Source organism: Thermothielavioides terrestris, chromosome 1 (assembly GCF_000226115.1).
Source record: "Thermothielavioides terrestris NRRL 8126 chromosome 1, complete sequence".
Classification (NCBI taxonomy): Eukaryota; Fungi; Ascomycota; class Sordariomycetes; order Sordariales; family Chaetomiaceae; genus Thermothielavioides; species Thermothielavioides terrestris.
This window is the reverse complement of record NC_016457.1, coordinates 4,905,816-5,944,074: the sequence shown is the minus strand read 5'-3', so window position 1 is coordinate 5,944,074 and position 1,038,259 is coordinate 4,905,816. Positions and strand designations below refer to the sequence as shown.

Genomic DNA, 1,038,259 nt, shown 5'->3' with positions numbered 1-1,038,259 from the left:
CGTCGAGGAGGAGGACGTCGTCGTCGTCGACGTCGGGCGCGGCGTCTTGACTACGTACGCGCTCTTCGAGTTGTCCCACAGAGCCCATGTCTGCGGGTTGGACGGTTGAACGGTGAAACGGCCGACGCCGGAGTCGCAGCAGTCGTCGACGCCGCTGCAGCAGTACCACAGGTCGTTGTTGGTGACATTCTGGCACGAGACCAGGTCGTGGCCGTTGTTGTCCCAATCCGAACCTGGCGGCAACCTTGAGTGAGCACACGCGCCACCAGTCTTTATCCGTGAGACTTTGGGGGGGGAGGAGGGGCGACGTACGCTCGCAGTAATGCGGGCAGTCAGGTGAGTTCCAGGACTGGTCCGTACAGGTGCCCCGGATGATCTTCCCGTCGGCGCCCTTGCAGAGGTTGTTGGTGAGGCAGGCGTAGCCGTTGATGCCGACGGCGCCGCAGCAGGCGCTGACCTCGGCTTCAGGGTCGCAGGGGACGTCGTATTTGGCCACGCCCCCGTTTGGGTAGTAACATGTCGCTGTCGCCGGAGCGGTCTGCAGGACGACGAGATGGGCGAGCAGCGCGACGAGCGACTTCATGATGCTAGCTGGACGGTCGGGTTTGGCCAACTCTGGACCCGGATCGGGGCGTTGAGGTACGGGTCCGTTGGAGGAGGAGGATTGAACCCCTGGAGCGCATAGCGCAGAGCTTGAGGCGTGACTTTGCGGAGGGATTGGGGCAGGGAAGAGAGAACGTGGACAGTTTCGGTGGGTTCGTTCTTTATTCAGATAATGAGGGAAGTTTTGGCCCCCAGCGGAACACCAACATTTCTGGCAAAGATTCACTTAACTGTGCACTGCGGTACATAGTACTGCGGTAAGCATCAGGCCACCACTCACCAGTCACCGCTGGGCAGACTGACCCAGACCCACAGCCGTGGGCTCCTGTGCCGCCCGCGCGCTGCGGTGCCGCCGTCTTGGCTGGCAAGGGGCCAATGATTTGAGATTCTGGCCGAGACGCTAGTTACCCGAGCAAATGCCAAGTCCATTCCTGCTCCAGCTTCCTTCTGTGTTTGGGGGCGTGGGAACCCGAGACAGAAGCATGGACGGTGGATGGGAGAGGACGAGAGCGGCGCGAGCGAAGCACGGTTCTTTTCTTTGCTTTTTTTCTATCTTAGGAGTGTCTGGACCACGTTTTGATTTCGTGATTTCCTGTCGTTTTTGGGGCCGGGTCTTCAGTCGAACTCTTGTGCAGCTTATGGAGTAATTCCCTAGTGTAATTCGTTAACTACATCCGATGGTTTTCGGACCATCTGTGTTGAGTCTAGGCCACGGTCTGGGGGGTGTTCGTCGAAGGAAGGATTCGTGGATCCACGGTCGGCTGCGAGACGTGTCACAGTTATCCGTACATAGAAACCTGAGATACATATACGTGTATAGACCAATACGGAACACGGATTATTGTAGAGCAGTTACCCAGTATAACACAGGGGAGATACGTCGTGGTTGACTCTGCATTTGGGCTTGGCCATGTCCTGCTTTCAACTTGCTCCATCCACCCGCTGACTCCAGTGGGAGCTTGAGACCAACAAGCCTGCACATCCCAAGGCGAGTTGGCTGCGGAAAAAAAAATGAGGACAAAGCTCCCGGGCCGCGGCGAATTCCCGAGCGGCATGAGAAACAGCCCGAAAATATAAAAGCGCCCCCACCCCTGATTCGTGATCATGATACGCCTGGGATAGGCGGAAGGAAGCAGTGGCCGGCTTGGCGTAAGCTGGGTCGATTTGGGTTGTTTGGGGAGGAGAATCAAGAAGGCCTGGGCACAATATCCAGGACAAGAGGTCTCAGATGGAGAGGAAGTTGATAATATGGGAGCGAGGAGTCGCGGCATCGCGCCGCAGAAAGCGAGACAATGCAATATTTTAGCCTTGAACGCGGAAGTGGAAGCTTCTCAGACGAGCTCGATTTCCACGAGGAGCTGTGCAGTAACCCTCGCCAACGCCAGCACGCGTGAGGCCACTCCGCTCCCTCCCTCCCTCCCTCCCTCCCTCCTCCTATTTCAGACCATATTTTGACGCCTCCGCGGTTGCTCCTCCTTCTCCCACCATGCTATCTCCGACTTGAGATGCCACTTGAGCATATAGGGGATTAGCCAGAGGGATTGCCGTTGAAGGCCACCACGTTGACGGTGCCGCTGGGTATGCCGCTAAGCTTGCCCGAGGTGCCGGTCGACCGGATGTACGCGCACAGGTCCTCGGGCGACTTGGGACCGAGCAGCGCCAGGAGGTAGGCGCCGAGGCCGGTGATGTGCGGCGTGGCCATCGAGGTGCCCGAGATAGTGTTCTGCGGTCACGTTTGTGGATCAGCATGGGGCGCGTCTATGAAAACTGCCGGGCTGGGTAGGGGTGAGGGTTAGTTGTCTCTGGTGGACTTACCGTTGCCGACGAGCTGCCGATCCAGGTGCTCAGGATGTTGGTGCCGGGCGCAAAGATGTCCACCACAGAGCCGTAGTTGGAGTAGCTGGCTCTGGCGTCGCTGCTCGTCGTCGCGCCGACTGTGCACACGGACGGCTCCGAGGAGGGCGACGAGTTACCAGCGTCCTCGTTGTCGTTGCCGGCGGCGACGGCCAAAAACACGCCCGCGTCCACGAGAGCGGCGGCGGCGCGGTTGAGTGAGGCTGAATAGCCGCCGCCGAGCGACATGTTGGCCACAGTGCCGTTGGGGCAGTTTCGGCTGGGCGCATCGCTCGCGACGTAGTTGATGCCGGCAATCACGCCAGAACTGGGACCATGTGTCAGTAAGTCTGGAAAGCACCCAAGATCAAGGGGTGTCGCCGACATACGTGGTGCCGGAGCCGCTGGAGTCGAGGACCTTGACAGCGTAGAGCTTGGTCTTCTTGGCAACACCGTATGTGTTGGAGCCAATCGTGCCCGCGACATGCGTGCCGTGGCCGTTGCCGTCGGTGTTGGAGTTGTCGACGAAGTTGGCGGCAAAGGTGGCGCGGCCGCCAAATTGCTGGTACGGGAGTCAGCAACATGCCCCAAACAAACGTGACACGGATTCAGGTGCTCAGCCAGCGGCTCAGCGTACCGAGTGGCCAGTGTAGATGCCCGTGTCGATCACGTACGCGCAGGTACCGGCGCCGGCGCTGTCGTCGTAGACGTACGTGGTGGATCCTGCGTTCCTGTGCGAGATGCGGCCCAGGCCCCAGGGGGCGCCGGTTTGCGAGACGTACGTGTTGATGGTGAAGATGGCTTCCTCCTCAACATATTCGACCTGGAGAGATGTTAGCAGCCATAGCGATATGGTGACTTCGTCAGTAGTAGGCATGGATGCTCACGTCGGGCAGACTACGGATCTCATCGAGAAGGGCGTCCTCGAGCTTGCCTGCGAAGCCCTTGAACTTGCCGCTGCGGTAAACATGGTCGGGGCTCTCGAGCTTGGCGACGGCCTCGAGAAGGCTATCCTCGCTCACGCCGTCCTTCATCACGACGACGTACTTGCCCGGAACTTTACGGCCGGCCCTGGCTGCGATGAGCGGTGCCCGCTTTTCAAGGGGCTCAGCGGTAGGGGCCGCAAAGGCGGCGGGCAGCAGGGCCAGGAGGACGGTGGTGAGATGCATGTTGATAAGACCAAAGAGGAAACAGGAGGCCCAGATGAGGAGTCGACGTGTTGACCTTGGTGCTGAGACCGTGCTGCCATGATCGGCAGGGAATCGTGGTATTTATCCTCATCGCTCTGGCATCTGGCACAGAGTAGGTGACCGCGGCGTTGAGCATCAACCCCATATTGCTTGTGACCTGCCACTTTCGACATATCCGACAGTCTTCTCGGTCAAGCCAACGCTCCCGACGGGCCACTGGGGCGTGATAACAGAGTAGCATTTCAGACGAGGTCTCAACGTCCCTACTGACAATGACGAACAAAATGGCAAGCCAGAGGAGAGCCATGAGACACACCTTCCCCCTTCAGCTCTTCAGCCCGAGCCGGCAGGCGAGCGGGTGCTCCCGTGACGACTAAGAAGCTGTTGTGTAACCGAGATCCTGGTTATCAATGGCTCGTACCTGAGTTGAAGAATTGCAAAAATACGAATGGCATGTCGACAGCCACTATGGAGCTGTGTTGATACCGGGGCTCAATACGTTACGGTTCTGTTCATTTCAGACCACGAGACATGAACCAGCCATCGCCCCAAAACTCGGACTTCAGTACTGCGTGGCTGAAAGGCGGTCGTGTCCCCACACCTCCTCTGATGATCGTCTTCTAGCAGAGGTGAGCGTGACCGGATGCCTTTTTTTTTTTCTTTTTCTTTTTTTTTTCTTTTCTTTTTTTTTTTCTCCGTGACATTGGCACGTGAACTGGCCGAACGCTTGATTCGGCCAGGGAATAATGTCTGTATACCCCTCGCAGCTGAGCCCACTGCCTAGTTGGTGCAACGTAGAATCAAGGATGTAATTCTGGGGTAAGACAGCATGGCGGTCGTGCACCCCATATCTCGACGGGATCTCGTCAGGGACGACGCGGGATGGCGCCATCACATTGGTCCCCCACCGGGCAAACAAAGACAGAGCCTCGGCAATACCGTGCATAATGGGACCAGAGTGGGTGGGGGACAACATGAGATCATGAGCAAGCGCCGAGCGTCCGCAAGTTAGGACTCTGCTGGTTGGTACGAGAGGTGGTCGCTGAAAACGCCAAGGCGCTGCGGTTACAGGTTGGGCAGGTGGCATTGACGAAAAGACCGAGGGCGGGGTCGGGCCTGTAGAGAAGGCCGATAAGTTGGAACTGGAGACTTGCTGACTGCCTAGGTAGGTAGTCATGCCTAGACAAATAGCACCCTGGCAGTTACAGCTTTCCGCTCTTGTGCTTAACACCAGGTTGCTGAGTCGAACCTGATGTGATGAGTGTGGCTCATCAACTGATCAAAGTCACCGTGTCTACCTACCAAAGAGCATCCGTTCCTCCGTTCCTGCATGAGAAAGTTCCAAGGTACACCCGGGCTCTCTTTACACCACCAGTAAGGATTATCAAGAACGCCACCACAGCACTGTTCCATTGGCATGGGTCATTCGCCAGACCTTGTCTCCTCTGCCTTCCAGATACGGTAAGAATCAAGTGACATGCAGTCTCTTGGCAGCACACCCTCTGCTTTTCGCCCCGCTCTACGAGGATACTGATCAAATGTCCGAAACCAAGAGAGGGCGCAGTCATCCGGGCCTGCGAGAACCTAGGTTCTACATCCTAGGTTCTACAGTACCGTTGTGAACAGGCCGGACCATCCATCCCCTGGCCAGCTTCTTCATGAGCTGGTCACCCCAACGAACTCCCCAAGCCAGCGCGACTGGCCGCTCTCCCAACCGTCTGAGCCTCCCGCAATCATTTTGAAGGACGTAAATTTACCAGGTATCACCCGGACCAGGTCTGTAGGTTCTCAGCAGGCCAGACCACCTACAGCCGCCTTCGTTTCCTGAATCTATCAAGTATGGGAAGGATACTCCATGCAAGACAGAGCTGTATCATGAGATGGGTAGCTAGATGACACGGACTGTGGCAGATGATTACCTATTCTTAAGTAAATCTGGCATCAGCGCTGGAGGGGCGAACGATAGTCCGTTGGGCGCAATTCTCGGGTTTGTCGTAATGTCGCTATCGTGATATGGCCAGTACATCTGTGTGCCTTTGGAACTAGCCGACGCCGAGCTTAACGCGAGTTTGACAAACGTGGTATTCAATGGTGAATTGCTGCAGCTCTCTCCCGGAGCGGCGCAGCGGGGTGTCATAGGCACCACGTCCTGGACAGTCAACTGCAAATTTGCCGCATTAGATGGACTCATTTGTCTCATTATTGTACAGAAGAAACGGAAAGCAGGAATACACGACACAGGAACTGAGGATTGACTGGACACGGAATCTGCTAACTGCTGTCAGTGCGGATGTCATGACAAAATCGGGTCCTCCATGAACGCCCAGCTTGTCCTCTGGACCAAAGGGTAAACGCCACTTTTGCCTGCGCCTGGGATGTTCGGGTCATCACCGTGTCCTACGAAACCCTCAGCGGCTCGACATGTGGCATTGACGAACTCGGCGACTGTCTCGGCGCCGAGCGCGGTGAGGCACCAAAGGCGACGCTAGGCAGCAGGGTCACCGCCTGCTCCTTGGGGTCTTTGGGCGGAACCGGAGGAGCGACGGCGGAAGTGGGTGTCCCGACGAAAGCCCTGATCGACGCCGAGTCTGGAGAAGTTGCGTCCTGCGCAGCTGCTGCGTCCGGTACAGATGCGGGTTCCTTTACAGGCCGCGGTGCCGCGACCAGGACACTCGCTTTGGCCCAGACTGTAGCGTCGTCGTTGGGTGATTTCCTGTTTGCGGTGCTTGTGCACACACCAAAGGAGGGCTGGACGACCATGATGACCGGGCGACCGTCATAGGAACTTGGGGGCGCATCCCTTTCGTCAGAGGCACGCGGGGATAGCTGTGCGTACAGTGGCGCCTGAGCCTGACACAGCTCGATGTCGTGGCGGGAGGCGTCGAAGGTTGTGATTCCGAGCTCGCGCAGGCCCTTGACCCAGGGGGGATCGCGCCGGCACCACAGCTGGCACGAGAAGCGCAGGGCGGCGTCCATTTCCTGGACCAGCCGGCGCTCCAGCTTCTCGATGCCGGCGGCATCTTGGTCCTGGAGCAGGAACCGGGCGGGGCCTCTGAGGAAGCTATCCTTGAGTCTCCCTGCAAATCTGAGCCTGGCCTCGGCAAGAAGACGAGCATCCTCGGTAAGAAAAGTGTTGTCGAGGTCTGCGCTCATGCCGCCTTCGCAGAATGTCTTCATTATGGAACTGCGCCACGAATTTGCGTGATCGTTGCCGCTGCGGACTGGAGAGGGAATTGGATTGTCAGCCACTGGCTCACCAGCGTGGGAGAGGTTGTGCACGGATAGAGACGGAGAGAGAAGGCAGAAGGCCTACCATTCAGCATGACTTGGTATAAGCGTTCCATGGCTTGCCTGGAAGGCAGGTTTTGGTCCAACAGACCGGCCGGCGGACCAGGAGAGAGATTCAGTGGCTGTACCGACGTGACCAGCCTCGGAAGCTTGCGCGTCTCCTGAAGTTCGGCCAGGCGGCCATTCGCCACGGCCATCAAGAGGAAGAGGGGACCGGACATCACGCGGCAGAGAAACGCTGGAATTCCACATGGCCAGGTCCATGCGGAACCCGACAGGTGACAGGGAGTTGAGGCGCGGCATGCTGGGACTCTCCAGGTCCAGAGCGTCCGGGGAGACGACGTCAAATACCCAAAACGGAGAGGCCAGGGTTTCCGACATGATGAAGTTGGCCAGCATCCCATGCAGCAGGAGCTTTGCGGCACGAAGGCCATCACTGCCGGCAGGTGTCAGCAGGTCTTCCGGGAGCTCCCCGCTATCAGTGAGGCGAACGAAGTGCTTGACGCCGTCGCAAAGCTCGCGTAGCTGAAGAGGATGGAGGCCGGAGTGGATGCGGTTCGGGTCGCGGTGGGCGAAGTCATCCACCCACTGGCGCCAGGACGATGCTCTGGATGCAAGCCAGGCGGCAATGGCGGCGTCGCTCAAGGCGGTTTCCTGGGACCGATCGAGGGCGACTCGCAAGAGCTCTTCCTCCTGCCGGGCCAGCCGGGACTCGAGATCCTTGATGCGGGCTTCGAAGACCTTCTCCCTGTTCAGCAGCGCCTCCTTCCATTTCTGCCGCTGGGCGTCGTGGCGCTTCTGAGCGGCGGACAGCCTGCGGGCGAGGTCCTGGTTGTCGTTGAGCAGGTCCCGTTCGGTCCGCTGCAGCGCGGCGATGCGTTGGTGCAAGCTGCGGTTCTCCTTCACAAGCTCCTCCGCATCATTGGATGGGCTCATGGAGTTGAGAAATCTCTGGACTTTGTCGTTCAAAGCTTGAGTTGCCGGGCTCGGTTCTCTGCGTTGGGGCTCTTTTCGCTGGAGCGACCTTGACCTGTCTTCCGAAGGAGATCTCCTCGGTGTCGGGGTGCTGCTGCGAGAAGCACCCCTGACCCTCCCGTGCCCTTGGCTCGAGGCTCCCGACCGGGACCGCGATCGGGAGTACGCCTTGACGACGCCCTCAGCTATCACCGCGGCGGACGGGACTTTATCCCGAGTGCCGTCACCATACTCGGCAACAATGGAGCTCGGTGTGTCTGGCGGCGGCGCGGGGAGGCTGGAAGTTGCTCGTCTACCGGGACCAGGATCAGCGATGGACTCTGGTGGCGATGGGTAGCTCCTGAGAGGCAGGTCTGACGAATGCTTGGATGCCGTTGTGGACGCCGTCAAGGCCGCCATGGGAACGTTGATCGCGGCAGGGGGCGGGGACCGAGCCATGGAGGCTAGCGGTCAGCCTGGCACGACCGATCTCCGTTGGTCAAGTCGAGAAGATCGTGGGAGCAACCTTGGGCCAACGCGAGGAGGAGGTCCGGAAAATGAGCGAGGGACTCTGCGACCGCACCCGGCACCGGTGGGCAGTCACCATATATCACACCCTGGCGATGCCGCGATGGGCTTCTCCCCCTCTTCCTGGGGCAGCGGGTACAGCACCGCAGTCCTGAGACACCGCCCTGCTCTGCGTGGGGCTCAGGTCAACGCTGTCTGGCAAAAGACGGAAGCATGCTGTCGAGTAAACACTACTGGAAACGGGAAGTCCCATGTGCGCGAGGGGGGATGTTAAGTGCAAGGGCAAGCGCCAGGAAGACTTCTCGGCGTCTCTGACCCCGCCATGGTCGGCTCCACGACATCACGTCCCCGGTCGTGAGGGCGCCAGGCCGCTAAGTATCAGCCTCATGAAGTGCGCTTCAGAATCCGGCAGCGAGCGAGTCTGGAGCATGCGCGACGGCACTGTGCATGCATCGTCAACTGCTTCCTGGCGGCTAACTCGGGCGCTTATTTGGGGGCCGGCAGGGGGCTGGTCCAATGAGAGCGTCGACAGCCCTGTCAATTGTGCAAATGGTGCAGATGGAAGATACCTTGTTGCATCGACTTCTTTGAAATGACAACCCAATTCTTTAGAAGGACAAGACATCTGACTGTGCTACGAACCAGAAAGTGGTGAAGCGAAGCTTGATAGGCCGAGGCCGAAGCCATCGCCACCCGCAGCCTACTGTAGCCGACGACCGACCCCTCCCCCCCCCCCCCCCCCCCCAAAAAAAAAGAAAAGAAAAGAAAAAAAGAAAAAGGAAAAAAGAAACTGTTCTAACCGTTAACCCAACCCTAGGTAAGTACTAACTTGAATTGTTGATCTTTACAAAGAAAACTCCAGGATCTGCCTGGTCAATGAACTGCTTCTTCCTTCCTCGCTTCCTTGTATGGACCATTGGAAGGAAGGAACATACCTGGTATTGGTGGGGTACAGTACCTGGTATTTACGGTACCAGGTACGGATACCTAGTGTACATACCTGTTTCTCCTGGCTCGGCCACCGCACCTTAGAAAAAACAACCTACCCCAACCCACCATTTTCAGCGCCTGGGTGCCTTGTGGCGTCTGCTTGTGTGGCGACATATCAACTGGGTGTCTTGGTGATGCTCACTGCAGAAACTTGGTGGTGCGTGTACGGCCCGGACAGGGAGGTTTGTCATTCTAAAGAATCCGGTTTGTCCTTTTAAAGTCGAGATTTGCTTGGTGCATGCGCGTCATCCTCGGCCTCCATCCTCAATGCCCCGCACCCCGCTCTTCCTCTCACCCAAGTTCATTTCCTCCTCGAGCAACACCCTGCGTTGCTTGTTGAGACGGCCACTGCCTGTCAATCGCTGCCCAGCCCACCGCCCGACCCCCGCCAGCCAGCCGCCGCCGACAGCAGTTGCACGGTCCCGCTCGTACCTGACCGACGCCATCCGCGCCCACCAAGCCCGCAAAATGGCACCGCAACTCGACAGCTACTTCCAGCAGGTCGACGCCCTGTCGGACGCCTTCATTGAGCGCCTGCGCCAGGCCGTGGCCATCCCCTCCGTCTCGTCCGAAGCCGCCCGCCGCCCCGATGTCGTCCGCATGGGCCAGTTCCTCGCCGACGAGCTGACCAAGCTCGGCGCCCACGTCGAGCTGCGCCCGCTCGGCAAGCAGCCCGGCACCGACCTCGACCTGCCGCCCGTCGTGCTCGCCCGGTACGGGAACGACAAGAACAAGCGCACCATCCTCGTCTACGGCCACTACGACGTCCAGCCCGCCCAGAAGACCGACGGCTGGGACACGGAGCCGTTCGAGCTGACCATCATGCCCGATGGCCGCATGTGCGGCCGCGGTTCGACCGACGACAAGGGACCCGTGCTGGGCTGGCTGAACGCTATCGAGGCGCACAAGTCCGCCGGCATCGAGTTCCCCGTCAACCTGCTCATGTGCTTCGAGGGCATGGAGGAGTACGGGTCAGAAGGGCTCGACGACCTCATCAACGCCGAGGCCAAGAAGTTCTTTGCCGATGCGGACGCCGTCTGCATCAGCGACAACTACTGGCTCGGCACCGAGCGTCCTTGCCTGACATACGGTTTGCGCGGCTGCAACTACTACAGCGTCGAGGTTTGGGGCCCGGGTGCCGACCTGCACAGCGGCGTATTCGGCGGCACTGCGCAGGAGCCCATGACGGACCTGGTGCGCATCATGAGCTCGCTCGTCGATACCAACGGCAACATCTTGATTCCCGGCATCGCGGAGCAAGTAGCCCCCGTCACTGCCGAAGAGGAGGGCCTCTATGACGACATCTCCTTCACCATGGAGACGCTGCACGAGTCTCTCGGCAGCAAGACGACCATCTTTGACGACAAGAAGCGCACCCTCATGGCCCGGTGGCGGCAACCGTCCCTCTCGCTTCACGGCATCGAGGGCGCCTTCTCTGCGCCTGGCGCCAAGACGGTCATCCCCGCCAAGGTGATCGGCAAGTTCTCGATCCGGACGGTGCCCAACATGGACATCGACAAGACCAACGAGGCCGTGTACCGATACGTGGAGGACGTCTTCAAGAAGCTTGGCTCCAAGAACAGCATGAAGGTGTACGCCCAGCACACCGGCAAGTGGTGGGTCGCCAGCCCCAAGCACTGGAACTTCAGCGCCGCGGCCAAGGCCACGGAGCGCGTCTGGGGCGTCAAGCCCGACTTCACCCGTGAGGGCGGCAGCATCCCGGTCACGCTCACCTTCGAGCAGGCGACCGGCAAGAACGTGCTGCTCCTGCCCATGGGCAGCTCGACCGACGGCGCCCACTCCATCAACGAGAAGCTCGACAAGCGGAACTACATCGAGGGTATCAAGCTCCTGGGCGCCTATCTGCACTACGTGGCCGAGGAGCCCATGAACTAGGCAGAGGAAGGAAGGATCCTGGCTAGAGATTCCATGGGATAGTTGTGGCCACCAGCGCGAAGCAGGGGTGCATAACGACCGCCCCTGCCTGTACACTATGCCTATAGCCCACTGCCTGCAACAGAGCGGCAAGGAAGCGCACAGATCTGGTCAACCAGAGGGAACATGGGCGAGATTTGCTCGTCACTAAAATTCCCGCCCGTTGTTGAAAGAAAGGAGTATGTGCGAATCCCATGCATTAGCCTGCCATGATTGCCTGTTTCCATGGTCCCCTGCCCGTATCCCCGGGGTATCGATATTCCCTATGCCGCGCTGTCTGTGCAGTCTGATGCCCTGTTCCATATCTCAGTACGCCGTCCCGGAGCCGTAAGACACGGTCCCCACGAATGTCCCCTAACCAGACGACCTCGGCTCCCCGCTGCCATCGCACAGGGAAAACTGAAGCCTTGCCACCAAGCGACGGCGGCAACTTGCCGTAAACAAAACCTCCGAAACCGACCAGCAAATGAGTTCCCCAGCCAACCAAGAAAAAAAGCCATCAAGCAGAATCCTCGTGTTCCAAGCTCATGCTGTACACCCTGCTCTGCCTCCGCCGCGCGACCTCCTTGGCATCCCACACCCCGGCAAACATGTCCTCGCACTCCTCCTCGTCCTCCGAGTCGAAGACGACCACGTCCTCCTCTCCGTCCAGCTCATCTCCAGCCGCCCCGCCACCGAAGAAGAGCTGCTCACTACCGTACACTTCCTCCTCCTCCTCCTCCACTCCGCCCGGCACAACCGCCTCGCCATCCCCATCCTCCACTCCCCCTCCGCGCACGCGCACGCGCTCGCGCTCGCGCACCGGCACGTCCTCCCACTGGTGGTACCCGACCACCCGCCGCGCCTCGAGCACGAACTTGCCGACCTTGTACTCCTGCGCCGCGTCCGCCGCCGCCAGGTACTTCCACCCGACCGCCGCGCCGCACCCGGCGCACCGGATGTCCGCCACCACGTGCTCGCCCGTCGTCAGCCGGCGGGTCTCCGGGCGGCCGACTCGCACGTTGACTAGGTCCGGCGTTGTTGGCGCTGTCGCTGTCGTCGCGCGGTTGGTGGTGTTGTTGTTGCGCGGCCAGCGCGGGCAGGACGGCGTCGCCTGCGCCGGCGGCGGCGAGACCAGGTAGGCCGGGCCGTGGCGGCCGGTGAAGGCCTTGGAGACGATCTGCGCGAGGAAGGCGAGGTCGGCGGAGCAGCCGCGGCAGCGGAGCGTGGCGGAGGCGGCGCCGCCGGCGGCGCTGGGGATGCTGGAGAGGCGGCGCCGGCGCCGGTGACCGCCGCCGAGCGGGTCCTCCCGTGGTCCCGCGGGGGGTGAGGTCGGGGAGGTGGGGGAGCTGGAGAGGGAGGGCACGGCGCTGGCGCTTGGTGGTGGTGAGGAGGAGGAGGGAGGCTCAGGCACGCGCCACCCGGGCAAGGGGATGCGGAACGAGGGGAGCAGGAATGTGGGGAAGGAGGGCCGGCGGTGGCCGTCTGAGGAGGCGGACGTGCTTGTCTGCCGTCGAGATATGAGCTTTCCGATCATGATGGTTCCCTTGGGATGATGCTGGGGCGGGAAGAATGTTTCAGGCGGGGGGCGATGCAACGAGAATTTGGCAGGTCCGAGAGTTCGGGGAGTGGAAGAACACAATGATGTCCGAAACACCGAGTCGCGCTGCCCGCCAGCGCGGGAGCTCAGCTGATGATTGTGTTGTGTGGGTTCGGAATGTTCGGGAGTTCACACAGACACACGTCGTGGGTGTTAGTGAGCACCCCGCGGCTTCATGTGTGATGCGAAGGGCGGGCGCATGTCTACCGCTCCCGGATTTGGTTGGGAGACGGGCCAGACGGCCAGACAAGTCGAGAAATCATTGGACCGGAGGTTTTGCGAAGCTCATCCGGAGTCCTGACGCAATGACAAGACCTCAACTTGCAACTTGCAAGTGAAGAGCTGGGCCACCTGACACTCCCCGCATTGTTCCCACTTATCGATTGTCGAGACCTTCCGGAGCATGGTTAAATCGCACACGGTGCGGGACATCCCTGCTCCAACTGCCGGGCCATGTCCAATCAACGGCGCTCAAATGCAGCTCAAATGCCGAGCAGCGTCTCATTCAGAATCTCATTCGAATTCGGCCTGTTTCGCGGCCGCGGGTTGCTCTGTGTGGCCTTGCACGCCGAAGAGGTAAACCCGATGATGATCGACGGACCGGCTGGCAGGAGGAGGTTAGGCCACATCGGCCCGAGACGTCGCCCGGGGCCCGAGAACAATGATACATGGAGGGATCCAGAGCACCACCTCATGGTTGCGAACCTGCTGTGGCAGCGGCCGAGTCAGTACCTTACTGTGCTAGCTTCATGTGGCTAGGGGTAATATTTACCGCAAATCTGCTGCCAGAAGGCGAGGTAGAGAAAGGACTACGTGGGCCATGGAACGTTTGGGCTTTTCGATTTTGTGCTGTGTAAAGTTTGTGAATTAACCTACGGTACCTCACTGAGGATTACAATGGAAGCCTAGGTTGTCAAGTGTTTTGCTTGTACCATACCACTTGTGCTCGCAGTAATCACTTTCCAGGCACGTTGAGCTGCATTCCATGGAATGCACCAGTGTCCCGGGTGGTACACTACTGCCTGCGGAATATGAGGGCGAGTACGGAGCAGCGTCCATCCTGTCGAGCAGTTGAAATTCCTTGCCTGTCGAACGGCAACGTGGTGCCGTTTGTCTGACCACTCAAGAGCTCGAGACGCGCCATGGCCTTGGCTGCTGGGAAACTGCCCCGCTTTGTGACCACGTGATGCTCCGCCAGCGAAGGGACCCGCTTTTGTGGGGATTCTTGATTTGCCCACTTGATTTTTGCTTCCTTGACTTCCATGCTCCGTCGAATCTTCCAGTTCTCCAACCCAACCTGCCGCTGCGCTGCACCTAACGGTACAAGTCAAAGTCCAGAGCATCCCACTTGCTGCTCGCATCAAACCAGTCGAGTAAACAATTCTCAACAAGTCTGCAGGCGAACAAATCACACGAATTGAAATAGCGTCGATCGCTTTGCTCATCGCCCGCCTTGTTGACCTGCGCCGAACGATCCGATCGTGAAATCACTCCACCTAGTTTCCCAACGAACAACCTGGCATCCTGCAGCAATGGCGCCCATCAAATCACCGAAATCCAATTCCAGTAGTAGTAGTCATGGCGAGGGCGTTGCCCGCCGGGCCGATATCCTCGCCAGCTGCTATCTTGTCGAGTCGGCCACGGCCTCGCTGAAGGGCCTGCACTACTGCACTACCGGGCTCGCAGGAGCCGAGTGGTATTCCTGAGGTCCCTTCGACGGGACTTCCATCGCCGCCATCAAGCCCCCCCCTCGCGGCCCTCACGACGACCAACCAGCTGGCGCTGACCCCCAAGGCGAGGTCATCATCATCTAGCGCCAGCAACAACGTCGGTCGCGCCGCCGCCGGCACTACGGCTCACGCCGACAGTGCCTGGCACCGCCGTCGAGGGGGGGCAGCACTGCGCATCAGGGAAGAATGTGAGAGGTTCTTCTGTGAGACGCTGCGCGCCATGTTTCTGGGTGAGAGGAACGCGGCGCTGCACGGCTCCGGCCTGGCCAGTGTGTATAACAACAACAATAACCACAACAACAACAGCAGCAACGGCCGCATCGGCCTCACGTCTGCCGTCCGGCGCAACGAGCAGCTGACGCCGCCCGACGACTACCCCATCACGGGTGACACCGTGATGGCTTATCGTAGCGAGATGGGCCGCGGCACCGTCCTCGGCTGGCTGGAAATATGGGACTACGCCGGCGGATCCAGCTTCCGCGGCTTTGTCGCCGACGACTCGAGCCGAGGCACCAAGTCCATGTTCGTCTTCTTTGACGCGCACTCCATCACTCGCGACTTGAGGCAGGCGTACGTTCTCCCTCCCTCCCGCCTTGTGCTATCCCTAAAAATTTACGCTAACCAAACATCGCACATCAGGGTCGTCGCTCTGATCGAGCTCGCCGAGAGCGCTCTCGGGTGCACGCACATGGTCATCTGCATCGAGCGCTCGATGCCCGAGGAGGAAAGCAAAGCCTTGATCAAGGGTCTTCAATGGGCTAACTTCTCCTTGACCACGCTGGACTTCTGGTCGTCTGGGTTTGACCTCGTCAGCAGTCGGTGGTTATTCATGGGCATGGAGGTGTAGGCGTGACAGGCCCATTGCTGGTCTTGCCTTTTTGGTTTTTCCTTCTTTTGCGACATGTGATAGCGGTTACTATGGTTGGTCTCTCTGGTTTTGGCACGTACCTCACTCAAGTTTGCAAGCGGTTCTCATCTTTTCATTCCAGCACGGCCATGGCAAGAGTTGCTGCATCCTTCTCATTTTATGTGAAGGTCTCCGGTCCGTCATGGGTACCTGGGTTAGCATGGAAATCGGTTTGGTATCTACAGCAAAGTCTATATATCAAGAATGTTCCCGCCTGTACGTGCAACTGTGCCTCATAGATCGCCCTCGAACTTCCTGACCGCCAATCCATTGTCGGCCAGGTGGTCTTTCACTTGCTGCACCATGTACTCACCCCTGTGGAACATGCCAGCCCCCAGGGCCGCATCTGTCGTTGTCTCCTGGAAGACCTCGAGGAAGTGCCCGGGGTTCCCGGCACCGCTGCTGGCAATCACCGGTATCCTGATGGCTTCCTTGACCTGCCGGATCAGTTCCAGGTCGAAACCGCTGTTTGTGCCGTCCTTGTCGATGCAGTTGAGGAGAATCTCCCCGGCGCCCATCGCCTCGACTGCCTGCGTGAGCTCCACGACGTCCAAGTCTCTCGTCTCGCGCCCGCCCTTGATGGTACACGCGTACCAGCAGTACCCCTCCCCCTTCGGCCCGGGGAACTCCGTCTTGATAGTGGCATGGCGCGTGGCGTCCTGCTTCGGGACGTACACCCTCTTCGGATCCACGCTCACAACCACGGCCTGGTTGCCATATGCCTTGCTGATCTGTTCGATGGCTGTGTTCCCGTACAGCACCTTGCCGCCCCGGTAATACTCCTCCGCAGCGAGCACCGCGTCGCTGCCGATCGAGACCTTGTCGGCTCCGCTCTTGAAGTACATGGTTGCGATTTCCAAGGCAGACACCTTGGTCCCGTCGACGTCCAACGTGTCGCGGATGCCGCCGCCGATCGTCAGGGGCACAAACACCGTCTCTGACGTCCTGCGCAGAATCTCCAACATGGGAAGATCGGCCACCGGGCAGTCGCGGAACGACGTGATGTTCAAGAAGGTGACCTCATCCGCGCCTTGCTCGTAGTACTTCTTCGCCATCTCCACCGGCTTGCCCAGATTTCGCACGGACCGGTCGGCAGACTTCTCTCGCACGTCGTACTGATCGCCCTTCGTCACCACCAGGTCGCCCTGGTCGTTCGTGCGGACGTCTAGACACGCGATCACCCGTCTGGTCAGCCCTTCCCGCGCGATCATCTCGTCCGCTGTGCCGTTTAACACCTGAGGCGCGCTCTCGGCGAGGGCCTTGGCTCCCGACCCGTCCAGAAACGCGCGGATGACCCTCAACCCGGCAACACCGCTCTTCTCGGGGTGGAACTGCGTCGCGAAGACGTTCCCCTTGGCCACTGCGCCGACGAAGGTCTCTGTTCCATACGTGCCGGTTGCGACGGCCCAGCCAAGTTGCTCTAGCTCGCCCTTCTTGTACGGGTACTTGTACGAGTGCACATAGTAGTACTTCGAGTCTGGGCGCAGGCCGTAGAGCGTGGGGTTCGTCGGACACAACGCGTTGTTCCAGCCGATGTGCGGGACGGACTTAGAGGCGTCGTCGAATCGGTCCAGGGCCCCGGGGATCAGGCCAAGGCCTGGGCAGTCGGGATCCTCGGCGGACGTGGTGAAGAGGGCCTGCAGACCGACGCATATGCCCATGAACGGCTTGCCGGCGTCGATGTGGGCGCGGAGGGCGGGGAGGTAGCCGGCGGACGAGAGCTGGGACAGGCAGTGGCCGAAGTGGCCGACGCCCGGGAGGACAAGTTTCTGAGGTTGCGAGCCCAATCAGCTCGCCGCGCTTGGCATCAACGGCAGCTATCCTTCAGCGAAGTCGATGGTGCGTACCTCCGCATTTGCGACCTCCTCTGGCGACCGGATCCACTCAACCTCGTAGCCAATCTTCTCGATGGCATTGACGAGGCTGCGCACGTTGCCGGCGACGTAGTCGAGGAGGTGAACCTTGGGCATGCTGGCGGTGCTTGCCTGCCGTCGAGATACGCAAGATCACGCAAGATCACCCAAGAAATGTTTGGTGAGAGCGAGACGGCTCCAGGGAAGGACAAGATGAGTCAATCGCTGCTCTACAAGTTAGCCGTCCGAAAATCTTCCGCGGTGGGCTGTTTATCGAATGGCGGGGCAGGCAGGGGCGCTCTATCGACTAGGTAACCTACCCCGCCATCCAGGAGTGACATGGGACCCCGCTGCTAATTACCGGAGGTAGCGAACGCTACTGGAAGATTTGCAGCTCATCATCTGGCCTAGCGCGTCAGCTTCCCGTCTTGCCATTTCAAACTCCTGACCACGAGCACATGCTTTAAAAGCCTGCATGCGCTTTCACTTCTCGACGAAGCAATTGGTCTTTTGATCCCAGACCGGACGGTTCAAGGTCAAAAAGCACATCGAGAGACAAGGTCGCATTGCATTCGATTGTCACTCGCCATGGAGCATGCCTCCCCGCGACACGCGCCAGTTGACGATGACGATGACGAGTGGGAATACGAGTATTCCACGACGGAAACCGAGGTATGGCGATGCACTCATTTGCTTTCCAGGTATATTGTTTTCCCGCCGCTGACCCATTGCGAAGACGTACTACCTCACGCTAGACTTATCAGTCCGCGACTTCCTCGAGAGACGGACCGACGATGTCGTGCACAGCACGCGAACAGGCTACCGAGTCTGGTACAACCCTCTCTTCAATGCGCCCGAGCCCAAGACCTCGAATCCGGACCTTCTCGACGACAAAGAGGCCGACGACGGAGAGCCTCCCGAGCGCGAGGAGGTAGACCTCGATACGCTAGGCCTGCCGCAACCGCCGGCGCTCGACCCGCCAATTGACCCACTGCTGCAGCAAGGCAATGAGAAGGATGGGCAGCTGGACGGGCAGGCCAGCGACAAGCCGGCCGATCAGATCCAGATTTTGGAGCTTCATTCCAAGGAGCCGATCATATCGTACCGCAACCATGTGTTCCGCGGCACATGGGCGGAGAACATCGGCACGGAAATGATATTTACACCGCACGACGACGACGCGCCGCTGCCGGCTCTTCGGCACCTTCCCCAGAACATGGACCTCATTGCGGCGAGCGCGACGAGAATCAATTTCCAAGAGGCGACGTTGTTGCCAAAGGACCAAGACGGCTTGTCCGACAGGATATTCTTGGGATACGGATATTCCGAGGAGGACATTCCCGAGCGATACAGGAAAAACGGAGGCATCTACGTCCACATCGGCGGCGATAAAACGGGCCAGCGGCAGCCTCAGGCACACTTCCTCGAGGACCTGATAGCGCTGAAGCGCAAGCGCGGCGAGACGGACGAGGTCACGATCCAGCCGCTCGAGACGAGACAGAACAAACTGATGGTGGAGGACGAGGAGGAGGAGCGTCGCCGGAGAAAGCTCAAGATCGACTATGCGCGGAATGTCAGGTGGCGCGACAAGAGGCGGGAGGAAAGAGAACTGGGGCTGGCATCGCCCGAGCGGAACTACGTGCCGCGGACAGGCGGGCGAAGAGGGTGGCCGCGACGAGCGAGACGGGCCGCCCTTATCCGGCGCGATTCGGGCGCCATATCGCGGTTTGCGACGCGAGCGAGCCGGGCTGCTGGCAGCTCTGTCCCGACCCCCGCCCGTTGGGGCGAAAATCTCGATGCGGATGCTCAAAATGGTTGAGTGTGTGCCGCCACTGTCCGCCGTCACCGGCCATCCCGAGGTGCTGCACTGCAGGCCGTCATCGGCAGTTCGGAACCCACGGAAAGGCCCAGGTGGGCTCTGCTGGGCCTGTCATTCGCCGGAATCTGCACGGTTGGCGGGGCGCACATCCGCCTGCATGATCCCACCGCATCAGTAGTGGGAACCTCGCGCTCGGTCAGTTGAGGCGGGGTTGGCGGGGTACCGGTACTTGCTTCGCTGACACATGCACGATGCCCCGTGCTCCGTGCCTGACACCTGCATTCCAGGTTGTCTTGAGAGCGGCAAGACCGGAGATCCCAGTTCCTGCCCGCTCCCGACATCGAACTTTATCATTTTCCTCCTCTACGCCCCATCTCCTGAGGGTCTAGATTCGGCTTCGTTTCATTCCACCTGTTCTCCGTACAGGCGACCCTGCACCCTCTCTTTTCCGCCACCAGGCAACTGCGCCAACTCACAACTCTCTCCCTTTGTCCTACGACTCCGCCGTCCACCGTCCACGGCTCCTCGCCGCCCGCTCGAATGCCCGACTCCAGGGACCGCTGAACCGCCGCCAAACAACCAGCGAGAACCACGGCAGGATAAATATCTCAGAAACAGCGTCCGCAGACTTGCGTGATCGCCACTCCGGCGCTCCGAAGGCCGTTGAAACCGGCGCCACGACTCTGTCGGTTCGCGACATGTCGGTTATCGCCTACAGCCTGCGCCGGGCGACCCTCGCCACCTGCTTCGTCGCCGTCCTCGTCTTCCTCATCTGGCTTCTGCCACGCCTTCTCAATCCGACTCCGCCCGATGCCGCCGAGAGCGAGCGAGACAAGCACTGGGTGGATACGTCGCCAAACTGGTTCGATCGCCAGGCATGTCGCTGGCTCAGCCTGTGCGGCGTGCTGCACATTCGATGGGATGCGCCGGCGCTCCCGGACAACGGAGGGCCGTCGGCCATGGCGGAACTGAAGTCGCTGGCTTTGGGGTTGACCGCGTATTGGACCTTCGTCGAGAAGTCCGGCGTCAGCGACTGGGAGATGGCCCCGGAAAAGAAGAACTCGAATCGCGGCTTCCGAGCAACTAGCAACAGCGGTGCTCGGATTCTGGAAAAAGTGCCAGACTACGTGCTCGACCATGCGCCGCTCGTCCATCTCTATTCCGATGAGCACTTCTGGCCCGCCGACATTGCCGAGTACATCCGCCACCTTGCTCCCTACGAAGGCGGCTTCCCGGTCAATGCAAGTGAGCCTCTGGATCTCGGGAACTTGGGGTCTCTCAACGGCAAGAACGGCACTGTCTTCTTGACCAGCTACGACGACGTGGAACAGAGACCCGACTGGCTCCATAGTCGCACCGGGATTCCCACTCCCTTTGATGACGAGGAGCCAGACGGCGGAGACGGCGGGGACGATGGGGAGCGCGACCCACCTCAACAGCCCGGAGACGACACCACCTGGTGGGATGCCGACAGAGACCACCCTCCACACCGCATAGTCCCGCCGAGAGAGTCATCCGACAGGCACCGCGGCCTTCGGCGGAGGCAGTTTCCACAGGACGTGCAGCACCCCATCGTCGGCAGCGCTTCCGAGTCTAACAAGCCCGACGTCAGCGGCTACTCCAAAGCGCCGGCCGTTCTCATCCTGGTCGACAAAGGAGCCGACATCCTGGATGCGTTTTGGTTTTTCTTTTATAGCTACAATCTCGGCCAGACGGTGCTCAAGATCCGGTTTGGAAATCACGTGGGCGACTGGGAGCATTGCATGGTGCGCTTCCAGCGCGGCGTGCCTCGTGCCCTGTTCATGAGTGAGCACGCCGGCGGCAAAGCCTATCTCTGGAAGGCGCTCGAGAAGCGAGCGCAGAAGAACGGAAAGCCGGCACGGCCCGTCATCTACTCGGCCGTTGGCAGCCACGCCATGTACGCATCGCCCGGGATGCACCCCTACGTGCTGCCGTTCAAGCTGCTTAAGGACATCACCGACAAGGGCCCGCTGTGGGATCCTGCGCTGAACAACTACGCGTACTGGTATGACTACGAGGTCGACCGAGACGAGGCCCAGAACAGCACGGTTCAGGAACGGACCAGCCTCGTGCCTGCGGCGTCGAACCCCGACCTGCCCACCTCGTGGTTCCACTACGAAGGGTACTGGGGCGACGACGTCTACCCGCTGAGCGACCAGCGCCAGTGGAGGCTCTTTGGGGAGTATCACTACGTCATGGGCCCTCTGGGCCCCAAGGCGAAGTGGCTGGATAGGAGGAAGGTGTGCCAGACCGAGAAGTGCACGATCGTGGACAGTATCGAGGCGGGTAAGAAGTTGGCTTGGTACTAGACGGTTCCCTACACTTTTTGACGATGGTAACGGGGTTTATGCATGGGTAGATGGGGGCGACGGCGTTTCCTGTGATACCCCTTTTCTCATGTCATGTCCTTTGCATGCATTGCTTCATGTCACACACTGCGGTAGCACCGCTAGAGGCAGATTAGAGAGGCAGTCTTGGGTTTAGGCACGGGATTTCATGTTTTCCTGCGAGTTGCAGAGCTGGCTTGGTAGTCGTGGCCGTGGTGGTCAAATAACGTACTGAGACTCTCCTTTCCCTCCTTGCCTGGTCATCTATCATCAAGGCCTGAAATTGCGCTTCCTGTTTTATGAACCCAGCCAATGCTGCTTCCTTCCATTCTTGATATGGCGAGGTGGCGCCCATCTCCTCGCCGCCGCCGCTGCCGTCGTCGCTGACGGCGATGATGGAGGAGCTGGAGTTGTAGGAGCCCTCGGTGGCGGAGCCTTATACAGCGACAACTAGGAACCCTCGTTCGGCGTTTTGGGAACTACGTGGCGTCCTTAACCTCAAGTCTATGTCAATGACGGGGACGTAACCGTGTAGTTCTCCATCACGACAACTATTATCTACCCCATTTTCTGTCTCGGTCATGCGTGCTTCGCTTCCGTAATCAAGCAAATCAGATACAGTCTTGTCAACTGGTGATGCCGCTTGACGGAGAACCGGAACGGGGAGGTGCTTCTTGTAACAATTGCAAACGGCGGGCAATGTTGTTGGTTGGTTGCTGGCGGTTTGGCCTGGTCAAGAACCGGAGCCGACAACCAGCTTCTTGGATCCCGTAGCGGGCGCCCACATATCGCAGCAGATGTTTTCATTCCACAGTCCACACTCAGCAATCAACTATGCTGTCAACTGCTCGAGGGCTTCGACCGTTCAACATAAGCAACCATCTCTCGTCTCTCTGCCGTGCTTGTTTGCGCTTAGCTCTGGAAATCCGGGTCTTCGTCAGTGCAGCATGGGCACTTGCGATGAGCCAGCGGATCGCGACATCGGGAGCTGCATGATATGCGAAAAGCACATGTGTTCTTCACACGCCCGCTACGACCTTCACGTTTGTCCACACGCATAAGCCAGCATCTCTCCATGACATAGACTCTTATCTTGACCGAAGCGCAGGACAATGGTCTCCAAAACTACCACGGGTCCTATGGCGTAGCCAAGAAACGACATCTCGCTGCTCTGTTAGCTAGCTCGCTGTCCAATCCACAACTGAGCAGTGAACACAAGACGGAGACCAGCCCCGGCCATGACCCCGGGCCCCGACCCAACGGCTCGGAGCGGGGTCGGCAGTTCGCTCAGATTGGAGAACCCACATGTTGCTTGGAATTTGGCACGGAATAGCGGTCTGCGCCGACGGGAGTTAACCATGGCTCGACGGAGCGCGGTGCGAGGCCCAATTGCCGTCGGGGCTAAAACAAGGACCGCGACCCCCCCTTCTCGTTAACAAGGTCGCGTCTTACACACCTGATCCCACCTCCGTCCGTCTGCAATCGTCCAACGACGCTCAACACCGCACGGCACACGGACCGGACAGAATGTCAGGCGACGACTTCCCGCGGCTCCCGCCGTCTGGCATCAAGGTGCTGGTCGTCGGGGCGGGCTTCGCGGGCCTCGCGGCGGCCATCGAGTGCGACCGCAAGGGCCACTCGGTGACGCTGTTCGAGAAGGCCGACGACGTGGACGAGCTGATGCGCATCGGCGACATCATCAGCTTCGACCCGAACGGGTCCCGCGCGTTCGAGCGCTGGCCGGGCGTGGTGGACGCCATGGAGGCCATCGCGCGCCAGACCTCGTGGCTCGACCTGCACCACCACCAGGGCCGCTTCGTGACCCGCCAGTCGTTCGCCCACGAGAGGGCCTGGGGCCGGCGCATCAACGGCCACCGCGGCCAGCTGCACAACATCATCTACCGCCACGCCGTGGCGCGCGGCATCGACATCCGCCTGGGCTGCCGCGTCGAGGACTACTTCGAGACCGACGACCCCCCCCAGGCCGGCGTGGTGGTCAAGGGCGAGCGCATCGCCGGCGACGTGGTCATCGCCGCCGAGGGCGTGCGGTCGCGGGGGCGCAAGATCGTGCTCGGCTTCGACGAGAACCCCAAGTCGTCCGGCTACGCCGTGTACCGCGCCTGGTTCCCGGCCGACCGGATCCGCGACAACCCGGTGCTGCGCCACCTGGTCGTCAACGGCGATACGCACCAGGGGTTCATCGGGCCCGACATCCACTTCCTCGCGTCGAGCATCAAGAACGGGTCCGAGGTCAACTGGGTGTTCACGCACATCGACGACGGCAACATCGAGGAGAGCTGGCAGTTCCCCGGCAAGCCCGAGGAGGCGCTCCGCTATCTCGACGGCTGGTGCCCCGTCGTGCGGGAGCTGGTCAAGGCGACCCCCGACGGCCGGCTGATCGACCACAAGCTCGTGTACCGCGACCCGCTGCCGACCTTCATCTCGCCGCGGGGGCGCATCGCCCTGATCGGCGACGCCGCCCACCCGTTCCTGCCCACGTCCATCCAGGGGGCCAGCCAGTCGATCGAGGACGGCGTGGTGCTGGCGACCTGCCTGGAGCTGAGCGGGCGGCGCGACATCCCCAGGGCGCTGCGCGCGTACGAGAGGCTGCGGTACGAGCGCGTGCACCGCGCCCAGGCCATGGGCCCCAAGACGAGGGAGCGCTGGCACAAGGCCGACTGGACCAAGGTGTGGAAGAACCCGGAGATGCTCCACCTGATCCGGGAGCCGTGGCTGCTGAACTTTGACGCCGAGAAGGACGCCTACGACAGGTACGGGCAGGTGGTGGCGGAGCTGGACACAGTCAAGGCGCGGCTGTAGGGACGGGTCTGGGGGCAGTAGTAAAGATGCAGACAGACGCAGACCAGACGGGTTGGCTCAAGCCGCGCTGAATTCCAACTGGCGTTTGGGCCGGGAAAGTTGCGCGAACCTGGCAGCTTGAGATCGTAATCAGAGGCGTCAGGCAGCTACGGAGCAGCTAGCTGCCTGTGAATGCCGACTGTTTCCGCCTGACTGCACTGACACTCCAATCGTTGTGTTATGGCCGGCAGATAGTCCACAACCTTCTGCTTGAATACGCCCTCCCTGACCGGCTCCTCGGCCGATTCGATCACCCATTTTTCTTTGCATTTCGATTCGTTGCATTCATTTCTAAGAGCTTGGCTCTCTGATCAGATGTAAATGAATAAGTGGCCTGCGGCCGATCTTCTCTCTCTTCAAGCATGTCTTCAAGCATCAAGACACAGCCATCACACACGAAGACAGACGCACCACAACGGTGGTTTTCCTTCTTCTGGAGGGCTGTTGAGTCCCTCCTCTTGTTATACTACGTCTGCCCAGACGACGGGGCTGCGAGCTCTTGAGCTCTTGTTGTGAGATGTCGTGGCGCCACGCCACCACTAGACACATCTGAACCGTATGTCTGCCTGTTGAGGAGACATCGTTCCCATCACTCGACGTACACCTCCTTCGTCTACCCAGACGGAGACGACCTTCCTTGCGGGCACATCTCACGCACTTGCTTCTGAGTGTGGTGGGGTAGGTTGGTGTGGAGGCTTTGCACCACTTCAGTAATCTGCGGTGTCCCGTGAATCATGTGCCAGTCTGCGGCTCGCCATCCCTGCCGCCTAACAGCAATATCTGATGCTCCCCGGTCGGCGAGGGGTGTTGGGGAAGCTCACGAACATCCGCCGTCGCGTCGCCCTTGCTGCCTGGCAGCACGGTGACCAAAGGCTGCTCTGTTCCCATCTCGCTGACTTCGGAAGCGTCCGTTGTGCTGGCAGACTCTCGGGTATCACTGCTGGCACGGCCGCTAAGGCTTGGTGTTGACGGGGGCGCATCGGCCTTCTCCTCATGGGGTTGTTGCACCTCGTCATCTTGCGGCATCAGCTTCTGCGGCCCCTCGGCAGCCGGCAAGGCAGTCGGCAAAACTGCGCCCGCTGCTTCCCCGGGCTCCTCCGCCCTCGCCGCCGCCTTGATCGGCGGAACTGGAACTGGACCCGGACCCAGACCAGAGACTGCAGGCACCGCCCCGTCCGCATCGGCTTTCGCCGGCTGGTCGCTCCCAAGCATCTCGCGCGCGGTGACCTCCTCGTACCGCGTCAGCTCAGAGATGCGTTCCTCAAAGTTTTTCCGATAGTTCGTCTTCCGCAGCAGCCACTTGGCTAGCACCATGATCAGCCGCTGCTTGTTGACCGGCTTGGCGATGTAATCGTTCATGCCGTGCTCGATGCACCGCTCCCTGTCGCCCTTCAGCGCGTAGGCCGTCATGGCCACGATGGGCACGAGGATGCCACCCGCACGGATGTGCCTGGTCGCCTCGTGGCCGTCCATAATGGGCATGTTGACGTCCATGAGTACTACATCATATGCTGCGGGCCTGCCGCGCACCATACGGACCGCCTCGATGCCGTTGGACGCCAGCGAGATGTTCCTGAAGCCGATGGACCGCAGCATGCCAAGCATGACCTTCTGGTTGATCAGGTTGTCCTCGACCACCAGCAGGCTCTTGGTCGACGACACCATCCGGAGCTCCTCCACGAGGCTCTCGACGTGGGCATCTGGCAGCGGCCAGCCCACTCGATCGTCCTCCTTCGTGCTCTTAACCTGCTCCATGTTCTTGATCTTGTTGAACCGCGCGGTGAACCAGAAGACGCTGCCCTGGCGGTCCGGATTGGGCCGGTACCCAATCCTGCCGCCCATCAGCTCGGCGAGCGACTTCGCGATCGACAAACCCAAGCCGGTACCCTTGTACTGCTTGGTGGTGGTCGCGTCGAACTGGGTGAAGGGCATGAAGAGGTTGGACGTCGCGTGCTCGGGCACGCCGATGCCCGTGTCGGTCACCTCGGTGAGGATCGTGGAGCTGGTCTCGTCCTCCTCCTTCACCGAGGCGCAGACCCGGATGGTGCCCTTGTCGGTGAACTTGACAGCGTTGCTCACAATGTTCTGCAGGATCTGGCGGTAGCGCAAGGGGTCGCCCTGGACGGACCGGGGCAGGTCCGGCGACAGGAAGAGCTCGAAGTGCACAGACGGCGGCAGGCCAGCCTGCGCGCTGCGGACGACCGACGTGACGATGCTCGTGATGCCGACGATGTCGGAGTGCATCGTGAAGCTGCCGGACGTGAGCTTGGAGTAGTCGAGAATGTCGTTGATGACCTGCAGCAGCACCTGGCCGGACTCGTCCATGATGGTGACGATGTCGCGCTGGCTCGGCGACAGCGGGGTGTCGAGCAGCAGGGTGCAGGCCGACAGCATGCCGTGCATGGGCGTGCGGATCTCGTGGCTCATGTTGGCCAGGAAGTCCGACTTGAGCCTCTCGCTCTCCTCGTAGGCGGCAATGAGGCGCGACTCGGCCGACTTGCGCTCCGTGAGATCGCGTGTGACCTTGCCGAAGCCGACGTGCACGCCGTTCTGGTAGACGGCCGTGATGGTCACGTTGGCCCAGAAGCGGCTGCCGTCCTTCCTGTATCGCCAGCCCTCGTCCTCGACGCGGCCCTGGCGCAGGCACATCTCGAGCTCCATCTCGGGCTTCTTGATGTCGAGATCCTCCTGGCCGTAGAAGACGGAGAAGTGCTTGCCGACGATGTCGTCCCGCGTGTAGCCCTTGAGCAGCTCGGCGCCGGTATTCCAGGTCACGACGATGCCCTTGGTGTCGAGGAGGAAGATGGCATAGTCCTTCACGGCTTGCACGAATATTTGGAAGGCCTCGTGGGCCGAGAGGCCCGGCTGCACCAGCTCGTCCTCCAGATGCACGGGCGGGCCCTGGTGCCACTCCAGGGCGACGGACAGCAGCTCGTCGCCGTTGAAGACGGGGACGACGCGGGCCTTCCAGGAGACGGCGTGCCTGGCATTGATGGGCCTGCTGGTGCGCTCGGCTCGGGCGGCAATGGCGTCGTCGATGGCGGAGGTCAAGTGGGCGAGGTGGTCGGGTCGGGGGGGCTGCAGCTGCTTCTCGACGAAGGAGAGGAGCTGTTGGCCCACGCAGCTATGGGCGGCCACGCGCCACTCGGCCAGGAGGTGGGACGAGGCCCTCGTGATGCGCCGGCCGGGCGTGAGGATGAGCAAGGCGACGGGCGCGAGGTCGAAAATGAGGCCAATGTCGGGACTGGCCAGACTGGCGGGACCACCGGCGGTAGAAGGAGGCTCGGCGCGGCTTGAATGGCTCGAATCTCCTTGCATGGTCGGGTTGGTCGGGGACTCTTGTGGCGATCCCCCCTTGTGTATGTATGTGTATGTCGAGTTGGGGTTCGCCCGCTGCAGAGTCTCGCCGCGGGTCTTTCGAACCCGGAATCGATCGGCGGTTCCAGGCAGTCAAGCCAGCTCGGCGACTCGATGGGAGGAACGGGAAGGTAGTTGTAGGGCGACCGGGCGAATTGCAGCGTGGGTTGCGCGTTTGGCGAGATTCTGTCGGCGGCGAACAGTGTACTGGGGCGGCCGCCGAATCGCGCCTAGCTTGATTGATGCGCGCGGTGTTCCCCGGAGCAGGGCTGTGCGCCTGCTCATTTCCATCTTCGCAGAGTGCCGGGCGCAGCGTGGGTGGCGACATGTTCCCAGAGAAGACTACCGCCATCCTGATTCTGCTTTTCTCGACAGTGCCGGCCGCTCGATCTGTGCGGGCTCAGGTTGCGCTCTGGGATCGGTGATGTCACTCGCCCACTGTAAGATGCCTGACAAATGTCCGTCATTGGCTGGCTTGGTCGGTTGGCTGCGGGCTGCACAACGGAAGTTAGCGTTTCCTAGCGGCACAAATCATGGCCAGCCCCGGAGGGCCAGGCCGGGGCCCAGAAACAGTGGAGCGTGGCGATTCAGTGGTCGGACATGAATTGCCGGAAGAACCTTCCATGAGTCAGGCACCTATCGTCTGCTGCTGCCTGCTAGCGGACAGTCACCTTCGAGAATTTTCCACCTGGCAGCAGCTGCTGCTGCCAACTCGAGTTCGAGGCAGCCCACCTCACTGCTGAGCGGGTCGGGCACCATGGGAGATTATGCGATCATCACCTGTCACCTGTTTCTCTTCCCCGGCGCTCCTTCCGTCAACCGCTTGACAATTGTCATCAGACTCCCAATTCAACAATTTGGAGTCGCTGTCGTGGCCTGATGTCGAGCAGCTTCGCTGGCGCACAGAGAAGATTCTGGTACGGCCGTGACATCATTCGCTGATTCCAGCACCAACCAGATGATGCGAGGGTGATGCAAACAACGTGACCACTCCCACCCAGAAAGACCCAGAAACGTCTCGCGATGTACGAAGGCCGGTTCCAAGCGATGAATGCGGCTGGGCGGGGACAAACAAAGATATAAACCGCAGGACCTTCCCGTCTGCTCCCCGACTGTGTTTCCTTCAGCAACGCAATGCAAGCATCGCGCAGTCTGAGACTAGCATCGAGAACGCTTCCAGCCCTTCGACTAAGGCAACCGTCACTCCTCTCGCGTAGCGCATCCACACCAACCCGACGCAACATGTCTCTGTGGCACCCGCGCTTCTCGCACACGCACTCGGGCGCCCCCGGCTTCTCGTCCCTGTTCCGCATGCTGGACGACTTTGACCGGTACGCCGCCCAGCAGCTGGGCAAATTCGAGGGCAGCACGAGCGTGGCCACCTTCTCGCCCCGGTTCGACTTGGCCGAGCACAACAACAAGTACGTGCTGCAGGGCGAGCTGCCCGGCGTGGCACCCCAGAACGTCGAGATCGAGTTCACCGATGACCAGACCCTCGTGGTGCGCGGCCGCACTGAGCACTCGCGCACCGAGGGCGACCCGGCCCTGCTCGAGGGCACCTCCGAGACCAAGCGTGTCGAAGGCGGCGAGCAGAAGCCCCGGTACTGGCTGAGCGAGCGGTCCTATGGCGAGTTCTCGCGCGTCTTTACCTTCCCGGCCGCCGTCGACCAGGACAAAGTCCAGGCCAAGTTCAAGGACGGCGTCCTCGACATCACCGTGCCGAAGGCGGAGAAGAGGGGCGGCAAGAGGATCACCATTCAGTAATGGCAAGATCGAGGAACCGCTTGGAGTTGGACGCTGAGTGGATGGAATCGGTGTGTACGAGATTGGCAGGCAGTGATGCGTTTCTTCTTTCGGGGTAGTCAGTTTAGGGAGCAATCAAGTCCGTCATTCCTTATCCTTTTTTTTTTTTTTTTTTTTTTTTTTTTTTTTTTTTTTTTTTTTTTTTTTTTTTTTTTTGAGAGTTTGTAAGGGAAAGACATTGCGTGTGTTGAGGGCCAACATAATACCATGCGTGTGTGTGTGTGTGTGCTGTCTGCAAAAATCCACAGCCGCCATGATTGTGGTGAAAATTCTCGAGCAGGTCTCGCAACCACACTGTGACAGGGTCGCATTTACGGTCGCAGAGTTAGTGGCTGAGCTGGGAGCCTATCATGAGCCCTGCCGATGCGAGCGAGCGAATGTGAAATGGGGGCTGTTGGCCTGTCGTCCGCGCCAACGTCCTCCCTGCGCACCCAGGACAGTGGACAAGTTGCGGATACTCTCTTCTCCAGGTAGGAAAGGGTAAAGGGCTTGCATATGCGCCTGGGTGAAGCAATGGGCGCCAGGGTTTGACGCCCCGCCGGGCTATGTCGGGCTGGGATTCTTCAATCCGAACGTTTGCCCGGGCACACTTTTAATCCTCCACTTCGCCGCCTCTCTGGGCATCCCAGCTCGAGTTCTTAAATTGTCTGGACGTGCAGGCCGGACTCTCGCCCCGCGCCCGAGGCCACCGGAAGAAGGCGGCAGGGGGCGACATGGCGCGTTACGGGCTTGAATTCCCCGAAAACATCCGCGACCCGCGCCGCCCGCGCCCGCTGGCCCACATCCGCAGCCCCCACGGGCTTCACCGCTCCCGCCAGGACCGTGACCACCGCCCGGACGACCGCATCCCCGACAGCTCCGGCGAGGTGCGCATCGCCAGCGACATCATCGAACGCCACCCAAGCCGGCCCATCAACATCAATTTCAACTACGGCCCCGTGCACTTCCACCAGGCCCCCCTCCCCACCGCGGCGCCGGAACCGATCCCCGCCGACAGACGGAGAAGAACCACCCTCCCCTACCCACCGCCACCATACGCCCCTCCACCCGGCACAACAACCACCACCGCCCGGCACCCTCTGGAACCCCCTACTCCTTTCCCACCACCACCACCACCCCACCACCACCCAACAACAAGACCGCCAGCACCGACCCCTCTCACCAGCGCCGCCGGTCCACCCGGTCCCGCCGGGCCCCACCCTCGCCTGCCCCTCCGCCCGGCCCTGCGCACAACAACAACAACAACAACAACCCGGCGCCGCTCCTCCCCCTCCCCCTCCCCGTCCCGGTCCCCGTCGCGCCGCCGCCGCCGCCGCCACTACCACCCCCGGTCCCCGCGCGCCGTGGTGGTCGTCCGCTCGCCGGACTCTCTTTCTCTCTCCGACTCGTCCTCGTCCTTGTCCTCGACGCCAGGGTCTCGGTCTGAGCTAGCGTCCGACTCGGACGGGTGGTCGTCGTCCAGAGATCTGGATGGCCGGCGCCGGCGGCGTCGTCGGAGTCGTAGTCGCAGTCGCAGTCGGAGTCGGAGTCGAAGTCGGAGTCGGGGAGGGCGTGGTACGCCGACGCCGAGGACGGTTACGGTTGGGGTTTGTGAGAGGTGTTTGGTGCTGAGGCGGCTGGTGTGGCCCGGGTGTTGTGCGGATTGCGAGGTTTTTATGGTTGGCGGTGGCGGTGGTGGTGGTTACGGGGATCGGGACGGGTATGGCGATCGGGATGGGCATGGGTTGGGCGGTGCTGAGTGGGTGAGGGTGAGGGTGCGCGAGAGGGAGAGGGAGAGGGATAGGAGTAGGGAGCGGGAGCGGGAGCGGGAGCGGGAGAGACAAAGAGATAGGCTGGGTGGTATGAGCAGCGGTGTGCCTGGGGTGCGGTATGTGGCGGTGAGTAGAGAGGACGCGGGGGTGCGGAGGGAGGCGAGGGAGCGGGCGAGGGACAGAGAAATCCGGAGGGAGGTAAGACAACGGGATCGGGAGTTGCTAAGGGATGGGCTAGGGCGGGGTGGATACTATCACAGCGACTCAGAGAGTGATAGCGGGTGGTGGTAGACAAGGAAGCTGATAATGTGAATTCCCGTCGCGAGCAAGGAAGTCAACCCGGAGGGAGACTCCCAATCGGTTGCCAAAAAGCAACGAAAAAAGGGAAAAAAGAAAGAAAGGAAGGAAGGAAGAAAGAAAGAAAGAAAGAAATACTCAGAATTTAATTTTGAAATAATAATTGAGATATGTACTCGCTGATTATGCGGGCAAGCCGCGCCCCGAGGCACACCTAAAACACCAGGGCGCCGCACGCGACGCCGAACACAACAGCCACCACCAGGCAGCCCCAGCCCACCTCCAGACTGGCCACCAACCCCCGCCCAGCCACCAGGGCCCACCACGGTCCCCCGAGCCAACCCGCCGCCCCGTCCGGCTCCTCCAGCAGCCGGACGGCCTCCTCCCGTCCCTCGACCCTCCCACCCATCTCGGACACGACGGTGACGGTACCCTTATAGGGAAACCCGCTATTAGCGTCGGGAGGCAGCACCAGGCGTTGGGGGCAGGCGGAGGGATGGGGATTGAGCTAGGTTGTGCTTCTGCGTGACTTACTTGCTCCGGGTCGGGGAACGGGTCGGAGGCCGACCGGCGGCCGATGGTCCGGCACGAGGGCTGACGGGGGCCGGAGGACGCGGTGGACTCCCCGGTGGGGGCGGGAGATGGTGGCGTCTGAAGGGGCCGAGGCCCCCTGGGTGGCTGTTGAATTCGAATTCTTCCACTGTCCGCATTGAAGTGTTAGCAAAGCGGCCAAAGGAACATTCAAGGAGGTTAACAAAAAAAAAGATATCAGATGCTGTGGCACGACTTACACAAGCATGTCTAGACAGTTCGAAAATGGCTCTCTTCTCGCGCGGATTGTACGACAAAGATTTGTTTTCGAATATTTTTTCATCTTATGTTTGTGATGTTGGAATGGGATGAAAGAAATCCGGCCGTCCGAGACCAGAATATCCAGGTTGTTATAGGCCGCCCATGCCCGTTTGTTCTTTCCGCACATTCTTTGGATTAGGGTCCTGGCATCAGACAGATTGGAACGCGGCGTGGAAAGTGCCAGGGCTAGGCGCGATGCTTCGGAAGGTGTGACGAACTTTGGAAGGCAAGAAGGCTTGCAGAGGTACGGGAGGTGCCTTCCAAGGTTGGTAGGGACAGTCCATAGACGCTACCTTCCTTGTTTATTTTGAGCGTCCTAGCCAGAGCTAAGCGTGACTGACTTCGAGGAATCCAACAACGTGTCAACATGCTGACTGCAGGCCGGGGGGGTTACTTGAGGCGCTCGGTACGAGTTGAGAGCTGGCCGGGACTGCAAGACTCGGTTCTATTCACCGGGTGAGGAACCGGCGTCAATACAAGCTCTAAAAGAACGCCCCCCTTTAATTACAAGATAACGCAACCCCAGCTTTTAACAGTCTCGTCATGGTCAACAGGGAGTGGGGGGCCTGGAAATGCTAACTCGTCCGCATCACGGGCATGTTGCGGGACTTCGGCCACGCAGGCGCCCTCGTCCTTGGGCCATGGCCACCAGCCCTGCAGGGGCATGCCATCGTAAATGCAGTTGCAGTTCCGGCCCGGCGAGCGGCAGTCGTAGTTGTAAACCACATCGCCTGACGGGACCCATGCGACTGCCTCGCAGATGTTTTGCGGTGACAGGTCCTGCAGTCGAAAGCGCGGAAGGAGCTCGAAGGACCGGGCGAACAGTTCCAAACTGGCGAACCACTGGGGAGCGTCACCGTGGGACCTGTCCATAAGAATCCAGACGCGACAATGGCGAAAACCGGAATCTGCCCATTCGGCTGGCAGCCGCTTCGCGATACGTCCTTGTTCCGGCAAGACGTCGGCGGCCGACCAAAAGAACCCCTCGCGCATCAAGCGGGCGATGTCTGCGCACCCGACGAGCAGGTCGACCATCCACGCCGCTTCTCTGCAATCATCGACAAGGCGACCGTTCAGGTTGGGCACCATTCTGATACTCAGGCTTCCCAATTCCTTGTCAGACCTTATGTTGCCCTTTCCGTCAAAGATGTGCTGGATAACTTTGTTTTCTGGCCACCGCGGTCCACATCCGAGGTCTCGGTTGTGGGCTTCACGGCTTCCTTCGGAATCTTCGATGGGCAGGCTGTTTTCGGCAGGAACCTTGCCGGATTCCGCCTCGTCGTTGGTGTCTCGGCGGTTCTTGCCCTCGCTGGGGTCAGGATAGCGCTTGAGAGTCATGGTTCTTAGCCCGGATGGCTGTTTTTAGACCGGGAAAAAAAAAAAAAAAAAAAAAAAAAAAAAAAAATAGGATGCCGTAATACACCTGCCAGTAGTAGGGTGTGGCAGAAGAAGCGTGGGGTAATAGGAGCTTCCAAGAGCTTCTGGACAAGACGACGCAGTGGTGATGACTGCTGAGGATAGTTCTCATTGATGTCGGAGAGTGATTCTGGGATCAGCTAGTCGGCGGACAGTCGCCCTACCTCATATTGCTAGGCGCTCCGTCGCCACAGCTGCAAGCACATGCGTCTCTACCTGGTAATCTTGCATGTGTTCCCAACCCACATGTGTGGTAATGTCCTCTACCCGTGTCCCTTCCAGGTGACATCACTAGCCTGTCATGTACCGTTCTCGTGCGTGGCTTTTGTGGGTGCCATTACACCGTGGGCATAGGTTATCAAAGAAAAAGGAGGAAAGGGAGTTCGTGCTGGTATCGCTACCCGAAGGCTGAAGTGAAAGTGGGGATTTTTCGCAGCCCTCTCTTCTTCCAGGTTTCTCCCTTTCCTCGGAAAGTCCACTCCCCTAGCACCGCCTAGCTTCGCCAGCGCCGATAATAGGTACCGTCATCATGCTAGGTATTAACTTCTTCAGTCAAGCTGCGTACTGTTTATCGGCGTTCCCAGGTGTCTCACATACTTGCCAGGAGAGAGACGCAACGGCATGTCTGGACGTTGGTCAAAATCAAAATCAGGGGAGGGGGCAGAGGCGCGGTCTTGTTTTCCCCAAATAAGCCTCAGCGAGGATCGCTGCACTCAGCTCACCGCCTGCTTAGCATAGTGGCTAATGCGTTGCACTTGTATCACCACGACGACATGCAAAGATCACAGGTTCGATTCCTGTAGTAGGCATCACTTTTTCCTCTTATGTGCCGAGCCCCGACGCTCTCCACCCCTCTCCCTCCCCTTCTCCGCCTTTTTCATCGAAATGAGCTAGGTAGTTACACAGCGGCCTGGCCGCTCCAGCTAGCTGCGCCTCGGCCGGAGCCTCAAGCGGCGACGCTGTTGGTAGACGGCATCGTCGATTTCTCTGCGGCGGCGGTACTCGGGCGGAGTCGTCGCCGGCGAGCGGATCCTGAACTCGGGGCTGGCCTCCCGCGGCGGCACCACTGTGGCGCGGCCCGCGATGGCCTCGGCCTCCTGTGCCCGCTCGTCTCGGAGCTCGAGACCGTACGACTCGTCGAACTCGACCTGCTCCAGCTCCGCTTCGGGCACGCCAGCGCCGATGACATGGGCCTGGCATATTGCCACGCTCCCGGGCCCGTACTGGAAGAAGGCCTTGCGGATATGCCACGACAGCTGCTCGTCCACCTTGTCCCAGTCCCAGCGGTGGTGCCGCGGCCGGCGCACCAGGGCGCGGAGGGGCATGCACGTCGGCAGCGGTTGCGTCCACCGCACCGACTCTTCGGCGCTGCTGCCCACGTACCCGTCCAGGTACGCGTCCGCCATGGCGATCATGGTGCCGTAGACGAAGTCGTTGGACGGGAAGCGCGCCCAGTCGGCCCGGTCCGTCCGCCGCAGCAGCTCGTCCCAGTCGTTGGACTCGACCAGCTCCACCAGCGGCCGCAGCCGCTTGTAGCACGCCAGCAGCCCCGGCGAGTACGACTTGGACATGCAGACGTCCACGTCGGACTCGGGCGCGGGCTTCTTGGGCCGCCGCGACGAGCCCGTCCGCGCGCCCGTCCTGACCGCGTCCATGATCTTGTGCCGCGCCGGCGCCGGCATCCCCGCCACCGCCAGCCGCAGCAGGTTGGACCCCAGGTCGCTCTTGTCGCGCAGCGTCTCGGGCTCGGGCATGTCCGGGCTCGTGCGCGCCTGCAGCAGGTTGTTGCGGTCGTTGCGCGCCTGCATCGCGATGCCGAAGTCGCCGAGGATGATCTGCGGCCGCGCGTCGCCGAACCGCCGCAGCTCCGGGTTGGCCGCCTTCTCCTCCTCCGTCGGGTAGTGCAGCCAGATGTTGTCCGCGTGCGCGTCCATGTGGCAGAGCGCGTCCCACGCGAGCGCCGGCCTCCACCGGTTCACCGCCTTGCCCGGCTGCCCGATCTCCGCCTTGTGCGCCACGTTGTACTCGCGCGAGGGGATGTCGCCCGTGTGCAGCCACGCGAGCGCCCGGCCGTGCTCGGCGACGTAGTGCCAGATGAACCCCTCCGGCACCATCCGGTTCGCCAGGCGGTACTTCTCCATCAGATCGTACAGCGTGCCGCCGTTGTAGTACTTGTAGAAGAGCGTCGCGTCGAAGTCGCCGTACGCCTTCCCCCGCGTTCCCCGGTGGTGCACTTGGACCGCGTCCAGCTGCGGGAACGGCGTCTGGCCCATTTTCGGGTGGTAGAGCGGCAGCTGGCGCCGCACGAGCGGGTCCGCCACGGTGCTCAGCTCGATCTCGGCCGCCATCGGGTTGCTCACGTCGGCCGCGTGGTCGTGCCGCAGCAGCCGCTTCAGCTTCTTGATGATGACCAGCTCCTGCGGCCGGTCGACGCTCGCGAAGAGCCCCACCGACACGTCCGGGTGCTCGACGGGGTCGTTCTTGAGCCACCGGACGAGGAGGAAGCCGCCGCTGCGCGCCCGCAAGTACCGGGCCGAAGCGTTGTCCTTGCCGAGCAGAGCAGGCGCTCTCTCGGGGATCTCGGGGTTCCTGAGCGGATGCACCACAATTGCGTGGTGCGAGTACTTGAGTACCGGGTCGGACGCCATTGTCGGCGGAGTCACAACATGCCACGAACAGCTCGAGATCAGATGAATCGATTCCTCTGGACCGTGTTGGCTGGAGGCCTGGGATCGGTGGGTTTGGTAGTTGAATATAGCCGGGAAGGGGCACGTTGGTCGATGTTCTGGGTTTGTGCTTGCTCTTTGTGCTCGTCGCTCGCTTCTAGAAGCGGTGTTTGTCTGTAAGCCACCTCAACCTATTCAAAGACGCCTTGCCGCAAGCGTCACCCCTTTCACCGACGTGCAGCTTGGCGGACGACAAAGAGGTCACCATATCACCAAAAAGAAGTTGACTGCATACCCAGCAACCAATGATTGTGCCTGCTAAAAGCAGGATGGGTCCAGTGAGTATTGCGCCTGTTTCCTCCGTCTCCGGTGTACGGTTTGGAGAGCAACCTTGGAAGGCTCTTGTAAGTTGTGGTCGCCTAGAGACCTGCGGGCTAAGGGGCTTCAGCCACGCCACGAGGACTGATCGTTGGGCTGGATATTCGCAACAAATCAGCAAGGATCCCCAGAGGCCTCAGGTTCAACTCCATGACTGCGCTTAAGTGTTTGGCACGATCAGCTTGTTACGGAGGCTAGGGCGGCTACGAACAACACTCACTTCTTCCCGAATGCGCCCTATTACCGTGGCGGTTAATCCCCCTTACTCTCCAGCTCTGTTCTCCAAAGGCTGACTGCTCGGTGGTTCTTTTGCTGCGAGGTCAACCAGGGTGAGCCCAAATGAGACTTCAGATACCCAGATGGCCGCTGGAGAGAATGAGCCATTTCAAAGTGCCTGCCCTCATCAAACAAACCCAACGCGACTCCGGCTAACACTACGGCTATACCACTTCCGCAACTTATTAATACGTAGGAGAGTCCATGTTATCCCCCCACCCTTGAGATCCTGGTTGTTACTTCACGAGACGAAGCACGCCACCCAGCAATTCACTCTTGTCCGTACGGACCTTTTGCCCATTCGCGCGCCTCGTTGGCTTTTGGCAGCTGCGGAGTCCCATGTGATGGGTGCTCAGATTCGGAGCCAAGAAGCTTCGTTCATTTGGAACTAACATCTCTGTTATTGGTGCGCGTCTTCGGGTCAATGTATACTATACTAGCCCAGACGGCGCCCCTGTCCCGGCACCAGGGAAGCCGGCTGTCGGTAGCGACCGGGCAATTCCCCGCAGAATGTAAACTCCCGGCCCTGTCCGCATCGGATCCATCATACATCGCCGTGATCGACGTGGCCCTGCAGGACCGCTTCAGGCTAAATACGGCTGCCGCTTTGAATTTGATGTGCGGCGTCCACACAACAGCTCTTGTGATGACATCTAGTTGGAGCTGTCTCTCCACCAGAGATCCCATAGCATGCAACCTCGACGTCCCCCTGAGTGTGCCAAGTCATTTGCGGTTGTATATAAGGAGGATGTGGCCGGGAAAATAACCGTCATCACTGTCTCTTGGCTTCTTGGTGGCTGGGACTGCTGGGTCAGTGACGGTAGATAAGAGGCGCCTGCCTCGATCTCTACAATATCCTGCTCCCAGCTGCTCTGGCTAGGTGGAAACACCCAGCAGGAACTAAGAAAAGCATCCGACATGGTCCACTTCTCGATTCTTGCCCTGGCGACAAGCCTCCTGGTGCCAGGTGTGCTTACCGCACCTGCTGCCGAGCCTGCAGTCGCTATCCAGCGACGCTTCGACGGAACCGCCTTCAACAATTGGTCGGAAGGCGGCAGCAACATCCGATGTGTCAACGGCCCCGGCGGGTCTTTCACCGCAAACTGGAACAGCAAGGGCGGTTTCGTCTGTGGTAAAGGGTGGAACGGGCAAGGCGCGAGGTAAGGAAGGAGGCGAAGCACAGATGGGCAGGAATTGATCAAGTGTACATACGCGACGAGTATGGCCGCTGATCGCTGCGGGTTCCCCAAACTGCAACAGGAGCATCACGTTCACCGGCACCTACAACGCCACGGGCCCGGGCTACCTGTCCATCTACGGCTGGACGACGAACCCGCTGATCGAGTACTACATCGTCGAGAACCACGCGGACCTCGCGCCGAACGAGCCGTGGACGCTCAAGGGCAACGTCACGTCGGACGGCGGCACGTACGACATCTACACGGCCACGCGCATCAACCAGCCGTCCATCGTGGGCACCGCCACATTCCAGCAGTTCTGGTCCGTCCGGCGGGAGAAGCGCACCGGCGGCACCGTGACCACGCCCACCCACTTCGCCGCCTGGAAGGCCCTGGGCATGAATCTGGGCACCTACAACTCCGTCATCGTCGCCGTCGAGGGCTACACCGCCAAGGGCGGCTCGGGCAGCAGCGGCTCTGCCAGCATCACGGTGCAATAATCATCAGGCGCTTGGCAGCTGTTGCTCTCTCCTCTCTACGAAGGAGTGGTGATGCTCCTAGTTATTCTTGTCTCGGGCTCGTCGTGTAGCTAGGCAGTTGTTCGACAACGAGCGCATCTAGACCTGAGGTCGTTGCGAGAAACACGTTCGTTCCAATTAGCTGTAGGAACATATTCCGCCGAAATTTGTCTGTTTATTTTTCTGAGAGATAGACTCCAAACAACGTGCTTTAAACCTTCCCTCCTGAAGGCCACGGAAGGGAATTGAGGCATGACACATGAAAGCGGCGGCTCAGAATCTATTATTAATAGGTAGGTCAATTTTACCACATAAAAGAGCCAGGAGGTACATGTCTGTAATCTAGTATCGTTCTCACCTGGCGAAGAACATAAGCGATACTACGAAAAGCGAATGTATGGAGCAGGGTGAGAGGAGGAATGGGAAGGTAAGAAGATGGAGCATCAATCCGAGCAGGGAGACGGTGACGCTCCAATGCAGCCAAGCGGTCCCCACCGTCTGGAGGATGACACCAGCGATTACGAGAACGCTAAACATCTCCACGTGCAGGCTTTGTTTCGTGAGCGATGGTTTGAATGAAAGAAGCCATGGATGGAGCGGAGTGGCGGCTGCCGGCAGCAGCAAGAGGGAGGAGGGGGACAGCGCTTACAAACGGTCTTTCTTGTGCCGAAGTGGGCATGGAGACACGAATGTCGGGGTTTTCCAAGGGGTTCAGGACGAGGCAGGAGGGAAATGCGAGTCTCACACGGTGCAGGCTCTTTGCAGCCACATGACGGCGACGCTCCGCCGGTCCTTGTCCTGGAACTGGAAGCTGGCCTCGGTTGTTGCCGACCTGACCACGTAACCGCACCCGGCAGAGCCAAGGGACAGCAGGACCGAACCGATCGAGTAATAAGAGAAGCCTTCCAATGAGCCTGCTGCTCCGTCGTCAGGGCCGGAGTCGGACCAGAAGGACACCCTGGCTGCAATTCCGAGAGCGGCGATTGCCAGGAAAAGGCCGAGGCATGCGTCGCGGTAGATGGTCAGGGTGGAATGCTTGACATAAAGGAGGGTGTGTTATCGCGCCAACATTCAGTGAGCAAAGAGCATCTGCAAACCATGCAGAAAGCACAGATGACTTCGCGTTAGAGTCTACGCTGGCTGAAACCTGCAGCAAGGCTTCATTCAGTGAGGTGATTGAGCAATCCTATGATTGATGGGGTAAGGGTTGCTCATCTCATTCCGGTCTTACCTCTTTTGCCTTTTTCCCCCTTCTGTTTTCTTTCCTTTTATGGCTGTATCACCCATTTGAAAGGGTTGCCGCACTCTCTGCAGCCATTGGGGTTATGGCCGCATGGAACATACTCGATGGTGGTCGTGGTCGGAAATAGTCGCCAACAGGAGACTCGGCATCTGAAGGAATGAGGAATGAGGCGCAACATCCACCGGGCGGGTTCCCGCCGCTCCTTTCGCACCTGATTTCTGCAACGAACAGCCGAGAGATCAATGATATGTATCTCGTTGTTCGGGAGCGTCAGGCGGCATTTGATTCTGCATTTACAGCACAGCCATTCGAACCCCTGCACATGAACCTTCATGTTGCCCGTTATGGTAGTTGGATGGTGCTCGTCGTGGATACGGGGAAGGTTCGTGACAATAAGCCAGACGGCTGAGCGATGCCAAGGGCGACAGAGGATACGAGTCTCGTCAGATGCCTTTTTTTATATAGAGGCTTCTTCTCGCCCTGCAACCCTGCAATTGGATTGACGTGTCGGGGCGTCCGGGGACGAGTGCGGGCAGGAATAAAGCGCACAGTTAAAGATCATTTCTCGGGCAAAACACGCCAGCCAGAAAGGCAACGAGCCAAAAGAACAATTCTCTCCAGGGCACAGATACGCGCGCTCTTTATTCGGCGGCTTGGTTGCTTTGAACTTCGAGACTAGCTATGTGCGGAACAGCGATTGTTTTCTCGCTGAGCTGAGGCTGTGCTTGGGAACCGTGGTTCCGAACAGCTCAACTTAATCCCACTCACTTCAATCCGATTCAACGCAGTTCAGCGCATTTCGGCTGTTGGCAATCAAATCTGGCCCTGGATTTTTTCAAAAAAAAAGAAAAGAAAAAGAAAAAAAGAAAAAAACCCTGGCCACTCTCGTATAATTCAATTCGTGAACCATGACCATGTTGGGAACAGAGGGGTAGGTGTAAAGTTACGTGGCATGTACCCGTCTTTCCGTAAATACGACGACAACCCTATTTTGCTCCTTTCAGCTGCAGTGCTGTTGTTGCACCTGCCAGCTGCCGTATGCCAGCTGGTAGCGTAGCGTAACGGTTCAGAGCTCCACTTCGGCCTGCTTCCGGTCCAAACCTCCCGAGTTTCCAGGCGACGGATCCAAACATGGGCGACCCGCACAACGACAACGACAGCGACAACGACGCACGACACACACACACCTAATCGCCGCCTCGATTGCCGCCCAACAATGGCGCTAGAATCAGCCGAGACTCCGCGGCGTAAGAAGCCATGGGCGCTGCCAAACAATCCCCCCAATCCCCCGCCCCTTGCCCCGAGCAGAGTGTCGCTGACCCCAGGCGGCGAGAGCGAGCAGGCGCGACCCGCGAGGAGATGCGCGATGCGAAGGTGCCCTTGGCCTACCGCGACAGCTGCGCCCACCTGCTGATCCCCCTCAATCGGTGCCGCTTCGAGACGTACTATCTGCCCTGGAAGTGCGAGGTACGCTGTTTTTCTGTCTGGACAGTGTGATGCATGATTTGCATCTGACCGCAAAATGATGCAGGACGAGCGGCACAGCTACGAAAAGTGCCAGTACGTCGAGTTCAAGAAGCGCGTCGCCAAGATGAACGAGCTGAGGGAAGCGAAGGGCGGCGCCCGGAGCAACTGAGGAGACAGATATCTGGTTGGACCGTGAGTGGCGGCAGGCCGGGCGAGAGGAGGAGGACACACAAGACATGCGGAATACGCCCAGGAGGGTGCCTGTGTATATTCACATGCGGCTACGTGCCATCCTGCCGACCGGCATAGACAGTAATTGGCGCCGAGCCGGTTGTTGGTGCTGGACACATCTTGGGGAGATGGCTGACATGCCCGCCTCCCAGTCGAAACCTTCCAGTTGAGTGCCTTGTCACCGCTATCCTCCCGCTGTCCCCTCACAGAGTTGCCCATGCCCCCGCCAGGGGCCGGGACAAGCTCGCATGCTGACCCCATGACTCTCCGCTGTCGGGGCGGCGTGGTGCTTGACATCCTCTTTAAGGCCCAGGTCCATAGACGACGTCACCGTTTCTTCCTTAGAGCCCGACCGTGTGTGTCGTCAGGTCCCGCAGATTCCAACTGGATTGCCTTGGCGAGCGCTGAGGGGGCGGCAGCAAGGCGGCGGGTTAACGGAGGGTTGCGCACACACCTTCGTCTCATTATATTAGGTACCAAAAACGCGCCCAGCGAGTAACGTGACAGAAACGCCAACCGCTGCTCCGTTTATCCACGACGCCTGCACCGTGGAGCGCAACAAGCAAAAGCTCAAGCCCCACCCCTCTTCTCCCAGTTCTCTCCCACGGACTGCCGCGCGACAGCAGCCGGCCGCCGATCTCTGTCACCACGCCCTTTTCGGCGGCCGTCTCTTCCTCTCCTCCCTGCTCTTCGGGGTCGGCACGCACGCGGGAGGGGCGTCACCCCCGCCCCGGCCCTTGTCCCGCTTGTGGGCCGGCAGCCGGTCCCTCGGCCGCCAACCGTGCGGCGGACGACGCGAAGCATATTGGGAGTATTCGGCAACGTGCGGGAGGCTGGGACGTCGACATGGAGGGAGCACGATGGCAAGCTGTTTGTGTTCGTCAGTTCCCTTCGGCTCTTCCCTTTCCGGCATGTTCTCGGAGAGGGGGTAAAGGACCATACGGTCTGGCAGCCCAGGCTCTCCGCACAGGGCACCTCCCCTGAACGGGTAAGCGGGGGAAGGGCCGTCCTTGTGAGATGTAGGAACAGGCGAGACATTTGGCAGCGGGTTGGTGACTTGCTGACACGATTTGGCACAATGGGCAGGTTATTGATTGGGTAGGGGGGTCGGTGAAAGGACGAGCACTCGCTTTGGAGATCAGTGACAAGCTTGCGGGCAGCTCCTGGGTTTCTGCTGGGTTTTTCTATCGTTCAGGTTTGGTGCTCTGCTCGGCTCAGCCTTACCATCGTGCTGTCCAGTGTGTGTGTTATCTCACGCTGGCCCAACGTAAAGAGGCCAGGAAACGGGACGTATTCCATCCATGGTCAAACACGCTGGAAACGCCAGGCGCAGACGCCTTTGCTGTTCTCTGCTTGGCAGTCCACCGTGTGATCAGCCACCATTCCGTTGCCGTTGTTTCCATCTCCTGCCCACAGCCCCTTTCCATCAACTGCCGCTTGGAGTAATGCGGACTGGAGTTGCCTACGCTAACAAAACCTCCTCGGACAGTCTTTCGTTGCTAACTCAAAAGTATGCTTTGTTTGAGCGTGGATCAACAGCATCCACTCGACTTGGGAGCAACATCTGGGAGGCTGGTGCGTGCCGAGGCGATGGACTCATGCCGTGACACTCCGCAAGGAAACAATGCAGGCCAGGAATGACCGGGACGAGTTCATTGGCGGCTCCAAGATGTGTGTGTGTTTTGGGCATGGTCTCTTCCATCTCCATCCTACAGCTCTTCTTGATTTAGCAGTTGAGAGTTGAGCCTCGTCTCGTCAACATCCCAATCAGGGATCCACCGGTGGCGTGCATGCAGCGCCTTGCTTGTGCTACCTGCATGATGAACTGGTGTTTGAGGTGACCGATGCGGCCTCTCCCGGAGACCCACCGATTGGACCGGGCCGAGTCGTGGTCCCCTAACCCCCCTTCCACCACCGCGCATCACGCCGGACTGTTGTTTTGATTTCCCATCCGGGTGGGTTGGCTACCAGCGAGCCGCATGGTTCGCGCACCGAGAAGGCTGGGTCCGGAACTTGATGTTAATGCCTGTCCGGACATAACAGTTGCTTGGTCTCGATGAAAAGGGGAGGAATGTATCACTGCTACTCCCAAGCAACCACTAGGAAGACTGCTGGCGTTTGGTAACTTGTTGTCTGTATTTTGCAAGGAACTACCCTCACCTTCCGTTACCCTAGCTTCACTTCACGTCCGTCCCCTCCATACTCGTGTTCAGCACCCCCTGCTCAGTTGTTTGACAAAGATAATACTGTGGCCATCCAGAGGAGGAATGGCCATTGCGAACACAGCAAGCTAGGCGGCGTAGTGTTGGATAACCTGTCACACGGGGTTCCCTCCTCCCTTGACCTTGGCCCCCGGACTCATCAAGATATCTCCCTCCTACGGCCTACTAGGCACGCCCCTCCGCCACCTGATCAACACCCTCCTCAACTCCTCTTCAAGATCCTGACCCACCCCCTTCCCCTGTTTCTTTCCCTCCTCCTCCTCCTCCTTCCCCCCCGCGCCGCCGCCCAAGCCCTCCGCAAAATCCATCAGCCGCAGCAGCACCTCCTCCCAGCAGACCAGGCTCGCCTCCAGGCCCTTGAGCGTCTTAAGCCGCCGGAGCGTGTCGTCGAACCGCCGCCCGCGCCCGAACCAGTCCGCCGGCTCCATGTCCACCAGCACCCGCGACAGGAACGACGCCGCCGCGTACCGCCCGCAGATGGCGTCGCCGAACGCCTGCATCTCGCCCCGCGCGTCCAGCTGCTCGCCGCCGCCCTGCTCCCCCTCCCCCCGCACGCCGTCGCCGCTAGGCTGCCGGGCCCGGGCCCGGGGGGGCGGGCGCGGGCGGAGCAGGCCCGCCAGCAGGAGCGCCCGCGCCGCGAGCACCCACCCTTCGTGCGCCGTCGCCAGGCGGGCTCGGGCCGCCTGCGTCCGCTTGATGGCGATCGAGAGCGGCGTGAGCTCGTCGTTGGTGAGCGGGCGGGTTAGAGCTTCCTCGGTTGTGGTTGAGGTTGTGGTTGTGGTTGGGGCGGGAGAGGCGGGGGGCGTGGTCCCTGGCGGCTGGGCCTCCTCGTACTCCTCCTGCTCGAGGGCTTGGTAGGCGGCCGCTTGGGCGGCGGCGTCCGGGGGTGGGCGGATGGTGAAGTTGGAGGGCATGGTGAAATGGGATGTATGTTTCGGAGACATTGGGATGTTTTGGTTGGGTCAGATTAGGGGCTGATAGAGATGGATAGTTTGACGTGTCGTGGATCGGTTGTGGCCGAGAGTTTGTCTGAAATGTCTCAGTTTCGCTGCCGGGACAGGGGCAGCCGGTCTGTAATACAAGTGGACGATGGCGAGCTGCAGGCGAACAGCTTCGTAGGTTGTCCAATGCCACAGACGTGACAAAAAGAACAATGAAACTGTTCATAGGCTCTCTATCGTCCTCGGCCAGTGCGCACTTGGGGACTGTTGCACCATCCTAGGAGCACGACGCCAGACAAAGCACGTGTGCAACGAATAAAGGATAATTATCGCTAAGTTGTCAGCGAAGACGGTAAGACAGAACCTCGCGGGAGTTTTCAAACCGGCCACAATGCTGAGAGATTATCGGGCTCAAGAAGCTGGCCTTTTGCGCTGCGGAGCTGTATGCACCGCAGGCCTTGACCAAGAGGAGGCGCTGGTCTCACTCAGCTCAAGAATAACCAGCTCCATATCTCCCCTACCGGTGCTTCTCCAGCAGCCGGCTGACCTCGCACATGCTCTCGGGCCACCAGTCGCGGTCTCGATTCCACAGACAGGCGCGCCAGCGCGGGTCCCGCCGCAGCGCGACGAGGCGGCCCAGCTCCCAGGCCCCGATGCCGCCGATCCACCACACGTTGTCCAGCAGCAGCACCAGCACCAGCCAGTGCGCGAAGATGTCGATGGCGAGCTGGTGCGCGATGCTGGGGTCTTCGGCCCGCTCTTCTTCCCCTTCCCCTTCCCTGCTGTCGCTTGCGCCATGTGCAGCCCCCAGGTCGATTTGGTCGAGTTGGAGGTCAATGTGATCGAGTCGGATGTCGATCTGGTCGGGTTGGGAGTGGGGGTGCGGCTTTGCAAGGTCGACGAGCATCTCCTCGAGGAGCGCCAGATAGCGGCCTGGCACCTTGTGCACGAACGACATAATGATCCGTCGCGGGAGCCGCGAGGGGACCACGGACGAGATGCTGGCCACGTATCTGCGCAGCCAGGGCGATATCTCTGATATCTCTGCGAGCTGATCCGCCAGGGGCGCAGGGTTGTCGATGGCGTCCCCCTCGTCCCAGTGGTGGCCCTCGCCACCGCTGCCGCTGCCAAAGGTCTGGGCCACGATGTTGCCGAGGATGGCCAGCGCGGTGAAACACGTCTGCAGCTCCGGGCTGCGGTAGCCGGCCGCCTCCTCCTGCGCGACAGCAATCTCGCCCGCTTTTTCGTGCAGCCGTGCTAGGGCTGAGTGCACCGTGGCGGCCAAGATGGGTCCCAGAGGGTGGTTCGCGACGGCGGCATGGGTGGTATGCGCCGCTCTACCCGGAGACGGATGCCCGTATTCGGGCGGCACATCCGGACTGGGCGGTCCGTGAGCGTTGGTGAGCAGTCCCGCATAGGCCAGGCGGACGGCGCGGAAGAGGCGGATCCACTGGGCATACTCGGGCGTCAGATAGTCGCACAGCTGTCGGTCATTCAGGGCTGGCCGTGTCTTGGCCAGCCAGATGCGCATGCAGTGGCTGCCCGACCCGTACATGCCCATAATGCCGGCGTTGGCAAGCACGTGGTCGTAGTTCCTCTTGGGCTCGTGCAGGGTCGCCTGGATCTCGCGGAGCGACGCGAGATGGTAGCCGTCAGCGACCGACAGCAGCTCCTGCACACGCCCGCGGTCCTCGAGGGACACCACCGGCTGGCTGATGATGTCGCTGCACTTGCACACGGCCGCGAAAGCCAGCACAGAGAGCATCAGCGGCTTGCTCTGGCAGGCCAGCGTCGGGATCCCGACGCGCAGCGTGTACTGGTCCTCAGGCTCCCCAGTCGGATCGCTGCTCGTGTGCTCCAGATAGTGCTCCAGGAGCTCGAACTCGGCCGGCTCCAGCATCCGCGCCGCCTGTGCTCGCACGGCCGACCAGTCGAGCCAGCTTCTATCCGGCGATGTGCATGACTGCGGGCTTCCGCCGTCCTCGCTGGGCCCGCTGTGCCCGCTGTCCCCCGTGTCACTCCGCCACCGGTCGGCTCTTCTGAGGTAGAGGCACGTCAGGTCCATCTTCCTGCATCGCGAGCACCGCGGCGTGAGCTCGTCGCACTAATATCGCCCGGCCGCGCTTTGTCAGTGTTCTGCCCAAATAGTCATAGACTCGACGGCGGAGAGACACCTCGCATGTTTGCCTACGGGTTGCAACACGCATTGCATACCTTTATCCTGCGCGCTTTGCATCTTGTGCAGCCGAACCGCGACTTCTTGTGTGGTCTGCGCGACTTGGGGTTGGCCTTCGCCTTGTTGCTCTCCACCCCTGATGCTTCGTCTGCGAGGGCCATATTGTGCGATGGCGTCGAGTCAAACATCGAAGCCACGGAAAAAGCCAACTATCGCCTCGGCGCTCTGAACATGAGGGTCGTGAGTAGTCAGACTGTAATTAGTTTGTTGAAGTGTAGTTAAAACGCGTTTCTCTGTGAGTTTTTATGTCATCCCGAATGACTTTGTCTTATCCCCGATCAGCATCGCGGCATTACTCAGTGAACCAACCACTGCGGAACAATCAGCAACTTGGTCTTGAAGCACAGCCCTCCCCAGTGAAGGTATTTGGAATTGAGCTCGTCCAATGTTCTAGAGCCATTTCGGGTGGACGTTAAAGAGGTCCCGCCAAGACTAATTTCGGCCAATTGTCGGCAATGTTTTTACAACGTTTTTACGCAACCCCGATCGCCAAGGCGTTTGCACTATCGCCAAGGCGTTTAAGCGGTTAGTTCGCCGGGGGTACGGGGGGCGGCGCCAGCCCCCCACTAGTTAGGATTCGGGTTAAGGTTAGGATACGAGTTAAGGTTAGGGTGCGGGTTATCCTCCTTTTCTTTTTTTTCGATTTGGTTGAGGTTTCGTGAAGCTATATAAAGTTGTTGCGACGAGTCTTTGCAATTGTTCGTTGTTGATGTTGCTCGAAGTCGTTGTAGCCCCGCTTACCCCGTGGCGATTGTAAATACTTGTAAGCGGCAGTCTCCGAAATTAGTCTTGGCGGGACCTCTTTAACGTCGACCCCATTTCGGGCTAACTAAGTCAGGGACGCTGCGCCTCTCTTGAAGCCGGGTGGTGCTTGGCATCAGCAATATGCTACTGTGTACAGGTAACTAACGTACGGCATGTAAGATGGTAGCCCGTACTCCGTAGACCGCCACTGAAGTCGGATTCCTATCAAGGGGAGCCGTCAACGTTATGTGCTCTTCTTGTATTCTCTCGGGCACTGGAGATGCTTAACGTTGATTAGATTCAATTAGATTCAACTTCCCTCCACCCGCCTCGGTCTCAAGGCCAGCTTTTTAAACCGCGTACCTCTTGCTTACTGTCCAAGCTGAACCTGTTGTCTGTGTTGCTTTTGGTGGCGCTAAGGTAACTAGCAACTCCGCTAAGTGATGGCTTCCCGGCAGTGGGTGGAGCGATTATGCAGGTGCGTATGGGTGCGTATTCGCCAATACACCAATGGGACAAGCGCGAGGATTATGATGACTACGGCGCTCCAAATCCTTCACTGTCCATTAACCTAAACCCGTTTGCAACTGACCGCTAGCCGAACAATCGCCATAGCAACCAGCTTACCCCGCTACAACCCGATTTTAAGAATCGCCCCTCGCTCTATGCAATTAAAGATATTTGAGCTACCTTACACCTTGCAATACCTCTAGGAGCTATAGGCAGGGCGTATATAAGCCACAGATAGGGTGCACAACTGTGGCTGCTGCAGGTAGGGTGCACAACTATGGCTGCCACAGGTAGGGTGTACAACTATAGCTACCGTAGGCAGGGTGTATAACTGTGGCTGCCGCAGGCAGGGTGCACAACTGTGGCTGCCGCAGGCAGGTGTACACTGTGGCTGCCGTAGGCAGGGTGCGCAACTGTGGGTGCCGCAGGGTACGTAACTGTGGGTACCGCAGGGTACGTAACTATAGGTGCCGCAAGGTATACAACTGTAGGTGCTGTAGGGTACGCAACTACCTTAGCGCGCTAGGGGGGGGTGGCAAAATAATCTCTATTATAGTTTCCTAGAACTAAAATGGTTTTCTAGTTTACAATATACTTTATATTATAAAAACGATTACTACTATAATTATAGAGCTAAAATTATTATATAGTATAAGAATTACTTAGATTAATTATATATTTAATAGTAAAATCATCACTATACTACTTTTTTATTATATATATCTTAGATTTATAGGAAGATTTTAAAGTTAAGCCTTTTTTCTAACTTAAAGATCATTTTCTTTAAAAATGATTTTCTACTTAGAAGATTGCTCTTACTTCTTTTCTCTATTCTTTAACCTACAGCCCTTAGCTTAAGCCCCTTAGATAAGTGTGAAATTCAAACTAAGGTAAAACTGTGAAATCGTAGTCTCGTAGTGAATTGGGGTAATAGACTACCTAGATATAGGGACCTAGTTTTTCTGTTCGTTTTAGTACGTTGCATTCGTTGTTAGGGGGTCTAGCCCTCTAATCATATATATTTAAGTAGGCTAAGCCTATCTTCTTCGTTATTAAGCAAGACATCAAGCAGTTGTTAATATACGTTCGTTGACACTACGTTAGTGGTTCTCCTTCTTTTAAAAGGGCTGTTAAGCCTCTCTTTTCGTTGTTCTATCTCTGTCTAGACGATAGGTATTCGAGCTATTAAGCTCTAACTATATTCTTATTGTCTCTTGTCTTTCTACTATATTCTACTAGATATACCTAAGCTATATATCTTCCTTTTAGAAGATATCCTTTCTACTATTTGATATACACTATCTTTATTTGTCTAAAGGGATATTATATTCCTTTAGGAGCTATCTCGTACGTTTAGTCCTAGGTATAGTAGGGTAGGTTAGTATAGAGGTTTTACACTATTTTAAATAGGGGCTTAATTAAAGAGGAGCTTAGCTCTATATCTAAATAGGATAGTATAGACTACGAAGTCTTCTAAGATTATAAAACTATATAATGCTATATTGATAGCTATACAACGACGACTTAGCCAACCTATTGAGGCTTCGGTATATTAATACTAGTATCTTTAGAAGGCGTAGAAACCTATTAAGGCGTATACATTTTAGGGGTCTATTAAGACCTTGTCCTAGGAGACCTTCCTTTGCCTAGATAGTATAGGGTATTAAAAAGATATTTCGTTATCCCTAATACTTTAAAGACCTATTGAGGCTTCGTTATTATCGATATAGCAATTGTAAAACACTAGTCTAATCAAAAGACGATAGTTCTATCCTTTTAAGTAGAGATAAGGGTAGAATTTTTATTGATTATTATTTTCTTCTTTGGTCTAGCTAAACTAGTTATAAAAGTGGTTAAGTATAGTAGCTATTTATAAGCTTCTAAACTTAGAGCTATACCTTTACGATACTTAGCTCCTTTTAATAGTATATCTAGTACTATTTTATATTAGATATAAGGTCTTAGTATAGACGTTTACTTTTCTTTTTAAGAGCTATACTTTTATCGCTATTATATTAGTTAGGTTTAGTATATTAGTTACTAGGGGTATCTAGGTAATTTGCAAAGAATCTATAGTTATCCTTTGAGGCCTCTAAACTATATATTCTAAAGGAACTTAGCTTCTTAAGAGGTTTTTTTCCTTTAGATAGACGTTAAAGGAGTCGATATTCCTATAGAAGTATATATATTAGTCTTTTTATAGTTTATCGATATAGTCGTTGCCTTTCTTAAAGACAATAGCTAAGCGTCTAATGACTAGACTCTAGCAATATATATATATATTGTCTATAGAAGCTTTAGAAATTCTATCGACCTTTATAATACTATTAATCTTGATATTAATCTCTAAGAGAGAGTCTAAAGATATATCTATCTTATAGCCTTTCTAAGGTATACTAAGCGAAGAAGACTTAGCTAAAGCGATATAGATACCCCTTCTATCTTCGTTAGATACCTCTACTTCGTCTATCTATACGGAGGTACTTACGGTAATATCTTTTAGTCTCTCTAAAGCTAAAGCTTTGAAGAAGATAATCGAGTATATTCTCGCTATTACGTTTAGCGCGACCTTTCCAACCCTAGCAAAGGCTAGCCTTTAGAGCTACTTCTCTAGTTAGAATGCTATACGTTAGATTAAGATCTTTAAGGAAATATATAAGGCTTATTAGATTACTAATAACAAGACTTATATATACTTATTTAAGCTTTAGTACAACACTATAATCTAGCCTATTATCCGTTATTAGGAGAAAAAGGACCGAGAGACCTAAATAGCTTTTAAAGCTAAGTTTTTAAAACGTTGGAAGGACAACGATCTAGAGCAATATAGTAACAGAGGTTACTTTTATAATCTAATCGAAGGGAGATGCTAGCTAGTCGATAAGGTTATTTATAACTACTTCGAATTGATCGACTATATATATATTATCACCTCTATTAAAGTTTATAAGGAGCTATAGTATATAATCGTTTCGACTATATAGTATATATTTGATTAGTAGATCTAGGTAGCTTTTAAAGATCGTTGGTATACCTTAAAGAAGGACAATAAAGGCTTTATCTATATTACGAAGTAGATAGACTTCCTTAAGTTTATTTAGAATGTTCTTTAGAAGGGTCTTAATATAGGAGACCTCTTTCTTAAGACCTACGAGCGTAAGATCGATCTATAGAAATACTACTCGCCTCTAGCTATACTTGTTATTAAGACAACTCTTGAGCTATAGGAGTAGGAAGAGGAGGAGCTAAAGAAAGCTCTTATATCTACGTTCAACGATATTAACGATCTAGCTAATTAGCTCTAGCGTTTATATATCTAGAAGTAGAAGATCGTTAAGCAGTTCAAATAGAAGATCAAGGCCCTTCGTTTATATAGAATTAATCCTACTCTTGATAAGATTAAGGTTCTTTAGATATATTTCTAGTAGTAGAGCCGCTTATAAGAGAGACGTATTAGCTTTGTCATTAGTATATATATTGATAGTCGTTCTCCTAGCTATAGTAGACCTATAAGGTTTAGCTATTACTACTATTATAGTAACTTTGACTATAGTCCTTAAGTATATAGAAGCTATAAAAGCTATAGCTATAGGTCTAATATATTATAAGAGTATAGACTATTGCCTTAACGATAGGAGTAAAAAGGGCTATGCACTAGTCGAGACGATTACCTTTATAAAGGTAGATATTAATAGTATACAAGAGGTTAATAAGATTGGCTAGCTCGTCCTTATATACGTAGCCTATTGCCTACAATATAACAGTTATCTTATATACTAAGTGTACTATTATAAGTATAAGCGTTTAAATAGCTGTCTATTCAAGCTAGATATATCCCTAGTACTAAATAAGTACTACCTTTAGTAGCCTAAGCTATATTAGGAGCCTACGACTATCTAGACAACGATCAATCGTCTTATATATAAAGGGGAGCTTAAGCTTACTTCCGCCTTCTATTATATAGCGTTTAATTAGTTATCGTTTTATATAGTTTTATTAGAAGGAGGTTATATCTTAACTTAGAAGATTGTCCTATAGTCTATACTAAAGGCTAATAAATTTCGTCGACTACTTTTTCCTCTCTTTAACTAGACTAAGAGGGAAGCTAAAGAGGAAGTGGATAAAGAAGTAGAGACTATACTTTAAAGTACATTGTCTACTAAGCGTCGGTTCGCTAAAGATAAAAGAGAAAATAACTTTTAGATAGGTAGTACTCTTATATCTCTAGCAAAGCCTCTTTATATAACTATCCTTAAGAACCTAGCTATAGTGAATTATATAAAGAAAGAGGAACTATAGTCTAAGCCGCCTATATCGAAGGTTGCTACATTGCCTTTATATATAAAGGATATAATCTATATTGTAATAAAGGCGAAGACTAGTCTAACTTTTAACGACTTAGTCTATATCTCGCCTAAGTATAAGGACACTTTGATTATATATCTATAGAGTATTTCCGCTAATATCGAGGTTATCAACTACAAAGGGTCTAGTGTTCCTAAGCTTAATAGACTAGCTACTATACTAAAAGATATAAGGGTCTATATATAAGCTCTATATACCAATATAAATATATTTAATAGTCCTTGCTCTAATTAGACTAAGATAGTTTTAGCGATCTTCGAAGTTACTAAGGATAGTATATAGGGTATTTATATAGGAAGCCTCTAGAAGCGTTAGATTTATAAGGGTCTACCTAGAGACGTTGACGATTATATTTGTACTTTACTCTAAAAGTCTATCTTAATGCTTTTAGTCTTATAGTATATAGAACTTAGTATAATAATAAGAGTATAGTCGCTTTCTACTCTATATATCTAGTTCGAGAAAGGTTATTATAATAAGTATCTCGCTTTAATCGACTTTGGTTTAGAGTATAACTATATTTTAATAAGCGTTATTAAGAAGTATATATTACTATACTAGCCTACTAAGGTCGTTTTAAAAGGTCTTTATAGTTTAGTACTATTCCTTAAAGAGACCTAGGTCACTCTTTATCTAGGTAGAGTTGGTATTAACCTTTACTTCTTTATAACTAAGGATATCGCTAGTAGGTACAAAGCAATTCTTAGTATACTATTCGTCAAGGATATCGCTTTAACCTTTGACTACTATAATAGCAACCTAATCATTGTTAATTTACTTATAGAGGGAAAGATAGTCTAGATATATATTGTCTCTAAGAAGATTGTCTAATAGAATCGCCTACTATCTCTAATGTAACTAGCTATTTAGAAGCAATTCTAAAGATTAACAAAGAGTCTCGAAAGAATCTTTAACTAGATAGAGATAAAGGAAGGTGAGATTGCCTTTAGTTTCCTCGACGATAATATAGATAAAGTGGTTTTTCATTTTGTTTTATAGAAGTCTTATATACTACTCTTTAACACTTTTTTTTACATTGTATATTTTTATTTTTTATCTTCTTTGTTTAAATAGACGAAGATCGAATTATTATCCTATTTAAAAGGGAAAAGAGGGACCTTAGTTGGAAACTTCTTTTCTAACTAGAGACTAAGATAGGAATTCGAGTATAAGGTTAGATATACCTTAAAGACGTTTATACTCTAAAAGAATATTATAAACAAGGTTTAACTAGTTGATTTAGCTCTATTAGATAGCTCTACATTGAAGGGAGACTCATTGTAATAAGAAAAGCGGCTTACAAAGGCTAAGGCGAAGATATAGTTTAAAAAGAAATAGGACGATTTTATAGTCCTCTATTTCTTAGATCTTAAGCTAGGCTCAAAGCTTACTAAGGAGCGTCTTTAAACGATATTTATTACTATAGATAGATTTCTCAATAAGCTAGAAAAGGAGATATTCGCTAAGATTTTATAAAACTAGGAGGCTACGTTTATATAAGATTTTACTAAGTATAGATATATCTATAAGGATATTGTCCTACCTTAGTATATTAAGACTATTCTATATAAAGCTTAGTAGAGTAAGTCTATTCTAATTTTAAAGCTATTGATATAGAAGGTCATTGATCTATTTAGAGAGAGGTAGATATATAGAATTATTAAGTATAGCTATATAAACTATTGTAATAACTAGTTCTTTGTTTTTAAGAAGGATAGTAGATTATAGTTTATTAATAATATTTAAAAGGCCAATGCTATAACAATTTATAATACTTTTATCTCGCTTACTATAGAAGAATTTAGTAAGGACTTTAGTGGCTATAAGCCAATGTCTCTCCTAGATCTCTTCTCTAGTTACTGTGATAGCACAGCACACTGACCACCGTTATATAACTCGCGCACAGACCTGTCACGTGACTACACACTCACGTGACCTCCCGAGTTGGTGGATTTACAGGATTCGAGTCGACTTCCGGATTGGGAAAGAGGGGTTAACTTACCGATAAGGAAAAACGCACTAATAAGGCGAACCGCGTCTTACCCTACAATATATAGACTTTGCAGCCCTACTGCAAATTGCAGCCCTACTACAAATTGTCTATATATACCATCTAAGGTATTTAAGTACAGTTTTCTACCTATATATTAATAGTTTTCCTCTCTCTCCTTAGACTTAAAGTCTTCGTCAATCGAGGATCAATTTAGCTACAAGTTATCTAGCACTTGTTTTACCTTACTATGACATTACTTCAAGTCTCACTACTATAGGCCTACGAAGGCGATATAATATCCAATATAGTCTTTCCCAATAGGACTAGTTTAGTTGGTTAGGGAACCCGAATCTCCGATAGAACCTTCGACTTACCGACAGTACAGTACAACAGATTAGCTAGGAACCAATTGGTACTAAGGATAAACCGTTAAGTATATAATAGGTTGCCGATAGCGAAGTAACCTCTGATCGACTAGCGGCAAGTAGTACAATTACCTCGTCGAGGCGATTCAACTATATCGATCGACAAAAGAAGTCTTAAAAGAGGTATAATACCGACAATGGCTTATAAGACAGAGAACGTAGGTTATACTCCTAGGCCTACCAAATAGGGCTAGAACACCTAGAAGATTAATCCGATAGATCTCTATAAGTTCAACGTAGGAGGTAATCGAGGTACCTAAATTCGATCGAAGATTAGCGATTTAACTCCGTTTAGCTTTTAAACTTAAATAACTATCAATTTGATCAAGGAATATAAACTTACGAATCCTATTCCTAAGTTTTTCGATCGAATCAATTAGATCGAGTATTTAGCTAAGGAATAGGAGATAGATTTAATTAAACGCTATCTAAGGCTTAAGAACAAGTATATTACTATTGCCCGTTTCCCTTAGGATAACGAACCGATTGTTTCTAAGGAGATCTAGCTATTGAGTATCGAATAGGTCGATCAGTTGTAAGGCGACGATCTTATTAAGATGATTCGATCGATCATTGCGTAGTACAATATAGCAATTAGATAGGCTATAGCCTTATAAGTCACCTACAATACACTAGCTAATTCGATAGCAGTACTACTTACAAGGGTTTAGTAGTTTAAATAAGAACAAAGTAATATCCCCGACCCTAAAGAACTTTCTACTTTATATATCTAAGTCGAGGTACTCTTATATAATAAGATAGCATTGGAAGACGAGAGGACGGAACTCCTTAAGAAGATTGCTAATATAGTCGATCTATAGGGCTAAGCCGTACCCTCGACCTAAACTAAACCAATATAAACTAAGATATATACAAAGTTATATAACTTCGATCGTCTAATCTCGACGACTGAAAAGACTCCTAAACCTACGACCTATATAAAAACTATAAAGATTGTCAACTCTAAGAAGTTCACCGATAGTAAAGACCTAAAGTATTTGGTTTAGAAGGTAGCTATACTTTGGAAGATCAAAGGGAACTACAAATTGTTTCTAATAGAGGATTTGAAATTCAGATATACAATGTCCTTTATCGATAGCGAAGTAATAGAGGCTCTTATACCCTACCTCGAAAAGGATATAATAGAGTTGATTACTAATTTTAACGAGTTATTCGACTTCCTAGATGGATTTTATATTGATCCTATTAAACTCCGTTATATAAAGAACAATTTTATAGTCTTAAAGATAGGATCTATATCCTATTATAAGTTCCTTACTAAGTTTATCTACTTTACTACTAAGTCTAAGAAACCTAAAGATAAATAGAAAGAAGAATTCTATACTCGACTCTCTTAGAGCCTATGTTTCTAGATAGTAAGAGACCTAGTCGATCTAAATATTAACTTTGACGACTTTACTCGCTTTGGACACTAGTTCTCCTTACTCTAGGAGATAGCTAAGAAGGATTGGAAAGATAGAAAATCTAGTTCATTGGGATCTAGACAACTGAACAGAGGAATAGCTCCTATAAAGAAGAAAGAAAAGACCCTTTAGCTAGATAGTTCCAGTAGAGGCAAGACTAAATTAGGATCTCCTAGACTCTCTTAGAAGGAGCGTAATACCCTAAAAGAGGAGGGCAAATGCTTCTATTGCTAGGAGACTAGTTATATAAAGGTATAGTGCCTAAAACGTATTATAGCTACGATTAAGAAGATAGAGGTAAACGTATTATAGCTACGATTAAGAAGATAGAGGTAGACCTAGAGAAAATGACGAACTTAGTTAAAGAAAACAAGACTAAGACTATTGAATTAGAAAACTAAGAGCCCTAAGGAAAGTAGACTCTAGCTTAGGGCTAGATGTTAGATTAGCGGTTACCTAGGTAGACCTTTAGTAGCTTATAGGCAGTTGGAGTCTCTCCTTCCTTTGTACGTTAGCTGTTAATAGAACTAGTATTACTATTATTATATTCGTTGACTCTAGAGTAAACGGATATACCTTCTTTAATCGAACCTATATAAAGTGAATCGCTAAGAAACTCGACGTTGAGGGGACACTACTTAAGACTCTGATCTTTGTAAAAGACTTCTAAGGCCAATCTATAGACTCTATTAACTTGATCTTAAGACTTGACCTCCAAATTGATAGGAGAATATAGAAGGATACTCCATTTTTAGCCCTTGATATAGGGAAGGAGTATTAGCTATTACTAGGCTAATAGTAGCTCGCTTATTACAATATTCTACTAAATACTCGCTAGTATCGACTAATCTAGCTTAAAGATAAACTATATAATCTAGAATAGAATTATATCTTCGAGATTCCTTATAACCCCCTTATTTCTAAGGTACTAAACCCTAAACACTAAAAGGATATTGAATAGAGAGACTAAGCGATAGAGCGTTAAGATTAGCGTTAGAAGGCTCAATAGTAGCTACGAATACTAAAGTATAGAGAAATACTCTCTAAACCCTTACTCGACAAATCCTACTAATTGATATAACCTACTAAAGATTTAGGAATATATCGATCAATATAACCTAAGACAAGCCTAGGATTATACTAATCGGTATAACTCGAAGTCTCTGAAACGTATACTATTAGGAGTAATCTTATTGAACCCCCTGAGAAACCCCCTTAGAAGGTATTGTTTAGAGGCGTATAGGACAATAGCCTCTAGAAAATGGACTAGGCACTGAAGGGAGAGGAATTTATCTCCCTAAGAACCTTACTCGACTTATAATACCTAAGGAAGAAGAGAAATAGGCCGCCTCTTAGATAGAAGAGGGCGAACGACCGTAAATTCTAGAAGACCTAATCAAAGCTATAGTCATCTCTACTATAGCCTTTGATAAAATGTTCTTTAAAGGAAATCGACAAAGGAATTCTATACTAGGGTTTATTACGATCGCCTAGATCGATCGAGCTATCGAGGCTAAGAAGATTAGTAAACTCCCTAATAACGAAGACAAAGAGGTCTAAGCCTAAGTCGAGAAAGCGATTACAAAGTACCTTTACTTTATTGAATTTGCTGATATATTTTCGAAAAAGGAATTCGACGAGATACTACTAAGGCGTAAATACGACTATAAGATTAAACTCACTAGACTACTACCTTAGCGAGTAAGCCCCTTGTACTCCTATACTCTCGACTAGCTAAAGACTATAAAAAAGTACCTAGTTGAGAACCTATAGAAGGGTTTTATTAAGCTAAGTACCGCTTTATATAGCTCCCCTATACTCTTTGCTATTAAAGGAGATAGGACCTAGAGATTTTATATCGACTACCAAGCCCTAAATGAGGTTACTATTAAGGACTACTACCTACTACCCTATATTGACGAAACTTTGTAATAACTAGGAAACATTAAAATCTTTATTAAGATCGATATCTAGTAAGCCTTCTATCGAATCCGACTTGCCCCTAGAAGCAAAGACCTAACAACTTTCTAAACCTAATATAGTCAATTCCACTATAAAGTTCTATCGTTCGGCCTATATAATAGACCTATTACCTTCTAGCGATTCGTCAATTCCTAGTTCTTCGAGTACCTCGATATATTTATAACCGCTTATATCGATAACCTAATTATCTACTCTTAGAATAAGGAAGAGCACTATAAATATATACGACTTGTCTTTTAGAAGCTATACGAAGTAGGTCTCTAGGTAGATATTAAGAAATATAAATTCTATACTACTAAAACTAAGTTCCTTAGGTTTATCGTTAGCACTAAAGGCGTCTAAGTAGACCTAAAGAAGATCGAAACAGTAGTTTCTTAGGATCAACCTACTACTATATAGGGAGTATAAGCCTTCCTTAGATTCTATAACTTTTATCGCTAATTTGTCTATAAATATAGAAGGATTATATATCCCCTATAGCGCTTAACCGTTAAGGGAAAACCGTTTAAATGGACTAAAGAGTATAAAGAAGCCTTCTAAGAATTTAAAAGGCGAATGACCAATACTCTACTCCTTAAACACTACAATCCTACTAGAGAGAGTCGAATCGAAGTCGACATATTCGGTAAAGTCGTAGCTAGAGTCTTCTAGTAGAAATACAACGATAGTTAGTACCTTATTACGTTCTTCTTAAGAACAATGTCTAGACTAGAAAGTAATTACCCTATCTACGATAAAGAGCTCCTTGCCATTATATATACTATTGAAAAATAGTACCTAATGCTATTTAGCCTCTAGTAGTAGTTCAATATCTTATTCGACTACTATACATTGTAATACTTTATATAAAAGAGGCTACTCAATATACAATAAGCCGAATAGGCTAAGCTCCTTTCTACCCTAGATTTTTAAATCGTCTACCGACCTAGTAAGTAGAACGCTATTGCTAATGCCTTGTCCTATAAAGCTAAGGAGCTCGCTACCTAGAAGGAAGTCTAAGAAGCTTACTATACCTAGACGGTCCTCCCTAAGAGCAAGCTAGACCTATAGATCCTAGAGAAGCTGGAGTTACCGCCTAAGGAGCCTATTGAGTACAACTTATAGTATATAATCTATCAAATCGAAGCCAATGAATCCGAGCTATCTCGCCTACAACGATTCGAAGGATATAAACTAGTAGATACTATCTTTAAAGCGAACTAGGAGAGCGAAGCCCTAGAGAGTTTTTAGGAGCTTGCCTACTAGAATGATATCGATTGGACTCTAAGCGATAGTGGCCTCCTACTAAAGGGAGAGAAGTTGATAGTTCTACTAGATAGTTACCTATAAACCTACCTATTAGCTAAGATCTATAACTAGATTTCTATAGCCTACCTAGGTAGGAATAAGATACGAGAGTTGGTTCGGAGACAATACTTCTAGCTAGGGCAAATAGGAGATATCAATAGGTTCGTTAGGAATTGCTAGACCTACCAACGTTCCTATATACTTTACAATAAGCTACTAGGCTTCCTTAAGCCCTTAGAAGTCCCTATAAGACCTTGGCAATATGTTACTATAGACTTCTATACAATGCCTTAAGACAAGTTGGGCTACAACTAAATCTTTATTGTAGTAGACCGCCTAGGGAAGCGTAGCTACTTACTCCCCTACTATAAGACTACTACTACTAAAGAGATAGTGCAACTCTACTATCGGTATATTTAGTATACCTATAGAGCCCTAGAATCGATTACTTTGGACTAAAGCCTTTAGTTTATCTTAGTATTTTAGGACGAGTTCTATAAGATCCTTAGAATTAACTTATACTTCTCTTCTTTAGAGTACCCTTAAACGGATAGGTAGACTAAAATTATAAATCAATACCTCGACTAGCGTCTACGCCCCTTTGTTAACTATTTCTAAGACAATTAGTCAAAATTACTATCTATAATAGATTTTGCCTAAGCCATTTTACCCTACTCGTCTACTAGCTTTGCCCTATTCGAGGTCGAGACTAGTACGCTCCCCTAGATAACCTACAATTAGTAGGAGTATACTTGAGAATTTAGTAGCGCTAAAGACAAGTTTAATCGCATTGAAGTGTAGAAGATACTCTCTAGAATCAATTCTACTATCCAATTTGCTAGGGAAAGTATATAGAAAGCCTAGGAAGCCTAAAAGCGGTAAACGGATAAGTATTAGTAGCTAAAAGAATTTAAAGTTAGTTAGGAGGTCTATATTATAAAGGGCTACTAGTAGACAAACCGACTAAATGATAAGCTCGACTACCTAGTTGCTAAGCCTTTTCCGATTATCGCTAAGAAGGGTTATTCCTATAAGCTAAAGCTACCTAAGACCTAGAAGATATATCTAGTATTTACCCTAGATCGACTCTAGAGGGTACCGAATAACCTATTATTAGGTTAAGAGCCCTAGCCTAAGCCACTAATTGAGGTAGACAACGAATTAGAATAGTAAATCGAAAAGATTCTTACCTCCTAGATATTTAAAGGGAAACTCTAGTATCGTACTTAATAGATCGGTTAGGGCGAGGACCCTAAATAGTACAACGCCGTCAATTTTAAGAATGTACTATATTGCCTCTAGGAGTTCTATAAGGAATTCCCCTACGTAGCTAGACCACCTTAGCGATTACTATAATAGCTAAAAGTTTATAAGGAGGATTACTTCGATAATAAACACCTAGATGATAACTTGCTAGTACCTAAAGGACAATGCGATCTAACTCGATCTAAGAGACGTTGTATATATATATAAACCTACTATAAGGTCGTAGGATAACATTTCATCCTAGCTCCCTCGTATACCTACCGGCCTAGATATAGTATCTTATATAGCCTAGCAGGCTATAGGGCAGATTTCCGAGTCCTACAGAACTCAATTGTATAAACTTCGTAAAAAATAGGCTTGCGAGCCAACTCTTCTGATTACCAATAGCTAGTAGAGGACTGCAACGTATCCGTCGTATAGGCACAACGCTTTTTCGAGGGGGGGGTGATATAACGGTATAGTACATTGACCACTGTTATATAACTCGTATACAGACCTGTGATATAACTATACACTTATATAACCTCCTAAGTTGGTGGATTTATAGGATTCGAGTCGACTTCTGGATTAGGAAGGAGGGGTTAACTTACCGATAAGGAAAAACGCACTGATAAGGCGAACCGCGTCTTACCCTGCAATATATAGACTTTGTAGCCCTACTGTAAATTGTAGCCCTACTACAAATTGTCTATATATACTACCTAAGGTATTTGAGCACAGTTTTCTACCTATATATTGATAGTTTTCCTCTCTCTCCTCAGACTTAAAGTCTTCGTCAATCGAGGATTAATTCAGCTACGAGTCATCCAGCACTTGTTTTGCCTTGCCGTGACAGTTACAACTAGGTTAATCTTAATAAGTAGAATTGCAATTTAACGACCTTTTCAACGTCGATCGGTCTCTTCTATATATATATACTATCGATAGGAGATATAAATTCCATTGCCTAGTTCTAGTAGGCTATAACAACGATCTTTAGTAACTTTATCCTAAATATTAAATTAGGGTGATAGACTGCCTAGATATAGGGACCTAGTTTTTCTATTCGTTTTAGTATATTATATTCGTTGCTAGGGGGTCTAGCCCTCTAATTATATATATTTAAGTAGGCTAAGCCTATCTTCTTTGTCATTAAGCAAGATATCAAGTAGTTGTCAATATACGTTCGTTGACACTACGTTAGTAGTTCTCCTTCTTCTAAGAAGGCTATTAAGCCTCTCCTTTTATTGTCCTACCTCTATCTAGACAATAGGCATTTAAACTATTAAGCTTCAACTGTATTCTCGTTGTCTTCTATCTTTTCTACTATATCCTACTAGATATATCTAAGCTATATATCTTCCTCTTAGGAGATATCCTTCCTACTATTTGATATATACTATCTTTATTTGTCTAGAGGGATACTACATTTCTCTAGGAGCTATCTTGTACGCCTAGTCCTAGGTATAGTAGGGTAGGTTGGTATAGAGGTTTTATACTATTTCAAATAGGGGCTTAATTAGGGAGGAGCTTAGCTCTATATCTAAACGAGATAGTATAGACTATAAAGTCTTCTAAGATTATAAAACTATACGATACTATATTAATAGCTATACAACGACGATATAGCTAACCTGTTAAGGCTCTAGTATACCAATACCAGTATTTCTAAGAGGTATAGAAACCTATTGAGGCGTATACGTTCTAGGGGTCTATTGAGACCTTGTCCTAGGAGACCTTCCTTTGCCTAGATGGCGTAGGGCATTAAAAAGATATCTTATTATCCCTAATACTTCGAAGATCTATTAAGGCTTTGTTATTATCAATGTAGCGATTGTAAAACGCTAATCTAATCGAAAGACGGTAATTCTATCCTCCTAAGTAGAGACAAAGGCAGAATTTTCATTGATTATCATTTTCTTCTCCGGTCTAGCCAAACTAATTATAAAAGTAGTTAAGTATAATAGCTATTTACGAGCTTCTAAGCTTAGGGCTACACTTTTACGATACTTAGCTCCTTCTAATAGTATATCTAGCACTGTTTTATATTGGATATAAGGTCTTAGTATAGACTTTTGCTTTTCTTCTTAAGAGCTATACTCTTACCGCTATTATACTAGTTGAGTTTAGTATATTAGTTACTAAAGGTATCTAGGTAATCTATAAGGAACCTATAGTTATCCTTTAGGGCCTTTAGACTATATATTCCAAAGGAACCTAGCTTCTTAAGAGGTTTTCTTCCTCTAGATAGACGTCGAAGGAATCAATGTTCCTATAGAAGTGTATATATTAGTCTTTTTATAGTCTATTAATATAGTCGTTGCCTTTCTCAAAGACAATAGCCAAATGCCTAATAACTAGGCTCTAGCAATATATATATACACTGTCTATAGAAGCTCTAAGAATCCTATTAACCTTTGTAACACTATTAATCCTAATACTAACCTCTAAAGGAGAGTCTAAGGATATATCTATCTTATAGCCTTTCTAAGGTATACTAAGCAAAGAAGACCTAGCTAAAGCGGTATAGACACCCCTTCCGTCTTCGCTAGATACCTCTACTCCGTCTATCTATATAGAGGTACCTACGGTAATACCTTCTAGTCTTTCTAAAGCCGAAGCTCTAAAGAAGATGACTAAGTATATCCTTGCTACTACGCTTAGTACGACCTTTCCGACCTTAGCGAAGGCTAGCCTTTAGGGCTACTTCTTTGGTTAGAATGCTATACAATAGATCAAGACCTTCGAGAAGATGTATAAAGCTTATTAGGTTACTAATAATAAGACCTATATATATCTATTTAAGCTTTAATATAATACTACGATCTAGCTTATTATTCGTCATTAGGAGAAAAAGGACTAAGAGACCTAGGTAGCTTTTAAGGCTAAGTTCCTAAAACGTTGGAAAGGCGATAATCTTAAATAGTATAGTAATAGAAGTTACCTTTATAATCTAATCGAAGAGAGATACTAGCTAGTTAATACGGTTATTTACAACTACTTTGAGTTGATCGACTATATATACGTTGTCGCCTCTACTAAAGTTTATAAAGAGCTATAGTATATAATTGTTCTAACTATATAGCGTACACTTAATTAGCAGATCTAAGTAGCTCTTAAGGACCGTTAGTATACTCTGAAGAAGGATAACAAGGACTCTATTCGTACTATAAAGTAGATAGACTTCCTTAAGTTCGTTTAGGATACTCTTTAAAAGGGTCTCAACGTAGGAGACCTCTTTCTTAAGACCTATAAATGTAAGATTAATCTATAGAAGTATTATTTGCCTCTAGCTATACCTACTATTAAGACGACTCTTAAGCTATAGAAGTAGGAAGAGGAGGAGCTAAAGAAAGCTCTTATACCTACGTTCAACGATATCGACGATCTAGCTAATTAGCTCTAGCGTCTATATATCTAGAAGTAGAAGATCGTTAAGCAGTTCGAGTAGAAGATTAAGGCCCTTCGTTTATATGAAATTGATCCTACTCCTAACGAGATTAAGGTTCTCTAGACGTATTTCTAGTAGCGGAGCCGCTTATAGGAGAGATATATTAGCTTTGTCATTGGCTTATATATTGATAGTCGTCCTCCTAGCTATAGTAGACCTATAAGCTTTAGCTATTGCTACTATTATAGTGACTTTGACTATATAGTCCTTAAGTATATAGAAGCTATAAAAGCTATAGCTATAGGTCTAATATATTATAAGGGTATAGACTACTGCTTTAGCGATAGGAGTAAGAAGGGCTATACGCTAGCTAAGATAATTACCTTTACAAAGGCAGATGTTAATAGTATATAAGAGGTTAGTAAGATCAGCTAGCTCGTCCTTATATATATAGCCTATTGCCTATAGTATAACAGTTATCCTATATACTAGGCGTACTATTGTAAGTATAAGCGCCTAAATAGTTGTCCGTTTAAGCTAGATATATCCCTAGTACTAAACAAGTATTACCTCTAGTAGCCTAAGCTATATTAGGAGTCTACGACTATCTAGACAACGATTAATCGTCTTATATATAAAAGGGAGCCTAAGCTTACCTCTACCTTCTATTATATAGCGTCTAATTAGTTGTCGTTTTATATAGTCCTATTAGAGGGAGGTCGTATCTTAACTTAGAAGGTTGTCCTATAGCCTATACTAAAGGCTAACAAATTCCGTTAGCTACCTCTTCCTCTCTCTAACTAGACTAAGGGGGAAGCTAAAGAGGAAGCGAACAAGGAGGTGGAGACTATACTTTAAGGTATACTGCCTACTAAACGTCGGTTCACTAAGGACGAAAGGGAAGATAACTTCCTAATAGGCGGTACTTCTATATCTCTAGCGGAGCCTTCTTATATAACTATCCTTAAGAACCTAGCTATAGTGAATTGTACAAAGAAAGAGGAGCTATAGTCTAAGCCGTCTATACTAAAGGTTACTATATTGCCTTTGTATATAAAGGATATAATCTATACTATAATGAAAGCGAAGACTAATCTAACCTTTGACGACTTAGTCTATATCTTACCTAAGTATAAGAACGCTCTAATTATATATCTATAAGGCATTTCTACTAATATCGAGGTTATCAACTATAAAGGGTCTAGTGTTCCTAAGCTTAATGGACTAGCTATTATACTAAAAGATATAAGAGTTTATATATAGGCTCTATATACTAATATAAATATACTTAATAGTCTTTGCTCTAGCTAGACTAAGACGGTTCTAGCGATCTTTAGAGTTACTAAGGACGGTGTATAGGGCATCTATATAGGAAGCCTCTAAGAACATTAGATTTATAAGGGTCTACCTAGAGACGTTGACAATTATATCTATACCCTACTCTAGAAGTCTATCTTAATGCTTTTAGTTTTATAGTATATAGAACTCGGTATAATAATAAAAATATAGTCGCTTCCTACTCTATATATCTAGTTTAAGAAGGGTTATTATAATAAGTATCTTGCCTTAATTGACTTTAGTTTAGAGTGCAACTATATTTCGATAAACGTTGTTAAGAAGTATACACTACTATATTAGCCTACTAAGGTCATTTCAAAAGGCCTTTATAGCTTAGTACTATTTATTAGAGAGACCTAGGTTACTCTTTACCTAGGTAGAGTTAGTATTAACCTTCACTTCTTTATAACTAAGGACACTGCTAGTAGATACAAAGTAATCCTTAGTATACTATTTGTTAAAGATATTGCTCTAACCTTCAATTACTATAATAACAACCTAATTACTGTTAATCTATTTATAAAAGGAAAGATAGTCTAAATATATATCGTCTCTAAGAAGATTACTTAGCGGAATCGCCTACTATCTCTAACGTAATTAGCTATCTAGAAGCAATTCTAGGGATTAACGAAGAGTCCTAAAAGAATCTTTGACTAGGTAAAGATAGAGGAAGGTGAGACTACTCTTAGTTTCCTCGACGATAATATAGGTAAAATGGTTTTTTATTTTATTTTATAGAAGTTCTATATACTGCTCTTTAATACTCTTTTTTATATTATATATTCTTATTCTTTATCTTCTCTATCTAAATAGACAAAGATCGAATTGTTGTCCTATTTAAAAGGGAAGAGGGGGACCTTAGTTGGAAACCCCTTTTCTAGCTAGAGGCTAAAGTAGGGATTCAAGTATAAGGTTAAATATACTTTAAAGACGTTTATACTTTAAAAGAATATTATAAATAAAGTTCGACTAGTCGATTTAGTACTATTAAATAGCTCTATACTAGAGGGAGATTCGTTATAGTAAGAAAAGTGGTTTATTAAGGCTAAAGTAAAGATATAGTTTAAAAAGGAATAGGACGATTTTATAGTCCTTTGTTTCTTAGATCTTAAGCTAGGCTTAAAGCTTACTAAGGAGCACTTTTAAACGATACTCACTACTATAGATAGATTCCTTAATAAGCTAGAAAAGGAGATGTTCGCTAAAATTTTATAAAACTAGGAAGCTACGTTTATATAGGATTTCACTAAGTATAGACGTATTTATAAAGATATTGTCCTGCCCTAGTATATTAAGACTATCCTATATAAGGCCTAGTAGAGTAAGTCTATTCTAATTCCAAAGCTATTAATATAAAAGGTTATTGATCTACTTAGAGAGAGGCAAATATATAGGATTATCAAATATAGCTATATAAGCTATTGTAATAACTAGTTCTTTGTTTTTAAGACGGATAGTAGATTGTAGCTTATTAATAATGCTTAAAAGGCTAATACTATAACGATCTACGACGCTTTTGTCCCACCTACTATAGAAGAATTTAGTAAAGACTTTGGTAGCTATAAGCTAATGTCTCTCCTAGATCTCTTCTCTAGTTATAACTAGGTTAATCTCGATAAACGGAGCTATAATTTAACGACCTTTTCAACGCTAATTAGTCTCTTCTATATATATACGCTATCGATAAGAGGTATAAATTCTATTGCCTAGTTTTAATAGGCTATAACGATAATCTTTAGTAATTTTATCCTAGATATCTATTAAATCTACCTAGACAATATTATAGTAAAAGGTCCTCGATCTAATTATAATAGCCATTTAGATAGAGGGAGACGTCGTAAATTTATTATTAAGTATCTTAAGAATATCGATATAGTATTACTAAACGTAGAGCTAGTAGATACGACTATCGCTATAGTAAAGTCGAAGTAGATGTAGCTAAAAGCGGTCCTACTTAGTTATCTTTATATACCTAATAGGTACCTTCCTAAGAAAGTAAAGGTAGTTAAGATAAAGGAGTAGAAGACCTATTCTAACGTTAAGGAGGTATATACCTTCGTTAGAATAGTTAGATACTACTAGATCTAGATTAAGGGCTTTACGATTATCGCGATTCCTCTTTATACTCTAATAAAGAAGGATATTAAGTGGACTTAGGGGCCTACTAAGTAGAAAGCGATAGACCAGCTAAAGGAGAAAATTACTACTACTCTAGTTTTTACGACGCTCGTCTATAGCGATCTATAGTATAGTATAATCTTTCTAGTTTACAACGCTAGTATCCTCGGCTAGGGAGGTGTACTCGAGTAGGTTAGTCCTAATAGTAAGAGATACCTATATAAGTTTAAGAGCGGTATCTAGTCAAAGGTAGAGAAGCGGTATAATACTACGAAGAGGGAGCTAAGGGGGCTACTCTTCTTCCTAAAGCGTTTTCGCTACTACCTCTTTAGTATATATTTTACTATAGAGACTAATACTCTGGTTCTAGTCTATTAGCTCAATGGTACTATAAGCGATGTTTTAGGTACTCTTATAATACGCTAGATTGCCTAGATCTATCTATTCGACTTCGAAGTTAAGTATATCCTAGGTCTTAAAAACGTTGTAGCCAACGCGTTGTCCTACAAGCCGCCTAGGCCCTCTAACTATATAGAGAAGGAGTTGGAGGAGGATATCGACGACTAGGTCGATGCCTAAATCTTTGTTAACTATATAGGCGAAGAGACTTTATATCCGAAGGAGAAGCTAGAACCTGTCCGCCTTCTAGACGGACTAATACAATTCAAGATGCCCTAGCTCCGACCGTATTAGGGAGACAGTGAGAAGGTTGTATAACGGCGTATATTATACTTGTGGTTAGGAGCTTATAGAAATGCTCTTAGCACCTTTAAGGATTGCCTACTCCGCACTAAAGGAATCCCTTTGCTATAGTGGAATAAAGGCAAGACGTATAAGCTTCCTCTAGACCTGCTATCTCCGACCTAAGAACCTATATAGCCTATATTCTCGGAGTACGACGAAGACGAGGTGATTGAAGCCCTCTAAGGCAACAATGTATTTATACCTAATGAGCTAGATATTCCTAGGCTCGACGACCTACCTATATATATCTATAACCACTTTAGCAATATAGAACTTAGGACCTTAGCTATATACTTAGTAGCATTTAAGTAAGCCTAGATCCCTAACTAGAGTAAGAAGGGACTAATCACTACTATATAGCTAATCCTTATACTCTAATTAAAGTAAGAGGTAGTATACTAGGTATACTACTATAGGATTATAGAGCTTCTATTAGACGGATAGCTAAGTAGTGGGCTATCTTTATAAGACCTTGTAGCTAACCTTGGACGATAGTTGTAGACTACGTTTTTAGTACCTAGAGCTATTCCGCTGCTCTAACTAGAGGACTAGAATGCTACTTTAGGACTATTAGCTACACTAGCGGAGGATCTTAACAATATATCGACCTAGGTAAACGTTGAGGCTAAGATTATAGAGATCGTTGCGATATAGGCGACTATGACTCAAAGACTTGTCGACGCCCCTATAGATAAATTCGACTAGGAGTACCTCCTTGGTAGTACGTAGGTTAAAAAGCTTAGGGCCTTGGCATAGGCGGTACTCCGGATAATAGTACTCGATCCTTACCTCTAGGAGGAGAAAACGCTTATCTATACGTTTATAAGGAGGCTGAACTACCTTAAGATGCTTTACTCGCTAGTATAGAAATATTTATAGGCTTGGGGTTCGCCTACGTTATTTGGCTATATATTACCCTTAGTATAGTACTATAGTAAACGCCTTTATAAAGAGCTTACTAAGCCTAAGTAGCTACTTCGCCTACTACTGTACGACCTATACGACTATACCTTCGTCTATAAGTATAAGTATCTAGCGTAGTAGCAAAGATAGGATATATATATTAAGGAAGTAGAGGAGTATAAAAGACGGTATAATCAACTACTATAGCTAGCTAGACCTTTACGAGCTAAGAGAGCTATATATAGAGAGTAGCTAAAGGAGTAGCGACGATAAAAGGTATACGCTAGGGAGCTTTTAAGGTATAAGCTTGCCTATAGAAGCGTATAGTAAGCTTAAAAGGGAAGTGTAAATTAGGGTAATAGACTACTTAGATATAGAGACCTAGTTTTTCTATTTATTTTAGTACATTATATTCGTTGCTAGGGGGTCTAGCCCTCTAATTATATATATTTAAGTAGGCTAAGCCTATTTTCTTTGTTATTAAGTAAGATATTAAGCAGTTGTCAATATATATTTATTAACACTACGTTGGTAGTTCTCCTTCTTCTAGGAAGGCTATTAAGCCTCTCCTTTTATTGTCTTACCTCTATCTAGACGATAGGCATTCGAGCTATTGAGCTCTAACCGTATTCTCGTTGTCTTCTATCTTTTCTATTATATTCTACTAGATGTATCTAAGCTATATATCTTCCTTTTAGAAGACATCCTTCCTACTACTCGATATACACTATCTTCATCTATCTAGAGGGATACTATATTCTTCTAGGAGCTATCTCGTGCGCTTAGTCCTAGGTGTAGTAGGGTAGGTTGGTATAGAGGTTTTGCACTATTTCAATATTTATTGAGTTTACCTAGACGATATTATAGTGAAAGGTCCTTAATCTAATTATAATAGCCGTTTAGACAAAGGGGGATGTTACAAATTTATTGTTAAGTATCTTAAGAACATTGATATAGTGTTGCTAAACGTAGAGCTAGTAGATATAACTATCGCTATAGTGAAGTCAAAGTAGATATAGCCAAAAGTGGTTCTACTTAGTTATTTTTATATACTTAATAGGCGCCTTTCTAAAGAAGTGAAGGTGATTAAGATAAGAGAGTAGAAGACCTATTCTAATATAAAGGAGGTATATATTTTCGTTGGAATAGTTGGATACTACTAGATCTAGATTAAAGGCTTTACAATTATTATAATTCCTTTTTATACTCTAATAAAGAAGGATATTAAATAAACTTAGGGGCCTATTAAATAAAAGGTGATAGACGAGCTAAAGGAGAAAATCACTATTGCTTTAGTCTTTACGACGCTCGTCTATAGCGATCTACGATATAATATAATCTTCTTAGTTTACAACGCTAGTATCCTTAGCTAGAGAGGTGTACTTAAGTAGGTTAGTCCCAATAGTAAGAGATACCTATATAGGTTTAAGAGCGGTATCTAGTCAAAGGCAGAGAAGTGGTATAATACTATAAAGAGGGAGCTAAAGGGGCTACTCTTCCTTCTAAAGCGTTTTCGCTATTACTTTTTTAATATATATTTCATTATAGAGACCGATACTCTAGTTCTAGTCTATTAGCTTAATAGTGCTATAAGCAATGTTCTAGGTACTCTTATAATATATTAGATTACCTAGATTCGTTTATTCAACTTCGAAGTTAAATATATCCTAGGTTCTAAAAACGTTGTAGCTAATATATTGTCTTATAAGCTGCCTAGGCCCTCTAATTATATAGAGAAGGAGTTAGAGAAGGATATCGACGATTAGGTTAACGTCTAAATCTTTATTAACTATATAAGTAAAGAGACTTTGTATCTAGAGGGGAAGCTAGAACTTGTCCGCCTTTAGGATAGTTACTCCTAGTGTTCCTAGGATATCGTCTACTTTCTATTGACAATAGAAGCTCTATCTAGCTATAGTCTATACTAGAAGCGACGTTAGCTTAAAAGGGAAGCGTTAAAGTACTTTATCGAAGATCATTACCTTTTTCTCTAAAGTACAAATTATATATAGTGTTATAAATACATTGTTGATACCCTTAAGGAGAGGCGTTTAATCTTCGACTAGTGTTATAATAAGGTTGGCTATTGTAGAAGGGAGTCGATATATCGACGAGTAACGAACTACTATTATTAGCGTAGTATATACAAAGATATAGCAAACTAGATTTAGGCTTACGCCCTATATTAAATGTATAATACTTAGAGGTTCAAGGAAGTAGTAGGTTAGATAACGTCTCCACCTTTTCCTTTTGCTAAATAGCACTTTGATATCCAATATATATTGTTTAGCTATAGAGAGAAGAAGTGTTTCTTTATCGAGGTTTACAATAATCTTATAGAATATATCGAAGCTAAGATCCTATTAAATAAGTTCTTTAAGTCTATTAAGTCCTTTATCTTATAGTATATCCTTTGTCGCTAGGGTTACCCTATAGTTATAGTTGTTAACGAAGGCTTTAAGTTCAAAGGCGAAGTTAAAGAGATCCTATATAAGCTAGGTATTAAAAGAGTTATTATTTTACTATACAATTTATATATAAATGGTATAAATAAAGCTAGCTATATCCTAATTATTACCTTATTTACAAAGATGATTAATAGTATAAGAAAAAGGTAGAGGGAGCTCCTTTTATATATCTTATATATAGATTATACGACTATTAGAGGTTTTTATAGAATGTCTCCTTTCTTTCTTACCTACAATTATAAGCCTATTAGTCTAGTCGAGTTTAATGTTCCTATATAGCGAATTCTTACTTAGGACTTTATCTATACCTAGTTAGAGGAAAAAGATTTTATAAAGGTTTATACAAAGTTTATTGCCCTCTATACCTATATCCTCTAGAAAGTAGAGTATAATTATAAGATTACTACTAAACAGGTTGCTATAGCTTATAAAAAGATAGTTAAACACTATAATAAGGCCTATAAATGTAAATTTCGCTTTAAAAATATAGTTATATCTATCGATAATCTTGTCCTCGTCTACAACAATATATACTAGCTAAATATAAACTTAGTTTAGAAGTTGAAGTATCGTTGGTTCAGCCTATTCTATATTTAGATAATTAAAGATTAGGACATTTACTTTTTAGAGACTTTGGACGATATACCTATCTAGACGTTATATCCTCTAAACTATATAAAGAAATTCTTTAAGCTAGATAACGTCTAGCTAGAAGTGGATAGACCGACCCTGTTCTATTGTAGAGAGGAGCGCTATAATAGTAGGCACTACGACAAGGTTGGTAGCAAGGGCTATAGTGATAGAGAGCGAGATTCTATAAATATATATTACTCGACGTTCGCCGACGATAGCGAAGGGGAATACAGTGTTATCGACAGTACTAGCTTCAACTAGGCAAAGGGGGACTACGCCTATATCTTTACTAGCCTAGGTAGCTATACCAATTACCTAAATAGGTTTCTCTATAATAATATTATAGTTCTAGATTACAATAAGGTCTATAGTATAAGTGATTACGACGATAGAGTACTAAGAAAGGACGGTATAGAGGACGCTACGATTATAGTTAAGGAGAAGGTCTTTAAGGAAGAAACCCTTAGTTATATTATAGCGCTTTAGGCTAGCTAGACTTACTCGATTGCGAAGGGGGTAAAGAAGGAGCGACCTCGTTAGAAGCTTATTGTTGAAATCCCTTATAGAAAGCTATTTAGCTTTTAACATTAGCCCTCTAGACGTATAGAGATATACGTTCTAGAAGGGGAGGAGGGTATAGAAGCTACTACCTCCAATAGTTTCACTAGCGTTTAGCTATATTTCCTTCTTAAAACCTATTGTTATATTAGCCTCCTATTCACTAATAATATCTCTATTAGCTATATCTTATTTAGTCTTCGTCTATCTATTGTCCTTTGTTCATTTTTAGTCTTTAAGACCTTATTCTTTTTCGCTAGTATCTAAGTTTTCCTCTTAGGGGGTGATCTTACTTTTAGGAGCTTTATAGTCATTTATACCTTTTTCTTTTCACTTCTGCCCTCTAGATAGATAGTTTCTATTATATAGGACTAAGTTTCTTAGAGCTAAAGTCAAGGCTAAGAAAAATCTATAATTAGGGTATATAGTCTTTTAATTTACTGTTTATAGGCTAAGCTCCTAGACTATATCTTACTCTTTGCCTATCTTTGTCTATTGTCTTTGTCCTTTAGTAGCGTAAACTCTTATAGTTAACCTAATACTATACTATCTGTTCTTTAATAATATCCTTTAGCGAGATAAACTACTTTTAGTCTACTTCTTTTAGGTATAGCTTCAACCTAGGATTATTCTTTAGATCGTATAGGAGATAGCTCTATAAGATTAAGTCCTAAGCTAGGTGCTTCTAATTATTCTTATAGATATAAGTCTAGATATATTCTTTTTTCGATTAGATATAGTTAGTATACTTATTAGTAAAGAGAGAAGTGAGAGAAGCGTAGCTATTGAAGAGCTAGGTTATATAGATATCTCTGTCTTCGCTAAAAAGAGTTGTTGAACGTTGGTATAATAGTTTATAGCTTTAATAAAGAACTTTGTTACTATAGAAGTATTAGTCTTCCTTTGTCTAGAGAGCAAGTATAAAAGGGAAGTATAGTATTTACTTATAACCCTATACCTAGATTAAGAGAGCCGAAGCTTAGTTTAGGCGTATAGCGAGATAGTATATCTAACGTTTAAGTGGTCTACTATTGTAGTGCTCTATATACGTTGGACAAAGAACTAAGGTGTCATAGTACTGTTCAATCACATCGACTAGCTTATCGTCGATATAAACTAATCGCTATATTCTATATTGATCTTGCTAGTTACTTAGCAAGACCTACTAGATATATAGTAGCCTAACGTTTAGTCGGAAGATCTTAATTATATTGTAGATAGCCTTATATTCAACTAAGATCGTAGTATACTCGTTAGTATAGTACTTATCTTTTGGTATTGGTAGATCCTTTATCTTGCTCTAGATTACCTAGATATACTTCTAGGTTATAAAAATATTTATTTTCGGTATTAGTAAAAGATCGATCTAGTAGTTTATAATTTTATATAACAATAGCCTTTAGTTGTCTACTTTATTAGTGATTTCCTATAAGACGTTGTAGGTACGTTAGTTGTTCGATATCTTAGGTTTTAGGTTATAAATTTATATATAGGAGCTATATACGAATTCGAAAGAGAAGTAGAAGACCCGACTACTAAGAACCTAATTTGCCTAGAGAGATAAAGGCACTAGAATAAGATAGTAAAAAGGTTAGAGGAAGGAAATAGTTCTAGGATAGTAAAGAGGAGAGGAAGGCCTTAAGAATTTAGGAGGCGGATACTCTTTTCTAGCCTATCTCTAGCTAATTAGTAGGTGCTATAGGCTTTATCCGTTTTTCTTTCGCCTAGATTAGGAAAGAGCTAAATAGCTCTTCTACCTTTAAAGGCTTGTCTACCCCTTTTTTTAATCCTCTCGCTAGCTTTCTTACGATTAACCATTTCTTTCGCCTTGTCTACTACACTTTAGATTTTTTTATAATCACTTTAATTAGTCTAGATCTTTCTACTTAGAGAGCGACTTTTCTATTAAACTAAATTTTTATACGCTATTGCAAATATTACTATAGGTCATTATAGGATTCTCGATTTCGTAAGGCTTATATAATCTTAGGCTAATATAACTATTGCCCTAGAATAGAAGTAGCTGCTTAGAGAGTTTAAGTTTTATATATCATTAGGTTTATAAAGGCCTATAGGAGATAGCGATTAAGCGAGGTATTATACTTTCTTTATAGGGCAAGAGCTAGATTTAAAGATGCTAAGTTACCTTAGAGAGACTAGTTCTAAGCTTTTTCTATTTCTATAGACCCTAAAGAAGTACTTATAAAATATAATCAACTAGTAGCCTAATTGAATTTAGAGCCTTCGACTTAATACGAATCTTAAGATTATAAGCTACCTATTTTTAAGCTAGCTAGAGGGAAAGTATATAATAGATCAGTTTTTCGAGATTAGTTTTATAGATATAGGTGTTTTACTCTTTGATATAGAAGGTATACTATTTACTAAGGAATAGCTAGAGAGCTAGATAATCCTAGACGTTATATAGTTTTTCTTTCGTCTTTATAAGGATTGTCTCTAGTTCTACCTATAGCCTATCTCGGATATTAGTCCTATACTAAAGGAGTTCTACCGATCTAACTAGAAGGTCATTGCTAACCATTATCGTTTCTAGGTCTTTCTTTACTTTGTCAATGGAAGGCATTGGGCTATTACAATCTTCAACTAAGTTATAGGTTAGCTTTACTACTTCGACTCTATACTTAAGAGTATAGAGATATACGCTAATATCTTATTAGAGGTTCGGATCGCCTTCTAGTCTATCTATAGGTTCCTTTAGTTGTAGCTATATAAGGAGGTGATTGTCTATTGTCCTTAGTAAGGTATAAGTTAGAAGTATAGATAGTTCGTCTTAGAGTTTATATAGGCTTTTCTTTAAAAGCTCTAGCCCTACCTTTTAGATAGACTAATATAATTTAAGATACTCTAGCTCCAACTATATTAGAGAGATAGTAAGAAGGTTATACGATAGTATATATTATACTTATAGTTAGGAGCTTATAGGAATGCTTTTAGTACCTTTAAAGATTGCCTACTTTACGTTAAAGGAATCCCTTTATTATAGTAGAATAAAGGTAAGATATATAAGCTCTCTCTAGATCTATTGTCTTCGATCTAAGAACCTATATAGCCTATACTCTTAGAGTACAACGAAGACGAGGTGATTAAAGTCCTTTAAGGAGATAATATATTTACGTTTAATAAGCTAGATATTTCTAAGCTCAACGACCTATCTATATATATCTATAACCACTTTAGCGATATAGAACTTAGAATCTTAGTTATATACTTAGTAGTATTTAAGTAAGCCTAGATCCTTGACCGAAGTAAGAAGGGACTAATTACTATTGTATAGCTAGTCCTTATACTTTAATTAAAGTAAGAGGTAGCGTACTAGGCGTATTATTATAGGATCGCAAAGCTTCTATTAGATAGATAGCTAAGTAGTAGGCTATCTTTATAAGACTTTGTAGACGACTTTAGACAATAGTTATAGACTACGTTTTTAGCATCTAAAGCTATTCTATTATTTCGACTAGAGGACTAGAATACTACTTTAGAACTATTGGCTACATTGATAGAGGATCTTAACAATATATCGACTTAGACGAACGTTAAAGCTAAGATTATAGAGATCGCTACAATATAGGCGGCTACGATTTAAAGGCTCGTTGACGCCCCTATAGACAAGTTCGACTAGGAGTACCTCCTTAGTAGTATATAGGTCAAAAAGCTTAGGGCTCTAGTATAGGCGGTATTTAGGATAATAGTACTTGATCCCTATCTTTAGAAAGAGAAGACGCTTGTCTATATACTTATAAGGAGGCTAAACTATCTTAAGATACTTTATTCGCTAGTATAGAAGTATTTATAAGTATAAGGATCGCCTATATTATTTGGCTATATGTTACCCTTAGTGTAGTACTGTAGTAAACGCCTTTGTAAAGAGCTTACTAAGCCTAAATAGCTACTTTGCTCGCTACTATACAACCTATACGATCATGCCTTTGCCTATAAGTATAAGTATCTAGTATAGTAGTAAGGATAGAACGTATATATCAAGGAAGTAGAGGAGTATAAAAGATGGTGTAATTAGCTACTATAGCTAGCTAGGCCTTTATAAGCTAAAAGAGCTATATATAGAGAGCAACTTAAAGAGTAGCAACGATAAGAGGTGTATACTAGGGAGCTTTTAAAGTATAAGCTTGCCTATAGAAGTGTATAGTAAGTTTGAAAAGGAAGTGTAAATTAGGGTAATAGACTACTTAGATATAGGGACCTAGTTTTTCTATTCGTTTTAGTATATTATATTCGTTATTAGGGGGTCTAGCCCTCTAATTATATATATTTAAATAGGCTAAGCTTATCTTCTTTATTATTAAGTAAGATATTAAGTAGTTGTCAATATATGTTCGTTGACACTACGTTGGTAGTTCTCTTTCTTTTAGAAGGGCTATTAAGCCTCTCCTTTCGTTGTTCTACTTTTGTTTAGACAATAGGTATTTGAGCTATTGAGCTTTGACCGTATTCTTATTGTCTTTTGTCTTTCTATTATATCCTACTAGATGTACTTGAGCTATATATCTTCCTTTTAGAAGATATCCTTCCTACTACTCGATATATACTATCTTTATTCGTCTAGAGGGACACTATATTCCTTTGGGAGCTATCTCGTATACTTGGTCCTAGGTGTGGTAGGGTAGGTTAGTGTAGAGGTTTTGCACTATTTCAGTAGTCTCGTAGTGTAATAGTAAATCTGTAAGCTTGTATTGTATAGGCTTTGAGTTCGATTCCTCGTAGAGTCTAGTTTTTTCAATTAAAAAAAAGGAAGAAAGAAAAAGAGAAGAGAATAAAAGAAAAAAGGAAAAAAAGAAGGAGAGAAAAGATAAGAAAGAAAGAGGTAGAAGGCTTAGAATAGATAGAAAGGTTTACTTTTATATATAGGTATATAGATAATAAAATTTTAGAAGATAATCTTTTATCTAAAAGCTAATTTTAAATTAGTTAAAACTATTTTAAATTCTAAGATTTTTTTTCTTATTAATAATTATCTTTAGTTACTAATATTAATATCTATTTAAAATAATCTTATTAGTAAAAGATTACTTTTATTATAAGATATTTTTACTTTTTAAATTCCTATTTTATTTGAATTAATCCTCTTAGTTGAAAATCATTTTTTAGAAAAGATATCTTAAATTCGGGACCGGTAGGCGCCTGTTTTCTAGGCGAAATATCTTGACGCTCCAAAATGGTCCCAGAGATCATTTTGGCACCCCCCCCTGGCGCGCTAAGGTATAGGTGCCGCAGAGTACGCAACTGTGGGTACCGTAGAGTATATAATTGTGGGTGCCGTAGGGTACGCAACTGTAGGTGCCACAGGGTACGCAACTGTGGGTACCGCAGGGTACGTACGGTACTATAGCGCGCTACCGGGGGTTGTCGACATAGTCTCCACTACTATCTTAGAGTACAAATTGGATCACTTGGTCGTAGGAGGATGTTCGATTTTCTAAGATCATTACTATAAAAGTCGCCTAGACGAAATTCTCTAACCTCTTAGAGCACATTGTAGTTAAGAGAACATCCCTCAGTATAAGAGAACATCTTTAAGAGAAGGGATCATTTTTAAAAGCAAATATTTCAGGTTGAAGGTTACTTGCGGAAGGAGGGATCAACGTACGTTCTTCTCCTAAGGGAAATATTTCGGTCTGTCGGACTGTCCCTCGCCAAGGAGACGGGCCCTAGGACCATTTCGGCAACACCCCGTGGCGCGCTATGGTACCTAACTGTGGGTGCCGCAGGGTACGTAACTGTGGGTGCCGTAGGGTACGCAACTGTGGGTGCCGCAGTGGTGCGTAACTGTGGGTGCCGCAGGGTACGCAACTGCCCTGTGGGTGCCGTAGGGTACGCAACTGTGGGTGCCGCAGTGGTGCGTAACTGTGGGTGCTGCAGGGTGCGCATAAGCTATAGGTAGGTAAGCGGGAGCGATAGGCAGGGTAGGCAATGTTTTATTGCATATAGCGAAGAGCGATTTTGAAAGTGGGCCAGGTTTGTTTGTTTGGTTGGAGTTAGTTGCAAACGAGTGTCACGTTTATGGACAGTGAAGGATTTGGAGCGCCGTAGATGACAAACCCCTGAACCCCTGGCACCAGCCATCGCCGAAGCCCAAGAACCATCGCGGCGGTGCCGCAGCTACCGGATGCCCGGATAGATGCGGTCGTGAGTTCGGTCCCTGATTTGACGACGTCACAGCCCTGGGATCCTCATCTCGCTACCCCAGTAAACATGTCCAACTACAATACTACACATACACAGAATACGCCTCGCCGAGGGCTTCTTCGCAGCCGAATACGCTCACAAGATGTTCTTCCTGCCACGAGTCCACGGACGGGCAGTTTGAAATGGGGGCATCTTCAGATTATAAATACATGCCTCGTCCGAGTGTTCAATGCCCGAAGACTCGGCAATCTTCTCGACGTTTTCTCCCGCCTCAGAGCTACGGACCTCGAAGATATTATCAACCTGCGAAATTATGAAGTTGAGTTTGCTTGCCAACGCAGGCCTCCTCGGCCTTGCCGCTGCCTTGCTAGGCCGTGAACCGCCAGGCCACGAGTACCTGCGCCTGCCGTGGTACAGTCAGTTTCCTCCGCGAAGCTTCACCCCATCCTTTGCTGCAGAGCCAGCCACTGACTCAAGAGTATCTCTCAGGCCGGTCTCCCTGCCCTGGCCTCAATGTCATGGCAAACCACGGCTGGCTTCCTCGCTCGGGCCGGGATATCGACCTGGCCTCGCTGCAGCATGCCGTGGTGGGCGCCTTCAACTACGCGCCCCACGCGTTCGACGGCGCCTTCCAGGCCGCCATCGACTTCAACCTCTCGACGACGGGCAACCCGTCGACCATCCACCTGGCCGACCTGGCCAAGCACGACGCCATCGAGTTCGACGGCTCGCTGTCGCGCAACGACTACGCCCTGGGCGACAACCTGCACTTCGACCCGGCCATCTGGCACACCGTGGCCCAGTACCTCGGCCTCTACCGGACGGGGCCGTCCAAGGCCGACAAGTACGTCACCGTCGAGACGGCCGCCCGCGCCCGCGCGCAACGCGTGCGCGATGCCATGCGCGCCAACCCGCACTTCAACGCCTCTACCAACGAGATGTTCGGCAGCCCCGGCACCACCGCCCTGTATCTGACCACTCTGTGGGACGACAAGGCGGATGCCGCGCCAAAGGCCTGGATTCGCGCTTTCTTTGGTATGTGTGTGTGTTTTGCCTCTTTGTGTCCGTCCTCCTGGCGGTGGTTCCAGAAGAAATTCTTCCTCTCAACCCCCCACACCCACATGAGCAACGCACCGGCGGATGCTGACGCAAAGATCGTCCCGCAGAGGAGGAGCGCATCCCGTATCGCGAGGGTTACAAAGCACCTCAAACGCAGAGAGGCAATGACACCATCAACGCCATGTTTGCCAGGGTCACGGCCGTGCCGGTGTCAGTGAAATCCCGGGCGGTTCGACTTCCACTCCACTGAGTGGACATCGCAACCCAGTCGATGCAAGCGGGTGGGAGATTGGCTGGGGGAACAACCGGTTGAAAGTGATAGTTGATGTGAGAAATGAGAGACTACCCTGGTCACCTGTTCGTTCTCTCCGTTAGAGGGGCAACCCACGTGGTGAGGTTCTTTGTCTGCCGGGCGCGCCGGGGCGCTTGCCGAGCCGGCCAGCTGAGACATGGCTGTTTTCCAAGGACGCAGCAGCATCAATAAATATCCCTCCACGGCGGCCCCTCCCGTCGCTCGTCTTTGTGCCTGTCGCCAAATGACACCGGCTTGTGGCCGCTATGCGAGCGCCGTCTCAGGACGCACAACGTGGCGTTCAGGGGTAAGCTTATTGGGAACCAGTGGCCCGGGTCCCGGCTGCTATGCTCAGGCGCCCGGTATCTCGACTTGTGGGCCGGATCTAGCCGTTGTTCTGCAAGCCCCAACTCTGAGATTCTCACATCTTGTCGTCGTTGGTCCGTCGGCGTGGCCGAAACGAATAACGACTATTGTTGAAACGCAATGTCCCCACGGTCCCATTGCTGGCGGCGGCGAACTCCGTCAGTCCGTGAGCATTGACAGGATGCAAAGACTTAAATCAACTCATCCTTCCAGAGGCGGGAGTCATCTTGTTTGATTTCCATCTCCAACTTCCTGCAGATATTTGGACCATCTCCAAGCCCTGCTTCAGGTCACACCAAGACCACCACTTGCCCAGCCAACAAACAAAATCATCTGCGAGATTCCTCCTGCTTCAAATCGTCACTCTTCATCCAACCAAACCGCCCTTAAGATGCGCCCGGCCGCCTCCGTCTCTCTCCCCTTCCCCGGGGCCCACCAAAAGCGCGGTGCCTACGAGAAGCCCAGCCTACCCAAGCCGTCGCCCACTCCTTCCTCCGGCCAGGCGTCCAACTAACTAGCATGGTAAGATGACACTGACTGGCTTCTCGGTAATTCAGCTTATGGGGTTTTGCTGACGCAGCATCATCGCAGGACGAAGCCATCGGTTCAGCTCCCGGCTGCCCGAGTCGGGCATTCCCTGCTCGAGAACGAAGCAGAGGCGGCGAGATCTGGGAGCTTTGCCTTGGGATTGGAGACTCTTTGAGGGGCAGAAGCGAGGGTTGTTGTGTTTGAGATACAGGTGTTGGACTCGGGAATCTATAATGCTGTTTTCCTTTGTGTCACTTGACTCACAACAGGGCATCTGCGTGTGGATGGGACATAGACATAGACATAGATCTCCTTTGCTCTCTTCAGCTGGCTTGCAATTTATCAATTAACTGTCGCTTCCTTCGTCATCGGAAATACCACGCAAGGAGAGTGTGTTTTCGCTGGGCGTCAGGGCCAAGCAACTGCGCAAAGGACCACCATGCTCGGCTTGTTGCCCAGATCCCGAGGGCGTTGGGACAGAACAGTCCAAGACCTTCATCGCTCATATTGGTTGCCCATCACCTGTCCTTCAGTGACCTCCGGCGTGATAAAGCTCAGACAACCCGGGAGCTGCCATCGACAGGCAAACGGATGTCGACGAGCTTCCCTACGAGAGTTGCACGCTTGCTGCCCATCCCACAAGGACTGACGTTCAGTGTCTTTTGCCCTCCACGACGGCAAGTCAATGGCAGCCTACTGGGCCCCCGCGCCAAACAGGGCCTCGCGCGTGTCGTACGTGTACTTGAGCTCCTTGTGCCAGTAGACGGGCGCGTCAGCCTTGTTGATGGCCCAGGCCTCGTCCAGCGCGCGGACGACCTCGTCCGGCAGCGGGCCCTTCTCGAGGTCGGTCAGGTTGGCCTCGAGCTGCTCGAGGCTCGACACGCCGATGATGACGCCGTCGTTGCCGTCGGTGACCCGGAGCGCCGAGTGGTGCACCACCCACCGCAGCGCCGTCTCGATCATGGTCAGCCCGGCCTTCTCGACGGCCTGCTCGACCACCTGCAGCGCCCGGAAGGTGGAGTCACGGTAGTAGCGGTCGCGGTACATGCGGCCCGAGGCCGCCTTGTCGCTGAACCGGCCCTCGGCGGGGACCATGTCCTTGGACTTGATCTTGCCCGAGAACAGGCCGCCGGCGATCGGGTTGTAGACGACGATGTCGAGGCCGTAGCGGCGGCAGGCGACGACCAGCTCGGGCTCGATGGCGCGCGTGATGGCGTTGTACATGGCCTGGTAGACCGTCGGGCGCACCCAGCCGTTGTACTTGCACGTCATGACGATCTCGGCCACCTCGAAGGCCGTGAAGTTGGACAGGCCGAACCGGACGAACTTGCCGGCCTGGTGCAGCTCGTTAATGGCGCGGAGCGTCTCGGCGAAGGGCGTTGCGCGGTCCTGGTCCGGCTCCTCGTCAGTATTTGCTTGATAAATTAAAAGAAAAAGAAGCCAGAAGGCAAAGAAAAAATGAAAGAAAGAAAGAAAAGAAAAGAAAAGAAAAGAAAAGAAAAGAAAAGAAAAGAAAAGAAAAGAAAAGAAAAGAAAAGAAAAGAAAAGAAAAGAAAAGAAAAGAAAAGAAAAAACCCACCGCAGCATGCAAATACAAAATATCCACCTTCCCCCCCTCCACCCCGTCCAACCCCAACTCCCTTAAACTAGCCGCGACCGACTCCCGCACGCCCTCGGCCGTGTTCTCCCCGCCGGCAGCGGGATAGCGGACCTTGGTGGCGAGGCGCAGCCCGCGCTCGCGCCAGCCCGCCGCGCGCGTGCAGCCTTCCTGCCGCCCGCCGACGTACGTGCGCGCCGTGTCGACCTCGCCGTAGCCGCGCGCCTGGAAGCGGTCCAGCACCTGCGTGAACGCCGCCGGGTCCGTCACGCGCGCGCCGGCCGCCTCGTCCGGGCCGAAGGTCATCAGGCCGAGGATGACGCGCGGGCGGGACATGGTGATGGGGTGGGCGGGTGCGGGGGTGATTCCGGGTTGTGGTTGTTGTGGTGGTCGTGGTCGTCGTCGAGTTGGTGAGGGGTGATGGGAGCGATTTGGTGGTGGAGAGTGGATGACAGGCAGGGTGCGTGCTGCAAGTCGGTTAGGGATATGCTAGACAGCGCCGGGATCGTACGTACGCTGCAGACGGATGGGGGCGAACAGACCGAAAGGGGGGTTTGGGGCTCCGGGAGGGGAGAGGTTAAAAACACCGAACTGGCTCGGGTTTACCGGCGATTTGCAATCCGAACCCCTCCTCGTCACCGGGAAAACAGAAATGACGACAGCCTTCGGCGCTAGTCCTAGTACTACTGTGTAACTTGGCCATCGCCGGCGTCGGCAGAGACGCCGCGTGGCGTGCGGAGAAGGTCCACCCTCCCTGCCGGAGCTCAGCGCCGGCCCCGTACACTGAGTCTCCCGGCTCACCTCCCCTGCACCTAACGACACCGCGCTTTTCGGCAATGACTCATCGGCGACTAAGCCCGAAGGCCGATGTTCCCCTATGATGTCAAGACTTGAGAGCCATCTCTTCCACGAAGTCGGTTGCTCATCGGGCAGCCAACCTACCCGCTGCAACAGCAGCATTGCTGGCTGTGATCCCCAGGGTAAGCAGCGCGCTAGTGACTTGCGAGCGAGATCAGGCATAAACCCCTCACAATACCAAAAGCTGCTGCGTAAAGCAGTTGCGATTGAGGGATATCTCGCACGAAGGAATTGACGGATGCTTCACGCTTGGACACCATGACACAGCCCGCAGCGACACAGAGCTACCAGGACCAGGCAATGATGCACATAGAATGGGAGACTAACCAGGGTAGCTAGCTCTAGCTATCTGAACGTCTTTCGACACCTCGGCATGCCCCTCTCCTACCAAGCCGAATGGTAATCCGTGTTGGAAGGCACCGCAAAGTGCCCTGTCCCATCGGTTTGTCGCCTATTGCGTACCTGGATCCTTCCCAGCACCTCATCATCGCAAAGGGATCGCAACGCGAACACCTGAAATCACTGCCAGGCCGACGACGAGCACTAAAAGACCGGTCTTGATGTGCCCCTGTCTTCTGTTCCCCAGAAACACTCTGGATCCCGGCGACCCATTCATCCCCCGCTCATACGGCCGATATCCCTTATCCCATGCTCCAAAACCCGCCGAACAACAAGCTCTGGGCTGCCTGTTCCCAAGCCAGCAGAAGGGGGAAATAAAAACATCGCAGTCAGACGCGATAGGTCAGATTGTCATGAGTGCCGGTAAAAGGACCGTAAGAATCGAAGGGCCCGGTCGGCCGAAGTTGAACCTTCACACAAAGAAGCCTGTCGGAAGGAATGAGTCGGCAAGGACTCCATGTCGTCGAGAATCGAAGCCGGAGACTTAAGCCACTTGTCCCAAGAAATGCAACCCCAAAACCAAACCAGTTATACCACGCAAGGTAGAACAAAAAAAAGGCAGAAGAAGAGAAGCAGGAATCCCAAACGTAAACCGGATGTCGTACGTCAGGTCCCGGTCGTATCGAGAAGGTCAGAAGAAACTTTCGGAATGCCGCGCCGGAGGTCCATTCCCAGCCTCGGAGGAAGCACTGCAACCCAGCGCTGGGGAAAAGCACCTCCATCGCGACGTCGAAGCAAGAAACATGGGCATAATCGTGAATTAGCGTAAGAGAAACGTCACCCGCGCCCACCGCCCCAGATTCTCATCGATGCCTAGACAGCCAGCTTGCGCTTCTCGGCGCTAGTGAGAACGAGCCTGGGCGCCTTCCGCTGAACTTCGCCCTCATTCTTGGCGCCCGAGTTGCTGTTCTTGAGCAGGCTGGCGAAACTGCCCGGCTCCCGTGCGCTCTCAGAATCCGAGGGTGCGCTGTCAACGCTGTTACGATCGGCCTTCTGACGGGAGCCCGGGCGGTCAGATCCGATGGCGCCCCAGCTGCCCGTGCTGGTCCTCGAGCTAGGCAGGCTGCACTCGGCATCATCGCGGTCAATCAGGCTGCCAGAGCCGCTCCGGCCAGAATCGCTATCATTATCCGTCATAGGCGTCTCGACCAGTTCCTCGGTGCTCTCGGAATTGGGGCTGATGCTTCCAGAGCTCCGCGCCTCCTTGCGTCTCTCGAGGCCCGCCCGGACCAGGTTGTTGATGGCCGAGCGCCGGGTGCGAGCAACGAAGTTCTTGCTGCCCTCGTGCTTGGCTGTCGGCTTGGACAGGAGCTCGTCCAGCGACGGAGGATTGCGAGGCTGGCGAACGGGGTGCTCGCCAGCTCGGCCTTGACCAGGTCCATAGCCGGCAGTCACAGGCGTGAGCGGAAACGAAGCAGTTTTGGGTCCCGCAGACCTGGGCGGCTCCTCATTCGTCGCAATCGAGAGCTGGGCCTTGTTGCCGCTGGACAGCGACGGAGTCTTCTTGTGGCTCCTGCGGAATGCGTTGGCGGACGGCGGCGGCAGAGGGCTGGTGCTCTCTCCGGGAGAGTCGACCTGACGCGGCGGCGATGGGATCCGGAATCCTGTCTTGTGAGCATCCGAAGGCGGAGGGGAAACCTGCAGACTGGGAGTGCCGACGGTGGCTTGATGCGCGTTCGCATACGCGTTGGCCAGCTGGGCCTGGTTGACGAGCTGGGCATTGAGCTGCGCGTGAAGCTGGGCGCTGAGCTGGGCGCTGAGCTGGGCCTGCGCCTGTGCCTGAGCTTGTGCCTGAGCTTGCGCCTGAGCCTGAGCCTGGGCATGACTCTGGTCCATGTACAGGGTGGGCTGGCCCGTGACCGGATCGTAGACCGTGTAGATGCTCGGCTGGGGCGTGGCCGGGGTCATCATGGCCTGGACATTCTGCAGCTGCTGCTGGTACACGGCCGGATAAGCCTGGGCCATCATCTGGGGTTGGCCGCGGAGGGTCAGTCCCTGGAACTGCTTCGCAGCAGCCTGGAGCGCTCTCAGCTGCTGTTGCAGCCGCTGCTGCTGCTCCGACAGGTAGGCATTGGTGTACACAAGCCGGGCGTGCAGGTTAGGGTCCATGCCCTCCGGAGCCTCGTCCAACTCGAGCTGCGGGGGCGCCAGAATCTGTTCGGCCGTGTACTGCTGGTTGAACGGCGCCATCGGATTGTAGGCCTGCTGCTGCGGCTGTTGCTGGGCAGCGAAGCGCGGCATCGACGTCTTAGGTCCGTTGTACACGCTGGCGTTTTCGTACATGCCGGGCGCCATCGAGTTGCGGTTCCGAGCCTGCGGCGCGACCGTCGTCGGGGATGGGAGGTTTGGGAAGCTCGTCGCAGTCGCGGACTTGGGAGCCGTGCGCAACCCGGCCAGTAAATGAGACCGGCTGGTGCGAGGAGTCGGGAGCCCATTGTCCCGCTCGGTCGGGGACTTAAGCGCTTCGAACGAAAGCGGCTTGATGTTCTGGCCGCCCCGGCGCGAGGCTAGGCCAGAGCCCATAGTCAGGCCGTGGGCTTGGTTGAACGGAGGAGTATGAGACATCCGGGCGAGACTGGCAGCGTCCATGGCGATGGGATCGGCGCTCAACGGTCCTCAAACGAAATGCGGCAGGCCCTGCAAGGGAAAACAGGCGAAATTGGCTATGCCTGAAAATTAGAAAGTACTGATGCAAACTGTCGCGGCGAAAGCGTCCTCAAACGCCTGGCTTCCGACGACGACGGACTCTATAACGTCTCTCTCAGAGACCGAAAGCGATGATGCGATAATGTTGTTTTCCAATGACGAAAGCTGAAATAACCGGCGACGCGAAAGAACAATCGGTTGCGCAAAATGCTCGAAGATATTGACGATGCGTCGTAGAGACAGTGGGGCCCGAGGGAGCGACGAAGCGATCGAAACCAACGAGGCGGAGTGGAAGGAAAGACTCGGTGAATTCAGTTGTCCTTCGAAGCCGGTGAAAGGAAGGCGTTGACTCGCTCGATGGGGTGAAATGACGCAGCTTCCTGCCTGCAACGGCACGCTGGGGTGGCGATGGGCGATGCGAAAACGGCTCGAGGGTTCCTCGGGGTCCCACTTCCGGGACGGTCGCGGCACCCTTTGTGCTGTTCGAAGCGCGTCACAGAAGGGATGAAGAAATTGACAACCGCGCCAGCTCCAGGCAGACTCGCGCTGTTGAGCAGTGGCTCCCCAAATTGGCGAAGAAACAAGGTCGGTGATGCGGGCCTCGGGGGTCTCGGTCGCGCAGACCAACCAAAGCTGAGGGACTCGGAGAATTAAGCGCTCGTGTCCGTATCGAAGCTGGAATTCGAGCGGTCAAGCCCAGGCTTGCAGATGAAGGCGAAACGAAATCAAAAATGGTGCCGAATAGAATACAAGGATTAAAAAGGATGTTCTGCCGAGGGCTTTCCGAATGCCTCTTATTGCTCTTTTTTCTTTCCTCCTTTTTTTTGTGATTGAGATTGGTGGAGTCGGTCGAGAGAACGCGTGGCCTGAATTCTGGCTGTCGAACCAAAAATTATGACAGGTAGCTGGACAACGACGGCAACGACACAGGGACGCACCACGAAGGGAGGAAGAGGGAAGGCGAAAAGGAAGGTTTGCTGTGCTGGTGATGCAGAGGGAAGGGGGGAAGTGGAGGGAGGAACGAGGGCTTCGAAAGAAGCGAGAGATGAAAGGCTGGCCCAATGGAGACTTGGAGCACGGGCGGGGCGGAGGAGGAAAGCGAATGGAGTGGGCCAGGAAGCGGCAAGGAGCGACATGACTGGCTGGGTGGCAGGGGGAGTGCGGCAGGGGAACCTGTCGCGAGCAAGGGCCCAGCGGATAGGAGGCCACTGTGATTGCACAGAGGAGCCCTGCGGGGACAACAGAATGACAAAATGGGTGTGTGTGCCCGCCCTGGCAGGTGGCTGCCACGCTGGATCAATGAGAGCCCGTGAGTTGCCCGAGCGAAGCAGATCGGCCAATGAGCACGCGCGAGATGCGCGTTAATTGAAGGATGACATAAGCGGCGCGGGCGCTTGGTACGCAGCGGCTAAACAGGCAAATTCCCACAGCTAACAGTCTAGAAGAGGAAAACGGCACGCAATCTGTTAGCTGACAGCCTGATCCTGCTCTCGGGCATTGTGGCTCGGGACGCTCAAGAGCTGCCAGCTCAACAGTGTCCAAGCCGAATTGGGCTAGAAGCTGTGCCTGCCTGGTCAGGAGCAGGCCAATGAGCGTCAACAACAGGAGGAGATCAGATGGTCAGGCTCGACAGCTCGAGGGGCCCCGGTCACCTGGGCGAATCTGCTTGCAGCTTGCAAGTTGTTTTTGGCACACGAACAGAAATTGCATCGGCAAGAGCAGCTCGCTCTCCGTGCCGAACCACAACAACCAATATTGACCACTCCCGTTGTGCCGGAATCTCCAGCCGATTTTTGGATTTTTAAGTGTCCGAGTGACTAATCAGGCGCCATTATTCTCGGGCGGCGCTGCCTTGTCCCAACACTGGAAAGAGTTAACTCGCGGTAAATTGACGGAATACACAGTAAGGTATTCTAGTTACCTTAGTTATTTGTGTTTCGCGTCGAAACCGGCCTGCCTTTGTTGGCCCATGACATGAAGCGAGCTTCTGCCAGACCACGCCTCCAGCTCCCGTTCCAACAAGAGTTTCCAGGGAAACCGTACCTCGACGACCGCACTCCATTTCCTCCCTTCGCCCTTTTCCGGTTCTTATCATCAAACGGCCCTTCGCCTCATTGCATTGACGACAGAGGTTGTTCCAAATTGCGATCCATGCGGCTGGAGAGGGTTTTCCCGGAACCAACACCGCCCCGACTCCACCAAGATTTGCAAACTCCCTGGCCTCCTCCTGGCAGCACTAAGGACATGGGTCCCCGCAAGGAAGGGTGAGGTGCCCGCCCGGGCCCCGTCGTTGGAGACCAGATCGAAGCATTGCGTTTCGGAATCCTGGAGGGAACACGAGAACACCCTGCGCAATCTTGATGTGCAGGTCTTGTTGCTCCAGGCAGCTTCTGTGGAGTGACCACCAGCCTCCCTCAGGTTGCGCGGGGTCCGTGCGGCAGGCTCTCTCTCAACAGCCCCTGAAATAAGGGGCACGGCGGCGGCAGGCAATTCGCTTGAAACAGCCTGGTCCAAGCCACTTGCAAAAGGGGGGATCATCCTTCCGGGCTGTCCATAGGTAATAACGTTACTGGCTGAGCATTTATACCATACTCCGTCCGGAGCACTGAATCCGGACTGCTGTGTGCGGCGAGTACTGCACTTCCATACGCGACCCCCTTAAATCCACTAAGCAGATTCCTTATTTCCACTATTCACCAGGGACGGTCCGTGCGCACCCACCAAAACTTGGCAACAACCTTGGAAGTGTCATCTCGCTCCCTAGCTGACATGCCACAACAGGAATCGCGATAGGAACTGTTGAGAGATTCAAACGGTCAACGGCTACGTTGCTTACCAAAGGAGAGAGCATTTACAAAGACGGAGAAAGAGCTATGTTAGGTATTAACCAAATAAATCTCTTATCGATAAGAGGTCTTATCGATAAGACTATTGTCACGTGACCTAGCTACTTAGAGGCTTAGCTAACTAAATAAGTCTCTTATCGATAAGAGGTCTTATCGATAAGATTATTGTCATGTGACTTAGCTGCTTAGAGGCTTAGCTAAGTAGGCAGTTAGGCGGTCAAGGCGGGCAATATTTCCCCTACGAGCTAGTGTTTCCAACACGAGGTGGTTAGCCTAGGGAGCAGTTCGTTGGTGATTGGTGGGTGCGCATAGACCATCGTTGGTGAGTAGTGGAAATAAGGAATCTACGTAGTAGATTTAAGGGGGTCGTTCTATATAGGTAGGGAAGTTCATATTTGTTAAGTGGTTATGCTCCCTAGCAATGACCGCCAAGCCTGGTCTTCAACATTGCCCCTGCTATCTGATAGTAATGGTTCATACCCAGACATCCCACTATAAAACGGCAACCAACCACGAACCTTGCAGCCCTTACATAGATGCCTTCTCGTCAAACGGTCGTCGTTAAAGAGGTCCCGCCAAAACTAATTTCGGAGACTACCGCTTACAAATATTTACAATCGCCATAGAGTAAGCAGGGCTACGACGACTTAGAGCAACATCAACAACGAAGAATTATAAAGACTTATAGCAACAACTTCGTAAAACTTCAACTAAATCGAAAAAAAAGAAAACAAGGTTAACCTACACTCTAACCTTAACCCGAATCCTAACTATTAACCTAAACCCTAACTAGCGGGGGGCTAGCGCCGCCTCCCGTACCCCTGGCGAACTAACCCTTGGCGATAGCGTAAACCCCTTAGCGGTCTTGGCGGGGTACTGACGCTATAAAAACATTGCCGACAATTGGCCGAAATTAGTCTTGGCGGGACCTCTTTAACATCTACTTGAAACTGCTACGCCGTTCCGCCAAGCCCGTGTTTTTCTCGTCTTTCCAGCCCAGCTGCAAGCGGGCTGGAACCGCAGGACCAGCTTGCGGGAACGTGGCCGGCCCAGGTCTTGGCCGTCAGATCCTCCGTCTTTATTTAGATACGCCGCCACGCCTTGCATGCGTGTCTATCTTGTTTGCATCTGGACTGTGAGCTGGTACATGCATCGTCTACACCACATGGACTACCTACATATCCTGCTGGTATGCCAGGGGCTCCGTACTGGCCCACGTGCATACAGTAGCGATGCGTGGATTGTGGTGATCCTGTTCCACCTGTTGGCGCATTCTCCCTGCATGAGCCAGATGTGGCCCCGCCCCGGTTGATTGCAGAGTGTTCGTCCCGTGTCATGAGGTCCATGACTCTACTTCCAATAGCCCAGCGGAGTAGGGCCTGCAGAGGCTACTATCCTGCGAAGAGATAAACATTGAAACACTTGTCTATTTACCAAGCCACCATGACCAGTTGGGCAGCAGGATCGTAGCCGCCTCCTTTTCTCCATGAAAACACTCCGCCAAACAGGAATACCTTGTGGCGTCCTGATCAGCGGACGTACTTCATCCTAAGTGCTTGCGAGTCAGTCTCGTTCCACAGCCCCGACCCTGACTCGCAACACCAGATTACCCGAACATCGAGTAGAATACAGTCTAAATCGGGTAGCGGGCAGCGATTGCCCCTGAACCGTGTTGAATTAAGGCTCAAGTGGACCGTCACGCTGCTCTTCGTTAGGACAACATGCCATGGCACCCTGGGACAAGCTGCTGAACCTGTGGTATTGGTAACTAGAGTTAAAGCTCCCAGTGTCCAAGACGAAAGCAATAATGACAACTTTCCAGAAGACATTGATCTGCGCCTCCCGATGAGCGATCGTAAACTCAGGGCACTATATCGCCGTGACGCGCTTGTACACATCAAGTTATTGAATTGTCAACGGCAACAGCCATTTGACATAACCGTCAGAGCAACGGGAAAGAGACTCTCCACGACTAGAAGGTGGCCGCATGCAAACCGGACAATGTCACTCATAACAAGTTGTTCTCCCTCCGGGCTGGCACACAAGCCGTCGCCAGCGCCTCAGCCTTTGATTCCGACCCAACCATGCCGTCTGGCTCGTCCTTGAGCGGCGCGATTAGCCCAAGCACTGGAGCAATGGCCGCCCTTTTACCCTGGATTTTCGTACAGACGCGGCGAATACTGCACTACAACTGACAAACGTTGTAAGATGCCTCGGCAGGCCACTTAGTCAAGTGGAGCTGTTGTGCAAGTTATCGAATGACGACCGCTCACATCAAGCCACCCACAATGGTCGCGATGGTGTGTGTAGGAGGAATATCGTCGGCTTTGATGAGTTGGCGATGACAAGGAGACTGGCAAGCCCTCATTGTCACAACTCAGCTGCGGATCCCCATACCTTGAGGGAGGGTGCGCTTTCAAAAGGAACTTCTTCGTCCTTGCTCTCTCCCTCTGCAAGGAAACCATACCAGCTCTGACCTCGAAACCCCGTGCCCATACCGTCAGCCAGGCCGAGGCAGGAGGCAGCGGGCACGCGACTTCGGGCCAGCGTCGACGATGCCCGGTAGAGCACAAACTGCACGATGCTCCTCAAGATCACATCGGGGGGTGAATAGCCGGACATACACGGGCTCGACTCCAGACTGGGATCGGCAGCGGCAACAAAAGCCCGGCTGGCCCCGACTAGCCAGGCCTTTCGCTCTCTTTGACACAAGAGCAGCCTGTTCAAGGGGTATCACACCCGGGCCTCTTGCCTTGTCGCAGCGCCCTGCAACAACGCGCACAGCAAACTCGTAAGCTAGCAGCCGGGCAAATACCTGGCGCAACACCACAGACCACCGGGCCAGCGTGGTGATATAAGTCGGACCTACACCGTCAGCCAGAACCTGGGTACCACGGTACCCGGTTCTCGCGACGCTGCAGGACGACCAAGTCCAGCAAATACTAGGCGCCGGCTGTAGGAGATAGTCTGGCCCGACTGGCTCCTGCGTCTACGGCTTGACCTCGCCTCCTCCGTCTGGTGATGGTGGGTGACCTTGACGCGGATGGATCGCCGCGTGCATCATCCATGATCACGGCCGAGATGGTCATGTCCCTTTAAATAGCCGGGGTGTACGTAGGCCAGAGCCTGTGGAGATGTTACTTGGATGTGATGATTACGCTAAAGCTGCTGCGGGTTGTCAAGTCGTGGTTTGATGGATGGGGTGTGGCACCGAAGGCGCATCGGGTGAGTGGCTGGGTCACCTACGCGTCCAGGTCCCTTACAGTCACATTGAGGTACATTTATAGCTGGAGTAGTGGCAAGATGATGTTGCTTGCACCAAGGAATTCTACAATTCGACTGATCTATAGGCAGCCGCCGATGTCTGCCTAATGCATCCCTGCGGAGGTCTTGTGCGCACAAGACGGGCGGATAGACAACCCAAATCAGGAGACAGTTTTAGACTGGGTCAGGAATACAGACGATTTCAGCCCACAAGACCGCACAACGTTGGATGCAGGGCCGGAGAGGTGACAGTACTTTACCTGTGCCCTACCCGTACCCAAGTGTTTGATGGACACCACAACAAGCCCAATAGCAAAGACGTGCTCCTTCTAGCGCTACACAATGGACGCCCAAAGCATGCAAAGCAGTATACTGAGTTTGGCACGAAGCGGCTAAAACCCATGCTTTCTCGCTTAATGCCTGATAGGCACCGTCTGTATATGGCAGGTCGTAGACAAACAGGCCCGGCCCCATACCGGACCGTCATCGCGAACCAACACGACACCGCCTACGTGAGCTGCATTGACCGCCTCCGTCCCCCCACCCAGGTACATACATACCCTTTTAGGAAGACCTGCATGCGACCTATGCGAGACGCAGCATCGTCCGCCCCCAATGCGGGTATCCAGGATTCCTTAACGCTGACTGTTGCAGCGCATATTGATGCCCCACAACTCAAATTTGACCTCCCCGTGGAGCAAGCTGGCGGCGATGGCTTTCTGCTGTCGTCCGTAGTGTGTTGCTGGGAGAGAGAGCCCACCACTTCCTGTTGTCCCAGAAAAAAACACCAGACCAACAAGCCGGCAGCCGCAGATACACGCAGATATCCAACCGACTCCAACTTCCCCCTCCCCTCCGGTCAATCTCCCGAACCCCACCCCTCCCCTTCTCTACGGGGGCATCCCGCGATTGCAACGCCGCCTACCAGAAACCGACCAGCTACCGCCGGTCCTCCAGCGGCACTTTATCCCCGTAGAAGCCGCCCTGCCCGCCGTCCCGCGCGGCGGCCGCCGCGCAGGCCAGACACACGCCGCCGCCATAGACGCGCGTGTGGCGTGTCCACCCGTGCCCGGCGTCGTCCACGACCGAGATGATCTCGCCCTGCAGATCGATCTCGTGCTGCGAGAGGAACACGCCCGGCCCCCCGGGCCCGCCGACGAACTCGTACTCGGGCGGTGCGGAAGGCGGCGTCTTGTAGTAGTCGTACTGGCCCGGCGGCGGGGGCGGGAGCAGCGGGGATGTGGGCGGGTAGCTCGACGGCGAGAAGGCGTGGCTGCTGTTCCCCGGGGTCGTCATGGTTCCAGACGACGAGGGGGCGGACGCGTTCGTGGTTGGGACGGGGATGCCGATGGGTACGCTTCTGGTGTAGGACCTGCGGCGCGGAAGGGCTGCGGCGCTCAGGGGGCTGGAGCTAGGCAGGCCGCTGGACGTGGAGGCGGCAGCGCCGTACTCTGGGTTGGGCTGGTGGATGAAGCTCGTATCCCGAGCCGGAGATATCGAGGCGGCACGGCTCGGACGGCGGTCCTCGAAGGGAAAACCGGCGCTGCTGAGCGTCGGGGGCGTCAAGGGCGGCGGAGGAGGAGGGCGCGAGAAGCGTCTGGGAACGGAAAGGTCCAGGCCAAGGAACGAATTGTCTTGAAAGGGCCCCGGACGAAACTCGCCGCTGTCGTCGAACTGCGAAGCGGAAGGCCTCGCTTCTCCCGCCCGCTCCAAGCTCGGCCCGAGCCCCGATGTCGACCTCTTCCCTTTGTCAATGGATGCACCGCTGTCGAACCCATCTGAGCTCCCGCTATGGCGTTTCGCAGAAGACGCTCGAGAAGAGCCGGCAGGCGAGCGGCTGCGTCTTGTTCTCCCTTTTACCGCCACGGAGATCAAACGTGCGGGGGTGGTATCGTGACGCGGTTTCGGGTTGCTGATGCTGATACCACGTGATGACGCCGGGACTGCTGGCCATGGCTGGAAATCCTGACCGAGCTCACTGTCAGTGCCATCCATCGTTGGCTGCCTTCCCGAAGGCCTGAGCTCGCTCGGTACGATACTCAGGGCCCTGTGTGCCTGCGCACAGTCTGCTTGAGCCGGCAGGCAGCCAGGGTGAGGCTCGAGCTTGGCCGTTAACCCTTGCAGGTCCTTTTCTGGTGCAGACGGGGATGAGAGTGAGAGCTGACTTGACTTGTGCTGGTTGTGGGCCGTGGGGGACCCTGGACCAGAACTCCGCGAAACTCGACCGCGCCGAATGAGGGCGCGGGACGCAACTACGATGAGAAGGAGAGCGATTGCAAGATATATACGCGTGCTCACGACCGTAGGGTAGTAGTCGCGGCTCCAAACGGGTAACTCCCAGGCCGCGTTATCGGGGGGTTGCTGGAAGGCTGGCATCTGGACCACCGGCCAACACGTTCAGGGAAAGTGAGATACTGTGTAATTTACCGCTGGCCTTGGGGGTGGCCAGGGGATCCTCTGCACTGAAGATCTGGTCTGGGGGTTTGGTGGGTGGCTGGCCCTGGAAACAAGGGGGTTCAGGGAGGTGGCCCTGAAAGTCGGAGCCCGAGGGTGGCACGGAAATTGGCTGACTTTCGGTGTCAGGATCCGGGTTCCACTTGGGCTGAGCTAACTTGCGACCGTTGCCGCTTGAGCGCCCCTGGTAACCCAGTTGACCGACGCCTCTCCCTGTTGAGTTCCGAGAGGACGAGGTGGCTTGAGGGGAAACGGAGCGAGAGTGCCGACTTGGCCGAGTGTCCAATGGCCGAGTTGAGGTTCACCGGCCGACTACTGTCTCGTCAACACCCAAGGCGCGATGAGGTGGCATGGCAGCGCCTTGCGTCCGACCCTCCAATGAGGACGTGCGCGCTCGAAAAGGAAGGACACTTACATGAGCCAGATGAGGTAGCACAACCGGAGAGGCGCGGTTTCCGTTGATGACCCAAGAGCGGCACCGGAAAGCTCAAGGAGATCATCGATGCGAGGGTTGAGTGGCCGCGCTGGGGGTCTGTAACGGAGGACAGATGCGTCCCGGTCCGCTGACAAGAGAATGGCATTTAGTTCGTTCCCCAGTCCTGGCCGCGCTCGGGCTGGGAAACTCGGCCGTTTTAAACATCGCGCCCAGCTTGCCCCCTTGAGGAGTTCGGCAATGCCGCATCTGACCCAGACCGCCATCGTACTCGATTTGGGTAGACGAGTGGAACGCTAGGAGCACAGGGCGGAAATCGGATCGAGGAGAGAGCTGGTCCGGTTGACGCTGACACTCGTTAGCTTCCCCAAGCACCAACTAGTGTCGCTCGCTCAGAACCCATCGAGGTTGGAGGTCAGCTTTGTTCAAGACGCCGCCGGAGTGGGCTGGCCAATCCTGGGAAGCCGGCTGTGCAACCCTGATGGGCCTTGGGATAGGATCACGCCCGATTGCCTGTCGTGCACACCCTGCCGCGCTGCCGTGGAGAACTCGACCGCTGGTGGGTTAATACATATCGTAAAATAATTGCCATCTGCGCCCTGGGTTGTTAGCACGCGAAATAATGACGCTTTCGAACTGCGTGATCGCGGCGGGCAGCCAGGGTGTTTTGCGAGCTTCGCGTCTGTTAATCAGGTTGTTCTTGCCTTCCTTGTGGATGTTGCAGGTTGGCGAGATGCAGCCTAGCGCACGCTGACGCTAGTGTACCCTCACCCTGCTGAGGAGAGGGAGGCCAAGGGGGGTCAGGGTCTGTGGGCGGGGCGAAGAAACAGCCAGACAATCCCTGTCGCCAGCCCTGCAACAGCCGGACTCTGGTGTACACTAACTAACTGACAAGTTCGGTTTGGCAGCCGAGGCGGGGATGCTGGGGGCCAGCCGGGACTTCTCGAGGAGGGAGATCTGGGTGGCGGCGTTCAGCTCAGCTGGGACGGCGCCGGTGTGCATCAGCGGTCCCGCATTTTGGCGACCAAAGAGTCGTTAGGCAAAACCCGGTGGTTGTCGGATCAAGAGACCGGCTGTTCGGCGGTGCTTGACTGGCGAGGGGTGGAGACCCTGAGGGGCATGGGGGCGTACACTAGACCAAGGACAACCACTCCGTGCACAGAAGTTACGCAGGACCAAATGCCTCGAACATGTCCAACACAACGCCATGTCGCTGGCAGTCTGAGCCATGTATTTGGGTCCCCGGTCGCAAGCACGGAATCCGGCCTAGCGACCGGGCCTTCAGCTCGGTCGAGAGCTTGGAGATGGGAAAGGCGCGTCACGGGTGGCACGGGCGGATTCGCATGGGCGACGACGCTCGATTCGATCTTTCCTACGGATTACTCCCTGCCAATCCGTCGACTTGGGTCAGCCAGCCCCATTGCGACGACGATGGATGGAAAAGGCGAGTGCGCAGCGCCATTCCTGGCCGGCCCCCTCCAGTTTCCCAGCCTGTTCACCATCAGTGCTGCCCGTGGCCACTCACTGCCTTACATCCGGATTGCAGCTGAGACAACTCCCCCAGCCTATGAGAGGCGGCTGCTGCCTGCATTGGCGCTAGTTAACAGACAGTCTGACTGTGGGGGATGTGATGTGCGCATGCATGCATCGTACATCTGCAGCAGCCCTGGGAACGATAGCGGGGGGTGTCTGTCTGATGTCAGAGCCCGCTGAGCACTCGGGGAATTGCCCTGAGCCGAAAACGCATTCCCGCATCTCGCATCCCGGTAACACCGTGGACGCTTCCAGGGTTCAGGCGATAACCAGACACGAACCATGCAGTATGCGGACGCATTGCCGGTCCGCTGCAGGAACCAGTGAAATCACAATGTTGGTGTTGCCTCGGTGCGACGGTGGTATTGTAGAAGACGGCAAGACGGCGATGAAAACGAGCACGAATTGGGGGCTGGAAACCCGAGTGTCTGAGCATGAGAATCCGGACCAATCTGGAAGTTTGACGGGAGCAGGCAGCAGCCAACGTGAGGAAGACCGAAGTTGTTCGGGAAGAGATGGGCAGGAGCAACACGGCAAGGGGCGGCGTGCTTGGGACATGGGAACGCTGGGGTGGGACCAAACATCACGCCCCTCACCAACTCCGCCCACCGTATCCGCATCTTGAGCCGCAAACGGCAAGTGCCCTGCGATTCAGCTCAGGTCTACCGTTAAACACCACAGTGATTGGCAATTACCGGGCGGCTTCCTTGCACAATTTGCGACCATGAGACAGCTGAATCTTCGTTTCTCACCGTCGCTAGCTAACGAACGACCTACCTAGGTTTGCAATAGTTAACTTCTGTTGCCATTTGCAGGCTCAGTTGCCTCAATCAGAAAACGACTGGAAACCTCGGAATCGCGGAAGCTATCGTACATACCCAAGAGTGTCATGGGCGTCCGGCGACATTGGAACTTTTGACGCTCACTGGGCCGAATTACGCAATTCGGTAACGCAGGTAGTCTGGAACTGTCTGTTGCAGGCAGGGCAGGCACCGCCCCAAAATGGCGTGCAACGGTTGCCAGCCTCCCACCTCCACCACTACAACTGCCTCCTGTCCCATTGAAACAACACCCCGGCGCTCCACCTCAATCGTTGCTTCCGTGGTCAAAGGGCATGCCCTGCTTTCGCTGTTTTCCACACATGCGAGGATCTCGTTGCTCCCGCGCGGCAAGCCGAGCATCGTGCGGGCAGCTCGGCCATTGTCATCTGGCCCTGGCGCTTGCTCCTGGCCTCCCTCCGTCCCATCGCATTCAATGGAACCGGTCATCATCAACCCGCCGACGGAGCATTGCAGCCAACACTTGATAGGCATGGATCGCCGCTGCCCCGCAGTCATCCTCAGCCCTACAGCCCCCCCTGTCCGGGCCCTGGTCCCTGCCTCTGTTTCCAAGCTTCCCTTTCTGGCAGGCGAAACCGCGGCGGCTCTCTCCAAGCCTCTCGAGCAAGATCACCCTTGTTCATGGTCCGGGTTCTATGTTCACTTTGATACCTTGCAGGCCGGTCCGGTCCCGAGCTCTGAGTGTCGGGGTGCCTTCAGCCCTTGGCCGGGACAAGACGTAGTGCGTTGCAACGGGACTGGATCTTCAAGTGAGGGAGTCCGCAGTCCGCACACCGAGGACGTCATCTACCACCGTCCTCCTAGTCTCTGATGATAGTGTCCATACCATACCTGAGCTACCTGCCTAGTACGTGCATTGCCGACGACAGGAGGCACTTGCGCTCCTAGCAGCCTCAGATCTCGATCCCGGATTTTCGTGTTCCCGTTCTTATCTCAGACCTCAGACCAGTATTGGGCTATATTGGCTCGCTGCTCGGGCCTTAAACCGGCTTAGCCTACAACACTGCTCTACTACATTGCCTACAGCCAATCAGAGCGCCCATTGCAATTTGAGCCTATACTGGTCTGAGTGCAAAGTTCGAGATTAGGCCTGATCAACGTACGCAAAGTGCAGGGCGCATTGCACCGACAGCCACCACACTATCAAATGTAGGTGTTTGAACAAGCCGTAAGTTGATCCGCAATAGCTAGATAATACGCTTTTTAACGGTGCCTAGGAAGATGCCCACGTTGGCTAGAATACCCACAAACCTAGGAAGATGCTCGCGTTCGCTAGGATGCCCGCAAACCTAGGATGCCTACGTTGGCTAGGATGCCCATGAACCTAGGATACCCGCGTTGGCTAAGATACCTACGTTGGCTAGGATGCCTACGTTGGCTAGGATACCTACGAACCTAGGAAGATACCCGCGTTAGCTAGGAGGATGCCTATAAGCCTAGGAAGATGCTGTTATACGTAGATGGTGCTCGGTGACCATCTAGCGGTAAATGTATAAGGATAAGAAAGATCAATGCCTCTTAGCCTCGTTAGCCGATGAGGCGGCATTCTTGAACACTAGTATATGTTATAAAAGTATATTGATGTAGTCTACTGTTCTACAAAGGGGTTGCGGACGAGGTTCCCTTTTTAAGGGGAATACTCGTTACCCTTGACCGTAGTGCAGTTATAGGTGCCCTTGCTATAGTTATATATAACAAGTGCCTAGGAATAAGAAGAAAAGATGGTATTCTCACTATTATTATAGAACTTAGTATAGGATAAGGGAGTGTATAGAAAGGAAAGAAAACTAATCTATATTATACTCTATATATAACTTTTATACCTATTATCTTATCCTATAGTAATGTCCTTCATTATAATATACTTGTTCATTTGTTCTATTTATCGAGATCGACTATACTATTACTAGTATAAGGGTCGTCTTTTTCTACCTTAGATACTTTCGTAGCTACTTTACGTTCGATAGATATAGGTACCTTCTTAGGTTTCTTAGGAGGACGCGTTGGCGTCTCCTATACTTTGTTGTCAATAGTTATTTTACATTAGCATTTACTGTTAGTGACCTTGATAGCTTTAGCTCTTAACGTCGATTAGGTCTCGTTGTTATACTGACTCTATAGTGTTTTAACTAGCGTTGCTAATACGACTGATAGTACGGCCTTAGCTATAGGTGTCTTACTTAGTGTCTTCTATATAGGCGGCTATATAGCTTTAACGGTATATACTATAGTCGTAGTTATAGTATAAGCGATCTTAGGTATTGCTCTATAGTAGCTAGTGGTCTAAATAGATGTTCTAGTTTATTTTATAATAGCTACCTTCGTAGTAGATAAGTCTATTGTAGTAGCTTAGGTCTTGATAGCCGCTAGGCGGTACTCAACGTCCTATATACGCTATACTAGTCTTATATAGATGCTATTATATAGGTTTACTATTGTTCGGGTAGCGAGGTCGATCTTCTCTAGAAGAGCGTTGTTCTTATAACGGAGATCCATTATAGTCTTGTTGTACATTAGTTATAGGTCGCTAATCTTTTCTATCTAATAATAGTATATTTTATTAAAGTCGTCTTAGAAGGTAAGATTACTAGGATATAAGTTATTAGCTTTACTATTTACTTCTAATATACTAATAAGCTTTATTGACTTTACTATAGTTTTTTCAACCTCTTTGATATAGACTCGGTACTTCTAGGCAAATTGGAGTAGATCCTTGGTTAGCGCTTATACTACTTTTATATCTATTTGTAGAGACTTGATAGCGTTATCGTTCGTAGTAACTATATAGCTAGTACTGTTCGCTATATCTATGGCTTAGGCGTTGTTGTAGTAGGTAAGCTCGAGCTCTACTAATATTGCATTTATAGAAGGGTTGCCTTCGCCTTTAGGCGAGATGTAATGTAATATAAAGATTTCAATTATTGTTGGTATATAGCTTACTATAACTATGTTCGTCTCTTAGAACTCTTTAAAGGCTTTCTTAATTGTACCCTTAATCCTCTAGATATATAGGTTGTATATAAAACTAGCAGGCTTATTATCAAGATCCTTCTTTAGGACTATATAGTGAAACTTAGTGAATTACATTGTTAGCTTAGCTATATACTCGTTATTATAACCGAAATCTATATATATATAAGCAAGTACTTTGTTTATAGTAGCGATATATTTGTTTATAGCTTTGGTAGAGCAATAAGAATATCTATAGGATATATAAGTTTCTTAGAGTTCTAGAATATAGTATAGTTCAGTGGCTATATCTTCTTCGTCGTTAGTATACTCTGCTCTATTGTTATTAGAGGCGTCTTAATCGTTATTGGTTATAGTGGCCTCGTCTTTGGATATAATATATAGAGCTTGCTATACTTCTTTACGCTATATATAGGTAGAGGTGACGTTATTGGTATTAGGATAGTAGATCCTAGGTATATATTGGAGGAGCTACTCTCCTTTTATATACTTATAAGTAAGGAGAGATCTTAAGTGTTCTCGTACTATATTATTGTCTAGCGCTTTATTATCGTCCTTAGCAACTTTGTATTTATTATCGGAGATTATAATAGGGCTTGAGGTAATAGCCTACTATTGTTCCTTATATATAGTCTCCAAGTTGTCTTAAATTGCTTTAGCTATATTGGTTTCCTTAATGGCCATTATTTCATTGTTATAGGCAGCTCTAGTAGCGACGTACTTAGTTGTAGCTTTATAAGATATATATACTTCTACAGTATATAAAGGTATATTGGGTATACTAGTAGCCTTTTTCGTACCTTCCACTTACTTTGTAGCGAGGTAAGTGCTCTCCCTCTTTTAGGTACCAGTGGTATAGCCTTTGGTAGACGTCTTTCGTCTATAAAGAGGTATTCTATATATAACGAAAGCTAGATATATATCTCCTTCTATAATATCGATATAATCGTCTTCGAGCGCTTTACTACTTAATAATGTCAATAAGTTAAGGGAACTGGTTATATAGTTGCTCTTATTAGCGATATAGGTCTTATAGAGACATATAGTAGAATACTTCGAGTTACAAATATAGTACAAGCATATACTAATAGGCAATAACTTGTATAAATGTATATAGCTCGGTAGTAAGAATGTCTAATAATTGATTATATAGCGAATGTAAACGACTATAATATAAAATTGTTGTAGGAAATAGATATATTGAGGTTAATATATAAAGAGAAAGGAAATTGTAGTAACTTACATTAAGCTATTCTAAAAGTAAATAAAAACAATGGTGTAGTAACTATAGTCGACGAACAATGTTGTTATCTAGTAGTAGCTAGTAAATAGAAATTCCTACTCTTAAAGCTTAGAGCTCTATACCTTTATAGCAATAGGTTAGCTCCCCTTAACTATTTATAGGTCAAGGCTAGTAGCGAATCTATATATAGAAAAACTAGAATGTATAAAGCGTTTAACGAACTAAATGACTATAGTTTTATAACTGAAAACGGTAGTACTATCCTAAGCAAGGGGTAAAGAAAAGAGAAAAAGGAGATCTATAAGATAGAGGATAGCGCTTATACGTCTAGTAGCGGTATAACGGTAATAGATATATTGAAGTGAACGTATCTTATTAAGGAAAGTGAGAATAAATAAAAATAAGAAAGGGAAATAGGAAAGAAGGAAAGAGAAAGTTAATAATAGTATAGCTGTTATTGGTCGCTACCCTTCCTTTATAGTAGCTCTACGACAATTTGGTTCTAGGATCGAGGAATCTTCGTCACTTTTTCCTATTCCTTAATAGCGATGCCTTTATTATAGTGTTCTTTCTCCTAGTCAATAGGATATACTTTCTTATATTCTTTAACTAGCTCTCTAGTATCGTTAATAAGCTAAATATATATAATCTACTAGTTGTCCTTAGCGATATACCCCTTCCACTATACTAGATACTAAAATGGTGTAAAACCTCTACACCAACCTACCCTACTACACCCAGGATTAGGTATACGAGATAGCTCCTAAAGGAATGCAGTGTACCTCTGGACGGATAAAGATAATGTATATCGAGTAGTAGAAAGGATGTCTCCTAAGAGGAAGACACGTAGCTCAGGTACGTCTAGTAGGATACAACAGAAAGACAAAAGACAATAAGAATGTGGTCAGAGCTCAATAGCTCGAATACCCACCGTCTAGACAGAGGTAGAACAACGAAAGGAGAGGCTCAATAGCCTTCCTAGAAGAAGGAGGACCACCAACATAGTGTCAACGAACGTATATTAACAACTATTTGATGTCTTGCTTAATGATAAAGAAGATAGGCTTAGCCTACTTAAATATATATAATTAGAGGGCTAGACCCCTTAACAACGAATGCAACGCTCTAAGACAAATAGAAAAGTAGAAAAACTAGGTCCCCCTATGTCTAGGTAGTCTATCACCCTAATTTAATACTCGACCTTAGGTCTCCTATTCCTCTAGATAATACGCCGTTATACAATTTTCTCGACTTCCTAATGCTTATTTCTATCAACGATTATAGGGCTAGAGGGTTCTATATTATAGCTAAAGGGGTCTTTCTCTTAATCTAGTTTCTATAATTGAGAAATGGAAACTATAGGATAGACTCTTTATCTAGCTAGGAAGTTAAGCTTATAGGCGTTCCTATTGATTTTACAAATAATCTTAAATAGTCTTGCCTACTATAGTGACCACTTTCGTTTAGGCTTGCCTAGGAGATAGTATCTGTTGTATAGTCGTAGGTAAACGATATCTTCTACTTTGAACTTAGTAGGCATATACTTGTCGTTGTAACGTATTTTCGCGATAGCGCCTATATAGTCGATCTATTCCATTGCTTCCTCCTAGTACTACTGTCTAAGGACACTGATAGCTTTAGTAAAGGTAATAGTGCCTTTCTTATAGTGAAGTATATCTAGGATAGAGCGTAGTTTAAAGCTATATACCAACTCGTTTAGCGACCTTCTAATAGTGATTACAAGCGTATTGTTAAAGTTGTACTACAATATAGAGAGAAGTAGAGGCTATAACGTTTTTAGTTTTTCTATAGCTTCTATATAGATAGCGATTTCTATTATTTAGTTCGTCCTTTCTAATTGACTGTCTATCTAGGGATAATGGGCTATCGAGAAAAGAAGGTTGACGCCTAGGATATAAAAGATTTCCCTCTATAGGTCAAAGGTGAACTTAGTGTCTTAATTGCTAATGATTTACATTGAGAGTCCCTAATCTATATACGTTAGCGCTTTAAGGATTATAATCGCCTATTCCTTTACTAATATCTTATCGTTTCTAACTATAAGAAGCTTTTTCTTACTAAACTTATAGGTTATAGTATATATAGCGTTGAGGATTAGGTACTTCTTCGTTGACTATAGTGTCCCTTTAGAGGGTATAGTGGGTAAACCGATAATGAAATCTATAGTGATAGTATAGAAAGGCTATAGCAATGTCCAAATTGGCTAAAGGTCTCTAGGCTTTAGCTCTTTCAAAGTCTAGTTCTCTTTATATATAGGGTAGTGCTAAATATATTTATATATTATCTAGCGCTTTTAGTTAAAAGCGAATATTAAGAAGTTCGCTATTATATTGTCTATACCGAAGTAGTAAATATTGTTATATATAACGGTAAAAATGTCTTTAATATAGTTGCTAGAGATATAAAGCTTCTTTATTCCTTTATAGTCGACGTAGTAAAGGAGATTGTCCTTTAGTTTATAGGGCCTAATCTATAGTTTTTAATACTGCCTTTTATATAGCTCTCCTTCTCGCTCTTTGTATTCTTTCTACTTAGCGATCTTCTTAGCTTGTTCCTCTACGTTATAGAAACTCCTAATGATCTTGTTATATTAGCAGTCGTTAGAATAAGCTATAGTTAGCTTAGCCTTAAACTCGTTATTGATAACTAGCTCGAAGGTACTAATGTCTATAGTATAGTATTTTTTAGTATTGATCTAGATAGTAGACTAAATGTCCTCTAGTTCGTTAATGTCGTTTTAGGCTTTGTTAGGGGCATCTTCTTCGAAGGTCGATAGGCGTAATAAGGCGTTTAGTATAACGTTGAGCTTTCCTAGTATATAGAAAATGTTAAAGTCGAACTAGGATAGCTAGTTTATAGCGTTGGCGAGCTTTAGATTAGCTTTCGTAAGGTCTATAGTAGCGAGAGATATATACTTTACAATGCCTTTAGTCGCTATATAGTCTGTTAAGATGTTTATAGGATATTAGTTTGACTATACTATTTTTTAGAGCTTTCTGACTGCCTAAACGATAGTAGCGACTTTTACTTCTATACTTCTATACTTCCTTTCTACGTTGAAGGTTAGATAGGAGAGGAATATAATAGGTTAGATCTCGTTGTTTAGAATGTCTTAGCTAGGGATATTAGTGCTATTCTACTTGCTATAGAGTTAAAAGACGATTGCTCTATATTCTTTGTCGTTTATATCGAGTTTAATAAACAATAGCTTGTTAGGGCAATGATAATATAGGAAGTACTACTTATATAGGTGTTCCTATAGCAACTTAAAAGACTTTAGTTCCGCTAGTATAGGCTTAAATTTAACGTTCGAGGTGAATATCTTCCTAGCGTTCTTTGACTTAGCGATAGGAAGGTCTTTATTTACTCTCCCTTAGGTAAGGAACTTGGTTTTACAGTCCTATAGAGGCTACGCTTTCGCTATATACTATAGGATGCCTTTATATAGCTATTTAGCTATATCTAGGTATTGCTCTAAGGTTTCTAGGGTATTAGGAAACTTAAGTTTCTTAAATATAGCGATTCTATTGTTTATCTTAGCTACTCTTTTACCGTTGACCATATAGCTAAGAAGTCTGACTGACGGGTAGGCTATAAAAGATTTTTCTACTAAAATATAAATATATACCTTGTTAAGGATGTTGAGAACTGTTTCAATGTATTTGAGGTACTCCTTTATATTCTTGTTAGCGATAATAATGTCGTCGATATAGGTATATATAAAATGCTTGTATTTATAGAACAAGTGGTCTATAAAGCGCTATACGAAGGCTAGCGAGTTTTTGAATCCTATTAGTACAACGTTTAAGTGTTCTAAACCTTTAGGACTAATAACTACTATATAGTTATAGTGCTCTTCTATAATAGGAAGCTGGAAGAAGAATCTAGAGGCGTTGAACGCTATAAAGATTATATTGAAATGGTATAAAACCTCTACACCAACCTACCCTACCACACCTAGGATCAGGCGTACGAGATAGCTCCTAAAGGAATGTAGTATACCTCTAGACGGATGAAGATAGTACGTATCGAATGGTAGGAAGGATATCTCCCAAGAGGAAGACATATAGCTTAGGTGCGTCTAGTGGGATACAGTAGAAAGACAAAAGACAATAAGAATACGGTTAAAGCTCAATAGCTCGAATGCCTACCGTCTAGATAGAGGTAGAACAACGTAAAGAGAGGCTTAATAGCCTTCCTAGAAGAAGGAGGACTACCAACGTAGTATCAACAAACGTATATTGACAACTGCTTAATGTCTTACTTAATAATAAAGAAGATAGGCTTAGCCCACTTAAATATATATAATTAGAGGGCTAGACCCCCTAACAACGAATATAATGCTCTAAGATAAATAGAAAAGTAGAAAACTAAGTCCCCTTATATCTAGGTAGTCTATTACTCTAATCTACACTTCTCTTTCGAGCTTACTATACGCTTCTATAGGTAAGCTCGTACTTTAAAAGCTCTCTTAATAGGCACTTCTTATCGTCGCTACTCCTTAAACTACTCCCTCTATATAGCTCGCTTAGCTTACGAAGGTCTAGTTGGCTATAGTAGCTAATCCTACTGTCTTTTATACTCCTCTACCTCTTTGATATATATGTCCTAGCCCTACTACTATATCGGATACTTATACTTATAAACGAAGGTATAGTCGTATAGGTCGTATAGTAGTAGGCGAAGTAGACGTCTAGGCTTCGTAGGCTCTTTATAAGAGCATTTACTATAGTACTACACTGAAGGTGACGTCTAGCTAAATAACGTAGGTAATCTATATACTTGAAGATACTTCTATATTAGTATATAAGGCATCTTCAGATAGTCTAGCCTCTTTATAAGTATATAGATAAGCGTCTCCTTTTCTTAGAGGTAGGGATTGAGTACTATCTTCTTAAAGGCTACTTATACTAGTGCCCTAAGGTTCTTAACTAGGTCGCTACTAAGGAGGCGCTTCCGGTCTATCTTATCTATAGGAGTATTAACAAACCTTTGTATTATAGTCGTTTATAGTATAGTAATCTCTATAATCTTAGCTTTAATATCCCGCTAGGTTGATATATTGTTAAGATCTTCTATAAATGCCGTTAGCGGATCTAAAGTAGCTTACTAGTCCTCTAGTTAGAAGGGTGGAACGGTACTAGGTACTAGAAATATACTCTATAGCTATCGTCTAAGGTCGCCTATAGGGTCTTATAAAGGCGGTACGCCGCTTAGCTGTCTGTCTAGTAGGAGTCTTATAACTCTACGATAGTATACTTAGTAGGCTATATCCTTCTTTGACTAGGGTATAAGGATGATTTAGGTAGTAGCGATTATTCCTTTCTCACTCTAGTTAAAGAGCTAGGCTTCTCTAAATACCATTGAGTATATAGCTAGGATCTTGAGTTCTATATCGCTAAAGTAGTTATAGAGATATATAGGTAGGTTATCGAGTCTAGGACATTGGGTGTAAATACATTGTTGGCTTAGAGGACTTTGATTACCTTATCTTCGTTATACTTTAAGACTATAGGCTATATAGGCTCTTTAGTCGAAGATAGTAGGTCTAAAAGGAGCTTATACGTCTTACTATTGTCCTATAGTAGTAAAGGGACTACCTTAGTACAAAGTAAGTAATCCTTAAAGGTACTAAGAGCTAGCCTATAAGTTTCTAACTATAAATATAATATACATTGCTATATAATTATCTCGCTATCTCCCTAGTATAGCCGAAGCTAGAGTAGTCTAAACTACGTCTATCCATCTAGAAGGCGGGGCTAGAGTTCTTAAAGAAAAGCCTATATAAACTCGAGGGTAAACTATCTATACTCCTATTCTAAACTTTGCTAAAGGCAATGGACAATGACCTCTTTATATAGCTATATCTAAGGGAACCTATAGATAGACTAAAAGGCGATCTAGACCTCTAATAAGATATTAGCGTATATCTCTAAGCTCTTGAATAGGGAATCAAAGTAGTAGAGCTGACCTTCGATTTAATCGAAGATCGCAATTGCCTAATGCCTTCTATCAACGAAGCAAAGGAAAACCTAGAAATAGCAATTGTTGGCAATAACCCTTTGGTCAGACTAGTAGAACTCCTTTAGCGTAGGACTATAGTCCAAGACTAGCTATAGGTAGATCTAGAGACAATCTTTGTAAAGGCGAAAGAAAAACTATATAACGTCTAAGATTATCCTATAATCTAGCTATTCCTTACTAAGCAATATACCTTCTATATTGAAGAGCGAAATATCTATATCTATAAAATAGATATCGAAAAACTGATCTATCGAGGACCTTCCCTCTAGCTAGTCTAGGAACAAGTACTTTACAATCTTAGGGTTTACGCTAAGCCGAGGGCTTAGGATCCAATTAGGTCGTCGATTGATTATATCTTATAGGTACTTCTTTAGAGTCTATAAAAATAGGAAAAGCTTAGGGCTAATTTTACTTAGGTAGCCTAGTATCTTTAAGCCTAGCTCTTGCTATATAAGGGAGGTATAATGCTATACCTGATCGCTATCGCTAGCAGGCCTCTATAAACCTTATAGTATATGAAACTTAAGCTCTCTAAGCGGCTACTTCTATCCTAGGTTAGCAGTTACATTGGCCTAGAGCTATATAGGCTCTATAAAATCGGGAATCCTATAATGGCCTATAGCGATGCTTGCGATAGCGTATAAAAAATTGGCTTATAAGAAAAGTCGCTCTCTAGGTAGAAAGATCTTATTATACGCAGATGGTGCTCAGTGACCATCTAGCGGTAAACGTATAAGGGTGAGAAAGATCAATGCCTCTTAGCCTCGTCAGCTAATAAGGCGGCACTCTTGAACACTAGTATATATTATAAAAGTATATTGATATAGTCTACTGTTCTACAAAGGGGTTATAGGCGAGGTTCCCTTTTTTAAGGGAACGCTCGTTACCCCTAACCGCGGTACGGTCATAGGTGCCCTTACTATAGTTGCGTATAACAAGTGCCTAGGGACAAGAAGAAAAAGATAGTGTCCTCGCTATCATTATAGAACTTAATATAGGATAAAGGAGTATATAGAAAGAAAGAAAACTAATCTATATTATACTTTATATAAGATTTCTATATTCGTTATTCTAGTCTATAGCAAGGTCCTCCGTTGTAATTTGCCTATTCATTTGTTCTACTTGTCTAGGTCGATAGTACTATCGCTAGCGTATAGGTCGTCCCTAGCTACCTTCGACGTCTTTGTAGCTACTCTACGTTCAATGGATATAAGTGTCTTCCTAACTTTCTTAGGAGGATACGTTAGCGTCTTCTACGCCTTATCGTCGATTGTTACTTTTCTCTAGCGTTTACTACCTATAACCTCGACAGTTTTAACTCCTAACGTCGATTGGATATCGTTATTATACTAACTCTATAGCGTCTTAGCTAACGTTGTTAGTACAACCGATAGTATAGCTTTAGCTATAAGTGTCTTGCTTAGCGTCTTCTATATAAGCAACTATATAGCTTTAATAGCGTATACTATAGTCGTAGTTGTAGCGTAAACGATCTTAGGTACCGCTTTATAGTAGCTAGCGGTCTAAACGGATATTCTAGTTTATTTTATAACAGCTACCTTTATAGTAGGTAAATCTATTGTAATAGCTTAGGTCTCAATAGCTACTAAACGGCGCTTAACGTCCTATATATACTATGCTAGTCCTATATAAATGCTATTATATAGGTTCATTGTCGTTTAGGTAGCGAGGTCGATCTTCTCTAGAAGGGCGTTGTTTTTATAACGGAGATCCGTTATAGTCTTGTTATATACTAGCTATAAGTCACTAATCTTTACTATCTAGTAATAGTATATATCATTAAGGTTGCCCTAGAAGGCAAGACTACTAGGATCTAGGTTACTAGCTTTGCTATTTACTTCCAATGTACTAATAAACTTTACTAATTCTACTACGGTTTTTTCGACTTCCTTAATATAGACTTGGTACTTCTAGACGAATTAGAGTAGATCCTTGGTCAACGTTTATACCGCTTTTATATCCATTTATAGAGATTTGATAGCGTTATTGTTTATAGTAACTATATAGCTAGTACCGCTCGCTATATCTATAGCTTAGGCGTTGTTGTAATAGGCTAGTCCAAGCTCTACCAACATTACGTTTATAGAAGGGTTGCCCTCGCCCTTAGGCGAAATGTAATATAACGTAAGGATTTCTATCGTAGTCGATATATAGCTTACTATAACTATACCTATCTCTTAGAACTCTTTAAGGGCTCTTTTGATTGTACCTTTGATCCTTCGAATATATAAGTTGTATATAAAGCTAGTAGGCTTATTACCGAAATCCTTCTTTAGGACTATATAGTGGAACCTAGTGAATTATATCGCTAGCTTAGCTATATATTCGTCATTATAACTAAAATCTATATATATATAAGCAAGTACTTCGTTTATAGTAGCGATATACTTGTTTATAGCTCTAGTTGAGTGCTAAGAGTACCTACGTAATATATAGGTTTCCTAAAGCTCTAGGATATAGTATAGCTTAGTCGCTATATCCTCCTTATCACTAGCGTAATTAGCACTATCGTCGTCGAAGACATCTAAGTCGTCGTTAGTTATAGTAGCCTCGTCTTCTAATACGATATACGGAGCTTACTAGACTTCCTAGCACTATATACTAGTAGAGGAGACGTTACTAGTTTCTAAATACTTAATCTTTAGTACGTATTATAGGGGCTACTCCCCTTCTACGTACTTATAAGTTAAGAGAGTTTCTAAACACTTTTATATAGCGTCGCTATCTAGCGCTTTGTTGTAGTCCTTATAGACTTCCTATTTATTATTGGACACTACGATAGCGTCTATAGTAACATTCTACTATTGCTCTTTACAAACGGTCTCTAAGCTATTTTAGATTGCTTTAGCTATATTAGCTTCTTTAGCGGCTATCATTTCATTGTTGTAAATGGTTCTAGTAGCGATATCTTTAATAATAGTCTAGTAGGACGTAGAAGCTCTTAAAGTATATAAGGGAATGCTAGACATATTGTCGATTTTCTTTGCTCCTCCTATTTACTTAGCTACAAGTTGGACGCTCTCCCTCTTCTAGGTATTAGTAGTATAGCCTTTAACAAGCGTCTTTCTTATATAGGGAGGTATCTTGTAAACGACGAAGGCTAGTTGGGTATCTCCCTCTATAATATCGATATAATCGTACTTAAGCGCTTCGCTATTCGATAACGTCAACGAGCTAAGAGAATCGACTATATAGTCGCCTCTGTCGTTGACGTAAGTATTGTAAGAATATATAGCGGATTGTCTTAATTCGCGAATATAGTATAAGTATATACCGACTGACGGTAGCTTATATAAATATATATAGCTCAGTAATAAGAAGGTTTGACGATCGATTATATAGTGAATATAAATGACTATAATAAGGAATTGTTAAGAAGATAGATACGTTAAAGTTGATATATAAAGAGAAAGGAAATTGTAGTAGCCTACGTTAGGCTATTCTAGAAGTAAATAAAAACAATAGTATAATGCCTATAGCCAATAAACAGTGTTGCTATCTAGTGGCAGCTAAAGAATAGAACATTGTGCCCTCGAGGCTCAAAGCCCTATACCTTTATAGCAATAGGATAGCTTTCCCTAACTATTTGTAGGTCAAGGTTAGTAGCAAATCTATATATAGGAAAACTAGGATAAGTAAAGTACTTAACGAACTAAATGACTATACTTTTATAACTAAAAGCGTTGGTAATATCTAAGTAAAGGGTAAAGAGAGGAAAAACCAAGAGATCTATAAAATAGAGGACGACGTTTATACGTTTAATGGCGATATAGTAGTGACAGATATACTAAAGCGAATATATTCTAACAAAGAAAATATAAACGAATAAAAGGAAAAGAAGGAAATAAAGAAATAGGAAAGAAGGAAAGGGAAAGTCAATAACAATATAGCTATTAGTAGTCGCTACCCTTCCTCTATAGTAGCTCGACGACAACTTAGTTCTAAGATCGAGGAATCTCCTTCACTTCCTTCTATTCCTTAGTAACGATACCCTTATTACAATGTTCCTTCTCCTAGTCGATAGGGTACACCTTTTTATACTCTTGGACAAGTTCCCTAGCACTGTCAACAAGCTAGATATATAGGATCTACTAGTCGTCCTTAGCGATAAATCCTTTCTATTATACTAGATACTCGACTTTAGGTCTTCGGTTTCTCTAAATAATATATTGTTGTACAATTCTCTTAATTTCCTAATGCTTGTCTCCGTCAACGATTATAGAGCTAGGGGGCTCTGTATTATAGCTAAAGGGGTCTTTCCCCTAATCTAGTTTCTATAACTAGGAAACTGAAACTATAGAATAGACTTTCTAACTAGCTAGGAAGTCAAACTTGTAGACGTTCTTATCGATTTTACAGACAATCTTAAACGGTCTTACCCACTATAGCGACCACTTTCGTTTAGGCTTTCCTAGGAGATAGTATCTATTATATAGTTGTAGATAAATAGTATCTCCTACTTTAAACTTAGTAGACATATATTTATCGTTGTAACGTATCTTTATAATAGCGTCTATATAATCGATCTATTCTACTACTTCCTCCTAATACTATTGTCTAAGGACATTGATAGCTTCGGTAAAGGCAATGATACCCTTCTTATAGTAAAGTATATCTAGGATAGAGCGTAGTTTAAAGCTATATACTAACTCGTTTAACAATCTTCCAATAGTGACTATAAGCATATTGTTAAGATTATACTACAATATAAGAAGAAGTAGAGGCTATAGCGTTCTTAGTTTTTCTATAGCTTCTATATAGATAGTAATTTCTATTGTCTAGTTTATCCTCTTTAACTAACTGTCTATCTAGAGATAATAGGCTATTGAGAAAAGGAGGCTAATGCCTAGGATACAAAAGATTTCTTTCTATAGGTCAAAGGTAAACTTAGTGTCTTAGTCACTAATAATTTACACTAGGAGTCCCTAATCCGTATATATCAACGCTCTAAGGATTATAATAGCCTATTCCTCTACTAATATTTTGTCGTTTCTAGCTATAAAAAGCTTTTTTTTACTAAACTTATAGGTAATAGTATATATAGCGTTGAGGATTAGGTACTTTTTCATTGACTATAGTGTCCTTTTAGAGGGTATAGTAGGCAAACCGACAATGAAATCTATAGTAATAATATAGAAAGGCTATAGCGATATCCAAATTAGCTAAAGATCTTTAGGCTTCAGTTCTCTCAAGGTCTAGTTCTCTCTATATATAAGGCAGTGCTAAACGTATTTATATACTATCTAGCGCTTTCGATTAAATATAAATACTAAGAGGTTCACTATTATATTGTCTATACCAAAGTAGTAAATATTGTTGTATACAACGGTAAGAATGTCCTTAATATAGCTACTAGAGATATAAAGCTTCTTTGCTCCTTTGTAGTCAATATAGTAGAGGAGACTATCCTTTAGTTCGTAGGGTCTAAGCTATAGCTTTCGATACTACTTTCTTCGCGGCTCTCCTTCTCACTCTTCGCGTTCTCTCTACTTAGCGATCTTCTTAGCTCGTTCTTCTATATCGTAGAGACTCCTAATAATCTTATTATACCGATAGTCGTTAGGGTAAGCTATAGTCAACTTAGCTTTAAACTCGTCATTGATAACTAGTTCGAAGGTACTAGTATCTATAGCGTAGTATTCCTCGGTATTAATCTAGGTAGTAGACCAAATGTCCTTTAGTTCGTTGATAGTGTCTTAGGTTTCATTAGGGGCGTCCTCCTCGAAGGTTAGTAAATATAACAAAGCGTCTAGTACAACGTTGAGCTTTCCTAGTATATAGAAAATGTTAAAGTCGAACTAGGATAGCTAGTTTATAGCGTTGGCGAGCTTTAGGTTGGCCTTTACAAGGTCTATAGTAGCGAGAGATATATACTTTATAATACCTCTAGTTGCTATATAGTCTATTAGGATATTTATAGAATATTGGTTTGACTATATCATTTTTCAAAGCTTCCTAACTACCTATACGATAATAGTGACTTCTACTTCTATATTCCTATACTTCCTTTCTATATTAGAAGTTAGACGGGATAAGAATATAATAGGCTAGATCTCGCTACTTAGGATATCTTAGCTAGGGATACTAATGCCGTCCTATTCGCTATAGAGTTGAAAGACAATTGCTCTATATCCTTTGCTACTTATATCGAGCTTAATGAATAGCGGCTTATTAGAACAATAATAATATAGGAAGTACTACTTATATAGGTATTCCTATAGCAACCTAAAGGACTCTAGTTCCACTAGTATAGGCTTGAATTTAACGTTCGAAGTGAATACTTTCCTAGCGTTCTTCGACTTAGCGATAGGAAGGTCTCTGCTTACTCTCCCTTAGGCAAGGAGCTTAGTTTTATAGTCCTATAAAGGCTATACTTTCGCTATATACTACAGGATACCTTTATATAGCTATCCGACTATACTAAGGTACTACTCTAAGGTCTCAAAGGTATTAGGAAACTTAAGTTTCTTAAATATAGCGATCCTATCGTCTGTCTTAGCTACTCCTTTGCCATTGACTATATAGCTAAGCAGTCTCATTGACGGGTAGGCTATAAAGGATTTTTCTACCGAAATGTAAATATATACCTTGTCAAAGATATCGAGAACTGTCTTAACGTACTTAAGGTACTCCTCTATATTCTTACTAGCGATAATGATATTGTCGATATAAGTATATACAAAGTATTTATACTTATAGAACAAACGGTCTATAAAGCGCTATACGAAAGCTAATAAGTTTTTAAATCCTATTAGTACAATGTTTAAGCGTTCTAAACCTCTAGGACTAATAACTACTATATAGTTACAATATTCTTCTACAACTAGAAGCTAGAAGAAGAATCTAGAAGCGTCGAATACTATAAAGATCGTATTACCTATCATTATATTTATAATATCGTCTTAGTTGAGCAATGGGTATATATCTAGTACTACCAACGTATTTAAGGGCTAGAGATCTACTATAGCTCTACCTTTCGTTTTTCTAGCAACTATACAATAGACTACGAAGACTAGGTAAACGACAGGGGTTAGCTAGTCTATAAAGTTCATCTTTCCTTATATATATAGTTTATTGTATTCTTCGTCGACGATCGCTTAGTCTTTAGTACTTAGTAGATAAACCCGAATAGGCTTGAGCTAATTCTACTATCCGTCGACAAATAGAATTCTCATCTTCTAATCCTCTAGTATAAGGACAATACTATAGTTATAGAAGACGTTATACTTGTCTAGCAGTGCCTTTATCTCTTCTATATACTATTTGTCCCTACTATAGACGCTCACCCCTACTACTAACTTGATATATAGGATGTCGTCTAGTTTCTTAATACTATAGGATAGTATATAGAACTCCTACTTAGTAGGTAGCTTATACTTATCCTCTATTAGTGTCTTTGTTATCGGTTCCTTATCGCTAGGCTCTTATTGTATAGTCGTCGTTATCTATATATATTTATCGTCTACAACGTTATCCTAGGTCTACTATATAAAGTTCTATACTATCGTCTAGATATCCTCCTCTAGGCTATACTAAAGAAGGTGTCTAATACACTATCCTTCGACAATAGTGATTAGGCAAGCGATGTTGTTCCTTACAACGGCCTAGTATACACTTTTCGTATCTACAACGGCGTCCAGTATACCTTTGATATATAAAGCGAAGTAGAGCTTGCGTTTCTAGCTGCCTAGATTATCGTCATTAGTATCTATATACTCGAACATAGTCTCGATTAGGTATTCCGTTATAGGTACGACTATTACGATGTTCGTAGCTTTTACCTTTTAGATTATTCTTTTCTATTCTATATATACTCTTACCTTTATATTGTAGACGGACTAGAAATAATAAGTAGATATATTAAGGTCAATCTTTACTCTGTTATAGAGTATAAAGTCAATTCTAATCAATAGTTTCGCTTCTAAACCTTCAATAACATCGGCTATTATAGTGAAGTGACTATCCACTTTAGTACTATAGACGATTCCTTAAATATAAAAGTCAAACTCAACTTATTTCTTAACTTCGATATAGGCTCCAACGCCTTTAACAAAGTATAGCTTTACATTAATCTAATATAGGTTCTTAGCCTATTTAGAGATAAACTCTTTATCGATAAGGTTAATATTGCTACCTATATCGAAGTAAACCTCGGTGCCTAGCTCGCCTAGGTTCGCGCTAATATTGATTATAAAGTATATAGCTTACTTATCTAATACTTTCAATAGCAATATATATAGCTATACTTCTATAATCTATCCTTTAGTCAGTGTAAAGTTTATATCCTTACTATCAAGCTTATCTTTATTGTTACTAAGGTCGTACTAGTAGTCTATTCAAAGTTATATAGGTTTATATTTATCTTTGTCGCCATCGTTGGCTATATACTCGAAAAGCTTACGACGTATCGCGAAGACTCTACTATAGACAGTATATTGCTAAATCTATAGAAGTTATTATAGTAGTTTGTTCTAGTTTAGTCTAGGCTAGCGAAAGGTATAATACAAATAGTAAGAACTATTAGCTTCCTCGTCTTCTAATTCCTTATCCTCGGCTTTAGTATTATATTCGTCGACAAGAACGTACCTAGTCTTCTCTAGCATTTTACAATAAAGGTTAGCGTCTTCGTCGTCTCCTATCACTATAATCTCACTATAGTATAAGAAGGTGCCGTCTTCGAACTACTTCTTATATATATATATCCAAATCTATTGAAGTTGTCGAAGTCAAGGTGGTCTTCCCTAATTGCCGTTATCGCCTCTTCTCTAGCCATTGAATAGTCTAAGTCCTCCTCTATAATCGTTGAACGGTCGATATCCTCTTCTATATCTAGTTGTACTATAGAAGTTTCAGTTACTAAATGATCGTACTTAGTTACTATCTCTATACCAATTATTTCTAAGTCGCTAAGGTTTATCCCTATCTCTTTTCTAAAGATCGCGATATCCTCTTCTACCTCTTTCTATCTAAAAGACTCTACTATCCTTCTAATCGTCTCCTTATCCTTCGTCGTCGTACTCTATATCTATGTTGTTGGCAATAGGACTATAGCCGATAATATAGCCCTTGGCGATATCTTAGCGAAGCTTGTCTCTAACAATATATACTTTAGTGTCAAGAATACTAAGGAATACGCCTATCTCTATAGTTGCGTCTAGTTCAGGGTATAGCTAGCGAAGTTCTAGATAGAGGCAATTATATAAGCGTATTAGACGTTGCTCCTTAGTAGTATCTCCCTAAATATATATATATTTGAAACATTCTATAGCGAATTTCTAAATTAGCTTATTTTTATAGTTGTCCCTTGTAGTATACTGGTTTTCGTTCAGCTATTTCTTTGCTTTATATCTCTTAATACTAAACTCCTTTTCTAAACGTTCGGTCTACGCTTTTATAGATATAGTTAGTACTACCTTTTCTATAGTAGAGAGCTGCTACTTGTACTATTATAGCGCTAATCCTTGAAGTAGAGTCTATATCTCTATATACAAAGTCTCTTCTTTTACTAGGTAGTATCTAATAACCTAATCTACCTATTTAATCTAAAGGTTGACGTCCTTATAATATAGCTATTGTTTATTGTACTATAGGTCCTAGGGTTCCTTAGCCTCGTTCTCTATATCTAGCTAAAAGAGACTAGTGTCCTAAATCTTCTATTTCAACGTAGGTATAGACGATTATAAAGATATAGTACTTCCGTCCTCGGTTTTAGGCTAACAGTCTTCTATACCTATAGCCTTGTTCGCCCTTTCGATTATAACGTTTAAGTTCTCTATTATTCTAGCCATCTAGGTAAGAAAGTCCTATATAGCGAAAGCGGCTTAGATATCTATAGCTCTAGCTACTTATCTAGAGGGTCTAGCTCCCTATCTAGAGGGTCTAGCTATTTATCTATATAGTAGGCTTAGCATCTCTTAGAATAGTAAGGAGACACTAAAATCGACCGAACTATCTATATATTCCGTTCTAAGGTTCTAAATAAATAGCTATACCTAGTCTAAGAAGCCTAGATAGGTACTAGGATAGTTGGCTAGGCGTCTATAGCGGTAGCTAGGGAACCTAGTCGAAAGCGCTAATTAGCTAAGCTATCGAAGATGATAGGTCTTCCTCTTTAGGTTGTCGATTCTAAGGTAGTAGATCCTATAATCCTCTTTATAGTCCTTAGTAGCGTCTACTAAGATTACAACTATTAACGATATAGGTTTCGTATCCCTATTAAAGAATAGTTAGTATATCCTAAGTTTCTAGTTACTCTTAGAAGGTTAAGCTTAGTAGAGTTACTAGCTAGTTCTTAGTTGGATTATATCTAGTTTTTACTAATATTTCTAGCGATATAGCTAGTCTTAGTTGCTGATTATCGGTCCCCTAAGGCTTTAGGGTCTCTAGCGATCTCCAACTCTTTAGTACTAAAGTCTCTAACGTTTCTTAGGTTAAGTCCTTAGTCTCTAAGATAGCGTCTTCGATCCTAGGGTCTAGGATAAGGTTCTTGCTAATAGCTACTCGGACTTTATACCTAATAGTTGTAAAGTAGATATAAAGAATATAATTGTCGAATATCTAAGAGGGAGGATACTCTACAATGTACAGTGTTTTAGTATACTATTGAATATAGATATCTCCTTCTAATACCTCTTTAAATAATACTATAGCTTCTAGATATTAGAGTTCTCAAGGATTAATAGCGGTTATCTACTAGACGTTGTAGGTAACCTCGAAGTCCTTAATAAACTTAAGTGTCTACTATATATCCCTATAGACGTTGGCGTTTATAAGGCTTAAATCTATCTAGCTTCTAACTCCTCGTAAGTACTTAGTACTAGAATAACAGTAGCTAGATTGTAAACTAGTTCGTTATAGATTATATACTCCGAAGCTTACTCCTTTACAAAGGAGTATTATCTACCTTAGGTATTGCTCTATACAACTTACTAGGCGTAACTCGTAATATCTCCCAATCTAAACTTAGCTCCCTTCGACGGGAAGCGAATAGGTTCGAATCGTTAGTAGGCACCACTTGTTATACGCAGATAGTGCTCAATAACCATCTAGCGGTAAATATATAAGGGTAAAAAAGATCAATGCCTCTTAGCCTCGTCAGCTAATAAGACGGTACTCCTAAACACTAGTATATATTACAAAAGTATATTGATATAGTCTACTGTTCTACAAAGGGGTTGCAGGCGAGGTTCCCTTTTTTAAGGGAACGCTCGTCACCCCTAACCACAGTACAGTTATAGGTGCCTTTGCCACAGTTGCGTATAACAGATCTAGACTAATTGAAACGATTACGAGAAAAAATTAGGGTACAATAGACAAGGTAGAAGAAATGGTTGATTATAAGCGAATTGGTAGGAGGATTAAGAAAAAGGGGTAGGCAAGCCTTCGAAAGTAGAAGGGCTACTTAGCTCTTTCTTGAACTAGGCAAAAGAAAATGGATAAGGCTTATAGTGCCTACTGATTAGCTAGAAATGAGTATTCGCCCTCTAAATTCTTAAGGCCTTCTTCTCCTCCTTGCTATCCTAGAACTATTTTCTTCCTCTAACCTTCTTACTACTTTATTCTAGTACCTTCCTCTCTTTAGTTAGATCAGGTTCTTAGCTAGGTCTTCTACTTCCTTTTCAAATTCGTATATAGCTCCTATATATAAATTCGTAACCTAGAAACTATAATGCTAAGCAACTAGCATATCTACGATATATTGTAGGAAATTACTAATAAAGCGAGCGACTAGAGGCTATTGCTATATAGGATTATAAACCGCTAGATCGATCTCTCGCTAGTGCTAAAAACAACGATCTTTGTAGCCTAGAAGTATATCTAGGTAGTCCAAAGTAAGATAAAGGATCTACCAATGTCGAAAGATAAGCGTTATACTGACGAATATACTACGATCTTAGTCGAATATAAGGCTATCTATAGTATAATCAAGATCTATCGACTAAACATTAGATTACTGTATATCTAGTGGGTCTTGCTAAGCAATTAGCAAGATCAATGTAGGATATAGCGATTAGTTTATATTGACGATAGGCTAGTTGACGTAGTTGAGTGGCACTATAACACCTAGGTCTTTCGTCTAGTGTTTATAGAGCATTACAATGATAGACCACTTAGACGTTAGATATATTATCTTACTATACGCTTAAACTGAGCGTTAGCGCTTTTGATCTAGGTATAAGGTCGTAAATAAGCGTTGCGCTTCCCTTTTATATTCGCCCTCTAAGTAGAGGAAGACTGATACTCCTATAGTAATAAGGTGCTTTGTCGTAACTATAAACTGTTGTACTAGTATTCGACAACTCTTTTTAATAAGGACGGAGACGTCTATATAACTTAGCCCTTCAATAGCTATACTTCTTTCACTTCTCTCTTTAGCAATAAATATACCAACTGTATCTAGTTAAAGAAAGAGTATATTTGGACTTATATCTATAGGAATAATCAGAAGTACCTAGCTTAGGACTTGATTTTATAGGACTATCTTCTATACGATCTAAAGAACGATCCTAGGCTAAAGCTACACTTAGAAGAGGTAGGCTAAGAGTAGTTTATCCTATTAGAGGTTGCTATTAGGGAACAAATAGTATAGTACTAGGCCAACTATAAGAGCTTACGTTACTAAGGGATAGAGAAAACAGATAGGGATAGGTAGGAAGTAGGATATAGTCTAGGAGCTTAGCCTATAGATAGTAGATCGAGAGACTATATATCCTAATTATAGATTTTTCTTAGCCTTGACTTTAGCTCTAAGAAACTTAGTCCTATATAATAGAAACTATCTATCTAAAGGGTAGAAGTGAAAAAGAAAAGGTAAGAACGACTATAAAGCCTCTAAGAGTAGGGCCGCCCCTTAGAAAGAAAACTTAGGTACTAGCGAAAAAGAATAAGGGCCTAAAGGATAAAAATAAGTAAACGATAGTAGATAGACGAAGATTAAGTAAGATATAGCTAATAGAGATATTATTAGCGAATAGGAGGCTAATATAACAATGGGTATTAAGAAGAAAACGTAGTAAAACGTTGGCGAAACTATCGGAGGTAGTAGCTTCTAGGACCTCCCCCCTTCTTAAACTGTATATCCTTATACGTCTAGAGGGCCAGTGTTAAAAACTAGGTGGTTTTCTATATAGGATTTCTATAATAAGCTTTTAACGAGGTCGCTCCTTCCTTGCCCTCTTCGTAGTAGTATAAGTTTAACCTACTTAAGGCGCTATAGTACAACTAGGGGTTTCCTCTTTAAGGACCTCCTCCTCTACTATAGTCGCGATGTCCTTAGCGACTATTTATATAATTTTCTCCCTTAGTAGGCTATCGCTATAAACGTAATAAGGATCACTAAAGCGATACCGTTAACTAGTTAAAGCGCTATATAGTTCGCCACTATAAGGAAGCCTAACTAGTTGACTACTGTTGGAAGTCTTAGCTAGTTGATAGGGTTGACAACCTATAGTCTAATCGCCAATATTCTAGTTGTCTTTAGCAGTACTAGACCCCTTTTCGCTATCTTTGTAGAGCCTTAAACGACTGTCGAGGCGGTAACGTTCTCCTTAGAAGTGTCTAGTATATATCTCCTCGTCGTAGAGCGCTAAGGTAGCTAAGTCTCGGCTAGCGCTAGGGCTAGGATTAGCTCCCCTATCGTTCTATACTTCGTTATAGCGATTGTCGAGGCGATAGCCTCTATCGAAGTAGCTATCGTTGTAGCGACTATCGTAGTAGCGCTTGTTGTCGCTACGCCCCTCTAAGTAGAGGAATAGGTTTATATTATCTACTTTTAGCTAGACGTTATCTAGTTTAAAGAACTTCTTTATACGATTTAGAGGATATAGTGTCTAGATAGGTATATCGTCTAAAGTCTCTAGGAAGTAAGTGTCTTAGTCTTTAATTATCTAAATATAGAATAGGCTAAACTAATAGTACTCTAGTTTCTAGACTAAGCTTATATCTAGCTACTAAACGTTATTGTAGACAAGGACAAGGTCGTCGATAGATATTACTACGTTTTCTAGGCGAAATTTACGTTTATAGGCCTTATTATAGCGTTTAGCTAGCTTTTCGCAAGCTATAGCAACCTATTCGACGGTAATCTCGTAGTTATACTTAGCTTCTTAGAGGATATAAGTATAGAGGGCAATGAGCTTTGTATAGAGTCTTATAGGATCCTTTCCCTTTGTCTAGGTATAGATAGAGTCCTAGGTAAGAATTTACTAGATAGGAACATTAAACTTGATTAGACTAATAGGCTTATAGTTGTAGGTAAGAAAGAAGGGAAATATTCTATAAAAGCCTTTAACGGTTGTACAATCTATATATAAGATATATAGAAAAAGCTCTCTCTACCTCTTTCCTATACTATTAGTTATCTTTATAAACAAGGTGGCAATTAGGATATAGCTAGCCTTATTCACTTCGTTTATATACGAATTATATAGTAAGATGATAACTCTCTTGATCTATAGCTTATAAAGGATCTCCTTGACTTTGCCTTTGAACTTAGAGCTTCTATCGACGACTATAACAATAGGGTAGCCCTAGTAACAAAGGATATACCGTATAATGAAGGACTTGATAGCCTCGGAGGACTTGTTCGACAAGATCTTAGTTTCGACGTATCCTATAAGATCGTTATATACTTCGATAAGGAAATACTTCTTCTCCCTATAGCTAGATAGTATATATTAGATATCGAGGTACTATTTAGTAAAAGGGAAAGGCGGAGGCGTAGTCTAGTTTACTACTTCCTCGAACCTCTAGGTATTATACGCCTAATACGGCGTATAAGCCTAGATCTACTCTACTATATCTTCGTATATACTATACTAATAGTAGTGGTTCGTTACTTATCGATACGTCGCCTCTCTCCTACAATAGCCAACTTCGCTATAGCACCGGTTGAAGATTAAACGTCTCTCTTTAGGGGTATCAACAACGTACCTATAACACTACAAATAGTTTATACTCTAGAGGAAAAGGTGATAATCCTTAACGAAGTACTTTACTACTTCCCTTTTAAGCTAATATTGTTTTTAGTATAGCCTATAGCCTAGCGGGGTCTCTATCGTCGATAGGAAGTAAACAATATCCTAAAAACGCTAAGAGTAATTGTCTTAAAGGCGGATAGGCTCTAGCTTCCCTTCTAGATACGATGCCTCTTCGCCTATATAGTTGACAAAGATCTAGGCGTCGACCTAATCGTCGATATCCTCCTCTACTTCCTTCTCTATATAGTTAGAGGGCCTAGGAGGTTTATAGGACAATACGTTGGCTACAACGTTCTTAGGACCTAGGATATACTTGACTTCGAAGTTAAATAGGTAGATCTAGGTGATCTAGCGTATTATCAGAGTACCTAGGACATCGTTTATAGCACTATTAAGCTAATAGACTAGAACTAGAGCATTGGTCTCTACAATAAAATATATACTAAAGAGGTAGTAACGAAAACGCTTTAGGAGGAAGAGTAGCCCCTTTAACTCCCTCTTTATAGTATTATATCGCTTCTCTACCTCTAACTAAATACTACTCTTAAACTAGTATAGATGTCTTTTACTATTAGGGCCAACCTACTTAAGTACCCTACTTTATCCGAGGATACTAGCGTTATAGACTAAAAAGATTATACTAAACTAAGGATCACTATAGACAAGTGTCACTAAAACTAGAGTAGTAATGATTTTCTCCTTTAGCTTGTCTATTACCTTCTATTTAAAGGGCCCCTAGTTCTATTTAGTATCTTTCTTTATTAGAGTATATAGAGGAATCGCAATGATTGTAAAACCTTTAATCTAAATCTAGTAGTATCCGACTATTCTAACGAAGGTATATACCTCCTTAACATTAGAATAGGTCTTCTACTCCCTTATCTTAATCACCTTCGCTTCTTTAGGAAGGCGCCCCTCTAGTATATAGAGATAACTAAGTAGGACTACTTTTAGTTGCATCTACTTCGATTTCTTAGTGGCGATAGTCGTATCTACTAGCTCTACGTTTAGCAACACTATATCAATGTTCTTAAGATACTTAACAACAAATTCTCGACGTCCTCCTCTATCTAAATAACTAGTATAATTAGATTAGGGACCTTTTATAGCAATATTGTCTAGGTAGGCGTAATAGACATTAGGGATAAGGTCACTAAAGATCGTTGTTATAGCTCGCTAGAACTAGGCAATGGAATTTATATCTCCTATTAGCAATGTATATATATAAAAGAGCTTAATTAGTATTATAAAAGTCGTTAAATCCTAGCTATACTTATAGAGGTTGATCTAGTTATATTTAGAGAAGAGATCTAGAAGGGACATTAGTCTATAGCCCTCAAAGTCTTTACTAAATTCCTCTATAATAGGTAGAACGAAAGTATTATAGATCGTTATAGCATTAGCCTTTTAAGTATCATTAATAAGCTATAAACCACTGTCCTTTTTTAAAACTAAGAACTAGTTATTATAGTAGCTTATATAGCTATACTCAATGATTCCTTATATCTATCTTTCTCTAAGCAGATCAACGACCTTCTACATTAGTAGTTTCGAGATTAGGATCAACTTGCTCTGCTAGGCCTTATATAGGATAGTCCTAATATACTAGGGTAAAACGACATCTTTATAGATACGCCTATACTTAGTAAAATCCTATATAAGCGTAGCCTCCTAGTTTTGTAAGATCTTAACGAATATCTCTCTCTCTAACTTAGTAAAAAAACCGTTTATAATAGTAAGCATTTCTCGAAGATACTCCTTAATAAGTCTCGAGCCTAGCTTAAGATCTAAGAAACGAGGGACTATAAGGTCTTCCTAGTCCTTCTTAAACTATATCTTAGCTTTGGCCTTTGTAAGCCGCTTTTCTCATTACAATAGGTCTCTCTCTAGTATAGAGCTATCCGACGGTACTAAGTCGATAGGCTAAACCTTGTTTATAACATTCTTCTAGAGCATAAACGTCCTTAGGGCCTTTCTAAACTCGTAGTAGAACGCTCGCCTTAGCCTTCTATTGGAAAAGGGGTTTCCAATCGAGGTCCCCCTCTTCCCTTTTGAATAGGGCAACAATTTGATCTTACCCTTCTTCTTCCGTCTAGACGAAGAAGACAACGAATAAGAATATATAATATGAAAAAGAGTGTTAAAGAGTAGTATATAAGACTTCTATAAAACGAAATGAAAAACCACTTTACTTATACGATCGTCGAGGAAACTAAGGGCAGTCTCACTCTCCTCTATCTCTACTTAGTCAAAAATTCTTTCGAGACTCTTCGTCAATCCCTAAAATTGCTTTTAAACGGATAGTTATATTAGAGATAGTAGGCGATTCTATTAGATAATCTTCTTAAAGACGATATACGTCTAGACTATCTTCCCCTTTATAATTAGATTAACGATAATTAGGTTACTATTATAGTAATTAAAGGTTAAAGCAATATCCTTGATAAACGATATACCAAGGATTATTTTATAGCTACTAATAGTGTCCTTAGTTATAAAGAAATGAAGGTTGATGCCAACTCCTCTTAGATATAGAGTGACCTAAGTCTCTCTAATGAACGGTGCTAAGCTATAAAGACCCTTTAAGATAATCTTAGTAGGCTAGTATAGTATTATATACTTCTCGACAATATTTATCGAGATATAGTTGTACTTTGAACTAGAGTCGATTAAAGCAAAGTGCTTATTATAATAGCCCTTCTTAAACTAGATATATAAAGTAGGAAGAGACTATACTCTTATTATTATACTAAGTTCTATATACTATAAGACTAAAAGCGTTGAGATAGACTTCTAGAGTAGGATATAGATATAATCGTCAATGTCTCTAGGTAGACCCTTACGAATCTAACGCTCTTAGAGGCTTCTTATATAGATACTCTATATATTGTCCTTGGTAATTCTAAAGATTGCTAGAACCGTTTTAGTCTAACTAGAGGAAGAGTCGTTAAATATATTTATATTAGTATATAGAGCCTATATATAGACCCTTATATCTTTTGGTATAGTAGTTGGTCCATTAAGCTTAGGAATATTGGACCTTTTATAGTCAATGACCTCGACGTTAGTAGAAATGCCCTATAGGTATATAATTAGAGTGTCCTTATATTTAGATAAGATATAGACTAAGTTATTAAGGGTTAGACTAGTCTTCGCCTTTATTATAGTATAGATCGTATCCTTTATATATAGAGGCAATGTAGTAACCTTTAGCGTAGGCGGCTTAGACTATAGCTCCTTTTTCTTTGTATAATTCGCTATAGCTAGGTTCTTAAGGATAGTTATATAAGGAGGCTCTACTAGAGGTATAGGAGTGCCGCCTATCTAGAAGTCATCTTCTATTTCGTCTTTAGTAAACTAATGCTTAGTAGGTAGTATACCTTGAAGTATAGTCTCTACTTCCTTGTCCGCTTCCTCCTTAGCTTCTCCCTTAGTTTGGTCAGAGAGAGGAAGAGGTAGTTGGTGGAATTCGTTAGCCTTTAGCGTAGGCTATAGAACAACCTTCTAAGTCAAGATACAACCTCCTTCTAATAGAACTATATAAAACGACAACTGATTAGACGCTATATAATAGAAGGTGGAGGTGAGCTTAGGCTCCCCTTTGTATATAAGACGATTGATCGTCGTCTAGACAGTCGTAGGCTCTTAATATAGTTTAAGCTACTAGAGGTAGTGCTTATTTAGTACTAGGGATATATCTAGCTTAAATAAGCGACTATTTAGGCGTTTATACTTACGATAGTACACTTAGTATATAGGATAGCTATTATACTATAGGCAATAGGCTATATATATAAGGATAAGCTAGCTAATTTTACTAACCTCTTATATATTATCAACATTTGCCTTTATAAAGGTAATCGTCTTAGCTAGTGTATAGCCCTTCTTACTCCTATCGCTAAGGCAGTAGTCTATACCTTTATAATATATTAGACCTATAGCTATAGCTTTTATAGCTTCTATATATTTGAGGACTATATAGTTAGAGTCACTACAATAGTAGCAATAGCTAGAGCTTATAGGTCTACTATAGCTAGGAGGACGACTATCAATATATAGGCTAGTGATAAAGCTAATACGTCTCTCCTATAAGCGGCTCCGCTATTAGAAATATATCTAGAGAACCTCGATCTCGTTAGAAGTAGGATCGATTCTATATAAACGGAGGGCTTTAATCTTCCGTTTAAATTGCTTAGCGATCTTCTACTTCTAGATATATAGACGCTAGAGCTAATTAGCTAAATCATCGATATCGTTAGGCATAGATATAAGAACTTTCTTTGGCTCCTCCTCTTCCTACTTCTATAGCTTAGGGGTCGTCTTGATAGTAGGCGTAGCTAGAGGCGAGTAGTACTTCTATAGATCGATCTTACGCTTATAGGTCTTAAGAAAGAAGTCTCCTACGTTAAGACCCTTCTAAAGAATATTCTAAACGAACTCGAGGAAGTCTATCTACTTCGTAGTATAGATAGAGTCTTTATTATCCTTCTTTAGGGTATACTAACGGTCTTTAAGAGCTACCTAGATCCATTGATCAAGTGTACGCTATATAGTTAGAACGATTATATACTATAGCTCCTTATAAACTTTAGTAGAGGCAATAGCGTATATATAGTCGATCAACTTAAAGTAGTTATAGATAACTTTGCTAACTAGCTAGTATCTCCCTTCGATCAGATTATAAAGGTAACCTCTATCTCTATACTACTTAGAATCGTCGCCCTTCTAATGCTTTAGGAACTTAGTCTTGAAAGCTACCTAGGTCTTTCAGTCCTTTTTCTCCTAGTGACGAATAATAGGTTAGATTATAGTGTTGTACTAAAGCTCGAATAGGTATATATAGGTTTTGTTATTAGTGACCTAATAAGCTTTATATATCTCTTCGAAGGTCTCGATCTAATATATAGTATTCTGACTAGAGAAGTGGCCCTAAAGGCTAGCCTTCGCTAGGGTTACAAAGGTCGTACTAAACGTAGTAGTAAGAATATACTTAGTTATCTTCCTTAGAGCTTCGACTTCAAAGAGACTAGAAGGTATTATCGTAGATACCTCTATATAGATAGGCGGAATAGAGGTATTTAGCAAAGACAAAAGGGGTATCTACGCTACTTTAGCTAGATCTTCTTTACTTAGTATACCTTAGAAAGGCTATAAGACAGATATATCCTTAGACTCTCCTTCGGAGGTTAGCGTTAAGATTAATAGTGTTATAGAGGTCAATAGAATTCTTAGAGCTTCTATAGATAGTGTATATATATATCGTTAGAGTCTAGTCATTAAACGTTTAGCTATTGTCTTTAAGAAAGGCAACAACTATATTGATAGACTATAAAAGGACTAATATATACACTTCTATAGGAATGTTAACTCCTTTAACGTCTATCTAGAGGAAGAAAACCTTTTAAGAAGCTAGGTTCCTTTGGAATATATAGTCTAAATACCCTAAAGGATGACTATAGGTTCCTTATAGATCACCTAGATACCTTTGGCAACTAATATACTAGACCTAACTAATATAATAGCGGTAAGAGTATAGCTTTTAAGAAGAAAAGTAAAAGTCTATACTAAGACCTTATATCCGATATAAAATAGTGCTAGATATACTATTAGAAGGAGCTAAGTATTATAAAGGTATAGTCCTAAGCTCGGAAGCTTATAAGTAGCTACTACGTTTAACTACTTTTATAACTAGTTTAGCTAGATTAAGGAAGAAAATAATAATCAATGAAAATTCTACCTCTATCTCTATTTAGAAAGATAGAACTATTGTCTTTCGATTAGATTAGCGTTTTACAACCACTACGTTAATAATAACGAAGCCTTAATAGGTCTTCGAAGTATTAGGGATAACAAGATATCTTTTCGATATCCTACGCCGTCTAAGCAAAGGAAGGTCTCCTAGGACAAGGTCTCAATAGACCCCTCGAACATATATACCTCAATAGGTTTCTATACCTCCTAGAGATGCTAGTATCGGTATACTAGAGCCTTAATAGGTCGGCTATATCGTTGTCGTATAGCTATTAATATAGTATCGTATAGTTCTACGATCTTAGAAGACTTTGTAGTCTATACTATCCCATTTAGATATAGAGCTAAGCTCCTCCCTAATTAAGCCCCTATTTGAAATAGTGTAAAACCTCTATACCAACCTACCCTACTACACCTAGGATCAGGTGTACAAGATAGCTCCTAAAGGAATATAGTATACCTTTAGACAGATAAAGATAGTGTATATCGAGTAGTAGGAAGGATGTCTCCTAAGAGGAAGACATATAGCTTAGATACGTCTAATAGGATATAGTAGAAAGACAAAAGACAATAAGAATATAGTTAGAGCTCAATAGCTCGAATACCTACTGTCTAGACAGAGGTAGAACAACGCAAGGAGAGGCTCAATAGCCTTCCTAGAAGAAGGAGGACTACCAACGTAGTGTCAACGAACGTATATTGACAACTACTTAATGTCTTACTTGATAATAAAGAAGATAGGCTTAGCCCACTTAAATATATATAATTAGAGGGCTAGACCCCCTGACAACGAATGCAACGCTCTGAGACAAACAGAAAAGTAGAAAACTAGGTCCCCCTATATCCAGGTAGTCTATCACCCCAATCTAATATTGCCTGTTATTATATTTATAATGTCGTCCTAGTTGGGCAATGGGTAGACGTCTAGTACCACTAACGTATTTAGGGGCTAAAGGTCTATTATAGCTCTGCCTTTCGTTTTCTTAGTGACTGTGTAGTAGACTACGAAGACTAGGTAAACGATAGGAGTTGGCTAGTCTATAAAGTCTATCTTTCCTTACACTTATAGCTTGTTATACTCTTTGTTGATAATCGCTTAGTCCTTAGTGCTTAATAGATAGATCTAAATAGGCTTAAGCTGATTCTACTATCTATCGATAAGTAGGATCCTTATCTTCTAATCCTCTAGTATAAGGACAATACTACGGTTATAGAAGACATTATATTTGTCTAGTAGTGCCTTTACTTCTTCTATATACTATTTGTCTCTACTATAGACGTTTACCCCTGCTATTAACTTAATATATAGGATATCGTCTAGTTTCTCAATGCTATAGGATAGTATATAGAACTTCTACTTATTAGGCGGCTTATATTTATCCTTTGTCAGTGTTTTCGTTATTAGTTCTTTACCGCTAGGCTCTTATTATATAGTTGTCGTTATCTATATATATTTGCTATTTGCAACATTATCCTAGGTTTACTATATAAGGTTCTATACCATTGTTTAGATGTCCTTCTCTAGGCTATGCTAAAGAAGGTGTTCGATATATTGACCTTCAATAAAGGTGATTAGGTAGGCGGTGTTATTCCTTACGACGGCCTAGTATACGCTTTTTACGTCTACGATAGTGTCTAGGATGCCTTCGATGTATAAAGCGAAGTAGAGCTTACGTTTCTAGCTACTTAGATTATTGTTATTGGTATTTATAGGCTTGAATATAGTCTCGATTAAATATTCCGTTATAGGTGCGACTATTACAATATTTATAGCTTTTACCTTCTAGATCGTTCTCTTCTATTCTATATATACTTTTACCTTTATATTGTAAATAGACTAAAAGTAATAGATAGATATATTGAGGTCAATCTTTACTCTATTATAAAGTATAAAGTTAATTCTAATCAATAGCTTTGCTCTTAAACCTTCGATAACGTCGGCTATTATTGTAAAGTAACCTTCTATATTGGTGCTATAGACGATTCCTTGGATATAGAAGTCAAACTCGACTTGCTTTTTGACCTCTATATAGGCTCCGATACCTTTAATAAAGTACGGCTTTATATTAATCTAACGTAGGTTTTTAGCCTACTTAGAGATAAACTCCTTGTCGACGAGGTTGGTATTACTATCTATATCGAAGTAAACTTTGGTACTTAGCTCGCCTAGGTTTACATTGATATTGATTATAAGGTATATAGCTTGCTTATCTAACGCCTTTAGTAGCAGTATATAGGGCTACGCTTCTACGATCTATCCTTTGGTTAGTATAAAGTTTATGTCTTTACTATTAAGTTCGTCCTTATTATTATTGAGGTTGTGCTAATAGTCTATCTAAGGTTGTATAGGTCTATACTTATCCTCGTTGCCGTCGTTGGCTATATATTCAAAAAGCTTACAACGTATCGCGAAGACTTTGCTATAAGCGGTGCATTGTTGAATTTAGAGAAGCTATTATAGCTATTTGCTTCGACCTAGGCTAGGCTAATAAAAGGTGTAATATAAGTAGTAAGAACTATCGACTTCCTCGTCTTCTAATTCCTTGTCTTCGGCTTTAATATTATATTCGTCGACGAGAATGTACTTAGTCTTCTCTAGCATTTTACAATAAAGGTTAGTGTCTTCGTCGTCCTCTATTACTTTAATCTCGTTATAGTATACGAAGATACTATCTTTATACTATCTTTTGTATATATATATCTGAACCTATTAAAGCTATCGAGGTCGTCTTCTATAGTTACTATTGTTACTTCTTCTTTAGCTGTTGAACGGTTTGACTCCTCCTCTATAGTTGTTAAACGGTTAGTATTCTCTTCTACGTCTAGTTAAGCTATAGAAGTTTTGATCATTGAATAGTTGTACTTAATTACTATCTCTATGCTAGTTGTTTCTAAGTCGCTAGGGTCTATCTCTGTCTCTTTTCTAATAGTTGCGATATCCTCTTTTACCTCTATTTATCTAAAAGGCTCTGCTATTCTCCTAGTCGTCTCCTCGTCTTTCGTCGTTGTACTCTATATCTATATTGTTGGTGATAGGGCTATAGCTAATGATATAGCCCTTAGCGGTGTCCTAGCGAAGCTTGTCCTTAACGATATATACTTTAGTGTCGAGGATACTAAGGAATATACTTGTCTCTATAGTTATATCTAGTTTAAAGTATAACTAACGAAGTTCTAGATAGAGGTAGTTATAGAAGTATATTAGACGTTGCTCCTTAGTAGTATTTCCTTAGATATATATATATTTGAAGTACTTTATAGCGAATTTTCTAATTAGCTTGTCTTTATAGTTGTCCTTTGCGATATACTAGTTTTCGTTTAGCTATTTTTCCACTTTGTACCTCTTGATACTAAACTCTTTTTTCAAGTGTTTAGTCTATACTTTTATAAATATAGTAAGTGCTACTTTTTCTATAGCTAATAGTTGTTACTTATACTATTATAGCGTTGATCCTCGAAGTAGGGTCTATATCTCTATATATAGGGTCTCTTCTCTTATTGGATAGTATCTGATAACCTGATCTATCTATTTAACCTAAAGGTTGACGTCCCTATAGTATAGCTACTATTTATTGTACTATAGGTTCTAGGGTTCCTTAGCTTCGTTCTCTATATTTAGCTAAAAGAGACTAGTGTCCTAGATCTTCTATTTTGCTATAGATGTAGGTACCTATAAAGATATAATGCTTTTGTCTTTAGTTTCAGTTTAATAGTCTTCTTTGCCTATAGCCCTATTCGCTCTTTCGATTATAATATTTAGGTTCTCTATTATCTTAGCTATCTAGGTAAGGAAGTTCTATATAGTGAATATACCTTAGTTGTCTATAGCTCTAGCTATTTATTTAGAAAGTCTAGATACTTAGCTAAAGGGCCCCTTTTAAGGTAGCTACTGTCTATATAGTAGGCTTAGTATCTCTTAGAATAGTAAAGAGACATTAGAATCAACTGAACTGTCTATATATTCCGTTCTAGGGTCCTAGATAACTATATTTAGTTCAGGACGTCTAGATAAGTGCTAGGATAGCTAGTTTAGCGTCTATAGTAGTAGCTAGGGAACCTAGTCGAAAATACTAATTAGCTAAGCTATTAGAGATAATAGGTCTTCCTCTTTAGGTTGTCGGTTCTATAGTAGTAGATCCTATAATCCTTCTAGCTATCTTTAATAGTAGCTACTAAGATTATAGTTGCTAACGGTATAGGCTTTATATCTCTATTAAAGAATAGTTAATATATCTTAGGGCTTTAGTTGCTCCTAGAAGGTTAGGCTTAGTAGAGTTGCTAACTAGTCCTTAGTCGGATTATATCTAGTTTTTACTAATATTTCTAGTAGTATAGCTAGTCCTAGTTACTAAGCGTTGGTCCCTTAAGGTTTCAGGGTCTCTAGCGGTCCCCGACTTTCTAGTCCTAAGGTCTTTAACGTTTCTTAGGTCGAGTCCTTAGTCTCTAAGGCGGCATCTTTGATCCTAGGGTCTAGGATAAGGTTCTTATTGATAGCTACTTGGACTTTATACCTAATGGTTATAAGGTAGATATAAGGAATATAATTGTCGAGTATCTAAGAAGGAGGATACTCTAAGATATATAGTATTTTAATATACTATTGGACGTAGACGTCTCCTTTTAGTACCTCTTCGAGTAATATTATAGCTTCTAAGTATTAGAGTTTTTAGGGATTAATAACAGTTATCTATTGGACGTTGTAGATAATCTCAAAGTCCTTAATGAACTTGAATATCTACTATATATCCCTATAGACGTTGGCGTTTATAAGGCTTAAATCCGTCTAGCTTCTAACCTTTCGCAAATACTTAGTATTAGAGTAATAGTATCTAGGTTATAAACTGGTTCATTATAAATTATATACTCCGAGGCTTACTTCCTTATAAAGGAGTATTATCTACTTTAGGCGTTGCTCTATACAACTTACTAGGCGTAACTCGTAATATTGTCCGAGTTGAACTAGGCTCCCCTCGATAGGAAGCGAATAGGTTTAAATCGTTAGTAGGTACCACTTGTTATATATAGATGGTGCTCGGTAACTATCTAGCGGTAAACGTATAAGGATAAGAAAGATCAATGTCTCTTAGCCTCGTTAGCCGATAAGGCGGTACTCTTGAACACTAGTATATGTCATAAAAGTATATTGATATAGTCTACTGTTCTATAAAGGGGTTGTAGGCGAGGTTCCCTTTTTAAGGGGAACACTCGTTACCCTTGACCGCGGTGCGGTTATAGGTGCCCTTGCCACAGTTGCGTATAATAGATGCCTACGTTGGCTAGGAGGATACCCACAAGCCTAGGATACCCGCGATCAAGCTCGTTATACTATTTTCTATACCCTCTAAGCTACTATTTAGCAATATAGTTGGATCAAAGGGAGGAAAAATAAGCTCTAAGGATCGCTTAGATAAGTATATCGTTAATGCCAAATTTGATCAAGTTTGATACATTGTTATAGAAGTTAAAGGGGGGTTATCGACTAGATTAAAAGCTATACCTCGAAGTGAAATTTACATTGGAAGCAACCGTTTAGGAAAAAACTATCGCTATATATACAAAAGTAGGCTCACTAGAATCGCTTATCAATGGCGATCTTCAGACTATAATCGCCTTGGCGATACGATATATAGTAGTAGAGATATTAGCGAGTGATTAAGCACTTTTTTTCAGCTCTTATACAAAACTATACCTCGACTTAAGGAATCTCGAATTTTACTCTCAGACCTCTTTCAAAGGCGTTCTCTACAAAAAGTAGGCTAGGTTCTCAAAGGGTCTAGCGGACAGCGTTATATATAAGCTAGTATAGGATTACGTCTTAGCAGGCCTAGGCACGGACCTCTCCTAGCGGTTATTCTTAAAGAGGTCCCGCCAAGACTAATTTCGGAACCTACCGCTTACAAGTATTTACAAATTGCTACAAGGGAGTAGGTCGCTCCGACTTCGAGCAACATCAACAACGAAGAATTGCAAAGACTTGTAGCAACAACTTCGTAAAACCTCAACCAAATTGAAAAAAGGAAAACGAAGTTAACCTATACCCTAACCTTGACCCTCACCCTAACTATAACCCTTACCCTAACCAGCGGGGGGCTAGCACCACGGTCGTCGTTAAAGAGGTCCCGCCAAGACTAATTTCGGAGACTGCTGTGTACAAGTATTTACAAATCGCCAAAGGTGAGCAGGGCCGCTACGACTTCGAACATCAACAATGCAAATCGCAAAGACTCACAACAACAACAACTTTACGATACCTCAACCAAATCGAAAAAAAAGAAAACGAGGATAACCCATATCTTAACTATAACCTATATCCTTACTTTAACCTAAATCCTAACTAACAGGGGGCTAGCGCCGCTAGTCGTACCCCTAGCGAATTAACCCTTAGCGATAGTGCAAACCCCGTAGCGATCTTGGTGACGTACTGACGGTGTAAAACCATTGCCGACAATTGGCCGAAATTAGTCTTGGCGGGACCTCTTTAACGTCTACCGGCGCCGCCCCCCGCACCCCTGGCGAACTAACCCTTGGCGATAGTGCAAACCCCGTGGCGGTCTTGGCGGGGTACTGACGTTGTAAAAACATTGCCGACAATTGGCCGAAATTAGTCTTGGCGGGACCTCTTTAGCCATCAGCCTTTAAGATCCAGCCTCCCGGCCGCAGGCCGGGAAAACAGAGAACGCAATGAAAGGGGTCTGAGGGCTGAGATAATCCCGTTCCACTCCCTGATTTTCTCAGCCAACAACCGAGACCGCCATTGAGGCGGATCCGCATTTCTGGCCATTGGTTGGCCCGACGCGCAATCTCTCAGCTGCAGTGGCCCGCGCGCCACGGCGCCACAATCCCGGTAACCTGCCACTTGACCTCGAGTTCCCGCATCAGATCTCGTGTTTCTCCCATCGACGCCATCTTTTCCTTTGGCCAGTCCCAGTTGCCCGGCGCCGCTCCCCAGAAAAAGACCAGGCTGGAGGGCAGCAGAACAAGGATGTCTTTCCTTTGGGTAATATATCCATTTCACTGCTTTGCACTGCTTTCTGCCCTTGGCCTTCCCAGAAGGCGGGTACTTTCGCCGACGGCCTCGATCCGCCGTCCCAACAGCGACACCATGGGGCGCCATTTCTCCCCGCCGCGTGACAATGTTCCTTCCGTTTCAGCAAGCTCGTGACTGGCCAATATACCGATCCTACGACTGCCGAGGCTGCCGATTCCGGGTTGTGCTGACCGGCTTGTCGCGGGTGGTCGCCCGTCCAGCCCTAAGGGGGCGTGCGAGGGTCAGCAGGAGTTTTCTCCCGTGGAAAGCACTCCCCTTCTGATGTTCAGATAAACGAGGCTGAGCAAAGTCATTAACAGGTTGCGTAACCAGTTCCCTGCCTCTGCCTTCCGGGACCAGCGACCAGCGCGGCCAATGGATACCTGCACAGCGACGCCGAGAATCTGAGTGAGGCTCCCGGGGGGTGAATCCATAATCACGCGTCTGGGGTCGATTTGACTCGGTTCCGCCACCTGCGTTGCGTCTCCATCACGCGGGCCTGGTTCGCAAGCCTCTGGGAGGAAAGGACCAAAGCGGCAGGCACAAACAGCGCAACCAGCCACTTGGACCAGAACTAACATGCTTAATCCCCTCCGCGACAGCCGCAAGAGTCGTCTCATCCCTGTCGATTATTGGCGGGGATGGGGCTCTGACCAGTCCAGTCAGGGAGCTTTAACGCGTGGCCTGGGTCACGCAGGGGCACCCTCTGAGCTGGGACTGGTACATGTACGAGGGCCATGATCTCGCAGGTGCGAGGCCCATCGAAGGGGCCGACAGAAACGCCGCCCATGTGGATATTCCCGTTTTGACTTGGATCCCCGAACTCAAAGAGGGCCTTTGTTTTCAGGCGCATCACGGAGGGGTTGAACGGCGATGACGGACACAGCCAGGAAGGACACGGCCAGGAAATCCCTGATTGCGGCGAGTGACAAACCCGCTGACGGCTCACGGCTTGTCGTTCGTTCTGGCCTACAGGTGATGACCCAGATTTTACGAGGCGCCTCCACTCGCGGTGTCACCACGGTTCCTTCTTGGATCACTCTGCCGCGACAGGCGGCCAATGGCTGCGGTTCAAGAACGGATCTGAATTGATGATTATTCATCAAAGCGTTTTTGTGGAAAGCACGCCACCGCGGATATCACAGGGGGCGGTCTGTTCAGCCGGCACTGATCGCTCAGGGCCACGGACGGGACCTGCGGATGCAGGTAAGAGGCCATCGACAGCCCTCGGAGAGAGAGAAAGCAACAAGCAGTCGTGCCACCACCCGCTCCTCACCGCTGTTCCGCGAACGCGAGCCAAAGAAAAAACTGAGATACAACGCCGTCGAACGGGTGTAGCACCCGTGGAAATCCTTGCCTTCTCGGGGCATCCCATCCCGACCTCCATCCAGATCCATCAGCCGCGGCCCCGCGGCTGTGTGATGAGACAGGTCGTCGAGTGGTGGGGTTCTCCCGAGGCCCAGCTGCACGAAGGCATTTCCGCTATTTGCCACTCGCCCTGGATAGGCATAAATAAAAAAAAAAAAAAAAAAAAATAAAAAAATAAAATAAAAAAAAAAAAAATAAGCGGGCATTCTTGTGCACGGTTTACGGCGGCGGCAGACGCCGTGTTGGGGGCCAGACCTGCCGATTTTCCGACATCTGACAGACGGAACGGACGGCCCCTGAAACTGATCAGTTCACAAAACAGTGGGGACCCTTCGAAACGACGTTCATGTGCATTCATTGTCTTCGATGCTTTATATACCATTGCCCTGGACCAAACCACACCTCGAGAACGAGGAGCAGAAGGAGGTGTAGAGTGAACACCCGGCGCGGTCTCTTCCTCCCTTCCCAAACCATGCGACACCGGAGTCCGGTTCGCTGATATCGTGAACGCCACCCAGTCCGCGAACACCATTCCTCGCGTCAGATATAGGGGTTACTCGCTCAAGAGGGCGCGAAAATAGAGCGGACAGGAGAGAAAGAGAGAAGAAAAGTCAACGCCAGAGGATGGCAAGGCCTACGCTGCGTAGGCCGTCACCGCGCCGCGCCCTGTTCGTGCCGCGCCAGAAGCCCAGATAACCCGAGCCCCCAAGCCCCTTGGGATTCGTAGAAAAGCGCCTCCTCCTGTCGCGAGACCTTGGGCAGAATACATCCCCTTTGCTCCAACCACTCAAGGGGGTGCCGCACAACCCTGTGACGTGCTGAACTCGAACGCCTCCGCCATCAAAATGAAATATCGCTCAATGCCTTCCACCCAATCCTGTCCAGCAAGACCAACGCTGCTGTGATAATCAAGGAGGGCCGACCCCTTTGTGCTCCGCAGATACCCAGGGAAGAAAAAGGCATTCCAAGCCAAAACCGTGAGATCCTGCGTGCATCTCCCCATCTGGCTAACCAACCAAAAAGCCAGTCGGTTGCCAAGTACCATATCCTCTTCTGCATCTCTCCAAGTCGATCAATTGCTGGCCCGAAACAACCAAGCTTGCTCCCCCGCGCTGGAGCGACGACACAACCCCATCCATCCCTCAGAGCATTCCGTTGACCATCAAGTCCCGGGGACACACCGTCTCCGGCAGCGGCAGCATCTCCGGCAACAGCTGCTGCTCCGGCCGCGGCAGCAACTGCGGCAGGCGCGGTACAGCGCCCTCGACATCCGGCAGCCCAGCGCCCTCAACTTCCGGTAACACAGCGCCCTCAACATCCGGCAGCTCAGCGGCTTCGACCTCCGGCAACACAGCGCCTCCGATCCCTGGCAGCGCAACGCCGTCGTCCTTTGACCACAACTCGCCTTCGGCAGTCGGCCATATGGTGCCTCCGATATCCGGCAATCCAGCGTCTCCGATGTCCTACATCGACGCAGACGTGAAAGCAGACGCAGCCGCAGATGCAGGTGCAAACCAAAATGTAGACCCAGACGTGAACCCAGGCGCAGGCGCAGGCGCCGACGCTGAAGCGGGCGTAAACCCGGATGTAAACCCAGACGCAAACCCAGACGAAAACCCAGGCGCAGGCGTTGACGCTGAAGCGGGCATGAACCCAGACGTAAACGCAGACGCAGGCGTAAACGCTGAAACAGACCAAGGCGCAGGCGTGGACGCCGAAGCAGACCCAAACACAGGCGTGAACGCTGACGCAGACCAAGGCGCAGGCGTAGTAGACATAGGCCTAGCCGCAGGCGCAGAAGCAGACGCAAACGCAGACGCAGACGTGGGCGCAGACAAAGCCAACGGCGCGCTCCCTCCCAGCAAGCTCGGGCCTCCGACACGCGGCAACACAACGCTCCCGACAACCGGCCACACAGCGCCTCCGATGTCCTACATCGTCGCAGAGGCAGAAGAGGCAGAGGCAGTCGCAGGCAAGGGCGGCCTGTCCATCGGCAGATCTGAGCGGCCGGGCACCGGCCCGTCCAAGCTCGCCGACCTCTCATCGCCGCCATCCACATCCATCACCGACCCTGGCGCGTGGCCACGCGCATGGTGGTGAGAAGAGCCGGGCGCCGGCATCGGGACCGGCAGCGGCAGCGACGCCGGCATGGGCAGGGGCAACCCGTCGCGCTCTTCGTGGTCCGCCGCTGCGGCAGCGGCAGCCGCGCCATCGAGAGCCGTATCGGCATCCGCCTCGTCCTCCATCATCTTGATCACCTCGTCCAGGTTCTGGTCCAGCATGCTGTGCTCCTCGGGCGGCAGGCACGATTTCAGCAGGCGCATGTACCGCTCGATGCGATCACCGGTGCCGACGGCGCCGAGCGCGTCGACGTAGGCCTGCTCGGCGCGGCGCTGGTCCAGCAAGAGCGCGCGCAGCTCCGTGGCGAGTTGTAGCCGCGCCTGCGGGCTGTCGTCGTCTTCTTCGAGGTCAGAGGACCGGAGGGATGTGTTGCCGGCGGGTGCGGGAGAGGGGTTGGTTGAGGCGGCGGCGGCGTTCTGCGTTTCGGAGGAGGTCTCGCCGTTGGGCTGGTCCTGGTGCTTGTCGGTGGCGGCGCCCTTGTTGCTGTCACCGTTGATGTTGCCGGCGAGCTCGTTTTTGACGGCTTCCTGTATGAGGATGCGGTTCTGGTGGGTGTAATACGCGAGCACCTTCTTGGCGATATCGGCGGCTTCGGCGGTCGTCTTCGCAGCGGTTTCGTCGGCCTCGGCGCGCGACTCGAGCTCGGCGATGGCGGTGCGCAGGTTGGCCAATTCGGCTTGGCTGTTCAGGAGAATCCGGCGCGCTTCTTTCTCAGCTTCTTCCTTCTCATTGAGCTCGTTCTCGTAACTCTGCGCGAGGTCCTGGAGCCTCTGCAGCACAAGCGGGGTGATGCGCGAATGGACTGTATTCGCGGCCTCGCTGCGGAAGCTCACCGGGAGCCTGCTATCAGATTCGGCTACGGCGTCACGGAAGGCCGTGTGCCGTTGCGAGTCGGGCGCGAAGGGGCTGGATGAGCGCTGTGGCGGGCCGCGGGCAGTCTTGCTCTTTGAGGCATTGAGCTCCCTGATCAAGTCCTCTGCTCTCACGCCCTGGTTGTTGGGGATGTCGGTGGACGCGCCGCGACCGAGCAGCGCGCGGATGCACTTGCGAGCGTCCCGCATGGCGGCTAAGTGCATGGCGGTGTTGCCGTCGCGGTCTTGGGCATCGAGCAGCTGCTGAAACTCGTCCCCGGAGCGGGTTTCCTGCAGCTTGTTCAAGATGTTGTCGAGATAGTAGCGCGAACATGAGTGACTGGTGACGCGCCCGCTCTTCATGATGGCGGCATGATGGAGGACGGTGCAGCCCGAGTCGTCCCGCTCATCCACGGTACTGAAGAGTTCCTTCATGACGGTCGGGAACGTCTGCTTCTCGTAGCAATTGGTGAAGTTGACGGACCGCATGAACGGAGTCTCGCCTCGCACGTTCCGCGAGGCCAGGTTCGCGCCAAACCGCTTTAGCTGCCTAATGACCTCTACGTCGCCCATAGCGGAGGCCCAGTGCAAGGCGGTATGCCGCTCCGTGTCGATGGGCCAGTCTGGCTGGAAGTTGGTCGGCGGGTCGGGGCGGATGGCGGGCTGCTCGTTTCGGGAGAGTAAAAAGTAGTCCAGTAATTCGTCTCCGTACATGGCGTGCTGCTGCTCGGTCAAGTCCTGCAGCATCTCCTCCCGCTTCCGTTTCCTGTGGCCGGTCGAATAGTGCGACATGTCGTAGCGGTCGTCCTCGGCCATGTACGAGGCCGAGGCCACGGTCAGATTGTCGGGCGTGTCGTCCTCGTTCATCTGGCTGTCGGCGTTGTCGTACTCTTCTTGGACGGCGGCGCCTTGGTGATGACCGTGTGAGAAGGGTGTTGCATGTGGCAGGTGGTTCTGGCTGCCTTGCGACTTACTTCCCCACTTTGGAACAGCAGGCCGGGCCCTGGGGGCCTTCGGCCTGCTGGCATGCCTGGGAGCGGGCGGAGGGCTCTCATTGCCCGGCTCGAACTCGAAGATGGGCCGCAGCCGTTCGTAGACGTTGTTCCGCCGGGCAAGCACCTCGCCTTGCTCGAGGGAGATCCAAGTGCCTGGCAGGCGAGAAAATACGTTAGCGCTAGGCGGCCCAGAGAGAGAGCAGCATTGCACACCTTGGTATTTCCCGTAGCCACCCTGGATTTTCCTGTGCGCCTCTTTCTGGACCTCGCGCTCGAGGATCCTCGTCCGGGCGGGCTTGTCAAAGCCGGCGGCTTTCAGGATGTGGGTGGCATTGATCCAGTTATCCTCCCGACGGCGCATGACATGTTCTTTCAGGTCGGGCCCGAACTGGTACTCGTAGACGGGGATCTGGAAGGATCACAATTGTCAGCAGCGAGGAGGACAGCAGCTGGGACAGAGGATGAGTGAATACGCACACCGCTGTATGTCGCGCTGTATATCCCCGCCAAGGGGTGGTCGGCGGCCATGGCTACGACCAGGTTCCGAAGCACACGGAGCAAGTCAGGATGAGTTGGGGAGCAGTCGAACCAGAGAGTTTCAAGGGACCAGGAAGTGTACGACCGCGTGACTGCACGAAAAGGATCTCAGCGAGGTCGAAATCGTGCTGGGACAGTTGTGATTGTGGGAAAAGAGATGAAGGGTGGGAAGCAGAATAGAAGAATGGCATGCGACAATGGAGTGAAGACCGATTGCAGCTGCGAGCAGCAATCAAGATGGAAGATGGAGGTCTGGCTGGGCTGGCATCCAATGAGCGTCCGATGAAGTTGTGGTTTTGGCTGGCAGGCCTGTGAGAGGCAGCTGCCAGAGCATGGGAAGGCGCGCGAAAAGACGCGGTGCTGGCCTGACGCTGTGGGGAAAGTCCGTGACGCGCCCTGACGCGAAGCTTTAAGTGCCATGCCAATGTTCTCTGGATCACGTGATGGTGATGGGAACAGGAGGGGCGGAAGAAGACTTGCACGGACCACAACTGGGGTTAGGGTTCACTGCAGAACGGTGTGGGAAACCCGGAAAAGGGGAAAGGGGGAGAGAGGCAAGAAGGCCATCATTCAGACATCTGGTGTCTGTGGTGGGCAGAAGAACCTCTGGTTGCGTACTGAGATGGCAGTGATCTCGCGTGTGCCTAGACTGCCATCTTTCTTTCGGGGGGACCAGTGCATAATGGCAGACAAGGAAAGCAACACCATATCCTCTCATGTGCGTCTTTCTCCAACGGCATAGTGCTGTTGGCCTCTCGGGGATTCAAGAGCTGACTCGGTATAGACCATATTTCCGTTGCGTGGGTTCGAACGGCTGAATCCTTGGTGAGGAATGCATGTTTTTAGCCATCAACGGACAGTGAGGCCTGGCCCGCGCTGCGTGACGCCGTGATGGACGAGGACCTTGCCCGTTCTTCCCTGCACAGACAATGGGGCAGTATTGCGTGAGGATCATCCCTCAGTAAAGACTCGGTTTAGGAGAATGATTGTGCGTGAAAGCTGCCTGCGGTGCATCACGGTCGGGTAGAGTGACTGTCGTGGTGCAAGCCACTGGGTATCATAGCTGATGAAAAGGCTTGCCATTTCTGGGGGTGGTGATACACATATCTCCATGTCCAGCTCCGTGTAACGAGCTGTTTGGTTTGTGAAACAAGCCTCCGGCAGATGCTGATATCCAGCCTGCTCCTCGAGCTGTTGCTGTCCCAAAGAAGGCGAGGTCTGATCTCACCGCTGCCATCAGTGGGAAAGTTCCCAACCTGCAGCTGAGCGAGATTCTCCCCGGCAATACCGAGGTCAGCAACCTGGCCATCCTCGGTCTGCCTTGCCCTCTCCTTCCCCTTCTCTCCTCCCATCTTCGGGGCAAAGGACCGAAAGCTGATCGGTGGTCCGAACTGTCAATGTCTCAGCGCGGAATGTTGTTCTTCCAAAACCAGGACTTTAACCAGCCTGGGCTGGCATATGCCGAGTCAGTGAGACCTGAAGCCCTTGAGAGGAGTGTAGCGTTGGCAAGACTGAGCTGATTGTCGGGATTCAGCATCACCTTTGAGAATATCCCGTGCGACCAGGCAATCTTGGAGATCGTCCATCTGCCGAAAGACGTGGGCGCCGACACGCTGTGGGCGTTGGGCTACGAGGCATACGGCAGCCTCAGCCCGATCGTCCAGAAACTCGCCGAGAGCCTGGCGGCAACGCACTACCAGCCCAACTTCGCCAGAGTGATAAGAGGAACTGGGCGAGGCGCTAACGGACGAATACCGTGGCGCTCCCAAGAACACCGGATTGCAATTCAAGGTGAGCAGTGCGTGACTCGCCCCGGCACGGACTGAAAGAGTCTGCTCGGAGCAACATGTCCAGGACGCTGCAGGCTGGATCAACGGCGTAACCGAGTGCGAGAGCGAGATCCTCAAGGCGTCTGGTCGCGAGACAAGCTGATCGACGCTCCGGTCGATCCGTGTTCCGCACTGTCACGAAGTGACTGGGCGGACCTCTGAGCCCAACCAGCTGACGGCGTAGTGGCTACGGAGTAATCCGTACACTGGCAAGCAGCAGGGCAACTCGTGTATTGTAGCGTCGCGTCGGGGAGAAGTCGTCCTTCAAGTTCGACGCCAAGTCCCAGGAGATTGCTTGGGTCGGAAAGGCTCGACGAAGGATTCGGGATTGGTGAAGTGTGTTTGCTTTGTGCACGGAATACGAAGTTTCCTTCAGCAGATGAGCTGCCCAATGATGGGTGGGCTTGGCCATGTCAGGCAACAGCTCGCATGCGACACGGAGGCCGACAGGGGAGCCAACAATTGCAACGGGATGTCAGCTGCTCTTCTCCTGTACGGAATGGCGGTTTTGCTTGAAAGCTTCCAGAAAGCCCTAGAGAACAGAACCGAGGAGTTTTTTTTTTTTTTTTTTTTTTTTTTTTTTTTTTTTTTTCCGCAGTTTTACCAGGTCGTTGCAGTTCGGAGGGATGCCAACTTGCTGATAACCTGGAAGCCTGATGGTGCTCGGTCATGTGTGCTTGGCGGATGGAACTGTCGGTTTCCCCGTGGATCCAACGCCTCCAACAGCGATGCTCTCCACTGCAAACCCCACAGGTCCACAGCCAGGCACGACCTCCACAGTATGAAGCACCGGATAGGATAACGCGAGGATGAACGAACCCGCTAACAGGTGTCTGGCAGCTCCTGATTGGCGGATTCCCCACAGATCGGGAAAGGTTATATACTAGCTAAAGAGGTCCCGCCAAGACTACCTAATTTCGGAGACTACCGCTTACAAGTATTTACAATCGCCACGGGGTAAGCGGGGCCGCGACGGGGCCTCGACGACTTCGAGCAACATCAACAACGAACAATCGCAAAGACTCGTTGCAACAACTTTACGAAACCTCAACTAAATCGAAAAAAAAGAAAACGAAGTTAACCCTCACCCTAACCTTGACCTTCACCCTAACTATAACCCTCACCCTAACTAGCGGGGGGCTGGCGCCGCCCCCTGTACCCCCGGCGAACTAACCCGTGGCTAACCCGTGGCGATAGTGCAAACCCCTTGGCGGTCTTGGCGGGGTACTGACGCTGTAAAAACATTGCCGACAATTGGCCGAAATTAGTCTTGGCGGGACCTCTTTAGCCATCAGCTCGGGAAACCTGCAGCTGATGCCGAGGGATCAAGTTCCCTTGCTCGCTTCTTGGGTTGTTCCGCACGTGTCCCCGGCCCAAAACTGGACAATTCGGAGCCCTGAGCAGCCGAAGCCGAGCGAACGGAAAATCCATCAGCGCCGACGACACACCAACGTCCACGGGCCGGCGTGCTCAAGATTGCGCTGCCCGCGATTGCATCAGAGCAGGCAGCGTTGGCAGACTGTCCGGTCGTTTCGCAGAAACTTCATGGCGGCGGACGACACGCTGCGCTCGGACGGCACAGGTACCCGCGACTTGGTGGACTGAGGACCCGGTGGTGGCAGCCAGGCTGGCAGGCAGGCTCTGTGGGCCAGACCGGGCTTGAGCTGGTTCCGGAACGCCGGATCGCAACCCACCCAACCGTCTCGCTACCACCAACGCCCCGGACACTTCGGACGGGCCGCAGCACGAGCCACTTGCGCACGACGGGCCCTCCGCGCGCCGGCTCATCTGGGCCAACCTACCATGCTGGACCCGAGCGACGCGAGCGCCCACGACCCTCTCCTCGCTGACGAGCCCGACCGCGACACCCGCCACTCATACCAGACCTCCTGCGCCAGCCCGCCGCTGCTGCAAGACGACACCGCACCTTCCCCTCCAAGACGCAGCGACGCAGCACCGAAGCCTTCCCCTTCCCCACCCGCCCCAACCGACGACGCCCACGACGCCCACGACGCCGATAAATCCGACGATCCCGACCCATTCGCCAACAATCACGATCCCGTCGGCGACGTCGACAACGACGACGACGACGACGACGACGACGACCGCTCCATGGCACCCCGCCGGAGCAGCACATCCAGCGGCGGCGGCGGCGGTGGCGGCGGTATCATGAGCCTCCTCCGCTCGCGCAGCCCCTCCTCCCGCGACAGCGGCGCCGCTTCCTTCTTCAGCGCCGCGCACCGCCACCTCACGACGCCGACGACGGCCGCGACGCGGCTCGACGCCCGCCGGCGGTACAGCTACGCGTCCTTCTTCCTGCTGACCTCGCTCGTCTCCTTCACCGTCCAGACGGAGCTCGCGTCCTACATCCAGCACGACCTCGCCTGGGACAAGGCCTACTGCATGCTGTGGCTGACCCACTCGTCCTGGGTGCTGCTGTGGCCGCTGCAGCTGTGCGTGCTGCGCCTGCGCCGCCGCGAGCAGCCGTGGCGCCGCTTCTGGGAGGGCCACGTGCGCCTGCTGGACGCCGTCGCGCGCATGGTGGAGACGAGGGACGTGAGGGCCGGCTCGGCTGCTGTTCACCGTGGGCGGAGTGCGAGTGCTGGCGGGGGCGGGTTGGCGCTGGGGAATGGGCACGGGCACGGGCTCAGGCGCAGCGGGCATGGTGGGCTGCTGGGGTTGGCGGGGCACGGGCCGGCCGCGCGCTCGCCGTGGCCGTACATGGCGAGGACGACCGTGTTTGTCACGATGGCGCTGACCGTCGCCGGGCTGAGCTGGTACGTGGCCGTCAGCATGACCACGCCGAGCGACCTCACGGCCATCTACAACTGCAGCGCCTTCTTTGCGTACGCCTTCTCGGTGCCGCTGCTGAAGGAGCCGCTGCGGCTGGACAAGACGATTGCTGTCGCGGTGGCGATCACCGGCGTGCTGGTCGTCGCCTACGGCGACGGCGGGTACACGCAGGGGGTCAAGACCGGCAGCGCGGGGGACTCGGTCGAGCCGGGCGCGCGGCTGGCGGGCAACCTGATCATCGGCGTCGGGTCGGTGCTGTACGGCCTGTACGAGGTGTTGTATAAGCGGTTCGCGTGCCCGCCTGACGGCGCCGACGCCACCAAGGGCGTCATCTTCGCCAACACGTTCGGCAGCCTGATCGGCGCTTTCACGCTGTGCGTGCTGTGGATCCCGCTGCCCATCCTGCACGTGCTGGGCTGGGAGACCTTCGAGGTGCCGACGGGCCGAACCGCCTGGCTGCTGTTCCTCAGCGTCCTCATGAACATGGTCTTCTCGGGCTCCTTCCTCGTGCTCATCTCGCTCACGAGCCCCGTGCTCAGCTCCGTCGCCGCCCTGCTGACCATCTTCATCGTCGCCGTCGCCGACTGGTACCTGAGCAGCAACCCGCTCACGCCGGCCGGCATCATCGGCGGCCTGCTGATCGTCGCCGCCTTCGCCATGCTCAGCTGGAGCACCTGGCGCGAGATGAACGAGGCCGACCACAGGAAGCCCGTCGACTTGAGCGACGACGACGACGAGGATGACTAGCGCCCCGCCGCCGCTGCTTGCAATGGTTCAGCGAAGCTTGAAACTACCGCAGGCCAACCCACCCCGGGAGGTCCCGGCTGTCCCGCGGCGACGCGCAACGACCGTGCCGTCAGCGGCCTGCCGACCGACCCACTACTGCGCCTCCAAACACGCTCAGCGGGCTTCCCCTCTCTCTCCGACTACGCATCGTCGACGGCCAAACAAACGGAGGCTGAGGCCATCCCGGCACTGCAGCCGTGCCGAAACGATAGCAGCAAGCACGTTATCCTCTGCTCTTCCTCTGTACTACAGACAAGTCGAGCGGGGGGCACCCGATGCAGCGCTAAGGTCGGCTTCACTCTGCCTGCCCGAACTCCAGGGAGCGGCAGAGCGCAGAGAGCAGTGTGCCTGGGTTGCTGTCGTGTTTGCCAGTGCATAGCACAGCCGCTTCATCGGCTTCCTTGCGGCAAGACGTACATGCCTGATGCGTATGCGGCTCCAGCAACTAGACAAACTTTGGTGGACGCAAGATGTTGGCTGCGGCCCAGTGACGCCCTCCTGGTTCGGCGGTGGGTGCAGAGAGGGACTTGACTTGGATGGCATGTACCCGGCGCGGTCTGCTAGTGATCATGGGAAGCTCGCACAGGCCAGTGGCAAGGGATGGATCTGTAAGATGGTGGGCGGAATCTTGTTTACTTGTTTGTGTTGGGAGTGTTTTCTAGAGATACCCCGGCCTAAACCAGGAGCTTCTAGTCACCTTACTCTCGGGTATGTATGACCTCGCATGTATAGGCGGCATATGTAACAGCATACTACGAAGGGGCAAGGTAATAATGGATGGTTAGGATAGACACCACGTACCCCAATGACTGCGTAGCACGTTGCCCCAGTTATGGCTCATCACTACTCCAAAGCCCGCGCATAAAGGATGGCCAGGAGCGTCCAGCTCCGGCCACATGGCTGATGGCAGGCAGGGATCAGCCAACCAACTCCCCGTGCGGCCACCGAGACGTCGTCTGATGCCACTCCGCCACAAATGACCGGTCACGTCCTCACGAAGACGCCCTCGCGCTCGACGCGCCAGTCCCTGCGGCCGGCGAGCATCTGCTGCACCATCCACTGCCACCAATCGGCGTCGTCGTGCGCGTCGCCCGTCTCCAGCCTGCGCAGCAGGCTCCAGTTGCGCGCCTCGCGGAGGATGTTGAAGTCGTCGCTGTCGTCCCCGCCGTCGTCGAGGGCGCCGCTGGGTGGCTGTAGCGGTAGCTGCCCCCCATGAGGCGGCGCGGCGGGCGGGGCGTGGGCGAGGCGGAACAGGATGGACTCGTAGCACTCCTGGCGCTCGAGCCACAGGTCGGCGGGCTGGACGTGGTCCATCTCGGCCGGGTCGCGCAGGATGTCGTTGCGCGGGGCCAGCTGGACGAACAGGCGGTCGAGGCGCGGCAGGTGGCGCGTGAGCTTGCGGAAGTGCAGCGCCAGCGGGAAGATGGCGACGTAGGCGAGCGAGCGCACGGTGGGCGGCAGCAGGCACGGGCTGTTGCTGGTCGTGAGGCCGCCGTCGCCGCTGCTGATCAGCAGCGGGTCGAGGATGGAAGGCGGGTTCTTGGCGAAGTACTCGTAGTTCCTGTATGCGCGGATCGACGAGTTCTCGTTCAGGAGGAGGTGAGACCAGGGCCGGAGGGTGAACAGGGCGACCGGGATGTGCTGCCGCTCGGCGGGGCGCCGAGCGCCCCCGCAGCCGCTGTTAGGGGCGGCGGCGGGAACGTTGGGAGGCTGGGTGGGTGGCGGCGGGGCTGGTGTCGATCGGGACTCGCGCGAGAGGGAGAGGATGTGGAACTGCTCCTCGCTGGCGAAGAGATCGGCGTCCCCGATGAACAGGGCGGATGCAAACAGCCGAGCCAACGTTTGCGGAGAGGCGATGATGGTGAAGCGGAGAGGATCCACCAGCTTGAACAGCGCGTTCCATAGCCAGTTGTAGTCTTCATTGTATATGGCGAAGGACGGATCAAGGATGCCTGGAGGTGTCCAGGCGGCTCCCGAGACGGCGAAACGGCGAGCAGAGGAGGACGCCGACGATGAGCCCGGGGTTTCGGAGCGCTGTTTGCTGGGCAGGGTCGTGTGCGAGACAATGATGGCGAACGACTGGACGTGGCGGCCGAGCCCGCTAGTTCGCAAGAAAGCGAGCAACGGCAGCTCGTCGACCAGGTCCGGATCCTGCAACTCAAGCCAGTCGAGAGACCAGACGACATGGCGAAAGAGCGTGGGCAGGACGACGGCGCGCCATCGCTTGCTGACGCGGGAGACGTTCTTGAGCAGGCACCGGGAGGCTCTCAGCATGTCGCGCCGCGGCTGTTCGTGCAGCCGGTCGTCCGAGGGCGGCGGCCCGTCGAGGAAGCTAAAAATCAGGCAGAGCAGCTCGGTCGGGAGCGTGCCAGCCGCGGCAACGGCGGCTTGACCGGAAGCCATGGTGGTGGAATTCGCAGCCGCTGCCCTCTACCCTCTGCCTCTGGCTGATGGACTGATCAGGATCTCCGACAGCGCTGTATCGAGTATGTACTTCCAGTTGCCCCGCGATGCCCCGCGCGAAGCGCACGAAGTTGTCGGTTCGGGAAGCAGGGAGCTCGATCGTCAATTCGCAGAAAGGGCGGCCGCATTGTTGCTATAGTGCGCGAACTTAACGGGGGAGGCGTCGGGACGGAAACACCGGGGAGAAGACAGCTGAGAAGAGCATGGTGCCCTGGGGGAGTGATGGAGGGATCTAGGAAGGAGGTGGTGATGTGCGGACTCCGGATTGATGAGCTTGGGCAGGTGGGGCCGCGTTCCCAAACATATTGTGGAAGCTAACGCTGCTGAGTTAACTACCTGCAGGAGTTAAGGTAGCGTTAGTACGGCGCTCCAAGTCCTTCACTGTCCATTAACCTAAACCCGTTTGCAACTGACCGCTAGCCGAACAATCGCCACAGCAACCAGCTTACCCCGCTGCAACCCGATTTTAAGAATCGCCCCTCGCTCTATGCAATCGCCCCTCGCTCTATGCAATTAAAGATATTTTAGCTACCTTACACCTTGCAATACCTCTAGGAGCCATAGGCAGGGTGCACAACTGTGGCTGCCGCAGGCAGGGTACGTAACTGTGGGTGCCGCAGGGTACGTAGGTAACTGTGGGTGCCGCAGGGTGCGTAACTGTGGGTGCCGCAGGGTACGTAACTGTGGGTGCTACAAGGTGCGTAACTGGAGGTGCCGCAAGGTACGTAACTGTAGGTGCCGCAGGGTGCGTAACTGTGGAGGTGCCGTAGGGTGCGCACAAGATAGGTAAGGTACTAGGTAAGCGAGAGCGATAGGCAGGGTACCTAGGCAATGTTTTATTGCATATAGCGAAGAGCGATTTTGAAAGTGGGCCAGGTTTGTTTGTTTGGTTGGAGTTAGTTGCAAACGAGTGTCACGTTTATGGACAGTGAAGGACTTGGAGCGCCGTACGTTAGGGACTTGGCGCGTCAACTCGCGTCAACTTAACCCAACGAACTCCCTTGCCTTGCACACCGAGCGTATGAGCTTCCCAGCATCCATATGTGCTGAGGCTCGTCAGCGTCAATGGACGGGAAGCTCCTTGCCGCCCTATCACGCGTCGTTGCGCTCCATGTCCGTCTCTCCCCATCGTTCTCACCCAATCACTCCCTCCTCTTCACCTCGACCCCTCTACAGCTGAGCCCGAGAACTTGGCTCCTGGCTCCGTTTCTTTTTCATTTTTCTTCTTTTTTGTCTCTTTTTTTCTTTCTGTTCTTGCTCGGTCATCCGCGCCTCGGCCCCCGATAGCTGCAGGACTTCGCAAGACAATAATAATATGCCCGATATTTGCGCGACAACTGTCGAATGAACAGCAAGGAACACATCACGTTTGCGCTACCTTAGTTACCAATCATGATCATGGCCCCGAAGGTTCCACTTGGCATCACCCAAATCGAGCTCAAAAGAGATTGAAGCATCCCGTGGCTACGCAACGACCTGCACCACGACTCACACCTGCACCTGCCTACACCCGGTCCGTTGCCTCGACCGTCGCGCCCATCTTCTCGTCGTCGATGTGCAGCACCGCGTCGGTGACCGCCTTCTCGGTGTGCCGGGAGTAGTCCTCGGGCTCGAAGACTGAAAAGGAGGGTGTCAGCAACAACCTGGCATTCTCCTCTTTGGAACGGGGACAACTTAGGGGAGGTGAGGGACGGGAACGCACGGAAGGCGAGCTCCTCGAGCGAGCGGCCGGATGTCTCGGGCCACAGGAACCAGATCAGGAGGGCCTCGACGAATATCCAGCAGCAGTAGACCAGCAGGTACTTCCAGCCGATGGCTTGGGTGCCTGCCAAGGACGGGCGGAGAGAGGAGTGGTAAGGTTAGCACACACCGAAGACTCCCCGGGGGGTGAACCGGACTACGGGGGGATTCTGCAGCGTACCAATCGGGTTGACGTAGATGCCGAAGAACTGCGCCGCCTTGCCCCAGAACTGAAAGATGGAGATGCCGCGGGCACGCTGGGCATACGGGAAGACCTCGATGAGGTAGGCTGACAGCGCGCGTTAGTGAAGCGGAGGTGTGACGTCCGCCAGTTGACCAGGAAAAGAAAAATGGAAGGAAAAACAAAGGGAAAAAGACTCACTGTAGGTCAACGCGTTGAAGCAGAGGTTGTACGTGGGGCTGTAGGCGTAGATCCAGAACAGCGACAGCTTGGCCGCGACCTGGTTCTGGTCGTCGATGAAGAGAGCCGTACAGGTGGTCCAGCCGATGTAGACGGCCAGGATGGACAGGATGCCGGTCAGGTACATGGTGCGGCGGCGGAAGCGCATGACGACGAGGGCGGCGCTGACGCCGCACACGAGCGACCAGCACTGGTTGCCCAGGTTGTACTTGGTCTGGAAGGCCGGGTCCGTGTAGCCGATCAGCTTGAGCACGTCGCCGAGGAAGTACGAGATGACCACGTTGCCGGACAGCTGGGTGAACAGGCCGAGCAGCGAGCCGATCAGCAGGCGGCGGCGCATGCCGGACGTGCGCACGAGGTCCAGCCACGACCGCTTCGAGTGCTCCATCTCGATCTGCAGCGTCGTCTTGATCTCCACCATCTCGGCCTTGACGAACGCCGAGTCGGCGTTGCCCTCGGCGTGGTACTTGACCAGCACCCGCTCGGCCTCCTCGAGCCGGTCCTTGCTGACGAGGAAGCGCGGCGACTCGGGCAGGAACATGACGAAGAAGACCTGCAGCAGCGACGGCGCCATCTGCAGCAGCGACGGGATCCGCCACGACCAGTCGCTCTGGATCTGCTGCGTGCCGAACGCCGTGCCCGCCGCGATGATGGCCCCGATGAAGTAGCACGCGTTGAACAGCGACGTCAGGATCGGCCGCTCCTTGGGGTACCCCAGCTCGCCGATCAGGCACGACCCGGCCACGATGGCGTACGGCAGCCCGAACCCGATGATGCCCCGCGCCACGATGTACATGGGGCCGTTGGTGGAGAAGCCCTGGATGAAGGTGCCGACGATCATGACGACGGAGCCGAACATGATGCACCACCGCCGCCCGAACGTGTCGTTGATGAGCGGGATCAGCGGGAGCCCGATGACGGAGCCGAGCGGGAGCGCAGCCGCGAGGATGCCGCTGTAGGCGCCGCTCGGATGTCCAAAGTCTGGACGATAATGCCGGTCAGAACCAGAGACAGCATGGGTAGTGGAGTGACACCGAGGGGGCTGTATTGCCACTAACACTCTTTCCAGGCGGGCAGCAGCTGCGCCGAGTTGATGATCTGCGAGTCAAAGCCCGAGGTCATCTCGATGCCGATGACGCAGGGGAAGAGCAGCAGATACATGGACCGCAGATTCGGCTTCTTGTACCACGGCACCGGATCCTCGATGGCGAGGCGATGGATCAGATTCGACGTCCCGTCGCCGTCGCCGCTGCCGCCGCCCGTCATCTTTGCTAGGGCTTGGGCGGAACGCTGGGATGCACAAGTGGAAGTGGACGGACTGGACGCGCCGAGCTCAGAGGGTAACCCGCAACCCCGGGACGGTGGGACGCTGAGTTGCACGGACTGTGAACGACCCCGTGAGAAAGAGAGGCGTCGCAAGGGGGACAGGGGAGCCGCGGGGGCTGGGGAAGCGTATATGATATATATCTCAATCTCTACTAGCCGCCTGAGAGTCCGGGGCAAGTAGAGACGCAACCTGTTTGCGTGTCCGGTTGCTTGGAGCCAGTGCCAGCGGATGGGATCGAGCATGGCCCGGCCGCATGAGTTGCTGCTGGATTTCTCCTTTGCCCCATCCAGATTGTTCCCCATATTGCCCCGAGGCCAATCCCACGAAGCTGGTCAATATGCGGCATATTGCCCGCCACGGGGACATTGCAGGTCGGTCCGACAGGGACCAAGTTGTCGGCGGCCATCCATATGGCTTTCGGTTCCTTGACCACTTACAACGCTGGCCTTCGGCAGGGCCGGCACCGCCCTTTAGTACAGACTAGCAGTTACAGGTTCTTGGCGTCTTGCTCGTCCAGGGTAGAGGGAATGACCCGGGTGGGTTGGGGGGATTTTTAGCCGGCATCAAATAAGGCAGGGCCAAGGGGCAAGGTGCTTGGTGGCGTCGTGGCAGGAGATCTGCCGCCGCGCCGCGCCCAGGGCGCCCAGGCGGGAGCTACCGCGCATCTGCCAGGCACGCAACACGCAACAAGAGCACTCACAGTTCCCTCCAGCTCCCTCTCGCGCCCGTAAACGCGAAGTGACTGTCTGCTATCATATCAAAGAGAGACCGAGAGTTCCCGGCCGAGAGCGAGCTCCCCCTTTGCCGGGACACTTCCTCGATGGGACAGCAAGCGAGCGTGACTAGTTAATAAGGTTTCTGAACACGCCTCCGGCGGGTTAAACCATCGACAAAGGTGGCGTTACACCCAACTACATGCCGTGGTGGGGCAGGCGGGTATAAAAGCGTCCGTCGAATCAGCCCTGCTGCCGTAATTGCATCCCTCGGCTTAATTCCAGCTCGTCGGCGGCGGCATCTCGTTCTTGCCCACCTTCCGTCAGCCGCTCGAGGAAGTGCGAGTTAAGCTTTGCCCAGGCCGACCGGAGCCGCGCCGTGGGTCTTGACAAGCTGACTTAGTGGTGAAATAGGTCGAGCTAGAAAGAGAGCAATGCAGAGCCATCCGGCGGCTTTACACAGTTGCAGGAAGACATCGACACACTACAGCTCGATAAAATCAATGCGAGTCCAGCAGCACATGGGACGCAAGTAGCGCTCCTCACGGCACTTACTCAGACGCATCATGCATGGAGTACTCAGACACGGCCAAGTCGGTAGTTACCCCTGTCGACCTGCCCACCACTTCGGTCAAGCCAGCCAACGAATCGTATGTTTGACAGACGACCAACAGGCAACTCAGGTTCCGACTCGCTTTCTCGTTCACTAATTATGTAGAAGGGACTCGAGAACCATTCGGCAGTGGATGTGGCATCAGGCTCGTCACACACAGAGTTCACCCATCATTCAAAGGGACGGTCCGATAATGAGTTGAGACTGATATAGCGAAAAACTCGAGGTCTCGATGGAACAAAGCATGATGAATCTCCAGTATGCTGGTCAAGTGGACAACAAGAATGCGATTCAAATCATACGCCCGGTTGCCAGCCTTGATTCCGCCCAAACTATCAATTCTCAAGAGAAAATCGTCATCCCCCTGGCAACGCAGTAATTTTTCTTGATTCTGTATTGAGGGAGAAATGCCCGTGATATCCATGCTCCTTAGTTTCCTCGTATTTTCTTCCTTCTTCTTCCTTTGCGAACAACACCCCCTCACCCATCAGACCGCCACAGCCTCCAACAGCGCCGTCCACTTCGCATTCTCCAGCAAGCCCATCTGTGACGACAAGCTCCTAATCTCCGCCATCAAGACGGCCATCGCGTCGCGGGTGTACTCAAGGCTGCCCCGGTCCTTCAGGTGCTGCAGCAACACTTTCTTCTGCTCCAGCGTCATCTCGCCGACGGCGCGCCGTTGCGACAGCATGCTGCGGAGGAGCGTCGCGTCGTGAGCACCACAAATCTCAGGGGCACGGTCGTCCTGGCAACGCCCCAGCGCATGGATCAGTGGCAGCGAGTATATTCTCTCATCGAGGTCTTCGCTGAAACCCTTCTGTTTGGCATATTGAGTTGGGTTCGCCTCGGTTAGGCCACGAAGCGCGCCTGCCAGTGGGCTCCGAGTTACGTACCTCTGTCGAGGTAAGATTCATGTAATCTTCTCGGATCTGGATGAGCCGGTCGAAAAGTCTCATGAGGCGCGTGAGAAGTGTCAAGTCGGGTCTCTCGGGCGAGACCGATTTGGCGTCCAGCAGCTTAGCAGACATCTGGAAGAGTCCACCAGTTTCTGGCAGTGACGGTTAGATGGATTGTAAATGGGTAGAAGGGCAGCCGCCAGAGCAACGAGGGGTTTGTTCGACTTACTGCCGTCGACCATGGCCAAGTATTCGTCTTCCGTGGGGCAGCGGAGATTCGCTGTCCACGTCAAGTCGTGGCTCTGCGCGATGTACAACTCTCGGACGCCCTCTGGGCGTCTCGTCCTCAGCACACGCGTTCCTGGAGTCAAGGGGCGGGAAAGGGAGCAGGCTTCGCCGCTACCCACCACAAAAATAATCCATGCATAGCTCGCTTTTTAGATTCATCACCTCGCGCAGTGCGTCGAGAAAGCAGTGCGCGGCAGAGTTGATGGTCAGCCCCTGGCCAAAGACGAGGTGCGTGGCGGGCCTCCCGCGGCGGAAGGCAGAACCGTCTTGGATGTCGTCGAGCATCAGGGAGGCGCCGTGCAGAAGGTTCACAAGCTTCTTGATCGTGGCTACCTCCTCAGGCGGCACTCTGAACGAGAGGTTCAAGGCGTCGATAAGCCTGTCCCGGAAGCCCTTGGAGGGCATCGTGTCGACGTAGCGCGAGGGTGCCTCGAGAACCTGTGTGCAGGGGTCAGCTGCCGGCACGGACTCCCTGCCGTGTCATTGACGGATATCATGTCAAACCTCGGTGCTCAGAGCCGGGACGTCTCGCACTACTGCGACTGCGACTGGGACGGCGCGATGGCTGACGCCATTGACGGAAAGTCCGTGTGCCCTACCGTTCGCATTCTTGATGTCCCCGTTCACGGCCAGTGGGTTCGCACGACTCCATGAATGCGCCTCTTCCGCTCCAACGGCTTTGGCTATCTCAAGTTGCGCCGTGCTCAGCCACCGGGCGGGGTTATACCGGGGAGACTGGAGACACCAGACGACGTTCCCGCTCATCGCGAGCTGCAACGTGTGGAGCAGGGATTTGGCGTCCGCACAGAGATCGTCCCTGGCATCCACCGTCTCGAGAACCTGCAGGTATTCTGCAGCGTACCGGTTAGCACGCTCGCGGCACACGGCCTGTGCTTCCTCACAGGTCATGGCGTGTTGCTTCATCAGGACCCAGACGGCATTGTTCACAACCATGTCGTCGTGAGCACTTGCCGCCATGAACTCTCGCTCCCACGAAACATAGTCCTTGGCAAGCGAGAGCTGGCGCCATAAGGGCTCAGAAAGCTCGAGACATGCCTGCTGTTGTTCTTCGGGGATGTTCAGGCCCATGCTCAACACGGCCATGCCCAAGAAAGCGCTACGGGGAACTTGGTCAGGGCCAGGAGAGCAGAGACGCAGCTATGTGACTGGTTGATAGGAGACGCAGACACATACTCGGAACTGACGTCGACACGCCTGTGTTCGAGATAGTGCTCCAAGTCGCGGAACTCACGGTGTTTCGGGAGGGTCATAAAGGTAGCCGTCCACTTTGCCACCCAGCGCAACGCATCTCTGCCCGCCCTCGGATCGATTGTGACGATGGCTCTGCAAACCTGCGCAAGGAGCCCACCCGCCGGGGAGTGATGGGGCTCAACCTCGCCGGGATGCTCCGTGGAGAACTGGCTTGCTTGAAGGAGGTCCGCCACGAACGGCGCAGCAGCGGCCATAGGGTCCTCGGCGCCCTCGATGGCGTCGTAGGCTAGCAGCGCGATTTCGCAGGCGTAGGTGACGAGCTCGATACGGTCCGGGAGGGCCTCGGGCAGGCAAGTGGCGATGAGGTTGTGCTCTGGGCCCATGGTGCCGGCGAAGCCCCGGGGAAGGGAGCCAAAGAGGCTCTTCCAGTCGCTTTGGGCGCGGAGGGCGCCCCGGTCGGCGAGTTCCGGGTTGCGGCTCACGCGGACGGGGAGCTTGGGACACAAGCCGGCCAGGTCGGCCGGGTACGTGGACGGGTCGGCGAGGACAGAGTTGTTGGACTCCATCACTGCGGGATCCCGAGGACGCAGGGAGGTCACAAGCAGTTGCAGGCAACGCCACCCGCCACGGCAGTATTACCTTAAGGAGGGGAAGTTCGCTGAGGTGCGATGGCCGGGTCAAAGAGTGATTATTTGATCTGTGGCGTAGGCCTAATAATAATAGTTGGATAAGAGGCTGCGTAGAACTCGGGGCCAGGCTACAGATTGGCGGCCGAAGGATGCAATCATTACCGAGGAGGGAGGGCCGGATGGGTGGGCGGAAGTGAGTGTTGAAGCGAGAGGAAGAAATTCCTCGCTGCAAGACCAGAATCGGGGGGTTTGGCCATGCAGACAGAGAGGAAGATGCACCTTACCTGCAGGTACCTCCTGAGTTTGTGCTCCATACCTCAGCCTCAGTTCGTCAGATGGAACACGAGAGCGACAGACCAGCCACCACCCCGGTTCACCACCCACTCCTCTCTTTCCAGTCAGAGTTGAGCAGCACAGCGCGAGTCACTCCTGCCCGGGTGCACCAATGTCCGTCCAGACTCGCGCAGTGGCGCCATGCAGCTCCACCCAGGCAAGTGGTCGAAAGAAAAGAATGGCTGTCGAGGTCTTGCCCTTGCAGGTTGCATTGCGCGTGGCGCACCGACAACACAGCGGTCTGCATTAGCGAGTTGGGCGTGGTGCTCAGCTTGTGGCACACTCAGTCCACGATCGTTCTCACAGCCGGTAATCGCGGAGCGTACTCACGAGCTGAACTTGCAGAGAACCAGAGAATGCTGTCCTCAAAATAGTATATCCTGTCCTACCCTGGGTTTGGGGGGGGGGGGGGGGGGCACAAACTTCCTTCGAAACTTCATTGTCTCCAGTACCCCGCCATCGTCAGCAATCGTGGTCGGTCACTACCAGCAAACACTGCGCGGCCGACTGCTTCCCGCGATGGTTGCCAGCCGTCCGACAGGTCCGACCCGGACAGTGCATGACGGAGCAACGCAAAGATGTAACGACCCGCTTTGTTGTTTTCTCGACTGTTAATTCTGACGGTCCGACATTCAGCTGCCTGGCAATGGAGCAGATGGTATGGTTCTTGCAAATCTTGTGCGGAAAAGATGTCGGAGGATGGCAGAACGGTCCAGTCGGCAGCCAGCGGGAAGTTAGAGATACTGCGCTAGAGAACTTCCTTGGGTGGCCTGTTCCAATGACCTGTTGCAAGCTGTGTTTGCAGCCGCCAGCGAGGGGACAAAAGGGCCTCACCGAATACGTGTGTCCTGAATGTCCGCTTTCTCAATTAAGGCGCTGTTTGATCGAAGAACCAGGATGGAGCCATCATCCATCAACTAGCTCACCCAAGAACCATGATCAGAGAGCAGCCCGGAGTGCTTTGGGAATACAACGAAGAAAGTCAATTCCTCTTTACTTTCTGTTCGCCTCCCGCTTTCCGCCTCCTTCCCTCTGATTCTTTCCATCTACTTAGAGTCCTGTCACCTCGGCCAAACTTGCAAGCAGCTTTCTGATGAGCACTGCCCGTGGTTCGGCCTGGCCGTCATCACTCAGCCCATGCTGTCGCACGGCTACGCGCAGACACAATTTCTGGCGGCAGGGACTGCTTTCGAGGTGCTGGCGCCTCGTCGCAACGCTGTTGACCAGGAACATCCACGTGGCCACGATTTCTCAGGTCTAGGGCATGGTGTTCGAGAGGGGTATGAGTGGTTATGGGTCGCAAAAATGGAGAGGCTGAGCAGCCTTATGTTGAGTTCTCGAACCAATATGTGTAAGTGAGTTGCATCTGGAATTGGCAAGGCAGAAAAACATAGTCCTACTCAGCGAGACCACTTGGACCAACGCCTGATTACAAATTACCGGCAATCCCAGGCCAAGGCGCTGCCACCTTTCCCATGCCCGTATGAGGGGAACGGCCGGCTAATGAAAGCTGCAACGAAGAACCATTGTCGGACCTCGTCGTCACAGCATTGGGAGCCAGTTTTTTAGCAAGTCGCGTAAGACTAGAATCACTGAAGCCCACAATATCCCTCTGAAGCCGAGTGACAATGGTCCACTGATTCAGACATCCAATCTCTCCTTGGTTCCGAGGAATCAAAGGTTTTCTACACCATTAGCCATACCCTCCTGGCCCAGGAGGCCCCCTGTTTTCGTACTCCAACCCGACATGTTCTCTAAGGACGCCAAACGCATCTTTGACACCACCATTTCAGATGAACTGCCGTAGGCCCTTCCAACAACTTCGGGATGCCCGATCAGGTAAAAGCCAGAATGACAACGAGCGTGACGGTGGTGCGTGTGGGGAAGTTGAGGCGCTGATCTCTGAGCTTTCGTCATAAGACTCCACCTCGCTCCGACGTCCAGGGGTCGTGGACCCCTCTGACGGCGTCTGGTCGGCTCGGCGCTGCCGGCCCAGGCAACTTTCTCCGGTCCGTTGGGAACGGTAGTTACGGTGTGCTTATGTAGTACCGGGAGCAAAATTCTGCGGGGTGATCGGCGCTCAGCTTTCTCCATACGTTCTCCATCCCGGACCCTGATTTTCCTCCTTCCCCCTCCTCCGTCCGAGCCAGTCAGCAAATCCGGAATCCATCCAATGGCTCGTTCACCACGAGACAGCCCCACAAAGCATCCGAGACCGCGGTCCGACTGCATCCACAGCATGTAGTGTAGCACGACACTGCGGAATACAGCGGTAATCCCCGGCCGCGAGCCTGAGTGTGACCAAGGCGGGGGAGGAACCGGCTGACTGGCCGGCTGCAAGAAGGACCCGGATATAAACCCGCGTTGACTCCGGGTCTCAATGCTGCATGTCCACTCTTTTTGCATGTCCCTCCAGAGCCCGTTCGCTCCTTGGTTCCCCCATTCCGGGTTCCTGAAGGACAATCATGAAGAAGTACCTCGGACTGCGGGGCCAGGCCCTCAACCTCGCCGTGGGCACCATCGCAGGATGTGATTTTCTCCTGTTCGGCTATGGTAAGACGCACTGACTAGAATCATCTTTACGCTCTGTGTCGCTAACGTGAATTTTCCTTACAGACCAGGGTGTCATGGGCGGCATCCTTACTCTCAGCATCTTCCTCGATGCCTTCCCCATGATCAACCCCAATGCCCAGGGTCTCACGCCAGACGAGTCGTCCACCCGGTCAACCTACCAAGGCATTGCGGTCGCTTCGTACAACCTGGGATGCTTCCTCGGCGCCCTGATCACCATTTTCATCGGGAATCCCCTCGGCCGCAAGCGAGTGATCATGCTGGGCACGTCCATCATGGTGATCGGCGCCATTCTGCAGTCGAGCTCGACCACTCTGGAACAGTTCATCATAGGGAGGATCATCACCGGCCTCGGCAACGGCGGCAACACGTCAACGGTATGTGCCCTAGCAGTTGCCAGCGGTTCCAGACGCTTATGGAGCGGCTGACCCGGACAGGTCCCCACATGGCAGTCCGAGACGTCCAAGGCGCACAAGCGCGGCAAGATGGTCATGATCGAAGGCGCCCTCATAACCTGCGGCATCATGATCAGCTACTGGATCGATCTGGGTCTCTCGTTCGCACCCGGCTCCGTCGCCTGGCGCTTCCCGCTCGCCTTCCAGATCTTCTTCTGCATCATCATCCTCGTCTTCATCCCCTTCCTCCCCGAGTCCCCGCGCTGGCTGATCCTCAAGGGCCGCGAGGACGAGGCCAGGGAGGTCATCGCCGCGCTCGCCGACACCGACGTGGCGGACCGCGCGGTCGAGAACGAGTTCCTGGCCATCAAGGAGACCGTCGAGGAGATGGCCAAGGGCACCTTCGCGGACCTCTTCACCATGGACGAGAACCGCAACCTGCACCGGACGCTGCTGGCCTACTTCAACCAGGTGTTCCAGCAGATCTCGGGCATCAATCTCATCACGTACTACGCCGCCGTCATCTACCACGGGCTCGGCATGTCCGACTTCCTCTCGCGCCTGCTCGCCGCGCTCAACGGGACCGAGTACTTCCTGGCCTCGTGGCCGGCCGTGTTCCTGGTCGAGCGGGTCGGGCGGCGCAAGCTGATGCTGTTCGGTGCGGTCGGGCAGGCGGCGACGATGGCGATCCTGGCGGGCGTCAACTCGCGCACCGACGCCACGGGCTTCCAGATCGCCGGCATCGTCTTCCTCTTCGTCTTCAACACCTTCTTCGCCGTCGGCTGGCTCGGCATGACCTGGCTGTACCCGGCCGAGATCGTGCCGCTGCGCATCCGCGCGCCGGCCAACGCGCTCTCGACCAGCGCCAACTGGATCTTCAACTTCCTCGTCGTCATGATCACGCCCGTCGCGTTCAACAACATCGGCTACCGCACCTACATCATCTTCGCCGCCATCAACGCCTCCATGGTGCCCTGCGTCTACTTCTTCTACCCGGAAACGGCCTACCGCTCGCTCGAGGAGATGGACACCATCTTCCACAAGGTCTCGGCCGGCTGGCGCGGCGTCTTCGCCGTCGTGCACCAGGCCCGCGTCGAGCCGCGCTGGTTCGGCAAGCACGGCGAGGTGCTGGTCGACTACGAGAAGACGGAGGAGCACCGCCGGCACGTGGCCCACCGGCAGGGGGTTGTCGTGCCGGACAAGGACGCGTCCGGCGAGGGGTCCGGCAGCGGCGAGGCAGGGTTGGATGAGTCCAGGGCAGCGTAGAGAAAAGCAGACGCATGGATCATAGATGGTGTCCTAGACCCGGTCGTCCGTTAGATGTAGAAGCCCAAGTGGCTGATTTGCCAATTTCTGATGTTGCCGTTGCTCCCCAAGTGCCAATGCGCTGCCTGGCGAACTGGTGGGAATGACAGCAGTGAGCTCGGCGGATAGGCGCTAGTGCATGTACACATCGTTGAAGCAAAATGTCTGTAGAGCGTCTTACGATGAATTCCTGTTGCGTTTGACTGCTGGCTGGGGTTGGGAACGCTGAATGAAAGAAGTAGGGTCTCAACGGGACGGGTCGTCCTGATGCGGTGGCACGTAAAATGCAGTATGCAGGAAGATTGATGGTAAGTGTGATGATGGATTCAAAGTAGGGAGGCTCCCTCCACTGCCAAGACATCTTGGCAGTGTGTGGGGCGCATGGGCTATGCAGGGCTAACCCTGTATGGAGCAACCCTAACCCAGAGCCTAACCTAGAAGGGGTTATCATCTATTTATATATATAGTAGTATCCGGTATCAAGTGCCGGGCCGTAAGAAAAAATAGGCAGTGCCCTCACTACGTTGATCATCGAACTGATCCTCCTTCCCGATTCGGTAATTCACTCCTCTTGAATATCCTCCTTACGAGCGTGTATACTACGCTATATATTCGGAACCGGACTAGCCACTACAATGGTCGAAAGTGCTGGCGAAGGCGGCTCCGCAATATGTTCAACTGGCACCTATATTTCAGGCGTTGCTGGCTATGGCGCGGCTAGCTACGGCGCTGTTATATACTTAACCGGGGCCTTCGACGTAGGTTCCTCCTTAGGCGTGCCGGGTCGCGGTACTATGGTCTATAGCGCTAAAGGCTGCTTAGTCTAGGCCGCTAGAGTAGGCACTTCTTGTAAAGAGGTCTTCGTCGATGGGCTAGCTGCTGCTAGGTCCTTCCGAAGGGCTAGTGCTAGATGCTTGGCGGGTGCTACGGCGCCTACGGTCTTCTCTATAGCCTTATTGGCGGCCTTGTCTACGGTCTTGTCTATGGCCTCTATGTTCCTTCGAGGCCAACCTCGAGGGCGCTTGGCGGGCGCTATAGTATTTTCCTTCTTCTATATGGCGCCTACGGGTAGATCGATACTTAGGCGCTTCCAGTATTCTTCTACAATCTTAGGAGTATACTATATATTGTATAGCGATTTCTAAGCGTTATAGTAGACGCCTAGATTCTTCTATTGGATCAAATACTTGATCTTCGTGTCTATAACCAAGTGCTTAAGAATATACTCTACTTCGTAGTTATCGCTAAACTTATAATCTTCTGACTAATCGGAGGCTTAGGAATCTTTAACCAAGCCTACCTCTAGCTCGATACGCCTATATAGATCTTCTCCTAGTGGTATAGGCGAGAGGTGCTCTATAGATATAACTAGGTGGATTCCTATATAGTTCGGAAGATCGAGTTTATATATAAGCCGGCTAATATAGCGCTTAATAGGAAACGGCCTAGCGCGCTATTATAACAATTTCCAAAGCAGGTTGCTAGGTAGGTGGTAGCTGTAATATAGGTGTAGATAAACTTTGTCTCCGACTTCGAATTCGACTTGACGGTGGCGACTATCGTAACGACGCTTAGCTTATATAATTGCGAAGTCTATAGCTAGTTGTACCTCGCGACATAGATCTTCCTACAATATAGGCAGGTCTACCAGTGTTGCCACGCCTAGATCGGCTATAAGCACTTCGAATAGGCTTTATAGCTTGAAGCTATACAACTGCTCGTAAGGTATTGAGTGAATAGGAGCCGAATAGGCGCTATTTAGGTTCTATTATAGTAGAGGAATAATGTCGACCTAGTTACCGGTTAGGAATTCGAAGGTATAGAATCGTAGAGCGATTTCTATAGTCTAATTCTTATGCTCTACTAGACTATCTGCCTATAGATAGTATACAGTTGTTATTAGCAGCTTTGTACCTTGGTATTCCTATATACTAGTCTAGAGGTCTAATATGAACTTACAGTCGCGATCTGAAATAATGGCTAACGGTATACCCTAGTTAGACAAGAGTAACTAGCGTATAAGGATATAGCTTTAATCCTTTATAGAGTATTTGCCGTTGCTTAGTGTAACGTGCTAGCCTTATAGCGTCTGCAGATAAGTGTACAATGTTCTATTCAACTACCTTAAGGAGAGAAAAGGAGAAGTACAGGCTACGGTTCTCGTACATAGAGTTTTCAGGGGCTCGCGTATAGGGGGCTCAGGCCAATGTTATTCCAAACGTAAGGCAGGTCTACCTCGGGCCTGTAGCGGGCCTATTATAGGACCGCTATAGATCTTAGGCATAGCCCTATATACCTAGCCTAGATATAGCCTAGTCCGTAATATACCCCTCCCTTCCCGGATAGGGAGCTAGTTTAGGGTATACGTAGCGTAGCGCTAAACACGGATCTAGTGTAGCGTAGGGTCGATTATAGCGAACGCCGATGTCTAACCTAGTGTTTAGGTAGCTTAGCGCTACTACCTATAATCCTACTGCCTAGCTGTAGATTGTTTGTTTACCTCGCTTTTGTAGAACGCTAATTAGCCTTTTCCTCGCTCTATACTCTCCTCTATAGTAGCTATATCGTGTAAAGCGTACCTGCTAATCGAGTATAATAGACCCTTTACCCGTTGCTAATAAAACCTCTCCCTTTATATAAATTCGCTTTCTACGTTCTTTTCTCGTTTCTAATATATACCCTCTCCCTACTTCTACGACTTTGTCTTCCTCCTATTTATATATCGATATTTCTCTCTTTATCCTACTTTATATATATTCCTCGTTTATTGTACTTCTATCCTATATATATCTTCTACTCTTTATGTTTTTTCTTACTTTCTACTTACTTCGTTGAACGTTCACTTTGTATATTATTGGCCTTTTCTTATATAAACTATATAGTCGTCTAGTGTCTATACTCCTATTATATTAGCCTCGTCGTTATTATTATATATTTAACCACTTTACTAATTATATCTGCTATATTTCTATTTTACGTCCGACTTGTCCTATAATCCTTTTTCTTTGTACTTGCTTAGTCTCTTAGCTACCTCCTCTATATATATAGCTTATATATATTCTATCTATTTACTTCGCCTTCTATAGTAGCTTTCTATTTCCTTTATAATTCTAATATATTCCTAAGACTTACCTACTATAATGTCGGTAGTAGTCGCTTCTTTTAGAGATAGCGACGAGGGACGTTGTCCTAGAGGGGACGATAACTAAGATCGTAATATATATTATTCTATATTAGGTCTACTCTAGCCCTAGACTAGAAGCTAATAACATCCTAGATAGAACTATAATAATCGTAGCAACTTCTTTTATTACGCTATTAGTAGCTATATTATAGAAGGAGATTCTAACAATAAAGATAACGCTCTTTTAGAGGAGGAGGGAGACGTCTACCTCAATTATATTGAGTAGCTTCTTTATAGTAATTTAGTAGATTACATTTAGAGCTAGGGAGAAAGCTACTTAGAATATACTAAAGCCTATACTAAATGCTATTAGGATCTAGTACTCTAGGCGATAAACGCCTTTCTATATACCGGTCTAAAACGTTTAGTTAAGTTTTACGTCGATAACTAAGCTATTGCTAAGCCTATCTAGAAGAAGACTAAGACTAAGCTAGCCCATTGTACTATCTTAATACTATAATTTAATACTTTTATATATAGCTTTTATAATACAATTGGTATAGCCCTATAGTATTAGTCTCTAGTATACTTTGCCTTTATACCCAATATACTTCTGGCCCTCCCTTTATCTCCTTTGACCCTAGGCTAGCGAGGAGCCCTAGTTCTATACTAGGCTCCTTAGGACAACTTTGCTATATAGCATTATAGCTATCTAGTTAAATATATAGTGCAACATCTTGATTCCTCCTAGTAAGAGAATTAGCGTATCGTAGAGGCTATTTATACTATAGTATAGTCTTAAACAACTATCCTAGAAACGAATTCACGCTTTATAGACTATATTATCGCATTTACTACCCCCTCGCCTATCTATACCCCTTAGGGGTCCTACCCCTACTACTCTCCCTATATACGTTCCCCCGCCTATAACCTATACTATAGTCGATGCCTTTCCTCCCTAGTAGAGGATATACTATACGCCTATTAAGCGTATATATAGCCCCTACCTCGGACCCTTTATATCGCTGTTCTACCCCCTTATACGCCTACTCTGCCTATATACCTATTCGAAGATAAAGAAGAGATTATCAATATAGGTCTCGTTATAGACCCTAAATAAGTAATACCATTAGTATATCCTATTGTTTTTTTATATATAGTTCCATTCTATCTAGGTTTAGGAGGATAACTAGACTTAAGTGTATTATAGTTTTCCTATACCTATATAGTTATATTTGTCTAAGTAGCTAGTCTTTATAGGGTAGTTTATATATAAATACAACGTTTCCTCTTCTTTCTCTAGTTCGATACTAGCCTATTATTATATTATATATCTCTCTACTTCTATTTGAACTCGTCGAGTATAGTAGTCTCTAGAAAGTTCTTTAAAGGCTCTTATATTAGTTTATTATAACCTACCTACTTAATATATATATCGTGGTTGTTCCCTCTCCCTCTTACGTTCTAAGCTTTAAGGATCGCCTTTACTCTATATTCCTATTAGGGAATACCCTCCTCTAATATAACCTATATAGGGTCTAGTCTTTTATTTATAACTTTCTATAAAGGGAGTAGGTCGAAAGCCGTTTATTTAACTAAGTCAATATAGAAGGTTAGGTATAGACTATTTAGTATATTAAGTATTATCGTTAGTAGGGTTAGCACTACGACTACCTTATACTTAGTATTTAGCTAGTCGAGCTTCTTACTAGGGCGGTTCGTCTTTATATTATATAGAGAAAGCTATACCTTGTCCTTTATCTAGAACCTCTTAGCTAGGTAGTGAGAGTAGTTCGTATTCGTCTACTACTATTGCTATATATATATAATAGCTACTTAGGTCTGCTCTATCCCCTCCTTTAGATAATAGAGGAACCTAGCGGTACAACTTTCTAAGGATGTTATAGGCGTCGTCGAGATTGTAATAAGCTATATAGGGCTTATATCGAACCTATAAAGGAGGTAGTTCAAGCTTACTCCGATTATAGACGAGTCTCTATTATTGAGTATAAACTAGTAGGCTAGGAGATATTTAGGTTAGTCGTACTATATAAAGAAGATAAAGATCTAGAGGATTACCTATACCTCTTAGTTGACCTACTCTATCCCTCTATTTGTCTAAGGATAGTAAAAAGTCGATAGAAGTTGCTCTACCCCTATCGCTTTATACAATATAGTCTAGAACCTATTTAGCTAGTCCGATCTATAGTCGGTTATAATTTAGATTAGGAATCTATAGAAACGCTACTATATATTATAGAATCGAAGGGTATACTCTTCTACTTCTATCGAGTATATTGCCTCGAGCTATATATATTTAGAGAGACGGTCGGTAATTACTATAAGGTAGCTAGGCGCTCCTTCGTCTCTTATAGAGAGGTCGGTTATAAAGTTAATAGAGATCTATTTCTAGAAGCGATTAGAGATAGGCAAAGGCTATAAAAGCCCTTGACATAGCTATCAAAAGATCTTACTCTAGTAGCACTGATTGTAGTTCCTAATAAACCGCTTTACATTAGACGATATAAGGTCCTAGTAATAATCTCTCTAAAGCATTTTAAATAGCTTATTACGCTCTAGGTATCCTAATATAGCTAAGTTATAAATCTATTAGATAATTATAATAGTTAGAAGCTTCTATATAAGGAGCTAAAGACGGCTATAAAACTAGAGTGCGCCTTATATATTAAGGGAGTAGTCTATAATCTAGGTCTACGCTATATTCGCCTCCTTAAGAAACTTCTAAGCTTCGTTGTAGATAGCTTAGAGCTAGTGAATATAGTGCTCGTCTCTAGCAATACCCTTGTTCTATAGGGTAGCGAGCTACTTGTCTTCGAAGAGCGTTTCTCCTATAGGTAGCCTAGCCTCCTCCTATACGTTAGTCTAGTATACTTTGATCAAGGGAAGTAGCTAGGCGATACGCTAGTTGTCTTTAGGCTCGTCCTACTTGCACTAGGAGAGTATATTAGGGCGCGAGGCCTAGGATCCTAGCTAGTACTTTAGCTTAAAGTTGAATAAAGAGAGTGTCTCCGCCTATCTAGCCTATCGTTCACTAATTGGATATAGCTAAGTGAAGTACTTAAGATTCTTATAGTCGATTAGGATAGTGAAAGGGGCTACTACACTTCGAAGCTCCGCTAACTAGACCTTAAGGTATAAGATGATAGCTAATAGCTCTTTATTATAGATAGTATAGTTACGTTTAGTAGGGCTTAGTTTTATAGAGTAGTAGACTATAGGGTAAAAGACCCTGTCTTCCCTCTACTAAGACAAGTATCTACTAAGTACTATATTAGAATAGTTCGCTTCTACGATCGTCTTCTTTTTAGGATCCTACTAGGCGAGGATCGGCTCTAATATAAATGTAGCCTTAAGTATATCGAAGGCCTTCTATTCCTCTTTGCCCTAACGGAATAGGATATTTTTATAGGTAAGATATATTAATAGGGCCACTTTCTTAAAGAAATTAGGAATAAAGTTGTAATAGAAGTTAGTAAACCTAAGGAAGCTCTATACTCCTTAGACTCTATAGGGTACCTCCTATTTATAGATAGCCTTGATCTTCTTAAGGTTAGGGTAGATATAGACTTCTACCTCTACGATATACCCTAGATACTTAACTTCCTTTACTACGAATATATACTTCTTAAAGTCTAGGTTAAGGCCTATATCCCTTAGCCTCTAGAGGACCTTATATACCTTTCTTATATAGTTCTTCCAGCTTTTACTCAAATATACTAAGATATTGTCAAGGTATATCGTTATATAGTCCTCTAGCATTGGGCTAAGGGCGTTGTTAATATATCTCTAGAATATTATAGGAGTATCTATAAGCCTAAAGGGGTAGACTAGCTATTCAAATAGCCTAAACCTTATATAAAACGCTATAAGATACTCGTCCCCCTCGGCTATCTAGATACGATAGAAGGTAGCTCTAATATCTAGCTTTATAAGCTATTTGGCCCTAGCTAAGGACCAGAGAGTCTCTTTAATCAAAGGGAGCGGATACTAGTCCTACTTAGTAATCTTGTTTAGAGCCTAGTAATCTATATAGAACCTCTATCCTCCTCCTAGCTTCTTTACAAGAAGGACTAGGGCGGCTACCGATAAGGAGCTTACCTAGATCTATCCCTTATCTATTAGGTCTACGACCTACTTCTAAATCTCTAGGAGGTAGTCCTTTAGTATATTGTACAAGGGTCCCTATAGGAGCTTAGGAGATTTCCTATCTAGGCCTATCTTAAGACGGATATAATAGTCGGCTTCCCTTCGATAGAAGGGTAGACCATTCGCCTTTTCTTTGTCGAAGAGGTCGACGAAGTTTTGTAGCTCCTCTAGCAAAGCGATCTTTAGGTCTAGGTCGGTATTGGGCTAGGAGACGGCCACCCCTAGTATAGTAGTTATCTTATAGATACTAGTGATAAAGAACGTATCTTAGGCTCCTTTAGACTTCTTCTTTTATACTCTATAGGCTAAGCCTACGAACATTGTACCTATAATTAGGGTAGTATTAGTTTCTTTCTACTATAAAGAGCACTTATATACCTATAGGCTACTTTATAAATTAATAGTAAAGACCCTATTAGCTAGGTCTAGTACAATCCTATAGTAGTTTATCTAGGGAAGCCCTAGAATAACGTTGTAGGCTAGTCCTAAGACTATATAGAATATAGCAATACTGATCTACCTATCGATATCTATTATAACCTAGGCAATATATATAATTTTCTTTGTGATTTACACCCCTTTGACTATAACACCTAGGGTATAGGGAGTCGATAGGCTTATTTACTTGATCTCTAACCACTAATATACTCTTTCGCTAATAGCTCTATAGCTCTAGTACCTACTATCTACTTATATATTTATAAAATTAGAGGAGTTTAAGAAAATAGAGATTAGAAAGGGTAGCTTATCTATTCTCTCTCTAATTTCTATAAACTTGTTCTATAAGTAGCTAGGTCCTTTTAGCCCCTATATAAGACTTTATATAAGGGCTACTCTTTTCCCTCCTCCTCCTTAGAGGAGAAGTCCTTCTCTACCTATTCCTTAGCCTCTAGCTTATTGATATCGACCTAAGGAGCTAGCCTCTTAGCTAGGGCAAAGGGATAGATGGCTATAAAATAACCCTAGCGCCTATAACGGATATAGGCTCTAGCCTATTGATATACTATATACACTTTGTTGTTCACCTACTTCGCCTATAGTACATTTACACCTCGCTTTCCTCTATTCTATTGCTACTTTCCTCTATAGCCTCTATTAGCTCTCCCCTAGGCAGGGGCAGTGTAGGCTACGTTAATCCTAGTTATTAGTATATCTTTATCTATATCCTTCTCTATATCTATATTAGGCCTAGGTCGCTTACCCTAGGACCACTAATGTCGTTCCTTTAGACGGAGGGCCTTTAGGTCGATAGCGATTTTATAGTACTTTACAATAGCTATAGCGTAGTCGTTCTATAGAACCCTCTATCCTACTATAATATATTTTAACTTCGGGGAGAAGTATCGTTATAGTCTAATAAATTGTACTTTGTTACTCTAATTAAGTCCTTTAGCCTTTAATAGCTTTGCTTTAAAGCGAATAAAAAAGAAGGAGAATAGCTTATTATCTCCTTAGTAGAGTATATCTAGCTCTATTAAGGCTATAACCTACTTATAGAGGTCTATATAAATAATTATAAAGTATTTGAAAAACGCTCTTAGGTTATAATTATAGTAGGGCCCTCCTAACTTATAAAAGGCTATAACCTTAGTCTAAACTCCTTAGCTAAGGTTCCTCTAAATAAATACCTATTGGTCGTAGAGGCCTCCGATAAAGTCCTAGTCCGCTACTAGGATATATATTATTATAGCCCTTTAGGTAACAAAGAGTTTCTTCTTACTGTCGAAGGGTTATCCTACGAAGAGGCGCTTCCACTATATCCTAGGAGCTACTAGAGCTACGACGTTAATCGTCGAAGCTAGGGCATAGACTATCGTAGGGGCGTTTATAGTCTAAGCTATAGCGATCTAGGCTATATAGAGTTCCTCGATAGTTACGTTCTACTATACGATCGTTTCTTATAAGACTTAGAAGTGTTCGCGGACCTAGTCTAGGTCTAGAACCTATAGGACGCCTAGGTTGTTTATAGTAGCGTCTAGTCCGCTTAGTACCGACGTTGAAACGCCCAGTGTACTACTCTCGTCCACGCCTAGAAGTAACAACTGCTCTATCTGCCTAAAGGTAGTTGAACTGTAACGTACTAGCCTTATAGCGTCTATAGATAAACGTACGATATTCTATTCAACTACCTTAAGGAGAGAAAAGGAGAAGTATAGGCTACAGTTCTCGTATATAGAGTTTTTAGGGGCTTGTATATAGGGGGCTCGGGCCAATGTTATTCCAGGCACGAGGCGGGTCCGCCTCGGGCCTATAGCGGGCCCGTTATAGGACCGCTGTGGATCCTAGGCGTAGCCCCACATACCTAGCCCAGGTATAGCCCGGTCTATAACACTTAGCAATAAAAGAGTTCGCTTACTACTCTTATATAATATAGTCATTATTATATCGAAGGTGTTATAGCCTTCTAGTTACTAAGGAGAGCCCTTCGATAATACGCTTAGAAAGTTTATAATAAAGTCGATAGCAATAACTTATATTAAGAGTATATCGCTTAGTCAAATTGGCTAATATTCGCTAATCGGTTTCTAACGATCTATAGCATTAAGATGGTATAATAGGCAGTGCGCAACATACTTCTTGACTTTATAGGTTTTATTGACTATAGAGATGCTACGTAGGTTGTAGAGTATATGTTCTACACTAAAGTAGTGCTTAGCATCGTATACTAGGCTAAGTACCTCCTTGATTATATCGAATAGTATATAAAGAAGGCGTATATTATATAGCTAGATATTGTAGATTAGGCTATCGATCATCGTAAAAGGTAGCCTAGGACACGAGAAAACGCCGCTACCCTTAGCGGCTACGGCGTTGCCACTAGTAAGATCGTCGATAATAGCCTTGTATTTAGAGTTCTCCTTATAAGCTACAATGAATTTCTAGTGAAACAACTCCTCTATACGAGCCTCTACAAAGGCGAATAGCACGTTGTTGAGTACTACGAAGCCTTCTAGGCACTCAACGAGATCCTCTATCGCCTTTAAGTAGCTTAAGGCATCTAGTACAAAATTAAGGTAGCTAGGTAGATAGTATAGCTGAAGATTATACTCTAAGAGGTAGACTAAGGCTATAATAAGCCGTCGATTAGCTCGATCAGTCGACGAGGTATCGAGCTAAATTTATACAACGATGCTATATATAGCGGTATAATCTGTAAGTACGTTGACTAGAAGCCTAGCTAAATAAATTATAGTACAAAGCTTCTTAACGGTCTATACCAAGTATACTACTTCCTACTCAGAGGGCCTATATTGTATCTTGGCTTTAGTTAGGCATTGGCTAAGAAACATTACTAGGAGCACCTAATTTAAAGGAATCGGTATACTAGGTTCCTACTTGTAGCTATCGCATAGGTGGAATACTATTATATCGAATCCGCACTCTAGGTAGCCGTCGATTTATATAAAGAGCTGCTTATTAGGATCGAAGTAATATAAAATAGTTAGATCTTCCTTATATATCGCTGCCTAGATCGCTTCGAAAGATAGGCGCTCTATAGGCGTAGGCTCGAAGGTCGTTTTTATATAGTAAGCAGTCCTCTTAGAGGTGTTACCAGTCTTAATACGGCCTTCCTTATAGCCTTTCTTTAGTAGAGCGGTCTTATAAGCTTGTAGAGGCTCCACTAGCTACGTGTAGTATAGGATTAAGTGCTATAGAAAACCTATAGCGCCAATGTATTGCTTAAAAGCCTTAAGAGTACGTAGAAAGGCGAGTTGCTTAAAGGCTTTGATATACTATATAGTCGTAGTAAGACCTAGGCTATCGACGTAGAAGCTAAGCAGTTCTACATTTAGATATCCAACGTATAACTTAGCGGGCGATAAGGCGATGTTCTTGTCTACGAAAAGGCGGAATATAGTATCTAAGTACTATATATAATCCTTAGCATTGTCTAAGTAGATTACAATGTCGTCGATAAAGGCGCGTATATACGAGGAATGAGGCCTTAGGAGCTAGTCTATAATACGCTATATATATATAGGCGAATTATAGTAGCCCATTAGGTATACTATAGGCTACTTAAAGCTACGTAGGCTAATTAGAGTAAATTGATTGTAATACAGAGGATGAACGTTGAACTAGTAGAAAAATGATATAGCATCGATCGCTATAATAAAGTGCTTACTACGTAATTCGGCAATGATTTCTAACTAAAGAGGTAGAGGGTAGTTATTAGGCACTGTTATATAGTTTAAACTCTATAGATCGATTACAACTCTGCCTTTAAGCTCTCTGTTATAGCTAGGTCGCTATACTACGAATATAAGGTATACAAAAGGAGTAACTTAGGTAGCCTAGGTTATACGGCCTTGCTTATATAGGCTGTCAAATGTCTTGTCGAGTACTTTGTAATCCTTCTTGCTCAGTAGATAAGATTGGGCGTTGACTTTCTAGTGTTGCTAACCCTCTACTAGTAGTATACGTATTAGCTCGTTAGGGCTCTGTCGAACGAGGCCTTTATCCTTCTAAAGGCTAGGATATCGCTCAATGACCTCGATAAACTAGTTGGCGATGTCGAAATCCTTTGTATACATATATACACTGTCCTTAGTGACTATTTTATCTAGACTTAGATCTATCTATAGGCCTAGTGTCGACTACTTTTCTAGTATAAATAGCTTGCTAGCTAGTTTAGGGTCGTTGGCCTACACCAGTTGGAAGACGTAGTCGCTTATCGGTATAGTAGAATCGGTATCGTTGAATTTGCTAGCTAAGGTAGCCTCTACAAGGTTAATAGTCGAAATAGCTAGCTTGTATTAGATTAGGGTGATAGACTACCTAAATATAGAGGGACCTAGTTTTTCTACTTTTCTATTTGTCTTAGAGCATTACATTCGTTGCTAGGGGGTCTGGCCCTCTGATTATATATATTTAAGTAGGCTAAGCCCATCTTCTTTATCATTAAGCAAGACATTAAGTAGCTGTTAATATATATTCGTTGACACTACGTTGGTGGTCCTCCTTCTTCTAGGAAGGCTATTGAGCCTCTCTTTCTATTGTTCTACCTCTATCTAGACGATAGGCATTTGAGCTATTGAGCTTTAACCGTATTCTTATTGTTGTTCCTTATATTTCTGCTATCTCCTACTAGATATATCTGAGCTATATATCTTCCTCTTAGAAGATAGCCTTCCTACTATTCGATATATACTATCTTTATCCGTCTAGAGGGACACTACATTCCTTTAGGAGCTATCTTATATACCTAGTCCTAGGTATAGTAAGGTAGGTTAGTATAGAGGTTTTATACTACTTCAAATAGGGGCTTAATCGGGGAGGAGCTTAGCTCTATATCTAAATGGGATAGTATAGACTATAAAGACTTCTAAGGTTATAGAACTATACAATGCTATATTGATAGCTCTTCGAAGACGATATAGCTAATCTATCGAAGCTCTAATATACTGATACCAATATCTCTAGGAGATACGAAAACCTATTGAGGAATATACGTTCTAGAGGTCTATTGAGACCTTATCCTAGGAGACCTTCCTTTACCTAGACGGCGTAGGGCATTAAAAAGATATCCTATTATCCTTAACACTTTAGAGACCTATTGAGGCTTCGACGACGACGTAGTAGTTGGAAAATGCTAACCTAATCGAAGGACGATAGTTCTACCTAACTAAGTAGAAAGAGAGGTAGAATTTTTATCGATTATCATTATTATCTCTAGTCCGACTAAACTAGTTATAAAAATAGTTAAACGTAGTATAAGTTCCTAAGCTATCAAGCTCTAGACTATACCTTTATAACATTTAGCTTCTTCTAGCTATATATTAAATACTATTTTATATTAGATATAAGGTCTTGGTATAGATTGCTATTGTTTCTCTTAAGAGCTATACTCTTACTACTATTATACTAGTTAAGTTTAGTATATTAGTTGTTAGAGGTATCTAGGTAATCTATAAAGAACCTATAACTATCCTTTAGGGTATTCAAACTATATATTTTAAAGGAACCTAGCTTCTTAAGAGGTTTTCTTCCTCTAGATAGATGTTAAAGAAGTCGATATTCCTATAGGAGTATATATATCAGTCTCTTTATAGCCTATCGATATAGTCGTTGCCTTTCTTAAAGACAATACTCAACTACCTTATAACTAGGCTCCAATAGTATATACGCTCTTTATCTATAGACACTCTAGGAATTCCGTTACTCTCGACAACGCTATTAATCTAGATACTACGACTAGCCTCTAAGGGAGGGTCCAAAGACATATTTGTCTTATAGCCTCTCTAAGGTATACTAAGCAAGGAAGACCTGCCTAAGTTAATGTAAGTACCCTATTAATCTTCGCCTAAACCTTCTACTCCGTCTATCTATATAGAGATACCCTTAGTAATATCTTCTAGTCAATCTAAAGCCAAAGCTCTAAAGAAGATAATTAAATATATTTTTACTACTGTACTTAGTATGACCTTTCCGACTCTAGTAAAAGCTAGCCTCTAAGGACACTTCTTTAGTTAGAATACTATACATTGGATTAAAACCTTCGAAGAGATATATAAGGCTTATTAGGTTACTAATAACAAGATCTATATACACCTATTTAAGCTCTAGTATAATACTATAATCTAGCCTATTATTTGTTACTAAGAGAAAAAGGACTAAGAGACCTAGGCTACTTTTAAAGCTAAGTTCCTAAAGCGTTGGAAAGGCGATGATCCTAAGTAGTATAGTAATAGAGGTTACCTTTATAACTTAATTAAAGGGAGATACTAGCTAATTAGTAAAGTCATCTACAACTACCTTAAGCTAATCGACTATATATACACTGTCGCCCTTACTAAGGTTTACGATAAGCTATAGTATATAGTCGTTCCAACTATATAGTGTACGCTTAATTAGTAGATCTAGGTAGCTCTTAAGGACTACTAGCGTTCTTAGAAGAAGGATAATTAGGATTCTATCTATACTACGAAATAGCTAGGGTTCCTTAAGTTCGTTTAGGACACGCTTTAGAAGGGTCTTAACGTAGGAGACCTCTTCCTTAAGACCTATAAATATAAGATCGATCTATAGAAGTACTACTCACCTCTAGCTACGTCTATTGTTAAGACGACCCCTAAGCTATAAGAGTAGGAAGAGGAGGAGCCAAAGAAGGCTCTTATACCTACGCCTAATAACATCGACAATTTAGCTAATTAGCTCTAGCGTCTATATATTCAAAAGTAAACGATCGTTAAATAGTTTAAATAGAAGATCAAGGCCCTTCGTTTATATAGAATCGATCCTACTTCTAATAAGATCGAGGTACTCTAGATATATTTCTAATAGTAGCGGAGTCGCTTATAAAAGAGATATATTAGCTTTGTTACTAGCCTATATATTGATAATCGTCCTTCTAGCTATAGCTAGTCTATAAGTTCTAGCTATTGCTACTACTACGATAACTCTAACTATATAGTTCTTAAGTATATAGAGGCTATAAAAGCTATAGCTATAGGTCTAATATATTACAAAGGTATAGACTATTGTCTTAGCGATAAGAGTAAAAAGGGCTATATACTAGCTAAGATAATCACCTTTATAAAGGTAGATGTCGATAGTATATAAAAGGTCAATAAGATTAGTTAGCTTATCCTTATATATATAGCCTATTACCTATAGTATAATAGCTACCCTATTTACTAAGCTTATTACTATAAGTATAAACGCTTAAATAGTCGCCTATTTAAGTTAAATATAGCTCTAGTATTAAATAAGTACTACCTCTAGTAGCCTAAGCTATATCAAGAGCCTATAACCGTCTAGACAACAATCAATCATCTTATATACAAAGGGGAGCCTAAGCTTATCTCCACCTTCTATTATATAACGTCTAATCAGTTGTCGTTTTATATAGTTCTAATAGAGGAAGGCTATATCTTAACTTAGAAGGTTGTTCTACGTCTAATGCTAAACACTAACGAATTCTACTAATTGCTTCTTCCTCTTTCTAACTAGACTAAGGAAAACGTTAAGGAGGAAGTAGACAAAAAAGCGGAGATTATACTTTAAGGTACACCGCCTACTAAGCGTTGGTTCACTAAGGACGAAAGGGAAGACGACTTTTAGATAGATAGTACTTCTATTCCTCTAATAGAGCTACCTTATATAACTATCTTTAAGAACCTAGCTATAGCGAGTCGACTAAAGAAAGAGGAGTTATAGCCTAAGGCACTATCGTCAAAAATCACTACGTTGCTACTATATATAAAGGATACAATCTATACTACAATAAAGACGAAGACTAGTCTAACCTTTAATGACTTAGTCTATATCTCGCCTAAGTATAAGGACGCTCTAATTGTATATTTATAAGGCATTTCCACCAATGTCAAGGTCATTGACTATAAAGGGTCTAGTGTTTCTAAGCCTAATAGACCAACTATTGTACTAAAAGATATAGGGGTCTATATATAGGCTCTATATATTAATATAAATATATTTAACGACTCTTCCTCTAGTTAGACTAAGATAGTTCTAACGATCTTTAGTATCACTAAAGACAATGTATAGGGCGTTTATATAGGAAGTCTCTAGGAGCATTGAATCTATAAAAGACTATAGAGTAAAGTCGATAACTATATTTATACCCTTCTATAAAAGTCTATTTCAACGCTTTCGGTCTTATAGTATATAGAACTTAGTATAATAACAAGAGTATAGTCTCTTCCCACTCTATATATCTAGTTTAAGAAGGGCTATTATAATAAGTACCTTGCCCTAATCGACTCTAGTTCAGAGTATAACTATATTTTAATAAATGTTGTTAAGAAGTATATAATACTATATTAGCCTACTAAGGTTATTTTAAAGGGTCTTTATAGCTTAGTACTATTTATTAGAAAGACTTAGGTCACTCTATACCTAGGAGAAGTTGGTATCAACCTTTACTTCTTTATAACTAAGGACACTATTAGTAGCTATAAAGTAATCCTTAGTATACTGTTCGTCAAAGATATCGCCTTGACCTTCGATTACTATAATAGCAACCTAATCACTACTAATCTAATTATAGAAAGGAAGATAGTCTAAGCGTATATCGTCTTTAAGAAGATTGTCTAGTAGAATCGTCTACTATCTCTAATATAATTATCCGCTTAGGAGCAATTTTAGAGATTGACAAAGAGTCTTAAAAAAATCTTTGACTAGATAGAGATAGAGGAAGGTGAGACTGCCCTTAGTTTTCTTAACGATTGTATAAGTAAAGCAGTTTTTTATTTCGTTTTATAGAAGTCTTATATACCACTCTTTAACACTCTTTTTTATATTATATATTCTTATTCGTTGTCTTCTCTATCTAGATAGAAGAAGAAGGGTAAGATCAAATTGTTGCCTTATTTAAAAGGGAAGAGGGGGACTCTAATTGGAAACCCCTTTTCTAATAGAAGGCTAAGTAAGACGAGCGTTCTACCGCGAGTTCAGAGAGGCCCTAAGGACATTTATACTCTAGAAGAATATTATAAACAAGGTTTAGCCTATTGACTTAGTACTATCGAATAGCTCTATACTAGAGGGAGACCTATTGTAGTGAGAAAAGCGGCTTATAAAGGCTAAAGCTAAGATATAGTTCGAGAAAGACTAGGAAGACCTTATAGTCCCTTGTTTCTTAGATCTTGAGCTAGGCTTAAGACTTACTAAGGAGCGCCTTTAAAAAATGCTCGCTACTATAGACGATTTTCTTATTAAGCTAAAAAGAGAGATGTTTATTAAGATCTTATAGAACTAGGAAGCTGCGTTTATATAGGATTTTACTAAGTATAGGCGTATATATAAAGACGTTGTTCTACCCTAGTATATTAGGACTATCTTATATAAGGCCTAGCAAAGTAAGTCGATCCTAATCCTAAAACCGCTAATACAAAAGGTCGTTGATCTACTTAGAGAGAGGTAGATATAAGGAATTATTGAATATAGCTATATAAACTACTATAATAACTAGTTCCTAGTTCTAAAAAAGGATAGTGGTTTATAGCTTATTAATAATACTCAAAAGGCTAATACTATAACGATTTATAATACTTTCGTTCCGCCTACTATAGAGGAATTTAGTGAAGACTTTAGGGGCTATAAACTAATGTCCCTCCTAGATCTCTTCTCTAAATATAACTAGGTCAACCTCTATAAATATAGCTAAGATTTAACGACTTTTATAATACTAATTGGGCTCTTCTATATATATATATTATTAATAGGAGGTATAAATTCCATTGCCTAGTTCTAGCGAGCTATAATAATAATCTTCGGTAACTTTATCTCTAATATCTATTATATCTACCTGGACGATATCGCTATAAAAGGTCCTTAATCTGATTATATTAGCTATCTAGATAGAGGGGGACGTTAAGAATTTATTATTAAATATCTTAAGAACATTAATATAGTATTACTAAATATAGAGCTAGTAGATACAACTATCATTACTAAGAAATTAAAGTAGGCGTAACTAAAAGTAGTCCTACTTAGTTATCTCTATATACTAAAGGAGCGCCTTCCTAAGGAAGTGAAAGTGATTAAGATAAAGGAGTAGAAGACCTATTCTAATATTAAAGAGGTATATACCTTCGTTAGAATAGTTAAATACTACTAGATCTAGATTAAAGGTTTTATAATTATTGCGATTCCTCTATATATCCTAATAAAGAAAGATACTAAATGGACCTAAAGGCCCTCTAAACAAAAGGCGATAGACAAGCTAAAGGAGAACATCATTACTACTCTAGTTTTAGCGACACTTATCTATAGTAATCCTCGGTTTAATATAATCTTTTTAGTCTACGACATTAGTATCTTCGAATAAAGTAGGGTACTCAAATAGGTTGGCTTTAATAGCAAAAGACACCTATACTAGTTCGAGAGTAGTATCTAGTTAGAGGTAGAGAAGCGGTATAATACTATAAAGAGGGAGTTAAGGGGGCTACTTTTCCTCCTAAAGCGTTTTTATTACTACCTCTTTAGTATATATTTTATTATAGAGACTAATACTCTAGTTCTAGTCTATTAGCTTAATAGTACTATAAGCGATATCCTAGATGCTTTGATAATACGCTAGATCGCTTAGATCTATCTATTTGACTTCGAAGTCAAGTATATCCTAGGTTCTAAAAACGTTGTAGCCAACGTATTGTCCTATAAACCTCCTAGGCCCTTTGACTATATAGAGAAGGAAGTAGAGGAGGACATTGACGATTAGATCGACGTCTAGATCTTTGTCAACTATATAGGCGAAGAGGCATTATATCTAGAAGGGAAGCTAGAGCCTATCTACCTTTAAGACGGTTACTCCTAGCGTTCCTAGGACATTACTTACTTCCTATCGACGATAGAGACCCTACTAGGCTATAGGCTATACTAGAAGCGACGTTAGCTTAAAAGGAAAGTAGTAAAGTACTTCGTTAAGGATTATTACCTTTTCCTCCAAAGTATAAACTATTTGTAGTGTTATAAACGCATTGTTGACACCCTTAAAGAGAGACGTTTAATCTTCAACTAGTGCTATAGCGAAGTTGGCTATTATAGGAGAGAGGCGACATACTAACGAGTGACAAACCACTACTACTAGCGTAGTATATATAAAGATATAGTAGAGTAGATTTAGGCTTATATACTATATTAGATATACAATGCTTAGAGGTTCGAAGAAGCGATAAACTAGACTATATCTCTATTTTTCCCTTTTACTAAATAGCACCTCGATATCTAATATATACCGTCTAGCTATAGGGAGAAGAAGTATTTCCTTATCGAGGTATATAACGATCTTATAGGATATATCGAAGCTAAGATCCTATTGAATAAGTCCTCTAAAGCTATTAAGTCCTTTATTATATAGTATATCCTTTGTCGCTAGGGCTACCCTATTGTTATAGTTATCGATAGAGGCTCTAAGTTCAAGGGCGAAGTCAAAGAGATCCTCTATAAACTATAGATTAAGAGAGTCATTATTTTACTATACAATTTATATATAAATAGAGTGAATAAGGCTAGCTATATCCCAATTACTACCTTACTTATAAAGATAACTAATAGTATAGGAAAGAGGTAGAGAAAGCTCCTTCTATATATCTTATATATAGATCGTATAATTGTCAAAGGCTCTTATAGAATATCTCCCTTCTTTCTTACCTATAATTATAAGCCTATTAGTCTAGTTAAGTTTAATGTTCCTACCTAGTGAATTCTTACCTAAGACTCTATCTATATCTAGATAGAAGGAGAGGATTCTATAAGACTCTATATAAAGCTTATTACCCTCTGTGCTTATATCCTCTAGGAACCTAAGTATAACTATAAGATTACTGTTAAATAGGTTGCTATAGCTTATAAAAAGCTAGCTAAACACTATAATAAGGCCTATAAACGTAAATTTCACCTAGAAAACGTAGTAATATCTGTCGACGACCTCGTCCTCGTCTATAATAACGTTTAGCAACTAGATATAAGCTTAGTCTAAAAGCTAGAATACCGCTAGTTTAGCCTATTCTACGTTTAGATAATCAAAGACCGAGATACTTATTTCCTAGAGACTTTAGACAATATACCTATCTAGATACTATATCCTTTAAATTATATAAAGAAGTTCTTTAAACTAGATAATGTCTAGCTAGAAGTAGATAGTATAAACTTATTCCTCTACTTAAAGGGGTATAGCGACGACGAACGCTACTACGACGATCGCTATAACGATAGCTACTTCGACGGAGGCTATCGCCTCGACAATCGCTATAACGAAGTATAGAACGATAGAGGAGCTGATCCTAGCCTTAACGCTAGCTAAGACTTAGCTACCTTAGCGCTCTATAACAAAGAGATATATATTAGACACTTCTAAGGAGAACACTATTACCTTAACAATCGTTTAAAGCTTTATAAAGATAGCGAAAAGAGGTCTAGTACTACTAAAGACAACTAGAATACTAGCGACTAGACTATAGGTTATTACCCCTATCAACTAGCTAAGACTTCTAATAATAGTTAATTAGTCGAGCTTTCTTACAACGATGAACTATACAACGTCTTAACTAGTCGATAGTACTACCTTAGTAATCTTTATTACGCTTATAGCGATAGCCTACTAAGGGAGGAAATCGTATAAATAGTCGCTAAGGACGCTACAACTATAGTAGAGGAGGAGGTCCTTAAGGAGGAAACCCCTAGTTGTACTATAGCGCCTTAGGCAAGCTAAACTCGTACTACTATAAAGGGGGTAAAGAAAGAGCGACCTCGTCAAGAGCTTATTATAGCAATCCTATATAGAAAACTACCTAGTTTTTAATACTAGCCCTCTAGATATATAAGGATATATAGTTTAAGAAGGGAGAAGGTCCTAGAAGCTACTACCTCCAATAGTTTCACTAGCGTTTTACTATATTTCCTTCCTAATATCTATTGTTATATTAGCCTTCTATTTGCCAATAATATCTCTATTAGCTATATCTTACTTAGTCTTTGTCTATCTATTGTCGTTCATTTATTTTTATCCCTTAGGCCCTTATTCTTTTTTACTAGTATCTAAGTTTTCTTTCTAAGGGGTAGCTCTACTCTTAGGGGCTTTATAGTTGTTCTTACTTTTTCTTTTTTACTTCTACCCTCTAGATAGATAGTTTCTATTATATAGGACTAAGTTTCTTAGAGCTAAAGTTAAGGCTAAGAAAAATCTATAATTAGGATATATAGTCTCTTGATTTACTATCTATAGGCTAAGCTCCTAGACTATATCCTATCCTTTACCTATCTTTATCCGTTTTCTCTATCCTTTAATAATATAAGCTTTTACAGTTAGCCTAGTACTACGCTATTTATTCCCTAATAGCAATCTCTAGTAGGACAAACCACTTTTAGCCTATCTCTTCTAGGTATAGCTTTAGCCTAAGATCGTTCTTCGGATTATATAGAAGATAGTCCTATAAGATCAAGTCCTAAGCTAGGTACTTCTGATTATTCCTATAGATACAAGTCTAAATATACTCCTTCTCTAATTAAATATAATTAATATATTTATTACTAAAGAGAGAGGTAAAAGAAGTATAGCTATTAAAGGGCTAAGTTATATAGATATCCCTATCTTTATTAAAAGGAGTTGTTAAACGTTAGTATAATAGTTTATAGCTACAACAAAGTACCTTGTTGCTATAGGAGTATTAGTCTTCCTCTGCTTAGAGGGCAAATATAAAAGGAAAGTATAGCGTTTACTTACAACCCTATACCTAGATTAAAAGCGCTAACACTCGGTTTAGGTATATAGTAAGATAATATATTCAACGCCTAAGTAGTCTACTATTATAATACTCTACGAACACTAGACAAAGGACCTAGGTATTATAGTGCTACTCGACTATGTCAACTAGCCTATCGTCGATATAAACTAATCGCTATATCCTACACTAATCTTACTAATTGCTTAGTAGGACCTACTAGATATATAGCAATCTAATGTTTAGTCGATAGATTTTGATTATACTATAGATAGCTTTATATTTAACTAAGATTATAGTATATTCATTAGTATAGTGCTTATCTTTTAGTATTAGCGGATCCTTTATCTTACTTTGGACCACCTAGATATACTTCTAGGCTACGAAGATCATTGTTTTTGGCATTAGCAAGAGATTGATCTAGCGGTTTATAATCCTATATAGCAATAGCCTCTAGTCGCTTACTTCATTAGTAATTTCCTACGATATATTGCAAGTATACTAATTGCTTAGTATTATAGTTTCTAGATTGTAAATTTATATATAGGAGCTATATATAAATTTGAAAAGGAAGTAGAAGACCTAACTAAGAACCTAATCTAATTAGAGAAAGGAGGGTATTAGAATAAAGTAGTAAAAAGGTTGGAGGAAGAAAATAGTTTTAGGATAGTAAAGAGGAGAGGAAGGCCTTAAGAATTTAGAAGGCGAATACTCATTTCTAGTTAATTAGTAGGCGCTATAAGCCTTATCTATTTTCTTTTACCTAATTTAAGAAAGAGCTAAGTAGCCCTCCTACCTTCGAAGGCTTACCTACCCCTTTTTTTTAATCCTTCTACTAGTTTACTTATAATCAACCATTTCTTCTACCTTGTCTATTATACTTTGATTTTTCTTATAATCGTTTCAATCGGTTTAGATCTTTCTATCTAAAGAGCGACTTTTCTTATAAGCCAATTTTTTATATACTATTGTAAACATCGCTATAAGCTATTGTAGGATTCCTAATTTTATAGGGCCTATATAGCCCTAGGCTAATATAACTATTAACCTAGGATAGAAGTAGCTACTTAGAGAGCTTAAGTTTTATATACTATAAGATTTATAGAAGCCTACTAGCAATAGCGATTAGACATAGTATTATACCTCCTTCGTATAGTAAAAGCTAGGCTTAAAGATACTAGGCTACCTAGGTAAGACTAGCTTTAAGCTTTTCCTATTTTTATAGACTCTAAAGAAGTACCTATAAGATATAATTAACCAACGATTTAACTAGATCCTAAGCCCTTAGCTTAGTATAAACTCTAAGATTATAAAGTACTTATTCCTAAACTAACTAGAAGGAAGGTCCTCGATAGATCGGTTTTTTAATATCTATTTTATAGATATAGGTATTTTGCTCTTCGACGTAGAAAGTATATTGCTTAATAAGGAATAGCTAGATTATAGGACGATCTTAGACGTTATATAGTTTTTCTTTCGCTTTTATAAAGATTGTCTCTAGATCTACCTATAGTTAGTCTCAGACTATAGTCCTACGCTAAAGGAGTTTTACCGATCTAACTAGAGGGTCATTGTTAACAATTGCTATTTCTAGGTTTTCCTTTGCTTCGTTGGTAGAAGGTATTAGGCAATTACAATCTTCGATTAAGTCGAAGGTCGGCTCTACTACTTCGACTCTTTGTTTAAGAGCTTAGAGACGTATACTAATATCTTATTAGAGGTCTAGATCGCCTTTTAATCTATCTATAGGTTCCTTTAGATATAGCTATATAAGGAGGTTATTGTCAACTACCTTTAGCAAAGTTTAAAATAGAAGTATAGATAGTTCGCCCTCGAGTTTATATAGGCCTTTCTTTAAAAACTCTAGCCCCGCCTTCTAGATAGATAGATATAGTTTAGGCTACCTTAGCTTCGGCTATACTAGGGAGATAGCGAGATAGTTGTATAGTAACGTATATTGCACTTATAGTTAAGAACTTATAGGCTAGCTCTCGATACCTTTAAAGATTGTTTATTTTATACTAAAGTAGTCCCTTTACTACTATAAGACAATAGTAAGATATATAAGCTCCCTCTAGACCTACTATCTTTGACTAAAGAGCCTACGTAGCCTATAGTCTTAGAGTATAACGAAGATAGGATAATCAAAGTCCTTTAGGCTAACGATATATTTATATTCAATGTTCCTAGACTTGATAACCTACCTATATATCTCTATAACTACTTTAGCGATATAGAACTTAGGATCTTAACTATATACTCAATAGTATTTAAGGAAGCCTAGCTCTCTAATTAGAGCGAGAAAGGAGTGATCGCTACTACCTAAATTATCTTTACGCCCTAGTCAAAGAAGGATATAGCCTACTAAGTATACTATTATAAGGTCGTAGGACTTTTACTAGATAGATAGTTAAGTAGTATACTACCTTTATAAGACCCTATAGGCGACCTTGGACAATAGCTATAGAGTACGTTTCTAGCACCTAGTACTGTTCTACCCCTTCGACTAAAGGACTAGCAAGCTACTTCAAGTCTACTAGTAGTACTTATAGAAGATCTTAATAATATATCAACCTAGTAGGATGTTGAAGCTAAGATTATAAAGATTACTATACTATGAGCGACTATAATATAAAGGCTTATTAATGCCCCTATAGACAAGATAGACTAGGAGCGCCTCCTCGATAGCAACCTAGTCAAGGACCTTAGAGCACTAATATAGGTAGCCTTTAAGAAGATAGTACTTGATCTCTATCTCTAAGAAGAGGAGACGCTCGTCTATATACTTATAAAAAGGCTAGACTACCTTAAAATACTTTATACACTAGTATAGAAATATCTTTAAGTATATAAATTACCTATATTATTTAGCTAGATATCACCTTTAGTATAGTACTATAGTAAACGCCTTTATAAAGAGTCTACAAAGCTTAGACGTCTATTTCGCCTACTACTATATAACCTATATAACTACGCCTTCGCTTATAAATATAAGTATCTAGTATAGTAGTAGGGCTAGGATATATATATCAAGGAGGTAGAGGAGTATAAAAGATAGCGAAATTAGCTACTATAGCCAACTAGACCTTTACAAACTAAGCGAGCTATATATAGAGAGTAGCTCAAAGAGTAGCGACAATAAGAAGTGCCTACTAAAAGAGCTTTTAAAGTATAAGCTTACCTATAGGAACGTATAGTAAGCTTAAAAGGGAAGTATAGATTAGGGTAATAGACTATCTAGATATAGGGGGACCTAGTTTTTCTACTTTTCTATTTATCTTAAAGCGTTATATTTATTACTAAGGGGTCTAGCTCTCTAATTATATATATTTAAATAGGCTAAGCCTATCTTCTTTATTATTAAGCAAGACATCAAATAGCTATCAATATACGTTCGTTGACACTACGTTGGTAGTCCTCCTTCTTCTAAGAAGGCTATTAAGCCTCTCCTTCTATTGTTCTACCTCTATCTAGACGATAGGTATTCGAGCTATTGAGCTTTAACCGTATTCTTATTGTTGTTCCTTGTATTTCCGCTATATCCTACTAGATATACCTGAGCTATATGTCTTTCTCTCGGAAGACAGCCTTCCTACCACTCGATATACACTATCTTCATCCGTCTAGAGGGACACTACATTCCTTTGGGAGCTATCTCGTACGCCTAGTCCTAGGTGTGGTAGAGTAGGTTGGTATAGAGGTTTTGCACCACTTCAGTATACGCTATAGCCGTATTGCGTAATGGCTACAATATAGTCGTCAAATGCGAACTCGCTATTGACTAGTATAACTGCGGTGGCCTACGCTACTAAAGAAGGTAGTTCGATATCCGTTGCTATTGCTAAGGTGACTATCGTAGTTATCGCTATATTGGCTATCAAAGTGGTTAGGGCCAAGGTCTAGGAGCATACTAGGAAACCGCTATCTTTACATTCGTAAATCTTACCTACTAGGTACTACTTTAGGATCTTGATAATGCTATATAAGATATTCTTGACTATAGCTACTTTCGTAGTTTTAGCTATAACTATAGTATAATATATAGCTAGATAGTCGGAGTGGAATATAAAGGATCAGCCTTTTAGCAAAGGCTTATATTTGATTGGGATCTCTGCCTTCTAATTAGGCAAAAGTATAATCGTATAGATAGTCTTGACCTTATACACATATAGCATAGAGTATACGTTGATAGCGAATAGGATAGTGAACTTGAGCGCCTAAAGGTCGACCTTCTTCGTATTGTAATTAATTAAGGCGTAGTAGCTATCTAGGAAGTCGTTGCCAAGTAGAAGATTAGGTCCTAAGGAATCTACTACCTAGGCGGAGTAGGTAAACTTATATAAGATAGGCTTACTATCCTCTATATTAGCTAAGAAGATAGTAAAAGTAGCCTATTATAAGAGGGCTAGCTTCTTATTGTCAACGCCTATTACCTTGCCTTTATAGCGCTCAATAGAGTAATCAAGTAGGTTTAACAGGTTATAGCCAATGATCAAATAGCTAGCTCCTAGGTCGAGGTATACTTCCAATTCATCGCTATCTTCCTATATACGAACGACAATACGGAGATATATATAGTTGCCTAGAGGGCTGTTAATACCGTTATTCGCCTCTAGGGCAGGGGCTTCTTTAACTTTATAGGCGACATTGATATACTTAGGCTCGTAGTTAGAGGTCGATTCGGTTATAGCTTCTATTGCCTCGACAATGGACTCCTCTCTAAGCTCTGCTAGGCAGTGGAAAATGCCGCTCTTTATATCCTCGCAATACTTTAAATAATAGAACAAAGCGTTACACGAACCTAGAGTAGTAGCGCAATAGCTATAAGTATAGCGTTTAGGCGTAGCTTAGTTAGCTATATAGTTCTTCTAAAAGCGCCTTAGGCCTATACCCTTGCAAACCTTGATATACTAGCGGATCTCTAACTTAGCTTAAAAGGTCTTATAGCACTTATAGTATATAAGCTCTAAATCGATAACTATACAAGCGATCTCCGATTTGAAAAACGATATAGAGATGCTAAAAGTGGTAGAGTGGTCTAATATAGTATCCGAGGTATCGGCTTTATTCCCAGATTTGGGATCGCTAGCAAAATATATACGATCGTAGTGTTGGTCGCGCTTATAGTCGCTATAGCAGTCCTTCCAATCGTTGTATCGGTACTTCTGATCGTTATGCCGATCGTTATAGCAGTGGCTATCCTTCTTATAGTCGTAGTCATGGTCACGGCGCTCGTAGTCTCGGGCTTAGCGTTCGTTTTGATTATAGTTGGCTAGGCGGTAGTAGTCGCCGCTATAGCGGTAGTAGTCCTTGTAATTACTTCGAGACTTGTTAGCCTAATATCAAGGTACTTGCTTAACCTTTTCTTCCTTCTCATTGCTATTTAGCTTCTTCTATATATTAGGATACTTCTTTATAGCTATTGACTTCAATATAGCTCGCGATTGCTCCTATTCGTATAGGCACTGATTAAGGGAAGTGAAAAACTAGGGATAACGGATATATCGCTAGATACTTAGATCTATATACTCCTAGATCTAGTGTGTAGTGCCTTGCCAATTGATACTTCTATCGCCGTTGTTGCTTATAATGTAAGCCCAACGCAATTTATATTCTACGAATTCTATAAAGGCTTCTTCGTTAGTAGCAATGTCTTTGAGGTATAAAAAAGTAGTATTAAACTTCTTAGTAGCTACTAGCGAGTCGGGTTTAAAACGCTGTCTCAGAGTATCTAGTATAGCCTTAAGGCCTTGCTCCTTAAGAAAGCGACGATAGCTATCGGAGATACTATTGGACTACCAGTGTTCAGCTCTACCTTCTAGGAGTGTTAGGAACATTTTAACGATCTATCGCTTAATAGATCTATCGTTATCCTTAATAAAGGTCTCAATATAGGCTTAGAAGCGATAAGCATTAGTATAGGTGATTGTCTTACCTTCTCGAATCACGCCTAGGCCCTTAGGGTCTAAGTAGTATAGGTCGAAGACTCCGATATCCTTGTGTTTGACCTTGAAATTGGTTTAGCCTACTGTATAGCTAGAGCCGTAAGTACTATCGTAGTATTGGCGGCTGTTGGGCGTCGAGCTATTACTCTGAGGGTTCGGCCAATAATATAGTAGCTCTATACAATGTGGGCTATTGTAAGCGAGGTTATATTGTAAGCTGATAGCTACACCTTGTTTGGGAATCGGGTATACAGTCTAGATAGGAGCCGGCTATATAGGTTGGTAAGGCTGTGCTGGCTAGTGAGGCTAGTTGACTAGATACGTAGGTGCCTACTAATATAGGTCTAGGCTAATATACGATATAACTAGTATAGTCGTAGTCGGCTATACCGGAGGCGTTTATAGGAGACGGTTAACCAGTGAGACCTAGGTTGGCTAGGCCTGCCTATAGTAGTCCTCTATTACTATACGCTGCCTCGATATACGCTATAAGCTATTCAACGTTAAATTATCGAGGCTTAGAATAGCGGGCTAAGGTTGACTAGGTGCTATTCTAGCGTATAGGCGATCTATAGCCTCCTAATAGGCCTATCGGGATACCTAAGAGTAGGTTCTTGTAGAGCAAGCTACAGATTGTCCCTCTAGCTATATAATATAGGTATCTATCTTATATATAGTTTAGTTTAGCTCTTTTATATTCGTCTAGATTACTTCGGCTACTCGAGCTATTAGTGTATCCGTCAGATTGATTTGATTATACTCTAGGCAGTTGAGGCGCTAGTCGATATATACAATTGTCTACTTATTATAGCCGAAATTGGCTAGCTTCGATAGCAGTTCTTTAGTACTATAAAGGTCCTCTTCTACTTCATTATCGCCTAGCTACGAATCGTGCCTAGTGACGAACGAAGCGTCTATATCTAGCAGATTATAATCGAGAGTCATAGAATCCTAGGTATTATAGCTCTAGGCGGCTAGGATAGCTAGATACTTAGCTTAGGTACGCTTAGTGTTATATATCTCGGCTAGTTGGTATTCTCAGCCTAGATTACGCTCCTTGACTTGCTCTATCGGAGGTATAGTCGGAGCTATAGAGGATTAGACGGTCGTAGGTAGGTTCAGTTCTAGGAATTCGCCTAGTATACCTAAATCCTTTGGGTTCTACGGTCTAGAGGGCTTTTCTAGGCCCTTAGCCACTTTAGGAGATATATTTCACGTTAGCCAACGTAACTAATAGACCAACTAAGCGACTATACAGTGGAAGCAGATATAGATTGGAAAGGGTAGCCTTCAACTATAGAATATAGCGAAGGCTCTAGATACTAGTGTATAGCTAGGGGTCTCTGTAGCGTCGAGGGTATCGTTGAGCACTCGTAGGTTATAAGGTCTAGCGAGCCTTAGATCAGGAGGGTATAGTATTGCTAAGATATAGCCTGCTTGACCGTAGGAACATAGGGGCTATAGCGCTTAGCGAGAGGGGAGGTATAGTAGCCGTCAAAGTTCTTATCGAACTCGACTAGTTAGTGGAGTTGATAGTTGCAATAGACTTTCGTAGTATATAGAGGCCTCCTGTAGGTAAGCCGTCGTGAAGATCGTAGATGCTCGAATAGCTCGATCGAATACGATTGATCAAGTAGATTGAATAAGATGGCGGTTAGCGCGATCGTAAGTCGTAGCTACCATTTGATGCGGTGGCACACAAAATGCAGTATATAGGAAGATTGATGGTAAGTGTGATGATGGATTCAAAGTAGGGAGGCTCCCTCCACTGCCAAGACATCTTGGCAGTGTGTAGGGCGCATGGGCCATGCAGGGCTAACCCTGTATGGAGCAACCCTAACCCAGAGCCTAACCCAGAAGGGGTCATCATCTATTTACATACACAGTAGCATCCGGTATCACGTCCGATGGTATGTGCAATACAACGAGAACAGCCACACTCGCCGAGATGCCTACCAACAACGCGCCGGCGACGAATTGGGTCCTCTACCGCAGTACGGTAACAGTATTCCGTACTGAGTGTTTCCGTACTGAGTGAGCCGAGGCGCCATCCTTGCATGATGACGTCTTCAAACTGGCTACTGTGGAGTGGGATGCTACAAACCACCACTGTCCAGAGTGCTCACGGCAGAAGACAACTTATCGACAGCCTCAGAGGCGACAAAGTAAAGAAACCGGATTCAGCAAATGCCACCCCGCAAACGGGCAAAGAAGGAAGCGCAAGTTGCTTCCCGACCTACGACTTCTCCGCCTCCGGCTCCCCTAGCAAAGGATCCCGGCGTTGCTGCCGTTGAGAAAGACAATGAGCAAAGAAACAAGAGCATCACGGACGCGGACGTCCGACCAGTCCATGACCGCCCCGGCCACATCGGCACGCCTGAGAGTATGGACGCGGTTGTTGACCAAGACAATGCCCCTCTCGGCGAAGCCGAAGTAGACGACGACCTCGAGGACGCTGCCGCCGAGCCGCCAACATCAGCGAGCCGACCGGGCTATGTTGCCGCGGGAGGATACAACGCGCTCAAAACGTTCAACGGCCGAGTCTACTCGGGGATGGCCATCGGCGGCTCACACATGTGGAACTACGACCAGGGTCAGTGGAAGGAGACCAAGGTCGAGCCAGACCTGTGGAAAGTCGAGTTCGCGACGAAGAAGCACCGGGCGAGAAACGCGCCCAAGGGCAGCGGTGCTCCTGTCGGGACCGAGTACCACTGGCTGCTGGTCGCCCACCAAGTAAGTTCGCTTGAAAAAAAAAAAAAAAATATATATATAAAAAAAAAAAAACATTCCGCGAACCTGTCTTCTTGCCAGACCGTGCTGACGACCAAACCTTCTCTGCTCCTCGCTCGCGGCGGACAAAGCACGTCAAGAAGATCGACGCAAACACGTACGAGACGCGCCTGGTGGGATCCAAGTACAAGCTGGCCCACAAGCTGGCCTCGTCCAACGCCTGGTCGGTGCCGACCGTCAAGGCCCAGCGGGAGCGCGAAGTCGAGCTCCTCGAGGATGCCAAGCTGCGAGTGCAAGGGTTGCCGCCCGTGGCGGCCGGCGAGAAGGTGAGGACGACCAAGGACGAGAAAGGCCAGCTGAAGCTGGACGCTCTGTTTGCCAAGGCGAAGAAGGGAGGAGCGGAGACCTCGGGCCCCTCGGGGAGTGGTGAGACGAAGAGGAAGAGAGAGTTCTCCGGGAGCGGTGATTCGGAGTAGGGCGCTTATGGGTACCTACCTATTTACGAACAGATTGGTGCGGGTGGGAGGTCTGGGGAGATGTGATTGCCCGGTGACATCGTCACCACGTCCCTAGGTTGGGCGAGACTGAGACAAGCTGAAGAGCGGCTACCCTGCCGTCTCACAGGCTACGCCGTAAATGAAGCAAGATCGATCTGGCGGAATTCGTCTGCGCGTGTAAAACTGCCAACAGTTGGGAGCTGGAGGCACACATATCGTCTCAGCCTCGGCACTGGGCTTATCAGGTTTATGTGTCACTGCGACTCATTCTTTTAGTCCTTTGCGTACTTGCTTAGTCGGCACTCTGGATTATAGAAAGTGGTGGCAACCTGTTTTCCAGCGAAGTGACTCAATCCATTGACTCAAGAACTGTTGTCTTTCCCAATCCTCCTCGATGCGACTGGAACGCGGGGGGAAATACTTATCGAGGCACTTGTGGCACTCAGAGACGTCTCGGCATTGCGGGCGGGCTTTGCAGAGGCGAGCAACCAACTTGAGCTACCTGTACCTAAGCTGCACTCCTACCTGGTACTGACTGTAACGACTGACGCTATCCTAAACCAGACCACACCCCGCCGAACCACGAGTCCGGGATCCTCTCTGTGCTAACAGATAACCGTGATGACGAGTGCTTGGTTCAAACCATCTCCCGCATCCCTTTCCCCTCCCCAAAAAAATCACTCCTCCTTCTCAACCTCCTCCTCCTCCTCCTCCTCCTTGTCCTCTTTCTCCGCAGCCCGCTGCTTCTTCCCGCCGCCCCAGCCAGGCCAGCCGCCAAAGCCGCCTCCGAAGCCGCCGCCGGTGAGCTGGGCGACGGGGCCGTTGGGGTTCATGACGCCGCCCTTGTCGGTCCAGAAGGCGGCCGGGTTGACCGTCTTGCTGGCCTGCTGGTCGATGCCGAAGCGGATCCACGCGAACATGCCCTGCGACAGCTCGTTGCCCACCAGCGCGTACCGCACGATCGGGTCGTCCCCGTTGGCCCCCTGCATGAACAGGTAGTCGGCCGTGTTGGGCGTCACGCGCATCGTGTTGGTGTTGTACGGCGCCAGGGAGTTGACCGCTGTCAGCAGCGACTGGTCGAAGTACAGCTGCCCCACGTGCGCGGCGTGGCCGCCGGTAATTGTGTTGTTGGGCTGTTTGGTCGCGCCGATGTAGACGATTGCTGCAGCATTGCCGGGGTGGTTAGGGGCAGGCTTCGGATGGAGAGAGACAAGCTAGACGAAGGAGGGAGGGGAGGGGATGAAAAAGGGCGAGGGTATTTACCGTGGATGTGTGTCGCCCGTCCTGTGTAGTGGCCCGGCATGAGCGAGTCGAAGGAGGCGATGCCGTGGTCGTCGGTCGGCTGCACGCCGCGCAGCGTCGTGCCCATCAGGATCGACGAGTCCTTCGGGTCGCCCATGCCCGGGTAGCCTTGCACGCCGACATAGATGCCCTGTTCCCCAAGCCCAAACGGCGGTTAGCTGTATACCGTGGCGTCCCGGCAGTGAGCGGGTGGGTGGCTGGGAGGCACGGAGCACGCACGGTCGAGTTGGAGCTCCATATGTCCACATAAGCGTTCGGCACCGTCTTGCACGTCTTGTAATCGACCACTTGGATGGCCAGCGTCAACTTGATGCCGGCCTCGCCGCCGGTAATGTTCTTCCGGATCTCCTCGCCTTTCACGTCTGCAAGCAGGTCGTCAGCGAGTTATTTTACACCTTCGCAGCACCTGCTAAGGAATTCCCAGACTTACACAGCGGGCCTTGGTCGACAGACGGCGTCAACATGCAGGCGCCCGAGTCCGTGAAGAGCGTGCTCAGATCCATGCCCTTGGTGACCGTCTTGTTGCTCTTGTGGTCGATCTTGGACACCGAGATGTAGTCGCGCGGATGCAGCTTGGGCCTGATGGAGTCGACGGTCAGCTCCCGATGAATGCCTGCGATGGACGGGGATGAGTGGTGTGTTCCCCGGCTTACTTCTCCAAGTTGTCTTCCACGATGCCCAGCGATCGCCGCAGCCGGGCCAGTTCGCGTCCGTGGATCTCGACCGTCTTCCTGACGAACTCGGGGTGCGAGAACTCCTTCTCGCAGTGGGCGAGCGACTTGCGCTCGAGCGGTTGCGCCGCGTGGGCGTACACCTCCTCCTTGCCCGGGTGGGCGAACGCCAGAGGCGCCGCCAGCAGCAGACCGGCCAGCAAGTTCTTGAGAGTCATGGCTTCACAGCGCTGACCAGGATCTTTAATTCCTGCAGGAGGAAAAAAGCGATGAAATTATCTGGGCGGATGCGACCACGATGGAAAACGATCGGTGTGAAGCCGGGTGTGGGTTCACTATTTACATGTTCGATTGGTCCCAAACCTCTTGCCCTCGCCACTCGAACAACTTCAGGCATACCGCGCAAGATGGAAGGCGCGTCCAATATCCGGATTGCGCCACCGAGGCATTCACCCGAAGGCAAGAGCAGTGCTGCCGGCGCCAAGGCCCAAGGGAAGGAAGACCGCAAGTGCCGCATATAGCTCCGTAAAAACGTCGTCCATATGGCGCAAAGAGCGCAAACAACGACTTTAGAAACGAGCCCCCCCTGATTGGACCTCGCGCACCCCGTCTTACCATGCGGTTGCACGCCAAGGCTGTTCCCCGGATTTTTAATCTCCGCTGCTGAAGGCGAGCCCGCCCGGCGGAGCGAATCGGCTCGTCCAGCGAGCGAAGTTGGCGCTCCTGGAGGCCGGCTAAACAACCGCTTGGGCGGCCTGCACGTTGGCCCGTGACGAGTCCATCCCACAGCATCATCCACATCCCGGGAGGTGCAGCGGGCGCTGTGTATATTTCTCTTTGGGGTCCAGGCCTCGGCAGTTGGGGGCTGCTCTCCGACTTTTTGGCCCCAACGGCTGTTCAACGCCAGGCTTCTTGGCTTCGTGACCGTGCATGTTTCTCGCTGCCGAGTCCGGTTGCCGTCTGTTGGGTGCCCCCTTCGGAGGGCTTGCCGAAATCAGCAATCTATCTGGATGACCCCGCGGGGCTTTGCTGTTGCTGTGTGCTGAGGGCTGTTGGGAGCATCGCGGGTAAACGCTGGATCTTGGCTCTCTGGCTTGGCAGCTTAATCAAGCCTCACGCCGAGTCCTTCTCGTCCGGGTCAGTTCAGCTTGGCGGTGTGTGCTGACAATATGATGCAATGTACTCTCGCTGATGCTATTTTCGAAAGACGGTCGTCCTGGTTCTTGTGATCACCTCTGTCCTGCAGCAGGGCGAACAATTTGCGGTGCATGTTTACTTGGTACAGTACATATCATCATAAATCTTGAGAGGGTGAAACTGTCGCACTACCTTGTGTGTAGAAACGCAGCTGAGGGGCCATCCTCGGGGCACCGGCTGCGGCTTGTACGCGCTAAAATGCTCCTAGAGGGTGCTTGTTCGGGTCCTGGAAGACGTTGCGTTGTTAGTTATCCTTGATGTATGCACTATAGACGCAGTAGTGACAGCTTTCAAGACCACTAGGCAAACTCTTGGGAGAAGAGGGCGAATGATGATCCAGCTTCTGGATGTTGATGCCTGGCTCGAACCATGGCCATCATCGACCGGATACCCCTATCTTGAATGTCAGCGACATTCGAACAGGATCGCATAGTCCGCAGCGGAGGAATATTTCCAGGTAACCTTCTTTCCTCAACATGCACGCGCTATCTCCGGATGGAGAGACGAGGCAATACCTAAGCAGCCTCATGATTCGTTCCTGGATGGTCATCAGTGTCAAAACCAAAATGATATCTAACTATGGAACTTGCACCCAGGTTAGAGCGTGCCAAGCTGTAACTAATCACCTGAAGGCCTGCACAAACGCGGACACCTCCTTTGGTGGGCATCACCAATATCAGAGAGAACAACTTCCGCACCTTGGGCTCCATCCCCTGTGATCTTGGTATCCTACCATCTATTTTATATCTACATCTTGGCCTCATGCAGTCCCAACAACCTCACATGGCTTCATTGTCCGTGAGACGGTTCATCAATATCCACAATAAGGAATCAATCCGCCGTGGTGAAGTTCGTTAGAACCTTCCTGACCTGACTGCCGGGTGCGTTGGTTCGCCTATTCCCGGTGATACTTGCCGCTTACAGCAGGTATCGTACGGTTTGTTTCATGATCGACTGACGACTTCCAGGTTGAGTGGATACAGCAACATCCGTCAACTGACTGCATTGCGCTTGGCGTGTTTCTGATCTCCGTACGGGGTGGCCGTTGCATCATCTTCTCCGAGAACCCCCTTAGATGTCTCCTACCTTGTATATGCTCAGCCCCTGCTGCTCGCCGGCTGATCCGCCCGCTCATGATAAACATAAGGGCGATCCCACAGCATGGCTCCTATTCCCGCTCACCAGCCCTGGAATCTGGCGCCTCCAGGAGCGCGTTTCCGAGTGGCGTGGATCCTTCCCTTAAGGGGAACCAACTTGCATCAGTCTCAGGGGGCGCTTCCCGGCGACCGCGCAAGCGGCATGAAGAGAAGGTAAGGACTCCTCAACTCCGTCGCTCTGCGTGCCTGTCCAAGTAGCGTCCCTTTCGTCTCGCTCAGAAGGAAAAGACGAAACAAAACTCCACCACGATGCGACGAGCGCTGTTGGAGGTTGGAAGTAATGGAAGTCACAGCGAAGTAACGCTGCGTCATCACCCATCGCTAGTCAGGTGTATTTATCTCAACGTATTCAACCAAGCCGTGTTTTCTTTCCGTTGCTTAGCTTCCACACAGCTGCTGGACCCAGCCTGACTTTGGTTGCTTCACTTCTCTCATTCTCTGGGCCGGGCCCCGTCATCACTGTTCTCCCACGCAACTCATTGAAAATAATACTTCCGCAACGAGAGAACCTCCAAGCGCACTACCTACAGCACAACAATGTTGAGCTACGACGTGTTCCTGGTCTTGTCGGCAATACTGGCCTTGGCCAGCGGCCATGCCCAGCTTATCAACATCCAAGGCGAGCCAGGATCTCCAGCCAGTGTTGGATTCAAAGGTACTATAACTACGAAATACGAAAACTTAAGTGTCCACTGAACCCTGTTTCTAATGCCTGCTACTTAGTGGACTTGGCCCTTGCCCGCAACTGCACCTCCATCAGTCCTTGCCAGCAGGATGCCACTATCATCCGAGACGCCGAGATCGAAGCAAACATTGTCAATGAGTGCGGCAGGACCGAGTTGTCTGGCAACATCGACATCGGCGAGAACACGGAGAATGCGCTGGCTGCGGGCCAGGTCACGCAAGTGAAGTCGGGCACCAAGTTGAAGGTCACTGTCCACCAGGTCAACGCCGACGGCGCCGGCCCGTTCTTCTGCGACCTCGAGGAGACGGGCAACACGGGCAAGTTCACAACGAACCTGACAGTGGAGAACAACGTCCCTGGGGTCAACGGCTTCTCCCAGGACAAGACGAAGGACTTCGTCATGACGGTCGTAATGCCGCAGAGCTTCAAGTGCATCGGTGGTAAGTGCTCCTGCATTCCGGAGCACCAGCGCCACAGCAGCATCATTCCCAAGTCTCGACTGACACACACAACAGCGTCTACGGGCAATGTCTGTACCGTTCGGTGCCGTAACAATGCCTTGGCGGGTCCTTTCGTAAGCCGAGCTCCCTTTTTCCCCTCCCGACGATTTCAACCATCCCAGACGCCAACTTCCTAACTAACGGACATCAAACAGGGAGGCTGCTTCGCCGTCCAGCAGGTGGACACGGAACCGCACGTCAACACGCCGCAGAACATCGACACGCAGCAGTCGCTCGACGCGGTGCTGAAGCAGGTGCAGCAGAACAACAAGGACCTGCCGGCGGCCATCGCGGCCAACCAGGCCGACGGCCTCGCCGAGAACCAGCGGGCGGCCGCGATCGTCAGCGCCCTCCTGGCCGAGAGCGTCGTGTCCAAGCCGGCTCCGACCCAGACGCCCGCCGTCGACCTGTCAGGCGGTCAGGCTGGTGGTGCTGGGGCCGCCTCTTCCACGGCCACGGCGGCTGCTACGACAGCTACGACAATTACGATCGGCTCCGCCGCAACACAGACGGCAAAGACTGGCAAGGGCGCGAGCAGGGGCGGAAAGGGCGGGAATAACGGCAGGGCTACCGCCGATGTCGACTCCATTGTCAGTCGCAACGGTGGTCAGGTGAACAGTGTCAATGGGGCGCAAGGGCTGAGGGTTTTGCGGTGGGCGAAGCGCAGCTCAGGAGGTGCTGAATAGATAGGGGTTGCGCGTTGACCGCGGGCTTGTATGTCATCAACTCAATGAAAAGCAGAGCACTCAACTAAGGAAGTGGTGGCAGGTTGCCGGCGGGGTTTGATGAGCGTTTGCCCTTATCCCCCAGTCTACACTTTAGTGTAACTGCAAAACGGTTCGAGGAACATGGACGATGAAATGCATTCATTTTGTAGCCACCTTCTAGAAGCCAGCTAGATATCCCCACTTAGCTAGCATCCCTCTGCTACTCTGGGACTCGTTCAAGACCCGTGGATAACCTCAGGCCCGCGAAAATGCTCACGATGTTTGAACCATGGTAATGTGGTATTGCTATCCTACAATCACAAGAGTGGTATCTGTTTGAACGCCAAGCGATGCGACTATGATACAAAAGATAAAAACATGCTGCGACGAGAGTGGCGAGCGACCGTCCGTAGGTGTCTTCCCATACACTGAGTAGTTCGCTGTCGGCCCTGATTACTTCCGCTCCTTATACGCAGGACTCGACAGTTCCGGATAGATGGGCAGTTTCCACTGCCCCTTATCGTCCGACCCGAACCTGGCCAGGAGCTTGTCGATCCGAAGCACGCCGATCAACAGCCAGAACATCCACTGGTAGAAGGTGATGACCCAGCCGCTCTTTGGGATGGCGTACCGGACGATCGTCCTGACCGGCATGTCCTGCACGTGCGTGACGAGGGGCCTCAGCGTCGTCTCGTACGCGGCCAGCGCGTCGGGGATGGCGTCCCACGGGTTGGCGGCGCCGCCGCCGCCCGCCGAGTGCGCCCGGCTGCAGGCCCGCGCGATCTCCCCGGCGAGCACGTAGGCGCCCGCGAGCGCCAGCGAGGTGCCGAAGCCGGTCAGGGGGCACGGGCAGAAGGCCGAATCGCCGAGCAGCACCACCCTGCCCTCGGACCAGCTGTCCAGCCGGACCTGCACCAGTTCCTGCGTGTAAAAGTCCTGCTCGGCCTCGGCGGAGTGCAGCATGCCGTCGAGGTAGCGCTCCATGTTCCACGACTGGTGCATGTCGTGGCGGAACAGGTTGGCCCAGGCCTCCTTCTGCTCGGCGACGGTGCCGTGCCGGATCGCCTCGAACAGCCGCTCGTCGTCGCCGGCGTAGCCGAGGGCCACGCGCAGGCAGTCGGGCCGGTCGCGCCGCGTCATGACGGTCCGGCGCCCGGGGAGGTGGTAGTACGTCGCGTCGGCGGTGTCGCCGTCGCGCGGGGGGACGCTGAATAGCGCGAACCACGCGCCGACGTGCAGGAGGTTCTCCTTGCGGCCGTCGGTGAACATGCGCCGGCGCGTGCGCGACCCGACGCCGTCGCACCCGACGAGCAAGTCATACTCGCCCTCGCTCCCGTCGTCGAAGCGCACCCTCACGGGGCCCTTCCGCTTCTGCTCCGCCTCCAGCGGCTGCGCGATCTCCTCCACCGTCTTCCCAAACACGTATCTCACGCCGTCCAGCCCGACGGTCGCCTCGTACAGCACCCTGCACAGATCGCCGCGCATAATCTCCCACTCGGCCGAGAAGGTCTGCGCGCCTTTACCCGTCTTGTTGCTCGCCATGTAGGCGACGGTGCGGCCGCGGCGGTCCATGTAGCGCAGGCCGGGCTCGTTGACGACGATGGCGCGCACCTGGGGCTCCAGGCCGGTCACGCGCATCGCGTCGATGCCTTGCCCGCGCAGGTCGATCTGCTGGCCCGTCGTGCGCAGCGTCGGGTGGCGCTCGACGATTGTGATGTCGCATTTGAGCGGGGGAGGGAGGCGGGTGAGGTGCTGTGGTTTTTGCGAGCATGGTGGTGCGGTTGGGTTAGCTTGGGTTTGTTGCAATAAGGTTTTTTTGGTGTAGTGTAAGTTGTTCCCGGGGTTGGAAGCTCGGGAATTGGGGATCATTTCGGAGATTGGGGAAATGGGCGGGCCAAGCCGGACTCGGACTCGGACTCGGACTCGGACTCGGACCCGGACCCGGACATGTGGGGTAACTCTGCTTGGACTTACCAAAGCGAGGGCAGGGCCGGCAATGCCCGCGCCGGAGATAAGAACGCGGAGGGGGGGCGGGGCAGGAGTGCTAGCGTTGGAAGCCATGGCACATGCTTGTGGAACCAAAGAAAGCGGCTTGGCACGGTTGGGTGTATGTTCGGTACCTTAGGTAGTGTAGGAGGTACAGGAAGGTATTCCGTACGTCTGCTGGTGTGGGTGAGTGTTCACGATGGCGGCGAGGAGGGTCGACAGGAACGTCGAGACAGGATGAAGGCTTAAGTATTCCGTACAACAACGAGGACCGGAGAACTCGGTGGCTGCCAGCCCCGATCACCGATCACCGAGTCCTGGATCTGCAACGGCTGGGCAGCGCCGCACACGCACGAAATGCGTAAGTTAACTGCTTGGCGCGCCAACTGCTCATTTCGCAACAACAGACCGTCGTTTGTTCCAATGGACGAAGTGGCGAGCCTTGGCATCGCGGCCGAAGGATCTGATTACGGAACTAATTTAGATTGGAATAAGGTGCGGAACACGGAGTATTCTCGTTACACTTGTGTAACCTGAGCTGACCAGCATCTCGGACTGGACAGAGACACGCTGCCCTTCGTCACTCAGTGGGGCGTGCTGCTCAGTGGGGGTGTGCCCAGGGGAAACGGGAAGTTTGACCCTGCACACCGTGCCCTGTCTGACTCATTTTTTTCAACACGCAGGATGCAGCGTCATCCGCAAATTCCCGTCCCCGGCCATCGACAGCAATCCACGAAAACACTGGCCCTTGAATCATGCCACCTCAGACCGCCGCCGCAATCACTTTCACAACAATTCTGCTTGCAGTTACGCAGCCTCTCGGCCCGGGCGGGGGCCTTCCGGCCCGAAGGCGCCCGAAATTGAGATAGGTGCTAGACGGAAAACCGACTCGGCGGATCGACGAGACTAGTGTAGTCACTGTTGTCGCCGATCATGTATGAGGTGTACACGACAGTGATGCAATTCTTGAGTTAGAGGAGTTGCCTGCCCTAGCCCTCTGAAAGCAATGCCTTCACCACGAAGTCCAGTGGAAGAAAACATTGGATGTTTCTTGAAGCCGCAACCTCGTCCAAACAGAGCCCCGGGCCCCTCGACAACGGCACTGACCTTCACCTGGCAGGGGCAAAAAGCCATGTGGCCCAGTTACCTAAGGTACTTCTCAAGGCAGGCAGTCACTGCCATTCTCCCAGCAGTGCGCACACATCAGCCGCACCACCTTCCACTTCCAGGCAGGGGGGCCCGGGGGTTCAATCCTTACTGGATCAGGTTGATCATCCATCAGCAGCCCTCGCCTTGGCATTTATGTTCCGACACTTGGTTGTCCACGCAATCAACCAGGGCCGACGTCACCAGACCTTCTGCTTGTTGAATGCAACCTGTATTCGTCACTACCTATGCTTTCCGCGACACAACAATAGGCGACCAGCCCTGGACAGCAGTAAAGCTTCAATTGCTGGTATGCATTCCGTACAATACATACAGGTAAGGTAGCATGCTAATAATAGCGCACATTCTGTTCCGTTCGTCGCTGAGACGCTTGGCCACTGGCGGCGTCATAGCCGCTGGCCACTTGGGTCGGGCCTTCCGACTGTTTTCGGAATCCTTTTGGCCAGCCAAACATTCCATGCTGGAGCAAGGCGGGGGCGCCCGCGCCTTTCCTGACATGATCAACTTTCAGGTTCCACCGACATCAAAGCTTCCCCGCTTCTTCATCGCATGTGGGGCCAACACCTCCTTCTCCGTTTGTTCACCTTTTGCTTGAGCCATCCTGCGAATCTCAACGCCTGCGCCTCAGAGTACCTTTGTTACGGGCTTCTGTTGACGGGTACTACGGATTACATTGCACGCCATGCCGCCCCCAGGATTAGAGATTCTACCAACGGAACTGTTCATCTGTGTAATCGAGAAGGTCAGTTTATCTATCCGATACTTCGGGCCCCTTGTCCCTTGTAGTGGGAGGTAATTGACAACATACATATTCAATAGTTGAGCAAAGCGGATCTAAAAGCGCTCTCTCTGGTCTGCAAACGCTGCCATACGCTTGTTGTCCAGGCGCTTTGGGAGTCTGTCTCCATTGAACCCCCCGAGTACAGCCTCCACCAAATCAAAGCCGAAGCCATACCGCAGGCCCGTCTCCAACTTGCCCGGCAGCTCCACTTTCGCGCCGACTTCTTGCGTTTCACGGACAGACGATGCCCTCATGAGGCTACAGATTCGTCGGGGGGCGAGTTTGAGAACGAATCGAGCTCTGGCGATTCTGAGGCTGAGGAGGAAGATCGCGAACAGTGGGTTGGGTTGCCCCGCTTCCATCAGCTGGCCCGGAAGACCGAGTCGGTGGTCAAGCGGCTCCGGCCCGGCCAGCTACACAGCTTCAGGTATGTACATGTGCCCCGTTCCGCTGCCCAGCTGCTGAGTCATGGGCTCCGCTGACTGGAAGGACCTGATTACCTCCCGCACCTCCCTATAGCTGGGATTTGGGCACCTGCGTCCCGTCCGAGGTTTTAGGACCCCCTGGAGCGGTGCCGCTCAACCATCCCATGCTGCAATCTTTGGCCCTGACAACCAACCCATACTGCAGGGATAATCGCCATCCAGAGTGTGAAATCGACTTGTCGGCGCTGCGCCGGCTTCATAGCCTCCGTTGGAAAGCCCCCGGAGCCCACCACCTTAACACCTTGTCCAGTGCGATTGAAAACAACTCAGGGCGGTTGCAAGATCTTGAGTTAGATTTTGTCAATCACCTGGATTTTGTGACTGACATGGCACCTTGGCTACATCGCAGCGAAGCCGAGGGTGATTTTGGGGTAGCAGAGACTTGGTGTGCCAACAAACTCTTTGGTCTTTCGAGGCAATCTCCGCAGCCCCTCTTCCCAGCGATCCGTACATTGTCTCTCTCACAAGTGCCCGTTGTGGGGGCCATGGCACCAGCGATCAACTTCATGACTCTCAGGACCCTCATCCTGCGGGAATGTCCAGGTTGGCCTGAGTTTCTCGCGCATGTCACGGATCTCGGCCTTCCTGTCAGGCTCAAAAAGCTCGAGATTCAAGACCACCGCTGGCAAAAAGACCTCGTCGGTCTCTCGGCGATGGAAGGGTTCCTCGGCGCCTTCCAGGGCTTGGAGGAGCTCTTCGTCACACAGAAGCGCTTGCTGGATCCTCAACGCCTTTTGAACAGTGCCCTCCATCACCGTGCAACTCTCAAGAGATTCATCCACCCTGTTCCGGATGCACTCGACGACATTCCAGACGATTGCTGGTTTTATTTCTTTGGAAGCTGCGATCTCGAGTTCATTGGCCGGCATTGCCACCCGGAGCTGCTGGTACGTATTAACTGACACTTGAGAGTGTTCCAGACCCCAGCGTGGGATCATGCTGATTACCACGACCGATGTTAAGAGACCTATATTGCGGCCTTTCATGTCGAAGGATTCGTTGAAAGTGCTCCACATCCGCCAACCCCCTTTCAGTCTTTACGACGGATACGTCTCCTGGGCCTTCAAGGACACCGCAAGACTCAGCTTTCGCGATCCAGATAGTGATGATGGGGCAGATCAGGACGTCAACAGGGACGTCAACGGGGATGACGACGAGGATGACGGCCGCCTTCGTTCCTGGCTCCGGCCCCAATTCATCGAGTTCGCTGAGTGGGCATTTGGGCCGCAAGGGATCGGCTCGCTCCAGTTCCTGGCGTTTGGGAAGTTCGCCCATGGCGGCCGCCTGCCGTTCGGGTGGCGGTTGAGATCGGCCTCGTTTATCCTTGCCAGAGGCAGAGGCGATGGGGCGGGCAGTGCTTTCCGAGTTTTGAGTGAACGTGGCCCAGAAGCTCGAGCTATGCTCGAAAAGTATCGAGACGCCCTGGAGGCCTGCCCGATGGATGAACTGTTGCACCCTTCAATGCGGGACTCTGATATATGAACATCTAGCTCAGGTACGTCCAAACTAGGTGGCTTCGACGTTACTTGTCTCTCCCTTGCCTCGTCGTAACTCGTTTCCCCTACTCGCCACAGTTCTAAAGTGTACATCCTCCACGCAGACATACGCCCCTCCCCCTATTGCCCCGCCCAAGTTTTCTTTCCTTACCCCCGCCGTCTGCGCTTCTTCGACGTGCCATTCGCGTCCACGCCCTGAGGACGCTTGTCGCCCCCGCTTTCACCCCCCTCGACCGCCACCGGCACGGGCGGCTGCGGAAACCCGCGCTTCGAGTCCGGCACGGCCAGCCCCGGCCCGTCGGCGGCGGGCTCCTCGTCGGCGTACCGGCCCGTCGCCAGCAGCAGGCGGCTTTTGTCGACCTTGGACGCGGGCGGGCGCTCCCAGCGGAGCACGGGGCGCCCCGCCGCGATCCGGTCCGCCCGGAGACCGTGGGCCGTGATCAGGTTACGCTCGGTGACGGCGCCAGAGCTGTCGTCGACGTGAGTGACCACGTCCCGCGGCGGGACGGGCGGCGGCGGCAGGTGGAGGTGCTTGGGCGCCTGGGTGTAGTGCGTCAGCGGCGGCGCGGCCCGGCGGCGCGCGGCCCAGGCGGTCACCTCGGCGTGGAAGACGGCGGGCGGGTGGTCGAGCACGGCGTGGTTGGCGGCGGCCGCGCTCGTCCACTTGTCGACGTCGAGGACGTCCGCCTCGTCGACTTGGTCCAGGTAGTATTGGGAGTAGCGAGGGTCGCGGGTGACGAGGTAGTAGGCGAGGATCACGACGCCCTTGACGTCGTCTCGACCCGGCATCTCCCCCCTGTACCCCCGTCCGTGATCGCCATGGCCGATACCGTTCGCGTAGCCGAAATCGATCAGCACGAGGGAGCCGGTGTCGGGGTCGATGAGGAGATTCCGGTCGGCGATGTCCTGGTGCATGATCCCGTACTCGAGGTTCAGCTCGTCGACGATGGCCATCAGCTCGCGTAGCCACCGCAGCTTGAACTGCCGCGACGGGTCCCACCGATCCAGGGACGGACTGGCGACGTAGCGCATGGTGAAGCCGACGACGCCAAGGCCGCTGATCTCTTCGAGGACGAGAGCTTCCAGGGTCAGGAAGTGGGGATGCCCGGCCGGGAGCTGCGACAAGATCTGGATCTCGCCCCAGACGCCGCCGTAGAGGCATGCTTCGCCGCGGTACTTGAACACCATCGTCCTGTCGTCCAGCAAACAGACAACCTTGTCTGCGCTGCCCCCTCTGAAGCGCTCGGTGACGGCCAGCTGCGAGCGCAGAAGCGTGGCGACGGGCCGTCGCAGCTGGTACTCGGCAACGGAGGGGTAGTACGTGGACCAGGCCGGGGAGAGGGCAGGGTCCGTTGAGGTCCGCACGACCTTTCCTGACGCGTCCAGGTCGATGGCTACCACGTCGGCCGGCAGCTCGTCCATGAGCGGGCGCACGAGCCGGCAAAGGGCGGCGAAGGAAGCATCTTCCCAATCCGGATCGTCCTGTTCCATCTTGGAAATAATGGCTTGCACGTCTTCTGGTCCCAGACCGCCATCCTTATACTGCGACCAGACGTCCGGAACCAGGTGCGTGACCGTCAGGGCGCGAAAGGAGTCAAGGTCAAACAGACCGCGCATGGGAAAGCTCTCGCCATGTCCATCTTTGGTGCCATCGTCGCGGACGAGGAGAGAGTCTCCCATGGAGACGAAGCCATGCCTGTCTAGGCGCGCATTTCTGGTGGGATTCATGTCGCCGGTGGGGTGATGGTTCCGTGGGACGGGGGAAATATGAAACTATGCGGTGCCAACGATGCGCTGGCGAGTCGTTTTGAGTTGGTAAAGTTGTGCAGCGATGACTGGTGAGGTGGGTTCGGCTCGGACAGCATGGAAGAGTTCCCGGAAAAGCTCTGGGGGATGTTTGGACTTTTTAGATTTAGTGGTATCAAAGTGCCTAGACGGGTTCTTTCGCATGCTCGGCTATTCTTTGCACCGCCACTCAGCAATAGGTGACAAGGGTTTTGAGAGGGAAACAGAGAAGTGACAAAGAACTTGCGGGCCTGGGCAGTCTGGCACATGCCTCTTTGTTGACAGTTGAGACAAAGTTGCCCGCCGGAAACGGCCTGAGCCCCTGAGCCTGCGGTGGAACGACTCCAAGCAGGTCCCGTCGCTTTCAGCTCCGTTTGCAGATTTCCGTCTGCAATTGAATGAGTCACACAACGCCACAGCTCCTGATTATCACACTTGTCTAAAGATACAGCTCACTTGTGATGAAGAACTATGAGAGCCCACAGCAAGGGATTCTGACAATTGCAGCGATGGTCGTCCGTCCGGGTCTGGCTTTTGGCGCACGTCCAGGACCTCCTTCTCCGCCGCCAGGTTGTTTCCACCTCGCTTCCGTCAGTCAGATCAACATATGCCTGGGTGCACGGGCAACGGGCAACTGGACAAATCGGCTGCATTGAGTGCACCGGAGTTCGCCGAGACACATTCGCTCCCAAGGGCTTTGCCGGTGGTGGCTTCGGCGCCACCAGTTTTCGGTAAGCCCCAGGTGTTTCACCGGCAACATAGAACGACGCAGCGGTGCGATGGAGTGAAAGGCTCACGGCCCCTGAAGCAGGATCAACTCGTTACATCTTGACGAACCGCTGGGATCCGCACAACACCTCGCTGAGACGCGCTTGGATCCGGTTCTTGGGCCAGGAGCCTTGCAATGAGGACAAGCTAGCAGCTTGCCTCTGTCGAAAAGGTTAAGTACCAGCTTAACCGCCCGATGACTGCTTTCCCAATCGAGAGTTCCCTTTCTCTATCTTGATAGCAACAATCGCACCCTTCAAATTAACACACGAGCCCTTTACGCCAGACTCAACGGAGAAGCCAACAGTTATCCCGTCCGCCTCGGCATCATGCCTACCGTTATCAACCTTCGCGACCTCATGTCTGAACAAGGCCGTTGGCTTCGAGTCAATGGCCCGGATGGCTGCACCTGCGGCCGCTACGTCTTTTACCTCGAGTGCGGCCACCTGGCTCGCGCGCCCCTGCTCTTCGTCTGCAGTGGCACCATCAGCGAAACAACCGGGCAGGTGCGGCTGTGCTATTATCCGGCCCGCTTGATCCACGTTTACGACATTGTCATCCAAGGTCGCTGCAGCCATTGCCGATCCTGTGAGCCCTTTGCTTCTCGTGTTACAATTCTCTTTCCCGGACACGCTGTTACTGACATGTGAGTGCCTTTATCACAGATGCTTCCTAGTCGGATGTCGACTAGATGCCGAGCACTGCATTGCTTGCACGCGCTGCCGCGGGACGGTGGTGGCGTGCATGATGTGTTACGGTACTGAGGCGTCGGAGGGCGTTGGGCGATGGGGGACGGGAAGGAACGTGAGGCCGATGGATGTTCAGCGGATGTGTGTCTGTGGACGCAGAGCATAGCGCGAAGCGATCGGAGTTGGGTTGGGTTTTGGAATGTGTTGAGACTGCTGGTGGCCAAGACAGGGTTTGCCACCAAGTTAGATGCGGAATCCAGCAGGTCCTGGATACGTTACGACTGGCGTGCTTTCATCGTGACTTGACGCAGACGGCGAACTTGAGCTGGGGGGTTGATCCGCATGGCGTAGCCAAGCGAGGCAGGGCAGGACCAGTTGAACACGACGAATACACTAGTCTGATGGATAGTACAGCCCATGAGCTGAGCCAGTGACTTTCGTATGCAGGTTTGCTTTTATTCCTGCTCGCCGCGACCTGGCCCATCCATGGGTAGCGTTGCTCCTCCTCGAGAGACCTCGGAAGTCCGGAATGCTAATGGACGCAACCCAACTGCCAGGTCCGCGGATGACACGACGGCACGGCCCCCACGGCAGTTCCAGGATCAAGTTACCTTAACTACCGTACCGAGCCGAGGACGTGCGGGGCTGCTCTCTAGAGAGCTCGGCTGTTTGGGGTAGAGAGACGGTGCATGACCGACCCCACATTCGCCACGAGTAACGGTTGGGTGCCAACACAAGGCACTGGCACGGGGATAACTCCAGGGATTATCATGTGACGGATGTCGTAGCAGAAGAAGCAGTGCAGCTATATATTGCACTGTTTAATCGGTTGCGGGGAAGCTCCAGGGCAGCCCCGAGCCATTGAGGTCCGTTTTAACTACAGGAAACTCCAAAGGACGAGGCACATGTTACAAGCCTCGCCGAATACATCATTTAATATCTCAACTTCTTACTGACTCCCTACATCTCCAGTTCCCATCATGACCTCCGCACAGCCCCCTCAAGACGGCAACGGCGAGGGCGTGGTCAACCTCTTCGCCGGCACCGAAGGAATCTACAACCTGCCGCACCACGCCAAAGAGATCGAGCGACTACGGAACCAGCACGCCTTCCTCCTCTCGGCAACTGGCGGTGCCATGCTGCTGGCACCTATCAAGCAGCGAAGCGTCAAGGTGCTCGACTGTGGTGCGGCTGACGGTAAGGCGAAACCTGAATTGGATGGAGTTCTTTCGCGCGTCCCTTCTTTAGGTAGATATCTATATCTCTGACCGCGAGCCCACCCACAGGAACATGGCTGCTGGACCTGGCGCGGCGCCACCCGCAGCACGACTGGTCGCTGCACGGCGTGGACATCGGCGGCGCGCTCTTCCCGCCCAAGACGGGCCCGCACGCGGCGCTCGACCTGCGCGAGTTCGACATCCGGTCCGCCGCGCCGCCCGACCCGTCGTGGACGGGCAGCTTCGACCTCGTGCACCAGCGGCTCCTGATCTGGGGCCTGCAGGCCCCCGACTGGCCGGTCGTGGTGCGCAACCACGCGGCCCTGCTCAAGCCCGGCGGCTGGATCCAGCTCGCCGAGGTCCAGTGGTTCGACCGCGACCGGCCCCTCGACGACGCCAGGTTCCCCTACATCACCAAGATGTACAAGATGGCGCTGTGGACCAGGACGCACTCCGACATGGACATCTTCGTGGCCGACCGGCTGGAGGACCTGGTGCGGGAGGCCGGATTCGAGAACGTGCAGAGGGCCGAGTTCGATGTCGGGTACGGTCCCCTGGCCAGGGAGGCCGCCTGGCGGGAGAAGTCGGTCGACCTGCAGGTCGACGCCTTCCGGGGCTTCGCGACCAAGCTGCCCAAGGATGGCAGCGGCTTCCCCGGCGTCGCCCGGGACGCGGCCGAATATGCCCGCTTTCTGGACGGCTTGCGCGCCGAGATGCTGGAGCACGGCTTCAAGCCAAAGCTCTTCGTGGTGATAGGGCAGAAGCCGGAGTGAGGACAAGACATGTGTGAAGCGGTGCAGTGTCTGTGAATGCGTGGCCCTTTGTATTCGAGGAACACATCCTCCCAGATTTTCCTGGTTGACCAGCAAGATTCTGATCTCCGGTATCCCGGTAAACTTAAGCATTCGAGGAGGATGTCAAAAAGTGATCAAGGCGAAACTCGTCGATGTAAAGCACTAGGCAAAACTCAGGTCTCTTGTTGCAAGCGACACACTTTCCCAGGGCTCCGAACGAGCGAGCGAATGCAGCCCACCACCGTATGGGCTTCATTGAAACAAGGGCCCTACAAAACCGGCCGTCGGAAGGAAGATGCTACCTAGCTAGGTAGTTAGAGAGTTGCTAGCTCCGTTCGGCCAGAAACATGACTGCCTACTGCAATTGTTCCCGCTGTTGTTTGCCGTCCTGTGTTGTTTTCCCTTGCTTTGCTTTGCCACAGGCACCCGAGTCGCAGAAAATGAATGGTATTTGCCAGAATTCAGTCAGCAATCTTCCAAGCCGACGTTGAATCGTTTCCAGGTTTCCAGAGGCCGTTGTCGCAAGCGGATGTTGCTGTCCGTCGCAAAAATCGCTCTGGTTGGGCTGCTGGTTTGTTCAGCCGACTAGTGGGTGGTGATGATTCGATGGGTGTAGTGTCCGGAGGATACTCACGTTTCGGCAATCACAAACCAAGACAGAATTGGCGTGTTGGATTTCCCCGGGAGTTCCTGCTGCATTCGATTGCGTGCAACCCCATTCCGGAAATTGTGGATGATTCAACTTCTGTTCTGTACTTATAAACTGGGGCGGCTGGTCGACCTTGGCTCCTGGCCCCTGGGTTGACCTTGGCTAGCTGGGTCAGCCTTAACCTGCTAAATAGATAGTTCATCATCTGAATCATCTGAATAACCATTCACAGAGTAAGGCACCTTATTGAACTTTGAACAATAGAGCTGTTATAGTGCTTTCTTTGTCTGTGTTGTGGGTCCCTGTTTTTGTTTTTTTTTTTTTTTTTATGGCCCTCTCCCAGTTCCAACCTCACCTATGGCTGCAACCTGCGCAGGATTCCGGCCCATACCTCACCACCACTTCACACCAATTCACAGCGGTCAATCGACTCCATCAACACAACCTTTTAACCATCGACCTAAATTCTAGCACCATGGCGAAGGTGGATGGCAGCTAACTGGGCAAACTTTATGCTACATATACGCTGACAATGTGTAGTTCACTCGGCTCGTCCTCGACAGCGACGGAGACCTTCTCCTCCGAGTCGGTTTCGAGCGCGCTGGCGAAGAAGCGCTCGAGGTCCAAGTATGCTCCGCCACAATGCGACGCGCCTCCCCGGTCTGGAAAGCCATGCTGTTCGGACCGTGGAAAGAGTCCAAGCCGGCTGAGGGCGACTGGGTTGCGGACCTTCCGGAGGATGACCCATGGCCGATTCTGGTCATTCTCCGAATCATCCACGGCGCCTTCGACGAAGTGCCAGAGGATCTGTCGCTCTCGGAGCTAAGTCGGATACTCGTGTACACCGACAAGTACGACATGGTGCACGTCCTCCGACCGATGGCCCGGAGATGGGTGTATGCCGTCAACCACCCGGAGTCCAGTGAGCGCGGAAGGATCTGGTTCCCTTACCAGCTCGTCTCTCGGGCCGAGCATCTCACCGGACAAGAGCACGTGTTGAGACTGCATGCGGCCTGGGAGCTGGGCTGCGAAGCCGTGGTTGCCGCCGAAGTCACCGACCTCGTGTTCAACCTCTCGGTAGTCGGCGAAGATGTGACTTTCGGCCCCGAGTCGCAGAAGCTCTCGTTTGGCAGTCACTTGGGGCTGTCAGATCTGATCGGTGAGACATTTACGCACGCTTAGTTCTGTATGTACGTGGGCCGCTGACGCGAGACATCAGACCATGTCATGGAACTCCGCGGATCTCTGATCCAAACACTCCTGGATTTCTACCATGAAGAGGTCCAGAGTCGCATGGATCGCAGCACCGGTTGCCGCAACCCTAAGCTCGACGACCCAGAGCGAGACGCAGCTCTCTGCACCGCCGCCATCCTGGGGGGCATATGGCAATATCTTACGGATGCGAACACCCCTTTCCTCCCCGAGAAGGCAGAGCAGTACAGCAGGAGTGCCAACGACCTGATGTGCACGCTGGCCAACATGTTCTGCGGGCTACCTCTCCTCGATGGCCACGACATATGCAGCCCAGGGGTGAGGTACCCGGCCTTCCAGGAGGAGACAAAGAAGGACGAGCGGTGGATGAGGCCACTGCTGCCGCATCACCTGGTACGGTTGGCAGATCGCCGGAAAAAAACGGGGCTTTGACTTGGGTCGCGAGAGGGACTCAGTGGCGGGTGCTATACAGTTGGGGTCAGGTGCCTAGTTCACTGGCGCACCAGCACCAATCACAGTTGCGCGGAGACATTCATCTTAGGCTCTATGTAATGACTAGCTGAAACCGGGAATGAGTGGATATGCTTTTCGGAGTTCCAATTTCCCCGCCGTGATACAACCCAAAGTAGCCTACCACACAGTTTTCTCAAGACTCTCGGACCAACCCTGCCTGGACTTTCGGGCAAGCGCGAGGTGTCAACAATTGGAAAATGGCGAACACTGAGGCAGCGAGCAAGGTGAGCAGTGAGGGCCCTGTGGCGCCGTGGTATGCCGCATACCCCGCTCCCCGGTCGCCGGTGGCCACCATCTCGCGCGACGAAGTCCTCGGCATGCTCAAAGCCACGCCGCTGGGCAAGAGAGACTTTATCTTGATCGATCTGAGGCGGAATGATTTTGAGGTGAGTTGAACTGAGCGTTTCCGGGCGGGCCAGGGGTCGCTCTGTTCGCGAATACTGTGGACTCCAACAAACTCGACTCCAACAAAGAGAACAAACACTTCGTTTTTTTTTCGGCTCACTACCACAGTAGTCTGACATGGACGCAGGGCGGCACAATCCGCGGCTCCATCAACCTACCGGCGCAGAGCCTCTACCCCACGTTGTCGACCGTTTACGCCACGCTGAAGGCGGCAGGCATGCGCAAGGTCATCTTTTACTGCGGTATGTCTCCTTGTCAAGCAAGACACAGTACAGTAACGATTCCGTAGCAAGCCGCTGACTCGCCCCAGGATCGTCGACTGGCCGCGGCAGCAGGGCAACGGGCTGGCTGGCCGACCATCTCGCCAGCGTGGGCGACACGGACATGCAGAGTCTGGCCCTCGCCGGGGGCATCAAAGAGTGGGCGGCCGCGGGAGGCGAGTATGTTGAGTGGATGGACGGCTATGACGCGACGGTGTGGGAGAAGAGCGCTCCTGGATGTTGAGGGTCGCCTGCGGTTTTCGCGATTTTCGTGATTTCTGACTTCAGCGTCCCGTGAAGTGGCCGAGTTTGACATTGATTCAAACAAAGGGCGACACTGTCATGCGTCAATCCGTCAATCAAATGAGCAATCCAAAGACCCGCAGCATATTCCGCTGTGCTGTTATTTGTCCCTAGCTCGAAGTTTTGTCGCCCCATTCTCCGTCGTCTGCTTCGCCTGGAAGTCTCCTGATGCGTGGGGGCTCTGGAATGGAACCTGGAATCCAACCTGGAACCCTGGCAGCGTTCGGCTAGATGACGGCCCGTGCCCGGGTGTCTGCAGGGGTCCTGGGCCCTGCAAGCCCGCTGCAAACTGCAACCTGGAACCTGACCCAACAGTTCAACCGCGCCGCGAGTGAGCGCGCCGCAACTGGGCAACGCGACCGGAACCTTGATGGCTCTCTGCCCGACATTTGACACCGCCGACAGCAACCCCCTCCCGCCACCATGTCGCGCCGGCCCCCGCGAGGCGAATACATCGAGACGGACACGGGCAACAAGGTGGCGCGCAAGGCCACGCTCGTGGGCACGCAGAACATCATGCTGGGCGGGAAGACGGTGATCCAGCCGGACGTCATGATCCGCGGCGACCTGACCCGCACCGTCCACGCCGCCGCCCCGCAGCCCGCATCCCAGTCGGCGACCGGCGCGCCGCCTAACAACACGGCCGTCTCCATCGGGCGCTACTGCTTTCTGAGCCGCGGGTGCTGTCTGCGCCCGCCGGGCCGGCTCTACAAAGGGTGTGTGTGTCGTTCATCCTTCTCTCCCCATCTCCCCATTTCCCCAAACTGCGGTTGCTGATTCCGTCTGCTCGTCTCCCCCCCAGCGTCTTCACCTACATGCCCCTGCGCATGGGCGACCACGTCTTCGTCGGGCCCGGCTCCGTCGTGCAGGCCGCGTCCATCGGCAGCCACGTGCACATCGGCGCCCAGGCCGTGGTCGGCGAGTTCGCCATCATCAAGGACTACGTGCGCATCCTCGACGGCGCCGTCGTGCCGCCCAACATGGTCATCCCCAGCTTCAGCATCGTCGCGGGGCAGCCTGCCCGCCTCATCGGCGAGGTGCCCGAGGGCGGCCTCGAGGCCTTCGAGCTGCGCGACTTGTACAAGACCGTCGGGAACAACCCGCAGCCGGTGCCGCCTTGAGGGAGTTGTGGGATGCGACAGGTTACATCTCCTACTACCTGGGGAAGACATCTTTATCGGAATGCTCTCGGTCCCAGCCTATCGCACCTCTCACCGCCTGCACTCGATGCCTCGTTGTCTAGTGCCTCGGCGCGTTGGCCAGCCGCGCCCAGTCAGGTTCCTCGGAAGCGCTGGAACAATACTCCAGGGCCAAATGGCGGCGGACAGCAAGTTAGACACTTGTCAGAAACATGGCTCAGCCTAGCAGCTAGTTCCCACGTGGGACGTTACGAAAATGCCGACAAACAGAAATATCAATGATACCCCATCTTCTTCCTGACCTGGCGTATCCGACTTGGCAATCCCACCGTGTCTTTCAGATGTCACATCAACCTAGCCGACTCGTCAAGCTTCAGCTTGCTGTCGAAATTCTTCCCGCGAGTCCCTCCGTCCCTGCTAGCCCGGAAGTACGTGAGTCTTTGCCACAGAAGCCCGTTTGACTTGTCTTGTTAGATTGCCACTCCCCTTTCCCCCGCCTCTGATGAGTGCCAATTAACTGACGACTTTGACTCTGATCAGTTTTCCTGCATCGTAATGCTCCGCAGGTTACTCAGAGCATCGGACCCAAGCTGCGTTCGAATCACAGCCAGCTAGGCGCCTTCATCCTCCTTCACACATTGCTATTGCCTAACTCAGCATCCACTGTTCAGTCTTCAATTTCATCGACCGCCTTGTCCTGATTTCCTACCGACGGGTCTGTTACCTCCGAACAGCCGTCCCTAGAAACTACTACAAACCTGTCCCAGAGACCAGCTCCTTTATCTCCGTCAACACACAGGGTCTGTCTCTGCATTCCAATATTGTATCCAGAACTCTGGTTCGAGACTCAAGTCCCTCTCTCTCGATTTATAAACCAATCTCTCGACCTCAAAATGAATTGGTCACAGCAACGCCCTCAACCCCCCACACCACCCACCCACCCATATCCATCCATCCAGCCCATTTTCACCGCCCACCACTTAAGCACCTCTCCACCCGACAAAAAAAACCATGTGCATCTACCGCATCCCGCAACACCCCTGGTGTTCCTGCCGGGACCCCAGCGAGACCGACGCCAACGGCAACATCACCTGCCCGCACCACGTCTGGGTCCTCCCGGAGAGCCCGCACATCGCCCGCCTCCCGCCGGCGGCGCAGGACCACCTGAACTTCTGCGTGGCCGCGATCCCCCGCCCGGCCCCCGGCTGGGCTCACTGCGCGACCTACCGCGCGCGGCACACCAGCCGCACGTCCGGCGCCGTCATCGCCGGCCACGAGCTCGCCTGTCCCGAGACGATGGCGCGCGCGGAGGCGGCGGCGGCGGCGGCGCCGGGGGCGGGGGCGGGGTGGTGCGGCTACAAGGAGGTGTACCAGTGGGACGGGCTGTGCGGGCACTGCGACCGGCCGGGGCGGGGCGTGCCGCTGGCTGTGGTGCCGCTGCGGCACCGGTTCGAGGTCGACGCGGAGTCGCACATCTACCACCGCGTGGCCGCCAGGAGGGCCGCGGCGGCTGCGGCGGAGGGGCCCTTCGACGGCGCGGGCGAGCGCGAGCAGGAGGAAATGGAGGAGGAGGAGGAGGAGCCGTGGCAGGACCTGGTGGCCTGCGGGCTGGAGATGCCGGACGGCAGCGCGATCCCCGAGGTGCTGGAGAAGCGCATCATCCTGGACCGCAAGGCGGTCGGGCGCGGGGAGGGCTTATATGTCGACGTCGTCGAGGGCATGCAGATGGGCAAGTGGGAGGTCGATCTGGACCGCTCGGCCATCTATCTGCTGCCTGGGCTGGGGTACGATCCCGAGAAGGTGCCGGGTGAGCCGAGGAAGGAGGACAACGGCGAGGCGTCAACGCTGAGCTGTGTTGTCGAGGCCGTGAAGGGTATGGTGGGAAAGATGTTCTAAGCCTCGGGGTGGACTCCGGGTTGTTTGTAGGAACATCTCTCCGGTACGGGACACTGGCAGATAGACTCACACTGATCGGGGTCATTCTGGTTATGACCTATTAGACATTGAGACAATAGACTTACTTCAGAAAGCAAAAAATAATTATGGGTTCTTTGATATCCCCGGGCCAAATACAGTGATGGCTTACTAATGAATGCGTTTTGTTCGCTGTGCATGTTGCTGTAGCTATTACCTGGCGGGGAACAGGGGGTATCTCGAAGTGTTTGTAGATGTATGTCTATTCTTGTTCCTCGGCCCACCACCATACGTAGACATCAGTGAATAATAGTGCGCACACTTTGCTCCACGGAGACCGAGACAGAGCCTCGAGTCTTCTTACCTAAAAGTCAAGAAACGTCGAGATCCCCAACATGAAAACCGGTTTCGGCTGCGGAGACACCCAGGAGAGGTGGATCATCTATTTGAGGCCGACAACATGATAGCGCGCATCAGCCTTGTATGCCCCTGCACTGTTGGCGGACTTGACCGTCCCTCGTGCCACACCCGACATTGCAAGCGGGAGAACCACCACTCCAAGGTGCCCCGCCACGGCACGCGGAAGCGGCCGGATCCACGACGGCCTCCAAATGTCATGCGGTAAACGTTGGGACAGCCCAGTTCCGTGATCCTGAAATGCAAACACAGGCATCTCGCACCGGCGACCTTGACGGGCTGCTCGAGCCTATCTAACCGGACCTGCCCGAGACTCGCCTGGCGGCCGTCGGCATAGCGCAGGAGAAGCCCGGTGATGGCTGGGCCGAATTCGGCGACGTCGCTGCGACAAGGCGTCACCTCCACCACGCCATCGAGCGCAGCAGATGTGTACGTGAATATTTCGTATGGGCCCAGCTCTGGGCAAGGTGACACGGGCGGCGCGGGTGACGGGAGCACGACTGCACCGCTCGGGAGCGGTGTGTCCACGGCAAGGGAGTGAATGCCGTACAACGAGAGGTCAAAATAGATGCGGCTAGGACCATGTTCTGCTGGCCGGCAGACAAGTGCATATTGGTAGTTACCGCCTCCGGAGGCCGGGTGCGAGCCCAAAACCAAGCAACGGCCCTTGTTTGTCCGGAACTGTGGTGGGGAGCGGCGCGTGTCAGGTACTGTGGCCTCAACAAAGCAATGGATGGACTTACAATCACAGCGATAGTTTCAGTCACCATGCCGCAAACGTAGCTGCGCACCCAGACCTCCGTTACCCGCTCGTCTACGCCAACCGGGATGTACAGCCATCCGGCCTTGCGCATTTCGGGTGTCTTCGGGCTCCAGCTGTCGTAGAACGAGAGATCCCGTTCCCCTGCGGTGTGACTGCGGATGTAGTACGGGTTCTCGTCGCAAAAGACCGAGTAGCCAATGGTCGCTGGGTCGTTGCACACGAATGAGGTCATCCTCAAAGAAGTAAGTCCACGATGGATCCTATGCCATCTGAGTTGCTTTCCCGGGGGTAGAGGCAGTTCGAACATCTCCGAGTCTGGGGGGCTCTCTAAAGCAAGCGGATAGACAGATCGGATTTTGGTTCCCTCAATGCGGTCAGGCGGACGGCGCAGGTGTTGGGGCAACTGCAACTTACATCGGTTAGCACTTGAAACTCTGAAGAGCCGCCGATCTCGATCGTCTTCCACCAAAGACCCGGACAATAGTCAACCTCGGGCGCAGCCGGAGACGAGCCAGAAATGAGCACCTCGCGAAGACCCAGATGGTCTTCGGCTAGATACAGGGTCTGAGCCGCCTCGTTCTTGCCCGGCTCGGGCTCGTAGACCAGCGTGCCAAGGCCGTCGCCAGGATCGTTTGTCAAGCAAGCGATATACCGCAATCCCTCAAACTCAACATGGCGAGCCCACACCCTGCCCGAGAGGTGGAATCGGTGAGCCGGCACGTTTGGAGCCTCTTCCCAAAACGTGCGGGCGGCCGCCGCGGCAGCAGGCTGGAGGGAGCAGTGTCCGGCAATAATTTCGCAGATCTCCATGGGCACAGAAAACGGCCGGAGCATGCTGTGGAGGGTGGCGGCCCACGCGGACCGGAGCCATCGCTCGCGCCGGGCGATCTCGACTGGAAGCGGGTACCAGTTATACGCGGTGGGCTAGGAACCGCTCGCGACTCGGGATGCGGCGGCCAGGCTCGAGACGGATGCATTCAAAATGGCACCCCACTGCATCGTCCTGGATATCCCAGGTTTCCCAGTAGAAGGGAGAGTACGTGAGCCCTGTTAGCACGCCATAGAAGAGATTCTCGGGGTCGAATCGGTATTTCCTCGACGACTGGCCGTCTGGATGTACTGTCGACAGAGAAAGTACCTAGCCAGCGAGCGAAGGAAAACGGCGGCGGCGTGAACTTCAGAGCCCTCCTCCGTACCTGCTACCACCTCGTCGCCCTTTGACGAGTTCCAAGCTGCAGATGCCGCACCGGGGAATCAGGCCGAACCACTCCTCTTCCATGGTGCGTCAAGAGAATCGAAGGCGTTGGGAAGCAGGTCGCGGGCAACGGAGGAGAGAAGGCAGGTTGCGAGAATAGCTTCATGCGGGAGGAAGATGATGGAGGATGCAACTGGCGACGGAATTGCGTGGTGTTGAGTGAGTGGAAGGAAAGCCACTCGCACAGTGGAGGGTGATGTCAGACCACTGAGCTGAAAACTCTGGGCCCCAATGTTTGTTCCTGGGACTCTTGTGACTCAGGGCCTGACACGCTACAGCGAGCTGCGAGGTGTGGATACAACGGTGGGATCGTAGTAGAGCATCGGAATGCAAAGAGAGTGCGTTGTTCCAGTACAAAAGAGAGCTAAAGACTGAACAGAGCGTAGTATATATACATCCAGGAGTGGGGAAACTATAGCCAGTGCGCTATGCCAAGCTCTAAGCCCTTTACCCCTGACGTGACATACCCCCCAGTTGTTCAATAGAGTACCTAAATATATATAAGTTAAACAACTGAACTACGAAAAAACTAGAATATAGGAAATCCTTGTAAATAGTAGGTTGTATAGGAGTAGGTTATATAAGGCTATAAGAAATTCTAAAGTATAATTCTAGCTAATTAGAGCGCTTAGATCTAGGGAAAGGTATAAATTCCTATCTATAGGAGCTTAAACTTCCTTTTTCCTATATATATCCTTTTGTTTATATATATAGTAGCTACTACTACTATTACTATTCCTAGCTCCCTAGAGTATATAAGACTATTATACCTCTATATTTTAATATCTTCTTAGACGAATTGCCTATATCTTCGCCTACTCCTTTAGAGGAGGATAATAGTACTAAAGAGCTTATAGTAGAGCCTACTACCCTATATACCGCTTCTAAAGAGCCTACTATACCTTCTTCCAACTAGTACTATAGTCCCTTAGTCAAGTAAGTTATATACTCTTCCTTTTAGCTCACTGCTATATCACCTTGATATATCCCCTAGTTATATACTACAAATGACTATAGAACGTAAGATTTTATACCTAGGTTATATATACACTGCTTTCGCAAGCTCCTACAATGGAACCTACTATAACTATAATAGCTATAGTATATACTACTAGCACTATAAACGCTTTAACTATAGCTATAAGCCGATCCTACCTACTACTATAGAGAAGGTATAAGCTCTGACTATAGCTATTAACGACCTCGACTAGAAGGTAAGTCTCTACTATCTACTACTCTACACCCCCTATCTAATATTGGATAGGCTATAAAGAAGATTCGCCCTACACTTCGCGCACTTTTGAACAATCCCTAAGAGGTTTAGGAGAGAGAGTAGGAGGATATAGATATAGTAGAGCTAGTAGAGTAGTAGCCTTAGTAGCAAGTATAGGAGCAGGCGTAGGAGGTCCCTATAGTCGCCTAGGGTAGAGCCTTGGATAACCCCCTCGGTTTCACGCCTATAGCATTGACAGAGAGTAAAGTATAGGAGATACTCTCTAAGTAGGTAGAGAGCGACAAATTGGTTAATAACTAGGAACTAGAGTAGGTCGTTGTATAGATAATAGAGCTAGTAAAGCAGTTAGAGATATAGACGAAGATCCTTTGGCTTTAGGGAAAGGCGACGATAACAGAGCTTATTAATCGCTAGAATATATAGGGCAAGAGTATAAAATAGTAGTAGTAGATAGTCCTTATAAAGAAGATAGTTAACTCCTCTACTCTTTTCTTACCTAACGTATATCTTAAAGGTTTAATAGAGCGTAGAAGTGCTTAAACTTCTGCCTTAAGAGCTATTTCGTTAAACCGTCTATAGGTATCTATATAGTAGAGAGGTAGAGTATATTGAACTACTTATTCTAATACTCCTAGCAAAGCTATATATTGTAGATATCTATATAGCGTAGACAAGTATTAATCTTTGTATACTCTCCTACTATAAGCTAAATCGTTTGTTAATTATTATAGAAGATCCTCTAGGGCTCTCTAATCTCGAACGCAAGGTCCCTAAACAAGCGCTTTAGGGCGATTGTCTTAGCTATAGTGAGCGATAGAGCTTTTAACTCTGCTTTAGTAGAAGATATAGTAACAGTATCTTACTATATAGCCTTCTAGGAGATCAACCCTCTAAAGAGTATTATAATATAGCTTTATAAAGAGCATTGTATATCTAGATTATTGCTATATAATACGTTAGATACAATCTAGAGTACCTAGTAAACGCTTTTACCCTTGTACTATATACTAAGGAAGTGTATAGTATATAGATACTAAATAACTTGTTTTACTACTTTGATATACTCTAGTCCTAGATTCGTTAGGAACTAGGAGAGCTTTGTAGCTATAAACGTAATATCTAGTTAGATTATAACTATAGAGTAGAGGATCGAATCTACAAGCTCTTAGTATAGTTTGACCTACTTTGGGGACGCCTCTCCTTCGAACTTATAAAGCTCCTTTATAAGAAGAGGGATAGCTAGAGCGCTTATAATGTTAAAGAGACTATATTTCTTTATAATCTTCTTAATATATTGGTTGTATATAAGCTAGATCTTATACGCTCTACAGTTATAGATAACCCTAATCCTAAGGAAGTGCTTAACATCGCCTTGCTTATATACCTTATACTTCGCTTTAATGCCCTTTATAATACGCTCTATAACTATAGCGTTATCTCGATAGTAAACTACTAAGAAGTCGTTGATATAGAAGATAAGGATTATCTTCTTTTCAAGGTTAAAGAATAGGTAAGGTTCTTCTATAGAGGGTTATAAGCTAAGCTCTTTGAAAGTACTATAGAACTTATTATACTATAGGAGTAGCAAGTCCTTTAGCCTATAGAGAGCCTTTAAAAGCTCTATATAGATCCCTAGTTCCTTAAATCTGTCTAGAAGCTTATAAGTCACCTACTCTATATCTAGCCTCCTCGCATTTAGGAACGCCTATTTAATATTGAACTACTTTACTTCAAGGTCGAAGTACACTATAAGCGCTATAACAGTGCAAAAAGAGTATATAGCGAGGGTAGCTATATATATATTTACAATGTTAGTAGTATCTTATAGATCGCCTTATATATAGATACGTGCTTTACACTTTTTAAAGTTACTATCTTTATCGAGCTTATAGTTAAACACCTATTTTAGGGGTAGAGGCTATATTTTTATATACTCTCGCTTAATCTCTTGCTATATTCCCTTGCTCGTTAGATTATAAATCTCCTTATATATAGCCGCCTTAAACTCCTTCCTATACTTATAGTTCTCTAAGTCTCTTTAGCTCTTTAGGAGAGGGGGGAGCTCAGTGTTATAACGTATCATTGGTATTTAGCTAATAGCGGTAGTAAATACTGTATATAGGGTTTAAAACGACTTTAGGAAGAGCGTCTCAATACCCTCCTACGATATAGGGAAGAGTATCTCATTGCTATTATAGGCTTCCTAGGGAGCAGGATCTAGATGATCAGTCTAGAACCTTAACCCTAGGTTTTCCTATATTTCTAACGACCTAATAAAGAAAATATATATATACTCTAAAGCTATATTTAGAGCTATATTCTTATATACTTTCGTAGAAGGCTTCTGAATTTATATACTCCTTCTTGTAAGTATAAGGGGCTCCTTAGGTTTATATTATAGTTTTAGTGTACTTAGTACTAGTCTATTAGTCGAAGGTTGTATTTATAGAGCTTTATACCCTATAGGCTAAGCTTCCTACTCTGCTATATATTCTACTATATTATAGAATATATTCTCTTTTTTACTTTATAGAGCTAGGGGCTTTATAGGCGAAGATACCTTATAGTCGCTTTATAGAGCTAGGTGCTCTATAGGCGGAGAAGCCTTATATTCGCTCCTAGGGGTAGCGCTTTATAGGACGGCTATTGCTAGCCTAAGGTCCCTAAATACTCTACTAGTCTTTAGAAGAGCACTAGAATCATCGACTAGACCCCTATTTCTGTTATTACTTCCATTTATAAGCTCTTTCTATAGCTAAGCCTATAGTTCTAGTAACATCTTAGGGGTTAAGAGTCTACTCTACGCCTATACTTCCTCTACCCCTAAGTCTTGACTTAGTAGTGTACTCTTGCGCTTAGGGACTATAGTAATAGACTCTAGTATTAGTCCTCTATATTTAAGTTCGTAGAGCGTTCGAAGAATCGACCTAGCGTCTTAGGTCTCTTTAACCCCCTTGTCTAGGTACTTTGCTATATCCTTGACAATAGCAACTTTATAAGCTAGAAGCTCTTCTTTACCTAGATAGTAAAAGGTCCTTTCGTTGAATATTACGTTCCTTATTATAATAACCTTGTTAAGCTTAAGCACCTAGATATAATAAATGTTAGATGCTCTATATTTAACTAGGTATCTAATTCGCCTATATAGCTATACTTTAAATTCTCTCTTCCAATGCCTAGCTTTATACTCCTTATCTAAGGGGTATACTCTATAGCTATATATAAAGATCCTAGACTAGTTAGAGCGTAGATCCGCTATTAGCGTTTAATAGAAGGTTAGTTCCTACTAGCGAAAGTAGTTCTTAAACTAGGAGTAGAGTACCTCGTTAAGGCTCTAAAGACTATAAGCATAGCTAGGCGAGATGGTATATAAGAAGGCCACCGCCTTTATACCCTTTGGCTAAAGCTTCGTAGATAAGTTTATATTAATAAGCATCTTTATACTCTTTAGCTATAAGACTTGTCCTATACGCTTTGAAGCTCTATCTAGCTATAGTATATACATTGGTATAAGCTCTAAGTCGATACCTTCATTATATACTTAGAGCTAGTAAGCTATTAGTCAGCAATCTTCTAGTGCAATAACTCCTATATCGTTGTCTTAGCGGATCTTATAGACGTTGAGTCCCTACTACTATTTAACCTAGCGTTTAAAAGCTCTAATAGTGTTAAAGAGCTTAGTTTAACCCTTATTAGAGAGTATAAAAGCCTAGATCTATCTACTGAATTTATCTTTAATTATAAAGAGGTATTAAGATCTATTAAACTTAGAAAAGAATAAGAAGAGGTCCTAGGAGATACGCTAGAACGGCTATAAAGTACAATACTCTGTCTTATAAAGTGTATTATGCTCCTTAGCGTATAATAGAGTATATACCTTATATTTGATCGTTGACGTTCCTCGGATCTTAACGTTCTTTGCACTTTATATGTTACACACGGATAGCCCTTAGTGACCATCCAGCGGTAAACGTGAGAGGGTAAGAAAGATCAATGCCTCTCAGTCTCGTCAACTAATGAGGCGGCACTCCTAAACACTAGTATATATTACAAAAGTATATTGATGCAGTCTCGTCTCTACAAAAGAGTTGTAGGCGAGGTTCCTTTTTTAAGGGGAACGCTCGTCACCCCTAACTGTAGTACGGTCATAGGTGCCCTTGCCACAGTTATATATAACAAGTGCCTAGGGACAAGAAGAAAAAGATAGCGTCCTCGCTATTATTATAGAACTTAATATAGGATAAGGGAGTATATAGAAAGGAAAGAAAACTAATCTATATTATACCCTATATAGGATTCCTACTTTTATTATCTTAGTTTATAGCGAAGTTCTCTATTGCAATATATCTATTTACTTATTCTATTTATTAAAGTCGACTATACTATCGCTCGTATAAAGGTTATCCTTATCCGTCTTAGATGCCTTCGATATTAGTTTACACTTATTAGATATAGACGCTTTCTTAGTTCTCTTTAGCAGACGCGTCGACGTCTCCTACATTTTATCGTCTATAGTCACCTTACGCTAGCGCTTAGTGGCAATAGCTTTGGCGGTTTTAGCTCCTAACGTCGAACAGGTACTCTTATTGTACTAGCTTTACAGCGTCTTAGCTAGCGTCGTCGATACAATTAGTAGCGTAGCTTTAGCAATAGGTACCTTAACGAGTATCTTCTACGTAGGTAGTTATATAGCCTTAGTAGAGTATATCGTCGTTATAGTTGCAGTGTGGCTAACCTTGGGTACTGCTTCTTAGTGTCTAACAGTTTAGATAGTTGTAGTAGCCTATTTCGCAATTCCTATTTTAATGGCGGTTATATCGGTTACAACGGTATAGGATTCGATAGCTAACAGATGGCGCTTAGCGTCCTATATACACTACATTAGTCCTATATAGACGACGTCGTATACGTTTATAATGACTTAGATAGCGGTATCGATCTCCTTTCTAAATATATCATCCTTACAACGGAGTTCTATTATAGTTTTATTATAGGCTAGCTATATATTACTAACCTTCTTAATCTAGTAATAGTATATATTATCTAGGTTACTTTAGAAGGCAAGGCTATCTAGCTCTATACAACTAGCTCTCCTATTTGTATCTACAGTACCGATATATCTTGCAGATTCTATAGCGGTCTTCTTAACCTCTTTAACACAAGCTTAGTAGTTTTATATAAATTGCAATAGGTCTTTAGTAAACGCTTAGACACTCTTTATATTCGCTTAAAGAGACTTAATAGTAGTATCGTTCACAATAACTATGTAACTAGCATCGCTTACTACATCTATAGCCTTAACGTTATTGTAATATATAAGACCAAGTTCTACTAACATTGTATTAATAGATAAGTTGCCTTCTCCCTTAGGCGACACGTATTGCAAAGCGAGAATTTCAATTATAGTCGGCATCTAGCTTACTATCACTATACTAGTCTCCTAGAACTCCTTAAAGGCTTTCTTAATCGTCCCTTTGATTCTATAGACATATAGGTTGTAAGCGAAGCTAACGGGCTTGCCATTGAAATCTTTCTTTGGAACTATACAATAGAATCTAGTAAACTACATTATAAGTTTTACTATATACTCTTCGTTATAGCTAAAATCTATACGTATATAAGTAAGAGCTTTGCTTATAGTAGCGATATACTTGTTTGTAGCTTTTATAGGGCGACAAGAGTATCTATAGGATACACAAGTTTCTTATAGCTCTAGGATACAATATAGCTCGGTAGCTATATCCTCCTTATCGCTTATATATTTAGCGCTATCGTCGTCTAAGGCATCTTAATTGTTATCGCTTACAATAACTTCGTCGTCGGATACTATATATATAGCCTGTCAAGGTCTTTTATACTACGTATAGGCAGCTATAGCGCTATTGGCATTAGGGTACTAGATTCTAAGCGTACGCTATAGAGGCTACTCTCCCTCTATATATTTATAAGTCAAGAAAGTATCTAGGCAGTCCTACGCTATATCGCTATCGAGTTCTCCCTCGTCGTCCTTAGCAGCTTCGTACTCGCTATTGGTAATTATAATACGATTTAAAACTTTCTACAATATCTTCTTATATATAGTTTCTAAACTATTTTAGATTGCTCTAGCTATATCGGCTTTCTCGGCGGCTATTATTTTATTATCATAGATAGTTTTAGCAACGACGTACTTAGTTGCAGCTTACTAGGCTATATACTTATCTACGATATATAGGGAAACGTCAAGTATAATAGCAACCTTCTTTATACCTCCCACTTGTTTTATAGTAAGGTAAACACTTTCTCTCTTCTTAGCACCAATAGTATAGTTTCTAGCAGTCGCTCTTCTTCTATAGGGAGGCATCTTATATATAACAAAAGCTAGTCGTATATCTCCTTCTATAATATTAATATAGTTAGCTTTAAGCGCTTCGCTACTTAATAACGTAAACAAGTTAGACGAATCAACTATTCGGTTAGTCTCACTATTATAGTAGGTTTTACAAGAGCGTATAGCGAATTGTCTTAGGTTACAACTACAGTATAAGCGTATACCAATAGACAGCTGCTTATACAAGTATACGTAGTTCAGTATAGAAGACGCTTAAAGATTAATTATATAACGGATATAACGGATTACAATATAGAAGTACTATAGGAGATAGGTATAAAGGGTGCAATATATAAAAGAAAGGAAAATCGCAATAGCTTACGTTAAACCGTTCAAAAAGTAAATAAAAACAATTGTATAGCGACTATAGCCAACGAACAGTGCTATCATCTAGTAGTAGCCAGTGAATAGAAATTTTTGCCTTCGAGGTATAAAGCCCTATACCTTTATAGCAATAGGATAGCTCTTCCTAACCATTGCAAATCGAGGCTAGTAACAAATCTATATATAGGAAAACTAGGCTAAGCAGAGTACTTAACAAACTAAATAACTGCGGTTTTATAACTAGAAGCGGTAATGTTATCTAAGTATAAAGCAAGAAAAGGGAAAAGGAGAAAAGGAGATCTATAAGATAAAGACAGTGCTTATACGTCTAGTGGTAGTATAACAGTGACAAATATACTAAAGCGAATATATCTTATTAAAGAAAGTGTAAGCGAATAAAGAAAGAGAGGGAAAGAAGAAATAAAAAAGAGAATATCAATAATAGTATAGCTATTACTGGTCACTACCCTTCCTTTATAGTAGCTCAACGACAATTTGGTCCTAAGGTCGAGGGATCTCCGTCATTACTTCCCATTCTTTAATAGCGATGCCCTTATTACAATGTTCCTTCTCCTAGTCGATAGGGTACACTCTTTTATATTCTTCGACAAGCTCTCTAGCGTCGTTAACGAGCTAGATATATAGGATCTATAGGTCGTCCTTAGCGGTAAAACCTTTCTATTATACTAGATACTCGACCTTAGGTCTCCTATTCCTCTAGACGATACGCCGTTGTATAATCCTATCGACTTCCTAATACTTATCTCCGTCAACGATTATAGAGCTAGGGGGTTCTACGTTATAGCTAAATAGGTCTTTCCCCTAATCTAGTTTCTACAACTAGGAAACTGAAACTATAGAGTGAACTTTCTAACTAGCTAGGAAGTTAAGCTTATAGGCATTCCTGTCGATTTTATAGACAATCTTAAATAGTCCTACCTATTATAGCAACTACTTTCGTTTAGGCTTACCTAGGAGATAGTATTTGTTGTATAGTTGTAAGTAAATAGTGTCTCCTACTTCGAACTTAGTAGGCGTATACTTATTATTATAATATATCTTTATAATAGCGCCTATATAGTTAATCTGTTCTACTGCTTCCTCCTAATATTGTTTCTAGAGAATATTGATAGCTTCTATAGAAGTAGCGATACCCTTCTTATAGTAAAGGATATCTAGGATAGAGCGTAGTTTAAAGCTATATACCAACTCGTTTAACGACCTTCTAACGATAATTACAAGTATATTATTAAGGTTATACTATAGTATAAGGAGAAGCAGAGGCTATAGTGTCCCTAGTCTCTCTGTAGCTTCTATATAAATAGCGATTTCTACCGTCTAGTTCGTCCTTTCTAACTAACCGTCTATCTAAGGGTAATACGCTATCGAGAAAAGGAGGCTAATGTCTAGGATACAAAAGATTTCCTTCTATAGGTCTAAGGTAAACTTAGGGTCTCTATCACTAATGATTTACGCTAGAAGTCCCTAATCTATATATATTAATGCTCTAAAGATTATAACTGCCTATTCCTCTACTAACATTTTATCGTTTCTAGCTATAAGAAGCTTTTTCTTACTGAACTTATAGGTAATAGTGTATATAGCGTTGAGGATTAGGTACTTCTTTATTGACTATAGGGTCCCTTCAGAGGGTATAGCTAGCAAACCGACAATAAAATCTATAGTAATAGTATAGAAAGGCTATAGCAGTATCTAAATTAGCTAAAGGTCTCTAGGCTTCGGTTCTCTCAAGGTCTAGTTTTCTCTATATATAGGGCAGTGCTAGACGTACTTATATACTATCCAACGCTTTTAGCTAAAGGCGAAAGCTAAGAGGCTCGCTATTATATTGTCTATACCGAAGTAGTAAATGTTGTTATATACAACGACAAGAATATCCTTGATATAGCTACTAGGGATATAGAGCTTCTTTGCTCTTTTATAGCCAACGTAGTAGAGGAGTCTATCTTTTAGCTTATATAGCCCAATCTATAGCTTTCAATACTATCTTCTTTGTAGCTCCCCTTCTCGCTCTTTACGTTCTTTCTACTTAGCGATTTTCTTAGCTCGTTCTTCTATATTATAGAGGTTCCTAATAATCTTATTGTACCTACAGTCGTTAGGGTAAGCGACGGCCAACTTAGCTTTAAACTCGTCACTAATAACTAGCTCGAAGGTACTAGTATCTATAGTGTAGTATTCCTCAGTATTGATCTAAGTGGTAGACTAAATGTCCTCTAGTTCATTAGTAGCATCTTAGGTTTTGTTAAAGGCGTCCTCCTCGAAAGTTAGCAAATATAACAAGGCGTCTAGTACAACGTTGAGTTTTCCTAGTATATAGAAGATATTAAAGTCGAACTAGGATAGCTAGTTTATAGCATTGGCGAGCTTTAGGTTGGCTTTTATAAGGTCTATAGTAGCGAGAGATATATATTTCACAATACCTCTAGTTGCTATATAGTTTATTAGGATATTCACTAGGTGTTGGTTTAACTATACTATTTTCCAAAGCTTCTTAACTACCTATACAACAGTGGCGACTTCTATTTCTATACTCCTATACTTCCTTTCTACATTGGAGGTCAGTCGAGACAGGAATATAATAGGCTAAATCTCGCTACTTAGAATATCCTAGCTAGGGATACTAATACCGTCCTATTCGCTATAAAGTTGAAAGACAATTGCTCTATATCCCTTGCCGCTTATATCAAGCTTAATAAATAGCAGCTTATTAGGACAATAATAGTATAGGAAGTACTGTTTATATAGGTGTTCCTACAATAGCCTAAAAGACTCTAGTTCTATTAGCGTAGGCTCGAATTTAGCGTTTAAGGTAAATGCCTTCCTAGCGTTCTTCGACTTGGCGATAGGAAGGTCCCTACTCACTCTCCCTTAGGCGAGGAGCTTGATTTTATAGTCCTGCAAGGGCTATACCTTCGCTATATACTATAGGATGCCTTTATATAGCTATCCGGCTATACCTAGGTACTGCTCTAAGGCTTCTAAGGTGTTAGGGAACTTAAGCTTCTTAAATACAGTGATTCTATCATCTATCTTAGCTATTCCTTCGCTATTGACTATATAACCAAGGAGTCTCACTGATAGGTAGGCCACAAAGGATTTTTCTATAGAAATGTAAATATATACCTTATCTAAGATGTTAAGAACTATCTTAATGTACTTGAGGTACTCCTCTATATCTTTGCTAGCAATGATAATATCGTCGATATAGGTGTATACAAAGTGCTTGTGCTTATAGAATAAGCGGTCTATAAAGCGCTATATAAACGCTAGTAAGTTTTTAAACCCTATTAGTACAACGTTTAAACGTTCTAAACCTCTAGGACTAATAACCACTATATAGTTACAGTGTTCTTCTACGACTAGAAGCTAGAAGAAAAATCTAGAAGCGTCGAATACTGTAAAGACTATATTGCCTATTATTATATTTATAATATCGTCTTAGTCAAATAATGGGTATATATCTGGTACTACTAATGCATTTAGGGGCTAGAGGTCTACAATAGCTCTGCCTTTCGTCTTTCTAGCAACTGTATAGTAGACTACAAAAACTAGGCAAGCGATAAGAGTTAGCTAGTCTATAAAGTCTATCTTCTCTTATATATATAGTTTATTATATTCTTCGTCGACAATGGCTTAGTCCTTAGTGCTTAGTAGGTAGATCTAAATAGGTTTAAGCTAGTTCTACTATCTGTCGACAAGTAGGATTCTTATCTTCTACTCCTCTAGTATAGGGACAATACTATAGTTACAGAAAACGTTATATTTGTCTAGCAGTACCTTCATTTCTTCTATATACTATTTGTCCCTACTATAAATGCTCACCCCTACTACTAACTTAATATATAAGATATTGTCTAGCTTCTCAATACTATAGGATAGTATATAGAATTCCTATTTGGTAGGCGGCTTATACTTATCCTCTATTAGCGTCTCTGTTACTAGCTCCTTACCACTTAGCTCCTATTGCTTAGTCGTCGTCATCTATATACATTTGTCTTCTACAACGTTGTCCTAGGTCTACTATATAAGGTTCTATACCATTGCCTAGATGTCCTCCTCTGGGCTATACTAAAGGAGGTGTCTAATACACTGTCCTTTAACAATAGTGATTGGACGAGTAGTGTTATTCTATACAATAGCCTAGTATACGCTCTTCGTATCTATAATAGTATCTAGTACGCCTTTGACGTATAAAGCGAAGTAGAGCTTATATTTCTAGTTATCTATATTATAGTCATTAGCGTCTATAGGCTTAAACGTAGTCTCGATCAAGTGTTCTGTTATAGGTACAACTATTATAGTGTTTATAGCTTTCACCTTTCGTATTGTCCTTCTTCGCTCTATATATACTTTTACCTTTATATTATAGACTGACTAGAAGTAATAGGTTGATATATTAAGGTCAATCTTTACTCTATTATAAAGTATAAAGTTAGTTCTAATCAATAGTTTTGCTCCTAAACCTTTAATAACGTTGGCTATTATAGTAAAGTGACCTTCTATATTGGTACTATAGGCGATTCCTTAGATATAGAAGTCGAACTCGACCTATTTCTTAACTTTAGTATAGGCTCCAACGCCCTTAACGAAGTACGGCTTTATATCAATCTAACGTAGGTATTTAGCCTATTTAGAGATAAACTCCTTGTTAACGAGGTTGGTATTGCTACCTATATCGAAGCAAACCTTAGTGCCTAGTTCGCCTAGATTCGCACTAATGTTGATTATAAGGTATATAGCTTACTTATCTAACGCCTTTAGTAGCGGTATATATAGCTATACTTCTATAATCTGTCCTTTAGTTAGCGTGAAGTTTATTGCCTTACCTTTAAAATCGTCTTTGTTGTCACTAAGGTTGCGCTAGTGGTCTGTCTAAGGCTATATAGGTTTACACTTGTCTTCGTCGCTATTATCTACTATATACTTAAAAAGCTTGCAACGTATTATAAAGACTCTACTATAGGCAGTGCATTGCTAAATCTACAAGAGCTATTATAGTGGTTTGTTCTAGATTAGTCTAGGCTAGTAGGATATATAATATACGTAGTAAAAACTGTTAGCCTCCTCGTCTTCTAATTCTTTATCCTTAGCTTCGGTGTTATATTCGTTGACAAGAATATACCTAACCTTTTCTAGCATTTTATAGTAAAGATTAATATCCTTGTTATCTCCTATTACTTATAATCTCGCTATAGTATATAAATATACTGTCTTCGAACTGCTTCTTATATATATATATATAAATCCGTTGGAGCTATTGAAGTCGTTTGCTCTAGTTGCTATTATCGCCTTTTCTTAAGCCGTTGAATAGTCTAAGTCCTCCTCTATAATCGTTGAACAATTGGTATCCTCTTCCTTGTCTAGTTACACTATAGAAATTTCAATCACTAAATAGTTGTACTTAGTCGCTATCTCTACGCCAGTTACTTCCAGTCCACTAGGGTCTGTCCCTATCTCTCCTCTAATAGTCGCGATATCCTCTTCTACCTTTTCCTATCTAGAAGGCTCCACTGTCCTCCTAACCATCTCTTTATCCATCTTTGTTATACTCTATATCTATATTGTTGGCAATGTAGCTATAGCTAATGATATAGCCCTTAGCAACGTCCTATCGGAGCTTGTCTCTAATAATATATACTTTAGTATCAACGATGTTGAGGAATATACCTATCTCCGTCGTCGTATCTAATTCGGGGCAAAGCTAGCGAAGTTTAGAATAAAGGCTATTATATAGACGTATTAAACGTTACTCCTCAATAGTGTCTCCCTAGATATATATATATTTAAAGTATTCTATAGCGAATTTCTTAACTAGTTTATCTTTATAGTTGTCCTTTATAGTATACTAGTTTTTGTTCAACTATTTCTCTGCTTTATATTTCTTAATACTAAACTCTTTCTTTAAGTATTTAGTCTATACTTTCGTAGATATAGTCAATGCTACTTTCTCTATAGTAGAGAGCTGCTATTTATACTATTATAGTGCTAAACCTTGGAGTAGAGTCTATATCTCTATATATAGGGTCTCTTCTCTTGCTAAGTAGTACCTAATGACCTAGTCTACTTGCTAAACCTAAAGGTTGACGTCCCTATAGTATAGCTGCTGCTTGTCGTACTACAGGTCCTAAGGTTCCTTAGAGTCGTTCTCTATATCTAGCTAAAAGAGACTAGTATCCTAAATCTTCTATTTTAACGTAGATATAGGTACCTACAAAGATATAACGCTTCTATCGTCGGTTTTAGCCTAACGGTCTCCTCTAGCTATAGCCCTATTCGCCCTTTTAATTATAATGTTTAGGTTCTCCATTATTCTAGCTATCTAAGTGAGGAGGTCCTATATAGCAAACGTAGCTTAGGTGTCTATAGCGGTTGTCGCTTGTCTAGTAGATCTAGCTATCTGTCTAGAGGGTCCCTCTTAAAGCGGCTGCTATCCGCATAGTAGGCTTAGTATCTCTTAGAATAGCGAGGAGACATTAGAATCGACTGAACTATCTATATATTCTATTCTAAGGTTATAGATAACTATATCTAGTCTAGGAAGCTCGGATAAGTGCTAGGATAGCTAGCTTAGCGTCTATAGTAGCGGCTAAGGAACCTAGTCGAAGGCGCTAATTAGCTAAGCTATTAGAGATAATAAGTCTTCCTCTTTAGGCTATCGGTTCTAAGGCGGCGGATCCTATAATCCTTTTAATAGCTTTTAGTAGCGTCTACTAAGATTGTAGCTACTAGTGATATAGGTTTTATATCCTTATTAAGGAATAGTTAGCGTATCCTAAAGCTCTAGTTACTTCTAGAAGGCTAAGCTTAATAGAGTTGATAGCTAGTTCTTAATCGGATTATATCTAGTCTTTACTAATGTTTCTAACGGTATAGCTAGTCCTAATTGCTAATCGTTGGTCCTCTAAGGTTTCGGAGTCTCCTATAGTCCCTAACTCTTTAGTACTAAGGTCTCTAACGTCTCTTAGGTTAAGTCCTTAGTCTCTGAGGTAGCGTCTTTGATCCTAGGGTCTAGGATAAGGTATTTACTAACTACTACCTAAACTTTGTACTTAATAGATATAAGATAAGTATATGGAATATAGTTGTCAAGTATCTAAGAAAGAGGATATTCTAAGATATATAGTTCTTAGGCGTAGCGTTATATATAGTCGTCTCCTTCTAGTGCTATCTCGAAGGATATTGTAGCTTCTAGGTATTTAAGGTCTTATAAGCTAATGTCGGTAATCTACTAGACGTCGTAGGTAACTCCAAAGTCCTTAATAAACTTAAGTATCTGCTAGGCGTCCCTACAAACGTTTGCGTTTATAAGGCTTAACTTCGTCTAGTTCCTAACGCCTTTAGGGTATCTAGGGCTAGGTTGACGGTATTAGCGAAGTGAACTAGTTCGTTATATAATATGTCTCCTAAAGCTTATTCCCTTATAAAGGAGCGTTATCTACCTTAGGCGCCGCTCTATACAACTTATTAAACGTAACTTGTAATGTTTTCTAAGTCGAACTTAGCTCCCCTCGACAGGAAGCAAACAGGTCCAAATCGTTAGTAGGCACTACTTGTTATATATAGATAGCCCTTGGTGACCATCTAGCGGTAAACGTAAGAGGGTAAGAAAGATCAATGCCTCTCAGTCTTGTCAACTAATGAGGCGGCACTCCTAAACACTAGTATATATCACAAAAGTATATTAATGTAGTCTCGTCTCTACAAAAGAGTTGTGGGCGAGGTTCCTTTTTTAAGGGGAACGCTCGTCACCTCTGACTACGGTGCGGTCATGGGTGCCCTTGCCACAGTTGCGTGTGACATTATATCAATGCCTAAAGAGCTCTCTAACCTAGATATCTAGATCTCTTATACTAGAGCTCCTTAGTATCTTCTCTCTCTTAAGGCGTATATAATATATATAACCTCGCATTATCCTTATAAACAACTATATTTACTATTACTAAGCCTATAAAGCTCTATAAAGGTTAGAGAGTATAAAAGTAAGAGGAAAGGTTCTTTAATTTAAAGAAAACTATATTAAACTTATAAATTAACTACTTAACCTTTATACTCTTCTTAAACGTTCTATATTATAGAGAGTAGTCTAGACCTAAATACTAGATACTAGCTATATATAGAGTAGTCTGTTACAGACCGGGCTATACCTGGGCTAGGTATATAGGGCTACGCCTAGGATCTATAGCGGTCCCGTGCTAGGCTCGTTGCAGGCCTATGGCGGGCCCGCCTTGCGCCTAGAATAATATTAGCCCGAGCCCTATATATACGAGCCCCTGAAAACTCTATACGCAAGGGCTATAACCTATACTTCTCCTTTTCTCTCCTTAAGGTAGTTGAATAGAACATTGTACGCTTATCTACAGACGCTATAAGGCTAGTACATTATATTTCAACTACCTTCGCGCTAATAGAGCGACTCCTACTTCTAGGTATAGACAAGAACAGTATATCGGGGGTATCGACGCTAGCAACGAGCGGACTAGACACCAATATAAACAACCCTAGCGCTTTGTAAGTCCTAAACCTAGATTAGGTCCGTAAGCACCTCTAGCTCCTATAGAAGACGATAGCCCGTTAAAACGCGACTATCGAAGAGCTCTATATAGCCTAGACTACTATAGCTTATACTACGAACGTCCCTATAGTAGCTAACACCTTAGCTCCGATAGCCGACGCTACAGTTCTAGCAGCCCCTAGGACATAGCGGAAGCGCCTCCTAGTAGGATAGCCCTTCGATAGTAAAAAGGAGCTCTTCGCTACCTAGAGAGCTATAATAGTGTATATCTTAGAGGTAGACTAGGACTTTATTAGAGGCCCTTGTAAATAGTAGGTATTTGTTTAAAGGAACCTTAGCTAGGGGGTCTAGTCCAAAGTTGTAGCCTACTATAAGTCTAGGGGCCCTTTTAACAATTATAACCTATATATATTCCTTAGGTACCTTAGGACGATCTATATAGACCTCTATAAGTAGGTTATAGCCTTAACGAAGTTGGACTTACTCTGTTAAAGAGACAATAAGCTATTCTCCTTCTTCTTTATTTGCTTTAAAGCGAAGCTATCGAAGGCTAAGGGGCTTAAGTAGACTAACGAGCTATAGTTTACTAAGCTACAACAATACCTTTCTCTAAAGTTGAGGTATATCGCGGTTAGGTAGGGGGTTCTATAGGACGACTATACTACGATAGTCGAAAGGTACTATAAGATCGCTACTAATTTAAAGGCCCTTTTTCTAAAGGAATAATAGTAGTGGCCTAGGGGCAAATAGCCTAGGCCTAATATAGACGTAGAGAAGGATATAGAAGGAGATATACTAATAACTAGGATTAATACAATTTACATTGCCCCTACTTGGGGGAGAGCCAACTAGGGTTATAGAGAGAAGTAGTAGTAGAAAGGAGGGAAACGTAGTATAGACGCGCTATAGGCAAAGTAGGTAAACGACAAAGTATATATAGTACATTAGTAGGCTAGAGTCTATATTCATTATAGGCACTAAGGTTACTTTATAGCCATCTATCCCTTTGCCCTAGCTAAGAGGCTAGCTCCTTAGGTCGATATTAATAAGCTAGAGGCTAAGGACTAGGTAGAGGAGGACTTATCCTCTAAAGAGGAGGAGGGAAAAGAGTAGCCCCTATACAAAGTCTTATATAGGGGCTAAAAGGACCTAACCACTTATAAAACGAGTTCGTAGAGATTAGAGAGAGAATAGACGAGCTGCCCTTTTTTATCCTAGTTTTCCTAAACTCCTCTAGTTTTATAAATATATAAGTAGATAGTAGATACTAGAGTTATAGAGCTATTAGCAAAAGAGTATATTAGAGGTTAGGGATTAAGTAGGTAAGCTTATTAACTCTCTATATCCTAGGCGTTACTATTAAAGAGGTACAAATTATAAAGAAGATTATATATATCGCCTATATTATAATAGATATCGATAGGTAGATAAGCGCTACTACGTTCTATATAGTCCTAGGGCTAGCCTATAACGTTATACTAGGGCTCCTTTAGATAAACTATTGTAGGATTACACTAGACTTTGCTAATAGGGTCCTTATTGTTAATTTATAAAGGGGGCTATAGATATATAAGTGCTCCTTATATCGAAAGGAAACTAATACTACCCTAATTATAGGCGTGGTATTTATAGGCCTAGCCTATAGAGTATAGAGGAAGAAGTTTAAAAGGGCCTAGGATATGTTCCTTGTTACTAGTATTTATAAGATAACTACTATTCTAGGAGCGACTATCTCCTAGTTTAGGGACGAACTAGACCCGAAAGTCGCTTTGCTAAAGGAGCTATATAACTTCGCTAACCTCTTCGACAAGGAAAAGGCGAACGGCCTACCTCCCTATTAGGGGGAAGCCGACTATTATATCCACCTTAAGACGAGCCTAGACAAAAAGCCTCCTAAGCTCCTTTAGGGCCCCTTATACAATATACTAAGGGACTATCTCCTAGAGATTTAGAAGTAGGTTGTAGACCTAATAGATAAAGGGTAGATTCAAGTAAGTTCTTTATTAGTAGCTACCCTAGTCCTCCTTATAAAGAAGCTAGGAGGAGGATAGAGGTTTTATATAGACTATCGAGCTTTGAATAAGATTACTAAATAGGACTAGTACCCGCTCCCTTTAATTAAAGAGACTCTTTAGTCCCTAGCTAGGGCTAAATAGCTTACGAAGCTAGACGTTAGAACTATATTCTACTATATCTAAATAGCTAAGGGGGATAAGTACCTTATAGCGTTTTATATAAGGTTTAGACTATTCGAGTAGCTAGTTTACTTCTTTAGGCTTGTAGGTACCTCTATAATATTCTAGAGATATATTAACAACGCTTTTAGTCCAACGCTAGGAGACTATATAACGGTATACCTCAACAATGTTTTAGTGTACTTTAGCGAGAGCTAGAAGGACTATATAAAGAAGGTATATAAGGTTCTCTAAAGACTAAGGGATATAGGTCTTAACCTAGACCTTAAGAAATATATATTCGTAGTAAAAGAAGTTAAGTACCTAAGGTATATTGTAGAGGTAGGAGTCTATATCCGTCCTAACCTTAAGAAGATTAAGGCTATCCGCGAATAGGAGGTACCCTATAAAGTCTAAGGAGTATAGAGCTTCCTTAGGTTTGTAAATTTCTACTACGACTTTATCCCCAACTTCTCTAAGAAGATAGCCCTATTGATATACCTTACTTATAAGAACATCCTATTCTACTAGGGTAAGGAGGAATAGGAGGCCTTCGACACGCTTAAAGCTACGTTTATATCAGAGCTAATCTTTGTCTAATAGGATTCTAAGAGGGAGACGATTATAGAAGTAGACTATTCTAATATAACGCTTAGCGAATACTTGTCCTAATAGGGAGAGGACAGGGTTCTCTATCCTATAGCTTACTACTCTATAAAACTAAGCTCTACTAAACGCAACTATACTATCTACGATAAGGAGCTATTAGCTATTATCTCCTACTTTAAGGTATAGTCGACGGAGCTTCGGAGTATAGTAGCTCCCTTTACTATCCTAACTGATTATAAAAACCTTAAGTACTTCTTCTAGCTACGTCTAATTAGTGAACAATAGGCCTAATATACAAAGATACTTTCCCTATTCAACTTTAAGCTAAAATATCGACTAGGGTCCTAGGCTTTACGCCCTAATATACTCTCTTAGTGTAAATAGGACGAGCCTAAGGATAGTTAGTATATCGCCTAGCTACTCCCCCCGATTAAGGTATACTAGACTAGTGTATAGGAGGAGGCTAGGCTACCTATAGGGGAGACGCTCTTCAAGGACAAGTAGCTAGCTGCCCTATAGGACAAGGGTATTATCGGGGACAAGTACTACGTTTACCAGCTCTAGGCCGTTCGTAATAGGGCCTAGAAGTTCTTAAAGAAGGCGAATATAGCGTAGACCTAGATTGTAGACTACTCCTTTAATATATAAAGCGCGCTCTTGTTCTATAGCTAGCTCTAGCTCCCTATATAGAAGCCCCTAACTACTACGATTATCTAATAGATCTATAACTCGACTATATTGGGGTATCTAGGCTATAATAAGCTATTTAAAATGCTTTAGAGGGATTACTATTAGGACTTTATATCGTCTAACGCAAAGCAGTTTATTAGGAACTGTAATTAGTACTACTAGAGTAAGATCTCTAAACAGTTGCGACAAAGGCTCTTATAGCCCTTGCCTATTCTTAACCAATTTTGGAAATAGATCTCTATTAACTTTATAATCGACCTCCCTATAAGGAATAAAGAGGCGCTTCGCTACCTTATAGTAATTACCGACTACCTTTCTAAATATATATAGCTCGAGGCTATATATTCGATAAGAGTAGAGGAGTATATTCTATAGTTCTACGACGTTTAGTAGCGCTTTTATAGGTTTCCAACCTAGATTATAACTAACTATAGATTAGATTAGCTAAGTAGGTTCTAGACTACGCTTTATAAGGCAATAGGGGTAGAACAGCTCCTATCGACCTCTTACTATCCCTAGACGGACAAGGGTATAGAGTAGGTTAACTAAGAAGTATAGATAATCCTCTAGATCTTCGTCTCCTTTATATAGTATAACTGGCCTAAGTACCTCCTAGCCTACTAGTTTACGCTTAATAATAGGGACTTGTCTATAACTAGGGTAAGCCTAAACTACCTTTTTTATAGGTTTGATATAAGTCCTATATAGCTTATTACGATCTTAACAATGCTTATAGCGTCCCTAGAGGGTCACGCCGCCTAGTTCCTATACTACCTAAAGGAGGGGATAGAGTAGATATAGGCCACTATCGCGTATATATAGCAATGGTAGTAGGTAAATACAAACTGCTCTTACCGCCTAGCTAAGCGGTTTAAGGTAGGGGACAAGGTATAGCTCTCTTTATATAATATAAAGACGAACCGCCCTAGTAAGAAGCTTAACTAGCTAAACGCTAAATACAAAGTGGTTGCGGTACCTACTCCCTTGACAGTGATACTCGATATACTATATAGCTTATACCCGACCTTCTATATTGACCTAGTTAAGCGAATGGCCTCCGACCTACTCCCTTTGTAGAAGGTTATAGATAAGCGGCTAGACTCTATATAGGTTATATTAGAGGAGAGTGTCCCCTAGTAAGAGTATAGGGTAGAGGCGATTCTTAAGGCTTGGAACGTATAGAGGAAGGGGAAGAACTGTGATATATATATTAAGTAGGTAGGTTATAACAAACTAACGTAGGAGCTCCTAGAGAACTTCCTTAATACGGTTACGCTTAATAAATTTGAATAGGAGTAGAGGGATATACAATACAACGATAGGCCTATATTGAACAAGAGGAAGGCGGGAAAACGCAATGTTTATATATAGACTACCCTATAAGAACTATCTATTTAGACAAATGTAAGCACTTAGATATAAGGGAACTACGATATACCTAAGTCCAACTACTCTTCTAAATCTAGATAGAATATAGCTATATATAAAAGGACAATAAGATATATAAGCGGTACTAGCTACTCTAGCTCTATAACAGACCCTATATCTAGTAGCTCCTCCTCTTTATCTTTAAACGAATATATAGGTAGAGCAGGTATATATAGGGCTAGAATAGGCGTATAGGGGGTACGGGGCAGGGGCGATATATACATTTGATAGGCGTATAAAACGTCCTCTATAGGAGAGGATAGGCGTCGTCTATAATATAAGTCGAAGAAGGGTACGTATATATAAGGCGAGAAGTGGGGGCGAGACCTCTGAGGAGTATATATAGGCGAGAGGGTAGTAAACGCAATTATATAATCCGCTAGGTGTAAGTTCGTCTTAAGGATAGTAGCCTAAGACTACGCTATTATATAGATAGCGTCTATAATATAATGGTTCTCCCTATAGGAGGATTTAAAGTACTATACAATATACTTAACTAAGTGGCTATTTTACTATAAGGCGAGGCTGTCCTGAGGAGCCTAGTATAGAACTAGGGCTCTATAGCGACCTAGAGTCGAAGGTGTCGAAGGGGTAGCTAGAGATATATCGGAGGCGAAGGCTAAACACGTTGGAGATCAGTGCTATAGGGCTATACTAATTACATTATAAAAGTTGTATATAAATGTAATAAACGGTACCTTTAAAACGGTATAGTGAGCTAGCTTAGTTTTAGTCTTCTTCTAAGTAGGCTCTATAACAACTTGATTGTCAATATAGAGTTTGACTAAGCATTTTAAGCCTAAACATAGAGAGGCGTTGGTAGCCTAGAGTGCTAGATCTTAACGGCATTTAGCGTACAACTTTATATACTCTATATAGCTTTCTCTATAGCTTTAGACGTAATTAACGAAGTTACTATATAGAAGCTACTTAATATAGTTTAGGTAGACGTCGCTCTCCTCTTTAGGAAGGGCGTTGTCCTCGTTATTAGAATCGCCTTCGACAATATAACTGCTAATAGTATAGCGAAAGGAATTGTTACAATTGTTATAGTTCTATCTAAGACACTATTAGCTTTTAGTTTAGGGCCAAAGTAGGCTTGACGTAGTGTAATATATGTTATAGTCCTCGTTGTCGTCTCCTCTAGGACAGCGTCTACTACTACTGCCACTGAGCAAAGCGGTTATAGCCAATATTCTAGCGAGTACAAATGTAAATAAAGTAGGCAATTTTCGAGAATAAACTGAGTATATAGTAGGTTCCTACTAGGTCTACGACAGGGTTAAAACGGTGTTGCTATAGATATAGAAAGGTTATACGAAAGACGAGAACGTTGCTAATAAGACGTAGTACAAATGTATAACGGAGACAGTGAGGGCAATGTAGACGTCGCTATACGTAGGAGGGTTGAGAGTTGTATATAGAATAAGAGCGTAGCGGACGAAGAATATATATAAAACGAGATCAAGGTAGGAAGAACCTATATATAGAGAGGATAGAGGAGGAAGTACGAAGGAGGGATAGGAGTATACGGGGGAGGCGAGGAGAAAATATAGAGCGCGAGGTCTATAGGAGAGGAGGGGTTTTAATAGGCGGGAGGGGCCTAGGTCGTATACAATTAGTAGGTAGGTCTTATACAGTGCGATTGCTATAGGAAAAAGCGCGGATAGGGAAAGGGCTAATTAGCATCCTACTAAAGCGATATAAACAAAATAGTCTACGGCTAGGTAATAAGATGACCGTAAGTGGCAAGCACTTAGTAGGTAGCTACGCTAGATTGCCTCGATTCGGCTCCTTATCTAGAAGGGGGGGGGGTATATTATAGACCAGGCTATACCTGGGCTAGGTATATAGGGCTACGCCTAGGATCTATAGCGGTCCTATACTAGGCCTGTTGCAGGCCTGTGGCGGGCTCGCCTTGCGCCTAGAATAACATTGGCCTAAGCCCTATATATACGAGCCCCTAAAAACTCTATACGCGAGGGCCGCAACCTGTACTTCTCCTTTTCTCTCCTTAAGGTAGTTGAATAGAACATTGTACGCTTATCTGCAGACGCTATAAGGCTAGCACGTTACATAGTCTCTAATACAATATTAGTATAAAAGCTCTCTACTATAGCAATATTCTTTAAATAGAGGTCTATAGTTCCTTTTCCCTACTCTCTATCTAGTACTCCCTTTATAATGTACTCTCCTCTTCCTAAAATAGGAAAAGTAGTAGTATCTACTTCTATATAGTTACTGTCTCCTAATAGTACAAAGGTATTAGGAACTAGGAGCTTCTTATCGTTAACGATATATAAAGCGGTATAGTTGTCGAAGAGAGTGCTCTAAGAGAGCTAGTAGGTAACAGTAGTCGAAAATATAAGTAGGTAGTAAGCTCCCTTGCCTAGGAGGCTTAGGTCAATAATAGTATAGACGATCTTATTAGAAGAAGCTAACCTAGAGTTCCTCTACTCTATAGAGCTAGAGCTATACCGCTTTTAAAGGCTCTTCTAAAGGGAATTCCACTTTAGTTCGTTAAAGCGCTCCCTAATCTTAGTAATCTATACTTCTAAGAGCTTATAATAGCCCTTCTCTACCCTAGTGATTACTATCTAAAGAAACTAGTACTCTACTAGCTTCTACCTATATTTGCTATTAGCCTTATAGGGGTATAAGTAGAGCCTTAAGCTATAAGAGCCTATACTATCTATAGAACTATTACTTTAAGCTACTCCTAAAGAGGTAAATGCGCTATAGCCAAGCCCCTTAGTAGCAATGTTGTTAATCCAAATACTAAGGCGAGCGCCTAGCTCTTTAAGAGTAGGGATTAGGCGCCTCTAGGCCTCGAGTACCTCGATCTTAGAGAGCTAGTGACAAGCCTAGTCTAGGGCGATCTAGTAACCAACTACTTTAATAAGGTATTTAAATACTCTAGATCCAATTACTTTAGGGATATCGAAGCTCTTTATATATAAGTACGCCTTGTTCTAAAAGTAGTACCACTTATATAGGTTAATACCTACTCTATATACCTTTTATAATACTATTATATATTGTTAAATAGCTAAATCTTCAACGAGAGTATCGATAGGTATAAACTATTTATAGAGCTTATAAATAAGGGCTTAGAGACTACTAAGTCTAGTATTTAAAATAACAATGTATATAGTATTAAGTAGAGGTTAGTAAATAGAGTATATAATCTACTAAAGGATAAACGAATATAACTTTATCCTACTCTCCTAAATAGCTATAAGTATAAGGTATTCCTTATATATAGCTTTGAGCTTAGTAGCAACCTCTTGTTTAGTAGAAGCTAGGGCTTAGCCTATAGGAATACCTAATTCCTTAGTACACTTCTTATAAAGCTCTTCGACTACCTTATCTTCTAAAAGAACTTTTAGTCGTTTATCCTAAAGCTTATTAGGAGTATCTAGATCGTATTTATCCTAGATACTATTACTTATAGCTATAAGCTTAAGCTCTATAAACTACTTAGTCTAATCTATATAGGACTAGAGCGTAATAGTTAAACTACTCTCAGTAGTCGTTATAGTGAGATATAGAGTGTAAGAAAAGAAGAGAGAGAGAGAGCTTGCTATAGGTTACTAGCTATATATAATTATAGAGCGCCTAGGCTTATAACTAACACGCTATAGCGAGCTACGAGGTGTAGATACAACGGTAGGATCGTAGTAGAGCATCGGAATGCAAAGAGAGTGCGTTGTTCTAGTACAAAAGAGAGCTAAAGACTGAACAGAGCGTGGTATATATATATCTAGGAGTGGGGAAACCATGGCCAGTGCGCTGTGCCAAGCTCTGAGCCCCTTACCCCTGACGTGACAGGGCCTTTTCAGCAGTGAGAGCACTGAGAGGGGTGGGTGGTTGACCCCACCAAACTAAGAAAGTTAGGTTAGCGGGGTGCTTGTCGTCGCGCGACTCCTGAGCCTCACACCGAAACTCCAGGTGCCAGGCTGTGGATGCGCAAACAGTTTCTTTTTACCTGAGTTGGGTAGTGGAGGTTTACTGCTGAGTTAGTTAACGCAAAACCCCCAAAGCAGGCAACTATGCCACTGGAAGACGCACACCGGATGTTGGAAAGCCCAACAGTCCATCGCCGCGTTACTTAACGGATGCGAGCACTTGCAAAGACAGACACAAAGCACTGCGATGGCTAGATGCCTATGGTGTGGACATGTTGAGCTAGATCGTCTTCTGTAGGATACAGAGTGAACACCCTTGCCATGCATACCTTTAATTACAGCGACTCTGAGCCCTTGGCCCTCGAGCGCCTTCAGCGGTGTTCCCCCAGTCGCCTTGTTAACCACGTCCCCGGCACACTCTGCGTCTCGGAAACTACCAGATAGATTATATAGCAAGCATGTTTAAGCTCCTTGCTGAGTCCCTCCACCCGACTGGCTTGGCGCCAACCAGAACCTCTAGGTGCAGCACTCGCTTTACATTCAGGGATAGATAGCCCAAGCTTAACTCGGAAGTCTTAGTTGAGGCGGGAAGTCCTAATTGAGGAAAAGAGACTACCTAGGTATTTGCGTTGGGACTAATTCAGCTGACAGTGTCGAAGTACACTAGGATAAGCATTATCTTTAGTTGTACTCCCTACCTACATACGTAGGGCACCCGGTTGATGTCACACAGCTGTGGTCTATTTTACCTATTTACTCTCTGCCAATTCCTTTTCTTCTCTTTCCGCCGCCTCCCGCTCAGCCCGGATCCGGGCATCGCACACGCCCGGGTACGCGCACGCGCAGCCGACCTCGGCGCCGCGCCGCACCTTGCGCATGGTGACCGAGTAGCGGTCGCGGCGCGGCACGACGGTCGTGCCGTCGGCGGCCACGTCGGTCTTGCGCGGCCGGATCGCGTGCGTGTACCCGTACCGCGACGCGCCCGTCATCAGCAGCAGCGAGCGCGGCGGCAGCAGCAGGTCCCATGCTGCCTGCTGTTCCTCGCCCTTGTCGTCGTCGTCGCTGTCCCTTTTTTGCGCCGGGGCGGTGGTTGCGGTTGTGATGGTGGTGATGGTAGTGGTGGCGGTGGTTGTTGTTGTTGTTATCGCTGTTCTCTCCCGACTGTTGTGAGCCTTTTCCTCCTCCTCCTCCTCCTCCTGCGCTTGGGCGGTCTGGAGTGACCGCTTCGGCAGGCGCATCTTGCGCGCGTCGTTCGGCCCCACCGGGCGGAACTGCATCGGCACGGCGCTGCCGAACGACAGGCTGTACAGCGGCTCGGCAAAGAGCGAGTGCGTGTCGACGTGCGGCGGGATGCCGCTGCCGGGGGGGTAGTACTGGACGGTGAACTGGTCCGGCAGGCAGTCGTGCACGGGCAGGCGCGGCAGGATGGCCTCGATGTAAGAGGGCACCGGGGTAAAGTGCGTCTCGGAGGCGCCAAAGGTCGTGTAGTCGAAGTGGTAACCGTAGTGCTGGCTGATGCGCCGCCGGCCATTGCGTTGGTCGCTAGTGTTTGTGAGCGGGTCGCGGGCGTAGAAGGCCTCGATCATGGCCGCTTCTTCGGCTTCGCTGATGAAGTCGAGAATCAGCGTGAGCCCGATGTCGGGCCAGCGCAAGATCTTAGGGTTAAGGGGGTCGACTGTGGGAGCCGGCGCTTCCCGAGTGGCTGTCATGGTCGCTGGCGGTTTCACCCTACTCAAAATTCAAAGCTTGAGCTCACATGGATAACACGCTAACGTGAGGATGCAGCGCAAATCTATTCCGTTAACACTGCTCAATCTAATCTCTCCAGGGTTAGGGGACAGTTAGTTAGATGTTGAGCACACGGAACCCTAACCCGCCTAGCTGCGGACAAAGCCTTGACAGGTCTGAGGCGCTGTGGCAACTGACTAGGCCGTAGTCATGTCCACTATTACGGTGGAGGTGTTTGAACTCCGCTCGGACAATGCTACCTTCCGAAGGGCTTACCGAGATAAGTACCTTGTCATGCGGAGATTAGGTGGGATCGACACATTCTCCCTGATCGCCGAACGATCCGATGATGCACAAGTGTTGACATAGACCATGGAGATAACAGAAAGAGGGAATAGACAGCTAGTAGCTACTGTGTGCTCTGTAAGTCAGGTGTGTGTATCCGCAAGGCTCCGGTATTTGCCGGTAGGAAAAGGAAGGTAGTATGCCTGCCCGCGGGGTTATACCGCACAGTAGGTTACATCGCGGCAGATGGTCCTGATGATGTGCACCGGGTAGGTAGTTGAGGGCCCTCATGCTGCCGCCGTGTGAAAGACCTTCTTCGACTTGCCGGTTGCGGAAACGATCCGCGGCAGCACGCAATCGGCCCATCTAGTGCGATAGCCCCTTAACCTTGAACCCCGCGGACTCTATCCCGAAACCCGCCGTGTTCTGTACTGCTCAGCAGCGTAGCGCTAGCAGCGTCACTACGAGCAGTGTTGGCCAGCGAGACGGTTGAAACAATGCATCTTCCTTCTTCTTTCGGAATGACCGAGGCAACCTCACAGCTCCTCGACCTTCCATATAAGCCGTCGTGCCCGAGCTTAGACTATGCTCCTCGGGCGTCGTGCCTCGATGAGGTGCTGTGACTGAGGTCTAGTCCGTCTGAGCCTCCACGCGAGGGAGGAGGGGGTTACCGTAATGATCCCGAGGCATCCATGGGGCCCCCATGATAACATCGCGCCTGCAATGTCGGGAATAGCGCTTGGCACCAACAACAACTCCAGGGCACATGGCGACATTTGATTTGCCCTCTCCACCCGCTGCTCTCAGAGCCAAGAGCTCGACGTATACGATCATGCGCATGCGGTCGACTGGAGCCCCCTGCGGCCCAGCGTCTATAAGAAGAGCACAAGAATCTCCTTGTTGATCATTCCTCTCCTCCCCAGGCTCTCACGCTCAAGAGCTCGCTACTCAGAGACTCCTTTCTCTGTCAGTCCTCAGACCCCGCACGTCGCTTGCTTCATCATCATGAAGAACGCGATCCTCATCGCCGCCGCTGTCGGCCTCGCCGCTGCCCTCCCGCAGCCCGGTGCGCCCCTGACCCGCCGCGGCGGGACTCGGCCTCCCCACCACTCGGCCCCCCGGAGGAACACGACGTATCCGGAGTATTCGTCCAACTGGGCGGGCGCGGTGCAGATCGGCACCGGCTTCACCTTCGTCACGGGCACCATCACGGTGCCGTCGGTGTACAATGGCAACCCGTACTCGGCGGCATCCGCCTGGGTCGGCATCGACGGCGACACGTGCCAGACGGCGATCCTGCAGACGGGCGTGTCCTTCTACGGCGACGGCTCGTACGACGCCTGGTACGAGTGGATCCCGGACTACTCGTACTCCTTCTCCGGCTTCGGCCTCCGCGCCGGCGACGAGATCCGCATGACGGTCGACGCCACCTCCAAGACGACCGGCGTCGCCACGCTCGAGAACCTCTCGACCGGCGCCAAGGTCTCGCACACCTTCCGCAACACGCCCTCCACCCTGTGCGAGACCAACGCCGAGTGGATCGTCGAGGACTTCGAGAGCGGCGGCAGCCTCGTGCCCTTCGCCGACTTCGGCACCGTCACCTTCACCGACGCCTACGCCACCGGCTCCGGCGGCCAGGTCACGCCCCAGGGCGCCACCATCATCGACATCCGCCAGAGCGGCAGGGTCCTGACCAACTGTGGCACCAGCGGCGCCGACCTCACCTGCACCTACACCGGTTAAGATGTCCCGTGGGCTCATAGCTGGACGGACGACGGGAGGTGGTTGGGTGGGTTTGGGGTTTGACGGGCGGCAGTTCCTAAATGGTCAACCTAGACTGTTCATAGCTTCATGAATAGTGTACATACTGTGCTCCCGGGGTTGCCAGAGAGATCGTGGATGAAGCGGACACTCTGTCGCTAGCTTATCAGCCAAGCAATGAAAAGCATGACTGGGTTTCCTGTCACTTCTTGCACCCTTTCAAGTGCAGCACTCGTCCCGAACATACGGGCTTTTTGGGTTCTCGGACGTCTGTTAGAGATGTTGTTTCTTTTCAATCAGAGATGAAAGTTGTTAACCATCACTCCCCGCGATAAACCTCGGTCTGTTCCACATTCGTCGTTATCAAGAAGCTGCCTCCGTGGTCCGAGGTTCAGCGTAAACGAAGGGAATGATGACGGAAATATCCAGAGACGCAGTTCGAATAGCTCCTATGCTTTGGGCTAGGGTCCTGAGGGTCAGATAGTCAGGAAGCAGGCTTGGGGGCCATTAGAAGCTTGGCAAGCTATACTTGTTTCCCTTATCTAGGTAGTGTTCGAGTACTCGGCTGATGTAGAGATGCCCGTTCAGATAGTACAGTCGACGAAGCAGCTTGGCAAGCCATGACTGAATAGCTCGCTGTAACATATGATATCCGTTTAACTATCCTAGCAGAGTTTCAGGTGCGGCGAAGGTAACTCTACAAATAGAACACTCTTCACTGCTATGTTGGATTGCAAACATCACTAGACCCTTTCCCGTGCGACTAGAACATTGTAACCATAATCATTCGCATCGGGGCCCATTTCCCTGCAACTCTATCTGTCCTGCTCCTCCCTTTAGCACCACGATCTGGTGCCTTCTTGTCCCTAGCTTGGATGGAGAATATCTACCAGTGCCACTGCCGCCGCTGGCAAGTCACGCGTCGACCCATACCACGCGCTCGCCTGCCCATCCCAGCCTCCTTCCCTGCTACCCTGACAGCAGTTTGGACCTCGGCCACAACAACGCCAGGAGCGATCTCTCAGTATTTAGCCCCATAAGTCCGCTACAGTGTCTTACTCTAGCATAATTAAAGCCGTTGGTTCACACTTGCAGGTGCTGGACAACTTTTCGGTTTTAGAAACTGGCCCAGGGGGCATGCCTTGGGATAACAGAGGACGAAGGAACAAGAAAGAAACCGTGGACTGAGAGTGAGCAACTATGCCATGTTGACAGTTCTGTTGACAATTCGACGGCTTCAACGGCTTAGGTGAAGCAATGTCCCTCTTTACTCTTGGTGTTGCAGCAGACAAAAAACAATCAGCACGTTTGTATACACAAATTTGAATTCCACTTAGTTGCTGGTGGTTCGGCCTGTTGGAACCGCTGCGCAGGCTCAGGAAAATGAAGCTATCACGATGCAAGCGATACACACAACTGGGATCAATCGTGGTATTGAAGATGTTGTATTGTAGGAGAGAGGCTCCTCAGGAGCCCAGTCTTAGGCGGCATTTGGGCATCGAGCTAGTGGATCCTAATCTCAGTAGGCCGGCCCAGGGCCCCGGGCCAGGCCGGTTCTGATATACCCCCCCAGGTCGAGCCTCCAGTTCTGGCCTACCAAATCCAGTAATCTATAAAGCTATTCCCAACGCTATGTCCTTCCTAATCCGGCAATTCTATAGTATTGAGGTCTTTCTACTATCGCCCTGATCTACCAAGCCTTATTCGCCTACCTATCTCAATCCTATATATTATACTGTAAATCGAACCCTCTATTCGGCTAGAGCCTTCTTCTAGCCCTATATTTCTTCCTTCCATACTGTCTAGTAGACGTATATCTCGATATAGGCCTAGATATCGGCTAGATTAAGCATTTCTATAAACTTCCTATAGGGCTCTAGTTCTAACGCCTTCATTAGGCTATCGGCTAGCATCTAGTTCGATAGCACGTATTCTATACGAACTCTCTTGTTCTACGTTTCCTAGCGTAGCTAGTAGTTATAAATATCAATGTATTTTAGTTTCGTCTACAATATAGGCAACTCGGCGTTGATCAGCTAGATCGTTTAAATATTATCGCACTGGATCAATAGGATCTTGTTATCTAGACGGATTTCCAGTGCCTCTAATAGACGCTAAAGGAATATACCTTCTTTTACTACCTATACGTCAATCTCTGTTTTGCGGAGTTTGAATGATCACGCGCAATGTGGAAAATTGGGGTTCGGTGAGGCAAAGTGGCTTCTCACACTAATGACAGTACCTAGCAACTACTCGAATTTGTCATAAACCATGACAACGAGTATGCAAAGAGAAGGCAGCATTGGTTGCTTGAGCACGCCAAGGCTCCCGATGCAGAAAAGAATTCACCCCTTCCTACCTAGCCCAGCTCCACGAGAAGAAGCACTGCGCCCAGAATTAGGAAGCGGGGAAGACGGGTCTCCCGAGGGCACGACACCCGCTACAGCACGCCCATTTCCAACCTCAAAGGGCCCCGTCTTGCGGTTCTTGGACGATCTTTGACAAAGCAGGCCCTCTGATCAGCACACTGACATTTTCAAAGATTGAGAACCTCGGATCGACCCACAGGACACGTTTTTCTGAGTAGACAGCTAGCTCCCTTAGTTGAGGTAGCTGGAGATCTGGCGCAGCTGGTCGTCCGTAAGGCCTGTGTACTGCATGCATGCGGAGCCGCAAGGAACTGGGCGAGGACCAGTGCCGGTGCAGGAACCCGACAAGGCCACGGCAAGGTTCATACAGGCCGGCGGCACGTTGTCAAACCTCCCCACTAAGAGCGTAGGTCCTTCGTCAGCGAATCTGCAATCTGTGAGGGAGGCGCCCCCCATATTAGGGGGATCACTTACCGCCCGGGGAGGGAATCGAGGTTTGGACCTTGATCCCTCTGTTGGCCTGGTCGTGGAGCTGGGTGTTGCAGATGTCGAAGTTGTACTTGGGCACGTTGCAAGGGCCCACGTCGGCGCGAGCATTATTCATGACGGGCGAAGCCGCGAGGTCCTGGAGGAGATCGCGCTTGTTGACACAGCCAGGTCCGGGATGGTCCCTGCAATAAGTTGAGATGGTGCCGGCGAAGATGCCGGCTACGACAATGAGCTCAACGACGTGGGCGATTTCGACGATAGGCATCTCGAAGGAGTTGGCGAGTATGCACGAGTGTGCGATGAGTTGGTTGCGAACGAGGTAGTGAGGCGAGGTAAGAAGGAAGCTCGGGAGAGGAGATGGTGGTGTTGCGATGTCTTCGCCAGTCGACTTCATGAGCGGACGGCATGCCCCTTTTATGCTCGAAGCTCCTGCTCTCCGGGTATCCCATCCAAGGACACGACACGAGTACCTGGAGATCCAACACCTGATCCTGACCACCAACACCAGCTTTGCTCGGCCGAATTGGGCCAGCCAGGCAACCATCCTACCCAAAGAGATCCTTTCGTCGGCCCACCTCTCATCACGGAGATTCTGGTTACCTCAAGGGTGCCTGCGGGCTCGTCTGTGTTAATCAGGCAGGTGCTAGTCGTGGTGGAGCTGTATCAACGCCAACCGCCCTGGCATCACCCTTTACGTTCTGAGCTTCATGCCCGCTTACTTTCGCATATGCAGTTCATGGCAGCTCGTATGACCGCAGGACGGGTAAGGTCCTGCATGCTGTTGGTTGACTAACTCTCTATTGTCACCGATGCTCCTTAGTTTCGAGTGTCACACCTAGTGTTGTCCCCGAATGAGTGAGTGGGTAGGTGAGCAGAACGCAACAGCTCTCCAAGATGGATCGAAGAAATCCTCCAAACGGCTGATGAGTTTCCTGTTCTCACGGCATTGCAGGGGCGACGCATGACAGGATGTACATCATAACAGGAACTATGCTGCTTGGCCAGGGTTCGCGGGAGAGTTGCCGTCCAGAGAGCAAGCCTCATGCCATGTCTGGAACAACAGGGATAAAAAACATCGCCATAGGATTTGTCCAGCAGGGATACGACGCAGTTGAGAGTAAATACGACGTGGGTGTCAGCAAGCACCTGCTTGATTGAGTTGGAAGACTCACCCAGTTGGGGGACATGAGCTGTCGGCGTCTCCGGGGCCGCGCGTATGGGGGCGGCTTCCGCCCCGTGTTCCAGCAAGCCCCATGCAAGCGTGTCAGCCGGGTCAACGGCTCGACCACCACCGCAATGACGGCTCATAACGCCCAACACTTCTCGAGCCGAGAATGACTCTCTAGACGGATAGGCGAGGTGCAGGGGGGGATCGTATGAGGTCTCGGTTGTGCGCCAAGCCTTGCCAGAATGCCCACACATGCCAAGAGACTACAAGGCGCATTGGATTTAACCGTTTCTATTGTGATTATAGTTACTTCATAGGATCGTTGTGTTGCAATTGAGGGGAGATGTTGTGGAGTGGAAGGATTCCTACTACCACTCGCTGATGAGACATGTTGTTTCTTTCCTGCTCTTTTCATTCTTCCTCTGACACAACCAACAACTTTTTCGAAGTGAACTGAGACCCTGTGCTCCACAAACCTCCTGGACCAGCGGCTCGCTGAAGGATCTCGGTGATCCACAGACGGCAAGGCAGGCATCAACGCCGCGACTTGAGATTAACTCGGATGATGGTACCATGGGGCCGTTAACTAATGAATCAGCAGCATCATGTTGCATTTGGAGGCACCGGTGGGCAACGACCCCGCCTCGGCCAACTACCAGGGGTATCCGTTGCTGCTGCAAATGATCCGGTATGGGCGGTGGCAGACCTGTTGGGATTCCATAGGCGTGGAGCGTCACCTACAGTTTTTGTAAGTTGAGCACGTCTGAATGTGGTAATCTGGCAAATCGGTGGTGTAGGTTCTGAGGCTGATATGGGCGGAGAGCTGTCCGGTCCGAATTCGTATAAGAACGTCCATCAGATGGTGAATTGGAACTGAGCGAACAAAGCACACGCAGTTCACTCCTACGGCTTTGACACACCGGTAAATCGAGATGCTGTCCGTCTTCGGCCTCCGCCTGCCGTTCTGGTTGATATTGGGAGCCTATGCTTCCTCCCCTTTAATTGTTTTCTTCTTCGCTACTCTTTTCTTCTACCTAGCTGTTCAGCGGCAGCTCGATGCCACTCGGTTCATCTTGTCAGCTCTGCACTTTGCCGGCGTCGCCATTGCCCTTGGGTTGAGAAGCGTTCCCCTGGTTCCATTTAAGCACCTCCTGGCTCCATCGGCGCTTATTATCACGCTTCACACAGCATCGGTCCTTGTCTTGGAAAGAAAGTCGGTCGCGCTCCCACGCTCTGCTTCCTTCGCCCAACGACTGCGTGCCGTCTTCCGTATCTGGGCCAATCCCCGCGGGCTGCACCTCGTGGATACCGACCGCCCGAGCCCCAGCGCCGCCGTCCGTGTCAGATTCGCTCTTCTCCGATGTGGACGTGCCATACTCCTCTTGGCCATCCGCCATCTTATGGACGCATTTACCACCAACACACTCTACGGGCTCCACCTGAGCATCGGAGATTTCGGCCCAGACAAGCGGGGCTTCCTGCCTCCTCTCTCAAAGCGAGATCTGACCCTAAGGGCCTTGATTTCTTCTAAGTGGATCTGGGACACCTATCTGCTGCTGTCTGCCGCGCACGACCTTCTGGCGGTCTTGTTCGTGTCAGTTCTGCAGTGGGACCGGTCAGACGAGTGGCCCGCGCTCTTTGGCAACATCACCGAAGCCTACTCCCTCCGGCGATTCTGGGGCGTGTTCTGGCATCGGCTGCATGTGCGCGTATTTGACGCCTACATGCCTAGCATAGCTCTTCAAGCTAAGGTGAGGATCCCACCGCCCCCATCTCCCCCCTCCCCCAGCCATATCATATCCAGGCTAATGGCAGGCTGTGCGCCAACTGCTTCATGCTTAGCCCCCACGTAGCGATGGCAATGCACCGCAGCCAAAACTGGAAAACAACCGGCAGATGGTGAGGCGGGCCATCGTCTCACGGGCGCTTCGGGCGCTTTGGATGTTCACTTTATCCGCCATCTGCCACGCAGTTTCGAACTGGGTCCTGACGAAAAGGTCCAACGCGACGCATGAGCTTCGCTTCTTTCTCTCCAATTACGTCGTATGCTTGGCAGAGACCGTCCTGGAAAGCATGTTGGCAGGACGGACCACTGCCCTCTTGGGTCCTCGTGGGCGGATTTTGACGCGGGCGATTGGTTTCGTCTGGGTGGCGAGCATGATTTTTTGCCTGGCTCCAGCTTGGCAGTATTCCTTCGTGTATGCAGCCGCAGGCTATTGAGGTACGGAGTAGACGCTAGGAAACGGGTGCCAGGGGTTGGGGTGGGGTGTGAGTGCGGCGTGAGAGGAATAAGTACTCCGTACTCCGCTGAGCTAAAAACTCTATTCCAACCCTCAGCTTCCATTGGAAGCTGTTTTTAGTTGGGAGAGCTGCTTGAACTCTGCAAATGCTTTTTCGCCCAGAGGCACAGACGCCTATCTCCAAAGGTTGTGCTTTGATCACGATTCCAACAAGGGACTTCTTGCGTATGTAGTGTAGAGCTTTCACTATACCCAAGCAACTATCAAGTAGGTAGGGGTAGACGTTAAAGAGGTCCCGCCAAGACTAATTTCGGCCAATTGTTGGCAATGTTTTTACAAAGTTTTTATATAACCCCGATCGCCAAGGCGTTTACTCTATCGCCAAGGGGTTAGTTTGCCGGGGGTACGGGGGGCAGCGCTAGCCCTCCGCTGGTTAGGGTTTAGGTTAATGGTTAGGATTTAGGTTAAGGTTAGGGTATAGGTTAACCTCGTTTTCTTTTTTTTCGATTTGGTTAAGGTTTCGCGAAGTTGTTACAACGAGTCTTTGCAATTCTTCGTTGTTGATGTTGCTCTAAATCGTCGCGGCCCCGCTTACCTTGTGGCGATTGTAAATACTTGTAAGCGGCAGTCTCCGAAATTAGTCTTGGCGGGACCTCTTTAACGACGACCTAGGTAGGTTCTCGAGGCAAATGTGACTCTTATTTGTTAGACTATTGAGCTAAAACTTCTAGGACCCCTGTTTTTGCCACCGGGGCTCTTCAAGCTCAGGGTCAAGCTTCTAGCAGGATCGGCTAGTGTAAAACAAGACCCTGAACTGTGCCACGCCCCAGTAGGTAGTTTAAGTGGTGAAGCGAAGCTTGGCGGCGCCGAGACCGATGCCGTCACCACCCAATAGACGTTAAAGAGGTCCCGCTAAGCCTAATTTCCATAGTCCCTACAGATACCTATAGGTCCTACGCTTAGAAGTCACTCCTTTTGCCGCCGCTTAACAATTTCTACGCGGTGGTCCTTACGCCTACGTCGTATTAGTAGCTGCCTAGCCGCTAGTTTGCATCCTACCTACGTTTCTCTAACTAATCTACGTCTATACCTACCCTCTATTGTACTCCGACCTATATTATAACATTGTATCGCTATAGAACTATGTATTTAGCTTATATCCAATGGATCCTATTAGTAAGTTGGTCAACTAGTTTGCTATTAGCGTATATTAGTAGTTGCTAAGTATTGATCTAGCTATAGACCAATATCCCGTTATAGACTAGCTCGCTTTACGTAGCTAGTAACTAGAAGATATACTAAGTAAGTTCTATTATTTTACTATCTACTGATTAGTAGTTGCTCAACATTAATCTAGCTATAGACTAGCTTGATTTATATAGTTAGTAATAAAACGATATACTATATAGCTAGTAGTAAAACGATATACTATATAGCTAATAGTAAAACGATATACTAGGTAAGTTCTATTGTTTTTACTACTTGCTGATTAGCAATTACTCAATATTGATCTAGCTATAGACTAGTATCCTACTATAGACTAGCTCGCTTTATATAGCTAGCAACTAGAAAATATATTAGATAAGTTCTATTGTTTTGCTATCTACCGATTAGTAGTTACTTAACATTGATCTAGCTATAGACTAGCTCGATTTGTATAGTTGACAATAAAACGATGTACTATATAGTTGGCAATAAAACGATACGCTATATAGCTAGCAACAAAACGACGTACTATATAGCTAGCAATAAAACAATGTACTATATAGCTAGTAATAAAACGACGTAGTATCTATAGCCTATTAACGCCTTTAGTCCCCTTCAATATATAAGTACCGTTTAGTCAAATAGCGAATTTGATCACTAGCGTTAAATTGCTAATGCTATACCTACAACGAGCTCCTTAGTCCTAGAATATATACCTACTGAACCCGACCTTGATCTAGCTACTTAGTAGGTATTGCCCTAGCTCCTCCCTATCCCTAAGCCTCTAATTGTATAATCGTTATAATCGAGTAGTATTCCTAGTCCTACTCTAGCCTCTGCCTAGCTACTAGACAGCTTTGTACTATCTAATGAACTATCCGATAAGGGAGACAGTTCCTCTATAGAGGAACTAGCTTCTAGACATAGGTATAGGTATATATCCCTAATTCGCCTATCTAGATTAGAGCCTAGGGCGCTAAATAGTAGCCTTACAATTCCTAACAACATTCAAAAGATCTAGGAACGCTAGTTCAAAGAGGGTGAGTTTACCCTCCTATATATAGCCTAGCAAGCCGAATAGCGCTAGGTATCGTATTTCTATAGTAGGAGAGACGCTCTAAGGCAATGGTAAATGAAGACTGTATTTCGCTACCGCCTCTAGAAAATGCTATAAAAGACTAAAAGGCAAGGCAAATATAACAAGGCGCTATAGAATATAGAGCTATACCGCTATACTCTCTACGAGGTTTAGTATAACAATAGCACTGTTGATATTGTAATTCGCTATAGGTATAATTACTCAATAGAAGATATCGAGATAGTTAAACGCCTATATACTATTGTAGAGTATATTGCCTACCTCTTTACTACTAGATATAGCGATAGCGTCGTAGAACACTAGCTATATAGCTACGTTAAAACTCCTAAGGCTAGGGCACGTCTTTACTATATAGGTAGCTAGTATATTACGACCTAGGAGATTCGTAACCTTTATAGATCTCTTAAGCTCTATAAACGTAATGATTATAAAGTATAGTCCTATAAGGTTTTTAGGGAGGTAGAATTCGTAGAAGCTATTACCTAGCTACTAGCTTGTAATAATCGGTATAAGTATAAGGTATTAACTATACTTAGCGAGAACTCCTCTATATTAGTCTTCGTATATAGAGACCTATTGGATACACTGAAAAAGTATAGCCAACTAGCGATTATAGATACTACTTACAAGACTGCCTATAGCGGTTAGTACCTATTTACGATTATAGTTTAGGACTTTAATAGCTACTAGCTCTCTTCTACTTACTTCTTTATAGAGAGGTAGACTACTAATAGTATCGTAGTATACCTAGATGTACTACTAGAGTAGTATAGGGGAGTAGCTAATAGGGGCTAGCTCCTAAAATATATAATTATCGACGACTCTATAGCCAAATAACTTATTGTCTAGGAGGCATTTAGCTACGATGAGTATAGCCTCCTATATATATAATATCTCTTCTATATAAAGTATTGCTAAAAGACTTTAAAGCACTAGATTAGTACTAACAAAGAGTGCCTTAGCTATATAGCGGCTACTCTTCTAAGCCATTATTTAGAAAAAGGCTATATAGAGTCTATTGAGGCTACTATTGCTTATACTAGTACCAATAGGCTTAAACAGTATTTGAAGAACAACTAGCTAAGTAATACTCGACTATAGGCGTATTAGGTACAAGATACGACCCTTCTACTCTATTAGATTACTATAACAAATATAGTCGAAGGATAGTACTCGAAGGTTAAGAACGCTAAGCCTATACTAAAGTAGTAGATAGCTAGTACCTTCCCTCTTACTAGTTTGATCATTTACCTTAATCACTATATATAAGACTACTAAAACAAAGTAATCTGGGCTAAGTTTAGGAGTCTCAATTATATACTCTTAGCTATATATATAGAGCAGTTTAATGGCTAGGGCTTTAATAGGCTACCTAAGCGGGCTCAAGCACTAATTGTATATAAGCTATCAATAATATATAAGCGGTTTAATGCCAATAAGCCTCTTGACTTCAATAGCGTTTTTATACTAGACTAGTTCCCTAGTCTATAGTACAACGATAGGCAATGGCGAAGCGGTACAATAGCTGTCTAGCTACTATAGCTAACTGCCTAAGGTACTACCGACATTGCTACCAAGGTCTCTACACTTAGGTAAGCTACTCTAGACGAACGTCGTGACCTAGACTACTACAATGTAGTTAACTAGGCGGATCAAGTTGCTTAGCTCTTATAGGATACCCTAATTCTAGAGCTAGTTGATATCCCTCGCTATAGGTATATATAGTTTAGGAGCTAGTTACTCCTCTGCTCGTATATCTAGTATTATCATTTATTAACGAACTTGTTACGACTAAAGTACTTCCAATAGCTAGTTAGTATCTTAGAAGCGAAGAGGTTTAGGATATACTATAGCGTCGTTCTATAGCTAGTAGATCTTACTAGCTTAGACGAGGTCTCTATCAATTGGTAGCTATTCCTATAAGTCTAGGAGCTAATATAGTTGCTATAAACTACGATATATAGGATCTAGGATAATATATAGGCAATATATAGCTTATAAGAGGATCTCGACTATATTTTAGGGAAACTATTGGGCAAGGTTTAGGAGGATCTACAATAGGTTTAGGGGTTAGATATTCCTTTGTTTATATCTTAGTAATAAGTAGCAATATATAGTTCTCTAGTTGAGTGCTAGCTAGTCGCTAGATCGTACTACCTTACGTCCTTATTTCTACCTCCAACTTTAAGGAACTTCGTAATAACTAATAGCTAGAAGTTAAAGAATTAGTAGCTAGCTAGCTACTAGACTATAAGCGAGTTGCTTAGTTCCTAGCCGATTAGCGCACTTAGAAAGGAGTTTCTACAATGCTAAGATATAGCAAATGTTGCTAATAGTCTAAGTCTTAGCCCTAGGACGAACTTTATAGAGTTAATCGAAGTTTCTAAAAGTAGGCTCAACACTATATAAAATCGTAGACAAATAGAAATTTTATTTTAACCCCTAAGCTTAGCTTTATAGAGAAACTAGGGAAGGAATATAAATATAGAGGAGGTACTAGCTAGCTACTATTCTACTATTGGTCTAGATACTTTGTAGTTAGATAGATTTTAAAAAATAAACAATGTTTACTCTATATAGTTGATATTAAAACCTTCGATTCTTTGAAAACTATATAGGTATATAGGCTATAGCTTTTTCTATTGCTTTAAAGCCTTTTGCCTACTTCTTCTTCCTTTCCTTTTTCCAACCTTATAACTATAGCCGTTGCCGCCTACTTGCCTACTTACACTACTGTTGTATAAGTTGATTTAAAGCTATTTCCATCGTTGCTATCGCTAAAAAGCTAATTAGCTATATTATAGCTTTAATCTATACTTTTTATATACTCTATAAATCGGTTAAATCGAAAAATTAGTTAAAATCATAGTAGTATTACGATTAGCAATAGCTAATTAAGTTATATAGTAACTTCAAATATAACGATATAGAGCTATATAAAGAGAACAACCCCCTTATTATCGCCAACAACGACGCTTCTACTATTGGCGAGTAGCTAGCTCTTGCCGCCCCCCTAGCCTTCGCCGCCGACCCTCTCGCTGCCCTTAACTAGTAGTAGTAGCGTCTCCGGCCCTACTCTATACGCCCTATACGCCTTGTACCTATCACTACTACCACTACTACTACTACTACTACTACTAACGAAGGCGCTACTAGCGAGTAGCTAGCTCTCGTCGCCCCCCCCGCCTTGGCCACCGCCCCTCCTACTACCCTTAGCCAACAGTAGCAACGCTCCTACGCCTACCCTATATATTCTACGCCTACTACTACTACTAACACTAGTACTAGTAGTAAGAACCCTATTAGTAAGTAGCTAGCCCCCCTTGCCCCCCTAGCCCCTATCGCCCCTAGCTAGTAGTAGTAGCGCTCCTATATATACTCTACGCCTATTACTACTATTAATACTAGCACTAGTAGTAAGAACGCTATTAGCAAGTAGCTAGCCCCCCTCGCCCCCCCTGCCCCTATCGCCTTTACTACCCTTACTACCCTTGCTAACAAAGGCAAGTCTAAGCTAGTTACATCTAACAACCCTTAGAAGCGCCTAGCTAGGTCCTTGGGTACAAAGTCTTTAGTAAAGAATGCTATTTAGGTGCTAGTTAGTAGCTAGCTAACGTTAGGTAGACTAAAAAGAAGAAAGAGGAGCTCAACTATAGTAAGGTATAGGCGATACTATACGTAGTCTATATTATATATATCTATAATAGGGATATATAAACCTACTATTTCTAAGAGAGTAAGTATAGTATTATATTTTTTAATTTATTAGGTTTATATTCGTTAACTAGTATATAGATCTAGGTAATATATACTAGGAATATACTAAATAGGGCTATACTAAGTCCTATATTTTTATAAATAATATTAACTAATGAACGACTATTAGTCCAATGTTAATAAACTACTAATAGCCGCCTTCTATAATTTAGCTAAAGATTATTAAGTAGTATAAGCAAGTCCTTAAAGTCGATAAAGATAAGCTTCTACTTATTGACCTTAAGGCATAAAGTAGACGTTTAGTTATAACTATTTATAAGCTATATAGCTCTATAGCTACCTTATATTTATATCTAACTAACTAGTACTAAAAGGTATAATATATAAGGAGACCACTACTACCTTGCCCCTAGCCAACGCCGATATACCTACGTCTAGCGCTTTCGCTACCTCTATAGCTCACCTCTTACTTACTAGGGCTAAGCCCTAGTAGAGTATTAAGGAGAGAGTCGCTCTAGCGGCGGAGCGCTAGGCTATAGCTACCGAGTAGCTAGCTATCGTTGCTAAGGAGTTAGCCTAGCTAGCTCGAGATACTCTAGAGGAGGTTAAGCGATATACTAAAGCCCTAACCTAGATATATAAATACCTTATAAATATTAAATAGAATATTATAAATGTACTATACCTCTACTTTATAGCTAGCTAGTAGCTAATTAGTATAATATAAGGAAATTTAAAGTAGAAAGAATAATAAAGATAAAGATAAAGATAAGGGTAAAGCGGATACTTAAGTTCAATTCTTTTATTTTAATACGTTTCTATCGTTGCCTAGTAGCTAGCTAAGCTCTATCTAGGTCAAATATAATCTTATACTTCCCTAGCCTAGCTATAGCCTCTATATATAACCTATTCTTATATAGTAAGATAGTAGTAGCTCTAAAGTAGGTTATATCATCTACTATATAGACTTAACTAATATAGCGTAGATATAGCGATAGCCCGTAGCTAGCTCGTAGTATAAGCGTGCTGTTACCTACCTTTAAGCGCGCTATACCCTAGAATATACGCGAAGACCCCCTGCCGGTACTGCTATAGTACTTCGAGTTGTGGTAGGGGGGTGGCGTTGACAGGGGCCGGAAATTAGTCTTAGCGGGACCTCTTTAACGACGACCCACCACCCGCAGCCCCCCGAAGATCCCCAGAGCCGGCGATCGCCGGAGCTAGTGTAGCCAGCCGCCTTCGGACCGGCGGAACCTGCTCGCGGTGGTCGAACCTGCTTGTGTACATTACCTCGTCGACTTGGCTCGCGGGAGCTAAGCTACAACCCCACAAATACTATGACGTCAACACACTGCCCTCGGTAGCGCCGACTACACTAGTGTAGTGTATACCGCGTTTTCGAAACGTGTCAAGCGGCCGAGGATGATCCTATACCTGCCGCAAAGCCGTCGACAAAGTCAGTACCTCGTGTAGAGATCACCATTCCACATCGATTTAGGACTAACACCGTACTGTGTAAGGAGACACAGCCCAATCGGGGAAAGATGGAGGACAGATGGACGCTAGTAGGGGGACATCTCCACCGCCAAGACACGGCACGGCTACACGACACACAAGCATCCAGTCGTTGCAAAGAAAGCTCGGGAGGATTTGCCTAGCAATTGAACCGACGCTTCCTTCCTCGCTTCCTCTGTGGATACAGTACACCTCCAAAGGCTCGTCACTGAAGCTTCGCTTCAATATACCCCGGGTCCAGGCAGCAAAGCGCAACTTTCCCGGCTGCTGAATAGGGCAAGTCAATTTCGCTGTTGTTAACGTTACATTCATTCACGGAACAAGCTGTTAGTTTCTCCCTGCAGCGGCAGTAATCGAGTACACATATCAGCTGATCCCGTGTTGGTCATGGGGTTTGGGCACCATGCCTGCGAGCGCAGCCGCTCGGGGCCCCTCCCACTGAATGATGGGGGCCGCACAAATCCCCCCTCAACCCCTTTCCACGTTGCTTCCGGCAGGTTTCGGCGACATCACAGCCGGTACAAGCTTGGGATTGCGCAACATGAGCACCGCGGACGGAGCATCGCTAGACGACGAGGACCGTCGGGCACCGAACAGGCTGCCGCCGGCGTTCGCCGGATATCGCCCGTTCCCTCCAGTCCTCAACCTCTACGGCAATCCCTCCGGCGTCATTGACGCACTGACTACGCTCAAGCTCTGCGGCGCGGCCAAGAGCGATCTCCTATATATCGTCGAGGTACACCACGGCTTCACCCCCCGAGGACCGCTCCATTTCAGGCCGGGCCTGTACCTGCGGAATGGACCGAGCACCGACGCCCCCATCCTGGCGGCGGCCGGCGACGAGGCTCGAGAGCCCCTTCTGATGTCCACCTTCAGCGTCAAGAGCTTCATCATGCTGCCGCCGCTGGACCTCGAGGCGAACCCGCGCGACATGGTCACCGAGATCATGTACGCCACCAAGACCAGCGACGGGGCCGTCTCGTTCCGCTTCGCCATCGAGGTCGGCCCCAAGATGAAGTGCCGAGAGCACTTTGAGTGGAAGAAGGCTGGGACGGACAACGGGCACAGTCGGTACATCCTCGTTCGGCTGGACCCGAGGGCCGCGTCTCCTTCGCCCGCTCCTTCGGCGCAAGACGAAAGCGAAGTACTCGCCGAGCTTCTGTTTCGCAACGTCATGTCCTGGAACCACTTGTTCACGTTGGAGCTGAAGGGGGCCGGTGGTTCGGGAGCGATGGGTGACCGTTGGACGCTTATGGTGGTTGTCAGCGCGCTCAGACTTTATTGGCTTCGCGTCTATGGCAAGACGAACAAGTCTGTTGTTGGGATTGGGCAGAAATTTCGGGGCAAATAGTCCTGTCTGTCCTTGGTCTGTTGTGTAGATAGGAGGACCTGACAGCGGCTTAAGAATGTTAATCGGAGATGGCAAACCAACTATCTGCTCAACAGATAGTCCTAGGAATAAGCAATGCTAAAATGCTGAAGTTCCATGCCACCGAACGGCCCACCACCATTATTACCCCCTCCCTCTAGAATCAGTTTTGCCCCCCAACTTCTATGCTCTAAATAGAATGTATGATGTTCACCCCCTAACCCTCGCCACAACAACCGAGTTAACGACCTGCCCATACGGATGCACCACCACGCACGGCTCCAGCCGCGGCAGCAGCCTCTCGGTGGCCAGGTCGACCTCGGGGTACAGACAGGTGCGCAAGCCCCAGCTGCTGCGCACGACCAGCAGCGCGCCGGGGCGCATGCGCGCGGCCACGCGCAGCACGATGTCCTCCTTGGCGGCCTGCGAGGCGCCGACCAGCGCGGCCACGTAGACGACGTCGAACTCGGCCAGGTCGCGTTCGCGCGCCTCGGCGGCCGGCGACTGCGGCGCTGCCGTTGTTGCCGTTGTTCCTGCTGCTGCTGCTGCCGCCTCGGCGCAGACGAATTCCATCCCGCGCCCCGCCTCGCCCAGCGCCAGGCTCAGCCGCAGCGACGCCTCGATGGCCGCCGCGTCGTGGTCCACGTTGAGCACGACCGGCGGCGCCGCCGGCTCGACTGGGGCTGTCGACTCGTCCTTCTCCTCGCCCTCCTTGCCCTCCTCCTCCTGGGGTCCGGAAAGGGCGGGAATGCTGCTGACGAGCGCGCCGCGCTTCAGGGCTTGCAGCAGGCAGAGCGAGGTCAGCGGCAGCGGGCCCGAGCCCATGAAGGCCACCCGCCGTGGCGGGGTCTTGGTGGCGGAGAGGATGGCGCAGAGCTCGAGGCGCGTGAGTTCCTCGTAGTTGTCGTAGTATGGGAAGGTCTTGAGACGGGCGAGCACTGCGTCCGGGCTGGACTCATGGGCGTCGGCTTGGCTGCCGAGGATGTGCTCGGCCCAGTGCAGCTCGAGGCAGGACTCGGCGTCGGCGCAGAGCTGGCGGAGGGAGGGGAGGATGGATTGGACGTCGGGGTGAGCGAGGACCTGTCTTCGTTAGCACCGGTACGGCGGCCGCCAATCCGAGACAAGTGCCGTGGGCATGGTAGCAGGGTAGGAGTAATTACCTTCTCAACGACATCCCGGTCGTGGATTTCTGAGCAGACCGAGACGAGATTGCCTAGCAGGTGGTTGATGGCCTTTCCCGGCCGCAGATCGGGCAGCGTGAGCAGCTCGGCATGGGTATCGGCGATAGCCCGAACGAGCCGCTGGACCTCTTCCGACCTTGATTCGAGGGATTGGTCAGGCAGGAGGTCGGCCTTCTCGACGATGGCGATGGAGTCGTGAGACTGGCAGGGACAAGGGTCCACCGTGCTGCGGGAGCTGCCCAACCGCAGCCGCCGTAGCCAAGAGGCAAGCAGAGACATCCTGGTGAGCTTTGGCTTCGGCTTCACAGGAACTGGGAACTGGTAGTAGGTGTGGAGGAACAAGGTTGAGCCCTGATGGGTGGGTGGTCAGCCCGAGGCGTTGAATGGCCGACTGTGCAATTTGACTAGCCCCCAAGGTCGGGGCTGTGATTTTGAGGACGGCCAAAAGAAACACAGAGCCAAGGCTTGGAACGAATGGATTGGGAGAGGGAGGCCGGGGAGATGTCACAAGACAGCGCCATGCGGTGGATGGATATAATGTGCCCTGCTTTCGTGACCCTGGCCGTGTGCATCTGCGCCTGCCGCATTTTGGGTGTGGAAGAGCCAGACAGGCAGTGTGTGCCCACAGCATCCAATTCTGCGGCTTTTTGCTGTGTCTGCCCGCCAGGCGATTTGTCTGTTTCGAGACGAAGCGGTGCGCGGCATGCTTGTTGGCTGAGCACCGGCATCCGGCCATCAAGGTGCCGGGCCATCAGGGTGCCCTCGGTTCCGTCATCCACAGAATTGTTTGTTCGTTTTTTTTTTTTTTTACGCTGGGGGCAGGAGCTGCCCTGCAAGCCTAGGTAACACTCCGAGCCCAGGCAATGCCAGGGCAGCCAAGGGTAGCAGAACCTGTCCACGGCCCCATCCTGATTTGGCAATGCGGGTCTCGAGAAACTGACCCCGTTCGCCCACAGTTATCAGATCAAGGCCATCAGGGTTCTCAATCCCAACACTGACCGCGCCCATGCGTGCCGTGTCGTGTAAGGCGTGCCGGCTGCCCCTTCCCGTCAGCCGTCATCTTCCCGTCTCACCAGCTCGCTCCCCCTGTCCACCCGGTCCCTGCCGTCTCAAACGATCAAATTCCGGAATCGAGATTGCGTGTGCGATGGCGGAGCACCTGCCATTAAGTCGGCCTGTTGGTTCCACATTGTTCCCGTCTTGAGCGGTGAGCCTCGGGGCCGAGTTTCGTAAAGAAATAAACGAGTCCTGCGGCCGGCGGCTCTAGTTTTTGTTTGCTGCCTGTGCTGCTCACTTCCTTTCATTATTTAATAAGTTGTCATCAGCTCCTGCTTAGCCCTGTGTTCCTCGCCTCTGCAGTCCGAAGTCCTCGCAAACGTGCAGCATCCCTCTTCTCGTAGAGCCAGGAGTGGTGACCTCCCAGGTGAATGCCTTCATTGGTTGACGCACCTCATTCCATCCATTGCCTCCTCTTGCCCCGATTTCAAGTCTCCGTTCCTCTTGTTCGTCATTGCTTCCCAGCCCGCACCTTCATTTCGCCGCCATGGCAGTCGGCGTGCTCCCCGGCCAAGTGAACGGCCGGCTGCATAAAATGGCCCTCGACACAGCTACGGAAGCCGTCTCGTCTCCAATTGAGACCCCGCCGTCCCCAGTGGCCAGTAAGTCAGAATACGCCGGGACGGACTGGCTTCGCGCGGTATGACCAGGCGTGGGCTAACGAGTGAAAGGACAAGACAGCTTCTGTCGACCATTCTTCTGGGAGGTCGTTAGCCTCTGCGATCTGTACTCAGTCGTCCATGTTATCCTACTCCCCAGCCCGCTACGAGGCTCGGACAGCGCGCTGTCCCCGCGTAACGGCGTGCGCAGCACCAACGGAGTGAATGGCCACCGTCCGACCTCGCACGCCCACGCCCCGAGTCGCTTGGCTGCCGCACTCGCGAACCTCGGCCTTGGGCCTGCCCACTGGACCGCCACTGGTGTGTCCGTGTTCACGGCCGTTCTTCCATCCACTGGTGGCTATGCTAGCCGTTCCGATTTCCTGCAGCTGCGCCTTCAAGATTTTCCATTCCCCATCTCCAAAATTCACGGATGCGTCGATGCGTTGAAGAAGTACACCCCCGGCTGCTTGTCTTCCAGCATTGTCAACTCAGAAGACGGCCTGGCTAGCTTGATCGAGCAGGCGGCAGGCGTCATCCAGTGGGCAGACCTCGACACTTCGGTGTCCATCCTCGAACTGCAGCGCTATTTGCTGGCTGTGACACACGAGTTGCGCGACCGACTCGACAATGCGCCCTGGTTCACCTCTCAGCCCATTGCGCGTAAACGGATCGCCCTCATCAGGGGTCGACCCAACCTGACCGCGGGCGGCCCCGTGTACCGCGCGGCAAGAGCGTTGGGGCTTGACCTGGTGGTAGTCGACGACGAAGGCCACTGGCTGCAGCCCGATACCGAAGACAACAGGATGCACCGCGAAGCTTTCCTCGCCACCGACATGACCGAGGACGCTGGGGTTGTCAGTCGCATCATCGCCTCTATCAGGAGCTACCCCCTCCCAATCCACGGCGTCTTCACCCTCTCGGACAACTTCTTCGTCGCGACTGCCCGCGTCGCCGAAGCCCTCGGCCTGCCGACAAGCCCAGTCTCCGCCTTCGAAACATCAGTGGACAAATACCGCTCGCGCCTCCTGCAAGACGCCCCCGGCCACACCGCGCGCGTCACCTCAGTCGCCGAGCTCGACACCCTCCTATCCCCAGCCACCAACGACCCCATCTTCACCCCGAAATACCCCCTGATCGTCAAGCCTACCAAGGGCTGGTCGTCCGAGTGCGTCTCCAAAGTCACCCACCCGTCCGACCTGCCCCTGGCCGTCGCCAAGGCCACCGCCCGCCACGGCAGCGCGGCCGTCATCGAGCCGTTCTTCGACGGCCCGGAGATCGACGCCAACTTTGTGCTGCTCGACGGCGAGCTGCTGTTCTGCGAGATTGCCGACGAGCCGCCCTGCCAGGCCGACGCCGCCGCCGCGACGGTGCACGCCACCTTCAGCCCGGAGGCGCTCACCATGCCGAGCGCGCTGCCCGCTGAAGAGCAGGCCACAGCGAGGGAGACGCTGCGCGAGATACTGGTGGGCATGGGGTTCAGGACCGGCGTGTTCCACGTCGAGGCGCGGGTGGTCAACTCAGCGGTTGAGTATCGGGATGACGGCGAAGGCGTGGTGGACTTGGTGCAAAAAGAGACGCCCCCGCCGGAGAAGGCGGCGTGCAAGCTGGTCGAGATCAATGCGCGCCCGCCGGGATACCGCGTGAGCGTGCCGTCGCGCCACACGTACGGCGTGGACTACTTTGCCGCGCACATGCTAGCGGCGGTGGGCGACGCCGAGCGGCTGCGGATGCTCGCGCGGCCGTTTGACCATGCGCCCGAGGGCAGGACGCGCGGGGCGCAGTACTGGTCGCGGCTTGTCTATGTCCCCGCGCCCAGGGAGGGCGTCGTCCGGTGGCCGTCCGGGCTGCCGCCCTGCGAGGAGCTCAAGCGGCGGCGGCCGGACCTGAAGGACAAGATTGTGGTGGCGGTCGACTACTGCGTACCTGGGGACAGGGTCGGGCTGTACACGGACGGCGCCAGGACGTACGTGGCGCATTTGCTGGTTTGCAGCAGGGTGAGCCGGAGGGAGGCAATCATGGTCGGCGAGGAGGTGCTGAGGGCGTTTGAGATTGAGGTGGAGGATATCTAACTTTCAGCTTGGTGGCATGGAGGCTGGTGTTCTCTGAGTTCTGTCTGGCGTCGCGATAAGGATTTGACTTTGGCGCTTTGCTTGATATTGTAGTTACCTAGGTACTTAGATGGTGCTGTTTCGACTAGACTGCTCTTAGAGAAAATAAATGTCACAATCTCGCAACCATCGTCTATCTCGCCGTCCCAACCCTAATCACTTGACAGCTTCGAAGGCTTCAGAAACATTTAGCGAGCCGCCAAGCTCTTTCTGCTGCACCCTGGTGTTGTACCAGGGCACGACCCTGCCGAGCCGGATTGCCGCGCGGGGCCAGGTTTTTTTTTTTTTTTTTTTTTTTTTTTTGCGCTTGATAATTAAGAGGAGGCTGGTTCAAAATGAGTTGGATGAGGTGGCAAACAAGTGATCACCTACTCTCTGAATACCGCCACGTTTTGCTTTCCTGCCGCTGGTGAGTAGATGACTCTGCAGGGTGTGGTGTCGGCCCGAAACCGTGCGTGCTTTCATTTGGTTTGGAATGGGATCAGCAGCCCAGCAGCTAGCAAACGCATATATCCCGTCCGCGCCAGCATCCTGTCCCCCTTGGCATGATGTATGTCACCCGCCGCAGTTCAGGTCACACGTCCCAACTCGCCGCCCTGGCGGGTATTTGGTCGGGCCATTAGGTTTGGAGCCCCCACGCGCAGCACTCATTGCGTTGGCGACAGGTAACTTTTAGGCAAGGCTTCCGACTGCAAAGAAGTATACCATCGCCGGGGAAGGCGGGGAGTCAAAGATCGCCAACTCCGACCGATGCGACCATGACAGAAGGCGTAGTGGGTTTCATGCGGCCGTTTTCTACGGCCACCGAGCTGACTGGTCGGGGCAGACCCTTCACTACGTACCTCCGCTAGCTCCGCCTGCACGAACATTGGCTTCTTGACGGTTGAGCTAACGTCAGATGGATCGGGTCGGCCCCTGTTGAAGAGGGTCCGTTGATTAGCACAGACCGGATCTACCGCAGTAAGGATGCTAATGATATTTGTTGAATTACATTTGACATTCTTGTTTGTCTTTGCGTTTCTGTACGTTTGGTCACTCATGGCAATATTCTTGTTGAGCTCGGTCTTCTTGGCTGTTTCGTCGGCGAGTTTCCTCTCCTCCAAATATTGCTCAAATTGCTTTCTTTTCGTTTCTTGCATCGCGAGAAAGGCCTCCAACGTCATGCCCGGGGGGGACGGAATCGCAATCGCACCAGGCGGAAGACGCGAAGCCTGGTCTTGGTTGGCTTGGTCGCTGGTGGCGGTGTTCTTGTTGAGCTCCGTGCTTTCGGCGGCTTGGTCGCCGAGCTTCTTGTCCTCTTGAACTTGCCTGTCGCGCGCTTGTCCGGCGGCTTCCGTTATCCCAGGGGGGATCGGAATATCTGTCCTCTCACTCGCGGGATGGGAAGCCCCGACGTCGTTAGCTTCGCCGCTAGCAGTGGCGTCCATGGCGAAAGAAAAAAAAAAATTATGTTTTGTGCAACGAAAGTAATCCGTTGAGCTGTAAGGCAGGCAGCAGGAGTTGACTAGTGTAAGTGACAGAGTCCAGGAGCCAATTTTGTGGAGACCATGGTGACAGTGCGCAAGGGAGGAGATGGAAGAGACGGTTGAGAATCAGACTTCAGAGTCAGAGAATCACTTGATCTTTAGGATAGAGTCAGACCGCTTAGGCCATCCGTCTTATCGTTATCGTATTCGACCACCTGCGCTTGTCTGGCGCTGAACAGCAATTGCCGACTCAGCCTGAACGAAGTTTGCTGGACGATCCCGTTGGCGTTCCTCGACTTCAAACGGCGCTGGCGACGGAAGCTGGAAGGCATCGCCCACTGTGGGAGGATGATGGAAGATAGAGGTGATGGTGGTGATGAATTGCGCGTGTGGAACAGGGGGAAGCGGTGGTCGGAAAACCACTGTGGTATGGAAAAGGCGGGTAGATGACCCGACACTACACAGTCAGGTACAAAGGAGCTTCTCCACAAAGGAACCCACGCATTCCTGTTGGCGCGGTCGTTCCGAGCTGCCGTCGAGGATGCGAACCAACCGCGTCCGACCATCGGGGCTCGGGGCTGGCTTGCTCATCGCTTTGCCAGCCTCTCTTTTCCTCTCAACGAACCAACCTCAGAATCCGCTCCCTCTCCTTTCCACCATTCTTCTACTCCTAATGCCCTCCTTGCGCTCTGACTCACCATGACGGTGCACCAAACGGGTGCGCTTCTCCGAGGTGGACCATCTCGACTGCGTCGAGCTAGATACCAAGTATAGGAGACCGCCAAGCGACACGGTAGGTACCGGCGCAGCCGGGTGTGTTCCACGAACGAGCTACTACTCTTCGATCTCACGGACTCGAGTTTCAATGCAACAGCCCCTAAGACCTTCCAACATCGGCGTCCTCCGTAAGAATCAGCTCAATAACCGCAAAAGGGGTCCAACGCCACTAACTGGGCCGTCTATCCCAGCGTAACGCCGCGTCTATCCCGTTCAACATCCAGCAACGAGCCTCCTTGGCGTGAGTTGACCTTACACCCACTCACAACTTCTCCCGCAGCATAATAAACAGCGCCTCGCCCGTCGCCAACACCTCCCCCTCTCGCCCCCTCACGTCCGCTTCGACCCAGTACTTCCGCCCCTCGTTCCTCACCAACCGCGCGGTAACCAGCACCACCCCTTCCCCTTCCCCGTGCCCATCATCCCCTTCCCCATTTTTTGCTCTCCCCGTCCCCGTCCCCGTCAGCGGCCCAGTCCCTGGCCCCGTCCGGACGGGCCTCTCGAACCGCGTGTTGAGGTACGCCGTCATGACGGGCGGCGGCGCGAGCAGCCCGTGCGCGCGGTTCAGCGCGAAGATCTGGCCCATGACCTCGTCCAGCAGCGTGGCGACCACGCCGCCGTGGCAGATGCCCGGCCAGCCGTTGAGCTGTGGGCCCAGGGCGATGAGGGATTGCACTTGGGTGATGAGGCCTGGCGGCGGTTGGTTCTGAGGCTGGGGCTGGGTGGGATTTTGGTTTGGGCTTGAGCTCGGGCTTGGGCTTGGGCTTTGGCCCTGGGGCTGGGCCAAGGCTGGGTCCTCCTCCACCGGTGGCCGGGCCTGCTCGGTGTTCGAAGCCGCAGCACCACCAGCAGCGGGAGAAGAAGCAGACGCGCGCGGCCGCTCGTAGAAGACGACGTACGCGCCGACCGTCTCGGGCGTGTTGAGCGTGCGCGAGACGAGCGTGTCGCCGGGGCCCTGGCCGAGGCGCCGCGAGAGCGCCTGCTCGATGACCAGGTTGGGCCGGGCGGCCAGGTGTGCGGCGCACCACGGGATGGCGCGGAAGAAGGCTATCTGGGCGGCGGCGGCGGCGGCGTTGGCCTGCTCTAGGCTGGTGGTGGTGGTGGTGGCGGCGGCGGTGGCGGTTGTGGTTGTTGTGCGCGCCATCTTGGGGAGGTGCCGGGCGAGGTGTTTGAGGGTGGCCATATGTTGGAGAGGGGGGGAAGGAAAGGGTTTCTCATCGGTGTATGAGCTCACTTGATGAGAAGATAAAAGACGGAAACATAGGCTGGTTTGCTGGTTCTCCACTTACTGTGTTTAGTATATGCCGAGCGCGAGGGTGGAGCTTAAAAAGCTCCCAAGCCGCCGCCGTTCCACCGGCGGCAGAGCCGATGCCGAGGCAGGGTGGACCCCCCGGCAAATCGACTTGCTGCTGCCCCTGCCAAGCCGGCCGATCCAGGAACACGGCAGGGAACTTGGGAAACACAATCCGTACTTTGCATGTCTATATGTATTTGCAGATGCGAAAACCAGGCCGATGGCTTGTCTCTACCCACTCTACCCGTGTCTATCTATAAGTCGAACATCACTGCCGCCTCAACGGGCAGGCAACTCCCCCGGCGCCCCTCAGCCCAGCGGGAACTTCCCAATCGCGCCGTCCGCGCCACCGTCAAACAGCGAGTTCGTGGCGTCCAGGGCAGCAAAGTGCTCGGCATACTCCAGCCCCTTCCGCCGCTCGGCCTCGACCCGCTTCCAGTCCCACTCGCCCTCCTCATCCAGCTCGCCCAGATCCTCGGGCGTGCCGGTCCCGGTTTCGCCGCCGCACCACCCCTCGCCAGGCCGCTCCGGCAGCAGCCCGGCCGCCTCGATCACCAGCGCCGGGTGCACCGTGAACCGGCCGAGCTTGAAGACGTACTTGCTGATCGCCGTGGCGGCCACGTACTTGCTGAAGTCCTCCTCCTCCACCTTGTCGCCGCCAGCGCCGGCGCCGTCCGCCCGCTGCACGCGGCCGCGGGTCGGGCCCATGCGCCGGCCGTCCCAGCGGGCGGGGCGCACCTTGCCCTTGGGGACGAAGTGCGTGACAATGTACAGCCACTTGCGGTCCCAGGCCAGGATGCGGCTCCACATCTCGTAGCCCTGCAGCGGGCCGAGCTCGCGGCGGAAGCTGCAGAAGACGGCGCCGAGCCCGATGCCGAAGCTGCCGGTCACGAGGCGGCCCTCCTTGTCGCGCACGCGCTGGTACCGCGCGTTCCGCGCGATGATGGGCATCCCCGGCCCGAGCAGGTGCGACACCAGGTGCGAGCGGCTGACGTCCAGGTCGGCGAAATAGGTCGAGTTGCTCTTGTGGATGTTGTAGTCCGTCTCGAGCAGCGAGGTGCGCGACGCCGTGATGCTGTAGTGAAAGAGGGCGCGCTGCGGCAGCGTCTTAGGCCGGCGCAGGAGGTGGTAGATGAACGAGTGGAAGATGCGGACCTGCGAGCGGGCGCGCGGTCAGCGGAGCAGATCATGATTATTGGGAGGATTATTAGGGCAACTTACTGTCCATCCCAGGGGCAGGCTCTTCCAGTTCAGCGCCAGGAACAGGGCCAGCAGGATGCGGCTTGTGCGCCCAGGCCCCGTGAAGAAGTGCGTCAGCGCGGTCCGCCAGTCGACTTGCAGCGCGCGGTGGCCCGCGAAGGCCACGGCCGCTGCGCTCATGGGCAGGAACACCGGGTAGAAGAGCGAGAGCGTGCCGACGGCCATCTTGAAAGGTTGAATAGCTTGAGCGATCGGATATACTCAGCTGTTCTTGACGCCCTCCCGAGCGCGCCGCACGCGCACGACGGCGAAAAGACGGTTCCGCAAGGCGCCGAGCAAGAAAAGAACAATGACGACGGCCCAGAGAAGGACGCTGCGGCCGATGCAAAAGAGCGTGCTGCCGCACTTGGCGAGAAGGAAAGACGAGGGACCGGCGTCAGCAGCCGGAATGGGCATCGCGCTGGGCGGCCGCTTCAGTTATATCGACGGTTTTTTGTTGGGTCCGATCTGCTGGGACGGGGGTGTTGGTGGGGGCCCAGGCACCCGTCAGGGGCTGACGACGATTCGACGATTCGCTGTCGGAGTTATCGCCGAGTCAAGGATCAGAGCCAGGGTGTGCCTGCCAGATTTCAGCAGCAGAATGCGAGCCGAGGTTCGGGATTGACAATCGCCGCACCCCGATTGTCGTTTTGTCGGGAGAGTCAACAGGGTTGGGGTTACCTTAGTTAGCAATTGTCCCTTGCAACCAAAGTAAACACAACCCCTGAACTTCCACAACACTTGCCTACCCTTGACTACACTTCTTCTGAAAAGCATAAATAAAAAAATTTTGACGGTCTGAGTTACACAGTCGGTATTTGTAACCTTTAAAAAATCCCTCTGGTAGTTTTGCGGCGCGGCAATGCTAACATAACGTCATTAAAAAGAGCTGGTTCAAGAAACGAAGTGTGCCATGCCTGCCCCCTAGCTCGCAAGCATCTGTTAAAACAGCGTGCTACCAATCTCAAAAAGCAGCAGCTCGATGGCGTAATCCAAATTGTCTCGGCCCACCGACCCTACTACCAATTAGCCGGCGCCAGCGCCCTATCGGATCCCCAGGGGTTGTACGTCGCGGCCTGCGACATCGCGACCCGCTCGCGCGAGGCCTGCAGCACCCGCGCGCGCCACGCGGCGCCCATGCGGCGGTCGTAGAGCGCCCACAGGCGCGGCAGGACCAGCACGTCCTGCGCGCAGTACCGGCGGATGGCCGGGGGCAGCGGGCGCGCGTTGAACACGGCGTAGCTGCCGCCGCGCTCGGGCGCGAACAGCCGCAGGCCGGCCTCCTTGACGGCCGCCCACGCGCGCCGCTCGGCCGCCGACAGCGGCGCGTCCCGCTCGATGCACCGCGCCAGCCCGTTGACCACGCGCCGGCTGAAGGAGGAGCGCGCCGCCAGCTCCATCAGCTGCAGGTCCTGCACGCCGGCCAGCGCGATGCCGAAGTGGCTGTGCAACGCGTCCGAGTCGTTGCGCACGTCGAAGAAGACCTTCGGCGTCGCGGCGCACTCCAGGATGTCCTTGAGCGTGCGGCCGCTCTTGCTCGGCGTGGAGAAGGCCTTGTTCTGGAGCGTGTAGATGTCGATGAGGTAGGTGCGGTTGCGCGGCAAGACGTGCAGCTGGAAGATGGAGATGCTGCCGTACCGAGAGAGGTTGACGCCCTCCAGGTCGCAGTAGAGCGAGGGCGGGTTGGTGGGCAGGCCCTCCAGGCCGTCCAGCATCGTCGAGACCGCCGACTCCGTGTCCACCATGTCGATCCCGTCGTCAGCGGGAGCGTGGTCGGTGAGGTTGGTCATCCCTATAGACACTGTAAGGCCAAGAAGATGGTGGGTATGCCGTACTACCTCGGCGCGCGGATCTCCCCGAGTTTGGGCGCCCCAGAATGCATCAGCGGGCCGACAGTAGACTTACGGCTCATTGGAGATGACATAGCTAGGGGTGGAAATTCAATGGTGTTGTTTCAAGTTGTACAAGCTTCAGACGATGTGTGAGTAGGATGGAAGTCAACCGGAGGGCAGATCCATACTTGAGACCGAGTGGACACCATCCTCTTTTCATGTCCTTCGAGTACCCTAGCCACCAGTTCCACCGAGGGCACGTAAGGGTAATGCCGGGAGGCGTACGTCAAACGCTGCACAACCTGCTGTGGAAGAGTAACGACACGAAAGCTACGAGGGATGTATGTGCGTACCGTGATACCCGGGTCGTGCAGCCGTGCAAACGGAGTTGGAGCGACTAAAAGCTTACGAACACCAGGAGGGCCCCCGTTGCCATGCCCACTGCCGTCGGAAATCCGCACAGCAGTTACACCGGTGAGTCTTCGGTTATGTCCAGCTTTACGCTCACATTTGCAAAATCGAGCCTGGAATTGTAGAACCCCAACGGGCAGGCAGGGTTTGCCGACGAATCTTCCTCTCGGGCAGGTGACAGCCGCACGAGTGCCGACGATCCGGCCGCTGGTCCTCCCGTGGTCTCAGCAGCTGGTGTCTGACGGCAGCGACGGCTATGGAGATGGCGGCGGTCTTGCCGAAACCATTCCGTCGGCGAGCTGCGCCGTGGCTAATGCCGCGCTCGATCTTGCTGGTCAGATCCAGAACACCGCCCACAGCTGTGCCGACTCCCCATAGTGATTGTTTTGTATTTTTGGCTTCCTAAGGAGCTACTTGAGCTCTCGAGAAACTTTAGGCCAGCCATCAAACCCAGATCCCACGCCCGAGAAACCCTGCGGCTACCCGCTCTCGCAGCCACGAAGACCACCACTCTGCGTGCATCCAGATCCAATACCTAGCGTCCACGACTTGGAAACTTGCCACCTGTCAACCCCCTCACGTCTTGTTTCATTTTCTTCGCTCTCCGATTGGGTACCAAGTACGGATCCGTAATGCCTGTGTTGTCCGCTAACCGCGGCTGGCTGCGGCGGTCTGGCCTGATTCACTGGCGGGCTGCAGGACGAGCGCGGCGACGGAGTGGCTGAGACAGAGCTGCTAGAATTCCCTACGCTTCCCCGCACTGGCCATGGAGGCGGGGTGCTACACAGAGGTAATGACTGGCGGTCGCCTGGCTCAAATAGAGTGAACCCGTTCGTTCCCCCTCCTGCCCTCTCGCCAGCCTGGGCTGCCGGTCATGGGCACCACATCCGCATCCTCCCCGAGTCCTGTAGTCTCACCTGCCCTCTCTCATCGCGACATTGCAGCTGGCGCTTGAGGCCGTACGAGCACCTTGCTCATCCATCGTCGAGTCTGCCGTTAGAAAGAAGAAGAAAGATGGCATCCGTTGGAGGCGAGTCCCACCCTCCGCCGAACTTCTATCGAGTTCAGCACCAAGGGTCCTTCACATTGTACCACGATGGCGGATTCGAGTCCCAGGGCCACTATTACATGGATTATGGCCACTGGATCAATTTGGAGAAGATCCTGCAACACCTCGACTGGTGGAACAGGTCGACAGAATACAGCCCCTTCATTTCTGTTTTCGACAACGAAGGTGAGAGCGCCACTTAGCCAGCATTGGTTTCTTAAAAAAAAAAAAAAAAAAAAATGAGTACCCGCTCTGATTTGTTCCTCCATTGATTACAGCCGATGCTCGAACACGCGCGGAATTTCACCTCAGCAAAGGCCACAGGGGGGTCTTTATTGCACAGATCAGTGCGCGGTCACTGCGGCCAACAACCCTGGAGATTGAGCTCAGCAACGAGACTGTGCATCTCCCTGCTTGGAGAGATCCTGCTGGAGGTTGTATCTTTCTCTCAACGAAAGATGTGCGACGGTGGCTTCATGTCCCGGTGCAACAAAGCCAGGCGTCGGAATGGTTTGCCCTGGATTTCATTCCGAGGGAAATGATCACACGCATCACGCACTGGAACTATTGAGGCGGGTCTGGCGCTGCTGATGATCAGGTTCTGCAGCTAAGGTCGTTACCTTGGAAATATGGCAGCGGCGGACGCGTGTCGGACGGGGCGACGGAGGTGGAGGCGTGGGTTTCTGTCTCTCGACACCTTGGAATACTCTGATCAGAACTGTCTGTCACTGTCTGGAGTTCTTGGCTTTAAGATTATCCTGAAGGTACGGGAGAACTTGGAGACTGGAATACAATATTTCATGGCTTGGGCCTTGTTAGGCGACCCATGACCGATGACCCAGTCAGAGACACCAAGTTGCGAGTGCGAGACCTGGGCCAAGGTAACATGGCGCCTATGCCTGACATGAAGCTTGTAAAATGGCTATTCGGCGTGAATATGTGAGCACCTGGAAACGGCTGGCTTTCGGATAGGAGATAGGCACCTAATGACGCCTTCCGCGATGAAAGTCCGAGGAGAAAGTATGTGTTGGAGGCGCGATCATGATTTCTCCCTATCATCTCGGTAAGCGTGATTGCGCCTATCTTCTAAAAGCCACACCATGGTCAGATATCCTGATCCGCTGCCCTAGCGCGTCAAGGAAACGGTGATGGATTTCGATCCGGGCGCCGCTCCAACACCTGTCGCTTCCCGCCTTCGTGACTCACCAACACCAACTGCATAGACCGTTTACCTCCCAACAGACCAAAGGGTAGACACTCGGTCTTGTCGATAGCCTCCTGCAAACCGAGTGATTGGCGGCAGGGATTTGGGTATTCCTGCCGTGCCAATTTGGGGGTTCCGTCAAATGACCACTGCTAACGTAGACAGCACCAGCACGCAAGCACATTTTCACTTGCTATGTGACTGTGGGAAGACCCGGAACAGAAATCAAACACAGCCTAATGAGAGCTCTGGTCATTGGCAAACGGGTATGGCCGCCTCGATCCCAACACACAGGCAACGGACAGAACCAGAGACACACACACCCTCGTTGCCCCGCCGGGTCCCTCACCCAACCTCCAGACTCCTTCCTTACCCAGGCAGCTGGGACTCCTCCCGGGATATCACCATCCGCTGACCCAGCAGAATCTGCCCTGTACCCGGGCCGTTTGCTGCCTACGATACAATGGTGCATGCACGATAGCACCGCCAACCCCGCCTCTCCAGTCAGCCTTGACGCCGACAAACGAAGGCTCCGCCGCCGCTGTTGCCTGTTGTCTGCCCTCCCTCATCACATTATCCGGGTCCATTGCTCCCCCTTGCCTGATTACCTACACTAGAGTACGGCCCAATACGAACAGCACGGTTAGGGAGGTCCCGGTCTCAGCTCGCGAGGGCTTAACTCGACAGGGCAGCAAAGGCACAGCCTTTGCGCGGCCAGTTCTACCGACCCGCTGGGCTCACTCAGCAAATCTTATTCCATCCAACATCAATTCCGCGAACACCGACGGCCTTGCCGGGCCAGGAATCATGGAAGCGTTTTTTTCTACACTAAAGTCCAGCCCTCCCGCAGTAGGCAGGCAATGCGGTCGAGCGGACACGCCGGCATTTGCACGTTTTCTCGGCATTGCCGAATGGAGTGTTGGCGGGTGTTGGCGGCGTGTGGCGCGCCAGGCGCTCTCGGGCTCGTGGCTACCCGGCGGGTTGTCTCGGGAAGGCCGCTTCCCGTTTGTGTTTGGCCGTTCGTGTTTGCTCGCGTGCTACTGGGTGGCGCCGGGGGTGGCTTGCGCAGCGATCGGCGAGCTCCGCCTGTCCCGGATCGCTGGGTGTGAATGTCGATTGAATCTGCCATGTGGCATGCGCCGCTGAGGTCGTGGGGTTTGCATGAAATACCTTCCTTGGTCGGATATGGAAGGTTTTTTTTTCCTGAGAACTTTGTATTGTTCCATGCTTACCTGCGGGTCTGGTCTGCTACGCCTGACGGCCCTGTTTGCTAATCAGCATATTGCCACTCCGAAGGATGAAGTGTGGCTGTTCATCGGAGGACGACTGTGTGTGGGTACGGCCGGCGTGGGGACCAAATGCGGAGGACGCGAAGATGCCCCGTACCGGGTTTGCTTTCTCCAGTGTCTCAAACAGTCTTGCGGCGGCTTGCTCTGGTAGGATGCATCATCTTGAATGCCTGGCTTTTCATCGCTGGCGTGCTACGGGCTGAAGATTCTCCAGCGATCCTGGCGCTTGGAACGAGGCTGGGGGGTTGCCACTGGCCAACCAGTACGCCCCAACCTGTTGGTTTTCAAACCGCCGAGCTGGCCGCTGTGCATGTAGGTTCTTTAAGTCGGGAGCACTCGGCTCCGCGTTGTACATCCCACGTCAGAGGCCAGGGGCTCTCGGTGTTGCCTCGCTCAGCTTGCACCCCCCGGTGAAAAGACGGACGCTGAAGCATAGCATAAGCTTGGACAAGTAATGAATATGTTTTGGTCAATACGGCAGCTTGCATTTCTTCATGTTCACGCCCGCAGGCAGCCGGAGCGCGCAAACACTCACCCACTCAAAACAGGGCATGACCCTACCGACTCGCGTAGAATGCGAGCCATCAGGCTCCAGTTGTTGTCTCTGTTGGTTCTAGAGACTGCCAACTGCCTAGGATGCATACGAGACCGCACTTTTGCCACATCGAGCGCCAGCTCTGACGCGAATGGTTTCTTGACAACACTTTCCTACGCCCAACTTCGCACCAGTCGCTTGACAACCCACTGGGTCTTCCTGTTAGTAGACCAAGAGGGTTTCCCTGCACGGTCGGGCGACCGGCACGAGGAGCAAGAGGTGGAGGTTCTGCAAGGACCATGCGTCAAACGCCTTATTCGACCATCATCGCCGCCACCGCTGCCCGCCGGCGTAGCCGTGCTGTTGACTCATGATCTCTCACGCGGCAACCAGGATGCATGTGCATTGCTGCCCGCATCGACATTGCATGTGCATACCTCGAGCCTGCGCGAGCCAGCAAAGCAGAGAGAAGTGCTGACTATCGCCGATAGGCCCGAGGGCCTAATTTCTCCACCTACAGTCCTGCACGGTGAACCAACAGCATAAACGCTCGGCTCAGTAAGCGCGAGATCCGCCCTGGTGGGACTCTGCCCTTAGCTAGCTAGTGTATGGGCTGAGCTCGCTGCTGCGCCCTCGTTAGCACTGTGTTGTCAGCACGCACACGTATTTTCTCTCAGGCGACGTGGCTGCCGGCTCTCTGGGGCTTGTTCTGGAAGGATCACTGTTAGTCCATCACCGCGTTGGTAGTCTCGGATGCTGCAGAAGCAACTTGTCATGTGAGAAAGCTGGTGTGGCACTGCAGCTCGGGAATCGCGCAGTCCGAGAGGCAGAGAAGCAGGCCGACGTTGAGCCGGCGCAGGTTGCAAGCATGGAACTTTCAAAGCGATATTCCAAGGAAGAAGCGGCGTTTGGCGGGGCGGGAACGTCGGCTATTAGCTTCCCGACAGTCAATAGTCGCGCCAATGAACCAATGCCCGTCGGACTTCTGCCGCAGGAACGCAGTTGGTTCAGAATCCTTCGGCTCGACGGCGTCCGCGGAGAAGCCTGCCGCGGTATACTCCGCAAGGCCTCGTCTTTGTTGGCATATTGCACTTCACTATTCTGCAGATGAGGTGGACGTTAAAGAGGTCCCGCCAAGACTAATTTCGGCCAATTGTCGGCAATGTTTTTACACCGTCAGTACGTCGCTAAGATCGCCACGGGGTTTGCACTATCGCCAAAGGTTAGTTCGCCGGGGGTACGGGGGGCGACGCTAGCCCCCCGCTAGTTAGGATTTAGGTTAAGGTTAGGATACGGGTTATAGTTAGGGTATATGTTATCCTCGTTTTCTTCTTTTTCGATTTGGTTGAGGTATCGTAAAGTTATTGTTGTTGCGAGTCTTTACGATTTTGCATTGTTGATGTTCGAAGTCGTAGCGGCCCCGTTTACCCTTGGCGATTTGTAATTACTTGTACGCGGCAGTCTCCGAAATTAGTCTTGGCGGGACCTCTTTAACGACGACCGCAGATGAGGGGGTCAGAAGCGGGCTGCAGCCCACGCGCTTCTAAGCGCCGGAAGCACCGCTCGCCCGCTTCCCATTGGCCCGGCTTGCGCCACCACATGACACTGGAGCGGGCGCGCGGTAACTAGCGGGCCTCCGCCCAGCCATTGGGGCGCGGTGCGGAGATTGCAATATTGATTGCGCACGCAAGCCTTCCTTTGATGGCGGGCGCTCCGTCCGGCCGCCGACGGACGCCAAGGTGGGTGCCAGGGTGTTGGCCCATCGAAACTGTTGCGCAGTACGGAGTATTCCGTCATCCGTACTCTGTTGTTTTGGCGGTAACTAGCGGAAAGCCAAGCCCCGGGCTGTTGTGCAAGGAGGGACCATGCTTGCACAATACCGGGTTGTCTTCTGCCTAGTGTACTCCGCATATACATGGACAGTTGGCAGTCTTGCTTTTCTCTTGGAGTCTTGTGTATTGGAAGATTCACAGCTGACGGACCGTAGTTAGGTACTCCACACATTCCGTACTGCGCCTGGAAGCTCCGCCGACTGGCCCCAGGGTCATTTCGACCTCGCAATCGTTTCCGATTACTGCGAGTTCGCGGCACAGCTTAACTATACTACTCGCTTACCCAGATGAGAGGGGAGGCCTGAGTCTCCGCACCGCGGCCTTCGCTTCCAAATGCAATGGGGCTGGGGTCGATGTTAGTGTATCCGTGCTCCTTAGGTGGGAGTTGTTTCTTTGTCCATCGAAGTGAACGCAGGATTTCGATCCCAGCAAAATCTGGATTCAGCCGGACGCACGTGGTGGTTGCCGTCGTCTCAAGTCGCCCAGGAGGTCTGTGCGCTGCCGGCCAGGGGCTCGCTTCAGACAGGGACGATGGCACGCAAACGTTCGCTCACGGACTTGAAACGAAACGAACCCGTTGAGTGATTTGAGGAAAATGTTTCAGTTCGGGGAAACGTGCTTGCGATGCTCGACATGGACGCCTCCCTGCAAAGCCCAGCTCCCCGGATATTGTGATGTTTCGGTTGGTATCGCGTCGCCGCATAGGGTCGAGCAGGGTTGCGGCGCAAACTCGCTGCTTGGTAGCACTGTCTGAAGAAGGCTAGTGTACACGATGTAGTGTAAGTGAGTGTCCTCTCAGGCGCAGTTGAGGGGCGCACCAGGCGATCTGGGCCACGTGCAGAGCCTCGCCGATCACGATGGCCGGGGAATTGGGGTTGCTTCTGGAAACCGGGCTCTGGATGCTGGAAGATGCCCACACATCTTTGCTTCCCATTTTAGTATTGTGGGCGATGATCACTGATGATCCGCGACCCGGAAGGCTGCCGTCCCAGCCCAGCGGTAACGGTTCAGTCGCCAACAAACCCACTGTCCACAGCAGTGGAGTCCGTGCCAAAGTCGGAACCGCCGTCCTTTCATTTTGGACGGTTTAGCCAGAAGGATCGCAGCGATGCTTAGTGAGTGCCAGAGGAAGCCCGCCCCGAGTTCGCTGCTCCGGGCGTTCGTCTCGTACGTGTACTGTAGTGTAATCCGTAATGTATGTATTACCGGCACCCCGCAGATGAGCGGGGTGAGGCGTCGCGGGGCAAGAATAATATCTGTGAGACGTCCACGAGACCGCCATCCATCCCGCGAAGTGTTTCAAGGGCCGTGATGTTGGGGCATGGTGACGTGAATTACCTATTGAAGGAGTTGCAAGAAGGAATATTCCGTAGTCGAGTTGGCGCTCCTTCCTGCAAAGCTCAGGCTCAACAACCTGCATGTAAAGCTCCTGACAGCAGCACGGGCCATCTGAGCGCCAGGCGGTCCTTCCCAATCTGGCAGCACCTCGTGGGTTCCCAGCAGTAACTCTCGGCTGTGCTCAGAAGTCCGCAGTGCACTAGTTCCCAGGCAGCAACACCTGGAATTCCTCCGTGTTTCGCGGCCATCCAACTTTCTTCCTTTGCCTCGCAACGCAATTTCGCCAGCGTCAGTTGGCGCGGCAGCTGCCGCGAAAAGAAACGAGCATCTGGTCACGCCAAGCCAGATGAAGTGAAGAAGCAAGGCCTCCCTCGGCTGGCCGGCCACTGAGAGGCAGTCGAGAGACGCGATGCCAAGCGACGAGTTAGCCGCGCAGCAGCTTTCTCCACTAAAACCGAGCGGAGCGACGTGGACCGCGCCATCACCTGGAGCGCAGGTTGTCGTGTACCCGCAATGTACAATAAGCAGTAGTGGACGGACACGCTGCGGGTCGGAGGGCCCATCTCATGCTGCTGCATATTGGTGGTTGCTTGGGCTCCGATGCCGCACCACCCACGGCGGCGCAGCTCAGGATCCCGTATCCGTACTGTGGAGGAAGCGACTCGGCGAAAGCTTGACGAGAGAGATCGAGATTGCCCCGCCCTCTCGGTTCCGCCCCAAGATCCTCCCAGGGTCTCCCATGGCAAATCCGTATTAACACGCTTTGTTAAGCAATCGTCGGCGCTGACAGCATCCGGAGCCGGAAGCACGGCAAGTGAACACGACAAAGCAAAGCGGACGCAATATCGATCCCGCCCGGGCGAGGCAACAGGGGGCGCAAGCGAGTTTCTGCGCCCACATCGCAGCGGAGGGCCTAAAGCTGCACATTCTTGCCCACGAAACTGGCGCATTCATTAAGGTAGCCAGCCTGCGAGCGCACGGCTAGTATCGATGCAGGCAGACGCAATAGATGCATGCGGACGCCATACACGAGTTAGCCCAGGTACTCAAGGAGATGCCGACCGACTCTGTGTGTGTGTGGACGGGCAGGGGTAGGGGCAGGGGTCCTGGATCTCAGGTTGCAGTCCACGAGCGGATTGAAGCCCCTGCCCTCCCAGCCATCCCACCCCATCTGCACGACCCCTGCGCGACCCCTGCGATTCCGACACAACAACCATGGAGGATCTCGTGCGTCGATAGTTTAAACGGCCTGCCGCCGCAGGAGCCAGGGTCCCCTGCTCCGCCCAACCTCTCACACCCTGGAGATCTCACCCCCAGCCTTCGCTCCGTCCGGCTGCTGGGATCGCTTCCGCCCACGGTTTTACCGTGGAAACGTTTCTTTCGCTATGTTCGGCTCCGCTTTGTTTGTTCGAAGCAAGTCCCGTGCACGGGTGTAAGCACAGATGGCCGCTCCATTGTCGACCGGGGCTGTGTTCCTCCTTCGGCGTGCACTCTCCTTTCCTCGGGATCGATGCCCTCTTTTTCGCGCTGCACGTGGATGCATGTACATGTATTCCGTACCATAGTCCCGAAACATGGAACCTTGCCCTTTCTCTTTGACGTCCCTTCCGGCCCTGCGCCTTGCTCCTGCTGGCCCACCCTGGTCGGCTCCCCGCCTCCTCGACTGCATCCGGGGCGCCGTCTACTAACTGCAAGCCACCGACGGGCTTGACCTCTTTGGAACCGGGCCCTCAACTCTGCATCGCCCACGAGTCTGCCCGGAAATGACATAAAGGGCTGGTTCGTCCTCTGGCTTCCATCCCGAACATCCACACACTCGACCCGGACTTGTATTCCATCCCATATTTATTCTTTCTTCCTGGTCTTTGCTTTGACATCTCGTCGGGTTTTGCTCTCTTGACTTCATAATACCAGCGTTCTCTTCAAGCACACGGTGTATTGGACTTTCTTTCCTCTCCCGTACAGACGCACTCCCACATCGAGCCATCCTCAGACACCATGGTCTCCGCCACATCAGTTCTCTTCGCCGCGCTGGCCGCAGTGGTGTCCGCTGCTCCGACTTGCAAGAAGGTCGTTACGCCTACTCTCCCTCAGACAGGAGGACGTAAGTGTACCTCCTGCCCCACGGCTAGCCCGACACTGTGTTTGACTGACAGAGGTCTAGCAACCCAACTTAGTCCGCCGGCGGCCAGCCTGGTGCTGAAAAAGATCGCTGTCGGCCACGGCATCCAGAACTACACCTGCTCGTCCACAGCCGCCAACGCCTCTGCAACCGGCGCCCTCGCCGTGCTGTACGACGTCACAAGCTTCTACCCGGGGACGGAGAAGACGGGCATCAGCCAGCCGGTCTGGGACCATCTGCCGTCGGATCTGCTCTGGCGCACGCCGCTGCCTCTCAACAAGCTGAGCGGGTCCCAGTTCGGCGCCGACCTGACCAACCCGTTCCCCGCCCCGGCAGACCTCCGGCTCCCGGGCCTGTCCACTCTCAAGTTCCTGGGCCACCACTTCTTCGACTCCGCCGGCGTCCCCACGTTCGACCTCAGCGCCGCCGGGCTCAAGGCCGTCGTCAAGAAGACCGAGCAGGTCGACGCCCCGAGCAATGCCGACAAGGGCCTCACCGGCTCCGGCGCCGTCCAGTGGCTCCAGCTGATCGACAACGGCGCGGGGAAGTCCGTGGGCGTGAGTGTGGTTTACCGCGTCCTGACGGCCGGCGGCAACCCCGAGGCTTGCTCGGTAGCCGGCGCGGGGTCCCAGAGCGTGCCTTACGCGGCCTACTACTGGTTCTTCGGGTGAAACGCGGTGGGCAAAGGGTAGGGGGGGATCTTGCTCTGTTGCCCGAGCGGCGCGGCGAGCGGGTGTGCGAAAGGGCACGTCGGTGCGGCACGGGGTGGGCCCCCTTACGCACCAGAATCCGGTCTGGAGTTGGCCCGACGGGATGGATGCGGGAGGCCCAGGCCGCCTCCGCCGCCGCCGCCGCCGCCTCTGCCGCATGCACACACACGGCACGAGGCCTACCACACTTCTACTCTTTTTCTTCTTCCCTTCTCTTCGCATGTCGCATATGGTTTCATGCATTTGCATCATGACAGCTTCCTGCTTGGGCACGGCTCTGCTGGGGTGTTGGGTTTGGCTGGGTTGTTTCCGCATTTCATGTCCGCCACAGGGGCGGCAGTATATTGATGGGAGAGACGCAAACGGTTTGGGGCGGGCGGCTTTCTCTGAGAAAATGTTGCTCTAAGGTATTAATTCTCCTTTTTGCATAGAGACGGGAGTGGGTTGTTGAGAATTGACTATGCTCACGCTTGACCACGTTGGCGCTCGACTTTACCTATGTATCTGCGTAACGTGCTATGCCTGGTGACTGAGTTGCCGCTGTGGTAAGTAGGGGGCTGGAGGCTGGGCCGAGTGTCACCCTGCAGCTGGGTCCCAATCACTCAACGGTCTCACGGGAACTGGGTTTCCAAGAATGATCTCATATGAAGCAAGCATCAATACAAGATCTCAGAGCAAGCGCCAACACAAGATCTCACAGCAGGCATCAATCCAAAGACGCTGATGCACGCAATCGAAGCTGACTACTGACAGTAGCGCACACCTCTATCTGCCGCTATGCTGATCTTCGCGAAACTTGAATGTCTAATACTCAATATCTATCTCACGCCGCGTTGAGCAATCTTCCCGGATGTACGTAGCCATGGTAGTAATCGCACAAAACGCCGCCATGCCCCGACACCGACCCTAAACTGCAAAACAGAACAGATGAACACGCCAGATCAGTGACAACACCCTGTTATACAAACAAATGATGACGATGGCCGCATCCCACTCCAGTAAGCAGCTCATCTCCCGCATCCGTTAATCCATTACTGACGCTGGCACTGCCGCTGGTTCTGCTGCTGGCTGGCAGTACCAGTGGGAGGAAACTGCCGCAGCTGCGGTACCATGGGAGCATCCGATCCCTACCTGTAACCTGTCACGGAATCTCTTTCTCCCCATTCCTCACGGGCCACAGGAACTCGAACTCACCAGGGCCAAGCTCATCCGGACCGACCCAACACCGCCTAACCGACACCCACCAACCTCACCGTCACCGCCACCACTCAAGTGCTCGCTTGCACGGCGACTCAACACTCAGCACAGATCAGTATCCGCCCTGACCGTACACATACCCCTGGCCCATCCCCTGGCCATACACCTGCGCCTGCGCCTGCGCCGCATTCTTCCGCGACGACCTGCCGGAGCCGATATCGATCTGCCGCAGCTCCTCCTCAAGCGACAAGCTCGCTCCACCACCCCCACTCCCACCGCCGCCATACACATCCCTCTCATACCCCTGCTGCTGCTGCTGCTGCTGAGCCGGATGAGCCTGGTGAGGATGATGAGCGTGGTGGTCATAATACCCGTCATCGATGCCCGTGCCGGCGCGCCGCGCGACACTGCTGCTGTGCAGCTGCAGCGCGCCGCTCGCAGCGGAGGAGGAACTCGGAGGACCGGGCGGCGACGGCGGCGGCAGCGCGAGGGGGACTTTGGCGGGGATGGGCGGCGGACCCTGGGCATGGTGGGAGTGCGGGTGTGTCTGAGGGCTGCTGCCGCCGTGGTGGTGGCTGCTGTACATGCCACCGCCGCCGGGGGAGGTAGAATATGGGTGGGATTGGTGCTGCGGGGCGTAGTTCTCGCTGCCCGGGCCGGCGGCGTAGTCGAAGGTCGCGGCGCGGGGCGGGTGTCGCGGCGGGGTGAAGTTGTCCTGGTGAGGGGGGATGGGGGCGAGCGGGGTGGGTTCGATGCCGTTGGCGCTGCTCCGTCGGAAGCCGTCGCGGTCGGCTCCCGGACCGGGCCCGTTGGCGCCGGACATGAGGGGCACGATGGCCGAGGTGGATTGGCGATAGGCGGCTTTCTTCTGCAGGCGATTACGGCCCGTCGAGACCGGCGGAGAGGGCGTCGCGGGTTCAACGTGGTCAGAACCGGAGAAGGATATGCCGGACGAGCTGGGGAGCATCGACTGCGGCCTGCCGGCGACACGCAGCTGCCGACGACCCGAGGACGGAGCGGGTTGCGGGCCGGACGGAGAAGGGCGAGCTGACGGCGAAGTGGATAGGGACTGCTTAGGCTCGGGCTCCGGTGCCCAGCTCTCCATCGGCAGGTGGTCGGAGGGATCCACCGCGCGCCCATCGTGAGTGATAATCTTGCCGCTCTCTTCGTGGTAGTCCGGACGGGAGGCCGCCGAGTCGTTGATTGCGGCAGACGAGGCGGTCGGGTTCAGCGCATCGTACGAGTCGGGGCTGAATGGGACGCCAGATAGCCGGCGGTCGTTATCCACGGGCGGCCTCGGGCTGACCGACTTGCGCCGAATGGTGTGTTGTTGGTGCGGATTCGGGCTCGGATCGCGCGGCGGGTTTGGGGAGTAGGCGCGCGACTTGATCACCACGTTGACGCTGGACGTCGACGGCCCGTTTGTGTACACGACGGGGCTCCTGCTGTGGGCGGGCGCCGGCCGGGTGTTGTATGCTGCCGGGGAGCCATCATGGTCGTGTCGTTGGACCATAGGTCTCCCCCTGGGAGGGGTCTCTACCGTGGCCTGCTGCGTATGCCGCCGCTGGTTCGACTGCCGTCTGTCCTGGCCGATCCGCTCCGAGATCTCTTGGGCCAAGCTCGGGTCGATGCCCGGGACGAGTGATGCAGGCACTGGAGGCGCCGGATAGCGGTGCGAAGTGTCATCGATCTCGCCGCGGTACGGGGCTCTCTGGTCTCCCTGAGAGCCGGCAGCGGGTAGGGACAGCTCAGAATCCCGGCCGTAATTGGGCGAATATTCGGGAGATTTCCTCTGCGGGACATCAGACGGAGGCATCCGGTACCCATTGGTCCCATGGTGCCTCGGGTCCGGGACGACTGGGCCGTGAGAGTACCGCGCTAGCTCATCGCTGGCCCTTCCCGACAAACTGAGCGGCGCGGGGCTCGCCGACATGTCGTAGTCTGGTTCAAACTGCGGCTGGGGCTGAGGCTGCGGCCACCGACCCGAGGTCCTTCTGAACTGGTTGCTCATCGACTCTGGCGACTCGGGCACGTCCTCGACCGTGGCCTGCATGGCTCGGTGCGGGGTGTCGTAGGCCGAATCATACGAATAATGACGCGCCGGCGGGGCCTGGTCGGCATCCGGATACAAGGAGCCTGTAGGAGCGGCTGGGGCCGAATCGTAGGGCTTGTAGGTGGGCCGCCCGGGGTAGCTTGCCGAAGCAGAATGCCGGTGCGCTTCGCTCCTCAGCACATCGTGTCGCATCGTAGGCGGCGTCGCCTGGAACGCCCCATTCATGGCCGGGTTGCTACCGGTCCGGCTGCGATGGGCTGGCGGCGGCGGCGGCCTGTCGTCATCAGGGCCAGCTGCGCCATTCGGCGATGGAAAATCGTACGACTTGCGACGGTCGTATGCCGGCTGCTGCTGGTAAGCGGGACTGGAACCCGGGTTCTGGTGCTGGGCCAAGTACTGTTCCGCTCTGTCGGGAGTCCGAAACTGGTGGGGAGGCGCATCCGTCCGGCGAGAAGGCGTCCCAAGCTCGCCGTTGGGATCCCCGCGCGGGTGATCTGGCTGATGGTAGTGCTGCTGGTAGTGGTGCTGTGCCGGTGCTGCAGGGGCAGTGTCGTACTCGCCGGGCGGGACAGGCCCGGGATTTGGCTGAGGTCGCGGGGGCGTCTCGACCTGCTCTGGCGCCGGCGAAGCAGAAGCAGGGGCTTTTCCGGTGACCGGGTCGGAGGGCAACGGACGGCGCTTAGGTGCCGACCTCGGCCCGGCGGTAGCAGCGGCGCTCCCTTCCGGCTCGGCAGACACCGGGGGCTTTGCCTTGACGGCGGGCTTCTCCGGCTTGGGACGGCTGTCGTAGTACGTGATCTCGATGCGGACCTCTCCAGCGTACTTGCCCTTGTAGGCGAGCTGGTGCCACTGATCGCTCTGGCCGCCGCCCGGCACGACGATGGCACGCAGATCGATCCACGTCTCGCCGATCAGTTCCGTCTTCTTGTCGTCGTTAAATACCGAGACCTTAAGCTGGTAGTAGTCGGGCGAGTCGTGCACGGTGAATCGGAGTTCCTGGTCCCTGCGGGGTGGCATCCATGGTTAGCGGTCGGCCGTGGTTAGCGTCCGCAGGACTCGGGGACGGGGACTTGCCACTTGGGAGTCTGGCCGCCGCGGATGTCGGTGGTGGTCTTTTTGGCCTCCTTGCCCAGACGGGCGGCGCAGTAGGGGTCCTGCTTGCCGATGGTCTTGCGGTTCGGCAGGTTCTTGGCCCGGTCGACGACCACGACCAGCGTGCCAATCTCGGGCCCGTCAATGCTCATGTCCGAGAAGATGCCGGCCGTGTGCATGCCATTGAGCGGGTGTGCTTTCGCCTTGGTGGTCATCTTGCCGTCTGTGTTGCTGCCGCACGGGGCTGTCTCATGGCCCGGCGTTTTGTGGTTTTGGGGGGAGTCGCGAGTCGCCGGAGATGGAAACCGTCGATTGTTTACTTTGGACTCGGCGCCTTTTGTTGCAAGCCAGGACGAGTACTTCGCACCCCACCCTGGGACGATGAGCCACCCAACAATTAGACAAGGGCGAGTGAAAGCACAAAGTCACAGTAAAGAATCCAGGAACAAAGCGAACGGCTCCATCAACACGAAAATGAAATCAGCAGAACCCGATGGCAGGAAAGGCGGGCAAGAATCAGCTGGAATGCTGGTCGCGGCGAGCGAAGGGCGCCCGCATTGGCATGTGGGCAGCCGTGGGGCGGGATTGGCTGCCAATGGAAGTGTGGATGGATGGGTGGATTGTGCCGCTGCACCTCAGCGATCGCGTCCAAAAGTGGCTGGGTCAATGCCGTTGCGCGTTTCCCACGTTGGCCAAGGCACAGCCGAGCGATCTGGAAGGCCAGGGGGACTCGACGCTTTGCAGGTTTTGGTTCGGGTGGCTGGCGAGGCGCTAAAACACGCAAATCAGCGAGGCTGGGCTGGGCTGGTGGGGCTGGCTGCGTGCCTGGCTTTCCGTCCGTTCCCGCACCCCACCAGCCCCTAACGGGTTTAGCGTACAGTACATATGTACAGCGCAGGCCCCACTTGCCATCAGCAGCCGGCCCCAATGGTACCCTCCCGTCCAAGGAGATCCAATGCGACTTGGAAACGGGGATTGCGTTCCAAGTCGAATCCACATCATGACCGCACCACACGGCATTGATATCATCAAGCTACCTAGCCAGGCGAATAACCTGAGAAGCTTTCAACGTTCACTAGGGAAATACACTAATTATTTACAGCAAGATCGTTTTTGCCGACCGTCATGATGCACAGGTCATGTACAAGGCAACAAGGGGAGCGATTGAGAAAAAAAGGTGAAAAATGGAAGCTTTCAAATCGCTAGCGAAGGGGTATCCAACCCGCCCAGACAGACCCAGCCGATTGATCCCCAACGCCCGACACCTCCAATCCACCCTGTGAGCCGCCCGGCCCTTCGATCCCGCCGACCTAGGCCAACTCATGCGGCGAACGGTAAGTCTGCGAGGCGGGGAGTTCCTGGTACGCGGCCACGGACGCGAGCTCGTGGGTGGCGTAAACTTCCGCCGGTTTCGCGGTCGGCGACGGCGGCGGTGGCGGTAAGCCACCGCCGGCCGGCGGGTGTGAAACTCCTCCTGCCGCTCCCGCTCCCGGTCCCGCTGCCGCCTCCGCCTTTTGCCTCCTTGACCGTATCAGATACAGCGCCGCGAGCAGGGCGGCGAGGCCGAGGACGCCTATGCTGACGCCTACGCCGAGGCCGACGGCTCCGCCGGTCGTCAGGCCTGGTGAGCTACCGCTTGGAGCGGTGCCTCCGTTGTTCGCGAGCCCGGCTGTGGCGCCGCTGGAGGTTGCCGTTGTGACGAACGGAGAGGTTGTGGTTGCGGTTGATGTGAATGTGGATGTGGACGTGGATGAAGACGTGGTGGATGTGATGGACGTGAATGATGTCTTGGAGGTCTGCAGCGCTATGTTCCATCCCACCACCGCGATGGCGCCTACCGTGGAGCTCCCAGTCAGCGTTGTCGTGGCGATGGACCAGGCATTCGACGCCCCCGGCGGGGTCGATGCAAAGGTCAGAACCGCGCCCTTGGTGACGCTAGACAGGCAGTCTCCGACCACGGAACCGGGGACGCCGTGCGCGAGGAAGTAATCCCTAGGCGGAGCGGAGCGAGGCATCAGTTTACATGGCCAGTCGTCTGGGAGAACGGCGCGCACTCACGGCGGGCAGCACATGACCTGCGTGCTCGAGGCCCGGACCCACGACGCCACGGTCGTCCACGCGCTGGGGCAGGTCAGCGGCCCCAGACTGACGGCGGTGTGTCCGGCATCGTCGCCGCCGCCCAGCCGGCCCTGCTCCCACCACGTGGTCACGGCCGGCGGCGCGCACTTGACTCTCGAGTCAATGTCCAGGCCGTAGCCTGGGTCGTAGGCGACGAGGCTCGGCCCGTCAAGGCGGAACTTGCTCTCGCATCCGAGGGACGGCGTGAAGATGGTTGTAAGCGGCACCCACGACGTCACGACGCCGTCGGTGGTCTCGGGGGGGTATACAGTCGCCATGTCGCGGAACGGGTGCGCCCGTGGACGGTCTCTTCGTCCTCGCAACCAAACGCAGCGCGCAAAAGGGAGACGGGAAGTGAAACGCGGAACATGACGGCGAGAACAGCTGAGCGAAAGCTGGGAGTATCCGCAGGTAGGTGCCCTTTTGGGGAAATGCGTTTCTTTGCGGCGCAGTGCATTGTTGTGACAAGCCAAAAGTTAGTCCAGAGTCGCACAATGGAACCGACGTGCAATCAATCCAATGCCCATGCCGGGACGGGAACCAACAAAGCTGACACTGCAACCGCCAGAACTTGGAACCTCCCCAAAAACAACTGGGGGCAAAAAATTACCAAGGCCTGCCGCCTTCCAACTAAGCCAGCCATCTTTCCTCAACAACGATCGCGGCTGAGGATGGCGCCCCGGAAAGCGAAGACGCAGCGGAAGCAGGCGCAGGCACGTCAACACACGGCGTCGCGGATCTCCTCGGTTGTGCGGTACGGCCTGGCGACCGTCGCCGCCGCTGTGGCCCTTGGATGGGGCGCGAGGCGCTGGTACATCGACAACCCCATCGGCCTCTCGCACTATGCAGCGTCGACGGTCGATTGGGAAGCCCGCCGGGAAGCAGTGAAGGAGGCGTTTGCCACGAGCTGGCAGGCTTATACGCAGTTTGCCTGGGGTGAGTTCCGCCGGTTTTCGCCTCTCTCTATCGAAATCATATGTTTTGCTCACTTGTCTCTGACTTGCGGCCCGCGCTGCTTGCCATGTTTCCCCTGCCAGGTCAGGACCGGTACCACCCTGTCACGGCCAAGGGCTCGCAGATGAGCCCGCGCGGGCTCGGCTGGATCATCGTCGACAGCCTCGACACCATGATGGTCATGAACCTGACGGGGCCGCTAGCCGAGTCGCGCAAGTGGCTGCACCGGAGCCTGTCGTACGACCAGGACCAGGACGTCAACACGTTCGAGACCACCATCCGCATGCTCGGCGGCCTGCTGGGCGCGCACTACCTGGCGGGGCGCCTCCCCGACGTGGCCTCGCGCCGCGACGGCGTCTACCTGGCCAAGGCGGTCGAACTGGCCGACCGGCTGCTCGCCGCGTACGAGTCGCGCTCCGGCATCCCGTACGCGAGCGTGCACCTCTGTCGGAGGAAGGGCCTGCCTTCGCACGCCGACGGCGGCGCGTCGTCCACGGCTGAGGCGGCCACGGTGCAGCTCGAGATGAAGTACCTGTCGCACGTCACGGGCGACGAGCGCTACTGGCGCAAGGCGGAAAAAGTGATGCAAGTGCTGGACGCCAACGCTGCGGAGGCCGGCTTGCTGCCCATCTTTGTCCACCCGGAGACCGGCCGGTTCACAACGTCGGAGATCCGCCTGGGCAGCCGGGGCGACTCGTACTACGGTGAGTCTGATCTCTCCCTCCGCAGAGACGCACTGCATCACCACCATGGCTAATGCGCAACGTAACCATAGAGTACCTCATCAAGCAATACCTGCAGACATCAGGCCAGGAGCCGGTCTACCTCGACATGTGGGAGGAGGCGCTGGCGGGGATCCAGACGCACCTGGTGACGACGACGCGCAAGGCGGGGCTCAAGATCGTGGCCGAGCTGCCGCGGGGCATCGGCGGCGCGCTGTCGCCCAAGATGGACCACCTGGTGTGCTTCCTGCCGGGGGCGATCGCGCTCGGCGCCACGGGCGGGCACACGGTGGCCGAGGCGCGCGCCCGGCCGGACGGCTTCTGGACCGCGCGGAAGGAGCAGCAGATGCAGCTCGCGCGGGAGCTCACCAAGACGTGCTGGGGCATGTACGCGGTGACGCAGACGGGGCTCGCACCCGAGATCGCCTGGTTCGACGCGGCCGAGGAGGACCTCCGGCCGCGGCCGGGCGACCGGCAGCAGCGGCGCACGCGCGACTCGCTGGCCGCGTGGAGGGACGACTTCGTGGTCAAGCCGCTCGACGCGCACAACCTGCAGCGGCCCGAGACGGTCGAGAGCCTGTTCGTCATGTGGCGCGTCACCGAGGACCCGCTGTACCGTGAGTGGGGGTGGAAGATCTTCCGGGCGTTCCAGCGCTGGACCAACGCCGGGCTGGACAAGGGCTACACGTCGGTCAACGACGTGAACAAGATCCCGCCGCCGTTCCGGGACAACATGGAGAGCTTCTGGCTGGTGAGGACTGCCGCCGCCTTGGCGCGGATGAAGAGCTGCTTGATCTGTTGACTAACCGCGTGCGCTAGGCCGAAACGCTCAAGTACCTGTACCTGCTCTTCTCGCCGACCGACTTCCTACCTCTGCACGAGGTTGTGTTCAACACCGAGGCGCACATCTTTCCGCGCTTCAAGAGCAAATGGAAGACGGGGTGGACGCGGAGCCGGTAAAGAGGAGGTTTCGCGCATGATGATTGTGTTACCGCTGTACTGTACCAATCAACGACGTCCTTCGCGTGGCCGGTCGTCTCTCCTGTTTGCATTCCAGGCGAATATTCCAGCGGCCGCCCGCGACTTGTATTTGAAGCTGAACCAGTGATGATCCGCTTTGGCGAACCACCATGTTGCGCTCCAGCTCCAAGTATTTCCGCCACTGATGTTTGCAGCCAGTCTCAGCCATCATGTCATCATGCACGCACCCGAACCGATCCGAAGTGCGTGTTGCATCCGCCGAGCCTCGGGCCGGATAGCTGGCCCTACAGATGGTTTAGAATAGCGTGGAGGCCTTCAAGGCCTTCAATCAGTGAGGCAGGTGGAAAGGTGGGTGAAGAGATGCAGTGAAAGCCCTTGACTCGTTGACTGCCGCAAAGGGAAAAGCGGATTAAGTCGGGGGTATTTGTCTTCCGTCCACAGTAGTGAAGTTGGGTGCTGATGTAATACACTCCGTACTGGGTATGAGCCCGGCTCTGCTTATTTGGCTTATCGATAACTCAGGTTAACATCAACTTGGCCGCTGCGATCCATCGCTGCACCAACCACATGGCTGAACCAGCGACACCCGGTTCCTACACTAGGTACCTATCTCACATCCCATCCACAACCTGCCTGCTGTGTACTGGATAGACAGCCGTCTTAGCAAGTTGCATCCAGAGCCTTGAGGTAGACTCGTCCTTTCCAGCTTGTTTACCACACCCCGGTCGTGCTCGATCAGTTCGGTTCAAGGGCGTGTTTGTTTTACCCCCCACAGATCGCACCCGCTCTCACACCATCCACCACTTCAAACAATTGCCTGTACCGAGCCCCGAATATCCCACACCACCGAACCACGCACCAGAGGGTTTCCCCCCTCTCTAATTGCCTCACACCATTTATCTACCTACTTGCCCGAGTTTCTTCCTCTTCGTTTCCACCCCAGACTTTTTTTTTTTTCTTTTTTTTTTTTTTGTTTTAAAAAAAATGCCCCAACAGACCCCCCCATCCACCCCGCCACCACAACCACCAACGCTCAACATCATCCTCTCCTTCCTCCTGGTCGGTCTCGCCTGGGGCTTCACCACCCCCTTCATCCGCCGCGCCGCGCGCGACCACCAGAGGCGCCACCACCGCAGCCCTTCGTCGTCACACGCAGAGCACAGACTCGACTCGGCCCGGCAGAGCAAGAGCAGGCTTGCGCGCGCCGTGCGCCGCGCCGCGGCCGCCGTGCTCGACCTGCTTATCAATCCGCGCTATGCCGTGCCGCTGGTGCTGAACTTGACGGGGAGCGTGTGGTTTTTTCTGTTGCTGGGGACGGCTGGTACGTTTTTCCTTTTTTTTTTTCTTCTGCCGTCTTTGGTTGCTCTTGTTTAGATGAGGCTGATGGATGGTGAGTTGGTTGGGTGTTGTTGCTGACGATCCGCTGCCAGAACTGAGCCTGACGGTGCCCGTGGTAAACACGCTGGCGTTTCTGTTTACCGTGCTGGGCGAGTGGTGGGTTGAGGGCAAGGTGATCAGCCGAGGTGGGTGCCCGTGCCGTCCTCTTCTGGCCTGGTTTCCGTCTGTGTATGAGGGGCGATGCTGACTGCGGCCAAGACACGATGCTTGGGATGGCCCTCTCGGTGGTGGGCATCGCGCTGTGTGTCCATAGCAAAAACACCGCGTCAACGCCGTAGGCTCGCGACGGGCTGCAGGATGCCCGTCGCGGATTCTTGGAGCCTTATGTAGACGGTTGCTAAAGCAAGCCATCTGTCATTTGCCGCCTGCTCTTCGCGGCCTCATCCCCCCTTGCCGTGGTGTCAGACGTTGACTGAGAGGCCACATCATCACCAGCCACGAACCGTTCGGTGAGGTAACTTCTCGAATTCGCAGCGCCTGCCGCTCTGCCTCCCCTGCACCAGGCAGGCTCGGTTATTCTGTGTTCCCACAGACTGGCTTCCGCTGAGCCCCGTCTGCCAGGCATCAGTATGTACAAATGGGGACGTGCCCGCCGCCCCGGTCCCATAATCATGTATAAGAAGAAAGAAAGGCCCCCCAGTACAAACCAACCAGTTCCACCTTTTTTTTTCTTTCCTGTGTTTCCGTGGTATCCCTGTAAAACCAAGAAATAAAACCGGTTCTAGCCCAAATCATCCCTTTTGCCAATGCCGTGTCCCGTGCACTCCTAACGAATGATACCCTGAGGAAAGAGGGAAAGCCCGGAAGAGGAAGGCCGAAGATTGATGGTGATGATCCCCGCATCGTCGACAGAAAGGAAGGTGCTTCGAGAAAGGGGTATACGAAGGATGGATGAGTGTCACTATTAGAGGCGATCGTGGCTGGGGCCGCCGTCACCGCGCGAGAAGAGGTGCTGGAAGAATAGTGCGTCGTGCGTGTTGCCCCTGGATCCGCGCCGACGGATGTTCTCGTAACGGTCGTGATGGTTCGTCGGGGCGCGTCTTCGCACTGGTGGTATCGTTGGCATCATCGTGTGCTTTTAGCGTCTCCTGGACCGCAGCCAGCGCTGCACCGCACGCAGGCTCGGGTCCTCGGCCGTCCAGCGGCCCATGCTCATGTCGGAGGCTTGCAGGTCCGCGTAGACGAACTCGTCGGTGATGGCGGCGAGTTCCTGCTCAAGGCGGGTGTCATCAGCCGGAGTGGATCTTCTCTGACGACAGCACATGCTGACTGCCGTTGACTGCCGGAAAAGACGGGGGATGGCAGGTTAGCAAAGGGGAAGAGGGAGAATGAGGAACTTACATCCCGCAGCTGCTGGTCGACCGCCCGCAGCTGTGCCTGGTTCCCCGGGTGCGGCCTGCCGCCCGCGAGGATCTGGTCCCGCCATTCGATCCAGCGCTGCGCCGCCGCCTGGCGGAGGTAGATCTTTTGTCCCTCGTGCCTGCGCGCGTACGCGTCGAGATGGACTCTGAGAAAGAGGGAAGGGACCCGCGGGTTAGCTGGAACCAGGGATGGATGGAACAGGAGGAAGAAGACAACAACAACAACAGAGGAAGAGGTGGTGGTGGGAACGCACTGCTTCAGCTCCGCCTTGGCCTGCTCGTCCGGCCCGCCCGCGGCGCTCGGCACCGTCACGTCGGCCGCGCAGTTGAGGATGTGCTGCCCGTCGAGCGCGCACTGCCGGAGTGCCGCCCAACCCTCGGTGTAGTAGTCGTCCATGTTGGGCGGGTTGCAGGGCGCCGCCGCGATGTGGTATTGGAGCGTGCGGAAGTCGGCCAGCAGCTCGGCCACGCGCGCCGTGCGGTATTCGTTGACTGTGTGGCAGGGGTCAGGGTTAGTCCGGACTGAGCCCTACACAAAGAGAAAGGAGGGGGTGAGAGAGGGGTGGTGGCGTTAAGAGGCATCGCCTTGTAGGGCCAGCCTGTCCCGGAATTGGCGAAGCCAGGGGCTCATGGGGGGTAGGGTGGGCGTGTGTGCAGTGGGAGCTGGGAAGCCGTAGGCATGGCGGAATTGGAATATCACCTACGCCCGTCAGACATTGTGTTTTTGCTTCGTCGAGCTCGTAAATAGAATTAGATGGACTTGAGCTGTGGTGAGGAACTTGGTCTCGCGGAGAGTGATGGCTGATAGTAGGTAGGGAGTGACGCCTGCCAGAGGTGAGAAACGAAGGAGGGAGATATGAGTTTGCAGTCTATGCAGATACAAGAAGCGCAGCGCGGAAAGTACAAGAGATTGGTGTCCACGGTCGGCCTTGGGGAGTGGTGATGTGCTTGGATGTTCGTGATGGCGAACTTGAAGACGCCTCCTAACGGCATTTGTAGAATCTGCCATCACCGGCGCCAGAACCGTTGAAAGGGGGAAAAGGAGTTGAGAGGACTCCAAAGAACCGAGTTCTCCGCTGTACGTATCCCGAATGGCATCGTGTGGTGGGGGAGGACGAGGACGATGGGGTGTCCTGTTCGGCCTCAACGGCAGTGACTCCGCTTACACTTGTCCACTCATTACAACATGCTATCCAGGCTTGAAGCCACTCCCGTCCCCGCGGGCAAATGCCATGTTGCATCATGGGCGTTCAAGTCTTGGTTCCTACGTCGGTTGCTAGCTGCCGGACGCCACCAGGCCCACGAGACAGCCTTACCAGGCCCCTACAAAGCTGGACGCACATGCAGTGAACCCACAAGAGTCGCCTCTCAGCCAAGCAGCGGTTGCAAGCATGCACAGAGCGCGACGGGAATCCATAGCCGGAACCCACGGCTGCAACGGCATGTTTAGAGATGGGACCCTAGTCAGGCTGGGAAGGCCTGCAGCCGCATGCATGCAGAATGCAGAAGAGAGCCGGCCTGGCGGGTTTGCCTACTCCCAGTGGCTGCTGCTGTTTCCGAGTGAGCGATCGTTAACTAGCGTGGTGTAGTGTGCACTACACAAACTTTGATGGAGGTTCGAAGCCAAGTGGGTGGGGAATCCGCGTGCGTCCAAGAGCCGCTCGGCGTGGCTTGGGGGTTGTTCCAGCGCACCGAGTGGATGCGTTTCGGCGGCGGGCGTGCCAAAACGGAAAAGTTGGCGAGTTTCAGCGGCGCCATTGACCAGACCACGGCCCAATCCAGCAGGTCCCCGGTCTTTGGCGCGGTTCTTCTCGGGGAGGCAGCTCGTTGCTTCAGGTCGGTCGGGATCCAATGGCGTTGCGAGCCTTGCAGCTCGACGGCTCTCAGCCTTTGTTCGGTTGAGCTGAAGAGCGACCATAAGCTCAGTGAGCGTTCGATCCTTTTCCTGAAGCGGACAACAACCTCCACAGAACAGACCGCGGATCCAGTCAGTGGTGCGGTTGCCATGTCGCGGTGAGCGCGTGGGCTCGAAAAACGTCGCCAAGACTGCTCCGGCAAGCCCGTAAGTCAGCTTCGCAGGGTTGTAACCTCGACACGACGGGCATCCACATCTGTGATCACCACGTGTGTTTCGTCCGAAGTCTCCAAAGCTCTCACCCAAATGTGCCTAACCCGACCATTCAGTGCTGGGTAGTGGCTGAGGCAGTTTGGGGCTTGCCTTCTCTGTCCTTGTACCGGTCTCGGACTTCGGGTGATTGGGTAGGCTGAGATGCATATTTCAGACATCGTTTCTCAACGTCGTCGTATCTGTCTTGATGCAGCAGGGTGTTTGATGACCTTTCACCCGGCTGTTCCACAGCATTCAGCAGTGCCCGAGGGCTTCAAGTGGCAAGCAGTTCTATTTCGGGGCGCCCACTCCCGCATGCCGCATGCGGAGGGCATGGCTGCAGGAGGAGGTAAGAACGTGGTATTCAGGGGAATATCGACCTCACCATATGCTGCATTCACTGCCTATCCCGCGAAAACCCCATGATTGGCTTCGACAGTGGGAGGAAACGGGCCTTCCCTTCAGCAGGCTAGCCACACAACCCTCCTCAGCCGCCGCTTCGACCGTATTCCGCCTTGCGGCCTCAGTCCTTTTCTGCGATCGCCTGTAACCTCTCCTCGATCTCATCCTCGGTCAGCGTCCTGAATCCCGGATAAGTCCCTTCCTTGCCGTCGGGACGTGGGCCCCCCACAATGCCAATTTCGATTTCGTTCTTCTTGAAGTCCATGCTGAGGACGGAGCTGAGGGTGGTGATGGCCAGCTCCACAACTTCCTTCCAGTCGCCCGGCGCGCAGTCCTTGTTCTTGAGCTTCTTTTCCAGCTGGTTGAGCGCCTCTTGCTGCTTCGGCCCCGCCGCGGTTCCCTTGTACCCGATGTAGTAACCGGCGGGATCGCATTTGAACAGCTGGGGTCCAAATTCCGAGTCGAGGGATATCAGCGTCGTGGCAACACCGTACGGCCGCATGTAGGCCTGGGACTAGTCAGCGCCGCCGCCCCACTGTTGCAAGGCCGTCTTCCCACATACCCGCTGAGTGTAGACTTGGCTGATGTTGGCAAGCCGCTTGGCCAGCGCGTCGCATGGCATCTCATAGCCAAACTTGTACTTGAACTCGGCCGCTTCGGACTGAGCGCGCTGCGAGAAGGCCCGCGCATCGGCGATGGAGCCCGTCATGACGCAGCCGACGGACGGCGAGATCTGGAAGATGTGCGAAACGGACGACGGGTCGATGAGTTTATCCTGATGGTGCCGTCAGCATGGCGAGTGTCTCTCCAGCGGGCTACCGGGCGACACATACAGGGACCTTTTTCTGCGATAGAACCACGGCGCAGTCCTTGCCCCGGACACCAATCGACATGATGTTGGCCGCTGTGATCGCCTTGAAGGCATATTCTGCAAAAAGCCTCGACATCAGCATCACCGACACGATTTCCAGGTCGACAGGGCCCGCTCTGAGTTCCAGCCGTAGGCGTGCAGTCGAACTCGCAGCACCGCCCCGTCCCAAGCAGCTACCCCACCACTTTCACTAGTACGTACCAACTTGGAACAGCCTTCCCTGCTCCGAAAAGATGGTGATGTGTCTGTCATAGCCAGCGTTGCCTGTCCCTTGTTGTGAGCGAGCGATGGCCGGGAGGAGCTTGGGAGATTTCGCAGCAGCTGGCAGGAGCAGACTTACCCGCCATCTTGACAGGCGGGAAGTAGATGGAGATGTGTTGGTATCACGGTAGGCCGAAGTTCGTCAACGCCGCTCGAGTTCACACAATTCTTGCTGTCGTGGTTAGGTTGGAGAAGGAATGGTGTTGAACAAGCTGCGGAGCTTCGTCGTTGTCGGACGTTGTTGGACGGGGAGCTCCCAAGTTCCCCAGCGATTGACGCGTTGCTACGGTTTGCCTAGCGCACGGCAGGCTGACCAGGCTGACGGAGGCTGGAGCTGCCTGCAGCAGCGCAGCAACAAGGGCGGCCCGGTTGGCAGCTGGCGGGGGGATCGGAGCTAGCACTGACCTGTGTTCACGCCTGAGGCACCAAGTCCCCTGCCTCCACAAACTGAGGGAGTGGTACCTTACGGAATATCCCGCACAAGACACACTCAACGTCACCACACCACCCCACTTCTCAATCTGAATAAGGTTGTCTTATCATTATGATCGCACCCCTGTTTTGGGTACCGATAAGGTCCATCTGGGCAGAAATTTGCTGTGATGGCTTGGGCAGCCCCTCAAAGCAGCAATTGCAACACCCAATAGAAACTCAGATGAATGCTGCTCAGGGCTCCAAATTCCGCAGTCTCGTTGACGACTCGGGTCTAGAAGCGACACAGTAACAGCTTGGCCCTGTCCAAGTTTTTCTCTTCCCCCACTATTGCTGTGGCATAGTTACCGCAGCCCGCAGCCGCATTCCCGCTCGCCCGCCCATTCCCGAACGCCCAATTCCAGGTCCCGTTCCCAACCGTCCAGTCTTGGTTGCTTTGGGTGGCCGCCATGTCCACACCGCGTGTCCCCGCCTGGAAGCGATTGGGCCTCAAGCTCAAGGGACCTGCATCTGGCGAAGCTATCCCTAGCTTGGCCGGCCCTAACGGTGGCACAAAGACCTCGGCGCCGATCCCCAATGCCCACCAAGCCCGTGTAAACGGAAGTCCGGCGAGCGCCCTCAAAAGGAAGCAACCTGGCTCTGCTTCCACACCGAGCGCTGCCTCTGCGCACACGCCGAACAAAAAGCCGAGGAAGGAAGAGCACACAGCTGCGGATCGCGGGACCCCGTCATCGGCGAAGAAATCAGTGTCGTTTGCCCACGGCACGAAAGATAACGCCAAGGACAAGACTCCTCAACCGCCGAAAAAGAAGGCTAAAAAGAAAAAGTCCAAGAAGAAGACCAAGAAGGCGACCGACGGCCCCAAAGCCGACTTCAGCCTTGAGCCGTCACTCGACTACCTCCGCCGGTGGCACACGGCGAGAGACTCGTGGAAGTTCAACAAGAACCACCAGACTCTCCTGATCAAGTACCTCTTCGACGGAGACCGGATCCCCTCGGCCGACGTTCCAATCTTCTACGAATATATCCGGAATCTGAAGGGCTTCGTGCGGACACGTCTACGAGACACGGCGGCAGAGATCAGAAAGAAAGACATGGAGGACGGGGCAGCCGCGTTCCCGGCCTCGGTCCAGGACAAGGAGACAAGGCAAAAGGAATACGAAGACGCAATATCCCGTTTCTTACAAGACGTCCAACAGCGCCAAAAACGGCACAACGGCACCAGCACCAACGCAAATGGCAAGCGCGCCATCGACGAGGTCGAATACGTCCTCCGGGTCGCCACGCCGGAGGTCAAGCAGCGCCTGCTCAAGCGCATACGCGCCGAGCTGGTCCTCGACGAGCTATCAGACAGCGGCGAGAGCAGCACATCGACAGCGACAACAACAACGACGGAAAGCACATCATCGTCTTCGGCCGAGGGCACGACCCCTGCCGCCGCCGCCGCCGAAGGGAAGCGGCGAAGCGACGGTTCGCAGCAGCCGGCCAAGCGACGCCGATTACGGAAAGTGCGCACAGACATTGCCGACGACGACAGCAGTTCGTCCGAGTCGGAGTCGTCGGAGAGCGAGTCCGAGGAGAGTAGCTCGAGCGAGGAGTCGGAGGACGAGGAGATGGAGGACATGGCACCGGACGGAAATGAAGACTCGAGTTCCAGCAGCAGCAGCAGCAGCTCTTCGTCGTCCGAGGCTGAGTCCGATTCGGAGGACGAGTCGGAAGGCGAGAGCGAGTCCGGGAGTAGTAGTAGCGAGGAGGATTGACGATGACAGTGAGCGGAGGGGAGGCCGGGAGAGTGGTGTATCCGTAGAATACCCAAAGGTTTGGACCTGTGCACGACATCTCTGGTTACATAGCAGGAGAGGTCTGTATAGCAAACGCCATCTCTATGTCCAAAAAACAAGTCCGCCCGATGCTGCGAGATGCGGCTACTTTCAGGCATCCCATTGTCCAAAAAGCCGCCCAGTCTTTAAAGTTGTAAAAGACGACGACCACCTCCCCAATGAAGCGCACTGCCGACATTCGGCAGATGAAATCCCCTTGAACGCCCTGGAAACGCCAGTCATGTACTATGCCAAAATGCAACAACGAATCGCCTCCCAGTCCAATCCCGTCCGCTCTACTTGCATGATTAATATTAATCCCAACCCGCTCCTGAAGAAAATCCCCGTCACGTCGACCCCGACGCCTCTTCAAGCAGTCTCCCGACCTCCACCAGCCCGACGCACTCGCCGCGCTCCATGACCGCGACGACGGCGTCGTCGCCGTACGCCCCGCCGTCCCCCGTCGCCGCCCGCAGGCCGCGGATCCACTCGGCCGCGCGCTGCACGCTCGTGTCGGCCGCCACGGGCACGAAATCGCTCCGCGGCACGGCCAGCCAGCGCAGCTCCTCCAGCGGGCGGGCCATGTCCGCCGCCGCGAGGCGTCTGATCCGGCGGGGCGAGACCACCGCGCCGTTGCCGCCGCTGGCATGGTCTCGGTGTTGGTCGGGGCTGGAGGGGTGCAGGCGGGGCCGGGCGTCGAGGCGCACCCACCCGGACGGGCTGGCGTAGCCGGCGCGCAGGATATCCAGCCCCGTGGGCGAGGCTGCCGCTGATGATGCTGCCGATGCTGATGCTGGAGCTGGAGATGGAGCTGGAGCTGGAGATGGAGCTGGAGCGGACCCCCCGTCCGTTTCCTTGCCCTTTCCCTTCTGCTTCCCCTCTTCTTCCCCGGCGCGGGGCTGCGGCGGCAGGAGACCGCCGAGCTGGTCCAGCGGGACCATGAGCGCGCGCACGTCCTCGCGTGGACGGCCGCGGCGGCCGCCGCGCAGGGAGGCGCCGATCGCGCCGCCGGGGTGGTTGCGCGCGAAGACGGACGCCACGCAGGCGTGCAGCTCGCGCGCGGCGACGAGGGCCAGCGCGTCGCCGACGGCCAGCGCGACCGTGGTGGACGTGGTCGGCGCCGCCACGCCGAAGGAGGCCGTTTCCGGCTCGTGGACCGGGGCGGGGAGCAGGATCGTGTCTGGCCGTTGGCGCACCAGTTCGCACGTCTCCGGGCGGGTGTGGGCGGTGAGGAGGATGAGCGGGAGGGATCTGTCCAGGTGAGGGAGGAGGGTGAGCAGCTCGGGAGTCTTGCCGGAGAAGGTGATCAGTAGGAGAGTGTCGCGCCGCGAGATCTGGCCGAGGTCGCCGTGCAGGGCCTCAGTTGGGTGCAGGAAGACGGCCACGATGGCGAGGCTGTTGAAGGTCGCGACAAGTTTCTTGGCAATGTGCCCTGACTTGCCGACGCCGATGACGACTAGCTTGCCGCCGTCGCTGCCCTGCCGGCGGACGATGGCGTCGACGGCGCGGCTAAAGCCATCTCGGGCGAGGCGGTCGGAGGAATAGAGCTGGGTGAGATCCTGGAGCGCGGCGGTCTCGGTCGCAAGGACGTGGACGGCGCGCGAGAGGCGCTCTTCGAAGGCAAGCTTCTTGTCGCACACGGCGATGTTGGGCTGCGTCAAGCTGAGGGCCTCGATGGGTGCGAGCGCGCAATCGTCTTCGGGAGGAGTCCTTGGCGAGGGAGGGGACGGCGGCGGAACGCTCGGGAAGGACGGCACCCGGCGCAGCACATACACCTCGCTGTTCTGTACGGGCCGCTGTTGCGAGCATTGCTGCACCATCTTGACGACGAGCTCTCGCTTTCCCCGTCCCAGCGGGCACGAAAACGACGACAGTCTTTTGACTGTCTTCAGTTGGCCTCGAATGGTAATCTTCGGGTACAGGTGGGCCGCAACTGCCGAGTCGTCTTCGGCTCGGTTTTCAACGGTGACCGTTCGAGTTCTGAGTGCAAGACTCGTGTGTTGCTGGCAAGGATAACCCGGCTTCTGGGAATGTCCTGAACAACCCGTTCGTCTTGCCACACCTAACCAAAACGCAGGGGCCGTACGCAGTACTTTGGTGCCGTTCAGGATGCAGTCCTGAATCCCGCTCCGGTCGGTCTAATCACCCATGACCCTTGGACGCAGAAGGCAGACTTCTTCACAGGGGCCGATGCAACACCAGAGATACGCTATGTTAAAGGAAAGGAGAGAGAGCGGGGGCCACCGAGCCGGACATGGGGAGTAATGCCGCACCCCACCTTAGTTCACCATCCGAGTCTGTCGCAAGAAGACGGGTTCTTGATCCTTGCTGGACTCTACATAAGGTGCGGTTGCGCTTTTCAAAGTTCCTCGAGCCCTATCTGTCTGATCCGAGAGTCCGGCGGAGTTATCGGCACTGATCGACCAGCGCTAGTGTACAAAAAGCGAGATCGAGGCATTGCTGATGAATCAAGAAACCTCACGGCGGGGTTGCAATGTCTGTGTGGCGGGGCGCCCCGCAGCCGCGTCTCGCGTCCCTGGCCAGGATGGCAAGCCCCTGTTCTTGCGCAAACTTGCGTGATTTCATACGTGTGATAATCGTCGTGAAGTCATTGGGAAAAGGCTGCTTTCATTGGAGTTGGTGTAGCTGCGTGGGTCAGATTTCACCAGGAAGCTAAAACTGGGTTGCAGTGACACTTGATCGACTTGTGACTCCGAGGGCAATGCTCTTGTGAAGTTCAATCCACTAGCAATCTCGATCCAAGCAATCTTATCAATCTGCGGCTACAAGGGTTGTTCTGACAATCGGGACCAGTCGATCCCAACGATCCCAACGTCTGTGTCCTGGGTCAAAATTGAACCTGTCCCAATCAGAATTCACGACTGACCCCACGCGAAATGCAAGGCACTTCCGCAAAACCCGGGCGACTTCCTCTCTTCTTCTCCATGGCCTGACAGATCGCCAAGCACACAGTGAAAAAGACATTTGAAGACAGCAAAAATTACGACCGGAACGGCCCCGAAGGACAATTCAAGGCGACGGGCTCCACGATGTGCAATGCAGGCCTATCGCCCTGGTGCCCCTGCTTCTTGATCCAGGTGCACCCAATCAAGGTAAGTATGAAGAAGAAAAGAAGAGAACAGGAGCAAGATTTTGGGAGCGGGCCGCAGAATTTATAGACCCTGAGAGGTGGCCTGTGCACGCCTGCAAATTTGCAAATGTGCAGATGCTTGCACGTGACTGCAGCTTATGACCCTAACCCTTATCGACTTTATCTGCTTTCTGGCCTGGCCATGCGCTGTGGCTTGTTATCGCTCTGCCCCTCCCCAAGTTCGCTCTGGCTTCTTCTGCGCTGAGCGCCACTGTTCTGGTGCTACTTTGAATAGGCGTTTGGCGTCTGTTGAGTCTGTTGTGTAGACTGTTGGGTCGGTTCTTGCTTTGTCACTGCATGCCCTTCTGACCTCGAAAGCTCCCCTTCTCGCCCCCGCCCCCCCGCGCCATGTCCGATCCCATCTCGGTGCTCTTCGTCTGTCTGGGCAACATCTGCCGGTCGACCATGGCCGAGGGTGTGTTCCAGTCTCTAGCGAGGAAGCCGCCCTACGAAGGCCTCATTGCAAAGATTGACTCGTGCGGAACGGGTGAGCTCAGAGTCCCGGTTCCTGTTCACTGAATTCTTCTTAGCCCCGGGCTGAAGTTGACCCACGATCAGGCGCATACCACCTTGGCGAAGAACCGGACGATCGAACAATGTCGACACTCCAGAGCCACGGAATTACGGACTACCTACACTATGCTCGGAAGGTGCGATTGGAGTGGCCCGCCATAGAGAGGTTGGTTCTGACGGCGCTTGTTGCAGGTCGACCCATCCGACTTCGACAAGTTCGACTACATCTTCGCCATGGACCGGAGCAACCTCGAAGATCTCAAGCGTATCCAGCGGCGCAAACCGAACAGTAAGGCGAAGGTCATGCTCTTCGGCGAGTACTCGGGCACGAGCAAAGCGGAAGTCATCAGCGATCCGTACTACGGCGGCAGACAAGGCTTCGAGAAGGCGTATGAGCAGGCGACCCGGTTCTCGATAAACTTCCTAAAGGACGTGTTCCCGGATGTGAAGCCCCCTGCGCTCTGACTTAAGCAGCGCAGGTGTTTTGGCTTCAAGGAGGTGCCGGAAACCCGGAAGCCAACGGCGCCTTGCTGGAAGTGTCCATGAGGTTGCCCCTCCAACACTGCTCCTCGGGCCCGTCCCATACTCTACCCATATGTTCGGCTTCCGACGGTCGCAAGAGTTGATATCGCAGCTACTAAGGGAAAATATGCGCCCCAAGAGCTGCATACGATGTGAGACGCTGTACCGCTGCGACAGTCCCCGGAGAATGCTTGGTTCTTGAGCGAGTGCAGCGCGCACAGATCCAAGAGACCTCTCATGCTCGGATGTATTTGTCATGTTCTCCTCGCTGCTGACCCCGGATTTCAATGGGTGGCTTTCACTTCACTCAAGGGGGATAGGCTGAGGGACTCCGATGGACACGCTGGCGTCGACTGTTGCGACCAGAAGCTCATGTGGAATCAGCACGCAAGGGCTTGAAAGGTTCCAGCGGATGATCTGGGCATGTAGATAAGACCGACGTCGCTATGTACAGAGCAACCCTGAGGAGCCTAGGCACGATACCTGGGTAACTGCCCGGGTAGCTTGGAGAGGTTATATAACCTGCACCTGCGGTGCCAAGAGCCTCCCAAAGATGCCCGAGTCACGAATCTACTCTACCTTAGCTTACGCCCTGGGTGGTAATTTCAAGGTCGAATCACAGTAGATCTAATGGGCGAGCAAACAATGATTCGGCATCGTACGGCTTACGGTGGCTGAGCCGAGGGAGCTAGCTGAATTGAGATCGAATAAACGCAACGGAAAGGAGGTCAAAGAACACCATTGGGTCCCGGCTAGTGTCAACCCTAAGTCCGCATTTCGGAATACACAGTACTTGAGCATTGGGGACTCGGAGAATGGCCTCTGATAGGCAAGGAAGGAAGTGAGCTACCTACATGGAACCAAGCAACCATCTGACGTGGTACTCTGTATCACCTATGTGACCTCGTAGGTGGGCTGGTTCCAGCCAAGCGGGGTCGGGAAGGAAGCTCCAGCAGAGCTGATGGCTTCCATGTCAAGTTCGGAGCGAAGTTGCCATCGCTCAGATGTCCCGGTCGTCGCAGCCGCCAGGAGGACTTCATGCGATCCTTTGGGCTCGATGGCAACTGTCCAAGAACATCCGCCAGCGATTCACCTGCACCGTGCAATTTTCTTCGTGCTGACTATGAATGAAGTTTGTCGCGCGCCTAAAAGAAAGCCCAAATCTGGAATGCCCAGCTCAAAATCACCAATCACATGCGGGTCGCAAACATCAGTTAGCGCCAACATCACCGAAATGGGAACAGGGCAGTGACGATCGGGGCACTGTGGGGATGGCTCAGCCCTCGGAATGGATGCCTGGCCTCGCCCGCTCATGCTTGTGGGCTAACCCCTGTCTTTGTCACGCCAACAAGCCCCCAAGGAGTAGACGTTAAAGAGGTCCCGCCAAGACTAATTTCGGCCAATTGTCGGCAATGTTTTTACAGCGTCAGTACCCCGCCAAGACCGCCAAGCGGTTTGCACTATCGCCAAGGGTTAGTTCGCCGGGGGTGCGGGGGGCGGCGCCAGCCCCCCGCTGGTTAGGGTGAGGGTTATAGTTAGGGTGAGGGTCAAGGTTAGGGTACGGGTTAACTTCGTTTTCTTTTTTTTCGATTTGGTTGAGGTTTCGCGAAGCTGTTGCTACGAGTCTTTGCAATTCTCGTTGTTGATGTTGCTCGAAGTCGTCGCGGCCCCGCTCACCCCGTGGCGATTGTAAATACTTGTAAGCGGCAGTCTCCGAAATTAGTCTTGGCGGGACCTCTTTAACGACGACCCCCCAAGGTTGCAAGGAACACCACTTGGACCCCTCCATCGTTGTGCAGGCAGCTTGTGCTCCGTGTCTGTTAAATACCTACCCCTTCCAGCCTTGCTACGCTGCTGCGTGTTTGCAAGTCGTGCAAAGCCGACACACGCCTTGGTCTGGCCAGAAGTATGCTTGGGTCGGCTGATTGCAGCAGATCTTTTTCTTACGTGTGCTGCTGTCTCTCAAGCATCTGATTGCGCAGCTGTCCTTGTAACTCCGGAATTCCCGTTCATCGATATATCTGCCCCTCCTCATCCGTCCTTTCTGCCCCCACCGCAGCATCGGAACCAACGCGCAAGCCCTGTCGCAGGGAAAAGCCACGAAACAAACGAAGAAACCGCTCTACACCATGGCCGACTTACAGGGCCGCAAGATTTTCAAGGTCTTCAACCAGGATTTCATTGTCGATGAGCGGTACACGGTGACCAAGGAGCTGGGCCAGGGAGCCTATGGCATTGTCTGGTGCATACCCCGCGCACTTCCATCCCCGCGCACTTCCATCCCCGCGCACTTCCATCATCCCCGCGCCGCTGGGCTCAGGCAGGGCCGAACTGACAAGCAAACTTCTGAAGCGCGGCCGTGAACAACCAAACCAACGAGGGCGTCGCCATCAAGAAGGTCACCAATGTCTTCAGCAAGAAGATCCTGGCCAAGCGCGCCCTGCGCGAGATCAAGCTGCTGCAGCACTTTCGGGGCCACCGCAACGTAAGGCGCCCTGCAGTCCCAGTATCATCCGGATGTCGCTCGGTGCTGACCCGGCTATTGTGCATGGTAGATCACTTGCCTGTATGACATGGACATTCCCAGGCCCGACAACTTCAACGAGACGTATCTCTACGAAGGTACTGTTGCGGTACTGTGCATTACCGCGCCCGGCCTTGTACCCGTGTCCCTCCCTCCATAGGAGTACTCTGCTGACCGACTACCGTACACAGAGCTGATGGAATGCGACCTTGCGGCGATCATCCGGTCCGGACAGCCGCTCACCGACGCCCACTTCCAGTCGTTCATCTACCAGATCCTCTGCGGTCTGAAGTACATCCACTCGGCCAACGTGCTGCACCGCGATCTCAAGCCGGGCAACCTCCTCGTCAACGCCGACTGCGAGCTGAAGATCTGCGATTTCGGCCTCGCGCGCGGCTTCTCGATTGATCCCGAGGAAAACGCCGGGTATATGACCGAGTACGTCGCAACGAGATGGTACCGCGCGCCCGAGATCATGCTCAGCTTCCAGAACTACACCAAAGCTAGTAAGACAGCCCATCCTCCCCGGTCTCGAGTCACAGCGCCCGTCCCGTTTTTTCATGCGTTCATTGCTAACTCCTGTGCTTCGTACTTCTTTCCAGTCGACGTGTGGTCGGTCGGATGCATCCTTGCTGAGCTGCTCGGCGGCCGGCCCTTCTTCAAGGGCCGCGACTACGTCGACCAGCTCAACCAGATCCTGCACATCCTGGGCACGCCCAACGAGGAGACGCTCTCACGGATCGGGTCGCCGCGCGCCCAGGAGTACGTGCGCAACCTGCCGTACATGGCCAAGAAGTCGTTCCCCTCGCTGTTCCCCAACGCCAACCCGGACGCGCTCGACCTGCTTGACCGCATGCTCGCCTTCGACCCCTCGCGCCGCATCTCGGTCGAGGCCGCCCTCGAGCACCCCTACCTCGCCATCTGGCACGACGCCAGCGACGAGCCCGACTGCCCGAGCACCTTCAACTTCGACTTCGAGGTCATCGAGGACGTCAACGAGATGCGCAAGATGATCCTCGACGAGGTCTTCCGCTTCCGCCAGCTCGTCCGCACCGCCCCCGGCGCCACCGTCCACGGCGCTCCCGGCCAGCCCCAGGCCCCCGCCCAGGTCCCCATGCCCGCCGGCGGCCCGAGCCAGCAGTGGACCGCCGAGGACCCGCGCCCCCAGGAGTATGGCACCATGCAGGGGCTCGAGGCCGAGCTGGCGGGCAGATGAGGGGTCTGTCCTTCCGCGGCCGCAGTTGCGCCCACAACACCTCGGGGTGACGACGCTGGATGTGGGAGTGGTGGTGATTAGGAGACCAATGCCGGGGACGGGGGCGGGGACGGACACGGTGACGGTGGCAGTGGCGGTGATAGTTTGGGTTTGAAAAAGCTGGCCCTCGACGACGTGTGCTGCACCAGCACGCGGGCGCTGAAGATGTCGCGGAAACGGATGCGGTGGCTGCGCAGGGAGCGGGCGTGGGAGGAGGCGCGGTGGCGTTACTACACGTGGTTATGGCGGTGCTCGGCGCGCTGGAAGAAGCTGGCTGGTAGTTGTGCTAGTGCGACTGCTGACGATGATGGCAAGCGACGGCGGTGTCTGAAAGACGTGGGCGGGGCTTATAGGGCTTATTGTCAGCGTTTTGAGAACGTCAGGTACTGCGGTAGTCAGTAAGCGTCTTTCTGTTTTCCGTTCGGAGTGCTGCCTGCTCGTGACGTCCGTTCAGGCTTTGGATGTTTGCGAGATCCGGTGTCTTCCGAGGAGCCGTGGTGTCTACTTGCTTGGGTTTTGGAGATCTGCTGGTGCGCGATGATCATGGGTGGGAGTACTCCGTAGCGTCGTTGAGAGAATGGGTGTCAACATGTCGGCTCTAGGTCTCATTCAGATCGGTCAGTTTGTTGCTTCCGGCTGAAACTAACGGCCAGACAGCTATCATCAGATCCCGGAAGTGTCAAGATGAGGCAGCCAGCTTTGACTAACCCCAATCTCATACCATTATTGAGGTATCAATCAATCCATCTACCGAAGGTATCTATGATGAACCACAAAGGATGGCGCCAAATCCGCACAGTCCCAGATAACTTTTTGTCTTCCCGAACCGCCCGCCCTAACCAGAAACGCCAGCGCAATGCAAGTAGCACTAATCCCCTTGACCAAGACAAGTTACTTCCCTTTTCTTCCCGCTCCCAAACCCAGCATAGCTTCGGGTCGCCTACTGCATCCCCCCAAACACCAAGCTCTCCACCATGGCGTTCGTCTGAATGGCCATCTGCGCCTTCTCGACCTCCTTGGACACCTTGCCCAGCAGGGCCTGGAAGCGGGCGCCCAGCTCGGCGCTGCCGCCGACGTGCTCGCCGTAGAGGTCGAGCAGGTGGAAGGCGACGTCGACGCAGACGCCGAGGTAGCGCGGGTCGGCGATGTACTTGCTCACCCACTTAAGGAGAGGCAGCACGGACAGCTCGTCGCGGCCCTCGAGCGCCTCGCGCAGCGCCGAGCGGTGGCGCAGCGCCACGAGCACCGTCAGCGCCGTCACCGGCTGGTACTCGGGCCCGGCCATGTCGATGACCTCGTCGAGCGCGGCCGCGTACCGCCCCTCGCGGAAGTGGCGCTGCCAGGGCTTGAGATGGGCCCGCCGCACGCGCCGGCCGTGCGCGTCGGTCGCGTCGGTGGGGATGATCACGTCGACGGACTGGCCGAGGAGGTCCATGGCCTTGTTGGTCACGGCCGCGCGCTTCCGCTTGGCCTTTCGGGCGTCGAGTTTCTCCAGGGCGGCGGTGCCCATGTCGCGGGCTGCCTCGACCGCGGCGCGCTCCCTGGCCTTCTCGGCGGCTGCGCCGGAGAGCCGGGTCCGGAGAGACATGACGCCGGATTGCATGCCGACGGCGAGATGGCGGTCTTCTTGGGCGGCGCCGGCGGGGATGACAGAGAGAGACAGAATCGGACTCGGATACTTGGAGCCGGCCACGACGTTCCAGTCGCTCGTCTCGAAGACCTTGACATGGCCGTCCAGACCGCCGCTGACCACGCGCCGCCCGTTCGAGGCGAGGCAGAGGGACGTGACGGTCTTTTGGTGGTTTGTGATGAGACGGAGTGGCTTCGCTGCGACAAGGTCGAGAACGGAGATGGCGCTGCCGGCGGCAGCCAGGAGGGTCGTGCCAGATGGAAGCGGGAGGACATCTTCGACGGGATCGGCGTGCTTGAAGGTCATGACGGCACCGCCGGGCGCTCTCGCGTCCCAGACGCGGACCGTCTCATCGTAGGAGCCCGAGACGAGCATGTTGCTGTTTCCGCCGGGCATGAAGGCGCCGCAACGCACGTAATCCGAGTGCCCGGTAAACATGCGGCTCGGCTCGTTCGAGGGCAGGTCCCACAGACGGACCGTCTTGTCGTCACTGGCGCTCATCAGGGTGGTAAGCTCGGTCGGCGACCACTTCGTCACCCACACGGGCTGCTTGTGGACATGCCACGTCTTGAGTATAACGGCGCGCGTGCCACCGCCCACGTCAAACACCTGCATCCTGCCCGAGTCCTCGCCGGCGACGAGCACCCTGCCATCGGATCGGATCTCGCCGCAGTGGGCCTCGCTGTCGAAGCGGCCGATGGTTTTGAGCAGCTCACGCTTGCGGATGGAGAAAATGTCGACACGGGGGCCCGAGGTCACGGCGAACAGGTCGTTGAGCTTGGAGGCAGCGACGAGCGAGTGGGAGAGCGGCGCGCTGGCGGCGGCGGCGGGGAAGCTGATGTGCGAGATGGGCCACGCGGCCGTCGACGTGTGCGATTTCTGGTTCTTGAACGACCTCCAGTACCGCTGCTCGGCCGTGACGGGGCTGGGCCCCGAGGGCAGCTTCACCTGCGCCAGCGGGAGCACTTCTGCCGCCATTTTGGGCTGTCGTGATCTGGCGTTGGCGGTGTTCGGGCGTGTCGCGCCTGTCGGTCGTCGGATTGGTTCATTGGCGATAAACTTTTTTTCGGCTGCGTCTGCTGCTGATCCAGCAGGCCAAGCCCCGAACCCCCAGCCTGGTGGTTAGCGGCTTTCCTCCCAATTGGCTGCGCAGTTAAGCGACCCCGCTTGTCAACTCGGTGGGGTAAGCGGCTGGACCCTGACCGCTGCAGTGTCCCATATTACCTGAAGCCCAAGTATTGAGAGTGTAATCCGTATTTACTGTACGACATACTGTGATATATCTCCCATGTTTCAACTTCATCTCACATGGGCTCTCCTACACTCTCGTCTCCCTGCCTGTCCAATTGGCAGTTCGTGATTCGAGGGTTCGAGCTATACTGGCCTTTCTCGACATCAGTATTCCAGCCTGGCACATGGGTTACTGAATATGGGCTGGAGGGGTTGTGCTTTATCTGCGGTTTCCTACTGTACGGAGTAGTCACATTGTAAGATCTGAGCAGTCAGGTTTCCGGTTGCTGGAAGGTGACAGAATCACTGGCTCGCGCCCCGTGCTTCTGCGGCACAGTCTCGTGGCTGCCAGGGTCGAACGGGGAAACAAGGAGAGGTGAAGTCCCATCCAGGCAGCTCGCCGAGTCGTGCGGATGACATTTCGCAGCTCCAAATCCTGCCTGTTTGTAATACAGGCCTGTACGCAGTACAAGTGATTGTCTTCTAGTAGGGTGGTGTACAGACGAAGGCATCTCCCGTCGTGTACGGACTGGAAACGCTCATTGATATTCCGTGCAGCGGAATCCCTTGTGGCCTGCGACCGTCTACCGGGGTATGGCGTAAAGAACCCTGCGCTGATGAGCGGGAAGCGGGGTTCTTTAGCTCCACTGCCCGCGTGCTGGAGACAGGTTGTCACAGAACCTGGAATCCTTTTGACGCCTGACGCAGGCTGGCTGGCTTCAAGAGAACCTCTCTCATGCGCTCACGGCAAGCGGCATGCGAGCAAGGGAAAGCTTCAGACTCCAACGTTGCACATAGGCCAAATCATGTTCTCCCCTTTTTGTGGCTCCCTATTCTTGTTCCGTAGTGTACGGAGTACACAGTATCGTTGGTGAAAGTCAGGTACGTGACCTAGGTGTGGGGCCCTGAGAGATGTGGGTTCATACTTCCGTATCAATACTCCGTAACAACTGTGTACGAACCGCGTCAGTTGCGAGGCGTTCTTTCCGTCTTTGGCGGCAGCAGTTGGCGGTGACTGCCCTCCTCTCAGCTCGCATAATCGCGCTTGCCGGATTCAACTTCTTGCCCGACCAACACCGTTTTCATCTGGCGTCTGCCTCGACTGATCTTCGGAGGGCGGGGGAGCTTTGCGCTGCTTGCCTGATTCTCCTTGACCGACCGCTTTCGCACGCCATCCCAAACAACCCCCGTTCAGTAATCAATGGTTCGTATGCTCATCAGGCCTTGCCACGCGCGTGCGCTCTTCTTCGCGCTCCCTCTATTCTTGCCGTTTGGCGGTCTGTTTGTTGACCACTGGGAGTTGACATCTTCTCTGCAGTCCCCTTAACGCTGCATGTCGCCTTGCGACCCGTAACCGAGACCGGAGTCGGGTGCCATGCCGCCTTCTCAACCTACGCAGCCTACCGTGGGCGGCGCCAACTCGCGTATCTCCACCACTGTCGACCAGCAAATTGCGTCCTCCAATGCCACCGCGAATGCCTTCCTCGGTGGCCGACAGCCATCATGGATGACATCTGGCGCTGTGGCACTCAAGAAACCCAATCCCCGTCCAGGCTTCGCTCGACCGCCCGCCGTGAAGGCTGTTCCGCAACCACAACAGCAACACCCCCAACAACAGCATCCGCCGCAACAACAGGCACAGAAACAGTAGGAACCCCTGGCGCTCTTGTTCTTGAGGCACTTCCATATACGGAGCTGCTCCCTCACCCCACTACACATTGTGAACTCACATCAGACGCGACTAACTCGATCTCCCCTCTATCGAAGGCCAGTTGTGCTCCCATCTCCTGCCCCTAGCGACGAGCCGAGTCCTGCCTTGTCGAGCACGCTTGATAGCCCCAGCACTCTTCCAGCCAGCTTACCGGACGCCCACAACCCCATAGCAACTACCTCCATGTCAACTCCGGCTACGCTTCCAGTCACTGATGCCCCATTCGTCCATGACGGCTACTCCAATAGTCCGGATGTCCAGGAGGTGTCAGCTCCAGGGGCTGCTGTCGTTCCGAATGCCCTCACTAGCAACCACCCGCTTCCACCTATTGGCAACACACCTCAAGAGGGACAGCTCGTTCACCGTCGCAGCCTGAGCCTTGGAGGTCCCCCGTCAGAGCACGGAACACTCCCGTCTCCGAAGAGGCGGCGCACAGAGTACGTCGTGGTCCCGGGTGCGTGGTACTGCGTTGCTAATTCTCTGCTTAGCCAGCCAACATTCACCCCAGTCGATTTCACCTCCCTACTTGCGACCCTTAACAGCTACATTCAATCATGCGGAGGAGACCAAGCGCTGGAGCCCACCGTCGAGAAACCGCGGATGATGCTTCTTTGCCGGGCTTGTAGGCTCGAAGATGAATTCTTCCTCGTCTTGCACCAGCTGTTTTCCATGTGGTCGCAGGATCCGCAGCAGGCCCACCGATGCCTTCCCCAGGGCCGGCAGACCATTGATGGCGCCTTCGCCATCCTCGAGACGGTTCTCAAGAAGAACCAGCTCATGTCGACGGCCCTCCAGCAATGGTTTGCTAGGTTTCCGGTCCTCCCTGAGCAGTTCAGTCGTGGGCCAGTCGGCGGCGCCGGTGTCTTGATGGAGATCGCCACGTTTCTCGGCAACCTTGCCAAGGAATACGAGTCGCTAACAGCCGCAACATTGCACCGTGGTTATCCGTTCCTCGTCGACGAGCTGTTGAGCAGGCTAGGCTGCGCGTCCACGGTCTTGCAGTTCATACTCTTCACTGCCTGTCGTAGAAGATTAGGCGTGCAGGATGATCAGCTTGGCAACGAGATGGACACGGCATTTCGAAAGGACCAGGACAGCCATCGCTGCTCCACATCTGGGCGCATGGGTCTGGCGCCTATCACCCAACCAGGGCAAATCGAGCAGCGGAATGCTGGACTTATTGCTTACTTCAGAGAGATAGTCACCGCCGCCACGGCTGCTCGCAGCTCGGCTCAATACAGCCTTCGGTTTCCCTCCGTCCCCGGTGCGCCAGCGCCTCAGCAACAAGCAGTCCTCCAGGACGCTGTACTCTCCGCCCAGAATACACAGCATCAACAGGCTGTGCTCACGCCTTCCCCTATTCCGAACGCCTTCCCTTCTATATACCCAAGCTCAGCGGTACCGGTGCCACCCCAACCATCGACGATACCGGTGAACCCGTATGCGGGCCAACACGTTGTGAACCGACCAGGATCAGTACAGAGCGGGGCTCAGAGCAACCCGCAAACTCCTCAGCTACAGCTACGGACACAACCGCTCCCCAGCTCGGCCCAACATCACCCAACAGCCGGCAGTTATGTCACGAATCAAGCATCCCAGACGCCACTGCCGCCGTATATTCCGCAGCAGCCGCAACCGATGGTTCCGCAACCGACGGTTCCGCAACAGCAACAGGCAGCGACCACCTTGCAACAATTCAATCAGCAGCAGTATCAACGAACCGCGCAGATCACCGGGAACTACCCCGTGCAAGTTGGTTTTCAGACCGTGCCATACCCGGCTTCTATGTTTCTCAGAACCCAGCCTCCATCGGATTTGCAACAGCGGCATCTGCAGCAACGGCATCAGCTACAGCAACAGCTACAGCTACAGCAGCAGCAACAGCAACAGCAACAGCAGATGCACCAGACGCAGCCAACGCAGCAAATGCAACAACAGCAGCCAGTGCAGCAACTGCACAATATGCAATGGACCCAGCAGGCCCAGCTTGTTGCACAGTCAGGTCGCCTCCCTGCTAATGGAACCCAGCCCGTGGTCTCTTCGGGGCCTCGAATGCCAGTTCAGCCGACCCAGCAACACATTCTCTCGAGACGCGATCCACAAGTGAGGGATCCGCTGCTGCCCCCACCAGGCACCGTCATTCCGCGGCCAGAGTGGCCGTACGGCCCCTCCGACAGGAAGTCGATCATGATGTCGCTTCACCAGGCACATGTTCGCAGTCCGAAGCGAGTCACCAGAGAGGGCGAGAAGGAGCGCCTGTACCAGGCTGTGAAAACACTCCCGGTGGGACCGACCTCTTTGGTCCCGAAGAATACCATGTACCAGTTCCGCTTTGAAATATCCGAGGAGCAGTTCGCCCTAGCAGCGACCAAGTCTCAAGCTTGCGGGAACCTGCTGCCCGTGGTCGAGCACTACAACGGCGCGCTGCGATGGCGAATCAGGTGCTGCGTGGCTCCAGCCTCGCACGAGATGCCCACGGAGCAGCAGTGGGCGACATTGGACGTCAGCTGGCCGCCCAACATCTTCATGACGCTCAACCATCAGGTTCTTGATGTCCGCAGGCAACCCCACAACGGCAAAGATCTTGCCACGGAAATCACGGATCTTGTCGTCTGCGGCACTAACGTGCTCAACATTAGCTGTCCAGATTTGCGGCGCGAAAGCGCCCAGAACCGGTTCTTAGCAGTCGAGATGCTGGAGACGCTGAGCCACTCCAACGTCGTCAAACTCATCTGGTCGCAGGGCACAATTCCCGAGGAAGAGACGCTCGCAACCATCAAAAAGCGGCTGGCCTCGCCCACCGACGATGAAGTCTCGTTTGGGGAACCGGACCTCTCCATCGACCTCGCCGACCCCTTCAGCGCCACCATCTTCAAGTTGCCCGCTCGCGGCGTCGATTGTACGCACATGGAGTGTTTCGACCTGGAGACTTGGCTCAACACCCGGCCGAGCAAGCCGCCCATCAAGTGCCCACATAGACAGGCCAGGTGTACCTGCCCGAACACGCCCGAGCCGTCGAATCCGGACAAGTGGCGATGTCCGATCTGCTCGAAGGACGCGAGGCCGTACAGCCTGCGTATCGATGGCTTCTTGCTCAAGGTGCGGGCGCAGCTGGAGGCGGAGGGCAAGCTGCAGACCAAGAGCATGCGGGTCAGGGCGGATGGGAGCTGGTCTGTTGTTCTCGAGACGGATGATGACGGGGGAAGCGACGGCGAGGGGTCGCGTGCGCGTTCGGCCTCGGCAGCAGCAGCATCTTCAGCTCAAACGTCTTTGGGGAGAAAGGGAACGACGCAGCCGACGTCGTCAACAGGGCCACGACGAGAGGTGGAGGTTATTGAGATTGACTAGGGCCATTTCGATGCCCTCTGGGACGAGCTCCTCGACAGTCGACCGTCCTTCGGCTCACGTCAACATCCGCTATGACCACGAGAGCAGCGCTTCATTGATAGGCACCGATCAAGCACAACCCCACCACCAAAGCTGCCTCCCCCGATCTATTTCATTGCGTCTCTTTCCTTTCCCTTCTTCTCCTCCGGATTATCCTCAGCCTTTCCTCGTTCTCCCCACGGCCTTTATGAGCTTGATTACTCGGCAGCGGCCCAGGATCTTTATGAACCCGGTTGGGTGGGCGATCTACCATGGCAACTGGCAGAGGGACTGCTCGACGACCTGTAATTGTTTGGATTATGTCACGACCCGTTATGGCGCACGACTTTGTTTTCTTTCTCGGGCCGGTTGCTCTGGTGTTTCGACGGACGGCTTGGCGTTTGGCGGGATGGCGCTCCTGGTGCCACTTAGGCGGCCTAATTTCACAGGTCCGACAGCGGGCAGGAGTCCTGCGGCGGTTTCTGATCTGCTTTCGCGATTTGGGCGTTGTTCTAGCGCAGCATGGAGCAGCACGGAGCAGCAAGGAGTACGGCCTGAATTTCCGTTTTTCTTTTCTTTTTACGGGATTCATTACCTCGGCATATGTTGCTTGGCTTTGCACATGGATGGTGCAGTCGGCATTCTTGACGTTGGGTTGGGTGCAACACAGGAGGCAAGCAAGGATGAATCGGCGTTGCCTACAACTACCCAGCGAGGCGGGCGCTTGAGGGGTTCTCGGGTTGGGCGTCAGCATGGACATGGGGGTCTGTTGTAGGGCATCTTTTGTGTGTTTATGATAGGATGGTAGGTAAGGTAGCTAGGTCTGTCTGTACTGTACATACAAGCTACTGCTAGCTGATGCCTTCGTCAGCCATCCGTGAAGGCATTTTCGATCATGGCTCCGCTAGCCTAATCGGAATGTCAGGTTGGTGTGCTCTGTGTTTGCCCAGCCTAGGTCAGGGCTGCCGGGTGGGTGAGGATTATAGATTGATGGTGCCTCTGCCGAGCTGCCAGGCTGGGTCTACAGTGAGAGTGGTCACCGGGTGCTTGTTCTATCCTCGCGGCGACCCGGAGTGGTGGGTAGGCGGGTAGGTAAGGTAGGTAGGTTCATTGACTCCTTGAGCATAAATGATGGTCTGTCTGTTGTCTCTCGACTGAGACATGCTCTTGTCTTGTCCAGATGGGAGAGGCTCAGAGTGCTGTTTCGAGATGGAGAAATAGAGGGACGACAAGAACAGAGAAAAGCGCGGGTTTGTTCGGGTGCAGCAGTTCAATCTAAGCGGGGGTTGTAGGTATATACCAGGTAGGTAGGTAGGTTTACAGCAATATCGCCGGCCATGGTTATCAGGTCCCTCTGTTCCTGTGCTAGCAGTACAAGTATATATAAAAGAAAAAAAAAAGAAAAAAAAATAAAAAGAGAAAAAGAGAAAAGAGAAAAAAGAAAAAGAAAAAAAGAAAAAAAGAAAAAAAGAAAGAAAAACAGAAAAAATCTATATATAATGTACAATCAGCTACAATAAGTCATTAGCCGTTTTTGGAATTCCAAGCTTCTCCTCCCTACCCCGCTTCTTGAACCCACCTTTTTTCTACATTCTATCTACCACAACCACCACAATAGCTTATAAACCAAAGACTAGCCGTTGGGAGCATTCTTCAGAGACGATTGCAGTTATCTAGGCCCTCTGGGTACTTGGATATTCAGCCTCGAAGATCAAGGCCGAATGTAGGGTCCCGAAGTCAACTATTACCTATATTATCCGACGGCTACGGAAGTCGAACGACCCGGAATGGAAGCCCGTAAAAAGAATTAGCAGGCCTCCGAAGCTCGATTCGCGAGCCGAACGTCGTTTTGTTCGATATATATACAACTATCCGTTCGAAACCCTTGTGTGCCTTAGTACCCCCTCGAAATCAGGGTTCCGGCTTCATCCCAATACTATACGTAAGTACTTGGCTAAGAACGAGTACTACGCCTTTCGCCCTCGCTGAAAGCCGTATCTCACTAAGGCCTATAAAAAGAATAGGCTCAAACAGTGTCGAATTTGGCAATATCTTTAGCTAAAAGACATTGCTTATATCTGTTTTTCCGACGAGGCTACGTTCGAGCTTAGAATCGATACAACGCCGCCCTAGGTTCGCTAGAAGAAAGGCACTATATACGAGAGCTAGAACCTAAAGCTAAGCTTCAAATCTAAGAGGTCTTCGGTCAGGGTTTAGGGTACGATTTCCCTCTACAATAAGTCAGACTTAGTAGTCTTACCTAATAGCACTTAGATAAACTCAAAGAGCTATATTACCCTAGTTTTAAAGGACTACGCCTTTCCTTTCTATTAGAGGGTCTTCGAGGTATAAGGCTAGGCTATTTAGTAGGAAGATAGAGCTAGTTATTATAGTTCAAAGGCCACTCAAACCTACGAAGCTAGGCTCAAAATAGTAGTTCTGGATTAGCCGGTGTAGAGCTTAGATTTGAACCCGATCGAGAACATCTAGAGGATTATAAAGTTGAGGATCAGCCAGAGGCGCTATCGAATCTATAGTATCCAGGAGATGGAGGATATATTGCGAGAGGAATAGAACAGGCTGACCCTAGCTAATTGGGAGAGGGTAGTCCTCTCATTTGTAGCCCGATACAAGGAATACGTTTACAACAAAGGTGGTGCAACCCACTACTGATTTTCTATGTAACTAGTCATCATCTCTGTTCTTTTGGCTATCTGATGATCTAACTACTGTTCAAATATCTTCAATTTTGACGTTGTGGTATGCTTTGGAAGAGGGGGGGGTTGGTGGGGTTAAGTTGGCTAATCCAGATCCGGCTAATGACTTATTGTAGGTGATTGTACAACTTAAGCCACCTAGCTTAGATAGATAAACTAAACCGATGCGCCTATCTACCACCTGTGATGCAGATGCAATTATTACTATAGTACACTAGAAAGAATAGTGACGCTAAGCTAGAGGAAGCTAAGACAGTAATCTAGTCCCATCCTACCTCATGTTCCTTCTTTTAGGCGATTCTTCCCCCATCTAGGGTGTTTCATTATTTTCTTGCTTACTCTCATTGTTTAAGCCCTTAACGCCCCCTTCCTCTCCTATATACACACCCAACGCCCTTCCCCCTCTACCCTTGAACCCCTTATCACGGGAGTGATAGTGATACAACCTTATAGTGGTGTATTGACTTATATAGTTGTGTAAGGAAAGGAAGTAGGAGATGGCTATAGAGCGTAGAGGATATCTCCATCAGCCTACAACCCCGCACTAGTCTAGATATAGACTAGTGTGTACGTACTATCTTATCTACTTATAACCAACTACGTTATAGGGCATCCTATAACACTACCCCCCCTTCCAAAACAGGCCCCCTCCTCCAAGGCACCAGATTCCCATAAGGAACTCCTAAACAATGTTCAGAAGCCATCGATCTGTTCCTAGTGAACTTCCAGGGTATCTCCGTCTTGTATTTCTAGTATATCTGGGGTATTGGTAGGCCTATCGACCTATTCCTAGTGAACTTCTAGGGTATCTCCGTCTTACATTTCTAGCGTACCCGGGGTATCGGTAAGCTATATATGCTAGCCCTTAAGGAAGGGCCTATGCGATGTAAATGTCTAGTCCTACCGCTTGTAGGGAGCCGTTATAAGTTTCTTTAGCTTTACGCTTCGCTTGATCTTAAAGAAGACCTTGGCTCGCGGCTATAGCCGGCTACTTATAGCTGTGGCCGGAGCCACCTTTAGGTACTCGCTCGCGGCTATGGCCAATCGCTCGTAGCTATGGCCGGAGCCACCTTCAAATGCTCGTTTACGGCTATGGCTAGTCGCTCGTAGCTATGGCCGGAGCTACCTTCAAATGCTCGCTTATAGCTACGGCTAGTCGCTCGTAGCTATAGCTAAAGTCATCTTCAAATGCTCGCTCGTAGCCGTGGCTAGTTGCTTATAGCTGTGGCTAGAGCTCCCTTAGGTGCTCGTTCGTAGCTATAGCCATTCGCTTGTAGCCGCGGCTAGAGCTGCCTCTAGGCTGGCGCTATGCTAGGCTATCGTTCCTAGCGTAGTCGCTAGTAGCCGAAGTACCCTTGTTTATAAGAAATCGTTAAAGAGCGACGGTGGGTAATAAGGTCGCCTTAATCTAGTCGTTGCCCTACCAACTAGGCGCTCCGCCTCAGTTATTGTATTGTATAGCTTACTTCGTAATGAGCTTGACGTTGAACCTCCTCTCCTCTATATACTTGTCTTTGTCGTCGAGAGACCTAGGCTAGGGGGCCTAGCAGCTCTGGATATATATTATAGAAATCCTAGATAGTATCGTTGTAGTTATATAAATCTGAAATAGGTTGCTAAGTTAGGTTGTAGCCTTCCTAGTCAACTAGGTAATACTACTAGCTATTGTTGAACTTGTCGTAGTCGAAGATAGATTTAAACTTCTATTTGACAACCTCCTAGCTATCGTCTATATATATAATGACCCTACTACAATTTGCTTATATATCCTATTCTACTTCCTTTTACCTAGGTATTCTATCGCCTCCTTTATATAGCTATATATATAAGACGTAGAAAGTATTAAAGATCTGTATATTGGCTAGGAGCTATAGCGTCACTGTATATAAAGATACTTTGCTTACTACAAATAGGCCCTTCTATCGGGGCTCTAGCTTTGTACTTAGTTAGCCTATACTATAGTTCTCTATACTAAATATAACCTTGTCTCCTTTATAGTAGACCAATACGTTGGATCGCTAGTAGTTCGTACCCTCCTTATACTGATCTTACACTTACTTCGAAAGTACTATAATATACTCGAGGACTATCTAGAAATAGTTAGCTATCTTAGACGTTTAGAAGAACTTGTATCGCTATACTTTAGTTAGGTTCGATAGGTATAGCGTTGTAGGCTCGACACCTATCCTAGGATAGAAACTATAATTAGCGAAGAACAGTGATACGCTTATAGTCTTGGACACTACGTTGTTCCTAGCGAACTCTACAAATAGCAGCTAGTCCACCTAGTTATCCTATACCTAGTCGACGAACAACTATAAATACTGTTCTAGCTTAGTATTAATATGCTTAGTCTAACTATTAGTTTAAGAATAGAAAGTTAACAAGGGCTTTAACGTAATGCTTAGCTACGTTGATAGTATATATTAAAATATAGAGATGAACTAGGTACTATAGTTAGAGACGATTATATTGGGTATACTATACAACGAGTATATACGTTTAATAAATCGGTTGGCCAATTCGTCAATGTCTAGGGTCTCTATTGTAAGGAAGTGCTATATTTTAGTAAGCCGATTGACAACTATAGCAATATAGCGGTAGATACAACTCTGCTATATATATAGTAGTAGCAAGGTAACGTAGTCTATAGAGATATCTTTCTATAACGACAACGGCAGAGGCAAGGGCTTTAAGAAGCTAGCTAATAGAGACCTTAGAGTTTTCGTTTTATCGTAGAGGAGGTACGCCTTATAGTAAATCCTAGCGGCCTAACTTATCCCTAGCTACTAATACCTCCTATTTAGAAGGTCGATTGTCTTCGTCTTACCCAAATGCCTACTAGGACCTAAGGCGTATATATAGTAGATGATCTAGAGCTATAAGTTATAATCGTTGGGATCGATCAATAGGTAGTCCCTAAAGTAGACTTTGCCTACTACCTTATAGCATTCTATAAATAAGATATAGAGTCGTTGTTTAATAGTTGTAGACTACGCTTATATACCTAGGTTATATAATACTGCTAGTATATCGGCTAAGAAGGGCGAGAACCGGTAAGACGTATCGATCAGTGAGTCGAGTAGCTATAAAAGGTCGAGCTAGAAGAGTCGTAAGTCAATACTATCTTCGCTGCCCTCCCTAAAGGCAAAGAAAACTAGGTCGAAGCGCTCTAGCTCAATCAATAGCCTCTACCTATTACGAAGCTAGTTATCCTAGCTATCGAGAATATACTTAGGCTTACGGCTAAGTATATTAGGCTATATATTCACTAATCTAGGGCGGTATATAATATAGAAATTGAACTGTAATAAGAATTTCAACTACCGTATATATCGTAGGGAAAGCTACTTCGTAGTAGCAAATGTCTATAGGTTCTTATAGTCAATAATAATATCGAACCTCTTAGATATACCCTCTAACTTAAGACACTATTCCTCTAATACTTTAATAATCGTTAGGAGTTCCTTATCGTAGATATTATAGTTATATTCCTAGACGCTATACTTCGAAGAGAAATAGGCTATAAAACAAAGTTCGCCGTTATCCCCTAGCTAAAGGAGTATACCTCCTACTAACTAGTTAGAGGCGTCTACCTCGACCACTATAAGCTTAGACCAATCGTAGATATATAGCGCTAGTATAGTAATGAACGTACATTTAAGCCTCTTAAAAGCCGTCTAATATATATCTGACTAGTACTAGCTGCCTACCTTCTTTGTCAGATTATAGAGAGGTTTTACAATACTAGAGAAATTATAGATAAACCGTCTATAGAAGTTAGCGAAGCCTAGGAAGCGCTAAAGCTACCTCTTCGTTATTGGCTACTTCTAAGCTATAACTACTACGACCTTCTCTAAGTCTATTTCAACGCCCTCCAAAGTGATGATTATACTAAGGTATTTCGTTCTCTTAGTATAGAACTTATACTTATTAAGATCGGCCTATAGGCCAACGTCAATAAGATGCTTCAGAACCTCTCAGACCTAGGCTATATACTCCTCCTTACTACTAAAATATATAAGGATATCGTCGAAGTATATAGTAATGTACTTATCTAATATATTGTACAAGATGTCGTTGATATAATACTAGAACGTCGTAGGTATACTTTACAACCTAAATAGGGTAACTAAACTCTTATAAAGGCCGAACCTAGTAATAAAGGCTATAAGCCATTTATAGCCCTCTACAATCTATATACAGTTGAATATAACGATTATATCGAGTTTAGCCAAAATAGTAGCTTTATAGATCGCGTCTAAGGTCTCTTAGACTAATGGAATAGAGTATTGGTTCTTAAACGATATATTATTGACACTATAGTAGTCTACACAAATACAGATACCGCCGTTAGGTTTCTAGGCTAAGAGGATTAGCGACACAACACTAGACTTAGATATATAGATAAAACCTTTGTCCAACTAGTTGTTGAACCAACGCTTGATTACCTACAGTTCTATAGGCGAGAATAGGCAGTTCCTCGAGTATAGGAGCTTACTGCCTAAGATTACCTTGATCTTATAATTGTATAAGCGATATAGTAGAAGGGTATTAGCCTCTTTTAAAAGGAAAGCTTCAAAAAGATCGTGATACTATAACAGTAGCTATACTTTAATATCCTCTACTATTAGCTTAGGTATATCCACCTTATTGAAAAACTTTTTAACATCGTCCTCTATAATCCAACGGTTATACTTACTATTTTACCAATAGTCGTTAATAAAGTTGTAAAGGTTCTTAGGGAGCTAGGCCTTATAAAACTCTATATCCCCCTAGCGATATAAGAGGTCTTTAAAGAAGGTGTTAAGTAGGTATAGTAGGTAGACGCCTTCGCCTAGATCATTCTTAATAGCTTCCTAAAGCTCCTTTAGGGTAATCGTTATCACTATAACGCTATCTGCTTTATATAATAGTATAAAATTCTAGGCGTTTAGCAACCTAATATTATTTAGATTGATACGCCTATATCGTAGGTATAGTCGTGAAAGCGCTTATAGCTATAGACGATAGATAAAGAGCGTTCGATATACGCTTACCCTTATCTCTATAGCCGCCAACGTTGTCCTTATTATCGGTGGTGCCTCCTTAACTACTCTGGCCTACGCGCCTAGTAGTACTAGCGTCTACCTCGGGCTATTTACAAATATACGTTTACAGTACCTTAGGAGTTGCACTTTCTATCGATAACGGCGCTACTTCTCTAATTGCTAGAGAGAGCGTTGACGAGTCGCTACTAAAGAAGGGAGTCGCGGCCTATCCCGGCAAGTCGCTACCAAAGAAGGGAGTAGTAGCTCGCCCTTGTTGGGAACCTCTTCAACAGTGGCCTAGAAGGCCCAACTAAGGCTAGTAATACGCCTATTAGCGTAGTTCTTAAAGCAAAGTTAGTATACCAATTGGTATAAGATTAGCTAACTTAGTTGTTGACGGTCGCTTCCTCCTATAGGCGCCTATTAGCTAAAGAGGTATAGTAGTAGACAATTGCCTTAGCAACACTCAATAAAACGTAGGCGTAGTAAGTCCTAAGCTACTTCTAGGTTATACCGCTATAGCTATAGTAGGCTAAAGATAACAAGGTTTTCTAGGGAAAGCGTTGTAACGAAAAAGAAGAGGAGTTCCTAGTGGTCGCTAACACTAAATGGAAGCTCGATATACTATTCGATCTAGAAGGAAAGCCTGCTATTGGCTAAGAAAAGTGGCTGTTTCCAAGGCAACTATCGCAATAGAACGTAATATCGTATAGCGAACTAAAAGTCTATAAAGGCTAGCGCTATATAGCTAGAATCAATAAGCGAGATATATAGAACGATATATAAATCGACGATAATATATAAGACAAAGAGGATAGATTTAGTTGGACTACCTATAGCGCTAATAGTTAGATAGCCTAAATAAGCGAAACGATCCTTAGTTCCCTATTGCTATAATCCTATTCTATACCTTTAAACGCAACTTTGCTCAAGGGTTATACGTTTCCCTAGTTTATATCCTAGCTAGCGCTACCCTTAGTACTAGCTTAGTCATTGGTAACCTCTCTAAGGACAAACCCAATATTGTAATTGTCGATATACTCGGATATATCTATAAAGCGTAAATGCTAAGTCGTACTACAGCTACTACCGCCACCACAGCCAAAGCCACCGTAGCCGCTATAGCTAGAGCCGCTGAACCCGCCTCCAAAAGTGCCGAATCTAGTAGTGCTCTACTACTAGGCGCCGCTAGTAGGGGCGCCTCGGCTAGATAAACCTAAGGTGTTGATATTGGTACTAAGTCTACTAAACCTAGTAAATGATCCGCTAGATATAACGTTGTTGCTAAAGGTGGTACTAGAGCCGCTAAAACCACTGTTACTATTAAATCCGCTAAAGCTATTGAACCTACTGTAACCGCCGCTACCGCTATAGCCACTACGGCCTCGGCCCTAGCCTACGCTAGTATCTGTCTTCTACTTATAGCTTTAAGTAGCGTGATCGGAACTATTGTAGTTGAAGTATAGACCATTAGTATAACAGTAGTTTAAGACGTCATTAAAAAAATACGCTATAGCGAGCTTTATCTTATTAAGGTCTATCGGCTTACCCGCCTTACTAGCATCTTTCTTACTATTGTAGCCAGTATCACTATTGCTAATAGTCTTCTTAAGGCCCTTACCTATCTTATTAAGAGCTACTATAGTAGTCTAACAGTTTGTAATATACTAGTATTTCTCTACCTAACTTTCAAAGTCGTTATCATTAGGTATATCGTCCTAACTCTCAATCGCTTTCTTAAGCTTATTATATAAATGCAATTTAAACTATATAACCTTCTGTTTATTATTCTACTTAAGAGTAGTTGCTAAGGTTATAAAATACAATATAAAACGGTCGAAATTAGTATAATCGCTATCCTAGCGTAGCTAGGTTATCTTCTAGAGTATATCCGTCTTTTTATCGAATATATTATACTACTTCAATAGCTCTACGATTATATCCTCTATAGAACACTATACCTATTGCTCTAGCTCCTCTAGGTAGGCTATAACTACCTCTAGACGCTTCGAAATACTATAAAGGGTAGAGCCTCCTAGTACTAAAAGGAAGTAGGTCAACTTCTAGCGCTCCGTCGAGAACTTATATAAATAGTCTATCTAGATAGTACAAACACGCTATTACCAGTGCTTAAACTCCTCTATACACTTTACTAAGTTGGTAGTGTCTTTAGTAAATACCTTAGGGTACTTAATCAAGATTATCATTATATCGCTACCCTCGATCTTACTAATTACTGATATTAGCGCTTTCGTAACCGCCTTATAGTTCTTAGCTACCTTATTAGACTTATAAAGTAGCTACTATAGATATACTATCTTATTGTTTAGGCCCTTAAAGTAATTATTATACTTATAAATTATAGTATCAAGAATTTTAAATAGGTTATCGACCTTAGGGTTGATCCTAGCCTCTAGGTAGAACTAGATAGGTCTTGGGCTATATATAATCGGCTCGTTATATATAGTAAAGAAACCGATAAGGTATAGGTACTGTACTAAGGCAATAGCGAACTCGCTATATCGATCATAGGTATCCTCGTTAGTAGAAAGGCCCACTATACGAGCAGTGATATCGTCTACTAGGTCGCTCATTATAGAAACTAAGCCTAAATAGCCGTATAGAAAAGCTCGAAAAATCGCAAAGAAGTCGGAGAATACTGAAAAACATATATTAGGGAACCTACTAGCTCAATTGGTTCCCAGCCTCTCGAGGCTAAATGTCGGAACGTAACACCTTACGCTATACGCAACACCAATCGGTCGGTCGGTCAGTCGATAAGTCGGTCGGTCGATAAGTCGGTCGGTCAGTCGGTCGGCCGGTCGGTCGGAACGCGCCAATCAAGCCGGAAAAGCACGTAAAACGTGGTATATATAGGAGAAAACGAAAATAACGAAGGAGACGTGCAACGTAAAGAAGTAGGCGCAACCAACTATCATAGGAGTGATGGTGATGCAACCTTATAGTAGTGTATTGACTTGTGTAGTTGCGCGAGGAAAGGAAGTGGGAGATGGCTGTAGAGCGTAGAGGATATCCTCATCAGCCCACAACCCCGCACTAGTCCGGATGCGGACTAGTGCGTACGCACTATCTTATCTACCTGCAACCAACCACGTCACGGGGCATCCCGTGACACCCCTGATGAATCCCAAGATACCCCAACCTGAATTAGAACAAAACCACCCCCCAAACAGCCCAGGCTAGCTCTTCTCCGACCGCCCGGCGAGGCTGCTCGGCCCGTTCTCGTCCGTCACGCCGCTGTAGGCCGGGCGGGCGGAGGCGGGCGGCATGACCAGCGGGCCGGTCATCTCCTCGGCCATGGCCTCCTCGTACGTGGGCGGGGCGTCGTCGTAGGGCGGGCGGTCCTGGCCTGGGCGGAGCTGGGGCGGGTAGAGCAGGGCGGCGTCGGGGTCGTCGGCCGGTGGTTGTTGCTGCGCGCCGGGTTGGGACGACGCGGGGCGGCGCGGCGGGAGGGTGGGCGCTGGCGCGGAGGGCGGGCGGCCGGTCTGGGGCGGTTGGGATGGTTGGTGTTGGGGTCGGAGGTGTGAGGTCCGGCCGCGGCCCTGGCGCATGGCTTCGACTAGGGCGGGTGGCGGGGCCATGCCGGAGTAGACCTCGATTCTGCTGAAGGTCAGGGGGAGGTGGAGTTCTTGTGGGAGATCAGCGAGGTCTCTTCTGCTGCGGTTCCCGAGCAGAGACGTGCTCGCGGGCGGCGGCTTGCCCCAGGCTAGGCCGAGCTTGACTTCGAGCCGGTAGTCGCGGCTGGGAGCAATGATGAGCAAGACGCAGAGACAAGAGAGACAGATAGGCGCGTTGACAACCAATGCTCAGAGAACACGAACCTGAGATTACATGTGACAAAGCTGGGCATGACGGTGTTGGGCAGCGGTAAGCTGCTCCACAGGCTGTCTGGCACGACGCACTCGCACCCGACGGGATCATCGGGCTTGGATACCAGCACGGAGAGGCCTTGGCGCGCCATAATCACCCAGCGGCTGAGCTCGGTGTTCACGAGGCTATGACAGCGGACGGTGGTCCTGCCGACGAGATCGATTTGCATGGCTATTAGGTACACCTCAGCCTGCGAGGGCACCAGCTTCTTTGCGATGAGGCGCAGCGGTATCGGCTTGTTGCAGGTGAGGATGGCCGGGTGGGGCAGCCGAGCGGACATCTCGACGGAGGGCGGCTGGGCTGCTGCGCCGGGCGACGAGCCGTCGGCGGGCGGGGCGAGCTTGGGGTTCCCGTTCGTGGGTGTTGAGGGCCCGCCGGCAGGCTGCCACCCAAAGAAGGACGATCGCTTCTTGTACGGCGCCGGGCTGCAACTCCGGGCATGGAAGGCGAAGGGGCGGCGGGCGTAGGCCTCCTGGTTCGTCGGGGGCGGTCTGGGGGGCTCGATGGGGAGGAACTTCAGGCCCAGCTGGTACCGCCAGTTCTCCTTGAACAGGCCCGGCCTCTGGACGGTCACCTTGACGTAGTAGCGGATCTCGGCCTCGCCCGGGAAGCCGGTGAAGCTGGGCGGCAGGGTCTTGGTGACGTGCGAGTACATCAGCTGCTTGGTGCCGTCCATGACGCGGAAGCCGGGGCCGAAGATGCCGCCGGAGCCGACGACGCCACCGATGCGGGCCATGGCCTCGGAGTTGCTGCAGCTGTTGTTGAACGGGAACTTGAACTCGAACGGGAAGCGGTGCTGGCCCGGGTTGAGGACGTAGGGGGGCGGGCCGACGGGGGCGTTCGGGTTGGGGAAGACCTGGGTGAGGCGGTACAAGATCTTGTGGTTCTCGTGGAGCGTGTCGCCGGCGGAGGGCCGGTCGCGGGGGTCTGAGGCGATGCCCAGGCCCGGGTTGTCGGGCGGCACGCCGAGGGCGGTCCGCGACTCGCCCTCGAGCTTGACGACGACGGCGCCGACATGTTCGTGGCGGCTCAGCGAGAGCACGACCTGGCCGCGGATGATGTCGAGGTTGGTGTAGAACTCGGGCGGGCTGTCCAGGACGATGCGTATCGACATGGCGGGGACTGGGGACGGCGCAGCGTGTGTGTAGCACAATCAAGTTCGTACTACCTTGGACTTACTACCCGGAATCGTCGACAGGGCGGCGGGCCAAAGATGACGACAATGAACGGTTGATAAATAACTGCATAGTCGTGAGCGTTCTTCGGCCGAGTCTTCTTGAATGCACGGCCCTGCCAGCAGCAGAAAACCAGCCCCGCTGGTGATTCGACGGATTGGCCAACGAAATGAGAGGAGGAGCCAAGGGACCGTCGGACGGTGTGAGGCGCTGCGAGGCGCTGAGAGATGCGATGCTGTGAGAATCGGCGAATCTGCCTTCCCAAACCAGCTCCGCCGCAAAGCTCGCGCGGCCGGGCAGTTTTACCTACCCGAGTTACGTCAGTCGAGACCAGGGGGGATGCCGTGCAAGAGCACGCTCTCAGTACGGATTACATGTACATGTACTGTACGCGTACGCTACATGTAACAGCGGAAGACTGACATACACGATGACACAACGTGACGCTAACGCTGCGGTGTAGGTATCGTACTGATTCAAGGAAGCCTCAGAAATACGATTGATGCCCGTCACTAGAGTTAGTTCTCATGCAGTTTGTTGAATATCTTGCGCCCGGTCGGCCAAGATTCGACACACGCTGCTTGCTGAATGCGGGTACTCCGACTGTACTCCGTACTCCGTACGCGTATTTCGTCGCGTTCCTGGTCGACTGGATCCCCGAGTTCTCTTGGCGGCCTCACTTGCCCATCTGGGCAAGCGGTCTGAATTAGAGATCCATATCTTATCAATTTTGGCGGGGTCATCTTTTTTACTGCCGGCTCTGGGGCACCAAAAAAGTGAAAATATACGTCGTGCTGGGCGATGATAGCGATAACGTCCTGTGGTATGCGGTGAGCAACGGCGTTCTGGTGTCTCGGCGTCGACTCACAAAAATTCTATACGGACCTTCCCTTCCTCGCAATCCACAATGCCGAAAGCGCCCAAGCAGAAGCGTGCGGGCGCCGGCAGCGGGCCCTACGACCGCAAAGCGTCCAAAGGGTCCAAGGGGGCGGTGGGCAGCACCAACATCTTCCGCTTCGACAAGGACATTGGCCAGCACATCCTCAAGAACCCGGGAATCAGCGATGCCATCGTCGAGAAGGCCTTCCTCAAGCCCACCGATGTCGTCGTCGAGGTCGGTCCGGGCACCGGAAACAGTTAGCATTTTACCCCCTCCTCCTCTCTCCCCCCCCCCCCATCCCGGCTGCCGCATTCGCAAGCCACGGTGCTGACGGGACGGGGCAAATGTCGACAGTCACGGTCCGCGCGCTCGAGAAGGTAAAGAAGGTCATAGCAATCGAACTCGATCCCCGAATGGGTGCCGAAGTCACCAAGCGCGTGCAGGGCACGCCCCTCGCCAAGAAGCTCGAAGTCATCCTCGGCGACGTCATCAAGTTGCCCGAGCTGCCCCCCTGCGACGCCCTCATCTCCAACACGCCCTACCAGATCAGCAGCCCGCTCGTCTTCAAGATGCTGTCCATGCCGAACCCGCCCAGGGTCGCCGTGCTCATGGTGCGTCCTCGGCCGGGGAACTTTACCCCCTCGGCCCAGCTGACCTTCCGTAGTTTCAACGAGAATTCGCCAAGAGACTGGTTGCACGGCCCGGAGATGCTCTGTATTCGCGGTTGAGCGTGAACGTGAACTTTTGGGCCACCTGTAAACACATCATGGTATGGACGGGCCCCTGGACCCCGACCCCGGACTCCCCGCCCACAGCCGGCTGATACCCACTGCAGAAAGTAGGGAAACAAAACTTCAAGCCGCCACCTAAGGTAGAAAGTGATGGTAAGTGGGCTAGTACTTGCTCGTGCAGGCCATTGACTGACTGCCCCGGAAGTCGTCAGGATAGAACCTCTGGTACGGATGCCCTAGCCGGTCCACAGGCATGAATGCTGATGACCTGCGACTTCCAGCTCGGTTCGGCAAGGCCCAATGTTGCTTTCGAGGTGTGCATCTCAACGAGTTGATAAACCGCACTTCACTCGCTGACTTTGATTAGGAGTTTGACGGCCTGCTCCGTATCGCATTGTGCGTGACCCAGCGCCCCGGCCGTGACCGAGAGAGACGACTAACCCCGACACGCATAGCAACCGCAAAAACAAGACATTACGCGCCGCCTTCGCAATAAAAGAGGTCCTGGCAATGTGCGAGAAGGTTAGTTTCCCGCGCCTTCTCCGTGGGCCCCCACACCAACTGATGCCCTGTGACAGAATTACAAAGTCTACTGCGCCCTCCACAACATCCCCATCGACGAGTCCATCGCCGACAGTTCCACCGCCACCGCAGATAACGCCGCCGTGAGCGGCATGGACGTTGATATGGCCGATGATGACGACAACGACGACGGCAACGACGATCAAGCCATGGACCAAGACGAGGACAACCAGGACAACCAGGACGAGGACGACGAGGACGAGGACATGCCCGCCTTCTTCAAAGAGCTCAAGGAAGCCGAGGCCGCCAAGGAGGCAAGCAAGACGCCCAGCCGGAACCCCAAGTCCAAGGTCGCCATGGTCGTCCGGGCCAAGGTCGCCAAGGTGCTGGCCGCCACGGGGCTGGCCGACAAGCGGGCCCGCCAGTGCGACCAGAACGATTTCTTGAAGCTGCTTTTGGGTGAGTTTCAAGAAGTTCCTTCCTCCCCGTCGAGACACGTGGTTGTCTAGCAGGGACTTGCGGCTAACGTGCGGTGGTAGCGTTCCATGAGGAGGGCATCCATTTCTCGTGATGGGGTAACTAGATAGGCGTAAATGCAAGGTTGGGCGTTGTCGGCGTTCTGGCGCTGGAAAATACCTGCTGGGATGTTCATATTCATCTTGTTCTTTCCAATTTCGCCTCGCATAGGGGATGGTTGAGAGAGATCGAGGTCTCTTAGCGGGGGGATATGACGGCATGCTGGGAACTCAAAATTGGGAGCGTCTCAAAACCGCCGCTGCTTGCTCACCCATTTCACCGGGACTCTTTCAGATGTGAGAGAAATTGGCGCATAGCAGAGCAGAGCAGAGCAGAGAAAGATCTGGACCGCCGCTGCAAGCCATGCCCCAGTTCGAACTGAGCAGTGAAAGAGACACCCAGGACTCACTCAGGACACGATGCCAGCGGCTCTAGTAGTGAATGCGGAAGATATCGCAGACAGCAGACAGCAGATAGTTCCAAAAAAGTGAGATGCGAATTCTATCAAATGCTAAAAGAGCCGCGAGCATTCCATACCAGACCACCTTACCAGACCCCACCTCCCAGACTGCCTGCCATACAGCCCAGACAACATCAACGTAAACACCTAATGAGTAAGGTAAGCAGCGGGAGGTTGTCCATATACAGCAAGGTATCTCCAAAAGCCATCCCAACCACCGACACACCCAAACGCCTACCACCCTACCCCCCTCTTTCAACGTCAAAACATGAACATTGTCGTCAACAGCCACGCGACCGCTACGCCCTGCCCGTCGCCAGTAGTTACATGTACCTGACAAGGCCAGCTGAATACACAGCAAACGATGATAAGTGTGTACTCATAACCAACCGCCCAACATCTCTACATACCCCGGTTACCTAGTTATCCAAAACCACCAACCAGATAAACGTAAATCCAATATCCAAAATCCAGTCGAGACCCCAAAAACCCCACCGTCATCGTAGTATAGTTAGTTACCCCAAAAAGAGGAGATGGCTTAGGTATGCATGCATATGTTTTAAAGATCAGCCCCACTGCGTATCCAATAGCTCCTCATCCTCGTCGTCGTCGTCGTCCTCCTCCTCCCCAGCGCCCGGCCGGCCGGCCGTCGCGGTCCCGTCCTCGTGGATGCGGAACCCCATCCCCGTCATCGACCCGCTCTGGCTGGTCAGACGGCCTGTTTTGAGACCGGCTCCACCACTGTTCCCTCCGGCGGCGGTCGTTGCCAGAGCAGGACCCGCAGGGCCAGCAGTTGTCGCGATAGGAGTGTGGGTGGTGGTGGTGGCAGTTGTAGGATGGGGAGGAGGAGGGCCGCTCGGGGCGGGAGCGGCGGTGGGCGTGGCGGCGGCGGGGGGAATAATCTGCCAGGCACCCGGCTTGCTGGAGTACTCGCTCGGCGCCTGGCTGCTGCTGCTGCTGGTGGTGCTTCCTGCGTCGTTGTCGCTGTCGTCGTCGGCGGCGTTGGCGGCGTCAGCAACAGCAGCAGCATGGTTATGACCACCCTGCTCGCCGCGTGAGCGGGGGTTGCTGGGATGGGCAGCAGTGATGATTACGTCGCTGTCGCCATCCACGTCGCCGTCGTCGTCGTCGTCCTGGTGGATGTGGATTTCCTGCGACGCCTGCGACGACTGCGACGACGCGGTGGCGGTAGTGGTGGGGTCGACGTTCTCGCTGTCCGACATGTTGCTATCGCCGTCGGCGTCCTCGATGCCGGCCCAGGGGATGTCCTCCGGCCGGAGCGGCTGCTGCTGCTGCTGCTGCTGGTGGTGGAGCAGGTGGTGGTGACTGTAGTGCTGGTGATGGTGAGGCGACGAAGTCAGTTGCCGGCCGAAGCCGTGCCACTCGTTCTCGTTGTTGTTCCCGCCGTCGGTGTCGACGCCGTCGAGCTCGTCTTCGTCCTCGTCCTCGTACACGTCAATGTCCAGATCGGCGTCGTCGCCGTCGCCGTCCGTGTTCGCGAATCCAAAGGATCCGTTCTGCCTCGCCCCGCGCTGCCCCGAATTGCTGTGATGATGAGATTGCTGGTGATGATTCTCGTCGTCCGGGTTGGTCATCTCGCTGTCGTATGGATCCGTCTCCGATCCGCGGTCGGTGTCGGTGTAATCCATGTCCTCGTCCTCGTCATCGTCGGGATCGTATCCGTTCGTCCTCAACGTCGCAGTGGGAGGCGGGCCGCGGCTGCCGGCACGGTGGTAGCCGTACGGCTCGTGGACGGCTTCGCTGTGCGGCGTCGCGTAGTAGAACGGGGTGGTCCGGCGCTCCCTGTTGTCCCGCTCTTCGTGGAAGCCGTACGGGCCGCCGGGCGCTAGAGACGGCGAGCGGCTCATGCTGGTGCGGCTCCAGCGTGGCGTGTTGCGTGGCACAAGGCTCGGCGAGCGAGTGAAGCGGCGCTTAGGGACAGCTGCGGCGGCGACCGAGGTGGACGGGATGCTGACGTGATGGTTGGCGCCAAGCCGAGGGCTCGGGCGCGGGCTAGGGCGCGAGACGAACGGGGAGGAGCGTCGCTCATATGGAGTCGCGCTGGCTGCATGCGAGACGCGCCGGCGGGATTGGGCTGGAGACATGAGGGCGGGGCCGACGGGTGGGAGGGAGCCGGCGCGGATGTGTGGCGGCCATGAACCCTTGCGCTCCCGCTGGATGAAGGGCGATTGCGTCCGGGAGCGAGCCGGGCCGTTGGAGAGGATGGGCGATTGCACCCCCGTGTAAAATTGCGTTGACGGTTCGGTCGACGACCGCCTGGACGCCCGTTGATGGATCGAATGGCGGAGACTGAGCGCGGAGGCGCTCGCGCTTGGCGGCTCGTCGAGGCGGTCATTCCAATTCCAGCACTCTTCCAGAGCGTCGGCCTCGGGGACGTCGCCGGCGCTGCTCTGGGAGTCGGGGTAGACCCTGCTCAGCTGACGCAGCTTTTGCCATGTCCAGCCTGCTTCCAGGGCGTGGTAGCCCAGGGGGTGGTCCTGCAGATACGCCTCAGGCTGGGTGATATAGAGCCGCTGGATACCCGTCGCTTTCATGACAACACTCGACACCAGAAATGTGAAGTCCCACAGAGCCGGCGTCGCCATCTCGGCCGGCGTGAGGAAGCGTAGGCGCGAGTCCTTGTGAAGCTTGCGCAGCGGGACCCAGGCTTGCCGCAGGCCGAGGAATTCGGCCAGCGGATACTCGGGCGCGAACCCAGACCGGGCATCCGAGTGGGACGACGAAATGCGCAAGACATCCCCAAACGCGTTGTGGACGGCAAGCTGGACGCTCCGAGCATCCGGTCCTCGGACGAGGACCGTCTTGATCAGGCCGCGGCTCCTTAACCGCTGGTCGATGACACGCCCAGAGGCGAAAGCCTTCGGCAGCAGCCAATTCGATTCGGGCCCCTGCCCTGGCCACTCCTGAAACTTAGGCGACTGCGGGTCTGGCGTTGCTCTGCTTAGGGTGTTGGGCATTTGTGTCCAGCCCTCGCCATTCGAGCCAGTCGACCGGCGCTGATTCGAGAACTCTTTCGACTCGATCCAGATGCCCTTGAGCGGGAACGGCAGGAAGACGACCTCGAGCTCCCAAGGTTTGGTGTATGACGGCAACGCGGCTGCCTGGAGCTGGCTGACTTGCGCCTGCAGCTGCTGCAGCTGGCTGTAGACCTCGGCGCGGTTCGGCGGTCGCGCTGTCGCATCGGTCGAAACGGAAACAACGCTGGCCGTGGCATCATCGGCGCCTCCGTTCTGCCTGACAATGCGTCTGCTGCTAGCAACACTACCGTTGTCGTTGAGGATCTTTTCCACCTCATCCACTCGGGACTCGAGGTCAGTAACGCGCAGGTCGATGTGCTCGTACTTGTCGTGACAGTCGTCATGTCCGGCAATGGAAAACGAATTGCTCTCGAGTCTGTCGAGCCGTTGCTCGTGCGTATCGACCCTGTCCGCCAGTCTCTGGTACGCAGCATCCGAGCCAGACGACGAACGAGCCTGCGAGGGCGACGCCTTAGGCGTGGATCCAGCATCTGCTGCAACGTGCCCGGAATTTTGTGCCATCTCAACACCGTCATGCTCGGGGGCTGACTCCGAACGGCGCTGATCGGATCGCAAGGCCGAGGCGCTACTTAGCGTCTGCAACCCCTTCCCCGCGAACGGCCTAAGATATCTCGCCTGGCTGGAGGCGGCAGTTGATGGTGGGGGTGGCGGCGACAGCAGGCACTGGGGTGGAAACGGTGGGAGTTCATGGGTACGCGCAGCTTGAGACCGGGGCATGTCGCCCCAGCTGTTGAACGTGTCCGGCATTGGGCTGTCCTGTCCGGGGCGGGCATCCTCACACTGGGAGGGATTTGTGGCCTCCATCCGTGGGGCAGGCAACGAAGTGTGAAAATTCAGCAAGTTGAAGTCCAGCGACGAGCCCAAGCTGGGAGGCATGCGCAGCGCAGCAAAATCCTGGACTGGACTCAGCGGTTCCCGGTTGGTCCTGGGCCTTTGATTCTCCTGTTCCCCAGCAGCAGCAGCAGCAGCGGTACCAGCCGCAGCCGCCGTGGCCACGGCTTGCGTCTGTCCGGGTGGGAGGTCCTCGTGGAAGCAGGCATGATGCGAGCACATGCAAACCTCGGCTTGGTTGGAGACCACATTGTCCTGGAAGATGCCTCCGCTCAGCGACGCGCGGCTCCAAAACCGGCGGCAACCACAGCGTGGCAGGTTCTGGTCAGTGTAGTTGCAGGGGCCGGCGGGGAGCGCCGGCGTGGTCGGTTGCGGCGCGGGGGCATCATTGAAGATATCGAATACGTAGGAACTGCCGGGCGCGGGTATATCAAAAGGTGTCGTAGCCATTGAGGCCCTGGAGGACCATGTCCCGGAGCGATTGGACTCCAGGGGGCTGGGGTATGAACGAATGAGTTTGGCAAGGACGGGCTCGGACCGGCGCCGGAATGCGGTGCCTCGGCGGCAGCGCGGACGGCGACGACGACGACGGATGGGCGAGATCGCGGGATCGCGAGAGGCAGGCCAGTTCCCTGCGCGACCCAACACCAGGCTGGCTGGGTCGCGATCAGAGCGCAGCGGCTCTAGTACATCATCCTGCTTGCGGTCAGCCCCAAAATACCGTGAATCTGTCGCAACTCCCCTCCCGTGCCCAACGGAATGCGGGCGGAGCCAGGCCGCGCGACACGCTGCGAAAGGCCGCGCGACGGGGGGAGGAGGGCGGAGAGCTCGGCAGCAAGGGCGCGGGAACCGACTCTTTATATATCCGTGTTCGGGTCGGCGTCTGATCTCGCGGAGCGGCCAAGGGGCGCACAGTCGCAAATAGGTCGATTCCGCTTCGTGAGGCGCAAAAAGCAAAGTGAGGCGCAGGCAGCTGCCGGTGTTGCAGGTCTCAAGGTGCAGGTCGGGTGAACCAGGGCCAGGTGTGTGAAAGTGCAAGGCGGGGTGCGGGCACTCGGCCATTTGTCGCGGAGCAGCTCCTGCCAGGCCGTGCAGAGCGAGCGAACCAGGGCCGGGAATTGTGGAGCTGACATCCCGGTTGCCTGTCCTGTCGAGCTTGTGGGGCCCTGCATCGGCTGCGTCAGGCGGACGAGAGAGTGACTCGAACTGGACAGGGATGCCCACTCAGAAACGGGAAAACGGGAACGGGGATTCAAGCGGGGCTGCGAAGGTCACTGACTCCTTCTCTTCGGGCTCGCATGCAGCAACCGCAGCTGCCGTTTCTGGCTGATTTTGTTGTGCCTTGTGCTGCCTTGTTGTGCCTCAGAGCCGCTCAATCGCGAGGCTATTGGTTGCCCGTTTCGAGAAACGCGTCGAGGCCTGTGGGCCCGCAGCGGGCCGCCTCGGAATTGGCTGCCAGGCCCCTGTTTGTTACTGTCTGCTGGCAGGGCGGAACTGTCTGATTGGTGCAAAACCACTTTACACGTAGATCCCGGCCACCGTGTCGCGTCAACGACATGTTCAGTAGGGGGGGGGTGAAGGAAAGAGGCTCAGATAACGACTCCGTGGAGTTCATGTCCCTGAAGGGAACGGCAGGTGAACAGATTCACCGCCCTGGACAGAGGGCGGCAGATGCACGGACTGGCAAGGGCTGGGCATTGCGCGCAGGATCCGTTCCTGCGTGGTCTCCAGGTTGTGGCGGCTTTACAGAGATCCGGTATTCCGTATAAGAATATTCGAGGCGGACTGGCGTCTGGCCGAGAAGCCTGCGTTCCCCGACAAGCTGATAGCCGAAGCAAGGCTGACGAAATGACTGTGGACCCTCGGCGTTTTTTCTAGGATGGGCGGACGGACTGGCTTGCCAACCAGTGAAAACGCAAGGCTGACGGTCTGGGGCGATAAGTCCTGTCATCGTCTGTAGGTATTCTGGATACCAGGTATGCAGTAGTGAGATTGCCGTCTGTGAATCTACCAACGTGAAATGCAACAATTGAATGCGATGATATCCGAACGCCCCGCTCCCCGTTTGCAACCCAAGCCATGACGCATCTGGAGTCAGAGACGTAATATAATACAGACCTTCACGCTGAAACATGCTGCCACGATGACTCGACTGGCTCGGCGTGTGCACGGGCACCTCATTCACACCTCGCCCCAGCTCCCCATCGGCCCGGTACTCGTAATGACGCTGCCGGTTCCAATCGACCCGCCAATATCCCAGTAATGGCGGGACGACGGCCTCGAGGAGACGCTGCTCCTCCTCGCAGACCGCCGAGTGCTCTGGCTGGCGCAACTGCCAGGCGGGTGTCGGAGCCCAACGGGACTGGGCGGGACCGTCGCCTTGAACGTGCGCCGCTCGACCGGGCGGGCGCGGTGGTACCCGTGTGCGTGTGCGTGAGACACGAGCGGATGGTGCTGACGCACCCTTGCCGCTTTTGCGGCGATATCCTGCGTGCTCGAGGCGGCGAGATGGGACGCACCCGACGAGAATGGCGGTGACGATGGCCGAGCCGAAGTGAAGCGGGAGCGGAGGTAGCGGAAGACCAGCCGGATGTCAAGGTCCTGTTCCCACTCTTGCTGCGTGAACGTGTGGGGATCGCTCCGAGTCATGTCGGGTGCCGATGGGGCCGAGAGCGTGGGAGGCTCGCACGACCGCGCGCCGTGAACATCAGCCGCCTGGCCAACTGTAGGCTTGAACTGCGGCATGTATGGGATGCTGTCATCCATCCTCTCCCCGCCGTCGCTCCCATCAGTGGTCGCTTCCGGTATGACAGGCAGGCCAGCATACGGCAGAGGCATGTGCTGCACCCGTGAGTAAGTGGAGAAGGCGCCGGGATGTGGACATGTTTGGTACACTAGGCCGCCAAGCTCCCTCGCTATCCTGTTCAGAAGCCGTAGTTGCCATTCAGAGTCAAGCGATGACTCGTCGACTCGGCCTGATTTGTGCGGCACTGCTTCCGCTGCCGGGCTCTTGGGCGGCGACTGGAGCATCTCATCATCTGGAAGCGCTTCCCCGAACAGAACCGCAAGCAATTTGTCATCAATGCCCATCAGGTCACAGATGACCTTGCGAGCGATTCGGGTCCAAAAGCCGGGGCTTGGGTCGCTCGATGCTGGCGAATCCTGGTCGTGCCAGTCGGTTCCGCCAAGGGTGATATCTGCCGCTTCTTCGTCTGCGACGCTCCTTTCCGGCGCCTCACGCGCCAAGCTAGTCTCCTGCTGGCTCTTTCGGAGTGATACCTCCGACTTGCGCCTTCTCCTTGTCTCTTTTCGAATGTCTTCGAGCAAGAGCTGGCTCTGCTCCAACCGCCATGCCTCTATCCTGCGGGTCCGTTCCAGCTCTTGCGCCTCCTCGCTCTCAGGCTCCAGCTGGCCAAGGCTGAAACTCTCAGCTCGGTTGCCCACCCGATTGGGGTTGAATCTCTCGAACGCATAGAGTCGTTCTTGAGCGTCGGCGCTCAGGCCCGGGACCTCGAACTTGAACGAGCCAAGCCCATCGTGCCCTGGCAGCACCGGCGCGGTGTGGGGAACTTGGGATTGGTTGAAGGAACTCGCGACACCTCGAAATTCGGGAAGGTGGCTGTCGAGGCTGTCGAGCTCGGCGTCCTCCTCGGCGACGCTCCCCGCAAGGGCTTCTGACGGCACCTGCAGGTTGAACTCGGACGGTGTGGCGGTGTCAAGGCTGCCCAGATCGCTGATTCTCGATCTTCCCGGGGTTATTTGGTCGTCTTGGGCCGAACTGAGGTACGAGGCTGTTGTTCCTGCGTCTGTGCCCGGCGTGAAGAGAACCCATGTCTGAGACTCGGTCGGCGCCCCGCGGTCCTGGGGAGAAAGGACCGCCGATTCTGCGTCCGCTGGTTCGTTGCGGTGAACCCGCGGCGGGAGCTGTCGCGTGGGTTGTTGGAAAGCCATGACGCATGCCCCAACCCCAGCAATGACACAGATCAAGAATGTCGATTTGCGGTCTCAGCAGTAGAAAGGTTTCTGAGTATGATGGTCATAAAATCGTGTGGTATTCATAGAGATTCGACAGTGTCCGTCCTGGGTGTTTCTGTCGCGTGTTTGGGTCCGTGGGGTCGGTGAGCCGATGTCCAGCCACCAACCGTGGTGTGTTGGAGGGCCTCAGCTGACTGCAGGACGCTGAGTGAGGCGCACTTGTGACAGCAGTAATCGCTTCGGATTGCAAACCAGAAGCGGGAAACTTAACGTTGGACGAGATGACTACAAGCAGCACAAGAGGCACGGACAGGCACGCATACAACAAGGGAAATACGTCAACGGAGCGGGTAGAACGGTGATTACCGGGTTGGGGAGAGGGGCCTCTGGTTAAGCTCACAGCAGCACGGGATCAGCGCGTCGGGTGATCGAGGGGGCCATGCGGGATGCTAACGATACAGTAGCGCCATGCTTGGGTCCCAGCTCCACCAGCGCCCAACAGTTGAACACCCCGCTCTCTCGGTCCTGGGCGAATGACCGATGGCGCTTGACAGATGGTTCAGTTGCTTCCTTCTCTCAAGGTTCCTATTTCTCCATTCTTTCTCCAACAAAACTACAAGGCGAAAATCCCAGGTCGCAAGCGATCTGGGCTCTTTTGTGAGAGCTTCGAGCGGCCGACGAGTTCGGATCGTTCGAGCTCGTGCAACGACACTCCACAACGCCACAGCACCTTGAAAGCTCTTCCCTGACGTTATCAGGGCGACGTGTCCAGGTAACCCACCCAGCGCACCCACGTCAACAGTTCCAAGATCTGGCCAGCCCTGCATATACGATCAACGCCGGGAGCCGGTGTTTCCCTGGAAGGTGGTGTGATATGTAGGAATCAGACTACTACACAACGGAGCACAGTAGCTGTGTAGTTAGTGGAACGTTGAAGCTGTCTGGTCGAGCAGGATCACTTGCGTACTTTGCGGTCGGCCGGCGCGAGTGACAGCACCCTCATCAGCACGCTCCCTACACAATACTGTGGTGCGAAACGATAGTGTAGCGTGCCGATGCCCATAGCATCTCACCGTATGGTACTGCGAAAATAGCGTCTCCTGGGTTCAGCGTCCCTTGTTTTGGGACTCGTGCGTACCGTCCAATTCCGACTGCACTGTCTGTGGTCCGTCAAGCTTCTGTGGGAAATGATGTCAGATTCGCGACTTTGCTTGTGATTATCTCAACAGTCCGAAGGTGGAGCTCCGACTGGCCCCGAATACAGCTTGAATGGTCGACACGCTGGCGTCTAACAGGACCGGACAACGAGCGATTGTACATGTAGATGGGCCTCGGAAGCTCGAATGGTTCGAAATACTTTGGGCCCCGTTCTTTCACAGCCTCCTCGCCCCTTCCCTGCCACGCTGCGGTGTCGATGGAGTCCAACGTAATACGCCTCCTACGCCCGGCCCGGGCGCAATAGGGCCATCGCGTCAGAAATGCAGTGCTTTCTTGCTGTCCGTCAAGAACCAAGTTGGTAGAATGGATCCATTGGCTGTGCCAGATCAAGACCATGATCCTAGTTGACATGCTCTCGTCTCAGCCCTAAAATGACCGTTGACGCCACCCTGAAGCCAAATAACCATTCCCTTTCTAGCAACAAACCACCTTAGGCGCTGAAGGCCTCCGGGAAGCGCTTCATGTTGGTCTCCAGGTTGCCGTGGTTGGTAAGGAACTGGACGTAAGCACCATCGACCTTGACGCGGCCAGCAGCCTTCTTCTCCAGGTACTCCTCGCGGCGGAGGGGAGTGAAGCCCCAGTTCTTGGAGATGATGATCTTTTGCCGGCCAGGGAACTTGTACTGGGAGCGACGCAGAGCCTCGAGCGCGACGGCACGGTCTACAAATACGTGTCAGACTTGCGGAGCAGGAAACCAAGCCACCCGGGAAATACTCACTGGCGTCACGAGTGCGGACACTCATGATGATCTGACCAATGTTGACACGCGCGACAGTGCCGTTAGGCTTGCCCCACGCACCACGCATACCCGTCTGCAGTCTATCGGCACCGGCGCAAGACAACATCTTGTTGATGCGGACGACGTGGTACGGGTGGGCGCGGACGCGGAGGTGGAAGCCTTCCTTGCCGGCCATCTTGACGAGGTACTTGTTGGCGCAGATACGGGCGGCCTCGAGGGCCTCGGAGCTCAGCTGCTCATACTCGTTGGAGACCAGGTGAACGCAGAGAGGGAACTCGTCGACGGTAGCACGCTTGCGGCCGAGGTCGAAGATGCGAATCTTAGGGTCCGGCACACCACGGTTGAAGCGCGACTTAGGGTACGGCTTGGAACCAACGCAGTTAGCATCCTGACCAGCGCCAAATCCGCGAAAATGAAACGCAATATGCTGTCCAGCCGCAAAATCCTCCTCTTGTCGTTGTGTCGGTCGCCTTGCACATGTTCCAGTTCGGTGTGTTGGCCCTTCCCCTCCTCCGAAACATGCCGAGCAACATCGTGCGTGGATCCATCCGTCGGCAAGTTGAGAAAGTTGCTCACCTTGTTCTTGCAGTACCGGTAGCATCTGGCAGGACGGCGCGCCATTGTGACTGATTTGCTGTGATGTCACAGGTGGTGTCTTGTCGGCTTGGTGTTGGGGGGTCGAGAGGGATTGATTGAGAAGCCCTCTGCGTTTTGACCAAGGTGAAATTCGCCCCGATTACCAATCCGGATTCATAATCCTGCCGGGTGAGTTCGATCGGAAAAGAGTGGAGCCATTAGGGTTTGAAGAAGCGCACGGGCGCCAACGAACTAGGCAGCCAATCAGAATTTAGCTCAGCCGATGGTGGGAATTCAGAGCGGCAGGAATATTGCATCTCGATTCCTGCTTTCTTGGAGCGACCATCGAGGCAAACGACACGGACACCATCGACAGGAGACATCATCAACTCTTCTCCTTTCCGCTAAGCACATCGCCGTCACAATGGCCCCCAAGAAGTCCAAGTCCGACGCCCAGTCCATCGGCGCCAAGGTCAGTTCTAGTCCTTGGCCTGCGCTGCGACGCAAGTCCTGACAGCAATTACAGCTTGCCCTCGTCATCAAGTCGGGCAAGGTCGTTCTGGGTTACCGGAGCACCCTGAAGGCCCTCCGCAGCGGCAAGGCGAAGCTTATCTTGATTGCCGTAAGTTGCGCAGCATGTTCCGCTGAGGGAGGCTCATCCAGGCTGACGCTCATCCAGGCCAATACTCCTCCCCTTCGCAAGTCCGAGCTCGAGTAGTACGTTGACACCATCACCGTCGGGTGCAAAGGCGAATGGATGGGCGCATGCGGCAGCACTCTTGGATGGCAGCATCTCGTTGGGTGCTCCAGCCACGGCGCTCCGAACATGCTCCTTGCCGACCAGCGATCGAATACGGCCCGAGGCTAATTTTGTGTGTGCAGCTACTCGATGATGTCCAAGACGTCAGTCCACCACTACAGTGGCACCAACGTGAGTTCGCCCTCATCATTTTCTGGCCTCTGCCGCAGCCTCATCGAAGGCTCTTTGCTCGTTGATTCCGGCCGGAAGGCTGCGCGTCTTCGGGTCTACCCAGAGAAGAAGTCTGGTTGCAGACTTTGGAGGGTACCTGTCCAAATGCTTACTTTATTATCCCTTGACAGATTGAGCTCGGCACCGCTTGCGGAAAGCTCTTCCGCTGCTCCACCATGGCCATCCTGGATGCCGGTGACAGTGATATTCTCAACGACCAGCAGGCCTAAGTTCAGGCATCAGGCTGGGGGACACGAGTTGGCATCAACACGGCGTTTGGGTGTGGGATCGGGAAAATAAAGATGACGTAACGACCTGTCGATATCCGGCCGCCAAAGAGGTTTTTATGACGGCCACCTTCGACCTTCGGAGTTGCAGCAGAAAGTTTGCTCTCCGTAGTCTAGTCGTAGTTATATGACAACTCGGTTTCTAGCCTGCCTGATGTTTTCAGCTTCTTTCGACAAAATTCAGCTCGGGCAAGCGAAGCGCGGGGATGCCACTGACAACGGGTACTCAATGTTCGCTTGTCCCGGGCCGTCCCAGAACTCTTTGTGCAACCCGACGTAGAAGGATGCTGAGACCATGTATGAGCAGTCCCTGTCATCCCGCTGCTGATCCAGTCTTGTGGGATCACCTCGTCGCTGGTCCTGGGAGAGGCAGGCAAAGGCGGAGCTACCTGAGCGTTATTGAGAGCCAACTGGGATGTCTCCTCATATCCATTTCCGCACCTCATGGCCCCCCTTTTCAATTGTTCCTCGGCGAGTGGCCGCGAGTCCTCCTTCATCACTCTCATAAGCACTGCAGTGCACGCAGCGGAGCCGGTGTGTTTGACGTTCTCATCGATACGAAGCAAGATTCCAGAGAGGTCGTTGCCGGTTCCGCTTATGCTCATATTCTCGATTCGCTGTACTCGGAGCCCACCTCGAGCATTCCCACAGGTCGAGCAACGCAGCCTTGATTTCCCGCTGGGCAGGGCGCTCGCTGGATTGCCAAGCTGATGACTCCCTTGTTGGTTCTCCCCTGTCAGCTAGAAGCTGGCCGACGGACACTCCTGTGTCTTGGACCCCGGGGAAGCGTTGCCGCGTCGTCGCGTGGCCCCGCGGGCCGCACCATCGGTGCGGCGGTAGGCTGCGCGGGGCTTCTGGACCGAGAAACGCAGGATGCGGATGCTTATGGCGAACAGCATGCACATCTACCGGCTGTTCGTTCTCCTCGCTTGCACCTCAGGCACTGTACAAAGCTGCCCCAGGGACTCTGGGGTCTGCTGGACTCCGTGCAGCACGCTGTCGACGGATGGGCTGGCGGCGTGCGAGTCCCGGAGATCTTCCACTTGATATACACACCAGCTACATACAATCTCGGACCTCGATCCCCCTGCGCCGAGCTGCCGGACTACAGCACCAACCGCCGTCGAATCTGCAAATGAGTTGGGGCATTGCGTCTGCGGCCGCCAATTCCTATTCAATCCCATGGTCACCGACTGAATCTCGCCATCACGAGCAACTCGTGCGCGGCTGCAATTTCAGACTTTCCATGTTCCATGCGACTGGCCCATATAGTAGGTCGAGGCCGCCAGCAGGCCAGTGCCTACCAGGCAGGTGACGGCGGCGAAGAGCTGCAGCCCCGAGTAATCAGTGTCGCCTTGGCGGTTCAGAATGGCACCCATGATTGGGAGGCCAGTCAAGGAGCTGCTCAGCGTCTCAGCGGCCTCTGACTCGATGGCGGGTGGATCTTGACAATAGGAAGAAGCCCCGGCAGAAGGGAAGGGAAAGGGGCAGGGAGAGAGAGCCACGAACCTCACTGCGATGACCGTCTGGAAGGTGCCGAACCGCTGGCCCAGCGTGTCCAGGCTGCCTGACTTGGCAACACAGGGCATGAGCAAGCAGACGAAGGCGCCGCTGACGAAGCCGTAGACGAGGGCGAAGACGATGATGCCGGCGTGCGACGCGTGGTAGTTGAAGGGCAGCCACAGGGCCAGAATGGACGCGCCCGTCAGCAGGGCGCACACGGTCAGCACGTTGAAGTGGCCGATGCGGTCTCCCAGGTGGGGAGGCAGGATGCGGCCCGGGATCGATGTCGCGCTGTCAAGGAGGGTTGTTGTTGACTGGTTAGCCCATTTCGTCCGCCCCCACCACCTCCTCCCTCACCTCCTCGTCGTCGACGGACTCAAGGACAGCAAAGCTTACTTGATAATGGAGATGAGGTACAGCGCCAGCGCGGGTGAAAAGTCGCGGCTGAGGGCCATGCTCGAGATGAAGTCGAAGGGCGCCCACAAACCCCACCTGTATGTGCATAGCACAGCAGTAGCGCCGGCCACTCGTCAGCGGGCCGCCAAACGACCAGAGATCCTGCAGCGCGGAGAGGGCTGAAGGCTTGCTTGGCAACTGGGGGGGGCCTACATGACAAGGAAGGAACCAAACGTGTAGAAGGCGAACTGCTTCTCCTTGAACAGGGCGACGTCAAACCACTTGGCATCGCGGTTCCACTTCTTGCGCGGCATGCGCGAGCGCACGACGAAGCACGACGCGGCGAGCAGGACGCCGATCAGCAGGGCGGTGTAGCGGACGGCGCCGTCGAAGCCGGCGCGCTGCATGGTGCGGTCGAGGAAGACGGGGAAGACGACGCCGCCGAGGCTGCTGCCGGTGCTGGCGATGCCGGTGGCGAGGCCGCGGCGGCGGACGAACCACTGGCCGACGCAGACCATGGCGGCGGTGAAGACGCCGCCGGACCCGATGCCGAAGCCGAGGCCCTGCGCCAGGAAGATCTGGTAGTAGCGGTCGGCCAGGCTCGTCATGCACAGCGAGAAGACGCACATGAAGGCGCACGGGTACAGCACCGGCGCGGGGCCGTATGTGTCGACGAGGCGGCCGAAGAGCGGGCCCGGCGCCCACATGAGGGCGAGCTGGGCCGCGAAGATCCACGCGATGTCGGACGGCGTGTAGTCATGGAGCGATGTCTGCTGATATGTCGTTTGGAAGACGCCGATTCTGCATGGTGGTGGTGCTCGCGTGAGCTGCGTTGGACTCACTCCCGTCGAGTCGGGGGCGCACCTACGCATTCAAAAACCCAAAGGTGCAGAAGAGGCAGACGGTGGCGCCGGCAACGCAGAGCCAGCCTTGGAGGCCCTCTTCAGGGGGCAGCTCCGGTCCGCTCGGGGCCGTCGCCGCCGCCGCAGCCGGGGTCGGCTCCGGGAGCTTGTCCGACTCGGTCTCGGTCCAGTCGCTCATTGCAGCTTCGGCGGGAATTCTGGGGGCAAGATGATGCTGGTGGGAGCATGCGGAAGAGCAAATCTTGATTGGAAGTGTCTACTCCGGGCAGGGCCGTGAAAACTGAGGATGGACGTGAGGTCGAGCGACGGGCGGCACCCAGCACCTCCGGAGACTTGTTTCTCCCGGGAATCTGAAGGCCATCTTGAATTTATTGAGATACGGCCCGTCGCCAGCCCGTTCTGCAGACATTAGAACCTGTTGCGATCTCAGTCGAAGCAATGTTTGTCAGCCAAAGGAGATGCTTGCAACTTCATCAGTCTGGTGGGGCGGAAAGAGCTTAGCGGCGGCCGACAGAGGGAGCGCCAAAGCGACAAGCCGCAACTCTGTTACGACCACCACCGGCCCTCTCGGATGTAGTGACAGAACTGCAATACCTAACTCCCCGACAGAGGAGTTTACCTACCCTCAAGACACCTAACCAACTGTGAACTCAGGTTCCGAAAGGCTTGGAATGAACTTCGTTGCATTGCCAAACTGACGTCCAACTTGGGATGATCTGTGGATGTGTCTCTAGGTAATCATTGTGGAGACTGGTGGCTGCCATGTATTAGTGAGCGACGTGGATGACCCGACAGAGCGGCCGACAGGGCGGCCGCCTTGCCGACACCCTTCCTCCCACCCTGCCTTCTCGCCTTATCGTCGGGACCTACGAGAAGTTTTTCTTTGCCATTGAGGCACGTTGGAGTGCCTTCCACACTCCGTCATCCGCCATCCGCATCCGCCGTGTGCTGGCCGCGCGGCGTTCGCCGCCGCCCGTCCGGAGATGGCGGCCGCCCGTGCCGCCCTCGTGTGCCTCACTTGCAAAACACGGAAGAAGAAATGCGACAAGACCCTGCCCTCCTGCGGCTACTGCACTGCGTAAGCTGCCCCTGCGTCGACCGGAACGGCATCGTGCTCTGAAGTGACAGCGTCCCAGAAAACGGGTGCGATGTGTCTACCCGTCCCCGCTGACCCCAGCGGCGGAAACTGGGGCCACGAGCCCAAGCACGACCGCAGACACAGACGCAGGAACGGGCACAGGCGGAAGCCCCGCCGCTCGCCATGTGTCTGTCCTCCGCTGTGCGGCCCCGGCGGCCGACGTGCGCTTCGCGTTGAACACGGTCCCAACCGAGCCGTCGGCGGCCGCGGCGAGCCTCTATCTCGAGGCGAACCGCCTCATCCGCGCAACCGGCCGGCTTCTCGACGAGGTCTGCACACGATACCGCCTCGGTATCCATCGCCACCTGCCCGTCATTTGTTCAGAGACCTTCGACGACAGTCTCTTCACCCTGGCAACCGCTCCGCCGCCCGACTTCTCCGTCCTGCTTGTGAGCATCTGCTTGATAACCTACTTCCCCGAGCAAGCCCCGCAACCCGCAGGGGCTGCCGCCACTCGAGCGACCCTTGACCGGACCACTCTTCACCTCGCCGCCCGGTCCCTTTTTGCCCAGGTCCGAGTATCGTTTCCGCCCTCGGTCCATCTGATCCAGGCGGGCCTGCTTCTCGCTGTCTACGAATATGCCCGGGGCCAGCCTGACGACGCCTTTGCCTCCCTCGCTGAGTGCGCTCGCATGGCCTATGCCGCCCGCCTCTGCCGTAGTGTTTCCCCGCCCCGCCCGCCGTATGCCACTCTCGAGAACGCGCCAAGCGGCTCGGCTTCCTCGTACCTGCAGGCTGAAGAGGCAGCCAACACGTGGTGGGGACTCATCATCTGCGAGCGGTAATGTCGTCGCCTCTTCAGTGCTTCCTCCTGTTAATGGATGTGACTCGGCTTCTTACCGGCTGCGATAGCACTATTTTCTGCGAAGTGACGGTTCCGGAACAGCCGTTGCTCACCGTCGTTCCTGGCGCAAATGCCAGGCTCCCCAGCGAGCCCGAGGCGTTGGCCCAGGTTAACGGCCCAGACCTCGGTTTGAGGCCGAATTTCACCGTCTCTTCTCCAACGTCGGAAGAAGTCGGCGGGTTTGGTCGAGCCGCCCAAGCCGCTCTTCTCCTGGACCAGGTCCTTAGGAGTTTCCAAACCTCAAGCCTCGATGACCGGCTGGTCCAACTCGAGGGGCTGGATACTGCTCTCCAGACCTTCTTAGCCGTGGTAATGCAGCAGGGCCACGACAAGCCAAGCTCCTTTTGCGGCGCAATAGCACTTGCTATCAGGTCAATCCCACATCCAAGCTTTCGATGACTAGCGTGTGATGGCTGCATGCTAACCGCCTCAGTTCGGAGAACCAGAGCCCTGTTTACGCTTCACTCACACGTCCTCGACCAGCCTCCGCAGCCTGTGAGCGCCAAGTTAAAGTCGCTGGATGAATGGCGCAGGGGCTCGCAAGCGGCCCTCGATACGATCACGAAGATGGTTGTCGACATCGCCGACTCCCACGACAACGTGCCGCCGGACCAGGTGGACGCGCTCCCGCCCAGCTTTTCCTATGCCGTTCGCTCAGCCCTGCAGCACATTCATGCCAAGCCGCATGCGGATACCTGGCTGCGGGAGGCTGAGGAGAGGCTCCGGAAATCGCTGGATCGATTTGATCGCCGCTGGGGGGTGAGGAGATGAAGACTCGTCATCATGGCAGCCATCTTGGGACTGTCGAGAATAAGGCTCAGGCATTGCAGGCAGTCAGCTTGGAGGACTGGGTGTTTTGCCGAGAGCACAGAGCCCAGTGCGTGCGCTGTGAGGCCCGGAATAACCCAGACAACGAGAAATCTAGGCCGACAACACGTCATTAAACAAAGTTGCTCGGGGGGAAACTTACTGGAGCCAAGGGGCCAGTTTCAAGTGGCCAGTCAGGCCGAACTATCGCCGCGGCACTGTATATTTGAAGACCGCTATCGACGATCCATCGCATAAATCCGGAAGAACCTACCCCGTGGAGTACGGGTTACATTATATATACCAGGTATTTAGGTAGCTCGCAGCCTCCTCGCACGTAAACGCGACCCGCGAAGACACGCTCCTTCTCTCCACGCTTTTCAATCCGGAACCAAATCAGCTGCGGCATAGTTCGCTCGAAAAGTGCTCAGAGAGTACGGCAAAGCGCGTAACGTGCATAGAGGAACTCCGAAGTATCCAAGGCCAGCGGCCAGAGGCAAACTGGGTGGTTTGCTCATCCATTGGACATCTGGAAGACAAAGGTGTTGAGGCCACTTTTCGTGGCACAAAGCAGACACAGCCTCGAGGCAAGATCCCTGCCAGCAGCTGGGCTGGAGAAAGGGGCACGGCAGTCGCCTGACCTGATTGGACAGGCGTAAGTTATTCCTGGCTTTGGTGGAGGTGTCCTCGAGCGCCACGGCAGTGCTTGGCTCGACGGATACAGACAACTAAAATAATTCACTGGCACCGAGCACACACACGCAAAGCCACACAGCGCAATCATCCACCTCTGCACTCTCGACGCAGCCGTTGAAGACCGCCGTAACTAGGTAACTCGCTGCTCCGGACACGTCGCCTCCTCAAACACAGTGCGGAACAGCAGTTTGGAAGCCGACTGTCGCATTTTTACGCCTCAATACCGCTGACGCCCGCTACCCGATCGCGTGTCTCTCGCTGAGCACTGGTGACCGTTTCAGGTTTCAGGTGCGAGCACGATGGCGAGCGCGGTCAAGAAGCCTCCGGCAACAGGCCGCGAGACCCCGACGGGAACGCCGCAGCGCCCAACCCCCCGAGCGTCGACACCGTCGTCAACCAGCAGCCCGAGCGGCGCTGGCGCTGCTGGCGTGGCCCGCACCCGCTCGACCCGCACCGGAACGCCCGTCTCGGCGCGCGCCGCCGCACACCAAAGACGCGAGTCCATGCTGAGCAACGGACCCTCGGTCAACGGGAAGGGCAGCAGCTCGCCCGACATGGAACGCGAAGAGGCCGTCCGCGCCGAGATGATGGCGATAATAGACGACTTGAAGGAGAGGCTCAGCCAGGCCGAGTCCTCGTCTGAGATGTACAAGCGACAGGCCGAGGTGCTGCAGAGCAAGCTGGACGACGCGCTGAAGGAGCAAGCCAAGTTAGAGGAGAAGGTGCACGAGAGCGACGAGCAGATCGAGTCTCTGACCAACGAGAAGCGCGAGGCCGCCCGCCAGATCCGCGAGATGGAAACCATCTACGAGGCTGAGCGGAGCGCCATGATGAAGGAGAAGGAAGAGATGGCGAACCGGGAAGAAGAGATGCAAACCGTCATTCAGAGGCTTAAGGACAGCCTAGCGCAGAGAAACCTGGACGAGGACAGACCAACGAGGCAATGTAGGTGTTGTACCCGCGCAAGTGACTGCTCAAGAAGCCGCAACTGACTTGGTCTTCCCCTCCCCCCGAACAGCGGCGAACAGCTCCCCAAGTATCGAGAACGGCAGTTTCGCCCCACCCTCTTCCATTCACCGCAGTGACTCGCGCAACAACTCCAAGCTTTTGTTGCAAAAGGACAGGCTGATAGAGTCGCTGAGACTCGAGCTCGCCGAGGCGCAGATCAAGCTCGTCGAGTCTCAGAACCAGGGCGGCGGCCGGCTTCAGGAAGTCGAGCGCCAGCTGATGGAGGCGCGTGTGGCGAACGCCAGGCTCATGGAAGACAACGAGAGCTACCAGCTGCTCCTGCAAGAGCGGACTCTCAAGGGAGACTTCGCCACCAACGACCTCGGCTACTCCGGCGGCGCGTCTGCCAACCAAGACGCGCTGGCTGCGCTCGAGGGCCGCACCAGAGGCACCAGCCTCGCTGACGAGCTCTCCGGCGCCCACGACAATGATCACTCGCACGAGCACGATACCGAGACGCAGCGGCGCCTGGAAGCAGAGCTGAAGTCGGTTAAGGACCAGAACAAAGCGCTGACGCTCTATATCAACAAGATCATCGAGCGGCTGCTGCAGCACCAGGGGTTCGAGCACATTCTCGACCAGTCAAGCGATTTCAAGGGCGCGCCGCCGCCAAACACCAACAAGGACCTGCCTCCGCCGCCTGCCCCCAAACCCGCCCCGGCGCCGTCCCTCCTCCAGCGCGCGAAGTCCATCGCCATCGGCAGCTCCGCTCCGAAACCCAAGCCCCGCCCGATGACCTACATGCCGTCCGCCAACCAGCCGACCACGACCAGCTCCTCCGCCATCAGCAACCCGGACACCGCGCCCAGCATCCCCATCGGCCTGACCCGCTCCGCCAGCACCCGCCGCGGCCGGCCCATGAGCGAGCAGTACACGGGCATGGCCGGCGCCGCCAGCATCGTCAACGCCATGTACAAGGGCCCCTCGGCGGCCGACGGGCCGCTGTCCCCCTCCCTCCGCTCCAGCCAGGCCTTCTTCCTCCCGCAGGGCGCCGGCAACCGCACCAGCGCCGGCAACTTCCCCGGCATGAAGTCCGAGACGAGCAGCACCTCAGGCGACTCGGTCTCTGCCGGCGGAGGAAGTGGTGGTGGAGGAGCAGGAGGCGAGACGGCGTCGACGTCGTCGCCCGGCCAGAGCCCGCCGCGCCCCCACCACAGCGAGAAGAGCACGACCCTCGCGGGCAACAAGCCCCGCCCGCTGCGGCTGGTGCAGGAGAACGCCGAGGCCGCGGCGCCCGCCCCGGCCGCCAGCAAGCGGCAGAGCTGGGTCGGCTGGGTCGGGAGCGCGTTCGCGGGCGCCAAGAAGGAGGATGCCGGCGCCGCGGCGGAGGTCATTAGGGAGTGAGCTGCGCTGCGCTGTCTTTGTGGGAGGTTGTTTGGGGAACGAGGACGGGAGGGGGAGTGGGGTTGATGTTGGGATGGGATGTAATGCGATTGAGGGAAGGAGAGGGAAGTGGAGAGTGAAGGGTGATGAGTGACGCGACTGGTTTCCTTTCTGATGCCCACACTTTGGTTATATACGTCTGACGATGCTTTGATGGGGGAAAGTACGATACGACCGCTTGCTTGGGCGGATGAGGACGTGGGTGGCTGACTGACTGGCTTCTTTGCTTGGATTATTTGCTCGCTCTCCAGACTGGTTCGGTGATGGCGCTTGACGGGAGGAAAGTGGGCATTCTTACGGATTGTCGGGGCTCTCTCCTCTCGCAGCTCGTTGTTTGGACTTGCGTTGTCAGGATACTCGATGTTGAGATCGTCTTCCATGGACGTGGCCATGTGCTGATACGGTTACGGGTTCTTGCCCATCGCATCAAGGGCAGACGCAGCAGGCATTGATGATTGATATGTGTCTGGCACTGGCACTTTAGGATGTGCGATGAGGTCAGGGATAGGATAGACTGGTGCTCTATTTTTTCTACATATACATTTGCTGGCTTGTCTGGCTTGCGCCTGGTGCATATCGTCTCTTGGATGATGGTTGATGGTGAACGTGCTTGGACTGTCTCAGCCACAACGGCTCGCTGGAAAGGGGTGCCTTCACACGCTGAACCACAGCGCACCCTTCGTCCTTCCCTCGTCCTCCTCGATGTGGAATTCCACAGCAAACCCGCGCGATTCCGTTGCTTTTCCCCATACTAGTACTCTCCGCTCTCTCCACCAAAATGCTCCCCCAACGTCTTAACCCGATCCTGCTCCTGCTCCTGCTCCGTAGCACACACCGCCACGAGCTCCGTCTTCCCAGTGGAGTTCGGCTCCAGAGACCCCTGCACAGTTACCACCTTCCCCGCGACCGTGGCCTTCCCGTCCTCGTCGCGTCCTCTCACGAACCTGACTGACTGCCAGTGGCGTAGACGTGTGATGGCTGTAGAAGTTGATGTTGCCGAAGACTTGCTCGGTAAGCTCAAATTGGTCATTGACCAGGGGCATCCAGCAAGGGAGTAAGGTCGAGTCCCAGTGCAGTCGCCACCGAAGAACGGTTGGCGGTGCCCGGCAGGGAGTTCAAAGTAGGACGTGGTTGTCCATCTACTCCTGTATAGTTTAAGTTATGCCGGGACCGCGAAGCAGTCAAACTCACTACAACTCTCAGCTGCTACGGCGTAAAGTTGTGTTGCCACGGGAGAAGGCCGTCTTGGCCGAGAAGACTCCACGTCACCCGGGCGACAGGTTCATTCGAACCGGTTGACGCTCAAGGGAAAGCTCGAGGTTACAATGCTTTTTTGAGACGTTTGGCAGAAGAAACAGCTTCAGTTGGACATGGAGCTGGATGCTTCTGGCTGTAGCAGTGCCGAGGGACCAGCCCATGTGCCTAACACACGTTGCACAACTCCGAGTTCATCCAGCGGGCATGGTCTCATGAAAATGGGGGTGTTTGGAGCCCCGACAAGTCCCCCGGAAAATCAAGAAGGCGGTCCGGCAACGCTCGAGACAACCATCTCAGCGGCAAGCGGAGAAGGACAGCCGAGCAACGACTCATATCAAGTCCTCCACCTGTCCGGGGAGGGGGCAAAAAAAGAGAACACCTCATGAGCGCATTTTCCTAATCGGGACTTTTTCAGGGGCAATCAGGCCTGAACGGGGCCGTGGGGGCTCTGGGGCTGTTTGTGTCTGCTGAGCGCTCTCCTGTCAAGCCGGCTCACAGCATCTTTCCAGCCCATCACAAGTGGCAGCGAGCGCACGTTTCCTCTTGCGGCGGGGCGGGCCAACACAGTACCTTATAAACTATTTGTCCAAGTACGGATACGTGTAAGCTCAGGGTAGGGCTGAGAGCGATGCGAGTCCTGTGGTGCGTGCCCGTCCGTCCGTCCTTGCAACATGCAAGCGACCCTGCAGCATCTTAGCGGCGCCGAGCCAGTGACAACCGCGGGTTCCTGCGCAGTTGATCGAAAGTGCGCGGTGGTTCGGGTGGGTGGGCATGTTCGGGCATGCGCCCCGTTTCGGGGTCACCCTCCAGAATGCCGGAAAAAGTTAGCTGCCCGGTTGAGACAGGTTGGCGGGATGGGAAGGCAGCGGGTGCTCCCATATCCAACGCGATGACACACAACGTTAATGGAGTTTATCGGTCAGCCCCAAATGGTTCTTGATTGCGTGTCGAGAAGCGTGGGCAAGCGAGCATAGTGCCTGCAACCAATGCGCTGCTCCCCCATCTGGTGATTGGCGGATCACGAGGTCTCTGAGAGCAGAAGAAAAAAAAAAAAAGAAGGTTGAGTGGTTCCCACCCGAACCACGTGTCACACGGCCGTTGGTAGTATAAACGGAGGCACGGAGAAACTTACACCCCCAAGAAGTGTCAGAGTGCGGGAGTCTTTTGCGCGGTTTTGGAGCCAGGGCGAGTGAGCGGTGAAGGGCCTGGCGCGGGATTCCCAGCGTTTTGGCCCGCGCCGTTTTCTCCGACAAACCTGGGAGGAAAGGAAAAAAAAACATTGCTTGAAGTTCTCCAAGCGATCGATCGCCCCTGTCAGACGGTGCTGACGAGGCCCTTGCATTCCCGGCTGGTGGATGCTGCGGCACGGTGGGGCTTTCGGCCCCTGCCGGAACGCCCGGCCGAACCTGATCCTTCGACTGGAGAGCGAAGACGGGGATGGCGGACCCAGGGAAGTGGTGGTCCAACAGGGCTGGCTGGCCGCTGCGCCGTGGTTCGGATTAACTATTCCGTTACACAGTCCACTACACGACAAAGTGTACAAAGGAGGGACTGTTGTTGCCAGGAACAAGGGCGATCACCGCTGACTCTCAGCTACTTGGTTGTGGCGTGTTCACAAGGTGTGCCTCTGTCCACTTGGCTGGCTCTGAGAGGCCGTTAGATCGGAATATACACCCTTCCGCGCAATCCGACGGAATCGGTACCAGAGGTATCTCGGTAGGTAGGTAGCTCCATGTGCAAACTGTTTGCCGTCTCGGGCGAACCTGCACGATAGGAGACTGGAGCCCCCAGTGTGGGAAGATCTGGTGTTTTCGCACATGCCAAGATGGAATTATCATCAGCTGCCGCGAGCTACTTCCGCTCTGTCTGTAATGTCATGGGCCAAAAGCGGCATCACCGGGAAGCAGCTGAAGCCGGCAGATTTAATCGCCGTGCGTGCGATGGCTTCGATGGGCACGAAGCTCCAGTGAAGCGTCTCGACCATCAAGTTCGTTCACGTTGCACGACCATCTCGACCAATGAGCTTCCAAAGTGTCCGCAGCATCGGGATTCGAACGAGGGATGCGAACAACATAACGAAAAACCGCGATGTTGTGACTATCGGATGTCGTCATTGCTGCAGTTTGACACGCTTCTGCATCCCGTTTACGCGACCTTGCCCAGGTGGCAAGTTGTTCGCACCACCTTTGTGGGCGACACCATTACCAGGTCGATTCGTCGAGCTCGGTTAGAGGTGGATTGGAGAAAAAAAGTTTCTTCCCTCCCTGAGGCAGGACGGGACTGCCGGGAAAAGATTCTGGAATCGAAAGCGAAGTGGGGACATGCCAAGAGCCCGAGAATGCCTCGTCTATCGTGTTGCCACTAGTAAGGAGGTAGTTACACTACTTCTCAGTACTTCATGCCCAGCTGAGTCTCTCGAATTCAAGGTGCATGAGACCCGCCTCCAATGGACGGTACATGTACACATGTGTACTTCGCTTACCGACTGGGATGTACTGTCGGGTGGTGGTGGAGAGTGCCACGTCTCAGGGACCAGCGTTAACTCCCAGATTGCGGGATTCTTCAGCCCTGACACATCAGGGCTCGGAGTGGACGGAACATAGTGTGTACCGTTTCGCTCTCGGGTGCCGAAGACGCACACCGGAGTAACACTTCCGTTAACTAGTGTATTGCTGCTACCGCCCTCAGCATCGTCCACGCAAGAGGCCAGGGGTAAACGTTAGCAGCAGGAATCTGCAGAGCCGATGGCTGCTAGAGTAGGGAATAAATAAACTTACTATTTTTTTTATTTTTTATTTTTTTATTTTTTATTTTTTTATTTTTTTATTTTTTACTTTTTTATTTTTTTATTTTTTTTTTATTTTTTTATTTTTTTATTTTTTTTATTTTTCCCCTGTTGCGGGATGGAAGCCAGTTCTGGAACTGGGTGTTATTCGCCTCTTGTTTGCGCCGTATCTGGCCGTAAACTGCCGCCCCAAACCCTTTCGGGCACCGTCTCACTGTCAGGGGCTCAGAGCCCAGGCCCAAAACGGAGAAAGAGCGGGCCAACGCACCGCTGATCCCCACCGCTGCTCGTGCCTGCAACACATCGCACAGGGAAATGAAAGCTTGGTCGACCTTGGCCGTTGGATCGACCAACGACATCATCCACCATTTCTGTACAGAATCCACGCCATACAGCCAGACCTCCTCCGTAGCCCTCTACACTCAACGAAGAATTACAGTACACACCGAACACAACCAACCCCCCGCTTTCCCCCTCGCTCGACCCTGCAAGAGCCCCTCGTCAACGAAGCAGCTGCCTGCACTGTCGACAAATGAGAGCGTCCTGACGTCGCCGACCGTCTGCGGGTTAACTGCCATCAGTCAATTCGCTGACGCAGCGCGGCGTCCGTGGGCAGCACCCAATTCACAGTTGGGACCCACATAGAGACGGCGTCCGTCGCACAAAACAACAGAGGACGCGCTTTTCTCGATTCGTTGCTTGCTGGCCCGGTTGCCACGCTTCCCTGGATTGGTCGAATCGGCTAGCGGAGAAGGTTAACGCTGAGCTGTTGCCTCTGCGACCACCGCGGGGCGTGAGGCGTGGCATGCGTGCCCCGGATCGAACCTCGCTTCCTCTCCCTTCAGCCAGTCCAGTCAGCACCCGCGCGCGCATGCAGAGATGGACAAGTCACCAAACATATCGACCGGGTCGTCGGAAGATGCACATCCCGCCTTATCCCGCGAATCCTCGGCCAGCACGGCGACAATAACGCCAATGACCGAATCGGGTCCATCCAAGTTGACGTCGCAGACATCAGCGCCTTCCTCCTCCTCGTCCGCCGCGCCGTCACCCCTCGCATCGCGCGAGCCCTCTCCCACCAGGCCCTTGCGGCGGCCGACTGCCTCGCGCACTTCGTCGGCGAACTCGGGAATCCGCTCCCGGAAAAACAGCCAGCAAGACCCGAGTCCTTCGCGATCTGCAAGGCAAAGCCAGCCGACCCCGGCGCCCGCGTCCAAGAACCTGTCCTCTGCGAACACCCCCACTCTCCTCCCGTCCACGTCAGACCTGGGCGCGAACCTGGGCGCGCCCGTCAAATCGCCCACGGCAATGGAACACCTCCGAGAATCGCCCAGATGGCCCGTCTCTCCCAGGTTACGATCGCCACCGCCCATCCTTCACAAGCCGAATCTCGGACCACCGAGGAGGGCAGAACCGGAAACGCCCTTGATCCATGTGCAGAGCGCAACTCCGCCGCTACCTCAGTCCGCAGACGTGCAGTCGGACACGGATGCCGAAGATCTCCACATGCCGTCCGGTCTGAGGACACCCGCCCGCGGAGGAGGCGGAAGCTCGTCAACCCTGGAGACCGTGCAGGAAGCCAGCCCGATAGGTTCGCCCCGGGACGCGGACGAGTCGATAGAGGAAAAACTCGACGACAGCATCGTGTCAGAAACGTCGCAGGCCGATTCCGTCGAACTCGGGCCATCTAAGAATGGAGCGAGCGCGGCGCCGAGCGCTAATGACAGCGGCAGCGAGACTGACAACCTCAAAGGCAGGCGGCGGAGCGGAGCGGCAAGCGCGCCGCCGCTCACAAAGAGGCAGTCGAGCACGGGTATCAAGCAGGGCGTGACCAAGACCAAGACGGGAGAGGCGTTGCAGAGCATGACGGTCGAGACGGAGACGGTCACGTCGATTCCACAAGCCCCGCTTGTCTCGGGGACGGGAGCGCAAGGGTCGAGTGTGAGCCTGCGCACAAAGGCGAGCACAGAAACGATCCGGCCCAAGAAGGAAAAGAAGAAGCCAACGCGGAAGCAACCCACTGTGTCGGCCGGCAACGGTGAGCCACCAAGTTCAGCTGTTTTGTTCCCCCGCTTGCGCCATTACCAGTCCATGGGATCAGTCGTCTCGCCGACTGAGAAGTCTATTTCGCCTACCAAGGGTCACTTCGACGAAGCCGCAGACAGTCGCTCTCGTCGGCCCGGCAGTCGAAGGCAGAGCATGGTCATATACCAGATGAGCAGCTTGCTGACCAGAAATCGCTTAGCGTCGTCCAAGGCCGACATCTTCGAGGCGAAGGTGGCGAGCGCGGTCGAGGAAGCGAACTCGTCCGACTCCGAAGAGACGTTCGTCTACGACTCTAACCCGCCAGATGCCCGTGACCGACCTCTGAGGTTCCACTCGCGGACGCCTAGCGCCACTTCGATGGCCAGCCAGGCCGACCGCAGCGGCATGCGCTCCATCCATGCCGTCATGGAAAGCGCAGGCCCGCCCGCGGTTGTCAAGAAGAACATGAAATTTGTCAACTCGTCCAACACTAACGGAAACAGCGAGGGCGGCCTGGTCGAAGACGACGGCAGGGGCACCGGGAGGAGCAATGCCGGTTCTGCCCGTGGAACAGCCCGCCACCACCACCATTTCGGTCGCTGGGGCCGCAGCGGCGGCGGCGGCGGCGTTAACGGACATCCATCCCTGTTTGCCGAGCATTCTCCGTTCAGCGCGGCGCTCACTGCAGGCTCGCGACAGTCGTCTGGGCCTCCCAGTCCCCGGTTCGGTAACCGCAGCAGCGCGGGCGCGAACGGCAAGCGGGCCGCGTACTTGTCAGCGGGCTATGACCTGGACGACACGACAACTGGCGCCGACGACGAGACGACACCTCTGATTGCGGCCGGCACGCTGCGGTCATCACGGCCCGGCCGCGCCCGGAGGGGCATTCACTCGCTGCGGTCGATCGAGGCGCAGACGTATCACCGCCCGCCGCCCTCGGTCCTCAACCGGTTCGCCAGCTGCCTGGTGCTCACGGTGATGCTGCTGCTCGTCGTGTCGGGCGCCATCGGATTCATGTTTGCGACTTCGCAGCCGCTCACGGACATCCAGCTGGTGTCGATGGACCACGTCGTCGCGAGCCAGCAGGAACTGATGCTCGACCTGACGGTCCGGGCGCACAACCCCAACGTCGTCGTCGTGGTCGTCGACTCGGCCGACATCGAGGTGTTCGCCAAGTCGCCCCACGCCATGACCGACTCCGAATGGTGGCGGCATACGCACCCGGGGGAGATCGGCCCCCCGCCGCCGAAGCCGATCGGCGGAGACGGCGGCGCGCTAAGCGCCTTGGACGCCGACCCGAACCCGAATCCGGACCCGGACCCGGACCCGTCGCCGCCGGACGACGCGGCGCCCAACATGCGGCTGGGCAGCATCACGGGCTTCGACAGCGCGCTGTCGTTCGAGGGCTCCTTCTTCCACAAGGGCATCTCGTACTCGACCGGCGAGGTGCGCCTCAAGAACCCGGGCAACGGCACGTACGGCGGGCCCGAGCGCTGGGAGCGCATCCTCGAGGACGAGTTCCAGCTCATCCTCAAGGGCGTGCTCAAGTACACCCTGCCGCTCAGCCAGCGCGTCCGCACCGCCACCATCTCCGGCAAGGCCACCGTCAAGCCCAACGCCGCCAACGACCCGCCCGGCGCCCGGCCGAACTCCACCGACGGCACCGCGCCGCCGCCGCCGTCTCCCACCGTTCCGGATGGGAATGGGGACGCGGAGGAGGTGCGCATTTCTATCTCCCTTCCTCTCTCCGCCTGATTCTGGCTCTGGTATCTTCGCTGCCTAGGCCTAGGTGAGAGAGGAGAGGGAGTGTCTGCTGCAGGGTCAAGGGCCCTGCGTCCAGCTGACGCCGTGCCTTTCCTTTGTGAAACTAATGATATGTTCTTATAGTTTGCGACTCCTTCGTTTTGCTTTAGGTTTGGGGTTTCGGGCGGTTTGGTTTGCGGTTTCGTTGCTGGAGCGGGTTCTGTCTACTTGCATGGATGAGCGTGCATAGCATCGGGGTTTAGCTACGAAGGCAAAATTCCATTCCTTTTTCTCTTTCTTTTTCTCCTTTTTCTTTTTTTCCTTTACACGATTGATTTTCTTGGAGCGCCGGAGTGTGGGTAAATTGTGCTTGGGCGTTTGATCAGGGAAGGGTGGCGGGCTGGGATTGACAACGGATGGATGGATGGATATGAAAAGACACGCGCATATACAAAAGCTCACACATAAGGGAGTCGGACTCTGCTTGAGGGAGAGAAGCCGTTCCTCAACGGCGGTCTTCTGCCTCCCTATTTCTCATTCCTTCCGTTTATTTTTCTTTTCTTTTTTCTCTCTCTTTTTTTTTTTTTTTTTTTTTTTTTTTTTTTTTTTTTTTTTTTTTTTTTTTTTTTTTTTTCTTCTTGACATGGTTGTTCGCCCCTTTGAGGGGACAGAAGACCTGATGGGAGCGAGCAGCGGTGGAATAGGGTGGTTGCGTGAGGGAGGGAAACGGCAGGCAGGGCGGAATTGTCGATGGTTTTTTGACTCGTTTAGCTAACCAGCCCAGCCAGCGGCCCCTGTTTTTAACGGCGGTTATGTCTTTATGCTCTGCTTTTTTATTCATCTTATGTTTATTATGCCTCTAAATCACTACTGCCTCAGGGCCCGCGGACGACAGACACAGTTTATGAATTAAGAGAGGCTGGGAATTGGCCGATTTCGTTTTTCTGTGCCCCCTTTTTTTCGCGTTTTCTGGCCGCCACTGCTTCTTCCTCTTCTTGTTTCTAGAAGGCTAACTACCGTTCTTGTACTTCTCTTGGCGATGGCTGAGGCAGGTCATCTTCTGCTCCCTCACTGCAAACAGGCATGGCAGGGGCGTAATAGGGGTTCGTTCGTTCAATGGGGAGGACGGCAAGGTGAAGCTGGCGAGCTAACTCGCTGCTCAGGCACCGCCAGCCTCCTCTTTTGCTCTGCTCTTCTTGTGATTTAGTGTTGTTAAGCTTAGCCCCGATACCCTCTTGTTCTACGTTCGGAAAAAGCGAAGTACCCTTTTTGTTTCGCTTAGCTGGTTGAAAAAGCTCCGAGGAGAATTCAAGGCTTTGGCGGTTCACAACCACGGTTCCGCGTTCTTGGAAGCGTTTGACCGTACGGGAGATGCAGGCCAAACTGCAGTCGAAGTTGGAAGCCAAGGTCTTGCGCGATACCCCGGCTTGTCGAGCCGCAATAATTGCAGCCTTCTCCGTATCCAGGAGATACCTTCGTTTCCCCCGGATAGACCGGATATTGGGCGACAATTCGAGCCCAAAAGCTCGCATTTTGGCCTGCAATTGACGAAGTTGTGGTGGTTGGAAGAAAAAGGGTAGTATGGGGTCGAACGCGTTCGCGACGTGTAAGTGGGGTGCCAAGGATGGAGTGTGACTCTATTTTTTGACCATCTCTTTAGTTTCACTTCTTGACCGGGGATATGTCGACTTTCCCCATACAACGCAGTCCTTCCCCTTTACATACGACCTCCAGGTATATTCTATCAAATAGAGAGCATTGTGGATAACAAGCGCAAGTGGATCGTAATCATAGCAAAGGATGACTTGTGACATGGGAACGAGGAGGCGGAGGCAAAAACTTGGAGTTGCTGCTTGTCCAGGAAAACACTGCATAATACGCGGTGCTACCCACTACTGCTTGGAAGTACAAAACTCGTTTTAACCTTGTTGTCTCTGGGGAGGTGACAGACAGTATCTCCGTGTACCGTGACACATTCCTGTGCCTGTGTTCTTGTGAGGTGCGTGACTGGTCATGCTACCTGGTACTTAAGGCGAGGGAGGTGTTGCAAGGTGACGGAAGCAGAGCTGGTCTTGCGGGTTGCTGGGTACTGGGACTTGCTAAGTGTGAAAAAGACTCGTTGGGATATCAGCTGGTGTCACTCTATGCCAGATTGCTTACTTGTGTCTATCTGGGTACTTGGGAAAAGATCCTCATTTACGATGTTTTTCTGGCCGTGATATCTCTCAGAGGCGGACAAAGCCCCGTCTGCAAGCCAGCGATCCCGAACATACCAACCCGCCCGGAGACCGATGCATATTCCCCCGGTCAGAGCGGCCGATGAGAGCGAATTCTGGAGAAAAACGGCAGACTGGGGCGTCCAAAACGGTACCAGCAGAACCAACGTCCCATAGAGACGGGAGAGAGAGGGACCGTTGGGAAAGCTTGTGGCTTGGTTACAGCTGGACAGCGTGGGACGGTCACTGGCAATTGAATCTTGCCTCACACAAAGACACATCTTGTACCCCTCAATGTGGTCATTCCAGGCAATGTGACGCGCTCAGCTGCACATTAGACCCATCGTACACTTGTATCTGAATCAAGTCTATATCTCGCTCAACATTAAAGGGCGTATCATATGGCATTCCAACTTTGGCCCGGGCAAAACCAACCCACAAGTCTTGATCATGCTTCCACCTCTTCCTGCTTCCAATCCGCCACCTTCGCCACGGCGGTACCACCGCCCACCACCCTACCGCCCTGCTTCCTCTTCACGCGACACCGGATGCCGACCTCGTCATCAAAGATGAACCGCCACAGCACGTAGGTCCAGCTCCGGTGGTGCGGCAGATCGGCGTAGAATTCCTTGGCCATCTCGTGCAGCGCGGGCAGCCGCGTCCAGGGGACGGCGGGGAAGTCGTGGTGCTCGTTGTGCAGGCCGACGTTGTACGTGACCAGGTTCAGCGGGCCGTAGTAGCTGAACGTCTCCGGGATGGGGATGTTGTTCCGCGGGTCGCGGGCCTCCGGCAGCACCTTCTCGTAGACGTAGTGCTCGGCGATGAAGTGGCCCGCGGTCGGGTGCAGCGAGCCGGCGAGGAAGGAGGACAGCAGCAGGTACAGCAGCGACTGGGCGCTGAAGTAGGCCGGCAGGCGGAACACGAGCACGTAGTCGAAGGCGAGCTGGACCGCTAGGTTGACCCAGTGCACCCAGGTGAACGGCACGCGGTAGATGGTCATGGGCCGGATGGCGTAGAAGAAGATCTGGAAGGTGCAGAAGAAGGCCTTGCCGAGGATGGAGTCGAGGAAGAAGGCCTCGAGAGCGGTCGGCAGGTCCGTGTCGAGGCCGTCGACGCCGAGGGACTTGTGGTGGGTGAGGTGGTACGGCTGGGGGAGGGCTGTTAGTGTGGTAGTTCAGAGAGCGAGCGGTGCAGAGAGAGGGCCACGCACCCTGAACGAGGCGCTGTACGGCAGCCCGATGGGCAGGTTGGCAAAGATGGCAAGGAGGCGGTTGGCTGTGGGCGAGCGGAAGGCGAGGTTGTGCGAGATCTCGTGGATGGCGAGGAAGAGGTTCTGGTTCGAGGTGGCGCCGAAGACGTAGGCGACGGCCCAAAACTTCCACGACCAGAAAGGCGTGTCGCGCAGGAGGTGTGCGAGCAGCAGCTGGAGAGCGACGACACCAGCTACGACGTACTTGGTCAAAGGTTCCGGCCCGCAGAGCTTGGTGACCTAAGGCGGAGGAACAGATGTGTTAAACCAAACCGAGAGAAACGTGGTGAGTACCACCGTAGACCAGGCTCACCTCTGGATGTGCCTTGATGATGGCAAGACGTCTTGTGCGGTGTGGCTCCTCGGTGTAGGTCCAGAAGAAGTCGCGGTACTTGGGATCCGTGGGGTCGACGTCGAGCTGCGCTTCGCCGGCCGACGCACCGTTTGCATCGGCGCTGCGGTTCCCGTTGGCATTGCCGTTGGTCTTGCCATTGGCAGCGCGCCCGTTCCTCTTGGAAGAGGAATTCGTCGATGCCGCCCCCGAGCGAGCCATGGCGATGGTACTGGCCGACTTGGAGGAGGGTGAGGCAAGCGGCGGCAGTTCCGGGGAGTTGAAGCTCACGGCATGTTACCGCCTCCTGCCAAGTTTGAGGTTCGGATGGTACGGGGTCCGGAGTTGTTAGCGGGCCATTGACAGGGGCGGGGGCGGAAGAGCGGGGCAGCTTACCCCCGTTTGGGCCAATCGGGCCTGCCAGGCACCGTTCGAGAAACACTGCGAGGTGGGCTGTCACTCCGCCAAAATCGGCCGATTTTACTTTTCCACTGACTGCATCAACGGCCACCGTTCATTTTCCGCCAGCTGATAAAACCATCGAGGTGGATGCACTTCAATTACACTTTATTTTTGTGTTTTGTTTTCTGAACGTTAATTCCAGCCCGACTAGTATCTCATGGTGACCTCAGGCGGCTTGTTGTTGAGGATGCTGTCGATCTCGTCCATGATCTCGGGCGTCAGCTTCTTGTACGCCCGCACGGCCTCGATGTTCTCGTAGACCTGCGCCGGGCTGCTCGCGCCAGTGATGGCCGAGCTCACGTTGGGGTTCGCCAGCACCCACGCCAGCGCCAGCACGCTCTGCTTGATGCCGAGCCGCTCCGCGATGGGCTCCAGCTTGCTGACCTGGTCCGCCATGGCCTGGAACTCCTCCTTGCCCGTCCGCTTCCAGAAACCGGCGATGAACTCGACCTGCGTCTGCGCGAACCGCGACCCGTCCGGGATGCCGTTCTTGTACTTGCCCGACAGGATGCCCTGCCGCATGGGCGAGAAGACCGTCAGGCCGAGGCCGACCTCGCGGTACAGGTGGGCGTACTCGCGCTCGACCTGGATGCGCTCCAGCATGTTGTACCGCGGTTGCTCTGCGAGGTTCGTGTTAGCTCTTGGGACCTCTTCCATGTTTAATTCTCTCGTCACGCAAGAGAGATGATGTCGGGGCAAGATGTACACACCCATCACAGGCCCGATCAGGCCCAACTTGTCGGCGTACCGCCACGCTTGCGCGATCTCGTCGGCGTTCCATTCAGACGTGCCCCAGTACAGCGCCTTGCCCGTGTTGATCAGGTGGTTGAACGCGCGCACGGTCTCCTCCATGGGCGTGTGGCGGTCCGGCCGGTGGGCAAAGATCAGGTCGACATAGTCCAGCTGCAGCCTCTCGAGGGACATGTTCATGCCCTCGATGATGTGCTTCCGGGACAGGCCACGGTTGTTTACCTTGCTGTCGCTGAAGGCATCGCCCCAGTAGAGCTAGGACCCGTCAGCCTCAGCACTCGCAGAAATAGGGGTTCAACAAAAATATGGTTTAATCTGTACCTTGGTCGAGATGACGAGGTCGTTCCTCTTCCACCCGAACTTCTTGATGGCCTCGCCCATGACCTTCTCCGATTCGCCCCCGGCGTACCCTTCGGCGCAGTCGAAGAAGTTGATGCCGCAGTCGTAGGCAGCCTTCATGCAGGCGAACGTCCCCTCGCGGTCGACGTGCCCGCCATAGGTGAGCCAGCCGCCCAGCGATATGGCCGAGACCTGCAGCCCGGAGCGGCCCAGGAAGCGGTACTCCATCTCGGGAAGGTTATCGGGCTTCGCCATGGTGCTTGCGGTTGGTGATGTCGCTTTGGAATGCTGAGCAGGATTATGGCCCGAGAACCACACAGGACGTCCAAGTCTCCTTTTAAACCCTCAGGAAAGGAGAGGATCATGCAGTTAGCTCTCTTTTCCGGGCCGACGGTGCGTCCACGGGATCACTTGCACCCTGCATGCGAGATTGCGGGGTGCTCCATGCCTAGTTCGTGGAGCGCTTGAATGCCCCGCGCCCCAGTTAAGATTACCCCTCTGCTGGTTTCTGTGGTTTGTTAGTGAGCATCACGGCGCACCACCCGGGACCGAGAAGCCGGAAGCCACTCCAGGCTGGATCTGCATCTCAAACTATCGAGCGGAAATCGGAGGGCTGGATTACAAAGCATGGCTTTTCTGCAGAAATTCCATTCCGGTGAGAAGAAACAGGCAAGCAGGTGGGACCAACGGCGAGCTTGATGAAGCTAGCTCGACGAGAACTCATTTACCCGGCCGATGATGGAGACGGGCGGTGTGTGTGTTAGCAGCAACCTTTTTTGCCTTTGAAGACTGGAGGCTCGGTGCGCAATTCCCCGAAACACCGCAAAGGTGGCATTCAGAGTGCACTCATACCTGCCTAGGTACCTTCCTAGGTAGAAAGGATAGCGACTGACGAAATCGCTTTGGACATCGCATTCAAGCTTTCGGCTGTCCGCCATTTCATCAAGCATGATGTTGCAAGTCACTATTCGTCGAAGAGCTCATGGAAGCAGTTAGGGAACAGATGCCATGAGGGCTTATTGCTGAGCTCTTTGGTGGCTGTGCTGAGTGGTGAGCCTACCTTGTTTGCCTTGGAGGTACTGAAGCGCATGTTTGGAATTCTGCGAATCCGTTGTGAACTTTGTCATTGCGATATCCCTTGGGTCAGGTAACGATTTATGTGAAAGGGGCCTTGTCTTGAAGCTTGGGGCCACGCGCAGTATGGTCCGTGCACGAGCGTAAACTGCCCAGTAACGGCCCCTGAATGATTGTTTACATTGCCCCTTTTCCCCCTTATAGCTCCTGCTGATGTCGAAACGCCAGCCGGTTATCACCAATTCTTAGCTCACCATAGAATGCTTAAGCAATGCAGTGCGTGATGTGCTATGTCGATTTCTCCTTCCTTTCTTGACACAACAGCTTGGGCCATGCAATCATTTTGGTATTTGGCACCGGTTGCCCCTTCCCCTCGAGCCTGGAGCCCAGCACAGATCGCCTTGAGGCAGCGCCCCGGTTCAGACCCGCGTCCATCTTCTACGGTGACTCTGCAATCTTCCTTGGCAAGCGGGGCTACGACATAGCAGCCCTAGTAGTCCAGGCGATCTGGGTTGTGCCTGACGCAGGCAGAAATTTGCCGCCCTTCCTCTGCGATTTCTTCTGCTCCCAGGTTCCTGCTCCTCCCACCTCTCTCTTTCCCACAGATCTCTCTAAGGTACCCACCTTCCGACTTTCTTCCAGTCGGCCATCACCTGTGGTTTGTCGACCTCTCTGTCGTCAAGAAAGGATAAAGCTTCGACGGTACGTTGCTCTCGCTCTTCTTCCCCCTCAGCTTCGGCGACCGCGGTTTGCTCCTCTTCCATCGCTTGCCTAGAGCATACCTCATTCCACACGCAATAGCAAGTGGTTATTACCTCCAGACTGACCATCTGCTACAGCGCACTTTGACTGACTGATCATCTCCAACTGGGTAAGCCAACTCTTTTCCTTTTGCCCTCTTTCAGTGTCTCGTGTTCTATTCCTCAGTCGCGTGATGCAAGGCGCGTAACGAGAAACGCGAGCAACCAACCTGCCTTTTCTGCGACAGACCGACCCGGCTGGTCGTTTCTTTCCTCTCTGTCTCTTTCCAAGCATATTGACCTTCCTTCGATCGAGGCTTCCGAGCCACCTCGATTGATTACTCGTCTTCTTCCTACTCCGCAGTCTATCTGATACGTAAACCTCCAGTGACCTTGCGAACCACTGCGACGCGCCCATCATGTCTGATTGGGGCAACAACAACTCCGGCTGGGACGGCCCAGCTGCTCCTGCTGGCCCTGCCTGGGCCCATGGTCCCGCCGCCAACGGCGGTGAGTGGAATGATGGTTTTGGCACTGCCAACGGTAATGACGACAATTGGAACGATGGCTTCGCCGTTGCCCCCGGCGGCGATACCTTCGGCATGGAAAACATGGACCTCGGCGCCAACGGCGGCAATGAGGACGCTGCCAACGGTGGCGGCGATCGCGCTTGCTTCAACTGCGGCGAGACTGGGTAAGCCTCATCGCCACTGCCTCTTCTATCCGTTGATGATCACCGAGATATCTCTGACGCGTCTCTACAGTCACAACAAGGCTGATTGCCCCAAGCCGCGTGTCCTCAGCGGCGCCTGCCGTCGCTGCAACGAGGAGGGCCATTGGAGCAAGGACTGCCCCAACGCTCCGGCCATGAAGTGCAAGGAGTGCGAGTCTACTGATCACCTCGTCAAGGATTGCCCCAACCGCATTTGCAAGAACTGCGGCGAAAGCGGTAAGACAGCTGTTGCATCGACGGCATCCGATACTAGTGCTGATGATTATTCTCGAACCACAGGCCACACAGTCAGCCAGTGCAAGGGCGCTCGCAAGATCGACCGTAGCCACCTCCCGGACATGAGCACCGAAGAGGCTTGGGCGCTCATCAAGCGCGCTGTCAAGGAGCGTGAGATTGACGATATCAAGGAGGCGATCCAGATCTACGTCAAGTCTGCTCCGGAGACGACCTACCCCGAGCTGGAGCGTGGCTTCCGCGCCCAGGGACTTGGGCTGTGGCTCATCGCCGTCGAGAAGGTTCTGGCCGACACCTTTACCAACATGGATCTCCAGGGCAATCTCGGTAAGAAGTACACGGTCACTTATCGCTTCCAGTGGAACCCTCCTCGCCCGCGCGACCGCGAGCGCTGGCCTAAGGACGTCGACGAGAACCTTGAGCGTCTCAAGGACGCCGGTGAGGTCGTTTATGGCGGCCTTCCCAAATGCAGCAACTGCGATGAGGTCGGCCACATTTCCAAGAGCTGCCCGCAGGAGAAGGTCGAGAAAAATGTCGTCGAGATCATGTGCTACAACTGCGGCGAGAAAGGCCACCGAGTTCGCGACTGTAACCAAGCCCGCCCCTGGAAGCTGAATGGCATTCTCGGCTAACCGGAACCACAGGCCCTATCCCCCGTGTCGACAAGTTTGCCTGCAAGGACTGCGGGTGCGTGAGATCTTTAACTGCCTAGGATTACACGAGACTGACTGTTACAATAGCAAATCCGGCCACAAAATCGCCGAGTGCCCTGAGCCGCGCTCGGCTGATGACGTTGAGTGCCGCAAGTGCGGTGAAAGTAAGTTTCTATGTTTTCGCGGCCAGTTCAATGGAAGGGCGACTTGCTAACAGGCCTCCAGTGGGACACTTCTCTCGCGATTGTCCGCAGGGCGGCGGCAGCCGGGCTTGCCGCAACTGTGGTCAGGAGGGCCACATGGCCAAGGAGTGCACCGAACCGCTCAACCTCGCGAGCGTCCAGTGCCGCAACTGCGATGAGTACGGCCACATGAGCAAGGACTGCCCCAAGCCGCGCGACCGCAAGTCTCCACTGTTTTGCTATTATCTAGGCTCGTCTATCTTGCTGACTACTGTGCAGTGGCGCGTATCAAGTGCAGCAACTGCCAGCAGATGGGCCATTTGAAGGCCAAGTGCCCCAACCCCCTGGTTCCCGAGGACGCGGCCGAGGGTGGCTACGGAAATGGAGCTGCCGACAGCGGCGGCTTCGACGATGCTGGCTTCGACAATGGCGGCTTCGACAGCGGTGCTCCCGGCGGCGTCGGCGATGACTGGAACACTGCCCCGGTGGCCGCGGCTGCTTGGTAAATCGTGTATATGGCTATCTGCCGGGTGGGAGTCGGATCTTTTCGCATTGGCGAGACCTTGGTCGTCTACATTGGCTGATGATCTTTGGGAGGCCATTTTCCACGAATTTTGCCTTCATGGCAGGGGAGATGGACGGATATGGCGTGCGCCTAGATTAGCCAGAGACGGCCAGGTAGTGGAAGTGGTTTAGGTCGCAGAAATTCAAATCGGTGATTCAGAACTGTTTGCCTTCCTCCTGGCAAGTGCCAAGAGCGAGACAACGAGCAGAGGGGCCAAGTGATGACCGGAAAGCAGGGTGCACGAGAATGCAGTCGAGCCGGTGACGCTCTATTTAGTGAGAACGCCGATGACATGAGGCAGGGTGTGGTACCACTGATCATCCTCGGGCGGCGCCAGGTCAACCTCGCTCCACGGGCCGGCCTCCCTGAGCCACTTAGCTGTGTCGCGGCCCATCTCACACCCGCCGATGAAGTGGGGCCAGAGCAGATTCAAAAATGCTGCGCGAGAGAGGGAGGTAAGCAAGCCATCAGCTAATTCCATCGTCTCCTCACAGAATTCCTGCTAACACAGAAGGATCCTCGGGGAAAGGAGAGGGGAGCAAAGTCAACAAAGGGTTGGAAAGCTCACCCTGATACAACCGCATCGCCCAGCCCTGCGATCGCGAACACCGCACGTGCTCGTACACGTACCAGCGCCCGCCGGGCTTCAGGTAGCCGTACAGCTGCGCGATGTTGTGCCGCGGCGCGGGGATGCTGCACAGGCACATGACGGTGACGACGGCGTCGGCGCTGCCCGGCGCCACCGCGCCCGACGCCGCCAGGTCCTCGATGCCCACCGGCACGATCTCGTAGACCGAACCCAGCCCCGCCGCCGCGATCTGCGCCCGCAGCAGCCCGTGCACCGACGGGTTCGGCTCGATCCCGTAGATCTTGTCGATCCGGCTCGTCGGCAGGTGCGCCGGCGTGTACAGCGACGTCCACATCCCCGACCCCGGGCCGACCTCGATGATGGTCCCGCCTACGGGGGGGTGGGGGCCGGTTGAGGTGGAAGAGGCCGAGGAGTCAGCAGGAGGAGGAGGGAGGATGCAGCCGTGCGAGACGCGGCCCTGCAGCAGGGGCACGACGCGCGCCTCGGCGTTGGCGCGCACGTCCGGCCCGACGCGCGCCCAGAAGCGCCCGAACCAGGCGGCGCGCAGGCGCGGCCAGGAGAGCAGCGTGCGCAGGTCCCGCGCGAGCAGCAGGTCTAGGAGCGTCCGGGGCAGGTAGGAGAGCGAGATGCCCATGAAGATCCACGGGTGGAGGAGGGAGTCGAGGGCCGGGTGCGGCATGGTGAGGAGGGAGGAGGAGGAGGAGGAGGAGGAGGAGAAGGACTGTCGCCGGGAAGGTTGGTTGGTTGGTGGAGTGGAGGTGTATGGCTTCACTGAGTAAGTAAAGGGTATGGTTGAATTGAGTATGGTGGTCCTCTATTGCGGCGGAGCGAGGAGGGAGGAGTGAAGAGCGAGAAAGAGAATGAAAATGAGAAGGGGGAAAAAACAATCCTAAGCGGAGACGAAGACTCGGCCACGCCAAAGAAGGGCCATGGCCGGATACATTGATACTGCGTATAGCCCTCCACTCCTTCGTCCGGCTACCCTACTTATTGCGCACTGGTATGCCGTCTACCTTGGTAAGTACGGCGGTAGTTACCTAATTATGCAGCTATCGAATCGGGGGTGAGGTCATGGGGTGAGGTCTGTGAGGGGAGTTGGGGGTTGGGGTTGGGGTCTGGGGTCGGAGAGTCTCTTGAGCATGGTTAGGGCTGGCTGCAGGACAGGAAGCTCTGCACCCTTGTTCCTGATAAGGATACCTCCATACTCGCCAAAGACCAGAGCTACGATCAGCCAACCGCAAGCTACCGATAGCATATCCCTGTCGCTCCGAGGCCACTCTGACCACGCTGGCTGCAATGTCTCGGTGGGCCTGTTCTGCTGCCAGATTGCGCAGTTATGCGCCGTGTAAGTGTGCTCTTGACAGCTTCCCAGTTCCAGCTCCAGGCACCACGCCGCCCTCGCCTGCACCCCTCGCCGCGCCGGCCACCGTTCCGCTTCTTGTCGTTCACTATCCGCATCTTTGGCCATTCGACAGACCCACACGCTTTCGCAGACGACGTCCTCGTCGCAAGCAATTGGCCTGCGAACGCCGCAAGTGGACAGATAGAGACACAGGAGAACGAGAAACACAGACGGACACACCGAACAAACCGGACAACGGATAGAGCCAGCCTGGCCACAGCGGCCACGGGCCACCATGAGGTTCTACAAGACCATCTTGCTGCCGCTCCTGGCCTTGGCGCAGTTTGCCCTCGGCGCAGAAGACTACTACAAGGTGCGGCTGCTGCTGTGTTGTGCTGTTGTTGTGTTTGTCCCGTCCGTCCGTCTGCCACCGCTGACACGCCGGCCAATGCAGGTGCTCGGCCTCGACCGGCAAGCCTCAGACAGACAGATCAAGTCGGCCTACAGGCAATTAAGCAAGAAGTACCACCCGGATAAGAACCCGTGAGTCTGTCCCTCTGGTCTCCTCTTTTCACCCATTCATTGCCTTCTGACTTGACCGGTCCTCCAGTAACGACCCGACAGCGCACGAAAAGTTCGTTCAAGTCTCGGAGGCGTACGAGGCGCTCTCGGACCCCGAGTCGCGCAGGATCTACGACCAGTACGGCCACGAGGGGCTCAAGCAGCGCAAGCAGGGCGGCGGCTTCCAGACGCACGACCCGTTCGACCTGTTCAGCCGCTTCTTCGGCGGCGGCGGCCACTTCGGCAACCAGCCGGGCCAGCGGCGCGGGCACAACGTCGAGGTTAAAGTCGGCATCGCGCTGCGCGACTTCTACACGGGCCGCACGACCGAGTTCCACTGGGACAAGCAGCAGATCTGCGAGGAGTGCGAGGGCACCGGCGCGGCCGACCGCGTCGTGCACACCTGCCAGGTCTGCGGCGGCCGCGGCGTCCGCATGGTGCGCCAGCAGCTGGCCCCGGGCATGGTCACGCAGATGCAGATGCAGTGCGACGCCTGCGGGGGGCGCGGCAAGACCATCGCCCACCGCTGCCCCGTCTGCCACGGCGAGCGCGTCGTGCGCAAGCCCACCGCCGTGTCCGTCACCATCGAGCGCGGCATGGCCGACGGCGCGCGCATCGTGTTCGAGAACGAAGCCGACGAGAGCCCGGACTGGGTGGCCGGCGACCTGGTGGTCTCGCTGTTCGAGAAGGAGCCGGCGGTCGACGACGACGCGACCAACCCGGACCGCGTCGACGGCGCCTTCTTCCGCCGCAAGGGCGACGACCTCTACTGGCGCGAGGTGCTCTCGCTGCGCGAGGCCCTGCTGGGCGACTGGACGCGCAACCTGACCCACCTGGACGGCCACATCGTGCGGCTGTCGCGCCCGCGCGGCAGCGTCGTCCAGCCGCACCACGTCGAGACCGTGCCGGGCGAGGGCATGCCCAAGTGGCACGAGGACGGCGACAGCGTCTACCACAAGACCGAGTTCGGCAACCTGTACGTCGAGTACGTCGTCGTCCTGCCCGACCAGATGGACAGCGCCATGGAGAAGGAGCTCTGGGCCCTCTTCCAGAAGTGGCGCGCCAAGAAGGGCGTCGATCTGCACAAGGACAGCGGCCGGCCCGACAAGCCCGTCATGCGCGACGAGCAGGAGCATGGGCATGAGGAGTTATAGCATGAGGAGTTATAGAATTGGGAGGGCCCCCGGTGCCGACTGCTAGATGAATGAAATTGGTATTTTTACGTACCTTGTTGCACGGCAAATCCAAGAAGAGGGGCTTTTGGTATAGAACATGCATCCAGTGTCAATTCCGTGCGTGATGAGCGCGCGAGCGCGATATGCAGAGACAGACCGAAGCTTGCAAGTCGTGAAGTTCTTGTATCGCCGAGATTAGAGCAGTGCTAGTCCAAGCCATCCATCCGATCCGCAAACGACCAAAACACACCCGACATATCATCAACATCGTGTCTAGCGTAGAAAACATAAACAGAAGATAGGAAAATAAGCCACGCCGGAAAAAAAAAAACGAGACAGTCATAAGGTCATTAGCCGTAACCGTAGCAGATCAGATCCATCTCACCCCCAAGTCTGCGCCCTCGACACTCCTCTCTCCCGCGGTTCCTCCTTCCTCCGTCTTCTCCGTTTCCTGTCATCATAATCGTCGTCATCATAAGAGTCATCACCCCTTTCTCGCCCGCGCGGCCTGTCACGATCCGATATCCTCCCCAGCCCCTCGCCTCCGCCGCCAATGTCCGCACCCTGCAACAAGCTGCCGTTCAGAAAGCCCCCGAGCAAGCCCATCCAGCTGCCCCTGCCCTCCAGCACGCCTGTGACGTTTTGCACGATGCGCTCCACCGCCTCGGCATCCGTTCCCGCGACCCCCCACGACCCCCGCATGTTCAGCCCGCCGGCGCCGCGCGGACTCCGGTACTCAAAGTCGCCGCGTCGACTGTGAAGTCGCGGGCCCCGGGACGAAGCAGCCGCAGAGCCGTCGAGCGGCCGGCCATGGGAGTCAAAGCGGTCGGGCAGCATCTCGATTACGTCCTCCTCGCTGTCGTCGGTCTCTGGCGCAGAATCCCGCGCTCGGCGAGTGGAGAGCAGAGGCCGGTCGGAGGATGGGTCCGAGTTGCGGCGCCGGCGCGGAGTGTCGGGGCCGGCGCGGTGGTCCTCGCTGTCGCTTCCGTCGGCTTCGGCCTCAGACTTGGTTGCTTGTTCCTCGCGATGGCGGCGTAGCGTGGCGGACGACTTTGGGGACAGAGGTATGAAAGTCACCGATTTCGATGTGCGAGGCGTCTCGGGGTCGGCCTCCGAGAAGACGGGCGCCGGGGGAACGTGGGCGAGCGTGGGAGTTACACAAGCTGGTGAGAGCGAGTTAGTCCGCGCTCCTGGGTGCAAGTTCCGCTGAAGGGAGCGGCCTCTCAAGGGGCACCACCGAGAGAAGACGCACACTTCTTGTCCCCGCCAACGGAGCGAGCGGCAGGTTCTGGCTCCGGAGTGGAACGACCAACATGAGAAGCTTCACTCACATGTTCAGGGTCCTTGGGGTTAAATGGTGGAGGTGCGCCGTCAGGGACTCCAGCCGAGTTCGGAGGTGGAGCCGGCATGGCTGTAAAGTCCACGTTGCCCGGGCCCGGGTATGGCGTGTACTGCTGGTGGAGGTTGGTGGTGGCCACGTTGGGATGTTGCGTGAAGCCATTCATTCCAGCCGGTGGTGCCGGAGGCGCCGGCGGGGGAGGGTTGTAGAAACCACCGGACGCATTGGGTGGTGAGGCTCCTCGACGCCCGTAGCCGTCATACTCGTCTGCCGAGGCTTCGGCGTCGTAGCCTTAAACATGCATGGTCAGTAAGCCATTCGGCATTGGGCTTGGCAACGAGTCACTCACGCCGCCGGTCCCTTTCCTTTCCCTTATCTCTTTCCCGCTCCCTGTTCCGCTCCCTGTCTTTCTCGCGCTCCGCCTCCGCCTTCTCCTCCCTCTCCTTCTCCTTCGCTCTCCGTTCATTGAACTTCTTGATGCCAATGGCTGCCGCGCCAGCAGCCGCGGCGCCGGCAGCGAGGTCGCGCAGCCTGCTCCCGCTGCGCTTCTTCGCCGCCTTCTTGTCGTAGTCCGTTTCCGCCTCGCTGTCCGCAGAGTAGTCGTCCTCGCCCCTCGCCCTTCTCCGGCCATGGCTCCTCCGACGCCTGCGGCTCCTCTCCTCCACCGCAGAGTCATACTCCGCCGCGGAGTCATACCCCGCTGCCGCTCGCCCCATATGGTCTCCGTCCGCCGGGTACGCGGGGTTCGCGTACAGGGGGTGGGCCCCGTATTCAACCATGCCTAGTTCAGGATCAGCTGCGGAAGGGTCACCGTCGGGGTACGTGGGTCCGGACCGGCTCAAGCTCCTGCTCCTGCTGCGGCGGTTGTAGTCGCGCGCGTCGTCTTCGTAGTATTCGTCATCACTGTACCCGCGGTCGCGGTCGCGCTCTGCTTCCTTCTTCTCCTTGTGGCGGTCATACAGCTTCTTGGCGCCCGCGCCGGCCAGGCCGGCGGCTAGCATCTCAGCGCCCGTGCGGAGGCGTGACCGAGACCGGCTCTTGCCATCCCGCGACTTGCTCTTGTGGCGGTAGTGCTGGACCAGCCCGGTCAGGGCTGCCGCGCCCAGACCGGCCTTGGCGAGCGATGAAGCCCTGCTCCTGGAGCGCTTCCGGCTGGGAGACCGCTCGCTGTCGCTGTCGCGGTGGAGCGCGCGACCGCGATTCATTTCCTCTTTCTCGATCTTGCTGCTCTGGTAGTACTTGGCCGCGCCGGCAGCCGCGAGAGCAACAGCAGCGATACCTAGGCCGGTCTTGAGCCGGGAATGAGGCGCCCGTGAGCGAGACCGAGAGCGCTCTCTCCGGTCGTCATCCCCAAACCGCTCTTGGTACGCACTGTGTGCGCGCCTTACGACTTCGGTGCCGAGGGCGCCGAGGGCAGCGCCCGCAAGAACCTTACGGCCGCGATGTTGTCGGAACTCGCCGTTGGAGTCACGCCGAGAAGCGAGAATTGCCGAGATGCCGGCGCCAGCAAGAGCGCCTTCGGCGAGATGGCGCTTCCGGTGCGGGCTGCTCGACTCGCTGCGCTCCCGGCGGACGACGGTGCGCTTGACGTAGTATCCATCGTCAGACTCGGCGTCGCTGTAGGCATCATGGTGATGGCGATGATGGCGATGGTGATGGCGGTGGTGGTGGTGGTGGCGGTGCCGGTCATCGTCCTCATAGCGCGCGACCGCAACCTCCTCCTCGCGGCGCTCTCCGCGGTAAGGTCCAACCTCACGAGACTCTCGGTGATAGTAATATTCGCCATCGCGCGAAGCGCGACGCGCAACGGCAACCTCCCTAGTGTCTGGTGTCTGCTCACGGATGACGACAGTGGTCGGCGGGGCCTCCTGGAGGATGATCTTCTGCTCGGCGGGACGCGGCCGAATGACGATCGGACCCTGGGCCGGCTCATAGTACTCGGTTTCCTTGCGCCAGCGCTCGCCCTCGGGGCCTTCTTCACGCCGTTCTTCGACCCGGCGTTCTACGCGGATTTCGTGGCCATGAGAATCCCGGCGCTCGACTCTCCTCTCAACGCGCACCTCCGTCTCCTCCTCGTCATCCCAGTACGAGCGGCGTTCCAAATCCCTCGGCGAATAGACGTGGTCAACTCGGTCAACCTCCTTGGTGGCCTCGTAAATGACCCTGCCGCGATCCCTCTCACGGTGGTACTCGGCATCGCGGTCGCGCTCCACAATATCTCTCTCAACTACCGTGCGCGTCCGCTCGGGGAGGTGCACGTCGCGGTCATCGCGCTCGACGACCCGTTCCCGCTCCACCACAGTACCCCGGGGCCCGTCCCCGCGATACTCGACCCGGTCCACCCGGGTGTAGTGCTCGTCTCTGGGCTCGCGCTCGCGCTCGCGCTCAATGACCTGGCGCTCGACATAGGTTGCGCTGTGGGGGGAGGGGTCGAAGGCGGACCGCGGTCGCTCCGGGATGTACAGACGATCCATGCGGCGGTCCACCTCGACGATATCGACGTCGCGCTCCACGCGCTCCACGCGGTCTGGCTTCACCTTGTACCGGCGCACCGTCGTCCTCTTGTACTCCTCGTCGCTAGAGGGAGACGAGTCCCGCTCCCGCTCCCGCACATAGCGAGACTCCCGGTACACTTCGGGCATGGTGGGTTGTACGTGTGGTCACACCCCGCCGCGTAATCTCAAAAAATCGCGAAGCAGTATGTAGGCTGCGGGCAATCAAGGACTTGAAGATGGGATTGCTTTCGCGGCTGGGGTATGATGAAGAATCGTAGGAATCGCAGGGCGAAGGACAGAAGGTGCAGAGATCACCCGGGCGGCTTGGGTGGTGTGAGTAAGATGGAAGCCACAGGCCGTTTAAGAGACGGAGGGGCTGTGGGACCAAAGTGGAAGCGACGGGAGGAGGGAACGTGGGAAGGTGGGAAGGGAATGAATGGCTGGGGGCGGGAACCTGAGAAGCGCCTGCCTTCTGCCTTGCGCACGCCCCAGATGCTGACGGGCTCAGGACCTTGGCTCTGCATGCACAAGGGGGCGCAACCTGGAACCTTGCGTTATTAGTCGCAGAATGAGGGGCGCATTCTGCTCCCGGAACCAACAGCGGCGCAGCCGGCCGCCTCGACACAGCATTGGAGTCTCATGGTATTGCCCAGGCAAATGCGCGTGTTGGCCCGAGGCAGCGACCGCCTCAACGACCAGATTCTCTCCTCACAGTGCTAATTTGGGGCTGCTCTGGGAGAGAAACGAAACATGTTGCCGCTGAGACGGAGCCGCGCGCCAGGAGGGCCTCACAAGGCGGCCTTGTTTGTATGTATTGGAGTCCGTAAAGGGAAGGGAGATGCGGCGTGACGACGTCCAACAAAATTGAAGGTGAACCGGCCTTCAGCCTCGAATTTTGGGCCCGCGCCACTCTCAGATGTGCCAGAACCCGGTGGTCTTCCAGCCAAGGGCTGGGCCAATTCTACAGCAAAAGCTCAGCTTCCCTTCTGTCGGCGATAACGAGGTTGAAGCGGCGGCAGACAGTCATTCTCTCAGAAACGGCTGGGTCTTGTGTGTCTATCAGCAGGGTCGTCGGATGGCCGATGTCGCGAGCCCACAGATTGGCTCATGGATCATCTGAAGTCAAGGACTCTCGTCCCAAGATTCGAGAACACCGTGGCCGGAGGAGGCGGGAAGCACGAGGCCAGGAACTGCCGAGTCCACGGGGTCCGCGACAGCCGATTGCCCCACATTCTGTGGCGCCCGACAGGTGTGCATGGCAGCAGTGCGCAACACCAGCGTCCGGGATGGTAGTACGAGGCGCAGTCCTGTGACCTGCTTGGTCACCAGCCGACTTCGATGGCGCTCCAGAGTACCGTATGTTGACAGCCTTCCAGAAGCATCCTTGTCCTGCGAGCGACGTTGAGGCAGGCGACATCGCGAGCGCTCTGTTGCTGCCCAAACACATAACGGTACCTAGGTCGTGATTGTCTTCGAAGCCGCGTGGAGCCCCGACGCCACGGCCGGGAAGCTGTCCGCTACATCCAAAGCAGTTTTGACGCCGCACCAATGACAAAAAAAAAAAAAAAAAATGAAGAAATCGAACTGGTCATTCGGAACGGCCCTTGGTTGGCGCGCAGGTGATCCGTCTCTTCCCCTTCCCGCAGTACCTCCGTTCTTTGAAGTAATCGCAGCGACGTCGGCGAGTTCTGACGTGTCGCTACTTGGCTGAGGCACATTTGTGTAGAGTCATCTACATTCATTGAAGACTCTAGTACAGTCCTGCTGGAGGAGTGACTCGCGGTATCTTGCAGAGATTATCCCCAGCTTGCTTCACGGAGTACTCTGGACCCCGCCAGAGTAAAAGTCATTTCGTCATTGCAGCCCCGCCAAGGAAGCAAGCGAGAGGGAAGCGCGGCATCCTTAGCGTGCCAAGAATCCAGGGTTAATGTTAACTAACGTGCGGATTAGTTAATAATCTACAATCGCAGTTCCAAAAACCCCACAATTTGCGTTTAGCCGAGCTATCTTTCCACTAGATAATCCTCCAAATGTTCCTCTGAGTGTAGTTTTCTTGCGTGGACAGACTCGGTATGCGGTAGGCACGCTTGGTTCTGAGCGCAGCGAGGTTCCGGCACACAAGCGACCGAAAGCAGCATCTCTTCACCAGCGGTACCTTCATCTCGGACCTATGCAGCCAGACACCATGAGCGGTTCACACACACACACCACAGTCTCTTCAGTCGGCTATGCTGGGATGGCATAATCCTCCATTGCGTTTGCCGCGTATCCCATGGGGAAGAGCTCCTAACCAGCCTGCCATTGGCCGGTACTCCAGGACCAAACCTGGAGAGCGCCGTTGTCACCGACTCTTCGGGCTCGGACAGCTGTCGCCAACCAGCCCGAACCGCAGTTGCTCAGAAGCGCATCTTCAAATTCCCTGTAAAGCTACGCCGATGAACCAGGATCCCCGACACCCAAGCCTCCATCCCTGTGGTCGTGTGTGCGAAATGCCGCCGCAAATCCATGCAAGTTTTGGAAGAACAAAGGGAATCTGAGGAGTCAAAACCACGCCAAGCCCGAGTCGACGCCAGCTTAGTCGAAGAGACCGAAACCCATGTCCTCGTCCGACTCCTCCTTCTCTGCAGATATGTGTCAGCAAGCCGAGCATTGCAGCGACATTCAAACCAAGGTAAGCGAGAGGCAAGCTCACCCTCTTCCTTCGCCTCCTCCTTGACCTCCTCGGCGGCAGCGCCGCCAGCAGCAGCAGCAGCGCCGGCCGCGGGGGCGGCAGCGGCACCACCGCCGGAGCCGACGGCGGAAAGAAGGTCCTTCACGTCCTTGCCCTCAAGAGCCTGCAGTGCAACAATCGTCCCGGTCAGTCACCTCGTCCGTTCCCATTCCTGCGCTCGATCGCAGACTCGCGTGTTCTCGATTTTTCGTACCTTGGCGAATAATGAGGCCCAGATAGGCTCAACATCGGCAACGTTGGCGGCCTTGATGAGGGTCTGGATCTTGTCGGCCTAGAATGTGAATGTTAGCCGTCTGCAGCTTCTCCAAGTTGAAGACCCCGCGCAAATTCGCCCCAGGCCTCGGGCAATGCTCCTTACAGTGATCTCAACACCGTCATCGGCGAGGATCAGCGCCGCGTACGAAGTGGCCTGCTCAGCGGTAGACATTTTGGCTGCGATTGTCGAGGCGCAAGTTGCTGAACTCCGAGGGGTGGCTTTCTTGACGTGGGTTGATGAGGCCAAGCTTAAAATTCACGAGAGGGCAAATATTAGTTGTGGGCTTTCGAAAACAGCATAGCGTGGCCCTACAGCTGGCAGCTGCCGACCAGGCTTGGTGCGCAGCTGACGGGCGTCTGGCAAACGGAGGAAGAGATGGGGGGTTCTTGGCGTCGATAATTGGATCAAGGAAGAGCAACCTAAGCACCCCTGCATGCCTACGTCGGTCGCTGGAATGCCGGGAACCCTGCATGGTCACCCCACCTGCCAGCTTCCCCCACCATTGACGTCGCGGACGGAACCCCGAGAGAAGTAGAACCTGGGACATTGCATTGCATCCCCGTGAGCCCACGAACGAACCAACAAACAGAGAGCTTTGCTGCGCTCCCAGCAGGTCGATCACTTCGGTGGTGAAATCCCGTGAGAGGAAATCCGAGCTCAAGATTCAGGCCGCTGGACAAACTACGGGTCAGACAAGCTTCAAAGCTTCGACAGAGTCTTGCCAACAACAAAAAGAAAAAAAAAAAAAAAAAAAAAAAAAAAGAAGAAAGAAAGAAAGAAAGAAAGAAAGAAAGAAAGAAGAGATTCTGCAGTCTAAGTTACAGGGCTTTCGGTGGACAACTCATCTACGACTTTGGGGTGCGCAAGGGCGTGGTCGAACGCAGATCGACCTCCACGCTCGGCCAGGGAGGACGGCAAGCTAACCTTGACTGAAGGGTGGGGTTAACTAAGGCAAACATCTCGTCGCCATCTCGCAGGTTGGTTTACTTTGCTTCTGCAACGCCGCCTTCCCCTTCCGGCACAGCACCATCCCAACATCAAGATGGACACCCCCGCTGTTCCCATGCCGAAGGATGAGCGAGAGCGGCAGATTCTCGACAGGCTCACAGTCATCCGAGACAACCTGCTGCTTCTGAAGAGGGACCGAACAAAGTACATCAGATCCCAGGATGTCATGACCCTGTACGACCAGCTCGTGGAGCAGGTTAAGCAGCTGAACGAGATTCGAAAGGGAGAGCACCAGGGAGAAAACCGATGTAGGTGGAGGATGACTCAGCCAAGCCCAAGGAAACCCTCAGATGCTAACGGACCACGACAGTGGACAAGGTCCTCGAGAGTTGTTTCCAGCTCATCTCGCTGTTCTTCATGACGATCGGACGTACAACCGAAGCGCCGGCGGCCTACGCCCTCACGTCTACCATCAAACGCCTGCTGGACCATCTGGCCGAAGCGAGGCTCTTCTCGTCCAAGGACCTCGACAGCATATCAAACACTCTCGGAAAGCTCGACGACATCCTGAAGAATGCCGAGTCAAAGCACTCGCCGTATCTCGTGGAGCTCCTCGCTAAGAGGGAGGCGTTATGCAAGTCCATGCTGGACAACCTGCGTAAGCAGCTGGACCAGCTCGACGAGCCGCTGCAAGCGGTCTACGAGAAGCTGATCTCTATCATACGGTCGATGTCGCTTGCGAATACCAAGGCAAAGGTATTAAACCCCGAAGGCTTGGTGTTTTTTGTGGTTAGGGGAACCAGCATGCTGAAGCGCCGGCAGTTCTCCACATCGGAGGTCCAGAAGCTCAAGGCAAAACTGAAGGAAATCGACGACAGCATGGTGGACGGCAAGTTTGTAGATGGAGAGGGAAAGGAGTTACGTGGAAGCGGCCTCGTGTCAGACCTGCTAAAGCGCTGCCTGAAGTGGTCGGACATCGTGCTCGAGCGGTATGTCTCTCTCCTCTCCCCCCTCCATCTTCCCCCCAAAACCCAATCTGATTTGGTGATTCATTCTCCCGCGCTCACACGGAACGCTACTCTGCAGGCAGGGAGAAATCCCCGAGGCGTTCCGGGACAAGTACAACGTCCTGATCAACATCCGCAACGAGCTCGAGAAGATCTCGATAACGCAGGCCTGGTCGCTGCGCGAGACGGACCTGTACGACTTCCAGCGCGAGCTGGATAAGATCGACGAGTCGCGCGTGGACGGCAACTTCCTGGACCAGGACGGCAAGCCGGCCGAGCTGTATGTCCAGCGCACGCTGCTGTACCTCATCCGCCGCAGCTACGGCTACATCTACTACCTCATGATCTCGTCCGAGCCCGTCTCGGAGGCCCTGCTGCCCATCTACAACCAGCTGCAGACGCTGAAGCGCTGTTTGATCGAGGTCAAGAACTCCGGGGGCGTCAGCTCCGTGCGCGAGCTCTACCCGTATAGCATGAAGGTACGTCGGACACCATACATACCCCGACCGATCGGTTGAGATTGTGCGCGAAGCGTATTGACGATGGCTTGTTACGTAGCTGAACTCGATCGACAACATGAGAGTGGACGGCAAGTTCATGGTCGGCAACGACATCCCCGAGGGCCAGGGCAGCGTCAGCGAGCTGCTGGCCGAGTGTTTCGACCTGAACTACGAGCTCAGGGTTGCCGCGGAGGAGCGGGAGGAGAGCGCGAAGACGCCTGATGATCAACAGGAGAGTGAGCAGGGAAGTGCTTAGTGAGGCGGTGGGCTTTTCATCGGTCACGGTCGGGGGTTTTGTATGACTATGGCAGGGCTATGTTTATTATTACGGCTTGTGCTGGAGGCATGGCGTTACTAAGTAGGTCTATGGCGGCGGTGTTTTCAAGGCGGCAACGCCGGTTAGTTAGCGGAGCATTGGCGAGGTTTATGTGGCTTTGATTCATCGCAGTACTCGGCGTCTAACCCTGCATCGCTGTCTCCCCCTTCCTTGAAATAGTGATCATGGCCAGTCCCTGTTACACCGTTGCCAGGTACTAGAGCCATGCAAGCCGTGCCTCTCCTCTCCGGCCGGTCCTTACTCCTTCAGAGTGCGGAAGGCGCACAGAAGTGGCCACATCTGAGCCTGTAAAGAAGCAACCAAGTAAGCATTGATCACTTGGCCATCCCTTCCCCGACGCAGCTTGCAGACGGGTCTGGATACCGGGGGGAAGCAGAAAGAGGAAGCACAACAGAAAAGCATAAGGCAAACTCACATTCTCCACGTCCCACACGCCGCTCTTGCCGTACACGTCCTGTCTCAGCACCTCCTTGATCTCCTCGCGGCTGGAGGCCAGCATGACTATCGTGCTGCCGGCGAAGGAGAAGGTGGACGGGTCGGCGGATGTGGGCACCTCGTTGAGGATGGCGCCTGGTTTTGTGCGCCCCTCTTGTCAGAATCTTGCTGATCCGCGACACAAAAACAGCAACGGAGCACTGCATGTGTTTGTACATACCGCCCATCTGGTACACCCCCGACTCCCTGAACGGGCGGAGGTTGGCGAAGTGCTCCCTTTACAATCCCCAAACAACGGCCCGCAGGGGCCAAATACAATCAGCAAGCAAGCACCACCCGCAAACCGGCTGAACACCGATCCGGAAACGACGATAGCGATGAGGGGGGCCCGGCCCCCGGGGTAGCGTTCGGAGGGGGGCCCATGGCATGTGCATGCACACTTACGGACGAACATCCAGCCTCTTCTGCTGCGCACCGGGGAAGTCGGGGATGACGACAAGCCACTCGAACTTCTTCTTCTCGCCAGCGGCGGGGGCAGCGTTGGTCGCCATGGTGTTGCGCTGTGTGAGTCTGAGCCTGAGGGTGAGGGGAGGAAAGGTGGTGCGGAGGAGGTGAGCTGGGTTTCGGAGCGGGGCGGTGGTGGACGGGCTGCTGTTGGTGCTGGTGGTGGTGTTGAGGATGGAGCTCGTCCTGGACGGGAGAGAAGAGAAAGTGCGGTTGAAGATGAGAGACTGAGAGATTGCTCTTCTGGTGGGTAGGCTGCGCAGGGGGGAGGCCATGTGCTTGCGGAGAGCGGCTGGGTGCGGATATCGGCTGTCTTTAAGGTGTTCTGAGCCGGTCAATTCGAAATGGCCGATGGGTAAATGAATACGGGATATGGGGTACTAAGCGTAGTGAGCGGATACCGGCGGGCCAGGGACGGCGAAGATGCGATGCCGCTGAGGATACGCTTACTACGAACCCTTGTGGGTAAACTGTTAACGGTTGGGGAATGCGGGGTCTCCATCGTTATCAAGGAAATTCAAGCACTCTCTGGCGGGGAAACCAGAGCTCCAAATCCGAGCTTGCTTCCGGGCATGGCACAGTGCAGATGTAGAAACAAGGGCGCTTTTCTGTGCGCCCTTTCCGAGACCAGAATGGATCGAAAGACGCACCCATCTAACAGTAGTGTAAACCGTGATACCTGACGCCCAAGTCGGGTGGCGTAGCTTTCCCAGCCCCTCATCTTCCCAGAAGCAAGGCCGAACTCCATATCCCGTCCTAGAACGCCGTGTCACTGATATTTGATCATTCGTATGATGATCGTAGAAGAGGGGGACGAGCTGAAGGCAATGGCTAGCGCCGGCCGACAACCGTATCCGTCCGCAGCCTCGCAGAGCTCCCCTCTCATTTGACAAGCAGCACCGCACTAGGCGTCAGACCGGCCTCGGCGAGGGTCTGCCCGAAGTCAATGCCGGCCTCGAATGTCTTCTTCGGGAAGGTCATCGAAAAGCTGGTGACAGGCGCACCGATCTCCCCTTCGATCTGCTGGGCGACCTCGAACAGCGTAGTCTCGCTCGGGAAGGACTTGACGATGTTCCCCTTGCTAGTCTGGAGCCGTAGTCGAGCAACGGCCGCCGCCGGGCCGGGTGCCGAGGCTGCGGGAGCGGGAGCCGCCGGCGGGGCCGTCTGGCCCGGCAGAGGCTTGCCCTCTCTCATGGCCTTGGCTTCCTCCTCCCGGCGCTTGCGCTCCGCCCGGTCAGCCTCGATGCGGGCCTTGATCCGCTTTTTGGCCTCAAGGTCCTCGCGCTTCTCCTGCCGCTTCTTGGCCGCCTCCTTGATCTGCTCCTTGCGCTGGAGCTCTTCCTTAAGGTCCTGGGTCTCCTTGGTGGATTTCAAGCGGATTTGCTACATCTAGCGTGAGTCTGTGCTGGTGTCCGTAAGCGTATGTGCTCGGCGGTCGACGCACCTCATTCCGCTTCGCTTCTTCCCTGTCCGCGACGGCTTGCTTTGCCCTCTTCTCCGCCAGCTTCTTTCGGAGCTCCTCCAGTTTGGCCTTCTTCTCTTCCTCTGTTAGCGGCGCGATCTCATCCGTTGACTCGGAGAAGTCGGTGTGGTCTCTGCGGACGAAGTCAGCGTGAACTGCGCCTGCCGGCGACCATGTGAGGAATGTGCGGGACCGTACGTCTTAGAGGCGTGGAACGAGGCTTGATCATGGTTGCGGAACTTCTTGCCGCACTCGTTGCAGACGAGAGAGCGGGCCGTCTCCCCCGGAGAAGCTGATGAGTTGCCCTCCTGGTCGCCCCCGCCAGCAGTTGTGGCGGCCGACTGGCTTGCTTGTAGCTCTTCCAGGGGCTTGTCCTGATTTTCCTCCAGCCAGTTCAGGGCTTGTTGCACTAGCAGGCGGTGTCAGTAATGCGACAGTGAAGCAGGAAGAGGACGCCGCCAGGTTACTGACGGCCGCCGGTTTTCTTGACTGCGAGCTCGGCACGAGCCTGCTCGAAGCCCATCTCGAGCAGGAGGTCGAGGTCGGATTTAGTCATTGTATTTGTGGATATGAGAAGTGGCGGTGTTAAATTCGATGGCAGATGGTGAGTACCGCGCTGGTGATGCTTTGCGGGCGCGGTGCCGATGAGGTGTTCGAGGCCTGTTCTTGGGGGATAAGGTACTCCGTGCAAGCAGTGGGAAGGCCCCGCTGCTGATGGCGGGGCACTGCAGCTACTGTGTACCTCTAGGCGGCTTTCTCGCTCTTCACATTGGAAATACACTCCGCAGCGCTCCGTTAGCTCGACCGGAGCCGCAATCCGCAGGGACAGGGTCGTCCAACCTCCCCACACTGCATTTGCTCAACCAAACTACGTGTACCTGGTACCTTACGGAGTACGGAGGGTCAAAATGCCGTCATCTGCACTACGGTCCACCATTCTGGCCGTATGCCTGACTATTGGCATCCCCACCGTCGTCTACGTGAGCCTTCTTGGGGCCATGGTTGCCGTGCCATCGCTTCAAGCGCACGCAATCTACCTGCACAAAGTCACCCTCACCTGGTTTAAGGATCTCAATGTGCCCGAACAATTCGGCTTCGCCCACCACCAGGTCACGCCCTTTCACATCCAAACAAGCGACGGGGAAAGGCTTCATGCATGGCACATCCTGCCTCTTGGCGTATACCTCGCCAACGAAGCAGCCTTACTCGCCCAAAGGCCCGGGGCTGGCGTGGTGGACCAATTCGAGAAAACGCTGAACTTTCGGCTGTTACGGGAGAACCCCAATGCGCGTCTAGTTCTGTACTGTCACGGCACCAGCGGCACCATGGCGAGCGGGTGGAGACCTGACAGCTACCGCGCGCTCTATGCGGCCGACCCCGTCAACACGCATGTCCTGACTTTCGACTACCGTGGCTATGGCCTCTCGAGTGGCCACCCGTCCGAGCCAGGACTCATCACCGACGCGCTGGCCGTGGCGGACTGGGCCATGCACACGGCCGGCATCCCTCCCGAGCGCATTGTCATCTTCGGACAGAGTCTCGGCTCCGCGGTCGCCATCGGGCTGGTTCACGAGCTTACCCATGCACGGCACAAGCCACACGAGAAGGTACACTTTGCGGGCCTCGTCATCACGGCGAGCTTCTCGGACGTGGCCCGGCTCACGGCCACGTACCGAATAGGCGGTTTCATCCCCGTCCTGTCGCCTGTTGCTAAGATTGATTTTCTGTTCAACTTCTTCACCAGCCGGCTCCACAGCACCTGGAACAACATACAACGATTGGGCGAGTTCATGCGGCATGCTGAGCGGCACCACGTTACGCTTCTGCATGCCGAGGATGACACGGACATTCCCGCGGCGCACTCGATGCGGCTATTCCGGGAAGCTATTCGTGTCGTCAATGAACAGGAGGGCTTTAACAATACTATTTCTCTTGATAATCGGATCCAAGCGAGGACCGAAACGCGAGGGCAAGGAGGCACTGTCACGGTGTGGCCTACGCGGAAAGGTGACATCAGGTTCGAGCTTCTCAAGTTTGGGGTCCACGATAAGATCATGTCCTTTCCGGCCACGGGTGCTGCCGTGGAGAGGGCCTTTCGGTCGGTCACTCTGATCTGATGGACCGGTGACGGAAGTCAGTGCTGCAAGGGTAAGTTAGCCAGCACGATTTGGAGGTTAGCGGTAGCAGACGCAGCAGGACGACGCCAATCGTATAGGTAGACATAGAAAAGCGTAGAGAAGACAACATAAACGAAACCGTGGATTTAAAAACCTGGTAGAGTCGTCGCTTTCTGATCACGAGCACAGTGAGTAGGGCGCACTCACACAGTCCTCCAGTGATGTTGGCTGTCAGGGAAACGTCATTCCATTCCCCACTTTGAACTGGGGTCCATCGTTTGCTCCAAGATTGCTATGGGTTAGGGTTGCCTATGTGTGATTGACCACGCTGGGCCTGATGACGGTAGCACGGGCCCACCAACGTGGTCCCTTGACTTGCTTAGGTCAGGGAAGGGTCGACCTGGCCCGGGCCAGCTTTGCCGTGGACATGCTCAGAGTGCCGTGATGCCTCATATTCCGTACACTCTTACCAACCGTCCTCCGACGCTTTCCATGCTGTTTGCGTCCCTCCGCAGACAAACAACGTAAACATACACAGCACGGAATACATACAACAGCACGCGCTTCCAAGGCCCACCGCGACAGTTGTCCTCGTCAGCGCATCCATCCCGTCGATCGAGACTTGGGACCCTTTTCTGGTCTCCACAACCACTGCGCTTTCGCCGGGTCTGCCCATTGCCCCCTTCGACGCCCCGACATCCAGCCGCCTATCTGCTTGCAAGGCCGGACTGCCATCATGTCTGTCGAAATCGACCCGCTAGAGCTGGGCTTCCGCAGTATGGTTCCTCCTGAATTCTGTCGGGTTCGCTGAACATGTCTGACCAGACCTACTTAGGGCCCTTCTCTGCCGAGGTTGCCCAGGTGCTCAAGATCAAGAACCCCAACACGGCCCCTGTGGCATTTAAGGTAACCGGCAACGCAATCCCCTCTCTTTCGTGTTCTGTGTCCTTTTCTGACGGTCCCAGGTCAAAACCACAGCGCCCAAGCAGTATGCCCTCGCCGAGCCGCACCCCTACGTGTCCATCGCAGTCAGGATGTGACTAATTCTCCACAGGTATTGTGTCCGGCCAAACTCTGGTCGCATCGAGGCCGGACGTGAGGTCGAAGTGTCGGGTGAGTCTATAATCAAACCCCTTCGCCAGGCCAGACTCTCGCTGACTTCCGCAGTCCTGCTGCAGGCGATGAAGCAGGAGCCGCCGCTCGATGCCAAGTGCCGCGACAAGTTCCTCGTCCAGTCCGTAACCATCACCGCCGATAAGGAGTTCACCAACGTGGCGCAGATTGTGGGTTCAGGGCTCGCATACTTCCGAGCGCGCATGTTATACATACTAACCAGCCCGTGCAGTGGGAATCAGTAGAGAAGTCGGCTATTCAGGAGAAGAAGATCCGGGTGGCTTGGCTCCCGCCAGCCCAGGAGGCGCCGTCACAGCCCGCGGTCACGCCTATCCGGCGGCAAGTCGCGAATGGGGTATGTTCTTTCCACCTTTCCAGTCTCCCCCTTTTCCGGCCATCCAGCATTAACGCCGGTCGGCGCACACAGTACGACGCTACTCCCGACACCGCGCCGCCAGCCTACGCCTCCCCGCACGACGACACCACGATCCTCGACGACAGCACCGCCGCCTCGCCGCCGGAGCCGAGAGAGCCGCGGCCGGAACCGGAGACCGCCCCGGCCACGCAGACATCATCCGCCGCCGCGGCACCCGCCAAGGCAGCAGCCGCGGCCGAGTCATACGACGAGCTGGCCGACAAGCTCGCCAAGGCCGAGGCCACCATCGCCTCGCTCAACAGGGAGCTGGCCGGCGGCCTGCGGCAGCGCAAGGCAGCCGCGTCCGAGCCCGAGGAGGGGGACGCGCGGCGCCAGCAGCAGCAGCTCGCGCAGGCGGAGAGGCCACAACAGCAGCAGCAGCAGGAGCAGCCGCGGGGCACCGAGGGCGTGCCCGTGCCGCTGGTCGCGCTGCTGTGTGTGTTCTGCTTCCTGCTGGGGTATCTCCTCTTCTAGGCGAAGCCGTGGCGCTGCTATGGCGACGAGCAGCAGCATGATTCAAGCTGCTTCCCCTTCCCTGCCCTTCCCCCGCGCCTCACCGAGTTCAGCCACTTCTTTTTCGTTTTCTTGCTCCTTTTTCTCTGGCTGTTTTTCCCTGAGAGTTTATGGGTGCGGGTAAACCTCGGTCCCCTGCCAACGGACAGACAGACAGGCAGACAGACGGGGAGACAGGCGGGAGACAGGCGGTGAGACAGCCGGGGAGACAGCCGGGAGGTTCACCTTTGTAAGGGGGGCATGGGATGGAATAGACGTGGCTTAACGTTTTTCTCCTTTGTTTAGCGCGCCGAGCGGGCTAGTGATAGGGCCCGGCATGACCAGACATTAACATATCAGATATGATGGAGAGAAGAAGAGGAGGGGGAGGAGGAGGCAGGCCACGGGTGGGTGGGGTTTACAGTGTGTATTGGGCCGGACGAGGCGGGATGGCGGTGGCGGTGGTGGTGATAGGTAGGGGCATAGCATGGCATTCCCTGGGGCGTGGCGCGGCGTGGGCGTGGCGTGGACCTCGGTGCTCAGGGGGCAAGCGGTCGTTTCTCTCGTGATATCTTTTTTCCCTTTTGTTTGCTTTAAATCAATCCCGTGTTGGTGTTGCTAAGGAATGCATGGGTATATCGCTTGTAGGTTTTAGCCAGCCAGATGATCAGCCACTCAGCGGAATCCAGAGGGACTGTTCACTCATCAGTCGAGCGACGAGCCTGGGAGCTGGGTGTGAAAGGTCAATGTCGCGCGCGGCGCGGGATCATCATGCAGTATTGCGAGCCAGAGCAAACTCCGAGCGGGACGGCGACCTGAGCGCCGATGATTTGTTTGGTTCTATCCACAGGAGCAGTATCTCTAGATCATCCGCTACATATCAAGAATATACAGATCTTCACTTTCTACCCAAGCCTGAGTCTACAGCTTTGAGCGGCCTTCCTGCTTCTGCATGGCCTCGGCGACAATGCGCCGCTGGATCTTGCCCGTCGCCGTCTTGGGCATGACATCGGTGAAATAGACCTGCAGAACGAATCCGTTTGGTTAGCTTGCCTTTGCCGCGTGCAAGATAGACAAATGCGCGGGGGGAGGGGGTGGTGTTCGGTTACACACCTTCTTCGGCACCTTGAACTTGGCCAACTTGTCGGCCACCCAGGCCTTCAGCTCGTCGTCGCGCAGGCGGTGCCCGGGCTTGAGCACGACGGCGACGCCGATGTCCTGGCCGTACATGTCGTCGGGGACGGCGAAGCTGACGGCCTCGGACACGGCCGGGTGGCGGGTCAGCACGTTGTCCAGCTCGATGGGCGAGATCTTCTCGCCGCCCTTGTTGATCAGCTCCTTGATGCGGCCGGTGATGACGACGTAGCCGTCCTCGTCCTTGCGGCCCTGGTCGCCGGTGCGGAAGTAGCCGTCGGCCGTGAAGGCGGCCCGGTTGGCCTCCGGGTTGTTGAGGTAGCCGCGCGTGACGTTGGCGCCGCGGATGCAGATCTCGCCCTCGCGGCCCTGCGGCACGGGCTTGCCGGCGTCGTCGAGGATGACGACTTCGACGCCCTGGCCGACGCCGACGGTGCCCGGCTTGCGCTTGCCGACGGACGGGAGGGGGTTGGACGTCATCTGGTGGGCGGCCTCGGTCATGGCGTAGGCTTCGAGCACGGGGGCCTTGTAGGTCTCTTCGAGCGCGTGGAAGACGGTGGGGGAGAGCGGGGAGGAGCACGAGCGGATGAAGCGGATCGGGGGGAGCGGGTTGGGGGTCGGGTTCTTGAGCAGGATCTGGTGGATGGTCGGGACGGCCGTGTACCAGTTGGCTTTGTGGGTGACGAAGTCCCGCCAGAAGTCGGAGGCGGAGAACTTGGTCGGGACGACGACGGAGCCGCCGGAGTAGAGAGGAGCGAGGAGGCCGCAGAGGAGGCCGTGGACGTGGAACAGCGGCATGACGAGCATGGTGCGGTCCGCGGCGGTGAGCTGGTAGGTCTGCTGGATGTTCTGCATGGTCCGAGTCAGGTTCCGGTGCGAGAGGGGCACGACTTTGGGTCTCGACGTGGTTCCGCTGGTGTGCAGGACCAGGGCGATGTCCTCGGGCTCGGGCTTCAGCACGGGCTGGCCGGGCTTGCCTTGCAGCTGGCCGAGCTCCTTCACGTCGAGGGCGACCTCCTTCTTCGCGGCATCCCAGTAGCACTCGGCGATGGCGGCGTTGAACCTCTGGGCGGCCTTCACGGCCGGACTGGCGCTCTGGTAGGCGCCCCTGGGCACCAGCACGATGGCCGACTTGACATCCTCGATGTAGAACTCGAACTCGGCCTGCTTGTAGGCGGGATTCAGCGGGGCGGCAATGGCGCGCTGCCACGAGGCGGCCAGGAAGGACACGATGAACTCGTACGAGTTGACGGTCGCGATGGACACGGGGGATCCCTGGGCGATGCCTATGGCGGCCAGCTTCTGCTGGAACGAGGCCACCTCGGAGACCAGCTCCTTGTAGGTGACGGACAGGGCAAGCGGGCGGGAGGGCACAATGACGGCCGTCGAGTCGGGCGCGCCCTGGATGGCTGATTGTAGGGTCAAAGCGGCCATGGTGGGTTGCGTGAGCGTGGGTGTGCCTGTGCCGAGTGTTGGAGCGTCGAGTGTTCCGTGTTCCGGGATCCCAACGAGACTCGGAATCTGAAGCGGGTATCACAGCGTTGAGCCAAAAATGAGGTAAATTTGATTGATAAAATATTTTACAGTGGCCAGAGACAAGCAAGATCCATGAATATAGCTGCTTTTTCAGGCGAAGAGGATCAATTGCATTGTGAATGCAGAGACAGACACAGAGAGTCGCGACTCCGAGATCGCCGGGGGAACACTGTCGGATCGCCGCCGGGCTGGGCCGTTTCGCGCACCCCGGGCCGGCGCTACGGCGATGGTGTCATCCAAAGCTTTGCCTGCCTTTCTGGGACGGGTGGGGCTGACGCTCCCCAGACAGATATGGGAGATGGGCAGTGAGGACGGATGAAGAAGAAGCGAGCCGGCGTGAACTAAGAAAAAGGGAAGAAAAAGAAAGGACTGAACGACTACTAACAACAAGGCCGGCGATGCAGTGGGCTTTTACTGAACGTTAGGTACGGCAGTTGTTCTCCCTTTGGTTGCTGTCAACAGCTTCTGCACTCGGTGGGCTGCTCCACGTGCTGGTGGGCCATGCAAGGCAGGGGTCCTCCGATAAGATAACGATTTGCAGGCCTGGGCAGCTGCACTCCGTAATCCCATACTCGATGATACCGAAGTGACTCCGTATTGAAGTTGCCTCGCTGCCCCGACGCTGCCTCGACGAGCCGCCAGCAGCTCCCAGCAACACACGCACACGCCAAGCACACGCAAGCCACTTGCCGCTGCCGTCGCTGCGGCCATTTCTGCCGCCGCCATACTCTTGGAACCATGTCTTCCAAACGGTATGCGTTCGTTCCCATGGACGACGAACCTGCGCCTCCTCCAAAAGGCGACAGGAGAGATCGGGATCGGGATCGGGATCGGGAGAGGAAGGACCGCAAACGCGACAGATCCCGCGATCGATCGAGGTCACCGCGTCGACACAAAAGCAGGCGGCACGACGGCGACGATTCTCCCCGGCGGCGCTCCAGGTCGCCGCCGCCACGCAGCGAAAAGGATAGCGGCTCGAGGACCACTCGCGACGACTCACGGCGCGAAGACCCCAAGATGTCCGAGCTGCGTCTCAAGTCGCGCCAGCAGTACTTGGCGAAGAGAGAGGCCGAGAAGCTGGCGCTTCTGCGGAAACAGGTCGCCGAGGAAACGGCCGAGCTGCGGTCCGGCGTCCGCCTGACGGAGCGCGAGAAGGCCGAGTTCGCCAAGAACCGCGAGATTCTGCGCCTCGCCGAGGAGAGGGCGCGCATCGACGACTACCAAGACGGCTACCGGCTACCCGATCAGTACGAAGGTGACAGCAAGAAGAAAGAGGAGGCGCTCTACAAGCGCCACGTCGAGAGAGACGAATACGGCAACGAGAAGCACGTCACCGAGTACGAGGAGTGGGAGCGCGAACAGACCGTCAAGGCGAAGGCGCAGATCCAGAGCCGCGAGCGCGAGGACGAGGGAGAGTACGACTTCTTGCTGGACGAGGATGCCATCACCTTCGTTCGCGACGCCGCCAAGTACGCGCAACCCAGCAACGGTCTGACCCAGGAGCAGAGAATCCTGCAGGAGAAGATCGAGGCTGCCGAGAAGGCGGCAAGGACGATCCAGGAGGTCCGGAAAAGCTTACCGGTCTATGCCTACCGCGACGCATTCCTGGATGCCGTCAAGGAGTACCAGGTTCTCATCCTCGTCGGCGAGACCGGCTCGGGCAAGACGACGCAAATACCGCAATACCTGCACGAGGCCGGATTTACCAAGGACGGAATGAAGATCGCGTGCACCCAGCCGCGCCGAGTGGCCGCCATGAGCGTCGCCGCCCGTGTTGCCGACGAGATGGGAGTGAGGTTGGGGCGCGAAGTCGGATACTCGATCCGCTTCGAGGACTGCACCAGCGACAAGACCATACTCAAGTACATGACGGACGGTATGCTCCTCAGGGAGATGGTCACGTCGCCGACCCTCGAAGGCTACTCGGCCATCATGATCGACGAAGCTCACGAGCGAACGGTGCACACCGACATCCTGCTGGCCCTGATCAAGGATCTTACCCGGGCGCGGCCAGAGCTGAAGCTGATTATCTCGTCGGCAACGTTGAACGCTGAGAAATTCAGCGCGTACTTTGACGACGCGCCCATCTTCAACGTCCCCGGCCGCGTCCACCCGGTGGAGGTGTACTACACATCAGCGCCGGAGAGCAACTACTTGGAGGCCAGTCTCGTGACGGTCTTCCAGATCCACGCGACTCAGCCCGAGGGCGGCATCCTCGTGTTCCTGACCGGCCAAGAAGAGATCGACCGTGCTTGCGAAAGAGTCGAGGAGATCAAACGGAAGCTGGGAAGCAGGGTACCCGAGATCATAGCGCTACCCATCTACGCGAATATGCCGTCGGAGCTGCAAGCGAAGATCTTCGAGCCGACGCCGCCGAAAGCAAGGAAAGTCGTCTTCTCGACGAACATCGCCGAGACGTCGCTGACCATCGACGGCATCGTCTACGTCATCGACTGCGGCTACGTCAAGGAGAACACGTTCAGCCCGGTCGGCACGACGGGGCAGTCGACCCTGGCGGTGGTGCCCTGCTCGCGGGCGGCGGCGAACCAGCGGATGGGCCGAGCCGGCCGCGTGCGGCCCGGCAAGTGCTTCCGGCTGTACACCAAGTTCGCGTACCTCTCCGAGATGGACGAGTCGCCGACGCCCGAGATCCAGCGGACGTCGCTCTCGAGCGTGGTGCTGCAGCTCAAGGCGCTGGGCATCGACGACCTCCTCGGGTTCGACTTCCTGGACCCGCCGCCGACGGAGCTGCTCATCAAGTCGCTCAACATGCTGTACGCGCTCGGGGCGCTCAACAGCGCGGGCGCGCTGACGCGGCTGGGGCGGCAGATGGGCGAGTTCCCGACGGAGCCGATGCTCGCCAAGGCGCTCATCGCGGCCACGCAGGAGGGCTGCATCGAGGAGGTGCTGACGATCGTCTCGATGCTCGGCGAGGTGGGCACGCTCTTCTTCCGGCCCAAGGACAAGAAGGTGCACGCGGACAGCGCGCGGGCGCGCTTCACGGTGCGCGAGGGCGGCGACCACCTCACGCTGCTCAACGTGTACAACCAGTGGGTCGAGGCGGACTACTCGCCCATCTGGGCCAGGGAGAACTTTTTAACGCAGCGGTCGCTGACGCGGGCGCGCGACGTGCGCGACCAGCTGGCCAAGCTGTGCGACCGCGTGCTCGAGGGCGGCGCGACGGGGTCGTGCGGCGGCATCGCCAACGTGCGGCCGGTGCTGCGCGCGCTGACGTCGGCCTTCTTCCTCAACGCGGCCCGGCTCAACCGCGGCGGCGACGGCTACCGCACCCTCAAGAACAACATGACCGTCTACGTGCACCCCAGCAGCGTGGTCCGGTCCATGGACCCGCCGCCCAAGGTGATCATCTACCACGAGCTGGTCGTCACCTCGCGCGAGTACGTGCGGTCCGTCATCCCCGTCGAGCCCAGCTGGCTGTCCGAGTTTGGCGGCCACTACTACGACAAGAAGGACGTCGAGCTGCTCGAGGCGAAGAAGCTGCCCAAGGAGAGGAAGTACTAGGAGGCCCCAATGGCCCGGGGGCCTCGGCGGCGGCGGCGGCAGGATTTAAAAGCAAGCTGGGAATATATAGCGGGAGTTCATTGGTCGTTGGTGCGTCGCTCGGCTCGGGAGTTCTCATGGAGGCAGGCGAAAAAGGGGGTAAATGAATGTTGGAGTTATCATGATCACGAATCGATTTGGGCGGAAGTTCTGGGGAAAAGGCCCCTCCAGAAACTCCCTCGTGTACTGTACTAGGTACCTCACGAAGTCCCTGTTTGGATGATAATACAGCGGGCTTGACAAGACCATGCTGAACTGCAGTACCGTGGAGTGGAGTTATTGGAAGGAAACAGCCCACTGTTCCTCCATCGCATATTCAATATGAGGTGCACGTATTTTACACAATGGATTGCGTGGTTGAAGTTGGTAATTCGGACTGCGGTGTACTGTATTACGCCGTAACCAGGTAAGTTAGGTCCAGCTAAGACGAGGCTGAGCCCCACCACTTTGAACCACCGTGCGACACAGTCGTACTGGTATAGTACGCCACTGTCTTCGGCCTCGCACGCAAGGCTGAGCTCCATCGACCTGCCCTCCAACACCTCTGCGTCGTCATACCGCAATCTTCCAACCTTGACCTGGAGCGAAGCTTAAACATTCGCGATGGTGCCCCCGCCTTCGCAACCGCCGGCTCGGACGGGCATGTCGCTGTATGCGAACCTGCTCGAGACCGACAGCTCGGCGTCCATCTCTCGCGATCCGGTGCTGTTCAAGGACGAGGCTACAGCAAAGAAGACCATCGATCCCGGTATGGTTGCCACGGCGGAGAGCACGGTGTTTTGGATATATAACAGGGACTAATTTTTCTCCCACAGCCCTCCGCTTCCAACCCATCCGCCGTCCGCAAGTCAAGCAGCCCGCGAAAGCCAAACCAGGCTTCCTAAAGGCGCCGCCCGCTGTCCCGTCAGCAGTCGCAGCCGCAGCCGCATCCCCAGCGGCAGCAAGTGCTGCGAGTACGGCCGCACCTGCCCAGCCGCGCAGCACCCTCGCCGACTGGGCCGCCACCGAGGAGGACGAGTACCTGTACGGCACCGGCGAGAAGCGGCAGCGCGGCGGCCGCCGCAAGAAGAAGAAGAAGGCCGCCGACGACGCGCCGCGCGAGACAAACTGGGACGAGCTGTACGACCCGGCCCGCCCCACAAACGTCGAGGAGTACCTGCGCAGCGAGGAGCGCATCCGCGAGGTGCAGGAGTGGAAGGCCGTGCTGTACGCTCACCGGCGGAGGCGGACGAGGGGAGGGAGCGATGAGAGCGAGCGGCGCAGTGAGGGCGAGGAGGAGGAGAGGCCCGGCTTGGGAAGTGAGTTTTTGATTACGGACAGACCAATCTGCAGCCATGACTATTGCTAACCCTCCAGATCAATTCGCGCCTCCGGCTTCGCTCACGTTTGCGCCGCCACCCATGTCGCCTCCGCGCGCCGCTGCTCCCGTCCCCGACGACGCAACCGGCGAGGACGCCTACGCCCGCCGCCTCGCACTCTCAGGCGCAGCGCCGCCACCACCACCACCACCACCGCCAGCAACAGCCTCGCCAACCCCTCCTCCTCCACCGCCCCCTCCCACAGACGCCGCCACCATCTCCCGCGCCCCCGTGCGCTACGACGTGCCCCCACCTCCCCCGCCAAACGAGGCAATGGACCTCGACGACGACGACGAAGACGACTACGACCCGGCCTCGATCCCGCTACCTCCCACCACTGCCACCCTCCCCAATGCAGCAGACGTCGACAACACCGACGCGCCCCGCTCCAACCGGCCAGGACAGAATGGCTTCGCCCAGCGGCTGATGGCCAAGTACGGCTGGACCAAGGGCACCGGGCTGGGCGCGTCGGCGTCCGGCATCACGTCGGCGCTGCGCGTGCAGGTGGAGAAGCGCCGGCGCCGGCCGGACGCCGAGGGCGGCGGCTTCGCGGAGCGCGGCGGGCGGGGGCGCATTATCGCGCCGAAGGCCGGCAGACCCCCATCCCAATCCCAATCCCAATCCCAATCCCAGTCAGAATTTGCTGGCCAGCAGGATCAGGAGGGCGGTGGGGGTCGCGGCGGTGGTGGTCGCGGCGGTGGTGGTCGCGGCGGTGGTAGGAGTGAAGAGGGAGGAGGAGACGACAAGTTCGGCAAGGTGTCGGCGGTGGTGGTGCTGCACAACATGCTGGAGAACATGCCGGACCTGGAGGCCGAGGTGGAGGCCGGGCTGGGGCAGGAGATTGGCGAGGAGTGCGGCGAGCAGTACGGCCGGGTCGAGCGCGTGCTGATCGACGTCGAGGGCCGTCGGGTGTTTATCAAGTTTGTCGACCCCGTTTCGGCGCTGCGGGTGAGTTTGTTTCCCCTGCCGTACCTCCTCCGCCTCCTCGATTTCCTTCTTGCTGCTCCCCTGCAGTTGGTTGGTGGAGGTTTTAGTGACTGAGAGGACGGGAGAAGCTGACCCATTGGGGGATTGTAGGCTGTCAACGCGCTCGAGCAGCGTGTGTTCAACGGGAACTCGATTGCCGCCAGGATCTACGACGAGGAGAAGTTTGAGGAGGGGATCTACGATGGGTGAGGAGGCGCCCTGTCGCGGTTATAACGCCGACTGGGGATGATGCACCTGTATCTCATGGTGTACATACACCTGCTGTATAACAAGCTATCTCACTGCTGGGGGCTGGCGCGGTCCACGATACAGATCCAATACACCTGTGAGAAGAATGACACCACGCTCCGGTGTTGCTCAACTGATGGCGCAAGACTGCTTTTGGGTAACGTAGGCGGAACAGGACACAGCCATCAGCCTGCCTTCACAACGGCGATGCCAACCCATATCATGTCATGTCACTCGCTGTGTTGGTCGCAAAGTCACCCACAACCATCACCAGCCAGAGTATTCTCTCATCCGGCACACACAGACAACCTTAATACAAACATCGCGAAGAAAACGATAGCATACACAAAGAAACCCGCAGCAGCAGCAGCAGCAACACTACACAGCTAGCTAGACACAGCCATCCGTCATCGACCACCAACTGACGGACTGACTGGCCGTTCCTCCCCCTCTCCCCAAGCGCGTCACCAATCCATCCAACCAAACAACCACTAATTACACTATTACACCTCTTCCAGCCCTCCTCAAACACACACACACACACACACACACACACACACACACACACACACACACACACACACACACAGCACACGTCACCTCAAAAACCCTCCTCTCCGAGAAACACATCTCCTTCCCCTGTCGCCCGTCCACACTCAGAACACCCAATCCACCCATCACCCCCCACCCCGCCCAGTCCGCAGACATTGCCTGTCCCACACACGCCCAACCCCTGATGACCGACCGTGACTGTGTGACCATGACCGTGCCACACGGCGAACAGCCCATCTTAATTAAATCCTCATCGCTTCGCCTGCGGAAGCCAAGCAAGCCAGGTAGTTTGGACTGCCTGCCCAACACCAACCACCGAGCGAGCAAAGCGACTTCTCGCTGCCGGCCAGCCACTTACAACACAGACAAGGGGTTATGGGGATTACATCCGCCGGTGTCACACACACACACCCACACACACACAGAGAGAGAACGGTCCCGATCGATCTGCGGCTCAAGGGAATGCCAGGACATCAAAAAAGGAAAAGAGAAAAGAGCCAATTCAACAAAATCCAGCGTCTCTATCGAGAGATATTAATCTAGCGGTTCCAGTTATGTAGAACGGGCGCGAAGCGAGTTTTGCGGTGCGGTGCGGTGTGGGTATGGAAAAGAGAACCAACCAACCAAGCCCCCAAATCAAATCATCAGCAGGCAGGTAGACAGGCAGGCAGGCAGCGACACAAAACCCCAGAGAGTTAGTTTCGGTTGGGTTCAAAAGGAAACAATGGGACAGGTGGAACCTCCAGCGCGCGGACGTGAGACGAGATGGGGGTGATGGATGGGGGTGATGGGTGAAACCTGACGAGCCCGAAACAAGAGCACAGAGACCCAACTCGCATTTGCCCAGCCTAAACAGTGCAAGGAAAGAAACAACGCCGCGACCCAGAATCAACACGGTACCATCAACCGTCCATCCTTTAGAGCGCCGAGGCGAGAGCGGCGACGGCGACGAGACCGAAGAGGGCGGCGTTGAAGGCGGCGCTGGAGGCGCTGTTCTCGCCGTTGTCGCCGCTACCGCCAGTGCTGCCAGTGCTGGAGGTGTTGGTGCCCGTGTCTTCGTTGGCCCTCTCGTTGTTGCTGGTGCAGGAGAAGGTGCCCTGGAACTTGCCGTCGCCACCCTGGTTGCGGGGAGCGGACGCCTGCAGCTTGTCGCACGACGAGGTGATGTCGCCCGTGCTCGAGACGTCAAAGGCACCCTGGACGTCATCGAGAGCAGGGAACTCGACACTGGGAAGACGGCAGGTCAGTAGACGGTCACGAAAGAGAGGCGAAGCCCACGGCGTGGCGGGACAGCTTACTCGGTGAAGTTGCCGCGGAGCTTCACAGCACCGCCGACGCGCTCAAGCTTGGAGAAAAAGTTGATCTTGTGCAGAGCGGTGTTGTTGGCGATGAGCAGGCCACCGCCGATCGAGGTCAACTTGGGGATCGAGATGTTGGTCAGAGCAGCGTTGCCAACAAAAGAGATGTCACCCGACTCGGTCTTGGTGAGGTTGGGAGCGCTGAAGGTAGAGAACTTGTTGGAATCAAAGCGGGCAGAGCCATTGACGACCTGCAGGGCCGGGACCGAGAAGGTCGAGACGTTGGCGATGGTCATGTTTGCGATCCAGACCAGCTTGGGCAGGTCGATCTCGAAGTCGAGGCCGTTCGCAGACACGATGAGGACGTCATCCAAGGTCTTGAGCGAGGAAGTGACCTTGGTGAGCCGGCGGTTGTTGTTGATGTTGAAATTCGTGACGGAGCTGGCCTGGATGCTGTCCAAGCTGGTGAGGAAAGTGTCGCTGATATCGATCTCCTTGGCCTCAGTGAGGGGCCCAAATTTGAGCGTGTTCAGGTTCGTAACCGACTGCAGCTCGAGCTTCTGAACCGACGTGAGCTGCTCGAAGTCGATCGAGTTGAGCTGGGTCACGTTGTTGACCAAGAAAGTGCCGCTAATCGAGGACAGGCTGGAACTGGCCAGGGTGACAATCGCGCCGTTGTTCTCGATCTTGAGATCGCCTGTGATCTTCTTGGGGCCCGAGATGTCGATGTTGCCGCCAGCGGTGTTGCTAATCACGATGGTGCCGTCAACTGTCCCGCAACCAGCGAGCTTGGTCGCCTCGGCCTGGCTCTGGATGGTCGTCGTGGACACCGTGCAGGTCTGGCTTTGTGCTGGATAGCTGGGTCAACACGCGTGTATCGCAGCATCGTTGAGCAGGAGTGCACTTACCCGCGACCGAACCGAGTGCCACGAAGGCAGGGAGAAGATGCTTGACAAACATTTTTGGCGAAGTCTGCTAACTGAGCACGATTAGAATCCGGGCTGGCGGTCGAGAAATTATTATAATACTGAAGCAGTCCACGAGGCTTGACGGGGTGGGAAACAACTAGTGCAACCGCGGTGATGTGGCGGGGAGGCACAAGTTCCAGGATTTTCTGGTTGAGTCAAATTGGTGTGTTGGAAGTCGGTCCAGACCGGATGGCAGCCGCGAGACAGACAGAACCGTGCAATTGAGCTGGCTCGCGATCAGGTGAACCCCCAACCCGCCTCTCGTTCTCTACCTTCCCGTCCGGCGTCCGTTCTCCGATCTAGCCTCTGGCAGGCTTGTTGAAGCACGCCCAGGTATGGGGAAGGCGGGATGGGCCTAGTTCCTGGTTGCGATGGCCTGACTCGTGCCACTCGTGGATCGTGCGGACTGGACGGGCAGGCAATGGTGCGAAAACAGGGCACACGAGGAAAAACGGCAAAGCGCGTGTCTCTCTGTCCAACTGCCTCCTCCAGGCTAGGGATGCATGCAACTGGGGATCGAATGCGATCAAACGCCAACAACGCACCTCTCTTCCGGATCAGATGGGGGTCGGAATTCCACAAGGTCGGTGCCTAGATTTTCGACGACGCGACTGCCGCAGAGATTTCGGGGTTCTTGAAGTCGCGAAAAACGGGGGCAAAACTCGGATGCTTCTTTCAAAGCACCAAGTCGGAAGGAACACGGGGCAGTAACGAGTGAATCGAAGGAAAAGCTAACGAGAGGAGGGAGGAAGGTGATGTTCCACCGTGAGACAGGAAGGAGAAAGGTGTGCCTTGTCGAGGAGCAATCCGGTAACAAGGTTGGTCCAAGGGGCAGAGAACAGAGCAGAAACCAGAAACCTGCCCAGGAAGAAGGGGGCAATTGGAGCCAAATTATTGCAAGTGGGTCCGATATTCATCCGGACACGCCCCTATAGCTGCAGGCTTGGCGTGTGCGCCGCGCAAGTCGGAGCAGCTTCCAGCAACCCGACCTCCCCGTCTCGGCTCAGCTTCGTGGGTCTCAACTCTGTCATTGGTATCTGGTCAAAACAAATTCCAGACCTTACAAGGAATTTATACATGGTTAGACGGAGGAACTCATCTCCAGTTGCTGTACATATGTCGTCTCCCGCCGCCGATGCATTCCGTCCCAAATTGTATCTACCTATCTGCTCTATTTCCCAAACCATCAACGCGTCCGCTTCATCCGAGCTTGGCGGAAATGAGGGCGTGGCTCTAGCGGCCGCTACTGTCAGGACCGTGTCACCTCTGTGGGTCAGATTCCTTGGACGGACATGGCGCCCCTGGAAGCTCGTTCCAACTGCCCACCACCTCGGCCCAAGCAAGCTTGGCCACCTCCCACGGCCCTCCCACCGACGTCGATGGCGGTTTGTGCGGGCTGGCCTGGGGCCAAATCTTGCCGGGGGAAGGGATTGGCCAGGCATCACCGTTTCCCGCCGCCTGATTCAACGCCGTTTGCACTGTTGTCGATTGCGAACGGTTCGGGAGGCGCAGCGTCGCGGTGCATCGGCCCTTTCATACAGTTCCCAGATAACGTCGTCACCCTAATTTGTTAATTCGCCCAGAGGCGGTAGGTTTCTTGCTTTCGCGTCTGATGTCGTCAACAAACACATCGAGTCTTCTGGCATCCTCACTACCTACACTACTTACCACGAGTCTGGCACATAACGAGTCCGTACGGATTATATACTACTCACTTCAGTACAATGCGACCGCAACCGGCTTATCGAGACAGAACACAGAGCTCGGAGTGCAGGAGTGCAGACCTGATACGAAGAGGACCTAGGTTTGATTGGCCATTCTACACCTCCTCCAGCATTCTGAATCCTAGTGCGATACTTTGCCCCACTTAGTGCCAACTTTAATCCATTTTTGGCTAGCAAGTTACTCTTCTCATAATTTCTATGGCAGGGTACTTCTCGTAACCAACAGCGCGAATTTCATCGAACCAAGTCGAATCCAACCACCACACTGCATTTAAAGCGCCACACTTGCATTCAAACCACCACACTGCAATCTCTCCACCACCCTCGAGGCTGAAGGAGGCCATTTAGGAGGGAAAGGCGCGGCGATACTGGAAGACCTCCTCCGACGGCTTGCACACTCAATGCCCTAGTGGTTTCACATGGTATTTGAAAACTTGAAGGGTTGTATCTACCTGAAGTACTGATACTTCTGTGGCAATAGAAACTGTATGGGGCTTGGCTGTATCTGAACTTCTCGGCACTTTGACTGTTTTGGGCTTAGTTGATCGACAAGTACCACGCTAGGATTCAGAATGCTGGAGGAGGTGTAGACCCGAGCCACCCCACTTTGACGGAGGCGATCTCCATGCAGTTCACCACTGACGTGCTGCACCATCTCGCGCCCCCGACGATTCCAGACGGACCTCTCCTGCCAATCCCAACCTGCCATTCTTGGCATACCTGCATCCTCCGTTCATCAACCATCTGAGATCCCTTTTGAGTGGCTGTGCGTAGACTGTGAGAAGTTCATCCCATGCGAATTTCTGCTCATTACCACCTCGGTATTCCGTACACTTGGTGCTCCTGCGCTCACTCAATCGCCGTTTCCCGAGTGAAGAGTTACTGTAACCACATGACGATGTGTGACGAACTATCGCATCAAGAACAACCTTATTTGGACGAACACGGCTCGTGTGTACACGAGGCCTCCGATAACCCCCCTATTTCACAGCAGAAATCCTTCTCTTTCCCAATGCGGTAATCAGCCAAACTGAGAGCTTATCCGGCGACGTGCGTCGCGCGGTCAACAGCAAAGTACCGTACCGACGATACGCATGTCTCATGCAAGACTCTTCACCCTGAGGTCAAGTTCGTCGCGTGCTAGCCTACCCGAGGGTGCAGTGCTACAACGTCCCACCGTGGACGAAAAACAGACGGGGATCTGTGTGCTGCCCACGTACAAACTATGTAGGACGGGTCCGTGTGCGTGCGTGTGCAAGAGCCGTGGCGAGCGGGCTTCCCACATGATTGCGTATGCCCTCCAAGCTCCCCCGCTGTGCGCCTCCGCGAGTGGTTGTCGTCCCACATCCCGTCAAGGAGTGTACACAGTTAGAATTCACAGCAAGCAGCGTACAGTCATTGGTTGCTCCTCGAGGGGAGCAGTGACGGTGCTCTCCACACCCCGTTCTCAATGCTCCGCGCTATGTGCAGGACAGTACATGCTGCGCAGCGCGCAGCAAGTTTTGTTAAACATGCTGCTCTGGCGTTCCACCAACAGACGCGCGATGGGGCTCTGCTGTGTGTCGTCGGAGGTTCTCTCCTGGTGTCGCTAGTCCCGTCTTGCAGGTCCTGAAGGGATGTTGCCCTGCTCAGGTTGGGCAACGAAGAGGGTGAAGAACTACTAACTACTCCGGACATCTCTACTTGCTTTACTTACTGTACAATGGATACCAATCGCGTTTACTCATCAAACGTATTGTGGTACCGTCTGATACGGTCAGGCGCACTGCCATGATGGATTATGAGCCGAGCACCGTTAACCGGTTGGCGGAGAGAGTAGGGTATGTATAACACGGTCTGTCTCCGAGAGAGACCTCGTGACGATGATCGACATGGATCAACGGAGCAGTGTAGTGTATTGGCGCTCAGCGTCGCGATGCACAAACGGCAAGCTTGTTTTCCAGTGACACGGCTCCTGCTTCCTCGCGACACCAATCCGTTCTGGCACGAAACGTGAAGCCGTGCTACAAAGCTGGGCAATGTGCTCCTATGACCCGTTGTGTATCCTTAGCAAGACACACAAACCACCACGACGGGACGGCGCCGGCCATTGCTTCGCTTCAGATTTGTGTACCGCTGGAGCGCTGGTGAAGACGTGTAGCTACACACCCCCCGATGCAAACCGCCTCACTCCATAGTGCTGACATCAGTCTCCTCCACGCGCCACATATACCACATAAACAGGCTGCGGAACGGCCTAAACCGGTCGCTGATCTCGACCATCTCTCGCTCGCTCATATACTTCCACTTCCCGCCGGCGCCCTTGGCCTTGAGCTTGGCGACGTCGCGGCCGACGAAGGCGGCCATGCCGCGCTGCACGCCCAGGTCGCCGAGCGAGAAGACGTCCATGCGCTTGAGCGCGAAGCACGCGAACATCTCGGCGCTCCACCGGCCCAGCCCGCGCACCGCCGTCAGCCGCGCCAGCAGCTCGTCGTCCGGCGCGTCCGCCAGCATCTGCGCCGTCAGCTCGCCCGTGCCGAACTTGGCCGCCAGCCCCTGGATGTACTCGGCCTTGCGCTGCGACAGGCCCGCCGTGCGCAGCCGGTCCAGCGGCGTGGCGGCTACCTCCTCGGGGCGCGGGAAGGAGGCGCGCGTGCCGGGGCCGTCGTTGTCGTCCGCGGGGCCGTCGGCGGCGTTAGGGCCCGACCCGGAGTTGAAGAGGGCGATGAAGCGCGCTTTGATCGACTTGGCGGCTGCGCCGCTGACCTGCTGCGAGATGATGCTGCTGCAGAGCGCCTCGAAGGGGTCGATCTGCTCGGCCAGGCCCTCGGGCGAGAACATGCGGCAGTAATGCTTGTCGATGAGCGGCTTCATGCGCGGGTCGACTTTGATAAGATGCGCGCAAGCTTCTTCGAGGATATTAGCAGTCGTTGTCGTGATCGCAGCTGGTGTCGTGCCCGCCGTAGGTTTGACGCTAGTTCGGAGCTTGGACGGGGAGACGGCGTCAAGAGGCGTCGAGGCGATGATCCGCGACGTCTTGGGCGACCGGAGGAGCGCGTTGGTGCGGCTAGGGTCAGCCAGTCGGGTGACGGCTGCCGGCTTGGGTTTCTGCGTGTGTGCCTCTTCCGCGATGAGGCTCACGGCGTCGGGCGTGGGAGTCGGGGGGTCTTCGGCGTCCAGCTTAACAATGCGTCGCCGCCGCGGAGTTGAGGGCGCTTCGAGAGCACCGTTGGCCGTTGGTGCCTGTGTTGCCGCTTTCCGCTTGCGACTCGCCGCTGAAGGCGCTACGGTTGCGATGTTTGCGTCGCTGGCCATGGCGGCCATGGCGGCCAGGCGCGCTGATCTCCTTGATGCCATGATGGTGGTGCAGGTGGTTCACCCAGTTGGGGGACGAACAGAAAGCAGGCGACAACCTGATTTACCCGCGTAGTGCAAGTTCGAGGGCAAGCCGGAGCGCCGATATGCCGAGCGTGCTCTAGCCACGAAGTATACTCAACAACAACGACCAGCGTTAAGAAGCAATAGTCAGATTGGCGACAAGGCTACGGGGCGCAACGTGAGACGTGGGCGCGGCGAGGCTGGCCTCTCCGCTGCCGCTCGCATCTGCTGCTCACCAAGCGGCCCTCACGAATTCAAGCCTCGTCGGAATGAATGATTTTGCGTGCAGGCGCTCACTAATCAACGAGACGCGGCGTGTTTCCAACGGGAAAGGAGAGGACGGGCCGACACTGACATGGCGGACCCCTGAATGGATGGAGGGGCGTCCTTTTGTACGGCAACTAAAACGCGCCCTGCGAGATGTCAACGCGCTTCTGTCGCCTGCTCACGTGCTTGAGAAGCAGCTCAAGGACGGAATGGGCCGTCCACTTCTCCGGACACTGCGGAGTACAAGTACTTCGAGAGACCATCCGGACTCGTCACCCTGCCGCTTGCCAAGCCGGAGCGCTGACAATCTCATTAGCCAAGAAGCTGTGCCCCATTGGCGCTTGCAAATCACGGCAGGTAAACCCTCGCAAGATCTGGACCAGATTACGATTCATGCCGCTCTCCTTTCGAACGTGTGCGAAAGCTTGTCGTGTACGGAGTATCCCGTAGTTATCACGCTTTCCAGATGAATCTTGGTCATAGAGGACGCCGTGGGGTGATCAGCATAAGAAAAATCCAAGAAACTTGGAAAGACAGAGAATTTGGACGATGGGAGATGCCGGATCAGTCATCCCTGCAGGTTTGGCATGTGTGAGTGTGAAGTTCTCAAGTAGGTAATCCATGCTGGCAATCCGTGCTCTCAAATGCAGTCCGATTGAGTGCCCGAGTCGAAGCTTCGTTCCAGAAGTGGACGCCGCCAGCAGACGCGTGGCGTCTTGGCCCGCCTTGGCGTGCTGGTTCGCAGATAATCTGATACCTGATCCAGGACTCGGAGAGCTTGCAAACCATCGATTCAATGGGTTATACGAGATTGCGGAGGTGTCTGAATCATGCAGCACACCGCAAATTGCATGTGCTGATGGGCACCGTGGAATTTTCCATGGTTTGCAGAGTTGGTTTTCCTGTACACCCTACCACAGTATGTCCAGTAGTTGGAGAGGGGCCAGGGTTGCGACTTTGAGCGGATATCATATCTTGATTCTGCAGCAAATGGAAGAAGGAGCGGGTCCCAGACCCCTGGCAGCCAGTAACTAACGTGAACGAACTAATCGCTAAATGGCCGCAACCAGGACTGGCGCATGGCTCCTGTTCACTTTCCAATTGGCTTCCACGGCGGTCTCGAACTTGACAGCTCTTGTTAAGCCGAGAATTCTCTCGACGAACGCGGCTGCAGTACGGCTGAAAGAACACCGACGAAGGATAATAGTGACGGCGGACGTCCATTCTCTGCGCACGACGACGAAACTCGCAAGACGATAGTTAGCTACCTAGCTAACCCTCACGAACCAAGTTGTCCCGGCCGCCCGGACCGTGCCAGACTGTTTGCTCTGCCCCCCGCGTTGCTCCAAATTTCGGCCAGTCTCGGACAGCTCGCTGTGCCCCCACGACGGACGCCTTCCTCTCAACCGTCTGATCAGATTGGCGCACTTTTTTTTCTTCCCACGGCGCGCCGAGGAGCTGCCAGGGCGGGCGCCCTCTCTACTACCGGCCACGCCACGGATGTTTGATGGTGGTAGCACTGAGGGCCGCTGGAACACCGCGATGCTGCTCCCGAAGGGCGGCGTTAGCTGGAAGGCCGCCAGAGCAAGCCTGCCACCCACGAGGGCGATATGGATGCTGTTGACCAGGACGCGCTTTCTCCTGCTCGTCGCTCTCGCCGGCGCAATACTATTACTATGGCGGTGCGTTCGCAGCTCAGCGTCGGGCATGCAGAGGTTCGTCGTCTTAACCCCCCCGCGATTCGTCGCCAGTCCTCGTGCGCATCCTGCCGCTAACCACGCCCTCCCCTCGGCCATAGTTTCTACTGCTGGGGCCCGTCAAAGTCACCGATGGAGATGACACCGAACGAGCAAGCGGCTTGGAACGCGCACCTCCGTACACCCGTCCTCTTCAACCACCACGCCCCGGTAGAGGTCAACTCGTCCACTGTCCAACATGTCGACCTGAACGTCATCAAGTCCACGACGAAGGCCGTGGAGAACAGAGAACGCGTGCTCATCCTCACCCCGCTCAAGGATGCAGCTCCTCACCTACCTCGATACTTTGAGCTTATCACCAACCTCACCTACCCCCATGATCTCATCGACCTCGCCTTCCTGGTCAGCGACAGCACCGACGAGACCCTCGCCGTCCTCGCCGCCGAGCTCGATAGGATCCAGAAGAGCGGAGGCAGCGTCCCCTTTCGGAGTGCTACGGTGGTCGAGAAGGATTTTGGCTTCAAGCTGAGTCAGGCGGTTGACGACCGCCACGGCTTCGAAATCCAGGCGCCGCGGCGCAAGGCCTTGGCCAGGGCCAGGAACTACCTCCTGTCCACGGCCCTCCGGCCCGACCATTCGTGGGTGTACTGGCGGGACGTGGACATTGTGGAGTGCCCCGCCGACGTTCTCGAGGACTTCATCGCCCATGATCGGGACATCCTCGTTCCTAGTATGGATAGGAGCCTACAGCAATTCTTTCGCCGGATACAGGTGCTGACGTTATTGCAGACATCTGGTTCCACCGGTTCGAGGACGGTCGCGATATTGAAGGCAGATGTGCGTCGCTAGCATCCTCGCTCTTGCGCCGATCCTATTGCTAACCATTCGCAGTCGATTACAACTCTTGGGTCGAGTCGAATAAGGCTCGTCGGCTTGCCTCGAAGCTGTCAAAGGACGATATTTTGGTTGAGGGTGCGTCTTGCCTACCAGTAAACCCCACTTGCTGGCGCAGCTGACCCGATCTTGCAGGCTACAAGAAGTACTACGACACGGGCCGAAAACACATGGCCCTCATGGGTGACTGGCGGGGCAACAAGCACGAGGAGATTGAGCTGGACGGCATCGGCGGCGTCAACATCATTGTCAAGGCAGACGTCCACCGATCGGGTGAGCAGCCCAGCATTTTTGTGCCTTGCAAGCTTGCGCGCTAATACAGGGTTAAGGAATTAACTTCCCATGTTATGCCTTCGAGAACCAAGCCGAAACAGAAGGCTTCGCGAAGATGGCCAAGCGGGCGGGCTACGGCGTCTACGGCCTGCCCAACTACGTTGTCTGGCACATCGACACCGAGGAGAAGGACGACCACAAGTACTAGGATCGCCTTCTCTCTCTTATTTATCCGCCCTCACGACCTTATTACCGCACGACAGCCGACGATACATACTCGAGACATGGTGAGCTGCAGGCAATGTGGGCGCCAGGCGTTACAGGGTTCTGCATAGGGTCTCATTTTGCCTTGATGTTTTCATTGTCGTTCTACCTTTCCTTCTGTTCGCTATAAATATTCGTCAGGCTAGCCCCCACTTACTTTTGTTTTCCGCTTCCCTTCTCACCCGTGTTAGAGGGAAAGGACAGAGGCGGCGCCTCGAGGTTCATTAATTCGATTATTGGTACGCTACGGTTGTCGACGTGGGATACATCAGGCATATCTCACATGTACGGGAATAGAGGGTTGGCTGTGGCGTGGGAGAAGACGAGAGACTCTCCCGCCGCTCCCGACTGGGCGGTTATGGGGGCGTTGCGGGACCTCTCTGTATATACATCACTGCCGGGGATGGGATGGAGTCCTTGCATAGCATTGGGGCGCTTGCATTCGAAGATATCTGTCGACATTGGCTGGGATGCAGGAAGTAGGAATAATGAGGAATCGTATTCCTTGTGGTTTCAGATCGAAGGCGGGCTGGAAAGAATGGATATGCTTCTTCAGGCATGCTGGTCCGCGGTGTGTGGTTATGCTGCACCAATTCTTGCTGCTGCTCTTCGAGACGTTTTAAACAGAGCTGCGACCAGGCTATGAGAAGACAACGGTCAAATCAATGCCAAGATCACATTGGAAACGACTGCCCTTCCAACTCGGCGAAGACGGAAAGCAATTCTGGACAAAGGAAAACGGGCGAGCAGTCTGTTAGACGAAGCAATCCAGAGCCGGCGTCTATACGCATATACAAGGGTAACCGCCCCCAACGCCTTCTCTCTTTGCCCATCGGCGTACTCCAGTGGACCACCGCGTAAAAGTACAGTTGCTGCGCCCTCCCTCTAACCTCCGCGCATCCGTTCAATTCATCCACCCCGGCGCCCATTCGTCGCCCCTCTCCCCTCCGTCCAACACATCATATCGTCCTCCTTCCCGTCATCTAGTGCTTCTTGAGAACGGTCATGGTGTCGAGGGCTTCGCGCTCCTTGGCCTCGGCGGCGAGCTGCTCCAGGATGGGCGTCAGGTAGGGCACGTCCTCCTCGGGCTTGGTCCACTCGGACCTGGGCAGGATCTTGTGCTGCAGGCTGAGCTGCGTCGCGCGCCGGATCCGGTAGACGCGGTCGTAGCTCTCCTTGGGCGGCAGCCGGCGCAGCGCCTTGAGCACCGTTTCGTTCTCCTCCGAGATGAGGTCGTCGGCGCTGTTCGGTGGGGAAGGGGTGGCGGGCAATGGTGAGCAGCTGATGGTCGAGGAGGTCCAATGGAGGGAACTGAGAAGAGAAGAGGGAAACTCACCGGAGACCCATCTGACGGTAGCCAGCGGCATTGGTGTACCAGTTGGCGACTGGCTGGAGCAATTTAAGGAGCCACGGCCGCTTGACGACGGCGTTGTACAAGGACGGTGCAGTCATGGCGACGGTTGCGGCGGTGGTGGTGGGTTGTTTGCGCAGCGGACGTGGGGTGAGGTGAGCTTTGAAGCTTCTCGTGAACGGTCGTCGCCAAATCTCCAAATTGCCGCGAAATCAAGACGGTCCGCTGGCCGAGCTGCGAAAGCTTGGCCCGGGAAAAACCGTTGCTGCCTGAATTTGTGCCTTGGAATGTCTGAGTGGATGACAGAAAGGGGTAAGGTACCATAATTACCAAAGTCTGTTTCAAAAACCAGTAATTATCGGGCGATGAGGTAATAGATGAGCCAGAAACCCGGATACACGACAGTCAATGGATCGTTAAACCAGTGAGAAGTTCTCGACCACAGGGATCCCCATATGTTGCAGAACGCAGAAAGATTTGCGCCAACACGTCAACAGTAAGTCGGGTTTTCAGACACTCGACAGCAAACCGAAGACAAAGGGGGACTTGCATGTCGACACAGCCAACACTTTATGTTGTATTCGGGCTGTCGGCCGCAGACACCTCGGTAACTTCGAACTCGGCTTCCACCTGCCCGCGTGCCCACTTAGCACATCCGGCCCATAAGCAACAAATCGTTGACATCTGAGCACTACTGGACATAGTACTGTATTCTACACTGCGCAAAACATAACCGCATGTGCGGCCTGTCCGCCACCGCTCTCCGGGACTCCACAGTGTCCGATTGTGCAATCCAAAAGTCCACCCCGGCCCACCCGAATGCCAAGCGCACTTCCCGTTCAAGTTCGGCCACCATCGGACTCTCGAACTCTCGACTTTCCCAGCCTAACAGCCTCTTACCCGGCCACCACGGATAGACCTCTACGCCCGAATTCTTTACACCCAACCTTGGAGCGCTCGACCAGTCCGCAAGGCCTGCGCATCCGTGCTCATGCGACGTGATAACCGATAGGCGCAGTCGTCACGATCCCCTGCCTGCGCGGGCCCCTTCCCCGCACATTGGCACAAGAGGGAATCGCAGAGGGGACTGCATTGGCAAATGCCCGCCAATGATATCACGACGGCCGCTACACAAACACAACTCCACCCCCAGGCCAGTACTTCGCCGCCTGTGACACGGGGAGCCGCCGGACCACGTGCGGACGGCCGGCCACGGGCCGTGTCCCTCTCCGAAGGCGGCATGTCTCACGAGGAACAGCGCCTCGACCCCCACGGACAATCTGCACCCGCATCTCCAGCGGAATATGGGGTAGCACTGCCGCGGTCTCAGGCCTCGCAGACTCAGCCGGAGGAGGAGGACTTACCTGCGCAAGAGACAGACTCCCCAGGCGCCCCGATGTCCCTGCTCGGCGGAACGATGCCGCACCCAGCCCGGGTCACGTTCGGGGAGCAATGGGCCGTCAATGCCTCAGACTCGCAATTCAATGCGCTCGCCGGCGCAATAGGCGGCTTCACATCCGGCATAGTGACCTGCCCACTCGACGTGATTAAGACGAAGCTACAGGCGCAAGGAGGGTTCGCGACGCACGGCACCAGCCGTCCAAGGGTTTATAAGGGCTTGATCGGTACGGCGAGGGTGATATGGAGGGAAGAAGGACTCAGGGGCATGTACAGGGGCCTGGGCCCCATCATCATGGGCTACCTGCCGACGTGGGCCGTGTGGTTTACAGTCTACAACAGGACCAAGAAGTTCCTGGGTGAATATCAAAGTAGGTATCCAGATCTGTCCGGCGCAGGGGCGGCCGGACCGTGCTGACGGCTTCTGCACAGAAAATAGCTTCGTTGTCAACTTCTGGTCGTCGATAATAGCTGGTGCCAGCAGCACCATTGTCACAAACCCGATTTGGGTCATCAAGACCCGCCTTATGTCACAGTCAACCAGCCATGACAGGACGCGGTTTTCTCTCTTCCCCAAAGGCTCGAATACCCCAACATCGCGCCCAACACTACACCAACCTTGGCACTACAAGTCAACATGGGACGCCGCGCGCAAGATGTACACGACAGAAGGGATCCTCTCCTTCTACTCGGGCCTCACGCCGGCCCTGCTCGGCCTCAGCCACGTCGCCGTGCAGTTCCCCGCGTACGAGTTCCTCAAGGTCAAGTTCACCGGGCGGCCCATGGGCGCGGCGCCGGCGGCAGGGCAGGACGACAAGGCGCACTGGTTCGGCATCCTGTCGGCCTCCATCATGTCCAAGATCCTGGCCAGCAGCGCGACCTATCCGCACGAGGTCATCCGCACGCGCCTGCAGACCCAGCGGCGGCCGATCCCCGGGCGCGAGTACATGGAGGGCCTGGGCGGCGTGCAGCCGGGCGTCAACGGCGCGGCGCAGCAGCCCCAGGCCGGGCCCAAGTACCGCGGCATCGTCCAGACCGCCCGCACCATGCTCCGCGAGGAGGGCTGGCGCGCCTTCTACGCCGGCCTCGGCACCAACATGATGCGCGCCGTGCCCGCCGCCACCGTCACCATGCTCACCTACGAGTATGTCATGCGCCAGCTGAACCACGTGCGCGCCAGCGGGAGGCGCAAGTTGCAGCTGCAGCAGGAGCGTGGGAGTGAGAGCGAGTTCTCGGGGACGTGAAGCGTGTGGAGGAGGATTATACATTTATTTTGTGCAGACGACAAGCAGCATTTTCATATTTGTCACCCCCCACCAATGGGGCGTGTTTTTACACCAACTAGATGTCGATGCGAATCATCATATCACCTTTTCAGCACTGGCACTTATTCCCCGTCATCGAGAGAGCGTCTCCATCGTTTCCTCGGCAGGCAGCAGACGCCTGACCTTATTCCCGGAGCGGCTACCGGGGTCGCCCACCGGGAATGGCCAATACGGACCGTGAGGTTCGGAGGATAGGAGACGGAAAGGAATGCCGGCTGTGCTGCTCTTTTCTTTTCTTGCTTTTTTTTCTACCCCGATGCGGTGCGATGCGATGCGATATACCCCGAATCATATCGTCCGGAAAGCGGGAACTGGAATGGCGGTCGAATTGTAAGAGAACGGGCAAATGATAGACTGGACCGGGTTGGGTTGGGTTGGCTGGCTGGCTGCGAGCGGGCGGCCCCTTTTTCGTGCGGCGGGAAGCCAAGCTTGGCGGTGAGGCGTTCTCTTTTCTGGCTAGGCTTTTGCTTGCTTGCCTACTGACTGACACCGCGGCCTAACGGCCCTGTCTTCTTTCCTGCTTCCGTTGTTGTTGGTGGCAGTGTTGGTGGTGCTGGTGGCGGCGGTGGGGTGGTGGAAGGAGACAGGCATCGAAGGTTACCGGCCGGGCAACACTGCTTTTCGCGGGCTTTTTTTCTTGTTCTTTACTTTGCTTTTTATAGCCCACTTCTTGGGTTGCTCGATTGGTCGGTCGGCTCTGACTGCATCTTTGGTTTGGTCCAGTGGTCGCAGGTCAGCGACCCCCGGGGCACGGCAATATGGAGGCAGGGCATGGCACGGCGTGGCTCGGCTCGTCAGGTTTCTATGTCTTTGCATATACTTGGAGTGGGGAGGCAGGAAAAGGGAAAAAAGGGGCTGCTGAGCCTTTGCGCTTGTGCTGCTGTGTGCTAGTCCGGCTGGGCGCGGTGGCGGACATGTAGACACCCTACATACACCTCGGAAAGGGGGTGCTGGGTTCAGTAACGGGGGCATGTAACTGCCGAGATGGAAGATGGAGGTGCTGTGGTGGGGAAAATATAGGGTACAATATTAGGCCATACCATTGCCCGTCTTGCTTGGACCCAAGTTGTGTGCGTTGTTCATAGCGAGTTTAATATGTGTCTTGTGTTTGGTGCTCAAAGCAGTGTTTGGCTCGGTGCAGCACTCAGGGATTGAGTGGAAAGTGGGCTCGCCTAATGAAAATAAACCTCTGTAACCAAACATCAACCGCTCCCATCCGACAAACAGCCTTCACCTTGTTATGCTCCCACTTCTCACACCAAATCGTTTTAAAGACGGCAAGGTAGACATGAAATTCCTGCACAATGTTCAGAGGTAGCATCAATCCACGGGTATGTGTCTAAGTACCTACCCTCGACACACATTTGAGCATGCGAGCGGAATTGCTGAGTTCCCTCTCCAGACGGTCATGGCGCCGGCAGCGGCGTTTACCATGGCTTGTCTCTTGTTCGTGTATGTGTCCTAGGATAATCCTCTTCCCCTGATGGCTGCTGTTGCGTGTTGTGATTGCACTTCACAGAGTGCTTGCTGACTGGCGGTGCTGTACGTAGCTACACGCGGTCTTCGATCCGCGCAGCGAAGATGAATGCGGTGAGTGTGTGGCTCTGCAACTCAGGTCTGCCAATGTCGGGGCTCCTGGGATGGTCGCTCTGGACCTGGTCGGCGCGCTGTCTTTCGTTTTCGTTTGTTGGATATAAGTCCTGATCTTGGGATCTACTCCGGCTGTCGCCGGGAGGTGTGCGTGTTGCTGACGGGCTGACATAGAAGGTCAGCCGTGAAGCGCAGCAGCAGCAGCGACGACCGCCGGATGAGGGAGGCAAGAGTCACTGAGGAGGTTGGGGGAGCGGGCGTGTGATAATTACGTCTGGGGAACAGAAGTAGGGTTTCCGGTCGGATAGCGGGATTGCACAGGCAGAGTCGGGCAAAGACAGAAACGCTTCATTGGCTATCGCGATCAGAAAGAGCAAAAACAAAGCATGATATACACAACCGCTGAATTCCATCCACCCTTTAAACCCAGACACCTCGGCCATCCTAGACTAGATTGAAGAAACCCAGCATTCCGTATTTCCCTCCCACAATGGTCTTACCCGCCTACTTCTCCTCCTTCTTTTCCTCCTCCTTTTTCTCCTCCTCCTTCTTCTCCTCCTTCTTCTCCCCATTCGCCTTCTCCTTGACCTCCTCGCCAGGCGCCGCCTGCTCCGGTTTCTCCGCGCCCTTCTCCGCCTCCACCTTCTCCGCCTGCTCCACCGCCTCCCCCACCTCCGCCTTCTTCTTCTCACCCTCCTGCTCCGCCTCCGCCTTCCCCTCTCCGTTACCGGCGCCCGCCAGCCGCTCCACGACCTCCTGGACGACCTTAAGGGTGCCCTCGGGACTGCCGGCCTGGGCCGCGAGCACGCGGCCGGCCTTGTCGACGACGAACACGCCGCGCGTGGTGCCCTTGGGCGCCTTGCGGAGCCCGACGGCGCCGATCAGCGTCGCCTGCGGGTCGCACAGCAGCGGGTAGGGCAGCTTCTGCTTCTCCTTGAAGGTCGTGTTGGCCTTGGGCGAGTCGGCCGACAGGCCGTAGATGGCGAGGCCCGAGGCGGCCGTCAGCGCGTCGTAGGCGTCGCGGAAGAGGCAGGCTTGGCGGGTGCCTTTTGTTGTTGGGGACGGGAATTAGTATGTATGTTTGGTAAAAGGGTCATGGCAACCCGGGTTCCTTTTTTGGGGGGAAAAGAGAGGGCGGCGTGAATGGGGCCTGTGGGGGAAGGGGTGGTGGATGAAGGGTTGGTTGGTGGCGGAGAGTGACTTACAGCCCGGGGTGGAAGCCTTTGGGTATGTGAAGAGGACGACGCCGGCCTTGCTTTCCTCGACAAGGGCCTTGAGGGTGGTCTTGGTGCCGTCGTTGGTCTCGATCTCGCCGCCGAAACCGTCGAGGGCGATGGTGTCGCCGACGGCGGGCTGCTTGTTGGCCGCACCATTGGCAGCCGCCTTCGACTCGACCTTTTCCTTGGCCTCAGAGGCGGCCTTGGCCGCCCTGGCTGGCTTCTTGGCTGCTGGCGCAGGCGGCGGAGCCGGCGCCTTGCGCTTGCGCAGTTCCATGGGCATGGTGGACTGGGAGTTGCTCGCGCGCGTGGGTGCGAGCTCCTCGAGCTTACAGAGAGGAAATGGGGATGAGGGAAAGAGGGCGCGGGCGCGGGGGCTACCAGGCAGGGTCGCCTACAGGTTGCGATCACGGCACGATGATGAAGGGGAGGCTGGACGCCAGACACGAGAAGAAAAGATGGAAGGAAAGTGAGGTCGGCAGCTGGCGAGGTAAACAGGACGTCAAGCTGGTCGCGCAAAAGCTGACCAATCACGATGTGGCGCGCTCGCCGGAGGAGGCCAGAGGCAGGGGAGGGGGGCTTCGGTTGCGATGGAGCTCCGCTGCGGCAGAGCACACAAGCACAGGCATAAAAAAGGCCTGTGGGACCCAACCTGTGGGAAATGCCGTCCAGGACAAGTTACGCGTGACTCGGGGGTGGCCGGGCTGCGCCAGCATGCAGCGTGTACCGTCGAACAGACGCAGGCGCGCAAAGCTCCAAGGCTCGGCCACAGCCGCCGAGGGAGGGCGACTCGATTAATATCAGGCCTTGGGCGGCACGTCGAGTCGACCACTGCCGTGCATCCATCCCCTCCACTGTGGCTCACTGGATTTTTCGTTGATCCCCATGGCTCTGTGGTCATGCTGTGCCCGGCTGTCGGCGAGCCCGGGGACAAAAATGAACTACTCCGGAGTCACGTCAATGTTGACCGGGGATGGGAGGATCGAGCGTGTAATTTCGGTGTTGGGAGAGCCTTTTCCGAAGCAGCGGCGGCAGAAGAGGACCTGGGTCTGAAGATGTGGTCAGTGCCATCCCTGCTGCGGTACGGCCCATGATTATTCCGTTGGCCCATGCGTCGTCCAGCTGGCGAGTGCCGACCCCGGAGGAGCACTGGCAAACGGCGTGCTTGACGGAACTCTTTCCAGGTTTGAAGGAAGCTACACAGTACAACGGTTTGCTGGGCGACCAGCTGGGCTTACAGTAATTCGTACTGTCTTCCGAGTCCACCGTACTTGTTGGTTGGTATCTCAGACAATTTTCAAATCACCCCTCTCTCCTTGGCCCATTGAGCGCAAGCAGACAAAACTCTACTGTGTAGCTCCTGTCTTGGCGAAGTCTGTTCAAGGCATGATTACCTAGGTAACTTCGGCGACCGTCTGAATCCAACACTGCGTCCTTGCTGAGCATGGCTGAAACGAACGGCTTTCAATGCTCGACTGATAGCCTAGAGGCCGTTCGGTCAAAGCAGAACGCAATAGCTAGCCGTGTCCTCTGCTACTACCCAAAGAGGCAACTCAGCAATGACATTGCTCTGTTGAATAAACTAGACTGGAAGTTAATTCAGTCACCCTTGCAACCTTTTGCTTCCACAAAGATGGCGGGCTTCATTGTTGCGGGCCGCTGGCGAACTTCCTAGGTGAAGGTAGTTGGAGGAGAAGGAAGGTAACTCGACTCTGCACAGGGCGACTTGGAGAAGCTAGCGGTGGGCCACCTTACAGAGTAGAGATCGCGGGGACCAATTCGTTGTTTGGTCTAGGGACGTGCGTATGTAAGAGTCTTGGAGAATCTGTCTTGCCGGCCTCGGATTTCGTGCTTTGATAAGACCACAATTCAGCTCCAACTGAACCATTCTAAAGAGGCTTTTCCGCAGCAGCGCAGCAAGAGGTTGGAAGTCAATACCCAGGGGGAGTAAGACAGGAAGGGAATTGGGGCTAGACAGTGACTTTAGAATTTGATTATCAGCCAAGCTGTAGAGGTTCGATCAGTTTGCTAGCGAGGTGCCGAACGGTTCTTCGCTCGACAATAAGTAAGTGACCGGGCTGGGCCGCCACCTCAATTTCTCTGAGAGGATGGATCCTTTTGCTCCTGTGAGCCGAGGATGCTCGCTCGGGAGAATGATGTGACCAAAGTACTCCATTCGCATCAACATCGTCAAATAGGTAATTGGACCGTTGTTGGCAACTTGGCGAGACACGTTGCCTAGGCATTTCATGCCCAAGCAAATGAGTCGAGGCCGGCACACACACGTGGCATTGGTGAGACACCAGAGAGGTCCCGCCTTGACACCTTCCTGAATTCGTCCCAGCTCTTACTACCTGGCCTCCCCCGTGTACACAGCGGTTGTCCACGACGTGCCAGAGGTTCGGTTAGCACATGCCAGTCCCCGACATTGTCATCGGAGTACATGCAGCTGCGATGTTAGCGTAGCCCGCCATCACTTTGAAATCAAGCTGAATACGATGTGTTGATGGCTCTGAGTAAGCAGCTTGAGACAACTACCATTATGCTGCTGCTTTCAGCATTGAGAATTTGCATCGAAAGGGGTCAGGGTCGAGCTGGGGGGCATTTGACTCGGCGCCGTGGCTGGTTGTCGTAGCGGCGGGGAAGCTGATCACCATGACAATGAGTGTACAAGCAGGCTTCTTCTGTTGGCAGACATTGCGGTCAAGGTTCGATTCTATTGCTGGCCGGGAAAGCGAACGACTGTTTAACAAGTGACTGGACCTCCAATTGAAATGCATGAAGTTCCGCGTGTCTCCAAAACCCTTGCTTCCCTCGCCTCCTCGGAGTTTGTTCGCTGGTGCGTGAACACCTACTTTCAGGCCTAAGCGCCTGGGAGAGCCGGGCTGCACTGGTCAAGCAGGGTTGTTAGCTATGGAATGCGGCGAAACCGGGCTTTTCCCCAGAGATATGTCTTACACCAAGCCGATTCTAGATGATTAACGAGCGTATAAATTAGCGTCTTCCTGCCACAGCGGCGGTCGGGAATCGGACTCACATATCCATTGAGGATCTCTCCGCATGCCTGGGTACAGAGCCCCTGCCATCCGTTGTGCGCGCATTTGGCACAGCCGGCCGACGACCATCGAGAGGATAGATCCTGGCATCGTCCCCGCTTGCTGATGGCTCGCTCAGCCACCGGAGTTGCAGCAGAGAACGCGACGAGGCTAGCGAGCGCGAGTACAGAAATGAGCTTCATTGTGTCTTCGAGTCGTGGTGGTGTGTCTTCGAGTCGTGGTGATTGCGCTGGAAGGGTTTGCTTGCGGCGAGTGCAGAAAGAAGGAGAACGTTGCGACTTGAGCCCTGGTCCGGCTGCGTCGTGGCTTCACCCTCTTGAGGTTTAAATAGACGGCTCGGAGCTTGTTGGGTTCGGAATGTCTCTTCCGGGTCCAGGAGGCATTTCGATGTCAACTCGTCAACCCGAGGCAACCGACCATGTCTACTCGCCAGCCCGAGTGTTTCACTGCCTTCTCGAAGCTCAGGAACCCGCCGTTGGAAGTGGCCTCACAGACCGTCGATCAAAGGTCGCCTGCCAAGTGGCCGGACCCAGGATGGTAGGGATCTACGGACGTCCTACATTATCCCTCTCGGTCCGGTGGTTTGGTCGGCCGGTGGAGGTGCATCATCCGCCGGCATCATAAGGTCAGAACCTGGGCCATGATACGACCCCGACCCAGCGTCCCGGGCCGGCCCACCAACCTTGCCGGGAGGGGGGGGTCATACAACATGTAACTGTAACCATGTTAGGGTTGCAATATAGTAAAGGATCTAGCCAATATAGCGATCTTGGTAGTATATGCTGAAACGCGCTTAGAACATAGTGCGTAAGCCAATATGCTTGTAATGGCTAGTCAGAGTGTTTACGATATATATATAAGCCTCTCCACATATCCTAGACAGTATATAAACGCCTATAGACTTACTATATAGATATACAATCTTCTGCTATGATATGCTATAATACTAAAATACCCTATAGCTCTAGTCGAATATAATAATAATAACTAATATAATACCTTACTAACATTATATTAGGCGATATAGATATACCTAGTAAGAATAGTATATAGGCTTATATCCTATAGGATTAGCCTCCCTACCTATAGCTAGCTGGAGATTGGGACTAGGCTACTTAGGGGTCATTAGAAATTTAGAGGCACTTTAGCGACGCTAGCTACCTAATCGTCTATAGGAGGATATAGAGATTTCTTTCCTATATTTACTACCTAAGATAGATATAATATAGCTTAAATATTATATATAATCTACTTATAGCGATTTTATAGTGTTTACACTATCTATATTAAGTGTTATAGACTAGGGAAGATCGATACTAGGAGAGGAAGAATAGCCTAGGTTCCTATTTAGCTTTATATCGACGTTGCTATTATATTAATCTTATTTAAAGGGTAAATCTATAGCCTTATAAATATTATAAGAAAATAGAGCTATTGTAAAAACTCTAAATAAAGTTAGGCTCATTGATCTAGTCGAGGACTATTTAGCTTGAGGTACAATCTAATATAGTGTATATAGCCCATCTTAGTCTTAGCTAATTGTTACCTTAGAGAAGATAAATCTATATACTATATTCCCTATAAAACCCTTGATTCCTAAGCTAGCGGTTGACTACTATTTAGTCTAATATAGAAGACAGTAAACTTATAGAAGATAAAACTAGGTATAGTAGCCCCCTATAAAACCCCTATCCCTCAAGTCTCCAATGATCCTTAGCTAAGGTAGTCTAGTATAGAATACTTTAAACTTATAGAAAAGGTTAAATGTCGTAACTCTATAAAATATATTATACTTATAAGAAGTAAAAATTAAGTAAGGTAACTCCTATAAAACTGCTACTACTAGTCAACTCTATATTAAAAGATATAAACTATAAAATGCCTATTGTCTAAGAGGTTATTCGAAGGATTAAAAGAACTTTACTACTATTTTACTTAGGTAGCTAGTTTATTTTTATCTATTGTATATATACTAGGCTACTAATATACTTAGCTATAGGCGAGGACGGATTATAGAAATTTGTCCTAGTCGCTAAGACCTAATGGATATTATATATTTTAAAAGAAGTATAGGTCTACGTTGTCTTATTTAAGAACGCTAATACTAAGAGGATACAATATAGTAACGGAAGTGTATAATAGGCTAAGGCGTTCCAATTCTTATTTAATAATAGTATACTAGTGCTTTATTAGGAGTAGACTCAACGATATATCGAGCCTACTCTAAAACAAGAAGTACATTATAGCGATCTTTTTAATATCGTCTTAGGCGGAATCTTTTTATATAGTATCCTCTTCCAATTATACTATATCTTTATATATACTATCTTTAGGATTGGTATTACACTAGTCGTTAGCTTCCTCTTCGGTATCGCTAGGAGCTAGGAATTTTAACTAGCTTTCTAACTTAGTATTATTCGATATATTAGAATCTATAGTTTGTCTAGCTTTACGTTTTATAGCTACTATATAAGATAAGTTAGTTTTAAAAACAACTATAAAATATAGGATAAATCTATTTACTTTTGTCTCTACGTCTACGTCTTCTACTTTTTATAAGGTCCCTTCGACCTAGTTGATGCTCTTAGTCTCTTCCTAGCTATAGTAGCCTTTCTCTTCTCCTTTAGCTCTTCGAGCTACTTAATAATGTAGAGCATCTCTCTAAGGGAGTTAGGAGTGTCCATTATTACGATAGTATATAGCGATACAATTAAGGTTACTACTCTAGCTCTCTAATATACGTTAAGCTTCTAAAGTAAAACGAATTTACTAATAGTAATAAGGTTGGTTAAGAACTTATCGATATTAAAAAGGTTGACGCTAAGGCTTTTAGTCTCTTTATTAAGAGGGATTTATATCTTAGTAGTAGAGCGACGAAGAACTTAAGCTACCTCTAGGTACTTAAAACAAAATCTATACCAGTTCTTCTTAAGTTCTCTTTTAAAGTTGTTCTTAGTCTTATTATCTATATTTACAATTATGCTAGCGAGGAGTACGGTAGTTGGCTCTTGATTTAGGTCCTTAAGACTAGCCTTAATAGCTTTATCGAATATATAATAGAAACTATTTATTCTAGAACTATATAAGGCGAGATCCCTAGTAAATCTAAAGGTTTTATTCGCTTTACTATTGTCCAACGTTTTTACTAGTGTTCTTACGATAGTAGTTGTTTACTTTTTCTAGCTTACTATTATATTAGGAAAAAATGCTTCGAAAGTCGTTCTCTAGCTAAGGAAAGGGAAAGCTAGGTTTATTAGTAGGTGAAACTTCGATAGAGCTAGGTATATAGTGCTTATAGGTGATAATCAGTCTAGGATATTATATAATAGAAGGTCGTAGAGGAGGAAGAGGAGAAAGTAGTAGTAGAGAAGGAGGAGAAGGATAAGTTTAGGAAATAGTAATATTAGAAAGAAGTTTTAGAAGGTAACGAGAAATCCTAAAGTATAGGTAATAAATATAAGGTAGTTACTAAATTATAGTCTATAGATTAAGTTTTAGTTTACTATCTAAAAGCGATATATTTCTAAGTTGCTCTAGATTTAGCATTGTATAAGAGATTTAGTAGAGCAGTTGGATATCAAGTTTTATAGCTAGACATTAGGTATATAGGTTAGTTTAAAATTAGGAATAAGTACTATCGATGAACGTTATATATTAAAAAGCATTATTAAAAGGTAGCTTTTATATTCGAGTAAGCTACCTCTAAAACATTGAGGTATTAGCGCTATAAACTATAAGTTTATCTATAGTTTACAGTATAGTAAGATAAGGTCTATTAAGGGAGTAGTGTCTATTGTAATAGGAAGCTAAGTATTAAGTTAAGCTAGCTATAAAAGCTAATATAGAGTAATAAGCAGTATATATCTAGCGTTAAGATTAGCTTTAGCAATTATAAAAATCCTATATATCCAAAGCTCCTCCATTTTATAGCTATAGTCTAGTATAGATTTAAAAATATCCCTCTCCTACCTTATAGTCCTATTCGCCTTTACTACCCCCTATATCCTCTAGCTCGTAGCTATCCTCTCCGTCCTCTTCCTCGTCGATATATCTGACGTAGTATAACTCTACTCTAGGTGTAGCCTATAGCAAGTGTTCTAGGTAGGGTCCAAGACCTATATCTAAGCTAGCCTAGCGATTGACATCTTTATCTAGTGTCCCTAGGCGTTATACGGATAGGCTAGGTCCTAGGACGACACTAGGGCAGAAGATCTTACTGTTCTTATTAACGTCCTCGAACTAACGTTGTCTAGCTATTGCTTTTTATTTTATAGACTTCGGTATAATAACTATAAAGTCTAAGAAAAAGGGCTACTTACTTCAGTCGTCGTAGTCTATTATAATCTCCTATATATAGGACAGTTCCTAGTTATCCTAGCTATACTCCTTAGATAGGTTCCTATTATACCTATCTACAACTTTAGCTTATATCTTATAAGCGTCTATAACCTAGGTGTAGATATCTATACTATTAGTGTTTTATATAGCATTTTATAGCGGAGCAACCTATATATATACTCTTATACTACTCTTAGGCTTATACACTTAAGCAGCTAATATCAATATAGCTAGATACCTAGACTATAATAGTAGAAAACTCCTTAATCTTAGTACTAGCCTATTTATTTATAAAGTAGACGAAGATATTATTCTAGTCCTTTATATATACGAAAGTTCGATCTTTCGACTATAACTTACAAATAGCTCTTTAAAGAATATTAGTACTTCTCGTACTACTTATAGCGATTAGGACATCTCCTAGACTAACCTTAGTAGCTTTGATACTTAGTAACTTCTAAGTATTGTAGTTAAAATCAAATCTATATCAAGCTTATATTTTACTCTACTCCTATTTCTCGTTGTCGAAGCTTACTATTATAAAGGTATAAATAATATATTTCTTAGTCTTATTTATAAATTATAGTATAGAGATATACTATAACTATTAAATAGTCTTAAATATCTTGTCTATAGTAATATAGTACAAGGGGTATTTTTTAATACTCTGACGCTTACTCTTCTAGTTTAAGCTTATAGTATAGAGGGGGTTGCCTATAGTATCTTAGCTAGTTACATCTTTAGCGGCCCAATTATATCGAGTTTAGTAGTAGAGCTATAAAATGTTAGTCTAGTAGCTACCGAGTAACAAAAGATCTATTTATACTACGTTGTAGCTAGAGTACTATAAAAACGATTTACTAGCCTTTAGTATATCCAATTGATTTATAGTATTAGATTAGAGGCTTAAATACTATAAAACCTACCCTACTTTAGGTAACTCGCTACGTCGTATACTAGATAATATTTATATAGGGTTCCTATTAGCTAACTATAAAACTCGCCTATTACTTCTCAACTATATACTCTTCTAGGATAATAAGGCATTGCTAGTAGTATTCTCGACCTTCGTCCTCTTTATTAGGCTATTAGATAGATACTCCTTCCTAAGGGTACGACCTCTAAGCTAACTATCTACTATTCGCTTCTAAGGTCTATTAGCCTACTACCTTTTTAATAAGAGAGATAGATTAGCGACCTACTATAAAATCGAGGGGGTAGGTTAAGCTTCTCATTTAAGTATATATACTAAAAAGCATATATATCTAGAAAGCTAGTAGTCTCTAATATCAGATTAATTAGAAACCCTTTTACTAATATTATCGTTACCCTAGGCTCAACGAACAAACTGATTAATAGGGGTAGATAGGAGCTATAGAGGTAGCTTAGTATAATATTGAAAAGAAGTAGTCCTACTTTAATCGCCTATAACACTGTTGAGCCAAATAATCGCTAATCAAACTTAGAGGTAATCGTTAATTTCGAAGCGATATATTAGAGGCTAGTAATATAAACGAGATAAAGAGAGCGAGAGAAGTAGGTAAAAGAATTAGATACCTAAAGATTTTCTTAGTAGACTACCTAGCTAATTTATAGTAAATAGAAGGAGTATCCTATCTCACCTAATATCTAGAGATCTTAGCAATTCGCCCGCCTTAGCGGAGAGACATTATATTTTATTACAACGTTATTATTAAGACCTATAGATTCTATAATAGTAGAGTAACTATATACTCGACCTTAGAACCTAGCCTAGAAGCCGACTTGAAAATCGTTAGTTATATAGGCAAAGCGTCGAGTATTAGGTTTGTTTCTCCCTCTTTAGGAACTTACCTTAGCCCTATATACCTTAACTTCGATCGTCAATTAAATACTAATATTATCGACTTCCGCTCTCGCTAAAACGAAAGTAGCTTCGTATTAGAGGCTACCTAAACTAGGTTAGCTTAAGTCTATCGACTATTATCGAATATCGTTGTTATTCTTCTTAGCTAACAATAGATTCTAAAGTACTCTCCCCTCCCTTTTTATAGTAGACTAGCATACAATTTTATATATAGCTAATATACTAGCGAAGCAAGAGTTACAACGCTAGATAGTCCTACTATCTAGGAGGGACGGTATAGGACAAAGCGCAATGCCACTAGATATAGATACTATAAGCTACAATATATTAGACATCTTCTAATACTTCGAAGCCTTTAAGTAAATAGTAGCTAGTTAGGAGCTAATAACGAGACTACTACCTTTATCAATATAAAACAAGCCTACCCTTTATATCGACTAAAGCGAAATTGCTATATAGATAGAGACTATTGATATATTCGATATAGACGTTGAAGCAATATTAGAGGTACTAGACGATACAATAAACTAGAAGCAAGAGAGTTAAAGTAACTATAAAAACCTAGCCCTAGAAGTGATGACCTTGGACGTAGTAGACACTGTGCTTAGCTAAGTAGCCTATAATGAGGACGAGGATAACGAGAGTTGTACCTTAGAGGAAGACAGATCTACAATAGATAAGGGCGACAATAGAATATAGCCGATTTAACTAGGCCTCTTCAATGTTAGGCCTAGCTATAAGAACCTAGGTTAGAATATCAGTTTCAGAGACCTAGACAATCACCTTAAACTAGAACTAGATATAATAGAGACTATGTTATCTATAACCCTAGACAATGATAGGACTCTACTACTACTTTAGTCCTATTGTCAACTAGCTAATAGTATAATAGAGGTTCTATTTTACTAAAAAAATATTAGGACTAGCTAGTTCTAGGACCTCTTTATATTATAGCTATAGAAAAACAATATCTTCTAATAGACCTATTAGCAACTAGTAAGTTATTAATATATAACAATATAAATAACTAATACTAAGCATTCCCTATAATAAAGCTCCCTCTAAAGGTTCTATAACGTTATAACTACTATAGTACTAAAGCGGATTTAAGTCATTGGATCTGAGCTGTTGGAACTGATGTATCTGATCCGAACTGTCAGATCGGAGCCGTTCAAATCCGAGTATATAGATATTGAACGTTATACTTTGATAACTTAGCTAAATGCGGCTAGTGTAGCTCCGTCAGAACGTTCAGTGCGGCTCTGATTAGTTCTATACATTATACTTTGATAACCTAGCTAAATATAGCTAGTGCAGCTTCGTTAGAACATTCTAATCAGTTGAACCTTGGCCAAATTAGCTAAAGTACGTACCGTAGCTCTAGAACTATAAATACTATAGTGCCTCCTAGCTCTAGAAGATAGAACCTTAAACTAAATAGATCCTTTTACGAGTTGAACTTGTAGCCTCTGCTTCTTTAATCTATTTTTATATATACCGCAACTACTACCTATGCTACGCTATCTCTGTGACGAAGTACAATAGCACTAGAGTCCGAAGACCTTATATGTTTGCAATTAGCTATCCTGCTCCTAACCTTCCGAACTATCCTCCGAACCCTCCTACTAAACTATTTACCTTATACCTATAGGGTACCTTGCCGAACCTCCGATCCTTCTAATACCTCCTGATCGACCTACTCTGTACTTCCAGTGTATACCTCTGAACTTGCCCTCCTATACTAGCCCTCTCTTCTAGTATAATAATAATCTATCTCTCTAATAGGTTATAAGTCCGGAGCTATATCTAGGAATAAGGATTTCCTTCACTGTAGGATCCTATCTCCTTTAGTTTTTCCTAGGAAATTCTATTAGAAATAATAACTTCCTTTGGTCTTTCTTTTAACTAGGAGATTCCGATTTAAGGTAATAGCTTCTTTATAGAAGATCTATACCTTCGAAAAACTTAAAGGAGTAGAGAACTACGTTATATAGGCCCTTCGAATAGAGGCTTGCCTAATAAAACTTGGCTTTGAAGATGCCTTTGAGAGTGCTAATAACGATATTAAAAAGCGTTAAAAGAAAGTACTAGCTAAGATAAAGCTCTAGGTAGAAGATGGCCCTCTCCACTAAATAAAGGGCATTGAAACCGCTTTTTAAGCTTAGGAGTAGTATAAGGAGCTATATTACTTTGAAGGCTTTACCTCTAAATACCTCCTACTGAAAGAGTATTTTAATTACTAGTTGGAAAACTTTGATTTAGTAGAAAAATACCTTAATAAAGTGAAAGAGAGTATTAACGATCTAAAATTATAGGATATTGAACTCTCTAAGGAAGTGAATATCGTTTAGATGTTGTTTAGTTTAATAAAGGAATTTAAGGGGTTTGTTAGTTCAATAATTTAGACTCTCTAGAAAAATCCTAATGCCTATACCTTTGATTCTCTCTCTACTAGCCTTTTAGATAAATCTAGGAGGCTTGGTATCTCTTATAATATAAATAAGGACTAAGTCTTTAGTGTTGTAAAGAGAAAGAAGGAGAAGAAGATAAAGTGTAGTTACTATAAGCTCGTTGGATATACTATAGATAACTATGCCTTTCTATACCTAGAAAAAGCTCCTAAGGGCTGGAAATACAAATCCTCCCTTGTTTCGAAAGCTATCTAAAAGCCAAATAAGAGAAAGGAAGAGAGAGAGAAGAAAATCCATTTGGCTATAGTAAAATAGGCCTTGTTAAATAATATAGATTTGGAATTAAACGCTAGTTCCAACTCTCTATAAGTCTATAATACTAATAAACCTCCCTTAGCTCCTTTAGCTTCCCCTACTATAAATCCCAATGCTGAAATAGATACCGATAATGATTCGAATGCCGATTTAGAATTCGAAGATTGCCTTGATATTAGTAAGATAGATTTAGATAACGAGAAGGATCACTTTAAGGTAAATAACCTTAATATTTTAATAAATAATACCTTCTTAGCAATAGATACTAATAATAATAATAATAACCTAGATCACCTCCTCCGAGTGATGTTTAAGAGATTGGAAAAGGAGGGAAAGTCTTTGGCTCTAGAGGTATACTTAGATAGCTTTATAGCTAATATTAGTGCCTAGATAAATGTAATAGCTAATAGAAGACTCTTCTCCTTATTTAAACCTATAAAGAAATAAGTTGCTTAGAGTAAGGTAATAACTATAAATATAACTGAAATTAGGAATATTAAAACAGCTCTCTTTAATCTAATAACAAATAAAATAACTGTAGTCACTTAGAAGAACTACTACTATATCCTAGAGATGAGAATAAATATAATAAGTGTCTTTGCCTTACTATAGTTGTTAACAATAACTACAAATAGATATCTATACTTAGTGAGGACCTTAGACTTTAGAACAATAGCCTAAGGAGAAAAGAGAGATGGATTATTCTATATCCTAATAATCAATAACTAGAATAAAAATCTACCTCTGATAAATTATATTAAGAGGGCAGTAGATATTGAGACATTGTATAGGCGTTTCGGTTACCTAAATAAAAGGAATATAGATAACCTAATAAAAAATACTTCTTCTAATAACACTTATATAAAGAAGAAGAATAAGAATAAAGATAACTGTTGTAAAGTCTGTCTTAAAGCTTTCTTTAAAAATAAGGTGTACCGAGTATCAACTAATAAAATGGTATACGAATACCTTGATAAAATAAGTAGTGACCTCTATAGCCCTTTTAAAACGCCTACCTATAATAGATATCGATATTTTATAACCTTTCTAAATAAAGGAACTAGATTCCTAGAGGTAGAACTGCTTTGTACTAAAGACGAAGTCTATAATGCCTTTGTTAAATTCAAGGCAAGGTCAGAGAATAATAAAGATAATAAAAGGATATATATTTTCTAAAGTGATAACAGTGGTGAATATATATCTAAGATATTTGAAAACTTTCTTCTTAGAGAAGGTATAATACATTAGCGTTCACTAGCTAATACTAAAGAGCTAAACGGCTTTCTAGAGCGTATAAATCAGACGTTGCTTATAAGAGTAAGAGTAATGTTAATAGATTCGAGAGCTCTGAAATACCTTTGGAGAGAAGCTCTATTAGCTGCTACCGATATCTATAATAAAACTCCCTATTCGAGTTTTAAATATAAAACTCCTTTTAAGATAAAATATAAAATAAAACCAAATATTAATAATATAAAAATCTGGGAATCCAAAGCTTACTATAAGATAAAGGGACCAAATAGCAATAATAAGTTCGCTAAACAAGCTACGGAAGGTATATTAATAGGATTTAGGTAAGATAGTTATATCTATAAAGTCTTTGATATAAATAAACAATGGGCTTTCTAGACCTGTGATATTAAAATATTTGAAGGCCAATTCTCTAATAAAGAGCTTAATAATAAAAATAAAGAGATAGATAACCAACTTGTAGACTTAGATATAGAAATACCTAATAACTCTCTAAATAACTCTTAGAATAATACTCTAGATAACTTTTAAAATAAGACTTTGGCTTAGTCTTAGCCTTAAATAGAAGAGGATAATATAGTTAAGAGAAATCTAAGGATAATAACGAGGTCAATGACTGTAAGTATAAACTCCTCTGCTATAGCAATATAAGATAATGATAATAATAGCGATAAAGAACTTGTCGTTGAAATCCCTTGTAAAGAAGACTAATACTATAAATAATTCTAAAAGATATACCACTGTATATAGATAACAGATAAATATTTAGATATATTTCTAATAAAAGAAGGGAATAATGAGCTAAATAGTTATAACTAAGCAACAACTGGTCTCTACGCTAATAACTGGTCTAAGGCAATGAAGCTTGAAATATCTAAGCTCGTTGACAAGGATATTTAGGATATTGTTGATATTTCTAAGGATAGATAACCATTTAGTGCCCATTAGGTATATAGGTTGAAGACCGATCAAAATAACAATATAATAAAATATAAGGCTAGATGGGTAGTTCAAGGCTTTAAACAAATAGAAGGACTAGATTACTTAGAGACTTTCTCTATAGTATACCGTCTAGAGATATATTGTATAACCTTTGTCTTAGCTACTGCCCTAGGTTAGATACTTCACCAATTTGATGTTAAGAATGCCTTTGTATATATAGATATTGATACTGATATATATGTTACTTTGCTATAAGGTTTTTATAACGACCTCGATAAAAATAAGAAGTGCTTTAAACTGAAAAAGGCCTTATATAGTCTAAAACAATTACTAAGACTTTGGTATAAATACCTCTCTAATATCCTAAATAAACTTAGCTTCAAAGCAATACTATATAATGAAGGAGCCTTTATAAATTATAACTATAAGATGATATTGCTTTGCTACGTAGATAATCTAATAATAATTAGCCTAAATTATAAATAGATAAAAGAGATATTAGAAAAGATCTCTACGGATATAGAGCTTAAATACATTAGCGAAGTAAATACTTTTCTTAGTATATAAATGAAGATAAACAAGAAGAATAAAACTCTCCTCCTTTACTAAGAAAAATATATTAGAAATATAATAAAGAAGTATAACAAGGAGGAACTTCTACTGAGAAAGAGTCTAACTTGAAATATAAAGCTATATAAAAATAATAGGCAAGCCACCTATAAAGAGACTGTTGAGTATCAACGATACGTTGGTTCAATATTATACTTAGCAGTTAAAACGCGCTCTGATATTGCTTATCCTATACAAAGGTGTGCTAAATACGCTTTAAATCTAGCAAAGGAACATTTCCTAGCCGTTGATAATATCTTTGTATACCTTTATAACTGCCTAAAGGAAGGAATACTCTATAATTGCTCTAATATAAAAGAATTAATATTAAAAATATATTGTAACTCTGATTAGGTAAGCTGCCTTGATATTAGACGATTAGTAACTAGCTATATAACAATGCTCGCTAATAACACTATAAGTTGGAGTAGTACTCTTTAGAAAACCGTTGTAACCTCTACTATAGAGGTAGAATATATAGCTTTAGCCGATGCTTATAAAGAGGCATTATATATATGCAATAGTTTTAACTATATAACAAGAGAGCTTTCTATACCTATTCTAAAACAACTTCCTCTTATACTAGTTGATAATACTAGCGCTATAAAACTTGCTAATAACCTTGAATTTTATAAGAGAACTAAGTATATTGATATCCGATATTACTTTATTTGAGAATTGCTAGAAAATAACGAGATTCAAATAAAATATATTCCTTTAAAGGAAAATCTTATAGATTCTTTTATAAAAATAATACCCATTACATAGCTACAACAGTAGAAGAAAAATATTCGGCTTATATAATAAGGGTTTTTCTCTATATACGGTTTCCCTTAATACGATAAAAGTGTTATACGCAGATGGTGCTCGGTGACCATCTAGCGGTAAACGTATAAGGGTAAGAAAGATCAATGCCTCTTAGCCTCGTCAGCTAATAAGGCGGCACTCCTGAACACTAGTATATATTACAAAAGTATATTGATGTAGTCTACTATTCTACGAAGGGGTTGTAGGCGAAGTTCCCTTTTTTAAGGGAACGCTCGTCACCCCTGACCGCGGTACAGTTATAGGTGCCCTTGCTATAGTTATATATGACAAGTGCTTAGGGACAAGAAGAAAAAGATAGCGTCTTCGCCATTATTATAGAACTCAATATAAAATAAAGGAGTATATAGAAAGGAAGAAAACTAATCTACATTATACTCTATATAGGATTTCTATATCCGTTATTCTAGTCTATAGCAAGGTCTTCTATTACGATTTGTCTATTCATTTATTCTACTTGTCTAGGTCAACGGTACTATCGCTAGCGTATAGGTCGTCCCTAGCTACTTTCGACGTCTTCGTAGCTACTCTACGTTTAGCGAATACAAGTATCTTCTTAACTTTCTTAGGAGGACGCATTAACGTCTTCTATACCTTGTCGTCGATTATTACTTTTCTTTAGCGTTTACTACCTATAACCTCGACAGTTTTAGCTTCTAACGTCGATCGAGTATCGTTATTACACTAACTCTATAGCGTCTTAGCCGGCGTTACTAGTATAACCAATAGCGTAGCTTTAGCTATAGGTGTCTTGCTTAGCGTCTTCTATATAGGCAACTATATAGCTTTAATAGCGTATACTATAGTTGTAGTTGCAGTATAAACGATCTTAGGTATCGCTTTATAGTAGCTAGCGGTCTAAACGGATGTTCTAGCTTGTTTTATAATGGCTACCTTTATAGTAGGTAAGTCTATTGTAGTAGCTTAGGTCTTAATAGCCGCTAAATAGCGTTCAACGTCCTATATACGCTATACTAGTCCTATGTAAATGCCGTCGTATAGGTTTACTATCGTTTAGATAGCGAGGTCGATCTTCTTTAGAAGGGCGTTGTTCTTATAACGAAGATCCATTATAGTCTTGTTATACACTAGCTATAGGTCGCTAATCTTTACTATTTAGTAATAGTATATATTATTAAGGTCGCCCTAGAAGGCAAGACTACTAGGATCTAGGTTACTAGCTTTGCTATTTACTTCTAATATACTAATGAACTTTGCTGATTCTACTATAGTTTTTTCGACTTCTTTGACGTAGACTCGGTACTTCTAGGCGAATTAGAGTAGATCCTTGGTTAACGTTTATACTGCTTTTATATCTGTTTATAAAGATTTAATAACGTTATTGTTTATAGTGACTATATAGCTAGTACCGCTCGCTATATCTATAGCTTAAGCGTTGTTGTAATAGGCTAGTCCGAGCTCTACTAATATCGCGTTTATAGAAGGGTTGCCCTCGCCTTTAGGCAAAATATAATATAATATAAGGATTTCTATCGTAGTTGATATATAGTTTACTATAACTATATTTGTCTCTTAGAACTCTTTAAAGGCTCTCTTAATTGTATCTTTAATCCTTTGAATATATAGGTTGTATACGAAACTAGCAGGCTTATTACTAAAATCCTTCTTTAGGACTATACGATAGAACCTAGTGAATTATATCGCTAGCTTAGCTATATATTCGTCATTGTAACTAAAATCTATATATATATAAGTAAGTACTTTGCTTATAGTAGCGATATACTTGTTCGTAGCTCTAGTTAGGCGCTAAGAGTATTTATATAATATATAGGTTTTCTAAAGCTCTAGGATATAGTATAGCTTAGTCGCTATATCCTCCTTATCACTAGTGTAATCGGTACTATCGTCGTCGGAGATATCTAGGTCGTCGTTAGTTGTAGCGGCCTTATCTTCTAACGCGATATATAGAGTTTACTAGACTTCTTAGCGCTATACGCTAGTAGAGGAGACGTTACTAGTTTCTAGATACTTAATCCCTAGTGTATATTGTAGAGGCTATTCCCCTTCTATATACTTATAAGTTAAGAGAGTTTCTAAGCGCTTTTATATAGCGTCGCTATCTAGTACTTTGTTGTAGTCTTTATAGACTTCCTATTTATTGTTAGACACTACGATAAAGTCTATAGTAACATTCTACTATCGCTCTTTATAAGCGGTCTCCAAGCTGTTTTAGATTGCTTTAGCTATATCGGCTTCTTTAGTAGCTATCATTTCATTGTTATAAGTAGTTCTAGTAGCAATGTCTTTAGTAACAGTCTAATAGAACGTAGAAGCTTCTAGAGTATATAAAGGAATGTTAGGCGTATTGTCGATTTTCTTTACTCCTCCTATTTACTTAGCTACGAGTTAAGCGCTTTCCCTCTTCTAAGTATTAGTAGTGTAGCCTTTAACGAGTGTCTTTCTTATATAAAGAAGTATCTTATAAACGACGAAGGCTAGTCAAGTGTCTCCCTCTATAATATCGATATAATCGTACTTAAGTATTTCGCTACTTAATAACGTTAGTAAGCTAAGAGAATCGACTATATAGTCGCCTCTATTGTTAATATAGGTACCGCGAGAATATATAGTAGATTGTCTTAATTCGTAAATATAGTATAAGCGTATACCGACTAACGGTAGCTTATATAAATATATATAGCTTAGTAATAAAAAGGTCTAACGATCGATTGTACAATAAATATAAATAACTACGATAAAGAATTGTTAGGGAAGATAGATACGTTAAGGTTGATATATAAAAAGAAAGGAAATTATAGTAGCCTACGTTAGGCTATTCTAGAAGTAAATAAAAACAATAGTATAATACCTATAGCCAATAAACAGTATTGCTATCTAATAGTAGCTAAAGAATAGAACATTATACCTTCGAAGCTCGAAGCCCTATACCTTTATAGCAATAGAATAGCTTTCCCTAACTATTTATAGGTTAAGGTCAGTAGCAAATCTATATATAGGAAAACTAGGATAAGTAAAGTGTTTGACGAACTAAATGACTATAGTTTTATAACTAAAAGTGTTAGTAATATCTAAGTAAAGGGTAAAGAGAGGAAAAACTAGGAGATCTATAAGATAGAGGACGGTACTTATATGTCTAGTAGCGATATAGCAGTGATAGATATACTAAAACGAATATATTCTAATAAAGAAAATATAAATAAACGAAAGGAAGAGAAGGAAATAGGAAAAAAGGAAAGGGAAAGTCAATAACAGTATAGTTGTCAATAGTCGTTACCTTTCCTCTATAGTAGCTCGACGACAACTCGGTTCTAAGATCGAAGAATCTCCTTCACTTCCTCCTATTCCTTAGTAGCAATACCTTTGTTACAATGTTCCTTCTCCTAGTCGATAGGGTATACCTTTTCGTACTCCTCGACAAGTTCTTTAGCACTGTTAACAAGCTAGATATATAGGATCTACTAGTCGTCCTTAGTAGTAAATCCTTTTTATTATACTAGATACTTGACCTTAGGTCTTCAGTTCCTCTAGATAATACGTTGTTGTACAATTCTCTCGATTTCCTAATACTTATCTCCGTTAACGATTATAGGGCTAGGGGGCTCTACGTTATAGCTAAAGGGGTCTTTCCCCTAATCTAGTTTCTATAACTAGGAAACTAAAACTATAGGATAGACTTTCCAACTAGCTAGGAAGTCAAGCTTATAGGCGTTCCTATCGATTTTATAGACAATCTTGAATAGTCCTACCTACTATAGCGACTACTTTCGTTTAGGCTTTCCTAAAAGATAGTATCCGTTGTACAGTTGTAGGTAAACGATATCTCCTACTTCGAACTTAGTAGGTATATACTTATCGTTATAATATATCTTTGCGATAGCGCTTATATAATCGATCTATTCTACTACTTCCTCCTAATACTATTGTCTAAGGACACTAATAGCTTTGGCGAAGGCAACGGTACCCTTCTTATAGTAAAGTATATCTAGGATAGAGTGTAGTTTAAAGCTATATACCAACTTGTTTAACGATCTTCCGATAGTGACTATAAATATATTATTAAGGTTATACTACAACGTAGAGAGAAGTAGAGGCTATAGCGTTCCTAGTTTTTCTATAGCTTCTATATAGATAGCGATTTCTATTATCTAGTTTATCCTCTTTAACTAACCGTCCGTCTAGGGATAATAGGCTATCGAGAAAAGGAGGCTAACGCCTAAAATACAAAAGATTTCCTTCTATAGGTCAAAGGTGAACTTAGTATCTTAGTTGCTAATAATTTACACTAGGAGTCTCTAATCTATATATATCAATGCTTTAAAGATTATAATAGCCTATTCCTCTACTAACATTTTATCGTTTCTAGCTATAAGAAGCTTCTTCTTACTAAACTTATAGGTAATAGTGTATATAGCGTTGAGGATTAAGTACTTTTTCATTGACTACGATATCCCTTCGAAGGGTATAGTAGGTAAACCGACAATAAAATCTATAGTAATAATATAGAAAGGCTATAGTAGTGTCCAAATTAGCTAAAGGTCTCTAGGCTTTAGTTCTCTCAAAGTCTAGTTCTCTCTATATATAGGGTAGTACCGAACGTATTTATATACTATCTAATGCTTTTAGTTAAATACAAATACTAAGAGGTTCGCTATTATATTGTCTATACTAAAGTGGTAAGTATTGTCGTATACAATAGTAAGAATATCCTTAATATAGCTACTAGGGATATAAAGCTTCTTCGCTCTTTCGTAGTCGATATAGTAGAGGAGACTGTCCTTCAGTTTATAGAGTCTAAGCTATAGCTTTTGGTACTACTTTCTTCGTAGCTCTTCTTCTCGCTTTTTACGTTCTCTCTACTTAGCGATCTTCTTAGCTCGTTCTTCTATATTATAGAGACTCTTAATAATCTTGTTATACTAATAGTCGTTAGAGTAAACTATAGTCAGCTTAGCTTTAAACTTGTTACTAATAACTAGTTCGAAGATACTAGTGTCTATAGCGTAGTATTCCTTAGTATCGATCTAGGTAATGGACTAAATGTCCTCTAGTTCGTTGATAGCGTCTTAGGTTTCATTAGGGGTATCCTCCTCGAAGGTCGGTAAACGTAATAGAGCGTCTAGTATAATGTTGAGCTTTCCTAGTATATAGAAAATATTGAGGTTGAACTAGGATAGCTAGTTTATAGCATTAGCGAGCTTTAAATTAGCCTTTATAAGGTCTATAGTAGCGAGAGATATATACTTTACAATGCCTCTAGTTACTATATAGTCTATTAGGATGTTTATAGGGTATTAGTTTGACTATACTATTTTTCGAAGCTTCCTAACTACCTATACAACAATAGCGACTTCTACTTCTATACTCTTATACTTCCTTTCTACGTTAGAAGTTAGGTAGGATAAGAATATAATAGGTTAGATCTCGCTATTTAGGATATCTTAGCCAAGGATATTAGTACTATCCTATTTGCTATAGAGTTGAAAGACGATTGCTCTATATCCCTTGCTACTTATATCAAGCTTAATAAATAGTGGCTTATTAAGACAGTGATAATATAGGAAGTACTACTTATATAGGTATTCCTATAGCAACTTAAAGGACTTTAGTTCTACTAACGTAGGCTCGAATTTAACGTTCGAAGTAAATACTTTCCTAGCGTTCTTCGACTTAGCGATAGGAAGGTCTCCGTTCACTCTCCCTTAGATAAGGAGCTTAGTTTTATAGTCCTATAGAGGCTACACTTTCGCTATATACTATAGGATACCTTTATATAGCTATCTAGCTATACTAAGGTACTACTCTAAAGTCTTAAAAGTATTGGGGAACTTAAGTTTCTTAAATATAACGATCTTATCGTCTATCTTAGCTACTCCTTCGCTATTAACTATATAGCTAAGTAGTCTCACTGACAAGTAGGCTATAAAGGATTTTTCTATCGAAATATAAACGTGTACCTTATTGAGGATATCGAGAACCGTCTCAATGTACTTAAGGTACTTCTCTATATTCTTACTAGCGATAATGATATCGTCGATAAAGGCGTATACAAAGTGCTTATACTTATAGAACAAGCGGTCTATAAAGCGCTATACGAAAGCTAATAAGTTTTTAAATCCTATTAGTACAACGTTTAAACGTTCTAAACCTCTAAGACTAATGACCACTATATAGTTATAGTATTCTTCTACGACTAGAAGCTAGAAGAAGAATCTAGAGGCGTCGAATACTATAAAGATCGTATTATCTATTATTATATTTATAATATTGTCTTAGTTGGGCAATAGGTATATATTTGGTACTACCAACGTATTTAGGGGCTAGAGGTCCACTATAGCTCTGCCTTTCGTTTTTCTAGCAACTATATAGTAGACTACGAAGACTAGGCAAGCGACAAAGGTCGATTAGTCTATAAAGTCTATCTTTCTTTATATATATAGTTTATTATATTCTTCGTCGACGATCGCTTAGTCTTTAGCGCTTAATAGGTAAACCCGAATAGGCTTAAGCTAATTCTACTATCTGTCGATAAATAGAATTCTTATCTTCTAATCCTCTAGTATAAGGACAATGCTATAGTTATAAAAGACATTATACTTATCTAGCAGTGCCTTTATCTCTTCTATATACCGTTTATCCCTGCTATAGACACTTACCTCTACTACTAACTTAATATATAGGATGTCGTCTAGTTTCTTAATACTATAGAATAGCGTATAGAACTCCTACTTAGTAGGTAGCTTATACTTATCCTCTATTAGTATCTTCGTTATCGGTTCTTTACTACTAGGCTCCTATTATATAGTCGTCGTTATCTATATATATTTGTCGTCTATAACGTTATTCTAGGTCTACTATATAAGGTTCTATACTATTGCCTAAATGTCCTCCTCTAGGCTATACTAAAGAAGGTGTCTAATACACTATCCTTCGACAATAGTGATTAGATAAATGGTATTGTTCTTTATAATAGCCTAGTATACGCTTTTCACGTCTATAACGACGTCCAATATACCCTCGACGTATAAAGCGAAGTAGAGCTTACGTTTCTAGCTACCTAGATTGTCGTTATCAGTATCTATATACTTGAATATAGTCTTAATTAGGTATTCCGTTATAGGTGCGACCGTTATAGTGTTTACAGCTTTCACCTTCTAGATTATTCTTTTCTGTTCTATATACACTCTTACCTTTATATTGTAGATAGACTAGAAGTAATAGGTAGATATATTAAGGTTAATCTTTACTCTGTTATAAAGTATAAAGTTAGTTCTAATCAATAGTTTTGCTTTTAAACCTTTAATAACATTAGCTATTATAATGAAGTAACTGTCCACTTTAGTACTATAGACAATTCCTTGGATATAGAAGTTAAACTCGACTTACTTTTTAACTTTGGTATAGGCTCTAACACCTTTGACAAAGTATAGCTTTATATCAATCTAATATAGGTTTTTAGCCTATTTAGAGATAAACTCCTTATCGACGAGGTTGGTATTGCTGCCTATATCGAAGTAAACTTCGGTACCTAGCTCACCTAGGTTTATACTAATGTTAATTATAAAGTATATAGCTTACTTATCTAATGCTTTTAATAACGGTATATATAGCTATACTTCTATAATCTATCCTTCGGTTAGTATAAAGTTTATATTCTTACTATTAAGCTCGTCTTCGTTGTTACTAAATTTATACTAGCGGTCTATTCAAGGTTATATAGGTTTATACTTATCTTTGTCGCTATTATTGGCTATATACTCGAAAAGCTTATAATATATTGTAAAGACTTTACTATAGACAATATATTGCTAAATCTATAGAAGTTATCGTAGTAGTTTGTTCTAGCTTAGTCTAGGCTAGTAAAAGGTGTAATACGAGTAGTAAGAACTGTCGACTTCCTCGTCTTTCGATTCCTTGTCCTTAGCTTTAGTGTTATATTCGTCGATAAGAACGTACTTAGTCTTCTCTAGCATTTCGCGATAAAGGTTAGCGTCTTTATCGTCTCCTATCACTATGATCTCGCTATAGTATAAGAAGGTGCTATCTTCGAACTACTTCTTATATATATATATCTAAATCTATTGGAGTCGTTGAGGTTAAGGCAGTCTTCCCTAGTTGCTGTTATCGCCTTTTCTCTAACCGTTAAACGGTCTAAGTCCTCCTCTACGATCGTTGAATAGTCGATATCCTCTTCTACGTCTAGTTATACTATAGAAGTTTCGGTTACTGAATAGTTATACTCGGTTATTATCTCTATACTAATTGTTTCTAAGTCGCTAGGGTTTGTCCCTATCTCTTTTCCAAGGATCGTAATATCCTCTTCTACCTCTTCCTATCTAGAAGGCTCTACTATCCTCTTAGTCGTCTCCTCGTCCTTCGTCGTTATACTCTATATCTATATTGTTGGCAATAGGACTATAGCCGATAATATAGCCCTTGGCGACGTCCTAGTAGAGCTTGTCTCTAACGATATATACTTTAGTATCGAGAATACTAAGAAACGTGCTTATCTCTGTAGTTATATCTAGTTTAGAGTATAGCTAGCGAAGTTCTAGATAGAGGCAGTTGTATAGGTATATTAGACGTTGCTCCTTAATAGTATCTCCCTAAATATATATATATTTAAAGTATTTTATAGTGAATTTCTAGACTAGCTTATTTTTATAGTTGTCCTTCGTAGTATATTGGTTTTCGTTTAGCTATTTCTTCGCTTTATATCTCTTAATACCGAACTCCTTTTTTAAACATTTAGTCTACGCTTTTATAGATATAGTTAGTACTACCTTTTTTATAGTAGAGAGCTACTACTTATACTATTATAGCGCTAATCTTCGAAGCAAAGTCTATATCTCTATATATAAAGTCTCTTCTTTTACTAAGTAGTATCTAATGACCTAATCCACCTATTTAACCCAAAGGTTGACGTCCCTATAGTATAGCTACTATTTATTGTACTATAGGTCCTAGGGTTCCTTAGCCTCGTTCTCTATATCTAGCTAGAAGAGACTAGTATCCTAAATCTTCTATTTCGACGTAGGTATAGACGATTACAAAGACGTAGTACTTTCGTCCTCGGTTTTAGGCTAATAGTCTTCTATACCTATAGCCCTATTCGCCCTTTCGATTATAATATTCAAGTTCTCTATTATTCTAGCTATCTAGGTAAGAAAGTCCTATATAGCGAAAGCAGCTTAGATGTCTATAGCTCTAGCTACTTATCTAAAGAGTCTAGCTCCTTGTCTAAAGGGTCTAGCTACTTGTCTATATAGTAGGCTTAGTATCTTTTAGAATAGTAAAGAGATACTAGAATCGATTGAACTATCTATATATTCTATTCTAGGGTTCTAAATAACTATACCTAGTCTAGGAAGCTTAGATAGGTACTAGGATAGTTGGCTAGACGTCTATAGTAGTGGCTAGGGAACTTAGTCGAAAGCGCTAATTAGCTAAGCTATCGGAGATAATAGGTCTTCCTCTTTAGGTTGTTAATTCTAAGGCGATAGATCTTATAATCCTCTTTATAGTCCTTAGTAGTATCTACTAAGATTATAGCTACTAACAGTATAGGTTTTACGTCCTTATTAAAGAATAGTTAGTATATTCTAAGTTTCTAGTTACTTTTAGAAGGTTAAGCTTAGTAGAGTTATTAGCTAGTTCTTAGTCGAATTATATCTAGTTCTTACTAATGTTTCTAGCGATATAGCTAGTCCTAGTTACTGATCGTCGGTCCTCTAAGGCTTTAGGGTCTCTAGTAGTCCCCAACTCTCTAGTACTAAAGTCTCTAACGTTTCTTAAGTTGAGTCCTTAGTCTCTAAGGTAGCGTCTTCGATCCTAGGGTCTAGGATAAGGTTCTTACTAATAGCTATTTAGACTTTATATTTAATAGTTGCAAAGTAGGCGCGAAGAATATAATTGTTGAGTATTTAAGAGAGAGGATACTTTATGATATACAGTGTTTCAGTATACCGTTGGGTATAGACATCTCCTTCTAATGCCTCTTCGAGTAATACTATAGCTTTTAGGTATTAGAGTTTTTAGGGATTGATAGCAGTTACCTACTAGACGTTGTAGATAACCTCGAAGTCTTTAATAAACTTAAGTGTCTACTATATATCCCTATAGACATTGACGTTTATAAGGCTTAAATCTATCTAGCTTCTAATTCCTTGTAAGTACTTAGTACTAGAATAACAATAGCTAGGTCGTAAACCGGTTTATTATAGATCATATACTCCGAAGCTTACTCCTTTATAAAGGAGTATTATCTACCTTAGGCGTTGCTCTATACAACTTACTAGGCGTAACTCGTAATATCTCCCAATCCGAACTTGACTCCCCTCAACAGGAAGCGAACAGGTTCGAATCGTTAGTAGGCACCACTTGTTATATATAAATGGTGCTCGGTGACCATCTAGCGGTAAACGTATAAGGGTAAGAAAGATCAATGCCTCTTAGCCTCGTTAGCTAATAAGGCGGCACTCCTAAACACTAGTATATATTATAAAAGTATATTGATATAGTCTACTGTTCTACGAAGGGGTTATAGGCGAGGTTCCCTTTTTTAAGGGAACGCTCGTCACCCCTGACCACAGTGCGGTCATAGGTGCCCTTGCTACAGTTGCGTATGATAAAAAGGGTTTTTCTTTAAATAAGGTTTCCCTTAATAATATAAAAGATAAAAGAGTTTTCTCTATATAAGGTTTCCTTTAATAAGATAATAGGGTTTTTCCTAAATAGGTTTTCTCTAAAATAACTAATAAAGGGTTTTTCTTATACTGAGTTTTCTCCCTATAATTTAACAGAGGTTTTTTACAATTTTTCCTCTTCTTAGTATACTTATCACAGAGGAGCGATAACAAATAATAATATAAATAACTAATCTAAGCGAGAGCTAAGATTATAGAGGAGTGTTAATATATAATAATATAAATAACTAATACTAAGCATTCCCTATAATAAAGCTCCCTCTAAAGGTTCTATAACGTTATAATTACTATAGTACTATAACTTATACTTTGGTAGTTACTAATAGTTGGTAATAGCTATTAGCTTTTAATAACAACTGTCAACGGCTATTGACCTTGACGGTTGACAACGGCTAAGATAGAATTTTGATAAGCGGATCTAAGTCATTGGATCCGAGCTATTGGAACTGATATATCTGATCCGAACTGTCGGATCGGAGCCGTTTAGATCTAAGTATACAGATATTGAACGTTATACTTTGATAACTTAGCCGAATACAGCTAGTGTAGCTCTATTAGAACGTTCAATATAGCTCTAATTAGTTCTATACGTTATACTTTGATAACCTAGCTAAATATAGCTAGTGTAGCTCTATTAGAACATTCCGATTAGCTGAACCTTAGCTAAATTAGCTAAGGTACGTACTATAGCTCTAGAACTATAAATACTGTAGTGCTTCCTAGCTCTAGAAGATAGAACTTTGAACTAAATAGATCCTTTTGCGAGTTAAACTCGTAGCCTCTGCTTCTTTAATCTATTTTTGTATATGCTATAACCACTACCTGCGCTACGCCATCTCTGTGACGAAGCACAATAGCACTAGGGTCCGAAGACCTTATATGCTTACGATCAGCTATCCTGCTCCCAACCTTCTGAACTATCCTCTGAACCCTTCTACTAAACCATTTACCCTATACCTATAGGGCACCTTGCCGAATCTCCGATCCTTCCAATACCTTCTAATCGACCTACCTTGCACTTCTAGTGTATACCTCCGAACCTGCCCTCCTATACTAGCCCTCTCCTCCGGCACAATAACAATCTATCTCTCTGACATAAGTATCCTTAGGACCGTCGATAATCTTAACGAGTTACATTCATTACTTAGTTTTAAGGATATTGAAATGGTGTAAAACCTCTACACTAACCTACCCTACCACACCTAGGACTAGGCACGTGAGATAGCTCCCAAAGGAATATAGTATCCCTCTAGACAGATAAAGATAATACGTATTAAGTAGTAGGAAAGATGTCTTCTAAGAGGAAGATACATAGCTCAGGTACGTCTAGTAGGGTGTAGCAAGAAGATAAAAGACAATAAGAATACAGTCAGAGCTCAATAGCTTAAATGCCTATCGTCTAGACAGAGGTAGAACAACGAAAGGAGAGGCTTAGCAGCCTTCCTAGAAGAAGGAGGACTACCAACGTAGTACCAACGAACATATATTGATAACTGCTTAATGTCTTGTTTAATGACAAAGAAGATAGGCTTAGCCCACTTAAATATATATAATCAGAGGGCTAGACCCCCTAGCAACGAATGTAATACATTGAAACGAATAGAAAAACTAGGTCCCTATATCTAGGTAGTCTATTACCCTAATTCAATATACTCTTTAACAACTTTTATTGTAGCCTTCCTCTTAGTAAACTCTGGTCTTACATCCTTTTACTTAATATAATCTAGCTCTCTAACAAAGTAAGCTATAAGGAAGAGCTATTTACATTTGACCTACAATATACATTTAAGACACTACTAAGCTCTCTAGACATTTGTAAGAAGGTATACTAAGGTATAGCTATCTATATAGACCAGCTTATCTAGAACCTTTAGGAGTCACTATAGTAGAGTTAATCTCTATAGACAATATTAGGCTGCTTCTTCAAGTACCTAAATAGCATTCTACTCTTCCTATTCAACTTCGTCTTCTAGTATAGATGTAGGAAGACTAGCTACTAGTACGTCGAAGCGTACTATAAAATAGTCTATATTAGAAAAGTTATCTACTATAGTCTTAACTATACTAGTAAAGTGTAAAAGGAAGGTAGAGTAGGCGAAGAGATAGTCCTAATCTAAGAGGCCTTTATATTCAATACCTTTACCTCTACAATGAAGGTAGTTAAACAATCTATCTATATTTTTAATGCAGAGAAGTGCTATAGATGCGTAGAATAACAAGATATAGATTTATAATTATAGTAGATCGAAGATCTAGGCGGTGGTGCGCTAAGAAATATATATCTGCAAGGTAGAACATATATACGTATACCGCCTACCTAAATGGGCCTAGCGTTGCAAAGTCTGCAACGCGGGGCGTAGGGCACCCTTATCTAATCTACGTACATAGACATATAAGTTATATAACCCCCCTATTCCTCCTACCCTATATCAAGTCTAGGCCTATAGGAAAAAACGGCAATGCCCTTATTGCTTTACCTATCTAGATTCTTTGTATCGTTAAATACCCTTTAATCGAGTGCTACGACGTAGGGCTAGAAGCGTAGTACTAGATTGGTCTAGATAGTAATCAATTAGCTTCTTCTACATCTTATCGTCATTAGTAGGAACAGAGTTCTTACGAGGCTAGCCGCGCTTATAGGCCGGTTAAGGTGCCTAATCAGGTATAGGAAGCTCCTCTCGAGAGACTAGGCGATTCGGATAATCGCCTTTACGAGCCTAGTATTCGTTGATTAGGCGCTACGTATAGCGTAGCTTATATATAGTTTTCTAAACGCTCTCTTCTTAGCTATAGCTAGTCCATTTAATTAGGTATTTGAGGCCTTTATACGTAAACTTATAGTCAAGGATTATATCAACCTTATATTTATCGCCTAATTCGTTGTTATTAGAGGAGTGGTCTAATTGAGAGTCGACGATTAGGCTAGGAGGCGGCGCGTTGTAGCTGAATAGATCCTCTTCCTAAGGAGCTAAGCAAAGGTGAGTAATGGAAACGACTAGGTAGATACCTATATTAGCTAGGAGGTCTAGTTTATATACTAGGCGGCTAATGTAGCGCTTAATTGGAAAAGGCTTAGTACGCTACTACGAATATTTCTAGGATAGGTTGCCTAGGAGATAGTAACCGTAGTATAGGCGTAAATAAACCTTGTCGCCTATATTGAACTTAATTTTGTAATATTTACTATTGTAACGTCGTTTAGTATATACTACTACGAAGTCTATACTTAATTGAGCATCTTAACGTAGAGTATCTCGTAGGGCTAGGATAGTAGCTAGCTTAGTAGTAGCCTATTTAGTAAAAGCTTTTAATGGTCTAGGAAGCTTAAAGCCGAAGAGCTATTTATAAAGCAAGGATTTAACAGCTTTAGTATAAGCATTGTTGAGGTACTATTATAGAGGTACGATAATATCTAGCTAATTGCCTTTAGGGCGCTTAAATATATAGAAGTAGATTGCGATTTCTATAGTCTAGTTCTTATACTCCGAAAGGCTATCCGCTTATAGGTAGTAGAATATTATCATTAGTAACTTAGTATCTAGAGCCTTCTAAACGCTTTACCAAAGGTCGGAAGTAAACTTATAATCGTAGTTAGAGATAATTATAATAGATACGTCTTAATCGCTAAGAAGTAGTTAACGAATTAGAATATACCCCTATTCCTAAGCTAAATAGCTAGAATTGCCTAGAATAAGGAGGGTACACTTCGATGACTTATAAGATACTGTAAGCAAGCTATCGAAGTAGTTATAGTTTAGGAGCTACTAGGGCGAACTAGTAGCTAGGACCTTCGGTAGGCCTAGAATAAAATCAATAGCGATAACGCATATTAGCAAGGTATTAGATAGTCAAATCGGTTGATAGTTGCCTAGTTCAGAGCGACGATCCGTTGTATTAACTTAGTACTTTAGGTATAGTTTAATATACTTTTTAACGTTATAGGTTTTATAAGCTATTAATACACCTTATAAGTCGTATAATATTCGCTTAATACCAAAGTAGTACTTATTATAGGTAGCTTCTAAGATAATCTAGATTATATTGTAAAGTATATAAAGTGAGTATAATCTATCTAGTTGAATATTGTAGAGAAGGCTATCTATAAGGATAAATAGGAGGCTAGGCTAAGAGAAAACTTTGCCACTGCTCTTAGTAGCTAATTCGATAGTAAGATCTTTAATAATAGCGATGTACTTAGCGTTATAAGAGTATACGGCCTTAAATCGAGCTTAGAGATCGTTATCCAACTTCGCTTCTACGAAGGCGAACTAAATATTGTCGAGGACTACGTCGTCGTTACCAAAGCTATTCTCGTAGTTTAGATTATCCTATAGAGCTTTTAAATAGCTAAGCGTATTAGGCACTAGGTTTAGGCGGCCTAGAAGATAATAAATCTCTAAGTTATACTATAAGAGATAAATAGAGGCGTTGATAAGCCTACGATTAGCTTACTTAGTAGATAACGTATCTAAAATAGTTTAGTTAATAATGCCCTTTATAGAGACGTGATCTATAAGGACGACGATAGGCTTATACAACGAATAGATCGTAGTATATAGCTTCTTAACTACCTAAACGAGGTAGGCGACTTCCTATTTAGAAGGTCTATACCAGAGTTCCTCCTTAGTAAGGCACCTGCTTAGGAATATAATAGGCTAAACTTAAGTCGATAGGATAACAGTCCTAGGCTTCTACTTATAGCTATTAGCGAGGTAGAACGCTATAACGCCGAAGCTATACTCTAGATATTCGTCAATCTATAGGAAGAGGGTTTTATTAGGATCAAAGTGGACTAAAATAGGTGGGTTTAGCTTGTAGATAGCATCCTAAACGGCTTCGAAGGAGGCTTTTTCAATGAGCGTAGGTTCAAAGGAAGTCTTAGCGCAATAGGCGGTACACTTGCCAGGGTTGCTATTTTACACTTAGCTAGTAGCTCGGCCTTTCGTAAGCAGTGTAGTCTTACAGTTCTAGAGAGGCTCAATAAGCTATATATAGTATAGGATTAAGTGGTGTAGAAAGCCTAATATACTAATGTACTACTCTAGGGCCTTTAGGTTATTTAAAAAGGCGAGGTTCCTAAAGGCGGCGACATAGTGCTCTATATTGGTCAGTCCGAATCTATCGACGTAGAAACTAAATAGCTCTACATTAGGATATACGATATAAGATTTAGCGAGAGCGATAGAGATGTTCTTCTTTTCGAAGAGGCTAAAGACGGTTTCTAGATACTTAGTGTACTTATCTGTAATATCGCTGAAGATAATAATATCGTCGATAAATACGTAGACAAAAGAGGTATAAAGGCGAAGCAACTGATCTATAAAGCATTAGATATATATAGGAGTATTGCGGTAGCCTATCAAATATATTTTCGGCTATTCTAATCTATAAAAGCTAATTAGGGTAAAGCGATCGCAGTATAGAGGATATATATTAAATTAGTAGAAGAAGGATATAGCATCAATAGTAGTAATAAACTTCTTGCTTTATAGGTATACAATGATATCCAATTGTAAAGGCAAAGGGTAGTTGTCGAGTACTATAACCTTGTTGAGAACGTATAAATCGATGACTACATAGCCCTTGATCTTACTGTAAGAGGTATACTAAACGACAAATACTAGGTATATGAAAGGAGTAGCCTTTATAGCCTATTCGAAGCGCTTTTACTAGTATAGCTCGTTAAAAGTAGTGTTAAAAACTTTATAATTGCGAGCGCTTAAAGGGTATTGGTAGGCGTAGATCTTCTAATACTGCTAGCCTTCTATAAAAGGTACTTGTATTATATCCTCTTCGTTCTAGACAACCTAGCCCTCGTCCTTCTATAGGCGGGGGTAACGCTTAACGATGTTAATAAATCGCTATACCAACTTACAATCTTAGGTATATACGTATATACCCTCTGAAGTAAGTATCTCTAGTAAGTCGGTAGGTATCTTAAGGCCTAGAGTCAAATGCTTCTCTAGCACTACCGGCTTACGGTCATTAGGAGGCAACTCAAGGTTAGGATTGTACCTATTGGTATAACTATCAGTACTAGGATCCTAGATCGATTGGCGCAATGTAGGCTAGGCAGGCTAGCCCAATGGGTATACTAATTAGTGTAATATAGGTTTAGATTCAGATAAAGTAGTCAACTAATACACTATATTGCTACTAGGCGTTGGTAGCTCTAGCGAATCTTAAGAAGATGCTACCGATTAAGACAAAATATCATCTACGAGTTGCACTAAGTCTCCTAGAATAGCGTAAACTAGGCTATATATATCGAAGGCAGTTGATACACTAGGGCTAGTGTACTAAACGGCGGTCTAAACTAAACTAGAGCTTATAACGGTAGACGATATAGCTATTAAGATAGTTGCTATAGTCAGTGCTATAAAGGCTATCTCCTAGAAATAAGCGATATAACCGCTATCGCTAGTATCTTCGATCTAGCCAATAGGGTAGCGCTTTAGAATAGTAAGAACTCCCTTAGTTAGGTTCTTAAGAGCTACCACTTTAGGGGTCTTAGCGTTGACAACGGCGTTTAGCGTAGTAGGATAGCGAGCGTTAAATATTATAGACTAGTCTATTAGGAGAGGCTTATATTCTATAGCGACGAATACTTCTTGCTTAGGCTATAAGGTAATAGCGTATATAGTCTTGACCTTATATATATGGAGGAACGTCTAGGTATATATAGCGAATAGTATATCGAATTCTCTTAGAATATTATATAGGCTAGCAATCTTTATACTATAATTGATAGAGGCCTAATATAGATCTAGGAAGTTAACTCCCAATAGGAGGTTAGTAGGTAGCTTATCTACTACCTAGGCGGACTAAGTGAACTTGAGGAGTACTAAGCTAGTAGTAGTGACGCCTAGTAGGTAAATGACGAAGGTCGCCTACTAGGTAGGCGAGGTCTTTCCAATGCTACGAATACGACTATTACGATATTTAATCAAATGTTTAAGAGTACTTAGGAAGGTCTTGTCGATAATCGAATAGCTAGTACCTAGATCGAGGTAAACTTCTAGGTCTTTATAGCTAGGCTAAGTATAGGCCTTGATATATAAATAGGTATAAGCGCTATATAGGCTATCGATACTTAGGTCGGCCGCTTCGAGGGCCTCTTATACTTCTAAGTTGATAGCGAAATCTATAGTGAGGCTAGAGCCTTTAGCGAGTAGGATATTGTCCTCTAAGGTATCCTTAGCGACAATGGTTATCTGCTCTAAGCACTTAATAGAGCTGGAAGTGGCTATTAAATAGGTCTTTAGGTATTTAAAGAGCTAGTTCTAGGAGTTAAATAAGGTATTGCAATATCTATAAGTTCGATAGCCTAGGTTAGCCTAGTTGGCTCAATAGTGGCGAACGCTCTTAGGAACGATTGTCTTGCTATAGGTACAGATATATACGCTAGTAGTGGGAACTGTACTAAAGGTCTAATAGCATTTGTAATAGGTTAGCTTTGAATTGTAAGCTATATAGGCAATATCCGACTTGTCGGTGCTATTAGAAATAGATAACTCGTAATTGGCCCTAGCTTCGTTATCGGCTTCCGAATTGGATAACGTCTTTGAATCGACGTTGTCGATAAAGTGCGCTTAGTCTTAGGCTCGATCGTTATACTTAGAATTATAGTTATCTAGGCGGTATTTACTGCCTTAATTACGATCTTAGTTGTAGCGGTTATCGTCGCGGTTCTAACGGTCGTCGCTATAGCGATTAGCATATTTAGAGAACTTCTTATTAGACTTAGTATTACTAGAAGTAGTAGACTTACTTATAAGCAAAGACTTCTTTAACTCTAGGAACTTATTGCAAGCTATAGTAATAAACGTAGGCTATACTTCTATAATCTTATATATATAGCGCACTAGAGTGTACTTCGTCTTAGGCTATAGAAGAAAAGATATAATAGTCGAGTCTAGATAGTTGTAAATAGTGCCTATAGCGTTATACTAGTTTAAATTGTTATAATTGATCTAGCCTACTATATATATAAAACGCAACTTCTTCTAAAAGAAGTTTATTAGAGCGTCGGAGTTCTCTATAATATACCTAATAGTTAACCGTCCTTGGTTAAACTTGTCGATAGCCACTTAGCGATCTATTGTAAAACGCTCTACTAATTGATTAAAGACTATATAAAGGTTAGCTTAACACTACTATAAGCGCTCCTATATAATGACTTCGCTATTCTACTAGAGGAGGGCTTAGCTAGCGAGAACTATAGGCAGGAGGTATAGGATTTACTAGGCTATATCGTAGTTAGTATCAGGGTCTTCTAGAAAAGTTGATAAACGCTAGATAAAGCAATGGATATTAGTAAAAATTACATTTTTACTATCTATAACGATACCTATATCGTTAGGGTCCTTATAACTAGGATTAAAAGTACTAATATCGTCGCGCTTGATCTTAAAGGTAGAGACGGATCAGCTACCTCTAGTACCTACAGTATTATAGGAATACTCCTAGTAACCGCGGTTCGGAGAAGACGGAAAAGGTAGATGGTTGTTCAGATAGTTGCCTAGGCGATACCTACTATCGCTATTATCTAGGTCGTCTAGATCGTTTAGATCTTAGCCACTAGCGCTAGGGGGCCGCCTAAGAGGCGATATAGCCTAGCGGCGGCTGCTAAGACGCGACTCGGCCTAGTGTAGGCCGCCCTAAAGCGACGTAGCCTAGCGTAGGCTATCCTATAGCGACTCGGCTTAGTAAGGGTCGCTATTTGGCAATATAGTCTAGCGGTAGCTATCTAAACGCGAGTTGTTAGGGTATATAATAGGGGCCTAACGTACTAGAGGCGTACCTATAGCTAGGTTGTAAGCTATACCAATGTTGACGCCCTCTAGAGAGATAGGAAAGGTAGTCTATATACGAGGTTAAGTAGGTTAGACCGAGGGAGATATATAGAGGCTCTCTATTAGAGAGGCTACCGTTGCTACTAAGTAGCAGCTCTAAATCGAAGGGGTATACAGCTATAGCTCTATAATCGATATAGGAGTAGCTAGCGGAGGCTCCTTAGCTAGTATAGGATTAGCTAATAGGTTCTTAGTAGCTAACTAAGCAATAGCGTTATTAATCCTATTTAGCTAATTATCTATATTATATATATACTATATAAAGAGCTCTTCCTAATACTAGACCTGTTAGGCGACCTCGCTAGTCTAAGCGATAGCTACCTAGAGTTGACCTATAACCTTTAGTAGGTCCTCGAAGTAGTCGCAAAAGTTTATTAACCTATCGAGTATAGGTCGAATCTTAGCTATGTTAGCTCGAAGTTGATTGACTATAGTAATAGTACTCTTAAGCAAAGTAGCGTATTTACTAACGATCTAGCTAAGCTACTTGACGAAAGGCCGATTAGTATCAACCTTAATATACTCTAGGAGGTTTAGAATATCTTTAGCTTCCTTAGGGTCGCTCTAAACGTCTTTAAAGGATAGCTTATCGCCTAGTTGTATATCGTTATAATCATCTTAGCTAATGTCGATATTACAATAAGCACGCTCTTAGGGAGTAGGTAGCTCTAGAGCCGAAGGAATAAAGCCTTTACGTAGGGTATATAACGTCTCCTTGATCTTCTTAAATATAGTAGCGTTGTGCTTAGAGAGTTGCTTAGCTAGCAAGGAGGCGTAGGAACAAGTATTATAGCCGTAGTCAGCTATTTTGACTATCGCCTTGGTTTAAACTATAAAAGTCGGGTCGAATAGGCGTATTATTGACGTATCGATAGTTGACGAAGGCCTAATAAAAGGTTCGTCGTTGGGCTAGAGAGGGCGTTCCAATCGCTGTCGGCTATCGCTACTATACGAGAAGAACTATATAGTTGATCGGCTACTGCTATCGACGACTAGGATCGCCGCTACGTAGACTGATCGATCGATAGCTAAAGATCGTAATCGCTATTAGTAGAACCACTACACGATTGAAGCTCTTCGACTGAACCGTCGTTCAAAATAGATTAGGTACTTTCAACGCTGTCGACCTTGTCAAGTCGCTATACAAAGAAAGCGGGGGTTCAACCGGCTACTACTATCGGCAAGGCCGCTATACAGACTAGTCGATTGATAATAATAAAAGAAGAAAATGATTAGGTCAATGATCTTATAGTCGTAGCTACCACTTGATATAGAGAAGTGCCGTAGATACGTAGAATAACAAGATGTAGATTCATAATCATAGTAGATCGAAGATCTAGGCGGTGATACGCTAAGAAATATATGTCTATAGGGCAGAACACATGTGCGCACACCGCCTGCCCAAATGGGCCTAGCGTTGCAAAGTCTGTAACGTAGGGCGTAGGGCACCCTTATCTAATCTATATACACAGACACATGAGTCACATGACCCCCCTGTTCCTCCTACCCTATATCAATTTTATAGTACAAAGTTAGCTATAAGGAACTCTTCTTCGTTGAAGACAACTTAACCTATCTAAAGCTAAATTAGGTTCTTAGGTAGCTCAACAACATCCTAATCAACTATTATTTCAACCTTAATTCCTAGTTTATTAAAACGCTACTAACTATACCTTTTATAGTTTAGTACTTCTAGAATATATAGTAGGTATAGTTCTAGCTTATAGTAGTGATATTGCTATTGTATAGCGAGCTTAAGCTCTTAACCTTCTCCTATTGGCATTTTATAGACAACTAGGTAGATAAGTAGGTTTAGTCTCTACTACTCTAGATGTTCGTCGATAAATTTAAGCTATATTGAACAATATATCATTCAATTATAGGCATCTACCTATTCTATTAATTCTTCCCTAAGTATATTAGAGAACGTCGTTTAAACGTTATCCTAATTATATTTAGTCCTTTTAGCTTAGACCTATTAGATACCTTAGAATCGCTAGCTTATATAACTAAGCTAGATATAGGGGTATTAATATAGATCGGTAGAGATAGGGAGAGTACTCTTATCTATCTATTCGTTGCTATATTTATTGGCGATATACTATAATAGCAAAAGATAGCTAGTTGTTCTAGGTATATAGCTAAATAGCTATATCGCTTCTATCTTATTAAGAAATCGAACCACTCTAATCTTACATTTAATATATAGAACTAGGGCTAATATCATTTCTAATATCTTTAAGATATTACTTAGATTCGGGAGATACTAGTTGAGCAATAGAAAAGTACATTGGTCGATCTAGGTATTAGCCTAAATTTTCATCTTTTTAATACTCTATAAGCCCTCTTCTCTACTCTAGATATTATTTATACTCGACTAGCTAACGTAGTCTACTTAGAGTACTAAGGCCTTAGGAAGATATTGCTCTATCTACTTTTCAATATTGATAATAAGGGGTTTCTTATAGATAAGGCTTTTAACAAAGCTATAATTGCTTATCGGAACTTCTCTTTCCCCCCTAGATAGTTATAAATCCTATTGGTTAGGAAGTACATTGACTCTATAAATATATAGTAAACGGCGTATATAATTATCACTGCTCCTATCTTCCTATATACCTAGTTATAAGACGAATATATAAAATCTAAATTGATCTTAGTAATTAAGATCTACATTAAAGACTACCTTAATATCTAGCGCCTATCTTATTTAGTTCTAATAAGTCTTATAGTCTTATACTATATTGTTGCTACTAGCTAGACGTTCGCTCTATCCGTCTTTACGATATATAGTTTTAGCAATTCTAAGTTAGATCGAGGCTAGTTTAAAATAAGAATTATTATAGAGCGTCAAGCTCTATAGTTTATATTTTAGGTCTACGCTAATTGCACTAAGCTTATAGAATTATAAGTAACTTCGACTAGATAGAAGAAACTAGGAGGGAGTGCGAGGCCTACCGTTCTATAGCTATAGAGGTCGACAACCCTAATTCCCTTGCCGTCCTACGTTAGCGGAGTTTAGTCTATTGCAAGTAGGGTACCTCTATCCACTGCTGCTCTATCTATAATCGAGAAGATAATCGTAAGTTAGGGCTAAAAACAAGACAATGATATAATATCGATAGATAGATAGGAAGCGAAGAAGGGTCTACCGAATATCTACTAGGGTCTCTATTTTCTAGAAATTATAGAGGAGTATAGTATACTTAATATAGTGTTTACTTTGCTTAGAGAGGATAAGTATAAGTACCTAAAACTATTTATTTCTACTTTTACTACGTTTGTTACTCTAACAACTAAAATAGGTAGTTTAAAACAAAGGTTCTTTTAATAAACTTATAAAATGCTATCTCGACGCTAATTAAGAAAAAAAACTTTTAGTAAATAGTTATATTTCTATTTATAGGATATTTCAAGTCTATCGACCTAGTAAACTATAAAAGATTCTAGCGCTTTAAAAATATTTATCCTAGTCTTGCTTAGCGATAGGACTTACATTTTAGAGATGACCCTGAAGCCGACGTCGTAAATGTTTCTATACTCGATGTTTAAGGAGACAATGACTATATTATACCGTTAGTCTACTTTTGTATCATACTAAAGATTATAAAACGTTAAGAAGATCTATTACTTTGAGTTATAGCTACTAGGATCGATAAGAGTTTCGACTAGTAGGTTATCTAAGTATTTAAGATCGACTACAACTAACTAAGGGTAGTTAATCTTAGTTTAAATTCGCTAAAGTAGGCTAAGATAGTATTCTTTTCCAACAAGTTAGTAAATATAGAAGTATTTTATACTAATTATACTTTTATTAGCTACTAATGACCTCTAAGTGTAGGTTATCGGTCTTTGTTCAAGGTTGGCAATATTCTCTAGACGAAATTTTAAGAAGGACGAGCGCTATAGTTTGCTAAGCTAGATAGTTTATTTATACAATACGTTTTCTATATTTACTAGGTTTTCGCTATAGTATCTTACTTAGAAACTCTAAGCGATAGTAGGAAACTAGAGCTTATCTTAGAGTGCTTAATCTACAAGCTGCGAAATCGTCGTAAGATTATAGGTTTCCTAAGAATCTTAAGCTAATAGGTATAGATAGTCGCTAGTAGCAAAGGATAATATTTATATATTAAGTATAACATTTCTTTTATATAACAAAGGACTATATATATTCTAGATTTTATAATGCATTATTTCTCTTCGATTATGCTCTAGGGTAGTATTAAGATAGTATAGTATTACTATTGTAGACTATATATATATAAAAGTTATACTTTTGTCTTTTTATAAGCCTATATATTAGATTTAGATACTAAGAGCTCCAATCGTCTATATCTAGCGCCTTTATTACTGTCAAGTACTATATATTCAAAGTAGCTAGAGTAGTATTATAAAAAGGAGGTGGGAATACTTTCTAAGTTTAGCCTATCGCACCTTCTTTGTCTTAGCTACATTCTATAGTAGACAGCTACCTTCTCTCCACCTCTCCTCTACCTTATCTTTTAGCTATCTTTCGCTATCTCGTCGTTCCTATTTACCTAACTACCCAACACTACTGCTACCCCCGCTTTACGTATCTCTAAAATCCTAGTCGCCTCGAGGCTATAAGGAGGTGAATAGTATAGCCTAAGGCCTAGGGGCTCGAGTCGTTATAAGTCTAGTCTTCCGATCGCTTTACAACCCTATTAAACCTAGCTTTATACTATATTTATATCCAACATTAGCTTCCAATGGCATTTAGACTTCTTCGACGAGACTTAATGTACTTCTAGATAGTAAAGCATCTATTCTACAACCTACTATCGCTTCTATATAGGAGAGTAAGTATCTACTATAGAGGAGATATAGCTTAGGTCTTACCTAAAGCTATTAGCTATAAATTGCGAATAGTATAGTTTACAAATGTACAATATCTATAGCCTTGGTAAGTAGACCTCTTTAAGATAATGTCCGACTATATCGTTGGCATCTGCCTAGTATCCGCCTTGTCCTTTCCACTTAGCTAACCGTTGATAGAACTAGCTAGTTTTTATACTACCTAGTATAGGGTTTTTATAGACAAGCCAACTACAATAGGACCCTAATCAACTAACTAGACAATTACCGATATAACCCTATACATCGTTATATTTAGAGTCGCTCTAACAATTATAAGAATCCTATATATTATTGTACTTAGGCTCGCTCCTTATCTTCTAGGTACAAGGATACCCAACTCTTCTATAACTATAGGGACAATAGCGCTATAAAATGCCAAAGTAGTAAGGGTATTGTAAGTAGTTGAGGGGTATAGCTACTATTATTATCTAGGTCCTTAAGCTAGGAGTAACGTAGCTATAGTAGACTTAACTCCTTCCCTTAGCAATATATATTATTGCTAAAGGCGTTAGAATCTCTTATAGCTTAGTGGTATACTACTATCTTACCTATTAATAGGTTTTATAGCTACTTATTGAAAACCTCTATTAACCTAAAGGTAATGTTGTACTAGTTTTTTTCTTACCTATTAAGCTAATATAGCTACCTACTTACTAATTACTATAAACCTCTATAGGCTTTATAGCTTTTTATAGCGGATATATTTTCTTATTAACAACTAGAGTTTTCTAAGGGATATAACCTACCTAGCTAGAGCCTAGAGCTCTTTATAGTTGGGCGGCTTTGGCTAGGACATCTTCTCCTTCTTCAACTATACCTATATTTAAGCAGTCAACTTAGCTAAGTCGTAGGAGCCATATAATAGGATAGCTAGACCATTATCAATACTGCTATTGCTTTACTTAGTATAGGTAAGTCTTGTTGCTTCTCTATACTACTATAGCAGGAGTTTCCTATATTAAGATTTTATATTAGCTAACAAGGTTATTATAATATAGTTTCTAATATTTTCTAGTCTAAACGAAACCTCTAGCTCTAGTCTAGTCGCTTATCTTATTACTCCTTAAAACATTCTTATATAAGTATAGTAAAATTGGGCTAAACAACATTGTAGAAAGACGAATTATAGAGGCTATTTATAGAGCATTTTATATAAATTATAGCGACAATTTGGTAAACCGCTTTACAATACTATATAGCCTATTTATAGGAGAAAAACTAGAATAGTTAGAGCGAGGTGAGTTTTCTAACTAGTACGATAATCGGATATAATAAAGAGTGTGAGTTGAGTAGAGAGGAGAAAGGTATAGTTAACAATAGGTATTGTTTTCTATCTATATAAATTAGATCGAATGGTATATTAGACTAACATTTCGAAATCTAGGTACTATCAAAATAGTAGAGCCTAGACTATTTAGTTTATCTAAACTAAATTCGTATATTTGAAAAACTTAATATTAAAACCTTAATATTATAGCCTATATATTTAAGATTGTTGATAATAATAGTCGTTGTTAGCTAACTAGTCAATGTATATCCTACCTTATTCTGCCTTGTTTACTATAAACTAACAATGTATTATATAGGATCACCTCTATATAGGCAACGTTATACCTACTTAAGCCTTTATATACTAATATAGCTAAGTCAGTAAATGACGCTAATCACTATCTATTATACGTTATAGTAGGTAGATAGATCGATATTATTAGAGACTATCTGCTATATCGCTATAAATTAGGAGAGTATAGCGATACGAAAGGGCGTAGTTATAGAAAGTAGCGATATCTAAGCCTTAGACTGCCCACCTAGGATTATAGCTATATCGCGATAAGGCTAGCCTCAGACTAGATATACTACAATAGGTTAAACTAGATAGAAGACAATTATAGTTTATACAACAGTATTGAGATTAAGCAATATAGTAGTGTATATATAATAGAGTCAATGGTGTATTTTATAGTAGTAGAGAATAGGCTTATCTAGTTAAAAGAGCGTGTTTAGATCTATATATACTATTAGTAGAATATGCTGTTTTATAGTATAGAGGAAGCCTAGCGCAATATACTTTTTATAGCAACATTGAGTAGCTAGGACAATAGTTAGATATATCTATTATACTATTGCTAGGACAACACTATGCTAAGCAGACACTATAGCTACTGGATACTATACTAGGCAGACACGCTTAAAACAATATAGTAGAATATAGCTAGCTCAGCATTATATAGTCGCCCAATACTGTTTATAGACATATGCAAAGCCCTAAAATGTACTTAAGCGATGATGTGTAGGCAAATATGCTGTTACGGCCTTAACAGGCTTACTAGACCCATGTTGTACGACCCCCCCAACCCGGCATGGAAACTGAGAAAAGTTAGGATCCGCCAGGCCGGGCGCCCAACTGCCGTGCAACCTGCGCCCTCTCTTCTGCAGTCTTCCACAAATAGAACATCTTTAACACCGCGATTGAACGAATCTTCAGTGGCGTGCCCGCATCGCGATAGCTTTAATCTAGCCAAGCCTGCGCAGTGGTTTCGACAATAAGTACGAGATATACGGGTGTTCGATAGTTAGAGTGCTGGGACCACAAATTCGCAAGCTACACATACTAGGTTCCCTATCTTATCGGTTTGCGGTTGGCCAATGCGTTCCTCGGCCGGCTAAACTGCGGACCCAGCACACCGGCAGGTGGAAGCCGGCCCCGAACACTTGCGGCGGCGAGACAGCGCATTCAACCTCCGGACCTTGACCCGTCCACACAACCGCAACCAGCTGCCACCATGGCGTCCAAGGCGGCAGCGAAAGCTGCAGGCGGCGTCGTCAGCATCACCAAGGTGAGTGGCCTTGCCGACCGCTCAAAGCGTGCCCGCCGGGAGGGAATATCCCTATCCCTCGTCGACGCCCTCGCCCAGAGAAGAACAACCACGAGATTCTAACTCGGGCCTCTCCTCAACCCAGAAATACACGCTCCAATCCGAAGGCATCTGGGAGCGCATCCGCCGCGCGACCGCGATCGACCCGAACCGGTCCAACGGCGTGCCGCTGAACCCGTACAACCGCTCGCCCGCGCCGGGCTCCAACGACCCGCTGCAGTACGACGACCCGGTCACGGTGCCGGCCGGCGACATCGCCGACAACCCGTACTGGAAGCGCGACGCCCGCCGCGCCTACCCGCGCCACAGCGTCGTCGGCCAGGCCCACCAGGTCGCCCTGCTGACCGTCGGCAGCGCCGCCGAGCCGCGCGTCGAGCTCGTCGGCGACGCCGGCTCCAAGGCCCTCGTCGCCGCCGAGCAGTCCGGCCGCGACGGCGGCGTCGCCCTCTACCTTCAGAACAGCGGCGCCGACGAAGCCAAGCGCGTGCTCGCCATGTCCGGCGGCCTGCCGCCGCTGCCCAGCGGGCAGAGCCTGGCGAGTGGCAAGTGGGATGTGCACAAGTACGACCTGGACACGGAGCAGTCGTACCCGGAGGAGTGAGTGTTTTCGGTTTCTGTTTCTGTTGCTTGTGGTGGGCATTGGTGCTAACGACTCGCAGCTACCCGTGCAGGTCATTTGTATGAAGGGGGTTTGGGAGGGCCGGTGAGGAACCGGCTGTACATAGACGCATGGCAGGCAGTGGGATAGAGCAGGTGTGCAGGCGAGGACGGCGATGCTGTGTTTGCTAGATTGCGCTGCTTCTCTTTGTCTGATCGACCAACACCGAACAGACGTGTCCATGATCTCGTCAACCCGGTATCAGGGTTATCTTCTCTTTACATACAAGCCAAAACCATCTAGCCAGCGCGCCCTGCCTCCCATCATCATACCGCCCCAGCCCCCGCCTTCCTGCTCTTACTCGACCCCCGCCCCAGGACCGCGTCCGTTCTCATTGCCATTGCCATTGCCATTGCCATTCCCATCCCCGCCGCCGCGGGCGGCTCCCTTCCGCCCTTCCCAGCCGTTCTCCCCCACCATCCGCTCGATCACCTTGGCCCGCCCCTGCGCCCGCCTGAGCCGGTCGTCAAACTCGTCGACCGCCTCGTCGGTGTTCTCCGTCGACAGGCTCTCCGTCTCGGCCAGCGCGTACAGCGCGGCGATGTGCTTCGCCAGCCGCGCGTTGTCCGGCAGCGGCGGAAGCTCCGCCTTCGCCGCCTCCGCCGTTTCCTCCGAGTCCCCTCCCTCCGTCCTCGCGACACCCCCGGGACCGGCGCTTGTCGCTGCTGCGGTGCCCTCCCCTGGTGATGACGACGACGATGATGATGCTCCTCCTCCTGACGATGGTGAAAATATCGGCGCCTGCCTTTGCGTCTGGGCCAGCCCCTGCGCCCGCGACAGCCGCACCCGGTTGGCCCACACGATCGCCCGCCCCTGCAGCCGGCCGCTCTCGACGAACTTGGCGAACCCGCGCTCCAGGCCCAGCTGCCGGCCCTCGGCGCGGCCCGCCGCCTCGCCGTCCGCCAGACCCTCTGCGTAGCCCTGGCTGTAGAACTGGTCTTCCAGGGTGAGGAGGGCGTCGAAGGGGTCTGCGTCTGCGTCTGCTTCTGGGTTTTCTGCTGTCGTGTTGGTGGTGTCTTCTGTTGATGTTGATATTGTCGCTGGAGCTTCTGTTGTGGTGGGCTTAAATAAGGATGGTGGGGGGTTCGCGGCGGTGGTGGCCATGGATGGGATGTGGTGGTTGAGAGTTAAGACTTCTCTTGGTGAAAATGGGCTAAGAATAAGCGATGGAATTGGTAAGGTATTGAAAAATAAATTGAGCCTTCCGAGTATGATATGAGAGGAACTTGGACCTGGGAGGGAAGGTGAGTTGAGTGTCGGTGTGCGTGGATGGCGGGGTTGCCGGCGGGCGGCGCTGCAGCGCGGGGCTAAAATTCCAGTAACCCGCATCTAGGCGGTGGAGGGATAATGGGCCCAGGCTATGGAGGCTTCTTTACCTGTTCACCACCCAAGCAAAACTTCTTCCCCAATGGCGTCCATCAGCCTGGGAGAAAGTAAATTCAGCAGAGAACTGCAGATCGACAAACTGATACATTGCTCCCACTCTCTTGTCAAAAGTCCTAAACGGTAAATACAGATCCCATTCTATCCCACGGCTGCTTGACCCCGTAGGCCATCTCTGCCCCTTGGCCGACCTCAATGCAGCATCACCATGCCGCCGTTCGCGCACACCACCTGCCCCGTGCACCACCCGGCCTCGGGACCGCACAGCATGCCCACGATGCCCGCCACCTCGGCCGTGTACGCCGGCCGGCCGCCGCTCTTCTGAGCCTCCTTCACCACCTCGGCACTGTCCACGCCCTCGCGCGCCCGCATCAGCGGCGTGTGCAGCACCCACCCGTGGATGCCCTCCAGGAACTCGGGCGTGTTGGACGCGTACATGGGGCCCTCGACGGGGCCCGGGTTGACCGCGTTGACGGTGGCGTTCTCGGCCAGCTCGCGGGCCCAGGTGCGGGTCATGGCCTCGAGCGCGGCCTTGGTGCCGCCGTAGACCGACTGGGTGACGAAGCCGGTCGAGGACGAGACGGAGCTGATGTTGACGATGCGCCCGGACCGGTCCGTCGGCAGGAACGGCTGCGCCGCCTGCACGAGCAGCAGCGGGCCGAGCACGTTGACGCGGTACGTCGCCTCGAAGTCCTCGACCGTCACCGCCGGCAGCAGCGCGTTGCGCGCGATGCCCGCGTTGTTGATGATGATGTCGATCTGGAAGCGGCCCGTCGCGGGGTCGGTGAAGCGCTCGCGCGCCGCGGCGATCAGCGCCGCCGGGCCCGTGGTCGTGCCGACGTCTGCTTGGACCGGCACCGCGCGGATGTTGTGGGCGGAGGAGAGCTGCGCGGCCAAGGCGGCGGCCGGCTCGGTCGACGAGGACGAGGTGTAGTTGAGCACGAGGTCGCAGCCCTTGGAGGCGAGGTTCTCGGCGATGGCGGCGCCGATGCCTGGGGCGTTGTCAGTGGGCTCTCGTAGGAGGGGTGGGGGTAGAGGGGCAGAGGAGAACAAACCCCGCGATCCGCCGGTTACGATGGCGAGCTTTCCTTCTAGTGGCCGTGACATGGTGACTGTGTAGCCTGACCTGTGCAATCTGCTGCTTCTTCTCACGGTAATCACGCTCAGTCCGTCAGGTAAAGGATTACTGTTACAGAAACGAAGTAAACGGTCAATTCGGTTGAGAGGACAGCCTGATATTATTATATACACTCATCTTAAGACTGGTGGACACAAGAACCCCGCGACCGCGTATAAGTCGACCCAATTGTGACATCTAGACTCGCCGGGGCTGTTGGAGAAGGGATCGTGTGCCCCGCACCGCCCGCGCTGTCGGCCAAGCTCCCGCCCCGAATGCGCTGCCCCGCCATTTGCCATTTGTGCGGCTACAGGGATCCCCACACGGCGGCCCCACCGCAGGTGGGCTTCTGGGCCGCTTTTGCACTGAATTTCGGCCGGGCCCACAGCGGCTCGGGGGTTCAGCACGCAACCGTCAACCATCGCCAGAGCCCTGCATCGGCGTTTTTCTGTCGCGTCGACCGGAGCGAGCCGGCACCAACCGGGCCCTGCAAAGACCACCAATCCATTCCTTCCCCAACCCAGTGCGGCCAGCGCCCACCGCCGTCACCATGGACATCCGGCTGCTCCGCCCGTCCGACATCCCGCTGATCCAGCACGCGAACCTGGAGAACCTGCCCGAGAACTACTTCCTCAAGTACTACCTGTACCACGCGCTGTCGTGGCCGCAGCTGTCGTTCGTCGCCGTCGACGTGTCGCGCCCGCCCAAGACCCCCTACGACTACCCCAAGATCGTCGGCTATGTGCTCGCCAAGATGGAGGAGGAGCCCGCCGACGGCGTGCAGCACGGCCACATCACGTCGCTGTCCGTCATGCGCACCCACCGCCGCCTGGGCATTGCCGAGAAGCTGATGCGGCAGAGCCGTGCGTCTTCTCTTCCCTTCAGTTCCCCCTTCCCCCTCCCAACCATAAACCCTACCCGGGTGTTAGAACATCCCCTGACAATCTGCGTGGCCACAGAACTAGCCATGGTCGAGACCTTCGGCGCGCACTACGTGTCGCTGCACGTGCGCGTGTCCAACAAGGCCGCCATCCACCTGTACCGCGACACGCTGGGCTTCAAGACGGAGAAGACTGAGTCCAAGTACTACGCCGACGGCGAGGACGCCTACTGCATGAAGCTCGACCTGGGCTTCATCCGCGAGCAGCTGCGCGAGGAGGCGGACGCCGAAAACGACGGGGCGGACGACGAGGATGCGGCGGCGGCGGGCCGGTCGGAGAAGGCGAAGAAGACGAGGAAGGCCGGCGGCAGCGGGCAAGCGGACGGCAAGAAGGACAAGGAGGGGGACGCGGTCGACGAGGGCGAGCCGGTGGGTGACGTCGGCCGGGAGCCGGCGGAACTTAAGAAGGCCGAGCCGAAGTTTAAGGTCAAGGTCGGGCGAGGGCTAGGCGTCGGCGAGCTGATAGAGAAGGACGAGAGTAAACATAGCTAAGGGGGGAAGTGGCGTAGGTAGGTTAAAAAAAAAAGCCGTTGTGTGACCACACGGAAACCGCTGGGATTAAAGGGCTCACATAGATCGGGGCTCAACCGATTTGATCACAATCTGTCCAAGAAGCGAACGTGGAACATGAAAAGAGGAGCAGTGATTACACTATCTAAGGAGCTACCTAACTACCTATTTTAACATTTTTTTTGTCGTTTTCTCTTTTCAATTTTTTTTTCTTTTTTTCTTCTTTTTGCGTTTCTCAAGCCTTTAAGAAAACACAAATTCATAGCAGAGCTTGCTGACTCGCAAAGCAACCAAGGGGTATCCTATCCATTGCCCTCCCCCCTACCCCATCCCATACCCGTTCATCCCTCATATCATCACAACACGGTACTCAAGATCACTTTCACGCCCTCCTCCCAAACTCCTCCTCCCCCTCCGCCGCCTCAGCAGCCGCCAGCTCCCTCGCGAACTCCTCGTCCGCCTCGGTCCGCAACCGCGCCAGCTCCGAGGCCAGCTCCTCGATCTCGCGCTCCACCGCCCGTGCCTCCGCCTCCATCTTGCTGCTGCTGCTGCTGCTGCCGCCGCCGGCCTCCTTGCCGCCCGCGCCGCCCCGCTGACCCTGGTAACCCTGCTGCTGCTGCTGTAGCTCCTGCTCCTCGGCGATGCGCTCGTGCAGCCGCGCCAGCTCGGCCTCCTTCTCCGCCACCCGCGCCTCCATCTCCCACGCCGCCGCGTACTTGGCCTGCGACGCGGCGTGATGGTGCGCCGTGCTGTCGATGCCCTCGTCGTTGTGGCCGTCGCGGTCGTGGTCGTGGTCGTCGGCGAAGGGCGGCCAGGCGGCGCCCGGACCGCCGTGGTGGTGGAAGGGGGGGTGGTGGGGGTGGTGGTGGTGCGGTCCGCCGCCCCAGGGACCACCGGGGAACGCGCCGCCCCCCGGGAAGCCCCGCGGGAAGCCCGCATGGCCGGCATGCGGAGCGGGGGGGAAGGGAGGCATGTGCGGCAGGTGCGGCATGGGCGGCATGGAGAAGTGCCCGCGGCGCCACTCGCGCCGGGCTTCCTTGGCGGCGCGCTTGTGCTCGCGCCAGGCGTGCTTGAGCTCGCGCTTGGCCTGCCGGCGCTGCTTCTTGAGCTCGCGGCGGCGCTGCCTGCGGGTGCGCAGCTGCTCTCTCTTGAGCTCCCTCCATTGCCGGAGGAGGTCCCTGACCTCGCGGCGGAGGGCGGTCGCGTCGAAGGGTAGCGCGGCCGGGTCGGTGGAGTGCTTGGCCGCTTTGATCTGCTCCTTCACAGCCTTGACCTTCTCCTTGGTGATGATCTCCTGCGGGTGCTGCAGCCATTCCTGGAGATACTGCTTCGTGATGGGCAGTTGCGTGTCGCGCAGGTCGTCGTAGTCCGGCAGCGAGCCGACGGAGGACACGGAACTGAGCGAGGTGCGCGACGAGCAGCTCGAGGCGGAGCTGGACCGCGACCGGTGGCGGCCTTCGTGGCGGTCTCCGCGGTGCTCCCCGCGGCCGCGGCCGAACTCTCCGTGCTCGCCGCCGGGATGGGGCCGGTCCCACCACCAGCTGCCTCGGCCAAAGCCGCCCCGGCCGCCCCAAGGGCCCCAGCCAGGCGGGCCGCGCGCGCCGGGGCCGCCTCCCATCCCAAAGCCGGGCGGTCCGCACGGCGAGCGGGCCGGCCCACCGGGATACCCGCCCCGACCAGCGCCGGCAAAGATCGGCTGCCCGTTGATGCTGATCCCATTACTATCCGCCACGATGCCGCCGATCTTCAACGAGCCAGTTCGGCCGTCGGCGACGAAGGTATTCCCGATCGACACGCGGTCGTTCTCGATGTTGATGCCCGCGAACCGGAACCCGCCCCGGCCGCCGCCGGCGCCGCCGGGCCCGAAGCCGCCGCGGCCGCGTCCGGCGCCGAAAAAGCCGAACGGCGAACGGAAGGGGGCGCCGGGGCGGCGGCTGGGCGCGCCGCGGTCTTGGTCCGGCTGGTCAAAGGACTGGTCCCACGCGCCGGGCATGGGCGGCTGCTTCTCGGGCAGCGGGTCTGCCTCGTTTGTGGCATGGTTGTTGTTGTTGCTGCTGGCGGTGTTGTCATTGTTGGGTAGGGGCTCCAGGTCAACGCGGATGCTGACGCGGCGCGGACCGAAGAAGCCGTCGTTCCACTCGTGAACAGTGGCCTCGACGTGGGCGGGCTCCGGTGCCGGGTCGGCGTCGACGGGGGTCCGGGCGCGGTTGAGTTGCGCCTCGGCGTGGCTCCGTCGCGACGACTGCGAGCGGGCGTCGTCGTCGTTGTTGACGGTGGCGGTGCTGGTGTCGGTGGCGGTCATGGCTTCGGCGCGCAGTTTGCGATCGATAACTTGTTGGTTGGCGGCAGCGGAGTGGTGCGGAAGGAGGTAGTTGACAAAGGTCTGCCAGTCCTCGAGCCGGACGTCCCGGGCGGCGAGGTTGCTGGGGTAGGGAAGGGAATCGGGGGTGGAGTCGTGTCGGAGAGTGATAGTGTGAACGATGAATGGTTGGTTGCTCAGGCGAGGAGCCGGACGTGTCTCGAAGTATGCAGCAGCAGCGGAGGTTGCGAGATGGTCGACCTCACCAGCGAAGTTGGACTGGTGAGAGCTACGGGGAGTGAGGGGAGGGGTATAAATGACCTCCCCGCTGGTGGACGAGGTGGACCGAGAGGCGTCGTCAGCCGTGTGCACGTCTCTGCCGGACGCCGAATAGATGTCCGTCTCGGTGTACGGCGGGGGAGGCACGTCGTCCTCGAAGTGCGAGGTCATGGTGAGCCGTGTAAGTCTCGGGGTTTAGAGTCGGCCGCGTCAGAGTTCCGAGCGTGAGAAACGTTGCTGATCGCCACTTCAAAGGGAATCCACTCATTAAATGCGAGGCTACACAGTAGGCAAGGATGCTTACGACTTTGCACACACAAAGCAGCGGTTAAGAGGCAGACCAAGAGGTGGGGTGATATGGTTTATCGGGCGCGAGGAAGAGTCACTGCCGCCATGTTCGCAGCCCCAACTCTCCACCGCGCAACGAGGCGTCAGCGCGGGACAAGCTTAACTAACTGACGTCTCCCCCTGTCAGCAGGCCCTCCCCCCATTTGCCAGGACGCGACAGGGTGGCTTTAGCGAAAGCGATAACCGAATCGCCGTGGCCGACACAGCCCCACCCGCGGGCGCCCTCATTTGTTCCCTGCCCCATTCTTCCACGCAAGCGCACACCTGGCTGACGCGGCTCGGGGATGAGCTGGATGGTTCGGCCCTTAGACCTTCCCGCCTACCGGAGCTTCTGTGGTTCAAGAGGAGGCGATGAGTCGCCAAGCTTCGATCTGGTTCTAGGCCCAGCAGAGCTGTCGCGTCCCCGGGCGGCCCTCGCGAAATTGCGCCCGTCCATATTCGGTGTTACACCGCTGCCTTATGGCTCGCCAAGCTGCAATGCGAGGCCCAACGTTATATCCTCCGTCTTGTAGTGGTCGGCGAGAATGCTAGCCAGATGATGCTGAGTCTGAGGGCCTCTGAAGCGGGTGTCAGCACCAAGAAGAGACCGAGCGGCAGGAGGCAACCTACAGATTCGTAAGGTAGACATCGACAAGCTCTGGGGGGATGTAATCCGTGACGGTATTTTCCACCTCGAGCGCGTCTACCTCCGGGCCATCGGCGTAGCTCACGTAGCTCGACGGATTTCCCAGTTCTCCTCTCGACACCTCGTCGGACGGATCCTCGGGGCAGAACTTGTACACGGGACAGAGGACAATGACGGGTTTGAGGTACTCATGCGCCGCCTGAGCCGCGATGCAGCACCCGCTGTCGACCAGCAACCCGCCGTTCTGGTACACGGCTTTTGCGCCGAATATCACCTTGTTGACTCGCGGTATGTAGGCCATCAGCCCATTGCTCGCGAGATTGATCGTGTTGACGCCGGCGGCGTTAAGTCTCTTCCGCAGCGCAGCATAAGGGGGTTCCGTGATCGCATCATGATTACGAGATTCGAGGCCGGCAATGATGACGGTAAAACGCCGCTTTGACGCAGCTTTCACCAAGAACCTCTCGACAGTCCGCGACGGCTGATAGGCCAGCACGTAGTCGCCGGGATGGATCTGAATGTCTGCAAAGCCGGCAATCTGGTCGTCGGCCTGGTTGATCTCGTCCAAGATTTCCTCGATGCCGTCCATGACCTCGGATCGCAGCGCATGCACGCTGGCTGTCTGCGCCTGTGACAAGGGGGTCGAAGCCCCTGTTACGGGCGTGTCGCCGGTCTCTGCGACAGAGAGCAGGTTGAACATGGATTTCGAGACTTGCAAGCCGGTCGAGACCACCGTGGGAGGGGGGCGCACGGGGGCTGGGGCGGCCTTCTGCGGCGATGGCGCGCTCGGAGCGAGGCTCTGAATGTCGGAGGCCGCCTCGCTGGCCAAGTCGTCCACGTTCCTATCCTCTGATGCCTCGTCCCGGATCAGACCCAACACGCGCCGTACAATGTTCCCAATCACAGGCTCGAGGGGGGCAGCCCGTGCTAGTCGTGACCCCGCGCTCTGGACTCTGGACAGCAGTTGGTCGACATCGTTCCACTTCGACTTGGCAACAACCTGGCGAAGGACGTGAGCTGTGGCCTTTGCACATTCGTCGCCTGTGACCTGACGCCGCTTGAGGAGGCTGTAGTCATAGACAGAGTCAGCGATCGCATCGCGTATGCGCAAGCCCGCATCGGGAAGCGGCTTACAATATCAAGGACTCGATCGAGGCCTCGAGAGGCAGGCTGTTGAGCGACTTGATCAGATTGTCCAAATTGGGCACATGAGTTGCTTGGGACGGCGCCATGGCTTTGTCTGTGATGGGGGCTTGTCGCTGCTGCAGGCTGGGCTCGGGACTGGAACTGGGACTGGGAACTGCCGAGTTCAAGAGGAAACAGGGCCGCGTCGCGTGAACGGTAGTGAGATCTGCGAATCAAGAGTAGGTAGTTATTCGGTCCCTGAGAGTAGAGTGAGTGTGGCCTTCAGAAAGCTTTTGCATCCACGCCCGAATCGGCGTGCTGCTGCTGCTGCTGCTGCTGCTGCTGCTGAATGAATGGTGAGTCAATGGCTGCGCATTCACAAGCTTCCTGTTCCGACCTCGAAGAAAATAATAGTGGGGGCCTGCAATGTGCCCCGCGCATCTCAGGTTGTTCTCATCGGTTAAAGCCCGGCCAGGCAAGACCCACCTGTATCAAGTCCGGAATCACACTAAGATATGGACAGTACTGAGCGGAACGGGGATACAATTGGCCCTTCAAAAATTTGGCCTGGCGCATTGGCTATCATCTAAAAATCTCGGGGCAAGTGCGACCTTGCGCTACCAGCATACAGAGGAAATCATTGTCTGCGAAAGACGCGATCTATCCTGAAGTTCCAGTGATCACGGCATTGATATCGGCGTCTTGAATACAGAGTGAATACCTGCCGGGGGAACATTCCCTCCATATCACGAGACACATCAGCAGCATGGCGGCAGACGACAAGGTCGAGGTCGTCGACGACAAGAAGTTGAAGAAGGACAAGAAGAGCAAGGACAAGTCGGAGAAGAAGGAGAAGAAGGAAAAGAAGCGCAGTGACAGCGACGGCGTGCGCAAGGAAAAGAAGGACAAGAAGAAGGACAAGGCAAAACAGGAAAAGCTCGCGCGTGCGCTGGATGCCCACCTACAAGCCGATGCCGCCGCGTCGGTCAAAGCCGAGGAGGACGTGAAGATCAAGGTCGACCCCGAGGACATCATCAAGCCTGCCGAGGAGCTCGTGCCGTTTGCGCTGCCGCTGGCCGACGACAAGACACACAAGAAGATCTACAAGCTGATCAAGAAGGGTGCGTTCGCCTCTGGCCGCCAGCGGTTTCCCATATAGGGTTCCTTCTGCGTGCCATCAATCAAATCCAACCGATGCTGACCATTTTTTTTCTCTCACTCCAGGCGCCAAGCTCAAGTCGATCCACCGGGGCGTAAAAGAGTGCGAAAAGGCCATCCGGAAGTGCCCGCCCAAGGCGGTCGCGTCGGGCGAGGCGCCGGCGCCGGGGCTGGTCATCATCGCGGGCGACATCTCGCCCATGGACGTCATCATGCACTTCCCCATCCTCTGCGAGGAGCACGGCGTGCCGTACCTGTTCGTGCGGTCGCGGGCGGACCTCGGCGTGGCGGCCTGCACGAAGCGGGCGACCAGCGTGGTGATGCTCAAACCCGAGGGCAAGAAGGGCGGGAGCGGCAGCAACGCGAACAACAACAACAAGGGCAAGAAAAAGGACGAGGATGACGAAATGGAGGACGCCGAGGATAAGAAGGTCAGCGCCGAGGAGTACCTCGAGGCGTGGAAGGAGCTGGTCAAGACGGCAGAGAAGCAGTGGAAGGTGCAGGTGCAGCCGTGGGTCAAGGGCACTCACCCGCTGCAGATCGCCGCGAGGGAGCGGGCGAGGCAAGCAAGCTTGTGAGTCTGGTTCATTGACACGGAAGCTCCTTCCGACACGACATCTGGCACGGCGCAAGGGTCAAGTCCAAATGGCACATGCGGACTGCCTTTGCCTTGCTTATAACGCCTTCCGTCCTGCCCACGGTCACGGCGATTGACTGGGCTGGGTCCTCGACGCCACAACGGCAACCGCCATCTGAGCTGGTTGTCCACACCCGCCGGCTACATGCATTACCATGAGTTGGCTTTGCTACGTTGGCTTATTTGCTCTCTTGTCTAATGGGCGGCGTTAAGAGGGTTGGGATCTCGGCACGGATTGCACCAGGAGGCTAGAGGGGACTCTTGCATGTAAATAGTGAAAACACGAAAAAGTTTGTCTTGTCCCAATGGCCTCTGTTAGCCACCCACGGTAATTCCATTTAATTTTATTTCAGCCCCTCCTTTAGGAATGACAGCTTGTCGCGACGGCACATCGCACGGTGAGTTAACCAGAAAGCAACTCCGTCGTCTCAGATTCCAAAAAATGTTAACTCCATCATACGATTACAGCTTAAGAAAAAGCATAAATCCATCACCCATTCTGTCCCGAGGTCACTCTATCGGGCACGCTCGATGCATGCAAACAGCCACCCAACCTCGCCGCTTACTCGGACCGGAAGGCGCTCCGGCTCAGGGGCGTGCCGCCAGCACCGGTGCTGTCACGGGCGTTAGAGCTACTATCACAACCATCCTAGGCGGCATGGTATGGCCACTCACTGCTCATACGGGTTGGTGCGCGTTCCCCACCAGGTCATGAAGACGGACAGCCCGACAGTCTCGAACAGCTTTGCCAGGATGTTGACGCCCACCGTCTCCAGCGCCCGCTTCTCGACGAATAGCTGGCTGATGAACTGAGTGAGCGTTAGCAATAGCTCCGTTCTCTCGACTACTAGACCTGTAACGCCACGAAACGGAGGGGTCAAGGGAGAGGGCGTACTGTAGGCGCACTGGTGGCAGCGAAGATCAGTCCGCCCAGGTATGCGGCGCCCCTGTAGCTGAGCGTGCCGGTGGCGTTGATGAGGGCGCCGACGCCGTATGACTGCAGGGCGGAGCCGAGGAACGCGGTGCCCCACGCGACGGCGGCGCCGGTGGCTTCCCGCGACCGGATGAACTCCTCCTTGGTGTTGGCCGTCTTGGCGCGCTGGTAGGTCTGGCCGAAGAGCGGCGCCATCACGGCGAGCTCGGCCGCCTGGTTGAAGGCGGTGCCGAGGGCGATGGCCGAGGGCTTGACGGCGGGGAGATCTGCGGGATTCACGTTAGCCACAAAAGGGCGTTGGAGGATTAATGCTATCGTTGTTGGATCGCTTGGCGCATCCGTGGTTGCCCATCTCCAAATCGACGCCTCTCTAAGCAGATTCCGGGTTGGATTTCCCGAACCCGGATGCATGACATCAACCAACGACCCAGTCTCCCTTCCGTGGAAGACCCAATCAGTCAGATCCGCCCCGGATTTATCGGTTCGGAATTCGAGCAAGCATCGACAGATTCGAGCAAGCGTCGACTTGGAGATGAGCAATTGCTTCAGGGCCACCGCCAACTCATTCGAATTTCGGGTGCCGAGGGATCCAAACAGCACGATGACGCAAAGGTCTAATGGGGAGAGCTCGACTGACAGTCAAGAGACATGGTGATGGTGTCTTGGTGGAAGCCGCGAGGTCGAAATTCGATGCTTCTTTGGTCCTCTGGGAGAGAGAGAGAAATGAAACTGTAAGGTTGTTTCCTTGTAGGATGAGAGATCTACTGAATGAGAAAAGGCAAGTACGTCCCAGTGAGTGGCCAGAGGGCGAGCCAGTTTATAGTACTACAGGGCGGGGACGGCGACGCAAGCAGGGCCATGCTTCGTCGGCTTCCCCCCCGGGCTCTTTGTGCGTCACAATTGCCCCGGGAAGAAGGCAGACACAGCAGCCTGTTAGGCCGTCAGAGCAAAAGCGGCTTTCCACTTGCGCTGGACGCATAACATCATCGCATCGTCGCTTCCCCAGGCTTCATGGCTTTGAGCAGCTGTGGCATGACGTCACCACATTTGGCTGCCGATGCGACCCTGAGGTGGTTTAGCCGCCCCACCTAGCGCCGGCAGGCCAGCGTTTTCACACTTTGAATGCATGAAACAAACGGACAATACAGAGGAGGTAAGGTACGTATGGTAGGGTGAATTTCCATTCTGGCTACAGAATCCAAGAATCCGTGGTTTTTGCAGTGGTCTTGGATGACAGTTGCTCTTGGATGACAGTTGCCATGGCTGACATCTCCACGGACGCCTGGCCCTTTCAAGCCAGCGCTGCCCTGTCGACGCAGGAACCCGCGGCAACGAGCCAGTCGCGATTGGCCATTGGTTTCCCAAGGAACTCAGCTAAGTTACTCGGAGAGTCAAGGTTGAAGATCTAGGTCGGGGTTTCTATGTTTTGTACTCAGTTCACCTGTCAAAGTCAAGAGCAATCGCCTCCTGAATGGATCTGATCCATTCCATCTCGATGCTTGCCTCTGTCCCTGGACAAGAGCTACCAAGATGTTTCAATCTGGCTGGTGATCGTGTCCGGAATATTGTCTCCGGCTTTCGCCCCTTTTCCCCTCGCTGTTTATACAAACATCCAACATCGTGATCAACACTGATCCCACCCGCGAAGTACGAACAGTGGTATTGGGCGGCTTTTTTTTTTCCTTGAAAAGGAATAGAAAGAAGAAAAGGAACGGAAGGAAAGGATGGTAACAATTGAGTCGCCCATCGCAGCTCTGAGACCGATAGCCAACTCTCGTCCACATTGTTGCTTTCAGAGTAAACAGGCGCGGCGACGGGTGCGGCAGCGACGGGGGGAGCGGCGACGGGAGTGGCGGCGATGGAAGGCCTTGGCCTTGCGCGGCCCCCGTCGCCGACCCGGCCGTCGAACTGGAGGACCCTGAACCGGTCGCGATCCCGGATTGCGATGCGTCCAGCGTGGCAGCAACAGCAGGCTCGTACGGATCCGCGCGGGAGGCGGCGACGGGCGGCGGGGCCGATCCGTACGTGCCTGCTGTTGCTGCCACGCTGGACGCGTCGGCTTGGCCTTGCGAGGACTCCTCCGCTCCGAGCTGGCGGTGCCTGGGGTAGGCGAGGGCTTGCTGGTGGTGGTGGTGGCGCCGCCGCCGCCGCCGGTAACCGCTGCGGCTGACGATGGCGGCGACGGCGTGGCGGCGACGGCGGCAGCAACGACGACGACTCGAGCGGGTCGGTGTCGACGTGCTTCCAGTCCTTGATGTCGGCCTTGGGCACGCCGCGGCCGTTGAAGTGTGGCTCCAGCGGCTACCGCATCCCAGGGAGCGAGAATGGCCGCATGATGCTACTTATTCACGGTCGTCGATGTGGTCGAAGCGCCAGACTTGGGACGGGAAGAGGCCACAGTTGTTGCTTTCAGAGTAGCGGCGAAGCATCGGGGGACACAACTCGACCCCTAAACAGTGGCCACAACCATCCCACAAAACATACGACCATGGCAGTACCAGTACTGACAGCACACTGGGAAATCACACGATATCATCGGACATCCACTCGGCCCCTACGCAGCTCATCCCCAAGCGGCCGCAGGCTCTTGAAAAGACGACAACGGTTCCAAAACCGCCAATGACAGCGACAGTGACGGTGATGATGCGCCCTCCCCAACCATGACGAGGGCCATTACTCTCTTTCCCAACCGGCTATCTGCCTGTCTGCATGCAAATGCCTGCCTGCTTGCTTGCCCGCCTGCTTGCTTGCCCGCCTGCCTGTCTGCCCTGCTCTGTACAAACCATGGACGGATGATTGCATGTCACCCTCCTCTTTTTTTTACTCTCCCTGCTCTCCAAAACAAAACGGAAAAAAGAGGCAAACGGCAAGCTGAGCAGACAGACAAGAAAAAAAACCAAGCAAGCCAGCAAAACAACACAAAAACCACAATAATGCCCTGCTCCCCGCCAATAGAGAAAAACTATGATGCCAATGCTGATGAACCCCTCCCTCACTCCGTTCCTTCTTTCTCCCTCTTTTCATATTCCCTACCCCCCGACAGGGGGTCACGCCATGTGCTGCCCGTCCTCGCCGCCGCGCAGCGCCAGCAGCGCGCGCACGTCCGACACGTACTGCAAGCCTTCTAGCAGGGGTATCAAGTACATCAGGTCGCTGTCTGTCGGATCGCTGATCCAGCCCTGTATCGGGATGGCATTGTCTGAAGGGACGTTGGGGAGGACCGCCATGTCAGAACTGGTCCAATTTGGGCTGGGGGGAAAGGGGGGCCGGAGTAAATAGTCTCACCTTGGTGGAACATGTAGCTCAGCGGGCTGTTGTCCAGGATCATGACCCTGCTCAGGTCGGGCTCGACGGAGCTGAGGTCCTTGATGAAGGCGCCGTGGCGGAAGGTGCAGTGCTGGCGGTAGTAGCGGGCCGAGAAGTACTTGCGCTCGGCCTCGAGCCAGTCGATGACCGGGTCGGCGTACTCCTGCACCGAGGCGGTGAAGACGACCAGGTTGTACCACTTGCTGACGCGCCGCAGGAACTCGTCGCAGTGCGGCCGCTTGTGCACGTAGTACAGGATCGGGTGCTGGGGGCCGATCGCCGCCTGCCCGCCCACGCTCGTGTACGTCGTGTTGAGCCGCACCTCCACCATGTGCCCCGTGCTCATGCGCCCGCCCTTGGACATGCTGTGGATTAGCGTCTCGTCGAGGTCCAGGATCAGCGTCTTCTGGTGTCGGACATCCGGCGCCTCGACGTTCATGTTGATGTACGACGGCTGCCGCCGCGGTATTAGCGGCCGCGGTGGCGCGGGCGTCTTGGGGTACTTGGTGAGCGCGCCGGAGGGAGAGGTCGGGGATTTCAGCTGCGCCGAGATGTCGCCCACGGCGTCGCCGGAACGCCCGTTCTCTCGCGCACTGGCCGACTGCGCTTTCCTGTGCTTCCGCTGCCGCGACGACTCGTCCGAGTGCAGCTTGATGCGGATAGATCGTTGCGCCGGCGCGACCTCGTCGGAGTCCGGGAGCGACTTCGAGCGCAAGTGCTTTCCACTCGCGCCTCGACGGCTGCCCTGCCTTTTACGGTCCGGGTCTGACTCCGATTCCGACGAGAGCCCGGACGACGAAGAACCGCTCGAGCCGGCCACGCGCATGGTTCTACCGGCGCCTCGGTCACCTCTGCTGGCAGATCCGTCCGCACGCTGTCGGCGCTTCTCAGACGCAGCTATGCCTTCGTGATAATCCAGAGCCATCCGTTTCGGGTTCCCCCCGTAGAAGCCCCACAACCTCCTCAGTTGCAGTAACGGCGCAAAGTTGCCGTCCTGGTCACAGAAGCATGCGTACAAGTAGACACCCGGCGCCGCTAGTGTGGAGAGCAACCAGCGTATCGAGTCGACAAAGGCGTTGGCGATCCGCTTCGGATAGATGGCCCAAGGCGAGCCCCGCGGACTGAGGACCTTGGCCTCGGGTTGGCCTAACCGGGGCGTCGTCTCGTCGGTCGCATGCTCGTGGCCTCGGTCGTGTGCGGGGGATGGTTCTAGCAGGAAATCCTCGGGCTCAGCTGTCAAACCGTCCTTCTCGGCGTCGTCGCCCAGCACGCTCCCTGTCTGGTTCTGGCGCGGTCCGTGTCCGTCGGGTTCGGAGCTGACTGAGAGCCCCAGAGCGCTGAGCGAGTTCGACCTCGACGGTGCTGGGCTCGGTGGAGGAGACACTCGGGCGGAGATGATGTTGAGGGAGTTCATCTTGTCGTCGACGTCGAGAGCGCCATGAATGACGGATGCGACCGCGCAACGGGGAAGCTTGAGGGCTCGGGAGTGGTCTTCCGGCTGAGCAATTCCGCCTGGGATTGAACGGAATGAAGATTGCGGCCACACGGCCCAGGACCGAAACTGACTGTGCTCAGCACTCGGCGTTTGTCGATATTTGCCAAACCACTGCTCAAGTCTGTCTGCTAGCAGGGTTGGGGGCCCTCTGAGGGCAGAGGCAGTTGGGTTTGGATGATGATGCCGAGAAAATGGTGCGACGGACCGGGAACTTGGGTCTGCGGCAGAGTCCGGGGTTCGGGTTCGTGTTTGGAGAATTAGTGGAAGGGAATCGTTCGTTGGGTTAAACACGCAACGGGGCGGTCGATGTCATCGGCCTCGGTCTAGTCCCTTGGATGGGGGCCCAATCTCATACATAAGCTCTAGGTAGACTCGCTCTGTGGGCAGCAACGGCCGGTCAAAGAAGTCAATGCCTCAGAGATCAAAGCATGCCTGGCTGTAGCACCGTCCAGTGTTCTAACATCGGATGTCGGGAGTTTAGCTCGAGCTGTCCGTCCAGCAAAGGCGCGCCCAATTGTGTTAACCACGAGGAAAACGCGGCGCTAGCTACAGTGGCTCAGAGCTCAGACTCTTCGTAAACCCAAACCACCTTGTAAATTTGGCGCAACTAGACCCTAGCCACCCACCTACCCCGCCCCCGCCTAAAAGTTTTCTCTAGCCGCTATAGAAAACAAATCCCTTCTACCTACTAGCCACCTAGGCCTATTTTCTTCCTAAGCTACCAAGCCCTCTAGCCGATAGACTAATTTAGCTATGTAGTTCCTAGCCTTAATTGTATTTAATCGAGTTTAATTATAAGCGTCTAATATTAATTCTCTACTATTAGAAGTTTCTAAGTGTAAGTTGCTAATAGTTTTTATAGTCGTCTTTAGTCGCCTTTAAGTCATTGTCGATTAGAATCTCTAACCTCGATTAATAGTTATTATAGTATTTTCCCTTAGCGACGATAGCCTTTAGATATAGACCTCTAAGTAGATACTAGAGGAGCGTTAATCGGCCTTAGTACCCTAAGATCTTATAATAGCGACTATAAAGTAGCTTAAAGAGTCTAAGTATAGCAACGTCTAGAAGCTACTCTCCTAGAAGCTAGTCGATTATCTTTAATTATTTTTAATTATATAAAAATATTTTCTAATTATTTTATAGACTATTTAGTAGCCTTTAGAGTTGAAGATAGTTTAGATAAAGGATAAAAAGAAACTAGTGACCTTCGACTTTAATAGATAAACCTATATTATAGCGATAGCGCTATTTCTTTTCGACAAGGGTAGAAAATAGAATATAGACTATAAAAATTATAGTAACCTCTATTCCTATAGCCTCTATAAGATATACTACTAGCTAGCTAATAAATATAATAAAGGAGTATATATCAACTGTTACTACTTTGGTCTAAGTACTCGATATTCGCTATATCTAGGTATATTTTAATTCTATTCTTTAGTATTAGTACAATATTAATAGAAGTAGATAAAGAATATAAAGAGCTTATCTAAAAGGGTAAGAAGGAGCTTAGAGACTTTAAAGGTTTTATACCTAAGTACCTATAGAAGTCGACGATAGAGGAGCTTAAGACTTTTAAAAAATAGATTAAGGATATAGAGGAACTCTAAACTAAGAGGGGGAGCCCTAAGAAATAAGTACATTAATAAATAATAATAGATAGAGAAATATAAAGGGATATAGTTATAGAGTCTAGGCAATAGATAGAGGGGATTAGGTCTTAGGGAGAGGGATTAAATATAGGGTATAGATATTAATAAGGGATATAGACAATATACAATAGGCAAGAGATTATATAATAAAGCTATATTCTATAAAGTCGATAAAGTTAAAATAGCTTTACTTAAAAACCCTTATTTAGGACTATATTTAACCTCTAATAGAAAAAGCAATATACCTATCGCCTAGGATAATAGAAGATAATTATCTCTAATATCTTTAGTATTAAAAACAAATATAAAAAGTGGCTAAAATCCCTTCTATTTATTTATCCTTTCTCTAAAGTCAACTAAATCGCCTAAACTTAAACTCAATTATATATAATTGAGTACTATTACCTATCAACAATGTTATATAACAACTTTTAGAAATACTGCTTCTACTTTATATTAGGTCGCTCTTATAATAACATTTATATAGAGTATCCAACTTGTCTTTTATATCCCTTCTACCAATCTTAGATTATTCCTATTATAATTGAAGATTCTTTAGAGAAGTTTAAACGTAGCTAAACCCTATAGGTGCTCTTAGTCGCTTATACCTACTGTTCTACCCCTTTGTTTAGCTCCCCTTCACTCTCTAAGATAAGCCTAAGCTTAGTAAGTTTAATAACCTCTTAGAATATATCGAGTATAGCGAGCCTAAGCTCTATTTATCAAGTAGTGGAGTTCAACTATACTAAAAGTATCGCTAAAGATAGCTATAGTATATAGTAAAATCTTATTGCTAACATTGCTTTTGAACTCTAGATAGGAGAGTATACTACTTTAATAATTATAGGCTATATATACTAATAATAGACCAAAGTTATATTGCTTAGCAAATATAGGTCGTAGCCCTACTTACTTTTAAAACGCTAGGTTAATCACTATAAGTTTATCGAAGGGCTTTTTAAATTAGCTTATATCACTGAAGTCTATAAGCTATTGGACTTCCACTTTGTTAATTAAGTTGCTCTAAAGGTATAGGTCCTAATTACTAAGCTCTCTAATCTAAAACCTAACAAGCCAATGACTTTATAGGAGCTTTAAGCTATAACGGCTAATAAGTCGAAGTTCAATCCTAATAAGGTAATATACCTTAACTTGTTAATAAGTTAGGAGCTAGTAGCTATAGATAAAGAGGATATTCCTCTATCTAAGGCTAAGTAAGCTCAATTACATTTAAAAAAGGCTTTTTAGCCAAAGTTGAAGAAAAGCTTTATTAAACCTTAAATAGAGTTAGGAAATAAAGGAGAATACTTTAGTTCTAACTCCGATAACAACCTATTTATTAAGTCGAAGACGGATTATACTAAGTTGGAGCAAAGTATTAAATCTAAGCTCAACGCTATTAAATCGGAGCTAGGCGTTATTAAATTAAAACTAAATATTAAGTTAGAGTATAGTATCGTCAAGTTAAAGCTAGATATCGTCAAGTTAAAGCTAAGCATTGTAACCTAGACAAAGGCGAAGAAGGAGGTAGCGACTAAAATCATATATAGCTCAAAGTAGAGGGCCTATTCTAAAGCTATATAAAACTAAGAAGGTTATATAAAGAAGTGCTAGGAGGTAGCTTATCCTAACCCTAACCTAGGCCCTAAGACTAAGTATATATTAGAGGAGCTAGCTAAGTTCAAAGATAAAGGTATATAGCTACTTATAAATAGTATTCCTTCTTACGATATAGGGCGTTTAAATTAGCTAGTAAAAGCGGTAGATATTATTGAAAATACCCCTTTTAGCGAGCCTTTTAATTTAACTAACGTCAACTAACAATATTATATTAGCTATTAGAGGCCTTTATTCTATATTCTCTACCCTATCTTATTTAGGTTTATCCTTTTCCTCTTTAGTTTTATCGTTATTATCCTATCCTTCGCTACTTCCTTCAATGAAATTTAAACCCTATTGTAATTCATTAATTACTATAGCTAAAGGATCGTCCTCCCTACTCTAAAACTTATCTAGAAAAATACCTTAATATTTAAGATTAAGCTTGAACTATATCTATCTACCAATGGGCTTTATAAGTAAGTATAACTAAGGTTAGTGCCCCTAAGACTTATAAAGTATAAGGCGATTCTAGAGGTATATATACTCGTTAAAGTAGAGCGAGTCTAGCTAGTTGCTAACCGATTCGTTGAATATCGTTATAAGTAAATTACAAAGGGTCAGTATATTGTTAAAGAGATATTAGTCGACCTCGATATTATCGATCTTCGTAAGCTTATTAAGGAATTCCCAACGGTTATATAATAGTAGTAGACGATAGTCGACTACCTCTACCCCTAGCTATATATAGGTAAACATCTTCTAAGGGGTTCTAGTATAAATATATTGCTAGTTCTTCTATTTATAAATAATATAGTTATTCTAATAATTAACGAAGTTAGTAACTTTAAACTAGATAATAGGTATATAGATATAAAGTAGAGTAATACAATTAGGTAAACGATTGCTATTCTAACTATCTTTATAGCAAAGCCTTCTAAAGAGATCTTAATAATAGATTAGCTTAGGTAACTAAATATAATTAGACTTAATCATATATAATCAAGTTTAAACTATAGTAATTTACTTACTAGAAACCTAAACGACCTTTATAAAGCTAGTTCTACTATAATTCAATCTACTAGTTCTTAGTGCTCTTCCTAAAGGTATAGCAATCTTTAAATAAGAAGGGTCGTTTAAGAAGTTAGGAGATATCTACCTCTCTTAGAAGAATAGAGAAATCTATTTCACCTCTTCCCCTAAGTATATACTATCTAATGCCTCTATCTTCATTCCTCCTTAGTTTAAGTCGATAATAGTCCTTTATACTTAGAGAAAGCTAAATATAAGTAGCTACTATTATCAAAGTCTTAACTCTTTAGTTTAACTAAATTATTATTAAAAGAAAATTAAGCTCCTTAATAACCTTAAGATATTAAAGGAAAACAAAGCGTTTAATAAAAGTAGAAATCCTAATATAGTACTATAGAACAAACTACGAATAGGTGTCGATCCCTATATAGATCTCAATGCTATAGTCTACTAATTTGCAATAGCTATCGACACTCTAAGTATAGTTTAGACTAGGTAAGGTAAATCCCCTTCGACGTATCTATATTCTCTATATTCGTTCAAAGATATAATTAGAATAAAGGTTCTAAAATAGAAAGGAAAAGGTTCTTTATAAAATATAGATTTTTATATTCTAATAGACAAACTTCTATAGACTATAACGACTAAGCTAAGGGATTAAGACAAATATACTTAGACTTTGCTAAATCTATTTAAGGACCTTAGATTTCTAAAGAGCAAGCTAATCCTTAGTTTAATATTAGAAAATCCTAAGTGCTTTACAAAGTTTAATTAAACCCTCTTTTAATACTATAAAACTAAAGGACCAACAATACTAAAGGATCTCCTTATTAGAGAAGCCAATAGTAAAGAACTTATCTTCAATAGTTTCTTAAAAGGTATTAAAATCCCTTATACATTGTTAGTGGGTAGCAACGCCCTAATGTTTTAGGTAGGAGTAGAACGAGGTCGAACTAGCTTAAACCCTATATTTAGAGTAAAGATTTAAAAGAATCTAGATATAGGTAAGCCTAGCTTAATATTACTTAAGGATAAAAGCTTTATAGGGATTAAGGTCAAAGTAAGGATAGCCTATTATATTAATAGAATAGATAGAGAAGTAGAGGAAGGAGAGTATAAAGAAAAAGATATTTATATTAGAAGAGAAAAATATATATAAGGTTTAAGATTTATATTTTAAAGTAGTATAGGGTTGAAAATACTATTGGATAAATATAACTCTGCTTTGTCCTCCCTTTAGTAAACTCAATTATATATAATTAGCCTCGATTGCATTTGATCAATATATATCTTAGGTCTATATAGGTATAAGTATATATTGCCTAAGTATTCTCGGTATATACCTATTATTAGGGGGTTTCACCAGTCATTATATAGTAGAGGTAGGCATTGTAGAGTATCGCTAGGTGTTACGTAGTAGGGGTAGGCGTTATAGGGTATTGCTAGGTACTATATAGTAGAGGTAAGCGTTGTAGAGTATCGCTAGGTACTATGTAGTAGGGGTAAGCGTTGTAGGGTGTTGCTAGGTACTATATAATAGGGGTAGACGTCGCTAGGTATCGCTAGATACTATACAGTAGGGGTAGGCGTCGTAGGGTGTCGCTAGGTACTATATAGTAGGGGTAGGCGTCGTAGGGTAGGGAGGGTACTCGTAAAGTAGGGAGGGTACTCGCTAGATAGGGAGGGTGCTCGCTAGGTAGGGAAGGTGATTGTAGGGTAGGGAGGGTAATTGTAGGGTAGGGAGGGTAATTGTAGGGTAGGGAGGGTACTCACTAGGTAAGGAGGGTAATCGCTAAGTAGGGAAGGTGATTACTAAGTAGGGAGGGTAATCACTAGGTAGAGACAGTTATTGTAGGGGGTCAACAGTTATTATAGAAGGTCGATAGTCATTAGAGGGTAGGGATGGTTATCGTAGGTTATTAATAGTCATTATCGGTATCTAAGGTATATTGTATTAGCGTTAAGATAACCCCTCGACAATTATATATCTATTACCCTAATCTATTATCTCTATTTTAAATCTAAGCCTATATCCCTATATTTAATATATCTATCTCTAGAGGATCGATTCTAGCTCCTTGTCTATAGCATTGTCCTCTAGCTCATTATCATTGTTTGTCAATATTGTTATTTAGCTCGATATAACCTCTATTGTATATACTTTAATAGTCTCCTCTAAAATCTTCTTCTATATCTTATACTAGACTAACGTCGCTACTATAGCTATAGTAAATATAAATAGCTAGGAATTACTAGTCTTCTTATACTCTTGTTGCTCTTTAAGCTCCTTCGCCTCTATTATCTAGTTAATATTGCTCTAAAGCTATAAAATATAAAGGAAACCTACTCTAGATAAATAAGTATTTAGGGCTATAGCTAAAATAGAGGCAATTAGTATATAAGTTCTTACTATATTCGATAGACGATAGATAATAAATATAAGTAGGTTATAGGCCTTAATCTTTACTATATTGCTAATAGTTGATAGTTAGATTACAATAGTCGAGAAAAATAAATATCGCTATTATAAAGGTATACTTAGATTAGTGTAAGTCCTACTTATACTCGACTTGTTCTTTACCTTTAAAGTATTTTCTAACGATAAAAAGGTATTTAACCTCCTAGAAATAAATTAGAAAATAGTTCTATAAAATCGCTAATAATTTAAGATCCTCTACCTAATACTTCTCTAATAGTGCCTAGACGTTGTTTTAATTAGACTAATGTAGCTTATTTACAATCTATATTGTAAGCTTTAGAGCTATCTTATAGTTCTTATACTTGGTCTACATTAAGGTAAAGGGCGTACTAGAAAATATAAAGTCACTAAGCTAAGGCGCTATAATAACAGTTGATCGAGGTTAGATATTCTAATAGACAATGACTTAAGGGCGACAAAGGGAGATAATAAACGACTATAAAAACTATTAGTAACCTACACTTAGAATATTCTAATAGTAGAGAATCAATATTAGATACTTACAATTGAACTCGATCGAACGTAATTAAGGTTATAAAGTATATAGCTAAATCAGTCTATTGACTTAAGGGCTTAGCAACGTAAGAAGAAAATAGGGCAAGGTGGCTAGTAGGTAGAGGGAATTTGTTTTCTATACCAGCTAGAGAAAATTTTAGGGCGGTAGTAGGGCAGGTAGGTAGCTAGGGCCCAATTGCAGCGAATTTACAAGGTGGTTTAGGTTTACGAAGAGTCTAAGCTCTGAGCCACCGTAGCTAGCGGTGCCGTTCTGCTAGCAGGTCATCCCAGCAATGGGTGCTCAACAAAAGCACCCCTACCAGTGGACGTTAAAGAGGTCCCGCCAAGACTAATTTCGGCCAATTGTCGGCTGAGTTTTTACAACGTTATTATATAGCTACCATCGCTAAGGCGTTTGCTCTATCGCCAAGGGTTAGTTCACCGGGGTACGGGGAGCGGCGCTAGCCCCTCTACTAGGTAGGGTTTAGGTTAAGGTTAGGATACAGGTTATAGTTAGGGTGCGGGTTATCCTCGTTTTCTTTTTTTTCAATTTGGTTGAGTTTTTATCAAGTTGTTGCGACGAGTCTTTGCGAGGTTATGGCTAAAGAGGTCCCGCCAAGACTAATTTCGGAGACTGCCGCTTACAAGTATTTACAATCGCCACGGGGTAAGCAGGGCCGCGACGGGGCCACGACAACTTCGAGAAACATCAACAACGAACAATCGCAAAGACTTGTTGTAACAACTTTACGAAACCTCAACCAAATCGAAAAAAAAGAAAACGAAGTTAACCCTCACCCTAACCTTGACCCTCACCCTAACCATAACCCTCACCCTAACCAGCGGGGGGCTGGCGCCGCCCCCCGCACCCCCGGCGAACTAACCCGTGGCTAACCCGTGGCGATAGTGCAAACCCCTTGGCGGTCTTGGCGGGGTACTGACGCTGTAAAAACATTGCCGACAATTGGCCGAAATTAGTCTTGGCGGGACCTCTTTAGCCATCAGCCTTTGCGATTGTTCGTTGTTGATGTTGCTCGAAGTCGTCGCGGCCTGCCGATTTATAATTACTTGTACGCGGCAGTCTCCGAAATTAGTCTTGGCGGGACCTCTTTAACGACGACCCCCCTACCGTAGCGCCCAGTTCGTCCTTCACGTGCCGGCTCTAGCGGACAGCCAGCCCGAACAGAGCGGGGATCCACAGCGCCTCCCCACCGCTAAGCAGCAACAGTTCCACTGGAACAATTCGCTGAGCAGCCTTCCAAGCATCCCCAATCGGGATTGACATCGAGCATTCGCTCCGTGGCTGCTCTGGAACTAAGTTACGTGGTCCTTTCTGATTGTGGGTTTCTTTTTGATTTCGACTTCGTCAGACAATTAGTTATAGAAATTGGGGATCTCTTGCAGACCTGCTATGCTCAGGTCCCACCGCATGAGCCGGGCCGAAGAGGCTGCTCACTACCTATCTCATTGTCACTGCGGAGGCAGCATCTCACTCATCATTCATGGTAGAATGTGTACTGTGTACAGCACATGGGCTACTACGTCTGGCTTGCTTGTGACATAGAGTGCCAAGTAACGTCGCTCGAACTCGTCTCGGGACATGCGAAATGTCATGCCATGACTACTAGGTACCTTACTTGTGTACGGGCGGCATACCAATAGCTTGAGTTCAGAATCGGCTCAGCGGCTGAAAAGGTCCTTCTCAGGGCTAGAAAGTCGGCTTGGCTGACAAGATTTTGGGTACTCGGCATGACCTTTTAGAAAAGGTGAACAGGAACATCACGCAGTGCGAGGGGTGACCCCGGGAAAGAGCACAAGGTGCAACACCCAAATCTATCCTCGACTCTTGCTTTGGTGATGTACACGGTTGTCTATTTATCACACGGTCCCTCGCCCAACGGTCGGCCACCAATGACACAGCGCTTACTCCTCCTTGCCGCCAAACTCGGCGCGGCCGGCCTTCGAGTTGAGGTAGTGGTTCCTGCCGGTTTCTCAGCGCGGGTTTCTCCGAGGGGAAGAATCAAATCCGGCCAGGACAACGCACCTCTCGACAGCCCAGTTAATGAGATAGTAGCCAGCAATCATCGGGGGCGCCCAGTAGAGGACCTGCGCGCTGAAGCGCCTCCAGGTGTTGAAGATGGCGTCGTGGGCAGCACCAGCCAAGGGGTGCTGGCGGTTCGGGGCGATGCCGTACGAGACGATGCCCTTCTGCTTCATGCCGCCTGTGGAAATAGTCTGTCAGAGAGATTTGTTGCCGGCCGTCTTTCCCAAAGATACCGTCTCCCCAAGCCCGGCTCTGCTCGCCATCGCCGTTGTACATCGCTCCCCTTCCCATGCACCTCCCATCCTCCCTCTGCACGCGAGGCCGCGGCTGCGAGCCTCTCCAAATCGCACTCACCGAAGTTGCCCCAGTCGCCGAGGTAGCTGTAGAAAACCGTCAGCAGGCGCCTCCATCAAGACCTAGCAGCCCAATGCGCCCCGGGTTCGATGCATCGAGGCGGTCCGGAAAAGGCGCACTGGGCTGCCCGTCGCTTCGTCGGGGGACTGACTGGTCATGCTTGCCGAGGGGGGCAGAGCCGCCGCCGCCGCGGAGAATCTGGGTAGGGCGCATTGTAAATCGGGTATCGAGGCAGACACGCGGGGGAAGCCGTCGGTTGTTGCGATGTGTGTTGTTGGAAGAGGCTGCCGCGATTTGCACGTTTGATTTCGATCGAACGGCAGAAGCCGGGATTGAATGAGCCGCCCAATTGAGTGGCCCGGGGATGCGGCTCGTGCGGGAAAGCTTGGGCGCCCGGGCCACAAAGCGAGCCCGCCTCAACGGTGGGAGCCCCACTTTCTGCAGCAGCTCGCTCAGCTCAACCAACAAGCCGCAAAGCACGACCGCAGAACAAGCTGCCATCACGCAAACTAGAGCAGCACATCAGCGCATCTCCCATCCCAACACCGGCCCACTCCGACCGATAATTTCGAACCCCCCCAACGCCCCCAGCCAGAGGCGGCACCTGTTTGTGCGCACAGAACCAAGATGGCGGCGCGAGGACTCAACTTCGTGTACTCGGCGGCAGTCCCGGCGGCGGTCGGCTACTACCTGCTGCAGTCGTCCATGTACGATGTCAAGGGCGGCACCCGTGCCGTCATCTTCGACCGGCTGTCGGGCGTCAAGGAGACGGTGGTCAACGAGGGCACGCACTTCCTGATTCCGTGGCTGCAGAAGGCCATCATCTTCGACGTCCGGACGAAGCCGCGCATCATCCCGACGACGACGGGCAGCAAGGACCTGCAGATGGTCAGCTTGACGCTCCGGGTGCTGCACCGGCCCGAGGTGCAGGCCCTGCCCAAGATCTACCAGGTCAGTTTCGGTCCTTTTTTTCCTTTCTTTCCCTTCCTCCAACCATTGCATCCGGCCGTGGCTAAAAACCGCCGGTGGCGGCCTGTAGTCCCTCGGCCAAGATTACGACGAGCGCGTGCTGCCGTCGATCGGCAACGAAGTGCTCAAGGCGATCGTGGCGCAGTTCGACGCGGCCGAGCTCATCACGCAGCGCGAGGCGGTGTCGCAGCGGATCCGGCAGGACCTGATGAAGCGGGCAAGCGAATTCAACATCGCGCTCGAGGACGTGTCCATCACGCACATGACGTTCGGCAAGGAGTTCACCAAGGCGGTCGAGCAGAAGCAGATCGCGCAGCAGGACGCCGAGCGGGCGCGCTTCATTGTCGAGCGGGCCGAGCAGGAGCGGCAGGCCAACGTCATCCGCGCCGAGGGCGAGGCCGAGAGCGCCGAGACCATCAGCCGGGCCATCGCCAAAGCGGGCGACGGCCTGATCCAGATCCGCAAGATTGAGGCCAGCAGGGAGATCGCCCAGACGCTGGCGAGCAACCCGAACGTGGCGTATCTGCCCGGCGGCAAGGGGACCAACCTGCTGATGAGCGTCGGCAGGCAGTGAATGAGAGAGAGCCGGCGGAGGCGATGGGACGGTAACCGGCGGTCGCGATGGGACGGTAACCGGCGGTCGCGATGGGACGGTAACCGGCGGTAGCCGGGCGAGACCGTCTATGTATTACTATTACTACTCTATGACTGCTCTTCGTTCCCCGCTTCGGATTTTCAGGAGAATGGGAGTACCGGTTTTGAGGTTGAGCCTGGTTCTCTGCCCTGGTTCCTGGGTGCTTGGATGCAGTGCACTTCACGGCGGTGAGTCTTGGGCTGCAGCGGGACACCGGTGAACTGTCTTTTTACCTCAGCCTGCTGAAATGCCTCCTTCCTATATGACGTGGCCATATCGTGTTGTCTTGCTGGGAGAGGCAGTGTCTGTCTTTGTTCGCCCCTCGTACCTTCCGATGAAGCCTGAAATACGGATAGCGGGGCAGGGGTGGCGTTAGGTGAACCTGAGCTGTGCAACTGCACTTCCAGGCTTGGCAAGTCCCCTGGAACACTGACCCTGCGCCTGGCGCCCATTGAATGAAACGGCACGTCCAACCAAGATCTCAAACCGCAGCATCTTTGTCATTTCCTTTCATCCACAGCACCTCTTGTGGCGGAATGAACATCTTATCCTCGCCTTCGTTTCGCGTTCTGCGCTCCCAATTCCGATGATGCCCTCGTGGATGTTATAGAATTTGACTGAAGGATCTCCCCTCGCGCTTTCCCGTCGCCTCGCCCCACGCTTCGCTGTCTCCGTCTCACTTGCTCCCTGCTTCCTATCGAAGCGGTCAAGCTAGGCAACTGTCTCGTCGGCATTGATCAAACTGTTTCTGGCAGCAGACAAACAAAGCAATCGGGGCTTGGCAATCACTGTGCTCTCTCTCCTCTGCTATCAGCCGGGTTCGCCCTAGAGACGGCGACGCCGGAAGCGTCCCCGGCAACCCAACACAGCCCTTGTCTCTCGTCCACTCGCTTGCTCTGCCGTTTTCTCAACGCTTTGCCAGCTTGAGCTCTTACGGGAGACTGTCCGCTGTCGTCCAATTTACCTGGTTACTCGGCCCGTTTCATCGCGTTCGGGCAGTCCATCCGTGCTATTGAGCGCGTGGGCTGCAGGAGAAGCGCTTCAGGCCGGTCACAACCCGTGACTCCCTCCCCGTTGGCACGCCCCGACTTGACAGCCTTCATCTTATCCCATCCATGGTTTGCTTCACAGCACGGTTTCCGGTTGATACCGCTCCCTCCTCTTACGAACCAGCCAGTGACCGCCCTCCCCGGCCACAGGCCCCAGCAACCAGCAGCGAAACTCTGACTCCGTACCGGGAACGCCGCGGCCATGGATGCGATGGACGCCGTGTTGCGCAACTTCAAGATGATCCCCTGCCCGGCAGGGGACAGCTGCACAAAGCCGAATTGTCAGTGGAGGCACAGCTGGGACACAAACCCGCCAGCAACTCAGCCGGGCGACGTGAGCCAGGACCAAGACGGGCCACGAAAACGTCGGAAGGTCTCGTCTGAACCTGTCTCTGCTCCAGAACCGCCCGCCACCAGTGCGCCAGCGCCTTTGTCGGCGAAACGGCCTGTTTCACCGCCGCCGTTGAAGCGGAAGCTGCCAGGACCTACGGCTGGAACTGCGTCAGCCGCACCTCCAGCCAAGCTAGCGAAGCCAGCATCAAGCTCGGTCGCATCATCCACGCCATCCGGCAAGTCGAGCGCAAGTGCCACGCCTAAGAAGGACGCACCCGGTCGGCAGGCCACGCCGCAGAAGGGGACACCGACACTGACCCCCAGGAAGCCTGAAACTCTGAATCCTCGCCATCTGAAGTCAGCAGCACCAGCCGCTCACGAATTTCGCTATAAAGCGCTCAAACTTCTCCACGAGCAGTTCCAGCGACTTAACAATGAGCTGAGCAAAGATGCCAAGCCAGACGAGGAAGAGCTGCTTCTATCCCCCCAGGAACTTATTTGGCTGGCACTGGACGAGGAACAACGCATCGCAACAGACAAACCGGCCATTTATCAGAACGTGATCAAGAATCGCATCATGGCATACAAGCGGATGACACCAGGCCAGTGGAGGGACGAGCGAGCTGCCGAGCGCAAGAAGAAGGAAGCCGCGAAGACCCAGGCGGGCAATTCACCAGCGAAGCCGGTCCTGGGTCCTCCTAAGGAGATTCACACCGGTCTTACTCCGCAACAGGAGGTCGACTTCCTCGCCTACCTCTACACCCCGATCGACGGTCTCTCCCAGTGGGGCTACGTGCCGACTCCCCCAACCGAGGAGGAGATTGCAAAGGCGCGTGAGGGGGACGCCGCTTCCATGGGGTGGGAGGTGTGCGATCGCTGCGTGACGCGCTTCCAGGTATTCCCGGGCCGACGCGAGGAAGACGGGGCCTTGACTTCGGGCGGCAAGTGTCTCCACCACCCCGGGCGCGCATACTTCCCCGAGCGCACATTCGGTATCTTGGAAATGCCGAGCAAGCGGTATCGGTGCTGCCAGCAGGTCGTGGGCGAGTCGCCCGGCTGCGCGACGGCCGACACGCACGTCTTCAAAACCACGTCGCCGGCGCGGCTGGCGGCCGTGCTCCCCTTCGTCAGGACGCCGCCGAACCCGCAGGCGCCCACCGACCGCGCCGTCTGCTTCGACTGCGAGATGGGCTACACGGTACGCGGGTTGGAGCTGATCCGCCTGACAGCCATCAGTTGGCCCGACGGCAAAGAGCTGCTCGACGTGCTCGTGCAGCCGGTCGGCGAGATTCTCGATCTCAACTCGCGGTATTCGGGCGTGTGGCCCGAGGACATGCGCGACGCCGAGCCGTGGACGCCCGAGATGGCCGGCGGCAGCAGCGATAAAGACGAGACGACGAACGAGCCGGCCGACGAAGGGACGCCCCAGCAGCAAACACCCGGACAGCGGAAGAGAAAGAAGATGCGCATCGTCCCGTCGCCCGCCGTCGCGCGCGACCTGCTCTTCTCCCTCATCTCCCCCACCACACCGCTGATCGGGCACGGGCTCGAGAACGACCTCAACGCGGTGCGGATCGTGCACCCAACCCTGATCGACACCATCCTGCTGTACCCGCACCGCCGCGGCCTGCCGATGCGCAACGGCCTGCGCATGCTCGCCGAGACGCGGCTCAACTGGGCCATCCAGGCCGAGGCAACCGACGAGGACGGCCGCGCCGTCGGCCACGACAGCGCCGAGGACGCCCGGGCCGCCGGCGAGCTGGTGCGCCTGCGCGTGCAGGAGAAGTGGGCCGACATGAAGGCCCAGGGGTGGCGGCTTGTCGAGGGGAAGTTTGTGCCGCCTGGCGGCGGCGGTGATGGTGGTGCTCGTCCTTCTGGCGGGCCGCTGAGCGAGGAGTTTATCGAGGAGTCAGGGGGTGAGGCGGAAACGGAGGGGGAGGTGGCTGGCGAGAGCTAGCTGTGGCGCGCCAAACTGACAGATGGGATGCGGATAGACACACGGACAGGCCTGCGGTGTGATGGGACATGGGTCATGGTCATCATCATCAACAACAACATCATCATCATGGTGGGCGGAAGAACCAGCGGGCTTGGGGAGTCAATGGGTGCAGGCATGAACATCTGGCGATCGCTTCAGGGGCATGTCATGTCCTCTGGTGTCTATAAGGATGCGATGATGCATGCCCGCCGTGGCTGAGATCTAGGGGTTCACACGCGCAGGGGTTCTCCGGGTCCTGCATATAGGGCTTACTTAAACTAGAAGTGCGTTATCAGCGGCCAGGTGTCCAAGACACGGGTGCTCCAATGGTGATGATGCTGATCTCTTGCACACCTCATAACTAACTACATAACGCATGCTCAGGAGTGCCCAGCCAGCCGGCCGGGGGTTATACGGAAGTACGTTCACACCAGCCACCATTGGCGGTTCAGGGGAAGTGAAAAAGTGCAGCAGCAAAGATACGTACCGCGAACTGGCCGACTCCAGCAACCGGCTCCGCATCGGAGATGCTTGTTCCCTGGTATCCTGGCATGACGTCATTGTGCTACGTTTGGTGATGAAGCCCGGTCGAGGCCGGCGGGGTTGACGATGCTGAGGCGGCGTACTCGAGGGGGCGAGCAATGGCCGCCCGCTGGCTCGGAGAGGAGCTCGGCCATGCTTTACTATTCTGTATAGGCCGAGGGACCATGCCGGACCATTTAGTATGTGCCGAGGGAGTTTGTCACAGCTGGCCCGCGAGTTGAGGAGCTCGGCTTGCATAGGCTTTCTTTCTCACTTGACAGCCGGCAGCATCCGGCGTTCTGTCTGTTTCTAGAATTTCTCGATCCGCGCTGGGAGAAGGAGAGAGGCGTTGGCTGTAAGCTTCGCTCCCTGGACTCTGGTGGTGGCATGTTAACTTACCCCCTGAATGGCAGTCGCTAAAGACTCCTGAGAGCACGGCTTACTCGTTCACGCCGGCGTCCAGTCACTCATTGGCAGAGCGTGAACGTTTAGTTGATATCCTCCAAGCAGAACGATCATACAGACCAGACCGCCACCGCCCAGCATGCTCATCCAAGAGAAAGTGGTCGACTCAGACAAGAGTAAGTCTTCCCCTCCCCGTCTTCCCTCCCGTCATCCCTCCCTTCCCCTTTTCCCTCCCTGTCTTCCCTCCTCTTCCCTCTTCTCCCCGTTTTCCCCACCTCCCCCCCTTTTTTTTTTCTATTTATTTTTTTATATCCAACCTCAACTAACCAAACAACCCCGCCCGCCCGCGCCCCGAACACCAGTCTGGGCCTGTCTGCTCACCAACGAGTCCTACCTCCCCGGCCTGCTGGCCCTGGCCTTCTCGCTGCGCGCCGCGCGCTCGCGCTACCCGCTCGTGGCGCTGTACACGGCCTCGCTGGGCGCCGACGCGCTGGCCGCCCTGCGCGCGCGCCACATCCCTGTGCAGCGCGTGCCGGAGCTGCGGCCGTCTGCGAACGCAACCGAAGAAGGAGAAGAAGAAGGAGAAGAAGAAGAAGAAAACCCCTACCCGCACTCCCCGCGCTTCCTCCACGCCTTCACGAAGCTGGCCGCCTTCGCGCTGGTCGCGTACGCGCGCGTCGTGCTGCTGGACGCCGACATGCTGGTGCGCCGCAACATGGACGAGCTGCTGGAGGACGTGCCGCCTCTGCTGCCGCCGCAGCTGGACGCCGGGGACGACGACGGCGGCGGCGGGACGAGCGCAAGGGCCGGGGCGGGGCCGGGGCCGGTGTTTGGCGCCGCGCACGCCTGTCTGTGTAACCCGCTCCGGATCAAGGGGTATCCCCCTGAGTGGACCAGGGAGGGCTGTGTGTACACCACGGATGCTGGGGCTGGGGTTGGTGCTGGGGACGTAGGTGAGGAGGTCGAAGGGAGCGGACACGGCAGACAGCAGCACCAGGAGATCGGTCAGGGAGCTCTCGGGACCGGCGGCAGCAGCGACAGCAACAGCAGCAACAGTGCTCTTCACACGACAGTCGCCGACGAAACCAACACCGCCCATGAAAAAAAGCAAGCAGCCAAGAGAGAAAAACCCGGCGCGGCCTGCCTCAACGGCGGCCTGATCGTGCTGCAGCCCGGGCGGGGCGGCGCGTGGGCCGAGATCGAGGCGTTTCTGCGCAGCGGGCAGGCGACGGCCGCGCGGCTGCCGTTTGCCGACCAGAGCCTGCTGGGCGAGGTGTTCCGCGGGCGGTGGGCGGCGCTGCCGTGGGTGTACAACGGGCTGAAGACGCTGCGGTGGGAGGGCGTGCATGCGGACATGTGGTACGTCCTGTCCTGTCCTGTCAACTGCCAAGTTCAATAAATCAATCCTTGCTGTGATTCTGGTTCTTCTTGTTGATAGCGGACGTGGCTGACCACCCCCGCACAGGAGCGACGACGAGGTCAAGAACGTGCACTACATCCTGACGCCCAAGCCGTGGGAGCTGCAGGGCGACGAGGCGACACTGGACGCGCCGGAGCGGTGGTGGTGGGAGGTTGACTCGAAGAGGCGGCGGTGGGAGGCAGAGAGGGGCCTGGACTGGAATGTTGTCGAATGGTGAGGCTCGGGAGAGGCGCCGGCTTTGAGGCGCCTTGGGAAGGCTGAGAATGGTGGTGCAGAGGATAAAAAAAATAGGAGTTCGCTCTCCCGGATAGTATTCGCGGTCACATTATGGATTCGGGATGTAACTGCTGCTCAAAGCATGCTAGCATCTAGCGCTGTGATTTAGGGGGTAGTAAACAAACCAAAACCCCCTTTCTTTCTGGCCACACTCTCTCCGCAGCTTCGAGGCAGACCACATCGCGGCCACACTTTCTCACTTTGCAGCTTCGAGACAGACAACATCAAGCTAAAAACTTTTCATTTACGCAATACGCTACCCCTATCTATCTATCTAAGCAGCTAGCTAGATATATAGACATATGTCATCGCGCCGTCTGCCGCAGGTCTCGACGGCCCCCCCGCTGTCATTAGGTACTAACTAGTATGAAGTCGGCGGCGTCACCGCTCGATGCAGCCTTCTCTTCTCCCTCCCCCTCTCCTTCCCGCCGCACGCGATGGGTGGATCACGCCCATTGGCCGACCCGGAAACAGGACTGCGGACATGGGGCAGACCGGATGCGCGAGGTCGGCTGTGCGACGTCTGCTGTGGCATGTAGCCAGGGCCAATGTTGATCGGGGCCCCGAACAGTTCAGGGGACGTAGGTATGTGGCGGGTGAGGCCGATAGATACGAGGGAGGTGGCATGTTAGTTGGGGGCGAATGCGGTAGAGGGACTAAGGTGGTTTGGTTGTAGGTGGGTCGGGCGCTCGGTGTTCCTCGTAATGCTAGCAGTCCCTCTCGCCAATGCGAGGCGGCATGCACTCGTCGCCCAGCTCTCCGCCCAGGGACCCGGGGGCCGTCAAACCTGGCCACAAGAAGGCCTGACTGGATCCCAAGCCAGGAACTTTCGTAAAGAGACGGACGAGACGGTGGCGTGCTTCATCGGCAGCGCCTCCTGCACCTGCACCGACACCGACCGCCCAGTCCCGATGTTCCCATGAGGATATATCCTGAAGATGCTGTATCCCATTCTCTCGGGCGCCCCGCGCAGCCAGGCCGGAACATCAAGGTTGCCGCTGTTGACCAAACAGCGCATAGCTCGTCAGATCCGCTGGTAAAACAGCAGATAGGCCACCTTGTTCTCCTTCATGCTCTCCTGGTGCTGCTGCTTGGCTTTCTGTCCGTTGACGGCCTTCGGCGCCGACCCGTTGACGACGCTGCTCCACTTCTTGCCGCCGGCTGCTTGCTTCCAGCCATCGTCGTCGCCCGCGTCCTCGTCGCTGATGCCGAGGAAGCGGTTCCCGGCCGCAGCACTGCTCGCGTCCCTCCGCCCGTCCGCCTTGCCCGCCTCCTCCTCAGCGCCGCCCTCGGCCACGTCCTCGTCCCGCACCCGCCGGATGACGGTATCGTCGATGCGGATCCACTCCCGCCCGTCTTGCCGGCGCACATCGACCGTGTAATGCCCACCGCTGGCGTTCTTGCCGTGGTGGTACACGACCGCGATGAGGCGGTACCGCGGCGGGCCCGAGTTCTCGGCGAGAATGTTGTTGCGCGTCTGGCGCGACAGCACCTCCCGCGGGAACTCGAACTCCAGCGGATATCCGACCTTCTTCCAGATCTTGACGGTGCCGCCGTAGCCCTCGGCGTCGAACTGGAAGCGCTTCAGGTGCAGGATCAGCACCGGCGGCACGGACTCGATAAAGACCTGCTTGGTCGCCCGGACGTCCTTGCCATGCGGTGAGTTGAAGTCGCCGTGGAGCACCTCGGGCCGCGTGAGGCCCTTCAGCGCATCGATGATGTTGCGGATCTCGGGGGAGCCGATGTCGAGCTGCAGCGGCTGGTACGGCTCCAGCGTGACCGAGTTCTTGTTGCCCGGCACCCGCAGTTCGGAACGGAGCTGCCCTCCGAAGATCTTGGTGACGGGCGACGGGGTATGGGAATGGCCCGACGACCGCGTCACCGCCGAACGCTGGCGGGGTCCCACCTCGAGCCAGTCGTCGCCACCCTCCAGCGGGTCATTCGCTCGGGAAGACGTCGGGGAAGGCAGGGACGAACTCGGAGCGGTCGAAGCGGTCGACGCGGGAGCAGCACGCATCACCTGCGCACACTCGTCATGGAGGCCCTCGAGGAGGAACCCGAGGAACTCCTGGGCGTCTTGCTGATGGCCGCGCTGCGAATTGTTAGCGCTTCGGTTGTTGAACTCTCGCGCCACGTTCCCGCACGTACCCTCATGCTCGCAAAGCGTGGAAGCGTCCGGATGGCATCGTAGACAAACTCAGGGGTGAACGGCTCCCCATACTTCTCGTAGTCTTCGCTCTTGAGGCGCTTCTTGAGCTGGGCCACCGACGGAGCCGAGTCAATCACTTTGAATTCGCGCATGAACATGACCCTGTTGTCATCAGCACGGCGGTGCGACGTGGATAGAGATTCGAAACTCACATGGCATCCACCAAGGGCGTCTCGCTCTTGAAGCTGTGGGCGGCGTTCTTGTTGACTTGATCCAAGAAGTCATAGAAAGGAATACAGAAGATGAGAACTTGTAACACCTGATTTGGCCGTGAGAAGCTGGACGTGAGATGGGATATCCAGCGGGGGTCCTTACCGAATTCATATAGCACATGTTGCCCGTGTTCACCAGCCCTCTCGGTTCCAAAAAGGCGAGCTTCTCCGGCGCACTTGGACGGTAGGCCTGAAGAGCATGGGCGAGCGAGCTGGCGTTGGCCTTCGCGAAGCTGCCGGCGGAGGGCACCACACTCCGCCCAATGGCTGCGTCGCCGTTCGTTTGGGTTTGTGAAACAGCGGCACCAGAGCTCGTGCTGGCGGCCGACGCGCTCGGCTTGGAGAACAGACCCGCCCACAGCCTGGGCTTGGCCGGAGCAGCTGCTGGTTGGGCCGCCTCAGGCGTCTTCGCCTCGGCGGTCCCATTCACATTCTCGGCCGCTTTGGCGGGCTTAGCGGCTTGCTCATCGCCAGATGCGGCGACGGCGGGTTCGGCGTCGGCGGAACTCTTCACAGTGGCGGCTGCAGGCTTGGCCTCTTTGGGGCTGGCTTTCGGCAGAGCCGGAACCACTGGGACCGCAGGGACGGCAGGTACGGCCGATCGTGTCGCCGGCTTCGCCATGTTCGTCGGCGTGCCTGGGACAGCGTCTGGAGCCTGGGGCGGTTGCGTCGAGCTTGGCGATGTTGGGGAAGTGGAGGCGGCAGCTTCGGAACGCTGTGCTTGTGTCGATGGGGTCTCAGATTGGGGAGGGGAGGCCTCAGTCTCGGGCCCCGTTTCCGGTTTAGTGCTCGGGGCTTGTTCCTCGACGTCAACCGACTCCTGGCCTTCCTTGTTCTGGGCAGAGACATCCGGGTGGGTCTCAGGAGGGGTGCCCGTTGCCGGTGTGGGTTTCTCGGGCAACTCCAGTCGCTCAGCACCGGAACCGAGAGCCCTTCTCCGCCTCCGCAGCCTCGTGGCTCGCGGGGGAAACGGCCAGTCAAGAGTCCAAGGAAGCTGTGGGGAGTAAGTAAGCGACAGTCAGAAAGAGAAAGCCTTCCAATTAACGATTTCCGTTGGCTTACCGGTGGTCTGAATTGAGATTTGCGGGCTGGAATAGGACTAGTCGACGACGGTTCGATCAGCGCATCAGGCGAAGGTTGCGGAGGCGGGACTTCTGTTTGCTGCTTTGGTTGCGATCCAGCTTGGGGGTCGATTTGGGATTCTGGTTGCTGAGGTAGCTGCTGCACGGGCACCTGGGCTGGAAGAACCTCGTGCACCTGGTGAACCGGGGGAGTCATGGGTGGAGGAACTGCATGAGAGTGTGTCGAAGATGGTGTATGCGGGAGGGGTGGGACGACGGCCGGTGCTGCCGGCGGGGGAGGATGGTAGGGTGAGGACACAATCGGGGAGTGCTGGGGCGGCCGACCGTAGCTCTGCGGCAGAGGCACATAGTGTTGCATGGCGGGCGGTGACCGGACGTAGCCGGGGTTGGGATACGGCATGTAACCGGCCGGGGCGGGGATGGCGCCGTTCTGGTACGGCTGGGGGACGTAGTAGGCGGGCGGAACATACGGGGCGGGCATGTAGCCGGCGGCGTACATGGGCTGGCCGACATGCTGGGGGTGGTGGCCGTGGTGACCGTGGTGGCCATGGTGGTAGCCGTGGACGGGCGGGTAGTGCTGCCGGCCGCCGCGGCGAGGAGGAGGGCCTCCGGCGGGCACGGGGCCCATGTCGGCACCTCCCCCTTGCACCTGCTGCCCAGCCGGCAGATGCCCGCGATTGTTCATCGTGCCGGCCTGGGGGGCGGGGTGTTGCTGGTGTTGCGGTAGCTGCTCACTCGGCGTGAGGGCCACCGCGGCGAGACAGCAACGGTCGGGTATCCAGCCGAGGCCAGGATGCCGGGGATCTGATGCGACGGTCGGAACGTTGGAGCGGGTGGCGGGAACTGTCGGCAGCGATGGGCGACGGCGGCAAAGCTGACGATTGGGGAAGAAGCGGCCCAGGTCTTTTCAGCGATGAAGCCCAAGCTGCGGGGTTGTCGGCGCGGCTTCTGTTGAGGCGGAAGCTGCTGTGGGTTCGTCGTTGTTGCTGTTGCTGCTGCTGCGGCGTGACTGCCCGACTTCGCCCGTGACGGTATCCCTTCTGCGCTCTTTCTTCGTTCCTGCTCCCGCGCGACAGAGAGGCAGCGTTTTCCACGTCACCGCCCTGGGCTGCTGTTGCCCTCAGTGGACAGCTTCGAAAGAAAAAAAAAGGCGAATTCCAGATGCTCAGCGCATTGAGCGGGCGGTCGTTGAGTAACGCGCAACGACCCGCCAAGCGAAGGCGATGTTGGAGCTTGGTGGGCTTCAGTGTTTCCACCCTGACAAAAATTTATTATGCCCAGGCGTGCCCAGGCGTGCCCCGGCGTTACCTTCGACGCAATCCACTGAACTGCGCTAAATCCGGCAGCCCAGGCAGTTTGGGGCGCTCGGGCCACAGCGCGGCATCTGCCTCCCGCGCTCACAATCAGGGCAGGGTTCCAGTTGGGGGCCTGGTTGCTCCAGACAGGGGACCCCCAAACATCCGGGATAACCACAGGCTGACTACCTTACCTAGGGGCCGTTTCCGGTCATCGGGCTGTCGGCTACCGTCTGGATCGCACGCCTATGGAGGTACATACTTCGAAGCCACGCACCTCAAAGAGGGACACCTCAGAATATGGAATATACCCAATATTCCCCTCTCCAACGCTCCAGCCACCCCAATTGTAATTCTGGAACAAATGTTATGTATCCGATGATCCGAGACGGTTGCGCTTGGATTGGCTTATCGTTGCACCTCTAGGTACCTGCCGTACAACCAACGCCAAGTTCCAGGCCAATGGACGCCCCGACTGGGTGGGTACGCCTCCCGACGGGCACGGCGGCAATCCTTGCGCTGTGTCCGGAATCCGTACTGTCCAGAACACGACCGTACTCCCTACTCGTCCCTGAACAACCACCGGCCTCCTCCCCGCATCGCCTCGCGCCACCTTTCCTCGACCACACGCCGCTCCATTTTCTCTGCCTCCTCCTTGTTCTTCTCCAACTCCTGCGTGCTGGGGAAGTCCGGGTCCCAGTATCCAGGCGGCGACGGCCTGCTGGCAAACCTATGCCGGTGCCTCCCCAGCCGATCGGCCAAGTCCTGTATCTTGGCCTTGAGCCACACTTCCTGCCTTTCCTCGCGCGTCATGTCGACGAGCCGGTACGCCTCGTTGCCCAGATAGGCCTCCATCATCTTGATGTCGGCAACCCGCGAGAGGATGCCCGGCCCGCCCGCCCGGAGCTCCGATTCTGCTATCGCCCGGAACTGCCGGCCGCAGCAGTTCGGGTCGGTGCACCCGGCGAGCTCGGCCCGCTCGTCCTTGCCGCGCACGACTTCGGAAAAGGCATGCTTGTAGCCGTTGTTGAACTTGGGATTGATTTTGAAATCCTCGCTCCTGAGCTCTGCCAGAGGCCGATCCCGCAGTCGCCTGGGCGGCAGCTGGTTGATCTTGTTCTGAGTCTGCTTTCGGAGCGCAGTGGCTGCGGTGGCCGGAGAGGCTTTCGCCACCGGCGACGGCTTTACAGATGCTTCGTGACGTTGCCCGGGATCCTGTGGCGGCGGTATGTTTTCGAGGTCTTCTTGGTCAAGACGAGAATTGCCGCTGTTCCGAAACAGACGTGTTGCGGGAAGGAAAGGCGCAGCCATTCCCGGCGAGTCCATGTGCAAGAGCGATTGTAGCCGACTGTGTGTAAGTGCCTGATCATTCGGTTCCTTCTCAGCTTGCCCCAGCTTGGGGGAATGAAATAACTCGAAGGTGTCCTCGGCATCTTCAGCAACGTCCGCGACCCCGTAATCTAGAGTCCAGCCTGCCCTGATGGGTGGTCTGCCATTGCCATTTGCGCGTGTTGTCTGCGGTTCCTGACTGGATGAACCCGATTTATCCAGCACGGGACTTGCTTCGTCTTCTTCCCAAAGTTGCAGATGATCCGAACGGTGCTGCTTTCTAGGCGTCCGGATCGCCTGCTCCTCTTCGTCCAGGTCGATGCTCTCGTGGGGACAGAAAACTGCGGCTTCACCTGTGATAACGGGGTCTGAGCTGTTGCTGTGCTCACTCTTGATCCTTCGAGGAGGGGTGGCAACCTTGCCGTCGTCGTCCGCGTGTTTCCGTTTACGCACAGTTCTTTCGGAGACTATGACCGGGCCATCCGAGGACGGTTCTTCCTTGATCGCGACGGCCCGCTCCATGCCCGTACCAGGGAGCATTGGCGGTAGCTGATCGAGCCCTTCGCTACCGTCCTCCGTCTCCTCATCAACCGGTCGGCTCCTATCACCCGTCAAGGCGAGTTCAGCGCCTGATGAAGGCTCCATACGGCCCGCCGGAACTCCGCCAGCCTCATGTCGAGGCCTAACAGTGCTGTCTGACTCTGGATCAGACGGGGAGCTTGAATCCAGGGCTGTCTGACCGGACAGAGCGCCATCAGCAATGGTCCGCGGACGTCGAAGCTTTGTCGAGTCCTCTGGAGGAAGTTCCTCAATCCGACCCTCCATCCGGTGGAGCTTCTTCTCCAGCTTGTCGATCTTGGTCTCCAGCGACTGAGCGTACCTCATCCAGCTGTCCCGCGCCGCCCGGAACCCCCTCGCCGTACGCTGGGTTAGCTCGTGTCGCTTTTTGAGTGCGCTATGAAGCTTTGCAAGCTTCGAATACGCTTCCTCGAAATCCGGCTTCTGGGGGCTCCCGCATGTTGGAGGGCCGGGGGATAAAGTGCCTTTAGGTACATTTGCGGGCAGCTCTGCAAGCGAAGGCCTTGCTTCTCTCTGTGCCTTGTCCTCCAAGGTTTCCGGGGCAAAAGAAGGAGCTTGTTTCGCAACTTTTGGCCGAAGCTGCTCGAGTTCCTGGAGGAGGGACCTGTTCTCCTTCTCCAGTTGGTCGGCCCTGGCAGCCGCAGCCTTCAGCTCGTCAAGCTGCTGAGCAAGGGGCGTTTGGAGGTTTTCGTTTTGTTGCCGAATCTCTGGCCGCGTGTGAGCGGTCACATGTCACCCAAACCCTCCCATACCATCAGCGGAGTGAGGGTTCAAGAGGGCCACGCACCAGCAGCGAGGTCCGCCTCTATCGAGTCGCAAACAGCTTCCAGAGCCGCTAAGAGCATCGGCCGCCCAGTGCGGCTCCAGTAGTCCGTCATCACGGTCGAGGCTAGATAAGAATGCTCTGATGACGGGAAGAGGGAGGTTTCTTTTTCGAGTCAGTTTCAGAACCACGCGACGCGTCGCGTCGCGTCACAAATTCAGTTAATTCACCTTCCGGAATACGGGGGCTTCGTGCCAAGACCAGGAGCTGCTAGCGCCTGTCCACGTGACAGGATAGACTGCTGGTTCCGGCCTGGATTCGCCAATCGGATTGCACTGTCCGAATCGGATCTTCATAACAGAACTAAACTGCAGTAGTGTACGGATCAGTGAAGGGAACGTTAATCGTCAGGGCACACAGGACCCTGATTCTCTCCGCCCACGTCTCTTCCGCCTCCAGACATGCCACCCCTCCTTGGCCCTCCACCTCCCAAACCTGAGTGGCAACCGCCCCGTTGCCTCATCGCACCATGAAACTTCAGCGTTCTCGCTGTGGTACGAAGTGTGCGGTTTGGGTTTTGGGGTTCTCTCCAGCGAGAGGTCATGCACTGGTCGGGCCTTTCTGACATCTGGGCTTCGACAAGGGCTGAGGACTGCAGCGCAATGGTTTTTGGGATCGTACGAGCGTTCAGTCCGCAACCTGCTTTCTCACTCCCTGCGCCGACAGATTGCCTGTTGGCACCATGCCATGTGTGTATGCATTTGCCTTGTTCTTTCGTCTCAGAGGCTCCTGACCGGCAGTACCGGCCCATCGGACTCCGAGGCGACCAGCCGGCTCGGTAGGTGCCGATGCGAGGAGATATGTGCGCAGATACGACGAAACCATCCTCGGCCTTGAGCCGTGATTACCCTCCACCAATGACCATCGAAAGATCGCTTGCCCTGTGTGCCGCGGGTGGCAGCATTCAAACAGATTGCGCCGCCGCAGCCGCAGCACTCGCTCTCGTGACACGATGCGAGCAACAGCCGAGAGAGATTGGCCCCTCGAGCAACAGGCTGAAGGATGACCAATTGCGTGAACAGGGGTTGATCTGACTTACATATTCCGCGCCATGTACGGAATAGGCCCTGTGGCCTCGGTATACACGGAGATGGCACAAGTGCGATGCAACACCACCTCACCCGCATCAGTAGGTGCTAATGCGGCACATCGGACAATCAAACCAGGCGGCCAAGAGATCATCTGCGAACATGCTTCCAGAAGAGGTTCCAGAAGATATCCGGAACGGGATGATGTGACCCTACAAAACGGCAGCCCGGGATAAAGGGCTCGGAGCAGAACCAGATAATCGCTCCGCGGTTCATCCGCCTCAAACGGCACCAACCGAGTCCCCTGCATCTCCATGATTCCCTCTCCTTAACCGTGCGATGGTGTAAAGGGGCGTGGATTGGAGAGACCCGGTTCCGACGGCAGCGAAGCCGAACTGGAAAAAGAGCCAAATGGCACGTGGCACGGGCTTGATCGTCTCACATCAAAGGGCTGCTTAGCTGGGATAACGTACGAAGGTATCTTTGAAAGGTCCCCCTTCATAAACGCTGTGGGAGACATACCGGGTGGTGGAAGGACGTAGGACGCTCGCTCCCGGTCTCGAGTCCCTGAGATAAAATGTCGCCAGGGAACGGAACGGCTTATGACATAGAGCGGATTACATAGCAGGTACCTACCTTACCTAGAGCGCAATGCTCGCCACGTATCCGGCCCGCATTGGCTCTCTGCAGTTGGACCGCTGGGGACTTCCCAACGCTGGGAACAGAGCGGGATGTTCGAGAAAAGGGATGGAAGCTCGGACGAAAAGATCCACGCATTATGCAGGGGCTAAACACTATTGTTCCACACTTTTGTTTGCGACCCCACGACGAGCAAAAGCGGCAGAAGATAGCTACCTTACACAACACTCCGCTTGACCTCGGCAGGCGGCGTAAGCCGGGTCTAAAGCCTTACTCAGGAGGCATTGTAGCTGAACGAAGGGGACGATGCTCCCTACCGTGTATGTACATACATCCGTACCTGCACATACCTCCTGTGTAGGGTATCGAGATTGAAGAGGGAGCATGGAGCGGATGAACAAACGGCACGATGTCGTCTGGGGCTTCTCTCGGGTCTCTCGCTTCCCCTGTCACAGGAGCTGCATTCAACCGACAATGCTCGCCGCTGGGCCGTCTCCAGCTGACATCCCAAGATCGACATCACACCGTGCCACAGACTCGAGGGCTAACTACCTACACTAACGTTAGGCAGTTAAAATGACGGGAAGACTCTTCGACACTGGCTGGCGGCAGCTTCAGGCGCAGCAAACTGGAGCAGGGAGCAGCGTTGCCCCACCCCAACTGGCACGCCCAGAAAATTTCAATCACAGTACGGAATACTTAGACCCTTTCTGCCAGGCGAACCCGCTCCCCGGGCCTTCGTTCACACGGTCTCTCACCTCGACTCCCTGCTTTGACCTGCCAGTTCGAGAAGTCGGGACGCTAGTTTATTAACTTCTCGGTGCCCCTCCTGCCACCCGCCGGTTTCCTTCCTCACCAACAACAATCGAACTTCGGTCTCATCAATCAATTGCGGACGGTTTGTGTTGCACAAAATCTTCCCTTCCGGTCAGTAAAAAAAAGATGATTACCCCACACCAAAAGTCTCCCCCACCTCGTTTGTGGTTTTGCGCCCTCCCTGCCCAAAAACCCTCCAATCCCAAAACACCTGCCAAATTTCCACTCGAGGCAGCTTGAATTGGAAACTCTCTCGCCACTTACATACAACAACCAAACTGACGGGTTCAATCGCATTGCACAGAACCAAAGAACATCAAACTACACCAGAGCGGCTTCGCGATCTCTTTGACATATCCACGATGGATTACGCTTCCCAGGGACGGGCCTGCTTCACCTGTGAGTTTTGTCGTCGCAGTTCTTCGCTCTGGCTTCTGTTTGCCCCGCGGCCCTGAGCGCAATCGCCGCCACCTACCCACCGAGATTACAATATGCTCTGGGAAGAAAAAAACAAGTCGCCCAAGATGCATCTCGTCTCAATGCTGGCTACCCTTGATCGGGCCGCCTGTCAATGACTCCCACCGACCTGCGCGCGAGCGCAGCTGCAACGCCTATCCACAAGGCATACGCGCGCAGGAAGTGGCCAGCCCTTTCGCTACCTCTGCAAATTTCGGTGCATACAAGCGACATTCCGAGCGTCGTCTGCACCAGCGCGCAGTGCCCCGAGATTTCTTGAACCGTGTGAAAATGGCCAATTCCGGGCCAAGGGACCGCCGGTTCCTTCCCCTGAGAACTCGACGGGTCTGTCTGCGGTCGGCGACCGCTCCCCTCGCAGCACCACCTATTCTATGACACGCCCCTCCTGTACTGTGTTGGGGAAGAGAGACCTTCTGACATGAGAGATTCTAGGCGGCCAAACCACCCACCAGGTATGCAAGAAGTCGGCGAAATGGAGGGATTGGTCATGGGGAAGTATCGTGAGGTTACCTTGCAGCTACTAACTCGATGCTCCCAGGCCCGTGACTGCCCCAGCAAGGGTGCGGCTAAGTGGTGAGTTGCACATCCGGCTGCAGATGCCACTGGACGCTCGACCGCTGACTGTTGACTGGTACCAGCTACAACTGCGGCGGTGAGCTTCCTCGTATCGCCATTCGAACGTTGCCAGGACGCGCTGTGCTAACAGAAGGCTGCGGTTTTCAGGCGAGGGTCACATAAGTGAGTGCATATTCCTGTGTTCTCCGGCTTTGCGCGGGATAGCTCTCTAATGCCGAACAGGCCGTGACTGCCCGGAAGGCCCCAAGGACACCAAGACCTGCTACCGGTGCGGCCAGCCCGGCCACATCTCCCGCGACTGCCCCACCGGCGGTGGCGGCCAGTCCGGCGCTGAGTGCTACAAGGTGAGCCTCAAGCCCCTCCCTGTATACATCCCTCGCCACTAATCTGACGAATCCCCCAGTGCGGTGAGATCGGTCACATAGCCCGTAACTGCCCCAAGGGCAACTCTTATGGCGGCGGTTTCAACTCTGGCTACGGTGGCGGCGGCTACGGCCCGCAGAAGACTTGCTACTCGTGCGGCGGCATCGGCCATCTGTCTCGTAAGTCACCGCAAGCACCAGATCCTGCTGTGCATGCTCCGGCTAACTGCTCGCCAGGCGACTGCGTGAATGGCAACAAGTGCTACAACTGCGGCGTCTCGGGCCACCTGTCGCGTGACTGCCCCAAGGAGTCCACCGGCGGCGAAAAGATCTGCTACAAGTGCCAGCAGCCCGGCCACGTCCAGTCTCAGTGCCCCAATTAAGCTGCGGACATGAGACGGCCTCGGTTACCTTCGACAACCCCGACCCTTCTGCGGCCGGCCAGCCTTTGCGATTCGCCCTAGCTTCTGTCACTCAAGGTGGAAGAGGAGACAAGGGGAACCCGCCAGCTTGGCGTTCCCCGTTGGAGGTTGACGACACAAGGGTGCGCTATACACTGCCTTTCTGGTGGGACCGCCCCGGCGCTCGCGCGCTGGTGCCCCACGGGTATTGCTGGTATCTCGGTGGCCATCTGGATACCCTCTCAGTTGGCATGTCCTCGCCCAGTTTTTCTCACATTCTCGGCTTGGGCTCAGCCCTGTTTTTTTTCCCTCATCCTGTTTTCTTTTTTCCAATTCTTTTTTCCTTCCCCAAGTTGCATGCCCAAAACGACACGCAATTCAGAAGGCATCACGACCATGGATCAGCAGGCAACGGAAAAGTTTGACCATCTTGGCGTTGGGACGGCGAGGGGTACCTAAATCAGGTTTCCGTTCAAGTCTCTCTCAACGGGTGGAGCGCTGCATCGCTTTTCGCTGCGGGTCTGGCTTCTGGCTGTTTTCTCTCTCACGGATTAACGACTAGATCATGGGAACTGGAATGGGCCCGCAAAAATGATGTCCGGGCTTCGTTGACGCGCTGAAAAATTCCTACTTATGCCACTGACGCAGTAGACGATGCGTCGACCGCTCGAGTTATGACTTACCAAGATTCATCCGAGTGTAAAAATGCTGCCGCCGCACCCAATGCCCACCCCGCCAGGAACCAAAACGGAAGTAAATACATGTAAGTTCTACATCATGGTACATGTACAACGTACACGGAACGTCCGCTACAGCACCGCCTTGGGCATGAACTTCATGGCCTGCCTGACGCCCAGGTCGGCCAGGACCTCCTCGGCGCCGCCGAGGATGGCGTCGAACTTGTTGGTGCGGTTGAAGTTCTCGATGACGCGGCCCATGCCGGTCTGGGTCAGCGCGCGGCCGCCCCAGATCTGCACGGCCTCGTCGGCTATCTCGTGCGCCGCGCGGGTCGCGCTCATCTTGAGCAGCGCGATCGGCCCGCCCAGGTGCCGCGCCTGCTGCGCGTACGGCATGTGGCACATCTGGTACGTCACGCTCTCCAGCCAGGCCTGGTGCGCCTCGCACAGCGCGATCATCTTGGCCAGCTTCTGCCGCACCACCGGCTGGTCGATCAGCCGCTTGCCGAAGACCCGCCGCTGGTGCGCCCACTTGAGCGATTCCTCCACCACCAGCCGCATCAGCCGGATCGTGCCGCACGCCATCGCCCACCGCTCGTGGTTGAAGTTGGACAGGATCACGTAGATGCCCTTGTTCTCCTCGCCCAGCAGGTGGCTCGCGGGCACCTTGACGTTGTCGAAGGTGACGTAGGCCGTGCCGGCCGTCGGCGAGTACGACGTCTTGATCGGCTTGGTCTCGACGCCGCCGGCGGCGCGCTCGATCAGCAGCACGCTCAGGCCCTTGCCCGTGTTGACGCCGGCGACGAAGTAGTCGGCGAAGACGCCGTTGGTGATCCACTTCTTGGTGCCGTTGACGATGTAGTGCTTGCCGTCCGGGGTCTTGGTGGCGGTGGTGCGCAGGCCGGCCACGTCGGAGCCGGCGAAGGCCTCGGTGATGGCCAGGCAGATCTTCTTGCGGCCCGACAGGACGTCGTCGGTGACGCGCCGCTGGAGCTCCGCGTTCGGGCAGAAGTTGAGGATGCAGGTCAGGCCGATGACCATGCCGGCCATGTTGCCGTCCTGGAAGCCGCGGCAGGCGGCGCGCGCCTGCTCCTGGGCGCAGATCATGTCGTGGAAGTAGTCGAACTCGCGGCCGTCGACGGCGCCGTCCAGCAGGCGCACGCCGTGCAGGTGCTTGCCCGGCCCCATGCGCATGTGCAGCACGCCGGCCTTGGACATGCGCTCGATCAGCTCCTGGCTGACGAACTCGCCGGACCGCTCCTTCTCGAGGGCCTCGGGGGCGATGTAGCGGTCGGTGAACTCGCGCATGGCGCGCTGCAGGCGGCGGTGGCTGTCGTTGAAGTAGGGCGACCGGAACTGCGGGGTGAGCCACAGCGGCTCGGCGTAGGGCACGGGCGAGAGGTCGCCCGGCTGCGGGGTGATGATGGACTGCTGCTCGCCCGCGATGGTGCCGATGGCCAGGTTGGCGTACTTCTGCAGCACCTCGTGCCGGTGCAGGTTGTAGAAGGCCACGGTGGCGTCCTGGCCGGCGACCTGGCGCAGCACGGCCTCGCCGCCCGGGTGGGCGTCTAGGAAGTCCGAGACATCGTAGACGACGGTGTCGATGACGAACCACGTGCTGTCCTCGGTGTTGTGCTTCGCAACCTCGTCGCGCGTGAAGGTCTTGGAGGGGACGGGGAGAGGCATGGCTGTTGTTGTCGGGAGTTGGGGGGTCGGGGAGAGGGGGGAGAGAGAGAGCACAGAACCGGTTGGGTCTCACGTTAACGGATATTGACGCTCACCGCTGGTGGAAAAGTAGCAGACGAGACGAGCAGCAAAGACAGCGCAACACAAGGATTGACAACAAGGGCTTTTATTTTCCTACCATCTCATGTTGGACCCATGGACAGGGCCACAAGCCTTCCCGGCTACCTGGTAGGTTGGCCGAGCGCCCTCTGGGGCTTGCTTCGGCTTCTCCAGGCAAGCCTCGGTTCCCGAGGCCGCGGTTTCGTGAACCTGGGGAATGGAATGGGGGGTTGGAGCATTGCAAGGTCCGTGATTGGCCAGCGTTGGGGCAAGCCGGCAAGCCCCGTTGCCCTGGACCTCACTCCCTTGCACGCTGGCTCAGCGGGCCCGGGGATCGAAATTGCCGAAAGCAGTCATGACTCGGGCTGCTTTGATGCTGCCAACTTGATGGGACCTGATAACATCGAACCTGGCGAACTCTGGACTGTCTTTCCTTTATTGTTCCTTGTGTCGACTGCGCAAGCTGCTCCGGGCGGGGGGAAGTACATACTGCGAGTAATGCCTGGTGCGCCGCTCGATTCAGCTTTTGCCAAGCCAGGTATGTCTTAGCCACCAGCGTCATCGTGAATGCCCCTCCATGTGTACTGTGTAGGTTGTCCAGGGTGTCGAATCTCAGCCGCACCCTCACTCCAGGCGCACGCGACTCTTTGCTCAGCGATTCAGCAAGGATGCCCTACGGATACCTGAGCATTGTGGGGTCTGATCTGGTTGGCTCTCTTCTTCCATCTGTTCCGAGATCGCCGCCCTCGTCCAATTTTGTTATCGCCAACCGCTCAGATAAGTGTGGGGCGCCAGCGAATACACCAGTGGAACCTGGGTGTTGGTCCTGCGCCATGGCCTGGAGTGAATACCCGTTACTCTTTCTCAGGCCACAGTAGGTAAGGTATGTGCAAGCCGATGGGATCTATCTCCGCCGTTGTTTTCTGGGCATGGTGTCGAGCAATTCGAGTCCATGCTAATACCCCGTGCGTGATCAGAATCCCTTGGGAAGCCGCGCCACCTGACCGCGTTGCGTCCCAAGCTCCAGGCTCCTTCAGGGCCTACGCAGTACATATAGATCGGCTTGACCAGATGCTAGCACTTCGACCCAGTCTCTCCAACTTTCGAAGTGTGCGTTCTGCATCCCACCGGCGAACCCCTCCTCCGCCCTTGAGCGCTCCATTTCGGTGAGTGTAGTGTAGCTCTCCTTTCGCAGCCTTCAGACACCAGACCCCAGCCGGACGTGGAGGTCACAGAGGTCAGATGGCATGCTCAGCAGCGCAGCTGCCATTGGCCACTCACTCGCTTAGGACGCCGCCAGCAGAGAGCCACGCGGTGCGACCAAGTGGTGGATCGCAGTCGCTTCAGCTGGCCGGAATTACCAAACGAGGCTCCGTCATCTGGACATGCAACAGCACTCGCTCCACAGTACCTGCACCTTCGAGATTGCCGTTTCCGCGCATTGGCATGCCCCCGTTTCTCGAACGGGGCCCTCTTCCGCTTATTGCCTCACATCACCATGGCTCTTCCGTGCCTTCGCTCCGCTGGAGACAGCTGTCCGTCCGGCCCCGCCTGGCCATGTGCTCACCAGGTACATATGAGCAAAGCCGGCCGGGAAGTGCTCTAGAAAAGCCCCTGAGCTGTGCCTCCGCAGGCGACCAGTTGCCAGGCCGTTCATACCTGGTCGGTTATGGCGCTTCTATCCTGAAGTGTCGGCACCAGTCTCACTTCTCTGCATTCTCCTGCACTCCTCTGCTCTTTTCCTGCATGCCCCGGGTCTCTGCGGCGAGCCCGCCGTAGAGGCTGCAGTCCCGCTTCTCTGATCTCCAACAGCCGCTTGCATCGGCAACATGGATGCTCATTCAATGTCCGTTACCAGCGCAGCTCGCAAACACGCATCCAAGATCTATCAAGACCTAAACGCAACCCGACTGTACAACGCTATTGGAATACCGCGGAGATCGATCATTATGGACGGAGTCCTCAAGGTAAGCAGTTGGCACCCCGCCCAAGCGTAGCCCGCAAGTTATGTTCCTCCGCCGGGACACACATACAAACGGGAGGTACTGCGATTCGGTGTGCTCACACAGAGCCACCAACTGCAGCTTGAGACGCTCGATCAAAGCAGCAGGAGACCACACGTCGGGATTGTTGGCGCCGGCTTCGCTGGACTCAGATGCGCCGACGTGCTGCTGCGGCATGGCTTCCGTGTCACAATCCTGGAAGCGAGGAACCGGCTCGGCGGCAGGATATATCAAGAGAGACTGCCCAACGGTCACCTTATAGACATGGGCGCCAATTGGATTCACGGGACCACCGACAATCCGATCATGGATCTCGTTCGCGAGACCAAGACCCCCGTCGGCGAGTTTGACAGTCTCATGTATGCCTTTGACGAAGATGGCCAGCTTCTTCCCCTCGAAGAGGCTGAGAAGTATTCGACCTTGATGTGGAATATCATCGAGGATGCCTTTGAGTATTCCAACAAACACGGGGCCGAGATCGACGCAGACCGGTCGCTCTTGGATTTCTTCCAGGAGCAGGTTGTGACCAGGATACCTGACACCGAGGCTGGCTATGAAAGACAGAGGCGTATCCTTCTCCAGATGGCCGAACTGTGGGGCACCTTTGTGGGGAGCCCTCTCTCGAGACAGAGCCTGAAGTTCTTCTGGCTGGAGGAGTGCATCGAAGGAGGTAAGCCCGCACGCCTCCCTGGCCATTTCCATCCGTCCGGTCGAGCTAACATAGCTTATTTAGGAAACCTCTTCTGCGCGGGCACGTACAACAAAGTGCTGGAAAAGGTCGCTCAACCAGCCGTTGATGGGGCCGACATCCGCTACCAGACTCAGGTCTCGGAGATACGCGGAAAGTCTGTTTCGCAGAGCGACACGGTCATGGTCAAGACCACCGATGGCCAAATATTCGAGTTTGACGAAGTAGTCGTCACTTGCCCGCTCGGCTGGCTGAAGCAGAACCTGCAAGCCTTCTTCCCTCCCCTGCCCGACCGCTTGTGTAAGGCGATCCAGAACGTCGGTTACGGCAACTTGGAGAAGGTTCAGCCTTCCCTCTCGTCTGTTCAAACCTTACCCGCTCATGCTAACACTGCACCGCACCAGGTGTACATCTCCTTCCCCACCGCCTTCTGGCTCACCCCCTCGCCAGATAACGGCCGCGTCGGCCAAGGCTTCTGCCAATGGCTCGCGCCCAAGTACGCGCCCGAGCACAACCCGCACCGCTGGCTCAACGAGGCGGTCGAGCTGGGCTCCCTCAGCGACGGCGCCGCCCACCCGACGCTGCTCTTCTACACCTACGGCGCGCAGTCGCAGCACCTGACCTCCACCCTCCGCTCGCTGGCCACGCCCAAGGAGCGGCACGACTTCCTGGCCGCGTACTTCCGGCCCTACTACGCGCGCCTGCCGTCCTACGACCCGGCCGACCCGGCCTGCCGCCCGACCGCGTGCGTCGCGACCGACTGGTCCGGCGACGCGCTGGCCGGCCACGGCAGCTACTGCAACTTCCCCGCCGGCCTGCGCGACGCCGACCGCGACGTCGTGGCCATGCGCCAGGGCGTGCCCGCCGAGGGCGTCTGGCTCGCCGGCGAGCACACCGCGCCGTTCGTCGCCCTCGGCACTGCCACGGGCGCGTACTGGAGCGGGGAGCATGTCGCGAGGCGGATCGCGCTGGGTGCCGGCCGGGGAGGGGGCGAGGGGGCGGAGACGGGGGTGGACGGCTAGGCCGCTAGATTGGCTCCTGACTGCTGGCTGGAGCGGTTGAAGCTTGGATGGGTTCGCTGCCTTGGCTTGGGAGATAACGAACTCCGTTTAGATAGCGCTGCGCGGTCCATTCGCATAGGAATAAATTATCAATCAAGCCCCTTGCTCACCCTTTGTGGAGCCGGAACGAAATGGCCATCTGATGTTCTCTCGCGCCCGGCGTTGCCTTGTTCAGCAAAATGGAGCAGGCACCAGCCCGTTTCCGTAGGTGTTGTTGATGTGCTGGCCCCTTGTCATCAGCCACGCGAAGAACGGTTACCTCTGGCCCATGGTAGTGTCTTTGGCGGTCAGCCGTCCAATGCCGGGCCTGCTGCCCTTCACTGTTGTCATTGCCGGGAACAACACGGCAGGAGTCATCCGGAGAAGCCAAGAAGACCCCCTTGCTCGACGGCTTCATTGCACTGAGTTCACGAACAACCGTAACTTATTGCCACCCCGCCCTTCAACCAATGCCAAGAATAAGGATTGAAACGACTGCGGCTCATTGGTGAACGAGGATAGCCGCGTAAGGCGCCTTGCAGCTCGCAATGGCCAAAATATTCGAGTCAAGAGTCCAAAAATAAATCGGCTCAAAAAAACCCGAACTCGGCAGGGCTCGAACCTGCAACCTTCAGTGAACCTGTGAACCGAAAACTGACGCGCTACCATTGCGCTACGAGTCCAAAGTCCAACTCTGTCAATCTGCAAAGTCGCCGATGATCAAGAATGGCTATTCCGTAGCTATCGTTGAATTCGAGGTGGGCGATTGATTCAATGTCCACAAAGGCTCCGTCATCTGCGTGCATCATTGTCTCATTGTTGTGCACTGCCCACACAAAACTGCGGTAATACCTAAACATAGCCCTTTCCCTTTCTTTTTCCTAGGAATGCCCACTCCCTGGAAACTGGTGCCTTACCTTTCCGTATTCCGTACTGTGCTCTGAGTTGAGTTGAGAAAGGCAGTCCGTCTAGGTCGGACATCCACTAACTGCGTTCCCCAGAAGGAACTACAAGTTAGCGAGAACAGGACAGTCTGATCCAAGGCACAAAAAGCATGGGTACTGTACATGCACCAATGGATTTCGGCTTCATGCATGGCGTCGAGCAGCCGTGTATTGTTCTTGACCAGGCTGCTGCCGATAGAGGAACGACTGCCTGGCCATGCATGGACAAAGTCCGCAGTTGTATCCGTATGAGAGACGAAGCATCTGTCCATCGATGTTTGGTTGGGGCCTGGGCGTTCAACAGGTGGCACGGGACCAGCTTCAGAACAGGCACAGTATGTCCTGGACAGCTAGGCCCCTGTCAGGATAACAGATGTGTTCAGCCAAGCAATCGATAACGTTAATCGGCCCCGCAACAAGTCGTCACGGGTGCTCTGATATGCAGCTCCATTGGGAGGGGACCACCGAATCACCCATGCACATGGCTGGGCTGCTTCTTACTGCTTGATCTTGCCTCCTCACCATTCACCATAACCCAACTGCAACTTTGTTGTTGTGTCCCGCCCGGTGCCTGGTGCGCCTTGCGTCCTGGCTAGAGGCTTTGCCCGTTCTTCTTCTTCTTCTTTCCTATTTCCATGCTCTTTGCATGATTCTTGGGGCCCCCACTAGAGATCCCTGATCCGCTGGAGCCGACCACCGACAACCAGCCTGGACGTCACCGCCCAATGCTCGTCTCATCATGACCTCCCCCATCGCCCTTCTCCGGGACCCATGCTCAGCCCCGGCGGACTGTTGATCCGAGAATTCCACCAACCCGTCCAGCCGCCTCTCTCCCATCCCATCCAGACACACACCCGCCTGGATCGGCCAAGCGGGCCGCCGCTACCGGAAACAGCCCGCCATGGCGTCGTTCTTCCAGTCCTTCGGCGCCTCGCTGATGCCCAAGCAGCTGTTGCGCTTTGCACTGTCGCGGCTTGATCTGCTCGATGCCCAGGCCCTCGACTTGGAGAATCTCGACTTCGCCCTGGGCCGGAATACCGTTCTCGAGTTCCGAGATGTTGGCCTGGTCCTACAGGTGGGTACTCCTCCTCATTACTACTTTCTCGCACCCGTCGTCCGTCCTATGCAGGCGCTAACCAACACTACGCAGAAACTCGAGAAGCTCCTGGGGCTCCCCCCAGCCTTCTCGCTGCGGAAGGCTAAGGTCCTCGTCCTTCGAGTTACGGTTCCCATGGACTTCTACACGAGTCCTATCACGGTCGAGGTAGACGGCGTGGACATCCGCCTGAGGGTGACACACAAGCAGGCCAAGGATCCGCAGCACGCCGCAAGGCGTGGAAAGGCTGCGGTTGCCTCTGACGTCGTGCCGTCAGCGGCAGACCTTGCCCAGGACTTCTTGGAGACCCAGCCGGTGGCGGAGAAGGAAGAGCTGGAACAGGCTCTTGCCGCCGAAAGCCAGGATCTCGCCGCTTCCCTGGCCGTGAGCGAAGCCGGGAGCGATGACAGCTCCGCGGTCGGCACTGGCCAGGGGCTATCGCTGCCGGCTTTTCTGACCGGCTTTTTGCAAGGCATCGTCGACAGGATGCAAATCCGTGTACGGCACGTCACCTTTCAGGTCGATGTCGAGGTGCCGGGGGACCCCGGGGCTTCAGCTCCGGAACTGGTGACATTACAGCTATCGCTGGACACTATAAACGTGGAAGGTGTGACTTCGCCAGGCCAGGCGTTAGACGAAGCCCCGGCGTTCGTGCCCAAGGAGGGCAAACGGCACGTTCTACTGGACAATATCCGAGCCGCCTTGATTTCCGAGGCAAATCTGTTTTCGTCCCTGGCTCACTCTCCCTCGATGCCCTCGTCCGTCGCCTCGCCCTCGCCAGTAGTGGCTGAGACTTCCGTCTTTCCGATGGCTGGGCTGGCGGGAAGTGCGAGCTCCGACTCGATGGCTGGAGCTGAGGATCTCTCGCAAAGCCGCTATCTGCAGGGGGACAGCGAAGCGGCATTCAACATTCCCTACGACTTTGGGGAAAACAACAACCCGCGCCAGGCTGGCGAACCAGCTTCGCCCCTCTCTACCCCGAGAGCCTCCGTGCATCGAGATCCACCCCCCGCCGCCGTCGGCGAACATGCAAAGTCGACAGTATTCGAGCCGTCACGTGCGGCTTGGTCGACTTTTGAACGCGAAGCACAGTCGGAACCTTCGCTGCGGCCCCCCGAAGGGTTTTCGATATCGAATGTCCCTTCCCCAGCTGCCTCCTTCCGCTCAGAATCGTCCAACGGCAGTTCAGGCGACGCAGTCCCTGAAGATTTGACACAGTCACACCTCTACACCCACGAGGAGGCTGAAAGCATGTACATGAGCGCTTTCTCTCAGGCCGAGTCCCTGAGGCTGCGCACCGGCATGCCAGGAGCGTGGGACGCAGTCGACGACTCGGTTAACGAGCATGGCGACGACCTGAGTACACTATTCGCAGAAACGCCCACAGCTCTCCACCTAGGGAACGAAACGAACGAGCACTTCGCCGCAAGCTCGGTGCAACGGATAACACAGGAACAGTCTGAAATACATGACGAAGGCTACCCTGATGATAATGCTACTGGTCTAGGCGGACAACAGCCGGCCGCCGAGGAGTTCGATCCCCCTCAGGACGATGCACCCACCCCTCGCGGGCCAACTCGTTTGGTCAAAGAGATTGTTTCTCTCGACTCTGTTTCGATCTACCTGCCATCAACACATGAGCACACCGTTGCCGCCGTTCCTGACCTAGGAAAGTCAATATCCCCAAATCTTCCAGGAGCATTCTCAGTGCATTCCGCAGCGGCTGCCAGTCCCAGGCTTCTGCCGGCCAGCGAGCCGCCCGCTGAAAAGCTGCCCATTGATCCATCCATCGAGGTTATCCTGAAACCCATCGAAGTCCGCTTCGATGCCTCGATCGGATTTTTGCTGGCCATGGTTGTCGGCCGCCTCCTGGAAGCCGCCCGAGGTGAATCGAGCGAGCCTGCAGGCTCCGGCTCGACGGCCGCGAAGCCTACTGCCAAGACTCCGGATTTCAAAGTTACCGTAGAACAGCTGTCTGTGCTGTTCCTGGAGAAACTCGCAGGCGTTTCTGACGTCCCCCACAGGAGATATGGGGAGAAGGCAACTGAGATCAATGCGGATATCCTGCTCCAAGCGAGTCTAGTGAACCTCCAGAGCTCGGTGTCTACCGAAGGGCCGCTGACACAGGCGAACCTCACCGTCGAAAAGCTGAGGCTTGGCTACGCGAATGACGACATCATCTCCTTTGATCGGTCCGTCCAGATGTCCGAGTCAATGGCGAGCACTTTCCCCTCCGCCGGCCAGGATATCTCTGTCAAGGCCACGATGAGCCCCGATACTTCGCGAATAGAGATAAACACGCTACCACTCCACGTTAGACTGGATCTCCAGAGGCTTGACGAGACCTTTAGCTGGTTCGGTGGGCTCAGCAGCTTCCTTAACATGGGGGCGTCGATCACTTCGAACGCATCGAAAGGCGGCAAAAATCCGGCCAAATCGACCCAGACGACTAGGGGTGTCCGGTTCGACGAGGCTGTCCATCCCAACCATCGGACTGTGGCCAAGGAGAACAAGACCGATTTGCGCATCAATGGGCTTCAGGTTGATGTGGTCGGGAAGGACTGCAGCGTCGTGCTCAACACGAGCGCGCTCAAACTTGTCAACAGGGAAGGGATGCTCGGGGTTCATTTCAGCAAGATCCGGTTGATGGGGCCTTACGTCAAGAGCTCCAGAGCCGAGGCCCCAATTGTAGCCGAGATCGTGGACACGAGACTCGAATATCTGCCATTGCCTCGGACCAAGGATCTCGAGAGGCTGCTGGAGCTGATCACGCCGTCTAAGATCAAGTTCGACGAGGACGAGGACGAGATCATGGTCGACACACTTCTCAGGCAACGACGAAAGGGGCCGGTGCTGTCCTTGACCGTCGGCAAGGTCAGGGTCGATGCTGGCAACCTGCAGCAGCTCAGCTGCCTTCCAGGTCTGGCCGACGATCTCGCTAAGCTCGGGACCGTTGCGAAGTACCTCCCCGAGGATGACCGACCGGGACTTCTGACCCTGGGCCATATCAAGAGCGTCGAATGTCGTGTCGATGTTGGCGGGCGGTTCGGTGCCGTTCATACATCCCTCGCGGACCTGGAAGTCGCTCATATCACGGTGCCTGCCTTGATCGCTGTCGCCATTGGCACGGCTACCGTCACGCGTAACAAGATTGAGGAGCTCATCGGGACCTCGCCAGCGCCGACCGCTGGCTCCTCGACGAAGCCGCCGGTCTTGATGATGAGGTTGATTGATGAAATAGAACCCGTCCTCAAGCTCAAGCTTATGGGGCTGAGCGTCGAGTACAGGGTGACGACCATCATGGACATGTTGGATCTCGCCGATGATGCAACACCACAGGACTACGAGGCCGTTCTCGCCGCTTCTGTTGCGGACCTCGGCAACCATGCCCATGCCGCCATCAAGAGTGCTCCATCGGGATCGCCAACGCCGTCGAAGCCCATCAAATTGGACCTGGCGCTCCGGGATTGTCTGATCGGCCTCAACCCCCTTGGGTTGCCGTGCAAGTTGACCGTTGTGCTCACCGATGCTCATCTTGACGTGACGCCAGGGGCACAGGAGAGTCTGACGGCAGTAGCGAGCTTGAAGAGGGCCACTCTCTTGTTGATCGATGACGTCGCCATCCTCGACTCGACGGGTGCTCCCTTTGCGCCAACGCGGCGACCGCACGGGGCTGCGTCACCGCAAGTCACCGAGCTGTGCGGGAAGGGGTACGTGAATATTTGCCAGATTTCTTCGGCGGGCGCCACGATCAAAACGGCAAAAGACGCCGAGGGCGAGACGCAGTTGGAAGTTGAAGTGCGCGACGATCTCTTGGTGCTAGAGACGTGTGCAGACTCAACGCAGACTCTCTTCGCACTTTTCGGGGCGCTCAAACCGCCGACTCCGCCAAGCAAAGAGGTCAAGTATCGGACGAAGGTCGTCCCCTTCACAAACCTGCTGTCTTCCCTCGGAGCTGAGGCTTTCGGGGGTGCGGAGGGCGACTATGACTTTGACAACGACTTTGCCATTGCTCAAGAGCTTGGTGGGAGCGCCAGCGACGACAGCGACTTTTACGGCGGATCGAACGATAGCCCGCTACATCTCAACTCGCATTACTACGATGAGCCGGCTGGCCAGGAAGAGCTCTTCGACGCGACGTCTCGATCGGCGGTGGCTGGGAGCACTCGGATCGAAGACACTACCGACGGCGTCCTCCTCAGCACCGGTAGCATCGGTCCCCGGAGCAACAGCGAGGTTGGAAGCGGCAGCGACACTCTTTCAATTCACGAGGATCACTTTGAGCAGAACGACGCGGCACGTCACAGGACGCAGGGGTGGGGTGCCGAGGATGACAACTTCGATCTGCGCAGACTAGAGCGTTGGGCCATGAAGGTTTCCGTTCGCGATGTGCACGTTATCTGGCACCTGTTTGACGGATTCGACTGGGTTCGCACCCAGGAGGTTATCGCCAAGGGTGTCCGGGAGGTGGAGGCCAAAGCTCTGGAGCGGCGAGCCCGGGCGCAGCGCTTGGCCGACCGCGACGAGGAGTTCGAAGAGGACGAAGCTGTCATCAGCGACTGCCTCTTCAACTCTATCTACATTGGCATCCCGGCGAATCGTGACCCGGCCGAGTTGACACGAGATATCAACCACTGCTTGCACGATTTTGGGGAGACAGAGTCGGTCGCCACCACGGCCGCCACTTCCACGACAGCCCGGGCCACCGGGCAGCACCGCAGATCCCGGAGCCTGAAGCTCAACCGGAGCAGGCACCACAAGATCACGTTCGAGCTCAAGGGCGTAAACGCGGACATGGTCGTCGCGCCGCCGGGAGCAGCCGACGTGGTCAGCGCGGCCGGGGTCCGCGTGAACGACCTCGACATCTTTGACCACATGCCCGAATCGACGTGGAAGAAGTTTGCCACGTATGACATCGATGCTGGTGAGCGGGAATTGGGGGCCAGCATGGTGCATATCGAGTTCAAGAACATCCGGCTGGCCGATTCGCCGGTCACCGAGATGGTCGCGAGGGCCACCATTCTTCCGCTGAGATTGCATGTCGACCAAGATGCGGTCGACTTCCTCAAGCGGTTCTTCATGTTCAAGGACGAGTCAGTGCCAGTGACACCGCCAAGCGACGTCCTGTTCCTACGGCGGGTCCAGGTCAACAGCATCCCCGTGAAGCTCGACTACAAGCCAAAGCGAGTCGACTACGCCGGGCTGCGCTCCGGCAGCACCACTGAGTTCATGAACTTCGTGACCCTCGAGGAAGCCCGCTTCGTGCTGGGCCATGTCATCCTGTACGGCATACCCGGGCTCGACGAGCTGGGCACGCGCCTCCACGCGATCTGGTCCAGCGATGTCACGCGGAACCAGCTGCCCGGTGTTCTCGCCGGCCTCGCCCCCGTGCGGTCGCTCGCCAACGCCGGAAGCGGCTTCCGAGATCTGATCACAATCCCCATCGTGGAGTACCGCAAGGACGGCCGCATCGTGCGCAGCCTCAAGAAAGGCGCCACGGCCTTTGCCAAAACAACCGGCATCGAGGTCGTCCGGCTGGGCGCCAAGCTCGCTATCGGCACGCAAAACGCACTGCAGACCGCCGAAGGCTTGCTCGTCCCAAACGCCGCGGCGGGCGACGGCCCCAGCAGCAGCGCCGCCGCCACGGCCGCCGCCGGCGTGGGCGTCCTGGGCGACGACTTCGAGGAGGAGTACGAAGAGGACGGGCCGCGGCGCAAGATCAGCCTGTACGCGCACCAGCCGCTGGGCGTGGTGCAGGGCATGCGCAGCGCGTACGCCAGCCTGGCGCGTGACCTCGCCGTCGCGCGCGACGCCATCATCGCCGTGCCCGCCGAGGTCATGGAGAGCCAGAGCGCCCAGGGCGCCGCCGGCGCCGTGCTCCGCCGCGCGCCCACCATCATCCTGCGCCCGGCCATCGGCGCGACCAAGGCGATCGGGCAGACGCTGCTGGGCGCGACGAACTCGCTGGATCCGCTGCAGCGGAGGAGGGTGGAGGCGGTAAGTTGCCAATCATTTTTTGTCTGACGGTTTTTTTGGGGGGACGGCTTGTGCTGACGATGGAGCTGCGCAGAAATACAAGAAGTAAAAGCAGGCCATGAGGTCGGTTCACTGGATACGATGCATGAGACCGAGGAGTGAGACTACGACATATCATATCGACAGGCTTTTTCTCCTATTGGGAGAGGGGAGGGGGGGCGGTTATCGGTGCTGGGATAACGGGGTAAGGACTGGAGTTCGGAGGTTCGCGTTCGACCTTGTGGACGGAGTTTCCTTTTGCATGATCTCGGCTTTGGTTTGCCTGTCTTGCTTTTCCTCTTTTTTTTCTCTCTTTCCCTGCCAGAGCATACCATATATTTTCCCTCCTGCCTACCCTACCTTCCTGGATGAACGCTACACGGTACAGTACATCGCACATTACACGCCACCACGAAACTACACGCCCCTGAACGAATCGAACTTGCATCTAGACTGGCGGCGCCCGGGGTTGGAATGGGGCTTGGAGATTGCACATCGCGGCGCTGGGTCAGATCGGATCACACTGATGGAGGGGAAGCCCCTATTATCTATAGAATCACAGATGGTGTGGGAGAGGCCGGATGGATGATGGTATATGGGCAGATTGATTGATCGAGTGACTTGAGTAGGGAGTAGGTAGCTGGGTACCTGGTTGAGGTAACTGAATATCAGTTTATCTTGACTTGGGGACATCGAGCCGAGTGCTATGAGCTATATTGACTTGCACATCTGAATCGGATGCTATGTGCTGCTGTTGGCCCGATATCCTTTGGGTGCACCGTCTGGGCGGTTGGAGCGGTGTGATGCCCGGGCGCCCGGGTTGCTGTTTGCATGGCAACAAGATAAAAGGGTCATCGGAAAAGCCATTAGGGCTGCATGAGAGGTTGTACATTTGCCCACCTGGGGAAGTTGCACTGCTTGCAGACAAAAAGCTGTTCCTCGCTCGGCGACTTGAAGGACATATACGTTACCCGCCGAGCAGACATATACCTCGCTTGCTAATTGTACAGCCAAAGTTCCATCTCCAATCGGTCATGAGTTTGCCTAGTTATTCTTGACCCAGTCATGAAACAACCCAACGATCATCGTGAAAGAGAAACCTGCAAGCCCATCGGATAGTAACGACATCTGAGCCGAAGAAAAGAAAGAATACCGTTCTCAGCCTCCTAGTGCCCCTTAATCCGAAACCTTCGCGTAAATAAATCATGCCCGAAATAAACAAACCTGACTCAACCCTCAAAGGGAAGGGCGCAACACAACCAGGGAAGGGAAACGCGAGGAAAAAGAAAATATCAATAACCCTCCTGCTCCTCCTTGTAATCCCCTCCTCCGCCTCCACCTCCACCGCCGCGCTTCCTCGCCGCGGCCTCGGCGGCGTCGCGGATGGCCTGGTCGTCGCCGCGCAGCTTGGCAAAGTACTCCTTGACGTCCTCGGCGCTGATGACGCGCCCGCTCTCGGCGAACTGCTGGAAGAAGGGCATCAGCTTGTCCTTGAGGTGCTGGTAGGCCATGACGCCCTCGATGGCGCGCACGCGGTCGACGGTGCGCAGCGCCGACTCGCCGCGGTCGTACAGGCTGCCGCCGCCGCCGCCGCTGGCGGACCGGGCGGAGCCGTCTCCGTGCTGCGAGGCGGTCGAGCCGGCCCCCTCGTCCGACACCGGCGGCTCGTACGTCTCTTCTTCTTCGAGAAGCTGCGGGTGCGGCGTGAGGAGGGGGAAGCACGACGGGCAGTGGCAGAGTTGGTCGCGGAAGGTGTCGGTGAAGAAGAGGGAGAATTGGCCGGGCGGGGCGGGAGGGAGGGTGGCCAGTTTGCAGGTGGCGGCGGGGGGCGCTTCGGCGGGGTCAGTGGCAGTGGCTGGCGGGGAGGGAGCGTCCGCTGGTGGTGTGGAAGAACCGGTGGGTTCGTCTTCGTTCTTGTGGCGCTTGGAGATCTGGGAATCGGTTTCATCGTCCTCGGCTTTCCGCTTCTTGGAGGGCTCCTCGCTTGGCTGCCCGTTACTGGCAGCCGCCGCGACCGCTGGACTGGACTCTTGAGCGGAGCCACCCGGTTTGAAAAAGACCGGGGCTAGGAAACCGGGAGTTCCAGCGTATCTCTTAATCCAGGGATGAGCATCCACGCACTTGTAGCACAGGAAGCCTTCGAACTCGTCCTCGGCGGGAAAGCCCGGCGGAGGTGGCGGGTCGTTGTCATCCTCCTCTCCTGCTTCCCCAGCATGCGCCTCGCCGTTTAGCTCCGTCGCACCCTCGTCTTCCGCGATGGGTGGCAGGGGTCCGTTTGTCTCGCCATCCTTAACTTCCTCCTTCACCTTGCCTGTTGGCGTAATCTCGAACCACTTCGGGCCCAAGCCGACAACGCACCCCGGGTGCCACCAGTCCTCGCCACAACCACCAGTCTCGTGTGTCCCGAGTCCCAGGCACTGGAACATGGTGCCTTTCTGCTGAAAAGGGTCGTAGTCACATTCGCAACCGCAGAAGCGGTTCCGAAAGTTCTGGTTGTACTTGTTGTTGGGGTTCGGCTCCTCGGAGTGCACGCCGCCCTTCGTGTTCGTCGCCGGGTTGAAGCGCAGATTGCAGGGGCTCGTCTCGGGGAAGCGCGTGGTGCCGCAGTCACAAGTGAAGTTTCGCTTGTTGAAGATTTCAACGAGAGTGTGCTGGCCGTGGCACTGGACGGAGCAGGCATAGCAGACACCGGCAGCACGGTAGGGGTCCGATGGCTTCGCCGGAGGAGGGTTGCAGGTCAGACAGGCGAAAACACTCTGCCGCAGCGGGCCCAGCGGCTTTGTACAGTGATCAATGCTCTAGAGGGCCGCGTCAGTTAGAATCGAGGTGTCGAGGTGTCCGGCAGTGAGGGAAGAAGGGTCGTACGTAGGGTAAGGCTTCGCGCGCTTCGGCCTCGAGCTGCATTTGTTCCCGAATAAAGCTGGAGAACAGAAAATGTCAGATCTTGACTCAATTGAGATGCAGTCTACGAAGCCGAAGGAAAAGAAGCACACACTCCGCAGCAGTTTGTGAGTCGTCCGACTTTTGCGAGATGCTCTCGCTGCGCGCCTTGGTGCGCGACACGGGCGGCGCGCCGGCGGCGTCGCCGGAGACGGAGGACTGCGCGGCGGAGGAATCCATTCTACCAGGACTGAAAAGAGAAGATTCTGGTGCTAGAATCAGCGGCGCAAATACCAAGCGCAGCACCAGTGATGGAATAAGGCAATGGGCGGTCTGAGGATTGAAGAGTCTGGGAGTCCTGGGACCATGTCTTGTGTAAGTCCCTCCATGTTCCGTCCTCTGTATCGCTATCGATGGACAGCCCCACCCTCCCGCGCGAAAGCAAGCAACCACTTTACGCGACCGTCCAAGTTAGGCTTAGTGCAATCGCGAAAACGCGTTTCGCTCACTGGTCGACGCGAAAACCAGGGGTGAAGCAGAACCCCAGCAGCGATTCGACGCCTGATTCCCCTCCAGAACTCAAGAACCTTGGCTTGCAGTGTCTGTCTCTCCTGCAACGACCACCTTACCGTCGACTACTGTCCCACTTTCATTTTTCCCAAGACCTGATTTATACCCTCTTTTAACGACGAAGAATACGCCGCCGTCATGAGGTATGTCTATTTCGGCTTCAGAAATGTGACTGCGACCCGTCCTAACCAAGAGGTAGTTCCCCGCTCCGTGAGCATCCGTCCTCGGCAAACCGAGGCGTACCGCCCGGCAGAGCTGGTCGAAAGCGCGCGCGCACTAACGGTGACGACGCCGCTTCCTCGGCCGGCGCTCCCTCCAGCCCCATCATGCCCTCCTCCCCGCCCGCCTTCAACATTGCCCACGGCGGCGACGATGACGATGATATCGAGGAAGATGCGGAAATCCAGGATGACATCGACGACCTCGACGAGATGGCCGAGGACGATGTCGACCTGTTCCGCGAGGGCTTCGAACGCGATTACCGCGAGCGGCCCGACGATGCTTACGAAGACATTGGCATTGACGACGAAGGGGACTACGACGCCATGGACCTGGGCGAGAGGCGGCGTCTCGAGGCGCAACTGGCCCGCCGAGACCGCGAGGTCGCCCGGCGACAGCGCATCCCCGCTGCCTTCCTTCCCGGCGAGGACGACGACCGCGACATCGACCTGACGGCTCAGCCTCGCCGCCGTAGGCATCGGTACGATGAGGACCCCGACGAAGACATGGATGCCGACATCATGGACGAGGAGCTCTCGCTCGAGGCTCTGCACGATGTCAAAGCTTCCAGTCTGACCGAGTGGGTGGCCCAGCCTGCCGTGCAGCGGACCATCAAGAGGGAGTTCAAGGCCTTCCTCACCGAGTACACCGACGACAGCGGCTCTTCGGTGTACGGCAACCGCATCCGCACCCTCGGCGAGGTCAATGCCGAGTCCCTGGAGGTCTCGTACGAGCACCTCTCCACCTCAAAGGCTATCCTGGCCTACTTCCTCGCCAACGCTCCTGCCGAGATGCTCAAACTGTTCGACGAGGTAGCCATGGATGTGGTCCTGCTGCACTACCCAGACTACGAGCGCATCCACTCGGAGATCCATGTTCGGATATTTGATCTCCCCGTTCACTACACCCTTCGTCAGCTCCGCCAGTCGCACCTCAACTGCCTCGTGCGGGTCAGCGGTGTCGTGACCAGGAGATCGGGCGTCTTTCCCCAGCTGAAGTACGTCAAGTTTGACTGCACCAAATGCGGCATCACGCTCGGCCCCTTCCAGCAGGAGTCCAACGTCGAGGTCAAGATCTCGTACTGCCAGAGCTGCCAGTCCCGCGGCCCCTTCACGCTCAACTCGGAGAAGACCGTCTACAGGAACTACCAGAAGCTGACGCTTCAGGAGTCCCCTGGGACCGTCCCCGCTGGTCGCCTGCCCAGACACCGCGAGGTGATTCTGCTCTGGGATCTCATCGACAAGGCCAAACCGGGGGAGGAGATCGAAGTGACGGGCATCTATCGCAACAATTACGACGCCCAGCTCAACAACCGCAATGGCTTCCCGGTCTTCGCTACGATCCTTGAGGCCAACAACATCGTGAAATCGCATGACCAACTCGCTGGTTTCCGCATGACTGAGGAAGATGAGCACCAGATTCGCCAGCTCTCCAAGGACCCGCACATCGTCGACAAGATCATCAACTCGATAGCTCCGAGCATTTACGGCCACACCGACATCAAGACAGCCATCGCGCTCTCCCTCTTTGGGGGTGTAGCCAAGAAGACGAAAGGCGAGCATCACGTCCGAGGAGATATCAACGTCCTCCTCCTCGGCGACCCGGGCACTGCCAAGTCGCAGTTCCTCAAGTACGTCGAGAAGACGGCCCACAGAGCTGTCTTCGCCACCGGCCAAGGCGCCAGCGCCGTCGGTCTCACGGCTAGCGTCCACAGGGACCCCCTGACGAGCGAATGGACGCTCGAGGGCGGCGCGCTCGTGCTCGCCGACAAGGGCACCTGCCTGATCGACGAGTTCGACAAGATGAACGATCAGGACCGGACCTCGATCCACGAGGCCATGGAGCAGCAGACCATCTCCATCTCCAAGGCCGGCATCGTCACGACGCTGCAGGCGCGCTGCGGCATCATCGCCGCCGCCAACCCCATCGGCGGCCGCTACAACTCGACCATCCCCTTCTCGGCCAACGTCGAGCTGACCGAGCCCATCCTGTCGCGCTTCGACATCCTCTGCGTCGTCCGGGACACGGTCGAGCCCGAGGAGGACGAGCGCCTCGCCCGCTTCATCGTGGGCTCGCACAGCCGCAGCCATCCGATGACGAACACGCAGGCGACATCGGCCGGCGCCGACTCGATGGAGGTAGAGCAGCCCGACTCCGCGCGGGCCGACGACACCCAGGCCACCGAGGCCGGCCGCAACAAGGAGGGCGAGATCCCGCAGGAGCTGCTCCGCAAGTACATCCTCTACGCGCGTGAGCGGTGCACGCCCAAGCTGTACCACATGGACGAGGACAAGGTGGCGCGCCTGTTCGCCGACATGCGCCGCGAGAGCCTGGCCACGGGTGCTTATCCCATCACGGTACGTTTTCGCCGTTCCGGTTCCGTTCCCCTACCCTGTCTCATATTTCTTGTGTGTGTGCAACACTAACCGTAGATATATTCGGTTTAGGTCCGCCACCTCGAAGCCATCATCCGCATCAGCGAGGCCTTCTGCCGCATGCGGCTGTCCGAGTACTGCTCCGCCCAGGACATTGACCGCGCCATCGCCGTCACGGTGGAGAGTTTCGTCGGCAGCCAGAAGGTGAGCTGCAAGAAGGCGCTCGCCCGGGCGTTCGCCAAGTACACGCTGGCCAGGCCCGGCGCCACGGCCGGTCCGAGGAGGGCGGGTGCCGCCGGCCGCGGCGGGAGGCAGGCTGCTGTGTCGGCTTAGATGGGTCTGCTTTTGTCTTTTTTTGTTTTGCTTTTGTCGGTTGGTTTGTCCAGGCGTTTGTTGTTTACGGGCGTAATGGGGACTGTTGGTTGTCCAAGACGACGCGGGTGGGCCGTGAGGAGCTGGGCATGACGATAGGATGAGGGGAAGTGGCAACTATCACAATGTGAATTGCGATTTCACCCTCTTCCAATTTCAAGTTATTATTCGCCAGTGACAGACGGCATTCGAAGTGAATCGCTCTGGGGGTATACTACCGCTATGATGTCTCACACAACAAGTAAGTTTACCGACAAGCCCCGTCCCGGGACGCAACACCTTTGATCAAATCTTTGCCTTACCAGCACCGCCCGCCAAGTCCGGCTTAACGGGAATCTTGGGATGGTCACCCGCCAGCGCCAACCCAGTCACCCTCTCCAGCTCCTCCACCGCCTCGTAGGCCCGCCCGAGGGGCACCTTGATGGTGCGAAACCCGGCCGCCCGCGCCGCCCGCAGGTTCTCCCCGATGTCGTCCAGGAAGACGACATCCCTGGCCGCCACGCCGTCCGCCCACCCCAGCGCCCGACCCCGCGCCGACCCCGCGTGCGCCCGCGCGAACTTGTCCACCCGCTCCAGCGCCAGCCGGTAGATCCGCGGGTCCGGCTTGCGCAGGCCCTCGTGTGCCGACGACACCAGCACGTCGAAGAGGCCCGTTAGGAAGGGGGGGATCTGCGCGCGGTCGCCGTCGTGGCCGGCCGGGAATTTCACCGTGTTGCTCAGCCCCGCCACCAGGTACTGCCCGCTCGCGCGCACCGCCCGCGCCGCCGGGTACATCCACGGGTCGGGCACGCGCGCGGCGGACATCATGGCGTGGAAGAGATACTTGCCGTCGATCTGGGGCATGGGCGGGATCTGCGTGGGTTCTGGTGCGGGGAGTGGCGGGCCGGAGGTCGGCGGACTGCTGGTCTGCGCCTGCTGCTGCTGTTGTTGCTGCTGATGGGCCAGGTAGAAGGCCTTCCAGCGGGCCGGGTCGTGCAGGTCGCGGTTGAAGCCCGCGAAGAAGGCCTCGTCCAGGGGGATGCTGCCGGTCTCGAGACGCTGCCAGAACCCCGAGGGTGCGCTCCGCGAGATGGAGTAGTTGATCCAGCCCGTAGGGATGCCGTGGCGGAGCTCGTAGTCGAGGATGGCTTGGAAGGGGGAGGCGGTCTCGGAGGCGAGTTAGCTCTGGTGAATGTGGTATGGAGAACACATGCTAGAATTGCATACTAGGACGCCGCCAATGTCGAAGAGTATGACCTTGGGTCGCTTGACCGGGGGGGACGGCGACGGCGACGGCGACAGCGTTGGTGGCATGGTGTCGATTGCTTCCAAGATGACTTCAACAGGAAATTCTTCGGCGAACATGTTATCGCGGAAGACCTGCGCAGCTGCAGTACGATGGTGGCAGCCAAACCATGGTTGTATAAGAGACGCCCGCTCTCCGTCCCTGGGCCGAGCCGCGATTGGGACGCCCGGCCCGGGGCTCGAACGGAGCCCGGCCAGCGAGGCTCTGAACCTCGGCTCGGCATTGGGATCCACTTGGCTGGTTCCAATAGTTATCCGCTAGTTAGCGTTATTATGTAAGCAATTTTGGCGTCCCCAACCCTGCTCGCTCTCACCGCCTTCGTCCCCCACCCCAATCCATGTTAGGGCTGTGGGGTGAAATTTGGGCGCACGAAAATGCACGTCCCGCGAATTTCGCTCCTTCGATTCTGCAACCCGTGAGCCGACCTGTCGAGTACGCACCGCCCACCGACAAGCAGTCAAAATGGTGAGTTGACACGCGACGTCGCCAATGCGGCACTGCCGGATAGATGTTGAGAGTCAATGCAAGATGCTTCGGACGGGGGGAAGAAGATTCTGAAGCGCAAATTGCTGACTCGGGGATCGCGACTTTCAGGCCTTCCACAAGCTGGTCAAGAACAGCGCGTACTACAGGTGAGCAGACCCGACCCAGAATGTCGACTGAGTGAGAAGTGAGAAAGACAGACTGGTGCTGACCTTGTGCAGCCGCTTCCAGACCAAGTTCAAGCGCAGGAGACAGGGCAAGACTGACTACTATGCCCGCAAGCGCCTGATCACCCAGGCCAAGAACAAGTACAATGCGCCCAAGTACCGCCTGGTCGTGCGCTTCACCAACCGCGACATCATCACCCAGATCGTGACCTCGGAGATCAACGGCGACAAGATCTTCGCCTCCGCCTACTCGCACGAGCTTCGCGCCTACGGCATCCAGCACGGCCTGACCAACTGGGCCGCTGCCTACGCCACCGGCCTGCTCCTCGCCCGCCGCGTCCTCAAGAAGCTCGGCCTCGACGAGGATTTCGTTGGCGTCGAGGAGCCGGATGGAGAGTACAAGCTCACCGAGGCTGCCGAGACCGACGATGGCGAGCGCCGCCCCTTCAAGGCCTTCCTCGATGTCGGTCTCTCGCGCACCTCGACCGGCGCCCGCGTCTTCGGCGTCATGAAGGGTGCCTCGGACGGCGGCATCCTGGTCCCCCACTCGGAGAACCGCTTCCCCGGCTACGACATCGAGACCGAGGAGCTCGACGCCGAGGTCCTGAAGAAGTACATCTTCGGCGGCCACGTGGCTGAGTACATGGAGACGCTCGCCGACGACGACGAGGAGCGGTACAAGAGCCAGTTCGTCAAGTACATCGAGGACGGCGTCGAGGCGGACTCGCTCGAGGAGCTCTACGCCGAGGCCCACAAGGCCATCCGCGAGGACCCGTTCAAGAAGTACGAGAGCGACGCGCCCAAGAAGAGCAAGGAGGAGTGGAAGCAGGAGTCGCTCAAGTACAAGAAGAGCAAGCTCACCCGCGAGGAGCGCCGGCAGCGCGTGCAGGCTCGGATTGCCGAGCTCCGGGAGGAGTAAATTGGCTTTGTTTTGCGAGGGACTGGTCGCATCGTCTTGGGCTCGTTATCATGACTGCTTGTTCTTTAGGAGTTTTCTCGTGCAGCAACACCACGTCGGGCGTGGGGCACATGGGGCACATGGGGTAAATGACCAGGGTTCACCAAAAACAATGCCAATCACCTTCCGGGTTTGCTTTGTGCAGGCGACGTAGTGGTCCAGACCTCTTGGCATGGCTGTGACGCAAGAGCCGGTTCAAACCGGCAATTTGGCGTTTCGTTTGGAGGTCGTCGCGGGGCACGGCAGCCGCTTGTGGGATCTCCCACACCACAAGTACACCAGTAATGCTCAAGGTAACAAGTAGAGCTTTGCAATCGCACGGTTGATCGACCCAGGGCGGTGCCTCGATCTTTGCCGGTCCATGAAGCGTAGTGTATGTATCACACAGCTCCAGATTGTTAGCGGTACTGTCCATGAGGCCATGCGGACACTTGCCCACACGGCGGCCGAGGAGGTCATTGCCGGATTAGGATGAGTGCATGCGCATGTGACTGCACTGGTCTGTGTGGGGGATTCCCAGACATCGGTGGCGAGTTCATGGCTCGGTCTGTGGAAGTCCAGGAAAGGTGTATCTAGTTGTAGGTGATACTGAATGGTAAGCTCGCCAAGGTAGGCACTGTGATAGTGAAGGTGCCTTACGTTTCACTGCTATACTGGCAACGGGGCAGGTTGTGACGGAGTCCCTAGCTGTGGTTAACGTTAAGCGGCGCCTCGGGAAGGTCCGGCTTGACGGAAGGCTAGGCAGACTAATCCTTCAGCCCTCGGGGAGTGCTAACGTGAACGCATATCCGCAAGACTACCTACCTACTTACACAGTAAGACATCTGCAGGGCTGGCAGGGCAGAACACCCCGCGTCTATTTTACACTACACCACAACAGTGTAGCGTACTTGGAACGGGCCGTTGCTGATCGCCGTATGTACGGAATACTGTGGGTTCTGTATCTTCGGGTGTAAGGAAGCAACAACCTCCAAGTCCTCCCTACCTTAGGTACTTCCAGGTTTGACGGTGCAGCAGTTCCCAAAATGGGTGTAAACCAGGTTTGCATGCTTGGAGCTCTCGGAGGGAGGCCATCAACGTCGAAGCGTGTAACTCCAGCTAAGTTTTGGTGTTACTAACTGGTTTTGGGCCCAAACCGAAGGAGATCCGGGGTCACCCGCCCTGGCGGCCACTCTCCGTTCGCCGCCGCCGCCGAGCACTCGTTGAGACCTTCAATTTCCGGACCCCGATCTGCAGGCCGCGAAGCCGCGAGATATTGTTTTCCGAGTAGCGAGCTTCCGGGTAGGCCCGTTCCACCAGAAGGCAATTTTCCACTAGTTCTTCTCGCAGCACACACGCGCTGCATCGCATTTCTGCAGTTGACTTGCGAACCTGGGTCGTCCCTAGCGAGCACCCTGTCCCATCCGGTCTGCTGCGGTCAGCCTAAGCAGCCTAGGGTTCCTGGTGTCTGTCGTCCGGGTTCCTTTCGCCACCGACTGGCCTCGACTTCCGCACCCACGCAGCAAGCAAGCTACTGTGTTGCGCTTGTCTTAGCTCACCTCAGTTTACCGAAGCTGAGTGCGCAAAACAAGCCTCTCGGCTCAGCCACGCCTCATCAACAAAAAGCAAAGGGGGCAGAGAATTAATCTCGTCCCGTCCCGTCACGCATCCTCGTCGTCGCAGAGAGCGAGTCGCGCCACCGTCTGTTAGACTGTTACTTCGGGGACTAATCGAGAGGCACGCGACCCCACTGCTGCTTTCCAACTCTGCACCGCACCCGACAAATGTTTTGATTAAGCTCACTCAGCTTAACCGAGACGATGGCTTCCCTCAATTCCATTCAGTGGCATCAGTGACGGCCTGCCGCCGACAAAGAGCCCGCTATCCGACGCCGAGCGCTTGAGCCGCGACGGTTGGATCAATACATTTCGACGCTTCGACTCTCCCTTTCCTGACTCTCTCGAGGGGCGCCCTTGCATCGTTCGATTTCCTGCGTCTCTGCCGGCCATTTTGCGGAGGGTTTTTGGGCTTAACGCTCTAGGTCAGCCAATTGAGGCAGCCTGGTTCGTGGCGTCCTTTTTGCCGAATCATCAACGTTCGCGGGGTAGGTGTGGTGTAGCTGTGGTGGTGCAGCCGACATGAGCAAGATGGAGACCGTCCACGGTCTGGATGTCAGCTGGATGACGCACGGGAATCCCAAAGGTTTGCAGCCCACCACCCGTGACATTGTCCTGGAAATTCTGCATCGAAAAGAAAATGCGGCTAATGCAGATATCAAACTTCCCAGACAGGGTTGCGAGAAATGCGACAACACGGCCAAGATCGTCGTCCAATTCCCCTCCGGAACCCCCTCCGGACCCCCCTCCGGACGCGGCCCCCAATCATCCCCCGTCGCCAGCGGTTGTGAATGGCAGGTCGACGGAACAGGCGAAACAGCAAACCACGCCCACCCGACAGAATCTCGTAAGGACAAGCTCCGACGAGAAAAGACCAGCGTCCTTATCGCCCACCCCGCAACGGCGCAATTCTTGGTTCTCCAACATCTCGTCCAAGTTCTCGTCTGGGGGCGGCGCCGTCTCCCAAAGCCCACCGCAGGCGAGCACCGCCTCGCCGAAGCTTGCCGAGTTCTCCGTGCCCAAGGTCACCCCGGCTAAGAACGCCGTCCTCCAACATGCGTCGAAACACGAAGGCGAGGGCCCCTACACCCCGGCTCCGCCGCGCTCATCGCAGACGGGCCTGTTCCAAGTCTTCCGTCGGCTCTCGTCCTCCAGCGGCACGCTCAGCCCCAACATGAAATCGCACAACCACGGGCTGGTGGAACGGCGCGTGCTGAATGTCGATCGCCACCGGGAGCGCTGCGCCATCAATGGGCTGAACCAGGCCAAGCTCCGGCGCGTGGCCTTCTGCGTCGACGTGGAGATTGCACCCATGCCGAAGTACGCGGATGAGGTCGACGAGAAAGACCGGAGGGATGTTCGGGCGATCAAAGACCAAAAGAAGAAGATCAAGGAGAGGGGCGAGGGCGAGGCTCTGAAGCACCCCAGGACGGCGGAGAGACAAAAGGAGGTGGGTGGTGAGACCAGGGCTACCGGCGAGGAGGTCCCCAAGGAGCCGCCAAAGGAGGGCGTCGAGACCAGCAGCGAGCCAAGGGCGAGCGTAGACAGCACGTCCGAGAAGATCGCGGCGGCTGACAAGAAGAGGGAGAAGAAGAAGAAGAGCGAGGAAGAAAGGAAAGCCAGGAAAGAAAAGAGGCGGAAACAGGCCGAGGCCAACGGCACCATACCCATGGAGCTACACTACGACAGCGACTCGTCCTCCAGCGGCTCGGTCCCGCGCCCGGGTACGCCGAAAACGCAGACGGTGCCGACCACCAACCCGGTCAGGATATACCGCCGGTGCTGCCAGCTCAGGGAAACACCGATTCTTCGGAAGATTACGGAGCAGCTGATGGACCCGGCCAATTGCTCGACCGAGGTCGGCGTGGTGGAGAAGCTCGATTTGAGCGGCTACTGGATGCAGCTGACGGACCTCGTCACGCTCGGCGACTACTTGGCCGTCGTGCCCGTCAGGGAAGTCATCCTGGAGAGCTGCGGCTTAACGGACGAGGGTCTCCGCGTGATCCTCGCGGGGCTGCTCGCGGCCAAGAAGCCCAAGGGCAGGCGACGTAAGCACCCGCTCAATGGGCCGGACGGCCTGACCGACCAGGGCGGCGTGGTCGAGCGGCTGGTTCTGAAGAACAACAAGATCGGCCCGGAGGGGTGGAAGCACCTCTGTCTGTTCATCTACCTCTGCCGGACGCTGAAGAGCCTGGACTTGTCAGGGATCCAGTTCCCTCGACAAGCCGACCCGGCCGGCCCTGTGAACGGCAGCCCGACTCCGGCGGAGCGCCAGCCGCAGGGTCTGTGCCAGTTGCTATCCAAGTCGCTTGGGGAAAGACTCGGCGGTTCTACGCTCAGCCTGCTGGGGCTGGGCCAGACGGGCCTCAACACCGAACAGTTGGGGTCCGTCATCGACGGCGTGATCCGGTGCGGCGTCAAGCGACTGAACCTCGCCAACAACCATATCGACTCTGAGGGTCTCGCCCACGTTGCGCGGTTTCTCAAGACCGACTTCTGCGAGGGGCTCGATCTGGGCGGCAACGACCTGCGGGACGGGTTGGCTACGCTGGCTGAGGCCCTTTCGGCGGAGCGCTGCCCGCTGTGGGCGCTCAGTCTGGCCGACTGCAACCTTACGCCGTCGTCGCTTTGCAAGCTGCTGCCGACGCTGGCGAAGATGAAGGAGTTCAGGTTCCTCGATCTGTCGCATAATCACGAGCTGTTCAGCACGAATCCCAGTGCGGTATCCGTGCTGAGAAGGTGAGTCTTTACCGTGCGCTTGCTGCTGGCTTTCTATGTGCCCTGCTGATCCTGTCTTGTAGATACCTCCCCAAGATGGCATGCCTGAAGCGCATCCACCTGGCCGACTGCGCTCTGAGTCCGGAGCAGGCCATCGCCCTTGCCGAGATCCTGCCCGAGATCACCGGCCTTGCCCACATCAGCTTCCTGGAGAACCCGCGGCTCGTGGAGCTAGCCACCAACGCCAAAACAGAGGAGGCGCAGGAGGAGGCCTGCGCACTGTTTGCGTCGCTGCTGGCCGCCGCGAGGGTGTCGGACAGCCTGGTCTGCGTCGACATCGAGGTGCCCAGCGAGCAGTCGAGCGACCTGGTCAAGGCCATGGCGAAGCAGGTCGTCGCCTACTGCCTGCGCAACATGGAGCTGGCGGCCGTCACTGCAGCCGAGGGCCAGGCCGAGGTGCTCGCCAAGCCTGATCTGGCCTACCCGCACGTGCTGCAGCGTCTGGTCGGGCGCGATATCATGGTGTCCTCGGATATGGATGCCGACGTTGACGCCGCGCCGGATGAGGACTACGTGATCGGCGGCACCGGCGTCGTCAGGGCGCTGACGTGCTGCCTCAAAAACCGCGGCGACGAGTCAAGGCGGCAGTCGGGCGAGTTCATCCGCGACGTCGAGAACGGCGTGTCTCGGCCGCCGCGCGCCGTGCCGAGCGGAGGCAAGGCCAAGGAAACCTCCAAGCACCTGCTGCTGAGCGCCCGGAAGATCAGGCTGCGGCTGCAGCCGGCGATCGACAAAGCCAGGGCTGCCGGCAAAGATTCACCGACGTACCGTATGTTCTGCTTTCCCCGCCCGGTCCTCTTCTCCTGAGCAGCTTACTAACCCTTACGTTCACAGACCGCCTCATGTTCCTCGACAATACCCTCGCCGGCATCATCAAGCGCTTTGAGGACGAGTTCCCCGACACGCGCGTCTCGGTCGACAGCGGCATTGCCCTTCCCCCAGGCGAGGAGGGCCCGACCTCTTCCACCTCCCCCGATACAGACCCCACCCACCGCACCGCCGCTGCCGCCGCCGGGCGCGACTCCCTCTCGGAGGACAACGAAGACGACTTGTCGCACATCCGCGACGACGAAACAGCCATCAAATCGCCCTCCCTCTCGCGCTCCAACTCGCTCCTCTCCCTCAACTCCAAGGCGCTCGCCCACGAGGAGGCCCGCGTCCTCCGCGCCGGCCACAAGTTCCGCGCCGGCGACATCGCCGCCCCCGGCTCGCCCACCAGCCCGGGTCGCCGCCACCACCAACATGATGGTGACGACAACGACAACGAGGACGACGCTGACGCAGGCGACCCCGGCCCGTCGGGCGTCGCCATGGTCGGCGCCGACCCCGCGCACGCGCGCCTGCTGCACGAGCTGTTCGAGGAGGTCGCCGACGAGGAGCTCAAGCGCGAGGCGCGCGAGCGCGGCGTCGTCGCCGTGTTTGAGGCGCGCAAGGACGAGATCCGCGAGCGCCTGCGCGCCGCCGATCCCGTGCATTGGGCGCGCTTTGTCGAGAGCCAGGAGATGGCTAGGGCGAATGCGAATGTTAGGTTAGTTTGAATGATGGGGACGCCGGCTGCGGGAGGGTTGGCCATGGCCGCGGTGGGGATGAGGACTGCGGGTATTTGTTGGGGGAGGAGGGGGGGAGGCGGCTGTGGTGCATAAGGAAGCTAACCAGGGGCGCTGATACCGTAGGTATCTAGGTTCATAAACACCTGGTTGCACTGGTATGAGGTGGATGATTTTTCTTGCTTGAGAGTTAGCGGCCGCATTTGAGGTTTTTGCTCAAGTTTGAGGAGGGCGGGGTTGTGGGAAGGCAAAGAAAGCAGCGCCCAGCACCTCAACCCGCCGGTGGATCGAGTCTCTGCTTATCTACTTTGCTGAGCAATGGGGCGTTCAGACCGAGACTAAGGGATCTTGTGGCTTGGTGGAGGTGGGAGGGTAGGGGAGTTGGCCGTGCCGAGGATAGGGGATAGGGGATAGCGTTTGTCTTCCAGGCCCCATCAGAGGTCGTTGCTTTTCAACAAGTTTGAACCAGGCGCGAGAAGGTGAAGTTTCATGGCGGCAAGACAAGAGGAAAAGCCCTTGAGCGCGGGTTGAGCGTCGTGGGAGGTGAATACATCACTCAAGTGCACTTTCGTTTGCTCTAACTCCCTTAGATGGACAGGTTGACTTGCGTGTTATCCATCGTTGCATTGTCCGGAGTTTGGACCCTGTGTCTAGGTTCTTCTACGTTCGGTCCTCCGCTGGGAACTCTGGTTTCTGTGCTTGACTGGAGAGACGGCGCACAGGCGTGACAGGGGCGCTCTAAACGTGCTTGGGACTGCGGGATCTATGGGCCATCGATTCTGTCATAGTGAAAAGGGCAGTTCTTTGTTCCTCAATTGCGTGCTCTGGGTGATTTGGCCACAGCCCTCGAGGTCTTCTGATATCTTGCTGAATCCTTGAGGCACTTATTTGAATCTGAGATTGTAGTATCTGCCTAACTGACTTGAAGTTCCGTTTGTGGCGTGTTGGGCTTTACTCTGTTACTCTTGAAGGGGATTTTCAACACTTCCACTCTCCTCCTGTAGGAGAAGGGGCGAACCCCTTCCTTCTCTGTCCGCTGTCAGGAGGAGAGGGAAGTGAAATCCGGCCGAAGCAGGGGATCTACCGTGAGGAGACTTCCCAACTCACTACATACCGTTGACAATGTCTATGCTTGGAAAAGGAAGACAACACCATACCGTTGTTCTCTTCATAGCCGCAATGCTTGTGTGATAATCCGCATGTCGATGGTCTGCCGATGACCACACCCCTTTTCTAGCAGCAGCAATGCTGTGGAAGATTGGGCTTCATATCCCAGCCCTTGGCCTAGTCTCAAGATGCTGCGTTTGGGAAGCAAGCAATATCCGCCATGTGAGCATCACATGCAATTCCTGACGATTGTATTGTGCCAACCAGGATATCATGAACATATTACAGCCGGCTTTCTCCTCGTCAACGCCATGTCCACCCTGCAACGCCTTCCGAACTCCAATTCCATGCCCCACGCGGTATATCCCACAGCAGTGAATTTTTTTCGCAAAGCTCCAGCCAAGCATGAAAGACAGGAAACATGGCCAGTCGTCATTGGCCCGACGACCCCGTGCTGCTCGCCACGCTTGACGGCCTCGGCGGCGGCACCGGCGGTATGATGCTCCCTCCTTCTTCCCTCCGCATGGGCACCCCGCCCATCGCACCGTGCGGCATCCCCGGCACCGACGGCGCCTCGGGCGGCACCTCGCCATCCTCGCCGGCGCTCCCCACGATATCCCCCAGCTCGGCGGCGGCGGCCGCCGCAAGCTGCTGCTCGGAGGCCAACCGCTGCAGCTCCTCCAGGCGCTTCTTCTCGGCCACGTCGATCAGGTCGTCGTCGTCGCTCCAGCAGGGGTCGTCGTCGTCGAGGTAGGGCATGGCCATGCGCTTCCAGAAGCGCAGCTGCTGGCGCACGGCCTTGGCGTCGACGCGGCGCTCCCAGCGGGCCTCGTCGGCGTCGTAGCGGGCGCGGAAGCGGCGCAGCGCCTCGTTGGCGGCGGCGGCGCGCGCCTGCATCTCCCAAATCTGCTCGCGCAGGCGCGAGTTCTCGGCGCGCGCCTCGGCCAGCTGCGCGCGGTAGCTGCGGTGCCACGCGGCCACGTCGGCCACGTGCTTGGCCTTGTACTCGTGGAACTGCCGCAGCATGGTGGCGAGCGCGGAGGCGTACTGGCTGAGCAGCGCCGCGTTGGCGTCGCGCGAGAACTTGGCTTTTTCGAGCGCTTCGGACAGGATCGAGATGAGCGTGTCGAGGTTCGCTTCTTGGGCTTTTGTTTTTCACACCCTGCTGTGTTAGTCCAGTCCGGGGCAAACGGCAAGAGAAGAGGAGGGAACATACCCTTCGCCTCGTCCGCGGCCGACTCGATCACCTCGTCGTTCCCGAGCGCGTGTGCCCTCGCTAGATTTCGCACACGCCCCACGCCGGCCACAACCTCCTCCAGGGTGCGCTGGTTGTCGGCCAGCTGGCGGCTCAGCTCCTCGACCATCTGGTAGATGTAGCCGAGCTCGGTATGGTGGCCGGCGGGGGTGGGGCCGTGCATGCCGCCGGCCATGTTGCCGCCGTTCATGCCGTTCATGGGGACGAGCTGCGGTTGAGGTTGCGGTTGCGGTTGCAGTTGCGGCTGCAGTTGGGGCTGTGACGGCGGCTGCGGCGTCACGCGGTGCTGCTGGTGATGCTGGCTCGATTGCGGCTGTTGTGTGCGCGCGGCCGAAGACGAAGGCGTCAAGGGCAAGAGCGGGCCGTGGCTTGAAGTTGATGAGTTCATGGTGTCGGTGACCCGGACCTTACCGCTACCCAGTAATTACCGTTGTTACGGTAGCGGTTACGGTAGCTAAAGCCCCTGCAGACAAGGGATCAGGGCTTTCTTAGCAGGTACGGTAACTTTTGTCCTGTAGGATGTTTTCGATGGGAACAGGTCCCTCGAGAGAAGAACCCACGCAAAGGTTCCTGATTGTCGTTGTCGGTTAGGTATGGCAGCATTTCGTCAAGTCCCGGTTGTGTCACATTGTGCTTGGTGTGCGTCTCTGCAGGAGAACAATTCATCACCAACACTCATCTGATTGTGATCTGCTTGTTGCACACCCAGTTAGCCCAGCCAGAGCACCGAATGTACCGTACTCTGTACAGATCCGTACTGTGTACCTATCCGTAACTGGGGTACCAAAATGTGCCTTCTGATTTACCTGGTAGCTCCCCCACATGCCACTTCAACTGCACTATTGATCAACACGCAGTTTGCCCGTTGTTAGCCCGTTGTGAGCTGCGCTCATGGAAACGCGGATAGCTGCATAACTACCCCAGCTTGACATTGCCAGGGAGTCCTAGACATTTGGTCCATGGGCGTCTAGGCCGTTGGCGGACAGCGCTTTGCAGTTTGCCCTCCCTCGACTCGCAGATGTCGAATATGACGTTGAGGTGGTGAAAGCCGTGGCGGACTCACGGAATTAGAAACCCATTGAGAAGCCACCCTGCTCTCGACCATTTCAACGACTTAGACCCGACTTCGCGAGAACAGCGTGTGCAACACCAGCAGCCATGTCGTCGACACCCACGCCCGGGAAACTCCCCGTGTCGCAGCAGGGCCGGACGCCCTCGCAGCCGCAACACGGAGCTGCGGCGACTCCCCAAGTCTCAACGCCCTTCTCAGTCGCACAGGCCGCGTTTTCGCCCCATGGGCCGCGGTCGTCGCCCCAGCAGGTAAAGAAATCATCGCCCGCGACCATGGCTTCGGCGAACCTGGGCCGCCCCAGCGCGCCCGTGAACTTCGCCAGTCCGTCCGCTGACGCCGCCATCGGCTCCATGGAACTGGGAGCCGGCTTGGATATGGGCCTCCGCAGTCTCGGCACCTTGGGCAGAGCCAGCGACGACGAGAGGGCGAGGCGCTTGGACGCCGTCATCTCCATCCTCAGTGTACGTTCGCCTTCGTCTCGGCCGCCCCTGATGGCCCTCTGACTCACTCTCCCGCAGCGGAATAAAGGCCTCGTCAGTGAGGCCGGACTGGAGAGGCTGGTGCAAAAGCTCGAGCTGGAATCCGTGTGGGAGAACTCCATGGACAGCAGCGACAAGCGGACCCTCTACATTGCCGGGTCCGCCCTAGAGCTTGTCGTCGAGTTTTCGAACAACGTCGTCCAGTCGGCCGTCCTGAGCTTCCCGGAGTCGGCCGAGATCGTAAACAAACATGCCAAAGCTGCCGGCGAGATCCTTTGGAACGCACTGCGGCTTCGCGACGGCCAGAGCCCGCTGACCAAATCACTGGCGCCCTTCGCCGCCAACTTTGAGCGCCTCGCTGCACTGGACAGGCTGAGCATCAACCCCGGACTTAATTTGTACGAGGCTGTAGCCGGCATCTACGAGAGCCTCAGCCGCCTCCACACGTGGGAGCTGCAAAAACTTCGCCAGGAGCCCTCGCTCGAGGGCAAGAGCGACGCGGCCCTCGAGAACCTCGTCCTCTGCACGAAGAGCGGGACGCCGGCCATGAACGCGAGAGGTCGCGTGGGCATGACGCTCGACTACTGGCGGGAGAAGAGGCTTCAGCCGGTGCCCCCAGACTTGGCTGCGTGGGTGGACGAGCACGAGACCATCTGGAGCATCCTCATCGGCTGTGCTCCGCTCAGGGAGATTGGCGTCAGCCCGGTCCGCATCTCAGACAGGTGGATCGGCCCCAACGTCGAGAAAACTCCGCTTCCGGATGAGCTGCATACGGGTGGTCCAGTCATCGACTGGCTGGAGCCCGACAGTACGCTTCTCCCCGCCTCTGATCCGACAAGGCCCGATCCGATGCAGCCCGATGCGTCACTGCTGGGGCCGCGCCTGCCCGAGGTCGTGTTCCACGCCACTTTCGAGCCTCCTGTCCATATCCCACTCAACCTATGGCAGCACCTGCAAGAGCTAGGCTGTGCGATGGACGAACCCGCTGGTGCGGACGTGCAGTCCTTTGACAGCCTCATCGTTCCCTCTCCGCCAGGACAAGCCTCCGATATTACAGAGACGAGAATCGTCACCTTCGACAAGAAAACGTCGTTCGCCCCGCCAAATGACCCGACAAAAGTGTCGTCGAGGACTCATGCGAATACGCTCGTGGTCCATAAGGCGGTCCTCAGTCGGACGCTGTCCGGGCTCGCCTTCTCACACCCGCAGCAGCTGGTTGCCGTGCTCCCCTTCCTTCGGCAGTACATCTTTCTGGCCGTGCTGCTTGAACACAGCTTTAAGGAGGCGCCCAATGCTGGTGCACTGGACGGGTCCCGGACATCCTCCACCCCTAACGGCCGAACCGCTGCCACCAAGGACGCAACAACATCTACTGCCACTACAGCAACAACAAACCAAGACGACCTCCACGATTTGATGGCCAAAGCAGCCGAGGAACCACCGGCCAGCGACGCGGGGAAGCCACTCAAGATCGATATCTATCTGACCCTCACCACCGTGCCAAGATTGCAGGTCATCTTCCCATTCCGGAGTGAACACCAACTGGCTAGCGTCACGCTCGAGATCCAAGAGAACGGCCGGGTGAGGGTAGTCGAGCAGAATGTGCTCGACGACAGCAACATGGTGGCGCCCAACGGCCGCCAGAGGCGCGTGGAGGACATCGGGGCGCTGCTGGAATATTTTGAGGACATTGGCAAATGGGTTGAGTTCATGAGGACGCGGTGGACATGAGCTTCGCTCCTGTCTTTGCGCTACCTTTTCTTCCTCTCTCCCCGTCTTGGGAGGCATGATGTCGACGGGAGGATCTCAGCAGCTCCAAGACATGTACAGAATACAGAAACGGGTAGGCTTGGAAAGGCGGCAGATAGTCGTTGGCGGTGATACCCTGGTTTTAACAAGAGCATTGGTCTCAGATGTGAGCATTCGCATGTCTACGTGTACGCATAGGTGGCATGTGGGAGAGATCATTCCGCGACCAAGTCACAACAACAACAACGGGGACAACAACGAGGATCGGTTGTATGCATTGTTTACACATTACCCAACTTGGCCACGCGGAGCCTCACAGACGGCACGCAATTAACTACCACAGCAGTGAAGCAGAAAATGAGATTGCAAGTCGAGCAGGAAATCTCCCATCGTCATGCGCCCTACGGAATTCACATGCTTTAGTGTGCCTCGCATCAGCCGTATTCATTTCCCTCTTGTTCATGCAAGATGAAAGGGGGGACAGCTCCTCGCCTAGACGGGAATAAAATGATGACATGTGCGTTGCAACGAACATACGCTACAACATGCATAATACGGAAGTCGCTACCAAAAGAATCCGCACACCGCCTTGAATGCCAAGCCTGTAAGCCATTGAATTACACCCCGCACCATCCCCCCTGAATCCGACTCTCCAAGATCCAACGCTCTCCTGGATCCAACTACACTACCTAATTAGAAAAGAATGAAGCTATTCAGTACTAGGCCCAGGAGCCGAAACAACATCTTGTCGACGTACATTTGATCTTCCTTCTGTATACTCGTTCTCGCCCTCGCAACGAATAACCTCCTAAATGTGGTGTAGGATCCGTTCGATCCACCGTTGTATCCTCCATTGTTCCAAATCATCCTACGCCTGCTTCCAGACTATCTCTGCCTAGCTTTTGCTCTTTAGAGCTCCCTTCTTCGTTGTAACCCGCTTCAAATGCGGCCAACACGGCTCAATCATATTGAAATCAAGGGAGTTGGGGCACCAGATCATCCTCGATACTTCCGCGACCGAGAAGATACCTACCTGGATCTGTATGTCTATGTAAATACCGACTAATTCTGCCGGCTCAATTGAGGGCGGTGTGCGGATTCTTTTGGTAGCAACATCCGTACACTAGCTGCATTGCCTTCCTTACCCGTTGTTTATCTCAGGTATTTTCGGTTTTAATTAGATCTACTGTGTATAGTGCAGGCGCAAGCTCCTAGTGTAGTATACATACACTAGCGTATCGGGAGGTCCGGAGGAACGGGATGGATGGACGAAGCGCGGCACAGCGGTTCCTAGATCTGCTTTCCCGTTTGCATTCATGCATGCAGGTACGGATATGCCCTGCTGTGTGTCCGTGGTAGTGTAGCACGGACTCCCCATGGCGTGGTTCGTTCGAGTGTTCGAGCGGAACGTGTTTGCGCTATGATTGCGCTGCCCTCAGGACAACACGGATAAATTATAATCATTATGCGATTACGGAATATAGCACTGAAGTTTCCATAGCGCGCCATGGGGGGGTGGCAAAACGATCTCACATCCGTTTTCCAGCAGGCAATCAAATATATAGCCGGAAGGTATTCTTGAATTTTTAAAACCATCACTACGAAAGTCACCTAGCCAAATCTCCTTTCCTCTCAAAGTACAATATAGCTAAAGAGATGTCCTCCAACGTAGAAGAGTATCTTACGAATATCTTCTACTAAGGGGACTATTTTCTAAAGGAAATATTTCAGGTAGGTGGTGAGTTTAGGAAGGAGTGACCGGTAGGCGTTTGTTTTGAAGGTGAAAAATTTCGGTCTAGAGGACCCTCTGAGACCTAGAAAATAGGAGTCATGACCGTTTTGGCACCCCCCCCCCAGCGCGCTATGGTTACTCTTCCTCTCGTCAGTTTGTCCTTTGCAGCGATGTGGGGATACCCAAGCTGTGTTCTGCACGGATCAGATAACGTGAGGTGGGATGCACGGCGCGCAGAGAAGACATTGCTGTGTCTGTGTCTAGTGTACTGTTTCCGTACAGTAAAATCCAGTCGTGGAACGGTGACTGACCTCTCGCAGGGAAGAAAAACAAAAGAAAAAAAAAAGAGGCAGACGCGACGCGACTGAGGTTCAAAAAAAGAAAGTCGGGGGTGGCGTGTGTCGAAGGCTTGTCGATCATGGGCGGCGGTTGGTTCTCCGCCCACCGTTCCTCCTCCCCCCGGACTGCCGTCAACGACCAGGGTTCCAGGGTCGGCGGGGCAGTCCAGTCGGAAGTTTGGGATCGCCGCGGTCGCTGCAGACTGGTGGGAGGCAGAATGGAGACTCAGAAGAGGGAGGGGAACCTGGCCGAGAGGGAAAGAGCCCAGGAGGCCGTGGGGGGAAAGCGTGAAGGGGAAGGAAAAGGAAAGTGGGATGGAGCTGGGGCTTGCAGCTTTTTCCTTTTGGGACAAGGCATTGCGGCTTATCTTTCAATTTCTTTTCCCATTTCCGCGTTACTCGCCCGATTGGGACTCAATGGAAAGACCCGGCAGCGAAGAAGATGTTGGTTGGACGCGGCCGTGGAAGAGGTGCGCATTTGTTGTCATTTGGACGCGTTCGGTCAAAAGTAAACAAAACTTAAGGAGAAAACAATGTGCTGCGAACTCCACCCTCGGGGCTGTTGAGTTGGCATCATGACTGTGACTGTTTGGGCCCTTGAGGCAAAGTTGGGGCGAAGGTGGCGAATTCCAGGTGGCGAGGAAGCCTAACGGTGTTTTGGGTCTTCAAAAAGGTGGCCAACCGGTCACTTTTGAGGCCTCAGAGAGGCAGGGCACGAAGAGGGCGTGGTGACACATCGCGCTTTTTCTGGAATGTGACGTGGAAGTACACGTTTCAAAGTGCGGACATGCATTCAGTTGCATTCTTAGGTGCGCCTGCCCAATATCAAGTGCTCCGTGCACAGGAGACCAGGTAAGCATTGCCTTGTTGAAAGAGCCAGGGCTTGACCTGACATCCAACGGTCTGCCAAGAGGGAACAATGAGGGAAGCACTGGTGGGGTCGGTCAACTGGATCTTGCATCTCTCCGCACACAAACACTGTGGGCCCTGTCTTGTGTGTTCGTCAGGCGATTGGTTCCGGATGGCGGGACGCAGTCCGTCCACAAAGGCCTGAGCACCGACCCAACACCGTGGGTGCGCTCGTCTCTTCCATCGAGATGGGAACTTCCACCGCTTTTGAGTCTCGAACATGGGCCATGGCAACGAACCATAGTGTTCATCCGGAGCGGTGAGACGCTGCCAGATGTGTTCGGACAGTCGTTTGTGTCTTGTGACCTCGTTCCTTGTAGGAATTACATCACATCCACGCGTGTTAGATTTCCGCCTCGACCATGGACACTATTATGACAGCCTGCAGCTTGCCGTGGCGATGCTTTGGGTCCAGCGATTCACTGTGTCGCCCTGCACAGCACACACCTAATAGCGGTACGCCTCAAGACGAAAGCACAGTTGCGAATCCAGAGGTCTCGAGGCCCATGGCCGGAGACGGCTGCCGTTTCAAGCCCAAGGTTGCAGAGTGGCGCAGCTCCCGTGCCACCCCCGGCCGGTTGGGTGGGGACCAAGACAACGCTAACGCCAGGCACGGCAGGGACCCCTTGCCACGACGCGTCCACTGCACGCGAAAACGCGTGAAATCCGTCCGTGTAAACAAGATGGGCCGTCCCATTTCTCTGGTGTGCTCTGCCATGTTGAGGTGCCCTCCTTCTTGCATGCACACACGATGTGATCGTCAAGCATTCGTCTGTCGAAAGATCCCTCGCCCACGGATTTTTGGGTTCCTGTGTCTTGCCTCTCCCTTCCAGAGCGTCGACGCTCCCTCTTTGCGTCAACCCCGCTGCAGACGATCTCATCGCAAAGTGGCGTCCGAGCTGGTCGCGCATGGCCCCCGCTCCGGCGCTGAAGTGCGCAGTGCTTTGATAAGGTCGATATCAAAGCCAGCCACCACGAGCCGACTGCTCCTCCTCTTTGCGACATGAGAGCAACGGCCAAATAGACAGCGAGTGTAGGAAGGAGCGTTGGAGGACTGTGTGCAGCTGGGGCCACAGGCAGGGACGACTGGTTTGGAAGATGCCTGGTGGCTACCTCATCTGACGTGTCCACGCACCGCCCTCCTTCGTCTGAAGGCCCACGCCTGGTGGACTGCGCTTCGTCTGGCAGGAACGACTCCCAGCAGCGGCTTGCACCGAACATTCCAGCAAAGAGCCTGGGACCCCCAGACCTTGGTTGGTGCTTGCTGGTTCTTGTCTGCTTTCAAGCGTCGACTGGTTTCGCCTCTTGGATCCGCCGTCACCTTGCTGAACGCTGCATCGTTGAGTGTACGTCACGTCACGGTGCTGTTCGCCACTCCGATTCTAGTCGGTTCTCAGTTTGCACCGGTTGTGTGTCTGGCCTTACAAGCTGCAGTAACCGGCCCTCCGCACACTGTCTATGCAGCTGTCTGAAGGCTAGGATAAGCAGCACGTGGACAACCGCCTTTCAAATCTCTTTGAATCCGATCTGAGATCTCTTCCAGGACGTTCAGTCCTCCGACGAACCATCAAACATCGATATCCTCTTTCCGTGCTTCAGCACGCTGTGCACTCCGACAGTGCTAGCTACTGGCCGGCACTCTCGCCCACGACTAAGCGGCCTCTCACCAGCGACTAAGCAAACCGACGACTAAGCGACTGGCGACTAAGCGACTGAAGATGTCCTTCTCAAATCAAGGCGGGGGCACCCTTACGCTGCCCTCTCCTACCCACATTCACCACGTTGACGTTACCGCAACTGTTCGGTCGCTCCGACGATCGCTTTCGCGGTCACCCTCTAAGTTCAAATTGTCGGGCATTTCCTCGCCCTCTCCATCGACCAACGCGCAGTTCCCTCAACTCGCATCCGCATCAGTACCAGCGACGCCTACAGTTTCGGTGCCTGAGGGCTTCTCGCCCGTTTCTTTCTCGGCACCACCGCTGCCTGCTGTGACTGGTACGCCTTTCAAGCCGAACATCAAGCTCCCGGTGCGCTCCACAAGGTCGAAACAAGTAAACCGACCCCTCTCCCGGTCTCGAGTTTCGCCCAAGAGTCCTCTCAAGCGCGTTTTTGGCCCTTCGTCCGATTGTGGCAATCAAATCCCTTCATCCATCTCAAGCGCTGAAACCCGTGACCAAGAAAACGCGCCTCTGAGCGACTGTCCCATCGCGTTGAGCCCCGCGTCGCGTCGCAGCCTCGAGCGCCCGTTGCGCCACTCAATGCACCTCGACATCTCCGGATCCACCAAGAACGGTATTTCCAAATTTCTCGAGATGAACAACGAACCTTTTCCCGCGATTTCCGTCAGCCCGCTCAAGCGGAGCGACGCGGACGACAGCCTAGGCAGCACCAGTTTCGGAAGCCCAGTAGCGAAGCGCCGAAGTCTCCATGGGATCGCCAATTTTGGGAGCGAAACCACGGCTGCTGAAAAGCAGTCGCATGCGCCGCCCCAAAGCTTCAACCTCCATGAAGACGTGAACCACGAGTACGAATTGACGGGGTCTGCCGCTTCGCCGTTCCGGGACTCGCTTGCTTCGCCGACGCCGTCTGCTTTGCCCAAGCGCACCTCATCGTTGCGCAGAAGCGCACTGCAGCAGCGGTACGGCGAGAATAGATCCTCTTTGGGCCGGCGTGCGGGCGAGAAGCAGTTGGCGCAATTCTCAGCTGAGCCCGCCTCGCCGAGCGCTGGATCCCGGCCTCGATTGTCGCTGGATCAGTACGTCCCACCCGACGAGCGAGAAGTCGCATCTGCGCAGGATCATCTGATCCAACGTCCGGCAAACCAGCCTCATCCGTTGTCCCGGACGCTGACGCAATCCTCATCGGGCTCGAGCCTCCCTGATGAGTCTCCAACCCATGAGCCCAGCGCGCCCATGAGCAATAGACGGCGGGCGCTGCTCAACCTCTCAAAATCACTGCCTCCCGGAGCGCAGCGGCCCGTGAACGTTTCGGAAACGACCGAGACCCCTCAGTATAAGCAGGCCAAGCCGCTGCAGGCGGCATTCACCTCGACTGGTCTCGTTTCCAAGATGTCCCTCAATCGAGAGGGCGGTCCCCAGCAGCCTGGTGCCAAGGTCCCCATCATGCCGGATACTCCCTGCAAAAAGCAGCCTTATAACTCGGCTACTTTCCCGCCCGGCAGCGGCAGTGGTGGACGGCGGTCCCGCATATCCCTTGGCAGCCCGTCCACTCCTTTCAGCTTTGTGGCAGCACCCGTTCGCGGCAATCTGTTCGGAACGCAGGACAAGTCCGGCAGCCTGCTCTTTCAAAAGGTCGCCTCGAGCCATACCAGGAAGGGAAGCATGCTGAGCCTGGATGGTGATGAACTCCCCGGCGTCCTCGAGGAGCTCCCGCCCACCCCAACCAAGAACCTGTTCTTCAAGTCAATTGCGTCGCAGGTTGAGGGCGCCCAGACCCCCGGCGACTCGCGATCCTTTGCTGCTCGCGCTCCGCTGTTTCGCTTGGGAACCAACCCGCGAACCTCCCGCGTCGATCCGGCGTCCGGAAGCCCGCAAGTCGTGTCAAGCACGGACGAGCAAGTTGGCCAGGGCAGCCGGGCAGTCGATGACAGTGCCCGCCCCTCGACTCCGTTCAGCAGCGACTCACCGTCTCTGGGGTTTTCCTTCACTTCCTTGGCGGGGAGCCACACGCATCCCGTGCCATTTACCACACCAGCGCCGGCGAGGACTTCGCCGCTGTTCTTCGCGACGGTTAACGATGTGCCCGGTCGCTGCGGCGGAACTGACGCCGCTGCTGCTCAGAGCCCGCTGAACATGGAGATCGGTTCACCTCACACGCCGCAGGACGCCGCCGAGAGCCCGATGGCGCTGCCAGACCCGAGTGGTTTGTCGATATCCAAACCCCAGGGTTGGAACGCGAAGTCTCTGGGAACCCCGGCGACGCCCAGCAACTCGCAGACCCGTCAGCTCTCCTCCAGCTTTGCCGATCGCCGAGCCAGCATCACTCCCCAGAACGGGAATGGTCCGGGCGACGCCGACGAGTCATTACTGGCCCGCTTTGACAAATCGGAGGTTATCGGCAAGGGTGAATTCTCTCAGGTGTACCGTGTAGTCAAGTCGGGTGCTCCCGCCTCCATCATGACGGCCTTTTCGACCACGCCGCGGACGCCCTCCAGTCCAGTCCAAGACAGAGTGTACGCAGTCAAGAAGCTCCGGATCCCCTCGCTCAACATCCGGGGCCGGCAGGCGAAGCTTCAGGAGGTCGCGATCCTGCAGGCTCTGCGCCACAGCAGCAAGGTCATTCAGTTCATTGACAGCTGGGAAAGTGACGGCCATCTCTACATTCAAACCGAGTATTGCGCCGAGGGCAGTCTCGATGTGTTCTTGCAGACCGTTGGAGGAGCGGGTCGATTGGATGATTTCAGAATCTGGAAGATTCTCGGGGAGACGGCTCAGGTATGTTGAACACATCGCTACCCGCCTAGCTGTGACCCATGCGTAGTCGCTAACAACGAACTGTAGGGATTGTCGGCGGTCCACCAGGCCGGTTTCGCCCATCTCGATATCAAGCCGGCCAACATATTCATCACGTTCGATGGTTATCTCAAGATTGGCGACTTTGGCCTGGCAACTCCGTTGCCCGCCCCCGAAGGCATCGAGGGAGAGGGCGATCGCGAATACATCGCCATGGAGGTCATGCGTGGGCAGTATGACAAGCCTGCCGATATCTTCGCCCTGGGGCTCATCGTCGTGGAGATCGCCTGCAATGTGGTCATGCCCGATAACGGCCCGATCTGGGTGGCGCTTCGCAATGGCGACCTGAGCATGCTCACCCGGCTCACATGCGGCGAAGCCGGCGCCCTCGTCCGCGATGCCAACGGCGTCCCCATCACTCACGACTCGGGCATATCTCAAGTTGCAGAAAACTCACCCTTGAAAGCGATGACGCACGACGCGAGTAACCTCTTCGGCGCGCAAAAGCGAAAGGAGCGGCAGGAGCCGCCCAATTTCATGCTGGATCCCGAGGATCCTCACTCTCTCGACAACATGGTGGCCTGGATGGTGCAGCCAGACCCCGCCAATCGCCCAACTGCCGAACAATTGCTGGCATCGGAGCCGGTAACTTGGGTTCTCAGCCGCCGGACTGCGGGTGCGGCCGTCTTTGAGGGGAATTGGGGCCCCAAGCCTGACGCCGAGATGATCGACGTTTAAGAAGTCCAAGACGACACCCTGGCGATGTTAGAGCAATACCTACCTGCTCTCGTCGCTACCATGCTGGATCTGCCTGCCGCCACTTGAGGGGCGGTGGGCATACCAGGAGCATATGTCTGAGTAGTAGTGAAGTTGAATTGGTCGGCTATCATCGCTGGATATCCGTGGCGGATGGGGGGATATCGAGGCCATCTGGAGTCCCTTGATGATGGGCCGTGTGTGGCTTGTATGGAGTCAACTTGGGCGGGATGCGGTCTTTCGGTTTCAGCATTGTTTGACACCGGCTCGGAAACGACGACATGCTCCGTTTACGAGTCAACACCGGATGGCGCCAACGTCACGCATGCACCTTCATTTTACCCGCGGCGTCGGGTATGTTTTCTGACGACCGGCGTTGTTATTTCGCCGGGCAACATTTCGCATTGGCTTCGCCCGTGGAATTGGCGCCACGGACATCGTTACAAAGGAGGCGGCCGGACGAGTTCCCGCTCCTGGTCGCAGAACCCTCCGCGGCGACGGATGGGATGTTAATTCTGGGACTGACGGCGTTGACTGGCGATCCCGTTCACTCGTTTATGGAGGTTGCAGCAGCAATCGACGGACGTTGGCTCGAGGGAAAGGCCTCGACACGCCAGGTTCGGACCTGCATTATGGGAAGCGTTCATGCATCCCTGTATAAACTACGGCATGGTTGGCATTGCATTTGCTGGCTGGCTATGGATTGGCTCTTTGTAAGGCTGCTCTCGGGCGCCCATGTCTTTTTAGGGAGGAATCATCATGATGATACGATTGGGATGACACGATTTAGAGGCAAAACTCTATGTACGTACTACCGACCTGTCTAATACCATTTCCTTTGTCGATCAGTTAGCGGGAGTTTTTTGTCGGGTGTAGTGTTTGATAGTGTAGAATCAACATCACTGTTGATGCCCCCTCTCAAATTGCGATGTCAGCGAGACTCGGGCTGCGACTCGGTCTTTGATGTTGGACATCAATTGCGCTGATCTTGACTTCCGGCAGCTGAGTCGCTAAAGTACAGTGGTGGATTTGGGCCTTGGGGTAGAGTCTTCATGATACTTGTCCTATCGTAGATCCTTCCTTGATTCTGGGCCTGCCTGCTTTCCATTACCGTAAGTGCACCCGCTGCTGATGAGGCAAGGCAGCAAAGCTTACGATGAATGCACCTCTCCTGAGTGCCGTCTTATTGATCCTACATCGCCAGACCCAGAACCAACAGCCCTACAGCAGGCAAACCCATGCATGACCCAAACACGCCCTCTCCTCCCACAACAGCCGAAAGCTCCCCGAACGCCTGCCCTGCCCGGAGTGCCTTCTCCAGAATCGTACATACCCGACCAAACCAAACACAAAGCAACCAACCCCAACAAAAACCGCCAAACCTACCACCGGTGTCCACCGAGCACAAAACAGCCAAGCCCCTTAGATGGAGCCATAGTCCGCACAGCACCATCCACCCTTCCACTCTCTCCACCCTTTCACTCTCCAAAGCCCAACCTACCCAGGCCCAATAATACTTCCTAACTGACTGACTGACCATACTGAAACCCCCCCTCTACCATAGTAACCACCATACACTACCGCGACGATAGCAAATAGCAGCCAGCCAGCCAGCCAACCAGCAGCCGGCCACGAACACAACCGCGACAATCAAAGCAACGATCCACTCGCTCACTCGCTCACTCACTCACTCACTCAACTCGTTCACGCAAGCAACTCACTCAAACTTGCCGCGCGAGAACAAGCCGCCGACGACCTGGCCGCGGGCCTCGGCGCCGCGCCACCGCCGCGCCTCCCGCCGCCGCTCGGCCTCGGCCAGCGCCGCGCGCCGCTCCGTCTCGCGCGCCAGGTAGCTCACGCCGGAGCGCTTGCCGGCGGGCTTCTTGATCTTCATTGTTTCTAATGCTGCTGCTGAGGCTGAGGCGGATGCGGATGCGGATGATGTCGTTCCTCTGGTGGTGGTGGTGACGCCTGGGGTGGTGGAAGTGGATGAGGTGGAGGTGGAAGAGAGGAGGGAGTTGGTTGTTGCGCGCCGGAGGAGGGTTGGGACGCGGAAGGTGTTGTTGGCGGTGCTGCTGCTTCCGGAGGCGGTGGCGGCGGCAAAGGCCAGTTTGCTGCTGCCGCTGGAGGCGGTGGAGGAGGCGTTGCGCTTGAGGTTGATGCGGTCGATGATGGTGGTGCTGCCGACGGCGGGCTTGCTGCGGCGCGGGTTGCGGTTCTCCTTGTTGCTGCTGGACGACTGCGGGCGGGAGGGTGCACCCGTGTCTTCGTCCTCGTCGTCGGACGAGCCGAGCTCGGTGGCGGGGATGAGTGACGACGAGAAGTTGAGCGGCTCGTCGAGCAAATTGGACAGGGACTCGCGGATCTCGCCGATCGTGGACGGCTTCCTGCCTTCTTTGGCGCGGCGCGGGTTGGCTTGGCGCGAAGCGCCGGCGGGCTGCGGCTGGCTGTTGGGGATGACGGTGGCTTTTGATCCAGCGGCGGCGGAGGCCAGCGAGTCCTGGCTCTCCGTCCCCGCTGGAGCAGGCGGCGGCGCAAAGATGAAGTCCATGTCGTCGTCGCTGCCCCGGTCCTCGATGGTCCGCAGGAACGCCTGGTTGCGCGGGTTCTCGGCCACCTTGCTGATGCGCTCATCGGCGAACAGGGCGCGCTGCATCTTGGCGAACTGGCGGCGCTTCATGCGCCGCCGAGCCTCGCCGCCGTCGTCCGAGTCGGACAGGTCGTCCCAGTTGCCGGCGCGCTTGCGCCGGAGCATGCCCGTCGTCACGTCGTGGAACAGCTTATCGACCTCCTTCTCCGCCATGGCGCGCTCATGGTCACTGCGAGGGGTTAGCTTCCGGCTGGGATATTGGGATAACGCAGAAAGGGGTGATAGCGACTTACGCATGGAAGGCAGCCAGCTTCCGCTCGTCAGCCTCGTCAGCCTTGGTCTCGTCATCGATAATCTCCTTGACCGACTGGTCATCGTCGTCATCGTCGCTGTCTTCCCCGTCGGGGCCGCCAAGCCCGGCATATTCATCCTCGGACTCCTCGGCCTGCTCCTCGACCATCTCGCGGGCCTTGCTCTTCTTCTTGTCAAACGCGGCCTGGCGCTTCTTCTCCTTGAGCGCAGCCTTCTTCATGGCGGTAAACGCGTTGTTGGGCACGGTGCCGAACCCGAACTCGTCCGTCTCGTGATCCTCCATCGCCTCGTCTTCCCCATCCGAGACGGAAGCGAGGCGGCGGCTGGGCGAGGCGGGGACGACGTCGGCCTTGCGCCTCAGCTTGCCGGTCCGCCGCACCAGCGGCGAGTCGTTCTGCCCAGCCTCGGCGTCGGCCTGGGTCCGGCCAACGGGGAGTGTATCGACGGTCGAGACGGGGGCTTCGACGAAGCGCTGGCGGAGCGGGGAGTAGTTGCGGAAACCAGCGTCCTGAGTCGGCTCGATGAGGTCGGATGCCTGCGTCAGGTTCTCCCCCTCCCGGAGGAAGGTGTCGAAGCCGTGCATCTGGGACTGCGAGAACTGGATCTGGACGCCCTGGGTCTCGGCTTGCTGCGTCTCCCCTGTCGTGGGCTGGCTGTCGAGGATCATGTCCTCCGCAGCTTCCTGGGCGGTCTGCGAGAAGTTGGAGTCGGGGAAGGCCGTGACATCAAAGGTAGGTCTCGGCTGCGACGGCGAGTCCGCAGGGGCCGTGCCCATCTGGCTGTCATCCATGGTGCCAGCGAAGATCTGCGTCAGCCCCAGACCGGCCGGACCGGAGACGGGGAGTCCAGGGATGAAAGTCTTTGTTGCCGATCGCAGGACCGATGTCGGCACGCTGGGCGACTCGGCGTTGCGAGTCGACGGCGACTTTGGGAAGTGAGCCTTCGGCTGAGGAGTGGCCTTGACAAAGGGTGCGGCGTCGTCGTCGTCGTCGTCTTCCTCGTCAGAGAGGATGGTAACTTGTTTTCTCGGCCTGCGGCGAGCGTGCTTTGCGCTGACGACCTCCTCATCCGAGTCTTTGTCCTCAGCTTGCTCGGTAGCCTCTTCAGTCTCCGACTCCTCTGCACTCTCGGCAGCATCATCAATCATGTTCATGGTTTCCTTCTCCTTCTCCTCCTCTTCGGCACCCTCTTCCTCTTCGCCGCCCTCCTCCTCCTCCTCAGAACCAGACAATTCAAACTCGACCTCCTCCTCCTCGTCCTCCTCCTCATCCTCCTCCTCATCGCTATCGTCCCACCCCAACGGATCCTCCCCGCCCTCCCCCTCCCGCCTCTTCTTCCTCTCCGCCTTCGCGGCCTCCCGCTCCCGCTCCATGATCTCCTCGGCCTCCCGCCTCGCCCTGGCCACGATGTCGTCCACGGCCTGCAGCTCGCGCTCCCGCTCCTCGGCCGTCGGCACGTACACGCCCCGCGCCCGCAGCATCTCCAGGTGACGGTCGCGCTCGAGCTTGGCCTGCTGTCGCGCGCGCTGCAGCAGGCTGGCGTGCAACTCGCCTGCCGTCATGGGCGCCTGCTCATGATGGTGGGAGTGCTGGTCGTGGAGCTTGTTCCTCCCTGCGCGGGAAGGGGGGATGGGCTTCTTGTCCGGGTCGTCGAGGTGGGCGAGGCGGCGGAGCAGTTGGAGCGGGCGCGGCTCTTTGGCTTGGTTGAGCGGGGCGCGGTCGAAGATGGCGTCGATTTTGGACTTGCGGGTCGGTTGGATGACGAGGTCATCGTCGTCCAGGGTTAGAGTTGCGGCGTTGGCCTGGATGGGTGGGAGCTTGACGCGGATGTTGCGTTTCTGCGACTTGGCGGCCGCGCGCTGCTCGGCCTCCTCGAGCTCGGCAGCAGTAGCTTTGCCCTTGCCCTTGTCGAGCTTCCTGCGGGCAGCGGCTGCTTCCACCATTTCTTCTAGAGTAGGGAAGTCATCGTCGTCGTCGTCTCCTTCATGTCTGGGTGCCTCAGACACTGCCCGGGCAACCTCCTCCGCACCCGCATCCTTGCCAACTTGCGGCGGCGAACTAGGCGGCGTGTCGGCACCCTTCATCTCAGCATCGGTGTGCTGCGCGGACTCCGGCGTCGGGGCACGGCTCGAGCTCGCCGCTGCCGGCGCAGGTTCGGAAGGCGCTGGTGCGCCTTCGGGCTTGAAGTTGAACCGCTCAAACAGGGCGGCCTTGGGAATCTTCTTCCTGACCCTCGCCTCATGCGCCAGCTGCAGACTACGGGCCAGCCGCTGGGTCTCGCGGTTCATCTCCTCGATCGCCTTCTTGCTGGCCTTTCGCGCAGGGCGTGCCGAGGATGCTTCCTGCGTGAGCTTCCGGCCGCCGTCGTCGTCGGTGATGTTGTCGTCTCCATCGTCCTCGGCCAGGAAGTCGTCTTGGTCGTCGTGGCCAGCTGCCTTGCGGCGCTCGGCTTTCTTGCGGGCTTCTTCGGCCTCGCGTGCCAGCCGTTCCTGCCGCTTCTTGGCAACAAGGGCGAGGAAGCGGGGATTCTTGGTCAATGCGGCCGGACTGGGCAAGTCATCGTCGTCATCGTCATCGTTATCACCGCCAACTCCGGCATTCCCTGTCGACGGGGTCTGCGGCTTGGATGGCGAGACAAACAGGCCGGGAGACGACGCCGGTTCCTGCGGCCTGGTCTCGGTCGCTGGGGTAGAGCTGCGTTCCCGGCGAGACTTGAGCCTTCTGGGACGCGCCACGATCACATCCTCGTCCTCCTCGTGATTGTCATGCTGCTCGGTAGCTGCGCCGGCACCGTCGCTCTTCTTCGCCGGCGAGATAGCGGGCGGACTGGCCCGCGTCAAGGTCGCGTTGTCCTCGGCCTCCGCCTCAGGCTCGGATTCGGATTTTGGCTCTGCATTGCCGCGCACTTGCATTCTCGACGCAAGTTTCCCGCGTGGACGGAGGATTTCGTCGTCCTCTTCAGAGCTGCTGTCGGCCAAGACCAGAAACCGGTTGTGCCTGCGGGGGGGCGCTGGGGCTGAGGTGGGTGACGCGCTGCGAGACGCGCGCGATGCAGGCGAAGACGGCGCAGACGAGGCCATTGTGCCCGCAATTAGGGGTTTCTGCCGAGTAAAGATATGGTTTCGAGTGCTGATCTATGGGTATTCCCAAAGATCGCGGCAGAACTAGTGTGTAGACTGGAGAATAAGCTGGGGTGGTGGGATAGTGGTGTGGTAGGTGCCGGGGTTTGACATGTTTTAGTGGGGAAGACGCGCTGCGCGAGCTGAGAGACGCGTAGCGCGGTGTGAGTGGGCGGATGTCAGTCGGTACGGAGGTCGCTACCAAAAGACCCCTCTCACCGCCTTCATCGCCAAGACCACTACAGCGAGAAGCTACTGTAAGGTAATACACCTCTCCCCAGTTTGTTCAAAGCTCCTGTTGGGGCAAATCAACTTCTCCATCTTCTTGTTATTAAGCTAAACGATTTATAAAAAAAAAAGAAAAAAAAGGAGAAAAAGAGGGAGGGAGGGGGAGAGAGGAAGGAGAGAGAGAGAGAGAGGGAAGGAAAGAAAAGAAAAGAAAGAAAAGAAAGGAAGGAAAAGAAAAAAAATGAGATAGAAAAGAGATAGAAAAGAAAAAGAAAAGAAAAAGAAAATAAAAAGAAGAGAAAAAAAGAAAAAAGAAAAGGATAAACAAGTGACATTTAGATACCTGAAATATATAGATCCGATGTATCTGCTATGAATGCTAGTAGAATATCTGAAGGCGGTGAGCAGGTTCTTTTAGTAGCGACTTCCATATAGCTATCCTAACACGGGATCCGAGGCAGATCGCTTCCCTCCCCTTCCCTGTCTCAGGTCCCTCCCTCCATCCCCTCGAAGGCTGTTTCGGGTATCGCTCGTAAAATTACAGTACAAAGCCCTCTCCAAACTCAATGCCAGTCCGCCCGCAAACCCCTTTCGCCCCGAGGTTGCGTGACAGTGCCTGCGATGTCCCCAGTAGACGCCAAATGTGCCACCGTTCCCCCCTTTTGAGTGCCCGCTCCGAGAGTCATACACGGCACATTGAAAGACGCCCCTTGAGAAAAATGCCAGTGCCGATGCAATGCCTGAAAGCAACCGGTCGCCGCCGCCCCCGTTTCGTAACGCCGTGATCCCACCCGCTGAGAGACGCCTGTGGAGAAGATTGAAACAGCAAAGAAAGAAGTTGAAATGGATGAAACGACCGCTTGGAGACAGCCACGGCTTAAGCCTCCACAGCACGTCAGCCCGTGGCCAGGAACGAGTCCAGAACGCTGTTAAGCAACTCCCCAGCCGCCGCGTCGGCGCCTTCCCACCCCAACTCGTCGTCGACGTCCATCTGATCGCCGTGCCCAATCCCGTTGGGGAGCGGCTGTTCGTCCTTCGGTTTCCCGTTTACGCCGCCCATTTCAACGTCTTCGTCATGGTCCTCGACCCTGCTGCGGCCGTCAATATAAGTGTAATCGTCCCAGTTCTCCAGCTCGCCTTCTCGGTAGCTGTACACGACCGACCGGGCGATGACGGGGAAGCTCGCCAAGCCACAGTCGCCCATCTCCAGCGCCAGCCGGAGGTCGGCCATGCCCAGCGGCCCGCGCTCGCTCGCCGCCTTGGCTTCGACGGGCAGCAGCCCGCTCTTGTCGCGCGTGAGTTCGCCGCGCTGGAATGCCTCCTCCTCCCGCGCCAACTGTCGTCGGTACTTATGCGTCTGAATCCAGTTGTTGCTGGGGCCGAACCCGGCGCTGCCCGAGTCGCCCGGCGGGTTGCTCCGCGTGCGGCTGAATATGGAGGACAGGCTCTCCTTGATGAAGGTCTCGGTCGCGATCAGCATGAATTGCGCCGCGTCAGGCGCGTGGCCGCCTGCGAGGCCCGCTTCGTAGCAGAATGGTAGCATGCGCGCCTCGATGTTACTGACGTCCGGGAATTCGCCGGACTCGACAGCTAATGGTTGCGCATACCGCTTCCGAATCTCCAGGTCGAAGTCTAGGAAGGCACAGTTAGCCGGCTCCGCCGTCGTTCGTGAGTCGCGGTGGACACATACTCATGCGGCTGAGACTGCCGCCCGCACTCGCCGGTACATCGGCCGGCTTGGCGTGCCGTATTCGGCCGTGGTCCGTAAACACGTTGGCCAAGGACTCGTAGGGGTCGAACTGAGTTGGTCAGCACTGACATTGAAAGAGTTCCGTGCACACCCCGTCGACCCACCTCGTTGTGCACAAGGTCCTTGATCCGCCTGCGATCCCGCGCCGGAAGTTGCATGACCTCCCCCTTCAGCCTGCGTTCTGCGGCGTCTCCAGAGACCGGCTTGCTCCCGGCCGTCGTCGACGGCTTATCGTTGGCGCTGACCCATGGCGCAAGGCCTTGGTCTGGCATCTCGCGGGTGACATTGCCGTATATCGCCGCGATGAGCTGGTTGTGGAGGTGCTCCCTGGTCCCATCGGGGGAGGCCAGTATGGGGTCGATGCGCTCCGACAGCTCGGCCTGGTTGAGCCGGCCTGCAACAACGACAAAAAGTCAGCGAGGTCTGCCCAATTGGATTCGCGGCACAGCAGCGGTGGGGAATGCAGTACCGATGAGGAAATTGGTGATGGTTTCTTTGTACACCGGCCATCGTTCGGGGCCGATGCTGGCCTTCAGCGCCGTGTATATAGGCTCAACATCGATGCGGGCCGGTATCAGCTGGCTCGTTTTGGGGGCTTTGTGTATTGACGGCGCCGAGACATTGATGGATTGTTTTGAGAGCACTGGGGTCGAGAGGCTGATGGATGGCCGGCTCAGCGCGGCAGGGTTGATGTCGACCATGGTGGGAGGCTCACGATGTCCTCGGCCGGCCCCGTGACGGATAAGCGAGCGGTGCGGGCTGTGGCCAGCAAGAGAGCGCGAAGAGGGAGTGCCTCAGGACCGTCGCGCGCGGGTTGTTGCACAATCTTGGGGCGAAGCGGAGCTCATTTGTGCACCAAAATGTCCGCTAGGCTCATGCGATCAGGATGCCGAAGTCAGATCGATGGATCGGGCATGGTAGCGCGGCCGAACGGATGCTGTTCTTCTCGACCGGCCGGATTGTGGTGTTCGGTCGTGCAGTGCGGTTGTCGTTGAATTTTAGTTATGGGGCCTCTCTTGGTGCTGCGGCCAGGGACAGCGACGCTGCAGCTTGCAGTGGCTCGAGCCTGGTTTGGGGTCTGAGAACACACAGCGGGTGACAGTGCGGGGTACATCAAGGCGCACCAAAGCCAGGCGAGCTGCGAGGTACCTCTTCCCCACAATTCAGCCATGTGTAGGGGCTCCTTGCAGCGAGTATTGGTCCCTCTTGGCGCTGCTTTCAGGTGCACTTTGACCCTGCATCCCCACGTCGCGTCGTCGTCGCGTATCCCCTCGTTACGGGAGCAGCAAATTCAACAAAGCAACATTTCAGACGATGCAACGAGCGTCGCTGCAGCCCGAAGTTCTCCAAACAGGCGGCTCGACCACGCATCTAGGCGCCATGCAACCATGGCCAGCAACCACCAGCGCAACCGAATCTCGAATGCCGTCGATAGCCTGATCGCACACCTGGTGCCAGGGAGCGCCGACGACGACGAGCAGCGGGCCCAGGAGCGCCACGACGCCTGCGTCGACATCGTGCGGACTATCCTCGACCGGTGAGAAGCTTAGCCGAAGCAGAAGAGGTGGAGGAAATAAAGAGCACCACTGACGCCCCTCCTTCCCAGCCCCGGCTCCCCCGCCATCGCTTCCGATGTGAACCATGCCTCGGACCTCATCAAGCGCAAGCTCATCCAGAGCAACCCCAGCCAGGCCCTGAGGTTCTCGAATCTCTACACCCGCCTCCTTTCTCTGCCCGTCCTCAGCCAGAAGTGGGCGATCCTGTACCTGCTCTACCAGCTCTCCGACTCGCCGGACCCGAACGAGCCCCTGCCGTTGAGTCCGCCAAAACCGCCAACGCCACGAGCAGCGCCTCGGCCCGTTGAGAGGGAAAGGCGGTCCCGGGCATCGACTGCTGTTGCCACGTCGGAGGAAGAGGCAGTGCACGAGGCCTTCGCACCGGGCGGCCTGAAGAAGCTTCCGCCCGAGAAACCGAAGGGGAGCCAGGCCGAGGAGCGGCAACCCGCGCAAGCCCCGGTTGACGGCAGCCCGAAAAAGGCGGCAAGGGATGTCTCTATCAAGTCCACCCTGCTGGCCGGCCACTCGAGTGACTGGGAACCCTCCGAGATGAGCCTGTTGAGAGATCTCCCCTTCACCCTCCAAGGGCTCTCCTCCACCACCCTTCCCTTTGCCAAGGAGACTGCCCTAAAACTGCCGCCAACCTTGCCTTCTCCCATCATATCCCTTTTACATACTCTAGCTGAGCCCTCTTTGCTGTACAGAGGGCTTGCATCTTTCGTCAAGTCGCCCGCAAAGGAACTTCTTGGTCAGAGTCTGCGTTCCGCCATCAGCAACGAGCTCCGCTCCTACCTCACACTGGTTGCGACGCTCGAGGGCCAAATACGAAGGGCTCTCTGCTCGCTGGATGAGTCGGCGCCGCGCGGCGGGATCGGGAAGGCTGGCGTGACCCTGAAGCGCTGCGTTGTGTGGACGCGCGAGGCCACCATGGGCCTGCGGCTCATGTCGCTGATCGCGGAGGAGAGCAAGACCAAGCGCGGCGGGCAGCTGATCAGCATGATCCACGGCTTCTCCACGTCCCACGGCGACCCGGTCGTGGCCGCCTTCGCGGAGCGCCTGCTCGCCGATGTGACCCGGCCGTTCTACGACATCCTCCGGCGCTGGATCTACGACGGAGAGCTGTCGGACCCGCACCGAGAATTCTTTGTTCGGGAGCAGAGCCACAGCGAGGAAGACTGGAAAGAGTCCAAGGCTAAAGGCCAGGCCAGCGTGTGGAACTCCAAGTACGAGGTCGTCGACGCCATGGTGCCCAGCATCATCACGGCCAACCTTGCCCAGAAAGTGTTCCTGATCGGAAAGTCGCTCAACTTTATCCGCCACAGCTGCGGAGACAGCCAGTGGGTCGACGCGTACAGCAAGACGTCGTTCAAGCAGCTCAGCTACGGCGACACGGCGAGGCTCGAGACGTGGATCGACGAAGCGTACAAGATCACGATGCGGCGCCTGATGCACCTCATGAGCAACCGCTTCCATCTGTTCGACCACCTGCAGGCGCTGAAAAACTACATCCTCCTCGGCCAGGGAGACTTCATCGCGCTCCTGATGGAGTCGCTCGCGGCGAACCTAGACCGCCCGGCCTTTGCGCAATTTCGTCACACGCTCACGGCCCAGCTAGAACACGCCATCCGCGGCTCCAATGCGCAATACGACAGCGAAGAGGTCCTCAAGCGGCTCGACGCACGCTGGCTGCAGCTCAGCCACGGCGACATCGGCTGGGACTGCTTCACGCTCGAGTACAAGATTGACGCGCCCGTCGACGTGGTCGTCACCGAGTGGGGCAAGCGGCAGTACCTCAAGGTGTTCAACTTCCTCTGGCGCGTCAAGCGGGTCGAGTTCGCGCTCTCGTCGACATGGCGCAAGTGCATGACGGGCGCGCGGGGCGTGCTGCAGACGTCGGACGAGCAGGTGCTGCAGACGTGGCAGCGCACGCGCGGCGTGCTCGCCGAGATGGTGCACTTCGTCGGGCAGCTGCAGCACTACATCCTCTTCGAGGTGATCGAGTCGAGCTGGGCCGAGCTGCAGCGCAACATCCGCAAGGACGACTGCACGCTCGACGACCTCATCACGGCGCACACCAAGTACCTGACCTCCATCACGCACAAGGGCCTGCTCGGCGCCCGCCGCCGCCAGTACCACGACTCGCTGCGCGAGGCCGCCGCCCAGCAAGGCCGCGACCCGGCCGAGCTCGCCGCCGCCGCCGAGGACCGCAACTCGTACATGGTGCAGCTGAGCGAGCTGCTGCGCACCATGCTCGCCTACCGCGACTGCGTCGACGGCCTGTACAGCTGGTCGCTGTCCGACTTCACCCGCCGCCAGGAGGCCGACGCCATCGGCCTGATGCGCAGGAACAAGAAGGCGAAGCTGTCGTCGACGTCATCCGCGCCGTCGGCGGCGGCGGACCTCGACGACCCGTTCGCGACGACCGTCACCCCGACGACGAGCTCGTCGGCGGCCGCCGACAGCCTCAGGTCCGAGCTGCCCGCCCTGCAGGAGCGGCTGGCCCAGCTGGGGCAGAGCTTCCGCGCGCGCCTGCAGGTCCTGCTGGGCGACCTGGCCTACCAGCCGGACGTGGACATGCGCTTCCTCGGCGTGTCGATGAACTTCAATGATGTCTATCAGCCGGTGAAGCGGAAGAGGTCCGCCGCGCCCGGGGCGAGTGCTGCTGCTGCTGCTGCTCAGGGGCAGTCTGGGGGAACGGCAGCGACAGCTGCGGCGGCGGCGGTAGGCGGTAGTTCGTCGAGGGCGTAGGGGCCCAAGATGGCATCTGATACGCCGCCTGTTACGCCGACGGGTCAGGGGATCAAGGAGAGATAAGTTAAGGGGTGCATTCTGTGTGTGTCTCTGTGCTTGGGGCTATATCATCGTCATCCGGCGGCGGCGTTTTGGGGAGGGTCAGTACGGGATTATGAAGGCACTCGGAATCGTCGGGTATGGTCAATTATCCCTGGATGGGCTATGACGGGTACGGATATCGCTCAGCTGTTACGGGGTACCATGCTTGATGTTACACATTGGGGATCTGCATTGTTACATCCGTCTTCCGGCTGTGACCATCCATCATCATGCCGGAACAGCCCATTTCACAGAAATGTCGGCAATCCAGCATCACTTACCACCCATTTGCGGTTTTCGTTACCTCACGCAGCCCCTTCCCATCATACCGTTTTCTATACCAACCATTCCTGTTTTTCCTCCTCCATTCCGAACCACATCCGTTCTATTTACCCCTTCCTGATCCTCCTTCGCACCCATCACCCACCCTGCCACCCCCCCACTCACACCGTTCTTCGCCAACCCAGCCTACACGACTTCCTACAACCACTCCACAGCCCAGGTCTCCTCCCCGGCGCGGAACGGCACGACCTCGACCTCGACCTCGACCCGGCCCTCGCCCTCGCCCTTATCTTCACCTTTCAGCGACTCCGCGATCCGCGCGCCGCCCCGCGTGAGCCGGATCTGCCGCGCTGCCGGCGCCACGCCGTAGAACGCGCGCCCGTACTCGGACAGGAAGCCGCGCAGCGCGCCGTCGGTCACGGAGCCCGGCGGCAGGTCGCCTCGTGCCAGGGCCTCGTCGAGGGCGGTCAGGACCTGCGGCGGGGGGGTTGGTGGTTAGCATGAATGGGGATGGAAAAGGGAAGGGATGGCTGGACGGCTTACATAGCCGAGGGCGTAGGGCTGGGTGAAGACGCCTGCGGCGGTGTTGCCTTTGCCCTTTTTGGCGGTGATGTTGTGGGCTGTGCGGCGAGCGTTTAGTTGCTTTCTCTCTCTGGGTGATGGGGTGGTGGATAAGGTGTGAGGTGGGGGAACGTACGGGCGCTGTCGGTGCCGAGGAAGAACTTGCCGTTGCTGGTGACGACGGCGTTGAGCAGGGCGCGGCGGTCCTCGGGGGACTTGGCTGATGGCTTGCAGTAGTGGTGCTAAGCCGCACGGTTAGCCGGTGGACATGAGGGTTGGGGGCAAAACAGCGTTGCCTACCACATTGGCGGCCCAGTCGTCGACCAGGAGGGAAAGGTGGTGAGCGGTCTGCGGCAGTCGGGATCAGCAATTTGCTCAATCAGGAGTAGAATAGGATGAGACCCACGATGGTGCCCGCGACATTGTCGCCCAGCGACCTGACCGCCTCCACCGCGTCCGCCGTCGTGCAGTGCTCCAACACGATCTTCAGCCGCGGATACTTCGCGGCAAGCTCCTTCAGCACCGGCAGGAAGCGGACCTCGGCGTTCATCACGGTCACGCCGTCGGCCGCGCTGCTGGGCACCTCGCCGTGCAGATTCAGCACGATGCCCTCCTCCTCCATCGCCCGCAGCACGTCGTGGAACGGCTCGAACGACACCACGCCCCACTGCGAGTTGGTGGTTGCGCCGCGGGGATACGCCTACAGGACAATGTCAATATGCAACACAACTACTACCCCCGTTATGTCCCCACCCAAAGAAAAAGATCAACCCCCCTACAATCAAGTAAACAAAAACGCACCTTAACCCCCTTAATGCCCGCCTCCCGCGCCCGTCTAATCTCCTCGACCGTGATGCTCTCATGCAGATACAGCGACATGAGATAGGTGACCTCGGGATCCAGGGCCTGCAGCGCGCGCTGGTAGGCCAGGGCCTCGGCGACCGACACGACGGGCCGCGGGGCCAGGTTGGGCATGACGAAGACGGTGTCGATGCCGGCCCGGCGGATGGTTGGCGTCACCAGCGACGCGATCGGCCCCGGCGCGTTGCGCAGGTGCACGTGCATGTCGGCGGCCGCCGGGAGGGTGTAGCTGTCTTGGAGGGGCATTTCGTATTATTTTATTTATTGGGGGATTTTCTGTATTTTTTCAAGGGCGGGTGAATGAGTGACGCAGTCAGAGCTTGTTGGAGGGGCAGTTCCTGGAGGGGCAATTCATGGAGGGGCAGTTCGTGGAGGAGAGTGAAGTCTACGGGCGGTGTTGGCGACAAGGGTTAGGGTTAGAAAGGGTACTTCAATCGCAATTTGCTGCTCGCCGGATGAAGGCCACACAGTGACCAGCGAGTTGCAGTACACACTTCCATAAGACTCCCACAAACATCCCGAAGCTGCACGAAGCTGCAGCTACTTGTTCTATTTTTCCGGGTGCATGAGATTTTGAAGAGCTGATCACCAGCCTGAATGTCTTAACCGAAACGGTAACGAATACCGTATATTGACTTTTACATCCAAAAATGAATCAAACAAGACCGATTCCTGTCCATCCCGAGTTGGCTGGACTTCTTCCAGGTTCTCTCAGAAAGTTGGCTCATGAGCATGAGAGAGCAACATCCCTGGACAACGGTAAAGCCGCAAACCCCCACTGCTAATGACCACCAGCATACGCCGAGTCATACCGATCTGGCAATCGCAGTATCCCCAATGGTAGTAACCTCGACAGCACCATGGTCATAGTTCTCGCATCTCACAAGAAAATAGACGGTGTTGTAACACTCCTTGCATTTTCTCATGCCGAAGGCGGCCCGAAACAGTGCTGCGATAGGCCGTTACAACGGCATTGGTTCAGGTTACGGCATATCATGCTCGAGGTGGTTGAGGTAGGCTGGCTATTACTCGCCCGCTTGGTCAACCTTCATTGACCAGGAAGTATTTGCTAGAAAGCTTGCAGCTCGTGAAAAGCCCAATCCCTATTGGAGAGATCCGGTTACACAAGTTCAACACCAACTACTGCAAGGGCCCCGCCCTGATCTTGGCCTATGGGGTAGAGATGGGGATAGAAGGTGGGTGACAGGTGTGGCTTGCCAACGGACGTTCATTTTGGGTTGGCTCCCCCAGACCAACACACAGCAGCCTTCCCCGCTTCTATCCGCCTTGGATCTTCTGAACTCCACCGTTACCGCCTCGTCTTCATACGATCTACGCTCCCCTGTCTGAATCAAGATGGTCATCAACTATAGCAAGTGGGTATGCTACTTTCCAGCACCACTGGCGGTTCGAAAGGAGAGTCACAGCCCGCCAACCGCAACTTTCGCAGGACGCTCTGGAGCTAAGCGACGACTCCGACATCGAGGTGCATCCCAATGTCGACAAGCGGTCGTTTATCAGGGCAAAGCAGCACCAAATCCACTTGGAGCGGCAGCAGCGAAAGGCCCAAATAAGCGCGCTCAGGCATGAGCGGATCATCAACGACGGCCTGTTGCAGCGGCTGCACACCCTGATCTCCACCCTACAATCGCAACAGGATGCGTCCACAGAGGCAAGCCCTGCCGACGTTGCGTTCCGCCTCATCATGGAATCGGCATCGAGCAAGCCTGACGAAGACTCCCCTCCGCCGCGCCCTGAAGGCGTGTTCCATGAGGATTCACCCCCTCAGCCTACTTATTCAAAGATGATGGTGACCGTTTTGGACGAAGTGAACAAGGAATTGGACGGAAGGCAACTACAGAAGGAGCAGCGCTACGAATCGTTTCTCCAAGAGCTGGACAGACATGTCCGCAAAATCCAGGACCTCCAAGCGGATCTGGGTAAGCGACTTGACGCCCTTGAGCAGCAGGAGTCCAAAAAGATCACCAGCGAGAGCTATCACGTTGGCTTCGACAGCTCGCATGTGAGCCGAGCTAAGCAGCCGGAGACATCGAAGGAGGCTCCGAGCGTGGAGCTGCTGAACCCAAACTACAAGCTCGCAGAGCCGAGCCTAGATTCGAGTGACCAAGTGACCCCGGATAGTTCTGAAGACAGCCTGGCAAAAAATCCGTGCGTCGCCTGCTGCAATGACGTTTGCTCAGATCCCCGAGTCCGACTACCGCGCCAGTCACGACTACATCGTCGCGCACCCGGAGATCGTCCAGAACGAGGCGGAGACGGATGCGCTTTTGATCGCAGCATACAACGCCGTGTTGGACGACAACGACAAGCGGCGGGCCAGGCGGTATGTGCACCAAGCACTGCTATTGCAGTACTGCCGAATGCTCGGGCGTGACGGGGTGGCGGCCTTCTTTCAGCGCATCGCGGCGCCGGGCCACAATGCAGGCCAGGTCTTTGAAACCGACGTCAACGAGAGGTTCCAGAAGATCTGCGAGATGGGAAGGCGGGACGCGAAGCAGCGGCTTCAAGGGGGCGAGGGTAGGGGAGAACAGCTCAATCCGGATCCAAGTGCCGGCAGCCGAGAGCGAGGACGAGGAGGAGAAGAGAGCGCGGGCTGTGTTCGAGACTTTTGCGCCCGAGATGCGGGCGGCGCTCGAGAGCGGGTCTCTGGACCAGGTAAATCAAGTCTTGGCCTCAATGAGCGTCTCGGAGGCAGAGAAAATGGTCGACCTGCTCAACCAGGTGAGGTCCCTTTGAATACCGGTATCAGCGGTTGACACAGCGCCTGGCCATACTGATTCTCGACAAAGGCTGGTTGTCTAAGCATTGAAAACGATATCGTCGACGCTACGACAGAAGAAGGGAAGCAGTTTCTGAGGGACATGGAGAAGGCTGCTCTGGCCGATTTGGAGCCTAGGGGCTCTGAGGAGACGGCACCCACGGAGACGGTTCCTGATCCGTAAGGAGTAATGAGAAGTACTGTGCGTCCTTGGTGTGTGATCCGTAGATTGCCAGTTCCGTCGTCAGGAATAAGATGCAGGACAACAGACTCACGTGGGGCGACCTGATGGTTGAACTAAAGGAGCTGGGGGTCGCCGAGACCGCTCAGTCTGATATGCAGTTGTCCGGCTATCATTTCATCGGATTTGTCCATCACGGTGGAGTCGCCCGTCTATTATCAGTCCATACGGGAGAAGCGAGGTCGGAGCTGTGATGACGGAGTAGCTTCTTTTGAATAGTTAAGTCAACCGCCAATGGTTCTCCTTTCACTCTCTCCACTGCGATGTCAGCTTCTAGTCTTCGCTGTTGTTCAACGGTGTGGTTTTGTATCAAACGGACTAGTCCGTGATATGTCAATGTCTTGGCAGGGGTAGGATATCGGCGTGGAGGGTTAGGGTTTGAAAGCGCATGGTGCACTTTCTTTTCACCTGCAAGATGAGGACTAAAAAAATGGAACGGAGAGTTGTTGTCAGAGATGGGAATGGATCAAGGATGACTCAATTGTGTGTATGTGCTCTATTACGGTCGAATTAAGATAGGAACTGGCTGCCGCTCTTGGGAGCCTTGCGCTAACGTAACTCCACAGTAAGATGATGAATGAATGCTGCCGGGGAAGGAGCGGAGCGGCCGGCTCGCTATCAACCACTTGCTGGCCGACTTACAAATCATCCAACAAGTGCCGGAAATGGCGTGCCCAAAATCTCACCTTTGCATCTCAATCGGCGTGTGATGCTCACTGAGACGTTCAGAAGAAATACATTTGCTGTCTCTTTTAAGCTTGCTATTTTTTGTGTTTAGCTGGCCCGTTGCCGCGGCATCCCGAGCGGTTTAGAACCCGGCAGCTGCACATTCGACTCCGGATCTCCCGGACACGCAATTAGCGGGCCCAGGGAAGAAACGACAGAGAAAAGATGACGACTGACCCCGAGCCGCGGCGGCCGGCCGGCACCGACAGCTGGGACACTTCGACTGCCGCCAGTGAGGAGACGCCCCTGCTGCGGTCCGACACCTCGAGTTCGCAAACTGCCCGGGATGTGTCTCCCGCGAGCCAGCGGCCACCCGGCGGCGACGGCGCCGCGGAGCAGCCCCTCGGCTGGAAGCGCACCGCATGCATCGTGCTCAGCATGTGGGCGCTCATCTTCTTGCAGGGTGAGTCCGTTACGGTGTTCTTCTAACGAGCACGGCCGCATAATTCGGTCCTGATGCCCACTGACTTCCCGCAGCTAGCAACATGAGCGGCATCTCCACCACCCAGTCCAACATCGCCGCCGACCTGGATGCCTACGAGTCGGCCATGTGGTTCACCAGCGCCTACATGATCAGCGTGTCCTCGGTGGCCCCGCTGGCCGGCAGGCTGTCCATGATCTTTTCGCCCGCCACCATGATCCTGCTGGCGTCTAATTGCTTCGCCTTAGGCGCCGCCGTCACCGCCGTGGCCCCGACCTTCGCCGTTTTCATCCTTGGGAGGGTCCTGCTGGGAATCGGGAGTGGTGGCATTATGACGCTCTGCATGATCCTTGTCATCCAGCTCACATCAAACAAGCGGCGGGGGCTGTGGATCGGCCTGACCAATGCTGTGGGTGGTAGCCCTTCGACATCCCGTGCGTCATCAGAGAACTGACGGTCCCAGGGTTTCACGATTGGCGTATCCTCGGGCGCTGTTGTATTTGGCGCCCTGCTGCCCGTGTTGGGCTGGGTAAGCGAGCTTGTGTTGCAACTCGGACGGAGTTTGACTGACCACCCAATCCACAGCGGCTCCTGTTTGCAGCTCAAGCCCCCTTAGCGCTCTTTGCCGGCCTGGCCGTCAGTCTGAGCATCCCTCCCTTCGCTGCCAACGGCAGCGTGAAGGACAAGACCACGCTGCAAAAGCTCGCAGGCCTTGACTACGCTGGTGCGGCCGCTTTGGTGCGCTAGTATCTCCTCTGCACGGAAGGACCGGGTTCTAACACCGCCTAGACTACAACGATCGTGCTGTTCCTCTACGGCCTGTCCGGCACCATCCAGCCGGTACCCATCCTGCTTTCCTTCGTCACCCTCGCCGTCTTTCTTGCTGTCGAGACCCGCGCCAGCGATCCCGTCATCCCGCTCTCGGTGCTCAAATCCCGCGGCGTCCTCCTCTCATGCTTTTCTCAGCTGGGCTTCATGGCCGCACGCTGGACCGTGCTGTTCTACGCGCCCATCTTTGTCCTCGCCGTCCGCGGCCTGTCGCCGGCCGTCTCCGGCTCGGTATTGATCCCCACCAACGCCGGCTTCGGCCTGGGCGGACTCATCGTCGGCGCGTTGCACATCCGCCACGCCGGGTCCTTCTGGCTGCCCGCGCTCGCGTCGCTGTCACTGTTCAGCGCCGCCCTGTTCGTGCTCGCTTTCGTGAGCAACGCGGCTGCGTCGGCTGGCGTGTATGTCGCCGTTGTCTTTCTCAACGGGTTGTGCACCGGTGCCGCGCTGAATTACACCCTCGCGCACCTCCTGCACCTGTCCAGTCCCGACGTGCACTTTATCGTCACTGGGCTGCTGTCCACCTTCCGCGGGTTTGCGGGTAGCTTTGGGACGGCCATTGGCGGTGGCGTCTTTACCCGGACGTTGCGCGGCGCGTTGACGGAGGGGTTCCGGAGGCTGGATGGCGGCGGAGAGCTGGACAAGGCGCGGGAGAAGCTGATCAGCGTGTTGATCGGCAGCCCGGCGGCGGTTTGGAAAGAGGGCGTCTTGAGCGCTCCCGAGAGGGCTGTAGCCGTGTTTGGATACGAGCGGGCGCTGGAGGTCCTGTACAAGTCGGCGGCCGCCGCGTGCGTGCTCGTGCTGGTCATGCAAGCTGGGACGGGCTGGACGGGGCCGGCGGAACAAGAAGAGGACGACGAGTTCGGGGAGGCGCTTGCCGAGGGAGACCGGACGATGGAGGCATAGATGCGGTCTCTCCCGACGTCTGTTTCTGTTTCACGTGCTAGATTACAAGGAGGCTTCGCAAGCATGCGGCGATGTCGATGCCGGGCGGATAATCTAATTTTGGAATGCGATCCCGTTGGTTATACTAGACTCGTGGATCTATACGACAGAGACCCTGCAGTGCCCGGTTACCTAGTATTCAAGGGCCTTACATACCGGTTTCACCCCGTTTCTTTTTGGGCTCGGTCTAAGCTGGCGTAACTCCGTTCACTCTCAAACCGCCCACAGACAGCGATCAACGACAGGGGCAATGCAAGCGCACCCCCAGGCCGTGCCACTACAAGACGAAGAACAAGCAAGCTTTCTACCCTGTCCGAGAGGAAGGAGTAAAACACAACGCTTGACACACCAACACCCAACGCTCCTTGCTATGTACGCGATGAACCCCAACCGCCTAAACGCCACACGGATCCTCTTCAAACGCTCCTCTAATCCTCTGGTATCCTCATCTCCAACACCACGCCTTCATAAACGCCCCATTAGTCCTCTAAAATCCTCGTATCCAGCTCCTGGTTCTCCCACGGCGCCTGTTCACGTTCACATCCCACCACCGTATCACCTGAATCTCGCCAGAAGCCACCATTCATAAACCACGAGTCCCTCGAGCGAGGCCAACCCGGCCCCAGCCGCTGCCCCAACAGACCCCCTTCACCGGCTCGCCCAACCTTATCATCCCCCTCCCCATCGGTCACCCCATCCACCGCCCTCTTCACCTCTCCGCCCTCCACATCCCCTTTCTTCGCCTGGTCCCCTCCCGCATCCCCGCCTTCCCTAATAACCTCAGCGTTCCCCCCACCCCGCCGATCAACCAGCCCCCTCCCCGCCAGAAACCCCGCCAGAAACCCCGGATACACCCCCGCGGCCGCAATCAGCGCAACCACAAGCCCCATCGCCATCCGGACCCTGCTGCTGCTATTGCTGCTCCCGCTGCTGCGCGTCACGATCCCGTACGCAACGAACGGCCACACCCCCGCCCCGCACCCGCCGGCCGTGATGCACGCCGCCGCGCGCCGGGTGCGCGCGCCCTGCCCGCGCAGGCCGAGGGCGAAGATCAGTGGCCAGACGGGGCCTTCGGCGAAGAAGAAGAGGACCGCCGGGAGGAGGAGGAGCGGGGGACCGCCGCCGGAGGCTGCGGCGGTGGCGGTAGGTGTGGAGGCGGGGTTTGGAGATGCTGCGGGGATGGTGGTGGGCACCGCGATGGCGATCAGCAGGGAGAGGGCGGCCAGGGCGAGGGACATGGCGAGGAGGGTGCGCGGGGCGGGGAGGAGGCGGCGGAGGCGGGTGTGCTGCGCGGCGGAGAGGGCGCAGAGGATGGCGGCGAGGAGGCGCGAGAGGGCGAAGGCGCTGTGCGTGAGCAGCATGAGGTAGGTGCGTGGCGGGAGCGGGGTGGCGGACGGCGGGGTCAGCGAGGTGAGCAGCGGCTCGAAGAGCAGGGACGCGGTTTCCTGCGCGGCGACGTAGCACCACTGGGCGAACACGGCGAGGGCGAGGGCCCAGGCGCGCAGGGACAGGCCGGCGAGGGAGCGCCGGCGCGGGTTGACGGGCAGGGCAGCGGCCAGGGCGGCCAGCTCGCTGTCGCGCACCTCGGGGAGTGGGGCGTAGTAGAAGACCAGGGCGAGCAGCACCGTCAGCAGGGTGACGGCCAGGTAGGTCCACTGGACGTCGATCAGCGAGGGGGAGGCGCCGGCGGCGGTGCCGGCGGCGGTGCTTCCGCCGCCGACGCGCGGGAAGAAGACGCGGTCGGCGAGCAGGCCGCTCAGCAGGCTGCCGACGGCCTGGATGGCCTGGGCCGCCAGCAGGCGGGCCTCGGCGTAGGCGGGCGGGCCGCACAGCGCCAGGTACGGGTTCGCGGCCGTCTCCAGCACGGCTAGGCCGAGCCCGACCACCATGCTGCTGAACATGAAGCCGCCGTAGGCGGCCAGCACGGCGGCGGGCCAGAACGTGATGGTGCCGATGCCGTAGATGAGCAGGCCGGAGATGAAGGCCGCCTTGAACCCGCCGACGCGGGCCTCGCCCACGACGGTTTCCCCCGTTTGCCCTCCTCCTCCCGCCGCTATACCCACCCCGACCTTCACCCGCTTCCGTGCCACCTCCCCGTTAACGGGGACATCACCACCACGCCCTTCCCCTGCCGCTGAACCCGAACCCGAGCGCGGACCCCAGTCCCTGGTCAACAACCACCCGCCCACCCCGGCGCCAAGCAGATACCCGCCGCCGAAATACGCGGCGGTCAGGCCGATGGTCTCGGCCTCCGACAGGCCCGCCACGGCGCCGGCGGCGCCGTTGAGAGTGTGCAGCAGGCCGTAGGAGAACCCCCACAGGAAGAAGAGCAGGGTCGGCAGGGCGGCGGCGCGCAGCGCCTCGCGCGCGGTGAGCGAGGGCAGCGACTTGCGCCGCGCGGCCGGGGCGAGGCTGGCGAAGGTGACGGTGACGGCCGTGCTGCTGCTGCTTGCGTCGCTGCTGCTGCTGCTGCTGCTGTTGCCGCGGACCAGGGCAGGGGCAGGGGCAGGGGCGGGCGTGGCGGGGGAGAGGAGGGGGAGGAGGGAGCGGAGTTTGGAGGAGGCGGGGTTGCGGTGGTGGGCGGTGGTGGTGGTCCTGGTGGTGGAGCTGGCGGTGGTGCTGGGATCGACCAGCATGCACGGCAGCACGCGCTTGACGAGCGGCTTGAGGGTCGGGACGCAGGCGCAGACGATGCCGACGTTGACCTCGACGGTGGACCACATCAGCGCCAGCGAGGCGTTCCACGAGAAGTCGGCGACCTGGTCGTACTGGGCCGACGGGTCGGACGGCGGGCTCGTCGGCACGTGCTGTATGGCGCGCTGCAGGTAGAAGATGCGCACGACGTCGACGACGGCCACGAAGATGCCGAGCGCGAAGGTGGCGACCAGGATGGTCTTCTGGCGCTGCGGCAGCCGCACGCCGGTCAGCACGGGGATCGGCAGCGCCAGGACGGCGAGGTCGGTGACGATGTTGACCGGGGCCGAGCAGATGAACTCGGTCAGCAGCGGGATGCAGCGCGCCGGCGGCACATCGACGTCCCAGGCCGCCCCGGTCGGCGCGCACCGGAAGATGTTGAGGAAGGTCAGGATGGTCCCCGAGACGTTGACCACGCCGAGCACGACCCACGAGGCCAGACGCAGCACCCGATGCGTGTTCTTGGACAGGCGCAGGTAGAAGATGAGAATCGACGTCTTGGTCGCCATCAGCGCCGGGTTCTGTTCCCCGAGTCAGTCAGCCAGCCCAGCCATCCTGCTCTCACACACACATCACTGTCACATTTCGGCTCAGGGGGAATAATAACACACATATAGAATCGAGAACACAAATTCGCACAACCGCAACCCGGCCTTGCTCTCTGGGTCGATGTCGCGGTCATGCCGGCCCAGGCCGTGCTTCACCCCGACGTCGATGCTCATGCTTAGGAACGCGGCGATCAGCCAGGCCAGCACGATCACGTAGTCGCAGCCGGCGGTGCGGCGCACGATGGCGACGCGCGAGACCAGGCGGGCGGCCACGAAGAACGTCGCCAGCGCCAGGGTGGCCGTCGTGACGGCGAAGACGGCCGGCCCGCGGTCCGGCAACGGGCCGACCCCACGTGGCTGCGCGACATGTTGTTGTGCTGCTGCTGCTGCGGCCGATGCCCGCGATGCTGGTGCCGACATGGCGGTCTGCGGGTGAAGGAACGGCAATTGTCTTTGTAGCGGCCGGGTCTGTCGTTACGGTCGCGGAGTAGCACGGCTTATCTGAGCTGGCGGTAGGCTACCGGCAACCACGGCCAGCAAGGAGAGAGGAGGGAGGCCATCGAACAGAGTCCCGGTGGCGGTGTTGGGGTGATAGCTGCCAGTTCGGCCATCTCCGCTCCCCGTTTGCCCTCGAACTGCCGTGAGTGAGTCGATCCCCATGGGCCGTGAAACGTCGGTGAGCGGGGTCGAGGCCTTGGATGCTCACCGACCGATCTCGACTTGCATCCCTGAACAGCCTGTTCAGCTGGATGAAACGGACAGGAGGCCGTGAGCAGTGAGTCGCGAGTCAGTGATGCGGGCTTCCATGGATGGACCCTGGTGGAGCACGTTCAACGGGGAAGCGCCGAAACAGCGCGGAGAGAATCTAGATGGACGGACTCGAGAAGCTACACGGTACAGCGGAAACGAGCACAGGGGGTACTCGGGGGGTGAAGCTGGAAGGGGTGGTCCAACACCGCATGTGGATGGTTGAAGTCCGAATAAGAAGACAAGGGCGCTCCCGTCTCTTCCGTGGTCGAGGTCCTGTTCTGTTCTGGGTCTGCAGCAGCACCGCCGTGATTCCCCGCGCAGCGGGTCCTGGAAAAAGTCAACATCCATGAACGTTCGCACTGGACGACTCGTAGCGCTCACATGGCGTTTGGCCAACGAGGAGGTGGCGAAAGTCGTTCGGACATAATGCGGACGACGATGGCAGCGGCAACATCGGATGGGAGAGGGTTGGAGCCACGGTCGTGTGTCCACGATCTTCTGTGGTATATACCTGCATACTATCTTTTGCAGGATGAAGAAGCAGGATGCAGATGATGGTGGTGATGATTGCGATGTGTGGAAGATGGCGGATGTGGTGGAAAACCACAGTGGCCAGGATAAGGTGGGTGGATGACCCACAAAGGAGGTGTCCCACACCTCACATCTTTTCTTTCGTCAGCCAGGGCAGATACACTTTGAAGAACAGTGGCAGATTGGCGGGCTTGAATTGATTGAGGCTGGTGGTGGTGGGTGGTAGGATGGTTCAGTGGCCCAGCTCCCAAGCCTAGACTGCCCTAAAATAAGCCATATCCATGCTGTGCACCGTGCCTTCTAACAACCTGTACAATAGGTACCTTACAGTTGACTCTCTCCATCTTCATAAGCACATGGCCCATGCTCCAAACCAAACGCTCCAGATACACCAGCCGATGTCAAGGAAGCTTAAACTTACTACGCAGTACATGTCCACAAGATAGCCGCAGCCTGCATGATCCAATTGCTCGTTATATTTATTATCCTACCGTATTGTGCCTAGACCCCAGTCCCCGAACCCAACTGGTATGTTATACAAGTAATCAATCCCTTCGCAAGCGCCGTCATCCAACTCCACGCTCTGCAACGTAACTTAGCCCCCCTTTCGCCGCCCCGCGTTATGTTCAAGGGTATCTCGACTAAACACGCCTACCCACCCCTCCCACATTCCCCCCATCAGCAGCTTCCTTGGAAATTTCCTCTTCCCAGCATACACCCAGGGACCGTCTGTTGAACCATCCGTCCCCACTGACAACCCCCCCTCCCCTTACCCCGCCCGGGCGCATGATCACCCCGTACTCGGCGCCCCGTTCAGAAAGAAATCCAGCTCGTGCCCGGCCCCCATCATCGACTCGTTCTCCGCCAGCTGCTCCAGCAGGCTGAGGAACGGATCCTTCTCCTCGCCGGGGCCCGTCGTCGCCGCGCTCTCGTTCGGGCTGGTGTCGTCCAACCCGCCGGCGGCGGCAGCAGCAGCAGGCCTTCCATTCGCTGCGCCCTCGGCGTCGCCGCCGCCGCCGCCGGCGGCGGCTGCCCCGCCGTGCCACGGCGTGGGCGTCGAGAACGCGTTCGTCGCCATGCCGCCTAGCATCGGATCGAACCCTGGCGTGGCGCCGCCGCTCGGCGTTGTTGAGCCGGGCAGCTGGCCGAAGCTGAAGGAGGGGCTGAACGCGCTGGCGCCGTTGCTGAGGCCGCCGCCGAACCCGTGCGGCATGTCGCTGGTGTGGTTGTTGCCCTGGCCGTTGCTGAGCGGGAAGCCGGCCAGCCCGTCCGGGCTCGCGCCTCCGTGGTTCCCGGCCCTGGAACCGTGCGAGATGCTCATCTGTCGGTCTTGCTGGGCAAGCCCGTGCGGGGAAGCGAGCGAGGTGGGCGTGTGGAGGATCCCCGGTGATGGTTGTTGGGGCGGCAGCGACGCTGGCGAGAACAGCGGCCGATTATTGACGCCCGACGGCGTGGGTAATGACGGAGTTGGCGGCGGATTCATGCCGTTGCTGGTGTTCAGCGAGAGGAGGCTCTTGAGCTCCGGTCTCGGGCGGCCTGACGGAGCCGTGTTCTTTCGCTTGAGGCTCGGTCGAGCCGGTCCGGGGTCGGCTGCGTTGAGGCGCGGCGCGTAGAGCCCCTGGCCGGGATACGTGTCGGCGGTGAAGTCCACAACGACATCGGCAAGACTCAGGTTTGCAGCGTCGAAGCTGAAGCTCTGCCCTCCCGGACCGCCGATGTTCGAATACCGGTCGAAGAAATCCTCCAGTTGGAATACCGGCGAGTACCGCATGGGGCTCTGAGAGAGGCTCTTGACGAGCTCCGAGTGCGCGTTGTAGATCTGCTGCAGCGTCTCGCGCTGGTGCTGCACGCTCGCCCACGCGTATCGGAGCTCGCTCAGCTGCTGCATCTCGCGCGACAAGAAATCCGCCGACGAGCTGAAGACGCTGACGTCTCCGGCGTTGCCGCCCCTGCTGTAATGCGCGCCGTGGATATGGACCGTGCCGGCGGTGCAGATGCAGTAGCCCACGAACGATGGCCACTCGATCGACGCCGTCTGCCGGCCGAGTTCGACCAGCTCTGCGATGGCGTTGGCGTGGAGGAAGCACATGTTCGTGGCTTCGATCTGCCACGACTGGTGCTGCCCAGACCCTGCCAGCTCTGCCAGGTCGATCGGAAGAAAGGGGCGGTAGATGAGGCAGTGGATGAGGTGGTAGATCAGCTTGCTGAGGACGAGCACCGTGGAATCTGCTTGGCCGAAGAGCGACTCCACGCTGGAGAAGGCGTCTTGGGTGCCCGATGCCCACAAGTCCAGGTCCTGGCGGATCTTGGATAGGTTGGACAGCGAGTGCCAAGGGAAGTGAGAGTCGCCCTTGACACCGCCCGCGGCCAGGTACTGATTGGTCGTGCCTAGGATGCGACAGATATCGATCAGCATCCCGCTGCTTCCTTGAGACTTCTTTCCGCCGCCCTGAAGGTGCTGCAGAGTGGTGTAACTCTGGAAGAAATCGCCTTCGACGGGTAGCGAACCGGGGCTTGGAAACCAGCAGGGGAGCCGTAAAAGGATCGCCCTGTCCGAGATGAGGGCAGGACGTTTCGAGCCGCATGACAGAAACCGGTCGAGCAGATAACAGGTCCAGAACAATTTTCGCCGCGTTTCTCGTTCGGTCGGGGTGACGCGGGCATTGAAATCCATCTCCCGGTGCAGCTCGAGAGCCATGGCCATCCCGACAGCGGTCGCTGGCGACGAAGTCAGTCTGCCAGTCCTCCAGTGGGGGATAGTAAATCTCCATACTTAGCAACATGTATGCTTTCTTGCCCTTCCCGGACGCTGTGAAGGCCGTCACCAACAGCACCAGCGTCTGCAAGGCATCAACAGAAGGCTCGTCCGTGTCGACTGCCAGCCTAGCCTTGGCCGCGTACTCCTCGCTGAGTTTCACCGCGGCTTGGTAGCCGCTCGGATGAGGCGCATACCGCGCGGCCACGGCATAGATGGCGAAGACCAAGTAGCTGGGCACTTGGTTGAGCTGCAGCCTTTGCCGCAAGGTGGACTCATCGAATACGTGGAACGGCTTGTCGTGAAAGCGGGCGAAATAGATATCCAGCAAGGCGTCGGGAGGGATTTCGTGGGCCGGCTCACTCCGGCAAGTCAGTGAGACGCGACGTAAGGGTGATGTTCGGGATGCTTACCTCCGTTGGGGACGGGGAGGCACTGCCGAATCCTGGGATTCCTGAGTGGGCTCGGCCTTTGCACCGGCGATAGAACTTGAGTCTGGATGAGTGGAACTAGAAGCGTCGGGTGCACTGTCGACAGCACTGTCGGAGCCCGGGGCGTCTGACTCGGTCTTCTTTTCCTTCAGCCGAGCCTCGAGCCCGTCGACCCTCTTGAGGAGCGCTTCCAAAACGTCCGTTTTCGGGCCCCTCTTCTTCGGGACAGCGTCTGCAACGTTTGGTATGAGTAAACAAACGAGGAGGTGAAGATGGGTCCTGCAATCGCCTGGAAACAACCTACCATAAATGCAGGGACACTGAAAGACCTGACATGCCTCACAGGCCGGACGGAGACGGTTGCACTTGATCTACAGTTACAGTCCCGAAACCGCATTAGCCCAAAGGCATCGGACGCACAAGGGATGTCCGGGCTGTATGAACCCCGTGAACTGTCGAGATGATCGGACGTACCTTACGCTTCCGACATGACTTGCAGTTCATCGACTCCCGTGGTTCATTACTGAGTCGGCGGGTAGGAAGCCGTTCGATGCTGACTTGCGGTCGCGGCATGGGGGTCAGGGGCATCCGAGGAAGCGCGGGCACGGCCCCAGGATCGAAGGGCTGCGCCATTGCTGCTAGGGCGTCTCTACGACAGGAGTCTGGCGGCGTTGAGTGGCGGGCTCTCCCCGGAAAACTGTAAGCTGGGCAGTCACCGGGTCCTTCGGGGCATGGCTCCTTGCGACGGTTGCGTCTGGGTCACGGCAGAGGGGCAGTCTTTGCCAAGACGAGAACGGTAGATGTGGCATCAACTGGCGAGTCAAGCTCGACTCCGCTTGTATCTCTTTTGGGTCGCGGTGGCAGTCAAGGGCGCCGTACGAGAATCAGAGCCGCGAGCGCACTTCCGAGCGCTTCGTTGCCGTCCTGATGCTGGGCGATTGCTCCAATCCGTCATGCGTCCACTGCCGAAGCGGATGCTGTGGCGGTCTTCCAATTCCTCACCAGCGCCAGGCCCTAGCCCGAGCCTCCCAATCCGGGTGCCTCTTTTCCTCCAAAATTGTGCAGGGAATATAATACCAGGCGTCAATGTGAGCACGCGAGCCGCGAGTGGAGCTCGGGAGCAGCGATGCAGATCCTGGACGACGTCAACGCAACACTGTTGTTGGGATAGTTGTCGGGTCGAGCAGCGGCCAACTCATGCTGTGCTGGCGGACGAAGAGGAAAGGTGGTTGAGAAAATGACGAGGAATCGGCTAAGCATCCGGGTGTGTGAAAGGGGCAACGGTGCCTTTTTTGGGGCGACCGGTTCAGGCCCTGTCCTGGGATTTAAACGGGGTTTCCCTCACTTCATCCAGCCCAGACCGGGGTCGGAGGTCATGGGGCAATTCCTTAGTTATCCACCGAATTTTTCTTGGAAGGCTTTGCACTCCATGCACACCGGCGGGCGGTGATGGTTTGCTGTTTGTCCTCTTTGATGTGGCGTTTGCACACGACGGGCTCGGCCGAAGATGGCTGGCTACAAGACAAGCAGGAGAGTAGTGTTGGGGGATTCAATTGCTGGGGGGCATAGGCCAGCAGGACCACCAGCAGCCCATGCTCAGGGACAAAAGAGCATCGACGCTTAAGTAAGATCAGTTAGATCCTAGGATGAGAGAATCAACAAGCTCGGTTGCCAGATTTTTGGGTCGAGAGCCGAAGGACAAACGCAGCTTGTCCATCCCCAGTCTCACCGTTGCAACCCCGGGCACTCGCTTCAGATGAGATGGGTGGTGGGTGTCGGGGGTGGTGGCCTGCTGGATCGTGCGGGGACGGGAGGTGAGATGTGGGGTATGTGGAGAGGGAGGTGGGCATGTTTGGAATACCGGGGCATGTCTGGGCGAGAACGTTGCCTGATTCGACCTAAAGCCGAAAGCGAGCTAGACACTGGAACGGTATACGGCTTCCGTATGAGTCCCGACAACGGGACACACGCCTCGCGCACACTGGCACCTTACATGCAGGCACATACGATGTACGGAACACTCCATCATCGAAATCGTCCATTTTGGGATGGCATGCGGCATTGCTGTTCATGGCTGCCCCGGGGTTGCAATATCCAGCCGTTTGCCGCTCCAATGGCAGCCTGCCGGTAGCTAGTCCCCCGCCAGCCTGCACGAACGGGGTCAATCTTGAGAGGGCTGCGTCCCATGTTCCGGCGGCGTCCCATTGACTACACGAGGCTTGGCCTCGGGCTCGTTCACCACCGCGGTGCACTACCTCGGGTGAACGCAGGCCCGCCGGCTTCGAATTTCTGCTGCCCGTCTTCCCCGTCCTCCTCGTGACAGAGCTTCGGCTGGGCTTGTGCTTCCGGTCCGCCCATGGTGCTCCGGCACCTGCTGCACTGCACGGTCGGTCCCTTGTTGGGAAATATGGACAGATTCCGTATAAGTTACCTGGAGCTGTGCTGCAGTGGCAACGACTGTCCGTGCTGCTGCTCGCTTAGGCGCTACTAACCGTTCCTGCACCCCGCAAATCTCGGTCCTGCGTCGCTACCCCCCACCGCTTCCGATGATCCTTGACGTTGGAGCCGTGGTCAATGTCGACACTACCACCAGCTCTTGCTGCTCTACCAACTACCGGCAATCTGGTTCTGACCGTTGATCACAGAAAGGCTACCAGAGGGCTGAAACGTTTGTGCGGCTTCTGGCCTTGGTATGTATTAGACTGTCTATTACACCTTACCCTCCTGCTCTTCACCAACCGAACAGTCACTCCTTTGCCAACCCCTTCGCTTTGCGGGGTTCCGAGGCCGACGCAACTTCGCTTCCGGCATCTGCTTCGTAGCGCTGAACAGCGTGGTAGTGCGTCGTCGCAGGCGGCAGATGGAGAAGCTGGTGCTGGATGCCAAGCTGAGGACTTCACATCACGCTTCTCCTCACGATCAAGCGCCCGTCGTTGAGCTCCTCATCATGTGGGTGCGCATCGTGTGGGTGCCGTCCCGCAACACCTATCGGACCGAAACGGCTCGGTCTGTTGCCTCCGACTGAAGACCTGGGAGCTGGGTGCCGCATGCTTTCGCTTGCACCGGGACGGCCTCCCGACAAGCCAGGGGCCTTCCTAAGCGACGTTCCACAAGATGCCTCTCTCTTGTCCTGTCCACCGGGGCCTGGCAGACCGTATTTTCTATATCTCGGCGGTAAATATGCCGAACAAGAGCCCGTGGGTTGACTTAAGAGTGCAGCCAATATAATACCAGCAGCTCCCGTCCAACCAGCCCCAAGGTAAACGCTCCTACCATTGTTTCCTTTTCACCTCGACTGCAGTCAGAAGACAGGCTGTAGTTGGCTTTCTGCATTTTTTGCAGTTCGCCAAACAATCCTGAAACCACCTCAGGGTACATACCATGGCACGAACCCAAGAGCCCATCCCGCGTCCCTGTTAAGCACAGGGTGGCCCAAGCCGAGCCCCTGGCACCTCGTCACCCACAAGATGCAGTGTAGATGGCCGATAATTGGTTCGACACTCAGCCCAGAGAGATAGAGCACACACGCGAGCTTTCTATGCCCATACTCAGATGGGAAAACAACGGATATCACCTTAACCGATTTGTCTGGTGTATTTAGGATGCCCCTCGTCTCTCCTTGCTCCGTTCCCTCCCTGCCCACCACCTACCTCCCTGTAACTACCAAAAATATGCACCGTCATTGCGTCCCTGGCTGGGGGTCAGGAAGGAAGGGAGTCAGGAAGAAAAAACCTGGAATGTCAACAAGCCGCGGCGCTCTCGCTTGTTCATCAACCGACAACACGTCTTGCCTACCTCTCTTTCAACCTCCTCTAGCACCAGGTGAGAACGAGGCTCAAACCGTCGGCATCGCCAGCCAGGCTTACTGTTTGCTTCTCAATCCTGCTGGTGTCGCCTATTAAGTGCTGCGAACCACCTTTCTGCTTCAACGGCGGCAGTAGCAAGCATAGCACTGGCAGGGGCAACACCAGAGTGAGAACGGGGTCCGGCATTCCCTCACCAAGCATAGAACTGCCATCCCCAGCCCACCGTCTCGTCTTATTGCCGTCCCTCGCCAGCACCCAGTAAGGCGGTAACTCTGGTACTCGATCCTGTACCAATCTACAACCACGAGTAAGTAGATGCCAGGAGAAGCAGGGGCGATCAGGCATCCGGCATCACCAGTCACCAGGTAAGAAGACATGTGCTAGAGTGCCGCAAAACCGTCACTGTTCCAAGATTCTCCAAGCATATCCAATGCGTCCACGCTGTGTATCTGTGGTACATGCAAAGATGAGTACATGCACATGCACAAAAAAATAAAAGGGGAAGAAAAACAGTCAGAGGAACAACACAAGCAAACATCCAGCCCGGTCGCCGCCGTGAGATGCCACCAAACACATATCCGCCGTCCGCCCAGCCCCGCCCCGCTCCGCTTCTGTTTGGATCTAACTGCTGGTTCTTGTCAACACCCCACCTCCTCAAACCTTCCAAGCCCCGTGTATCCAGACGCTCCCGTGCGAATTAATCTAATTGACCTATCCCCCGCCGGCCGGCGGCGCCGTCTCTCGACCGCTGCGCTGTCGGATCGCTGTGTCCGTGAGATTTTCGAGAACCGCTGTCAGTGCTCGGGCTCGTGTCTTTGCAGCAACCGGTAAGTGCTCGGGCTCGTGTCTATGAAGCAATTGGTTAGGGTCCACAACACTTGCTCGGACGTTTGCTCTGCTCTGTCTTTTCAAGGTGGGAAGATGATGGATGGGGAAGTTGGGTTGGGTAGGGGGGAAAATCTGTGCTAACCTCTGACGCCTCGGATGGAGGCGAGAGACGGCCCCTTGTAAGCAATGCCTTGCGCAGCACCGGTCCCGTGGTGACATAAGACGAAGAAAAAAACACCCGGACGGACAACACTCAGAACAAAGTGCGGCCGCTCGCCAGCCGTACAAAGCTGTACGGCACGTTCTGGCCCACCAGAAGCCGCAGGGTCTCGACCGTGGTGAAGGCCGTGACATCCGCCGCGCCGTACGCCGCAAACCCGCTCTGCTCGGCGATCAAAGCCGGGTCACCCTTGCGCGAGGCCGAGCGGTCCGCCAGGTCCAGGAAGACTTTGCGGGAGTTGCCCGCACCCCGCGAGCCAAACAGCCTCACCAGCATGCCCACGAGCGTGCTCTTCTCCGGCCCCAGAGCACTGACCACTAGGAATGGGGAGCCGGTGCCTGTTCCCACGGCTGTGCCGTTCGCGTCGACCGTACGGGCGCGTTGGATGCTCTCGAGGCTGGTGAACGGCTCGATGAGGAGGTCCTTGCCGAATGCCGGGGGCGTCTTGAAGCCAACCGTGTACACTTTGCCCACCTTGAGAGCTTTGAGGGCGAAGAGCGCGCTGGCTGCGTCCTCGGCCGATGCTGCGAGCACCACAGCGGCGCAGCCAAAGTATGCCGAAGGAGCGAGATCGCGGGTCAAGGTGCTCAGAATTCCCTTCCATGATGCGTTGTCGAGGACCAACGACGTGTTTGGCGGAAGGCCGGACTGCGCTGCGCCCAAGGCGCTGAAAGAGTCGCCGTTCCTGTGGCGCGGCGGGCTCGACGGGATAGATGCCGGCGCCGATTCGGGCGCGCTGGATGAGTTCGGCCGCACGACGATGGTGTCGACCATGCCGATGAGTCGTGCTGCTTCGCTGAGGGTAGGCCCGGCCCCGCTGTTCAGAGAGCTGAGGAAGCTGCTGTTGGCGACCAGACTCTTGTAAGAGACAGCAGGGTTGAAGTAAGCGCCACCGAAATTCTTCTGATTGCACCATGCCCCAATGCAGCCCGGTCCTTTTGGTTGCCACTCGACGACGGCAAACTGGTGCGGGAGGCCTAGTTCGTTGAAACACTTCTCATAAAAGGGGGCCTGAGGGGTGGCGCTCCGCATCGCCGGGCTGGTGATGCCGTATATGTTTTTCCTGGGTAGTTGCCCGAGTAATGCCAGTGCCTGGTTAATTTCGGCGGCACTCATCTGACCAGGAGCTGCAATGATGGGCAAGAGGGGGTGCGTTATCGGGGTGAAGAACTTGTTCAGCGTGCGTGAGAACTGGCCTGTTTCGCCCATGTTTACAGCTGACAGAGGGACGGAGTCGGGATACTTGGTCTTAATCTTGGACCGGAAATACTCCAGCTCGAAGTTCTCGTTGTGATCGTTGATGATGGCGATCATCTTCACGCAGTCCGCGTAGCGTTGTGATTCGAGGAATATGGACTCGGCTCGTTCCGAGGTCCATTTGAAGGTCCCGGAGAAGTCGTGGAAGGCGGACATGATGCGGCTGTTCCCCCGTTGCTCAAACAACCTCCTCCTGATCGTCTCCGGAAGCCAGAGCTCGACATCGATGTACTCCACGCCCCACTGGATGGCTCGGTAGAGGTACTCGTAGTACAGGTCTGGATTGTCCATCGGAAACCGGCCGTTTTCTTTTGTGCACCTTGTCGTGAATATGATGGGCAACTCGGTCCTCTGGCGCAGCAGCATGACCTGCTCGCCGACGTAACTGAGACTGGGAATTTCCGAGTAGGTACCGTTGCCGAGCGGCTCCTTGAGCAGGTCCACGCGAATTTCGATCGCATCCGCCCCGACGGTCAGGATGTCGATGTTCGGCAAGGCGGCGTGGACGTCTGGAAAGGTGGTGGAGATGAAGAAAGTCCTCGGTTTCGCCATCAAGACCCGGTAGTGGCACAGCTGCCCCAGAATGTGCGAGGTAAAGCGAGCCAGGTCCCGTCGGAAGAACGGGTTCTCGGTGTAGAGAAACTCGTAGTCGCACTGGGCCGAAAGGTAGACATCAGGGGGCATGCCCAGACCAGTGCAGTGGGCGTTGATGGCCACAACCAGCCCTTTGTTCCGCGACGAAATGTCAGCTTTTGCGCTCTCAGCGGGGAGTCCAATGACCCAGTCTTGATCCTCCTGCGTCACGTCTCCAAAACGACTCTTCGTCCTGGACGGTTTCCCGAGAACCTCGGCGAAAACAGAAACAATTTGCTCCTGGCCGCGACCGTACATGATAACCACAATCCTGGTGTCCCCTCTCTGCGGTTCGCTGCCCAAAGGCATGTCATGCTGGAGCGGTGGTGTTCCAGCTTCCATCTCGACATCTCGGGTAAATGCGCTGCCACGCATGCTCTGCGGCCGTGCTGGTGTTGGCAGGGGCTCTACTTGCTGCACCGTCGCCATGATAGCTTTCCCAGGCTGCGGTTGGGCTTCAAGATGCTTGGCGTCTCAGGGGTTCGAGGCTGGGAGTTGACGCCTTCGGATCGTAGTTGGTGCAGCCCCCCGTTCGTCTGCTGTCCACGGTGTTCGTCTCCGGAGTCCAACCAGTAGCAAGCAGAAAGGGGCCAAAATGCCGTAACGTGCATGGCCTTGGTCTGCTAGATCCGAGGGTTGTTCGCATTCCGCGCGCGGGGAATCTCGCCGGTCACGAGAGGCGGCAGCCCAGTGTGCGTTGGGTAAGCGCCAGGTAGCGGGGAGCTATGTATGAGGTGGTGTGCTGGAGAGACGCCGCGCGAGATCGAAGGCTCCGCCCTCGGTCTTCCCGTGCTCGTCTCTTGGGCGTTCTCCGTGGCTGCGGCCGGTCTCCCCTGTCCAGGAAGAGGGATTCACGGGGCCAGTCACGGCTGAAGGCGACCTCAAAAAATGTTGGCGCGAGAGGTATGCCGTCGATCTAGCGATAGCGTAGAGTGGTAGAGAGGCCGAGACGGCAGGCTCGGGAGCACCAATGCCTTCACCACGGCTTATTGGCAAGCGAATCCGGCATCAGAGCCTCACAAAACAGCCGGGGACACGCAACCGGAAAAAGGAGGACGAAACGGAGCGGGCCAGGACGGCAGGCGAAGATCCGGCGATAACAGCGGGTATATCACTACACCGGGGTCCGCCGTGGCATGGCTTTTGGGGGGACAGTTTCCGGGAATCAGGAGGTAGCAAGCCCTTTGCGAGGCACGGGGGGCCGCTGGTAGGCTGGCAGGCGGGAGAAGATGGCGGATGGACGGTGGCCTCAATGTTCACGCCAAGGGCAGGCCGAATCGAAATTTCGCCGACAGTCGTTGTTCGTCCCTCTTCAAGGCGACCCAGGCGATGCAGGAGCGTGGGAACTTGCACAGGCTATCGGCGTCCTTGCCGAGCCGCCAGCAGGGGATGCAACGGCGCGCGACTGGCTGGCGTTGGCAATGAACACAGTGGAGCCGGAACCGTCCAGCATTCCCGAGGGAACCTGTGCTGATGGCTGGGTCCACCGTCCGTCCACACGCCTTGCCTGTCAGCTTTGGTGGACGACGTCGCTTGGTTATCGACGGTGCTCAGTGCCGAACGACAGCTCCTTGAAAGCCTTACGAAACCGGCAAAAAAAGGTACACAACAAGACGCAGTGTTGACGCAGTGTTCCCAGACCGCAGGCTAGCCAATAGCGCCTGCGTGAAGTGACGGGCAGGGATAGGTCTCAGACGGTAATGCGTCTCTAACTCGACGTTTCCGCGGCCCGTTGCGCGTGGATTTGGAGCAGCTGGAGTGCAAGTGTGGGATGAGAGCGGCGGGCAGCAGGGTACCCCGCATAATCTCCACAATTTCTCCAGCTCTGGAGAATTTGTCTGCCAAAGTCCGCCAATGACGGCCGTTGCAGCCTGGGGCCCCGGCGTGGTTTCTGTGCAGAGTTGGGAAGGCCCTTCCCAGCGCTGGAACCCCTGAGGGGCAGGGCACCGAACGCCTGGAAGCGGAAGGCGCGCCCCTGAGGAGCCGCGAAGCTTCAGTACTGCAGTGTATGTACAGTACATGCCTCTTAGCCCCGGTGCCCACTGGATGCTCAGTTCAGGCAGACCTGCCGCCAGGCATCCAGCATTCGAACAGACCCGGTATCTCCAATCGCCCGAACAACCCTAGCCAGGTGTGCATCCGCACGACGACAAACCGAGGCCGTCGAGAATTCCTCCGTCCGTCCCGGCATCAGCCATTGAATCTCAAACGGGACGGAATTCTCACTTTCCATCCACATCTCGAGCTTGCCGAGCCGATCTCGCCGGAGCAAACCGCCACCTTCCGTCCATGAAACGGTAGCATCGAATCTGGAACCGTTTTATGCGTAACCCCATGCTGGACTGCCACCTCACTTTCAGGCTGAATAGGATGCCAAATTTCCGTCGAAATGGTGACCAGCGGAACGATACGCTTGGAGACAACCGGGTTATCAACCCCGGGATTCAACCCTTCGACGCTGCTGATTATAAACCCCGTCCATATTTGCATCAGACGTTGAGATCAATTCAGAAGAATTGAAGCAAATGCTGTTGATGAGAGGTGAAATGAAAGAGAAGGAAGGAAAGGACAACTAACAAAGCAAGGCAGATCGCCAGCCAGCCAGCCAGTATACGCCACTGCTGTAGCCCCCCCTCTCACACGGTTGGGTTGCTTCAACTAAAACAGCCACGATATCTTGATAAATATGTCGTTGTGAACCAACGACCACTTTGGCGAGGCATGAATCCGTTATCTTGTCCCGGTATTATCTTGTCCCGGTATGGAATATTTCGACCCTCCGCTGGATAATCCATGATGCACGACCTCGCTACCACGACCAGCTCGCGCGGTCATGGTACACGTCCCGCTCAGCCGAAGGTATGAGGTATCGCGGCAGACAGAAGGAGGATAGTTCGCGGAGGGGAAGAAAGTCAACTCGGTCACTGCTCGCACTCCCTCATGCCACGCGCTCGGTCGGCCGATTCCCATGCCGAGCCTGGAACGGGTCGGCCGCTTTAAGCCGTCAGGGGCTCCGCCCTGACTCCCCCCCCCCCCCCCCCCTCACGGCGCGTCGTACCCGGGATTCCAACTCGGCGATCCTAGGCATGAAACACAGGCGTTATCAAGCTCCGTCGTTACGGCTCCCTTGGGTTGATGGCCGAGAGGGGAGGCAGAACGGCGCCTATCACCGGCACTCCAAGCCCCTCTAGATCTGTGATTGGCGCCGTTCTGTGCCCCTCCCGATCTCCTCAAAGATGCCCACCCCCTTCAATCCCAAGCCGGTCGCGACAGCGACCGCATGCGCTCCCGCCCGCCTCATGCGACGGAAGCCTTCTTCATCCAGCACGCCGCCGACGCCCACCACGCGTATATGGCCCAGCTTCGCGGCATTCGAGTCCAGCAAGCGCCGGAGCATCGCCACATTCCCCAGAGCCAGCGGATGCAGCGGCGCGCCGGCCACGCCGCCGAACCCCGGGCCCACCGGGGATGACAAGAGGTCACCGTCGTCCGCGACCGCCAGGCACATGCCGAGCGTGTTGGTGGCCGTGATAAAACTGAGGGAACAGACCCCACCAGAAGTGGTGTTGGCAGCGGCTTGCTCCAGCGCCGCTATTAGCGTCTGGTACTCGGTGGCGTGGGTGTACGGCGGGGTCTTCAGGCCGACAGGGATCCGGGTGAGGCTAACGCCGCCGGTAGCAATGGCCCGCTGAAGACTGAAGAGGTAAGCGGAGAGAAGATCTTGCGAGTAAGCCGGAGGCGGCCGGTTAGGAATATTGGGACAGCTGAGGTTGATCTCCATGGCGAGCGGGAACTTCAGGTCCTGCGCAGCGGTGGCGATCAACTTGTAACAGCGTTCGATGTCCTCTGGGTCACCCGTGACGGACACGATGAAGCCTTTGCTGGAACGAGCGGGCTGTTCATCAGAGATGGTCTTGATGAAGCCGAGGTACGTCTCCAGAGTGAGCGGGCTGTATCCGAACGAGTTGATGCTGGCGTTGGGGGGGAGGCCGGTTTGGCCGGCGTCGAAGAATGCGTACTGGTGCTTTGCTGGGTCGTGATCGAAGCCGTGGAGCAGAGACGTGCGAGTGGTGACGGCGCCGGTCCAGGGGCAGGCGTAGAGACGCCGCAGGTCTTCAAGCGTGGTTGCCCACGGGCAGGCCGCGTTGAGCAGCGGTGGGTTGATCTCCAACGGGGGCGGCACTTCCTCCATAATGTCCATGTCCTTCCCAGGAACGTTTTCGCGGAGCTGTCAGGCTGTTCCTGTGTAATCCTACGATTGTGTTCCTGGTTTTTGGGATCTTCGAAGCTGCCGCAGTGTCGCTCGGTACTAAGGCGGGGCTTGAGATAAGATAGGTAAGCTACCCCGATCACGATGAAGAACCCCACGGTATTGGTGCCGGCGTTGCATCTCAAAACTGGCAGGGTTCCAGATCGCACGGGAAAAGGAGTAAATTTGGGTCTCAAAATAAATCATCAATTGCCTTGTCCGAGTCCTGTCTGATCAAATCAAACATGCCCTGTGTCGTTTTGTAAGCTAGGAACAAGTCATTGCCGAAAGCAGCAGCACTCACCTCGGGCATAATCGGTTTCCCATCTTGGCCCTTGACATATCGGAAGGGCATCTGAGTGCTCTCATGCTTGTTGAACTTGAGTTCTGGGTGATCCAGATAGGGTATCTCATTTAGGGGAGCTGACGCATACACAGTAGTCAGTCAGCAGCTCCCGAAATAGTGTAGGCTTTGATCCACACACTTTTGCCCTGGACAACCAGCCGCGTAACTCGGACTGCCGTATCGGTGGTCATCTGGATCGGCCCAAGCCGGCGGCCTTCGAAGCCCTTCTTTCGCAGCTCAGACGTCCTGTCTCTCGGGGGATCGTCTCCTGCAACCCAATTAGCACCTGACGCGGCAAAATGCAGTTCAGCGCCGGCTCCTTGAACAAACCTAAGATACCACCGAACAAAAATGCATCGAACTTCTCGCCGTCCTCCGGCGCGAGGTCTCTGGCAGCAGCGGGATCAAGCAGGCACACGCGGGACTTGTCGCTTGCATACAAGTCCTCAACACTCCGAGTCTCAGCCGTGAAGGAGGGAATACTGCTCAAAGCCTCGGGAACCTTGAACGTTTCGGGCAAAGATGACAGACAGAATTTGGCGCCAGCTTCCTGCGATTCGCGGGCAATGGCGAGGTACTCCAGCTCGGACCAGGTTCCCAGCTCGGGGTCGAGGTGCTCGACGATGTACGTTTTGCTGCTGGCAGTAGCCATGTGTGGAACGCTTGGACAAAGGCTAGCAGGGGTTCAAGTGCTAGATAGGGCTGAGGAAGGAAAGACAGAGTACAGCGCTGGTTACGGGGTGGTGATGTATCGAATTTTAGCTCCGAATTAGTTTTGCGAACCACACGGCATCCGATGCCAAGCCGGCTTGGCAAAAGATGAACCGGGAGATGGGAGATCGGATCGGGCTCAGGCCCCACTAACTTCACAGTAGTGTAGATCAAGTGAAGGATTTTGGGCGGCTGAAAAGGACCATTAAGTGAGCCAGGGACACGCTAAATAATTCAGTGTAGGGACTGATTGCTCCTCGGTTTTCAAAGAGATCTGCATATTGGCGGTGTCTAATACCACAAGATGGGGTGTTCTGAGCCCTTCCAATGTAAGGCCTGTTATGACACAGGATGGATCCCTCGGAAGGGCTTCAAGAGCTCTTTGTTCACCGGAGAGTTGAGTTGCAACGTCTTATTCAAGCCCCGTTCCGGAAGTGGCGGAGGCGACGTTTGCTGGCTGGATCCAGCAGTTTGAAACGACACGGGCGTCTTGCTCTTCTGCGACAACCTCGCTCAAAAGTACAGAGCAAGGGAAAGGGGCCTTACAAAGTAAATGATTTTCGTTTACCATAACCCCTTCATGTGCGCGGAGCAGCTTTCATGGTTCCTCCATCAATCACTGCCACTGCCGTGACTTCGGTACATTTACGGGTTAATTTGTGTAAGGTACCTAAGGTACAGTACACTAACTTCAGGCAGCACAAGACAGAACCACCTATCCCTGCTGAGTAACTGACGTTAACACTTCCCCGTTGGGCTTGGCCTCAAACGCCAAGCCATGAGCGGTCGTCAGCCGTATCTCAGGACAGATCAGCCCCGTTCTTCACCCACGTTACACATACACCACAACACCCACACAACAGCCACATCCTCCTCGTTTTTGTCTCCATTTCTTCGCCGTCTCCATGACCGCCGCCGGCATTGTTAGGTAGCCGGCAACTCCTCTCACTCTTTCGACCCGTATCATTTCCACCCTCTCAACCCTACCTAACCTGTTGCTTCCGAACCGGCGCGCAAACTGCCAACGGCCATCCACCATGGCCCCTCGTCGGTCGCCGACAGGCTGGTTGCGCCTGCCTGCCCTCATCGCGGCCGTCGCTCTCCCGTGGATAATACCGCTGGCTGCCGCCGACAAGACGGCCGCTGACTATTTTGTCCATTCGCTTCCAGGCGCACCCGAAGCGCCTCCCGTGAAGATGCACGCCGGGTAAGCGTTCCCAGTCCGGCCCCGGGGCGAGGGCGTGGGCGAGGGCGAAGCGGCCCCGCTGATATGGATGCCCTAGACACATCGAGATCACCCCCGAACACAATGGCAACATCTTCTTCTGGCATTTCCAGAACCAGCATATCGCGAACAAGCAGCGGACCGTGATCTGGCTGAACGGCGGGCCGGGCTGCAGCTCCGAGGATGGTGCGGTAATGGAGATTGGCCCCTACCGGGTAAAGGATGACAAGACTCTGGTCTACAACGAGGGCGCCTGGAACGAGTTTGCGAACGTCATGTTCGTCGACAATCCCGTCGGCACCGGCTACAGCTATGTCGACACCAACGCCTACTTGCACGAGCTCGACGAGATGGCCGACCAGTTCGTCATCTTCCTGGAGAAGTGGTATGCTCTGTTCCCAGAGTACGAACACGACGATGTGAGCTACGCCTCGTCCTGTATATCCGCTGCCGTGAACTGTTCTAATCTCTCTCTTTCTTCAGCTCTACATCGCCGGAGAGTCATACGCTGGCCAGTACATCCCGTACATCGCGAAGCACATTCTCGACCGTAACAAGCTTCCGACGACGAAGCACAAGTGGAACCTGATGGGCCTCCTCATCGGCAACGGATGGATCTCGCCGCCCGAGCAGTACGAAGCCTACCTCCAATACGCCTTCGACAGGGGCCTTGTGCAGAAGGGCAGTGACATCGGCAACAAACTCGAGGTCCAGCAACGCATTTGCCAGAAGCAGCTGGCCGTCAGCAAGGGCGCCGTCGATAGCCCGGACTGCGAAAAGATCCTCCAGGATCTTCTGCGGTTCACCGCTACTCCCGGCAAGGACGGCCAACTCGAATGCTACAACATGTACGACGTGCGCCTCAAAGACACTTACCCATCCTGCGGCATGAACTGGCCGCCCGATCTGGCTCACGTCACCCCGTACCTTCGCCAGAAGGAAGTCGTCGAAGCCCTCCACGTCAACCCGAACAAGGTCACCGGCTGGGTGGAATGCAACGGCCAGGTGGGCCAGAGCTTCAAGCCCGTCAACTCGAAGCCCTCGATCGACATCCTCCCGGACATCCTGGCCGAGATACCCGTCATCCTCTTCTCCGGCTCCGAAGACCTCATCTGCAACCACCTCGGCACCGAGGCGTTCATCAGCAACATGGCGTGGAACGGCGGCCGCGGCTTCGAGCTGTCGCCCGGCACCTGGGCGCCGCGCCGGGAATGGACCTTCGAGGGCGAACCTGCCGGCTTCTGGCAGGAGGCGCGCAACCTCACCTACGTGGTCTTCTACAACAGCAGCCACATGGTGCCGTTCGACCACCCGCGCCGCACGCGCGACATGCTCGACCGCTTCATGGGCGTCGACATCAGCTCCATCGGTGGCAAGCCGACCGACAGCCGCCTCGACGGCGAGAAGGGACCCGAGACCACGGTCGGCGGCGCCGCGGGCAACGGCACTGCCGCCCAGGAGGCCGAGAAGGCCAAGCTCGACGCCGCCAAGTGGGAGGCCTACCGCCGCTCGGGCGAGATCGTGCTCGTCATCGTCGCCGTCGCCGCCGCCGCCTGGGGCTACTTCGTCTGGCGCGACCGCCGCAGGAGGCAGGGCTACCAGGGCCTGGCCGACGGGCCCGGCCGGGCCGCCGGCTCCTCCAGCTCGTCTGAGCGCCTCGAGACCTTCCGCACCCAGCGCACCTTGCGCAGGGACAGGGATCTGGAGGCCGGCGATTTCGACGAGAACCAGCTGGATTCGCTGCACGTCCGGTCGCCCGCCGAGGAGCAGGCTGATGCGAGGTACAGCCTGGGAGGGGAAGAAAGCGAGGATGACGAGGAGGAAGGGACGACGAAAAAGGGCGGGAAAAGAAGGGAGAAGGCGGCAAAAGCCGGGGAAAGTTCATGATCCGCCCGGATTGGGTTCGACAGAGCGTTTTGAAAGTGAGGCATACACAGCACGTACATACATACATCCATGGGTCGTCTTGTAGATTGTTGGTATGGTCGGGATGGCGTCAGCGGTAACTGTATTTTCTGGTCCTGTTGGTTTTCTTGTGCTATTGTGGCTCAGCTGATGGGAATGAGAAACACGCTACATGCATGTAAAATGCCCCTGTTGGCTCAAAAGAACTTGGCTGCGGATGGGGATGAGTTTCTTTTATTCCGAAAAGCATAAACGCCTCATCAAACCATGCGATACCACGGTGTGTCTATCAACACTGGCCCATGACCTTAATATCATCAAACAGCTCGCCTTTGATCGGCTTGCCCCATTCCACTGGCGGTATTAGGCGGTGACACACCGACACAGCCCAAACTGCCAGCTCTTCACACCCCTCCTAAGTCTGGAGGCGGCTTCCTGCCCGCTTCTTCGCGATGCCCCCCGAATGACATCCGCTGCCCCGCCTTACAACTGGACGGCATTGTTCAGGATCTTGACCTCCTCGCCAGGTTTCTACTCAAGCGTGGTTAGTTTCTGTCCGTTGAATTAGCGGGCTTACGCGGCACAGAAGACGTACGAAAGCAGGCAGCCCGATGTAAGGGCAACCATCGCATCTGAACGCGTCGCCCAAGTAGCAGCTGTTGCAAGAGCCTGTCTTGCCCTTGACGGTGAAATCGAGCTCGTTCAGGTCCTCCGACTTCAGCTTGAGCGTGTTCAGGTCCTTGTCTGCCTTGGCGCGGCGTGCCTTGTCCTCGGCCTCCAGTCTCGCCGCGAGGCCGCAAGTGCTTGTGGAGAACTGTTAGCCAATATATTTTTTGAACGGAGTCTGCCAGAAGCCGAGTAGAAAAACACGTACCAGTCCTTGCACGCCTTCCTCTTCTTCCCCGGCTGCGGCTGGCACTCGGGCGGCTGCTGGATCGGTCTCCGCAGGTCCTCCTCCGTCAACAGCGTCTCCTCATCAATCACATCGTCGTCATCGTCCGCATCCAACTCCAAATCATCGCTGAAGTCCACAAACCCCACCCCCGCGGGCGCCGGAGCCGGCGCCGCCGCGCTCTTCCCCGCCCCATTCGACCCCTCCTCCGCCTTCTTATTCTTCAGCCCCAACCGCAACGGCACCACCTCCTCCTCCTCATACTCGGGCTTCATAAAGCCCGCCTCGCCACCCTCCGCAGCGACCAGCCCAGCCAGCACCGCCTCCCGCGCCGCGGCGGACCCGTCCCCGGGCTTCAACGAGCTCCCGTCCTCGCCGCGCAGCCGCCCGCCGGCCTTGAGCGCGGCCGCGAGGCGCGCCCACACCGCGCGGTCGGCCAGCAGCGACTGCGTTGCGGTAGAGAAACCAGCGCCGGCGCCGGCGTCGGCGTCGGTAAGCACCAGCACGAGGTCGTAGGTCGCGGCCGGCAGCGCGACCAGCCCCGCGGCGAGGCGGTCCAGCATCTGCAGGTCGGCGGAGGCGCGCGGGTAGGCGGCGAAGAGCGCGCTGATGCGGTCTTCGCGGGTGGCGAGGGACGGAGGGGCGACGAGGAGGGTTCGCGGGGCGGTCGTCGATGGGGTGGATCCATGTTTGGAGGTGGTTGTTGTTGTTGTAGTTGTTGTTGAGGATGGAGGGGCGGCCGCGGTGGTGGTGGGGTTGAAATCCGGCGAGAGGTCGAGGGCCGGAGGCATTTTGACGGTGCTTGTTGAGAAATATTCCTGCGTGGAAACGAGCGGAGGGAAGTGCGGAAGACCGTAGGTATTGCTGGAAGGAGAGTGAGGGGGGGTTGTTGTCGAGAATTTTAATACCTCAAGCGCGGCTACAGTCAATCTTCGCAGTATGGAGGGGAGGGGTGGCCAAGCTGATAAGATTGGTAATGGCGAGGAGTTCCGTGGAGTTGCTCACTTTTACAGCGGAGATTACCTAGTTGACCATCGCACTGCGACCCAGCAGTCCACATTACCATGGAAGCATTGCCACTAACACATGCCTGCAGACGCTACACAGTGCCAGCAAACGGTAGAGCAATCAGAGGACCATCCTCACATACTGCAAAATTAAATGCAGTCCCAAACATGCTACAGGATATGAAAGATGCGGAAAGACATTTCAATCATATCATTGCGTACCAGAGACCCTACTTCAGCTGTTAGTGCATTGATGCACTGCTATCTCATGACTGGACGACACAAAGAGCAATCGACAAGCTCGGCAGAACCGGCAGGCACAGTACTCTGTACAGTACGATTTACTTGGCCGATGTCGGCCTTGGCATTCAAGATCATCCTTCACTGCGCCGCCATTCCGTGAGCCAAATGAGTCAAGGCAACGCTCCGCCTGCGAATGCGCGCGGGTGAACATGGAAAGCTCAGATCGCATTCAAGAAGACAAGACAAGCTGAATGAAAAGAGAAGAAGAGTATCATAGGACTTAAACAGATGAGGTTTGCTTTGCTCAACACGTGAGGGCACTGTACATACAAACTTGATGGGTTTGGACTATCTTGGTCTTAGCTGTATGGCCATCACCAGCTCAACGCACCTGATACAATCCGCCACTAGACAGACGACCGTCCGTGTCTCGTAGTGTCGCGAATGGCTGATGATCAGGTTCCCAGTTCTCCGGGCAATGGCAGGAATGACTCGATTGTTGATTTACGTTGTCAGCCAGTGACATTACTCTTTTAGTTTGTATCGAGCCTCCGTAACTCAGGTACCGGCTAGAAACAAGCAACTGTGTTGCATTGGAGGCGCAGGCACGGCAAGGGCTGGGCCCTTCCACAACAGGGCAAAGGACTTTCTTTGGACCCTTAAATATGCTTTTGCCGAGTTGAAAGGTCCCAATGTCAGGTACGCAAAGCGCTGACACGGAGCTCGGCCGAGATACATGTCGAGTCATCGGGTCACGCGACGGCTTGCGTGTTGGATCCTGATAACTATGGACCAGTCCAGGCGCGGAGACAGCCGCGGTGAAGCTGTCTGATCATGTCAGAGTTGAGATGCTGATCAAAGCTTCAATGCGGTGCTGACAATCCCAATGCCAAACGCAGCCGCAACCTTGATCCCAATCTCTTCCGTCTCTCTCCCTCGCCTCGCCCGTTGTTTGCATGTCTTCCACTTGCCTCCTCAATGATGACTCTAGCTCCCCGAAAGCACAGAGGGACCCTGCCAGCGGGGCCAGTCAGCCACGCTGCGCTAGCCAATAAGGGAATGGCGGCGCGCTTGTACATACTGCATACCCCGCAAACCGCCAACGTCCCGGAGAGCCAGGAGGCTGGATCTTAAAGAGGTCCCGCCAAGACTAATTTCGGCCAATTGTCGGCAATGTTTTTACAGCGTCAGTACCCCGCCAAGACCGCCAAGGGGTTTGCACTATCGCCACGGGTTAGCCACGGGTTAGTTCGCCGGGGGTGCGGGGGGCGGCGCCAGCCCCCCGCTGGTTAGGGTGAGGGTTATGGTTAGGGTGAGGGTCAAGGTTAGGGTGCGGGTTAACTTCGTTTTCTTTTTTTTTCAATTTGGTTGAGGTTTCACGAAGTTGCTGCTACGAGTCTTTGCAATTCTTCGTTGTTGATGTTGCTCGAAGTCGTGGCGACCCCGCTCCCTCGCGGCAATTTGTAAATACTTGTAAGCGGCAGGTTCCGAAATTAGTCTTGGCGGGACCTCTTTAAGAATAACCGCCAGGAGTCCATGAGACGCGGGTAGGTAGGTGGGGAGTCTGATGTCACACGCATTCTCCCATGCGAGGAGAACAGTCGAGAACGAAGGCCTCGCAAGAGGCAGCAACAACAAACAGCGCTCTCAATTGCCATCAATTGTGGAGGAAAAGACCCTGAAAACTTTACCGTGTTAAAATTGGGTGTTTAGATGGTTGAGATCTGCTCTTTGAAAGCGAATTTGCCATGGGCGCAGATCACGGAATGCCTGAACATGGAGAGAGCCTCTGGTAGTGTAGTGTAGCACACCATAATCACGCGACGCCTCCCAGCGCCCCCTGGACTCCTCACTGGCCGCAGCCTCCCGACCAAGCCCCTTGTTCTTGCCATTTGGAGCCGCTCGCCTGATCAATCCCGAGTTGTGACTGGCTGAACCCCAAGTCTGCCATTGGAGTGAGCCCATTGGGAACCTTGCCTGTTTGCTTTAAAAGCGAGGAGCTCCTGTGTGCTGCCCCATCACCAGTTCCTTCAGTTTCCAGACTCCAACAAACCATCAACCGCCCATCGCTATTCTACTTCCTTCCATCCCAGTCCATTGGTAGGAACCGCACGCCTACTTCTCCTTTCTCCTGACCCATCCTTCGAGTTCAATTTATCGGCCACCTTTGCCATCAACGGATCGGAAAGTGAGCAGTTCCCTGCTTATTTGTAGCTCGAACCCCTCCTTCTCTACCTCGCTCAGCTGAACCCCGCATCACTTGCGAGAGTCTAACATCGACCTGACAGTCGCACGCCGAATCAAACAACTCGCTTCATCCTCTACTGTTACCCTCTCCGTCTTCCATCCAAATTCATCAAGAGTATGGCTCAACTTGCCCCGGACTGCAATGCTGTGGCATCATTGTGGTGCTAACGGACTCTCTCGGCCTGTAGTGACGCGCTCCCACAAGTACAACGACAAGGACCACGCCGGTCTGGCCGATGGCACTGTTTTGCCGCAGGACCATCTGCCCAAGTACTTTGGGAAGCACGGCTTCCCCGATGCCGATCCCAAGAAGACCAAGAAGAACGGTGGCGGCCGGGCCAACTGGTAAGTCACGGTGCTGCGCCCAGTTATCCCACCACGCTTCATTTTCCATGAAAAAGCAGCGAGAGCTCCGCTGACGCGAACCGTCAGGGGCAACGCCGGCGACGAGGTGATCGATGAGAACTTCAACTTCACCAATGCGCGCCGCCGCTCCAACAGCAGCATCTCGGCCAACTTGGAGAACTTGAAGAGCAAGTTCGAGGTCAACGAGCCCGAGCCCGTCTTCGAAGAGAGCATGGGCCCGGAGGAAGAGGAGGAAAAGATGGAGAGCTCGTCGAGCGGGACCAGCGTCGACGAGGGCAAGCCGCACAAGGAGATGTAAACAACCTTGGATGCGAGACGGGAGGTCTTGCGCTTGTGAGGCAGTCACCTGCGAGCGATGCGTTGCGGGAATCCATGAATCATGGCGGAAGGCGTTTCTGGCTGGGCATCTAGCACTCGGGCAATGCCTTCTATCTGACTGCCACACATGACGTTGCGCTCGGCTAGCCATCAAGCGGTTGGCGAGCCACGCTGTACGATAGCCTCAATTAGCGGTTGATGGACGCGGTTCGCTTTGACAGAACGTGTATTCGTTCCCCGATGCAGTTAATTACGAGTGATATGAGGCGCCCAAGTTTATGCATACACACCTAGATACAAATACATGTGTCAACCCTCGCCCAATGAGGAAACGACATCTCAACAGATTACCCGAACACATGGTCTCAAAGTCGTTTCCTGCGAAGAACGCTGCTCGCAGGCTTCGACGTCGAACCCTCGACCAAGATTCTCCCCACCCTCAAGCATGACATGTCCGGCATCCGCACAAGAACAGCGCCCGTGCTGCCCTCCACAACATACTCGAGCGTGACGGTCTCCGACTTCCCTCCTCCCGTATCTTTTTCTCTCGGCTTCAGTACCCAGGCAACAAGGCCTTTCTCTGCCGAGGAGCCACCTCGCCCCTGATCATCATCGTCAACAACTTCGGATGTCGGCCAGGGTGAGACCGCCTCCTCCACGTCCTGCAGAATCACCCTCTTCTCCACGCCGTTCACCGAACGATACGTCCACAACGGCCCCAGCACTCGCGCCTGCAGCGCCACCCCTCGCGCGCTCCCACCATGCCCCCTCCCCGCCGCCACCGACCTCGTCCACCAAACCTGCCGGTCCGCCGTCGTGATCTTGCCCGCATACCTCAGCCCTCCCAGCCCGCTCCCGTCCTCCCCTGCCACCACCCCCCCAACCTTTGCTGATACCGGCCGATTATCCCCCTCCTCCTCCTGCCCCTCCCCGGCGGCGGCGGCGGGGGGCGACCCAGCCCCCCCATACGGCGGGGCGGCGTGGACGTGCAAGCCCTGGCGCAGCGCCTCGACCAGCATGCGCGCGCCCGCCGGCGCCAGCAGGTCGTGCAGCTGCTGGAACGTGCAGGCGGGCGGGATCGGCGTGCCCGGCGGCGGGGTCTGCAGCAGGATGGCGCCGGCGTCGAAGGATGTCGGGGACAGCGTCTGGACCGTGATGCCCGTGTGGCTGCGCTCGGCGAGGAGTGCGTGGTGGATTGGGGCGGGGCCGCGGAGACTTTTTGTTGTTTTTTTCTTGTTGTTAATGGACTTGGTTGTGGATGGCTAAGAAGAAGGAAAAAGAGGGGGGGGGGGGGTCGGAAGAGTGGGAGGGCTGGTACTTACTCGGGGAGGAGGGACGGGTGGACGTTGATGCCGCCGTATTTGGATTCACGGAGGAGGCGCTGCGGGACGAAGAGACCGAAGGAGACGGCGATGATCAGGTTGATGGGGTCACCGGCGGGCTTGGGCATCTGAGATGGTGTTATTAATATCATGGAGGTGTTGAAACTACCTGGCATGGGGAGGCTTTGAAGCAGGGTGGAGGATGCTCACATCCCAACCTTTGAAAGTGTCTCGGACATGGATAGGAAGCCTGAGCTGCTCTGCAAGTGCTCGAAGGGGAACTACCAAGATGTGTTAAAACGCTGTATTTGTTTGAAGATAGCATCATGATTGCGGGCGGTGCTACCGTCTTTCATTATCCTGTTGCCTCTCCCTGTCGGCTTGGCCGGCCGCACTAACACATCGATGGAGCGGATGAGCTCCGAGTTCTGCTTCTGCTCATCGTACAGGGCCTGCAGAGAGGCGCAACTAAACTCGTCGGAGCCGCAAAATAAGACCCTCAAGGGGTCTGATGTCTTGGAAACAGTGCTGTATCGCGTTGCCCATGGTACACGTCTTGCGGCGGTCCGCAGCAGAGCCCGCCTGAGCGAGGGACGAAGCATCTCGCCCGGCAGTGGTGTGGAGAGGACTTTCACAACTTCATACCTCCTTTTGGGATATCGGTGCAGCGAGGTTGAAGGCTGGACGTTAAAGAGGTCCCGCCAAAACTTGTAATTTCGGTCAATTGCCGGGCCCTGTTTTTCCAATAGCAATACGGCGTAATCCGTACAGGGCCAAGCATCGCACAGTGTCAATTCCCCTGTAAATTACCACGCGGCTTCGCTTCAGACTTACGGGGGCAGACCGTCACCGTAGGGTACTCTGTGTTGATCAGATGAGTTATCGCAGCTTTCAATCAGAAAGCTCCCCCATAGCGAGTTGTGAAACTTAGCCCCTAAGTCTCAAAGCGAGGCAACGGGGCACCCAGAGAAAGCATTTCACACCGACTGCAGTACTGACTATAGTGAACAATGTGTCTCAACATCAACGCATTATCTGGCCCCGCCAAAGATACTCGACGCAGTCAGATCCAGCAACATCACCCAGCGCCGCCGCCGCTCCCCTCGCTCACCTCCCACCGGTAAGCGACCGCCCATCGACCGTCAAGCTCAACGTCCCATGCAGGCGGCGTGATCGCAACCACCGCCCCAGGACCAACCCTGCCCCGATTCCCACCGCCGCGGCCGCCGCCCAGCCCCTCAATTGTCCCCTCCCCAGCCAGAATGACCCTCACCCGTCCCGCCTCCTGCCCATCCGAACCAAAGCCCACACCCTCACCACCTCCCGCATCCAGAAGAAGCCGACCCAAAATAAGCGTCATCCCGGGCCCGCCATGAGAAACCTCATCAACCACGACCCTCGCCGTGGCAGTGGCCGTGGCCGCCTCAGCAGCCGTCGCAAACCGCAACACTGACGAAGTCGCTTGCGCTTCCCCTTTCCCGTCCACACCGCCTTTCGCCTCCACCAGCCAGTCGCGCAGCTCGGCGGCCAGGCCGCCCGGGAAATACTTGGCTCCGCGCCGCTGCGGCGAGAAGATGTCTGCCAGGTAAGGGTCCGGGTGGGCGTGCGCCTCGTCTGGTGGTTCGGCCGGCTTGAAGCGCGGGGCGGAGCGGAAGGCGGGTTTGCGGGTTGTTAGTTTGAGGAGGGCGGTGTCGCTGTCTTGTGAGTTGGCTGCGTCGGATTCGGGGTCGGATTCGGGGCCGGGGTCCGAGTCATCGGCTAAGGATTCTTCCTCGGTGCGGATGCTTGGGGAGGGAGGGTAGTTTGGGGATGAGGTAGGTAAGTGAATGTGAGGGTGGGTGCGAGTGGGCGAGATGTCGGGGCTCTCGTCTTGCACATGTGTGTCGCTTTCATCGTCTATGTCGGAGTTGTAAGAGACGATGTGATCTTCTCCAGCGTCAGATAGAGATTCAATGTAAGCGAGTCCTGATTGCTGCTCGGTAGTTATTGGATCTGTTCCGGGTTCTGATGAGGCGATCGAAATGCGCCGGCGTTTCGGAGAGCGCCCCTCATCCAGGGACGGAGATTGTGGGACGAGAGAGGACTCAAACTCGATTGGTTCAGGGAAAGTGTTTGGTGGGCCAAGGGAAGCAGAGGGTGAGCACTCCCCGGAGGATATCGGCGAGGTGTCATCTATGATATCCTGGGTTGAGCAGCTCCTAGGCACTCGGGGCTTGATTGCCAGCGCTGGCGTCGTGAAGGCCAACCCCGTTTGGGTTGAAGAGGGCCTCGGGGTCGAGGCAGAAAACCGAGGGGTAGCATGGAACTGGCGTGGCCCATTTGCATGATCCTGGTTCAGAGTCTGGCTGTGAGACTGCTGTCTCTTCGAACCCAAGAACCGGGAGGGAGCGGGAGTCTGGAGTGGCACGTTAGCCGAGGTTGACTTTGGGGCAACAAGATCATGGAACACTCACTGCCGGCGGCAATACCATGCCTGATCGATAATCTGAGACAACTTACACTCAGGCTTTTGAAGACATTTGGCTCAAGTACAAGCGTTCTCTCATGATGAGAAATGAGAGGAGGGTAAAAGCAGGCAGCAAGCAACCGGGGGACGTGATGCAGCAGTAAGATGGGGAGGCGACCCTAACCCTAACCCCCAGTGTCCAACTGCGCAGCAGCGTGTTAGTGCACGGCAAAATTACGAGGCAACAGCCCGTAATTACAGCGCCAGTCTGTGCACCCAATGTTGCCATTAAACAGTCATGGCGGCGCGTGACCGCGTTCCATGAGCGCGCCGCGTCACAGTCCCGCGTGTCCTGCAACATTGACCTCAGCAGCATCTCACTTTCCGAGTTTTGCTGTCCATCGCCCCTCCAGTTATGGCATGACCGCATCCACCCGACCTCCTCCGCCAGTCACCAAGGAACCATCTTTTGGCAACCAAGCCGAGCTCAACACTCGCCATGTACGCCATAATGCCCCAAACCCCTCCACCACGCCCCTTCGGCCGCGGCCAAGGCAACGCTCACCACTACCGACCGACTATCTCCTCGCCGCTCTCGTCCTCCCCAATCCGCGCGTCCTCGCTGTCCCCCTCGCCACCACCACCGCAGCATTCAACCTCGCTCCCGCTCCCGCTCTCGCCATGCAACCAAAACGCCCTCAACGCCCTGCCTCGCCCGCACCCGCACCCGCGCGCAACGCGCGCAACGCAGTCCTCGCCCATCCCGGCGGCGGCGCCCTCCTCCTCCATGTTCGGCAGCAGTCCCAGCTGCGACGGCAGCAATAGAAATTACAGCCCCAACACCAGCGCCAGCAGCGCCAGCAGCAGCAGCAGCAAATTCCGCTTCGCCTCCCGCAACCCGCGGCCCAACCCGGTGCTCAAGCGCCGCGAGGACGCGCAGGACAGCCGCCGGCGGCTGTTCCTCCAGAACGTGCGGCAGCGGCAGGAGGATAGGAGGTGGGAGATGCGCGGCGGGGAGGATGAGGTATGTCTTTTCGTTTCCTTTGGTAATAGGGTGTATTGCTAACTACGTCCGATCGGTACCACAGCTCCTCAGACTCGAGTGGTTGCGCCTCAACCGCGAGCGCCGGCAGGCGCGGGAGGCCGAGCTCGCGCGGTACCAGTACCCGATCCAGCGGGGCGGGGCGGTGGACGCGGACGTGGTGGCGCGGGATGAGGAGGAGCTGCGGCGGCAGCGGCGGGAGCAGGACGGGTCCGGCCCGGACGCGGATGCGCTGATGGCCGACGCGATCGCGCAGCAGGAGGCCGCCGAGGTCGATGCACTTGTGTCGGCGTTGGAGGTTGAGTCTCAGGGGCAAACGCCAGCGCAGGCGCAGGCGCCGGGCCTGGGCTCGCCGCATTTCTCGGATGACGAGGAGTACGATGGGCTGTTTATGGATCTCATTGAGCGGCAGGACGGGCAGGGGATAGCTCTCTCCCAGGATGTGGAGATGACTTGATGAGGTGTGTACTTTCCTGCTCGGGATGGGATTGTCTGGTATTCATGTCCTGGATTGGAGTTTACGGGGTCTATTCGGCGATGGGTTCTGCCGGTTAATATTGCATCGGGTTATGGAGTTAGATCTTCCATACAGTGTATGTCTGGGCCAAAATACATCATGGTACCCTGATTCAACGCGGTGTCTCGGGGTGCTGTGCTTGAAATCCGCCCAGCACTACTGCGGATTGCACGACTCGTCTGGCATATTAAGCACATCCTGAGCCGAGGGCATGTCCCCGACCAGGTCTGATGGCGGCGACCCGGTGGCTTGCATCTATAGGCAGCGGTGAGAAAACGAATCGTCCAAGCATCCAGAGGAACAGGGGTGGCTCACCTTCTGCATGCGGTCGACGATGTATTCCCGGTCTTTCGTGCTCGAGTCCGAATACGTGGCTTCCTCGAACTTGAGGACGATCTCGCTGACTAGGGTCTGCTGCTCTCGGTACCTCCGTAGGTCCTCCGCCGAGGTCTTCTCCTTGTTCTTCTCTAGCCACTCGGGGAATTTCTCGTGCAGCTCTTTCATGGGCTCGTAGAGAATCTCCTTGGTGGTGAGCTGCTCCATCATGCCCATCAGCATCTTGGAGAATTCCTCCTCGCTGCCTTCGCCGTCGAGGCCGCCGCCCTGCATCTGCTTGAGGAGCTCGGCCATAAAGTCGGCCGAGCCTTCGGCTGTTGCTGCTGCCGTCGCCTGGTCGCCCGAAGCCTGCATGCGCTCTATCGTCCGCCGGATGGTTTCTTGGAAGGAAGCTCCGCCCCCTGCTGTCGAACCAGAGCTGGCACCAGGCCCCGGAGGGTTCGGGGCGGTCGACGCTTGGTCTGCGCTCGGCGGTGCCGCAGATTCCAGCTCCTTAAATATGCTTTCGAACTGCGCTTGCATTTCCGGCTTTTGCCGCGGTCAGAGATATGTGCTCGCCACGGCCGGTGCGCGCCACTCACGGAATTTTCGAGCTCTCCAAGTAGTTCGGCCATACCGGCCTGTAACTGCTTTGCGAACTCGTCGTCGGACAACACTCCCTCCCCCTCTGGAGCGCTTGCGGCAGCAGGCTGATTTGGCCCCGCCGGAACCTCTGGCTTTTTCGCATCGATTTTCACCGCCGAGAAATCGTCCAGCATCTCTAAGGCTGGACGTCAGCCGGCCGCGATACTTCACATTGCATGCGCCGACGGGGCGTTACCATCAAGGTCGTCGAGGTCATCCTCGTCCGGATCAGGGACGTCGGCAACATCTTCCACCGACGCCGCGAGCTTCTTTTCTTCTGTGTTAGGTGCGGGCGCAGCTTCTGCTGCACCGTCCTTGGATGCGCGGGCATCCGTCGGCGCTGAGTCCATGGTAGCGCAGTCTAGAAAGCCAGTGTTGGATGCAGGAGCAAGGAGGGGGGCGGATGCCGAGGTGCGACCCCACGTGGGAGAATTGGTTCTAGCGGGCGGAAGCTAAGCGGTACACTAGCAACTGGTTGTGGCAAGGAGGGTGGAAAGTAGCTCAACGGACTCGTGGGGCGAGCGTGCCAGTAGCCTGTCAATGTCCAGAGAGCTTGTTGTCTGCGATGGAACACGAATGATTGATGTTGCTGCGCAGGTACTTCTCCATTCGGCATTTGCATGTGCATATCCTCTGGCCCAGTTGCCGCGAGCCCCACCGTCTCCCGAGGCCCGGCTCAGCCTGCTCGGGGTCATCCCGCGCCGCATCCGAAGTTACCCTGTCTGTCGATGAGACAGTCAAGTCGTGGGGACTTGCATGGCGTGCAGATGTGTCCCACATTACAATTACTGCTCCTGGCCGCCTTATCTTGCCATTAACCTGCTGTGAACCTGCCGGGTCAATGTTCCCTGACCTGCGTCTTTGACCCGCTGGTTGAGCGGGATGTCTCTTCTTTTTGAGATTCTGGGCGCAGGATTAGCGCCCACGTAGGGACTACAAGGTGACAGTATTCTCAGCATCTTAACTTAGGTGCCGGCTGAGACTCTGGGGGAAACTTGGGCACCTGGGCTTACCTTGGTGAGTGTCCTGTGCACAGATATTTCACACTTGGATATCTTCCAGTAACATGCCTAGCAAGTTCACGTAAAATCTCCGAAACTGTTTCAGCCCCAATATACTCTAGGTAGTGTACTGCACAGTAGTGCCCGTAGTGTGAGGACGCCAACCTTGTGTCGAGACCAGTCCACTAACCACCCCGCCGTAACCCCGCGAAAGAGCCAGCCCACCACTAGCCGCTTTCCTCTCCGCCTTCCTGATTGGGGTCTGCAACAGGCAGCCAGACCCGCACGTGCCAGAATTTCCGGGGTCCTTCCGGGGTCGGCACGGCGCGATTCTGTGCAACTTCGCGAGACAAACCAGGAGCCTCAGCAGCGAAACCCTCGCCATTCCTACCCCCGTTCCTCCCACACGCTCAGCAGCGCCGCTTTCCCCTCCCTACAGGATCCGGAATCTTCTGCAGCTGGATTACTGTTTTCCTGGGTAGCGTCGTGCCACTTCGCACCCCACTGAGCAGCTTGCGAAACAACGCTCCCCACGTTCCTCTCTCCAAGGATCAACTGCTCGGACCTCGCGGCGCGCCACGCCAGCATCCTTGGTTTCACGCAAAGGATTTTGATTCTATCGAACACCCCGCCAAGGCCAGCACCATGTCGCTCTGCCAGAATCGACTGCAAGAGGAACGGTGCGTCGGCAGTCGCCACCCGCCCACAACCAAGCCTGACGCCGCTTTGCGAAAACGCTCGCTAATCTACCGTCATACTCCAGCAAGCAGTGGCGTAAGGACCATCCCTTCGGCTTCTACGCACGGCCTCAGAAGAACGCACAGGGAGTGCTTGATCTCAAGATCTGGGAATGCGGCATCCCCGGCAAGGAGAAGACGATCTGGGAGGGCGGCTTGTTCAAGCTGATCGTCACGTTTCCCGATGGTATGCCCCAGCACACTTGGCCGCCAATTTCGCTGAGGAGGATGGAGTTGGACGATGATGGCTAACGCTTCGCCCCATGCAGAGTATCCCACGAAGCCCCCCAAGTGTAAGGCAAACCCCTGCGCAACACGATGCGTAATTGGCATGGTTGGTCGACTAACATGCGGCTGCCATGCAGGCAAATTCGTGCCCCCGCTCTTCCACCCCAATGTCTATCCGTCCGGCACCGTTTGCCTGTCGATCCTGAACGAGGAGGAGGCGTGGAAACCGGCGATCACGATCAAGCAGATCCTTCTCGGCGTGCAGGATCTCCTCAACGACCCCAACCCGGAGTCGCCGGCCCAGGCGGAGGCGTACAACATGTACAAGAGAGACCGGGCGCAGTACGAGAGGCGGATCAAGCAGATTGTGCGTGAGAATGCCGCTCCGTGAGAGAATCCCGGAGCTGGAAGGAGAACTCAATGTCGGCGGAGGAGAGCAGGAACTGGGATCTGATTACGGAGTTCAGGGATACCAAGGGCGATGGGCCTGGAAGCATACGGAGTTTAGACGGCGCTGTTCTTTGGGAGGGCCTTTCTCCGTGGTTACGCATGTTTCATTTTGGGGGTTGGGGCTGAATGAACGGATTGGACGGCTGGACGGGGTGAGATCGTCGTGCCCGTTCTGCGGTGTTCCAGATTACATAGGACGCTTCGGTCTATGCAGATGAACATTCTCGTCGAGGACCCTCGGTTCGCTTTCCCGTGACCTGCGCCGCGATGGTTCACCCCACGTAGCCGTCCCCGCAAAGCCCATCGATTGGCTTGGCCCCCACTATTCTGCTGTGGGATTGGGATCGCAAAAAGATATGCCGAATTTGCGACGCTGAATTTGCGATTTCAACGTCTCACACATATACAATCAATCCTCACAGCACTCTTACACCAGCGCCTCACGTGGCCTCGGCTCACCACTTCACCGTCGAGCCGCCCCGATTTAAGTTATCTGCCGTGGATTATCAGTCGGATTAGGTAATGGATCAAGCGGACCTGCGCGTGGATCCGGGCCAATCAACCGCGTACCCGACATCGGCCTGGAACCGATGACTCCGTTTGTCCAGTGCTGAAGCTCTTTTCCCAAGCTTCGGCGGACCAACCAGCCCACGTTGATTCTCAATGTACACCGTAGCCTTGACCGTGGTCTTCTCTGGGAGACCCGGTCCTGGAACCTGGAACCACTTAGTCAAGTACTCCGCATGTACCACCCTAAGTTTTGCCGTAGTCTGGGGGTCCTGGAGGAGCGAGGCGAGACGGCCGATGTACTGTACCTAGATGAACTCGGCCGAATTTGGACTCTCCACACAATTTTCTAAGACGTGTGACTCCTCTCTCTCTCTCTCTTCTTTGCACACACCTTCCAACTGCCCCCGTCCCATCCCACTCGGCCGTCTGTCAGTGGCATCCCTCGTGCGAACGGCTACCCGCGTCAGCCTCCGCGTGCCAACGCTCGTCGTCCCTCCTGTGCAGATCGCAGCCATCTGGTTGCCGGCAAGCGTAGGTATAAGGACCCCTCGTCTCATTGCTGACGGTGGAATAGGCTCCGCTCCTCAACGCCCGCGACTCCCTGCCTTCCTCAGGACCCCTCCGATCAGTGCCTCAGAAATCCTCTAAAATCTGCCTCCAAAATGTGTGGCATCTTTGCCTGTCACAAGTGAGTCCGCCCATGTCGGCCCTCCTAGCACCAGCGAGGGCGCTGCGTGGCTTGCGCCGTGCCCCCTGATGGAGCTGATGGAGGGGCAACATTTCTGCCCCGCCATCCACACAAGCATCGTGCCCCTCCTCGCCGCCCAGCGTCTCAGCGCGACGTCAATTTTGCACCCAATGCTCCACTAACACGGCCAACAGCCACCCAGACGTGGTCAAATTCAAGCCGACGGCTCTAAAGCTCTCAAAGGCGTATGTGACTCCGAATTGGCCCCGAACTCGCGAAGCGGACGGCGCAATTGACTTGGCTTATCTTGCAGGATCCGGCATCGGGGGCCTGATTGGAGTGCGTCTTGCCTGTACCCCCGTTGAGTCACACAAGATAAACAGATGAACACAACGACAAAAAGCGCTGACACATGCGGCAACCCCTATTGCAGGCGGCAGCGTCACTTGTCACAACACGAGTATGGAATTGGACCCGGGCTGAAAAGAACTCCGTTTCTTGAGCCAAATCCCCAACACGCAGAGGGAGAGACACATCGCTGACCAGCTCGCAGTTCTGTGCCATGAACGGCTCAGCATCGTCGGCGTTGGTGGGTCCCGCTCCGTGCTCGTTGCCTCCTCCAAGGCACCTTCTCACATCAAAGCAGAGAGCGGAGCTCAGCCACTCACCAATGCCGATGAGAGCATTATCCTCGCCGTCAATGGCGAGATCTACAACCACCGTCTGATCCGGAAGAACTTGAAAGAGCCCTACCACTTCAAGACGACGTCCGACTGCGAAGTCGTGATTCCTCTGGTGAGCGCGCCCGGGCTGGGAGGAAGGGTAAACCGCGGGGCGAGAGGCTTGGGAATGAGGCTGACACTTTGCGCGCCAGTACATGGAACACGGCATTGACGTGCCCAAGTATCTCGATGGCATGTTCTCCTTCGTGCTGTACGACAAGAAGCTTGACCGCACGATCGCCGCCCGCGACCCGATCGGCATCACGACCCTCTACCAGGGCTGGTCGTCCGAGCAGCCCGGCACGGTCTACTTCGCCTCGGAGCTCAAGTCTCTGCACCCCGTCTGCGACAAGATCGAGTCCTTCCCGCCCGGACACGTCTACGACAGTGCGACCGGCGAGCGGACCCGGTATTTCCAGCCGACCTGGTGGGACGGCCAGAAGATCCCGCAGAAGCCCGCGGACCTGAAGCTGCTGCGGGAGACGCTCGAGAAGGCGGTGAGGAAACGGCTCATGGCCGAGGTTCCCTATGGCGTCCTGCTCAGCGGCGGCCTAGACTCCAGCCTGGTCGCCTCCATCGCGCAGCGGGAGACCCTGAGGATCAAGAAGCTGGCCGAGGCGGCCAACGGCAGCGCCGAGGAGACGGTCGACCCTGACAAAGGCGAGGGGCTCGTCGGCATCGACGACGAGAACAACCTCTCGACCATGACCTTCCTCCCCCAGCTCAACTCCTTCTCGATCGGCCTGCCGGGCTCGCCCGACAACAAGGCCGCGCTGGAGGTGGCCAAGTTCTTGGGCACCAAGCACCACGTCATGACCTTCACCATCGAGGACGGCCTCAACGCGCTGTCGGACGTCATCTACCACCTCGAGACATACGACGTGACGACGATCCGCGCCTCGACGCCCATGTACCTGCTCTCGCGTAAGATCAAGGCCATGGGCATCAAGATGGTTCTCAGCGGCGAGGGCAGCGACGAGATCTTCGGCGGCTACCTGTACTTCCACGGCGCGCCCGACAAGGCGGCCTTCCACGAGGAGTGCGTGCGCCGGGTGAAGAACCTGCATCTGGCCGACTGCCTGCGCGCCAACAAGTCGACCTCGGCCTGGGGCCTGGAGGCCCGTGTGCCGTTCTTGGACAAGGAGGTGAGTGAGCGAACCAGGAAAAAAAGAAAAAAAAAATGCAAATTACAATCAATGCTGGCACGTCGCAGCGGAGGGGGGCTAACTCGTTACTCCCTCGCAGTTCCTCGAGGTCGCCATGAACATCGACCCCCAGGAGAAGATGATCACGAACGAGCGCATCGAGAAGTACATCCTCCGGAAGGCGTTCGACACGTCGGACGAGCCCGGCGCGCAGCCGTACCTGCCGGACCAGATCCTCTGGCGGCAGAAGGAGCAGTTCTCGGACGGCGTCGGCTACGGCTGGATCGACGCGCTCAAGGACCAGGCCGAGAAGCACGTCACGGACGAGATGATGAAGAACCCCAAGCCCGAGTGGGGCAGCGACATCCCGGACACCAAGGAGGCGTATGTTCTCTTTTTGCAGTTTCCCGTGAACGTAACTGTGTGGAGCGGGAGAAAGCTGACGGGCCCGATACAGGTACTGGTACCGCCTGATGTTCGACGAGCACTTCCCGCCGTCGTGCGCCTCGACCGTCATGAGGTGGACGCCCAAGTGGTCGAAGCAGACCGACCCCAGCGGCAGGTGAGTGCTAGCGAAGTCATGGATGGGGTTCTTTGGTTGGAGGGTTGCAGCACGGACGGCGCTAACCTGAGTCTGCAGAGCGATTCCGATCCACAAGGCCAAGTACGCCGATGCTTAAGGCTGAGAGCAACGGCGTTTGATGATTTGTACATAGCATGGTCTATCGTGGGTGGGCGCTTTGTCCGGGCTGGGCGCGATAGGGCTGTATTACCTTCGATATCTGAATTCAAAAGTGCCGGTCTCTCGGACGGCTCGTGGCTGAATGGGAAAGACAGTTTGTTGTTTCGTCTTGGTGAAACGCACGTAATGGGAACTGCAGGATGGCAGCGCGATAGCAAAGGGCATTTCGAGCTGGGCATTGAGTCCAGGTACGGATCAATTCTGCATCAAAGGGACCTTACCTTTGGGGTTGTGGTGTTACTTCCTAGCTGTTTGAGCATGAATGCATGACAACCTGGAGGGGCCCAAATTGGCCAGTGGAGCTCAGGCTGGAGGGCGTGAAAGGGGATCCAAGGCATATTTGAACTTCAACTAAGATCCACTAGCATACTAAAGTCACTTTCATATCCCAGTGATAAGTTGGCATGATCTAACTAGGTCGTTCCTGAACTCAATGATTTCTGGTTTAACTGCCGAGAACACCGAGAGAAGCAAACGATCGGCGGCATCCCGTTCCTTGGCCCTGAAGGGTTAGGGTCAGACTTTCAAGCGCATTACACCATTTCCATTGGCAGGCCCACGTGTGTCACAGCGCCGTGGTGTGAATGGACGCCAGCAACTCTGCATGGACAACTGTAGCCGAGGGACCAATCACAGCGCACCGAGAAATTTCTCGGAGTGTCCCGTCCTTCCCAACAAAACAACTACCCCCATCGCATGACATCGCGCTCAGGTCTGTCCATTTACAACCATCTTCCACCACAACAACCACATCTATTCCTCTCAGCGCATCGATCCCCCGCGCCACCGCCAACATGTCTGTCCCGGCTTTCTCGGATATCGCCAAGGCGGCGAATGACGTACGTGCAATTGGAGCTCCCTGAAGCTTGCGCTCGGCCGAGAAGCGGCATTTCTCCCGAGCTCCCTCCCCGACGGGCTGCGCGACCATCAACAGTTCACTGACTCTGCGCTTTCCAGCTCCTCAACAAGGACTTCTACCACCTCTCCGCCGGCACCCTCGAGGTCAAGAGCAACACCCCGAACAACGTTGCCTTCAAGGTCACTGGCAAGAGCGGCCACGACAGCGTTACCAGCGGCACGGTACGTCGTGCGCACCTTGGCTCGACGCGCTAATAACAGCTGCGATCGCGATGCTAACCTGCCGTCTTGGACCAGATCGAGGGGAAATACACTGACAAGCCCAATGGTAAATCGATCGATTCTGCATATCTAGACATGGTCTGGGCGCTGGCGCGGTCTCGACGCAGCTGGAGGCCGCGGCCGGCTATGCGCTGGTGGCGTGCCGAGCTTGGCCCGATCCGTGGACCGCTGCTCCTTGACGCACCTGTCTAGTGGATGGTGGCGGCTCGTGCAGGCGGACCGACGAACGTGCTAATGCTGTGGCATCGCGCAGGCTTGACCCTCACGCAGACGTGGAACACGGCCAACATGCTCGAGACCAAGATCGAGTTTGCGGACAACCTGGCCAAGGGCCTCAAGGCCGAGGGTATCTTCAGCTTCCTCCCGGCCACCCAGGCCCGCGGCGCCAAGTTCAACCTGCACTTCAAGCAGAGCAACTTCCACGGCCGCGCCTTCTTCGACCTGCTCAAGGGCCCCACCGCCAGCATCGACGCCATTGTCGGCCACGAGGGCTTCCTCGCCGGCGCCTCGGCCGGCTACGACGTCCAGAAGGCCAAGGTCACTGGCTACAGCGCCGCCATCGGCTACCAGGCCCCGACCTACAGCGCCGCCATCACGGCGACCGACAACCTGAGCGTCTTCTCCGCCAGCTACTACCACAAGGTCAACAGCCAGGTCGAGGCCGGCTCCAAGGCCACCTGGAACTCCAAGAGCGGCAACACGGTCGGCCTCGAGGTCGCCGCCAAGTACCGCCTGGACCCCGTCTCCTTCGTCAAGGTGTGTTTCTTCTTTTTGCAGCACGTCCAGCCAGAGCTGGTGGCCATGCATTTTGCGTGCGGGAGCCCGGATCGGATTGCTGACTGAAGGGTGAACAGGCCAAGATCAACGACCGCGGTGTCGCTGCCGTCGCCTACAACGTCCTCCTCCGCGAGGGAGTCACCCTCGGCGTCGGCGCTTCGTTCGACACCCAGAAGCTCGACCAGGCCACCCACAAGGTGAGATCTATTCCCTCTGAGATCCCCAAGTAATTAATGCTAACGGCAGCAAACCAGGTCGGCACCAGCTTCACCTTCGAGTCGTAAGACGCTGGCGCCCAGTAATGGGGTGTCGGGGTTCGGGCGACGGAGTGGAGCTCGTGATGCAGGGTCGGCGACCGCATGGACACGGGACAAGCGCTCGGTAGCAGAAGACATGCTGCACTGTACAGTAGACTCCCCCAAGGCAGCTGTAAATGCTAATTGCTCGCGATTGTGTCTGTATAACCGACGTGACCATCCATTGACCCCACACCGAGCCGGCTGTTGCGCCCGAAAAAAAAGATGGTACCAAACTATTGTGTTGTCTGTGATCTGACGTTCTTTGCCTTCTGACGCTCTTTCTCCCTCTCCCTCTCCCTCTCCCTTTCCCTCTCCCTCTCCACAGCCCGAGCATGCCCCCCGCCACCAGGACCTACCACCCTGGCACCCCAAAACCCCGACGCCAGAAACGGCACGATGACGACGACCGCCAGGATGGCGGCCACCGCGAAGAAGCTCATGTTGGTCGCCGACTCCGGCTGGTCCAGGTCCACGCCCATCTGCTGCGCCCGCCGCTGCGCCCGCCGCTCGTCCCCGCGCCGCTGCGCCCGCTCGTGCGCCTCCCGGTCGAAGTGCGGCACCTCCCCCTGGTGCCCGAACGGGTCCTGCCCGGGGCCCATCCCGCCCGCGCCGCCGCTGAAGCCGCTGGCCCCTCCGGGCGGTGGTGGTGGTGGCGGCGGGTGTGAGCGTGGGGGTGGTGGTGGGGGTGGGGGGTGTGCGCCGCCGCCGCTGGCGAACCCGGCGGCGGAGAACCCGGTGCTCTCCTCGTGCGCCTGCCGGCGCTTCGCGCCGTGCGCGCCCCACCCGCCCGAGCGGAAGAAGCTGGGCGGCGGGCCCTGGTAGGTGCCGCGGCGCCGGCTCAGGTCGGACGCGGGACGGCCGCCGGCGGGGCCGCTCGTGCTGTGGTAGGAGGACCCGTTTGGGCGCTGGTGGTGCTGGTACCGCGGGCTCGGGTTCAGGCGCGGCAGCACCTCGCGGTCGTAGCGGGCGCGGCGGTCGGCGTGCGAGAGCGTCGCGTAGGCTTCGCTGATGCGCATGAAGCGGGACGGCGCGTGCGGGTCGGTCGGGTTGTGGTCGGGGTGGTGGCGCTTGGAGAGGAGGTAGAAGGATCTTTTTGTTGTTGGGTTCGTTGGGTTTAGTTGCGGGAGGGGAGGGGAGGAGCCGGGAGGCGGGGAGGCGCGGGGGCAGTACTTACTTCTTAATCTCTGCCACGGTGGCATCAGGGCGGACGTTGAGGGTCTCGTAGTGGTTGACGGGGTTGTCTGCGGTGCTGCCGATAAGGCGGCAGCGCGGCGAGGCGTGGAAGGGCGGGCGGCGCCATGATGTGGTGCGCAGCGGCAATGCGAGCTGGGCCGTCACGGCCGCGCCGGTCAGACTGTCGCGGGGTGGCATGCCGCATCCCGATGGCCCGGTTACATGGTTTGAAGACGGCGTGATGGCAATTGCATGGGAGGAGGTTGCAGCTGAGCAGTCCGCCTCTTGTTTCGAGCTGTGTCGCTGGATCGGAGCGCCCGCTCCACTTGGGTTTGGCAAGTGACGAAATCAATGAAGCGAAGATGAGGCAGTGTGGCTGAACTGTGCTTGTGCCAAGACCACTTGAAAAGTGTGTGCAGCAGGGCTCCTTGGACAGTGGCCCCGCGTTGCTGCAGGCTTGGATCTCAAAAAAATGGGGCCGTTTTGGCGGGGCGGTCTCTCCCAAGGTGCCGTGAGCAGAGCCGTCATCCTCAACTGTCCAAATTCTCTTCCTTTTTTGAAAGATCGAGTAGACGCCAGCGCCGTTCGAAAGATGTCGGCCCAAGCTCCAACAGAAGAACTTGGCCAGCTGAGCGGTATGTGCTATCCGTCCGAAACTGTACACAGTTCGCTCACAGTGCAAAGTCGAGGATGCTAGCAGCAAACCCAAGCCCGATGCATCGGCCGCCAGCAACGGCAACCTAAACCACGACAGTGACGATTCCGAGGACGAGGCCGACGAAGCTGCCGCGCCAGCTGCGGGCACCGGCGCCGCCAAGAAAAAGAAGAAGAGAAAGCCCAAGAAGAAGAAGAAGAGCCCGACGCAGCAGTCGGACCCCCCGCGAGTGCTGATCTCGCGGCTGTTCCCGGACGGGAAGTATCCAAAGGGCGAGGAGGTGGAATACGTGAACGAGAACCGGTACCGGACCACCAACGAGGAGAAGCGCCACTTGGACAACCTGAACAGCGACTTCCTCAACGACTACCGCCATGCGGCTGAGGCGCACCGGCAGGCCCGCCAGTGGGCGCAGAAGAACATCAAGCCCGGCCAGACGCTGACCGAGATTGCCAACGGCATTGAGGACGCCGTTCGCGCGCTCACCGGGCATCAGGGCCTCGAGGAGGGCGACGCGCTGATCGCCGGCATGGGCTTCCCCACGGGGCTGAGCATCAACCACTGCGCGGCGCACTACACGCCCAACGCGGGCAACAAGATGGTGCTGCAGCAGGACGACGTGATGAAGGTGGACATCGGCGTGCACGTCAACGGCAAGATCGTCGACAGCGCCTTCACGCTGGCCTTCAACCCGCGGTACGACCCGCTGCTCGAGGCCGTCCGGGCCGCCACCAACGAGGGCATCAAGCAGGCCGGCATCGACGCGCGCGTCGGCGAGATCGGCGGGGCCATCCAGGAGGTCATGGAAAGCTACGAAGTCGAGATCGACGGCACAGTCTACCCGGTCAAGTCGATCAGGAACCTGAACGGGCACACCATCCTCCCGTACAACATCCACGGCACCAAGAGCGTGCCGATCGTGAAGAGCAACGACAACACCAAGATGGAGGAGGGCGACGTCTTCGCCATCGAGACGTTCGGAAGCACGGGCAACGGCGTGGTGTACGAGGACGGCGAGGTGTCGCACTACGCCAAGCGCAGCGACGCGCCCAAGGTCGACCTCCGGCTGTCGTCGGCCAAGTCGCTGCTGAACGTCATCACCAAGAACTTTGGCACCCTACCGTGGTGCCGGCGCTATCTTGACCGCCTGGGACAGGAAAAGTACCTGCTTGGCGTAAGTGGCACTCAGTAGCAGCAGGACAAGGGAACTTGCGTGCTGATGTCGCTGCAGCTCAACAACCTCGTCGCAAACGGCATTGTCGAGTCTTACCCGCCGCTGGTGGACAAGAAGGGCTCGTACACGGCACAGTTTGAGCATGTGAGTGTCGACCCAGCTTTTGAGAAGAACTCGTCCAGTTCTTAGCTAACCCCCTGGAGACCATCCTCATTCGGCCTACCGTAAAGGAGGTCATCAGCCGCGGGGATGACTACTAGTTGCAACTGCCAGAATGAGACTCGGGTTGCACTGAAGCGTCTACGGACGGCAGAAGGGAGCCGTTGATGGATAGAGATACTCCGTATACGCCGGCTATTTTATTACGATATGGCTCCAGCTCTGCTCTATCTCGTGCCTTGCACATGCCTCTGTATTGTGTACCATAGTACGCCGTACTCCGTAGAGCAGCTCAATCGAGAGTTTGAGTTGTCAAAGAACCCCTCCTGTTGGAACGGATGCAGCGGTTGTTTGACCGAGAGCCGAGACCAAGCCGAGCACAGCGCATTCAGACCCATCTGCAAACGGGATGAGCCGTCATTGATCTCGCGAAATCCGTAGAATAATCGACTCATCCACTCCTCAACGGATGCATCTCGTTGATCTCTGCGCTGCTGCATGAGTGGTGGACCGGCTTCGCCGATTGCGCACGGTTCCACGCGACGATGCAAATGAAGTCGATGGCAACGGCGAGGGGCGACCTCCGCGTTCCGTTTCACCAACGGAGTGGAATTGGCCCGCCCTCTGGTTGGTCGGTTGTGTTCCAGACCCACCTGGCTCTTCCGAAGATTTTTCATCGTTGCCCCACGCTAGTGCTGTTTTTAGCAAGGTAAGCGAGCAGCGGTGTTCCCGGCCCTGCCACAACCCGTCCCGATAAGATTTCGCGCCTCCGATCGCCAAAGAGCCGGGCTTCATAAAAAAAAAAAAGACTCAGCCCGAGCACCCCCCTCTGCGGGCTGTTGGAAGCATCCGCTCTTGCGCTGTGTCGCAACAACTTGCACATTCGCTTTCATCGCCCAGGAGACAGCTTGAGATTCATATACCATATCGACAACGCGAAAGCCGATTGTCGAGCTACGAATTTTTTTTTTTTTTTTTTGCAGCTCTTTTGGGCTTGCAGCCGACAAAGGCTGAATTGCCGGTCTCTCCGCGTCTCTCTTTCGCGCGAAGTACGCGGCCGCAACCGGAGATTCGGTCGAGCGCCCCGAGTTTCATCATCTCAACCTCGACCAGGCGTAAAGGAAAACAAGAGACATTCAGCGGAAATGAAGGTCTTCTCCAACACCGAGACCTTCAACTACTCGTGGGACGAGGTGTCGACGGCGAACTGGCGGAAGTACTGCCCATGGAACCAGAAGTCGACACACGTCGTCGCCGTCGACACGCTCAGCCGGACGGTCGACCCGGAGACGGGCATCCTGCGCACGGAGCGGCTCATCACCTGCCGGCAGAGCGCGCCAGAATGGCTCAAGAGCCTGATGGGCGGCTGCATCGACGAGTCGCAGGTGTTTGAGACGTCGTACGTCGACCCGCGCAACAAGACGGTCACGATGGTGTCGACCAACCTCACGTGGAGCAACCTGATCAACGTGCAGGAGACGGTCGTGTACCGGCCGCTCAACGAGCACCAGACGCGCTTCGAGCAGGCCGCCCAGATCACGGCGCTCTGCGGCGGCTGGCAGCGCCTCAAGAACAGCATCGAGGACACCCTCGTCAAGCGCTTCCGCGAGAACGCCGCCAAGGGCAAGGAAGGCTTCGAGGCCGTGCTCGCCATGAGCCGCCGCGTGTTCGCTGAGGAGCGCGAGCGCGAGCGCGCCATGCTGCTGCAGTCGCAGGCCGCCAACATCCGGCAGGCTGCCACCGCTTAGGGGGAGGGGGAGGGCAGCGGCGCGCCTGCGACCGCGCCTCACCGTTCCCACAACGGCGAGGGCGGTCGCACGGGCACCAAAGACACCGAAGGGAACACGGCATCTTAGCGCCGCTAATTTGGAGGAACAAGGGGAGGAAAAGAGCACATAAAGGCAATGACGACGTGCGCACCCCGAGGCAGCATCAAAGCACGGGGTCGCCTACAACGACGGACAACGAAACGCACGCATAACAGCAAAGCAACGCAACAGTGTTTTTGCATCTCTCGGGCGGGGCCGGCATGCATCCGCCGGTCCTGTTCCGGACCGGTTAGGGAAAAGAGGCTTCATCAAAACGACGCATTAGACGTGGCGCCGGAGTCAGCGGGGGCGGGGTCTTTGCTTTGGGAGCATGGCGTCACGGTTGATTTCAAGTCCTTCGCTGTCTGTACTTGTACTAGAGGGTTGGGTTTTCATTTTGCGCGGAGGCCGGGATATACCCCGTGTGTTGAGCGTCGAGTGGGGAGGGGAAGCCGAGCTGTATCTGGGCTGTCTTGAGCATCGACTCCGCTCCTCTTGCGCTTTCACGCAACGATAGATTTGATCGGGGCTTGCTGTTTGTGGCTGGCAAGGGGGGGGAGTTTTGCGTGTTTTGGGCGCGCAGCTCCGACCTGGCCGGCAGGTTCCCGGGGACATCGATAGAGGATAGATGTATAATGTGAAGAGCACACTCTGCACTGCACGCACGCACCCGCTCTCGCGACTAAATTATCTGATGTTGGGTGTGAAGCCTATCGTGAAGTCAGGATCAAGCCATCCAACTCACCCCAACACTAGTCCAGTTACCTAACTTGTGACCACACCATCGCCGCCGCCGCCGCCGCCGCCGCCGCCGCTACCACTCCCGTTTTCCCCTCTCTCTACAGAACAACTCTCCTCCCCCTTCTCCTCCAACCTAGCCAGGCACCGCCCGAGATAATACCGCAGCAGCCGCCTCGTCTCGTCGTCCACCATCACCCCCACCCCCTGGGAACTACTACTCCCGCGTTCTTCCTTGCCGCCACCGCAGCCGCCGCCGCGGCGACTTCCACCCTTGCCATCATCCGCATCCGCATCCTCATCCTCATCCGCGCCCGCGTCGGGGCCCACATCGGCGTCTGCACCCGCATCAGGGCCCGCACCGGGGTCTACATCCGGGCCCGCATCTCCATCCTCGCCGAGCACGCGCCGCAGGAATGCCGCGGCATCGGCGTAGCGCCGGAAGAAGTAGAGCTCCTCGGCCGCGTGGAGGAGCGCTTGTGCATCGGGCTTGGGCAGCGGCGCGGCGGTGGCGGCGGCGGCGGCGGTGGTGGCGGTGGTGGTAGCGGAAGCGGTTCTGGTGGATGTGGTTACTTGGGATGGTGAGGCTGAGCAGAGAGAGGGGAGGGTGATGGTTTCGTGGATCTGGGTTGTTTGTAAGCGATCGATCATTCTTGTCTCATTAGAAGCGAGCTTTTTCAAGGGAACGGTGTTTTCGTGTGAGTGATGGGTTTGGACACCGCGGTGAGAAAAGTTGGGTGGCGCCAGAGCGGCAAGGAGGAGAAGAAGAAGAGGCGCTCGAAAGGGAACGGGTTTATCCAAGGGAGTTTAAGGGGGCCAGGAGGTGAGTGAGGAGAGAGGAAGGGTGAAAAGGGCAGGAGGCGGAAGGGGAGGAAAAGTGATGGAAAGGAAAGGGTTAACAGAGAGCCATACATTGCCGTTCTCGACCTTGGGGCGATAGCTCTGCTTCAGCGCCTGGAAGGCCGCTTCCGAGAGGGCAGTGCGGTCCGCCCGGGTAGGTTGGCATTCGCCGGTGATTTGGGAGCTGCTGTTATTGTTGTTGTTATTGGCGGTTTTGCCGTTAACAGCAGGAGCGGCGGCCTCTTCAGGCTCCGAGTCCGAGAGGTTTAGGGAGAGGAGGAGCAGGTTGGGATCTGTTGCTTCCGGGTCCATGGTTTCTCGTGAAGGATGTCGATTGTGTGCTTGGAAAGGGACGAGTGGCGTTGTCAGGCAGGTGAGAAAGGCTGCCTGGATGAGCTGGTGTCCCCTTTCCCCCCCCCCCCCCCCCATGCAAGTCGGGAAATTGACTAACCAGATTTCCGGATTCTAGTTATAGGCTTTCTCTGACTGAGATTTAGATTTACAGAGGAGGAAGTGTTTGTTCGTAGTCGAGGCTCACGGTGGAGAGAAGTCTAAGTTGAGCAAATCAGAAGGTTGAGTGAGTCGGTGCCGTGGTGTGGGGCGCGGAGCCCAAAACCGGGGCCGAGCCGAGCCGTGACACCGCCGCCTCCGGTCTTCGCCCGGTTGAGCACAAAACTCGGGTGGCTAGATTCCCGATCTTAGCCATTAGAACACATCACATCCCAGACTCATTCCGCTCTCCTCCCCATGGACGAGGTGCTGGACCGGCTGGTCGACACAGCCTGGGAGAAGTTCACCGTCCAGACTCCCAGAGACAGGCGCTTCTGTAAGTCCAAATCTCATATCCAATCTCATATCCAAACCTTTTCCAGCAGCGTGCTGACTCACCGGCCGCCAAGTAATTGGCATCGGCGGCATTCCCGGCTCTGGTACGCCCATCTCTCCAGGTTCCGCCGCTGTACTACCGTTCTCACCGCTCTCACTCACGCTCGCCTCGCCCAGGCAAGACGACGTTGTCCAAGCGGCTGACGGCCGCCCTCAACGCCCGCCATGCCGCCCAGTTCCCAGGCAGCCCGCCCGTGGCGATCTTCGTCCCCATGGACGGCTTCCACTACACGCGCGCGCAGCTGGACGCCATGCCGGACCCGGCCACGGCCCACGCGCGCCGCGGCGCCGAGTTCACCTTCGACGGCGAGCGCTTCCACCAGCTGGTGCGCCGCCTGCACGCGCCGCTGACCGCCGCCACCCCGACCATCTACGCGCCCTCGTTCGACCACGCGGCCAAGGACCCCAAGGAGGACGACATCGCGGTCGAGCCCACCCACCGCATCGTCGTGCTGGAAGGCAACTGTGCGTCTCTCCCCGTTTTCCCTTTCAACCCCCCACTCCCCTCTCCTCCCCCACGACACCCCAACCAAACATTTAATCCGTAATGGGCACACACTAACCCCACCCTTCCCCCCCCTCCCCGACGTTGCTCTGAACAGACCTCCTCCTCTCCAAACCGCCCTGGTCCAGCACCTACCCGCTCTTCTCACACACCATCTTCGTGAGCGCGCCGCCCGAGCTCGCGCGGGCACGCCTCGCAGCGCGGCACCTGGCGGCGGGGCTGGCCGCGACGCCGGAGGAGGCGGACCGGCGCGCGGTGGAGAACGACCTGCCGAACGGGGCCGAGATCCTGCGGCTGCGGGTCGCGGCCGTGGACGAGGTCGTCGAGAGCCGCGAGGATGGCGGGTGGGTTTGCGGGTGAATGAAGAGAGACGAAATTTAAATTTGCTGCGCATGTTTCGCGGGGTTTAGGTGTAAATATGTTGGGTGTTAGGGGCTCGGTCTTGCCATCAGCGGAGCTAGGTCAGTAGAAGCGGGAAGTGGCGTGAAATGCGGCAACGTCTTCACTGAGCCTTGGGCGCGGGAAATAAAGCGGTGATTAATCTTCTGTTTGAGACGAGAGGTAGTCATGCTCACCTTTGGTGTTCAACAACAAAGACCAGAAGCAGTCAGTTGCTTCGTCATGCCGGTGTGTGAGATGGATCCATCACCAACAAGTCATCATCTCTCTGCCAGGCCATCCCGTCCAGATCACGTCCTGGGTCCCAATATTACTCGTACATGTTCAATTTCACTATCCGTACATGACAACTAGTCTATCCCATCAATGTTTGCGGAGACGCCACGCCCCTTGGCCTCCTACGGCCAGCAAGCCCGACGCCAAACTCAGCAGTCGCGCTACGTAACCCGAGGCCAGCACCTACAGCGCCGTCTTCGAAACCGTCAACGCCGACCTCAACCCCGCAAACCTATATCAACAAATCAAAGAAAGAAGAAAAACTCATAAAAAGCGGGAGGTGAAGTGCCACCCCAAGGCAAGAGGCTGATGATGCCTCCCTGCATGGCTCATCTCAAATCGATGGTACCTGAACGACGAGGTACGCGAAATCGGTCGAAAATAACTCGCCGAGATTCCCACAAGCCTCTTGTATTTCGCAGAAGCAAATTCTTTTGCTCCAAATGGTCGGGAAGAATCTCCATTGCTGTAGTGAACCGATGAACTTGGTAGCTGATGCTGCCGACTTAGCAGCCGCTTTGGCCAGCCCCGGGCAGATAGAAATTAAAGTTTCCAGAGCTGGACGGAGCGTCTCCGGAGCAGTGGCGGGATGCAGCGAGTCCACGGACCTTGGGCTGAGTTGCAGGACCTGCCGACGCCTGGGTCGGCGTTGTCGGCGATGGCTGCACTCGCGAGCCTTCGGGGTGTTGACTGGTGGCCGGACTCGGTGAAAGTGCTGGTCCGGACGGCTCTGTCAGTCTCGGCTGAGCCGCGGTCGGGGCCCCGATGGTAAGGCGAGACATGCCCACCCTCAGAGTCTCAATGTTATCGTTCCTTGGGGCGGTGGCACTCATGGGTCCAGACATCTGACTGTCCCCGTTGCTGACAACGCGGGATTGAGAAGAACTTGCCGGAATATTGTCCTCGGTGGACATCGGAAAATAGAAGTCAAGAAGATCCTCGGCGCCAACGGTCACCCTGGTCTGAGGATCAAGCTGGGCGAGGTCCTCCAAATGACTCCGCTTAGACCAGGCCTTCTCGTACGCCGGGCCTGTGAAGAAGTTTGCGTGCTTGATCTCCTCAGTGCCAGTGGCCCAGCGTGAGCTCTTCAGTCCCAAATCGCGGGTAGCAGCCCCGTTTGCCATACCGGAGACGGTGCTTTCGCCGGTCTGAGCTCCAGTCTTGGACTCTTTCTCCGGAATCGGCTGGGATGCGCTGGCTTCTCCGAGGACCCATTGCATAGCATCCGCCGACTTTGAAACCTGGGATTGATTGAAGTGCGGAGTATTCGGAGCCGAGGCCTTGGCCTGGCCGTTGTTTTTCTGTGGCTTTGGTAAGTCCGGGATATCAGCCAGACCCCCCGGAGGTTCGAGCGCGGCATGCCGCATTGACTGCAGCTCCTCAACCGTGTACCGGAAACGGCGAGTCTTGGAACGGTGGTCGCGGATGACGGAGGCAAGGAGGCTGTTGGTCAGCTCCTCCAGATCCTGTATCTTTTCGGCGCTGAGTCCCTGCGCTCTAGCCTCCTGCAATAGGTGCTTCAGGACTCCTGACCGGACGCCCTCGGCCGTCTGGTCCAATGCCTCGGCCCTGAAATCACCGCTGCTGCAGATGAAGTAAGTGAAAAGGCTGCGAACTGTGATCAAGATCTCTTCACGGGTCACCTCGAACGGCGGCGCGTTGCTCACTGCGCCGTTGCTGGGATCGACCGGTTCGAGTGAGGACAACAAATCGGTCGACTCCGACTGGGGTCTGCTGGGGGCGGTGCTGATATCTCCTGCCTCCCCGATGTTGATCAGATCGCCTTGGTCAGGCTCGCCTGTCCACTCAGAAGAACTGTTCTCTGCAAGCGAGCCATTCGCTGTTTGGCTGTCGTTGGCGGTTGGGGAGGGAACCTGCGCCGCAACACGTCCCGAGGTGGTAGTAGGGCTCGTTCCTGCCTCTCTGGATGGGACCACACTCTGTGCCTTCTGTGAATCGCTCGGTGTAAACCGATTGCCGTTCGTACCAATGGAGGAATCCATAACAGATGCTCCAGAGGTCGTGTGGTTGCTCGCAGCAGCCGAAGGAGGAGCTTGAGCAGGAACCGATGTGGCAGTTGAAGACTCAACTTGATCCGCGAACTCCCCAGCCTTGAGAGATCGCACCGTAGTCATAAAGTCCCTCAGGCTGTCGAAGTTTCCAAAGAAGAGCTCGTAACCTTGGATCGAGCCCGTGCCATCCACAAAAGTAATCCCTAGAAGATTGTCGGCGCCAGTGGAATAGTCATACCACGCAGAAATGGGCCACTCGCAGAACTTGCGGTTGAACAGGACGACCGTGAAAAGTCCCAGCTCCGGCCGCCGGGCTGCCGACAACAAGACAATCGAGGACATCGCGGGGTAGATATCCCTGCTCTGAAACAAGGCCGATGTCTTGAAGACAACATTCTGGACCTCGAAGGGCAGTGGGGCGTTGGGGTCGGCAATCATCTGGGGCATTGGCACACCCCAATAAGGAGCAGGCGGCGGACGTGGGCTTCGCGCCGGCCTCGCCGCTCTGGTGCGCTGCCGGTGTTTCCATTTGGAGATAGTCGAGGGCATCGAATCCCGGCTATCAGGTGCCCCAGCGTGGCCCCAAGCCTTGTTGCGGCTAGAGTTGTTCATTGTCTGTTCCTCCAAGCGGACCCTCTTGCTGGTCGGCTGTTGTTCAGCTGACTGGCGGGTATTGGACCTTGACAGACCGACAATTAGCTTTATCCTAGAGGAACGGGGCCGGGTTTTTTTTCAGGCAAACAAACCTCTTATTGCGGTGGTCGAGAATCTTCATCGTCTGGACAATGACCTTGTCGTAGATTCTGCCGCCGCCGAGGTCGTCTAAGTCCTTGACACCTCGAGCCTCCTCGTCTTCGAAGGCTCCAGACTCGATAGCATCTAGGGCGCGCGTCAGCAGATTGGATCCCCATACGGGCTTAGATATTCACGTACCTTTCCACACCTGGTCGATGCTCCAACCAGCTCCACCAGCAACGCCACGGGGCTGGCCTTGCCCTCGGGAAACGGGACCGTGATTGCGATGAGCATGGCCGCGCTCGCGAGGTTCGTCCTCCAGAGGTAGATTCTCAACACGCGCAATGCCCAAGTCATCCTAGAGAGCGTCAGCAATTTATCGTTGCCTCTAGCATGAACCTCAACCTCGGCGAGGGAAAAGAAGGGGGCAAACAAAAGAAGAAGAAGGGGGAAAAAAGAACTGCGGTGTAAAAGACCTACACGTACCATCATTGCCAGCTGCACTTTCTCTTCGTCGATGTCTTCAGTCGACTTGGCTGGCAGGCCGTTCTTCGACGGCTGGTTCGCAGGACCGGCCATGATGAGAGCGTCGAAATGGGGTTGATAACGGTCTCTCAGAACGACGAAACGTGATGGCTTGGTGGAAGCCGGCGTAAGAATCAGGGAAGAACCGGCGGGATTCTTGTTGGCGAAGCGATTTTTGTTGAACGCAGTGAGCGCCTCGAGGAGAGAAAATCAAAGATCTAAAGGAAGTTAGGATAGAGGAATCTGTCAGGGTTTGACGCAGGGAAAGGAAGGGAACATCTGCGACGACGCGGATCTAGATTGGGGAATGAACCTGAGCTGGAAGAGGAGCGGAAGGGAGGAAGACATCAAGGGTTCGCCCGACTGTCCATTCCCGCACTGGAAATCGATTGGCAGCTCAACAGCGGATGCTTCAGAAGTGAAGGAAAGGATTGCTGGGGAAGGAACGATGGTAGGATCAAGTGGGAGACGCGACAATGGGGCGGAGAGCTAGGCATCTGCGACGCGACAATCGCACTTGCCGGTTTGCGCGGGAGGAAGAACTTACTGAAACTGCCCGAGATACCGGAAGCTCCGCGGGAATCTGGAGCAGTGGTGAGGAGCAGATAGAGGAATCGTTATAAAGACGGTCCAAATCTGAAAAGAAACGGGGTTAGCTAGCTGATTCTTGAGACATAATGTCAGTCGAGGAGTTGAGAGCAGCGAAAGTGCTCGAGCTCGGAGAGGGTGGCCGGGCAACAACCGAGGTACTCACTCGGGTGGCGCGTTAGAGGCGACGCGTCAGAGGCGACGCGTCAGAGGCGAGTTGCTCAACCGACACCAGCAACTGCGGTTGCGCAGGATGAAGTCGAGTCGCTTCAGCCTGCTTCCCAGCTTGCCGAGTGCCAGTTACGAGAAGGGAGATTGTATGCTAAGCAGTAGGAGTAGGAACGTTGGAAACGGCCTCAATGGCGGTTTGGTAGACGAGGTTGAGAAACTATTGCTCCTGCCCTGCCGAGAGCGAGTGTTGGAGGAAGCAAAAGATAGCCTGGAGAGGAGAGCGAGCAGGGATTTTACACCTTCCTGGTCGACAACAGCAGAACATGTGTTTGACCCGTCAGTCCGGCGCACTAGTGCGCAGAACCCCAAGTTCCGGGTCATAGGGCATTCCGGAAAGTAGAAGGCACTATCATAGAGTATTCCGGAAAAGAGAAGGCACAATCATAGAGCATTCCGGAAAGGCACAATTGTCATGACATGCACAGAAGCCGGCCCAAGGTCAGCCGCAAGCATTCCGGCGCGGACTGCGGCACAGCAAGAGGGGTCCAGTGCAACAATCCAAGCTTGGTGAAGAACACCCGGATCGACAGGGTCCAATGTTCGTCAACTCAGACACTCACTAGCTGCACAGTAGGTGCTGGCTCTGTTAAGTGCTAGATGTCTTTGATTTTTCAATTTCAACTGCATGCGCAGAGCTGGAATCGAAGAGTGTACGTGAGCCGTGGCTGGCGGTTCTGGGGATTCAAGTTACAGTTGTGTAGATGTCCAACTTTCCGTGGAAGACAGCTATGTCCATCTCTCATCAAGTCCATCTCTCATCAAGCTCACAATGAGCGGATTCTGCAGATGATCTGTGTGTAAATCAAGAAAATCCCCCCACCCTTCCTCCTTTCTCCTTTTCGCTGCGAGGCTGCTTGTTTACTTGACCCTGCGTCCCTTCAGGGGTTATTTTGAAATGGTCCGTGCGCACCAGTTACTTTTGCATGAGTCAAGCCGACCAACATAAATCAAAGACTTGGACTTTATTTCTCCAAAACTGGGTTCGAATTTCATCCAGGCGCTGGTGTTCATACACTCCAACTCCCAAAGCAAGACAAAGTCAGCCGAACACACAACAAAGGACCGGCTCGACCGCATGGAAGAAGTGTACAAAGTGTCGAGGGGTAACGGGCCTGGCATGGACAAGCTTCTGCGTGACTTTCTCAGGTTTGGGCTTTCAAATCCACTGATAATGGCCTTGGATGGAACCTGCGTCCCCCAGATTGCCAATGCCTAGCTAGTAGTATACACCTGCTTTCCCCCTTCGTCCTCCGCACAACCGCTTCAACTCCGCGCGTCCTTGGGAGTCTCCTCCAGCCCCTCCTTTCCCTGACGGCCGATGCCGCTCATATCAACCTCGTTGGTGTCCCGGGTGGCAGGCTCGCGGAGGCCCGATGTGACGCCGGCGCCGGTCGACACGTCCCCGGCCGAGACGCCGCCGCTGGAGGCCGTCGTGGTGCGCGCATCGGCCGACTGCCAGTCGGAAGCCTGGGGCGGCTGTTCTGGGAGAGGCAGGTTGGACTTGGCCTGCTCGATCTTGTCGGCCTTGGACTGAGACATGTCTGCGCATAGCAGAGTGGTGTAAGCCAATTGGTTCAGTACGCGGGGAAGGGAGCTGGGAACTTACTGAGCGTAATGTGACTTTGGTGGATGATTCTTGACTTCTCGTGTTTTGCATCAATCGTTGATTCTCTTTGAGCAACCCAGTTTTACGATTTCTGCAACTGGAAACCCTTAAGTAGGTTAAGTAGAACTCGCGGAGAGAGTTGAGCAGTGTCAACACAGGGGCATCAACGATGATGTCATTAACGTCATTCATGAAGAGGTCCACTCTTGGCAGAAGTGCACCCTTGCAAGCATTGATCAGGGGAAGGCAACGGCGGGTTGGCCTGCTGAGCAAGTGGCATGGATATCCGTATTCCGTAGTCCGTTCCAGATTTGGAGAGTTGGTCTAAACCGTTTGTCCAACCTTCTGCAGCCCAAATATGTAATTCCTCAAGCACATAAAAGCATCCGGCTTTAGAAGTAAAGTCAGAGACGGGGGCAAGATTGGCCGCCGTTTTAACCTTGATAAGGGTGAAAAAGAGAAGTCAAGACGAAAATACGAGATGTAGGATGCTCGCAATATTCCGTATGTACACTGACTTGAGAAACAAAAAGCATCCTGGAAGGTCTTGAGAATTGGAGGGGCTGGAAAGAATTGACTTTCATGGCTTTGCGCCTGAGATCGACCCTGGCCCTCGTTATCAGAACTTGCAACTGATCCCTGTGACATGCAAGGTTTGCTGTGTACGGAATCCTGCATACATTACACTACAGTACACTAACATTTTGTCCAATGGGCTGGCGAGCCCTGGCCAGGGGTTCTCGCCGCAGCCGCAGGCCAGGGTCTCTTTTTTTGGTCAAGCTGTCCTCAAGCGATTCATTGGTGATGCCATCAGCTGCATGGTGTTGGTTGCCGGTGCTCTGGTGACACTTCACTGCTGCTCTGCCTTCAACTCCCATCAATTCCCCGCGTCTTGCCGCGCGGGCTGGATATTAGCAATGCGCAAGCAGTAGGTAGTAGATTGGATTGGGTCTTTGGCAGTTACGCTCCTTCTTCCCCGGACCGAGAGGCCCCCGTCCTGCAACTCCCGCCCCGCGAGGGCTCCCACGCCCCAATTTGCCGAATCGTTGTCCCACGTCCGACTCCACGAGCGAGGGCTTTCGGCCACAACCGAAGAGTCGAAGACGCAGACCCAGCGTGACCTCGGCACGGTCACGCGACCACCGCCGCCATGATGAACGGCTACAACGAGAAGCGCGAGCTGGACGAAGATGCCTTCGGCCCAAAAGGCAACATCGTCAGCGCCTTTGACGCATTCCGTACGGCACACCCCGCCCCGCCCTCTCCTCTGCTCCCGCGCCCAGGAAGCTACCTGAATGCCCGAACAAGTCAGCGAGACTAACCCTCTTCCCTCCCGGGGGCCTCAGCAAAATCCAAGCCGCAGTACGTGACGCGCACGTCGGGCGGCGGCAAGTGGACCGTCGCCATGGGGCTCGTCTCGCTCGTGCTCTTCTGGAGCGAGCTGGGCCGCTGGTGGCGCGGCACCGAGGAGCACACCTTCGCCGTCGAGAAGGGCGTCTCGCACGTGCTCAACATCAACCTGGACGTCGTGGTCCGCATGCGCTGCGCCGACCTGCACGTCAACGTGCAGGACGCCGCCGGCGACCGCATCCTGGCCGCCGACCGGCTGTCGCGCGACCCCACCGCCTGGGCCCACTGGGTCGACGGCAAGGGCATGCACAAGCTCGGCCGCGACGCCCAGGGCCGCGTCATCACCGGCGAGGGCTACACGGCCGAGCACGACGAGGGGTTCGGCGAGGAGCATGTGCACGACATCGTCGCCCTGGGCAGGAGGAGGGCCAAGTGGAGCAGGACGCCGCGCCTGTGGGGGGCCGAGCCTGACAGCTGTCGCATCTACGGCAGTCTGGAGCTGAACAAGGTGCAGGGCGACTTCCACATCACCGCGCGGGGCCACGGGTACATGGCGTTTGGGGACCACCTCGACCACAATGGTACGTTTTGTCCCTTTTTTGCCGCTCCCCCCTTCTTAACAAACCACACTGGACTAACCCAAACGTAACCCTATGTATACAGCCTTCAACTTCTCACACATCATCTCGGAGCTCTCGTTCGGGCCGTTCCTCCCCTCGCTCGCCAACCCGCTGGACCGCACCGTCAACATCGCGACCGCGCACTTCCACAAGTTCCAGTACTTCCTGTCGGTGGTGCCGACGACGTACAGCGTGGGGCGGCCGGGGGCGCTGGGGGCGCGCTCCATCTTCACGAACCAGTACGCGGTGACGGAGCAGAGCCAGGAGGTGCCCGACACGACGATCCCGGGCATCTTCGTCAAGTACGACATCGAGCCGATCCTGCTCAACATCGTCGAGACCCGCGACGGCTTCTTCGTCTTCCTGCTCCGCGTCATCAACGTCGTCAGCGGCGTGCTGGTCGCCGGCCACTGGGGCTACCGGCTGAGCGACTGGGTCGCCGAGGTGCTCGGCCGCCGGAGGAGGGAGCAGAGCGTCGGTGTGCTGGGCGTCAAGGGGCAGTATGATGACTGACTAGACGGGCGGGGTCCTGGCAGGTGTGTATATACCTATGGAAAACTGGTCGGTGACATTGGTTCACTGCTTTCCATTTGCTACCTTTCTTTTGGGTACGGGACATGGCATGTTTTTATGGTCGGCGCAATCAAGAACTTGGCATCATCATTGCAGCTCACGATGGCGGGCATGTAATGGCTACCCCGCCCAACGATATGTAGCTCCACCCCAAGCAGTGGAAAATACCCAAGCTGCTCCTTGTCGTACTCCAGTCCCTCGCAGACCAAGATCGATCAATCAATACCGCTCCATCAGCCACTGCCTGCGCTCCTCATCGCCCATCTCGCTCAGGAACTTCAGCTCAAACTCCTTGAGCGCCACGTACCGGTCCACCAGCTCGGCGCCCATGAGCTCGACGAGCTCGGCGTCCTCCCGGAGCGCCGCCAGCGCCTCCTCCACGCTGCCGGGCAGCATCTGCGTGACGCCCAGCTCCTTGCGGTCGTTGGCCGTCAGCCGGGCCGGGTCGATCTCGCAGTCGCCCCAGATGAGCGGCTCCTTGTCGGCGGCGCCCTTGGCGCCGGCGAACAGCACGGCCGCGACGGCCAGGTACGGGTTGGCGAGCCCGTCGAGGCACTTGAGCTCCCAGTGCGAGCCGTCGACGCGGCGCAGCGCCGTCTCGCGGTTCTGCGTGCCCCACGTCACCCACCGGCCGCCGGACCACGTGCTGTCGGACGAGCGCTCGTAGCTGGCCGGGTTGGCGTAGGTGAAGGCCAGGATCGCGCGCAGGTGCTTCAGCACGCCGGCGTAGAACGGCTGGTATACCTCGGGCTTGTTGCCGTCGCTGGGGCTGCCTGTGGGGGTGATCAGTGAGAGGTGCATGTGCGATGCGGTGCCACACGCGTGCGCGAAGGGCTTAGGGTGGAGGGTCATTTTGAAGCCGGCGGCAGTTGCGAGGGCCGCCATGACGTCGCGGGTGTGCAGGAGCGTGTCGACCGCCTCGACCGGCGGGTACGGCGGGAGGATGAGTTCGAATTGGCCGGTGGCGCTCTCTGCGTGGAGCTGTTCCACGTAGATGCCCATGTCTTCGAGCGTCGAGACCATGTCGCGCAGCAGAGCCGAGATCTTGGGGTCGGCAAAGTACCGGCTGACAGACCAGGCGTGGCCGTCGGTCGTGAGGGTCGAGTAGCGCGTGGTGTTGCCGGTCTTGGGCTCGACGCGCTCGACGAGGAGGAACTCGATCTCGAAGCCGATGAGGAACGAGAGGTCGTTCTCGGCACCGAACTCGACGGCTCGCTGCAGGACGGCGCGCGGGCAGAAGGGAACGGGAGCGCCCGACTGCTCGCGGAACTCGGCGGCCATGCTGATGTGACCGTCGATGGGCCCCTTCTTGAGGGAGGAGAAGTCCGGGTGGAGGCGGTATTCGCCCGTAGCAGCCACACCTGGCAGCAGCCAGTCGTTTTGGATCACGCCAAATACGGCTTTAGTGATGCCGATGTCCGTTGGCTTGCCCTCATTGAGGAGGGACCTGAACTTCCGGAAGGGAATCATGCGCATCCGCTGCGATGCGGTATAGTCGTTCCAGCAGATTCTGACAAAATCCGGAGTCGGTTGGTTCTTGAGGAAGGCGCGGAGAAGTTCGACGTGGCTGAGGGATGAGCCATGAGCCAGGCGGGTCTCCTCCTCGAGCTCGGCGAATTCGAGTTCGAGATGGTACAACTTGTTGGCGTTCCTGAAGAGAACGTCTCGGACAAGATCGACGGCAGCCCGCCAGCCAATGTGGCCTTTGCGGACATAATCGCACAGCACCTGCGTACGGGGCAGGGGGGCGTCAGCCACTCGTGAAGCTTCCGATGGGTGAAAAACAGAGGAGTTTTACCGTTTCGAACGCCTCCCGCATCTGCATGACAGCGAGTAGATATGTCTCGGGAAACCAATGGCCATCGGTGCTCCAGAGGATCTTGGACCACGGACACAGCTCCAAGATCTCGCGCAGAATGCGCTCCTGGCCGTCCTGGCTCACGCAGGGAAACACCTCACCGATGTCAGCGTAGACATTTTCATACACCGATGCCAAGTACCCGGTCTCGCGCGTGAAGGGGTACCCGGCGTGGAGAAGCACGATGGGGACGGTCGGGTACGCCCTGATGAAGTCCTGCAGGTGGGAGGGCGACGACTTCGGCACCACAAGGTCATTGTCCCCAAGACCCGTGTGGAACTGGATCGGCTTCCGCTGCCGGGAGGGGTTGTCGCGGATCAGCTGGGCGGTACGATGCACAACCCAGTCGTTCAGGCTCTTCGTCTGCAGCTTTTGGAAATCCAGACGCGCGTAGTTGGCAATGATGTCCTTGAAATCGGCGCGCGCGGCCGTCTCGTGGACGTTGCTGAGCTGGTTTGGGACGTCCAGCCCGGTCCGGTAGCAGACGACCGATTTGAAGCCAACGACATCGGGGTCGTCGAGCGAGGTCGTGATGCACTTATCAAACTCCTCGGTCCATTGGTCAAAAGCCTCGTCAAAGACGTAGCCGGTCTGGGGGAACTCGCGGTAGGCGTTGCCGAGGCGGCGGATGATGTCAGCGGCCACCTTCTCGATGCGTACGATGCGCTTGCACCTGCTGCGCGTGTAGTCGTCGTGCCACGAGTAGGCGTTGGCGTCGTCCTGGCCGTCGAGGCCGTCGTCGACCAGGATAGTCTCGATGCCGGCGAGGCAATAGGCGGTCCAGTCCTCGGGGCACTCCAGACGTTTCTCCTCGATGGCGGCCACGACCGACTCCCAGGTGAAGCCGCAACCCAGGGCGGAGGCGAGCTGGCGCACGGCGCGGAGATGGGGCAGCGACGAGGTGGCCGAATGAAGGGCGTCGCCGTGGGCTTCGCTGGTGAGAGCCAGCAGCGGGTGTTTGCTCAGCGCCTCGGCCTTGAGAATCGGATGGGCATGGTGGTCGATGACGGGCGTGCTGCGGACGGCGCGCGCAACGGCGTCGACTTGGGACGGCGTGGCCCTGTTGCGCATGCCAACCCACGAGGCCATGCTTCTCGAGTTCTCCAAGGTCGGTCGGTCGGTGGGCGGTCGTTGTGGATGGGCAGGAGCGAAAAGAGTCGAGCTAATGAGCGGCTGTTGAGTCGCCGCCAGCAAAGGTGCCAAGCCCCGATGATGCGAGTGACCATCATCTTCCGGCAGGATTACTGCATGCAGCTAGGAAGGTGCTGACATCCGATTGCTTGATAGTGTGATTACCTGCCGTTGTAACACAACAGGGCCACATTGTGCACTGTGGTGATGCCCCCCGCCGACTGTCAGTCGAACACTGATCGATTTAGCAGTCTTGTGGGCTGCCGACAATCCATGAGCGCAATACGCACCACGGGGTTGCCATTGGCCCGGCTTGGGATGATTCTCTCGAGAGCATGCAATGGTGGTTTTTGGAAGGAGGCCAGGGTTAGTGCAGCATGTCACGCCAATGGTTTAGCTTCCGGTTGTGCGGGCCTGGGGAGGAAGCTTGGCAGGAGATCTGCTCTTCTGGCGACAGGAGGCCCACTGCTAAGGCGGCGGGCGTCGGTCAGCGTGGGGGGACTAATTTGGGACGGTAGATACCTACTGGAATACTCTAGACCTCGACGCTGGTGAATCCAGTACGGAATAATCGAACTACCTGAATTACTGAGTCGTAGTGATCTCCAGTTAGTTGGTTTGTTCTCCCTTTGATCGTAGCGTTTCAACATAGCGGTCCTCGCGCGGTGAGCTATACTAACAGGCAGCCCTCGCATTGACAGAAACGAATAACCCCCCAGCAGCGGAGATTGAAGTTCCATATTGGTTGCAACGCGGCAACTCATGGCATCACCAGACCTGCAGCCGCCCATGGACGTTGCACCAATGTTAACTCTGGGCTGCGTAACAAAGAAGGATGATTGAGATCGGGCTCGTCAATCTACTCCGTACTGTACATGCAGTCCGACTGGTCAATCTGACCCAGAGGATCCGTCCAGAGTCAGTGTACTGTCCACTCCACAGCGCGTGGAACTTGTTCCCGCGCACAGGCGGCTGTGCTTCCAGGCCACTGCCGACGCGGCGTAGCTAAGTTGGCAACGCGCAACTTCCGGGGTCAAAACCGATGACCAGGAAACGAAAGGCGATCTCCCGGCGTAGTGAATCCGTATAACAGCGTCATGACACGAACTACACTACAATATTGTAATGAAGAACAGGGGCCGGAAATAAAATACGTAGTGTACACGAATAGTTAATTCGCCCTAACCAGAGCAGGAGCCTTACGTACCGTATGCCGGCCCCGCCGATCAGCCAGAGGCAACGCGCTCCGCCGATCTGAGACGGCCATCCGAAAATCAAGCGACACGATTCACGGGTCTCCTGCCTGAGACGACGGGATGACCCACATCCCTGTCGGGACCCTTTCCCTGTTAAGCGCCCGACTGAACTGACCCCAAATCCCTTATTTCTTGGCATGTTGCCTCCACGGAGACGCTAGTTTGATGAAAGGCCAGGAGTGACCTGCCCCCGAGACACAGCCGCTCTGCCCCGTTTCCGAGATTTGACTCCCTCTCCTTGCCATCCAGCCAAGTCATTGTCCAACGCGCCAAACCCACAACCAACGACCAACCCCTCGCCGATGGTCACAACTCGATTGACGACTTGTTGAGAGAGGGGCTGCCTTCTTTCTGCATTCCTTCTTTTTTTCCACGATCTTTCGGGCCGCCTACCTCAGTCGCTCGCTTAACACACGGCTTCGCATAATCATTCATCATCGTCATCATGGTTTCGGCGGCGCTTTCGGCGGCCGTCCTGGTTGGGGCTGGCGTCGCCAACGCTGCCTACAGCATCGCGACTAACGGTGCGCGGCTGCCCACTTCCCCTCTTATCACCGCCCTCACTCGGGACTGACCGACCGTGCGCAGACGATATCAAACGGACCGCGGCCGACGTCGCCTGGGACCTCCTGCAGTACTACAAGGGCAACCAGACAGGACAGACGCCGGGAATCCTGCCCGGTCCGCCTCCGGCAGGCGACTACTACTGGTGGGAGGCCGGCGCCATGTGGGGGACGCTGATCGACTACTGGAAGCTGACGGGCGATTCGACGTACAACGACTTGGTAACGCAGGCGATGCTCTGGCAGGTCGGCCCGGACAGAGACTACATGCCGCCCAACGTGACGGCCTCGCTCGGCAACGACGACCAGGGCTTTTGGGGTATGTCGGCCATGCTGGCGGCCGAAAACAACTTCCCGAATCCTCCGGCCGACCAGCCGCAGTGGCTTGCCCTCGCGCAGGCCGTCTGGACCACGCAGGCGAGCCCCGATCGGCACGACAACACGTGCGGTGGTGGGCTGAGGTGGCAGATCCCGGTGGTTAACAACGGATACGACTACAAGAACAGTGAGGCGAATCCGCGGAGCCTTCGGTGAGAGCCTTGGGTGCGTGCGCAGGAAATGCTGACCACGGCAGGCATCGCAAACGGCTGCTTCTTCAACCTCGGCGCGAGGCTCGCTCGCTATACCGGCAACAGCACGTATGCCGAATGGGCCGAGAAGACGTGGGACTGGGTGAGAGCCGTTGGCTTCATGGACGACAAATACAACATCTACGACGGCGGCCACGTCGAGCAGAACTGCACCGACATCAACAGGGCCCAGTTCTCGTACAACAACGCCGTTTACCTCCTAGGCGCTGCGTACATGTACAACTACGTGGGTCTGCCCCTCGTGTTCCGTGCAACTAGCCTGCAGCTGACATCAGTATCCTGCACCTCAGACGAACGGAAGCGACACGTGGAAGGAGAGGCTGGAGGGGCTGGTCGACGCGACCATCGCTACATTTTTCCCCAACAACATCGCGTATGAGATCGCCTGCGAGGAGCAGATGTCGTGCACGACCGACATGCTCAGCTTCAAGGGCTACCTCCACCGCTGGATGGCGACGGCGACGCAGATCGCCCCCTTCATCTCCGCCAAGGTCCTGCCCGTCCTCAAGACGTCCACCGCCGCCGCCGTCGACACGTGCACGGGCGGCACCAACCAGCGGACGTGCGGCTTCAAGTGGAGCACCAAGGCGTTCGACGGCAGCGTCGGCGCCGGGCAGCAGATGAACGTCCTGGCCGCCGTGTCGTCGCTCCTGATCGACCAGGTGCCCCCGCCCGTGACCAACTCGACCGGCGGCACGAGCAAGGGCGACCCGACCGCCGGCATGCACTCTGATACCTTCCAGAACACGCTGGCGCCGCCGACGGCCGCGGACAAGGCCGGCGCCAGCATCCTGACCATCCTAATCTTGTGTTCGGCGGTCGGCACGTTTGGGTGGATGAGCGTCGGGGAGTGACGCGGCGGTGCGGCGGGAGAGGGGGCGAGCTATTTCTTCTTCTTTTGGCCGCTAGCGGCAACGTTCGTACGTATATAGCCACGTTGCCATTTCTTTTGTCATTTGTTTTCTTGGGCTTTGGCGTTCGGTTGGGCGAGGATATCCCCTGCGCGGTCCAGGATCAGTCTTTTCGGCCTATCTCATAGCTTGATAGCTTGCTTACTCACTTTGAGAGGAAGCCCTCAATGTGAGGGTGAGGTTGATGACGATTGCCCTGTGGTTTGCCTCACAGTCGAGGGCCAAACCCGTGTGGTGCTTGCCGCGCCTCTCAGGGCCATATGGCGCGGATGCCCTTGATGATCTTGCAGTCCGCCTTGTGCCCGCCCTCGCTCCACCCTTTGACCTGACACTCCTGCATCATCAACCGCCAGGGTCAGTCAGGGCACTCGTTCCCGCCACAGTCGATTCAGTCCAGAAGCGAAGCACCCGCACTCACCTTACTACAGTACTCGACCTCCCCGCACCCCGTACACTTCATCAACCCCCCTTTCCCCTTCCCTTGCCCGCCGCAGGTCTCACATCCCGTCCGGCCCCCTTCTTCCCGTCTCCCCTCCCTCTCCCGCAGCCACGCACCCACCTGCACCACCCTCTCCAACCCCCCAGGGATAACCCTCACCTCCGCCTCCTGCTCCCTCTCGACAGGCACAAATCCCTGCTTCTGCCTCTTCCTCCCCGCACCCAAATCCCCCCCACCACCACCACCTCCTCCCCTTTCCTTATCACCCACTCCTCCTCCTCCTCCCTCCTCCTCCTCCTCCCCTCTTTTCTCCCGGGCGGCACCGGCACCGGCACCGGCACGGGTACCCCGCGTCCGCCGCGCCCCGCGCAAGACGACCGTCGCGCCCCGCCGCATCCCCCGCGCCGCCAGGTCGGGCGCGTCCGGCCCCGCGCCCGGCCGCGACGTGTACACCAGCGCGAACGAGGTGCCGGCGCGGTCGGCCAGGATCAGGGTTGGTTTTGTCAGCGTCATGTTGTGCGTTATCTGCGCGAGGAGGTAGTAGTCTTGGGCTTGGGCTTCGTGTGTGGGGCCGGGGGGTGGTTGGTGGTTTTTGGGTTGGGATGGGGATGGGGATGGGGAGGAGGGGGTGGTGGTGGTGAAGGGGAGAGCGTTGAAAGGGGGGAAGATGGTGGGGGAGGTGAAATCTGGGACGGGCATTCTGGGCAGCTTTAACGGATGGGGTGAAGCAGCTGGCGGTCTACACTACGGGCCGGGTTATGGATTCTTTGCTGTGTTGATTCGGGAGTGTAAGACGAAACTGCGGTTAAGGTTTGAAGGATGAAGCGGGAGGATTAGACGCGGGGTTACATCGGACTCGGGACGCATCCACTTCAGCTTGGCATCGAGGGGACACGGGGGCCGGATGGGGGCCAGATCCGGTCCGATGGGTACCGTACCACGGTGTGGCGTCTGCAAGATCCGGTATCACGGCAGTTCGAAGGTAATTCGTATGCCTGTAGGTGGACTTGCAAGATTTGCTTGCTTGTTACAGGCATTTACTACCGTTCTCCGGTAGGTAACACACCACAACTTCTTCCTACATAATCCCTCCACCAGGCCGAACCCCCGAAGCCCTCCCCCGACCCCCTCGTCGGCCCTTAATCCTCGACTGACTTGGGCTCGTGGACCAGTTCATACATAATGTCGGTCCGCATGGTGTACTTGGTCCCCGCCAGCACGTCATCCCCCGAGTGCAGCAGCCGCCGGTGCTGGAAGATGAGCACCCGGCCGGCCTTGGGGTGTATGTCGAGGCGCCGCTTCTCGTCGTCGGAGAAGAACGTCGTCGCGCCCCCAACCAGCTCCGCGTCCGGGTCCTCGGCCTTGCTGTCGTTCAGGTAGAGGTGGATCGTGAACATGGTGCGGATCTTCCGCGACGGGTCCTTGTCATCGTGATACGGCGCGTCGCAGTGAGCTGTTAATGTTTTTCGTTGGTCAACCAAGGTAGTCTTCCAGTCGAACGCGGCCGGATCAACAAAACAAAGTTGATGGGATAGTTGAAAGAGGAGGAAACCGAAAACTCACGCCTGAAGAACCCGCCCTTCCCATACCTCAAGAACCTCATCCTCTCATTGACCCTGACAAACACCCACCTCGCCCCCTCCGCCTCCACCCGGCCGGTAACATCCTTCTCGGCACCCCCCACCTCCGCAAACCTCTCCCTGAACCCAGGCCCAGCCGCCAGACACCGCGCCCACAGCCGATCCACCACCTCCTGGCAGTCCCACACAATACGATCGCCATTGCGATAGCCCTGCTCAAGCACCTCAAACCCGCGACCGACGTTGACCAGGGCCGGGCCCCAGGGATCGTCGGGGCCGCGGCGCAGCTCGGACCCGGGCTCGCCGGGCGCGGGCACGCTGGCCTCGGCCAGGGCCAGCAGCGCGGCGCACTCGGACGGCGACAGCACGTGGTCCAGCACGACCGCGTACAGGCCGGCGTACTCGGGCAGCGGCGTGCTCGGCCAGGGGATCGGCGTCGCCGTGATGGGCCGCGCGTCCGGCGGGAGGGTGGTGCTGCTGAGGAAGGAGGGGGGCAGCGGCACCGGGGCGGAGATGTAGTTTGTTTGGATCGGGCGGTTGTGCTTTGGGGCTGCGAGCGCGGAGGGCTGGGCCGGGTTGGGGGTGTTCTTGGATTTGCGTGTGAAGAGGAACATTGTGGTGGTAATGGTGGCGGCGGCGGCGGCGGCGGCGGTGGTGGTGGTGGTGGTGGAATGGGCGAGTATTTATTTATTGATGGGGACGGACGGATGGTTGATGGATGAATCTCTCGGGGAGTGCTGGAACGTACCGGCGGGATCAGGTCACGGCCGAGAGTTGGCACTACCAGCAGGCGACCGCCAAGGTAAATATAGGAACTTGAGAGAGACGAGGAGCTAAATATCAAAGGACAAGTGTCGTCCTCCTGTTGTTGTGGAAATGCTTGGGGCGCAGTCCTACCAGTCAGGTCCTTAGCGTCAGCAGTGTCCTTCGTTTGTCAGGCTAGAGCAGCCCCCCTGTCAGGTCCATAAGAAGCGCTATATAGAAGAACTCTGCGCGTTTCATACGCAGTATACTAGCTCGGACTTCCTCGCATTCTGCGATGTGCTTGTATGTACGGAAAATTATTGCCCCCTAGGCATCAAAATGGGAAGCCTGGAGTATCAACAGGGGGTATCTCCCACGGAACGCACCACTCAACGCCGCCAGGCAGCATTCATGACGTCCTATTCATTATAAAACCACGCGGAAACGTGGCTGCAAGGAAACTAGGGACCAGGCATCCCGAGTAACACACGGATTACCAAAAACATGCCAACCCAAACCGAGGTATCTCTCTATGCCATGCCGCCCAAGACTGAAGAGTTTTTGTACCCAAACATGCGCTTGACGCCGATCCACAACTCGAACGCCTCCAGCTTGATCTCGACCCTCAGCAGCCCCAGCCAGGCGGCCAGCACGCGCAGCGCGTTAGGCGGCCAGTACAGCGAGCCGCGCCGGCGGATCTCCTCGAGCTGCTCGTGGAACACGGTGCGGGTGCAGTAGCGGGCCAGGATGAGGAACTGGCGCACGGGGCCCTGCCGCGTGCGCAGGTTCTCGTCCAGGCTGCGGGTCAGGTCGTTGGTCTTGAGGATGAGCAGGATGATGCGCGGCACCTGGCCGAGCATCTGCACCAGATCGGCGAGCAGGCCGTCCTGCAGCGCGCCGCTCATCGCCTTCTGCTCGCTCGCGTCCTTGGGCTTCAGGATCGACGAGCTGACGACGCTGAAGTCGCGCCCCGTGATGGCCGACGCGAACAGCGGGAACTTGTCCTCGCCCACGCCGGCCACCTCGGTCACGTACCTCTTCATGCGCTCCATGTCGCCGTCGATGATGGCCAGCCACATCTTGGCGTACGAGCGCCGTAACGACTGCGGGATGTCCCGGTACAGGCCGTGGTCGTACAGGATGATGTCGAAGTTGGCCCCCCGCCGGGCCGGGTTCTTGCGGATCGCGATGTTGCCGCCGTGAGGGTCGCAGTGCAGCGGCGCGCCGTCGCCGAAGATCATCTCGTTGAATATCCGCGCCAGCGTGGCCGACACCTCGTCGCGGTCGATCCCGTTCGAGTCGAGATACTCGAGGTCGTCGAGCCGGCGTCCCGTCTCGTAGGCCATGACGAGAATGCGCCTCTTCGCCCAGACGACGTCCGGGATGACGAGCGGCAGCTCCGGGATGCGAGCAAAGTATTCCTTCGTGCGCCGCGCATTCTCCGCCTCGCATCGGAAGTCCAGCTCGATCGGAAGCGAGACCTCGATTTCGGACGACAGCCACTCGAGGTCGTATTCGGGGAAGAAGCGCTTCAGGGTCGAGAAGGTGAAGCTGGTGAGCGACATGTCCAACTTGGACCATTGTTCCAGGCTCGGATGTTGCACCTTGACGGCCACCTTCTGCCCCGTCTCCTTGATTGTTGCGAGGTGGACTTGTGCGAGCGAAGCGGCGCCAATCGGCTCGGGCGAGAACTCGGAGAAGTAGTCCCACAGCTCCTCCCCTGTGTCCTTCCTGAACATCTGCTCAATCGATTCGAACGAGGACACGGGGCATCTGTCCTGCAGGGGTATGAAGGTCGTCGTCCATTCCGCGGGGAGGAGGTAGTTCATGGCGCTCTACGAGACACAGTCAGAGTACCGAGCCGGTTACGCGAACGTTCGAGGAGACATACCAAGTGCTGGCCGAGCTTAATGAATATCCCACCATTCTTCTCTAGTACCTTCAGCGTCCTCTCAGCGCATCGTTTGTGGCAGGCCTTGAGAACATGTTCCTTCTCCTCAGCATCTTCGAGCTTCTCTCGTTGGTTTAACGTTGTTCGGTAGCTGTCACAATCTCAGCATCCGCCCGCCAGTTGTGTGGCTCCTTGCCAAGAATTCTCACTCGTTGATACATAAAACAAGAGTCGCCGCCACTCGTCCCGTGCGCTCTATTGCGTCGTAGCCGTTCCTCACGTCGTCCCCGACTGACAGCAGCATCGCAGCCGCGCCGCCTCCGGCCGCAGTTGCTAGGAGCACCGCGGGCCGCCGCCGAGACTTCGGCTTAGCGGCCGCGAGCGAGGGTCCCGATGAGCTCCCATATTGCCGTGAGAGCGGTGCCCGGAGCCGGAACAAGCTCGTTCGAGAGAGTTGACTGCTGCGGCACCGGGCGCACGTCCAGCCCGGGGCGAAGAGGCGCTTGGTGACGAGCGAGGAAAAAGTCGGTTTCAGCATCCTTCTCGGCCGAGGCATGTCATTGCAAGCGTCTGTTCGAGCATTTGAGCGCGGCGTGGCTACCTCGAGGCATGGGTGGTGTTAGGAGGGATATGCGCAGCTTTTTGCTTCCTCACCGACGACCCTGCTTGAAATTTCTGGGCAGCTTAACCGCGCCGCAGCGCGTCGGGTGACCTCGGGTGACCTCCTCGGGTCAAGATGAATTTACTAACCCTTGAAGGCGTCTGAGGGTTAGGGTTAACTAGCGTGTGTCGTCGATCTACCTGGTTTATCACTTTCAGGGTCTTCCCTCTTCAGACAACTCTTGTCTTGCCAAAGCCATCTGAGTGAGTATTGGATATGTATGTAGTATAGTGTAGTATAGCTGGGCTGAGGAGGGTTCCACGGGCGTGTGGGTCACACTGGAAGCACAGGGTTGGGGATCGGCTGCACAGTATCCGGAAGTTAGTGTGCCAACTTAAGTCCATTGAACTCGACGACTACCTACGACATCTCTACGGATGATTCTCAATCTTATCCCGTACACAGCGGTTTTGCTTCCGCGTAGCGTGCAAGTGGACCTCTTTCGATGCCCCTTCAGTAATTGAAAACAACAAACCCATATACCAGCCTCGAGTGAAGCCGCCAACAAGACCAGCCAGCCAGCATTGGACAGTGGACGGTTTCTGCCCTTTCATAGCCGTCCCATCAATATGTGTCGAATTCTCCTTCCGTATACTTGTCCTTCATTCTCTCAAACTTGTCTGGAGCTTCCAGCCTCTCTCTGACTCCCCGGGGTGGTCCCTAAGCGGGGCATTCTAGTCCTCGTCCGAGTCCTCATCTTCGTCCTGCGCGCTCTCTCGGGTGGCGAGCTTCGCGAGGGTGACGTGGATCATGCGGCCCTGGCACGCGGGGCCCTTGCATACCGAGGCGAGCTTGTGCTGCGGGTTGAACATGACGAACGCGACCATCATCTTCTCTTCGTCGTCCGGCTGTTCCGCGGAGCCGGATTCTTCTGCTGCCTTGGGGTGCCGGCAGATCATGTCCGGCTCGCCGTTGTGGTCCGAGAACAAATCCACGATGTCCTGCAGCCTCCAGGGCTCGGAGCCGCGCACGGCGATGAGGTCCTCCAGACGGTAGAGCCGGAACTTGCTGCTGGCGTCGAGAAAGCGGTCTTGCATCTCGTGGCGGCGCTGGAATGCCTCGAGCGACACCAGGTGGTTCGTGTGCACCTGCGTGGTGGCGTCCGTCTTGCGGTTGTGGTCGATGATCCGCACCGGCGTGATCTCCACCGAGCAGGCTCCGACCTCGTCTCCGAGGAACACGTGCCTGGACGTGTTCCGCACCAGTCCGTACAGCATCCCGCGGGCCTCCCGGATGCTGGTGCACTGCAGGAGATAGCGGTTCAGGCACGACAGGGGAAAGTACGTCTCGCCGTCCTCGGGGAGGTGGTCGGCTGTCGTGAAGAGATAGTTGCCCGTCGCCGCCACGCGCGCCGAGTTCATCCCAACGCCGCTGATCATGCCGGCCTCGGTCAACAGGAACACGGTCGGGACGTTCTCCTCAGCCGAGTGGTGAAACTCGAGGCTGACAAAGAGGTTTTCGTCCAAGACCTGCTTTGTCGAGTTGCAGGCCCACGCGACGATGGCCTCGCCGGAGGCAGTGCCTTTCGCGGTGAACCACGAGGTAATCGTCTGATCCGCGCCGCGGCGGGGCCGCGTGTCCCAGTTGCGCGAGCCCACTTTCGCGTCGTCGACAAGCAAAGGGCTGAGGGCGGCGATGTCCTCGCGCGCGTTGAGGAAGACGATGCGGTCGATCGAGACGTCGGCGCCCATAGCGATGCCCTTCATCTCCTCATACCCCGTCGGCCACTCTTTGGCCAGCTCCTCTTTGTAACCCTGGATGAGCTTCTCACAGGTTTCCCTGCGCGGCACGCGGTCAGCCATCCTCTCTCATCGCCCGAGTGTTGAACGCCCTGAATTGTGCTCGCTCGCCCCGGAAGCCAGAACCGAGAGCGGAAAGGGGAATGGGAACAAAAGCTTACCACGTCGGGATGTCCTCGCGTTCTAGCGACCGGTTGATGTTGGAACGGATCTTGTCGCGGAACGCGATGCCGTACGCGAAGCCACGCATCCCCGGAGGGCCCGTCAGGGCGAGGCACGGAAAGTTGTTGTGCAGTTGGCAGGCCGCCGCGGACACCGGAGTGAGCGTGGGCAGGGTCGAGATGACCGTGGCCTCACCAAACGGCTGAAGAGATGTCACAGTAGCCATTGTTCTCTTGCTGAAGGTGGGTCTTTGTTCGGAAACGAAGCGGTTTGGACAGTGGAAGTCGTAAAGTAGCGGCGAGAGAGGTGAGTGGGTTGGATGGATTTCCCGGCCGGACAGCAAAGGTCAGGGAAGGAAGTGCCTTTTTATCATAGAGCGGGCAAGAGCTGGCCTCTAGGCAGCGTCGCGTCGCTTAGTCGGCGACCAAGCATGTGATGTAGATGACGGCGGAAGGCGGTCATTGCCATGTGGAAGAAGGTACAACCGCCGGCGGCTGCATGATGAACTCAGTTTTGAACAGTCCCGATAGGGGCAGCAGAACCCCTTTTGTTTGCAACAGAACTCTCTCAAGCATGCGCAATGCTGACTTCACATGTCCTCACACTCACATGCCTACACATTTTGTGATGCTCACTCTTTGCGTATATATCTCGGACTGGGTGTGTGTATCAGCTGACCATCAGGCACTCCGCTCTTCCAGCCAATGGGTAAGAGAAAAGAGAGCATATGGATGCTTGCAGTTGGGCACTTCAACTGCTTTGCCAGCTGCTTTTTTGAGTGTTCTTTCCTGGACTTATCCCTGTGATACCACTCACCTCTTTGTCATTCTGCTCTGTCCCATGAGCAGTGTGGCTAGGCCCCTGTCACCACTTCCAGCCCAGCGTTTGTTGACAATTCATACGTAACAGGAGCAACCAGACCCCTGAATGAATGATGCGTTTGGGCGCCATGTGGCTGACAGGGATGAAAAACTGAAAACTGAGGTGCAGAAACTGGCCCGCTTTCCGCAGCTTCGTGCCTCTTCGCCTGCACCTACTAGTAACCGCGGAATTGGACTTGGAACGGCAAGAGCGAGACGGTAAATGTACGGAATACACAATAGAGGTGATGCAGATGCTCCTCTTGATTGCATGTCCAGGAGGGATTGCGGCTCTGTGGGCCACAAACTGTTCTGGCGGGATCGAGTCACACGAGCCCTCGTGAACCCTGGCCCAGGATGCCTCGTGTTGAACTCTTTGAAACCCAGGACCACCGCCTTGGACTTGGTCGCCGGTATTTGAGATTTGATACTGGAAGTCGGGTGCCTACTGCGTAATTCCATAGGCAGGGAATTCAAGTACGTCGTCGCTATCTGGACAAATCACAGCAACTTGGGGCCTGCAGCTTACCGTACACAAGTGCAACGGAGCGAGGAGGCACGAAATCGGCCGCTGTTCTCTCTCAGAAACGGTTTTCCAGGAACGGTTTCCAGGAACACGTGGAATTCCCATCATCATCTCCAAACCCCCGGCTGGCCCCAGGAGCCGGGGCTCGGCAACCCGCACCCGAGAATTGTTGACAGGACCCCGGAGCGGCGCTAGGCTTCTTGAGGTCGCAGCCGCGGCCGTTAGAGTTGACCGCCTCCGCGTCGGCGGGGCGTCCATGGCCCAAGCTCCCTCAACAAAGTGGATTCACCGCCAGTCAGAGCTGCTCAATTGGCCGGGGGTGAGGCCTTGTCAGTCTGGTCTGTTGGGAATCTGTCGAGATGATGCGACCAGGGGGTGCTCGAAGAATTCTGTCCGGAGTAACTAATTCGTAGTGCACACATCGAGCGAAAGGCTGAAGACGGCATTCCTGAAGATCGAGAGCGCATTGCGAGCTGTTGGCATGATTGCTGCGATGGTTCCGTAGGTGCGACGATCGACCGAGCGTCGGCCCATCGAGCATGGAACTGCCGAATTGTACCGATGTCCTCGGCCTTGCCAGTCTGCAGAGAAACGCTGTCAAGCACCGTCGGACATGTACAAACCAATGCGTGCTCTGGATCCCCAGGTTAAATGCCAGGCGGCCCGGCATGCCAGGATGGGAGGGGGTCGTGGTACGCTGATCCGGCAAGAGGTCATCCCACCACCCAGTCATTCCAGGTTCCCATGCGGAGGTCCGACTCGTCACTTATACCTGCCGTGTCCCCTCGAGCCAGCTTCCCCTCCCGATCTCCAACTGTCCAGTCCCCATCCCATCATTGCTCAACCGTGCCTGCTTGATTGTGTCCGATTGCCAATTCCATCAATCGACCTCAACTGCATTAATTGCATCAAAAGTAGCCCGTTGTAGAACTATCCGAAGCCTCCGCACCTGCCCGCAGCGTCATGTCGTCGCGACTTACAGTCCCCGTCTCCAAACTCACCCGCGCCTTGAGCACCACGCCCGCCGCCTCGCGGCCGAGCCATGTCCTCAACAATGTCTCCAAAGCAGCAGCAGCCGCCGCCGCCGGCGGCAGGAAACCAAGCGCCCTAGCCGAGGAACCTCCTTCCGACGTAAGCGTCCACCAAACCACCACCATCTCCCAACCAGCTAGCTCACTCACACTTCCCCCACAGCAGCAGCAGCGCAACCACTCCACGACCACCACCACCACCAGCGCCCCGCACCGCCCCGGCACGCCGCGCCCGCGCAAGCCCATCCCCTTCATGCAGACCTTCCACCACTCAGCCCCCAAACCCGCCCAGCCGACCTTCGCCACCGTCGACCGGGCAATCCTGCCCGACCTCTCCCTCCTCGCGGCACAGGAATCCTCAGAAGCAGCGGGCGGCGGCAGCGGCGCGTACGATCCGTACCTACACATCCGCGTGCCGCTGCTGCCGGACGCGCGGGCTCCCCCCGCGCCGGTGGCGGGCTGGCGGCGGCCGGCGGAGGCGGCGGACGCGACGCCGCTGCCGCGCGCCGAGATCTGCGTCGTGGCGGCCGGCGGCCCGGCGGGCGTGCTCCCCCCCGCCGCGCTGACCGAGGTCGAGGGGATGGGCGTCGACGGGGTCGAGCTCGGGTTCGCGCACCTCCTTGGACGGGAGGAGGGGGAGGGGGAGAGCTATGAGATGGGTCCCGGCATGATTCGGGATGTGTGGAAGGGGATGGTGGAGGATGTTTTTGGTGGTGCGGGGAGTAGTAGTAGTAGTGGGAAGGGTGGACCTGCTGCTGCGGCTTGAGCTTGATTGAGCTGGCTCTCGAGCGAGGTTGGAGACCGCTGCGTGCGGGTTTTCGGGCGAAAAAGCCGGGTAGGGTTGGGGGAGGAGGGGTGTTTGTTGCTCGGTTTCACTGCGCTGTTGGATGACAGACTGCAACTTGTAGGATGACTTGGTGATGATTACGGCTGTTGTAATTCTGCTACTGCGTTGATGGCATCGGGCCTGAAGCTCAACCGCGGGCTCTTTCCCATTCACTTTTATCTGGTTCCAGGTTGCAGGTTGCTCCGAACTCGGGTTTGAGCGCAGCTCTTTTGGCTACCCTGAACGGACAGATCTGTCCGGACAAGCGAAAAATAACAAACTAGCTAGTTGTTCATCTCTCCCTAACTGTCGATGATATGTCCCAAGCCACCGTCACCGTCCTTATACGCTGGTATCTCATCATTCTGTGTATAACGAGGCCGTATGCAACCCGCAGCTGCTTGTTCGTGGCTTCTCTTACCTGCCGTGGTCCACAGCCAAGCTCGACGGCCTCACTGCACACGGAACGTCGCCGCTCGACTCTCGACTCTCCTCCCCCTGACTTTTCCCCCCAAGCACCTTACCGCTGTTTTGTCCTAAACGTTACCTTTTCTTGGCGCTCGGCCGCGGCTTGCACTCGTCCTGCTGCACGGGGTGCAGCATCACCTTGGTCGGGTACGAGGGCGTGTTGCCCTGGAAGCCCTTGGACCAGTCGTAGCTGATGCTGTAGGCGAAGATGCTGCCCGTCTTGTTGAACGTCGTGGCCGTGATGCTGCCGCCGACGTTCGGGTACCCCTTCAGCCGGTGCTTGGCGTCCTTGTCCCAGAAGTGGAACGTGCCGTCGCTGCCCGCCGTGCTGAAGGTGCCGTGCTGCGGGTGGAACGAGATGTCGTTGACCGCGTACACGTTGGTCACGTTCCCTTGCGGCGGGTCGCGGTGGCATTTGAAGGAGAAGTTCAGGCTGTTTGAGATGGGGGCGGCGGTTAGAAAGCTCCTGTTCCGGAAAAGGGCTGGGGGAGTCTGAGACATCGACTTACCTCGAGTCTTTATCCTCGACATATTGGATCGCGCACCGGCCCTCGATGCTGCCAATCGCGAAGCCTTGCGAGTCGGTGAAGCAGCTGACTACCCGCGTCTGCCACTTGAGCGGGCTCTGCAGCGTCTTGTAGAACTTCACCGGCTCCTTCAGGTTGATCACGTTGATGTACCGGTCGGCCGTGCCAATAACGAGCAGGTTCTCCCGCACGTCCATCGTATAGACGCGCTCCTGGCAGGTCACCGTGCCCGCTGGCTGCGGAGTGCGGAAATCCCAGTACTTGATCGTCTTGTCCCACGAGCCGGTGACGGCCATCGGCGTGCCGTTGCTCTCAAAGTAGCGCACGCTGCGCACGGGTTGGTCGTGCTGCGCGACCTGCAGCATCTGGCCGGTGGCGAGGTCCAGCACCTTGGCTTGCTTGTCGGCGCCGCCCGAGATCACCTTTTGGCCATCCTATCGCGGGAAAATGGTCAGCGACCTGCAGACTAAAAAAGGCGTGCTCAGTCCTGGAGTGTCTACCAACCTTGAAGAAGTCGACCGAGAACACGGGGCCGTCGTGCTCGATCTGGGCCTTCCCTTGGCCTTGGCCATTGCTCATGATCTCGTAGATGCGCACTTTCTTGTCCCAGCTCGCCACCGCCAAGAAGTCCTTGAGGTCGGCCGGGTTCGGATTGAACGCGAGGTCCGAGATGCTATCTTCGGGCGGGCTCCCGAGCTCAACATCCTGCTTCAGGTCGCCGAGCGTGTTGGAAGTCGTCGACGTCGCCGTCCCAAAAAGGCCCGCCATTGGTGCGGTTGCTGAATTGGCCTTGCAAGCCCTCTGCGGCCGCAGAGTTTAATACGAAACCACGTAGCTGGCGCTTGCTGGTCGGTTGTTGCGAACAACGCTGTTGTTGGGACGATAACTTCGGTCGTGTACAACTGCAAGGCGGTCGCCTCAAAGCGCGATTGGAGTGACGCTTTTCGAGGCCGCGGAAAGCAGCGTCGGGGCTCCACCCTGCAGAACGCTAAGACGACTCAGGCGGTGGGAAGAGGCCGCGCGCCCGGACCACTGCATATGATGCCCCACTTCCAAAAAATTAATCCATAAAACCGCAAATTCAATCGCGGTTGCGCATTTGACTTCCTTTTTTCCCTCCAAGCCCCCCTCGCCCAACAGATCGCTATTCGAAGCTCACACACGGAAAGAGTCGCATGCTCTTTCGCCTTGCGCAAAGAATAAAGCTTTGGGAGAAAGTCCCCGGACACCCACCTTCTTGTTCATTCAGGAAGCTGGTCGCGGAAACGCGCCGCCATAGAAGCACCGCGGCTGATCTCGGCCGCCAGTTCCTTTGTCTGTCACGGCTCGCCCGGCCCATCCACTCCAAAGTCGGCCGGCACTCCGTCGCGTCGTCGCGGGACCGTGCAGCAGTCCGTTCCCGGGGCGGTGGGACCACATGGACGAAGATATGAGTCCGCGCTCTCGTTCCGGGGACGGATTTGCTGTGCCCACGACGGGCGGCGGATGAAGCCGGCCGATGGTGGGCTGCCGCGGGGTCCGGTCTGGACGGGGAGCGTCACGGCTGGCTCGAGAGGTTTCGTCAAGATGCCACAGATATGCGATTGCTCGCTCCCCTGGCAACGGGGGCCGCGAGTTACTCGACGGGGCTCATTCTTGGTGCGAGGGGGGCTTCAACCCACACACGCATGCTCTGGTCTTTTTCGGCCTGGAACCTTGCGGTCGGCGCACAGCTGGACAACTCGAAACTCTAGGCCTCGCGGGAGGCCCATTCATTTGTCTACGCTCCCGGCCGCTTGGTCCCGGTGTCGAAGGGGCTCTGTCGCAGTTCAAGTGATGATAATCCATTTATAGAGTCAAGCTCTGAGGTGGAGCCGGCGTAAAGCGTCGCGCGACCCCCGTTGATGACTCGAAAATGCGTTATGGTATCTGATGGACTGTCTAAACACTTGTTCTATTTTCATTAGGTAGTAGTTGATCTTTAGCAGGAGTTGACGTCTATCGTGGCCCGCTTTCACCGCTGGTCGTCGCTCGAGGCTTGTTGAAGCCATTCTCGCCTTTCCAATTTCTTCTCACGCTCGTGGTTGAACAGTATTATGTACCCCCTGCTGCATGCCCGCATGCTTCACTGCCGCGTGGTCTCCCTCTTACGCTGCTCTTCCTCGAGCAATTCACGCTGCTTGTGTGCGGCCTCAATGTCGGCCTTCATCCCCTTGGCCCTCTGGCGCGCCTCGTACAGATCCCTGCTCTTCATGATCCTCTGCACGATGGTGCCGGCGTTGACGTCTTCAAACTCGTGGTGGCCAATCTCGCGGTAGATGCCCATCTCCTTGGGCTCGGCGTAGACGTCGGTGGTGAAAGGCATGAAGGACGTCGGGCCATGATAGACAGCATCGGGCGTGCCCCAGGGGAGCGAGGTAAGATACTTCTTGGTGGGCGTGAACGGCGCGCCGAAGATGACGGCATGGACATACTATGGGCGCGTCAGCAAATGCTCGCTGAGTATCTACCCGGCACCGCTGGTCAGGGGCAGGACCTACCCGGCACTGCAGAACGCAGAGACCGCGCTCGTAGATGTTCATGATGGGGTAGTTAACCCCCTTCCAAGTGTTGATAACCTCGTCATCGTGGACGCCAGCAACCACAAAGACGGGCCCGTAGTCGGCGCCCTTGCCGCGCCGCTCGTTGACCGCCTGCTCCGAGTACCAGCCGTCCTGCCTGGCCAGCTCCTCCTCAGCCTCCGTCACCATGCGCAGGAACTGGATGTGGCCGCTCGAGAACAGGTCGAACCCGCCATCCACGTACACCACGCGCTGGCCGGGCCTCGGCCCCACCCCGGCGAACAGCTCCCTGAAGCCGCCCTCGGGCCGCCAGAACCAGACGTGCGCGCCGGGCTTCCGGGCGGTCTCGTCGGTCGCGTACAGCCGGATGCGCTCCAGCATGGCGGCGGCGTTCTCGGCGCGCTCGGCCTCGGTGCCGGGGCCTTCCTCGCCGGCCAGCACCCGCTCGAGCGAGCGGATGAAGTGCCCCCGCGTGCACAGCAGCATGCGGCCGACCAGGTCGGTCGTCGAGATGCTGGGCGTGCGGCGCACCACCTTGAAGCGCCCCGCGGCCTTGACGAAGCGGTAGCAGTCCTCGCCGCTGCTGTCCGACGTGATGTCGTCGCCGTGCACCACGTACTTGCACCCGAAGTGGCTGATCCAGTCGAGCTGCGTCACGTAGGGCGCGTGCGCGATCGACTTGGTCACCCAGCGGCAGGCGTCGGTGGCGAGGAGGCTGGGCAAGGGGGAGGGGGGTTGGTCAGTTTGCGAGGCAGGGGGGTTGGTTGGGTGCGGCTCAGGAGTAGCTGTCTGCGTACCGTTCTTTGAGGTTCATGACGGTGGGGCCTTTGTTTTCGAGGATGGCCTCGTCCGAGTGCACGCCGACGTAGAGCTCGTCGCCGAGCTGGCGGGCCTGCACCATGGCTCCGGCATGTCCTGGACCGGGTTAGCAACTTGACTGGCGGTCGTGGTGTTGCGCTGCAACGGGTCGAGGGCTGCTCACCGTGGTGGAAGAAATCGAAGCAGCCGTCAACCCAGAGGCGTCCTTCTAGCAATTCGGGGGCTGGGTCGCCGGGCGGGAGTGTCTCGTTGGCCGCTGCCATTGCTTCTGCTTGTGCTTGTGGTGTTGTTGAGGTCTTGACAAGCTATCCGTATAGGTACTTGTTGGTCGGGAATGGGCTCCACTGCTGTGTTTGCTGGGACACAGAGCAACAGGGTTTCTCTTGAAAGAGTTGGAAACGGACAACTAACAACTTTCACATGCAGACATACTCCGTACAGAATAGTGAACTGGAAATTGGAAATGGCTCAATTCAGTTTGACAGCGTGCCGTTGCGGAGCAAACCGACGCAAGCGAGCTTAATTGCAGTCTCCCTCAGCACATGCACAGGTGTTAAGCACCCGCATCTTTGCCCCGCCGGCGTTGAATTGAAAGTTGCAAATAGGTATCCCATGCACGGCGTGCGTCTCGCTCATGTGGAAAATCGAAAGAGAAAAACAAAGCAACAGTGGCACAAAAGCCCATGCAATCATCACCTTAAGTTACTGCGCGGTGGAACTGTACAGTATTCCGTACATCCCGCTGCCTCGGAATCGGCTGAGCCATCCGAGGATCATCGGTTTCAGCACATGCTGGGCAACTCCCTCAAGGCGCCGGTCCTGGATACCTATCCAATACTAGGTGCCTAGTGGGCGAGCTACCTAGACAATGACCGAAGCTCTCGGCTGAATTTGCAAAAAATCAGCAGGCACAAACCGGCACTACTAGCTTCTCTGTGCTGGCGACTCCCGAGACAAAAAAGCGTGGTAGTGGGACAGTGCTGAAGTCGAGATGGGACGGGATGGCCAGGTTCCCGGCCCGTGACAAAAACGTGAGCGTGGGAGATCCCTGTGACTGTTGGGCTCGTCATGGGTGAGCTTGATAAAAAAGGCGCCGAGTCATTCGCGATCCTCGCCTCAATAAAAACATCCGTCGCGCAACCTCTTCGTCCCAACATCGACTTATACACTAGATATGTCGTCGCTGCTTTCTGTTTCCAACGGTCATTTTCTCGATCCGCACGGCGCCCACTCTCAATACCTTCCCCACTACGGATACACCTACACGTAATTTACCTCTCGGCCTGCGACAGATTACACAGCAGTTACCGAATCCGGGCCGCTAAAACTGCGCCAGCAAATGATAGCGCGGCATTCCTAGCTCTAAAATCGCCGAGATGCAGCGCCTGGCGACCACTCCGACGCAGGGCGTCCCTTTCTTGTCCTTTTTTGGCGGCGTCGCCGGCGGCGGCGGCGGTGCCTCCACCAGCAGCAACACCGACCCCAGCGCCCAAGCACAACAACGGAACGCGCCGTCTTCGCCGACCAGCAAGCAGCAGCCGACAAGCGCAGACGAGGAGGCGAGCAACATTAACGCAAACGTCAACCCCTCGGGCGACAGCGGCAGTCCGCGCCAGCAGAGAGTGCTGCACAAGGATCGCAAGCCCTCGTTCGGCCGCAGACCGTCCTTCTTCACCTCGTCGCCCGCGAAGAGGAACAGGCGCCGCGCCGACTCGGCCGCCTCGAACACCGGGCCTCCGCCCGATGGCTACGGCTATCAGCCCCTCGACAGCAGCCCCGTTCCTGCCCTCCCGGACCCGTCTCCCAAGACCACCGCCGACGGTTTCTCCAAGATGATGAGCCGCGGCGCCGTGACGCCCGTGTCCGGCTATCCCGTCGGCATGGCCGTTCCGGCATCCATGCTCAGCAACCCGAGCCCTCATCCGCAGAGCGAGCTGAGCATCGTATACCAACAGATACAGGAGACGGCCAACAAGAGGATATCCACCTTCGAATACCTGCGCAAGGCGTAAGCCCACCACCACGCTTCCCCTCCCTCTTACGATGCGACAAGCCACTAACAACCTAACCCAGCCACGAAGGGCGCATCTACTGGTTCAACACGCTGCTCTTCGACAAGGCCGACCTGCAGCGGATGCCCTACTTCGACGCCCGCAAGCTCGGCCGCCGCGCGACGAACTACCTCCTTCTCGGGATCTCGCTGCCCGCCGTGGTCGACCTCAACTCCGGCTCGGCGCTCGAGTTCCTCCGCAGCCTCAACGCGCTGCTGGCCGAGTTCGACGCCTTCCAGCAGATCCACACCGAAAACGGCATCGCCGCCTCCTCGCTCACCCGCACCCGCATCCCCCAGATGTTCCGCCGCGCCGCCGCGCCCGTCAGCAAGGGCCGCCGCAGCAGCAGCGCCGCCGGCCGCGACGGCGACATCGGCTACTCGCTCGAGCAAGTCGACAGCAACCACCTCCCGGCCGCCTCGACGACCACCTCCGCCACCACCATGGCCTCGTCCCTCACGGCCGCCGGCAGCGCAACCAACCCGTCCTCCCTCGGCTCCTCCACGGCGGTGCCCCCCACCGCCACCAGCACCACCATCACCGCCACCGCCGCGGCGGCGGTCGCACCCACGGCAGCGGGCGACGCCGGCCCGCCGGCGGGCGTGATGGCGTTCGGCGCCAGCGAGGTGGACCTGCTGCCGGGCGAGGAGTACGCGTACCTGCTGACGCCGACGCTGCCGTTCGAGCCGGACTTCTTCGAGACGTTCGCGACGCTGTGCGACGTGCTGGCGGACACGTACGCGCGGCTGCTCGGGCTGGTGCCGACGCCGCGCGAGTGCGGCGGCGCCGTCGGCGAGCTCTTCACCAAGGCCGACGCCAAGATCAAGAAGCTCTTCATCCAGCCCGTCGTGCGCGAGTTCGAGGACGCCGGCCGCGCCGGCGTCAAGGCCGAGGTTGCCAACGTCGGCAGGGTCGTCTTGAGCGGGTTGATGTGAAAGGTTTGGGTGATGATGATTTTGTGTGTGAGGGAAATGGAGGTAGGTCTCTGAAACTTGGGGCGAACCAAGAGGGCTGTGCGGCCCGGAGGGTTGGTTAATGGTTGGGGGCGGGCTTTTCTGAGCATGGTGACCGGGAGGATGAGGAGGTGTCGTGACGAACGGCTGCGGTGCAGAAAGAGGGATGGGCCACCCAACCCCCTCTTTCGCGCTCCATGACGGAGACTCGGGCTGGCTGCCTACCTGACGGTGGCATGCGTGGGCGTCGAGCTCATGGACTCCGAGCTCCCTGGCGGCTTGACGTGCGATGACATCCCCGCTTCTGCTGTCGCCCTTGACTCGCCCAACACGAAGCCCCCCTCCCAGAAGCCCTTCGCGCCGTCGCCTATGAACATGACATGGTGATAACGGGTTGGCGTTGGAACAGGAGCATCGGGGGCATGGCTGATATCCTAGCATAGCATTTACGGTAGATAGAACGGAATGCATGAATTCGGAATCTCGCGGATGCTGCTATTCTCTCTGTGCTGCTGGGTGCCAGTCGCTGCCCACTCGCTGACTGAACGATTAACCTTTCATTTAGCTACCTGCTGATCCCGGTGAGATAAACAAGAATGATTAGGAAGTCCAAAAAGGAACGGAGAGTCGTAATCATGACGGGTCATGAGACAAACTTTGATACCCGACCTGTCTGACAGGAGAGGCACAGGGAAAAGACGACGAAGGAAAGAGTCAAGAGAGTGCCGCCGTAGAGAACAATGTGTCGTCTCAGAGTAAAACATAGAAGTTCGAAGAATCGTAAATCGCTTGCTTGGATCGGATCATCATCATCATCATCATCAGAACGCGAAGTGAAGCAAAGCCATCAAGCCGTAATCCCCTCCTTCTGGTGGAGATAGCGCCTGCCTCTGCGCCCCGACAAATGCAGGTGGTTGCTACTGCTGCTGCTGCGGTTGTGGCCATGGCTGTGCGCGCCGTGACTGCTGTTGTTTGCACTGCTGGTGTTGGTTCCGTCAGCCCTGCCAGCCCCTCCTCCTCCTCCTCCTCCTCCTCCTCCTCCTCCTCCTCCTCCTCCTCCTCCTCCAACAGCAGCAACGCTCCCTCCTCCGGTTCGGAGGTGAATCGCCGCTGCCTTGGGCGTCGAGAGGAGTTCTGCCGGTCGTTCTGCTGTTTTCTCCTGCTTCTCTCTTTCCTTCGCTTGACTTTTAACGTCATCGGCTTTGCCTCTCTCCCGCGACGGCTCCCTTCTCAGACTTTCCGCCGACGAACTCGAGCTCGAGCTTGAGGTTGAGCCGTTGCCCGAGTTGCTCGCCCCGCTCGCGTGAGCGCTGTTCGGCCGGCCCGTCGCTATCCCTGGTTCGATCTTGTCGTCGTTCGGTGGAGAGCCTAAAGCGATCCTGGGAGTTTGGTCCTTGCCGGACTCGGTGGTGGAGGCGCCTGAGCCGGGAGATTGGCTGGGACTCGCCACGCCGTTCGACGTCGCCTTCGCTGCTGGCTCTCCTGTCGATGTCTCCGAAAGGGAGCTGGATTCTGGGAGCGTAGCATGGTTTTCTGTCGGCGGCTGAGCTTCTGCCGGGGCTGGCGCCGGGGCAGGCGTCGTGGCTGCTGCTTTGGCTTCTGGGTTATGTGTTGTCTCTGACGCCATTGTGCTTTTCGTGGTCGGCTTTGGCGATTCCCCCCCGGTCCGCGCGGAGCCGGGAGAGTCATCCCCACCTTCCTCCGGGCTCTTCAGCGGCGTCTGGACCTGCACGGTTGCCCTGGGTTCTTCTGGCACCCTAGCGTCTTTCCCGTCTTCCCCGGAGCCATCGATACCGTGGCGCGCCTCTGCTGGCTCCTTTAACGCAAGGCGTTCTGTTTCGTCCGCCTCCTGATCAAACTTGGCCCCCGCCTCCTTGTCTGTCTCGCAATTTTCGAACTCCGCCTCCTCCTCTTCCACCTTGTCCAAAGCCGCATCACTGTTGGGAGCCGACCGTTGATCGACAAGCGAGGTCTTGTCCACCAGACTAACCCCACCGTCGTCTGCGTCCTCAAGATCCGCCTTAGGAGCTGAAGGCGCGGCGGGCGGGCTGGCAGGCTCGTTCCGGTACCTCTCCGCCTCCTCGGCGGCTCTGCGCTCCGCCTCTGCCCGCCACTGAGCCTCTTCCTCCTCGGTCCGAAGCCAGTAGCGGCCCATGGCCGCTTGGTTCTCCTGGTGGCGCCGCAGCTTGGTAGGGTTCTGCAGCATCGTCTTGGGCGCGCTCTTCTGGCTGCCGGGATCGAGCGGCGAGATGTACGTTAGCGTGCTCTTGCTCTTGCGCTTGACCGGGAGAAAGCGGCGGCCGGGGCCGACTTCGACTCTGTGGATGGTTGCCTTGGCGAACCGGACGGTCGCGCCGGGAGACATGGGCCTCTCGAGAGGGGATGTGGGAGGCGATCCTGGCGGCGAGTCTGGTGACAGGCCGCCGAGCGCGGTCTGCCCCGCGGTCTCGGGACTTGAAAAGCGCCGAGGCGGTCTGGACCCGTCTGGACTTGAGACACGGAGAATCGATTTGGGCATCGGTGCAGGCGATGCAGGCGACCTAGTTGAGATCCGTGTTAATGCGCCACACCGCCGGAACACAACCCTTGATTTTACCTTGGCTTCGAGTTGCCTTGGGTGCCATGGCCAGGCCTGGATAGAGTTGTGCTCTTGCCATCTTGGGTGTCGGACGCCGTTTTGTTGACACTCTCTGAAGAGCTATCCTTGCCCGTCTTGGACGTTCCGGGCGAGTCCCTCGGATCTGGCGCAGTGGATGTCTTTGAATGTCTCGTCTTAGTATTAGTCCCAAGCTGGATCGTCGCCCGATTCGAAAATGAGGACCTCCGAACTGCCGCAGAACCTCCACGTGCCTTGATTTTTGCTTCGTTGGTGGATCCATGGCTGTGTCTCCGTGGTCTGGAAGTGCTGGTGCCGGGACTGGTTTGGGGCGATTGTGAGGTGGGCGAAGATGGCGCTGGCGCTTTGGGTGCCATGAGCCTGCCCTGTAATGCGGCCCACGAAAGAATAGAGGACAACGAGTCTTTTCTCTGTGGCTGGCGGACGCCGTCCGGCCTATGCTTCGGGTCCTTGGCGTCTTTGGACATGGCGACGGCCGGGCTTAAGGGGCAGAGGAGAAGGAAAAGACGGTTGCAAAGATGGCGAAACCATGAAGAGCGGTTTCAATTTTGAAACGAACAAAAGATACTACATATGATCGCTGGATCCACCAGAGTAGTTGCTCCCACAATCACTGGAAGCCAGAGACGTGATGGGTAGACCTCAGGAGTGTGCAGTCGAAGTTGAGCTGACATCAGGCTCAGAGGTTGGGCCACAACTCGCACCGCATCGCGGCGGGCGCGGGACCCAATCACGACGGCAGGAACCCCCATCATGCAGTATTCTGCAGCGGTCGTGCCATTTGGCATCACTCGATGCGGTGGCTTACCATATTTACCGCGGGGGTGGGGACCAGAGGAGATCAAAACCGTCTCCGTGGGAGTGTATTCTGGGAAGGGAAGCGGGTCTGAGCAGGAGACGAAGCTGTCGCTACACCAACAGGACTCGCGGTTTCCAGCCGCCGAGGCCTTCATGGCGTTGCTCGACAGAACTCAGTCCAGGATCGAAACCGGGTTGTCGATTACCAACAGGCTCGCGGATGTATGCTCCTCAAGGTCAGTGCCCGGATCACTCGGCGATGATGAAGGAAACTGTATTCGCCACAAACGGACGGTGAGTTGGCAGGCGCGAAGGGCGACAGGACCGCGCCGCGTGTCAGTCTCCGTGAGCGCACCGGAGTGGATGGGATGGGTCGGCCGGCGTTGTTGGCGAGTGGTGCTTGGCTGCTGTCCGAGACGGTCGATGTTCGAACCGGGACCCAGGGGTCATCCACGTACGTGGAGCGCTGTCCGGCGGCGGCGCCCTCGGAGATCGGGTCCTTTGGCCGGCCGGCTTCAACGGGCCAACCCGGGGCAACCCCGGGCAACTGGTTTGCCCAGTCACGAGCGAAGAGCCAGCTGGCGTCCGGGACTGCGGAGGCAAGAATAGTTACGAGGAAAAAACCGACCGCGCGTCCAAGTCAGAACAGGATGGAGGCTCGCGATGACTTGTTCAGGTGACCGAACATCAACCCAGTCTGTTATCCGCTCAGAGGGCGCCATAACGCCCGCTGCGGCACCAGCTTCCGACCGCGATCGGCTCGAATCAGGCGGGGTCTGCATACTCGGAAGGGGCTTCAGCTCAGCCAACAGCCTGGTGCACGGGGTAACTCACATTAACCCGATGCGGCAAAACCTCAACTCAATGAGCGTTGCGCTGGGGCAACTTGCGATAAGCTTCTGATTGGGCGACCGAGCCGTTCTTTATCTCGCATACCAGCGGCTATCTGCGGGCCAATTGATCAACAAGCCTTGGAATGCCCAGCCGCGGCTTCCAGCAAGAGACTCCTCCGCTTTGCTGCGCGTTGTGTCGGGTTTCCGTGGATGTTCTCTGCCATGGAGCGTAAAAAAAACTGGTCAATTGATCCAAACAAGTTCAGGTCACACTTGCGATTTGGTTGCAAAACGCCGCAAGAGACGAACTGGCTGAGTGAGTTTTAAGCCGTTCATCGAAAGAAGGACGAACTCCACCAGTTCGCGACTCGGCCTTTGGAATCCCGTGCAAATCCAGTTACGAGGGAGCGCGGAGTGCCCCGGCCCACCGACAATGAGTCAAGACGGCCGTCAAACATCCCAAGCTCTTTTCCATTCCGCCATGGTTTCTTGCTCCGGTGTTCGGCCCCGCTGTCCACCACCACACCGGAGCCCTTGCAGCCGCATCCCCAAAGCATAGTTAAATGTGGATGTGCAGCGGCCCAATAACCTCGCGGACCAACCTGAGCGCACCGGAGGGGAACCCGGAGAACCAGATCCCCATGCTTTGCTATATTCAAGAGGTTGCATATATGGTTTGGGAAGTAGTGTAATCTATCTGTACAGACCTGATGGCTGCATGCTCCCAGGGGCTGTTGCAGCATTGGGCCAAACATCCCTACGCCCTGTTCTTGACGAGTGGGTAAATCCTGGGGATGCCGCCATTGACCAATCGGCCCCAAACGGTCACCACGCTGAAAACCACGGGCCCCAGTTTAGTCACAGCAACTTTTACCCAACCTACCGCTGGACCGAGACTTTAAAGACTTTTGAGGAGCCGCGTGACTGCTTTCCAGACCCTCTGTTCTCTTTCCTTTCACCGTCTTGATCAGCGTACGCACCTTCCTTTGTCTAGCTGCCCTGTCTCTCCTCGACCTTGTTCCGCTACCGCCTATCCATCTTCCCAGCCTCACTCTCTTGCTATATCCAGCATCCCTGAGGAGCTCTGCTGCAGCAATGATCCCTCAAAAAGGCTCCGCCGAGGACCTCACCTCGACCGCCGTGGAGCAGAAGATCGCTGAGCAGCCGGCCCTGAGCAATGGCCACCCGAATTTTCACTCCAACGGCGCCAACGGCGCCAGCACCCTCCCCGGCCTCGACGCCTCCAAGCTGATCATCACCCGCGCCGACCCCACTGTCCGCCCGGTCCCGGACGAGGCCACCGCCTGCTCCGGCACCGAGACCATCTGCACCGACCACATGATCACCTGCTCCTGGAGCATTTCCACGGGATGGTCCGCGCCGGAGCTCAAGCCCTACGGCCCGCTCACCCTCATGCCGACCGCCTCGGTGCTGCACTACGCCACCGAGTGCTTCGAGGGCCTCAAGGCCTACCGGGGCTACGACGGCCGCCTGCGCCTGTTCCGCCCCGACCTCAACGCCAAGCGCATGCTCATGTCCACCCTGCGCATCTCGCTCCCCGGCTTCGACCCGGCCGAGCTGGAGAAGCTCATCCTCGCGCTCGTGGCCGTCGACGGGCCCAAGTGGCTGCCGCGCAGCCGGCCGGGGTCGTTCCTGTACCTGCGGCCGGCCGTGATCGGCACGCAGCCGCAGCTGGGCGTGCAGGCGCCCAAGGAGGCGCTGCTCTTCGTCACGGCGTCCTTCATGGCGCGCCTGGACGCCCCGTCCGGCGGCATGCGCCTGCACACCAACCCGGACGACATGATCCGCGCCTGGGTCGGCGGCTTCGGCTACGCCAAGGTCGGCGCCAACTACGGCCCCAGCCTGCTGGCCACCAACGCGGCCCGCGAGCGCGGCTTCGGCCAGATCCTGTGGCTGTACGGGCCCGAGGGCTACTGCACCGAGGCCGGCGCCAGCAACTTCTTCGTCGTCTGGCGCACCAAGGGCCCCGAGGGCAGGCTGCAGCTGGTGACGGCGCCGCTGGACGACAAGCTCATCCTGGATGGCGTCACGCGGCGGAGCGTGGTCGAGCTCGCCAGGGAGAAGCTCGCGGGCGAGCTGGAGGTCGTCGAGAGGAAGTACACCATCGACGAGGTCATCGAGGCCAATAAGGAGGGGCGGCTGGTCGAGGCTTTTGCCGCCGGCACGGCCGTATGTGTTACCCCGCTTCGTCCCCCTTATCCCCCCTTTTTCCGCAGCACCGCAACCCCACCGACTTTGCGGAATCGTTACGTGCTGACATCTGAGCTTAGTACTTCATCTGCCCCGTGTCGCAGATCCGCCACCGCGACTACGACGTCCACATCCCCATGGTCAAGGGCGAGAGCGGGCAGTACACGTCCAAGATCAAGGGCTGGATCAGCGACATCATGTACGGCAATGTCCAGCATCCGTGGGGCGTGGTGGTGGACGAGCAGCAGTAGATTCCGGGTTTCTCAGGGCGGCGTCATCCTCCCTGTTGCATTTTGTCGGTAAGCGCGTAGCGTCATGGCGGAGCGCGCCAAACGTGATTTCTTCGGGCAGAGAAGGGCAGAGGCGTTCAGGAGACGGCGCGCTTGAGCATTTACTTAAGCATATGAATTGCTGGCAGACAGTTCTGCCATTAAACTTCTTTGTAGATATGCACATTCATGAAGCAATCCAGCTATTTCTGACCGATTATGAGAACACCTTGCACTCCCGGGGAAGCAGACTCAAATGCCGGCAAATTGGCTTGAGGAATCCATTGTACATGCCACTGAATGTGAGATGGTGACAAGCTCCAATGGAAGATCCGCATGAGATTCCAGCAAGAGAAGCAACAGGAATGCGACCAAATAGCCAGCTCAGATCTCCATCGACAAGCTCACGGCTCGTCAATAGACTGAAAGAAAATGTGCAAATCAGGCAGCGTAGCCTTTCTGAAGTCCTGCCATATCCGTCAGCCTCTGCAACTCAACACAGTTGAAACTCTCGGACTCACCTTCTCAATCCCCTTCATCGTCGCAACCGCCTCCTCCCCAAGCTCGACCACCTCCGCCTCCGCCGCCTCAATCTCTCTCTGTACCACCTCCCCAAACCTCTTGAGCAACTCCTCCCCCTCCCCATCCCCGTCCCTCTGCTGCCCGTCGCTTGCCTCATCACCACCGCCACCGCCACCACCACCCAAAGCTGCCCCCGAACAAGTCTCAGAAAGTCGAGAAGAAGAAGAAGAAAAAGAGAAAGAAGAAGTAGCAGCACCAACCACCTCCCTCAACAACCCCTCCACCTCCCGCTGCGCACCAGCCCACTCCCTCCACAAAGCCGCCGCATCCCGCTCAAACGCGCGCACCTGCGCTTCGGCGCGCGCAACTAGCTCGCCCACGCTGTTTTCCTCTTCCTCCTCCTCTTCCATCTCCTCCTCCTCGCCACGCACCACCGCGCCGTCCTGCTGCAGCTGCTGCCGTCGCTGCTGCCGCCGCTGCCGCTGGCGCCGGTGCCGCGAGCGAATGCGGAACGAGCCGAGCGGCTGGGCCAGCGCGCGGAGGTGCGCGTCCGTCTGCCGCAGGAACGCCTCGTCGGGCTGGGCGAGCTGCCGTACGAGTCGGGCGCCGAGCGAGGCGTGCACCTGCGCCAGGTGCGCGGTCGCGCGGCTGTGCAGCGTTGTTGCGCTCCGGAGGTAGTGTTCTGCCAGAATGGGGTTCCCAGGGGGGAAGGGGGGGTGTTAGCTTTGGGCCGTTTCCGGTTCGATGGTGGTGGAAGGGGTGAGTGGGTATTACCTTTGAGTTGCTGGATTAGGTCTTCTGCGTCTGGAGAGGGGGTGCGGGCTGGACGCTTGCTGGCTGAGGCGATGGTGTGTGTGGTGTTTGGGGCGGCAGCCGTTGCTTTCTCCTGGAAGGCGGCCTCGATGCGTCGAAAAAAGGGGGCCACGGACGGCTTGGAGCTGGGCTTTCCGTTCGCAGGTCGCTTGCTGCTCTCAGTAGCTGGGCGGGGCTCGGGTTTCTTAGGCGTCTTGAGGCGCTCTCGGAGGGACTCGAGCGGGCTGGGCTGTTGCTTCGGCTTGTAGTCGGCTGACGACGAGGAGAAGTGGGCGTTGTCAGTGCTGCTGGGGTTTGTCGGTTTCGGAGACGGGAGTCTATCCGCCTTGTGATGGCCTTGGGCAACCCTGACGCTTCTAGACTTGGTCGTACGCAGTCGTTTCGCCCATGTCTCTTCATGGTCCGGCCTATCAATGGTTGGACCCATGATGGAACGATGCTCTTCCCTTCTAAGCATACGATTGTTGCTCTGCGCCTCGCTAAGACTGTCAGGCTCTTGGCGGTGGAGATAACCGGGGCGCGACAACCGAATAATCAGGGGAGATCAGATTCGTTTCCCTGGCAGTCGAGCGCTGGTTGCCTGAGGTGGTTGGGTTTGTCCACCCGGAGGAAGGTGCGACCCAAGCAGGCAACCACAAGGTAAAAGAATATCATTTGAGTCCGTCTGGCTGTCACTCTCTTGTCCTCAAAGTACTGCTTCAGTCTTTCGACTGCGCACGGCTGGCGTTGCTGGCGAAGGCAGCCCCGGCGACATCAGCTGCTTCTTATGGATCTCGGTCCGTGGAGGCGGAGCTTCCGGGTGGGAGACACGTTGATAACAATGGGCGCGCTCGGTGACGGAGATGGTGAGGTCTCGGGCGCTGTTGCCCCAGTTGCCGCTGGTCGTGGTGGCGCGGGTGGTGAGGGAGGATGCGGAGGTTTCGGTGTAGTGATGGGTTCGGGGGTGGCTGGCGGTTCGGCCGTGATTGGAGTTCCTTCTGGTGTTGGACGTCTTTCGCTGGTCTCGCGTTCTAGATCACGGGAGGAGAGGGAGCGGCCGGAGATGGAGGGGGAGTAGGAGCCGAAAGTTCGGTAGACGCCAGAGAATCGGGGGGAGAAGCGGACGGAGAAGGAGCTGAAGGGTGAGTGGAAGGCGGAGCAGCAGGCGGAGGCGGTGAAGGAGGACCGGACCAAGGAGGGTGAACGGTGACGGTAACGGGCGAGGGGTGCCGAGGAGGAGGTGGAGGGGTTGGAGGAGGCCATGGACTGATTCGTCGTCAGTATTCGCATTGTAAGTTCATTTCCCATCCGTCCCTACTAACCTCGGATACCCGCCAGGGCCACCCCAAGCCCCGGGGGGCGATGACGGGCCGGCCGATGTTATCCCTGAGCTGCTGACGCCCCTGTTCCGGTTACCTCTCCTGCCGGTGCTGCCGCCGTTGCCCCTACCGCTTGTGCTCCTGCTGCTGCTCCCGCCAGCAGTGCTTTCCCCCTCTCGACCGTGCCTCAGGTCATTGAGGAAAACCAGGATCAAAGCTATAACAATTCCAAGGGGGATCAGCTGGGCAGCGGCCGCCACCTGGTTGACCGCGCCTGAGATCCCGTTCCACTGGATGGTCAACTCGATGCCGGCGACAAGGACGCTTGCGACTGCCAGTCCGCCAAAGGTCTCAACCTCTCGCAGTACTGCGATGCGAAGGCGGCTTTTGGGGTCAACCTAAATGGCGTAAACCAAGAACGGGGCAAGAAACTGTCTACATACTTGGCTCTTCTCCGTCTTCTGGATCTCTTCCTCTTGATAAGCCCTGCCTTCATAGCGCAAATGAGGACGCTGCCTGTGAGAAGTCCCAGCATGAGGAGAACGTTTAACGCGCGGAACCCTCCACTGTTCATCTCGACCGGCCCAAACGCAAAGCCAACCGGCTGTGGCGGCTGGCACGGGTCACTCCCTCTGGGTGCCCTCAGGTTCCGGTCTATGGAAGGCGAGCCAACACCGGCACCCCAGAACCACAGGTTCAAGCTGATGACGATGAACACAAACAAGTAGCGAACCACTGCGGCAAAGTCGAACCCGCCGCGGCGAGTGTCTAGGCCCATGCCTGGGCAGATCCAGGCGGTAAGATCGGAGATGTGCCTGGGAACGAGCAGGTACACGGTGCTTGAGATCAGGAGCAGGGCGACGTACACCTCGGCGGCGAAGAGGCGTCCCGCCGAGGCAGCCATGACCAGCCCGATGAAGACGGCATATGCCAGGATCAGCTCGACGGCGCGCGGGACTTGGGCGTGGCGTTTGTGGCAGCGCTCGCCGAGCAGGACGAAGAACCACAGCAGGTAGAACGAGACGCGGATGCCGAGGCCGTAGAGGTTGGGGGTGCCAGAGATGGTGCACACGGTCGACATGTCGGACTTGCTAATGCTTCCGCATTGCACTGCTAACGTGTGGTCAGAACCTGAAGGGCGAGTGACGGGGAGTGAAGGTGTTGGTTGCGCAGAGACGGGAGAAGTGGACACAGGAAGGAACAAGAGCTCTTCACTGACCCTGCGAAACCACTCATGAAGGAGCTGCAGGCGTACGATGCGCTCGTACACCGAGCCAAACAATAATCAGAGTATTTGACCGGCAAACTGCCCTTGAGCGTGACGCAGTTCCGTCACCTCGCGCAAAATCCGTCGGCCTCCATCCCACCTCCCGACCACACTCGGTTCCCATCGACCGCTGCTTCCATCTGCGCTACTGCAAGCAGTCACTGGTAGGCTCGCAGTAGTTTGCAGCACGACATTGCCGTTCACCCTTCATACAATCCAAGGAACATCCGCGAGCATCGGTTGTTGTTCCGGATTAGCTCGCACCTGTGCGACGCTTGAGCCCGACAACGTAACCAACAGGTTTGCCTCGAGCAAGCCGATGGCGGTTTTGTGTCTTGTCCAATATGTCACGTCCGTCGTACAAGAAGAGGAAAGCTAGTGGATGGCCCGAAGGATGCTAACCTCCATAGTTCCAAGGCCGGAGGAAACGGAAATTGGTATCATTCTTCAACAGCCACGCTCAACGCCCAACCAAACAACAAAAGCACATTGCTAGCCGTAAATGCCATGCGAACGCCGAACCGGCGGACCAGCCGAGCAGCCCAGATGATGCCATACAACTTCAAGCCCCTGTCCTAACCCTCTAGCAGCCCATCCCAACCGCCTCAACTCTTACCAGCACAGGCACATCCTACGCCGCAGCCGGCGTCGCCCCGGCCTGCGCCGCAGCCTCGGCCGCCATCTTCCGGATCTGCGGCGCCAGCGTGGTTCCCGTGCCCTTGCGCTCCCGCAGCGCGCGCTCCCACCGCGCGCGGTCCCCCACCGGCCGGCCGTGCCCATCCAGCCCCAGCACCTCCATCAGCTCGGGGATCTCGGCGTGGTCGCGCGTCGTCTTCATGCGGTGGCACCACGTCACCGCCTTGTCCTCGCCCTCGCCCTCGGCGGGCCCGCCCTTGCCGTCGAGGCTCGTCCCCGCCGACGGTCGGCCGGTGTCCGGCTGCTGCGGCTGTTGCCGCTGTTGCTGCTGCTTTTGCTGGGGATCCTCCGTTCCGGCGGGCGCTTCCTCGCCTGCCGACGGCGCACTTCCCGTCGCGAAAGCAGCCCGCGGCACGTCGCTCGGCGGCGTCGTCACGGCCGCGCCGCCGCCATCCACCACGGGCTCAAAAAGGAACTCGCCGCCCACCTGCTTGCTGTCGCCGCCCTTGAGCGCCAGCCCGGCGGGGATCTGGCGCAGGCCCTGGGCGACGGAGCGCAGGCTGCTGGCGAGCAGGTGCGTGCGCATGTAGGCGGGCCGCTCGCCGAGCGCGAGCGTGCGCACCATGCCCAGCGCGCCGTACAGCCGGCGGGTGGGGTCGGCGTAGATGGGGAAGGGGCAGCCGGTGGCGGCGGCGTACATTTCGATCAGGGCCGGGTCGCCGCAGCCGATGACCGCGATGGAGGTCGGTATCGGCAGGGCGAGGAGGGCGGCCGGCGTGATGGACTCGGACAGGGTGCGGAGGTACTCTTGGCAGTTCTGGAGCCGGGGCACCCCAGGAGAAAGAGGGGAGGTTAGAGGAATGGGGGGTGAACGGGGAGAAGGGGGAGCAACTTACGCCGCAGTAAAAGTGGCGGACGAAGATCAGGAGCACGCGCCGGGCGGCGTGCGGGCCGGTGTAGAGGCTGCGGAAGGTGTGTGACTTGCCGTGGCGGTCCAGCACGGCGTAGTTGTCGATCTGGCGGATGGTCTCGGGCGTGGGCAGGTCGTGGTTGGTGTCGACGGCGCCGTCGAAGTCGACCGGGTTGACGTCATTGTCATTGTCGGGCTGCGGTGCGCTTGATGGCGCGGACTCGGCCGCAGTCGCCGTTGCCGTTGCCGAAGGAGGCGGGGCAGTGGTTTGGCCCTCGCTGTTGACTGGCCGGGACGGCCCCGTCCCGCTCTGGGTTTCCGGCGGCGATGCCATTGCGCTTGTGCCGACGGTCGCCAATGCCAAGGGTTGAACGTGAGAAACACAAGCGAGGGTTCGGTGAACTATTTACGTGAAAACTCAGGGAGGGAGGGAGAACGACGACGGGATCTTGGCAAATGCAAATCGAGCAGACCGGCTGCAGGAAGGTGGGGGTGATTCAAGACGTCATGAAGTTGTCACTACCTATTTGCAACTCGCAGTAGAGTTCAACAGTTGTTTCGGCGCTATGTGTAAGCTAAGCAAAGGAAAAAAGGGGTAAAAACGGGGAGGAAAAAGGAAATCACAGACAAGACAAAAAGGACACCGGGCTCCTTGAGACGGGAGCTGTTAGATCTTCGCTCCTCTCGTGCACACTGCAGATGTTCCGTGCGAAATACGGAATACGGACCTATGGTTGCTGTGTAAACGCCGCTGACGTTTTCCTGCGTGGCCGGTTTCACTTCGGGGGGTTTCCGGTCAGGTTAACCCACTTTCACTAAGGTTTACGGAATGCAACCTAGTGTTGCAGGGCCCACTATGTGGTCCGTGCACTCCAGACAGCTTCCCATTTGGGTCATCCTGCATGCAAACCAGGAACTTTCTCTCCCCTTTTCTCCTGTGTTACGCGGATTGAATACACCACATTCGCCATACCGTTATCCAGTTGCCCAATGGCCTGCGAGACCTACACAGCAGAAAGAAGCACAGAGCAGCGGGAAGTCAGCGGGAAGTTGCTCATTACACCACAGCATTTGCACGCTGTCACGAAACTAGCTGTTCACTAAGAGATAGGGAATGATCAGTAAAACACACAAAATCTGAACTGCATTGATGAAATGAAAGAAAACATAGAGGAAAAAGAAAAAAAAAAAAAAATCCTAAAAGATGGCTTAAGTCGAATATCCAATCACGCTGATTACTGCAGTCCCTTTCACTTCCATGTTCCATCACTTGTTTACACGCCAATGCCGAGTCCGAGTCCGAGGACCGTTTTCTTTCTAAATATTCCGAAGCCATTTGTCTCTTAGCTGTGAGACTTCTTGCAACTCCGCTAGGCTGGCTAACAACGGATTGTGACCAGACGCTGCCGTCTTGTCAACCGGTTTTGCCCCAGTAGTAACTTGATCAATTGATGCCTTGCTCGATTTCCTTTTCCTCGTAATCCGTAAAAATGGTCCCATGAACGCCATACAATGTCTATTTTCAATGGCACAGCCAGTCATCCCGCCCGTTTGGCAACAATCACATGTTCTGAACCTGCCACTCCCGGCTCACGGTGATACCAGACGCGTTGGGCTCGTGGGGCCCGTCGGCCGCGTCGGCCCCGTCGACACTCTCGGGATGGCTGACAGCCGAGTGCTGCTGCATGCCGACGAGCGTGATGGCGTCGTCGGACTCGAGCCGCTCGAACTGGCGCGTGTAGAGGCCCTTGATGGTGCTGCGGGACCGGTCCCGCCCGGAGTCTGCCAGTCTGCTGCCGCCGCCGCCGCCGCCACCGCTGCTGCCGTGACCCTGATTCCCACCCGCGTGCTTGCCGCTCGTCCCGCTCCGCGCCGTCAGGCGGTCCCGGATGCCTGCGCATGCGCCGGCGGGGGCGAGCCGGGCGAGGGCGGGCTTGATGGTCGGCAGGCAGGCGTTGACGATGCCCAGGGTGGGCTCCAGCACTGTGTAGATGGTGCCCGGGACCACGGTGTAGGTCATGTCGTTGAGGTCCCAGTTCAGCAGCCAGAGGATGCGCAGCAGCGACACGATGCAGATGCTGAGGTAGGGGAAGGCATCGTCAGTCAGGGCCGGCTGGCAACTTCCCTCCCAGGGCAGGGAAAAATCGAAGAGTTGGAGCACGAAGGAAGTATGGACTACTCACAAGGCGCCCAGGCTGAACATGCCGATGACGCCCAGCCGCTTGGGCAGCGACATGCGCAGACCGAACAGCATCGGCATGGGTAAGGCGACGACGAAGACGTCGATGACCAGGTTGGTGATGCCGGCGACCAGGTAGGCCGTGTTCTGCCCGTCGCAGCTGCCGGCGATGGACTTGTCCCAGTTGTACTGCACCGGCTTGCAGAGCAGGAAGGTTTCGAGCAGCACCGAGGTGAAGTAGCAGATCGTCACGGCCATGGTGACGTAGCAGGTAACGATGAAGCGTTGGTCCGGGAAGAGGCTCACGTAAAGCGACAGGATGGAGATCTTGACGCAGGTGTTGGCGGCTGCCCAGAGGAGTTGGCCGGGGACGAAGAGCTGGCTGAGCGCATGCTCCTCGACCCGGCCGTGCCGTCGGCCGCCTATCTCAGCGTGATCTCGCAGTCGCCGGCGGTGGCGTTCGAGCGGCCGGCGGGGGCCAGCGGCGGTGGCGAGGGCCCGGCCCCGGGCAAGTTCGTGTCGATCGGCGCGCTGCTGTCGCATCCGCTGTCGCGGGGCAGCGTGCACATCGCGAGCGGTGTCCCGCTGGCGGACCCGGCGATCGACCCGGGGTATCTGAGCAACCCGCTGGACGAGGAAGTGCTGGCGCACCACCTGCTGCACATCCTCACGATAGCGGCGTCGCCGCCGCTGGCGTCGCTGCTGCGCCTGGCACCCGACGACGGCGCGGAGCCGGAGCCGTTGCCGGACCTCGAAACGGCCAAGGCGCGGCTCCGCGCGGCCGTCAATTCAATGTGGCATCCGGCAGGCAGCTGCGCGATGGCGGCGCGGGAGCTGGGCGGGGTCGTGGATGGGGCGACGCTGCGGGTGTTCGGGACGGCGAACGTGCGGGTGTTCGGGACGGCGAACGTGCGGGTGGTGGACGCGAGCGCGGTGCCGCTGGTCACCACGGCGAATTTGCAGGCGACGGTGTACGCCTTCGCGGAGCGGGCGGCAGATATCATCAAGGGAGACCTCGGGGGGGGGGGGGGGGGGGTGAGATATGACTTGAGGGGGGAGAAGGGGGGTTCGATTCGGGGAAGAATGAAGGTAAGCAAGCGAATTCGGTTTGCGGGACCTAGACAGCGAGCTCGATCTGGGGCAATTGGGCAGCGGACAATGAAAGGACGAGATAACTCATAATTCAAACGAAATAAACCATGAAGGAGCAGTTGTCGGGCTGTGTCTCGTCAATGCATGAGCCTGGAACTAGTCAGCGCCCGTCAGCGAACTTCTGCACAGGCACAAAATCCCTCCACAAGTTGGGCCAACGTAAAAAGAATGACTGTATATTCTGCTTCGGCCTGTCTGGCTGTCTGCAATCATCGCGGCAAAGCCAACACACTGCCCAGAAACGAGTGGCTGCCGGCAGTGTTGGACAAAGAACCAGAGTCGAGGGCGCCCCAAAAGCCGGAGCACCCCGTGTCCCTGAAGTCAAGTGAAGTGAAGCGAGCGCGCCTGCATCAGCGGCGTTGAAACGAGCGACTTCTTCTAAAACCCCTCCCCCTCCTTCGCTGCTAAGACTGTCCGTCCTCCGAGTTCCCAGGCACAGCAGAACAGCAAGGCCCTGCCTATCCAGCGAGGAATCACCGGCTTTCCCCACTGCCCGCCTGCCTGCCAATCTGTAGCCAATTGACTCTCGGGGGTGTGCCATGTCGTCGAATAAAACAGCTTAATAGGTAATTCTGCGCGACCCGCCAGCCGCCCAAAAGCCCCCAAGCTCTGCGCGGTGCTGACAACGCCAGGCCTGGAGGGAAACTGCCTAGGCGACGCTTACGGCCTGGGATGCGGCCGACGGCTGCCGAGCAAGCCTCTGGTCGGCGGGGAGGTGTGCTCTTGAGGGAGCATCTGCGCTCCCATCGCTTCCTGCAGCTGCGGGCGCGCCGGACTCTTGCAGGTTGGGAGATCGTCTGCTCGACCGAGGCCCCGGCGAAAGAGGAAGGCAGGCAGCTGCTCCTAGGATCTGGCCCCGTGTGCCTGCTTCTCTGCTGTCCTTCGGTTTGCATCAAACAAACCGGCAACAACTCAGCCCCGTGAACACACCGCTCAGTCGAACCCAGACCCGATCTGACTAGCAAAAGCGGTGCTGATGCTCTTCTCGTCATCGTCGATCCGCCGTCCGAACCCGTTGCCGAGTCCCATGCGCTTGTCGTGCTCGACGTACTGCTTCAGACGGTCGTCCTGCGTATATGAGGTCGGCCGCGCGGCGCTGACTGTCTCGCTAAGGCCGGCGCCGAGGCTGGCTCCTCCTTGACCAACGCCCTTGCCGCCAATGACGCTGGCGCTCGCGTCGGTGAACTCGCTGTTGGCGATGCTCTCGCCCGCGATGCTCTCGGCGCCGCGGCCGCGGCCCTTGGCCCCGGGACGGCCACCCCCGCCCACACCCGGCAATCCTGGCCACTGATCGGGGTGGAAGTTGGAGAACATGTGCGGATAGGCCGAGCTCAACCCGGCGCCGCCCAAGGCGGAGCTGTGGATCGACGATACATCGTCGGGGATGTACGAAAGCATAGAGCCCGTCTCGTAGTCCCTGGCCGACCCGTTCATGCCGCCGCCGCCGTATCGGCCGTTGGGGTAGCCACCCGCCGCGTGCGTCTGCTGACCGTAACGCGGAGGGCGGAAGGACGTCTTGGGTTTGCTGAACTGCAAGAGCGACGTCTGCAGGTTGGTGAGAGGGCCCTCGACCAAGCACTTGTGGTCTTTGAAATGAACCAGGAGATGGTGCCACAGCTCGTGCTTGGAGAGAACCTTGGGATTTCCAATGATGACGAGACCGTACTTTGCGCGCGTGAGCGCAACGTTGAGACGGCGAGGATCCGACAGGAAACCAATCCCCTGGTTGTCGTTGGACCGAACACAAGACAGCACGATATAATCTTTCTCCCGGCCCTGGAACGCGTCCACCGACGCGACCTCAACCTCCTTGTAGTCCTCCTTCCGGCACGTGCCCGTGTTCTGCATCGTGCTGACGATGTAGCTCCGCTGGCCCTCGTACGGCGTGATGACGCCTATGTCGGTCGGTTTCACTCCTGCCTTGAAGAATCGCGTGACAACCTTCTCGACGTTGGCCGCCTCGGTGCGGTTGAGGTAGGAGGTTCCCGATGCCGAGATCTCCTCGTTGCCCATGTTCGCCCAGAACATCATGGGCATCTCGGCAACTGGCCACGGGAAGTCCACGTCCTTCCTCAGCCGCTCCGCGTCCGTGACACCGTTCTGCAGCGAGCCGTCGTAGAACATGTTGGACGGGAACTCGGAGAGGCAGGGATGCATCCGGTACTGCACCTTCAGCCGGATCGGCGTCAGGTTCAGCTTGACCAGCCTCTCAAAGAGGGACTGGTTGAGGCCAGCCTTGGCTGCCTTCTTGTTCATGATGACGGGGCCGAGCTGCTTGTGGTCGCCGACCAGCACCACCTGCTTGGATCCGAGCACGAGCGGGATCATGCACTCGGGCTCGGCCGACTGGGTAGATTCGTCAATCAACACGTTCCGGAACTTCATCTTAGCAAGTCGCGGATCGCCGGCTCCCACGCAAGTGCAGCAGACGACATCTGCGTTGTTGAGAATCTCGCGCTCGGCAGCGCGCGTCAGTTGCCTGAACTTCTTTTCATCCTGCGACTGCAACCCGCCTTGGCTGTTCTTCAGCGCCATCCACTTGCCGAGCTCCGTGTTGGCAGCATTCATGCGGACCTGCTCGTGCAGGGACAGGAAGCTGACCGAGGACTCGACGTCTTCGCGGGATTTGGCGGTCAGGCGGACGACTTTCAGGCCGGTGCGGTGGATCCGCTCGCACAGCTGGTCGACGGCGACGTTGGAGGGCGCGCAGACGAGCACCTGACTGTTGTTCATCTTGGCCAGATGGTAGATGATGGTGGCCGACGTGACCGTCTTGCCAGTGCCCGGAGGACCCTGGATCAGACTGAGCGGCGTCGACAGCACCGTCTTGATGGCCGTGATCTGGCTGTGATTCAGCTCCGGCAGGCCGGGGGCGTGGAACTTCTTAGGCATCGGTGTCTTCATGGGCACCAATGCGACTTCGTGGCCGAGTAGCTTGTGGAAGATGTAGCCCGAGACGCTCATCTCGTCAACCGCAAACGTCTTCATGGCGAGCTGCATGCGGTCATACGAGGTGGCCTTCCAAACATAGTCGGCCGAGAAATTGGTGGTGACGTCGGTCGGCACTGCCTTGTCGTTGCCCGACTTCCGCAGCTCAAGGTGAACCTCGTCGTTCTGGTTGTTGGGGATCTTGGTGACATAGCCGACGCCCTCCCACGGCGGGCGGAGGTCGCCCTTGTACTTCAGCCTCATCTCGTCGCCCACCGCCAGCTTGACATCGCCCGACTCGATCTTGGGCAGGACGAAGATGGCCACATGCTTGTTCTCCAACCCGTAATCCCACTTGACCTGGAGGTTGTCCTCCGATTGCGCCTCCTTGAGCTTCTTGTCGTAATCCGACTCCATCTTGACGAGCGGGCCAAAGATGTTCTGGTAGTGGTAGGGGTCGTCGTACTTGAGCAGCACGGGATGCGGATCGTCGTCAACGCTCGCGCGCTTTTCCAGGTCGGCGACGGTGGCCCCAGGCGCCACTTTCCACATCTCCTCAAGCTTGGCGATCATGGGCGGGGTGAGATGTCGAGCGCGAAGCTGCTCGGCGTCGGTGGGCGGCTGGACGAGCCAATTCAGAAAGGTCCGGTTTTCAATGAGCGGCTGCCATCTTGAAATGTCCCAGCTCATGTCCTTGGTCGAGGTGCTTGCCGCGCAAGGCTGCCGGCAGAGGAGGACTACCACGGTGTCGGATTTGGCCGGGATGAAGCCGAGCGTAAACACGTTCTTGATCCCGCAGTTGTAGCACTCGAGAACGGTGTCGCCCAGCGATGATTGGGGGTGAAGCTGGACTTCTTTATGGCGAGCTCGCACGAGGTGGTTGACAATGTGCGAGGAGCTCGAGTTCCCGCGAGCGCTGCAGAACCACTTGTTGCAGGTGAGGCATTTGACAACGCTTGCGGGGGAATGAATGCCGCAATAGCTGTCGGAGCCAGTCAGCAACATTTCTTGACGATGCGGAGGGCAAGACGCTAGCTACTCACGCGCAAGCGTGGGCTGGAAGCTCCTTCTCCTCTTCGGGGCCGTTCAGTTTGAGGCCCTTCATGCCGTCGACCTGGACGCTGGACAGACTCTCGTCGTCGTCGTCGAAGACCTCGGTCTCGTTGTCTTCGTCATCTTGGCGGCGTCTCGCACTGCCGAGACCAGCGTCCGCACCACGGCCTCCGAGGACGCCGTACAGCAGGTTGTCGTCCGGGTCGATGTTCGAGAGCTCGTCGGAGCCGCCGGCCTTGATGGCCGCCGCGGAGTCGGAAACGAGATGGTTTCCAAGGTGGGTGAAAGCGCCCTCCATGTTGAAGAAGCAGAACAGGGCCCGTGGCCGCTAGAACACGGACCGAATTGTTAGTTCAAAGAGGAATCGACGGGGTTGCGCGGTATTGGCGGAACGAATGCGCGACAGAGGGATGGAAGCTGACCTGAAGAGTCACCACAGTCCAAAAGGTAAGCCGACTCTGGATGTCAGCAAGGCACGACGCAGTCAGTACCCGACCTTAGGTAGTTCGAGAGTTGGTTGTTGCACTGCGCTGCTTTCGTGCTGGTGTATCAGGAAAGAGCTGGGAAGAAAAAAAGAGTTGAAAGCGTGGCGCGCGGGACGGCCATCACATCATCACTGGTGGAGGTCGAAGCGGCCGTAACCTCGCGTTTCCGTGGCTACGTTGAGGATTGTGCGTTGTTGAGTCAAATCGGCCGTAGTATTCTGTGCGTCGCGGTATGTTGCGATTTTTTGGCGGCAGTGTGGCATGCTGCGGTCGACGAGTTGACGCTGAATGTGGAAAGTGGCGGAGAAGGCGGCATGCCGCTGCGGCGACCAGGGCCCCACAGGTCCTGTGTCCGAACTTTTTTCCCCCTAGGCGGGGTCGGAGAGCGCTTCATGCTGAGCGCGGATTACGGATGTAATGTATTCTGTATGTACTGTACAGTACGTACGGGCACTTGGTGTAGTGTACTCCTGAGGAAAGCTCCACTTTTAGTGTATTCCGTAGGCAGGTACGGAATACCCAACAGGAGGCGGCCTTGCAGGGGTATTTTTGCCTAGACCTAGAGTACGGAGCATTCCGTTCAAGCTGTGACAAAAGACTGCAATCTGTGAGCACAACGAAGACCAGAAGCTGTCGCTATTATGAGAGGTAAAGACATGATTCTGGACCTAGTTCGGAGTAACGTAATTGGCTAACAACTTATTTTGGGGCAAATTGCAAACTTAGCAGAACCTAAGCCATGTCACGCGAAGTATGTAGAAACTAGAAAGCAATTTCAATACTTTCGTAGGTATCCGTACCTACTTAATCTGCGTCTCCAAGGCGTTGAGCTATGGTTCATGAGACATTCTCCCTCCATCGAGTGAGGCAAAGCATTCAAAACTAAAATATCGCTACTTCAAGTGCTGGAGTTGGCACTCGCAAGTACAAATACAGTTGAGAAGCAAAATCACACCGGCCTTTTCAGATGCCCCTCGATAGCAGCGTCCCCCTATTTCGCCCAAAAGACCTTGAAATCCCTTTCTCACCTCCTATTCATCATGAAGACGAAGCCAACCTAGCATGGGTTTGTACGAAATGCCAGAATGCTGATGCGATTGGCGCACAGTGAATGGTCGAAATAACGTACCCTAACATTGAATTGCAGAAAAATATAGAGAAATGGAAACACTAACTCCCCAGTTGCAGAGCAAGGCTCCCAAAACTTCGGGTGACGAAGCATATTCCATGTTGCCCAAGGAGGTTGGATAACGGATCAAAACATTGACGAAGCGCCTATTGAAATTAGAAATGACTCAACTCTGGGAGGAGGTAGCCAAGTGCCATCCCTTCTCGCTCTCACATGCCTAGACCTCGACAGGCACCTGCCTACGGGGAATCTATGACGAAGACCTGGGCCTGGCTCCGACCCGCCCAATTAAGATGGTTGGCGATAAAGGCCGGTGAGTGCTCCGGCTTTAGGCTATAAGCCATCATAGCATGTCCGAGCCGACCGGTACGCTCGGGGTAGCTGAACGGCACGGGGTAGATGGAGTCTGTGCTCTCCAAAGTTGTTTACCAAATTGACACCATGCGGAAGGGCAAGGAGGGGGCTAATTTGAAGCGCACGATCGTCGAGAGCCGCATCGAAATTCTAGAAGCAGGGCGATGAAGTACCGTTTTGTTCGGCTCCTGGGAGTCCCGGATAGTTCTCCGGCGCGTCTATCACCTGCATGAGGAACAAAAGGTTCGCCAACCAAAAATATGCACCAAATGCTGCTCTTTTTTTGATGTCAGCAGGCCAGATCTCCTCGGTTCCGACGCGCAGTCAGTCCCACGCGACGGAGTTGACGAGAATTCTGGACGCCTGGGTATGAACAACGTAGCCCAGATCGGGCTCGTAGCAGATCCGCCAGGTCATGGCGTGGCGCGGAAGGCGGCTACCCATCTGCTCACTCAACGGGGCCTGCTTGGCAAGGTTCGCAAAGGACACTTTGACGCCGGCCGGGACCAGGGCACCAAAACTACAGCGAGCGATGGCTTGTTGACACAGCGAGTCGTTGTGCGACCATGTGCTGATAGCCTGATGATCCGTTTCCGAAGACTATGAACGTGTCTTGTTGGTTCCGGCGCCGGGTAGGAAGAGGGAGCCAATCGCAAGTTACACCGCCCAGAGAATGAAACAAGAACACGGGCTTGATGAGTAAATCTGTAACTCGGCCGTGGCATAGAGGGGGAAGATGGCGTCCCAAGCGTCCGAAGCCTCAGTGGAAGCGAGCCAGAAGCACCCTCATCGAACGAGGGACAGGGCACATTCAGCGCTGTCAGGAACTCCTGTAGCTTGGCGACGGAACTGACACTGGCTGTGGTTGGATCTGAGATCCCTATAACAGAGATGGACAGGGGTATAGGGGACTGGAGGGTTTAACGGCAGAGGATGACGCACGTAGGTATTCGAAGTGGTTGTCAAGGAAGCTAGCTGTGAATATGGACTAGTATGTCGCTTGTTGATAGCCAAATCTACTCGGTTGGATAGGAACGAACAAGGTCTTTGACCGTTACCACAGTTTCTCAATGTCCCCGCACACCTTCCAACCTAGAAAGAAAAGGGAAGGGATGCAAGCTCAGCTCATCAATGGCTCCAGCAGGCACCTTCTGATTAGACGCGGGAGCATGCGAAGTGCCCCTACATTCACCTCAGCGGCAGGCCTGGAAGTCGTCACGCCAAAGCCAACTCCGCGGACAGTGTTCATGGAGAACGTGATAGACACAGTACTCGCCTGGCACGCCACGCCGCTCAGCTCTCATATACCCACACGCCAGCCAGCGGTGTTAAACCCTGGGAACAGAACACTCCACCGCTAGAGCCATACCTTTCCAAGATGAAGCCCGTGGAATCTCCTCCAAGACATTCTCCAGATCAACCTCGAGTGGGTCGCTTTGGTTCTGCTCCGGCGGCAACATCGAGCTGTCATCTGCCCAGGGAGATCTCCGATTTGACTCCCTACCAACGGACCAGGCGCTACGCCGCTACAAATCCGAACCTTTAGGCTTCCGGGGATAAATGAATAATCTTGGTGCGCCTGGATAATTCGTGTGAACGATGTAGAGTGGGCGACGTCTTCTGGCCTCCGTAGCGGGCGCCGTTTGCGATCGTTACGGAGAAGGGCCCCCCGATTCGGCAACACGAGCGCTGGATCTTGTATGTACGTTACGGCAAAACATCGGGTCAGCTTTACACAGCTCGCGCCGCCGCAGCTGAGTCAGCAACCGAACAGCAGTCTGCAACGCCAGAGAATTTTGTGCACGTGCGATTCGCCGTCACTCTGCTCTGAACAACATCGTCCGGTTTGTTGACCTCTCCAAAAATGATTGTATGTGTTGATTCGCTCAACGAGGTTGAAGGATATATCACTGATGTTCTTCATAGCGCAAAACAGCTCGCCAAAGGCGGGATTACCTCTATCGCCGAGCCCTTCTCCTGCGCGATGCCGAAGTCGCGGAAAAGCGGGCGAAGCTGAGAGCAGCGCTGGCCTCTGGCAAGCCTCTCGATCCCCAGATCGCCAATGACAAGCAGCTGCGCAAGGACTACGACTACGACGTGTCCCGGGATATCGCCCAGGACGAGTCTCTCGACATCGACGATGAATACTCGGAGCTCTCCGGCGTCGTTGGTATGAGTGCCCCCGTCGCACGTTTGCTACGCGGATGTATGCGGCCGTCCACTTTCTGACATTGGTACAGACCCGAGGGTACTGGTGACAACATCTCGAGACCCTAGCTCCCGGTTGATGTCGTTCTCCAAAGAGGTTCGCCTGCTGTTCCCGACCGCGATTCGGCTCAACCGAGGAAACCTCGTTCTCCCAGACCTCGTCCGGTCAGCTCAGAGCGAGCGCCTCAGCGACGTTGTCCTCCTCCACGAGCACCGCGGAACGCCCACGGCGATTACTATCAGCCACTTCCCCCACGGGCCTACGTTGATGGCCTCGCTGCACAACGTAGTATTGCGAGCCGACATCCCTCGGTCGATAAAGGGGACCGTCAGCGAGAGCTACCCGCATCTCATCTTTGAGAACTTCAAGACCCCGCTCGGCCTCCGGATAGTCAAGATCCTGAAGCACCTGTTTCCCCCGCGGGATCCGACCGCCAGCAAGACGGCCGGCAACCGGGTCATCACGTTTGTGAACCAGGACGACTGTATCGAAGTGCGCCACCATGTGTACGTGAGGACGAGCTACAACTCGGTCGAGCTGAGCGAGGTCGGCCCGCGGTTCACCATGCGCCCGTTCTCTATCACCATGGGCACTCTGGAGAACAAGGATGCGGACGTCGAATGGCATCTGAGCCAGTACACACGCACTAGCAGGAAGAAGAACTACTTCTGAGGCCCTGTCGGAGAGGATATTTCATCCCAATATATGCTCTCCGGGGCTGTTGTGGAATCGGCCACAGTCTGACCTACTGGTTGACCGCCACATGCAGTCGGAGCACATCATGTCGACGTGAGCGATCCGCTATGACGCAGGATGCGTGACCAGACACGCCAGCTCCGTCATGCTGAACGGGCTGCCGTAGATTGCGTCTCAGAGACAACGGCGATGCGACGGCAATGGGAGGGCTGTCGATGACGGCAAAGCTCAAGCCCGCTTCGGTTCAGCTTGGTGATGATGTCGACCGGACGAGCTTAAAGCGCGGTTGGGTGAGCAGCAAGGGAGCAAGCAAGTGCAGCGTCCTGTGGCGCTAGTATTGGCAGGAGAGGATGTTCGGGTGGTGAAGCAGGCTGCTGGCATATTACATGCTAGGCTTACTTCTGCCTATTCCTATGGGCGACCATTCAGGGGCGGGACACGCGACGCGAACAGAGATGGTTCCCGCCGCCGGGAGGTGCAGGACCCATCCTCTGTACCGAGGGTGGGGGAGGCAATCTGTCTGTTTAGGGAGTCTAGGACAGCTGGGCCAGGGGCATCGAGGCGCGCTGTGCTGGTATTAGTCGATCAACTACTACTGCCAATAAACGATGGCCTAATTGCTCCCAGGTCAAATCTCTCGCCCAGAGGATGGAGAGAAGGTACGGAGTACCTGCCATCCGATGCTCCTGACAGCGCCTGACACCGCTGGTGGATGAGAGTGACGTTGATACCTGGACAAATCGTCTCGAGATGTCGTGCCCTTGCGAGCATTTCTTCTGGAGCGAGCCGTCGATGTTGTGCGTTGTGCGTAAGACGTCGCATGGATAATAGCTCTCTTCGTACACTACCTAGGTAGCTCAAGGTAGGGAATACGGATACGGATCTGGACGCTCCATTCTTGAGAGAGGCCATGGAAACTGTCAAATCCGCACTAGTGGCCAAGCCTCCCGCCCCCACGCTGCTTAAATAGCAGCACAACCTGGAAAAGAGCGGACGGATGCCGGGGTGGATCGCTGCTTGGCGGACCCACTAAATGTTTCTGCAACTGCGCAGCCACAGCGAACGAACGTCAGCCCGGCCCTTCGGCGAGGCGGAGCATCTCGCCCAGCAACCTGGAAAGGGTAATTTCGCCAAAATCCGCTGCCTACACTACCTGAGGCATTGGTCTCCTTCTTTTTCCAGTCTTGCAATTAACAACAACTGCGCGCGTCGCTATCATCAGACAATTCGTGAAAATCGATTGTCGATTGAGAGCGCGGAAATTGGGTCGACAAAACCAAAGGAAACGAGCCAGGGCCGTCGAACTCAGCTGTCATGTCCTACAACCCCTACAATCAGGGGCCGACCGCCGAGTCCGGCTATGGCTACGGCCAGACGGTGAGTTTTTCCCCCGGGTCGCGCCGGTAACTCAGGGTTCTCTCCGCCGAGCGCAGGCATGACGGCTATGTGTTTCAATTCGGTCTTGACAGAGGGCTGACGCGGGCGACGCGGCAGGATCAGCATGAGATGCAGCCCTACGGGCAGTCATACGGGCAGCAGTCATACGGGTCGCCTCAGCATCAATATGGCCAGCAATACGGCCAGGAGCAGCCCTACGGATCAGCGCAGCCTCAACAAGAACAACAGTACGGGTCGCTGGGACCACAGCGGGGGGGCGCGAACGTGCTGTCGCAGAGTGACTTCCTGAAGCGCGTGTCGGCCATCCGCCAGGAGATCCAGAGCCTGAAGGTCAACATCCAGAATGTCGCGACGTTGCACGGGCAAACACTTGCCAGCACCGACAACGCGGCGCGGCAGCAGCTCGACGACCTGGTGGCGGCGACGCAGCTGAAGAACACGAGCATCCGCAGCCAGATCCAGGAGCTCAAGGCCGACACGGAGCGTACAACCGACGGCTCCTTTTCGGTCAAGAAGTCGCAGTTCGAGAGCCTCAACAACTTTTTCAAGGACACGATCCAACAGTTCCTGGAAGAGGAGAGCCAGTACAAGGAGCGCTACCGCCAGCAGATCGCCCGCCAGTACCGTATCGTCAACCCCGATGCTACCGAGGAGCAGGTGCAGCAGGCGATGGACGCGGACTGGCGCGATGAGGGCATCTTCCAGGCCGCAGTACGTTTTTCTTTTCCATTCCTCCACCTCTCTGTCCGCTATCTTTGCTCTTCCAACATCACCCGATTTACTAACATTTTACTTCCACAAAAAAAAGCTGCGCACCAACCGCTCGGGCCACGCGTCGGCCGTGCTGGGCAACGTGCGCGCGCGCCACAACGACATGCTCAAGATCGAAAAGTCCATCATGGAGCTGCTGGAGCTGCTCGAGATCCTCAACCAGCAGGTGGTCCAGCAGGGGCAGGTGATCCAGAACATCGACGACAAGGCGCAGGACACCAACACGCACCTCAACGACGCCACCATCCAGCTCAACAAGGGCGTCGAGCACGCCCGCCGCGCCCGCAAGCTCAAGTGGTGGTGCTTCGGCATCTGTGTCGCCATCATCATCATCGTCGCCCTCATCGTCGGCTTGTACGTCGGCCTGAACAAGGCCTCGCAGAAGGCTTCTTCTTCTTAATGAAGGCTGTGCGTTGAGACGACATTTCTGCATGGGTGCTGTTTGTACATTGGGGGTGTTTGGTGGTGGTTGTGGGGCCCAAGTTGGTTGGTTGGTTTGAGCTGAGCAGACATACCGAGGGTCTACCACCATCTTTGCAGTCTCAAATCGCGGATGCTTCGGAGAAGGGAAAGAGGGCAACGAGCCCGCCCCTACGTCCAACGGTTCCTTTCCTTTGTGTCTTAGTTACCTTCTTTGATGCTTGGCCAGCTGCACGGGAGTGGCTGGTGTGAGTAAGTCGGCCCACCTACACTAGCTGGTGTTATACTTCTTTGGGGACCTAGGTATAGGGGGTGGGGATTGGCTTTTGGCTGTTGGGGCTTGGTTCAGATTTGCCTTGAGGTTGGTTTGAAGCGGCAGAGCAAGGCAGAAGGGGCCCCTTGCGGTCCTGCCAGTCTTTGAACGGCCGACAGTGGTTGTGTATGACGGCTAGCGCACATACGTTACTCGACATCCAGTAGTTAATGATTCCCTCTTCGTTGGTCGATCCGGGTTTTATAGATCCTTCTTTCATCCTTTTCGAATCCGATGGGGAGACCATGTGGCGGGGGGAGGAGAGAGTGAGAGGGTCAATGGAAAGGGGCATTGACTGGTCGTACCCTTGCACTCGATGAGCGCCTGTTGCCAAACAGGAGGCGTCACAAACTCCTCTGCTTACGCTGGCCACTTCTCGACTTCCCAATCATGGCATTACTTAGGTACTCGGCCGGAACTACGCCTCCCGGTCAAGTCTGGGACGAGATGAAGGCGTCCTTCCAAGCTGATGATGAGTACTTTGAGGGAAGTATTATTGCCTAGCGGTACGCATTTACAATACAGCGCTCGGCGCCCCGCGCCTCAATCTCAGGCACCCTGCGCAAACCATGATTGATGTGAGGAGGAGGAAACCTCTCTTCCCATGAAGAACCCCATGCCCGAGTGCGGGTATGTACCACTTATATACCGGCCCGCTCTCCTCCCCTTTTGGTGAGAGTGCCTCACTCATTTCGGCCGTACAAGCGAGACCATCAATCACCGACTTCTTTCCTTCCCAATCGTACAGAAGAACAAGGAAAAAACGGTGCCTCGATAATGCCCACACAGGTCGTACCTATAAATGAGAAGGGTCGCAGTCCCCAAGCGTCTTTCCGGGCCGACAAGCCATCGCGGCGGCGTCGACCAATTCCCATTCATCTTTTTACACATCGACCCAACCCCGGTCGCGCCATCAGACTCGACGGGGCAGAGAGCCACAAACCAACCCAGTTGAAACCCGCTCACTCGAGCGCTCCTTTCCAACCGCCCCAACGGGCGCAATCGTCGTATGTGCCCTATGCGTGATGGAAAGAGAAACGCGACGCGGTTTAGTGCATCATGCCCTGGCCCATGCCCTGCAGCTTGCTGGCCAGCTTGGGGTACTTCTCCTGGACCTGGATCTGGGTCCGGGTGGCCTCGGCGTACGAGAGCGCGTTGACCAGCTCGCCCTCGGTGCGGGCGAGCTCGGCGGCGCGCTCAAAGTACTTGAGCGCCTCGGTGACCTTGCCCTGCTGCAGCAGGAGCTGGGCCATGGTGGCGACGGCGATGTCGCACTCGGGGTCAACTGGGAGAGAAGAAAATGCAGTTGTGAGTAGAGGGTTACAGGGACAAGGTGGTTGGGTAGGAAGGGTTTCCGTGGTTGACTTACTTATAAGAGCCTTCTCGCACAGCTTCTCGGCCTCGGCAAAGTCGTTCTTCCACTGGAACAGGGCAAGAGACTTGTTGATGAGCGGCAGCACGTTCATGCACGTCGGCTTGGTCTCCTTCTCGAGCTCGATGGCTGTGTCGAACTTCTCAATGGCTTCCGCAAACTTGGATTGGTCCAGGAGCAGCTCGCCGTAGTAGTTGTAGACATCCGGGGTCTTGTCAAAGTTCTTGATGCACCGCCGGAAGGTGGCCATGGACGAGGCGATGGAGCCCATCTTGTACTGGGTGACGCCGAGCTGGATGTGGGAGAAGATGAAATCGCGGTCCAAGTCGATCGACTTCTGATAGTCCTTTTGCGCATCGGCGAACTCTCCCTTGATGAAGTGTAGTTGCGCGCGGTGGTAGTAGATATCAGGATCCTCAGCGTTCTTGGCCAAGGCGGCCGCGAAATCTTCCTCGGCCTTCTCGGGGGCACCTAACACACAGCGTCAGTCAATCGCATGGAGACCGCAACACACAAGTGGGTCGGGCATACCAAGCTCCAGATTCATACTCGCGCGCTTGATGTAGCTCTGGGTCATCTCGGGGTCCAGCTCGATGCTCTTGGTGAGATCGGCCAGAGCCAGCTCATGCTGGCCCTTGAGGCAGCGGAACGTCCCGCGGAGGTTCAATGCGTACGCTTCATATTCACCAAGGTCACCCAGCTCCAGGGCCTTGTCGAAGGCCTCAGAGGCTTCCTCGTATCCCGGCCCAGTCTTGCTCTCCAGCGCCTTCAAGCCCTTCTGGAGCTGGCCCTTCCCTGACTCTTCTGGCAGCTCCACTGAATCCTCCAGCCCGGCAGGCCGCGGCTTGGCTCTGAAGCTCTGAAGGTAGTTTCCGACGAAGGTCGAGCTCGGAAGCTTGGGGGGCTTGGTCCGCAGGATCTCCTTCGCTTTCGTCTCGGCGAACTTCTTGAGCAGACGCTCGACGGCCTGAGCGCTCTGCTCGTTGGTGAACTGGTCGATGATGCAGCTCGCAGTGAAGTCGAGAAGCGCCTCGCTGTACTTGCCCTGGTGGTCGTAGGCATTGGCGCGGCGGTTAAGCGCCTTGACGTATTCGGGGTTGAGGTTGAGGGCCGCAGTGGTGTCATCGATGACATTGTCCCATTGGCTAAGGGCATTGTAGCAGGCCGCGCGGTTGGAGTAGTAAATGGGGTCTGGCTTGCAGAGGATCGCCTTGGAGTACAGCTCGATAGCCTTCACGAAGTCCTTAGCGCCATATGCCTTGTTGCCGGCCTCCTTCAGCTTCTGGGCGTATTCCTTGCGCTGCTCTGGGGAGAGCTGTTGGACTGTAGACTCGTCAACCTCGGGCAGTTCGTCGACGGCCTCGACCGTGGCCGCCTTGGCTGCGGGAGCGGAAGGCTCCGCCTGCTTTGCAGATGCAGAGGCGGATGCGGATGCGGTCGCGGACGCCTTCTCGGCCTCGGCTTCCCGCTCGGCTTGCTTCCGTTTTCGCCTTTCCTTCTTGCTGAGTCTGGGTGTTGTATCATTGGGCTGCTGCAGGGAGCGCGGGCGCAGGCGCGTCAGTACGAGTCTCGGAAGTTCGGGCTGGAGCGAAGCAATGGCGCGTGGAACAGGGACCTACGGTGGGACTGTTGCGGATGTAGTACACGGCACCCGCGGTCGTGACTACAACTGCGACGCCGGCGATAGTGTAGACAACCGCCTTGTGCTCGGAGACCCAGGTCGAGATGCGATCCCACAGCGACGGGTCGGCCGGTAAGGGCGCGGCCGGCGTCCCGACGACGGGAGCAGTAGGAATGGTGGGAGCCATGCTGCGATAGATGCTGGCAACGTTGAACGGAGAGTCAAAGACCTTGTGAAATCGGCTAGAGAAATCACCGTTCCGTCAGTAATTAAGGAACGGCGAGATGGTATGAGCCGATGCGGTGTCGTTGATTGATGATACGGGTCGTCTCAGAGCCCGACGAGCGGTTGCTTGGCCGAAGCTTTGGACCGCATGGAACAAAAAAAATCGGCGCCCATGACGCGCCCAATTGCAGCACCGGCTTTCCGGGTACTGGGTCCTGGGCCGGGCCTTGGCGTCATTGGAGGGCACGCGACCCTGGTCGGTTGCAGGCCCAAGCTTCTGAGTTGTTTGGGATGAGGCATCTTGTTCGCACGGAGTACCTTCCTGATAGTTTCGCATTTCAGAGTGCACACCGAGTCAGCAGCGAAAGGGGGAGTTTGTGTGGTTGGATCCATTGTCAAGTAGATTGCTCTATTAGAACGGGCTGCTCGTTACTCCCTTCCAAACCAAACCACAAGGTTCCGAGTCAGCCATGGAGGCCGACTTCCAGCTCTTCTCGTCCCTCCGTTATGACCCTGTACTGCTTCAAGTCCCCGCCAGCAACCTCACCCATGCAGGCTGGAATTGGGTCACCTCGTCGCCCCTCTACATGCTTGACTACCACCGCGACCGCATGCTCCAGGCAGCCGCTCATTGGGGCTGGCAGGCCGCTGTCGAGGTTCTCGATGGCGATGCTGGTCTCAAGAGACTAGCTGGGTTCGTCATGGACAGCATCGGGGGAAACCAGCCGTCTCCCCTGAGGGTGAGGGTATCCATTTCGAAAAAGGGCGAAATGAGTGTCATCTCTGGTCCTGTGCCAGAGATGCCCCTTGCAAACCTGTTTCCAACCCGGCTACCCGCTCCAGGAGAAGACCCGGAAGAAGCCCACAGCAATGGACGGAGTGACGGGCAACCGTCCAAAACGCCAGAATACGAAATTTTGGTGGACAGCCTGGGCGCAACCTGGACAGCTCACAGCCATTTCAAGACCACGAAGCGTGCCGTGTATGACGGGGCCAGACAGCGGGCGCAGATCAGCCTTGCCGACAAGAAGGAAGTGCTCATTGTCAACGAGGCGGACGGCACTGTCATGGAAGGTTCCACCACCACGCCTTACTTTTGGCGGGAAGGGCGATGGGTCACGCCGGCTGTGAACATGGAGGACAAGTCAGAGAAGGGGGCCGGCGGTCAGAACGGCACGTCGAGGAGATGGGCACTCGAGAAGTATGTCAACACCACTCCGCGTCCACGTCTGGAGCTCCTCGCTGACAAAACGCAGGGGACTCGCGGTCGAAGGGACCATCTTGGCTAGCTCGCTGGTGCATGATGAAGAGTGCTGGCTGAGTAACGGCGTGCGGGGGTTCTTCTTCGGCAGAGTTAAGTTGAAATGAGATCCTCGTCGGCTCGGTGAAACTCGGTGTGTGCAAGTGCCGAGGCAAGATCACGAACATGCGAGAACAAGGACGCCCTGAAGCGTCCATCACACCCATCCCGCCAAGCAGGGCATTGACGACCCCGGATGGTCGTACACACTGCATCCTAGCTGTCCAGGTACAAACAGGTCTCAGTCAGCTAGCAAGCTGAACACCCGATGGCGGCCCGCGTAACGTAAACGTTAGAACTTGACGTTCGGGCCCTCGCCTGTCAGAGGATGCTCGTGCCGGCGCCAGATTGGATTTCGCAACGCAACGGAGACCGAGTTTGGCGTCAACGACGGCGGTGCAGCAGCCAGAGGTCTAAGAGAAAAGAATTCGTGGCAAACACAGCCTTTTCCATAGGTAGGGGTGCGTGACATCACCCCTCGAAATCCGGGGCCGCAGCGATCTGTTTGGGGATTGGTTCCAAACTGAAGCCAATCCCCCTGCCCTGATATGAACCTAACCTGGCCTGATTCCAGGTTGCTATCAGGCTTGACGCCGGTTACCTCCGTTGCAAACCCGACGGCGCATGTACGTGGCTCTCGCCTTTCGAGTAGCCGGCCTATCGGGCAAAGATGCGGCGCCGTCTGGTAAACAGGGCACAGTTTCATGCTTCCCCCCTTCCGCGGGTTGCTTTTTATGGAATGCATTGAGCTGGTTGGCTGAGCCAGGGGCGTAATTGCCTGTTTGAGCAACATGTGCCGTGATATGACTCGTTGCTCAGTTACCCTTTCCCAATCTGCCAGTCTTCCGTGGACAGTCACACCCGTGGCCGGAGTCACTGCAATCCATGGAGGTCTTGCGTGGCCAACCTCAAACGAGGGTCCGTTGGGAAGGCACAAGATCAGGGCGGGGCCCTTGCAACACAATGGCATCATGCTTTCGTTCTTTCTGTTCTTAGGGAAAGGACCGGTGAGACGACGCCTATATCACGCCCACGGCCTGCTGCTCGCCCTCCTGGATCATCGTTCTCTCCCCTCGACAGCCCAGCCTTCTGGAGTACGGCTCCCGTCTTCATTGCAGGGGTATTCCACACAGGGCTTCTCAACCCCTAGCAGCATCCTTTGATGCCCTCTTTTGCTCGCTGCCGTCAACTCTCCACTAGCATCAAGAACGCACGCCGGCCGTGTGCCATCGCTCGACGCCATGCAGCACCAGGACGATCGCCATCACCGTCACCTGCACAAGGTGAAGATCATTCACAACCAGAACTACCAACGCCATGGCACTAAATCCTACGTCTCCGTGTTGAACCGCTTCGGCTTTCAACCTACGAAGCCTGGCCCGTACTTCCAGAAGTTCACCAAGCCCACTGACGAGGCGGCTCGGGGTAAGACGGGGCCCGGGGTCAAACCAGGCCACGTCTGGGTCGGCCTCTACAAGAAGACCAAGGACGACCAGGTCGGGGAGGTAACTGCTGAAGACCAGCAGAACGACGCCGAGTACCTGTGCGAGGTCTCGATCGGCACCCCGCCCCAGAAGGTCACTCTGGACTTCGACACTGGCTCGGCTGATCTTTGGGTATGGCGTGTGTGACCGTCTGGCCTCACCCCAGCACTAACGGAAAGCTCTGCAGGTGAACCACAAGAGCTTCGCCCCCCATAAATCGTCGACGTTCAAGCTCGCCCCAAACATGAGCTGGAGGATCCAGTATGGCGACGGAAGCTCGGCCTCGGGCTCAGTCGGCCTGGATGTCCTCTCGATCGGCGGCCTCACCATCAAAAACCAGGCCATCGAAATCGCAACGACCATGTCCGACCAGTTCAGCCAAGGCTCCATGGACGGCCTCCTGGGTCTGGCATTCAGCAAGATTAACACCGTCGAGACCAACGGTCAGCCGGACCCCCAGCCTACCCCTGTCGAGAACATGATCACGCAGGAGGACATCCCAGAGGATTCGGAGTTGTTCACGTCGGCCATGTACAGCACTAGGGACCAGGGGGAACAATCGTTCTACACGTTCGGCTGGATCGACCAGGATCTTGTCAAGGCCTCCGGCCAAGACATCTCCTGGACTAACGTCGACACATCGCAGGGCTTCTGGATGTTCCCGAGCGAGAGCGCCACAGTCAACAGCAAGAAGTTGTCTTTGTCGGGCAACAAGGCAATAGCCGACACCGGCACCACGTTGGCCCTTGTTTCGGACGAGGTCTGCGAGGCTCTGTACAGTCAGATCCAGGGCTCTTACTACTCGGAGCAGTACCAGGGCTACATCATCCCCAAGTCCATCACGGCTGATGATCTCCCGGACTTCAGCGTCGCTGTCGGTGACAAAGAGTTTGTGATTCAGAAGGAAGATTTGCTCTTTGCCTTGGCAGATGACAACTCCTGGTACGGCGCTGTGCAGTCCCGCGGAGAGAACCCCTTTGATATTCTGGGCGATGCCTTCCTCAAGTCGATCTATGCGGTAGGTTTGACCATTGCTTCCTTCCTTCCTCCTTGCTGGCGTCGCATGGCTGACCGAACGCAGATTTGGGACCAGGGCAACAGCCGCTTCGGTGCCGTGCCCAAGATCGAGAAGACCCAGAACATCAAGCCGGAGTAGAGCACCAAGCGGAAGGGTCCTCCTCTGTCGGCAGCTGATTGCGTCCAGAATGTCCAGATGGTCTACGCTGACATCTCGTCGCCGTTCAATTCTTAAGCAATCCGAAACCAGGAACCCGGGTGTTTCCTGACTCTCGTTGCTTTCCTAGACTCCAGAATAGCCATGCCAGTATGACGGAGTGGGCGGCGGTCAGGGATCACAGTTGTGCAATCCTTTCGTCGTCGATGTCCCTAGTAGTGTTAACGTGTCCCTGAGCATGCAACAGAAACCTGCATTTTGCGCTTCCTGAAATTTTCCACGGCCCTTGCTCAGTGCTGTGACTGCTGCATGCTGTGAGATGATAAGATGGATATGGGCCAATGCCGCGCCAAACCTCGACTTGTCAGAGTCATAGGCGAATCACTTAGGGTTGTGAACTCATCCCCCTGAGCGGAGGAAACGGACCGGAAGAGGAAAAGGGGTGCAAAAGATATGGGTGATGACGGGCGTGAGATTCGAACTGGCGCCCTTTTCTGCAATCAGAAAAACCGCCAGAGTTGGCTATTCAGGTTGGCCTGAACCTGGTGCCTTGAGTGTTCATGTTCCTCGAGGCTAGGGAACACCCAGGTTTGAGGGGATGGAGAGGTGAGGAAACATGATTTATATCTCCACCTTTTGGGCGAGAGGCATGGGGCCGAAAGAAATGGTTATGGATAGATAATCCTGCCTCTGGGATGGGATCTAAGGGAAGAGCAAGACTTCATTACGGTTGAGGTAACAAGATCTGGGATGTGTTGTTGAGCAAAGGAGTTAGTGGTCCATGGGATATACACAGTATGGTACATGGCGGAGAAATGCAGTGGGTTGGCAATGGATCGAGAAGCCAGCGTAAAATTGGGCCAGTTCTCTCGGTCATGTATCAAGAAATCGGTGGGGTTGGCAGGCAAGTCTGACTCTATCAGGGGCCTGTATATTCCGGGAACCGCGCTCGTGGCACTGGTCGGATATGTGTTGTCAGCAGATGAAGAACCGGACAGCGGCTGTCCTGCAAGAAAGGAGTATATATCTGGCCCGACACAATATACGGATCGAAGCGTCCCAGAGCTGATGCCCTGTGATACATATTCCGTACATAACCAGCAACAGGCAGCCGCAGGTTTGAGCGAGGAACGCCAATCAAGACGAGTTTGTTTCGTGAAGCTGAGGCCGTGACTGCTGGACGCTCCACGGCGTTTCTGCATGCTCCACAATGCTGCGTTTTGGGGGATGACAGCTTCAATGACAGTGCAGCACCGGCCAGCCTCATTCGGGTTGATTCAATGTGCTTGAGGGCTCAGGCTCCGTCCAAAGGTGAGTGAGTTTCATCACGGCATGTCCTCGTCATAGTAGTGTCGTGAACCAAGGGCAACCCGGCGAGGCTCCGATGGCGGACTCAGCCCAGACCCTCAGGATTCAGAGTTGTTGGTGCAGCTTGAGCGCGGGGTCTTCGAGATATGACCTCAAGGCCACGTACGGGCGCGGGTAGCGAGACCGTCATGGTTCTGGGCACTGACGCGTGCTGCTGGAAAGTGCGTGTAGCGATTGGTTGACGGCACGGCTGGACGCGGGTTTGTACGCGACCAGATTTCCGGCATGGCGAGAGTTGTTTTCGCCCTCCAGGCAGCCAAGGGCTTCGTGCAGCTACTCTCCGTGGTGTGGTGCGTCCCGTGAGATTGTTGCGGATGAAGGAACCGACGGGAGAGTTCTCCTTCCTGGCTCTCTTGAGCACCGGCAAGTGGCGGCGGGGAATCAAGCAAGGGAAAAGGCGTCGGAATCCGCTGACGATGGCAGGTAGCAGCAGCAAGGCACCTCCATATCTGGCCGATGATGGCATTGGCCTGAAGGCGGTAATTAACCGCCCATAACGTTAGCAGACGACAGGCCTAGCCGGAAGCGGCAGCCCCCCGATTAGGTATTTCCACTGTGCACACTTGCCGCAAGGCTGGTGAACAGCCAGGCGAGCCACATCTGTTTTCGGAGCACTCCGTGCGGAATACTGTGGTAGTTTGGGCCCCCAGTCAAAAGTCAATTCAACAGAGGAGTCCAAAAAAAAAAAGACACCGCTGTTGAAAGCACAGCCTTGTTCACCTCGACCACATCCGCCCAATTCGCATCCTTCCGGGACGCGATTTTGGGATCCGCGACGAGAGGAGCGACTTCGTCTCTGCTAGCTCCGTTTTTTTGCCTTTGACCGTCGGCATTCTTGCACTCCGCAGCCGCCGCTAGGAGCACGGTCGCTCGTCGCTACCGCAGGTCAGGCCAGCCCTGCTCAGGCTCGCAAGCTGGCAGCCGGCACCCAGGACTTCCTATCCGGCCTGAAAGCTGCACTTTCGCGCTTTGGCTTGTCCTCGCTCAAGCTTACGTTTCCCCCTCATCGGAGCTCTGAGATACGCTCTTTGCCTCCGGGCCCTGCCGAGCACAATCTCGGCCGAGTTTCGCCCTCCAGTGCATTCTGCCCGCCGGACGGTTCTGGCACCTGGCGTCTGTCTGTCTCTCTGATCTCTCCGCCCCTTCGCCGTGGGACAGAGATACCATACCCGACAGGAAGAGACCCATCTCCGCCAAACGTCAACATCCTCCTCCGCCGACGCATGGTCCAGCGGCCGCGACGTCATCGCCTCTCCCTTGCACCTCCGCAACCAGGTGCACCTGGTTCGTCTCCCGCCCGAAGCTCATCGCGAGGCAGAGCTCGCTTCCACACACGATGGCCGCTGCGGGCACCAGGCGCAGGAAAATCATCGGCCACCGCCGTCGCATCGAGGACGAGGCCGAAGACGAGGGCGGCCTCGAAACCCTGGCCGACCTTGACGATGATTCGGTGACCGACGGCACCATCGGGAGCGACGAGCACGACCCCGCCGACGACAGCGATACTAGCAATATTGACGATTCGTCGCCGACGTCGCCCAACGCCCAGAAACCCATTGGCAACGGCCATGCGAAAACCGGACTTCGCCGTCGGACTGGCTCGGAGCCCCTCAAGAGTCCAGCCGCCAAGGCTGCGCAGCCCGTAATAGCCGATGCCGAGACCATGCTCAGCAAGCTGTCGCTTGCCGACAAGGAAAACGTAACGGCCGAGGAGGTGCACTTCGACGACATCAAGGAAGCGCCGCGCACGAAGGATGCCGCCCCGATTGTGGTGAGCTCTGCCTCCGCTGCGCAGCAACCGCCCCGGTTGCCCCAGCAGGAACTTAAACGGCGGGAGCACGAGGAGTATCGGCGGCGGAGGGACGAAGACCCGACTTTTGTCCCGAACAGAGGCGCCTTCTTCTTGCACGATCACCGGCATGCCGGTCCGGCAGCAAATGGGTTCCGGCCGTTCCCCAGGGGCGCTCGTGGCCGTGGACGCGGCGCATTTGGGAGCCCCTTCGCTCCGCTCAGGTACGTCCTTCCCTCTTCCTACCCCTGGGCTGGTGCTGACGGTTCCTTTCAGCCAGGTTCAAAACGCCTCTGATCCGATAATGAACGCCGTATGGAAGCATGACATGCACGAGGTAGTCGCCGAGGCTCAACCACCGCGGCATAGCCGTTACCTCCCCAGCCACGAAGGGCCGCCAAACGGCAACGGGGTCATTCCCACTGCGCCAACCAGCGCCACGCCGATCAACCGAGCCATGTCGACCGAGAAGCATATAGGCAACGCGACCATCAGGGTGTTTATCCCACCCATGGATGCGCCAAAATTGTTCCCCGGTGTCGCGTTGAAGCAGTACACGAAGCTGCCCGATCACCGCCCGCCTCTTCGCCGCGACAAGCCTGTTCGGATTTCGCTTCCCTACCATGACCCGCCAGTCATGCCCCGCTACATCTTTCCGGCAAGCGACAGGTCGTTCATTTTCATCCCTCGGGCGATGCGCCCGAACCAGCAGCGGACCCGCGCTAAAGCGCCGCGGTCGATCCTCGGCTCAGGGGTGTTCTCCCGGGGAACGAGTGTTTGGGGTGGAAGCGTCTACGGAAGCGTCTATACGCCTAGTCTTGCTCTCAGCCGCCGGTCGTCGATTGCCCCTGATCTTGGCCGAGAATTCGTGCTGTCGCCTACGGGCTCCGCCATCTCGCGGGCACCTCTCCCTGTCGACGCCGCGAGGCCCGTCGTCCGACTCCCGCCGCTTGCTCAAGCGACAGCTCCTGCGCCGCCGGCTCCGCCGCAGCCCGATGCCCCTCAGCAGGCCCCAGAGTCTTCCATCAGCGAGCTACCACAGCCACAAACGCATCCTCTTCCTCAAAAACCTGCATTTCAAGAAGCCCCACCGAGCGCCATTCCTATGCACCAACCCCGGCCGCAGAAGGCTGTCTCTGTCGAGAACATCGAGTCGCCCGTTCAGCAACAGGCGGCGAACGTCCCGGCGCCCTATCAGCAAGCCTTCCATCAGCAAGTTCCACCGCAGTTGCCCGGCGGTTTTGCCCGAGACTCGCACGCCCGCAACCCTTCTTATCAGTCCCAGTTTTCGTCCTCCACCCCGCTGTCGCAGATCCCGGAGCGTGCCGTTCACGCTGCGCCGTTCCGGCCCAACGCCTACGCTCAACCCGGCTTCTACGGCCAACAATATGCAACGATGCCGCCGCAGCAGGGTTATTACTACCCGCAGACATTCGGCGCCTCCATGGCTCCTAACGCAAATGCCCCGACCTTCGTTCCGGCTGCACAGCAGCAGCCTCAGCAACAGCAGCAGCAGCAGCAGCCGCCTCAGCCGGTTGTCTACGCGCAGCCCGTCCAAGGCGATGCGCCTGTTCCGCCGCCCGGCGGGCAAGGCCCGCCCTCGCAGAACCTCGTGGAACCCCGCGAGTCGCAAGGCGCCGTCTACTACGACTACTATCCGCAAGTGAACCCGATGGCGCCGGGTTATCCGCCCTTCGCGGCGGCTGGCCAGCCCTACGCCGCGCCGGGCATGGTCGGGATGGCCGGCATGGGCGGCATGATGACCCCTAGCCCGGATACGTTCTACTACCAGCAGCCGATGATTTACTACCCCCAGTAGGGTGGGGGCGCGCCAACGTCGGTGATCCAGCCCGGTTTCATTTCACCGCGCCGCCCCGATGGAAGTACTGACGCCTAACATCTGGCGTCTGAACCCTGCGCTGGCGCCTGAGAAGAACCGGGGAGACAGACGCAGCTGGGGTTGTAGGTGATGGCAGGGTTGGCAGTGCTGGCGGCAGTTCAGGTCCGGGAAAGAGGTGAAGGGCATGGCTTGGATGTGTCCCCGAGGGAGACAGATTTGAAGAGGAGGGATGCGGAGAGAGAGACGAGGCAGGAGGATGAGAGGATCCAGGAGCAGGCGGAAGGAGGACGGAGAAAGAGGAAGAATAGGTCCTGGAAGGGCGAGTCGGCCAATCCCGGGGACAGGCCCTGTGGAGAGAAGAGGGGCAGGGCAAGGGCATGGGGCCAAGGGCAAGGGCGAAGGCGCGTTGGACATCGTGAGCCGCGGGATTCTGTTGCAGAGCCGTCGAGTCCTTTTTTCCTTTATCCATGCACAGGTCATCAGCCCCGAAGGAGCCTTTTTCGCTGCTGCTGTTACGAAACGACATTTGCATAAAGCACTGGCACTTGCGTTGCGCTGCGATACGCTACACTGCACTGCACTGCACTGCAAAACAAATCATGATGATGACGACGACGATGGAGTCGCTTCTTAACCCCCTTTACGTTACTACTACTGCTACTACTACTGCTACAACCCCATCCACCTTCCTACCCACCCCCTTGCCTATACGTTACTACCTCCTCCAAGTACACTACCTACCTGCTGTTCTTATTTAATCGAGCGTTGGCGGATGTGCAGCAGCGGTGCCGGTCTTGTTCCTTTACTCGCCCCGTTGGTCTGGCCGGTGGTCTGGGTCGATGGTTGGGCTGGGGTTTGGACCTGCTGTGGGCGGGTGATGATGGCCTATCTATCTATAATGGGCTTGGGGACGGGGAACGGGGATGGGTATTCGTGTGGTACGGTCTGGACGTCGGTTTCCTGTTTGACGTGCTTTTTCTTTTATGTTTTTTTTTTTTTTTTTTTTTTTTTTTTTTTTTTTTTTTTTTTCACTTTTTCTTTTTTTCGGTTCTTTTCTCTTTTCGATGGAGTTGGGCTTGCTCTAGGAATTTCTCCCCTCTGCTTCTGCTGTATTCATTGCTGCTTGCATGCCTGTCTGTTTTCCCCACCCATCCGTGGTTCTGTTTTTGAATGAGGTACGGTACCTACCGAGTTATTTAGGATGTCTGTTCATCAAGGGGCTTCCATGGAGGTCAACGGGGGGCAAGGGGCTCAGGGCTAGGGGCTAGGCTTTCGACCAACTCATAGGCGGCGTTGCGTTTCTTCCTGACTTGGTGTTTACGCTGGTTTTTGCGCTCCGGAGAGAATACCAAAAGCAATCTATTTATCTTGCGTTCCCGGTTTTGCTCATGTTCCTTGTGTTGGTGGTGTTCGGTTGGACTCGCTGCGTGCTGGATGCTGGGTCTGTTAGTCACTCAGGGGCTGGCCCCAGGGCCACACGGGTCAGGAAAAGCCATGGCAACAGCGTGGCCAATTTCAACTCGTTTGTATCTAAGCTACATTTGCACAATCATCTTCCTTGCCGTATCCCCACGGAGTACGGAATAGATGGTGCGTGACCATGTTGATATGTTTTGCACAGCCCCCTTGTGTTGAATGGTTATTCATTTCCTCAGGGGTAGTCTCGCCCAATCTCCGCAGATTTGCCGGCCCCTTGGGAAATGAAGGGCGCTTTCATTCAGCAATGTGTCCAAAAGCGCTGAAGGATTATGAGGTAAATGCTTGGCTTTATCATGAAGCAGATGGAAAATACGAAGTCACGTTGAACGACTTCACCGCAGTTGGCAAGCCGGCGCACAGGGCTCAACCTGGAATTACTTACGCCGAGTGAGGGTTCTGGCAACGCTATAAGTGCTGGACAAAGCCCCTGTAATCTCCCCAAACAAGGCACAACTGGGCGCTTCACATCAGCATCCCAAAAATCAATACCGTGTCATTTACTTCCTCTTTGAAGCTCCCCCTTTTTAGATTTCTGATTGATCCTATTCCATCTCTCGTTTCTATGGCCCCAATCATCGTTGACGACACCACTGGTAATCGGAAGCCATTGGGGATTACAGTCTTCTCGGGAGGTAAGGGCATCTCACACAGTCCAGGGCAGAGGATGACCGTAACTTACACAGTTCGCTCTCCCTAGGCAGCGCGGCGAATAGCCTGGTGGATGTGTTCAACAGGATCGTGGAGAAACGACGCTGCCAGCTGAATTATGTCATCCCGATCAGCGACAATGGGGGGAGTTCGTCCGAGCTGATCAGGTTCGTCGGCGGGCCGAGTGAGTGTCCTTTTAGGAAATGCAATATGCTGGTGTTGCTGAGGAGAAAATGAACTGACCTGATTGTGTGCAGGTGTGGGTGATATCCGGAGTACGTCTACTTGGCTGATGGAGAGGGCGGCCTGGTGTGTGGACAACTGAGTGTCTGTGACTCGAAGACTAACCCCTGTCTCGGATGCAGGCCGTCTGGTCCGGCTCATCCCCAACCATGAGGGCGACAGGGAGATGTCGGCGCTCAAGCTGCTGTTTGAGCACCGGCTGGACTCGGACCCCATCAAGGCACGGGCAGAATGGCTCGACATTGTCGAGTCGCGGTCTCTGCTCTGGGGCTTCATCTCCAGTCCCAAGAGGGAGCTCATCCGCTCCGTTCTGAACACACTGAATTTGGAGATCGTCAAACGGGCCAGGCCCCCCAACGTCTTCAACTTTGCCAGGGCGAGCGTGGGCAACATGTTCCTCGCGGGGTAGGTTGTCATGCTCACGACGCATCCGAAAGCGCCCCCCTCGCTCACCAGCTATTAACTAACCTACCACTCTCCCCAGTGCGCGCATCTTCTCGGGCTCGTTCGAATCCGCAATCTACCTCCTCTCCATGATTTGCTCCATCCCGCCCTCCATCTCCGTCCTCCCCGCCATTAACTCCAACTTCACGCACCACATCTCCGCCGGCCTTCGAGACGGCACCGTCATCGCAGGCCAGGTGGCCATCAGCCACCCGTCGGCGCCGACGGCCCTGCCGGACGACCCAGAGGTCGCGCCGGCGCTCACGGAGGCGGACCACGACCGCATCGAGGACGCCAACCTGCCGGGGTCGCTGCCGGCGCTGCGGCGGCCCAACATCGCCTTCAGCAAGGACGACGAGGAGGACCTGCCGGCGCGGATCGAGCGGCTGTGGTACATCAACCCGTACGGGCACGAGATCGCGCCCACGGCGAACCCGCACGTGGTCGACGCGCTCGCGGCGTCCGCCGCCGTCGTCTACAGCGTCGGCAGCCTGTACACGAGCATCGTGCCGAGCCTGGTGCTGCGCCGCGTCGGCCAGGCCATCGGCGAGGGCGCCGCGGCCGGGCGCATCCGCCACCGCGTGCTGATCCTCAACTCGAGCATCGACCGGGAGACGGGGCCGCGGACGGACCCCATGACGGCGCGGGACTTCGTCGCGGCCATCGCGCGGGCGTGCGTGGAGAGCACCGCGCCCGCGGAGGTGGGCAGGGACGAGGTGCTGAGGAGGTACGTGAGCCATTTGCTCTACGTGGACGCGGAGGGTGGGCCGGCGGTGGATGTGCCGGAGCTGGAGAGGTTAGGGATCAAGTGCGTCAAGGTTGCCGCCAAGAGACCGGGTGGCGGCGATAAGGGACCGGTGAGATACGACGAGGCGGCGCTGGGTGAGGTTCTGGAGGCCATCCTGGATTCTTGAGTGAGGGTGAGGCCGTGTGTGACCGAGATGAGATGCTATGGTAGAGAGTGGCGTCCGGAAAGAAGGGGTTCCCGTGTTATTAGGTCTTTGTGATGTAAATGTCTGGTGGAACAGCGCATTGGCTTGTGTTGGCGCTGTAAGCCCTGGGCGACCAGGTACTCCATACAAGCACACGACACAGATCATGGTGATGTCTGTATTCTGGAGCAAGAGGGAGAGGCGCCATGAAACCAGGTTCTGAGCGTTCCGGAACCTGGTCCATGCCGATTCCCGGAGCAAGGGCAACGCCAGAACCGCTTGATCCCGCCGAGGAGATGACACATTGAGCCACTGCGTAAGTCCGAGTCCCTTGTGTCACGCGAGGCGCCGGCTCTGCGCGATGCGGGAAAGCACCGGGCACCTATCAGAAAGCAAGGACACATACCAGGGCACGGAAGGATACATAGGTTAGCTAGGTAGGTAGGTAAGGTAGCTCCCGCTCACAGACGCGGACAGGTCGCACAGCAGAAACTGAAGCTGATTGCGTGTGGTCTTCCGTCATCCAAAACACGGCGTTCGGTTCGGCGCCGGCTGGCGACCGAGACCGTCCTGCCGCCAAGAGGGGGTTGCAGGAGATGGGCTCGCTGCCGCGCCGATGATATCTCGGGGGAGAAGAAGTGCAAGTCCTCGGCGTTCCTGTCGAGCGTACCCATCAGGCACCTACCCCTAGGTATCATTGGTATCTAATATCAGCGAGATGCCCGGGGCGTCAGAGGGCTGGCGACCCATGGTTCTGTGGCCCTCCCCCGCTGTTTCCCGACAACAACCAGCGTCATCTGACCTCACTGCGGCGTGTTGTTGAAGATCCAACATAGTAATTTACCGAGAGGGAGGTAGCAGGTCAACGCCAGACAGCACGGTGCCGCTATTGCCTAGGTAGGTAGTATCCAAGCTTGCTCTTGTGGTTCCCGTAGGTGTGGTACGGAATGGAGTTGGTGTGTGAGTACCTTCCTATGCCGTCGAGCATTGCCCAGATCATTGCCCAGAATACCATTGCCCCCGCTCCCCACCAGCAGCCGCTCCCCAGATCGGGCAGAGCTCATCGGGTCGGTTGATCAGCTTTACACCAGTGTATTACCTAGGAGCACATGAGGACCAAGCATGCCGATGCAACAGAGCAATCGAAGCCCTGAGTTCCTGGACGCAGCTCTGAATCAGCGCTTTGAGAATTGCCTCGCTCGGGTTTCCTAGGCGCCGACTGCCGACCTGCACCTGTCCTTCAGGGTTCGGTCTTCCACTCCGTCAGGGACTGAAACAGCCACGCCACGCCATGGCGAGGTCGGCCGACCGCCAGAAACAGCGACGTAATCCTGCTGCCTCTCCACGCTCGGCACCGAGCCCTCCAGTTGCCTTGCTTACCAGAACCTGTCAAGCTGCTGATCAATGCAAGAGCGACTGGGAAGCGGAAGCATTTGGGACTGATTGCTGTGGGACGGTGGGGCAGGCATGCCCCCAGTGTAAAGTTACGTCGTAATCCGTACGCTGTCGTACACTAGTGCCCGTGTGGTGCATGGAGCTTCCCGTCCGGGTTGACGACCCCACACTTGCGCATGCCTCCGTGTGAGCAGTTTGGGGAGCTTCTAATGCAAACAGCGCCTTGGTATCTGGGAGACGTCATGCTCAACTGCACGGAACCAACACTAAGCCCAACCATCACAGGCGCCTACCAGGCGCGCAGCACGGTAGAGACAAAAGAAAGAGCAAAGTGCTCACAAAGGCATTCTTTCTGGTGAACCCGCCGGTAGTTTCTCTGAGCTTCCAGCTCTGCTGACCAGTGCCGCCTCAGCGGCAAGCCGCCCGAGGTCAGCTTGCGTTGCCTACCCCATAGGGGTGGCGTTTGGCGGACAAAGGGGGGCAGGCGGGCTGGCTCCAGGTGACAAAGTGGTGCTGACGAGGCAATGGGCCCAGCCAGCTAGCAAGGTATTTGACTACAGGCATCCTGTTAGCGGGCTCGGCCTCCCGGGCACCCGATAGCCTGGCCTGGCCCTACCCCACTAACGCCTGGGAGGTAGCTCTGACCGCCTTCTGTTAGTTCTGATTCACCGCCTGCTCGCCCCCCTCGCCCATTTGCCTCCCATCCAGTGACGAGGCGGCCGGCTGCCTGGGGACCGCCCTACCGCATTTAAGTACTCCGTACCCCTACATGATCCCTGCATTGTTGGCGGCCGCGACCTCCTCCATTCCAGGTTGTTGCCGATTGCCTCAGGCTTCTGTGGTCGGTGCCTCTCCCCGCCAAAGGCCAAGGGCATCTCCTCATTTCCATTTGAGCACGCTCTCCAACTCCAACATTTGACCTCCTCCTCCCTTCCTTCTGCCACCTCCTCGCCATATTCAGATCCGGGCGGCAGCATCTCGCGGTGGAGAGCAGCCAGAGATCGAGCATCACTCGAACTGCCGGCAGCACATGCAATTGTAGTTACCTACCACCTGTCTGGGACCCTACCTGTCCTTACTTGCGTCGGTGAGTCCTCCGAAGCGCCCAACCAGGCCCCGGGCATGTGTCGACACGCCTCCACACCTAACCAACCATCAACCATCACACCACCATCACCCCTCGTCATCACCTTCCTCATCCCCATCATCATCATCATCCACCAATACCCCATTCCCATCCATCGATCTTATCAAGGAATCCTCCTCTCACTTCAATCATCGATACTGACCGACGGACCGCCTCCCCGTTTCGCTGCAGCCGTCCGCTATTTGCACCATGGCGTCCGCTGCGCCGATCACTCCCGATACGCCCGTCACCATCAAGGTGAACCTCGATGGCGTCGTCCGCCGCTTCAAGTTTCCTCTTCGCGATGTGGGCATCAACGTGCTCGAGTCCAAGGTGCGTTCGAATCCTGCTCCCCGGCAAAGACGGAAGTAACATGGCACTAACGGACAGCTCGACAGCTGCGAACGGCCCTCGACATTCCTGCTGACAGCGAGGCCGTCTTCGAGCGCTTCTCCGACTCGGCCGGGGCATACGTTGTTCTGGACCAAGCCAACCCTGTCGTTTACAAACAGCTCTACCGTGCTGCCAAGGCAAAGCACAAGCTCAAACTCCGTGTCACTGTCAAGAAGGACGAACCGGAAGAGAAGGCAGCGCCCAAACCGGCCTCAGTGACGGACGAGCCCGAGGAGGAGACCCGCGCGAGTGTCGATCCCACCGATACTGAGGTCGATTCGCGCTCGACGCCCATCCCTGTCCAGCCGGAGGTCAACCCGCAGCCGGAGGTCAACCCGCAGCCCGCACCCGAAATGAAGGACACGCAAGCCGACGAAATCAAGCCGGCGGAGCGTGTAACGGAGGAGACGACGCCGCCTCCTGCCCCTCCTGCCTCCTCGTCGCTTACCGCACCGTTCTGCGCGGCGAGCTGCCCTGCTATCCGTGCCAACTACGCTGTGTGCTGCAACAACTGCGATCGGACGATTCCGGATTCTCACTACCACTGCTCTACCTGCGACGATGGCGACTTTGACCTCTGCCAGGACTGTGTTGACCGAGGCGCCACGTGCAAAGGCACGAACCACTGGCTGATCAAGCGCTTCCTCAAGAACGGCATCATCATTAACAGCACAACGGAGCGCCTCGCTCCGAAGCCCAGGCCCAAACCTCAGCCGCCCCAGGCCCCCGGTTCGGCACCGGCACCGGCACCGGCTACGGCGTCGGCACAGCCGCGGGCACCGGTTGCCGCGGAGAGGATCATCCCGCTGTTCAACGAACCCGGGTTCTTTAGCATGCGCACCTGCAACTGCTGTGTGGCGGAGCTGCCCGAGGCTGAATTCCTCCATTGCACCACCTGCGATGACTTTGACCTCTGCAAAGGCTGCTTCGCCAGGAACCGTCATGGCCACCACCCCAAGCATGCCTTCGTCGCAGCGGTCCCGGGTACCAGGCTGGACCCCGAGATCACCCGCCGTCTCGGCCCCGGCCGTGGCGAAGCCCACATGGCCATTTGTGACGGCTGTGACAAAGACATCAAGGGTGTCCGCCACAAGTGCCTGGACTGCCCTGACTGGGATTACTGCTCGGGCTGCATCCTGAGCGCGCCGTTGATCCACCCAGGCCACCGTTTCGTCCCCATCTATGAGCCGCTCGAAAATGGCCTTGGCGCCCGGGCCCGCAGCATGAACCGCGTTGTCCATGTCGGCGTTTGCTGTGACGGCCCCTTGTGCTCGGGGGCCCGCAGCAACTCGTCCTACATCGTTGGCGATCGCTACAAGTGTGCTGTCTGCCACGACACCGATTTCTGCGCCGCTTGCGAGGCGAGCCCTATGAACAACCATAACCGCACCCACCCATTCATCAAGTTCAAGACCCCGGTGCGCCACGTGACCGTGACCACGACGGGCGAGCACGCTGATGGTCGGCCGATTCCTACCATGGGTGACCGGCCTCGCCCGCGTCCCGCCGCTGTCGAGATTCGTTCCACCGAGACAAACGCGCCGGCGTCGCTGTTGAGCGGCGTCCAGACCGTCGTCGATGTCCAGCCGTCGGTGCCCGCCAAGGTTCAACCGGGCAGACCTCTCGAGGTTTTCGAGGTCGACAAGAAGCTGGCTCAACTCAAGTTGGAGGATCACGAAGACAAGACACGCGACGTCGCCGAGATCAAGGAGGCACCGCCAGCTGTCGTGAAGCCGGTTTCTGCCGATGAACTTGTCGCGACTTATGTGCGGGATACCGTCCAAGACGGAACCACCTTCGAACCCGATCACGTGTTCGAACAGACCTGGGTGCTGCGCAATGATGGCCATGTCGCGTGGCCCGCAGGGTGCTCGCTGAGGTTCGTTGGCGGCGACTACATGGGCCACCTCGATTCCAACCACCCAGCGGCGACTAAGGACGTCGAGTCCTCTTGCGAGTCCACCATTTGCCATGCATCCATCCAGCCCGGCGAGGAGTTCCCCTTCACCGTGCTGTTGAGGACCCCTCACCGGGCCGGCCGAGTCGTGTCCAACTGGCGTCTGACTACCAAGGAGGGAATGCAGTTCGGCTCCCGTCTCTGGTGCGACGTTAATGTAAAGCCGAAGCTTGCTCCGCCGCCGCCGCCGCCGCCGGCGGCAGTGACCGAACCCTTGGACGCTCCCAAGCAGGAGGAAGACAAGGAGGCTGTCCAGCCGGCGCCCATCTCCCAGCCTGAGCACAGCCAGATGATCTTCCCCAAGCTTGAGAAGGAGTCGCCTGTCGCCAGTGTCCACGAGGACACCAAGGCCGAGCCTGCGCCGTCCGTGGAAGACGAGTACGAGGATTGCGAGTGGGACGACGACGAAGAAGAGGAGGCTTTCCTCACGGACGAGGAGTACGATGTTCTCGACGCCTCGGACGAGGAGTCCCTGTCCGGCAAGCAGAAGTAAGCCGCCGGTCAGTCTTCTGCGGGTTGTCTTGATCCAGCGGCGTTTGGGGTCCGGCTCCGGAATGAGTCGGCAGTGCTCGGCGTATTTTTTGGCTGGGATTTTCACGTCTCAAGGGAAACGGATGCTGATCTTGCCGTCACCGATTTCGCTTGCTGAGGAATTCTCTTTTATCCCCTTTCCTTGTCGTGTTGGCTTTGGCCCAAAGCGGCAGGTACACAGGACCGCTCTGGAGCCCGGATCGGGAAGCCGGCGTCATGGAAACATGATGCCAGGGAGTGCGTCCACCATGATCAAACCGAACTCAAGCGCTGGTTCACGAGTGGCCTGGAGTTTCGATGCATCGGGATGGATGGGCCTGCCTGCCTCCCAACCCCGTTCTCTCTCCGCTCTTCCAACTCAACGCACGAGCCTTTCCATGATCGGTTCCCGTCCTGCCTTGATGGAAACGGGTGGGAGAGATGGAAAGTGGGGCTGGCTCTAATGAACCTGCTCAGTTATGTTTTCCTGTCTTTGCTTTTCCCTTCCCCTCTTGCAGCACTGCTTGTAGTTATGGGAAGGATGGATGGATGGATGGATGTACGGATCAGATTGATATCTGTTTTTCTTCGCTAGCTTGGTAGCTAGGTAGGGAAGTAGGTCGAGGTTAGGCAAATGCGAATCTGCGCTTGTGTGCTTTACTTAAATACACCATACACCGTACAGTGGAGATGTGCGAGTCGTGAAGGTGGTCAAGGTGATGCTTCCTTGCTCTTGTGTGATTGCAGTTATGAGAACAGCAGGGCTGTGGCCATGACACTGGTCTGGCATGGTCCTGTCTGTGGTCGAGCTTGTCTGTGGCAGACTAGGCGTACTCGCTGTCCTCTATCTCTTTCTGGAGACAGGGCGTGCACAGGGGAAGAAGGGTGGCGGCTTGACTAGAGATAGTATTGACGGGTCTCGTCTTCCCTCCCATCGATCTCCATTTGTCTATGTGGGTGTATACGGATATACAGGCCGCACGACAAGCGGACAGCCTCATCCCGTTCTGCCAAAGGAGCTGGCTGACACAGGAAACGACAAATCCACATCTACACCACGCCACGCCCACTCCTCGTTATAGCACGAGCCGGGTGGGAAGAGATCGTGAACCGCGCTGCCTGCTCTGTCTGCCCTGCCCTTCTCTCCTTTCCCCCGCTCTGCTCTTCCTTTCTTTTCCCTGTCGCCTGCCCAACACCACACCGCACCATGCCACACCATACCACACCCTCCGCCAGCCATTTTTTCTGTCTTTTCTGCTTTGCCCCGCCCGAGCCAGGCTCAGTCGAACGTGATCTTCTTCCCCGCGGGCGCCACCGCCGCGCCCGTCAGCCGCGCGACGCTGATGTCGGTGTGGTAAGAGATCTCCTTGCTCTCTTTCCCCTTCTTCTTTTTCTGGTCCTTCCCGTCTGTTGTCGTCGGTGTTGTTGTTGTTGATGATGTTGTTGTTAATGCGCCGCCGTCGCCGTCGCCGTCGCCGTCTGCTCCGCTGGGTCCAGCCTTGGAGTGCTTTGACTGCTGTGTTTTCTGCTGCTTCTTTTGCCGGGCGGCCGCGGCGGCCGCCGCGCCCTTGCCGAAGCGCTTGTGGTAGCGCGTCTGGTCGTCCTCGGCTAGCTCGATTTTGAGGGTGCGTCCGAGTAGCTGATTGACCCACCATTTGCGGGTGCGGGTGCGGGTGCGGGGTGGTTCTTTCTGGGGTTGGGAGGATTTGGGTTTGTTCGTTTTGGTGCTGTCGTCGTCGTCGTTGTCGTTGTCATCGGCTTTCAGTGCGTCGTCCCCTTGGGCTGGCCCTTCCCCGTCTGCCGCCTTGGGATCCTCGTCCATGAAATCCTCCAGTGTCTCAACCGTTTCCCGCAGCTTGACGAACCCCTTCACTGCCCACGCCGCCGCCTCGGGCTGCTCAAAGTTGACCCAGCCGTACCCCTTGCACTTGCCCGAATCTTCAAAGGTGGCCACCTTGATCCAGCGGATCTTGCCGCACTTCTCAAAGTGCGCGTGCAGATCGTCTTCGGTGGTGTTGAACGCCAGGTTGCCGACGAAGATCTTGGTGCTGCCGCTGGCGGCGGCTTTGGCGCCTGATAACGCGGCCTTGGCTCCCGAGCCGTTTGCTGCTGCAACCGCGGGCTCCTCCTTCTTGGGCCGCCCCTCAAAGTTCTTGCTGTCCTTGATCAGCAGCTTGCGCCCGTTGAGCTCGGTCTCAGACAGCGCGATAGCGGCGACGTTGGCGTCGAACGAGGCGAAGTCCACGTAGGCGAAGCCGCGGTTCTCGGGCGTCTTCTTCGGTCCCGCTCCGGCGGCGGGCTTCGTCGTCGGCATGTGCACACGCGTGATGGCGTCGTCGGCAATGGACCCGCCAGAGTTGTCGACTAGCCACTTGCGCAATTCGGCTTTGGTCGTGGTGAAGGGGAGGTTCCCAATCCAGACGCCGTGCGGCGACCGTTCCTTCTTCTTCTTCTTGCCATCCTTGGCCCCATTCGCTTGTCCGTCCTCGGCCGCCTTGCCGTCGGTCTCGTCATCGCTTGACGCTGGTTTCGCGGGCAGTGTCTTGCCCTTCTTGAGCGCACGACGAGCCTTCTTGGACGGAGGCTCTGGGAGGGAGAGGTCAACCTCGATTTCGGGATGGGCAGACTTGCGTTTCTTTGAGGAAGCCGTGGCCACTGGCTCCTCGGGAGCGGCCGGTTCAGGGTCTTTTGCCGCCATGGGGCACCACCGTAGCTACTGTGTCGAACTCGGGATGTAATCAGCGTACGCAGAGTCGAACTATTTTTGAAAATTTCCCACATGGTGGTTGGATAAGCGATAAGCCCGGGAACACCCCACTCAGTACCTGACTTTGTAAGTTACAGGCGTGCTCTGTATGAGATAGGACGGTGCATTTGGCTTCCTTTAGCACCCGGGTCACTCTACGGGGAAGTCTGTAGTGTACCTACCTTAGCGCGCCAGGGGGGGGGGGTGGCAAAATGATCTCTGCTATAGTTTCCTAGAGCTAAAATAGTTTTTTAGTTTACAATATACTTTATACTATAAAAAGGATTACTACTACTATCGTAGAGCTAAAATTATTATATATGTTACGGACCAGGCTATACCCGGGCTAGGTATGTGGGGGCTACGCCCAGGATCCACAGCGGCCCCGGGGCGGACCCGTGACGGGCCCGCCTTATGCCCAGAATAACGTCGGCCCGAACCCACTCCGCGAGCCCCTGAAAACTCTACGTACGAGGACCGCAGCCTATACTTCTCCTTTTCCTTTCCTTAAGGTAGTTGAATAGAATATCGTACACTTATCTATAGACGCTATAAGGCTAGTATATTATAGTTCAACTACCTTGGCGTAGATAGAGCAGCTATTACTTTTAGATATAGACGAGAGTAGTACACTAGGCGTTTCGACGTTAATACCAAGTAGGCTAGACGCTACTATAAACAACCTAGACGTCTTGTAGGTCTTAGACCTAGATTAGGTCCGCGAATACTTCCAACTTTTATAGAAGACGATTGTACGTTAGAACGTAACTATTAAGGAACTTTGTATAGCTTAGATTGTTGTAGCTTAGACTATAAACGCCTCTACGATAGTAAACGCCTAGGCTCCAACGACTAATACTACGGCTCTAGTAGTTCTTTAGATATAGTGGAAGCGCCTCCCTATAGGACAACCCTTTGATAATAAAAAGGAGCTCTTTACTACCTAGAGGGCTATAATAGTATATATCCTAGTAGTAGACTAGGACTTTATTAGGGGTCTCTACAATTAGTGGATATTTATTTAGAGGAACCTTAGCTAGGGGGTCTAGGCTAAGGTTATAGCCTTCTATAAGTTGGGAGGACCTAGTTATAATTATAACCTAGAAGTGTTTTTTAAGTATCTTACGATAGTCTATATAGACCTTTATAAATAGGTTATAACTTTGATAGAGCTAGATATATTCTACTAAGGAGATAACGAGCTATTCCCCTTCTTTATTATTCGCTTTAAGGCGAAGCTATTAAAGGCTAAAGGACTTAATTAAAGTAACGAGGTACAACTTATTAGACTATAACGATACTTCTTCTCAAAGTTAAAGTATATTATAGTAGGACGGGGGGTCCTATAGAACGACTATACTATAGCCGTTACAAAGTATTATAAGATCACTATCGACCTAGAGGCCCTTTGTTTAGAGGAACGATATTAATAGTCCTAGGGTAAGCGACCTAGGCCCAATATAGATATAGAGAAGGATATAGATAGAGATATATCGATAATCGGGATTAATATAACCTACATTGCCCTAGCCTAGGGGGGAGCCAATAGGGGTTATAAAGGAAAGTAGTAGCAGAATAGAGGAAAATAAGATATAAATATACTATAGGCGAAGTAGATAAGCAACGAGGTATATATAATACGTTAATAGGCTAAAGCTTATATCCGTTATAGGCGCTAGAGCTATTTCGTAGCTACTTGTCCTTTTACCTTAGCTAAGAGACTAGCTCCTTAGGTCGATATTAACAAGTTGGAGGCTAAGGAATAGATAGAGGAGGACTCTCCCTTTAAAGAGGAGGAGGGAAAAGAGTAGCCCCTATACAAAGTCTTATATAAGGGCTAAAAGGACCTAGCCACTTATAGAACGAGTTTATAGAGATTAGAGAAAAAATAGATAAACCCCCCTTTCTTATCCCTATTTTTCTAAACTCCTCTAGTTTTATAAATATATAAATAGATAGTAGATACTAGAGCTATAGAGCTATTAGTAAGAAAGTATATTAGAGGTTAGGGATTAAGTAGATAAGCCTATCGACTCTCTATACTTTAGATATTATAGTTAAAGGGGTATAAATTACAAAGAAAATTATATATATCGCCTATATTACAATGGACATCGATAGGTAGATCAGTGCTACTATATTCTATATAGTACTAAGGCTAGCCTATAACGTTATATTAGGGCTCCTCTAGATAAACTATTGTAGGATTGTACTAGACCTAGCTAATAAGGTCCTTACTATCAATTTATAAAGTGGCCTATAGGTATACGAGTGCTCTTTATAGTAGAAGGAAGCTAATACTACCCTAATTATAAGTATAGTGTTTATAGGCTTGGCCTATAGAGTATAAAAGAAGAAGTCTAAAGGGGTATAAGACATATTCCTTATTACTAGTATTTGCGAGATGACTACTATACTAGGAGTGGCTATCTCCTAGCTCAATATTGACCTAGACCCGAAGGTCGCTTTGCCAAAGGAGCTATATAACTTCGCCAACCTCTTCGATAAAGAGAAGGCGAACGACCTCCCTTTCTATTGAAGGGAGGCTAACCATTATATCCGTTTTAAAACGAGCTTAGACGGAAAACCTTCTAAGCTCCTATAAGGACCTTTATATAATATACTAAGGGACTATCTCCTAGAGATTTAGAAGTAGGTTATAGACTTGTTGGATAAGGGATAGATCTAGGTAAGCTCCTTATTGGTAGCCGCCCTAGTCCTCCTTATAAAGAAGCTAGGAGGAGAATAGAGGTTCTATATAGACTATTGAGCTTTAAATAAAATTACTAAATAGGACTAGTACCTACTCCTTTTGATTAAGGAGACTCTTTAATCCTTAGCTAGGGCCAAATAGTTTACAAAGCTAGACGTTAGAGCTATATTCTACTATATCTAGATAGCTAAAGGGGACGAGTATCTTATAGCGTTTTATACGAGGTTTAGACTATTTAAGTAGCTAGTCTACCCCTTTAGGCTTATAGATATTTCTACGATATTCTAGAGATATATTAATAATGCCCTTGGTTTAATACTAGGAGACTATATAACGATATACCTTAACAACGTTTTAGTGTACTCGAATAGGAGCTAAAAGAACTATATAAGGAAGGTATATAAAGTCCTTTAAAGACTAAGGGATATAGGCCTCAACTTAGATCTTAAGAAATATATATTTATAGTAAAGGAAGTTAAGTATCTAGGGTATATTATAGAGGCTAAGGTCTATATTCGCCTTAACCCTAAGAAGATCAAGGCTATTTACAAGTAGGAGGTACTTTATAAGGTCTAAGGAGTATAGAGCTTCTTAGGATTCGCTAATTTCTATTACAACTTTATCCTCAACTTCTTTAAGAAGGTGGCCCTATTAATACGCTTTACTTATAAGAACGTCCCTTTCCGCTAGGGCAAAGAGGAGTAGGACGCCTTCGATATATTTAAGGCTATATTTATATTAGAGCTGATCTTCGTCTAATAAGATCCTAAGAGAAAGACGATTATAGAAGTAGACTGTTTTAGTATAGTACTTAGTAGATACTTGTCTTAGTAGAGAGAGGACGAGGTTCTTTACTTTATAGTCTACTACTTTATAAAACTAAGTTCTACCGAATATAACTATATTATCTATAACAAAGAGCTATTAGCTATTATCTTATATCTTAAGGCCTAGTCAATAAAGCTTTAGAGTATAGTAGCCCCCTTCACTATTCTAACCAACTATAAGAATTTTAAGTATTTTACTTAGCTATATCCGATTAGTGAATAATAGGTCTAATAGGCAAAGACACTCTCTTTATTTAACTTTAAGCTAAAGTACTAGCTAGGATCCTAGGCCTCGTACCCTAATATACTCTCTTAGTATAAATAAAATAAGCCTAAAGATAGCTAGTATATCGCCTAGCTACTCTCTCCGATTAAGGTATATTAGACTAGTGTATAGGAGGAGGCTAGGTTACCTATAGGAGAGACGCTCTTCGAGGACAAGTAGCTCGCGGCCCTATAGGACGAGGGTATTGTCGAAGACAAGTACTACATTTATTGGCTCTAGGCTATTCGTAATAGAGCTTAGAAGTTTCTAAAGGAGGCGAACGTAGTATAAACCTAGATCATAGACTACTCCTTTAATATATAAAGTATACTCTAGTTCTATAGCTGTCTCTAGCTTTCTATATAGGAGCCCCTAACTACTACGATTATCTAGCGGATTTATAACTTAGCTATATTAGGATATCTAAAGTGTAATAAGCTATTTAAAATACTTTAGAGAGATTACTACTAGGACTTTATATCGTCTAATGTAAAGCGGTTTATTAGGAACTACAACTAGTACCGTCGAAGTAAGATCTCTTAGTAGCTATGTCAAAGGCTTTTATAACCTTTGCCTATCCTTGATCACTTTTAGAAGTAGATCTCTATTGACTTTATAACCGACCTTTTTATAAGAGACAAGGGGGCGCCTAGCTACTTTATAGTAATTATCGATCGCCTTTCTAAGTATATATAGCTTAAGGCGATATATTCGATAGGAGTAGAAGAGTATACCCTCTAGTTCTATAATGTATAGTAGCGCTTCTATAGGTTCTTAACTTAAATTATAACCGACTGTAGATCGGACTAGTTAAGTAGGTTCTAGACTATGCTATATAAGGCGGTAGAGGTAGAGTAGCTTTTATCGACTTTTTACTATCCCTAGACAAATAGGGGAATAGAGTAGGTCAACTAAGAGGTATAGGCTATCTTTCGGATCTTCGTCTCCTTTATATAGTACGATTAGCCTAAACACCTTTTAGCCTATTAGTTCGCACTTAACAATAGGGACTTGTCTATAACTAGGGTAAGCCTGAACTACCTCCTCTATAAGTTCGATATAAGCCCTATACAACTTATTATGATCTCGATAGCGCCTATAGCGACCTTGGAGGGCTATATTACTAGGTTCCTCTATTATCTAAAGGAAAGAATAGAGTAGACTTAAGCAACTATCGTATATATATAGTAGCAGTAGTAGGCGAATATAAACCGCTTTTACTACCTAGCTAAGAGGTTTAAGGTAGGGGACAAGGTATAGCTCTCTCTATATAATATAAAGACGAACTACCCTAGTAAGAAACTCGACTAGCTAAATACTAAGTATAAGGTAGTTGTAGTACCTACCCCCTTAACGGTGATGCTCGATATACTAAGTAGTTTATACCTAACCTTCTATATCGATTTAGTTAAGTGAGTAGCCTCTGATCTACTCTCTTCGTAGAAAGTTATAGATAAGTGGCTAGACCCTATATAGGTTACATTGGAGGAGGGTGTTCCTTAGTAGGAGTATAGGGTAGAGGCGATCCTCAAAGCTTAGAACGCTAGGGGGAGGGGAAACAACTACGACGTATACGTCAAGTAGATAGGTTATAATAAACTAATATAGAAGCCTTTAGAGAACTTCTTAGATATTGCTATACTTAATGAGTTTAAACGGGAATAGGGAGATATATAATACAACGATAGGCTAGCGTTAAACTAGAGGAGAAAGGGAAAATACAATATTTGTATATAGACTACCCTATAAGAAACGACAACGATAAAACGAATATAGCTCAATAGTACTATTAGGTATATAGTTACCCTAATACATTTGGCTATAACTTTATTATAAAAAGACGATAAAAGAAATATAAGTATAGGGAGATTCTAATATGCCAACTAAGTCTACTTCCTTAAATGTAGATAGTCCTCTAGCTTTACTTTAGCGTTAACCCTATAATACTATAGGATACCTAGGCGTAAGCTAATAGGAGGTAGAGTCAATAGCCAATATATAACCTACTTTAGGATCTCTAAAGTAGGATAGGAGCGGATATTAAAATTACTATAACTACTTTAGTCGATAGGTTAGTTCGATAGAGGGTCAAAGTATAAAATAAAACGGGGATAGGGCTATAATAGGAGATAGGGCTATCTCTAGCTTTACTCTATAGCCTCTTTATCTCTAGATAGTACTAGGTCATTAGTAGGCGAGTATATAGTACCCTTATCTAACGACGAGAGTACCTCTATAATCAGCTATCTATTGGACCTACTAGGGGTTTAGAGAGGAGGATCAATGTATTCGCAGTAGACGTATATAAAGTCCTTAGTAGACGAAGACGAATAGCGCTAAGGATATAGGGCGAAGGGGACTAGGGGAATATTATACTTAGTAGAAGTCGAACTATAGCCACTTTACAAAGAAGGGCTAGACTATAGCGAACTTAAAATATAGTCAATAAAATAGTTGTTAATATTAACAATGGTCGTAATAGCGTCGACTAGATAGTGTATTTTACGTTGGTAGGCTTCTTTATTACTTATTAGGCAATAAGTTAAGTAGGTGGCTAGCTAAGTAGAGGCGTCTAGGGAGGAAGTAGGCAGATTATAGGGCACTAGGGCCCTATAGCGGCTTAGCGTAGTAAGGAAGGTAACTAAGGTCTAAGGGACAGTGCAAATTGAGGTCTATTTAGTAATAGATAAGGGAAGTAGTACTAGCTAAACAAGGATATAGTACACTTATATATTGTTAAAAGTAGTCTAAAAAGACTAAGCTAGCTTCTAAAATTCATATTTAAAGACTATATAGTAGACGAGCTACAAGCTTATCTTCTTTTAGGTAAAGGTCTTAATAGCCTAGCCTATATTATATACCTTAAGAATTTTCTTTAGACTAGACTAAAGGCAAAGGTTTATTACCTATAACGTAGAGTCCTATTTATACGTTGTATAGGCCCTACGATATTCCTTATAGGATTTACTATAGCTAGGGGTATATTCGACCTTAGTGCTACTAAAGAGACGAGCGATATACTATATATAGAACTCTCCTTTGTTAGGGAGTAGTTCGTTTTCCTCGTCGTCGAAGTCTCCTTCGATAACAAACCTACTAATCAATAGCTTATTATTTTTCTAGCAATTATTTTAGTTCTATAATATCGTAGTTAGTAAGCGACTTAGGTCTATAATAGGATTATTTTAAAGGTATTTACATTATAGTCTTTGTTATTATCGCTACTAGGATAGTGGCCTACGCCCCTACCTCTAAGAGCGGTAGTAGCGACTAACATTTTAATAATCCTATATACAAATATAATAGGCGAGTTTTAGGAACTATATCGCTATTGGGGCAAGGGACGAAAAGACTCTAGCCGAAGCTAAGGTGGAAATAAGCAATGTACTTAAAGATACGGACAAATATATAGAGAGAATATAGGAGGAGGGGAACGTATATGAGGCGAGATAAGGGGACATTGTCGGCGTATAAAGAAGGAAGAAACTAGATTGCAAAAGGGGAAGGGGATATATACGTTGAGTATAGGAGGGAAACGTAAAGAAGTCGGGTTATACGAGAAGAGGGGCTTTTAATAGCGACGAGCAGGGTCGAATCGTATACAATTAGTAGGTATACCCAATATAGCGCGGTTGCTCTATATAAATGTACAAAGAGAGGAGGGGGCCAATTAGCGGCTTGCTAGGGCGATATAAACGAACAACTCGAGCCTAGGCAGTAGGACAGCTATAAGTAGTAAGACTTTAGTGGGCAACTACCCCGAACCCGACTACGCCGATGTTCAATGTAGCGTCGTATATACCTTATCTCGACCGCCTAGCGGGGTAGGGGGGGTATATTACGGACCGGGCTATACTTGGGCTAGGTATATAGGGGCTACGCCTAGGATCTACGACGGCCCTAGGGTGGACCTATGACAGGCCTGCCTTACGCCCGGAATAACGTCGGCCTGAACCTACTCCGCGAGCCCCTGAAAACTCTATGTACAAGGACTATAGCCTATACTTCTCCTTTTCCTTTCCTTAAGGTAGTTGAATAGAACATTGTACGCTTATCTGCAGACGCTATAAGGCTAGCACGTTACAATATAATATAATAACTACTTAGATAAATTATATATTTAATAGTAAAATAATCACTATACTAGTTTTCTATTATATATATCTTAGATCTATAGAAGGATTTTAAAGTTAAACCTTTTTTCTAGTTCAAAGATTCTTTTCTCTTAAAATGATTTTCTACCTCAAAGATCGCTTTTATTTTTTTTGTTTATACTCTCTAACCTACGTCCTCTAGCCTATACCCTCTAGATAAGTGTGAAATTCAAACTAAAGTACAACTGTGAAATCGTAGTCTCGTAATCTCGTAGTATAATAGTAAATCTGTAAGCTTGTATTATATAAGTTGTAAGTTCGATTCCTCGTAGAGTCTAGTTTTTTCAACTAAAAAAAAAGAAAAGAAAGAAGAAACGAGAGGAGGGTAGAGTAAGAGAGAGGAGGAGAAAAGGGGGGAAAAAAAATAAAAAAGGGGGATAGAAGGCTTAGAATAGATAAAAGAGTTTACTTTTATATATAGATACCTTATATAGATAATAAAATTTTAGAAAATAATCTTTTATCTAAAAGTTGGTTTTAAATTAGTTAAAATTATTTTAAATTCTAAATTTCTTTTTCCTATTAATAATTATCTTTAGCTATTAATATTAATATCTATTTAAAATAATCCTATTAGTAAAAGATTATTTTTACTATAAGATATTTTTACTCTTTAAATTTCTATTTTATTTAAATTAATCCTCTTAGTTAAAAATCATTTTCTTCGAAAGATATTTTGAACTCGGGACCAGTAGGAGCCTGTTTTCTAGGCGAAATATCTTGACGCTCTAAAATGGTCCTAGAGATCATTTTGCCACCCCCCCCCTGGCGCGCTAAGGTAGTGTAGGTAGTTCATTCCTTTTATCTTCTGTATTTCGTCTAGCACCATCGATTTCTATCACTACCTACCTACCTAGGTAAACTCCAAAAAATCATAAAGGTGCTTTACCACCTCTTATTAACCAGATTCGTTGAGTAGAACAGTGGGATCATTGACATTGCAGGCAGGGCATCCCTTGCAGAGCGCTTTCTATATCCTACCGACTCGAGCCCTTTCTCGGGGTCAACGGTTCGAAAGCCGAGACTGCCACTCATCTGCCAAACCCGCTGAGCAGCGCAATTTTGAAGGTTCGATTCTCGTCAATCTGCGGCGTAAATAGTTACGTCCTTGTGTGGCATCTCAGGCGTCGGCCAGCCCCCAGCTTCTGAGCTCGGTCCAGGAAACACACACAAGTGGTACGCGAAAATGATGGCGCTTCGCCTCGAGCGCATTGTGCAACAGTTGGCTGAGATATACCATTTGATCCGACCGAGTAGCTTGAGCGCCGCTTTGTCTGGTTCCACGTTACTGGGAGTGATCACACAGGGCAATGTTCAAACGACAAGTGGTCCATGTGGTGCTGGACTGTGCGATTTCCAAACTTCCATTTTCCAAAACTGCCATTCACAGTTAGACGCACAGCATCGGGTGCCTCAGTTGGTTAGGCAACATTAGGCCTTTCTGAGCACACCACAAACAACCTTAGTAGCAACCCACAGACATCGGGAACCCTTGAGCTTGACCCACTTTACCGCTAACGTTACGTACTGCTATCACACCCCGACTGGCCTAGCTTTCGAACTGGGGTTGCGAACTGGGGTTGCCTGGACGGCGAGGTGCTGCTCTCCGCCGCACCTCCTCATTTTTCCCACCACTCCACAAACCTGCGACTCGACCTCAGCCATCTACACCTCCCGTCGGGGCAATCGACAAACCTCAGCAGTCGAGCTTCGTTCCGCCAGCCTGTCGGCGAGAGACTCCTTTGAGACAAGGCCTGCCGCCGACAATGAACGTCCTCCTGTCCCCGCAACCCCCGACCTTAGCCCGCCAGTGCGAATCCGCCCGCCTCCCACCGCCACTATCCGGTAAGCTTGTCTCTTAGCCTTCTCTGCATCGCGGCGTCGGCTGCGTGGCCTCGGATCCCCACGCTGCATGGTCGGGAGCAGAAATCGGCCAGCTTGCGCCGCACAGGAACCTCGAGCCAAATTTATTGACCCCCTTCGCAGTCCCGCAGTACGCCATGACGTCCAGAAAGCGGAAAGCGGACGACGACCACGACGAGATGTCGGTATCGCCCGTCAACTCGCCGGCCACCTCTTCGAGGCAGCTTGCCAGACCGTCGAAAAAGGTTCGAGGAGGCAGCGACATAGCTGGACGCCATCTCTCTCTCCCTCGCCTTCTCGAGACTCTCGACAACGCACAGCTGCGAACGGTCCTTCAGAAAATATGCGAGCGCCATGCGGATATCGGCCAGGAGGTCGTGGAGAGCGCGCCCCGGCCATCGGTTGCTTCAGTACTTCAAGTATTAGGGGACTACCAGGAAAAACTGCGGGCAGCAGTTCCCTTCGGCCAGTCGAGCTCAGACTACACGTACTTCCGAGTCAAGCAACCACTAGCCGCACTGGTCGATGCCATCTCCGACTTTACGCCCCAGTTCCTTCCGCCTGTCGAGCAGCAGACGAATATTTCATTACAATACCTCGATGCCGCAACGAAAGTGATCCACGACCTCCCTGAATGGGAGAGTCAACAATATCGCCACCACAAAGACAACGCCTACGACGAGATATCGGGGGCGTGGGCGCTGGTGATAACCGAAGCGGCCAAGCGAGGAGGAGGCTTCGCCTTGCACACGGGTGGATGGGACCAGCGGCTGGCGAAGCACAACCAACAATCCGGAGGGAAACTGGAACGGGCAATGGGCGCCATGGTAACAGAGGTTGGGTGGATCGGCACCGGCTCCAACGCGCCGCCGCCGCCGCCGTCGTCGTCCGGCTTATCAGACCCGAATTCGATACTTAACCAGCTCATCAACGGCACCTATGGCTCGCCTGTCCGGGTCGGTCCGTGGTAGGGTGGGCACCTCGGACTTGGCGGGCACACTGCACGCCATCGGAGACGACCGCCACGGAAGGAATCATGACTATCTCTTTTTATACTTCCCGTCTGACACCGGGGCATTTTGAGGGGTTGGGCGGCAATAGACTCTTGGGGAACTGCGGGGTTTATCGGCTATCGGCGTTCACTCGCATATTTGGTCTTTTCACATCGTACCTCGGATACCTTTTCCATCGCTACCTTTTCCTATGTATTTGCGATTGCAAACATCATTGTCACACGCTCCCTTCGGGTCATACGGAGGGCTCATTGGGTGGGTCGGGTCAGAAGAGCGTCTTGGTTTTTGTATTTGTCACTGTGTAGGTCTCTGTTGAGCCTACATGCGCACATTGTCGGGGCATGACCTTAGATCCTGACGCTGTCTGGACTTTTGCCAATGCAGCTGTGGATGTTTGGTCATCTTGCGGTTGGTTGGTTCAGGTGTCGGCGTCGGTGCTTGCAAACGCACCTCGGCGGTTAGGTGTGATGTGATGTGGCGGTTTGCCAATGGATGCCCCCGTGTCCAACCCAGCCAACAGCGTCTCTTATTCAAGCTGCAGTGTTTCCCGGCCTTGTTTTGGTTCCTGCTCTTAGGGTGCGATAGCTGCCAAGGCGTCGCCCCCTCCAAATCACCAACTAACGCCAAACACCTGGAGATTCGTCCGTGATGTTTCACTTTGATCGATGATCGACAACCAGGAATGGGCATAGGCATCTTATCTTGAGGGTGACGGATTGCGCTGTTTCGCCGGTCCGCATTTACCCGGCTTGACTTTGTGTATGTCCATGACGGCATGTTCACATTTCCAACGTGCTAGATGAGCGTACAATTCAACAAGTATTAGCACACTAAACTGGTGAGAGCACAATTCGCAGTGGGTGAGATGTTGTGGTCAGAGGCGGCGATTTGATTCCAGTGTGGCTCGTGGAAGTTTCGTTCCTATCTTTCTTAGGCATTGTTGGAAGGTACGGTGGACTACAGTGGAGAATGGGGATTGAAGGCCATCGTTGGCTGGTTCGGGTAGCCAAGCACCATCCCACCAACACCCGGGAGTCAATCAATTCAAGCCAGTTTCAGCCGTCTTCTTCAGCATGCACAGTGTCCAAAGACGCCGAGGCAGCCACTCACGTGATAGCCTGTAGGTGTCGTGCCCCACCTTGCGCGTCGCTCTTGCCTGCACGCGTCGAGCTCAACATGGTCAGTGGTCGGTAGGCAGCAAGGAGCAAAGCGCTCAACTTCCCGAATCGAGAGCCTGGAATTCCCCCTTTATCATCGCTCCTCGCCCTTTACTCACTTCTTACATAGCCGTTTTTCTCCCGCAAATCCATGAGAGAGCAATTCTCATAGCTGCTGCCAGGATGCCCGCGTATGTCGGCTTGCCGCGCGTCCCACCCGTTGATCATTCGCTGACAATGTGCAACGCAGCCCTGGTGACCAACACACCAGCATCGCGAACCCGTTCGCCGAGCCGCAGCAGCGCATCTCCGAATACACGGCACAGGAGATTGCCACGCTCCAGAGCCGACTCGAGAAGCAGCTTGGCCCCGAATATCTCTCTACGCGCTCGGGCCCGTCGGGGCAAAAGGTGCACTACATCACCGCCGAGAAATGCATCGCGCTCGCCAACGAGGTCTTCGGCTTCAACGGGTGGTCCTCGAGTATCCAGAACATCCAGGTCGACTTTGTTGAGGAGCACCCGCAGACGCTGAGGGTGAACATCGGCCTGTCCGTCATCGTGCGCGTCACGCTGCGCGATGGGACGTACCACGAGGACCTCGGATATGGACACACGGAGAACTGCAAGGGCAAGGCCGCCGCGTTCGAGAAGGCCAAGAAGGAGGGCACCACGGACGCGCTGAAGCGTGCTCTCCGCCACTTCGGCAATGTGCTCGGCAACTGCATCTACGACAAGGCGTATCTGGCCAAGGTCACCAAGATGAAAGTGGCGCATCCTAAATTTGACGAGACCGGTCTGCATCGGCATCCGGACTTCGTGGTCAAGAAGGAGCCGGTCGACGGTGAGACGTCCAAGGAGAAAGGTGCGCCGCCTGCACAGTGTAAGCCCGGCTGGATGATCCATGTGAAGGGTGCGGCGGTTGACGTTGATGATGTCGCAGTAACAGATTCGGATTTCTCTTTTGAGGACTTCCTCGGAGGTAAGGGCGATTGAGCAGAGGGCCCGCCGTCGGTCATGCTAATAGTTAGCAGAATTGGACGAGGCCGACTTCAATATATCTGAGGAGGGCCATCCGGACGAGGTACTCCTACCAAACTCGAATGAGACCGACTCGAACCAGTCTAATGCGTCTAATCGGAATCATCACCAACCGGATAACGGCGGGAACAGCTCGATGCAACCGCCAGGGAGACAGCTGGCGAGGACCGCTTCAGCAGGCAACAACCCCCCGCGGCAAGCGCCACAAACACCAGTCCAGCAACCTCCTCGGCCCAACACCAACAGCTTCCCTGGGGCGCAAAGTAAGGGTCCTCCTGCTGCCGCGCCCCCCCAGCAGCAATTCAATCAGAACCGGCCGGCGCCCCAACCCAACCATGCCAACCAAACCCCAAATCCTCAGGCCCAAATGACGCCTCCACCCGCCGCTGGCGTCAATGCCGCGGCTCCCGGTGGCGAACCCGTTGGCTTCTTGACTTCCAAGGCTGTTAAACTGCTCTCGGAAGAGGAAATCATCAAAGGCGCCATCGCCCCCATAGCTGGCCAAGTCTTCAATCCGCGACTTGAGAGCCCATCCATCCGCAGGACGCCCGGCATCGACCACTCGGTGACCAAACCGCTCAGCAAGAGCGGAAAGCACGTCCCGCCAAAGAATCATGTCGATCTCGACGACGCGACCGACCCCGACACCGCTGCTTTCTCAAAGAAACCCACCTCCGCTCCCGGTCAACAACAACGGCCACCGCCACCGCCAGCACCACCACCACAACAGCAACAACAGCAACAACATCACCAGCTGCAGCAGAACCAACCTCCAGGCGGTGCCGGCCCCGCCCGCCCCGCCGGGGGCCCGCCCGGGCGGCCCACGAACGTGAACGTGGTGAACCCGCAACTGGACCAGACCCGGAAGATCGGCGCGCCGGTGGTGTCGTCCAGCCCGATTGGGAACCGTGGCCAGTTCCGCCCGCCGACGGTCAAGCGCCCCGCAGCCGGCGATCTGCCCACCGGCCCTCCTGGAGCTAAGACTTCCGGGGGTGCGGGAGCAACGAATCCGCGGGTACCGCTGGGGGACGTGTCGAATAGCTCGGTGAGGGGGAATGATGGCGGTGCGGATGCCGGGCCGGGAGGGCCGGAGGTGAAGAGACAGAGGATTTCGTGAGTTTGGAAGTCAGTGCGTACGGGCGTGGAGTGGTCAAGGGTTGTTTGGGGACAAGAGCTGGAGGGAAAGGTGCCGGGCGGATGGTATCAGACGAGGATGTCACATGGCTGGTGGACGAGCTTGTGAATTGCAACAGGGCGCTGCTGGATTGGTGCGGTGCCTGCTGCCTGCTAGGTTCTATTACATGGCTTGTTGTCGGGATTAAAAGGGGAACTGCTGGCTTGGAGTTGGCGTTGCTGGCGCGAGAGGCTAGCTTTAAAGCGGCATCTTTTGGACTGGACTTGGCGGGCATATAGCTAGTATTCTACATTGTAGCCGTGGAAATCGAGTGCTTGTCCTCGGATAGGGTCTCGGCCATACATTGCTAACTAGATGGGTTCCCGCGTCATAGAACGAGCACTCGCTAGGCTGAATCCCTCGCGACGAATGGAATAGATTGGAGGTCCACTCAGGACAGCAGTGTTTTCTGACCTATACTCCTCCCCGTTTCAGCCACTTTCATGAACGCTGTCATGCAAGGGAGGATAGAGAGCGAAGTCAGTTGGCGTCATTTACTACTATAATACATACCAGGTATTTTCCGACTCTACCTGCCTCTTTCTTGTTTACAGAGGTGGTAGTAGCGTGCCTAGCACCAAGTGTTATGGGCAGGCCCAGGAATGTCGCCGATTAGCATTGCTCCGGCTATGATTGGTCAGACTCACAACTAACCAATCTGTGTCAGCTAGCCCGTTACACTAGGCCTTCAGCAGCCGTGTAAGTGTGCGACCCACCCTCCCATTGATGTATGTGCACATGGGCATGGCAGAACCAGACATGGAAACTAAACAATCAGGCTCCAAGAGATGCTGGTATCTAGCCAGTTCTTTGACCGTGGTAGTCGGTTCCGTGTTCCATGTCCCGAAGTTATCTTGTGTCCCATGTCCCCGGCACAAGTCGACGGCAACGGGGAACTGAGACCCACTCGCACAGCGGTTCCCCGGATTTTCGGTTCCGGGATCGGACCCTGAAACAGGGCTGGCGAATGGCGAGACCCCGATATTTTTTTACTCGCCGGCTGTGACTGTTGAGATGAACCGCGCGAGGAGGGAGTCGCCCGGCCACCGAGACAGCAACCATGAGGCCAATTGATCTCGCCGGCCGGTCAGGCGCTGCCCTGAAGGTGCGTTTGCGCGAGATTTCCTGGCTATCCGCCCGCCATCGCCTACTTATTACGGTCACTAACGGGAACGGCTCCAGCGCGCATTCCACGCGCAGCAGCTGCAGCTGCTACGCCGAGCGGCGAGCACGCGACTCTACTCGACCGGCCCGCTGCTGCCGCCGACATACGAGCGGCTCTACAACAAGTACGCCGAAGTCCGCCGGGTGCTGGGGGCGCAGCGGCTGACGCTGGCCGAGAAGATACTGTACAGCCACCTGGACAACGTCGAGGAGTCGCTGCTCTCCAACACCAACAATGGCCGCGACGTGCGCGGCACCGCCATCCTCAAGCTGCGGCCCGACCGCGTCAACATGCAGGACGCCTCCGCCCAGACCGCCCTGCTGCAGTTCATGACCTGCAACCTGCCGCAGACCGCCATCCCCGCGAGCATCCACTGCGACCATCTGATCGTCGGCGAACGCGGTGCCGACGACGACCTCTCGGCCGGCATCCGGGCGAACCAGGAGGTGTTTGACTTCCTCGAGTCGGCCGCTCGGAAATACGGCATCGATTTCTGGCCGCCCGGCGCCGGCATCATCCACCAGAGCGTGCTCGAGACATACGCCCTGCCGGGCCTGATGATGCTCGGCACCGACAGCCACTCGCCGAACGCGGGCGGTATGTGCACCATCACCATCGGCGTGGGCGGTGCCGACGCCGTCGAGGCCCTCGTCGGCGCGCCCTGGGAGCTGAAGGCGCCCAAGATACTGGGAGTCAAGCTGACGGGCAAGCTCAACGACTGGGTGGCGCCCAAGGACCTGATCCTGCACCTCGCCGGCCTGTTGACCGTCCGCGGCGGCACCGGTTTCATTATCGAGTACTTCGGCCCGGGCGTCGAGTCTCTGAGCTTGACGGGCATGGCGACGGTCTGCAACATGGGTGCCGAAGTGGGCGCCACCACGTCCATCTTCCCCTACACCGAGGCATCGGCCCGGTACCTGAAGGCGACCCGGCGAGAGCAGGCCGCCAGGAACGCCGCGCTCTTGCAGAGCTTCCCGGGCGCCGGCGCCGGCGCGTCCGAGGACGCCTTCTTCCGCTTCCGCGCCGACGAGGGCGCCCAGTACGACGAGCTGATCGAGATTGACCTCTCGAAGCTCGAGCCGCACATCAACGGGCCCTTCACGCCGGACCTCGCGACGCCGCTGTCGCAGTTCAAGAAGACGGTGCAGGAGCAGCAGTGGCCCGAGAAGCTCTCCGCCGGCCTGATCGGCAGCTGCACCAACAGCTCGTACGAGGACATGACGCGCGTCGAGAGCATCGTCCGCGCGGCCGAGGAGGCCGGCCTGAAGCCCAAGGCGGACTTCTACATCACGCCGGGCAGCGAGCAGATCCGCGCGACGCTCGAGAGAGACGGGACGCTGGACACCTTCACCGCCGCCGGCGGCATCGTGCTATCCAACGCCTGCGGGCCCTGCATCGGCCAGTGGAAGCGCCAGGACGGCGTGCAGAAGGGCACGCCGAACGCCATCCTGTCGTCGTACAACCGCAACTTCCGCGGCCGCAACGACGGCAACCCCGAGACCATGAACTTCCTCGCCTCGCCCGAGATCGTCACCGCCATGGCCTACGCCGGCTCCACCACCTTCAACCCCGTAACGGACGCGCTCACCACGCCGGACGGCAAGGAGTTCCGCTTCCCGGCCCCGCGCGGGCTCGAGGGCCCGCAGACGCCCTTCGAGACCGGCCGGCCGGCCTTCGCGGTCACGTCGCAGCCGCCCGACCCGACGGTCGAGGTGGCCATCTCGCCCTCCTCGGAGCGGCTCGCCCTGCTCGAGCCGTTCGACCCCTTCCCGGCCTCGGACCTGACCGGCCTGCGCGTGCTCGTCAAGGTGGCCGGCAAGTGCACCACCGACACCATCTCGGCCGCCGGCCCGTGGCTGGCCTACAAGGGCCACCTGCCCAACATCAGCGCCAACACGCTGCAGACGGCCGTCAACGCCGAGACGGGCGAGGTCAACGCCGCCTACGACCACCTCGCCGGCGGCGCCCGCACCACCATCCCCGAGCTGGCCCGCCGCTGGCGCGACCGCCGCGTGCCCTGGCTCGTCGTCGCCGAGCACAACTACGGCGAGGGCTCCGCCCGCGAGCACGCCGCCCTGCAGCCGCGCTACCTGGGCGCCCGCCTCGTGCTGTGCAAGAGCTTCGCCCGCATCCACGAGACGAACCTCAAGAAGCAGGGCATCGTGCCGCTCACCTTCGCCGACCAGGCCGACTACGACCGGATCGGCGCCGGCGACGAGGTCGCTACCGTCGGCCTGTACGACATGCTGCGCAATGGCGGCCAGGGCGAGGTCAGCCTGCGCGTCACCAAGAGGGGCTCCGGCGAGGAGATTGTCATTCCTGTGAGGCACACCGTCAGTCGCGACCAGGCTAGGTTCATCCTCGCTGGGAGCGCGCTGAATTTGTTGGCCAGGGGTGGGTGATTGATCTACTGATCTAGTGGAGGACGGAGGACGGGGTGGGATGGATGGGAGTTGGAATAGACCTACCTAGACGATGGAATTGGCAGGCCATGTGGTATACCCGGTGCTGCTACGAAAGTGGGATGTACGGAAGCGGGATTGTGAAGTAATGAGCCTTCTATTTGGCTTTGTTCATGGATTTTTCACTCTAATGACCAGCAGCCCAGCGTTAAGCAGTAGTGGATTTTTCAAATCTCTTAGTACCCTAGCTGTCTGCCAATAGCTTGCAGTCTAACCAAGCCAACTTCTTCTGCCAACCGCCCCGATGTTTTTCGCAACGCCCTAGCCGCGGCCTAGCTTATACAAGCTCCACCTTGATAACACTCATCTACGACCTGCACAGCCCTCCACAGTCGGTCGGTGAGGATGCTAGTGTACTTTTGTCCTCCTCGTCTTCCCCCCCCCCCCACCCCAACTTTTTTTTTCCTTTTTTTTTCTTTCCTTTCCTTTTCCTTTTCCATTTTTTTCCCTTTTTTTCTTTCTTTTCCTTTTCCTTTTTTTCTGGTTTTGGGGGGGGGGGGGGGGGGAGAAAAAAAAGGACGAAGAAGAAAGACAAGATCAAGTAGAGCTTGAAAACCTAGATCATCTTGTTCCACCTTTAGTCCACCCTCTTGTCGACAACAGTGGCGGTGGTTGAGCACAAGCTGCGACTGTCGCCGCGCTCACCAAAACGCAGCCGTGAAACTGTTTCCGTCCTGCTCGGTGAGCTGGACGAACTTCTCGTACTCCGTTTTCCATCCGGACAGCGGGATCTGCCGCTTCGAGATGACATTCTGGTACATCTTGGCCTTCGGGTCAAACTTCCACCAGGTGAGCCTTGCCATTTTGTCGATAGGCTGGTTCAAGCTGTCAGACGTTTCCATTTCGCGGTGCTCGTCCTTCATGCCCATGCAACCGAGGGCCCAGATTGCCAGATTGACCGTGAGACCCCTCCTGGCCTCCCAGGGAACCGAGGCGTACTCGACTGCTGCTCGATGTTTGTAGCCGCGGCCCGGCAGGGGCAAGCGCCTGATCCGCAGCGCCACCAGCTCGGTCTGAGTCAAGATGAAGGCGTACCGCACCTGGCCATACCGGCAGTACGTCGCGACTTTCCTCAGGGGAACACACCGCTCGCGGGTGACATCCTTGACAGGGCCGGGGGGGCTAGACGTGGCAATGGGATCCATAACCACAGCTCTGGCTTCCTGGGAGCCCATGGCGAGCCATTCCGATTTCCACTTTTGGGTGAGCTTGCAATCCCCAACGGTGTAGACAAGTGGCTTTGGCACGTCCAGGAGGGTCATAAGAGCAGGGTCGCTCTGAGGCGGAGAGGGAGTTCTTGTGGACATTGCTGTCAGGCGGGGGTTGGATGCGTGTTGTCGACAGGCACAAGGCGAGCGAGGCAGTGAGCGAAAGAAGTCTCTCTACGGAGTACTTGAGCTGTGATCTGACAAGCCCTCAGCTTCTATCCTTTTGGCTCTATTGTATCCAGGTGCTGAGTGCTCCTCAGACCCTGTGGTGCGCCTTCCCAAAACGAGCGTCCTTTCTTTGGGAAGGCCCCTCTTCTCCACCCACCCCTCGGTGGACAGGGAAGGTCCAAATGACCTAGGCAGGCGAGAAGGCTGAGAATAGACCGAGACCTTCACGCAACCGAGAGGGCTTTGTGCCATGCAGACGCAGGCCACAGCCAACGCAGCGCGTGCGTGAAGTATGAGGCGTTTCATTGGCTGGCGGTTGACGTTGCTGGCTGATCACAAATCTGGCATGACTTGTGGCTGGACGCACCCCAATCCGCTCGATCGAAACAACCAACAGTTACCAACCTTAGACATTAGTTCACGGCAGCAGCCCGAGAGCAACCCGACGGTCCGTTCAGTGAACCTTCGGGCTTACCAGGCTCCCCTCCAGACTCCCGCTTCCCGCCTCCTGCGCACAGGACCGAGGCTACCTACCTTCGCGCTTCCTTTACACACCTCTACCCACATGGACCACCGGCATGAATTCTACGGGATCGCATCTAGCGTCGCTCCCCAACCCGCCAAAGCCTCTTCCTCAGGTGCCGGGGCCCAAGCTTGCACCCTTTACTCGTACCGCCACCGCCACCATTCAGTTTATTCAGGAGCTTGGTAACCCCGAGCAGGACATGGATGGTCGTGTTTGGAAGGTCAACATCCAGGAAAAGGAGTACGCCCTGAAGATGGTGAGCAGCCTCATGACGGCTTCGCGGCAGAGAAGTGCTGATCGCAGAGACCCCGCGCTCTCTAATCAGTTCAGGTTCCATTGCTACAAGTTCCTGCGATCGAGCTTGAGCGGCAATGCTATGCGCAGGCTCGCGTCTCCCCAGCTCTACGCCGACTACTTTGAGCCATTCCACTGCGAGTGCCGCGCCTATGGCCGGCTCAAAGAAGAGAACCGCGAGGACCTCGCCGTCCGGGCCTATGGCTACCTCCTTCTCACTCCACAACAGGAAGCCGAGATCAGCAGGTTGATCGCCGGCGTCGATTACGACCCGGACTACGCCAAGGCCGAGCTGAAGGGCCGCAATCTCTGGGGCCGGTGGGAGGAGCATCGCCATCTCCCCGTCAGGGCGATCGTCAAGGAGCTAGTGAGCCCTCAGGACCCCTTTACCTCCGCCCAACTGTCGGATCTGTGGAGGGACTTGGAAGATCTCCACAGGCTCGGCATTCTCGTCCGCGATATCAACGTCTTCAACTACATGGGCGGGAAGCTCATCGATTTCGGCCGTGCCTGGACCATCCCTCACCCGTGGCCCCTGAACTCGGCCCCGGAACAGATAGAGAGGCTGAGACAACAGGAACCAAGTGGGTTGCAAGGGGCCATCGTCGAGTGGGGAATAGGAAATGGTTGGGACTGGGGCAAAGTGGTCATCCCTGACGAGCTGAACAAGTGCGTCACCGGGGAAAGCCAGGAAACCGACCGGTACGGGGCTGACCCGAGGCTGTACGACTGGCGCAAGTGGGAAAAGAACCCCGCTGCTGTGGACAAGTTTTATGAGAAGGAGCTTTTCGCCGAGGAGCCTGAATCAACTTGGTAGTTGGCGAGGATGGCCTCGAGACATGACGCCATCACTTTGTCTCCCAGGGCGGCGCCTAGTAATATTCGCCTTAACTGTCCCGTGTCTTTCGTCCGGACTTCGTGGTATATTGTGTGTCAGCCCCGGAACAAGCAATCTGGTGATGACTTGTGAATTTAATAAGAGTGAGTCAAATAAGTGAGAGGACGAATTTGTGATGAAGCAGCAGAGAGTTATACAACCCCCCTTCTAAGATTCTTCGTACTAGCGCTTCAGCCGCCAAATCCTCCAATCAATGATGAATGACAGGCAAGACCGAGCGTGAATGCTTTTGCTCTAGAGCGCGTGAAATGCGAGTTACCTTCCTGCTCACACAGCACCCATGTCACGTCGAGGAATGGTATATAACCACCGAGACTGATTACCTGATCACTCACTTTGATGCGGCGCCCAGAAATGGAGTTCTTTTCATTTAACAAATTTAAGTTGGCGATGAAGTGATTCAGTTTCACCCCTGTGACTCCAATGTCACTCCATCCATCTCGGTTAATTACCCGTTTGATTCAGCTAGGGGTAATGACAAGTGTCTACAGTCATTAGTCCAACATCGCCCTTAACTAGGTAGTACAAAATGTAGTCAGTCGGTGCTCTTCCAAGAATCCGTAGTTATACACCGAGACCTTTCCGAGAATCCAGAGTTATCCACCAAGATCCTTGTTACCACTGTTCATTTCCTCCTCTCTAACCTGGTTCACAGCCCCAGCTATCCATGGCAGCACCGGACCTCATACCTATGCCGCGTACTGCATTCACTTCATGCCACCCTGCTAGTCCTGCTACAGTAACTAATGCTTTGAGCAGCTCTTTTCTCGCCGCCTCCCTAGCACAACACCCATTCCCAAAACAACCACCACGCAAGGCCTCGACAAACAAGGAAAAGAAACGCAAACGCTTTTACCACGAATGGTATGGACAACGCCCGGCACCACCTCAGGAGCAATTCCGCCGACTGTATCCCAGGTAGGTAGGTAACTAAAGAAAAGGAAAAAAGAAGACGTCCACAACTGTCAAACACACATAAATGCGCCGGGAAAACATGTAGAATCCATCCCACATGCATGCCTGTACTCCGTACAGTTACGTCCTTTTTATGTCTGTGACCCCCCCTGCCGGGCCCCTTCCTGTGTAACAAAGCCCCAACACTCCGCCAGGGGCCCAGCTCCGGACCCATGCCCGCCTCCGCCTCCGCCTTAAAATACCCGATGCATCATTCGCCGTAGCAAGCCTACCGGACAGACGAAAACCGCAAACAGCGCCAAAATCCCGACAAAGCAGTATACAGCTACATACACAATCCCAAATTACTCCCGTCCCTGTAACATGAGTCGTATATAGTAGGCCGGCCAGGGGGCTTCATTACACGTCGGCCCAGTGGGCCAACACCGACCGGCTCAGCCCGGCAACAACCACCATTCCGGGCCCCGTCTTCCTAGCCACAAGCCCGCCGCCGCTGCCGCCGGCGCCGCCGGCGGGCTTCCTGCCCTTCCTCGGCAGAGCACCATTAGCACCACCACCGTAACCACCGCCGCCGGCAGTACCATTAGCCACAAACCCTCCCTCCTCCTGAGCCAAGCCCAGAAAAGAAGAAGAGGAAGAAGAAGCAGGAGGATGCGGAGCAAGGCCCTTCAACCGGCGCAGCGCCCGCACCCACGCCGGATTCTCCAGCACCTTCTCCGGCAGGGCATCCTCGAACAGGGCCGCGGCGCCGGCACGCTTCTCGCGCTCCCGCCGCTGCTTCCGGAGCGACTGGGCGGCGCACCCGAAGTTGTCCTTGCGCCGCCCGCGCGCCGCGATCTCCTTCTGTTTGGCGGCGTGCCAAGCCGCCGAGTGCGGCTGCGGCCAGTGGATGCGCGGGTCGACGTCTAGGTAGAGGGGCTCGTCGGCTTCGGGCTTCGGTGGCTGGGACGCTGCTTGCGGTTCCTTTGGGGCAGCACCCGCTGGCTCCTGCTGCGGGGCCGGACGGGGATTGGTGTCCAGGGCAAGATCTACGCCTGGCGGCGGCGTGGAGGCCCCTGGTTGGGAGTAGACGAGGGCGTCGAAGCGGCTGATGTCAACCTCCTTCGGCTTTGGCAGTAAAGGTAGATGGGCCTTTGAGATCGGTGGTGGCCGAAGGAGAGATTGTTCGGTCTGAGCGGGTGGTTTTTGCTCCCTGGCAATGGCGCTGCCGGTTGCTTGGAGTGGCCCAGGGGTAGCCCTAGTGCCTGATCTCCTGCTGGTATGAGGGGGTACTTTCTCTTTGTTCCCGTTAAGAAGCTCTGATGTCCTCTGCCGTTGACGCGGTGAGGGTGGGAGCTCGGCGTGCGCCGCGTACATGGACTGCACCGGATTGCGCGTTTCTCCCGTCCAGCGGTCTGTTCCGTCCCCATCAAAGGTCGATGCTGCTTCGCCACAAGGTTCTCGTGCAACATCCCCGGCGAGTCCGTTGACCCAGAAGCCCGGCTGCTCCAAGAGCACGTCCGGGACGGGGTCTTCTGGTTCGTCAATGAACCGCAGATTCGACAACTCCAGGGGCACCTTCCTCACGGGGTGCCTCATACTTGGCTTCGAGCTAGGTTTGCCCTCCCCCTCCGGGGCTTTACTTGGCCCATGCGGTGAATAAGTCGAGGGGCGCCGACCGAGCTGTGGACCCGTGAGCGCGCTCTGCTTGGCCCCCCGGTCAGAATCTGCAGTCGACGGCCGGGTCCCCACTGCCGCCTCTATCCCAGTCTGCGGGGAGTGCGTTGCAGACGGCGACAGTCTCAGTCGCTTCTTCGCGGGCTCCGCATCCCGCGAAGGAACAGGACTGGCAGGCGGCGAGTGCACAGAAGGACGAAGGGCCAGCGGCTGAGATGAAGGCGGCGACGTGCTCAACTTGCCGCGGGAGGACGGAGTGCTGTGCTTGGGAGTTGGTTGCTGGGCGATGAACTGGGGCAGGTTGCCAGCAGTTTTACGCCTCATGATGGGCCGGTCCTTGTCGGCCTCTGGCAGCAGCTTCCTCGCGTTCGAAGACGGGATAGGATGAGGCGAGTTGGTGGTCGCCCTAGAGGCTGGTGCCGCGTGTGTGCCATTTGTTTTGGGGGTGTCCTGGACCGAGTCTGTTTTGGCGAAGGGTTGGTGCATGTGTAGCTCACAGAGCACCTGGCGTTTACCGTCGATCTTGGCAGGGCATCCAGAAACGGAGCAGTTAGTGATGAAGCCGGCCGAATCGCTGCGGTGGCTTGCAAAAAAATTTGCGGGATCAATAACAGGAGGATACGTGGTTGCAAATGGAGCCATGCTGAAGAGTCGTGAGTCTTGGAGACCCGAAACTGCGGAGCTGGGAGAGACGGCCCGCGACGACAACAGCGGGTTGTCATGGTAGTAGCGACGCTTCACCGGGCCCTGGTCGGCAAGGCAGCGCTTGCAGAACCAGTTGCTGCTGGGAATTCTGTCAGTGAGGCCCAGACACAGCCATGGCGTTCATTTGAGTCCCGGTCATTGGTAAAACAGAGGTTGGTTAAGTTAAGGTGAAGGAGGTAGGGTAGAGTGAAGAATAGAATGTTGTAGCACCTCGCGCGGCAAGGCGGCGACGCAGGTAAGCGCATGGCCAAGGGAATTAACTACCACAGTACGGCTGGCGGGCGGGAAATTAGGCTGCAAGTGGGCAAGTGGGGGTCGCTGAGAAAAAAAAAAAGGCGCCCCTCATGGTTTGGCAAGCCGTGGTTGGTGGCGGCTCCCCAGGTGGATGGATGTAACATGGAGGGCTGGATGAGAGGATAGTATGTAATGGAGCATGGTGATCGTGCACACTGTAGAGGAAGAGAACTAAATGAGGAAAAACCTACATCGAACCCCTCGGATGGGGCTGGTTGCATGCGGAATGGTAGTGCCAGCTGCAGCGGACACATCTATTAGAGTAAGGTAGCTTGCGGAGCGCTGCGTCTTCTTTGCAGCGTCTACAACGCACTGGCGCCCGCCCAGCTCAGCCTTGCGCGACGCCCTGTAGTCCACGACAGGCAAGTTAGCGCGATCTTCTGCTGTGAGATTTAACAGGTTTCAAACGCGCCACCCAGAAAACGAAAAGGAGGCGGTGTCTCAGGTCTTTTCAGTTTATTGCTGATCATCATCCAGCGCGGCTGCAGCGGTTTCGTGGTTCTGAGTGACGGGCGAACGACCTAGGTAGACCGACAAGACCTAGGCAGCCCTGCTTGCCACCTAGGTGAATGTAGGTAGGGATTGTCTTCCACAGCCTTTGGGTCCAGTCTTGTGAAATCAATGAAAACCAGACTCCGGGAAGTGGCAGCGTCGTCGACCGAAGTCTCCGACGTAGTTTGATATATCCAACCGCCGTTGCTTCGTCCTGCCGGGTTGCTCCGGGCAGGGCGCAGAGACGGGGCAAGCGGACGCGCCAAGGCGCTGCAGCCCGGTCACACAAAACCACGATACCTGAAGAGCGCAAGATGGCTGTCTGACCTTTTACCAGTTCGCTCATCACTGACACCGCCGTGTTTTTCAAACGCCATGAACGAGTAAAAGAATGGGCATACCTGAGGAACTTGAGGATCTGAAAATGCAGTCGGGTGCGCCAACAATCCCAAGTGGCGCGCCGTGGCAGTGTGTGCTGCAACCACTCTTCCGCCGCCGCGGACAACCATCGACGCAGCCGTGCCAGTGAAACTATTCCATGGGGGCAAAATCCCAAATCAGTCAAGTGAACGCACCGGGGTTGATAGCTTGCATTGGCAAATTGAGATGGCCGTGCGACGAAACAGAGCAGCAGCAGCGGCAACTCGACATCAACCTGGACAGGAAGAGGCAACGTGGGGAAGGGACAAACACAGCACACAACCACGGAGATGCAGGGTTTAACCGAGTGGGACAGCCGTTGTGGTCCGTGCATTTCATTTCAACTAACATTACGTTAGGGCTAGCGCGCCAAGAACGGCCAACGATAACGATACGGAGTACGGAGTACTCCGTCCAGGTTGCAGTTTACGATAACTGCAGGTAGCCAGTCTCCTTGCGCGCAGCGATCCCACTGCGGCCCACGGCTTCAACAGTCTTCCAGGCCTCAACCAGTTCTCGACGTCCACACGCGCCAAAGCGGATTCGTGCATGCACATAAACCACACGCGCCATGGACTTCCTCAAGTCGGCTGTCGCCTCGGCGATGGCCAAAGGCCCGCCGTTCCCCTACACGTTTGGCGACAAGGTCGATCTGGACCCCTCCATCTGGACGCTCTACAACGGCACGCGGCGGGTATGTCCTCCGTCCTTGCCCTCCACACCCCGACACGCAGCCGAAGCCACCACGCTGACCCCGCGCCTCAGGAGGACGGCTCAAACTGTAGCATCTTCTCGTTCGACATCTCTGCCAACCGATCTGCCCTCCCGCTTGCGAAGAACGCGTTGAAAAAGCTCCGAACGCTGCGGCACCCCGGCGTCATCAAGGTGCTCGACACGGCCGAGGTACTACGCCCACCCGCGAGTCGACGAGCCTGTCGGGGCTGATGTGTTTGAAAAAGTCAGATACATACATCTATATTGCGACGGAGCGGGTAGTACCACTGCGCTGGCACGTCAAGCGCAAGAGTCTGAGCCCAGAAACGACAAAATGGGGGCTCTATAACATTGCGGTGCGTCTGTTTGCAAGATGAAGACACAGAGAGGTCGGTCATGGGGGACCCGCGGACACGAACTGACGCGGAGGACAGAGGACAATCAAGTTCATCAACGACGAGGCCGCATCAGTCCACGGCAACCTGAAGGTTGCTTCGGTCTACACAACCGAGAGTGGCGAGTGGAAGCTGGGCGGCTTCGAGGTGCTCAGCAACGTCAAAGAGGACGAGGCCGTGATATATGTGCGTTTGGAGCCTCGAGCAGTCCCTTCGGTTACCTGCTAACCCTCCATTAGACATATGGCAGCCTCGTGCCGGACTCGGGACGGTACACGCCCCCTGAACTCGCCAAGTCGGGTTGGGATGCCCTCAAGCGCAGCCCGCATTCGGCCGTCGACGCTTACCAATTGGGCGCCTTGATCTTCGAGGTCTTTAACGGCACTTTCAATGGCGGCGATCAGGCCGGGCAAACAAAAAACATTCCCCCAAGCATGCATGCTAGCTACAAGCGCCTCACCAACGCCAACCCCAAAGCGAGACTGAGCGTCGCCCACTTCCTCGAGCAAGGCCGTCGAAACGGCGCCTTCTTCGACACCGCTCTAATCAAACTCACCGACGGCATCGAGAACCTGGGTGTAAAAACAGAGGAGGAACGAGAAGCCTTCCTAGAGTGCGTGTTTGATTTTTCCCTGCGCTCTAGGTTGATGTCTGCTGACCCAGCCAGCGATCTGGAGCAACTGACGGATGACTTCCCCGAGGACTTCTTCAAGATGAAAGTCTTACCTGAACTGCTCAAGTCTGTAGAATTCGGTGGCGGCGGTCCCAAGGCATTTGGACTGGTGATGAAGATCGCGACCAAGTTGTCGAATGAAGACTTCGACGTCAAGGTCACTCCAGTCCTCATTCGGCTATTTAGCAACCCGGACCGGGCGATTAGAGTGTGCTTGTTAGATAACCTGCCACTCATGATTGACCGGTTGTCTCAAAAAGTCGTAAATGACAAAATATTTCCCCAGATAGTAAGTCCAGGAGCTCGCCACAGCCGGTTGCGCGCAGAGCGTTCGGTGCTAACCGAGGGTAGGTTACCGGTTTCACGGACGTCGCTCCTGTTGTAAGAGAACAGACGCTCAAGTCCGTGCTTACGTTCGTCCCAAAACTCTCCGATCGGACCATCAACGGAGAGTTGCTGAAATACCTGGCCAAAACCGCCAACGACGAGCAGCCGGGCATCCGCACCAACACGACGATCTGTCTTGGCAAAATCGCCAAGCACTTGGGGTCATCCTCGAGGGCAAAAGTCCTGATCGCCGCCTTCACCCGCTCACTCCGCGATCCCTTCGTCCACGCCCGCAACGCCGCCCTGATGGCGCTGGCGGTAACATCCGAGTACTTTTCGGATGAGGATTGCGCAGTCCGCATCCTGCCAGCTGTCTGCCCCTCCCTCATCGACAAGGAGAAGCTCATCCGCGACCAAGCAAGCAAGACAGTCGACGTCTACCTCGCCAAGGTCAGAAAGGCCGCCGCCAGCATGCCCGACTCCGCTCTTCCTCGCGAGAGCTCCGCCGCCGCCGCGGGCGGACCAAGAATGAGCACGCCACAGCCCGCCGAGTCCGCGGCAGCCTCCTGGGCCGGCTGGGCCATCTCCTCCTTCACCAACAAACTCTCCGCGGCGGCGGGCGAGATCCAGCCATCGACTACGCCCGTCAACGGCTCAGCTCCGCCGCCTCCTTCATCCGCGAAACGTCCCGCCGCAGTCTCCCAACCCGCCTCCACCTCCTCCGCCTCCACCACCCTCCACCGCCAGGCCGTCAAATCCTCGCCACCATCCGCCCCGCTGACTTCGAAAAACCCCTTCTTCCAGGACGACGTCGAACCCGCAGCGGATGACGACGCGGCCGACGCGTGGGGCGACATGGACGACATGGACGACGAGGCGGAGCCATCCCAGCCGCAGCCCGCGGCGGACGACGCCGCCGCCGACACCGGCGACGGCGAAGACGCCAGCGCTTTCTTTGCCGGCGGCAGCAGCAGCAGCGCTAATAATAAGCCTTCCAAACCGCTCTCTTCGGCGGCCAGCAACAAAAAGGTGGGCGGCGGCGGTGTTGTGAGCGCGACCCCCTTCGACGACGGCTCCGAGCCCGACTTTGCCGGGTGGCTGGCCGCGCAGGCGGAGAAGAAGAAGAGCGCGCTCAAGAGCGGGGCAGGGAAGGCGCTGCCCAAGGGGTTGGCCAAGGCCAGTGCTGGCGCTGGTGCTGGCGCTGGAGTTGGTACTGGTGCTAGTGGCGGCAATGTCGGCGCGAAGAAACCTGTTGCGACGGCGGCGGCGGCGGCGAAGACCAAGGCGGCGACACCGGCAGCGGCGCCGGCAAAGAAGAAGATTGATTTGAAGCCGAAGGAGACGGATGATGATGACGACGGGTGGGGAGGGTGGTGATGGATGGATGGAATGGGTGGGGTGGTGGCTGAGTGAGGGCTGTTTCTATAAAGGAGAACTAGAGGGTGGTGGATTGGGTATAGGTAAGGTAACTATGGGCTGTCAAGTACGCTAGGGATAGTCGAGCAAGCGAGGAGCATGCGTGGGCGTTTTGGCGCGTTGTGTGTTTTGTGCAGGTACCTAGGTAAATAGAGCGGTCGATACCTAGCACGGAGCGCGGTTGATACGGGGAATTAAGCAGTAAATGAAAGAGCACAGGCACGAAACACCCAAGATATTATTGCCTTGTTATGTGGTTGCAGAGCAAAGTACATTGCATTCAGCAGGAGGTGGAATTACAACCCTTCCCTTGGTATCTAGCCGACACCATCTCCATATCCCTCAGAATATAGCCTGCTAAACACGCCCTGGGTCACGAGACAAGGTCGGATAAGTCCTCCCGTCACAGTCAGTCTGAAGGCAACATCGCTGACTAAACCGCCAAGCCTTCAATAATTCCCTCGGCCCACCGCCGAATCCAGCACTGGAAGTCTCGAAACATGTGGGCACAGATACTCATGCCTAAACAACAGGCCAGGGCTCCCACCCCTTCCGCACCGGCGGGACGGGCCTCGGAACCGAGCGTGCGATCGGCGTCAGAGTCGGCTCGGGCCTGTAGTCCAGCTCTACCGCCGGAGCCGGGGGGAACACCGGGCCGGACGGCGGTAGTAGCCGAGGCGCGGTCCGCATGCCAGCCGGGAATGTCTGCTCGTTCTCTTGCTGGGGGTCTACGGGCCCCGCGTTGTTGGACACGCGCACGGGAACAGGCGGTTGCTGGGGCACGGATGCTCTGCCGCGCTGGTGGCGGCTGGGCTGCCGCTGGTGGGATTGGTGAAGCCGACGCTGGAGCCAGCGAGGCATGGGCGGTCGGTGGTAGTGGGCTCGTCTCTCGACGTGTGCGATTTCGCGCAAGACATCCTCCTCGATCGGCTCCTAGCGGGTCTCGGAGTAGTCGTTGAGCGCGACGCAAACGGCACCGCGGTGGTGGCCGTTGTATTGGCGGATGATCTGCTGGGTTTGCAGCTCCCACAGGCGCGCGTAATGGTCGCTGCAGGCGGTGACGAGGTAGGCGCTGTCGGCGCTGAAGGCGCAGTCCCACACCCATCGCTGGTGGCCGGTCAGGGTGGCTTCGAGCGGGAACGGCTGGGACTCGGCGTTCGGGCCGGCGGGCTCCATCTCCTTGACTTGCCAGATCTTGGCGGTGTGGTCGGCGCTGCAGGTCGCCAGCTTCTTCACGTCGGGGGAGAGCAAGATTCGGGTGATGTACTCTTTGTGCGCCGAGAACTGGGTCAGGGGGACAAGCTGAGTGCGCTCGAGAGCTTGGATGAGCTGCCAGACAAAGACATTGCCCTGGGGAGGGGGGAGAGTCAGTACCCGGCGAGGTTTCTGGAGAGCGAGGAAAGAGAACACACCGCATTGTTGGCCGCACACAGGAGAGTGCCGTCGGTTGCGACAGTCACGCTAGACACGGAGACATCCTCCTCGGGAATGAGTTCCTCGACGCATTTGTTCTCAGCCAAATCCCAGAGCCGGATGCTGCCACCCCTATCGCAGCTGAAGATCTCGCCCTGGTTCGGATGAATAACGACATCGTTGACGGGGGAGCCATGATTGTAGCTCCGCTGGATGGTGCCGGTGCGGGTCTCCCAGATCTTCACTGTCCCGTCCTCGGAGCTGGTCACCATCCACTTGCCCTCGCAGTGGAATGCCACGCCGGTGACATTGCCGGTGTGGCCCTCAAGTTCGAGCAGGGCCGCAGGATTTGTGGAGCGTATGTCGAAAAGCTTGACGGTATGGTGGCCGGCGGCGGCAAGGAAGCGCTTATCGGGAGAGATGCATAGTCGGTTGACCTGAGAATCGGGATGCTGGATGGTGCGGGAGCAGATGCCCGAGAGCGCCTCCCAGAATCTGCGGGCGGGAGCGTGTCAATTGAATGAAGGCCGCAGGCACCCTGGACGATGGGAATTGGGTCGATGGGTGGGAACCGGACAAACAAACCAGGACATACCGGATGGTGTGGTCGTAACCAGCTGCCACGGCGGGCGCCATCAGCAATTTGCCTTGGGTCCTTGGGAGCAACGTGGTCTTCCTTACCTGTGCAGAGAATAACCGACATCTCGACGGCCGCTACCAAGCCATCACGCGGGGTGGACAGATTGGCGAGGTGTGATGTGCAAGACGAATCTAGCTGGAGGGTGGCATTTGCGTGTTGCTACTGCACAGTAGGTAGTGTTGCTAGACCAGACCGGCCGATGCCCGGTGGTAGGATGGAGGGTGGATTACGCTAACTCGCCGCTGACCCCACCTGCGGGTCAGCGAGGTGGGTCCTTATTCCAGGATGCTTCACGTGAACGGGAGCGGCCCATTTCTTTCGCTTCCCAAGGGTCCCAAGCTTCAAACGAAGCACTGTCACTCACTTTTCCTACTGAGTGCACGGAAATGGCAGGAGCGTATCTACCTAGTGTTCAGAAGTACCTACCTAGTAGGGTATATTCTGCACCATGAGAATGACTACTGCAGAACGACGCCAACTCTGTTCCTGTTCAATTCAACTTTCGAGCGTCTGGGCTCTCCGCTCTTTTCTGCACTTTTCTCCTTTTTCCTGACGTAACTACAGGCAGAGGGAGGCAGATATAGCTGCGCAGTCAAGCCAGACACCCCTCACCTATGTTTTCATTCTCCCTCTTATCCCGTTCAATGTCAATAATCAGACCTCTTATCCTAGCTACCTGGGATCCCCGAATGGCTGTCCTGGTTTACTTTTATGGCTGCTCTCCCGCTCCTCAATTTTCTACCTGTTTACGACACATGCAGCCCTTTTCACACGGCTGAGGGCGTGCAGAGCCTAGCTTGTTCGGGAGCACTCCTCAGCCACTGACGGCCAAAAGAAGCAGGATGCATCTGTTGTGGCAGTCTATCCCATCACAGTTTTCACTTCTCACTTCTTTCTCGCCAAGAGCGATGACGGCGCCCAATCGGCTCGGGCACAGGAGTCCGGCAACGGCTTGCTCATGCTGTGTCTCCGTCGTGGGTCTCCGGAACGCCATCACCGGTACACCCCTCGCAGTCTTCAGCAGGCTCCTCCAGTGACGACAGCGGCGTGCTGAATCGGCCACCGCTGCGATGCTAGATACGGCTGCTCAATCAGCCACTACTGCAAGATGGACCGTACAGTAACTAGTTGACGCGAGTCGATCGGCGCCGCTGCTGCAAGATCGACGATGCTCGATCAAGCGTTGTGGGAAGCCAAGCTTGGCCGCAGGACGGGGTCGCTCATCAACCGTGTTTGTTCCACTTCCTGCTTGTGTGCGCACACGGCATCCAGCCTTCCCAACTCGGAAGTGGCCCATAGGGGCTTCAGGCAGGTTGAGCAGGGGTTTGTGACAATGGATCCTGGATCATTGATTCCGGTCGGTGCCCCTCGTATGTTTGTACCAGCAGCAGACCGGGCACGGCATGGAGCTCTCGAAGTGAGTCGGGAACGACTACGGAGCAGGTATGTTGCCACGTTAGAGGGACATGATTCGTCATGATGCTAACTAGAGGTAGGTACGTAAGGAGACCGCAAAATGACCCCCTAGATCTCGCTTCCGATGCTCCTGTGCCATGCAATGCAGTGAACCCTGATAACCCGTATCGAACGAAGGACCCCGTCGCCAACCAACCCTGAGGACATACCAACACCACCGTAAAGCCAATCGCCCCAGCGAAAACGACATGAGACGAGATGCGAAGGAAGAGAGACAACTCCGAAGTTCCCTTGCACTTGAAACCGTGCAGATGCCCAAGCCTGCATCTCACAGGGCAGCCCAAGTCACAAATCTTGACCACAGCGCCAACCCCACTCTGCCTTAGCAGATCTCATGCCTTGTGGGACACTACCGCCGCTTGACTCGGAGAGGAACGGCTGCCCTTGGACGACTTCTTACGGCCGTAGGGTGAGCCGCCCTGCGAAGTCGTGGACAGCGCGGCTTGCCCCCCTCCGGACTGTTGATGCGAGCATGGTACATACAAGTACCCTCGACCGCCGCAGTGGTAGCAATCCCTGGGAGGTTCAGCTCCAGCTCAGGGGCGAGTGACGAGAATCATCAGCATACATTCTCATGCTTCCACCGCACGACACGCAAGTGACGGGCTGATACAGCCGACCGTCCCCAAACGGAATGCATCCGCAAGACTCGGGATCCATGGATGACATCTCCGGCTGGCACGATAGCTGTCGGGTCTTGGCTGGGTGGCCGAGAGGCAAAACGTGGAGCAGAAGCCTTCTCTTGTAACCTGCAGGCGAGGGCAAGGGAATATGTCGCTGGACATCATCTGGGACTGGGCTTCAACCTCGATGGGATAAAGCGGCCTTTTATGGACGTCCATGGTCCTTCTTCCGCCTCAAAAGACCCCCAGTTGCTGTTGCTTTGCGCCCCAAGAACCAACTCACCGCCAAGCGGAGTTTCGAGTGCTGTTCCCGGACCATCGGTGTGCCCGCAAGCCAATAACGACATGCAAAAAACTGATCAAGCAGTCAGAAAGTCGGTCTGCTGACCATGGGCTCACTGCCGATACCTGGGATGCCTGTCCCGACAGGCATCCGGGATGTCAGGGGAGAGAAGACGGCAGCGCGTCTACCGAGATCGGTTGGGCGAGACATTCAGGAAGTTCGGAGTGAAAGGGCTACCCCAAGCGGTCGAGACATGTCCCCCTCGCTTCCTCGAGAAGGCATCTGCTGTCTGGCACGGTTGCCTTGTCTCCCGCCTCCCTGCTCCCTCAAAGACGTGCGAAAGAAGCCTTGGAAAGGGTGCATCAGAGCTGACGGTTCCATGCCTGCGGCCAGTTTGCCGAAGCTGAGATCACGCTTGGCTCCTGCAACTACCCGCTGATCGAGTCTCGAGATGTCGACTCTGATAGGCCGCCACTCTTTTTCCTTGGCTGCTGCCAAAGAACGTTTCTCGGTCTTCGGAAAGTCGAAGGAATCTCATCTGCGGGTGCCCGCAGATCTCCAGGCTGCGAAAATAGTCACTAGCCCTGAGACATGGGTGCCCAAGGCCGTGTCAGGTCTCATCGAGGACGGCTCCCAGCACCTCCCCGCCCCTTTGCCGCTCCTGCTTTGCAGACTGCACGCACAGTGGGCTTGACCATCAGCCTTGACTGCACGCTTTGCCTTTTTGCAGTAGTCGAAGCGTGAAAGCAGATAAACGTCATGCAGCTGCCCGAGTTCGGCTCCCAGAGCGCCAGATACCGTTTCGGCCAGCACACGTCTCTTACACGTGCATCGATCGCACGAAGGGGGTTGTTCCGCAGCAACTAAGCTGGAGGGGTCCCTCTCCACAGGGCCCTTGGTATACGGGACAGGTGGGTAACACGCGACAACCCGCTCTGTTCCCGAGTCCTCTTCGTGATGCTGCTCGAGGGTGATCCCGTCCCGATTGTCCGGGCGGCTTCCGCAACTGTCACCTGCCACGCCTAGAGGCCACTGCCGCCGATTACACATGTGCCGTCCCGCCCATACCTGACCCGGTTTCCTACATGGGGTTATCAGAAGTTCGGTCGGGGGAGCCGAGAGCTGTGCAACCGGTCAAGCATGTCACCATCGCCAACAGTCCCTATTCGTCTCCACGCGGAACAGATGGCACCAAACCGGACACGGCTAGGGGCTAGGAAGAAGCCGCAGCATTGTCTAGGGACATGACGAGACCGTCATGTGCCCACTCCTCAGAAGCCGCCTTTGCCGCACGTCGATCTATGCCGGCAGGTTGCAATGGCAGATGCTGAGGAAATTCATGTTCGACTCTTTGATGAGATGTAGCACGAAGCCCGTTCGGAGATACTTTGCCACAAGTCAGCTGGACATAGATGCAGTCAGTTCAACTCGCAGCGGCTCGGCACGACCGGGACATCTGCAGGGAACCTCCCATCGTCAGTCAAGCCTTGCGGGACATGTCGCTGCAGACCCGAGTCTCTGGGAGAGAGAGCGCCCTCCACGAAGCGTCATGGTGGGTGGACAGCCGTCACACCGGTCCGCATCCCGCAGCTTCGATGAGAGAGTTTCCAATGGAAAGGTGACAGCGGACTGGGCGAGGAAGCGAATGTGGCTTGGCTTGACTGCAGCAACCAAGGTGGGAGCCAGTCCGAGGAGCCCAAGCTCTGCTTGGCTGTTTGATGTCGGCCAACAAGGTCGTTGCCGCACCACCATATGGAAGGACGGCACACGGCAGTGACATCTGCGTCATTCTTATCACCGCTTTCCTCCACGCCTGGTATCACGGCAGGCGCTCCTGGCGCGTCGCAACATTGGTTCTCTTTTTCTGCCTTCTTGCTCTCCAACCACTCACGTTCGGAGAACCTACTCACGTTCGGAGAACCTCTCCGCCCGCAGCGGGCAGCAGCCGGCGCAGATCATGCAAGCCTACCACGTGCCTCCGCATCACAGATCCTGACATGTCACTTTTCGAGTTGGGCACCACCGCCCATGAGCCTTACGTGCATACCATGCCTCACACGCCTCACGCCTCACGCCTTGCCCCCCTAACCGCCGGCCACAACATGCTGCTATGCTACGACGGCTCCATTGGAGGGCGCAGGCCAGAAGATACCACCGCCGGTCCGTTTGCGGAAAGCCGAGGGCTCGGACAAGCAGGATACTCGCGGCTATTGCAGGCGAAGAGAGCGCTGAGCCGTCGCGGAGGGAAGAAACCACCAAAAAACTGGCTCACCGGTTCGCATCTTCTGGGCACGACTTACCCCCTACTATCACCCATCTCAAGAGGACTTGATCGTCTCGGTGAGAAAGTGACATGGGAAGTGAGGCGGGCGAAAGAAAAACGAACATGGTCACTACCCACATCAGATCTCCCCGAATTTCCTGATGCCGCGGCCGTGCGCGGGATGGCTGTCCAGTAGCGGTATCTGCGAGTTTTCCTTCCCCTTCCACCTGACCAGCGCGTTGCCTGATTCCGTGACTCGCTCTATGCTCCCGCCGGGTTACCCCGTTGATCTCTCTGAGACATCGCAGTCACTGTCGTCTGTCTGACTTGCGCAGCACACCGCCTCGGGGAAATATCGCGGAAAACACGGGAAACAAAATCACGGAGCGGCGGAGTGGGAAGGCGTCGAGGCCGGCGGCTGTCACTTGCTGCTTCTGCTGCTGCGGAGTTAGTTGTCTTCCGTCTTCAGCATGCTCGGCGTGCGCGAGAACCGCCGGGAAGGGGATCCCCGTGAGTCAATTCTGGGCACTGCTTGCCTGCCCCCGCTGTCTGTCTTTCAGCCTGCCCGCTTGCCTCCCTCGCTTTCCTTCGTTCCGTCTCACCAACAACACGGCAGCCAGCAAACAGCTGGACCGGTAAGGCCGAGTTGCTCATGAGCTGGAGCATGAAGCCATGGAAACTCCGAGCCTTGCGGAGTTCCCTCACCTATCCTCCCTCATCACGTTCTCATTCGTTCGTTACCCACTTCGGCAGTTATAGGCACATACCCTTGAAGACGACCAGCCAGCAAGTGAAAGGCGTACATACCTCTCCCGTGCTCGTTCAAGCTACCTTATGCTGACCCTATGGACCCGACGAGACTGAGGAAAGCAGGCAAGGCTCCACGCCGGTGTACTGGTGGGTGCCCCCAAAGCCATCCGCGTTTTCCGCCCTGGACCTGTCATTGTGTCTCGGCGGCGGATCCGGCGGGGATGGGAGACGGCGCGCGTACAGAGAGTCCGCCCGGAGTTGCCTGTTGGGGAAGGAGCGGGCTCAAGTTTGGAAAGATGGTTTTCTGATTCGGACCTTGCTCTTCTCAGAGCGGGTATGATCTGACGGGTGGCCGGTTGGCGGGCCGAGTAAGAGATTTAGCTACGTGGTGGATGGGAGGTCGAAGGAGAGCGTTCGGGGAGAAAAAGGTTCTTGTTGGGTGTCGCCCCTGGGCCATATCACGCCTGGAGTCTTGTTTCTCTCCGCTGCTCCTCGATTGTGAAAGTGGTTGGTCCTCCTCCTATTATGTATGTCTCAAGTATGCTCTTGTTTGTTGGCTCGAGGGTAGTCTCCAGACGATTGCACTCCGTGCCTTGCCATTCGGAGAGAGCTGACACTGATCGCCTATGGGTGGCACCCACCTCGTTTCTCATCTCCCTCACAATGTTGACTGATGTTACTTAGTGACCCCAGCTCAAAAGCGCCACCGTTGGTAGAGCTTCCTCCGCCCACAGCCAGAGAAGATACTGAACTCGACGTAGCAAATGTCGCGAGCTCTGCTGAATGGTGACCTCCACCACTCGGCTCCTCCCTTCCTTTTTGCAAAGCAACTCTCCCCCTACCACGGCGCCGAAGACGATCCAAACCCAACGACCATTGCCAGGGGGGACACTTCGGACCCCCAGTCTAACGCCGTAGACCACGCTCAGTGTCGTCCTCTCCACCCAATAAAATGAACCAAGAGGAGAGAAGAAAGCAGAAAAAGGAGAATACAGCCACGTTCCCGCCCATTCCCGTTCGCTCGCTACCCGCTATGGCCACCGCTCCTCAGACAACCCGCCAACCTTCCGTGTACCATCCCTTAGCCAAGCAAATCTATTTCACTCGAGACATCAGTCCTCCTCGCCAGCGCGGTCCGTCCTCAACCCCTATCCGAGCATAAGTACTGGCCCAGCGAGAGCCCTCCATTTTCCCGTGGCGTCCAACATCTATGCTACACCCGCCCTCACCCGATGATCTCAGTGATGCTGAGACAGAGGGAGTAAAAAACAGACCGGACCGATCAGCAGAAGCAAAAAGAACAGCCGTTGCATTCGTTCTCACATTCTTCTTCTCCGTGTTCCACTCCCGAAGCGAGATCTCCCAACGAACCACCCCACCCCCCCCCCCGTAACCAACCCAACCAACCACGCAATACCGAACAACACAAGGGCAGACAGACTGATACGATACTAGAACACCACCACCTACCACTCATTCTTATCCATACGACAAATGAACTAAACTCGGCGGAAGACGCAAGAGAATACTTCTCAATTCGCAACTCTAGCTTCCTCGGCGACCTAGCAAACCCGCCAACCCCTCCTCCGCCCACCCATCCATCGATCTCCCGGTTCCGCGGCAGCAGGCACCCGCCAGTGCATCCACGAGCAGCCCCGACGACCAAGATGGGAGCATACTCGCCAAATCCTAAGTAAAGACGAAAGGAAGCAGGAGAGAGAGAGAAGGAGTATAACAAGCCAGATGATCATCGCAATAAGGGGAAAAAGGGAAGAGAAGGAGACGAATGTGGAAAGAAGTGTAAGACCGACTACCTAGACTTTACCGGAGCAACATGTAGAGGGAGTGGCGGGTAGAATGCGGGATGCATGCGGAGCCAGTATCCGCGCCTACGCCTCCAGAAGGGCAGCTATAACTCCGTAAGTCATCATGTCAACCCGTATAACCCCTCCTGCTTCCCATAAGAAGTCGGTCCCTGCCTGACCCATCCCGTGATGTGATGTCCCTGCCTCATCCCAGACCCATGATGCCGACCACGCAACAAGTCCCAAAGAGAACAAAAGGGTGGCGCGAAGCCGACGATAAACCCCGAACGCCTTACGAGGGCGCCTCATCCTCTCCCATCCTGAGCATCGTTACGCACCAGGGCAGAAGGAACAAACATGCAAAAGAAGTAAGCAGCAAATATGGATAGAAGTGAGCCGGCGAGAAGAAAAATGGGCACTACGAGCGCATGCATACCCTTAGCTAAAGGTGGGGGCCGTGTAGATAAGTGTGCCCATGATCATGGCTCCAGCCGTGACGCCGCCCAGGGCGGCGTACCCGAGGCGTTCCGCAACACGCATCAAGCGGGCCCGCTTCACAGATCGTTCGGATATCGAAGATGCTGCGAAGACATGGCTCTCGTTAGCCGGCTCTGCAGGCTGGCTTGGCTGCTTCTCGTCGACCGGAGCCTGGATCGGCGTCGGCGCTCGCACGGAGATGGTGGCTTGATCTACGTTGTTGGTCTCGCCGTCAGCCGGGGTCGTCAAGCTGGTGCTCTCCGTGTTCTTGGACGCAGCATCCCAGAGCTCCTCTTCGTGAGACGTGTCTGAAATGTCGCCGGCTTTCCGCTTCCCCTTGCCAGGGCTCTGCTGGTCGGTGTCGACGATATCAGAAATCCCAACGTGTGTTCGGCGAGGGCTCCCTTCAGCTTCGACGCCGGCGCTGATGGGAGAAGTCTTAGGAGGATTCGTAGGCGGATGGAAGTCGCCCGTGCCGAGGCGCACGTTGGCTTGATCCGAGCTGACTTCTGCAGGTCGGGCAAAAACCGGGGCGAGTCCAGCACACACAGCGCAAATATCGTTATTAATCGCCGAGTGATCCTGCGGGGATCTCACCGCCTGCTCTCCGGCTGGCCCAAAGCCAGAGTTCAGCGGCCGGGGTGCGTCGAGCCCAGCGTTTGTAGCGGCCGCCACATGGTCAGCTGTGGCTTTCTGTGCCTCCAGGGTCGACTTATTGTGCTCCCGAGCCAAAAAGAAGTCAACTTTCCCCGTTTTGGCGCCTAGTATCTCGGCCGAAGTCTTCTCCGAGGAGGAGCACGATGAGGCCGGGTGCTCCTCGTGATTGAGGAGACCCATGATGCTGACCGTCGCAGCGTTCCGAGGAGCGAGCTCCGTCGGCTCAGGCCTCGGTACGATCGGGTGTGTCAGCGAGTTGATCAACCTCTCGACCTCCGGGAATTCCTGTGGCAGATCATCCCGAGCGGTGGAAGGATAATCTGGAGAGGGTCAGCCACGGACAATGGTGCCAAATCAAGAAACGCATTTCTCACCGTTGAAAGAGTCGACGTTAAGACTGTCGCCGTCTGAAGTGTACATTGCTTCGGACACGTCCTCGCTGTCGTCCATCGCGCTCTCATGATCCTCCGGCTCCAACTCATCCACCTGGCTCCTCGACTGTCCATCTGCGTCAGGGGAGTCCTCTTCCTGTTCACTCAGGTCGTCACCATCGCTACTATGGTAGTCATCCTCGTCGCCAGACGGGTAATCGACATGGCTCGGGGTGTCATAGTCATCGTCATCACGCTCGTCTTCGCCTGAAAAGAGAGACATTCTCTCCTCGAAGCAGGGATCCTCGGAGTAATCGATGTAGCTCACATGATCCGAATCGCGAGGAACCTGACCATCGGCAAGCCCGTCTGTGGTTGGCTGAGCGGGGGAGACAGAGCGCAGACTACTGTCTGCGACATCTACGGGCCTCCTCGAATCGTTTGCGTCGTCCCGGATCAGAATTGGGGCCGACGACGAGATAGTTGGAGAAGACAAGTCGATAAGAACGCGGGGTTGCCGGTAACCGTGATCGTTCGTCAAGTCGATCACTGGGCAGTTTCCGGCTGTAGCGTCCTTCCAGGCAGGAGGGCCGGGCTTGTCGATTTCCATCACAGCCTCGTCACTATCACTGGGTTCGTCGTGGTCAGAGCTCTCGTCGTCGGAGCCGTCCGGAACCTGGAAAGTCCCGGTGGTCGATCTCTCACTGAGGAACCACTTCAGCAACTGCCAAAACGAGAAACGCGGCACCATATTTCTTACCGGTCCGGAAACTCGATGCTGACCTTGACCTCAGTCGGCCGAAACTCCTCATTCCCATGAAAGATGGGAACTCCAAACCGAAGTACGTCCCCGTCCTTCAGTTCCCGAGGTTCCTTTGTGGAAATCCGATCGTCGCCATTCAGGAACGTTCCGTGCATCGATCCTAGATCTATGATCTCGATCTTCTGGACAGTCGTCAGCAAGGGAGGCGCCAGAGAGATGGAGGGTATAGCAACGTACTTTTTGGTCAACTTTTGCACTGATTCTCGCCTGCATTCTGGACATTATGGCGCTGTGGAACCAGGCGTTGTCAACGGCGGGGACGAAGCCTTTTGTCGGGGATCTGGACGCTCGGCCGATTGTAATGGTGTTTTTCTCGCGTGTCAACGAGATGCGGCGCTGGGGAAGGATCACAGGGTCCCTCGAGGACTGGCTCGCCGAGAGTTTGAGCACCACTGGAGCCGAGACCGCGTGAGTCACCAGGAGCGAGAGCTAGTAGCAGCAGGTACAAGGAAAGATAGGTAACGAATGGATTCCGAGAGCTTGAGCAAACCTTGTGCTGCAGACTCGCTGCCCATTGTGGGCTGATTTGCCTCCATGACGGGCGCAGGGCCAGCTCAAGTCGAAGTTTGTTGAAAGAGGACAGATGCCAGCTTCGTAAAAGGGCGTGGAGCTCTCGGGCGACCGGCGGTCGAGAAAGCCGTCGGTCGATAAAGGAGGAGCGCAGCGGCAGTCAGATAAGTGCCAACGTACGGTACCCGACTTGCTCAGATGATGCCGAGCTTGATGGGAATTTGTCGACAGGCCGCCGTCAACCGAAGGGAGATTTATGAACGTGGGGGAAAGCGGGTTAGAGGTGAGTGACGGATCTATTGCAGAGAGTGACTGCAGTCTGGTTCAGTCGGTTCAGGCAACCGGGCAGCCTGGAGTTGTTTCGGAAGGTGGGGTTCTTATAACCCGCTCCGATAAGACTGCCTCACGACTCGGGAAGGCAGCCTCGACTTATCAAATGATCGCAACCTCACTGAGTTAGGTATTCCGTATGTAGCTCGAGGATGAGACTGCCCTTGGCAGTGCTCGCACCCAGGAGCGATGAGCACGACAACCTGTGGTAGCAGAACGTTGTAGACTTGCCGGCTTCCGTTTCCTGTCGCTCTTGCGATGGACTGGAGAGGTAGGGACGATTCACTGCTGCCTGGTCGCAATGAATGGTCCTTCGGAATGGTCACGGGATCCGAGCTTTGAATGGAGCGGGGTGCGGGGCATTCGGGAGCAACAAACAGCTTCGAACGAAAAAACTTGCAGCCAGACGGGAGCTCCCAACGTGAAATACGGGATGAAAGTTGGTACGAAGGCAGGTAAGATACCAGGAAGCTTGGTGTACACAGAGCATGTGCAGTACTTGTGTCCTCCAGCCTGAGTATACTGTGCGCAGTCAGGAGAAAGTGGAAGCGGGGCCTCTGTTTCCCCTGCCAGCAGAATCTCCGGCGCTGACTTGCCAGGAGTGCTTCTTTACGCCGAGTATAACTTGTCATCACCTTGTCTTGAATCCACTGCCTTGGAGGTAAAACTGCCTAGAGCTAGAAGATATCATACATTTTATCTTTCCGTGCAAGGGGTTGAGGTTTGTTTGGATTGCGAGATCCGTTGCTCCGAGCTATCCGTCATCCTGTGTTACGTCACTGCGTCACTGCGTGCCGGGGCCAAGAGCTGTGTTGCCTCCGATAAGGTACTTCTAAAGTTACCGCAAGTTTTACCTCAAAGAAGCTGCTTTCCTTTCTTCCATAACAGCTAGAGTAGACTTGATCTGTTCTGTGCATACTATGTTTTTGTTTTGCGCCATGCCACGTAGTACTTCAACATAGGTTGCCGGTTGCTTCTTACTCCCGTCGCAATCACCCCACCCCCCGCTTGCCTTGATGATGTCTGAATGTGGAGAGCGAGCCTGAAACGAACCCTTTAAGGCTAGTTTGTATGCAACCACTTTAACGCGTGTCGGAATATTGCCCCACAGTTACTATGCGCTGCCCAACCCTAACCCTAGTATGGGCCGAAATACCGAGGGCGCTGCAGAGGATGAGACAGAAATGCTGTGGTAGGGAAGCAGAGATGCAAAAGGGCAAACAGGAAGAAAAATCAGGCAGATATGGGTGGTAAATGCGTGATGGGAAATGCTCAACTCGGATGAGAACTTGAAGAGACTTGCAAGTTGTTAAAAGGTACCTATCCACGTGTTAGCGTGTTAACGTGTTAACAGGAGAATCGCCGGCCAGAGCGACCCTCCCACTGCCAGCGCATGCTTCGGTGGCCCCGCGCGATCAGGCGAAATTGCCCCATGTCGCGCGTAATGCGTCACTGAGGTGCTTTGTCCTGCATGATCTTCCCTCCGTGTCCTGCTACACAGTAGACTTCCCGACCGGTTACAGCCTCCGTATGATCGAACAATTGAGGTTCCTTCATGTCCTATTGTGCAGGCCCGAGGCCAGCTCGCTTCGAAGTCGAAAGTTTCCATTTTCGCCATCTCTTGACCTCTCGCTCATAGACCCAAACGCATTCTCAGCTACATCCATGGATTTATCGCAGCGCACAACTCTGTCACTGCAAAATTCCGTCCGTCCCGTGATTCCACACAATACGCCAGCGTTTCTGCCACCTTTATTACACCAACTCTCAGCGACCTGACAAATCTGTTCGCACCAAACACGCCCACAATCTCGGCGCATCCGACGCCTCCCAGAGCTTTGCATACGCATCGTACTCGATACAGCACCTTTCGCTTACTGAGAGAGATATAACCAAGCCAAACCAACCATGTCCGACCTCAGGAGGAGGGCGCTCGCGGGAGGCAAGACGGTATCGCGCAAGGCACGGTCGAAGCCAGAGTCGGGGTTATCTTCCGGAAACCACACCCCGAATGGCTCTCCAGGGAACTCGCGCGCGGGCTCTCGGGCCAACTCGCGGCCTGGCAGCCGCTATGCATCGGAAGACGAGTACGCCAGCGAGTCGGAGAACGACGACATCATGACGATCAGCACCAACTCGGTTTCTGGCGAAGACGACCCCGGAAATACGTGGGCAGAACGGCTCCAAGACCGTGTTGCCGAGCTCCAAGACCGCAAGCGGAGCAGCGTTCAGGGACGGGAGGCCACGCTTGGAGCGTACAACCACCTCCTCAAACACCATTTCGCGCAGCGGCAGCTTGACAAGTCCGTCGCCGAACTCATGCCCATCCTGCTCAGGGGAATCAGAAACGGAAGCAGCGACGAAGAGCGTTTGCGGACTCTCCAAGCCTTCACCTTGACCGTCCTCACCTGCTCGCCGGAAACCATTTTCGAGCAAGCGCTCCCGATCCTGAAAGCGGCCTGCCAGGACGCAGACGCGGAGAATGTCAAAGTGGAAGCCATCTACGCGCTGTGCATCGCTGTATCATATGGAGGAGGATCGAGTACCGCCGCGGAGGAGACACTCGATTTCTTTCTCGAGATCATCGAGAGCGACGGCCAGTCGGTTGGCGCACCAGACAGCGGTGCAGTGGTCACGGCCGCGCTTCAGGCTTGGGCGTTCGTGGCGAGCCACATGGAGGACCTGACGGTCCAAAGCGAGGCGGCCATCGAGGCCTTCATCGAGCAACTGGACAGCTCGGATCCCGATGTTCAGACCAGCGCGGGGGTCAACATTGCGCTTCTTTTCGAGGCTGCGCGCGAGTACGAGGAGGAAACGGGCGAGAGCTTCGACATGCAATACAACCAGCACCGGATCATGACTCGGATGGCCGAGATTGTGCGTGACTCGTCCAAGTCGGTGTCGAAGAAGGGGCGTCGACACCTTCGCTCGAACTTTTCCAGCATCGTCACATCACTCGAGCGCGGCAAGGGGCCGGGATACTCGACGGCCGGGCGTGCAGGGCCCAACCCGCACACTGGCGGGCCGAGGACTGACGAGCAGGGCGAGTTCCGGGAGTTTGGGTATCGGGAGAGGATCCGCATTTACAACCAGTTTCTGCTCATCAACACCTGGTCCCTGCACTCGAGAGCGGAGCTTCTCAAGACCTTGCTTGGCGGCGGGTTCGGCATCCACTACCTGGAGAACCCCATCGTCAAGGACATTCTCGGCAGCGCAGATGTGGAGTACATCCCGAACGCGAAGTCAAGGAAGTGAGGCATCGGTAAGACAGTTGGAATTGCATCAGATTATTGGCATGAGAAAGAATTTTTCCTCTTTTTCGGCGTCTCTCGGTCAGGAGTGAGTTTACAGAGCTTTTCCGAATACGGAACTACCAGGTAGTTGGTTGCGCATCCTTGAACGACCTTGGGGTTTGTACTGTATTTGTGCTTCACCCACACGCAGGAGTCCGCAAGTCCGGGTTTGGGACAACATGTCTTGTGGCTTTGCCATCACAGAGACTTGGGGAATTGGTAGGACCACAGAATACTCTGTGTAATTCACAAGTGCACCCTCGAACAAAATCGTGGATATCCAACAGCGAGGGCCGTGGCTGAGATTGTTGTTACCGTCCCGATGCCCACTATTGCCTTCTCGTGGACTTGTGGAAGCATGCCCCCCCACAGGGCAGCGGCAAGAGCGGGAGGCGGGGATCCAAGCTGCAGTTTAGCGTCTCTCGTAACGTTATCCGCAACCCAGCAACCCAGCTCCTCTGCTTTGTCGCACCAGATCCCTGGTTCTCACACCGAGAACCCGGCATGGATGGCTGTTGCAAACAAAACTGAGCTCGACACGCAATGAATTAGGGATATTGGAAACTGGACCGATCAAACGAATCACAGGGTTCTTGTGGTCGTGGCTGAACTCCGGAGCGGCCCGGCGGGCAGGGAACCGTCTGAACTTTGCGCTGCGGGTTGGGGAAAACGCCGTCAAAACGGACGCTGGACGCTCGCCCAGGGCATCTTGCAGCATCGTGCTGGGTGGCTGGTTGATGTGCTACCTGGTCGGTAACGTTATTGGGTGACAGGGACCGAGAAAGGAGCAGTGGAACACTAGCATGGAGGTGGCAGGAAGAAATGGCGCCTTTTTTCGGCGACGGCAGGCCTGCCGTGCTGGTTTCCCAAGAGATCGGCAGGGTGGGGTCAAACGGAGAAGAGGAGCAGGGTCTGCCCTTCATCCGGACCCTAGCTGTTCGTCTCTCCGTGAAAAAAGGTCCCCACTCAAAGTTGGGACAGGCCTCCTCCCAGCTTCCTTGGCGCAAAGAGCTGAATGTCAACAAACCGACCAGCCTCCCCCGTTCTGTCAAAATCCTGCTGTTGAAGTTTTGTGCATTCGTCGCATCATCGAGCGCTGCGATTCCCTTCTGCCGGACATCGCGGTGGCCCGGATAAATCATACCTATAATAACTAACGAACCTGGGTGCTGCAACAACATCAGAACGAGCGTCGTGTCTTGCACTTCCTTCCAAACACCATCCTCTTCGCTCGGCGCCACAGCACATATCAGCAGCATTTGAGCAGCAGCAGCCGCAGTTCTCTTCGCAGCCTGTGTGAGTGCCTCGTCCCGTCTGCTCCGCCGTTTCCTCGCAAGCAAAGGCTGCACGTTGCTGCACAAGACACCCCGGGCTCCACGCGCGATTGGCCGGCTCCGTCAAGCACCGCCAGCACATCAAACCATCCCGGCCACTTCTGCACCATAAACAAAGCCTCCCATAGGCTCTGCGCCGAGCAGTCGGAGGAGGACCACGGAAACCCAAGATTCTGCCTGCGCAGCACATCCAGAACCCGCCACTCGGCTGGGCCCTCCATCATCCACTCGTCGGCGCACATCTGGGTCAGACCTCGCCAGCAGTCGGCGCCACCGCTGAGCGTTAGCTGCAGCAGTCGAGGACGTTAGTTAACAAAGTTGTACGGCAGTCTCACTCTGCAATTGGGTCGACCACCGTTGCGACCTATCCCCGAGCCCCGCTGCTGTGCCCGCGACCTTGGTTGCCGCTTCAACGGGCGCCCCGTCTCCCGTCTGCCCGTCTCTCCGTCTTGCGCCGCCTCTCGCATTTCTGACAGGCCGCTCGGCCGCGCATTGTTTTGTGCGCCCGTTGCAGTAAGTACATCATTGAACTTCCGATCTCCCAATCTCGCCTCTCGGGGCACATTCTCAGCCCGTTCCACACACAGATCTGCTGTGTGTTACCTCTTCCCATTACCTCCTCTTCGTCGAGGCCTGCCCGTGAGGCGACTGGCTGCTCACATCCCCCACGCTCTCCGCAGGTTTTTCTCGCTCCTGATGTCTTCTTGAACGAAAGCCGGCCGAACCATTTGCTCCGGATACCCCTACCCTCGCCTGGGTCTTTTTATTTCCGGCTTGCTCGCGCACTTCTGATTCATCAACCCAGGCCAGCTCGACGCTCTCGAGTTTTGGCTGCGGATTCCGTGGAGGGAATTAATTGGGCCACGGAACGAGGGGTTGCTGATACCTAACCAACCCGCAGCTGCCCACTGGCCCCGACACAACCATGGGCGCTGAGGGCAAAAAGAGATCCGCGCCGCCGCTGCCCGCGCCTACGGAAACGAATTCAACGCTTCTAACCGCTCCTCCGAGTGACGTTGGCACCGATGTGTCCAAACCCGGCGATGACAAGTCATCCTACTCCCTTCCGGATGACGGGACCCCCGTCACCATCAAGACAGGCCACCGGACCAGCAAGTCGCAGACATCGCTTCTCATAGAGTACTTCGAAGGTGGCAAGGCAAGCAGCGCGTCTGGTGCCGAACATCGGAAGCCCAGTGTCCGCGTCCGCCTCACGCCGAGCAGTAAACACCGGTCAAAGGGCGGGTCCGATCGGGACCGCATCGAAATCACACAGACAAGGTCGAGGAGAGCGAGTCTCAGTCGTCGTTCTGCTCCCACCGGTGCCCCTGCGCGGAGCGAAGCCGAGGGCCTCTCGGCGGCCGGCGGAGACATGGAAGACGCCAGCTCGTATGCTTCGGCGACGGAGGAGAGCACCGTGAGTCGCAACCCAATCGACATCGAGATTGACCGCAGTGGCAACGTGCGCCGCCGCCGGCCGGCGAGTCCGTTGATCCCAGCCGCCGACAGCAAAGGCAGCTACCAGGCACCCACCATGAGTGAGCTCTCGGCGATCCCGGCCGACAGCTTCCTTGACGGGTCGGGGCCCACCACCTCGTTCGGAACGTCAGACGTCAAGAGCGCCAGCAGGAGTCGGAGCCCTTCTCGCGCGGGTGATTACCTTCTTGGAGCTGCCGCGGGGTTGGGGGCCGCTGCCGCCGCCGATAAATTTCGGAACAAGAGCCGTGAAGACCGAGAGAGAGACAGGGTGGTCGTGTCCAAAAGCCGAGACAAGGAGAGGGATCGCAAGCATCGGCCTAGCAAAAGCAGGACCGCCAGTCTCTCCAAGGAGGAACACTATGTCGAGCGTTCCAAGTCGCCGCGCAGAAGATCCAAGGGCCACAACGAGTCGGCCGTCTCGGCCGCGGATTCCAGCGTCGTGTCATCTGCCTTCTCCCCGAGCCATCGGTCCGCTGATCAACATTCGATTCGCTCGGGCACTTCCAAGGCCTCGTCCATCAACAATCCCAAATTGCTCGAGACCGTCGAGGATGCCATTCGCCGTCTGATCCTGCCGGAACTCAATGCTCTGAAGAGGGAGCAGAGCAGACACAAGAGTCGCCGTGATTCGACCACCTCGAGCACCACGACTGGCTCGCGGGACGAGTATGCCAGCGACAGACGGCGATCCGCCGGGGTGGACAAGACTTTGGGAACCCCGCGAGATAGCATGAGGAGCAAAGAGAGCCGGGATCGGGAGGCCCGCAATGACTTCGACGACAGCAGCGCTCTGAGCCACGACTCGGTGGAGGACGACCAAGACATCGACGACACTCCAATGCGCAGTACCGACCGCCTCAAGGCGGCCGCTGCAGGAGCTGCTGTGGGCGCGGCTGCTGTCGCTGCCCACGATGCGTTCCAATCACCCTCAGACGACAAGCAACGCTCCAGGCGGCGACGCAGGGCCGAGTTGCGGAGCCGCGGCTCTGACCACGCTCTCGAGGACGAAGAGTCCGAGCTAGGACCCCCCGTTCCACCGATGCCATTGATGAGCGACGTGAACGCGTCCGATGTCACGAGGGCATCGATCCGCTCAGCCGAATCCGATCGTCCCCACTCGGCCACCGAAGAGCTCACTCCCGGCCGTGAGTTGGGCAATGATCATCCGTCTCCCTCGTCGACTCCGACGCCGACCAGGACCCCGGTCACCCTGCAGGCCCTGGGGACCCAGCACGCCAATGTCTCGCACGGAGATCTCAAAGCATTGCCCAACCAACGAACCGGGAAGTGGGACGAGTATGTCATCGACGACAGCGGCAAGAAAGTTCCTTCGCGCGCCTCTAGGCACTACCAGGAAGAAGACGACGACGTATATGACGACTCTGGCTCCGCCCCTCCATACGCGCCCCAGAGCCCCTACGACTACTACAGCACGCAGGATGTGCCTCCGCCGCTCAAGTACGTCCCCTACCAGCCCGAGCGGCGCGGCCTTAGCCCGATCCCGAGTGTTTCTGGTTACACGGAGGCCGGCAGCGAGGCTCCCGCCCGCGAGGCGAGGGCCACCCATCGCACCAACGATTCCGTCTCCTCCGCTGAGAGGTCGCCTCGGCAAGACGTATCCATGCACTCTCGACCTAGCGGCGAATATGCGGAGGACGACCGCAGCGCGAGAAGCTCGGCGGTCGATCAGGGCGCTGTCGCGAGCCCCGCAGGCAGCGAGTTTGACCGGGTCACATCTGGCCAGGCCGTCCGTGCCGTGGGCTTGAACCCTGATTTTGTGCACCCACCAGGCATCGAGTCAAATGTGGCATCGCTCGTCGACGGATCTATGCTCGACGGCTCCGTCCTCACTGGCTCCTCCAGCGCGGTCGGCAATCAACCCCATAACGGACGCGAGTCGATGGCCACGCTCGAGGAGGAACACTCTCGCGATCCCGGCTCCCCGACGAAGCGGTCTGCGGCGAGCTAGCACGACGACTACGCAGAGGAGCGGTCGTTGTCGCCGGCTCCAGCTTCTGGGAGCCAGCATTCTCGCGAGTTCGTCGAGTATGAGCTTGACGAGTATGGACGGAAGGTGCCTCAGACGGCCTACCGCCAGTCGCCGACCGCGTCCGAGGCCGCCATCACCAGCGCCGCAGTTGGCGCTGCGGCCGCCGTTCTACGCGCCAAGCACGCCCAGGGGCAGGAGCAGCACGTTATCTCGGACGAGGAGGCCGAGTTTCAAGGAGCGGGTGTGCAGCGCAACAAGTCGTTCAAGGAGCGTACCAAGAATGGGCCACGCCCGGGTATTGACACGGCCAGCGCTGAGCAGCTGGTTGACCGTCAGGACCATATCCCCAAGATGGGTTTCAACAGCATGCCCGATCCGAATGATCCCATGCCGGAGATTGGGAACTGGGGGGATGATGACATGCTCACCAACCCTTCGCTTTTGAATGGCGAAGATGGCCGTGGCCAGGAGCAGGAGCACTGGGCTGGAGACGCCACACCTCGGCAACGGCCCCAGCAGGTTGAGGATGGCGTGGATTATCAGCACCTGGACGGAGCCCACGCTTCACCAGCGCCCCACCAGCAGAGGAGCGGGCACGACCTCGGCATGACCGGCGCCGCCGCGGCCGCGGCCGCAGTCGGTGCTGCCGCAGGCATGGCGGCGGTCCAGGACCACAGCCGTCAGCCGAGCCAGGACCACGATGAATGGCACCGCACTTCCGAGGACAAGAAGCGCGACACTCTTATTACAAATCCGTATGAAGGATCCAGCCCCATTGCCAACCTGTCGGGCATCAACAACACGCTGCTCGGGGCTTCTGGCTTCAACAATGCGGGCTTTGGCGATCTCTATGGCACTCGCACCCCGCTCGGCCACAAGGTCGACGAGGGCTACATCTCGCAGGGCCCCAACAAGACACCGGACATCCAGGCTGCCAAGGGCAAAGGGGTGGATTTTGATGGTGCTCCGGGCGCCGGTGGCCAGGTCGTCGAGGACCCTTTCTACACGCCGAAGCATGCTCGCCACCTTAGCGGCATGTCGCAGGGCATGGGCTCCCCGCTGTACGACGCCGCGACCGGGACGGGCATTGAGCGGATCGAGTCAAAGGATATTATTGCACTGATGCAACACGTGAGTTCCATCCCAACCGTGAGCTTTCTTGCAAGTCGCTAACGTGATTTGTTTTAGTTGATGGTCCGCGATGCGCAACGAAGCGCACGGGATACCGAGATCTTGGTGACCCTGGTCCGCGCCGCCACGGAGATGCGCAATAACTTTGAGGACCTGAAGCGGTTGCTCGCGGACACAGAGGATGTCATCATCACCGAGGTCAAGGAAAACACCGAGAAGTCGGTCCAGCGCGCCATCAACGGCCCGCGCCCCTATCCCGGGAGCGCCCCTCGGTCGATCCAAGGCGGCTCGCAGGCCGGCACCATCAACGGCGAGGAACTCAACGCCAAGAAGAGGAGCATCTTCCGGCGCGCGCTGAAGGGATTGAGTGCTAAGGGGGCAAACGATCTCGGCAGGATCGAGGATATGCTCATGCAGCTGCTGACCGAAGTCGATGTCCTGAAGGCGCAAACGGCGCCCGGCAACGCGCATGCCAGCCAGAGTAACCAGGGAGAGCAGCCGTACGATCACATTCAGCCCGACGTCCAGGATGAGCAGGACCACGGTTACGAACCGGAGGGCCATGCCGGGACCTCGACCGCGAGCCATGCGTCCCAGTCCGGGTACCTGTCGATCCAGTCGCGCGGGACGTCGGCCAAGCCCGGTTATGATCGCAAGGTCTCGGCGCACAGGATAAGTACCGTGCCCGAAGACAACGAGGAGGACTTCGACCACGCGCGCAGGAACCAGGACCTCCATCTGATGACGCCGGCCCAGGACCAGCGCGGCAGCTCGGTGCCGCTGGCAACGCCGCCCGGCGCCGCAGCACAAACGCAGCACTCGATGAGCAATGAGAACACGCCCCGGACTGAGGAGAGCAAGAAGCACAAGTCCGGGCGGTCGAGTTGGTTCCGCATTCCCAAGATCTCTCGCTGGTCGGAAACAACGGCCTCGAGCGCGGTGCCGGAGTCGCGCCACAGCAAGCAGTCTATCAAAGACGACAACGCCAACTTCCCCGCCGGGCCGTCCCGGTCGGGGTCCTTGGATCACTACCAAGATAACTACCAGTATGCGCCGCCTCAGCCTATCGAGAGCGACCACCTGCACACAGGGTTTTCCGAGACGAATCTGGCTCAGCATGGCTATCATGAGGACCATGGCAATACGATGTACGGGCAGATGCCGTCACCGCCACAGGGTGACGCGAACTGGGTGAGCATGAACATGACGCCTGAGGATCCCAAATACAGGGCGCACCGCGACTCGCTGAACCTGGTGCACCCTCAGCCGCGCCAGGGCCAGACGGAGCGGTTCAAGGCGGCGCTCGAGTCCCAAGCTCTCGGCTACGACTCTCCCCTGAGCCCCAAATCCGCAGACTGGGCCGGCTCCGCCACCAGCCTGCACCGATTCGGCCAGCACCAGCACACCGACAGCTACGGCTCGGCGGCCGGCGACCACTACCAGCAGCACTGGACCTCGTCCTCCCCGGCCGCGGGCGCAGCCGACATGACCGCCACGGCCGGCCCGCCGCTCCCGCCCAAGGAAGCCATCGACCCCAACCACCCACACCACCACTACTACCAACAGCCGCAGCAGCAACAATACGCCCCGTCCAGCCCGACCCAGATGCGCAGCACGGCCACGCCGCCGCAGAACAAGCGGCTCAGCAAGCTGCAGAAGCCGCCGCCGCCGGGCAGCATCTCCAGCAGCCCGCTGCCGCACCACAGCGTCGAGAGCGGCTACGGCACCATGACCCACGGCGCGCCCACCGCAAGCTATGTCAGCCACGGCGGCGGCGGCGGCCCCCAGAGCCTGTCCGCGGGCGTGAGCGGCAGCGGCAGCCCGCGGCTGGAGAACAAGAACCTGAGCGTTGCCGCCGCTTCTTCTGCTTCTGGGGCAGGCGCAGTCAGCAGGCGGCCCAGCGGGCCGCGGCCGATGACGCCCACCATGTCGGGCGCGGGGGGCAGGGGGGTCGGCAGGCCGTCGGCGCTGGGGCTGGGCAGTCCCGCCGGCGGCTTGGGTGGGTCCCGGCCGGGCACGCCGGGCGAGGCGGGGGAGAGGGAGGGGGAGGGGAGGAGGAAGAGAGGTGCGTTTTTTTTTTTTTTTTTTTCTTTTCTCTCCCTTAAACTTCTATGAAAACGCAAGAATTTTGCTAACGGATTGTTTGCAGATACCTTTGGCACCCTCGGCTCGCAGGACACGGAGACTTTCTAGGTGATGGCCGTCATGTGATGTGATGTGACGTGCTCGCCCGCCGGTGCACCCGGGAGAAGGGGGCGGGTGGAAAGCGAAGAAGACAATGCGGCGGGGTATGGTTTGGTCTGGTGTGGTGGTGTTGACGTTTGTGGCTGGGCTAGGAGGATAGGCGAGGGCTGCCGGTTGGCCTGGCCTCTCCTGGCCTGCCCTGCCCCGCCCCTTTTTCATGCGCTCTGTTTTGTTGCGGGGTGACATACATGCTTACATACCCGGGGCTTGCCTTCTTCTGCCTGCCGTTCGCGGTTGTGTTTCGCAGTCTGCATTGTTTTTGTTGTCTGAGAGGTGGCGTGCACGGGATCTAATGTGAATGAATGGGGATCTCGGGAGGGGGGATGGAGGGGGGTGGAGGAACGGGATGTATCGCGAGATGGGAGAGAGGACAAGGGAGAGAGGAAAGGAGATGCACCATGTGGCATATGCCACGCGGGCGGCTTGGGATGGCATGTGGAATAGGATAGGGTAGGTTAGGGAAGAGGACGGGATGGGGAGAGTGGATGGCTCAGGGCGAAACATGGTTCCGAGCACGACTGACCGAGCGAGCATCGAAGCGTCGACTTGCTGGATTCTTGGGTCGTTGGCTGTGGAGTGAAAAAAAAGTGTTGGAACACGCGAGTTGGGTTGTGGTCTGTCTGTCTACGGATGTGGAATGTTCTTGTATAGCGTTAACTAGACTCCGGGTTCTGGGTTCTGTTGTGTCGTGCTGTGTGTGCGCCAGCTGCGCTTGCCGCTGGCTGGGGCCTGGCTGGTTTCGGGTGTGGGATTGGGGATATGTCTCGAGTCTGTCTGGTTTGAGAAAATCACGGGAGGCGTGGTTATTCTATGGGGAGGCGAAGAGAGCTGGCTAGGTAACTAGCGAATGAGTGTAGCTAGACTTTCTGGGTTAAGGAAGAGCTTGATGGCTGCTAGGACGGTGGTAGGCGGCTGTGGAGATCGATGTGTGGAAAAAACGGCGGCAACCCCCCACTCACAGATAGTTGTTGCTGCGAATAGTTACGAAGCGTCAACTGGGAAGTCGACCTGCTGCGGATTGTTACAAGACTTGGCGTTTCTCGCTCGATGTCTTGCTGCCTCCTCTGGTTGCTGCAATCACCTATGAGAGATTGGTTATTGTTTGTTCCCAGTCTAGCGTTAACTAACTGGGTTGCTGAGCGTGGGGGTGTAAGCTGTGGCTGTTGACAGGGGAACGGGCAGCTAGCCTGTTTGGATTGACCGAGACCCGTGTTCAGAGATGGATGGGGGAAGATGAGTGTTCAAGAGACGTGAAAGAGTATGCGGCGTTTTCGGGACACTGCCAGATTTGGTGATTGCAAATTGAATTGTTGTTCTTCGAGTCCCGTTGGAAGGTTTTTATGGGTTCTCGGAGATGCCATGCTGCTAGCGTTCGAATCGCCTTGTGGCACTGATTTTCCGAGTTAACTATGTGTTTGAGCCGAAAAAGAGTGGGTGAGCGGCGAGTTGTGAGAGACATAATCCGTGCGAGCGGAATACAGTGAATCGCTCATCAGTGGCTGGTCCCCGGTCGGCACTGCGGGATGTCTGCGTCTAAATCCAGCATCGGTGTCGCACCGGCCGGGGGAGGGGGAAGGGGGGCAGCCACGGCAGTAGCCGCTGTGGGGCGCCGGGCCTGCTGGACCGGCGCTGTGGGCCGGCTGTGGTGCGCCCGCTCCGCAATCGGGAGCAAAATTCGTGGTCCTTGAATGAGTCGGCGCGGGTGAGGGAGACACACCTATTATACGCAGTATTTAGGTGACTTGTTGGACACCCACGCCGGCATATGCAGCCGGCCTTGAGTCACGCGAGCACTTGCCAATCTCCATCTTTTTACTGCTGTTTATACACGCAGTGAAAAGGAAACAACAGGGAAAAAACCAGCTGCAAAATAGCATTCGATGATGCGGTAGAAGTGGACACAAGAGCATCAAGCAGACCACGACGACAAACTACAACAACAATAACCACCAATACAACTTCGTACACAACAACCATGGCGTTGCCGACCGAGACCTTCGTCATCAAGACGCCGTGCTCCAGCGCCAACATTGGCCCCGGCTTCGATGTCATCGGCCTGGCGCTGTCCATGTACCTGGAGCTGCACGTCACCATCGACCGCAGCAAGGCGCGGTCGGAGCACCCGCTCAACTGCCGGGTCACGTACGAGGGCGAGGGCGAGGGCACCGACGAGATCAGCCTGGACCCGCAGGTCAATCTGCTCACGCGCGTCGCCCTGTACGTGCTGCGCTGCCACGACCAGCGCAGCTTCCCCGTCGAGACCCACGTGCACATCAAGAACCCCATCCCGCTGGGCCGCGGGCTCGGCTCGTCCGGCGCCGCCGTTGTCGCCGGCGTCATGCTCGGCAAGGAGTGCGGCCGCCTGCACCACCTCACGCCCGAGCGCCTGTTTGACTTTTGCCTGATGATCGGTGAGGCCTCCGTCTTACTCTCTCTCTTACTCTGTCTCTCTCCTCAACGTCCGTCCATCCTGCATGTGTTCGATCCCCTGGCTAATACCGGCACTACGGCAAAAGAGCGCCACCCGGACAACGTGGGCGCCGCCCTCTTCGGCGGCTTCGTCGGCACCTACCTCAAGCCGCTGGCGCCCGAGGACGTGGCCCGCGTGGAGATCCCGCTGAGCGAGGTGCTACCTGCGCCGGCCGGCGGCGTCGACACGGGCGTGAAGCCGCCGGAGCCGCCTCACGGCATCGGCCACCACATCAAGTTCCCCTGGGCGCCCGAGATCAAGGCAGTCGCCATCATCCCGGAGTTCGAGGTCCCCACAGCCAAGGCGCGCGAGGTGCTGCCGTCGCAGTACCCCCGGCCAGACGTGGTGAGTAGGAGGAGCCTTCTTCCGCCCTTCTTCCTTGAGCCAGCAGCTAAACTCGCAGCAGACCTTCAATCTCCAGAGAATAGCGCTGCTCCCCGTCGCGCTCGGCCAGTCGCCGCCCGACCCGGAGCTCATCTACCTGGCCATGCAGGACAAGCTGCACCAGCCGTACCGGCAGACGCTGATCCCCGGGCTGACCGAGATCGTCGAGTCCATGACGCCGGCCACGCAGCCGGGGCTGCTGGGCGTGTGCCTGTCCGGCGCCGGGCCGACCATCCTGGCGCTGGCCACCAGCAACTTCGCCGAGATCGCCGAGCGCATCATCGCCAAGTTCCGCGAGAACAAGATCGTGTGCAACTGGAAGGTGCTCGAGCCGGCCGAGGGGACCCAGGTGGTCCGGGCGTAGGAAGCGCATAGTTTGCAAAGTAAATAACTAGACCGTGATACCCTCTCTTGCCGGGTCTGCCCTCAGTGGTGGTTGTGATTTGTGCTCCCCTGACCTCGCCCAGTCACCATAGCATCACCACACGGCCCGAGGATGCGGAAGGGCATCACATCCAACCGCAGCCGAACCCACACAAATATCATCATCGCTACGAGCCCAACGCCTCGTGCTCCGACCGCTCGGTCCGAACCACTATCACCTACCCGCAGCAGCCTACTGTGGCACGCAACGCGAAAAGCAGCCGGCCTTGCAGTGTACACTACATACGACTGTTAACATGCGTCGTTTGATCCCGCCACAGATCGGATCCTGTACTCCGTATACGCAGTAAATAAACCAACGACGATCCCTGTCCCCACACCAACCAGCCAATCGTTAACCTCCCGGACCACGCCCGGACCAGGGACCCGGAGAGCGAAATCAGCCCACCGTTCATCCGACATCGTGCCACGCGCTGGGCAAACCGGTGCCCGCGGCCGACACGCCCCATTCGGCGGGCCCCAGTTGGCGGTTGGGTTGTCTGATGATGATGCTGCTTTGGGTGAGGGATGGGCCGGTTCTGGGGTGTTTTTGGCGTGATTTCTATTTTGACTTTCCCAATTATTTTTCTTCTGTCGGGCTGGCGGCGTGGAATTACCGCTGTTGGAGAGGAGGGACGAACATCTTCCGGAGGAGGCTAAGCTGGGCTGAGCAGAGCAGAGCGGAGGGATTGGACGGCTGGGCCCAGATCCATGGAGCGTGCTCGGGAGGGAGTGCATTCCGCAGCGGGATATCTCGGTTGTGCTGCGTTGGCGGCGGCGGTGGTAGTGCTAGGGGGAGGTTGCGGTATAAGACGATGACGGGCCACTGTGGTGGTGTGGTCGGCTTGTCTTCAATATATCACCCGCAGCAACAAAAGAAACGCAGTAAAACATCTCTTCTGCTCGGCACAATCTCACCTCCCGTCTCTGCATTATACAACAACAACAACAACAACCGAGCCAATCTCTCCACTCATCCAGCACTCTGCTCTCAGCCCCTCGACTCCTCACCACCACCGGGACGGCAAGCAGCCGCTCTCCTATCCAAACCCCCGACCAACCCGCCTCAGCCCTCCCTCCAATAACCCCGAAACATCAACAAAAAGCAAAAATGCTCTCCCGCGCGGCGCGCCCAGCCCTCCAAACAACCCTCCCCGTCCTCCGCGCCCGCTCCGCCCGCAACTTCTCGGTACTGCGGAGTCTACGCAGCCTCGGCCGCGCCATGGAGCCGCACCCCTTTGAGCGCCTGCCGGTCGCCAGCCGCCCGGCGCCCGCCGACTGGGGCCGCCTGGCGCGGCGGGCTGGTAACCAGGCTGTTCTGTACGTGCAACCAATACCCAAATATCCCAACCAAAATGTCCCATGCCGACGGTGAAGTTTAAGTGATGTGATGTGAACTGGGGGTCACACTGGGATGTGCGGTTCGGTGTGGTGTGGTGTGGCGAGGTGGTCGCTTCTCGTGGGGTCGACGGCTACTTGGAAGACAGTATGACTGACTCGGGGATTTGGTACAGGTTCTTCCCTTTGGGAGTGGTGCTGCTTGGGTGGCCGTATGTGGGGAAGGTCCTGCTGGATGGGAGGATCTAAGCGGTGGGTGATATTGGGAGATGGATTCATCAGGGTTGGTTGGGCATATACATTTCTGGATAAGGTGGCTGGCGTTTGTTTGTTTTGAGTGTCACTGAACGGGGTTGGATAAAGAGAAGGGCTTTTAGACTTCGAGAGGTTCTCCATCCGCCAGGCCAGTCGAGCCTGCGGTCGACATTGCGATCTGGGTGAGACAGATTCCAGTTGGCAATAAAAACACAAGCATGAAATTGGCAAAAAGCTCCCTGACCAGCTCCCCCCCGGGTAGGGAGGTGGCCAGGTACGAAAACCCCGGCGGGGTTTTACTCCGGGGCAGCTCGGGGGACCTTGTGAGCGTCCTCTTCGAGGTTCCTCTTCAAGGTGTGCCCCCAGCCGCCCCGGCGGGGAGTCGAACGGGAGACCTCATGAGCGTCCTCACGGGTCTCTCCCGCCGAAGTCCCCACGCCCCCGCCATTGAGCTACGCAGCGCGTTTCCCAATGGCGGGGGATGGTAGCGGGAAGGCGCCGACTGGTATATATAGGGCTGGCGGGAAGGTGCGAGGGCCCGAGTTCAGATGAGAAGTTGGGCTGCAGCGTTCAACTCGCCCACTGTGCATACTGTGCGCACCAGCCAGCCCTGGAGGAGGTTCGAACCCCCAGGATGCTGGGGATAGTATCTGGTGATCAGCAGGGAGTGTTGAGGATCATGGTCGCCAGGTATTCGATCACGCTGTGGAATGTCAGATCACACAACTGACGCTGAGCGCAGTCCGTACCTCCTAAACAACGCCAGAATACTGCCGCTGAAGCCCATCCGCCGCTCAAGTCGCCGGAGGCATTGGGTCAGTCTCTGGTTGTGAGCATCCAGGCCTCCCAACGTCCCGGGGCCCGCCCGTTTCCGCGCATACGCCACGTAGCTGGCTGGAGTCAGCAAGGGTTGCCCGAGACGAGAACGAACGAGGAAAGGGGGAAGCAGAGAGACTGCGGAAACGAGAGGAGATGCTCACAGCGGCCAATAACAGTGCACAATCAGGTTCTTCAACTCGTTCCGCACATCGACAAGAAACCCCTGTACTTACTCAGGCGACCATGAGAGCGCCCTGGAGAACAGTCGCGTCACCGTGCCGCTCAGCCCCGTCAGCAGGTTCTGTATCTCGAACGCGTCGATCAGCTTCCGCCGCTGGTCCTTCCAGTAACGCGCCTGTCAGCCGGTCTCCTTGTCGAAGGTGGGAGAGCAAGGCTGGCATCTCTGCTGCCTCGGCGCAATCACCCGAAGGCTAAATGAAAGCCTCTGAAAAGCTCTCACCCATTCTTCCCTGTTCAACCTCGTCCACGGGCATCCCGTACTCGGGGGGCCGTCAGCATCCGCGAAGGGGCGCGCAGCCCCTCCCCGCATGCCGCCCATGGCGAGGGCAGAGGGGCACCTTCCGTGCCGTAGACGGCGTATACCCGGCCATCTTCGACCTTTCCACGGAGTATAAACGGAAGTGATAGATGTTAACGAACTCCCGGAGCTTTCCACCTTAGCTCCCTGGTTTCGAGCCACGGGTGTTTCAGTCTGGCGGACGATCTCCCAGCGGGTTGCAGACTTGGGAGAAAGACACACCTTGCCGTCTACGCCGTCATTCTTCCAACACTGTCGGACTTTGGCCAGTGGACTGACTGGACCGTACGTTGAAAGGGGCGGACAGGAACAGCCCGTCGTGGGCATCCGCGATAACTTACCTCGTCTGGCTGAATCACCTCTTGCTGTTGTGTCTCGTTCGCCATGATCCGATGTCCTCCTTGGTACCCTCGTTGATCAAACCGCCATACCAAGATGTCGGTTAAGGGCAAACTGGAGACGATTTAAGGCAACAGTTTGGAAGAGTGGGATGAGGAGAAAAAAAAAGCGTAGTGTTTGCGGAAGGAAAGCTGCCCGGTTTCGAGCAACGACGAAACGAGAGACAATGGAGCTACGATCTTCTTCATGAATGGGAGAAGGGGCTGCATCTGTACTACACGTAGGCTGCTCCAGTTCCCGTCGTGGAACCGTGGGGATGGAAAGGGACGGGGAGGGGGGCCCACCGAGCTAAGGAGAGACTCCTGGCGTGACCTCTTCCCTGACTCAGTCACCGCGAGGACTGTCATTCCACTGTACTGGGCAAGTACCCGGTATATCATTATTATCAACTTGTCCACCGGCACTGATGAAGAAAAGACTTCCTCGACAGGTCATCGTGCGAGCAAGCAATTGGGGACGAGACCGTGTTGCCACGCACCGTGATGGCATCAAGCAGGAGCCACACGAGCAGCACCGTATTATGACCCGTGTTTCCTAGGGCGGCTGGGGCCACCAGATATGCAATGCAGGCTTTGATTCAGCAATACGCTGCTTGCGGATTCTTCGCCCTCCGCCAACCTAGTATCCAAACATAGTACGTTGGGTTACGGACGCCCCCCTGGGGGTTTGCCATCCGATAACCAGATTCGATGCCGCGGTTGGTGGAAGTCAGAAGAGCAGCTAGCGGTGCCCTAGCAATGACGTAGACAAGCACCCCTCCGCCATCTACATATCATGACTCGCGGGGAGCCGAGGGGCCGGAGCCCACGGGTTGTTGACCATCGGGATCCCTTCGGCCGTTGATCCAGAATGGGGATTCTTGGTGAGCCGTGAGGCAGGCCCTAGTCGCTTCACCTCTCCGTCGGCGCTGTCGAGAATTCAAAGTCACTTTAGTCCCCTCTGACTACCCGGACACTCCGTGAAGCCCAGAACCATGGAGGACACCAGCGCGGCACTACGAGCCGCCGAGAAGCTCGTCGAAGCCCTCAAGGGCCATCCTCGGGCGTCGGAGGCCGAGCATGTGGCTCTGCTTGAACGCATCGATAGGGTGCGCGCCCTCCTTGAAACGCCGTACGATGTGATCGTGAAGCAGCAGGAGGAGATGAGCGCGGCCGGTGCTATGTACACCCTTATCATGACGGGCGCCATCAAGAAGGTCCCGGACGAAGGGACCATCACGGCAGAGAGGCTTGCGGCCGAGATGAACATGGACGTCTCAGCGATTCAGCGGTTGATGCGCGCAGCCATTGTCGCCGGCTTTTTCACTGAAACGGCACCCAACACGTACGGGCACAACAAGCTGTCGCAGGCGTACCAGCTCCACGCGCAGGGACCCTTCTTCCTTCTCTGCATGGACTTCAACAGGATGTGCTTGGCGCTGCCCGACTACTTCAAGACGCACAAGCCCGAGGAGTTGTACGACCCGAAGAAGTCGCCGTACTGCTTCAGCGTTGGTAAGGAGGGGAAGACATTTTACGAAGCAATCGACGAGAACCCGGAGCGGCGGAACATCTGGAACGTGTCCATCCAGATCTTTGAGAAGAACATGCCGGTCTCTGGCATGTTTCCGTGGGAGTCGCTCAAGGCACAGGTGGAGAAGGAGCCGGAACGGGCCTTCGTCGTCGATGTGGCCGGTGGCCGGGGGCAGGCTTTGCTGAAGCTTCAGGAGGCAATCCCTGGCGCCTATGGCGGGAAGCTCATCCTGCAGGATCTGCCCATCGTCATTGACACCCTGAAGCCGGAGGACATCCCGAACATTGAGCCAATGGCGTACGATATGTTCACCCCTCAGCCGGTCAAGAGTAAGTCTTGTCCCTCAGCTGTGCCCGCTCATACACAAAGGGGCAACAAACCAGCCGGCTAACCGTGGCCATAGACGCGCACGTCTACTTCATGCGGCGACTGCTCCACGACTTTTATCCTCCCGTCTGCGTCGACATCATGAGGAACACGGTCTCGGCCATGGGCCCAGATTCCCGCCTGATCGTCTGCGACATGTTGATGCCGGAGAAGGTTGAGCCGGGCCGGCTTAAGGAGCTGTACTGGCTTGACTTGACCATGATGTCAATCAGCGGGAAGGAGAAGACGCTGGACGAGTTCAACCAGATGTTTGACGCCGTGGGCCTGGAGCTGGTCAAGGTGTGGCCGTATGCTAGCGGCGCGACTGTGCAACTCGAGACTAGACTGAAGTGTTCGTAATCGGGGCCTCGGCTCTTCGTTGCTTACGCATTTCAAGGATGCCGTTAGGAGATGAGTTTGGTAGAATAAGGTGCTCGGGACTAAAATCTAGCAGAGCTGTGAGAGTCAGAAATTCGAGATTGTTGGGGGCATTTGCCCGTGAGTTCACTGTCTGCCTGGTCATCAAGCAGTTGCGAACATCAAGAAGGAAGGAGCTGTCCACCTCGGGTCATGGAGCTATTGACAATTGCTTGGACCCTGAATTTGATGTTAGTGACTGGCCCGTGCGGCAGGTGGGGCCCACGCCCGCAGCGAGCTTGGACCCTGCCAATGATGCGCCTGCACACGAACACCCCTTCATTTGCAGGACGCGTCGTGGATCGGTTGAAGCTCCTGCCAGCCCAAACAGACGCCCGGCGAAGCTAGACAGAGAACCAACACTCATTCGTGTTACTCGCCAGCAATCGGGCGCACTCCCTCGGTATCAATCACTCCAAATTGGCCCTTCCATCCTGCCCAGGACGCCAGCCTTTACGCTGTACAGCGAACGACTGTAGCTCTCCTTTTTTGGGCAAACGAGGCGACACCGAGCTCGAGCGAGTAATCTCGCCGAACATCAGCGCCGCTACCGAGACATTGACGGGCAGGGACAGAGCGCCGAATAACAAAGCCTATCGAGCTCTGCATGCTGGAACGATAGCCGTTCAGCCCCTAGCGAAGCAATGGCGGACTCGCTACACAACGCGCCGATAGTACTGGACAATGGCTCCGGCACGATACGAGCTGGCTTCGCCGGAGAGGACGTGCCCAAGTGCCATTTCCCCTCCTGGGTGGGGAGGCCGAAGCATCTGCGTGTCCTGGCGGGCGCGTTAGAGGGCGAGGTATTCATCGGCCAGAAAGCAGCAACCGAGCTGCGCGGCCTGCTCAAGATTCGATACCCGCTCGAGCACGGTATCGTCACGGACTGGGACGATATGGAGAAGATATGGGCATATGTCTACGACGAAGGGCTAAAGACCCTGAGCGAAGAGGTAGCCTTCTCTCCCGCCCCTTTTGGGACCGGCATACAGGCAATGACTGACCCCTCCGCAGCACCCCGTCCTGCTCACCGAACCGCCCCTCAACCCCCGGTCCAACCGCGACACAGCCGCCCAGATCCTCTTCGAGACCTTCAACGTGCCTGCTCTCTACACATCAATCCAAGCCGTCCTGTCCCTGTACGCGAGCGGCCGGACAACAGGTGTGGTACTGGACGCGGGCGACGGCGTGTCTCATGCGGTACCGGTGTATCAAGGTTTCACGGTGCCCAATAGCATACGGCGAATCGACGTGGCCGGGCGAGACGTAACCGAATATTTGCAGACCCTGCTCCGCAAGAGCGGCTACGTCTTCCACACGAGCGCCGAAAAGGAGGTGGTGCGGCTGATCAAGGAGGCCGTCACGTACGTCGCCAAGGACCCCCGCAAGGAGGAGAAGGAGTGGGCAGCGGCCAAGCTGGACCAGAGCAAGATTGCGGAATACGTGTTGCCGGATGGCAACAAGCTCAAGGTATGCGCCATCACCGGCTGTCATCACGCTCATAACGTCAGATTCTTACCGCCGCACGCCACAGATCGGCGCAGAACGGTTCCGCGCGCCGGAAATCCTCTTCGACCCAGAGCTCATCGGCCTCGAATACCCCGGCGTGCACCAGATCGTGGTCGACTCGATCAACAGGACGGATCTCGACCTGCGCAAAGACCTGTACTCCAACATCGTGCTGTCTGGAGGGAGCACGCTCACCAAGGGATTCGGCGACCGCCTGCTGTCCGAGGTACAACGCGTCGCCGTCAAGGACATGAGGATAAAGATCTTTGCCCCGCCAGAACGAAAGTACTCGACCTGGATCGGCGGCAGTATTCTGGCAGGTCTCAGCACATTTAGAAAGGTCGGTCGTAGCTGGGATTCCTGCAACTGGTGTCACATGCTAACATGCCTGGCGGGTAGATGTGGGTCAGCATCGACGACTGGCACGAAAACCCCGACATCATCCACACCAAGTTTACCTAAGAACGCATCCGTTGAGAGGAGGACGGGATGCTTCACTCGGCATGGTATGCGGCGCGCGCTGTCTTGGGGTTCAGCGGTGCCTGTGCCAGTCTCCTGAAAAGAGCCACGCGGTGGCGCCAACCGTAATGTAAACATGATATAGGAGCAAGCCATGGCGCGGGATGCAGGGGCCGCTGGGTGCAAAATGCATCACCGGGTGTCAAGTTGTGTGCCCATCTTGGCCGCCAGGCGAGGAGGATGGTGTCGCAGGCTGGAATGGATCGTCCCTGGGAAGAGCTAATCTGGGGGCGGGAAGGGGGAGGGAGAGGGTATTGAAGGGCTGTATCGAGAGAGGGCCTGTCGTAAAGCGATTTTAGAGAAACTGAATGATACCCAGGTTTGATGGATGAAGTAGTCGACTCACTGGCTCGGGAAAACCGGATCCCGATCTCCTGGAACGAGTGTGCTCATAGCGTTGGTTGCTGAGTCACTTACATCCTGATTTGGACAACGACGAGCAGTTCTGCATAGACACAACACCACCACCACCACCAGCCACCCACAAGCGCAAAAGAGAGAGAGAGAGAGATGTGTGCAGACCATAGTAATCCATGAACCGTCATCGCAGTGGGGGGTATATTGCTATCATACAAGTCCACAGTTCCCCGAAACCAACGCCTGTCCCACCAAAGCCATCGCCTCTTCGCCCTTGTTGAATTGCGGTGTTGAATCCGGGATCTCAAGTCCCGCGATTGTCGAAGATGCTCATTTCCCCAAACCGTCGCGTCGTCAATGTCATGGTTTTTTTTTGCTTTGTCAAGGCACCAGATCGCGATCCTGCCAGCCGATCCCTCCAGCAACCGTAAACGACGAAGAAAAACTTTTTTGCCCTTCCGTGTCATAACCCATTACTGAACCCAAGCACGCCCGCCCTGAAAACCGCTGAACCGCTCAAGAAACCAGCCGGAACGCCACGCTTGCGAGGATAACACACACACCATGCCGAGAGCGACGTGAAAAGGCAACCGCAGACCGAAAGACCGAAAGACCGAAAGAGAAGAACCGCGACGCCGCCGGCCGGCAGGCCGGCTCGCTCGCTCGCCCGTTCACCGAGGAAGATCAAGCCCACTGGGAGCACACCTAGTGCCCGACACTGGTGATCCTGCCCCAGAAGGACCGCCGACTGCCGGTGCTGCCGGCAGAGCTCGCCGAGTCGTGGCGCGAGAGCGAGTCGCCGTCCCCCTCTCCGCCGCCACTGGTGCTGATGATGTTGCCCGCGCCGCCGCGCCCGTAGTGGCTCGTGGTGGCGGTCTTGTCGCGCACCTCGGCGCGCGTGAACTCCTCGTCGAACGAGAGCACGGGCCGCGGGCCGGCGGCGTGCGCGTTGCCGGCGCCGCCGCGGCCCGAGTAGAAGCGCCGCGTGCTGGCCGCCGTCGTGGAGCTCGCCGGCGTCGGCACCCCCGCGGGCGACGTCGTCGCCGGCGCCCGGAAGAAGTTGCCCAGCCCGCCCCGGCCCGAGTGCGTGTAGCTGTTCTGCGGGACTGTCGGGTGCGGCTCGGTGATGGTGTACAATGAGGGCATGGTGCGCCGGTCAGGGTCGGGGTGTCTCGTGTGGTGGGGTTGGGCTTTCGTGTCGTGAGATGATCGTGGTGCTGGCTTGATCAAGTGAGGCTCGAGGCCAGGGGTGAGAGATGCGGTTGATGCGCTCGGGAAGTGTTTGAAGCCGGCACCTTGGACTTCAAGTTGGATGTTGGGTGTATGTTTTCTTTGAGCGACACTTGTTGACTGGAACTCGAAGTTGTGGGAAAACCCCGTGGAACGACTGAAGTGGACTTATAAACCAAGGGTGGGCTGTGAAAGTTGTGTCAACCCCCGGCGCCGAGACCAAGCTGTGACCAAACAAAGCTCCAACTTTAGCACGAGCTCCGGGCGGAAAGCCGCATGACCACCGGGCACCTCATATGGGTTGCGCTAGTACTTTGAAGAATCGCGCAACGCAGCCCAGGTCCTTGTACCAGAGCAACGGGGCGCACTTGCCTTCGGTAGCCGAGCCGCTGTTGGAAGGGGCGGCCCTGCAAGGCAAATTTGGGCCAGGAGGGGAGGGCAACAACGGCCGGAAAGGGGACGGCCGGTCCCTGACGAAGCGGGTGGCACCGCGCAGAGGGGAAGCTTCCACTGTGGACAATGGCGTCAGCTGCCCTTCCAGGCTCAGCTCCAGCGCTTACGGGGACGAAAATTTGCTGCCGAGCATCCAACGCTGGAGGTTATAGAGGTCCCGCCAAGACTAATTTCGGCCAATTGTCGGCAATGTTTTTACAGCGTCAGTACCCCGCCAAGACCGCCAAGGGGTTTGCACTATCGCCACGGGTTAGCCACGGGTTAGTTCGCCGGGGGTACGGGGGGCGGCGCCAGCCCCCCGCTAGTTAGGATTCGGGTTAAGGTTAGGGTGAGGGTCAAGGTTAGGGTACGGGTTAACTTCGTTTTCTTTTTTTCGATTTGGTTGAGGTTTGGTGAAGTTGTTGCTACGAGTCTTCGCGATTGTGCATTGTCGATGTTGCTCTAAGTCGTCGCGGCCCCGCTTACCCCATGGCGATTGTAAATACTTGTAAGCGGCAACCTCCGAAATTAGTCTTGGCGGGACCTCTATAACCATAACCCATCCAACACTCCAGTCAAGCTTTCCGTTAGCTGATGGAAACCCAGGGGTGGCAGTCACGCGGCACCCTTCGGTTTTATTCTTACGCAATCGTTTCCAGGTACCCTCCTGCTGTGTTGCCCAGCAATGTGGTACTTCTGCAGCCTCGGCGGGATCCATCCGAACTGCAAGGTAAACGGCAAGGGACAACGCCGGCTGGCTTTCTTCAGACTCGGTGCAACCACGACGAGCGTGGTTGCCATCATCATGCCCATTCGGCGGCGGCGTACAGTAGACATGGGTCGATATTTCGTAGTGTACGGACGGGATGTAGTGTATTTCGCACTTGGCTTTGCACCACCTGCAGCTGTCTTGCGTCACGCCCAGGGCTTCTCGCTCTGTGTCCAGTTTGCTCGACCGAGCGGTTGAGTGGCTCAGGGGCAGGAACATCGCCATCGGTACGGTAGGCTGCGGTCTCGTTGCTGCTGCAGGCTGACGATGAGCCGCAAGGCCTTGGCAACCAAATTTTCCCACCACGTGAGTCCGGGCAACCAGCGAAGACGGCCTGCATCCGCCAAGCCAATTGCATCCTCGAACGCCACAGCATGCTTGCCGGGGCGCTCCCCGGTTGATGACTGGGCGGCAGCCCCAGATTTCCAAGGATCACGGGGCTGCGATCGCGCAGCCGTTAGTTGGCCAATTCTCAACGCCGAGCCGATAGGTCGACATATCGAACCTTCGAATTGGCTTCTCCTCACTTTGTTGGCCTTCAAGGGGAGGTCGAAGCATGAAGTGCTGCTCTGCTGATCGTATTCACGGGTTCTCGTCAGATTCGGGCGTTTCAAACAGCCACCAACACCAATCGCCTTCCCTCGGCCTTCCCCGGCGTTTGTCAGCTCGTGCAGGCGGCCGTGGCGCCGAAGACCGAGACTGTCGCCTGCCGCCGGGCGGTTGGCCACGGCCGAGCCGGGCAAGCGCCTCCTTCGCCGCTTCAGCCCTGTCAACTTCGCTCTCGCTCCTAGCTTCCTGAACAAGACTCATCATCTGACACTCCGAGCTTCGCGCTCGTCTCGCCTCCCTTCGGTTCTCACCATTCAACCGACGGGTTGGATTGGCATAATGCGCATTCTGCGCCTTGATTCAGCCGCCCACTGTCGGGTCGGTCTCGTTGCGGTTGTTGCCTTCACCCGCCTTGCGGCAGCTGACGCGGGCAGCTGATTGCCGTCGCTGTGTTTCTCCGGTCCTGCCGCCCACGCAAACATGGTATTGGCGTCCCATCGAGAGAGCGCTCGCGGAAGCAAGTTTGGTGTACGTCCCCGTCATCTCACGGCGCAAAATTGTGGGAATCTAATATATATACTACAGAACTGGGCGGTTAGTGCAATCCTCTTTTCCAGTACGTAACAGGGGTCCTCCTTAACTAATTGTTACTGCTCCCTAGCTTTATATCCGTTAACAAATAATATATACAGGGTACAGACCTGTTAGTGATTTTTATGCTTCCTTCCTACTAGCTCGTAGACCCGTTAGCGTTTTATATACTTCCTTCCTATTGGCTCGTATACTTATACCCTTGCTACTCCCCCTTTTCCCCCTTTTCCGCCCCTTCGTTTCCTCCTTTCCTCCTCTTTTCCTCCTGTCCCAATTTTTACTGCCCTATTATATTCGGATTCCTATCGCTATACCTCCTCTTCGTCGCCCTCTAAGTTCGTAGACTACTTATTATAGTCGTTGTTATCGATATAAGCCGTTTTCTGAGTTTCGTACCTATTCTAATGGGGCTCCTTATATATCTTATATTTCCTACGCTACTACCTATTATCGGTATCGTCGTTCCCTAGCCTATAATGCACTATATAATACGCGCTATAATGCTATAGAACCTCCTATTCTGACTAGCTAGTTGCCTCTTATAGGTTATATCGCTCTCTTTATTAGTGCTTCGTAGACTATTGCTAACCTATATTTAGGCAGTATAACTATCGTATTATATAATCTTAGCCTAATAGATATTAAATGTACTAAGTATAGTACATTATATTAGATAGATAAGCGTTTAACGGTATATTTCTATATCTATTATTTATCTTCTTTAGCTAATACTCTCCTATAGTATAGAATTCTACTACTATAAATCCCGCTTTTAGCTCTTATTGCTTATAGAGCGACGTTTCTTTCCCTCTAGCCTACTACCTTCTAGACTTCCTCGACTATCTATTATATATATAAGATCCTCGAAGGTCCTATTTTTATAATTATCTTCGTCGTTATAACTTAGCTTTTATATTCATTTCCATTTTTATAAATCAAACTATTTACAATATCTATAGCGGTAGGCCTATAGATTTTCAGATCTATAGTGCCCTATATTATATTGCTAGCCCTTTTATAGAGGTGCCTAGTAAGCCTCTATAGTATACTTAGCTTTTTTTTATAATCTATAGGCTACTATTGTATATTGAACTTTCTTCTTTATAGACTCTAATTACAATTTTATATTATACTTTATAGACTTTCTTTATCGCTATAACCCCTTTATTTATATCTATCTAACTACGAGGAAATACTTTCTTTAGAGCCTAGCTATTGCGTAGGTCGCTATTATACCTTAGTTGCGTTTAGTTGCAGACTATAGCTATAGTTACGACTATCGCTATAAGAACCTGCTAATAGTAGATAAAGTAACTATTCTTATTCCGAAGGAGAATTCGAGGCTTGATTTTCACGATATTGTCTTTATATACCGTTTAGACGATAGCTCTATATAGGCTTAGCACTATATTCACCTATATCACCTTGCCTATCTACTATTGGCCTACCCTTTGATATTTCTATTTAGGGATCCTAGCTTCTACCAAGGCTTATAGCTCTATAACGGCTAAGGATAGGGCTATACTTAACTAAATGTTGAGTTTAGGCAATAGTATTAGTACCTATTATATCCTTATATAGGTTATAGCTAAACCTCCTTCCTTTTTTAGTAGTTGTTCTAGTAGTTCTTAGTAGACCTTTAGGCTATAAGCGATTAGTAGAAGCTACATTAGATCCGTAACAACTAGAAGGAACTATATATAGAATTGTACTAAGGAGTATAGGACTAGCTACAATTAGGTAATAGCGATACTTATAAGCTTAGATAGCGAATTGTCCTACCTATAAGCTACGTTAGGGGCCTACGCTTTATTGCTTAGTGCTATTAGGATTTAATGGCTATCGTCTATAAGCTAGGTTATTTTATACTATTTATTATAGTTATAGCTAACCTAAACTAGATAGAGATCTAGTAGGAGCTTCTTCTAGGCTAGACTATAGTGGACCGCCTTAACATTGTTAGCTATATCTTTGAGCTCAAATGCCAAGCTATCCTTTATGAGCTATAGTATAGCAACCTATTTAAGGAGTTTATAGGTATTGTTTAGACTATTGAATACTAGAAGCGTAGGCTCCTATACTACTATATCTTGCTTTTCTTTTTGTAAAAGTCTATATATCTATTTCTTATATCTACCAACGTCGACTACGTTATCTAGGCTAAGCTTCTAACGAAGGTAGAGGATCCTAATAGCTAGTTATAGACCGTCATTGTAAGCAATATAATTTATAGGCTATATAGTTCTAATAACCTTGCCTCTCTTTATATAGTTCGTAACCTATATACAAAGATTATAAGCTATTCTAAGCGCTTTCTAAAGGCGTTTATAGAGGAGACTATTATCTTAGAAAATAGGTATCCTATCTATCGCTATCGAGACATTAGGCAAATAGTTACTTGTAAGGTCAATAGCTATAAGGTACAACTTAATAACCGTTAGGTTATACCCTATAACCTTTACCTCTCTCGTAAGTATATTGCCTATATTAATATAGAGATTTATATATCTATAAAGTCTATCAAGTATATATATAAGTATATTTATAAGGGGATTGATTAGTCGACGGTTCAACTCTCTATAGCTAACTAGCTCAATAAGGTTGACACCTACTTACAATGTTAGTACATTAGTCTAGCGGAGGCGGTTATATAGCTCTTTAAATTCTATACCTATCGCGAGTACCCTCCTATTTATCGCCTTCTAATTTATCTTAAGCATTAGTAATACGTTGTTTTCTAGATAGATAGTACTCCTAAAGAGCTTATAGAGGCTTTGGAATATAGAACTATAGAGCTAGAAAGGTTTTTTACTTACAATGTAGCCTATAAAGATACTTATAATATCCTTTATATCGATTTTCCTTTATACTTCGTCTAGGACAAACAGTTATAGGAGTAGAAGCCCTATATTCGTAGCACTACTATTAGGCGTATATATTATATTCCTCCTACTATAGGTAAACGGTATTTTCTTCGTCTTCTCCTTTATTTAGTTCTAGGTACTTAGTCGTTTACCTATTTATAGACTATAGATAGCTACGAATATTCTACGTTATAAGCTACTTACGTTATAGCTAGCCTACTCGACTCTAACTAAAGCTAGATTATATACTTCACCAAAGCTATAGGCTAGTAAATAGAGTATACTCTTTATAAGCTTTTTACTATTAGCCTCCTTTCTAACGACATTATAGACCTAGTAACGCTATAGTTATAGTTTTATAATTCTTTTTACAATGATCTTCTATATTGCTTCGAGCGTTTTATAGATGTTCTACTAGACTTAGAGGAACTATATTTCGACTTTAAGCTCTTTTTATTAAATTAGCTACTAGCTAATAGCGACAAGTGTTTAGCCGACTTTAGTTTACTAGCCGTCTATCATTGCTAGGAGAATATAAAGCGGAACCCCTTTTTATAAACGGAGCTCAGTTACAACCGTTAAGAGTAAAAGGCTCTATTTATAAGTATTTAATCTTGGTTAAACGTTAGCTAAGCTATACTCTTTATAGAGATTATAGCTATAGTCGACTTATACCCTAAAATAGCTTATTTTTTTATCTAAGGCGCTAGTAGGACTAGTAAAACCTTTTTATATCGTTGTCTCTCTTCTTTCTTCTATTCGTAAAGGCATATTGTCCTTTATATTACTTCTTCTAGCTTTACAGCTCTCCTTCTCGATAGTGGCTATACTTCTTATAGCCGTTTTAAGATTCTAATCGACATTATAGACGCTAGCACTTATATAGTCTAGAAGAACACTTAGCTTATAGCTCTTTTACAATGTACTAAGCTTATTATCTAGGACGAGGTTCTAATATAGTACCACTATTACTTCGAAGCTATCGACTATATATTGTAAGACATTCGCAACTATAATAGCCTATTTAAAGGGGTTCTAGTTGTATTAGGGGGGGACTTTATATAAATCCTACCTATTGTCTACAACGGTAATAGGTATTACATTGTTCAAGCCTATTTATAGAACTCGCCGATCTAGCCTTAGCTATAGGTCTAGAAACTAACTAAGAATATACGAGTATAGGGAGCTAATGCTAACAACTATACTTTTATAAATTGGTTATAGGATCTAAGTTATAATCCTCACTTCTATAGCTCTATTGATCTCTTCCCCCCCTTTACACTCTGTTCTATATAAAAGTAGTTAGTTGATTAGGTCTATCCTATATACCTACTTGAGTATACTACAATAGACTCGACAATGTTTATAAACTAAGCGATTCTTTGCCTTTACAACGCTACTATAAGCTCTATCAATGCAACTATTATTTCTTTAGTTCTAGGTTAGGAATTTCGATATCTCTCTATTAACAAGGTAGAAAACCCTCTTGATACTAAGGATTTTAACGCTCCTATATTATCTCCTGATTTTTTATTTTCTTTAGACTTCGCTTCTATTCTACCTACTATCTTAACCTTGAAGGTTGGAGCCCCTATTCTTTTACTTCGAAACCTTAACCCTAGCAGTAGGCTCTACAACGGAACTCGGCTAGTTGTAACTTAGCTTGCTTCGTCCATTATTAAAGGGCGAATCTTAACGGATAACTTTGCTAGGCAGTTGTAGATAATTCCAAAGATTAAGTTAAGTTCTATAGAGGAGGACTTTCCTTATATTATTGTTTATAAGCAGTTTCTAGTTCGCCTCTACTTCGCAATAACTATTAACAAGTCTTAGGGGCAGTCTTTTTCTTATATTAGTATCGATTTTCGAGAGCCTATATTTTCTTATAGCCAATTTTATATAGCTATATCTTGGGTTATAGATATTTATAATGTTTATATATATTTATCAGATTTAGAGGGGCAAGGTAAGAAGCTTATAAACATTGTATACCTAGAGGTACTAATATTATAGTATAGTTGTTAAACGCTATTATAAATTCTTATAGTCGAGGTATACTATATACTAACTAATGCTTTACACCTATATTAAACGCTATTGTATACTCCTATAGTCTAGGTGTACAACGCTATTCTAGATTCGATTCCTATATTCTAGGTATATAACGCTATTCTAGAATCTTATGCTCTAAATATATAATGCTTTACACCTATAGCTAGTAAACATATTTCTCTCCTCTATAATATATTCTTTATAGACCTATTAAGCAGATTCGTTATAACTTATATTCGTTAATTATATCTCCTTCCTTCGTAGTTTATCCGCTATAGATATATCAAGTAGGTTAGCTATATCTCTAAGAGCCTTCGCAAAGGTTTACTCTTCTTTAGTAGATAAGTGTAGAAAGAGCTTACAAATAAGCTCGATATAGCGGTTAATACGTTTAATAGGGCTTATAAGTTTGTTATATATAGCGTAGCGTCTATCTTCTCTTAGGTAATATAAGCTATAATAGGTAGGTATAGCAAGGTCGTTATTCAATAGGTATATAGCCTTCTCTCTAGCCCTATAACGACCGTTATAGATAGGGGGTATAAACTCATCTCTTAGAACAAGGTATATAGTAGGAGCTACTATTGTATAGGGAGTAGGCTATAAAAGTATATATAGGTCGTTGAATTGTTAGGAGCTAATAGAAGATGATATATTCGTTGTAAGGTATAAACGCTTAGAGGAGATAACCACTTCGAGCTCCGACTTACGCTTCATAGGCGTAGTATAATACTTGTACAGCTTAGGTATTAGCTAAGGGGGGGGTAGAGGGGGAGAGGGGGAGGTCGGATCCTTTATAATACAGCGTTTATAAGGTGTCTTCGACTCTATTATATATATATTAGCTACGAAGTATATTATAGATATATTAGGAGGACTATATTTACTACTTCCTTTGAAATAGCTATACCTAGTACTACCTAAGTTGTAGTAGTAGCTAGTATAGTAGCTATTACCTATATTGTCCTACGATACAACGTAGTTTATATATAGGCTTAGACCTTTATTATAATGTTTATATTCGCTATTATTAGAATTATTGCCTATAATTTATATTAGTAGAGATTCAAGGTTAGTCGTATAGTCGAAGTTAATATTATAGTATTTATCTAGGTTATAAGGATTCGTCTATAAGTAAATATTATAGACCGCCTATAGGTATATTAGCGTTAGTGTCCTATTATTATTGTAGATCGCTATATACCTTAAACTTTAGCAAGTCCTATATATATTTTATAAGCTTAGAAAAGTTTCGTATAGCCTCGAGAACAGTCTCCTTCGAGAGGATACTAGCTATAACCTTTATATCGCCGTCTTCGTTCCCTTCTCTTTATACTTCTATAGCTATATCTTCAGCTTTATTATCTTCCCCTTATATATCTATCGCTATAGTAGTCGACGTAGATATAAACGGCTCGTAGGGGGTATCGCTATATTAGATATCTTCGTCTACTTCGATAGACGGTAGAGGCGAGTCCACTTCGTCGTCGAAAAGCGCGAGAGGCATCTAATAGTCGTTAAAATCGTTGTTTATATATAGCGATTAAGCTAGTATATATATTATTACGTTCGATGGCTAGTCAGTTGGCGACGACGTAGTTGTTAGGCGGTTTATTACGTAGGATCTAGGTTTTTAGTTTCTAGGCGTAGCGATTCTACTTCTATACGTAGGCGACTTCTACGTATACGTTAGACTCGCTCTAATCGCCTAGGAAAAAGCCTAGAAAAGAGGTAACGGATCAGTAAATGCTTACAAATACGCCGCCAAGCCGAGCCGCAACGGATATACGCGGTTCTATAGGATGAATGTCGCATACGCTAGAAAAGGTGGGTACGTAGGTGTGGAAAAAGTGGGTAGTTGTGGAAAAAGTGGGTGGTTGTGGCACTGCTAAGAAAAAGGATTGAAATGGCTGCGCGCAGCCCGCGAAGCGGGCTGCCAACCCCTAGTTTCGTCGACGGGTGAGACGTGGAGCTCGGGAGGTTTGCTTCCACGGAGATGCCTGTGTCTGCAACCTGCGGTGCTACGTTTGACGCGCTGCTGTGATACTGTGATACTGTCGCGTGTTTGGGAACGAGGAGTATTCTAGCCGTCGCTGTGGGAATCGTAATCTGCGCGATAATTTGCTCAAAGTTGTGAGCCCCGTTGGGAGCTGTCCACCGAGGTGTGATGTAGGTGAGGAAAATGCGGCCATTCGAGGCGAGAGCACATCTTACTGGAAAGCAACAAGACTTCAAAACACCATTGTTGTGGAGGTAGATGGTAGATCACCAAGCGAGAAGACACCCATACAGCAACAAGTCAGGCGGGGAGTATTCGGGATTCACAGCCATATAGAACTGAAGCTGCACGTAGGGGCAGGGGAAGGTTTTGATGTCGTACAGACCCTTTCCATTCTCCGTCCAGTTTGACGCAACCCAACCCTACGCCGCGCTCCATGCTGGCTGCATGAGATGGATAGTTGATTATGCCGGGACCCAAAGCACCAGTCCAGTACCAATCCATCGAAATGATCACTCCTGGGAGACATCCGTCTCCCGGGACCCTATTCTCTATCCACGAGACACCACCATTCAATCCACTGCGTGCATACACTTCCGGTCCGATGGCAGGCCGAACCCACAACTCGACACAGTCATCACAATCCCAAAACGACGATTCCGAAATGACGAACGGCAATAATATCAATTCATCACCACCCGGCAGTTGCCCGACTGCCCGCTAGACCGCGCTGCTAACGTGCTTCATGAGGGGGTATTATCCTTTACAACACAGATACAGCCCACACACGTGTCTTTGTCTCTCTTGCAAAACACCTCGTCAAAACAAAAGAACTTCGAAAAAGGTCTGTCTGCGAGTCAGTCACACAGCAGAGATGGGGATGAAACCGGAAACCAATGACAGAAACAAAACGGAAGGGAAAAGGGAATCACATGAGCAAGGCCAGGACATGAGGTCTTGTTGTTCGCTGGTCCGGTTGCTTGCTCTAGAATAAAACCAGTGCTCAAGCACGTCTGTGTGGAAAAAGGGGAAGAAGAAGAGGAAGACGAAGGAACAAATGCTACAAGAAGGTGGTATTGAAAGTGAAGCATGTTAAACAAAGCCCCCAGAAAAGAACTACTGCACCCCGCCGGCCCGCCGCCCGACAGGGTTACACGCCCCTGAACATCCGCACGACCAGGAACCACATGGCGCCGAGGAACTTGAAGGCGGACAGGCCGGCGACGGACCAGAGGACGACGCTCAGGTAGACGTTGGCGCGCTGGGTCTGGACCTCGTCGTTGGTCTCGCCGTTGTTGGGCACGATCTTCTCGACGCCGGCGCTGGACAGCACGACGGCGCAGAGGGCAAAGTTGGTGATCATCCAGATGAGCACGACGACGGTGCGCACGCCGCGGTAGTAGTCCATCTGCTTCTCCTCGAGCTGGGCCGGCGTGGGCGCCTTGACCTCCTTGACGGGCTTGCGGCTGAAGACCTGCAGCTCGCGCTCGTACTGCGCGTTCAGGTCGCCCTCGTCCGGCAGGTCCGTCTTGCCCTGCCCGTCCTTGGTGTTGACCGACGGCAGCTTGTCCGGCTTGTCGTCGCCCTTGGTGCCCCACGAGATGTCGTGCGTGTTGCAGAAGGCGTACACGTTGAGCACGTTGGTGTAGGTCGGCGACAGCAGCATGTACTGCACCAGCGAGGTGAACATGTGCCACGGGTCGAACATGATCAGCGACGCGATCAGCCAGATGCCGAAGGTCGACATGACCGAGATGATGAGCGTGTAGAAGACTGGGTTCTTGAAGAGCGCGTCAATTGTGAAGCTCTGGGTGTGGAGGTCCGTGAGGATGGCGTTGACGGCGATGTAGATGGCGGCGAACATAAGGTAGCTGAGTTTGCGGCATGTCAGTGATACCGTGCAAATGCAAAGAAAGGGCTAGATAGACGGAAAAAAAAGGGAATAAAAAAGGGGAAAAAAAAGGAAAAAAAAAAAAGGGGGGGGGGGGGGGGGAGAAAAAAGAAAGGCAAGAAACAAAAAAAAGGTAAGAAACAAGAAAAAAAAAGGCAAGAAATAAAAACAAGGCAAGAAGTAAAGAAAAAAAGGTAAGAAAAAAAAAAAGGCAAGAAATAAAAAAAAAGAAAAGAAAAGGCAAGAAATAAAAAAGGTAAGAAATAAAAAAAAGCAAGAAATAAAAAAAAGGTAAGAAATAAAAAAAAGGTAAGAAAAAAGAGGTAAAAAAAGGTAAAAAGAAAAAGGCAAGAAAAAAGGGAAACAAGAAAAAAAAGGCAAGAAAAAAAAGGCAAGCAATAAAAAAAAGGTAAGAAATAAAAAAAGGCAAGAAATAAAAAAAAGTATAAAAAAAAAAAAAAAAGGGAAGAAACAAACTTACACAAACAGAACCGCCCAGAAGATAACCATGGCCATGTAGTACTTCCCCGACCCAGCCGGACGGTTGCCCATGGACAAGACGAAGCAGGTCACCAGGGACACGCCGTACAGCCAGGTGAAGACGACGCCGAGGATGCGCCCGACGTTGCCCAGGAGCGTGTCGTCGCCCAGGCTGGTGGTCAAGATCTTGAAGACCAGGAAGAAGTTGCCGATCGCGAACCAGGCGAAGATCATGTTGACCGTGTTGAAGACGAACTCGATGAAGAAGGCCATCTTGCGGAAGAGCGAGTGGTCCGAGCGGAAGAACTGGTAGAAGTGGACGATGGCGTAGATGGCGGCGAAGAAGGAGCCGTTCAGCCAGCGGCGGCGCTGGAGGATCAGCTCGGTCACCGTGTCCGGCACGTCGGTCTCGCCCGTCGCCGACTTGACATACTGCAGGATCCAGTGGCAGTTGCGCTTGGTCACGAGCTCGAAGCAGAGGATGCGGTCCTCCGCGAGGTACATGTTGGCCGTGAAGATGCCCGCGTCGCTGCCGTGGAGCTTCTCGCCGGCGAAGTACTTCTCGAGCGGGCCCTGGCCGTTCTTGTCGTTCTGGAGCGCGATGTACCGGTACGCGGAGAAGGCACCGGGCAAGACGGAGATGAAACCGAACGCCGATTCAAGCGGCTTGTCCAGGATGTTGCTCATCTTATATTCAAAATTTTGAGTGGCAACGAGAGGGTTGAGGAGGTTTTTCCCGCCAGTTCCGAGCATAGCTTTGATCTCGCCGCAAGCGCCCGCGCACATGGGCTCCAGGTCGAACGCCTTCCACAGGTGGTAGATGGAGGTGTTGCCCGGTTTCGTGCCGGCGTCGATCAGCACGCAGATGTTGGGGTCCAGGACGCGGCCGAAGGCTTGGAAGAACCAGCGGTGCGAGTTGATCTTCTTCTGGTTCTTCTCCTTGAGGCAGAACAGCATCTGCACCGGCTGCTGCTTGGGGATGAGCTGCACCACGTCGTTCTTGATGACCATGCCGACCTGTGTCGTGTACTCGTATATGTGCGCCGTGACGTCCTTGCCGTTGACCTGCTGCTTGGCGATACCCTCTTGGTACACGCCCATGCCGGCCAGCAGAGCCCTTGTGCGGGGGTTGATCTTGGCACGACCGTCGCTGACGACGCAGACGACGATCTTCTTCCAGGCGTCCTTGCCCCACGTCTTGCTCTCGGTCCGCTTGCACATGTACTCGATGTTCTTGAACACGCCTATCATAGTGCGGGCGAACAGGATCTCGTCCTCGTTGTACATGGTCACCACGATGAACAGCTCCGTGTGCCGGGGCTTGCTGAAGAGCTTCTGCCTGAGCGTGAAGTTGTTCTCGTAGAACTCCGAAGGGTCGCACGTCGCGGCCGAATACCGCATGTGGGTGAACTCATCGCGCTCGCCGTGGGGCAGCTGGTTCAGCAGCTTTGGCGGAATTGGGCAGTCCAGCACCAAGTTCCCGCGGTACAGGAGCACCTGCTTCACCGTCTTCCACCTCCTGATCGGCTGATTGTTGGTGGGCGGCTGCGGGTTGTCGTGGTAGGGGTCGCTTGCGCCGACGTGAGAGTCGTTGTGCGCCAACATCGGCCGCCGGTCGTCCTCGTAGAATGACTGATCGTATCCCTGACCGAGCGCTGGGTCGTATCCTTGGCCATGGCTCTGATCGTACCCTTGACCGTGGTTCGGCTCGTAGGGCTGGTTATAGTAGGCATCGTGATGCGCTTCGGGGTTTACCGAGTAGCTCCCGAGGTTATCTACAGATTGCTTGGGGTCCCCATCAGCGTCAATCGACGCATCGCGCCCTCCGCGAAAAAGTCCGTACTCACTGCTGTCTGTATATGTAGAGAGTCGCCCGGGCTGTACCTCCCAGGGCCTGCCGGTATGTCCAGCTGCGAGTGGTGGCCGTACGGGTTATCATCCAAGTGGTAGCCATGCTGCAGTGGGTGCCCTGGAGAGGGCGACCTATGCGGGCGGCTCTCCATGGGGTGGCTCTCGTAATAGTCGTCGTCTGCAACATGGAGCCATGGTTAGCTAGTTAGTCTTTTAGCAGCGGTTTTGGGGACAGCGAGAGTGGGATTTCTCCTCTGCTGGCGGGCCAACGCGCGACGGACCAGAGGATGGGGAAGGGCAAAAGCAGTTTGCGCTGTGCGGCTCAAAGACGGCTCAAAAAAACCACACCTGTGTGTCCGGGCTGGTGTCGCGCTGGCGAGAAGACCAACTCCGTTCGTTCTCTGCGCCAGGCAGGAAAGATTCGAGCTTTGGGGCGCAAGCACAGCTCGCAAGACTACCCTTCAGGCCACGGGTAGGAGGAGCGGGAAAGAAGGTCCCAGGGGAACCGGCCACTCGGGGACGAAAAGTGCGATCCGGGGTCAGGGACGGGGGAGGGAGGACGACGATCAAGGGGCAGGCCAACCCACAACCAAGAGCTCGTGAAGGGATGGGCACAGAGGGAGCAAAGGATGGATGGAGAAGTCCACTTGCCTAATCGATTGTATGACATGGTTGCTGGGGGTGATATTTACGAGGGACTGAAACACAAGGGGAAATGCGCCAAAGAACCAACTGCAAAGGCGAATAAAAAGGCTCACTGCCCAGTGTGTGTGTGTGTAAATGCGCCGTTGGGGGTTGGCGTCGAGAATGCTCCCGATTTGGACGACTGCGTGTCTCAGACTGGCAAATGCCAAAGACGGGCTGTCCTGCTCGCGCGCCGGAATGTCAGAAGTTGGAGTTGCGCTTGACTCTGGAGCTGTCCGTCCGCTTCCCGTTGCCGCAGCCGCGCGGTCGCAGCTATGAAGCTGAGGGGTGGTTCACGTTACGGAAGCCGATCGGTTGGCTGTGTCGGAGGCGCCTCCTTGTGTGCGCGGCCCGTTGATGCTCGGCTTGGCTTTGATGCGCCGGCCGGTTGCTGTTGTCGGGGCCCGCAACTTAGGCACGTTAGGCGCCGGGCTTTGTCGACTGCAATTACTCGATCGATCGGCTGGTTGGCTGCGCAATCGAGGAGGTTGCAAACCGCGGTGTTCGGGATGCTCTCAGTTGCAGCGGCTTGACGGGCGAGCGAGAGAAATCTGCGACGGCAGCAAAGGACGAACCTCGCGGTTTCAGGCTGGTGAATTTCGAGCCAGGAGTCGGGGCTTGATACGCGACCGACAGGGGTCTGTTGAGGGGCTGCCGAATGAAGGGGCGCTCAAAGATGACTGGCAGTGCGTGCTGTTTCAGCGCCCGATTTGGGCAGGAGTGACGTCGCACAGCCTCCGGCGGCTGCTGATTGGGCGCGAGGTGCCGTTTAAGGGGGGTTCAAACGGAGGCGGAAAGCCTGTTCGTTGCTATGGGTTTCTGGTTTTCAAGCCTGCAAACCTGGAAAGCAGAGCCACGAGACAACGCTTGTTGCTGCGAATCGAAACTTTCAGTATCTTGAGGATGCTTTGGGGCTTCTAGGAACACGGCAATACGAGCGGAGCATCCAAAAATGAGCAACATACACAGCTCACACAGAAGTTAACTGAGTTATGCTCCATCCCGAGACACAGTAGGCAATACGAAAGCCCACAAACAAACAGTTGAGATCGCTTTGAGGGTTGAGGGGCTGTGCGCCCCGGAAACCATGGAAACCGCCCACCAAGCAGCACGATCCCTGCGCCGTTCCGTTCCACAACCATTGCTTCGGTGACGGGGGCTCCTCCGAGTTTCCGTTGACAGGCTGCCCTGCCACTGCGGAACGGCGGATGCTGGCTATCGCACATCGACGGCCCGTGGTGCGTTTGGCCATCTCGGTCCCGTCGCAAATTGTCGATCTTGAGCTGCAGGTGTAGTGAACACTTTGCACTAGCTTGTGTGCCAAGTATTAACGTTAAGTTAGCGCGGCGATATTACTTGCTGACATCGGGATGTTTGGTATCTAAGCCACAAACTTGACGCAACTCGCTCGAGACGCCACTGCAGAGCCTTCGCCAGCCATGGTCCATCCATGAACATCATGACAAGGAAGGAACTATGGGATTGAAGGATTGTGGCAAGTGTCCCGAGGGTGCTCGTGTCACGAGTGACGACTTTACACTACCTAAGGTAGTCTCCTAGAACGGCATGCATCTGAGAGACCTGCAAGTCTCGATTTGACATAGTCGTAGTGTAAACCGTTGAGGCGAAACGGGGCTGGGCTACAGCGGCACGTCTGTTTTGCCCGCTGTTTCGCTCATCCTGTGACCTATCACTCCCGGCCTCGCCTTCGCAATTAAGCGGCAGCTCGGAGCTTGCACGCTGCCCAGACATATCTGCAAGCCGTCAGGACATTTCCCTGCCCAGCCTTTCCAGCTCCTCACGAATAAACTGGTTCGCGTTCACGAGCTCGCTGGCGCCGTAGATCACCCTCCTCTTCGCTCGATCCCCCCCCGCCGTGCGGGCCGCCCACTCCTGCAGGTTCCCATATTCGTCCATGGACCCGCCGCCGACCATGAACACGATGGCCTCCGAGTACCCCTGCCTCCGCTGGCCGAAGCTGGCGCCGGTCCCGGGAGCCTGCGCGCCGAGAGCCGAGCCGGGCAGTCCGCCCGGAGCCGAGGCCCCACCGCCTGCCGCCCGCAATGCCGACGGCTGGGGCATGGTCCCGCGGGCGTTCGCGCTGCGCGGGTCGAAGTACAGGTAGTGCTCCGTCTTGGCGATTGCCGACGAGCTGGCGCTGGAGGGGTCCATGATCGACTCGGTGATCTTGGTTACCGTCAGATCCCTGTCCACGGGCAGGAAGTTCTTGATTCCGCCCAGCAGCGACGCGACGTTGGATGCCAGCGCGTTGGTCGGGACTCCTGTCTCCTTGAGCCGGTCCGTAAGGCGTGTTGAGATGGCCGAGAAGCGGTTGAAGAGGTCCGAGGAGCCGGACTGCTGCTGGCTTGCTGAACCCTGGCTGTTGACGGTGGTGAGCTGTGTCATCTTCGTCGTCGCTCGGACCCTGGATTCAATCAGCAATGAGGAACCGGACAATCCCAAGACAGGAACGGTGGAATCTGGCGCCTTACTGTCGGATGTAAGCCAGGCATGTCTTGTCGCAGCCTGCGGCTGTCAGAGCTTCCTCGAACTGTGTCCATTCCGACCGAGACACGTCTTGCTCAGTGCTGAGGAACCAGATGATGAAGAGACGCAGCTTATCCGTCGGCTTTCCCTTATCGCTCGTCTTGATCAGCTCGAGCATCTGCGCCTTGGTCTGCTTGGCCACGTTCTCTTCCAGCTGGAAATAGTTGTCCAGTTGCCGGTTTTGGATTTCTCCAAGGACCGCGGCGAGGATGTTCATGTGCATATCCAGCGTGGCCTTGCGTTCGCGCAGCTCTGGGAGGAGGGTGATGGCGGTCTTGAGATGTTGCGCACTGGCGCTAGTGTCGTTCTGGAGGTCCTCGAAATTGCTGACTCCAGTCTTCTTGGTAATCGCTTCCGCCTCCTCCTTGTACTTCGTCAGTTCCGCATCTACAGCCGCCAGTGTCAGTAGAGCAAGCAGCCCGAAATAAACAGTGTCCAGCTGAGGCCTTCTCACCAATGTCTTCGGCGACCTGAGGAAACGGCAAGCACGCGTTCTTGGCCCAGAAGAAGTCGTTGGCCGCAAGGTCATACGTCTTCTTCGTGGTTCCTTTCGCCGGGTTATTGGAATCGACGGGGCTCTCGATGGTGATGCGGTTCAACTCGGACTAGGGCGGAGTTCAGTGGCCCCATCTTTTCGGCCGAGAGAAGGGAGCCCGACTCACCTTGAATATATCAAAACACAGGCTCTGGTACGTCCAGGAATGAGATAGCATGGGTATCAGATCGACGTTGCGGTCGAGGATGATGAGGACAGGTCTGGATGTTGGCGTCCCCGTAGCCGAAGGGGCTGACCGTGCTTGGGAAGAGAAGAGATTGTCTTTCGAGTTGAGAACGTGGTCACGGAGCTTGCGGTCGAGCTTTGTAGCAATCATCTCCGCCGCAGCACCCCTTGGGCAGCGAATCTGGTTAAAGCCAGCAGGTTAGTGGAAACCAAGCGTTGTCGGTGGCGAGGCCGAAGAGACCAAACATACAATGGGTATCACTCCTACACGGTGTTAGCCCTGTTGAGCGCCTGGCATTCATGGGGGATGTGCGGCTTACCTGATGTTACCGCAACACTGAACAGGCCGCTGACTATCCGGTCTATCACCCGATCCAACTCTTCGTCTTTAGTCTTGGCGCTGTTCAAAGCCCAGTAGGTGTGCTCTTTCTGCATCCCTAGGCTGAAGAGATCTGGCTCTGTGACAATGAAGTTGAGATATTGGTCATAGACCTGGGCGATCTGCTCTGAAGTGCCTGCCGCAGCTGTCTGCGCAGCAAAGTCTTCCAATAGGGGCCGCGGTATCGAGGAGAGGAAGTTCAGGTAGGCCGAGCTGTAGACCCCCTTTTTTAAGTCGTTCGTGATTGCTTGCAAGTTTGCGGCGGTCGGCTCGACCAGATATATCACTGGGACATCGGGGATGGCGGCTCTCTGAGATGCGATGTGCCTTTGCCGATCAGCATCGAACCCTGGAGAGACACGGAGGGATTAGAGAAGCTCACATGTGCATCGTCACCCCCATTGACCGGAGATCTGACACTTGGAGCACCGGGCTGATCACGTCGCGACCAAGGTCCTGCCGACCGCGCGTTAGCACAGCTCCTGGCGATCTCTCGATTGTGCGGTTCTGCGAGTGGCAGCGATGTGTCTCACGTCAAACACGAGAAGCTTCCAGATGGGGGTCCCATCCTTCGATATTGGTGCAGAAGGCACCGCAAAGCCATTGGAGTGCGGATCATCGTTCTCGCTTGGTTCGAGGGGTTCGTTCAGGTTGAGAATCTTCTTGATCGAGACTGAGATTAGGTCCCGGTTAGTCTTAACAGGTCCAAAGCAGACCAAAGGAAACTGCGCACAAAAGTCGCATACGGATTTGCTTGTCGCGCAGGGAGTTCCCCCGCGACGCCATGGTCGGCCCTTGAATGATGTCGTTGTCCTGGTCTTCTGTTGCTGTTGACGAACTGCTTGGTGGGTTCGCGGGTCCGAGAAAGCGCGATCACGAGCTTCGGGCCTGCAGTTTCGGGCGCGGTATGAACTGCCTTTCGGCTACAACGCTGAAAATCAAAGAGGAATCCTGTCGTCGCCTGAGCAGGAACGAAATGACTCGCTCTCTCGTTGCTACCTGGAGGTAGCTTCTCTTGTGCACCTCCTACTTGAAGGGTTCGGCCACATGTTCGAAGCTTCCCCACAATGAATCCATTGACCTGCATGGACACCTCTCCGTCCAGCCTCGCGGTACGTACTCCGTCCATACATCACAGATTACATGCCAAGTCTCCTTCGGGCCTAGCGTGCCTGGGCAAGCGCCAGATTCGGCATCTTGGCCACATGCACGGACCGCAATCAAGCCGCCCATAGCCACCCCTTTAAGGGCAGCCACGGCTGGTCCACAAGCACCAACTTTTCTCTTTCATCAACTGCCCGCTTGACACCAGACACCATCTGTGGCACTGTCTTCTCACTCCTCCGCTCATTAACGCCTCCGATCGGAATCATCTGGAATCATCGTGCCTGAACTTCACACTCCCCAGCACATAGGCCGCGGGAACGTTATAATCCCCCGTTGCTTCCCCGGCAGAGGAGAATAGACAATTTTGACGCTCAACAGCCCTGGGACACGCTTGCCTTTGGCCGGTTTCGACCTGGCGCCCCCCCACGCGCCTGCTCCTGTTTGCACTCTGATCAATCTGCATTTCAGGCCTCGTGCCCAGATTTGCACGGAACATGTCGTAAGGAACCGGTGAGCACCGCTGTCGAAGTCCTCGGCAGCCGTCGGGCCATGACGTGGCGTCGCGACACGGAGCTACATACAGAGAGACTCGGGTGCAAGCACAATCACATTTGAAGGGTATGCCGAAACCATCCACCCCCCACCTAATACCTTTGACAGCATAATGCGTGTTTCCACTCCTCTTCAAATGCCTGTTCAATCTGGCAGTCTGGATGTCGCAGCCTCGATCTGCGTACTGAAGGGCTTGCTCGAGCGGCAGGGCAGCGGACACTGGTTGGAGGGTTGTTCCGGCAATGCGACCGGCTGCAAGTAACACTTGTTGAGAACATGCCATGGAGGGACCGTGCAGGCAGACAGCACAAGACAGGCATGCCTTAACAGGGCGTGAGGGCAAGACGGCCAAACCGGCTACCACCACTCCAAAGAGGGTTCTTTGCCTGCACTCGCTGGCAATAATTTTGCAAATGCTACAGCAGCATCAGCCATCGTCGAAGCCAACCTTGGGCCTGGTGATCCCCGAGATGGATTAATTGGTCCAGAGTTGCAGGCTGTCGCTTGGGCTGCCGGCGCTGCAGAAGCCCCTGATAGCGGGAGCTGGCAGGCCCACAAGCTGCACCAACTGGACTCTCAGGGGCGACCTACCTCCCTATCTACTTTGCCGGCCTCCGGCAGCATCACCCATCCGCCCAGGGACCTCGGATACTGAGCCGGCGCGACTGATTGAAAATTGGAGTTGAAGAATTGGAAAGAGGAGACACAAAGCCGCGAAGTGGGAAAACACAGGCGCCAGGTTCCGGGGCCTTCTCAGTTATCCGGGGTCTCTTGGCCGGTGGACGGACGCAGATCGGCTTGGAGGCATCCCGTCATCAGGGTCTCCTCCGCACCAGCAACCCCGAAAGCTCCCATTTCCGATTCATGCGCCCGGTTATCGACTTAGCCGAAGTTCGAGTGCGGATGCAGATGCGAAAGAAAAAATGCACGAAAATGCAATCTTTCAATCAGCAAACGTCCTATTTTCGGCCTTCCTTGGAAGATTGCCCAATGGTGCCGTTTTGTCCTCACGCTGGCTGCCGGTTTTATTGTTGCCTGCTGCTGGTTGCTCTCACGGTCTGGGCGGCCTGTGTTGGTGGATGTCATGCGGTGCACTGGTTTTCGGAACTGCGGCTATGCCGCAGCAGTCTTGCAGGAATTCTTGGTGAATGTGCTGGCTGACTCTGCTGATCTTTTAGCTTACGCACTAGTCCAAATTTGGCGCGCCATCCTACCCCACCCGAGCCCCACTTCACATCCAAAAATCAACCCACCCAGAAAAGAATCCGCCCACCCACAAAATCGCGTTCCTTGCATATTTTTGCTTCTAACCGAGCACGACCACTGTTTCGAGGCAGAAAATCGGTTTGTTGCACACCCCGACCTACTGTACGTCGCTTATCGAGTGAATGCAATTATCGCCTGCTGACGTCTAAGCCAGACTCACGTGATCCCCCTTTTCACGCGCAAGGACGCGCGGGTGCTGGTACGATGGATCAAAGCAATGGCGGCGGCATTGGTGGCTGGGACCCGAACGAGTTTGCCGGCCAGGCGTGGGACCACCAGTTTGGCTCTTCGGGGCTCGTCTTTGACCAGGACGGCGGCGCTGACAATGCCTACGCGAACTCGGACTTCGTCGGCGACGGCGCCATCAACCCCCAGTTGTCCGGAGCGGATCCTCAAGCCGGGCTGTATCCCCAGTTCGACTACTATGGCCAGGGAAATGTCTGGCCGGGTCACGCGCAAGCCACGGTTGCGCCTTTCGACCAAGACGCCGCCTCCCTGCAGCGACAGCCCTACTTCAGCGAGCAGCGACATCCGACCGACGCCAACCAGGTAGTCGGGAGCCAATTTGCGCTCGATATCCAGCCTGATAATGCTTTCCCAGCCCAGTTCCATGGCGCTCCAAATCAGCAGGTGAATCCTGGTCATCACCACTTCGCCCAGGACGTGGCCAATGGTTCCGGCTCGGCGCCGAACAGTTACCGCCAAGGCTCGGTCCCGCAGTGGCAGGAGCAGATGTCGACAGGATACGGCTCTGGCCACCGATACGACAATCCCCTTGCCAGTGCTCAGGCATCCAACGTATCTGCTGCGGTGCCCAATGGTTCGTCCGCCCAATTCTTCCCAGATCATGGCGCGAACACGGCGAGCATGCCGGCGTATCAAGCACAACTGCAGCAGCAAGTCCCAGCAGCTGCACGACCAACTCACCCCCAGTATTCCGCTGTGCCCAATGGGCCGTCACCGCCGCCTATCTCGGTCGCTGGCAGTCCGCTTGCCCCTGCGCAGGCGCCTGCACGGAAGGCCACACCACAGCAGTTTCCTCAGCAGGCTCCTCAGAAGGCTCCTCAGCAGGCTCCTCAGCAGGCTCCTCAGCAGGCTCGTCAGCAGGTCCCTCAGCTGGCTCCTCAGCAGGCCCCTCAGCAGGCCCCTCAGCAGGCACTTCCGCAAGCCCAACAGCACCAAGACCAGCGACAATTAGCCCAGCAAGCAGCTCAGGCCCCGGTTCAGCAACAAGCTGTCCAACACCCTATCCAGCAGCCTGATCGACGGCCGGCGCTTCAGCCTGCGCCCCCGACGGGTATCAACCAGCAAGCGACCGCCCAACAAGCGACTACCCAGCCTCAACAAGCACAACTTCCACTGCCGACCGCCGGGACTAACGCGGTGGGCGGTGCGAAACGCGGCCCTCCTTCAGGCTCGCAAACCTCCCTGGCTATTGCGAAGAAAGCCAAGGTGCTCGTTCCCCCGGCGGCGGACTCCCCTTCCCCGTCGAATCAAGCCCAGCAGGCTCAGGCCCAACAGATGCAGAGCCAGAACCAACAGGCTCAGACTCAGCAGCCTCCTGCTCAGCAGACACAGACTCAGCAGGCTCCTCCTCAGCAGACACAGACTCAGCAGTCTGCCGCCCAGCAGGCTCAGACTCAGCAGGCTCCAGCGCATCCGGTCCAAACTGCGCTCGCCGCAAGATTCATCATCCAGGAAGATCATCTGCTCTCGGCAGCCCGGTCCCGCCCAGAGGCGACGTGGGCCGGAGTTCCAAATCTCGTGATAGGCTCGGCACCCGTGAATCTGCAGAAGGGTACTCCGACGAAGCGATATGTGACACTCGCCACCAAGGGCGGCAAGCCCCCGCTCTTCCCCAAGCTGTGGCGTGGCTGGACGCCGGCGGAGATCCTTGGCAACCATGCTCATGCGTACCAGAGCGCGGCTGACGATTTGGATCGGCAGCGCGCCGACATCCGTCTTGAGATTGACGCGAAGCGGGCAGAGAGCGGTGAGTGGCGCAACTGAAGTCGAACGCACTAACGTATCATTGCTGAGATCGTTTGTCTTTAGAAATTCCAGTCGACTGGTGGAGAAGAGGGCTCAAAGATCGTCTGGGTCAAGAGGTAGGGCTTGAGTTTGATGAGATTTCACCTGTCGAATGCCCGCTGACACTGGTCTCCATCAAGCCCACGCGGCTAGGACCTCCCCCGGAGCCGTCTTGCTCGGGCATCAAGGCGGTCGAATACCTACGGCTCCATCCCGTTCATCTCGGCAACGAGAAACTCTTCTCCACCGCGTCCACCGACTTCGCTGCGTTTGTCCAAAATAAAGCCGGGCAGCTCAAGACCGCGATGGTGACGGCAGACAAGAAGCCCCAGGACGCCGAAGCCGAGGCCCAAGTTCGGGCGACTAAAGAGCAACTGGAACGTGCGATCGCGGAAGGACTCAAGGTCGAGCCAGCTAGCTTGTTGGCCAAATTACTCACCAGCAATCCCAGGTTGCTCGCCATTCTCTGCAACGTGCTGATCCGCCTGTTCACCGCGGGTGAAACAAACTCGTCTCTGGCCAAAGCCATCCTCGGCCTGTACACTCGCCTCACCGAGATCACGTCTGATCACCTGGAAATGTGGAAGATGGATCGACTGCGAAACAGGCTGAAGAAGGAAGGGGATGCGGAGGCGAACGCGTTGATGGCGCAGGTTTTCGCAAACGCGAGGCTGAACGATGATGACGGCAGCGGGAGCGGGAGCGAGAGCGAGAGTGAGAGTGGCTTGCCTGGCGCAGTGCCAGGCGGCCGTGGAAAGAAAGCTGCGCCGGGGTCGAGCCGGGCTCTTTCAAAACAGACAGCTCCGGGAAGCGACGCGGAAAAGACGAACGCGTCTTCCACCCCAAAATCCGCCACCTCGAGCGCCGACTCGAAAAAACTCTCCTCCGCACCAGCCTCTTCGAAAAATATGGCGACCAATGGTGAGCCCAGCAAAGCTGCAGCGAAGCCATCCGCGAAGGAGGCTCCAGCCGCGGCGAGTCTCAAGCGCTCCCGCGAAGACGATGCTGCCGGCGTCGAAGCGCGCCTATCCAAAAAACCCACCATGGGTAGCGCATCCGCGGGCGGCGTCAAGGCATCGTCGGGTGCCGCAAAGCCGCTGCCAGCCTCCGCCGGCAAGGCGCCAACTGCGAAGCCGTCCACGACCGCGACGGCTTCGGCGCCCGCGGCTGCGCAGGCCAAGCCGCGATCCGGACTTCTGCTTCCCGGCAAGGCACGTCCAGCGCCCAAGCCTGCGACGAAGCCCGAGCCGGCACACAAGGCGGCGCCGATCCCAAGGGCCGACGCTTCGAAAGTGGCGGCGACAACCAAGGCACAGCCGTCGCAGACTGCGACGACTGCGTCGCCCGCTGAAAAGGCCGCCAAGCCTGAACCTACGGCAACGGCCAGCAATGATTCCCCGTCCTGGTTCAAGGGGTTAATGAAGGATATCGAGGGAGAGCCAACAATTGAGACTCCTGAAACCGGTACCACGAAGGCCAGTGCTCCGGATCCGAATGAAACGCCCGAGGAGCGGGAACGTCGCCTTCGCAAGGAGCGCCGCCGGGGTCTAAGGGTCGCCTTCAAGAGCGGCGATGCACTCGTTCAAATCCGCGAGTTTACGCGGCACCCCGACGAGATCGCGGAAAGCACCATGGCCCGCAACGTCCGGACCGACGGCCGGTACAAGAACAGCGAGGAGAGCGAGATGATGAGGCGGCTTCACGGTGGCAACGGCATGATCGTAACCACCGACCTGACCGACGGCGAGTGGGAGGAGCCTACGGCCATCGACTTCGCTGCGCACATCCCCCAAGAGAAGATGGAGCAGACTTACGTCACGAGAGGTGGACTGAGGGCCTTCGAGACCGAAGAGCAGAAAGTCATGAGGGAGCGAGAGTCCAAGGAACTGATGGCCATCTACCACACCAAAGCCGACATACCGCCCACTCCGAGATCGCCACCCCGTTTGCCGTCGCCTTCGCTTTTCGAGGGCAGCGCCGCCAACTATGCCGACTTCAACAAGCCTCTCCGATCTGTCGATTCCATTGCCGACTCGTCTAGATCTGCTCGCCAGCCGGAAGAGCGCTCCCGGCAATCCGCTGACCTGGATCCCAGCTCCTGGTATGACCCTGCAGTGGCAGGTCAGCGCGACCAGCGCGCGCTCGAGCTTCTCGGTTCCGACCGGGTTAAGAATTGGAAGGACCCCCATCCGTATCACCGCGAAGTTTCCAAGGCGACGGAGCCAAACCCTGCCAACGAGGCCAGGCTCCAGAAGGTGCTGGAGGGTCTGAAGGCAGTAGCCACATCCGTGCGAGCCAACCAGGCTGAGAAGCCGGTGCAGTCCGCCGTCCAAGCTCCCCAGTCCGTGCAGCAAGAGGTCCCTTCGACAGCTGCCGCCGCTGCGCAGGGCACCCAAGCTAGCGCACCGGACTACTCGGCCGCTTGGGCTCAGTACTATGCGGCCCAGCAACAGCAGCAGCAACATGCCTGGTATGGTCATCAGCAGTACCCGTACGCTCAAGCCGCCAACCCGTATGGGCAGGCTCAAGCCCTGCCGGCCGCCCAACAACAGCAACAGCAGACAGCCGACCCGAACAGCCAGTTGGCAAGCATCCTTGCTGCTCTTGGCAACCAACAGGCCGCAGGCCAGCCCCAGCATGCCTCTGCTGCCGCCGACCCCAACAGCCAGCTGCACCAGGCTTTGATGGCTGCTCTGGCCAGCGGCAACCAGGCTCAGGGCGCGGCTCCCGCCCCGGCTAATCCCCAGGACGCGCAATACCTCCTCAACGTGATCAAGTGGGTGTCCGGCCAAAGCCAAGGCCAGACGCAGACCCAGCCGGCGCAGAGTGCCTACCAGGCCGCGAATCCGTACGGCCAGGCAACCCAGGGCTACGGCGCCTCCCGACCGGACCGCGACGGCTACGGCCAAGGCTACGGCCAGTCCCACCAGGAACGGGATGCCTACGGGCAGATGTACGGCCAGGAGCGAGAGCGCGATGGCTACGGCCGCGACCGGGAGCGCGATCGCGACAGGGACAGGGACAGGGATTACCACTACCGCGGCGGACCCAAGGGCCGCAACAACGGCGGCAAGAACGAAAACATCCCCGACCACCTCCGCGGCATCAACCGCAGCCTGATCGGCACCAAGCCGTGCGCTTTTTATGCCAAGGGCCAGTGCGCCAAGGGCGACAAGTGTACTTTCCGCCACGATTAGACGGACTGGCGCTGAGGTTTCTTTTTTTGTTGCTTTTCAGTGATTTGCAGGCAAAGACGGAAGGGATACGGGCGTTTTGCTTGTAACACGTGGCAGCCGCGTGGGAATCTCCGTCGGATTTCTTCTCCCCTGAGGATCGGGAGCATTATCCGTCCTGGTGGCATGCGTTTATCGGCCACGGTATTGGTTGGGGATGTGGCCAACTCGTTGTTTTCCGATGGACCTTTTTTTTTTTTCCTTACTTGTTTTATCCCGCAAGGAGCGTACGAACCGTTCGGTTGTCCGCGGCGTCGTCTGTCCTCCGATACAATGGGAGTCGTCACATTTGGAGTTTGGCATGATTGGGAGAACATCATGACCGCGAATGCGTGGGGCGGCCTTTTCGGCGGGTAAATCTGACTTCAGGCCACGCTTGTACCCATAGACTTACTTTGTCACACTACTTGTTACCTGCCCAATACAATGGCACATCACTGAATTACGAACCTGGTTTTGCGTTGCTTGAGTGATGACGACTCGAGATAGTTACGCAATGGTCCTTCCCCGAGAAAACCGTCCTCATGTCAACGTGAACCCCGTATCTGTCGCGCTATCCAGAACCCTACCCTAGGCTTGTTTCCAATGGCTCAGGCATCTGCTATAGAAACGTTGTCCCTTCTCCAGAATCTTCTCTTTTCATGCTCCTCCTCAGGATCAAATGCTCACAGATCCACAGCGTGGGAGAGCGAAGGGAAGTACATCGTGCAGGAGAGATAGCTAGCACATCTAGGAGAGACACTTCCGCTCCCCCGTTCCTGCAGAGATCCAAACAAAGATCGCTACTAACTAGTTTACCGACCGCCATCAATCTCGACAAACACCGAGTTTAGCTACTCGCACTAGCGCCGTCATCGCCGCCCTGACGCGGTTCCCCGCCGCCGCCGCCGCCGTTGCCGCCGCTGCCGCCGCTGGCCGGGCCGAGACCCAGCCTCTCCTCGATGACGGCACAGATGGACGGGACGGATGCCATGGCGCCTGTGTAGAGCGGGTTAGCGCCATCGCTCGGCGGTATCTCCTCCACGCCGGTGTTGTAGAAGGATTGATCTGGTTCGTAGGAGAGCGAGAGACGTGAGCACTGCGTCACCAGCCTGGCGCGGCGCGTTCGCTGGGCCAGGACTGAAAGGGGTTAGGGGGGGGAGCAAGACTGACCGTCTGGATTGGTAAGCGTTAGTGTTTGCAAGAGTTGTGGCTGGATAGGGAGAATGGATGTGGGATATGGTTTGGGGATGACGTACCTCCTGTGTCGCCGCATGCTAGCGTTCTGTGTGCGGAATCGCGTCAGTGAGAGTTTGGGCTCATGGTCTGGAACGCTAGGAAGAGGGGATTGAGGTGCTGCTACTCGATGGACGGGATGCGGCCAGATCTGGCCTTCCAGGGAGGGGGACGTACTTGCGGGTCGGCTGCAACGGGATGTCAGTACCAGCCTGGTGGTAGGCTCAACAGACAGACAGGATGGCGCTTACTGTGATGACTTGGAACCAACCCGTAATCCAGCGCGTCTGCCCGGTCACGCACTCTTCTTCCTTCACGCCCCAGTCGTCTACGAGCACGCTTATCTGTTTCTGCGTGATGGGGTTTCTCCACATGGCCTGGGCACCGCAGCGGTGCTCAGTTAGTATGTCACCCAAGGTATTTCAGGGGAACCGCGGGTCGTACCGTGTTCATGGCCGGTGCAACGACGATGAGCTTCTTCTTCATGTCGACGCTGGCATCCGTGTCCCAGGCGCGGATGACCGAGGTGAGCAGGTTGTCAGACATGCCGTTGACGACCTAGGCCGCGCGAACTTGTTAGCGAGTGGGAGAGACAGGATCAATCGGCTGTCCATCCAACAGACCTTGGCTAATGTATTGGCGCTGAGTGCTGTGAAAAGATCAGCTGGGCGGTGGACTTGCATGGAGCGGTGTCGAGCAACTCACGAGCTACCACGAGTATGTCGGCCCCTGCGCAACCCGTTTGTCAACAACGGTCACCGTTTCCAAGCTGAAAGTTGGAACCTACATCTCCGCAACCTGTCCCAGTCACACGGAGAATCCTCATGGTCAGCACACTGACGAGTTCAGGCAAAACAAGAACAAAGGCGGCGACGGACTCAATATGCAGGATGCTCGCGCCTCGGCGCCACGGCTGAGGCCCCCACTCGTCGCGGTCGCGGTAGACGGCATCGACGTTGGGCATGTGCAGCAGCGACGAGACAGTGGGCTGCTCGGCGCTCTGGCCTTGGAGGAAGTGGGTGGCCGACTCGGTCAGCACGACGCGGATTGAGAGCGCGCCGGCGTACTTGGCCAGGGCTTGGATGATCACGGGGACTGCGAGACAGGTGCATGTTAGGCTTGGGAGACGAGCGGGTCTTCCCTACTCTTTCCCCTCGGGAGCCGGGGAGGGGGAAGGGACTTCGACTTGCTCTTGATGGTGGCCACCGAGCCCGAGGCCCTGCATGCAGTCTGGCTGTCAGTCTCAAGCCTTCTTGGAGTCTCGAGGGAAAATCGGGCCTACGCAAGCAGCAGGTGCTTCTTCCCGTCGTTGCGGGCGGCGACCAGAGCCTCGATGGAATCGCGCTGGCTGTCCTCATAGTGCTCGTCGTGTTGGTCGCTGACGGACTGCAGCATCTTGGGCTGTGGTCCACTGGTTCACGCGATGGGCTACTGTGTAAGTGGGAGGGAAGGTCACGTAGGGCCGGCAGGAGCAAGAGCAAATGGATAGAACAATGGCGACCAACGGCGACCAGCGAGCGGTTGTGGTTATTGATCGCTTATGCCGCTGAGGGCTTCTTTCCAGGTGTGGACAGATAACTAAGGAGCTGGAGCTCTGGTTCGCAATGAGCTGCAATCCCGCATTTTATGAGTGCTTGATCGAATGCAAATCATTAGGTGCTTGTGACTGTGTGAGTGGAGAGGAGGCAAAGACTACACTACACCTGAAACCCTCGTCGGCTGCTGCTTTGTAATTGCTTGTAGGTTATTCTACCAAACTCCAACGAGCGACCTCAGCAGGCCCAGCTCAGCTAAATCTTGGAATACCTTCATCCACGGCGAAATCGCCACTGGCATGCACGGCGATGCCCCCGTCTGCTTTGTTCGCTTCTTGGAGCCTCTCCCACAACTGTTGGACGGCTGACGATGTAGTGACGTAGGGCAGCGGGCTGCCCCTCACCGAGCGAGCTGCAACAGCTCATGCCCACTACGTCATAACCCTAACCCTCAATTAACAGGACCCGACCTCCCAAGTATTCCGCGCACACAGTCCTGGAACAGTCGTGCCGTAAGAACGCGAAGAGTGTCGTAAGGACGTAAGAACGCGAAGAAATGTTTGCACCATACATAGCAAAACCTGGTGGACCACTTTGCATTGGGTATCCAATGTAATAGTGTCTGGATTCTGATGCCCAGCTGACCCAGCTCTGCTGTTAAATGCGGCATGTGGCGCTGCAACAGGTGCAGGGAGGTCGTGTTGAAGACGAAAACAGCCAATGAGACGCGTCCTGAGCGAACCGATCTGCGCCTGCGCGTCAGATGCTCCTTCTGCCGACTCGAGCGAGCTTCCACCGGATCGCAACCTTTGTCGAATCATTTCACACCAATTCGTCCGCGCAACGCTCTGCTATCAATCTGACAAATTCTCCCAGGAGCACATTCGCCAATACTCCCAGGGAGAAACCGACACACAGCTATTACCTGTCCCGTTGGATCCCATCGGATCCCAGTAGCAATGGCGACGCCCGCGCCTGCGTCCGGCGTGTCGACGCCGCTCGAGCTCAACCCGGAAGAGACTGACAAGAGCCTTCGCGTGTCGCTCGCCGACCTCTGCGCCAAGGCCGCCGCGCACTATGCCCACAAGCAATATGATGAGGCCGCCGAGGTGTACGCCCAGGCCGCCGAGATGCAGGCCGAGATGAACGGCGAGATGAACCCCGAGAACGCCGAGATCCTGTTCCTCTACGGACGCGCCCTGTTCAAGGTTGGCCAGAGCAAGAGCGACGTGCTCGGCGGTAAGGCCCCAGAGGCGAAGAAGCAAGCCAAGCCGAAGCCGGCCAAGGTGGCCAAGCCCACCAACGGGAGCGCGCCCGCCACGGCCGAGAAGAAGGACGACGCGGTCGCGGTCACCGGCTCCTCGGCACCTGCGAGCGCCGAGGCGGAGCACAAGTTGGATGAGGTCGTCGCTGAGAATGTTGCTCAGGAGGCAGCGAAAAAGCAAGAGACAAGGGGGGCATCGATAGCCGAGCAGAAGAGGCCTCTCTTCCACTTCGAGGGCGACGAGAACCTTGTTGACTCCGAGGAAGATGAGGAGACTGAGGAGGGCGAGGGTGAAGAAGAGGAGGAGGAGGAGGAAGACGATCTTGCGGTAGCCTTCGAAGTTCTCGACCTGGCCCGCGTCCTGCTCAACAAGCGCCTCGAGTCCGCCCAAGCAGACGACGAAGCGCAGCAAGGCAAGGGCAAGGGCAAGGAGTCCGCCGAGGTCGGCGAATCTGCCACGGTCAGGCACATCAAGGAGCGCCTGGCCGACACGCACGATCTCCTTGCGGAAATCTCGCTCGAGAACGAGAGGTATGTCGCTGGGTCGTGAAGGACCAACACCGCGGCGGCCGCCGCCGCCCCGCAAATCCTTTTCGACTTGTTCGCAGGCTGACATACTTCCTTCCCCACCCTTTCCCCCCAACACCTAAAGGTACGCAAGCGCCATCACAGACTCGCGCGCGTCGCTCAAGTACAAAGAGGAGCTGTACCCCTTCGAGTCCGAGATCATCGCCGAAGCGCACTACAAGCTCTCCCTAGCACTCGAGTTCGCCTCGGTCACCAAGTCGCCCGAAGACGACGACGACGACGCCGACACCACCACCACCAACAACAACAACAACACAGTCGACCAGGCGCTGCGCGACGAGGCCGCGGCCGAGCTCGAGGCCGCCATCAACAGCACCAAGGCCAAGCTGCAGGCCAAGGAGGTCGAGCTGGCGACGCTGCACAGCCCGGAGGACAACGAGGCCGCGCGCCGGCAGATCGCCGACGGCAAGGAGGTGCTGGCCGACATGGAGCAGCGCCTCGCCGACCTGCGCCAGCCCCCCGTCGACCTCAAGGCCGCGCTGGGCATTCCTTCCGCCGCCGGCGGCCTGTCGTCGGCTGCTTCTGCCGCTGCCGCCGCCGCGGCGCCCGAGGGCGGGAATAGGAGCCAGCTGCTGCAGGCGGGCGAGGTGGTTTCCGCGTCCGTCTCGGAGGAGCTGAGGCAGAAGGCCACCGATCTGACCGGTCTGGTGCGGAGGAAGCGCAAGGCGGAGGACGACGTCGAGGCGCGTGCCGGGAACGGCAGCGGCGGTGGCGGCGGTGGGCTGGAGGTGAAGAAGAAGCCGAGGGAGGCGGACGTGCAGACCGCCGCCTAACGGGAGTCGGTCGATGCTTGAAACCTACCTGACTCTCGCGCTCAGCTTGTGGTTTTTAGGGGGGTAAACGGTTGGTCTTGGTCGCCGTGGTCCTTGGACAAGGGTGCGGCCGGAAGGGGGGAGAGAGGGGGCTTTGCTGGCATGGCATGGCATGGCATTGTATGTTTTTGTGTACGACTAGCCGCTTTTTTCTTCATTCTTACCCCTCGTTATCCAGCTGGGGACGGCGTATTCACGGACGGTTATGGGATGGGTTTTTGGCAAGGACAGTAAAAGCACCTGGCTGGCTGGGAGGCAAGGCAGGAAGGGTTACAGGAACCGCGCAGAGGTTACCTTAGTGATCCACGATTATTCTGCTTGAGACACAACCGCAACTGGGATCGAATCCATTGGTGATTCAAAGACCGATTACAATCCCCCATCTTCTTACGTCTCCTGAACTCTCGGGTATTATTATAGATGCTATCCTGATCCGCTCCTCTCAAATGCTGCAAGGGCTCAGTCATGCCTGCTGTTGGCTTCCCGTGCCAAACGCCCACCCGCTCGCCGGCCAACACCACGATGTGCCACGAAAAGTGGATTGTATAGAGCAAAGAAAAATGGCAACGCTATATACACCACTGACCGAACGACCGCCCGCATGACAATCAGAGCTGAAAATTCGTCACCTGCGCGCCGCCCCTGGCCCCTGGCCCGAGGCCGCCGTTGCTGCTGCTGCTGCTGCTGTTCTCGGCGCCGCCGCCGCCGCCGCGCAGGTGGGCCGACGAGCCCTTGAACAGGCTCTGCCAGATGTAGGCCTCGCTGAGCAGCAGCTCGATGTCCTTCTCGGTCCAGCCGCGCGTGGGCAGCGACTGCAGGAACATCATGATCTCCTGGAAGTCCATGCGGACCAGCTTGTCGGACCACTTGACCAGGAAGGCGGCGCACACGTAGAGGTGGAACTCGGAGAAGCCTTGCTCTTCGGCCTGTACCGGGAGGAAAGAAAATAATGGTTTAGTATGGGGTGAAGAAAGGGTTGAAGGGGTGAGTGAGGGGACTTACCATGTAGGTATCCCACATCCGGATGGTGTTCTTGACGCTGATCTCCCGCATCAGCAAGCAGTTCATCCAGCGGAAGCTGAACTGGATGAACTCGACGTTCTCCTTCTCCAGGTGCTTCGCCAGCCCGGCGTCAATCCTCGCCGTGAGGTCCCGCAGCGCGGACACCTGCCGCTGGATGCCCGGCTGCGCGACGATGTAGTGGTCCTGGATGCCGTCCAGCAGCTTCGTCAGGCACCAGAACGAGTCGGCCTCGACCGCGTCCAGCACGGCCTTGGGCAGCTGCCCGGGATCCATGCCGCTCTCGATGTCCGGGTCCGTGATGTACATCCCCAGGAAGACCTGCCAGAAGGGCGTGACCAGGTCGTTGATGCCCTGCACGTACCCGCTTGCGGGGTGCCGGACGGCCCAGACGTACAAGATGCGCTCGAGCGAGCGCTGTGTCGCCTCGTAGCCGTACAGCTCGATGTGCGGGTTGGTGCGAGGCACGTCGATGCTGATCTGGTGCCAGATCGCTTCGTCGAGCCCGCGGCCGCCGCGCCCGGACGGGGTCGGGGTGGTGCCGCCCGCCCCGCCCCCTTTATCGAAGGCTTGCCGTACCCCATCGAGATACTCCTTTCGTTTCCGCTCCAGCGTCGCGACCCGCCTCTCGCTGCTGGTGGGGAGATAGCTGAGGAGCAGCTGCCAGGTCATGGCGCGGACTTCCTCCGGCACGCCGGACCATGCCAGCGCCCGGAGGTCGGACAGGGGTATTGTTGAGGCCTGCAGCAGCCTCTTGAACTTGTTTATCCTCGTTATTCTCGAGTTGATGGCGTCGATTTCCTTGGGCGTGGCGTTGGGCGGTATTGAGGGGTAGTTGATGAGGTGCAGGGCGTTTGCCGGGTCGCGCAGTATATCTTTGTACTGCGGCCGCAAGATCTTGCCCTCGCTCTTCTTGGGCATTGGGTACATGGACATGGGCCGCTCGATGGCGATGTCGGCGCTGTCTGAATTTCGTCGCCGAAGCTGCTCCTTGACAGCAGCGTCGTCATCGTCATCGTGGCCAAGTCCGTTGTCGGTCTGCGCTCTGCTCTGCTCGGCCTTCCTCCTTGTCCTCCGCTTCATGTTGGACAGACTCGGCAGTCCGAAATCGTCGCCGTCGTCCGACTCGTACCCGTACATATCCTCGGCCTCGTCCAAGGTCCAGTCATCGTTGGTGTTGGAGAGAAAGCTCATGTACGACTTGAACGGCGGTGAGCCGGCCCTGGTACTGGTCTTTCGAGACGGAGAGCTCGCCGAACCCGTTCGCTCGTGGCCCGGCGTGGCGGATGGCGGGGTCCTTGGACGCGAGCCGGAGCTTGAAAGATTCCTGCAAACAGGTCAGTGACCGGGCACGCCAGGATGCTAGGGCGGAAGGACGTGAGCATTACAGCGAGTCGAACTTGAGCATGTCGGCGTGGGAATAGGCGGCGCCGACCACGAGGCTCGAGTCGCGTGTCGTCTTCTTCGGAGGCGGGGCGTCTCGGGCAGCGGGAGGGGGAGGGGCCCTCCAGAAGGGCGAGGCAGCGCTGCGGGGGTTGAGCCGTCAATGAGAGACCAAAAAATAGAGCCAAAGCGGGCAGACGAGACTAGACATACTCGGACCTGTCTGGCATTCACACAGAAGTCAAGTCAGCTAAAAACCATGGATTGGATGGCGTTGGTCTGGCCCAGGCACGCACCGACTTGCACCATCTCCTGCTACGGCGACGGCGACGACCACTGTCAGTCAAGTCGACCACCCTGACACAGGGCGGTGGCGCTCTTACCTGGGCAGGGGCCTTCTTGCCGCCGCCGGAAGAAGAAAACATTATGGATTACGTGCGATGCCGTCGCTCAATGTCATGACTTGTTCCTTGTGTTGTTTTGTGTCCAGGACGTTCCGAGTCTTGGGGATTGATCTGCTTGCTGCCCTTCCTGGAGGCACTGGGCTGGGTCTATTACGTATTGTACCCGACACACAAACGTTACGGATACAGTACGCATTACACAAGGGGGCAGCTGCTTGGCGGCTTTGGGCACCCGCCACTCACTAACAAAGCGCCGAATACCAGTGCTGACCAGCTGTAACAATGCCGCCAGCTGGTGTCGCTCACTGCCTTGTACGGAACACAGTGGATGGCCCCACTTGAATAGCCGCAAGAGCGAATCATATGCAAGAATATTGGCCCACTCTTAACCCGCCGGAACTTGTGGCTCGACTTTCATCGCCCGCCTCTGGACCGTCACTTCCTGTAAATACCACCCTTCACAGCACTTGGAAGCCACCAATCCATCTCCAACTGTGTGCTGGACATCTTTAACTCCTAGACTGTGCCACTTACTCAACACTTAAGGGTTTAGCTTTTCACCGGCTTCTCTCTTGCGATTCGTTATCGCGTTCCACGCAATCCGGCTGCGACGACACGGCGCACGACACGGCGCACGACACGGCGCCTTTTGGTCTCCTCTCCAGGGTGCGCAGGCACCATGACAGAACCCGAGAACTTCGACGACGAGCTATTTGCAGATCTGTATGTTTTGCTTTGATGACTCGACCTCTTTCCGGGAGCGCCTGCTGACTGCGGCTAGGTATAATGATGACGAGCCAGCGGCCAAGACAACATCCGCGCCTGAGCCCGATCACTATTCAGCTGCGCAGTCTGCTGCCCCGGAGGGCAAGAATGACGAAGCTGAGGACACCGGTCAGAGCCAGGATTACAATGGAGGCGATAGCGCACAAGTGAAAGACGAGGACGAGGTTGAGGAGGAAGAGGATGACGAGATCGACTTCAACCTTGGAAATGGGCCGTCCACCACTGTGACACAGACACATCGCGATGAGAAACCGACACATAGCGCGCCACCCGCACCTGCGGCCCCGGCGAAGGGTCCAAATGCCAAGGAAGACGGGTAAGTGGATTCATTCTCCTTTGTCTGCGACGTGACACACATACACACCACAACACAACAACGCCCACTTGTTGCTCGCCTGGCGGAGGCTGCCAGCTGCCACACTGAATTATGGCGAAACTGCCCTGTTTGGGCGCTCCGAACCACCCGGCGAGCGCAACGTCATTCCTGACGACATATGGGTGATGAAACGGGCCGCATTCAAGGCAAAGTCGGAGAACTGGTCGGGGTATTGGTATGAGCCAGGGGCGTCTGTACGTGATGGTACGGATGGGATATGGGCCTGCCCGCAGCAATCTGGGCACATCACGAATCCGCGCGTGCGGAACGAATGAACGAGGCGAAAGCCTGTGCCGAATGGTGCAGCATCCAAGCTTTGGCCGGCCTGTAAAGAGGGGGGAACTGAACTCGTCCGGACAACGCACGCTCGCTACGATAATACAGCACCACGACGATATACCGAGAGTCTGTCCTTCTGTGTCCATAGCCCAGTCGCAGATAATCTTAGAGCACCAGAGACCACTGCCCCCGGGACGGTCCCGGGGCGATGGCTCTGGTATCTAGGTCAAGATTTGGCAGCGAGTAGCGCAGAAACCGGGACAGGACAACTAGCTTGAACGATAGGCAAGAGCACGAGACAGGAACAAAAATCTCCCAAGTTCGGCACAAAGCTCGCTGGTATTTCTGCGCTGCATCTCTCTCCTCGCTTGTGGGAACGCTGAAGCGTGAGCCGCATTGCCGCGCTTCAGTCGCAGGAAATCGCCTACCCAATTCCAACATGGTCAACCATGATCCGCTCCGGGTTGTCGGCGACAAGGGTTTCGAGTCGTCGTCGCCTTGGCCCGATTTCATTGCGCTCGACAGCGACGACGATTGTCAGTCGCTCCGACAACCTCGCTGCCACCACCTGGGCCCCATCTCGCGCGGCAACCAAGTTGATTCTACCGAGGGTAGACCGAAGATGGAGACGTCGTTGGAGTGCAGAGATGGGTACGGGCCAAACGGAGAATCGGCTGGTCACTGGGGCGAACGGGCAGCTCCGCGTATCGAATCTTTGCGAAAGCCCTCTTGCTCTCGCTGTCCAACAACACTGGATGGATGCCTTGTCCCGAGTCAGCGGTGCTACGGGTTGCTGGAGGGCAGAACCGCGCGGCTCGCTGATTACCTTGCCCCCTCGCTCACCCACCTTGCCCCTATCCGCCCGTCCCCTGTGCCAGCTCATATCTGCCATGACAGGCCGTGACCAGACAGTCAGTCTCGCAGTGGGATGTCGATGCTAACGAGGCTGCGAACACAGGAAGATGTTTATCGGCGGACTGAACTGGGAAACCACGGACCGTAGGTGTTGCTTCGAGGCGTTGGTCCAGGGCCACTCTTTCGCTAACCGGTCTTGCAGAATCGCTGAGGGACTACTTCTCGCAGTTCGGCGAAGTGGTGGAATGCACCGTCATGAGAGACGGCGCCACGGGCCGCTCCCGCGGCTTTGGCTTCCTCACCTTCAAGGACCCCAAGACGGTGAACATCGTTATGGTCAAGGAGCACTACCTGGACGGCAAGATTGTACGTGCATTTCACCTCTCCTCATCTTCTCCGCCATGAGCCTGTGTTTCTATCCGCTCAGCTCGCTAACCGCAAACCGCTATCGTGCGCGTCCACAGATCGACCCGAAGCGCGCCATCCCGCGCGACGAGCAGGAGAAGACGTCCAAGATCTTCGTCGGCGGCGTCAGCCAGGAGACCACGGACCACGAGTTCCGCGAGTACTTCGCGCAGTTCGGCCGCGTGGTCGACGCCACGCTCATGATGGACAAGGACACGGGCCGCCCGCGCGGCTTCGGCTTCGTCACGTTCGAGAGCGAGGCCGGTGTCGAGGCCTGCCTAGCCGCCAAGCTCGAGATCCACGGCAAGCCGATCGAGGTTAAGAAAGCGCAGCCCCGTGGCAACCTGCGCGACGACGACGACGCGGCCCGCCGCGGCGGCAAGTTCGGCCGCAAGGGCCAGGGCATGGGCGGCATGGGCGGCATGGACGACGGCGGCCACGGAGGAGGCGCCGGCATGGGCGGCATGGGCGCCGCCAGCACGGCCGGCATGTCGCCGCAGCTGATGGCGCAGTACATCCAGCGCATGCAGCAGGCCTTCGCCATGATGCAGCAGCAGATGATGATGAACCGCAACATGAACCCGGCCATGTTCCAGATGATGTACATGCAGCAGATGCAGCAGATGCAGAACATGATGGCCGCCCAGCAGGGCCGCGGCGGGCCCGGCCCCATGGCCAACATGAACCCGGCCCTGATGCAGCAGCAGATGCAGCAGATGCAGCAGATGCAACAGCAGATGATGAACCAGCAGGGCGGCGGCCCCGGCGGTCCGGGCATGAACCAGGGCGGCATGTCTCCCGGCGGCGGAGGCAACCAAGGCCCGGGCGCCGGTCCCGGCGGCGGCGGAGCCGGTCCCAACCGCGCCGGCTATAACGCCTACGATCAACAGCAGCAGCAGTTCGAGCAGCAAAAGTACGATCAGCAGCAGCAGCAGCAGCCGGGCCCGGGCCGGCGCGGCGGTCGCGGCGACATGCAGCACCAACAGGGCGGCTACGGCCAGGGCGGGTACATGGGCGGCGGCGGCGGCCCCACTAGCTGGGAGGGCATGTACGACGACGTGCCGCAGCCCATCATGAACCAAGGAGGCGGCGGAGGCGGCGGCGGTTTTGGCGGCGGGCGGGGCGGCGGCTTCCACAAGGGCGGCCGTGGTGGCGGTCAGCAGCAGCCGCCGCAGGGGCCGGTGGACCCTGCGAACGCGCCGCCTGCGAACGCGCCGACGGGGCCCAAGAATGCCGGCCGGCCGGGCGCGAATTACCGCGGTGGCGGCCGCGGCGGGAACAGGGGCTTCCATCCGTATGCGAGGAGCTAGAGGTCTTCGTTTTCGTTGGAGCAGCAGGATGGGACCGGATGGGGGCACTGCAGTGGTGGTGGTGATTGGCAGTGGCAGTGGCAACAGGGATGGTGAATGTTGCTCGGCTTCTTTTCCCCTCATTCTTTGTTCTTCGATTTGGGTTTTCGCTTGACGTTCTTTGCTTCCTAGTCCTTTTTTGCGTTGGGCGGGGATGTGGTAATAGGACCAGGCTGAAGGCTTCCCAGGCTGTCTGACGAGTCAGAGGCAGAGGGCGGTTGCTCTGGGGAGGTTGAGGTCTCATACTGGAAGATAAACAACATCAAAGGGGCAGTTTTTTTCAGGGGTTGGTTGTACATTATAACTAGCTCAACGCACAATGCCGCGACTCCTCGTTTACCATGACCTGTCCCGTGATGATGACAGCGTAGTTGATAAGCCTCTCCCGTGGCCAGCTACCTGGGCCAGTGCCAGCAAGCTCTTATTGTCTTTCTCACTCTCCGTCAACCATACAGCTTCGTAAACCCTTCCGGCGGCGGCTGCAGCCAGTTGCGCTCATCATACTTCCAACCCTCGGCGCCCTCAATGATGTGGAACGTGTAGATGATCCTCCCCTTCTGGCTCAGATTCCGCTCGCTCTTGTGCAGCAAGTTCCCATGGATCAGCACCAGCGTCCCCGCCTTCACCTCGCCAAGGACATACTCCCCATTCCTCCTCTCCTCTCCCCCAACACCCTCATGTTGGTCCCCATACACCCCCTCCCCCTCCACCCGGGGCACAGGAAACAACTGCCCCGCTTCATTCGGCACCATCTCGGTCCCCTCAGCTGCTCCCGGCTTCCGCACCAGGCGGCGCTCGACCCCGGCCCAGCGGTGCGACCCGGGCAGGAAGCTCAGGCAGCCGTTCTCGTGCGTCGCGTCCTCGAGCGCGTACCAGAACCCGACCGCGCTCGGCGGGTCCGTGTACAGGAAGGTCGAGTCCTGGTGCGCCGGCACCGCCCCGCCGATCTCGGGCTGCTTGCAGATCACCATGCTCTGCAGCACGCGCGGGTCGGCGAAGCCGAGCGAGCGCGCCACGGCCGCGGGGGCGGGGGCCACCGCCGGGGTTTCAGTTTTGTCATGGGTTTGCGGCGGCCGCAGGAGCGCGGCGAAGGGCGGCGACAGCATGTGCAGCCCATGGCCGATCTTGTTGACGGCGCGGTGCGGCGGCTTGGTAAGCGCGCCCGACACCGGGTCGAAGGCGTCCTCCTCGAGGAAGAAGCGGATCTTGTCGCCCGAGGTCAGGAAGTAGTCGTCGCCGACGTGGTCCTCGCCCGTTTCGCCGCCGGTGCGGAAGCGGGTGAGTGGGTGGTTGGAGAGGTCAAGGGTGCCGAGCAGCCGGTGCGTCTCGGCGAGCAGCGCCGACACGGTCTCGGGGCTCAGGGCGTCCGGGATGATGAGGTAACCGTCGCGGTGGAAGGCGGCCAGCTGCTCCGGCGTGAGGCCCTCCGAGGGCGGTTCCGCGGATGACATGGTGGGTGGTTCTTCTGTGCGTGAGTCGGGTTAAGGGTTAGGGCGTTGGTGTTGATATGGATGAGGGCTGGACCTGCCGCAGTGTTGTGTTTTGCTGTTGTCGGAGTTGGAGATGAGGCTGAGAACGAGAATGAGGGGTGAGTTGACCCCGCCGTGGTTGAGGCGCGGTATCTTATCTGGGCTTGCTGCTCGCTCTCCCCTATTCCCCTGCCTGCCGCGCGTGAGACAGAGAGCTACAGTCAGGAAGGTGCAGGACTCCCAAGGGTCATGTCCACAATTGCGAAACGCAAGATGAGCACAATAGCAGAGGTGTCAAATGCATTAAAGCAAATATATACCCCGTCCCCGTCCCCGTCCCCGTCCCCGTCCCCATCTCCGTCCCCGTCCTATCCTTTAGCTATGGCCCGTGAATAGAGGCGCCGTGCAAGTCTCTAGCGAACCTCCCGCGGAACAAAGATGAAGGTGACTTCAAAATGCCAGCCTAACCCGGCCCCCCAGAGCAGCACCCCATCCCATCCAACCTTCCACCTGTGGAACCTTCAGCACCTCAGTGAAAACTAACCGATCAAGGAGAAAAGCAGAAGAACTGGGGAGAAAAAGCGATTCAACAGCATGTACACACGATCTTGCCCCTTCCCCTCTGGGCCAGGGCAAACCGAGCCCACCCGAGGCAGGGTGCCATGGCAGACCACGGTAGAAGGGGAAACCGGACTAGATAAGGATGGTATCAGGCAATTCGAGAATCCAGAATTCCACGACGCCAGAGAAACGGAGGAAGTAAGGTAAAAAAATAAAGAGACACGAGGAAACCAAAAACGACTCGAGGGAAGAGGTAGCGCCCTCGCAACCCAAGAAAACGCCCTGAACGCCTCCCAACCGCAACCCCCATCACCCAACAACCTTAACCGCCTCTCCCCTCCCAAGCAAGGCCAGCCTCAGCGCCACCACCGCCGCCGCCGCCGGCACATGAACGCTCTCTTTCTCTCTCTCTCTCTCTCTCTCTCCCAGCCCGCACAACATGCCATGCCACCTAGTGTACTTTTACTTCCTCAGCGCGGCATCGTACACGGCGGCGAGGGCCGACACGGCGGTGCCGACCAGCACGCCGCGCCAGCCGCTGTACAGGGCCGAGTTGATGCGGGCGACGGCGTCCGGGCTGATGAGGCCGCCGAAGGTGACGCCCTGGGCGTAGACGACGTAGGTCACGACGGCCTTGACGATGCTGAACGTGAGCGGGTCGACCGCGTACTCGCCGCCGTTGCCGCTGCCTCCGCTGCCGCCGCCGCCGCTGGTGCTGCTGCTGCTGCGACGGCCGCGGTGGTGGGGGCCGTTGTTGCTGTGCGCGGCCGACAGGTTGAAGAAGTAGCCGAACAGGGCGGGCAGGGCGACGCTGGTCAGGGCCCAGGTCAGGGTCGGGGACCAGAAGGCCGGGGTCAGGAGGGCGAACATGTCGGGCAGGTGGACGGGGTAGTCCGGGGTGCGCAGCAGGGGGACGGCGGGCACGGTGAAGGCGTAGCGGTCCGGCAGGACCTCCTGGCGCAGCTTGTACAGCTCGAAGAGCGCGATGGCCGACACGACCGACTGCACCGTCGACAGCCACTCGCGCGTCAGCTGCGCGCTCTCGGGGATGCGCGACTGCTGGTACAGCGTCGAGACGCGCTCGCGCACCGCCACCGTGCCGCGGTCGACCGCCTGCGCCACGTCCGCCGGCGTCGCGGGAAGCGAGATCCGCGAGGCGAGCGAGAGCGCGCGGGCGGGCGTGCGCGCCAGCGCCGTGGACGCCGCCTGCGCGACGTGCGCGGGGGAGGTCGCTGTGTCTTCGTCCTCGCTGTTGGGGCATTGGCGTGGTTAGTAAGGGTATTAGGAGGGGTTGTTAAGGGGGGTTTGTTTTGTTTAGCCGGAGGGGGAGGGGGGGGGGGAGCGGGGGGAAGGGTCCAAGAAGACGCGACGACGCGTGGAGTAGTGTGCAGAGCAGAGCAGAGCAGAGCAGACTCACTCGGCAGCGGAAATGGCGTCGGCGGCCTTGGTGGTCCGCCGTCTCGACGTCTTTACATCTGGCGCAGGGGCAGTCTCCTTCTTGACGGGCGAGCCGCCGGCGCGGGCGCGGCTCTTGAAGTAGTCGGTAAACCGGGGGTCGGACTGGTAGCGCGTCGCGTGGTCCGACAGGTGCTCGTCGAGCGCGAGCTCCAGATCGCTCTTCCGTAGGCCCTCGTAGCTGCGCAAAAAGGAAAAAACGCGTCAGACTTCAACGTAAATGGGTACAAATTGGAGGGAAAGATCGCGACGCGTCCAAACTGCAAAGGGGGGCCCCGGGGGGATCTGGTGATGCGTATTGTGTGATGCAACAACGCGGTAGTCAACGCCAGCGAACGCATCCTCTCCCACGCATGCAAACAGATCCAGCACGAACAAAGAACCGCACCAAGTAAATCGCAAGTGTTTTGAAATTTCCCTCCTGAGAATTTGCAACCTAGCGACCGTGCCAGGGGAGGGAGGTCAGGAATGGCATTGCAAACGTACTCTTTGAGCCCAACAGCCTGTGCCAGCTCCGTGAGCTCCGTCTTGCGCTGCCGCGCGAGCCAGCTGTTTCCGCCCGACATGGTTTGAGGGGTGACGAGATCGACACGGTTGTGGTCGCGCAAATGAGGCGATTCCAATGCGATGCTTTGCGCGAGGATAAGCTAGGGAGCGATGTACGGGATGGTTGCTTTGGCGCAAGAAGCTGCTAAGCTATGATGCCAAATACTGGGGCTGGATGTGGATGGTGGAGGGGGAGGGGAGTGTGAGGTGAGCCGTGCGTTGTGTTGTTTATGTTTTGTCCCGACGTGTTTTGGGGTTCATCAGTTAACTACCGCGAGGAAAGGCAAGGTACAGGTAGGTTACGTTATTATGAGGGCCCGGGGGTTGCCGGCCCGGCACCCCAGTTTCGGGCGGGCAAGTTACCTGGTAATAATACACGGGCAGTGACCAGCTAGCGTCAAAGTCAACCCCAGTAGCGCGTGTTCTCTTGGGCAGGCAGGTGATTGCCCGTCGAGTCGCCTTCTCGGGCTTTGGGCCATCTGAAAAATTGGGTGGCTGGGGAAGGGAGCTGCGCAAGTCCAGTGAGGTCATTTGGGGAGCTCTCTGCACTGGCCAATCACGGTATTTACTCCACTTTGTTGACCAAGACGGAGCGGCAGCAGATCAGCCCAACATTCATCAGCAGCTGGGTGAGTGGTGGATGAGCGGCGGAAGTAAAGGGGGGAAAAATAAAAATAAAAATAAAAATTAAAAAAAAAAAAAATAACCAAAGAAGGGAGAACGTCAATTCTGCATGGCGCTAACTAGTCGCATCATCATGAGCAGCGAAGTGCCGTTATATACGAAACGCTCATATCGTCATCCAAGATCCCAAAACCCCCCTCTCGCCCCCCCTTCCCGCGCCCGATAACCCGCAGTTTCCGCCGGTTCTACACTACACACGACAGAATCCTTAAACCAGCTCCGGGTCGCTCACAAACCGCTCCATGCCCCTCTTGACCAGCCGCACGGGCACGTGCCTGCCGCCGTGCAGCTTCAGCGTCAGCACCGAGTCGGCCTGCCGGATGGTCTCGGTGCTGCGGGCCTGCGCGCGGCGGTACAGGGCGCGGCGCTCGGCGGGGCCCATGGCGGCGACCTGCTCGTCGGAGGCCCAGTCGTCGACGGCCAGCTCGATGCTGTAGCGCTGGAAGATGACGGCCAGCACGGCGCCCATCTCGACCATGGCGATGCGCCGCCCCAGGCACGACCGCGGCCCGTCGCTGAACGGAATGTAGCTGCCCCGCACCGGCCGGTACAGCGCCGCGCTGACGTCGCTGCCCTGGAACCCGCCGTAGTCCGCCCGGTCGTCGATGTCCTCCTCCACCACCGCCGCCGCCGCCACCCCGCCTTTGGTGGTGGTGGTGGTGGTGGTGGTAGCGGTAGCGGCAGCCGCGGCGCCGCCACCGGCAGCGCCGTCCTCGTCGCGCGTGCGGTACCACCGCTCCGGCAGGAAGTCGTCGAGGTCGGTGGGCGCGCCGGGCGTGCGCTCGCTCGGCCGCGTCGGCCACCAGCGCGGGTTGCGGTGCGCGCACACGGCCATCAGGCTGCACGACATGCCGGCCGGCAGCACGTGGGTGCGGCCGTCGATGCGGATGGCCTGGTCGGCGTCCGGCGAGACGATCTTGGGCACCACCGTGACCGGCGGCACCAGGCGCAGCGTCTCGTTGACGCACGCCCCCACGTGGCTGGCCAGCAGCGCGTTGATGTGCTTCTCGTAGTCCCACGTCGCCGGGTCCGCCCCGCCGAACAGCCCGTCGATGTCCTGCTGCAGCCGCCGCTGCGCCCCCGGGTTCGTCGCCAGCTCCACCAGGCTGAAGTGCAGCGTGTTGGCCGTCGTCTCGTGCCCGGCCACCGTCATGATGAAGGCGTTTCCCACGATTTCGGAGTCGTCGAGCTTGGGGCCGTTCTCCTTGGCCGCGCGGTGCCCGTACTTGGACTGCACCAGCTGGCCCATGATGTCCATGCCTTCGCGCGGCGCCCCGCCGCCCTGGGTTTCTTCGATTTTGTCGCGGAGGAATTCGTCCATGTACTTGAGGTAGTTGACCTTGGCCTCGTAGGCCTCTCTGGCCCACTTGAAAGGTAGGACTCCTGCGGAGGCCGGGTTAGCTCCCGTGGCCCGGGTGCAGCGAAAGGGGAGGGGGGAGAGAGAGAACAAAACGCACTGAGCACCGTCGCTGGAAAGAGCAGAATGGTTACGATCCTCTCGAGCGTGAGGGCCACCGACGCGGCGAAGCTCATGGTGTACCCCGGCGGCGCGTCCAGGCTGCCGTACTTGGCCAGCTTGGGGTCGATGTCCTTGGGCAGCGTCTGGCCCGGCCAGAGCAGGCGGAGGCCGAACCCGACGTAGCCGATGATGTTGAGCGCCCAGGTCATGGTGTCGTGCTCGAGCGACCGGATCGTCTTGGTCGTGCCCGTCCTCTCGCCCTCGGGCCCGAACCACGTGTCGAGCATGCCGCGCGTCTGGCTGATGGCCTCGGCGAACGTGTGCGCCGCGTTCTTCTCGTTGAAGCTGGCGCTGGTGATCTTGCGGTGCACGCGCCAGACGGCGCCCTCGGTGGTCAGCACGTTGTGGCCGAACATGCTGAGGATGCCGTACAGGGCCACGTCCTTGGGGAAGGCCTCGCGGCGCTGCGTCATCCGGTGGATCACCTCGGCACTCTGGGTGTACAGCATGAGCCTCGTCGGGCTGGCGAGCACGAAGGTCTCGGTGCCCAGCCGGTCAAAGTGCGTCTGGCCCGTCTTGTAGCCCCACTCGGGTATCATGACGCTAGGTGGGCGGCGCGGTCAGTCCAGTCTCGTCTCGGTGATGCCGGGGGGACGGTGGCAACGGATGTGGATGTGCTGGGCTTACAATAGCCAGCCTTCCCACAGCGACCTTGGAAGCAGCTGGATCAACGGCACCCATATCTTGAACGTGAGCTGCCACAGCAGGGATATGGGCGAGATGGCTGCAGCTCGTCTGTCAGCAGGGGTGTGACGGGTCCTCGGCGTTGCATGGCCATGGATGGATGGCACTTACGGACGGCGATGTAGACGAGCCCGGTCTTGCGCGCCTTGGCGATGTTCCTGCGCCAGCCGGAGATGTACTTGTAGATGGCCAACCCCAAGCCCGCGCATAAGACTGCAAGCACGGGAAACGCCATGGCTACACCCGCAAGGAAGGCGGCCGGCCCTAGCGTTGCTCGGTGTTCAGCTTGGTCAGCTTGCTCCTCTGCGCTATCTTCTCCTTTCCTGCCCTTCTCAATTCGCCAGCGCTAGCGTCATGGGAAGTCGGCAGATGCAACGGCCGTGGCCAGATGGAACGAGTAAGGAGCAGAGGCGTTGCCAGCAACGGCAGACGGCGGTCGATCCAAGTTGTTGCTGTGTTCTATGATGATTATGGGAAAGCCAGCTTTTAAACAGGGGGGAAGAGAGATGCGTATGATTAACTACGGAGAGTACGGACACATGTACGGAATACTACGGGGGACGAGGGTCTGATCTGTGGGGCGCACTCGAGATTCAGTTCTTGAAGGGATGGGGGTCCAGAGGGGTCCGGAGGGAGCATGATGAACTCCTAGCGTCTGGACATGCGTGCATTGCGTGCAGCACTCGTTTCTCCTTCCATCGGCTCGCACACGAGGCGAACCTGGAAAGGCCGGTCACGGTTACACTACGGAATACACCCGGATCATCTCCGGTGGGCGTACACTGCCCGCAGGGCACACGGCACAGTGAAACCGATGCTGTGCCAAAGTTCCACGCCACGTTCTACCAGTCCGAGTTGGCGGCTCAGGGTCTGAAACAAGAAACTCGACCGTTGGGGCCCGCCGCCAGGGGCCAATGACCTGGCTGCAGGACGTGCAGAGTGGAATTTTCGATGGCCCGCAGACGGGGGTGGGAGGTGTGGGGGGGAGGGGGAAGGGTGCTGCGCAGGCCCAGTTTCGTGTGCATACTTACAGTACACTATCGCATGCAAGACGCTTCGATTCTGCATGTTGGATCTGAAGTTCGTGAACGTTGGCAGTTAGTGGCGCGGATGGCAAGACCGAGCTCGCTGTTGCGAGAGGCCTGGAGCACCTAGGTAGGTAGGTGGTTAGCTGCCCGACTGTTTGGCGAGCGAGACCTCGGTTAGAGAGTGCAAGCATAAGGTAGATGGGTGGTATGTATGTATTTACCGTTTCTCATCCTCGAGATGCTTGGGCATTTTCAGGATAGAAATTCTCCGTAGTGGTGTTCCCACTTGTCCTCGTGTATCCATGTATTCCGTACTGCGTACACCCAAAAGATCCAGATTGATCAATCGGACTTGGACCGAGAATGTGGAGACGGTGAAAGTTCCCGCTGGGCTAGTGTAGCGTGCTGACCCAGATGGAACCAGAATCCACTCACTAGTGGACACTATACTAACAACCGAGGAAGTGGTTGAGCTACTCAGTCGCTGACTACCAAGGTAAGGTAGGTAACGAGATTTATGTAGTGGACGCTATGTCCGAATTATACACGCCCCGCAGCGGGAATTTGGGATCCGGAACGAGACGCAGCCCAAAAGGGCAGTCACCCCCAACCCACTGCATGCTTCTCTCTACACGACTGCACTACGTGGAGCCGACACCGACTTCTTTCCGACGATGCACTGCTGAGGAACTTCTTTGCTTGCAGTCGAGCTCGAAACACAATTCGTGTTGCGATAACTCAGGTACCTCTAGTGTTGGAGATGGCCAAGGTGGACCAGCTGCGGCTCGTGATGTCTCTAACTACTGCAAGTAGCACGTTTCCGTTTCACAGCAGGGGTGAGCAGCATCTCGTTTGGCCACACTTGCATCCCGCAATCGCCCGTGCCGGCCGTTCCTCTTCTTCCTTTCTCAGCATTTTGGGGTAACACCAGTGCGCCACCGCCAAGTCCGAGACCCAGCCAACCGTCGTCTGTCCCTTTTTGGCGGAGAGCCAAATCGACCGCAAATAAAACCTCATCGCGTATGTATGTCCATACATACATGGTGCCCCTGCCCTTTTTTCTGACAAGAAAAACACCACCTCACTTCGGTGCTGTCCTGCGCCCAGTTACAGGATTCCACGCGATGGATGGCAACAGCGATCCGTCTTACCGCTGAACTTACCTACCTACGTGTGAGTAAGATAAATACGGATACCTCGTGGGTTAACAGATGAAGTTTCTCCCGTATCCTTCTCATGCGCTACAAGTCCGAGGATACCGTCGCCATTGGTTTCCACGCATCATTCTCGTGCGCTACAGTCCGAGGATGCCGTCATCATCGGTTTCGAAGCCCTTCGCCTCAGCCTCGATCCTCCACAGGACAATTTGGGTTACTCTTGTCAGACCTCCCCTGCTACAACGGCTCTGCCAGCTCTTCCTGCCGACCAGGCTGATCCAAGTTCCTTCGGATCTCGATGCACTCTGCGGGCCGATAAGGATAAGCCCGGTAGAATCTACTGGGCGATCAACCTTGGGCTGTGGTGAAGGTCGCCCCGTTACTTACACAGTAATGATGGCAATTGGATGTCGAGCGCGGGGGTATGCTCAGCGCTGCGAGTCAAGGGAACGTCCAAGCCCTCTGAGCACGAGCCGCGGCGCCGCTTATCTTTTCCGAACCGTCCAGCTCACCCCATGACGTCCTCCGCCGCTAAGCAGTCTGATCTCAGCGTCGTCCTGTTCCGGAGCATTCTCTCGGCCGGAGAATGTCAAGTTGAGAAAGGATGACACAAGAACGACAACTTGCCCTCCACACAGTGCGCGACCAAAGTCGCCTTTCGGGGAGGCCCTGGCGAGGGAATTCACATCCGAAGAGCTAGACCCCTACCGGAGCTGCGACCAGACGGGGAGCTAAGATGATCTCGCCGCTTTGCAGGGAACGCCAGTTTTTGCCTCTGCTTGGTTATCCACTTGATACTTGGCGGCCGGCGTGGCTCACAGTAACAGCCGCCTGCCGAAGAAGCTTCAGCTGGCAATCACAGTCGTCTAGACTGAGGAGGCTCATCAACATCAGCAAGGCATCCCAGCCTCTGTAACTATCGCCATGTCAGCAGCTCACTGTTTAGCTTTGCCATTTCTGCCTTCCGTGGATGTGTAACGACTTCGCAGGATCTACGTCCTTCGTTACCATATAGTCCTCATCTGGAAGCATTTCCCTTCACACTCATGGAATACTCTGTTCCTTGCAGTCAGAGACCACCTTCGAGTCACAATACTACGTCGTGGCCTGTCTGAGATTACCTGCTGCCAATATCTCTTGCTGGCGTGATAGAACTGCCACCATGCCCAGGGTCACCATTTGCTACCCCGCATTACCTGAGAGCATAATGGCGAAGTTACCACATCACGCAGGATGATGGGTTCTCGAACTTAAAACCAACACAGGCGTCAATTGTCGCCAGCGCCGCGCCTCGGCGAACGCAATACTGCCTTCTGTGTAGATGATGATTGAGATACACAGGCTGCTAAGAGCCCCAGACGCCGCCGCAAACACAAGACCCCAAGCCATTCTAAGTGCCCTCTCTGACTGAACCCTCTCATCCCCGCGTCCGTGGCCCGCGAAGGCCCTCCGATAGAACACCTCTATAAGTCCCAATCTAAACCGTCCGGCCTGGTACTTTTGTTGCCCCTCCATCCGTTTCCGTAACATATATCCCGGAGTCATGAAGAGCCCACTTTTCGGACCGTGCCCCTGAACCGTCCCTTATACCTTAAGAAGACCGAACCAAAACCACATCAGCACCGTCCCAAACGCAGAAAAAGCACACAATAACACCCCTAGGGGCGAAGCGAACGGCCACAAGCATCATCATCATCATCACCACCACCACCACCCACCAAACCCACATCACCCCTATAGCGCCAAGTCAGGCAAGCCAGCAAGCAGGCAGACAAGCACGCAAAAACACATTACCATCAAAAGCACAAGCCAACCGTCACTCGTCAACCCATCACAAAAGGCATAACCGCAACGAGAAATTAAGGCAACGCAAGCATAGCCCAGGGCAAGCGCCGTCCTACCGACGAGCCAACAGCGGGGCAAATGCTAAGACATAAGAGGGATAAAAAACCAGCCGAGCAGTTCTTCGCCGATATCTGGGCGACGGCGCTGATGATGCTGGTGTGCGAGTGAGGACGGAAGAAAAAAAAAAGAAAGAAAAAAAAGAAAAAAGTCAAGACGGCGGAAAAATCCGAACCCGAACCCCAGTGATGAAAATGACTGACGCCGGTCCCAATGCTGATGACACCGGTTCGAATGCAGACGACCCTGGTTCAGATATGCTTGACGCCGGTCCAAATGCAGCCTGTCCGATCCCGATCCCTAGTCCCAGTCCAGTCCAGTCCGGACCGGTCCGCGATCCGATGCCCGAACACAGAGAGTAAAAAGAAAAGAGAAAATGAAAGAAAAAGTAAAGGAAAAAAAAGAAGGCGGCGGTGCCGCATGTGCTTCCCTCCTTCTGATCGTTAATCATCACTCCCTGTCCGGCAGGCAAGGAGGAGAGGAGCAAATCAGTCAAGTTGCGAGGGGATCCCGAGCTCTCGCGACGCTGTTCTGATGGCAGCGGGAGAGGGTATGTCGGGGTAAGCATCGTCGGAGTTAACCGCGTTGGGGCCGAAGGGGTGTCGTGAACCCAAGGCTGGTAGTCGTATGAATTGTAGGCGGTAGTCCGTGATCCCGCGAAAGCAACGCTGGCCTGCTAAAGAAGACGGGCCGGCAGAAAGTGCGCGCCGGTTTTGTCGGCAGTGGTATGCGCAAAAAAAGCGGGGTCCAAATCGCCTCGATTGTAGGAGGGCATGCCGGCCAATGTGGTAATCGTGTGACTCTCGATCCGTGAATAAGCGGCCGATCTGCCGGAGTTAGGGCTGAAGCAAGTTGCCCAATGTGCTTTTGCCGATTATCAGCCCAAGAGAGTTGATCGATGGTTAAGATGTCGATCTAAGCTTGCTGGCTTGTTCGATTGGCCGCGCACCGAGGTGGTGAAGCAAGCAGACAGATAGAAGGAGAAGGGTGATGTCCGATCTTGTGCCATGCTGTGCAGCGCTGTCCTTGTGGAGGCTGATAATAACCACACCTCAAATCATGTCTCTGCACCTGTTGTCGGCAGGGCTAAGAAGACAGCGGCGGTCCTTTGTTAGGGGACTGTCTAGCGGCGATGATCGGAAGGGGAGGTATAGCCACCGGAGGGCCCAGCGGCGCCGTGACCCTGGGTGCCATAATCCTGGCTGCCGTGACCCTGAGGGCCTTGATCCTGGCTACCGTGAGCCGGACCACGCTGGCCGCCACTGGCGTAGGTACCATAGCCGCCCAGCGACGGAGACGGGAAGCCCACAGGCGCAGTGCGCTCGGCAGGGCGCGGATATGACTCCACAGGACGGGGAGGAATCGGCGGCTCGTACTCCATGGGACGGGGAGGAATCGGTGGCTCGTACTCCATGGGACGGGGAGGAATCGGCTCATAGGTGGGTTGATAACGCGTATCAAAAGTCGGCGCAGCCGATGCGAAGCTGCCGCTGCTGCCAGGGGCTCCAGCACCCACAGTCAGTTGCTGCTGCGGCTGTTGCTGTGGGGTGTTGTAGTGGCCGTAGTAGCCAGTCGCCTGCGGCTGGGGTCCGCCATAGCGGTAGTTCTGCAGACCATCGCTGCTGCTGCCCTCGGGGATGCGGTGCAGAGTGGTGGGCGCACTCGCCGACGGCCGGTGCTTAACAGTGCCGGCGGGAGGGGGTCCGCTCTGCGGGAGGGCGTAGTACGGATTCTCGGAGTAGCTAGTCGCGCGGTGCTGAGGAGGACCCGGCGGCTGCTGCCACATGCTCGGGCGGTCGGGTGCGCTGTAGATGTCATCCGTGACCGGGTCGTGAAGCTGCTCGTAGGCCGTGTTGTTGCCAGCATAGTAAGAACGGTTGTTCACACCCTGGTTGCTGCTGTTGTACGTGTTCACGGGTTGCTGGAGCGAGCTGTAGCTGCTATAGCCTTGGGAGAAAGCCGGCGGAACCGGCGGGGCCGGCTGGTAAGCCCAGCGGGTACCCCGGTCGTCGGAAAAGGAGCGCATATGCGGGCCATTAGCCCGGGGGGGAAGATAGTTGGAACCGCCGGTAAAGAGGGACCTGCCAGGCTCTGGGCGAGGAACCGGCTGAGAGACGTAGGGACTAGGCAGAGCAGGCGTCTCAGGTCGGTATGAAGGCACAGGGTAGCCAGACTCCCCATGGCTGAACCGATGGCGCTTGCGAGGAGAGGAGTCATCCTCCTCGTCTTTATCTTCCTCATCGGTTGTCAGGGCGCGTTTGAGTGGGCCCTTTGTCTCCTTTGTGTCCTTCTCGTCCTTCGCCTCCTTCATCTCCCTCTTCGCCTTAGCGTCGCCGGTCTTTGGCTTGGGAGGAGGCTTCGCCCTCTCGCCCTCAATGCGCGGCAAAAACTCCACATCCGGAACCTGGTTAAGATTACGGCGTAGGATGTCGTCGCGAATGAGAACGATGATCTCTTGGATCTCAGCAGTAGTCTTGCGCGGGCCACACATGTCCCGCAGCCACTGTGGCACATGAGAACCGCTGCCAGGAAGTTCATCATCGTCGGGCTCGGGCGTTTCGCTCTGCTCGCGCTCCCCGCGCTTCAGTTCACGACGGCGCACAGCCAGGGTCCAATCCACGACGACACCGTTCTCCGGGACGCCCATGCGCTGATTTTCGTTGCTCCAGGCCTGAATACGAAGGACCTGGGCCTCGAGGCTCAAGATCAGTCTGCAGGCGTACCCGTGGGCGTCGCGGTAGCGAGAACGCTGATAGTGTTTGCGGCACCACCAGATCCAGACATGGTCGGGGACGCACCGGGTGCAGACCTTGTTGCGGCCGAAAAAGTGCGAGAGGCTCTTGCGCCAGGGGATGCGGTCAACGGGCACGCCCTGGAACAGGGTGCAATCGTTCATGTAGGCACATTTTCTCGGTTGCGAGATGTCGATCGCTGCGGCCAAATCTTGCAGGGTCGCAAAGCGGCGAGGGACCGCGCTCGAGATCAGCGCATGATCCAACCCCCAGAGGTTCGGGGGGGCCGCATTGGGCGTGGGAGTAATCAAGGTCGGCACAGACAGGGCGGCTGCAGGCTGAGGCTGCATATGCAAGTGCTGGCCAACTGAGATAGGCACAAGGTCCAACCGCAAAGGGCCGGACGGTGGAGCCGACGAGCTAGGTGTAGGGCCGTACGGTACAGCCGACAAGCTGGGTTCAGGGCCATTCGGTACAGCCGACAAGCTGGGTTCAGGGCCATTCGGTACAGCCGACGAGCTGGGTGCAGGGCCGTACGGTACAGCCGACGAGGTGGGCACAGGGCCGGAAGCAGTGCTCACGGGCGGATGGGGCGTGATGTCGTGAGGGGAGGTGGTGCCGGAGGTAGATCCATGCCGGCTGGACGCGGAATCGGTCTGGTGTTGGCTGCTGTACGGAGTCATTAGTCGATGGCTCTGGGCAAACCGGCGAGAGGGAGCCCAGGTGCGTGGGTGTATGTGAATGTGTGTGTGAATATGTGTGAGAATGTGTAAGACAGGGGCGGTGATGGGGTTTGTGTAACACGGAGGAGATCCCGGGGACCGGGAGCGAAGTGGAGTTTCCCGTGCCGGCGTGACGGGAGATGGTGGGGCCTGTGTAAATGCTCCTGCTTTGACCAGCCAACACCAGGAGGCAGAAAACGAAATTTTCAAGCGTGCCAGGAGAATGCCCCGCGTCGTCCGATTGCGGGTACGCACACGCAAATGTAGACAGTGTCGTTCCGGAGCAGTTTCAGGTCGCCGCGGCGGCAACCAGGGGCAAGTAAACGAGTGGTAAAGGAAGCAAACCGAAGGTGCGAGAAACTCTGAATCGGTCGGGTGAGGAGGCAAAGAGGGGCAAGGAAACGAGCGGTAGAGAAATCAAACCGAAGATATGAGAATCTAAATCGATCGCGTGCGATAACTCACCTGTCAAGAGCAGAGGGACCAGCTGGAGGGCGCCTTGCCATGATGACATCCGTCGGCGACTCGGCGCGGTCTTCGGTAAGGTCGATGTGTACAAACCCTCGCGGGGTTTGCTGGCGATGCGGCTGCATGCTGGGATGAGCCGATCCGAAGTTGTGGCCGTTGTAGTCGGGTGGGCGCACAACTGGGTAAGTCGGCTCAGCGTTGTGAGCCGGGCGATGAGGAAACTGGTCGCGCGGGTACTGGCCGCGCGAGTTGTCGGTGGGCTCGGCCGCCTCCGCGTTGCGGTTTTGGCGAGCAGAATAGCCCCCCATGTCGGAGGGGTCGGCCATGTCGGCCATTGCGATGGCGCTATCCGGTCTGTTGCCGAATAGCGAAGAGTTTTCGGTCCCGAGGTCAAGAGATTGGGATTTCGTATGTACAGAGGAGATGGAGTTCTCGGGCCTGTTGGGGAAGAGAAGAGAGTGGTCGGGCGGGAGATCGAGGGAATGGGATTTGGTGTGGGCCGAGGAGAAGGAGGAATTTCGCGAGTTGGGCCCAGAGCGTGCGATGGAGGAAGCGGAAGACGAGTAAGAGGAGCCCAACGGATGGGAATATTTATGTGTGGGCGAAGAGGTCGGGCTCGGCGAGGGCGAGGAAGGGCGCGAAGAGGTGGGGCAGCCACGGGGTGAGAACTTTGGGATGACAGCTTTCTCTGGTGTTGTGCTGCTGTTTTCTGCCGTTGTGCTGGCACTTCCTGCCGTCGATCTGAACAACGAACAGCCCCCGTGTTCAGAAGTGGAAGCCACGCGACCACGCGCTGGCGGCGGGGCCCCGCATTGCCAGCGAGGTGGTCGTCCTGGTGACCGGACGGGCGTCATCGGGGAGGACGACTCATTGGCGACTCCTGGAGATATTAGAATCTCCCACGAGCACTTCCTCTTTGAGTCCTTCGAGCCGTTCAGAAGCTTGTCAACCGCCATCTTGGATGATAAGTCCATGCTGAAAACACGTCCTTGGCGTTCCCCCTAGAGGTCAGGGTCCTCGAAGCAGTCCAAACTAGGCAGCTTGCCGGACAGCCTGTGATCTCAGCAGGGAATCGTCCTGCTTAAGTTGTCTGCACTGCTGACCGGAACAGGACGCTGACCGGGACACGGATGACCCAAGCTCTGTCGGCGAGATCGCCGTTTGAGAAATTGGCGGTACCCAGCCTCAACTGTAGCCGCTCGACGACCAGCCAGAACACGGACGAAGACTGAGTGACCTGAGCCGCACGTGTTAGTCGGCGAGGAAACAACATGGCTAAGGGACGGCGCTCGAGCCAATGGATGATGAGACGACGGAACAGCTATGAAACCCGGGGAAACAAACGGCAGGCCGTACCGGAGATCACTCCAGGCCCTCCAGCGACAGAGCAAACTCGCAAACACCACGCTCCACCACGCTCAATGGAAATCCTCGCAGGCCGGCTTTGTTCGGTGCAACCGGCGGTTCGTTGTCGGCCTCGAAAACGGCGGCAGCAAGAAACATCCGCCGATCATCGCAACGAGGCGTGGGCTGTGGGCCACGTTCAACCGTTGTCCTCCCTTGTGCTCGTCCGGAGTGCGATCACCTGGTTGACACGAGGGCATCCGATAATGGAAGAGGCCAGCAGCGCAGACCTGTGACGGCCCTCAACACGACGTCTGGCTGTGGTCTCAACCGAAGTATAAAGGAGAGATGGTCACAGCTCCCGGCCGCCAACGCAGGACTCGTTCAACATAAGACGACGAGCGCCGGAGAATGCCAACCCCAGAGAAAGACGAGACAGAAACGAATCCAAAAGCCGGGATGGCCTTAAGTGCCGCGATTGCGACCGCGCATGAATCGGGGGGCACAGTTTGGAGACAGTGCGCGTCTGAGCTCGGGCAGACGAAGATGCCAGGGAGTACCCTGAACGATGTCCTCGAGGGTGCCCGGGCACTTCGAGGGTATGCACCAGGACGGGAAACTTGCGCAGAACTAGGCCCCCGAGGGAAAGGAGGCCTACGGAGGACGGATGTACATCCGTACGTGTATCTCGATGCGAAGATCTGGGGTGACGGGCGGGTGACAGGGCGGGCCCCGGAAACAACCAGGATCGAGAACGCCGCAGCGTCGAACAGGGCGAGGGTGCTGAGCCGATCGATGCCAAACGTCGCCGTGCGGCGTGGGCTTGTCCAACGTCTCCGCTCCCCTTCGGTTTGAATAAGATAAGGAGGTAGGAAATCCGAGCATCCTCTTCCCCAGTTCTCTAAATTCAAACTGATCGCAAGCAAGAAGGCCACCATTTCAAAAACACACACAACAACCATACGCAAAGGCAATAGCAGGAGAATGAAACGAAAGGGCTACTGCGTAGCCGTCTCGGATTTGGGGAGGCTGTGCTCAAAGCTCGTCCAGCAAGTGCGTCCAGAGTCTGCCGGGCCAGGCCCGCCCCTCTGATGTGTGACGCAGCCATCGTCATGATGGTGTAGCGAAGTTGTGGGAAAAAAAGGGGGACCTCGGGACGCGATTGCAATCGCAATCGCGTCGGGTGCACAGACAAGCTCGCGCCCCGGGTTCCGTCGCCCAGCTAACTTACTTCTCATGTCGTGATTTTCTGAGACCCGACTCTGCGGCCCTTCCAAATCCTCGGAAGCCGGAAGGGGGTGGCTGATGGCCATGTTGCACGAGAGAGGGTGAGAAGAGTGAGAGGGCTAAGGTTTTGGTGCGGGAGGCAGCAGTTGACGTGAGGCGCAACTGTCTCACGAGATCGACAGGCTGAGACTTCCCAGGGTGGGGCTGAAACGGATCTTGGGAAGCGGCAGGCAAGCAGGGATGCTCCCGGACCCACTTGCCCTCTGGGCTGACATCACCCCGGTATCCTACCTAGTGTAGTGTAGTCCGGATAACAGTCCAACACAATACAACGGAGCAACCGTTACACCCACACGATTCAGCACACAATGGCCGAGTATTCTTTATTCGAGATACCTACCAATGTAACAATAGCACTCCAAGTCGGCCCCAGTTCAGCGATTCGAAAAAATTCCCATACACAATCAAAGAGACTAGTTTTGAATAATGCCGAACACGTGTGGAATTAAAGTGGTAAATGCGAGTTCCCTCGGCCTCGCAAAAGGTAAGTTACAGGACAGGCAGGAATAACCTGCCTGTAAGCTTACGTCCCCGGTAGGTACAGTACCTTACACTAGTTAACTGCTCGCGATCCGCTCCCGATTAGCTTTAGGCTATCGGTGATCTGCGAACCGTGGGGGCAAACGTCTGTTTACTCGTCGAGAAAAGCAGGTTGAAGCGAGGCGAAAATTTGGAATCTGCCGTCTCCTGTGTACGTGGATGCAAGGATCTGGGATACCTAGGTAGGTAAGCTTTAATAAGCTCGTCGGCTAACTCCTCCCGTGGAAGGCTGTGCGGAACGCGCTATGTTCTGCAGCTGTTGTGGAGGCGTCTGATCTTCTGAACGAGGGCCTGGTGAGACATCCGAATGGCCTGGAGGACAAGACTGAAAACTTGGGACTATGTAACCCTCTGCACGAGAGGGGGGTGAAGAGGGGGGTGAAGAAGGGGGGGGGGGGGGGGGGGCGGGGGGTGTGAATCCCGGTCCCGTCGAAATCCAGGTATCTGAGTGGGCTCCCACTCAAGCTGTTGGCTGGTGAACCGACGAAGTCGGCAAGCGGTTTCACCCCGAACACACGTTTCGAAGGTACGAACCTCGGGCTAGATTGCTTGGCACCACGCAGTACCACCCATTCTGACAAGTATCGACGACATCAAGATGCCCCTGACCATCATCCGCCGGCGAAAAACCCTCACTTCACTACTCGGCAGGGAACATCAGGCCACGAAACTGCAATGAGCTTTGCGCCTTTTAAAGTTGGCATTTGCTGGCCAGGACTCGGCCGAAGAATCCACGTTCGCCGGTGCCACAGCTTCGAGATGCCTGAAACGCCATCGGAGTACCCTCCCTCGGCCGGCGCGCCGGGAAGCGATGATCAGCAGATCGCCCGAATTCTCCCCACAACTTGGACCGCAAGTCTGCCTCCGTCCCCATCATGAGGTAGGTATTTTAACCGTGACTTGCGGCCGGCAAGTTGAGCACGGAACGACGATGGAGCGAGGAGGCCCGACGATACCGGCATGGGAGCGCACGCAGCCTTATTCTGTATCCGAGTCGCCTTCTCGAACCCGGCGCCCCGCCAACGCGGAGGCAGGCCCTCACCGGCGTTGCCATGGGATTGTTTGTCGCATTATACCAGTGTTGTGCGAACAAGGATAACGACGCAAGCGTTGAATGCACCGGCATATGCGAGTTGTTCGCTCAACTCCTTCTAGGAGAGAAAAGAGCCCCGGCTTGGGAACTTATCGTTCGGCAAATAACGTTATTCGGTCATCCATTACCACCAAAACCACCACCGCCGCTACCGCCGTCCTGAAATGCCGCCTTCTGCTGGCGGGTGGCGTCTGACACGGCCCGCGGGCACGCTGACGTGCTTGTGTCAGCGTTACCGAGAAGGAGGGATGAGATGGGACGGGGAAAGGGGTGTGTGGATTTCGGCTGGTGGATGTCGGCTGGCAAAAATAGACACGGGAATCCCGCCGCACCGCAGCGAGCAGCAAGGGTCAACGGTTCCGACGAGGGGCCGGCAAGCATGGCCGCGGCACGGGCTCTTGGCATCGTACCGGGGCTCTGGGTACGCTGTGTGGCTGGCTGGAGTTCGGAGATTCGGGGAGAAGGAGAAGTGGCGGTGGATGAGATTTGAGTTCGCGGCGTCGTGAGTAATATGGCTGCGTTCGGGCAGGTTGCATGGCGTGTGCGGTGTGGTGGCTGATGGCTTTCGCAGGCTTCTTCCGTGTCCGCAGCGCCTGCGGAGTCTCTCCGGCTGGTCGCCGTCAACCTCGCTTGCGCTTTCGATGCCGACTCGAGAAAACCGACAGCTGGTTGCCTGGACTTGTACTATGGACGACCCGGTTCCCGGTTCTGCAGTGTCCACGTTGGCTCTGTCTGGGTTATCGCGTACAAAACCGCAGGCACGCTGTGCCACTCTCGAGTGCTTCTCTCATTCCTCCCTCCTGGACACCTCCCCAGCTCCCACTAGCCAACCGAGTCTTCGCCAGAGGAACCAAAGCAGCTGTTCCCAAGAACGACAGTTTCGCCTCTATCCTCCGCAACACTTCGGGTGGTAACCACGATCTCCCATTCAAACGCCCAAACCAACAAAAACGAGTTCCACTGTATTCATCACGCCAGGCACCGACAAAACGCCCGACCCGCGAACAGCGCCGCGCCGCAACGTGCCACATGGAGTCTCACCTTTTGACCGGGGGAGGGACACGCAGCAGGCGGGGACATGGCGCAGCCTCTCTCGCAGGATTCGCAGACTTTCCCTTTTCGGCACTTACACGCGACGCACCCCGGCCGCCCTGCGGGGTCAGGACGTCACGGCAGCTGCTGATCTCAGCCCACCGGTCAAACCCATATTTATGTCTACTACACTATATAATATCTTCAGTGGCAGGGGCTTGCTTTGTACTCCATCGCAGCGATTCCGTTGCCAGCCAAAAGACGGCGGGCGGGGTGTTAACGATGGGCGCATCATCCGCGAGCGATACCACGCTGCCCGGCCCTGGTAAGGAGACGCGTCACGTCCTCCTCAACAGGCCCACACAGGAAGCAAAGATGGAACGCCCTTCCCAAGTCCGGCCGCAGTAGTGTAGTACGGTACAACAACTTCAACGTACATATTCAGTATCCACAAGATGGCCAGGGAAAGCCGGACCCATCGTCCGATCACGCCTCCCCGAGACCCTGGCTGGCCTAACCGCGCCGCCCAGGGGCGCCAAGATAGAGATGGGTTGACCGTTGGAGGTGCGGTGCCGGGAACGAGGGCTGTAGACCAGGGCGCCATTCACTGCCGAGTTCACTGCAGTGGTATATACACTATGGTTGCCTTGTCTACGCTGTACTGTACATACATCCCGGCCTGCAGCAAAATGGGTTGTTCAAAGTTGTCAGCCTGTCGGCGAGACAAGGCCCCCGGTTCGTTTGCGGGCCTGGTTGGGCATGAAGAAGCCAGATACATCGTTCCGCGGTGACCTGATAGTATGTAGGATCTCGGGGAGGTGTCACACAGGCACTACCGTGGCATCGCTTATGTCACTATGGTAGGTATCCTTCTTGGACACTGCCAACTTCACGGGCTGGTTTTGATGCTCGCGATGACGGGATGAGAAAGGATTGGTAGCGGCGCGTCTGAAGCCAATCTCTGCTGCGAATTGGGACATGTACAACCGTATGCTGGGGTAAAGCAGGGACTTAACAAAGCTGCTGGCGGCGAACTGACCCTGAGCTACCCGACCCTGTCGAGCCTGTCTGTACCACCTGTTTCGTGAACACTACGGCCTGTCATCTGCTGTCTCTCGGAGAATTTTCCGGTCCCTGTTTTTGGCTCTGTGCTGCTGTTGTTGAACGGGCAAGACGGCTGGCTGCAGGAGGCCTCGTTCCGGGCGGACGGTTGGCTCGGCTGAGATGTTGCGCTTGGAGTACACACGCGTGTATCGTGGTACGAGGGCACAAGTGATTGGCTCGGTCGTTCAGCGTTATGCAAGCAATCCGGGCGAAGCCGGATGGATGTTTGAAACCCGGGCCTGTCCGCGCTGCCGAGTTGGGATGGCTTCATTCTTTGCGTAAGGTTACTTCGACTTCACCATCTTTGCCTTTCCGATGTTCGGGTCACGGTAACTCGCGACGTAGTATCGGATCTTTTTTCCACTTATGCTGTGGGATCATCTGCCGTCTGCCTCGTGAGACGTGAGCTGGAAATCTACTACCGTACCTAGGCACCAGCGGTATGTAAGGGCACAGGCGCGGTGCCGCTCGGTCGCCTGGTTCAGACGGGCAGCACGAAACGCTGCTAGGCTCCCCAAAAAGAAGGGCCAGTAATCGGCAGATTTTAGGCGAGCCGTTGGTTTCTTTGCTTCATCAGGGAGCATTGCGTTGGTTTCGGGGAACACATGAAGAAGCATCGGATGACGGTTCACCACGTAAGGGGAACACGCTAGCGACGGGGAGTCCTTGAGAGGATGGTATGACTGAGAATTACACAGTAAGGTATGATGTCGTCGAGCCAGCGCGGGCTATCGGCTAGTTGGAGTATGCCACCCTCCTTCTGGTTCGTTGTGATACTCGACAGCTGAAGAGAAGCGAGTAGTGTTTTTGCTGTCGTGGAGTAACACACCGGCCACCAAGGGTCCGGACGATCGAGAACCTGGCACGCCCAACGGTCGACGTGAAACGAGCCCCGAGAATTAGGCCGACGTGACACTCGATAGATGGCGGCCTCGTCAGCGTAGGTCCGGTGTCACTCAAAACCATAGGCACATAGATCACAGGCAGGAGGTGTCGGTGATTACGTGATTGGCTTGAGCCTTTCCACTTGCATAAACACACTGTACGTTAAGCAAGGTGAGCAAATTCTCGAGGAAGGAAAGGGGAAAACGATGGTGGGCTTCAAGGTAGCAACCTCCCCGCAAGCCACAGTCCCCGAATGCTTGGCTAACAAGCCGTTGGACGCCGATGAGTTTCGCCTTGTCTCTGCACAGACGCAGCCCTCCATCACACACTGGCGACATCAGGAGACGGACGTTGAACCAGGGTAGAAACCAGTGGCAGCAACAACCACACTGATGGGTAGACAGAGCCTTTCAAACACCTCCAGTTCTAGGTGAGTATGTAGTCCTTTCCAAATGAAGGAGATAGAAGAAGCGAACAAGCCGAATCTAACAGCGTACCCAAACATACAACCACTGTCAGCCATCCGTCAAGTCACAGAACCAACGGACCATCTTATCCTACTTCCCCCTATCCCCACACGCATATACAGCCTACCTCTTACCCTTCCCTCCCTGGTTGATGGATGGATGGATGCCCCTCAATGAAACTGCTCCTCGGTGACGCCGGCGCCCATGGCGGCGGTGCTGCTGACGCCGCCGGTGACCATCTTCTGGAGCTCGTCGACGTAGGCGGCGCCGCTCCACTTCTGGTGGGTGACGACGTCGACGCCGAGCGCCATCTCGGGCTCCTGCACGAGCTCGCCGTAGGCGCGCATGCCCTGCGCCGCGAACGCGCGCGCGAACCGGTCGCTCGCCAGCGCCGTCGTGTGCAGGCCCCCCAGCGTGATGAACTGCCAGCAGTAGCCCAGCCGCGCCAGCCGCCGGATGTACGTCTCCTGCTCCTCGCGCGGCATCGCGGCTTTCCAGTTGAACGAGGGGGAGAGGTTGTATGCCAGTCTGTCGCGGGCGCCAAGGTTTGGTTAGGATGTTATCATACTGGAAAAAAAAAGGGGGGGAGGAGAGAGGGGGTATAGGAAAGAAAAGAAAAAAACAAAGGCGTACTTCTGCTCCGGCCACACGGCGTGCACGCCGCGCGCAAACTCCTCGGCCTGGGCGTAGTCGGGCAGCTTGCTCTCCATCCAGACGGCGTCGCAGTAGGGGGCGTAGGCGACGGCGCGGTTGATGGAGCAGTCGCAGCCGCCGCGCAGGCGGTAGTAGCCCTCGCGGGTGCGGGGCGCGTCCCAGTCGAAGTGGATGTCGCGGCCGCCGAGCAGGCGGCGGGCGACGGCGCGCGCCTCGGCGTTGGACAGCTGCTTGCCCTGCACCTCGCGGCGGTACTGCTCGGCCAGCGCCGCCTTGTCCGCGTGGTCGCCGCCTGCGCCGGCCGTGATGGCGTCCAGCACGGCCTCGTCGAAGCGCTTCAGCCCGGCCTTGGCCAGCCAGTCGTTTTCGATGGCCTGCAGCGCGTCGCCCGACTTCCCGGCCCGCTCCGCGGCCACCATCAGGTCGTTGAGCGGCGGCAGGTCCGGGTTGGTGCAGCCCAGGATGAAGGCGTGGTCGCGCGGGTCGATGGTCGACGTGATGAGCGTCGCGGCCTCGGCGTCGGTGCGGGCGATGGCGATCAGATCGGAGCCTGTGTGCATCATCTTTCAGTCATGATCGCTTCCTTCCTTTTTTTTTCCTCCCCGCTTCCTGTCCAAGAGAGGCGTACCCATGATGTCGGCCTGCGCGCGGATGGCCACCAGGCGGTTGATGTGCTCGCTGATGGGCACCAGCACCTTGCCGGCCATGTGGCCGCACTTCTTGGTGCCGGGAGCCTGGTCCTCGATGTGGATGCCGGCGGCGCCCTTCTCGATGAAGAGCTTGGTGAGCTTCATGACGGCTGTCAGGCCGCCGTGGCCCGTGTCGGCGTCGGCGATGATGGGGCGCAGGTAGTCGATGTTGGGGAGCTTCGCACGCTGCGCCTTGGGCACCGACATGCGCTCCTGGCGCTGCTTGCGGTCGTGGAAGAGCTGGGCCATGAACAAGTGGCCGACCTTGTTGGGCACGGTGGTCTGCAGGCGGATGAATTCCGGGTTGTCAGCTTGTCCGTGTCGAACCACGGGCCTCCTCTCTCCGGAAGGCACTCACATAGGGGTAGTCGGCAAGATCCGGGCCCGGCTCGTCTGTCGACGAGGCGGTGGACGACGACTGCCAGCCAGAGACGTAGACGGTGTCGAGGTACTTGGCCATCTGGGTGACAGCAGTGGGCTCCAAGCAGCCGTAAGTGTAGCTGGCATCCCGGTTCTGTATCGTGCAGCCGTTAGCCGCCGGCACCTGGAAGTGTCTTCACTGGCCACCCACCTGGAAGCGGTGCTCGAGAATCCTCCACAGCTTCTTGGCCTGCGCATTGCTAGGGTACTCGATCTTAAGGTTGCCTCTCTTGTTGACGATCTGCTCGGCCGTAAAGGGCCGTTTGGTGTATCTCCATCGCGGGTCGCTCCACCACTTCTTGACCTCGGCGACCTCCCGGGCGAACAGCTCGTCTTCCAAGTTGGGGTCCACCGCGGGATTGATCATGTTGTTGGAAGCCATGCTGGGCAGATGGGCACGGCGGTGCTGCAGCCCTCTGGTTCACGCGCAATGTTGACGCAAGAGGGTGGGGAGAAAGCAAGGGACGGAAGATGGGAGATGCAACGGGGCATTGGAAGAAGAGAAGGCAACATCACCAACAACAAAAGTTAGATCAAGGAGGGGGTAGCGGAAAAGAAGTACTGTGCAGTACATGAGTCGAAGGGACCACGGGTGACGAACGCAATCGATCAGTCACAGGAAACTGGAGCCGGAACGGGGCTAGATCGGAGAGCCTCCGGGACAGATCGGTCTAGCGGCTATTCCCCCCTGGCTCCACGTTCCATTCCACATCAGCCCCGGATTCCTCAGTGCTGAATGCTGAATGACTCGAACAGTCCGGAGACGTGGAGAATGGAGATTTGCTGTGATCCATACAGCAGCAGTACCGATGCTGGAGCAGTTCCAACGCTCTGCATCGTGTGAAGGTGAGCCCCATGAGGGCTCCCAAGTCTCAGCCAAGTAACCATCAAACCTCACGGGCATCTACGTCAGAAACGGGCAGGCAGTTCTCGGTTCGTTCCATGGAGGCCTTGGCGTTGGCCGTGAAGTGTGAATGAGTCTTGTCCTTTGGGCCGAGCTTCGCCGCCCCTCGGTCCCTCAGCCGGCGCCCCACCAGGTACCCACTGCAACAGCCCAGCGCCGTTGGCCGAATTGCCGAGCCAGTGCCGGGCATCTGGAAGCTCTCAGTGTTAGTCACACAGCGAAACGAACTGTTTCGACTGCGAGCAAAGAATACAAACAGCCCCAAGTTACGAGGGGTCAATTGACCGTCAATAGACCGTCAATCGACATACCTATGTGCTCTCTTGGCAAAATTGCAGTTTATATTGGGTTCGTTGTCCACACAAACCCGCGTGCAGGGTTCTCACTATGGGGTTCACGACCGCTGGAGAGAATTGAAACTCCCTTGCTGCGGGGGAGGGGCAGCGAACAATGGCACCCCTGGTGCCAGACAGCCGACGAACCAATGACAGGCCCTTGTTTCTCGTCCCCATATCGCCGCGAGCATGTGAAAGAGTGCGTCATAGGCAGAGTCCCTCTCCGCCTATGATTGGTCGCCGGTCCGTTTTCGACCTCGGCCGCCTTCAACCCATCATGGCTGCTAACTTCAGGTAGGTACCGGATCTTACACAATGGTGAATGGATGTACTTTGAATGGTAGGTGTACTGTACATACCAATCCACGAGATCTCAAATTCATCACATGCCCCCGTCTGGGGAACTATCGCACGTGCCGCCCTCCACAGGCCGGCCTGTGCTTTACTGTGTAGATTCAGTTGAGTCTCACGAGAGCACTCTAGACCTACTGGGTCTCTTTAAGGCTAGGTAGGGAGTGCTATGTAGACCCTGTACTTCACATAAGCGGAACTACTTGAATGAATTCAAACTACAGTCATTGCGTGGTCAGGCCAGCAATAAGAGGCTAAGGTACATGCGGAATCAAGGTAGATGATAGAAAAGCCGTGTTGGAGAAGTGACGCTTGCTCGAATCCCCGGGATTTCCCCCTGACATCGCTGTCCTATCAGTTCATTTCACTACTGAGAAACCACGCTTACGCGGTGAATGAATATAGATGTTGGGTTCCTCCTTCCACCTAGCGGGCGGCGGGGGCGAGGGGGAAGGGGAGAGCCAACAAGGGAGAAAAAAAAAAAAGGAAAAAAGAGACCAAAAAAGGGCATCAAAAAATTAATTTCGGAGAAAAAGAATGTTAGCGCAAAACAAGGCCTGGCTAGCGCTCATGGCAGCGGAAAACCGCAGCAGATTATCATTACCATTCATAAAGCCTTCTCAACAATCCAGCTATCACATACGGCCATAGACAGTAGAAAGCTCGGGATCCCGTCCGCTCTCCCCTAGATAAGCTACTGATCGCAGGATTAGTACTCAGGTCGGTGACGACTGGGGAATCCCCTGTGCTGTATGTTTTTGCCCTTGTTTTTCTCATCTTTGTTCTGCCCCGGTCAAGTCCGCTCCGCGGCTTTAAGTAGGTCACTGGTTTGGGGTGGGTTGACTGCTTGTGGGTGACAGGGAAGACGAGCGTGATGTGGCAGACGGGCAGCAGAGTTCGCGGTGCAGGCCACCTGAGCTCTCTGCACCGTCCCAATCAAATAGATACGCCAATCTGGGATTCGTTAATTCTATTTCTATTACCTAGTTGACCCTTAGTAGATCGAAGTTCCAAATCCCAGGGTATCTCAAAATGCAATGGTATCAAACTAAACGTAGTCAAAGCTCGTCATCCTCGTCATCGTCAGACAGGAATATCGTGGACACCCTCTTGGTCTCCGCCTTCTTCTCCGTCTTGACTCGCAGCTGCGGGCCAGAAGCGCCGGTATCCTCCTCCTTGATCGTAGCACTGCCGCTCTCACTCCTGGCGACAGCCCCGTCAACCGCACACCCCTCACTCTTCACCGCGACCGTTCCAGATACACTATCTGCCTTCCCATTACTGCCAGCAGGAGAAGCCGCGGCGGTGGCAGTAGCACCCCCCTCCTCCGCCTCCTCCCCTTTCAGCGCCGCCAGCTCCCGTTCCAGCACCCTGACCTCCCGCAGCCGGTAGAACGTATCCAGGCAGTTGCGCCGCTGCTCCTGCGTCCAGCTCTCGACGACGAGCGCGAAGTCGGTGGCGTTGGGGAACCCAAACTCCCTGGCCATGGAGCAGAACTGGCGGCGCCGGACGTCCGCGGGCGGGTTGAACCGGTAGTGCATCCGCCAGGGGTTCCGCGCCGCGGCGGCCGCGCTCGCGGGAGCCACGCTGTTAGCCTGGCTGTCGGCGAACAGGGCGCTGTTGCCCTCTGGGTCCTGGCTGTCGGCGACGGCGCCGCGGGCGGCCGCCAGCTCGGCGCGGCGCGAGAGCTGCGCCTCGACGCGGCTGGTGCCGATCACCTCCGAGTTCTCGTGCGTGTACTCGACGCCGGCGGAGGCGAGGATGGCGGCGATGGCGTCGCTCTTTGGCTTGTTGGCTTTCCGCGCCCGGATGAGCTCCTCCTGGTTCTCGGCCGTCAGGAGCTTGGCCAGCTGGCTCATGCCGCCGCCCTCGTCGTCGTCGTCTTCCTGCTTGATGTAGTTCAGGTCGTCGTCCTCGTCCTTGGCCATCTTCTCCAGGTCGATGTCGCTGAGGTGGACGCCGGCCTTGGCCTCGGCGATGTTGGTCTTGTTGACGATGTCGCGCAGGACGACCTGGTCGGCGTGAAAGGTGAACAGATTGCTGAGGCCGAAGATCTCGCCCTTCCGGTTGCTGTCGCGCTGCACGCCCTTGAAGTAGCGACGCTCGTTGGACGCATTGTAGCCTATGTTGGCTTGCTGCTGCTTGTAGATCTGGCGGGCGTAGACGATCTCCTCGATCGTCCCGGCGGAGACGAGGCGGAACACGTCGACGTCCCGGACCTGGCCGATCCTGTACGCGCGGTCCTGCGCCTGCAGATCGTACGAGGGATTCCAGTGCGGATCGAAGATGACCACCTTGTTGGCTGACGTGATGTTGAGTCCCACGCCGCCGGCCCTGGTGGAGATGAGGAACACGAACTGGGCGGGATCCGAGTTGAAGTCGTCGACAACTCGCTGGCGGTCTTCGTAACTCAGAGACCCGTCGAGAAAGCTCACGTTGTAGCTCGTGTTGTGGAACAGGTGCTGGAGGATGCGCAGAAGGCGGACGCTGTGCGAGAAGACGAGGACCTTGTCTCCGTTCTCGTGCCAGAAGCGCAGCAGCTTTCTCAGTATCTTCCACTTGCCGCAGAACTCGGGGTTAGCCAAGTTGAGCAAGGATTCCCGGTTCCGGTATAGCTCCTCCCAGTCCTCGGGCAAGCAGGTCTGGAGCGCCTTAAGCTCCGAGTTCCGCTTGTCGCTCGGATCGGCGGCAGAGGGAATCAGCAACGTAAGGTGGTTGGAGATCTTCTGGAGCGTCATGATGGTCGGGAACACAACACTCTTCCACGGTCTCCCGTCAGGCAAGAACTGGTAGCAACACCAGCCTCGCTTGCGTCCCGAATCACAGTCGCACGGCTCGGATGCCGAGTTAATCCAGGTGACCTGGGCGCCATCCAAAAAGTTCTGGTAGGCGTCACGCTGGATGTCCGTCAGGGGGCAAAAGACGACTTTGTCGCTCTTCCGGGGCAGCTGGTGGGCGATGAGGGTCTTCACTCGCCGCAGGAAGAAGTCCGGGAGCAGATTCTGGACGAGCTTCTTGGCTGTCGTCCTGGCAATGCTGAGCTGCTTCAGGGTGGCGTCGTGCGACTGGCCCACGGTAAGCGGTTTCGTGATGGTCTGGGTCCATTCGGCAAGCGTGCCAAAATGGCCGGGGTTCGTCCAGTTCAGGAGGGTCCAGAGCTCTTCGTACTTGTTCTGGATGGCGGTGCCGGTCAGGCCAATCCTGCAGAGCGCATTCACGCAGTCCATGGCCTGTGTCGTCTCCGACCTGCGGTCCTTCAGGACGTGGCACTCGTCGGCAACGACGCAGTCCCACTCGACTTCATTGACCGCCTCACGCATCTTCTTGTAGGTGACATAGGTCGTGACCATGATCTCCAGCCTCCCGGATTTGGCCGCCTGGAGCACGTCTTCCTTGCCAGGGCCGTGGTAGACGTCGACGTGCCACCAGCCCCATCGGTTGAGCTCGTTCTTCCAGTTCTGGATCAGCGAGCCTGGGCAGACGATGAGCACGCGCGGATACCACTGGTCGCCGGCCCGGCGCATCTTCCTCATCCTCTTCGCATCCCGCTCGTCGGCTGTCTTCCCAAAGGCGGCCGTCAGGAAGGCAGCCACCTGCACGGTCTTGCCCAGACCCATGTCGTCGCCTAGAATGCAGCCCTTCTGATAGACGAACCGCTGGTGCAGGAACTTGACGCCGGCAACCTGGTAGTCGCGAAGATACTGCGCAATCGGCGCGGGGATTACGCCTGCCGAGTATTCAAGCTCGATGTCCTTGTAGGGGCGACATGGGCGGATGCCGCTGCTGTCATCAAACTTGGGGCGCTCCTCGAGGCTCACCGCACGCTCGTCGTCCGAGAAGTAGATGTCGCCGTAGTCCGGGGGCAGCTTCAGACCGGCCTCTCTCAGGCGCTCTCGGTCGCTGTCGAAGGCCCTCCGCCGCTTCAGCAGGTAGTCGGGCATGCATGCGTCGGCATATTCGTCTTCGAGTGTTGACCCGGCAGGGGCGGCGGATCGGCCCCCAGCCGCAGTGCTCACCCTAGCCGGCCGCTTCCCTCTCGCGATGGCCCGGCGCTTCGCATCCCGCCGACGCTTGGACTGGATGCCATGGTCAGTGGCGTCGCCCTCGTCGTCGGTCCAGGCGACCTTTTCCTCAAAATCGGCGCTCGGCTTCCGTTTTCGCAGGGCTTTTGCTGCTGGTGCGGGGGTACTGGCCTCGACTGAGGATGCTGTCCGGTCATCATCCGATATCTCGATAACGCGGGCCATTGCAGACAAAGATGCGGTGCATTGCTGCGAGGGTCGGTCAAAAATGGGGGAGCTCCGAGATGTGGAAGGTTGCTCGGTCACGACACGGTTAGAGCGGTGCAGGATTCGGAAGGGAGAGTTGGCGCGACACAAGGCAGCACCCGAGGCGCGAGCGCAAAGCGAGAGCACGTGATTCAGTCAGCTTACGGTACGTAAAGGATTAACAACCTGGAAGTATACTACCAACTACCTTACCCCACAGTAATCTACCTTACACAGTATCTGTATTCGGTGCTTGACCGAGCTAGGAGCGACCAACGTCAAACCGGACAAGAGCGCTTTTGCACAATTCCCTTCATCGTCATGGAGTTGGCCAAGTACTTGGTAGACAAGTTTTTTGAAGCCAAGCTTCATTGCCGAGCCTTTCGAATGTGTACTGTGTACACAGAGGAAGCTAGGAAGGAAGCTTCGGTTCAAGTCCCAAGCAAATCCTCCCGAGTTTTCTTTACAGCGACTGGATGCCACAGCTGTGCCGTGTCTTGGCGGTGGAGATGTCCCCTGCTAGCGTTCATCTGTCCTCCATCTTTCCCCGGTTGGGCTGTGTCTCCTTACTGCGCACAGTGTCGATCCTGAATCGATGGAGAACGGTGATAGCTGGGTACTGACTTCGTCGACGGCTTACGGCAGATATACACGAGGATCATCAACGGCTGCTTGACTTGTTGACGTCATGGTGTTTGTGGCGTTGTGGTTTGGCCATCGCGAGCCAATTCGACGAGTTACACAAGCAGGTTCGACCACCGCGAGCAGGCTCAGCCGCTGAGAAGGCGGCGGGCCAGCTCGGCCGACCGTCGGCTACGGTGGGCTGCGGGTGGTGACAGCATCGGCCTCGGCCCCGCCAAGCTTCGCTTCACCACTTCCTGTCCTGGGGCGGGGCACAGTCAAGCGTCTTGGATCCGTACATGTACTGTGTAATCCGTCTGTGAAGTTCCAGGTGCTCGACAAAGGAAGGTGGCACAGCCTGAGGAAAGCTCGGCTGAGTGGCTGTTTGTTGATTGCAGCTCAACAGCCGAGCCGAGGCTACACTACACTAGTGATCAGGCGCCAGCCAAAGAACGGCCTGATTCCGTCCTATTGGCCTATGGATTTGTGTAATCCGTAGACCCAACCGGGGAGGGCTGCTTTGTTCGGCGACATGTGCTTCCCCAGTCTTACCCCGCTGTCAATCAACCCGAGGGCTTGGGATCCCCCATGGATCCCCCTGGATTCAGCCCCGGGGAGGGAGGGTGAGATAATGGCCGCGAGTTCTTCCCTTGACCCTCTGGCCTCCAAGATCCATTTCCTGTTTGCCCAAGATGGAGCCTGCCAGTTCCAACACGGGCTTCTTCCAGGAGCAGCCTGTCCTCAAGAACCAGTGGCACGACGACGTCAGTCTGCAGCGCATCGCCAGACGTACGGGCCCACACCATCTTACACACCCTACCTAGCCCACTCGTGAGCTGCTGGCGATAGTTGCGGTATACTCGAACACTGACCATCTCAGTCTTCCTCCCCCGCCCGCTCCTCGACCAGATCAGCCCGGAGGTTGCCCGGCTCGGCGACGAGGTCCTCTCGCCGCAGATCTTCGACTGGGTGGCAGACGCCGAGCGGAACCAGCCGTATCTGCGTGGCGGCGGCCGGGACGCCTTCGGCAAGCCCAGGAGCGAGCTTGTCGTCACCGAGGGCTGGCGGAAACTGCAGGACTTCGGCTTCCAGAAGGGGTGAGCAACATTGGTGTTCTTCCCCCGAGACTATTCTGTAAGGCTCGTACCGGAGTTGGCATGCTCAGTGCGTCACAGATTCGTCGCCGTCAACTACGACTCCGACTATGGCCCGTACAACCGACTCGTCCAGTTCATCCGCTGCCACCTCTGGGAGGCATCCTGCGCCAACACGACGTGCCCAGCCGCCATGCAAGACGGCGCAGCCCGCCTCCTCCAGCGACACCTCGCGGACAAGACGGGCCTCTCGGCCGTTGAGCGCCGGGTCTTCCAGAACGCCTACGACCACCTCATCTCCCGCGACCCAGCCAAGGCCTGGACCAGCGGACAATGGATGACCGAACGCGCCGGCGGCAGCGACGTGTCCCAGACCGAAACGGTGGCCACCTACGACCCCTATCCCGCGTCGTCCCCGGCACCGCTCGCCGACGCGGCCGAGAACATCCCCCTCGGCCCCTGGTCCATCTCGGGCTTCAAGTGGTTCTCCTCCGCGACCGACGCACAGATGACCATCCTCCTGGCCAAGACGGACCCGGCCAAAGGCGTGAGCGCCTTCCTGGCCCCGATGCGCCGGCACAACCCGGCCCAGGGCGGCGGCGCCAGCGAGCTCAACGGCGTGACCATCCAGCGGCTGAAGCAGAAGCTCGGCACGCAGTCGCTGCCCACGGCCGAGCTGGAGCTGCGCGGCATGCGCGCCTGGCTGATCGGCCAGGAGGGCCGCGGCATCCACGAGATCGGCACGATCCTGACCATCACCCGCGTGCACACCGCCGTCGCCTCCGTCGGCTACCTCGGCCGCATGCTGGCCGTCGCGCGCGCCTACGCCGCCGTCCGCCCCGCCGGCCTCGGCCGCGGCCGCCGCGTCCTGCTCGCCGCCCACCCCCTGCACATGCGCACCCTCGCCACCCTCACCATCGACTACCACGCCCTGATGCTGCTGGTGTACTTCACCGTGTCGCTGCTGAGCCACGCCGAGCGGCCGCAGCCCGCGAAGGCGGACAACACCCTAAAAGAAGAGGGCGAAACTTCAACTTCTTCCCCCCCACCACCCCCTTTAACCCCGCCACCGAACCTGACAGGCCCGCTCCTCCGCCTGCTCTCGTCCCTGCACAAGTCCTACGCCTGCCACGCGACCGTGCCGCTCGCGCACGCCTGCATGGCCGCCCTCGGCGGCCTGGGATACCTGCTCAACGAGGAGACGCCGCAGGTCGGCGTGGCGCGCCTGTTCCGCGACGCCTGTATCGGCGCCATCTGGGAGGGCACCACCGACGTGCTGGCTTCGGATGCGCTGCGCGCGCTGGTCCCGCGCACTCGGCATGGGGATGGGGATGGCGGGGATGATGTGGTGGGTGCGGTCGGGTGGGTGGTTGAGCGGGGGTTACGGTTGGTGGTGGGTTCGTCTTTGTCAGTTGGTGGTAGTGATGGTGGCTGGGTGGGAGGGGCAGTTGAGGGGGTGAGGAGGGAGTGGATGCGGTTGAAGGGGGTGGTGGAAGGGGCGGACGGCAGGATGGAGGCGCTGCTGCCGGAGGCGAGGGCGGTGGTGTTTCGGCTGGCGGAGGTCCTGAGCGCCGTCTTGTTCATGGCGGACGCGGCGGCGAATCCGGGCGCGGAGATCGAGGAGATGTGCAGGCGGTATGTGGTGGAGAAGCGGTTTGTGGCGGATGGGGGGGATGGGAGGAAGGATCTGGCGATGGACCAGGCGATTGTCTACGGTGCCGGGAAGGTCCCTGGCCAGGAGGCGGCGAGCTCCAGGCTCTAATCCGGGCCAAGGCGGACGCCATACACGCAGCTCTGTGTAACCAAGGTTTTATCCTGTGTATTCAAGGTGCTATCCACCCTTTGCCTGTGCTCTAGGAAATCTATGTCGTCGACAATGCGTACAGCGGATCTGTATGTCAAGGGGGAGTTTGATCAGACCCCTATTTCCGGACGAGAAGATCCCCCAACTCCTCCAACCTGTCAAACACCTTCCAATAGCTATTAAGCCGATATGAGCTCGTAATGAGAAGCGGAGGAAAAAAAAAAAAAAAAGGCAAAGCGAATGGTCATAACAAGTCGAGACATCTCCCACCCCGCCTAGCATCCAACACCGCGCAACCCCCTTTACCAAGTAAACATCATCAGGGCCGGATTCAGCAGCACGGGCAGGCAGAAGTGGGCCACGACGGTGGCGGCCAGCGGGTAGATGCTGTAGAGGGTGTTGATGCGCCACTGGACGGGGAAGACGGTGTTGCCGCAGACCATGAGGGCGGTGCAGGCGAAGCAGTAGAGGAAGGTCCACTTGAAGCGGCGGACGATGCGCCAGAACTCGGCGCCGAAGCGCACCTCGCGCTTCAGCTCCTTGGCCGTCGCGCCCCAGGCCATGTCGATCTCGAAGAAGTGCGACAGGATCGCCTGCGACAGGTGCAGCGAGATGCCGCCCAGGAAGATGCAGAACATCGGGATCCACTTGATGTTCTCGAAGTCTGGAGAGAGAGAGAGCAAAAGGCGCCGGGAGTTAGTTTGTGCTGAGGGGTCACGTTATCATCAAAGGGGGAAAAAAACGTACAGGCTGATAGAAGCGACTGCTCGCTCAACCGGTACCGCAGCACCGCCAGCGCGAGGTTGCCCAGCGCGGTAAACACGACGATGATGGAGATGTAGATGGCGAACGAGTCTTGGTAGAACTTGTCGTACAGGCCGTAGAACCAGCCGGTGATGAAGTAGTTGGCCAGCGTGAGACACCAGGCCGCGGCGATGGCGTAGTAGGTCCCGATATACGCGATGATGGTCATCTTCTTGGGCAGCGGGATGGCCGACGCGATGAAGCGGCGGAACAGAGGCGTGATCGGCCCGCGGACGGGCCAGAAGCGCAGCGGGTGGAACAGCAGCTCGTTGCACCCGTACGCGTACTTCTCCCACCGGGCCAGCTCGTCGTACACGGTCAGGCTGACGCCCTCCTTGAAGCCGTCACCGGTGTACGAGGCGTAGCGGAGCGTGTAGCCGGCGACCTGCAGCCGGAGCGACATGTCGAAGTCCTCCGACACGTGCGACTCGGACCAGTACTTCTCGTAGCCGTCCTCGTCCGTGTACGCGGCGGCGTCCTGGATGGCCTGCCAGCGCAGGATGGCGTTGTGGCCGACGAAGGGGCAGGCGTCGCCCGAGGCCACGGCAAAGGTGATGCACGAGTAGATCAGCCGGGTAAACCAGGTGACGCTGGGGGAACACGTTAGCTACCTCTGATTTTCTCTTCTCATAATGAGGAAAAAAAGGGCCAAGCTTTGCACTCACCCATTCTCAAAGAACGAGTGGGTGACGTTCATAACGCCGGACTGGAACTGCAGGATGGCGACCTCGGGGCTCTGCTCCATCTCGCTGACGGCGTCGAGCAGGCAGTCGTGCGGCACGCGCGTGTCTGAGTCGATCAGCAGGATGTAGTCGCCGATGCGGATGTTGCCCTCGGCCCAGGTGCGGCCCTCGTCCTCCTGCAGCACGTCGGCCAGGCAGCGCTGGTACGCGGCGTCCTCCAGCTCGGCGGTCCAGCGGCTGCCGCGCTTGACGGCGGCCAGCTTGTCCTCGACGCGGTTGCTGACGTGCAGCGCGTAGTTCATGTTGCTGGCCTTCTTGAACTTGCCGCGCCGCAGGAACCGCTTCTCGCCCGAGCCGGCCTCCGGGCTCGGGTTGTGCTTGGGGCGCGCCACCCAGCCGATGTTGTGCTCGTCGTAGAAGTCGCGCCGGGCCTGGGCCTCCTCGTCCGAGATGAGCTGCATGCCGTCGTCGTTGACGAAGATGTTGGCCGAGCCGCCCTGCATCTCGTACGTGCTGATGGCCGCCTTCAGCGAGACCACGGTCGGCCTGATCACCGCCGCGAGGCCCTCCTTGTACACGGGCATCTGGATCGTGACGTGCGGCAGCGGGCCCTGGTTGCGGTCGAGCCGGGCGGGCGCCCGGCCGCTGTAGTACTTGCTGTTGCTCGCCACGGCCGAGATGGGCCCGAAGATCTGGAAGATGCTGGTGACCATGGACTGGAAGAAGAACTGCAGACACCCCATGTGAAGTCAGCATCAACTCGATATCACCTCCGTTCACATAAACCACTACTAGCACCGGCAAAAAAAAAACTCACCAAGCTGACGAACATCTGCACGGGACACGCAGCCAACAGCGCAAACCGCAAATACGTGCCGTCCACCACGCTCTGGTACACCAGCCAGCGCCACCCCAGGGCGGGACAGATGATCCAGAGGATCATCGTGATGGCGACCATGACGGCGCTCTCGAGCCGCACGGGGCGGCGCTCCCTGGCGAGGGCCTCCTCCAGCTGGGCCGGGTCCAGCTCCTGGGCGCCGGCGACGGCGGCGATGCCCTTCTTCTCGCCGGCGGCGCCGTCGTCCTCCTCGGCCTCGTCGTCGCCGTTGCCCCAGATCATCTCGACGACTCTCGCCTCGAGGCTCTGGGCGCGGGCGAGCAGCTTCTCGGGCTCGTCGTCCCAGACGACCAGCATGCGCACGTCCTCGACGAAGGCGGCGAAGTGGTGCAGCTGGCCGCGCGGCAGGTCGGCCATGGTGCGCAGCACCTGCACGCGCAGGCCGTCGGGCAGCGGCACGTAGTCGATGTCGGTCCGGGCGAGGATGGCCTCGAGCAGGGCGCGCACGACGGGCGTGTTGACGGTCATGGCGCAGCGCACGTTCATCTGGACGACGGCGGCGTAGAGCGAGTCCGGGATGGCGGCCATCTGCGGCGGGCAGCACGTGAAGTTGCCGCGCGCCTTCTTCAGCACGACGCCCTCGTAGGGGTCCATGCCGGAGGCGTACTGCTTGCGCAGCTGCTGCTCGTGCAGCCAGTTGACCATCATGTCGTTGCGGATCTCCATGATGGCGTCCGCGTCGTGGGCCCGCGCGTCGCCGGCGGGGAAGAAGGAGTGCCGGACCGAGGTCGGCCGCGACGTGCTCGGGCTCACCTTCGAGTTGGACCGGATGGTGGCCGTCTCGGACGGCTGGCAGCCGTGCTGGGATTGCTGGGCCTGGCCGGCGGCGCCCGGCACCGAGAGCATGCTCCCTCGGCCAGAGGCGGGCAGCATCTGGGGCGAGACGCGGCCTGACGGGGCAGAGACCACCGACGGCGGCGGTGGTGGTGCTGCCGCGGGCCGTGGGAGGTTGTTCCCCGGCGTCCTTACCGGCTGTAGCTGGTGTGTCGACGCCTTCGAACCGGATCGCCGGGACCGGGGACCGGCTGGCTGTGCTCCCTCACTACTCCTCCCCTTCTTCTCCCCCTCCTCGCCCGTCGCGGGCGTGAAGTACGACTGGAACTTTTTCATCTTGGATGGTAACGATCGGACCCGGTCAATAGGGTTGATGGTGGTGGTGGTGGCCTTGACAAGGGTGAGGCCCGGAACACCCCGTCGCCTGGCGTCGACTCGATGACACCTCCAGGCCGAATCACGCCTGGTGCCGCTGCCGTGGGCCAGTGAATGAAGATCCCTTCATGTGGGGAGGGCAACGCAACGTGTGAGAACGATCGACAAGCGCACGAAGTAGAAGCGAAAGGGAAGAGGGAGAGAAAGAGAACCAGGGAGGAGGCAAGGTATGTGAGCCGCGGAGAGGTGCGCCCAAGGTAACTAGGTTGTTGATTAGGTAGTTAGATGCCCTGCAGCTGGAACAGAAAGCCAATGGCTAACTAACTACTCCGTAGTGTGGCAGCTAACGGGCACCGAGCAAGCGGAGCACTGATGGCCTTGCCAAGGCGTGCTTGGAGCCTGGGTCGGCGCCCAGCCCAAGAGCCGTTTTTTCTTCGCGCTGCAAGCCCATGTTTACCTCTTGGCGGGTGGAAATGCAGGCTGCCTGCAGTGGTCAGCTCGGCGGCGCCCCTGCCAGCTGGGACAACGCAACGCAATGCACGAGTCAAGTCGTGTGCATTCCGTATTCTGTGTGGCCAACGTTCCGAGGCGCTTCTCGGCCTGGCCAGGGGGGCGGGTCGATCGCCAACCCCTGCGGCTTTGAAAGGGAACGTGGGTAGTGAACACAACGGCGTGGTGTAGTGTAAGTGCCTGGTAACTGGTGTATCTGTGCCAGTTACTCAGTCTGCGCGGCCAGGGGTCCACGTTCAGCCCACTCCCCCCTCCAGCCCAGGGCAATCGCAGCGAAAATCGTCCAAAGAAAACCATAAATAACGTTACACTAGTACAGTCGTGAAACCTCCCAACCGGCTGACAAGCTCCCGGAGAATGTCTCGAGCGGCCCGTGTCTTGTGGCACCCTCTTCTGTTTCTCCCGCTTGCCCTATCCATCTTCCCGAAACCGAAGGCCGTCCTCCTCCTGCAGCAGCAGGCTCGGCGCGATCGGACTCTCAGAAAAAATTCGCCCTGCCAACACAGCGCCTGCATGTGGCGGGCTTGGCGGTTGATGGCGGTCGGATAGCTGTCCGGATCTTGATATGTAACTTACACTAGTGCGGCTCGTTCTTCCGCATCCGGAATGGGCCAGGGGCCAGATCACCACAGAGTGTGTCCGTGCATGGGTTCGATGCGCCTTACCAGGGGCCGGTGTGCCGGGGCCAGCTGAGAGCTGAGAGCTAGTGAAAACGCTATTAACGTTAGCCGCCTTCCGCTTGGGGCCTGGCCCTGGCCACCCGGCATCAGCGGAGGGCTGAAGCGGACCTCGAAGGACTCCAGAACAGTGATAAGGAGACAAGTTGCAAGGCCAGGACGAACATGAGCACGCAGGGACTCCAGCCTCACAAGAACGACGGGGAAAATAGTGCAGTGTACACTAAACGGAGGTTTTTGGCGCGGGATGTCCCAGCGCCAGAGCCCTCCTCTGGGTCGGGACTTGGGGCCAGCAGGTCGTCTTGCCCTTGGCGCACGCCAAGCGCGCGCGGGGCCCGTTCAGCTGCTGGTTCAGCTGCTGGTTCGTGGCATGCTCTGCGGCCAAGCACAAGATGCCAAGCATGAGAGGCCAAATTTTCTGCGCCACCGCCAGCATCTCGACTCGCTTCAATTCCACCGGCTGACCCGAATATGCGGGAACATATGGGCGGACTCCAGGAACGATCAAACGGCGACTGGAAGTATTCCGTACTTTTGGTTTTCTGAATGCCTGGCGCGGATGGTCGATTGATAGTGTGCCGGATGCAACACACCTCCCGGTTCAGCGTCCAAACCGGATCCAGGAAATGAGACACTGAAGGGCGGATTGCGGCTCACGGCCTGCAGCTGACCTGCATCGATATTGATAACTATTGATTGCTGATAACGAGCTCTTCCCAGGCTCCCGGAAATCGCCAGGGTTCGCCTAGGTCCGCGCTATCTTTAGCCGCCCGTCGTCGATCATCTCGGCACGGAATGGAATGCTTTGCGAGACTGCAACGGTAAGCGACCGAATACGACGTGACATCATGGAAGGAATGCATGTTCTTGTGTGTTTGGTTAAGCGGCAATTGAAAATATCGACACACGCGGTGCTGCCAAGAAGCATCGGCGTGAATCCTCTGGCGTTGGGAATAAATACCTGGTACTTATCATTGGCGCACCGCCGATGTCGACCCTTCGTCTTGCATGCCACTGCTGCAATACGAAACACGTGCATCGCGTTAGGGCCTCCTCTGAAGCTCGCTGGCTAGTCCTCCGACGACGAATCGCCAGCAAGATCTGCGAATCCACTGGATAGCAAGCACTTGCGTTTTCTATCGGCCAATACGAACCCGACAACGCAGAACGTATCCCGGATAACTACAGCGATCGGCGCGCAGCTGGCTTGCAGACCGTCTCACGGGACTTGCGTGCCGGGAAAGACGTGCCGGGAAAGAAGACAGCGACCGGAATGGACCCAGCAACCTTTAAAGTCAGCGCAGTCAGTGGCGGTGATCAATCCAAGCCGGTGGACTGCGGAGTCCATACTTTGTCTGTAATCCTTATCCAGGAAGCTATGCCGCCTCCCACCACCCGGCGGACAGGAACCGCGTACATAGACGGAACTTGGTACACTTGAGAAGACGCTATACTAGAGATTCTGGACGCCGTCGACGATAACTCAATTGTCTGTCTCCTTGGCTTGCACGGTCCCGGGCAACTCGTTTGAGTCCCCAGTCACCCGGTGTCCGCCCTGGTTGCGTGAGCGCGCTCGGGGCTTGGGCAGTGAGGTTTGTCGTGCTTGCAGATGACTGCGTCTTGTATGTCTTCACGAGAAAGCGTCCCCGAGACGCGGGAGAACGAGGGCATCTCCATTGATCGATTGTTACCTTCCCAACCACGGTAAGGCACGCATTGTCCAGCCCGTTCGTGTTCGTTGCAAACATCGAACCGGGGTCGAACTGGGAACGGACGCAAACGGCGATTGCCTGACAGCTCGAAGAAGAGACTCAAGATGGCCTGGAATCCCACGCATCGGCCCGCCGCCTTCACCGGGGGAGCATACACCGTCCCTCCCAGTCTTTCTCATCGAATGCTGTCCACGTCGACCGGCTCGAGAAGAGAGAACAGAGCTAAGACGTCACATGCCCAGTTGCAGGAGCCCTTGCTTGGCTAGGAGGTGGAGGCAATCCTGTTAGTGCTAACAGTGAGTTTTCATCAGATGTCTTAACAGAACAACAGGGTAGTTAGCGAACATCCCCACCTTCCCATTTGCCCTCGGGTAGCAGCGGGGGTTGCGATTGCGCCAGGACAAGGGCGGGGTCGTCAAGCGCGGCGTATTGAGTGTTCCCCAAAAACAACATTCTCTGATGTAAGTTGCGATTCAAGCTGGCATCAACGCGTGCCAGCTCGCCCAATCTTACAATGACCGTCCTCTCGAACTCGTCAATTCAGTGATTTTCTCTTCTCCTGTCTTTGCTGCCTCTTCCACCGTCGCTCTGACTTTCGAGATACCTCGCTTGGGTGCTGTCCAACGACCCCAAGCCGGTACCAACAGTTGCAGCCATCCGTCCCAGCGCGGATCCGCGGACCTCAACCATCACACCGCATTGGTCAATCATGGCCGTCTTTGTTGACTTGGGCGACGAGGACAATGTGCCGTCCCAGAACGGATCATCATTGTGGAACGGCCAAGTTGACCCGACCAAGTCCGTCCAGATGGCCGGGCCGGGCGGCACCGCACCCGGCGGTGGAGGCACCAACGCCCACACCGACACCGCGGACAACCAACCCGAGCAGGCTCACGGGCTTGCCGTCAGGGAGAACCTGAACCGGAACTCCATGACGCAAGCTCTGGGATGCTATCCGTAGGCGGAACCACCCTTACGCCTCCCTTCTCCGTTGCCTGGTGGCACAAGCAGATCGTCCTTGGCAGTCTTCTCCTGCCAAGAGAACGCATTGCTGACCGGATAATCAGTATCATCATGTCGGTGGCCGCCTCCATCGACCTCAACACGCTCGACAACCTGTCGCGGACCTGCCGCCAGATCCGCCAGGGCCTGCTGCAGTACCGCAAGATGCTGCTCGTGTCGACGCTGCATTGCGTCAACGAGGACCTCCCCGTCGACCCGGAGGAGACGCTGCGCTACCGAGCCCGTGCTGGCAACTGGTACTACATGCAAGACGCAGGGCGAGCCACTTATTACGGGAAGGCGGGCCAATGTGCTCGGGACCTGGTGGCCGAGTGTCGCCGGTGCGGCACCGTCGTCTGTCGGGTGAGTCGGACTTGACCCTCAACTACTATATTTCACACCGACCAATTGGCCAGAATCTGACCGGCCCTTAGAATTGTGCCATCAAGCCGCCGGCTCCCATTGTCCTGCGCGACCGACACCGGCGCCTCTGCGATGCATGCGTGCACGCGCCCCTGGGCTCGCTAGTCAAGCCGCCCCTCGGCCCTGAAATCCGCGTCGACTCGGACGACATGGAACGAGCGATCTGCAGATGTGCTTCGGACGGCGTCTGGCTCTGCCAGCCGTGTGGCAGATCCATCCTGGGCGATGATATGGAGTACAAAGGGTAGATTTCCCCCCCTTCCCTCTTCCCGCCGCCGCTTGCCCTAGCCTTCTTCTCACCGTTTCACTCCACCAGCATCTGGAAATGGCGCAACCAGTACACCGAAGTCCTCGGCGGACTCGGCACCGGCATCGGCGAGGGCGACCGCGGCGTCATCTGCGGCCGCGAGAGCGAGTGCTGCGCGGCGCGCGAGCGCGAGCAAGAGACCGACGGCGACGCCGAGGACGCGCGCGAGGCCGAACACTACCAGCACTCCTCCGGCACGCCGCACAGCATCGCGAGCAGCAGCAGTAGCAACAGCAGCACCACCACCTCGTCCCTCTCCCCATGGGCCCTGGGCGGCGGCGCCACCAGCCTGGGCAGCCTGGGCAGCCCGTCGTCGGGCGCGTCGTCGCTGCTCGGCCGGCGGACGCCGAGCCCGGCGCTCAAGCCCGGGTACGAGAGGCACGAGATCGAGGGGATCGGCGGCGTCATGAAGAAGAAGCTCGTGCGGATGGTCCGGGTCGGCGCCTGCGTGCCCGAGTGGGAGGACGAGCGCGCCAAGGGGGACATCCTGGGCCGCGAGATGCAGGGGCTGCGGCGCAGCTGGTGCGGCTGGTGCCGGCGGGTGATCCCCTCGAGGAAGGACTACGAGATGGATCGGCAGGCTGAGGGCAAGGGCAAGGGGAAGGAAATGGAGCGCTCGGCGAGCTGACGAGGTCCAGGCTTTGCCGGTTTTCTTGGGCGGGTAGTGAAAATCAGTGAATCAAGGACCTACTCTATGGTGACGGACTCAAAGCCGGCGGGGGTACCCCAGGGTCGGGGGAGGGGTGTAGGGGAGTAACAGGAAAAAAACGGACATAAACCTTGAGACGAACATCATGCGTAAGCCCGAAATCATAGCCACCAACCTGAGAGAAGGCCATCATATGGTTGTGGAGGCAATATACAAGGTACATTTGACGGTTATGTGAATTATAGGTACATACAACAGGACATGGTGATGCCGAGTCCCGCCTCGCCGCCCTTCTGAACTGTCTTACAAGCTCCTGCCCGTCTAATGCCCGCTGTCGACCGTTGACCGCTCGATGCTTGTCCGCGCCGCTTGATCGTACAATGAAAGGCGTTCCTGCCCACAACATTCGCCGTATCCCAGCGTTCTGTCTGCGGCCTTACCCTGGCCGGACAGAACTGCCGTGCAAAGCCCTGTCTCGTCCTTGTGGCAGTGTGCAACGACGCGTTTGCCGATTTGCAAACGGCGTACTCTTCCTTTCCTCCCTCCCCGGGGCCTATCTAGGCTTGCAAGGTGCCACCATCATCCTCCTCCGCACCGACCCCGAGAGGTGCCCAAACACAACACACATGCCACCCCTGATATCTCCTCTTCCCGGATTCATACGTGTCTATAGCTCGCCATTGAAGAGCATGGCGAACCGGCGCGCGCGCTCCTCGCGGGCGGCGCGGCGGCGCGGGCCCCAGCGGGCCTGCGTGGCCTCCAGCTCGGCCTGCACGCGGGCGCGGTGCTCGGGCGGCGCCTGGCAGCACATGAGCACGAACAGCTTGCTGCAGCCGAAGCGGCGGGCCAGCGTCTGCACGCTGTTGGTCACGGGGTCCTCCGCGCGCAGCCGCCGCATCTCCTCGATGTCCGCCTTGGTCAGGTGGTGCGGCGGCTTGTCCTGCGTCGGCACGCGGCCCAGGGCGGGGAAGTCCTCGGGGGATTTTGGCGCCGTCGCGGTGGAAGAAGAAGAGGAAGATGATGAAGGGTATTGGATCGTTGTGGAGGACGCGAGGAGTTCCGAGGTGAGGTTGGCGCGCCGGCGCGGGTCGGTCTTGGGCAGGAACTTGAAGGGCGTGTGGTAGACGGACGGCTCGGACGAGGGCGGGTTGAAGATGATTTCGTCGGTCGTGGGGCGGGCGGTGCCGCCGTCGGGCCCCGCGAAGAAGGACGGGTGCGGCGGGATCCTCAGCGCGCGCCGGGTCCGCGCTGCGCTGGATTTTTGGCGGGCCCCGGAGGGGAGTGTGTTGAGGACCAGCCGGCTCGGGCCGGAGCTGGCGGTGACGGCGCGGCGGCAGCAAGGGAGGAGTACCGGTCTTGTTGCGATGGCCTCCATCGTGGCTGCCTGCGTCGGGCAGGGAGAGGAGAGGCGGAAAACGGAAAATGGAATTCGGCGAAGACGGAGGTTGGTGGTTCGAGGTGCGGAAAAGAATCAATTACAATTGGAAAGAAGGGAATCGGCCCCAGCAGGGAAGGAAGCAAGTCGAGTGACGGAGCCACGGAGGTGAAAGCCGGGCTGGTCTCGCGTGCTGTTGTCGGGGGGCACCGTCCACCTCCTTCACGCTCTCTCGACGACTCGCAGGTTGGAAGTCGCGATGCCGACTCAACTTTTTCTCGGGCATTGGCGGGAACCGTGTCACGTGGATCGAGCGGCCTTGGGCCTTGGGTTGCACAGTCTCCCCAAGCGCTTCAGCCAATCATCGATCTCCCGATTATTTGCTCCACTCACCCGCGGCGCCGGCCCGGGTGGAGCTCGCTGGATCGGAGGGCTGGCCGGAAGGTCGGCCGGAAGACACATGAGACGGCTCGGATCGAAGTGGAGCGCATGCTTCCCGCAGGCAAACCTAGAAAGAGATAGGTGGCTCTGGGGTATTCTTGGGCACTGCATCACGAACTGATTTCCTCTGACGGTGATTTTCGTCCAAAGATAGTTTGTTTCTATGGAATTGTGTGCATCGTGGTTCTATCCGCCTGAGCAGACGACGGCAGTCGCGCGAGTACACGAAAGCGCTGCCTGTGAGCTGTGCCGCAACCTCTTTTCGGGTAATTCCAGCATGGCGCTCGCGTCCCCGAAGCCTACCCCGTCGTTATGGAGGTCTCGCCGTCGCACAGCCGGACCTACGGGGGTGGGGAAGGAATGTGACCATTTGGACAGTCTGAGGATGTGCTAACCGGCCGGAAGGTCCTTCGCCGAGGGAGCCCGACAACGCTGCAAACCTAACTCTTGCCCTCGGTGTTGACAGCAGGGCACGGCTGAACTCGGTGCCACCCGGCGGCTGCAATGTTGAGACAAATTCCCCTTCCGCACGGAAGCCTGCCACGTGACGTATACAATACACAGCAAGGAATGTGCGCATCTGCGTGAATCCGTCCTTGACGCGGCAGTGGGCGCTATTTACTCCCTACCTACCTAGTTATTGATTTTATTGCGGCTGGCAAGGAGCCGTTTCCAGGGGCAATTGTTTCATGCGGCTGTGTCTTTCGGGAGGGACAGGCAGCTTGAGCAATATGAGAGGGGCCAGCTCAATGTCCATGTCAAGGCATCCATAATCCGGGTTGATGGAAAAGGGGTCAACAAGTTGACGTTAGCAGAGGCAGGGAACATACAACAAAAGTCCAAGATTCGCATGCGCAACCTAAGTCCTCCCGAAATGCTCGTCTGACCATCACTGAGGCGCAGTCAGGGGGGCACGAAGGAGCTTCATGCTAGGCGGTGTCCTACAGTACCTGCCTCAGTTGTCCGCAAGCAGAGCGATCCAGCTCATTTCCCCGAAGTTGGAGAACTCGGATAGCAATACCTTGAAGAATGAACAAAGGCGAGAGGCCGCATTTTCAGAGTCTGGGCCATTCCTGCAGGTCTCGGAAGAAGGGCTTGGCGGATCGGCTTACCACTGTAGTGTAATCCGTACAAAGCTTGGTGGGCCGGCATTACGTCGTGAAGGGCTGGCTGGACCACCCCTCATTTCTCGACCCTGCAGCGACGCCGCAGCAGCGTCATTCCCTGTTGATCGCGATTTTGCGCCCCGAGGTCACCAGGTCACTCGCTCGCTCGCTCCCTGAAAAGCCACAAAGCAAGAGCGGCACGCCAGACACTGTACGATTTATAGTACCACTCCCGGTCCTTCATCACAAAGCATCGAATCCTCCCATTGTCTTATCCCAGTGTCCCGCACCTCGGTAACGTTAACGGGGCTCAACGGGGGGCCGACAAGCGAAACGAAACGGAAACGGAAACATCTCGAATTGGGGTTGGCTTCAGGAACCTACCAGGAAAAAGCCGCCCACCTTCCTGCTTCGTCGGGCCTGCACCAAGCGCCACGCTTCGCCAGGACCGCCCAACAGCTTGTGTTCCAAACACTCAGCATCGGTCACTCCACTCGGCGGTTTGTGTTTTGTCGGTCGCGCAGCTGTTATCGCAGTCGCACGACGCTGGGTCTCGTGTAGAGCAAGGTATGACGGCGCGCCCATCTCGTGCTTATTGGCCCCAGGCGCCCCGGACACGGAGGACACTTTGCAATCGCTCTATTCGCGGCGAATCGGGACAGCCGCCTGCCGGTCACACGCCGTCCTTTTTTGTCGCGAGACGTCCCCTCTACTCCCGCTGCCTGCGCTCTGCCGAGATTTGGGCTGTTCATTTCCTTAAATAACCATCATGCACCATCCATGTTGCTGAGGTCAACCTTGCTGACTGCTTGTCCTGGCTGCTTGCAGATATTGGAACGAGCAAACGCAGGGCTGAGCAAAAGCCGCCCCCAACAAACTCGCACTCTCAAGCTGGCCAGATCGCGACGGGCATCTCGCCGTCGTCAGGCCTCTCCATTTGGTCAGCATGAGCGTCGCGACCGCGTCGCCCGCCCAGGGCGGCCTCTCGATTCCCGCCCTTGCCGAACCATCCGACTCGGACCCGGGCACGGGCGACGCGACTCCGCGCGCCGCAGCGGACGGGGAGGAGAAGAAAAAGAAACGCAGCTTGTTCGGCTTTGGCAAAAAGAAGACGGAGGAGCCCGCCAAGCCGCCAGCCAAGCCTGCTCCGACGAGCAAGCCTGCGCCTACCACGAGCCGAGCCACGCCCGCCGCGCCCATCCAAACCGACCACGCCCGCTTCTCGCCCTCCTCGCCCGGCCGCCCCGGCTTCGCCTCCTCCCCGCGCCTCGCCTCCCCCGCCGGTAGCCAGATCTTCGAGCGCGACGTCCAAGAGAACCTGATCCCGAACTCGTCTGCGATCCCATCACACATCCAGACCGAGAACTACATCCCCCCCGTCCTGGACGCCTCCTCCGAGGCCATCACCGCCGACAACCTCGACCCGGACGACGTCGAGATCATCACGCACACCTCGCACCAGCCGGCCTCGATCGCCGTGACGGGCGGCATCGGCCTCAGCCCATACGAGCCCTCGTGGACCGACGAGCTGGCCGCCTTCTCGGCCCAGCGCACCACCAACACCACCACCTCGGCCACCGCCGCCGACACCGCCTCCAACTACGGCAGCTTCGACACCACCGACGTGCGCCGCCTCAGCTTCATCTCCTTCGCCGACGTCGTCCAGGCCGAGCACGCCGGCCAGTTCGCCGGCCCCGCCGCCGGCTCCCGCGACAGCATGCACATGGCGGGGCTGACCTCGCTCGCCGCCCTCGGCGCTGTCAACAACCACAACCGCAACCGATCACCCTCGCCCATCCGCTCGCCCGTCTCGTCCTCCGGCGGCGGCGCCGCCTTCACCGGCGGCAGCAGCCCGCCCACGAGCAACCCGGGCTCGGTCAAGGGCCTCGAGATCAGCGGCGGCACCGGCGCCGGCGGCGTCATGGCGGGCTCCGCCTCGCCCCGCTCCGCGTCGTCGCCGGTGCGCAGGCCGCTCGGCAGCCCTGCCAGCCTGGTCAGCATGCAGCACCTCAGCGGCGGCGGGCCGACCGTCAGCGGGGAGATCGCGATCGAAACCATGACGCAGGCGCTGCGGCGGACGGGCAGCGGGGATCTGAGCGGTGGCGGCGGGAGCGTGGGGGTTAGGAGTTTTCCTGCTAGTCCGATTTGAGGGGTTGGATTAGGGGGAGGGAGGAAGGAGGAGACGGGGGGTTTATTTTTCTTCTTCTTCTCCATCATTTTTTTCCCCTTTTTTTCTTGCGTGAAAGTTGAGAAAGGTTGAATTTGTAGCTGAGGCGGGAGGGCCCGGGCATGGGGCTGTGGGGGGGGGGAGGGTTGGTTACCTACCCCATGTCCAGTGCGGCGGGGATCTGGGAAAGGGGCTGCGCCGTTGAGGGCGGTGATCGAGAGACGGGGGAGACTGGATACGAGAGGATACGGGACGGCTCGCGTTGGGACCGTTTGCGGGATTGCAAAGTTTGTTGCGGGATACCCAGCCGATCACCTTTTTGCTTTGCTTTTACCCTTCGTGGGAGTGATGGCTACAGCACGGGAGCAGAAGGGGGGGAACGGAGATGGAAAGGATGTGAATTCTTTCAGGTCTCTTATTTCGGGAGGGCTTATTGCGCGGGGAGAAACGGCGTTGGGCTTCTCTTTTTTTGTTGTTCGATGTGTTTGCTTGTTTGCCACATCGTGCTGTTCTGCTTTTGTCTGCTCCTAGGTGGTCTTGCTGCTCTGAGCTGGTCGAGTTCCGAATCCGAATACCAAGTCGTGGTTGGTTTGATGACACTGTGCTGGCTTTGCTGCGGTCTGATCCGCTTCGTTTCTGATGCTCGAGGGCCCATTGGAAGTTATTGAGTCTGGAAAGCGCCGGCCTGGGTCGGCGATCTGTCGGATGGGGCATGTGGGAAGAAGGAGTTCCATGTGGTTGCAGCTTGTTTCTTGCCTCTTGGTGAGATAACTACGCTGTGGCCTCACTTTTGAGTGGGTCTTTATTTCTATCGGCTACCCCCTGAATGACGGTCAGGGGCGAGTAAACATGATAACTTCTCTTTAAGTTTTGTCCTGGCTAGTGGTGTCCTGTCCTGTGTTGGGTAGGTTGCCATCGAAAAGGTCTTGATTGGAGTGTCCCGTCAAGACGTTGGGTGGTTCATGGGAGGGCTGGGAATCAACGTCTGAGTCTGGGGGCCAGGGACGAAGATCCCTGGCGGTTATTTGGAGCCGATAGCGACATAGTTTGAGCCAACGAGGATATATCCTCAGATATTTAGTAGTATGACGCCCCTATTCGCTGGTTTACCATGTTGGCTCTCGTTGAATGCTGGCCTGGATACGGGAAAGTACCCTCGAGGCCTCGATTGTTGTGGTGTGATTGAATGGGAAGTAACTTGATCTCAGGGGCGGGTATGAAGACTGGCCGTTGGCACATCTATGACTCTTGGGCTACTTTTGCTCGAGTAACTACGACGATACATCCGGTGCTCGTATCTCACCCAAGGCGCGAAAGGATGACTGAGCCAGGGCTAATGAGGGTGAGGCAGGTTGCCTTAGTTTCATCCCAACTTCCGTGACTTCCCGGAACGCGTCGACCCAGAACCAACCCGCTGCCCATGCTGCCCACGCTCCCCCGCCTTCCTGCCTCCCTGCCTCTCTGTTTATATTCTTGCCTGCTCCTGCTCCTTCCAACCCGGGTCGAGCGTGTGGTGGCGCAGTGGGTTTAACCGCAACCTGTGGATGTCTTCTGATCACCACAAACTGTGGCTCGTATGTAAGTCGCCTTCAATCCACACGTTCGACTCGGGGACATTCAATTTTTTTGGCCTTTTGGATGAGATGCCATTTAGGTCCCATGAAAGCTCACCCACCACAATAAACATCCGTAGAATTGGACCATCACCTTCCGCCAACTGGACCCGAACCTCAAACTGCTGCACCACCGAACATATCTGTATTGTACTTTTCTGCCGATTGACTCATTTTTTTTTTTTTTCGGATGTTTCTCTCCAGACACTCTTACCGCCATCGCACAGGATAGGTAGCGAGCTTATCATCCAAGTCAAACAACAACACCCCGGCTTGTGCTGGCTGGGTGGGATAGGAGCGTCGTGGGCACCACTTCAGTGCTCCTGGGCTGTTCTGTGGTCACGGAGTTGACCTCGAGCTCGACGTTGCCCGTATTATGCCCATGAGGATGACACAAGGGAATCAATCAAGCAGTAAGCTTGGGAAGCATTGGCGGTCTCAATAAGTGGTGTATAGAACCATAAGCCCCCGAACCCCCCTGACGGATGCTTCCCAAGACGTCAGCAGACTTAAAAGCGCTCTTGGTACTTTAAAGACAACAAGCCGAGCTATCTCAGTCCGCAGCAGCGGACGCAAGGTGCGGGCAAACGTTCTGTGACGGCTTCGGATACGGCATCCTGATCCCCCGGCGCTCTTTTCGGCTAGCCCAGTCGTTACCTAAGCCCATTTCACAGGGCTTGCTGAGATACGAAGCCGGGACATCTTCTCAGGAGGGCCGCCGGCGGCGGGAAAAGAACAAGACGCGTGAGATCGTCCGGCCTCGACGGGCTGGCACCGGGGGCGCCAAGCCAACGACACAGGGGAAATCCAAGCTTCTTTCTGATGCTAATAGTATCATGGACCCGAAACTGGCTACGGTGCTTATAATATTATTAGTTCCATGGCTATTCAGCAACTGTGCTTCTGTGTCTCCCTGTATCTGAACCCGGCACATGAACTCGAGAGATAAACGCGGGCCCGCGCCATGCATTGGAACATTCCGACACACGCTGCGGCATCTACACAGTGTCTCACTTCGATGTCGACGCTTAGTCGTTGCCCGTACTAGCTGACGGCACATGAGGGAATGCATTTCAATGTGCTGGCCGGAGAACGGGGCAGGGCCAGCGCCACTCCCGGGCCCGGATGCCAAACCGAGCGTTCGCCTGTGTTCCGAGCAACCGAAGACATACGAGGCAAAGGGCCCAACAGCAAGTATACACAATAAGTCAAGCGTCGCAGTACACGATGTTCAACCCCTCACGGAGTACTCCCCACGAGAAGCTGACTCTGCCCATGATATCAGGGGGGCACAGGCCAGTCATCATGCTCGGAGCACCCACGACACCCTCAGCCACGAAATGCCACGGCCCATCAACCCAAGAAGGGAGCCAAAGCGGGTGACCACGACCGGATGTCAAGGAAGTCAGCCCCGGCCTCGTCTCGCTCGCCTGGATAAGAAGTCGCCCTCACCAAGCCGGCTCAAGCTTCGGAGCAGCACCATGATCGCCCAAGGGTGGCCCTCAGCATCAGTTCTCGCAGCCAATCTCCGTCGACACCTTCGCCCACTCCAAACTCGACTTTCTCCTCCCCAAGCACGAAGACCACCACGCCTCCCACCACCACAACCTGTATCCCCATCGCCGTCGTGTACAGAATACTTGAACACACCTCCGAGTCCACATCCTCGTCGAGGCCCGTCGCCGGGCCAGTTTAGAACCAAACCCTGTTGCGGAGCCCATTCCGGCTGAGACTTTGAATGTATATCGCAAGGAATGTATGAGGATACAAGCAACTGTGCTTGTGGCCCATAGCCCCGGAAGACATGGGCGCAGGCGTATGGGCGCAGGCGGAGGAGAGAGAGGATTTGTATCCTTCTGGAACTGGATTGGCCCGTGTGGCTTGTCAAAACTGCCATCGACCGTTGGCCGTTGGGGGATCATCCAGCTTCCAAGGCAGCGCCATGCCTGAAACAGACCCGATGGGGCCATGCGGTTTTACCCATACAACCGCAGTGGCGCTTGCGGAAATGCTAGCGCGAATCCAAGTGTACAGTACAACCCTGGTTTGTTTGTTAGTTTGGTTCTTCGCCCCACTTTCTGACAGGGCCCTGCAGCCAACCAAAAATCGGCCTTTTTACCCACCTGTTCAGTTCCTGGCTCTGGCACTTCATTCCACCAAACCATCAAAAAAAGCATCACCACCATCAAAACCATCAAATCCTCCAAAATCGGCCAGGGCAGCCAAATCAGCCAAATTAGCCAGATCAGCCATTTGGATGAAGCGGTGGATTGAACGCTACTATCCTACCTGGCCAACCGGCGAGGCATTGAAGGAAGCTATTTTGCAGGCGTGGAATGCAGTGCCCTCTGACTATCTGTTGCGGTTAGGTGGTTCATTCCATGCCAAGGCGGCTGGCGCAGGTGACTGAGAATCTGGGGGGTACACGGGGTACTGAGATTGACCTGTTTCGCTTCTGTTTTTCTATAGAAGATTAAGTACGGAAGTCGCTACCAAAAGAATCCGCACACCGCCTTGAATGCCAAGCCTGTAAGCCATTGTATTACACCCCGCACCATCCCCCCTGAATCCGACCCTGAATCTCTCCTGGATCCAACGCTCTCCTGGATCCAACGCTCTCCTGGATCCAACGCTCTTCTGGATCCAACTACCTGACTAGTAAAAATGAAGTTATTCAGTACTAGGCCCAGAAGCTGAAACAACATCCTATCGATGTGCTTTTGACCTTCCAAGCCACGAGCCAGAGCCTTGACGGCCAGGTCGTTCAAAGTCCTTGGTTTTAATGCTAGTAAGCGCTTCAATCCGCTTATCATCAAGCTAAACGATCAGCTTGAATGTAAGTACTTGAGCCCGCATAGCAATATCGTAGTAGACTATCGTAAAAAGGCTTGTTCAGGAGGTTCAAGGTCGTTCTGTTGAGGAGAAGGATAATGGAAAAAGACGTCCTGCATACTTGGATGAGGGGGCAGATCGGAGAGATGGCTGGATCTGTATGTCTATGTAAATACTGGTTAATTCTGCCGGTTCAATGGAGGGCGGTGTGCGGATTCTTTTGGTAGCGACATCCGTACTGTACAGTTTTTGTAATCCATCGTTGATTGGCTTTCAAACCCTTGTTGTGACCCACCGTAGGTACCAAGCTAACAAACAAACCAGGGGGGCACTGTATACCCGAGGGCCAAAGGAAAAGTGGGCAATTTTGTAGCCCTCTCTTCTAGTATGCCGGATACCCCAAAAAAACTGGACACCTCTATACCCATTTTTGTATATGATCGCGTCCTGGCACAAGGTATCGCAATTCGCAACCGCATCAATTCGACTACCCTGCAAATGCGTAGGATAGCTCAAAAAGCTTAAAAACGCAATAAAATTCGATCTAGATCAAATTGAAATATACTTATATAATATAAGGCCGGCTTATATGCCCTAACTATACGCCCTAACTGCTCCCCTGACTATATACCTCTGACTACTACCTACTTATTATAAGGCGGCTAAACCTATAGATACTGGCTCGCTATTGCTATCTAGGCGTATCTATATACGTAGCGAACTATTACGATCCTCCCTAGCTGTAGATTCTTAGTATTAAGCTTCCTACGCTATATGCTTCCTCGCCTTATATGCCTACTACTTCGTAATAAGCTTATTGATCCTATTGTAGGCCGGTTAGCGAGCGCTTTCGCTATTGTAAGCGCCTTCGCTATTGTAAGTGCTTCTATATAGTAGAGGCGAATTAGTATTATCGTCGGTATTATCGTCGGTATTATCGTTGTTAGATTGTATCTAGGAGAGGCCGTTATCTTTGTTGGTAAATAGCTCCTATTTATCGCCTACTTAGATATAGTGCTACGTTGGCTCTAGCTCTAGTATTAGGAAATCGTATAGTAGTTGCTCTAGCCTATAGGTATCTAGTTCTTTGCCTATTATATCGATAAAGAAGAAGGGCTTAGATAAAGGATCTTCGCTATACTATATATTGAAGATTGAACGGTCGTTAGGGTTAAAAGGTATAATTGTCACACGCAATTGTGACAAGGGCACCCATGACCACACCGCGGTCAGGGGTGACGAGCGTTCCCTTAAAAAAAGGGAACCTCACCCGGAACCCCTTCGTAGGAAGATAGACTGCATCAATATACTTTTGTGACATATACTAGTGTTCAGGAGTGCCGCCTTATCAGCTGACAAGGCTGAGAGGCATTGATCTTTCTCACCCTCACACGTTTACCGCTAAATGGTCACCGAGCACCATCTGCGTGTAACAATAATATCGTTGGTCTAGCTAGTTTTTTCAAGGAATTCTTCGAAGGTTACTATCTATAGGTGGCTATTGCCTATAACCTTGTTGCTTAGTATCCTTTTCTACTCTATCTACTTCTTCTTAAGCTCCTTTTCCCTAGTATATACGATATTCTTCACTGCTTTACGAGATTCCTTAGTAATAGCCTCTACGTATCTCTAATTATAAGTAGCTTATATATAATAGATATCTTCGACAGATATACTAGTGATAATAGCGCTAGATAGCTAGACTAAACGACCCCTAGCTCGCTTTATAGTGTATAATGCTAGCCGTTGTTTATTCTTAGCTACGAATATAGCAAGGTACTCCTATATAAGCTAACCTTCTTATATTATAATAGTAATATCTTCAATATAATAGCGTATTAGGGAGCTAAATATATCGTTGTACTTGGTTTAGAGGTGTTTAACGCCTTTAGTAGCCAACTCCTAGCAATCCTACTTTGGAAACAACGAAGGATATACTATACTATTAGCTTAGATGTTAGTATCTTCGAGTAGGGCGATATAGATAGAACGGTTTAATGGCTATATCTCTAACTTCGAGAAGCTAAAGATAATCCTATTTTCTATAAAGCCTATATAAACTATTTTCTAGTTATATATTAGAACTAGTAATAAGTTTAGCTTTAGGCAAGGCAACTAACTTAGAGGTTCTTAACGAACTATGTATATATAAAGGTTATCTCGCCCTAGCGAATTACTTAGCGAAGGTGCATTTAATATACCCTCTTAATATATTGGAATACACCTATATCTATTGGCTACGTCTTATACATTGAATATAGTAGTAGAAAGATAATAATAATATCGTATATAAGGTAGTATTTATAGATATCTAACGTATAGTGCTCTAAGAAGCTATTTATTACCAATAGGCGGTAGATACGATCTTTAAGGTATATATTGTTCTACTTAGATTCTACTATATTGTTAGGGCTCTAGAAGTTGTATATACTATAGCTAAACCACTCTTCGAACGTAAGCTTATACGCCTAAACAACAGGATAGTACTAGAAGGAGTACCTATTAAAGTGCTAGATCTAGTCGGCTATAATGTCGTAGTTATTAAACGCTATTTCTAAGGCGTTGAAGTGTATATCACTATCGAGGCTATCGACGTCCTAGTTCTTGTTTAGCTACTACTTGAAGATACTATATATAGGGATAGCCTTATCGATAGTATTAATATAGCTAATCAGGGTTATCAACTCTCTATTATAGAGGTTAGGGAGCTCTAGCTAAGAAAATAGTATAGTAAGTAGATAGTAGACCCTTGATATTAATGAACAACCCCTAACCTTCCTATTCTTCTTCGTTTTAATAGCTAGGATCTAGAACTTCCTATTTAATATCGCTAGGCAGTAGCTTATCTTATCGATATTCTAACAACTAGCTACTATAATATTATATTTCTTAATAGTATCTTTATAGCGGTCGAAGAATTCGTTTAGTATATCGATCTATTGCTAAGTAGATAGTTATATAGCCTCTACTAGCTTTCTACTCGTTGTAAAGTATATAGGATAATCGAACTGCCAACGTACCTACTAGGCGTAGCTGACAGGGCCTATAGGAGGAACACGACGTGCCTATAGGCAATTTGTAGCGCTTTCGATAAGATCCTAAACGAGTAAGGATCCTAAGGTAGATAGCTACTTTATATATATATTGAGGGCACTATCTTCTATATCTATAAACGTACGTAGCCGCCTAGTAATATAATAGGTATTTAGTGCTAACGAGCCAGTATTATAAAGAGCCTTAAGATATATAGTGATCTACGATTTGCTATAGCCGAACCGCTTAGCTATAATACGAAGAGAAGATATTATATAGCTATTAGCCTTGCCTCGAAGGTAGTTAGTATAGTAGTGTATAAGGGCGTTGTTGAGCTAGTAGGCGGCGCATATACTACGTAGTTCGAGCGGGAAGTTCGAAGATCTAGGTATATCAAAACATTATAAAAAATATTACCACTTATAAGTTGGCTAGCGGCAATAGCTTCAAATTGATACGGTTGACACGGTTGTAATCCCCTGTGCTAGGACGCGTTCGTATATAAAATTAGGTGGAGAGGTGTCTGGTTTTTTTAGGGTATCTAGCAATTTTGTGCCCCTCTCTTCTGGAAGAAGAGAGGGCTACGAAAATACCCACTTTTCCTTTGGCCCTCGGGTACTCTGCCGGAGCACTCTTTTCTTTTTTTTTCTTTTGACTACGCGAGATGTTTGCCAAATGCAGGCGGGAACGGAAGAGCAAGCTAATGGACTTGTGCGTCTGCCTGGGTTGTTGTCGCTGCCAAGATCGAACTGCTAAGATCGAGATCCCGTGAACTTCTGAAAGGCGAAGCGGTTGGGTGTGGCCCCCATTTGACGTGCATGGGAGACAAGCGATTGGGCTGGTGCTTGAGCACCGCTGTGATGATCCACCTAGCGCGCTAATCCATAACTTAATCTGACCCGACGCTAGCATGCGCCCCTGGCCAGGCACCAACCATGTTCACGCTTGTGATTCTGCCATCCAAGTGGAATTCCTTGGGGCAGACCCAGCCAGCACATGTGGCATCCAAGTCACTTCCCGTTTCCTCTTCAGCCCTGTGGTCAGGTCTGTCCTGGTCCTTTCTTGTCTTACACGTGTACCTATGTATGCTCATTCACATCACATCCTGTCGCTCAACCTGCCGTTGGCTGCCAGACCGACGCGTTCTAGCAGCACAATAGGTCTGAAGCACATGTCACGGGCCGCCTTCAAGGGATTCGAGGAAACCTCCCTATCCCCAGCGATCCACTGAAGATCTGAACGTGGGCCGCCAGGGGCACTGGATTATCTGGCCGATCACTGCATGGCCCAGGTTTCGTTGCTGGCCCCCACGTGCGTCCTGCCCCCCAGGGGGGTGGGGGGGGAGGAGGTGGGCAGCAAACCGGATGGCGGGCCGAATGCTTCCTTTGCTACTGCTGGTTGCCCATGACTGCACAATCAATGTACTTCGAGTCTTCATAGGCCAGTCTTCACAGGCCCAGGTGGCTTGCACCGCTCTCCGACGTAGTGCTTGGTATCCCTTCAATTGACTTCCAGGTTCCTAAACCAACCATCCACCGCTCGTTCTGCCGTTTCGAATGCCCGTGCAGGCCTTCTACATGTCGACCAACCCCACGACCACGCCCGCGATACCCTGCGGTGTCCCCTGCAGTCAGACAACACACAGCTCGGTGCCACGACAAATTCGCCGACATCCGCGAGATGGATCACCCTCCGTTCCTTTCCAGAAGCACTTGGCCGCTGTCAAGTTTTAATAGCGAGAAGTATTTCCTCCATCGACCGGGATCGCCGCCGCCAGATTCAAATTGCGGACACTTTTCGGCCATTGCGCTTTCCGGAGGCTGATCCTATGGGATGCCGAGAGTCTCTTTCTACTGTACTTTGCGCTGAGGCAAGGGAGGACTCGTCTGCACAGGGAGAGGTTACTACACCAGGCACAATCTAGGCTGGGCGCCAATGGCAGCAACGGTGAACCGGTCACCGTCATGGTGGTAACAGGAGGGCCGGAAGAAGCAGAAGCCCCTGTGTTGGGTGAGAACATGCCGCACTGGTTCAAGCTCAGGCAGTGAGTAGCCTCGCCGTCTTACCTTGAAGATATGGTACAGTACCGGTTTCTGACTTGGTAGTCTCGACGGCTTCTTTCACGGCCTCAGGTCTCTAGTGCCGCTTCGAGATTACCGGCCAGAGTACCCCAGAACAGCGGCCGAAGCCTCGCGCTTCCCATTCGCGCTCTCCTATACGAGCATTGCCAACCCCCACTCCGTTCGTGCCCCAGCCCAAGTACGAGTCTCGGGATTATACGTCTCAGTACCACAAAGTCGAGCCCTGCGATCTCGACAAGGCCAAGAAAGTCCCGGTCCCCGACGACTGGGCCTACAGTGGTGTCGTCCAGGGCCAGGCGGAGCCCGTTTTTGGCTCGCATAGCCTCCTGGGATTGAAAGATGATGCGTGCTTCGACAGGTTCGGAAGATATGGCCCCTACGGCCTGGGCTACAGCTCGGAGGTGGTGTTGAGCTCGGTCTGGACACAGAGCGGGCTGGGAGTGAAGCTGTATGGACCAAGACGGGCAAGATCAACTACACCGCAATCGACTGGAGGATGCGCAAACTCGATGTTATGAGTCTAACAAGAAGCGCTTTCATGGCTCCGAGGAGCACGGAGATGGAGCAGCAAATAAACACGGCCGGCCGCGAACGCTCCCGAGGACCGCCGTGGTGGTCCGGACGTACACGGGATTCAAGTGGACGCGGCACGCGATCCTCAACTTCCGAGCCATGGTATCCGAGCTCGCGCTTCGGTCGGGCGGGGAGTACGCCGTCCACTTCCTGCTCCATGTCCGCGACAACGACCTGCTGATTTGGGCAGATCCGGCCACCGCGCAGCGCGTTCTGGACGACAACGTCCTGGCCGAATTCCACAATCTAACCGTCCTCTGGTCCGAGGCCCAGATGCGCCTCTTGTATCCGGGCGAGTTTGGACCGAGCTTTTCAAACCCAGCTAGCGGGAATATCCACGGGGTCTTCCGCAGCGCGCACATGCCCCTGCAGCACTTCGCCATGAGCCATCCGGAATATACGCACTTTTGGAACTTGGAAATGGACGTCCGCTGGCTCGGGAACTACTACGAGCTATTCGACCGGCTCGGTCACTGGGCCAAGGAGCAGTCCCGCGTGGAGGCGTGGGAGCGATCGGCAAAGTACTACATCCCCCGCCTCCACGGAGACTGGAGGCTCTGCCTAAGTCGCTCCACATGTGCAAGAGACACATGGTGAGGGAGGGTAAAGATGAGATGCACCGCTGAGATAGGGTGCCCAGTGGTCAGACTGTACTCGCTGGGTAGTCGGTAGTAGTGATATGGCGGAGCAATGGAGGTTCTCATCGTGGTTGTCTCATTCCCGAATCGTTGACCTCTGGCCCCTCAACCTCATGTCTCTCTGTGTTGCTGGTTATGTGCAACGAGGCCGTCTCTTGTGAATTGGTGCCTAAAATGATTCTCAAGGTCGGTATTGCGCTCGCAGCGGCGGCAATGAAGGCCCCAGCCAGCCCTCTGCCCGGCATGGCTGAGATAGGGCGCTGAAATGATCGGCATGAACCGCCGGGGCTCCCTCGTTGTGTAATCGACTGGCTGGCGCTGGCCGTCGCCTGCCCTGTCCAAAAGAAGGACGGCCCACCGATCGAAGAGCATGGTCCTGCCCTTTGACAACTTTGCGCTGGCGGTGTACCTCCCAGGGAGACTGACAAGGTGAGGCAGCCGTTTGAGATCTCGTCTCGAGAGCCCGGTCAGCTTGGCCGCCTGCCAGGCTGAGAGCGGAAAATAGATGAGGTTGCGGGAAAAACAGAAATAGCAAACGCGGCGGCAGGTGATGAGGTAGAGGTAGCCGCCAAACCGGTCACAGCTCGAGCACTTGGTGTTGCAAAGTGTGTCGTACAGCACGCGACATGTATAGGAGCTTGCATTCGTGCTGACGATAGCGCGCAGGATGTTGGGACAATGCTTGAGGATCGACCGATACTGGTGAAGTGAATCGACAAGCTCCATGGCACGGCGATTCACGCGCCTGAAGCTGGTCAAGGTCGGTATATCCAGCGCAAGGAGAATTTCGCTGACAAGCTCCAGTGGGAGGAGGTCCAGGCGCCCCACCGGCTGGCGCGTTGAGTGTTGCGACAGCATCGTATGTCGCCCATTGTCGAGCGGGCACCGTGTTTCAAGGTGGGCGTCATCCAAGGTGTGATCGCAAATTCCGAGTTCGAAGCGTTCATACCCGAGTGCTTGCTGGGATGCGTCTATTTGCTCTGCGTCCATTGCTCTGGGGCGTGTTGGGGTGTGGAAGCGGAATGATGGTGATGGGAATGGCGACGAAAGGGTCTCCGCAGCGGCAGTGAATGGTTCTTGGCAGCAGCGTCTGGTTGCGTTCTCCTTTTTCCTCTCTTCCCTGTGCCCAGCCGCGGGAGGCAGCCGTGGGTGTCAGCACGGGTACGTCAGCTTGCATGTCCAGCCCTGCGCTTGCAGGTGTGTGGCGGCTGAAAAAGAGCCTCTGGTACCGTACCGGAAAGAGCTGTATTTTTCTTTTCTTTTCTTTTTTTTGTCAGATTCGAGGTCCTCACAACAGCTCATATATTTCCACTCATCTAGCTAAACCCATTGCGCTCAGATGCAAGAGGTTTATGCTGGAGGAAGGGAACAAGCAGCATGAAGGGCATCAAATGTTAGTCCGGTGTAGTGTACTTCCAGGTTTGTACCTTAGTGCTTCGTCATAGTGGGGCCGGCCTGTCTGTTGGCGCCGGCTTGCAACCTGGACCCGCTGTGACGCCAAGAGCGGCAGAACTCATGGAGGAGCTCCATTCCAGTGACAACATTCAGCGGGAGCACGAGCACGGTACTCCTGTACCTTGGGAGGTGGTAGTGCCTCCGTAAAACCATTCCGCTATACTGTGATAGTAGGCTTGCTTAGCTGTGCCAAATGAACCCATCAAACCACTCTGACCTTACAACTGTCAGTGAAGGGACATAGATAGCTGGTAGTTATCTGCTAGTTTCTGGCAAATGGCCGGAGGACGGATCTGTACCATAGCACAGATACAAGATACAGAGAAGCCAATCGAGTCTGAGAATTGGAGATCTGCATGTAGGTTGCACACACTCTTAGAAACAGGTAACACTGGAACCTCTAGGTAGGAGCTCCTGTGTAAGGGAGTATCGTGGGCTTGCCACTCAACCCACCTGATCCAGCTTTCTTTCACCAAGCGACGAGTGGGCAGTAGTATAGACTGCCTGCCTTCTAAGTACTTTCCAGACGTCAAGCAAACCGATTGCTGAACCACGGAAGAATCCCACTCTCGCCACTCACTTGAGTACATACCTTAGACAAAGAAAACCATCACGTTAGCCCGTCCAGCTGCCTGCCTGGGTGCTCCAAGAATCACATTATCAGTACGGAAGTACACGCCAACAACAAACAGCAGAGCTCAGTTCAGCGCTGCCCGTTCGCCCTTGAGCCAAAACAGTTTAACTCAGGTAGTTAAGGGAGGTAGTTACTGCTTCCAGGCTAGCGGTGCTTTTTTTGGGTCCGCGTGATCGAAATCCAATCTCGTCAGGCACCCCCCTGGTCTTTCCGCGTGGGTGGCACCTTGCGGACCCTGCCCGCCAAAACAAACCCCGGACGGGCTAACCAACAAGAACATTGCCAGGTACGGATTACACCGTCACACCGGACTCTGGGCCTGAGACAAGTTCGTTCGTCTGGCAACGCCGCAGCAATCTTCTTCGAATTTCCTTCTTCTCCTTCTTTCTTTTCCTCCCTGCTATCAAAAGCAGCGGCACATTGATGTGTGCAAGCGAGCAAGCATTTCGATTGCCACCCATTGATCTCGAGTCGTAAACCAGGAGCGTAGCTCTGAGGTCATCGACCTTCTTTCCGAGCGGTCCCCGCGAAACCGATACAGCTCGTCCGATCCCGCCTGGCCCGGCGTAGCGAAGTCCACAATGCCCATCATCAAGGACAACGAGATGGTGGGCCCTGCACCGCCCACGGCCTCCGGACTGACGAGGTCGCGAGGGTCGGCCGAGGACCTCGGCGTCTTCGACGATGCGAAAACCTACTATTCGGCCGAGGAGCGCCACCGAAACCACCGTGCCGGTCCGCGAACCCGCACCTACTCTCAGGTAGGCGATCACATCGCAATCCTCTTCGAGGGGCGTGGCCGATTGCTGACTGGGATTGCGCCGACAGAACAGCTTGCTGAAGCAGATGGAACGCACAATTGTGCACGAGCCGTACAGGCGAGGAAGTCACGGTACGGGCAACGACGCTATATTGTTGCTACCGATTTCATTATGCTGACCGTTGGCTGCTGCTTAGACGAGAGCACTCTCCCCCATTCTCGCCGCTTTCTGATCCAGGTCGAGCCGACCCTCCAGAGTCTTCAATTGCAAGAAGACACAGATAGGAACATGCAGATCACGATTGAGGATGCTGGTCCGAAGGTAGGCAGCGTACTTGCGATAACCATCGCGTGCCTAGTCAAAGGGCAAAGGGCATGAGTGAGGACTGACAAGTGGCCTCTAGGTTCTCACCTTGCGCACCGCCGCATCCAATGGGTATAACCGCTTTGACATTCGCGGCACCTATATGCTCTCCAACCTGCTGCAGGAGCTCTCGCTCGCTAAAGAGTACGGTCGTAAGCAAATTGTGCTTGACGAGGCGAGACTGAATGAGAATCCGGTCAACCGGCTTTCCCGCCTGATTCGGGACCACTTCTGGGAAGGGCTGACGCGGCGGATTGATGCGTCGAGCATTGAAATTGCGGCCCGAGACCCCAAGGATTGGACTGACGATCCCCGCCCGCGAATCTATGTCCCCAGGGGCGCCCCGGAGCAGTACGAATATTACACCAAGCTGGCCAAGGAGCGGCCCGAAATCCGGCTGGATGTGCAGCTGCTCCCGGAGAAGATCACCCCCGAGCTGGTGCGGGACATGAACGCCAAGCCCGGTCTGCTGGCGGTAGACATGGAGGAAGTCACGGACCCCAAGACGGGGGCGAAGACGCTGAGAGGCCGGCCCTTCGTCGTGCCGGGAGGACGGTTCAACGAGCTGTACGGCTGGGACAGCTACATGGAGTCCCTCGGCCTGCTGGTTCACAACAAGGTCGACCTGGCCAAGTCGATGGTGCTCAACTTCTGCTTCTGCATCAAGCACTACGGCAAGATCCTCAACGCGACGCGCTCGTACTATCTCTGCCGGTCACAGCCGCCCTTCCTGACGGACATGGCCCTCAGAGTGTATGATAAGATCAAGAACGAGCCGGGCGCGCTTGACTTCTTGCGGACCGCCATCCTCGCGGCCATCAAGGAGTACCACAGCGTCTGGGTGGCCGAGCCGCGGTTGGACCCGGTCACGGGCCTGTCCCGGTACCGGCCCGAGGGCCTCGGCGTGCCGCCCGAGACCGAGGCTGGCCACTTCGTCCACATCCTGGAGCCGTACGTGAAGAAGCACGGGGTCAGCTTCAAAGAGTTCGTCGACGCGTACAACCACGGCAGGATCAAGGAGCCGGAGCTCGACGAGTACTTCATGCACGACCGGGCGGTGCGCGAGTCGGGCCACGACACGACGTACCGCTTTGAGGGCGTCTGCGCCAACCTGGCCACCATCGATCTCAACTCGCTCCTCTTCAAGTACGAGACGGACATCGCGCGCACGATCCGCAACGTGTTCGGCGACAAGCTGGTCATCCCGGCCGAGTTCTGCGTCGGCGACATGGCGCCGGGCCACGTCGAGACGTCGGCCATCTGGGACCGGCGGGCCAAGCGGCGCAAGCTCGCGATCGACAAGTACCTCTGGAACGAGGAGGCGGGCATGTACTTCGACTACGACACGGTCAAGCGCGAGCAGCGCACGTACGAGAGCGCGACGACCTTCTGGGCGCTCTGGGCCGGCGTCAGCAGCCCCAAGCAGGCGGCCGCCATGGTGACGCGGGCGCTGCCGCGGCTCGAGGCCGAGGGCGGCCTGCTGTCGGGCACGCGCGAGAGCCGCGGCGAGGTCGGGCTCGAGCGCCCCAACCGCCAGTGGGACTACCCGTACGGCTGGGCGCCGCAGCAGATGCTGGCCTGGACCGGCCTGTACCGGTACAGCTTCACCGAGGAGGCCGAGCGCCTGGCCTACAAGTGGCTCTTCATGATCACCAAGGCCTTTGTCGACTTCAACGGCGTCGTGGTCGAGAAGTACGACGTCACGCGGGCTATTGACCCGCACCGCGTCGATGCCGAGTATGGCAACCAGGGCCTGGACTTCAAGGGCGTCGCGAAGGAGGGGTAAGTGAAACAGCCTACTACCTTGTGGTCCCCTGTCAACAACAGCATTCTAACGTAGAGGCGTGGCGAACAGGTTCGGCTGGGTAAATGCCAGCTACATCTATGGTCTGCAGATTGTCAATGCCCACATGCGCCGAGCCCTAGGCACGCTGACCCCGTACGAAACATTTGTCAAGGCGGTGGAGGAGAACAAGGCCAAGGCACTTGCCGAGCTGGTCTGATTTTTCTCCAATCTCTCTTCTTTTCACCCTTCATCCTCTTTAGGTCGAGGATAAATACGGTTAGGGGTACCTCATTTTGAGGGAGATTTTTTTTTTTTTTTTTTCTTTGTTTCTCTCCAAGGATATGGCTGGGAGGGTACCTCAGTTAGGGGAGATCTTTTATTTTCTCTCTCCCCACCTCTCTCTCTCTCTCAGCCTCTTTATGTCTCTCGGGTAAGAGAGCGACAGCGGCATTGTCTATGCAGCCTAGATTGTTGCATATTAGCATCACATTGCATGGGGATAGGGACATGCATCCAGGAGGACAGGAGGAGAAGACAGGGCAGACTACAGGCCTCAGGGAGCGAGTGAGATGGGCGGGTTTCGGGCAGCATTCTCACGAGCGAGTTACATGGGTCATGGTTAGAGGCTGAGAGCAGCCCAGGTATGCCGCCCGCCGCAAGGTCGGGCAGTTCATCGCATTACTCTCACATCCTGCCTTGCGGGGTTTTCCCGGGGGTAGGGACGGTGGGATGGCGATTGTCATGTTATCTTAGGTTGTCTGTATGTATGCTATATGAAATGTATACTGTAACTTTTCATGTTGTGGCAGGTGGTGTCTCTCTAACTGTTTCTATAACAGGGAAGTGAAGCAGGCTGGTATCGTTCAGGTTCGCCGTTGGGAGGTGTACATCGGAGAGTAATAGTCACCACGCGTGTATTTTGATAGATGCTGGCAGAGCACCGTTGAAGGAACCATCAGGCCAGATATATTAAGGTTAGACATGTGTCTGTTGTTGTGCATACATGCTCGAGTCCTGTGTTGCTGTAACCTTCGCAGAGCCTCGCTGTTCCGGAATACAGGCGGAAGCCCCGCAGAATCCGGGGTTCCGGCAACCGCTGGAGCGGCAACCAATCAACACGCGGCGAGGGCGCCACAAGGGGCAATCTGCACAGTCTGCGAGCGAGCCTCCCCTCTGCCCCACACCGCAATTGTGCCCCTCCAAATAATTTTTTTCCCCGCCATACTGCGGTATATGGAGGTGCCGTAGTTACCCGTTCTCCGGCACCTGGAAACCAACTCTAGAAAAAAATGGAATCAAGCGCGTTGTTCTCGCCACCACCACCACTGCCCACCACCGCCCTCTGCCCTTGGCTCTCCTGCCCCGGCGGTGAACTCTCGTGACTCTGTGGGGCCTGTCTGTTGAGCCTCTTTCTTTAATCCCCCTCCACCGTCCACCCCCGTGCTCCTTATCGCCGTGAGCCGTGTGCGTGGTTTCGCCGTGGGCGAGACACACACCGACTTCGGCACTCCGCGGCGTGAATTCCCTGGCCAGCCAGTGCCTGAACTGCCCTGTCCTGCCAGTGCCAATCATTGACAGTTTGAATTGAACCTTTGGCGCGTTGTCGTCTTATTGCGGTCATTAGTCCAGTTCCCATCTTTTCCACTCTGGGGACTGTGTCTTCGTCGCTCGCCATCCGCCATCCAATTTCCAGGTTGTCCACGTGCGTGGGCTAAGGACGAAGGTTCCCCCAGTGAACGGCTCCCCCAATTCTGGCAACCATGTGCGGCATTCTCGCGCTCATCCTCGCCGACTCGTCGAGCACCGACGCCGCCGTCGACCTGCACGAGAGCCTGTACTACCTGCAGCACCGCGGCCAGGACGCCTGCGGCGTGGCCACGTGCGCGGCCGGCGGCCGGATATTCCAGTGCAAGGGCAATGGCATGGTATCCAAGGTCTTCGAGGATGGCAGGCGCGTCGCCGACCTGCCGGGGTACATGGGCATCGCCCACCTGCGGTATCCCACCGCGGGCACTAGCTCGGTAGGTGTTGGCTGTTATCAACATACACTCACGGTCTGGCTGTGACTGACCCCCCTTGGCTTCCAGAGCGCCGAGAGCCAGCCGTTCTACGTCAACTCCCCCTACGGCATCTGCTTCGCGCACAATGGCAACCTGATCAACGCCCCCGAGCTGCGAGATTTTCTCGACAAGGAGGCCCACCGCCACGTGAACACCGACTCGGACAGCGAGCTGATGCTCAACGTCTTCGCCAACGCGCTGAACGAGACCGGCAAGGCCCGCGTCAACGTCGACGACATCTTCAGCGCCCTGGCCCAGACCTACCAGCGCTGCCAGGGCGCCTGGGCCGTCACCGCCATGATCGCCGGCTTCGGCATCCTGGCCTTCCGCGACGCCTACGGCATCCGCCCGCTGATCATGGGCAGCCGGCCGTCGAGCACTGTCGAGGGCGGGACGGACTACATGCTGGCCTCGGAGAGTATTGCCCTCCGGCAGCTCGGGTTCCGCAACTTCCAAGACATCCTGCCCGGCCAGGCCGTCTTCATCCAGAAGGGCGGCCAGCCGCAGTTCCACCAGGTCGCCGAGGCCCAGGCCTACTCGCCCGACATCTTCGAGTACGTCTACTTCGCGCGGCCCGACACCATCATGGACGGCATCTCGGTCAACAGCAGCCGGCAGAACATGGGCGCCAAGCTGGCCGACAAGCTGCGCGAGGTGCTCGGCGAGGACGGCATCCGGGAGATCGACGTGATCATCCCGGTGCCGGAGACGAGCAACACGGCGGCCGCGGTCGTGTCGGAGCGCCTCGGCAAGCCCTTCTCCAACGGCTTCATCAAGAACCGCTACGTGTACCGCACCTTCATCCTGCCCGGCCAGAAGGCGCGCCAGAAGAGCGTGCGGCGCAAGCTCAGCGCCATGGAGTCCGAGTTCAACGGCCGGGTCGTCTGCCTCGTCGACGACTCCATCGTCCGCGGCACGACCAGCCGCGAGATCGTCAGCATGGCCCGCGAGGCCGGCGCCCGCAAGGTCATCTTTGCCAGCTGCGCGCCGCCCATCAAGCACCCCCATATCGTGAGTTTATTCTTATTCTACTTTTCATCATTTTCTCGCCCTCCCTCTCTTTCTTTACTTTTCGCGCTTGACATATCTAACTTTGCGTCTTGTACAGTACGGCATCGACCTGGCCACGCCGCAGGAGCTCATCGCGCACGAGAAGACGAGGCAGGACATCGCGCGGCACATCAACGCCGACGACGTCATCTACCAGGACCTCGACGACCTCAAGGCCGCCTGCATGGAGGTCAGCCCCGGCGGCAAGGTCAGGGACTTCGAGGTCGGCGTCTTCTGCGGCAAGTACAAGACGGCCGTGCCCCCGGGCTACTTCGAGCACCTCAACGAGGTCCGCGGCAAGAAGCGCAAGATGGCCGACGAGGCCGTCCCGGGTGCGGGTGCGGGCGCCACCGCCGCCAATAATGCCGGCGCGCAGCAAGTTGTCGGCAACGGCGGGCCGGTCAACGTGGCCAAGCGCGCGCTGACGGACGGCGACACCGTCGGGCTGGCGGTTAGGGCGCAGGGCCAGGGCCAGGGTCAGGACAACGCTGCTGCTGTTGATGGGCCGGGGGAGGAGGGGACTGCCCCCATGCCGAACCCGAGTAATCGGCAGGATATCAGGTACGTCTCATGGCAAGAAGCTTTCTTCTCGGTGTGCTTGCTCGGCGCTGACCAGGTAATAATTAATTAGCATCCATAACCTCGCGAACGAGCCCCCGAGTCAGTGAAGCAAGTCAGGGGAGAGACTTGATCATGTGTGACCGTGTTCCGGCATCTTGAGAGAGGGGGGTGGGGACGGGAACATGGAGTACGGTCGGGCGGGGGTGTGCTTTTGAGGGAGAGCGACTTGGTTCAGCCAGCTGGTGATAGACCCATAGACGGCTTTGGCTTGGGGGCTGTTGCTTACACAAGGCACTACAGGGGCTTGTTGCATTACCGGAAGGGAGCATCCATGTGCAACTGGGGGATATGGTGGTAGATGGGTGGGTGGATGTTTGCTTTCCGGTTCGAATTGGCTGCATACATGGTAGCTACATGGTAGATGTGGTTGGGCGCGGCCATGGAGGAGGATATATGAAATGTAAGACTCCTGATTTCAGGGGTCTGGTGCCGAGTGGCGTTGCAAGCGGGGTGCGTCAATCTGTATGTCCAGGCATTGTGGGCTGTCAACATCTATCTCTGCAAATGTTCTCAGTCGTTTGGTGAGCTCCTTGAAGCAGTAGTTTGGAGATCTGTCGCGTGTCAACCGGAATCTTCGCGAGACTATGTCGGCCCCTCGTCTGGGAGGGCGCTCTACAGGCTTCCCGAGACCCTGTTTGTTTGCACTCTCACGGCCTGAGCCATGGCGGTAAGCCGGACTCCAGCGGTTATGGAGCGCTGCACGCTGACCTTCTCGGGGCAGAGTTCATGGCCAGTCACATACAGGTAGCTCTACGCCTCAAGGACGACTTCCACTTGCTTGAACAGGCTGACCTCCTCAAACTCGTGGGCCCTTCTCCAAAAACCGCGGCCGTCACACATGCGGCAACAACCTTGGCTCTCCTTTTCGTCAAGGGACTACCTTGACAATGACAAAGGAGATTTGCATCTTGGTATTCCGTACTCTCAGTCAGCTCCATGCTCGTTGTAACAGAGGACAACATGGAAAGACAAGCAGCTGAAGTATTCAAGAACAAATTCATGTCAAAAGCAAAACCATGCCATCTACTAATAGCAGAGATAAGGAAAAAGAGGAGACACCGCGTGGGAAAGAAAAAAAGAGCCACTGGACATACCGCGGATCGAACGCGGGACCGTCTGTATTTGCAGGAGCCACTGAGGCTTTGCAAAACAGAAATCATACCACTAGACCATATGCCCGTAGGACTTTGCGCTGTAGCCACTGCCGGTAACCTATGAAGAGCGATTGCGCTCCACCCCACCACCGGTCTCCTACACATTGCACCCCACAAAAACAGAAAGACAGTGTGAGCAGAAAAAAGGGGGCGGCGGAAAAAAAAGATAAAAGTGTTTTCTCACAGCCCCGACCGCAACAAGCAACCCCTGTCGGAGCCACACACGATTGCAGATCGGGTATGGTGTAGCGGTAACATCGTTGACTCTCACTTCTCAGGAGTGACTGCTCTCTCAACAGCCCCGGGTTCGACTCCCGGTATCCGAGATTTAGATGTCCAAGGGTTGCAGAACTGTCTTTTTTTTCGCTTGCTTGTTCTGTGTTCGGAAGAGCAGCATCTAGGTGATGTGTGTGCAGTGACAGTGTCAGGCGATTCCTTGGAGGAGCAAGTTGGAACCTTGTGATAAGCCAGCTCACCCCGAGAGTAAAATGCCCCAAAAAAAGGCACTTCGACTTCGCGAGCCGAGAGACTGGGTGCAAATTCAGGAGCGAGGTGCCCAGGGTCAGAGTTTTCTATGGACACAGCAAGAAAGGTGATCCTCCAACGAGGCCATGAAGCAACCTGCAACGTCTGCTAGAAACTTCAACGGGAGGTAGACGCACCGAGTCCACAAACTTCCAAGCCACGGCTCCCTCCTGCCGAGTCTGCCGCTGTTCTTCCAAAGATACTCACTGTCCCAACCTCGAACATTTATCGCTGAGAAGCGCCTTAGGCGCTGTGAGTGAGGATCGTCCAAGGTGTAAGTTACACAGGAGAGCATGTCATGAGGGTCTGCGGAGACTGACGGGGCAAAAAGCCCGACCCTGCCAGGACTCGAACCTGGAATCTTTACCACCGGAAAGTAACGCGTTAGCCATTACGCTACAAGGCCGTTGCATAGTCTGCTTGCCGAGGCAGCAACTTATGGTTGTATTCTGCCTTCACCATGCCTGGGGTAAGAAACTTGTGTTCTGTTTTGCTCTTGTATTTCGCAGGTAATCCACGAAGAATGGTTGGTTGTGGGAAAGCATAAGGGAATATTAAACAGCATCTCATGCTTAGGATAGAGAGCGATGAGCTGCCCGGCTGGAGAGCGGGTTTGGCTTTCGGTTGCTCGCCCAAGACTGTGTCATTACAACCGTAAGGTTAATACAGCGCCGCCATGGTTACCGACTAACTTTGACACAACCCTGAGCTTTCTGAAAAGGAACTCCTGCAGAAATGCCCCCCCGAGACTTGCCAGGAACAAAAAATCAGAGCAACCACTGGAACAGCAGCAAAAAACAACGCCGGACCTCAGACAGTCCTCGTTTCAGTGCGGTTTGTGTGGATCGAACACACGACCTTCAGATTGAGTTTTCCTGAAGTTTTGACTTCAGTCTGACGCTCTCCCAACTGAGCTAAACCCGCGTGGTCATTGGTCCTCGGTGGAGGAGAGGGCTTGATGTGGGTGGAGGTCAGTGGAGATGGTGCGAGCTCCGGGATGGAAGACAGTTGGGAGGACTCGGTTCAGGGGTGGGGTACCCTGGATCCAGCCTGTCGGTGGTAAATAAGGAGGCCGATTGGCAACCTAGGTAACCTCCGTTGGGTAGAGGTCTCATGATGTGTCGTTCGTCTCTTGATCCTGTGTTAATTGCCTTCTGATCTGGGCAATTCTCGTCACTCCGGATGACCGGAGGAGGCATTTACCTAGGGAGTGATCTTACAAACCTCCACGGACATCTCGAGGCAAGCGGGCAGACAAACACCTCTTTGCATTCGGTTGGCGATGCGCAGTTATGGAGGACCTAGGAACCGAGAGTTCGAGACGCAAGGGCACACACACGGCACGGAAATTGCCCTGCAGGCACGCTCGCCCTTCCATCTATCACCACGAGCCATGTGCCTGCGGAGTTAATAGCCGACCAGCAGCGCTTCATTAGCCGGCTGTTGTTGGTTGCCCCAGAGTCCCAGACAGGTTGCGCCCCATGGGCTTGGCGATGTCCGGTTTGCTGGCTCGGCTGAAGGTGCACGACTCCAGGAATGTTGTTTACGGTTACAATTTGAACGCTCAGCCGCCAGAACCAGAGGTCCATTCGGGATGATGGGGCGTTGTCGGTCATGTCCCGCATCCACGGTGTCGGAATCCGGGGGGAAGTGATTTAAGTGTGTTCTGCCTTCCACCCCCGAGACAGCTCACCGATCCAAACCCCTTCACCGTCGTCCCCATCCCGCACCCACCGGTTGCCCGCCATGTGGCTCTCAACCACCCTCCTTGCAGCCCTCACCCTCTCGGCCGTCCCGGCTGCCGCCCAGCTCAACCAACTGGCCAAGCAAGCCGGGCTCCTCTACTTCGGCACCGCGACCGACACGCCCTACGAGCGCGAGCGCGCCGCCTACGCCCAGGCCTACCCGCAGTACGACGCCATCTTCGCGGACCCGGCCGAGTTCGGGCAGACGACGCCGACGAACGGCCAGAAGTGGCTCTTCACGCAGCCCAGCCCGACCGTGTTCAACTTCACCGAGGGCGACGTGGTCGCCGACCTGGCGGCCGCCACGGGCAAGCTGCTGCGGTGCCACGCGCTGGTCTGGCACAGCCAGCTGGCGCCGTGGGTGGAGGCGACGAACTGGACGGCAGCGGCGCTGCGCGAGGCGGTCGAGCGCCACGTGCGTACCGTGGTCGGCTACTACCGCGGGCGCTGCCGCTCGTGGGACGTGGTCAACGAGGCGCTGGACGAGGACGGCTCGTACCGCGCCAGCGTCTTCTACCGCGTGCTCGGCGACGAGTACATCCGGCTGGCCTTCCGCGCCGCCGCCGAGGCCGACCCGGCCGCCCGGCTGTACTACAACGACTACGGCATCGAGCGGCCCGCGTCCAACAAGACGGCCGGCGCGCGGCGGCTGGTGCGCATGCTGAGGGAGGCCGGCGTGCGCATCGACGGCGTCGGCCTGCAGGCGCATCTGCACGCCGACAGCCATCCGACCGCCGCGGAGCTGATCGAGACGGCGAGGGGGTTTGGGGAGCTGGTGCGCGAGGTGGCGTTCACGGAGCTGGACGTGCGGATCGAGCTGCCGGTGAACGAGACCAATCTGGCGTGGCAGAAGGAGGCCTACCAGGACGTGGTGACGGCGTGCGTCAAGGTGGAGCAGTGCGTCGGCATCACCGTGTGGGACTTCTACGACCCGTTCAGCTGGATCCCGGCCACGTTCCCGGGCCAGGGCGCGCCGCTGCTGTGGTTCGACAACTTTACCAAGCATCCGGCGTACGACGGCATGGTGCAGACGTTCAAGCAGCTGATTGCCGAGAGAGGGGGGAAACCGTGTAGGCGGCGAGCAAGGGCTTAAGGTGAGAGCGTTGGTTGAAGCTGTCTTGAGATGGGCGAGCTAGGAACAACTTAGCCACCAGCAGATTTGTCGGCTCCATGGCCTGGCTGGGATGTGTACTTTGTATAGTTCAGCGCATGTATTAATTAAGTTAATTATCGACATGTCCCTTGTCCCCTTCGCTAGCCATATCCCTCCCATCATTCCGTTGCTTGCGTTGCTTTACACCTACCTAAAGTACCACAAAAGCAAACCAACTCCTCATCCCAGACATTAACCCATCAAATCGTAATCTTCCCAACGAGCGGCAAATCCCGACTGCTGCCGCCCACCTCGATCGTGTACTCGCCCCTGACCAGGCGCCACTTCTGCGCCACGACATCCCACACGCTCAGGTCCCTCCTGGTGAGGCCAAACGACACGGTCGCCTTGCTCGACGCATTCAGGAACGGCTTCTCGAACCCGCGCAGCTGCCGCACCGGCGCGCCCTCCGCGGGGATGCCCACGTACAGCTGCGCCACCTCGGCCCCGGCGACGCCGCCCGTGTTGGCCACCTCGGCCGTCACGTTGACCAGCACGTCCCACAGGTCGCGCGGCCCGCCCTCGAGCACCTCGCCGATCGGGTACTCGTCGAGCCTGGCGCCCGCCGCCGTGCGCACCGTCAGGTTGCTGTAGTTGAAGGTGGTGTAGCTCAGGCCGAAGCCGAACGGGTAGCGCGGCGTGATGTTGCGCGCGTCGAAGTGCCGGTAGTCGACCAGCACGCCCTCGGTGAAGTTGCTCTGTGGGAAGCGGGCGAAGGCGCCGGCGGGCCGGTCGGGTCCCAGGACGGCGTAGTCCGACTCGTTGTGCGCGACGGTGTAGGGCAGCTTGCCGGAGGGGTTGGCGCGGCCGTACAGCAGGTCGACGAGCGCGCGGCCCGAGGCCTCGCCGGGCAGGTGGGCGAACAGCAGGGCCGTCACGTTGGGGTGGTCGACGAACTGGTCGACCAGCCGGATGCCGGCGTTGTGCAGCACCACGATCGTGTTGTTACAGCTGTCGGCGACGTGCTTGATGAGCCCGTCGGTGAAGTCGTCGCGCACGCCCGGCCGGTCGGCGGCCTCGGTGGCGTACGCGTTGCCGAAGACGAGGCAGGCGTCCGACGCCGGGTTGACGAGCGGCGCGCCGCTGACAAAGTCCCAGAAGAGCGCCGTTCCGTCGTCGTAGGCCTGCTGGACCAGCGCGTCGAAGGGCGAGACGGCCAGGGACTGCGACGTGGCTCCGGACCCGCCGCCCGAGTAGATCGTGCCGTTGAACGCGATGGCCGTGTGCCCGAAGTCCTGCGACTCTCCGAAGAATGCGTTGCCAAACTCGGTGTAGTTGAACGACTCCGCGCCGTAGAGCCACGGCGAGAGCCCGCCGGTGGGGTCGTTGACGTCGGGATTCTTGGCTGAGTAGCCGAAGATGGACAGCATCTTGGGCTGCTTTAGGGGCAGGGCGTTGCGCACATTCTTGACCAGGACGTGGCCTTCCACGGCACCGTCGAGCAATGTTGAGCGGAAAGAAGAGTTTCTTGCGTCGACAATCCGGTGAGGCTTCGTGATATCTGCCGCCATGCCCACGCCGGGCTTGGGGAAGTCCTTGTCCTGGCTCATCTGATACCACGAGGCCAGCATTCTGCGTCTGTCAGCAAAAGGAGGCCAAACAATGAAGCAGGCAGTATTACCTTGTCACCATGTCGTCGAGGCGGGACTCGGGGACCGAGCCATTTTTAACGGCCTCTACGAGGTGAGATCCCCAAAATGCATCGCCGCTGGGCATTGCGACGTCCAAGCCGGCCAGGGCTGCGGCGACCCCGGCGTGTTGGGCGCCCCAGTCGCTGACGACCCAGCCCTGGAAGCCTAGCTCGGTCTTGAGAAGGCCGTTGAGAGTCTTGCTGTTTGCACAGCCGTACGAGTTATTCAGCCGGTTGTACGAGCACATGATATTGCCGCTGCCGGCGTGGACAGCATCTTGGAAGGGCCTGGCGAGTGTTAGAAAGGGGTGAGAGCGAAGATGTCCGTCCATGGACCTACCAGAGGTAGACCTCGTGCATCGTCCGGTCATCAATGTTGGACGAGACCGACTCGACATCACCAGAAGGGTTCCGGTTGGTCTCTTGCTCGTTGGCGATGTAATGCTACAGAGTGTCAGCGACTGCCTGAAGACCCGTGCAGAGACGCGTACCTTGGTGCTCGTGATGACCCCAGCAGCCTGCACTGCCGAAACCGTTTCGTACGCCAGAGCACCTGACAGATAGGGGTCACTTGAGAAGCCTGGTTGTCGTTGTCAGCAGAGATTTCACGCTCGCACCGTCGCGATTCCGGCCCTACCTTCCCAGTTCCTACCGCTCAAGACCACCCGGCCGGCCGGACCGACGACGGGCCCAAGGAGCACATTCACGCCCTTGGTCTTGAACTCTCCGCCCATACCCGCGCCGCGCTGGCGGGCGAGCGCCTTGTTCCAGCTGGCACCGACATGGATCCCGCTCGGCCAGCTGCTGACGAAGTCGGTCCCTCGGAGGCCGTTGCCAGCGTCGCCCAGGCACATCCCAGAGAAGTTGAGACGCGGAATGGCCGGCAGATAGCCAACACACCCGGTGTAGGACGATTGGCCCCCGGTCAAGTTGACCTATCCCCTGGTCAGCTTCACCCATGAACCAGCACCCAGAACAACGCGCCCTAGAAAGCAACTGCGCTGGCCTACCCACCTTCTCCTCAACCGTCATCCTCCCCACCATCTGCTTAGCCTTGGCAAACGCCTCCGCCCACGACCCAGCACCGGTCATATTCGCTGCCAGCCCCGTCAGCCATCCGGCACCCTTCACCACTCCACTAACCCACCTCCTACTTAATGAAGTAGGCGGGTAATTGTCATTGGCAAGGAGCACTCACGCGAGGGATAGACGGGCGGCGACAGGCCGTAGAAGTGCGCGTCGTCCGTGATCACCCCGCCGTCGCCGCTGCCCCCATCCTGCCCCGCAGCCTCCCCGCCGCCTCCGCCGCCGTGCCTGTTGCGCAGCGCAGCGAGGCCGGCCAGGCCGCCGCCGATGATGAGCAGGGCGGCGGCGACCAGCACGGCGATGCCGCGCCGCGTGCGGAGGAAGGGGAAGCGCTGCGTTAGCTTTGATTGTCAACTGCTCCTGCTGGCGGCGGCGGCGGCGGCGGCGGCAGCGGCTGTTGTTGTTGTTTCGGGGAGGGCAGGGGCGGTGGTAGTGGTGGCGGTGTCCCGGGAGGGATCGGTCATGAGAGGCTTCTCGGAGGAGTGGGGTGTCATTTTGGGGGCGGTAGGTTGGGTGAGTTTGTGATCAAGCCTCCTATATGCACAAGTGCTGGTTATGTCGGTTGTGCCGTTAGGCTGTCTGTGTGTTCACTTGAGACTGCAGGGATAATATCTCGTATGTCTGGTCGCGGTTAGTTAGCCCACTCTCGAATGGGGTTTTGCCAACTTGCATCTCAACTGGGGGTTATGCAAGATGCCTTGGGGACTGACGGTGGCTTGTTTACACAACTTTGCCTCTGCTAACGAACCAGGCAGGCAGGTGAGCGAGCGGAACGGACCCCGAGTTGAGCTGCACAATGATCAAAACAAATGGAATCCAACTGCACAATGCAAACCCAGTGATAACATGCAGGATGGACAAAGTGCAGCGACTGGGATGTCGGCAGTCCGGTTAACGAATGTTCGTATAATTCGGCTCATCTCATCAACACAGTGGCCATCTCACACGGTCATGACTGCGATCGCCCGTTGTCAGCCGCAACGGCCCGTTGCCGAGGGGAAGACACGCAGAACCGCGCCTGTAAACCGCGCCTGTACCGCGCCCGGCCCCACCGCACACCACCGCTGATCTTCACCCTTTGATTTCAGGACCAGCGCCTACTGTGCTAACCCCGGGCCATCCGTCCGATCCGGTTCTGCAAGCCAAACCTGGAACCCAGACCAACTCGGATTACACTAGTGTGCCCCGTAACAGCCATTGTTATGTCTCAGGTTTGCTTCGTGTTGAGAGACGTTTCCGTACTCCGTACTTGATGCACAATAGCGCAATGCTCCTCCGGGTATTATTCTTTCATTATACTCGGGAAGGCCTCGTTTTTGAGACACCCGAGCCACAGCGCACAAGTAATCCGCCGTCATTGTTTGTGTGCACTACGCCAAGATTGCAACTACCCGTCGCCGCCCCTGGCCGAGAGTGTGGCAAACCTCAGATCAGATCAGAGACAGAACCACGTGGGCGCCATATGGCAAAAGCGGCCCACTGCACAAACTCGGATCAGCCGAATGCTGTCCCACTTCCACAGCAGCAAGAACAAGGACGCAGAAAAGCCTCACCGCTGTTCTCTGCCCTCCGTACACGACACTCACCCACAGTACGGAGTGCAGAACTTGATAACGTTACTCCGTCCAGCCGGTCCGTCAGCCACAACACAACACAACAAGGGAGGGGGGGCGCGCGGAATTCCTCCCGTGTGTGGCGCCAATCTGCAAGGATGAGAAGATGGGAAACACCGCTCTCCCGGCTCCCTTCCAGCTGTTAAACACCCACACACCCCAAGGGTTCGCGCCACTCACTAACTTATCCGAGGCACCGCAATCGAACTCGTGTCATCCATAGTTAATCCGCAGTCCCACCCTCCCACCGCGAACCTGGCCGATCATGCCTCAATTGAGCAAGCCAAATTGGCCAAAGCCAGGCCTGGGTCTAGCGCACTCGGTAATGGACATACACTATCCGTACATCCCGTCCACGCTGTGTCCTGGACAGATGAACACAGTTCATGCAAGCGAATGGCCAACATGTCCGATGCATTTCGCCTGCACTATCAGAGTACATACAGTAGTGTACTGTTGATCAGTGCTGCCGCCGTAACCCTATCCTCGCAGCAGACACATGCTCGAGACTCGTCTGCTCGCCCTCTCATCCCATGCAAGGTAGCGTGGACCCGATATGATAGTTACACTAGCCGTTCGAGCCAAAAACAGGGAGTGACGCCATCGTCATTTTCCTCATATCCACCTCCACCCCTTTCCATGCTCAGGGATTCCCGGGGGAAGTCGGATGGGATGGATGAGCGCCCTCACTCCTCCCCTGCCCACCACCATCCACGGTAGACGTTAAAGAGGTCCCGCCAAGACTAATTTCGGCCAATTGTCGGCAATGTTTTTACAGCGTCAGTACCCCGCCAAGACCGCCAAGCGGTTTGCACTATCGCCAAGGGTTAGTTCGCCGGGGGTACGGGGGGCGGCGCCAGCCCCCCGCTAGTTAGGGTGAGGGTTATAGTTAGGGTGAGGGTCAATGTTAGGGTACGGGTTAACTTCGTTTTCTTTTTTTTCGATTTGGTTAAGGTTTCACGAAGCTATTGCTATAAATCTTTGCAATTCTCGTTGTTGATGTTGCTCGAAGTCGTCGTAGCCCCGCTCACCTTATAGCGATTGTAAATACTTATAAGCGGCAGTCTCCGAAATTAGTCTTGGCGGGACCTCTTTAACGACAACCCTATCCACAGCCTGCGGCAGGGGTGATTTATTAGGCAGTGGACAGACCATTGCTATGTGATAAAACCTCCCTCCATTGGGTTATTCTTAAAGAGGTCCCGCCAAGACTAATTTCGGAACCTGCCGCTTACAAGTATTTACAAATTGCCACAAGGGAGCGGGGTCGCTACGACTTCGAGCAACATCAACAACGAAGAATTACAAAGACTCGTAGCAGCAACTTCGTGAAACCTCAACCAAATTGAAAAAAAAAGAAAACGAAGTTAACCCGCACCCTAACCTTGACCCTCACCCTAACTATAACCCTCACCCTAACCAGCGGGGGGGCTGGCGCCGCCCCCCGCACCCCCGGCGAACTAACCCGTGGCTAACCCGTGGCGATAGTGCAAACCCCTTGGCGGTCTTGGCGGGGTACTGACGCTGTAAAAACATTGCCGACAATTGGCCGAAATTAGTCTTGGCGGGACCTCTTTAAGATCCAGCCTCCGTTGCTGTCGTCCAACAACCGTCGCTGTCCCCATTTTCCTTCCTTCGAAGACATCCACAAGCGAAATCAGTCAAACCAAAAGAAAATACCCTGAACTGCCCATACCCGGTTCACAACAGATGATTCCGACAGTCTCCGATTTCGAACGGAGAAAGCGCAGCCGCGTCAAGGGAGGGGAAGGCGGCTTTTTCGCGATTGAAGAGGATATGTCATCGGTCGCTTCGGTCGTCCGTTCGTCAAAATGTGAAATGTGTTGAACGCTAAGCCGCCTCCAGTGCCGTACCATTTCCCCGTGCCGTAAGTGGGTGATAAGATATAGACAAAATGTGACCGAAGGTGCGCCGGCAGCCAGCCGCTAGTATAGTATACAAAGGAAAGACAGCAAAAGAACACAAAAATCAGGCGAAGGTTATTGGACCGGCGCCGTAGATCATCTCGCAGATTCGTCTCGGCGTTGGGCTGGCGCGGGGGCTGGGGGCGCGCATCATTCAGACCCTATCGACAAGTCACCAGTGTTAGGTAGGGCGCGCCAAGTTCGTGTCCGATAAAAAAGTGACGTTCGTGGTATCATAATAACATGAAGACACGGGAAGAAGGGAAATCAGGATCCAGCTGGGCTTTTCTCCGTACCCTGCGCCCAGCGAGAGCGCTTTTCCAACAGGATGCCTTAAGGCCGGGCGAGGGGCCACGAGTGGAGAAGTGGACTTGCCCTGTAAAATCAGGGTGTCAAAACACGCAAGCATCAGCTCTTACAAAATAAGCTGCTTCAGGTTCCGCTGGATGATCATGTCCTGCACGGAACCCATGGTGATCTTCAACAGGTTCGTGTCGGTCGCATTCGTGAAGTGGCCGTAGATCTCCTTCTCCGGGTTCCGGTTGAGCGCCCGGAACTTGTCCATGAAGTACTTGCTGGCCTGCTTCCAGTCGTCCGGCGGGCCGTGGTAGTCGGTGAAGCCGTGCTTCGTTATCGGGCTCTTGGGGAGCTTCTCCTTGAAGAGGTCCATCTTGTTGAGGAAGAGGATGAGCGCCGACTTCGTGAACCAGTGCGAGTTGGCGATGGACTCCCACAGCATCAGCGCCTCATTCATTTGGTTCTGGTCACAGGCAATGCATTGTTAGCGATCCCGATGGCACGCGGCTAAAAGACCACAAGAGATCGGGGTTGCACGTACGCCGTCCTTATCCTCCACTAGACATTGATCGTAGCCGGAGATGGCCACCAGGAACAACAAGCAGTTGACGTTTTCGAAGCAGTGAATCCACTTTTTCCGTTCTGACCGCTGGCCGCCCACGTCGAACATGCGGTACGTGAGCTGGCCGAGGTCGAAGATGGTCTCGGTGATGCCGGTTGTCCTGAGTCTTGACCGCAGGAGATCCTGGTCTGTGGGCACGTAGGACCGATCCCAAAGTCTCTCCAGGTCGTTGCAGAAGCTTGAATCCAGTCAGCCCCTATAGGTCCGCCGCCCCAATGCAAGCGCGCAGACTTACTAGTCCAAGTTGTCGTGCAGCGCGTACTCGTTGCCCTTCTCAATGGCCTTGCGAACGCCCGCGTCGACCCACAGCTTCTTGACGGGCTCCAAGTACTCCTCCGGCAGTGGCTCGTCCGCCGTCATCTCGTAATCGACCATGATCTGGGCCATGTTTTTCTGTTTACGCGAGCGGGTAAGTATGTGGCCAAGCACCTGGCAACGCCCTCGCAGGACTGGGGAGATGGGGGCGGGGGAGGGGCAAGTGAGGGGAATGCTTGCCTCGTTTTCGGGGTTCTCGAACTTGATGCCATTGTCGTTCATTGCGTCGAAGATTAGGCGGAAAGACTGGATGATATTTGTGAACACCACGGGCTTCCACTCCATTTTCTCGTTCTTGCTGAATCCTTGCGCATAGATGAGCTTCATCTGCTTGAGGACTGTCGATTTTCCGGATTCGCCGGCCCCTGTTCGCTCGCTAGGTCAGCCTCGTGGCCCTTGCCAAACGCCACCCAAAAAGCGACTGGTGCGCACCTAGCAGCAGCAGCTTCACCTCCCTTGCCATTCGCTTCTCGTCCGCGCGGATGATCTTGTCCAGCTCGCGCGACCGGGCAGCGCCCGCCTCATCGATCTTTTCGCGACCCCCGAAACACATCGTGGCGGCGCTTTGCGGACAACCGTCACCCAATGGGCGAATCGAGTTTCCGAAACCCAGACGCCGAGTCTCTGGCGGTAAGTGGCTGACGTCGGCCAAGGTTCGATTGCTGGAGCTCTCGGTGGGTGAATGAATGACGGCAGCGGGACAGACAATGGAATGGAGCTCCCGTCGAACTAACGGCCAGCCGCAGCGAACTTGGATTTGAAACGCTTTTTTTCCGACTGAGCGTGTGGTGTCGAGCTAAAAGCTTCCTCGATTGCTCTGCTCTGGCGAAGCAAGTAGGAGCCTGCCCAATTGGTGAAAATACAAAGGTCGGCTCCCAACAAGAAGGCCAAACAGTATTTTGCTACTTGATTCGATTTTGGCGGATATTGCCTGCTTTTCCGGCTGGTCTTCTCGAGTTCGGCGTGCTGTCGAGTGGCTGAGATCGGAGGGTGATGGGGGAATCAGACAGCCCGGTTCAGGAGGCGCATCAGGCTGGCACGACTCCTAGTTAAAGAAAACGTCGTCTGTATTTGTAAGGTCCGGCGGCGGCGAAGCACGATGCCTGTCAGCACCGAGGTTTCACACGGCGAGAGAAGCGACAGGTCAAAGTCTTGTCTGGGCGGCCGAGAAACCAGTGCTCGGGAGGCGCAGAACTCACACCGGTGCGACCTTCCCTTGGGATGTTGTACTTTATTAATTATCCTCCTGGCCTGCGGCACGCTAATAAAGCTCCATCCATGCTGCATGCCAGGTGCGCCATCCTCGGGAGCCCTTGCCCGAGCTCGTGCTGCGGCAAGCAGGGGGCCACCCCGGACGCCGGCGCATTTAACCCCCGCCCAGCTTCGTTCTGGGTCTCTCTCCCGCTTCCCGGTCTGTTGTCCCAGGCCATCACGAACGTTCACTGCGCACATCTCATGACTTTGCCGCGCCGAGGAAGACGCTGGGCTTCGGCCAACCGTGAACACAAGGCTCTTCCCGGTCGCGGCCGCGGGGTTGAGAGCGGCGCTAACTACACTAGGTGGTACTGGACTAGCTACCGGGCTCTCCCGTCCCCGCGGGTCCATCAACGGTCGAAGAAGGTTGATCACGGCCAAGATGGCGCCGGTCTTTCGCAGCGTTCCCTTGGTTTGCGGTCTCTTGTTATGTAGCTCCGCACTGGATCCTCTTGCGATGGAGAATATGACGGCATTTGCGGGTGAGCTTGCCAGCTTCGAGTCAGTTCCGCGCCCGTTAGTGCACAAGACTGATCGAGTCACGCTGTCCCACGATTCGAGATCCGGGCTTGTTACATAACGCTAAATCGCATGTTTTATTCGGGACGCCTAGGCCGACTGCACTACAAAGAACCTCGTTACCACTCTCCTTGGCGGCCCTCGATTGCCAGGCTTCCGCAGTCTGTGCGCGAATAGCCGTCCTGCCAGTGTTCGATGCATTTCATGTCGCAGTGTCCGCCTCCAGTCTGTCCGCTCGTTAGTTAACGATGTGTGTGTCCCCTATTTTTTCTAACAACCAAGAAAACACCCGGCCGGGCTTGGGCCATGCAGGGTTTGGTCGCTTAGTTCAGTAACGTAACCTTCGACTGACGAAGTGGAAGACGGAATGTTCCCGGCTGGCGCCTGGCCAATCGCGGCCCCTGCCTGAAAGGGCCTGCGGATGTGGCTTGTGAAACACGGACCTGATCTCCAGCTATTTCTTTTTCTTGCGTCTTGCTTCCCGCCCCACTTTTCTGCCACGCGAGCTGCCGCTGCTCCCACCGATTTGATGCCGCTGATTGCCATCTGAGTGGCTTCGAGCCACGCGGCTCTCAGCAAACGTTTAACTGGGTCTCGGCTTTGGTGCATCTGAGTCATTTCCTTCTGACATAGGTACACTAGATGATTCTTTTCTGTCTCTCGCCACCAGAAAAACGCATTGTTTACTGCTGCCCGGTGAAAACGCGATGTGCCAACGCCTCGCAATGCATCCCCCTCGGGCACCGAGTCCGTGCTCTGGGTCAGGGAGTGAGCATGGGCGGCGGGCACTTAGTTATTTGATAGTGTGTTGCGGGTGAGCTCGCCTTGCAGAGACAGAGATCGCTAATGTGAGTTAGTGAGCCAGCCTAGCGGATGCACTGGACAGCAAACATGGCTCCTGAGGAGAATGCGAAGAGTGGCAGCCCGCTGTTCGGGTAAGGACTTCCTAAGAGGTAGGTTGGTACCTAACGTGTACATAAGGTGAGGCTGCTTGCTTCCAGAACTCTTCGGCCCCGAGTCCAACGTAGTTTCGCCGGCGCAGACAAACTTACTCGAGACAATTAACCAACAAAAACACAATCATGCGCAGTCCCCATTGACGAGGATGCGCAAACCTTGGCCGGCAGCACAAGCACTGCACGGCATGCGGCGTAGCTACCAGGTATTGGTTAGCACGGTATGTAAGGTATGGATTACCGAACTACACTACGAAACAACGGAGGATGGGCTCCTGGTCAACCGTGCTGTTAGTCCAGCCGTCCGGAGACGCTGGGATCTCGCCGGCTGTCAGGTGGACGCTTTGGCCATTGCCGGCATATTCCGGAGAAGCCCACATTCGTCGTCAAGCGTTGCTGACGGGCATCCGGGCTCCTGCCACGGACCGATTGTCTGGTTGGAACGAGAAAGACTCACCAGTGTTCATATAACGGGCCAGACAAGTGCAACCGGCCATGAATGCGACTCCGTACTGAAGCCCTAACAGGTGGTGCGATCAAACCGCCGGTCCCCCATCTTTGACACGGCGTAGAAGTATCGGCGGCTGTGATCCACTGCAGGGCTACGCCAACGGGCGGCTGGGACACACTTTGATTACCTGCACACTTTGATTACCTGCGGAGGTACGTGAGGTGCAACCTCACATTGGAGAGTCTGCTCAAGTACCGATATGTCCAGTAACTGTACTCAAGATTTGATGGGGGTGCATCGCACATAAGTATTCCGTACCTGGTAGAGTATCCTCCTCACTTTTTATTCGCTCATACACAGTACCAGGTAGCCTGGAATGGTGTGTCGGCTTGAAAATGCTCGGCCGTCGATAGGACAGAAAATTTTTCTGCCCTGAAAGAGTTCAAGGTAATCTCAGAGCCGCGCTGTTGTCTATCCAGCCAAGGGCCCACGATAAAAACGACTGCCACACACACCCACGCAGCAAAACTTTAGTTACCCCGCCCTGACCTCACTAGGTAACTCGAACCAAATTGGCGACGCTGCGCTCTCAACGTTTCCTCCTCCTCAAGCCGCTTCATCAGTTCACCGGTTCCCTCCTCTCGAGACACCTGCGTCCCAGACAAATCAGAAAGATGGGTGACATCACGCACCCTACCATCAAGGGTATGTTTAGGGTTGTTCTTCGGCCTCGCAGCGTCTTTTTCTCCATCGGGCCGCAGGCCATGGTTCAGAGGCAGGCATATCTATCTACCCCGCCATCCCTCCCTAGCAGCCCTTCGCGGAACTCCAGCCGTCGCCCTTCAGAGCATGGACTGCCGGCAGACCGCTAAGACACTGCGAATCCCCATTCTGCCGAATGCCGCCCTCCCAATGGCGCAGCAGCAGCGGAACGAGAACTCAGTGAGAGGCGCCGTGCCACCACACCCGCGGCATGAAGCTTGCCATCGGCCTTGGTTGCGCCTCACACGGGCAGGCGCTGAGGGTGACGGTTGGCGCTGCCAGCCAATCATGGACATCCAACTCGCGGTGTTCACACGGCGTCAACACGCCCGTGTTTCCAGGCTCATCTCACTCTTCTGATCACAAGAAAGATTCGTGCTGACGAGGCCTCGTGGCGGCTGTCTAGATGGGTGGTTCCGTGAGATTTCGGACATGTGGCCCGGTGAGTAGTAGTAATCCTTGTGAAACCCGCGTTCCCCCCATCCCCCCCCCCCCCCCCCCCTTCCCCCTTGCCAGCTGACAGAGGTGCCGGTACTGATGCCTCTCACCCTTACAGGCCAGGCCATGACCCTCCAGGTCAAGAAGGTCCTGCACCATGAGAAGAGCAAGTACCAGGACGTCCTGATCTTCGAGTCCACCAATCACGGCAACGTGTTGGTCCTGGACAATGTCATCCAGTGCACCGAGCGGGACGAGTTCTCGTACCAGGAGATGATCACCCACCTGGCCATGAACTCGCACCCCAACCCCAAGAAGGTGCTCGTCATTGGCGGCGGTGACGGTGGTGTTCTGCGTGAGGTTTTGAAGCACGAGTGCGTCGAGGAGGCCGTGCTCTGCGACATCGATGAGGTATGCAAGGGCTCCCGAGTGCAAGTCTTCATGCGGCCATGTTGATTGACCTCGTCATTCAGGCCGTCATCCGCCTCTCCAAGCAGTTCCTTCCTCACATGGCCGTCGGCTTCAACAACCCCAAGGCGAAGGTCCACGTCGGCGACGGCTTCAAGTTCCTCAACGACTACAAGAACACGTTTGACGTCATCATTACGGACTCGTCCGACCCCGAGGGCCCGGCCGAGTCGCTCTTCCAAAAGCCCTACTTCCAACTGCTCCACGACGCCCTTCGCGATGGTGGCGTGATTACCACGCAAGGTTGTATGTCTCATTTGCTCTCGAAAGTCGAGAACCTGGGAGGAATGCTCCATTATCCCGGACCAGGCACTCAACGTGCCTGGCCCAGCATTGTGTCATCTCTCAGGAGGCTACCGAGTGGTAGTTCGCGTTCTCGGCTTTCACACTTTCATGGAGTTTCCCTCCCTCCCCGCCTCACTATTACATCTCTCTCCTATCTAGCCACTTAACCGACTGTCTTCCTCCTCCCCTATCGCATTTTCAACGTTGCCTCTCTTCCTTGCTATTTTTTCATTCTAGGCTCCCTGCTTCAGTACCTCCGCGGCTAGACAAAGGCAGACCGACTAACTCTTATTTTTTGCACCGGGCAGCCGAGAACCAATGGCTCCACCTGCCACTGATCAGCAAGCTCAAGAAGGACTGCAGCGAGATCTTCCCCGTGGCCGAGTACGCCTACACGACCATCCCGACCTACCCGTCCGGCCAGATCGGCTTCATGGTCTGCTGCAAGGACCCCAACCGCAACGTGCGGGTGCCCCTCCGCTCGTGGACCAAGGAGGAGGAGCGCAAGCTGTGCAGGTACTACAACTCGGAGATCCACAAGGCCAGCTTCGTCCTGCCGACCTTTGCCCAGGAGGCCCTTCAATGAAGAAGTGGATTGCCGGTTTTGCGGTGGGCGATAGAGGGTTTGTAACGACGCCCCGAGAGATGATGGTGTCTCGCTTGTTTTGAGGGCAGCCCAAAAGGCTTAAAAGGTGTGCAGCGAGCATCGTTGGGGTGAACGATGCCATGGGTAGCTGCTGGATATAAGCGGATAGATCATCAGACGGTCTTTTGACCGCAAGTAGACTGCCATAGGCGCCATGAGGTCGGCGGGAGCATCTGAGACAAGGCATAGCCGAGAACAGACCAGCTTTCCCTCCGAATTGAACTGCAGAGTGCCTACGCAGCAGACCGCCCCATGATGACATTACGACCCACCCAACGCGGCCGGCCTATGGCTCCTCAAAATTCACCTTCCCCTGACTCACATCCGGGTACACATCAAAGCGTCTCTGATTCCTCAAGGGAATCCCCTTCCTCGCCTCCTCAATCTTCTCCCCGTCCAGCTCCGCCACCACGATGGTCTCCTCCTCGCCGGCCTCGACCAGCACCTCCGCCATGGGGTCCACGACCAGGCTGTGGCCCCACGCGTGGTAGCCCGCGCTCAGGTCGCGCGCGGGGCTGCACAGCGCGACGTACAGCTGGTTGTCGACGGCGCGGGCGCGGCCCAGCAGGCGCCAGTGCAGCGGGCCGGTCGTCAGGTTGAAGGCGCCCGGGTAGACGAGCGCGAAGCAGCCGCGGCGCGCCGCGATGGTCGCCAGCTCGGGGAACCGCACGTCGTAGCAGATGGCCACCCCCACCAGCCCGTACTCGGGCAGCTCCACCAGCGTCACCTTGTTCCCCGGCGACAGCACGTCCGACTCGCGGAACGTGATCCGCCCCGGGATCGAGATGTCGAAGAGGTGCACCTTGCGGTGCGTCGCCAGCAGCGCGCCCGTCGGCGAGAACGTCAGCGAGGTGTTGTAGTAGGTCTGCTTGGTTTCGGCCTGGCCGGTGGAGGGCGATGTCGTCGTCGTGGTGGCCACCTCGGGAATCGAGCCGCCGATGAGGTAGACGCCGTTGTCGCGCGCCATGGCGGAGAGCGCGTGGAAGGAGGGGCTCTGTGCGGGGGTCGGCGGCGAGGGCAGCAGCGTCTCGGCGTACGACGGGAAGTAGTCGCACCCGTAGGGCGAGTTGAAGCATTCCGGAAGCACGACGATCTTGGCGCCCGTGGCGGCCGCCTCGCGCACCTTGTCGGCGGCGCGCCGCAGATTGGCCGTCTTGTCCGGCCCCGTGGCGAGCTGCACGCACGCGATCTTGACCGGCCGCTTGAGGACCGGGGAGGGGGTCGTTGATGACGCCATCGCGCGGAAGAGCTGGGCTGTGGAAGGTGGAAGGGGTTGTCGCGACAGGGACGCCCGGCAGGACGGCTGCTGGATCAGAGAGTTTGAGAGGACGCGCAATGTCCTCCAAGCTGTCGTTCGCATGTCGGAAGCAGGCGGGTGTGGGACGGAGGGATACTCCGGGTCGGTTAGCACTGCTCGGAGGTTATCGGCGCGGGGTTCCAGGGTTGAGTGCACGGAATAAGTGGGACCGGCGCGGCACGCGGCTAGCGGCGGAAGGAACGAGCCGGTTCACCTGACCTCAAGGCTCGTTGGATCCGGCAGGAACAGACGACTCGGAGTGCTCTTTCTGTTCCAAATATTCATTCTTTCTGATCCGTGTCTGCCCTGAACGCAACTTCTCTGGCTTGTCGCTCCTGCGGCGGCCCGAGTCCAGAGTCCCGGACTGCCTCGTTGAAGATCACCCGATGACTGACCGGTCCAATGACAACTTTTCGTCCTGTTTGGGCCGAGGGAATATTACCTGCCTATTCATTCCTCTTCCTGATTGAGCTAGACTCGCCATGAACTGGACCGAGGGCACCCTCTACCGCCACAATCGCGGCCGGCTGAGGAAGGCCAACCCGGCCCGTCAACGCCAGAAGGAGTACTTCGCTCGCGCCCGTGCCCGCGCCGCGGAGCAGAAAGCTGCAAGAGAGAACGGCCCACCTCCCATCTCGTTCCTCCAAAATAGCTCTCCATTGTCTTGGCGCTCCCAAGCCTCGAACAGATCAGCCTCAACTGTTGGCCGCCATGGCTCGCAGACGCCGAGCCGACGGAGAACCGAGGCGGACAGGAAGCGTCTCAGGGCCACGGCCCCTACCGACGACACCCCTCTTCCGACTATCAGCCGGTTCTTCCAGGAACGTTCTGGCGGGGGAGAGACCGCTCAGCCGCTCGTCCAATACGACGAAGAAGCCCTGGAGCGAATGAGGCAGAAGTTGCTCGCGAAGAAGGACTAGGGGACCATTCGAGAGCCTCTGCCGATTTCACCAACGGGACCCCAAGCTGCCAGATCACGGAGCGGGAGCGGGAGCCCGGCTGAAGGTTCGCAAAGCGCCAGGAAGAGACAATCCCACATTCTTGGTGACGGGCACCAGGCTCTCAAACGTCGAAAACTTCATCTGTATCCGCTTCGCCGCGATGATGTGAGGATCCGGATTGGAAGCCAGGAGAGGCATCCTGGGGACAGCTCCAGTATTTCCAGGCTGAAAGCGGCCCATTCAACCCGCCATGTACAGGTTGAGGCCGACCGGCACGCTCGACCGATAGTCTCGCAACGCATAGATGGTGCGTCTTGCCAAAGCCTCATGCCTCGCCGGCTTCCGTCTTACGCTGACATCATAGCAGGTGACGTGACTCTCCGCCAGTCGCAGCACGGAAAGAAACGTCCGTCACCGCCCTCGGCACCCGCGGACGGCACCCCAAGCTCCCAAAGTGAGAGGGATGGGCGTTGTTGCGTCTCGAGTGATGCTGAGGGCCGGGTTTTGGCAACATCGTTTCCCTCGTTCGCAAATCCACTCTCAGTTCGACCAGTACCCGAGTCTTTCTACTGTCGCGACCGATTCGACTCCGAAGATACTGGCACAGCCGTTGCACAGGTTGGACGGGATATGTTTCCCGTGCCCCCGTCGCAGAAGACGGAGAACAGCACTTGGCGAAACTGGCTGGTGCAACCCAGCAGCCCCGTAAGCAGCGATGTTGCCGTCAAGGGGAGCCGATTGTCGTTCGAGCACCGAGTCAGCCCCGGGGTCAGTGATATCTGTCGACCGGGGCAAGTGCCCGGACAATCCTCGCACCCGATTCCTGGCTTCACCGTCGGGCCGCCACAGCGGTATCACTATGGTGAATCTCGGGATTTCGACAAGCCGCCTAGCTCCAGCGACTCTTCGGCGATCCTGAGTCGGTATGAAGACCTCGTTGCCAGGCTTCGGCGGCTTGAACAATTCGACACGCCTACGTCTCGCGATGGGCAAAATGAATCAGTTCTGAGGAGCAGTGCAGAGCTCGATGTACCCAGTGGGGGTATTGAGGCCCATGGAGCAGAAACAGAATCTCCCGGAAGTGACCACGCCCAGCGGATAGCTGGTGTTTCACTCGAAGCCCACAGTCAGGGACGGGAAGGTGTTGCTGCCAGCAACATCGAAGCAATTCCTTCCATACCAGCCGTCAGCTCATCTCCGCAGCCGCCAGTGGCTATCCAAGAAAGTCATGTGCCGTCGGACGGAACCGATCCAGACCAGGCTTGGAAGACATTCGTCTTCGGCGACGTGGATAGTGAAGATGTCAGCAAAGCAGCATTTGAGCAAGCCAAACATGACGCAATTAGAGACATCCTGCCATCAGCCTCACCCGACGAACGACCCGAGTCTGATGGAAACAGCAACGTCGCAACTGTCGGCACGTTCTACGCAACCCATGAAGATGAGACTTCCGAATCCATCAAAGCCAACTGTGAAGCGTCTGCCAGCTCTGGAGCCGAGCACGGTCTCTCCTTGACTGGGACCGAATCGGAGTTGGTGACCGGCGTCTTGGATGAGTCTGCCGAGGCTCCAAGCATCGAGGTTAACGTCAGCATCGGCAGTGCATCGAGTTGTGAAAGCCCCGCCGAAGATTCCACTGCCAACACACCGATATTGGCGCCGGACCCCGGAAGCACCGCATCAGAGTCACACGCTGGCGCGCCTTCGATGACCACCTCCCTCGCGGTTGCGCCCGCCCTGTCCCATGTTGCGCCGAGTGAAGCAGGGCCACCGGGGGATCAGTTCCGGTTTGTCCAACCCAAGCTCTTTGTCGGCAAACGCTCGAGCGTGTCACAGTTCAGACCGGCCCCAGAGCCGGGTGTCGGGATCAGCCTCACAAAGAGGCGGAGGGGCCGGCCGAAGAAGCGGGCCAACGACGGCCGGGCTGATATACGGGCCCTGCCCAACTACAGCAGTGATCCAATCGAGGATTTCGAAGAGGAGCAGCCACGGGCAGCCAAGTCTCTCTTCCCTGCACTCGAGCTGTCTTAGTGGCTGAAGGGGGAAGCCGAATCTGCCGCATCTGGATGGGTGCTCATGAATAGTCCCTGTCTGAAACCGGGGGTGGGGATGCCAGATGCCCCCAGCTAGCTTCACTGTAGCTTTCGTCTCCCAACTTTGCTCCAAGCAGAAGCTCTGGGCGATCTCTTCTCAAATGCCGAGCACGTCTGGCCAACTCGGCCTCGACTTAGACATGCAACTCGCCACAGTAGCGTGACTCCAGGAGCCTGCCCTCCTCCACACCTTAACTGCCGTCTGGACCGACTTGGCTAGCCCACACATGATCGACTCTATGACCAGCTTTGACGGTGTTTCGATTGTTTCGATCAGTCACCCGCGAGTCAAAGAACGTACGTACCACCCCATGGCCTGACTTGTGTCACGGGTGTTTGCTTTTCCCTGTTCCAAAACAGCAGAGAATACCACCTCCGAACATCCATCCCGGCTGTTCGTTCCTTGTGTACAGCCCCCGCAAACTGTCCAGCCCTCGCAAACATGTGGACGCTTCAGGGACCGTGTTTGCTTGGTAGTTAATAGATATCCGATATCCAAGTGGCCGATCCGATGCCGCCGCTGCGATGGCTGAGCGGAGCAGCGAGGAGATTTATCTATCGATCTGCGAAGGAGGCTGGACGCTGGCGCCCGGGATAGTACAGAGTTTCTCAAGCTTTCTTCTTACTGTGTGGTGTGGTGTGGTGTGGTGTGGTGTCTGTACCCTCGGTCTTCGGCACTAGCTCGCCGTCGCGAGCGAAGCCAAGTTGCAAAGTGCCGGATGCGAGCGGGGATTGTGGTACTCATTTTTGTTTCTTGCCCTTTTTCTGCTTCTCGGCGAGAATGACTCGGAACGGACCTGACTCGAGACCAAAGGCAGATGAGGCGGTTCTTCTTGGATGGGGTGGAGTGGGTTCGGGGTGCCCGGGTATTGCAAGCGGAGGGAACACGCGGGGCTACACAGTAAGGTGTGTTTCGAAGTTGAATTCAATTCCCAATGCCCATACCATGGATACCCTGCCATACACCATACCCTACCAAGAGTGTAAAGTACCTAACGTACAGAACCTCACTCATACTCTCCCGTTTTCTGAAACAACCCTCTTCCTTGCCTTCGCACTACCGACCACGAAGGTAAAGTTGGTCACCATGGTTTATCTGCATCGTTGGGCAAAACTTCCGCCTTTCCCTTCTTCCGCTTGGCCAGCGATTTCCACGCCACGAAAGAAATGTGAATGAAGTGAAAAGATGCCAAGTTATCCGGCCGTTGGTATCATGGATTGGTAATTTGCCGCCGTCCCCATCGTCCACCGTCCGCGTGCGCACTGGGATATCAATGGTAGTTGGTATGGTTGAGCCGGCCGTGACGACATGAGCAGAAACTTTTGGAACCGGGAATTGAAGAAAAAAAAATAAACATAGAAAGCCCACCTCATGTGCCAGGCTTGAACTTGCGTGAGGGTGGGGGATAATGCATGAATGCTGGATATAAGGCAAGAAAATGGGAAGAGTGACAGCGAAGAGTCGAATGCTGATGATGGAGGTGGTACATGAGTAAAATAGGATGATAATGATTTATTGGTAGCGGTAAAGGGAAAAGTGATGTAAACGAAAAACGGTTCTAAAAGTATTGAGAAAGAACGACGAGAAGGGTATCATGAAGGAAATATAAGTATTCGAATGAAGGTCAAGGTCAAAATGATAATTGAAATGATAGTATGCGGTCGGCCGTAGCATCATGAAGATACCGGAGTGAGCGTCGCCTCGTGATGACGTGATGAAATGAAGGTGGCAGAAGCCTCTTCTTGGAGAGACGGCCGTGAAATAATACAACGGGATATCTCGTGATTGAATGAGCCGTTTCAACGTTCCGGCTTGAACACAGCACTGGTCAGGTAGAGCTCTTCCGCCGCAGGCTCAGCCGCCGGCGGAGTCGTGGCGGAAGACAGCGACGACGAGGACGGCTTCGCCTCCAGCTTGGAGATGGGCAGTGGCTTCCTCGCGGGAGAGCCGCTCAGGACTTCGTGGCTGTGGGCGCGGCACAGCTTTCGCCGCTCCGCGTCCGTCAGCGACTCGGCAGCATCCTTGGACGTGGATGGGACATCGCCAGTGCCCATGTTGGTGATCGTGTTTTCAACGTCAGCCAGCAGGGCATACACGTCGTTATCGGCGTACACGCGAATGGTCTCCGCCCGGCGCAGGGACGGCCCGTTTTCCCCTTCCTTGGCCTCGAGGGCGGCGGCCTCCTCGGACTGGGGCTGCTCGAGGATCGTGGAAGGCACATGGGCACCCACCCGGTGCGGGGAAGGGGAGGAAGACGGCGTCGTCGAGGTGAAGGATGACTTGGTCGGGCTCCGGGGTGGTGTTGAAAGGTTGGTCGCGTTGAGTGGAGGACGAACGCCGAGAGCGAGCTGCAGGCTCTCGCTGACCCCAACGACGCCTCCGTTGGGGACGGCCAAGGTGACGGCAGCGGCGACATGCTCGAGGAGCTTTTGGCGGACCCGGGTACGGCGGTTCTCGGCCTTTTCGAGCTTGCTGACCCACTCGTCGATCGAGCTATCGAGCTCCGCAAGAGCTTCCTCCTGCTTGAGCATCGATTCGTGGCTAAACTTGGCCGTGCGCGGAGACCGGAGGTACTGGCATATGCGAGTGTGGAGGTTCCGTCTCCCAGCTCGGAGCGACGTGTAGGTGCGGCGTAGATACTCGGTACGCTCGTCGAGCTGACGGAGCTCCTAAACACCAAGTTAGCAAGTAGTGCGGGTGAGCGAGCTGGTGACAGGGGCGGGGTGGTACGCACCCGAGAAAGGCTCTCCACGTCTTCTTTTCGGAGGACCTCGAACCGAGACGCTTGCTGGAGGGCCTGCTTCTGTAGTGCCGCCACTTCTGGCGGGCTGAGCATATTCACCGCGTCGCTCGCTTTCCATCCCTTGGGCAGTTGCTCGAACGCCCGCCTCTCCGAGCTCTTGCTCCTCTTTGAGCCCGTCCTCTTTAGTGTTGAAGCGGCACCGGTCTCCGACCGCTTGCGCGGCCGCCCTCGCTCCATGATGCTCCCGGATTCCGACTGGTGCCTCCTATGGCCGGATGTGATGCTATGTACTTGGTCGCTTGGTTCCGCCGCTGGCGTGACGGCGGGTTCTGGTGTGGTCCCCTCGGGCGTGGGGGCAGCAGTCGAGCTGGGGGGCTTCTCCCACGGTCTCGGAGATGCTCGGTGTTCGACCGGTGCTGATAGGGGCGGTGCTGATAGGGGCGTTGGCAAGGTCGAGGCTGTCATGACTGTCGTCGCGGCGGATCTCGGCGTTGTCAAGGAGGCAGACATCGGGGTGAATGGCGTCTTGACGCGCGGGGAGTCCTCAACCCTGGCTGCGCGCGACGGAACGTCGGCGGGTGTGCTACCGGAGCGGAGGCGGTTGAGGGATGGCTGTCGCATCAAGTGCGGGGCGGCTGCGCTGGACGTGGGTATGACCAGTGGCGCCAGGTTCTTCGGGGACATTGGCTGCCGAGTCTCGTTCCGAGGTCGTTGTAGCTCTTCGTGACTCCTGCAAGCTGATCTGGACTCAGGCCTCTCCTCTGCCAGCTGGGTCTTGGCCAGACCCGTGTTGTCCGCAACATGATATGGCTTCGACCAGTTTCCTGGCGCGCTGATGGACCTTTCATGAATGGGTGGTCGTCCCGGAATTGTAGCTGGCAGCTTGCTGTCAGTCACGGACAAGGGGCCAAATACAGGCGCAGAGAGCATTTCCCAACTTACGGGAGTCCATGGCAGCCTCCTGGACTGTCGTCATGGGACCGAGCTCTGGTACGCTGATCTTCCGCCTGCGGATGAGATTGTGCTCCTTGATCCGGATCCTCAAGCCCGCCCCAGCAGCTCCCTTCTCGCCCTTGTCGCCGTTCTGAGCCATAGCCAGGGCGAAAGCCTGCTCGGGATCCAGTGACTTGCCCGGGGCGGCTGCCGCTGGCTTATCCTTTGGGAACAGCTGATACTTCCTTTCGGGGTGTTGCATCCTCCAAGCAAAAGGCTTGTTGTCTCCCAGGGGGGAAGCTCTACCTAGCTGCAAGTAAGGTAAGGCGGGTGAGCTTTGGCCAACGGCAAAAGACGGGAACGCCAGCTGGGGTGGTTAAAGTGGTTGCATACCGACTCATTGGAATTCTGTGGGGAGACGGCCTTTGCTATATAGTTATTAAGGCTGAGTGGGAGATCGTCCAGGTCCGCGTCCAGCAAGCAATCGGCGATGTGAGCCATTGGGGTGGACGCAGGGCCGGGCCCGCGTATGAGGTATATGGGTCAGACTGGCCCCGGGGAGGGGAGCAGCGGTGCGGTTAAGAGCCAGGAGACGCTTTAAAGTTTCTGCATGGCCAGGCCGGCTGATAGGTCGGAGGAGGAAGTGAGGATATATGTATCTTTCAAGCTTTGGAGGGCCGTTATCCAGTACATGCAAGTCGGGCAGAGTGGATTGCCCTCATGCCCTGTGCACCAGGGGCGAGAGCGAAGACCCTGTGACATGGAAGGCACAGAGCGAGGGGTCCTGGCAAGCCATGTGCCCATGCAGCAGTGTCCTCTCCACTCCTGTATGTGCATACCTACATAAGGTACATAGCACTGTCGAGCCAGGTGTGCGATGTACCTCTGTACGGTGGGCACTGCCCCTGGTCTGGACATTGCTGGGTGAGGGCTAACCCCCCAGAGGTCCTCGTGTGTTCGACGCGAGGGTGACAGAAGAAGGGGTCTGAGACAAGGCCTCTGTTGTGCTGCGCTGCGATCCCGGTCTCAGCGGCCGGGAAGTACCTTCGTACTCCGTACATGGATCTGTACGGATCCGTACTGTGTATCCGGCCTCGTCGCAGAGGCGCAGCCCGTGTTTGGGACTCCCTTGTGCCTTTGTGGAGTGCTCGGGGCACAGGAGAGCAAACCGGACATGCTGTGACAGTCCTGGGAAAGGTGAGAAGCAGCTGCACGAAGGAGACGCAATGAAACCGCTAAGACCCCTTTGAGCGAAGTCCGGGCCTTGTTCGGCATCCCTGTCGAGTCGGTACGTACCTACATCCAGAACACAACCAATGGAACAATCCAGGGCGGCCGGGGTCCGTTGCTCCCCCGGTCGCACGACACGGCAGGGGCTTCCGCCGCATCCAGGCTTGTCCCTATCGGGTCCTCGCCGTGAACCACAGTTAACCGACCCCCACTGGCAGGCCAATGGGTGTCGCCGGGCTAAAATCAACGAGGCACCAGTGCGCCAGTGTGCTGCACGCGGCCAGGAACTGTGCTGGCTTTGACGCGATCCAAAGCGCAGGACGGGAAGGGGCAGCAGCACGAGCAAGCTCAGGCCAAGACTCCAAGCTGGAGGTGGCCGAGCCATGTGAATGAAGAAGACGCACGTTTCGATGCTCGCCACAATCTGCAGATCACGTCTTCAGAACGACCTGGGAGCCACGGCCGGCGATCGTCAGCGTATGTAGACAACGTCCCAAAGACCACTGGTGTCGACGGGCTGGACTCTGCCGTACTGAGTAGGTCAGAGGTCCAAGAGGCCGTGGATTGCTCCTCGCGGGAGGGGTGAGAATCCCGCCTGCGGTTGGGAGATGCAATGGAAGCGCTGCATCTCCCCTTCCCCAACCCCACATCCACCGGAGGCTCGAGAGCCAGTGCGACGGTGGAGTACCTAATGGAGCGGAAATCCCACGGCAACGAACCCCAACCGCCACTGATACACAATAGCGTAGATCAGTTCAGTTGCAGTTCTGATGAAATCGGCATCATGGGTATTGACAACTGCGTATCTATATCGCAGCCGGGTGAAGCATTTCATCTCACCGGTCCGGGGAAGCGACATCATTCCTGACCCCGCCGTCCCGTTCTGTTGATGCTTGGGATTCCATTGGCGGGGCCGGCCGCAGACGGTTCGCACGGACGTTTCGACTTCGCGATGTCGCTTCGAAGCGGGCCCATTGGCGGGCTCAAGAGACGGCTAGAATGGAGGCACTTCTTGGCCAGATGAGCGGGGACAGGCTTTGAAGAGTCCGAGCTCTGGACTTTGTGTTGGTGTATTCGACCTTCGCCAGCCATGTGCTGCAATATTACCAGATGGATCTGGGCCTTCATCGGGCGCTACCCCTCATTCGTCCTGGATAAGCTAAAACTCAGGTAAGCTCGATGAAAGCTGCTGGTCGCCGGCCGCGACTCCCAGTGAATATGCATGATATGCATCAATCGGGGATCCACGCTGTTAGCAAACGGTGTGTTCAGGGCGAGGCGACGCCTGATGGTGGCGAACAGGAAGTGATCGCCTTACTCGCGCACCTCTTAGCCTCTCCTTTCCATCCTTTCCAGAGAAGGATCAGCCCTGAGCGAGGTCGGCGTTAGGCCATTTCTGACTTTGCCCGCCGCGCCTGTTTGCCTGAAGACGAAGGCACGACCAGCACCTGCAGCCTTTCAGGGATAAGTTCCCTCAAAGTTCGGTACCTGAGGAACGGCGTGCACAATACTCGATAGTCGCCGCTTCATGTTGAAAACCAGAAAAGTCCTGACCGGAGAACCACCACGAATTAGGATCCGAGACAACGCACTCAAATAAGGTAGGGCAGCTGGCTCCTGTGAGAAAACCCACTTCATAGCTCCGTACACTACACAAGAGAAGGCTTTTTACTCCATGTACGGACTACACTCCGCAGTGTTTACTGCGTAAGTGCACATATACAGTATATAGAACACGAATAAGTCGGCCATGGCCGAGACCCCACCAACCTCCCGGTCAGTCTTGACGCCAAACGGTTGTGGATCGGCCAAACCGACCGGAAGAGCAAGGAAGTCAGATCTCATCGGCCTTCTTTCTCAAAACGGCCTCGTTCTCACACACAAGCTTCTGAGAAAGGCAGTCTGCCGACGGTTAGTGCGACCGCCACTGTGAACGCGACGCAGGCTTATTATACTATGAGTATATGAAGCAGGATGTCATCGACTCAGTGCCTTGTTTCGGTGGAAAAGGTAGGCTCTGCTGGACAGGGAGCGTTTCCAAGTGCAGTCCTTCTCGTCACCTGGGTTTGTACACTACACCCTCGTCACGTCACGATATTACCGATGAGGAGCGCTACTGAGACGCTGCAGCGGATTGAAGGTTGTCCCAGGTTACTTGCATAATGCGCGAGGCCTCCCCAGTGTCTTCGCATTTCGTCTGATGTTTTAAGCTCGGGGATACAGAGGGCCCCGCACCGCTGGAACAAGCCCAATGCTAGGCATCGGCACTTGAAGGTCGTGATGCCCTGCAGGATGATCAACGCTCTTCACCCGGTTTTCGCAATCTATTTCGGGGCCTCTGCGGCATCCTAGGGTTGCATTCAACACCGTTTCGGCTGCAATCGACATGTCTTCCTACAACGGTAGGACTTCCTGCCGCTACACTACTTCCTGTGGTAGTTGCTTCTGGCGGTGAACATCCGGGCCAGAATAGCCCTCTCCCAGGTTCGCGATCACTCGTGGTGGGAGCCGAGAGAACAGGCCGCCCTGCCTTTCAATCCCATGAGCATGCCGCCGGAATCACGGCCGACCCGCAAAAAGGAATCGTGGTTGCTTTGATGCAATCAACTTGGCACGGCCGGGCAGCAACAAAACCTGGTCCGGAACTATCCAGTTAGTTATGCGATGATGGCTTTTTTTTTCCCCTTCCTTTTTTATTTTCTGGTTCGGGAACGGCACCCTGAAACCCACTGCTCCACCAATTGATGTTGAGACTGCTCTTTGGAGCGATTTATACTATTTTATTCAAGGTATAAACTCGAATACCAACGGCAAACCAGAGAGGCTATCCCGGTCTCCGCTAGGTCAGTCCCGATTTGCTGCACAAAAGTATCACAGTAGACAATGTCGCACCCGATGCCCCGAGTCATGCAAGGCACCCAGCCATTTCTGGCAGCAAACACTCGGCTCAGATGACTTAGTTGCACGTTTTCCCTTGTAACCAAGGTCGCAGCAAGCCGTACAATGGTCTTGTTTGATGCCCTTAGATCCCCATTCACGTTATCACGACGCGGGTGCGGGAAAGCCTGGTTGGACCCCTGAACGACCCCTGCCATTGGAGCTTCCCAAGTTCTGTCACACAACTCTCGGTTAACTGAAGGACTGCCCAGCTCTGGGGTATACCTTCCTTGGCCCCGCTCAAACATTGGTTGTGGATCGCCCTGGAAGCCGCGATCTTGCAGGGGTGCTTTTAACCTTAGATTGCGCGCTATAGGGCAGGGACCAGTGTGCTCGGTGTGTCACCCGGTCTCGAGGCTAACCATTCTTGCCCATGGACCCTAGGGCCCCAACCACCGCACAAGCTTCGCTTAAGTGATGGATGGACAGAATCGTGAAAGCGCCGTCGAGTGTATGTGATCTGTACACAGCAATGCACGATCGCCGCAGCAGAAATTCGGACCGACACTTGCCAGGCTATAATCCTCGAGAGATTATGGACATTGAGTACCTAGTTACGCATCATGGAGGACGCTTTCCTCGCCCCCGACACCGAGAGGACACAGTATCAGTACAGTACAACTCTCACTATCCGCCGGGTGTCGAGAGGAAAAGAAACAGAACAGAGGACAGAGAGACATACGAAACACCTTCCAGAAAAACCAGAAACACGGCCGGAGTTCCGCCTCGAAACGAAACGGTTGTTCCAGCCTTTGAGAGCAACACGTTTCTTGCACTTCCCGCACCCAGCCGCAGTCGCCTGTGGAGGGGGGACGCAAGCCTGTCCTGCCCCACGTGCAGAACCGTTTCGTTTCACACCGGCAGGCGCGCCCGCTGATTCGACAATTCTCTCCGAAACCCGTCACGATCTGTTCCAGAATCCTCGCTCTCTCATTCTGATACGCAGTACACGGTACGTTACGTAACAGCGCCGAAACGTTATAGGCGCACAACAACGAGCCAGCACCAATCCGAGCATCTCAGGTCACGTCTTCTGTACTGTGTAAGTCAAGTATGTTTGCCGCTACCTTAGATTAGGTAGTGTAGGTCATTTACCTCACCTACAAACTCTACAATACAGTGAGTGGTAAACACAACTCCGCAGTATGTCGTGCTTGGACCTCTCGTCCGCTCTCTGAGTGTTCTGCGGAGTACAGAGGTGCTGTTCAACCCATTCTCTGCCGTCCCCCGCTCCCGTCCTGCAGGTTTTATTCTTTCCCGGACACCTGTATGCCTTAGACAGTAACCATAACGTACTCACGCGCACTTGGCAGCGGCCCACCACGGGATCGTGGAAAAAGATAATGCAAGCACTTCACGGCGGCGGCGTGACGGCTCCGTGCCGTCCCCCGCCTGCCTTTGAGCAAACACACGTCCGTGCGAATGGCGGGGTCTTGTTGACCCCGTTGGCTGGAAAAAGCACATTCTGTACTCCGTCCTCTGTATGTGTGCCGCGCGGGAACTAGTAGTGTATAACATCAAAAAAGATTGGACGAAAAAAACCCGACTTGGGGAGTCCGAGGTGGTGGCACACCATCCTGCTTCCCCGGCCGCTCGGCGAGAGCTTAATCTCCTACCGAGCGTTGGGCATCGTACGATTTTGCCATCAAGCTTTCATTTGTGCACAGTAGCGACGGTGGGGGGAGGAGCAGATCGCTTGAGCATTTTTGTTGCTGGGAGCTGGGCGCTGCAAGATGAAGGGGCCAAGATCTTGCTTGCTTCTTTCTGCGTGTGCTATGCTATAAGAGAGTCTGATATACACTACCTAGGTAGGTATAATACACTAGCTATGCAGAGTGCAAACAGGCTGCTGCTGTGGGGAGGCAGGTGAAGAGTAATTTCAAAGCATCCCCTGCGTCATTCCTTTTGCTTAACATGTCAATTGCTGTCGTCTTTAAGGAATACTCGGAACCTGGGGTAGGTAAACTCTCTGTCGTGGAGGCCTCGCCGTCTCACCGTTTCACCACTGTGGCGGTAGTTAACTTCCTGGACCGGCAAACAGGGCGTGGGGGTGGCTGGTCTGCTACGAGTGCGTCGGGTGCTGTGTAACAAAGCTCTTGTTCGGATCACAGCCGGAGCGAAAGTGATAGTGACGGGAACTGCCAGCCTGCAGGATCTGCCTCTCAGTTTTGACAGAAATGACAAGCGATGAGCCCAGGGCATACCTAGGCGTATACTAGCCAACGGGTATGCATCCCGCTTCCGCGCAGAAGGAAGGTGGCTGCTAGCCGAATCCTCCTCACCCTTTTCCCACCGTCTCGGGGAAACTGAGTGGTGGTCGTGTCATCACCGGGGAAGACTTCCACGCAACGGGCCGGCCAGGCGGCGCAGCATCCGGCGCGGGGTGCCATGTCTCGCACTCTGTCAGAGGAACCCGCCTGAGACCTGCTTCAGTCCACCAGGTCGGGGCTTCCAGAACGTCACTGTGTGTTGCACAGGATTCCATGGCCGGCAGTCAAGCCGCCCGGGTGGGAACAACCTCAATCCGCGAAGCGGCCAGACCTGTTCGAAGAAACGGCCAGTTTTCCGCTCTGCTGTGTCAGCAAACCCCACAAGCTGGGGAAACACGACCCCTGGCGGCGTCGCGGAAGCGGCCAGCCGTCATTGGCCAGCAGGGGCCATCCCTAACAGCACATGTTCAGGGACATCCCACCGAAGGAGGGGAAGCGAGCCAGGACCGGTCGTCGTTAAAGAGGTCCCGCCAAGCCTAATTTCGGAGACTGCCGTATACAAGTAATTACAAATCGCCAAGGGTGAGCGGGGCCGCCACGACTTCGAACATCAACAATGCAAAATCGCAAAGACTCGCAACAACAACAACTTTACAATACCTCAACCAAATCGAAAAAAAAGAAAACGAAGATAACCTGCACCCTAACTATAACCCGTATCCTATCTATAACCTAAATCCTAACTACGGGGGGCTGGCGCCGTCCCCCACACCCCCGGCGAACTAACCGCTTGGCGATAGTGCAAACGCCTTGGCGATCGTGGCTACGTAAAAACGTTGTAAAAACATTGCCGACAATTGGCCGAAATTAGTCTTGGCGGGACCTCTTTAACGTCCACCCCAGGACCAGGTTCGCGCGGTCCTTGCTGAAAGCGGCAGCCAGGCCAATGACGCTACACCCGAAAAGGCTTGACTTGGAACTCTGTCTCAGATCCCTCCCAGTGTGGCGTTCGGACAGAAACGAGCCAAAAAGTGTCCGATCGAGACAGTCAGCAGGAGCGATGTGTCCATCCACGAAGCCAAACCAACCAGTTCGTGTTCGTCCTGTTGGACATTAGTTAGCGTTCTGGAGAGGACTTAAGCGATCTTGCCCCCAACAGGCACCGCACAGACACCGATGGCAGCTAGGGGACCACATTGTCTTCCCGAGTCCGTCCGTTCACCGTCCGAACGCGCAGCGACGGGCGGTTCGGGCTACGAGTGAAGAGATCACGCTGTAGCACTGTCTGCACGCACTAACAAGCCGTTAGCTGGTCCGTTACCCATCGCGACAGAAATAGATCCCATGCCGATGTCTGAGCAGTCGTTCGCCGGCGTAACCGCACGAATGTGCTCCGTAAAACCAAGCAACATTTAGTGTAAATTTGGGCCTGGGAGGCAAGCCACCGGCCGTTCTTGGCCGTGCTTCCCACTTCCTCAGTGCATGGGCACAGGCCCAACCCCATGGCCTGCGCCGCACACCCTGCAGGGCCGACGTCGCTTCGATGCGCGAGACTGCAAACGTGCATGGTTCCTGAGACACCCGTTCGCTGGCGGGAACCGCCGAGCGAAGCTTGGAGACCCCAGCTCCTTGCTTGGACAACGATATGGACGTGATGCTCCTCGTCTTGGGGCCGGGGACATGGTAATGATAGTAGGGTGCATACGTTAGGGCAAAAGTTGTTACATCAGCCCAGCTTCCAAGGGATCGGAGGTATTTCCCAACGCGAGACCTCCTACTGAGGGAGCATTGTCTCGATGTAACTAGCAACTGAAAGTCCGAGAACAGAAGCGGCTGTGCTTGGCTTCGACCGGTAAGGTGAGACGGCGCCGTCCTTGGCCGCTCCGAGTCCCTGCCGGGCAGCACGGGACGGCTCCGCGCCTCAGGAGCAAGCTGTGTAGTGTAGGGTTCGGGGAGCCAGGAATGATCACTGGTGTTAGCTGAGTGCTAACTGATATCGCAAAGGACCTGTGTGCCGTGAGAAGATGCTCCATCAGTCTGACTGTAATATGACTACCTACTGCAGTATAGCGGTCCTTCATGTTTCGACGACGTTGGATGTTTCATATGCAGCGTGCGCGGGATATTGTCCCGCGGGAAGATCTTATCATACTGCGGCAGGCATAGAACTGCGAAGTCGTAATGGCCCGTGACCCTGGGAGTCCGGTTCATGCAATTGCCCTACGTAGAGCGGGGTTCTGGTGATCAATGTTATTGCGGCGCTCTGTCGCCCCATGGTTTTGGGACCGACCGCCTAACAATCCTTAGCCAAGTGAGCTCGTGATTGCGTAGTATTCGGATGTACTTATAGCATCAAAGCGCAACTCCGTAATGAAAGTGCTATGGGCCCTAGTTCCCCCTCAACCTCATCTGGTAGGCTCTCCGATCTGCCTCCTGGACCAATTTCCCATGGAGTGTCTGCTCAATGCGCTGGGCATTGCGCGGGCGCTGGCTTAGGAGGTGCGTCTGGTATGGACAGGCTGCAGCGGGCCGGTCGCAGACGTTCAGGAGACGTCCGTGGGAGGGACGAAAGCGGAAAGATAGACACGAGGCAGTGCGAACCATCCCCAATGTAGGAAGACTCATGCGTGACTGCCCATTGAGAATCCGAGCGAAACAACGCGGATGCGGGTGTTGAACTCTCGCTTGCCGCGGGGGAATTGGTTCTTGCCAAAGCCTAGCACGCAACGCTCCACCCTTCCCTGTCGACGTTAGCTGCCCAAAGGTCGAAAGGGGGCGTACGTATGCCGCAGACACCAGGCAGTGTCCGCCCGAGTGACCAAGGGGTTTCGGGTTCGCCGCCCCCCGGACGAGACTTCATCATATTGCAGTTTCGAGGTTTCCTTGACGGCAGGTTGCACAACGCTTGTCGTCACGACAAACTGACCCGCCCCCTTACCGCTAAGCACCCGAAAGTGAGCGAAGGAGAGAGCCTCATGCCGAGTCAGTCCGAGAAGCTTCAAGCCGCAAGGATAGGTGTGTGCTGTGTGTGAAAGAGCCTGTATTGTGTAACTCTCCCACCAACCATCCGAGCACTCGGCCAATGAAGAAGACTGCGCATTGGCAAACAAAAAGGTAAGAGACCGCGATAAACGCTCCGAGCTGACGGCCCAAAGTCCGACTCGGCTTGGAGTGCCGGCCCCGTGCTGGGCCTCTCGGGCGCATCTTGGCACAGTGATGTTGCCCGGAGGTGTCCCGCTGGTCGACGACGAATCTCTGGCTGCTTGCTCCGCTCCAAAAGCTGCATGGTGAATGTTTCGGAGCCAGACACGGAACATCAGCCTCCCTCGCCGCTCCTCCGCTTTTTCTGAATCGCGATGCCAGGAGCATGGCCTGGATGGGCACCAAACGCCACCACTCCGCACTCGCGGAGCATGTTTCAGATGGGTTCAAGCCAGGGCCCGTCTCTGGAGACCACCAGCCCTATCGACCGCCGTGACCCGGCGCTGAGGGGCCAACTCAGACCAGAGTCCCGATTCCAGGGAAGCCTTGAAACAAGTTTCGTGACTTGGAGCTCGAAACCGCGGTGGTCGGTCGGGCAGTTCACTCCAGGAAGTGGAAGGACACGGGCGCCACGGGGGCGAATCGCACTGATGGGAACGAGAGACAGTGAAAAAAGAACGGATAACTACTCATCGAACCGGAGGATGTCCAGCAACGAAAACGGCGGGAGGGTTGAGCCACACCAAGCTGACAACAATAGCAGCACGAACCCCGCCGCAGCGTATTGTTCACTTTGAGAGCGGAAGGTGGCTGGATGTGATGGCCCCATTAAAGCCGTTCATTGCCGCCATAAAGTCACGTGGCAATGCTGATGTTATCGCTTTTGGCCTATCAGATGAGTGGGTTGAATGGGGCCGCGCAACGCCGAATGAGGAAGGCGTGAAGGAGAGACGAACCGCTCGCTGTTTGCTGTTTGGGCAGCGAAGCTGCAGGCAGGAAGTGGAGTGCTCATGTGGGGGTTTCTTCGGCTTGGGAGGGCGTGGCTCGCTCAGGAAACAGCAAATTCATCAACAGTTGCACTGAAAACAAGTCCAGCTCGACACATTTACATCCAACGCCGCTGCTTTGGCTTGAGCACCGTGAGAATGGCGCCGGTCCGGGATCCCAACACGCTGTCCAACTACGATCAATGGCGCACAAAGCACACAACCGCTAACTTCACGGTTGATTTCAACGCCAAGCGCCTGCGCGGGTCTGTGGTCCTCGAGCTCGAGTCGCAGACCGAGAAGGCCAGCAACGAGATCGTCCTCGACTCCAGCCATCTCGACATCTCTTCCATCAGGCTCAACTCAGCGCCCTCGCAATGGGAGGTCAAGGCACGCTCCGGACCCAATGGCTCTCCGGTTTATATCTCTGTGCCTCACGGTGCCGCCAAGGGGGAGGTGGTCAAGCTGGAGATCGAGCTGGCCACGACTGACAGGTGTACCGCGCTTCAGTGGCTCACCCCCGCCCAGACGAGCAACAAGAAGGCCCCATTCATGTTCAGTCAGTGCCAAGCTATCCATGCGCGCTCCATCTTCCCCTGCCAGGACACGCCCGATGTCAAGAGCACGTACGACTTCATCATCCGCAGCCCTCACGTCGTCGTTGCGAGCGGTGTCCCGGTGCCGGACGCAACCGAGGATGTAGACGGAGACAAGGTCTACAAGTTCCAGCAGAAGGTTCCGATCCCGTCGTATCTTTTTGCCCTGGCTTCCGGTGACATCGCCAGCGCCCCTATTGGCAGGTGCTCTTCGGTCGCCACCGGCCCCAACGAGCTGAAGGCCTCTCAATGGGAGCTCCAGGATGACATGGACAAGTTCCTGGACGCTGCCGAGAAACTTGTCTTTCCCTACCAATGGGGGGAGTACAACGTTCTCGTCCTGCCTCCGAGCTTCCCGTACGGAGGTGGGTTCTCTCCTTCAGGACTAGCAGTACTCTCCTGTCAACTGGAGCGACTGACGTGGCCCCAGGCATGGAGAACCCCATCTTCACATTTGCCACGCCCACCATTATCAGCGGTGACCGACAAAACATCGATGTCATTGCTCACGAACTCTCCCACAGCTGGAGCGGCAACCTGGTCACGAGTTGCAGTTGGGAGCATTTGTAAGCCTTCGTTTTTATCTTTTTTATTGCCAGGGCACTCTAGATGATACCGTCAGGTGCTAATGCGTCCGTAGCTGGTTGAACGAGGGCTGGACCATGTATCTGGAGCGCCGTATTCTGGCCTCGATTCACAAGAACGATGCATATTTTGACTTCTCCGCCATCATCGGCTGGAAACATCTCGGTAAGCAACCTCCACTCCACCGTGACCTCTGTGAAGTTGCCCCGGCTGATTGCGGGCGCTCGTATTAGAGGAGGCGATTGAAGAGTTTGGCAAGGACCACGAGTTCACCAAGCTGTGTATCAGCCACAAGAATATCGATCCGGATGACGCCTTCAGCACTGTGCCGTATGAGAAGGGCTTCCACTTCATCTACTACCTCGAGCGTCTCGTGGGACGGGAGAACTTCGACAAGTTCATCCCCCACTACTTCGGCAAGTGGGCGAACAAGTCATTGGACTCATACGAGTTCAAAGACACGTTCCTGGAGTTCTTCAGCACCCCCGAGTACGCCAGCCTGAAGGAGAAAATCGCGGGTATCGATTGGGAGGGCCGGTTCTACAACACCGGTCTCCCGCCGAAGCCCGAGTTTGACACTTCGCTGGTCGATGTGTGCTTCCAGCTTGCGAACCAATGGAAGCAGAAGGATTTCTCTCCCAAGCCGTCCGATACGTCGTCCTGGACCGGCAATCAGGTCCTCGTGTTCCTGAACGTCATTCAGAACTTTGAGGAGCCCCTCACGGTGGAGCAATCGGTGCGTCGCAATGTGTTGAATGTCTAAATTGGCGACAAGCTAACCAAGCCGCAGCAAACCCTTGGCCAAGTATACGGGTTGGCCGACTCAAAGAACGCCGAGCTCAAGTCGGCCTACTATCAGATAGCGATGAGGGCCAAGGATGCCAGCTCGTACCCCGGCGTCGCTGCGCTCCTCGGAGAAGTCGGCCGCATGAAGTTTGTCCGCCCGCTGTACCGCAGCCTGAACAAGGTGGACCGGGACTTGGCGTTGAAGACGTTCGAGAAGAACCGCGATTTCTACCATCCCATCTGCCGTCAACTTGTCGAGAAGGACCTGGGCTTGGCCGAGGCGAAGTCAGCCTAGACGGTGTTAGTGTAGACAGTGGAAAACGTCTAACGGCCGTTGAGCCAGGCGGGGAGGATTGCAATCGATAGGATGGATCTCAATGAAAGGGCGTAATGCTGGTGTAATTCGCCGGTTTGCGTCGTGGCATCTGGTGCGACACTTGAAATGGCGACATGCGGATACTTCAGTGACGATCTGGAAGACATGTACAGTACATATCGTATTGGCAGCACCTCAGGTTTGAGTACAACAACGAGAGCCAAGTGCGACTCTTCGTATTATCATTGCGCATTATCATCGTCAATTCGAAAAAGTTGCAGTGTTTCCGCATCTGAGAGTCTCTCCTCAACCACTCATACAGGATATACAAAATGCATTAGCAATAATGAGATAGCTGGTGTCCAACTTAAGGCAAGGACGGAAGGGGCCCGGGGCTACTGTTTAAGTACTTGTGCAGCACTGGCGACGCACTACTGAAGCTTCCGGGTTATGACTACTCTTTTACCCTTGCCTACTCAAGAAACAAAGGAGGTAGTAAACACTAACTTGTTCATAATGAGCGGATAATGTGTGGTTGAAACGGTGCAAAGAGGGACGGATACGTCAATACAGTAACACGTAATCCGTACAGTATCCGCTCCAGCCCCTGGCACGTGAAAGGGAGCCCAATTTCCAGCAATGACACCTAGGGCGTGTCCACCAATGACGTTCGGCGGCCATGGCCACCCACATGCCCCAGACAGCCCCTGGTCCCGTTGTTGCGTGGAGGTACCGGGCGAGTTCGCGCCTCGCGTCCGCTCCCGAATTTGTTGACACGGAGACGCAATCTCGGCTTCCCGTTCTCCTGTTGCGCCGCAGATCAAGGTGCGACGCCATTCTAGCAACAAACGCCGCCAACGCCGTGCGCCACCCAGCAACGCAGCCTCCGCCCGCTCTTTTTTTTTTCGCACAACAACAAAGACAGGACCCCGACAGCGACCGGACAGCGACTCGACAGCTCGACGACTTAAAGCTCCCACCGCAAAGGGCCGCTGGTTGCGCCCCCCTGCGCTCCCCTCCCCCGCAAACCAGGCTTGATTTGGGGAACCGACTGCGAACTCGACACCCCCGAACTGCTGGCGAACACGGGTTTGCGGCGCGGGAGGATGCGCGCGAGTACTGTACTGCGGGCTGGGAACTGTATGTTGGAAAATTTGAGAGCCGTTCAGTAAAAACGAACTTGCCGATCCGCTCGACCGTGGAACTGCCGCGCCGGCGTGTCGCTGCGCATCCGCGACCATGTCTCCGGGTGCGGCCCCCTCCGGCGGGGGAGGGAATATCAAGGTGGTGGTCAGAGTCCGTCCCTTCAACGGGAGAGGTGAGCCGCCCTGTTCGAGAAGAGCCCCAGGACGAGGAAGCTGATGCGGCGCTGGGGCGACAGAACACGACCGCGGCGCAAAATGTATCGTGGAGATGAGGGATAACCAGACGATCCTGACCCCGCCACCGGACTTGGGGGGGAAAGGCCTCAAGGACCCTGGCCAGAAGGTCTTCGCCTTCGACAAGTCGTACTGGTCCTTCGACAAGAACGCGCCGAACTACGCCGGGCAGGAACACCTCTTCCAGGATCTGGGCAAGCCCCTGCTCGACAATGCCTTCCAGGGGTACAACAACTGTATCTTCGCCTACGGCCAGACCGGTTCGGGCAAGTCGTACTCCATGATGGGCTATGGCAAGGACGCCGGTATCATTCCGAACATCTGTCAGGACATGTTTCGGAGGATCAACGAGATGCAGCAGGACAAGAACCTGCGCTGCACCGTCGAGGTGTCGTACCTCGAAATCTACAACGAGCGAGTGCGCGACCTGCTCAACCCGGCCAACAAGGGGAACCTGAAGGTTCGGGAACACCCTTCGACCGGTCCGTATGTCGAGGATTTGGCGAAGCTGGTGGTGGGGAGTTTCCAGGAGATCGAGCACTTGATGGATGAGGGCAACAAGGCGAGGACAGTTGCGGCCACCAACATGAACGAGACGTCGAGTCGAAGTCACGCCGTGTTCACCCTCATGCTGACGCAGAAGCGTTTCGACCCGGAGACGAAAATGGAAATGGAGAAGGCGGCCAAGATCAGCCTCGTTGATCTTGCCGGCTCGGAAAGAGCAACTTCCACAGGCGCAACCGGCGCACGCCTGAAGGAAGGCGCCGAAATCAACCGCTCACTATCGACCCTCGGTCGTGTCATTGCAGCGCTGGCAGATCTCTCGACTGGCAAGAAAAAGAAAGGCGCAACGGCGCAGGTCCCCTACCGCGACAGCGTTCTCACCTGGCTCCTGAAAGACTCCCTCGGCGGCAACAGCATGACCGCCATGATCGCCGCCATCAGCCCGGCCGACATCAACTACGACGAGACGCTCAGCACGCTGCGGTATGCCGACTCTGCCAAACGCATCAAGAACCACGCAGTCATCAACGAGGACGCCAACGCCCGCATGATCCGCGAACTCAAGGAAGAACTGGCCCTCCTCCGCAGCAAGCTGAGCAGCGGAGGCGGCGGCGGCGGCGGAGGGGTGCCTGCTGAGGAGGTGTACGCAGAAGGCACGCCTCTGGAGCAGCAAATCGTCAGCATCACGCAGCCGGATGGCTCGGTCAAGAAAGTATCCAAGGCGGAAATCGCAGAGCAGCTAAACCAAAGCGAGAAGCTGCTGCAAGATCTCAACCAGACGTGGGAGCAAAAGCTGGCTAAAACGGAGGAAATCCACAAGGAGCGGGAAGCTGCGCTCGAGGAGCTGGGCATCAGCATCGAGAAGGGCTACATCGGCATGTCCACGCCAAAGAAGATGCCGCATTTGGTCAACCTCTCGGACGACCCGCTCCTGGCCGAGTGCCTGGTCTACAATTTGAAGCCTGGTCTCACGACTGTTGGCAACGTCGAGTCAAACGCAGACCACCAAGCCAACATTCGCTTGAACGGATCGAAAATCCTCCACGAACACTGCGTCTTCGAGAATGCGCCAGACGGGACGGTGACGGTGACGCCGAAGGAAGGAGCAGCGGTCATGGTGAACGGGAAGCGAGTGTCGGAGCCAACGAGATTGCACTCGGGATATCGAATCATTCTGGGCGACTTCCACATTTTCAGGTTCAATCATCCGATGGAGGCCCGCGCGGAACGGGCGGAACGGCAGGAGCAGAGCCTGTTGCGGCAATCTGTCACGGCAAGTCAGCTGCAAGCACTCGAACGGACACCGGCATCCCCAAGCCCGAGGCCGGGCCACGATCGGAGTCTGAGCACTGCCATCTCTGAATACGGCGACAGCCGCCCAGATTCGCCCGCGCCCTTCCAGCGCAACGCCAAGGAGTCGGACTGGTCGTTCGCGCGCAGAGAGGCGGCGCCTGCGATCCTCGGCATGGACCAGAACTTTGCCAAGTTGACAGACGAGGAGCTCAACGCGCTCTTCGAAGACGTCCAGCGGGCTCGGGCCGAACGCGTCAACGGCCGCGAGGGAGACGAAGACATGGAGTCTATGGCGTCGTACCCGATTAGGGAAAAGTACATGTCTACCGGCACCATCGACAACTTCTCGCTCGACACTGCCTTGACCATGCCGTCCACCCCTAAGCAGGGCGAGACGGAGGACAACAAGCTGCGCGAGATGCGCGAGGAGATGCAGAGCCAGCTGGAGAAGCAGAAGGAGGAGTACCGCGAGCAGCTCAAGAGCGCCGAGGCGGCCAACGTCGAGGTCGAGGAGATCAAGAAGGAGAAGGCGCGCATGGAGGAGACGCTGACCCAGCTGAAGGCCGACATGCAGAAGCAGCTCGAGGCGCAGAGGCGCGAGTTCGAGGCCAAGATCGAGAAGCTGGACCCGCTCAAGCGGCCCAAGGCGAGCCCCAAGCTGTCCGAGGAGGAGATCGAGCGCGCGAAGGTGGCCGTCAAGCACTGGCGGAGTCGGCACTACGTGCGGATGGCCGAGGCGGTCCTGCAGCACGCCGCCACGCTGAAGGAAGCCCAGATCATGAGCCACGAGCTGGACGAGCACGTCGTGTTCCAGTTCACCGTGGTTGACGTCGGCCACATGGTGTGCTCCTCGTACGACATGGTCCTCAACGGGCTGACGGGCGAGGGGGACGACATTGCTCTCGAAGAGGCGCCGAAGCCGTGCATTGGCGTCCGCGTCATCGACTACAAGCACAGCGTCGTGCACCTGTGGAGCCTTGAGAAGCTCCATGATCGCGTCAGGCAGATGCGGCAGATGTACCAGTATCTCGATCAGCCCGAGTATGCCCAGCATCTAAGCATCGACAACCCGTTCATCGAGACGTGCATGCCGCAGTACACCCTGGTCGGCGAGGTCGATGTTCCCCTGAAGGCTGTCTTCGAGAGTCGGGTGCAGGACTTCACCCTCGATGTCTTCTCCCCACATACGTCCCACGCCATCGGCATCATCAAGCTTGCACTGGAGCCGTCCAGCGCCCGGGCGCCGTCAAACACGCTCAAGTTCAACATCGTCATGCACGAGATGGTCGGCTTCGCGGAGCGGGAGGGCACGGAGCTGCACGCGCAGCTCTTCATCCCTGGCATTTCCGAGGACGGCATCACCACGACGCAGATGATCAAGGACTTTGACGAGGGCCCGATCCGGTTCGAGAGCGTCCATAGCATGAGCGTTCCGCTGTTCGCCCCCCCGCAGACGACGCTGAGGGTGGCCATCTTCGCCAAGGTGTCAGCCATGCACCTCGACAAGCTGCTCAGCTGGGACGACATGAGGGACGCGGTGCCCAGCTCCCGGGGCCGGCGGAAGGGCGCGCGGATAAGCGAGGCGCACTTCTTCACCGAGGAGAAGCACGACCTGCTCGCGCGGGTGCAGATCCTGGAGTTGAACGAGGAGGGCGAGTACGTGCCGGTGGAGGTCATGCAGACCAGCGAGCTCGACAGCGGCACGTTCCAGCTGCACCAGGGCCTGCAGCGGCGCATCTCCATCCACCTCACCCACAGCTCCGGCGATGCGCTGCCCTGGGACGCGGTCACGGCCATGCGGGTCGGCAAGGTCCAGCTCCTGGACAGCGCCGGCAAGACGCCCGACATGGGCTCGGCCAGCCCGGACATAGCGCTCAAGCTGGCGTCCGAGCCCGTCTTCCGGACCAACGCGAACGGCACCCGCAGCGTCACGATGGCGGGGCAGTGGGACTCGAGCCTGCACAACTCGCTGCTCCTCGACCGGGTCACGGCGGATAAGTACCGCGTGCAGATGACCGTGTCGTGGGAGGTCTGCTCCGAAAAGCTCGCCGAGCCCATGAAGTTCTCGATGGACGTCTGCTGCCAGATCCTGTCGCGGTCCTTCGTGCGGCAGACGTCGCTGTTCTCGTCGCTGTGGCAGCACGTCCGGATCGTCCACTCGGCGACGGGCATCTTCACGCTGCAGATGCGGCCGGCGCCGATCAAGCGCGTGGGCGACCTCTGGCGGATGAACAGCCAGTACGACTACGTCAAGGGCGAGGAGAACCTGACGGCCTGGACGCCACGCGGCGTGTCGCTGGTGGCGGACTATATCGGCGCGCGGAAGAGGCGCCGCATGATGGCCGAGATGGCGGCGGTCCAGACGTTTCTCAAGAGGATCGGCTTCCGGGACGGGCCTGATGCTCAGCCGGAGGCCGAAGACGCCGACCTTCCGCCGCCGCCGGCGGTCAACTCGGACGCCGACTCCATCGCCGAGCTCCTGAAAGACGACACCCCCGAGCCCTCCGAAGACGACGAGCACAATCCTTCCGGAGACTCAACACCGCCTCCACAATCACAACCGCAGCCAGACCCAGAACCCCAACCGCAACCCGAATATTCCGACCACCAAACAGCCCTCCTCACCCGCTGCCTCCGCCTCTGGCAGCGCTACCCAGACCCGACCCTCAAGATCCTCTCCCCAAGCAACACCGACCCCCCGCCGGACGGCCCGTCCTCAGCCTCCGCTTCCTCCCACCCGCCGCCGCCGCCGTCCTTCGTCGCGACGGTCGTGCGCGTGCCCAAGAACCCGCACGTGCTCCGCGGCGGCTACCTGCTCGTGCCCAACGCCGAGGCGACCCGCTGGGTAAAGCGCTTCGTCGAGCTGCGCCGCCCCTACCTGCACGTGCACTCGGTCGTCGACGGCGAGGAGGTCGGCGTCGTCAGCCTGCGCAACGCGCGCGTCGATGCGCAGCCGGGCATTCTCGGGTTGCTGGATGGCGCTGGGGGGGATTATTATGATCATTATGGAGGGGGTGGTCTGTATGCGGGAGAGGATGGCCGTGAACCACATGGGGCTGGGCAGGTAAATGGGTTTGGGACACCGCGACGCGGGGTTTCGCCTTCGCCGTCCCGGTCACCTGTCCCGGCGGCGAAGACGGGTGGTGGTGGCGGGACGAGCAGGCTGATTGCGTCGCTTTGGCCTGGTAGTGGCGGCGGCAGCAGCAGCAGCGCACCAGCATCTCATAATGGTGGCGGTGGTGCGGCTGCGGAGGGCGGGAGGGGATCTGGCGGGATTGCGCGGCTCAGCGAGCGGCTGCAGGCGGGCGTGTTCGCGGTCTACGGGACCGACAACACGTGGCTGTTTGCGGCGCGCTCGGAGCGCGACAAGATGGACTGGGTCGGCAAGATCGACCAGAGCTTCGCCATGGGCAGCGGCAGTGGCAGCGCTAGTGGCAGCGGTACGGCGAGTCCGCGGGTGGCGGGGTGGTGATTTGAGAAGGAGGAAAGACGAGAGATTGGGGTTGGTGGTGGAGCAAGACATCGAGGAAGAGAGAGAGAGAGAGATGGGTGGGTGAGCGGATGGGTGGTGCGTGATGGATAGACGGCGAACTGGGTGACGCGGCGACGGTAGAGGTTGCTATTTAAGGGATACCCCAGGGATGCTTCTCGGTCCCTACGTTCGGATTTCGTTTTATATCGCGCTCGGGGGGTCGTTGATTTTTCTCTACGTCTCAAATAACTTCTCTCAGCAAGTCGGGCAAGGAAGGATACAACGAGTGCACGAGGTCGACGGCCACTTAGCTACATCCCATTTCAGGCTGCTTTCCTTTGTCATGGTGTGATTATAGACGGGAGACGGCTTGGACAGTGCTTCACAGCAGGGAGTGGAGGGTGAGAGAACGGAGATTCTGCGCATATTGAGTGGCTCCGCTGTACCGATATAGGAGACTCGTCGAGTTACTATCTTCTTCACCGTTATACCCTTCACTACAACAATGGCACGAGAGAAGCATCGACCAGATTCGTCGAGGTAGCCGCACGATGGAAGCCGTATTCCATGGAAAGTTGACTACCAACATAATCTGGACGTGCGCAGAGCTCCCTCCTGACCGCCATTCCAACTCGTCCGAGGCAAAACAAAACAGACAAATCAGTCGGTCAGTTCGACCGAAGTCATGCCCCTGGACCAGACTCCAACACCTGTCCACCAGCACAGTGACAGTGTCCAACAACCGTCCCTCCCATGGAGGAATTCCACTTCTGGCCATCGAGGGCACTACCAGAAAACCCCATCTCCTCTAACCCCGTCTCTCTAGTTATTCTATAACACAGCCCGCACACCCTCAAACAACAACAACAATAACCGTTTATCCCCCTTTTTATTTTTTTCCAGATTCCATCCTCCCTTCCACAGCCTAACAAGACTCCCCAAAAACCACCTCCAACCCGCCCTCAACGCCAAGCCCGGCATCGTAACCCTGCACGAAGCCGACCTCCCCGATGCTGTCGCTCGCCAGCTCAAACCGGAAGCTCATGCTCTCGCGACAGGCGAGCGAGCCAACCGTCACGATCCTGTCCCGCTCCGCAGCAGCGTTGGCGTCGGCGTCGGCATCGGCGAACTGCACGCTGCCCACCAGCGCGCCGCTGCCGCCGGAACCGCCGGAGCCGGAGCCATCGACGTCGAACACGTTGACGACCAGCGGCGCGCCGCCCGCCTCGACGCGCGAGTCGTACACTTCCCAGTGCGGCGGGAAGTGCGCGCGGAGGGTGCAAGGGCCTGTGCTTGAGGAGGAGGGGAGGTTGAAGGTGAGGGTCTGCGTGGTGATCGTTGACAGGTCCGGGCGGTTGATCAGGTCGAGACGCGGCGGGGACGGGGTCGGCTGGATGTGCGTGCAGGTAGGGTTGGACGAAGACGGTTGCCGGGTGTTCAACGGGATGGCGGTTGTGAGGGGCGCGGTGGTGAGCGCCGCGAGGAGGAGGGTGGGGATGGTGTTGAGGTGCATTCTGGCAGTGGTGTGTGTGGTTGCGTGGTGTGTGTTGTGTGTGTTGCCCTCTCTCTCGGGATAATGGGTTGGTGGTTTCTGGAGGTCCGACCGGGTTGAGTCTTGTAGCCCGAGATAAGTTGGGACCAGATGTTGGCTGTTGGCCGAGGAGAAAGCTAACACACGCTTGCTTGTTCTGTGGTGATGTTGGTGGAGAGCACTACAAGTCAGGCTCTGGGAGGAGCATACTGCCGATTTATATAGACAGCAGAACTCGAGCTCTCTGATCTGCGGTGTCTGCCTCGTCTCGGCGATGCTGGCGATGCTATTTCCGCAGCGCTGACTCTTTCAACACCAACCGCCCGAGGCATCGCCAAGCTCATCGAACAGCTGCAGCCTGGAGCAGATACGAGCCGCCTCACCCCAGGAGGGCAAGTCTTTGCGCTGCATGCGGAATCCTCGCCATATGCTTCTCTCCGGATGTTACCCGGAAGCAGCAGTGCAACAAAGTCTGCGCCCGCAAGGCTTAGGTGGACCACATTGCGCACCCGAACTTCGACCACTTGCGGTTGCGATGAGCTGGCGGGTTGAGGCGGAGCACTGTCTTGCACCGTGTTGATATTTCTTTCATACTTGGCCTGCCTGCAATATTCCGTAAGACGGTATAACTATGCACCGGCGCCATGAGCTGTGCGGCTCGTTGATCCTGGGACCCGGTAACAACCCAGGACAGGACGAGTGATCTCGACAGTGCGGACACGGAATTGCATGTTGTGCGCCGGTGGAAGAAAGGCTGTGGCCAACCAGCACCAGCCACATTGTCTTTGACCCCGTCCTCGTCCGGCCAAGACCGGCAGAGGCGGTGCTGCTCATGGCCGATCTTCTCGTTATTGTTCTCTGCTTCTAAAAATGGACTTATTGACATCGCCGCTCGACTGCGTTTGTTGGGTTTCCTTTAGACAACCCCTTGTTTGTCACGGTACTGCTTTCTAAAGTAGCCTCGTGGAACAATGCCGACCTCGTGTTTCCAACCGCCCCGCGAAGCGAACATGTAGACGTGCTAGAGATGAACGGGGCTACAAACAGGGAGCCGGCGGCTCTTTCAATTCGCCGGCACTCTGGCCGTGTACCGAGCTGGCGATGAATTGCACCATGCCGTTTCCAAGGCCCGCTTCGCGTCCCCGTCGGAGGTCAGAGTTGAGCAGCCGGTTTCTGCTTTGCGGGGTACCAAGGCACCCCGATGCAAGAAGCCAACTCACGCAGGCTAGTGAAGAGGCAACCGAGCTCTGAGTTAGATGGCAAGCACCGACTAAAGCCGCGTGCTGGCGGGCATTGAGAGCGGCGTCAAGCATCTCCATAGCTTAGGGCTGGTTCACAACGACGTCAACCCTGGTAACGTGGCTCTCGGCGGCGACGAGGCTGTCATCATCAATTTCGTCTCTTGCCGGCGGGCGGGAGAGAGGCTGGATGGTGTCGGGCGCTCATGCGAGTGGCAATGGATAATGAGAGCGTCGACGCGACCCTGCTGCACAATGACCAGGGCGCGTTGGAGGGGAGCGCAGAGGGTTAGGGGCAAGTTGATTTGATGACAACCTAAGTGATTAAGACGAAATGACAAGATAAAAAATGATATTTCCTCCTTCGTACTAGGTGGGTTTAACATAAGCAACCAACTAAGGTACCTTGATTACGGAGTACTTTTGAAGTTGTGCGCCTGGATTGACGGAAGGAGTCATGGAGTAGCGGGCATGGGTGGACTACCCGAACGTCAGTCCAGGCAGAGCCCCCTTTGTCTGCCCCAGCTTCGGGCGGCTCAACCAATTGAACCGAAGTGGCTGGGTGGCCGAGTGGTCTAAGGCGGTAGACTCAAGAACACAAGTTCTTCCCCGCAGCGCAGGGTGCATTCTACTCTCGAAAGAGGCGCGCGTTCGAATCGCGCCCCAGTCATGTCATCTTTTGTTCGAGTCGGCGTCTCCTTTTCTAGGAGAGTAGGATCTGTGTTTTTGCCGATATGCACTGACGTCTCACTGGAAGGGAGTGGGTAAGATGACAGATGAGACACATGGCCGGTCAGGACAAACTGGATCTGCGACGACGATGCGAAACGAACACCTGCTGCTGTGCGTGCGCTGGGACCGTAAACAAGCCCGACCAATGGGGTTGCCTGCGCGGTCCACCGCCTGAGATGCCTTGCAGGCGGGCGGGCGTCATCGAGTCGGGAAGGTGGGCTTGACCTCTTACACTAGCTTGATCTTGCCTGAACTCCTTCTTCTTGCTGCTGCAACCCCGACCTTTATACACACACGACTCGACGTTCGTAACTTTCCAGGACGACCCAACATCCAACATGGCCGCCCCCTCCAATGCCACTACCGCCGCCGGCGATGAGGCCACCGAGCTCAGCAAACAGTATGACACGCCCCTGGGGCTCGCCCACACGACCATGCAGGCGCTCAAGGATCGCATCAAGCTGCACTACGATCTCGCCAGCGACTACTACCTGAACCTGTGGTGCGCATTCCACCCATTACTCGTTTCACTTCTCACTCTCACTCTCACCACTCACCCTCACCCTCATTCTCACCTTCACCTCTCTCCTATCTTAAGGTAACATGCCAAAACAAGGGGCGAGCACATCCACCACGGCTACTGGCCGACCGAGGCCTCCAAGGCCACCGACAGCAAGGAGACCGCCCAGATCAACCTGATCCGCCTGCTGCTGGACATCTCCGGCCTGGCCGCGCCGCCGCCGGACAACAACGCCAACACCACGGCCAAACCCCTCCGCATCCTCGACGTCGGCTGCGGCATCGGCGGCACCTCCCGCTACCTCGCCCGCACGCTCGGCGCCACCGTCACCGGCATCACCATCTCCGGCAAGCAGGTCCAGATCGCCACGCGGCTGAGCAAATCCGCCGCTGCCGCCGCCTCTTCTGCTTCTTCTGCCCCCTCTTCTTCGGATGGCACCACCCCGGCAAATGCCAGCGAAGACGAAGAAGCAGGCTTCATCCCGCTGGCGGCCGCTGAAAGCAGCAGCAGCGGAAGCGGAGGTAAAGTGCGCTTCCTCGAGCTGGACGCGGAGAAGATGGGCGATTTCTTCTCGTCTTCTCCGGGGAGGAGCAGCAGCCGCAACAGTAGCAGCAGCAGTGCTCCTGGAAAGGAAGAAGTAAAAGAAGAAGAAGAGGCCGGGGCGTTCGACGTCGTCTGGATCAGCGAGGCGCTGTCGCACTTCCCCGACAAGGCGCTCTTCTTCCGCAACGCGCACCGGCTCCTGCGCGGCGGCGGCCGGGGCCGCCTGGTGCTGGCGGACTGGTTTAAAGCCGAGGGGCTGGTGGAGGGCGGGGCGGAGTTCGAGCGGGATATTCGGCCTATTGAGGGTGCGTTGTTGCTTTTTTCCCTTCTTCTTTTCTTCTTCTTCTTCTTCTTTCTTAGTGCAATGCAAAGAAAGGGGCGTTTGCTGATCGGATACGCAGATGGCATGCTCCTCCCGCCGCTGTGCACACAGCAGGAGTATGTCAACATGGCCGCCGCGGCCGGCCTGCAGGTGCTCAGCGCGCCAAAAGATATCAGCGCCGACGTCAGCAAGACCTGGTATGTATCTTCCCGCGCTGCTTCCGGACTGGTAATCAACCATGGCATCAATCATTTCACCGACTGACCGGCGGGTTGGCTGGCCGCAGGGACATCTCGTGGTCGCTCGTGCAGAACCCGTCGCTGTGGGCGTTCGCCTTCAGCCAGGGGCGCGACGGCATCGCCTTTCTGCAGGCCTTCCGCGCCATGAGGCGGGGCTATGCGAACGGCACTTTCCGGTACGCCGTCATGTCGTTTGTGAAGCCGTAAGTATCGGAGGGGGTGGAGGGGGGAAAAGGGGGTCGGTGTCACTGCGAGGGAGACCCGATTCTGCAATCGCAAGACTTGCATCAGATAGAGAACTCGCTAGCTGCTGCTCGCTATCCTGCCGCTTCGATCAAAAGAGAGCCCAGGCATGGCAGTACCGGGCAAGCAAGTACTAGCCCATCCATCCACCCATCCCTTCCTTGCCTTAATCCGTCCTGTGTGTGCCCAAAGCCCAGTTACCCATCTCAAACCGCCCAATCAACCGGTGGTACGCCAACCCATCCGTTCAAGACATCCAGCAGACCATTAAACGCCAGTACCCTCCCCAATGGGATGTAACATGGGTATTGTACCGTTCTACACAATCCCAAACCACAGTCATAATTCAAAGACAGGCTTCACCGGCGCCGTATGTTACCTGCCTTGCCTTCTTGCCTCTCTGCTCAAGTTAGCAGGCGGCGCTTGACAGGAGCCGGGAGCGGCTCTCCGTTGAGCGTCCCCCGCATTCCCAGGGCAGCCCTGCCGAGGGCCTGGATCTTCTCAAGGAGGTGACTGTAGGGATGTCAGCACCAGAGCACCCAGGGGGGATGTGCCACGACTTTGAAGATCCCATCTGCCGCGGTCAGAGGTTAAAAAAAAGGGGTCTCCGTGCAAATGCCCCGGCCCACGACACGAGCGACTTAAGATGGCTGGCTACCTTAAACCAAGCGATCATCGCCCGTGCAGTCTGTTGGGGCTGGGGCCAGGGCGCATGCGGACGAGGAGTAGGACAGGGGGGAAGTAGGCGTACTTGATCGGCATGTGGCCGCGGCTCTCCTTGACGGCCAGGTTGATCTTCTCGGCCTGCGCCTCGTGCACGCGGAAGTGGTCCTGGATCAGCTGCTGCGCGTCCTGCTCGTCCGCCGACCGGACCACGTAGGTGCAGCCCTCCTGGTCGCACGTCCAGGTGCCGTCCGGCCCGCTCGGCGACGTCGTCGGGATCCGCTCGGCGTGCACGACCACGCGGACCGCGCCCTCGGGCAGCGGCAGGCGCGATCCGGCCTTGTGGTCTTCCGCCGCGGCGAGGCCGCTGTTGTCGTCGCTCACATCTTCGGCATCTTCGAGTTCCTCCTCCTCCTCCTCGTCGCTGGCGAGGTGGGCCGTTCGCGCGGATTTCCTCCCTCGGCGGCCGCCGCTCATTTCATCGTCGAGCTCCGAATGCGGCCGCTTTTTCGACGTCGAGACGAGGCGCAAGCTTGCCCCTTTCCCAGACCGGCGGCCGCGCATCTGAGGCGCCGCATCCAGCCAGGCCATGTCGTCCCCGGACCCTTCGCTGTCGTCGTGGAGCGCTTTCTTGGTTTTCGCCTTGAGCTTGATGCTTGGGGGCAGCTGTGTGGCGGAGTTGGTGGAAAGGGCGGCCGTCTTCTGGCTGCTCTTAGCGCGCCGGAGGGTTTGAGATGGGATATCTTCGGCCTTGATGATGTCTGATGCCCACGGCTTCTTTGCCGCCTCTTTTAGCGAGTTGTAAAACGGAGTTCCTTTCCACTCCGGGCCCAGACGCGGGAGAAGATCCTTAGCATAGTATGCGAAGATCTCCTTGGGAGCGGCGTATTGCCGGACCTTGCATATGAAGAACATGGCCGAGTGCACCTTGCGCGGCTCCGCCTTGCTAATATCCAGGTCTTTCCGGATATCCTCTAGAACTGCGACAAGCCGCTCAACAGGCGTATCCGGCTCGGGAACCGGAGTACTCGCATCTACTGGCACGTCCCTTGGAGCCTGGGGCGGCGCTGGCGATGCTTTCGAGCTTGCTGGCTGGACGAGTTGTTGCCTGTACTTCTCGGGCAGCGGCACGGGGGTCTCTTTGATTTTGGGCTTTTCTTTGGCGAGCGGCTTGGGTGGCGGGCTACGCGAGTCACTATTCCGGCTGCTCGTCCTGGCCGACCTGCTTCGCCGCTTCCGTAGAGTCTCGCTTTCGTCCCATTGTTCCGCTTCTGGAGGCGGCGGAGGAGGAGGAGGGGGTAATAGTCCGTTCGCTGCATCGGTGATTCTCTTCTGGATGTCCTTGCTACTGTTAGCTGCCACGCAGGACCTTTGCTGGGTAAAGCAGAGCCTACAGGATGGGCCTCGCGCAGCCACTTGGCGAAAAGAGTGGTGTTCCAGTCCAGCTCGACTTCCTTCGCGAAATGGGCGATCAGGAACTCGGCCCATTTGTGGCACAGAGCTTCGACTTCGTCCCGCACGATGCCATCTCCGGCCCTAACAGCATACTTGAGAAATATCTGGTCCAAGGTGGGCGGGCTCAGCTTCTGCCCCTTCTTTCTGGCCCGGCGAAGCTCATTGTACTCGTCGTAGACCTCGAACGCGGCGTAGTAGAGAGTGATGGCCTCCCGAATCTGGTCGTACATTGCCTGGTACCTCGCGGACGGGCGGATCTCAAACCAGCCGGCGGCGCCCGAGACCCACAGCACGAGCGGGCCGTCTCCGATGGAATAGCGGTCCGAGTAGGGGATCTCGATGTAGGCAGCCCTTACACCGCGCTGTACCACTGGTCGGGGAGTTAGCAGCCGGTATCAGCGCAGCGCGAAGCAGTCTGCTCACGGTTCGGGAGGAGCTTATCCTCATCGACTTCGAGGTAGCCGTGTACGACCAGCGGCCCTTCGACATGCACGAGGAGAGGGTTCGCCAACACAAGGGTCTTGCCGTCCCTGAGTCTGCGGTAAATTGTCGCCTCCGTGAGCACGTAACAAGGCCATTCACTATCCGGTATGTCACGCGGTGCCGGTTTGAGGACGGCCGACTCTTTGACCCGCCGCTTGTAATGGGTGCGGTCGGGCGACGCGACGGTCGAGGTCGAAGACGCTCGACGCCTTCGCGGTCGGCCGGCCATTGTGGCTGGAGTAGGCAAGGTAAGTTAGAGGTTAGTGGTTTCGCCCAATCTCAACGCGCATGGGCGACGCTGGCGGGCGGGTATCTCGACGAGCCACAGCCGTTGTTGGGGGAATATGCTAGCGGCTAGCGTTGGTGTTGAGTAAAGTCACGACTGATCATGCACCAGCCAGCACTTTACGCGGTATTGCCCCGAACCACTCAACTCTCGGGAATAATCAGCGCGACAGGAAACGCGAGTCTGAGAGAGTGGGGCTCGCGTGTTATGCTCATTGGGTGAAGTACTAGTACTTGCTATAAGCCCAGCCACAGTCAGGGAGATAAAGTCACTAATACCGAGCATGATTGGTGCGGGGCTTGCTCCTCTCCAATCGATAAACCGCTCGATAATCTTCGGACCGCCTGTCCCAAAAATTCCCCAGCAACTTGTCTTGCCGGTCGATGCTGGAAACACCAGGGCCGTGACGCTCCGGCTGACTCTGCTACTAAACGAGTAGCGGGCGGTACAGGTTTCTTCCTTCCAGCCTCGGATGAGCCGCCAATTCCGCGCTCTCTCTCCCATATGAGGCTTCCCAAGCTTGCCAAGATGGCTGCCGACAAGGTTCTCGACGGCGTCTTCGGTGTGTATTCCGTACCTCGCCCTCGGTGTTTTCTGGGCTAATTGCAGACGGCGACAGCCATCAACAAACCCTTCGGCATGAGTTCCGCCCAGGTCATCCGCGACTGCCAGGTCTACTTCAACCCGTCCAATTTGTTCGCGCCGCTCATTAGACAAGAGACGGCGTTGCGCGAGAAGGAGTCCCGGTATCAGAAACGGCGGCGCAGCAAGGCGAAGCAGGAAATCAGAGTCAAGATGGGCCACGGCGGCACCCTCGACCCCTTGGCCACCGGCGTACTCATCCTCGGCATCGGCAAGGGCACCAAGGCGCTCCAGAACTTCCTCCACTGTACCAAGACCTACGAGACGGTCGTCCTCTTCGGCGCGAGCACCGACACGTACGACCGCACCGGCCGGATCATCAAGAAGGGGCCGTACGGCCAGATCACCCGAGAGGCCGCCGAGAAGGCGCTTCAGGGCTTCCGAGGCAAGTTCAGGCAGATGCCGCCGCTCTACTCGGCCCTGAAGATGGAAGGGAAGCCGCTGTACGAGTACGCGCGCGAGGGCAAGCCGATCCCCCGCGAGATCGAGACGCGAGAGGTCGAGGTGACGGAGCTCGAACTGGTCGAGTGGTACGAGCCCGGCACGCACTTCCACCGCTGGCCGACCGAGGAGGCCGAGCAGGCCGAGAAGAACCTCGTCGACTCGGTCTGGCGCGTCGCGAAACGGCAGGCCGCCTCGGAAGCGGAGCCCAGCAAGCTCACCCCGGAGCAGCAAGAGGCGGAAAGCCGGGCGCTGGCCGAGTACGACTCCCAGAAGCGCGAGGCCGAGGAGCGCGTCGACAGCCTCGTCAGCGAGGAGCAGCCGCCGGCGAAGCGGAAAAAGACCAACGAGGGCCGCGCGGAACCCATGATGTCCGGCGCGCTCGGCAAGCTGCCGCCGGCGGGCAAGGGCTCGAATCTGATACCGCCGCCGCCAGCGCCGAACACGCCTCCGCCGTGGGAGGGCAAGGGCCCGCCGGCGGCCAAGATCCGCATGACCGTGACGTCGGGCTTCTACGTCCGGAGTCTGTGCCACGACCTGGGCGAGAAGCTGGGCTGCGGCGCCATGATGGCCGAGCTGAGCCGCACGCGCCAGGGGCAGTTTGTTCTCGGGGGGGCGAACTGCATAGATTACTACGAGCTGCTCGAGGGAGAGGAGGTCTGGGGACCCAAGGTCCGGCGCATGCTGGAGCTATGGAACAACCCGAACGCCAGGGAGGCCGAGCCTCAGAACAGCGGCGAAACCAGCGCGCCGGCCGAGGCGCGGGAAGCTAAGCCCGCCGAAGATAATAAGCCAGCAGAGGAGACGAAGGCTTCTGAAGATGCCAAAGCCGCCGAGTCGGCACCTCAGGCGGAGTCGGCCGACTCGGCTGCTCCAGCGGGCGCGCAAGAAGGGCAAGTTGTGGCGACCGCGAACACGTAGGAGTGTACGATGCGGCCTAGCTGAGCCTCAAGAAATGAACGAGGGCTCCTCCACGAGTCAGGTCGTTGGCGACACCCGGACGAGCGGCAGAGCCAACAAACCATCTTTGGCGCATAGCGAAGCGCATTCTTGTAAGCGAAACTGCATCAGCGCGTTTGCTAGAGACGCATGCTAGACAGCAATGCCGTTGATAGAATCGGACACCCAACAACGAACTCCGACCGTAGTGTACATGCTATGCTGCCTATCCAGGAACCTGACCAGTAGCCCAACCTTTTCCTTGTCCGGTTCCCAGCCTTCCCGGCCGTACATGCCTTCCATCCGTGAATGTCTTTTTTTTCCCATCCTCATAGATGCCATCGCTTCCGAACCTTACCCATGGTGCATATCCTGGTGAAACTGAGAGATATGAGAACCCACCCACAACCACAAACACAACACACACATAACAATTCTAGTGAGCAACGCCCCAGGTTCCTCTTCCTCCCCAAAAAAAGCCGATAAACCCACGTAAATATACACATATATGTATATATGTATATATCACCCCTCAGCGGCCAAAACCCCGCGGACGCGCTCGATCCGCCCGACCGCGCGCTCCAGCCTCTCGAGCCGGCGGCGCTTGTCGCGCTCGCGCCGCTCGAGCTCGCCCACCCGCGCCTCCAGCCGCGCCCGCGCCCGCCGCTCCGCCGCCACCATCTCGTTGGCCTGCTCGAACAGGCTCGCGCTCAGCTCCTCCACCTCCCGGCTCGTCGCGCTCAGCCGCCCCTCCGCCTCCTGCCGCAGCGTCTGCTCCCGCGCCAGCGCCGCCAGCAGGTCCTCTGCTGTCAGCTGCGCGGAGCCGGCGAGGGAGCGCGGCGGGGAGAGGGGCCTGCCGTCGTTGTTACTGGTGGTCGTGGTGGGTGGGGGGTTCGCAGTGGTTGGTGTCGTGCTGGTGCCGCCCGGGGTGGTGGTGGTGGTGCTATACGAGGCGGAGGAAGGGGCGGAGGGGATCGGGCTGAGCGCGCTCGGGAGCGGTTTGAGGGTCGGCGGCACCGCGGGTGGGGATTTGCGCGAGAGGAGGGCGGAGATGCGCGAGGCGGCGCTGGTGGTGAGGAAGGAGGCGCGCGAGGGGGACGGTGTCGGGAGGCCGGCTGCTGAGCTGGGCGGGGTGGGGAGAGAGGCCGGGTGTTGCTGCTTTGCCGTTGTGGATTGTTGTTGGAGCGGTGATGGTGTCGGTGTTTGCGGTCGGGACTCGAGCTGGGCGCGCAGCTTGGCGAGCTCGTCTTCGTAGTCGGCCCAGCGGTCGACGGCGGCCGTGGCTTTTTGGTTGAGGAGGCGCACCTGGGCTTCGAGATCGGCGATCTGCTTCTGCGCGTTGAGTAGGGCGGTCTGCGTCTCTTCGAAGGACGACTGGTCCAGGCTGAAGCCGCAATTGGGGCAGCAGGCTGCGGACACGGGCGCGGCCGTCAGGGTGTCTGCCTTTGCGACAGCCGTGATGCTGGCGGCTGTCGTGGTTGCCGTGGTTTCCGTGGCTGTCATGGCTCTGGAGACACGGAGAACTCGATCCGGCGTTGTGCGTGACTCCGTGACTCCTCGAGTGATTTACGGCGGGCGGCGTCGAGTCAGTCGAAGCCGTCTTTCATTGTTGCCTCAAACCAGAGCAAAGTGCTGCGCTGCTGGCGTGGCAGCCTGGCGACTCGCGTGTGTTGTTCCTGCGTGGGGTGGCTGGTTCCGTTCTTGGCGCCAGGGATCCTTCTTTTTCGCCCTGACGTCGCGCATTGTTGCGCATTGCAGTGGCTGTGCCCCACGATCGACCGCAAATACCGAGAACAAGCGTCCCAGCGCAGCCCGGAACAGGGGAAAGTACCTACCCAGCAATACGGAGTATGGAATACTACGTGTACTTCACACCTCGTGGCTGTCACTCAACAATAGGTAGCTGCATGTACTGCCATCCAGTTGATTGGCTTGGAAGATCTGCTCCTGGCTCCATGATCCCCGAGATTGGGCGTCAGTGCATGTTTGCCATGCACGGAGCCAGGCACCGCCGCTCACGTAAGGTTATGCGGAGCACCTGCGGCGCTGTTTCGTCCTATCTCGGAGACAGCTCCTTTGCAGTCGCGGGACTTGGGTGTCCTATTCTGCCCCCAACAATCAGACGGCAACCACAAAGATCTGCCGTGATGTGCGGACGATAAGACACCCGTAACCAGGCCCTTGGCGTCGAAGGATCCCCATCTATCTCCCTGCAGAGAAGACCCAGCCATGACTGGCTGCGGCGGAGGCAATTGCCCAGCCTTCGTGGCTTGGGCTGATGGTGCCGTCTCAGACGCACGGGCGCGCCGTCGCCAATCGCTCCAGCGGGATCCTCCAACAGATGTAGTGCGATGCCCGCCTTCCAATGCATACCATACCATGCGCCAGCCGACGAGGCTCAATAGGGTTTCGCAACCTTCCTCAGCTCCGTCATCCCCGTCTCCGGATCCCTGAACTCCTTCCAACTGACGGGATACATCGTATTCCCCGCCTCGCTCGTCGCCAGTATGACGCCCAGCTCGTTCCGCGCCGTCGACAGGTAGTAGTTCGCCTGGTCACCGAGCGAGATCTACCACCCCACCCATCATCCTCTTGTCAGCGTCCACAACAAGCCCTCCCCGCCGCGCGCGCGCGAAGCTGCATGTAGAACTTACCACCTCCGCCCGGACGATATCCCCGGGCCGAAAGCTCTCGTACACCTTGACCCGATCCTTCTCGGTCGCCCTGATGTCCTGCACGCGAATCAAGCCCTGCCAGTCCGCCTCCAGCACCGAGTCCCCGCACACCAGGATCGCCACCACCGCCTGCCGCGGCGTGATCCGTATCACGCGGCACAGCACGATATTCCCCACCTCGGGCAGCACCTCCCTCCTCTTCCCAGCACCAGCGCCAGCGCCAGCGCCGGCCGCGCGCGCCGGCGCGACGGAGATGGTCGGCAGCTCGGCCGGCGCCGGCGCCGGCGCGGGCGTGATCTTGGTCAGGCGCTTGGCGGGGCCGGGCTGCGCGGGCGCGGGCCGCCGCGCCGGCTGGGTGATGTGCACCTGCCCTAGCAGCGAGGAGTAGAGGTTGGACTCGTGCAGATGCGTGCCCGGGCCGGGGAGGAAGCGCGAGGCGGGGCCGAGCAGCTGGCCGGGGATCACCAGGGTGGGGGCGGCGGCCGGTTTGGGCGTGTCCATTTTTTTCTTTTTCCCCTGGAGGGCTGCGGAATTGAAATCCGGGGGGAGACCACGGAAGTTCGTGCGCGGTGCTGTCTGCTTGGCGCCGTGCGGGTGTCGTGGGTCGGTGGAATCCGTGGAATACTGACTTGCGAGTGTTGATTCTTGGCGGCGTTCGGTAACTTTGCTTCCGGGTGGTTCGAGGCGGCAGAATTCAGAGTTTTGTGGGGCGCCAGGTGCCCAGCAGTCAAACATACGGCAGTGACGCCCTGTCGCAGACGCTCACCGCCTTCCAGGGACCAGGGACAGGGCCAGCGCGACCGCGCAACCGCGCGAGCTGAACAATTTAATAAATAAAAGCAGAAGTTCAAGTCTGGTGTCTCCTGCCCCGTTTTGGGCCCCTTTCCCTCTCCCCCATCCGCCCCCTCCCATCCGCCCCTCCCCGTCCGCCCCTCATCTCCACGTCTGCACCAGTCGCAATGGCACCGAAATCATCATCCTCGTCGTCCTCCGGCTGCCGCTGCGCCGGCGGGCTGGGCGGCTGGCTCAAGTTCCTGGCGATCCTGCTCGGCGTGCTCACGCCCGTGTACTACCTGCTCGAGCAGAACCTGCACCGCTTCTACATCTTCGACCTGGACCAGCTGCACGACGTGGCCAAGCGCGGCATCGCCGCGCACGGCAACGACACCCGCGCCATCGTGCAGTACATTGTCGACGAGCTGAGCGGCCAGGTCAGCCTGTCGAGCTACATCAACCGCGACGAGGAGTGGATGTTCAACAACGCCGGCGGCGCCATGGGCGCCATGTACATCCTGCATGCGAGTGCGTTTTCACCACAACCGTTCATCCCCCGTTCCCCCTCCCCCTCCCTCCGCGTCACTGCTAACCCACCATTGCGCTGCCAACACGGCCAGGCATAACCGAGTACCTCATCATCTTCGGCACGGCGGTCGGCACGGAGGGCCACACGGGGCGGCACACGGCGGACGACTACTTCCACATCCTGACGGGCACGCAGCTGGCGTACGTGCCCGGCGAGTACGCGCCCGAGGTGTACCCGCCGGGGTCGGTGCACCACCTGCGCCGCGGCGACGTCAAGCAGTACCGCATGCCCGAGAGCTGCTTCGCGCTCGAGTACGCGCGCGGCTGGATCCCGCCCATGCTCTTCTTCGGCTTCGCCGACGGCCTGACCAGCACCCTCGACCTGCCCACCCTCTGGCGCACCACTTGGGTCACCGGCAAGCAGATGCTCGGCAACCTGGCCCGGGGCAAGCTCTGAAACCCGGATGGATGGGGGCGTGACTGCGCTGTTTGAGTAATGGCTGGCTGACTGGGGAACTGGCACGTAAGAGGCATCGGGAATACAGGGGGCAAGGGGTGTCTAGACTTGTGTATGGCCATCTTCCAAGACTAATTGATAATTGAAGCACTCAGGCCGGTCACCACCGCCCTGCAAGTGTTTCACAGACCATGGCCGACCTCAGGCACTCGTAATGTCCGATTGAGAAGCTTGCTCAGGAGCCACAGCATGGCGTAAAAAAATGAGTCAGGAACCGAACAAATGCTCTGCCGCACAGTGAGTGAGTGATAATGAGATGCTTGCCCTATCCTCAAGCCGGGGCAGTAAGACTTAGATTATGAGCAAACGGTCATGGCTGCGAGTTCAACTGTGCAGAAACAATGCCCCCTAGATGCTCGCCACTCAGCAATTTGATTTACGCCGTTGTGGACTACTTCGACCGCGCTCTGGAACGCCTATATAACAGCACATCATGCATCACTGATTTTACGTACAAAGCCCGGACCGAAGGGATCAAACGACGAAAAGCGCCCATCCCGCTCGCCCCGACGACGCCCCTTCTTCTTCAAACTGACCGACCCGACCGCAAGTTTTTAAATCCGCCGCACTCCGTGCCCAGATGCTTTTTTTGATTACTATGTTTTCATTCAAGATATGACAAGCGTGGAGGTTGATGATGATGATGGAGAGTGGAACGTGTCGTTAGAGAACACCGCCGAAAGGACCCGGGGAGGCGGCAACGGGAAGACGGAAAACGAAACTCGAATCAGACGGTCCTAGGCGAGCCACTCCTCGTCGTCCCGCTTCAGGCCGCGCATGACCAGGCCCTCGTCTTCCTCCTCGCCGTCCGAGTCCTGGACGATCTGGGCGAGGGTCGTGATGTAGCCGTTGAGGTGGATCGGGTGCCCGGTGCCGTTGCCATTGCGCTTCGAATGAGTGCCGCCGCCGCCATCGCCCTCGTCCAGCATCCATGTAAGGCCGTTCGCCTGCTCCTCCAGCGGAAACACCTCTCTGGCGTACTCCTCCAGGCTGCGGGGACCCTCCCAAAGCTCCAGCGCCACCCTGGGGCAACTGTCCTCCAGCTCCTGGTCTCCGAAATATGGGGGCTGCTTCTTCGGGTCGTCCTTGCCCAGACCAAAGAGCTCCTCTAGCGCCTCGAGCTGGCTGCGGTACCCCTCGGGAATCGTGACCTTGATCTCGATGGGGCCGTGGACGTAGCGCACCGGGCGGCCGACGCCGCGCGAGAAGACCTCGCAGGCCTCCCTGGGCGACAGCATCTCGTAAGCCAGAGCGATACGCTTACCGCCCCACTTCTTCGTGCCGTCCTTGAAGATCTGGAGAATCGCTGGCCCGACGTCGTGTTCCGCGTCGAGCCAGGGGAGCTTGACATCCGGGTGGAAAGGCGCCTGCCAGATCCAGGAGCCGTCCGGCTGGAGCTCGGTGCAGAACAGCGGGTACGGAAGCGACGTGAAGTTGTTGTTGTAGATACCCGTGTACACAAAGGTCGCGGGGAGCCCGGTCTTCTTGACGTACTCCTCGACCTTGTGCTTAGATGCCCAAAGAGGCAGCGATGGCCATTCCTTGTTATACGCGTTGTGGTCTGGCATAGACGAGTAGACGTAGTGTTGAATCCCGGCCTTTTTGGCCGCGTCTGCAAGCGCCTGCCCTATCTGAATCTCATCCCCGTAGAAGGTTGTGTTGATGAAGGCGAGCTGCGCGCCCTGGAAGAGTTCCGAGATCAGCGTGTGGTTGACGCCGATGCCGGAGATGGGGCCGTTCCGCGTCACGTCGACCTGCGCCGTCTCTGCAGGGCGATCCTTGGTGTACAGTTCGCCCCGGAGCACCGTCACGTTCGGGTTTGTGGCCACCTCGGTCGCCACGACGCCCTCGAGATTCCTCAGCTGCGCCCGCACATGGTACCCGACCGCGGTGGCCACTCGGATGAACGAAGCGGCCTGCCTGCCACTGGCATTGATGACGGCGATGGTCTTGTCGGGCGTGGGCATTGGCCGCTTCGCGGGGCGAAATGTCAGAGAATTATTCCGTGATGTGAGCAGCGAGGCCTCCGAGTAGGAGGAACGTGAGTGTTTGTGTCTGGTCTCGTCGTTGTTGCTGTTGCTGACCGGTCGGATGTCTCTCGGGGCCGGCCTAATGGCGAGGTCTGAACGGAGCTCGGCCGCCATGGCCGTGGCCGGGTGCTGAGCAGAGGTGCCCGGAAGCCTCCCACTGCTGAATAGCCCACTCCACCTCTAAGTCGCTCAGCAGCAGGGTCGGGAAACTGCGCGTGGATTCGCTACGACGGCTGGCGTCCCGGCCTCCGCTCTGGAACACCGTAGCGGAATGGGTGGGTTGGCGACGGCGGTTCACGGTAACTAGCGGCTTCGGAGGGAACGATGCCGGAGCATGCACGGCAGCAGCAGCCAGAGGCGCGGGAACAACGGGCTGCGCGCGGGCGGCGGTGAGGCAACGTCAGGATGCTGGAACTGGTCGGCAGGCGGGGGGGAAGGCGATCGTGGGCCTTGATGGGCAGGCTTGGGTGGTCAGGTAAGGCAGGTATCTCTGTCGCATATTTCGGAAGGCCCTGCAGGGTCAACCGTCAAAGCTCGGGAGCAGTCTGCAAATGGCGTATAATTCTTGGTCGTGTTTATCTGTTAGTGGGGTTCATCCCAGATTGCGGGGCAGGCCGCATGACAAGGGGCGCTGATAACGTTAAACGATAAAGGTACCTAGGTACGGAATACACCACAGGACGGCTCCCGAAGGCAGAAGAAGGGGGGGAAGGGTGGCAGCCGAGCACAGACAACACTGTCGGGATGGTTGGGTTGCTCATCAATGCGGTCAGCGGTGGTGCGAGAAACCATCTGTCCGTCTCCATGTCCGTCTCTGTCCATCGGTCCACATGACGAGCCCTGCTGCAGGCATCGTGTCGGCGAAGGGCCTGGAATGCCCCGCCGAGATCGTGACCGACAGGGACTGTTTTGTGCGACGCAGCAACTGAAGCCGCGCGAGCTACCAAAGCGAAGCAAATAGAATCGAGCACTGGCCACCTCGGCCGCTTCATCGCTCCATCGCTCCACCGCTTCATGGATTCAATGAGGGTGAGAAACCCACCGTATCCACCGGCTGAGGGCTCAGCAGGCTACGAGGAAAAGAGAAGCTCCTCAGGGCCCCGGCCGCTGCCCATCCATTGCATCCAATGGGGGACACCGGCAGCGTCGTGTGGTGCCGTCCGAAGCTTTCCAGAGGATCACACGTCAATTTCGGGTCACCGACTTCGGCTGGCGGCGCAAACAGCGACAGCGGAAAAGAGCGCCAGTTTGTCAAGGAAATCAGGGGGTCGCGGCTGCCCAGGTAGGGTACTGCATGCACGTATTCTCCAACCTCGATCATCGCCTGGATGTGGCAGGGCTGCGCAAGGGGAGAAGAATGAGAGCATAACTGGATCCCCCCGGCCGTCGATAGCACACATCTCGGTGCACAAGACATAAAATGCAGAGATGCGCCACTATCAGCAGAGCAGACGCCGGGAAATTGTGCGGTTTGTTAGCCGGGTACTTCAGGCACCGTCGTCGCACAGAAGCGTAATAAGCAATGATAAAGATACCGCAGCTCGGGTGCTGGAGTGCCGCTCTTGGACGGTCTTGGGCGCTGGGATTTCCTGCCTCACGACGGGAGTGCGAGTCGTCCCAAGAGGTACCTAAATAATTACGGGTAACTGGCGCTTGCCTTGCATGCACTGAAGGATATGAGACGCCTGCCCGGGCTGATCAGGGCAGGAACGTTGAAGGATCTGGCTGTCACTGCCAGCATCGAGTTCATCGCCTCCTTCCATTTTCTCCCCCACCAAACGGGAAGAGAAATTCTTCGACCGGGGCAAAAGCTCCAATCCGATGCAGCTGGAGGTTGCTGTTACCTGATGATTACCTTTCTGATTCATATCCCCAGGCCAATTCCTCTGCACAAACTTCTGGCAGCCCCGGTGTTCGGCGGAGACGAGACACGGCTGCTGGGACAAATGCGCACAATCGAGTCTCAAATCGGACACCGCAGACTCAACGTACTGTGGTGTCTCCAGGCGACTGACTTGTACTGGCAGCGCACAGCGCAGGACGGCACAAGAACATGCCTCGACGTTAAGTAGTGTACCTTAATGTTGGTTAGGTAAGGTACTTCTGTACTTCGATTGGGCGGGTTCGTTGAGGAATGCGCGGTCCAGGGATGTCGGGGTTTGATGCTGTTCGAGCTCGTCAGTGGTCGACCGTCAAAAAGGCTGGGAAGTTGGGCGTCTCGTCTCTTTTTCAATTACGTACAAACCGGGCCACTAACACCGTTCCGGACAGGCCTGGGCCCTTTCCCGTCGGGTCCCCGTTGCGCAATGCGTCACGAAGGCCACCCAACTCAGCATGAGCGGAGCCCAGCATCTCCGCGGGAGATGCGACGCTGCAAATTCTGCAAATTCTTGTGGTCAGCATCATGACAATTGCCAGGCTGTGTTCGACAACACTGGCGAGGAGCCAATCCATGGCTACCGCTTCTGGCGCCCAAACAAGACCGCGCTAACTAACCCTACCTGGTACCTATTTGTGTACACTATTTCCTTCCCCGCAATTCACCACTCACTAACAAGCGGATGCGCTCCGAATCGCGGGGAAATGGCCGCCGGGAAATTTTGCTGGGCTCGGGCCCGCATCGTCGAGCCGACTGGCTGGCGGTGTCCGGTCGTGCTCCGCATGCTGCAGGCCACAGCGCCGGATCCACCGTCCGCGCTGTTGGGCCCTCAATCCAAGCAGGGGTGTCAACAATCGTTCCTCCAGGAGCGGAGAGCCGGACGCCCAAGAAAATTTGCAATCGTCTCCGGCTTCAGTCGGCTCATGAACAGGGGAAAAAAGAAAGAAAGAAAAAAGGGGAAAGAGAAAGGGAGAGGGGGGAGGGGGGGAGGACAGAAAGGTAAGCAAAACAAAACGAGCCTTGCTGTGATTCGGTGCCTGCGGCAAGACCTCCGGCCACGGAGGGGAACCGTCATTAGGTATGGACGGCCGAAGAGACGTCGCCCAACCAAGCCCTTGGTCTCGCTATCTGGTTGCGGCGACCGGTGATGATGTCCAGCAGCGCGGTTGTGGTGCAATGCCGGCTGAAGCGCGTCACCGAACTGCGATGGTGAAGGAAGAAAATGCCCCCGTGATACTTGTCTTCCTCGACGAGTTGGGATTCTCAGAGGGGCCCGGGCTTCCTCTGCGAACGGCCAGGTCCGTTGCTTGTGCTTCAGTGGCCGGACAACAACCTATCGCCGCTGCTTTAGACGGCAACGACGAGTCCGATTTTGTAGCTGAGGGCCATCTTCTGTGCCCATCAAGTTTTCGAACGGCACTCTGCTGGATGTTGAAGCCGGCCCTGCCAGGCGGAACCGCAGGGCGAGCTTGTCACATGGGTTGTCCTTTGCCGAGGAAATCACCACCGTGACAGGAACGGTGGCCTTGCTGCAGTCGGTTCTTCCCAGCAGGTCCTGAACAACGGCTTGACCCAACAGTCGCAGCGCCCGGTCCCTCAGGTTTGGTTCCGACGGTCCCACGGTCTTTCCCCTGGATGCCCGGTAGCCCTAGGATTTGAATCGGGGGTTGAGCTGTGCCGTAGCCCAGCGAGCCAGCTGTGAGGATGATGCTCGCCAGGCCGTCTGAGAAGTCACTCAGCGGTGCTGACCGGAGTAATGGGTCGGGGAAGTAGGCGGCATCGAGGGTTCTACCCGAGTGGGGGTGAATTCCGCGGGCGTAACGGTTTGGTGAGAAGCAAGGAGGAAGAGAAGGGGGACGTGTCACGGGCGCCAACTACCGCCGACAGGCTGACTTTTAAAGAACCAACTGGTCATCGATGAAAAGCAGATGCCGGGAGGGGAGAGTGCGTGTTGCGTGGCCGGAACAATCTGGCATCGTCGTATTGCGTCCTCAGGGGGCGTTGATCTCCGCGGAACGGCAGATACCGGATATGGCGCTCTTGATGGCGCGGGACGGCCCGCCTAGTGGATCACCGAGACAAAACTGGCTGTCCCACGGGGCAACAGCCGGGGTTAAGCATGGGCAGTGGGACTCAAGGTATGTGAGTGCATATTGTTCCAGGCTGGCTGGCTGGCTGGCGATGGGAGGATGGAAGCTTGGGCTTTGCGGGACACGCTAAGTTGGTCAGGGGTATAGAGATGGTGTATAGCACCGATGCTGGAACGTCATTGAGGTCCTCGTCAGAGTGTTGTTTTCTGAGGGATGAATCTCTCGCAATTGACTAATGAGGCCCGGCTGCGCATCACGCCGGTGGGCGCGCATTATTGCTGCCGCTCTCGTTTCCTTTATGATAACGATGTGAGCACCAACGGCTAGCAAGTAGGAACACCCAGGTTGCTATGGTGATTTCCTGCGTCCCTGTCTGCCATCAACCTGGTATTCCGCAAACCGGCCCCCCCCCCCTCCCTCCCCCCCTTCCCCACACCCGGTCCCCGCGCCCCTGCGCCAGACCGTAAGGGCAATTCTCGGCTGGGTCTGCGCGCTGTCATGTAGCAGAAGTCGGGGCCGCAGCGGGTCAGCCGGCCAATCCGGACGACTGCGCCGGCGTCGCCAGCGGTGAGCCTCCTGTTTGGGTGACCTGGCGGGCGTCCAGGTACTCGCACAGGACCGCACGTCGGCTGGCCCCTTTGTCGCGGTTTCGTGTCATATAAGAAAGGCCGTCCGTAAGTTCCTCAGATTGACGGGGCACTCGGCAGTCTCTCAATGACGTATTTGCCCTTTGCGACAGACATGATGGGCACACCCGGGACCTTGCGGATTCGCCTCTTGAGGTCACGATCGTTTGCTATCGCCGGAGTCAGAAAAAGCCGACTATGCCAGGGGAGCGCTGATCAAACACAAACGTACTGGCAACTATGTAGATACGGTGTTTTTGGACGCGGTCGACGATGCACTGCGTCTCGTTAGTTCGCAAACTCGGTTACGGGCTGAGGGTTCGGGCCGAGAACGAACATCGTCGGCATATGTGCCCTTGTGGTCGCAAGTCAGGCGCGTCCACCTTTCATCGCGGGCAACTGAGCGGCAACCGTCAGCTCATAGATCAGGGGATTCAATGTCAGATTCCGCGTCACTCACTCATCAAGGCCACACGATACCTCGGCCCCAGTTTCTCCAATTCACTATGTCACGACGGTCAGAGATTGGACATCCTTGAGAGCGAAAAGAGGTACTCACGCCATGACACATGATGTGATTATAATGTTGCATGAAGCGTAGAGGCAGTCCATGGCCTGCAAGACGGTCAGTGATGGGCAAGGCTTGCGGGAAGACCAAACCGCGTGCAGAGATGCATACCGTTTCGAGCAATGGCAGCTTGGCTCCCACCGTTCTTGAGAGAAAGTTGGTATCCTAAAGCGGGTAAAACGGGTCAGGAGATGGGCGAGTCTGCTTGAGCTGCTGAGGGAACCGTACCACTAGGATTTGATACGGCTGTCACGATCTCGAGGTCAGCCAGTGTCATTCCCCCCAGGTTCAGAGAGGTGTACTCACAGGAACCAATGCCTCGTTGTGCTGGAAGAACATGGAAGACGGCATCTGGGGTCTGCAGTACCGCAGGCCAGTATGGCAGCGTCAGCGTTGGAAACATCCTCGACGAATGAGCGGGACATCACGGCGACAACGCACACTTCGCGCACAGCCGCCTCTTTCTTCTTCTTCAGCTCCAGCTCGGCCTTCTTCGTGGCCTCGTCCTTGCGGCGTTCATCCCTCCGGCCGATCATGCGCTTGACCTGCAGGCGGTGTTAGTCTCGATCATCATACATGATGAGGGCATGTTGAGTGAGGGAAGGGGGTGAGCGAGGTCACGTGCCGCCGCGAATTTTCTTGTCCGCTTTGCAACACCCATGTTGGCGTCTTCTCCTCAGGCGAGGGTTGTATGAAATTGAAGAGAAATCGAAGGGAAATGGCCGGTCGAGCGGGCTCCTGCAAGGTGGCTGTTGTGAAATGGCAGCGGTGCGGTTGCGGCGGCTTGCGACCTGCGATGAAAAGTTCACGGGTTTCTGTGGCAATGATGGATGAACACAGTTTGCGCTGCAGTTGGTTAGGTACTAAACGTAACGTTCGTTACTTAATTACAGGCTTACCTGAGCTGTCAACCGGCGAAATGCTCGCTGGGCAGCTGGTGCCGACTGTCGGGGGCATGGGATCAGGATCTGGGACACCGGCTAAAATTGGCTGTTTGTGTTTCTGCGTTCCAGGTGAGGAGGGACCTGTGTCCACCGTGTGCAAACGAGACGTCCACACTTCCGGGCCCTGCACACGACGTCATTCCCGATGGTGCTCCCATCAGTCAGACATGCAGGGTCCGATATATCAGATGCGGATACCAGAGCTATCGGCTTTGCGAGCTGCATCGACATGCAAGCTTCCGCCCAGGCTGCCCAGCTCCAAAAAATGGCTGAGGCACCATCTCGGTCGGTTTGGCGTTGTATTTGCGATCGCATTTTCGGGTTCAGCGCTGTGGGAAATCCAAGGCGGCTCACCGTGCCCACTCTGGCCCGTACGGTATCTGCAGGTAGCTCTCGGATCGCTGAGTTCAGACGGTAGAGCGCTGACTGGGACGGACGACCCTCGCACCCCTGGACAGTGCAGGGCGCCTCCAGCAGCGCCTCCTTTTCCCTCCAACGGCATGCGCCGCAACCCACTTTTGACTTACTCCATCCCTCTTTACGCAGAACTCTACGTTCCAATAAATGGCCATGAAGAAATAACGCTAGGTTATCGCCATCGGTATCCGGCCTCCCTTTGGCGCAGTCGACCGTTGAAATACGCGTCGCATCCTCTCGTTTGTTCTTTTGCTAAAATTAAGTTCGTCCCACCTGTGCCGGCGGGTGTGCTGTCCGCTTCCGTTGTTCCCGTTGTGAGACCTCGATTCGGCCGGCGCACGTCAGCACCCTGCACCCAGCACCTAGCACCCTGCCCACGGACCGGCACCACGGGTCTGTCCGGACGGATCTCGAGTGCTCCGCCGACCCGAAGTCTATACCGTTCGTTCCCAGGCGCCCTTGCGCACCACCACCACTTCCTCTTCCTCCTCACCACCACGACCAGCGCCAACCACGATGGGGTCATCACCACTCTCGCTGAAGCGCGCCCTGCTTCTCTCGGCCTTCCTCGCCCTCGGGGTCCTGGCCCAGAACAACAACAACAACAATAACAACCCTGGCAAGCCTGGCGATACGACAACGGGGAACCAAAATGATGCTACGCCCACCCAGACCCAGCCGACGAACAATGACAACAACAATAAAAACACCCCAACACCAACGTCGCAGACATCGCAAGCCGGCCAAACCACCGGCACTACCCCAACGGATTCACCAACGACCTCGCCATCAACAGCACAAACCACACCGGACTCGTCAATGACGCTGCCCCATCTGAGCACCTCGACGACTACCTCAGAAACCTTCCTGACCGGCATGCCGACGCTCTCAACACCGGCCGACGACAGCATTCCCACATATCCCCCGCCCACGATCCCGCCGACTCACAACGCCCCCTTCATGAACCACTCCACTCTGCCCGATGGCACTGTGTTCATCGCCGTCGGCGCTATCCTAGGGGCCTTCGGCGTGGCCGTCCTGGCCTGGCGCGGCATCGTCGCCTGCATGCTGCACCGGTCGGTCGCCCGCGCCGCCATGGCGCAGCACGCCGCTAACAACGGCCGCGGCGTCGCCGACAAGAACGCAGCCTCCTTCCCCGCACCGCCGGCGCAATTCTACAAGTACATCGAGCGCGAGTCGTCGCCCTCGCTCGGCGGCCCGGGCCTGGGCGGCTCCACCGGCCGGCGCACGCACCGCGGCCCGACGCCGTCCGCCACGCCCAGCCAGACGAACCTGTTCTTCTCGCCGACCGCGGCCGGCTCGTCCTCCGGCCTGGGCGCCGCCGGCGCCTCGAACCGCGACTCGGCCCGCTTCCTGCCCTCGGGCTTCTACGCCGCGGCCTCGCCCGTCGCCGGCGGCGGCGGCCACGGCCACGGCCACGGCAACTCGATAAGCATGAGCACGCTGCGGCCGTCGTCGCGCGGGCGCGCCGGCCAGATGGGTCCCTCGCCGCCCGAGTCGCCCGACGTCGGCCCCCGCGTCGCCTCCCGCAACTTCAGCACCAGCTCCCTCAACCTCAACCGCCCGCCCAGCGCCGGCGCCAGGGCCCCCAGCGCGTACCTGGACGACCTGCTCGACGAGCAGCCCGGCCAGTTCCCGCCCGCTGCGGGCAGCCCGACGTCGCCTCATGGACATGGCGGTCCGGGGAGGCGGTTTTAGGGCGGTGGGGTTCAGTCACGAAAAGTGGCAAATGGCGCACGCAGCATAGTAGTGTGTGAGGTCCACTCGGGGCTTGTGGCTTGGAGTTGCTAGTTGGGTTTTTGCTTTCCTCTGACGGTGGCTGTGATATCTGCAGAGCGCTTCGAAGACCAGCGAGCGGGCGGCAACTGTTAGTGTTGCGGCGTTTGGACAGCGAGCGGGCTTTTCTTTTATTACTGTTATTATTATTATGATTTCTTTGCCTGTGCTCATCCAATACGCTTTTTCCCAGGCGTCCCTCTCACACGTGCATGATGGCATAGAAGGTGTTGTGGTGGTGTGGCCGCGCCTGACCTGCTTTTCGATCCTCGTTTGCATTTTCACTGCTAGACCCCTTTTTCTCTCGGCACGGTACAGCACATAGTCCTCCCCTGCGCTTATTCCTTACGCGTTATCGTCAGTAATGGGACATAGTCTATCTGTATTACATTTCCTTCCCTGCCCTATTCTGCCAGAGCGCAGCGGAGCGACGCACGCTTCTTGTCGTTTATCTCCAACCGTCTTGCAACAGGAATTGGGTCGGTGAATTGGCATTTGGGTTCCGCCGCGGCAGGCAGTGAGTGCTACGGAGAAGTAGAACATTAACCGGGTCAGTCAACCCAGTCGGTCGGTCTGCCGGTTTCCCGGGTACGGATTTTGCATGGTGTTCCCTTCTCAGCCTTGCCCAGCGCAGCGCAGCGCAGCACAGGGTCTGTGATACCCGCCGTCTAGTTATTTCTCCGTTCCGTTCCACCGTCTCGGGGCGGCGTGGCACGCGCTCCATGACTTTTGGAGAGTTCATACGGCCTTATTGGAACTGGCGGCCTTGGTTAGGCGAGAGAGATGGCGACAGCCGCGTTCATATTGACGTTACAGTGCATCTCTCTCTCTCTTGTCTGGCTGTCTGTCCAGCTGGCCGCTCTGTACGACTTCCCTCGCCCCGGCGAATGAATCTGCGCAGGGCGCCTCACCGCCGCTGTACCACCACCGCTGGGTGCTTGACAGATGGACGGGTGCATTAAGCACATAGGCAGACAGCCGACTGCAGTGGACGTGCGGCCAAGCTTGCTCGTGTGTAACTACCGTAGGTACTGTGCTGCAAGTATACATAGGTAGTAGAGCTACTCAACCGAGTCCCGAGAGACCCATGTTGTTTGCGTCCCTCCTTTCCTCCCATCCAACCTCAGTCTCCCGGACGAATCGCGGCCGTTGCACAGCGGTGCCCTCGAGGTCGTACGTACCACAGCTACGGTACTTGTCCCTAACTTACACCGCAGGTGTATGTACCACCTCGGCCCACACCCGTTCAACCCCGGAGCATGTCATGCAGACAAGAGCCATCTGTGGTGCGCAGATGAGAATGAGATGACAGAACTATCTGGGTTGGAAGCCGGCCGCATAGAGTTTCCGTGTTGTGCTGTGTTTGTGTTTCTCCATATGTACATGCACCTCACTCGCTGAACGTCTCAATAGCTGAGCAGGAAGATAGAAGGAAAAGACAGAAAAAGAAGCAGAAAAAGAGGTTAAAAAAAAGGAAAAGAAAATAGGACCTCCGGCAACAGGGCAGGCTTACAAGCCGGACGAGACGGCCGCTGGTATACACCTCAACTGCCTTCCCGAGCATACCTACCTAGTCTACCCATCTAAACTCCATGGCAGGTGCGTAACAGATGCAACACGAAGAGAGCAGGCAGTAGGCAGTGGAGATAACCCCCCATAAGTTCAACAAGTTCAAGATTAATCGCTACACACAGCGCTGGCCGCAGCTGTATGTTCTCCTGGGGAATGACTATAAGTAGTGCTCTATCGCTGTTTTTATCCAATATAATCTTTTCCAAATATGTAGCCGACGACGACCACACCCTCCGTTGGCTCGTCGACCTCCCATCGCTCAGTGTCCTCACACCCCCCTTTTCTCTCATTCATCCAGCTTCTTCTCCAACTCTTTCTCCGCCACGGTCTCGCCACCACTACCACCACCACCACCACCACCCAGCGCCTCCAACTCCTCCCTCGCGCCGCGGATGTCCTCCATCCTGATGCCGCTGCGGTCACACATGCCGCGGAAGATGCCGCCCTCCATGCGCCACAGCTCGAGCGGGGGGCCCATCTCGGCGATGCGGCCCTTGTCCATGACGCAGATGCGGTCGTAGCCGATGATGGTGCGCAGGCGGTGCGCGATGCACAGCAGCGTCTTGCCGCGGAACCCGGACGCGATGGTCGCCTGGATCTTGTCGTCCGTCTCCATGTCGACGCTCGACGTCGCCTCGTCGCACACGATGATCTGCGACCCGCGCACGAGCGCGCGCGCGAGCGCCATCAGCTGCCGCTGGCCCAGCGAGAAGTTGAGCCCGTCCTCCTCGACGACGGAGTCGAGGTGGATGCGGCCGGCGCCGCCGGGGTTGCCGTTGTTGTCGTTGGACGCGTCGCCGCCGGACGCCGGGTTCGGCCCGGCGTCGGCGGGGACGAGGTCTGCTTGTCGAAGGGCGGACCACAGCTCGAGGTCGGTGTGTTCGCCGAACGGGTCGAGGTTGCTCCGCACCGTGCCGCGGAAGAGGGTGGGGTCCTGCGGGATGATGGCCAGGCGGGAGCGCAGGTCCTGCAGCCCGATGGTCGAGATGTCAATTCCGTCGATGGTGATGTGGCCCCCGGAGAGCTCGACAAGCCGGAACAGCGTCGACATGATGGAGCTCTTGCCGGCGCCGGTGCGGCCGACGATGCCAATGCGCTCGCCGCCGCGGATATGCATGTTGAGGCCCTGCAGCACGAGCGGAAGGCCCTCTCTGTACCGCATCTCGACATTGTCGAAGATAATCTCGCCCTTCTCCGGCCACGTCTTGCGGACCTCGATCGTCTTGAGCGGGGCCTCCTCCTCAAGCTGAGTTCCATAGTAGAGCAGCCGCTCCACCGAGTTCATTCCGTTCTCGACCTCGGCCAGCTGGCGCACGGTAAACTGGATCATCTGGACGATGGCGAGGATGTACGACAAGACCAGGCCGCCGATGGACGGATTGACAGAGAAGCGCGACGTCACCACCAGGATGCCGGTCGTAAAAACAAGGCAGTTGCCAATCATGTCGAGCCGGACCGACAGCCACCGTTGGTTAGAGTAGGTGAGGAAGTAGGCGGAATCCATGTCGTCGATCGCCTTGCGGATGTCGCCGATGAATCGATCCGTCAGCCCGTAAGCCCTTATGGTGGCAATGCCCGTCAGGCCTTCGGAAAACTTGGCAAAGAGGGTGGATCGCAGGATCGACTCGATACGCTTGACTTCGCGGGCCGAAGCGCGGTAGTAGCTTGTGGCAAGGACGAAGATGATGAACAAGGGCACCAGCGCGATGGCGAAGTAGTAGAAGAAGGCGATGATGAGGGCAAAGACGGCGATGATGCTGCCAACGCTGAAGAAGTACATCCGCATCGCGTCCGTGAGGGTGTTATCCATGACGTCGACGTCGCGGCTGAAACGGTTCGTAATGCGGCCGAGAGGCGTGGTGTCGAAGAAGGACATGGGAGCGCGCAGGACCCTGGTGATGGCCTGCCGCAGCATCCCCTTGCTCGCGGCAGTCCCGAAGATGGAGAGCGATACCATGAAGGAAAACATCATCAGCGCTTGGCCGGCGCCGAGCCCAGCATAGACACCGATGTATGTCCCCATATTGAAGCCAAATTTGTCCGAGGTCCACCACGACAACCACAGGCTGGTCATGATGTTCGCCCCTTGCGACAGGATCAAGAGTCCGAGAACGATGGGCGCGTTGAGAATCGAGCCGGATGCTCGGATGTACGAGCTGTACACGGACCACGGAACGCTGGACACGGCCCTCTCCTCGGACTGCATCAGGCCGCCTTTGCCATTCTTTTTCTTCTTGGACTTGCCGTCATCGCCTGCCAGCTGCGGCGTTGGCCCCTCCTCTTCCTTCTTCTTTTCGACGGCGGTCGTCTCCATCAGCTGCCGGAAGCCCTCCGAGTTCTTCATGAGGTTGTCAAACGTGTCGACGGCCTGGATCTTGCCGCCTTCCATCCAAACGATCCGATCGCAGCGATTCAACACCCAGAGCTGGTGCGTGGCCAATATCCGGCACTTGTCCTTGAGCAGGCCGAGAATGGCGTTGTCAAAGATGTGACGGCCGACGTGGGCGTCGACGGCGCTCAGGGGGTCGTCCAACAGGACAATGTCGGCGTCAAAGTAGATGGCGCGGGCAATGTTCAGTCTCTGTTTCTGGCCGCCCGAGATGGTGATACCCCTTTCTCCGATTTCCGTCATGTCGTTGTTGGGCAGCATGTCCAGGTCGGGCTGCAAGGCACATCTGCGGATACTGTGAGTGCTGGGCCACGTGGACGATACGAGTCCGGAAGAAGATAGGGGTACACCTACGCCTTGATAACTTCGGCATACCATTCCTTGTCCATTTCTTTCCCAAACAGAATGTTCTGCCGCACCGTTGCGTTCTGGATCCAGGCGTACTGGGGACAGAAGGCCCTGGAGGCGCCCAAGATGAGTTCGCCACTCGTCTTCCGCATATCTCCTGCCAGGGCGGCAAGCAGGGACGTCTTGCCGCTCCCAACGGTGCCGATGACGGCAATGAGCTCATTTCTGCCAATTTCCAAGTTCAGGTTCTGAAGCTTGAACGGCTCACGCTCTTCGACGAGCGTGCTGGCTTCTTCGCTAGAGTCAGCTGCTGGAGGTTCGCTCTTCTCCGCCTTTGCTTTCCGCGCGTTCTCTCCCTTGCCTTTCGGCGACCCGCCAACTGTCCCTTCGGCCTCCTGCGTGGGCGTCCTCTCCCAAGTGAAGGAGGCGTCGCGCAGTTCGACGGCGTTGGGGGCGTCAGGCTTGTAGACGGCCTCTTCCTCGCGCTCCTCGGCCAGCAGGAACTCTTGGATACGCGCAAGTGACGACCACGCATCCGTGACCTGGCCGATGACCAGGGGCAGCAAGTTCAAGGGCATTCTCAGGCCGTTGAAGAGGGCCAGCGACGAGAACACCTGGGCGGGTGCGAGGTTGTGGTGGGACAGGGAGTAGGTGATGAAGGAGAGCATGGAGGCAAAAATGGGCAATGACAGGCTGATGGCCATGATAGCATTGCGCATGGACAGCACAACCTGGATGGCGGAGATCTCACGGTTCCGAAACTCCTGGAGGCGGTCCAGGAAGGAGTTCTCCCAGCCGAAAAACTTGACGAAGCGGACAGATTGCAAGATCTCCTGCGTGAGACTTACTCTCTGGTCCGTGATCTTGTTGATGGCTTTTCTGCGAGCAAACAAGCCCTTGACGGCCTTGGCGAGGACGGGCACGCCGATCACCAGGAGGCCGAAGCCGGCGAGGGCGCTGTAAGTCAGGTTGACCAGAAGCAAGGCCAGGGTGATGAGGAGGGAGATGGGCGCGGTCCAGATGATGTGAAACAGACCAAATGCTTGGTCGATGCGGTATGTATCGACGCTCATCAGGTTGACCTGAAACAGAGGTGTCAGCAGAGCCCGAGGAACAAGACGGTGGTGTTGGACACGCATCTGGAACATACGATTCTTCCGTTGCCCCAGCCGACGCCGTCTCCTGCGACACCGGCTTGGTTTCCGGGGGGTCCCTTCTTGTCCTTGGCATGCTTCTCGGCCACCTTAGCGGCCGGGACGTCGGGGAGCTCGGCACCTCCGGCTCTGGCACGACCAGAAATGACCATCGACTTCTCGTAGATCAGACTGATGAGAGAAGCCCTCGCCATTCCGCCCACGAGCATGCCGCGGTAGATGAAGTGGTTGGTGGCCAAGCTTTGCAGCACTTGCATGGCCGTCACGCCGAGCACCAGACCGATGCCGTGCCCGATAGGGGGCGGCGGAAGGCCGGAGACACTCGCGATGTAGGCGTCGGTTGCGAACTGGATCAGGTAGCGCAAGGTGAAGGGAGACATGACCTGCATGATGACGGACATCAAACTGCAGAAGCCGCCGAGCCAGAACTCGCGGAAGAAGGTCTCGTTGATGGCGAAGAGGAGCGGGTGCTTCCCGCCGGCGGCGACGCGGCGCTTGAAGGACGCGCGCAGCTTCTCGGTCAGGGGGTCGACGGCGCGGTTCGGGTTGACGCTGTAGATGTCGTTCAACTCGAGCGTGCGCTTGTACCCGCGGCTCATCAGCGGGGCCATCCACTGGAAGACCAGCGAGCTGAAGAAGCCGGCCGTGTATTCCGGACACACGGTCCTCTCCTTGGGCACGGGCGGGATCTTGCCCCATCGCAGCGGATTCGGCTGCTTGTACCAAGGCTTCTGTTGGGGAAGCCTGCCCGTCGGCGTGGTGCTGGTCACGCTGGTCGCGGTAGCCGTGGTTCTCATGCGGTCCAGGTCGTTTCTTTTCTCGGCATCCTCGCCCCCTTCCACTGCCCTCTCCTCGACGTCGGCGTCGCCATGGTCGGTGCGGAGCTGCTCCTTCACCTCGGACTTCTCCCTCTCCTCAGCAGCGGATGCATCATGAGACGACTGGGAATGCGTGGGCTGCAGAGGTTGCTCCGGCGTGCTTCCTCCTTGCTCCTTGTCGAGTGAAGGGTTGGTCATGATTGAGTGGACCGAGTCAATGCCTCACGGGCAAGGCCAGTCCGGAGCGTGGCAGACCCACCGGGCGTCAACAGGGGATGGATGGCGCACACGACGGTTCTTACAGGTGATCAGCCTGGCGATGCGCAAAGTGCTTGGCGATTCTTTGGCGCCAGCGGCGAGACGGATGGATGTCGACGGCACGCGAAATCCACAACGAGAGGGCGGAGACTGGGAAGACAGTAAGTCGCAGGGCAGCGAGGGAAGTCTCTTTTAAGTTCGGCCTTCCAAGGCTGGAAAGCTACGGAAATAAGAAGGTGTCAATTAAAAATTAGAAAAATTGCGGTGCTGGAGAAGTCGGGGCACTCCTCGCCCGGCCCAGTTTCCTAGTGTACCGTATGAACTGCGCATGCATCGTCGCCGTTCCCGCTGGGCTCCAGGGCACCTTCCCTTCCGTCCCCGAGTGAGTGCAGGCGGGAGGGTTGCCTTACCAAGCAGCCAAGCTAACAGTTCGCACCAAGCAACGTCAGGTGGGTTTAGCGAGAGCGAAACCATGACATCGATGACCTGCCGCAGTCGGCGGACGGCATCTCCAGGCGCCGACCCTGCCAATCGCAGATTTGATTGGCCCAATTTGGCCCCAGGCAGGTCCTCGTTTGTCCCCTCCCGCTTGCTCGGGAATATTACCGTGGATGCCGTGCGGGTCAGCCCATGACCAACCGCGACTCGGAGATATCGGGCATTTCAGGTACTCGTGTTCTGTGTCGTGTTTCGTCGTGCAAGGTTCTCCACCGTGCAAGCTTTTTTGGGGTAATTGCGCGGTTTCGGGTGTCCTTTCATGGACAATGTTCTCCTCGACTAGCGTTGAACCGACGTTCAAGTCTAGAAACCCCCCCAGCATCGCGCCCGCCTTGCAGCTTTTGCACTGCCGATGAGTCCTGCGGAAGCAGGTGTGGTTGCAACCAGTTCTCCAACAACCAACATCGCGGGAAGTCTCGGCATGGGTTATCCGATGCTCGCAATCAGCCGCGCCCTGATTGGCTGCCGCCGGCAGACAGTTTCCTGGGACTTTGGACTTGCGTCTCAGACCCACGGCGTTTGTTCCCGCTCCGATATCCGTGATACCTTATGTAGGACACTTGGGGGCCATCCAACATTCCTGTTGTGTAGGTAGGTAACGTAGGTCACTATCCGGTACTCACAACGATGGAGTACACTACCTAGAAGGTTACACAATCAAGTTGCGCACCAGACCAGCTTCCACAGCATTAAGTCTCCCGCCCCTTGGTTCGCAGCCCAGGCACCTGGAACGAACATGGCGAGAGCTCCACCGTCATTCAACAAAAAGTCTCCGGCGGCTTGGAATCCGCTTTTAAGCTCGTCAGCAGGCTTCGATCTGTCTTCGTCTTGCGTATCCCGCAGGGAGCCGACGTGACACAAAGACGGAGACGACGGGCTGCTGAACACCGAGAATCAACCCTTCATGAACGTAGGCCCCATCCACGACGCTACTGTGGAGGTTATGGCTAAAGAGGTCCCGCCAAGACTAATTTCGGAGACTGCCGCTTACAAGTTTTTACAATGGCCACGGGGTGAGCGGCAATCGGCGCGGGGTGACCAGGGCCTCGACGACTTTGAGCAACATCAACAACGAACAATCGCAAAGACTCGTCGCAACAACTTCGCGATACCTCAACCAAATCGAAAAAAAAGAAAACCGAGATAACCCGCACCCTAACTATAACCTATATCCTAACTATAGCCCGAACCCTAACCAGCGGGGGGCTGGCGCCGCCTCCGCGCCCCGGCGAACTCACCGCTTGGCGATAGTGCAAACGCCTTGGCGATAGTGCAAATGCCTTGGCGATCAGGGCTGCGTAATAACGTTGTAAAAACATTGCCGACAATTGGCCGAAATTAGTCTTGGCGGGACCTCTTTAGCCATCAGCACTGTGGAAGCAGGGGCAATTTCATTTTTCAGAGGGACGTGTTGTATGGGTCACCACTGAATTGACTCATTCGCTCATTCATTGCCCACCAAACTGCCCACCCCAGCATCTCCACCTGCTGGCTGGCTGCAGCAGACTTTTGTGATTACACAAGGTATGGACTTGGTTGCATCATGCGCGTCTCCAAACCGTCGTCAGCCCGTGCCTCGCATCGGCGCGTTGTAATCGTTGTAATCGTAAAATAGTTATTGCATTCCGTACTCTATCTGCTGAGAGGGAGGTTGGGCATTACGCCATAGCTATATGCCGCTTTCCTGCTTCTTCAACCTACACTACGCAGTACATAGAATCCGAAGCAGACGCCAATCGGTGAAAGCGAGCTTCCCACTTCGCATCTTTCTCACTCCCGCCCGCCTTCTCCGGTTATGACCGTACCAATCCGATCCGCACCAACTGTGCTCATGCAGCGTCATTGATAACGAACCAAGTTGACCTCAGATTGTCTCAAAGTGGTCCACAGAATGAATTCTCACTCCAGCACGTTGGGCACTAAGACCTAGGACGACCTCCCACCCGAAGGCGGTTGGCTATCTCCGCCGCGAGGTCTTGCTCCAGCCTCCCAAGCCTGTGCCTGGGCCTGACACATTGATTCAGCCGCCACGAGCCAGAGAACAAGGTTAACGGGCACATGATGAGTAGATAACGAGAATCAGAAGCCAGGTTCGTGCTATTTTCCAATGGAAATATATCTATCTGATCATGCTTCTCGCTATAAGACGTTGGAAAACAGCAGCACCGGCGGTGTCACCCGGTTTCAACAACCGGCCACCGTTCCCGACTCTTGACTTACGTTTGGAGGCCGATTTGATTCACCTCCTTGGTTGTGAATTCTACCTTTGGAAGGCCGATTGATTCGCCTCCTGGGTTGTGAACAAGTCCGTTTTAAAGAAAGCCAGTTCGACCCTTGAATTACGAGTACACGCTCCAGAACAAAATTCCAACCAAAACAGAAGGAACCGCAGGCCGCTTGGTCTGCGTTAGTCGGCAGTACCGGAAACGCAGAAGACAAAACGTGACAAAGCGTGGTGTGGTCTTCAATGCTCCGAGGAGGAAAAAGACGAACGAGAACAAAAAAGCCATCACATAAAAGGAGCACCCACCTACCATGTGATGCCAGCTTCAGTCGAGGTCCAAAGTGAGGTAGCAGCCAAGCATGCCAGCGCGCAGTGGGGATCGGCTGCTTCCCGCCTTGGCAAGCCAAGTCCCCAATTCTCTGGAACCAGATCGCCAAATCGGAAATCCTCAATTCCAGAACAAGAATGCCCAGACCTCAAATCTCACCCCATCCCCACCCACGATCGAGCCAGCCGACCGGCTCCCTTCCCGTCCCCACACGTCTCCCCAACTTGCCCCGTCCCGTTCCTTCGCAGCAGAAGCCGGAAGCACGCAAGACGAAGGCGTGACCATGGCCGTCATGATGACATGACGAGAGGCCATAAAGGCGCGGCAGGGCGGAAGCAAGCAAGCAAGCGCACAAGGCCCGGAACGGCGGGCGGAAAGGACACTGCTGCTCCAGCCTCAGCCCTACCAGCGGAGACCCGGGGAGGAGAGGGGCCGCCGGAGGCCCGGAGCCAATGGGTGTGGGTGGGCGGCCGGGAAGGGGGGTCAAAACACTATCGCCAAGGCGGATGACGCAAGCGAAACCGCCAAGGATGAGGGAAGTGACAGACGGATCTGGCCAAGGACGGGCATCCCGCCCGAACGGGCCAAGCAAGAGGGAGACGGAGACGGAGAGGAGCAAAGGAGAAGGGGCAACGGTCTTGCGCGGCAAGATAAAGTAACCCTAAGAAGGATACCTTCCGCCGCTCCAAAGTCCTGGAGTGCCATGCGTAGGTGCGTAGGTAGCCAGCCGGGCTGTCTTGATCAAGGCGTAGAGCCAACACAAATAATGTTGTTGCTGCAGCTGCTACACCCGACCGGACCACATCGACTCGACTTGGGTCCGTCCTGGAAAGGCAAAACCATGTCAGCGCTCTCTTCCAGTCCAACAGAAACATTACCTTTGTCCGTCCCACGGTAATTCGACAAGTTGACGACAGGGCCGGCATTCAGACCGCCGGGAACAACGAGCGACGCTAGAGATGCCGAAAGCGTCAGAAGTCGCCATTCACGGTTTCGTTTTGCGCGAGCGAGGGAGGCGGGTAGTGGAGATTTCGCATCCTCAACCTGACCGATAAACGGCGAGGAGTGCAAGATTCACGCACGGCACGGGGGTCGCGGGTTGCAAGGCGGAAGACGCAAGACGAAAGTCAAAGGCGAGCGAGCGACAGACGATGGCCGGAATCGCATTTACACGGATTCGAGAGAGGCTGAAGCCTTCCAAAAACGAGCAGGCCGGGGCGATGGTTGCCATGCCGGCAAAACGCTGCCACGAAATCGAGGCGCAATTTTGCTGGTATCACGATCAAGGGTTGTGTGTTGTATGCTGAGGTTGTTTGCGCATCATGCCGACTACGGAAGAGAGCCCCCGGCGAGGTGAGGCTGCGTGCTGCAGAGTCGCCACGGTAACAGCGTGCCGTGTGTGCCGTGAAAAGGCGCAAAGAGAAAAATAATCGTACAGAGGCGGCTTCCATCTACTCCGTTTTCCGATCCAAACCCGTCGGGGGAAGAGAAGGAAGAGATGGAGGCCCAAGACAGAGTCGACTCGTGCTGCTGCATACCGAGCCAGATCCCATATCGCCATCAAAAGTCGAGGTGTCGCAAGCACCAATTGGCTAAGACCAAGGGAACCTGTTCGACGACAAGGCGATGATGTGGCCGAGACAGGGCCATGAACCCTCCCCACGCCAGCCGTAAACTCCAATCGATTGATTTTTGGGATATCCGAATTGTTCCCAAGCCAAACGCGAAACGAGATGAAAAGGAAGTCCGTACTGCAGCCGAGTCATCGGGCAAGCAGTGTCTGGAAGGGTTCGCATAGAGCCGAGGGATTTAGCGGCCGCCTGTGATGGTCAGTCAGTTTTCCACGTCTTTCTCGAGCATTGAAGAAGAATTGTTGAGCGCCAAGAGAGGAATTACCGTATGGCTCGCGGGCATCGCCGCGCGGAGCCGGATCGCCGTAGCCGCCAGCAGCGCCGGGAGCAGAGTCGCGGGGACGGGAGTCGCGGTCACTGGGACGGTCATAGCGATCACGGTCGTAGCTGGGGCCACGGCGGTCGTCCAGACCACCACGACCTCCATAGCGGTCGCGATCGTCACGGCTGCCGTACCGATCACCACGGCCACCGTAGGCATCGTCGCGATCGCGACGGTCATAGCCACGATCGTCGCGGTAGTCGCGGCCGTAGCCACGGTCGTCGCGGTAGTCACGTCCGCCACCGTAGCCGCGGTCATAACCACGATCATAGCCGTAGCCGCGGTCGTAGCCGCGGTCGTAGCCACGGTCATCACGGTAACCACGCGGACCGCCGCGGTAAGAGTCCTCACGTCCGTAGCCGCCACCATAGGCGCCGCGGCGACGGTCATCGTAGCGTCCGCCACGAGGGTCTAGAGTACATCAGCACCATGCCATAACCACTGCCTGGCAAGTGCTGGAATGACTTACCGCGCTTCGGGGGGCCAAAGTATTTGCCCGGAGTGGGGGTGCGAGGGCGGGAGCGACGAGCCTTCTCGATGTTAAGAGTGCGGCCCTCAATGATCTCGCCGCGAAGGCCTTCCATCGCAGCATCAGCCTGCTCGGATGTCATCATCTTGACGAAGCCGAATCCACGCGACTCGCCGCTGTGGGGGTCCCGCATGATTTGGCATTTCTCGACCTCGCCGTACTTCTCGAAAAGGCGAGTGATCTCTGACTCCTCAATGCGCGGGTGAATGCCGGTCACGAAGAGGTTGGATCCAGGGTTGACAGCGCTCTCATCCTCCTTGGCACCGCCATCGTTCTTCAGGGGCGCACTGAGTGTGAGAATTAGCCGGCGAATCTGGGTGGCTTGCGCTAGATGGAAGAAATTGCATCGAGGACGTACCGGTCGTTGCCGTTGGGCGACATCGAGCGACGGCGTGAATCACGGCCATCGTCGCGACGAGGCGATGCACTACGATCGCGGTCGTAGCGAGCACCATCATCTATTAGCGCCAGTCAGTTCTATTCAATGTGATGCGTTGACCATAGCAGCAGCGACGCGTGCGCCTGCCGTGCAGGCGCAACCCGACCACGATGGCGAAGCAAGAGTCGAAACACTTACCGTCAAAGCGATCGGTGTTCGCGTTCTCGTAATCCATCGAGGTGGTAGCCATGGCGATGGATTGATTGACTGTTGTACGGTTTGATGATGTGGTGGAAAGGAAAACGGGTTGGTTGAGTTGAGTGGACCTGGCGGAGAAAGTGGTTTGGCAAGCGAGGCCGAGATGCTGAAGTGGAAAAAGGGAAAAAGAGATTATCGAAATATGTGGATTGGGAAGATGGAAAGAAAGCCCCTCTCCGTTCCTCGCAATCGAATGAATCGAAATTCTGGTCGGGGTATCGTGTTAAGGGCAATAAAGAGCTGCGAAGCTCCGGAAAACGGGGCGAGTGCTTGTCGAGGCGACGCGAGGCAGAGGAGAAGAAGAGGCGAAATTTTTGGAGGTGACGATGTGTTCAAGCACAAACAGTCGCGCGCCTCTGCAGGTTGACCCACTTTTTATTTAGGCTAGCCACAAGCGGTTAATGCCTACCTTACTTGGCGCCCTATTTGCTGACCTCGCAGCTCTCTCAAGTGCCCTGAATGTTCAATTCGCATTCCACGCACCCACCTCAACTCGAGCAACCTTGTGGCAGTCAAAGTCGCGGCCACAGTCAAGTCGAATTCCTAGCAATTTGAGGCTTGGCAGCTCCGTGTCTTACTATGTGGGAGGAAGGCATCGGTCTTGTTCCACTATCTCCATGAGGCAGGAGCGCTGAGCTTGCCTCCCGTCCATTGGATCTGCAGAGGTGGACAGCGATTGGTCGCCCTGTTGTCCATATCCGGATGCAAGCGAGGCCCGCCGTAAGCAAGGCTGCAGCGCCACCAGAGGTGGGATCCTCAAACTCGCCGCCCGCCCGCAGCAACGAGAAGATGGTGTGCGGGCTCTCAGGAAGATGTTATATGGCTGATTCCCTATCCGAACTACTGAACGGTGCTTGCTACACAATCTTTGACTGCGTTGTTCACCTGCAGATGTTGCATCCGGCACCCTCCTAGAGGTCCCCCCACGCACCGGACGCTCCATGCCTCCAATCCTCCCGCAGCGTCTCCTCGCTGTTGATCTGCGCAGGCGGTCTCTCGTCCAGGAACCGCAGCGCTTCCACCGCCTTCCCGCCGCACGCCCTTTCCAGCGCCAGGAACGCAAAATGCCCGCCTACGACCGGCCTGGCCATGAAGTAGATGCCCGGGAACCCTCCATCGCCTTCGGTCTCGTACTGTTCGGGCAACGTCAGCAACGCCGAAGTCCCAAGATGAACAAGTTTAGGCAAGTGAAACCGCCAAGTATCCTGCTCACGAGGACAGCCAGCAACGATGGATAAGCAGTGCGGGAAGGACATACCAAGTCGGTAAACGGCCGATCTGTGGATCGACATCTCCCGTCAGCACGAACCTCACTCAACGCCAACAACACTCTGAGGGGGTCCAAAACAGGAGAAGGAAAACTCACCAACAACGGTCTCATTCACCCACCGCGCCACCGCCGTCAGGATCTCCGTCCTCGTCTCCTGGCCCGTCACGGCCGCGGCAAAGAATTCCCAGTCGCTCTTGGTATAGAGGTGCCTCGAGTCCAGTGGCAGACCATACTTCTGCATCACCGCGTGGTACCAGTCGCTCTGCATCTGGTACACCCTGTCCGGGACAAACGTCTCGCCGCCGCCGCCGCCGATCGGCTTCTGGCCGCCCTTCTGAGGCGTCGAAGCGATGCCTGACCCCGCACCGCGATCCTTGACGCGGAAACACAGCAGCGAGTCGGCGTAGAGGTTGTAGATGGTCGTCCACGACCCGTACCAGGTATACGCGAGCTTGGCGTGCGTCCCGTCCCGCGAGATGGCGTACTCCTGCCACTTGGCGATGTAGTCGGCCGCGACGGCGCGGTAGTGGCGGGCATCGGCCTCCTCGCCGACGAGCGCCGCGATCTCGCCCATCGCGCGGATGCCGATGATGCCCTTCAACGCGAGGTTGGTCTGGTTGGCCAGCCAGCCGGCGAAGTCGTCCGTGCTCAGCTGGTTGTGCGGGATCAGGGACTCGCGTTCCAGGTAGCCCGTCCACTGCTTCCACAGCTTGTAGGAGCGCGAGAGCCACTTCTTGGCGGCTCTCGAGCCGCTTCTGGTGGATCGCTCGTCGCCGGCCGAGCGCAGGTCTATGCCGTACCTGTCGATGTGCTTGTTGTTCCGACGCATCGAGGCGGGGAGCGTCCTGGCGCCCTCGCCCGCGGCAGTCCGTACGAACGCAGGGTCCGTGTCGTAGCGCAACGCGTTGGCCAGGGCGAGCCCCATGATGAGCATGTTCCCGCACTCCTCGACCGGCATGTACTCGTCCCGTCCGTCCGCATGGCCCGTCGCGTTCGGGAAGTGGGTCCCGAGGTCGTGCATGCTGTAGTCGTTCGGGTACTGGCCACTCAGCTGGTGTTCGAGGAGCGGCTCCAGCAAATACGCCAGCCATTTCGGGTTGGTGTAGAGGAAGAAGGGGAATGCCGGGAAGATGACGTCCACCGTTTGGAAATTCCCGTCCGAAGAGATCTCCTTCAGGAAAAGCAAGGGGTTCTCCGGAGTCCCCGAGAACTGCGTTGCGCCCAGGACCTGGCGGGCCGAGAGCGCAGCTATGTCTTGGTAGTTCTGAGAGCCAGAGTTGAACGCATCCTGCCCAAGCGAATCCGAGTAGTTTCTGGCCAGGGCTGCTGCGGTGTGGAAATCGTCATAATGGTAGACGATCAGCTCGTCAGCAGTGGAGATGTACGATTGCCACAGCGGCTTCATGTGAGCCAAGCCCTCCGCCCTGGCGAACTGGGCTACATAGTCTTGGACCAAGGCAAACGTGAACGTGACGCTCTCCTCCTTCTTCTGGCAGCCACCCAGCTGCTTCCCGCCGTGTTTGAATGACCTTGAAAAAGCAAATACCGGCTCGTCTTCCATCACCCGGCGGAACCTTCTTTCGACTTCGTTCTTCAGACCGCCGTGCTCAGCGAAGTGCTGCCGCAGCAGGGCAGACGTCCCGCTCTGGTGCTGGACACTCGCGGGGCCCGAGAAGTACAGAGTTCCCCATTCCGCACGGTCAGCGAACTCGGTGAAAAGTTGTTCCTCGGCGCGAGCGACCTTCCACGTCTTGAGGGCCGTGCCAGAGCCGCTCCCAGAGCGCGCAGGCTCGTGCAGATCCCACTTGACCCGGTTGTCCCTGTTCCCCGTGACCCACTCGCCGTTGACGTCGGTGTAGATGCTGACGTCCAGGCACCCTTCGACGATGACCGTCAGGTACGCAGCGGGAATGGACTGCCTGAAGGTTGACGAAGGCGTGATCGGGGACAGGAACGAGAGCGTCAAGCGTGCGGACCTGCTTGGCGAGGATCCGGAAATGCGATACGTCAGGTTGGTTGTTGACGCATCGAAGCTTGCGCCCAGATACTCCGGGTGCGCGATTTCATAGGCCTCGTGGTTGCGCTCGAGGGAGTCGTGGGGTCTCCCGAGGAGGGGATAGACGGTCCCGGTCTCGGGGACGGACGCCATGACGGAGAAGCCGACCTACCCCAAGAGTTAGCGCACCTGGATAAGGCCCGGCACCACGGGCTCGCCCACATGAGCTCCAGTCCAGAACATAGGCCAGTTCTCCCACGGCACATCGCGAGCATTGTATAGCCAAGTGCTCAAGTACGGGTTTCGAACGAGCAGGGGCAGGACATTGGGAGTGAGCGTCGATGCGCCGGCCACGGCAGCCAGCGCTACGAGGTTGCAACGCATCTTGGTCCTCGATATGAAGTAGCGCTGCCAGGGTGGAATTGAATCAAAAGCTCCTCATTTGTTCATCTAGGACCGTCGCCGCAACGATGGGCCCCTCGGCAAAGAGGACAAGCACCAACCGGAAGCGTGAACACAAGACCAATGGGTCAAGCGCAAGCGATGGTGAGGATGATGATAATCCTGAAAACAAATAGACTACCCAGTTCTGCTGTGTTAACAGAGCAAGCAAACAAAATAGAAAGAGAACCCAAAGCGGTTCCAGGGAGGTGAACCTCAAGCAAGTGAGCGGAGGAACCACCGGCGAAGCTGCGACAACCAGATGACCAGATGACGCTCTGGTATGGGTCGGTTGCCCCTGCTCCTGCAGTTGCATACAGGGGTGCAGCCGGGGTGCCAGCCAATCAATTCGGAGCCACGCGGCCCGTCTGCAGGGCTGAATTGCGGAGTGGTGGATGTGGGGTTGAGTGCCGGGCTGTCGGGGGAGGGGCTCAACTGATTCAGGGGCACTTACGCTTGTGTACCCAGTTCACCAGAGCCACGAGCTGGGACATTTGCCTTCGATTCCATGTAATGAGTTTCCACGATGCTTCTCGGTCTTGACATAGTGCGGAACTCTTACCTGACGACGATCGTCCTCCTTATGGGGGTATGTTGAGGTTGATTGCTGGAAGAGTGGATGAACCTGCAACGAAACACCGAGATGGACAAATTACCGAGAATCACGTCACAGCTGACAGCGTCCAAGTCAAGGGGCATCGTAAAGAAGTCCATGTCGTGATTCCGGCAGAATATTTCATGACATACAAGCTCGATACCAGCAAGAGAGCCCAGCGAGTCCTCAGCCTGTCGACAAAGGTTCTCAAATCGGAACAACGCGGGCTGCTCCTTGCCATATAAACCGCATACGCCATCATCCCTTGCTGTCTCTAATCCTCAAAGGCATTGGCCAATCCCCCAACTAAGCGTCCACAGACGCTCCATCATTGCTGCTCAAAGTGGCATCATCTCGTGGGAATCGTCCCACGACAGAACAAGATAATGTAAAAGATAAAACACCAATGACAAGCTCAGCTCTAATAGAATTGTCCCGCAAAGAAAGACAAAAGGAAAGACCCCGTTAGTTGCCGCGGAAGAGGAACTGCAGGTCTTCCGGGCTAAGAGAGTCCATCGCCGCATCATCCGCATTGATCGTCGAGTTGATCATGCTCGTCTTCTTCTCCTGGAGGAGAACCATCCGGCTCTCGACCGAATCCTCGATGCAAAGTCGGGTGATGGTGCACGGACGGGTCTGCCCGATGCGGTGGCACCGGTCAGCAGACTGCCACTCACTGTTTCGCATCCACACATGGTCAGCACTTTGCAGCTCGACGAAGTACGACATCAAAGAGAAAGACGTGACGTACGCTGCAGGATTCCACCATGGGTCAACAATGAAGACCCGGGACGCCTCGGTGAGATTCAGGGCGACGCCACCAGCCTTCAAGGAAACCAAAAAGCACTCGACGTCCACGTTCGTCATGAAATGGTTGATCGAGGCCTGCCGCTGAGCCGGGGTCATGCTGCCGTCAAGCATGACGGTGGTAATTCCGGCACGGCGCAGCCGCCACTCGATGAGCTGCAGCATGGTCGTGAATTGAGAGAAGATGATGGACTTGTGTGAGGCATTGTCGGAGCGGAGCTTGTGCAACTCGTGCACCAACAACTCGATTTTGGACGACGAAGTCCAATTCTCCATCTTGATCCGGTTGATGATTGACGACTTTTTGACCATGGCCTCGTCCTGCTCGATCTCCGGTTGCTCGAGGTCGATGGACAAGGGAATGTGGCACTGGGGACAGTTCGGGTCCGTCGTCGAGTTCAAGTAGCTCCTGACGCACGTGCGGCAGAAGTCGTGCTTGCAACGGGATCGAATCGCATCCTCGGCGGGTTCGTCGCAGATGTTGCACACGAGGATGTTCTGACCGCCCTCGCTGTTCTTCTTCAATATCAGATCCGGGTGGTCGGCCACCTGCCGCATCTGCATAATGAGACCGAAGATGTTGGCGTAGTTGTTGAGCAGAACGCCACTGGCCACGTAGGTATCGAACTTGCGTTGGCTGTTGGTCATGATGCTGTTGGCAAAATCATTCTCCTCCTCACCAAAGAACTGACGCTCGACATTGATCTCCTTGACGGGCAGCTCCATGGAATCAGTATGGTCCTTCTTGAGCCGGCGCAACATGATGCGGTCCGTCAAGATCCGCAGCTTCTTGAAGGCCTCAGCACCGCGGCCGCGGTTACCGAACTTCTGGATTGGGTTGAGGAGCTCCTGGTTGAAGACAGACACGTGTCGCATGCCGCCGTGCCCGCAGCCCGTGCAGTTATTGTCGTCGTCCATCTGCCACTCAAGCGTGGAGCACGGGCACTGTTTGCAAAGGTAACAAGAGAATGGACGAACGTTGAGGAAACGGATCAGCGAGAAAAACTCGCCAATGCGATTCTGCAGGGGCGTGCCGGAGAGACACCACCGGTAAGTGGCCTTGAGGGCGAAGCAGGCCCTTGCCGTCATTGTCGAACGCGTCTTGATGCAGTGCGCTTCGTCGAGGATGACGCGGTGAAAAGGTGTCAGGTGGATGATAGACTTCTCCTTGAAGAGGCCATCCCTGCGCTTGAAACCCTTCTCCTGCTTACGGTACATCGACTCCAGGCTGTTGTACGACATGATGATCACGTCGTATGCCTTGAGGTCCTTGACGGTAAGGTTCTTTGACTTGGAGTTGGTGCCGTGGAGGACGAGGGTTTTGAGAGTGCCATCCGTGTAGGACTCGATTTCGGTCATCCACTGCATCAGCGCGACGGGAGGCGCCAGCACTAAGGACGGCTTCTTGGCTGGGAAGTCGGACATGATGAGGGAGACGGCTTGAATAGTCTTGCCGAGACCCATCTCGTCGCCAAGAAGCCCACCTTTCCACTCTGTTTTCTCCATCGCCATCATCCACGCTAGGCCTTCAAGCTGGAACGGCTTGAGCTGCCGAGAGATGGACTTGGGTTGTTCTGCCTTGCCGGCCTTCAGAACGGGCATGCTCTCGAGATCCGTCCACATCGTCCTAAGCTCTGGATGGTGCGTCTCGAGTCGAAGCCTGTCTTTCCTGACCCGGCGTAAGCTCGCATATTGGCGATAGGCGCGGCGAGAAGTCATCGCCAATTGGACAGCCGAGCGAACAGCAGGGGCGGGCCCAGCTCCGTCTTCGTCTTCATCGCCATCGCCCGGATCGCCGTCTCCATCACTGTCCTCAGACTCAGAAACAGAGGGAGCATCAGACAAAAGGGCATCGGCGCCGAAAGTAGTGTCACTATCATCATCTTCCGACAGCATGTCATCCTCTTCGTCTTCAGTTGCTGGCTCAGTCACCGCCTTCCCAACTCCCTTGTTGTTCGACTGTCGGGAAGTGGTCGCGGATTTGCGTGCAGTGGCACCTCGGGGCTCGCTCAGGGGCTGAAGTGAATAGTCGCTGTCATCACCTCCCGAAAACTCCGCGGCCGCACTCTCACTATCTCCAGAATCAGGCATGGCAAGTGCCCTCCGCTTGCTCACAGCTTTGCTCGGGTTAGAGGGTCGGGCGGCAGCTGGACGGTTCGCGGCTTTGGACCCTTTTGCGGCTGTAGACACGGATCCGCTGGCATTAGGTTCTGAGAGTCGCCCCGGGGCTCGCGCAGTAGCTGGCTCCGCCAGGGATCGCAAGCTACGACGTAGTGCAGGCCGAGACTCCAGTGAAGGCTCAGTGAGCCTTGTTGCCGCCGCATCTTCCTCGGCCTGGAGCTTTCGTGCAAGTACCGCATCTGGCGAGGTGTCGGAAAAATCTTCCTCCTCGCTGTCATCAATAACATCACGCTTGCGCTTGCTGTTCATGGAATATATGCTTTTGCGGAGGGTCCCATTCGCAGGCGCTTTCACGGCGGGTAAGTGCACCTCTATCCGATTCAATCGCTTCACCGAGGATGATGAAGTCAATCCTGAGGTTTCCATGGGAGTAGGCGTCGCAGTGTAACTCGTGAGAGGAGTCGCATAGCCGCTGCCCACAGAAGGGGAAGCCGAGGTCAGAAGAGACGAGGAGTCAGATGTCTCGCTTAACCCACTGCGCCGGCCTGCAGCAGGTCGCTTCGCCGATGTCGCCATGTCAACCTGGGCAGATGCTTCTGATGTTCCGGTTAGCAGAAAGATGGAGGAAGGATAGCCAATTTGTTTTGAAAAGTCGGCTGCCGAACCAAATGGAAAGTCCGACCAACAATGAACGCGCGAAATGGAGAAACGAGAAGAGAGCGAGCCTTACCGGCAATCTCGTCGGCAGCTGCCGACCGTCTTGTTCGAACCATCGCGCTTGCGTGGCTATAGAACGCGATGCACTCGAGGTTGGGGAACTTCCAATCCTAAAAAAACAAGAAATTTGAGGCGTGTTTGAGACGAGTTGTGAGTTTTTGAAAGGGATGCTGCCCTCAACAAAGAGAACAAGTACAACCGGGCAAGAGCACTCAGCAGACCCAATCCAGTCAAGCTGCAACCCAACCCTGCGGTGCACTTGAAAAACAAGAGATGGTCGTCTTTCTGCAGCTGTAAAGAACGCCAGTGCTTTGGAAAGGCAGAACTGCGGGAAAGCAGAAATTATCGCCACCTCCTTTCGAGACAGGGCCGTGGGAGGAACCGAGGGCGCGCTTCTTGGGACGCGAAGGCACGTGACAGGTGGGTCCCGGCCATTTAATGCGCAGGCAGCAGCAGGCAGGGGCGGCTGCTGGTTGGTCAGCGCCTTCGTCAGCACTAAACTTGGTTTGCTTCTTGGCAGGTTGTGAAGGCTGCGTGGCCCAAAGTCAGGTGCTTTGGCGTTGAGCGAGTTTAATGGAATTCGCCCCTCCTCGCGTCAAAGCGTGTCCCCAATCCAAGAGACCCCAATCCGAATTCCTGCACCGCCAAGTTCGCTTTCTCTTCTTCTCTTGAATTACGGCACGGGCTATCGGTTTAATCCTCCAGGATGTGAGTTTTTGAAGCTGACTTTCAGGTCCAGATAGCAATTTCACTAATTCGACTTCAGGTCTCGACAAAATCGGCAACAGCGCCGTATCGTCGGCCCGTTCGTCGGTCGCTACCGCAACATCAAATGGCTTCATGGACTAACAATGCATATAGGCAATCAGCTCTGACGGACTTTCTAGCGGTTGGTTAGGTTCTGGTATTTTACGATCGGAATGATCGCTGACCCAGCCTCAGTCACACAACATATCTGCAAATCAGATCCGCTTGGACGCCGAAGCCCGGCGGAGAGCGGCGCAGATTGACGACCAGCAAGGTGACGCGAATACCCACAGCAACGGACAGTCTTCGGCTGCTTCCCCAGCTGCGTCTCCAGCGGTCGATGCCAGCCCTGCACAGACCACCCGCGCAAGACGCAGCGCAGGGACGAGTCGGCGGGAGGAGGAGGCGCGGAAGAAGGAGCAGAAGGCTATTGACAAGATCAAAGCCAGCAAGAAGTTCCAGAAACGCAAGCGTGGACTCGCAGACTCCGAGGACGAGGATGATCTCGCCCGGCTGTTAATGCAACGCTCCGCTCCGCTCCCCGGTCAGATGGAAAATTGTGAACTGTGCGGGACGCGATTCACCGTCACCCCCTATACCAGAAATGGACCTAACGGCGGATTGCTCTGCAATCCATGCGGCAAGGAACTTGCGAAAGATGACGCGGCAGCGAAGAAGAAGGTGAAACGAGCGAGCGGCGGCGCGGTTGGCAATCGCCGTCAGGTCCAGAGCAAAATCTTGGACGGCACGTATTCACTCGGCGCGAAGAGTCTGATGACTCTCTGCATTGAGACTCTTGCGAAGAACATTGACCTCGCCGAAGACTTGGGCGATTTGCCTCCGCAGATTATCGACAAGATCGCCCGCAAGTTGTCCAAGCACCGTCTCCTTAACCCCACAACGCTCAGCCTGTTCTTGCAGCCAACGGCGGAGGAGGTCTGCGTATACGATGGTGCAAAGCTCGGATCCGATGACTTCATCCGCATCTTCCAAACCGTACCGGGTCTGAAGAAGCTGAAGATCCGTAACGGGATCCACTTCAGAGACGAGGTCCTGGACTACCTAATCTCGCGCCACATCCGGCTGGAGGAGTTCTACATCCACGGGGCGAATCTGCTGTCGGAATCGAAGTGGAAGGAGTTTCTGCAACACAAGGGCGATTCCCTCCGTTCTCTATGTGTGTATTGGACAGACAAGCACTTTGGCAATGAGGTGCTTTCACTGCTCCAAACCACCTGCCCTTCCCTGACCCGGCTCAAGGTCTGCCACAATCAGCAAGTCACGGACGTTGGCGTCGCCGCCCTCGGCAATCTCAAATCCCTTCGTCACCTCAGCCTCGACCTGCGCAACGAGATCCACCCGGATGTATATGTTGACCTCCTCAGCAAGATCGGTGCCAACCTCGAAACCCTCTCGCTCGCCCGCGTGCACGGCGCCGACAACACTGTCCTGGACGCCATCCACAGGCACTGCCGCTCGCTCGCCAAGCTGCGCATCACCGACAGCGAGGAGATGACGGACGCGGGCTTCGTGCGCCTGTTCAAGGACTGGGCCAACCCGGGGCTCGTCTTCGCCGACCTGCAGAAGTGCCGCCAGCTCGATTCGGCCCACCCCCGGGAGAACCCGGACGGCATCGGCTTATGCTCCGGCGGCTTCCGCGCGCTGATGGAGCATTCGGGCAAGACACTCAAGCATCTCAACGTGCACGGCTGCAGGCACATTGAGGCGGCTGCGTTCGAGGAGGTGTTTGCGCCTGGGAAAGTCTACGACGCCATGACGAAACTGGAGATCAGCTTCTGCGAGGAGGTCACTGATTTCGTGGTCGGCAGCATCTTCAGGAGCTGTCCGAACTTGCGCGAGCTGAATGTGTTTGGATGTATGAAGGTCAAGGACGTGCGGGTGCCGCGGGGGAAGATCCTCGTTGGCGTGCCCAACGCAAAAGGGATGGTTATCGAGGGTGATGATGACGGCGAGGAGTAAGTTGGTGGGTGGGACAGGCAACAAGTCAATGGAGGTATGCAGTTTTTTTGATGGTTTCTTGTGTGTAGTTTTGCATGACCCGTGACGACCCTCTGAGCCGCACTTCTACGGTGTCTGGAGGAACGGGCACAGGGATCCGGTCGCCATGTTGTCATGACTGGGTTTGCGGTTGGCACATGGGTGGCTTTACATGATTTGGAGTCAGTTGTCATGAGGGGACGGCTTCGTCGTCTAGGGACTCCTGCTGTTCTGTTCTTGACGGAAGATACTCTCCCAAACGCAATCTTCGAGCTAGGTCTGCTCTGGTGTTCACTGCGTTCTGGCAACGTACCCAATACAACTACTGTACACGACCTGCCAGTCTACCATCTCCGGTTACCTCGGCCTCATGAGCCATTTCACGGGCCTCGGTCGTTTCTAAGTGAGAGAATGAGTACCCGTCGAGCAAATCGAGAGTGGGCGAGATTGAGTCATCGAGGGGTAGGCATGCAGGAGCTTGTGGCGTGAATGTCTCCGTCATGATTGCCAGTCACCTCCCCCCCCCTTGACTTACCGACAAGGACTAAGGAGGTAACTATAGCAGAGTCAATCTTGGGCAAAGTCTTGGCTTCATTCTTCTCATGTGCCTGGGAACACCCGACCCACGGAGGAGAATGCGGACCGAGGCAATGTGGACGGTTAGCAGATTTGAACCTGTGGCTGTCTCTCACATGCCTTTCTTCGAGTTGTAGTCCATTCGACCCCGCCCATGTGAATGCTAATGAATGAACTATGTAGCCGTCCATTACACAACGCTTGCCTCCCTGCCCCGTGCACCGGCGTCCGTCCCGTCATCCAAGACAAGACTTTCGATCGTTGGGCTTGGCTCCCAAGCACTGGGGCCCATCGGCATCAGTCGTCTCTCGCTTGTGCCCCGAAATCTGGGGGTGGCTGTGGCGAGGCCGGGGCTCTTGGGGTCGCCGCCGTTGGGTTGGGACGAGTGGTGAGGTTCCAGAAGCGCAAGGTTGGCGGTGGAGCAGGCAGGCCCTGGTTGATGAGCGTGCTTGGCCTTGGGATCCTGGGAGTCACCACTGGGGGATATTGTGGGGTCCGGGGAAGCTTCGTGATGCATGCCCGCCTGAACTTACACTAGATAGACTAATGTACGGATTAGTTGCGTCGTGATGTCTGGTCAAGGGCGTGATCAGGGGTGCATCCCATCGCCATCCGCATGCAAGTGCGCTGTCATATGCCAGCAATGCTCTCCTCCATGCCCGAAGCCCGGAACGAGGTAAAAGCAGCGGCGGGTTGTCCCGATTCATAGCCGACAGGCCGATCACCGGCCCGGTGTTTGGGGTAACTGGCGGTCCTGTGGTATTCGACGGAGCATGTGCAACGCCAGCCGTTCGCCGGAGCCCTCAGTAACTACACAGTATGTGCAGTGTACTACAGTAGGGTAACTAAAGCAGCAGATCGGACTCCGAAGCTCCTGGTCCGAGTCGTGAGAAGTACCTAGAGAAGACGCGAAGCTCGGTCACAGGTCAAGCATGGACGCCATTGTTGCTCTTCGATGCTACGTCAAACATCATGCGGCCGGATAGTGTAGCCCTCTGGTGCTGCTGGCGGGAGCGAGGATGATCAAACACAACTGGTAGGGTCACAGCCGTCACATCCTGCTGGGCATCGCAGTCATGGTAGTCATGGATGTACAGAAGCTTCCATGAGGATTCCGAGGGACAATCTGGCTTAAGGCGACTCTTCCAGATCCAGCACCCTCGTTCCCTTGTCCAGAAAGTTGTACTCCGTAGATAGGACTCAGCTTCCTGGACCCCTGGTGAACTTCAACTTTAGAAGACTGGAATCGAGCTTCTGCTCTGTCGACGGCGACGAGCTTCTGGTGCATGAAACCAGGGAGAATTCAGGCAGACCCAGTGGGTGAGCGAGGCCAGCAGTCTTGGCGCCTCAAAGTTCGGACGGGAGGGGCAGCCAATTGTTGGCCAAAGACCTCTTGCTCCGTCAGCAGAAGCTTGTTTGAGCGTTCGAGACCAGTGGAGACGGCCCAACCGGCCGTGGCACATCAGACGCGGGTCTGACCTGTTTCACCCGGACAATGGGAGGGGAGGCCCTGCCCTTCTGGAAAACCTGGCTTTCCCCAAGCGGTGTCCGCTGCGCAGCTCTTCCACAGGTGCAATTTCGATTCCGTTGGTCAATTGGCCAGGCCCCCTGTAAGCCGATCGGAAGAAGTCGGGGGCTCTGTGGCTGGCCGATCCACGTCCCTCGTCTTTCCCCTGAAAACCCACTTTTTCGCGTGCGGATCCGCCGATTCCATGGGCCCCATCCGGTGGATCCTCCGGCCCCGTTTCTGGTGTGGGTCCGAGCCGCAATGGACTGGAACGGCGCCCAGGGGAGTGTCTGTGGTAGTTACACTAACTGGAGCAACTACACATGCTTCCCGGCGTGCATGTCACAGCCGTCTCTGCACGGTTTATGCGGTGTAACTAGGCGGACCTTATCTTCACTCCTTTGGTAAGGTACCTTCTGCGGTGCTGCAACTCGATTCATTCCGTGAGATTTTCGAGCCCGGGCACTGCGATAGGAATTCTCGGCCCTGACTGCCTGCGCTGTCCAGAACCCCTTGCTGTCCGCCGAGACAGCCGGGCAGCGTCTGTTTCTCGATCCTGGAATGCTTTGGGATTGCCCTGGTTTCTTGCTGTCACCAATTAGGTAACGAACAACGGCGGTCAAGCCCCTGGCTGAAGGGCGCGTGCCTCGTTGCTGCTTGCTACCTGCAGTATACTACTCCGTAGAGGTACACTAGGCAAGGGAGAGAAACTGGCGTGCTCAAGTGGCTCGAGTGGCAGGGCCGGGAACCGATCCCGAACGGGCCAACTGAGAGATTGGGACACGCCCTCTTGACTAAACGGGGAATCTGTGGCCCGTTCCTTGCTGCCTGATTGGAGAAACAGCTGGCCGATTGGGCAGGAGCTGTCGGTCTCGATGTCTGGGGATGTTGGAAGGCACAGTGCATGGCACGGACCCGATGGGGGATTTTAAGGGCACTGGTCATCCCCCAGCCACCCCGACAATGCGTCCCAAGACCGGCGCCAGTTTTCAAATGATGGGGTAGACAAACAGCTGGAAAACAGGGCCCAATGGTTCACGGACGTCCGTTGTCGGTTATGGCTAAAGAGGTCCCGCCAAGACTAATTTCGGAGACTGCCGCTTACAAGTATTTACAATCGCCATGGGGTAAGCGGGGCCGCGACGACTTCGAGCAACATCAACAACGAACGATCGCAAAGACTCGTCGCAACAACTTTATATAACTTTATAAAACCTCAACCAAATCGAAAAAAAAGAAAACCGAGATAACCCTTACCCTAACTATAACCTGTATCCTAACTATAACCCTCACCCTAACCAGCGGGGGGCTAGCGCCGCCCCCCGTACCCCCGGCGAACTAACCGCTTAAACGCCTTGGCGATAGTGCAAACGCCTTGGCGATCGGGGTTATGTAAAAACGTTGTAAAAACATTGCCGACAATTGGCCGAAATTAGTCTTGGCGGGACCTCTTTAGCCATCAGCCCGTTGTCGTTGTTTTTTCTGCGAAACGCGAGCAGCTACCTACACAGTATGATGCACGGAGTGCTGTATTCCGTAGTACCTTATGTATATAATACACTTGAGTAGCGGGACGGTTGGGGCTCTGCTGCTTGCCGTTGGAACCGCAGGGTACCTGTGCAGTATGTAAGTGTGTGTGTGTACTGCGGAGTTACCTTGCTTGGCATTCTCCCACTTCCCACGGGCCCGGGGCGTGGGAGCTTTGACACACAATGCAGGTCGAACCCGACGACGGAACCCGACGCCGCCCCAGCTTCGGCACGCACCCTGGGGCGCCGCACAACGGCACGGCGGTAAGCATCAGCTTCTCCCAAAATTGGATTTGCCGGCCCAGCCACCAGCAGGCAGCTCCCAACAAAATTTCCCAAGACCTAACAACATCCTTACCGGGAGGAACAAGGATTGGATTTGCGTCACGGATATGGGAATGGCAGAACGACGAAAATTGTTGCCGTGCCAATTTGTTCTCACTCGGTTCCATAGCGCACAACGGGGCAGCTGCGGGCCGGGGGCTCCACTCGGGAGTCATCTCGGCGACTCCTTCCAATGTTCCACGCTGCCCTGTGTAAGTGCTTTCCCGAGAAGGAATGCTCGACTGCGTGTGCAGGTACCGCCAAAAACCTAGTATACCTCCACTAAGGCTGAGAAAACAGCGACTGCCAGCGTCCACTTGGGTCGCTGGCCGCCTGGCTTCGTATCACTGCCCGGCCGCTCCGCCAGGGGTCTTGCGACGCTCTGATGAAGCTTTCCACTTTTTTTTTTCTTGTGTAATTCTGCCGCCCCATGTGCCGTCCAGACGAGGGAGGCGTGCGTGGTAATTATCGGCAAAGCGCCCTCGAAGCCGGCGGCCCTTGAAACACGCAACGAAACCGCCTGACAAGCTTCTGTCACATTGCCCACCTCGAGCCGTTTCCCTCTTCGTGTCGGGCATGGGCAAAGGGGCAGCAGCCCGCTGGACGCTGGTTGCGTCACGGGCGGCCAGCGTGCACAAGTTCTTAAACCGGCTCGTCCTCAGCAACAACCGCGTCGGCCGGGTTCTGCAATTGTCGCTCTTCCTGACCAAGGGTTTGGTGGCCCGGACTACCGCTCGCGTTGCCGCATCCACATCCACGAGGACTGCTGGTCCCGGTCGTATTAATTCTAATAATACCGTTAACGGAATCGTGCCTGCTACACACACGCCGCAGGGGGCCGTTCTCGCGCACCTAGCCCGGCTGCCCTGTCTCGATCTCCCACGGTGGATATACAGTCTCGCTTTCCTCGCCCGGCTGTCCTTCTTCCAGTTTCCTTTCCCCCTCCCGGCCCTCCTCGCACCTGCAATGGCGTCGTATGCGTCCAGCAGCACTTCCGACATATCAACACCTCGGTCGGTCTCTCCGTCTTCGGTAGCGTCAGCGCGCTCGTCGCAATCATCTATATCTAGCTCCAAGCGCATGTCAATATCGTCGTCGAGACGCATCTCAGCTGCCAATCCCATGTCGTCAGTCGACATCGCCACCATCGAAGAGGCCATGAGGCTGGCCAACCTCGACACGCTTCGGGGCTACGCCCAGAACCACTACGCCGAGGTGCACCAGTATGCCACCACCGAGTACATCAGTCAGTCGCAGGCCCTGGGCTACCAGATCCTGAACGAGCCCATGTGGAATAAGGGTGAGTCAGCTGGCCCTTTTGCGTCCGTCCTCGATCCCCCGGCCTTCCCCTCTCCTTCCATGTTTCTCGGGGCTGGCTCCATCGGCGCTTCCCCTCTCTTATAAGTGCCCTTCCCTACTGGTCCGCCAGAGCCGTGACAAGCAACGTCGCTGCCTCCGTAGTTTTTTTTTGTGTCTTGGGCAGGCACGGAACGTTGTCCCTCGATTCTCTCTTGCCCTTCCTCTCCCCGGCACCCTCGTCGTTTCGTCAGTTCCCAGGCATATCCACCTTCCTCACTGCCTCTCTTTGGCTCCCTCCCCTCAGCCATGCCCGCCTCGACCTCTCGAGCTCTGCCCCGGCTACGCGCTATAGCTGCTAATTGTTCGCCTCCCCCGCAAGGCTTGTCGTTCACGCCGGAGCAGCGCATCGCCAAGAACTTGACCGGTCTCATTCCGCACGTCATGGAGGACGGCGCCAAGCAGTGCGAGCGCGCTCTCAAAATGATCCGCTCGCGGCAGACAAACATCGACAAGTACCTGTACCTGTCGTCGGTGAAGAGCCAAAATGTCGACCTGTTCTACCGCTTGCTCATCGACAACGCCAAAGAGCTGATGCCCCTCGTGTACACGCCCACCATTGGTGATGTCTGTCTGCAGTACTCGACCCTGTACACCCGCCCGGAGGCTCTCTACATCTCCATCAAGCAGCGGAAGTCCATCAAGACGATTCTCAAGAATTGGCCGTACCCCAACCCTCAGATTTGCGTCGTGACGGACGGCTCGCGCATTCTGGGCCTGGGCGACCTCGGCTTCAACGGTGTTGGAATTCCGGTAAGTCACGTCGGCAGAGCTCAGCGGTTCCCCCGTGTCAGTCCGGGGGGGTGCGGGCGGGTCCCAGCTTACCAGCACCTCGGTCGGCTAATTTGCGCATGCATTAGATTGGCAAGCTAGCCCTGTACACAGCAGCTGCCGGTATCCACCCGGACAAGACGCTTCCCATCGTGCTCGACTGCGGCACGTCCAATGAGGCGAACCTCAAGGACCCGCTGTACCTCGGCCTGCGCGCTAAGCGCGTCTCGGTTGCCGAGCAGCAGGACTTCATGGACGAGTTCATGCAGGCCGCTGCCGAGGTCTACCCGGAAATGGTTGTGCAGTTCGAGGATTTCGAAAGCGAAAAGGCGTTCAACTATCTCGATCGCTACCGCAACACTTACAAGTGCTTCAATGACGACATCCAGGGTACCGGCGCCGTCGTCCTGGCCGGGTAAGTGTTCTTCCCCGGTCCGCCCCACGTGCGTGGGCGTGCCTGCGCAGCATTGTGATAGGCAAGTTTAGCTAACAGGTCGCGTTTGACAGCTACATTGGCGCCGTGAACCTCTCCGGTGTCCCGATCGAGGAGCAGCGGCTCGTCTTCATGGGCGCTGGCTCCGCCGGCGTTGGCGTCGCGAAGCAACTGGTCGAGTACTACACAAAGCGCGGCCTGTCAGAACAGGCCGCCAAGGACAAGTTCTGGCTTGTTGACACCAAGGGCCTCGTGACCAAGGACCGTGGCGATAAACTCGCCGAGCACAAGAAATACTTTGCGCGGTCCGACAACAATGGCCACCAGTTCCGCACCCTCGAGGAGGTCATCGAGTATGTCAAGCCGACCGCCCTGGTCGGTCTGACGGCGACCCACGGCGTCTTCACCGAGTCCGTCGTCCGCGCCCTCAAAGCGTCGGTCGACGCTGGGGGTCTCGGCCGCAGGCCCATTCTGTTCCCTCTGAGCAACCCGCTCAGCAAAGCCGAGTGCACATTCGAGCAGGCCGTGGCGTGGACCGACGGCACTGTCATTTTCGCCTCGGGGTCGCCGTTCTCGCAGTTCACTGTTAAGTCTGGTGACCACGCCGTGACGTACTACCCGAACCAGGGCAACAACGTCTACGTCTTCCCCGGCATTGGTCTCGGCGCCATCCTGGCCAAGGCCAGCCGCGTGACGGACAACATGATCTACACGTCGGCTGCCGCCCTGGCCGGCTCGCTCAACGCCGAGGAGATCCATAAAGGCCTTATCTACCCGCGGATTGAGCGCGTGCGCGACGCCAGCCTCATCGTCGCCCGCGAGGTCATGAAGGCCGCGCGGCGCGACGGCGTGAGCCAGCTCCCCGAGGAGCAATGGCTCGAGTGGGAGGAGTGGGGGGACCCGGCCCTCGACAAGTACATCAAAGCTCGGATCTACAATCCTGAGCTCTGAGTATGAGGCTTGATCCATTGCTTGTCTGCGTCTCTCAGCGATTGTTTCTGCGTCTATTTTTGACGCAATACCAGCGAGGCTTTTGTCGTTGGCCAGCTGGCCGCTTTTCGTCTTTTCTTCGCTGATGATTCCCCCAAGCTTTTGGCTGCTCACTTTTTTCTTTAAGTTTGGACACTCGGGTTGCCCCGTGTTGCCGGGGCCGGGCCGGGATGGGATCTTGCATTGGGACGGGGGGAATATGCAATACTCACAGCGTGCTTGACGCGACGGCAGCGCCCGTTGCTAGGCGCCGGTCGCTGGAATCGGGCATGTTCTGCGCATAGACAAAAGGGGTGCTCATTAGATGAGAGGCGCTCCGCTATGTCGGTCATACACTAATTGGGGAGGGAGCATTCACTTCTGTGGTATAAGTTTGGGCAACGTTAGGTTGAATACACATTCGTTGCATCCTTCCAAACATTGTGCTTGGTGTCGTTACGCTTCTCGTGTGTGTTGGTTAGCTATAGCCCAGCGTCGAAATATGGCCATACCCGGGCTGCGTGGTTGCCAACTATCTCAAACTGCCCTAATCAATGCTGCTCCGGTAAGTGTCACTTTCACCATCCCGAGACATACCAGACAATTGTCGCTGTCCCCCAGCGGACGGTATTGTGGACAATTCCCTTTCTGGCTTCCTCACTGCAAGGCGATGCCGATACGGAGGCTTCGAGCTCGGACTCTTCGAAAACCCAAACCACCCAACCAATTTGCAAGAATCCACCTACCTACCCCGCCCCCGCCCCAAAATTTTCTCTAGCTAGCACAGAAAATAAATTCCCTCTATCCACTAGCCACCTTGCCCTATTTTCTTCCTATACTACTAAGCCCTATAGCCGATAAACTGATTTAGCTATACACTTTCTAGCCTTAATTACGCTCGATCAAGTTCAATTGTAAATGTCTAATATTAATTCTCTACTATTAGAAGTTTCTAAGTGTAAGTTGCTAATAGTTTTTATAGTTGCTTATTATCTCCTATTATCGCCTTTAAGTCACTATCTATTAGAATATCTAACCTCGATTAATTATTACTATAGCACTTTAGCTTAGCGACTTTATATTTTCTAATACGCTTCTTACTTTAATATAGACTAAGTATAAGAACTATAAGATAGCCCTAGAGCTTATAATATAGATTGTAAATAAGCTATATTAATCTAAGTAGAACAACGTCTAAATGCTATTAGAGTAGTATTAGGTAAAGGATTCTAAATTATTAACAATTTTATAGAACTATTTTCTAATTTATTTCTAGGATATTAAATATCTTTTTATTATTAAAAAATACTTTAAAGGTAAAGAAGAAGTTAAATATAAATAGAACTTATACTAATCTAAATATACCTTTATAATAGTAATATTTATTTTTTTTAATTATTATAATCTAACTGTTAATTATTAATAATATAGTAAAGATCAAGGCCTATAACCTATTTATATCTATTATCTACTATCTATTAAGTATAGTAAAAACTTATATATTAACTACTTCTATTCTAGCTATAGCCCTAAATACTTATTTATTAAAAGTAGGTTTCCTTTATATTTTATAGCTCTAGAGCAATGTTGATTAGACAATAGAGACGAAAGAGCTTAAAGAGCAATAAGAGTATAAGAAAACTAATAATTCCTAGCTATTTATATTTACTATAGCTATAGCGACGACGTTAGTCTAGTATAAAATATAGAAGAAGATTTTAAAAGAGACTATTAAAGTATATATAATAGAGGTTATATTAAGTTAAATAATAGTATTAATAAACAATAATAATGAGCTAGAGGACAATACTATAGACAAAGAGCTAGAATTAATCCTCTAAAGATAGATATATTAGGTATAGAGATATAGGCTTAGATTTAAAATAGAAATAATAGATTAAGGTAATAGATATATAATTATTAAAGAGTTATCTTAACGTTAATACAATATACTTTAGATATTAACAATAACTATTAACAACTTACAATAACTATCTTTGCTCTCTAATAACTATCGACCTTCTAAGATAACTATCTCTACCCTAAGATAAGTATCTCTACCCTACAATGACTATCGACCCTCTATAATAACTATCTCTACCCTATAATTACCCTCCCTACCTAGCTATTACCTTCCCTACCCTATAAGCATCCTCCCTACCTAGTAAGCACCTTCCCTACCTAGCTATTACCCTCCCTACCTAACGAGCACCCTCCCTACCTAGCTATTACCCTCCCTACTCTATAAGTACCCTCCCTACCTAGCAATGACCCTCCCTACCTAGCTATTACCCTCCCTACCTAGCGAGCACCCTCTCTACCTAGCTATTACCCTCTCTATCTAGTAAGCACCCTCTCTACCTAGCTATTACCCTCCCTACCTAGCAAGCACCCTTCCTACCTAGCTATCACCCTCTCTACCCTACAACGCCTACCCCTACTATATAGCACCTAGCGATACCCTACGATATCTACCTCTACTGTATAGCATCTAGCGATACCCTACAATGCCTACCTTTACTATATAGCACTTAGCAATACTCTACGACGCCTACCCCTACTATATAGCACTTAGCAATACTCTATAACACCTACCCCTACTATATAGTACCTAGCGACACTCTACAACGCCTACTCCTATTGTATAATAACCGCTAAAAGCCTTTAATAATAAGTATATCCCTACAATACCTAGGCAGTATATAGATATATTTATATATACCTAAGAACTTTATAGACTAAATACAATTAAGGCTAATTATATATAATTGAGTTTACTAAAGATAGAACAAAGCGGAGTTATATTAGTCTAATAATATTTTTAACCCTATATAAGTTTAGAATATAAATCCTAAACCCTATATATATTCTTCTTTACTATTATAAATATCTTTTTTATTATATTTTATTTTTTTTATTTACTAATATATTCTACTAATTTAATAGGATGTCCTTAGATTAACTTTAAGCCTTATAAGGATTTTATTCTTTAGCAATATTAAGCTAGGCTTACCTATACCTAGATCCTTTTAAATCTTTACTCTAAATATAAAGTTCAAATTAGTACAACTACGTTCTACTTTTACCTAAAGCGTTAAGGCATTGCTACCTACTAATAATGTATAAGGGATTCTAACGTCCTCTAAGAAACTATTGAAGATAAGTTCTTTATAGTTGGTTTCTTCGATAAATAGATCTTCTAATATTGTTAGTCTCTTAGTTTTATAATATTAAAAGAGAGTTTAATTAAACTTTATAAAGTACTTAGGATTTTCTAATATTAAACTATAGATTAGCTTACTTTTTAAAAATCTAAAGTCCTAAAGTAGATTTAGTAAACTCTAAGTATAGCTATCTTAATCCCTTAGTTATCGTAGTCTATAGAAGTTTATCCTTTAGAATATAAAGATCAGTATTCTAGTAAGAAACCTTGCTAATATAGAGTAGGAGGAATAGGGGGGTTATGTGACCTATGTGTCTGTGTACGTAGATTAGATAAAGGTGCCTCGCGCCCCGCGTTATAGACTTTGTAACGCTAGGCCTATTTGGGCAGGCGGTGTACGTATATATGTTCTACCTTGCAGATATATATTTCTTAGCGTAAAAAAAGAGTAGCTTCTTCGTACTTAAACGCCAATTGCGAAGGAACCGTTGAGCTAAAATCGAATCCGACAACACGAGCGTACTTAGCGTACCTGATTACCCCTATCTACGATGTTGTAGAGGGGGCGTAGCGGCTACGTAGGTCGCAGTAGCGATAGTAGTAGTCCGACAGTAGGCGCCACGAATTGCGACACTACGGCTAACGTATATAAGCACCCTAACTAATACGACTAAAGACTTAGGCTCCCCCCTATAGGAGCTATGAACGATTGGAATATACGTACTAGGGGCGCTAGTGACAAAAGATTAAGGCTTCTATAAGAATTCTATACCTTAGTATTGCTAGAGATATAGCTATATATATAGGCTACTATATATATATATTACTATAAGGTATTCTAAGATAAGCTAAACTACTCCTATAATATATATAAGCTATATAAAAGCGTCGACTATATAAAAGAGGAGGTTATATAGATTAAGAACAAAGTTGGGCTATAGATAGGCGTTAGAGGTATATAGGTAAGGACCTAGGCTTAGATAGTAGGGTAGGGCGTAGCTATAACATTGATGCCCTAGCTATTTAAGAGCTATATATAGTATATACTAAAGAAGCTATTTTATAAGCTTATAATCGACCTTAGGCAGGTATCTACAGATATTATTAATAGGAGTGTAGAGGATATAGTCTAAGTGGTAAATATAGCTATAGCTATAATAGGAGCGACTATAGGGGGCAGTAGAAGCAGCGCTATTGTAGTATAGAAGCTACTAAAGAGTAGGAATATAGTAGTTATATTTAAAGAAGATTGCTAAGCGTAGTTCATTGACAAAGACAACAAAGTGTAGGTCACTGCTATATTTAGGGCGACTATAGTGCTTAAATGCTATACCTTTATAGTATTGGCGAAGGGCGTATAGCTAGTTGCCCTAGCGAGGTATAGAGATAACCTTAGCCGCCTAGTAGTAGATCTAGTAAGAGAGAATAAGGTCTAGACTATATATATAAGGCTATATATACTATAGGATAGTACTAAGGGCGATTAGGGGCTATAGACGATATATATACTAGTCGAGCTCTATATAGTTAAAGAAGCTATAAAGCTTATTAATTAAGATATTCTATTTAACTATATAGTCTACCTTTATAAGCACTTTAAAGGTATAGTATATACGATTCTATACTTTAAATATAGGAAATAGGGGTATAAGGCGATATTCTATAAAAAGGAGGAGGTATACTATCTAATTTACATCTATATAGCGTATAGCGATAGTAATACTATAAGAGAGCAAAAGGCGTAGTGCCTAGTAAAGACTAACCTAGCTAGGCACTAACTAAAGTACGTCAACTATAAAGGTACCTACGTAGCCTTCGATATAAGCTATAAGGTTATATAGGAGTAGCGTAAATATATAAGGGAGCGGTTCCTTAATTGCCTATTTACGTTCTACGTACTCTAGCCTTAGATAACGGCGATAACAGGGGCGAATATATAGTATAGAAGCTAGGAAGACGAGTTAGGGGAATAGCGCCTAAGGAAGTACCCTACTAAGGTAGGCTAGCCTACCGATATCTAGAGGGTAGGGCGTACTAACGGTATAGACCTATTCTAGTTTAGAGTACTCTTATAAATATTCTAAGGAACTAGGGCGTAGAATAGAAGCGCTACTCGTATAGCGCCTCTATACAATGTAAATATAGAGCTAGCTTTATAGTCTAACGTAGTTATAATTAAGAGCCCCTACTCTATACTAAATATATAGCTATAACGCTAAGGGTACTCTACTAGAATACCGATAGTAGTAGATACTACTTTAACTAGGCGCTAAAGAGGAGAGAAGAGTTCGACCTAGTAGCGATTTAAAAGCTATCGATCTATTTAACTACGACCTCGCCTACCCTACCCTATAGACGAGGTAGACGGTATAAGATAATATATAGTGCTAGTAGAATAGCGCTATATATAAGTAAGCGCCTTGACTATATAATATAGTCTATTAAAGCTAGGGAAGACTAGGTAACGATAACGTTTAAGAAAGAGGGGTTGGACCCCTTTATAATATAGTCCGTCTATTTACTTAACTAGGAGCTAGGGTAGCAATCACTACTCTACGCCTTAGTAGAGTAGGAGCTAAAAAGGCGTAATATACTTATAGGCAACTTTAATACCTACTACCTAATATAGGACAAGTATAATAGGACCTCCTAATTAGTAGATACGCTACTCTAGATTGTAGTAGAATAGGAGCTTAAGCTTTATACACTTTGTAGTATACTTACCTAAGTTTAGTAAAGCAATAGAGATAGTACGATCGACTATATCTAGGCGATATAGGGCAATAGTACCTAGTAGCTAAGGCCGTTCGACTTAGTAGGCTTAGACTATATACCTTAGGTAGCTAAAGTACCATTAAGGGGGAGTAGTAGCAAAGCTACTATACTATAGGGCTATAGCTAGGCGCTACTAGACTATAAGAGGTACGAGGCTAAGGCCTAGTTTCTAACCTTACTAGAGGAGATCAATATAGTTAAAGAGCTTAAAGATATAGTAGATACCTTTATATACGAGCTAACTAGTATTATAGATATAATAGCACTATACTATAAGCTTAACTAGGGGCCCTATATACTATAGTAGAACCTTAAGGTCGATAAAGCAATGTGAGAAGCAAAGAGGGCTAAACGCGCTTAGCGGTCAAGCTATATAGCAAGCTTCTAAGCGTATTATTACAAGGTAGTATAGTGTTTCGAGCGCTATGCCTATTGGTTATAAACGCTATACTAGCGCTATTTGCTTGCTAAAGCGTTAAAGGAGCAGAAGCTAATATAGGATATCGAAAGGTAGGTATAGCTTTATAGCTACTAACGCCCTAAACCGCTAGCGCTACTAGCGCTTTAGCTAGGACCTAGCGAGCCCTAGAGCGCTATAATATATACCTAGAAGGCAGAGGCGTTAGTAAAGCGCTTCTTCCCTGCCCTATAGGTATAGTATAATAGTATACTCGACTAAGACTAGCCTAAGGGGTCTTTCTATAATATTGCGCCTATTGATTAAAAGGTCAGTAGTATAGAGATTACTAAGATTATAAGTTATATAGGATTAAATAAAGCACTAGGCGAAGACCTCTTTACTAATAAATTCCTTAAAGCTTACAATAAGGAGGGCAAGCTATTGGAAGTGCTTATAGTAATTATATACACTTGTTTTAAGCTAGAGCACTTCCTATATAGATTCTATACTATATAGGTGGTCGTCCTTAGGAAGCTAGGGAAGTCTTTAGAACAGTTAACAGAGATAGAGGCGTACCACCTAATATCGCTACTTAGTATAGTAGGTAAAATTATCGAAGCGGCTATTATAGACTAGGTAATATATATAGCCGAGATGTATAAGCTGCTCCTAGAGATATAGATAGGCTTTTAGTAGTATAGGTCTATAGAGGTAGTAGTCTAGGTAGTGACTAATATAGTAAAGATAGCGTAGGCGTATAGCGCCTACACTTCGTTATTGTAGCTAGACTTAAAAGACGTTTTCGACTAGGTCGATTGGATCTAGCTACTATATACGCTTTAGGAACTAGGCTTTAAGAAGAAGCTAGTTATACTCCTAAAGAGCTACTTCGAGGATTATATAGTGCGCCTATAGTTCGATAGGATTATAGCCGAGCCAACGACCCTATAGTAAAGTACGCTATAGGGTTCGCCACTGTCGCCAACGCTATTTATCTTCTTTATCACCCCCCTATTCTATACCCTCGAGGTATATACTAGGCTCCTAACGGTTAGGTATATAGATAACACTAACCTTCTTATATTTGGATAGGATATACTAGTATACTATTATATACTAGAGAAAGGGTTTACTAAGTATAAGAAATAGGCTATAGAACAGAGGATATAGTTCGAACTAGCGAAGAGCGAGCTTATCTACTTTATAAGGGCATAGCAGCTATATACAAAGGTCGTCAATATCCTTGGCGAAGGTTAGCTAGGGCTTATACCTATAGAGTTAGCGAGGTTCCTAGGTATATAGCTAGACTATAAGCTCTTATTTTAAGTATATAAGAAGGTAGTCGAAGCTAAGATAGCTATATAGAAATTTACCTTTATAAGGCTTATAATAAAGACATATAGAGTATATATTGTATAAGCCTAGGAGATCTATACAAAGGTTATTAGGAGTGTCCTTTCGTATAGGGCAATGATATAGTATACTCTAACGCTAATTAAAGGGACCCTCTATAGGATCGTATATAGCTTTAGTGTAATACAATTAGGCTACCTCTAGGTAGTTGCTAGTATAGATAAAGCTATACTAGTCTATAACCTAGAAAGTAAGACCTAAGTACCCTCTATCGACCTATATCTCAACTGTTGAGTAGTATATATCGAATAGAGGCTCTAAAAAACCGGATTTATATAGCTTCTATACAGTGTCTATATAAAGGTAGCGTTAAGGTTAAAGAAGTAGCGCTATATACGCTATACCCTAGTGGTAGGACTAGCTATAAGGGAGTCTCTTACAAAGTAGAGGCAACTATAGGCTAAGGACTAGCTCTTTATATACTGCCTAGCGATAGTAGTAGAGGTATAGGATAAGAGCGATAAGGATAGCGATTAAAGGCTCTAAGAGCTATAGCTATACACTAATATAGATATAGCTATAGTAGAGGAGTAGAAGGTATATAGAGAGATATAGATATACTATATAGACGCTAGGAGGCTAGAGAGGGTACACTATAGGGAAGTGGTAGACCTATATAACTTAGAGCCTTCTACCTAGGTGCTATAGGTATACAAAGGTCTTAGTAAGGTGTAGAGCTCCCTCCTTATATAGGTATATACTAGGGCTATTGGCCTTAGGCAGTTCCTATTCTAGAAGGGGGTACTAGATACGCCTACGCTACTCTACTATTGTAGCGAAGTACCTAAGACTGTTGCCTACTTTACAATACACTGTAAGGACTCTATAGTTGCTATAGGAAAGCCCTACGTCTAGGACTAATATATACTACTTACGCTATTTAGAAGTAGGAGAGGTGTATAAAGGATTATAGGGTAGCTAATATATACTAGGCGCCTACGGGAGTTGTTATACAAACAAAGTAGGTTGCTACCTAGCTTCGTTAGCTAAGGTAGCAGAGCACTCAAACTAAGCAGGAGCTTCGGAGGAGTGCAAGATGGATGTATTACAAGAGTGTGGAATGTGAGCAAGTGCTCACCTAAATATAGGAGTGTGGTGGCCTGTGTGTAAGGTGGCCTATGCACTGTTGCGGGGCCCAGTGCTGTTGTGGGGCCCAGTGGGCCCAGTGGACCCACACTTGCGCAGTTGGCCACAGGTGGCCACAGGTGACCCACAACTGCGTATAACAGGAGTACTAGCTAGCGTTCGAACTAAATATCGAGGGCGAAGTAGGATTTAAGGGAATAGTAGAGAGCGTAGTAGATACATAGTAGGAGTGTAGTAGCTAGGACAGTATAGCAAAGGAGCCTTTGGCAGCTAGCTATAAGAACTTAGGTATAGGCGAGAGGCGTAAGAGGAGGAAGACAAGGTGTAGGAAGGTCGGCCTCTAGCCGCTCCTTGCGAGTATACGGCGTACCTAGCGGCTATAGTACCTACGCTAGGAGCGTATTATATATATAAGTGGTATACAATGGGCTATATAGGCCGCTATATCTTTGTTGCTACTAGGCTAGAAAGGTGAGTTCTAGCAAGTTAGAGAGAAAGAATTAGAGAGGCCTACCCTATATAGTAGGAACGTAGTATAGGCGCTATATGTAAGTAGTATAGATAGAGGTGGAGAGACTGCTTGCCCTTAGTGGCGAGGCACTAAGTGCCTCTTCGGTGTAAGATTAATAATAATAATAATAATAATATTTCTTAGTATACTACCGCCTAGATCTTCGATCTACTACTATTATTAATCTATATCTTATTATTCTATACATCTATAGCACTTTACTATATTAAGTAGTAGCTACGACTTTAAGATCATTAACCTAATTATTCTTTTATCATTATTAATCGACTAGCCTATATAGTAGCTTTGCCAATAGTAGTAGCTAGTTGAACTCCTACTTTCTTTACGTAGCGACTTAACGAGGTTGATAGCGTTGAAGGCACCTAATCCACTTTGAATGACGGTTTAGTCGAAGAGCCTCGATCGTATAGCGGTTCTACTGATAGCGATTATAATCTTTAGCTATCGATCGATTAGTCTATATAGTAGCGATCGCTAATAGTATCGTCGACAGCAGTAGCTAATCAACTACTTAGTTCTTCTTATATAGTGGCGATAGCCGATAGCAGTTAGAACACTCTCCTCTTTAAACCGATGAACCTTTCACTAGGCCTTCGTTAGCTAGTATTACGTCAATGATACGCCTATTTGACCTAACTTCTATAGTTTAAACCAAGGCGATAATCAAGATAGCTAATTATAGCTATAATACTCGTTCTTATACCTCTTTGCTAGCTAAGCAACTCTCTAAATACGACGTTGCTATATCTAAAAAGATCGAGAAGACGTTATATATTCTATATAAAGGCTTTATTCCTCTAGCTCTAGAGCTACCTACTCTTTAAAAGCATATTTATCGTAATATCGATATTAGCTAAGATAATTATAACGATATACAACTAGGCGATAAACTATCCTTTAAAGACGCCTAGAGCGACCCTAAGGAAGCTAAAGATATTCTAAACCTCTTAGAGTATATTAAGGTTGGTACTAATTAGCCTTTTATTAAGTAGCTTAGCTAGACTATCAATAAATATACTACTTTATTTAAAAGTACTATTACTATAGTCAATCAACTTTAGGCTAACGTTGCTGAGATTTGACCTATATTCAATAGGTTGACGAACTTTTACAACCACTTTAAAGACTTACTAGAGGTTATAGGTCAACTTTAGATAGCCGCTACTTAGACTAGCGAGGTCGTCTAACAGGTCTAGTATTAAAAAAAGCTCTTTATATAGTATATATATAATATAGATAATCAGCTAAGTAAAATCGATAACGCTATTACTTAGTTAGCTACTAAGAACCTATTAGCTAATCCTATATTAGCTAAGGAGCCTCCGCTAGCTACTCCTATATCGACTATAGAGCTATAGCTATATACTCTTTTAATTCGAAGCTGCTACTTAATAGCAATAGTAGCCTCTCTAATAAAGAGCCTCTATATACCTCCCCTAGTCTAGCCTACTCGACCTCGCTTATAGACTGCTTTTCCTATCCCTCTAAAGGGCGTCGATATTGGTATAGCTTACAACCTAGCTATAGGTATACTACTAGTGTATTAAGCCTATATTATGTATTTTAACAATTCGCGTTTAGGCGGCTAGCGCTAGGCTATATCGTCTTATAGCAACCTAGACTAGGCTAAGTCGCTTTAGGGCGACCTTCGCTAAGGCGAGCTATTTTAGGATAGTTAACGCTAGGTTATATCGCTTCTTAGACGGCCCTCTGGCGTTGGTGGCTATAATCCGAACGACCTAAGCGACCTAGACGATAGCGACAGTAGGCGCTATCTAAGCAACTACCTAAACAACCGTCTACCTTTCCTACCTCCTCTAAACTGTAGTTACTAAGAGTATTTCTACAATATTGCTAGTACTAGAGGTAGCCGATCCGTCTCTACCTTTAAAATTAAACACGATAATATTAGTATTTTTAATCCTAGTTATAAGGACCTTAATAATATAGGTATCGTTATAGATAGTAAGAACGTGATTTTTACTAATATCCATTGCTTTATCTAGCGTTTATCAACTTTTCTAGAGGACCCTAATACTAGCTACAACGTAGACTAGTAAATCCTATACCTCTTGCCTATAGTTTTTACTAGCTAAGCCCTCCTTTAGTAGGATAGTAAAGTTACTATATAGAAGCGCTTATAGTGGCATTAAGTAGGCCTTTATATAGTCTTTGATTAATTGGTAGAGCGTTTTATAATAGATCGCTAAGTGGCTATCGACAAGTTTAACCGAAGATAGTTAACTATTAGATATATTGTAGAGAACCTTAATACTTTAATAAACTTCTTTTAGAAGAAGTTACGTTTTATATATATAGTAGGCTAGATTAATTATAATAATTTAAACTAGTATAATGCTACAAGTACTATTTATAACTGTCTAGACTCGACTATTATATCTTTTCTTCTATAGCTAAAGACGAAGTACACTTTAGTATACTATATATATAAGATTATAAAAGTGTAGTCTACACTTATTATTGTAGCTTGTAATAAGTTTCTAGAATTAAAGAAGTCTTTGCTTATAAGTAAGTCTACTACTTTTAGTAATACTAAGTCTAATAAGAAGCTCTCTAGGTGCGCTAATCGCTATAACGACGACTATTAGAACTACGACTATAACGATGACCGCTATAACCGAGATTGCGATTAAAGCGGCAAGCACTGCTTAGATAACTATGATTCTAAATGTAACGATCGAGCCTAAGACTATATATACCTTATCGACAACGCCGATTCGAAGACATTATCCAATTTGGAAGCCAATAACGAAGTTGAGGCCAATTGTAAGTTATCTATTTCCGATAGTACTAACGAGTTGGATATCGCCTATATAGCTTACGATTTAAAGCTAATCTGTTATAAATGCTATTAGACCTTTAATATAGTTCCTATTACTAATATATATATCTGTACCTATGATAAAACAATTGTTCCTAAGAGCGTTCGCTGCTATTGAGCTAATTAGGCCAACCTAGGCTATTGAACTTACGGATACTGCAATACCTTGTTCGATTCCTAGAACTAGCTCTTTAAGTACTTAAAAGCCTGTTTAGCAGCTGCTTTTAGCACTATTAAGTGCTTAGAGTATATAATCGCTATTGCCAAGGACGCTTTAGAGGATGATATCCTACTTGCCAAAGGCTCTAGTCTAGCTATAGACTTTGCTACTGACCTAGAGGTGTAAAAGGCCTCCGAAGTAGCTAACCTAAGTATCGATAGCCTATATAGCGCCTATACCTACTTATATATTAAGGCTTACGCTTAGCCTAACTATAAAGACCTAGAAGTTTACCTTGATCTAGGTGCTAGCTGTTTAATTGTCGACAAGACCTTTTTAAATACTTTTAAGCACTTGATTAAGCGCTATAATAGCTAAATTTATAGTATTAGAAAGACCTTGCCTACCTAGTAGGCGACCTTTGTTATTTACCTACTAGGCGTTACCGCTATTAGCCTAGTACTCCTTAAGTTTACTTAGTCTACCTAGGTAGTAGATAAGCTATTTGTTAACCTCCTATTAGGAGCTGACTTCCTAGATCTGTATTAGGCCTCTATCGATTATAGTATGAAAATCGCTAGCCTACGTAGCATCCTAGGAGGATTCGATATACTATTCGCTATATATACCTAGACGTACCCCTATATACGTAAAGTTAAGACTATACGCACTATTACCTTATAGCTTAAACAAGAAGTATATATTGCTATAGAATATAAGCTTCTTTTAATAGACTAGTCTATAATGTTTAACGCTCGCTATTCTACTACTTTGAACGCTATTGTCAACGCTAAGACCCCTAAGGTAGTAGCTCTTAAGAACCTAACTAAGGGAGTTCTCACTATTTTAAAGCGCTACCCTATTGGCTAAATCGAAGATACTAATAATAGCGGTTATATTGTATATTCCTAGGAGATAGCCTTTATAGTATTGACTATAGCGACTACTTTAATAGCTATATTACCTACTACTATAAGCCTTAGTACAATTTAAACCGCTATTTAGTACACTAGCCCTAGTGTATCAATTGTATTCGATATATATAGCCTAGTTTATACTGTTTTAGGAGACTCTATGCAACTTATAAGCAATGTTTCGTCCTAGACCTTAGTATCTTCGTAGGATTCGCTAGAGCTATCGACGCTTTATAGCGATATAGTGTATTAGCTAGCTACTTTATTCGAATTTAAACCTATATTATACTAATTGGTGTACTTACTAGGCTAGCCTACCTAGCTAGCATTGCGCTAATCGATCTAGGATCCTAGTATTGAAGGCTATACCAATAGGTATAATTCGAGCCCTGAGCTTATATACCTAGATTCTACCAATAGGTATAATATACCTCCTATACTAAAGGTGGATAGTTATACTAATAGGTATAATCCTAGCTTTAAATTGCCTTCTAATAACTATAAGCCGATAGTGCTAGAAAAGCATTCGACTCTAGGCCTTAAAATACCTACCGACTTACTAGAGATACTTACTTTAGAGGGCGTATATATATATATCTAAGATTGTAAGCTAGCTTAGCGATTTGTTAATATCGTTAAGCGTTATCCTCATCTATAGAAGGATAAAAGCTAAGTTGTCTAAGACGAAGAGGATATAATACGAGTGCCTCTTATAGAAGGCTAGTAGTATTAGAAGATTCGTGCCTACTAATACCTTCTAAGCGTTTGCGATTACGAAGTTCTCGACGCTACCTTTGACGAACTATATCGATAAAAGCACTTTAAGTGGGCTACAAAAGCTACTCCTTTTATATACCTGGTTTTCGTTGTTTAGTATACCTCTTATAGTAAAATCAAAGGCTATATAGTCATTAATTTATATACTTTCAACAAGGTTACAGTGCTTAACAACTACCCTCTACTACTTTAATTAGATATTATCGTATATCTACAAGGCAAGAGGTTTATTACTACGATCGATACTATATCCTTCTTTTACTAATTTAATATATATTCTCTATAATACGATTGCTTTACTTTAATTAGCCTTTGCAGATTAGAATAGCCGAAAGTATACCTAATAGGCTACTATAATACTCCTATATATATTTAGCGTTTTATAAACTAGTTGCTTTGCCTTTACGCCTTTTTCGCCTAAGTATTTATCGACGATATTATTATCTTTAGCAATATAACTAATAGGTATACTAAGCATTTAGAGACTATTTTTAGCCTCTTCGAGAAGAAGAACATCTCTATTGCTTTTACTAAATCTTATATTATATATCCTAGTATAGAGCTACTTGGTTTCTATATCGATAGATTCGAACTAACTAACATAGAGCACTATATAGCCGCCTTTAGGAACCTCGCCTTTCTAAATAACTTAAAGGCTTTAAAGTAGTATATCGGCGTATTAGGATTTCTACACTATCTAATCCTATACTATATATAGCTTATCGAGCCTCTCTAAAACCGTAAAACTATATTACTTGCGAAAGGCTAAGCCATTGGCTAGGTATAGAATAGAAACCCTAGCAAGCGCGCCGCCTATTGCGCTAAGACTTCCTTTGAACCTACGCCTATCGAAAAGGCCTCTTTCGAAGCTATCTAGGATACTATCTACAAGCTAGATCCAACAATTTTAGTCTACTTCGACCCTAATAAAACCCTCTTTTTATAGATCGATAGCTACCTAGAATATAGCTTTAGCATTATAGTATTCTACCTCGCTAACAGTTATAAGTAGAAGCCTAGGACTATTATCCTATCGACTTAGATTTAGCCTATTATATTATTATTATTATTATTATTAATCTTACACCGAAGAGGCACTTAGTGCCTCGCTACTAAGGGCAAGCGGTCTCTCTACCTCTATATACACCACTTACGTACAACGCCTACACTGCGTTCCCGCTACATAGGGCGGGCCTCCCTAATTCCCTCTCTCCAACTCGCTAGAACTCACCTTTCTAGCCTAGTAGCGACGGAGATATAGCGGCTTATACAGCCCGTTATATACTACTTATATATACGATACGCTCTTAGTGTAGGTGCTATAGCCGCTAGGCGCGCTATATGCTCGCGAGGAGCGGCTAGAGGCCGACCTTCCTACGCCTTTTCCTCCTCTTTTTACGCCTCTCGCCCGCCCTTAAGTTCTTATAGCTAGCCGCCAAAGGCTCCTCTACCGCGCTATCCTAGCTACTATACTCCTACTATATACCTATAGCGCTCTCTACCGCTCCTTTATATTTTGCCTCGCCTTCGACGTTCAATTCGAGCGCTAGCTAGTATTCCTATAGGCGCCTAGTGTATATTAGCTATCCTATAATCCTTTAGGCGCCTTTCCTACTCCTAAATAGTGTAAATAGCATATATTGGTCTTAGATATAGGGCCTTCCTATAGCAACTATAAGGTCTTTATAGTATATTGTAAAGTAGGCGACAGTCTTAAGTACTTTACTACAATGGCAGAGTAATATAGATATATCTAGTACCCCTTTCTAGAATAAGAATTGCCTAAGGCCAATAGTTCTAGTATACGCCTATATAAGGAGGGAGCTCTATACCTTACTAAGATCCTTATATACCTATAGTACTTAGGTAGAAGGCTCTAAGTTATATAGGTCTACTACTTCTCTATAGTATACCCTCTCTAACCTCCTAGCGTCTATATAGTATATTTATATCTCTCTATATACCTTCTACTCCTCTACTATAGCCACGTCTACGTCGATATATAACTATAGTTTCTAAGGCCTCTAATTATCGTCCTCGTTGCTCTTATCCTACGCCTTTACTGCTATTGCTAGGCAGTATATAAGGAGCTAGTCCTTAGCCTATAGCTACCTCTACTCTATAGAAGACTCCCTTGTAGCTAGTCCCATTACTAGGGTATAGTATATACAACGCTACTTCTTTAACTTTGACACTACCTTTGTATAGACATTGTATAGAAGCTATATAAACCTAGTTTTCTAGAGCCTCTATTCGATATATACCGCCTAGTAGTTAAGGTATAGGTCAATAGGGGGCACCTAGGTCTTACTCTTTAGGTTATAGACTAGTATAGCCTTATATACGCTAGCAACTACCTAGAGGTAGCCTAACTACATTGCGCTAAAGCTATATATAATCCTATAGGAGGTCCTTCCAACTAGTGTCAAAGTATACTACGCTACTACCCTATATAAAAGGATGCTTCTAATGACCTTTATATAGATCTCCTAAGCTTATATAATACGTATTCTATATATCTTTACTATAAGTCTTATAAGGGTAAACTTCTATATAGCTATCTTAGCTTTAACCGCTTTCTTATACATTTGAAACAAGAGCTTATAGTCTAGCTATATACCTAGGAACCTCGCTAACTCTATAGGTATAAGCCCTAGCTAACCTTCGCTAAAGATATTAACGACCTCTATATATAGCCACTATACCCTTGTAAAGTAGATAAGCTTACTCTTCGTTGGCTCGAACTATATCCCTTGTTCTATAGCCTATTTTTTATACTTAGTAAACCCCCTCTCTAATGTATAGTAGTATATTAGTATATCCTATCCAAATATAAGGAGGTTGGTATCATTTATATACCTAACTGTTAGGAGCCTAGTATATACCTCGAGGGCGTAGAATAGGAGGATACTAAAAAGGATAAATAGCACTAGTAATAGCAGCGAGCTCTATAGTATACTTTGCTATAAGGTCGTTAGCTTAGCTATAATCCTATTGCACTATAGGCACGCTATATAATCCTCGAAGTAGCTCTTTAAAAGTATAATTAGCTTCTTCTCGAAGCCTAACTCCTAGAGTATATATAGTAGCTAGATCTAATCGACCTAGTCGAAAGCGCCTTTTAAGTCTAGCTACAATAACGAAACGTAGACGCTATACGCCTATACTGTCTTCACTATATTAGTTACTACTTAGATTACTATCTTTATAGACCTATACTATTAGAAGCCTATCTATATCTCTAAGAGTAGCTTATACACCTTAGCTATATATATTACCTAGTCTACAATAGCTACTTTAATAATTTTACCTACTATACTAAGTAGCAATATTAGGCGGTATATCTCTACCTCTGTTAGCTGTTCTAGAGACTCCTCTAGCTTCCTAAGGACAACTACTTATATAGTATAGAATCTATATAGGAAGTGCTCTAGCTTAAAATAAATATATATAATCGCTATAAGTACCTTTAATAGTTTACTCTCCTTATTATAAGCCTTAAAGAATTTATTAGTAAAAAGGTCTTTGCTAAGCGCTTTGTTTAATTCTATATAGCTTATAATCTTTATAATTTCAATACTATAGACCTCCTAGTTGATAAGTATAATATTGTAAAAAGACCCTTTAGGCTAGTCCTAGTTAGGGATACTGTTGTACTATACCTATAGTATAGGAAAGAAGTGCTCTACTAGCGCTTTAGCCTTCTAGATGTATATTACTATGCTCTAGGGCTCGCTAGGCCCTAGCTAAAGCGCTAACAACGCTGGAGGTTTAAGGCGTTAATAGCTTCGAAGCTATACCTACCTCTTAATATCCTATATTAGCTTCTACTCTTTCGACGCTCTAGCAAGAGAGTAGCGCTAATATAGTGTCTACAACCGTTTAGTATAGCGCTTAAACCACTATACTACTTTATAGTAGTATACTTAGGAGCTTGCTATACAGCTTGATCGCTAGATATATTTAGCCCTCCTCGCTTCCTATATCGCCTTATCAACTTTGAGGTTCTACTATAGTATATAGGATCCCCGATTAAGCTTCTAGTATAGTGCTACTACGTCTATAATACTAGTTAACTTATATATTAGGGTATCTACTATATCTTTGAGCTACTCTACTATATTGACCTCTCTTAATAAAGTAAAGAACTATACTTTAGCCTTATACTTTTTACAATCTAATAGCGCCTAGCTATAGCCTAGTAGCGTAGTAGCTCTACTACTACTTCCCCCTAGTAGCACTTTAGCTACTTAGGGTATATAGTCTAAGCCTATTAAGTTGAGCGGCCCTAGCTACTAGATACTACTGCCCTATATTGCCTAGATATAGTCGATTATACTATCTCTATTACTTTGCTAAACCTAGGTAAATATACTATAAGGTATATAGAGCTCGAGCTTCTATTCTACTATAATCTAGAGTAGTATACCTGCCAATTAGAAGGTTCTATTATATTTGTCCTATATTAGATAGTAGACATTGAAGTCGCCTATAAGTATATTGTACCCTCTTCGCTTCCGATCTACTAGGGCATAGAGTAGCGATCGCTACCCTAGCTCCTAGTTAGACGAGTAGATAGACTATACTGTAAAAGGGTCTAACCTCTCCTTCTTAAACGTTACTACTACCTAGTCTTCCCTAGCTTCGGTAGACTACGTTGTATAGTCGAGGCATTTACTTATATATAGCGTTGCCCTACTAGTACTATATATTATTTTATACTGCCTACCTCGCCTATAGGGTAAGGTAGGCGAGGTCATAGTTAGACGGATCAATAGCTTTTAAATTGCTACTAGGTCGAACTTTTCTCTCCCCTCTAGCACCTAGTTAAGGCGGTACCTACTATTATCGATATTCTAGTAGAGTAGCCTTAACGTTATAGCTATATACTTGGTATAGAGTAGAGGCCCTTAGTTATAACTATGTTAGGCTATAAAGCTAGCTCTATACTTATATTATATAGGGGCGCTATATAAGTAGTACTCCTATTCTACGCCCTAGCTCTCTAGAACGTTTATAAGAGTATTTTAAACTAGAATAGGTCTATACTATTAGAGTGCCCTACTCTCTAAATATCGGTAGGCTAGCCTACTTTAGTAGAGCATTTCTTTAAGCGCTACTTCCTTAACTTGTCTTCCTAGCTTCTACGCTATATATTCGCCTCTATCATTGTTATTGCCTAAGGCTAAGGTATATAGAATGTAAGTAGGCAGTTAAGGAACTACTCCCTTATACGTTTATACTACTTCTATATAACCTTGTAGCTTATATTGAAGGCTATATAGGTACCCCTATAGTTAATGTACTTTAGCTAGTGCCTAGCTAGGTTAGTCTTTACTAGGTATTACGCTTCTTATTCCCTTATAGTATTGCTATCGCTATATACTATATAGGTATATACTAGATAGTGTACCTCTTCCTCTTTATAGAATATCGCTTTATACTCCTATTTCCTATATTTGAAGTATAGAATTATATATATAGCGCCTTCGAAGCGTTTATAAGGGTAGACTATATAGTCGAGTAGAATACTCTAATTAATAAGCCTTATAGCTTCCTTAATTATATAAAGCTTAACCAATATATATATCGTCTATAGCCTCTAATCGCCTTCGATACTACTTTATAGCGTATATAGCCTTATATATATAATCTAGACCTTATTCTCTCTTGCTAGATCTACTACTAAGCGGCTAAGGTTGTCTTTATACTTTGTTAAAGTAGCTAGCTATACGCCTTTCGCTAGTACTATAAAGGTATAGCGTTTAAGTACTATAGTCGCTCTAAATATAGTAGTGACCTACGCTTTATTGTCTTTGTTAACGAACTACGCCTAGCGATCCTCCTCGAATATAACTACTAAAGAAGCTCTCTAAAGGTATATTTAGCCTATTATATTCTTAAGCTGATACTTTACTAAGGAAGAACTCTAGTATAGACCCTCTAAATAGGAAGTCGCCTACCTTGTTTAGATAGTTAAGAAACTATATACTATGATCTACTTATTATATAAGCCTATCGTCGTCCTTACAGATTACGCCTCTATAAAAGGCATTGTCAACTAGACTATTTTAGATATATTATCTACCGAGCAAGCTAATTATAGGCTTATTAACGCCTCTATTTATCTCTTACAATATAACTTAGAGATTTATCACCTTCTAGGCCACCTAAACCTAGTGCCTAACGTACTTAGCCGTCTAAAGGCTTTATAGGATAATCCGAGCTATAGAAAGGGCTCTAGTAACGATGATATAGTGCTTAACAATATCTAGTTCACCTTTATAGAAGCGAAGCTAGATAACGACCTCTAAGCTCGATTTACAGCTATATACTCTTATAACGCTAAGTACACCGCTATTATCAAAGATCTTACTGTCGAATTGGCTACTAAGAGCAGTAGCAAGGTTTTTTCTTAGCTTAGCCTTCTGTTTATCCTCGTAGATAGCCTTCTCTATAATATTCGACTAGATAGATTATTGTTATACGCTGATAGTGCTCGGTGACCATCTAGCGGTAAACGTATAAGGGTAAGAAAGATCAATGCCTCTTAGCCTCGTCAGCTAATAAGGCGATACTCCTAAACACTAGTATATATTACAAAAGTATATTGATATAGTCTATCTTCCTACGAAGGGGTTCTAGGTGAAGTTCCCCTTTTTTAAGGGAACGCTCGTCACCCTTAACCGCAGTGCGGTTATAGGTGCCCTTGTCACAGTTGCGTATAACAAGTGCCTAGGGACAAGAAGAAAAAGATAGTGTCCTCGCTATTATTATAGAACTCAATATAGGATAAAGGAGTATATAGAAGGAAAAGAAACTAATCTATATTATACCCTATATAGGTTTTATATTTATTATCTCGTCCTATAGTAAAATCCTCTATTGTAATACGTCTATTTATTTGTTCTACTTATTAAGATTAACTATACTATTACTAGTATAAGGGTCGTCTCTTCCGACCTTAGATACCTTTGTTGCCGCCTTACGTTTAGTAGAAGCGAGCGTCTTCTTAAACTTCTTAAGAGGGCGTATTAGCGTCTCCTATACCTTGTTGTCAATAGTTACTTTACGCTAGCGCTTAGTAGCGGTGACTTTAGCCATTTTAACTCCCAACGTTAAATAGGTGCTTTCATTGCGCTAGCTTTATAGTGTCTTAGCTAATGTCGTCGGTATAACTAGTAGTATAGCTTTAGCGATAGGTGTCTTAGTAGGCGTTTTCTAAGTAGGTAGCTATATAGTCTTAGTAGAGTGTATAGTCGTTATAGTTGTAGTATAGCTAACCTTAGGCGCTAACTCTTAGCGTCCGACGGTTTAGATAGCTATAGTAGCCTACTTCGCAACGTTTGCCTTCGCAATAGACGAATCTATTGTAGTAGTTCAGTATTCGATAGCTACTAAGTAGCGCTCAACGTCCTATATACGCTATACTAGTCCTATATAGATGCCGTTATATAGGTTCACTGTCGTTTAGGTAGCAAGGTCGATTTTCTTTAGAAAGGCGTTGTTCTTATAACGAAAATCCATTATAGTCTTATTATATATTAGCTATAGGTCGCTAATCTTTACTATTTAGTGATAGTATATATTATTAAAGTTGCTCTAAAAGGTAAGACTACTAGGATCTAGGTTACTAGCTTTACTATTTACTTCTAATATACTAATGAGCTTTGCTAATTTTACTATAGTTTTTTCGACTTCCTTAATATAGACTTAGTACTTCTAGGCAAATTAGAGTAGATTCTTAGTTAACGCTTATATAGCTTTTATATCCGTTTATAGAGATTTAATAGCGTTATTGTTCGTAGTGACTATATAGCTAGTACTGTTCGCTATATCTATAGCTTAGGCGTTGTTATAATAGGCTAGTCCAAGCTTTGCTAATATTATATTTATAGAAGGGTTGCCTTCGCCCTTAGGCGAGATATAATGTAATATAAAGATTTCTATTGTAGTCGGTATACAGCTTACTATAACTATACCTATCTTTTAGAACTCTTTAAGAGCTCTTTTAATCGTACCTTTGATCCTCTAAACGTATAGGTTATATACGAAGCTAGTAGGCTTATTATCAAAATCCTTCTTTAGGATTATACAGTGGAACCTAGTGAATTACGTCGCTAGCTTAGCTATATATTCGTCATTGTAACTAAAATCTATATATATACAAGTAAGTGCTTCGCTTATAGTAATGATATACTTGTTCGTAGCTCTAGTTAGGCATCGAGAGTACCTATACAATATACAAGTTTTCTAAAGCTCTAGGATATAATATAGCTTAGTCGCTATATCCTCCTTATTACTAGTATAATTAGCACTATCGTCGTTAGAGACGTCTAGGTCGTCGTCAATTGTAGTAGCCTCGTCTTTTAACACGATATATAGAGCTTACTAGACTTCCTAGCGCTATACACTAGTGGAAGTGACGTTGCTAGTTTCTAGATACTTGATCCCTAATGTACATTGTAGGGGCTACTCCCCTTCTATATACTTATAAGTTAGGAGAGTTCCTAAGTGCTTTTATATAGCGTCGTTGTCTAGCGCTTCGTTATAGTCCTTATAGACTTTCTATTTGTTGTTAGACACTACGATAGGGTCTATAGTAACATTCTACTATCGCTCTTTATAAACAGTCTCCAAGCTATTTTAGATTACTTTGGCTATATTAGCTTCTTTAGTAGCTATCATTTCGTTGTCGTAAATAGTTCTAGTAGCGACGTCTTTAGTAATAGCCTAGTAGGATATAGAAGCTCCTAGGGTATATAAGGGAACGCTAGGTATATTGTTGATTTTCTTTACTTCTCCCATTTACTTAGCTATAAGTTAGGCGCTCTCCCTCTTCTAGGTATTGGTAGTATAGCCTTTAGTAGGCGTCTTTCTTATATAGGGAGGTATCTTATAAACAACGAAGGCTAGTTAGGTATCTCCCTCTATAATATCGATACAATTGTACTTAAGTGCTTCGCTACTCGATAACGTTAGTAAGCTAAGAGAATCGACTATATAGTCGCCTCTGTCGTTGATATAGGTACTATAAGAATATATAGTAGATTATTTCGAGTTGCGAATATAGTGTAAATATATATCGACTAACGGTAGCTTATATAATAGATTAGGGTGATAGACTACCTAGATATAGGGGGACCTAGTTTTTCTACTTTTCTATTTGTCTCAGAGCATTGTATTCGTTGTCAAGGGGTCTAGCCCTCTGATTATATATATTTAAGTAGGCTAAGCCTATCTTCTTTATCATCAAGTAAGACATTAAGCAATTGTCAATATACGTTCGTTGACACTACGTTGGTGGTCCTCCTTCTTCTAGGAAGGCTGTTGAGCCTCTCCTTTTGTTGTTCTACCTTTGTCTAGACGATAGGTATTCGAGCTATTGAGCTCTGACTACATTCTTATTGTCTTTTATCTTTCTATTATATTCTACTAAATGTACCTAAGCTATATATCTTCCTTTTAGGAGACATCCTTCCTACTACTCGATATACACTATCTTTATCTGTCTAGAGGTATATTGTATTCCTTTAAGAGCTATCTCGTATACTTGATCCTAGATATAGTAGAGTAGGTTAGTATAGAGGTTCTACACCATTTTAAATAGGGGCTTAATCAGGGAGGAGCTTAGCTCTATATCTAAATAGGATAGTATAGACCACGAAGTCTTCTAAGATCGTAGAACTATACAATGCTATATTAATAGCTATATAACGACGATATAGTCGACTTATTGAGGCTCTAGTATACTGATACTAGTATCTCTAGGAGGTGTAGAAACCTATTGAGGTATATACGTTCTAAGGGTTTATTAAGACCTTGTCCTAGGAGACCTTCCTTTGCCTAGACGGTATAGGGCATTGAAAAGATATTTTATTATCCCCAACGTTTCGAAGACCTATTAAGGCTTCGTTATCGTCGATATAGTGGTTATAAAACGCTAACCTAATCGAAAGACGATAGTTCTATCCTCCTAAGTAGAGATAGAGGTAGAATTTTCATTGATTATCATTTTCTTCCCTAGTTTAGCCGAACTAGTTATAAAAGTAGTTAAACATAGTAGCTATTCGCGAGCTTCTAAGCTTAAGACTATACCTTTACAACACTTAGCTCCTTCTAATAGTATATCTAACACTGTTTTATATTAGATATAAAGTCTTAGCATAGACTTTTACTTTTCTTCTTAAGAGCTATACTCTTATCGCTATTATACTAGTTAAGTCTAGTATATTAGTTGCTAGGGGTATCTAGGTGATCTACAAGGAACCTATAGTTATCCTTTAAAGCGTTTAGACTATATATTCCGAAGGAACCTAGCTTCTTAAGAAGTTTTCTTCCTTTGGATAGATGTTAAAGGAGTCGACATTCCTATAGAAGTATATATATCAATCTTTTTATAGTCTATCGATATAGTCGTTGCCTTTTTCGAAGACGATAGCTAAGTATCTAATGACTAGACTCTAGTAATATATATATATATTGTCTATAGAAGCTCTAGGAATTCCATCGACCTCTATAATACTATTAATCTTAATACTAATTTCTAAGGGAGAGTCTAAGGACGTATCTGTCTTATAGCCTTTCTAAAGTATACTAAGCGAAGAAGACTTAGCTAAAGTAGTATAGACACCCCTTCTATCTTCGTTAGATACCTCTACTTCGCTTGTCTATATAGAGGTATCTATAGTAATACCTTCTAGTCTCTCCGAAGCTAAAGCTCTAAAGAAGATAACTAAGTACGTTCTTACTACTATGCTTAGTACGACCTTTCCAACCTCGGTAAAAGCTAGCCTTTAGGGCCACTTCTCTAGTCAAAATGCTATACGTTGGATCAAGACCTTCGAAGAGATGTATAAAGCTTATTAGGTTACTAATAATAAGACCTATATATATCTATTCGAGCTTTAGTACAATACTACGATCCGGCTTATTATTTATTACTAAGAGAAAAAGGACTAAGAGACCTAGGTAGCTTTTAAAGCTAAGTTCCTAAAGTGCTAGAAAGGCAACGATCCTAAGTAGTATAGAGACGGAAGTTACCTTTGTAATCTAATCGAAGGGAAATACTAGCTAGTCGACAAAGTTATCTACAACTACTTTAAGTTGATCGACTATATATATACTATCGCCCCTACTAAAGTTCGTAAAGAGCTATAGTATATAATCGTTCTAACTATATAGTATACGTTTAATTAGTAGATCTAGATAGCTTTTAAAGACCGTTGGTATACTCTAAAGAAGGACAACAAAGACTCTATCTATACTACGAAGTAGGTAGACTTCTTTAAGTTCGTTTAGGATACTCTTTAGAAGGGTCTTAATATAGGAGACCTCTTTCTTAAGACCTATAAGCGTAAGATCGATCTATAGAAGTACTACTCGCCTTTAGCTATATCTATTATTAAGACGACCCTTAAGCTATAGAAGTAGGAAGAGGAGGAGCCGAAGAAAGCTCTTATATCTACGCTCGACGATATCGACGATCTAGCTAATTAGCTCTAGCATCTATATATCTAGAAGTAGAAGATCGCTAAGCAGTTTAAGTAGAAGATCAAGGCCCTCTATTTATATAGAATCAATCCTACTTTTGACGAGATCGAGGTTCTCTAGATATATTTCTAATAGTGGAGCCGCTTATAGGAGAGACGTATTAGCTTTATTACTAGCCTACATATTAATAGTCGTCCTCCTAGCTATAGTAGACCTATAAGCTCTAGCTATTGCTACTATTATAGTGACTTTAACTATATAGTCCTCGAGTATATAGAAGCTATAAAAGCTATAGCTATAGGTCTAATATATTATAAGGGTATAGACTATTGCCTTAGCAATAGGAGTAAAAAGGGCTATACACTAGTCAAGACGATCACCTTTATAAAGGCAGATATTAACAACGTATAAGAGGTTAGCAAGATTAGCTAACTTATTCTCGTATATATAGTCTATTGCCTATAGTATAATAGCTACCCTATATACTAGGCGTACTATTATAAGTATAAACGTCTAAATAGTCGTCTATTTAAGCTAAATATATCCCTAGTACTAAATAAGCACTACCTTTAGTAGCCTAAACTATATTAGGAGCCTATAACTATCTAGACGACGATCAATCGTCTTATATATAAAGGGGAGTCTAAGCTTATCTTCGCCTTCTATTATATAGTGTCTAATCAGTTGTCGTTTTATATAGTTCTATTAGAGGGAGGTCGTATCTTAACTTAGAAGATTGTTCTATAGCTTATATTGAAGGTTGACGAATTCTACTAATTGCCTCTTTCTCTCTCTAACTAGACTAAAGGGGAAGCTAAAGAGGAAGTAGACGAGGAAGTAGAGACTATACTTCAAAGTATATCGCCTACTAAGCGTCAGTTCACTAAGGACAAAAGGGAAGATGACTTCTAAATAGGTAGTACTCCTATACCTTTAGTGGAGCCTCCTTATATAACTATTTTTAAGAACCTAGCTATAGCGAATTATATAAAGAAAGAGGAGCTATAGTCTAAGCCGCCTATATTGAAGGTTACTATATTGCCTCTATATATAAAGGATACGATCTATACTATAATGAAGGCGAAGACTAGTCTAACCTTTGATAACTTAGTCTATATCTTACCTAAATATAAGGACGCTCTAATCGTATATCTATAGGGTATTTCTACCGACGTTGAGGTCATTGACTATAAAGGGTCTAGTATTCCTAAGCCTAATAGACTAACTACTATACTAAAAGATATAAAGGTCTATATATAGGCTTTATACACTAATATAAATATATTTAACGACTCTTCCTCTAGTTAGACTAAGACGGTTCTAGCAATCTTTAGAGTTACTAAGGATAGCGTATAGGGCATCTATATAGGAAGCCTTTAGGAGTATTAGATTTATAAAGGTCTACCTAGAGATGTTGACGATTATATCTATACTTTGCTCTAGAAGTCTATCTCAACGCTTTTAGTCTTATAGCGTATAGAACTTAGTACAATGATAAGAGTATAGTCTCTTCCTACTCTATATATCTAGTTTAAAAAGGGCTATTATAATAAGTACCTTGCCTTAATCGACTTTGGTTTAGAGTACAACTATATCTCAATAAATATTATCGAAAAGTATATAATACTATACTAGCCTACTAAGGTTATTTTAAAGGGTCTTTACAACTTAGTACCATTTATTAGGAAGATTTAGGTCACTCTATATCTAAGAGGAGTTGGTATCAACCTTTACTTCTTTATAACTAAGGACATTACTAATAGCTATAAAGCAATCTTTAGTATACTGTTTATTAAGGATATTGCCCTAACCTTCGATTATTACGATAGTAACCTAATTACTACTAATCTGATTATAGAGAAGAAGATAGTCTAGATATACATTGTCTTTAAGAAGATTGCCTAGTAGAATCGCCTACTATCTCTAATATAACTATCTACTTAGGAGCAATTTCAAAGATTAACGAAGAGTCCTAAAAGAATCCTTGACTAGGTAAAGATAGAAGAAGGCGAGACTGCCCTTAATTTCCTTAATAATTATATAGGTAAAGCGGTTTTTTATTTCATTTTATAGAAGTCCTATATACTACTCTGAGAAGAGCAGCGAAGTGGGGCCATGCAGGATGCAGAGGCATGTGTATTGAGAGAGGTGCTCCTCTCAAGCTGGGTGGGAGGAGCGCCGAGGTCTATATACATGTGTGGGCAGAGCTGACATGTGCCCCCTGAGCGCAGGGAGCCTGGCAGATAGAGTCACGTGTGCACTAGCACGCGACACACCCCCCAGACAGACTCTCAGGAGGCTGTCTGTGGAACACGCATGCTGGGCACTGACTCTGGAGCTCGCACTGCCAGGCGCATTGAACTGTGGCCTCCGGTATTGATCCCACCATTGCGCGCAGCCGCCGCCATTGTGCAAGTTGTCCGCGCGCCATTGTGTACGCGTTGTGGCGCGTGCGTTGGCGAATTGCGTGCTGCGCTGAATGCGGTCAGACCCAGGGGCGCCAAAGTTGACATTCAGGGGCGCTGTCGTTGGCATTGTTGCGAGCGCCATTGATCGCATTGTGCGCAGTTCCCAATTGCGCAGCGCGTTCCATCCCCATCCTCCATTCAGGCGCGTATCTTGAATCGTGCCGCCTCGATTGTGGGTGCAGGTTGCGCAATTGAGCATTGCGATCATTCGCATGTGTGCCATTGTGGCCTTTGTTGCCCAACGTCTTGAATGCACGCCCACCATTGCTACCCATTGTTGCATTCGCGCCATGCAGACAATACCGCAGTGCCGCAGGCCGGTCGATGGCTGCACTCCTGGAAGTATTTAATCATGGTGAGTGCGCCTCAAACCATCTCCCGAACTCTTCCTCTGCAGACCGCGAGCAACAGCAGCAGCATCAGCAACAACAACAACATCAACAACAACAACCATGCCGTCCTCTGCTCGCCTCGCCGCTCTCGAGAAGGCCCGCGCCGCCAAGGCGGCCAAGAACAAGCCTCCCCCGCTCCCGGCCACCCCCACCAAGGCTGGCGCTGGCGCCAGCAAGAAGTGAGCACACCACAATCTGCCCGACTGGCGCGGCGCGTACATCCGCGTCTCTGACACTTGCAGCAGGACCCCCGCCACGCCGAAGACCCCCTCCAAGCGTGCGGCGCCCCCCTCCTCCTCCTCCTCCTCTTCGGAGGATGAGGAGGAGGAGGGCGCCCTGAGAGAGCAGCCCTGCCTGGGTTGCCTGAAGTCCGCCATGCGCGGCAAGAGCTCTGGGGAGTGCCGGGAGGCCCCCGGCAAAGCGGCCCGGTGCGCGCGCTGTGCGCGCGGCAAGAAGTGTCGCTCCATGTAAGTCTGTCAGCACAGTTGCAAGGCGCACGGTACTGATGAATCAGCCCCGCGAGTGTGCTCCCCGCCGCCAAGCACTTCCTGGCCCTGATGCAGGGGCGCCAGGAGCCCAAGGCCAATCTCGTGAGTACAAATGAAAAGACAAAGGAAAAGAGCTAGTCTGACTGTGTGTGGTAGGACCAGAAGACGCTGCGCGCCACCCTGCGCGCCCTCCTCGCCATGGAGGGCGAGGACGCCGACGCCGAGGATGACGACGACGATGACGACGAGCGCGCGCCCGCGCCCGCCAAGGGCAAGGGCAAGGGCAAGGCAAAGGCGGCCGCGCCCACCAAGAAGTCCAAGAAGGCCAAGAAGGCCAAGAAGGAGGAGAGCGAGGAGGAGGACGAGGATGAGGACGAGAGCGAGGAGGAGGCTGCTCCGGGCTTTGACCCGGAGGCGCTGGCGCGTGGTGTGGCGGCGGCGGTGCTGGCCGCCATGACTCCCAAGAAGAAGAAGGGTGGCAAGTAGTTCCGCGTTGTTGTTTGTTGTTTCGCGGGTGCGGGCACCCCCCAGTCTGTTTTGCGCCGGCGTGCGCTCCTGTGTTTAGTTTGTTTTTTACTCAAGCCTTGCGTTCCTGTCCCCCTGATCGTCTCCCTGCACCATATGACGCACATCCTGCAGGTTGAGGAGCTCCCTGAAGTGCTCGAACTTCTGGCGAGTCAACACCTTCGTAAGCCCATCTGCAGGCATCTCAGCAGTTGGCAAGTACGCGACCTCGAAAGATCCCTTCGCGTGTTCCTGACGCAGCCACATGTTGTGGATGTCAACATGACGCAGGCGAGTGCTGATGCGTTCGTTCTCTCCCACCACGAGCCGGATGGTCTGCGTGTTGTCACAGAACACAGTCCAAGGCACACCCAGCTCAAGTTGCAGGTCGCTGAGGAAACGCTTGAACGCCATTGTCTCCCGCGCTGCGGTGGACAGAGCGAGGAGCTCCGCCTCCGTAGACGAGGTGGTGACTGTATCTTGGCGCGCAGCCTTCCAATGAACGAGCCCACCGAACAGAGAGATGAGATAGCCTTGTGACGACCTGCGCGTATCAGGATCATCCGCATGCGACGCGTCCCCTGCGATGAGCAAGATTTGCGTGGGAGCAGCATCCTGCGGCACACCCCCGAACTGAATAGCGAGGAAGCGCGTGCCAAACAGGTAGGAGATTGCATGCTTTGCAGCATCAATGTGTGTCCCCGAGGGGTTCGTCAGGAAGTGCGAGAGCAACGATGCCGGGAACGCGACCTCCGCGCGCAGTACGACCGCGGCGTAGAGTAGCGATCCAACAAGCTCCTGGAACAGCCTGATCTGCGCTCGAGTGGCAGTGCCAGTGAACTTGCGGAGTTCCATTACAGGGAGAGGGATGCTTGGAAAGGTGATTTGATCCGCGAGACCGAAGCGCTTCGCAATCTTCTCGATGTACTGGTCAAGGCAGAGCCAGATCTTGCGTTGCGCGCGGTCGCGGATCACCCTGATGCCCAGGAACCAAGCCACGTCCCCCTTTTCGTGCACTTCGTACTTCGCTTTCAGAGCGTCGATGATCCTCTGAGCTGTCTCCGCGTGGTCTCTGTGGTAGAAGACTAGGTAGTCGTCCACGTAGAACAGCACGAGCACGCGCCGTTGGCGATCGAAGAACAAGCATGGCTCCTCAGGCGAAGCTGTGAGGCCGAGCTTCCGAAGTGTGCCGGAGAACTCTCGGTACCAGAGCAACGGAGACTCTCGCAAGCCGTACAGAGCTCTCTGCAGTTCCACAAGAAATCCAGGCTCTTCGAACCCCTCAGGCATCTCGCAAACAACACCCTCAGGCAGGTCCGCATTCAAGAACGCCTGCGCTACGTCGAACTGCTTGACCTCAAGATCAAACTGCGCGGCGATAGCCATCATTGTGCGGAACGAGCGCGCTGCGAGTGTGGCTGCATAAGTGCTTTGCAGAGTAGTGAGCTCCTGAAGGTCGCCTCGAACGCAGATGCGAGACTTGCACTTCTCGAGGTTGCCATTCTGATCGAACTTGTAGACGAAAACCCACTTCAGAGGGAGTGGTCTTCCTTTGAAGGTCTCGCGCCGAATCTTGCGCCATGTCTTCCTGTTGACGAGATTGCGAATCTCTTCCTCAGCCGCTTTGATGAACTCGGGCCCTTGAGGGTGGTTGGCGAGATCCCTCCAGCGCTTAGGAAGCTTGGCGAGGTCGTCAAAATGCACCCGGGGCCTGCTTGGCGTTGCCCCAGGACGCGCGTCACGATGTTGGCGGACTGCCGCCGCGAAAACCGCATGCAATGTGCGGTGCTGGATGCTGTCGCCCTCCTGCAGAGCGATTACAGGGTCATCCAAAAATGTGTGGCTGAACGAATGCCACGCGTGCTGATCTGGTACGTCGATGCTCTCCTCATGGTACATGGGGGCTGCGAAGCACACCAGACCGCCGCTTCCGCCTGCACCGCCGCCGGGAGACTGTCTACGGATCCGTCTTGAGTAACGAGTTGGTGGTCCGTATACCTTGCGCACGTACTTGCGCTTCTCCCTCGCTGGCGTGGCTGCGGGTGTTCCAGAATCAGGCTGAGAACCATGGTTTGAGGCGTCTTCCCAGTCGTCTGGAGCCTCTGGCTGATCGCCAGGGCGGTCGACCTCCTCTTCACTGCTAGGAGTATCGACTGCGGCAGCACTTGCCGTCGTGCTGCCCTGGCTGGCACTCCTAGTTGTGCCGCCAGCGACGCTGCTACTGGCGTCTCCGATAACTGCATCAGGGGCCTCCGATGATGCAGTTCCCACCGGTCTGCTGTCACTGCTAGCACCGTGATCAGCAGGGGGGCCGCTCCCTCCAAAACCGTCCGGGCGTTCCTGGCGCGGCTCCGGTGTTGGTTCTGGAGTGTAAAGACCACCAGTGGGCTCCTCACCCGAACTCTGGCCGCGATGCTCGAGTACTTCCGCACCCCCCAGACAGGATGGAGAGTGGGGAGGAGCCTGCCCTTCCGGTTCCCGTTCAGTCACACCCCCCAGATGTCCTGGAGAGCCGGGAACCGTCACTGGGTCTTCATGGGCATCTGTAACTCCGAACGGCACTGCCTCGGCGTCCCGAGGCTCTATGGGGAGTTCGATGAGCTCAACAACCTTTCTGGCGACTGCCACCGATTGAGCATCAAGCTGCTCCTCTCCCTCCCGGTAGAACGTGCGTTCGTCAAAGGTCACGTTGCGCGTTGTGATGACCTTCCTGAGTTTCGGTACCCAGATGCGGTAAATGTTGGACGCCCTGTATCCAACAAGATACCCGATGTGCGCTCTGGGCTTGACCTTCCCAGCACGCCTCTCAATCCCCTTTTCGCGTTCCTTCGTCAGCGGGTACGCTCGGCAGCCGTACGCATAAACGCCGCCCCAGTTAGGGCGCAGGTCGGCAGTCAGGGAATGCACGAGACCGGGCTGATACCAGCGAAACCAGTGTCTGAACCAAGAGTCGAGCACCTCGTTCGGTGAGCGGTAGTTGCGAGCGCGACTTGGGCTTATGCCGTGCAAGTACGCAGCTGCAACCGTCGACTCTGGCCACAGGTTCTGAGGAAGTCCGGCGCCCGTGAGCATTGCAAGGCTCTTTGTGATAAGTTCTTTGCCTGCGCGTTCTGAACCGCCGTTGGGCTCCTTGGTATCCGAAGGCGTAACCTCCAAGTCGATGCCCTGCTCCTGCGCCCAGAGCTCGTACGCTGTGTATCCCTTGATGCCAATGACACTGGTGTCGCCATCCTGCCTGATCTTGCAGATGGGCAGCCCGAATTGGCGTTTCACCCAGCGTTCGAAGCGGACGAGCTCATCGTACACACTGTCGTGCGTCTTGCGTATGAGTGGAGTCGCGAAAAGCTTCCCACTGTACTCGTCCTTGATGACCAGCAGCCAGTTCGAGCCGTCAAGTGCCCTCGGAAAGTCGAACAGGTCCCAAGAGACCCTCCAAAATGGGCGTGGTGACGGCTTCGATGGTGGGCGGCGCGAAATAACCTGTTCCGCGTATGCCTGCGCGCATACCTCGCATTCCAGTCTGCGAGGCCCGCGAATCCGCACACCTCTGGCGTTCAAGACGAGATGTTCCAGCGCCTCTGAACTCAGATGACCAGATCTGATGTGCCAGAGAGCAGCTGGGTCTTCTCTCTCTGGGAGCGGGTCCTTGGAGGGCCTGCTCCTCCCAAAGTTCTTCACAACTGCAGCGCTCAAAGTCACAAGTCCGGCAAAGCTTCTGGGGAGCACCCGAAGGGCATCAGAGTAGGAGGAAAGAGCATTGTATTGCAAGAAGGTCAGGTTGAACTTCTCGACCAGCTGCCTGAGTACAATACTCTTCTCCAAAGTTCCCCAACGCAGCGTGCAATCCAGACCGCAGTACCAAGCGCCCTGCGCTCGAAGGCGTCTCTCAGAGACAATGTTGACGTGAAAGCCCTCGACGACAGCAACGTTGTCTATGACAAGGTCCTCAGTGTTCGGGCCGCGCGCGCCGTTCAAAACGTTCTTGATGATCCATTTGCCGCGGCCAGAGATTGGGAAGGATGTGGTGCCTGCCTCAACAGTCTCACCGCTCGTCTTGACGAACGTGCCAGGGACAAGGAGAGCCCTGTCATTGACGAGATTGACCGCTCCACAGTTGTCAAACAGAATGCACTTGCTGAGCGGGTGTGGGCCAAACTCGAGAGATGCGAACACGCCACGCGCTCCTTCGAGCTCGCTTGCGATCGCTGGGTCGATGACAGCGTGCACCTGGAGCGCTCCCGGAAATGAAGGACCCGCGCCACTATTGGAACTAGTGGTCTTGGCGTTTGACGATGCGTTCTGGATCTTCCAACCGAGCTTCTGGAGCTCCACTCGAAGGTCGTTCCAGCGCTCCTTGGCGAATCGTTGGCGCACTGCATTCACCGCGTCGTTTGGGAGCGTCACGCCGTTCAGGGATTCCCCTGTCAGAGCGTACCGAAGTTGCCGACATTCCGAGGGAAACCACCAGTGGCGAAAAGTCTTCGGCTTGCACGGGCAGTCGCGGTTCTTCTTGCGCTTCTGACTGCCCTTCTGACCGTTCTGCGCTCCTGGAAGCACGGGGTAGGCTCCAGGCTTCGGGTGGACCACCGCTTCAGCCTGGAGGATCGCCTCGAGTGAGAGAGCCAAGTCGAGAAGGGTTGGTCCTTTGCCGCCGAGCTTCTCAGTCACACTGATATCCTTCAGCATGCGAGTCGCCCACTCTGGATCCAAGCGTCTCTGCACAGTCTTGAGGAATGTGGTGACGGCTGTTGCGTCGGTGACTGCGGCGATGTTGGCCGCCCTTGCGCGGTGGAGGACCGACATGTACTCGAGAATCCAGGTCCTGGGTTCGACGCCGCTCTGGCTGCCTCTGGCAAGGACAGTTGCGTACTCCTCGGCAAGCGCAGTGAAAGTAGCGCTGTTGGAGGGTGCGATAATCTTGCGCAGCGTCTGTATAAACCCGCGTGTGCCGGTGACGTTCTCGGCCTCCATGATGTCGTGTGCGGTGTGTGCGTAGCGGTCGCTGACAGACACGTTGATCATCTCGCGGAGCTTGTTGACGGCACGGAACGCCGCAGTGTCGATGGCGGACTTCGAGAACGCCTCGCACAGCTTGAGGAATTCACGGCGGATCTCCTCCTCAGTAGGATTGGTTGACTGAGGTTCCTCGCCACGGGTGGTGGGATCGGCTGCCTTCCAGGCTTGCAGTGCAGTGTGCCACGCCTGAAGATGGCGGTCCTGGACCGCCTGACGTGCCGCACCCTGGGTGGGCTGCACAGGAAGGCCGAGCATCTCAGCCTCGGTGGCGAGCTCGGTGTCTGGGTCGATGATGTGCCAGACACGCAGGTTGTTGGCCTCTTGGCGAACAGCAGAGATCCATCTTGGCCAGTCCTTGGGGCTGTCGAGGGTTGGAAGCGCTGCAACAGCAACGGTGACGGTTTTCTCAGTTTCGAGTGTCATCTTGAAGCAAACTGAGGTGTGCTGCGTTGTTCAGACTGAACGATGGGGGTGATGTGAACTTGTGGGAGTTGTTGACGATCGAGAAAACTGGAAGTGGTTGTTGGAGAAAAGAAGAAGGATGGCCCCAACTGGGCTACACCGCTGTTATGAGTGTTGTGCGCGAACCGGGCTCATAACTGAGAAGAGCAGCGAAGTGGGGCCATGCAGGATGCAGAGGCATGTGTATTGAGAGAGGTGCTCCTCTCAAGCTGGGTGGGAGGAGCGCCGAGGTCTATATACATGTGTGGGCAGAGCTGACATGTGCCCCCTGAGCGCAGGGAGCCTGGCAGATAGAGTCACGTGTGCACTAGCACGCGACAAAATACTATTAAAGTCGAAAGGTTCGTTGGCATTGAACCGTTTATATACTATCGACAGCTTATATACGATTAGTGCTTAAGCCTGCTTAGGTAGCCTATTAAAGCCCTAGCTATTAAACCGCTCTATATATATAGCTAGAAGTATATAATTGAGACTCCTAAACTTAGCCTAGATTACTCTGTTTTAATAGTCTTATATACAATGATTAAGATAGATGATCAAACTAGTAAAAGGGAAGATGCTAAGCATTTGCTACTTTAGTATAGGCTCGGAGTTCTTGACCTTCGAATATTATCCTTCGACTATATTTATTATAGTAACCTAGTAGAGCAAGGGGATTAGGTCTCGTACCTAATACGCCTATAGCTAAGTGTTGTTTAGCCAGTTGTTCTTTAAATACTACTTAAGTCTATCAGTGCTAGTATAAGCAATAGTAGCCTCAATAGACTCTATATAGCCTTTTTCTGAACAACGGCTTAGAAGAGCAGCTCCTATATAGCTAAGGCACTCCTTGTTAGTACTAATCCAACGCTTCAAAGTCTCCTAGCAATACTTTATATAAAGGAGATGTTGTATACGTAGGAGGCTATACTTATTATAGCCAAATGCTACCTAGATAGTAAGTTGTTTAGCTATAGAGTCGTCGGTGATTATATATTTTAGGGGCTAGCCCCTATTAGCTACTCCCTTATACTATTCTAGTAGTACGCTTAGATATATTACGATGTTATTAGCGGTTTACCTCTTTATAAAGAAGTAAATAAAAGGGAGCTAGTAGCTATTGAAGTCTTGAACTATAATTGTAAATAGGTGCTAACCCCTATATATAGTCTTGTAAATAGTATCTATAATCGCTAGTTAGCTATATTTCTTTAGTGTATCTAATAGGTCTCTATATACGAAGACCAATGTAAAGGAGTTCTCGCTAAGGATAGTTAGCGCCTTATACTTATACTAGTCGCTATAGGATAGTAGCTAGGTAACGGCTTCTATAAATTCTAGCTCTCTAAGGACTTTGTAGGACTATACCTTACGATTATCGCGTTTATAGAGCTTAAGAGACCTATATAGGTTACTAATCTCCTAGGTTGTAATATATTAGCCGCCTATATAGTAAAGACGTACCCTAGCCTTAGGGGTTTTAGTACAGCTATATAGCTAGTGTTCTACTACGCTATTGCTATATTTAGAGAAGAGGAGGTAGACGATATACTCTAGAATAGTATATAGGCGTTTAACTATCTTAATATCTTCTATTAAATAGTTATAGCTATAGCGAATAGCGATATCAACGATACTATCGTCGTATTTAATCTAATAGAGAGTATAGCGGTATAGCTTTATATTCTATAGCACTTTGTTACATTTACTTTGCCCTTTAGTCTTTTATAGCGTCTTTTAGAGGAGGTAGTGAAATATAGTCTTCTTTTCCTACTGCTTTAGGGCGTCTCTTCGGCTATAGAAGTACGAAACCTAGCGCTATTCGGCTCGCTAAGCTATATATAGGAGGGTAAATATACCTTCTTTAAACTAGCGTTCCCGGATCTCTATAATATTGTAAGGAATTGCAAGGCCGCTATTTAGCGCCTTAACCTCTGGTTTAGATATGTAAATTAGGGAAATATGCCTATACCTATATTTAGAAGTTGCTTCCCCTATAGAGGAACTGTTATCCTTAGAGGACGGTAAAGAGCTATTTAGTAGCTAGGCAGAGGCTAGAGTAGAACTAGGAATACTACTCGATTATAACGATTGTAGGGTTAGATACTTAGGAATAGGGAGAAGCTTAGGTTAGGGTAGTACTTACTAAGTAGCTAGATCGAGGTTGGGTTTAGAAGACAGATGTTCTAGGACTAGGGAGCTCGCTATAGGTATAGTATTAGCAATTCAATGCTAGTGATTAAATTCGCTATTTGACTAAATGGCATTTATATGTTGAGGGGGACTAAGGGCGCTAATAGGCTACGAATACTACGTCGTCTTGTTACTAGCTATACGATACGTTGTTTTATTGCTAACCGTATAAAGCGAGCTAGTCTATAGTAGAATGCTAGGCTATAGCTAGATCAATGTTTAGCAACTACTAATAGGTAGGCGGCAAAACAATTTACTAAGCGTATCTTCTAGTTACTAGCTATATAGTACATCGTTTTATAGCTAGCTATATAGCGCGTCGTCTTATTACTAGCTATACGGTACATCGTTTTATTGCTAACTATACAAAGCGAGCTAATCTATAGCTAGATCAATACTTAGCAATTGCTAATCGGTAGATAGTAAAACAACTTACCTAACGTATCTTCTAGTTGCTAGCTATATAAAGCGAGCTAGTCTATAGTAGAATGTTAGTCTATAGCTAGATCAATGTTTAGCAACTATTGATATATACTAGTAGTAAACTAATCTGAACTTACTAATAGGATCCATTGGATATAGGTTAAATGTATAATTCTATAGTAATACAACGTTGTAATATAGGTCTAAGTAGAATAGAGGGTTGGTATAGACGTAGATTGGTTGGGGAAACGTAGATAGGATATATATAGATGTAAACTAGCGGCTAGGTAGCTACTGACGCGACGTGGGCGTAAGGACTACCGCATTGAAATTGTTAAGCGGCGGCAAAAGGAGTGACTTCTAAGCGTAGGCGCTATAGTATCTGTGGGGACATTGGAAATTGGTCTTGGCGGGACCTCTTTAAGATCTAGCCCTTGGCGATAGTGCAAACGCCTTGGCGATCGGGGATGTGTAAAAACGTTGTAAAAACATTGCCAACAATTGGCCGAAATTAGTCTTGGCGGGACCTCTTTAACGTCTACCCCTTCCAGGCCCGCGACGGGGTCGTCGTAAAGAGGTCCCGCCAAGACTAATTTCGGAGACTGCTGCGTACAAGTAATTACAAATCGCCAAGGGTGAACGGGGCCGCCACGACTTCGAGCAATAGAGCAACATCATCGACAAGACAAGATCGCAAAGACTCGCAACAACAACTCTACAAAACCTCAACCAAATGAAAAAAAAAAAGAAAACAAGGATAACCTACACCCTAACTATAACCCGTATCCTAACTTAACCTAAACCCTAACCAGCGGGGGGCTGGGGTGAACTAACCCTTGGCGATAGAGCAAACGCCTTGGCGATAGTGCAAACGCCTTGGCGATCGGGGCTACGTAATAACGTTGTAAAAACATTGCCGACAATTGGCCGAAATTAGTCTTGGCGGGACCTCTTTAACGTCCACCCGCGACGGTCCATGTTTTTTCTGGGGGTCCGGCTCGAACGACTCCACGTCTGCCCTGTCTCGATAGCCTCAAGGGCGCAGCCCAATCAGGGCGCGGCTGCGCGCGGGTTCCTGGTCTCTCATCTCGGCAGTGGACACGTCTTGACAGGGGCCAACGCAGGCACGATCGCCGTGGTCCAATCGCGTGCGACGCTTGGAGATTGCGGCATCAACGACAAAATGAGCCCCAACGGCGCCAGACGCTCAGGGTCTGCTTCGCTCTCCCTGGAAATCAGTGCGCTGGCTGACTTTCCTTTTTTGGCTCGAAGGAGGATTCTGCTTCCCGCTTGGTCGCCGATCTTGAAGTGCTTGTTTCTTGCTTGGAGATTTCCCCTCCGCTCGATCTGGCTGGGGATAACTGGTTCCCACGGAGTACTCCGTAGTGTACACTGGTTCGTGAGCGTAGCTACGAACTCGTCGTGTGCACGCACATAACGTTACCTAGTTATTGGACGTGGAAATTGCCTACCGTCGACCGCAATCTCCTTCCACGACAGCTCAGCGCCGTGTCGCTGGCACGTTTGGGGATTAACTATCCGACAATCTTTGCGGTCCGGACTGACTTCGCACACGACCATCCTGCGTCTTGAACTGAACAGGCTCCCGGTGTCGACCCTACCTTGGCTTCTTGGGCAAGGACGACATGCTTTTCGATTCGGGGTATTTCTGCCGTCATCAGCTTGGCCAGGCTTGGGATGATGACGGTTGCCGGTTAATTCCCATCTGCCGTGGTATGCCGTCATGGCAAGCAAGTTTTGCAGACCCTCAAATCCCAGCCATCTCCGTTCATCCACAGCTCGTTCCCGTGTCTCTTGGCAAACGGCTCGCTTCTTGTCTATCCTGATTCCTGAATCAGGCACGCGCGTGATGTACTCACCGCGCCGTTTCCCGCCTGAAGTCAGAGATTGACGTGTCGGGTGCAGGGATGCCGTTGACCGGTGCAATCACACGGGATCAAGGATGTCGAGCATGATGGGTATCGAACGGCATGCTCGTGACGAGCTGGCGGTCCGCTCTCACAGAGGTTTCACTAGACCGGAGGGGGTCGAAATTGGCATCGCTATCGGAGTCGGACTCCGCTGGGTCAGGTAGCGATGCCTATGTGAGTCTCTCTGCCGGTTGGGCCCGTCGCAGCCCGGGACAATCGCCTTGGCACACAAAAAGTTGGGCCAACCTCGGCAAGGCACCACTGAACTGATGCCCGAGGAAAAAGAAGCTGACAAGGGTGAGATTCGAACTCACGCCCCTTTCGAGACCACGGATTTCAAGATTAAGGATGGATTCCTTAACGTGGCGCCTTGGACCGCTCGGCCACCTTGCCGCTGACGATGCTGATGGTGGACCGGACGGAGCAGACTTTTCTCAGCGGAGCCGGGATGCGGCGCGACGCAGCGGGCCGATGGGTGGGGCGCCTGGTGGGGATTGGCCTGTCTCGTGGCCCAAGCCCCGAAAAGCAGGATGGAAATAGCGGTTATTGTAAATGTGAGAGAAAATTGGGCCTGTTCAAGCTCTCCACTAACTCACTCCTCCGTACACTGCCTACCTCCAGGAAGTAGCGGTTGCACAGTACACTCAACGTGTTTGGTGGACCGCCATGGCGGACTTCTCGCGGTCAAGTTCTGTCTGACTCAGAGCGGGGCTGGGCTGCCCGCTCCAGGCTGCCCCACGCCAGCATGTGATGCTGAACATGAACATGAAGTACACATTGAGTGCAGACCTCGCTGTGTTTTAACATATGTTGTTCACCCGCCAGTTGACGCAACTCTTGGATTCAGCCCGCGGTCATGTCGGAATCCAGTCACGACCGAGACCCTTCTAGTTCAGTTTCGGGTGCCGAACCGCCTACGAATGCTGCTGAGCGTACTCGTCCTCCTACTGCTCCTCCTCCTGCTCCTCCTCCACCTCCGCTTCCCCCACGGTTGGTTAGCGCCCGGCCTCCGCAACCTGTCGAGCACCGGCGCTCCCCTGATCTTGACAAGCTGGCCTCGATGCCTGAAAACCCTCTGTTCCGGAGGCTGCAGCCACCGCCATATGCGTATAAGCCAACCTGGTACTTCTTCTATAGCACCCTGACGAGCCCAGCTATATTGCGAGGGGTCTTGGGCCTTGAGTCGGAACCGGTCTTGCGCAGTGCCAAAACCTATGGCTACGAACTTGCCAACTGGGGCCAGTACAAAACCCTCATTGACAGCGAGCCTGGAACAGAAGTGACAGGCCGCGCCTACATGGTCCAGTCTGCTGAGCAAGAGCGCAAGCTCGCCTACTACGAGACCAACGCGTACCGTCTAGCGCCCTGCGCGATATACTTCTCTGACAGTCCTGACGGGAAAGCGGATGAGGTCCCAGCCATCGGTAAAACCTTCCGGTATGCCGGAGATGCCCAAGCTCTGAAGCAAGGTCGCTTCGACTGGGCTCTGTGGGAAACGCAGATGGGTATACAATTGCCGCCGAAGTGGCGTAGAGGAGAAGAGGGGGCTGAAGAGAAGGGCAAGGCAGAACAGGCCGTGGAAGGCGAGACTAGGGGCGTGGGGAGGAGCGCCAGCACTGAGCCTGGAGGCTTGAAAGAGATACCGCCAAGCCACTGACCTCGTGTTTATGGTATCATTTCCCGCGTCCCTACCCCTTGTGTCATTGGGATTTCGCGTAGTTAAATACTCAATAACTACCTTACGCTATTGCTGATTTTCACGTTGCCTTTTGTCGCTGAGTTATATCTCCGGGTGTCCAACAGCCTCCTTTTGCCCAGAGACAACATTGATCTGAGCTAACAGCCCGCCAAGCCGAGCCACGCTGTGTCATCATGGACAACAAAACAAACACGGTAAACTGCCAAACAAAACGGGCCGCGCAGCCTTCCAACAATGAACGAGACCTTTCACTCTGAAAATCGACTGGCGCCATTACTTTCGCATCTCGACTACATCTCTCACCACAGCCATGGACCAGGTCCGCCGGAAGAATCTCGAGCGGGCACAACTTGACATGTTGAAAGCCCTGCACGACTATCTCGATCTGAATTGCCGATCGATGACTTCCGTGGACGCCAATGAGCTCGAGGCTCTCGGCATTGTAAGAGGGACAGATCTCGACGTCGACGGCCAGTTGCCATACGATTTCGAGCCCCGTTTCTTTTCTCCCTGCAATGAGGAGTGTCCCGGTTTAGAGGAAGAGACGGAGGAGTGGCGACCCTTGTGGCGCGCGACCCTAGACAGTCCTAAAAACCTGCTCGACCCCGAGTGGGTTCCGAGCGCGGGCTACGTCTACGCCAGCGTGAAGGCCAGATGGTTCCAGACCATATTGGAGCACCTGGCCGACCGATACGATGCTGAGATACATCCCGCGCAAGCTGTCGAGACCTCCGTTGCGACCTCCACCATTCCCCGGACTACCCTCCTTCCCAACCCACCAAGCAGCCAAGCTCGCACCTAACACCTCAGCCCAGCGCCGTCTACAAATGCCATTCAGACCCGCGCTATGCTGGCCCACGCGGTTATTGCGGCGATGATTGGTACGAGTGCGAACCGTGCATGGTGCCCGTCGACGGCGACAAACCCCACATGATGATTACCGTGCTCGAGCCGGCCGTGGCCCCGGAGGGCAACCTGCTCTGGAGCGAGTTCAACGCCATCATCGCTCTGCTGGAATCGCGAATTCGCATGGGGCAATTCACCGACCACCACACCAAGCCTGTAAGACCCTGTCCCAGTTCAACCCCCAAACCAGCCGGCTACTTAACCAACCCATCCCACACACAGGTCCTGATTATCGCCTTCCAACGCGACACACACGCACGCATCACGCAGGCCCACATAGACGCCGAGACCAATAATGTCGTCATCCGCCAGTCGCGCCAGCTTGAGCTGGTGGGCGCCCCCGGCGAGCCGCCCGCTGACGCCTACCTTCTCCTGCGCTGGATGCTCAACTCCCCCGTGGGCGCGACCAAGTACGAGGACGAGGAACTGGCCGGCAAGGGTGAGCGGAAAAAGGACGTAGAAACGGGTAGGGCCGAGTTGCCTATAGCGCACGAGCTGGTTGCTGTCGAGTCTGCTTCGTAGTCAGGGGCAGCGATCGATAGCTGAGATCAGGGAGTCCAAGTTATGAGTGCTGTTTGAGCATTGGCACTCAAATGCTGCTACTTAGACACAAGATAACGGCATTATCTGGATGTCGGCGAGGAGTGCTTTTAGGAGAGGCTTGTTGCGGTCGAGATCGGACTCGTGAGAGTGGCAGCGGAAGTGAACCGCAAGAGGGGCTAGCGCTGGGGCCTCCGTATACCAGACCGAGCGAATTGCGAATGTCATTGTACTGCGGCAGCCAGGCAAACCGCGTCAGCTTGCCGAGCTGGGGCTGCGACTTGTTGCCTGACGCTGGCGACTTCTCCGTGTCAGCCATGGCGGCGCAGACTACATAATGACGAAGGACTGGGCCAGCGGCGAGGAAAACAACCGGGGCAGGGTGCCAGATTCCGAGAAAAGGGGTGTTCGCCCTAAGGGATGGCGGTGCTCGGGATTGGAAGGCGCATATCCTCTTGAAGAATGACAGAGCAGGGTGCAGCTTACATGAAATGCATCAACTACTGTGAGCCGTTACCCTGCCTTAAAAGCAACTGATGCTCTGGTCAGATGAGGAAGAGACGGGGCAATACGGATATTCGTTTCAATCTCCCTCGTCCGCACCGCCCTCAAGTGGCCATTGGGAGATGCAACTGGGCTCTGTAAGATATGGGCTTGTCACAATCAGGCTCTCGATCCACTAGAACATTCGTCGTTCATGTAGGTCGATATTTAAATTATAGAATTGAACAGTTCAAAAAGGCAACTATCCGTCCCGATGCTCGAATTCAACATATCCAATGGCCTTTTCGTCCCAAACTGCTGTGAAGCGAGTAGTAAAGCTTCAGCGGGATGCTCGATATTGGACGGCTGTGGGCGACATGGATTTCACGCAAATGTACTCGCTGATGCTGTAGTTATCCTAAGTATTCACTTGGAACTTGGGGGTGAAGGGGGAAGCAATTAACGTGAATGGAGTGCTCACAACAACCTTCAATACTCCATACAGCAAGGTAAGGTGATAGGTTGCCCGTGGGCACCTATTTACGGAATACTGTGCCTCCTGCGTAAGGAGCTGAAGTGGGGCACTCAGCTGTCGCACTCCCACAGTAAGGTACCCATGCCTTTCTGCTGTGGTACAGTACACTACCCGATTTGGGTAGACGTTAAAGAGGTCCCGCCAAGACTAATTTCGGCCAATTGTCGGCTGAGTTTTTACAACGTTATTACATAGCCACCATCGCCAAGGCGTTTGCTCTATCGCCAAGGGTTAGTTCACCGGGGTACGGGGAGCGGCGCTAGCCCCTCTACTAGGTAGGGTTTAGGTTAAGGTTAGGATACGGGTTATAGTTAGGGTACGGGTTATCCTCGTTTTCTTTTTTTTCGATTTGGTTGAGTTTTTATCAAGTTGTTGCGACGAGTCTTTGCGATTGTTCGTTGTTGATGTTGCTCGAAGTCGTCGTGGCCTGCCGATTTGTAATTACTTGTACGCGGCAGTCTCCGAAATTAGTCTTGGCGGGACCTCTTTAACGACGACCCCGATTTGGAGGGGCCCAGTCAACCCACAAAAGATGCACTCCAATACCATGGAGGCAACAAAGGAAACGCTCACGTGCGAGTTCCAGTGACTCCCACTCCTTTCGTCTGTGCCCCCAAGATACCAAGCACGAAACACGACGACTGGGCTTCTTTTGTCCCCTCCTGGAACATGGCAAGTGCAGCATCACAAGGCGACGCTGGTGGCGAGTACTGGCCGATCCACATCGCGCGCAGCGATGGCCAGGGATACACGAAGCTGGACCACACGGCGCTGAGCCCGGACAATGACGCCGATGTGGCCCAGCTCGAGCGCTGGGAGGTCATCGTGGCCGGCCATCTGCAGAACCAGGTCGGCCCACAGGGCGACAGTACGTTCAGACAGAAGTCTCTCGACAAGCGGATGTTGATGCTGACTCTCGCGCCACCAGCGCGCCAGTACAAGCTCGCCGGCTTCCCCAGGGGCTACGAGCTGCGGTGCGCCCTCAGAAAGGATGGCGGTCGGGACTACTACCTGTACGGCCATCCGGCAGGCCCCAAGGCCAACTACCGCACCCCCGGCGAGTTCGCCCTGCATGCCTTGTGGCTGGTCAGCGACTCGGCCGACATCAGCCAGTGTCCCTGCGACCTGTGCCCCAAACTTCTCGAGAAGCTGAGGGCTGCCGAGGAGAGGTACCAGGGCGCGAATGCAGCCGTTGCTCAAGGACCCGCCACGGTGGCCCAGGCTCCCCCCGCTGCGCCCAGGCCGACGCCGTCTCAGCAGGCCCCCCAGCAACGACAACAACAACAACAGCAGCAGCAGCAGCAGCAGCAGCAGCAGCACCAGGATCAGCTTCCGCCTCCAGGGACGACCAGCCTGACCAACGTCTTCCGCGTCGGCGAACTGGTTTGGTACAAGCACACAGCCTGGCGTCTAGGCGTGATCCTCTCCATCGCCGCGATCCCCGGCACATTCCCCAACCAAGATACGCCCGATTCTGGCTACCATTTCACCCTCGCTCCGTTGGGTCACGCCCTGCTGGGGCAGCCAAATCTGGTCAAAGACTGCCAATCCATGCGACCGTTCCTCACCTTCAGCGTCCCCGGCACGAGCCCGGACGAGCTCAGGGACAAGACGTTTGACACGGTCGACTGGCAGGCCCTGATCGCCCGCTACTCGCAAGACCCGGACCCGGAGAAGCGCGCCATCAACCGCCAGGTGCTCGGCCTGGAAGCCTCCAAGATGGGCGCCCGTGCCATCAACGACGCGTTTTCCACCTTCGACCTCCGCGCCCAGGGCCTTACGCCCGACGGCGCCTTCCACGTGCAGCATTACGGCGGCGTCTACCTCGGCGCCGAGATGGTCCGCGTCGGCGACCCCATCCGCGTCACGGCGCAGCCAACCTCCGGCATCCCGGACCAGACCGTCGCCGGCGACATACCCCCGGACGCCGCCCTCGTCATGCTCGTTAGCGAGATCGAAGTCCTCACACCGACCGCCCCGACCCCGACCACCACACCGACGCGCCTCCAATTTAGAGGCAACCTCTACCGGCCAATCCGCGCCCCCACCACCGCCCCCCCGACCAACGCCGTCCCGGCCGACTCGCTCGGCCCTGTCTTCATTGAGGAGCTCAAGACGCGCAACGCGATCGAGCGAGACCCGGGCGCGCGCTGGACCTGGTACGTCACATCTAAGCTCTTTTTGCTGCCTTGCTACCTTCCAAAAAGACAGCCAGCTGCTCTGCTCCAACGAGCTGTTTCCACAAAACCCCCAATCAGCCAAAAGAAGGCACTAACTAACGCTCACATCGCCGAAAAATAGGGTCCTCGCGGCGGCGCGGGCCGTGCGCGGCGAGCCCGACGTGCAGGGCCGCTTCTACGTGACCGAGCGGCTGATGGGCGTCATCGAGCCGGCGCGCTACGCCGCCTGGGCGCAGCGCGGCCTGCTCGAGGAGGCGCCCGCGTACCTGAACAACCGCGGGCACAGCGGCGGCGGCGCGTTCGCGGGTCGGCGGCCCGGCCGGCGGGCGATGCTGGGGGACGCGGTCGCGGCGGCGTTCATCGTGCCGGAGGGGATGGTGGAGAATTGAGTGTCGCTGGTAGGCTTTTAGCGGGCTGTTTTACTGGTTTTCGCTGGGAACTACTTGGGACAAATTGGTTGCGTTCAGGGGGAGGCGTTGCATGGCTTTATGGCTGGGAAAATGGGAGGAATAGAATGGGACTGGTTTCAGCATTTCTTCGCGCGACGATTTTGAGTCGTGTTTTTGACGGACGCGTTTCGGTGCACTGGAAAGAGCCTCGGCCAGCACCGCGGGACCTTTAATCGATACCTATCTCACTTTCGCGGGGAACGTTACAGTGTAGATACAGGCTTGAATACTGATTCTTGTCTTCGGTGGCTTGTCAAAAAGATGGAATTCGCTTTCACTATGAGACTAGAATGGCTCAAGGCCATACGCAGGCACTCCTCAGTACGGACTACTCCGTTTACACAGTACGGTTCGCAGGGCTTGAATACGGCCGAAGGGCTGAGTGACCGAGACAAGCATCATGTTTGAAAGGTTGACCGGTCGTTTCAGTCATTGCGACACCGTCTCTCGCCGTTTTCTGGATCATCTGCCGCTTTCTGCAGCAGCGGAGCAGGTCAAAATGCGGTGCTGCAGCGGCCATCCCGGCAGGATGGAACCGCAGGGTTGTGGAGAACGGCGTAACACACTCCACCGGTCGCCCAGACAGCTGGGTCGGCTGAACAGAAAGAAGCGGTGTGTGACCGAAGGTGTGATGTGTACCGCGGTAAGTTACGGTAACCCAATGGATGAAGATCTCTTCGGAATTACAGTGTAAGTTACCTAAGTTTTCGAGAATCAAAGTCGGAGCCACGCCCCGAATCTGCTCTCGTGTATGTATGTAAAGTACGGATATTCCGTCTAAAAGTCCATGGAGAAGATGAGCGATGAAAGAGATGGCGCCGCCATCGCCGCGGAGCAATCTGTGCTCGAGTGTGTGTCCAGATGACGGAGTAATATTATCGCCGAGCAGATTTATACTACGACCCCAAACACAGTCTTCGCTTTTCGTCCAGTGAGCTGGTCCTCAAACTTGCCAGCTGAGCGCCGATCAGCACGTGGGGGCCGGTAGGTGTCGTTCCGGGGTGCGCTGCTTTGGGTTCCGGCGGTCAAGCATTTGTTTGCGTGGGTAGTGACAAGTGGATGTTGGGCCTTCGGTTTGGCAGGTTTTTCGCAGTGGCCGAGCACTGACTGGAACATTTTCGCTGCCTACCTACCGGTCGGTAACATGCCAAGCGACGTTACGTGTAGTGTTGTGCCACGCTGGCTTCTATCCCAGGCGACCGGTTCCGTGGTCTCATCCCCTCCAGCCGATGCCAAAAAAAAAAAAAAAAAAAAAAAAAAAAAAAAAAAAAAAAAAAAAAAAAAAAATCAGCTCTCTTCACATGTCCAGCCTGAAAGGAAGGGCCCGGTATCCCCAGCCGCCTGCCGGCGCAGTTTCCAATCATCTGCCTTCTGAGATTTCCTCATGTGGTCAGCATCATTTGTTTCCATTGTGAGCTCGCTCATGGTTGGTCAGCCGGCAGTTGGCGTTATCGTTTGTGACTGCCGTGGCCACTGTTTTTGCGGTAAGCTTTCAGCTCCGTTCCGTTACCAAACTGTCGGGAAACCCCCCACTTCGGATCTTTGCCGGCAACCAGGGACATCCTTGAAGCTCTTCCTCAAAATTATTGAGATATCCAAATCCTTCCCACGGTGGCTTGCAACCGCGCGCATCTCATCGGCCAAGTCGCCCTGATCACGATCCACTGCGTAAACTAGCGATGGCGGCGCCGGAAAGTGGCCAAGGTTGCGAAAATGGACCTGGAAAAACACGAAGAAACCGCCTCCTGCCCCAACGGCGAATGTGGCAAATGTCCAGAATACTCCGCAGTTGCCCCTTCCTGCCTCGCATGAGTTACGGAGACTTATACGTGTACTGCAAACGAAAAACAATTCAGGCACTTCAACCGCGAAACCCTTACAGTTAGCTTTGTTTTGCCGTTAGTTATTCAGGACAGCAAACCCTGCAACCGCAAACCTGTCGCTTTCCGGCCGTCGTGTAACCGGTGTATTGTGTGTTCCCTAGGTACCCAATAACGTTCATTAACCCTGAAAACCCGTCAGCTCGGAACCCGCCAGCTCGGAAGGGAGGGTCGGCCAAGACATCCCATCCCGTCCACAGGGGCCTCGGGTTTTGCCTCCCCCCTGTTCCTTTTGCGCCACGCGGTTCGGCTGGCCCGAGCCGCAACGCCCACAACTCACACACACACACACCAACACACAGATAAGGGCAAGCGAACGCCGACGACGCATAACGCACTGTGCAGGACGGGATGGGCGGCTGTCGTCTCACTTGTCCCCAAACGCCTTTCTATCCAGGGAGGAAATCTAAACACTTACTGTTTACCTCCGCTCCCGGCTTCTCGTTCCGAAACATCGGAAAGGTCATGCCATGCCGTACTGAGTGTACACTACTGTGTATGTACAACCGGAGTCTGTCCAACACCCGGGACATGACGTGTGTGGCGACGAGGGTGCAAAGGGTCCGGTAAACTACACTACAGTGGGGTGAGAAAACATGCGTTATGCCAAACATGTCTTTTCCACCGTTGTAGCACAGTAGCCATATGGGTGTACTTCCGAATAAAGGTTTTGCGTCCGGGGGCTGCTTGATCGGTCGTTTCATCGAAGGCAGCAGGTAGGAAAGTCCGCAGCGACTGTGCAACCCGAGTCCCGCCAGCTTGGGATTGAGGCGTTTTGGTTTGCTGCATCGGGAAGGGAAATCGAATATCGCCGCTGTCTGACTGAGGGGCGAGATGGTCAACTCGGCCGAGGAAAAGGGATATGTGCAATTCATCAAGATAGCGAGATCTGTGACCGGACCATGAAATAGTGGAGATGATGAAACGGAAACGTGACAAAAAAGCGCAATATCCAAGCAACCGCCTCTGCTTCCCACCAGCCCGGCCCGAGTCCTCCCCACGATCGCTCCCTGAGGCCACGCTGGCACGGCCCCTGAGCCTCAATCCCTACCGCTTTCTTCCGAGAGCCTTCTATTAAACCCGCCCCTTTCGGTCGTAGTTGAAGAAGTGCAGATGCAAATGGTGCCTTCTATATGCAATCGGTCGTGGCTGCGTGCCCTGGCGCTGTGGAATTATTGTCCCTGTTCCGGAGGCCGTGCGGCGGGAGAAGACGACTCCGAGCGATCGTGGATCATTTTGTGCTTTTTGGGCTGGTGGTAATGGTACCCCATCGGAAGCTGGCGGTCACAGAACGATGCTGGGACGTGGTGTGCGATTCGTGGGCGGACGAGAAGACACTGGGTATCAACCGGGACCGCCTGGGGCTGAGTCGTCTCCGAGAACGCTTCGGTAAATGGAGATGCATGAAATGTTTCGTGGCCAATGAGAATCATGCTCGCTGCTGAAGAAAAAGAAGAGGCCGAATCAATGCATCCAGGGGAATAATGCCAGAACCGGAAAAGAAAAGACACCTTCGGCTCGTTTTTCACCTCTCCTTCCGCCCCTCTCCCCCGACCACCGCCAGCCGGCCCTCAAGCAGAGGCTCGCGAGTTATGAGGCATGCATGACAATACCACCCGCTCTTGTCACTTGAGGTTCATAGCCTCGATTCTGGCTTGTATGCTCTTCAAGATCTCGGGGTCGGGCTCCGGTTCCACTTTACGAGGTGTCAGCCGCTCGTACTTGTCGTGAGAGCATTTGACGCAAGTTGCTGCAGCGGTGGGCGGCAGTGAGAAGATATGTTTGCAGTTGGCACACTGGTAATGAGCGATCCTCGTGCCTGGCGCGTCGCCAGGGTATCCGTACGGATACTTGTCCTTTTTGGGTCTGCATCTGGCATTAGCTTCGGCACATCCAAAACAGGGGGACAGACGCTGTGACTTACGGGTCGCGAGGACAGTCGGTGCAACGGATGTGCTGGCAGCCTTCGCAGGTCTTGGTGCCCGTAAACAATCGCTGGCACTGACAGCAGGTCCGCCGGAGGCGTTGGCGCGGCTTTCTGTAGATGAGATCCTGGCCGCCAGTCTTGGCCGGGCGCTTGAGGACGATCTTCTTCGGAGTCGGGTCCCAGTCGGGAATGATGGGCGCCTTCTCGGCCCGCTCCTTGAGGATGGCGGCCCGCCTCTTGCGGCTCTCCTCCTTCTCGGCCTCGGTGCGCTTCGGGGGCACCCGCGGACACTGCTTGCAGCGCTGATGCTTACACTTGGGGCATTCCTTGTCCCGGCCGAACGAGGTGTCGCAGACATGGCACTTTCTGTGCACTCGCATTCGGATGGGCTTCTCCACCCGGAGGGCGTTGCCCTCGGTCGAGTACCACTCGCTCGGCTTCAGCTCCAGGCCGTACAGCTCACCGATCTTCTTTGCTCGCTCAGCGAAGATCTGAGATCTCGGGATCTTAGTAGCTTCCACGGCTGCGGGGCCCTGGGCCGCGGCGGGTTCCGCAGGTTTGCTATGCGCATGCGTTAGTCATGATGTGAGACGGGGCAGGCGATAAGAGAGCACCAGCGTTAGGCCCAGCAATGCAACTCGACGAGCAGCACGCAGGGCTCAAAATATAAGCAGGGTCAAGCCTGGGCATACCTGGGAGCGGCTGCAGCGGCGGGTGCTGCGGCGGACTTCGACGAACCGAGCGTCGACAGCCGGCGAGACGGATCGGCCTTTTTGAGTACCGTCTTCATCCTCGACAACACCTTGCCCAAGCCCTTCTTCTCCTTCTCCTTGTCCTTCGGGACCGAGGGTCCCCCCTGAGCTGGCGAACTCATGTTGGCGTTGCTGGCAGTTGTAATTATGGTCCTTGTTGTTGTTGTTGGTGTGGTCTTGGTGGCCGTCGCTTAGACAGACAATAGGTGTGCGAGACCTGATTTGGTTGATACTGCGCACAACGGACGCAATTCAAGGGTGTTGGCGGGAATATCGAGCTTTTCACTCTAACAAACCCGCAGAAACTTTCGGCAAATTTTGGCAGGAGACCAATGTCGCGACTGAGTCGAAATTGTTTTGGCGAGTTGTGAGAGATGAATGGGTGGTGGTAGTCGGCCTCAGGTGAGTTCCGTGGCGTTGGAAGCGCCGAGGGTCCGACCAAAAGCACTCCCGAAATCCCTGCACGGCCCGAAAAAAAACCAAGTATCGTCGAAACGGGCTGCCTGGAGTGCGCACTCAAAACCCACGCCGAGCCAATTCCATCAACGGGTGTGCCAGCGTTGGTGTTGTTGCCTCGAGCTGATGGAAGGTAACCAGACCACAGTGCCTGGTTGCACAGAGAGAAAGGGAAAGGAAGGTCCGGGAGGAGGCGCTGCTGGGAACGCGGGAAGCGGGAAGGGGGGAGGAGAAGAGAGCGGAGAAGGCGCAGATGGATCCGGTGTGGTGCGTTGCAAGCAACTGCAAGGACAGGGGATTACACTACACTAGTTATTACGCTCCAGCAGGCGGAAACGAGGGAGGATGCAGCACGCCAACGCTAGTTGTAGCACTGGTGTCGACAGGACTGGTATGGTCTCCGTCCGCACCCAGTCAGGAGGCCTTGTCAAGCAGGCCACCCACTGGAAAGGTCGCAACCTCGAAAGCGAACAGCAGCAGCAGGCGAGCACCCGCTTATCAATAGTTGGCGCCTTGGACGACGAGACCCCAACCTAGGGAAGGTCGTGTGAAGAAATGCACGAGTGGAACTGGATACCATCAACGAACGCCCAGCAATCGCAATGCGAACAAGCACGGTCGGGTGCCAGGCCAAGTGGGCGGCGAGGAGCTCCAAGCAGTACACAAGTTATTCCCGACAGCTCGAATCGCTGCTTCGCCACTTTGGTCCCGGTGCAGCGGGAAGGGTGCGGGAACGCTGGGGTTCGAACGGACCGGGAGCTCGGCCCTTGGAACTGCAGTGCCCATTGCCCAGACTGTCATGAGACGGTGGCTGAACGGAAAGCATACCGAAATTACCGCTCCTGTTGAGCGTTACGTTCAAGGTCTGGAGCATCTTCCCCGTACCGTACAGCGCTTTCTCGAGCCGACGACAAAACGCCTACCACAATCCTGGAAACGGTGCGTTGACTCCATCCCAGGAGCTTGGGCGGGGGTGTGGCTCCACCCGCTCAGCGACGGATAGCGACCAACCACTTCGCTTGCCCACCTCCCGTGGAAAGCGACAAGCTGCGGGGCAAAAGCCACCCCTTGTCCCGCTGCGATGGGCCAAATGGGAAAGTCATCCGGCTGGAGGTTATAGAGGTCCCGCCAAGACTAATTTCGGCCAATTGTCGGCAATGTTTTTACAGCGTCAGTACCCCGCCAAGACCGCCAAGGGGTTTGCACTATCGCCACGGGTTAGCCACAGGTTAGTTCGCCGGGGGTGCGGGGGGCGGCGCCAGCCCCCCGCTAGTTAGGATTCGGGTTAAGGTTAGGGTGAGGGTCAAGGTTAGGGTGCGGGTTAACTTCGTTTTCTTTTTTTTCGATTTGGTTGAGGTTTAGTAAAGTTGTTGCTACGAGTCTTCGCGATTGTGTATTGTCGATGTTGCTCTAAGTCGTCGTGGCCCCGCTCACCCCGTGGCGATTGTAAATACTTGTAAGCGGCAACCTCCGAAATTAGTCTTGGCGGGACCTCTATAACCACGACCGTCATCCGTCTTCCCAGAAATTTTCTGAGCGGGTTTCGGGGGGGAATTCGGCCAACCGCGGCGAGTGGAGTTCTTGCCAGCCAAGCAGGAACGTCGTTACCCCACTCTTCCTTCCTCTTCAACAGGTTCTGTTTCTGACACGATGGCGTGGTTGCGCAAGCTGGTGCTCTGCAGTGGACCACCGCCCTCCTCCCCGATGCCGAGCGCATTGGGGTGGCTTTTCATTGCGCACCCGCCGTGGTGAGTTCCCTGTGTACGGAGTATCCGTATTCAGCACACCGTCCTTGTGGTGTCCCGAGTCCGGGACGGCACCTGAGCGAAGTACTGAACATACCTCCGGACTGCCAAGTTCGCGCCCGGTTATTTGACTGGCCTTCTCCGCAGGCAGGGCGTTGCGGATGGCGCCACGGCTCGCTTTGAATGCGTTCGCAGGAGATGCCGGCAAACTAATGACGACACTGCTATCGACGTTCCGGACTTCTTGCTCCCCTTTTGTGCTGGGGAGGGCGCAAAACCGGCGAATTCTGCTGCTCGCAACACCAGCTCGAGGGGTCTTGCAGCCAGGCCTCGCATCTGGTGTCTTGCTGCAGCGTAACGTGGAGGCATTTACCCACCTAATTCAACAGCACCGTGGCTAATGGCGACTCCGGCCCCCACGGTATCCTGCACGGCAGAATCTCACCCATTCATTGTCCACCTTCGACGACAACGACCATTTCTCGCAGGGTCCATACCGCAATACTGAACTAGTGTATATACCAAGTACGCCCGTTGACGTCTCAACGAGACGGCTTCGGCCAGGCGATTGGCGCTGGGTCTTGTTTTCCCGGATTATCGGTCATGGCGTTCGAGCCAATCCCGGTGACACACTCCCACACTCCGTTTTGGAACCCTTGCGTGATTTAGAAGCCCTTGACACGTCAACCGAGAGGAACGACTAACGGCTTGCCAGGGAAACATGCCATCGCGTTGTCTGCCCTTGTCTTAATCTAGTGTATTCCTTCAGCAGGCAGCGGCGCTTTAAACTGGCTTCATCTAAGTCTGGTCGCATCACATCATTTTGACCTGCCCAGCGGAGGGATAGTTTGGCTGTGCTACCCCTGCGTCTGATACTCGCCAGTATGCGCGTCCGTCTTCCCCGCTGACCAGAGCTGTCCGATGAAGTCAGAAGCTGCAACCATAGCAGACTGCGCTTGGCACCCCGGCCGTGCTGCAAGAGGTGTTCCGCCGCAAACCGCCGGCGGGGGTGGCGGATTGAAATCCAATTGCTCTGCCTTCATCAAGGCGGCTCGTTTCAAGCCAGGAGAAGCATGAATGCCGGTAACAGCATCAGTGGCTGCTACATATTACTCCGGTAGCCGGGCACGGCACCATCGGAGTTACGGATCGTTGGTACCTCCGTGTGTACGGATGTACACACCTACAAACATAACAGGCCTCCGTACTCCAGCTCATCGGCCTCGTCCCACGCCGTGGCCCATGAGCGGGATGGTCCGTCAACCACAAACCTCTGCTTTGGCACTGACCGCCCGGACCCAGACTTTGCTCCTCGGCCCTGGAGAATGCAGGCTGGGACCAAGATGAGGTTGACTACTCCGTAGGCCGTTTCCTGACGCCAGTACGAACACCGGGAGATGGCCGGTATTCTTGGTGTTTATGCCACCAAACGCTTCTCATGGCGGCCATCTTTCGATTTCGAATCGTGGGGCTTAACGAATCGCTATCTCAGACATAGCCATCTTTCCCATCCCGACATGGGATTGCCGAGTCGGCTTCAGGATCGGCGTCTACTTGCAAGAAGTGGTGGTGCCGTACAGAGTAGTGTATTTAGTACATACACTCCACTCTCCTCAAGCCAGCGGTTGCTGATTTCCCATCCGTCCGACACCAGGCGCAGTCTTGACGTCTCATGCAGCAGCCACCGGATGCCGTCGCCGTCGCCCCGCCCCTGGCTGCATCACGGGCATCCTCGAATGCAACTCGATTGCAGTTCTCGAAGTGCTCGGCTGGAACTGCCTCGCGCCGGCGTGTCCGTTGCAGATCTTTGATCCACGCAACGGGCAAGTCCCCCGCTTCGAGGAAACCGTCTAATGATAGACATAGCTTACAGAGGAACAACGCGCCGAAGTGTCCGTACTCACAAGGCATTCGATGGGCAACCGGCCCACAGACGCAATTGCTTCGGTGTTCAGGTGTCGTTCCATCGAGGGCCTGCAAGACTCCACCCTTCCCGCCACGGGCAGCGGGACGCACAGGCCACGTGTTTGGTTTCTTGTGTGTTATCGTGTGTTATCAGGAGAGGCTCGGGGCCTCTTGGCGACGGCATCCAGTTTGCCTTTTTTGGGGTTATGCTGACGGGATTCCACGAAGAAGCAAGAGGGCCATTGCATGTTCCCATGGGCTCACCGTTTCGTCCCTGCAACTACACTAACTACACAGTAACTGGAGCTGCAGAGGCCATGCAGCGTTGGCTTTATTGATAACAAAAAACCAGTCGGCGGCCGTCCCACGGCCGGCGGCCAAGAAGCGGTGGGATTCGCACCAATTGGGAAGTGCGCAACATGTCGCTTCATGCTTCCCCCGCTCCTGAGCCGAATACTACTGCTCGAAGGCGACATGCTCGGGGTCCAAAACGGCTAGTGTTCAACTACTAGTTGACTCAACGTTGAGTTGGGCCTCGCAGCATGGCCTGACGGGCTGCAAGACTTGTCCCGTCATCACCCGGTGCTCGCTCGGTCGTTCTGGCTCCTTACTTTGTATTGTCAAGGGAGGCAGCGTATCCACTACTGCGACGGTGGACACTCACAGCCAGGCAGTGACGCGGCGCACAGGACATCTCGAACCCTGGCGTTCCCGGCGAGTGTGCAGCGGTGCTCGGGACTATCCGCTCTCTCCGCCCGCAGCCCAGCCCCACGACCCCAATCCGTAGTTAATGTCCGGAGCGGTGGTATTTCCGCAGCGTCACAGTGGATATCGCGGAACAACATCACAACAATAGTTATTGCACAGTAGTGCTTCACATCATTCGGCCATCAGCCCTTTTCGGGCAAATGTTATGAACTCCTTTTAGAGTGTCCCCATCGACATCTGACCATCATGGACCCGACCTGGCGTCGCGCCCCTTGCTGCTGGCTGGGATCAACAAGCGAACCGTTAACTTCACTAGCTCCCTTGATTAACGATGCGGGAGCCCAAGAAGCGGGGCGAAGGGTTGGCGGATGCCGTTGAATTCGCAATGCCCTTCTTGCCAAGGTCGATCACTAGTGTCGCACACGACGCAGTAGTGTACAGTTTGCCAGCTGTGCAACCGACGGTTATGGCTAAAGAGGTCCCACCAAGACTAATTTCGGAGACTGCCGCTTACTAGTATTTACAATCGCCATAGGGTGAGCTTATCTCAGCCCTCAGACCTCTTTCGTTGCGTTCTCTATTTTCCTAGCCTACGGCCGAGAGAGGTCCATGCTTAGGCCTGCCAAGACGTAATGCCATACTAGTTTGTATATAACACTGTCCGCTAGACCATTCTAAGAACTAGCCCACTTTTTGTAGAGAACGCCTTTAAAAGAGGTCTAAGAGTAAAATTCGAGATTTGGCCGATTTACACACGCTTTTGTATAGGAGCCTAAAAAATCCAACTTAAACACTCGCAAATATCTTAACCACTATACATCGTATCGCAGCCTCGGTGGCGAGCTCGGTGTCTGGGTCGATGATGTGCCAGACACGCAGGTTGTTGGCCTCTTGGCGAACAGCAGAGATCCATCTTGGCCAGTCCTTGGGGCTGTCGAGGGTTGGAAGCGCTGCAACAGCAACGGTGACGGTTTTCTCAGTTTCGAGTGTCATCTTGAAGCAAACTGAGGTGTGCTGCGTTGTTCAGACTGAACGATGGGGGTGATGTGAACTTGTGGGAGTTGTTGACGATCGAGAAAACTGGAAGTGGTTGTTGGAGAAAAGAAGAAGGATGGCCCCAACTGGGCTACACCGCTGTTATGAGTGTTGTGCGCGAACCGGGCTCATAACTGAGAAGAGCAGCGAAGTGGGGCCATGCAGGATGCAGAGGCATGTGTATTGAGAGAGGTGCTCCTCTCAAGCTGGGTGGGAGGAGCGCCGAGGTCTATATACATGTGTGGGCAGAGCTGACATGTGCCCCCTGAGCGCAGGGAGCCTGGCAGATAGAGTCACGTGTGCACTAGCACGCGACATACTCCTTAGTACTCTTTTTCATATTATATATTCTTATTCGTTGTCTTCTCCGTCTAGACGGAAGAAGAAGGGTAAAATTAAATTATTGCCCTATTTAAAAGAGAAGAGAGGGACCCCGATTAGAAACCCCTTTTCTAATAGAAGGCTAAGGTAGACGTTCTACTATAAGTTCAAAGAGGCCTTAAAGACGTTTATACTCTAGAAGAATATTGTAAATAAGGTTTAGCTTATTGACTTAGTATCGTTGGATAGCTCTACACTAGAGGGAGACCTATTATAGTAAGAAAAGCGGTTTATAAAGGCCGAAACTAAGATATAGTTCAAAAAGGACTAGGAAGACCTTATAGTCCTTCGTTTCTCGGATCTTAAGCTAGGCTCGAGACTTACTAAGGAGCGCCTTCAAGAAATGCTCGCCACTATAGACGGTTTTCTCACTAAGCTAGAGAGAGAGATATTTGCTAAGATCTTATAGAACTAGGAGGCTACATTTATATAGGATTTTACTAAGTATAGGCGTATCTATAAAGACGTTGTTCCACCTTAGTATATTAGGACTATCCTATATAAGGCTTAGCAAAGTAAGTTGATCTTAATCCTAAAATCGTTAATATAGAAGGTCATTGATCTACTTAGAGAGAGGTAGATACAAAGAATTATTGAGTATAGCTATATGAGCTACCGTAATAATTGGTTCCTAGTTTTAAAAAAGGACGATGGTTTATAGCTTATCAATGATATTTAAAAGGCTAATACTATAATGATCTATAATACTTTCGTTCTACCTATTATAGAGGAATTTAGTAAAGACTTTAAAGGCTATAGACTAATATCTCTCTTAGATCTCTTCTCTAGATACGACTAGGTCAACCTCTATAAGTATAGCTAGGATTTAACGACTTTTACAACGTTAATCGAGCTCTTCTATATATATATACTGTCGATAGGAGGTATAAATTCCATTGCCTAGTTCTAGCGAGCTATAACAATGATCTTTGATAACCTTATCCCTAATATTTATTATATCTATCTAGACGATATCACTATAAAAGGTCCCTAATCTGATTATACTAGTTATCTAGACAAAGGGGGACATTGAGAATTTGTTGTTAAGCATCTTAAGAATATCGATATAGTATTACTAAATATAGAGCTAGTAGATACAACTATCGCTACTAAGAAATCGAAGTAGGCGCAACTAAAAGTAATCTTATTCGGTTATCTCTATATACTAGAGGGGCGCCTTCCTAAGGAAGCGAAGGTGATTAAGATAAGAGAGTAGAAGACCTATTTTAACGTCAAGGAGGTATATACCTTCGTCGGAATAGTTAAATACTATTGGATTTAGATCAAGGGTTTTACAATTATTGTAATTCCTTTATATATCCTAATAAAGAAAGATACTAAGTAGACCTAGGGGCCCTCTAAATAAAAGGTAATAGACAAATTAAAGGAGAAAATTATTACTACTCTAGTTTTAACGACATTTGTCTACGGTGATCCTCGGTTTAGTATAATCTTTTTAGTCTACAACGCTAGTATCCTTAGATAAAGCGAGGTACTCGAGTAGATTGGCCCCAATGGCAAAAGACACCTATACTAGTTCAAGAGTAGTATCTAGTTAGAGGTAGAGAAGTAGTATAATATTATAAAGAGGAAGTTAAAGGGGCTACTCTTCCTCCTAAAGCGTTTTCGTCGCTATCTCTTTAGTATATATTTTATTATAGAGACTAATACTCTGGTTCTAGTCCATTAGCTTAATAGTACTATAAGCGATGTCCTAGGTACTCTAATAATACGCTAGATCGCCTAGATTCGCCTATTTGACTTCGAAGTCAAGTATATCCTAAGTCCTAAGAACGTTATAGCCAACGTATTGTCCTATAAACCTCCTAGGCCCTCTAACTATATAGAGAAGGAAGTAGAAAAGGATATCGACGATTAGGTCGATACTTAGATCTTTGTCAACTATATAGACGAAGAGGCATTGTATCTAGAAGGGAAGCTAGAGCCTATCCGCCTTTAGAACGGTTACTCCTAGCGTTCCTAAGACATTATTTACTTTTTATCGACAATAGAGACCCTACTAGGTTATAGGCTATATTAGAAGCGATATTAGCTTAAAAGGGAAGTAATAAAGTACTTCGTTGAGGATCGTTACCTTTTTCTCTAAAGTATAAACTATTTATAGTATTATAGGCGCGTTGTTGACA

General features: G+C 54.1%; 269 protein-coding genes and 8 non-coding genes across 277 annotated transcripts in view; 125 read left to right on the top strand and 152 right to left on the bottom strand.

Moving 5' to 3' along the window:
• Nucleotides 1-809, bottom strand: part of THITE_2109231 (uncharacterized protein) — a 1,498-nt gene extending 689 nt beyond the window's left edge. The window contains exons 1-2 of the mRNA XM_003649985.1: nucleotides 313-809; nucleotides 1-233 (exon numbers count right to left, since the gene is read on the bottom strand). The exon at nucleotides 1-233 is cut by the window's left edge and continues 689 nt beyond it. Of these exons, the coding sequence (XP_003650033.1) occupies nucleotides 1-233; nucleotides 313-583 (504 nt within the window). The 5' untranslated portion in view covers nucleotides 584-809. The remainder of the gene's footprint in view (nucleotides 234-312) is intronic.
• A 1,218-nt stretch (nucleotides 810-2,027) lies between these two features.
• Nucleotides 2,028-3,672, bottom strand: THITE_2109230 (uncharacterized protein). Its single transcript, XM_003649984.1, has 5 exons — nucleotides 3,324-3,672; nucleotides 3,074-3,259; nucleotides 2,826-2,998; nucleotides 2,419-2,764; nucleotides 2,028-2,326 (listed from the first exon to the last, which is right to left on the bottom strand). Exons 1-5 carry the CDS (start codon nucleotides 3,603-3,605, stop codon nucleotides 2,132-2,134), a joined length of 1,182 nt encoding a protein of 393 aa, XP_003650032.1. The 5' UTR covers nucleotides 3,606-3,672; the 3' UTR covers nucleotides 2,028-2,131.
• A 1,825-nt stretch (nucleotides 3,673-5,497) lies between these two features.
• On the bottom strand, nucleotides 5,498-6,608 carry THITE_2109229 (uncharacterized protein). The gene has a single exon (XM_003649983.1). It carries the CDS (start codon nucleotides 6,600-6,602, stop codon nucleotides 6,024-6,026), a length of 579 nt encoding a protein of 192 aa, XP_003650031.1. The 5' UTR covers nucleotides 6,603-6,608; the 3' UTR covers nucleotides 5,498-6,023.
• A 297-nt stretch (nucleotides 6,609-6,905) lies between these two features.
• On the bottom strand, nucleotides 6,906-8,777 carry THITE_2109227 (uncharacterized protein). The gene has a single exon (XM_003649982.1). The coding sequence runs from the start codon at nucleotides 8,325-8,327 to the stop codon at nucleotides 6,936-6,938; it is 1,392 nt and encodes a 463-aa protein (XP_003650030.1). The 5' UTR covers nucleotides 8,328-8,777; the 3' UTR covers nucleotides 6,906-6,935.
• Nucleotides 8,778-9,729: 952 nt separating this feature from the next.
• Nucleotides 9,730-11,282, top strand: THITE_2074797 (uncharacterized protein; the record flags this gene model as incomplete). Its single annotated transcript, XM_003649981.1, has 1 exon — nucleotides 9,730-11,282. Exon 1 carries the CDS (start codon nucleotides 9,855-9,857, stop codon nucleotides 11,280-11,282), a length of 1,428 nt encoding a protein of 475 aa, XP_003650029.1. The 5' UTR covers nucleotides 9,730-9,854.
• Nucleotides 11,283-11,433: 151 nt separating this feature from the next.
• Nucleotides 11,434-13,197, bottom strand: THITE_2169528 (uncharacterized protein). Its single transcript, XM_003649980.1, has one exon. It carries the CDS (start codon nucleotides 12,835-12,837, stop codon nucleotides 11,821-11,823), a length of 1,017 nt encoding a protein of 338 aa, XP_003650028.1. The 5' UTR covers nucleotides 12,838-13,197; the 3' UTR covers nucleotides 11,434-11,820.
• Nucleotides 13,198-14,432: 1,235 nt separating this feature from the next.
• THITE_2040656 (uncharacterized protein) lies at nucleotides 14,433-15,477 on the top strand (the record flags this gene model as incomplete). Its single annotated transcript, XM_003649979.1, has 3 exons — nucleotides 14,433-14,528; nucleotides 14,590-15,200; nucleotides 15,270-15,477. The coding sequence occupies 3 exons, from the start codon at nucleotides 14,433-14,435 to the stop codon at nucleotides 15,475-15,477; spliced, it is 915 nt and encodes a 304-aa protein (XP_003650027.1).
• Nucleotides 15,478-15,623: 146 nt separating this feature from the next.
• THITE_2109223 (uncharacterized protein) lies at nucleotides 15,624-17,674 on the bottom strand. The gene is made up of 2 exons (XM_003649978.1): nucleotides 17,385-17,674; nucleotides 15,624-17,306 (listed from the first exon to the last, which is right to left on the bottom strand). The coding sequence occupies exons 1-2, from the start codon at nucleotides 17,505-17,507 to the stop codon at nucleotides 15,771-15,773; spliced, it is 1,659 nt and encodes a 552-aa protein (XP_003650026.1). The 5' UTR covers nucleotides 17,508-17,674; the 3' UTR covers nucleotides 15,624-15,770.
• A 6-nt stretch (nucleotides 17,675-17,680) lies between these two features.
• On the top strand, nucleotides 17,681-19,221 carry THITE_2109222 (uncharacterized protein). Its single transcript, XM_003649977.1, has 3 exons — nucleotides 17,681-17,701; nucleotides 17,761-18,062; nucleotides 18,127-19,221. The coding sequence occupies exons 2-3, from the start codon at nucleotides 17,979-17,981 to the stop codon at nucleotides 19,207-19,209; spliced, it is 1,167 nt and encodes a 388-aa protein (XP_003650025.1). The 5' UTR covers nucleotides 17,681-17,701; nucleotides 17,761-17,978; the 3' UTR covers nucleotides 19,210-19,221.
• A 507-nt stretch (nucleotides 19,222-19,728) lies between these two features.
• Nucleotides 19,729-21,614, top strand: THITE_2109221 (uncharacterized protein). Its single transcript, XM_003649976.1, has one exon. It carries the CDS (start codon nucleotides 19,908-19,910, stop codon nucleotides 21,537-21,539), a length of 1,632 nt encoding a protein of 543 aa, XP_003650024.1. The 5' UTR covers nucleotides 19,729-19,907; the 3' UTR covers nucleotides 21,540-21,614.
• Nucleotides 21,615-22,512: 898 nt separating this feature from the next.
• THITE_2109220 (uncharacterized protein) lies at nucleotides 22,513-24,763 on the top strand. Its single transcript, XM_003649975.1, has one exon. It carries the CDS (start codon nucleotides 23,085-23,087, stop codon nucleotides 24,375-24,377), a length of 1,293 nt encoding a protein of 430 aa, XP_003650023.1. The 5' UTR covers nucleotides 22,513-23,084; the 3' UTR covers nucleotides 24,378-24,763.
• Nucleotides 24,763-28,312, bottom strand: THITE_2109219 (uncharacterized protein). Its single transcript, XM_003649974.1, has one exon. The coding sequence runs from the start codon at nucleotides 27,732-27,734 to the stop codon at nucleotides 25,149-25,151; it is 2,586 nt and encodes an 861-aa protein (XP_003650022.1). The 5' UTR covers nucleotides 27,735-28,312; the 3' UTR covers nucleotides 24,763-25,148.
• A 367-nt stretch (nucleotides 28,313-28,679) lies between these two features.
• THITE_2109218 (uncharacterized protein) lies at nucleotides 28,680-29,699 on the top strand. The gene is made up of 2 exons (XM_003649973.1): nucleotides 28,680-28,798; nucleotides 28,864-29,699. The coding sequence occupies exon 2, from the start codon at nucleotides 29,016-29,018 to the stop codon at nucleotides 29,535-29,537; it is 522 nt and encodes a 173-aa protein (XP_003650021.1). The 5' UTR covers nucleotides 28,680-28,798; nucleotides 28,864-29,015; the 3' UTR covers nucleotides 29,538-29,699.
• Nucleotides 29,700-30,887: 1,188 nt separating this feature from the next.
• Nucleotides 30,888-31,854, bottom strand: THITE_2109216 (uncharacterized protein). Its single transcript, XM_003649972.1, has one exon. It carries the CDS (start codon nucleotides 31,295-31,297, stop codon nucleotides 31,004-31,006), a length of 294 nt encoding a protein of 97 aa, XP_003650020.1. The 5' UTR covers nucleotides 31,298-31,854; the 3' UTR covers nucleotides 30,888-31,003.
• On the bottom strand, nucleotides 31,839-32,423 carry THITE_2126153 (uncharacterized protein; the record flags this gene model as incomplete). Its single annotated transcript, XM_003649971.1, has 3 exons — nucleotides 31,839-32,057; nucleotides 32,159-32,324; nucleotides 32,416-32,423. The coding sequence occupies 3 exons, from the start codon at nucleotides 32,421-32,423 to the stop codon at nucleotides 31,839-31,841; spliced, it is 393 nt and encodes a 130-aa protein (XP_003650019.1).
• Nucleotides 32,424-32,980: 557 nt separating this feature from the next.
• On the bottom strand, nucleotides 32,981-33,814 carry THITE_2126152 (uncharacterized protein; the record flags this gene model as incomplete). Its single annotated transcript, XM_003649970.1, has 1 exon — nucleotides 32,981-33,814. The coding sequence occupies one exon, from the start codon at nucleotides 33,812-33,814 to the stop codon at nucleotides 32,981-32,983; it is 834 nt and encodes a 277-aa protein (XP_003650018.1).
• An 801-nt stretch (nucleotides 33,815-34,615) lies between these two features.
• THITE_t29 lies at nucleotides 34,616-34,701 on the top strand. Its single transcript has one exon. It is a non-coding gene; the product is annotated as a tRNA-Thr (tRNA).
• A 114-nt stretch (nucleotides 34,702-34,815) lies between these two features.
• On the bottom strand, nucleotides 34,816-36,540 carry THITE_2126151 (uncharacterized protein; the record flags this gene model as incomplete). The annotated part of the gene is made up of 1 exon (XM_003649969.1): nucleotides 34,816-36,540. The coding sequence occupies one exon, from the start codon at nucleotides 36,538-36,540 to the stop codon at nucleotides 34,816-34,818; it is 1,725 nt and encodes a 574-aa protein (XP_003650017.1).
• A 1,590-nt stretch (nucleotides 36,541-38,130) lies between these two features.
• Nucleotides 38,131-38,890, top strand: THITE_2042100 (glycoside hydrolase family 11 protein; the record flags this gene model as incomplete). The annotated part of the gene is made up of 2 exons (XM_003649968.1): nucleotides 38,131-38,372; nucleotides 38,473-38,890. 2 exons carry the CDS (start codon nucleotides 38,131-38,133, stop codon nucleotides 38,888-38,890), a joined length of 660 nt encoding a protein of 219 aa, XP_003650016.1.
• A 759-nt stretch (nucleotides 38,891-39,649) lies between these two features.
• On the bottom strand, nucleotides 39,650-40,300 carry THITE_155185 (uncharacterized protein; the record flags this gene model as incomplete). The annotated part of the gene is made up of 2 exons (XM_003649967.1): nucleotides 39,650-39,943; nucleotides 40,253-40,300. The coding sequence occupies 2 exons, from the start codon at nucleotides 40,298-40,300 to the stop codon at nucleotides 39,650-39,652; spliced, it is 342 nt and encodes a 113-aa protein (XP_003650015.1).
• A 972-nt stretch (nucleotides 40,301-41,272) lies between these two features.
• On the top strand, nucleotides 41,273-41,965 carry THITE_2169523 (uncharacterized protein). Its single transcript, XM_003649966.1, has 3 exons — nucleotides 41,273-41,398; nucleotides 41,494-41,618; nucleotides 41,683-41,965. Exons 1-3 carry the CDS (start codon nucleotides 41,368-41,370, stop codon nucleotides 41,785-41,787), a joined length of 261 nt encoding a protein of 86 aa, XP_003650014.1. The 5' UTR covers nucleotides 41,273-41,367; the 3' UTR covers nucleotides 41,788-41,965.
• A 2,261-nt stretch (nucleotides 41,966-44,226) lies between these two features.
• Nucleotides 44,227-44,985, bottom strand: THITE_2085193 (uncharacterized protein; the record flags this gene model as incomplete). Its single annotated transcript, XM_003649965.1, has 1 exon — nucleotides 44,227-44,985. The coding sequence occupies one exon, from the start codon at nucleotides 44,983-44,985 to the stop codon at nucleotides 44,227-44,229; it is 759 nt and encodes a 252-aa protein (XP_003650013.1).
• Nucleotides 44,986-45,237: 252 nt separating this feature from the next.
• Nucleotides 45,238-47,118, bottom strand: THITE_2109214 (uncharacterized protein). The gene has a single exon (XM_003649964.1). The coding sequence runs from the start codon at nucleotides 47,075-47,077 to the stop codon at nucleotides 45,530-45,532; it is 1,548 nt and encodes a 515-aa protein (XP_003650012.1). The 5' UTR covers nucleotides 47,078-47,118; the 3' UTR covers nucleotides 45,238-45,529.
• Nucleotides 47,119-79,852: 32,734 nt separating this feature from the next.
• On the top strand, nucleotides 79,853-80,848 carry THITE_2041678 (uncharacterized protein; the record flags this gene model as incomplete). Its single annotated transcript, XM_003649963.1, has 3 exons — nucleotides 79,853-79,955; nucleotides 80,029-80,574; nucleotides 80,706-80,848. 3 exons carry the CDS (start codon nucleotides 79,853-79,855, stop codon nucleotides 80,846-80,848), a joined length of 792 nt encoding a protein of 263 aa, XP_003650011.1.
• A 1,419-nt stretch (nucleotides 80,849-82,267) lies between these two features.
• On the bottom strand, nucleotides 82,268-84,600 carry THITE_2109213 (uncharacterized protein). The gene is made up of 3 exons (XM_003649962.1): nucleotides 83,897-84,600; nucleotides 83,364-83,848; nucleotides 82,268-83,173 (listed from the first exon to the last, which is right to left on the bottom strand). Exons 2-3 carry the CDS (start codon nucleotides 83,715-83,717, stop codon nucleotides 82,478-82,480), a joined length of 1,050 nt encoding a protein of 349 aa, XP_003650010.1. The 5' UTR covers nucleotides 83,718-83,848; nucleotides 83,897-84,600; the 3' UTR covers nucleotides 82,268-82,477.
• A 688-nt stretch (nucleotides 84,601-85,288) lies between these two features.
• Nucleotides 85,289-87,600, bottom strand: THITE_2109211 (uncharacterized protein). Its single transcript, XM_003649961.1, has one exon. It carries the CDS (start codon nucleotides 87,225-87,227, stop codon nucleotides 85,452-85,454), a length of 1,776 nt encoding a protein of 591 aa, XP_003650009.1. The 5' UTR covers nucleotides 87,228-87,600; the 3' UTR covers nucleotides 85,289-85,451.
• A 4,538-nt stretch (nucleotides 87,601-92,138) lies between these two features.
• THITE_2126144 (uncharacterized protein) lies at nucleotides 92,139-93,219 on the bottom strand (the record flags this gene model as incomplete). The annotated part of the gene is made up of 6 exons (XM_003649960.1): nucleotides 92,139-92,282; nucleotides 92,528-92,580; nucleotides 92,629-92,829; nucleotides 92,870-92,945; nucleotides 93,000-93,045; nucleotides 93,164-93,219. 6 exons carry the CDS (start codon nucleotides 93,217-93,219, stop codon nucleotides 92,139-92,141), a joined length of 576 nt encoding a protein of 191 aa, XP_003650008.1.
• An 888-nt stretch (nucleotides 93,220-94,107) lies between these two features.
• On the bottom strand, nucleotides 94,108-96,164 carry THITE_2109208 (uncharacterized protein). The gene is made up of 2 exons (XM_003649959.1): nucleotides 95,966-96,164; nucleotides 94,108-95,894 (listed from the first exon to the last, which is right to left on the bottom strand). Exon 2 carries the CDS (start codon nucleotides 94,688-94,690, stop codon nucleotides 94,334-94,336), a length of 357 nt encoding a protein of 118 aa, XP_003650007.1. The 5' UTR covers nucleotides 94,691-95,894; nucleotides 95,966-96,164; the 3' UTR covers nucleotides 94,108-94,333.
• Nucleotides 96,165-115,360: 19,196 nt separating this feature from the next.
• Nucleotides 115,361-115,612, bottom strand: THITE_2037473 (uncharacterized protein; the record flags this gene model as incomplete). Its single annotated transcript, XM_003649958.1, has 1 exon — nucleotides 115,361-115,612. A coding segment is annotated over one exon (252 nt), but the record flags the coding sequence as incomplete, so codon positions are not given.
• Nucleotides 115,613-139,544: 23,932 nt separating this feature from the next.
• THITE_2109199 (uncharacterized protein) lies at nucleotides 139,545-142,671 on the bottom strand. The gene is made up of 3 exons (XM_003649957.1): nucleotides 142,501-142,671; nucleotides 142,237-142,432; nucleotides 139,545-142,176 (listed from the first exon to the last, which is right to left on the bottom strand). The coding sequence occupies exons 1-3, from the start codon at nucleotides 142,549-142,551 to the stop codon at nucleotides 139,988-139,990; spliced, it is 2,436 nt and encodes an 811-aa protein (XP_003650005.1). The 5' UTR covers nucleotides 142,552-142,671; the 3' UTR covers nucleotides 139,545-139,987.
• Nucleotides 142,672-143,242: 571 nt separating this feature from the next.
• Nucleotides 143,243-144,492, top strand: THITE_113298 (uncharacterized protein; the record flags this gene model as incomplete). The annotated part of the gene is made up of 4 exons (XM_003649956.1): nucleotides 143,243-143,278; nucleotides 143,715-144,025; nucleotides 144,095-144,351; nucleotides 144,425-144,492. 4 exons carry the CDS (start codon nucleotides 143,243-143,245, stop codon nucleotides 144,490-144,492), a joined length of 672 nt encoding a protein of 223 aa, XP_003650004.1.
• A 2,066-nt stretch (nucleotides 144,493-146,558) lies between these two features.
• On the top strand, nucleotides 146,559-147,929 carry THITE_121365 (uncharacterized protein; the record flags this gene model as incomplete). The annotated part of the gene is made up of 1 exon (XM_003649955.1): nucleotides 146,559-147,929. One exon carries the CDS (start codon nucleotides 146,559-146,561, stop codon nucleotides 147,927-147,929), a length of 1,371 nt encoding a protein of 456 aa, XP_003650003.1.
• A 1,011-nt stretch (nucleotides 147,930-148,940) lies between these two features.
• THITE_2109197 (uncharacterized protein) lies at nucleotides 148,941-150,722 on the bottom strand. Its single transcript, XM_003649954.1, has one exon. The coding sequence runs from the start codon at nucleotides 150,369-150,371 to the stop codon at nucleotides 148,953-148,955; it is 1,419 nt and encodes a 472-aa protein (XP_003650002.1). The 5' UTR covers nucleotides 150,372-150,722; the 3' UTR covers nucleotides 148,941-148,952.
• Nucleotides 150,723-151,935: 1,213 nt separating this feature from the next.
• On the bottom strand, nucleotides 151,936-153,858 carry THITE_2085180 (uncharacterized protein; the record flags this gene model as incomplete). The annotated part of the gene is made up of 5 exons (XM_003649953.1): nucleotides 151,936-152,048; nucleotides 152,134-152,256; nucleotides 152,353-152,460; nucleotides 152,554-153,573; nucleotides 153,651-153,858. The coding sequence occupies 5 exons, from the start codon at nucleotides 153,856-153,858 to the stop codon at nucleotides 151,936-151,938; spliced, it is 1,572 nt and encodes a 523-aa protein (XP_003650001.1).
• A 1,874-nt stretch (nucleotides 153,859-155,732) lies between these two features.
• THITE_121363 (uncharacterized protein) lies at nucleotides 155,733-158,207 on the bottom strand (the record flags this gene model as incomplete). The annotated part of the gene is made up of 6 exons (XM_003649952.1): nucleotides 155,733-156,062; nucleotides 156,139-156,293; nucleotides 156,371-156,470; nucleotides 156,592-156,867; nucleotides 156,934-157,546; nucleotides 157,624-158,207. 6 exons carry the CDS (start codon nucleotides 158,205-158,207, stop codon nucleotides 155,733-155,735), a joined length of 2,058 nt encoding a protein of 685 aa, XP_003650000.1.
• A 2,861-nt stretch (nucleotides 158,208-161,068) lies between these two features.
• Nucleotides 161,069-162,835, top strand: THITE_2040319 (uncharacterized protein; the record flags this gene model as incomplete). Its single annotated transcript, XM_003649951.1, has 4 exons — nucleotides 161,069-161,156; nucleotides 161,220-161,551; nucleotides 161,612-161,662; nucleotides 161,777-162,835. 4 exons carry the CDS (start codon nucleotides 161,069-161,071, stop codon nucleotides 162,833-162,835), a joined length of 1,530 nt encoding a protein of 509 aa, XP_003649999.1.
• Nucleotides 162,836-192,384: 29,549 nt separating this feature from the next.
• On the top strand, nucleotides 192,385-193,753 carry THITE_2109195 (uncharacterized protein). The gene is made up of 2 exons (XM_003649950.1): nucleotides 192,385-193,029; nucleotides 193,158-193,753. Exons 1-2 carry the CDS (start codon nucleotides 192,484-192,486, stop codon nucleotides 193,500-193,502), a joined length of 891 nt encoding a protein of 296 aa, XP_003649998.1. The 5' UTR covers nucleotides 192,385-192,483; the 3' UTR covers nucleotides 193,503-193,753.
• A 447-nt stretch (nucleotides 193,754-194,200) lies between these two features.
• THITE_155164 (uncharacterized protein) lies at nucleotides 194,201-195,714 on the bottom strand (the record flags this gene model as incomplete). Its single annotated transcript, XM_003649949.1, has 5 exons — nucleotides 194,201-194,685; nucleotides 194,787-194,955; nucleotides 195,045-195,187; nucleotides 195,256-195,404; nucleotides 195,479-195,714. The coding sequence occupies 5 exons, from the start codon at nucleotides 195,712-195,714 to the stop codon at nucleotides 194,201-194,203; spliced, it is 1,182 nt and encodes a 393-aa protein (XP_003649997.1).
• Nucleotides 195,715-198,387: 2,673 nt separating this feature from the next.
• On the top strand, nucleotides 198,388-199,721 carry THITE_2141725 (uncharacterized protein; the record flags this gene model as incomplete). The annotated part of the gene is made up of 4 exons (XM_003649948.1): nucleotides 198,388-198,505; nucleotides 198,574-198,975; nucleotides 199,051-199,109; nucleotides 199,191-199,721. The coding sequence occupies 4 exons, from the start codon at nucleotides 198,388-198,390 to the stop codon at nucleotides 199,719-199,721; spliced, it is 1,110 nt and encodes a 369-aa protein (XP_003649996.1).
• Nucleotides 199,722-200,005: 284 nt separating this feature from the next.
• On the bottom strand, nucleotides 200,006-202,039 carry THITE_2109194 (uncharacterized protein). The gene is made up of 2 exons (XM_003649947.1): nucleotides 201,717-202,039; nucleotides 200,006-201,494 (listed from the first exon to the last, which is right to left on the bottom strand). The coding sequence occupies exons 1-2, from the start codon at nucleotides 201,801-201,803 to the stop codon at nucleotides 200,196-200,198; spliced, it is 1,386 nt and encodes a 461-aa protein (XP_003649995.1). The 5' UTR covers nucleotides 201,804-202,039; the 3' UTR covers nucleotides 200,006-200,195.
• Nucleotides 202,040-203,345: 1,306 nt separating this feature from the next.
• On the top strand, nucleotides 203,346-205,939 carry THITE_2109191 (uncharacterized protein). The gene is made up of 4 exons (XM_003649946.1): nucleotides 203,346-203,637; nucleotides 203,715-204,103; nucleotides 204,196-205,048; nucleotides 205,125-205,939. Exons 1-4 carry the CDS (start codon nucleotides 203,578-203,580, stop codon nucleotides 205,641-205,643), a joined length of 1,821 nt encoding a protein of 606 aa, XP_003649994.1. The 5' UTR covers nucleotides 203,346-203,577; the 3' UTR covers nucleotides 205,644-205,939.
• Nucleotides 205,940-205,972: 33 nt separating this feature from the next.
• Nucleotides 205,973-207,079, bottom strand: THITE_2024607 (uncharacterized protein; the record flags this gene model as incomplete). The annotated part of the gene is made up of 1 exon (XM_003649945.1): nucleotides 205,973-207,079. A coding segment is annotated over one exon (1,107 nt), but the record flags the coding sequence as incomplete, so codon positions are not given.
• Nucleotides 207,080-209,688: 2,609 nt separating this feature from the next.
• THITE_2109188 (uncharacterized protein) lies at nucleotides 209,689-211,198 on the top strand. The gene is made up of 2 exons (XM_003649944.1): nucleotides 209,689-210,096; nucleotides 210,186-211,198. Exons 1-2 carry the CDS (start codon nucleotides 209,880-209,882, stop codon nucleotides 210,887-210,889), a joined length of 921 nt encoding a protein of 306 aa, XP_003649992.1. The 5' UTR covers nucleotides 209,689-209,879; the 3' UTR covers nucleotides 210,890-211,198.
• A 916-nt stretch (nucleotides 211,199-212,114) lies between these two features.
• On the top strand, nucleotides 212,115-212,639 carry THITE_2015701 (uncharacterized protein; the record flags this gene model as incomplete). The annotated part of the gene is made up of 2 exons (XM_003649943.1): nucleotides 212,115-212,462; nucleotides 212,514-212,639. Coding segments are annotated over 2 exons (474 nt in total), but the record flags the coding sequence as incomplete, so codon positions are not given.
• A 673-nt stretch (nucleotides 212,640-213,312) lies between these two features.
• THITE_2109186 (uncharacterized protein) lies at nucleotides 213,313-214,449 on the top strand. Its single transcript, XM_003649942.1, has 3 exons — nucleotides 213,313-213,670; nucleotides 213,817-213,931; nucleotides 214,000-214,449. The coding sequence occupies exons 1-3, from the start codon at nucleotides 213,482-213,484 to the stop codon at nucleotides 214,191-214,193; spliced, it is 498 nt and encodes a 165-aa protein (XP_003649990.1). The 5' UTR covers nucleotides 213,313-213,481; the 3' UTR covers nucleotides 214,194-214,449.
• Nucleotides 214,450-214,561: 112 nt separating this feature from the next.
• Nucleotides 214,562-215,547, top strand: THITE_2109184 (uncharacterized protein). The gene is made up of 2 exons (XM_003649941.1): nucleotides 214,562-214,968; nucleotides 215,055-215,547. Exons 1-2 carry the CDS (start codon nucleotides 214,676-214,678, stop codon nucleotides 215,371-215,373), a joined length of 612 nt encoding a protein of 203 aa, XP_003649989.1. The 5' UTR covers nucleotides 214,562-214,675; the 3' UTR covers nucleotides 215,374-215,547.
• An 855-nt stretch (nucleotides 215,548-216,402) lies between these two features.
• Nucleotides 216,403-217,287, top strand: THITE_2126127 (uncharacterized protein; the record flags this gene model as incomplete). Its single annotated transcript, XM_003649940.1, has 1 exon — nucleotides 216,403-217,287. The coding sequence occupies one exon, from the start codon at nucleotides 216,403-216,405 to the stop codon at nucleotides 217,285-217,287; it is 885 nt and encodes a 294-aa protein (XP_003649988.1).
• A 456-nt stretch (nucleotides 217,288-217,743) lies between these two features.
• THITE_2126126 (uncharacterized protein) lies at nucleotides 217,744-219,764 on the bottom strand (the record flags this gene model as incomplete). The annotated part of the gene is made up of 5 exons (XM_003649939.1): nucleotides 217,744-218,403; nucleotides 218,466-218,762; nucleotides 218,900-219,378; nucleotides 219,428-219,604; nucleotides 219,689-219,764. 5 exons carry the CDS (start codon nucleotides 219,762-219,764, stop codon nucleotides 217,744-217,746), a joined length of 1,689 nt encoding a protein of 562 aa, XP_003649987.1.
• A 10,871-nt stretch (nucleotides 219,765-230,635) lies between these two features.
• On the bottom strand, nucleotides 230,636-230,908 carry THITE_2042885 (uncharacterized protein; the record flags this gene model as incomplete). Its single annotated transcript, XM_003649938.1, has 1 exon — nucleotides 230,636-230,908. A coding segment is annotated over one exon (273 nt), but the record flags the coding sequence as incomplete, so codon positions are not given.
• Nucleotides 230,909-245,597: 14,689 nt separating this feature from the next.
• Nucleotides 245,598-246,762, bottom strand: THITE_2109182 (uncharacterized protein). The gene has a single exon (XM_003649937.1). The coding sequence runs from the start codon at nucleotides 246,720-246,722 to the stop codon at nucleotides 245,763-245,765; it is 960 nt and encodes a 319-aa protein (XP_003649985.1). The 5' UTR covers nucleotides 246,723-246,762; the 3' UTR covers nucleotides 245,598-245,762.
• A 1,120-nt stretch (nucleotides 246,763-247,882) lies between these two features.
• On the top strand, nucleotides 247,883-249,000 carry THITE_2109181 (uncharacterized protein). The gene has a single exon (XM_003649936.1). It carries the CDS (start codon nucleotides 248,032-248,034, stop codon nucleotides 248,767-248,769), a length of 738 nt encoding a protein of 245 aa, XP_003649984.1. The 5' UTR covers nucleotides 247,883-248,031; the 3' UTR covers nucleotides 248,770-249,000.
• A 1,951-nt stretch (nucleotides 249,001-250,951) lies between these two features.
• Nucleotides 250,952-251,339, top strand: THITE_2109180 (uncharacterized protein). The gene has a single exon (XM_003649935.1). It carries the CDS (start codon nucleotides 251,059-251,061, stop codon nucleotides 251,287-251,289), a length of 231 nt encoding a protein of 76 aa, XP_003649983.1. The 5' UTR covers nucleotides 250,952-251,058; the 3' UTR covers nucleotides 251,290-251,339.
• Nucleotides 251,340-251,387: 48 nt separating this feature from the next.
• Nucleotides 251,388-251,910, bottom strand: THITE_2037777 (uncharacterized protein; the record flags this gene model as incomplete). The annotated part of the gene is made up of 2 exons (XM_003649934.1): nucleotides 251,388-251,554; nucleotides 251,631-251,910. The coding sequence occupies 2 exons, from the start codon at nucleotides 251,908-251,910 to the stop codon at nucleotides 251,388-251,390; spliced, it is 447 nt and encodes a 148-aa protein (XP_003649982.1).
• A 2,318-nt stretch (nucleotides 251,911-254,228) lies between these two features.
• On the top strand, nucleotides 254,229-254,880 carry THITE_26742 (uncharacterized protein; the record flags this gene model as incomplete). Its single annotated transcript, XM_003649933.1, has 2 exons — nucleotides 254,229-254,564; nucleotides 254,710-254,880. Coding segments are annotated over 2 exons (507 nt in total), but the record flags the coding sequence as incomplete, so codon positions are not given.
• Nucleotides 254,881-262,946: 8,066 nt separating this feature from the next.
• Nucleotides 262,947-264,055, top strand: THITE_2109177 (uncharacterized protein). Its single transcript, XM_003649932.1, has one exon. It carries the CDS (start codon nucleotides 263,132-263,134, stop codon nucleotides 263,939-263,941), a length of 810 nt encoding a protein of 269 aa, XP_003649980.1. The 5' UTR covers nucleotides 262,947-263,131; the 3' UTR covers nucleotides 263,942-264,055.
• THITE_2109176 (uncharacterized protein) lies at nucleotides 264,056-265,531 on the bottom strand. The gene is made up of 2 exons (XM_003649931.1): nucleotides 265,120-265,531; nucleotides 264,056-265,039 (listed from the first exon to the last, which is right to left on the bottom strand). Exons 1-2 carry the CDS (start codon nucleotides 265,417-265,419, stop codon nucleotides 264,170-264,172), a joined length of 1,170 nt encoding a protein of 389 aa, XP_003649979.1. The 5' UTR covers nucleotides 265,420-265,531; the 3' UTR covers nucleotides 264,056-264,169.
• Nucleotides 265,532-266,398: 867 nt separating this feature from the next.
• Nucleotides 266,399-269,040, top strand: THITE_2109174 (uncharacterized protein). The gene is made up of 2 exons (XM_003649930.1): nucleotides 266,399-266,798; nucleotides 266,868-269,040. Exons 1-2 carry the CDS (start codon nucleotides 266,684-266,686, stop codon nucleotides 268,865-268,867), a joined length of 2,115 nt encoding a protein of 704 aa, XP_003649978.1. The 5' UTR covers nucleotides 266,399-266,683; the 3' UTR covers nucleotides 268,868-269,040.
• A 513-nt stretch (nucleotides 269,041-269,553) lies between these two features.
• Nucleotides 269,554-270,333, bottom strand: THITE_2040272 (uncharacterized protein; the record flags this gene model as incomplete). Its single annotated transcript, XM_003649929.1, has 1 exon — nucleotides 269,554-270,333. The coding sequence occupies one exon, from the start codon at nucleotides 270,331-270,333 to the stop codon at nucleotides 269,554-269,556; it is 780 nt and encodes a 259-aa protein (XP_003649977.1).
• An 895-nt stretch (nucleotides 270,334-271,228) lies between these two features.
• Nucleotides 271,229-272,425, bottom strand: THITE_2109173 (uncharacterized protein). Its single transcript, XM_003649928.1, has one exon. The coding sequence runs from the start codon at nucleotides 272,291-272,293 to the stop codon at nucleotides 271,412-271,414; it is 882 nt and encodes a 293-aa protein (XP_003649976.1). The 5' UTR covers nucleotides 272,294-272,425; the 3' UTR covers nucleotides 271,229-271,411.
• A 94-nt stretch (nucleotides 272,426-272,519) lies between these two features.
• THITE_2109172 (uncharacterized protein) lies at nucleotides 272,520-274,275 on the bottom strand. The gene is made up of 2 exons (XM_003649927.1): nucleotides 273,665-274,275; nucleotides 272,520-273,598 (listed from the first exon to the last, which is right to left on the bottom strand). Exons 1-2 carry the CDS (start codon nucleotides 273,866-273,868, stop codon nucleotides 272,753-272,755), a joined length of 1,050 nt encoding a protein of 349 aa, XP_003649975.1. The 5' UTR covers nucleotides 273,869-274,275; the 3' UTR covers nucleotides 272,520-272,752.
• Nucleotides 274,276-274,701: 426 nt separating this feature from the next.
• Nucleotides 274,702-275,427, bottom strand: THITE_2038171 (uncharacterized protein; the record flags this gene model as incomplete). Its single annotated transcript, XM_003649926.1, has 1 exon — nucleotides 274,702-275,427. One exon carries the CDS (start codon nucleotides 275,425-275,427, stop codon nucleotides 274,702-274,704), a length of 726 nt encoding a protein of 241 aa, XP_003649974.1.
• Nucleotides 275,428-285,063: 9,636 nt separating this feature from the next.
• On the top strand, nucleotides 285,064-286,529 carry THITE_2109170 (uncharacterized protein). The gene is made up of 2 exons (XM_003649925.1): nucleotides 285,064-285,275; nucleotides 285,336-286,529. Exons 1-2 carry the CDS (start codon nucleotides 285,170-285,172, stop codon nucleotides 285,962-285,964), a joined length of 735 nt encoding a protein of 244 aa, XP_003649973.1. The 5' UTR covers nucleotides 285,064-285,169; the 3' UTR covers nucleotides 285,965-286,529.
• Nucleotides 286,530-286,867: 338 nt separating this feature from the next.
• Nucleotides 286,868-290,560, bottom strand: THITE_70813 (uncharacterized protein; the record flags this gene model as incomplete). Its single annotated transcript, XM_003649924.1, has 3 exons — nucleotides 286,868-287,695; nucleotides 287,792-290,249; nucleotides 290,324-290,560. The coding sequence occupies 3 exons, from the start codon at nucleotides 290,558-290,560 to the stop codon at nucleotides 287,313-287,315; spliced, it is 3,078 nt and encodes a 1,025-aa protein (XP_003649972.1). The 3' UTR covers nucleotides 286,868-287,312.
• Nucleotides 290,561-291,655: 1,095 nt separating this feature from the next.
• THITE_2085148 (uncharacterized protein) lies at nucleotides 291,656-292,741 on the bottom strand (the record flags this gene model as incomplete). The annotated part of the gene is made up of 2 exons (XM_003649923.1): nucleotides 291,656-292,337; nucleotides 292,404-292,741. The coding sequence occupies 2 exons, from the start codon at nucleotides 292,739-292,741 to the stop codon at nucleotides 291,656-291,658; spliced, it is 1,020 nt and encodes a 339-aa protein (XP_003649971.1).
• A 393-nt stretch (nucleotides 292,742-293,134) lies between these two features.
• Nucleotides 293,135-295,099, top strand: THITE_2085147 (glycoside hydrolase family 47 protein; the record flags this gene model as incomplete). The annotated part of the gene is made up of 4 exons (XM_003649922.1): nucleotides 293,135-293,399; nucleotides 293,501-294,121; nucleotides 294,193-294,890; nucleotides 294,959-295,099. The coding sequence occupies 4 exons, from the start codon at nucleotides 293,135-293,137 to the stop codon at nucleotides 295,097-295,099; spliced, it is 1,725 nt and encodes a 574-aa protein (XP_003649970.1).
• Nucleotides 295,100-295,513: 414 nt separating this feature from the next.
• THITE_2109168 (uncharacterized protein) lies at nucleotides 295,514-297,204 on the top strand. The gene has a single exon (XM_003649921.1). The coding sequence runs from the start codon at nucleotides 296,105-296,107 to the stop codon at nucleotides 296,492-296,494; it is 390 nt and encodes a 129-aa protein (XP_003649969.1). The 5' UTR covers nucleotides 295,514-296,104; the 3' UTR covers nucleotides 296,495-297,204.
• THITE_2109166 (uncharacterized protein) lies at nucleotides 297,205-298,742 on the bottom strand. The gene is made up of 4 exons (XM_003649920.1): nucleotides 298,584-298,742; nucleotides 298,134-298,371; nucleotides 297,860-298,025; nucleotides 297,205-297,728 (listed from the first exon to the last, which is right to left on the bottom strand). Exons 1-4 carry the CDS (start codon nucleotides 298,594-298,596, stop codon nucleotides 297,597-297,599), a joined length of 549 nt encoding a protein of 182 aa, XP_003649968.1. The 5' UTR covers nucleotides 298,597-298,742; the 3' UTR covers nucleotides 297,205-297,596.
• A 1,488-nt stretch (nucleotides 298,743-300,230) lies between these two features.
• THITE_2109162 (uncharacterized protein) lies at nucleotides 300,231-301,999 on the bottom strand. Its single transcript, XM_003649919.1, has 5 exons — nucleotides 301,600-301,999; nucleotides 301,461-301,523; nucleotides 301,222-301,316; nucleotides 300,951-301,163; nucleotides 300,231-300,896 (listed from the first exon to the last, which is right to left on the bottom strand). Exons 1-5 carry the CDS (start codon nucleotides 301,604-301,606, stop codon nucleotides 300,510-300,512), a joined length of 765 nt encoding a protein of 254 aa, XP_003649967.1. The 5' UTR covers nucleotides 301,607-301,999; the 3' UTR covers nucleotides 300,231-300,509.
• Nucleotides 302,000-302,093: 94 nt separating this feature from the next.
• THITE_2109159 (uncharacterized protein) lies at nucleotides 302,094-303,755 on the top strand. Its single transcript, XM_003649918.1, has 2 exons — nucleotides 302,094-303,211; nucleotides 303,245-303,755. Exons 1-2 carry the CDS (start codon nucleotides 302,402-302,404, stop codon nucleotides 303,710-303,712), a joined length of 1,278 nt encoding a protein of 425 aa, XP_003649966.1. The 5' UTR covers nucleotides 302,094-302,401; the 3' UTR covers nucleotides 303,713-303,755.
• Nucleotides 303,756-303,846: 91 nt separating this feature from the next.
• Nucleotides 303,847-305,592, bottom strand: THITE_2149195 (uncharacterized protein; the record flags this gene model as incomplete). Its single annotated transcript, XM_003649917.1, has 1 exon — nucleotides 303,847-305,592. The coding sequence occupies one exon, from the start codon at nucleotides 305,590-305,592 to the stop codon at nucleotides 304,120-304,122; it is 1,473 nt and encodes a 490-aa protein (XP_003649965.1). The 3' UTR covers nucleotides 303,847-304,119.
• Nucleotides 305,593-307,111: 1,519 nt separating this feature from the next.
• THITE_2094212 (uncharacterized protein) lies at nucleotides 307,112-308,496 on the top strand. The gene is made up of 3 exons (XM_003649916.1): nucleotides 307,112-307,410; nucleotides 307,482-307,573; nucleotides 307,629-308,496. The coding sequence occupies exons 1-3, from the start codon at nucleotides 307,272-307,274 to the stop codon at nucleotides 307,899-307,901; spliced, it is 504 nt and encodes a 167-aa protein (XP_003649964.1). The 5' UTR covers nucleotides 307,112-307,271; the 3' UTR covers nucleotides 307,902-308,496.
• Nucleotides 308,497-309,756: 1,260 nt separating this feature from the next.
• Nucleotides 309,757-311,713, top strand: THITE_2149193 (uncharacterized protein). Its single transcript, XM_003649915.1, has 5 exons — nucleotides 309,757-310,200; nucleotides 310,311-310,443; nucleotides 310,514-310,580; nucleotides 310,674-310,988; nucleotides 311,085-311,713. Exons 1-5 carry the CDS (start codon nucleotides 310,088-310,090, stop codon nucleotides 311,696-311,698), a joined length of 1,242 nt encoding a protein of 413 aa, XP_003649963.1. The 5' UTR covers nucleotides 309,757-310,087; the 3' UTR covers nucleotides 311,699-311,713.
• Nucleotides 311,714-312,366: 653 nt separating this feature from the next.
• On the bottom strand, nucleotides 312,367-314,439 carry THITE_2109153 (uncharacterized protein). Its single transcript, XM_003649914.1, has one exon. The coding sequence runs from the start codon at nucleotides 314,343-314,345 to the stop codon at nucleotides 312,678-312,680; it is 1,668 nt and encodes a 555-aa protein (XP_003649962.1). The 5' UTR covers nucleotides 314,346-314,439; the 3' UTR covers nucleotides 312,367-312,677.
• A 2,320-nt stretch (nucleotides 314,440-316,759) lies between these two features.
• Nucleotides 316,760-319,732, top strand: THITE_2109149 (uncharacterized protein; the record flags this gene model as incomplete). The annotated part of the gene is made up of 1 exon (XM_003649913.1): nucleotides 316,760-319,732. A coding segment is annotated over exon 1 (2,744 nt), but the record flags the coding sequence as incomplete, so codon positions are not given.
• Nucleotides 319,733-330,621: 10,889 nt separating this feature from the next.
• On the bottom strand, nucleotides 330,622-332,426 carry THITE_121336 (arrestin-like protein; the record flags this gene model as incomplete). Its single annotated transcript, XM_003649912.1, has 2 exons — nucleotides 330,622-331,183; nucleotides 331,264-332,426. The coding sequence occupies 2 exons, from the start codon at nucleotides 332,424-332,426 to the stop codon at nucleotides 330,622-330,624; spliced, it is 1,725 nt and encodes a 574-aa protein (XP_003649960.1).
• Nucleotides 332,427-333,256: 830 nt separating this feature from the next.
• THITE_2109142 (uncharacterized protein) lies at nucleotides 333,257-335,418 on the top strand. The gene is made up of 10 exons (XM_003649911.1): nucleotides 333,257-333,623; nucleotides 333,722-333,978; nucleotides 334,032-334,136; nucleotides 334,203-334,251; nucleotides 334,304-334,323; nucleotides 334,380-334,412; nucleotides 334,466-334,494; nucleotides 334,554-334,620; nucleotides 334,677-335,079; nucleotides 335,160-335,418. Exons 1-10 carry the CDS (start codon nucleotides 333,395-333,397, stop codon nucleotides 335,189-335,191), a joined length of 1,224 nt encoding a protein of 407 aa, XP_003649959.1. The 5' UTR covers nucleotides 333,257-333,394; the 3' UTR covers nucleotides 335,192-335,418.
• Nucleotides 335,419-336,091: 673 nt separating this feature from the next.
• Nucleotides 336,092-340,655, bottom strand: THITE_2109139 (uncharacterized protein). The gene has a single exon (XM_003649910.1). It carries the CDS (start codon nucleotides 339,934-339,936, stop codon nucleotides 336,163-336,165), a length of 3,774 nt encoding a protein of 1,257 aa, XP_003649958.1. The 5' UTR covers nucleotides 339,937-340,655; the 3' UTR covers nucleotides 336,092-336,162.
• Nucleotides 340,656-341,437: 782 nt separating this feature from the next.
• Nucleotides 341,438-343,787, bottom strand: THITE_2169516 (uncharacterized protein). The gene has a single exon (XM_003649909.1). It carries the CDS (start codon nucleotides 343,435-343,437, stop codon nucleotides 341,668-341,670), a length of 1,770 nt encoding a protein of 589 aa, XP_003649957.1. The 5' UTR covers nucleotides 343,438-343,787; the 3' UTR covers nucleotides 341,438-341,667.
• Nucleotides 343,788-344,639: 852 nt separating this feature from the next.
• THITE_162966 (60S ribosomal protein L10) lies at nucleotides 344,640-346,115 on the bottom strand. The gene is made up of 3 exons (XM_003649908.1): nucleotides 345,995-346,115; nucleotides 345,398-345,782; nucleotides 344,640-345,339 (listed from the first exon to the last, which is right to left on the bottom strand). The coding sequence occupies exons 1-3, from the start codon at nucleotides 346,037-346,039 to the stop codon at nucleotides 345,110-345,112; spliced, it is 660 nt and encodes a 219-aa protein (XP_003649956.1). The 5' UTR covers nucleotides 346,040-346,115; the 3' UTR covers nucleotides 344,640-345,109.
• Nucleotides 346,116-346,192: 77 nt separating this feature from the next.
• Nucleotides 346,193-347,286, top strand: THITE_2109134 (60S ribosomal protein L30). Its single transcript, XM_003649907.1, has 5 exons — nucleotides 346,193-346,466; nucleotides 346,521-346,616; nucleotides 346,674-346,711; nucleotides 346,877-346,925; nucleotides 347,096-347,286. Exons 1-5 carry the CDS (start codon nucleotides 346,419-346,421, stop codon nucleotides 347,192-347,194), a joined length of 330 nt encoding a protein of 109 aa, XP_003649955.1. The 5' UTR covers nucleotides 346,193-346,418; the 3' UTR covers nucleotides 347,195-347,286.
• A 1,106-nt stretch (nucleotides 347,287-348,392) lies between these two features.
• Nucleotides 348,393-350,512, bottom strand: THITE_2109129 (uncharacterized protein). Its single transcript, XM_003649906.1, has 5 exons — nucleotides 350,019-350,512; nucleotides 349,364-349,951; nucleotides 349,151-349,246; nucleotides 348,761-349,045; nucleotides 348,393-348,652 (listed from the first exon to the last, which is right to left on the bottom strand). The coding sequence occupies exons 1-5, from the start codon at nucleotides 350,189-350,191 to the stop codon at nucleotides 348,487-348,489; spliced, it is 1,308 nt and encodes a 435-aa protein (XP_003649954.1). The 5' UTR covers nucleotides 350,192-350,512; the 3' UTR covers nucleotides 348,393-348,486.
• A 484-nt stretch (nucleotides 350,513-350,996) lies between these two features.
• THITE_121329 (uncharacterized protein) lies at nucleotides 350,997-351,936 on the top strand (the record flags this gene model as incomplete). The annotated part of the gene is made up of 2 exons (XM_003649905.1): nucleotides 350,997-351,091; nucleotides 351,150-351,936. 2 exons carry the CDS (start codon nucleotides 350,997-350,999, stop codon nucleotides 351,934-351,936), a joined length of 882 nt encoding a protein of 293 aa, XP_003649953.1.
• A 1,756-nt stretch (nucleotides 351,937-353,692) lies between these two features.
• THITE_2109127 (uncharacterized protein) lies at nucleotides 353,693-355,986 on the top strand. The gene is made up of 2 exons (XM_003649904.1): nucleotides 353,693-354,443; nucleotides 354,517-355,986. Exons 1-2 carry the CDS (start codon nucleotides 353,798-353,800, stop codon nucleotides 355,848-355,850), a joined length of 1,980 nt encoding a protein of 659 aa, XP_003649952.1. The 5' UTR covers nucleotides 353,693-353,797; the 3' UTR covers nucleotides 355,851-355,986.
• Nucleotides 355,987-356,478: 492 nt separating this feature from the next.
• On the bottom strand, nucleotides 356,479-357,038 carry THITE_2109124 (uncharacterized protein). Its single transcript, XM_003649903.1, has one exon. It carries the CDS (start codon nucleotides 356,917-356,919, stop codon nucleotides 356,641-356,643), a length of 279 nt encoding a protein of 92 aa, XP_003649951.1. The 5' UTR covers nucleotides 356,920-357,038; the 3' UTR covers nucleotides 356,479-356,640.
• A 3,655-nt stretch (nucleotides 357,039-360,693) lies between these two features.
• On the top strand, nucleotides 360,694-363,917 carry THITE_2109122 (uncharacterized protein). Its single transcript, XM_003649902.1, has one exon. The coding sequence runs from the start codon at nucleotides 360,811-360,813 to the stop codon at nucleotides 363,709-363,711; it is 2,901 nt and encodes a 966-aa protein (XP_003649950.1). The 5' UTR covers nucleotides 360,694-360,810; the 3' UTR covers nucleotides 363,712-363,917.
• Nucleotides 363,918-364,626: 709 nt separating this feature from the next.
• THITE_2109121 (uncharacterized protein) lies at nucleotides 364,627-365,533 on the bottom strand. The gene has a single exon (XM_003649901.1). It carries the CDS (start codon nucleotides 365,229-365,231, stop codon nucleotides 364,713-364,715), a length of 519 nt encoding a protein of 172 aa, XP_003649949.1. The 5' UTR covers nucleotides 365,232-365,533; the 3' UTR covers nucleotides 364,627-364,712.
• Nucleotides 365,534-366,337: 804 nt separating this feature from the next.
• On the bottom strand, nucleotides 366,338-367,911 carry THITE_2109119 (sphingolipid delta-4 desaturase like protein). Its single transcript, XM_003649900.1, has 3 exons — nucleotides 367,478-367,911; nucleotides 367,126-367,404; nucleotides 366,338-367,062 (listed from the first exon to the last, which is right to left on the bottom strand). Exons 1-3 carry the CDS (start codon nucleotides 367,715-367,717, stop codon nucleotides 366,364-366,366), a joined length of 1,218 nt encoding a protein of 405 aa, XP_003649948.1. The 5' UTR covers nucleotides 367,718-367,911; the 3' UTR covers nucleotides 366,338-366,363.
• A 37-nt stretch (nucleotides 367,912-367,948) lies between these two features.
• On the bottom strand, nucleotides 367,949-369,611 carry THITE_2109117 (uncharacterized protein). Its single transcript, XM_003649899.1, has 3 exons — nucleotides 369,029-369,611; nucleotides 368,668-368,962; nucleotides 367,949-368,577 (listed from the first exon to the last, which is right to left on the bottom strand). The coding sequence occupies exons 1-3, from the start codon at nucleotides 369,299-369,301 to the stop codon at nucleotides 368,105-368,107; spliced, it is 1,041 nt and encodes a 346-aa protein (XP_003649947.1). The 5' UTR covers nucleotides 369,302-369,611; the 3' UTR covers nucleotides 367,949-368,104.
• Nucleotides 369,612-372,722: 3,111 nt separating this feature from the next.
• Nucleotides 372,723-373,356, top strand: THITE_2109113 (uncharacterized protein). Its single transcript, XM_003649898.1, has one exon. The coding sequence runs from the start codon at nucleotides 372,974-372,976 to the stop codon at nucleotides 373,166-373,168; it is 195 nt and encodes a 64-aa protein (XP_003649946.1). The 5' UTR covers nucleotides 372,723-372,973; the 3' UTR covers nucleotides 373,169-373,356.
• Nucleotides 373,356-374,620, bottom strand: THITE_2109111 (uncharacterized protein). Its single transcript, XM_003649897.1, has 2 exons — nucleotides 373,796-374,620; nucleotides 373,356-373,665 (listed from the first exon to the last, which is right to left on the bottom strand). The coding sequence occupies exons 1-2, from the start codon at nucleotides 374,493-374,495 to the stop codon at nucleotides 373,496-373,498; spliced, it is 870 nt and encodes a 289-aa protein (XP_003649945.1). The 5' UTR covers nucleotides 374,496-374,620; the 3' UTR covers nucleotides 373,356-373,495.
• Nucleotides 374,621-375,364: 744 nt separating this feature from the next.
• On the top strand, nucleotides 375,365-377,074 carry THITE_2109107 (uncharacterized protein). The gene is made up of 3 exons (XM_003649896.1): nucleotides 375,365-375,531; nucleotides 375,613-375,701; nucleotides 375,769-377,074. The coding sequence occupies exons 1-3, from the start codon at nucleotides 375,454-375,456 to the stop codon at nucleotides 376,871-376,873; spliced, it is 1,272 nt and encodes a 423-aa protein (XP_003649944.1). The 5' UTR covers nucleotides 375,365-375,453; the 3' UTR covers nucleotides 376,874-377,074.
• An 815-nt stretch (nucleotides 377,075-377,889) lies between these two features.
• THITE_2109106 (uncharacterized protein) lies at nucleotides 377,890-380,957 on the bottom strand. Its single transcript, XM_003649895.1, has 3 exons — nucleotides 378,583-380,957; nucleotides 378,226-378,524; nucleotides 377,890-378,057 (listed from the first exon to the last, which is right to left on the bottom strand). The coding sequence occupies exons 1-3, from the start codon at nucleotides 380,873-380,875 to the stop codon at nucleotides 378,049-378,051; spliced, it is 2,601 nt and encodes an 866-aa protein (XP_003649943.1). The 5' UTR covers nucleotides 380,876-380,957; the 3' UTR covers nucleotides 377,890-378,048.
• A 1,438-nt stretch (nucleotides 380,958-382,395) lies between these two features.
• THITE_2109103 (60S acidic ribosomal protein P1) lies at nucleotides 382,396-384,041 on the bottom strand. Its single transcript, XM_003649894.1, has 4 exons — nucleotides 383,818-384,041; nucleotides 383,653-383,730; nucleotides 383,421-383,562; nucleotides 382,396-383,349 (listed from the first exon to the last, which is right to left on the bottom strand). The coding sequence occupies exons 1-4, from the start codon at nucleotides 383,884-383,886 to the stop codon at nucleotides 383,303-383,305; spliced, it is 336 nt and encodes a 111-aa protein (XP_003649942.1). The 5' UTR covers nucleotides 383,887-384,041; the 3' UTR covers nucleotides 382,396-383,302.
• A 469-nt stretch (nucleotides 384,042-384,510) lies between these two features.
• Nucleotides 384,511-386,624, top strand: THITE_2109099 (uncharacterized protein). The gene is made up of 5 exons (XM_003649893.1): nucleotides 384,511-384,971; nucleotides 385,034-385,419; nucleotides 385,486-385,652; nucleotides 385,750-386,149; nucleotides 386,229-386,624. Exons 1-5 carry the CDS (start codon nucleotides 384,758-384,760, stop codon nucleotides 386,424-386,426), a joined length of 1,365 nt encoding a protein of 454 aa, XP_003649941.1. The 5' UTR covers nucleotides 384,511-384,757; the 3' UTR covers nucleotides 386,427-386,624.
• A 120-nt stretch (nucleotides 386,625-386,744) lies between these two features.
• THITE_40896 (uncharacterized protein) lies at nucleotides 386,745-387,493 on the bottom strand (the record flags this gene model as incomplete). The annotated part of the gene is made up of 4 exons (XM_003649892.1): nucleotides 386,745-386,792; nucleotides 386,923-387,077; nucleotides 387,163-387,218; nucleotides 387,387-387,493. The coding sequence occupies 4 exons, from the start codon at nucleotides 387,491-387,493 to the stop codon at nucleotides 386,745-386,747; spliced, it is 366 nt and encodes a 121-aa protein (XP_003649940.1).
• A 531-nt stretch (nucleotides 387,494-388,024) lies between these two features.
• Nucleotides 388,025-389,757, bottom strand: THITE_2109091 (uncharacterized protein). The gene is made up of 4 exons (XM_003649891.1): nucleotides 389,380-389,757; nucleotides 389,107-389,317; nucleotides 388,891-389,041; nucleotides 388,025-388,829 (listed from the first exon to the last, which is right to left on the bottom strand). The coding sequence occupies exons 1-4, from the start codon at nucleotides 389,462-389,464 to the stop codon at nucleotides 388,329-388,331; spliced, it is 948 nt and encodes a 315-aa protein (XP_003649939.1). The 5' UTR covers nucleotides 389,465-389,757; the 3' UTR covers nucleotides 388,025-388,328.
• Nucleotides 389,758-389,893: 136 nt separating this feature from the next.
• On the top strand, nucleotides 389,894-391,191 carry THITE_2109089 (uncharacterized protein; the record flags this gene model as incomplete). Its single annotated transcript, XM_003649890.1, has 1 exon — nucleotides 389,894-391,191. A coding segment is annotated over exon 1 (1,114 nt), but the record flags the coding sequence as incomplete, so codon positions are not given.
• A 466-nt stretch (nucleotides 391,192-391,657) lies between these two features.
• On the top strand, nucleotides 391,658-393,351 carry THITE_2109088 (uncharacterized protein). The gene is made up of 7 exons (XM_003649889.1): nucleotides 391,658-391,801; nucleotides 391,861-391,931; nucleotides 391,991-392,013; nucleotides 392,080-392,138; nucleotides 392,193-392,308; nucleotides 392,371-392,493; nucleotides 392,566-393,351. The coding sequence occupies exons 1-7, from the start codon at nucleotides 391,762-391,764 to the stop codon at nucleotides 393,025-393,027; spliced, it is 894 nt and encodes a 297-aa protein (XP_003649937.1). The 5' UTR covers nucleotides 391,658-391,761; the 3' UTR covers nucleotides 393,028-393,351.
• Nucleotides 393,352-393,790: 439 nt separating this feature from the next.
• Nucleotides 393,791-395,723, bottom strand: THITE_2109085 (uncharacterized protein). The gene is made up of 2 exons (XM_003649888.1): nucleotides 394,159-395,723; nucleotides 393,791-394,068 (listed from the first exon to the last, which is right to left on the bottom strand). Exons 1-2 carry the CDS (start codon nucleotides 395,611-395,613, stop codon nucleotides 393,967-393,969), a joined length of 1,557 nt encoding a protein of 518 aa, XP_003649936.1. The 5' UTR covers nucleotides 395,614-395,723; the 3' UTR covers nucleotides 393,791-393,966.
• Nucleotides 395,724-396,221: 498 nt separating this feature from the next.
• On the top strand, nucleotides 396,222-399,294 carry THITE_2109083 (uncharacterized protein). Its single transcript, XM_003649887.1, has one exon. It carries the CDS (start codon nucleotides 396,733-396,735, stop codon nucleotides 399,235-399,237), a length of 2,505 nt encoding a protein of 834 aa, XP_003649935.1. The 5' UTR covers nucleotides 396,222-396,732; the 3' UTR covers nucleotides 399,238-399,294.
• Nucleotides 399,295-399,771: 477 nt separating this feature from the next.
• On the top strand, nucleotides 399,772-400,322 carry THITE_2109082 (uncharacterized protein). Its single transcript, XM_003649886.1, has one exon. The coding sequence runs from the start codon at nucleotides 399,880-399,882 to the stop codon at nucleotides 400,075-400,077; it is 198 nt and encodes a 65-aa protein (XP_003649934.1). The 5' UTR covers nucleotides 399,772-399,879; the 3' UTR covers nucleotides 400,078-400,322.
• A 9-nt stretch (nucleotides 400,323-400,331) lies between these two features.
• On the top strand, nucleotides 400,332-401,760 carry THITE_2109081 (uncharacterized protein; the record flags this gene model as incomplete). The annotated part of the gene is made up of 1 exon (XM_003649885.1): nucleotides 400,332-401,760. A coding segment is annotated over exon 1 (995 nt), but the record flags the coding sequence as incomplete, so codon positions are not given.
• A 373-nt stretch (nucleotides 401,761-402,133) lies between these two features.
• Nucleotides 402,134-402,681, bottom strand: THITE_126831 (uncharacterized protein). The gene has a single exon (XM_003649884.1). The coding sequence runs from the start codon at nucleotides 402,636-402,638 to the stop codon at nucleotides 402,345-402,347; it is 294 nt and encodes a 97-aa protein (XP_003649932.1). The 5' UTR covers nucleotides 402,639-402,681; the 3' UTR covers nucleotides 402,134-402,344.
• Nucleotides 402,682-403,128: 447 nt separating this feature from the next.
• On the bottom strand, nucleotides 403,129-405,299 carry THITE_2109074 (uncharacterized protein). Its single transcript, XM_003649883.1, has 4 exons — nucleotides 405,213-405,299; nucleotides 404,608-404,671; nucleotides 403,700-404,549; nucleotides 403,129-403,628 (listed from the first exon to the last, which is right to left on the bottom strand). Exons 2-4 carry the CDS (start codon nucleotides 404,657-404,659, stop codon nucleotides 403,319-403,321), a joined length of 1,212 nt encoding a protein of 403 aa, XP_003649931.1. The 5' UTR covers nucleotides 404,660-404,671; nucleotides 405,213-405,299; the 3' UTR covers nucleotides 403,129-403,318.
• A 3,173-nt stretch (nucleotides 405,300-408,472) lies between these two features.
• On the bottom strand, nucleotides 408,473-409,872 carry THITE_2109071 (uncharacterized protein). The gene has a single exon (XM_003649882.1). It carries the CDS (start codon nucleotides 409,725-409,727, stop codon nucleotides 408,558-408,560), a length of 1,170 nt encoding a protein of 389 aa, XP_003649930.1. The 5' UTR covers nucleotides 409,728-409,872; the 3' UTR covers nucleotides 408,473-408,557.
• Nucleotides 409,873-411,377: 1,505 nt separating this feature from the next.
• THITE_2109069 (glycosyltransferase family 62 protein) lies at nucleotides 411,378-413,257 on the top strand. Its single transcript, XM_003649881.1, has 6 exons — nucleotides 411,378-411,730; nucleotides 411,814-412,442; nucleotides 412,502-412,549; nucleotides 412,604-412,684; nucleotides 412,742-412,879; nucleotides 412,936-413,257. The coding sequence occupies exons 1-6, from the start codon at nucleotides 411,558-411,560 to the stop codon at nucleotides 413,085-413,087; spliced, it is 1,221 nt and encodes a 406-aa protein (XP_003649929.1). The 5' UTR covers nucleotides 411,378-411,557; the 3' UTR covers nucleotides 413,088-413,257.
• A 700-nt stretch (nucleotides 413,258-413,957) lies between these two features.
• Nucleotides 413,958-415,079, bottom strand: THITE_2109066 (uncharacterized protein). Its single transcript, XM_003649880.1, has 2 exons — nucleotides 414,480-415,079; nucleotides 413,958-414,385 (listed from the first exon to the last, which is right to left on the bottom strand). Exons 1-2 carry the CDS (start codon nucleotides 414,593-414,595, stop codon nucleotides 414,127-414,129), a joined length of 375 nt encoding a protein of 124 aa, XP_003649928.1. The 5' UTR covers nucleotides 414,596-415,079; the 3' UTR covers nucleotides 413,958-414,126.
• A 423-nt stretch (nucleotides 415,080-415,502) lies between these two features.
• THITE_2109062 (uncharacterized protein) lies at nucleotides 415,503-417,257 on the top strand. The gene is made up of 2 exons (XM_003649879.1): nucleotides 415,503-416,263; nucleotides 416,325-417,257. Exons 1-2 carry the CDS (start codon nucleotides 415,912-415,914, stop codon nucleotides 417,134-417,136), a joined length of 1,164 nt encoding a protein of 387 aa, XP_003649927.1. The 5' UTR covers nucleotides 415,503-415,911; the 3' UTR covers nucleotides 417,137-417,257.
• A 1,718-nt stretch (nucleotides 417,258-418,975) lies between these two features.
• THITE_2109056 (uncharacterized protein) lies at nucleotides 418,976-420,792 on the bottom strand. The gene is made up of 2 exons (XM_003649878.1): nucleotides 420,013-420,792; nucleotides 418,976-419,853 (listed from the first exon to the last, which is right to left on the bottom strand). Exons 1-2 carry the CDS (start codon nucleotides 420,305-420,307, stop codon nucleotides 419,312-419,314), a joined length of 837 nt encoding a protein of 278 aa, XP_003649926.1. The 5' UTR covers nucleotides 420,308-420,792; the 3' UTR covers nucleotides 418,976-419,311.
• Nucleotides 420,793-441,394: 20,602 nt separating this feature from the next.
• THITE_2038542 (uncharacterized protein) lies at nucleotides 441,395-441,646 on the bottom strand (the record flags this gene model as incomplete). Its single annotated transcript, XM_003649877.1, has 1 exon — nucleotides 441,395-441,646. A coding segment is annotated over one exon (252 nt), but the record flags the coding sequence as incomplete, so codon positions are not given.
• A 21,088-nt stretch (nucleotides 441,647-462,734) lies between these two features.
• On the top strand, nucleotides 462,735-463,734 carry THITE_2109055 (uncharacterized protein). The gene is made up of 3 exons (XM_003649876.1): nucleotides 462,735-462,875; nucleotides 463,000-463,511; nucleotides 463,574-463,734. Exons 1-3 carry the CDS (start codon nucleotides 462,822-462,824, stop codon nucleotides 463,596-463,598), a joined length of 591 nt encoding a protein of 196 aa, XP_003649924.1. The 5' UTR covers nucleotides 462,735-462,821; the 3' UTR covers nucleotides 463,599-463,734.
• THITE_2109053 (uncharacterized protein) lies at nucleotides 463,735-464,860 on the bottom strand. Its single transcript, XM_003649875.1, has one exon. The coding sequence runs from the start codon at nucleotides 464,674-464,676 to the stop codon at nucleotides 463,870-463,872; it is 807 nt and encodes a 268-aa protein (XP_003649923.1). The 5' UTR covers nucleotides 464,677-464,860; the 3' UTR covers nucleotides 463,735-463,869.
• Nucleotides 464,861-464,907: 47 nt separating this feature from the next.
• On the bottom strand, nucleotides 464,908-466,378 carry THITE_2109051 (uncharacterized protein). Its single transcript, XM_003649874.1, has 2 exons — nucleotides 466,011-466,378; nucleotides 464,908-465,947 (listed from the first exon to the last, which is right to left on the bottom strand). The coding sequence occupies exons 1-2, from the start codon at nucleotides 466,060-466,062 to the stop codon at nucleotides 465,148-465,150; spliced, it is 852 nt and encodes a 283-aa protein (XP_003649922.1). The 5' UTR covers nucleotides 466,063-466,378; the 3' UTR covers nucleotides 464,908-465,147.
• A 193-nt stretch (nucleotides 466,379-466,571) lies between these two features.
• Nucleotides 466,572-467,697, top strand: THITE_2074679 (uncharacterized protein). The gene is made up of 2 exons (XM_003649873.1): nucleotides 466,572-466,935; nucleotides 467,032-467,697. Exons 1-2 carry the CDS (start codon nucleotides 466,623-466,625, stop codon nucleotides 467,502-467,504), a joined length of 786 nt encoding a protein of 261 aa, XP_003649921.1. The 5' UTR covers nucleotides 466,572-466,622; the 3' UTR covers nucleotides 467,505-467,697.
• Nucleotides 467,698-467,904: 207 nt separating this feature from the next.
• Nucleotides 467,905-470,271, bottom strand: THITE_2126069 (uncharacterized protein; the record flags this gene model as incomplete). The annotated part of the gene is made up of 1 exon (XM_003649872.1): nucleotides 467,905-470,271. One exon carries the CDS (start codon nucleotides 470,269-470,271, stop codon nucleotides 467,905-467,907), a length of 2,367 nt encoding a protein of 788 aa, XP_003649920.1.
• A 317-nt stretch (nucleotides 470,272-470,588) lies between these two features.
• On the bottom strand, nucleotides 470,589-472,426 carry THITE_2109048 (uncharacterized protein). Its single transcript, XM_003649871.1, has 3 exons — nucleotides 472,208-472,426; nucleotides 471,058-472,140; nucleotides 470,589-471,005 (listed from the first exon to the last, which is right to left on the bottom strand). The coding sequence occupies exons 1-3, from the start codon at nucleotides 472,303-472,305 to the stop codon at nucleotides 470,906-470,908; spliced, it is 1,281 nt and encodes a 426-aa protein (XP_003649919.1). The 5' UTR covers nucleotides 472,306-472,426; the 3' UTR covers nucleotides 470,589-470,905.
• Nucleotides 472,427-472,808: 382 nt separating this feature from the next.
• On the top strand, nucleotides 472,809-474,297 carry THITE_2063064 (ribosome biogenesis protein Nhp2). The gene is made up of 2 exons (XM_003649870.1): nucleotides 472,809-473,319; nucleotides 473,423-474,297. The coding sequence occupies exons 1-2, from the start codon at nucleotides 472,965-472,967 to the stop codon at nucleotides 473,932-473,934; spliced, it is 867 nt and encodes a 288-aa protein (XP_003649918.1). The 5' UTR covers nucleotides 472,809-472,964; the 3' UTR covers nucleotides 473,935-474,297.
• THITE_2109043 (uncharacterized protein) lies at nucleotides 474,245-475,660 on the bottom strand. Its single transcript, XM_003649869.1, has 4 exons — nucleotides 475,565-475,660; nucleotides 474,889-475,193; nucleotides 474,669-474,802; nucleotides 474,245-474,607 (listed from the first exon to the last, which is right to left on the bottom strand). Exons 1-4 carry the CDS (start codon nucleotides 475,575-475,577, stop codon nucleotides 474,556-474,558), a joined length of 504 nt encoding a protein of 167 aa, XP_003649917.1. The 5' UTR covers nucleotides 475,578-475,660; the 3' UTR covers nucleotides 474,245-474,555.
• A 1,319-nt stretch (nucleotides 475,661-476,979) lies between these two features.
• THITE_155083 (uncharacterized protein) lies at nucleotides 476,980-477,356 on the bottom strand (the record flags this gene model as incomplete). The annotated part of the gene is made up of 2 exons (XM_003649868.1): nucleotides 476,980-477,144; nucleotides 477,278-477,356. Coding segments are annotated over 2 exons (244 nt in total), but the record flags the coding sequence as incomplete, so codon positions are not given.
• Nucleotides 477,357-477,762: 406 nt separating this feature from the next.
• THITE_2109042 (uncharacterized protein) lies at nucleotides 477,763-480,334 on the bottom strand. The gene is made up of 2 exons (XM_003649867.1): nucleotides 478,213-480,334; nucleotides 477,763-478,126 (listed from the first exon to the last, which is right to left on the bottom strand). Exons 1-2 carry the CDS (start codon nucleotides 479,645-479,647, stop codon nucleotides 477,975-477,977), a joined length of 1,587 nt encoding a protein of 528 aa, XP_003649915.1. The 5' UTR covers nucleotides 479,648-480,334; the 3' UTR covers nucleotides 477,763-477,974.
• An 8,340-nt stretch (nucleotides 480,335-488,674) lies between these two features.
• THITE_2109039 (uncharacterized protein) lies at nucleotides 488,675-489,748 on the bottom strand. Its single transcript, XM_003649866.1, has 4 exons — nucleotides 489,538-489,748; nucleotides 489,387-489,412; nucleotides 489,033-489,210; nucleotides 488,675-488,969 (listed from the first exon to the last, which is right to left on the bottom strand). The coding sequence occupies exons 1-4, from the start codon at nucleotides 489,597-489,599 to the stop codon at nucleotides 488,912-488,914; spliced, it is 324 nt and encodes a 107-aa protein (XP_003649914.1). The 5' UTR covers nucleotides 489,600-489,748; the 3' UTR covers nucleotides 488,675-488,911.
• A 141-nt stretch (nucleotides 489,749-489,889) lies between these two features.
• On the top strand, nucleotides 489,890-491,227 carry THITE_2074670 (uncharacterized protein). Its single transcript, XM_003649865.1, has 2 exons — nucleotides 489,890-490,337; nucleotides 490,426-491,227. The coding sequence occupies exons 1-2, from the start codon at nucleotides 490,014-490,016 to the stop codon at nucleotides 490,927-490,929; spliced, it is 828 nt and encodes a 275-aa protein (XP_003649913.1). The 5' UTR covers nucleotides 489,890-490,013; the 3' UTR covers nucleotides 490,930-491,227.
• A 585-nt stretch (nucleotides 491,228-491,812) lies between these two features.
• Nucleotides 491,813-494,475, top strand: THITE_2109035 (uncharacterized protein). Its single transcript, XM_003649864.1, has one exon. It carries the CDS (start codon nucleotides 492,241-492,243, stop codon nucleotides 494,326-494,328), a length of 2,088 nt encoding a protein of 695 aa, XP_003649912.1. The 5' UTR covers nucleotides 491,813-492,240; the 3' UTR covers nucleotides 494,329-494,475.
• Nucleotides 494,476-494,977: 502 nt separating this feature from the next.
• Nucleotides 494,978-497,049, top strand: THITE_2094183 (glycosyltransferase family 8 protein). Its single transcript, XM_003649863.1, has 4 exons — nucleotides 494,978-495,226; nucleotides 495,285-495,452; nucleotides 495,639-496,635; nucleotides 496,742-497,049. Exons 2-4 carry the CDS (start codon nucleotides 495,416-495,418, stop codon nucleotides 496,911-496,913), a joined length of 1,206 nt encoding a protein of 401 aa, XP_003649911.1. The 5' UTR covers nucleotides 494,978-495,226; nucleotides 495,285-495,415; the 3' UTR covers nucleotides 496,914-497,049.
• A 773-nt stretch (nucleotides 497,050-497,822) lies between these two features.
• On the bottom strand, nucleotides 497,823-501,365 carry THITE_2109034 (uncharacterized protein). Its single transcript, XM_003649862.1, has 5 exons — nucleotides 500,456-501,365; nucleotides 499,497-500,387; nucleotides 499,334-499,440; nucleotides 499,121-499,283; nucleotides 497,823-499,064 (listed from the first exon to the last, which is right to left on the bottom strand). Exons 1-5 carry the CDS (start codon nucleotides 501,101-501,103, stop codon nucleotides 497,997-497,999), a joined length of 2,877 nt encoding a protein of 958 aa, XP_003649910.1. The 5' UTR covers nucleotides 501,104-501,365; the 3' UTR covers nucleotides 497,823-497,996.
• A 966-nt stretch (nucleotides 501,366-502,331) lies between these two features.
• Nucleotides 502,332-504,182, bottom strand: THITE_2038147 (uncharacterized protein; the record flags this gene model as incomplete). The annotated part of the gene is made up of 1 exon (XM_003649861.1): nucleotides 502,332-504,182. A coding segment is annotated over one exon (1,851 nt), but the record flags the coding sequence as incomplete, so codon positions are not given.
• A 3,549-nt stretch (nucleotides 504,183-507,731) lies between these two features.
• Nucleotides 507,732-508,697, top strand: THITE_113215 (uncharacterized protein; the record flags this gene model as incomplete). The annotated part of the gene is made up of 6 exons (XM_003649860.1): nucleotides 507,732-507,785; nucleotides 507,914-507,961; nucleotides 508,000-508,034; nucleotides 508,100-508,118; nucleotides 508,453-508,579; nucleotides 508,660-508,697. The coding sequence occupies 6 exons, from the start codon at nucleotides 507,732-507,734 to the stop codon at nucleotides 508,695-508,697; spliced, it is 321 nt and encodes a 106-aa protein (XP_003649908.1).
• Nucleotides 508,698-509,417: 720 nt separating this feature from the next.
• Nucleotides 509,418-511,246, bottom strand: THITE_2109026 (uncharacterized protein). Its single transcript, XM_003649859.1, has one exon. It carries the CDS (start codon nucleotides 511,161-511,163, stop codon nucleotides 509,610-509,612), a length of 1,554 nt encoding a protein of 517 aa, XP_003649907.1. The 5' UTR covers nucleotides 511,164-511,246; the 3' UTR covers nucleotides 509,418-509,609.
• An 809-nt stretch (nucleotides 511,247-512,055) lies between these two features.
• THITE_2109024 (uncharacterized protein) lies at nucleotides 512,056-515,039 on the top strand. The gene is made up of 6 exons (XM_003649858.1): nucleotides 512,056-512,145; nucleotides 512,240-512,428; nucleotides 513,121-513,229; nucleotides 513,347-513,935; nucleotides 513,999-514,294; nucleotides 514,358-515,039. Exons 3-6 carry the CDS (start codon nucleotides 513,212-513,214, stop codon nucleotides 514,973-514,975), a joined length of 1,521 nt encoding a protein of 506 aa, XP_003649906.1. The 5' UTR covers nucleotides 512,056-512,145; nucleotides 512,240-512,428; nucleotides 513,121-513,211; the 3' UTR covers nucleotides 514,976-515,039.
• Nucleotides 515,040-515,594: 555 nt separating this feature from the next.
• THITE_t13 lies at nucleotides 515,595-515,676 on the bottom strand. Its single transcript has one exon. It is a non-coding gene; the product is annotated as a tRNA-Arg (tRNA).
• A 1,136-nt stretch (nucleotides 515,677-516,812) lies between these two features.
• THITE_2109021 (uncharacterized protein) lies at nucleotides 516,813-523,162 on the top strand. The gene is made up of 3 exons (XM_003649857.1): nucleotides 516,813-517,012; nucleotides 517,088-523,030; nucleotides 523,104-523,162. The coding sequence occupies exons 1-3, from the start codon at nucleotides 516,839-516,841 to the stop codon at nucleotides 523,116-523,118; spliced, it is 6,132 nt and encodes a 2,043-aa protein (XP_003649905.1). The 5' UTR covers nucleotides 516,813-516,838; the 3' UTR covers nucleotides 523,119-523,162.
• Nucleotides 523,163-524,223: 1,061 nt separating this feature from the next.
• Nucleotides 524,224-526,342, bottom strand: THITE_2109020 (uncharacterized protein). The gene is made up of 3 exons (XM_003649856.1): nucleotides 526,044-526,342; nucleotides 525,914-525,968; nucleotides 524,224-525,846 (listed from the first exon to the last, which is right to left on the bottom strand). Exons 1-3 carry the CDS (start codon nucleotides 526,166-526,168, stop codon nucleotides 524,341-524,343), a joined length of 1,686 nt encoding a protein of 561 aa, XP_003649904.1. The 5' UTR covers nucleotides 526,169-526,342; the 3' UTR covers nucleotides 524,224-524,340.
• A 136-nt stretch (nucleotides 526,343-526,478) lies between these two features.
• Nucleotides 526,479-529,587, top strand: THITE_2109016 (uncharacterized protein). Its single transcript, XM_003649855.1, has 3 exons — nucleotides 526,479-526,641; nucleotides 526,698-529,074; nucleotides 529,165-529,587. The coding sequence occupies exons 2-3, from the start codon at nucleotides 526,825-526,827 to the stop codon at nucleotides 529,423-529,425; spliced, it is 2,511 nt and encodes an 836-aa protein (XP_003649903.1). The 5' UTR covers nucleotides 526,479-526,641; nucleotides 526,698-526,824; the 3' UTR covers nucleotides 529,426-529,587.
• A 162-nt stretch (nucleotides 529,588-529,749) lies between these two features.
• On the bottom strand, nucleotides 529,750-530,757 carry THITE_2042382 (uncharacterized protein; the record flags this gene model as incomplete). Its single annotated transcript, XM_003649854.1, has 3 exons — nucleotides 529,750-530,327; nucleotides 530,364-530,610; nucleotides 530,671-530,757. The coding sequence occupies 3 exons, from the start codon at nucleotides 530,755-530,757 to the stop codon at nucleotides 529,750-529,752; spliced, it is 912 nt and encodes a 303-aa protein (XP_003649902.1).
• A 400-nt stretch (nucleotides 530,758-531,157) lies between these two features.
• Nucleotides 531,158-532,505, top strand: THITE_2063035 (60S ribosomal protein L5). The gene is made up of 3 exons (XM_003649853.1): nucleotides 531,158-531,214; nucleotides 531,344-531,381; nucleotides 531,454-532,505. The coding sequence occupies exons 1-3, from the start codon at nucleotides 531,212-531,214 to the stop codon at nucleotides 532,316-532,318; spliced, it is 906 nt and encodes a 301-aa protein (XP_003649901.1). The 5' UTR covers nucleotides 531,158-531,211; the 3' UTR covers nucleotides 532,319-532,505.
• A 1,723-nt stretch (nucleotides 532,506-534,228) lies between these two features.
• On the top strand, nucleotides 534,229-538,981 carry THITE_2109006 (uncharacterized protein). Its single transcript, XM_003649852.1, has 5 exons — nucleotides 534,229-534,538; nucleotides 534,624-536,691; nucleotides 536,754-537,499; nucleotides 537,565-538,258; nucleotides 538,404-538,981. Exons 1-5 carry the CDS (start codon nucleotides 534,475-534,477, stop codon nucleotides 538,417-538,419), a joined length of 3,588 nt encoding a protein of 1,195 aa, XP_003649900.1. The 5' UTR covers nucleotides 534,229-534,474; the 3' UTR covers nucleotides 538,420-538,981.
• Nucleotides 538,982-540,014: 1,033 nt separating this feature from the next.
• THITE_25820 (uncharacterized protein) lies at nucleotides 540,015-540,838 on the bottom strand (the record flags this gene model as incomplete). Its single annotated transcript, XM_003649851.1, has 2 exons — nucleotides 540,015-540,529; nucleotides 540,601-540,838. Coding segments are annotated over 2 exons (753 nt in total), but the record flags the coding sequence as incomplete, so codon positions are not given.
• An 834-nt stretch (nucleotides 540,839-541,672) lies between these two features.
• Nucleotides 541,673-544,032, top strand: THITE_2109003 (uncharacterized protein). Its single transcript, XM_003649850.1, has 2 exons — nucleotides 541,673-542,172; nucleotides 542,230-544,032. Exons 1-2 carry the CDS (start codon nucleotides 541,798-541,800, stop codon nucleotides 543,919-543,921), a joined length of 2,067 nt encoding a protein of 688 aa, XP_003649898.1. The 5' UTR covers nucleotides 541,673-541,797; the 3' UTR covers nucleotides 543,922-544,032.
• A 4,356-nt stretch (nucleotides 544,033-548,388) lies between these two features.
• On the top strand, nucleotides 548,389-552,278 carry THITE_2109000 (uncharacterized protein). Its single transcript, XM_003649849.1, has 2 exons — nucleotides 548,389-551,372; nucleotides 551,439-552,278. Exons 1-2 carry the CDS (start codon nucleotides 548,637-548,639, stop codon nucleotides 552,126-552,128), a joined length of 3,426 nt encoding a protein of 1,141 aa, XP_003649897.1. The 5' UTR covers nucleotides 548,389-548,636; the 3' UTR covers nucleotides 552,129-552,278.
• A 2,690-nt stretch (nucleotides 552,279-554,968) lies between these two features.
• Nucleotides 554,969-558,503, bottom strand: THITE_2108999 (uncharacterized protein). The gene has a single exon (XM_003649848.1). It carries the CDS (start codon nucleotides 557,957-557,959, stop codon nucleotides 555,026-555,028), a length of 2,934 nt encoding a protein of 977 aa, XP_003649896.1. The 5' UTR covers nucleotides 557,960-558,503; the 3' UTR covers nucleotides 554,969-555,025.
• Nucleotides 558,504-559,234: 731 nt separating this feature from the next.
• Nucleotides 559,235-560,937, bottom strand: THITE_2108997 (uncharacterized protein). Its single transcript, XM_003649847.1, has 4 exons — nucleotides 560,614-560,937; nucleotides 560,249-560,538; nucleotides 560,085-560,193; nucleotides 559,235-560,026 (listed from the first exon to the last, which is right to left on the bottom strand). The coding sequence occupies exons 1-4, from the start codon at nucleotides 560,843-560,845 to the stop codon at nucleotides 559,290-559,292; spliced, it is 1,368 nt and encodes a 455-aa protein (XP_003649895.1). The 5' UTR covers nucleotides 560,846-560,937; the 3' UTR covers nucleotides 559,235-559,289.
• Nucleotides 560,938-561,526: 589 nt separating this feature from the next.
• Nucleotides 561,527-564,819, top strand: THITE_58996 (uncharacterized protein). The gene is made up of 2 exons (XM_003649846.1): nucleotides 561,527-561,681; nucleotides 561,751-564,819. The coding sequence occupies exons 1-2, from the start codon at nucleotides 561,533-561,535 to the stop codon at nucleotides 564,446-564,448; spliced, it is 2,847 nt and encodes a 948-aa protein (XP_003649894.1). The 5' UTR covers nucleotides 561,527-561,532; the 3' UTR covers nucleotides 564,449-564,819.
• A 154-nt stretch (nucleotides 564,820-564,973) lies between these two features.
• Nucleotides 564,974-566,610, bottom strand: THITE_2108995 (uncharacterized protein). Its single transcript, XM_003649845.1, has 6 exons — nucleotides 566,177-566,610; nucleotides 565,782-566,075; nucleotides 565,676-565,723; nucleotides 565,512-565,617; nucleotides 565,358-565,434; nucleotides 564,974-565,288 (listed from the first exon to the last, which is right to left on the bottom strand). Exons 1-6 carry the CDS (start codon nucleotides 566,480-566,482, stop codon nucleotides 565,013-565,015), a joined length of 1,107 nt encoding a protein of 368 aa, XP_003649893.1. The 5' UTR covers nucleotides 566,483-566,610; the 3' UTR covers nucleotides 564,974-565,012.
• Nucleotides 566,611-567,532: 922 nt separating this feature from the next.
• Nucleotides 567,533-569,199, top strand: THITE_162931 (uncharacterized protein; the record flags this gene model as incomplete). The annotated part of the gene is made up of 5 exons (XM_003649844.1): nucleotides 567,533-567,616; nucleotides 567,687-568,364; nucleotides 568,438-568,774; nucleotides 568,806-568,978; nucleotides 569,047-569,199. Exons 1-5 carry the CDS (start codon nucleotides 567,593-567,595, stop codon nucleotides 569,197-569,199), a joined length of 1,365 nt encoding a protein of 454 aa, XP_003649892.1. The 5' UTR covers nucleotides 567,533-567,592.
• Nucleotides 569,200-569,890: 691 nt separating this feature from the next.
• THITE_2108988 (uncharacterized protein) lies at nucleotides 569,891-572,282 on the top strand. The gene is made up of 5 exons (XM_003649843.1): nucleotides 569,891-570,385; nucleotides 570,460-570,812; nucleotides 570,867-570,932; nucleotides 570,989-571,141; nucleotides 571,193-572,282. Exons 1-5 carry the CDS (start codon nucleotides 570,148-570,150, stop codon nucleotides 572,135-572,137), a joined length of 1,755 nt encoding a protein of 584 aa, XP_003649891.1. The 5' UTR covers nucleotides 569,891-570,147; the 3' UTR covers nucleotides 572,138-572,282.
• Nucleotides 572,283-572,655: 373 nt separating this feature from the next.
• THITE_2074633 (uncharacterized protein) lies at nucleotides 572,656-575,838 on the bottom strand (the record flags this gene model as incomplete). Its single annotated transcript, XM_003649842.1, has 3 exons — nucleotides 572,656-574,217; nucleotides 574,323-575,391; nucleotides 575,482-575,838. 3 exons carry the CDS (start codon nucleotides 575,836-575,838, stop codon nucleotides 572,656-572,658), a joined length of 2,988 nt encoding a protein of 995 aa, XP_003649890.1.
• Nucleotides 575,839-577,391: 1,553 nt separating this feature from the next.
• Nucleotides 577,392-580,820, bottom strand: THITE_2108982 (uncharacterized protein). Its single transcript, XM_003649841.1, has 5 exons — nucleotides 580,360-580,820; nucleotides 580,190-580,256; nucleotides 579,868-580,117; nucleotides 579,473-579,816; nucleotides 577,392-579,417 (listed from the first exon to the last, which is right to left on the bottom strand). The coding sequence occupies exons 1-5, from the start codon at nucleotides 580,516-580,518 to the stop codon at nucleotides 577,490-577,492; spliced, it is 2,748 nt and encodes a 915-aa protein (XP_003649889.1). The 5' UTR covers nucleotides 580,519-580,820; the 3' UTR covers nucleotides 577,392-577,489.
• Nucleotides 580,821-584,647: 3,827 nt separating this feature from the next.
• THITE_2108979 (uncharacterized protein) lies at nucleotides 584,648-587,328 on the bottom strand. The gene has a single exon (XM_003649840.1). It carries the CDS (start codon nucleotides 587,056-587,058, stop codon nucleotides 584,773-584,775), a length of 2,286 nt encoding a protein of 761 aa, XP_003649888.1. The 5' UTR covers nucleotides 587,059-587,328; the 3' UTR covers nucleotides 584,648-584,772.
• A 2,488-nt stretch (nucleotides 587,329-589,816) lies between these two features.
• Nucleotides 589,817-590,821, bottom strand: THITE_2039441 (uncharacterized protein; the record flags this gene model as incomplete). Its single annotated transcript, XM_003649839.1, has 1 exon — nucleotides 589,817-590,821. One exon carries the CDS (start codon nucleotides 590,819-590,821, stop codon nucleotides 589,817-589,819), a length of 1,005 nt encoding a protein of 334 aa, XP_003649887.1.
• Nucleotides 590,822-590,950: 129 nt separating this feature from the next.
• THITE_2108977 (uncharacterized protein) lies at nucleotides 590,951-592,093 on the bottom strand. The gene is made up of 4 exons (XM_003649838.1): nucleotides 591,555-592,093; nucleotides 591,364-591,492; nucleotides 591,183-591,301; nucleotides 590,951-591,128 (listed from the first exon to the last, which is right to left on the bottom strand). The coding sequence occupies exons 1-4, from the start codon at nucleotides 591,874-591,876 to the stop codon at nucleotides 591,072-591,074; spliced, it is 627 nt and encodes a 208-aa protein (XP_003649886.1). The 5' UTR covers nucleotides 591,877-592,093; the 3' UTR covers nucleotides 590,951-591,071.
• Nucleotides 592,094-592,701: 608 nt separating this feature from the next.
• Nucleotides 592,702-595,142, top strand: THITE_2108975 (uncharacterized protein). The gene is made up of 3 exons (XM_003649837.1): nucleotides 592,702-593,142; nucleotides 593,219-593,579; nucleotides 593,644-595,142. The coding sequence occupies exons 1-3, from the start codon at nucleotides 592,973-592,975 to the stop codon at nucleotides 595,045-595,047; spliced, it is 1,935 nt and encodes a 644-aa protein (XP_003649885.1). The 5' UTR covers nucleotides 592,702-592,972; the 3' UTR covers nucleotides 595,048-595,142.
• A 348-nt stretch (nucleotides 595,143-595,490) lies between these two features.
• THITE_2108974 (uncharacterized protein) lies at nucleotides 595,491-596,974 on the bottom strand. The gene is made up of 3 exons (XM_003649836.1): nucleotides 595,940-596,974; nucleotides 595,661-595,868; nucleotides 595,491-595,596 (listed from the first exon to the last, which is right to left on the bottom strand). The coding sequence occupies exons 1-3, from the start codon at nucleotides 596,746-596,748 to the stop codon at nucleotides 595,549-595,551; spliced, it is 1,065 nt and encodes a 354-aa protein (XP_003649884.1). The 5' UTR covers nucleotides 596,749-596,974; the 3' UTR covers nucleotides 595,491-595,548.
• Nucleotides 596,975-599,188: 2,214 nt separating this feature from the next.
• Nucleotides 599,189-600,396, top strand: THITE_2108969 (uncharacterized protein). Its single transcript, XM_003649835.1, has 3 exons — nucleotides 599,189-599,395; nucleotides 599,496-599,569; nucleotides 599,643-600,396. Coding segments are annotated over exons 2-3 (162 nt in total). The 5' UTR covers nucleotides 599,189-599,395; nucleotides 599,496-599,568; the 3' UTR covers nucleotides 599,804-600,396.
• A 1,036-nt stretch (nucleotides 600,397-601,432) lies between these two features.
• Nucleotides 601,433-602,190, bottom strand: THITE_2108965 (uncharacterized protein). The gene is made up of 3 exons (XM_003649834.1): nucleotides 601,807-602,190; nucleotides 601,671-601,741; nucleotides 601,433-601,588 (listed from the first exon to the last, which is right to left on the bottom strand). The coding sequence occupies exons 1-3, from the start codon at nucleotides 602,060-602,062 to the stop codon at nucleotides 601,457-601,459; spliced, it is 459 nt and encodes a 152-aa protein (XP_003649882.1). The 5' UTR covers nucleotides 602,063-602,190; the 3' UTR covers nucleotides 601,433-601,456.
• A 348-nt stretch (nucleotides 602,191-602,538) lies between these two features.
• On the bottom strand, nucleotides 602,539-603,931 carry THITE_2085061 (uncharacterized protein; the record flags this gene model as incomplete). Its single annotated transcript, XM_003649833.1, has 2 exons — nucleotides 602,539-603,855; nucleotides 603,914-603,931. 2 exons carry the CDS (start codon nucleotides 603,929-603,931, stop codon nucleotides 602,539-602,541), a joined length of 1,335 nt encoding a protein of 444 aa, XP_003649881.1.
• A 237-nt stretch (nucleotides 603,932-604,168) lies between these two features.
• On the top strand, nucleotides 604,169-605,296 carry THITE_2108963 (uncharacterized protein). Its single transcript, XM_003649832.1, has one exon. It carries the CDS (start codon nucleotides 604,406-604,408, stop codon nucleotides 604,970-604,972), a length of 567 nt encoding a protein of 188 aa, XP_003649880.1. The 5' UTR covers nucleotides 604,169-604,405; the 3' UTR covers nucleotides 604,973-605,296.
• THITE_2108960 (uncharacterized protein) lies at nucleotides 605,266-606,868 on the bottom strand. Its single transcript, XM_003649831.1, has 5 exons — nucleotides 606,622-606,868; nucleotides 606,383-606,561; nucleotides 605,781-606,329; nucleotides 605,539-605,720; nucleotides 605,266-605,475 (listed from the first exon to the last, which is right to left on the bottom strand). Exons 1-4 carry the CDS (start codon nucleotides 606,773-606,775, stop codon nucleotides 605,622-605,624), a joined length of 981 nt encoding a protein of 326 aa, XP_003649879.1. The 5' UTR covers nucleotides 606,776-606,868; the 3' UTR covers nucleotides 605,266-605,475; nucleotides 605,539-605,621.
• Nucleotides 606,869-607,746: 878 nt separating this feature from the next.
• THITE_2108955 (uncharacterized protein) lies at nucleotides 607,747-609,235 on the top strand. The gene is made up of 4 exons (XM_003649830.1): nucleotides 607,747-608,106; nucleotides 608,190-608,350; nucleotides 608,433-608,456; nucleotides 608,529-609,235. Exons 1-4 carry the CDS (start codon nucleotides 608,072-608,074, stop codon nucleotides 608,780-608,782), a joined length of 474 nt encoding a protein of 157 aa, XP_003649878.1. The 5' UTR covers nucleotides 607,747-608,071; the 3' UTR covers nucleotides 608,783-609,235.
• Nucleotides 609,236-609,857: 622 nt separating this feature from the next.
• Nucleotides 609,858-613,093, top strand: THITE_2108948 (uncharacterized protein). Its single transcript, XM_003649829.1, has 10 exons — nucleotides 609,858-610,039; nucleotides 610,234-610,284; nucleotides 610,353-610,378; nucleotides 610,473-610,499; nucleotides 610,593-610,628; nucleotides 610,686-610,834; nucleotides 610,914-611,906; nucleotides 612,007-612,290; nucleotides 612,364-612,468; nucleotides 612,547-613,093. Exons 1-10 carry the CDS (start codon nucleotides 610,014-610,016, stop codon nucleotides 612,584-612,586), a joined length of 1,737 nt encoding a protein of 578 aa, XP_003649877.1. The 5' UTR covers nucleotides 609,858-610,013; the 3' UTR covers nucleotides 612,587-613,093.
• Nucleotides 613,094-613,359: 266 nt separating this feature from the next.
• Nucleotides 613,360-615,468, top strand: THITE_2108942 (uncharacterized protein). The gene is made up of 6 exons (XM_003649828.1): nucleotides 613,360-613,487; nucleotides 613,606-613,728; nucleotides 613,804-613,834; nucleotides 614,042-614,544; nucleotides 614,643-614,762; nucleotides 614,820-615,468. Exons 1-6 carry the CDS (start codon nucleotides 613,443-613,445, stop codon nucleotides 614,847-614,849), a joined length of 852 nt encoding a protein of 283 aa, XP_003649876.1. The 5' UTR covers nucleotides 613,360-613,442; the 3' UTR covers nucleotides 614,850-615,468.
• Nucleotides 615,469-615,526: 58 nt separating this feature from the next.
• On the bottom strand, nucleotides 615,527-616,036 carry THITE_2011436 (uncharacterized protein; the record flags this gene model as incomplete). The annotated part of the gene is made up of 1 exon (XM_003649827.1): nucleotides 615,527-616,036. A coding segment is annotated over one exon (510 nt), but the record flags the coding sequence as incomplete, so codon positions are not given.
• Nucleotides 616,037-616,286: 250 nt separating this feature from the next.
• On the top strand, nucleotides 616,287-618,189 carry THITE_2108936 (uncharacterized protein). Its single transcript, XM_003649826.1, has 4 exons — nucleotides 616,287-616,672; nucleotides 616,722-617,866; nucleotides 617,924-618,010; nucleotides 618,070-618,189. The coding sequence occupies exons 1-4, from the start codon at nucleotides 616,510-616,512 to the stop codon at nucleotides 618,124-618,126; spliced, it is 1,452 nt and encodes a 483-aa protein (XP_003649874.1). The 5' UTR covers nucleotides 616,287-616,509; the 3' UTR covers nucleotides 618,127-618,189.
• Nucleotides 618,190-618,821: 632 nt separating this feature from the next.
• On the top strand, nucleotides 618,822-619,969 carry THITE_2108933 (uncharacterized protein). The gene has a single exon (XM_003649825.1). It carries the CDS (start codon nucleotides 619,171-619,173, stop codon nucleotides 619,771-619,773), a length of 603 nt encoding a protein of 200 aa, XP_003649873.1. The 5' UTR covers nucleotides 618,822-619,170; the 3' UTR covers nucleotides 619,774-619,969.
• Nucleotides 619,970-620,474: 505 nt separating this feature from the next.
• On the bottom strand, nucleotides 620,475-621,828 carry THITE_2108930 (uncharacterized protein). The gene is made up of 2 exons (XM_003649824.1): nucleotides 621,484-621,828; nucleotides 620,475-621,195 (listed from the first exon to the last, which is right to left on the bottom strand). The coding sequence occupies exons 1-2, from the start codon at nucleotides 621,721-621,723 to the stop codon at nucleotides 620,599-620,601; spliced, it is 837 nt and encodes a 278-aa protein (XP_003649872.1). The 5' UTR covers nucleotides 621,724-621,828; the 3' UTR covers nucleotides 620,475-620,598.
• Nucleotides 621,829-622,020: 192 nt separating this feature from the next.
• THITE_2108929 (uncharacterized protein) lies at nucleotides 622,021-622,872 on the top strand. Its single transcript, XM_003649823.1, has 3 exons — nucleotides 622,021-622,237; nucleotides 622,311-622,340; nucleotides 622,414-622,872. The coding sequence occupies exons 1-3, from the start codon at nucleotides 622,159-622,161 to the stop codon at nucleotides 622,842-622,844; spliced, it is 540 nt and encodes a 179-aa protein (XP_003649871.1). The 5' UTR covers nucleotides 622,021-622,158; the 3' UTR covers nucleotides 622,845-622,872.
• Nucleotides 622,873-623,982: 1,110 nt separating this feature from the next.
• On the bottom strand, nucleotides 623,983-626,802 carry THITE_2126030 (uncharacterized protein; the record flags this gene model as incomplete). Its single annotated transcript, XM_003649822.1, has 4 exons — nucleotides 623,983-626,167; nucleotides 626,235-626,367; nucleotides 626,422-626,581; nucleotides 626,710-626,802. 4 exons carry the CDS (start codon nucleotides 626,800-626,802, stop codon nucleotides 623,983-623,985), a joined length of 2,571 nt encoding a protein of 856 aa, XP_003649870.1.
• Nucleotides 626,803-628,814: 2,012 nt separating this feature from the next.
• On the bottom strand, nucleotides 628,815-629,486 carry THITE_2108927 (uncharacterized protein). Its single transcript, XM_003649821.1, has 2 exons — nucleotides 629,174-629,486; nucleotides 628,815-629,108 (listed from the first exon to the last, which is right to left on the bottom strand). The coding sequence occupies exon 2, from the start codon at nucleotides 629,104-629,106 to the stop codon at nucleotides 628,831-628,833; it is 276 nt and encodes a 91-aa protein (XP_003649869.1). The 5' UTR covers nucleotides 629,107-629,108; nucleotides 629,174-629,486; the 3' UTR covers nucleotides 628,815-628,830.
• Nucleotides 629,487-630,323: 837 nt separating this feature from the next.
• Nucleotides 630,324-631,656, top strand: THITE_2126029 (uncharacterized protein; the record flags this gene model as incomplete). The annotated part of the gene is made up of 3 exons (XM_003649820.1): nucleotides 630,324-630,411; nucleotides 630,520-631,104; nucleotides 631,187-631,656. The coding sequence occupies 3 exons, from the start codon at nucleotides 630,324-630,326 to the stop codon at nucleotides 631,654-631,656; spliced, it is 1,143 nt and encodes a 380-aa protein (XP_003649868.1).
• A 139-nt stretch (nucleotides 631,657-631,795) lies between these two features.
• THITE_2108922 (uncharacterized protein) lies at nucleotides 631,796-634,797 on the bottom strand. The gene is made up of 2 exons (XM_003649819.1): nucleotides 633,515-634,797; nucleotides 631,796-633,444 (listed from the first exon to the last, which is right to left on the bottom strand). Exons 1-2 carry the CDS (start codon nucleotides 634,661-634,663, stop codon nucleotides 631,936-631,938), a joined length of 2,658 nt encoding a protein of 885 aa, XP_003649867.1. The 5' UTR covers nucleotides 634,664-634,797; the 3' UTR covers nucleotides 631,796-631,935.
• A 1,516-nt stretch (nucleotides 634,798-636,313) lies between these two features.
• On the top strand, nucleotides 636,314-638,377 carry THITE_2108918 (glycoside hydrolase family 76 protein). Its single transcript, XM_003649818.1, has 5 exons — nucleotides 636,314-636,485; nucleotides 636,550-637,029; nucleotides 637,099-637,340; nucleotides 637,405-638,034; nucleotides 638,187-638,377. The coding sequence occupies exons 1-4, from the start codon at nucleotides 636,407-636,409 to the stop codon at nucleotides 637,966-637,968; spliced, it is 1,365 nt and encodes a 454-aa protein (XP_003649866.1). The 5' UTR covers nucleotides 636,314-636,406; the 3' UTR covers nucleotides 637,969-638,034; nucleotides 638,187-638,377.
• Nucleotides 638,378-638,815: 438 nt separating this feature from the next.
• Nucleotides 638,816-639,163, bottom strand: THITE_27976 (uncharacterized protein; the record flags this gene model as incomplete). Its single annotated transcript, XM_003649817.1, has 1 exon — nucleotides 638,816-639,163. A coding segment is annotated over one exon (348 nt), but the record flags the coding sequence as incomplete, so codon positions are not given.
• A 110-nt stretch (nucleotides 639,164-639,273) lies between these two features.
• Nucleotides 639,274-639,882, bottom strand: THITE_2108916 (uncharacterized protein). The gene is made up of 2 exons (XM_003649816.1): nucleotides 639,637-639,882; nucleotides 639,274-639,517 (listed from the first exon to the last, which is right to left on the bottom strand). Exons 1-2 carry the CDS (start codon nucleotides 639,859-639,861, stop codon nucleotides 639,431-639,433), a joined length of 312 nt encoding a protein of 103 aa, XP_003649864.1. The 5' UTR covers nucleotides 639,862-639,882; the 3' UTR covers nucleotides 639,274-639,430.
• Nucleotides 639,883-641,295: 1,413 nt separating this feature from the next.
• Nucleotides 641,296-643,535, bottom strand: THITE_2108913 (uncharacterized protein). The gene is made up of 4 exons (XM_003649815.1): nucleotides 643,104-643,535; nucleotides 642,889-643,012; nucleotides 642,680-642,830; nucleotides 641,296-642,623 (listed from the first exon to the last, which is right to left on the bottom strand). Exons 2-4 carry the CDS (start codon nucleotides 642,981-642,983, stop codon nucleotides 641,319-641,321), a joined length of 1,551 nt encoding a protein of 516 aa, XP_003649863.1. The 5' UTR covers nucleotides 642,984-643,012; nucleotides 643,104-643,535; the 3' UTR covers nucleotides 641,296-641,318.
• A 112-nt stretch (nucleotides 643,536-643,647) lies between these two features.
• THITE_2108911 (uncharacterized protein) lies at nucleotides 643,648-645,412 on the bottom strand. The gene has a single exon (XM_003649814.1). The coding sequence runs from the start codon at nucleotides 645,140-645,142 to the stop codon at nucleotides 644,015-644,017; it is 1,128 nt and encodes a 375-aa protein (XP_003649862.1). The 5' UTR covers nucleotides 645,143-645,412; the 3' UTR covers nucleotides 643,648-644,014.
• Nucleotides 645,413-647,590: 2,178 nt separating this feature from the next.
• On the top strand, nucleotides 647,591-648,424 carry THITE_2085043 (uncharacterized protein; the record flags this gene model as incomplete). Its single annotated transcript, XM_003649813.1, has 2 exons — nucleotides 647,591-647,758; nucleotides 647,822-648,424. The coding sequence occupies 2 exons, from the start codon at nucleotides 647,591-647,593 to the stop codon at nucleotides 648,422-648,424; spliced, it is 771 nt and encodes a 256-aa protein (XP_003649861.1).
• Nucleotides 648,401-650,266, bottom strand: THITE_2169483 (uncharacterized protein). The gene is made up of 4 exons (XM_003649812.1): nucleotides 649,984-650,266; nucleotides 649,462-649,913; nucleotides 648,646-649,385; nucleotides 648,401-648,441 (listed from the first exon to the last, which is right to left on the bottom strand). Exons 1-3 carry the CDS (start codon nucleotides 650,245-650,247, stop codon nucleotides 649,028-649,030), a joined length of 1,074 nt encoding a protein of 357 aa, XP_003649860.1. The 5' UTR covers nucleotides 650,248-650,266; the 3' UTR covers nucleotides 648,401-648,441; nucleotides 648,646-649,027.
• A 1,181-nt stretch (nucleotides 650,267-651,447) lies between these two features.
• THITE_2108904 (uncharacterized protein) lies at nucleotides 651,448-653,229 on the bottom strand. The gene is made up of 4 exons (XM_003649811.1): nucleotides 653,002-653,229; nucleotides 652,817-652,934; nucleotides 651,999-652,734; nucleotides 651,448-651,931 (listed from the first exon to the last, which is right to left on the bottom strand). The coding sequence occupies exons 1-4, from the start codon at nucleotides 653,099-653,101 to the stop codon at nucleotides 651,584-651,586; spliced, it is 1,302 nt and encodes a 433-aa protein (XP_003649859.1). The 5' UTR covers nucleotides 653,102-653,229; the 3' UTR covers nucleotides 651,448-651,583.
• Nucleotides 653,230-654,214: 985 nt separating this feature from the next.
• On the top strand, nucleotides 654,215-656,329 carry THITE_2074581 (uncharacterized protein; the record flags this gene model as incomplete). Its single annotated transcript, XM_003649810.1, has 5 exons — nucleotides 654,215-654,712; nucleotides 654,794-654,846; nucleotides 654,912-655,212; nucleotides 655,290-655,398; nucleotides 655,466-656,329. The coding sequence occupies 5 exons, from the start codon at nucleotides 654,215-654,217 to the stop codon at nucleotides 655,822-655,824; spliced, it is 1,320 nt and encodes a 439-aa protein (XP_003649858.1). The 3' UTR covers nucleotides 655,825-656,329.
• Nucleotides 656,330-656,359: 30 nt separating this feature from the next.
• On the bottom strand, nucleotides 656,360-659,069 carry THITE_2108899 (uncharacterized protein). The gene is made up of 2 exons (XM_003649809.1): nucleotides 658,439-659,069; nucleotides 656,360-658,382 (listed from the first exon to the last, which is right to left on the bottom strand). The coding sequence occupies exons 1-2, from the start codon at nucleotides 658,924-658,926 to the stop codon at nucleotides 656,690-656,692; spliced, it is 2,181 nt and encodes a 726-aa protein (XP_003649857.1). The 5' UTR covers nucleotides 658,927-659,069; the 3' UTR covers nucleotides 656,360-656,689.
• Nucleotides 659,070-659,430: 361 nt separating this feature from the next.
• THITE_2085038 (uncharacterized protein) lies at nucleotides 659,431-660,039 on the bottom strand (the record flags this gene model as incomplete). The annotated part of the gene is made up of 3 exons (XM_003649808.1): nucleotides 659,431-659,484; nucleotides 659,547-659,848; nucleotides 659,886-660,039. The coding sequence occupies 3 exons, from the start codon at nucleotides 660,037-660,039 to the stop codon at nucleotides 659,431-659,433; spliced, it is 510 nt and encodes a 169-aa protein (XP_003649856.1).
• A 1,027-nt stretch (nucleotides 660,040-661,066) lies between these two features.
• Nucleotides 661,067-662,794, top strand: THITE_162912 (uncharacterized protein). Its single transcript, XM_003649807.1, has 2 exons — nucleotides 661,067-662,280; nucleotides 662,382-662,794. Exons 1-2 carry the CDS (start codon nucleotides 661,186-661,188, stop codon nucleotides 662,550-662,552), a joined length of 1,266 nt encoding a protein of 421 aa, XP_003649855.1. The 5' UTR covers nucleotides 661,067-661,185; the 3' UTR covers nucleotides 662,553-662,794.
• Nucleotides 662,795-662,974: 180 nt separating this feature from the next.
• On the bottom strand, nucleotides 662,975-664,332 carry THITE_2085036 (uncharacterized protein; the record flags this gene model as incomplete). The annotated part of the gene is made up of 4 exons (XM_003649806.1): nucleotides 662,975-663,037; nucleotides 663,092-663,279; nucleotides 663,349-663,774; nucleotides 663,867-664,332. 4 exons carry the CDS (start codon nucleotides 664,330-664,332, stop codon nucleotides 662,975-662,977), a joined length of 1,143 nt encoding a protein of 380 aa, XP_003649854.1.
• A 326-nt stretch (nucleotides 664,333-664,658) lies between these two features.
• Nucleotides 664,659-666,284, bottom strand: THITE_2085035 (uncharacterized protein; the record flags this gene model as incomplete). Its single annotated transcript, XM_003649805.1, has 3 exons — nucleotides 664,659-665,150; nucleotides 665,203-665,587; nucleotides 665,647-666,284. The coding sequence occupies 3 exons, from the start codon at nucleotides 666,282-666,284 to the stop codon at nucleotides 664,659-664,661; spliced, it is 1,515 nt and encodes a 504-aa protein (XP_003649853.1).
• An 895-nt stretch (nucleotides 666,285-667,179) lies between these two features.
• THITE_14178 (uncharacterized protein) lies at nucleotides 667,180-668,191 on the bottom strand (the record flags this gene model as incomplete). Its single annotated transcript, XM_003649804.1, has 2 exons — nucleotides 667,180-667,923; nucleotides 668,003-668,191. Coding segments are annotated over 2 exons (933 nt in total), but the record flags the coding sequence as incomplete, so codon positions are not given.
• A 1,269-nt stretch (nucleotides 668,192-669,460) lies between these two features.
• THITE_130005 (uncharacterized protein) lies at nucleotides 669,461-676,074 on the bottom strand (the record flags this gene model as incomplete). The annotated part of the gene is made up of 8 exons (XM_003649803.1): nucleotides 675,751-676,074; nucleotides 675,319-675,656; nucleotides 674,152-675,257; nucleotides 672,291-672,933; nucleotides 672,012-672,222; nucleotides 670,200-670,966; nucleotides 669,611-670,094; nucleotides 669,461-669,532 (listed from the first exon to the last, which is right to left on the bottom strand). Exons 2-8 carry the CDS (start codon nucleotides 675,624-675,626, stop codon nucleotides 669,461-669,463), a joined length of 3,591 nt encoding a protein of 1,196 aa, XP_003649851.1. The 5' UTR covers nucleotides 675,627-675,656; nucleotides 675,751-676,074.
• A 1,546-nt stretch (nucleotides 676,075-677,620) lies between these two features.
• THITE_2126015 (uncharacterized protein) lies at nucleotides 677,621-678,545 on the bottom strand (the record flags this gene model as incomplete). The annotated part of the gene is made up of 2 exons (XM_003649802.1): nucleotides 677,621-677,896; nucleotides 678,483-678,545. 2 exons carry the CDS (start codon nucleotides 678,543-678,545, stop codon nucleotides 677,621-677,623), a joined length of 339 nt encoding a protein of 112 aa, XP_003649850.1.
• Nucleotides 678,546-679,067: 522 nt separating this feature from the next.
• THITE_2108893 (uncharacterized protein) lies at nucleotides 679,068-680,482 on the top strand. Its single transcript, XM_003649801.1, has 3 exons — nucleotides 679,068-679,166; nucleotides 679,223-679,466; nucleotides 679,537-680,482. Exons 1-3 carry the CDS (start codon nucleotides 679,161-679,163, stop codon nucleotides 680,175-680,177), a joined length of 891 nt encoding a protein of 296 aa, XP_003649849.1. The 5' UTR covers nucleotides 679,068-679,160; the 3' UTR covers nucleotides 680,178-680,482.
• Nucleotides 680,483-681,201: 719 nt separating this feature from the next.
• On the top strand, nucleotides 681,202-682,930 carry THITE_2108891 (uncharacterized protein). Its single transcript, XM_003649800.1, has 3 exons — nucleotides 681,202-681,578; nucleotides 681,696-682,310; nucleotides 682,408-682,930. Exons 1-3 carry the CDS (start codon nucleotides 681,516-681,518, stop codon nucleotides 682,768-682,770), a joined length of 1,041 nt encoding a protein of 346 aa, XP_003649848.1. The 5' UTR covers nucleotides 681,202-681,515; the 3' UTR covers nucleotides 682,771-682,930.
• Nucleotides 682,931-683,973: 1,043 nt separating this feature from the next.
• On the bottom strand, nucleotides 683,974-686,486 carry THITE_2108888 (uncharacterized protein). The gene is made up of 4 exons (XM_003649799.1): nucleotides 686,095-686,486; nucleotides 685,007-686,003; nucleotides 684,473-684,946; nucleotides 683,974-684,388 (listed from the first exon to the last, which is right to left on the bottom strand). Exons 1-4 carry the CDS (start codon nucleotides 686,281-686,283, stop codon nucleotides 684,153-684,155), a joined length of 1,896 nt encoding a protein of 631 aa, XP_003649847.1. The 5' UTR covers nucleotides 686,284-686,486; the 3' UTR covers nucleotides 683,974-684,152.
• A 305-nt stretch (nucleotides 686,487-686,791) lies between these two features.
• On the top strand, nucleotides 686,792-690,261 carry THITE_2141597 (uncharacterized protein; the record flags this gene model as incomplete). The annotated part of the gene is made up of 5 exons (XM_003649798.1): nucleotides 686,792-687,548; nucleotides 688,081-688,082; nucleotides 688,869-689,237; nucleotides 689,293-690,123; nucleotides 690,187-690,261. 5 exons carry the CDS (start codon nucleotides 686,792-686,794, stop codon nucleotides 690,259-690,261), a joined length of 2,034 nt encoding a protein of 677 aa, XP_003649846.1.
• A 1,611-nt stretch (nucleotides 690,262-691,872) lies between these two features.
• THITE_113168 (uncharacterized protein) lies at nucleotides 691,873-695,255 on the top strand (the record flags this gene model as incomplete). Its single annotated transcript, XM_003649797.1, has 5 exons — nucleotides 691,873-691,937; nucleotides 692,358-692,454; nucleotides 692,496-692,764; nucleotides 692,923-693,660; nucleotides 693,713-695,255. 5 exons carry the CDS (start codon nucleotides 691,873-691,875, stop codon nucleotides 695,253-695,255), a joined length of 2,712 nt encoding a protein of 903 aa, XP_003649845.1.
• A 2,188-nt stretch (nucleotides 695,256-697,443) lies between these two features.
• THITE_2108877 (uncharacterized protein) lies at nucleotides 697,444-699,095 on the top strand. The gene is made up of 3 exons (XM_003649796.1): nucleotides 697,444-697,587; nucleotides 697,661-698,051; nucleotides 698,131-699,095. Exons 2-3 carry the CDS (start codon nucleotides 697,813-697,815, stop codon nucleotides 699,002-699,004), a joined length of 1,113 nt encoding a protein of 370 aa, XP_003649844.1. The 5' UTR covers nucleotides 697,444-697,587; nucleotides 697,661-697,812; the 3' UTR covers nucleotides 699,005-699,095.
• A 2,037-nt stretch (nucleotides 699,096-701,132) lies between these two features.
• On the top strand, nucleotides 701,133-704,615 carry THITE_2108872 (uncharacterized protein). The gene is made up of 3 exons (XM_003649795.1): nucleotides 701,133-701,504; nucleotides 701,736-701,876; nucleotides 701,942-704,615. Exons 2-3 carry the CDS (start codon nucleotides 701,754-701,756, stop codon nucleotides 704,384-704,386), a joined length of 2,568 nt encoding a protein of 855 aa, XP_003649843.1. The 5' UTR covers nucleotides 701,133-701,504; nucleotides 701,736-701,753; the 3' UTR covers nucleotides 704,387-704,615.
• Nucleotides 704,616-705,583: 968 nt separating this feature from the next.
• THITE_2108871 (uncharacterized protein) lies at nucleotides 705,584-707,275 on the bottom strand. Its single transcript, XM_003649794.1, has one exon. It carries the CDS (start codon nucleotides 707,099-707,101, stop codon nucleotides 705,683-705,685), a length of 1,419 nt encoding a protein of 472 aa, XP_003649842.1. The 5' UTR covers nucleotides 707,102-707,275; the 3' UTR covers nucleotides 705,584-705,682.
• A 3,001-nt stretch (nucleotides 707,276-710,276) lies between these two features.
• On the top strand, nucleotides 710,277-710,552 carry THITE_40208 (uncharacterized protein; the record flags this gene model as incomplete). The annotated part of the gene is made up of 2 exons (XM_003649793.1): nucleotides 710,277-710,413; nucleotides 710,450-710,552. Coding segments are annotated over 2 exons (240 nt in total), but the record flags the coding sequence as incomplete, so codon positions are not given.
• A 6,465-nt stretch (nucleotides 710,553-717,017) lies between these two features.
• Nucleotides 717,018-718,122, top strand: THITE_2108869 (uncharacterized protein). The gene has a single exon (XM_003649792.1). The coding sequence runs from the start codon at nucleotides 717,109-717,111 to the stop codon at nucleotides 717,940-717,942; it is 834 nt and encodes a 277-aa protein (XP_003649840.1). The 5' UTR covers nucleotides 717,018-717,108; the 3' UTR covers nucleotides 717,943-718,122.
• A 1,021-nt stretch (nucleotides 718,123-719,143) lies between these two features.
• THITE_2108868 (uncharacterized protein) lies at nucleotides 719,144-721,882 on the top strand. Its single transcript, XM_003649791.1, has 4 exons — nucleotides 719,144-719,332; nucleotides 719,392-720,023; nucleotides 720,090-720,122; nucleotides 720,175-721,882. The coding sequence occupies exons 1-4, from the start codon at nucleotides 719,325-719,327 to the stop codon at nucleotides 721,296-721,298; spliced, it is 1,797 nt and encodes a 598-aa protein (XP_003649839.1). The 5' UTR covers nucleotides 719,144-719,324; the 3' UTR covers nucleotides 721,299-721,882.
• A 449-nt stretch (nucleotides 721,883-722,331) lies between these two features.
• THITE_2108862 (uncharacterized protein) lies at nucleotides 722,332-725,218 on the top strand. Its single transcript, XM_003649790.1, has 2 exons — nucleotides 722,332-722,460; nucleotides 722,538-725,218. Exons 1-2 carry the CDS (start codon nucleotides 722,416-722,418, stop codon nucleotides 724,920-724,922), a joined length of 2,430 nt encoding a protein of 809 aa, XP_003649838.1. The 5' UTR covers nucleotides 722,332-722,415; the 3' UTR covers nucleotides 724,923-725,218.
• Nucleotides 725,219-725,623: 405 nt separating this feature from the next.
• Nucleotides 725,624-726,289, bottom strand: THITE_2126003 (uncharacterized protein; the record flags this gene model as incomplete). Its single annotated transcript, XM_003649789.1, has 1 exon — nucleotides 725,624-726,289. One exon carries the CDS (start codon nucleotides 726,287-726,289, stop codon nucleotides 725,624-725,626), a length of 666 nt encoding a protein of 221 aa, XP_003649837.1.
• Nucleotides 726,290-726,936: 647 nt separating this feature from the next.
• Nucleotides 726,937-727,995, top strand: THITE_2039418 (uncharacterized protein; the record flags this gene model as incomplete). Its single annotated transcript, XM_003649788.1, has 2 exons — nucleotides 726,937-727,140; nucleotides 727,210-727,995. The coding sequence occupies 2 exons, from the start codon at nucleotides 726,937-726,939 to the stop codon at nucleotides 727,993-727,995; spliced, it is 990 nt and encodes a 329-aa protein (XP_003649836.1).
• Nucleotides 727,996-729,297: 1,302 nt separating this feature from the next.
• On the bottom strand, nucleotides 729,298-731,912 carry THITE_2108860 (uncharacterized protein). The gene is made up of 2 exons (XM_003649787.1): nucleotides 731,838-731,912; nucleotides 729,298-731,431 (listed from the first exon to the last, which is right to left on the bottom strand). The coding sequence occupies exon 2, from the start codon at nucleotides 731,131-731,133 to the stop codon at nucleotides 729,391-729,393; it is 1,743 nt and encodes a 580-aa protein (XP_003649835.1). The 5' UTR covers nucleotides 731,134-731,431; nucleotides 731,838-731,912; the 3' UTR covers nucleotides 729,298-729,390.
• Nucleotides 731,913-732,996: 1,084 nt separating this feature from the next.
• Nucleotides 732,997-736,166, top strand: THITE_2108857 (uncharacterized protein). Its single transcript, XM_003649786.1, has 7 exons — nucleotides 732,997-733,252; nucleotides 733,324-733,461; nucleotides 733,518-733,628; nucleotides 733,707-733,853; nucleotides 733,907-734,280; nucleotides 734,335-734,629; nucleotides 734,692-736,166. The coding sequence occupies exons 1-7, from the start codon at nucleotides 733,130-733,132 to the stop codon at nucleotides 736,042-736,044; spliced, it is 2,541 nt and encodes an 846-aa protein (XP_003649834.1). The 5' UTR covers nucleotides 732,997-733,129; the 3' UTR covers nucleotides 736,045-736,166.
• Nucleotides 736,167-736,730: 564 nt separating this feature from the next.
• THITE_2108853 (uncharacterized protein) lies at nucleotides 736,731-738,445 on the bottom strand. Its single transcript, XM_003649785.1, has 4 exons — nucleotides 738,178-738,445; nucleotides 738,092-738,113; nucleotides 737,496-737,991; nucleotides 736,731-737,433 (listed from the first exon to the last, which is right to left on the bottom strand). Exons 1-4 carry the CDS (start codon nucleotides 738,197-738,199, stop codon nucleotides 737,017-737,019), a joined length of 957 nt encoding a protein of 318 aa, XP_003649833.1. The 5' UTR covers nucleotides 738,200-738,445; the 3' UTR covers nucleotides 736,731-737,016.
• Nucleotides 738,446-745,335: 6,890 nt separating this feature from the next.
• Nucleotides 745,336-748,290, bottom strand: THITE_2108849 (uncharacterized protein). The gene is made up of 6 exons (XM_003649784.1): nucleotides 748,155-748,290; nucleotides 747,842-748,056; nucleotides 747,602-747,786; nucleotides 746,845-747,545; nucleotides 745,773-746,790; nucleotides 745,336-745,440 (listed from the first exon to the last, which is right to left on the bottom strand). Exons 1-5 carry the CDS (start codon nucleotides 748,177-748,179, stop codon nucleotides 745,775-745,777), a joined length of 2,142 nt encoding a protein of 713 aa, XP_003649832.1. The 5' UTR covers nucleotides 748,180-748,290; the 3' UTR covers nucleotides 745,336-745,440; nucleotides 745,773-745,774.
• Nucleotides 748,291-750,267: 1,977 nt separating this feature from the next.
• Nucleotides 750,268-751,993, top strand: THITE_2108845 (uncharacterized protein). The gene has a single exon (XM_003649783.1). The coding sequence runs from the start codon at nucleotides 750,413-750,415 to the stop codon at nucleotides 751,757-751,759; it is 1,347 nt and encodes a 448-aa protein (XP_003649831.1). The 5' UTR covers nucleotides 750,268-750,412; the 3' UTR covers nucleotides 751,760-751,993.
• A 1,617-nt stretch (nucleotides 751,994-753,610) lies between these two features.
• THITE_2108843 (uncharacterized protein) lies at nucleotides 753,611-756,673 on the top strand. The gene is made up of 2 exons (XM_003649782.1): nucleotides 753,611-753,644; nucleotides 753,801-756,673. Exon 2 carries the CDS (start codon nucleotides 754,057-754,059, stop codon nucleotides 756,577-756,579), a length of 2,523 nt encoding a protein of 840 aa, XP_003649830.1. The 5' UTR covers nucleotides 753,611-753,644; nucleotides 753,801-754,056; the 3' UTR covers nucleotides 756,580-756,673.
• A 4,994-nt stretch (nucleotides 756,674-761,667) lies between these two features.
• Nucleotides 761,668-763,516, top strand: THITE_2108841 (uncharacterized protein). The gene is made up of 3 exons (XM_003649781.1): nucleotides 761,668-762,790; nucleotides 762,852-763,212; nucleotides 763,297-763,516. The coding sequence occupies exons 1-2, from the start codon at nucleotides 761,951-761,953 to the stop codon at nucleotides 763,191-763,193; spliced, it is 1,182 nt and encodes a 393-aa protein (XP_003649829.1). The 5' UTR covers nucleotides 761,668-761,950; the 3' UTR covers nucleotides 763,194-763,212; nucleotides 763,297-763,516.
• A 632-nt stretch (nucleotides 763,517-764,148) lies between these two features.
• On the top strand, nucleotides 764,149-765,079 carry THITE_2169475 (uncharacterized protein). The gene is made up of 2 exons (XM_003649780.1): nucleotides 764,149-764,572; nucleotides 764,767-765,079. Exons 1-2 carry the CDS (start codon nucleotides 764,364-764,366, stop codon nucleotides 764,837-764,839), a joined length of 282 nt encoding a protein of 93 aa, XP_003649828.1. The 5' UTR covers nucleotides 764,149-764,363; the 3' UTR covers nucleotides 764,840-765,079.
• A 423-nt stretch (nucleotides 765,080-765,502) lies between these two features.
• THITE_113152 (uncharacterized protein) lies at nucleotides 765,503-766,588 on the bottom strand (the record flags this gene model as incomplete). Its single annotated transcript, XM_003649779.1, has 6 exons — nucleotides 765,503-765,548; nucleotides 765,595-765,735; nucleotides 765,898-766,019; nucleotides 766,166-766,282; nucleotides 766,425-766,454; nucleotides 766,544-766,588. 6 exons carry the CDS (start codon nucleotides 766,586-766,588, stop codon nucleotides 765,503-765,505), a joined length of 501 nt encoding a protein of 166 aa, XP_003649827.1.
• Nucleotides 766,589-767,574: 986 nt separating this feature from the next.
• Nucleotides 767,575-768,839, top strand: THITE_2041488 (uncharacterized protein; the record flags this gene model as incomplete). The annotated part of the gene is made up of 2 exons (XM_003649778.1): nucleotides 767,575-768,442; nucleotides 768,517-768,839. 2 exons carry the CDS (start codon nucleotides 767,575-767,577, stop codon nucleotides 768,837-768,839), a joined length of 1,191 nt encoding a protein of 396 aa, XP_003649826.1.
• Nucleotides 768,840-769,402: 563 nt separating this feature from the next.
• THITE_2108839 (Actin2-like protein) lies at nucleotides 769,403-770,948 on the top strand. Its single transcript, XM_003649777.1, has 4 exons — nucleotides 769,403-769,849; nucleotides 769,911-770,366; nucleotides 770,431-770,745; nucleotides 770,805-770,948. The coding sequence occupies exons 1-4, from the start codon at nucleotides 769,541-769,543 to the stop codon at nucleotides 770,865-770,867; spliced, it is 1,143 nt and encodes a 380-aa protein (XP_003649825.1). The 5' UTR covers nucleotides 769,403-769,540; the 3' UTR covers nucleotides 770,868-770,948.
• A 203-nt stretch (nucleotides 770,949-771,151) lies between these two features.
• THITE_2108836 (uncharacterized protein) lies at nucleotides 771,152-771,867 on the bottom strand. The gene has a single exon (XM_003649776.1). It carries the CDS (start codon nucleotides 771,447-771,449, stop codon nucleotides 771,267-771,269), a length of 183 nt encoding a protein of 60 aa, XP_003649824.1. The 5' UTR covers nucleotides 771,450-771,867; the 3' UTR covers nucleotides 771,152-771,266.
• Nucleotides 771,868-772,593, bottom strand: THITE_2108835 (uncharacterized protein). The gene has a single exon (XM_003649775.1). The coding sequence runs from the start codon at nucleotides 772,425-772,427 to the stop codon at nucleotides 771,987-771,989; it is 441 nt and encodes a 146-aa protein (XP_003649823.1). The 5' UTR covers nucleotides 772,428-772,593; the 3' UTR covers nucleotides 771,868-771,986.
• A 10,089-nt stretch (nucleotides 772,594-782,682) lies between these two features.
• Nucleotides 782,683-786,465, bottom strand: THITE_2108832 (glycosyltransferase family 2 protein). Its single transcript, XM_003649774.1, has 4 exons — nucleotides 786,338-786,465; nucleotides 785,986-786,167; nucleotides 784,140-785,923; nucleotides 782,683-783,638 (listed from the first exon to the last, which is right to left on the bottom strand). Exons 2-4 carry the CDS (start codon nucleotides 786,139-786,141, stop codon nucleotides 782,918-782,920), a joined length of 2,661 nt encoding a protein of 886 aa, XP_003649822.1. The 5' UTR covers nucleotides 786,142-786,167; nucleotides 786,338-786,465; the 3' UTR covers nucleotides 782,683-782,917.
• Nucleotides 786,466-787,980: 1,515 nt separating this feature from the next.
• THITE_2108824 (uncharacterized protein) lies at nucleotides 787,981-791,210 on the bottom strand. The gene is made up of 9 exons (XM_003649773.1): nucleotides 791,067-791,210; nucleotides 790,854-790,993; nucleotides 790,703-790,776; nucleotides 790,262-790,647; nucleotides 790,192-790,205; nucleotides 789,883-790,122; nucleotides 789,675-789,825; nucleotides 789,166-789,607; nucleotides 787,981-789,098 (listed from the first exon to the last, which is right to left on the bottom strand). Exons 1-9 carry the CDS (start codon nucleotides 791,104-791,106, stop codon nucleotides 788,438-788,440), a joined length of 2,148 nt encoding a protein of 715 aa, XP_003649821.1. The 5' UTR covers nucleotides 791,107-791,210; the 3' UTR covers nucleotides 787,981-788,437.
• Nucleotides 791,211-792,553: 1,343 nt separating this feature from the next.
• On the top strand, nucleotides 792,554-793,269 carry THITE_2108822 (uncharacterized protein). The gene has a single exon (XM_003649772.1). The coding sequence runs from the start codon at nucleotides 792,970-792,972 to the stop codon at nucleotides 793,138-793,140; it is 171 nt and encodes a 56-aa protein (XP_003649820.1). The 5' UTR covers nucleotides 792,554-792,969; the 3' UTR covers nucleotides 793,141-793,269.
• Nucleotides 793,270-798,554, top strand: THITE_2108820 (uncharacterized protein). Its single transcript, XM_003649771.1, has 4 exons — nucleotides 793,270-793,347; nucleotides 793,400-795,238; nucleotides 795,301-795,353; nucleotides 795,417-798,554. Exons 2-4 carry the CDS (start codon nucleotides 793,450-793,452, stop codon nucleotides 798,471-798,473), a joined length of 4,899 nt encoding a protein of 1,632 aa, XP_003649819.1. The 5' UTR covers nucleotides 793,270-793,347; nucleotides 793,400-793,449; the 3' UTR covers nucleotides 798,474-798,554.
• A 548-nt stretch (nucleotides 798,555-799,102) lies between these two features.
• THITE_2108817 (uncharacterized protein) lies at nucleotides 799,103-801,296 on the bottom strand. The gene is made up of 11 exons (XM_003649770.1): nucleotides 801,007-801,296; nucleotides 800,915-800,943; nucleotides 800,603-800,819; nucleotides 800,512-800,522; nucleotides 800,430-800,453; nucleotides 800,348-800,373; nucleotides 800,169-800,282; nucleotides 799,976-800,101; nucleotides 799,902-799,912; nucleotides 799,748-799,773; nucleotides 799,103-799,487 (listed from the first exon to the last, which is right to left on the bottom strand). The coding sequence occupies exons 1-11, from the start codon at nucleotides 801,117-801,119 to the stop codon at nucleotides 799,339-799,341; spliced, it is 846 nt and encodes a 281-aa protein (XP_003649818.1). The 5' UTR covers nucleotides 801,120-801,296; the 3' UTR covers nucleotides 799,103-799,338.
• A 922-nt stretch (nucleotides 801,297-802,218) lies between these two features.
• THITE_70593 (uncharacterized protein) lies at nucleotides 802,219-803,884 on the top strand (the record flags this gene model as incomplete). Its single annotated transcript, XM_003649769.1, has 3 exons — nucleotides 802,219-803,054; nucleotides 803,176-803,619; nucleotides 803,677-803,884. 3 exons carry the CDS (start codon nucleotides 802,219-802,221, stop codon nucleotides 803,882-803,884), a joined length of 1,488 nt encoding a protein of 495 aa, XP_003649817.1.
• Nucleotides 803,885-804,306: 422 nt separating this feature from the next.
• Nucleotides 804,307-806,874, bottom strand: THITE_2108812 (uncharacterized protein). Its single transcript, XM_003649768.1, has 5 exons — nucleotides 806,710-806,874; nucleotides 806,540-806,638; nucleotides 806,332-806,469; nucleotides 804,926-806,270; nucleotides 804,307-804,849 (listed from the first exon to the last, which is right to left on the bottom strand). Exons 2-5 carry the CDS (start codon nucleotides 806,554-806,556, stop codon nucleotides 804,532-804,534), a joined length of 1,818 nt encoding a protein of 605 aa, XP_003649816.1. The 5' UTR covers nucleotides 806,557-806,638; nucleotides 806,710-806,874; the 3' UTR covers nucleotides 804,307-804,531.
• A 301-nt stretch (nucleotides 806,875-807,175) lies between these two features.
• On the top strand, nucleotides 807,176-810,982 carry THITE_2108809 (uncharacterized protein). Its single transcript, XM_003649767.1, has 5 exons — nucleotides 807,176-807,453; nucleotides 807,512-807,832; nucleotides 809,130-809,170; nucleotides 809,229-809,392; nucleotides 809,491-810,982. Exons 1-5 carry the CDS (start codon nucleotides 807,410-807,412, stop codon nucleotides 810,739-810,741), a joined length of 1,821 nt encoding a protein of 606 aa, XP_003649815.1. The 5' UTR covers nucleotides 807,176-807,409; the 3' UTR covers nucleotides 810,742-810,982.
• THITE_2108806 (uncharacterized protein) lies at nucleotides 810,983-812,344 on the bottom strand. The gene has a single exon (XM_003649766.1). It carries the CDS (start codon nucleotides 812,229-812,231, stop codon nucleotides 811,224-811,226), a length of 1,008 nt encoding a protein of 335 aa, XP_003649814.1. The 5' UTR covers nucleotides 812,232-812,344; the 3' UTR covers nucleotides 810,983-811,223.
• A 1-nt stretch (nucleotide 812,345) lies between these two features.
• Nucleotides 812,346-814,936, bottom strand: THITE_2108803 (uncharacterized protein). Its single transcript, XM_003649765.1, has 3 exons — nucleotides 814,752-814,936; nucleotides 814,228-814,446; nucleotides 812,346-814,059 (listed from the first exon to the last, which is right to left on the bottom strand). The coding sequence occupies exons 1-3, from the start codon at nucleotides 814,829-814,831 to the stop codon at nucleotides 813,273-813,275; spliced, it is 1,086 nt and encodes a 361-aa protein (XP_003649813.1). The 5' UTR covers nucleotides 814,832-814,936; the 3' UTR covers nucleotides 812,346-813,272.
• A 666-nt stretch (nucleotides 814,937-815,602) lies between these two features.
• Nucleotides 815,603-818,146, bottom strand: THITE_2108800 (uncharacterized protein). The gene is made up of 4 exons (XM_003649764.1): nucleotides 817,810-818,146; nucleotides 817,642-817,738; nucleotides 816,953-817,557; nucleotides 815,603-816,878 (listed from the first exon to the last, which is right to left on the bottom strand). Exons 1-4 carry the CDS (start codon nucleotides 817,931-817,933, stop codon nucleotides 815,704-815,706), a joined length of 2,001 nt encoding a protein of 666 aa, XP_003649812.1. The 5' UTR covers nucleotides 817,934-818,146; the 3' UTR covers nucleotides 815,603-815,703.
• Nucleotides 818,147-820,953: 2,807 nt separating this feature from the next.
• Nucleotides 820,954-821,682, bottom strand: THITE_2108799 (uncharacterized protein). Its single transcript, XM_003649763.1, has one exon. It carries the CDS (start codon nucleotides 821,270-821,272, stop codon nucleotides 821,108-821,110), a length of 165 nt encoding a protein of 54 aa, XP_003649811.1. The 5' UTR covers nucleotides 821,273-821,682; the 3' UTR covers nucleotides 820,954-821,107.
• Nucleotides 821,683-822,908: 1,226 nt separating this feature from the next.
• THITE_154978 (uncharacterized protein) lies at nucleotides 822,909-826,042 on the bottom strand (the record flags this gene model as incomplete). Its single annotated transcript, XM_003649762.1, has 2 exons — nucleotides 822,909-825,186; nucleotides 825,705-826,042. 2 exons carry the CDS (start codon nucleotides 826,040-826,042, stop codon nucleotides 822,909-822,911), a joined length of 2,616 nt encoding a protein of 871 aa, XP_003649810.1.
• Nucleotides 826,043-833,081: 7,039 nt separating this feature from the next.
• On the bottom strand, nucleotides 833,082-835,808 carry THITE_2108794 (uncharacterized protein). The gene is made up of 6 exons (XM_003649761.1): nucleotides 835,374-835,808; nucleotides 835,161-835,316; nucleotides 834,742-835,084; nucleotides 834,093-834,663; nucleotides 833,594-833,987; nucleotides 833,082-833,410 (listed from the first exon to the last, which is right to left on the bottom strand). The coding sequence occupies exons 1-5, from the start codon at nucleotides 835,602-835,604 to the stop codon at nucleotides 833,630-833,632; spliced, it is 1,659 nt and encodes a 552-aa protein (XP_003649809.1). The 5' UTR covers nucleotides 835,605-835,808; the 3' UTR covers nucleotides 833,082-833,410; nucleotides 833,594-833,629.
• Nucleotides 835,809-837,412: 1,604 nt separating this feature from the next.
• On the bottom strand, nucleotides 837,413-837,589 carry THITE_2042700 (uncharacterized protein; the record flags this gene model as incomplete). The annotated part of the gene is made up of 1 exon (XM_003649760.1): nucleotides 837,413-837,589. The coding sequence occupies one exon, from the start codon at nucleotides 837,587-837,589 to the stop codon at nucleotides 837,413-837,415; it is 177 nt and encodes a 58-aa protein (XP_003649808.1).
• A 140-nt stretch (nucleotides 837,590-837,729) lies between these two features.
• THITE_2108788 (uncharacterized protein) lies at nucleotides 837,730-841,192 on the bottom strand. Its single transcript, XM_003649759.1, has one exon. The coding sequence runs from the start codon at nucleotides 841,057-841,059 to the stop codon at nucleotides 837,871-837,873; it is 3,189 nt and encodes a 1,062-aa protein (XP_003649807.1). The 5' UTR covers nucleotides 841,060-841,192; the 3' UTR covers nucleotides 837,730-837,870.
• A 1,101-nt stretch (nucleotides 841,193-842,293) lies between these two features.
• THITE_2108787 (uncharacterized protein) lies at nucleotides 842,294-844,592 on the top strand. Its single transcript, XM_003649758.1, has 3 exons — nucleotides 842,294-842,490; nucleotides 842,582-842,798; nucleotides 842,877-844,592. Exons 1-3 carry the CDS (start codon nucleotides 842,394-842,396, stop codon nucleotides 844,555-844,557), a joined length of 1,995 nt encoding a protein of 664 aa, XP_003649806.1. The 5' UTR covers nucleotides 842,294-842,393; the 3' UTR covers nucleotides 844,558-844,592.
• Nucleotides 844,593-844,729: 137 nt separating this feature from the next.
• THITE_2108782 (uncharacterized protein) lies at nucleotides 844,730-848,273 on the bottom strand. Its single transcript, XM_003649757.1, has 4 exons — nucleotides 846,904-848,273; nucleotides 846,069-846,814; nucleotides 845,347-845,993; nucleotides 844,730-845,263 (listed from the first exon to the last, which is right to left on the bottom strand). Exons 1-4 carry the CDS (start codon nucleotides 848,092-848,094, stop codon nucleotides 844,902-844,904), a joined length of 2,946 nt encoding a protein of 981 aa, XP_003649805.1. The 5' UTR covers nucleotides 848,095-848,273; the 3' UTR covers nucleotides 844,730-844,901.
• A 3,132-nt stretch (nucleotides 848,274-851,405) lies between these two features.
• Nucleotides 851,406-853,593, top strand: THITE_2108779 (uncharacterized protein). Its single transcript, XM_003649756.1, has 4 exons — nucleotides 851,406-851,989; nucleotides 852,100-852,397; nucleotides 852,469-852,701; nucleotides 852,774-853,593. The coding sequence occupies exons 1-4, from the start codon at nucleotides 851,742-851,744 to the stop codon at nucleotides 853,390-853,392; spliced, it is 1,398 nt and encodes a 465-aa protein (XP_003649804.1). The 5' UTR covers nucleotides 851,406-851,741; the 3' UTR covers nucleotides 853,393-853,593.
• A 19-nt stretch (nucleotides 853,594-853,612) lies between these two features.
• Nucleotides 853,613-855,012, bottom strand: THITE_2169469 (uncharacterized protein). The gene has a single exon (XM_003649755.1). The coding sequence runs from the start codon at nucleotides 854,786-854,788 to the stop codon at nucleotides 854,081-854,083; it is 708 nt and encodes a 235-aa protein (XP_003649803.1). The 5' UTR covers nucleotides 854,789-855,012; the 3' UTR covers nucleotides 853,613-854,080.
• A 1,815-nt stretch (nucleotides 855,013-856,827) lies between these two features.
• Nucleotides 856,828-858,658, top strand: THITE_2108774 (uncharacterized protein). Its single transcript, XM_003649754.1, has 2 exons — nucleotides 856,828-856,902; nucleotides 857,164-858,658. The coding sequence occupies exon 2, from the start codon at nucleotides 857,282-857,284 to the stop codon at nucleotides 858,482-858,484; it is 1,203 nt and encodes a 400-aa protein (XP_003649802.1). The 5' UTR covers nucleotides 856,828-856,902; nucleotides 857,164-857,281; the 3' UTR covers nucleotides 858,485-858,658.
• THITE_2108773 (uncharacterized protein) lies at nucleotides 858,659-859,398 on the top strand. The gene has a single exon (XM_003649753.1). The coding sequence runs from the start codon at nucleotides 858,982-858,984 to the stop codon at nucleotides 859,168-859,170; it is 189 nt and encodes a 62-aa protein (XP_003649801.1). The 5' UTR covers nucleotides 858,659-858,981; the 3' UTR covers nucleotides 859,171-859,398.
• Nucleotides 859,399-863,717: 4,319 nt separating this feature from the next.
• THITE_40611 (uncharacterized protein) lies at nucleotides 863,718-863,930 on the bottom strand (the record flags this gene model as incomplete). The annotated part of the gene is made up of 1 exon (XM_003649752.1): nucleotides 863,718-863,930. A coding segment is annotated over one exon (213 nt), but the record flags the coding sequence as incomplete, so codon positions are not given.
• Nucleotides 863,931-868,030: 4,100 nt separating this feature from the next.
• THITE_2108771 (uncharacterized protein) lies at nucleotides 868,031-869,307 on the top strand. Its single transcript, XM_003649751.1, has one exon. The coding sequence runs from the start codon at nucleotides 868,512-868,514 to the stop codon at nucleotides 869,229-869,231; it is 720 nt and encodes a 239-aa protein (XP_003649799.1). The 5' UTR covers nucleotides 868,031-868,511; the 3' UTR covers nucleotides 869,232-869,307.
• Nucleotides 869,308-870,418, bottom strand: THITE_2108770 (uncharacterized protein). The gene has a single exon (XM_003649750.1). The coding sequence runs from the start codon at nucleotides 870,260-870,262 to the stop codon at nucleotides 869,384-869,386; it is 879 nt and encodes a 292-aa protein (XP_003649798.1). The 5' UTR covers nucleotides 870,263-870,418; the 3' UTR covers nucleotides 869,308-869,383.
• Nucleotides 870,419-871,614: 1,196 nt separating this feature from the next.
• THITE_2108767 (glycoside hydrolase family 37 protein) lies at nucleotides 871,615-874,608 on the top strand. Its single transcript, XM_003649749.1, has 5 exons — nucleotides 871,615-872,122; nucleotides 872,190-872,253; nucleotides 872,319-872,443; nucleotides 872,526-874,267; nucleotides 874,341-874,608. Exons 1-5 carry the CDS (start codon nucleotides 871,943-871,945, stop codon nucleotides 874,486-874,488), a joined length of 2,259 nt encoding a protein of 752 aa, XP_003649797.1. The 5' UTR covers nucleotides 871,615-871,942; the 3' UTR covers nucleotides 874,489-874,608.
• Nucleotides 874,609-875,757: 1,149 nt separating this feature from the next.
• Nucleotides 875,758-878,108, top strand: THITE_2108763 (uncharacterized protein). Its single transcript, XM_003649748.1, has 4 exons — nucleotides 875,758-876,292; nucleotides 876,359-877,342; nucleotides 877,440-877,942; nucleotides 878,013-878,108. Exons 1-4 carry the CDS (start codon nucleotides 876,032-876,034, stop codon nucleotides 878,047-878,049), a joined length of 1,785 nt encoding a protein of 594 aa, XP_003649796.1. The 5' UTR covers nucleotides 875,758-876,031; the 3' UTR covers nucleotides 878,050-878,108.
• A 979-nt stretch (nucleotides 878,109-879,087) lies between these two features.
• On the bottom strand, nucleotides 879,088-879,181 carry THITE_t12. Its single transcript has one exon. It is a non-coding gene; the product is annotated as a tRNA-Ala (tRNA).
• Nucleotides 879,182-879,390: 209 nt separating this feature from the next.
• On the top strand, nucleotides 879,391-879,482 carry THITE_t30. The gene has a single exon. It is a non-coding gene; the product is annotated as a tRNA-Glu (tRNA).
• A 532-nt stretch (nucleotides 879,483-880,014) lies between these two features.
• THITE_t11 lies at nucleotides 880,015-880,087 on the bottom strand. The gene has a single exon. It is a non-coding gene; the product is annotated as a tRNA-Arg (tRNA).
• Nucleotides 880,088-880,511: 424 nt separating this feature from the next.
• On the bottom strand, nucleotides 880,512-880,605 carry THITE_t10. The gene has a single exon. It is a non-coding gene; the product is annotated as a tRNA-Phe (tRNA).
• A 638-nt stretch (nucleotides 880,606-881,243) lies between these two features.
• Nucleotides 881,244-882,649, top strand: THITE_2108762 (glycoside hydrolase family 10 protein). The gene has a single exon (XM_003649747.1). The coding sequence runs from the start codon at nucleotides 881,428-881,430 to the stop codon at nucleotides 882,517-882,519; it is 1,092 nt and encodes a 363-aa protein (XP_003649795.1). The 5' UTR covers nucleotides 881,244-881,427; the 3' UTR covers nucleotides 882,520-882,649.
• On the bottom strand, nucleotides 882,650-885,388 carry THITE_2108759 (glycoside hydrolase family 3 protein). The gene is made up of 5 exons (XM_003649746.1): nucleotides 884,847-885,388; nucleotides 884,701-884,789; nucleotides 884,550-884,653; nucleotides 884,201-884,497; nucleotides 882,650-884,151 (listed from the first exon to the last, which is right to left on the bottom strand). The coding sequence occupies exons 1-5, from the start codon at nucleotides 885,061-885,063 to the stop codon at nucleotides 882,780-882,782; spliced, it is 2,079 nt and encodes a 692-aa protein (XP_003649794.1). The 5' UTR covers nucleotides 885,064-885,388; the 3' UTR covers nucleotides 882,650-882,779.
• Nucleotides 885,389-888,871: 3,483 nt separating this feature from the next.
• THITE_2108755 (uncharacterized protein) lies at nucleotides 888,872-890,844 on the bottom strand. The gene is made up of 5 exons (XM_003649745.1): nucleotides 890,500-890,844; nucleotides 889,988-890,432; nucleotides 889,672-889,930; nucleotides 889,253-889,593; nucleotides 888,872-888,994 (listed from the first exon to the last, which is right to left on the bottom strand). Exons 1-5 carry the CDS (start codon nucleotides 890,618-890,620, stop codon nucleotides 888,988-888,990), a joined length of 1,173 nt encoding a protein of 390 aa, XP_003649793.1. The 5' UTR covers nucleotides 890,621-890,844; the 3' UTR covers nucleotides 888,872-888,987.
• A 2,804-nt stretch (nucleotides 890,845-893,648) lies between these two features.
• Nucleotides 893,649-895,959, top strand: THITE_2108747 (uncharacterized protein). Its single transcript, XM_003649744.1, has 5 exons — nucleotides 893,649-893,952; nucleotides 894,416-894,451; nucleotides 894,566-894,858; nucleotides 894,921-895,161; nucleotides 895,509-895,959. Exons 1-5 carry the CDS (start codon nucleotides 893,922-893,924, stop codon nucleotides 895,784-895,786), a joined length of 879 nt encoding a protein of 292 aa, XP_003649792.1. The 5' UTR covers nucleotides 893,649-893,921; the 3' UTR covers nucleotides 895,787-895,959.
• Nucleotides 895,960-897,095, bottom strand: THITE_2149109 (uncharacterized protein; the record flags this gene model as incomplete). Its single annotated transcript, XM_003649743.1, has 2 exons — nucleotides 896,169-897,095; nucleotides 895,960-896,019 (listed from the first exon to the last, which is right to left on the bottom strand). Exons 1-2 carry the CDS (start codon nucleotides 897,081-897,083, stop codon nucleotides 895,960-895,962), a joined length of 975 nt encoding a protein of 324 aa, XP_003649791.1. The 5' UTR covers nucleotides 897,084-897,095.
• A 679-nt stretch (nucleotides 897,096-897,774) lies between these two features.
• THITE_2169464 (uncharacterized protein) lies at nucleotides 897,775-900,315 on the top strand. Its single transcript, XM_003649742.1, has 2 exons — nucleotides 897,775-898,391; nucleotides 898,452-900,315. The coding sequence occupies exon 2, from the start codon at nucleotides 898,715-898,717 to the stop codon at nucleotides 900,113-900,115; it is 1,401 nt and encodes a 466-aa protein (XP_003649790.1). The 5' UTR covers nucleotides 897,775-898,391; nucleotides 898,452-898,714; the 3' UTR covers nucleotides 900,116-900,315.
• A 1,449-nt stretch (nucleotides 900,316-901,764) lies between these two features.
• THITE_2108737 (uncharacterized protein) lies at nucleotides 901,765-904,693 on the bottom strand. The gene is made up of 4 exons (XM_003649741.1): nucleotides 904,248-904,693; nucleotides 903,864-904,164; nucleotides 902,913-903,796; nucleotides 901,765-902,847 (listed from the first exon to the last, which is right to left on the bottom strand). The coding sequence occupies exons 2-4, from the start codon at nucleotides 904,114-904,116 to the stop codon at nucleotides 901,978-901,980; spliced, it is 2,007 nt and encodes a 668-aa protein (XP_003649789.1). The 5' UTR covers nucleotides 904,117-904,164; nucleotides 904,248-904,693; the 3' UTR covers nucleotides 901,765-901,977.
• Nucleotides 904,694-914,146: 9,453 nt separating this feature from the next.
• Nucleotides 914,147-916,476, top strand: THITE_2108732 (uncharacterized protein). The gene is made up of 5 exons (XM_003649740.1): nucleotides 914,147-915,160; nucleotides 915,226-915,361; nucleotides 915,436-915,545; nucleotides 915,614-916,116; nucleotides 916,171-916,476. The coding sequence occupies exons 1-5, from the start codon at nucleotides 914,359-914,361 to the stop codon at nucleotides 916,459-916,461; spliced, it is 1,842 nt and encodes a 613-aa protein (XP_003649788.1). The 5' UTR covers nucleotides 914,147-914,358; the 3' UTR covers nucleotides 916,462-916,476.
• A 1,047-nt stretch (nucleotides 916,477-917,523) lies between these two features.
• On the top strand, nucleotides 917,524-923,215 carry THITE_2108730 (uncharacterized protein). The gene is made up of 2 exons (XM_003649739.1): nucleotides 917,524-917,800; nucleotides 917,864-923,215. Exons 1-2 carry the CDS (start codon nucleotides 917,722-917,724, stop codon nucleotides 923,128-923,130), a joined length of 5,346 nt encoding a protein of 1,781 aa, XP_003649787.1. The 5' UTR covers nucleotides 917,524-917,721; the 3' UTR covers nucleotides 923,131-923,215.
• Nucleotides 923,216-923,583: 368 nt separating this feature from the next.
• On the bottom strand, nucleotides 923,584-925,322 carry THITE_2169463 (uncharacterized protein). The gene has a single exon (XM_003649738.1). It carries the CDS (start codon nucleotides 924,641-924,643, stop codon nucleotides 924,056-924,058), a length of 588 nt encoding a protein of 195 aa, XP_003649786.1. The 5' UTR covers nucleotides 924,644-925,322; the 3' UTR covers nucleotides 923,584-924,055.
• Nucleotides 925,323-926,455: 1,133 nt separating this feature from the next.
• THITE_t31 lies at nucleotides 926,456-926,569 on the top strand. Its single transcript has one exon. It is a non-coding gene; the product is annotated as a tRNA-Leu (tRNA).
• Nucleotides 926,570-926,885: 316 nt separating this feature from the next.
• On the top strand, nucleotides 926,886-928,723 carry THITE_2108725 (uncharacterized protein). Its single transcript, XM_003649737.1, has 4 exons — nucleotides 926,886-927,133; nucleotides 927,248-927,999; nucleotides 928,096-928,213; nucleotides 928,303-928,723. The coding sequence occupies exons 1-4, from the start codon at nucleotides 926,970-926,972 to the stop codon at nucleotides 928,460-928,462; spliced, it is 1,194 nt and encodes a 397-aa protein (XP_003649785.1). The 5' UTR covers nucleotides 926,886-926,969; the 3' UTR covers nucleotides 928,463-928,723.
• Nucleotides 928,724-929,020: 297 nt separating this feature from the next.
• Nucleotides 929,021-931,533, bottom strand: THITE_2108723 (uncharacterized protein). The gene is made up of 3 exons (XM_003649736.1): nucleotides 931,040-931,533; nucleotides 930,556-930,986; nucleotides 929,021-930,502 (listed from the first exon to the last, which is right to left on the bottom strand). Exons 1-3 carry the CDS (start codon nucleotides 931,326-931,328, stop codon nucleotides 929,171-929,173), a joined length of 2,052 nt encoding a protein of 683 aa, XP_003649784.1. The 5' UTR covers nucleotides 931,329-931,533; the 3' UTR covers nucleotides 929,021-929,170.
• A 185-nt stretch (nucleotides 931,534-931,718) lies between these two features.
• Nucleotides 931,719-933,480, top strand: THITE_2108722 (uncharacterized protein). The gene is made up of 2 exons (XM_003649735.1): nucleotides 931,719-931,947; nucleotides 932,005-933,480. The coding sequence occupies exons 1-2, from the start codon at nucleotides 931,914-931,916 to the stop codon at nucleotides 933,387-933,389; spliced, it is 1,419 nt and encodes a 472-aa protein (XP_003649783.1). The 5' UTR covers nucleotides 931,719-931,913; the 3' UTR covers nucleotides 933,390-933,480.
• A 379-nt stretch (nucleotides 933,481-933,859) lies between these two features.
• Nucleotides 933,860-935,116, bottom strand: THITE_2108720 (uncharacterized protein). The gene has a single exon (XM_003649734.1). The coding sequence runs from the start codon at nucleotides 934,908-934,910 to the stop codon at nucleotides 933,933-933,935; it is 978 nt and encodes a 325-aa protein (XP_003649782.1). The 5' UTR covers nucleotides 934,911-935,116; the 3' UTR covers nucleotides 933,860-933,932.
• A 202-nt stretch (nucleotides 935,117-935,318) lies between these two features.
• THITE_2074474 (uncharacterized protein) lies at nucleotides 935,319-936,588 on the bottom strand. Its single transcript, XM_003649733.1, has 2 exons — nucleotides 936,062-936,588; nucleotides 935,319-935,976 (listed from the first exon to the last, which is right to left on the bottom strand). The coding sequence occupies exons 1-2, from the start codon at nucleotides 936,581-936,583 to the stop codon at nucleotides 935,806-935,808; spliced, it is 693 nt and encodes a 230-aa protein (XP_003649781.1). The 5' UTR covers nucleotides 936,584-936,588; the 3' UTR covers nucleotides 935,319-935,805.
• Nucleotides 936,589-937,041: 453 nt separating this feature from the next.
• THITE_70538 (C-8 sterol isomerase) lies at nucleotides 937,042-938,118 on the top strand (the record flags this gene model as incomplete). Its single annotated transcript, XM_003649732.1, has 2 exons — nucleotides 937,042-937,384; nucleotides 937,477-938,118. The coding sequence occupies 2 exons, from the start codon at nucleotides 937,042-937,044 to the stop codon at nucleotides 937,839-937,841; spliced, it is 708 nt and encodes a 235-aa protein (XP_003649780.1). The 3' UTR covers nucleotides 937,842-938,118.
• A 448-nt stretch (nucleotides 938,119-938,566) lies between these two features.
• THITE_2108713 (uncharacterized protein) lies at nucleotides 938,567-940,251 on the bottom strand. Its single transcript, XM_003649731.1, has one exon. It carries the CDS (start codon nucleotides 940,043-940,045, stop codon nucleotides 938,639-938,641), a length of 1,407 nt encoding a protein of 468 aa, XP_003649779.1. The 5' UTR covers nucleotides 940,046-940,251; the 3' UTR covers nucleotides 938,567-938,638.
• A 4,332-nt stretch (nucleotides 940,252-944,583) lies between these two features.
• THITE_121184 (uncharacterized protein) lies at nucleotides 944,584-945,755 on the bottom strand (the record flags this gene model as incomplete). The annotated part of the gene is made up of 10 exons (XM_003649730.1): nucleotides 944,584-944,696; nucleotides 944,759-944,804; nucleotides 944,864-944,925; nucleotides 944,987-945,030; nucleotides 945,086-945,141; nucleotides 945,206-945,259; nucleotides 945,323-945,340; nucleotides 945,401-945,452; nucleotides 945,536-945,639; nucleotides 945,723-945,755. The coding sequence occupies 10 exons, from the start codon at nucleotides 945,753-945,755 to the stop codon at nucleotides 944,584-944,586; spliced, it is 582 nt and encodes a 193-aa protein (XP_003649778.1).
• Nucleotides 945,756-946,755: 1,000 nt separating this feature from the next.
• Nucleotides 946,756-948,181, top strand: THITE_2108709 (uncharacterized protein). The gene has a single exon (XM_003649729.1). The coding sequence runs from the start codon at nucleotides 946,972-946,974 to the stop codon at nucleotides 948,172-948,174; it is 1,203 nt and encodes a 400-aa protein (XP_003649777.1). The 5' UTR covers nucleotides 946,756-946,971; the 3' UTR covers nucleotides 948,175-948,181.
• A 1,782-nt stretch (nucleotides 948,182-949,963) lies between these two features.
• On the bottom strand, nucleotides 949,964-954,882 carry THITE_2108707 (uncharacterized protein). Its single transcript, XM_003649728.1, has 3 exons — nucleotides 953,712-954,882; nucleotides 952,568-953,643; nucleotides 949,964-952,499 (listed from the first exon to the last, which is right to left on the bottom strand). Exons 1-3 carry the CDS (start codon nucleotides 954,729-954,731, stop codon nucleotides 950,111-950,113), a joined length of 4,485 nt encoding a protein of 1,494 aa, XP_003649776.1. The 5' UTR covers nucleotides 954,732-954,882; the 3' UTR covers nucleotides 949,964-950,110.
• Nucleotides 954,883-959,471: 4,589 nt separating this feature from the next.
• Nucleotides 959,472-961,272, bottom strand: THITE_2108702 (uncharacterized protein). The gene is made up of 5 exons (XM_003649727.1): nucleotides 960,901-961,272; nucleotides 960,682-960,781; nucleotides 960,264-960,610; nucleotides 959,738-960,205; nucleotides 959,472-959,661 (listed from the first exon to the last, which is right to left on the bottom strand). The coding sequence occupies exons 1-5, from the start codon at nucleotides 960,950-960,952 to the stop codon at nucleotides 959,651-959,653; spliced, it is 978 nt and encodes a 325-aa protein (XP_003649775.1). The 5' UTR covers nucleotides 960,953-961,272; the 3' UTR covers nucleotides 959,472-959,650.
• A 410-nt stretch (nucleotides 961,273-961,682) lies between these two features.
• On the bottom strand, nucleotides 961,683-964,929 carry THITE_2108701 (uncharacterized protein). The gene is made up of 4 exons (XM_003649726.1): nucleotides 964,449-964,929; nucleotides 962,327-964,394; nucleotides 962,219-962,238; nucleotides 961,683-962,093 (listed from the first exon to the last, which is right to left on the bottom strand). Exons 1-4 carry the CDS (start codon nucleotides 964,608-964,610, stop codon nucleotides 961,872-961,874), a joined length of 2,472 nt encoding a protein of 823 aa, XP_003649774.1. The 5' UTR covers nucleotides 964,611-964,929; the 3' UTR covers nucleotides 961,683-961,871.
• Nucleotides 964,930-965,617: 688 nt separating this feature from the next.
• On the bottom strand, nucleotides 965,618-969,257 carry THITE_2108697 (uncharacterized protein). The gene is made up of 3 exons (XM_003649725.1): nucleotides 968,921-969,257; nucleotides 966,014-968,786; nucleotides 965,618-965,938 (listed from the first exon to the last, which is right to left on the bottom strand). Exons 1-3 carry the CDS (start codon nucleotides 968,961-968,963, stop codon nucleotides 965,728-965,730), a joined length of 3,027 nt encoding a protein of 1,008 aa, XP_003649773.1. The 5' UTR covers nucleotides 968,964-969,257; the 3' UTR covers nucleotides 965,618-965,727.
• A 191-nt stretch (nucleotides 969,258-969,448) lies between these two features.
• On the top strand, nucleotides 969,449-972,176 carry THITE_2108696 (uncharacterized protein). Its single transcript, XM_003649724.1, has 4 exons — nucleotides 969,449-969,615; nucleotides 969,674-969,712; nucleotides 969,769-969,796; nucleotides 969,850-972,176. Coding segments are annotated over exons 1-4 (1,854 nt in total). The 5' UTR covers nucleotides 969,449-969,613; the 3' UTR covers nucleotides 971,635-972,176.
• Nucleotides 972,177-975,948: 3,772 nt separating this feature from the next.
• Nucleotides 975,949-979,271, top strand: THITE_2108695 (uncharacterized protein). The gene is made up of 4 exons (XM_003649723.1): nucleotides 975,949-976,888; nucleotides 977,267-977,697; nucleotides 977,805-978,130; nucleotides 978,223-979,271. Exons 1-4 carry the CDS (start codon nucleotides 976,165-976,167, stop codon nucleotides 979,097-979,099), a joined length of 2,358 nt encoding a protein of 785 aa, XP_003649771.1. The 5' UTR covers nucleotides 975,949-976,164; the 3' UTR covers nucleotides 979,100-979,271.
• Nucleotides 979,272-1,007,670: 28,399 nt separating this feature from the next.
• Nucleotides 1,007,671-1,008,550, top strand: THITE_2108691 (uncharacterized protein). The gene is made up of 3 exons (XM_003649722.1): nucleotides 1,007,671-1,007,999; nucleotides 1,008,047-1,008,122; nucleotides 1,008,177-1,008,550. Exons 1-3 carry the CDS (start codon nucleotides 1,007,908-1,007,910, stop codon nucleotides 1,008,504-1,008,506), a joined length of 498 nt encoding a protein of 165 aa, XP_003649770.1. The 5' UTR covers nucleotides 1,007,671-1,007,907; the 3' UTR covers nucleotides 1,008,507-1,008,550.
• Nucleotides 1,008,551-1,018,820: 10,270 nt separating this feature from the next.
• Nucleotides 1,018,821-1,018,924, bottom strand: THITE_t9. The gene has a single exon. It is a non-coding gene; the product is annotated as a tRNA-Leu (tRNA).
• Nucleotides 1,018,925-1,019,164: 240 nt separating this feature from the next.
• THITE_2108688 (uncharacterized protein) lies at nucleotides 1,019,165-1,020,289 on the top strand. The gene has a single exon (XM_003649721.1). The coding sequence runs from the start codon at nucleotides 1,019,388-1,019,390 to the stop codon at nucleotides 1,020,186-1,020,188; it is 801 nt and encodes a 266-aa protein (XP_003649769.1). The 5' UTR covers nucleotides 1,019,165-1,019,387; the 3' UTR covers nucleotides 1,020,189-1,020,289.
• A 528-nt stretch (nucleotides 1,020,290-1,020,817) lies between these two features.
• On the top strand, nucleotides 1,020,818-1,021,692 carry THITE_2108683 (uncharacterized protein). Its single transcript, XM_003649720.1, has one exon. It carries the CDS (start codon nucleotides 1,021,131-1,021,133, stop codon nucleotides 1,021,656-1,021,658), a length of 528 nt encoding a protein of 175 aa, XP_003649768.1. The 5' UTR covers nucleotides 1,020,818-1,021,130; the 3' UTR covers nucleotides 1,021,659-1,021,692.
• A 1,531-nt stretch (nucleotides 1,021,693-1,023,223) lies between these two features.
• THITE_2108679 (uncharacterized protein) lies at nucleotides 1,023,224-1,025,395 on the top strand. Its single transcript, XM_003649719.1, has 3 exons — nucleotides 1,023,224-1,023,562; nucleotides 1,023,623-1,024,853; nucleotides 1,024,996-1,025,395. Exons 1-3 carry the CDS (start codon nucleotides 1,023,364-1,023,366, stop codon nucleotides 1,025,261-1,025,263), a joined length of 1,698 nt encoding a protein of 565 aa, XP_003649767.1. The 5' UTR covers nucleotides 1,023,224-1,023,363; the 3' UTR covers nucleotides 1,025,264-1,025,395.
• Nucleotides 1,025,396-1,028,738: 3,343 nt separating this feature from the next.
• THITE_2108671 (uncharacterized protein) lies at nucleotides 1,028,739-1,030,132 on the bottom strand. Its single transcript, XM_003649718.1, has 3 exons — nucleotides 1,029,823-1,030,132; nucleotides 1,029,128-1,029,691; nucleotides 1,028,739-1,029,069 (listed from the first exon to the last, which is right to left on the bottom strand). The coding sequence occupies exons 1-3, from the start codon at nucleotides 1,030,002-1,030,004 to the stop codon at nucleotides 1,028,829-1,028,831; spliced, it is 987 nt and encodes a 328-aa protein (XP_003649766.1). The 5' UTR covers nucleotides 1,030,005-1,030,132; the 3' UTR covers nucleotides 1,028,739-1,028,828.
• Nucleotides 1,030,133-1,032,940: 2,808 nt separating this feature from the next.
• THITE_2084946 (uncharacterized protein) lies at nucleotides 1,032,941-1,035,689 on the bottom strand (the record flags this gene model as incomplete). The annotated part of the gene is made up of 2 exons (XM_003649717.1): nucleotides 1,032,941-1,033,134; nucleotides 1,035,515-1,035,689. The coding sequence occupies 2 exons, from the start codon at nucleotides 1,035,687-1,035,689 to the stop codon at nucleotides 1,032,941-1,032,943; spliced, it is 369 nt and encodes a 122-aa protein (XP_003649765.1).
• Nucleotides 1,035,690-1,038,259: the final 2,570 nt, after the last annotated feature.

Bases quoted from the DNA above. Each gene is read 5' to 3' on its own strand.
- THITE_2109230 (XM_003649984.1), bottom strand. From the start codon at position 3,605: ATGCATCTCACCACCGTCCTCCTGGCCCTGCTGCCCGCCGCCTTTGCG. The intron at 3,260-3,323 runs GTGAGCATCCAT...ACATCTCTCCAG, and splicing joins AGATCCGTAGTCTGCCCGAC to GTCGAATATGTTGAGGAGGA. The intron at 2,999-3,073 runs GTACGCTGAGCC...CTCCCGTACCAG, and splicing joins GCATCTACACTGGCCACTCG to CAATTTGGCGGCCGCGCCAC.
- THITE_2109229 (XM_003649983.1), bottom strand. From the start codon at position 6,602: ATGGACGCCGCCCTGCGCTTCTCGTGCCAGCTGTGGTGCCGGCGCGAT.
- THITE_2109227 (XM_003649982.1), bottom strand. From the start codon at position 8,327: ATGGCTCGGTCCCCGCCCCCTGCCGCGATCAACGTTCCCATGGCGGCC.
- THITE_2169528 (XM_003649980.1), bottom strand. From the start codon at position 12,837: ATGATCGGAAAGCTCATATCTCGACGGCAGACAAGCACGTCCGCCTCC.
- THITE_2109223 (XM_003649978.1), bottom strand. From the start codon at position 17,507: ATGCCCAAGGTTCACCTCCTCGACTACGTCGCCGGCAACGTGCGCAGC. The intron at 17,307-17,384 runs GTACGCACCATC...TCGCAACCTCAG, and splicing joins AGGAGGTCGCAAATGCGGAG to AAACTTGTCCTCCCGGGCGT.
- THITE_2109222 (XM_003649977.1), top strand. From the start codon at position 17,979: ATGGAGCATGCCTCCCCGCGACACGCGCCAGTTGACGATGACGATGAC. The intron at 18,063-18,126 runs GTATGGCGATGC...CCCATTGCGAAG, and splicing joins ATTCCACGACGGAAACCGAG to ACGTACTACCTCACGCTAGA.
- THITE_2109221 (XM_003649976.1), top strand. From the start codon at position 19,908: ATGTCGGTTATCGCCTACAGCCTGCGCCGGGCGACCCTCGCCACCTGC.
- THITE_2109220 (XM_003649975.1), top strand. From the start codon at position 23,085: ATGTCAGGCGACGACTTCCCGCGGCTCCCGCCGTCTGGCATCAAGGTG.
- THITE_2109219 (XM_003649974.1), bottom strand. From the start codon at position 27,734: ATGCAAGGAGATTCGAGCCATTCAAGCCGCGCCGAGCCTCCTTCTACC.
- THITE_2109218 (XM_003649973.1), top strand. From the start codon at position 29,016: ATGTCTCTGTGGCACCCGCGCTTCTCGCACACGCACTCGGGCGCCCCC.
- THITE_2109216 (XM_003649972.1), bottom strand. From the start codon at position 31,297: ATGCCCATCCCGATCGCCATACCCGTCCCGATCCCCGTAACCACCACC.
- THITE_2169523 (XM_003649966.1), top strand. From the start codon at position 41,368: ATGGCGCTAGAATCAGCCGAGACTCCGCGGC. The intron at 41,399-41,493 runs GTAAGAAGCCAT...GAGAGCGAGCAG, and splicing joins ATCAGCCGAGACTCCGCGGC to GCGCGACCCGCGAGGAGATG. The intron at 41,619-41,682 runs GTACGCTGTTTT...AAAATGATGCAG, and splicing joins ATCTGCCCTGGAAGTGCGAG to GACGAGCGGCACAGCTACGA.
- THITE_2109214 (XM_003649964.1), bottom strand. From the start codon at position 47,077: ATGGACCTGACGTGCCTCTACCTCAGAAGAGCCGACCGGTGGCGGAGT.
- THITE_2109213 (XM_003649962.1), bottom strand. From the start codon at position 83,717: ATGTCCCGCCCGCGCGTCATCCTCGGCCTGATGACCTTCGGCCCGGAC. The intron at 83,174-83,363 runs GTGGGTTTTTTC...GAGCCGGACCAG, and splicing joins TTTTGTATTTGCATGCTGCG to GACCGCGCAACGCCCTTCGC.
- THITE_2109211 (XM_003649961.1), bottom strand. From the start codon at position 87,227: ATGGACGCTGCCAGTCTCGCCCGGATGTCTCATACTCCTCCGTTCAAC.
- THITE_2109208 (XM_003649959.1), bottom strand. From the start codon at position 94,690: ATGACGACCCCGGGGAACAGCAGCCACGCCTTCTCGCCGTCGAGCTAC.
- THITE_2109199 (XM_003649957.1), bottom strand. From the start codon at position 142,551: ATGGCCGCCGACCACCCCTTGGCGGGGATATACAGCGCGACATACAGC. The intron at 142,433-142,500 runs GTGCGTATTCAC...TGATCCTTCCAG, and splicing joins ACAGCGCGACATACAGCGGT to ATCCCCGTCTACGAGTACCA. The intron at 142,177-142,236 runs GTGTGCAATGCT...CTCGCCTGCCAG, and splicing joins TGGCTACGGGAAATACCAAG to GCACTTGGATCTCCCTCGAG.
- THITE_2109197 (XM_003649954.1), bottom strand. From the start codon at position 150,371: ATGGCTTCCGGTCAAGCCGCCGTTGCCGCGGCTGGCACGCTCCCGACC.
- THITE_2109195 (XM_003649950.1), top strand. From the start codon at position 192,484: ATGCCACCCCGCAAACGGGCAAAGAAGGAAGCGCAAGTTGCTTCCCGA. The intron at 193,030-193,157 runs GTAAGTTCGCTT...CGGCGGACAAAG, and splicing joins GGCTGCTGGTCGCCCACCAA to CACGTCAAGAAGATCGACGC.
- THITE_2109194 (XM_003649947.1), bottom strand. From the start codon at position 201,803: ATGGCTTCCAACGCTAGCACTCCTGCCCCGCCCCCCCTCCGCGTTCTT. The intron at 201,495-201,716 runs GTAAGTCCAAGC...CAAAAACCACAG, and splicing joins CCGGCCCTGCCCTCGCTTTG to CACCTCACCCGCCTCCCTCC.
- THITE_2109191 (XM_003649946.1), top strand. From the start codon at position 203,578: ATGCCGCCCCCAGGATTAGAGATTCTACCAACGGAACTGTTCATCTGT. The intron at 203,638-203,714 runs GTCAGTTTATCT...CATATTCAATAG, and splicing joins TCATCTGTGTAATCGAGAAG to TTGAGCAAAGCGGATCTAAA. The intron at 205,049-205,124 runs GTACGTATTAAC...ACCGATGTTAAG, and splicing joins ATTGCCACCCGGAGCTGCTG to AGACCTATATTGCGGCCTTT.
- THITE_2109188 (XM_003649944.1), top strand. From the start codon at position 209,880: ATGACCTCCGCACAGCCCCCTCAAGACGGCAACGGCGAGGGCGTGGTC. The intron at 210,097-210,185 runs GTAAGGCGAAAC...GCCCACCCACAG, and splicing joins CGACTGTGGTGCGGCTGACG to GAACATGGCTGCTGGACCTG.
- THITE_2109186 (XM_003649942.1), top strand. From the start codon at position 213,482: ATGGCGAACACTGAGGCAGCGAGCAAGGTGAGCAGTGAGGGCCCTGTG. The intron at 213,671-213,816 runs GTGAGTTGAACT...ACATGGACGCAG, and splicing joins TGAGGCGGAATGATTTTGAG to GGCGGCACAATCCGCGGCTC. The intron at 213,932-213,999 runs GTATGTCTCCTT...GACTCGCCCCAG, and splicing joins CAAGGTCATCTTTTACTGCG to GATCGTCGACTGGCCGCGGC.
- THITE_2109184 (XM_003649941.1), top strand. From the start codon at position 214,676: ATGTCGCGCCGGCCCCCGCGAGGCGAATACATCGAGACGGACACGGGC. The intron at 214,969-215,054 runs GTGTGTGTGTCG...TCTCCCCCCCAG, and splicing joins CCGGGCCGGCTCTACAAAGG to CGTCTTCACCTACATGCCCC.
- THITE_2109182 (XM_003649937.1), bottom strand. From the start codon at position 246,722: ATGACAGCCACTCGGGAAGCGCCGGCTCCCACAGTCGACCCCCTTAAC.
- THITE_2109181 (XM_003649936.1), top strand. From the start codon at position 248,032: ATGAAGAACGCGATCCTCATCGCCGCCGCTGTCGGCCTCGCCGCTGCC.
- THITE_2109180 (XM_003649935.1), top strand. From the start codon at position 251,059: ATGACAACGAGTATGCAAAGAGAAGGCAGCATTGGTTGCTTGAGCACG.
- THITE_2109177 (XM_003649932.1), top strand. From the start codon at position 263,132: ATGAGCACCGCGGACGGAGCATCGCTAGACGACGAGGACCGTCGGGCA.
- THITE_2109176 (XM_003649931.1), bottom strand. From the start codon at position 265,419: ATGTCTCTGCTTGCCTCTTGGCTACGGCGGCTGCGGTTGGGCAGCTCC. The intron at 265,040-265,119 runs GTAATTACTCCT...TAACGAAGACAG, and splicing joins ACCGGGATGTCGTTGAGAAG to GTCCTCGCTCACCCCGACGT.
- THITE_2109174 (XM_003649930.1), top strand. From the start codon at position 266,684: ATGGCAGTCGGCGTGCTCCCCGGCCAAGTGAACGGCCGGCTGCATAAA. The intron at 266,799-266,867 runs GTAAGTCAGAAT...AACGAGTGAAAG, and splicing joins CCCGCCGTCCCCAGTGGCCA to GACAAGACAGCTTCTGTCGA.
- THITE_2109173 (XM_003649928.1), bottom strand. From the start codon at position 272,293: ATGGCGCGCACAACAACCACAACCGCCACCGCCGCCGCCACCACCACC.
- THITE_2109172 (XM_003649927.1), bottom strand. From the start codon at position 273,868: ATGGCCGTCGGCACGCTCTCGCTCTTCTACCCGGTGTTCCTGCCCATG. The intron at 273,599-273,664 runs GTAAGTTGCCCT...GCCCGCTCGCAG, and splicing joins GCCTGCCCCTGGGATGGACA to GTCCGCATCTTCCACTCGTT.
- THITE_2109170 (XM_003649925.1), top strand. From the start codon at position 285,170: ATGGTCTCCGCCACATCAGTTCTCTTCGCCGCGCTGGCCGCAGTGGTG. The intron at 285,276-285,335 runs GTAAGTGTACCT...ACAGAGGTCTAG, and splicing joins TCTCCCTCAGACAGGAGGAC to CAACCCAACTTAGTCCGCCG.
- THITE_2109168 (XM_003649921.1), top strand. From the start codon at position 296,105: ATGCCCCAACAGACCCCCCCATCCACCCCGCCACCACAACCACCAACG.
- THITE_2109166 (XM_003649920.1), bottom strand. The intron at 298,026-298,133 runs GTGCGTTCCCAC...CCTCTTTCTCAG, and splicing joins GCCAAGGCGGAGCTGAAGCA to AGTCCATCTCGACGCGTACG. The intron at 297,729-297,859 runs GTAAGTTCCTCA...CGCCTTGAGCAG, and splicing joins TCGACCAGCAGCTGCGGGAT to GAACTCGCCGCCATCACCGA.
- THITE_2109162 (XM_003649919.1), bottom strand. The intron at 301,317-301,460 runs GTACGTACTAGT...GGCTTTTTGCAG, and splicing joins GGGAAGGCTGTTCCAAGTTG to AATATGCCTTCAAGGCGATC. The intron at 301,164-301,221 runs GTATGTGTCGCC...CGGCACCATCAG, and splicing joins TATCGCAGAAAAAGGTCCCT to GATAAACTCATCGACCCGTC.
- THITE_2109159 (XM_003649918.1), top strand. From the start codon at position 302,402: ATGTCCACACCGCGTGTCCCCGCCTGGAAGCGATTGGGCCTCAAGCTC. The intron at 303,212-303,244 runs GTCGAATACGTC...GCCACGCCGGAG, and splicing joins GCAAGCGCGCCATCGACGAG to GTCAAGCAGCGCCTGCTCAA.
- THITE_2094212 (XM_003649916.1), top strand. From the start codon at position 307,272: ATGTCCGATCCCATCTCGGTGCTCTTCGTCTGTCTGGGCAACATCTGC. The intron at 307,411-307,481 runs GTGAGCTCAGAG...ACCCACGATCAG, and splicing joins GATTGACTCGTGCGGAACGG to GCGCATACCACCTTGGCGAA. The intron at 307,574-307,628 runs GTGCGATTGGAG...CGCTTGTTGCAG, and splicing joins ACCTACACTATGCTCGGAAG to GTCGACCCATCCGACTTCGA.
- THITE_2149193 (XM_003649915.1), top strand. From the start codon at position 310,088: ATGGCCGACTTACAGGGCCGCAAGATTTTCAAGGTCTTCAACCAGGAT. The intron at 310,444-310,513 runs GTAAGGCGCCCT...TGTGCATGGTAG, and splicing joins ACTTTCGGGGCCACCGCAAC to ATCACTTGCCTGTATGACAT. The intron at 310,989-311,084 runs GTAAGACAGCCC...ACTTCTTTCCAG, and splicing joins CCAGAACTACACCAAAGCTA to TCGACGTGTGGTCGGTCGGA.
- THITE_2109153 (XM_003649914.1), bottom strand. From the start codon at position 314,345: ATGGCGGCAGAAGTGCTCCCGCTGGCGCAGGTGAAGCTGCCCTCGGGG.
- THITE_2109142 (XM_003649911.1), top strand. From the start codon at position 333,395: ATGCCGAAAGCGCCCAAGCAGAAGCGTGCGGGCGCCGGCAGCGGGCCC. The intron at 334,252-334,303 runs GTAAGTGGGCTA...CTGCCCCGGAAG, and splicing joins ACCTAAGGTAGAAAGTGATG to TCGTCAGGATAGAACCTCTG. The intron at 334,413-334,465 runs GTGTGCATCTCA...GACTTTGATTAG, and splicing joins GGCCCAATGTTGCTTTCGAG to GAGTTTGACGGCCTGCTCCG.
- THITE_2109139 (XM_003649910.1), bottom strand. From the start codon at position 339,936: ATGGCTACGACACCTTTTGATATACCCGCGCCCGGCAGTTCCTACGTA.
- THITE_2169516 (XM_003649909.1), bottom strand. From the start codon at position 343,437: ATGGCTTTCCAACAACCCACGCGACAGCTCCCGCCGCGGGTTCACCGC.
- THITE_162966 (XM_003649908.1), bottom strand. From the start codon at position 346,039: ATGGCGCGCCGTCCTGCCAGATGCTACCGGTACTGCAAGAACAAG. The intron at 345,783-345,994 runs GTGAGCAACTTT...GTTGGTTCCAAG, and splicing joins ACCGGTACTGCAAGAACAAG to CCGTACCCTAAGTCGCGCTT. The intron at 345,340-345,397 runs GTGAGTATTTCC...ACGTATTTGTAG, and splicing joins TGTCCGCACTCGTGACGCCA to ACCGTGCCGTCGCGCTCGAG.
- THITE_2109134 (XM_003649907.1), top strand. From the start codon at position 346,419: ATGGCCCCCAAGAAGTCCAAGTCCGACGCCCAGTCCATCGGCGCCAAG. The intron at 346,617-346,673 runs GTAAGTTGCGCA...ACGCTCATCCAG, and splicing joins CGAAGCTTATCTTGATTGCC to GCCAATACTCCTCCCCTTCG. The intron at 346,926-347,095 runs GTGAGTTCGCCC...ATCCCTTGACAG, and splicing joins ACCACTACAGTGGCACCAAC to ATTGAGCTCGGCACCGCTTG.
- THITE_2109129 (XM_003649906.1), bottom strand. From the start codon at position 350,191: ATGAGCGACTGGACCGAGACCGAGTCGGACAAGCTCCCGGAGCCGACC. The intron at 349,247-349,363 runs GTAGGCCCCCCC...ATGCACATACAG, and splicing joins TTTGGTTCCTTCCTTGTCAT to GTGGGGTTTGTGGGCGCCCT. The intron at 348,653-348,760 runs GTTCGTGGCTCT...GACGCTGAGCAG, and splicing joins CAGACGGTCATCGCAGTGAG to CTCCTTGACTGGCCTCCCAA.
- THITE_2109127 (XM_003649904.1), top strand. From the start codon at position 353,798: ATGGCGAGCGCGGTCAAGAAGCCTCCGGCAACAGGCCGCGAGACCCCG. The intron at 354,444-354,516 runs GTAGGTGTTGTA...CCCCCCGAACAG, and splicing joins GGACAGACCAACGAGGCAAT to CGGCGAACAGCTCCCCAAGT.
- THITE_2109124 (XM_003649903.1), bottom strand. From the start codon at position 356,919: ATGACCAATTTGAGCTTACCGAGCAAGTCTTCGGCAACATCAACTTCT.
- THITE_2109122 (XM_003649902.1), top strand. From the start codon at position 360,811: ATGGACAAGTCACCAAACATATCGACCGGGTCGTCGGAAGATGCACAT.
- THITE_2109121 (XM_003649901.1), bottom strand. From the start codon at position 365,231: ATGCGAGCTTTTGGGCTCGAATTGTCGCCCAATATCCGGTCTATCCGG.
- THITE_2109119 (XM_003649900.1), bottom strand. From the start codon at position 367,717: ATGGCTCGCTCGGGGGCGGCATCGACGAATTCCTCTTCCAAGAGGAAC. The intron at 367,405-367,477 runs GTGAGCCTGGTC...CCTCCGCCTTAG, and splicing joins TCATCAAGGCACATCCAGAG to GTCACCAAGCTCTGCGGGCC. The intron at 367,063-367,125 runs GTGCGTGGCCCT...GCCCTCCCCCAG, and splicing joins CGTACAGCGCCTCGTTCAGG to CCGTACCACCTCACCCACCA.
- THITE_2109117 (XM_003649899.1), bottom strand. From the start codon at position 369,301: ATGGCGAAGCCCGATAACCTTCCCGAGATGGAGTACCGCTTCCTGGGC. The intron at 368,963-369,028 runs GTACAGATTAAA...GACGGGTCCTAG, and splicing joins ACCTCGTCATCTCGACCAAG to CTCTACTGGGGCGATGCCTT. The intron at 368,578-368,667 runs GTGTGTACATCT...CGAACCTCGCAG, and splicing joins CCTGATCGGGCCTGTGATGG to AGCAACCGCGGTACAACATG.
- THITE_2109113 (XM_003649898.1), top strand. From the start codon at position 372,974: ATGGGCCATTTGAAGGCCAAGTGCCCCAACCCCCTGGTTCCCGAGGAC.
- THITE_2109111 (XM_003649897.1), bottom strand. From the start codon at position 374,495: ATGCCGCACCCGGCCCTCGACTCCCTCCTCCACCCGTGGATCTTCATG. The intron at 373,666-373,795 runs GTGAGCTTTCCA...TCTCTCGCGCAG, and splicing joins GGCGATGCGGTTGTATCAGG to CATTTTTGAATCTGCTCTGG.
- THITE_2109107 (XM_003649896.1), top strand. From the start codon at position 375,454: ATGAGGTTCTACAAGACCATCTTGCTGCCGCTCCTGGCCTTGGCGCAG. The intron at 375,532-375,612 runs GTGCGGCTGCTG...CGGCCAATGCAG, and splicing joins GCGCAGAAGACTACTACAAG to GTGCTCGGCCTCGACCGGCA. The intron at 375,702-375,768 runs GTGAGTCTGTCC...CCGGTCCTCCAG, and splicing joins TACCACCCGGATAAGAACCC to TAACGACCCGACAGCGCACG.
- THITE_2109106 (XM_003649895.1), bottom strand. From the start codon at position 380,875: ATGCCCGAAGTGTACCGGGAGTCTCGCTATGTGCGGGAGCGGGAGCGG. The intron at 378,525-378,582 runs GTGAGTGACTCG...TGCATGTTTAAG, and splicing joins AAAGGAAAGGGACCGGCGGC to GCTACGACGCCGAAGCCTCG.
- THITE_2109103 (XM_003649894.1), bottom strand. From the start codon at position 383,886: ATGTCTACCGCTGAGCAGGCCACTTCGTACGCGGCGCTGATCCTCGCC. The intron at 383,563-383,652 runs GTACGAAAAATC...GTTGCACTGCAG, and splicing joins GGGCCTCATTATTCGCCAAG to GCTCTTGAGGGCAAGGACGT. The intron at 383,350-383,420 runs GTGAGCTTGCCT...ACATATCTGCAG, and splicing joins GGAGGAGGCGAAGGAAGAGG to AGAAGGAGGAGTCGGACGAG.
- THITE_2109099 (XM_003649893.1), top strand. From the start codon at position 384,758: ATGGACACCCCCGCTGTTCCCATGCCGAAGGATGAGCGAGAGCGGCAG. The intron at 384,972-385,033 runs GTAGGTGGAGGA...GGACCACGACAG, and splicing joins GCACCAGGGAGAAAACCGAT to TGGACAAGGTCCTCGAGAGT. The intron at 385,653-385,749 runs GTATGTCTCTCT...GCTACTCTGCAG, and splicing joins TCGGACATCGTGCTCGAGCG to GCAGGGAGAAATCCCCGAGG.
- THITE_2109091 (XM_003649891.1), bottom strand. From the start codon at position 389,464: ATGACTAAATCCGACCTCGACCTCCTGCTCGAGATGGGCTTCGAGCAG. The intron at 389,042-389,106 runs GTACGGTCCCGC...CTTCGTCCGCAG, and splicing joins TCGTTCCACGCCTCTAAGAC to AGACCACACCGACTTCTCCG. The intron at 388,830-388,890 runs GTGCGTCGACCG...CGCTAGATGTAG, and splicing joins AAGAAGCGAAGCGGAATGAG to CAAATCCGCTTGAAATCCAC.
- THITE_2109088 (XM_003649889.1), top strand. From the start codon at position 391,762: ATGTCTGTCGAAATCGACCCGCTAGAGCTGGGCTTCCGCA. The intron at 391,802-391,860 runs GTATGGTTCCTC...AGACCTACTTAG, and splicing joins GCTAGAGCTGGGCTTCCGCA to GGCCCTTCTCTGCCGAGGTT. The intron at 391,932-391,990 runs GTAACCGGCAAC...TGACGGTCCCAG, and splicing joins CGGCCCCTGTGGCATTTAAG to GTCAAAACCACAGCGCCCAA.
- THITE_2109085 (XM_003649888.1), bottom strand. From the start codon at position 395,613: ATGGCCGCTTTGACCCTACAATCAGCCATCCAGGGCGCGCCCGACTCG. The intron at 394,069-394,158 runs GTGTGTAACCGA...TTCGTTCTGCAG, and splicing joins AGTTCAAGGTGCCGAAGAAG to GTCTATTTCACCGATGTCAT.
- THITE_2109083 (XM_003649887.1), top strand. From the start codon at position 396,733: ATGTCCGAGCTGCGTCTCAAGTCGCGCCAGCAGTACTTGGCGAAGAGA.
- THITE_2109082 (XM_003649886.1), top strand. From the start codon at position 399,880: ATGGTGCCCCCGCCTTCGCAACCGCCGGCTCGGACGGGCATGTCGCTG.
- THITE_126831 (XM_003649884.1), bottom strand. From the start codon at position 402,638: ATGGGCTGTTCGCCGTGTGGCACGGTCATGGTCACACAGTCACGGTCG.
- THITE_2109074 (XM_003649883.1), bottom strand. From the start codon at position 404,659: ATGTTTGTCAAGCATCTTCTCCCTGCCTTCGTGGCACTCGGTTCGGTC. The intron at 404,550-404,607 runs GTAAGTGCACTC...CCAGCTATCCAG, and splicing joins GGCACTCGGTTCGGTCGCGG to CACAAAGCCAGACCTGCACG. The intron at 403,629-403,699 runs GTAAGCTGTCCC...CCGTCTTCCCAG, and splicing joins CTCCGCGGCAACTTCACCGA to TGTCGAGTTCCCTGCTCTCG.
- THITE_2109071 (XM_003649882.1), bottom strand. From the start codon at position 409,727: ATGGCATCAAGGAGATCAGCGCGCCTGGCCGCCATGGCCGCCATGGCC.
- THITE_2109069 (XM_003649881.1), top strand. From the start codon at position 411,558: ATGCTGCTCCCGAAGGGCGGCGTTAGCTGGAAGGCCGCCAGAGCAAGC. The intron at 411,731-411,813 runs GTTCGTCGTCTT...CCTCGGCCATAG, and splicing joins TCAGCGTCGGGCATGCAGAG to TTTCTACTGCTGGGGCCCGT. The intron at 412,443-412,501 runs GTATGGATAGGA...ACGTTATTGCAG, and splicing joins TCGGGACATCCTCGTTCCTA to ACATCTGGTTCCACCGGTTC.
- THITE_2109066 (XM_003649880.1), bottom strand. From the start codon at position 414,595: ATGACTGCACCGTCCTTGTACAACGCCGTCGTCAAGCGGCCGTGGCTC. The intron at 414,386-414,479 runs GTGAGTTTCCCT...CCCACCGAACAG, and splicing joins TACCGTCAGATGGGTCTCCG to CGCCGACGACCTCATCTCGG.
- THITE_2109062 (XM_003649879.1), top strand. From the start codon at position 415,912: ATGCCGCACCCAGCCCGGGTCACGTTCGGGGAGCAATGGGCCGTCAAT. The intron at 416,264-416,324 runs GTAGGTATCCAG...GCTTCTGCACAG, and splicing joins GTTCCTGGGTGAATATCAAA to AAAATAGCTTCGTTGTCAAC.
- THITE_2109056 (XM_003649878.1), bottom strand. From the start codon at position 420,307: ATGCCCATGGAACTGCGCAAGCGCAAGGCGCCGGCTCCGCCGCCTGCG. The intron at 419,854-420,012 runs GTAAGTCACTCT...CAACAACAAAAG, and splicing joins AAAGGCTTCCACCCCGGGCT to GCACCCGCCAAGCCTGCCTC.
- THITE_2109055 (XM_003649876.1), top strand. From the start codon at position 462,822: ATGGCGTCCAAGGCGGCAGCGAAAGCTGCAGGCGGCGTCGTCAGCATC. The intron at 462,876-462,999 runs GTGAGTGGCCTT...TCCTCAACCCAG, and splicing joins GCGTCGTCAGCATCACCAAG to AAATACACGCTCCAATCCGA. The intron at 463,512-463,573 runs GTGAGTGTTTTC...AACGACTCGCAG, and splicing joins GAGCAGTCGTACCCGGAGGA to CTACCCGTGCAGGTCATTTG.
- THITE_2109053 (XM_003649875.1), bottom strand. From the start codon at position 464,676: ATGGCCACCACCGCCGCGAACCCCCCACCATCCTTATTTAAGCCCACC.
- THITE_2109051 (XM_003649874.1), bottom strand. From the start codon at position 466,062: ATGTCACGGCCACTAGAAGGAAAGCTCGCCATCGTAACCGGCGGATCG. The intron at 465,948-466,010 runs GTTTGTTCTCCT...ACAACGCCCCAG, and splicing joins CGTAACCGGCGGATCGCGGG to GCATCGGCGCCGCCATCGCC.
- THITE_2074679 (XM_003649873.1), top strand. From the start codon at position 466,623: ATGGACATCCGGCTGCTCCGCCCGTCCGACATCCCGCTGATCCAGCAC. The intron at 466,936-467,031 runs GTGCGTCTTCTC...GCGTGGCCACAG, and splicing joins GAAGCTGATGCGGCAGAGCC to AACTAGCCATGGTCGAGACC.
- THITE_2109048 (XM_003649871.1), bottom strand. From the start codon at position 472,305: ATGGCGCCGTCCCAAGCAACTCATGTGCCCAATTTGGACAATCTGATC. The intron at 472,141-472,207 runs GTAAGCCGCTTC...CTATGACTACAG, and splicing joins TCGATCGAGTCCTTGATATT to CCTCCTCAAGCGGCGTCAGG. The intron at 471,006-471,057 runs GTAGGTTGCCTC...CACCCGCTTCAG, and splicing joins GATGTCTACCTTACGAATCT to AGGCCCTCAGACTCAGCATC.
- THITE_2063064 (XM_003649870.1), top strand. From the start codon at position 472,965: ATGGCGGCAGACGACAAGGTCGAGGTCGTCGACGACAAGAAGTTGAAG. The intron at 473,320-473,422 runs GTGCGTTCGCCT...CTCTCACTCCAG, and splicing joins CTACAAGCTGATCAAGAAGG to GCGCCAAGCTCAAGTCGATC.
- THITE_2109043 (XM_003649869.1), bottom strand. The intron at 474,803-474,888 runs GTACGCCCTCTC...ACGCTCACTCAG, and splicing joins CTGCCACCAGTGCGCCTACA to TTCATCAGCCAGCTATTCGT. The intron at 474,608-474,668 runs GTGAGTGGCCAT...CGCCCGTGACAG, and splicing joins CGCACCAACCCGTATGAGCA to CACCGGTGCTGGCGGCACGC.
- THITE_2109042 (XM_003649867.1), bottom strand. From the start codon at position 479,647: ATGAACTCCCTCAACATCATCTCCGCCCGAGTGTCTCCTCCACCGAGC. The intron at 478,127-478,212 runs GTGAGACTATTT...ACGTCCCTTCAG, and splicing joins GAGCTACATGTTCCACCAAG to ACAATGCCATCCCGATACAG.
- THITE_2109039 (XM_003649866.1), bottom strand. From the start codon at position 489,599: ATGCGCCCTACCCAGATTCTCCGCGGCGGCGGCGGCTCTGCCCCCCTC. The intron at 489,413-489,537 runs GTCAGTCCCCCG...GGTTTTCTACAG, and splicing joins CCCCTCGGCAAGCATGACCA to CTACCTCGGCGACTGGGGCA. The intron at 489,211-489,386 runs GTGAGTGCGATT...CTATTTCCACAG, and splicing joins CGGCGACTGGGGCAACTTCG to GCGGCATGAAGCAGAAGGGC.
- THITE_2074670 (XM_003649865.1), top strand. From the start codon at position 490,014: ATGGCGGCGCGAGGACTCAACTTCGTGTACTCGGCGGCAGTCCCGGCG. The intron at 490,338-490,425 runs GTCAGTTTCGGT...GGCGGCCTGTAG, and splicing joins CCCTGCCCAAGATCTACCAG to TCCCTCGGCCAAGATTACGA.
- THITE_2109035 (XM_003649864.1), top strand. From the start codon at position 492,241: ATGGATGCGATGGACGCCGTGTTGCGCAACTTCAAGATGATCCCCTGC.
- THITE_2094183 (XM_003649863.1), top strand. From the start codon at position 495,416: ATGCTCATCCAAGAGAAAGTGGTCGACTCAGACAAGA. The intron at 495,453-495,638 runs GTAAGTCTTCCC...CCCGAACACCAG, and splicing joins AGTGGTCGACTCAGACAAGA to TCTGGGCCTGTCTGCTCACC. The intron at 496,636-496,741 runs GTACGTCCTGTC...ACCCCCGCACAG, and splicing joins GGCGTGCATGCGGACATGTG to GAGCGACGACGAGGTCAAGA.
- THITE_2109034 (XM_003649862.1), bottom strand. From the start codon at position 501,103: ATGGGCCCCGTGCCCGCCGGAGGCCCTCCTCCTCGCCGCGGCGGCCGG. The intron at 500,388-500,455 runs GTAAGCCAACGG...TACTCCCCACAG, and splicing joins AATCTCAATTCAGACCACCG to CTTCCTTGGACTCTTGACTG. The intron at 499,284-499,333 runs GTGAGTTTCGAA...TGATGACAACAG, and splicing joins ACGCCCTTGGTGGATGCCAT to GGTCATGTTCATGCGCGAAT.
- THITE_2109026 (XM_003649859.1), bottom strand. From the start codon at position 511,163: ATGCCTCTCCCCGTCCCCTCCAAGACCTTCACGCGCGACGAGGTTGCG.
- THITE_2109024 (XM_003649858.1), top strand. The intron at 513,936-513,998 runs GTAAGCCCGCAC...TAGCTTATTTAG, and splicing joins GGAGGAGTGCATCGAAGGAG to GAAACCTCTTCTGCGCGGGC. The intron at 514,295-514,357 runs GTTCAGCCTTCC...GCACCGCACCAG, and splicing joins GTTACGGCAACTTGGAGAAG to GTGTACATCTCCTTCCCCAC.
- THITE_2109021 (XM_003649857.1), top strand. From the start codon at position 516,839: ATGGCGTCGTTCTTCCAGTCCTTCGGCGCCTCGCTGATGCCCAAGCAG. The intron at 517,013-517,087 runs GTGGGTACTCCT...AACACTACGCAG, and splicing joins ATGTTGGCCTGGTCCTACAG to AAACTCGAGAAGCTCCTGGG.
- THITE_2109020 (XM_003649856.1), bottom strand. From the start codon at position 526,168: ATGGATTCCTCCGCCGCGCAGTCCTCCGTCTCCGGCGACGCCGCCGGC. The intron at 525,969-526,043 runs GTGTGTGCTTCT...TCTGTTCTCCAG, and splicing joins GACTCACAAACTGCTGCGGA to CTTTATTCGGGAACAAATGC. The intron at 525,847-525,913 runs GTACGACCCTTC...GCGGCCCTCTAG, and splicing joins CGCGCGAAGCCTTACCCTAC to AGCATTGATCACTGTACAAA.
- THITE_2109016 (XM_003649855.1), top strand. From the start codon at position 526,825: ATGCCCTCCTCCCCGCCCGCCTTCAACATTGCCCACGGCGGCGACGAT. The intron at 529,075-529,164 runs GTACGTTTTCGC...TATTCGGTTTAG, and splicing joins CGGGTGCTTATCCCATCACG to GTCCGCCACCTCGAAGCCAT.
- THITE_2063035 (XM_003649853.1), top strand. The intron at 531,382-531,453 runs GTGAGCAGACCC...GACCTTGTGCAG, and splicing joins AAGAACAGCGCGTACTACAG to CCGCTTCCAGACCAAGTTCA.
- THITE_2109006 (XM_003649852.1), top strand. From the start codon at position 534,475: ATGAGCAAGATGGAGACCGTCCACGGTCTGGATGTCAGCTGGATGACG. The intron at 536,692-536,753 runs GTGAGTCTTTAC...CCTGTCTTGTAG, and splicing joins GCGGTATCCGTGCTGAGAAG to ATACCTCCCCAAGATGGCAT. The intron at 537,500-537,564 runs GTATGTTCTGCT...TTACGTTCACAG, and splicing joins CAAAGATTCACCGACGTACC to ACCGCCTCATGTTCCTCGAC.
- THITE_2109003 (XM_003649850.1), top strand. From the start codon at position 541,798: ATGTCGTCGACACCCACGCCCGGGAAACTCCCCGTGTCGCAGCAGGGC. The intron at 542,173-542,229 runs GTACGTTCGCCT...ACTCTCCCGCAG, and splicing joins CCGTCATCTCCATCCTCAGT to CGGAATAAAGGCCTCGTCAG.
- THITE_2109000 (XM_003649849.1), top strand. From the start codon at position 548,637: ATGTCCTTCTCAAATCAAGGCGGGGGCACCCTTACGCTGCCCTCTCCT. The intron at 551,373-551,438 runs GTATGTTGAACA...AACGAACTGTAG, and splicing joins TTCTCGGGGAGACGGCTCAG to GGATTGTCGGCGGTCCACCA.
- THITE_2108999 (XM_003649848.1), bottom strand. From the start codon at position 557,959: ATGCAAGTGCGCGGCAATGCAGAGCCAAAATCCGAATCCGAGCCTGAG.
- THITE_2108997 (XM_003649847.1), bottom strand. From the start codon at position 560,845: ATGGTCGACATCAACCCTGCCGCGCTGAGCCGGCCATCCATCAGCCTC. The intron at 560,539-560,613 runs GTACTGCATTCC...TCGTTGTTGCAG, and splicing joins CATCACCAATTTCCTCATCG to GCCGGCTCAACCAGGCCGAG. The intron at 560,027-560,084 runs GTATGTGTCCAC...GTGCCTTCCTAG, and splicing joins CGGCAGTCTCAGCCGCATGA to ACTTCGACCTGGAGATTCGG.
- THITE_58996 (XM_003649846.1), top strand. From the start codon at position 561,533: ATGGCCAGCAACCACCAGCGCAACCGAATCTCGAATGCCGTCGATAGC. The intron at 561,682-561,750 runs GTGAGAAGCTTA...CCTCCTTCCCAG, and splicing joins GTGCGGACTATCCTCGACCG to CCCCGGCTCCCCCGCCATCG.
- THITE_2108995 (XM_003649845.1), bottom strand. From the start codon at position 566,482: ATGCCCCTCCAAGACAGCTACACCCTCCCGGCGGCCGCCGACATGCAC. The intron at 565,618-565,675 runs GTAGGCAACGCT...CGTGCGGCTTAG, and splicing joins ACGACTGGGCCGCCAATGTG to CACCACTACTGCAAGCCATC. The intron at 565,289-565,357 runs GTAAGCCGTCCA...CCCCCGCCGCAG, and splicing joins AGCCCTACGCCCTCGGCTAT to GTCCTGACCGCCCTCGACGA.
- THITE_2108988 (XM_003649843.1), top strand. From the start codon at position 570,148: ATGACGACTGACCCCGAGCCGCGGCGGCCGGCCGGCACCGACAGCTGG. The intron at 570,386-570,459 runs GTGAGTCCGTTA...GACTTCCCGCAG, and splicing joins GGCGCTCATCTTCTTGCAGG to CTAGCAACATGAGCGGCATC. The intron at 570,813-570,866 runs GTGGGTGGTAGC...TGACGGTCCCAG, and splicing joins GGATCGGCCTGACCAATGCT to GGTTTCACGATTGGCGTATC.
- THITE_2108982 (XM_003649841.1), bottom strand. From the start codon at position 580,518: ATGGCGCAGCCCTTCGATCCTGGGGCCGTGCCCGCGCTTCCTCGGATG. The intron at 580,257-580,359 runs GTACGTCCGATC...CTGTAACTGTAG, and splicing joins AGTCATGTCGGAAGCGTAAG to ATCAAGTGCAACCGTCTCCG. The intron at 579,418-579,472 runs GTATGGAGATTT...CTTCGTCGCCAG, and splicing joins GAAAGCATACATGTTGCTAA to CGACCGCTGTCGGGATGGCC.
- THITE_2108979 (XM_003649840.1), bottom strand. From the start codon at position 587,058: ATGGCGACGGTGCAGCAAGTAGAGCCCCTGCCAACACCAGCACGGCCG.
- THITE_2108977 (XM_003649838.1), bottom strand. From the start codon at position 591,876: ATGGCTACTGCCAGCAGCAAAACGTACATCGTCGAGCACCTCGACCCC. The intron at 591,493-591,554 runs GTTTGTTCAAGG...ATTGGGTTGCAG, and splicing joins TTTGTTCGGTGGTATCTTAG to GAGACGATCCCCCGAGAGAC. The intron at 591,129-591,182 runs GTGAGTGCTGCT...AAAACGACACAG, and splicing joins GGAAACCGATTATGCCCGAG to GGCATGTTTGATTTGATCAG.
- THITE_2108975 (XM_003649837.1), top strand. From the start codon at position 592,973: ATGGCCCCTCGTCGGTCGCCGACAGGCTGGTTGCGCCTGCCTGCCCTC. The intron at 593,143-593,218 runs GTAAGCGTTCCC...TGGATGCCCTAG, and splicing joins CCCGTGAAGATGCACGCCGG to ACACATCGAGATCACCCCCG. The intron at 593,580-593,643 runs GTGAGCTACGCC...CTCTTTCTTCAG, and splicing joins CAGAGTACGAACACGACGAT to CTCTACATCGCCGGAGAGTC.
- THITE_2108974 (XM_003649836.1), bottom strand. From the start codon at position 596,748: ATGCCTCCGGCCCTCGACCTCTCGCCGGATTTCAACCCCACCACCACC. The intron at 595,869-595,939 runs GTACGTGTTTTT...GTTCTCCACAAG, and splicing joins AGGAAGGCGTGCAAGGACTG to CACTTGCGGCCTCGCGGCGA. The intron at 595,597-595,660 runs GTACGTCTTCTG...ACGCTTGAGTAG, and splicing joins ACATCGGGCTGCCTGCTTTC to AAACCTGGCGAGGAGGTCAA.
- THITE_2108965 (XM_003649834.1), bottom strand. From the start codon at position 602,062: ATGCTTCGTCCCTCGCTCAGGCGGGCTCTGCTGCGGACCGCCGCAAGA. The intron at 601,742-601,806 runs GTAGCACCGCCC...ACATCTTGGTAG, and splicing joins CAACAGGATAATGAAAGACG to TTCCCCTTCGAGCACTTGCA. The intron at 601,589-601,670 runs GTGAGCATCCTC...ACACCATCTCAG, and splicing joins ACACTTTCAAAGGTTGGGAT to ATGCCCAAGCCCGCCGGTGA.
- THITE_2108963 (XM_003649832.1), top strand. From the start codon at position 604,406: ATGTACGCCATAATGCCCCAAACCCCTCCACCACGCCCCTTCGGCCGC.
- THITE_2108960 (XM_003649831.1), bottom strand. From the start codon at position 606,775: ATGGACTCAGCGCCGACGGATGCCCGCGCATCCAAGGACGGTGCAGCA. The intron at 606,330-606,382 runs GTGAGTGGCGCG...CCGCGGCAAAAG, and splicing joins TTGGAGAGCTCGAAAATTCC to CCGGAAATGCAAGCGCAGTT. The intron at 605,721-605,780 runs GTGAGCCACCCC...CGCTGCCTATAG, and splicing joins TCGTCGACCGCATGCAGAAG to ATGCAAGCCACCGGGTCGCC.
- THITE_2108955 (XM_003649830.1), top strand. From the start codon at position 608,072: ATGTCGCTCTGCCAGAATCGACTGCAAGAGGAACG. The intron at 608,107-608,189 runs GTGCGTCGGCAG...GTCATACTCCAG, and splicing joins AATCGACTGCAAGAGGAACG to CAAGCAGTGGCGTAAGGACC. The intron at 608,457-608,528 runs GTAAGGCAAACC...GCTGCCATGCAG, and splicing joins TCCCACGAAGCCCCCCAAGT to GCAAATTCGTGCCCCCGCTC.
- THITE_2108948 (XM_003649829.1), top strand. From the start codon at position 610,014: ATGTGTGGCATCTTTGCCTGTCACAA. The intron at 610,629-610,685 runs GTGGGTCCCGCT...ACATCAAAGCAG, and splicing joins GCTCAGCATCGTCGGCGTTG to AGAGCGGAGCTCAGCCACTC. The intron at 612,469-612,546 runs GTGAGTGCTAGC...CTGAGTCTGCAG, and splicing joins CAGACCGACCCCAGCGGCAG to AGCGATTCCGATCCACAAGG.
- THITE_2108942 (XM_003649828.1), top strand. From the start codon at position 613,443: ATGTCTGTCCCGGCTTTCTCGGATATCGCCAAGGCGGCGAATGAC. The intron at 613,488-613,605 runs GTACGTGCAATT...TGCGCTTTCCAG, and splicing joins TCGCCAAGGCGGCGAATGAC to CTCCTCAACAAGGACTTCTA. The intron at 614,763-614,819 runs GTGAGATCTATT...GCAGCAAACCAG, and splicing joins TCGACCAGGCCACCCACAAG to GTCGGCACCAGCTTCACCTT.
- THITE_2108936 (XM_003649826.1), top strand. From the start codon at position 616,510: ATGGGGCCGTTTTGGCGGGGCGGTCTCTCCCAAGGTGCCGTGAGCAGA. The intron at 617,867-617,923 runs GTAAGTGGCACT...ATGTCGCTGCAG, and splicing joins AGGAAAAGTACCTGCTTGGC to CTCAACAACCTCGTCGCAAA. The intron at 618,011-618,069 runs GTGAGTGTCGAC...AACCCCCTGGAG, and splicing joins ACACGGCACAGTTTGAGCAT to ACCATCCTCATTCGGCCTAC.
- THITE_2108933 (XM_003649825.1), top strand. From the start codon at position 619,171: ATGAAGGTCTTCTCCAACACCGAGACCTTCAACTACTCGTGGGACGAG.
- THITE_2108930 (XM_003649824.1), bottom strand. From the start codon at position 621,723: ATGGACCCGGAAGCAACAGATCCCAACCTGCTCCTCCTCTCCCTAAAC. The intron at 621,196-621,483 runs GTATGGCTCTCT...CAAACAACCCAG, and splicing joins CCAAGGTCGAGAACGGCAAT to ATCCACGAAACCATCACCCT.
- THITE_2108929 (XM_003649823.1), top strand. From the start codon at position 622,159: ATGGACGAGGTGCTGGACCGGCTGGTCGACACAGCCTGGGAGAAGTTC. The intron at 622,238-622,310 runs GTAAGTCCAAAT...CCGGCCGCCAAG, and splicing joins TCCCAGAGACAGGCGCTTCT to TAATTGGCATCGGCGGCATT. The intron at 622,341-622,413 runs GTACGCCCATCT...CGCCTCGCCCAG, and splicing joins CGGCGGCATTCCCGGCTCTG to GCAAGACGACGTTGTCCAAG.
- THITE_2108927 (XM_003649821.1), bottom strand. From the start codon at position 629,106: ATGTCTCAGTCCAAGGCCGACAAGATCGAGCAGGCCAAGTCCAACCTG.
- THITE_2108922 (XM_003649819.1), bottom strand. From the start codon at position 634,663: ATGGCCTCGTGGGTTGGCATGCGCAACAGGGCCACGCCGTCCCAAGTC. The intron at 633,445-633,514 runs GTAAAACTCCTC...CCCCGTACGCAG, and splicing joins TGCGGGAGGCGTTCGAAACG to GTGCTGTGCGATTATGTCCG.
- THITE_2108918 (XM_003649818.1), top strand. From the start codon at position 636,407: ATGGTTTCGGCGGCGCTTTCGGCGGCCGTCCTGGTTGGGGCTGGCGTC. The intron at 637,030-637,098 runs GTGAGGCGAATC...TGACCACGGCAG, and splicing joins CGGATACGACTACAAGAACA to GCATCGCAAACGGCTGCTTC. The intron at 637,341-637,404 runs GTGGGTCTGCCC...CCTGCACCTCAG, and splicing joins CTGCGTACATGTACAACTAC to ACGAACGGAAGCGACACGTG.
- THITE_2108916 (XM_003649816.1), bottom strand. From the start codon at position 639,861: ATGTTCACGATCCACCTCTACCTGAACGACAGCAAGGCCGAGGACCCG. The intron at 639,518-639,636 runs CTGGTCCACGAG...TGTGTTACCTAC, and splicing joins GGACCGACATTATGTATGAA to CGGAGAACGGTAGTAAATGC.
- THITE_2108913 (XM_003649815.1), bottom strand. From the start codon at position 642,983: ATGCTGCTGTCAGTCGGGGACGACGTGAGGAACGGCTACGACGCAATA. The intron at 642,831-642,888 runs GTGAGAATTCTT...AGATTGTGACAG, and splicing joins CTTGTTTTATGTATCAACGA to CTACCGAACAACGTTAAACC. The intron at 642,624-642,679 runs GTATGTCTCCTC...TGTGTCTCGTAG, and splicing joins TTAAGCTCGGCCAGCACTTG to AGCGCCATGAACTACCTCCT.
- THITE_2108911 (XM_003649814.1), bottom strand. From the start codon at position 645,142: ATGGCTGACCGCGTGCCGCGCAGGGAAACCTGTGAGAAGCTCATCCAG.
- THITE_2169483 (XM_003649812.1), bottom strand. From the start codon at position 650,247: ATGGCGGGCCTTTTTGGGACGGCGACGTCGACGACTTCCAACACGCTC. The intron at 649,914-649,983 runs GTTGGTAGACAC...TTCCCGCGATAG, and splicing joins TCTCGGTCGACTTCTTCAAG to GATGGCCAAAAGGTGATCTC. The intron at 649,386-649,461 runs GTAAGTCGATGT...CATCTCAAACAG, and splicing joins GTCGAGGATAAAGACTCGAG to CCTGAACTTCTCCTTCAAAT.
- THITE_2108904 (XM_003649811.1), bottom strand. From the start codon at position 653,101: ATGGCAGCGGCCAACGAGACACTCCCGCCCGGCGACCCAGCCCCCGAA. The intron at 652,735-652,816 runs GTACGCAGACAG...CCCCTTGCCCAG, and splicing joins GTCATGAACCTCAAAGAACG to CCTCCTCGCCACCGACGCCT. The intron at 651,932-651,998 runs GTAGGTCCTGCC...ACGCGCCCATAG, and splicing joins TCTGCGTTCTGCAGTGCCGG to TATGTCCATGCCGTCATCTT.
- THITE_2108899 (XM_003649809.1), bottom strand. From the start codon at position 658,926: ATGTCCAAAGACGCCAAGGACCCGAAGCATAGGCCGGACGGCGTCCGC. The intron at 658,383-658,438 runs GTAAAATCAAGG...GATCTCAACTAG, and splicing joins CAAGGCAACTCGAAGCCAAG to GTCGCCTGCATCGCCTGCAC.
- THITE_162912 (XM_003649807.1), top strand. From the start codon at position 661,186: ATGATCCCTCAAAAAGGCTCCGCCGAGGACCTCACCTCGACCGCCGTG. The intron at 662,281-662,381 runs GTATGTGTTACC...ATCTGAGCTTAG, and splicing joins CTTTTGCCGCCGGCACGGCC to TACTTCATCTGCCCCGTGTC.
- THITE_2108893 (XM_003649801.1), top strand. The intron at 679,467-679,536 runs GTATGAGTGCCC...ACATTGGTACAG, and splicing joins GGAGCTCTCCGGCGTCGTTG to ACCCGAGGGTACTGGTGACA.
- THITE_2108891 (XM_003649800.1), top strand. From the start codon at position 681,516: ATGTCCTACAACCCCTACAATCAGGGGCCGACCGCCGAGTCCGGCTAT. The intron at 681,579-681,695 runs GTGAGTTTTTCC...GCGACGCGGCAG, and splicing joins GCTATGGCTACGGCCAGACG to GATCAGCATGAGATGCAGCC. The intron at 682,311-682,407 runs GTACGTTTTTCT...CACAAAAAAAAG, and splicing joins AGGGCATCTTCCAGGCCGCA to CTGCGCACCAACCGCTCGGG.
- THITE_2108888 (XM_003649799.1), bottom strand. From the start codon at position 686,283: ATGGCTCCCACCATTCCTACTGCTCCCGTCGTCGGGACGCCGGCCGCG. The intron at 686,004-686,094 runs GTAGGTCCCTGT...TCCCTGCAGCAG, and splicing joins ACATCCGCAACAGTCCCACC to CCCAATGATACAACACCCAG. The intron at 684,947-685,006 runs GTATGCCCGACC...GCTGTGTGTTAG, and splicing joins GAGTATGAATCTGGAGCTTG to GTGCCCCCGAGAAGGCCGAG.
- THITE_2108877 (XM_003649796.1), top strand. From the start codon at position 697,813: ATGTCGGCGCTCAAGCTGCTGTTTGAGCACCGGCTGGACTCGGACCCC. The intron at 698,052-698,130 runs GTAGGTTGTCAT...CACTCTCCCCAG, and splicing joins GGCAACATGTTCCTCGCGGG to TGCGCGCATCTTCTCGGGCT.
- THITE_2108872 (XM_003649795.1), top strand. From the start codon at position 701,754: ATGGCGTCCGCTGCGCCGATCACTCCCGATACGCCCGTCACCATCAAG. The intron at 701,877-701,941 runs GTGCGTTCGAAT...ACAGCTCGACAG, and splicing joins TCAACGTGCTCGAGTCCAAG to CTGCGAACGGCCCTCGACAT.
- THITE_2108871 (XM_003649794.1), bottom strand. From the start codon at position 707,101: ATGGCGGCAAAAGACCCTGAACCGGCCGCTCCCGAGGAGCCAGTGGCC.
- THITE_2108869 (XM_003649792.1), top strand. From the start codon at position 717,109: ATGACGTCCAGAAAGCGGAAAGCGGACGACGACCACGACGAGATGTCG.
- THITE_2108868 (XM_003649791.1), top strand. The intron at 720,024-720,089 runs GTAAGCCCGGCT...TCGCAGTAACAG, and splicing joins AGGTGCGCCGCCTGCACAGT to ATTCGGATTTCTCTTTTGAG. The intron at 720,123-720,174 runs GTAAGGGCGATT...AATAGTTAGCAG, and splicing joins TTTTGAGGACTTCCTCGGAG to AATTGGACGAGGCCGACTTC.
- THITE_2108862 (XM_003649790.1), top strand. From the start codon at position 722,416: ATGAGGCCAATTGATCTCGCCGGCCGGTCAGGCGCTGCCCTGAAG. The intron at 722,461-722,537 runs GTGCGTTTGCGC...GAACGGCTCCAG, and splicing joins GGTCAGGCGCTGCCCTGAAG to CGCGCATTCCACGCGCAGCA.
- THITE_2108860 (XM_003649787.1), bottom strand. From the start codon at position 731,133: ATGCACCAACCCTTCGCCAAAACAGACTCGGTCCAGGACACCCCCAAA.
- THITE_2108857 (XM_003649786.1), top strand. From the start codon at position 733,130: ATGGACTTCCTCAAGTCGGCTGTCGCCTCGGCGATGGCCAAAGGCCCG. The intron at 733,462-733,517 runs GTACTACGCCCA...TGTTTGAAAAAG, and splicing joins AGGTGCTCGACACGGCCGAG to TCAGATACATACATCTATAT. The intron at 734,630-734,691 runs GTAAGTCCAGGA...AACCGAGGGTAG, and splicing joins ACAAAATATTTCCCCAGATA to GTTACCGGTTTCACGGACGT.
- THITE_2108853 (XM_003649785.1), bottom strand. From the start codon at position 738,199: ATGTCGGTTATTCTCTGCACAG. The intron at 738,114-738,177 runs GTAAGGAAGACC...CCGCCGTGGCAG, and splicing joins GTCGGTTATTCTCTGCACAG to CTGGTTACGACCACACCATC. The intron at 737,992-738,091 runs GTATGTCCTGGT...TCCCGCCCGCAG, and splicing joins GGTTACGACCACACCATCCG to ATTCTGGGAGGCGCTCTCGG.
- THITE_2108849 (XM_003649784.1), bottom strand. From the start codon at position 748,179: ATGGGCAGCGAGTCTGCAGCACAAG. The intron at 747,787-747,841 runs GTACGTTGCTAT...ACGACTGTCCAG, and splicing joins GTGCAAAAGTTGACCAAAAA to AAGATCGAGATCATAGATCT. The intron at 747,546-747,601 runs GTAAGAAATATG...GTGGTTCCTCAG, and splicing joins AGCATCGAGTTTCCGGACCG to TGAGAGATCGACCACCGGGA.
- THITE_2108845 (XM_003649783.1), top strand. From the start codon at position 750,413: ATGTCCGACCTCAGGAGGAGGGCGCTCGCGGGAGGCAAGACGGTATCG.
- THITE_2108843 (XM_003649782.1), top strand. From the start codon at position 754,057: ATGGGCGCTGAGGGCAAAAAGAGATCCGCGCCGCCGCTGCCCGCGCCT.
- THITE_2108841 (XM_003649781.1), top strand. From the start codon at position 761,951: ATGGCGTTGCCGACCGAGACCTTCGTCATCAAGACGCCGTGCTCCAGC. The intron at 762,791-762,851 runs GTGAGTAGGAGG...AACTCGCAGCAG, and splicing joins AGTACCCCCGGCCAGACGTG to ACCTTCAATCTCCAGAGAAT.
- THITE_2169475 (XM_003649780.1), top strand. From the start codon at position 764,364: ATGCTCTCCCGCGCGGCGCGCCCAGCCCTCCAAACAACCCTCCCCGTC. The intron at 764,573-764,766 runs GTACGTGCAACC...GATTTGGTACAG, and splicing joins GCTGGTAACCAGGCTGTTCT to GTTCTTCCCTTTGGGAGTGG.
- THITE_2108839 (XM_003649777.1), top strand. From the start codon at position 769,541: ATGGCGGACTCGCTACACAACGCGCCGATAGTACTGGACAATGGCTCC. The intron at 769,850-769,910 runs GTAGCCTTCTCT...ACCCCTCCGCAG, and splicing joins TAAAGACCCTGAGCGAAGAG to CACCCCGTCCTGCTCACCGA. The intron at 770,746-770,804 runs GTCGGTCGTAGC...CCTGGCGGGTAG, and splicing joins GTCTCAGCACATTTAGAAAG to ATGTGGGTCAGCATCGACGA.
- THITE_2108836 (XM_003649776.1), bottom strand. From the start codon at position 771,449: ATGGTCTGCACACATCTCTCTCTCTCTCTCTTTTGCGCTTGTGGGTGG.
- THITE_2108835 (XM_003649775.1), bottom strand. From the start codon at position 772,427: ATGCCCTCATTGTACACCATCACCGAGCCGCACCCGACAGTCCCGCAG.
- THITE_2108832 (XM_003649774.1), bottom strand. From the start codon at position 786,141: ATGGAGAGCCGCCCGCATAGGTCGCCCTCTCCAGGGCACCCACTGCAG. The intron at 785,924-785,985 runs GTGAGTACGGAC...GGGGACCCCAAG, and splicing joins CTCTACATATACAGACAGCA to CAATCTGTAGATAACCTCGG. The intron at 783,639-784,139 runs GTAAGTTTGTTT...CCGCAAACTCAG, and splicing joins TTCTGGGCGGTTCTGTTTGT to CTACCTTATGTTCGCCGCCA.
- THITE_2108824 (XM_003649773.1), bottom strand. From the start codon at position 791,106: ATGGCGTCGCGGGGGAACTCCCTGCGCGACAAGCAAATCC. The intron at 790,648-790,702 runs GTGAGCTTCTCT...TGATCGGCAAAG, and splicing joins ATGGGGGTGACGATGCACAT to GCACATCGCATCTCAGAGAG. The intron at 789,099-789,165 runs GTAAGGCGCCAG...GATTGAATCCAG, and splicing joins TGCCTGGCTTACATCCGACA to GGTCCGAGCGACGACGAAGA.
- THITE_2108822 (XM_003649772.1), top strand. From the start codon at position 792,970: ATGGTGCCGTTTTGTCCTCACGCTGGCTGCCGGTTTTATTGTTGCCTG.
- THITE_2108820 (XM_003649771.1), top strand. From the start codon at position 793,450: ATGGATCAAAGCAATGGCGGCGGCATTGGTGGCTGGGACCCGAACGAG. The intron at 795,239-795,300 runs GTGAGTGGCGCA...GTTTGTCTTTAG, and splicing joins CGCGAAGCGGGCAGAGAGCG to AAATTCCAGTCGACTGGTGG. The intron at 795,354-795,416 runs GTAGGGCTTGAG...GTCTCCATCAAG, and splicing joins AAGATCGTCTGGGTCAAGAG to CCCACGCGGCTAGGACCTCC.
- THITE_2108817 (XM_003649770.1), bottom strand. From the start codon at position 801,119: ATGCTGCAGTCCGTCAGCGACCAACACGACGAGCACTATGAGGACAGC. The intron at 800,820-800,914 runs GCAAGTCGAAGT...CCTGTCTCGCAG, and splicing joins CTCGGTGGCCACCATCAAGA to TCCCCGTGATCATCCAAGCC. The intron at 800,102-800,168 runs GTACGACCCGCG...TGCGGTGCCCAG, and splicing joins TTGCACCGGCCATGAACACG to GCCATGTGGAGAAACCCCAT.
- THITE_2108812 (XM_003649768.1), bottom strand. The intron at 806,271-806,331 runs GTAATGCTCACG...ACCTGTTTGCAG, and splicing joins ATGCTCAAGTTCGACTCGCT to GAATCTTTCAAGCTCCGGCT. The intron at 804,850-804,925 runs GTAAGTCCCCTC...CTCCCGGTACAG, and splicing joins GGATGTGGGATACCTACATG to GCCGAAGAGCAAGGCTTCTC.
- THITE_2108809 (XM_003649767.1), top strand. From the start codon at position 807,410: ATGACAGAACCCGAGAACTTCGACGACGAGCTATTTGCAGATCT. The intron at 807,454-807,511 runs GTATGTTTTGCT...GACTGCGGCTAG, and splicing joins GACGAGCTATTTGCAGATCT to GTATAATGATGACGAGCCAG. The intron at 807,833-809,129 runs GTAAGTGGATTC...CTGCGAACACAG, and splicing joins CCAAATGCCAAGGAAGACGG to GAAGATGTTTATCGGCGGAC.
- THITE_2108806 (XM_003649766.1), bottom strand. From the start codon at position 812,231: ATGTCATCCGCGGAACCGCCCTCGGAGGGCCTCACGCCGGAGCAGCTG.
- THITE_2108803 (XM_003649765.1), bottom strand. From the start codon at position 814,831: ATGTCGGGCGGAAACAGCTGGCTCGCGCGGCAGCGCAAGACGGAGCTC. The intron at 814,447-814,751 runs GTACGTTTGCAA...CTTTTTGCGCAG, and splicing joins CAGGCTGTTGGGCTCAAAGA to CTACGAGGGCCTACGGAAGA. The intron at 814,060-814,227 runs GTGAGTCTGCTC...ATGCCCCAACAG, and splicing joins GACGCCATTTCCGCTGCCGA to CGAGGACGAAGACACAGCGA.
- THITE_2108800 (XM_003649764.1), bottom strand. From the start codon at position 817,933: ATGGCGTTTCCCGTGCTTGCAGTCTTATGCGCGGGCTTGGGGTTGGCC. The intron at 817,558-817,641 runs GTAAGCCCAGCA...CCGCCCACCTAG, and splicing joins CTGTGGGAAGGCTGGCTATT to CGTCATGATACCCGAGTGGG. The intron at 816,879-816,952 runs GTGCGTTTTGTT...CGGCCTCCGCAG, and splicing joins CTTTCCAGCGACGGTGCTCA to GAGTCCTACCTTTCAAGTGG.
- THITE_2108799 (XM_003649763.1), bottom strand. From the start codon at position 821,272: ATGGCTTGGGGTCTTGTGTTTGCGGCGGCGTCTGGGGCTCTTAGCAGC.
- THITE_2108794 (XM_003649761.1), bottom strand. From the start codon at position 835,604: ATGGCTTCCAACAACATGATCAATCCCGCGGTGGACCCCAACTTGGAA. The intron at 835,085-835,160 runs GTGAGTGCCTTC...ATCCGCCTGCAG, and splicing joins ATCTTGCCGACTACCCCTAT to ACCACCGTGCCCAACAAGGT. The intron at 834,664-834,741 runs GTACGCCTCTCT...TGATGCACACAG, and splicing joins CGCGCAGGCCGACATCATGG to GCTCCGATCTGATCGCCATC.
- THITE_2108788 (XM_003649759.1), bottom strand. From the start codon at position 841,059: ATGGCCCGCGTTATCGAGATATCGGATGATGACCGGACAGCATCCTCA.
- THITE_2108787 (XM_003649758.1), top strand. From the start codon at position 842,394: ATGGAGCCTGCCAGTTCCAACACGGGCTTCTTCCAGGAGCAGCCTGTC. The intron at 842,491-842,581 runs GTACGGGCCCAC...TGACCATCTCAG, and splicing joins TCTGCAGCGCATCGCCAGAC to TCTTCCTCCCCCGCCCGCTC. The intron at 842,799-842,876 runs GTGAGCAACATT...AGTGCGTCACAG, and splicing joins GACTTCGGCTTCCAGAAGGG to ATTCGTCGCCGTCAACTACG.
- THITE_2108782 (XM_003649757.1), bottom strand. From the start codon at position 848,094: ATGAAAAAGTTCCAGTCGTACTTCACGCCCGCGACGGGCGAGGAGGGG. The intron at 846,815-846,903 runs GTGAGTTTTTTT...GGGTGTCTGCAG, and splicing joins TGCAGATGTTCGTCAGCTTG to TTCTTCTTCCAGTCCATGGT. The intron at 845,264-845,346 runs GTACGTTTTTTT...CTCTCTCTCCAG, and splicing joins GCAGTCGCTTCTATCAGCCT to ACTTCGAGAACATCAAGTGG.
- THITE_2108779 (XM_003649756.1), top strand. From the start codon at position 851,742: ATGGCCGTCTTTGTTGACTTGGGCGACGAGGACAATGTGCCGTCCCAG. The intron at 851,990-852,099 runs GTAGGCGGAACC...CCGGATAATCAG, and splicing joins CAAGCTCTGGGATGCTATCC to TATCATCATGTCGGTGGCCG. The intron at 852,398-852,468 runs GTGAGTCGGACT...ACCGGCCCTTAG, and splicing joins GCGGCACCGTCGTCTGTCGG to AATTGTGCCATCAAGCCGCC.
- THITE_2169469 (XM_003649755.1), bottom strand. From the start codon at position 854,788: ATGGAGGCCATCGCAACAAGACCGGTACTCCTCCCTTGCTGCCGCCGC.
- THITE_2108774 (XM_003649754.1), top strand. From the start codon at position 857,282: ATGAGCGTCGCGACCGCGTCGCCCGCCCAGGGCGGCCTCTCGATTCCC.
- THITE_2108773 (XM_003649753.1), top strand. From the start codon at position 858,982: ATGTGTTTGCTTGTTTGCCACATCGTGCTGTTCTGCTTTTGTCTGCTC.
- THITE_2108771 (XM_003649751.1), top strand. From the start codon at position 868,512: ATGGACCAAGACGGGCAAGATCAACTACACCGCAATCGACTGGAGGAT.
- THITE_2108770 (XM_003649750.1), bottom strand. From the start codon at position 870,262: ATGGACGCAGAGCAAATAGACGCATCCCAGCAAGCACTCGGGTATGAA.
- THITE_2108767 (XM_003649749.1), top strand. From the start codon at position 871,943: ATGCCCATCATCAAGGACAACGAGATGGTGGGCCCTGCACCGCCCACG. The intron at 872,444-872,525 runs GTAGGCAGCGTA...AGTGGCCTCTAG, and splicing joins TTGAGGATGCTGGTCCGAAG to GTTCTCACCTTGCGCACCGC. The intron at 874,268-874,340 runs GTAAGTGAAACA...CGTGGCGAACAG, and splicing joins AAGGGCGTCGCGAAGGAGGG to GTTCGGCTGGGTAAATGCCA.
- THITE_2108763 (XM_003649748.1), top strand. From the start codon at position 876,032: ATGTGCGGCATTCTCGCGCTCATCCTCGCCGACTCGTCGAGCACCGAC. The intron at 876,293-876,358 runs GTAGGTGTTGGC...CTTGGCTTCCAG, and splicing joins CCACCGCGGGCACTAGCTCG to AGCGCCGAGAGCCAGCCGTT. The intron at 877,343-877,439 runs GTGAGTTTATTC...CGTCTTGTACAG, and splicing joins CCATCAAGCACCCCCATATC to TACGGCATCGACCTGGCCAC.
- THITE_2108762 (XM_003649747.1), top strand. From the start codon at position 881,428: ATGTGGCTCTCAACCACCCTCCTTGCAGCCCTCACCCTCTCGGCCGTC.
- THITE_2108759 (XM_003649746.1), bottom strand. From the start codon at position 885,063: ATGTGCCTGGGCGACGCTGGCAACGGCCTCCGAGGGACCGACTTCGTC. The intron at 884,790-884,846 runs GTAGGGCCGGAA...AACGACAACCAG, and splicing joins GAGCGGTAGGAACTGGGAAG to GCTTCTCAAGTGACCCCTAT. The intron at 884,152-884,200 runs GTAATACTGCCT...TGACAGACGCAG, and splicing joins CTCGACGACATGGTGACAAG to AATGCTGGCCTCGTGGTATC.
- THITE_2108755 (XM_003649745.1), bottom strand. From the start codon at position 890,620: ATGTGTTTCGGGGGTCGCGAAAAGATCGATGAGGCGGGCGCTGCCCGG. The intron at 890,433-890,499 runs GTGCGCACCAGT...GCGAGCGAACAG, and splicing joins GGTGAAGCTGCTGCTGCTAG to GGGCCGGCGAATCCGGAAAA. The intron at 889,594-889,671 runs GTACGTGCAACC...GCCTGTGACCAG, and splicing joins TAGTGGAGGATAAGGACGGC to AACCAAATGAATGAGGCGCT.
- THITE_2108747 (XM_003649744.1), top strand. From the start codon at position 893,922: ATGGGTGACATCACGCACCCTACCATCAAGG. The intron at 893,953-894,415 runs GTATGTTTAGGG...GCGGCTGTCTAG, and splicing joins CACGCACCCTACCATCAAGG to ATGGGTGGTTCCGTGAGATT. The intron at 894,859-894,920 runs GTATGCAAGGGC...CTCGTCATTCAG, and splicing joins TGCTCTGCGACATCGATGAG to GCCGTCATCCGCCTCTCCAA.
- THITE_2169464 (XM_003649742.1), top strand. From the start codon at position 898,715: ATGTTTCCCGTGCCCCCGTCGCAGAAGACGGAGAACAGCACTTGGCGA.
- THITE_2108737 (XM_003649741.1), bottom strand. From the start codon at position 904,116: ATGCAACACCCCGAAAGGAAGTATCAGCTGTTCCCAAAGGATAAGCCA. The intron at 903,797-903,863 runs GTAAGTTGGGAA...GCAAGCTGCCAG, and splicing joins GGAGGCTGCCATGGACTCCC to CTACAATTCCGGGACGACCA. The intron at 902,848-902,912 runs GTGCGTACCACC...CTTGGTGTTTAG, and splicing joins ACGTGGAGAGCCTTTCTCGG to GAGCTCCGTCAGCTCGACGA.
- THITE_2108732 (XM_003649740.1), top strand. From the start codon at position 914,359: ATGGCGCCGGTCCGGGATCCCAACACGCTGTCCAACTACGATCAATGG. The intron at 915,546-915,613 runs GTAAGCAACCTC...CGCTCGTATTAG, and splicing joins CATCGGCTGGAAACATCTCG to AGGAGGCGATTGAAGAGTTT. The intron at 916,117-916,170 runs GTGCGTCGCAAT...ACCAAGCCGCAG, and splicing joins CCCTCACGGTGGAGCAATCG to CAAACCCTTGGCCAAGTATA.
- THITE_2108730 (XM_003649739.1), top strand. From the start codon at position 917,722: ATGTCTCCGGGTGCGGCCCCCTCCGGCGGGGGAGGGAATATCAAGGTG. The intron at 917,801-917,863 runs GTGAGCCGCCCT...CTGGGGCGACAG, and splicing joins CCGTCCCTTCAACGGGAGAG to AACACGACCGCGGCGCAAAA.
- THITE_2169463 (XM_003649738.1), bottom strand. From the start codon at position 924,643: ATGCACCTCAACACCATCCCCACCCTCCTCCTCGCGGCGCTCACCACC.
- THITE_2108725 (XM_003649737.1), top strand. From the start codon at position 926,970: ATGGCCGCCCCCTCCAATGCCACTACCGCCGCCGGCGATGAGGCCACC. The intron at 927,134-927,247 runs GTGCGCATTCCA...TGCCAAAACAAG, and splicing joins GACTACTACCTGAACCTGTG to GGGCGAGCACATCCACCACG. The intron at 928,000-928,095 runs GTGCGTTGTTGC...TCGGATACGCAG, and splicing joins GGATATTCGGCCTATTGAGG to ATGGCATGCTCCTCCCGCCG.
- THITE_2108723 (XM_003649736.1), bottom strand. From the start codon at position 931,328: ATGGCCGGCCGACCGCGAAGGCGTCGAGCGTCTTCGACCTCGACCGTC. The intron at 930,987-931,039 runs GTGAGCAGACTG...CTCCCCGACCAG, and splicing joins GGATAAGCTCCTCCCGAACC to TGGTACAGCGCGGTGTAAGG. The intron at 930,503-930,555 runs GTAGGCTCTGCT...AACAGTAGCAAG, and splicing joins GGCTGCGCGAGGCCCATCCT to GACATCCAGAAGAGAATCAC.
- THITE_2108722 (XM_003649735.1), top strand. From the start codon at position 931,914: ATGGCTGCCGACAAGGTTCTCGACGGCGTCTTCG. The intron at 931,948-932,004 runs GTGTGTATTCCG...AGACGGCGACAG, and splicing joins GGTTCTCGACGGCGTCTTCG to CCATCAACAAACCCTTCGGC.
- THITE_2108720 (XM_003649734.1), bottom strand. From the start codon at position 934,910: ATGACAGCCACGGAAACCACGGCAACCACGACAGCCGCCAGCATCACG.
- THITE_2074474 (XM_003649733.1), bottom strand. From the start codon at position 936,583: ATGGACACGCCCAAACCGGCCGCCGCCCCCACCCTGGTGATCCCCGGC. The intron at 935,977-936,061 runs GTAAGTTCTACA...GTGGGGTGGTAG, and splicing joins ATATCGTCCGGGCGGAGGTG to ATCTCGCTCGGTGACCAGGC.
- THITE_2108713 (XM_003649731.1), bottom strand. From the start codon at position 940,045: ATGGCGGCCGAGCTCCGTTCAGACCTCGCCATTAGGCCGGCCCCGAGA.
- THITE_2108709 (XM_003649729.1), top strand. From the start codon at position 946,972: ATGGGGTCATCACCACTCTCGCTGAAGCGCGCCCTGCTTCTCTCGGCC.
- THITE_2108707 (XM_003649728.1), bottom strand. From the start codon at position 954,731: ATGACCAACCCTTCACTCGACAAGGAGCAAGGAGGAAGCACGCCGGAG. The intron at 953,644-953,711 runs GTATGTTCCAGA...CCTCTGTTTCAG, and splicing joins GCTGGGGCAACGGAAGAATC to GTCAACCTGATGAGCGTCGA. The intron at 952,500-952,567 runs GTAGGTGTACCC...CAGTATCCGCAG, and splicing joins TATGCCGAAGTTATCAAGGC to ATGTGCCTTGCAGCCCGACC.
- THITE_2108702 (XM_003649727.1), bottom strand. From the start codon at position 960,952: ATGGCTACCACCTCGATGGATTACGAGAACGCGAACACCGATCGCTTT. The intron at 960,611-960,681 runs GTACGTCCTCGA...TCTCACACTCAG, and splicing joins TCGCCCAACGGCAACGACCG to TGCGCCCCTGAAGAACGATG. The intron at 960,206-960,263 runs GTAAGTCATTCC...GATGTACTCTAG, and splicing joins CTTTGGCCCCCCGAAGCGCG to ACCCTCGTGGCGGACGCTAC.
- THITE_2108701 (XM_003649726.1), bottom strand. From the start codon at position 964,610: ATGCGTTGCAACCTCGTAGCGCTGGCTGCCGTGGCCGGCGCATCGACG. The intron at 962,239-962,326 runs GTGAGTTTTCCT...GTCGATCCACAG, and splicing joins GGTGAATGAGACCGTTGTTG to ATCGGCCGTTTACCGACTTG. The intron at 962,094-962,218 runs GTATGTCCTTCC...TTGCCCGAACAG, and splicing joins ATCGGCCGTTTACCGACTTG to TACGAGACCGAAGGCGATGG.
- THITE_2108697 (XM_003649725.1), bottom strand. From the start codon at position 968,963: ATGGTTCGAACAAGACGGTCGGCAGCTGCCGACGAGATTGCCG. The intron at 968,787-968,920 runs GTAAGGCTCGCT...CCGGAACATCAG, and splicing joins AGCTGCCGACGAGATTGCCG to AAGCATCTGCCCAGGTTGAC. The intron at 965,939-966,013 runs GTACGTCACGTC...GATGCGAAACAG, and splicing joins CCATGGTGGAATCCTGCAGC to TGAGTGGCAGTCTGCTGACC.
- THITE_2108696 (XM_003649724.1), top strand. The intron at 969,713-969,768 runs GTTCGTCGGTCG...CAATGCATATAG, and splicing joins CAGCGCCGTATCGTCGGCCC to GCAATCAGCTCTGACGGACT. The intron at 969,797-969,849 runs GTTGGTTAGGTT...ACCCAGCCTCAG, and splicing joins CTCTGACGGACTTTCTAGCG to TCACACAACATATCTGCAAA.
- THITE_2108695 (XM_003649723.1), top strand. From the start codon at position 976,165: ATGGGCAAAGGGGCAGCAGCCCGCTGGACGCTGGTTGCGTCACGGGCG. The intron at 976,889-977,266 runs GTGAGTCAGCTG...CTCCCCCGCAAG, and splicing joins CGAGCCCATGTGGAATAAGG to GCTTGTCGTTCACGCCGGAG. The intron at 978,131-978,222 runs GTAAGTGTTCTT...CGCGTTTGACAG, and splicing joins GGCGCCGTCGTCCTGGCCGG to CTACATTGGCGCCGTGAACC.
- THITE_2108691 (XM_003649722.1), top strand. From the start codon at position 1,007,908: ATGCGCGGCAAGAGCTCTGGGGAGTGCCGGGAGGCCCCCGGCAAAGCG. The intron at 1,008,000-1,008,046 runs GTAAGTCTGTCA...CTGATGAATCAG, and splicing joins GGCAAGAAGTGTCGCTCCAT to CCCCGCGAGTGTGCTCCCCG. The intron at 1,008,123-1,008,176 runs GTGAGTACAAAT...TGTGTGTGGTAG, and splicing joins AGGAGCCCAAGGCCAATCTC to GACCAGAAGACGCTGCGCGC.
- THITE_2108688 (XM_003649721.1), top strand. From the start codon at position 1,019,388: ATGTCGGAATCCAGTCACGACCGAGACCCTTCTAGTTCAGTTTCGGGT.
- THITE_2108683 (XM_003649720.1), top strand. From the start codon at position 1,021,131: ATGGTGCCCGTCGACGGCGACAAACCCCACATGATGATTACCGTGCTC.
- THITE_2108679 (XM_003649719.1), top strand. From the start codon at position 1,023,364: ATGGCAAGTGCAGCATCACAAGGCGACGCTGGTGGCGAGTACTGGCCG. The intron at 1,023,563-1,023,622 runs GTACGTTCAGAC...TCGCGCCACCAG, and splicing joins GGTCGGCCCACAGGGCGACA to CGCGCCAGTACAAGCTCGCC. The intron at 1,024,854-1,024,995 runs GTACGTCACATC...GCCGAAAAATAG, and splicing joins CCGGGCGCGCGCTGGACCTG to GGTCCTCGCGGCGGCGCGGG.
- THITE_2108671 (XM_003649718.1), bottom strand. From the start codon at position 1,030,004: ATGAGTTCGCCAGCTCAGGGGGGACCCTCGGTCCCGAAGGACAAGGAG. The intron at 1,029,692-1,029,822 runs GTATGCCCAGGC...GCATGCGCATAG, and splicing joins GCCGCTGCAGCCGCTCCCAG to CAAACCTGCGGAACCCGCCG. The intron at 1,029,070-1,029,127 runs GTAAGTCACAGC...TGCCAGATGCAG, and splicing joins ACCGACTGTCCTCGCGACCC to ACCCAAAAAGGACAAGTATC.